The 1,153,433-nt window shown below is 33.8% G+C and overlaps 14 protein-coding genes and 8 long non-coding RNA genes across 26 annotated transcripts; 11 read left to right on the top strand and 11 right to left on the bottom strand.

Annotated features, from left to right (window-relative positions):
* The first annotated feature begins 66,467 nt into the window (after positions 1–66,467).
* Positions 66,468–95,961, top strand: LOC126739048 (facilitated trehalose transporter Tret1-like). The gene is made up of 2 exons (XM_050444568.1): positions 66,468–66,588; positions 94,476–95,961. The coding sequence occupies exons 1-2, from the start codon at positions 66,540–66,542 to the stop codon at positions 95,831–95,833; spliced, it is 1,407 nt and encodes a 468-aa protein (XP_050300525.1). The 5' UTR covers positions 66,468–66,539; the 3' UTR covers positions 95,834–95,961.
* Positions 78,042–80,162, bottom strand: LOC126739073 (uncharacterized). Its single transcript, XR_007661539.1, has 3 exons — positions 80,122–80,162; positions 79,242–79,408; positions 78,042–78,437 (listed from the first exon to the last, which is right to left on the bottom strand). It is a non-coding gene; the product is annotated as an uncharacterized LOC126739073 (long non-coding RNA).
* Positions 95,962–106,617: 10,656 nt separating the features above from the next.
* On the bottom strand, positions 106,618–108,337 carry LOC126739068 (uncharacterized). The gene is made up of 2 exons (XR_007661535.1): positions 108,242–108,337; positions 106,618–108,181 (listed from the first exon to the last, which is right to left on the bottom strand). It is a non-coding gene; the product is annotated as an uncharacterized LOC126739068 (long non-coding RNA).
* Positions 108,338–173,995: 65,658 nt separating this feature from the next.
* LOC126739047 (facilitated trehalose transporter Tret1-like) lies at positions 173,996–221,668 on the bottom strand. 2 transcript variants are annotated; one of them, XM_050444567.1, is made up of 4 exons: positions 221,512–221,668; positions 219,963–220,060; positions 219,680–219,751; positions 218,658–219,564 (listed from the first exon to the last, which is right to left on the bottom strand). In XM_050444567.1, the coding sequence occupies exons 1-4, from the start codon at positions 221,558–221,560 to the stop codon at positions 219,451–219,453; spliced, it is 333 nt and encodes a 110-aa protein (XP_050300524.1). In that variant the 5' UTR covers positions 221,561–221,668; the 3' UTR covers positions 218,658–219,450. The 2 variants fall into 2 exon arrangements, with proteins under 2 accessions (XP_050300523.1, XP_050300524.1); XM_050444566.1 differs by lacking the exons at positions 218,658–219,564; positions 219,680–219,751; positions 219,963–220,060 and adding an exon at positions 173,996–175,482 and having other exon boundaries at positions 221,512–221,647.
* Positions 206,811–209,189, top strand: LOC126739051 (putative nuclease HARBI1). Of its 2 annotated transcripts, none has more exons than XM_050444570.1 (2): positions 206,811–207,191; positions 208,212–209,189. In XM_050444570.1, exons 1-2 carry the CDS (start codon positions 207,064–207,066, stop codon positions 209,131–209,133), a joined length of 1,050 nt encoding a protein of 349 aa, XP_050300527.1. In that variant the 5' UTR covers positions 206,811–207,063; the 3' UTR covers positions 209,134–209,189. The 2 variants fall into 2 exon arrangements, with proteins under 2 accessions (XP_050300527.1, XP_050300528.1); XM_050444571.1 differs by lacking the exon at positions 206,811–207,191 and adding an exon at positions 207,930–207,963.
* A 32,262-nt stretch (positions 221,669–253,930) lies between the features above and the next one.
* On the top strand, positions 253,931–255,257 carry LOC126739052 (uncharacterized). The gene is made up of 2 exons (XM_050444572.1): positions 253,931–254,031; positions 254,169–255,257. The coding sequence occupies exons 1-2, from the start codon at positions 253,996–253,998 to the stop codon at positions 255,156–255,158; spliced, it is 1,026 nt and encodes a 341-aa protein (XP_050300529.1). The 5' UTR covers positions 253,931–253,995; the 3' UTR covers positions 255,159–255,257.
* A 10,693-nt stretch (positions 255,258–265,950) lies between these two features.
* Positions 265,951–270,387, bottom strand: LOC126739054 (uncharacterized). The gene is made up of 3 exons (XM_050444575.1): positions 270,245–270,387; positions 268,988–269,843; positions 265,951–267,179 (listed from the first exon to the last, which is right to left on the bottom strand). Exons 1-2 carry the CDS (start codon positions 270,333–270,335, stop codon positions 268,990–268,992), a joined length of 945 nt encoding a protein of 314 aa, XP_050300532.1. The 5' UTR covers positions 270,336–270,387; the 3' UTR covers positions 265,951–267,179; positions 268,988–268,989.
* A 3,745-nt stretch (positions 270,388–274,132) lies between these two features.
* LOC126739049 (uncharacterized) lies at positions 274,133–275,967 on the top strand. Its single transcript, XM_050444569.1, has 6 exons — positions 274,133–274,593; positions 274,657–274,770; positions 274,937–275,029; positions 275,109–275,350; positions 275,450–275,609; positions 275,720–275,967. Exons 1-6 carry the CDS (start codon positions 274,167–274,169, stop codon positions 275,848–275,850), a joined length of 1,167 nt encoding a protein of 388 aa, XP_050300526.1. The 5' UTR covers positions 274,133–274,166; the 3' UTR covers positions 275,851–275,967.
* A 28,053-nt stretch (positions 275,968–304,020) lies between these two features.
* Positions 304,021–307,036, top strand: LOC126739072 (uncharacterized). Its single transcript, XR_007661538.1, has 3 exons — positions 304,021–304,194; positions 304,511–304,747; positions 306,978–307,036. It is a non-coding gene; the product is annotated as an uncharacterized LOC126739072 (long non-coding RNA).
* Positions 307,037–368,501: 61,465 nt separating this feature from the next.
* LOC126739056 (uncharacterized) lies at positions 368,502–1,150,972 on the top strand. 3 transcript variants are annotated; one of them, XM_050444577.1, is made up of 6 exons: positions 368,502–368,665; positions 797,188–797,345; positions 961,966–962,103; positions 1,078,015–1,078,161; positions 1,142,846–1,143,074; positions 1,149,958–1,150,972. In XM_050444577.1, the coding sequence occupies exons 2-6, from the start codon at positions 797,334–797,336 to the stop codon at positions 1,150,335–1,150,337; spliced, it is 906 nt and encodes a 301-aa protein (XP_050300534.1). In that variant the 5' UTR covers positions 368,502–368,665; positions 797,188–797,333; the 3' UTR covers positions 1,150,338–1,150,972. The 3 variants fall into 3 exon arrangements, with proteins under 3 accessions (XP_050300534.1, XP_050300536.1, XP_050300535.1); XM_050444578.1 differs by lacking the exon at positions 368,502–368,665 and adding an exon at positions 789,011–789,126; XM_050444579.1 differs by lacking the exons at positions 1,142,846–1,143,074; positions 1,149,958–1,150,972 and adding an exon at positions 1,116,549–1,117,498.
* On the bottom strand, positions 504,006–504,913 carry LOC126739075 (uncharacterized). The gene is made up of 3 exons (XR_007661541.1): positions 504,603–504,913; positions 504,401–504,544; positions 504,006–504,146 (listed from the first exon to the last, which is right to left on the bottom strand). It is a non-coding gene; the product is annotated as an uncharacterized LOC126739075 (long non-coding RNA).
* LOC126739131 (breast carcinoma-amplified sequence 3 homolog) lies at positions 550,562–551,022 on the bottom strand. The gene is made up of 2 exons (XM_050444657.1): positions 550,838–551,022; positions 550,562–550,765 (listed from the first exon to the last, which is right to left on the bottom strand). Exons 1-2 carry the CDS (start codon positions 550,925–550,927, stop codon positions 550,562–550,564), a joined length of 294 nt encoding a protein of 97 aa, XP_050300614.1. The 5' UTR covers positions 550,928–551,022.
* LOC126739074 (uncharacterized) lies at positions 672,046–672,953 on the bottom strand. Its single transcript, XR_007661540.1, has 3 exons — positions 672,643–672,953; positions 672,441–672,584; positions 672,046–672,186 (listed from the first exon to the last, which is right to left on the bottom strand). It is a non-coding gene; the product is annotated as an uncharacterized LOC126739074 (long non-coding RNA).
* On the bottom strand, positions 699,883–710,303 carry LOC126739130 (putative nuclease HARBI1). The gene is made up of 6 exons (XM_050444656.1): positions 709,997–710,303; positions 709,632–709,918; positions 709,353–709,550; positions 708,865–709,209; positions 699,986–700,014; positions 699,883–699,894 (listed from the first exon to the last, which is right to left on the bottom strand). The coding sequence occupies exons 1-6, from the start codon at positions 710,203–710,205 to the stop codon at positions 699,883–699,885; spliced, it is 1,080 nt and encodes a 359-aa protein (XP_050300613.1). The 5' UTR covers positions 710,206–710,303.
* LOC126739077 (uncharacterized) lies at positions 750,038–750,785 on the bottom strand. Its single transcript, XR_007661543.1, has 2 exons — positions 750,640–750,785; positions 750,038–750,570 (listed from the first exon to the last, which is right to left on the bottom strand). It is a non-coding gene; the product is annotated as an uncharacterized LOC126739077 (long non-coding RNA).
* Positions 756,572–758,156, top strand: LOC126739046 (sensory neuron membrane protein 2-like). Its single transcript, XM_050444565.1, has one exon. The coding sequence runs from the start codon at positions 756,616–756,618 to the stop codon at positions 758,125–758,127; it is 1,512 nt and encodes a 503-aa protein (XP_050300522.1). The 5' UTR covers positions 756,572–756,615; the 3' UTR covers positions 758,128–758,156.
* On the top strand, positions 765,486–767,176 carry LOC126739045 (sensory neuron membrane protein 2-like). Its single transcript, XM_050444564.1, has 2 exons — positions 765,486–765,740; positions 765,795–767,176. Exon 2 carries the CDS (start codon positions 765,899–765,901, stop codon positions 767,159–767,161), a length of 1,263 nt encoding a protein of 420 aa, XP_050300521.1. The 5' UTR covers positions 765,486–765,740; positions 765,795–765,898; the 3' UTR covers positions 767,162–767,176.
* Positions 826,296–826,842, top strand: LOC126739064 (uncharacterized). The gene is made up of 2 exons (XR_007661529.1): positions 826,296–826,541; positions 826,603–826,842. It is a non-coding gene; the product is annotated as an uncharacterized LOC126739064 (long non-coding RNA).
* Positions 862,050–864,078, top strand: LOC126739044 (kelch-like protein 10). The gene has a single exon (XM_050444563.1). The coding sequence runs from the start codon at positions 862,139–862,141 to the stop codon at positions 863,996–863,998; it is 1,860 nt and encodes a 619-aa protein (XP_050300520.1). The 5' UTR covers positions 862,050–862,138; the 3' UTR covers positions 863,999–864,078.
* Positions 949,874–950,849, top strand: LOC126739062 (uncharacterized). Its single transcript, XM_050444586.1, has 3 exons — positions 949,874–950,207; positions 950,464–950,644; positions 950,697–950,849. Exons 1-3 carry the CDS (start codon positions 950,025–950,027, stop codon positions 950,702–950,704), a joined length of 372 nt encoding a protein of 123 aa, XP_050300543.1. The 5' UTR covers positions 949,874–950,024; the 3' UTR covers positions 950,705–950,849.
* LOC126739080 (uncharacterized) lies at positions 1,009,130–1,009,660 on the bottom strand. The gene is made up of 3 exons (XR_007661546.1): positions 1,009,537–1,009,660; positions 1,009,400–1,009,479; positions 1,009,130–1,009,320 (listed from the first exon to the last, which is right to left on the bottom strand). It is a non-coding gene; the product is annotated as an uncharacterized LOC126739080 (long non-coding RNA).
* Positions 1,136,076–1,137,578, bottom strand: LOC126739055 (uncharacterized). The gene is made up of 2 exons (XM_050444576.1): positions 1,137,470–1,137,578; positions 1,136,076–1,136,932 (listed from the first exon to the last, which is right to left on the bottom strand). Exons 1-2 carry the CDS (start codon positions 1,137,537–1,137,539, stop codon positions 1,136,076–1,136,078), a joined length of 927 nt encoding a protein of 308 aa, XP_050300533.1. The 5' UTR covers positions 1,137,540–1,137,578.
* Positions 1,150,973–1,153,433: the final 2,461 nt, after the last annotated feature.

Raw genomic sequence — 1,153,433 nt, 5'->3', positions numbered from 1 at the left:
CGGTGTGGGTATTTTTTATAGACCTCCAAAATATAATGTAATTGATGCACTTAATATTTTAGAAAATTCAGTCGGGTTTATAATGCCCTTGTGTGACGAATTGGTACTGTTGGGGGATATTAATATTAATTTTAAACAAATGGTTATTAATCCAACTAGAATTTCAGCATCTGACCCTAGCTTACTAGATGTTATTATTCTCTCCAATGAAAATTTGTTGATAGGGCCGGTGTATCACAAGGATTTGCATGATATTTCTGATCATCAATTAATATACTGCTCAATTAATATTACGGTACCTTCCACCATTCCTAAGTATATTGAATACCGAAATTTTAAATATTTTGATTCTGATCGATTTCACACTGATTTGTGCAACTGCAACTGGTCAAATATTTTAGACTACGATAACGTTGAGGACAAGCTACAGTTTTTTACTGACTTAATAGTTGCTCTATTTGATATTGTGACACCAGTACTTTCTTTTGGGGGTTGTAGCTTAATTAATACTACTGTGTTGGGCTTTAATGAACAGATGGTATATTGAGTTGCCTAGATGTTATAATTCTGGTGTCTACGTGACAACTAATTATTAGTACATTTTATTAGCTATGCAATTACAATAACACACTAAGTATGCTGAGTCGTTGTTTCCCAGCCCACGCGCGCTTCGATGTCTAGCTCGTACAGGGTGGTCTCTCAAATAGGTGGCCTGTCGTCACAATATACATGCCCCTAAGCGTAGGATTAAAGTCACCAAACCTAAATCACCTTGGTTTACAGATGTTCTAAAGTTAATGAAAGCTGAAAGAAATAAAGCTTTGTCAAAGTATAAAAAATCTCGTGAGATCAAAGACTGGGAGGCCTATAAAACCTTAAGAAATATGTTTACCCAGGCTGTCCGCAGCAAAAAGAAAGCCTATCTAGAATATGTGACAAGCAGCAAAAATGATAAGTTGATGTGGCAATCTATAAATCAATTAAATGTTTACAATAAAACAAAAAATAATTTTAACATACCATTAAACTTAAATAGCCCAGACAAGATTAATCATTTTTTTATTGAGTCAGTACGCAAAATATGTCCCACTGTCGACCAAGACACAATAAATTACTATAATACAAACCGCGGGACTAATGGCAGGTTTAAGTTAAATCTTGTTACTGAAAAGGATGTTAAAAGTGCTCTATCCCAACTAAGACCGATGCTGTTGGCGCTGATGGCATAACTCTTTCCATGCTTAGACTATGCTGTCCTCTTGTTATTCCATTTTTGACCAATATATTCAATACATCAATAGAAACGGGCGTTTTTCCATCTCAGTGGAAGACAGCTATTGTTATTCCTATACCAAAAACTCCAGGTGTAAAACAACTGTCAGATTTGAGGCCAATTAGCCTTTTGAGTGTTTTGTCTAAGGTATATGAGCGGCTTATATATAAGCAAATGCTGCTTTATTTTCACGAAAATCATTTACTTTTTGAGGGCCAGTCTGGTTTTCGTAAGGGATTTAGTACAGCAACGGCCCTGCACAATATTCTTGATAACATAATTAAGGCATCAGATCGTGGATATACGTCCGCGGTTGTGTTTCTCGACTTTAGCAAGGCATTCGATACTTTGGATCCAAAACTTTTTCGAGCAAAGCTGAAATATTATGGTTTTGAAGAAATAACTTTAGATTTGCTCGGGGATTATTTGGAGGGGAGATGGCAGCATGTGTCTTTAAATAATAATAAATCTGAAAGTCTTCGCGTGGAGAGGGGTGTGCTACAAGGATTAATACTGGGGCCACTGTTGTTTATTATTTTTACAGCGGACATGTGGAAATCTGTTAGAGGTTGCAACCTAAGTCAGTATGCTGATGACACCCAAATAGGAGCAGAATTCTCAAAAAATAATTTTAAGGCGGCTGAAGATAGACTTAATGAAACGCTAAATAGTATATTAACATATTCAAATAATAACGGTTTAAAGTTAAATCCCAATAAATCCGCAGTAATGTTCTTTGGGCCAAATACCGGGTGGGCTAAATCGAATATAAAAATACAAATGGGTGGTGTTGATATACCAGTGGTTGCAGAGTACAAGAACTTGGGAGTTTGGTTCGATGAAAAATTATGATTTAGGGGACATATTTCAAGGGTTAAACAAAAATCCTATTTTTCATTGCGTAATTTATATAAAAGCAGGCACTTTCTCAACTTCGGTATAAAGAAGCAGTTATGTGAGACCCTGGTTTTGTCCCAGTGCAACTACTGCAACTTTGTCTATGGCCCTTGTCTTGATATGAGTAGTAAGTACAAGTTACAAAAAATACAAAACTCCTGCATAAGACTTATTTTTAATCTACGCTTAAAAAATCACGTCAGCCATAGACTAAAGGAGCTTCAGTGGTTAAGTATTGAGGACAGACAGCAGCTTCATTTTGCTTCTTTTCTTCATAGGATGCTCAAAACTGAATCGCCAAACTATCTATTTGCAAAAATTACACCTAGATCAAGCCTTCATAACCGAGATACTAGATATAGAGACTATTATGAAATTTCAAGGCATAAGGGAAGCTTCTTTAAATCTTGCTTTAGCTATACTTCTGTTAATTTATTAAATCATTTGCCTGGAAACATAAAAATATTTAATCAATCAACTTCGACTTTTAAAAAGAAGTATAAAAGTTACCTTTTTTCTAAATACTAATCACTTTATTTATTTATTTATTGTTTTTTTTTTTGATTAATCACTTGTTTTTGTCTTGTGGATTCTGGAGAGAATTTTGCCTTATTTTTTTGCTTTTGATTTACTTTTGTCTGGTAGACTAGAGACTATTTTGTGTTGTTAGAGACTATTTTTTATTTTGATTTACTTTTTGTTTTGTAGATTTTTTAGGGACAATTTTCAGTTGTATTTTCTATTTATTTGAATATTTAATTTACCTTACTGTATGTTTCGACGTTGTTGTAATTATTGAAATCTTATATTTTGTTTTTGCTATGAATACTCGGCTAGCAACAGCTGTGCTGAATCTCACCGAGTATAAAATAAAGTCGTTTTTATTTTATTATTATTTATTTATTATTATCTTTTTATTAACCGAAATAAAAAATAAACTGCTTTAACCAGTTTTCGGTCATTATATCTTTTAAATTATGGTTGGAATGATTATTTTAAGCCGATAAGAGAATTATCACTGCTTTATTAGTTCGGGATCACCCTATTCTAAATAAACGTTAAATTATTAATATTTTGTTATATCCTTTAATTAAAATAATAATTAAGGAAATTTATTAAGGATATATAATATAAGATAAATTAATTAAGGAAAAACAATTTTATCAATCATGATCTCAATAAAATCTTCTTAAAAATTTTGGAAAAAAAATTATTGCTTGTAGTATTAAATATATAACCTGTATAAAAGCAGTAATCTTATACGAAACTATAGTGAAAATTCCCAACTTTCTAGCCACGTTACTTACGGAGCGTAATTTTAGAAATCATGAAAAACGTTTAAATTCAAAATATAAAGTGACTTTTCACGAAGAAAAATTTTTCATTTCTTTTAGCGTTATTGCCTTACTCAGCAAATAAATAATAATAACCGATGAACCGAGTTTCTCAAAACAGAAAATGATAAAGTCGTCTAAAAGTCTAATCATTAACTATGTGCTTTCGTTACAAGAACCATCGTCGACCAATAAATCTTTTTCACCCCGTTCTTATGTTCAATCACTGCCGTCGGTTGACAGCTGAGTAAGTGATTTTATGTCATCGCTCAAGTTCAACAAAGCACGTGGCGTCCTAAGTGGCTTTTGTATTCAATTTATTTCGATTTACTTGGATATGGTGGTTTAATATTGGAAATTTTGAAGGATCATGTGGCGAAAATGCGCTTTTTTGGAACTGCATGCAGTAGATTCGTTAGTATAATTATATATTTTAAGTAATTTAGATTAGTTGTAAATTCATTCATTAAGCAGGAAAATGAAGTTAATATTACTCGCAAATTTAAAATACTAAAAAAATAGTTTCTTGCAGTTATGTACGTTTAGATTATGCATACCATTGTATAAAAATTGCATGAAAAACAATGAAATTTTCAACCAAAATGGCATTTTAAAATATGTTATGTAATGATTAAAATTCCAATATAAAAAAATGATATTTTTTTACATAAAAGAGCTGAAACCAATAAAATTAGACATGTAAAAAAGATTTAATGGTCTGCGCTGGTTCTTGTAATGAAAGCACATATTTAATTATTAGATTTTCAGATGACTATGATTTTCTGCTTTAAGAAACCTTTATTTTGAATTTAAAAGTTTTTCCAATATTTTTTAAATTAACTTCCAATGGTTTGGCTACAAAACCCGGACAGTTTCACTTTAATTTAGTACAAAGTTACTGCTTTTATAAAGGTTACAATGCACTAGATAAATTTCAATTAAATAAAAACTTTATTAAATTTTTATTTTATGAGAAGAGTAAAGTAATGCTGTTTTCTTTCTTGTATACTAATTAAATTGAATTTATTTACATATTTACTGTGGCTATATTTAACACCTCAACTCAACTGGCAGTGGGCAAGGCATATATTAAGATAAACCCCTAATAGATAATATAACACAAATAATATATTAACTGGAAGACCAAGAAGAACAAGAACATACCCCAGAAGAGACTACGACAATGTCCAGAGGATCACCGGGAGAAGCTGGATGCAAGCAGCAATTAATAGAGAGTGTATGCGTTTAAATATGCCCGTTAAAAAATAAGTGCGAAAGCCTATATTAAAGGTGTTTGTAGTGCTCTAGCTTACATTCGTTTATGGCCTTCTTTTCTTCCAACGTGGACGGTGCCGAAAGATGCTGGCTATTGATCATTCCAGGTCACGTGACATTTCACAGGCGGCCATGTTAGCTGAGAGGCAAACAATTATTTTCATTTCCATTGTGTTTTTGTGAGCTTCGTGTGATTTTGTTCTGCTTCTTTGTGCTTTTTTGGGTGTTCGAACTTTGTTTTTTAGTTAAAAACGTTGTATTTTCTAAAAATGTTTAACAGAGGATATTATGAAACCCTAACTGGGGACGTAAAGCGGCGTTATGACCAGAAAATTGGGATTATAAACAATATTGACCCCTACCAATTGGGGCCTGGTGATTGTAATTTTAATGTGAGGGAGCTTTCCATTGTTACCATCATCGATTTGGTTTCCTATCTTGTGTTTACACATAGTTTTTACACTGGAGAGCAATTGAAGGCAATGAAAAGCTTGCAAGCATATAAATTTGCTGAATCTGATGCGGTGTTAAATATTTATTTTAGCCAAGCATGTAAATGAAGAAACTTATGTTGTAGTTGGCAAGGTAAGTTAAGAACATTATTTAATTTTTGTACAATTTTTTTATGGCTTATGTTATTACAGGTTAGACACTCACAACGTTTCCGAGTAAAGCCCCTTGAGACTTGGATAATTTTGCTGCAAGATGGAAGTGTTTCAAGTGCGCACTATACATGTATGGCTGGTTTGGGTGAAGCATGCAGTCATATAGCAACAGTTCTTTTTTATTTGCACATGAGACCGAGCACACCCTATGAATGTCCAATTTCATGTACAGAGCGCCTGGCAGTTTGGCCCATACCACCAATAAAAAATGTTGACATAACTACACTTAGTGAAATGAGTTGGTCACATAAAGAAGCTGGTCCCTCTTATCTACTGAGGCAAAGAAATATTTCAATGACTGTGGAAGAAACAGAAACTTTTCTAAGAAAACTAAAAATAGGAAATGAATCTCCAGTAATTTGCCGCCTCATTGAACCTTTTGCTTCAGAAATCGAAAAGGAGGACTTTAATAAAGCCCCTGATCTACCAATTGCCGTCTACCAATTGGTCATGGTACGATGAGGGTTTAAAAACAAAAACATAGGAGGAACTGTTAGGGGAAATATCAAAAGGTATTAATATGGTTCCAACAGAAATACAAATTAATACAGTTGAGGCATATACAAGAAACCAAACACAAAATAATGTGTGGTTTAAATATAGAGCAGGGCGAATCACAGCATCCAAATTCAAAGCTGTTTGCAGAACTTCAGTTGCAAATCCATCAATGAGTGTAATAAAAGCGATATGTTATCCCGAAAAAGTAGTGTTTTACTCAAAACAGACCATGTATGGATTAAAGCATGAAAAGACAGCTCTGAAGGATTATGAGACAACCATTAAGAAGGATCATCAAAATGTAAATATAAAATCTGCAGGTTTTTTCATTTCCAAACAGTATTCAGACTTAGGTGCATCACCTGATAGTTTAATAGTGTGCGAGTGTTGTGGACAAGGCTGCATTGAAATAAAGTGTCCATATTTACTTAAAGGGGAGATGTCGCTTCAAGAATTTGCTGAAAAAAAAATACGTGTCTAATTTTTGATGACGGTAATATACTCTTAGACCCAAATCATTCATATTATTACCAGTGTCAACTACAAATGTTTGTAACCCAAAGTGCATACTGTGATTTCTTAGTTTGGTCACCAAAAAATATTTTCATAGAGAGATTTTTTTTTGATAATAAATTTTGTCTTGAAAATATAGAAAAAGTTCTAAATTTCCATGCTTTTATAATTAAGCCGGAGTTACTTTCAAGGTATTTTACTGAACAAGGAGGCAGTGTTAGGGTAGTATTTTGGTGTAATTGTAAAACTCCTGATAATGGACGTCCTATGCGAAAATGTGAGAACGATAATTGTATTATAGAGTGGTTTCATGTTGACTGTGTTAACTTATCTGAGTTTCCGATAGAAAATTGGTTTTGCCCTGATTGTAAATGTGAATAAAATAAAGGTCTAAACTATATAACCATATATTAATTACTTGGTATTACAGAGTTACATAAATTTATTAATGCACTACATACAACAATCATTTCATCAACAGCAGATTTTTTTGACAACATACTTACTGGAATACTCTGTTGAAATATTTTAAATTTTTTCTTTAATAAACCTATTATTCTTTCAACATGTATTGTCACAGTGGCAATATTTCTAGTGCTTTCTAGGTCTTTTGGATGAAGCTGACTTTTTCCTTTAGTAAATGCCGGCATTGCCAGTTTGGCTCCTAAAATTTTTACAGAGTCTTCTATTAAAAATACCCTATCTGCCAAAATGACATCCCCTGGTGAAATTAAATTTATCTTTTATTTATTTATGAAAATCTGAATTTTCTGCTAAATATTTATCACTTGTTCTCCCTCCCCAAGCTTTTGATATATAAGCTATTGTACCTTGGGGAGTGATTCCAATTAAAAACTTTATGGTTTGGTGATGTTTATAATTTGACCAACACTGTGAGGCATTTAATACATTAGATGGAGTCTCTATAAAAACCTCAAAACAGTCAATTATTATGACTACTGTGTCATTAAATGCCTCTTTAAAACAAGCAGGACCAATTCTGAGTAACTCTTCTCGAGATGGCCACAAAACAAAATGTTTCAGTCTTAAGAATAAGATACTTAAAGTACTTAAGAAGGTCTCTGAAACAGTTGTTGGACAAACACAAAATCGATATGACATATACTTAAAGGGTAAATTTAATCTAAATTTCATTAATGTGAGCAGCAACTGTTGGAAAGGTGACAATGCTTTTTTCACAGACAAGAATGGCTTAATATCTTCATATAATGTAAAAAATATATTGCAGCTAAGACCGGTAAAATATAAACATTTAGTGTCATTATTTTTAAATGAATCTTCATTTAAATCACAGCTTTCAAGCCTTTGTTTTAGCTCGTGTATTTGACTATTGCAAAACTTAAGATCTGCAAAAAGTTTACACAAATTGTCAATTGATAGGTCAGTTTGCACTGCAATACTAGTTTGTGTTTCACTAACTTTTGTAGCCGCAATTTCTTCATTCATGTTCTCCATTTGGGTGCTACCACTGGGAGTATTGACACTTTCTGGATTGATACCTGGGTTGATTCCTGTCTACTAAATAAATATCAGAAACTTTTTGCCATACCTCTAACTTAACCCTCTTTCTCCTATTTAATGCCCTGTCATGTCTCTCTACTGCTTTTTTAGTTACAGTTTTAATTGTAACATAACCCATATTTTGATTATGTCCCCAGTCGGGATTGCCTTTATCTTCTAACTCAGCAGGAGCACCTGAAAATATAATACACAAACTATCATAGCATCTCCTCCCATCACAACTTTAAGTCCAATATTCTAAATTTAATTTAATATCTTTATGGCAAATATTGCTTCTGTGGCTATGCATTATTATTTACTTACCGTTTATGAAATGCCTAGAACATATTCGAGCATTTTTTACGAACGTGTCTGTCAAAGGGCCCCTTTTTAAAGACTTAATCCAAAGATCACGACGTTCATTTGACAAGGCATCTAACATATCTCCTCGACCTTTTAAAGCAGCGGGTATTCTAAAAAACCTTACATTGTCCCTCTCAGCTCTCGTTGAACACTTTACAATCCGCTTGTTTTGTTTAACTTCTAAAATTCATCGTGGAATAATAGGCAGAAGATCACAAGTATAACTTAAGAAAGGTTGATTGCGGCAGAGATTAGATAATATAATGTAGCCGATTTGTTTCGTTTTGTTAACGTTTTATTTTTCTTTTATTTTATTTAATACAATTCAAATGTAGTCTAGTAAAAAAAAAGTGTTTTCATTTCTATACCAAATAATAGCTAACCAGTTAATAATTCTAACAGAGAGATATTAAGGGACTTGGAAGACGACATTCAGGAATAGATGGATACAGTTTGAGGAGAGATCAAGAAAGCGAGAGAGATAGAGAGATCAACTATGGGGTAATACAAGCAATAAAACAATTTTTTTTCAACATTTTTAGGAAACGTTATTATAATTGTGACTTTTAAAATTCCAGTCCGAAATCCAAAATTTAATAAAGTGCAATGAAATATTAATAATTTAACATTGATTTAGAAAAGACTGAATGATTTAAAACTGATAAAATAATTTTTTTTCTCCTATCGGCTGGAAATTATTATTTCAAGCATGATTTAAAAGATGGTGCCGTAGTATGCAGGTATTTGCGGCATATCTTGACGTTTTTGTCAAAATAACTTGAATTTTCCGAATGTATAATTTTTTTCTTGATTAGAAATATTATCCAATAAGATAAGACGTAGCCGATCGATAGTTCTAGCCTGGGCACTTATCCCCGCTTCCATCGATACCTCACAACAGAAGCCGAAATCATGCCAGGCGACGACCGCATCGCGATGGCAAAAATTCCGCGCTGGGACACATATTTTGCGTTGATTCGAAATAATATTTTACTGCAGTTATTATTATAGTTTATAGTAAGATTACGCATTTCTGCAACAAGAACGACGATGAAGGACGAGAAGCTGAGCTATTTGCCACCATATGCGGGCTTACGCAGCTTGTGGAGGAACCTACCAGAATCCCCGACCGAGACGGCGAGTTCGCGAGTCTCCTAGATCTGGTCTTGGCTTCAGACCCTGACTCGTACACTGTATCAGTACAGGCCCCCCTAGGAACATCGGACCACAAATTGATAACAGTCTCTTGCCAGTTGGATGTTAAAACGCAGGATCCTCCGATGCCGCGGAAGGTATGGCACTATAAATCAGCAGAGTGGAACCATCTTCGGGAATTTTATCGCTCATTCCCTTGGAAAGAAGTCTGCTTTAGAACCAATAACATCTCAGAATGTGCAAACCAAATTACAGAGACGATCTTGGCAGGAATGGAAGCTTATATCCCTTTTTCTACTAAATGCAGATCAAACAACAAGCAATGGTTCAACCTGAATTGCAAAAAGGCAGTAAAGACTAAAAACGCAGCATATCGCAAATGGCGTCAACATCCTTCCACCGAAAATTGGAGGAGCTTTTTAGCCCCCAGAAATAGCTGCAAGCGAATTATTGATGAATGCAAAGAGAGTCACAACAACAGGATCAAAAACAAACTGCTAAACTGCCCAAATGGAACAAGATCTTTCTGGTCGGTATCGAAAGCCGTTAGTCAAGGATTTGCTAAGTCGGCCTTACCACCCCTAACAGCAGATGATGGTTCTATCGCGGTAACAGCAAGGGAAAAAGCCAACTTACTGGGTAAACTCTTCGCGTCCAATTCTACTCTGCACTCGCAAGGCAAAACACCGCCATATTTGCCAAGAGTGAATTCACCGATGGGAGAAATTTCGTTTCCCCAACGAATTATAAATAAAATTCTTAAAAGCGTAGACACCAACAAAGCTTCTGGACCAGATGGAATTCCAGCCCTAGTACTAAAACGTTGTGCAGACGAATTGGCTCCTCCCTTATGTAGACTGTTCACGGCATCGTATAAGCAGGGCTCATTTCCAACAAGCTGGAAAACTGCTCAAGTGCAAGCTGTACCCAAAAAGGGAAAGAAGACGATGCTGTCCAATTACCGCCCGATTGCACTAGTTCCGGTAATATCGAAGATTATGGAGAAAGCAGTCAACCAACAACTGTTAAGATATCTGGAATCATCTGGACTAATCAGCGATCATTAATACGGCTTCCGAAAGCTTAGATCCACCGGCGATCTTCTGGCTTACGTCACGCACTTGTGGACGGAGGCCATGGAGAAGCACGGCGAGTCCCGCTCAGTCGCTCTTAACATTTCCAAGGCATTAGACAGAGTGTGGCATGAGGGACTACTAACCAAGCTCTTTTCAATCGGCATATAAAACTCATTATTGAATTGGATCAAAAGTTTTCTTGAACAACGAACAATCCAAGTAGCCGTCGATGAACACCTCTCCGACAAATTTAACATTAACGCTGGAGTCCCTCAAGGATGCATTCTATCCCCCACCCTTTTCTTGATATATATCAATGATTTGCTAGGAACCACTGTCAATCCAATCTACAGCTTTGCGGACGATAGCACACTTATTTCCACATTTAAGTCCGCCAAACCAACGACAGCCGCAACTTCTCAGAATCTTAGGCAGCAACAAGTAGCTTTAACCAACAACGATATTAGAGCAATAGTGGGGCGATAACAATCTGGTCAATTTTAATTCAATTTTTTTTTTTTTTTGCTAAAAAAACGCAGGCTGCATTATTTACGATGAAGACTAACCTTGGTGGCCCGGAGCTGGTTATGGCAGGAAAAACATTGCCAATGAAATCATCTTTACATCTTCTAGGAGTCGAAGTCACCAACAGTGTGTCCTGGCATGGCCACGTTGCAGAGATCGCCAGGGCAGCTTCCAAAAAACTTGGAGGGCTTTTCAAAACGAAAAAACTGTATACACCAGAACAGCTGCTGACTCTTTATAAGGCTCAAATACGCCCTTCCCTCGAGTATTGCTCGCATGTCTGGAGCTCTGCACCCAAGCATAGTTTAAAGCTGCTAGATTCTATACAGAAGAGAGCTATTCGTCTTATCGACAAACCAGAACTGACAAATAGTCTGGATAGTCTGGAGCACAGGAGAAAGGTGACCGATCTCTGTTTATTCTACCGTTATTATCACGGTAAGTGCTCCTCTGAGCTGGCAGGCCTGATCCCACCCAGGGCTGTTCCGGCAAGAAGGACGCGTCTAGCAGTTGCGGCTCATCAACATCGAGTCCACCTGCCTACCCCAAGGACGTCGCTGTATCGGGACTCATTCATCTTGAGAACATCTTCTTTGTGGAACGGGCTTCCACCTCACATATTTCCCGTTGCATACAACCTGCAGCGATTCAAGATAAATGCCCACAAATATCTTCGCGCAAGCACCACTCCAAGAGTGACATAGGACTTTCCTCTTGTGCTTGTGTTTACCATAAAAAAAAAAAAAAAAAAATTAAAATTTTAAACTACCAAACTATTTTGATACTCGCTTTGAGTTTTAAAAAGAATAAAAATTCGGTATTTAAATTAGGTGGGTAAATTAACAATTTTATTTTTAACTTACATTTTACAATTTTAATTTTATTTAGAATAATGCCTACCTCTTGCTGCATTCCTGGATGCAAAAGCAATTATAAAGATACCGAGAGAGTTACCATTTCTGTTTTCCTAATGACCCGGATCAAAAGGAAAGATGGTTAGAATGCATTGAAAGAGACGACGTCTAGTGCAACGATATATTAGAATGGTCATCCGTCAAAACACCAGCATTCCACCTGCCAAACAATGTCATCCACCTTCTATTTACATTGTTTGACAAGTAAAATGCTGGTGTTTTGACAGACGCCACTAAAAAGCACCCGATTCCCGTCACCATTCGGCTATCTCCGACTGTCCCATTCGGATATTTAAATATTATGTGAATGGCGCACAGCTCCGTGCGGAGCTATTTACATCTGTGGCAGCGGTTTCTGGCAATAAGAATTAATGTAAATAATAATTTAATAATTAATGGAATAATAATTATTATTGATTCTTTAAATAAATTAAATATAAATAAAGGATGCAAACAAGAAAATTGAATTATTAATTTTATACATAATACCCTAATGTAAGTATCAAAAAAATGCAGTTTGGTTGATTGATCCAATGGAATGGAAATTGAATAATTTTTTTTTTGAATAAATATTTTGAAAAATTTCTTTGGGCGGACATGGATTAATTTGATTTTGGATATTATTTAAAATTACTATAGTTTATCTTTGAGAAAGTGTTATTTGAAAAATTTATTATTCTACTACCTTATAAGAAAATTTTTAATTTTATTTCCCTGCCTAATTGAATTTTTTTATTTGACTATATGTTGCTTATTATTTTTTATAAAATTAATTTTTTACATTAAATTGTGTTTATTAATAAAAATGAAAGTAGAAAAAATTATATGAATACTATAGGAGCAGTGTCATTTCCTCACTGTGGATGCTTTTGCTGGATCAAACTTCATCCACGTAAGGAAATTATGCACTTTGCTCCCTTTTGTTATACAAATAACTATTATTTTTTAAGTTCTCTATATATAACAACATTGGTTGGGGCAGCACCGACATAAATCCGAGAGGTGAGCATCTTTTTGAATACTTGAATTCTAACAACATAGACATTATCAACAAAGGTAGCAAACCCACTTTTATTAATGCAGTCAGAAAAGAAGTCTTAGACATAACCCTTTCTGACTCATTCACATCACACACAATAACTAATTGGCATGTGTCAAACGAACCCTCCTTTTCAGACCATCAGTCTATTTTGTTTGATTTAGAGGCAAAAATATGTCACTCAGAAGAGACGAGAATACCAAAACTTACCAATTGGGACTCCTATGTAGAGGGTCTCTGTCTGAGTTTAGATGAAACTCCTACCGATTTAAACACAATTGAAGAACTAGAAGATTCATCTAACAATCTAATTAACGCAATCAGTAACTCCTTTGAGAACAGCTGTCCCGTAAAACAGAAGGCTATCCGAAGGGACGTGCCTTGGTGGAACGAAGAACTCGGACGTTTGAAACGAGAGGTCAGGAAACTGTTTAACAAAGCAAAAATTACTGGAGACTGGGCGCACTATAAAACAGCCCTCACCGTGTACAACAAAGAACTTAGAAAATCAAAAAGGAAATCATGGAGGCAATTCTGCGATGGAATAGATGAATTAGCCCCAGCACAACGTCTGCAAAAAATCATTCGAACGGAATTGGTCTACTAAAAAAGCCAAGCGGTGAATACTGTAACGATCAAAAAGAGAGCCTAGAGGTACTTCTTCAGACTCAGTTCCCGGGATCGCAGATTATTGAAGATAATCAGAACCAGTCAAACCTCCAAAACGAAGGGCTCCAAAACCCAAACGGGAGAAGTAAAAGGCTGGCAAGCAAAATCCTCACAACTAACAGAATCAAATGGGCAATCGAAAGCTTTAAGCCCTACAAATCTCCAGGCAAAGATGGAATTTTTCCAGCTCTGCTACAAAGAGGCTATGAGATACTAAAAGTACACCTACAAAAAATCTTTAAAGCCAGCCTCATTTTAGGACACGTACCACTAGCTTGGAGAGAGGCTAATGTAATATTCATACCAAAAACGGGGTGTCGTCCTGAAAACGAAGCAAAATCATATCGCCCGATTAATCTAACCTCCTTTCTTCTAAAAACAATGGAGAAAGCAATCGACCAATACATAAGAAGCGTAACTCTTTCTAGAACACCGCTCCACCCTAGACAATTTGCCTACCAAGCAGGCAAATCTACAATAAGTGCACTGCACTGCCTCGTAAGAGACATAGAAAGGTCAAACGACTGCAAAGAAATTGCTCTTACTGCATTCATTGACATAGAGGGAGCATTCGACAATACCTCGCACCTGTCCATAACAAAAGCCTTGCAAGACTGGGGGGTGGAGGCCCCCATCGTAAAGTGGACAGGATCAATGCTCAAGCACCGCTCCATCACAGCAGAAATAAATGGAGCGACAGCAACAGTAACCACAGTAAAAGGATGTCCCCAAGGAGGGGTTCTGTCACCTCTACTGTGGACATTAGTAGTAAACAAAATTCTTAACATATTAAGTAGATCCGGATTCACAGTTCTAGGCTACGCAAATGACCTGGTAGTAATAGTTAGGGGCAAGCACGAGGGCGTAATATCGAATCGAATGCAAAGTGCCCTAAATACTATACAAAACTGGGGCGAAACTAAAGGATTATCTTTAAATTCTAGAAAAACAATTTTAGTGCCGTTTACCAGAAGAAGGAAGCTAGAACTCAGAGCACCTATATTAAACGGAACTCTAACATTTTCTAACGAGGTGAAATACCTGGGGGTTACCTTGGACCGCAAACTAACTTGGAACAATCATCTAGACAAGACCATTTCCAAAGCCATAGTGGCAATCTGGACATGCCGCAAACTCGTTGGCAAGACATGGGGGCTAAAACCGAAAATGGTATACTGGATCTACCAAACAGTCATTAAGCCCATCATCACATACGCTTCGCTGGTATGGTGGCCGAAGACCAAACAAACAACCGCACAGATCAAATTAAACAAAGTCTAAAGGCTGATATGTCTAGGAATAACCGGGGCAATGTCTACTTGTCCTACCACAGCCTTAGAGACACTGCTAAACATGCCTCCACTTCACATAAGCGTGAAAAAAGAGGCAATTAACAGTGCTTACAGGCTTTTCCAAACCGGCAAATTCAAGCCTGGGGATTTAAGTGGTCACCTGCGCATCCTCGAAGAAATTAAACTGGAAAATGCCAGCAAACCACGTGACCACATAACGGCCATGCTGGATCTAGAAATTCCATTCGAAGTGATCATAGATGATCGCCAATCATGGGAGAAAAAAGAAGTACCAAAAGCCGACAATGCATCGCTATGGTACACAGACGGTTCCAAACTAACAGAAGGAGCAGGACTGGGCGTGTCAGGCCCTAACATTAAGATCTCAAAGTCACTGGGCAAATACCCTAACATCTTTCAAGCTGAAGTGCTTGCCATAGACATATGTGCAGAAGAGTGCATCAACCAAGGCCTCCAAAGAAAACACATATTTATACTATCAGACAGCCAAGCTGCTCTAAAGCCCCTAAAAGCTTTTAAATGTGATTCAAAGCTAGTCTGGGAGTGCAAACAAACCCTAAAGCACCTTACAATAAAGAATCAAGTAACACTAATGTGGCTACCTGGCCACCGGGGTATAGAGGGGAACGAAGAAGCCGATCGCCTTGCAAAAAAAGGGGCTCAAACACCATACTATGGTCCAGAGCCATACTGTGGTTTAATGAAGACCCACATCTCCGAAGACCTAAACAGGTGGGAAAAAGAACAATTGCTGTCGCACTGGAGAAGAGCACCAGGACTAAGACAGGCAAAAAAGTTTATAACCACTTCTAGAAAAAGAGCTGAACAGCTCCTAGATATGAACAGATCAGACATCAGAACAGCAGTCGGACTCCTAACCGGTCATTGCCCAGTGAAATATCACCTAAAGGCAATAGGTATAACAGAGGACGACCAATGTAGATTCTGCAGCAATGCCACAGAAACAGCAGAACACCTGCTCTGTGAATGCCCGACCCAACTCTGCAAGAGGCTCAAGTACCTGGAAGGGGTACAACCAACACCTCAAGAAGGGGACAACTACCTCCCAAAAATATAGCTTTGTACGGCAGAAGTCTAAGACTTTTTGAGACAAACTAAGACAAGTAGAGTTATGCACAAAATATCTCACAGGTAGCAGTGCTGAGCGGCGGATCAGCCGAAACGACTCCCTTCTTAATCTACAAGTTCTCTATATGTGGACATATCAAAAGGAAAAGCCCAACTTAAACAATAGGGTATTGTATATTTAGAAAAAATAAATAAATGGAAATCAAAATTTATAAAATATTGTAGTACTTTCATTTTAATCTTAAATATATAAATGTTATTAATCTTTTTGAAATAAGTGCCTATTTTTTTAAATAACTTTTATACCTAGGTAGAGAGGTAATTTTGGTAAGTGAAAACACACTGGACTTAGTTATATTGTTATACAGTGAGAGCCAAAAGTCCGGAATAAATTCATTTAAAGTTCAGGGGTATGTTCAAAAAAAAAACGCTCGGACACGTCGATTTTTATTTTTAACTGCGGGTTTTCTTAACCATAATTTTATGTATACAGGGTGGTCCAAAAATAAGTTACGACCATCAACTTCAATTTTTGAAATGGAAATATAAATAATGTCCTATACCTATCTTCATTTGTTTTTGAGTTATTGACAGTTGAAGATCGGCATATTTGCACTTTTGACATATTATAAAATCCAAATGGTTAGACATAGACAAATGCGGTTTGCACTTTTTATCGAAGCTTTTTTAAAACCATCTGTTGACACTAGCTAGTTAGTGTCAACAGGTACTGAGAAATTTACGGTTGAATTTCTAAAAATACAATAATTCATGCAACTATGTAACACCCTTACTAAGGCAACCTTGTTTTTTGTGTTTCTTCATCCATTGTTGCAATGATGTTGTCATCATTTTTTGAAGTGACAGGTATCAAGCAGTCTTATCCTTGTTTATTGTAAAATTTAATATTGCCTGAAAAGATGAATAAGTTAAGTGAAACTGAGAGAATAGAAATTCTAACTATGATAGGATGTGGTGATCGCATTAGGACCCAACACCAGGTTTGTGAAATGTTTAATACCAAGTATCCTGATAAGACAATATCTCAGTTTACCGTTAGCAAACTAGAAAGAAAATTTAGGGAATTAGGTCACGTTAGAGATCGATCCAGATCGGGTCGTCCCTCAATTTCCGAGGAAAAGAAGTTAAATGTTGTTTTGCCCATTGAAGAAAATCCTCAGACACCGACTAGATAGGCAGCGCTAGATAACGATGTTGGAAAAACATCTTTAAGAAGGATTTTGAAAAAGGCAAAATATCATCCCTATAAATTAAAATTAATCCACGAACTTAACGATGATGATACAGATCGTCGAGTTTTGCGAAACTATAATGAATGTCTGCCATAACGACCGTCTTTTTACTCATAGAATATTTTTTTCTTACAAGTCGACCTTCTGCCTCAATGGTACAGTGAACAGACAGAACTGCCGTTACTGGTCTTCTTTCAATCCAAATTGGGTGATTGAAGCTCATACCCAATATCCTCAATCTGTGAATGTTTGGGCCGGCATTATCAATGGGTTTCTCAAAAACGGTAGTCGAATGTAGTATAGATTGGCGATATTTTGAATTTTAAATTTAATATCTGACTCACTACTGCACCAATTGAGGGTTAAGGGGAGTGGCCCTATTAAAAAATGTTTAATAAAATAACATTTAGTCCAAAACGCACCATGAGCCAATCCACTACCTATTTTTTGCATTATTTTTATCCATCTAGTATATTTTTATATCTGTATTATTATTGTATTTATTATTATACCTTCGATTTAGTAATATGATACATTATGTATATGCATTTTACGATATTAGACTGAGCATTGACATTAGTGAGCTTTGACATAGGTCATTTACGAAAAAGAAGAGAAGAATTCTATCGCCTGCTTATATTATAATTTAAAATAATTTTGTCTCTTCGCGCCGATTGTTATTTTTAAATATGAAGGTTTTATAAAAGCCATAGCAAACATTTTAATTTGAAATATTTTCACTTTGAAAACTTTGTCAATATTTTCGCTTTATTTGCTTTTCACCATATATTAAAAAAAAGTTGTCATAGAAATATATTTTGACGTAACGCTTTGAATGTTTTAAAAAAACACCAACAAATAATATAAAATTATATTATTGTTAAGAGACGCTGTTATTGCTTTTTTAGTACTTACTTTATTAACTTATTCTTAATAATAAAATATTTACTGCTATTTTTTATCTATACCTATACATATAGGCCACCCCTTTGCTAAACTGTTGTCACTAACCTAATAGTATAATATATATCTATTTAATTAATTAATACTAATTACTGCATTTGCTTTTAAACAGGTCAAACAAGTTAGCCGCTGGATCCAACGTCAAGAGGCAGAAGGGCATGTAGAAACCAGACAACATCCTGGAAGGCAACCTGTATTGACCGAAAATATGAGAGAAGCTATTGTTACCCAAGTAAGAAATAACCCTTTCACAAATAGCCGGGTGGTCAAAGAAACCATGAACTTGGATGTTAGTATGCAAACAATTAGGAATACTCTTCGTTCAGCTGGAATAAATTGTAGACGACCAGCCAAAAAGGCCAAATTAACGGTCGACAACGCAGAGCGAAAGTTTGCAAAAGAAAATATTGACCGAGACTGGTCAAATGTGGTATTTACCGAAAAAACGTTTTCTTCGGACATAAGGTCCCATCAATTAGTATGGAGACCTACAAGTACCAGATATGATTCCCATTATGTCCAAGAAACTGAAAAAAGCGGGAGAATAACATTGTCATTATCGGGTTGGATGACCCAAAATGGACCCGGAATGCTGGTAACCACGCCACCCCAAATGAATTCAGCGGACTACGTATACATTTTGGAAAATTCTTTTCTGCCTTCATACAGAATATTATATCCGGCTGGACCAATATCCTTTATGCACGATAATTGTCCAATTCATACCTCCCGTATGGCGAGAACATGGTTTGAGGAACATCCGGAATTTAATTTAATTCCATGGCCATCTAGAAGCCCCGACTTAAACCCCATCGAAAATTTGTGAGCCGAAATGGTGAATTCTTGGGATACTTTTAATCAAGGCCAAATTAGATCGAAGGAAACGTTACTAGCCCACGCTCAAAGAGTTTGGGAATCTTTCAGAGGCAGATCCGATTTTAGTAATTACGCGGGATTAATGCGGAAAAGGCTGCAACAATGCATTGACGCAAATGGTTTTTATACCAAATATTAATTAAGAAGCCATACCAATATCAAATGCACTCTGTGATATTAAATAATTATTATTTAAAAAAAAAGGTGTAAGTTTCCTTTGTATTTTTAATAGCCTATGTATTTTTTTTAAAAAACACAATACATAGGCTATTTAAAAGTTTAAATAAAAAAGTATTTTTATTGTAGATTTAAACCGTAATTATACTTACTAAAGCTTCATAGGAGTAGTGTTGAATGTTATTAATTGTTATTAAGATGTTATACTTAAAGAACTGTAATTTGTCATTAAATGTGAAATAAAATTTTCACTTTGAAACTGACCTTTGATCCATTAATTATACGTTTTATAAGGTTTAAAAAAAAAGTAAATAAAAAAGATACGGGACTACTACAATTAAAGTTTAGTAATTAAAGTTAACTTCGCTTCAATATAAAAAATAGTTTTTTATCCAAGAAGAAATCACGAGAGTGCCGTATTTACAAACGGAAATATTACTTTATCCGCTACATCACTTCCGTAAAAAAGTGTGCTTTAAGGTTGGGACACACATATCCGGACCGTGCCAAGACCGAGACACGGTCGGGTGTCGGACGTCACCCGCTTCTGAATTAAAACAATTAAAATATATGGAAATGTTCACACATGATCGTGACGTATCCGGGTCACGTCGCCGATTCGTGTGCGGACCGGGCGGAATATCGTTAGTTTAATTTTTGACGTCCGGTGTATCAGAACGGAGCTCGAGTGCATTAATTTAAAGCTGTGTTTAATATGGACATAGAGAGGTTAATAGAAGAAGTACGAAAATTTCCTGTACTTTACGATCAAAAACATGGGAAATATAGGAATACTGAATATAAGGAACGAGTTTGGAAACAAATTGCAACAGACTTGCAAGTTAAAGGTAGGTAAACAAATTGCTTTTGAGATGACAAAAATATACAGGATGTTTCTTAATAATATGCTAATATTTAAGGGGGTAATTCTTGAAAACATTGGTTGGTGTATGGCGTTTATGTATGAAAGAGCATTTCTTGACCAAATACATTTTTCGAAAGCATGTTAAATATTATTAAAAAATATAGCCAATTCACTTTTATTATATAAGTGGGTAGATATCCTAGTTTTACTTAATACTACTTAATTTTTAATTTTACAAAAAAAAAAACAAAGTACGGTTGTGTAATTAAAGTCTCAACGCTACCTCCTCTTGCCATTCTACACTCCCTTCTGGTGAATTCAAAAAGGTTTTCAGTTGCTCTCGCACATCAAATGCAGCATCTGTAGATCTACCACGAAGCCGAGGTAGGTTTTGAAGATTTGAATATCTGTCAGATTTTCTATCTGCTTCACTTTCGTTCAACACCTGTTCAGAAACCTTATAACCTTCGATTTTTCGAATAAAGTTGTACAAAATACATGCAGTTATAACGATGTTTGTTAGATTTCCAGGATCTCCTTGGAGGGTTCTATTAAATATTCTAAATTTCTGTCGCAGGATACCAAAAGCATTTTCCGATATTCTTCTTGCCCGACTCAAACGATAATTAAAAATAGCTTTGTCATTTGTCAAGCCCCTTCCTGGATAAGGTCTCATTAAATATCTTTTCAGAGGAAAAGCTTCATCGCCAACAATTACCATTGGAAGTTCAATATTAGTGTTAGGTAATGCTTTAATTTTTGGTACATTAAGTTTGTTATTTTCTAATGACTTTCCAAGATTTGAGTTTGCCAAAATACCTCCATCTGAGTTTTTCCCATATGCTCCCAGATCTACTGCAATAAAGTTGTAGCACGGATCAACAAGGGCCAGCAGCACAATAGAATATGTCTTCTTGTAATTCCAATAAAGACTTCCTGAGTTTTTTGGAGCTTGTATTACAACATGCTTCCCATCTATGGCCCCGATGCAATTTGGAAACTGCCATTTTCTCCAAAATTCTTCCGCTATAGCATTCCATTCATTTTCTTTCGGTACAGGCATAACCTCATCTAACAAAACATTGATTATTGCTTTAGAGGTGTCATGGATAATGGATGCAACTGTTGATTTTCCCAGCCTGTAGCTAAAGGAAATGGTTTTGAAAGAATCTCCTGTAGCAAGGAATTTGAAACAGAAAAACGAGGTTAACCTTAAATTAAGAAATCTAGAATTAGTAACGATAACAATGTTTCACAATCTTTGACATTCAACATTTTGTGATTTTCAGTAGGTAATATTTTTTATATTTTGTTGCAGGTGGAGTCGAGGAATGCAAGAAAAAGTGGACATCAGTTCGTGATCAGCTACGGAAGACTTTGCAGAAAAGGAAAACCAGCTCAGGACAAGCTGCTGTGCGTCAGCACAAATATAAGTACAAAGACCTCTTAATGTTCTTGCTACCCCACATTGCAGAACGAGAGACAATTTCCAATGTTCTATATAATCCCGAAGGAGTGGAGGGTGAACATGAATCTACTTTAGAAGAATCTCAAGACGAGGATTCTAATATTCAAGATTTTGCGCAAAAAAATAGTGGAAATGAGGAACCTATAACTGAAAATCAGGACAGTGAAACACAAAGTGGAATAACTGCTCAGTCTTCGCAAATGCCCCCGGCAGGGTCCTCCCTCTCTTCCAATAATAAAAACAAATTTGTAAGGCCGCCGTTAAAACGAAAATTTCAGCATGAGCGCCATCTACAACAATCACCGTCAAGCCAGCTCATGACTTATATTTTAGCAGAAAAAGAAGCTGAAAAACTAGCTAATAAACGTTCAAGAGAGAGGGAAGAGCAACATCCGGTTGATGCTTTTTTAGCGGGTATAGCACCAGCCCTTAAATCGCTGCATCCGATACTTTTTAATCAGGCGAAAGGAAGCATTTTTTCAATTGTACAAGAGTTTGAATTAAAGCAACTCACAAATAATAGTTACCCTCAGAATCAGTATATTCCTCCGATTTCGCCAGCATCTTCGTCGCTAACTGTTCCAACGCCAGAACCTTTACCTGTACAATCATTGTCTAGTCCTACATACTTTGAATTTTAGGCAAAATGCGGAAAAATATGTCACCACTACTAACGAGCCTTTTTTAAAAGTTTTTTGCTATAATAATATAATTTGTTTATTAAATATGCCCGTCTTTTAATTAACTAGCAATATGAAAAACAAATACATACCCTTAAATTAATTTTACTTACCTTAAAAATACAGCCAGGCGTTGTGTGGGAGAAATTGATGGTCTCCAAAAAGTATCATTTTTTTTCAATTCTGCTTCAAGTTTGTTTAGTAGTTGATGGAATGTAAACTGTGTCATCCTGAAATACTCGTAAAATTTTGTCTCATCATCGATGAGAAGAGGGAATAGCGTTCGAAACTCCCCTTGTAGAGATCTTGTCTTCCATGCACTGTGAACCCATATATTTCTGTTACTTGGCTTTCTCATTCTTGTTTCATTCTCTTCCTCCTCTAAAGCAAGGGCTATCATGCCCAAGTCACTATTTCGAAAACTACTAAACATTTTAACTATTAAAAAAAAAATAAGACGACAGATATTTCAATGTCACAGCAATGGAAACGAACGGAACACTGGCGAGACCCGGAAGAGTGTGGCTTGAAGACAAACGTAACGAGGGGCGAGCGCCACCCGGCCGTGTCTCGGTCCTGGCACGGTCCGGATATGTGTGTCCCAACCTTTACTCATGAGAACCACATAGATTTTTTTCTACCTCTTACCAAAATATAGACATAAACAATTTAAAATATGGATTTGCCGAACAACATTTTGGGTTAATCGAACAAGTGGGGACAATTTTGAACAGTTTTTGTAAAAACAATGTCCACTTAACTTGATAATGAGTAAAACAAATTTCAATAACGCAAACTAACTTTCTTAATAAGCAACTTTTACTGTACGAGTATAGGCAATTTTTGGTATATCAACCAACTTCTTTTGATGAGTTCTACACCCTGTATTTTTATATAGGTATACTTATAAATAAAATGTGAGGAAAAAGAAACAAAAATCTTAATTTTTTTCCCATATTATGGTAGTACTTAGTACAAGTACTTAGTTTTACAGCGCTGGACAGTGTATTCCAAAATAAGTAGTTTTGGTAGTATCTCACCTCGTATTACGTTATTAATGCTAGGAGGCGGTGCTAACAATAGCGCGCTATTTTTTATGAAACGTTTAATGCCTTAAACAGGTTTGAGTTCGCGTTTTTCATTTCCTAGATACACGATGAAAGAGAAAAATCTCAACATATACAACATAATTATACCTATCGTTTCTGCTGTAGCACTTAAAGTTTCTATTATTATAATGTTTCCTTTTTTATGATTACCTATATTTGGGTTTACACATACTGGTTGCTGCCAGAATTAAAAAAACTATTATTTTATCATAGAATTACATTTGTTTGTTTACTTATTTTTAAATACACACCATATATTTAAAAAAAAACAAATATGTATCTTTTTAAATTATATTATTTTATACAGTAACGCACACTTTAAAAGTAAAAAACAATTTAAAATTTGGATTGGTATTTTTATTTAAATTGCATTTTATATTTCAGATGATTTTTATGTTATGCATAAAAAAGTAAAAACGATTTTTTTTTCTATTTATTTTGACAACAAACAGCATTTGACAACAAAAATATAGGTTGTGAAAGATCAAGCAAAAAAATAATAATTTGGAGTTAAGAAATATAGTGTCCCCATAAAAAAATAACTGAAGGTAATTTCTCAAAAGTGATGAACCAAACAGAATTTTGAAGAGCGCATTTAGCCAACGTATAAAACACTATAACGCATTGTCCTAAAAACTTTACATAAGGAAGAAAAACAAACTGATTGATTTTTTTAATATCAACTTGCACAGCCACAAAAATATTCGAAACGTCCCATGGCAAAAACCCCATCTACTGAAAAATGAGTTCCGTCACCCCTGCCTATTTATACACGACTAAACTCGATCGATACTTCTACACCCTACCGCCCGCACTCGCGTCTATATCCCAACACTATTGCGGAGAATGCACTTGTCAGGCAAAATATAATATCGCATTTAAATTTGGAAGATGGGAAAACCATGTATCGTTCTAAGAGCATTTTGTATTTTTTTTGAGTAGGACATATTTTTTTCTGCTCGTAAAAATAGTAAAAAAAATAGTACAAAATTTTATTTGTAACTCTTTTTTATTTTGTTTTAAATTATTGTTTAAAATTTGTTTTAAATCATTGTATTTAGGAAGTAAACAAAAATAATGTTATTCTTTTCGTTTAATATAAAAAAATATCGTGTATTATCACTTCACTATCAATTAATTATCACAAACAAAGTTTACTAAAGTAGTATAATCATCAAACTCTTCATCCTCAACTTTTCTCTTTCTTTTCCTTTTTAGGGATTTCAAAGATGTAGTTACTGGTAATGGCTGTCTACGATTTTGTAATTCAGATTTCTTGTTATGAGGGTAGTACTCACTAGAAACTAGAGGGCTTATTGTAGTTGTTTTCATTGCACTAATAGCAGAAATTATAGTTTTGATGTTTTTCTTTGCATAAGTAATTTCTTCTAAATTATTGCTATTTGATATCAAGCTTGTCAGAATGCTTAGTTCTTCCAGAGTTCACTTTTTTTCTAACTGAACGGTATCTCTAGTGTTTTGATTAAGTTGGCAGGATATAAGCTGATGTTCATCACCAATATTATTTTCATCAACATATAATGAAGAATCTTCATTATTCATGGAGAAAATATTTTCTCGTGGAGTAGGAGGGTACCTTGTACAAACCATATGTATATGTTTACACATGTTATACTGTATAGCATAATCGTGGCAAGTACATGAAAATGTATGAAGGCAGCATTTACATTCATTGCAATTAAAATTGCATTGGCATACTTCATGAGTATCTTTAATACATTCAACAGTATAGTATTCTAAACCTGGAGTACTATTCGTGTTCTTAGATGAAGCAACAAGCCATTTCTGTTTAGGAATATCTTCAAAAATTTGAACAGTGTGCGCAAATTGCTCGGCAATTTTATGACGTTTTCTTAACTCACTAAGTTTATAGGGAACCCTGTTTCTTGATATTGTCACCAATCTTCTTAAAAATTTCATACGAAGGCATTCTAAAATGTTATTAATGCTGACATCCAGTCTTCTCTGACATTTTCCTGCCATTTGAGGATTATGTTTCAACTCCTGGTGCCATTTTTCCAGGCACATGTTAGTGTTCTTTTTAAATCCTTTCCGGAAACAATGGGCCCATTGTTCAGGTCTTTTTGCATAGTAAGTGGCAAAGTACAGTCCATATTTTTTTGTATCCTCATCACTAGTTATACTTTTTATCAGATTAGTCATCATTTTCTGGAAAGTTAACTCATCAAGTTCATTAATTAATAATTTTATATTTTTCTTAACTTCTTTGCGTTTTTCAACCGAATTTATTTTAGAGAGATTATCATTAAGATTTCTTTTTACATGCCAGTCACATAAAACTTTGTTAGGTGAATGTTCATAAACTTTCACAAAGGCATTATAAAATATATTACAATCGTCCGACATAAAAATTCTGGGCTTAAGTTCTGGAAATTTTTCTTTTAGACAAGAAAAAAAGATCTTATATATTACTTCTGTCTGGGTAATTGACCATAAAAAAGCTACTGGAAACCCTTCGTAGTCTTCATCGACTACCATAAGTGTTGTAAGCTGTATTTTGTACGGATTGGTCCCATGGGTTGAATCAATCATTAAAATGTTATGCCCATATTTTGCAAGCATTTCTGTTTGAGCTGCATTCATAAAAATTAAAAGAAAATTATTTTTTCCTATGGTACTATGTTCTACACCATAAGGTTTATACAATAATATGGGATTATCCAAGTTAGACATCTTTTTCAATTTTTCAATTAAAATAGTTACACTTTTAGTGTCGTCTTCATCAAAAATCATGTCTGAATTTATTTTAAAGGATTTACTTACATTATGTAAGTCATGTTTTGTTGTATAGCTAATTCTGGCTGAAGGGTTAAAATTTTTACTCAAATCATTCAAAATTTTGTAATGGGAAATTCCTTAAACCATTTTTCCTGCTAATTGTTCACATTCAAACTGTGTCATTCGCAGCCTTCCTACTTCCAGCTTATGTCCTATGTGGGTGGATATATACTTGACCCTAATGTTCCCTTAAAAAATAATGACAAAATTAGGAAACATGCCAACTTCAGTAGAAATGTTTCTACTATTCCTATAAAAGTAATCTTAAAAATATAGTACCTACCTTTGTAATTTTTATTTGTTGTTATCCTTGCTGGACAAATAGACCCAATTTTATTTGAACCCTTAACTTTTGGTTGCCGCTCTCTTTTTGTATTTTTGACATTTTCTGTGTAGTTTCCAGATCGGTGACAAATATATTTTATTATTTTTGATTTGTCATTGAGACTTCTGGAATTTAAAAGAACATATGATGACTGATTATTTGTCTCTATTTCAAGCTTCCACTCCTTAAACTCATCAAATGAATTAAATTCCAGGTTTTCTTGCTTCAATGGTAAGTCATGCACATTGGAAAAATGCTGATCCAGTTCAGTCATTAAAGAAAACAAAGTGCTGCATAAAGGGCATTTTAAGGTCTTTAAAGTGGTTTCACGAAATCTTTGTGTTTCCTTTTCATGTGAACGTTAATATTTGATTTTGTACTACATTTTGTCCCACACTCCGTGCAAACATACACAATTTTTCTACAAAAAATGGGAATTAATATTCTTACAATCTCAATAATGATAATAACTTACTGGGCATTAACCTGCTTCTCCATTTTTTGAAATGAAACACAAGAACACAATTGTGATATAAAACAAGTAACAAGTGATAATCACATAATAACTTTGCCAGATTTGCCTTTGCAAAATAACAAATAAACCACACTCCGCATCAGTCCACACAACAACAGCTGATGGGATGGAAAGAATGTGACATTTAACATTGAACGACCAGAGGCATGCGCAATGTCTCGCATTAGTGTTGGGATATAAACGCGAGTCCGTACGATACCCCTTTCAGTCAAAAGCCATGTTGCCAAATTGTAAGTCCGAGAGCAGATGCGAGGGACATTTTCAAATTTACCGACTGTACCATATATTAAAAGTTTTATTTTATAAATGCTGCAAAGACAAGTATATGACTGAGTTGAAAAGAAACTTAATTATTTTATGCTAAAATATTAATTTATAATTTGCAGTTTCGATTAATACTCATAAGAAGAAACTGCAAGAAACTTATGAGATATTTTTTCAAATATTTGCCTAAAACTTACATTAAAAATTAAAATACACATATACTTAAAACTATAAAAATATACCTACTATTATATAAAAAAAATACTGATAAATAGAAAGAAATATACAATTTATTATGTTTATTTACTGCTCCTTCTTCTTCTTTGATGGAAAATAAATTTGTTAGTCCATTTTTCGTTGACTTGTATTTGTCTTATTTACCTGTTCCATCATTGATGTCAGTTGTCTCATGCACCTAGACATTTACAGGTATATGTTAATACATCTTATATAATTTTATAAAAAGATAACTTACTTATCATAAGTTTCATCATTTAAAGGTCTTAAAAAGTTTGATACGTTCTCAATTTCAATTTTTCTTGTTGATTGCTTGTTCAATTGTTGTACTGCTACTTGTTGATTTTCAGTTGTCTTCTCATTAACAAACGTTTCAATTTCTACACTATGGCTAGCTTCAATATTTTTGGAAGAACATTTCCCAAGGAGTTCATCTAAAACAGAATTGCTTCCCTTCCTTTGCTCACACACCATAAAAACAATACAAAAATAAGGCTTACAGCCATGCTACTGGTGATCATCCAGGCCTGTTGTGTGGATACCCTAAAGGACTATATTATATTGTTATCTGCACCATAAATCTTGACATTTAAACGAGGACATACACCATTCATTTTAATGGAACCACTACATTTTATTGTTCTCTTACTACATTTGCTTTGAAATCCTAGAAACAGCTACACATTAAGTACATGTTTAGCAATCTTTCACTAAATAGTACAATAAATATGTACAGTATGTAATAAATACTTTGCTTGAATTGAAATTGCTACAAATGTACCTCTAAAATCGCTTCGATTGCAACAATATACTTTTTCAATCTTGTCTTCAATTTTCCTTGTGCGACTTTGTGCTTATGCTCTCTTAACTATTCCTCAAATCTTCGCTGGAAAAATGGAAAGCTGAGTACTCTATTTTGATATCATGACTTACCTGTAAATGAGCTTCAAGTTTTTGGTAAGTCTTAGCGTCCTTTCACACTTACCGGAACCGATCAACCGGTAGGCGGTCGCCGGATTACGACCGGCGAGCACCTCGGTCGCTTGGCCGTCGGATACCGGCTAGTCGGCATCCGAAAGCATTGAAGTGCATTGATTTAAATCGACGCGTTCACACTTGATGGCTTTCCGGTCCGATTTGCTGGCTTGCGGCGTGTTCTTAGTAGATCTATCATTAAGAAAGTAACAACGAGTCGTATTATTTTGATTTTATTTGCACTAATGCGAAGTCCAGTACTCTTGAAGTAGACATTGAGTTTTTAATATCACTGGTCGAAGCTAGACCTGTGCTATGGGACAAAACATTGAGCATATACAAAGATAAAAATGAAACAAATAAGGCATGGAGGGACATTTGCGTTTTAATTAAGGATGATTTTGAGGAAATGGAGGTCGCAGAAAAAAATAAATATAATAAGTAAGTTGTTATTTTATGTATGTTTTTCATACTAATTTTAAGTAAATTAATTTTAAATTAAACTAAATTTAAATTAAACTAATTTAAATTCTAACTTAATCCCCTTGCGTGTGTCAGTGATTCCATCTGACTTTATTACCACCCTGTATACTTATATATTTAATATTTTTATATATTTATATACTTATACATCATATTATGAATACATGGTAGAAAATGCCTAAATCTATATTTTTGATAACTGCCAACTTACTGCCCCACAATCAGTTAAAAAGTAATCAGAAAGCGTGTTTCTGACAATGTTTGCTGCTAGTCCGCCACGTGGATGTTCTCGCCTCGGTACAACTTCAAGGCCAGATATTGTCATCATATCTTCTGTCTGAAAACCATCTCTGTCACAAACAAAATTATGTCGTACAACGCAAGCTTTCGTAATATCTACAGCAAATTCTGGTTCCAAATTAATGGGTTGATGGAATATTCTCCATTTATTAGTCAGAATGCCAAATGAGCATTCTACGTATCTGCGTGCCCTACATAATCGGTAATTGAAAATTCGTTTTTTTAAAGTAAGATTGAATCCACCGTAAGGTCGAAGTAGATATTTGTGTAGGGCGAATGCCTCATCCCCGACTAAAAAATATGGCAATTTTGGTCCTATCGTTCCTGGAAGACATTTCTCGTCCGGTAGATCTTCTCTACCACTTTCAATCGATAACCATAGTGCAGACTTTTTAAATATATTAGAATCGCAGTCTTTTCCATAACTTCCAATATGAACATAAATAAAACGGTAATCGGAATCTGCTACTGCCATTAATACCACTGATGCATAACCTTTGTAGTTATGATACATTGAGCCAAGTGGATTTACTATTCGTATGTGTTTTCCATCCACTGCTCCTAAACAGTGTGGAAAATTTGCTTTTTTTTCAAAATTTAAGGCAATCGTTTTCCAACTATTTTTCGAAGGAACAGGTATAAATTCCTGCCGCATAATGGTCCAAATAGTTCGACATACAGTTTTAACAATTTTGCTAACTGTTGAAATTCCAAGTCTATAAGAATAATGCAGATCTGTGAAAGTGCATTCACTGGCGAGATATCTGAAACAACAAAAACACATTTTATTATTTTTGTTTTTGCAAAGAATAACAAGTATATTTTATTGCAGGCAAAGAATTGATAAAAAAATGGGGAAATATCCGAGAGCCTACATAAAATCCCGCAAAAAACAAGCAGCAATTTCAAAATCTGGAGCGGGTGTTTCAAACGTAAAAAAAATATATTTACAATGATCAGCTGCAATTTATGAATAAAATTTACCAGGAAAGGCCAACTTCTGATAGTATTTTGAAAGAGGGCGAAAGATCCCAACAAGAAATCTCTCAGGATGGAGAAGCTCACGAGGGAGAAAATAATAGCGATAATGTTGGTCAGTTCAAAAAACCAGAAAAAGAACGTGGATCACGAAAACGTAAATTGGATGAGGTTGATATAAAATTGTTACAAGCGTTAGATGCTCAACCTGACAGACATTTATCGTTTTTCAAAGGGATCATTCCGTCCCTACAAACATTCGACGATGATGAAATCTTACAATTTCAAATGGGGGTTCTGCAACTTATTCAAAATATGAAACAAAAGAAACGATCTACGACATATCAACATCAACCGAACACCAAAACAGTTAATCACAATTTTCCATACCAGACACCTCCCATATACCACAAGCAGTATCAATATGAAATTGTTACTCCTCAACAACCAATGAACACAAACTATACCACATTGTTGACCACTAGCCATCAACAGGAACTAGTCAGAGTACAACCATATTCCAGTCAGTCAAATATGCCCTACCCGGCCTGTCCGCCATCGGAAATTGAAACGGTTTTCAGTCCAGCAGCTACTCTGTCCCCAACATTTTCCTCTGCAAGTTCATCTATAATAGACTCTGTGGATTTTGCTTAGCAATAAATTATAGTTAAAGAAACTAAAGGTCTGATCCAATAAGCGATCTCAGACTGCTTGCAAACGCTAAGATAGGAAGAATTTATTATATACCACATACGTAACAAATCTACTGATCTTGCAAATTAATTAAGATGTAATGGTTGCCTTAGCGTTCGCAACCAGTTTGGGATCGCTTGTAGGAACAGCGATTAAGTGTATTATTTTTTAAAATTTAACATTAAACAGTCCTTAAATATAACATACATGATTGTTACTGATGATTCTAAGAATTCTATTTAGGAAAAGAATTAAATATGATTTTTAGAATTTCCAGTAAAAATTATGTAAATTATATCTAAGAAGTTTTTTATAACAGCTGTTATAACAAAAAATGTGTTACAAGAGGTTGACTTATAAGGAATAACCCTGTACATACATACCTGATCGTAACAGCTAATATCTGAATAGGTTGGATGCATTTCATCATTCTCGTATTTTTCAGCTGGAGAGAGTTCCTTTAACGATTGTTTAATTCGTCAAAAGAGGAAATAGACATTCTGAAATAATTAAAAAACTTCTCTTCGTGTTTTCGCAACTCCTCGAACAATGTGTAAAAAGCATCAAATTTTTCTCTTATCATATTTATAGGGTGCACCCAGTAAACCCTTTGTTTTTTCTTGCGACGTTCGCGTCGGCGCCGACGATACAAAAGCAGGGCGATAATACGTTCGCGTTCCATGTCATCCATGATCAAAGCGCAACTGCTGTCTCGTCTAAATTCCAAACCGGATTAAAAACCGCCGAGTGTGAAAAGTGCTGCCGGAATCGGCTGTCCGGCACCGGCTAGCCGGTTCCGGTAGGTGTGAAAGGACGCTTACAAGAATATGACTTTGAGTTATCTGGGAGCTGCTGCTTATGAATAACCTTAATATGTTTGTTCTTAGCTGAAATGGAAGAAAACATTTTAAGTGGCACATATTTTTGTTGATAGTTTGGTCATGATCTCACAAAGAAACAAAGGAAAGTTCAGTATAATCGATCAAATTAGTTGGAGCTTTTTTACGAAAGTAAACATGTAAAGAACCAACAAACGCAAAAAAGGGGGAACATTCGTGTTGTTATTCTTGTCATTCACGTCAAACGACCGAATTTTTCTCCGAACATACACGATCACCGGCGGGAATCGCGTGTTTTTTAGTGGCGTCTTGTTTTGACGGGTGACCATTCTAATATATCGTTGCACTGGACTTTAAAAGAATTATCAAGGATCTGCATAAAACATTTTTCTGAACGTTTCATTATTCGTGAGGATAGCCACTAGCTAGGAAGGATAGAACAATTTTAAAGGTTTCTCGAAAAAGAGTAAAGCTGTCAGAAGATGCCTACATGTAAGATCGTAAAATCTTATCAATAAGAAAACAAAAGTTCCTTCAAAACCAAAATATAATATTCCGAGACGTTTCAAAAATAATCTAACACAGCTGTGGTTTTACACCGAATAGCGAACGAAGACTAATGGTAACTTTCACTTTTCTTATCTACCCTTCTGCCTGTTTGTCTGCGTGGGTAGTTTTCGGGCGGGTTTTATTTACCTAGCAGATGGGGTCTGTATGAAGGTCGTATCACAAGCCGGCTCGCTTGTCGTTTCTTTTAGTCGGCCATGCTACCTATTTTTCGTCCTCGGAAAACACTATTCCTGTGAAAGGAAACAGAATAATGTTAGAACCAGAATGAGATTAAAACGTCGACATATGTTGTTTATTCGAAATAATTATTTAAACTTTAAATCTCTAAATTAATTCTATTTGGTAAAATACTTTGAATGAGTTCTATTTTGGTAAAATACTTTGAATAAACAAGATATATCGTTTTATGATCTACTCATCAAGTTCGTCAACGTCATCGGAATCTGACGAGTTACTTTCGTGATCAGGGACATAGGGTTTTAACTTATCAATTGATGCTATGCCATGATATCTTTTTTGAGCTCGTCGTGCGCCCGGAAGATCTTCAATGACATAGCGATCAAAATCAAGCACCTTGGTCACTACGTATGGACCACTGTATTTAGGAAGAAGCTTCTTACTTTTTCCCTTATTAGATGCTATCTGTTTACGTAAAACCACATAGTCACCTGTGCTATAGTTATGCTTGCCTTTTCGTTTAGCATCATAACGTAATTTTTGTTTGGCTTGTGCAGCCAAGATTCGTTCTTTAGCCTCTTCTCGGACATCATTTACGTTATTACAGTCTGTTTCGTTTAGACTGATCTCCTGAGTTATGAATGCGTCATCCATACCTCGAGGTTGATATCCGAAAAGAAGCTCGTGGGGACTCTTTCCCGTAACACTATGTACGGAGGCATTGATTCCGAAACGTATGGACTCAATATTAGTATCCCACTTCCTCTCGTCGTCGACCGTTGTCGACAGGGAAGCCAGGATCGTCCGGTTGTATCGTTCAACCTGCCCGTTGGCTCTTGGTGTTGCAGTTGCGTTATGCACCACCTTAATTCCAAGCTTCTTCATGTAATCTTGGAAAGCTTTGCTTGCAAAGCACGTGCCTCGGTCACATATGATACGTTTTGGCGTACCAAAAGTACCAAACACTTCATGACAAAACTTTAACAATGGACCCGTCTTAGTTGATGAAACTGCTTTGCTCCAAACGTACTTTGTGAAAGCATCCACTGCTACTATCAGGTATAAATTACCTCGAGTACTCTTCACAAAGGGACCAAGATGAACGATATGAATAGTGTTCATAGGACATGATTTCGTAAAATATCTATGATATTCTTGCATTTGTTATCCTTTAGTTGTACTGATAAAATCCAATCATCCTCTACAATATTAATTTCCATAATTTCAACAACAGGTATAGGTGCTTCGTCTTCTTGCTCAACCGGATTACGGCTGAGGGCATCAACATGTGACATTCTTGTCCCAGGGCGGTATTCCACAGTAAAATCATACTCTTGCGTTACCAACCACCATCTTGCAATTCGTGGAATGATATCTCTTTTTGTCATTGCAGTACGTAATGCAATACAATCTGTCACTAGTTTAAATGGGATTCCTAAAATATATACTCTAAATCTTTGCAGGGAGCATACTACTGCGAGAGTTTCCAACTCATACGAATGGTACTTATGCTCTTCTTTAGTGGTTTGCCTGCTGTAATACATAACAGGTTTTAGGACTCCCGTTGACTGCCATTGTAGTAGTATACCACCTAGACCACGAGTGGAAGCATCTGTATGCACTTCAGTTGGTAGCTTGGGATCATAAAGAGCTAAAATGGGTCTATTGCTAAGGTGTTTTTTAATGCATTAAAATGCTTCTTCCTGTTCCACATTCCAGTTAAAGGTAACATCTTTTCTTGTTAATTCAGACAATGGACTTGCAACTTGAGCAAAGTCTTTGACATATTTTCGAAAATAACTCGCAAGCCCAAGGAATTGTCGAACCTCATGTACATTGCGAGGTGTTGGAAACTGCTCTACTGCTTTAGTTTTTACTGCTCCTGGAGGAATTCCTTCTGAGCTAAGCTCATGGCTAAGGTAGTCAATATTCGTTTTGAAAAAGTGACACTTGGATAATTTTAAGGTAGCTCCAAAGTTCCTGAAGGTGGTTAAAATTTCTTGGAGAGACTCCAAGCCAGATTTAAAATCAACACTAGGCAATAGAATATCATCCAGATAGGCTAAAGCGGTTGTATTTTTCATTGTCTTTAGCATTTTATTGACAGTACGCTGGAATACCGCTGGGGCGTTAACTAATCCAAATGGCATTCGCAGATATTCGTAGTGCCCATCAGGAGTTATGAATGCAGTTTTGCTTCTGGAGTCTTCAGAAACTTGAATTTGGTGGTAACCACTTGCCATGTCTAATGTGGTAAAGTAAGTCATATTAGCTAAAATCTCTAAGTGTTGATCCGATGGAATCATGGGAAAACTTTCTTTTACTGTTTTAGAATTAAGTGCCCTATAGTCTACACACATTCTTGTCTCACCATTTTTCTTTTTAATTAAGACAATAGGGCTGGCATATGGGGAATGTGACTCCTGGATAACGCCTGCGTTTAACAGTTCATCCACCATGTCTTGAACTTTTTCTCGTTCCTTAAATGCAAGGCGATAAGGTTTATAAACTACAGGTGCATTATCTTTTAAAGTAATATTCATTTCAGTCCCACTTATACATCCTAACTCGTTAACATTTTGCGCAAAACAATCCCTAAATTTATTTATGGTATTTAGCAAAATCTTAACATTTTCTTGACCTACATCCAAATTAACTTGATTTTCTATATCTTTTAGTGAAAAAGCCGGAAATTGAGTTTTATTTAAAACATTAATCGATACCTCAAGCTCCCTTTTTCCTACGTCAGGAATACAGGCTAATCCGCGTACAACCAACTGTTCCACGTTGAAACAAATTGGGTGCTCGGATATGTTAAGCAAAGGTACGATTATGTCATTAGAGGTCGAAGTAACACAACGTGGAATAATATATTCAGCATTTGGTTTATGTGATTGTCTTAAATCTACAAAAATATCTCCGCTATATGAGTCAGCTGTAGTACAAACTATCAACCCGATATGATTTGGGGGAATTGTAGTAGTGATTTTAGATCTAAGTTGCACCTTAGTTGGAAGTTCATCTAGCTGAGGAAATAATGACATATGCTTATTAAAAATTCTTAGTTCATTATTTCTCATTAAAACTACGGCATCAGCAGCATTTAAAAATGTTTGCCCTATTAAAACTGCCATACTTTGAAGTAAATTTGGAACAATAAAAATTTGGATTTGTGCTTTAAATAAATCTACCTTTAATTCCGTCGTGGTTTGACCAATTACAGCTACTTGTGCCCCACCATAACCATTAATAATTATATTTGATGGGTACCATTTTATTCCAATACTTATAGCATCGGATTCCCTTAGGGTAACGATTTCACAACCCGTATCAATAAAGCCTTTTAATTGACTTCCATTAATATAACAAGTTACGTTTAGGCAATCTGGACTTACCCCTTTTCGAAGCTCTCCTACCATACTCTTTTTGGAGCCACTTGGTTTATTTCGTCGGCATTCGGCCAATGTATGTCCCAAACGTCTACAAAATGAACATTCCTTTTTGGGTTTTGGACACTGCGTTTGAAAATGTCCGGTTTCCTTACAATTGTAGCACTTTTTCTCTTTTTTTGTAAGAGAATTCTTTGAGTTCTCCGCAACTATATTTTTGAGTACAGGTCTTGGTTTTGGAGACTCCGTAGGTAGAGTAGATAGATAATCTTTATAAAGGTCTTCTGGGGTGCCGTACCTTCCTGCTTTAGCTCCAGCTTGAATGGTTGTGTTTTCAATACCATCAATTATCATGGCAACAGCATTTTTATTTGTAATTCCACATTTTCTTAAAAGTTGATTTTTTTCGAAATAATACTCAGTCCAGTTCTCTGTGGAAAGCTTATTTCTTTGAACTAGGGCTTTAAGTGTGAAAGGAAAATCAAAATGATCTGGGAAAGCATTTTCTATTAAAATTTTCCACTGTTCCCAACTATGGTTATAATTTTCTAAATTAAAATACCATGTCTGAGCTAAACCTCTAAGTCTGGATTGCATTAAATAGACCATGGTAGCTTTATCCCATTTATTGATTTCTGCCAACTGTTCAATTTTATGAAGCCACTTGGTAGCACTCATACCAAATTTTCCAGGATTTAGTTCCGGAATTACATCCCCTCTAGGCATTGGCGCTGCTGTTCTGGACTTATTTTTATCTAGCAGTTCTAATACTAAGTTTTCCAGCGCTTCTATCCTCTTTTTATCATTGTTGGATTCACTGCGTGTTTCTGTAGGAACTACGATAGACGTAGCTTGGTCCGAATCTTTGCGGGTTTGTGGGGGTGTGTTTGACTCGGGTTCTCTATTAGAGACACACTCGATCGACATTCTCTTAGATCTAGACGTATACCGTTCTTTTTGGTACCTGCTGCTACCTTTAAACTCCCTTTTAAAGCCCCTTGTTCTTGAAGGTGATCTTTCCGATCGAGAATAATCCGAAGAACTTTCATCGCTAGATGTAGAACTACGTTTATTATATCTTCGTTTTCCCATGGTCACTTTTAGTGAATATAAATAACTAACTATATACACTAACTATTTACACTAAACTTAACAATACGTAGAAATTGTCCTAATACAAAAGTGCGCGGTATAAACCGTAAAAATCACCAGTCTCTTCAGATATTATGAGTTATATCCCGCCGCTGCACTGTAAGATCGTAAAATCTTATCAATAAAAAAACAAAAGTTCCTTCAAAACCAAAATATAATATTCCGAGACGTTTCAAAAATAATCTAACACAGCTGTGGTTTTACACCGAATAGCGAACGAAGACTAATGGTAACTTTCACTTTTCTTATCTACCCTTCTGCCTGTTTGTCTGCGTGGGTAGTTTTCGGGCGGGTTTTATTTACCTAGCAGATGGGGTCTGTATGAAGGTCGTATCACAAGCCGGCTCGCTTGTGGTTTCTTTTATACAATACCCTACAATATTTGAGAATCGGCCATTCACAACTCATACCCCTACAAAAAAAAATCACGGGTCTTACAAGAGTTAGAACTTAAGCCACAAATGATAAATCAAGAAAATAAGGAACAAAAAGATTGTATAAATTGTACATTTGAAGAAGTAACAGGTAGTATTTTGCATCTAGTTCAAAAAAATTTTAGCAATTATTTTAATTTTAAAATATCTACTGATCATATCAATATTTTTTATGTTACTGAAAGTGACTTAACCAGTTTGCCAGTTATTCTTAGGGGGGTAATAATAAATAAAAATTTTAAAACTACTTTTTTTATAAAGATAGGGAGGTAGCCAATAGTGAATTAAATAGCATTTTAGGGAAATCGAAAATATGTAATAGGTGGTCTATTTTATTAAATCTTTTAAATTTTGTACAAAAATATTCTATTCAGGTTTTGCCAGAGAACGATTTTAAGGATAATTTTACTTATATTGAAAAAATATTACAAGATATTTTAATAAAACAAAATTCTAAAGAGCAAAATATTATAAGAAAATTGAAGTTTCCCAACTAGCAAGATGGAATTCTAAAAGAACCGAATTATTGTATAACAATCGAATAGCGTTGTTTTAGGGACTGTTGTTTTTAGTAAGCCTTTTGTTGCGATAATTTTGTTTTATAAATAAAATTGTTGTATTAAGTGGTTTTATAGTGGCTTTTACGATATATCCTATAACGCAATATACGATAATTTCTTTTAAAATGATATAATACGTTATAAGCAAGTTTTATACAATATTAAAAATATAATTTTATAAGACCTGTATACCTATTGTATAAGAGTTCTATAATATACTATATTAGAGCACAATAAAATAGTTAAAAAAAACATCTTGTCGAACTTGCATTGTCTTATTTATTTAATGTAACACGACGCGACTGCGCCAATTACGTTTCGGGTTGATTTAAGCGTCTTTTAAAAAACCCAATTTTAATTTCTACAACAAAAATACATTAATACGTGAAGTAAAGAACAAAGATTGACTTATCCTACGTCGTGTAACTTAATTTATAATCTAAAGTTAGCATGCAAAGCGAAATATAATACAGGAAACACATAAGTTAAATATTTATAAGGATTAACACTATTGAGTCCATAACTAATGGAGTTTGGGACTTTTTTAATACACAGTATAGTAAAAACTAAATTTGTTATCTCCCAAAAAGTATTCCGAAGGTTATCGGTACATAATTTATGTAATTTCTTTATAATGTCTTGTTTTATCATTGTACTTAAATTGATAAAATGTATTCGGTGTAAATTTAATATTTCCAGTCCTGAGAATGACCTACATAAAGGCCAAAACGTCAGCATTTCTTCCGGAATAAAATCAATTTTATTTAAGGTGCTAAACCTACTACATTTTTTCTCCATTTATCACTAAGAACCCTAAACTTTATTAATAGTCATTCGTTAATTTGATACTAAAATTGATCATTAGTTTTTTCTTATAAAAATATATTTTTCCGAAAATCGATCAGAAATAATAAGATTTTTGACAACATATTTGAAAGAAAAAGTCAATATTTCCATACCGTAAACTTTAGAACATAAATGCGAATGAAAGGTTAACATTATATTTTAAAATTATTACTTATTATTTGTTATATTTACTTGGCCAAATGCATTTTCAACCACACGTCGAGCCCTTGACAGTCTATAGTTAAATATTTTCTGGTTTTCATTATCGCGTGCTGTGCTTCCTGGATAAGGTCCTAATAGATTTTCTTTTAAAGGAAAAGCTTCATCTCCTAATATCACGAATGGCACAATATCATCTGAATTAGGTAATGTTCTTGGTCCCGGAACATGAAAATTACTTTTTTCCAATGCTTGTCCTAGATTTGATTTTGAAAATATACCTCCATCACTCGATTTACCATAACCTCCAACATCAACAACAATGAATTTATAATTAGCGTCTACAAGTGCCATGAGAACAACAGAGAATGTCTTTTTGTAATTGTAGAATAGAGATCCGCTATTTTTGGGAGCCTGGATTTGAACGTGCTTACCGTCAACTGCACCAATGCAGTTGGGAAACTGCCACATTGTCCAGAAGTCATCAGCTATTTTTTTCCATCGATCTTCTGTTGGCTCAGGCATTTCTGTTCTTGACAGAACTCTCCATATTGCATCACAAGTGGAAACTACAATTGATTGTACTGTTGAAGGGGCAATTCTATAGCTCATTCCTAGACGGTACTGGGAAGTACCTGATGCTAAGTAACTGAAAATATAATAATTGTTTAAATACTTGTTATGTGTATTAATAATGAACAACATACCTCAAAGTTAATGCTAATCTTTCCTCTGCGGATATAGATCTTCTCCACTTTGTGTTCTGTTTTGTATGTCTGGTTTTACAAGCTTCAGCAGATTGTTAAATTTCAAGAATGTCATGCGAAAGTATCGAACAAATTGTTCTGGATCATCTTTGAGTCGAGCAAATGCTGTGTGAAATTCTCCTTCTTCCTCCCGAGCTCTCCATAAACGATTAATCCAAATCTTCCTCTTTCTTTTTTTCACTTTTTCCGTTAATACTAGATACGCTCCGCATGCTATAACTACGTCCTCCTCTCTTCGATCCATGATACAAACTAACTGTCAGGCCGGGTATACACGATCCGGTATGAACGGTCCGGCGAAAACGGTCCGGCGCCGGATCGTCACGACAACACATAGGTTTTAATAGAAGACGATACATGGATGCGTCAATGCCGGATCGACGGATCAGCGCCGCAGCTTGCTGCGGCAAGACCGCGCGCCGGATAACCGGATCATCCTGGGCAACACACGTACTTCAATGTATGATGTTCCACCTTCCGGTTGAAACGCGCGGTGTCAAGCATTTTGACTTACATTCCTCAGACATTTCAGTTGCATTCGCAGATACTTACGAGTACGGTACTCGCTTAAATATATAACAAAAATTCAAGTGTTTTTCCTTTTGAAAATCTACTCCGCGCAACATGTTCGATACCGACAAATTTATAATTTCTATACAAGATCAACCTGTGCTTTGGGACAAAGCGACGAAGGAGTATAGTAATAAAGACTCCAGAGAGAAGGCTTGGGTTTCTTGTGGTGCGGTGATGTATGAAAATTGGGAGGTCATGACAGCGGAGGAACGAAACAAGAAAGGTAAGATAATATTAATAACTAAGATTCACTAGATTTTATTTTATTTTATTTATTGAGTGTAACATGAATAAATTTTATTATTTTTAATGTGATATACCTATAAGCGTATACATACGGATTAATACATATATTTGTCTTGAAAACTGACTGCTCCGGGACCCATAAAATAATTTGCAAAATAATCTCTAATATCTAAACCTTGGCCCCTTATTGATTCGCCAAAATTATCAATGTCACTTAATGAATAAGTATCCATATCTTCGAAATTAATTCCATCTCTTTTACGTACATAATTGTGTAAGATACAGCAAGCCTTAACAATATCGTCAATGAATTCGGGTTGTACTAATATGGCGGAATGAAAAACGCGCCATTTATTTGATAAAACACCGAAAGCACATTCTACCGTACGTCTGCATCGTGAGAGGCGATAATTAAACACTCTTTTACATGGAGTAAGATAACGAGATGGATACCGGCGCACCAAATTTGATGATATTTTAAAGGCTTCATCTCCAACCATTACAAATGGCTGAGAGGATTGTCGTCTGTATTCGGTAAACAACGAGGTAGTGGCAAATTCAAGGCTCCTGAGTATAATTTTTTCCCCAACGGACTATCTCGGAATACTGTAGAATCTCCTTCCTTTCCATAGGCTCCAACATTTTTAGCAATAAAACTTAAATTTGCATCGACCACAGCCATCAATACGACCGAAAAATATTTTTTGTAGTTGAAATAATTAGAACCACTATTATGTGGATTTATACAACGTATATGTTTGCCATCTATAGCTCCAACACAATATGGGAAATCAGTTGTCATATAAAATTTATCGGCAATATCTAGCCACATTTCTGTAGTGGGTTCTGGCATTTCTCTATCTTTTAAGCAGGTCCAAATAGCTCGGCACACTTCACGTATTATTTTTCCAATTGTACACCGGGCAATATTAAATTCAAATTGTAAGGCCGCAAAGGAGTTACCAGTTGACAAATACCTGGAAAAAAATTATTCCAATTATTTTTTATATCTATAACATAATAGATAAATTAAGATAATAATAAGAAATCTAATATAAAAAATCTATAATTAAATATTTTTTTTTTCAGAATGACATGAAAAATAAATGGCGCCATGTGAGAGATAATTTCCTAAAATCTCTGAACCGCGGGAAAAGTGGAGATCCAGCGATGAAAATGCGGAAATACATCTACGCTGATTCATTGCAGTTCTTATTGACTACCGTTGATAAGAGAAAAACATCAGGCAATATAGATACCCAGGACGTAGAGGACAATGAAAATTCACAGCAGGACGAAGAAACTCCTGATGACATTGCTGGCTCATCAAGAGATCCAACACTTATTCAGTCACCACCAGAAGCCAGTTTACGTCCGGGTACGAAGAAAATGACAGCATTCCAGATACAATTACTTAAATCAATAGAAAAATCTGAAAAACCTCCAGAAAAGGACGATGCTGACAAATTTTTCATGATGTCATTGCTGCCGGATTACAAGCAATTGAATGATCAAGCAAAGCTTGAATTCAAATTAATGACATTACAATTTTTTCAAAATTATCATCAACGACGTCATTCTCTTGCAACGCAGCAACCTCATTATCAATTCCAACCATGCCATCCTCACACATCCTCAACGAACGTCTATAGTTCATATGGGCCACCATCAACTGGCATATATATGCCTCCACCATCTCATTTTCCAGCCCAATCACCACCCATGAACTATGGATCAGCCAGCTACAGTCCATCGCCATCAATAACTCTTGGACCGTCTCCATCGCCACGTCATGATCCATCCCCATCACCAACCTTCGGAGCATTTCCGCTGCCTTCTGGTAGGCCACCATCACGGTCACCTCACTGTGGACCCTATCCGCCTGACCAATCCTCTTTATTGGTCAGTCATCAACAAACCTCTATACCTGGACCCTCTACCATGCAGACAAGACAACCACAGAGCTATGAAAATATGACACAATTGGAAGAATTGAATAATCCTGCTGATAATTGTTAACATCAAATCATGGTTATAATGTATTGTAGATGCCACATGTATCTGTCACTGTATATAAAATATAATTTTGTATAATTACCTCAATGTAATTGTTAATCGCTCCTCTGCTGATATGGCTGTCCTCATCGTTGTATTTCTTCTTGAAATATCTTGTTTTAACACAGATAACAATTCGTCAAATGATTTTTTCGACATTCGGTAATAATTGAAAAACTTGTCATTGTACTGCCGAATATTTGTATAACATTTTTCGAATTTTTTTTTTCTACACGACTTTCAAAATATGGATGCCTCCAATATTTACGTTGTCTTGGCTCTCGCAAAAGACCTTCTGCTTCAAGGCCACAAATAATCCTCAGCAACGAAGACATCGTCTCTCTATGAAAATCTCGAAGCAACTAAATTTTGGAAATTTTCTTACTGCATATCCGTTTTCAACGCAGTGTGTATCACGTAAATCCCATGAAGTAGAAACGGATGCGTTTCTACCGCATCCGTTGAAACCGGACCGTGTATACCCGCACTAACACGTAATAACATGAATAGTGTGAATATGCACAACACAGCACAGTCGGTGCACGGTTACGACACAGTCGACGCACAGTACCGTATGTGTGAATTGGCCTTTACCGTGCGCTCGATACCTCCTTGCGTCGAGCATTCTGAAATGTGGTTTACTGTACGCTCAATACAAAAATGCTTCCGGGACTCCGTATTGCCAGTCTCGGCTTGCGCCTCGACTTGCAATTTTTACGATCGCCCGGGAATGTTAAGCTTTTCCTACTAGGTATACCACAGATGTAAATAGCTCCGCTCGTGCGGTCGTGCGGAGCTATTTACATCTGTGGTATTGTTCCGTAATTTTACTTAATTATTTTAAAAAATTAATATAATAATATATTTTGGTACGCCCCTGCTCGTCTGTGGCGAACAGATAATATAATTCGACCTCTTTAGGCAAAACTGCCAAACTAAGATTTTAGGAACTGTCCCCCGCCCCACCGGACCACCTATCGTCTTTGCATAAGCGGCAACCCTGATGTTTTTTTAAGTTCACTTTTAAAGGTGGTGGAATCTACAGTTAGTCGATCCCACATCTTTTCTAGGGCTCAATAGCAAATAAAATTGCATTTAAATGGGGTTTCTAAGTATGAAAATAAATGTGAATAAGTGGAGGTACAAATAAGTGGTGTAATAAATATATAAAATTAGCATTTGGGGTTTTATTTGGGCCTCAAATGAAAATAAGATGTAAGTACGAGAAATAGCGAATTGAACTTCAGTGTGTTTTCCATGAGATTGCACATATTTTTGGTGACCCCGACGTGATGATGCTTAATCCTGTAATCCAAGATATCGTTTTGGACCATAGAATAGCGGTTTGGATCAAAACGTAAGGCAATTTTATGAATCAAGATGATTGCATCATCCTGCAACTCAAGCTTGGACCTGGCCCTGATTGGTTGGCGAGCCTGGTAACGCCATTCTTCTGACTAATCAGAGCATCGGATTGGATAGTGACGCTGGCTGCTGGTTGGTTCGGCTGTTTGGCGCGATTTAGTTCAAACGGTTGAATCTGAATGTTAAATAGTAATAGGAGTAAGGACAGTAAGGTGGGTCAGTAGCGGCGGCCGGGTAAGTTTTAATTGAATTTAGTAAATAAAAATAATGTATTTTGTAGTAACGGCTATATAATCGATTAAGAACAATAATAGTTATGGTTGTAAACGTCTTCAAATGATATTTTCTTCTCTTAGCCTCAGCTATAAAAATTAAATACCACAATAATATAAATAAAAATTATAAAATTTAGTGAAATAAATAGAAGTAAAATAAAAATAAAAATCATAATAAAATAAAATAAATATCACAATACAATAAAAATTAAATAATACACCAAGAAAACTAATAAATAAATAAAGAAAGTAGTAGAAGATAGGTACTCCCTCCCATCCACCTCCAATTTCCTTTGAAATAAACAAAAGAAACCTGTGTTTTATTTGCATGTGCATGTTAAGTAAGAGCTGTGTTGAATAATAATTAACAAATGTGTAAAATAATAATATATACTTGAAAAAGTAAACAAATAAATTTAAATAAGGTAATATAATTTTTTTCTTTTAATTAAATTAAATTCTATTACAAAATTAAAGCCTTTAATTATGGCTACCACTAAAGAAAAGAAAGAATTACTGAAAAAGTTAAAAAGTGATAGAAAGCAAATTTGTGCTCAACTTGATAGGTTTTCTGAGTATGCCTCTAATTGCGATAATCTTACTAGTAAAATTATAATAAATGAAAGATACCTAAAGTGCGAAAATCTTTGGGATAAGTTTAATATCATTCAAATTGAAATTGAGTATCATGAGGAGTCGGAGAGTGAGTTGAGGCTAGTATTCGAAGAAAAATATTTTGAAACCATTTGTATTTTAAGGAATTATTAAAGGAATCCACAGTGGTGTCAAATACAGTATCGAGCAATAATAACGTATCAAATCAAAGTATAGTAAAACTGCCACCTCTAGATTTACCAATTCTTAGTGGCAGTTATGATTGCTGGTTGGGTTTCTTTGACACCTTTATGGCTCTTATTCACTCTAATGGCTCTCTCACTGATGTACAAAAATTTTATTATTTGAAATCCTGCTTAAGGGGTAATGCTGCTCGAGTGATTCACTCCATCGAAGTAAACGAATTAAATTATGAAGTAGCCTTCAAATTATTGAAGGCCAGATATGAAAATAAAAAGTTCATTATTCAGAGCCATGTTAAAAGTCTGTTCAGTTTACCTGCTATAGGTAAGAATGTTTTAGTTGAACTGCGAAATATGGTTGACAGTATCCAAAAAAATTTAAGGGCTCTAAAAAGTTTAAAAGAACCTGTAAATAGTTGGGACACATTGTTGTTATATATGTTCAGTGGTAAACTTGATATTAATTCAAGGCAAGAATGGGAATCCTTTACTGTTAAAAGGGATCATGTAACATGTTTTGAGTTTTTAGAATTTCTCACCGAAAGATGTCATATTTTAGAAAATTTAAATGCTCATAAAACAATAACAAATTCAAACTTGTTGCCTACAGGCAAACCTAATGTGAGTGTTTTAAAAAATAATTTTAATTCTCAAAGACATTCTCAAAATTTTTTGAATGTAAATGAAAAAAGTAATAATACTGCATATGATAATAAGTGCTTAATTTGTCAAATTAGTAAACATCCAATATATCAATGCCCAAAATTTCTTAATTTTACTGAACAACAGCGAGTAAATGAAATAAAAAAAATGCACATGTGTCTCAACTGTTTTAAGTCAAATCATGTAAGCACTAGATGTACCTATAGGGGGTGCAGAAAATGTGGCAAGCCACACAATACCCTTTTACATATTGATTTTTCAGAAAATTTGGATAATCAAAATAGTTTTGGCTCGACTATGAGTCAAAATAGAAATAATAGTCCTGATGTTTTAGCAAATAATAATGGAACTAATAATACAAATACTGTCGAAAATAATAATACAAATAATCAGGGTAATATTTCAAATTCTTTTAGTTCGGTTAATGCCATGGTAAGTGCATATGCTAATCAAAATGAAATTTTATTGTCGACAGCCAAAGTTTTGATAATGGATTTTGAAGGTAAAGCGCATGAAGTAAGGGCGCTATTAGATTCTGGTTCGCAGTCCAACTTCATCACCAATGAATTAGTGTCTCGGTTAAATTTAGATGCTCCTGAAGTGGATATGACAGTGGTAGGAATAACTGGTGCAGTGTCTAAAGTGTCAAAATTTGCAAATGTCCAAATTAAATCAAAATTGAATTCTTTTTCAGTAAATTTAAATTGTATAGTGCTTAATAAAATAACTAGTGCCTTACCAATGTTGCCAAATGAAGTGAAAAATATAAGAATTCCTTCCAATATAGTGTTAGCAGATTCCTCTTTTAATGTACCGGCTGAAATAGATATTTTACTAGGAGCTGACATATTTTATGACTTGTTGAGAAATGGACGAATAAAAATGGCTGAAAATATGCCTACTTTCCAAAAAACTTGCTTCGGTTGGATAATTTCAGGCAGTGTACCATCCATTGAAAATCCTAATGATATAAATTTGGGAATTAGGAATAAGCAAATAAGTAATTGTCAAATTATGTGCCATTTTTCAATAAATGAGAGGATTGATGACCAGATTGAGAAATTTTGGAAAATTGAGGAACTGCAGGTAGCACCAATGTTAAAAAAGGAAGAAATTGAGTGTGAAGAATTCTTCAGGGCAACTTGCAAACATTCTAGTGATGGCAGATTCATGGTACAGTTACCAACGAAAGGAAATTTAAATAGTATTGGCGCTTCGATGAAAATGGCACAAAGGAGGTTTTTAAATTTGGAAAGGAAATTAAATGTAAATAATAATTTGAAGGCAGAATATTCCAAATTTATGCAAGAATATAGAATTCTAGGACACATGTCAGAAATACCAAGCCATGAAATAGATTGTGACGAATCAGTATACTATATGCCTCATCATGGGGTAATAAAGGATGATAGTAGCACTACTAGACTGCGAGTAGTGTTTGATGCAAGTGCAAAAACAGATACAGGTGTTAGTTTGAATGATCTTCTGAAGGCAGGACCAACAATTCAAGATGATCTTTACTCCATATTAATAAGATTTAGGAAGCACAATGTTGTGATAGGCGCTGATGCTGAGAAAATGTACCGTCAAGTCTGGGTTGATCCTGCCCAAAGAAATTTGCAACGAATTTTATGAAGAGATTCTCCCAATGAAGACATTAAACACTACCGCTTAAATACAGTGACCTATGGAACCACACCTGCTTTATTCTTGGCCATAAGATGTCTACATGAAGCAGCAAAGGAAGTAGAAAATAATTATCCGAGAGCCTGTTTTGAAATAACAAAGAATTTTTACGTAGATGATTATCTCAGCGGAGGATCAACAATAGAAGAAGTAATCAAATTGAAAGAAGAAATTTCGAAGATTTTAGAAAGACGAAACTTTAAACTTAGAAAATGGGTCTCTAATAAAACAGAAGTTTTTGAGAATAATGAAAATAAAGGAATAGACCAATATATAGTAGATAAGGATATAACAAAGACATTGGGTCTTACATGGAATATACGACAGGATAATTTGCAGTATGTAGTTACATTGGATTCTCCGATGAAAGTCACCAAGAGAAATGTATTGTCTGTATTGTCTAGAATTTTTAACCCCCTTGGGTTAGTGGGTCCCATAATCATTATTCCAAAATTGATTATGCAGGAAATCTGGAAAATAAAGGTTGATTGGGACGATGAACTGCCTAAGAGTGTTTATGACCAGTGGAGGGAATTTTATGAAGATTTGCCTCACTTAAATAATATATTAATTTCCAGACAGGCAATACACCCTTATTCAATAAAAATAGAAATGCATGGTTTCTGTGATTCATCGGAGAAGGCTTATGGAGCCTGTTTGTTTCTACGTTCAGTATCTTCAAATGGGGAAGTGAATGCTCATATTCTTTGTGCAAAATCAAAGGTAGCCCCATTGAAATCGATAACCTTGCCAAGGTTAGAATTGTGTGGAGCCTTATTGCTCTCTCGTTTAATTACAAAGACCAAGAATGCCCTAAATATGGATACTGACAGTGTTTGGTGTTGGTCAGACTCAACGATTGTGTTGGCTTGGCTAGCATCCGATCCAGGAAAATTAAATACGTTTGTGAGTCATAGAGTTGCCGAAATTCAAGGCAATAAATTGATAAATGCATGGAATCATGTATCAAGTAATGAAAATCCTGCGGATATAATTTCCAGGGGATGTAATGTAAATAGTTTAATGAAATCAAAGTTGTGGTGGCGAGGACCTGAATGGTTAGAGCAAAATTATTCTTTTTGGCCACATAGTACTCATGATTTTGATTCACAGGATTTACCAGAATTAAAAGGAATAAAGACGGTTACCTTTCATAGTGTTGTGGAAAGTTTTGATATAATTAATAAATTTTCAAGTTTTTGGCGTTTAAAACGAGTTACAGCCTTGTGTTTGAGATTTTGTAACAATGTAAAAATGAAGAAAGAGAATCGAGTATTTGGTAATTTGACTTCTAGTGAATTGGATAATGCTTTGTTGGTACTATGTAGAATTTCTCAGTTGTGTGACTTTGCAGATGAAATAAAGGCTTTAAAAAATAAGAGAGACATTTCTCGGTCAAGTAAATTAATTTCTTTGAATCCCTTTCTAGACAAAAATAATGTTTTACGAGTTGGGGGTCGAATTAGTAAAGCCAATTTCATATAAAAATAAATTTCCTATCATATTGGAAAATAATAATTTTAGTAAACTTATAATAAGTTATGAGCACAAGAAAAATTTACATATGGGTGCGCAAAACTTACTGGCTAATTTGCGATATAATTTTTGGATTTTGGGAGGAATTACTTTAATAAAAAGAGTGCTTCGTAAATGTATAGTTTGTTTCAGAGTAAATCCATCTAGTATAAATATTTTGATGGGTGAATTGCCCGAGGGGAGAGTCACACCGGCACGAGCATTTTATAATTGTGGCGTGGACTATGCCGATCCTTTTAATATAAAGTCTTCGAGTTTGCGAAACAGTAAAATATTAAAAGCATATTTATGTATCTTTGTTTGTTTTGTAACTCGCGCTGTACATTTAGAGGTTGTCTCAGACCTATCAACAAGTTGTTTTTTGAATGCACTTAAGCGATTTATCAGCCGACGTGGCAAATGTAAAAATTTTTATTCAGACTGTGGAACAAATTTTATAGGCGCGAATCATGAAATGTGGGAATTTTTAAATAAACTTAAAAGTAATAATTTTAACGATGTAATAGTAAATTATTTGGCTCAAGATGGTATAAATTGAAAGTTTATACCGCCCAGATCCCCGCATTTTGGTGGTTTGTGGGAGGCAAGCGTCAAACAAGCAAAATATCATTTGAGGCGTATTATGGGAAATTCTGCGTTAACTTTTGAGGAGTTGACAACTGTTTGTACACAAATAGAAGCTTGTCTTAATTCCCGGCCGCTTAGCGCACTTTCAAATGACCCAAATGATTTAACTCCTTTAACGCCGGGACATTTTCTAATTGGTGATTCGTTAGTGGCTCTTCCTGAATCGGACATACGCGAGTTGAACCGTAATAGACTAAATAGGTATCAATTTTTAAAACAAATGGTACAAGACTTTTGGAATCGGTGGCAACGAGAGTGCCTAAGTGAAATGATCAAGCGGTCTAAATGGCAACATTCAAGTGAGCAATCAATAAAGGTAGGAGACCTGGTATTAATAAAGGAGGATAACTTACCGCCTTTAAAGTGGTCTCTCGGACGCGTGGTGCAATTGTTTTCTGGTACCGACAACAAAACTCGTGTTATTCTGGTAAAAACTAATCGCGGAGATTTTAAGCGTGCGGTAGCCAAATTGTGTGTTTTACCATTACATTTTAATTAAATTTAGGATTTAGAAATAGGAATAAGTTGTTTAACTTTTTGTACTTGGTTGTAGTTTTAAAATTACGGTTTTATTTGTATAATATAATTATGTGTTGAAAGAGGGTTCTTTCAAGGGCGGCGGAATGTTTCGTAATTTTACTTAATTATTTTAAAAAATTAATATAATAATATATTTTGGTACGCCCCTGCTCGTCTGTGGCGAACAGATAATATAATTCGACCTCTTTAGGCAAAACTGCCGAACTAAGATTTTAGGAACTGTCCCCCGCCCCACCGGACCACCTATCGTCTTTGCATAAGCGGCAACCCTGATGTTTTTTCAGTTCACTTTTAAAGGTGGTGGAATCTACAGTTAGTCGATCCCACATCTTTTCTAGGGCTCAATAGCTAATAAAATTGCATTTAAATGGGGTTTCTAAGTATGAAAATAAATGTGAATAAGTGGAGGTACAAATAAGTGGTGTAATAAATATATAAAATTAGCATTTGGGGTTTTATTTAGGCCTCAAATGAAAATAAGATGTAAGTACGAGAAATAGCGAATTGAACTTCAGTGTGTTTTCCATGAGATTGCACAGGTATACTATTACATCTGTGAGGTATACAATATACTATTTTCTTTAAATGGTAAAGGATATGGAACAATAAATTTCAGTTACAGTGAGGCATCTGTTGTGGGCAAAATAAAACAGTGATTATTGAATTAACTGTTTTAATTAAAACTCAAAAATGGTTCACACAATCTTAATACAATTACTTTCCGAGTCTCAACTTAAAACTAAACTCTCTTCAGTCCCAAACAACTATTATTCAGCGCCGGGGCCCTACATCTGTCAACTAAATAGGGCATTTAAGTATTTATTTATGACTTTTCTGGACACACAGATATTTAGGTACATACTTATAAATAAGAAACTGCCTATTCACATATTCTAGATTAAACAAACTTAAATGCTATAAATGTCTTTTGGATATTATTTTTAAATCCATATTTATGAGGTGCCACAGTTCGGCCATCCTGACAAAGGTTCGTCCTCGAACCAATTAATATCACAATGTTCATGTTGCGACCGGACCTCCACGAGAATAGCCCAACCTCAACTAGTCTCGTCGGCATCGCCGTCGTCCGAGAAGAATTGTCTGTGACAACGAAGTTCTTAACTTCGTTCATAGCTAATATTTAAAAATTCATCCATTAACAAAATATGTTAATATAGTTCTTTACATTTATATACATTTCTATACAATAAAATCATCAGCCATCAGTAACATAAAAGTATTATTTCGGATAATAAATTAGAGCAAATACACCACATCGTAATAATACAGACCTTCGAAACTACATAGTTTTCGAGCTTTTGATCAGATCAACCAACTTTCCGCCTCAAAATATTCGAACTGGCTTAATATTGCGTCACACAATATTACAAAATCGCTTCTCTTATTAAAGCAAATTGGTTTATAAATTCATCAGTTCTCATTGATCAAGCTTCTCAACAATATGTTTGTCACGATTCGCAACATATCAGCCAAAGTCCATGCAGAAAAACCCCTAAAGTTTATAACCACTTAACCCATCTCCCCCTCCACTTTAAACCTTTATATACCCATAGAAATGTGACCCCTGGAAAATAACTGACATGCACGAACCAATAACAAAACATTTTATTCAGGATTACCTCCCTGTACTTAAAACAGAGGCTTTCAGTTTCCAAAACATGCGGAAAACTAGACTGAGCTTCGAGAAATGTTTTTAAACTTTTCTCGGCTTCCAAAATTAAATATCAATGATTCATCCTCACTAATATTTTGTAACTACCTCCCAAAACCAAGTACCGCGTACTAGTTTCTAATCTAGGCATCTGTTAGTGGTCAATTAACACTCAACAGGCTAAAAAAGGAGAAACTAAATATTTTTTTATAATACTTTTACTATACTCATACTATATTGGCTATGCTTCCTGATCATTTAAAACAATCCAGGGCTTTAAACTGTCAATAGCAACAATTGTTTTTGATTTTCTAGATTCACCAAGGTCCTGAACAATCTAGTATCTATCATTGTCTAAATGTTTTATTACCCTAAACGGTCCCTTAAACTTAGGTAGTAATTTTTTTTGAACCCGAGTTTGGGCCAGAATCTGTTTTAGGGACCATTACTAGGCCATTGCATTTAAATGCAACCGATATTTTACGTTTTTTGTCAAAACGGTTTTTATATTTCATTTGTTTCTTCGTAATTTTGTTGGATACTTCGGTTTTAAGCGTTTCTAAATTTTCACGAGCCAGGGTGTCACGAACAACTGATAAAATATTAGCATCAGCAATTTCTTTTGGATTGAAACCCATTATAACTTCGTAAGCTAATTTTTCCGTAGTACTATTTTTCGACGTATTTATGCTGTATTGAATTAATTTTAAATGTGAATCCCATTTGTCTTCTCTATCATCATTTGCGCTGTAACATCTTAAAGAATTTAAAATAGTGGAGTTATAACGTTCACACTGGCCATTTGCGCGAGGTATTGCCACAGCATTTTTCACATGTTTTATGCCATTATTTTTACAAAATTCTTTTATTTTATCTGAAGTAAATGCTGCACCTCTATTAGAAATTATTCTGTCCGGGGGGCCAAAAAAATAAATAAAATTGTCTAATGCTCGTAGAACAAATTTTACGCCAGTATTTTTAACAGCCTCTAAAAATGTAAATTTACTCAATGCATCGACTACAACAAAAATGTAATTATTTTTATGTTTTGATGTAAGAAAAGGGCCTAAGTGATCAATGTGTATTGTTTCAAAAGGAATTGACGCTTTTGGAATAGGGTGTAAAAGTCCTGATTTCTTCCCTGATAAATCTTTCATATAAAGACAATTTAAGCAAGCGGAAACATATTTTTTTACAAAAGTAGCCATTTTACTAAACCAATAATTTCGTTTAATTCTTTCTAATGTCTTTTCAAAACCAAAATGACCGGCATCGTCATGATTTAGTCGACAAATTAACCACCTACATCGTCACCTAAGAACAGAACTAGCCTAAGTCACATTTTAGAGATTTTTCAGGAGGAGGTTTTTTTTGAATACATTGAAATGTTTTAATTTAATTTTTGTTAAAATATGGAAAACGAAATTAATAAGCAAACTTGATCAAAATACATTATAAATAGTTATAAAGTTCTACTGTATTTCTAAAATAATGGACATAGGCTACTCGAGTCATTTTGGTTACATATTCAATGTCCATTAAGAAACATAGGCTAATCTATAATTGGATCTATCAGTGGACATAGAATAGTTTAAATAATTTTCTTAAAATAAAAAGGTTAAAAAAAATATATTTGCAATTTTTTTGAGCATAAAAATATACAAGTGACATTGATATACTTACCGAGCAATGTATTTTGTACCCATGGGTACATATCTTGTAAATAAAGAAATATATAAAGGGGATTTTAAATGTTTAATTTCAGTTTATTAATTTATTATTGAAACAAAATATTTATTAACGAAACAAAATTCATACATTTTGGCTTAAATTAACCTTAAAGAAAATTTTTTTACTCTTTGGTACAAAAATAAACGTTTAAAAATTAAAAAATAAATCTAAACACTATTCACTGTCAGAGTCCTTATTTAAATCAGAGTCTGCTTGATTGGAATGTGGCAAATTACGAAAGAAGTCGTGATATGGTTTAGCAATAACGCTTTTCTGGCACAGATACTGAAGATGATCGTATTTTTTTTCGTCAGCGGAATTGCCTTACTATACAAGATTTTTAGCTGGTATTCTTTGGTGATGCTAGTAATTTTTTTTCTACCCTTCTCTAGAAGATTTAATATTTTAAATGACTTTTGTTTGTAGTTATATTTGATTAAAATGCAATCAGGGTGAATCGGAGTAGTTCTTATGATTTTAATATTATTCCAGTTGACCCTTTCATTATCTGTGTCTTTCTCACAATTTAAAGTTGTTTTTGACTGTAAGTCCTTTAAATCATAGACTAAATCCTGAGATATTTCATGAACAATATAAGGCTGCTTTCTTTTGGCAGTCCGCACTAGGGTATACCATTGATCAGGGGTTGCTATAGGGAGACTTCGAGCTGCTTTTTCGATTACGCTATGAACGTAATCTCCTTCTGATTGGGTATGGCCACGTTCAAGGTAAGTATGATTTATTGTTATCTTATATTTTTGTGAAAGGTAGTTATAAAGGGCATACAAATTTTTGTTTCTATTCTGCCCTGCACAATTATCCGAATAGAAACAGAATTCATTGACACCCTTTTTAATATGATCTGTTATAAACATTAGAAGACAGCTTCCTATTTCCGAGGACCCTCTTTTTGCAATACATCCATACCACATAAAGCAGTTGCAGTCCTTCGTAGCCAAATCAAATATAGTAAAATTAAATGTCGATAACTTAAGCTTATAATAAGCAAGGCCTACCTCTGATTTTGGAACGGGCAATATCTGTTGCAGATCGAAAACAGCCACACACGTTTGAGAATTAACTTTTGCATTTTCTTTATCAGAATTCTTTAAATCCCTTGCAATATTTTTGTTCTCTATATGATTCTGATACTGCATCTCCAACTCTATCTTTTCCTCGGATGTAGAATTTTGATATTTGTAGCAAATATCACACAGGTCTTTCTTCGGGCGATGAAACGACATGTTGAATTCCGTATTAAATATGTGTCTATACATGCTTTCTGTAGCAGGCGGAGAGATATTGTTTTCTTCACAATACTCAACATAAAGGCTATACATCTTTAGCACATTAAGTGACGCTGGTAAATACAATCTTGAAGAGTTTTTACGACAATAGTGACTTTCAATGGTCTCGAAGGAATTGATATGTTGCTTAATAGTTTGCTTCACTGCCTCATCTACGATGTTATTTTTGGATGCCCGGCCTCTTTTGTTATCTTGAACTACACCTGCACTTCCTAGTTTCTTAAAAACTGTTTTGACTACCTGAGGACTTATGTTTAATGTGTTGATGAAAAAGGTTTTGCAAACTTGAATGTTGCTGTTTTCAAATAGTAAAAAATAACGGAACGTAAATGATCGTCTGCTATCGGCAGCTTCATCAGCAGCGGTACCTCTTTTTCGTTGTCTTACTTTGCTTTTACGCTCAACGTACTTTGCTAGAAAATCTCTTTGTCCATTGATATCCCCCATAGACCAGTATTCCTCAAATACAACGACTCTTTGGTCCTCTGTAATTTTTTCGGTACATTTCATTCGACAATTTTGGCAAGCAACTTTTATACTTCGATTGGGTTGAGCATTTCCTTTCCAATTTCTATATGACTTTCCGGAAGTTCGACATTTTTTTATTATTGATCTTTTCCAGCTTTCTGTATTGCGCTTTCTTTTTCGTGACAATTTTGCTTGCTCACTGACATTTTCTTTTTCATTTTCTTCACTTTCTTCCACTTCGGAAGAGTTTTCCTTGTAGTCGGGATCATTTGATTCGTTATCACTCTTAAAAGGATCAGACTCTGAGGAAGATAAGTCTAAATGCATTTCAAGCTGTGTGTTCTGTTGAAGCGGTCGAAGATTACTTGTGGAAGGCAAAACCGAGGGCAAAACTATCATTTCCTTCTCTTTAGGAGATTGTGCCAAATTTGCAGGGCTCCTAATAGCAGGATGATAAAAAGTATCATCAGGCAACATCTGTCTTCTTATTTCTTCAATTGTCTTTATATCTGGAGCAAAAATCGAATTGAAATAAGTGAAAGTTTCGATTATGTCAACTTCGGGAGGTGGTACCAAATCCGCACTTTTGGCCATTATAGATTCCATTGTCAAGGAGCTATTGCATTTAGTAGCTAAACATTCCATAGTCTCCAAACGTGTACCGAGGTCTCTTAATACATCTTTACATTTTGAATCTGAAAGCAAAATGAAGACTTATTAAGAGACTATTCAATATTCGTATAGGATAACACTAAAATTGTTTGCCTTTTTAATATACAGGGTGTTTGGCAGATGGTTGAACAAAAAAATACAGCAAAAAGGTGTTACGATAATATGCTACTTACTTAGCCTATAAATGTGCCTTAGGCTCAGAGGTTTAGAACTTTTATAAAAATGAATAAAAAAATCCGAAACGCATCACCTAAAGCCAAATAACTTATAAAAATGCGGAAGTACACACAGTGGTGATCACATAAATAGCACACCATAAAATTTGTAAAAAAAAATCTGTACCAATTATTATAAAGAACCAATACCGCATTTTAAAACTTTAATCCGTTTCTCAGTTGACGTGTTTCGGCGATTTTTTTATAAAGTTTTTATAGTGCCTTTTTGTCACCATTAAAAAAAAAAGTATAAAAATAAAACTTTTTTTTGTGAAATTTTAGCTAAAATACTACTGTAAAATAACTTTAAGATTTTCAGATTTTCAGAGCTCTACCTATTTAATCCGAAATAATGAGTATAGTTATTATTTTTAAAAAAAATTAGTTTTTTTGCATGCGCACTCAAAAATTCTATAGGTTGTAATTACCTGTTTGTCTTGTAGATTCGAGGTTTTGCACTGCACCGACCATTCTTTGCGTCCGTTTCTTGTACATTATAGCTCAAATTTATTAAACACTTTTTAAAAAATAAAGAAAACCTTTCCCTTTCTTTCTGCAAATTATGAACTTGTCAGATCAGAAGAAGCTTAAGTCCACTATTATGTTTATTGCTTAAATAGCCTAATTGTGTTACCAGAAGTAGCCTATGTGCACATTTATAATTTATTATATTCACATAGGCTTTAATTTGTAGTTAGACTCCTTCTGCACCAAATAATATTTTGTTTTGAGACTTAGGCTATTTATTTTTTCCTGACGCGCGGACTTGTGTATCGTTCGGGAGTTACGCTACTTCTGCACTGAACCCGGGCGGCCCGACTCGATGCGGTGGTGGGGGAATGTCATTTTTGGGAATTTTGGACATAGGCTAGTTCTGATCTGAAGTGACGAGTCATGACTTTGGAACCGCCCACGTTAAACCATCCTTTGTTATTCGATATAACATATTGTTTTTGAAAACATAATTATCAAAATAATTTTTATTTACAGGTATTTTATCACTTTGAAGAATTTTTATAATATTAGTGATATTCTCGTCCTGCGTTTGCACCGCAATAATCCACTCTAATTCTGTAATATTAATAATATTCATAATTAAACTACTTTCTGGAATTAGATGTCTACTAAGATAGTCTACGTGATTCATTTTACACCCCTGGCGATACTCAATTTAAAAAGTAAAAGCTTGAATTTCAAGCCACCGACATGCAATTCGCGGCACTAAATCTTTTTTTTTAACGCCGTTGCCTGGACTGCTGCACAATCTGTAAATACTGTAAAATGTCTTCCTAAGAGATAAGTTCGAAAATGTCGCAAAAAAAATACAACTGCCATTGTTTCTAATTCGTACGAGTGGTACCGTCCCTGTTCATAAGTACACTGTTTACTAAAATACTCTACAGGATGCCACTTATCACTATATTTCTGTAATAATATTCCAGCTATACCAATACTACTAGCATCACAATGTAACTGGATTGGTCGATTATTATCAAATATTTTTAATACAGGACTATCAGACAAAATGCTTTTAATTAATTCAAATGCCTCATCTTGTACTATAGTCCAAGACCAAATAGCATTTTTCTTTAAAAGTTTTGTTAGTGGTTGAATAATAAATGCATAATTAAAAATAAACTTCCTAAAGTAATTAGCTAACCCACAAAATGACTTAAGTTCTTTTTTATTTGTCGGAGGTTTTAACTTAGCAATAGCTTGTACTTTTTGTCTGTTTGGGCGCACACCATCTGCAGAAATTTCCCTACCTAAATATATAATTTCAGTAAGTAGAAATTTGCACTTTGACGGTTGTAAAGTTAGGCCATGTTTTTGTAAATCTTTAAGCACATTTTCTAATTTAATAAGTCCTTTTTCGGGAGTTGCGAAAGGAATTAAAACACCATCTAAATATGGGTACGCTGTCCCCTCCTTTAGTTCATTAAGGATTTGGTTCATTAATCGTTGAAAAACGAAAGGCGGGTTACATAAACCAAAACTTATACGTAAATATTCGTAATATCCTTCGGGAGTAATAAAAGCAGTTTTCGAAATACTCTCGGGCGCCATTGCTATTTGATGATAACCAGAAAATAAGTCTAACAGTGTAAAATATTTAAAATTTGCAAGTTTATCAATTTGATCGTCAATCAACGGAATAGGACACTTTTGCTTAACAGTTATGGAATTAAGTTTCCTATAATCAAGACACAATCTTAAATCACCATTTGGTTTAGGAACAAGAATAATAGGGCTTGCATATGGAGATGTGGATTCGCGAATAATATTATTTCCAAGTTATTCATTAATTAGTACTCTGAGTTTTTGTTTGTGCAGTTCGGAAAGCCTATATGGATTGTACGACACTGGATTTGAACTAGTTAGCTCTATAGTCATTTGGACGGTTTCAGTTTTTCCAATCTCACTTAAATTAGTAGCAACACATTTTCTATATCTGTTTAACAGATTCATTATAGTACCCTTATTCTCTAAACTACATGTAATATCGTCTTTTAATAAAATTTTTGAACAACTTAAACTATTTACTAAAGTTATGTCTAAGCAACTATCAAATTTAATTTCTCTACCATTTTTCCAAAATACTACATGTGGCTGCCCTAAAAAATTATTTCCAACCAGTATTTCCGCTGGGCACATTGCGTCACATTGCGTAAGACCGATAGCGGCACTTACCAAATCGATAGACAGATTGGCCACGCATACGTTAACAGACTCAAAAATTTTACCTGCGAAAGATTTTAAAAACCGAGGGGAACTTTTGACTATGTTCAATTTTACTTTATGTACAGTTGAGGTTCTTATTAGAGAACACTCACTACCAGTGTCTATTAAACCATTAACTACTATATTATTAATTAGCATATCCTTAAAATAAAGATTCACTTAATGCTTGCCTATGTGGCAAACTTTATAATGCTGTAATTGTCATGCACTGTTTTTATTTGCAGAATTTTTCTTTTTGCGGCACTCCCTTTCTAAATGTCCGACGTTTTTGCAAAAGCTACATTTCGTGAAATCCCGACGAGGTTGTTGTCCTTGAAAATGTTTTTTATGACAATTAAAACTACGATGTCCGTGTCCATTACAATTAAAACACTGAATTTTAAATTTGTCCCCCCTGAAATTTTCTTGATTTTGCCTAGTTGAAATATTTAAATCGCAACTCCTAAGATATGTTAAAAGATCTTCCGTTCTTTTATAGTTATTAGCAAGTGCTATTTGTTTTATTTCCTTATTTTCGATTCCTTTAACAATTATATTAACTTTATCATTTTCCGGTATTTCCCAATTTAGACGTTGAATTTTCTTAAGTTTTTCCTCAAAATATTCCATAAGGGATTTATTTTTGCTAGAAAAATGACTTGCCGCATCTTGAAATAAAAGTCCCGTGGCAGATGTGTCAATATCAAAAGTAAAACAAAGAGCGGCTTTTAATTGTTCCCAACTTTTATGCGCGAATTCACCCGCTAAATACCACTCGCGTGCCCGCCCTTCTAACTTCGATACGACAAATCGTGTTGTAGTTACATCGTCCCACCTCATAAAATATGCCCGTTCTTCAACAAACCGAATCCATTTGTTTATCGAAATATTGTTCTGCCCTGCGTTAAACACCGGTATTATTTCCCAAGAAAATGATTTCATACTAACCTCCGCATTCCGATGCTTTAACTCTGTTATTTCTTTTTTTAACCATACCAGCTCTTGTTCCATTGTTAACGGCGGTGTACTTGACCCTTCACTTGTCTTAACTTCCGTTGATGTTGAGGGTCCAACTTGTAAAGCGGCAAAAGTGCTAACTTCCCTATTCGACATGGCCACAGGTTACAAATAATAAGTTAGCACTATAATTAATTAATTCTATGTATATATACAGGACACAGGTACACGGAACCGTTACGAAATAAATCAGTTTTTTTTTCGCGAAAAATGCAAGTCGCAAATCGTAAGTAACACGGTACCGAAAATAAGCGCGTAATCCCACTTCTGACAAATGTTGTGGGCAAAATAAAACAGTGATTATAGGATTAACTGTTTTAATTAAAACTCAAAAATGGTTCGCACAATCTTAATACAATTATTTTCCGAGTCTCAACTTAAAACTAAACTCTCTTCAGTCCCAAACAACTATTATTCAGCGCCGGGGCCCTACATCTGTCAACTAAATAGGGCACTTAAGTATTTATTTATGACTTTTCTGGACACACAGATATTTAGTTACATACTTATAAATTATAAGATTGGTTGACTTACCTGTAAGGAAGATCAATCTTAATTATTCGAGCATCGGAGTCCTTCTATGAAGCTATTGGTAGGTCTCATTTTATGGCCTATCGACGCACAGATGTTTCGAAGAATTCGTAAAAAAACAAACCCAAAAAATCTCTCTTTACCTGCTAACCCTAACTCAGTTCATTATGTGACGCGGAAAATCGCATCAGCACCTTAGGGAAAATGCCAAAAATAATAATTGGGTGGGTGATCTTCCTTACAGGTAAGTCAACCAATCTTATAATTATTCATCGCATCTCCGTCCTTCTATGAAGCTATTGGTAGATGTTTGTAGGTGAGAAAATGAATGCGACTTTTGTGCAGAGAAATATATTACTCCTAAAACCAAGTGTTACCAAACATCCCATAACAAAAAATTAAATTCCCATATTAATTGAACAAACAAAAATTTTGTCTATGATAACCTAGGTAAGTAAGACTAAATGATAAGTAAGGCTAAATATGCTTATATAATAAACAACATTAAATTAATAACATATAATTTGTGTAATATCCTAAGTTGTTGATAATACAGAATTTGTAAAACTCTTAGGATTTTGTGCTAAGGGAAGATTATATATAAAACATATTGAACACCATCGACTTCTTAGTCCACCTGCCGTGTTACGGATCAGGTCAATATCTAAGCCTGCTCTGGCAGCTGCAGAAGTCGAAGCATGTCTTATGCTATAACCTTTAAATATTGTCGTATCAATATTCCTTTTGTTAAGAACATCCTTTACCCATCTACTTATTGTCTGTGTAGAGGCAGGATGAAAGGGCTTTTTAAAAGTTAAAATAAGTGACTCCTCTTGTAAGTGGTATTGAGACGTAATTTTTAAGTAATGTTGTAACCTAGAAGCTACACAAAGTTCCGGTTTATTTTTAAAAAATGAATAAACTAAGTATCGTTGTTTCCTGCCTCTACCTGACGTCTTTAATCTAGCAGGAATTCGAATTTCTATCTTGTCAGGACTATTTTCGATATTACCTACTTCAATCTTCGATATTGTTTGTACCCTCTGACCCGATGTCAATAACAATAATGTGACTAGTTTTAAGGTAAGGTCTTTTATTGATAATTGAGACAAAGGAAAAAGACTTGTCAAATATTCTAAAACAGGGCTAGGGTCCCATGTTGCTGAATATCGGGGAGCACTAGGTTTTCTTTTAAAAATACCCTTAAAAAATTGTTTCAGTATTCTTTCATTTTCACCTCCAAAAGTAAAGATCAATACAAAATCTGCTCTATATCCATTTAAAGATGAGTAAGAAAGACCCCTGTTAAAATTCTCAAGAAAAAAATCCAAAATGATATTAATACCACCATTTTATGGATCTAATTTCCTTTCCAAACAGTAAATCCCACCATTTTCTAAAACAGATATTGTATGTTTTAAGGTGTTTTCTGCTATCGAATCTAACATAACCGGAAAAGCAGAATCCGTAATTCCCTTTCTTTTTAATGATTCCCGCACAATCTCCCTGCCACCAGGGAAAGGGTCTTTTACAGGGAGTGTTTCTCTCTGAAAGGAGAAAAAATTAAGTTTTTATCTGGATCAAAAATTAAAGGTTCTTCTATTAAAAGTTCCAAAAACAAAGCGTACCAAGATTGAGTCGGCCAATTAGGAACCACTAAAATACCTGTAGCTTTATCCTGAATAATCTTTTGAATAACTCTATCAATTAATAAAAAGGGAGGGAAGGCATAAAAATAATACGAACTCCAAACAATAGTGAACGCATCTACACAAACACAGTCTGGGTCAGGACCCCAAGAAACATAATAGAAACATTTTTTATTACTTTTTGAGGCAAATAAATCTATATCAGGTCTACCAAAAAGTTGTATGATTTTAGAAAAAACAAAATTATTTAACTGAAATTCTGCATGATAAGATAGATCTTACCATATCAGATTTATTGTCTCTTTCAAGACAATAAATCTGCTTTTGTATTTTCAGTAGTATTAATATAAGAAGCCGATATTATAATATTTCTTGACTCGCACCAGTCCCATATAAGACGTGTTATATTATTTATATGTGTATATCGAATACTACCCATCCGGTTTATACAGGCAATTGCTGTGATGTTATCTATATGAAGTAAAATTTTACAATTTTTATAAGTTCTTGCTAAAGATTTAAAACCATAATATGCAGCACATAACTCCAGCCAATTTATATGTTGTCCTACTTTATCTCTATTCCAAAAACTTTTTGCTTCTATTTTCTCAGAGAATGCACCCCAGCCGGTCTCAGATGCATCCAAATAAATCTCGAAAAGAAAAGGCTGTGGTTTTATTAACTTTGAAGCTTTTGGAATTTTACCTAGCCACCAATCAATTTCTAGGATTATGTTTCTGGGGATAATCATAACTTTATTGAAATTGTGAAAATTCTTCTTAAGGGCTTTTTGTTTAGCAATTTCAAGAGGTTTTAAATGTAACCAACTGTAATCTAACGTAGGGAGAACTGCAACTAACTTTCCTATTAATGATGCAAAATATCGGATCTTACATTTTTCTTCTTTTTTAACTTTTTGCAGTAATTTTAAAAGAGCAACTACTTTTTCCTGGGGTAATGTAAAAACCAGTTCATCTGCATTAAAAATAAAACCTAAAAATTGAATTTCCTGGACAGGAAATAATATACTTTCATCATAATTTATTGTAAGTCCTAAATTAGTTAAAGTTTTTGAGATTTTAATTACCGATTCAAAGCAAGAAACAAAACTGTTTCCAAGAATCAAAACATTATCCAAATAAATAATAATTTTACAACCACTTTGCCTTAAATAGCTGGTTAAAGCTTTTAATAACTTTGTAAAGACTAAGGGAGCTATACTTAACCCAAAAGGTAAGCAATTAAATTGATATAACCTATTTTCAAAACGAAAACGTAGGTATTTTCTATCTCTCTTGTCAATAGACAATAGATAATATGCATCTTTAAGGTCTAGTCTAGCCATATAACAACCGCTGGAAATTAATCTTAGAGCGTTACGGTAATCCTCCATTTTAAAAAGACGATTAAAAATAAAAGAATTTAATTTCTTTAAATTAAGAATAAATCTATAAGATCCATCTGGTTTTTTAATCAAAAAATATGATGAAAGAAATTGACCCCTACTAGCATGACATCTAGATATAACTTCTTTATTTAATAGTTAATGAATAACTTCTTTAAAATTTTTATTTGAAATAAACGGATCTGGTATTCTTTGTTGGTGGGGTTTCAAATTAATAGGTTTTCTAATTCTCTTAACCCACAGTAAAATCTGACTATTTTGAGATATCTTTTTCCATTGTTCTAAGGCATACTTAATTCCTCTTATAGATTTTGGAATTCTAGTTACCTGATAAGGTTTCCTGTTGTGTGGCCGATTGTACCTCTCTCCTTTCTTGAACTCTTTTCTCTGGCCCTTCCATTGATAGTCGACTCTGCTGGACGATAGTCTTCTCCCTCTCCTCTCTTCTTTCATCCTGGTCTGGGGATATGAGCGCTGGTAGTTTAAATTACTTGTCGATGGTTTTGAAGGGCCAAGCCTTGAAAAGTCAACTTTCTTGGAAACTGTTTTTTCCAGCTTTTTTCCAGTCTTTTCCAGCTTTTTTTATCTCCTGGCAAGATTTGACCTTGAAAATAAATTCCTTCCCATAAAGAAACTCGTCAATAGCAATTTTATTAGCTGCCATTCGGCCCTCTTCATTGATAAAAGGACTTATTTCAAATTTTCTTTGTAAAGATATAGCATAATGAACATTGGACATTAATTGACCCGCTTCTATCAACTCCGGCATTATATCTTTCGAAAAATCCTGCTCCGGGTTCTCAATTTTCTTCGATATAATCGTTCCTAGGGCTGATAGACTAGCTCCTACTTGAGTCTGTATTGCTGATAGGAAATGGTCATTTTTAAACGTCTGAGATGACAAAATCGGTTTTAGTTTTTCATTTAAAAGAGGAGCATTAATTGTTTTGCAGTTCTCTGGAGTAAGGTATTTTTGAAGTAAATCCTTCCTTACTTCAGCCGTTAAACCCTCCCGCACATAACAGGTCCACCTAATAGCTAACTCCTCATGGATCTTAGGAATAACACTTTTTTGCTTTAAAGGATTGTCCTTAAAATACTGTTCGGCATTGTTAATCGCCACCGGTTCTATAATTTCACTAGAAGTGTTGTTTTCCGGTATATTCCTGAGGTTACCAGCTATTGGAGCGTTATTAGAGCCTCTATCACTGTTACGCTTCTCCGTGTTAGAACTGCTCTGAGAATCTGGCAAGTAAAGAAAAGTCTATATAATTATAAGAACCTAAAACATTGAACATAAATAAAAAACTGTGTTATCAATACTGTTAATATTCAAGACAACTAATACAGTATTTCTAAGACAAAGAAGAGTCAAAACAACTCTTTTTGTCTAAACTCTCTAAATATTCCTAGTCAAACCAACCTTAATTATCTTGTTAATCAAAATAATTAACAAGAAATTAAGATCTAAAAAAGGCATAAGATCAAAACAACCCTGCCTTATTACTATCTCTTATTAAGAAAAACAATTAATAAGAGACCTAATATTTTGTAAAAAAGGTATAAGATCAAAACAATCTCTAACGTCATTACTATTGTCCAAAGCATCCAAAAACTTTTTAGACCTCCAAAACCTATACCTAATTAAAATAAAAATATTATTAGCCTACCAGAATAAGATGATGATAATGGACTACTCGGAGGCAAAAGCCTCTTCTCTAGACGAGCCAAAGTCGCCTTAATATCATCCACATCCCTAGTTAATTCAGATAAATTTCTTTTCTTTCCTTGAACCTTCGGCATTGCACTCGCACTATTATTTTTATACCGAACCGAAAAAATTACTCACAAACCGGAATATCTGCACGCGACGGCACATTAAAATGAACTGGGTTAGGGTTAGCAGGTAAAGAGAGATTTTTTGGGTTTGTTTTTTTACGAATTCTTCGAAACATCTGTGCGTCGATAGGCCATAAAATGAGAGCTACCAATAGCTTCATAGAAGGACGGAGATGCGATGAATAATAAGAAACTGCCTATTCACATATTCTAGATTAAACAAACTTAAATGCTATAAATGTCTTTTGGATATTATTTTTAAATCCATATTTATGAGGTGCCACACATCTATATTATTGTAACTACTTATCGTAGTTGTTATTTCTACCACATGGAGGGCGCCTCCTACATACCTGTTCAATTAATTGAGGCATCACAGCTTTAAATTTAAAATAATCAATATATAATTAAAATAAATAATAATATTTCACCGGAAATTTTAATGGAAATATTCTAAAAAGTGCCTCATGTTTATTTTCCCAATTTGCAAATTATTTTAAAAATCATTCATAAAAGAATTCGACCAAAAATTCTAATTCAACATCTTAAAATCTGAAAAAAGACTAAAAATACCCAGTTTTATTCGCGTGAAACTCATCTTCAATACATTTAAAGAATAAATTCAAAGTTCACAAAACCTTCTTATCTTTTTAAAAATACTTTTTTATTAATGTTTTTTCGCACAAAAGTGATAAAACTTAATGATCCTAATATGCGTTTATATGCTCATAATCGCATTAGCCCTTATATAAAACTACAAGTAATGAAATATATACTATTATGACACGACGCGTCTGGTTAATTAAATTGTCGATAATTAAAAAATGCATGATAACTTATCTTAATGCTTCTTATTTTAAGATCCTGTAGAGGATGTTTTTGGTTGTATCATTTTAATTTGAGTTATAAGCTATTGGTCTCATTAACATTTTGAAAATGTGGTCTTTAGGCGCCAATTTTAGATTAGGTTTGATAGTATTTATTGGTAAGTGTCGTTCTTCAGTAATTTTATCGTAAGATCGAAAGTTGCAAATTTGTTAATCTAAATATTACTTTTTAACGCCTCAACATAAGTCTATCTATAATTATATTTTTTATCTATTTTTCCTTTGTTTCAGTCAAAGGACTCAATCACCGTTTCAAAATTTAGTAGCTTTTTCATAAAAAATAAATAAAAAGAGAAAAGTAAGGGATATTTTAAAGGGGCACTGAGGCTTTAAACGAAAAATTTGTATTATAATGCTTATAAAATATAAAAAATTAAATTTATTATTTTTCAACTTGACATTGTACTAATTTTTTATGCTTTATATATCATAAACTTTCTTCTTTCTCAGCGTTTTAAATTAACACAAAGTTTTACATCTTAGGAATCTTCAACTTTTATCAAGTGTAAATTAAGAGATAATCACTATTATAGATATACATGCTAAAAATATTAAAAACATGTAAGATGTAATTGAACACAAAAGAAAAAAACTAAATTTAATAAAGAAAATTATATTTTTACACATTCATTTTTAATTTTACTTTATTTTCATACATTTATTTATCAGACATAGACATTACTGTGATATTTTAACTTGTCTAATCTTTTATTTGATTTCATAGTTTTAAATATTTTATAAATTCTTAGGATATTCCTTTATACTAATTTTTGTCTTAAATGCATTTTTTTTTTTTTGGTAATTTCGCAATATTATTTCTTAGTCTAAGCAATGTTATTTTTTAGAGTCTAAGAACCAATAAAAGTAAAAAAAAGAAGAAAAAATAGTAAAAAAAGGATTTTAATCATAAACTTTAAATAGTTATTAAATTTTCATTATTCAACGATGTTCTATAAAATGTTCAATAGGAATATCAGTCATATATTAAGAAAAATTATTTTTTTAATAGTTTTTTGAATATAAATGTTTTAGATTTTAGAGTTTGTTACAGATTGATCAAGACTAAACAAAAAATGAATTAGACAATAAAGATTCCTAATAATCAATTGAATAAAAGAAGAATTCAAAGATAATCTCTTTGCTTCCTCAAAGATTTAAATACTTACATTCTTAATATTATATTTGTTTATTTTACATTTTTTTAATATGTCTAAAAGATATTTCCTATGATGATTTTTAATTCTACATTTTTAGCTTTTTTTATTTAAAACTTCCTAAAGATTTTAACTCAGATTTAAAAAAAATATATTATAAAAATTTTTGCTTTTTAATATTAAATGAATAAAAAAAGTGTAAGTATTTAAAATATAATAATTTATCAAATATCTTTAAAATTAAATTAAGATTATAATTAAGGGAATACAAAAAGGAAAATATTTGGGCAATATTTTTACAAAAAAGATCTTTTTATAAAATTTATTTTTTCTTGACCTTAAAGAGTAACAAAAAACTACAAGTTTGGTCAAAGACTCGAGTTTTTATTACGGTTATTGAGTAGGCGAAAGTTGGCTAAAACGGGATACCTAAAGTGCTTTAACCCATTACTTACTAACTATGCTAATGATATCCATAATTTTTTACCTGGAACTTCCTCATTGACTCTCTTTTATGGTAACTATTGTTATTCTTCATTATCTTGATTATAACATAGAAAAAAATATATTTTAAAAAAAATGTAAAGTATCCCGTTTTGCCCACCTGGTCGGGTAAAATGGGATGGTGTTTAAAAATAATTAAAAAATCATATTAATCGTTAATTTTAATTTAATGAAGTTAAAAACAGAACCAAATAAGTGTCTTATAAAATCCTTAAAAGTAAATAAACATTAAAATTACTAATTTAGCCATGACAAATATCGCATGAGTACGGCCCATCATCATTCTCCACTCCGGCGCAAGTTTCGTGAGCCCAATGTCGACAGTCCTGACACATAACCCAACCGTCGTCAGCTTTAGATTTCGAGTATAGCTCTGTACAGTAAATGCAACTTTCATCATTTTCTTCCTCTTCCTCTGAACTGCTGTCAATTTTCTTTTTTTCTGTCAGTCGTTTTTTTTGCTTGTTGACAGGTTTATTATTTTTATTTTTTCCTTTATTATTCTTTACTTTTTGATTTTTTTCTAGGTTTAGTTTGGGTTTCTAAATGGGCTTCTTTTCCATAGATATTTCCAGTTTTTCTTTGTACGGTGTTGAAGTTAGCACAGCCGTTTTTCCTCTTCTCCTGTCATTAACATTTATTTTTCTTTCGGCGTGAGGAATTGGACCTATTTGTTCAGGTGTTACTTGAAAATTGGTGGTAGTGTACGAACATGAGGGAGTCGCATTTCCATAAAAGTTTTTGCAGGAAATAGGAGGAGGGATATTCTGCAATGTTTCCTTATCCGCAAGCGGTTGGCGAGGTTTCTCTGGTGTTGAAGAATCTGGTCTGATCTGATCTGGCGATGTTCTTGGAGAATTCTCAATATTTTCCATGTCACACCCTATTTCTTCTTCCTTTGTAACTTGGTCTTGTGGAGTTGGTGATGGTGTACGTACTGAAGGGCGCCTATTTTCTTCGATCGGAACTGCAAGATTGTGCACAGGTGTATCTGTAGTTTCAGCTGGCTCAAACATCCAGTCTTCAAAGATTTCTGGATTAAAAGGTTGAATGCCTGTTTTTCTAAACCCATTTACGGCTGTTTGGATGCTAGCAGCTTTCATGTATGCGCTTCCGAAAAGCTTACCAATTTGGGTTATCGTAACTGGCCGACCTGGGTGTTGTTGCATCCATTTTTGAACCTCTGACGTATAAAATATACTAACCGGTGACATAAAACTAACGTCTAGTGGTTGTAACCGGTGTGTTGTATGCGGTGGGAAGCATAGCATTATTACACCGCATTCTCTAGCTCTTCTTATTAGATCAATATTTTTTGTGTGGGTTGTATGTCCGTCTAACAGTAACAGGACAGGTTGTTCTGTAGAGGCCTTTGAAAAGTCAATAAATTGATTAAACCACTTTAAAAATATCTCTTTTTGCATCCAGCCTGATGAATGAAAAAAGGCTGTACTACCAGGAGGAGCATCATCTAGCAGCTCTGGCTTTGCTCTTGCTCTTGGGAAAATAAAGGCAGGCGGCATAAATATACCAGTGGCACTCATGCAAATTTCCACCGTAACCAGAACACCGCGTTCAGCGGAAGATATGCAGCCAACTTGCCTCTTCCCACGCAGCGATAAACATTTGGATCTTTTCTTTGGCACTGTCATTATACCTGTTTCATCGACATTGTAAATCCGCCCAGGCGGTATTTTATATTTTTCAAGCACGTCAGAAAGTAAAGAGAAAACATTTTGTACAGCTGGTCTATTAAAGCCCATAGCTCTAGCAAGTGATGTTGGTTCGGGTGTGCGAAGTTTAACGTTTGGATGTCTCTCTAGAAATTTGTATAACCAAGCTTTACCTGCCATTTTTTTGTTTTTATTAAATTGATGAGCTAATCCATTGCGTTCTGCTAACTGAAAAGCCAAACTTCGGAGGTCACTTAAAATAAATCCAAAAAGTCTTGATTCCATATGAAAAATGTGTTGCATCAATTCTGCTTCTTGCTCCTCAGAAAAAACTGGTCTGTGACGCCCTAGTCTTTTTTTCGCCGAATTTTCTCGTTCAAGAGTCCCTTTTTTAATTTTATCAACTCTGGCTGCAATTGTTGTTCGTGGTACCCCAAATTCCTTTGAAGCCTTAAGGTAACCCATTCTTCCTTCGAGAACCTCTTCTATGGCTTGTTGCATACATTCCTCATCCCAAGACTGTCGATTAGTTTTTCTTTTATATTTGCCCATTGTAAGCCTAAAAAAAATAAACACTCATTATATAAAAATCTCACTCTGTCTTTTTAGCAGTTGGGTAATATTTTTTTGTTAAAAACCTATTTAATTTTGTAGTAATTTTGAAAGAGGCATCTGAAAATAGATACAAGCTAATAAAAGTAAATAAATAGGTTAATATTAAAATGTAAAGCCTAAAAAATAAATACCAAGCTAAGCCATAATAAATTTAAGTAAATAAAATTTAGGCTGTATAGAACTTTTATTCAATAACAGCATATTGATTAAAATTATTATCAGCTATTTAGCCTCTGTCATAGAATAAACATATCATGCCTATATATGGCGTTGGGTAAACGGGTAAAACGGTCCCGTTTTACCCACCTCCCAGGTATCCCATTTTACCCAACTGCACATGATTAAAGTTTTTTCTAAATTTCCACAACAACAACAAAAATTATAGCATTCACTTATCTCTCAAAATACAGCCAATGACCCATAGAATCATAAAAAATACTCACCCTTATCACAGTATAAAGAACAAGACAGTAGGTTCACTCTCTTGCAGCCGTTTGAAGTATGGACTTCTAAACAGTGCCGACTTTTTTTACGCGGTCGTAAATCATTATTTAGTTTCGACGGCAATCCTTTACGATACGGGAGGTGTTTGAAACATTTTTAATAAGGAATATTTACGTACATCGCGGCGGGCAGCGTGTAATATATGGAATTTTTTGAAATTAAAGGCACTTTGTATTATTGTTAAAATAAAATTGAAAGAATATTATTAAGTATCTCTTTTGAACAAATAACTGTAAGAAAAACACTTGGTAGATAGCTTTAAACTTAAGTTTATTAGAATGTACACAATTAAATCTTAGCTTTATGTTCCTTTCATGCTCTTTTCTCAACTGACCAAGAAACTACCTACCTAATATTACATACACTTAATTAATAATAACTTCGTTAATATACCCATTTTTTAAATATTTAATAAAATTTACATAATAATGTGATAACAACAGTCAGCATATGGAACTCGGTGAGAGTGAAATATAAAAAGGCAGTTAAATAAAAAAAACTTATTAAATGCCTTATTATTTGCTTTTTAAATAGGGGATGAAAGAACAAACCACTAAAATTCAAATAAAACGAAAATAGGTGTTTTACAACCTAGAATTCATATAAATATTTAAAATAAATATAGTTTTACATTGGGGATTATAGTACACATCAATATTTTGAAACTTAAACCCTTAAAAACCACTCTTAATGACGAAAAAAATGCAGTTTTAAGTATGGTTAGACGGTATAAGTTACCAACTTACTTACCAAAATCTAAATTATGTAAAAAAGTTGTTAGGTCCAGGGACTACAATAGTATTAACATGACTTCATTTGGGGAGGAGGCCCAGCAGCTACAGTGGCATAATATTTATTATATTTCTGACATTAATCAAAAAGTGTCATTACTTAGCAATAATATTTCCTATTTAATAAATAAATACGCTCCGTTTAAAACAAGACTATATAAGGATAGACCATTTACGCCGTGGATAACGAGTAATATTAAACATCTAATTAAATTAAGAGACAAAGCTCGGAAAAAATATACTCGACAAAAAACTCTCGTGAATTTGTCATATTACAGGCAATTAAAGAATTATACTAAACACGCAATTAATCGCAAAAAAATTACTTTTTTCAAGCAAATGTCTACAGAAAAGGGTAAAGAATTTTGGAACAAAGCAAAAAACTTAATTTTACTAAAAAAAAGATTGACCCTATTCCTGAAAATCTCAATTTACCCGAGGACTTAAATAATTTTTTTTCGAACACCGTGGGCCCTACTAATTCAACATCATTAGAAAAACTTAACTTTTATAATTCAAATACATTTAGTCACTTTGAGACGGAATTTAATATAAGTCTTATAACTGAAAATAAAACTGTCGATATTATAAATAAAATAGGGTCAAATGCAATAGATGGTGATGGAATTTCCATTAGAGATCTTAAACTATGTCTTCCTTTTTGTCTTAAGCCATTAGTCAATATTTTAAATTCCTGCATCTTAGAAAACCAATTCCCCGATGATTGGAAAAAAGCGATACTCATTCCCTTACCAAAAATACCTTGTCCAACAGATTATAAAGACATTAGGCCAATAATTATTCTGCCTGTCATTTCAAAAATCTTAGAACGTCACGTATATAACGAAATAGCTGACTATGTTTATAATTTAAAAATTATTCCTGATTGCCAGTCAGGATTTCGTAAATCTTATAGTACTATAACAAGTCTTATCAGTATTGTTAATGATATCAGGTTTAAAGAGGATTCAAAGGAAATAACTTGCCTAACTCTTTTAGATCTAAGTAAAGCATTCGATACCATAGATCACCAAATGCTTTTGGCAAAACTGCACTATTATGGTTTTTCGGCAAATGCCATAAATTTTTTTAGCTCTTATCTTAAAGATCGGTTACATTGTGTCCGAACCGTGAATGATGGTGAATTTAAATTTTCAAGGTTTTTGTCATTTAAAAAAGGGGTGCCTCAGGGTTCCATATTAGGCCCCTTACTTTTCTCTTTATATGTTGCTGATATGAATCAGTGCATCAAAAATTCTAAGCTGCACCAATTTGCTGACGACTCCCAAATTTATAATTCTTTTAAAATATCAGATGCTCAGGTGGCACAGAATAAAATTAACGCCGACTTAAATCAGATTGCTTTGTTTGCTGAAAACCATAACCTCAAATTAAATGCTTCAAAGTCATGTGCAATGTTTTTTTCACAAAATAAAAGTCATCTTCTAGATTGCATGGAAAATTTTAAAATTAATATTAATGGAACAGCTATACCAACCGTTGCGGAAAAACGTAATCTAGGGGTTATATTCGATTCAAATCTCAGCTTTGCCTCCCACATTAAGAACAAAATTAAAATTGCTTACGGTCGTTTAAAAAACTTATATCAATACAAAAATCAGTTACCATCAAACACCAAATATTTGCTTTGCAATTCGCTTGTACTGTCTTTGGTGGATTATGCGGACATTGTGTATGGCGATTCACTAACCGTATCTCTGTCAAGGACGGTGCAAAAACTGCAAAATAGTTGTATGCGTTTTTCCTTTAATATATCGTATAGAGACCACATTACTCCTTATCTAAATTCACATTTTATATTAAATGTGAGAAATAGAAGGAAGTGTCATATGTATAATTTAATTTACAAAATAATTAAATCAGGTCAGCCGCCATATTTAAGAGACTTATTTTTTCACCATGATTATATATACAATGTAAGAAATCCAAATTTAATTAGAATTCCATTTCATCGAACATCAGGTTTCAAAAAATCATTCCAGTATGTAGGCATTCATATGTGGAACAGATTACCGGAATACATTAAAAATAGTTCACCAAAGAAATTTATTGCATATGTTAAAGAAATTCTTCTTGATTCTCAACTAACATAGGCATTTTAACAAATTCACGCCATCAAATTTTTATTAAAAATATAATTTAATTATTTTTATTTAATTGCAACCATATTATTTTTGAATTTTTACTTTTTAAATCAACACTGGTCTTGTTGATCTTGCAGGCATAAAAATAAAATTTTAAATGGTTCATTTTGGAATATCTATTCATTTTTGCGTCGTGTTGCCCTTGTTTTCCAGCCTCGGCTTGTGTTTTTTGCCGCCCTTCCTCCTCTCTGTCTATTGCACAGATGGTACCTATATTAATGTAATTGATATAGTAAATTATTACACTATATTTTTTTTTGTTTTTATCTTTTATATGTTTTTAGGGTTTAATGACTTATTTTCTTAATAATTATAATTGGGAAAGTCTTTATTCTTCTTTTAGTTGTAATTAGGTTAGTATGTTTTAACGGTCTGAGCAGCACATGCGCGCTAGCTCGTGTATGTGTTATCGGTTGTTTTTATAATCGCAGTTCAGTCCGCATTACTCTTAGCATTGTGTAAATTCTTGTAATAAAAAAATTTAATTTTCTATGTACAATGTTTAAGTGGTAATAAAAGTCTTTTGAATTTGAATTTGAATAAGTGGCTAAAATTTATATCATTCAAATGATTGCAATGCAACTAATAATAAATCGGATAGCTTTCACTATTAAAAACCACCACTAATAACAGAATATTACCAAAAATTTTGCATTTTTTTAAATTAAAATCACGATTTTAAAAAAATATGTACTCTAAATCGCTGACACTTTTTGAATTTTTTTGTAGGATCTCAATTTTCCGAGATATTTAAGAAATACTGAAGAAAAGCGTGTATTTTTTTCTGTAAACTAATCCATTTTTATTTAAAAAAAAATGTATATCCCCTTTTACTCCTGCAGCCATCTACGCAACATATCGCCGGCATTTTTAAAGTAAAAAATTTCCGCACAACGCTATTATAGTCCTAATATTGAAGACGCCCCTGTATAACGCAGTCGCCACCGGGCAGCAAAAAAGAGTAGCATCAGAAAGCGAGTGAGAAAGGCAACATTTTGGGCGGCGCTTAGAGTGATCCTTCTATTCTAGTTTATGTTCGGTGCCCTTATTTAACTGCCGGCTTCAATCTGACAAAATCGTATTAAAACTCTACAAAACAAAATACCGTAACCTTGCTTTATTAAAGTGTCAATTGTCACTCACCGCAATGACAGTATTAATAAGAATCTCCACTTGCTATATTTCGACAGACGTTATTTTTAGCGATTGACACCGTCATTCAACAGATGGCGCTGCTTGTTTTAAGAAAAGGACCGGTATCCTGTTTTACCCGACTATCCCGTTTTGGCCAACCCTCCCCTACTTGGTGATAGGTGTTCACCATTTATTAACATAATGCTATGAGAAAATTAATATTTTATAATAAAAGAAAGTACTTAATAAATAGTTTTTACAAATTAACATTTTTGAGGATAGCAAACTTAAGACGTGCAGGCTATGTACAAAGAGCCAGATCTAGTTAATTATTCTTTGGCTTTTTACTTTTTTATTTTACTTGTTGTTTGTTTTGAATTCCCGTTTAGATAAATAATACCATTTTAATGATAAAATATTTTAAGGTCCGTAATCTCTCCGTAGTGTGCACATCTTAAGTTTGCTGTCTGTAAGAATGAAAATTTTAGAAACTGCTGCTCAGGTACTTCTTTTAATCATACAATACTATAATTTTAAAACAAACTCCCCTAATAACTTAACACCGTTAACCATCCTTGAAAAAAAAGCACGTCAATTTAATTATACTGGAGGAGGTTTCCTTATGCCTCCTCACTTCCAACTAACCTCACTTTGATATGTCAAATGTAAGCAGCTTTGAAATGTCTTCAAAAGTGCCAAAAAAAATTGGTAGACCAATTAGATACCAGCGAATAAAATGTCTGGTAATATTGAATATTTTATCGACGTCATACTTTGGTACGTCAAATGGCTATGCAAAATTTTTTTTAAAAAATTTATATTTATAGACTTATAAATAGTAAGAACTCACAAACATTGACAAGTGTTTGTCGGCTTATATCTCTATATTCGCGAGTAATGCGATGCCTTAGATTGTTGTTTTATATGAATTTTATATGAATAATTCTCTAAATAACCTGGATCATAATGATCTTTTTGATGACTATCAAGTTATTGAAACTAAGACCTACAATCATATTGGGGACATAAATACCCCAACAAATTCTAACTGCCTTAATTTAATACATTTTAACATCTCAAGCATTAATGCTCATTATGATGATCTGGTGGCATACCTTGAGTCAACTGATAAAAAACTTGATATTATAGTGCTCTCAGAGACACATAAGATAAATAATTTTCTATTGGATCAGTTTGAAGTTTTTTATAATTAAAAGATTAATCGACTTACCTGGTAAGGAAGATCAATCCTAATTATTCGAGCATCGAAGTCCTTCTATGATAGTATATTGGTAGATGTTTGTAGATAAAATGAAGTGCGATTGTTGTACGGAATCAACAAATTGTATTATCTAGCTAATAATTTGGTAATGAAAGAACTTAACTAAACTAAACACAAAATAAATTCTAAGATAGGGATATCTATTCTTTGTAAATTTTAACAAGAAAAGAAAAAAAATGCTAATAATCCTAACTTACTACTAAAGGGTTTTTGGATAAATATCTTTTTGGTACCGATATTTGACATAATATGAATATGAGTTTGATATAATACTCATACTTATATAATAATATATTTTACATAAATTTAACAACATTACATAAACAAGCACACATTACATTAACAACATTAAATAAACAAGCTTTATGTACAGTTGTTTATTATACATTTTGAAAAATCTACTGAGTTTTTAGATAAAGGCAAGTTATAAAATGTATTAAAAACAGTAGATTTTTCAGTCCATCCGGCTGTAATTCTAATAAGATCTATATCTAAAGCACACCTAAACGCGGCTGACGTGGTTGCATGACGTACACTATGGGACTTAAAAATATCTGTATCTATCCCGCTTTTTCCCAACGCATCCTTTACCCATCGACTTATTGTCTGCGTTGATGCAAGGCGGTATGGTTTCATATGAGTTAATATAAGTGTGTTAATAAGACGACGGCGTGTTTCTGTAACTTTAATATAATGTTTTATTGTTGAAGCCATAGACTTATAACCAAGGATAGACCAAACTACTCATTCATAAATCGCAATAAGTAGCGATCAGTCATGGAAATTTAGGAAAAGCGATAAACTATCGTTTGGCAACGTCGCACCGTCCGCTGCAGCGACTGCTGCTCTGATGTCGCCGTGAAACAAGCATGCCTCAATGTATCGATTTTTCATTTCGGTCATTTCGTTTCAACAGCCATAGGCGTAGTTAATTTTTTGTAATACTATTTTTTCTCTTCAATATATTATTTATTTTAATTGACTTTACATTTAATAAATCTTTAATTCTTATAAAATATCTTTATCAACTGATAAAATATTGTAAATATGATATACAACCGGATGTCATTTGGATTACTAAGACAATTTGAAAATTTGTCAACAAACTTATACCTATTACGTGTGGCAGATAAACGAAAAAGTGGTAAAATGAAAGTACACACCCGTTTTATATCATAATAACAATAATAATAAATTATTATTGCCATACGAAACGTACGGGCTGTTTTTGGAGCGGAAATTTTAAAAATTGCAAAAAAAGTAGGTCGGCAGCAGGTTGAAATTTAAAGGGCTTGTTTATTTTCGTGTTAAGATAGCATAAACAAATTGTGTCTCTACCGCTCAGTGTTTTAGAAATTGAAGCTTGAATTTACGCGAAAATTTTCATTTATTTTTTTTAAATCGGTATAAAATATTATTTAAAATTGTTAAAAACCGACAGCTTTGGCCGGTAACATTGTTATGAATTTATTAATTAATTAATTAATTACATATTTAAAAAAAAAAATATTGTCTTTTAGACTCGAGGTATTAAGGTTCTCCATGGGATCAATACTTTTGTAATAATTGTTTTTTCCACTATGAGCATTTTATAAGAGATTTTTTTTTCTTATAAAATGTTATGGGGTATGCAGTAAAAACGAAAACCAAAGATTTTCTAAAATAATATATAAATTTATTCACATAAATAAATTCACAGTATTACTGTCATCGCAGTATTAATCTGATACAATTAATTACTAAGTCTGCTTTAGCAGCAGATTCAAGCCCATTTAGAAAAAAATACCCAACAGGCACTTTTCAAGAATCATTGATGGGTACCACCATAAACACCAGTGCCTCCTTAGCTTCAGGAAGGCTATCTCCGTCAACTGCCTTGGGCTGTAATGTGGAATGATCAGCTGAAACACTAGTACAGGCCTCTGATTCAGCTTCAGAGGCAGTAGCTGTCCTAGAAGATGTAGGTGATGATCTCTGTATCATTTCTGAAGGGCCAGGTATGCAGGATAATTCATGATCAATGTCTGGTGAACATTTCGCAGTAACATTACGAGCGACCGGCTCATTTTCTGTAAGCTTGGATCCACAAGGTAACAAACTGATGTTAAAACTTTGAGATGATAAGCTGAAAAAATTTTACTTATAAATCTACAGCAATTGTAGGTACTAATATACAAACGTGACATAAAAATTATATTGTACATATTATTGATAAAAATATGTACTATTAAGGTTTTTTCTTCCATTAAAGTAGGCTATACAGGGTGTCTTAAATGCCATGTGCCACTATTGCTATCTCGGAAACTATAAAAGATATATGAGGGCGGTTAAATTAGAAAAAGGTTGCCAATTTTAATGCTCACTCCAAATCTTTTACATTGTTGCAAAATTCATGTTAGTTTCTAAATGATAGGAAACACTGTAAAAGGATTTGGAATGAGCATCAAAATTGGGAACTTTTTTCTAATTTAACCGCCCTAATCGCCTATCTTTTAGAGTTTTTAAGATAGCAATGTGGAACATGGTATTTAAGACACCCTGTATATATTTTGTTTTTTTTTTAGGATATAAAGATTTGAGGGGAAAGATAAAGACTAAGAAATTTAATTAGTCATTATTATAGTTCAAATTTCAAGAACTGTTAATAGGATTTTTTTTTATAAAAATAATAATGACTGAATTTCATTAAGAATTACAATTATTAAATAGACCCATATCGATTTTTATTATTGTAAAATGCAGGTTGTTTGAAGAAGAAAATTATAAAAATCAAATCTATATACCTATACATACATATGTATATTTCAAAATGTCATGAGACTTGAAATTCCAATATTGTCTTGGTAAGTTTAGGTAAGTTTTTTTAAAATTTTTAAAGAATATAGCAAATATTTTAAAATAAGCAAAAAATAATTAACAAAATTCTTACCTAGTCGAAGAACTATCATAAAGAGATCCCACTAACTTTGGAAGGGAACCTGGCTTAAGACATTTTTTGTCATCTCGACTCTGAAAAAAGTCAGATGACTTAAAATGTTCAGAGCAAATCAGTGCAGATTTTGGTAATTGGTTTATTCAGCAGGTTCAGATGGAAATCTAAAAAATTAAAATCTAGTATTTATAAAGTACTTTAGGGGGTAAGTAATAAAATAACATTATTACTAGTCTAGAATAAAATAGATATTTTTAACGAAAGATTTAGGTACCTAATATTTGTTTCATGCAAACAAAATAAAATAATAAGTGTTTTTATTTTTATGAGTTTATGCAGGAAAATAAAATACCTACTTACTCTTACTAAACATTGCACAGCATGATAAATTTTCTTTACTTGTTTGGGATAATTACAACAAAAAAACAAAAAAAACAACTTATTTTCAAGAAAAAATATCAAAAAATAAATTTGAAAAAAGCAATCACTTAAAAAAAGTTTATTTTACTATGGGCAAATGCAAATCCGAGGCAAATCAAATTGATTTTAGTATAAAAAGTTAAAAGTTGACCAATCCTTATTTTATATAATGAGATAATGTTATTTTGCCTAGCATGTACTGTGCATAAAAAAACAAAACATACCGTGAGCTTTTTTATTTAATTTCTTAATTTATTTTATTATACCTACCTAAAAGTTATATTATTTTATTTCGTGAATGAACTCACAAAATACAATATATAATATTATAAAATACACTACTTTATTGTGATGAAATGAAAACGACATTATTTTATGGTATGGTTTACTATCATTTCGTGGCGTAGCGCCGCCACTGATACTCAAAATCATGCTTGACGTAAATATTCTTGCTTACCTATGAAAATATACATTTTCCGACGTAGTACTCGTTCTTTGGCATACGTGACACTTTTTAGTCATGGTATTAAGTCTTAATAGTCCAAAACAACACAAAAAATGTTAAAAACAATCAAATAATCACAAAAAAACGTCTATAAAGCTCGAGATCTCTGTTAGGCAACAGCGCACACGAAAAATGAATGAAATAGTAAAAATAAATTTACGTCGTAAACAGATGAGTTGCCACTTTCGTCACCAGGTCAGTTTGTTTCGGAAATTCCGTTGTTTTGGGTGCGGTCGTATAAAACTGGTATTTTATTGTATTTCTAGGTATTTAGGTACCTGAGGAACAAATTTTGCATGACACGAATATTTTAATTTTGATATGGGAACTTGTTACAGTAAATAGTGTGATAATTTGTGGATTATTGGCAATTAAATAGAAAAATAATACATTTTCCGGCAAAACATCTTTTCAACTTGGCATCATGGCCTTAATATCTATATGCGTGTACGATTTCATTTAATGTAAACATGCTGGGTCTATCCTTGGTTATAAGTCTATGGTTGAAGCTATACATAACTCAGGTTTATTTTTAAAATATGGGAAAACTAAAAACGGTTGTTTTTTACCTAGGCCAGATGTTTTGACTCTATCAGAAATGCGAATTTCAATGGCGGAGTTATTTTAGAGAGAGTCTGAATTCTTTGACCTGAAGTTAAAAGCAACAAAGTTGTTAATTTAAAAGATAGATCTTTAAACGATAAGGATTCTAAGGGAAAAAGCGTTGACAAATATTCCAGTACTGGGTGTGGGTCCCAGGTTGCTGAATATCTAGGCCTTACCGGATTTCTATTGTATAGTCCTTTAAAGAATCTTTTTAAAATTTTTTTCTTCTGATTCATTAAATGTAAAAATTAGTGAAAAAGCTGATCTGTATGAGTTTAGGGATGAATAAGAAAGGCCCAGATTGAATTGTTCGACTATAAAGTCTAATATTGAATTAAAGTTTATAGAATGAGGATTTCAATTTTTTATTGTACAGTGCTGCCACCCTTTTTTGTAACAAGTACTATATTGTTTTAATGTGTTTTCTTGTATGGAGGAAAGCATAATTGGGATTGTCGATTCTGGTATACCCTTAAGCCTTAGCGATTCCCAGATAATTTCCCGGCCACCAGGGAAAGATGTTGGTGAAGGGGATGATTGTCCCTAAAGGGAAAAGAAATAAGGTTATAATCAGGTGGAAATACCATCGGTTTGTCTATTAATAGTTTAAAGAACAATGGGTACCACGGTTGAGTGGGCCAGTTAGGAACTATTAAGTTACCAGTCGCCTTATCATTAACTATTTTTTGAAGAATTTTTCCAATTAATAAGAATGGTGGAAAAGCATAAAAGAAAATGCCTTGCCAGCTTATTGTAAAGGCATCTACACAAAAACAATCGGGAGCAGGGCCCCAAGAAATATACTTTGCATACTTTGTATTTATTTTGGATGCAAACAGATCTATTTGAGGAACACCGAATTGTTTTGTTATTTTGTACTGATTTAATTTTGTTTACTTATTTAATTCTAGACAAAAAATCTGCCTCAAAATTGTCTTTTGTACTAACATAAGACGCAAAAATAAATATATTTCTTGATTCACACCAATCCCAAATTTTTCCGCTACGCATTCGATTAATACATGCCACGGCCGTAACGTTGTCAATGCGTAATAAAATTTTACAGTCAGATTTGTCTTTTGCCAAACATTTTAAACCATAGTATGCTGCACATAATTCAAGCCAATTTATATGGCGAAGCTTTTCCTTGTGGTTCCAGAACCCATTTGCTTGTGAAAATTTGCAACAAGCGCCCCAACCAGTATTGGAGGCATCTGAAAAAATTTCTAAGGAAAACGATTGTTGTGTTAATTCTTTTTCAGATGTATTAATATGAATTAACCACCAATTTAATTCTTGTTGTAATTTAGACGGAATTATCATTTTCTTGTTAAAATTATTATTACTTAATTTTAGAGCTTTCTGTTTTACTATTTCAAACGGTTTTATATGTAACCAGCCATAGGTCTGTGTAGGTGCTATTGAAACTAATTTTCCCACAAGACGAGTAAAATTTCTTATTTTACAGGTTTTAATTTGTTTAAATTTTTTGAGTAATTTTATAAGTGTTATTATTTTTTCTATAGGTAGACCTAATGACATATTTTTTGAATTAAACACAAATCCTAAAAATTCAATTTTTTGAATCGGATTTAGTATACTTTTTTCTTCATTAATTATAAATCCTAGAGAGACTAGTAGGTCTATTGCCATAGCTACAGAATGGGTACATTCATTTAAAGTTTTACCAAAAAATAAAATATCATCAAGAAAAATTACCATTATTACATCTTTTTGTCGTAAATATTTTACAACTGGTTTTAAAAGTTTTGTGAAGGTTAGAGGGGCTATGTTCAAACCAAAAGGAAGGCAATTAAATTCAAATAACTGATTACTAAATGAAAACCTTAAATACTTTTTATACTGCGAGTGAATGGGCAAAAGATAGTATGCGTCTTTTAAATCTAATTTGGCCATAAAACAATTAGGTGTTATTAGATTTAGCGCACTACGATAATCTTCCATTTTAAAATGATTGATATTAATAAAGCTATTAAGTTTCTTAAGATTTAAGATAAATCTATATTTTCCACCTGGTTTTTTAACTAAAAAATGTGGGGATAAAAATTGTCCTTTTGTGTATTTACATTTTGATATAACTCCCTTTTCAAGTAAATTATTAATTTCTGTTAAGTATAACTGTTGTTGCTCACTAGAAAGGTGTTCATTTGGAAAATTATATAATAATAATAATAATAATAATAATAAGACTTTTATTAATCACCAGAAAAATAAAAAATTACAATTCTGTTATAAACCAAATGCATATCACATCTTAAATAGTTCGTTCTTTACAAAGAGCACATTTAATGTGTATTGAAACAATTAAAAAATATCTATAGAACTTAAATTTTATATAAATACAAATAAAATTCCAGAAGGTGACTAATAGGCCATGTTTTCAGACTTCCAGGCAACAACACCTGCGAGAATCCCTGAATTCTGTTGAGGCCTTATATATATTTAATAATTATAAATTATAAATGACACTTATAAATAATAAACAAAAGCATTTTCCCAGTTAAAGAAAAAAAGGAGAAAGTTAATATAACACGAATAAAAAGCATACTGATGGGATAAGGAGAGAATAGGAAAAGGAACTGGAATTGGACAAGGAAAAGGTTGGAACATATAAATAATTCGATTTTATAATTTAAAAATAAAAATAAAAAACAATTTTTTATTATTCTAAGTGAGTAATTTGTTATTGATTTATTAGAATTAGTTTAGTTTTCATCTTAAAAGTTTTTTCTGATATGGTAAAATCATTTATACAATATTTGTTAGTATAGTGTGCTATTAAGTAAGAAAACGATCTCTTAAAAATTCTTTATTGTGTGAAGGAATAGTTAATAATTGTTTTCTTCTAATATTCAAGTTGTGCACGTCAGTCCGATATCTAACTTTTCGATGTAAATATGAAGGAATCCTTGACTTAAGAATTTTGAAAAAGAAGCAAATAAGATGCAACACTCTACGATTGTACATATTTAACCACCCCGCAACCTTTAGCTTATGTGAAATATGTTCTCTCCTTCTTATGCCATATACAAACCTAAGACAGGAATTCTGAAGTTTTTGTATTCTATATGAGTCAGAAGAATCAAGGCAAGGGCCATAGATGGTGTCCCACAAATTTAATTGGGATAGTACCAATGTTTCACAAAGCATTTTTCTTATAGGCAAATTCAGGTAATCCCTTTGCGAATAAATCATTTTCAGTGCGGAGTACCCACTTTTCATTTTAAGAGTAACATGATCCTTAAATCTTAGTTTGTAATCCATTAAAAGTCCAAGATTCTTAGCAGAATTTTTAAAAGTTATGTTATCATTATTAATGTAAAGTTGCAAGTTATTTAAAATATTTGTTCGTTTATTATCACTACAAAAAAGAATGGCTGTGGACTTATTGGGATTAACTTTTAAAAGTAACTTTTGCGTTTCTATAAATAAATTGTTAAGGTCTTCATTAATTTTTATATTAGCCTGCCAAACATCAGTATCTTTAAAAGAGAAATAGATCTGGGTGTCGTCCGCGTAGTTATGATGTTTACAATATGTTATCTTCTTTGTTATCTGAGATGTGTAAAGTGTGTAGAGTAATGGGCCCAAAATGCTACCCTGTGGAACACCGCTGACTACGTCTAGAAACCCCGATTCATTATCATTCAAAATCACCCGCTGTTTACGATCTGACAAAAAAGAAGATATTAAAGTTACAGCCGACTCACAAAATCCCACATAATGCAAAATTGATAAAAGTATCTGATGATTAACCATATCGAAAGCTTTAGTAAAATCTAGTAAAATTAATACGGTTGCTTGACTATTATCAAGGGCTCTAAATATATCATCAGACACTTGAGCCAACGCGGTGGCACAGCTATACCCTTTACGGAAGCCAGATTGATATTCAGGAATCAAATTATTATTCTTTAAATAGTCAAATATCTGTTGCTCCATAATTTTCTCAATTACTTTAGAAAAAACAGAAAGAACGGAGACTGATCGAAGATTGCCAAATTCAGTTGGATTTTTTATTTTTGGTATAGGAATAATATTGGCATGCTTCCATTTTTTTGGAAAGTAGTTTTCCTCTAAACAAATATTTATTAAATGACATAATGGATTAATAATAGCAGGGCAACAAAGTAAGATAAGAGTTATGTTTAAGTTATCGACCCCAAATGCTTTGCTTTTTATAGTTTTTAAAATGTTTACGATTAAGTCTTGAGTTATTAGGTTAAATTTAAATTCATTTGCGACAACTCTATGTTCTTTAAAATATTTAACATAATTAGCATCAACAATATTGTTATTATTATTGCCATTCGTAAAAAAAGTATTAAGTTCTTCAACATTCTGTAGAAAAATTGGAAGTTGTTTTTTATTTTTCTGTGAAACACTAATTTTTTTCAATTCTTGCCAAACTTCTTTATTTTTACAAGTACTAAACTTATATTCAAGGTAAGCTTTTTTCTCTGCTCTTATTGCGCTTGTTGTTATATTTCTATACTGCTTATAGATGTTTCAGTCCTCTCGCTCTTTAGTGATTCTAATTTTATTTAATGCCCTATTGCGAAGTCTTTGCATTAATCTAATATTAGCCGTAATCCATGGACTGTAAGGTTTATTTTTATTTTTAATTAAGGGAGCATGCATATCCATAATATTATGTAATGACTCCGTGAAAAAGTCAACTTTGGAGTCTATATCTCTCATATCATACATAGTATGCCAGGGAATCAATTCGACTAAATCGGCCTGCAATTGCTCGTAATTTATATCATTTAAATTTCTATATACAAAATTAAAAGTCTGCGGTTCTGGAACCTCCAAATTGGCAGTACAATAAACAAGCATGTGATCAGACACACCCACATCCCTAACGCCGCAATCTTGGATAGACTCATGATTAGAGAAAATTAGGTCTATCAGAGACATCGTTATATCTGACACTCTTGTAGGATCAATGATCAATTGCTTCAAACCATAAACCTCAGTTATTTCAAGCAAAGGTAAGTTCGAATTCAGACCCAAAACATTAATGTTAAAATCTCCCAGCAAAAATATACAATCATAAACAGCATAAAAGTTCTCTAAAATATTATCTAAATTTGAGTAAAACAAATTAAGGTCACATTTAGGAGGGCGATATACAGGGTGGTCCGGTTTCGATGGCGGAAAATTAAATGGCCGACGGAGAACGAAAAAATAATAAGTTTGCTATTATAAATAATATTTGAAAAATGATTCGTTAAAAAATTACAGGGTGTCAAAATTCTAATTAAAAAAATCATTTTTTTTAAATTTTTTTTTAACCACTTTAGATATTTTAATGAAATTTGGCACGTTTAGACAGGTAATCAAGACGCATCTTTTTGTGCAAAAATTATTAATTTTATTTACCAGTGGCGTGTGTGCGGGCCGATCTTCATACAATTTTAATAAATTTTAATTAAAAAAATGATGCGCCACTGTTTTTTTTAATTTCTTTTTTTTTATGAAATCCTTGTTTAATTTAAAATAAAAAAACATCTCTTTACTTTTTGTCGTACGACACACCGTTTGCGAGTAAAAATGCTGATTTATAAAAACACATAAGAAGATAACACATTTAATTCGTTTAAAAACAATAACAAAATAAAAACAATTAATAATTAAAGAAGTTGTTCAAAATGCAGCCCACCGACCTCAATACATTTTCTACACCGAGTTATTAAGGAGTTTATTGCAGCCAGTACCACAAAATTGTGATTTTGCATGTCATTACATGCTTCCTGAATTCTTAAGATTAATTCCTCTCTGTTAAATACGGGATTAGCGTAAACTTTATCCTTAATGTTTCCCCAAACGTAAAAATCTAGTGGATTAAGATCCGGTGACCTGGGTGGCCAGGGTATTGCTCCAATACCATTTTCATCATTAATATCATTCCTCCCTAGCCGGCCAATCCACCTTCGAGGGTAATTATTATTAAGCCAGTTTCTTACACCTATTCCAAAATGTGGGGGGGCTCCATCCAGTTGTATCCAACTTTCATGTCTCAAATTAATGGGTAAATCCTCAATGTAGTCCGGCAGACTATTATTTAAAAACTCCAGAAATAGTTGTGAGTTTAGCTTTGGAGGTAGGAAATGCGGACCACAAACATTATCACGAATAACGCCCAACCAAACATTAACGGAAAATTCATTTTGAAACGATCTTGGCCGAATTGCATGAGGATTCTGTTGTGCCCAAACATGAATGTAATGAAAATTTATCACTCCGCGTCTTGTAAAACAAGACTCATCCGTCCAAAGTATCTTGTGTAAAAAGTCGGGATTTTCCTCTGTTGAGTTTAAAAGCCACTGACAAAATCTTACTCTCTTTTCAGCATCACCAGGGTGTAAACCCTGAACAGGCTGTAGGTGATATGCATGCCTGTGGTCAGCGTGTAAGGTTCGCAATATTTGAGATTTAGGAATTTGTAGTTGTTGAGCTGCCTTGCGAGAGCTCAGCCTTGAATTATTATCAAAAGTGCGCAGTACACGATTTTCATTATTATTTCTCTGGTTTCGGTATTGTTCATTATTACCACGTAGACCAAAGTTCCTAAAATTTTGATGTGTTCTTATGAACACGCGAGCATCTGGAATTCTTCTATTTGGATACCGTCTTCGATATTCACGAACTGCCGCTTCCGCATTTCCATCACAAAATCCATAACAAAAATGAATATCAGCGTATTCATTACTTGAAAAACGCATTTTTCACAATACTTTTATATTATAACTTGTATAACAACACTGTTAACAATAGCAAAATTAATAAGTTAACCAACGCAATTATTTGACTTACTTAAATAATTAACTGTCATAATAAAATACAAACAAACCGTCTTTTGTTTTATGCATGCATTGCCTTCTTGCCGGCATTATTATATTCATTATTTATTTGAATTTCGGAATCCAGATTCTTGTGTCTTTTTTAGAACCCAACAGAATAATTTAATCTTTAATTAAGTTTATTATTTTCATATTTTTTGTTTAATTAAAAAAAAAATCAGCATTTATAAAAATTAATTTTTTTACTCGCAAACAGTGTGTCGTACGACAAAAAGTAAAGAAATGTTTTTTATTTTAAATTAAACAAGGATATCATAAAAAAAAAGAAATTTAAAAAAAAACAGTGGCGCATCATTTTTTTAATTAAAATTGTATGAAGGTCGGCCCGCACACACGCCACTGGTGAATAAAATTAATAATTTTTGCACAAAAAGATGCGTCTTGATTACCTGTCTAAACGTGCCAAATTTCATTAAAATATCTAAAGTGGTTTAAGAAAAATAAAAAAAAATGATTTTTTTAATTAGAATTTTGACACCCTGTAATTTTTTAACGAATCATTTTTCGAATATTATTTATAATAGCAAACTTATTATTTTTTCGTTCTCCGTCGGCCATTTAATTTTCCGCCATCGAAACCGGACCACCCATATTACCAATAAGAATCTTTTTGTTATTTAGCTTTACTTCAATCCAAATTTGTTCTAAATACATATTTGACTCACTAGTTATTATGCGAAATTCAAAAATATTTTTAATAAACACTGCGACGCCACCACCTCTGCCCAATCGATCCTGTCTGACAATACTATAGTTAGGTATATGTACAACTTCGTCGTTAATATCGGTATGTAACCATGTCTCCGAAACACCAATCACATCATAATGTAAATTATTTATATGATTTTGAAAAATAGGAAAATTATTTAGCAGAGATCTTGCATTGATATGCGCACAAAAAAACATAACAAAAAAAAATTAACAATATAAAGTTTAGAGGGATAGCTTGGAAAGGGAAAAAGGAACAGAAAAAAAAGGAAATTAATCAGTACCAAAAGTATGCTTTCAAAAACAATGCAACAAAAAAGTCAATGCTATTAAACACCTACTCAATTCGAACTTATTATAACTAAGTTTAAAATCACACATCGTTTTTATCAAACAAAAAATGAAGAATTATACAACACCAGCTATATATCGAATATATATTACGATATATACTCGATTATGAATATATATACTCATATACTAAATAAAATAACTACAATCCCATACAGACCAGCAAAAATTTTCATCCAAAATCTACAAATTAACCCAATAACCAAAAGGCCTGCCAAAAGAAAATGGCATTAAGGTGTATATCCCAAACTTTGCCCTGCCAAACCTCTTTTAATCTTTAAGATCATTCATAGAAATTAATTAATTAAAAATAGCTCGATCTTACATTAAGCTTAGCATATAAGAATTTTTATAGGTAATAGACTTTCAACATTCTAAAAACTGAACACAATGTTTAATTTACAGTTTCAAGTCATAGAAGTTTGAACTCACCGATTAATTACTTCATAAATCACTGATATCTAGGATCCTCAACACTTGATCGTTCTTCTTGATATACACATTGCCGTTATGAACCCACGCACTTTTATAGGTATGTTTTTTCACAGCGGCCTGAAACAAATTAAGTCGCGATTTGGTCAAATCTTCCTTGATTTGTATTTGTTTATTTTTAAGTAATGCACGCGACTTAAGCACCGATACCCTAGCTTCGCTGCAAGAAAACCGAACTATCACTGCTTTTGGTTTACCGGTATGTTGTTTAGATGTGACACGAAAACATTTTTTTATAGAATTACTTGGTATTTTTGTTTTGAGCTCGGTGTTAAATAGATTCAATACGGCATCTTTCAACGCTGTTGGGTTTTCACCTTCGGCTGGTTGAAGTCCAAATATGCGCAGATTTTTATTGCGATACTGCTGCTCCTGGGCATCCAATGATGTTTCAAGACGCTTATTGACCTCCATAACCTTATTTAATTTTTCTTCCAATGACGAAATCCTGGCCTCTTGTTCTCGTTGCTGACGTTCCAGTTTTTTTTCAATAATTTTAACCACCTTTCCGCTACTTCCTCTAGAAATTTCTCGTTAAACATAGCAGTTATAATGGTCTTAATCTCACGAACATCCGCACTTGCCAAGCCCATGTTTATGAAAAAACAAACTCTCACAATATATCTACACAATCCTTCAAGGATTAACTTCACACACCAAATAGTAACTAATTCTCCACTTTTACTATTTTTTTTGGATAAATTTACGGAGCGACATTAAACTGTTGTTTACGCCAAAAGCGCCATCTGGCTAAATGTTGTTGCGGAGTTCGACTAAAAGGTAATTTTATTCCGCTTAATTACTTCCAAACCCTTAAATATGTTGTTATTTTTTGCCACTTGGGTTTAAAGTATTTAATTCTACCTGTCAGATTATTAAGGCTTTTTACCTTCACTATTTTTGGTAGCGAGAGCTGGTTTTCCTCTGGTCTTTCTTGTAAAACTGATGTCTGTCCTGGCTCCTCGTCTGCTTCTCGTTCTGATAACGTCTGGTCGCTTGTGTCTTCCCGCTTCGTGTGTAGGGTGTCTTTCTGTCCTCTTTGGTTTTTCCCCTCGAGTATTGGCGCTAATAGTTTAAACGATTATTATTTATGCCAGATGGTCCTGCTACAACCGGGTCTACTTTTTTCTGATTAAAAAGCTCTTTAGCTGCTTTTTTCACTTCTTTGGATGATCTGACTTTTATTAAAAAGTCTTTTCCAAATAAAAATTCATCACTTTTGTTTTCACTTGCTGCTCGCCGTCCTTCTTCATTTAAATGAGGTGATATTTCAAATTTTCTTTTTAGTGTACGTGTATAACGTGTATTAGCCATTAACTGACAAGCGTTTACAATTTTTTCCAAATTTTCATTTGAGATTATTAATTCCTTATTGGGATCCTTCAGTTATTCACTTAGGATTGATCCTAAGGCTGCCAAGCTGGCACCGATCTGTCCCTGAATATTTGCTAAAAATTGGCCGTTTTTAATATTTTTTGTAGGAAGTAAACTCTTAATTTCGTCATTAATAAGGGGAGGAGTCAATGTTTTACAATTATTCGGTAATTTATAGTTTTTTAATAATTCTTTTCTTGTTTCAGTGGGTAAACCATCCTTTAAGTAAGCTAGCTACCTAACAGCAATTTCCTCATGTACATCAGGGCCTAAGATACTTTCAGTATTAGGATGTTCTTTTAATAAATGAATAACAGATAGGGAATCTTCTGCTTCTATCGGTACAGCAGGCACCTGAATATTATTAGCATCCATCTCATTAGGTGCTGATGGACTATTTCCCCTTCCTCCATTTCTTCAGATTGACTGGAATATGAAGAAGGTTTTTCTGAAGAAAAGAGAGAAACAATTGATTGTAATTCTGACTTTTAGTAAAAATAAGATAATAGTCTTATAATAAAATACAACTTTTTAGTCAAGACAATCAAAAAGAAGCCATAATTAACACAATTATTAGCTTAATTTATTTTGCGGCTAATATAATATACGACTCCTGGTTAATCTAAGTCAAAATAACTAGATACCAGTATTTATTTTAAAATATAAGCAACGCACTTATATTTTAAAATATGGCCTTTTATTAAAAGCGTACAAGATGATACGTCAAAACAACTACCATACTCTCACTTTGCATATCTGAGTTTACATAAGTCAAAACAACTACGTAAATCTCTTAGCATAAGGGTCAAACTGCTGACATAAAGCATAGGGCCTATGGCCTAAACACTATGGCCTCAAAACCCGCAAATACTATCTAATTGTGTTAATATAAACATTTCTATTTTTTTTTCCTCACGAACAGAGCAATAAAACCCCGTGAAGGGTTTTTCTGAGCTGCAGGTAGTTTTCTGTCTAAAAATAATATTACATTTGAATCACATACCTGATTGTATAGATGATACATCCGATAATGATGAATCAGATTCTTCATCCGAATTTATTTTCCGCTCTAAGCGTGATAGCATATTTTTAATCACTTTTAATTGACCTGCGAGGCCTCTTTTCGATTTTCACTGTTTTTTTGGGGAAACTTTCGGCATCGTGCGCGTTTTAAATTTCAACACTTACGTACGCGACGGCACTTAAAAATGAACTGGTTAGATTACGATCGTACCCGGGGGTTGGGGAATTTTATGTTTACTTTACACATTCTTTCAACACAGTGCGTCGCGTAGGTCGAAAATGGAACCTACTAATATACTATCATAGAAGGACGGAGATGCGAAGAATAATGAAAGTCAAATAAACAAAAATGATGGCACCATAGTATATGTTAGAACCTTGCTATTACCTAAATCCGAAATTATAACTGTAAATTTCTCTAAATTTTTAAGAGTAACTTTTAATCAAAATAATGTAAAAAAGGGCTAATCGCATTATATAACTCTCCTAGTTTAAACAAAACAGAATTTATCAATAATGTAAGGCTTTTATTCGAAATAAACTTTCGAAGATGTCCAGTCGAGGTTTTTTGTGGAGATATAAATATTGATATTATAGAGAATAAAGTTACTCAATGCTCTACAGAATATCTCAACTATCTGAATCCCATGGGATACATTAGTCAAATAAATGGTTTTACTCGGGTAGCAGGAAATGCAAAAACCTGCATAGACCACATCTTTCTAAAAACTACCGTCAATGATTTAATTGTCAGTTCTTATATCATAATGAGTGGTTTGACGGACCATTTCCCAACACTATTGAGCATGCAGTTTTTAAACAATAGTAATAACCCGAAAAAGGTACAAATTAATACTAAAAAAATTGTTAACTTTCAAAAAATAGCAGACAGTCTGATAAATTTTGATTGGGGCGATATATTGCAATGTAATGATCCAAATATTTGCATGAATAATTTTGCTAAAACCATGAGAAGTATAATTGAAAATTGTACCACCTTTAAAACTATAAAATACACTCGTAAAAAAAAAGGATGGATTACCTCTGGGATCATCAATTCCATTAAAAATCGCGATAAACTAAGGAGGCTGACCCTGAAACATCCTTTAAATTTTCAAACACAAAAAACTTCTACAGAAATGTCCTCACTAAATTAATTAAAAGAGCTAAATATTTATTTTTTAAAAACATATTAAATACAAACATAAACGATACAAAAAAAAAATGGGAAACCATCAGGGAAGTTTTGTAATCCAGCGAGTTTCTCGGAAATCACGGTAAATGAATTGATAATGGAAATAAATTCTCTCAAAAGATGATTCTCTCTTCTTATGGATGCAGGAGGTTTCTTTTTAGAACTTTCCAAACGGTTTTTGAACGAACTTCAAGCTGCAGTGCAATCTTCATTATACTATTGGAAGGATCTTCTTCTATCGCATCAAGTATAGCTTCTTCCAGTTCAGGCGTTGTTATAGTTTCTGGTCTTCCACCACCCATATTTTTATTAAAACTTCTAGTTTCACATAATCTTGCATGTAGTTTTCTAAATGTTTTTGCACATGGAATTACTCTGTTAGGATATCTGTCTTGGTAAATTATTCGTGCTTCTTCCGCATTTCCATTTGCTAACCCATAAATAAAGTGCACGTCGGTCATTTCATAGTTAGTAAAATTATTCATGATGGAGTAATGAATCACTGCTAATTGACAGCTGAATTTTACTTATAGCAATTCTATCACTGTCAGCTGGTCTCTAAAGAAGGTAGGTACAAAGGAGGTACTTAAATGGACTTACCAATTATTTGTCATAAGAAGCAATGTATTTGTTATTTTGTTGTATTTCAAAAATCTGATAATAAAAATCGTAGAAGTTGAATATTTATTATCATAGTAAACAAGACACAAGAGTCGTACATTGGAGGGTACATTTTGCTCATGTACTTTAAGGTGGAAATTGTTTATCGAATTAATTGGTTTTTATTTCATGTTGTCGTCCATGGATAATTTTTAGAATGAGTTAAAGATACTTTAAATTTTTTTTCTCGAAAACAAAGCCAGATATGAAGATAATATAAGATACGAAAAAGTTGTATTTTTAGTTGCTTAAATACACAAATAAATAAAAAGCTGCAAAACAATTAATTATTGGCCTTGTTTTTTTCTCAACAATAAGCATGTGGTGCCCACTGACACGCCACTGGACCTAATAATTTCAATCTAGTTACAGCTAAATAAGCGTCTTATAACTTCAAATAACTGCACCAAATTTCAACCAAATCGGTTTAAGGATAGTTATAATATTTTTAAAATGCCTTTATTTTTTTGAACATTCATCGCCCTGTATCTCAGAAATAAAGCAACTCCCGACATACGTTCATAAGAACTTTTTTCATAAAACGACCTAACGATTCACCCTGTATAGTTTCGTACCGTAGTTAGGAAACACCCTGTATAAAAAACAGGCCCGAAACAAAGGGTAAGTGCCCCCGTTACAATTTTATGGTCTTCTCCCCCTCACGCTATTGTTGATTTTCTCAGACAACTGTTTCCAACATTTCCGTTTGGATATGTTATTGTCCTCTTTTAGTTACTCTGCTAGTGATAGGAACTCAAGCCAACCTTACCCAACCCAACCCGATCCAACCCAACACAACTTCACTAAACCCAACCCAGTACAGTTTTTTTCTATTAATAAATGGCTCATCTAAAATTTTTTTTTTGTTTGAAATATAATAAAAAAGATTTTAAAAAATTGTTACATCATAAATTGCTTAATCACCACAAAAATTATTTACTTTTAAAATTTAAAAAAATCAAGATGAAAAAAACAACTTAAAAACTAAAATAGTCTTTTTTTTCTAGTAAACATCATAAGCTTAATGTCTGGTATGATGCTAACCTGGCCTTCTCCAGTACTTCCCAAACTAATCTCAGTTGAACACCTATATCAAAACCCCCTAGGCCGCATCATTACATTAACAGAAGAATCCTGGATCGCTGGCCTCATGTCAATCGGAGGCATATTCGGTCCATCCATTACCGGCTTCATCATGGAAAAGTTTGGAAGGAAACTTGCCATCGCTTGTGTACACTTACCCAATATTTTCTCCTGCCTATTGGCAGCATTTGGAAATAACGTTTGGTACTTTTACGTTGCTAGAGTGGCCGCGGGGATGAGCATTAATTCCGGTATAGCGATGGGAGCAATTTATTTTGGAGAAGTGGGCGAGAAACGTACCAGGGGCAGCCTCTTCTCCACAACATCAATATTTATTAATTTGGGCACTCTTTTGACTTACTGCATCGGACCTTATACGACAATAAGAAATTTTAATTTAATACTACTTTCGATTGTCGTGATTGGAATATTGGCCACGTGGTTGTACGTTCCAGAGTCTCCATACTTTTTGGTACAAAAAGGGAAATATGAGGAAGCCGAAGAATCTTTGAAGATCCTGCGCGGTACCAGTCAAGTAAAAGATGAAATTGAAGAAATCAAGAGTGATATTTCAAAGATGACCCATGATGGAGTTTTTGCGATTTTTGAAACGAAGGCGTCCAGGAAGTCTTTTGCTTTGGCATTTTTTTTGATTAATATGATGCAGTTTTCTGGTGTCAACGTTATTTACACTTACACTCAGATGATTTTTAATGAAGCAGGTACCAATTTGGGTGCGGATATTTCGTCAATATTAGTTGGTGTGGCCCAGTTTTTGTCCATTTTTATAACCACTTTTGGGGTGGACAACTTTGGAAGAAAGAAAATGATGGGATTCGCCTCTGGGTGTATGGCCTTAACCCTGGCCACTTTGGCCACATTTTTTCAGTTACAAGCTCGAGGAAATGACACGTCACAAATCAGTTGGCTTCCCCTGACTTGTTTGATATTATTTTTTGTTTTTTTCAACTGTGGATTAGGTGCTCTGCCTTTTCTATATATGGGTGAAATTTTACCTTTAAATATAAAATCTGCCAGTACCTCGATTATTATGGGGAGCTTCTGCTTGGTTGGGTTCTTAATAACTTATTTTTTTAATAGTATTACGCAGAAAATTGGCACCGGTGGTGGATTTTACATCTTTGCTAGTGCAATGGTTTTAAATGCTCTATATGTGATGATTTTTTTGTTTGAAACTAAAGGAAAAACCTTACAAGAAATTAATGATCATTTAAACAATAAATCTAAGGAGACCAGTTCTATTAAAGGACCTGGATTATAATTAGCTTAATTAATCTTAACTTATGTTGTCCTATTAATTATTAATTAGAGAGAAATAGTATAAGACTGATTAAGTAAGGACAATTGTTGAAAAAAAGTGTTTTTGAATAAAATTGTTAAAAATAAAAATTGATTTTTTATTATTAAACGATAATTTTAGTCCTTTAAGATCTAGTCATGACGTAAAAATTATTATCTCAAAATCTTGGTCGCTCAATAGACTAATAAAACCCACTTTAAACTACCTTAACGCCAATAAAATATTTACGTTCCAGTAGTATTTTATTTAATTTTAACAAATTAACTTTTCCCTGGGTTCTTTGCCATTTTACACAAAAAAAATTCTACCTAACTATTTTTGTTTAGTTAGTGAGAAAAAAGTTCTATTAATATTAGAATTTGTTTCCCCAACTCCTTCACAATTAAAAAAAACTTTATTATTTCAATATTTTTAAGTAAATTTAATGTTTAGCTTTTGTAGCAATTGTAATCCTTGCAAGGAAGTTATTCTTACTGACTTCTTAAGTTTCTTAATATCTAAAAGCAACTAAGTATATCTATTTGTCGGGTGCGTATTAATGTAAAACTACCCGTCGTACACAATACGCGGTTCGGTCCAATAATAAAAGCCAAAACTTTAGACAAAAAAAAACACATATTAACAAATAAAAATCAGGCAGTTTTAAGATGGTTAAAGACTATGTAATGTATGAAAATTAAATAAAAATGAGAAAACGCAAAAAACTATTAACCCGGCCCCGAGAATATAAAACCGACCGAAATAATAAAATAAAAACTGATAGCTCTGACAGATGTCGTTCAGAATGACGTGACATTCTCCCACCTGAGGATGGTTTTTAAAACAAAAGAAACATGACTCACCTGACTAAAACAGAGACAACATGTAAACAATGTAAATAAGTAGGTTTAATAATAACAATGTAATAACAAAAACAAAGGTAAATTAAGAAAAAAGTCCTTAAAAATGTCAACTACCTATCTACCCTACACAAATAAAACAATTAACTCTATGTAAAAGTAATCCTAATCATTGTCCCTATACCTGACCGGTACGCGAAACATATGCCGTAACATCTACGTTCGGTTCGGGTACTCTGCTTTTGAACACTCCCGGATTCGAGGTCTCGATATCACCCGCAGATTCACTTGAGTCCTCACAGGGTACATTTGCCTCGATTTAGGGCTAGTCAATGCCTTACTATTCATTAGACTAAAGCCCTCTTCTGCACATTCCGAGTGGTAGAGACGTTGTACAGGTCTCAAAAGTTGGCCCCCTTCGGTACTGACCCGCACCACTCGAACCTCACCATCTTTGCCAGGTAGCAGCTCAATAACCTTCCCTAACGGCCAATTAACCCGCTTATCTAGGTTATTGCCAATAAAAACCACATCCCCATCTTAACTTGATAACTGGAACTTCCCTTGGACCATAGCTGCAACTGCCCTAGGTATTCATTACGAAACCTTCGACGAAGATCCTCTGCCAATTTCTGTCTATGCTGTACCTTCCTAGACAGAGAGTGACGGTCAACAGCATCACAATCTGGAACACCACTCACCAACTGATCCCTAAGAAACATTATGGGGGTTAAAGGTAGCAACTCATTAGGGTTAGTTGACGAACAAGTGAGTGGCCGCGAATTGATGATGGCCTCACAATCACAGATTATCGTTAACAAGCTTTCGTAATCCAGTAAAGCTCGTCCCAATACTTTACGCAACAATTGTTTCAACACTCGGACAAGTCTTTCCCAGAATTTTCCCCACCACGCCGCCGTTGGAGGATTAAAACGCCATTGGATCCGCTCGGTACTACTAGTTTCGGCAAATTTTTTAAAGTACGAAATTTGTCCCGTTATCACTGTATATAGTCCAAGGGCGACCCCGCCTGGCAATAAACCGACGCAATGCTTTCATGAAACACACAACCGATAAAGATGAACAAAGCTCTAAATGAACGGCCCGCGTATTCACCGACCATCTAGTGTTAAGACCGTAATAAGGATTCATCGACGCTGAATGGTCAAATTTAATTTGAGATGACGTATTAGACGTATGTCGATACTTAAAACTCTTAAACTCGAACTCGTGTTCGTGGTTCGTTTTTCGTTTGTTCGGCGTTGTAGGGTGTTGTTGTTGTTTTTAAAATCTCAAAATGTATGATTTAACAAATGTAATTACGAAACTAAACGAGACCTTTTGTGTTGTGCTAGAGAAGTCCGAAAAAGCATGTGCTACTTTGCGGGCCAACGTTAATTCTGAAGAAAAGGTTCAAGCATTTTTGTTGGTATTTAGCGACATAACCAAAACAAATTGGATCGTACATCATAATGTACCTTCTTCACAAAGGTAGGTGCATTATATTATTCCTTGTCTATGGGTAGGTGCTTGACAGCATACGAATTAATTTGGCTTTTTGTATTTTTTTAACGATTTTTTTATACGCATTCCTTACCTTACTAATATCCTTTTAGAATGGTGTTTCATATATATATATATATATATATATATATATATATATATATATATATATATATATATATATATATATATATAATTTTATTTGATTTAATTTTTTTAGACCATTTCTATATTTGAACTGCGGTAGCTCAGGTGTCTCGGAATTTCAAAGGTGGTGCAGCTATTCGTGTTCAACCAACTTCTATTGCACGATGAAGAAATGGAGTCACCAAGGGCTCAAATAGCTGCTGGACGCCCTCCAACAAAATTTAAGTCTAACAGAGTTAAAAAAAGGCCAAGAAATTTACATAAAAATATTATGGCAAATTTACCCCGTGCCAAATCTCATGGTAGGTAACTAATCAATAAATTGGTAGATGCTAACCTTTTTGTGTATTGATATTATTTAATTTTTCTAATATGAAAATAAGATTGTTAATCAAACCCAATGTTACGTTCTGTGTTGTTATGTATCTTTGCAATGTGCCAGAGTTATCTACCTTATTTTATATTTTATTTTCAATGCATGAAATAAAGAAGTTTGATATTATAACAACTTTATTTTATTTATTCTTTTTATACAGTTTCTTACAAGTTTAACAAAATAAATCATTTATTTACTGACAGAAAGATCTTTCACTTGCTTTACAACGTAACATTCTTGATCATTGTCAAACTCAAAATTTCATTCTTCATAAAAAGTTGTTAAAAAACCACAATCAATCGAACATTATATTTTTTATAAAATTTCACAATATCTACATCTTTACATCAAAAATACGGATCACGAGCAGAAAAAAGTAGTACCTAGTGTTACAGTTTTTTTTATGAATGATTAAATTTCTATAATTATAGTTGAAATTAAATTGAGTAATGCAATCTTATGCCCACAAAATCATAAAGATTAAGAGAAATAATTATTTAAATGTACAACCCCTAAAATGAAACTCATACGATTCAATTTGTAAATGTTTATTGATTATAATAAGAAAAAATAAAAGAAACAAAATGTGATTCACCCTAAAACCCAAAATATAACTAAACAGAACACTTCTCGTCATATTAACACAGGTACACAAATAGTTAATCATGTAATGGGCACAAACACTTTATACGGCACTAAATTGTTTTATTTATAGTTTTATTGTTTTTTTTAATTGAAATTTATCATGAAAATTAGTCCAAAATAGTTAAAATTCAACTTAAAAAAACTTAAATTAGATGCTCACTCCAAAATTCATTTACCTACCTAATCGATACTCAAATCTTAACCAATCAGCGTCGATGAATCCTTATTACGGTCTTAACACTAGATGGTCGGTGAATACGCGAACGGCCCGATATACCGCACATGTAAAAAGACTGGCGGCTAGCGACAAGTTTTCCACTTTGGCTTTCACATTGCGCGCACGCGTTAACATTTGGCGCGATATTTAAATAGAGAAATATACTTAATTAACGTGCATAGGAATAAAGGAGAGGTTAGAATTTAGAACTTTTTATTTTTAGTTTATATTCACACTATACACCAGGTGTATTTTAGTTTATATAAAAAAATGCGCTGAAACTTGAAGTCGAAATCTAAAATCGCAAAAAATGATTTTAAATATATATACCCTAATAGGGTATTGGTATGTCAGTAAAAATATTAAATTGGATTAATTTTAATTAACCCATACTATTGGAAAATTGAACTTTAGGATTTCCATTAAGATTTTGGAAATATAATTGTTTTTAGCGTTTTAATATTTTAGCGCTTAAAATACGTTTTAAATTAACGCCTTTCGTTACATTTTCTTTTAGTTCGAGCATAAACATTATTTTGAGAGATAAAAATGTAATATGTTAAGAGCTCTTTTTAACATAATTTTATTAAAGAAAAAGTAAAAATAAAAATACTTTTATCTGATTAATAAAATCAAATTTTATGTTATATAGATTTAATAACATATCAAAATAAACAGCTGAATTATTCTCCAAGTAGCATATTTAGTGAAATTTTATTCACTTTTTGCTATCCGGTTTCGTTATCTCATCTTTTTTTGAGCCTCCTACATGTTTCTTTTTCTTCTTAAACATTCGTCGTTGTTGAGCAATCTTCTTATTATGAGGTTTATTTATTATGACATTTTTATTTATTTTGCTATTTTGTTTATTCCTTTAATCTCTGAATGCTCTTATTTTGGGCACAAGGGAAACTAATGTTTGTTCTGCTATATCCAATTCTTCATAACTTTCAAGACTGTTAATAGTTTCTGATATTTCCAGTTTTAATTTCTCTTTGTAATTTTTAAAATTTTCAATTTGGTTTGCCTTTTTCTTTGATAATGCATTGATTATTGGTTTTTCCTCATTAACGTTTTCGTTTTCATCAATTCGGGTTTATCATCATCTACAAAAAAAAAAAAACTTGGAAATCTAATCAAGAAGAATAAAAGCCAGACTCATATTTTAATCCAATCCAATAAATCTAAACTAATAAATAGTAAAAAGTTTGTCGGACTTAATGATCTTCTTTATTTTTTAAGCAATACCTATAGGTATATTACCATCAAATTACCATTAATAAAGGTACCTAAAATATGTTGCGGTTGATAAGTGAGTAAGCAGTATATTATTTAACCCGTACCATTCTTATTAAGTGAAATAAATTGCTTATGGAATATAAAGGCTATATAAGTTTGATAAACCTCTATTGTACCGTATCAATTATTGTGGCTCTATTTTTACAGGTGAAAAATTTCTTTTTTGTAGGTGTAAAATAGATAAAAAATAAAATATATAACATATTTGGACGTATACAGGGTGTTCACAAAAAGTCTGGCATTAAAATGTTATACTTTTTTAAATGGAACACCCTGTATAATATTTTTATAAAATACCAAGAATTTTAATATATCACATGTCATAGTTTAATGCAACTGTTTTGAAATACAGGGTGTTGAAAATGGAATTTTTATAACTCTGAGGGTTCTAAAGCTGATACTGTTAAAGATAGAGAAAAACGGATTTCACTTTCCTATCTTAACTCTTTAAGACCTTTTGAGGTTAATGTCAAATATTATTATGTAAGTAAAAAAATCTCATTTTCAAAGCTCTTTATTTTTAAAACTGGTTGAAAAAGGTTGAATTAAAGTATGACATGGTTTATTTTAAAAGATTATGATCATCTAATGTTTATAACCAATTTTACTCACATCACTAACAATGTTGTACTACTAACACCAACATTGTTATAACCAAAATGGTTTTTATACAACACCATTACACCAAACCAACCCAAAAACATTCAAAATACCTTGTACTTATATTCATCCTATTTCGTTAGTTTTTCTTGAAAAAAAAAATATGATTGACATTTAAATATAAGATTGAAGAATTGCTTGAAAGGGCAAGTTTTTAAAGTCATTGATATTCATTAAAATTTAAACCAATGTTTTAACCATTTGAATCCTCTTATACAATGAATTTAGAAATTTCAGGTTTTATTTTTCAGATAATACATATAGTTACCTACCATAATACTGCCCCATTTCCTGATAATCCTGATTACCAGTCCCATTAACATTTTGAGATTTTAAAAACCTGCATAGAAGGTGTATGTGTTTGCACATGTTCCATTTGATTGAAAAATCCAAGCATGAACAGGTATACCTATGAATACATTTATTTTGACACTGACTACACACCAATTTGCAGTTACAATCTATCTGCCGTTCTTCAATTTGATATAGATCATTTGTGGACGATGATGGTATAATCCAGCCATTTTTATTTAAGGTTTCACTTGTTTTATGTCTAGTTCTCAATTCTTTTAATTTGCTGGAAACTTTTCCCTTATTTAAGACAATTAAACGATTAAATAGCTTGTCCCTGACAAACTTCATTAAAATATAAATAGCATAGTCAAGGCGCTTATTTATTTATCAATTTAAGTAACCGTTTTAGTAGTTTATACTACGATGATATTCTCTATATGCATATTTGTGTTAATGCCAGTATCCATTCGGTAGCAGTAGGCCCATGAAGCAATATTTTGGGTGTAGTATTTTTCAAAATAATTAGCAAAATCTGTAGTATATGGATCTTCTGACAAATTCGTTAGAAAGGCACTAATCATTGTGGAAAATGCATTCTTGTCTGTTTCCTGGAGTAATGTCCGAAGTTTTTTATATACTGCCACATTAAAGAGAAACATTATTTGAATTTGTGTTACTTAGTTGAATTGTTACCGAGTGAAAACCACAAAAATAATAATTTTAAAAAATCCTTAAATCCAATCAACATTTGAAATAAATAAAAATAAAGCATATTATGACATTTTTTAGTGTGAAGTATATCCGCTCTCTAAAACTTTATATAAAGATTCAGCTTTACAAAAATTACCAACTAGTCAGCTCATATTTAAAATTAATGGGCAATATTAAATAGGACTAAGTTCTCATTGTTTTTTGAAACAATCTTACTCATTATGACACATGACTGCTATTATATTATCACTGGAATTTTTTTGAAAAAAAATCATGTAAAAAGTTAAAGTTAGAAAACTTTCTAAACCTATGACCTATTAAAGGTTTTATGAACATACCTGCTTTTCCCTTGAAATTATTTTGCTTAAGTTGGTACGCCAAGCTCGATCCAAATGCCAAGCGCAACAAAGTCTGTGGAAAGGCATTTCCATTACCATAATCCAAGCATTATAGAAAGCTGGAGCCATATCTGTTATAAAGACCTTTGGTTTCAAAGATCTTTCCAAACGATCTTTTACAGACTTAAAAAATATTTGCATCATATGTTCATCAGATCGGTTTGAAATCAGAAAAGCACATGGAAAACCTTCACGCATATCATCCAATATTAATATGGTAGTGAGGTTAAATCCTTACATATTTAAGCCAAAACTTTCGTCAATACAAATACAGTCATCACCATATCTATCTAACATTTCAAGCTGACCTTGATTCATAATTATTAATGCAAAATCATCTTTTTTTAATAAAGGGTATTTATTGTAACATTCTTCTTGAGCTTTGTAGAATAAAACACATCCTGTGTTGTCAATTTCTTTCACCCAGGCATCTACACTTCGCATCATTACTGTGTCTACGGGCTTCATTATTCAAATTAAAACTTCTTTCTATATTATATAAATCCTTTTTTGTTAGAAGGTGACACCTCTCCAAAGTACCACTCATTGATTCCCTGACTTCATCTAAAATCTGTTCAAATGGTATTTTAGCTATAATTTGTATAGCCAAATTACTCCTTTCAGTATTATTTAAAATTAGGTGACCCATATCAGTAGTATGTCCTATATATTGGATTTCATATATATTGGATTTCAATCCTTCCATCGATTTCCTCTTTAACAGAAATTTCTGCAGGGCAGTAGCCATCCATTTTTTTTGAGCCGTGGGTTTTAAAATGGCGCGAGTTATTTCCTTTAGGTTTGTAAAATCCAGAGCGATGGCATTTATATTTTGTGCAAATAAATTTTTTATTCTTATTGGTTCCATATGCATTTATAAATAGTTCATGTGTTTTGGTTTTCTCATTACTTTTCCAGATGTAAAACTCCTCTAAACTGGTAAAATAAAATTGCTCTGTTATAATATCAATATCATGTCTCATTTTAAAATGTTTTAACAAATCGGGTTTGCTATAAAATTCTACATCGGATTTATTTCTTAACAAAATGCACTGTAAACCACTACCTTTTTTTTCTTCATGTATTTTTTTGTGATATTTAAAATGACGTAAGTGAGTAAAATGCTTTTCACATTTATCACATTCATATGCATATTTTTTTGGCTTAGTAAGTCCAGTCAATTTTTCTAAAACAAGAAATAAAAAATATAATGCTTAAACTTAACCACTCTAAAATTTATTACCTTTATGATATTTTTTGACATGTTGAGTTAGATTGGAATATTTAACAAATGTCTTATTACATTCATTACATGTCGCACCAATTTTAAATCTCTTAAAAGGACCTAACTCTTCAACTTTACCTAAAATATTAATAGAGAACTTCCTAAACATCTCTTAAGATTAAGAAAGGCTATTTCTTACCTGGATGAAATTTCTTTTTATTTGCTCTCAAATTATATCGTTCACCAAATGTTTTTTTGCATATTTCACAGATTATATTCATTTTTACACAGAATAATATTCAAAAATTTTCCAATAATACTGTTTATTTACCTTTAAAAACCAGGCCTTCATATAAGAATGACCTGCTTCAAAATATTTAACTGTTATGCATTTTGGTCCCCAGTTAGAATTTACAATAGATACGAATACAGCATAAAGCCTCCAATTTTTATTTTGGGCACTACAGTTGTCGCACCAAAATAAGTAGTTCTACATCAGCAGAGGCTCTTTGCATTACTGCAAGGTAAGTCGATGCCACATCCTCTGCTAATCTACCACTAATGGCTTCATGCCACAAAACACAAATATTTTCCCCATTGTTTAGCAGCGAAGCAAATGTTTCGTTGAACACAACTAACTTTCTGGCAAAAACAGACGACTTTAGAGACATTTTTGGTAAAAGGAGAACTTTTTGTATGTCCACACTATAAACTCAAAATGAATTTGAATATCTTTTTTTGTCCCTGTCATCTTCGTAAGCCTTTCTTGCTTCAACATACAATAAATGATGTTTGTCAAAATCGGTACATGTAGTGCAAGATTCTCTTGATTCTTTACAGATTTTTTCTTGTTCTTTATGTAATATACAATCACTACAGAATAATATTCAAAAATTTTCCAATAATACTGTTTATTTACCTTTAAAAACACAAACACAATTAATATTAATTTTTACTTTCACCAAACACTCAAGTACATGTCCAAAAACTTCAAAACAACAACAAAAATGTTAGGTTATGGTTCACCAGATTTATGCGCAAACGTACAATGCGAAAGCCAAAGTGGAAAACTTGTCGCTAGCCGCCAGTTGTAAAAAGGCACATCCATACCTTTTCTCCCGATTTGACAAACAACGGACCAGCAAAATCAACACCGGTTATCTCAAATGCTATAGCATCACGAACCCGATCAATAGGTAAGGGTGGCGATCTTACAGTAACCGGCTTCGATGTGTGTCTCTTGAATACTACACACTTTGATATCGCATGTCAAATGGCTCGACGACCACCCAAAATCCAAAAATTTTACCGTAAAATACACATCAAACTTTGTGCGCCAATATGCCCTAACTTTAAGTGTTCTCCAAAAATAAGTCTGTTTACTAAAAAATGTTTACCAGGTAATATCACAGGAAAAAGGAAGTTGTCACAATCACTCCTATTACTTATACGGGATTTTAATCTAATGACGCCATCCATATCTTCGAAAGCTTCCATGCCGCTTAGTCTATTTTTATTGTCTTCAAAGAATTCTTGTTGCACTTGTCTTAGTACAAATATCTCGGCTTGATTAATTTTTTCGGTACTTAAGGGCCCGGTGTGCCGCTCCTTATTTCTTGTATTAATAAATGTATCTTGTATAAATCGAGATATCCTCCCGTGAAATGGTAAAACATAGTAAGTCATTTTTGTAACATTTTTACAAAATCAAATTTAAATGTTTTAATTAGCTATTACTTTATTTATATAATGACATGATTGGGATTTAGATTTTAGGGGTTTTTTAATTCGAGATTTCTAATTCTTACTTTGTTTTCTATTTTGGCGCCTGTTTTTAGCTTTTATAGGACTTACTATTTTTTTCTGTCAACAAAATCGTAATAATGCCAAGGAATAAAATAGTATCTTAATTTGCTATATCCAAACTTGTAATTTTACAAAGGAAACAAATAGTACCTAAAGATGCTATGTTTAAAGTAGTATATTGTTTAGTAGTGTTACTAAGGAAAATAATAGTATGCTGAGTTGCTATGACAAAACTTTCTATTTTTTATGAGACAAAAACAATGTGTAAAGAAAACGACAATTTTATACAAAATTATATATTTTGAGAAAACTTACAATGAAAAACAGCCAAAATAGAACGAAATAAAAATTCTAAAGCTTGATAGTAACAAAAAAGTAATACTAATCTTTGGTAACTATTACTAGACTAGGTAATTTAGTTTCGCGTTGAAAGCAAGTCCTGAAGAAGTTTCCGAAGTTGAAAGTTTTTCCCAAAAGATTTTTTTTACTGGGGGCATTGATGGCACTCAATTTTTAAAAATGAAATTCTTTTTTATTACGGTTGATACCCCTATTATTTTTTTTTACATCTAGTAATTTTTAATTATATTTGGGTTTTAAAAAATCAGATGAAATAAATTCCAAATCCGTATGATTTTTTTTGAAAAATACATTTTTGGTACCCTTTCGAAATTCTGCTACTTTAACTTCGTTTAGCAATGGCATTGTTTCATCTGCTTTTTTCTTTTGCCTTGCCCCTTCTTTAAATTCATAAAAGTCTTCATAAGACATAAGCAGTGTTTTGTTTTTTCTTGATGTTTTAAGAATAAGTTCATTTAATTCATTCAAGTCGTAAACGTTAGCTCTCTTCTTTAAAGCTTTCCCATTTGGCCGTGAACAGCATCGGCCTTCATATAAGAATGACCTGCTTCAAAATATTTAACTGTTATGCATTTTGGTCCCCAGTTAGAATTTACAATAGATACGAATACAGCATAAAGCCTCCAATTTTTATTTTGGGCACTACAGTTGTCGCACCAAAATAAGTAGTTCTACATCAGCAGAGGCTCTTTGCATTACTGCAAGGTAAGTCGATGCCACATCCTCTGCTAATCTACCACTAATGGCTTCATGCCACAAAACACAAATATTTTCCCCATTGTTTAGCAGCGAAGCAAATGTTTCGTTGAACACAACTAACTTTCTGGCAAAAACAGACGACTTTAGAGACATTTTTGGTAAAAGGAGAACTTTTTGTATGTCCACACTATAAACTCAAAATGAATTTGGATATCTTTTTTTGTCCCTGTCATCTTCGTAAGCCTTTCTTGCTTCAACATACAATAAATGATGTTTGTCAAAATCGGTACATGTAGTGCAAGATTCTCTTGATTCTTTACAGATTTTTTCTTGTTCTTTATGTAATATACAATCACTACATTCGTCTTGATTGGGTTGCTCAAGCCCGATGTTTAACAAATTAAACTCATGTCGATATTTTTCATACGAGACCTTTTCATGATGTTCACAAAAGTCTTTCCACATAGATGTTACATTTAAATCCGAAGGTAGATATCTTCTATTAGGAGCATGGGAGAACTTGTAATGGGAAACTTGTGGATTGTAAGACTCTGTATATGTTGCTTAAATAGTTCTCCATCTTTCTTATTTGAAGGCGTTGACTTTCCACGTTTATCAGTAAAAATATCAAGCCCTTTTGATACATTTTGTTTCCTCTTAAATTCAGTTATCATGCCGTCAGTGTTTAATCCATGTGCATGCAAAAACATAAGTTTGCATACTTGAACTTTTGTCCCATCAGATTTGTCCATAGTATAAGAAAGTGAGCACTGCCTTTTATTATTAATATCAGTTTTCCTCTGCTTAATTGTTTTAAATTCTATGTGTGCATTAAAATATTGACGCCTCTCTCCAAAAGTAGTTCTTGCTCTTTTCTTCTTTTGAGATTTTTTTTGTATTATTGGAGAGTTCTCGTTATTACCTTCATGACTTTCCGTACCAACGTCTGAATCTGCAATAAAGTTAAGTTTTACAAAACATTCTATAAAAAAAATACTAATAACGCACCAAAATGGGAAGGTACATACAATCATGGAATTTTCTCTTTCTTTTTATTCGTAAAGTTTCATCATCAGGTGTATAGTTCGGATATAGATCTGAATCATTAGCAGGACTTTTAACTAAAGAACCTGAAAAATATTTTACTATTTAATAAAATACTAGCTTAAGAAATTGTAATGTAAATTTACTTTCATCATAATCCATCACCATTTTTGGAATCACCTTCTTGCGCTGATATGTTATGGTCATCTGATGTTAGTATTGTATTTTCTACAATGGTCTCGATATTGGTCATTACCTCATCGCCTATTTTATAGTCAGATATACAATAATGTTTAAAAGTAAAAAATTTACCTTCATTTTTACCGTTACAGACTGGTTGCAGTTCGGTATAAATCTTCGAATCATCTTGATTTTGGAAAACATTGGTAGGTTCACATGGATGTTTATCTCTCGCTGAATATCCATCCAGGTTATTAGGCTCTGATACTGATGCATTATTATGAGAACTAAAATAATTTTTTAATACACCGAGACATATTTTCAGTTTTTACAACGTATTTACCTTTCTGTTTCCAAAATTGAGTTGAACAGAATATGTAAAATTATTTTCATATAAACCTGGATCATTTCTCTTGTTTGTGTCCAAAACATCAAATTTTTTCGAGCATTTTTCACTTGCTTTAGAGCTAAAATGATTTGTCTGTCGAATCAAAAATATAAATATTTTGTATATACTCGTAGATACTTACGCATCGCTAATATTGCTGTTGTTAGCATCCGAACTTGAAGCTTTCTACGTTAAATTCTTGATAACTTTAAAAGAAATAAAAAAATATTAAAAAAAAACTTTTATTTGGCGTGTACTGAAACGTTAAAAATAATAGGTATTTTCTCTTTTTTTACAACATTTAAATTAATAATTGCATCCTTTAGGACAGGGAGCAGAATATTAATATTATATAAGTTAGGTACATATTAATTAGGTAAAAATTTAATGTTATTAGGCGGTTGCTGCCCAAAGCTTTTATAGTGTGGATTCATATATAAAGTTAAAGAATAAAGATGCGTAGTCAACAAACTTAATTTTAAAGGGTTCAATGACTATTTTAAATGTTGTAAAAAAGAGAAAATTGTCACAAAAAGTATCACATTTATATCGTAAATATTTACTAACTATACTTTTATAATCTGGTAAATAAAATTCTATTACTATAAATTTATTTAAAAAAGCATGTGATATAGAGATTCTCTAACTATATTTACTTTACTATGGATTACTTTACTCTTTACTATTGTTACGATAAATTAAACAAGAACTCTTACCTTTGCTGAAGCTCTTCGGAAGATTTGATATACAAACTTTTATTTTGTCTTAACTACTCCATTAAAATTTTCTTCCTCGTAGACATGTAGTTACTCTCATAATTTACACCAAAATAAACAAATAAAAACCTAAATACTTTTACACACTAACGCACTATAAGACGTGACCATCCAACGCCGTTCTGCTGCGGTTTCACACGTTAAACTGTTTATAATTTATTAATCAGTGGAAAAATCTAGCAGCAAGTCAAAATGTAATTTTTCCCGCCAAACCGTATTTGGCGCCATTTATTAGTGAAGAATAAATAGCAAAGTAAATTAACGTATTGGATACAGCGGTGTTTTTAAACATTAAAATATGAAATAACCTAGTAAATCATTTTACTACGTTTTTGCATGGTATTACTAGAAAATCGTTAAAATCAAAATGTTAGTAATGTAAAATACTAGGTTTTTCCATTGTAATAAATGAACCATCTTTAATTGATATGCAAAGGAAAAACATTATAACTATATATATTATCTTTTTCCCTGGGATCTTATTATAACTTATTTTTTTAATTCAATAGCAAAAAAAACTTGCTATATTTTTCTCTTGAAAGGCTGTTTTGCTATGTTTTGCCAATGAAAAAGAGTAAATTTAAGGACTTACTAGGAATTTCCAACAGCTATAAAACGTTAATCCGTGGGATTTTAGGGAAAAAATTTGTATTGGATAATAGGAAATACCTAGCACTAAAAAAAGGTAACAAAATCTAAATTTTGTAAAGAATTGAGTTACTAGGTTTTTCCTTTGTACGGGAGTATCCATGCACACATCCGTATAATTTTCAAATACTGAGAAAAGTAGTCCAAGTTCCAATCCATAAGAGACATTTTCTGACGCTCATTATTTATTAAGACAGTAACCAACTTCTTCCTCCTCTCCCTATTAATTTCTTCCTCATCGTAGCTAAGGCTATCCAGGGGGGTGTTAAAAGGATTTTGATAAAGCCATTGTGGACCCTCCCACCATCTTGATTGAACCAATTACTTAATAGAGCAGCCTCGAGATGGTAAGTCGGCAGGATTTAACAACCCAGGTACATGCCTCTAGATGCCAGAAGTTGAGAGTTTTCTTATTTCTGAAATGCGATTCCAAACAAAAGTAGACCACTCCTCGGGCCTTTCTATCCAGGAAAGGACCGTTGTTGAATCGCTCCATAAAAAGGCTTCCAGTTTATTGTCAAAATTCTCCACGATGTTACTGTATAACTTTACAGCAATCAGAGCTCCCATTAATTCAAGCCTTGGTATAGATAAAACTTTCTTTGGAGCTACCCTTAACTTAGCTCCCAACCCTCGACCCCTCTCAAAAACACTACAGCAGAGAAGGCCTCCTTACTTGCATCACAAAAAATATGCAGCGACCATTGTTCAGCCTCTTGAGGTCCTGCATTTATCCATCTGGCAATTTTAATAGTCGACAAATATGGAACTTCTTTAAGCCAATTCTTAAACAACGACTTAATTTCCCCATTAACTGACACATCCCAACCTACTTGCTTTTCCCAGGTTTTTTGTAATAAAAGCTTAGGTATTAAAACTGCCGGACAACTGAATCCTATGGGATCGAATATCCGTTGTGCTAGTGATAACATCAATCTCTTGGTTACTGGCTGACTAAGAAGTTCTTCAATATTTCCGATGTCCTAATTTAAAAATAAAGTATCATCCACCCTGTTCCACTTGATACCCAGTACAGATGTTGTAGGGTCTTGGGAGTTACCCTGGACTTGACCTGTATACTCCCACCCTCTAAGGTCAAATCTGCCTTCAGCCATTATCATGATAGATCCTTTGACGAATGATTCCAAATCTTCCTCAACATAGAAAGCCTTTGACAATTTAACTACAATGTCTTTGGATACTGCCATCGATTCACATTTTTTGGACATCTTTGACAAATGGTACTCCAACGAAGCTCCCAACAAAAAAGGACTACTATTAATTCCAAACACCACTCTACGATGACGAAATATTATTTCTTGGCCATTTTTTTCTCGCCATAGGAACCGAAGAAAATTCCTGTCATCTGGGTTTATGCTAAGCTGTAGAAACGCTTTCCGAATGTCTGATACTACCCAAATTTTTTGCTGTCGAAACCTCAGTAAAATATTTGGAATCATTTCGATCAAATTAACCCCCTTTTCAAGGCACTGGTTTAATGGTGGACAGTCCTTTTCTCTGGCCGAAGCGTCGAATACCGGTCTTATCTTTGTGGATGAGTTTAATTTGATTACGGGCCTATGAGGTGGGTAATGAGCCTTTGAATTTGTTTGATCTTCGCAAACCTCCTCCATAATGATCTCTCTTTGCCAGTCCTTAAAAACCTGATCATAGAGTTCGTAATAACCATCCTTCGTGACTTTACTGATGGTATTATCCAGTCTTTTCTTAGGAATGCCATAATTACTGGGCAATGCTGGATGTCCTTCCAGCCATGGAAGTCTAACCTCGTATCGTCCTTCGGCATCGGTTTTAACAGTCTCTAGAAACAATGCTTTTGCTGCCAATGCCGTCTCCTCCCGAGTTTTTCTTTCCACTGGATCGCTTATGCCTAGTACGTCAAGTTCCCAGAGGTTTGAAATGGACGCATTATTAATAAAAAGCGAAACGGCGGACATAGACAAAGTGTCTTTTTGTTCAACTAGTATTTTTCCCATCAAAACCCAACCTAACAGAGTTTCTACAGCTACCAGTCCACATCTCAAAATGTGTCTCTTGCCTGTGTATAGTTTACCCGCTATATCAGATCCTATTAATAGTTCAATAGGGCCAGAATTAGGTGAATCTGATATCTTGATGTTCAGTGTCCGTAACTCTTCCATCCAAGGACCATTGAATACAGAATCCACTCCACTGTATATGACGGGTTGATCCAGTGCCTCGAAAATACAGCTGTAGTTGTTGTGACTAAGAATGACGTCATAACAGCAATGGACTTGCGGTAGCTCAGTATCTCCAAACAAACCATGAATAACGTTAATTTGCCTCTTCGACTGGTAACAAAAAAAATCAGCCGTCGATTTTAAAAAATAAGTTTTTTGGGAACCGGTATCGATCAGTGCACGCACGTACCTTGATTTATTCACGCCCTTAACTTCTACCTGCAAAGTTTGCAAAAATACGTGTGTATTAGAATTATTTGCCCGAGTCTGATTTACGTTTTGTACCACACTTTCCATAAAGTCCATTTTTTCTGAGCTGTTCCGACCAGAGCTGTACTGACCCGAGCTACAAGATGGAAGTTCAGGACACATTAAAGTGACATGGGATTTGCTGCAAACTATACAATTTAAGCGTGCTTGACACTTTTGAGAAGAATGACCCAGTTTTAGACATCAAAAGCACGCACCATTTTTTGACAAAATATCCTTTTTCTCCCCACGACCTAATTTCTGGGCCTTAAAACAATTGCTGCTCTCATGAGGATTTTGACCAAAAATACATTTTGTGGTTCCATCTGAATTGATTAAGCCCATCGCGGTTTGAAATTTAGGCTCAAAATCCTGGCCTGCTTTATTTGTTTGGTAACCACCCCGTTTAACATCCTTATGAACAGTGCTTCGCAAATTAAAACCTTCTGTTGCTAAAGAAACATGTTGCTCATTATCGACTTCCAATTTTAGAAAATTCATGAGGCTTTTATGTCGATTTTCGATTGTAGTAAGACCTGTATTATCCAGTGAAACCTGCGAATTTATACCAGTGTCTCCGATATCCGGTGTCCGTTGCCAAATTCTTAACAGCTCTGGCGGTAAGCAAGACTCGACCAACGGAAATAGCATTGCCGCATATTTATCGGACGTAATACCGAGGGTTTCTAAGGCCCGTAGCTGAGTTTCCAGTTTATCATACAAACGAGTTATGTCTAATCTATTGCCAGACGAGGTAGTGTGTATAACTAATTTAAGTAACTCGCGCACATGAACTTCTACCTGAAGGTCTTCCCGACCGAACCGCGCTTGAAGACACTCCACCATTTTATTATAGTTAGTTCCGGTAGCGGGAAAACTTTCGACTAGTTGCCTTGCCCTACTGCCTTGAACCGTCGCCTGAATTAAATATTCGACCTTGTCGTTGTCATCTATTTCCAAATCATTGTGAACCTTTTGAAACTGAGATCAAAAAGGCAACCAGTCTTTGATATTTCCATCAAATTGTGATGCTGTGGCTAACACTAGGCTCCGAATTTACCTCTTCATCTGGATCTGCCTTTACCCTAGGCTGTAAACATTCCTCACATTGAAGACTTAGATCTGTATACCTTTTAACATATCCATCTGCACCCTCTATTTCTGCTAGTAAGTCTGTCTTTGCCGTGTCATCCCTTTCTAACATAAGAGCATAAATATCCCCATCAAGTCTCTTTAGATCCTCAATTTTCTGTTTTACCAATTCTAAAGAGACCGTAATCAAACGCTCTTTTCCTTCTGGTGATGACAAAAGACCCTGTAACTCACCAGCGGTCTTGGTAAAACTGGTGCGGAGTACTCTACGACTTTTCTTTTTCTGATCCATTGCTATGCACTGTATACTCACTGTTAATCACCTAAACCGCGTTTACCAGTCCAGGGCGACAACGCGTCGGACCGATTGCCCGGTGATCAAGTAGGGTAGCCAAAATATGTCCGTATACACTACAAGATTAAACACAACCCGTAAAACTGCCAGTCCTGTCACGGTCGCCAAAATGTCGGGTGCGTATTAATGTAAAACTACCCGTCGTATACAATACGCGGTTCGGTCCAATAATAAAAGCCAAAAACTTTAGACAAAAAAAACACTTATATTATCAAACAAACGTTAGGCAGTTTTAAGATGGTTAAAGACTATGTAATGTATGAAAATTAAATAAAAATCAGAAAAAGCAAACAACCTATTAACCCGGCCCCGAGAATATAAAACCGACCGAAAATAATAAAATAAAATCTGATAGCTCTGACAGATGTCGTTCAGGATGACGTGACAACCACTACATCTTGCAACCCGCAGATGTCAGCGTTTTTAAGTCCATGAAGACAGAGTGGAAAACTACGGTCAGAAAGTGGCAAAATCGACCGGAAAATATTAATTCTTCAATAACAAAATTAAATTTCTGCCATGTGTTGCAGGAATGTCTTAATAATATTAATATGACCCAGTATATCATCAATGGTTTCCGCAAGTGTGGCCTTTTTCCGTTAAACCCGAACAATGTTGATTACACGAAGTGTGTAAGAAACACTTTGGAGAATCACAATACTGATAAAACTACGCAGGATTTAGTGGAACCTTCACTATCTTTCGACAATATTAAAGGTTCCAAACAGGTTTTGGAAGAAATTCGAGAAAAATTAGTTAATTAAATGTAAAAATTAAAAAAAAAAAAAAAAAAAAAAAAACAATTACTTGAGTGGTAATTCATATTTTGATTCTCACAAAAGATTTTTGAATTTATCTGACGTTTCATTTTCAGCCCATGAAGAAAATATTCTAAGTCATAACTTAAAATTTAATTTTTGCGCATAAAGTTGATTTAAAAATTAGAGAAACGCTAGCCGTCGAGGCTGAAAATATCCTACAAACTACAGATATTACCAACAAAAATATCCGTAGAGTAAATATTATTTCTCTCTTAAATTCTAAATTGAACAAAAACAAAACTTTTAATTATAATGGTAAGCACTTAAGATCCTTAAAAACTAAAATTGAACAACATGACTTGATTGTCACTAAGGCCGATAAAGGATCTTGCTTAGTCATTATGAAACGCACAGATTATGTGAATAGGGTTGTGGATTTTCTCGATACCGATGAGTTTCAACCTTTGACTAGGGATCCCACAACTTAATTTTTTACAAAAATGAAGGGTGTTCTCGATAGATCTTTATTAACCTTGAAGTTTTTTAATATTAGAAAGGAGGCTCTTTATCCTATGAACCCTAGAACTCCTCTCCTTTACGGGCTACCTAAAGTTCATAAAGAAGGACAGCCAATTAGACCAGTGGTATCTTTTGTGGATTCTCCTTGCTATAAACTTTCTTCATGGTTGAATGGGATTTTGAGAGAGGTAACAGGCTTTCGAAGTTGTTTTTCCACTAAGAATTCCGTCGAATTTGCTAATTTTTTAAAAGGCATATGTATACCAGACAATGCAATGTTAATTTCCTTAGATGTGAAAAATCTTTTTCCCAGTATACCACCCACTGACTGCATTGAACTAATGGAATCATTACTAGCAAATTCTAATCTATCCAGGCTGATTTCTTCAGACTTAATTTGCCTACTAAAATCTGTTTTAGATAAAACTTTTTTAAATTCAATGGCAAAATGTATACACAGAAGGCTGGCTTAGCCATGGGATCATGCCTTTCCACTTTCTACCATAAATAAACTTTTTTTCGTATACATGAATAAATATAAACTCTCCTACCACATCTTACACTCCAATTCTTTAAATCTTAACAAATTCAGATCTTTAACATTTTTTGGTTCAATATCTCTCCAACTTGCAAAATTCTTTAAAAATAATCTTAATCTTTCAATAGCTTTTAAAACTGCAAACACTAGCTTTTAAATCTGGGGTGTATTCTTTGAATTGTGGTGAGTCTTCCGCTGTGTATGTTGGTCAGTCTGGTAGAAGAATTTCCACTAGGATGAAAGAACATATAAGTCTTTTCAACAATTGTAAGGACACCGATATTAAAGAAACAAAGTCAGCCTTTGCAAATCACCTTTTATCGACTGGTCATAACTTTTCGGTGTCGGATGATGTAACTATATTACATGAGTGTGGAAAAGGTAAAAAACTAGATCTCCTCGAAAAGCTGGAGATTACATGAGCTAAGAGAAGTTCAATATTAAATTGTGTCAATGATATCTTCAATTTCGAACCTAATCTCATTTTCAATAATCTCCAATAAAAAAAAAAAAAAAAAAAAAATTTATCTTGTCTCATATAACGTAATTACTCGCATGCTACACATTACCCCGGTTTGGCGACAAGGTATATGCTTCGGACTTCAGATCCAAGGTCTACTTGGTCAAGGGCTATTTAACACCCCACGGACAATCTACAGTTACAAAAACTTCAACTATAAAACTTTCAGGCAACAACTTAATGTAAAAAAACAACTCAATATTAGTGGTGATTTACCCACAATTGCTCAGTTGGAGCAGGAAGTACAGACTTTCACCAATAATATACAAACGTTACATGCTAGACTTGCCAAAAAAGTTCCTGAAAGGCCCAAACAAGAAAATCTTCCTGCCGAAATTCTAGACCTTATTAGGGCCAGAAACAGAACTAGGAAGGTTTGGCAACACTACAGGCGACAAACAGACAGACAGGCAATGCTGGATCTATCCAACACAATAAGGCAAAAAATTGCCATTCACCGAAACACGTGTTGGACAGAAAAACTCCGAAAATTTACCCCGAGGGATAATTCCCTGTGAAAGTTTGCAAGAGGAATGCAAAAACAAAATATAAAAGTCCCGACCATTACACATAACGGACGAGATTATATAACAGATTTAGAGAAATCTGAAGTTTTCGCAGACTTTTTGGCGGAAATACATAGTCAGGTACCTGACACCAACAACGGACAAAGGCAAATCAGCAACACGGGCGCCACTTTTAGTGTACAGAAATTTCCAATCCCACCACATATTCTCCAAAACCTAATAACCTCTCCAGGAGAAATACGCAAATACCTTCGCCGATTACCCAATAACAAAGCACCAGGTCCCGATGGCATTCCGTATCGCCTTCTCAAGTCTCTACCACGAAAACCACTTGTACAACTAATGTATATTATTAATGCAATAGTAAGACTACAACACTTTCCCATTGAGTGGAAAAAGGCTGTAGTTATACTATTTTCTAAGCCCGGCAAAAATCCATCTCTGCCTAGCTCCTATCGCCCTATTTCCCTTTTAAACACCATGGGCAAACTGACTGAAAAGATTCTCCTGAACAGAATCAGCACTGTGGTTGAAGCCAGAAAGATACTCCCGAGGGAGCAGTTTGGTTTTAGGCCTCGACATAACACGACTCTGCTTACCATACGCATTGTCCAAGACATTTTTGATGGTTTTAATAAAAAGATGAACACCACTATGTTGCTTTTAGATATCGAAAGGGCTTTTGATAAAGTGTGGCACCATGGCCTGATCTTCAAGCTCTTTGCCCTCCTTGATATTCCTTTGCACATTGTATCCCTAATCGCTTCTTATCTCCAAGATCGTACCTTTCAAGTTAAAATAGAAAACAGTCTTTCAACTCCCAAACACCTAAAAGCTGGCATCCCCCAAGGTACGGTCCTATCCCCTCTTTTGTATAATCTGTATACATCTGATATTCCCAAATTTCCAAGCACCAAAATAGCACTCTACGCTGACGATACAGCTATTTATTCCCAGTCCTTCTACGCCCAAGCTACCAAACAAACCCTCTCCTACCATTTAACAACACTTCTTTCCTACTACGCAAAGTGGAAATTAACAGTGAATGCAACAAAAACTGAGCTCGTAACATTCACTAGAAAACGTACCAATCACCGTATAATAACCCCGCTTATCATAAAAAACACTCCCATAACCCCTTCCAAAAAGGCAAAGTATCTCGGAATAATGCTTGATGAAAGATTATCCTTTATCCCCCATGTCTCCTCAGTACTGCAAAGGACTTTTGCAGCACAACAAAAACTCTACCCCTTAATCTGTCCTAAATCACCCCTAAGCCCAGAAAATAAATTGCTAATCTATAAACAGATAATCAGGCCTTGCTTAACGTATGGCGCTCCAGTCTGGAACATTATATCCGATACGCAAAAAAAGCGCCTTCAAATTTTTCAAAATAAAATTTTGAGGGGCGTCTTATCAGCGGACAGATACACGCGGATCCGCGATCTGCATGAGGGTAGTGCTGTGGAATATATCTCTGACTATATCAACGATATATCAGAAAAATTCTTCACCTTCTCCGTGCAGGGGTCGGAAATGACGCAAAATATCACAAACATTAGATTTAATAATCAGGAAATCATAAAACATGGGCCAATATATAAAAGATTACCAATTTATTACCGGGTTCCTTGACCTCGGCAATATTCCTAGATACACTCCTCATGCAATATCCCACTCACAATTTTAAACCCACAGAAACTACACAAACATACGATACATAACCACACAACCATTTAAACAGACCTCACGATATATCGTACCACACTTGCTACTGGCTCTATTGTACTGCTGCATTAGACTACAGTAGAATATCTTACTTTGAAAGGCTTTGGGCATAACCTTTTTTGCTACGAGGTACCTGATTTTAATTGAAATGAGGTTTTTCGTGCCAGTTTTCCTCAAAAAACATCACGCATCCTGATAACAACCCGCGGCTTACTTGCGTCTCAGTGCAAAGAGCATCGCGCTTACCACCAATGGAAGCTCCCTCATAAATCTTTTTAGATAGGCGGTGGGATACAGTATCGGCACTGGTTGAATGCTACTTTTCTATTGTTAAGGCCATAACAACGGTCCCCCTTCCCAGGGGTTCTTTCTTAATAACACGCCTGCCTGCGTGCAGGATATTTAAGAATTCTATTCTATTTAAGTAGTAACGAATAAGTAGTATAATTAAGTTCGAAATGTAATTTATAGGAAATAAATAAAATGTTTGGAAATGTTTGGACTTCAGATCCAATGGTTTCTGGTTCGATCCCTGTGTTTTTTGAAAAATCTTTTTTTTTGTATTTTTTTCCTTTCATAATTGTATTTGTTTTCATTCTTTATAAAATGATATGTAAAAAAAAAAAATTACTGGATGTGATATTTGGCGTTTTAAAATTCATATTTTAGTCAATAACGATACACGATGGTATAAACTTATTTTATTTAATTTTTATGTTAGTGTGAGTCAGTGTGCAGTTTTTTGTATTTAGATAGGTATGTCTTTTCTGTTAATTAGCGTTCTGTTCCGTATTATTTAATTTTGTTAATTTTACTTAGGTCTGATGATGCCCTAATGCGGCGAAACGCGTAACCTTTAAATAGACGCTTGATTTATGAGACTTGGACTTTGAGTTTACTTTCTCCTCCCCTTTATTCAAATTAACTTTTTCCCAGGTTCTTTACCATTTTACACAAAAAAATCCTACCTAACTATTTTTGTTTAGTTAGTGAGAAAAAAGTTCTATTAATATTAGAATTTGTTTCCCCAACTCCTTCACAATTAAGAAAACTTTATTATTTAAAAATTTTTAAGTAAATTTAATGTTTAGCTTTTGCTGCAATTGTAATCCTTGCAAGGAAGTTATTCTTACTAACTTCTTAAGTTTCTTAATATCTAAAAGCAACTAAGTATATCTATTAGGGCGGAGCAATGGTTATAGGTAAAAAAAAATCCTTTTTTTATTTAGCCTGGGTTCGGAATAATTGCCTTTTAGTTAGTTAAGTAAATTGGTGAATTTTTGTCAACAAATATTTGGTCCTTCAGGTTCCTTTTTTTATTTTAAAATCGCGAAAAATCCAAAAAAATGCAATTTTTGTTGCAGCTCTTTGCTTGTTTTTTTTTTAAATAAAAAATAATAATTTTATTAATTAAAATTCCATAAAGATTCCACCCCCTCCCTCCCCCACCCATCCTCCCATTAGTCTAAAAACCTACTAAGTAAAATCTTTTTTTGTCTCCATCTGTATAGCTCCATCTGGTATAGCTTTTCTAGAAGCAATTTTTGCTCGAATAAAGCCATCTCTAGCCGTATTTCCACATACTGATGTAGACGTTTCAGTCACCATCTTAATATGTCGTTCGACTGCCTGAGTGTGGCATGGGAAATTTAGAACTTCTATGGTATCGGGAACATTAGCAACCATTTCTCTAAGATTTATTTCTGACATGCCATCAATGGAGGCTCCGTAACTTCATCTGATTGCCAATCAATAAGCTCTGTATAATCGGTAGCATCAAAGTTCAGTTTTGGCACTTTAAAATCACGAAGCTGGTGATTAGTTTTAGAACTACGACATTTTAAAATTCGGCGCAAGGCCAGCTCTCTAATGTGCTTTCTGTCATCTCCCAGCTTTGCAATTAAAATGTTTGCTGAATGGGCAAAAAATGCGTTTCTTTGGATAACTTTATTTACAATCTTTTAAAATTTTGTCGGTAAATATTGAGAAGCTTGAATTAAATGGAATAAACGTTTGGGTCCATACTTACAAGCAGGTTTGTGCTTTATCATGAACCAGGTTGTAGCATATACCTTAACAACAAACTCGGGTAATATATTTAATTCAGTCGATGGTTGTTCTATTGTAACATACAGTCTTAATATTCTGTTAGCTGTTGTCAACCATCGTGCATGGGACATCTTTCCTGGTTGTTTAGCGCTCAACTGAACTTAAAGTCAGGTTTAATAATCCGAAATGGCACAACCGGATTTTTTTCAAAATTACCTAGGTGCTTTCCTTTGGGACCAGTAAATCCTCTAGGATCATTGCTCTTACCATCTATTTCTAAAACTAAGTGACGAAGGGGAAGTTCATTACAGTGCAACAGACATATAAATCAATGAACTGGTTTTCCTAAGCATACTTCTAACTGTTTTATAACACCATTCTTAAACCCTGTATTTACAACTGTGCCATCATATCCTACAACCAAAATGTTGTTAAAATTTTCACCCAAATGATTTTGAAGAAAATTAAAAAGACTTGTCTTGATACTACTGGCACTCCCGGAAGTAGGCGTTACATGACCTAAGTAAATTGAACCTGGCTCTGCAACAAGAACTACATGTTCCTCGGTTATTTGCTTATTGTGATACGAAGATCCGATTTTCTCAACGACCTTTTTTTATCTTTTTACCGTCGAAGTAAATTCCGGAGATTTCTTTTAGCTGGTCCCTCTCCATTTTAGCTAAATTATCCCTATGTCTTTTTCTTTCTCTTCTTATTTTACTTCTAACGATTATTAGGAATGGGTCCTCGTCACTTACTAAATTTATTTATTTATTTATACACGGGATCAACCCCATTACAAAAAATATATATATTTCTGAAAAAGAAATAAAAGCTATACTACCTAACCACTAATTACTAATTAACAATAATTATCAGACTTAATCTTAATACCAAGGATAATTAAACCGTTTTACAAGTAGTAACAAGATTCTCTCAAAATCAGAACAATTAACAATGCAAAATTAGCTAAGAAAAAACAAAATTTATTATTAGCAATGACAATGATCAAATGTATTTCAAATTAATAATCATGGAGCAAAATTAATTCAAAAAACAAAATCCTACAAACTCTTAATAAGACTCCTAAAATGCAATAAGGAAATTCCTAAAACTTCAATTCCAGTAGAGTTTACCAGCCTCAAGGTCCTTTCGACAGGCGAGTGCATAGCATAGTTGGTACGATGATAAGGCAAAGAAAACAATCGATTTGCCTCAGATTACGGTATGAAATAATAAATGAAATCCTATTAAGTAGTTCGGGACAAATCACAAGGCCATTCAAAAGTTTATAAATAAACATCAAATCATTCTCAGTGCGTCTCTTAAGTAAACTCCGCATATTCAGCAAGTTCATTGCTTCATCATAACAATGGGCATTAGGAACTGGAATGCGAAGTTTATAAAGGCAGAATCGTAGAAATTTATTTTGAACCCTCTCCAGTGCCATACAATTATTCATGTACAGAGGAGACCAAATTATTGATCCATATTCCAACAAAGAGACAACAAGTGATATGTACAACCTTTTGCAAGTTTCAACCGACAGATCCTTACAATTGCGCAAGACAAAACCAAGGACCTTAGATGCTTTAGTTATAATAGTATTTACATGGGTATTAAAATTCAATTGTTCATCAAAAAAGATACCAAGGTCCTTTACTACTTCAGTGTACCTAAGATTAACATTATCAATAGTATAGGAGGAAGTTACCCGTTTGTTTCTCTTGTAGAAACTAATGTAACTGCATTTACCCACATTCAGAGCCAAACTATTACCAACATTACAACCATTCACACAATCTATTTAGATCATCTTGCAAGAGAACCATGTCTTGTTCTGAACTGATCACCCTATAAAACTTTAAATCATCGGCAAATAACAAAAAATTACTATTTTTAAAGCAAACCAAAATATCATTAATGAAAATATTGAACAACATGGGAGAACAATGACCACCCTGTGGAACCCCAGAGGTCACACTGATAAGATGCGACCTAGCATCCCCAATTTGTACCTGCTGAAATCTGTCAGAAAGAAAACTTGCAAACCAGGCCACCAAACAATCTGAAAAACCAAAAAGTCTCAATTTTTCTAATAATAAGCTATGGTTGACACTGTCAAATGCTTTGGAAAAGTCTGTATATATTACATCCACTTGTTCACCCCTCTCCAAAGCACTTAACAGAGCACCCTGATACAGCAACAAGTTTGTAATAGCAGACTTGCCACGACTGAAGCCATGCTGTTCACTTAACAGAAGTTCTTTGCACTAAAAATTAATTTGGTCATAAATAAGACTGTCTAGAAGTTTTGGGATGGCAGACTGTATATACACACTCCTGTAATTGATCATTTCATTAGCAGCACCACATTTAAATATAGGCGTAATAAAACTGAGTTTCCACTCGGATGGAAAAACTGTCAAGTCTAAAGACCTACTGAATAAAATAAAGGGGATAAGAGAGGGCACATACACATTTTCTCAAAAAATAATTGGGTATACCATCAGGGCCAGCACTAAGTTTAAGGGGTAATCGAAAGATCTTATCAAAAATTAATCCAATAGATAATTTAGGAATTGGAATAGTCATGTTTACATCAGCCTACCGAGAAGGTAAGACAGTATTATCTCCATTATAGACAGTAGAAAAAAGCCTGGCAAACCCCTCTGCAATTTGTTCACAACCTGCAAACTCCCCATCATTATAGGTCATCAAATCAGGAAGCCTATTCGTTGCTCTCATGTTATTAAACTTATACCAAAAACTTTTGGGGTTTGTATAAAGTAACTGGTCCAAATTTGAAATAAAGTTCTGGTAACAAGTCTCCGTTAGAGTTTTGCACCTAGCTCTAAGATCTAAAAAGACTTCGTAGTCTACAACAGTATGACTAGACTGATATTTTTTATGTGAAATTTTCTTTTGCTGGATCAAGTACTTTAACTCTTCTGAAAACCAACTGGGAAAAGACGAGGTTTTGAATCTTTTAAGAGGCACAAACAAAGCTATAGCCATATTCAATATATGATAAAACTCTGAAACCGCATCATCAATATTAATTACATTCAAAACATGGTCCCAATCAACTCCACACAAATAACTATTAACACCCAAATAATTTGCATTTCTAAAGTCATAGAAGAACTGTACAAAATTTAAAGTTTTTTCTTTACTGTTAACGCACAACCATGAAGATATAATAAGAAAATGTAATAGTGGACTGTATTTTAGTAAATGATATGGTTCAAAGAAATTGTACGTTACATACACACATGGTTTTAAATGTTTGAAGTAAAGGGCACTTACCAATGGTCTTCTGTCTTCACTGTAGATAGGGACGTCCCTTTATATAACTACCAACTTCATAAGCCTTGCTCTCACAACCAAATACTAATTAAAAAGGTCCTTATTTTAGGTTTCGTAAAATTGTTAGATCCGGCACTCACGTCGTTCTTAACCCGATTGCTAGTCAATTGTCTCTCTTTTTACCTTGCTGGTAAAAGTGCCCAGAATATACCAAATATGTGTAGTACATGCGCGATTAATAGATTTTAACAATTATGATTTAGCGGTGCGCTAACATTATCGGCCGCCAAAACACACAGTGTTTTCAGTGGGAAAAAATATACTCTCGAACAGAAAAATAAACAACAAACACCAGCATATTGTATACCCATGTAAAACTAAAAATATAAAAATAAAATTCTGAAATTACCTATTGAAAATTCCCTATTAAATTCCCAAATTCAATAGGTAAGACTTATAGACTAATTAAACTGTTAATTTTCAGGAAGAGGACACAGTTTAATAACTGGTCTCCTAAAATTACCCACTGAAGTTTTAACCGTTGCAACGCGAATTTGTCCGTCTTCACCGGGAAGCAGTTCAATAACGCGACCGAGAGGCCATTTTAGTGGCGATTTTAAATCGCTCTGAATCAAAACTAAAGCATTAAGTTTTATTGGAGTAGACGGATTTGACCACTTGTGGCGCTGTTGCAGGGTGTTTAAGTATTCGAAAGAAAATCTCTTCCAAAAATCAGCGTGTAATTTTTGTATAAGTTGCCATCTAGACAGTCTATTTATATTCAAATGACTTAAATCGGGGTCTGGGATTCCAGAGTTTAGAGGCTCGAGTGTTAGAAAATGAAAAGGTGTTAAGGGTAAGAGATCATTAGGATCTGTAGATTGTGCCGTAAGAGGACGTGAATTTAAAATGGCCTCGATTTGACAAATTAAAGTTGACATTTCTTCAATAGTCAGTTTTTGGTCTCCCACCACTCTTAAAAAATGGGATTTAAAACTCTTAACTCCCGATTCTGCCAACGCGTTGAAATGAGGTGAAAGAGGAGGCCCAAGGTGCCAACGAATTAAAAGTTTCTCTGAAGCTTCCTTGGAAAATTCTACAAGTTGATTTTTAAAACCTATAAAATTACTGCCCTGGTCGCTCCAGCAATCAGTTACAGTGCCACGTCGTGAAATAAATCGGCGAAAAGCCGATACAAATCCTTCTGTAGATAAGGTCGTTGTAAGTTCCAGATGAATAATTTTGTATATTGTGCAAACAAAAACGCAAACATATGACTTAAAAACCTTTGCACCGCGGTAACGATAGGGAGTTACATAAAACGGACCACAAAAGTCGATTGCTATGTGAGAAAATGGCTTTAACTGATTGATTCGATGAAATGGTAAATTTCCCATTGGAGGGGGCTGATATGGTTTTGGTTTTGTTCTAAAGCAAAGTAAACACTTTGATAATAATTTTTGTATGACATGTTTAGCAGAAATGATCCAGAATTGTTGTAGTAATAAATGGTGGAGGGTTTTTAGGCCTGGATGCAAATGTTGGTTATGGGTATACTCAATAACTAGGTTAGTAAAGAAATGAACTTTTGGTAATAGGAGAGGATGCTTGGCAGAGTAGGGTAAGTCTGAATTTTGAAGACGTCCACCCACACGCAGCATTCCTTCCTTGTCAATAAATGGTGAAAGTTTTCGATAAGGTTTTGGAATAGGAACATCTTTATTTAGTTTAGAAATAAGATCAGGGAATGACGAAGTTTGGACATGTTTAATTAAGACAGAGTAAGACTTCCACATTTCATCTGGACTCGGATTTTTATACAATTTTGTAGTATTTTTCTTAAAATTCATTTTTACTCTGAGACAATATGACAAAATGCGTTGAATTTTAGGTAATGACGAGAACTGATTGATAAGAAGATCCAAAGTATGATTCTCAACAGTCGTAGTAAAAACCTTGCGTTTTTCCTCCATATTTACAGCGCTAAAATCCTTTTTTGGAAGATCCCTTACACTATCGGGCCAACTACTTTTTGGATGCCAAAGAAAAGCAGGGCCCTTCCACCACAAATCATGATAGATCAATTTAGAAGCTGTTAAGCCTCTGGAAGCACAGTCAGCTGAATTAATAGCTGATGGAATATAATACCAAGATGAAGAGGGGATTATTTTTTGTATATGATTTACTCTGTTTCCCACAAAGGTCTGCCATCTCTCTGGAGGAGAGTTTAACCAGGCAAGAACTATTTGGGAGTCAGTATAGGCATAAATATTATTGATGGTAATATGAGTAGAAGAGGTGTGTATGACAAAACTCACCAGATTGCTTAAAAGAACCGCGCCTAGTAATTCTAATCGAGCTAGAGTTTGACGATTTGAAATTGGTGCTACTCGAGACCTTGCGCAAACCAAAGATACAGAAATTTGATTACCACCTTCTACCCGAAAATAAACTACTGCGGCGTAACCTTTGTTAGACGCATCACATATGGCTATGATGTCACAAGATCTGTTTGCAAGACTAATTTGCCTTGGAAGTTTAAACTCTGATAACAGGGGAAGTTCAGATTTTAACTCGGTCCATAACTTTACTAGAGGTTCTGGAGGAGTATCATCCCAATCTATTTTTAAGAGCCATAGTTGTTGCATAATGTATTTAGCTAATAATAAAATAGGACAAAGAAGACCTAAAGGATCAAATATTCTTCCTATGACCTGCAAGATAGTACGTTTTGTACATTCAGATTCATGTGGTTTGTATTGATAAGTAAATATGTCACTTTTTGGATGCCATTGAAGGCCTAAAACCTTGATAAAATTTGGTTGTTCTTTGTCAAAAGAAAGAGACATTTGGCGGTCAGATTCAGGGACTGCAGCTAATAATTCTGGACAGTTTGAGGCCCATTTGGCCAACTGAAATCCACCAGATTTCAATAAGTCGATTAGCTCCCTTTGAAGATCAAGGGCTGAAGAAATAGAAGGGCTAAATCCGAGAACATCGTCAATATATGTATTTTGTTTTAAAATACGACTTGCATTGGGAAAGTTTTCCTTTTCGCGTTCTGCGAGTTCATTAAGGGTCCTTATGGCAAGAAAAGGTGAGCTAGACACTCCAAAAGTAACTGTATTGAGTTCATATTCGCGAATTGGATCCTTTGCTGAGAATCGCCACAAGATTCTTTGAAATTTTCTATGTTCCGGGGTTATCAGGATTTGTAAAAACATGCGTCTTATATCGGCTATGAAAACTATCGGATAAAGACGGAAAATAAGTAATAAAGAACTCAAATCGTTTTGTAATTTAGGACCAGGTAGCAAAGTGTCATTAAGACTAAGACCTTTAGGACCTTTTGCCGAAGCATCCCAAACAACACGGAGTTTAGTGCTAATACTATCCGGTTTTAGTACACAATGATGTGGAAAATAACACGAAATATTTGGTTTGGGCAAGTTAAATGGAATAAGAGTCATATATTTATGTTGAATATATTCATTTATAAAATCTGAGTAAGAATTGTATAATTCAGGATTTTTTATAAGTCGGGATTCAAGAAGTAAAAATCTTCTGAGGGCTTGAGGATAAGTATTTCCTAGGTCTGGTTCCGATTCTTTAAAAGGAAGGGATACCATAAACCGACCAGTAGAGGTCCGTTTGACAGTTTGGCTAAAAATCAACTCAGCCCTTTGATCATCCCCTGAAATTAAAGGAGCGGAAGGGATTTCTTCAAGTTCCCAAAACTTGGTCATTATTAACTCAAGAAGTTGAGCTTCTGAGTTGTGAAGAAAATAAGAAGTCGTTTTCGAGGGACAAGAATTATTGTTTACTTTACCCAAAACAATCCAACCGAAGACGGTCTCAATAGCCGTAGGCTGACCAACTTGGCCAACAATTTTCTTTTCTTTGAGTATCTCGGTAAAAACTTCGGCCCCTAATAGTAAATCAATTGGACTAGAAATATAATAGGATTGATCAGCAAGTTCAAGCCCTTGTAAGTGTTTCCATTCATCGTTTTGTAAAGTAAATGAAGGCATGTTCGAGCATAATTGTGGTACAACAATGGCTTCAAAGGACAATAAAGGATTAACTTTCCACTTTGGTTATATGGTACAATGAGCTATGCCCTTTGAAGTGAAGGATGACATTTGATTTAAACCAAAAATTGAGGTTGTAAATTGACGCCTTGGAAGACCAAGACGGCGAAGACAGATTTCTGAGATAAAGCAATTTTGACTGCCATTGTCAATTAAAATTCTTATGGGTTGATAATTCCCTTTACCATCCATTATCTCTACGACAGCTGTAGCTAGAAGAACAGTACCTTGAATAGCAAAGGTATTACCACAATGGGTATTTAGATTATCGTTAGTTTGGTGGGTTGTGGCAGAATTAGTAGTAGAACAAGAGGGTAGGTTTGAAGCATTAGGTTCAGAAATATTTTTAGACATATGAATTAATGTATGGTGTTTACCATTGCATGTCTTACAACGATATGTTGAAGAACAATTTTGAACAGAATGAGATGGGTGTAAGCAGTTTAAACAAAGTTTCTTCTGCTTAACAAATGAAAGGCGATCTTGCGAATTTTGTTCTGCGAATTTTGTGCATTTTGTAAGTACATGTAAGGCATTACAAAGAAAACACTTAATGTTAGGATTAGGTAAAGCATTGTTATTAGATACGTAGGCTGAAAAGGCAGTAGAGGGTTTATTATTGGATTTGAAATTCGGGTATATATTTTGTTTGGTATTTGGCTGAAAATAAGATTTGTTAGATTTATTAGATATAGAATGTTGCAAAGACTCTAAAGCTTTACATTTATTTTCCAAAAATAAATATAAATTCTCATATTTTGGAATTTCAACTCGACTAAATTCTATTTCAAAACTTGTTCTTGTAGGTATATCTATTTTCTCTAGTAGAATAAAAAACAGTAAAAAGTCCCAGTTTTTTGTTTGAAATCCGAGAGCATTCAAGACTGCTAAAGACTCTGAAAATGTATCAATCAAATTTCTTAGTTCTTTCGAGCTATCATTTCTTAGTGTAACTGACATTATTGCATGAATTGCATTAGAAGCCATAAGCCGTTTATTTTGATAACGACTGATTAATTTATTGTATGCGATATTATAGTTATCATCTGTGATAGCAATGCCTGTTAACAGTTTCAAAGGCTCTCCTTCAAGAAAAGAAAATAAATACTGTAGTTTTTGAACATTGCCTATGTTATCATTGTCGTGAACAATTTGGTTATACAAATCAAAAAATGTTGGCCAAAATTTCGGATCACCCTTAAAGGTAGGCACACTTAATTTATGCAATTTAGCATTTGATTCAACTCGAACAACATTGGAAGAAGATTGATCGGTTTGCAAGCAAAGTTTGTTGTAAATCATTTTACATTCGTAATAATTCTTCACAACATCTTTCTGAATTTTGTCTTGCGTTTTATAATCCTCATCAGAATCCTCTGGGATTGCCATAATGACAGAATTATGGTACTCTCCAAATTTTTCATAAATTTCATCCAAATCGGTATACCTAACTTTAAAGTGCTCCATGTATTGCGGACTTTTTTCAGACTCTTTAGCGAAACGATGACATTCAGCTATGCTATTAGTAAGCACATCTCGTTTCTGAATTGCCTTTTTTAAAGACATTTTTTTTTTTTTTTTTTTTTTTTTTAACAAAATTTTTTATTTTAATTTTTCCCTAGTTTTTTTTTTGATAGCTATACCTACTTAAATTACCATAAAAACCAATAATCTAAGGCTATAATAAAAATAAGTCACTTGAAAAGTACGCGAAAAGAAAATAAATAAGTTTTGGGATCAAATCTGCTACACTATACTAAAGCTTAAATTCAGAGCCTCGCGGTGCGAATTGACCGGAGTCGAGACTGTGAAATGCAGTAAAACGCGGGACAATTTCTGCCGCGGGATGATAATTTACTCGTCTAAAATAAATTTCAATGTCACTGACGAGCGGTGATCGGTTTTTTGAGAGACATTCAGAAAGGATCGGAAACGAACGAATGACGAGTACCGGTGCGCGCAGCGCTTTGAGCGGAGTACGGATTGCACTACACACTACGTAAAATTTTTAGAATAGTTTTGAAAAAAAACTTGTTTATATGTTTTGGAGACTACAATTATTATTTTTAATTTTTTTATTTTATTTTTTTTTTATTTTATACGGTCGAAGGCACCAAAATGTTAACGCACAACCATGAAGATATAATAAGAAAATGTAATAGTGGACTGTATTTTAGTAAATGATATGGTTTAAAGGAATTGTACGTTACATACACACATGGTTTTAAATGTTTGAAGTAAAGGGCACTTACCAATGGTCTTCTGTCTTCACTGTAGATAGGGACGTCCCTTTATATAACTACCAACTTCATAAGCCTTGCTCTCACAACCAAATACTAATTAAAAAGGTCCTTATTTTAGGTTTCGTAAAATTGTTAGATCCGGCACTCACGTCGTTCTTAACCCGATTGCTAGTCAATTGTCTCTCTTTTTACCTTGCTGGTAAAAGTGCCCACAATATACCAAATATGTGTAGTACATGCGCGATTAATAGATTTTAACAATTATGATTTAGCGGTGCGCTAACATTTACCATTGTTAAAAGTTAATTCAAAATGATAAGGCTTATGATAGACAGATTTATCAAAAACACAGTCAACAGCTTTACTCACCACTAGATCATTCCTATTTGTAAAAGTGAGATCAAGAAAGGCATTTCTATCATTTGACACAAAATTCCTTTGAAAAAAGTTAAGGTAAGAATAAAACTCCCCAAGTATTAATCCACATGAGTTAGGTGGGCATCTAACAACAGTTCCAAACTCATCATTTTCCCAAAGAGCATCCGGAACATTAAAATCACCAAAAATAATAAAGTCAGAGTTTGAAAATTGTTGCCTGAGAATATCAACTGACTGACAATGTCCTTCATAAGAATCCGTATTGGACCCAGGTGGGATATACATCCCTCCAATTACAAAACTACTCCCGCCCACATTACAAGCTAAAAACAATTGCTCAACTGAATTGTACTGTAATCTAAGTTTTTTGGCATTTATAAAGTCTCTAATGTAAATTAATACACCTCCACCGCTGCGTTTATTGCTTGTAAGAGACGATCTATCACAGCGAAACAGATTGAAAGATTTCACAGCCAATTCAGCATCCGAAAAATCATCAGAGAGCCAACTCTCAACAAATATTAAGATATCATAGTTAGAACATATAATATTATTATGTAATTCCTGAAGTTTAGTACGTAAGCCACCTACATTAAAACAAAAAACTTGTAATGGGGCTACTTCAAGTTTTTTCGATGATTCTGAAATGTCTGTTAGTTGTGATATAAGGCATATTGTTTCTGTATCTGATTGTTAAGTTTTCTTCGCCATCACTTTTGCGCTTGTTAAGCTCATCAAAAATCTTAGCCGAGCACTTTCGTTCTAGGGGGGTAAGGTCACTTTTAACTTTGAATGCATGCCCAGAAGATATGTTCGCAGCCTTCAAGACATCCTTAGCGATCCTGTTATTGGAGAATATTACCTTTAGTGGACGGGTCCTGTTATCCACTTGTTTCCCCAGTCTAACAACTTTAACAATGTCCCCAGCTGCTCCCTCTTCTTTGATCGATACCAACATCTCCGCCACTTTCCTTTTGTCTTCCTCAATCCTGTCACGTATCATGTTTGAATTTCATTCACACACATTATAAACAATAATGTTGCTGGCCCTCTCAGCCCGGTCATTTATCTCAGTAAGTAAGGTATCCATATCTGATGATTCAGAAGATGGTGGTTTGTGCTGTTCAAGTGATATTTTAACAGAAGTCATTTCCGTTTAAAGCTCTGCAAATGAAGTATGGAAGCAATGTTTGATGGATTTAATATCATCTCCAAGACATTTTAATGAGGCCATGAGATCAGGAACAACCCTGGTCACTGCTTGAACCTCCTGAATTTGTTCCTCCAGTAGAGTCACTCTGGTACCGATCTCAAATAAGTTTTTGATTTTGGGGGCACACTCCTTGCAAATGTATGGAATGGACCTAGTCTGAGCTGATATGGCACGAACTTCACTGAATTCTATGTTTGAACACTTCTTGCACCGAATAATTTTGCACCAATCACAAGGGTATCCGAAGATATCACCTGGATTTTTTGGTGGATCCTTAAAAGTGCAAGAGATATCGCAATCAGCACATTTACCTGACATGACTACAAAGCATGCACCACAAGAGGTTAGGATTGTTTACAAAGAGATTGAAAACTTTTGGAAGCTCACTCAAAAAAACTATCTATATATCCACATTTAACAACACTACGGCCACTGAAAGTGCCATAAATTACATCAATTGAAATAATATCCACTGAGAAAAATTTAAATTTTCATCGGACGAAAAACCAAAACAAACACTCAAATGTGAGGTCAGGTACTTCTTAAATTGAAATCTTTAAGTACAGCATTTACCAGGAGAGACGCATTTCGATCTGAGAGTCCACCTCTGTCACATACCTCAGCCACATTAGATAAAACTAATCCTTTTTTGTAAGGCATTCTTGAAGACGTTGATGCTTGTGACTCTTGAGACTTAGCACAATCGGCAGATTCTTTGTTATAGATCGGGTTGCAGTAGTCGTCCTCTGTTTCTTCACTTTCATTTTGAATCCTAATACAGTCTAAATTCGAGTCTTTACTTTTTTCAATTTTCGTCTTAAATCTTTTTTTTTAAGCTCTTTTCTTTCTAAAGTCTTTAAAACTGCCTTGGTTGTAATATTGCTTTTTATATTTTATATTATTTTTTTGCTAATTACTAAATATTTTGTACGCCGCACATTATTCAAGGGCAATCCTCCTAATACTTGAAGTAAAATTTGAGAAACCTAGATTGCCACAAAATTGGATTTATCAAAGTTTTCTAAATTTTTGCATTCAAAAAGGAACCTGAAGACGTCATCACACAATGAAATTTTTTTTTAAATTAAATTATAACCTTAAAAGACAACTATTCGACCCCCGGGGATAGGATGTTTTAAATTTTTTTTTTATTGCTTCGCCCTAATATCTATTTATTACTTCTCTAGCTCGTTCATCATTAAAAAAAAATATTAATTTAATTTTTAAAAGTTTTACTCCTTTATTTATTAATGAAAAAGTATTAAGACTAATTTAGTAAGGAAATTAAAAAAAGGTGGTCTTAGAAGTATTTTATTTGTTACTCTTTATGTATTGAAATAAATAAAGAAAAACTGATGGAATAAAATTCTTAAAACTTTCAATTTGTTGTGTATTATTAAACAATAAATCTCATGGAAAATTTAAGTGCCTTTAAGCCCTACAGCCTTTAAGCTTTTAAGATATAACATAAATTTCTTTAGATCTTGGTTATCTATCGATGTAAAATGTACTTTAAACGCCTATCAAATGTTTTTGTTCCACCAGTATTTAACTCTTTCTTATATTGTAGCATTTTATTTTTCTATTTAAATTGATTTTTTTAAAATTAAGTCAATGCTCCATTCAATGCTTAAATAAATTATATCACTTGTTTTTAATTTAAATTAAATAAACCAACAATTTTTTAATGATTATTATAACTAAAATACATTTTATTGCTCATCTCAAATTCAATCAATGCTTTATTGTCAAGAAATTGTTACAATTTGTAGACAAAGCTGTAAAACAAAAAAGACACAAAAATACAAACAAAACACAATTAAAGAAAAGAAAAACAAAACAAAATTAAAAAAAAAATAAATAAATAGAATAGAATATCTACAATATATACAGATTAATATAATTTAAAAATTGTAAGTAGTCAAAAATATTATTATAAAATATACAATTTAATGTATACAATGTCAAAAAAAAATCATTAAATCAATAAAAAATCTCTCTATGTTCAAAAAAAATGTAAAAAATGTTAATGTGACCAACTCTGAATGTGGGGTATAGATTATGTTCCGTGTTTCTAAGTGGATAACTATGGGAAGGCCTATCAGATGCTGAACCGTGTTTGCGTATTAGACAAACGGACTCAAATATGAATAAAGATGGAAAAGTTAATAATTGAAATTTTTTGAAGAAATGCTGGCAATGACTTCTGTATTTAAGTCTCAGTGTATAACGTAAAGCTCTCTTTTGTAGTCTAAAAATACGGTCAACTTGAGTTGCACTACATGTACCCCAGAATGGAAGGGCGTATCGAAGGTGCGATTCAAAAAGGGCAAAATAAACTGTTCTAGAAGTAGACAGGCTAAGCTTCTTAGAAATTGATCTTAACGCAAAACAAGCGGAACTTAATTTTCTTGATAAAGAGTCAATATGTGTGTCCCATTTTAACGAGTTGTCAACAGTTAGCCCTAAAAACTTTACAGAATCAACTTCGTCAATTGTTGCGTTACCAAGTACAAAAGGTTGCAAGGTATTTTTATAGGACAACATTTTAGTTTTGGAAATGTTGAGACAAAGGAGATTAGAGTCGCACCATGATTTGATAGTAGTTAAATCACTTGATACGGTTCTATGAAGTGTAGAAATATCCGGATCATCAGCAAATGGACAGACTTTACCGTTAATATTTAGATTAGCAATGTCATTGATGAAGATAAGAAACAAAATAGGGCCAAGTACGGAACCTTGAGGCACTCCACTTTGTATTGGCTTGCAAGAAGACATAGTCGAATCAATTCTCACAGCTTGACTTCTCTTATTGAGATACGACTTAAACCATTCAAAAGGCGCTCCTCTGAACCCGTAATATTGCAACTTTTTTAATAAGATGTCATGATTAACACAATCAAAGGCTTTAGAAAAATCACAGAAAATTGTTGCTGTAGGGTGTTGGTTGTTTAAGCTAGAGTATACACTATTAAAAAGAGAAAACATAGCATCATTTGTGCATTTGTTATTTAAAAATCCAAATTGATGGGAGGTAAGTATTTTATATTTTAGCAAAAATGATAGAAGTCTTTTTTTAACCAATCTTTCAATAATTTTTGAAAGTGTGGGAAGAAGAGCGATAAGGCGATAGTTGGAAGACTGATCTTTGTCTCCTCCTTTATGTAGTGGAATTATTATCGCCAACTTAAGGCAGTTAGGAAAAACAGCTTTTTGAAAAGACTGATTAATTAGAGTATTAAGATGACATAATGTACATTCGGGCAGATTTGAAAACATTTTGAGAGTAAGTCCATCAATTCCAGAAGAGCCTTTGTTTTTGATTTCCCTAATTGAAGTGCAAAGCTCTGGTAATACTACGGGCGTAAAGAAAAAACTGTGGAAATTTTCATTTGCAATGGGAAGATATGAAAGTGGATCATGGGAAGGAGTTATGGTACTCATTAACCTTGCGCAGCTCGCGCTAAGTATTTTGAAAAGGATGCTTGCATGCGGACTCAGAGTCCGCAGCCTTCAAATGTGCATATTTCTAAAAATTATTGGCAATAAAAGTCAATTTTTATTTATTTTAAGATTGATTTTGGTATTTTAACAAACCTATTAACAACAACATATAAAAACTTTCTACAAATTAAAAATAAAAATATGTTTCATTCTGAGCGGCATTCACGACAAATAACAAGTGAATGCTCTAAACAAACACATTTGTGGCATTCAACACAAAAAAAACGAGAAGGTCTATTTTTTTTTCTATCGCAGTATGAGCAACGTCCACGTTGTCCTGCTGGTAGGGGCTCAGGGGAGGTGTTTCCAGTCTGAAAATTTATTTTATTCTCAACTGCGTAGCCTTGGGAATAGTTTGCGTCATTTGACGGCGAATATAGCCCTCCACTAATTGAAATGACAAAGATCGCTTTCTTCGTCGTATACTTTAATTATTATTCATTGAATGAACAACAAAAGAGTTTATTCCCGATACATTGAGTAACGAATAGAACACAACCATGGGCCATCTTCTTGTATTACGTGCACAGTTATAAGACGCACATAGCTTGTCCACATAGTCAACACCTCCTTTAGATGAGTTGTAGTTTAATATCATATCTGGTTTTCCAGTAGAAGCATCTATTTTATCGTCAAAATGCATACTTGATAAAAGTAGCACGTTTTTTCCTTTTTTGGTGTATATGATACTAAAGTACAGTTATGACGAAAGGCGAACAGGGACGATAAAAGTGGACGACCCAAAGGATTCGAAAATTCAGGTGGCAATTCCCTTTTGTTTTTTCTAACTGTACCTAATTAAGTTAGCTTGAAATCGGACTGAAGGGAATTGAGTAGCTCCATACTGGTAAACCAGTTGTCAACTGTAATATTACGACAGGTTCCTTTTATTGATTGGCACAATCTCTGCACCACTGCAGTGGGAGAATTACTCGCTTGGAATGGACCCTCAGGCTGCTTTCCTACGTAAACCTCCATGTTGCAGGTGTAGAAAGTCTTGGCGTCTACCATAGCAAATATTTTTAGCCCATATTTATTGGGTTTGCTAGGTATATACTGCCTAAAGTTGCAACGCCCCCGAAATGCTTCTAGCTTCTCGTCTATTGTTAGCCATTCAAAAGGTGTATAGGCTGAATCAAAGTTACCAACAACTGTATCAAACACAGTCCGGATGGCAGCTAGCTTGTCAGTCTGTTTTCGTTCGTCTCTAGTTGCCAAATCATCAAAACGTAAATGATCTAGCAGAAATCGAAATCGACATTGGGACATCGTTAGTCGAAAAAGCTCGACGCCAGTACCATTCTGTGTCCTTATTTCCTCAATATTAAGTCGATTAGATTTCAATACCCCAGATAAATAAAGCAATCCAATCAGTGCTTGTATTTCTAATATGTCCGTGTCTTTTGCATCTCTTTCACGTTGGTAATTGCCTCTACTCATGGCGATATGTCTGTTTGTATTTTCGACTATCGAGTTCAGTACTTCTGTAAAAAAAAAGCTTCCAAATGTCAATTTCTCTTTTTAGGTCTTTCGCAGGTCTTTTTACCCCTGGAAGATGCTTTATCAAGTTCTCCGCCCTGGTTTTCACATTTCTTTTCGTCATATGTTTGGCCCACTCAGTTCCATCTTTGCCAATAAACACAGGGTAATTTCCCCTAGTGACTTCATCAGTGGCTTCCGTCTCCGAAGTTTCTTGTTCGGTGTCACTATCCAAATCTTCCCTTTCTAAATTGTCTTCTTCTCCATCATCTTCTTGGTCCTCAAAATCACTCTTTGGCTCCTCATCATCTTCTTTCAAACATTCTTGCATGAGCTTTTGCAAACGAGCCTCCTCTCGACTCCAGGAGCACGCCATCTATAAAAGTGTACAAATAATAACAATCTATCTTAAATTTTATTAATAAAAGCTAACACTCACCATTGCACAACAAGTTTAACAAAAAAAAAACGCATAAAAATATTTAAATTGAGCGCTCGCGCGCGGACTCACAGTCCGCAGTGTCCATAATTTGGCAATAAACGCACACACCAACGCACAAATGAGCACTAACTGTAGGAGAACCCTTGATAGAAAGATACTTAATATTACAGCGCTGCGGGTTGTCGATTGTCGAAATTAACGACTAAATAAAATAGTTGCTGAGTGAGAGTCCGCGTGCGAGCTCCGGAAAGTTAAATTATTTGCCACATTTACAAAATAATCATAAGGTTCTCAGATGAAGTGGAGATAGTATTCGACAAAGAAGGCTTATTTCTCAAAGCATTAACAATCGACCATGTTTCCTTAGACACATTTTTAGATTTAGCCAGTCTCCTGTTATAGTAAATATCCTTGGCGGCTTTTAAAGTTCTCTGATAAATCTTTTTGTAAGAAAAAAGATGAGATAATAAGCGCATGTTCTTAGCAGATGTACGCAAGCCTTGGGTAGACCAGGGGTTATGTTGCTTCTTTTTAAGAGGTCTCAAAGGAAAGGATTTGTGAGAAAGACTAGATAGCGCTTTTACAAATCTAGAGAATTCTGAATCAACGTCGTCATCAGAGAGAATATTCCAGTCAGTTGATTAACAAAGGTGCCTAAAATGTAAAAAATTTTTATCCGAGAAAATACGCCTAATTTGCGTGGAACATTTTTACTTTTAGATTTAGTTATGGAAAACTTTGTTAACACTGCTTCATGGTCTGAGAAACCTGAGCTTATTTATATAAATCTGGCTCAAAGGAAGATACGACATAATCTATTGTACTAGAGCAGGTTTTAGTTATTCTGGTAGGTGATTTAATGTGCATGATTAAGCCAAAAGAGTCGAAAATGGACTGGAGAGATTCTTGAGCAGCACACACACTGGAAAAATCAATGTTTAGGTCGCCACATAAAATTAGTTTTTTAGCGGCAGAGACTCAAGCAAGCTTAGTAATTTTTGGAAAAAAACATTTACGTCAGCATCAGGTGTTCTGTAAATACAACAATGTAAAGATCAAAATTGAAGGGGTTGATGGATAAAGGTGTTAACTGACAAAAAGTTAATTTTAGAGGAGAGCGAGGTAAAGTTTTTTGGTTGGAAGTTTTTCAAATGAAACTTTTAAGATAAAATTTTTACCGCAATCTATAGAATTTTTTACATCAATTTCTTCATCTTATAATATGCATCAGTTTATAATATGAAAAAACTGTAATTAGCACCTTTATTCGTTAAAAAAAAATAAACTAAAATTCTCATATTATGGATAAATGAGCTAAGTATAGTGTTGTAAAATGCCCGAGAATTTATTTTTCGAGAACGTTTCTCGAGCATGAACGAGCATGAACGAGAATTTTCAGCACATACGAGCATAAATGAAAAAAATGCAAAGGAAACATGTAAAGGAAAATATCTGAAATTAAAAATGTTTGTGTTTATTTATGTTCTATTTATTAAGTTAAACTTTCAAACAACCTATTTAGGAACTCTCCTCCGAACTATCTTCTCCCTTTTCGCGCTCGCTTGATTTTAAATCACTCAGAATTTCCGTTAAATCAAATTCAGACTCAGAAGAATCATCTTCAATGGTATTCATTTCAGCCCCAGATTTGGTAGTGAGTTTTAATTTTTTTTTTTGATTTCGGTTCCATTAAATTGGTAGGGGTGTTTGGCTGGCCGGTATTTGAGCCTAAACTTTGACTCTTTAACGCTATGGGAACGTTCACATTTTTGGGGAACGTTCGGATTCATGCTCCTTCGTGCTCTTGAGAATAAACGTCACGAAAAAAGTCGCGAACGTTTTTCGAGAATAAACGGGAACGTTCCATTGCTCACAACACTAAGTAGCAGTAAGTTGGTAAACTATTATGATATAATCGTTTAAAACAACGATTTATTAAATACTTACACTTTATGATAGAAGGTAGAGTCCACCAAAGCCAGGAAGGGGACAATGACAGTTGACGAGAAGCGTTTGAAGGCAGTGGCGAGCGGATTTTTTTTTGACAAAATACAAAAATATAATAAACACTTATGCCTACGCTCCTGAGTGAGTATAGGCTTGCCGGGCTTTCGATGCTTAGCAACGACGTTTACAGTTTGCGCACCTTTGGCGGCCGCCATTTATTGTACCCTTCTGACTTTGGGACGACTCTATGCATTGTGTATTAAAAAGTATAATACACAAAGTGAGTTTTTATTAAGATAATAAGATAATAAGAAATTAATATGTAACTACAAATCCAAGAATAAAAAACAGAACTTTCTTCCCAATTTAAACTTAAATAAATATGTTGATTTAAAGAAAATAATATTAAGTAGTTAGGTAGTACTCAAGTAGTTCTTTTTTTCTTGTTCTTATTATCTTCAGGATTTTCCACTGTAATAAACTGTTCATAGAACCACCTATAACTTTCTGGAGTATATGGCAGCTGAGTTATGAGGTTGTCCAGCTTTTCTTTAGATATGTTGCCTGTTTTTCCTTTCATGATGGGTAATTTTGGAATTGATGGCGTGAAATTGCGTTTTTAAATATTTACCTCCTGAAATGGTTCATCTGGATTATAAGAGGTTTTGTACATATAAAAACCAAACCTTTTGATTTTAATCCATTTAATGTCATCCCTGAAATTCATCTTTTCATTGTCTGTGTTTTTTTTTCTATTAATCAACTGAAGCACGTTAGAAAGTTCTTCAGTATTTCGAAATTGATGCTGCATATCAAATACGGCAGCATTTTTTACGCTTGCTTCTTTTATAATATTGCGATATTGCTTTGGAGTAAATATAGTTTCATGCTTTCTAATTTTTTTCTCAATTCTACCAAAGTCTCGGTCTGAATCCAGGTACGAATGACCTACTTCAGGAAATTTGTGTTCAATAACACTAAATTTATTTTTTAATATTAAGTATTGTAAAGGCGCCTACAGACGGACGAACATACCTTGAGATATGTACGCGCCCACAAGTACGCGCGTACATATCCGCCGGTGTGTAGACAAAATCTCTCTAAAAAATCCGTCAAAGATGTATTCAGTTCCTATTTGAATGTTTGGACGCGCGTACGAGTTGCGCGTACATATCTCTCTGTGTGTAGACTAAACGGCCTTACGCATCAGGAATAAAATCAGTGCAGTTCGTGAGTTCGTGTTAACCATCGTCTGGTGTAACTGTGTGTGTCTAATCATGGCCGATAGCAGAAATTATTCAAAATAATTTTTAATTGAGTTTATTGAGCTTTATAAATCTTACCCCTGTTTATGGAGAACTAAATCCAAGGACTACATGAATAGAAATAGAAAAAACGATGCCTATAAGATACTGGTAGATAAGTGGAAAGAAATAGAATAAACAGCTACAAAGGAAACGGTAAAAACTAAAATAAATAGTCTACGTGCTGGATTCCGCAGAGAAGCAAAAAAGATTGCAGAGTCAATCAACAAAAAAGGTCAGGAGCCGGGTAGGATGACATATATACGCCCCATTTATGGTATTATGATTTGTTGCTTTTTTTAAAAGATCAAGAGGGGCCCAGATCATCTGTATCAAACGTACCAGATAAAGTGATAAATGAACAGTTTGATTCAGACCAAGGAGAGGTAAGTAAAAAATGAACTATGTAGGTAACATTGTAATATTTTATTGATAAGAAGTATAGGGGTATTGTTTTATCCTACTGTTACAGTATCTTTTTTCTTTGCCAGGACAGAGCACCCTGTTGACAGAAATAATTTGTGAAGAATAGCCTTACTTCTTTTGCATAATTATTACTTCTTCGATTGTAGCCGCGCTGCAGTTTTCTCATTCCAGTAGTTTCTAATCCTATATCTATTTTGCCATCCTGTACATTTTCCTTATAAACATTATCTTCCGGTACATATGCATTTCCACATTTTCCTCTTAAATAGTTGTGTAAAACACAGGCGGCCATGACTGCTTTTTCGATGCTTTCTAAACTAATGGAAATTGCTCCTTCGAATACACCCGAGCATTATTTTAGTAAGTAACTACTTAAGTTTTATTTTAAATACCTTATCCTTAAAGTCTCAAAAAATAGAAACTGTTTCAAGTAATTTATTACGTTTTTATTTTAGGAAATTGGAATCGTATCAGAAACAGAAAGTGAAGGATTTAGTAGTTCATTACAAAGTCCTTTGGATTCCCGACCAGGTACTAGTTATGGAACTCACGGACCGGATCGTGATACTGAAGAATTTAGTAGTTCGGTACAGAGCCCCTTGAATTCCACAGCAAGTAGTACTCGTAGTAGGTCCCGTACAGATGGAAATAAGTCGTTGATTCCACCTACACCTTCTTCTATAAAGAAACGTAGAGCTAAAACAGATGCTCAGACAGACGAAGTTCTTGCTCTTGTTACTGAAAGGTTAAGTCGCAATAATGAGGATCAATGCACGATTTTCGGAAATAATGTTGCAGCGAAATTGAGAACTCTTCCAAAAGAGACTAAGTTATATACAGAAAAGTTGATTAATGACTTATTGTTTGAAGCAGAAATGGGTCATGTTACCAAAGCAACAAAAATGGTTTCGCTTCAGCAGAAAATAATTCCAATGTTAATTTAAACACAAGTACCTCCACTAGTACTTATTATTATCCTCAGAGTTATATGCAGAGCAAAATGTGTCACAAAATTTATTTAATACCTTTTCATTTCAAACACCACAGCCTCAAGATATGCAACCAATAAAACAGATACCTACTGTTCAGTCACTTCAGACACGTTCTTCTAAGAATAACGATCTACAACAGTTTGACAACGAAGTGCCCGAAACGGATAGCCTTGACAGCTTTGTAACTAACTTTAAACCATGATAATTGAACTTATATAAGTAATTATTAAGACAGTTTTGGCTTGGAATATATTCTATTGGTACGGGAGCCAGTAACAGGTTTGGGTGTTCAATTTCCTGCCGACTGATGACTTGGAGAACGCTTTATGGGGGTCTTAAGTGAAGTGAAGCCTTGTGTGTGTCAGCTGGCGCACTAGTGATAATTTCGATAATCATCCGGTTCTAAACGAAGTTCTTCTAGTAGCTTTATATGTGAAAATCGATCACGCTGTAACAACCATTTCTTCACCCATTTACTTCTTGGCTTTCGGTTTTACGCTAATTGTTTTTGTTTTTTCTTTATTATGCACACACACGTCACTGCTAATAAATTTATATCATGATTACTGACGGTCCCCATGATTAAAAACAAACTGAATAGTAAATTATCTTTACGTGTGTAGGGAACTTCGACAAAACGTATATATACGCGCATACATATCTCAAGGTATGTTCGTCCGTCTGTAGGCACCTATAGAAACAGATAATGTTAAAATTTTTATTTTGGCTACTGCATGAATCTGACTAAATAATGAGGTGGTCAATACCGTGCAAAAAATCGGAAGATACCTCAATCAAATAGTAGAGACAGCTTGTTATTTTACTGCTTCCTCTGCTTGCAATATTTTCTGTCCATGTTAACATAAATGGTCTTTCTTCTCTGGAAGTTATCGCTTGTACTTCAAAGTTATAAAACCAGAGCTGCCTTAAATAAAATGCCTTTGAAGTCGTTAACTTCGGAAGAGGCATTGTTTGCTGCATATCTATAGTCATATAGCACATGTTGCTATTTAAAAGTGTGTTGCTCTTATCTTTTTTTTGAGCCTCAAACCCTGCTTTATAAAACATTTTATGTATTTCGTCACCTTCGCCAGAATCACATTTCGTACATGTGTCACTTTTTCGGCTCCCAAAACCTAAGTTAAATTCTGTAAGAAATATTTTTCTATACGTACTTTCTTTAACATGATAAGTCTTGGGTTTATCAGCACAACTGGCAGTATATAGAGAAAACATCTTGTTTAATGTAAGTTAAGTTTTCCCTGGGGAGGGCCGGGGTAGAATAGCCCTCCGGTATGCTCTGCCTGTCGTAAAAGGCGACTAAAAGAGCAACCTCTTTGGTAGTAGATGTTGTCTACTTGCATCGCCCGGTTCAATACCACCACATAGGACTTAGGCGGCGTGAAGTGGTTCCATGGAACTCACGTTTCGCCGCCATGTCGATGTGTCCGATTTCCAAAGGGGAAATGGAGTAGTAATATTAATGCATGATGGCGCTCTCACGACCAAAACTTTCCGGAGGTAAACTAGCCTCATATTCGGATCTCCGGACGGAGGCTGGTCGGGGGGGGGTTCATCAGGCGGATTTCAAAGCCTAAAAATCAATTTCTGCAACATCCAGAGGCCTAAACACCAATATTAATGCAGTACACCAACACCTGCAATCAAATAAGCCTCACATTCTGGCATTGGCAGAAACAAAGGTGAAACCTTCAACAACAAATGTTCGCCTCATTTATCCTGGATACGATCTACACACCCGATTTCGACTAAACTTTGGATTGGCAGTATTTGTCAAGAGCGATTCGAGTTGCCAGCGGGAGGAAACGCTTGAACCTGCGGACTTCGACGTTATGTGGTTCAAAATAATAGCCAGTGGAGCCACGAAATTTATCTGTTGTATCTACAGACCACCAAGCGACATCCAATATAGGCGGCTCTTTTTGAACCTGGTTGATTGCATTAACCAACTGCAAATTGACTACCCAAGCGCAGAAATCATCGTCATGGGTGATTTTAACGTTCACAATATCAACTGGCTGCGCTTTTGCAACAAGAACGACGATGAAGGATGAGAAGCTGAGCTATTTGCCACCATATGCGGGCTTACGCAGCTTTTGGACGAACCTACCAGAATTCCCGACCGAGATGGCGAGTTCGCGAGTCTCCTAGATCTGGTCTTGGCTTCAGACCCTGACTCGTACACTGTATCAGTACAGGCCCCCCTAGGAACATCGGACCACAAATTGATAACAGTCTCTTGCCAGTTGGATGTTAAAACGCAGGATCCTCCGATGCCGCGGAAGGTATGGCTATAAATCAGCAGAGTGGAACCATCTTCGGGAATTTTATCGCTCATTCCCTTGGAAAGAAGTCTGCTTTAGAACAAATAACATCTCAGAATGTGCAAACCAAATTACAGAGACGATCTTGGCAGGAATGGAAGCTTATATCCCTTTTTCTACTAAATGCAGATCAAACAACAAGCAATGGTTCAACCTGAATTGCAAAAAGGCAGTAAAGACTAAAAACGCAGCATATCGCAAATGGCGTTAACATCCTTCCACCGAAAATTGGAGGAACTTTTTAACCTCCAGAAATAGTTGTAAGCGAATTATTGATGAATGCAAAGAGAGTCACAACAACAGGATCAAAAACAAACTGCAAAACTGCCCAAATGGAACAAGATCTTTCTGGTCGGTATCGAAAGCCGTTAGTCAAGGATTTGCTAAGTCGGCCTTGCCACCCCTAACAGCAGATGATGGTTCTATCGCGGTAACAGCAAGGGAAAAAGCCAACTTACTGGGTAAACTCTTCGCGTCCAATTCTACTCTGCGCTCGCAAGGCAAAACACCGCCATATTTGCCAAGAGTGAATTCATCGATGGGAGAAATTTCGTTTCCGCAACGAATTATAAATAAATTTCTTAAAAGCGTAGACACCAACAAAGCTTCTGGACCCGATGGAATTCCAGCCCTAGTACTAAAACGTTGTGCAGACAAATTGACTCCTCCCTTATGTAGACTGTTCACGGCATCGTATAAGCAGGGCTCATTTCCAATAAGCTGGAAAACTGCTCAAGTGCAAGCTGTACCCAAAAAGAGAAAGAAGATGATGCCGTCCAATTACCGCCCGATTGCACTAGTTCCAGTAATATCGAAGATTATGGAGAAAGCAGTCAACCAACAACTGTTAAGATATCTGGAATCATCTGGACTAATCAGTGATCATCAATACGGCTTCCGAAAGCTTAGATCCACCGGCGATCTTCTGGCTTACGTCACACACTTGTGGACGGAGGCCATGGAGAAGCACGGCGAGTCCCGCTCAGTCGCTCTTGACATTTCCAAGGCATTTGACAGAATGTGGCATGAGGGCCTACTAACCAAGCTCTCCTCAATCGGCATACAAAACTCATTATTGAATTGGATCAAAAGTTTTCTTGAACAACGAACAATCCAAGTAGCCGTCGATGGACACCTCTCCGACAAATTTAACATTAACGCTGGAGTCCCTCAAGGATGCATTCTATCCCCCACCCTTTTCTTGATATATATATCAACGATTTGATAGGAACCACTGTCAATCCAATCTACAGCTTTGCGGACGATAGCACACTTATTTCCACATTTAAGTCCGCCAAACCAACGACAGCCGCAACTTCTCAGAATCTTAGGCAGCAACAAGTAGCTTCAACCAACAACGATATTAGCAACGATAACAATCTTGGAGTGGGGCGATAACAATCTGGTCAATTTTAACGCTAAAAAAACGCAGGCTGCAGTATTTACGATGAAGACTAACCTTGGTGGCCCGGAGCTGGTTATGGCAGGGAAAACATTGCCAATGAAATCATCTTTACATCTTTTAGGAGTCGAAGTCACCAACAGTGTGTCCTGGCATGACCACGTTGCAGAGATCGCCAGGGCAGCTTCCAAAAAACTCGGAGTGCTTTTCAAAACGAAAAAACTGTATACACCAGAACAGCTGCTGATTCTTTATAAGGCTCAAATACGCCCTTCTCTCGAGTATTGCTCGCATGTCTGCAGCTCTGCACCCAAGCATAGTTTAAAGCTGCTAGATTCTATACAGAAGAGAGCTATTCATCTTATCGACAAACCAAAACTGACAAATAGTCTGGATAGTCTGGAGCACAGGAGAAAGGTGGCTGATCTCTGTTTATTCTACCGTTATTATCACGGTAATTGCTCCTCTGAGCTGGCAGGTAAGTATTGGAGACAGGTATCTTCTATTAGGATTTTCGTTTCTTGAATAATGCGATTCATCGGAAGGAAAACTTTTTATGTGATCTATAATATATTTGCGAACTTCATCAGTAATTTTATGGGGTCTGATGCTATGTTTTCTTTGCATATCAGGACTTTGTTTTTCGGAAGTGTTTTTCCAAGTTTCAGTTTTTTTGCAGAAGTTCTATTTTTTTTCTTCCTATTTGAAAAAGTTGACAAAAAGCAACTTTGCAAATAAATACCTGCTTTCCATCTATTGTGATAAAATATTTAAAGGAGCGCGTTCTGTCTTTTGTTATATTTATTTTTTTGCGTTTTATAGTGTGTGGTATGATACTTTTAAATAGGAAAGCATTTTTAGTATTTATATCCACGCCGTAGAATTTTTTAAATATTACTTCCCTATTTTCGACAGAAATTTCATCACTGCATTTGGTTTGGCATTTGCATAGGTTTTCTCTTCTTATGCTTTTTGCACACAAATTTTATAACTCTTTTGGTCCATATATTCTTCGCCTTTACATCTGGCTATGGCAGCAGCCTTTCTTTTCCATTTTTCGGGATTTCTGCTCCTTCTTCTCGATTTCTTCTTAGAACGGTCGTCCTCTATTTCAGGACTGATAACTTCAACATTTTCACCTGTTTCTTAACTAAAAAAAAAAAAATATTACAGATACAACTTTAATATAATACAAGTAAAAATTACATACCACCTACAGTTTCCCCCAGGACGTCATCATCTGACTAATGTGAACTCTGCTGTTTTTTTTTTTTGATTCGCTTTTTATTGTGAACTAAAAAAATATCAGAATTTATAAACATGCAAACCTATCATCAACCAAAAACACTCTCAAAACGCATACGAAAAAATTTAAATACTAGTTAAATGCAAAAAATTAGTAAAACCCTTAACACCATCAACCTACCTAGTGTTCTGAGTGGGAGATTATCATCTGAACTATCTGTCTCATAAGAACTATCACTATCTGTGCTTGGCTTATATTCATCTGAGGAGCGTAAAAACTCTGCATTTCTACCATTACCTAGAAGAAATGTTACATGCAGATTTTGCCCTAAGCATGTAACATGGGATTTCATATAAATTCGGGCAAAAGTTTATGGGTTTTGGTGTCGGCTTAAAAGGGTTGTGTGATTTACAGTTTTATAAATGGAATTTGGGGTTTGATAGTAATGCATTTTATTTTAAGGCTTTTGGGGTTTGATTATTTTTAGGAATGTATTTACCTACCCTATCCTGTCAGCATACCTCTGTGGATTTAGTCGTATTATGTTTCCTTAGTCCCTCTTCATGTACCTGGTGTTGGGAACTTTCTGACCTTTGATTTGTTTGTCAAGAGTTTCTATGAGGCCGGTATATGTCTGGGGTATGGAGGGACTTCTAGAGGGTGCTGTTGTGCCACAGATTGCGCTATAAGTGGAGTAAATAAGACCTTTTAGATGGTGATCCGTTAGTGTAGGAAAACTTACAAATACTTTATTCTATAGCGGAATCATGTTGGGCAAGGTATCCTAATTGATTTGAAATTGGTCTTCCCAGTTTTGCTTGCTATATTTCCCTTTAATTCTTTAAGTTAAGTTTTAGTAAATAAACGTGCCTTGATAACTGGATTCTAACCCTTCTAGCCGATTGACAGTAATAACTATTGACACACTTGTTGTTGTGGAAGTTTGGCAGCGTTGCTGTTTCCTATTAAAGTTTGGTTTCCATTTGGCGAATGACGGAGCGTCATAAATCAGGCAGAGCGACGTAACAGGAAAATTGGAATTTCGTAGCCCCGTTGGGAAAATTTTTTTAGTTTTCCATGTTTTAGTATCCGAGCAGTATCATTTTGCTGTGGTATCGCGAAATTTCTATTTTGATACAGTGAGGCTCCGCGTAGTTTGCACCAAGAGGCAGGGTCAGATCGTGTCGAAGAGAGAGAGTGACAAGTTCACTGCCAGTGTCACCTGTCACTGTGTGGAGTTGTCAGTTCCTTGTCCAGCCTGTAGCTATCCCGTTATCAGAAAGAACGGTCGACATTTTGTGGTTTTAAGGAAAATTTAAGTTCATCTTGCCGGTAATTCGGTTGAATGGAAAAATATTCCTCCCAAGTTTTGGGGTTTAATTTGATGAACGTCTAGTCAGAAGTTGTAGCCGAGAGGATTTCGGATTGACCTGATATTTTTGGATTTGGTCGGCTACTCCCATACCATTTATGGGATTTTGAAATTTTCTAACCACAAAACGAGCCTCTAGGCCTCGCTCACCACCTTAGAGGCCTCTCCTTTTTCTCATTCTCTCCTCTATTCTCTGGTCTCTTCCTATGCCTCAACACAGCCTTTCTATGCCTTCCTATGCCTCTGAAGTGAGCCTCAACACAGCCTGGACTGAGCATTGTACTGTGGCTCTGCGATTTTCGATTGGAACTTGCCTGAAATCGACTTGCCCATGTGGTCGTTACCCTGGTTGTAGCTGACTGGTTACAGAGCTGTCGAGTTAAGCTACCTTAGCCAAAATACACAAGAGATTAGATGACACGCAAGTTTTTGCACATTTTATTTTATTTTTCTCTTATTAAACGGTTTGATTTAGGGTTGGGGGTTGATTTATTTATTTGAATTTTATGGGTTTATTTTCTTTTATGTAAAACAAAAAACGTTAAGGGGTTCTTGCTAAGTCTATTAACATTAACCTGAGGGTTTCCATTTGAGTCGAGCATTGACATAATTGATTTTGACATTGAGCCTGGGTCACCTTGTAAGGGATCGGCTATTTGCTACAAATAACATATTTAGTCATAGTGTTAGTTGCTGGTTAATAGGTTTTATTGCACCAACATACCATTAATAGGCTTTCTAATTCGAACCTTACTATTTAAAATTTTTTTTAGATTAATGTGACTTGACTAGAGTTTGTAAAAGGTATTTTTTTAATACAAATGAAAGTGACTATGTAAATTCTTGGATGATTATATCAATCTGGTGGACCTATGGATTGTTATTTGAGTTTTTCCCAAATTATTTTCAGCTTTTAGGATCTAGGTACAAGCATAAATATAGGTCATCATTTTCTTGATTAAGGGGGGCTTATATTACCATCATAATATATCAGGGTTTGGTGTAAAATATTTAAATCAAGTAGCGCTCTTATTAAAATTTCTCCCACTACCTTCTCCACTGTCTAAAAGCTGGCGGCCATCAAATCTCTGAATCTTTTAAAACAAAATTTGCTTGTCTGGACTTAGTAATTTTTTTTGTGGTTGGATAGTAGGTATGACTCACACGAGTTGGAAATAAATTGGTTTGAATCGAGTTACGCGCTACAAAGATATTATATTACCAAAACGTAATATATTTTTAGCTATGCTTTTACGAAGGTACAAGTACAATAAAATTCTACTTACTTTTTGATAAAAAATAGTTCATCTCATCTTCTGATGAGCTAAGTGTCTCCGTAAGGGTATCTTCCTTAGTTGAGGGATACTCAGCAGCTAAAAATCAAATTCTTCAGAAAAAACTGAAAAGAATCAAAATTTTGCGTATCTCAGCATAAACTAGTTTAAATTATATTATTAAATAGAAAAGATATTTTAATCAGAATAGTCTATTTATAGTCTTATTATGCCCCTAAAAAACAAGAGAAAAAAAGGTAATGTACATAACCTCATTCAACTTGGACATCCTAATATAATAAATACTTACTATAATTTACTTACTGTAAATATTAATTATAAATAGGAATTATATTCATATATACTAATTTACTTACCGTGTGTATCTTCTAAAGGCCTCCCAATATCTTCAGTATAATTTTCAATTTCAATTTGGGGTAGAGTTCCCACTATCACTTTTGAAACACTCGCCGAACTGCAAAATGCTTTGTCATTATTAGTGTTTTTTATTGACATTAATGCTAAATCGACGATATGCTTTCCTCGCGACATGCTGTGTACAAATAATATAAAAACTTATGAAAATATTGCACTGTTTCTTCTACGAAAACACATAAAATCTGACATCACTTTTTAGGTTAGGATCAATTTACAGTGAATAAAGGTGTTAAGTGACATGAATTTAAAGTTTTTTAGTGGATAAAGGTGTTAAATGATCGTAACACCTTTATTCACCTGACATCATTCTTTTTGAGGCATTTAACACCTTTATCCACTGGTTATCTCGAAAATGGTGAAAGTTGGCAGCACAGAAGTTCATAAAATAGGTGTAAAAGGACTTTATCACCTCCATCCACTAAAAAACTAAATTTTTCGAAGAATGTTACTTAACACCTTTATCCATCAACCCCCCCAATTATTATTGTAGACAATGGAAAATTCAAATATTTTTCCAGAAACTAAATTATCGAACTTGGTTACCATTGAAAAGTCGTTGCTAGTAGATAATATCACAGTACCTCCATGAGTTAGATTTGTTCTATCAAATCTGGCAACTGTAGTGTAATTATCCACCATCACAGGCTCACCAACATGCAACCAATGTTCAGTTATGGCAACGATTTGAAATGGAAATTGATGGAATTTGATAGAAAATGAAGCTCTTTTAGTAAAAGAAATAAATCATTAGTTTTATGTCTTAAGGACTGAATATTTAGAAAGAAAATACTAAGCTTGCTATTGTCGATTATTTCAGAGGGTGCTTGATCCTCTGTTCGCGTCAAGTCTTTTAAAAATTTTCATTCCTGGCGGGAGATCCACCAGAATAATAATTGCTATGACTCTCTCTGATTTTTTGAAGGCGTAGCAGCTTTTCTAATGAGAAGAAGGACCTGAAGGCTGACAGATCTGCTTCAACTTCAGTTGGACCAATACCATAGGCATCATGGTACCGAAAGTAGAGCCTCCGCAAAGAGTCCACGTCACCAGGAAGTCCCTCTGATGCAAGTGCCAATCTGATGCTGGTGTTGGTATATCCTTCAAAACACACACTGGAGGGTTGATCATGCAGATAGGCAAGGAATAGCCTAAGAGGTTTTAAGATGGAAGGGTCTCTCAGTCTGGCCAATAAATAGTGACCATCAGTCGCATCTGAGTCTCTTGATAGTCGCACTATTGGTGGAGTCAACTGATATATATTTGCTGCTTGACAAAATCAACCTCTAATAATTCTGTTGCAAGGGATTTAGAGGCAGCAATGGCCCCCCTATCAGAACTAATTTTCAAAGATGGATCTCTCTGGATATTGTAGCAGATGTTGATGGAACTGAGCGATGTAGCAAATTAATAAGTGGAACACGTGTACGGTGTACGGATTTCCTAACTTGTGGAAATACCCTAATCTTTCCGCTTCTTCATTGTCTTTCACTTGTCAAAGTCAATATAGATTTTTACTTTTGACATTTCCGTTGACTTGGTTCCCATGTGTTGGTAGGAGCGCACGTAAAAGCTTGTGGCTCAACCAAAAAAGATGCAAGTTACTTAAAAATATTAGTTAATTTGGCTTTAATGGAACCACTGTTACCTCTCTTTTACAAATACTCTTGAAAAATGTAGAAAAACAAAAAGCTCCAATAAAATCGGCAAAAGTTTGTAAGACGTTTGTTCTGTTTTTATCGATCTCTTTTGTTCCTTTTATAAAAGTGTAATTACGTATGTCTAAGATTACATGGCTAAATGATTCTAAATACTTGGTTAAAAAGCGCGATTACCACGTCTCTCTTGGAACTTTTAAGAATATTTTCTTTTGGTATATAAATAGAGTGGAGCTGACTGTTCTTCCAGTGACTAGGAAAATAACCTATCTGAAGCAAACAGTTAATAATGTAAGCAATATGAAAAATAATAGCATGCGAGCTTTGCTTTAACATTAGAAATGAGATACCATCAATACCATCGCCGTTTGATTTCATACTTTAGTATATGGTACATTAATTATTAGGGAAGGTTAATGCAGAGCAAATTGCGAAAAAAATGCAACTTTAAGTCAGATAGAGATTCTCAGATATTAAAAAAAATTTTTTGAAACAAAAAAAAATGTAAAAGAAATCATTGTTACATCAAAAGCCAAATTGATGTTATATAGATGTAATAACAATAAATCATTTCTTAGAACAAGAAAGTTCTTAGATATAAAATAGCTAATTATTGCATGCATTTATAGCATAAACTGATGTGTTATAAAATAAATTATCTAAGTGCGTGCTTTAAACTTTCTAGACGTGGTAATAAAAACATAAAATATTCTTATTTATGTAAGCCTTAAATAAACATCATAATATTATATATAATTTTAATTTAAAATTATTCTTAATCCCGTAAAAATGTTGTATCATCTCATCGCTTTAATGTTATCTCTCGCTGCTATACCAAAAATGCAATAAGGTTAAGAGTCTGTTCTTTTGTCTTGCTAAGGAAAGCGTTTCTATTTCTTTTAAATTTGCTTAAATGCTCATTTATTTATTACAAAGTTTTCCTCTTTTGTTTTGCGGTGAAATGAAAATAAATTGCTCAGAAGAGAAAAATAAACTGCTGATAGATTTTACAGTGCACTTTCCAGGAGACTTTCTTGCTATAGCTGGCCAGTCTCGTCTTTGGTTGTTCAAATGCTCAGGAGAAGGATGTACTTTGCACTGTATGTTTAGTTAGCTTTTAACTAGTAGTAATAATTAAATATATTAATCTCCGTACACGGCAAGTATATAGTTCGAATCACAGTTTGAGAATAACCCTTTTGTCAAAAAATATGTGAACGAGAATAACGAAATTTTAAGGCATAATACACAATACGATTTTTAAGAAGATTTATCCTATTTATTTATTTATTTATTTATTTACAGTCAAGGCTTTCTAACAGACAGGCACAGCTGTCCAATAATAAGAAAGCACGTTATATCACAAATACAAATTAGTAAACAAGTTCTATATAATAATAATTACAACTACAGAGAATTAATTCTTAAAATTACATCACAATCTAGAAAGAATTACTTATGTAGTTTAATCAGGAAGCCGTCTTAGGTGTCGTTTAAAGGCACCAAAGCTCAAAAAAAATAAGTCAATATTAGGATGGTTTAACTCCAAACTATTATACATACGGGTACATCTAATAATTGGAGAATTCGATAAGTAATTGGAAAAATACCTGGATACTACAAAAGTTTGTCTATTACGAAGGATGTAAGGATTGATGTTAAAATTGAGTTTTTCTAAAACAGATGAAGAATCAATAAAGTTGTTTACGGGCTTGTATATAAATATTAAATCAAAATTTCTTCTTCGGACCTCCAACGATTGCATATTATAAAATTTTAAATTATCATCATAACTAAAGAAATGCCGTCGTCTGTTAAACCTATAATTTAAAGTGTTAACAAATTTGCGCTGCACACTCTCTAGTCGGCCAATATAATTGGCGTACATTGAATTCCAAACTGTTGTTGCGTATTCCAGTACAGGTCTTACTATACTATTAAATAAAATTGTTAAGGAATTTATGTTGCTAAATCCTTTTGTTGCTCGAAAAACAAATCCAAGATTTTTAAGAGCCTTTTGTACAATATTTTCAAGATGCTTTTCAAACAAAAGCCTAGGATCCAATGTCACCCTAAGATCCTTAATATAATCCAAATATTTAAGCTTAACATTATTTAGGTAAAGATCACATTTAACTTGCAGAGGAACAGGCCTTTTAGAGAACAAAATACAATTACATTTATCCAAATTAACAAAAAGTCTATTCAAAGTACAGTAATTCATAAAATTAGATAAATCGTATTGTAAAGTAAAGTAATCAGCAGCCGAATTAATAGTTTTTGAGATTTTAAGATCATCTGCATATAAAGCATAGCTACTATGTGAAAAACATTGCTCTATATCATATAGGAAAATGATAAACAGCAGAGGACCCAAGTGTGACCCCTGAGGCACACCTGAAGTCACAGCTGTACTCTTCGATTTTTGGCCATTTACAACAACATACTGAGATCTTTCACTTAAGTAACTTTTAAAAATTTCAAACAAAGCCCCAGGTACCCCGAAATTCTTAAGCTTTATTAAAAGAGTTGGATGGTGGACCTTATCGAAAGCTTTAGAGAAATCGGTGTACACTGTACAAGTCTCAGAACCTCGCTCCATATTCTCAGATATGAGTTGAACGTAAGGCACAAGGTTAGTCAGTGCCGATCTTTTTTTAAAAAAGCCGGGTTGGTTTAAATCAATTGATCCCCTAACAATAAAAAATAATTGATCCAAAATAAGAGACTCAAACAGTTTTCCAAAATGGCTCAAGAGAGAAATCGGTCTATAGTTATTGATAGCGCTTTTATCTCCTGATTTACAAATAGGCACTATTTGGGCCACTTTCCAAAGCTTAGGGTATTTACCAGTTGAAATACATTGATTATACAATAAATATAGAGGCTCACAAAGATTAGGACATGATTTCAGAAATATTGAGGGAAATCCGTCTGGCCCAGGACCCTTTTTGGGATTCATAGAGCATAATGCTTCTCTAATATCGTCTTCTCAAACATGATCAACAGTAAAACATTCTTTTGATTGGACAACATCAATTAATGATGGAGTATTAGATGGTTCAAAAACACTGCTAAAAAACTTTGAGAAAAGTTCACAAATGTCAGAGTTATTCGTAGCATATTGATCATTAAAGGTCATTTTTAACGGCAAATTTTTTGTATTCCTTTTATTATTAATAAACGACCAAAAGTACTTTGTGTCATGCTTAATATTTTCCTCTGTTTTAGTAATGTAAACTTTATAGTCTTTACTAATATTTAGTTTTACAGTTTTACGTAAATTTGAGAAAATATCGTAGTCAGACTGTAGCTTGTATTTTTTCCAGTCTCTGTGCACCTGCACTTTATTCTTTATTAAATTAATAGTGTGCTTAGAAAACCATAAAAAATATTGGCGCTTTTTAATTTTAATTTTTGATATTTCAGAATTCACAATATTACTCAGTTCTGCGTAAAAACGTTCGATGTTGTTATCTACATCACGAGATAAAAATAAATCCTTTCACTGAAGAGAACGAATTTTCTCATTAATAACTGCATAATTTGCCCTAATGAAATTTACCTTTTGATAAGAATTACACACGACTTTTTTTTCATAATTTAACTTAATATTTACCTCCAACGACATATGATGACTGTCCTCAGGCACTAATGGGTAATTACATTTAAGTACCTCGGTTATTAAAGAATTAGTACCTACAACTAAATCTAAAATTCTATTCCTTGAATTCAAAATATATTTAAATTGTTTTAAACCATTAAGGAAGTAAAAATCAGTAAAGCATTTGCTACATGGGTCAGTGGCGTTATCAGAATTTAGTTTGTTATTACGCGACTAGGATAAATTAGGCAAGTTAAAATCACCTAGCAATAAAACTTTCCCATTAATTTTGTTACTTACAGACTCTTTTGACATGAAATGCTTATAGTTATTCGAAGATGCGTGAGGGAGACATAGACAGTACAAATTAACAATTTATTACCTCCATTTAAGACGACACTGACCCATATATCTTCAATTATATTATTGGTGTTACATAATCTTGGTATGAGTTCGGCACAATGAATATCGCGCACAGCTAGCATTACTCCGCCACCATCACTTTTTCCACTCACTAGAGCACTACGGTCCAATCTAAAAACATTGTAGCCAGGAGGAAATAACTCCGAGCTCAGCACATCAGGCTTCAGCCAGGATTCAGTTATTAATACACAGTCAAATTGAGCAGCACACATAGATTGGTAAAAATCAACAGTTTTTGTTCTAAATCCTCTGGTATTTTGGTAATAAATTGAAAATTCAGTGCATACAAACATTTAAATAGAGATTATACATAGGAGATAGACTAAAGTATTTAAACATAAGAAGAAAAGGGATTAAGTACTCAAAGACGACAAAATTTGTTCATTGGAGATATACTATTGCCCTACTATTATCCTCTTTTTTAATGAAGATCTTCGAATCCTTAATCCAGCAATATGTATAGTTTGACATTTTGCAAAACTCTCGAGCCCTTCTGTGCAGCTGCTTGAAGTATGGAGAGAGATGTTCGTTGACAAACAACCTAGTTTCCTGCTCAAATCCCAAGTCAGAAGCCTTCAAACCACGGTTTCGACCTAACTTAACTGCACTTAAAAATTCGTTTCTCTTCGACACGGAGAAAAACTTTACTATGACGTTTTTAGGATAATTATTGCTGGTATCCGACCCCTTGTTAAAACGAGCAACTCTATGAGAAGCGGCTATATCATCATCATGAATTATGGTTCCAACAATGGAGCCTATTTTTTTTACCATTGATACTATATTCTCATTCCTTTTTTCTGGGATGCCGCAGAGTTCAATATTATTTTTACGACTCTCTTGTTGTAGCACTTCGATTTCCGTTCTTAAGTGTAAAGACTCTTTACGAATTTCTGAAATTTCCTGCTGCATTTCATTTATCGTTTTAGATATTTTTTTTACGTTCTCCATTTGGCTGGTAAAGTCATCGATCTTTGCTCCAAAAAAAGTAAGCGATTCAGTAAATCCCGACTGAACGGATCTGAAGGCAGCTAAATCAGACATTACCGTATTAACCTTTTCAACAAGCTCCCGCAAAACTTTTGAGGTGTCCCCCGTAGAGCGGTCAGTTTTGGTAGTGCAGTCTTTACATCGCCAAACGATGCCGGAGTCTGGTTGTAAATCTCCGATAGCCGATGGTAATTTCACTCATTTAAGGTGATATTGTCGATCGCATTGACCTTGGCAGGAGATGCCTGGGTTTGTCCGACTAACGTTACCAGCACATATGGAACACTGGGCTGCAGGCATATTCGAAACAAACAAAAATAAGCTTCTGGTTAAACTGGGAAATTTTTACGTTTTTTTTTTTCACAATAAATAAAAAGGGGTATTTTACCGGTTATAATGTTTGAAGAAAAAGTGTTCAAAAACGCCAAATTAATACCCGAAAACTCACGAAAAGACGAAGCAAAATTAATACGTGTGTACTTGTTCACTCGTCGCGAGAAAGTCTATGAGCAAATTACAGCTTGACAAATATTAAATGAGCTGCGGGGCGTAGGTGAGACGGGAGGTAACTCCGCTCGTTCCGCGTGTGTTCAGTGGCGTGCGATATGATTTTACACGAACAAAATAATAGATGTAAATTACTTTTGTTTTATAGATTTTTCATACAAATTGATGTTAATAAATTATTACATGCATAATTTAACAAAGCGTATATTTTATACAAGGTGTTTGGAAGGTCGATGCAAAGTCTTACCGTGTTCAAAATATTTGAGATTTTCGATTATTATTTTTGATCATATACAGGGTGTTTGCAAGGTCGATGCATTGTCCTGGGGATATAATATGCGAGGTCATTTAGAGTTTTTTAACGCGAAAATACCTTAGAAAAAAGTCTTACGGTTTTCGAGTGTTTTTATTTAATTAATTATTTATGATCAAATATTTCATATGCAGTCTCAAATATCTCGAAAACAATAAGACTTTGTACTAAGGTATTTGTGGTTTAAAAGACTCTAAATGAGCTGCCTTATCATCTCTCCAAGAGTTTGCATCGACCTTCCAAACACCCTGTATAATAAGCCGAAATCTATTTACGAGTTACAAGCCTATCCTTTAAATAATTCATATAAGTAATGATTTTCTTACAGTTTCGTTATTTGTGGGATACAGTTTTTAAAAATAGAGAAAAATGTAAAATAATGTTAAATCAAAAAGAAAGATACTTTATTAATTATAATATTTAAATTTTTTTATTTAAAAAAATGTATTAACGCAGAATTAAGTGAAAATAAACTTTAATTTGACCCTAAAAATATATATATCTAATATACAAAATATGCTGTTTTTATCACTTAGTTTCACTGTCACTACCATCAGTATCATTATCAGTTTCAAAGTCGCTATCATCAGCATTGTCTAAAGTTATTACTAGTGGTTCAATTTCCTCCATCATATAGTCTGTCTGCCAATATTTCTCCTCGATGTATGGATAACGCGTTGGCAAAATTTTTTCCAATCCGAACGGGTGACAGAATTTATCGCATCATCCAATACTTCCCTTAATTTAGTGAGGCTCAGGTCTCCAGAGGTATTTCGACATCGTATATGGCGCTTAACTTGAGTCCAAGCCAGTTCAATTGGGTTAAGCTCACACATATATGGTAGTGTCCTTAACGGCGTATGCCCATGTTGCCTTATTATATTATCAATGACATAATTTTTTTGGTCATTAGGAGGCTTATGCATTTATACCAAATCATAAAGCTGATATTTTCTTGCCGACGGATCATGAGTTATTCCTAAAAAAAACAATTTTTGTACAAAATGAAATAGAATTATGACAGTGAGACTGCCGAACTAGTTTCATACTGCTCTGCATGGGTTAAATAATTAAGAAATAACCGTGCCTTCTTCTCTTAAACAATTTTTGCTAATTTCATTTCAGAAAAGCGAGTGAAAATAAAGTCTGAATTAATTTCTGTACGTAAAACTTCAACCGAAAATTAAAATATCTTAGAAGCAATATTTAGAAATGCGCATGCGTATGCAATACATCACTATAATATGTACTTTTTACAGTATGCAATAGGTATAGTTGGATCAATGGATCTGTGCGTTCACGTCACTAAATTATCATTCAACTAAACACAATTGTTTCTCATCCGCTCTCTTTCTAATTTAGACAAATCAAATGAGAAAGAGCACAGAACGTAAGTTTTCAAAATACTCGACCTGCGATCGGAGCGACAGTAAATTTTGAAGAATAAATAATAAGACAATAAATTTTGAAGAATGTAGCATAATTTTTTTTTCAAAAAATATCCACTAGAAAGTGTAGTATTTTATTTAAGAAAAAAAAATTACACTTTGCATCGAGAATTTACCTATGGTTACAACTATTTGCGGGACTTTTGCCATTACAAACGTAACACTATTGGGTTGAGCATGTATTTTGCCTAAAAAGTTAATAAAATATAAAGCGGATTTTCTGGAAACTGCGTTTTAAACCACTAAGGTCTACATTTTGAAGAAAAACAGAAAAAATTAAATATGTCGAAAACTATCAACTTTTGCATAATACATATTAAGGTTCAATTTACTTCTTACTCCCTCCCCTATCACATCTCCAAAGGAATGTATCGAATTACCAATAACCCTGTATATATTGTTAATAAGGAATGGACGGATAATAAAAATTCATTGATATACCCATCAGTACAAATGGCTATGCTTGTAGGTACGTCTGTTACTATGTTGGAGTCATTTTTAAACAAATTTGCGTCTCATTCTAAGGTTTCATTAGAGGCTGAAAAATACATAGAAGAGTTAAGTAACTTTAGTATTTTGAGTTGTGTTAGGCACAGAGATACCCTAATTAGGTTAATTGTTAAGGCTGTAGTCAAAATAGGTATTCCATGGTGGTGCAAAAGGAAAAATGAAGAGATTTGTACAACAAAAAAACAAAAAAGAGAATTAAAAAAAATTAAGAAACTGCAACATGCCTAAATAGTCAAATGAAAACTACGTACAGTATATATTGTTAATAACGAGTTATACGTTATTGACACGAATTTTAAAAGTCTCGGAAAGACGTTTTTTATATGTAAAACGGCTCGTTTATAACGACATCGGATATTACGATCAAACTTTTATAGCGACCAACAATTGGATGATTTTTGAACCTTATAGCGACCGCGACACTTTTAGTTTGGATCCGCCGCGCAAAGTCGGTGAAATATCATCGTATACTGGGAATTCCCTGAGTTCTGGAAACACAAAAGGTGACTTAAAAGAATAATGAAACCAGGATTGCAGACTTTGATTGATCCTTTAATCAAACTAAATTCAAACGCTGTTCACGTATAATACTGTCAGTGTGACTGATTTTAGTAAAACTTCATATTATACTAAATGTATTTAAAATTTGTGTGTTTAAAATGTCTAGTTTGTTTTATAATATATTATAATATTTTTGTAAAAACCGAAACCGGAAGTCTGAAAATAGTAAATTTAAGAATATAACTTTATTTTAAAGGCAGCCTATCTCGATAATGTTTTCTGCTGATATGCTCTCAAATATTCCAAGGTATCCTGTAATTATGGCTACTTTTCAAGACCTAATAAATTATAAAATACATAAAAGGGCACAAAATAACATAAAAAATGTAGAATATTAAAAATTTTCCTTTGCCATTTAGTTTATTTTCAGTTTTCTTTTCATATAATGGTTTTTTGTACCTTTCGGTATTTAATTATATTGTGAATAGAGTTGGGAATGGTCAATTGACCACTATTTATTTGACCAGTCAAATTTACATATTTTATTTAAGTTGTATCGACGGTTAGATAAAACAACAGATGTCGATAAAGTACTATTTTTGTTGACTAAAATGTTAATAATGACCCCTTATCCATTCGACTTTAGGATTGACCGCTCTTCATTCTTTATAATATTAATGTCCTTTTTCTAATAATAATAATAATAATAATAAATCATTTTATTGTTCCATAACATTTACATAGTTTATAATATTTACATACATATAATACTGGAACAAAAGGCTTTTTATTCAGTATCCCTCCCAAAGAAGGGGCTATTAAAGCCCATGCATTGCTATACACTTTTCATTATAGCACTCAAATAACCTTCACAATCATTCCTCAATTCTTGCCAGTAACCCAATTATATATAAAGTAGGCAAAATGACTTACATTAAACCAAACTAACAATGTGGACGAATAATAATATTATTATCTACATCTACCCTAGATCTGCTAAACTCAATGATGAAAATCTAAATTAGCTAAAGGAGTTGCTGCCTGATTTTATTTTTTAAATACACAACAGAAAAATTAAATGTATTAATTTTGAATTTATTAAGGGTGGAGGCTTGATTATGAAAATCCCTTTTTGAAAGACTCTTGTGTCTTGGGATTGTAAAAATATGTTTTCTTCGTATATTAAGATTATGGATATCCGTACGGTATACTACTTTCTTATTAAGATAAATAGGACATTTATATTTAACAATGTTATAAAAAAAGCAAGCCGAGTGCAATATTCTTCTATTGTACATAGAAAGCCAATTAAGTTCCCTGAGCTTATGTGATACACGCTGCCTTCGTTAAATGTCGCATATAAATCGTATACAAGAGTTTTGTACTTTCTGCACTCTTTCAGCCTGAGTTGTGTCCAAATAGGGCCCATAAACGCTATCAGCAAAATTAAAATGTGACAACAAAAGTGCTTCACACAATTCTATTTTTGTTTTCCTTTCTAAAGAATGTCGGTGGGGAAAAAGGGATTTCAGGGCTGAGTAAGATTTTTTAATACATGAAGTTATATGTTCATCAAATTTAAGTTTATTATCAATTATCAAACCTAGGTTCTTTGAAGAGTTTCTAAAAGAGGTATTACACTGCCCAATAGTGAGTCTTAATTTATTATAAATTATTTCTCGAAGTCTTTCACTGCAGAAAAGTAAAGCCACTGACTTTTGTAGATTTAATTTTAATAAATGATCTTCCGATAGTGCGTTAAGAGTTTTAAGATCTATGTTTAGTCTAAAATTGGCCTCTACAGCATCCTCCGGCTTAAACGAGTATATTAATTGTGTGTCATCGGCGTAAAAATGATATTTACAAAACTTTAAGGATGCTATAAAATTAGACGTATAAATGGTAAAAAGAAGAGGGCCCAAGACAGTTCCCTGAGGAACACCAGCAAAAATAGACATAAGTTTGGAAAATGTACTATCAAGCGTTACTCTTTGCGTCCTTTTACTTAAAAACGACTTGACCAAAGCTTGGGCATTAACACCAAAACCACAATAAGATAATATGGCTAGTAAAATATCATAATTTAGCATTTCCAAAGCACGAGAATAATCCAGGAACACCAATACGCTTGCCTTACTCTCGTCTTGTGCACCAGTAAGTTGATCCGTAACATCCGCAAGTGCTGTCATACAGCTGTGACCACGGCGAAATCCTGATTGTTTTTCTGGCAAAAGGTTGTTGGACCACACGAAGCCTTAAATTTGGGACGCCATAACCTTGTCCAGAATTTTAGACATAGATGGTAAAATAGAAATGGATCTAAGTTGACTATAGGTCTCAGGATTACTCACTTTAGGAAGCGGAACCACTATAGCAGATTTCCAATCACTTGGAAAAACTGAATCTCGTAAACAACAATTTATTAAGTGGGTCAGGTAAGGTATAACAAAGGGGCAGCATAATATTAAAAAAGTGCTATTAATATTGTCACTTCCAGATGCAGTTGACTTCATGTTAAGTATAATATTAGAAATAGTTTCCTCAGTAACCTGAGTAAAATTAAATTCCTTATTTGTTTTTTTATTTTTTTTATAAAAATCCAAGAGTTCAGGTTTTGGAGAAATAGTAGAGTTAGCTGCATTGACAAATTGCGTGTTGTATTTATTTTTTTATTTATGATGCCAAATTTTTTTAATTCCGCCCATTTTTCTTTTGCATTACAGTTTGAAAGCTTAATATTTAGATATGTTTTTTTTTCAGCTCGAAATGCTGATGTAAATGTATTCCGAAGCTGTTTATAGTATTCCCAATGTTCTGGCAAACGTGAATGACGAAAGCGATTAAGTGCATCAGTCCATAACTTTTTTAATAATTTCAAATTATCCGTGAACCACGGGCAGTATGGTTTTTTATTGTTTGTTTTTCTAGTTTTAAGAGAAGCATGTGCATTAAGTAGGGTTGTTAATTTTGACGTAATAAAATTAACTTTTTTATCAACTGTATCTAAGTTATAAATTTTATTCCAAGCGATCATTTCTAAATCCATTTGAAATTCAGCCAAATTATTTTTTTTTTAATTTCTATAAACCACTGTCGAGCTCGGTGGAGCCTCATTTTGAAAAGGAATGTTACATCTTGTGAGAAGATGATCCGAAATATTAAGATCTTCTACCTCAGTATTAATTTTAAAATCACTATCAAAACAGATTAAATCTATAATACTTTGGGTTTTTTTTAGTTAATCTAGTTGGCTCAGAAACATATTGACTTAGATTAAAAGTGTGTAAAATATTATTTAATGTACTGGTGTTTGCAGAACTGTCATCCAAGAAATCAATATTAAAATCACCCAAGCACAATATTTTATCGGTAGTCGTAAAAAACTGTAAAAGAGTATCCTCAAAGCAAGCAAAGAACTCATTACAATTGGTATTGGGTGGCCTGTATATTACCCCTATCAAAATACTCGAGCCATTAACAAGAACCTTAATCCAGATATGCTCCAGAAAATTTAATGTTTGATTTATACATAATTTATATTTTAGGAAACTTTTCATATAAACAGCCACTCCTCCCCCTCGCGAAGGTCTGTCTTGTCTGATTAGCAGATAACCATCAATATTTATGGAATTATGTGCAATATTATTAGACAACCAGGTCTCAGTAATGGCAAAAATATCATAACTGTAATTAGATATGTGGTTTTTTATATCATCGAATGAGTTCAGCAACGATCTAACATTTAGGTGTCCAACCTTTAACATATTATAAAAATTTTATTATTACTACTTAAGTCTATAACCAAATAACAAGCAAAAAGAAAAACTAGAATATGAAAAAATCTGTAAAACAAGGCATTATACTATAGCCGCTCTGTAGTTAATCTACCTACAATAGAATTATCTTAAAAAAAACATTTAGTAGAACAAAATATACATATGTTAAAATATTCATTAACAAAATAATATTGGAGATAACTAGCTTATTACTCTCTTTACTGGGATTTTGTAAACTTACTTATTAAGTATCAACAATAAAAAAAGTTTTAGCAGTTTCAGTTTAATTACCCTAAAAATTATACTTAAATTAGCCCCATCACACACCCACAAAAGCTACGGTAAATTTTAACTTTAAAACGTATTGTCACCATTTGGAAAAATAATTAATAGAATAATATACCTCATGAATTCTAGCTGCTTCCTGAACGTTGGAGCCTTGCTAAATCTGCCTCAGACATAATTCTAGTCACAGAGTTATCTGCGCACCTCACTAACACATTTCCACTCCATACCCAGGTATTTTTTTCACCAAAAGTTAGCTTAGCCCGATTGAACAATGAGAGCCGTAATTTTGTTAAGTCTTCACATATGTGTATTCCGGAGTTTTTTAATGATTTGCGGAATTTTAATATCGACAAACGTGCATTGTAAGATGCAAACCGAACTAATACTGGCGGCGGCTTATTGTTGGGGACTTTAACGGCGATACGGTGACACTTTTTTATGTCGGAGTCCGAGATATTTACTTTAAGGTGATCCTTAAAGATACGGAGCGTTTTTTGACGTATATTTTCGCCGGGTTCACTTTTAATCCCAAAAATTCGTATATTTTTGTTACGAATAGACTGTTCCAGCATATCTAATTTAACATGAAGATTGGTGTTTTCCTCCTTTAGGACAGTTAGATCTTCTTTCAGGGCCGTTATTTCCTCTCTCTGTACCCTCAGTTGCTCCTCAAACTTTTTAGATACAATAGAAGCAACTTTTTCGGCCAAATCTGAAAAGAATTTTTCATTTAAAACACTATTTATTATTGTTTTTATTTCTCGGATGTCTACTGATGACAGACCCATTTTGGCGGCAAAATTATTATTATTAAATATAAATTAGACCGATTTATTATTTTAATTTTTGTTTATCTTCTTATAGAGGCAAGATTTAAAATGGAAGAGTTAATATCGCAACTTATAAAAGCCATCAAGGCTTCTAAAACAGCGCCTGAACAAGTAGACTTGCCTATTTTTAAGCCTGATGTAACTGATGCAAAAAAATGGTTAATGTAAGTAAATAATATAAAAGATGAATTTGAATGGTCAGATCAAGAAACATTAGTTAGGGTTGGGAGATTTTTGAGTGGAGTGGGTAAAACTTGGTTTGAGGTGTGGTCACCCGATGCAAAAACGTGGGAAACTTTTAAACGTGATTTTGTTGAGGCATTTCCTCCGAAGAAAAATCTTGGTCGTTTATTGCAAGAGGCGGCAGAGTTTAATAGCAACAAAGGTAATACGTATGATGCTTATGTCTTTCCAAAACTAAGCATGCTGAAAAACTTAAGAGCTAATTGGGAGGAAGTTGACATCGTGGAGCTTATTATTCATGGAATAAAAGAGCGAGATGTTCGAACTACTGCAACTAATCTGAATATTCAAAAAGTTTCTGATTTGTTAACGTATCTTGGATCTATGACAAAACAACAAACTTCTTCAAGCGAGAGATACCCTTTACCATTAGCTCATAGCCAGTCTCCTGGGGAACCATCTAGGAAACGCCATCGGGAAGTTTCTCAAAAGTTGTATGAACCGCGTCGATCACTCGCACAGCTGAGATGTTATGGCTGTGGAAGATCAGGTCATATCCAAAGGCATTGTCCAGCCAAATTAGATCAGTCCTTGTCTAATCAAAAAAATATATCTCTACCTAGTGAAAATAAGCCTTCTACTAGTAACACTTGCGATTTTTGTGCTAAAGTTGGTCATCACGTTGATAATTGCTTTGTTCGACAAAATATAGAGAAGCGGAAGAAGATCAACTTCTGTAATACAGGAAAGGACATTATGTGCGAAAAAAATTTAATAAACAAGAAAGTTTATTTGGGCATAATAGATACTGGCGCTGACATATCACTCATTGCCGAACGACACTTGCCAATATTTTTAAATAATGTTAAGGATTGTGATTTGGAAATAACTGTTGGGTTGTTATAAATATTCTCCCGGGATCCATACGAGTAACAAAATCAGTAATTACAGAGGTAACAATTTCAAATGTAACTGTTAAGCTTGCCTTTCATGTAGTTCCGGACAACACTCTAGAATGCGATTTTATTATTGGTCGTAATTTATATGATGACCCAGACATTGTAACGGTTACTGATCAGACTGGAATCCGTGTTATTCGTAATGGTGTTGCTAAAGTGTTTAGAGTTATGCCTTATAAACTTGAAGGAGATTTGGATGTTCCTGCTGAATACAGAAAAGAACTAAAAAGTCTTTTATCACGTTTTTCATCTATTATACCTGATAATAATTCACTTTCCAAGGTCAATAATACCACGTTACATATTAAGCTTCAGGATGATTTCATTGTTACCAGAAATCCATACCGCTTATCTGCAAGTGAAAGAAAAATTGTACGCAATATTGTTGATGAATTGTTAGATAGCAATATCATAAGGGAAAGTGAATCTCCATTTGCAAGCCCTATTTTGCTGGTACAGAAAAAGGAAGGATCTTATAGGATGTGCGTTGATTATAGATAGCTCAACTCGCATACTATTAAAATTCGTTATCCATTGCCCCTGATTGATGACCAGCTTGACAGACTGGGAAAAGGCAGCATTTTTACTTCACTGGATATGTCTTCAGGATTCTACCAGATACCGATCGACGAAGATTCTGTGGAAAAAACCGCCTTTGTAACGCCGGACGGACACTATGAGTTCCTGCGGATGCCATTCGGCTTGGCAAATGCCCCAGCGGTTTTTCAAAAATCAATGAATAAAGGGCTCTGGGAAAACTAAAAGACAATATCGCACTTGTATACATAGACGACGTTCTTATACCGTCAGATACAATTGAAGCAGCATTTACTTCACTAGCGCTAGTTTTAGAGGCTCTACAGAATGCAGGGTTTTCTCTTAATTTAAAGAAATGCCATTTCTTTCAAAATGCTTTAGAATATTTGGGACGAGAAATATCCGCTGATGGTATCAGACCCGGAACTAGGAAAGTGCAAGCACTGGTCGATTCACCAATTCCAACCTCTGCTAAGCAAGTTCGACAATTCATGGGACTTGCGAGATATTTCCGCAAATTTATTCCTGAATTTGCAAGTCGTACTGCTTGCATTACAAACTTAACGCGTGCTAATGAACCTTTTTTGTGGCAGAAGGAACAGGAAATCGCTAGAAATTATGTCATTGAACATTTAACATCTAGACCCTTGCTCTCCGTTTTTGATGAAACCCTACCAACTGAACTTCATACCGACGCAAGCGCCATTGGATACGGTGCTATGTTATTGCAGATTAAAAATGGAAATCGCTGTGTTATAGGATACTTTAGCAAAAGAACTACAAAATATGAAAAGAATTACCACTCTTACGAATTAGAAACCCTTGCAGTTGTGAATGCTCTTAGATTTTTTCGAGTTTATTTATTGGTAATCCAATTTACATTAGTCACAGACTGTAATGCTATAAAATCTACAGCCAACAAAAAGGATATTTTACCACGAGTGGCGCGTTGGTGGTCTTATATGCAAGACTTTAACTTTTCTATTGTCTATCGAAAGGGAAGTTCATTACCACATGTCGATTTTTTAAGTCGAAATCCTGTAGTTCGTCGTATCAATATTCATGAAAACTGGATCTATGTTGAGCAAAGAGGAGATGCTGAAATTAATCAACTTATTAAAGATGCTGAAGATGGACGACTTGATAAAACAAGATATATGGTAAAGAATGGAATTCTGTATTATGTCAATAATACACCTGAGGGGTCATTTTCAAGACCTTATGTTCCAAAACAAAGTCGACTTGGATTATTGCGAATATTTCACGATGAACAATGTCATGTCGGTTCTGAAAAGACAACTGATTCCATTTTAAAGCATTTTTGGTTCCCAGGCCTGCGGGCTTTTGTAAAAAAATATATTCGGCATTGCTTGGTGTGTGCAATCAAGAAGACTCGCACTGGTCCACTAGAAGGTCATATAGTTAATGTTGAAAAGCCTGAAGCACCTATGCAAGTACTACATGCTGATTTTCTAGGGCCTCTAGAAAAAACAGCAAATGGATACAAACACATACTCGTATGGATCGATGCATTTACAAAGTATTGTGTATTTCAGCTATTAAAAACAGTGAAAGCTGATGAAACTAGACTTGCAATAGAGTCTTCTATTGCCCTGTTTGGTACTCCAAAACAAATTATTATGAACGCAGGTACAAATTTCAAAAACTTAAGCCTTCCAAGCTATTTGGATTCCCTGAATATCGACTACCATTTTACGACACCAGATATCCATCGAGCCAACAGCCAAGTAGAGCGATATATGCGGACTATAATGAACCTAATACGTATAGAGACAAAGGTAAATACTGATTGGTCCAAAACATTGTGGAAAATTTAATTAGTACTTAATACAACAATGCAAAAGACCACACAAACGTCTCCTTTAAAGGCATTGATCGGAATTGATTCATCTACCCCACTCATACAAAGTCTACTAAAAAACTTAGATTGTGACTTACACCCTATTCGCAATTTGGAACTAGACAGAAAAAGAATTACTGACCATTTAATTCAAACACGAAGTGCTAAGATTAAGGCGAATGAAAGGCGTAAACAAGGAGTGACTTTTGAAAAAGGTGCCTTTGTGTTAATGCATCGTGATGAAAAAATACACCAAGGTAAACTTCAGTACGAGTTCCAAGGACCTTTTGAAATTATGGGTATTACCCCAGAAGGTCTTTATGAGCTAAGACGTGTTGGAAAATCTACGATTACAAAAGCTGCTGGAGAACAGTTAAGGAGATGGCCGAATGACTGGTCTTTGACAATGGACATGCCTGATTTACTTGAAATGTTGGAAAGTAATGAATTAGGGTATGTTAAATTAAATAGCCATGTTAGGAATTTAATATTGTAGGTGTTTGTGACTAATTATTATTGTTATGGCTGTGTATGTAGTTGTAGTATGTCGTAAAAAAAAAAAAATTGTTGGTTTTAAATAAAATTGTTGGCTTTTCTTTGCACTAATGTTGCTGTGTTGAAAGCTTGTACGCTTTGCACGAATGTTGTTGTGTTGAAAGCTTGTACGCTTTGCACGAATGTTGTTGTGTTGAAAGCTTATACGCTTTGCACGAATGTTTTATGTTGAAAGCTTGTACGCTTTGCACGTATATTGTTGTGTTGAAAGCTTATATGCTTTGCACGTATGTTGTGTTGAAAGCTTGTACGCTTTGCACGTATGTTATTGTGTTGAAAACTTGTATGACTGGTGTATAGAAGCATATACGCTTTAGATTTTATTATACTGAAAGTATAAACGCTGTGCATTAAAATGTAGTTCTGCTTTGGTGCGGTTACGTTTAAAGTTTGTTATCTGCTTAGTGCATGTTGTTCTGTCATGTAGAACTGAATAAAAGGTAAATGGGTAGTTTTTCTAATTTGCAGAGATACTGACAAACCACCAAATGAAGAAGAGAAAAGTGTTGAGGATTTCGAAACTGAAAGCAAGTAACTTCGAGATCGAAGTCCTGCTCAGGTTGGCCGTGTTAGGAATTCCTTGCGCCAAAAGCGAATAATATTATCCTTAGGTTTAAGAATTTGTTATGATGAGTAAGCACTTTGCCAATTTCGAGGCCTAGCCCGCGATCGGTCGGATAAACGACGGCATTCTGAGCGGCCGTTTTCATGTGCTCGTGTTAAAGCTGGCAAAGCTCTCTTAAAATATAATTTCTTTTAAAGTAACCAGTGTCTTACAAAATAAATTTATTTAAAGTAAAGAAGTGACTATTATTCCTAGTTGGTGTTGTGTACTTTCTGTGACACACACTACACTATGCTACTTTATTAGCTAATTATCTTTTTTCTAACAATATCTTCATTTTCTAAAGACATATTAAATCTAGTTCTTCTGACAATGAGTTGTCTGATGGCAGCGAACAAATAGCACTTTACTTACTACTTGCTTTACAGTAGAAGAAAGTCAATTGTATTATATAGTTGTATTATTTAGTGTTAATTCTAGTTCTGTTTTGAAATCAAATATTATTTTTTTAAGCTTGGATTTTGTTTAAAAAAAAATGAAATATTATTAGAAAATATGGTAGGGGCGAAATGCTCTTAAACGCTAAAGGGCGAAAAAAGTCTTAATCCGGCCCTGCTAACGATATTAGCATTTTCAGCAGAACATTAAACCTTTTTCTATTTTAAGTGTTAGTATTACACCAACGGTGATTATTCCTCTAGCATATATTTTTTGGATTATTATTATTGTACTATGTCATTAAAACATTTCTCATTTTTTAATTGTCTTACAGTATAAATTATGAAAATAATTAAGAAAATACATGTACGTTTATAGGTATAACATATAGTGAAAATACAATATAAAACCTTTCAGAATTATACTTAGTTTATTTATTTTCCCAATATAAATGTTATCAAATTGACTAAAGTCTAACGTAAGTTCTTTGCAATTAAAAACACGTATATTATAATATTATTTTTTTATTTATTTTAATTAAAATTAGCCAATGTTTTAACTTCTAAGACACAAAGGCTAATTTTAATTAAAATAAATAAAAAATAATAATTGAAAGCCTAACAGCAGTGGTTTGAATTATGGCGGCAACGCTTACTACTGTACTATCTGCGCCATCTACGTTCCACCTTTAACGAAGAAAGACAAAGACGGAAAATAATCGGATGTCTTTTTAGCACACAGTTGCGCGTCTCTTTGGTTGTCTCTGGTAATAATTAAATATATTAAACTACGGCAAGTATATAGTTCGAGTCACAGTGTGAGAACCAACCATTCCTTTTTGTCGGAAAATATGTGAACCACAATAACGAAATTTTAACGCATAATACACTATACTATTGTAAACAGTTACGCGTAAGCAAAATAAAATATTTGTAATGAAACCATATATGTATAATGGTAGACTTATAATTTAACTAATAATAAAAAATTAAATTAAAAAAAAAAGCGGGTAACGCAACACCTCTGCTCTCATATAAGACAGGCATCACATCAACAGCAAACATCATCAATAAATTCTTTTAGCAGATATTTTTTTTATTTAATTTTTTTTACGTTGGATGACCTTGACCTTGAATTGACGAAACAGTGGGCTGCCAAGGCAGTTGTGCATATAGGTCTCCTGATGGACCCGTCATGCCCCACCGAGGGTTACCAGAGCCCAACGGCCTTAGAGAAACCTATAAGGCTCTCTGGTCTGAAGGACTTAAAGTCGCTCGGTACACTGAAAGTGTTTGACCAAGTATTTGAACCTGGCGCACGTGAGTGCTGGGAACTCCCCGACTACATGGTCAACGGTTTCATCCTCCTCACAGCACCATCGGCATTCCGGGTTGTCCGCAATACCGATAGTATGAAGATGGCTTCTTAAGTGCCAGTGACCGGTTAAAAGACCTGTCACTTGCCGAATTTCGCGTCTTTTTAGGCGTAGTAGATTTTTGGTGAGACAGGCAGAGGGCCCACCTATGTGCGCTATGGCCTGTCTCATACCAGGGGACTCAGTCCATCTTCGGTGGGTCCACTTGTCCAACAGACCCTTCATTGACGCGACCGCAATGCATTTGGCGATACCAACTATGGGTTCCGGCCCCATCGGCACATTCGCGGATCCCAGTCTGGCAAGAGAGTCAGCTTCCTCATTACCTGCATGGCCTGCATGGCCAGGTATACACACGAGCTGGACCCTGCATCCAACCTGTACTAGTTCTTTCAGGACTTTTATGCACTCTAGTACAAGCTTGAAGCTTACCTTTGCGGCCATGATAGCCTTAATGGCAGCTCTGCTGTCCGAGCATATTGATGCGACTGTATTGCGGTATCCGTAGCTTAGGATTTTCTGTCCGCTTTTTAATATAGCTAATACTTCGCCCTGGAAGACAGTGGCGTGCTCCCCTAGCGAGTATGCATTACTGGTATGTGGGATCCCACCAATAAGCCCTGATCCAGCTCTGTTATTCATTTTGGAGCCATCTGTGTACCAGATGGTCCCCCTATTTAGCAATGCAGGTCTGTTGGAATGCTGCCACTCCTCTCTGCCTGCAATGTGCGTCACGAATCCCTCGCAGTCCACAGTCACTGGAGCCATGCAGGCACTGCCCATCAGAAGGAGAGGACATTCCTGTATGGCCCGTGACCAAATTTTTGCGTGACCGGTCTCGCCAGCACGTAGTTCGCTGAGGACGTATAGCCTGTACACAGTCCTCATTGCCTCGAATTGCACAACGAGGTCCAGAGGCGGAAGGCTCAGCAGAGTCTCAAGCGCTCTAGTTGGCGCCGTCCGCATGGAACCCGTTATGCTGAGACATGCAAGACGTTGGACTCTGTCCAGTTGTGCACGAATTTTCGCTTTCTCAGTACATGGTCACCAAACGATAGCCCTGTATGTGAGAAGAGGTCTCATAATGCGCGAATAGATCCAGTGGAGGATCTTAGGAGACCCTTAGGAGACCCCAGGTATTGCCGAAAGCCCGCCTGCAGGCCCATAGCGCGCAGGTGGCCTTCTTCATTCTGGTCTAGGTCTGGTCTGTAGTATCTGTCTATCCAACTTGATTCCCAGAAATCGAACTGTCCTGGAATAATGCATCTGTACGCCACCTAGAGATATAACAGGGGGCGTGCCCAAGTTACGTCTCCACGTGAATAGTAGGAGCTCTGCTTTTTTAGGGTTAATCCTGAGACCCCCCGAGAGGCACCATGTGTCCACAATACGCAGGGCTCTCATCATAGAGCCCCGCATTGAGACGGCGTCTTTCCCTGGGCAAAGGATTACCAGATCATCAGCGTAGGCCTGTGTGTATAGGCCAGCATTGTTTAAAAGATTTATCAGGCTGTCGACCACAAGGCACCACAAGGTAGGGGACAATACTCCTCCCTGCGGGCAGCCCCTAGCCGCCAACGTTTCGACAATCTCGTTGTTGAGCTGGGCAGATACATGACGTTTCGAGAGTATGGCCTCTATCCAGCTAACCAAACAGGGTTCTGAGCCGCGGCTCTCGAGTGCTTAGCAGATTAATGCAAAAGGGGTGTTGTCGAACGCCCCTTCAATGTCTAGAAACGCACCCAGACAGGCCTTGCCACTACCCAGAGCACCCTCCACCTTCCTAACGAGGTGGTGTAGGGCCAGGCCCGTGGATTTGCCCGCCTGATAGGCGTATTGGTGCACATGCAGTGGTTTGTTGACCAGGATGCTTTCCTTAAGGTATCGATCAATCAGCCTCTCCATCGCCTTCAGCATAAAGCTGGTAAGGCTGATAGGTCGGTACGATTTGGGATCTGTAAAATCGCTTTTTCCGGGTTTCGGAATGAAGACGACTTTCACTTGACGCCATAACTTTGGGCGTAGCCCTGAGCAAGGGACGATCTGAATAGTCTGACTATGTGTGGGGTTAGTACTTCTAACCCGTTTTGCAAAAGAAATGGATATAATCCATTCATGCTCGGAGATTTGAAGGGGGGGAATGTCTTGATTGCCCATTTCACCCTCTCGTAGGTAATTATTCTTCTAGCAGTCTTGAACTCTAAGCGAATCGGAGCCCGAGAACAGCTAGGAGGATCGCGAGTTGAGTTGGAGTCTGGGAAGTGAGTGCGCAGCATGACCTCCAGTGATTCCCGCTCATTGGTAGTAAAGCCGCCATCTGGAAGTGACTGCGACCCCAATTTAGTTCCAGGTTTCTTGGACAGTACTTTGCACAGTCGTGCTGCGGATGGTGTGTTTTCAACATCATCGCAGACCTTGACCTTTAAATGACAAATGGATCTCATTTAATTCTTGGAAAAAAATATTGAATATTATTGTCTCGGTATTTAAATTTTTAAATTTAACTTAAAAAAATAATAAAGAATAGATTTTATTTGAAATTATTTAAAATTTTAAAATATCTGTAACCCTTACGTCCAAAACGTACTTATATGCAATCGTTTAAAAACAAAAACAAGATAATAAAATATACATGTTTTATTTCAAGCCTACAAAACATAAATATTTTACAATATTTCATCAGTTCAGTCTTATCTCCATCTCTCTCTTAGCTATATAAAAAATCCTACCAAGTTAAGATATTGTTTCTTTTACCTCGCTGGGAAAAGCTTCTTTACTCCTTTTAGATTTGCTTAAATGATCATTTATTTCTTGTAAAGTCTTCCCTTTGGTCTCAAATAAGACAATCATCACATATACAGCAAATATTACCATTGAACCAGCAAAAACATAAAATCCCCCACTGGCTTGAATCTTATTAATTATATCATTATAAAAATAAGTGATCAAAAATCCCATCAAACAGTAAACAGCCATAATTATCGACGAAGAAGCTGACTTAACATTTGAAGGCAATATTTCACTCATATACAAAAAAGGTAACCCACCCATTCCAGAATTGAAGAATACAAAGAACAGTATCAAGCAAACCAGTGGCAACCAGTTGATACTGGATGTGTTTTCGTTACCGAGATCCTGAAACCGGAAGTACGTTGCCAGAATTCCAAGCGTAAATGCCAAACCACCAGAAGCAAAAGTCAACATTTTTTTGCGACCAAATCTGTCCACCCCAAAAGTCGTAATGAATATTGTACAAAACTGAGCAACCCCTACTAAGATTGAGGAAACATCTGAGCTCAGTTTACTTCCTGATTGTTCAAAAATCAATTGAGTATATGAATAAATCACATTAATTCCTGAAAACTGCTGGAGAATTATCAGCACCAAGGCCAACACAAACGATTTCCTGGCTGCTTTAGCCTTAAATATAAAAAACACCCCATCTTTAAGAGGTATTTTACTCATATCCATTTTTAGTTCGCCAATTTCATCTTCGACATTGCTGGTACCTCGTAGAACCTCCAAAGACTGCCGTGCCTTTTCAAATTCTCCTTTTTGCACCAAAAAATATGGGGATTCTGGGACATAAATCAAAGTCCCAATCATCCCAGTCAACACTATAGCAAACAATATCAAATTAAAATCTCTTATAGAAGTATATGGTCCGATGCAGTAAGACAAAAGCGTTCCTAAATTTATAAAAATCGAGGTAGTTGAGTATAAGATGCCTCTGGTTTCACTTCTGCCAACTTCTCCAAAGTAAATTGCTCCAAGAGATACTCCGGCGTAGATACTCATCCCTGAAGCGACTCTGGCAATGTAAAAGTACCAAACGTCATTGCCAAATGCTGATAGTAAACATGAGATTAGGTTAGGTATGTGGGTGCAAGCGATGGCAAGTTTTCTCCCGAACTTTTCCATTATCAAGCCGGTGAATAAGGGACCAACGATCCCTCCAATGGATGAAAGGGCAGCTATCCAGGATAGTTCTGATGAGGTTATAACTCGGCCAATGGGGTTCTGATCCAGACTTTCGTTGGAGCTGAGTTTTGGTAGTATTGGTGAAGGCCATGTCAACATCATACCAGACATCAAACTGATTATGTTCACTGCAATAAAAAACTAGTATTAGAAATGTCGCAAAAAAAACAACAAAATTCAAAACATTTTGAGATTAATCTCATTGGATCACAGATAGTTCGTTGCCAAAAAGTATTTTTTTTTACATTTTCATATACATCTTTAGCAGGCATATAAATATCGAGAATTCTTGAAAATTTTTATCAAAAGGTCCAAAGTATAGGTCTATTTAATAATAATAATAATAATAATAATAATAATAATAAAAATAAAAATAATAATAATAATAATAATAATAATAATAATAATAATGATAATAATAATAATAATAATAATAATAATAATAATAATAATATTAAATAAACAATGATACGCAAAATGTTGAAGAGGATCTTGAAAAACTGCAGGCAGAATTCAGAAGGGCATTGATGGAGTTCGATGAAACAAATCCGCTGCTTAGACCCCCAATACCAAAGGTGAACTCTTCACGTAGATTGGCAACAGTTCTGGAAACGTTGAACAACAATATTTTACCAGAACACCTACAGGAAGCTGGCAGTTTAGAACAGTTGCACCTGCTGATCTACTGTGCAGCGACAGTTGTCACCAGAACTCTGGGTGTCAAGCCTAATGCTAAGCGTGGTAAAAACAATTTGGTATCAAGGGGACCACCACCATGGGCAAGAAGGTTGCAGACCAGGATCGACTCCATTCGGAAAGATGTAAGGCAGCTCATCGCATTTATCGGAGGAGTGCGAACATCTAAGACACGAAAGAACGTAACAGCAATCATGAGTCGTTACCAGCATCATGCCCAATATAACCCAGAAACTGAACACCTGAACACCTGAAGAATGTTTGGATACACTGAAACAAAAATTATCGGTATATGCAGGACGGTTTAAAAGATATAAATCCAGCAATAGCAGAAAGCAGGACAACGCGCTTTTCGTACGCTCAGAGAAATCTTATTATAGAAAACTTAAGTTTTCAACCAATCCTTGCGAAAATAACTATCCAACCAGCGATGAAATTTCAACATTCTGGAGTAGTCAATTAACAACGACAACACCATGTAATAACCAGGCAAGTTGGATAGATGAAGAGCGACAAAAGTCTCAACTTTTCGAGCAAATGCATCATCAGCCATTTACCGTTGAAGAGGTCTCCACTATAATTAAAGGCCTTCACAACTGGAAAGCCCCTGGTCCAGACCACGGGCACCATAATTATTGGATCAAAAAGCTGTGGTCAACCCACAAACAACTGACCACACTAATAAATGATCTGCTGATGGAACCGAACAAACTTCCAACGTTCCTCACTCAGGGATCAACTTTTCTGCTATCAAAAGATCCACAGAACACACAAGATCCAGCGAAATATCGGCCAATAACATGTTTACCAACACTGTATAAGCTGATAACCGCGTGTCTTACAGAGCGCATATACCAACATTGCGAGGACAACAACATTATTGCTGTTCAACAGAAGGGATGTGCTAGGGGAGACATGGGCTGTAAGGAGCAATTGACCATCGACTCCGTAATTTGCAACCAGGCCTATAGTAATAAGAGCAATCTCTACACCTATGTCGATTACAAGAAGGCCTTCGATTCTATCCCACATAAATGGCTTATTGATGTCCTTAGGATATATAAAATAGATGAACGCATTGTGACTCTACTGGAGAGCACAATGGCGATATGGAGAACAACTATGCATCTACAACTTCCTACTGGAGAGAGTATTAAGACAAACACAATACCGATCCGTAAGGGTATATTCCAGGGCGACTCTCTCAGTCCACTTTGGTTCTGTCTAGCCATGAATCCTCTATCATCTCGACTCAATTCCACCTTTTACGGCTTTGCTATTAAGAAGAATAGTAGGGAAATCGCAAGAGTCAATCATTTGCTCTATATGGACGATCTAAAGCTAATGGGTGCCACTAGTAATCAACTGGATCAGATGCTGAATATCGTGGAGGAATTCTCTGCTGATATCGGAATGAGGTTTAGGCTGGATAAGTGTCGTATTAACAACATTGTACGAGGAAAAATGCAGCCGGGATCCTTCGAGATGCAGGATGGCCAAACTATAGATGCCATGGAAGAGGGTGATACATACAAATACCTGGGAATGGTGCAGGCAGCGCGAATAGACCACCGAACAATGAAAGATAAACTTACTGCTGAGTTTACAACAAGAATAAAGCATATAGTGAAAACGAGCCTCAACAGTAAGAATCTATTTAAGGCGTTGAATACGTATGCCTGTACAGCACTAACATATTCCTTTGGAATTGTGGGATGGAGCAAGACGGACATCCAGAACTTGCAACGGAAGGCACGAACATTATTGACTAAGGCTCAAAAACACCACCCTCGAAGTGCCACAGAAAGAACTACGCTACCAAGACATCAGGGAGGTGGAGGATTGGCAAACAGTTAGACCGACAAATTTCAGTTCTGAGAAATTTCTTTCATGAAAAGGCTAGATCGTCCGCTCTGCACCGTGCTATATGCGAGGTCGATGACTCTACACCTCTGAAACTGAAGAATCGCGAAATCGAAAGTCACCACGTCACTGATGAAGAAAAACATCGATCATGGGCACAAAAACCACTGCACGGGAGAAACGTCAACGAGGTTAGCCAGGGACATGTCGACACCAACGCGTCGAACTACTGGTTAACTTCAGGACAGGACAACTGTTTCCCGAAACGGTAGGTTTCCTCTTGGCCATACAAGACCAAGTTATTCTAACTAGAAACTACTTGAAGTGCATTATTTCGGATCCTTCAGTACAGAGTGACAAATGTCGATATGGATGCCAAGTGACAGAATCCATCCAACACATAACGGGAGGATGTCAAACGTTTGCCCAAACTTAGTATAAGGCCCGTCATGACTGCGTGGGAAAAATACTGCACCAAGAACTTGCAGTTAAACTGAACCTCTTGAGGACGGACAAAGTTCCATATTACAATTATACTCCAGAGCCAGTTCGGTGCTACTAGGGACAGCACGGGTCGTCAGAAAGTTCATGGGTACAGAAGACCGAACATCATACAGGGCGCGACAACCTGGAAAGGGTCCCCTCAGAGCTTAATCCTTTTGATATCTGGGATAAGTGAATTTTGCCCGTAAAACGGGAGTGTGATTGCCGCAAGGCAAAAATAATAATAATAATAATATCTTTATTTCAAATCACATAACAATTACAAACACTGTACATGAAATTAAATAATTTCAACAAAAACATGCATTAGGATTAGGTACAAACGTCTCTTAAAGAGTAGGGTTCTAGCTTTACTAATAAATCCTTAATTGCAGCCTTAAACTTTCCAACTGATACAACTCTTTTTATGTGTTCTGGTAGAGAGTTAAATAGTTTTATACATGCATAATGTGGAGATTTTTTTGCTAGTGAAAGTTTATGAACTGGATACCTAAACTTTAATATCCTTGTGTTATATTTATGCTTTGTTTTTGATTGGAAAAGATGTTGGGTTTTGAAAAGAAATATTAAACATTCAAATATATATAAGGCGTATACGGTCATAATACCCAAATCTCTAAAGACTGACCTACAACTTTGAAGAAACAACCCTCGGATGTTATCGATGTATTACTTACTTTGGCAACGTCTCTTCTAGTGTCGCACAGTGATTTAAGTCCAATGAATTTGTTACTAAACCTAATATTTGTTTTAAAACGAAAAACAACTTGCCAAAACATTTAGTAAACACTAAAGATAAAATACCGATAACACACCGATCTGGAGTTTACAAGTTAACTTGTTTTATGTAATATCTATTATGTCGGCCAAAGCGGAAGAAAAATTGAAGTCAGAGTCAACGAACATTTAAGACTTATCACGCGAAATAAAAATACTTTTATTAACAATACTAATTCTCCTTTTGCGAATCATATATTAGAGTCTGGGCATACTTTTGATCCGGGACCTAACACTAAGGTTTTGCATGTTTGTGAGAAAGGGTTACAATTGCACTTGTTGGAAGCATTACTAAAAAATGTGGGTATTTCTACTGATGATTGGAACGCTTTGAGCTTGAAGAAGATTTAGATAAGTCAATAATACCTCGTTTTGATACGCTTAATTTTGTTATAAAACAATGCAATTAAACTAACCCTATCTTTAAAGCAAAATCGCTACAAAAGCGCTTATCAATTGTTAAGGCCAATAATTGGGGCACAAATTGTTTAAGTACATTACATACGTTTAAGAATTGTAAATTCGAATCTTTGTGCCAATTTTGTCATTCTAAGCATCATTCAGATCAGCCCGTAATTTTGAATAAGATCTGCTCTGATATAATATATATCAGATCTATGTATCATCTATATATTGTCTTCCGATACTGATATAATAGTTATGGCTTTATACCATTTCAGAACATATAAAGCTAAAGGTGTATAGGTAAATTTTTTAGTTCTATGTTTAACTTTTGCTAAATCAGTGCTTTTTTTTAGGAAATTTGGTTTAGAGCAGGAGTAGGGGCAACTAAAAAAGATATTCCAGTACACATAATGGCTACTCGTCACGGTCCAGAATATACTGTTCTTCCAGCTCTTTACCACTTGACTGGTGCTGATTATACAAGTAAAGTTGGAACCAAGCGTAGTGTCTTTGTGCTAATCCAATAAAATTTCTTAGTAACTTCGCTAAAGGTAAACTTACAATTCTTGTTTAAAATAAATTTCAATATTACATTTTTAAGGTACATGTGAAATTCAAGTCGATGATTCAGTGCAGCGTGCGGAAGAATATCTTGTTTAGGTACTTCACCAAGGTAACCCATCAAAAATATTTGATGATATAAAATATTGGCTGTATCACCATGGCAAAACTTTTTCTGTTACACTATTGCCACCTACGAGTGCATCAATCAGACTACATATTTTACGAGCATTTTTTGTTGTTTATACCCAAAACAATTGCTTGAAAGAAAAAAACATTGCCTTTGGATCCTCTGATGTTTGGATACAAGCTAGAAAATGACATCCTTATTCCAAAATCTGCTGACAATATATTTCCTTCAGCCGAAGAATTAGTCCCGAATTTCAATTGTGGTAAATGTGCACGTAAAAATAATTGTTGTTGCTGAGTAGCTGATTTGCGTTGCTGTTCTTTTTGTCGTTGTCGCATAAGAACTCAATGTAAAAATCCTTATGACATTTAAATAGCGATTTTAAATAAAACAATTAGAGGACAGGATTCAGAATGTCTTAAATAATATAAATAAAAACACCCTGCGCAAGGTAACTAGAAGTGTTTTAAAGAAATGTGAAAAATGTTTTAACAAAAATGGCCGTCATTTTGAATAGTTTCATTTAATATTATTGTTACATGTAGTTAATTATTTTATTTAGAAATTACGTAAAAGTATAAGTTAGCAAGTTAGTAAGTTAATAACAATTGTGTGTACGACAAAATGCCAATAAAAACCATGGCCAACTTAGCGAAAAATAACCTATTTAATTTTTTGACGTAAACATAAACTATTTTCGTAAAGTGTTATACATCACTTTAAAGGGACAAAAAAGATCTTTTTAATTTAGCCAAAAAAAAATGGCCGCCATAAGAAAAAAAGAAGTTGAGAATGGAATCTCAGAACCGAAACGTCGAAAACAAAAACTGAATTCAGGTATGCGTTGTCCTTGGGCCACACTGTATACTCATAGATCCAGGAAAGAAAAGGATCTAAAACCCTCAAAGCATTAAGTTTGCCACGAAGCACTCCATGATTGACCCGGTCAAACGCTTTAGTAAAATCCGCATAGACGGAATGAATCTGAGAGCCCCTCTCCAAGCTGTTTAAAATGAAATTAACAAATAAAAGCAAGTTTGAATCAATAGATGTACGCTTAATAAAGCCGAACTGCTTTGCATTAATAAGATTTCGAAAAGCCCAAGAAAGTATTTTACTGACTAAGAAGTTAGTAAAAGACTTTCTGACTTCTTAATCAGTAAAAGAATTTCAAAGATATAAACAAAAACCGTGTCAAATGCTGTTTATGACAATAATACAAGATCTCAGAACAATATTTATCAGTTAGCTAAAAGAACAAATATAGGCTTAAATAATTCAGTGGTACAATAGAGAATTATGGGCTATTCATAAAAAAATTAAAAGTATATTTAAATATATTGTAGATTGTAGGATCATTTTTTCGACACAGAATTATAAATTGTATTCTCGAGGCCAGAGCTTAACGCACTGTTTAAGGAATTATTTTATTGTTAAGCTGGTAAAGTTTCAAATAAATAAAGTTTATATTTAGTGTTTTTTAAGTATTTATACTTAAGTTAAGATCATACATATTGAATTTTTAATATTTGAAAATTGCGCCTTTTTCGTATTTAGGAGGTCATTTTATCTGGCTTATGTAATCGAATTCGAAAACTTCGAATGATTATATGGCCATACAAGCATCAATGGAAACAATAATTATCAAAATAAATATAATAATCAAAGACAATTTCAAAGTAACCAACCTTTTTATAATAATAATAATAATTTTGGAAATAATTTTCCAAATCAAAACCAGTTTCCACATCAAAATAATTTTCCAACTAATTATAACCATTTTGCAAACAATAGTTCTAATAACTTCAATAGTAATAAACAATTCTCAACAAATCCACAATAACCTTGTCAACCTATTGACATAAGACCCAGAAATTTACCTCCACGAAGATTACCAACAAACGAAGAAGTTTTTGGTAAACCAAAAAATGTTTTTAAGCCTAATCAAATTATAGAACATTTACTACCTAAACCTGAACCAATGTCAACAACTTCAAGAAACCCTACAATTCAAAGTGCAAGATCTAATTTTAAAAATCATTTTGAACAATACAAAAGTCAGGAAAAAACCTCAGTATATTGTAGAGGAAGTCTACAATCAAGATTATAACGAAGAATATTTACCTGAATATTCTCAACAAGAAGAATATTCTCAAAATGAATTTTTTAATGACTATAATTATAATTCTAATAATAATTATGAATCTAATGACAAACAGAATACTTCTTTTAAAAATACGGACTCTGAAAATTTTACTCAGAATCATCTAACAAATCAACAAAGTTGATAGAAGTTAATATTTCATCAAACAATTCACTCCCCTACGTAACACTAAAAAATCTAAACATTAAGCTTTTAATCGACACTGGCAGTAGCAAATTTTAAAACCCACAATAGCAGAAAAATATTTCCCCCAATGTATATATAATAATAAAAACACTATCAAAAGTGCCTTAGGTAGCCAACAAATCTCTTTCCATAATCGAACAAAACCAAATAAAACTTCAAAAAGGAATTGAATTTGTCTGGGAAATTTTAAAAGGCTCTTTAAAAGATGCGCATGAATACCTTATGATTGAAGGATTGCTTTCCCAAATCAATTTGGATTGTCAAAGCCTAATTAATTTTCTTGACAACCTAGAAGATGCCATTCTTTTTGCTAAGTTGAACTCTTTACATAACTCTATTATTTCTGTATCCGAGTTAAATGAAACATTAAGCTACCTAAGAGCGAATTATGATCAAGATGCTGTACCAAATTTTAAAAATATTCTTTCATTCTACCAATTTATTGAAACACAAGTTTTATTCTCAAAGGATAGGATAATATTTTCAATTCAAATACCCTTATTAAAGCCTGAAACATAAACCTTTCGCCATATCTATCCTACTCCTCAAAACCATACCATTATCATCCCTAAATACCCCTATGTGGCACAAACACAGAACAATATCCAATATGAAAAAGACTCTTGCCCCAAAATTGAAGGAATATTCTACTGTAAAGAAGTCTTTCACGAAGAAGATAGTTGTATTGCCGAGCTTATGAAAAATCTACCTCCAACCTCTTGCCAGTTTAGTAATCTACACCTGAAACAACCTCTAGTTGAGCAAATAACTAGAACTGAAGTCTTGGTGATTCCCGAACAAGAGGTCCAAGCCTTTACAAAATGTGACTCAGACAAGTACCTGTCAATTAACGCACCAACTCTCATTACAATTCCACACTTTTGTGAAGTCTCCCTTGGAACCAGAAAGTTTATCAACGATATTCGTATAAATCAAGGAAAACCGTTAATTCTACTAGAACTTCATCTTGACACTACCGCCCTACCGATGAAGTACCCAGCAATCAATATCAACACCGTAGATTTCAAGGAAGTCTACCACCTAAAAGATTTCGCCAATCAACTCACCCCAATCCAGGAAATCCATGAAGACTCTTCACCAACCTATATGATAATAAGCATTATAGTTACATGTCTTGTCATCATACTTTTAATATTGCTCTACAGAAGCCATTTGTTTTCCTATGCCAGGACGCGATGCCAGAAGAAGAAGAAGCTACCTTCTGAAGACATCCAGTCCGAAGCTGAGCTCCAAGCAAAATCATTCCATTATGTTTGCTTCTTAAGGAGAGAGGAGTTACATAGTCACATAGTGCCTATCCAGCATCAACAACACCTTTATGCCAGCCTAGAACTTTTTAGTTTATAAATATAAGTTAATCCTAGTTTTAGTCATTATTATTGTACCTAAGCTACTGTACTCTGTGCCGTACTTTAATATAATTTATTTTTTAAAAACAATCTTTCGCCACACAAATCTATAATTGGCGCAGTCGGTAGGATTGTGTCCGGTGTATGTGTTTTTCGTCACTAATGATAATTTTTTGAATCTTTCAGGTATTTGGTTGTATACGATATATATGTTAAATGAAAAAGATCGTCCGTAAAAAGATGTGGTGAGTTATGGAACATATAACCCCTTACTATAGTATATTTTATTCCTTAGTTTATAGAATATGATCTTTTGCATTGTTATCATTCTTACTTTAGCTAAAAAGTAATTTGTATCGTTTTAATCGGATAGATTTAAGCATTAGTAGAGTTAAGTCACAACGCTGTAACGTTCTTAAAATATTTTTTTTAAAAAAGCCTTTTCGTCTTTCAATCTATAACTGACGCAGTCGAAGGAGTTCTAAGTCAAACAATATCCGACAAAAATCGCGGAATTGGTCCGTTTTTACGGTTTATCGGCAATCGCGAACCTTGTGAATTTACGAAGAGGCAGCACCCAGGAGGAAGTCAAACTTCGACCAAATCTATTGGGAGAAGAGCGTTCAGCAACGGTCCAACTTCGACCAATCCTAGATTAGGCTTGGGAACACAAGCATCGGTTCCTATAGGCAACGTAGTCTAAAAGAATGCAGCTTTTGATCGCTAGATTTTTGCTATTGTAAGTGCTCATTGTCCTTTCTTTTCCCTTTATTTTTAAATTGATTTTTACTTTGATTTTTCCGTTTTTGCACAATTGCAAACGATAACATATACTGTTGTTTTTACGATTGGCAATTTTATTTAGGTTAGATTTAGAGTTATAATTTTATTCAAGTTTTTATTTTTTCTTCTTAGTCAAGTTACGTAATTTTGCGCAATTTCTTATTGATTTTATGTCTAAAAATAATTCTGAAATTATTGGCGAATTACTTTCTCATTTGGAAAGGTTATCCGTAACAAATACTGCAACGGATCCGCCTAATTTAAATTAAATTGTTTCTGATAATACCGCTGATATTAATAATACTTTACCTGCCTTACCGGAGGAAGAACTCGAAGTAGAATCTGTATTAGTTGTATCCAGAACCATGCCTACGAATATGCCACTTTTAAAATACCAAACGGATAACATCCCACATTTCGATGGGAATCCAAAGTTATTGCAAAGATTTATTTTATCGTGTGAAAATCAATTCAATTTTAATAGACTCGATTTTAGGCAAATTAAGGGGTAGAGCAGCTGATTTAATTGGCTCTAGATCAGAATTAACTACTTGGGCTTTAATAAAAGAAACCTTAAATTTAACATTCGCAGACCAAAGGGGTATTGACTGTTTAATACAAGACTTAATTTCTATTAAGCCTTATAAAAATGAACAACCATTAAATTTCCGCATGAGAATACAAGATGCCAGAAGTCTTTTGTTTGCTAAATTAAGTACTTTAATTGTTGATGAAAATGAAAAACGAATTAAAATCGCCCATTACGATGATTTTGCTTTAAAAACCTTCTTAGCAGGGCTCAAATATCACATGCAGTTAGTAGTTAGGCTTAAAAATCCAAGAAGTCAACATCAAAACACAACTGTAAACCTACCACCACAGACTAAAACACATCCACATCAACATGTTAGAGCTACAAATAATAATCAACAAACATTTCCCCATAATAATAAGCAATTCCCAATACCTTTCTTACAACCAACATTTAATGCCCAATCATCCCCAGAAATTAATATTTTCCGCCCAACACCACCCTCAAATAATGTGTTTAAACCCCCAACAGCCTCCAATAAATAATGCATCTTTTGTACCAAGGCCCCCTCAACCACAACCGTCAAATAATTTTCAACAAAAACCATTTTTCCAAAACCCAAATTCAAATTTTCCAATAAATACCAATAACAGACCGAATTTTAATCAAAGTTCATCAATTAGAAGCCGCAGTGCTCGAAGCAATTTAAATAGGCCGACGCCAATGGACACTAGTTCAGGCACAGCCATAATTCATCATCCAACACCCTATAAATTAAATTACCCAGAATTTCATGCACAACAAATTAACGACAATAATAATTATTGCTACAATAATTCCCAAGATGATTATTATTACGATTTCTTAGAGCAAAACGAATCTGACCCATATCCCAATGAAAATGCATATTATGCAGATGCGGAAGATCTTTATCACTACAATAACACTCAGACATCCGATCCTTGCGCTTTAAGTGAAAATATAAAACCAGATGAAAATTTTCAGCAAGTTCAGGCAACACAATACCCAACGTAATTAATATGCATAATTACAACATAAGATCAGATTTATCGTACGTGTTTATTCCCAAAATCACAGCACATTTTTTAATTGATACCGGCAGCTCTAGAAGTCTAATGAAACCTTACCTTGCACACAAATTTTATAAAAATTTTATTAATACAGAGGTATTTAATATTCAGACCGCCCACGCAATGACATATCACGATGAAGTCGCAAACATTCCTATTTTTAGTTTATTTAATACCAATGCCTATCACAAATTTTATCTTTTCGATTTTTCTCAAAAATACGATGGTTTAATTGGCGCAGATTTATTGAACCAATTAAATGCTAGTACAAACATTAATGCTCGGAAAATAACAACTTCTATTCAAAATTCTCCCAATTCCAAATTCTCCCAAAGTTCTGAAGTCGTTTTTAGGTTTACTTGGGTATTATCATCGATTTATAAAAGATTTTGCCAAAATAACAAAGCCTATGACGATTTGCCTTAAAAAAGATCATAAAATAATTCATACCCCCGAGTTCATTAAATCATTTAACCACTGCAAACAACTTCTCACCAATTCCCCCATACTTCAATATCCAGACTTCAGCAAACCATTTGTTTTGACAACTGACGCTAGCAACTATGCAGTTGGAGCAGTCCTTTCCCAAGGGAACATTCCCAATGACAAACCCATCGCCTACGCCTCAAGAACCCTTAATGACACCGAAGTAAAATACTCCACGATAGAAAATGAGTTACTTGCTATAGTTTGGGCATGCAAACATTTTCGACCTTATCTTTTCGGTCGCAAATTCAAAATTTACACAGACCATCGACCTTTAGTATGGCTTTTTAATATGTGAGAACCAAATAGCAAATTCGTAAGATGGAGATGTAAATTAAGGGAATACGATTTTGAAATTATTTACAAAAAGGGTAACCAAAATACCAACGCAGACGCACTCTCACGAATTTGTATTAACGCAATTGAAAATGAAAGTATCGTAAATAATATTGCATGCAAATTGGGAACAATTGTTTAAGTGTTTGGGTGTCAACGAAGCCTGTGACCATTTATATAACTCTCTTAACGTTATGTTTCAGAACACTGTACCTTTGAGGAAGGATCGAAGGCGTCGGTATCCTCCCTGGTTTACCTCAGAGATCATACAGTTAATTAAAAGTAAAGAATCAGCCCACAAGAATTATAAAAGATATAATACAATCTACCATTATGATAAATTTAAAAACATACGAATTACTCTCAAAACATTAAAAGCAAACGCATATAATAACTATTTACGTAATATAGAAACAAATATTTGCAGGGATAGTTCTGAGTTTTGGAGGTACATTCAAATGAAGAAGGGCGATTCTAGAATACCGGGTATTATAAGGGATGGTGCCGATGAGTTTTCGAATCCACAATCGATAGTTGATGCTTTCGCCAATTTTTTTCAGAGTGTTTACATTGAGTCTGACGCTAACAACTTTACTTCATCTACACTAAAACATTGTCAAAGTGATGTAACTTTAAATTATTTAAATGAGTCTGATATTATTGAAGCCTCCAAAAAACTTAAAAACAAGTCAACTTGCGGTACAGACTTTATTCCGAGCTTCATAGTGAAAGACTGTGTTGCGGCACTGGCGAAACCATTGACTTACATTTTTAACCTCTGCATACGCACAGGTATATTTCCTTCTTGCTGGAAGATAGCGCGAGTCATACCAATCTTTAAAAAGGGCGATAAGTCGGAGCTTCAAAATTATAGACCTATATCTATTTTATGCAATTTTTCCAAGCTGTTTGAAATTTGTATTCATAAACAACTGTACAATCAAGTTAAATCTTTCATCTCTATCGATCAGCACGGGTTTGTGGAGCAGAGATCATGTGTCACAAACCTGAGCTGTCTTTCTGAATATGTGTGTGAGGCGCTTAATGCTAGAGGTCAGGTAGACGTCCTTTACATGGACTTTCAGAAGGCGTTTGATCAGGTAGATCTCAGAATTTTATTAAAAAAACTGGATTATCTGGGCTGTTCCACAGGTCTGTTAAGTTTTCTTTCCTCGTATCTCAATGGGTGTAGGCAGTTTGTCGAGATCGACGGCTTTCGTTCTTCTCAATATATAGTAAAATCTGGAGTTCCCCAGGGAGCAAATTTGGGTCCTTTGTTGTTTATATTGTTTATTAACGATCTCGCATTAATCATCTCTTGTTATAAATTGCTTTTTGCCGACGATCTGAAAATTTACACTAAAATTAACTGTTTAGCCGACTGCCAACATCTTCAAGAAGTATTAAATAGTATTAATAGCTGGTGTCAGAATAACAGACTTTTTCTTAATGTATCAAAATGTTTTCTTGTTTCCTATTGTAGAAATAAAACTTCTATACAATATGATTACCATATACTGAATCTTCCTTTAACAAGATGCCATGAAATCAAGGATTTGGGTGTAACGTTTGATGAAAATTTTGACTTTAAAAGCCACATTCAGAATATTGTACTATCATCATCCAGGTCTTTGGGGTTTATTATTAGAAATTTTCGTAATTTTAACGATACCAGCGTGGTACTATTTACTGTATTATATCTTATAAAGATTGATATACTGTAATATATCAATCTTTTGTACGCTCAAGACTCGAGTATGCGTCACTTATATGGCATCCAATATATGAAACTGAAATCAAAAACGTTGAATATATACAACGCAGGTTTATAAAGTATTTGCACTATAGGGAAGATGGCGTTTATCCAGCCAGAGGCACTTGCCAAAATGTCATGCTTGGACGGTTCAATATGAAAACCTTACTCGATCGTCGTGTGACAACGGCTATAACTTTCTTATATAAGCTAGTAAACAACAAAATATACTGCATTTCACTCCTAAATCAGATTTGGTACATTGTCCCAAGGATAAACTCAAGAAATTCTCGCACTTTTTATTGCAACAGAGCATTCAATAATATTTTCAAGAGAGCTTCGATTTTTTACATATGTAATTTGTTTAATACGCTTTGTAACTACAACATAGATCTATTTGTTGATACGCTATCTTCTGTGCTGAGGCTACTCAATCAATAACCTAGTATTACAACCGGTAAGTACCTGTCTAATGCTGTTTGTTATTTAGAAGTGTGGCATAAAGGTATGTTGAGTTCTTTTTTTTTTATTTTTCTTTTCTTTTTGTTTATTCTTTAAATTAGTTTTAACTGTTTTACTTTACTACTTTGTTTTTTTGCATTTAATTTTTATTCTGTTATTATTGTTTTGATTTGTATTTTTTTTCTGCACTTCCTATAAGTGGGTGACCGTTGGAAATAAAGACTTATTTATTTAAATAATTCAGGTGATATAGATCTAGATATTGACCAATTCCTAAAGTCCTATGAACCCAATAAACTAAACCCAGCAGATATAACATCAGTTTTAAAAGAATTAAAACCTCCCTGTCCAGAACCAAAAATTAAAATATTGCAAAATATTCAGTTGGTTCCTCTAAGAAATACAAACCCTAATATTCAACCACCCCAATATCATTTCCAAAATTTTAACGACCCACCCCATCAGTGCGAAACATAAACTCTTAATGATTTCTCAAACTTAAACCTTCAACCAGATAATGTCAATTTACCACCACCAGAGTTTCATCCCCAAGAGACTCCAGAATCTTCTATAAATACTCCGCATTCTAGCAGCAACCATAACACATTAAATGATGGAATCCCCATACTGGATGATATTATTAATAATAAATCATATCAAATAATTATCTCCAAAAATCCATACAATAAATTGACTGTCAACTGGGAAACATTAGAGAAATATAATATATGGCATGTCAAAATTCCAAAATCTAATCCCAAACTTATATTAGAATTCCTAAAAATATATACCACCGATAAGAAAACTTTTTACCTATATTTTCATGATGATTCCATGTACATCGAATTTAATGATGTTTATATGCACCACTTCCATCAATCTGGACTAAAACTATATAAATGTACAAAACTAATAAACTCTATAAAACAACCTGATGAGCGAATCCTTATTATGAAATACCAGCATGAAGGTAAATGTAATCACCGCGGAATAGCCGAGACTTTAGAAAAACTTAAAAGGAATTATTATTGGCCATTCATGAAATCCGACATAACAAAGTATATGAATGATTGTAGCATATGGCAAACATCTAAATATTCCCGTAAACTACCGTATGTTCCTCTTGTATTAACAGAAACTACTGAAAAACCATTCCAGCTGCTTCATATAGATATTTTCAAATTTGACAACCAAGACTTTCTTACACTCGTCGACACCTTTTCAAAACTAGGTCAAGCCATTCCTATTCAAGGCAAAACTTCAGTCGAAATATGTTCAGCTCTCATCCATTATTTTTCATTTTATGGTCTTCCTGAGAGAATAATTATAAACAATGGTCCTTAATTTGAAAATAGCACATTTCAAGAAGTCTTAAAGACTCATAAAATAAACATACATTTCACAACACCTTTTCGCCATGAATCGAACTCACCAATCGAAAGACTCCACTCTATACTTATCGAACACCTTCGAATTTTAGGAGACCGTTTTAAGGACGAAGACGTTAAAACCTTAATGAAATATGCAATAATAGCATACAATTGTTCGATTCATTCCTCGACGCAGTTTACACCCTTCGAGCTAACATTTGGTCACACAAACACAAGAGACCCGTGTGAACTTATAAGTACCGGCTATTATACCGATTATGCCTTTAATCATAAAGAAAAGATAAAACACCTTTATGAAGAAAAAAAAGAAAAATTGGAATCCCAAAAAAAAAATTATCGATAAAAGAAACGTTCTAGGTCCAAATCAATGCTAGTGCGGTCGGTTTTGGGGCCATACTTTTTCAACGGCATAAAGATAATCAGTTAAGGGTGGTGGCTTATTTTTCTCGGAGAACTTCTAATGAGGAGTCTAAATACCACTTATATGAGTTGGAGACCTTGGCAGCTTTTTATGCTATTAAACATTTTCGGGTATATCTTCTTGGCATACAATTTAAATTAATTACAGATTGTAACTCTCTAAAATTATCACAAAATAAAAAAGAACTTATCCCGAGGGTTGCCAGATGGTGGCTCTATTTACAATCATATACCTTTGATATCGAATACCGAAAGGGCAAATATTTACAGCATGCCGATTATTTAAGTAGGAACCCTGTGGTTAGAGATCCGGAACAAAACGTAGTAAATACAATTTTGACAGATAACTGGCCAAGAAAAGCTCAGAAACACGATTCCGAAACGTTAAATATTCAAGAGCAACTTAAGGAAGGCAAACTTACAAAAGATTATTTTTGTCAAAATAATATTCTTTTTTGGAAAATAAATCCTGGACAAAATCCGCCTATTTATCGTGCTTTTGTGCCAAAAGGTAGCAGGTTAGGTTTGCTGAAATTATTTCACGACGAACTATGTCATGTGGGCCCTGATAAAACATTTGCAAAAATAAACCATTATTTCTGGTTTCCTAAAATGGCTAAATTTGTAAAAAAGTATTGCTCTCATTGCTTAAAATGCATTGTAACCAAAGATCATAGTGGTCCCAAACAAGGGTTACTGCACCCAATCGACAAAAAACCGATCCCTTTTCAAGTAGTTAATGCCGATTGTGTAGGCCCTTTTCCCATGTCTGTCGATGGATAGAAACATCTGTTGCTTTTAATTGATTCGTTTACAAAATTTTTGTTTTTAATTCCTCTTAAATCGCTTTCGGGTCCTGAGACATGTAAATCTATTAAATTGTATTTAAGCTTGTTTGGAATTACTAAAACTTTTATTTGCGATAGAGACACTAACTTCACCGACCAATCTGTTAAACAGATGTTAAAAGAATTAGGTATTCGACAACACCTGATTGCAAAAAGCGCTCCTCGTGGCAATGGTCAAGTTGAGAGATATGTGAAAACTGTTTTAAATTTATTAAGAACAGAGGTCAGCGACAATAAGTCAGAATGGCCGAACTCTATTTTAAAATTACAAATAACACTTAATACTACGGAACAAAAGACCACCGGATTTTCTCCAGTTTATTTATTGACCGGCGTAAGCGGTAATATACCAGACATTAAAACATTGATCGAATCTATCCCAAATCTCGACGTACCTAAAAGTTTAGAAAATGATCGGCAGCTGGCGTACTCACGTATTAGGAAACAAGCCGACGACGCAAAAATTTTGTTTGATAAAACCAGACGATCTAATAAAATTATTAATATTGGCGATTTAGTATTTCACCCATCGGGAAACAGCCATTTAGCTAAGCTAGATAATAAGTATGAAGGCCCGTTTGAGGTTATCAAAGTATTGCCAAACGAAAGGTTCGAATTAAAGAATCTAACTACGAACAGAAAATGCACTGTTGCCAAAGACATGATTAGAATTTGGCCTGGTGAATTCTCCGAGATATAAAATTTATATTTTCAGGTATAAAATTGTTTATTGGAATGTAGAAGTGAGAGCGATTGTAAATATTTATTTCAAAATATTTTTGTTTATTTTTTTTTACAGTTTCAACGAATGAAAAAAAAAAGAAAAAAAAACTGCGGAAACGCTTTGCAAACATAGTTTGTTGAAAGCCATGTTTGCTAAAAATTATGCGATTTTATGCTTTGACTTAAGAGTCAACGCTTTGCAGACATAGTTAGTTTATTGAAAGCCATATTTGCTAAAAATCTACGATGTTACACTTCGACTATAATAACACTTTGGAAACGAATAATAGGTTGTTGAAAGCCACGAGTTTTACAGAGTATTTTTCTACGATATTGTTTAATGCTGTACAAGCAGCTGGGTTTGTTGAAAGTTACATTTAAAGATTTTTGTTGAGCCAAAAACAATTTTTTTTTAATCAAATTGATATTGGTCAAATGTTTACACTACGCTCTCATTTCACCGACATTTAAAATGGCGATTTGGCAAAATTCTGCTTTTGGTTTTCTGTTGTTACAGATTGCTGTCGAAGTTGTTGTCTCTTTGGCATATGTCAATTCGAGAGCGAATTGAAGTGTCAGGTTGGCCGTGTAAGAAGTACCGACGTGATGACGACGCGACGCTAGGTCATCATTATAGATCGTCGCCCAAATATTTATGCTTTGGGATACTTATGTCGGCAGGGCAATAACTTATTATAAGTTATTTGTTAATTAATAGCTATAGTTTATTACTAGTGACCTAAGAGTTATTTTTCTTTAGAATTTAAGTTATGGTTACGTTAGTGTTTTTACACTTTTTAGTATGATCATGATGTTTACTTTTTGGGACGGAACTGATTTAGAAGGGACTCGCTCTTTGCCTTTCTTTAGAAAAGCATGTATTTTTGTTGTTCGTAACGTCGCATTTTATTATTTTTAATATAATTTTCAATTTAATTATCGAGTTTTTTTACACGTATATAAATTGTAAACAAGATTTTTGAACCCGTTGTATTCTGTCTTCATCTGTTTGATCCAAGCATGCCCCATACACTACGTCAGCAAAATTAAAATGACTCAGCACTAGTGCATCACATAATGCGGTCATATCACACGTATCTACCAAAAGTAGTCAGGCATTTATGAGTCAGCATACTAACGACGAGTTCGGGGAAGGAAACAAGGAATGTTTCACCGAGACGATTAAATATTATATTACATGTTTTCATCTTTAAGTTTCGGGCAGAATAAATTAGATTTCCCAAGCGTAAACACGCAAAGGGTATTGCAACGTATTTTTGTATTGTCAAATTATTATTTATTGGTAATAATTGTTGGTAACGTGTTCTTTATATATAGGGTGCCTCCGATTAAGTCGGCACTATTAGTATCTTTGTTAATATTTAAGATACAGGGTCGGTTAAATTAGCAAACTAGTAGGATTTTTTCTGTTGATTAAAATGGTGAAAACAAAAAAAAAATTGAACATCGCGTTTTCGAGAAAATGTGAAAAATGTACTTTTGTTAAATGGAATCCCCTGTAGATTTTTACATAAATCAAAAGATAATAATTTTCTTAATAAAAAAGTTTATTTAGACTAATAGCCTAAACCTAAAAATAACAAAGTTATAGCGATATTAATAATTTTGTCAAATTTAGGCAAGTTGACTACTAAGGTTCAATAAATGAGCAAAAACATCGCCATCTTGCTCAATACATTTCTGAGCACACTTAAGCACACGTCTTGTAGCTTTTAAGATTGATCTTCTATCTATTGATCTAATTATTTGCCTAATATGTGTTTGAAGTTCATCAACGGTTCTGTATTTTTTTTATACGCTTCATTTTTTATGTAACCCCAAAAATAAAAATCTAGAGGGTTTAGGTCTGGTGACCTAGGTGGCCAACGAATCGGGCCACGTATCGCAATCCATTTATCGTCAAACAGTCTATTAAGTAATATTCTTTCATCATTTAGTTGATGGGGAGGTGCTCCATCCTGTTGAAAATAGATTTGTTGCCGTCTCTTCAAGTTAACATTATCCAAATAATCTTTCAGGGCTCCAGATAATATGAGATCAACTCAGCATATCTCCTTCCAGTCAAAGTGCTATCATAAAACACAGGTCCTATTACTTGGCTTCCTATTAAGCCGCACCAAACGGTTATACTAAATTGATTTTGAGGATTTCTGGGATCAAAGGAAATATTATTTTCTTGGGACCAATAGTGTTAATTTTTACGGTTAAACATACCTTTGTTTGTAAAATTAGCTTCGTCGCTCCAAATTATACGGTTTAAAATATTATCATTAGCTTCATATGCATTACGTAACCAGTTGCAAAAAGCAAGTCTTCTTTCGTTATCGCCAGGCAACAATGTTTGCACTGGTTGATACTTATATGGCACAAATTTGTGTTTCTTTAAGAACCGCCAAATTGTTATCAAGCTCACACCGTAAGCTCTTGCTAAATTTTTAGTTGAGTTTTCCATATGAGCTTCAAAATATGTCAAAATAGAAATTTCAACATCCTCGCTTACTATAAATTGGTTCCTTCTTCTAGTTCTTTTAAACACGTTTTCGTTACTTCTAAATTTTCTGTAGATAATTAAAAACTATCTACGGTTTGGCAAGTTACGAGTCTGGAATCTCTGGCGGTACTCTTCTAGCGCTCTGTCACTATTTTTTCGATATACAAGGTAACATTCTAACATATCACATTTTTCAATATGCGTAAAAGGCATTTTATTAATTTAGATTTTACAAAAATCACAAACTTTGCTAACATGTAACTGTCAGTATTTCTTTATTTAATAAAATCTCTACGGCTACTGTCATTTTATTATTCAAACAATGATTTATTTGTTTTGCTCTCAAAAAGTTCAAGGCCAACTTGCCTAAATTTGACAAAATTATTAATATCGCTATAACTTTGTTATTTTTAGGTTTAGGCTATTAGTCTAAATAAACTTTTTTATTAAGAAAATTATTATCTTTTGATTTATGTAAAAATATATAGGGGATCCCATTTAACAAAAGTACATTTTTCACATTTTCTCGAAAACGCGATGTTTAATTTTTTTTCTGTTTTCACCATTTTAATCAACAGAAAAAAGCCTACTAGTTTGCTAATTTAACCGACCCTGTATCTTAAATATTAACAAAGATACCAATAGTGCCGACTTAATCGGAGGTACCCTGTATTATACATACAGTTTGTGAATTTGAAACAGGCTTTCATTATAAAAGCCCACATCAAAAGTGGTTGAACTAATATTGTGCGATGTTTTGTACAAAGTTGGTGCTAGCATGGGAAAAAACGATCAAGGAGGTCCCGATCTTCATCGTCCTCTAGTTCATCATCGTCTAGTACTTCATCGAATGACGCAAGGTAAAGGAAAAGTCATAAGAAATTAAAACCAAAGAGGGACAGCAGACAACCTGTAAGTTATACACCTCCACGTCAGTATATCGACCAGCCATTAGTAGAACAAAGTATAATTTCAAGAGTGTCTACTATTATCCCCGATTTTGACCCTAAAACTATGGATATCATCGATTGGATAGAAATAGTTCAATACAATGTCCCGATATGGCCCGATAATCTAACAACTTTTCAAGCCTTAAATAAACTGAAAGACACTGCAAAAATGTGGTATGATAGCTATATAGAGAGCGAGTTGGGGTGGTCTCAGTTTTCTTGGGCAAAATGGAAAAATATTTTAACATCTACATTTCAATCAAAAAGGGATGCTTTTAAATTATTAATGAATATTGTTAACCATAAACCTACTGAGGGCTGCTCATTATACGACTTTTATTTTAAGCATTTATCTATAATAAATAAGCTTAAAGTCAATTTTTCTGAAACCGATAAAATTTCTTTAATTTGTGGTGCCATTGGTGATAATAATATAACGTCAGCTGTTGAAGCATCAAATATCGCTTTACCGGTGGAACATCGACCTAAGTGCAAATTTTCAGTTAAATTAGTTACACGCGCAAGAAGTATCAAAAAACACTAAACTTTTCGGTGGAACAATGTCATAAATGTAGTACAAATAGGTGCCGCGAGAAACCGCTTGCGTCGTTGTTCTAATGGCGCGTTTTTCTGATCTAGGAAGAAGAACGCCACAAGTGTTCAGTTGCGTTTCGGCATTCAGAGAGCATCGTTGTGTCGAGTTCAAAAACGACGTAAGTGCGAAATAAGTAGTTGTGTCTAATTTATTTTGGTTATCTTTAGTGACGAAAACGACGTATTTGAATGGTAAGTCTTTGTTAATTTCAAGTTGCGTTTATTTTTAACAAAATCTAGTGAAACATTGTCACAAATGTCTGTTGCGTCATTGTTCCTCTGAAATTTTGATCTTTAGCATGATTTAATTGTATTTTACGCCATTGTCATGGGCGGAGTTAGAAGGGGGCTTGGGGGGGCTTAGCCCCCTTTAAAATGAAATTAGCCCCCCCAAAAAAATTGTTCAAAACGTAAAAAAACAGAAAGTATAAGACTTAAAGAATATGTGCTTGAAGCTTCCACTTCCACAGTACACGAAGAAACGTTCTTAAATTCACCTTTGATAAAAAATGAGGCACAAAAGTTTTGGCTAATTTCAATTTATTATAGGTCTCTCGACAATATAATAAATCATCTAAAAATAAGATTTTCTTCCGAAAGTCAGAAATTAGCTAAATCTGTCTTCAATTTTTTGCAGATGGATTTTGATGGTAGTTTGGAATTCATTAAATTGTATGGAGATACCTTTTTAATCGATAAGGAGCTATTAAAAGCTGAAATGACCGTTATTGGGAATTGCATAAATAAAAGCCAGAGCCACAACATTACCATTTCTGATATTAAAGATGTATTAAGAAAAGTGACTTTTCCAAATGCATATACCCTTATGCAAATAGCATTAGTTTTGCCAATTTCTTTAGCGTCTTGCGAACGCTCTTTCTCAACAATGAGAAAAATTGGTTTAGGTCAACGATGGGTCAGGATCGATTTAGTTCTTTAGCACTAACCACTCTTAGTATTGAAAGTGGTCTAACAAAGTCATTGTCGCCAGATGAAATTTTAAAAGAGTTTTTAAAAAAAGGAAATCGACAATTTTTATTAGAGTAGTTATAAGATAATTTTATTGGATTTCATTTTATTTAAGGACATTTTAAATAAATTTTGCTTTTACTATTTTTGAAGAATTATTGCGTTTTATTAAAATGATATTGGTTTTGAAGATGGCAGACAATGGAGAAGTAATATCTAATTGTCGGATTTGCATTGTCTTAATTAATTTAAACAAAGTTAAATACGACGTTTTGGTTGGTAACTGCTGTTTTGGTTAAACTGCTAGTTTACACTTAATATAACATTTTAATATAATAATGGTTGGAGATACTTACCAACCGAAACGTCGTGTTTAACTTTGTCTAAATTAATTAAGTCCGACAATTAGATATTAAAATGATATTATTTTGAACTTTGAAATTTTTCTTGAAAGTTTAAATTTTTTTTTTAAAACTAGCGACTTTTGACTTTTGCTGTGTATGCAATATACTCCAATACATATACAGAATGGTTCATACATTATGGATATTGCAATAAAATTCAGAAACGTGTTCCTTGGATGAAATCTAATATGAAAATAAAAGTAAAACAAATTCATGATATTATGTATATAGTACAACAAATTAGAATAGAAGCTGTTTAAGACTATTCTTTTTTTTTTAATAATTTTAACGACTTATAAGTGAAAATGAAGGTGCCCACCAAAAAATTTGTTACCTTCGGAGGCGCCTGCGGCGGACTTTTCTTTGATGGCCACACCCTCACCTCACCTTCGTGTAACTCTGCCCCTGGATGGGGGCTTTAGCCCCCCCATTTTTGAGGCTCTAACTTCGCCCATGGCCATTGTTGTTCCGAAATTTTTGTCGTTAGTAGTGACCTAACTGTTTTTTATGACAATGTTGGTTCTAGAAGTTGTAGATAAATTTTTTATTAAGACTACTTTAAAAAACTCAAGAGAATTCTATTTTAATTTACTTTTGGGATTTTAGGAAACTTAATGGTACATTTGGCCACAAACCATTCGATCTCAGGTGTGTTTCTTTTTTAAATTCATGAGCTAACAAAAATTAAATTACATTAATCAAATATTAGAAATGTAATATTTCGAAAGTATTCTTAAAATATTAATATTTTATTTAAAAAATCTCATATAGATCTTGCAATTTTTTCGTGATATTAAAATATCTTTTAGATTAAGCTTCGGGAGATTTCGAAAAACAGCCAAAAAATATGCCTGAGGAAGAACTTAATTTAAATCGTCCTCTTCACCTTTTAAAAAAATCCCAAAAAAATTTGATTGACCCGCAAACGTCTATTGACTATTTTCAATTCGAAGGAACAACAAATTCAAATCAAAATGATGAATTTTCTACTGACAGTATTATAGATAGACTACCGCCAAGTGCTTGTCAGCCTACTTTCACTAATTTAGATATTCAACAACCTGATACCCTGCAAATAACCGAAAACCACTTTGGTGAATTTTCTTCTTATGAATCTGATAACATGCCAGCAACTACCAGTTCACAGCAAACTCCTATTACTCTATCACGCACTGTACAATTGAAGTCAGATACAAAATCAACTTTAGATAAGAAAATTTCATATAATATAATTAATCAAGAATGTCTCACAAAAATGATACTACGAAAAAAAATTACACTTCCATCTTATGAGATAAATGACTCAGAAGATGAAGAAAATCTTTGGGGTGAAGGGGATAGCGATAACTACATTCCACCTAGTAGTGATGAGTCCTTATCGAGTGAAGACTTAGAAAATAAAGAAAACTGTCAGGTCGAGTCGCCTCCAGTATCTCCCAAAAAAAGAGAAAAAAAGACAAAGACATCCCGAAAACTGGAAAAAAAACGAGGCCAAGTTATTAAAAAATAGTGGTAAAAGCTATGTGTCAAGAACTGGAAAAGTTGTAAAAGAGAAAGTAATTGGACCACCATGCCCGGATAAATGTACGTTGAAATGTTCCTTAAAATTTACGGAGGAACATAGAATTCAGTTTTTTAAGGACTATTGGAATTTGTCCACTCTGCAACGACAAAGAGATTTTCTAGCCTCTTGTGTAGCTCCATTGGAATTAAAGTATCGCCGTGTAGTATCGGAAGGACCTAGAAAACCGAATTGTGGGTTTTATTTATGGGATAATGGAAAAAAACATCGCGTGTGTAAAAAATTTTTAATGAATACGTTTGGAATAACTGAGCGCGCATTGCGAACTGTAGTTCAGGCACGTGCTACAAATTCTGGTATCATCCCTGAAGATAAACGTGGCCGCCATGGTAATCACAGAAAAACAGATGAAGAAATCATTGAGTCTGTTAAAAAACATATTGACTCAATTCCGCGAGTAGAAAGTCACTACCAGAGGCAAAATACAACAAAAGAATTTATTCCGGGAGAGTTAACTATTTCTGAAATGCACAGAAATTACACCAAAGAGCGCAGTGAACACCAATGGGACAATCATCTGCATTTTTCTATAAATCCAGGCTTAATTGCTATAATTTTACGGTAATAATAATAAAATTGTTAATATGATTTTGTTTAATAATAAAATGGTTTTTATAGGTAACCGACGTAAGTAATGACAAAACGATATGCTTTTTCTGGCACGAAGGTCTTGGACAACGAGGTGCTATTGAAATTGGCTCATGCGTTTTTATGTTTATTGAAGAAATTGCAAATAAGAGACCTGGTGCCGATATAGTGTTCTACTCAGATAACTGCTGTGGTCAGCAGAAGAACCGGTATTTTTTTATAATAACTAATAAATACTTTAATATCGTATTTTATTTCAGCTATGTTTTTGCAATGTATCTGTATGTCGTTCAAACACTTCCCATCAGTTCCATCACTCACAAATACCTTATAAGGGGCCACACTCAGAACGAAAGAGACACTATTCATAGCATAATCGAGAAATCAGTAAATAGAGCTAAGAAAGCCGGACCTATTTATGTTCCTCACCAACTTGTTCCACTAATCCGGGCTTCAAAAAAGAAAGGCAATCCTCTAAATGTGAAAGAATTAGGTTTTAAAGATTTTGTTGATATCAAGAAATTGAATTCTGACATAGGTTTTAATTGCCAGAAAAACGATAACGGGGCACAAATTAAAATTTCAGAGATAAAAATAATACGCTTTGTAAAAGATAGTGATGTATATTTCTACAAAACCAGTTATAAGGAAACGGACTGGAAGCAAGCCAAAAGCAGAAATATCGGATCAAGGCGCTCTCTAGAGGCAAACAATATTAAAAATATCATTAGAAAACCAGCTTACGTCGCAAAAATGCCAATAGCTGACAATAAAAGAATAGATAAGTCTTTTGACGGCGAATATTATTCCCAATTATTATGAATCGTTTTTTAATACGTTATTTTAATATTTTTAGTAAGTTATTTTTTTTAGTTTAAGTTTTAGAACTATAAATTCTTTGTTCCCTTGTTTTAAACTTTTTTTGCCTTTCTTAGTAGGTACTAAAATACTTTTATATTTAATTTGATGTTTAATAAACCACTCTACTTTCTTTTTTGTTTTTTCTTTAGTAGTAAAACATTATTTCTGTACCTATTTTTTGAAATTGTGATCATAAAATTGCAGACTTAAATTTGATCTTCTCATCAAATTTTGTCAGAAGTATTATTACATAAATAGATTCTAGAGAAACAATGACGTAATTGAAAGGAGACTTTAAAAAGAGGGGGGTAGAAATGAGGATTTTCCAAAAAAAGTGAAAAGGATTATGCAGAATTATTTATTAAGATTATTCTTAACCTCAAAATTATTTGCAACAAAATTCTGCTAAATTATTTAACAAAAAATTAACGTAGATATCTAAAAAAATATTAAAACATCATTTTCTCAAAACTTTATAATTTATACTTAGGTCGATATTCCACCGAGAAAGCGATATGTCAAAACTTAATACACTAAGCGCTTATCTGAAAAATAAATCCTATACATCTTTGCCTCTTAATAAATCTCATAACGTTAACATCTTCAAATTTAAACCAATTTCACATGAGAGAAAAGATAAAGTAAATGTAGTACCTTCCACAAGCAGAACAATAGGGGTAGAAAAAGAAAAATTAGTATGCGTAGCTTGCGGAAAAAAAGGGCATGATCGTTCGGTTTGCCGTCATAAGCATCAGACATGCAATTTCTGTCATATTCAGGGTCATATTGAAGTAAATTGCTTAAAGAAAAAACATAGCTCATTAAACCCAAAGCAAACTCAAGACAAAGTACAAAAACAAAAGAAATTAAATACAGAAAACGTAAATATTATTGAAAATTCTACAGACCCGCACTCCAAATTTTACAAACAAATAATTATTAATGGTCATGAATGTAACGGTTTTATAGATTTTGAAAGCGAGTGTTCTCTTATAAAAAAATTAACTGCAGAATCTTTTAAGCTAAAAGTTTATGACCTTAAAAAACCAATTACTCTTTCTGGGTTTTTGGGACTGGGAACACAGGTTACAAAATATGTCTCTGAAATGACAAAGATTGATGAAGTTAACCTAAGTATAAAATATTACGTCGTTGAAGATATAAACTTTAAATTCGATATATTGATTGGATCAAACTTTACAGAAAATCAAGATATAGTTTATTACAGAACTGATAATTCCCTTCATTTCAAAAATAAAGAAAATATCCCGACGGAAATAAATGAAACTGAAATTAATGTGAATGGAATCCGAAAGCGAAGAACCTCCACGAAAGATTTTGATTTTATCAGGTAGGTTAACTAACAATAACAATAAAATATAACATTTTAATGTGTTTTTATTAATATATGTTTTTTTTTATTGCTAATTTAAAAAAAGAGCTGATTGTGTTATTAATCTTAATCAAACATATATTTTTATTTTTTAGTTTAACACGATTTAGTTACCTAATTCTTTCTTTACTGTCTCATAGGAAATTGGCTGAAGAAAATTGCAATTTTGCTATGTTTAAGACTTAATTCTTGTGCTGTTATATGAAGCTCAAATTTAAACATTTTTCACTATGGTTCAAAAATATATAAGAACCGCATTGTCATCAATATTCCTAATTAGAAATATTCCTAATTAAAAGGGGCTTTTGGTTTGCTGTTTATCAATTGCACTAAAAGTATAATAGAAATATTAATATAAAAAAAATAGTTAGTATAATGCAAAAAATAAAAACTCTTTAGAGTTATAGGTCGCTAACATATGTATATAATAAAAGCAAACAATAAGTCACATTTCTCTTCAGCAAAATGTTAAGTATTTGTTTTTATTCTGTTTGCCCCTCGGTTTACCCTGCCTTATCAAGTCTTGTAATATTTATTTTATTTTTTCATTTTCACACAAATAAAAATTTGTTTTTAAAAGGACATTTATTTTAAAATGTGCTGTAGAAAATAAATATTTTTAAAACTTTTTTAATAATATTAATTTTTTTTCTTTGTTATTATCTAGACACAGGTATTAGCATAGGCATTATCTAAATATTTATAAAAATAGTATTAGAGTTAATAATTTTTTAGATGTGACAGGAACTAAAGATACGCCCGTCAATTACATACCAAGCATAGGAACACAAACTTCATCTGCATTGACTGCCAATAGCCCAAGAAAGCTGAAGTTGCGATACCAAGTCAGAGGTTTAAAAAGAAATATATTAAAACAAAAAAAGCAATTTGAGCAGGCTAAAGCGATTAAACCGAAACTCGATAGTGTGCTCCGAAACTTACTAAATCCCACATATGTACAGTCGTGGTCATATAAATAGCACACCCTTAATTTTGCAAAAAAAAATTCTCTATTAATTATTATAAAGAACTAATACCGCATTTTGAAACTTCAATCCAATTCTCAGTTGACGTGTTTCGGCGATTTTTTAAAAAAGTTTTTATAATGCCTTTTTGTCACCATTAAAAAATGCTATAAAAATGTAACTTTTTTCTGTGTAATTTTAGATCAAATTTACTGATCCCATTCGAAAGAGCAGGAAAAATTATATACCCCTTAAAAATTTCATGACAATTGAACCTTAAATAGTCTAGATATAAAATTTTAAAAATGACAAAATTCGCCTATTTTTGCAGAAATCGTGAAAAAAGCGCTATTTTTGCCATTTTTTAAATTTTATATCTAGACTATTTATTGGTCAATTGTCATGAAATATTCAAGGGGTATATAATTTTTCCTGCTCTTTCGAATGGGACCAGTAAATTTGATCTAAATCTACACAGAAAAACGTTACATTTTTATACCTTTTTTTAATGGTGACAAAAAGGCAATATAAAAACTTTTTAAAAAAATCGCCGAGACACGTCAACTGAGAATTGGATTGAAGTTTCAAAATGGGGTTTTAGTTCTTTATAATAATTAATAGAGAATTTTTTTTTTGCAAAATTAAGAGTGTGCTATTTATATGACCACGACTGTATATCCTAATAACTTTGAAAAGATGAAGGTAAAACTGTCCACTCAAGTTTTAAGTCATAGTGTTGCGAGTGGAATGAATACATATATGACATTAGGAGCACTTCCTGTAGATGCTTTACCTACAATTAAAATTATAGATAAATTTAATACTTTGTTTGATTTGTTTAATTCTACAGATACGTCCCACCCTAATAAATTTAAAAATGCATATCGGAGTCTTGATTATCAACTTGAGTTTTTAAATCACATGTGGCTATTTTTGAAAAACCTTGAAATATGCAATAATAAGGGAAAAAATTTGACAAAAAAGTATAAGTTTCGTTCGTGTTGGATGATATCTATCTATGGATTGAAAGTTTTATGGCAGCGCCTTTCAAATTGCAGATTTAGCTACCTAAAAATCAGAAAAATAAATCAAGACTGTCTTGAAAATTATTTCGGAAATATAAGACAACAAGGAGGGAATTACGTAAATCCAACCCCAATTCAATTTCAAAGAGCCCATAAAAAAATATTTTGTCAGAATTTTTTACACTCTGAATATATGAACTGTGAGGACGATTTAGGCGTGCTTCTAGCTGAGCTACAAAACGTTTCAGATGAAAATTTAAGAGAAGTGATGCCTACGCAGTCATCTCAAATATGTAAGGCAATAACTGTTTCTGATTGTGATTATAGAGAATACAGTTTAACCACACAAAATGCTTTTAAATATGTCTGTGGTTACTTAATTAAAAAAGCTTTAAATATTCATAAATGTCCCATTTGTGTCAGTTTTTCAGAAGAATCCGGAAGCCTTGATGCTTCAAATTTATTAACTAAACTAAAAGCATATTGCAACACCGAAACTAATATTTTTGGTAGTTTGAAAACACCTAGCGAGAAATTTGTATGTTTTATTTATGAATTAGAAAAAAAAATTATTTCAATGTTTGATCAAATATCTACTATACTTGGCATTTCTCATAAATATTTAAACGTTATGAGTTTAATAAAATTTAATCATCCCTGTAATAATTTCCCTCGATTATATATTGTAGAGTTATTTATAAGACTTAGGATATTTTATGCTTTAAAGTATGCTAACAGAGATTTGAAATCTTTAAAAAAATCGGAGAAAAGCAATAAAAAAATTCGAATTCTTAACCATTTATAATAAAATAAATATTTATTAATAGTTTTTTTTTGAAACTGAACAACTGGTACAAAAAAAATGCGTGTTAAAAAATAAAGAAAGTCTATGACAAATGGTGGAAATCATCCGCTACCGGTAAAGGCCTCGCTTTGGCTGGAGCCGCGCCTTTGTACACCTCTTGGGTTACGAACTTGAAAGGTGCCGACGCAAGCTTTCGCATCTGGTTTAGGTAATCTGTGACACAATAGCAACATATCAAGATTTATTTCATCCGCTCCGGTAGCAAGCGACTTTATTTCAAACAAATACTTTCGCACAACATCGGTGGATACGACACGCACATTAAATTTAGTTGTTGACATCTCAAGTTTTTGATTGTTTCTGTAAAACTCTAAAGCCGCATATCCACTGGCATTAACATTTGTAGCAACATTTGTAAACGTTTGCGAGTATTGATAAACGCTTGCAAAACGAAGTACCCACCGATCAGCACGTGTTGTTTGAAATTGTTCACAAAGCAGTTTTGAGAGCGTTTGTCACGTATCCTGGTCTTTTTTTATTTTGAGGAAAACCGAGAATAGAAAAATTTTAAGAATGGTCTCGTTAAGTAGAAAGAAACTTGCCGCCTGTGCTGCATTAGTATCTTGCGCACGAATAAAAAAAGAAAAGAAAAAAAAATAGATTTTGGGTGTCTTATTTTTTAAAAACTAGAGTTTCTATGCAGCTGATTTCTGATATCAAAACTGACAGGAATAGCTTATTCAAAAATTTTACTCGAGTTTCGCCAAGAGATTTTGATTTTCTGCTCTTAAAAATTTCTCCAGAAATATCTAAAATTGACACGAACTATCGAGAGTGCGTCTCTGCCGAAATTAGACTGGCCATCACACTTCACAGGAGATTCCTATGCCAGTCTTATGTACCTCTTCAAAGTTTCGAAGCAGCTCATTTCTAGAATAATTCCTGAAGTATGTGCCGCCATCATGAAAGCATTAGCGAGCTATGTAAATATTTATTTATCTACAAACGTAGAATATCGCGTCTCCACTGAAATCAGGCAGAAATCCACAAACAAGTCAAATCCTTTGAAGTTACCAACTTTTCGCGGAACAGTGACAAACGCCTGCAAACGTTTTCAAATGTGAGTGACCGACGTATATACCGGATAAACATCGTGTTTGTAAACGATTGCAAATGTGTTTAAACGTTCCTATTGTCAGGTGGATACGCGGCTTAAAAGTTCTACATCTATTGGGTTATTTTGTACTGATGTTTGAATAAAATGATTATTTATATTGTTGAAATATTAGACGAAACCTCACATGCTGTCACGCCTATAATCACACTATTTAACATGTCATATCACTTGTAACCATACAATTCGCCGTTTATATTTTTTGTGTGTCTTGCAAAATGGAAAGTGAGACCTCAACCAGTTCCTCAGATTTTGAAAAAGACTTAGAAAACGTGGCTGTATTTTTAATAGTTGATGATGGAATAAAAAGGAAGTGGGTGCACGAAATAAATAAACAGAGGGAAGAATTAGGAGAATATTACAGATTAGTTAAAGAGCTGAATGAGCACCCAGATCGATATCATATATGTATTTTCGGGTTACCAAAGAAGAACTTGATTTTTTGCACGGACTTGTTAAAGAACATATCAAGAAGCAAAATACCCAATTCCGAAGGGCGATAAGTACTGAAGAGAGATTAGCGGTGTGTTTAAGGTGAGTTCAAGTAAATAAATGCAGTTTCATCATTTGGAAACAATTATTTATTGAAGCATAGTATAGTTTGTCTCAAATGAGGTCATTTCTAAAAGCGTCGGTTGTCGCACTTGTCCTGTTTCCCAGCAGTCTGTGTTTCTTGAGTTTGATAAATGCCCATCATCGTGTTCCAGATAATTTTCTGGTGAAAAAGTTGATTGTACTGTAGACGATGACTGTGTAGAACTCAAAGGTGTAGGAATGACTCTGGGTACAGGGTGATATGATTGCCTTTCGCAGGTTCTTTCTTCGGCTTGAAGTACCGCATTGCTAACCTGTATTTTAACAAATGTTTGTTCAGGTTTAGCCATTTTTTTTTGTCATTTTTGTCATACTCAAAAAAAACTAAATCGATCTCGTCCATATTTTCCAAATAATATTTATTTTGGTCTTTCTTAGCTTCTACCCTTTTTTCTCTATCTTCGTATTTTCTTTTTCTGAGATTGCTATTCTCCTGCATAATTTGAACTACTTCTGCCACAGCATTTTTTTTGCTAACCTGTTTATGTTGTTGTCTTTTTTGTTTAAGTTTTTGTAACGCGTCCCTATTTTCATTCGTATGTATTTGTTCCGAGACTTGTTCTCGATATTGTTCGACATCTGACTCTCCATTATCGTCGTCAATTGTAGGATCATTTTTCGCCAGGATATCATCCGCATCATTAACATCGTTCTCCAGATTGCCGCACGTCCTTGCCGTCAGTATGATAATAAAGAATCATATTTACTCAAGGTATTATTATTATTATTATTGTTATTATTATTATAATTATAAGAAATTTAAATTTTACCTTCGACCTTCAAGGTAAGGCAAAAGAAATGCCATTTGTTGTTCAAACTTCCAGAGGGTAATATTCTTAGTAGCCTGACCACTTTTGGGTGCAAGTCGCCGATTCCTGGCATTGTTATAGCATCTTCTAAGTTTGTCCCACATTTGTTTGGCTTTATCCGCTAAAATAAAAATCACTTTCTTTGTTTCAGGTATCTCGCGACAGGCAATTCATTTAGAAGTATGGGTTTCAGCTATAGACTAGGATTTAGCACAGTTCGAGAAATAGTCATTGAAGTTTGTGATGCCATCTGGAAGAACTTGGGACCCATTGTAATGCCTACGCTAATGACAGAGATATGGAAAAAATCTGCGGCTAGATTTTGTCAAATATGGGATTTTCCGCATTGCATTGCTGCCATAGATGGTAAGCATGTTAATATTCAGTGCCCAATCAATGCTGGCTCTACATATTACAATTACAAAGGGAGTCATTCAATAGTTCTTTTGGTCTTGGTTGATGCCGACTATAAATTTATCGCAATTGACGTTGGATCCTATGGCAGGAATAGCGATGGAGGTATTTTTGAGAAATCAAAAATTGGTAAGAAGCTTCAAAACAGAACATTAGGAGTACCGGGAGATACTCCCCTCGAAGCAAATGTATTACCACAGTCCCATGTTATTCTTGGCGATGAAGCATTTCCACTTAAAACTTATTTGCTTCGTTCGTACAGCAGATTTTATTTGGGGGAAAATGAACCTAATAAGGTATACAATTATAGGTTATCACGGGCTAGGCGCACTGTAGAATACGCCTTCGGAATTTTGGTCTCTCGTTGGAGAGTGTTTCTTAGACACTTCGAAATACAACCAGACTTCGTGGATAAAGTTGTAGTAGCCACATGCTGTCTGCATAATATGTTGAGTACAGAATCAATGGAGCCCGACCTTTCTACTTTACGTTCTCCAAAAGCAGCCCTCCTAAATATTCAAGAAATACGGAGAAATCACGCTAATGCTGCATTCAGAACTCGAGAGGCTTTTAAAGAATATTTTAATTCATCTACTGGTTCGGTGCCTTGGCAAATTGGTATGGTTGGTAAAGGAAGAATTTACAACGAAAATGATTAATTAAGTACCTATTCCAACTACTTATTCCTAACTAAAATAAATAAATGAAAACCTGAGATTACCTGTTATTTTTAATTGTCTGCCTATTTCTTCCCAGGATTCCTGTCGTACTCGCTGATCCCTATATTAGTGCGATGAGTGATTATATAAACAGTATGTTGTTTCACTGTTTCAATTAATATTTCTTCCATATTTTACACTTTATCCGAAAAACACTCCCACAAACCTTTAAGTTGACGTGATGATAGTCTGTTTCCGTCTTTAATAACACCAACCATATAAGTCCTATTCACATATTTCAACTACTTTAGATCCATAATTCCTCGCATGTTTCATTTGATGTGATATTGAACTTCAAACTTTAAAAATTGTTCTTAACATAAAGAGCCAATCCCCCACCCCTGCTTGATGAATCATTCCTAAAGATTTGATAGCCAGGAACATTTATTATTGAGTTTGAGATATTTGGTTTTAACCATGTTCCAGATATTCCGACAACATTATATTCACCCTGAATAATAGCATCCTTAAATTTGGTAAAATGAGGCAAAGGCGACCTGGCATTCAAGAAGCACATTCGAAGATTCTCCATATCTCAAAAACTATACAAGAGGGTGTCAACATACATCATACATCATACGTGGAATCAAACATACATACAGGGTGTTCATTTAAAAACTTCCCACCACGGATTTATCGGAAACCACTGTTTAAAAAAAAACGCCGAAATAGGTCAAAATGTAGCCAAAATCTAAATATACACTTGAAAAAAAATTAAATATTTAAAAAAAAAATATATGTATATAAATATTTATGTTATTAAATGAGCCACTACTGAATATATTTTGTCAAAATAATGAAATCAAAATAATGAAGTTACGAATTACAATGAAACGTATGTGTGAAACCCTAGATTTATAAATAAAAAAAAACCAACTGATATAATTATGGTATTTCTTTCCGCAACAAATTTTGCCTATATAAGAAATTATTTTTAATAATAAGAATTTTTTTTTTGTTTTCAGCACACAAAAAAAAACAAAGGTAATTTTATTTCTAAGTTTGCGGTTTTGGCCTATTCATTATCTTTCATTACATCATCCTCAGATTTAATTGGCAATTTTTTCCTATCAACATTTGCAAAAATATTACCGCCCATTGTCCATACTGCTTTCTTACCAATTTTTTCTTGTGCCAGAAGCATTAGTTGGACAGCGCTTATCTAAAAGGTACCAACAGCCATTTTACAGTTTTGAGTAAATTAAGGTTAAACATTTTAAATCTTTAAAAATCAACAATTTATTATTTGTTACTGTTTTTTATATTTTAGAGAGCAAAATAGTTTTGTTTTTTATTTAATATAAATAAAACTATAATAACATTATCTTTTCTCATTTTGATAGTAAGAAATGGCGCTTGGTTCTTTTTAAATAAAACTCTTATGTCTTCTTAGATCTTTTTTTATTAACAACTCAAGTTTATGCAATAGGTAAAAACAAATAAGTTAAACCCGTTTGCCTCAGATAACAAATTTTAAACTAAAAAAAATAAAAAAAATTAGAAACTTCACTTATTTACTCATTCTCTATCTGATTCTCTACTTCAAAATCGATACTCTCACCAAATCCCTCGACATCATCTTCAAAATCTGCTCCTCTTAATGTTCGATCAAAATATTTTGCATCATTTGGCATTAAAGTTTTAAGTTCAGCTAATTTTTTTTTGATATCTCCTTTCCATTTGGATACAGTTGAAACAGGTTGGAAGCAAAAAAAGTGGATGTAATATTGGAAGGTCTATCCTTAATAGTTTTTTTTATATTAATTTCTTTAAATTGTTCACTCTCTTTGTGAGAATATTTCATAAAAATAGACTGAGGATGGACTTTATCAATCATTATGACTCTAGCTCTAAGCCAGCTAATTTTCTCATTATTAATGTCTGTTTTTCTGTTAGTTATAGATTTTTCAATTTGCAAAGTGCCAAGAAAGTCATCCTTTGTCATTTCACATGTAACAAATTTATTTTTTTTCGAGCAATTCTCCAATACCTGTTTAAACTCATTAAGCGTATACAGACGTATTTGATATTTAAGAGACCTTTCAATTTTCCCAAAATCTATATCGTTGGGAAGGAAGCTGTGATCGGGAATAAGATATTTAAAGTAAATAGTTTTTAAACAAGGGTGAGTTTCTAGTATAGCTTTTAATAGCAAAACAATTTTTATGTTTTGATTTTGTCCACTGCACGAGTCGGACCATAAAATTAACTCCTTTTTTCCTTGAACTAAATAATTATCAATAAATTGTTTTAAGCAAGAACCCACTTCTTGAGCTCCACGACCCGCAATTGCCTCTGTCCAAATAAAGCAATATGGTGTCAATATCGTTTGATCCTGCATGTACCCCTTCGTGGTAAATTTAAAGTTGCCGTTTATAATAAACCAAATTAGTTGGCAACTTGGGTAAGCCCAAAACTTTTTCCATATCGTATGTTACAGCTTCAAGTTTTGCATTATTTTTTGCTCGCTTCAGATCACACTTCATCGCTTCACGTGCTTCGTTTGCGGTAAATCATCATTATTTTTTATTTTAATGTTAAAAGAATCGCATGTATTGCAAGTGTCTTTTACGGGTGGTTTGCGTCGTAGATTAAAGTTTTTGTAGAAAATTGACTTATATGTTGAAAATCCTATCTTATCTTTAGTTTCTTCCTAATAAATAAATAAACTAAACATTTTGCTTAGTGTTAGATCTGTTGCCAAAAACTTTGCTTCTACATCATTATTTCTGCAATAAAGTGAAATGTATGTTAGAAATTTAGCTATTTGATTTATTTGACTTTATTTTCTATTTCTTCAGATATCTTGTTGAAACCACTGATTTTAAAACCTCTTTTATCTTTGACATTTCCTGTTTGGATTTGGTTTAATGCTGTGTTTACTCTTTTTGGAGAAATTCTTAATGTTTGAGTATACATATCTCTGCAAGCCCTTACATTATTTATTTCATAAATCCTGGTATTTTGTCTTCTATTGCTATCTTTATTTCGTTTTCTTTTTATGCTATGAACTTTTATTGTAGCAGCAATAAAAGCTGTTTGAGCATTATAAGATTCAAGGTCCCAGAATTGCTGAAACCATTTTTCTCTAATGGAAAAAGAAACATTTTCAGTACATTTTAATGCACACTTGCACTGAAAATCTATAAATTTTTTGGGCTCTACCGGTTTTCCTGTTAACGTCTTTTAATTTTTTTCTGCTCTTAAAAGTCTGTCCTTGATATTTTATTGGTCTTCCTTTTTTTGGCCGGCCCTTTTGTTCGTTTCGTTTTTCTTCTTCTGGTTCTTCCAGTTCTTGCTCTTATCAGAGTCTACAGAGTCAGATTTTTTTGATTCAGAATCATCAACTTCTTCCGGATCATATTCGCTTCCTGAATCTTCAAAGTTAAGAATTTTTTTTTCTCCATCCTCAAGATCATCAGTGGAAACAGTAAAATTGGGATCTTAAAAGTAATATAAACTACTAAGAGTATTCAATTTATTTATCAAAAAAGGCATACCGGCGTTGTCAGGCACATTATTCTGCTGGATGATGGCTGTTGCGAATTAACATCGAAATTATTATCTACTCCGCTGTTGTTTTGCTAAAATGTTACCCACATTTTTATCATAAAATGCAATAAAAAAACTAAATATCAAAAAATCATAGCAATACTAAAATGTAAATTTAGATACCGGTTATAATTTTGAATACCTACGTATGAAAAAAGCTTTAAATAGAATCTTATTAAAAAAAAATTAAATAGTAAAAATTACTTCAACATACTATTACCGAAGTCACGCAAATTATTTCGTTCGACGGCTGTTAAACCTTCAGGTTGCGTGTCGAAATAAAAGAGTTTTAAAGTGGACTGTATTTTTATTAAATTTACGAAAAGATTAATAAATTAGTCGTAACACCGGCCAGGATGCAACCGCATACTTAACACTACGCTGTCTTTCGTAAAAACTGTTTTTACTCCTTGCCCGACTGCCGAGTGCCGACACAACCTGAGAATCTTAGTTCGGAGAAGCATCAATATCCCGAACAAGGCGCACAATACATGTATATGTATAGTTTATTAACGAATTAGTTGTGTTGGCACGGCGTTCATTATAATACCCAATACATAATTTTAGAAGTAGGCCTAATAAGATTATACATCCCGCCCACCTTGAAAGAATACTTTCAATATATAAAGTATACAGTAGAAGTAAACCAATATAATAAGTATAAATAAAATAATATAATATATGGACTTAATATTAATTGATTATATGCAAATAACGTAAATTAACAATTAAATTCAACTCTATGTCTAATAAACACAGAAAAACGTAAAGTTCATAATTCACCACCATTTTTTGTCCTATTCAGTCTCAATCGGAAGCACGCTAATTTTGGACACAGCTCGCTTAAACACCCCGGTTTTTGTTTTCACGCTCACTACGCGCACAACATTGTCCTTGCCTGGATGAAGTTCACAAACTCTGCCCAACACCCATTATTGTGGAGGAGAATTTTCGTCACGCAGAAGCACCAGCGACCCCATTTGAACTATGGAACTTGCACTGCTTCTCCATTTGGTTCGTGGTTGAAGAGAAGTCAAGTATTCTGTTGACCATCTCTTCCAGAAGTGCTGGACTATTTTTTGAAGACGCTCGTACAAGACCAGTCGGTTTACAGGAATATCTGCCACATCTCGTTGTGGAATGGAGGTTAGCAAGTCGCCAATAAGGAAGTGACTGGGAGTTAAAACGGTAAGATCATTGGGATCATGGGAAAAGGGAGTTATTGGTCTGGAGTTAAGGATTGCCTCTATCTGGCATAATACTGTAGATAAAGACTCAAAACTCAAATAAGCTTCCTTTAACATTCGAACTAAATGAAATTTAGCTGATTTGACTGCGGCCTTTCAAAGACCACCAAATGTGGGCGAACGAGGGGGTATAAAATACCATTTTATGTCATTTTCTACAAAAAATGTGGAAACATCACGATTTTTTAATGTCTCCTGGACAGATTGAAACATCTTTTGTATTTCCACATTAGCCCCGACAAAGTTTTTCCCGTTGTCTGAATATATATCCTTGCATAAACCGCGTCGTGACACAAATCGTTTTAAAGCATTTAAAAAAGAATGTGTTGTCATATCCCCAACTAATTCTATATGAATTGCCCTAGTGACAAAACAAATAAAAATGCAAATATATGCCTTAACAACCTTACGAGATCTTAATTTTCCATCTTTAATCATTATAGGACCGGCGAAGTCACAGCCAACCGTTAAAAATGGTCGTGAAGGTACAAGCCTAGCTTGGGGAAGATCGCCCATAATGGGAACTTTATAAGGTGGTTTTGCCTTAAAACATACAAGACATTGTTTGATCACACGTTTAATTGCACCCTTGCCATGAACTATCCAATATTTATTTCTAATGATAGCCAAGAGTGCTTGGGTAGATGCATGTAAATTACGTTTGTGTTCATATTCTATTAATAGTTTGGTAAAGTTATGATTTGGAGGTAACAATATTGGATGTTTAGCATTAGGTGGAAGAGTAGAATGTCTAATTCTTCCACCTACTCGCAGTAAGCCTGAATTATCCAAAAAAGGATTAAGAGAAATTAGTTTACTTGATTTTTATGATTGTTCATTGTTTAAAGAATTAATATCTGATGCATATTCAGCATACTGCACCATCCGTATTAAAAGGTTCAATGAATTCTCAATAAAATCAGATTGTGTTAAATCGGCATTTTCCTTGTTCTTATTTTTTGGATTAATTCTAAAGATAAATTTAAGGACAGAAGGCATTACTCGTAACAATTTCTGAAAGTTGGAATATTTTTCTAATTCTCTCTTTAAAAATCGTTTGATCAGAAAATAAAGTTTGATTGAGAAATGAAAATTGCATAGCCTTTTTTTTATCAGGAACCTTATCAAAATTTATATTTTGTACTACACTTGGCCAAAAAGACTTAGGTTTTGTTAGAAAATCGGGTCCGTTTCACCATAAAATGCATTCATTTAATTTTTGTGGATTTAAGCTACGTGATAGAACATCGGCGGAGTTTTCATTGGAACCGACATGTCTCCAATTTTGTTTATCGCTAAATTCATGAATTTGAGCAACTCTATTCGCGACAAAGGTCTTCCAGTAGTTTGGTTCACCTGCAATCCATGCTAATGTAATAGTGGAATCACACCAATAATATTTATCTGGAATATCAATGTCAAGAGAATGCTGTATTTTATATATTAGACTTGATAAAAGCAAAGCTCCACAGAGTTCTAATCGTGGCAAAGATACCGTTTTTAGTGGAGCAATGCGCGATTTCGCACATAGCAAATTCGAATGACGCTTTCCGGTAATATCTGTAACTACGATATAAACACATGCGCCGTATGCCGCTTCACTGGCATCACAAAAGCCATGCATTTTAATTAATGAATAATCTGAAATCGTAACTTGTCTAGGTATTTTAATTACATTTAAGTAAGGTAATTGTTCAAAAAATAACTTCCAAAGTATGTAATAGTCTGATGGAATAGTTTCATCCCATCCGACCTTGCACTGCCAAAGCCTTTGCATTATGATTTTAGCGCTCACAGTAACAGGACCGGCTAGACCCATTGGGTCGAATATATTTGCTATTACCGATAAAATTTCGCGTTTGGTTTTCGCTTCACAACTAAGGAAATTAGATGAAAAGCTTAAAGTGTCGCTCTTTGGTTTCCAGAATAATCCGAGTGTTTTACGGTTTTTATCTTCGGATAAGTCATAATTTTCTAGTTGACCTTGATCGCAGTCGTTTAAAACTTACACATTACAATCTTATTAGAGTAAATTTTCTTTAATGGAAAACAAACTTCGTTTAATATTTCCAAAATTTGATTTTTTAACAGAATAGTGTGTTCAATAGAGTCCGTCCCAGTCAATAAATCGTCTACGTAAAATGATGTTAAAATAGCCTTAGAGGCATTTGGATATTTTTTAGAATTCTCAATTGCTGCTTGATTTAGTGATCGGATAGCTAAAAAAGGAGCTGGTGCAGTCCCATATGTTACAGTGTTTAACGTGTAGTGTTTAAGTTCATCATGTGGACTAGGACGCCATACGGTAATTGTCTATCATTTTCGCATATTTGCACTTGACGGTACATTTTTTCAATGTCACCTACAAGCACCACATTATAAAACCGGAAATTCAGAGTAATAGAAAGTAAATCTTTTTGTAAAACAGGACCTGTCATTAATACAACATTTAAAGAAACCCCTGTAGAGCCTTTTGCCGACGCATCAAAAACAACCCGTAACTTTGTTGTTGTGCTGTCAGCTTTAATCACGCCATGATGCGGTAAATAATATGTTAATTCGGAGGTATCTATGTTTTCATCATCAATAAGTGACATATGCCCTAATCGGTCATATTCCGACATAAAATTACAATACTCAGTTTTAAAATTATTATCTTTTTGTAAGCGTCTTTTAAGAGCATAAAATCGCTTTATGGCAATATGTTTCGAATCGCCAAGATCAACAAAATTATTTTTTACCGGCAAACTGACCTGAATACGACCCTGATCTACGCGTTTGTAATTTTCAATAAAATGTTTTTCACAGGCCAATTCTTCCGGTAATAAATCTCTATGATTTAATTCTAAGTTTTCTATAATCCAAAACCGCTCAATTTGTTTATTTAAATCGTTATAAGTCACTAAAAAATTACAAACTTCATAACGCTGTGAATCTCGAATTAAAAGACTCCCGTTATTATTTGTATCAAATATCAAAGTGCCCGTTAATATCCAACCCAATTTAGTGTTGTGTAAGATCGGTTTATTTTGACCCAATTTATGCTGGCCTTTACACATGATATCAAAGAATATATCAACTCCGAGTAAAATATCAACAGGACGCGATAAATTAAAGTCCTTATCGGCAAGTTCAAAATTCTGCGGAATGTAGGCTTGATATATCAAATGAAACTTGCAGTAAGCTTTCAGTGATTTTATTTACAATAAAAAAAGTATCAGATTTCTTATACGTTTCTCGAAGTGACCTAAAGGTAGCGTATACTCTATTCGAGATTTTATTGCAAGCATTATTTAAACCGGCAACAGGAATATTAATTTTTTCTGTTGTTAATTGTAATCGCTGTGCCAATCCGTAAGTCATAAAATTACTTTGCGATCCACTATCAAGAATCGCTCTAACTTCGACCGCGTTGCCGAAAGCATTGATTATTTTAATTATCGCCGTTGCTAGTATAATTTGTTTATTTTCAAAAGAGAAATTATGCATGTTTAAATACGGATTAGAAGACGTTTGAATAAGAGGTTCGATTACTGGTGTATTTTGATTATTTTTGGTTTGAGTAGCCGCAATAACTGTGTCATTTTGGCCTTGGCCCTGAACTGATAATAAAGCCTCAGTTCGTTTATTTAAATTAATGTTTTGATCCTTTACTGGGTTGCCAGAAGAGGTGTCATAAAGTGAATGTAATAACGAATTATGTTTTTTGCCACAATATTTACAACCCGACGAAAGGCATTCATTATTAGCATGAAAAGGTCTTAGACAATTAAAACACAATTTATGTTTTTTAATTTCGGAAAAAAGTTCCCTTGTTTGCATAGAAAATATTTTATCACACCGAAAGTTAAGGTGATTTTTCTTGCAAAAGGCACATGTAATTGTATCAGTTAAAAGGTGGTTTAAATGTTTATTTTCGGGTGTTTTTTCAAATTTGCTTTTAATTTCTACTGTTTCTAAGAAAATACATTTTTTAGTTAGAAATTCAGTAAGTTTTGAAATAGTAGGAAAGTCAATGTTTTCTTTGTTTAATAGATCTTCCCAATCGCGTTTAGTAGCTAAATCTAGTTTTGAGGTTAAAATATAAATGAGAAGTGTGCCCCATGTATCAGTTGGTTGTTTTAAAGCAGTTAAAGCTCTTAAATCTTTATTAAAATTATCTAAAAGAATTCTTAGTTGAGCACGGGATTCAGTTTTTAGTGTAGAACTTTCAAAAATATTTTTTAAATGCGTGTGAACAATCAATCTCTTGTTTTCGTAAAGATTTTTAAGCAAATCCCAAGCTATGCTGTAATTTAATTCCGACATTTCTAATGATTGAATTAGCTGGGCAGCGTCACCCTTGAGGCATGATTTTAAATACCAAAACTTTTGAATATCATTCAGAGATGTGTTGGAGTGAACAAGAGAATTAAAAATGTCATAAAAAGTCATCCACTGTGCGTAAGATCCGTAAAAATCTGTTAGATTTATCGGTGGCAACCTAACAGACGTTTGTAAGTCAATATTTGGATTTATACCCGTGCTGCTTATATTTGCATTATTTGTAACATTGTTTACAGATGTGTTTTGTCTTTTAAGGGAGTCTGAGAGTATTTTTTTAGCCCTTCCCACAATTTTAAAAAACCTAGTTTCAAATTCCTCGCGTTTTGATTCTTGAACCATTCCAGTTATGTATTCTATTTCATCTTGAATATTATTGAATGTTTCAAGACAGAAGCTAATTTGGTTTAATCGTTTTTCAAGCTCTTCGAAATTATCCGAGGATGTGTCAAATCTATCCAAGAAAGTAGTAAATCGCGTTAATTGGGATTTTATTTGTCCCCTTTTTAGTTTATATTTAGCCAAAGTTTCATCGCTAGCCTCATTTTCATTATCCCCATGCATTTTGAACTCTCTTTACTACAGTAAAATACCAGATAGCAATAGGGAAAAAAAGACAATGTAAAGAAAGGAAATGTGACGACTTACCAAGTTGCTTTTGCTTATTTGCTGCGATGCCACTGATGACTTGTACGACCACACTGTTTTAGTTGTCCAGCTGTGTTGCTGAGTTTTGTAGCTGTGTTGCTAAGTTCGCGAGGTTTGCTAGCTGTGTTGCTAGACTTGCGTAAGTTGATGTATCGAAGCGTTAAGGGGTTGCATCCGGAATCGATAAGACCATAATATGTTAAACCTTCAGGTTGCGTGTCGAAATAAAAGAGTTTTAAAGTGGACTGTATTTTTATTAAATTTACGAAAAGATTAATAAATTAGTCGTAACACCGGCCAGGATGCAACCGCATACTTAACACTACGCTGTCTTTCGTAAAAACTGTTTTTACTCCTCGCCCGACTGCCGAGTGCCGACACATCCTGAGAATCTTAGCTCGGAGAAGCATCAATATCCCGAACAAGGCGCACAATACATGTATATGTATAGTTTATTAACGAATTAGTTGTGTTGGCACGGCGTTCATTATAATACCCAATACATAATTTTAGAAGTAGGCCTAATAAGATTATACAACGGCTGTTGCAATTCAATATTGATTATTTTAAAGGTACAGGCACTATCCATGGAGTTCATTGGCTAAAATAATAAAATTGAAAATATCAAATCGTGATTTTTTATAAATTCAGCAAGTTTTATTATTCAAAAATTAATTTATTAAAAAAAAAATAAATTTATTTAAAAAAAATCATACCAAAGCTTTCCCATTGATCATTTGTCTGGACGGCTGTTGTTGTACAACATTATCCATTTCTGTACTGTTTGACTGAAATTAAAAAGAAACTCTATTTATTTAAAAAGATCCAAGCGACAATCTGAAAAAATATAAGACCCATGTGCTTGTAATATTAAAAATAATACTATTTACATCATAAAGTATAAAAGTAGTGTTTTAAATTGATATTTAATTTAGTATTTTACATTAAAAAAAAACTATAACCCTAAAAATAAGTGAATATTAAAATAATAATACATACCGGCACAACCTTCGCATGATTACCGAATTCACAATCTGCCTGCTTTAATGCCATATTCAATATTAAAGCACTTCTCCGACTCATTTTTAAGACTTTAACTACAAAAATATAATTAGAAAAACTTTTAAACAGAGTAACCGCAAACAACAAGCAGTTTCGTATTAAAAACAATAACACGTGAAACACGTCACTCAAAATAGAACATGTTTGTCAAAATGAATCCAACCGACTTGGATTTGTTTAGAAATAAGCAGATTTCTGCAATGCCCAGCAAGATAGTTGGTAGCCTTTACCAAAAGAGGTCTGTCGCATCAAATTGGCGTTTGAAACTTTTTAGATAAATAAGTTTTGACATTTTACGTCCGTTGGTATACTTAACTCAAAAATGGCAATTTGGCGCTTTCTACCTTTTAGATAAGCGCTGTCCAGTTCATATCGTATTCATATATAAATGTCATAATTTTTAAATTTTAATAAATCTTAAGTGAAAATGGGGCTTATATTTTATGATGACGTAGGAAAGGCATGTAAGATAGTCAATTCTCTTCTGTAAAACTTAATAAAAGCAATATTTTGCTAATATGTTATTATAAAAATTTTCTGTTTTTTATTGTCTGTAAAAATCTGTTTGTGTAATATGATCAAAGGTGCTGGCTACCAATCAACTGGCTTTCGTAGCTCGTTAATGTTGTCTTTACAGTTGTTGTCATATGATGCAAGAAGTAGTGGAGCACTTTTATATTCATTACAAAAAAAATGTTCTAAGCGATATTAACCCATTTAAACATTTTGAGATATTTATTATTCTTAAAATTATAATACTTATACACTGTATGAGTATTTTTGTTGTCATTAAGTGATTTAAAATGTAATTATTAAGGGTTTCTTATTAAGCTAATTAGATTTAGGCGACGCAGTTAGATATTTTTAAATTAATTTTAAGTGCACTATAGAACTACATGTCGAGTATTTGCTTAATCATGCTCTCAGTTTACAGGTAAAGGTACATATATATATTTGGCATTTATTATCTGATATATAAAAATGTAATTTCTTAGATAAGCACTATTTGATTGTTAAACGCACCAGACAATCTTTATATTTAGATAATGAGGCATTCGAAATGTTTGGAAAGTACATTATGAAGTTGGCAATAATTTATATAAGAAAGGATGTTTAAAAATGCTTAAAATAAATATAAAGTTATTACATCATTTGGTTATTTTTATGATTTTAATGTAAGTTTTAAACTGAAATACATTAGAAAATAATTGTATTCAAATTACGAGATATTTGAAATTATAGAGAAGTTTCTCTTTAAAATATATTTAAAAAAGTGTATGTATTTAAAAAACAAATAAAAAAATTACACAAATTGAATTTAAAATTAATACACTAGAAAGGTTAGGTAAGTTACTTGCTTTAAAGTAAAATACCTATATTGATTTTATGTTAAAACGTTTCGAAAATATTTCTTAGAAACCATCTTCAGGGGTCCAGTACATACTTAACCTATAAACTCTGAATAAATTAACAAAAATAGACTCACCTGTCAACACGATAAAATAGAACCTAAAATTTCCAACGAACAGATGCATTTTTTGTACTTTAATTGATCCCAAATCATAACACACCAAACCACACAAATGAATTACTTAAATTATTACGTTTATTTGTCCACGAAATAATTATCATGAATATCATCAGCTTATCATATTGTTAGGTTTTCGAAATATAGTCGATAAACAATTGATTTTGGAAGAATCCGATTAAATATTATCTAATACATCGGTTGTCAGCTGGCGTATTACATGTTTGATTGAAAAAATGAAATAAAATTATATAATGAATATTACGATTTTTAAATTCCAAAAAAATGAGCCATGTCTCAAAGAAACTTTAATATCCTAGAATAAAATTTAAAATACTTGAAAAATCTGGATGAAATAAACCATGGTTTCATCTGCCTTAAAAAAACTATATTTTTAGAATAAAATTTAATATTATTTGATTAAATAAATATACGTTTATTTGCCATTATAAAAATATGTAGAAATTACATCAACATAAAAGGACAATAAAACGGGTACTCACATAAGCTGCACTAATTTGTCAATTGCGAAATTCTTGATAAGTCACATTCGGTAAAACAGTCCCATTAAGGAATAGGACACTTTTCAATATTGTAGCCACATTTGAGCGTTTTTTATCAAGTCTTTGACATTTCAAGAGTTATTCTCCAAATGATGGAATATCGATTTTTTTTTTGTTTTTTGTATCCAATTTTTAAGATCATTCTTAAAACAATATGTTTCATATTGTAATATCTTGAGGTATTCTACAAATTAATATGAATTTGGGAATAATTTAAATAAAATGACTACTGATCTGAGTAAGTTTATTTAATAATAATAATTGATCAAAATTCCTACATACACAGGTGTGAGACAAAGCATCCAGAATTTATAGAAAAACTTATTGGCATTTGAACAATTATTAAGGAGATTTCGCACAGCTATATTTATATATATGAATGTATATTCATACATTACACCCTTACCCTTAATTCTACAAATTAATCCAAATTAATTAATTAAAGCACTAATCTATCAGGTGGTTGTAACTTACTGCGACGCCTTAACACCCTGTTATTATCTATTTTATTTTCTACATTTTCAACTGCATTTCCATCACTTACACCAGGTACTACTTTACTATTATTTACTACTTTACGTTTACATAACTATTTTCTAAATTTAATTCAGAGCATGGAATAATCGAAATTTCATTTTGATTTTTATTTATTGAGAAATTATTTTTAGGTTATCTGTATGACGTTTCCATGTCATTGCACAATCTGTTTTTACTATGTAGGTTCTTCTACCAAGCACTTCAAAAATATTTCCTGGGCACCATGGAAACTTGCCTCTGCGAAAATCCTTTATCCATACTTTATCTCCTTTCCCAAACAACGTATCTCTTCTTGAGTTATTATAATATTCCTTTTGTTTACTTTATTTTTCTTTAACTACATTTGATACCGAGGGTAAAAGCAAATCAAATTTAGTTCTAAGAGAACGACCCATTAAAATTTTAGCTGGTGTTTCTCCTGTCGTACAATGTGGTGTGTGTTACGGTAATAAAATAAAAAACGATTAATAATTAAATTAATATCCATGGTTGGATTCTCAAAGCGAGCCTTTAATATTGCGTTTTCCATTATATCGACTGCTTTTTCTGCTATGCCATTTGTAGATGGGTGGTATGGAGCTCCCGTTACATGTCGTCGGTCCAGTGCCAAAACCATGAATGTGCAAAATTTTCGAATTTCACCTAAGTGCATCAATAAATTTATTTTCCAAGCTTCTTTCCTATGCCACAGACGCGAATCTGATTATACGTCATTGATGTGGTGGGGGAGCAGAACCCATTTCGCGAATGTCAGTTTGCTACGTTCGCTCTCAACGGCAAGGTAACGAATGTTATAGCGTTGATTGAATATTAGGAAGATACGCAACTATATGGGCTAAATCGTGCCCGCAAAAGTGTCCAGCGGAGAGATGGCGCACTGCTTAAGAGTGCCTGAAAATAATTTTACCAGCCGTTTATTACATTATTAACCAAAGAGCAGTCCGAGTGTCTTATCGAGAAGTTTTTGCGTGGTTAAATTTTTGTGTTAATACTATAGATAATTTTTTTTCTCGAATTTAAAATTGAGACAATGGGAAATTTAAGTAAAGTAAGTGAGTGAACTTATCGCGAATGCAATGGTAAAAGAAAAAATAAAAACAATGTAATAAGTTTTTTTAAATTTCGAATTTTGAAACCAGTGATACTTAATCAATCGTTAGAAAATATTGGAAATACTAAAACATACCTCATGGACGAAATGCTATTAAAAAATAGAGTTGTTTGTGAGAAACATTTAAAAAAAAATATATCGTTAATAGTAATAAAAGAAAAATACTTTTGATATCAGCTGTACTCGTTTCATAGAAAGGTAAGAAAACTTATATTTTTTTAATTAATGATATTTATGCCGGGTTTATATCGAAACGTATTCTTATTTTATATTTTTTAATTCATAAAATAAAGGTAATGTAACTAAATAAGCACGTTTATGCAAAATGTAGAAGCAATTTTTTTTAATACTTTTTATGTTCAATTTGTCTGTTATTAGAAAATCAAAACACTAAAGAAGAAGTGATTTAGGCATTATTAGCTGTAAGCATTATAAATAAAGGTTACACTATGTATTAATTCAATTTGTATAAACCTGACATTAATCTTTGTTCCTTATACTTAAATATTATCATCTGTTATACTCTATTTCAGAAATGTATAGAGTAATAAACTGGGAAATTCCGTTCTGTTTGGCTAAGTTTCGTGGTCGTTCATAGGCGTAGGTACTTTATGGATTAAATACCTTTATTTTGAAAGAGGTTAAATACTAATTTAATACTTTTAATCCTTTTGTATAATATATACCTCTTAACGCTTTGTAGCATGCAAAAATGAGGACAAGTAATATATACAGAATATAAATACTTTTAAATAATATTTTAAATGTTAGTATTTACTGCTATGCTATAGTGTAATCACAATATTATTATAACAATATTTAAAAAAATGGAGGTATTCAGTCTAAGTGCACGGAGAACTTTTCCGAAGAATTTAAAAACGATATTATTGCCAAGTTATATGCTGGTCAACCTAAGAATGAGCAAGATACATTCCTAATAGGTCTTATAAAAGTAAAACCTTGCAAAAAACATAAACCCACCGAAGGTAATGTTTTTAAAAAAAAGTAATACATTCTACTTTCTTGCATTGAATAGTGAGAATGAAAGGGTCGTTATTTGTAAAAAAGCATTTGTAAGTCTTTATGCGCTATCTCATCACCAAGTTCAACGATTAAGCCAATTACTCGCAACGGAAAAAGCTCCTTGTGACATGAGAGGAAAACATAATACAAGACGTCATGTATTACCTCTGAATATACTTATCAAGATTAAAGAACACAGACTCATTTCCCAAAAAACAAGCACATTATAGTTCAAAAAACTATTTTTTACTTAGATGAAACATTCACAGTAAAGGCAATGCATTCCCTATTTCTTAAAAAGTATCCAGAATTAGGAAATAAGGTAAAATATGAATATTACTTAAAATATTTTAAAGAAAACTTTCAACTTCGCTTCGAACGACCTCAAGTTGATGTCTGTTCTATTTGTGAAGAACTAGACACTAATCTCAGAAATCCCAATCTAAATGATAATGCTAAACGAGTGGCAGCCACTGAGTTAATGGTTCACAAAAGGCGTGCAAAAAAATTTTATAAGTTGCAAGACGTTCAAAAATTATGTCAAGATAACCGCCAATGACCGGTTTTACTTTTGACTACATGCAAAACCCACCACTTCCAAATATGTATTCCAGTACAGGAAATTTTTTACTATAGGCAGTTATGGGTATACTTATTTGAGATCCATAATCTAACGGACTCCAGTGGATACTTTTATACCTATCACGAGGGCCAGGCTAAAAAGTCGCCAAATGTACATGATTATATAAAAAACCACATACCAGCAGAGGTTCAAAAATTGCATATTTTTTCAGACGGTTGTCCTGGACAAAACCGAAATAATACTTTGGTTCGATTTTTACTGGCTCTTCAGGAAACTGGACGTTTTTCAAAAATTTATCACTATTTCCCAATTCGAGGACACTCTTTCCTTCCTTGTGACCGCGATTTTGGTACATTAAAGAGGTTAGTCAAAAACCACGACAGGGTTTATCATCCAGAAGAATACGAAAGCATGATTTTAAAAAATAGAATCACCAAGCCATTTGAGTTTAAAAATATCTCGTACCACGAATTATTGACTACAAAAACTGGTGGCCACAGTATTACAAAAAAAGCTGTAAGCCTATCGAAAAGAGAATTAACAATGTATTTAGTGTTACGTTTGATGCTATAATTCCAGGTCATCAACAACAGTAACAGTTTCTGACATCATTGGCGGTGCATTTTCCTCCAGTTTTAAACTGGTTAAACCGAACGTATGGCCAGAGCTTCCAAATGACAAAGCCTATTTCGAAGCAGTACCTATTAATGACAAAAAAATCCAGGACTTAAAGAAAGTTCTACAATACGTTAGTGGTGAAGATTTAGCATTCTATTACCATATTATTTCATGGAATGTTACTACTTCTGAAACTATTGAATAAAAGCTCACCTTTATTGTACTAACTCTTTTATTATCCCTTATATTTCTTAGAATGCAAAAAAACAAAATAAAATAATAAATAAAAAGTTTCGAAAACATCTATTGAGTGGAAGAAGGGTCCAAAATCATTAAATATTTTTGGCAAAAAGACCAGTTTTCAATGTCGTTGTAAATGTTATTTTTCTATAAAACTTCGTAATTCGTCAATTAACTTCGTCAATTAACTTTCAGTTAATTAATAAACAAGTTACCTGTGAACACTATCACGAAATTCTCCTTCCTAATTGATATAATAATTTTTTTTTATTTCCTGGGAAATGTGTATTTTCGCACTTGACCCTTTTTCCACTCACCGATTCAATTATAATGTCAAGAGGTGATGACAGTTCGTCAGATGACGGAGACTACAATCTATCATAATTTAATTGTTATACACTCTGTGCAAAAAGTTCCAGATGCAAAAGTGAAATTTTCAACCGTTTTGCTCTACATAATTATGTTCAATAAGTTTGTGAAAAAAATATATTATTTCATTTAAACGAAAGTAACTTTTATTCACCATTCCGTATACCTAAAAATATTTTTATAATATAGATCTAAAAGATATCTATAAACTTTCTTTAGGACACTTTTATATCTATGTATATATTATACCATGTATAAGGTGTCCTAAATTCGTCGGCCAACATGGGGCAGGCATTCTGTTATGCATGATGTTGCGCAACTTTTTATTAATTTAACCAACTCAACCAACCCTGTATCTCTAAAAGTTCCCAATTCCCGATGTTGACCCAAGAATTTGGGATACCCTGTGCATACTTTGTGCATATTTTTTTCAAATAAAATAGCATTTACAAAAATCATAAGGTAACATATAATATTAAGTCTCATAAAAAAACAAGTCCCAGTTGCACGCCTTTGGCGAACCGTTTTCAATGTTTATCAGTGGATAACAATGGGCAAAACTCATAAATTGACCCAAAACCGGGTGGCACTACCTGCACTTGACGAAAAGAAAGAATTTTACATTGAAACTAATACCTAACTAGGGTAGTGGCTTAAATATTGGTGGGTCACCGGGTACCACTTTTGCATACCTAATGAGGTTTTATTGCTCTATACATTTCTGAAATAGAGTATAATTTAGAACCAGCTGTTAATTCATTGCCTACTAACTCAAATAGCAGCCCTAACCGTTTGGAAATTCCGATTTGGATCGTGCTATCTGCCATATAGTAAGTAATATTTATATTTATTTTTACTTAGCTTTTTATTTTGATTCTATATTATATTTTGAATCAATGAGAAAATAACATAACTATAATTTAAACCACAAAACCTTAAAATTTTATATTAAAACCAAATATTATATTTTTCTTAATTTTTGGAGTATGAAGAGGACGTTTAACGCACAATGCATCTTGTAATAAATCACTATTTTTAAAGTGAATGACAAATTTATTTGAATAAACAGGAACCGTTATATAAAAATGAAACTAGAGAATAGCCATATATTCTACCTATGTTATATAATATATAATTTTTTTTTCAGCACACGATATCAAGACTTATTTCAGAAAAAGAAGCCCCAGTAGTCGACGATGATGCCAATGATAACAATGACGATATATATTTATTCAATTATAGTCCCAAGTGCTTATGCACCGAATCCGTAATAAAAAGAAAATGTGAAATAAGAAGTCCAACAAGACAAGAAAGAGAAGTATTGAGTGAAATAACAACCCCGTCAACAACCACATCGTTTATTAAAAACAAGCTGCATAAAATAAATTTAAAATTAGATATTTAAAAAAAACAACTTAGGGCTAAAAGGGTGCAAAATGTTCGACTTCGAAAAAAAAATCATAGATAAAAGTCTTTTAGATAATATATTTAAAAATAAAAGTCCTAGTTTAAAAACGTTTATTCATATGCAGCTACCGATACAATAAAGCAACTTGTAAAAAAAACAATAAAAACCATTTAGCTCTTTCCATTTATTATAAATCTCCTAGCTGCTACAAATTTTTAAGGAATAATTTACTGTTTTCCCTCCCGTCAGTGCGCACCATTCAGTCATGTTGATCTCGAGAATGCACTAACAAAAAAGTCTGTTTTTTACTTTTTATGAAAGTAAAGGCGATGAGTAAAACAGAACGAGTGCCTGCAGTGTTGTTTGATGAAATTGTATTAAAGGCTAAATTAAACTATAATAAATTTTAAAAAATGAGAGTAAAATATGCTGTTCAAATCCTTTCCCGTTCCGTTGCTGCAGCTGTAAGGGCAGCAGCCCAATTAAATGCTTTTGATAGTATTACTGCGCGATATACCGCAGATTTTTTAGAAAATATTAATAACATTTTCGATGCGTTAAATAGTAAAATTTTATTTGATGCAAATCCAAATAAGCATCCTCTATCGAATGAAAATACTATTTTATTAAATAACTTAAAACATGGACTGGACTATTTTAAGATGATCGAAGTGTTTGAAGAGGATGGAAAAAAGAAGTAATATTTATTATTTAAATGAATTTATCTAGACACTGACATCGATGCTGGGTCTATGAAAGCATCTTGTAGAAACTTATGATTTTAAATATCTAACAACTGCTCATCTTAATCAAGATTCTCTAGAACAATTTTTTTTGGTTGCTAGCAGTAGGTGTAAATATAATCCAATAGGTACAACAATTTAGAGTTTCTTTACAGTCAATAATAATATAAGATTTGCAAAAAGCATTCGATACTGGTAACTGTGAGGAGGACTTCATAAGAACTACTAGTCTTGGATGACTTGGGCCCAGATAATACAGTTTTTCCAAGTGAAAATTCATCTACAGACTTAAGTAAGGACAAATTGCAGTCATCAGATGCAGAGACTAAATTTTAGTCATGTCAGATAATTAAAAATGGCATATTAAGATGCATGAGAAAGGGACTAAAACTGGATCTACACATACATTAAAATCACGTGATTACAACACTACGATTACGGTTTTAACCTTTTGATTTTGTCAGAGGCACAGCTTTTTATACGTATTAATGAAAACCCTCAATTTGTATCCCTGATGATGGACATAATATATGTTTGAAACATGTAGGATGAATAATTTTTAAATAAATTTAGTGGAGGATGACCGAAGCATTTTTAGTTACCCATTGACATATTAACTCCAGTGCAAGTATGGACTACTTCTTCAACATCGATATTAAAGATGTTTCAAAAAAAAATACATAGAAAAATTAGAATTTTATCAGACCTATAATTTGATTTTTTTAAATTGACTCACAAGGCTCTTTTGGAGTATCAAATTTTATTTTTATTATTTAAATTAAATACAGAATAAAAGGAAATATTATTACATTTCCTTTAAATCTCTATTTTTAATTGGTAATATAATTGCAACAAAGACGTTAAAATACTTTTACGTTTATGTTAAAAACTTTTTTAAATAACATTGATCTTTAAGTAATTAGAGTAAAATGTCTTCCTGATGTTATTATCTTTATGCGAATAAAAATATGCGTTGCTTTAAAATGCTATTGGTGTTTTAATTATAAAGTATAATTTTGTTTTTCTATGTTAAACCAGAGTACATCTGTATAATAAATTTGATTGTTATAAGTATTTATATTTATTATATTAATACTATTACCTTTTTATTATAACTATAAATACATATCAGAATAGAACATCGCGAAAACTCCCCAGTTAAAAAAATATTTCTGGTAAACGGTAGAATATATTAAGATTATAAAAACGACGCCACCGATTTTAAAGCGCGCTGCGAGGTGGCACCACAAGCCAGTGGGTGAGACGGAAGGGGACGGAAAAATAAGGTGGCACGATTTTTAGCATGGGGCTTGCGCATCTTCCCATATTATCAATCAACGGTTATAGTTTCGCGATTTTGGCATTGTACAGAATAATAATATCGTGAAGTTGAAAGTGGCACTTTCATTAATTTGGCTTTGAAAAAAATTTGTCAAAAGAATCTGAAAGTGCCGGATTCATCTGTTTGGATTTATAATTTCACAGAAAATTTAGTTACACTAGTGTAATACGTAATACTGAATGTGCAGCACTTTTCAAATTTTGGCAAAAAAAAACTCCTAACAAAAGTTCCTAAAAATTAAGGCTTAAGTGCAAAACAATTAAGAGACTAAAATCATATTAATTAAATTTTTTTTAGTTTAAATCGATATGATTTTAATCAGCTAATTTGTTTTGTATTTAGGTAAACCTTAATTTTCAGACGCTGATATAGCACTTTTTATCTTTAAAGTTTTAAAAAGTTTATGTACTTACCTAACATATTTTTTTAAATATTTTGTGGTAGGTACCTTTATCCTTGCCTTAATAACTAATACACACTGTTTTTTTGCAGGTAACCGAGGCTCCGCCAGTATTCAAAACTACTCATTCTCCTGATAATGTTGCAAATATTGAAACACTTACCTATAATTTGATTCAAATAGACCATACATTTTTTGAGACTGGCCACACCGAAATGGAGTGTGACTCCATACACTCTAAAATTGAACAAAAAGCTAAATATATACCTGTATATTCTGAACCCAAATTATTAGAAGCGCTCGTATAAAACCACAACCATTCGCCGTAAAAAAATTAATACATGAAGATTTCTTTGACTTTAAAACATTTGGAGATCAATCATTTAAACTAAGTCAAATTCCCTGGCGTAAAGTTTGTTGGATTCGATACCTTAAAGCTGATCAAACCAAATTGCTATACAAACTCAACTATGATGATGACTTTCAAGTCGCAAATATTACTAAAGGTAAAGGAAGGCCCAAAAAAGTAACATTAAGTAAACCGTATAAAGATGAGTTACCGATTAATGCAGCAAAGTATCAAGATCTACAAAAAATGTGTACTGATCTTACCATACCAAAAACTTATCACCCATTTTATAAATCACTCAAGTGATAAAGTCAGGGATAGGTTGCCTGAACCAGACGTAGAGGAGGAAAGTAAAGATAGCGATAAAGAAAATTTGTAATTTCGTTCAAAATGTTTTTTGTAAAAACGTATTTTCGTATTTCTTAAGTACTAAGTACGCTACTTTTTAAAATTTTTTGGTAATAAAATAACTTTAAAAAAATTGTTGTTTACTTTTCTTAACCTTTTAAATAAATGCGGCCCAAAAATAAAATTACTTGCATACCCGAAATTGACTACAACTTTTTTTCATCATTCTTAAAAAAAAACATAATTAACCTTAGTTTAATATTTATATTGAGTTAAAAGATTCTGGGCTAACCATTATATCGTAAAAATGTAACGCATTAAACTCTTTTATATTGCAATAATAGAATAACAAAAAGACAAAATTTCATGAATGTGGCACATTCATCTTTTTGGCTTGGAAAAAATTAGATCCAAATTCATGAATGTGACATATACAAAAAACAATACAAAATAGAAAAAAAACAATAGGCAACTATTAAACTACTTACATATATACAGTAAGTACAAAAAGATCAAATACATAAATCAGAACACTGATTTTTCACAGCAAATTATATCTTTTAATTGCAATTATCTCATAAACACGATTTTGCACATTCATGGTTTTGGCACTGGACCGACGATGTCTTATGCCGCTTTCTTTAAAAAAAAAAGCATTTCATCGCATGTAAAAGTTTTTGCATTATCAGTACAAAATTCCACAGAATCGCCCGAATCGTGCAAAAAGATCGCGTAGAATTTTAATTGTTATTGTAGCCATCAAATTGGGTACCTCGAAACATCCAATCCGCTTTGATGTGGCATCTCAACAACAAAAAAATTCCTATTTAAAAATGGACCAAAAAATCCGCATGTAAGCGTGTCCAAGGGCAAAGAAAATAATAGTAAACTATAAAATAATAGTAAATAATGTAAACTTTGTTAGTATAATTATCTTTGCCAAGGGTTACGTGGCCATTCCCAAACTTGCAAAGGAACTTTTTGCTGCGATTTGGAAAATACATTACAAGCATGACACTTTTTTACTGTTCGAAGGTTCACTTATGACTGTTTTACTCAATTTGAGAATCCATTTGAGGCCACCAAACATAGGTTCGAGCAAACGCTTTCATTTTAACCATTCCCATGTGAGTGGAATGTAATTCTTCTAAAATATTTTATTAAAATTTTGATGGAATAATTAATCTAAATCCCCATAACAAACATCATTGTTCGATACTAAGTTCGTGTCTCCTTTTAAAAAAAGGTAAAAAATCATTGTCAGGGCAGTTCTTTGGCCATCCATTTTTGAAAAAAAAATACCTTAGTTAAAATTCTGTTTTTAACAATTTCATTCTTAATTTGAACAAAATGCAAAGGAATTTTTTGATTTTGTAAAAAGTTTATATTTGAAACTTCAAAGTTTATCTTTATCTGGTCCTTTAATTTGATTTTCTAAAGGAACTAATAATAATAATAATAATAAAGCATTTATTTAGCATAAAAAAGCTACATATAAGTACAAGTTTGCCTTATAAGTCTTATTACAATAGTAGAAATAGAAAATAAAACAACATTTGTAAATATGTGAAAATTAAATAAAAATAAAAATAAAAATAAAAAGTGTAAGGTATGTACAGGACAAAAACAAAAAGAAACAAGAATAAACCTACAGTACCGAATTTAACAAAAACATTATTAATACAAATACAAATTTAATACAAATACAAATACCAGGGGGCAACAATAAAATTAAACAAAGATAAAACTTAACTTATTAACAAATAATTAATAAAATAATTAAAAACGGGCTAAAATGTGTAAAACTAAAAATAAACATGTAAAATATTCATATACAGGACGAGAAACAAAAGAAACGAGAATAAACCTACAGTACTAAGATGTATAAATAAAATAAATAAAAACGGGCTAAAATCTGAAAAATTAAAATAAATAAATATAACTATCTGTACTAACAGTTTTCTAAAAGAAATTTTCTTAGGAGCCTTTTGAACCGGTTTAGATTATCACAGTTTTATATTATTATCGGTAATTTGTTAAATTCAGATAATGGGTCGAATTGCACCGTTCCAATAAAATAAAATCTGTACGATTTCTCGTATGATAACTATGAATATCACTAAATACCTTCAATCCATCACACAAATAGTTAGATAACAAATTATGTTTAAGTTTAAAAACAAACAGATACACATTAAATAAAACCCTTTGCTTTACAGACAACATATTCAGAACATTCAACATATATTTAATTGGCGTATACCAACTACATTTTAAAATTTTTCTCATAGCTCTCATCTATTTTGTATTTTCTCCATTTGGTTTATTTTATACTGAGGTAGATTAAATAACAAAGTCGAACAGAATTGTAAGTGTGCGAGAGCAATAATATTATAGAGTTGTAGTTTTGTATGCATGCTTAAGTTTTTACCTATTCGAGTTATAAAACCGACTTTTTTTGAAAATTTTCGCATTACATAGTCAGCATGAGCTTGAAACTTTAGATTGCAATCCAACATTATGCCTAAATATTTAATTTCCCCATCATAAGTAATATTTTACCCATTTACAGCTATGTGCATATTTTGGATTTCCGCTTCACTAAGCTTTGATTTATTTCTAAATATGCAAAATTTGGATTTATAAGTATTTAAACATAGCTTATTAACAAACAGCCAATCAAAAATACGCTCCAAATCATCATTCAAATCTTTCTGCATTTGTTGTAAGTTTTTACCTATAATAAAAAGCATTGTGTCGTCAGCAAAAAGAATAATTTAACACTTAAGTGTTACTCTAACCATATCATTAATATAGATTAAAAATAACAGCGGACCCAAAACCGTTTCTTGTGGTATGTTAGCGTCAAGCGATATTTTTGTTAATAATCTTGTAGTTCTATGTTATTATTTGATTTATTATAATATTGAGATAAGTATATAAGCTTATTATTATATTAATAATAATATGGGCAACGCGATGCGATGCCACTGTCTAAAAAATGCAAGTCCAAGTAGTGATTCTAAGTAATGCGATGCGTTGGTAAAAATAACAGAAACATTTACCAGCGATGAGTAGAGAATGACTACGTGCCTTGTTTGGAACGGTTGTTGTGCGTCTCCTATAAAAATAATATTTTTATCTAACATCAGAAGTGGGATAAAGAATTCCAAATATATGTGCTGCTTTGCTGTTTATATTGTGCATTGTGCAGTTATCCCTAACACAATTTATTTATGTGATATTTAATTTTTGTTTGGCGTCCCAAACGTTAAAATTATAGTGTGTACTAAAATGTGGGAAGAAAATTCGGTTGCGTCCACTTTAGAGACTTTATTACGTGGCCTATTGGACCGAGTGGATTCGCGAGCAAATAATAGCGTTCCTGTTAATGTGCCCTCTGTCTCTTATGCTAGTGACTCTATAAAGTTACCTACTTTTGTGCCTGGAAGAGACGAACCGCAAAGATTGATTGATGATATTTCTGAGTTGGCTACTGATTTATGTTGGAACGATGGTATTCTGATGGGCAGAATTGCAAACTGTTTTGAAGGGGAGGCAGGTGAGTGGTTTTCTAATTGGCCTCCTATAGATCGCCGTTCTTGGGTTAACCTAAAGCGAGATTTATGTGAAAGTTTTGCGGGTTGTACTAATTTTGGAAAATTAGCACATGACGCAATAATGTTTACTTCTGATGGATGTCCATCTTATGGCTTTTGTGGTCGCATGAAACTACAGAAAATAAATTTTTTGCGTGTAACTTTTTCTCAAGAACAGCTGATTACACAGTTAACACTCCAGATATGACTCCAACTCCCAGTACTTCGAAATCCTTTAATGATCCAATAAATAGTTGTAGTTTTTGCAAGAAAACTGGACATTCTTTTAAAAAATTGTTTTAAAAGATTGCGCCAGGATAAAAAAAAAGTGACGAATCCACATTAATGTTTGTGAGTCATCACCTACACAAAATAAAAATATTGATAAGTTTTGTTTATATTCTATTAATATCGGCGGGACTTTTTATGAAGTATTATTAGATATAGGCGCTCAGGTTTCGCTTATTCGCGAAGATAAAGTTAAGGAAATATCTTCCTTGCATATTTTGAAACAAAAATTAATCAAGGGAGTAGGCAATGATAATTTCTTTTATTCCAAATATGCTATAGAAACTAAAATATTTTTAAATAAAGAAGTTTCTGTGCTAAAAATATTTGTTGTTCCGAATGACGTAATATGTTGTGATATTATAATAGGGTTAGATTTTTTGAGCATTCCAGGCATATTATTTACGTACAATCAGTGTGTACCGTCTTTACATTTTCAGACCCCTGAATTGGGTTTGGATTTAGTTCAAAATAAACTTGATTTTTTATTTAATGAATTTTAAGATATTTTTACTAGTGGAAATAAGGTCCCTTCATTAATCACCACTGGGGAATTCAAAATACGCCTTACATCAGATAAGGAAATCAAATATCGACCTTACCGTCAGTAGTATCAGTCACTGAAAGAGAGACAGTGCAAAATATAGTTCAAGATCTTTTGAATAATTCCATAATTCAACCATCTCACTCACCATATGCCAGTCCCGTACTTTTGGTGAAAAAAAAATGATGAGCCGCACCTAGTTTGTGATTTTAGGGCTTTAAATCATATCACTGTGAAAGATCGATTTCCCCTTCCCCGCATGGACGATCAAATTGATCGTTTAAGTGGCTGCAGGTATTTTATTACTTTAGATATGGCCGCTGGCTTCCATCTAATTAAAGTTCATCCCTAATCAGTAGAAAAATTAGCATTTATTACACCCGACGGCCAGTACGAGTATTTGCGTATGCCATTTGGCCTCGCGAATGCCCCCTCCATTTTTCAAAGGGCGATAAATCTTGCTTTACAGGATGAAATTACAAAAGGTTTAGTTTTGGTGTATTTAGACGATATTCTGACAAATCTACGAAAAGTTTTTATGACTTTAAGATCTCACGGATTTTCCATAAATATGAATAAATGTAGTTTCTTAAAAGAAGAAATTAAATATTTAGGTAGATTAATTTGCAAAGGTGATATGAAACCCAGCCAAAAACATTGGCTCTAAAGCCAGTTTTAGGTCTTGTGGGATATTTCGGCAAGTTTGTCCCCGAATTTTCAATTAAAACCAGACCAATATCACATTTACTAAAGAAAGATGAACCTTGGTGCTGGGGTGATAAACAATCTAAGGCTTTTGAATATGTCATTAATATTTTGTCAAATGAACCGGTTTTAGCTATATTTGATCCCAATCTTCCTATAGAGCTGCATACGGATGCCAGTAGTCATGGTTTTGGAGCCATTATCTTACAAATCCATGATGGGATTAAGCGTATTGTTGCATATTTCAGTAAAGCCACATCTGATGCCGAGTCACGCTACCACTCATACGAGTTGGAAACGTTGGCCGTGGTTTACGCACTGAAACAATTTAGACACTATTTTGTAGGTATCCCATTCATATTGGTCACAGATTGCAACTCATTAATAAGCTCTCAGTATAAGCGTGATTTGGTTCCGCGAGTAAATCCTTAGTTGATTTACCTACAGGACTTCAATTTTATTATTGAGCATAGGGCGGGTAATCAGATGTCGTATGTGGATTATTCCACGCAGTCGCAATCCACCAAAATCAGTATGCATTAATCGGATTTCTGAGATTGTTGATGGTGCCTCACCCGAAAACGCATCCCTAAACCATCCAGCTATGAAATCCATTCAATAAACAAAGTTGACATTCCATTCAACACTCTTCACATTGATTGTTTTGAACCTTTACCTAAGACTGAAGACGATTTTGCTCATATTTTCGTAGCTGTGGATAGTTTTTCTAAATACTGTTTCTTGTACGCCTTGAAGAGTCTTAAAACGGATGAAATTGCTGATTGCATAATGGACATAATATATCTTGTAGAAACTCCAGCTCGAATAATAACAGATAATGGTAGTTCTCTTCGTGCAGTCCAGAACCATGAACTCTTACGTGAATGGGATATAGGATATAGAGTGGCATTTCATTACCCCATACATATACCAAGCTAATGGTCAAGCTGATCGCTACATGAGTTTCATTGCAAATTTATTGCGTGTTCAAGCAGACATTTTATCTCAATGGAGTGCACTTGTTTCGCGTATTCAGCTGATTATCAATTCTACTGTTCATAAAACCACAAAAAGGACACCCCTTCAAACGTTATTTGAATGTGATAACAGAATACCCGAAATTAAGCGTATCATTGACAATGCGTCGGAAGATAAACTGCCTTCTTCGCCTATTCAGACGGAGAAATGGAAGCAGTTTGTAAAGAAGCGTCTTGATGAAAATGCAATTATTCAAGATACGTACGTGAATAAGCGTGCAAAAGTACAAAAAACCTTTAAATTTGGTGATTATGTACTTATTAACAGAGAGGTTATTAAGCCAAAGAAATTTGAGTCTGGATGGTTGGAGCCATATAAGCTAACAAAAATCCTATCTACGAATAGATATGAATTAAGGAAAGTGGGAGATGTTGCTGAATCTACTAGACTTACAGCAGCAGCGTCTTACCAGATGCGTTTGTGGCCAAAGGAATGGACTCCTGAGGACTGCTCAGAGTTACTTGAGTTATACGTATTTACTGACAATGATGATTGCCAGGTAACTAATATTATTATAATTGTAGGACCGTGTTAGCGGTAATTGTTGGTATAATGCTGTCTGGCGGATATCTCACTGGGTTAAAATATTTATAGATAGATGCTTGGGCATGGTATAATGCTGTCTGGCTGATATCTCACTGGCTTAAATTATTTTTAGTGAAGATGCTTGGGCATGGTTTAATGCTTTCTGGCGGATATCTTCACTTGTTAGATTTTAAGCATTGGTGTTTGAGCATGTTAAATATACAGGGTGTCTCACGACGAATAGACGCGATCGATATCTCGGAAACTAATTTTTCAAACATTTTGAAAATTTGGCAGCATGGCACAGCCGATAGGGGCTATACAACTAAAATATTTTGACAGTTGTGACGTTTCCGGTTATACCGGAAGTAGGTGTCAACTTCGTTATTTTAAATAGAACACCCTGTATATTTTTACTTTTTTGGCTTTTACGTGAAATTCTAAGTATATTTTGTGTATAATGTTCTATACCTAAGTGTAACCGTTTTTGACATATTTTTAATTTCATGTGAAAAACTATGTTTATAAGCCCTAACATAATTACCGATTACTTTCTTTTAGTAGCCTTTATTTATTGGTTAGTTTTGGTTTTATTTTAGAGGAAGGACCACTTTAAAAGACTATTTTAAAATTTGGCTTAAAAAAAGATACAGGGTGGTGAAAAACTAGCATTAAAAATTAAAATGAAAAAATCATTAAAAGTCAATTTTTTTAAATAGAAACCCCCTATTTTTATAATTTTTTCATAAAGATAATTAAAAATAAGGTTAACTTTGTATGAGGTTATCTAGTCCAAAAATTGATAGTTTTCGAAATATTGGCAGTTTAAATTTGGCCTAATATTAAAAGCCGTATAGTAACACGGCTCAAGGATTGTTGATTAGTTGGGCATGACGGTTGTCATAGTAACCGCTAGAAGCGGCAGTAAGACAATGGATTATATGCATTAAATTTATAATTTACTTGCTATTTAAGTTTTCTTCGTAAAAGTGTAATTTAATTAAAAAGTGTACATTTCTGTTATAATCCATCATCTTACTGCCGCTACTTCTAGCGGTTACTATGACAACCGTCATGCCCAACTAATCAACAATCCTTGAGCCGTGTTACTATACCGCTTTTAATATTAGGCCAAATTTAAACTGCCAATATTTCGGAAACTATCAATTTTTGGACGAGATAACCTTATACAAAGTTAACCTTATTTTTAATTATCTTTATGAAAAAATTATAAAAATAGGGGGTTTCCATTTAAAAAAATTGACTTATAATGATTTTTTCATTTTAATTTTTAATGCTAGTTTTTCACCACCCTGTATCTTTTTTTAAGCCAAATTTTAAAATAGTCTTTTAAAGGGGTCCTTCCTCTAAAATAAAACCAAAACGAACCAATAAATAAAGGCTACTAAAAGAAAGTAATCGGTAATTATGTTAGGGCTTATAAACATAGTTTTTCACCTGAAATTAAAAATATGTCAAAAACGGTTACACTTAGGTATAGGATATTATACACAAAATATACTTAGAATTTCACGTAAAAGCCAAAAAAGTAAAAATATACAGGGTGTTCCTTTTAAAATAACGAAGTTGACACCTACTTCCGGTATAACCGGAAACGTCACAACTGTCAAAATATTTTAGTTGTGTAGCCCCCATCGACTGTACCATGTTGCCAAATTTTCAAAATTTTTGAAAAATTAGTTTCCGAGAAATCGATCGCGTCTATTCATCGTGAGATACCCTGTATAGTGACATGATTGGGATTTAGCTTCTAGGGGTTTTTAAATTCGAGATTTCTAATTCTTACTTTATTTTCTATTTTGGCGCCTGTTTTTAGCTATTATAGGACTTACTATTTTTTTTCTGTAAGCAAAATCGTAATAATGCCAAGGAATAAAATAGTATCTTAGTTTGCTATGAAAAAATTATTAGAGTTACCGAGGAAATAAATAGTATCTTGATTTGCTATATCGAAACTTGTAATTTTGCAAAGGAAACAAATAGTACCTACAGATGCTACGTTTAAAGTAGTATCTTGTTTAGTAGTGTTACTAAGGAAAATAATATTATGCTGAGTTGCTATGACAAAATTTTCTATTTTTTTATGAGACAAAAAAAATGTGTAAAGAAAACAACAATTTTAAATGAAATTATATATTTTGAAAAAACCGTCAAAGAAGAACAGCCAAAATAGAACAAAATAAAAATTCTAAAGCTTGGTAGTAACAAAAAAGTAATACTAATCTTTGCTAACTATTACTAGACTAGGTAATTCAGTTTCGCGTTGAAAGCAAGTCAGAAGAAGTTTCCAAAGTTGGAAGTTTTTCCCAAAAGATTTTTTTTACCGGGGGCATTGATGGCACTAAATCTTTAAGAATGCATTTTTTTTTATCACGGTTGATACCCCTATTACTTTTTTTTACATCTAGTAATTTTAAATTATATTTGGGTTTTAAAAAATCAGATGAAATAAATTCCAAATCCGTATGATTTTTTTTGAAAAATAAATTTTTGGTACCCTTTCGAAATTTTGCTACTTTAACTTCGTTTAGTAATGGCATTGTTTCATCTGCTTTTTTCTTTTGCCTTGCCCCTTCTTTAAATTCATAAAAGTCTTTATAAGACATAAGCAGTGTTTTGTTTTATCTTGATGTTGTAAGAATAAGTTCATTTAATTAATTCAAGTCGTAAACGTTAGCTCTCTTCTTTAAAACTTTGCCTATTTGGCCGTGAACAGCATCGGCCTTCATATAAGAATGACCTGCTTCAAAATGTTAACTGTAGATACGAATGTAGCATAAAGCCTCCAATTTTTATTTTGTTCTACATCAGCAGAGGCTCTTTGCATTACTGCAAGGTAAGTCGTTGCCACATCCTCTGCTAATCTACCACTAATGGCTTCGTGCCACAAAACACAAATATTTTCCCCATTGTTTAGCAGCGAAGCAAATGTTTCGTTGAACACAACTAACTTTCTGACAAAAACAGACGACTTTAGAGACATTTTTGGTAAAAGGAGAACTTTTTGCATGTCCACACTATAAACTCCAAATGAATTTGGAAAACTTTTTTTTGTCCATGTCATCTTCGTAAGCCTTTTTTGCTTCAACATACAATAAATGATGCAAGATTCTCTTGATTCTTTACAGATGTTTTCGTGTTCTTTATGTAATATACAATCACTACATTCGTCTTGATTGGGTTGCTCAAGCCCGATGTTTAACAAATGAAACTCATGTCGATATTTTTCATATGAGACCTTTTCATGATATTCACAAAAGTCTTTCCACATAGATGTTACACTTAAATCCAAAGGCAGATATCTTCTATTAGGAGCATGGGAGAGCTTGTAATGGGAAACTTGTGGATTGTAAGACTCTATATGTTGCTTAAATAGTTCTCCATCTCTTTTATTTGAAGGCGTTGACTTTCCACGTTTATCAGTAAAAATATCAAGCCCTTTTGATACATTTTGTTTCCTCTTAAATTCAGTTATCATGCCGTCAGTGTTTAACCCATGTGCATGCAAAAACATAAGTTTGCATACTTGAATTTTCGTCCCATCAGATTTGTCCATAGTATAAGAAAGTGAGCACTGCCTTTTATTATTACTATCAGTTTTTTTTCTGCTTAATTGTTTTAAATTCTTGACAAAAAGACTGGTTGCAGTTCGGTATAAATCTTCGAATCATCTTGATTCTGGAAAACATTGGTAGGTTCACATGGATGTTTATTTCTCGCTGAATATCCATCCAGGTTATTAGGCTCTGATACTGATGCATTATTATGATAACTAAAATAATTTTTTAATACACCGAGACATATTTTCAGTTTTTACAACGTATTTACCTTTCTGTTTCCAAAATTGAGGTGAAGTCGTTACCATTGATTGTGGATTAATTATCTTCAAAATAATTTTCAACAGAATATGTAAAATTATCTTCATATAAACCTGGATCTCTTGTTTGTGTCCAAAACATCAAATTTTTTCTAGCATTTTTCACTTGCTTTAGAGCTAAAATGATTTGTCTGTCGAATCAAAAATATAAATATTTTGTATATACTCCTAGGTACTTACGCATCGCTAATATTGCTGTTGTTAGCATCCGAACAACTTTCTATGTTCAATTCTTGATAACTTAAAAAGAAATTGTCAAGTCAGTTTAATATACACGCGTCCCGTAATTATTCTCTTTTTTGCTAAGTTTTACTGAGATCAAATTGACCTATATAAGTAATTTTTGTTATACAGTATTTGTAAAGTTTGTTCTAGTGAATAGTTAACTTGAAATTCAGGTCTAGCTTCTAAGTTTCAAGTAATTAGAACATTAAGGATAGTCAATGGATTCCCATTGTATTCCGATATACTGATATACGTACATACCTACTAGTACAATAATTATAACAATACATGGGAATTTTTTGGCCGTCTCGTCGCATCACACACCTGTAGAATATCGAACTGTAGTGCAGTGGTTTTTGGATTTCAAGGTATTTATTTTGGTTAACTCTAGTGCGGTATATTTGGTTTTTTGGTTCGATATGGCTTCTTCATCAGACGATTGTGATATTTGCCGTAAGAATGTGGGAGACAACGATGAAGCTCTCTGTTGTGACCATTGTAAAAAAGGGTCACACAAAGGCTGTTTAAAGCTAAGTAAAACGGCTTTCAAGAAGGTGGAGCGATCTAATTCCTTATGGAAATGTAAAAAATGTTCAAACCCGTCCAGAGATGCTACAGAGTCTAAAGACACATATACAATAGCCAACGTAATGGCTAAGCTCTCAGAAATGGAAATTAAATTTAACAAGCTATTTGATAAATATGAAGAGCAGGTTAATATCAATGCAGAACTTAAAAAAGAAATCTATATCATAAAGAGGCAGTTGAATAAAAGAGAGCAACATGAATTAAAGAATAATGTTGTTATACATGGAGTTCCCTTTAAAAATAATGAAAATGTCGCTGAGATTGTCAAGAAAATTGCTAATGTACTAAAAGTCCCTCATAATAAAGTCCAGAAAGCCTATAGATTAGGAAGTACCAAGCAAGAGAGAAGTTCGTTACCAATTAAAGTTGTTTTTGATGATCCAAAGCAAAAAAAAGAATGGATGATAAATAAAAAAAACACAACTGTAACGACTGATAAAATAATTGGACAAGTTAATCAGCCGGAACCTATATATATAAATCATGACCTCACAAAACAAAACTTTGAACTGTTTAAAAAGGCGAAACAATTTAAAAATTTTAATGGTTATAAGTATTTGTGGGTTAGCCAAGATGGAAGTATTTTGATGCGTAAAACTGATAACAGCAGCATTAAATTGATCGAAGATGAATGTGATTTAAAAAACTAATTAACGAAGACAATAGTATTAACATTGAATACATGAACATCCAAAGTGTGCGTAATAAAATTGATGATTTGAGGTGTTCAGTGACAAGTGATATTTTATTGTTAAGTGAAACATTGTTGTATTCAAATGAAACTCCACATTATGAAATTGATGGATATTCATCAATACATTCTTGTAGGGAAACAAGGGGAGGGGGATTAGCTATTTATTTAAAAAAAAACTATAAAGTATACCCTGATTGAAAAGAGTGACAGTAGTAAAGTGTGTAATTGGATTTGTATTGCTGTGGGTAACAAAGATCTTAAAATAAGTATTATATATAGACCTCCACAATACCAAACTAACGATTCTCTAAAAGAATTTGAACAAATAATAAATAAATATTCATATATCTAATCATATTATTGTAGGAGACATGAATGTTGATTTACTCGAATCTTCTCACAATGCAACAAAAAATTATAAAGATTTAATTTTATTCAATGGATTGGTAATAGCAAATAAAATAAATAGGGAAAATGCTACTAGGATAACTAATACAACACAAACACTTATTGATCATGTAATATGTTCCTCATCATTAAATTTTAGATGTAATGTTAGGGTACATGATAATCTTCTCTCAGATCATAGAAAATTATCAATTAATGTAAAAATTAAAATAAAACAGAATAATATAAAGATTCACATTTAACATAAAGGAGTTAACAATGAGAAATATAAAACTAATTTTATTAGTAATTTTGATAATCAAGATTATACAATAAATTCATTTTCAGACTTAATTAACCTTATTGATAAATCAAAAACTGCTGCTCAGTACACTAAATCGATTAAATGCCATCAAAATAATAATTGGGTTACTCCCGAACTTTTACAATTGATTAAGATAAAAGATAAAGCTTATATGGCTTACAAAAAGGATTCTAATAACATAAATCTTAAACAAACCTTTCAAAAACTTAAAAATTCAGTAAACAACAAGATTAAAACTTTAAAAAACATGTATTTTAAAAATAAATGGTTAGAAGCAGGTAATAATTCAATAAAGCAATGGAAAATTATAAACTCATTTATAAAAAATACTCCAAATAAAGAAGCTATATCTGAACTGGAAATTGATAGAAATTTAATTCCAGACCGTGTAAAAATTGCAAATTCGTTGAATGTGTATTTTTCTCAAAAAGGCTTAGAAATAGTTAAGGAAGTTGAAACGGAAAAAAATAATGTCAATGGAAATATTGTGTTTAACGAAATAGTAAATAATCAAAGTCTATTTTTAAGTCCAACAAATGAAAATGAAATTAATGATACGTTGTTGCACCTTAAAAGAAATGCTTCTCCTGGGCATGACAATGTCTCAGTGCATGATCCGGGTAGTGTTAAAGAGCACATAATTCCCATATTGGCTAAACTAATAAATCAAGTTTTTTTTACTGGTGAATTTCCTGAAGAGTTGAAAATTTCCAAAATTTATCCAATTTATAAGTCGGGGCAAAAATCTTCAAAAAATAACTATAGACCTATTTCATTACTTAGCATATTTTCAAAAATAATAGAAAAACTAATAAAAAAAAGAATGCGCTCTTTTATTGAAAGATTTGTAAAGTATGATTTGTTTCAGTATGGATTTCTAGCTAACAGTAGTACACTTAGTGCTACTTTTGACCTAACCAATTTCATTTCACAAAAACTAGATCAAGGAAATATGGTAATTGCGATTTTTATCGATCTTCGGAAGGCATTTGATGTTGTTAGTCATAACATATTAATTAGTAAGCTTGAACAAATGGGATTTAGGGGTACTGTGCTTAATTTAATTAGAACATATCTAGAAAATAGAAAGCAATATGTATGTGTAGATACTTGCAAAAGTGACATAGCAATAAACAATTGTGGAGTGCCCCAGGGCTCGGTTTTGGGGCCGCTGCTCTATACATTGTTTGTTCTAAGCTTGCGCCTAGTGGGTTTAAATGGACAGTATTATACTTTCGCAGATGACACAGTGCTTCTTTATACTGGAAAAACATCAGAAGAAACCGCAAATTTGGCCAATAATGATTTAAAAATTTATCATGAGTGGTTGCTACAAAATAACCTAAAAATTAATACAAATAAAATAAAATATATATTGTTTAAACAAAAAAATAAAGTAATAACAGATATAGATATAAAAATTAATAATGAAAGTTTAGAAAAAGTTGATAGTATAAAATATTTAGGACTCTTTTTGGATGAGCAACTAAGTTGGAATGAACATATTAAACACATTAATAGCAAAATAATATCATTGATCGGAGCACTTAATAAATGTAAATATTTCTTAACTGACAATGCTAGGTATAAAATTATGCGTTCTTTCTTTCAGTGGTCAGATATCAAATACCAGTATGGGGAACATGTTATACCACAAATTTGATTAAAATAGAAACTCTGCAAAGAAAAACCTTAAAAATTTTATTTAATATTGATTATTTGACGCCAACAAAGATCCTTTATCAATCCTTATCTGTATATTTATTAAATTTGGAACAATGTAAATTAATATATAAGATAATAAATCTTAAATATAAATCCAATACAGAAATAAAGTATGTTAATGAAATTGATAACCATAATTTGAGGAATTGTTCAAATATACGTTTGGACAATGCTAGAACAGATAAGGCACTGAAAAGCCCACTGGCTGCAGCTACACAGGTTTATAACAGATTACCATCAGAACTAAAGAATTTAAAATCGTACAATTTGTTTGTAAAAAGATTAAAATTATTCCTTGTTAATTGGGACTATGTATAACTATTTTTAAACATTTAAATTGTGTTGGATAGGGTTTTTTTTTGTTTTTTTTTAAGCTTAAGAGAGTATATGTTTTGTTATTTTTATTTTTGATTGAAATTATGGGCGTCATCTCCGGTACCAATACTATAAGTATTGCTTAGGAGATTACCTTAATTCGGATTTTATATTATAGTTTACTGTATATTGTTACCTATTATAACTTGTTAATTGTTTGGATTTCTGAATAAAAGATTTAAAAAAAAAAATAAAAAAATATAAAAAAAAAAATTTAATTGTACTGAACTTGTACTGAAAAGTTTAAAATAATAGGTATTTTCTCTTTTTTTACAACATTTAAATTAATAATAAACCCTTTAGGACGGGGAGCAGATTATTAATATTATATAAGTTAGGTACATATTAATTAGGTAAAAATTTAATGTTATTAGGCGGTTGCTGCCCAAATCTTTTATAGTGTAGATTCAAATATAAAGTTGAAGAATAAAGATGCGTAGCCAACAGACTTAATTTTAAAGGGTTTAATGACTAATTTAAATCAAAAAATATCACATTTATATTGTAAATATTTACTAACTATACTTTTATAACCTGGTAAATAAAATTCTATTACTATACATTTATTTAAAAAAGCATATGATATAGAGATTCTCTAACTAGGGAAAACACCCAATTGTTGGCACTCGACCAAATATTGGCACCCTTAGTAGTTTTCTTTGAATAAAAAAGTCGAATTCAAATTAATTTAAATTCTAAGAAAATAGACAAATAGCGGCAACCCTGTTCAATAACCAGACTTCATTGTTCACGTTGTGTAATATTGTTTATGGCTTTAGCCGGTAAAAGTGTAGTAAATTCTATCAAAAATTAGCGTCAAGGTAAGAATCTGTTTGACAATTATGTAATATTTTGGTACTTTGGACAGAAGAATTGCCTGCAGTAGATATTTGATTTGTTGGATAAAGCGTAAATTAAAGCTAAAAAATGGTTTAACCCATTCTAACCTAACATTTTTTCTCTTTTTTAAGGGTGCCAATTATTGGGCATGATAATTGATGATTTTCCAATTCTTTGGCACCCATGCCAACTATTGGATTTAGCATTTTAATTAGCACTCTAATGATTGGCACCTCCTTTTTATCACACTATTTTGATTTAGTAATTTACTTGCTTTTATAATTTTAAAATGTCATTAGAGGTGGCTAAAAAAATTGTATTAATGTTTGTAAGAAAGGAAAATTAATATTAATATAAGGGTGTACAATATTAATAATAACACGTGTTTCGTTCTTTCTAATGCATCACCAGAATATAAATCAACGGGCAAATTATGTCTAACCTTTAATATTACACTCCTACCTTTTTTATATCTACTGTAACTCCGACTTTGCATTTTTTCTGTAAACTTTTCAAATTTTTTCCTCCTTATAAAATCCCTTAAGTGAAATTAATCTACCTAAATTTGTATTATTTCTAGATGGGAAAAATTACAAAGAAAAATAAAAAAAATGCTATTAAAAAATATAGTGAAGAATTAATTCAGAAAGCCTTGAGCGAAATTAAAAACGGCGCAACAAAAAAGTCTGTAGCCAAGAAGTACCAAATCCCTAGATCTACTCTCCAATTCCGATTGGGAGCTAAATTTTCCAAAGCTAGACCTGGTCCAAATACTTACCTGACTGAAAATGAGGAAAAGCTGCTCGTAGCTTGGATTTTCGAAAGTCAGAAAAAAAGCTTTCCAAGACGGAAAATTGATTTACAGATATCAGTGAAACAGTTTTTAGATGATGATAAACGTCGAAATCCATTTAAAAATAACATGCCAGGTATCCTTTTTCTTATTCCTTTACACATTTATTTTAGTTGATTTTATAATTTATAATAACCTGCATATTATTTTTAGGTGACCACTGGTATAGGTCATTCTTTAATCGACATCCTATTTTAACTCATCGCACACCAGAAGCAGTAACAAGTGCATCATCTAACGTTTCTGAAAACGATATTAAAAAATGGTTTGGGGATATAGAAACGTACCTAAAAAGTAAAGGATACTTTTCCATTTTGGAAGATCCGCGACGAGTGTATAATGGTGATGAGACATGTTTTTTGTTTTGCCCAAAACTTGGAAAAGTTCTAGCAGGAAAGTCTGAGAAAAATGTTTATGAAGTTGACAGGGGCCAGGCAAAGCAAAATCTAACAGTAATGTTTAGTTTTTCGGCCGCAGGGGATGTGACTTCGCCTCTAATAATATTTCCCAATAAGAGAATATTAAAAACTTTATCAGACAGTGTTCCAGATCACTGGGGTATTGCCTCCACTGAAAATGGCTGGATGAAGTCCGAAGTTTTTATTGATTATATCAAAGAAATATTTCATAAAAACCTTGTGAAACAGCAAATTTTATTTCCAGTTATTTTATTTGTTGATGGACATGCAACACATCTCACCTATGAGCTTAGTAAAGTGTGCAGTCAGTTGCAAATAATTTTAGTGGCTTTATATCCCAACTCAACAAGAATTATGCAACCGGCAGACGTTTCTTGTTTTAAGCCGCTAAAAACATTCTGGAATTCATGAAGTACGGAGTACTAAGCTGGAGAAGAGAAAATTCATATTGCCAATTAGGAAAACATCACTTTGCTCCCATATTGGATAAAGCACTAAAAAATTTAAAGGGCGAGGCTATAATCAACGGTTTTAAAAGTTCTGGTTTGTTTCCGTGGAATCCAGATAGTATTGATTATTCTAAATGTCTCGGTAAGAAACAAAGGGAAATTGAACATCTAGAGGAAATTAAAACCGACAAAAAAATCGACTATGATTTATTTTGCAAAATGCTAAATACTGATCTTCTTCAAGAGCTTGAAACCGGAAAAGCTGTCGAAAATCATAAAAATTGTAAATATTTTGACATTTTAAGAAACATTTACTCCAAGCTTAAACCATCCAGCGCTTTAAATATCTCTATAGTAGAAAATAGTCTTATAGAGGTTCAGCAGGAAATAAATGAATATGAAATAGGGGTTGCAGAAATTGAAGAAAATGTTCAATATCTTGAAGAAGAAATACTTAGCATGCCTGTAGTTTTTGAAATTGCTCGGATGGATAATAATGATGAATTTCCTGAAAGTGATGAAATATTAGAAGACAAATATGATGATCATGATGAAGATGGACAATCGACAAATTTGGAAAATATTAAAATTAAAAGTCCTAAAAATACAGAATCTAAAATCTCGAACGAAGATGTTTACACACCTGAAAAGAAGAAACCAAAATTGATTATATCTCAAAATATCATATTAAAAAGTGCAAATGACTCCGTGCTTGAAACACATAAAAGTGATGATAATGTGGATCCTGTGCCGAACGAATTAAATATAGCACACTACTTAGAAAAGCCTAAAACACCTGAAAGAAGCGGAAAGAGGACATCTACAAGAACATCATTTGTTTTAATTTCCTCTGACTATAAAAAAAAGTCTTCAAGAAAAGGAAGAAATAAATATTAAAAAGGAAAAGAAAAAAGAAGAAAATAAATTAAAAAGAGAAGAAAATGCATTGGAAAAGGAAAAAAAGGAGAAAGAAAATGATTTAAAAAAAGAGGAAAACAAGCAAAAAAGAGTGAAAAAACTACAAGCAAAAAATAATATAACAAAAGAAAAGGACAAAGGTGTAAAAAAATTAAATATGTCTAATTACTCAAACATTTTTTCAGAAGCGGGTCCAAGCTCTCAAATAAATAATATACAGGTTGCAAAAAAGAAAGAAACCCATGTCAGAAATTTATTTGAGAGTGAAAGTAAAGAACAAGAAGGCACTGTAAAATTGAACGAGTCCATTTAGAGTCAAAATACCATAACAAAAAATGGATTATTCTTTATATGTACGTACAATATTAGTATCATTAATTTTGGTGTAAAATGTTCAACTTGCACCAGAAATTATCATTATAAATGTTTAATGAAACACGAGATATATCATGACAACTTTGTATGTAAAAGTTGTGATATTAAAAATAAAACTTCATAAGTTAACTGCATATTATTGCCCTATTTTAGTTTAAAATCATTTTTTGTTTTTTTTTTTATTTTGTTCTGTGCTAAATTTATAAACTGGATGACTGTTAATTTAGTTAGTCTAAATTTTTAACACATAGGGTATAAATAGTACAGTATAAGGGTACACAAAGCATAAATAGGTACATTTCTCAATAAATGTTTCTTTTAAAATTTGTTTCGCTTTTATTATTTCAGGTGAAATAGGGTGCCAACAATTGGAATTTTTGTAGTGCCAACAATTGGCTCTAAGGTGCCAACTATTGGAAATTTGCTAAATTTGAAAATTTTTGCAGTTTCAACTAATTTTTGATAAATATTTCGAGTTTTTTTTGTTATTGTTTAACTCTTTAGAGATTTTTATTTGTCAAAAATTGTGTAAAGTGTCTCTATTTCATATATTTTTTTTCTTATGAAAAAAAACTTGTAGCTATCTCCTTAAGGTGCCAACAATTGGGTAGTTTACCCTATATTTACTTTACTATGGCTTACTTTACTCTTTACTATTGTTACGATAAATTAAACAAGAACTCTTACCTTTGCTGAAGCTCTTCAGAAGATTTGATACACAAACTTTTATTTTGTCTTACCAACTCCATTAAAATTTTCTTCCTCGTAGACGTGTTTGTGTATAAGTGACCATCCAACGTCGTTCTGCTGCGGTTTTATACGTTAAACTGTCTATATTTTATTAAACAGTGGAATAATCTAGCAAGTCCAAATGTCATTTTTCCCGCCAAACCGTATTTGGCGCCATTTATTAGGGAAGAATATAGCAAAGTAAATTAACGGATTGGATACAGCGGTGTTTTTAAGCATTAAAATATGGAATAACGTAGTAAATCATTTTACTACGTTTTTGCATGGTATTACTAGAAAATCGTTAAAATCAAAATGTTAGTAATGTAAAATACTAGGTTTTTCCATTGTAATAAATGAACCATCTTTAATTGATATGCAAAGGAAAAACATTATAACTAAACATATTATCTTCTTTCCTGGGATCTTATTATAACTCATTTTTTAAATTCAATAGCAAAAAAAACTTGCTATGTTTTTCTCTTGAAAGGCTGTTTTGCTATGTTTTGCCAATGAAAAAGAGTAAATTTAAGGACTTACTAGGAATTTCCAATAGCTATAAAACGTTTATCCGTAGGATTTTGGGAAAAAAATTTGTATTGGATAATAGGAAAAGCCCTTTAGATTTTGTTACCTTTTTTTACCTAGCACTAAAAAAAGGTAACAAAATCTAAATTTTATAAAAAATTGAGATACTAGGTTTTTTCTTTGTACGGGAGATTTGTTGTAAGTTTTTACCTATAATATAAAGCATTGTGTCGTCAGCAAAAAGAATAATTTTACACTTAAGTGTTACTCTAACCATATCATTAATATAGATTAAAAATAATAGCGGACCCAAAACCGTTCCTTGTGGTATAGTGATATTTACCATTTACAGACTCCGACAAACAATTTGTATAAGACACACGTTGAGATCTTTTATTCAAGTATGACTTAAACCATTCTAAAACAGTATTCTTGATTCCTATATGCTCTAATTTGTTTATTAAAATACTCCTATCTACTGTTTCAAAAGCCCTCTTAAAATCAAGAAAAACGGCTAAAACATAGTTATCACAGTCGACGGTCCTAAGAAAATCATCACACATACCAACAACAACAGACTCGCAAGAATGGTTCTCTCTAAAACTGATTGGTTAGGAATAATTATTTTATTTGAATCACAGAAGTTTAGCAACTGTTCTTTAACAACAACTTCTAAAACCTTCTCATATATTGGCACCGTATTTATTGGACGAAACTCATTATATAATTTCGTGTTATTTACCTTAGGAACAGGAATGATAGTTGTTAATTTCCAAGATTCTGGAAAAACATCACTACTACGTGATGTGTTAATAACATCTAAAAGACGATTACCAACTGCATATAGTACGTCACAAAGGACTTGCTTAGAGATGCCACACTCACCCCCACCCACATTTTTTAGGTTTTTTACCATTTCCTTCATTCTAACCATTGTTAATTTTTCAAAATTACTAAATATTCCACTATACACTGTGAATCCAATATAAAAGGGTACAGCATTTCTGCCGCGCAAAGGCAAAAGACGGTACTCGCAAAAAATGGCAAAATAAGATTATTGCATATTCGAAATCTCCTCGTTTTTCTCTATATGCCATTTTTTTTAGATTCCTGATATCTTAAAAAATAAGGGAATTAGCACCCTGCCAAATTACTGTATATGCATATTTTTTGGGGCGAAAACAAGGTAAAAGAAGGTACTCGACATTTTTTAAATAATTTTACAAAGGTAAAGTAGTGTATATGCACATACATTTTCTTTGCCATTGAAAATAATTAAAATTTGATGTGACGTTTCAAAGGCAAAGTATGGTACTTGCGCATATACACTAATTTGGCTTTGTATCGGAGCGCTTTTTAATTCAGTCTGCCCAAATCATAGTAAACAGCTTCTTAGAAGAAGATTTAGATTTAGAAGCTGTTTACTGTGGCCCAAATCTCTCCGCGAGTGTTAGTAGACGGTTTTAAACAATTATTTTTTTAAAGTTTGTGTTTGAAAATAATATGTATTCCGAAAAGACCAAAAGAATGGTTAATGGTATTCTTAAATCAAAAAGTAACTTGGTGAAAAGATCTAGGGCTTATCCCTAAACCTTTTTTATTCCCTACTACCCTATAGCAGCCTCACTATAGGTTTACAGGCAAGGGTGGCTTGGCCGTAGTAGGTTGAGCAATAAGAACTACTGGGTGTAGAACTCAATACTGGTTTATTCACAAAAATTAACAACTATTTATATCAGTCTTAAGATAACAATTCGAGGTAATTATACAAATCAAGGTGAGCATCGTAATCATAATTTTAACTATTTACTAATTTCGACCCTGGGAACTTATAGCAAACGTGAGCTTAAAATCCATCGCAAACACCTTGACCGGCTAATATAAACAATTTTATATAAACATGTATGAATATTTAAAACTACCAAAAAATGTAAAATATTTAAAAAATGTCTTTTAGACACTTGGTAAGTGTGTTGTGTTATTTTTATTTGATTATACTTATGTAGTAAATAAAAATAAAACCTAATAATTAAGTAGATTTAAATAGTAAATCTAAGTAAAGTGTTTATTTTTTATTTTTAATGATTTTTAAGAGTTTTGGAAGCCAAAGTAAGAGCCAAAGTACCTACTAAAAATCTAAAACCCTTTTGAGTTATTTTCAATTAAGAATGTTTTTATATAATTTGGGTAAAATATATATTCTTTCTGCGATCGTTCGGAAAGTGTCAATTTTCCGCGCGCATTTTTGTTTTGAAAGTGTGACTTTCCGCACTAGTGCGAAAAATTAAAATGTCTAAAATTGGCATCATATATTTTTATTAATTTTTTGAGTGAATCAATCTGTTTGACTTATCAAGTTGATGACAATATTCTTGTTTTATTGTGTTTAGTATTAAATAAAATTTTGTTTTTATGTTTTTGCTTACGCTTATAGAAAAAATAGCGTTTTAACACGTGCTAAAGGTATTTTTTTCGCACGTGATTAGATGATCACCTTTATGTTTCACATCGTTCAGCCAAGTGCAATCGCGTGCACCAAAGTAAGACTTTCAGCACTAGTTAGGAAATATACTGTTATAAATCTGTACATTTTATGTACCATCGCGATAAAAAAAAACTGGGACACCTTATAAGATCTCCTGGACTATTTTTTAATTTTTTGTGTCAAATGTTTGCCAAAACTTTACTTTTTGGTTAAGATAAGAAATAGGTTAAACTGGGATTTAAAGAAGTTTGACGTTTCGTGTCAGTTGAACAGTTACCTTCAAAAAATAGTCTATAATGTTGGTTTTTGTCCCAGTTTTTTTGATCGCGATGGTAGGTAGGTCTAATATTTTTTACCGGATATAAAAATATGTGACCTGATATACGAAACTAAAAAGGCCTTTTTTTGGCTATCCAACAGTTAATGTTTCTATCTTGGCCTAAATGAACATTAGCTCTTTCAATTTTAGGACGAAAATGTTCTTGCCGATATATCAAACACAAGCTCTGACTTAAACAAATCAAGCCTTCCCAATGTAGAGTTATTGGTTAATTTTGTGTTTTCACAAGAGAAAAATTCAAGCTTGTGTATTGAAAATGATAGAGAAGCGTCTCCTCCCTGTCGTCTGCTGTTTGATCCTGAGGACAAGGATGATGATATTGCAGATCCGGATTATATACTCTCGAGGGAGGAACAACAGAATATCAATATGGATAGTGACTCAGATTTAGAAGTACGAGATGTGACTTTTAATAATATAGAAGAGACAGGTGATAACATAGAAGAGATCGGTGAAGCTGATAGTCAAGAGGATACAGAATCAGATGTAAAAGAAAATAGACTCGAAATATTGAATAAAAAGCGACCACGTACTTCAAAAGAAAAAGTTATAAGAAATAAGAATAAACATCCTATCGGGCCTCCCACCTGCAACTGCAAGACTAAAAAATGCCTTAATGCATTCGATTCAGATAAAAGAAAAGACTTGCATACACGATTTTGGTCATTAGATAAGGATTTACAAACGATGTGGCTTTATAAGCAAATTCACGAAAATAAAGCGAAACGTAAGCGTCTGGAAAGTCGTAGAAATTTTTCTCGAACATATACCTTGCCGAAAATTAACGCAAACGGTGAAGACGAGCAGGTAAAGGTATGCCAAAAATTTTTTATGACAACTTTGGGGTACAAAAGTACGATGGTGGTAAACTATATATTAAAAAAGAATAAGGATCTTCATGGTACACAAATAGCAACTCCCTTATTAGCAGACCAAAGAGAAAAATGGTCTCCACCAAATAAAAAAAGCAAAACTCCAATTAAAGACCATATAAATTCCTATAATCGCAAACCATCACATTATAGAAGAGCACACGGGCCAAATAGAAAGTACCTGCCAGCTGAATTGTCTATAAGGGATTTATACAAAGACTATAATGAAATATATCTTTCTTTTTAAAAATTTCTATCTTTCTTACGCTACCAAGAATATATTTTTTTAGTTCCCTTTTTTGGTTCCTTATTAAAAAAAACCGTATTTATATACTTTACACCTATTTTGTTAATTAAATCGATATTATTGGTACAAATTCTAAATATACAAATACGGTTAGGTTTTAAAACCTTGAACCTAAGAGTTTTTTTTTTATTATTTTAACAATTCTGTTTAAAGAGTTATGTTTTTTGTTTTTTTTATATTTTTATTTTTTTTTAGTTTTTATAAAAATCTTTTCTGTGAAAATTAATTTTAAGTTCCAGCAAGTTTATATTAAAAATTTGTATATTTTCACGTTCTTTAATTTAAAACCCAATATCTTCCCATTTCTTCAAATTTAGTGTATAAGTATACACTAGTTTACCAGTTCTTATCTATTTTTTCATGACCTTAATACCAAGGCAAAGTAGGGTAAGTGCTTATACCTTAGTTTGCCATTTTTTTAAGGCCCGTTAAAAAAATACAAAGGCAAAGTAGTGTAATCAACAAAACACTGTTTAAATATTGTTTAAATCAATTTAAATTTATTTGGTTGAAAAGAGAAGTTAAGAAAACCCTTGAGTTTAAATTTTCATGCAATTCGGACAAATAATAAATACGTGGCCTTAAATTTACCTTTAAACTCGTTTATCTCGAAACTTAATTTTTGCTTGTACCTTCTTTTGCCTTTGTGCGGCAGATTTTGTGGAAGTGGTATATCCCTAATTATATTTCGCTATACTCGTCCAATTAGATTACACGCGTAGTCACACTATCGAAACTTTGTCGAGCACATTTTAAAGCTGATTCATATAAAAAGCCAACAAAAATGTTACCTGCTAGTCCCATCCCCTACCGTACGTGAATCATTACACTGTTGAGCTTTGCCGAGTAAATACGAATTTGGTTTTGACTTAACGAGCTTATAATATAAATAAAATGCCAAAAAGACGTAGAACTGTTAATGATAGTGAGAAATTAGAGAGGAAGCGGCAAAAGCTTTTAAGAAGTTTGGAAAAATTAGACAAAAAACAGAGTCAGAGAAGTAGGAATAGAAGCAGTAGTAAGTGTTTTAAAAATGCTAAATTTGGGTAAAACCGTTCAACCCAATTAAAAAGCATAGGCTAAAACCGTTAAAGCCTTTTCATGATTTTTTAATTAAACAAAGAAAATAATGAAATTTTGGATAAAACCGTTAAACCCATAATAGCAGCTTAATATTATATAAATAAGTATAATATAGCTGTTTTCTGCATAGGTAAGTAACCGATAATATTTTAGGTGAATCAAGCTGTACATTTGATTCAGAGAATGATACAACAACAACGATGAGCAAACACCGCAATATTTAGAACCAGAGGTTATGATTAATGAGTCTGGTAGGTCTCCCTCATGCGAACAACAATACCAAGATGAAAATCCAGAAGTTCTGAGACTTTTGGGCGAGGTACCAACGGGAAGTGAGCCAGTTTTTGAACCGGATGGTCATCAGGGTCTGGCAGAGCGTTGGAACACATATGTAACATTGGGATTAGAAAAGTCAGAAAAAGAGGATATGGAGAGAAAATACTTAATCCCTCAAAATATTTCTGGTTTACGGGCTCCTCTGCTAAATCCAGAGTTGGAGGCATCTCTAGAAGAGTTCATTAAAAAGGATGACAAATATGTTTCTACCATTCAAAAACACGTTGGAGTGGCACTTGCTTCGGTTGCCAATATAATTGATGGAATGTTAAAAGAAAATATAGCTGCCTCAGAAACAGCCCAAGTTAATTTAAACGAAAAAATATTACCTAGTATAGTGGATATTGGTAAAATTCTATGTGACATATTTCATATGCTTTCTACAAATCGAAAATATCATATAGAGGCTCACATGAACCACACAATAAAAAAAATTATTAAAGAAAGTAAACCAGATATATTGCTGGGCGGGAAAAATTTTGCAGAAAAATTTAAAAAGGTTAAAAACCAATGGAGAACAGGAAAAGAAATGAAAAAGACCTATTCATTGTCGAAACAACTGCCATCAACATCAAATAATAGGGCGTTTTCTGATAAGCTTATCAGAGGTAATCCGACTCAGAAGCAGTCGATGTCTTTAAACTATCAACTCAGCCTCCACAAAGGGAAAATGAATGACCGTATTCAGAAAAGAAACCGGTATCAAGGGAAAGATTGACTGAACAAACAAGCTTATTACAAACGCAATTATCAGAAATAAAGGTAAGTTCTGATATATATGGTGGAAGATTAAAAAACTATATTGAAAATTGGTTACATATTACTTCTGACAAAACCATTTTGTCATGGGTAGATGGGTACAAAATTCCATTTACTAGAAAACCGTTTCAAGATAGTTATTTTCCAACGAAAATTCAGGAAAATGAAATAAAAGATTATATAACTGCTATATCAGAATTACTCAACAAAGGGGTAATATGAAAATGTAAACCGATAAAAGATCAGATTTTATCGCCCTTTTTTCTTGTATCAAAATCCGATAAACGTTTTATTTTTAACTTAAAAAGTGTAAACAAATTTCTTAGTCCCCCTCATTTTAAATTAGACAACTATAAAACTGTTCAAGATTTAATATTCGAAAATATGTATATGGCCACAATTCACTTGAAAGATGCCTATTATATTTGGCCTCGTCTTCAGTAAATAAGATCACTGGTAGTACTTCCTGTTCCTGCTCCGAACCACACATTTCCAAGCTAAGCAAAAAAAATGTTGTTGCTCTCCGCTCCCGTCCCCGAATATCCCATAACCAAGTCTCATTTTTTGTTTGTGTGCCGAACCGTATAAACGTTAATCGTTGGTGATAAAAATTGCTTATTCTTCGTTTTTTATTTTTGTTATTTTTCACTTCCAAGTATCTAATATGCCTAAGCATCATGAAGTGCATACGAGAGATTCGGGAACCTCTTTACGAGAGGAAGTGCGCATAATGCGAGAACAATTACGAAAATTAGAAAAGTTAGCGGAATCCACCCAAGGTGTCAATGATACCAGGAGCTTGAATTATCGCCGTGCGCGGGAATCGCCGCGGTCATCGCGTTCTCGCAGGAGATCAAGAAGTCGAATTGTGCCGCGTCATCGGTATCGTAAGATAAGGCGGCTTTCGAGTTCCAGTGAGAGTGTTAGTGTTAGTTCAAATGAGGTCACAAAATCCACAAGTGAGCTCGAATCAGATGAGGAAGATGATACTACAGTTGGGAGCCGTAAGTAATAAACAATAATTTGGGCCGAATTTTATAGCGACTAGGACTTTATCTTGCTTCGCATGGGTGACATTGAAATATTATTTTTTGATGGTGTTTGCATTTGTTTATTTTAATTTCCTGACCGATTCGACTGTGAATAAGATTGTATTATGTCTTATGCAGCAATTAATTTTTTTTTTGTTTTTAAATACATTTGGCTGCTTAATAAAAACATGTTAAGTACATCATTGATGTTAGATATATACCTACCGGAAACTAGAAAGGAAAGTTTGTTTATTTATTTATTTTTGAGGTTTGGTGAAGACCTCTGGATTAAATAAACTGTTTGGTGAATACAGTAATAATAGTATTAGATAATAATGTATAGTTGGCAACACACATATATATATGACCTGTGGGTTGATGTCATTTTTTTTTATGCACATGGGTATAATCAATTCTGCATGTTGGGTAAACACAGCGGATAAAATTATCAAACTGTTTGGTGAACACAGTTTCAATACACCCAGAATTGCAAAACGATTTAATTTAAGCAACTGGGTTAGCACAGCACATGGTTAATCTGTTTGGTGAACACAGTTTTAACAAATCACACTGTTTGGTGAATACAGTGATCTAACTGAAAGTTAGATGTACATGCTTCGAGCTACATTTGTGCCTCAATCTTTTTTAATTTATATATTTATATAAATATAGAAAGTACACTTTTTTGGGCCTGTTTGTTTATGAGGTAATTTCTTTACTGCAGTTGAACCGGAACAAATCATAGAATCAATTTCTAGCAAGGTTTCGGGTCAATCCCTTTTTGGTTCTTATGCCGAATAATACAAACAAATTTGGGCCTCCATTACATAGGGAAATGGCAGAGACATGGTCAAGTATAATTGATAATGGAATTGAACAGGAAGAACGAAAAAGTTTAATTTCTAAATACCGGGTTCCGAAAAATATACCTCGTTTATTGGTACCCAAGTTAAATCAGTTTTAAAAGCATCTTTAGAGTCAGTCTTATGCCGAGACTCTCGATTAGTCGATCTGCAAACTCAGATAGCTGCGAGTATTTCAGCTGTTGGAGAAGTCATAACAAAGATGTTAGTTGAAAAGGAAGGGGAGGGAAGTAAGGAATATACAACCCCTTTGTGATGCAGGTCGCTTATTAACGGATGTTTTGAATATGGAAACCAATTCTTGAAAACAACTAGTTTCTTACCAGTTAGACAAAAATATAAAGGATACGTTGATTTCCTCTCCATCAGACGAATGCCTTTTTGGTACGGAACTAGATAAACGAGTAGAGACATCCAGACAATTGAAAAAGTCAGCTAGAACTATCAAGATTACAAAAATTAACTTTATGAAAAAGGGTGTAGCAAACACAAAATATTTAAACTCCAGGAGTCTGCCTCGAGAAGTGCGAGTACTCTCCCTTGTACTCAAGGCAGACGTCAGCAATATCAAAGTCGGATTCCCAGTTTCTCGAGGAATGCACCTTTCAGGAATCAAATGAATCAGGACCGCAGTACAGAAGATCGGGCCCGTCATCAAGGAAGAACAGGGCGGTATACCATCGTTAGTGACAGAGGTTAGTAAGACGGCAGGCAGACTAAAACAATTTTATAGTAAATGGACTGAAATAACTGGTGACAAATTTATTTTAGAATGTATTAAAGGGTTTAAGATACCATTTATCAAAATACCTAATCAAGTTATAGCTCCCCGGGCCCCCAAGTGGTCGAAAAGTGAAATTAAAGAAATATCTAGATTAGTTGATCAATTTCTGGAGATGGGTGCATTAAGCAGAGTAAATCCCTGCAAAGGCCAAATTTTTATCAAATATCTTTTTAACCCAAAAATCAAACGGCTCTTTTAGGTTAATTTTAAATCTAAAATCCCTAAATATGTAGATACGTTAGGGCCGAGCATTTTAAAATTGAAGACCATAAAACTGTAATAAGGCTTATCAGTGGAAATGATTTTTTGGTAACTTTAGATTTAAAGGATGCCTATACTCTTATACCTATCAATAATTCACATAAAAAATTTTTAAGATTTGAATTTGAGAATCAAGTCTATGAATACAACTGTCTTCCTTTTGGTTTAAACTGCGCTCCTTTTCCTTTTACAAAACTAATGAAACCTTAAAAAACCTTAGTTGGTAGGTACCTTAAGATATGGCGGTTTGTGTATGATTCTGTAAAAATGTCTGTCTCTCTTCCGGCAGAAAAGAGGGAAAAAATTATTGGACTTAAAAATTTGTCTTACGTAAATCGTGTAAAATAGGGGATTTTGCTCGATTTATAGGCACCTTAACATCTGCGTGTCCTGCAGTTTCTTATGGTTGGCTTTACACCAAATCCTTCGAATGTGAAAAATTTTTTAGCCCTTGAAAATTCAATGGGAAATTTTGATGCAGACTTGGTGAAAGATGTTACTTTCACCAAGATTATCTATGGATTTTCAATAGTGGCTATCTAAGGTTAAAAAAGCAGAAAAGTCAATAAAAACTCTTAAGTTTTGTATCAAAATTTTTTCAGATGCATTCCTGACCGGGTGGGGAATATCTTGTGGGGGTAAAAGATCCCATGGACTTTGGAACTTGCAGGAAAGAGAATTTCATATTAACTTCCTAGAACTTTTATCAGCTTTTTTCGGACTTAAATGCTTTGCAACCAACCTTAAGAACTGCAATATTTTATGCCGTATTGATAATACTACCGCCATAGGATATATTAATCGGATGGGTAGTGTAAAGCATCCAAAGCTCAATGCCCGGAAAATTTGGCGTTGGTGCGAGGCCCGTAATATAATTATTTTTGCTTCTTACGTTAAATCTAAGGAGAATCATGAGGCGGACGAGGAGTCTAGAAAACTTGACATAGAAACTGAATAGGAAATAAATTATTTCGCCTTTAAAAAAACAAAAATGTTTTTCCCAATTCTCGAGGTCGACTTATTTGCGTCAAGAAATAATAAGAAATGTAATAAATTTGTCTGGTGGAGAAGAGATCCAGAAGCGTGGGAAGTTGATGCCTTTACTTTGAACTGGGCAGATTTTTATTTTTATGCATTTCCGTCCTTTCCGTTAATTTTACGAGTTCTTCAACAAATTGTTGCAGACAAAGCGGAAGGTATTTTGGTAGTGCTAATTGGACTACTTAGCCGTGGTGCCCTCTCTTTTGATCTTTATCTACAAAACCGCCACTACTTTTTGAGCCCAGATGACCTACTTTTCTCTTTTGACAGGTCTCCTCATCCTCTATGGCCACAGCTTGCCCTGGTGTTTCAGGCGTTGCAGAACAATGGAGTTCCCGCAGTTTTTATAGAGGATTGTCTAGCTTCTATTACTAAATCCACAAGAAAACAATATGAAGTGGGACTAAAATTGTGGTGGAGTTTTTGCGAGGAGAAACAAGTATTTAATGTATCTGTCCCACTTTTGCTTGAGTTTCTAACATATTATGTTAACAAAGATGTTTCTTATGGTTCTTTGAATAGTTCTAGATCCTCTATAAGTCAAATAGCTAAACTGGATATAATAAACGATTTTAGGTTAAAGAGATCTTTGGTCTCAAACCAAATACACCACGTTACGATACTACATGGGATCCTGCAATCGTTCTAAATTTTATTAGAACTCTCTCAAACGACAGTATTGACTTAGAAGTTTTAACACAAAAGCTTGCAACATTACTTGCCCTAGCGATGGGCCAGAGGGTGCAAACCTTGGCGAATATTGAGATCGAAAATATTATTGAATCAAGTAATATGATCAATATTAAAATTCCTAAGCGGGTGAAAACTTCGGGTCCAAACAGAACCCAACCCCGTTTTAGTATTACCATTTTATCCAGAGGATCCCAGAGTATGTGTAGCCTCAACTATTAAGTTTTATTTAGAACAAACTCATAACTTACGAAACTCTTCAATCAGAAATCTTTTTATGGCATTTAAAAAACCCTATCGAAATGCCACTACACAATTCATAAGTAGATGGATCAAGAGTATGCTCGACAAGAGTGGCTTAGATACTTCTTTATTTAAAGCGCATAGTACTAGACACGCTACGACATCGGGAAGCGCTCGAAAAGGTGTAAGTATGGATGTAATCAGGCTATCGGCGAGGTGGACAGAGAGGTCTAAAACGTTTGCTAATTTTTATAATTGACCATTAAGAGTAGAAAATAATTTCGCAACAACTATTTTAAGCAGTCAGTAGTTATTGTATCATCCATTTAAAATGGGTTAAGGTTCTATTTTACGTGGTTATTTTATGAGGTTAAGGTGTTATTTTGTATTATTAGGTACATCATATTATATGTATAATTTTATCTGCACCCGACAACGGTTAATGTCTTTTTTATTAATATTTTTTGTTAGAAATAAAACGTTATAATTCTTTTAGTATTATGGTGTATTAATTTATTATTGCCGATTTCTTTAAACATCTTCCAGTGATCTTATTTACTGAAGACGAGGACTACATATAATTAAGATCGAACTTCACTTCCAGGTAAGTTCGTTTGGTCTTTTAATTATATTTCGTATTGCCGTTCTCAAATTACAATAATTACACTTGTAGATGTTTAAAGAGAAATAAGATCTAGATCGACGTGATGTCAGAATGTAAGAGGTTTTGGATAACATCACATAACCAAAAAATAGAAAAATAAAGATGTAGAATAACGTATTTTATTAAAGAAGAACATATATATAGTATATATAATAAACAAATTTTATAATAATATAATATTAATACAAAAAAAAACTATTTTTTAAATCTTTTTACACGTTTATACTTCTATTAAGTATACTTCTAGCAAATAATGTAGAATCATAACTCAAAGGGCGATTATAAAAAGTGTTAAATGTGTTACTTTTTTGAGTCCATCCAGCGGCCTTTCTAATCACTTCTATCGAAACTCCAGCCCTATAGGCTGCCGAAGTCGCGGCGTGTCTTGTGCTGTGACTGGAAAAATAATTTATATCCACTCCGCTTTCAGATAATGTATTCTTAATCCATTTACTAATTCTTTGTGTGGTTGCTGAATGAACAGGCTTAGCATAAGTTAAAATTAACTAATCGTCTTCGTTAGAACTGTGAGTCTGGGTTCTTTGTATATATTTATCAATTACTGAGGCTAAACATAGTGAAGGATTTTCAGTAAAGTATGGAACAACCAGCAAAGGTTGACAATTATTACGACTTGATGTCTTTATTAAATCTGGAATTTTAATTTCTAGCCTATCGCTAAAATGAGCAATATTTTTAATTCTAATTTTAGACAATGTCTGTATTCTATGTCCCGTTACTAAAGCAAGTAAAGTTACTAGTTTACAGGTCAATTTTAGCATAGGTGCGTCTGGTAGAGGGTATATTTTTGCTAAATAGTCTAGAGCTAAAGAAGGGTCCCACGTTATTTGATATTTAGGTTAAGGAGGTTTCTGTCTATATATTCCTTTTAAAAACCGTTTGAAAAAGATTTTTTCTTTATCTATCGATGAAAAAACAAAAGATAAAGCGGAATATTGTGAATTTAAGGTAGAGTATGATGCTCCTGTATTATATTGTTCCGTTAAAAATAAAAACAACGTGTCTAACGAATACTTATATGGAGATTTTGATTGTGACATACAAAAACTCCACCACTTACGATAATAAATATTGTATTGAGTAAATGTACTTGGCGCCAGAGAAGATATGATAGGTGAGATACCTAATAGCGGATTTCCTCTACGGAGGAAAGCCTGCCTGACAAAATCCCGGCCTCCAGGGTAAGATGACGCCACAAAGGATGTTTCTGCCTGAAAGGGGAAATTAATAAGGTTTCACTTGGTTGAAAAAATAAAGATTTATTTAACAGTAATCTTTGATATAGAGCGTACCACGGTTGAGAATTCCATCGAGGAACTACTAAAATACCTTCAGCTTTCTCATCAATTATTTTTCTTAAACATTTAGTAATTAGGCAAAAAGGTGGAAAAGCATAAAAAAAATCTTTTTGCCATGGAAAGGTAAAAGCATCCACTGTTAAGGAATTCGGATCAGGTTTCCATGAAATATAGCGGTTGCATTTCGTATTTAATTTTGTTGCAAATAGAGCTATGCTTGGTGTTCCGAACTTAGAACAGATAATGGAGAAAACCTCAGAATTTAAAGAATATTCTGTGTCAATATTTTGTAACCGAGATGCCCTATCCGCAAAAACATTTTCTTTAGTATTTATATAGGAAGCAAAAATGTAAATATTTCGGTCTTCACACCATGTCCACAACTCTCTGGCAATATTGTTCAATTTTTTGAATCTTACACTCCCCATGCGCTTAATGTAGGATACAGCCGTTGTATTGTCAACACGAAGAAGTATGTAACAATTAGAGAGATGTTGGGCAAATGATTTTACCGCATTTAACGCGGCAACCAATTCTAAATAGTTAATGTGGTGTGAGCACAGATTTAACGACACAAATTTGTCTCATGACACATTTGTCGTGACACATTTGTCTCGTTAAATCTGTGGGTGTGAGGCTTCAAAAGAATTCCAAAAACCATTTATTGATTGATCCTTGCAAAATGCGCCCCAACCAATTGGAGATGCGTCGCAAAAAAATGTCTAAATCGTAATTTTTACTTGGTAAAATTGGCATTCCTTTATTAAACGAAAGACATTGTATCCACCATTTTAAATCAGTTTTCATATAATTTGAGACTACCAATTTCCGTTTATAATTTTGGTTATTACGTTGTAAGGCTATACATTTTTCCCGTTCCAAAATCTTTAAATAGACCTAGCCATAGGGACACGCTGGGCACGCGGCTATCAATTTTCCTATGAGTTCTGCCAATGTTTGTATAGAAATTATAGTTTTATTTAATGTTTGAGAAATAAGTTGTAACAAAAGAGTTACTTTTTGTTGTGGTAAGGATAATAATAATTCTCGAGAAACATAAAAACCCCAAATATTTGCATTTTTGCGTTGGAGTAAAACAACTCTTTTTCATATTTATAATAAATCCTAAAGAAACTAAAATATTTTTTGTAAACTGGGAATCAGTGATTGCTGCCTGCTCTGACTTACTAATAATAATTAATTGATCAATCGACTTACCTGTAAGGATGGTTGATCATAATTATATGAGCAGTCTCGTCGAAATATTACAAAACACCCTGTAGTTGCAGTTTGCTGCACGGCCGGTACGACGTTAAAAGCTGAAAAAGAAAACATGCAAGCCCACCCCTCTTATCTGACACATCCATTACGCATCCCAGACCTCGTCTACATCGTCACAGTTGAAAGTATCTTAAATTTGGCCACAAGGGTGGGATTTATCCAATGCTTTATTCAAAGCCAAACAAATAAATAGGGTGGGATTTTGTAATATTTCGACGAGACTGCTCATATAATTATGATCAACCATCCTTACAGGTAAGTCGATTTATCAATTAATTATATTTCGCAGTCTCGTCTCATATTACAAAACACCCTGTAGATGTTTAAAGTAAATTGTGGTCAAATTTCCGGAAATAGAATTAGAATACAAATTTCAATTGAACAGCCCTTTTATTTTAATTGAGACCAACTTTACAAATTACAGATATTTGTATATTAATCGGGCAAATCTAATTAACTATCTTATATCCTAAATTATTCGACATAATTTAATTTAAATCTCTCTTGGCAACTTAAATTAATTGGTACAAATTCGTCAATAAATACTAATGTTCTAATTCTACATATGTATAACAACAAATTCCTATATATTAATACCTGCCCCACTAAATACTGCCCTGGCAAAACTATCTTTGGGCGGAAGCATGGGCCTTTTATAAAAAGAGCCGAAAGTATTAGACTTTTCCGACCAGCCTGCTGCCTTCCGAATTACTTCGATATTAACCCCTGCTCTATCAGCCGAAGATACCGCAGCGTGTCTTATACTATAGCCTGAATATATTTCCGTATTAATGCCACTCTTTTTCAAAATTAATTTTATCCAGCGACTAATTGTTTGAGAAGTGGCTGCGTGTATAGGCTTTTTAATAGTTAAAATTAAAAATTTAAGGCCTGCCGGACGAATATCTTTTGTTTTGTCAATATAGACATCCAATGTGGATGCTAGACATAATTCTGGTTTCTCCCTAAAATAAGGAATATGTAAAACTGGTTGGGGTCTACCACTACCTGATGTTTTAAGTTTTTCATCAACAAAAATTTCTATATAACCTTCATGCCTTAGTATATTCTCTAACTTAATCTTACTAAAAGTCTGCATTCTATGGCCCGAAATTAATGCTAGTAAAGTCACAAGTTTTAAGGTTATTTTTTCTATAGACAAGCTTTCCAACGGAAAAAATGTTTCCAAATATTCAAGCACTGGATGTGGATCCCATGTACTTGAATATCTGGCTTTTGGAGGTCTAATATTACGTAAACCTTTCAAAAACCTTTTTAAAATATTTTCATCATCCTTGTCTATAGATAACACTAATGCTAAGGCCGACTTATACGTATTTATTACTGAAAATGAACAACCACTTTCAAAAACTTCTTGCAGAAACGTAATAACATTATTTAACACATATTCATAAGGATTTAACTTCTTATTGCTACAAAAATGCCACCATTTCTTGTATACACTATCATATTGCCTAAAAGTATTTTCGCTGATAGAAGCAATAAGGACTGAAACCCCGCTTTCTGGAAACAACCTTCTTACAAACGCTTCCCTGATATAATTCCTGCAATTAGGATAAGCTTCCTCCACATAGGATGGGGCTGCCTGCAATGAGAAGTTAAAAGATCTTTATCTGGACCCATATAAAGAGGCTTCACAATAAGCATTTGCCAAAAAACTGGGTACCATGGTTGCCCCGGCCAGTCCGGGACAACTAAAATTCCTTCAGATTGTTCAGTTTTAATTTTTTGAATGACTTTTCCAATTAACGAGAAAGGTGGAAAAGCATAAAACTTTAGGTCTTTCCAAGAAATTGTAAATGCATCCACAAAAACAGAGCCTATATCAGGTTTCCAACTTACAAATATTTTACATTTAGAATTTAAGTTTGTAGCAAAAAGATCTATATTCGGCTGATAAAACTCTTTACAGATTTTTTCAAAACCATACTGACATAATTCAAACTCTGTATTCAAATAACCCAATCTAGACTCTCGATCAGCAATTACATTTTCCTTCGAGTTGATATAAGAGGCAAAAATGTATAGACCTTTAGTCTCACAATAATCCCATATTTTTCTTGTGATTTCATGAAGTGACTTGTATTTAACACCACCCATACGATTAATGTATCCGATAGCAGTAGTGTTATCAATTCGCATAAGAATATTAACATTTGTCTTATTCTCTGTAAAATATTTTAAACAATTATACGCTCCTAATAACTCTAAATAATTAATATGTTGGTTTGCTTCCTCTTCATTCCAAAGACCATTAATTGTTTTCTCTTTACAAACTCCTCCCCATCCCATTTTCGAAGCATCAGAAAATATTTGAAATACATATTTCATGTTTTTTATCGAAAAACTACTCTTTCTAATATTCGATAGCCACCATTTTATTTCCAAAATTATTGGTTTTGTAATTTTTATCTTTCCTTTGTAACAACCTTTTGAATGTTTTAAAGCCAAATATTTACTTTTCTCCAAGAACTTAGTATGAGCCCATCCATACTTAACTGCTGGACATGCTGCCACTAACATACCTAACATTTTTGAAAATATCTTAATAGAATGATATTTTTTCTTACATATCATTTTGCATATATTTTTAATTTTTGTAATTCGTTCTTCAGGTACCGTCATTTCCATTTCCAATGAATTAAAATTAAACCCTAAATATTTACACTTTTGAGATGGTACTAAAACACTTTTTTGCTCATTTATCAAAAACCCTAATGACTTCAATAAATTTATGACTCTATTAACATGATTTTGACATTTTTCGAAACTATCGGACATTACTAAAATGTCATCAAGAAAATTTGTACAAACTATGCCTTCAGATCTTAGCTTAGCAATAGGAGGTTTCATTAACTTTGTAAATATAAATGGTGCTATACATAAACCCATTGGTAAACATGTAAATTCATACAATTGTTTTTTATATTCAAATCTCAAATATTTTCGGGACTTCTTTCCAACTTTTATTAAAAAATATGCGTCTTTAAGATCAATTTTTGCCATATAATATCCCTGACATAACAAAATTCTAGCAGTTCTATAATCTTCCAATTTAAAATGAGGAGGATTTAAAAATTTATTTAAATTGCGTAAATTTAAAATAAAGCGGCTTGTACCGTTACTTTTTTCTATCAAAAAATAATTTGATAAAAATTGATTACCGGAATATTTACATGGAACAATAGCCCCAATATGCAACAATTCCTTTATTTTATTGTTAACTTTTTTCTTGCAAATTCTACCTTTATTAATAGATTTTGGCTTATGATGCTGTTTAGGAACATTACTAAAGATTATATTGTATCCCTTAATCCAATCAATAATGATTGGATTACAAGTAACAGTTTTCCAATTTTCTAAAAATTTTGATACCCTACATGCATATTGTACCTCTATTTCCTCATTCTCTGGCTCTGATACTTCTGGTGCCCCTTGTACTTCTGTATCTTGCTGGGGTTCTTGAACGTCTCCAGTCGTTTGCCTCTGCTCCCTTCCTCTGTTTTCTTCCTGCTCCGTTGAAACTGGCGCCTCCAGTTTAAAGACTGGCTAGGTTGATTATCATAATGCTTAGCACTTGATTTTTTCTTGACCACCAAACCAATTTTCTGCATATCTTGAGAGTTCTTTACATTCTGTGTAAAGTTTTCCCCAAACAAAAACTGATCTACTGGACAACTTTCACTGACTTTCTTTGCGGAGGGTTCTAAGTTATTAGATAAAAGAAATCTCCTGTGTATTGACAATGTATGGTGGATGTCAACTAGCATCTTTGTCGAGTCCATTACCTTCTGGAGAATATCTTTGCCTACGTCCCCTAATTTAATAAGATCTTCTATAGGGACCACTAATGCACTCAAACCTGCCCCAAGCTGCGATTGAATATGAGCAAAAAAATTATCTTGCCTCATAGAGCTATCTTGGAGAGCAATAGTCAGTTCCTCATTTACTTTAGGAGGCCCTAATAATGGACAGTTTTCGGATATTGGATATTTATCCACAAGCTCTTTTCTAAACTCTTTTTGCAAACCATTCATCAATATCTTTTTCCAATACTCAGCAGTCTCAGTGTTAACAGGAGGTCCTTTTGCAACCGTACCCAAGGGATCTTGAAGCAAAAACTGTTTAACACCTGAGGGCCCAGGTTCAGACTGCTCCTCAAGGTCTCTCTGGGTGTTGTGCTCCACGCCCGTCTCACCAAACGAATCTTCAGGCGAGCTATCAGCACCCTCAGAAGAGCTTTGTATGCCTAATAACAAAAGACATAAACTAAATTAGGCATATGCCTTGTGCCCAATAAAGTATTAATAAATTCTAGGCCCCCAATAAATGGCAACAATACTGTGCTTATTTTCCAACAAAAATCTTTTAATATTATTATTAAATATTTTATAATAATATAAATATAGTTAATATGTAGATTCCTGCACACAATAAGTGGCAGCCTACACTGTAATCTATTATACTCCTATAATTCATTAGTAAAAAAGCACACAATAAGTGGCAACAGTGCAAGAGGCACATAATAAGTGGCCGCACTGTTTGTAATATATTGAACAATTAAACCTGACATGGCTGCTAATACTCCAAAATCGATAAACATATACCACCAGTTGAATCTACGAATATCTAATAGCCTTAAGTACTTACTTGAACTATCAGACGTGCTGTCTACCAACTCCTGACGTAATTTCTTCAACAGCTTCTCCACTTTCTTGCTATTACGCTTCCTTTTTCCCATTTTAACACAAAAATTTTGACACGAAATCACAACACAAAACAAAACGTCTATACCGCTCCGTACGACAAACAACTGTGACGATGTAGACGAGGTCTGGGATGCGTAATGGATGTGTCAGATAAGAGGTGTGGGCTTGCATGTTTTCTTTTTCAGCTTTTAACGTCGTACCGGCCGTGCAGCAAACTGCAACTACAGGGTGTTTTGTAATATGAGACGAGACTGCGAAATATAATTATGTCATCAAGAAAGACCACGCATACGATACCGTGACTTCAAAGATATCGTAAGGCTGGTTTAAACATTTTTGTGAAAATGTATGGAGCAGTACTGAGTCCAAAGGGAAGACAGTTAAATCTATAATATATGTTATTGTTTATAAAAGACAGATATTTTCTATGTTTCCAATAAATTGAGATTAAAAAATATGCGTCTTTAAGGTCTATTGTGGTAAAAAAACAATCTTTAAAAATTAAGTGTAATACTGTCCTATAATCCTCCATTTTAAAATGGGAAGGCCTCAAGAAGGTATTTAATTTATTTTAAATTTAAGATAAATCTAGAACTACCATCTGGTTTTGGCACAAGAAAATATGAGGAAATAAACTGATTAACTTACGGACTTGTAGCAGAGATTGCACCTATAGCTATTAATTTAGATAACCTGTCCTCCAACTCTTTTGCGTTACCTGGGTTTAAATCTGGGTTTGGTATGTGTAATTGAACTGGCTTTTTTATAAAAGGCAGTTTATACCCTGATAGCATGAAATATTTGTAAAATATTCTTTTTATATTTAACAAATATCATATGATTTTTAAATATTTGTTATCTAAAAAAAATATTCATTATATATTTGTTTTTAAATATTTGTTCTGATTATTTTACTAATATTTGTTATACATTGAAAAAGTAATATTTATATGAAAATATAATATAAATATTCGATTAATTGGTTGGTAATGATTTCGCCAAAAGCTGATCATATACATATTATATACAAATACAAATTGTATATAATCAGCTTGGTATCCTCGCACTTCGACAGATCAACGTTTTAATTTTATTTGCTATTTGCTGCGCCTATTTTTTTTTTGTTCGGTCTATATCCATCCATTATGGACTACCCCTGCCAAGCCAAACCAAAATAGTATCAATCCGTATTCATCAATACGTGAAATTGGCTGCTTCGACATACGTTACCTTTGAAATTATACAGAAATACATTTAAGAAGGACAGAGACCACAAACAAAGGTATGTCGCGAATGCGTTCCTACATTCGTAACCAGCCAATGAGATGCGAGCGTGGAGCGTCCCCTGCTTCGGGCTGTTTTAGTTTAGTAGCCGACTAGCCGTGTTATTACATTATATTATATATCATCATATTATTATAGATTACAATTTGTTTGAAGTGCGTAAGTGATAACTTTGTGATTTATTTGTATGTTGAGTAATTTAATTTGTGATTTTTATGTAAAACATTATTGTGACGGTAATTATTTTGGAATCCATTCAGGTACTTTATCTACTAAACAGTGAATTATTTATGTAACTGGAGGGGAGGGAAACTTTATTTTATTATTTATTATATCTGAGTTATCATCAGTTATGGCAGATAATAAAAAAAAACGTAACTCTTTATATTGTAAAAAATACCGCTATAGAAAAAAGCACTTGAATGATTTGCATCTGAAGTTAAATATTAGTACTAATAATTTCTCCACAAATCCACCTATTTCAGAATGTCAAAATACTAATAATGATTCTAAATTTGCGACATTTGATGAGCCGATTGTTGAACCTAATATTAATATTAACAAACATATCAATGATCCAAAAAATTTTTGTCAGTTTTATTATGATTGTAGAATCACGGAATTAGGTGAATTAATGGCAGAAAATCAATCAAGAGGCCAATTAGATTCTAATATTGATTTATCTCTAAAAAGTGAAGACAAAGGGCAAATGTTAGGAGTTTTCTTAAAAGGTTGGAGTGTCAAAAATAATGTAAATTTGGTGCAGTTAAGTAGTTTACTAAAGGGACTGAGTAATATTTTTCCAGAATTAAGTTTACCATTAGATGGCCGAACATTATTAGGAACCAATAAAAAAACTTTCAAAATTCTCACTGAAAATGATTCTGAGTTTATTTATTTAGGAATCAAAAATACTTTAGATATGTATTTAAAAAAACCAGAGTTAAAAGAGCAGTTTTTAAAAGAGTCTATGATTCAATTGATTTTTAATATAGATGGTCTGCAAATATTTAAAAGTAGCAATCAGCAGCTCTGGCCTATATTATGTAGAGTCCATTTTAATAATAATAAGGAAATTTATATATCTCCATTTCCAGTTGCTATATATTGTGGTGTTTCTAAACCAAATAATCTTGATAGATATTTGACAGATTTTATTTCAGAATTAAATGATCTTATTTTAAATGGTCTAGTTATAGACAATTTTAATGTCAAAGTAAAATTGTTTTGTATTTCTTGTGATGCACCAGCACGGTCATATATTAAATGTACTATAGGGCACAATGGACAGTTTGTTGTGAAAGGTGTCATCAAAAAGGCACCTACTACAAAAATAGAATCATTTATTTGTTTTCTAATTCGAGACAACGCACACATGAAGATTTTGTTAATCGAGAGTGTTCCAAGCATCACTTATCTACAACAACTCCATTGTTAAAAGTGGTAGGAATCAACATGATTAAGAATTTTTCACTTGATTATATGCATTTATGCTGCTTAGGTGTTATGAGAAAAATGTTACTTTATTGGTTTGTAAAATGTGAATCAAGAAAGACAATTAAGTTACCAGTTAGTTTAAGACAAAAAATGTCCAGCAGGCTAAAATATTATGCACACTATATTCCTTCTGAGTTTAGTCGGAAGCCAAAATCCTTTAATGATCTGCATCGATTTAAAGCTACTGAATTCAGACTAATTTTACTATATTTAGGACCAATAATTTTCCATAAAATATTGCACAAAGATATATATGACCATTTTTTGTTATATCATGTAGCTTTAAGAATATTATTATGTGAACGCTTTGTTGGGACCTCATTGATATTAACAGCCAAGGACCTATTATTTAGTTTTGTTGAAAATTTTTCTCGGATCTATGGGCAGGATGGCTGTATTTATAATGTGCATAATTTGGTTCATTTGGCAGATGATGTATTAAATTTTAATTGTTCTTTAAATGAAATTAGTTGTTTCCCTTTTGAAAGTTTTTTGGGCAAACTTAAAAGGCTTTTAAGAAAACCAAATCAGGCTCTTGCTCAACTTTGTAAACGATTGTCAGAAAATATAGATTTGTTTGTAAAGTATGAAAATATAAACCAGATTTTGTTATTAATGAAACATTCCATTATATTCAAACACCACTATTCAAGATAAATTATAATAATTCCAACAAAAATAACTGTTACCTCTTTTTAAAAGACGGACGTTTGTTAAAAGTGTGTAATTATGAAGTTGAAAAAAAAGTTTTAGTTGGTTACTTTTCTAGTTCTCTGAAAAATTTGTATACCTATCCGCTAAATTCTAAGGAAGTTGGTGTGGTTCAATTTAATAATTTTGATATGAATCATGTATGTTATATCAAGCTTACAGATGTTTTAAGTAAAGCTATGATTTTTAATTGCAAAACTTTTTATGTAGCTTTTCAAATACTTCATTTATCTTTCTAAATAAAAAAATTATTAACTTTTATGTAACCTAATTAATTTTAATACAGTGTAAGTTTTGATTTAAATATTTATTAAACATAATTTTAGTATTAGACGATTTTATAGCAAAAAAGTGCATCTGCCTAATCTACCATGGACCATTCTTGGGATATTGTTGTGTGGACACTGGAAAACACAATTGATTATGTCCCTTCATCCTGGGCAAATGATACCCGAACTAAGTATAAATATCCACTGAGTAAAAATACACTTAAAATTAAAAAACTTATTGATGGTAACATAACTCTTGAAGATGGTCAGTTTGAATGGCTTGATACTGTCTGCAAAGCACAATCTATTAGAGATTTACAAATGGCAAAAGAGCTATGTGAAAGGGGAACCTACACCTCGAACTTTAAAATTACTGATCCAGAGTGCAGCTCTGAAGTAAAAAGAAAACGAAAAAAGGTTAGGCGACTATTTAATAATATAACAGATTCGTCATCTGATGAAAATGTTCCATTAGCTAGGGGGCAGAATTTAATTCGGAAAGTTTTTTCAAGTCATAAAGCTTTAAATTGTAAGTTATAAACGTAATGAAAAATTTATTGGCTTTATTAAGTACTGTTTTCAAAACTTTTAGCACAAACTTCTAATATTCAAGATCTCTTGCATAAGAATAAAACACACTCTTCGGAGCCCTTACTAGAAAATGTGTGTGAAGCACAGTTTACCTCGTCAGCTAAACCTGTAAGAGGTGTGTATTAATTTCATAAATGGTTGTATAGAATGTTCCAACAAGAACTGAACAGAACTTTTTTTTTGACTTAATAAACTTGTGTTCAGTCCTCATTGAAGCACCCTGTACATTTTTAAATTTTAATCTATGTCCAGGAAATACATTCATACCTCTTGATTTTTAGCTTTTACAAATGCAACATCAGCTCAACAAACACCAGAAACTAGTTCCACTCCAGTCTCAATGCATAGAAATTTATCAACTAAATTTTCCTCAGGTAAATATTACTACATAGTATCAAATTTGGTAAGAAAGTACATTACTTTTAAAGTGAATGTAAACTACTCTTTTTCTAGATTTAACCCCACTACTGAAAGAAATTACAGAAATAAAATTTTATATGAGAGAAACTAGGACCATTTTATCAAGAATTGAACATTTTATGAACAATAACTGTAAGAGTAGCAATTCTGGTGATGACTTATATACAATAGGGGACAGTAGAAATAACTTCTTGGAAAAGTTTCCATGCCAGACAAAACAGCAATTGGAAGAAGTAGAGTCCATTATTACGGAACCTAAATTTATGAAGGAACTAGTAAGTACTATAAAGTATTAAAAAATCATGAAAATTCAACATACTTAAAAATTGTGAGATACTTCTGTAGCAACAAAGATCCTATGATTTAATTTTCAGATAACATTTCTTTATCTGACAGGACGAAATAACCCACACAAAAGTGTCTATATGGCAATGCAAAAGGTTTTTGGGAAAGAATTAGCACTACTGTATAGTGGACAGGCAAAAAAGAAAAAGATTCCCTTTTGCAGCATGAAAACTTATCAGGCTGGTTTTGGTTAGTTCTGAAATTATAAATTAGTTAGTGAATTAGTTGTTCGGCAATTAAAAAAAAAATTATTTATGAAAGAAATACATAATTTAGTAAATGACATTATTTTTTTTCAGCTGCCATTAGAAAACGATACCCTGGTGTGTCTGATGATTCAATAAAAAAATCAGTATCTTTGTTCTTAGCCACTGCTAAATCGCGTTTAATTAGCAAATGTAATGCTACGACGCCATCAGCTGAAGGGTAAGTGTAATTTTTATTTGTAGTTTAATAACAGCTTTATAGAGTTTATTTAGATAAAGTTAATAGTATAAAAAAAGTATTGAAAATAAATGGAATTTAAAAAAGCTAGCACTGAAATGTGTTATACAATATGCATTTCGGGTGTATAAGGTATTCAATAAGAGTTCATAATAATAAATTGTCTTTTTTTTTAAGTAGATTCGGTAGACGCAGATGAAGCTTAAAAAGACACGATTAAATCCACATTTAAAATGTAAACTTTTTGTACTGACGATTAAATATACCTATAAATTATATCATTATTGGTTTTATTCTTAATCAATTTTCTTTAAAAAGCCAAGTTTTGAAAAGCAATCCTACAGATTTCGCTAAAATTACCAATAAATAGTTTTTTATATATAAGGAATAAAAATATGAGTTATAGTAGCCTAAAATCGACTTTGTTAATCTTACAAAGAATTTCCCAAACAATATAAATAGTTTATGGGATTAACAAAATAGATTTTAGGTGGCGATTAGCATACCCAGATTATTGTTTAAAAATCTGTCTTTAAATATATATTTTTAATATTATATATTTTTGTAATAAAAAATATTACAAAAATATATGAATTATTTATAATAGAAATATTTAAAATAAATATTTGATCAATATCTAAAAAATATATTTAATTAATATTAAAAAGTCTGTCGCTCTAAATATTAAATAAACATTTTTTTAAAATATTTAATGAATATTTTATGCTATCAGGGTAGCCTTTAAGACATTGCAGTATAGCCTTTTCACGAGTAAGCAGCAACCATTGATCAATGTACTGAGATAAACGACCGGCAGTCACCTGTGATAATGATGGCTGTGCAACGGCGGTCAGGTCCTCCTCCATTGTTATAGTTGATGTTTCCCTGGATTCAAATACACGACTGGCCTCAACAACTGATGATTCCCCCTCTAATGTTGGTATTGCCTTTTCTGTGGGTTAATGTAACTTTCTGTAACGAGGTTTCACCGAACGTTGGCGGTACTGAAAAAACTGTGAATTTCTTCTTAAAGATCCAGCAGCCTGTTTCGATGATAAAGGGCGACGAGACGAAGTGGGAACTGTAGTTCCTGTACGAATAATCTTAGGCTTCTTTTTTATAGACGTGCCAAGTTTCTTTGCTTCAGAAGAGCACTTTAGTTTTTCAGTGAAATTCTGTCCAAAAAGGAAAGAATCTATAGAACAAGTTTCCAAAACATCTTTGACGGCGTCGTCCAAACATGGAACCATTAAGTAACGTCTATGTTTCGATAAAGAATGAAAAGCATCGGCCACAAGTTTCATTGGATCTCCTAACTTCTCCAACTCCTCGTGGGAAGAAGATGGCGTGTCTGATTTTTTAAGCTTTTCATAAGTAACATTTAATGGAACAGCTAGTGCACTTATAGCTGCTGCTAATTGGCTCTGAAGTTTTGATAAGAACATATCCTGTCTTAATATTGCAGAGATAAAATTTGAGTATAATTCAGTGGGTTTATAATAAGAAAATATATATTCAGGCAAACAAAATAATAAAGGGGGATCAAACTGCACAAAAAATTTTATATATTCCAGTGGGAATATTACGAAAACAAAAATACCAGTGGGCAAATTGTTTTCATGCAAATAATTGTATTGTATATTTGCAGCAGTTTGTTATTTTTAATACGTATGTTGTGACAAATTCTAAAAAAAAAAAAAATATTAAGAGACTATCTACTTACATTCCTCCAACAATTCTTGCAGTAATTCCTGCAACGTTCTCTTCTTGGATTTGCGATTTTCCGCCATTTTCACCACTTTTACACGTAAACGAAAAAACCCGTCGTCGCAGAGCACAGAAAAAAATTGTAATGAGTAATGCCGAGTGATCGAGCGGCATCGGCAGGGAACCGGAGACCCAGGGGCGGAGGGAATTTGCTTTAAAATTCGTGCTGCAGAGCTCAAAAAAATTGGTACTACAAGTGTAATTATTGTAATTTGAGAACGGCAATACGAAATCTAATTATCACATGGGCGGAGTTAATCTAATGGATGGATTACTTGGAAGGTACCATATTCGCCTAAAAACTAGCAAGTGGACATTGCGTCTATTTTATCATTTTATTGACTATGGCTATGGTCAACGCATATCTGCTACACAAACGGATTCATAAAGAATCGCCGCCTTTACCAGTGTTTCGAGCACAAGTAGCTACCGTACTATGCGTTAACGAAGCTGTCAGAAAACGCCCTGGCAGGCCTTCATCTGCTTCGAAGCAGATGAAGGCCTGCAACCTGCAGAAAAATCATGCAGAAATGCAACCTGCAAAAAAATCTAAGACATATATCCCCGAGCCAGATATCCGATTTGATGGTTTGAACCACATGCCCGACCTTTTGGATAGATCCGGTAAAAGGATGTGTAAAAACAAAGGATGTAAAGCTGAAACTCAGTTCTTTTGCACTAAATGCAATTTAAATTTGTGCCTTTCCTCAACCAAAAAGTGTTTTCAAGAGTTTCATACACAATAAAGCATTACACTATACTTATTTTTTTTGTATTGAGGAACAAAATATACATTTCGAGTTTAATTTCGCTTTTTTTACCCTGACTATTTTTGTCCCTTTAGTCGGCAGGTCTGCCTTAAGACTGGGGGAGGTTTTTTCATCCCCAAAGCTTTAAAGGTTTATGATAAACTTTTTTTAAGCCTCGAATTCATTTTTATGTTATGAATTTACCCGCCTATGATTTTTTTTCATAAAATAAAAATTGGCCCTTTAGAGGGTTAACAACTAAAAACCTTGAATAAATGTTGATTAATAAGAAGAAAACTGACGCAGGTGGTCCCGTAAAATGGCTAGAAATGAGGTGGATGAGGTATGAGCGGGAGAAACCTTGGACACGGCAGTTCAAAAATACTTTAACTCCAGATGTTGCTTTCTCAAAAGTAACCATGTCGACGAAAAATTCTAAATTAAGTGAGACCCAAGATCCGTTATACAAAACTGCCAGAGTGGTCACCGAGGCAAAGAAAAAAGATATGTTGTCCCTTTTACCATTTCTTCCACCCAATACCCATGCACATTTTAAAAACCTACAAACAGAGAAACAAACTGGTTTGAATGAGGAAAATATTGCAGAATCAGATGATGATGAACCTATATATTATCTTCAATGAAGTCTGATTAAACTTTCAGTGATATTTTTATATGCTGGCTAAAAAGTAATAATACATTTGATTTTTCATTGTGTTTTTTATTTCATTTATCTTTTGTCAGAAACATTTCAGAGCCAAAGTGGATCAAGTCCAATAATTTCTAATTAAAAGTGTATTATCACCTTTCACTTTTAATTTTGAATTTTCAAACCATGATGATTATTTAAGTTAGTCTTCATAACACAATTCTAAAAAGAAAAATATCATTTAACTCTCTCTGGGGAGTCACTTGTGTAATATAACTTTAACTCAATTTATCTCAAAATTATGAATTATGGACTTGATCCACTTTAGCTCTGAACGCCTCATATCAGAAATTAAAAGCGGTGAGAATTTAAAAATTGCCGTTATTGCCTTACTTTTTAAACTATTTCTACAATCTCACAAAAATTAATTCTTTATTCAAAAATTGTTATATTTTTAAAAAATAAATCGCCCAATTATCTTAAAATGTTATAAAAAAATACATTCATCACACATCCATCAACATCCTCTTTACGCCCGTTTTTAATGCTTCAAACCAATATTTTCCACTTTTTCATTTAATTTACACAGCGATGGCGGTAACGATTTTTCTAAAATGAAAAAAGGCCATTTTATCATAAAAACTGAAAGCACACCACCGCTGTTTCTGTCCGCAAGCAGAAGAGAAACATTAATTTTAGGAAAATTTGTTTTTTTAATGAGTAAAACATGCACTTTATTCTTAGGATAATTAATGTACCCCTGGTACTTTCTCGCTTACTTAGCATCCGGGAGCTTGATACACATTAAAATTTATGTGGTTTTTGCTAAATTTTGTTTACTCAAATTACTTTTCTTGTTTTATTTTAGTTATGAAATGGGGAAAGTTGGTCCTGATTAGTAACATAGATATCAGTAGTCTCAGTCTTAATTATTGTTTATGTTCTAAATATATTTTTGGATTAAAAGTGTAGAGATAAGTAGGTATAGTTGCAAAATATAGTTGTTGCAAATTAAAAAAGCAATTAGGTCATTAAATAGGTATTAGTAGCGTTATTTTAGAATATATCTGGTATGATATCACTGTATTTATCACACTATATTCACACTGTAAATTAAGTGCTATTAAATTAAAATAGTTTATGGCTGTAAAGTCAATAAAGACATGGCATTGGTTAATGACATTGTAAGTCCCTAATAATGAATGACGTTTATATAGTTATTGATTTCTTAGACATACGGCAAGGCAGTAGGCTAATTTTTCCAGTTTTTGGCACGAAAAACATGGTTGCCACGAGGAGTTTTGTAAAATGTACCAGAAACGTATTCCCAATATTGATGTTTTAATGCATTTTACCTTTTTTATGGATATAACATTCGAGACAAATAAAATTTTTTCCAGTAGTATTTTTCAAAACAAGTTTTATCTAGAGTCATCATAACATTGAACTAGAAAACGCAGGCAATAAAGAATTCCCGCACGGTCAAGGTCCTATCGATAATGTTTGTGAACTGGCTACAGTGTTAGAAGATATATGAATTATGTATGTGCGCCTTTGCTTCGCATGCACGCCGCCATTATAAATAGTAACGATTCGTCAATTCCTGTTTTCCAGAGCTTTTGTGGTGGGAGACGAGGGTTGGGAAAAATCCATCATGAGCTAAAAAATGTTTTGTTAAGGCATGAATATATTGTTAAGAACTTAAATAATAATATATTTAGAGGTTTATTATGCGCTGTAAGATATGAAAATTATATTTTATGATAAATTGGTTTAATAGTTTATTTAAAACGTTAAATTACATAACATAGTTACACTGTTATTCACTTTAGTAGCAACGAGACTTGACACTTCGTGAGAGTCAACTCTTAGTCTCCATAGAAGTTAGCTAGTCTCTAATACGGGATTGGGCCTCAATAATCTAGTAGCTCTTAGTATGCGAATGTATCGGCTGATCAGTTAAGGGTAGCGAGCGGCCATATCTCATAAGATATTGGTCGTATAGATTTAAGAAAAAAAAAATCATAATAAAAGTCGCTAAGAGAAATTGCTGGAAATTATTTTCGAGTTTGTCAAACGTCCGCTAGAGGGCGTAACAGCCAATACCAAGTAGAAAAATGGGATTTTTATAGAATTTTGTCTAATGAAAGTATATCGGTAATATCATTCTCATATTTACTGACCATTTCCCTACATTTTTTGTCTAAAACGTTTTATTCTATCTATCAAAATAAAGCGGACTACAAAATTCTCTATAATTTAGTGAAAATAATTTATTGTCTAAATCAAAAATCAAAATATAATTTTATTACATTAAAAAATGGCACGCCACTGTTTTTTTATCAAAATAAAAATCAGTTTTGTAATCTCTTATAGGTTACTAAGAGAAAGAACCTCTTGAGTTTTTTTCGTTAGACAAACGGTTTTGGATTAAAAAAATAAAATAGGTTTACATACTGATAATTATTATAAGGTTCAAAATTATTTTTAAATATTACATCTCACAATAATAAAATATTTATCTATTATTTTTATCATTAATAATTATTTAATTAGCAAGAGAATGCATTAGTTCATAATTTATTAATAATAATTATTATTATTTCATAAATTAAAAAAAAAATCAAATATCGCATTTAAGCGAAGCATCTACGAAACTGAAAAAAAATGAAAAAAACACCAAATTGTCAATCACGCTATTTTGACAGTTCCTGCCATTGACATCTAATTTAATGTTATGGTAAAAGTATTTTTACAACAAATCATGCCTTTTGCGAATGCAGAAACCTTTGATATGTTGAGAATTTAGTTTCAATGTTTTGAAAATGCGGCGATTGCTTCTAGGCAGTATGCACTGCGTTATCCCCTCCGAAGACGGCATTCCAGAATGGTTTTTCGGCGTTTAGCCTTACGTTTAAGGCAACATGGCCAAGTGCAACCAACTTCAACTTTGAGAAGAAATCATAGGGTAAGAAGAGAAGATAACATTATAAATGTGTTGGCTTATATTCATGCACACCCCCATATAAGCATAAGAGAGATCTCCAGAGATTTAGGAATATCCTATGGCTCAGTGCAAAAAATATTAATGGATTTGAAAATGCATCCGTATCACGTCGTGATTCATCAATCCTTAAATGAGACTGACTTTGAACGTAGGCTCGATTACTGCTACTGGCTTAGAGACTTCATTAGGGAAAACCGTCCTATTTTGTCACAAATATTGTGGACAGATGAAACATCGTTTAGCAGTAATGGCAAGGTAAATCTTCATAACATGCATTTCTGGTCGGACACTAATCCACACTGGTTACGTGAAGATTATCAGCAGGGTCGATGGAGCGTTAACGTCTGGTGCGGTATTATTAATGGTGCTATTATCGGTCCGCACATATTTAATGGCAATCTAACCGATGACATGTATTTGAACTTTTTATTGAACGATTTACCAGGACTCTTGGAAAATGTGCCTTTAGAAGTAAGAAGAAACATGTGGTTTCAACAAGACGGATGCTCGGCTATTATATATATATATTTTCCTAACCGTTGGATTGGTAGAGGCAGTCTATTTTTCTGGCCACCACGGTCCCCCAATTTAACCTGCCTTGATTTTTATCTGTGGGGCCGAATAAAGGATTTAGTATATAAAACTCGACCAACTACTCGAGAAGACATGATAGTCCGAATTCAAAATGCGATAAATAGTATACCAAGAGCGGAAATTGAGTCAGCTGTCAACTCCACCCAGAAGAGATTAAACCAGTGCATTCAAAATAATGCACAACATTTTGAACATTTACGATAAAACTATTAATTTATTTTTAACGTTTATTTTTAAGTTCTGTGTTCTTGTTTTTAATGTTATTGCTCCTGCTGTTGTTGGACAGTTTTATTAAGAAATTTTTTTCTTAAATTTTTTTTTTAAATGATTGAATTTGATTGAATTTAAAAAAAAAAGTCAGGAGGTTCTTTTTCTTAGTTACCTATAAGAGATTACAAAACTGATTTTTATTTTGATCAAAAAACAGTGGCGTGCCATTTTTTAATGTAATAAAATTATATTTTGATCAATATCAACGGTTTAAAAAAAGGTAGACAATAAATTATTTTCACTAAATTATAGAGAAATGTATCCTCTTTTAAAATATATAAAAATTAATATGCCATTGCATTTATTTTTTTTGAAAAAAACTCAAAAATGTGCTACTATTTGAGTTATCGCCATCTAGCGGCGACAGCAAAAGTCAAAAATTGAAAACCAAATAAGCATTTTGTAGTGCAAATTATGCTCTTTTATATGAGCCTAAGTCTGCTAAAATCGGTCAAAAGAAACGGGAGAAATCTTGGTTTATTTAAAAAAATAATTGAACTTGCCCCACCGCTTTATTTTGATAGATAGAATAAAACGTTTTAGACAAAAAATGTAGGGAAATGGTCAGTAAATATGAGAATGATATTACCGATATACTTTCATTAGACAAAATTCTATAAAAATCCCATTTTTCTACTTGGTGTTGGCTGTTACGCCCTCTAGCGGACGTTTGATAAATTCGAAAATAATTTCCAGCAATTTCTCTTAGCGACTTTTATTATGATTTTTTTCTCTTAAATCTATACGACCAATATCTTATGAGATATGGCCGCTCGCTACTCTTAACTGATCACCCGGTACTACTAGTTCGTTACTGACAAGACCAAATGATTTTGACAGTTCAAAGTCAACTATCAAAGATGTCAGTTGTCACTCCTTTTTCAAACTGTAGAAAAAACACATATTTTCAAGTTGACGTCGTAGCACTATGATTAAAGGTATAAATTCATATTACTTATGTTTTTCTCTATAAACAATCTGTGAATTATGCATTTGAATCTCACAATCGATGTTGAGAACTATAGAAAACTTGTTACTAGCTTTTAACTACACTGTTACTAGCTTAAAAATTAATGACATTGACTTTTATTTTTCTTGGACCTCAACTGATGCTCTTCATATAAGTTCAACTTTTCTCATTTAGGTATAATACTATGTTAGTTGTCAAAACGTAGTAGAATTTTTAGCACAGAACTCGCAATCGAAGTTAAAAATATAAAAAATAAATTCTTAGAATACTATATTGATTAAACGATGTCAATGCCATAAAATAAATTGAAATGACTATTGACATGATATATAATCAGGCTCTTAATAACTTTTATTCATGACCGCATCATGTGTCACCGCAAACTAGCAATTTAATAGGAAAATTGTGGGAAAGTAACGGGACCTTTCGGGTCGAAATCTTTTATGTTGGCAATCTTTACAGCAAGGTTTCTAATTTCAAAATTAATATCAACAATTAGATAAATTAATTTAAAAAAAAATAAAACGTTAAAAAAACAAGACTAAATTATAAAACAAACTTTTGACATTTAACCTTTATTTAAAAATAAATCCTTTTAGACTTCAGTACCATAGAGGCCTATATTTTCTATAAGTTCCTACATAAGGAAATGAATTTTCAATATTGAGTTTTTATTCAAATACTTTTTCTATCAATAGCTTACAATCTCAATACTGTTGATTGCTATTGTTGATCATACGATGTCTACATCATAAAACTAAATGATAATTCTGTTATGTTTCTTCTAACTCAACTATCATACCGTATAAGTTGTCACACTGCTATAATTGACATTTTTAAAAATTAAATTTTTAGAACAACAGTGACTGTAATCAGTAAAGTCATAAAATAAAATGTTAGTAACAGCTGATACTTTCTAAAATTGTCATATAATTTAATTCGTCCGGAACTGTTCAACTATGTCAATATACTGAATATCGGGAGAAGAGGTAAAAATATATAATACTCATGTGTGGATTTGAAAATATACGCTTTTAGATCTCGGTACCATAGAGACCTATTGTTCCTAAGAGTTTAAGAAAATCGGTAAGAGAAATTTTTCACAAACTAATTCCAAATATTGAGTTTCATTCAAATGCTTTATTATAATTCGTATACGATCTAAATACTATTGATCATACCATGTCTATACTAGGGTTCGACAGTCAAACCTGACGGTTTTTAAAATGGTATAAATAAAAAAGTTGTTGAGATATTTTAAATATTATTCTTTTATTGTAAAGAGGAGAATTAAAGATTAAACGACTTACATGTAAGGAAGTTCAATCTGAATTATATGAGGTCTGGTCCACTAAAACACACACTGTAGATGTTTAAAATATTCAGTGAACTAGCATAGTCTTACGTATAGGATTATTTAGGCCTAAAAGAAAAGGCTAAACTACAGTATTTTAATTTTATATATTTAATTTTCGCAATAGATAAATGCTTAATTTTATGTTCCTATTGCCAACCCATTAATAAATAATAAATAATTTAATCATATAATAATTAACAGACATGTAGGCAAGCATATAGCATAAACAAATAATATAAAATTAATAATAATAAAGCAAAACTAATTATTATAACAATTTTAGATCCTATCTAAATATATATGTGTGTATATTCTTATTTCTTTGCTATAACGTTAACTGTAACATTATTAAAAGAAAAATCGTTATCTACAGGTCGGTTATAAAATTTTAAGAATACATTTGATCTCTCGGACCAACCTGCGGTACTTCTTATCGTTTCAATGTTAGTACCTGCCTTGTAAGCCGCGGAAAGTGTTGCATGTTTTGTACTGTACCCCGAAAAGATCTTAGTATCTATTCCAGTCCGTTTTAAAACTAATTTTAGCCACCTAGAGAGGGTCTGAGTTGACGCGGGGTGATATGGTTTTTTTGTAGTTAATATTAGCTCTTGAATATTATTTCTTATAGTACGAGAGCTAGTAACGTCGGGAAAACAAGAATTTTAGGTAGGCCTGTTTTTAGATATACTTTCTCTCTCACTCTCCCGGACATCATACGGGCCACCTGGCTGGCAGTAGTGGTTGCGTTCATCAATGCGCATCGTACCTGTGCAGGTAAAATATCAATTTTTCAAATAATTTTAAGAAGCTTTTTTTAGCAACACGAATATATTATTGCCAGGCATTTTTAAAGTTGTTTAAACTCTGCCGAACGCCAATTTTGAATTAAAAAAAAATTTTTTTGGAAATATTTTAGTATGGCTAAAATTTTTATATGATATTATTTAAGTAACTACAAAGCCAAAATTAATTTGTCAAGCATTAATTCAGTTGTTAATCTTCAGCCAAGCCGATCTGAATGTGAACAGTGATTAGGGATGTTGGAAGAGTGCAGACAATCACATGTTAGTAGCGCAAGCGAGATAGACGACAGCAGCTGTTTGTAGTCAAGATCGCGTTAGTTTAGTCACGTTGGTGTATTCGCTGCCGGTATTTTTAATGTTTTTAACAAAATTATTTTACAATGGCCAGTGAAAAATTAAAGTGTGTTTTCTGTAAAGACAGAAATGGAAAAATAATAACTTCCAGTACATCTAGTTCGACATCGATATTAAATACTGCAGTAGACGTTAGCCAAAACCTGCCAGAAAATGCACCTGAAAATTCACAAACAGAAGTTAATAGCCAAGAAATTGATACTTCTGATACAATTATTGAGCCTGAAAATGTGGTAAATGTAGAAATAAATTCGAATCTCCAACGAATTTGTTTTTTTTTGTGGAAAAGATCGCAAGCAATCAGAAGGTAAACAGCAAACTTTACACTCTTCAAGTGATGCAAAAATTTATAAGAAATATCAGAGTGGATGTCAAAATTAAATAATCAAAAATTGCTAGACAAAATAGAAAAGTTACAGTCAAATAGTGAAATGATTTCTTATCATCATTTATGTGAATTGGGATATTTAAATATATTGCTGATATTGCTGATAACCCACAGACTCCCTGGCATGACAATCGAAGTATTCGCCAGTGTATTTTCAAAAAAATCCTATCATTAATAGAAGAAGAAGTTATCAATAATAAAGATTGTTTGCTATTATCTTCTCTTTGTGATACATACAATAATGAATTAAACCTTCAGTCTCAGTCAGATGTAAATTTAATGACAAATCATTATCTTGAGGACAAAGTATTGAAACAATTTAAAAAATCAATCAAAATTATTTCAATAAATAAAAAAAAAAGTTATCATGCATAAAGATTGTAATTTATTAGAAGATAATGATTTGACAAGTTTGAAGAAAATCAGCTTATTGAGAAAGTTGCATTAGTCCTATGGATCAAAACATTGATTGGTGGTAAAGATATTCGTCGCAGAAATGGTGTAAACTGTAATCGGTTTAGCAACTCAATAGCCTCTGATACTATTTTTTGTGTGACCAATGGTACTATCAAACCATCAAAGCATATTACTCTTGGTATGACTATTAAAAGTCTTACAAGCAGCAGAATAATCATAAACATTTTTAATCGTCTTAGATATTGCTGTAACTATACTACACTGGAGGAGCTGGAAACTGAAGCAGCTTATTCAACTGTACATCGCTCTCAGATTAGCGCACCTGACATTATTAGGAAATCATCGTTATGCACAGGTGTCGCTTTTGATAACTTTCATAGGTACGTTAATACGCTTAACGGAAAAGAAACTTTGCATGATACCGTGGGTATAATATATCAAAATATTGATGATACTCGAGATGAAGGTGATATTGATTCTACAAGTGATCAGTCTGATATGTTACCACCACCAGTGAAAAGAAGACGATCCTTTGGAGCCATTGTTCCTGAACTTGTTCCAATTTCTGCCCGCTTGGAAATGCTAGATAGATTAACACCTATTGAGAACATACAACATTATATTCCGAGTACTTTGTCTTTAGTACAAACTATTGATTTGTTACTTATAGTTTCACTCTTTTTCCATGTGCCAAACACTCCAATGTGGACCGGATTTAATTCTAGAATCATTAAAGATAATACTCCAAAACAAAAATCCTACCTTACTCCAATCAATTTGTCAACAACAGAGACATCAGTAGTAAAGTTGATAATGATAAAGTCCAGTGCAACGATATATTAGAATGGTCACCCGTCAAAACACCAGCATTTTACTTTTCAAACAATGTAAATAGAAGGTGGATGACATTGTTTGGCAGGTGGGATGCTGGTGTTTTGACGGGTGACCTTTCTAATATATCGTTGCACTGGACTTCACAAGCTCAAAAAGTTGGTGTGGAATGTGACCAAAAATACGTTCAAGTAACATATGATTTGGCTATCGCTAAAATAGCTCTGAAAATTCAGGCAACAGAAGCTCCAAAATTTTATAACAAGAAGTTATTAATGAGTGAGGATTATCACATATGTTGGTTGAAAGTAAAATCATAGCATCAGGCTCAGTAAAAGGAATCATTGATGGGAAACATTTCAAACGGTGTAAACGTCTGCATGCGTTGATGGCTGTAGGTTTACAAATATTACATTTTGACCAATACTTAAAAACTGAACAAGTCGAACACAATTTTTTAAAAGAACAAATCTTTGATGATCTTGTACAATATCAAGATCTTGAAGTTTCACAATCAACAACGACTGCTGAATTATTACCGAATCACGTATTGTCCCGACTGCTCTCTTCTTATTAAAAATTCGTAAATAAAACAAGGCAAGGTGATCAAGGGAAAAACTAATTCAATAGCTGCACGTCAACGCATTAGAACTGCTTTGATTTCCCATGGTCTCGATGTTTGTGGATTGAGATACTTGCAAGACATAACCGCAGACTTACGACCTAACCGGATTAAAATTTTTGAAAAACAACTTGCCCATTTCATAGATATTTTGGAAATAAACTGTAATCCGTTCAATCCAGATTTAAACAAAGATAATCTTTACAATATAGCTAGTGGAAAGCCGGTCGCTGAACAGATAGCAGAGTCCCTCCTGAACATCGAAGAAAGTGGTGACTACTTAAAAAAGCAGTTCATTAATGAATGTGCTGTAGATGGAAGTAGATTTGACAAGCCAATAAAAAAAAATAAAATATTGAACTTTGCTGAGGCTCCAAAAAAAAGAAAATTAACCCTTGGAAATAAAGTTGTGGAGTTGAGAATGCAAAGGGACTTATTTGGGAGAATGTTGGGGATATCCTTAACTCATAAAGTTGATGTTGAGAAAGTTTTAGCATTTCCACTGACACCAGTGCCAACATCAAGGTGCCATGCAGATGGGAGTATTTGTAAAACTGATAAATCGCAATTAGTTAAATTGATTGAGAAGAAAATCGGTAATAATGTCGATAAGCCACCTTCGCGTTTTCATATATCTATTTTAGATGGTTTCTTCATGTTACACCTAATGAAAGAAGTACCTGTAACCTTCGATGCTTTATCGAAAAAATTTCTAAGTATGATACTACGATTTCAATCTAATCGTGTCGATGTTGTCTTCGATCAATATTTTTCACCATCGATCAAAGATTTTGAGCGCACACGTCGGGATGAATTAATGAACCAAGTTACAGTCGGGCCTAATCAAATTCGACCACGTAACTTTGTGGCTGAACTGAAAAATATAAATTTTAAAGAAGCCCTTGTCGATTTTTTTATTGATCATTGGGCTCTAGTGATGAAATGGCTCCTATCATTGGAAATAAAATAATTTATGTGAATTTCAGAAAGTGCTATTCATACCGGGTTGAAAGTAGTAGAGTAATTAGAGTTATGGAAGATTCATTGTCTTGCGAAGAACATGAAGAAGCTGATTCACGAATAATATATCACATTTGCCAAATAAATGTAGATGCCGAAGTTGTAATACGCTGCTCAGACACTGATATTTTAATAATACTACTTGGTAACATGGATCATTTAAATGCTTCACTAACACTCTGGATAAATTTGGGTGTAGGAAATCATGAACGATTCATAAGCATCAATCACATATATGAAATTCTAGGAAATTCTTTATCAAAAGCTCTACCGTGCTTTCATGCTCTCACTGGATGTGACTACACGCCAGCTTTTTTTCGAAAAGGTAAACTTCGTCCTTCTAAACTGTTAGAGCAATCACAACAGTATCAGACAGCTTGATATAGCAAAATATTATAACAGATGATGAAGAATTGTTGGATGAATCATTTAAGATCTTAGAAAAATTAACTTGTCATATTTACGGAGCTCGGGATTCTTGGAACGTCAATGAAGTTCGCTTCCAACTGTTTATAATAACTTTGAGAAAAAATTTCGTAATTTTGACCCGTCAAGCCTACCACCATGTAAAGCTGAATTATATCAGCAATATGGGCGAAGTTAGAGCCTCAAAAATGGGGGGGCTAAAGCCCCCATCCAGGGGCAGAGTTACACGAAGAGGTGAGGGTGTGGCCATCAAAGAAAAGTCCGCCGCAGGCGCCTCCGAAGGTAACAAATTTTTTGGTGGGCACCTTTATTTTCACTTATAAGTCGTTAAAATTATTAAAAAAAAAAGAATAGTCTTAAACAGCTTCTATTCTAATTTGTTGGACTATATACATAATATCATGAATTTGTTTTACTTTTATTTTCATATTAGATTTCATCCAAGGAACACGTTTCTGAATTTTATTGCAATATCCATAATGTATGAACCATTCTGTATATGTATTGGAGTATATTGCATACACAGCAAAAGTCAAAAGTCGCTAGTTTTAAAAAAAAAAATTAACTTTCAAGAAAAATTTCAAAGTTCAAAATAATATCATTTTAATATCTAATTGTCGGACTTAATTAATTTAGACAAAGTTAAACACGACGTTTCGGTTGGTATCTCCAACCATTATTATATTAAAATGTTATATTAAGTGTAAACTAGCAGTTTAACCAAAACAGCAGTTACCAACCAAAACGTCGTATTTAACTTTGTTTAAATTAATTAAGACAATGCAAATCCGACAATTAGATATTACTTCTCCATTGTCTGCCATCTTCAAAACCAATATCATTTTAATAAAACGCAATAATTCTTCAAAAATAGTAAAAGCAAAATTTATTTAAAATGTTCTTAAATAAAATGAAATCCAATAAAATTATCTTATAACTACTCTAATAAAAATTTTCGATTTCCTTTTTTTAAAAACTCTTTTAAAATTTCATCTGGCGACAATGACTTTGTTAGACCACTTTCAATACTAAGAGTGGTTAGTGCTAAAGAACTAAATCGATCCTGACCCATCGTTGACCTAAACCAATTTTTCTCATTGTTGAGAAAGAGCGTTCGCAAGACGCTAAAGAAATTGGCAAAACTAATGCTATTTGCATAAGGGTATATGCATTTGGAAAAGTCACTTTTCTTAATACATCTTTAATATCAGAAATGGTAATGTTGTGGCTCTGGCTTTTATTTATGCAATTCCCAATAACGGTCATTTCAGCTTTTAATAGCTCCTTATCGATTAAAAAGGTATCTCCATACAATTTAATGAATTCCAAACTACCATCAAAATCCATCTGCAAAAAATTGAAGACAGATTTAGCTAATTTCTGACTTTCGGAAGAAAATCTTATTTTTAGATGATTTATTATATTGTCGAGAGACCTATAATAAATTGAAATTAGCCAAAACTTTTGTGCCTCATTTTTTATCAAAGGTGAATTTAAGAACGTTTCTTCGTGTACTGCGGAAGTGGAAGCTTCAAGCACATATTCTTTAAGTCTTATACTTTCTGTTTTTTTACGTTTTGAACAATTTTTTTTGGGGGGGCTAATTTCATTTTAAAGAGGGCTAAGCCCCCCCAAGCCCCCTTCTAACTCCGCCCATGATCAGCAACAATGAGTTCGTTATGTAACAAAGTTTTGGAGAAATGCTTATTTGAAACATCCAACATCCTTATCACCTCAAGCTTCCGGCTGGACTATAAATGACCATAAATACGATTTTGTCTAGTTTGATGGGGAGCAGTTACCATCATTAGTTGCCGACATTATTATTAAAATGTTACAATTTAAAATTAAATATTAATAAAATTATTTGCCGAGAAATCATACAATTTTTCATTCTATTACAGATAATAATTTATTAGAAGATGATAATTCAAAAGACGATGATGACAACGAAGGCAATGAAAATGACAGCAGTGATGAAAATGATGATGATGATTATCAGGATGTTGTATCTCCGTTTTTTGTTACACAATAATTAATTAAAAAATCTAACCGCAACTTTCATACAACCATCAGAGTTTTCATTTATTTTCATACCTGAGATTAATCAATTTCTTAACTTTGTACTACAATAAATTATTATTTTCATATCGTATTAACACATTAATTTATTCACACAATAATTTAATATTTTTTTATCCTTTCTTTGTAATTTATTCGACAACTATTTTTCGACCAAGCAAAATAATATCACATCACTGTTCACATTTAGATCGGCCTGGCTGAAGGTTAACAACCGAATTACTGCTTGGCAAATTAATTTTGGGTTTGTAGTTACTTAAATAATATCATATAAAAATTTTAGCCATACTAAAATATTTCCAAAAAAAATTGTTTTTTAATTCAAAATTGACGTTTGGCAGAGTTTAAACAACATAAAAAATGCCTGGCAATAATATATTCGTGTTGCTAAAAGTTCAATAAAAATAATTAAAAAAAAAAAAAGCTTCTTAAAATTATTTGAAAAATTGATATTTTACCTGCACAGGTACGATGCGCATTGATGAACGCAACCACTACTGCCAGCCAGGTGGCCCGTATGATGTCCGGGAGAGTGAGAGAGAAAGTATATCTAAAACTGGCTACCTGAAATTTTTTCTCGAATACGTTGCCAGCTCTTAGACTATTAATTCCTGAGTTCTTTTTATATATTCCAGTAATGTGGATGCTAAACAAAGCTCAGGCGTCTGATTAAAATAGGGGAATTTTAATTTTGGTTGAATTCTACCAGGTCCTGAAGTTTTAATAATATCTGGTATTAAGATTTCTATATATTCACTTCTTTCAAAAATGTAGTTAATTTTTATTTTCGAAAAAGTTCGAATTCTTTGAGCGGTACATAATGCAAATAACATTACTAACTTATATGTTAAGTTGCATAAATTTAGCCCCGGAAGAGGATATAAAGATGAAAGATAAGTAAGTACTGGAGTAGGGTCCCAAGTAGCCTTATATTTCGGATAAACAGGCCTAAATTTAAAAACATCTTCTAAGTATCTGTTAATATTCTTTTCTTCAAGTTTATTATCGATAATTAAATGCAAGGCTGACCTAAATGTATTAAGAGAGCACCTCTTTGAAAAAAGCTATCCAAAAAACTAATATGGTCTCGTGTTGAGGGCCTATATAGATCTAATTCAAAATAATCATCCATCATTCCCAAAGAGACTTAAGTATATGAATAAAGGGGAGGAGAAAGTAAACTCAAAGTCCAAGTCTCATAATCAAGCGTCTATTTAAAGGTTACGCGTAAAATCTTTTTCCCAGTATACCACCCACTGACTGCATTGAACTAATGGAATCTTTACTGGGAAATTCTAATCTACCCAGGCTGATTTCTTCAGACTAAATTTGCCTACTGAAAACTGTTTTAGAACAAACCTTTTTTAAATTCAATGGCAAAATGTATACACAGAAGGCTGGCTAAGCCATGGGATCATGCCTTTCCCCTTTTTTAAGTGAAGTTTTTATGAATAACTTGGAGTGCAAAATTATGAACAGTTCTTTCGCCGATCATATAATAGCATATAAACGATATGTGGACGACATTTGTATTGTTTGGGGAGGCAATGACGATCAATTGTCCACCTTCTTAAATTTTACAAACAGTCTACTTAGTAGAATTTCATTTACCTTAGAAAAGGAGCACAACAAAAGTTTGCCTTTCTTAGACCTCTTGTTAACCAGGAATAATAATAAAATCGAATTCGATATATACAGGAAACCATCCACAACTGACAACATCATACAATTCACTTCTAACTCACCACATACCCACAAGTTTGCTTCATTTAACTCTTTATTATATAGGATGTTTACCCTTCCTCTATCCAAGGAATCTTTTTATAAAGAATTTAACATAATAAAGCAGCTTGCAGTTAATAACGGTTTTCCACTTTCTACCATAAACAAACTTTTTTTCGTATACATGAAAAAATATAAATTCTCCTACCACATCTTACACTCCAATTCTTTAAATCTTAACAAATTCAGATCTCTAAAATTTTTTGGTTCAATACCTCTCCAACTTGCAAAACTCTTTAAAAATAATCTTAATCTTTCAATAGCTTTTAAAACTGCAAACACTTTGAAAAAGCACTTGATAAACACAAAGGATAATATGGAGCAAACATTAAAATCTGGGGTGTATTCTTTGAATTGTGGTGAGTGTTCCGCTGTGTATGTTGGTCAGTCTGGTAGAAGAATTTCCACTAGGGTAAAAGAACATATAAGTCTTTTCAACAATTGTAAGGACACCGATATTAAAGAAACAAAGTCAGCCTTTGCAAATCACCTTTTATCGACTGGTCATAACTTTTCGGTGTCGGATGATGTAACTATATTACATGAGTGTGGAAAGGGTAAAAAACTAGATCTCCTCGAAAAGCTGGACATTACAAGAGCTAAAAGAAGCCCAATATTAAATTGTGTCAATGATATCTTCAATTTCGAACCTAATCTAATTTTCAATAATCTCCAATAAAAAATTTTTAATCTTGTCTCATATAACGTAATTACTCGCATGCTACGTCATTACCCCGGTTTGGCGATAAGGTATATGCTTCGGACTTTAGATCCAATGGTCTCTGGTTCGATCCCTATGTTTTTTGAAAAACCTTTTTGTATATTTTTTCTTTCATAATTGTATTTGTTTTCATTCTTTATAAAATAATATGTAAAGAATTTACTGGATGTGATATTTGGCGTTTTAAAATTCATATTTTAGTCAATAACGATACACGATGGTATAAACTTATTTTATTTTTATGTTAGTGTGAGTCAGTGTGCAGTTTTTTGTATTTATATATTTTTATAGTTATGTCTTTTCTGTTAATTAGCGTTCTGCTCCGTATTATTTAATTTTGTTAATTTTACTTAGGTCTGATGATGCCCTAATGCGGCGAAACGCGTAACCTTTAAATAGACGCTTGATTATGAGACTTGGACTTTGCGTTTACTTTCTCCTCCCCTTTATTCCTATATAGATCTAGTTTCTGCGCAATAGAGTATTTCCACCATTTCTTATACAGGGTGTTTGGTGCATCGTGTGCCAAACTGAATTCAGTGATTGGGGAGGTCTTTGGCTACCTCTTCAGCCCTCATAAAAAAATCTTGCTCAAACAGATTTTTTTTATACTGGGTTTTAATGGTTTTGAGTGAACATTTATTTAAAAAACATTCAAAATTTAAAAGTTGTTAACTTTTACTAAATTTTATTTTCGACCTTTTATTTGCAATGTTTGACGCTTCTTTTGAAACTAAAATTACCCGCCAGCGACATCTAGTTTTTTTTTTACAGCGCTGCAAATATTTTTTTTCAGTAAAAAATAAGCTTAAACGTCAACTTTTGGTTTAAATAAAAAAAAAAACTAAAAGTGATCATGATCTCTCAATTTTTTTAAAAACATCTCTAGTCTGTTTCCATTCTAACGATGTGCAATATGTCATAAAAAGTAATTGGTAACATGACTAATTTTCAAATTTACTAAACATAGTCGCAATTTTCTAATATTCAACAGGTGAATAAAAACAAGTTTTTGTCTTAATCAGCGATTCAAAGCAGGGAAAATAACATTAAAAAACAAAAATAGCCTTTTAAACATTTATTTCATCATTTACAAATCCTGCTCAAATTGTTCACCTCTGTTTCGAATGCAGGCCCGACATCTTTGTCGTATTTCTACAGTTGTAGTGTATCATGAAGTAAGAAATAATGGCAACGTCGCGTATGGTGCTTTTCTTTTTGAGGTTATGTTAGATGTTATTTAGTTTCCAAATTAAAATAAAGCTGATGCTTCATAATTATTTATAAAGGTTTAAAATTGTTACTTTTAATTAAAATATCAATCAAGGTAAGTGGTCGGGCTAGTAATTGTCAAATGTTTGTATTAGTACATAATTATTGTTTATTGTTCGATAAAATAATGTCCAAATTTTGTTTTAGATGCCTAGAACTTGCTGCATCTCCGGATGTAAATCTAATTATAGAAGCACACTAAAAAACGAAAAAGTAACAACGACATTCTCATTTCCCAAAGATAGGGCTATCCGAAAATTATGGATACAAGCAATACATAGGGAAAACTTTATATTAACCAAAAACACAGTAGTCTGTGAAAAGCATTTTGACCAAAATGAAATTCAGAGGTTTGAAAGCTATAAAGATAAAGAGGGCATAGTTCAAGAATTTAAGTTAAAAAGACCAAGATTAAAGGAGAATGCTGTTCCACATTTATTTAAGACGCTGCCTAAATACTTCAGTAAGCCTGCTGCCATCCCACGAAAAAATCCTGATGAAAGAAGAGCCAATTTAATTCATAATCAAAACATGGAAGTGAAAGAGTTCCTGCAGAGTGATCTTATTTTAAATTTTGATGATTTTGTAAGATTTATTGACTCAAAACTTGTGCTTAATAAGTGGAGCCTTAAGATATTGCCAAATAAGGTTTATTTCTATTTATTAAACATTGACACTCAGTGCTATATTCCTGAAGAAAATATTCAAATTACCTGTAGTATAAGTATTGATCAAGGTTTAGTGGTAAGTGTTTTTGTTAAAAACTCTGAAATATCCTATCATGATTTAAATTGGATTTTACCAGGAAGTGGTAAACTGTCTAGGTGGTCTCAAATTGAAAATTTGTTAGCTCGTTACGGTTATACCTTGAACATGTGAACAAACAATAAGTATTTTATAGAAATGGCTCACAAAAATATCCAGTATCTATTAAAACAACTGGATGAAAATTGTATTTATAAAACTACATTAGAATTAATTTCAAACCAGCTTTTATTGATTGATACCAAAAGAAAAAGATATAATATGTCTACTATGCTCTTTTCTCTTCTAGTTTTTTGTCAGTCTTCCTCGGCATATGAAAAACTTCATGAATTTCTCATTTTGCCTTCAGCACGACATCTTCAGCAAGCAACAGCTGATCTAAATGTAACTCCAGAAAATGACATTAAAAAAAACCTTTATCTTACACATATTTTTTCCAATCTAAATGAACGAGAAAAAATTGTTTGCATTCTTATTGATGAAATATATCTCAAAAGTGGTTTCACATACAAATCAAAGAGAATAATTGGTTATGCTGAAAATAATGCTAGTCAGGTTGCTAAAACAATTCAGACATTTATGATTTCCTCTCCTTTTGCTAACATGAAAGAAGTTGTGCAATTAATTCCTGTGAGTAATATGACAGGTGAACAACTACTTGAAAGTACACTTGAAGTTGTTAGGCATGTCCAAAATATAGGTTTTAAAGTACTATGCCTTATAACTGATAACAACAGAGTAAATCAAAAAATGTTTGCTCTTCTTGGAGCCAAAAAAATCTTTATTGACAACCCCCAAATTGAAAATGAAAAAATATTTTTGTCATATGATTTTGTTCATATTTTTAAGAACATTTATTATAATTGGTTGAATCTTAAAAATTTCGAAAAAACATTTGTCTATCCAGATTTTGAGAACCATGAAATAAAAAAAAATGCTTCCTTTCAGAAAATTAGAGTGTTTTATAATTCAGAGTTGAGCCAGGTAACTAAAAAAGCCTATCGGTTAAGTGACAAAACATTGTATCCAAATAACATAGAAAGGCAAAATGTTTTATTGGCAGAAAATATATTTCATGATTCTACCATTGCTGCCTTGAAAACAGATGTATCATGTATTGAGACTGCAGGTTTCCTTCAAATAATAAAAAATTGGTGGAACATTGTTAATGTAAAGAACAGCAATAAAGGGGTCATAAAACGAAATGATTTTTGCACTACCATTTTTTCTCAAAATGATTTTATTTTTTTAGAAAAATTTATTCTTTGGCTTGAAGGATGGCATAATGATAAAAGTAACGTAAGTCTTACTAATGACACATATAATGCCCTAAAGCAAAGTACACAAAATCTTATAATGTTGTCAAATATTCTTTTAGTAAATTTGAATTAAAGTATATATTGCCTGGAAAATTTCAAACTGACAATCTGGAAAAAAGATTTGGTAGGTACCGAAATTTATCTGGTTGTAATTATAATGTATCCTATTGTGAAATTTTAGAATCAGAAAAGAAAGTAAGACTTCAAAATTTGTTTAAAACCTGCGATGAAAATAATTGTAATTTAAATAATCTAAAATGTGATCTAAAAGAAATCAGTGATGATGACAATAATTTTCAAATATTAGATGAAATTAATGACTTTATGTGGATTTTAAAAACCGATTACTTAAAAATGTATTCAACTTTTGATGATTCAGTGAGAGAATACATTTGTGGATATGTAGCCCGATCAGTGTTAAAAAATATCAAGTGTGTTGATTGTCAAAATTTGGTTGTATTAGAAAAAGGTAAACAAACTGAAGACATTTATTTTACTTCTTTACAAAGAGGTGGTCTCTGTGTTGCGACTGACGAAACTAAATTTATTTACTTTCACATTTGTGCTTTGTTTGAATACATTAAGAATAACAGAAATCTAGAGGTTCAGTTTTTGAAAGCAAAAAACCATCAAAAAATACTATCAAACTTAGCTTTAGCCTCATTAGAATATGACAATTTTAAAGTAGACCTTATGCAAATATGTAAATGTGGGACAGCTAGTAGAAAGATATATCTATTTTCATCTTTAATAATCAGTAATATTTTGTTGAATAACTATACTAAGCTAAAAAATAACGAATGTCATAAAGCGAAATTTGATACAAGTAAAAAAAGAAAAATTACTACTTTACGTCAACAAAAGTAATTTTAGGAATACCTACCTATTAATATTGTATTTATATTGATTGGATAAGGGTAAATAAACCTTTTTTATACGTTTTTTCCTCCACAGACACCCATAGTTCTGACAAAATGAAAATTTATATAAATTTGTTAAAGTTTGTATGAGCTAATTTGTTATGTTTAATAAATCCTGGTTGTATGTTATCTCATTCTATAATACGGAAAATAAATAAAAAGTATTATTATTTATAATTTTGGTTTATTTTAATCCTAAAAACATAAATATAACTATTATAATTATTAGAAGAAATTAAATTAGTCATCCACAGAATTAGCACCACTTAATTGACACATTACAGTGTTGCCTTTTTAACTTCACGGCTTGTAAAGTTAAGAAGGCTATGCCGAAGTCCATTATATGGCGCAGTAGCCATGTAATCTTATTTTTTAGTTGAGACATCATTGCCTCTGCTGTCTAACGTGTGTGCTAGATTTCTGTACTCCACGATGCTTTCATTCGGTTGTATTTTCTCGTTAAGTTTTGTTGTTTTTTGTTACGTTTTATTAAGTTTCTGTTATTTTTAAACTTTGTTGACTATTTTGTTGTTGCAATGGCGACATACTCTAACGAAGAATATGCGGATATCATAATGATTTATGGTGAGGCCCGTGGTGTCGCTCGTGCAGCGTAACGGCTTTACCACGAACGCTTTCCTGGTCGACGATTGCCTGGCCGCAGAGTTTTCCCAGACACATACCGGTGATTACGCGAGACTGGAAGTGTCACTCTCCGTGAACCAAGGGGACATGTGCGACATAATGTTGAAGTGGACGAAAGAATACTGGCATTATTTGAAGAAGAGGACACAAGAAGCATTAGAGATGTGGCGGCACAACTTAATATTTCAATATGGAAAGTGTGGAAGGTCCATCGACAAAACGAAAAATATCCATTCCACGTGACTCCTGTTCAAGGTACGTAGTTTACGTAGTTATTTGACGTTACCTTTGTTTAGCAGGTAATGAAAATTATGACGTCACTTTTAGCAATTTAATGGATATTATGTTATGACATGACACACTTGAAAATCTTTTAGTGCAATGATTTACTGCTCCAGAGGAATTAAAATGATTTTTGTTTGTTGCAGGTCTTAAGGGTGGTGACTTTGACAGACGAGTTCACTTTTGTCGGTTTTTGTTACACACAGATGTGGAAAATCCTGATTTTTTAAAAAGAATACTGTGGACGGACGAATCTAAATTTACCAGAGAAGGGATTCTTAACTTACACAACTTGCACCACTGGGCACCGAAACAGGAAAACCCACATGCCAAACGACAAAACTCTTTTTAATATCGATTCAGTGTGAACGTTTGGGCAGGAGTGATTGGGAATCAGGTAATTGGACCACATTACCTACCCGATAACCTCAATGGCGATAATTATTTAGAGTTCCTGCAAAATGATCTGCCGGAATTATTGGCCGAGGTGCCCGTGTTTAATGAAGATGTGCCCATAGTATTTCAAAACGATGGCTGTCCCGCGCATTGTTGCGTTCCCCAATTCGTGGATTGGGCGCGATGGGCCTATTGCATGGCCGCCACGTTCCCCAGACTTAACTACATTAGATTTTTATGTCTGGGGACGTGCCAAAGAGCTGGTATACGCCACAGAACGAGGGAGGTACTGATACAACGCATAGAAGCAGCCTTTAATACAATCAAGAAAATAATGTAGCTAGTAAGGCTTCTGAGTTTTTTAGTTTTACGGTGGTGGAGGTTAACCCGTATTTAGAGAATAAATGTTTAGAGGCAAGCCCAGATAAAATTGCAAACTTTAATGAGAACACAGGTAGGCTGTAATTAATATTTTATGTGCGTTTAACTATAGCTATAATAGTTGCGTATGGCATTTTAGATGGTGGTTTTTTTAATGGCGGAAGTTCAAGAGACTTTTGTATGTAAGCCTTTGGATCTGCTATTGCCTGAAGCAACAATTATGAATTATGGCTCAAAAACTGAATGTGTAGATTTAGGTATTAGAAAAGAATTCGAAAATTATAATGTAGCTGGTCCCTCGACTAAAGGTGAAGATTTAGATGAGACAATAATATCCTCTGAGCTAAATTCGGATCAAGAATGCACTATTTATGAATTAAGAAATGTTTTAGATGATTCAGATCAACATTACGTCCCTGATAGTTCTTCGTCAGAAACCTCCGATGAAGAGGGTAAGTTAATACTTTTTTAAAATTTTAAATTATATAGAAAATTCTACTTTTTAGATATTACGGATAACCATGTTCCGTTAACTACTAATTTTCTAAAGAAAAGAACCCGTTGGAACAAATCAGATCCTTCTCAATGGAAAAAGAATCTCGCTAAGCGTCAGAAACTCGATGCTAAAGCCCCACAAAATATTGATTGCTCAAAATGTCGTTTTAAGTGTACAGAGAAGATTTCTTTAGAAAAAAGATTGATAATTTGTAACAACTATTAGAGCTGCGATTTTAACAAAAGAAAAGTTTTTGTTTTAAAAAATGTTACAAGTAAAGTGCCTGAAAGATGAAGAGCAAAACGCACAAGCATGAAAAAACCACGGGAAGACTCGAAAAGTTTCTCTTTTTACCACAATGACACAACTGTAAGAGTATCCAAAAGTTTTTTCATTAAAACACTTTGTATTAGCAAGGAGGTTGTAGAGCATGCCTTTAGGAACCAAGGAGAGGAAAAAAATTATTTAGCGGTAATGATAAACGGGGGAAAAAGGAATCTCACAATAAAACTAAATCTAAAGATTACGAAAAAGTTAAGGCTCATATTGAATCTTTTCCGGTAATGGAATCTCATTACACGCGAAAGTCTACTAAACGGCAGTATCTGGATTTCAAATTAACCATAGCAAAGATTCATTTTCCTTATAAACAATTTTGTGAAAAGAATGATTTAGTACCCATTTCACTTATAACTTATAGAAGGATATTTTGCAAAAATTCAAGTGCCAATTTTGTATGCAGTATAAAAGTGGCAAAGATAAAAAAAAAGAACTGGAAAATATAATATATCAGACCCACGTGTTAAGAAAAGAAGATTGCAACGCTGCTAAAATTAAAGATAAAGAAAGAGCATTACCTGACAATACGTTTGTATGTTGTACGTTTGATTTACAAGGTGTTCTTCAGATTCCTAGCAGTGATGTAAGTCCTATGTATTACAGCAGGAAACTGTGCACATACAATCTGACAATATACGAAATGGCACCACCAAATAATGCGTTTTGCTATGTTTGGACTGAGGATAATGGAAAAAGGGGCAGTTGCTTATACAAATATATTGAAAAGCTTCCTAAAGCAGCAACTGAATTATCTCTTTTCTCAGTGCAGCGGTCAAAACCGCAACCAAAACATCAGTACTCTCTTGCTCTATCTAGTTCAAATAAACCTCAATCTACAAATCATAGAACAAAAGTTTTTAGAAAGTGGCCATAGTTACATGGAGGTTGACAGTATGCATGGCTCAATTGAGAAAGCCAAAAAGCATGTTCCGGTTTATACTCTTCATGTCTGGATGACAATCTTTCGTATGGCTAGAACATCAAGGTCAAATAAAAAGCCCTATAATGTAATTGAATTAAAATATGGTGATTTTTTGGACATTGAAAAATTTTCGAAAATTAAAAACACGCTTGGTGAGAAAGTAAACTGGTTAAAAGTGAAGTGTTTTAAATGCCTGAAGTGTAAACCCTGGATTCTTCAATACAGATACGACCATATATCGGAATACAAAGAAATTAATGTTTTAGGTAAAGGAAAGTCACTAAATTTAGTAAAATTTTAAAAAAGTTTTTAAAAGCATACAATAAGCCCGGAGCCATTACAACCAGTAAAAAAGCAGATTTACTAAAACTTTGTAAAAGTGGGGTCATTCCAGAAGAATTTCATAATTATTATAAAGCACTAGTTACCTCAAAAGATGTAGTCCCAGAACCTGCAGTAGAAGATAGTGACCCAGAAGGTGAATTAACCGATGGTGAGTCTTATGATAACTGAAAAAAACTTGACAGCCAAAACAAGATAAATACAAGTTTAATTTATTGTTTATTAAAAAAATATCACATTTTGTTTTATTTTTGCTATGTTATTAATAATAAAATTTTAATAATAACTTGTTTAATGCTTTTTAAAAAAAAATATTATTAAGCAAAAAAAATGGATTTTTAAAATTCGTTTTAATATTAAAATGCTCATAACTCAAAATCTATAAAATGTGACTTATCTGGTTTTTGTAGCAACCCGACGATATGACCATGGAATAACTTCTAAAACTTAAATAAACATTTGATTTAGGAATAGCTGTAACCCACCAACTTAATTCTTTTCTTATACAATCGGTAATTAATATCTAAGAACTGTAGTTATATTTAGATTTTTTCAATGCCAAATATTTATACCTTTCCAATGACTTTGTATGCATTATGCCGTAATTTATTGCAGGAGAAATTGCAACCAAGTAACCTATGATCTTAGCCAGTTCTTTAATTTTACACGTAAGTCGAATGCTAAAACTCTGTATTAGTTTTATAGTTTTAATACATTTCTTTTCTTGGACTCAGGAAGTTCAATATTCATATTCTTACTATTGTAAATAAATCCTAAAAATTTACAGATCTGGCTAGGTTGTAATTGGCTCTTTTTATAATTTATTACGAACCCTAATAACTCTAACAGTGAAATTGTCTTATTTACATTAGCCACCCATACACCAACATTCATTCCGCAAGGAAAGACTAATCGCGAAGGAATGAATGCCGATTAGTGAGATTTGAGATGACGGGCCGACGCTCAAAATTTTCCTGTCGGAAAATCTCGCCGTCTTGAAGTGATGACTGGCGTTTTAGTTAGTGTGTTAATACTTGTCTTGGCGGGTTTATTTAAGGTACTTTTGTTGTATCTTGGCGTGTCACCTCAAGTATTATTTTCATTTTGAATTGGTTTATCACATATTTATTTGTACGTACCTACTCGTATATAACTACTACTATGGAGGACGATAATACACAAAGCTCCATAGTCGATGTAAGTTGCGAAAAATCCGAAATACCCCCGAGAGTATTTTGAAGGAATTTATTGAAAAATATTGTGAACTACCCCAGTTGTGGCAAATCAAAAATAAAGAAATTTACAACAACAGGAATTTAAAGAATCATGCTTACGTCGAGTTACTTAAAATTTGGAAGAAGTTTGATACCGAAGCCGATCAAAAGACCGTAAAATCAAAAATTCAGTCACTAAGAGGATCTTTCCGAAAGGAACTAAAAAAGGTAAGTACCTATTCGACTTTATTTTGTCTCGTTTTGGAATAAAAACTATTAAGTAGATATTCTGGGTGATTTTAAGGTAAGATCCTAATAAACTTGTTATTCACTAATAATAACCCCAAAGTGGTACGTCAATATGTACAGGATGTCCTTTTTAATTGATACCACTATTGCTATTTCCGAAACGGTTAGAGCTGCGAGGTCGGTTAAATTGGTCGAAAAATGTATTTATTGATTTATTTATTAAATTCAAAATGTGCCATTTTTGGCCAAGTATGCACTTAATTATTAAAGAAATTGATATTAATGTCATTTTAAGGTTGAAAAGTCGGAGCGATCCGGCAAAGGAACTGAGAAAATCTACAAATCACATTTGTGGTACTTTAACTTAATGATGTTCCTAATAGACCAAGAATGACCAGCAGAGAGTATCGATAATATTACGTCCGTAACTCCAAATCTGACTGAAGTTGGTGAAAGTCAGGAAGCTAATCAAAAAGTAAATGAAGATACTGGGAGAATAGAAGATAATGAAGGAATAGAAGAAACAAATGAGGTAAATATGATATATATTATTAATAATAAGTACTCCATTTTAAAAGAATTCAAGCTATACCCTTCTGATGCATTTGTTCTTGCTATGAGACGCTCCCATATCCATTAAAGAATTGAAGATATTCTTCCCGGCATTTTTTCCCATTCAGCAAATCTTTCCTACTTACCCTACGCGTTTTCTGCAATCCATGCAAATCCACGTTATCCTTACTATCAGACTTAATCTTAATACCAAGGATAATTAAACCGTTTTACAAGTAGTAACAAAATTCTCTCAAAATCAGAACAATTAACAATGCAAAATTAGCTAAGAAAAAACAAAATATATTATTATCAATGACAATGATCAAATGTATTTCAAATCATTAATCATGGAGCAAAATTAATTCAAAAAACAAAATCCTACAAACTCTTAATAAGACTCCTAAAATGCAATAAGGAAATTCCTAAAACTTCAATTCCAGTAGAGTTTACCAGCCTCAAGGTCCTTTCGACAGGCGAGTGCATAGCATAGTTGGTACGATGATAAGGCAAAGAAAACAATCGATTTGCCCTCAGATTACGGTATGGTATATTAAATGAAACCCTATTAAGTAGTTCGGGACAAATCACAAGGCCATTCAAAAGTTTATAAATAAACACCAAATCATTCTCAGTGCGTCTCTTAAGTAAACTCCGCATATTCAGCAAGTTCATTGCTTCATCATAACAATGGTCATTAGGAACTGGAATGCGAAGTTTATAAAGGCAGAATTGTAGAAATTTATTTTGAACCCTCTCCAGTGCCATACAATTATTCATGTACAGAGGAGACCAAATTATTGATCCATACTGCAACAAAGAGACAACAAGTGATATGTACAACTTTTTGCAAGTTTTAACCGACAGATCCTTACAATTGCGCAGGACAAAACCAAGGACCTTAGATGCTTTAGTTATAATAGTATTTACATGGGTATTAAAATTCAATTGTTCATCAAAAAAGATACCAAGGTCCTTTACTACTTCAGTGTACCTAAGATTAACATTATCAATAATATAGGAGGAAGTTACCCGTTTGTTTCTTTTATAGGAACTAATGTAACTGCATTTACCCACATTCAGAGCCAAACTGTTACCAACACACCATTCACACAATCTATTCAGATCATCTTGCAAGAGAACCATGTCTTGTTCTCAACTGATCACCTTATAAAACTTTAAATCATCGGCAAATAACAAAAAATTACTATTTTTAAAGCAAACCAAAATATTATTAATGAAAATATTGAACAACAGGGGACAATTTAGTTGATCCTTTATTAATTCAATCAATATCTCTCTGATGGCGGATCAATAATTAGTTGATCCGCCATCAGAGTTTCTCCCATTTTTACCTATATCTACATATATAAATTCATAGTCAGCGTTTACCAAAGCCATCAAAACTATGCTATAAAATTTTTTGTGGTTATAGTAAAAAGCGCCAGATTTTGATGGATATGTTATTCTAATATGCTTTCCATCGATTGAACCACCGCAATAAGGAAACTGCCAACGGGAGTCGAATCGTTGTCCAATCTGCTTCCATTCACGTCTAGTTTTCGGAAACTGGAAAAAAAAATTCGGCGTCACCCATCTGAATTTAATTTTTATAGAACATGGGACATTTGACATATTACCACATTTGGTATACTTTGTCTCATCCTCTATCGTCTTGACTTCAGCCACCTAATGCATTTACGATAGCTTGGGTCAGTTTTAATTTGGTAATTCATAACCGGGCATCAGAGCCAGTTACCCCGGCTACATTACCACAGGTATTAGCAAATAATATGATAGATTCCGTTGTATTGCATGTTATTTTCGCGAACACCGATATTTTCTGATATTGTGGTAGGTAGGTTAAAGTACGTACCAGGCCCTTATTTACCCCTAATTAATTGATTTAGGACCGACACGGGGCCCTGGTAAACCCATTAGGTGGCCGGAGTCAAGACGATGGAGAATAAGAAAAACTATACCTATAGATTTTCTTACTTAAATTTTGTGTTCTAGACAAAAATTTGTCGAAACCTTAAATTAATAAGAACTAGTTAACTAAGAAATGTAATTGTAAGGTCCACAAAATTATCTGAAATAAGCAGTAAGGCAAAAGGCCTCAGTAAAGTTGTTTATATACATAATAAATAAGTAAAGACTATGATGTTTTCTCATTCAAATAAATAGGAAGTTGATTTTCTTTTTTTAAGGTAATGAACACACCATCAGTTGTCGAAAAAGGGAAAAGGAAATATGCTGAAGAAAACGGGCATGTTACTGGTAAGAAACAGAAAGTCAATGAAGGAAGAGAAAGAAAAATATTCAAAAATGTACAGAAGCCCTCACAGCCACACCAACTAAAAGTGAAGCGTTAGCTCAGTACATCTCTGCCAAATTCGAAAAAGTTACGAAGTTGGAACAAAAAATGTATGCCGAAACGCTGCGAACGTTCATCTGTACAGTCCACAACATCTCAGTATTCATAAACTATGATCAATTCTCCTTCATCGCCAGTAATACCATTCAGTCCAAATACCACAGAAACACAAAATGAAATTTTTAATGGTACCTCACAAATACAAACACTTTCTAATACTGCGGCTACCGCCACAGAAATGCAAGATTTCTTTTCCCCAAATTTAAAGGATTTCTATGCTAATGTTTCTAAGGAATTTATTGATTAAATAATGTAGACCTACACAAAAATGAAACATTATGAATAAAATAGATGTAGTTTTACTTACTTTTAGATACTCCTTATGTAGAACTTGGTAAATTGCTTTACATGTTTCCGGAATTATAGCGCCAAGAGACTGTGCACAAATTTCAGTACTAAATTTTAGACATTCCTAGCTTCTTCCTGTAGCTAAAAATCTTAATGTTGCGACAAGTCGTTCTTCTGGTGGAATACTATTTTGCATTATGGTATCTTCTTTCTGAATGCATTTTAGTAATTCATCGAATGTTTCGGAGTCTATTCGTAAATAATTCTTAAAGTCCATGGGTTCATTTGTCCTTAACTCCCGCAGGAGGCTCATGTGACTGTAAACTTCACGCTGAAGTAGCCAAGATTTTGACCATTTCCTTCTTCTTTTTTTTTTGAAGAGAAACTCACTAGCAAGTCCAACACACGCACTTATTGTTCTTTTAGTCTTCATTTTTAGTTTAGCATTAAGAAGAAAATCGAATAGCGACCCTTGCAACTTATAATAATCTTGAAAGGAAACACCAATCCTCTTCGTTTCAATAAAAGGATGGAATAGAACGATAAATTGTAAGGAAAGTGATATTTTTGACCACTAACTGACATTCATTCCAGCGAAATCGATTTTGCTTATAAAATTGAGGCGTCACAGTATTTTATGTTAGTGGACTTTGAAGAGATTATTATCCATGTCAAATATGAAATGATAGACTTGCATGAAAGTTTGAGAGAAAAGATCGCCCAATAAGTTTTTAAATTAGTGGACGACTACAGTTTTATTTTCCATTCAGATTTATGAAAGGAAAGAATGTTGAAGTAAAGAATGACAGTATTGAACACTCATCTGTGGGTAGCTATTCTCCTGACAATGAGCTTTACTATCTCCTAATAGAAAAAAATCATCTAAATAGTTTATTGAGAAAAATTCTTTATTCCTCAAAAAAGAAAGAATAGGTTTTAAAATATTTGTAAAAATATATGGCGCTGAGCAAAGTCCAAAAGGTAAACAAGAAAATTCGAACGATATGCACTCAAATAAAAACCTTAAATATTTTCTATGTTTTTTATGTATAGGCAAACAAAAATAGGCATCCTTTAGGTCTAGAGTTGCCATATAAGCATTACAAGTGATAATATCTTTTACTGTTTTGTAATTTTCTAATTTAAAATGATTAATCGTCAAGAATTTATTAAGATGTTTTAAATTTATTACAAATCTATGACTACCGTCCGGCTTGTCTACCAAGAAAAATGAAGAAATGAATTGATTTTTAGCAGGTTTGCATTTATTTATAGCACCTAGGCCTTTAAGTATTTTTAAGGTTTATTATCTCAGTCTTATTATGAATTCCGGTTCTTGGTAATTTAAATTGCCTTGGTTTGTATTTAAAAGGCAAACGATAACCATTTATACAGTTTAAGATAAACATATCACTTGTAATCGATTTCCATGTCAGTTGGAAATGTCTAAGTCTACCTGAGAAAACTATATTGTCCTTATTTACCTTTATAGGGGTTGTTGTTGTCGGTAATATTTTTTGTCCTGGCTCCCGTTCGATGACCTCCATTGGCCTCTGGGCGTTCTTGGCTGCCAACGAGGATCCTTCCTTGTGTTTAAGACAAATTGACTCTTTCGCAGCCGTATTGGTGGTTTGGGGCGCTGCCAGTTTAAATATTTCTGGTTGGCGTTGGAATTATTTGTAGAAATTATTTTATTAAACTGAATTTCCGTTGCAGATTTATTCACAGATTGATTTAGCTTGCGGTTTTCCATGAACTTTTCTCCAAACAGAAGACTATCCATCCTGGATTCTTTAGCTACTTTTTGTGTATCGAATTTAAGATTTGGAAAAAAAAAACCTGATGTCTACGATGCATTGAAAGTTGAAAATGAGCATTGCTCAAAAATTTTCCTGCGGTCATGATTTCCGGCAAAACTTCCCTAACACCTTCTGACATCTCTTCCATAAGTAGTAGTTTAGTTATAGCGGTGGATAAAGTACCTAGCCCTCCCCCTATATCACTCTGAATATGACAGATAAAGGAGTCTTTTTTCTGGTCAGTTGATGATAATAGAGCTAATATTTCCGGATTTACCCTAGGAGGGTTAAATGCAGTGCAATTTTCCGGAACAGGCCAAATTAGCCTTATTTTTTCTTTTTCATTGCTAGGTACCCCATTTGTAATATAGAAATTAAGGCGGGAAGCCACCTGAGGGTCTATAGGTTTCCCTATAGGTTTTGGTTCTGAAGGATCGGTCCCCAAAAGGTTAGCAATATTGCGAGAATTTTCATTAGATAATAACGATCCCTCAGCATCTCTATGTACTTCGACCTCTACAATTTCCTTATTAGGGTTGTCCTCCTTAGTTTCTGAGTCAGAAGAACTCATAACACACCGGACACGTTTAAACATTTTCGTAGGAGGTTCCAAGTCCCTATCGCTCTCTTCGCCATCGCCTGAGAGAGAGGAAAAAATCTTGAAAAAAAAAGCGAATAAGGCAATTTTTTCATTTTATATTTAATGCCAGAAGAAACAATAATAAAATGAAATTATTGTTTGGCCAAAAAAGGTGAGTTAAGCCTTTTTTTTTTGAAAATATTGGCCTTTTGTAATCTTCTATATTAAAATATATAATCATATAGGGCTAGAAAAGCTCGTTCACAATAACATAACAAGATTATTGCTTAATTAATTAAACATGGTGAGTAAGGCCAAATTTATAATATATACCCTTAACTAAATTGGAATGTTTCTATTAAAGAAACAACGGCGAGTAAAACCATTTTTCCTCTATTTAATGCTGTTAATCTTTATATCTGCATAAAACGTAGTTTACTTAGTTATTTACTAGTTAGGCTTATTTCCTAAGCCAAAAAGCATCATCCATAATAATATAATTATATAACTCTGGACTTACTTGTAGGTACTTCATTCAACATATCCTCTAATTTCTTTAACTTCTTTTTAATTATATCGACACGTTTACGATTAAATGGCATTTTTAATTTCTACACAACGGACGCGCGAACGTGGCCACACCCTCGAGTTACATCCCCCTAAGATGTCTATTTAGCACTTTAAAATGTCTATTTAGTATTTAACTATTTTTATACTTTGCTTATTCAGCTTCTTAATAGAAGCCTATAAATATGTCTGCTTTAGCTTATCTCAGTCAGTTGTCTTGTAACCTTAGTAGTCGCTTATTCTGTATTAAATAAAATTGTTTTTTAAAAACGATTTTTGTTTTGGCCACCACGTAATTGGCGCAGTCGGTAGGATAGGCCAAGATTGAATTTATAAAACACGCGAAAAAATATACCGAAAATTTGGGTATATCGTGGTTAAAATTCGTTCGTTTCGTTTCTACGATTTAAAGCCTATCGACATATAAAGACAAAAATCGCCGAACTCCATAGAAGCTAAGAATCCATGCTGAAACTATTACCACTTCTATCGTAAGTGATCCTTTGAATTTATTTCCTTTTATTAATTGATTTTATTGATATATTTATCTGATTTGATTTTTATATATATCGTTTTATAATTCCAATCTGGAAGATTCGTATTTAGAATATCTATTCACTTTATTTAGTAATTTAAGTTTAAAACCCGAATTCGATAAAATGGCACAACCCAACTATCAATTGATTCGATACCAAGCAGATATTATTCCTTCTTATGATGGTAACTCAAAAACTCTTAATCGATTTATAGCATCACGCGAGCATTTTTTACAAAATCATCAAAATAGAACAGATCCCAATAATGCGATCAATATTTGTTTGTTTGATACAATCATAGGTAAATTAATTGGTAGAGCAGCTGATCTTATAGCTCCTCGTACTGAACTTGATTCATGGCAAAAAATTAAAGATGTTTTATTAATAACCTTTTCGGATCAAAGATCTGAAGACGGTCTTGTCCAAGATATTATAAGCATGAAAATCGAAAAACATGAAAACTTATTTTTATTTGGTCAACGTATCCAAGATGCTAGATCACTATTGTTTACAAAAATTAATATTTCCAATAATACTAATGAAGTTAAACTTTTAAAAATTACCCAATATGACGATCTTTGCTTAAAATCTTTTATAACCAATATTAATTATCACATGCAACTGGTCGTTAGACTTAAAAATCCAGACTCTTTAGAGCAAGCCCTTTCATTTGTTAGAGAGGAAAAGAATTTCCTTCAATTTAGAAATCGATCAAATCAAACTAATAATAATAATAGTTCTAGTAACTCTAACCAACGGACCAATCATCAAAAACCTGTAATTTTTCCTATAAGTTATAGTAATGCCTTGAATAGATTTGATAATTTGCAAAGAATTCATAATAATTATCAACCTAATCAATATAATACCCAACGATTTAATCAACCCCAAACTTATTCTTTCCAGTTTAGACAACCTAACCCTAATTTTAATCAAAACCGATTTAATAATCAAACTTTTAATGCCAGACAAAATACGCAAAATAACTATCCAGAACCAATGGATACATCCTCTTCAAACTCGAGACTAAGATCTGTACAAAAACCTCAACAAATATTTAATAATAATTTAGAATCGATTGATTATTCTGACGAAAATAATTATTCTTCTGCGAATAATTTAGAGGAAAATCCCTTAGAAAATTACGACCCTAACTTTGACTATAACCAATATTACTACGAAAAATTTTCTGAAAAAGAAAATGAAGATCAAAAAATTTCCCCTTCAGATGAAGATGATTCTAGAAATTTTCAAATAACCCAAAATACAGAAGATGTGACGGAATATATTTAAATACCTATACAGCAACAAATTTACCGATTCTTTATATTCCAGAATTAAATGCTAGATTTTTATTGGATACTGGAAGCGGAAAATCTTTTATTAAACCTTCTATTGCTTATAACGTATACCCCAATCACATTTTTAACGAATATTTTGCTGTAAGAACAGCCCATGGTACTTCAATTCATAACGAAGTAATTGACATACATATTTCCCTTGTTTTAAAATAAATAAAAATCATTCCTTTTATTTATTCGATTTTTCTGAAAAATTCGACGGCCTATTAGGAATAGATTTCTTTATGGATGTAAACGCCATAATAAATTTTAAAAACTCAACCCTTGAAACACCAAATGTAATTTTACACCTACAATTTGACATTCCGAATAATCCCATTGATTTATCAATAAAAAAAACCCCTATGAGTAATTATTGTTCTCCTTTAAATTTAACAGAAAATCCAAACAATAATATTCCAAACGTAAGCTCAACCGTGCACTCATTTAATCCACCAGACTTTAAACGCAAACACATCATTTTAGAGCCTCGTATGACACAAAAGGTTCAACTACCCGTAAAAATAAGAAACGGCATTGGCATACTTAATTATAATAACTTTAATGGTGCTGAAATGCCTGAAGCTCTGGTTACCATAGAAAATTATCATGCGACAACAATGATAACGAATTCCAGCGAAGTAAGTCTTAAATTAGAAATTTTAAAGCCCTTTGATATTGACCTTGTTAACGAATTAGAAAACCATTTTATTGAAAAAATAGAAACAGATATAGGATTTGACAAAAACCTAGATAACAAATTAAAATCTAATTTAAAAAATTTAAGGTTTAATCACTGCAATAAAGAAGAATATAATGCTATTCGAAATTTATGTTATGAATTTAGAGACATATTTTATTCAGAAGATGTTCCTTTGACTTTCACAAACCAAATAAAACATAACATTAAATTAACAGATAATTCACCAATATTTACTAAAAGTTATCGTTACCCTCATATCCATAAAAAAGAAGTTAAGACTCAAATGGAAAAAATGTTAAAAAATGGCATCATTGAACATTATAATTCTCCATATTCTAGTCCTATTTGGATAGTTCCTAAAAAAGTTGATTCTAGTGGAAAGAAAAAATGGCGCATAGTTATTGATTATAGGAAATTAAATCTAAAAACAATTGACGACAAATTCTCACTTCCTAACATTAATGACATTTTAGATAAACTAGGTAAAGCTCAATATTTTACTACGTTAGACCTAGCCAACGGATTCCATCAAATAGAGATGCATCCTGATGACGTTCATAAAACAGCTTTTTCAACAGACACGGGCCATTTTCAATTCAAAAGAATGCCTTTTGGACTAAAAAACGCACCCGCTACCTTTCAACGCGTTATGAATAATATTTTAAGAGGATTACAAAATGAAACCTGTTGTGTATATCTTGATGACGTAATAATTTTTAGCACTTTCCTACAAGAACACATACAAAGACTAAAATCAATTTTTCAAAGATTTAGAAATGCAAATTTTAAAATCCAGCTTGATAAATCAGAATTTTTACATGCCGAAGTTAATTATTTCCCGATTCCTAAGACTCAGAAAGAAATCAAGTCATTTTTAGGATTAGCGGGTTATTATAGACGCTTTATAAAAGATTTCGCGAAAATATCGAAACCAATGACATTATGTCTTAAAAAGAACGCTAAAGTAACTCATACACCACCATTTGTACAATCTTTTAATCATTTAAAAAATCTTTTAATTAATGCTCCAATACTTAAATATCCTGACTTTAATAAATCTTTTGTCCTAACCACTGATGCATCTAATATTGCAATCGGTGCAGTTTTATCACAAGACCTTCCACCTAATGATCACCCTGTAGCTTATGACTCAAGAACTCTCAATGAAACTGAACAAAAATATTCGACAATTGAAAAGGAACTTCTTGCTATTATTTGGGCATGTAAGTATTTTAGACCATATATTTATGGTAGGAAATTTACAATTTTTACTGATCACAGACCCCTTGTTTGGTTGTTTAATTTAAAAGAACCCAATTCAAAATTAATGCGATGGAGATTAAAGTTAGAAGAGTACGATTAAGAAATTATTTACAAAAGCGGAAAACAAAATACCAACGCGGACGCTTTATCAAGAATTCATTCAGTTATAGTCCATAAAAAAGGGTCCAATGATATGGTGTCGAATACATTTGTTTTTTGGGGATATTGTGTCCGAGTATGAACAAAGCGATGTTCATTTTCTTGGCTCCAATACCGGCAATTCTGAACATTTGGTTCATTGTTGAGGGTAAATGTACATTCATCGGTAAAACAAATATTTAAAAAAAAATTCCTATCATTATTTGCTCTTTCCATCATTTCAAAACAAAATGCCATTCCTTCGCTCTTCATCTCCTTCCTGAAACTCTTGATGTTTTTTGAACTTATACGAATAATATTTGTGTTTTTTTTAAGTGCGCAATACCGTTGTATGTTGTTTATTTACCTCTTGCCCAAGAACCCTCGTACTAACCATCTTGCTTTCCTCCACACTCAGTAGAATATTAAGATCTCTGTTGTCTCTTTCTTCGGCTCTATTTTCGATATCCTGAGTTGAACATTTACAATTATTTATTACGGTACCTTTGGACTCATTGACAACACGTTTAATAGTTGAAATGGACGGAATGGGCTTGGTAGGGAAATAAACTGAAAACTTTTCAGATACTACTCTAAAACTGTTTCCCGCATAATGCCACTTAATTATGGATATTTTTTCGTCGATTGAATAATTCATACTTGTTTTCAAATATCGACTGTCACTGATTTATTGAGACTTTTCTTCACGTCAGTGACAATATTGACTTTACTGGTGCCCGTTTGGTTTTACCTGAACTGAAAATTTGCTAATTTTGCAATTACATTTATTTGAATAATTCAAGATTAGCTTATTAAAATTTTTTGAAACTTTGCACAAGGCTTTGCCAGATTGGTCTCTTCAAAAAGTTATTTTAAATTTTTAATTTTTACCATTTTCAGTATTTGTTGGACTATAGTGTTTATGTATGATTGTTGTAAATTAATAGGTCGATAAAGAATTGCAATTTAATACAGGTTTTCCAAAAAACTATAATCAATGTTAAAATAGTCAATAGTTTGAGAACCGCTGAAGTAAAATCCTTTAAATTAGGTGTAGGCGCAAAGAAAATCAAAAGACCTCTCAAACAAGGTATAACTCAAGCTACTATTCCATTTAAAATTTTTGAGGTTAGTTCCACCCTGGCTAAGGGATGACAGATAGGGGTGGTATTATACTCTGAAAATGTTTCCTCGTGGTAATCTAAATTGACGGGTCCGAGCGTTTTCTTTTTAAAATCTTTACGAGCCCGACTTAGCCGTTTTTATTTAGCCACCCTGTATATACAGCTCTCGTCAAAGAAAAATAAAAAAATAAATAAATATTAATTTCTTTTAATGTTAATCACCTTTAAATATGCTTTCTTAAACAGTTCTTAGTAATCAGAATACAAAAAATAAATTATGACATACGCGTGAGCTTCATCAAAGGGGCATAAAATAAACCCCAAGTTCAATTAATTAAAAAAAAAATGTGTGTCTCAGTTTTGAACTCGTTACATTAGATTACACTTATTTCTTTTGTGTTTATAGATGTTGTGTGTACTTATAATAACGTAGGTACATGTTTTAGAACAAGCTGTATAAAATATAAGACAATATTAAACAGTTATATAAGTATACAAAAATGAAAATTATAATACAACGAAGTGGCATATTCTAATGAAAATAGAAAAACCAAACAAATGTAATACAAAAATTTACAGCTCAAGTTCTAGATAAGTTTCGAATTTCTATGCCTCTATTATGCCTAGGATCTATGATTCTACAGGCAGTAGACATTTAAAATAAAAAATCTTTATTTTTCTATAATTTTTTCATTCCAAAATGAATCATTTATTTTCATTTATATATAAATAGTAAAAGCAATGTGGCATTTTTATTCCATATTTGCAGCCATTCTAGGCCTAAACTGAACCTTTTTTAGCTTCCTACTTTTTCGTTTAGAATAATAAACGTTTGACTTTCCTTCTTTTCTTTTTCCATTTCTTAAAAGTAAACATAAAAAACCTAATAGTATAAAGAACAACGTGCAGAAAATTGGAACACCTTCGCAATAAAATACTTCTAAGTGAAATGCCAATCAACATTTCAATTTTGCATAATATTGAATTATTGCTGTTGACCAGGAGCCGATACCGTCGCTTCCACAGATCGGGCCGAACAAGCGTCGCGTTTCTTGATTTGATTCATGCTAGCCCGGTCGTGCGTTGTTGCCATATGATACTAAACTTATCGGCGGTTCAAGAAATTATAAGAAAAATGCCTGAATTTTGTATTTCCATTCTCAAAGGTTTATTATTATTTTTTTTTAAATGGTTTTTTAATATAATGTTTCTAAAATCGATGTATCTAGAGACGTATGGAAAGGTTTTTTTATTTTTCTTTTTGGTTTTTAAATAAAAAATCAAAATTTTAAACATTTGAAAAACTGGCACCTATCAACTCTTGACAAAAATATGTACATTTCATTAGTGAAAACCGCATTAAAAAATATTGTAAAATAAAAAAGTTATCCAGGAAACAGAAATTTATGGGTGAATAATCCTCTTAATGCTTTAGAAACTAACTCCTTACAAAATAATCCCAGTGACATAGTCGATGACATTGACCAATTTTTAGAAAACTTTAGTCTTGACAATTTTAACCTCAATGAATTTATACCTGATGACGTAGCTAAACTAGATAGTTTAGAACGACCCTCAACCTCAAAAGGAAACGAAAAAATTAAAATTTTACAAAACATAAGACTAATTCCTTCTGAAATTGCCAATACAGTACACAGCACGAATGTTAATGAAACCCTTAAAGACATACCTCTTTTAGACGAAATAATAAACAATAAAAATATTCAATTTATTGTAAAGAAATCACCCTATGAAGAGTTTATAGAATGCAAAACTGAAACTTTTGAAAATAAAAGAATTTTCTATATTACTATCCCAGCTAAAATTCAAGCAATAATTAAATTCTTTAAGGAATACCTAACTAATAAAACTACTTACGTTTATTTTATATCAAAAGATTTAAGACCCTTATTCCAAGAAGTATTAAGTAATCATTTTATTGAATGTAAATTAATGGAATGCACCAAATTAATTAATAATGTTCAACCTGAAGAAAGAAATCAAATAATTCAATTCTCACACAAAGGTGAAACTAACCATCGTGGTATTCAAGAAACACTTACTCGAATTAAATTAAATTATTACTGGCAATCTATGAAAACTGATATAACCAATTATATTAACAATTGTGAAATTTGCCAACAAGCAAAATATAATCGGAGACCTCCTAAAATAATTCATATTGATACCCTTCTTATTGGAAACCTTTCGAAATAATTCATATTGATACCCTTCTTATTGGAAAAGAAAAATTTCTAGTAATAATCGATAAATTTTCTAAATATGGACAAGCACTACCATATTTTGGAACTGCTATCTCAGTAGTACAAACTCTCGTACAATACTTTTCTTTTTACGGTATCCCGAAATTAATCGTTTCAGATAATGGTACTGAGTTTAAAAATGAGACCGTTAAAGAACTTTTAACTTCACATAATATTAAAATACATTTGATAACTCCCCATCATCATGAATCTAATAGTCCCGTTGAACGTTTAAATTCTACTTTAATAGAACATATAAGACTTCTAAAAGAAAAAGATCCCAATGAAGACATTGTACAATTAATGCCTTATGCAATTATCGCGTATAATAGTACTATACATTCAAGTACGCATTTTACTCCCTACGAACTTGTATTAGGACGTACAGACTCACAAGATCCCATGAAATTAATGCCTGCAACAATTTACGCGGAATATATACATACGCACAGAACTAAAACTGACGCTTTATATAATAAAGTAAAAGAAGATACAAATAAATTAAAAGAAAAAACAATTGCCAAACACAATCAAAATAAAAAACCCGAAGAATTACAAATAGGATGTTATATCTATAAAAAACAAGAAAAACGTTTAGGAAAACTTAATCCTAAATTTAAAGGTCCTTTTATTTTAACTAAAATTTTAGAAAATAACAAAATTGAAATACAAAATCCTAATAACAACAAAAAAGAAATTGTACATCTTAACGAATACCTATTGTTGCAGATGGATCATCTATATCAACGCAACAAGAATAAAATTTCACGAATTAAACGGTAACCCTGGGACGGGACTCTATACATTTTCTTTATTCAGAGAAAAGAAGCGAATAAGTAAAGGAAGAGATAAGGATCGCTATATATATTGGTACTCTATAGGGGTTTCCTTATTTATTTCGTTGTTTCTCGGGTATAGAGAATCCGATATTACCGATTCTAAAAACATTAGGCAACTCGGTAAGATCCACTCGTGAATAAAGAAGAAAGAAGTAGAAATTGACAATATTGACATTTTTTTGTTTTGTTTTTGTGGCTCATTCCCTATAGAGTTTTTCCTTATTTAAAATGTTACCTGTGCAAAGGTATTTATTAAACAATGAAGAAAATCGCGGACGAATTTATAGATATAATTTACAAAAAAGGGTGTTCAGAGCTAATAGTGATCCCTTTTCGCTACCTGATCGGCGATTTCAAGAGTTATTTCGATTAAATAAAGATCTTGTGGCATATTTGTTTAATATTCTACTACCCCATATGGAAAACCAGCAAAGAAGAACTAGAGTGCCAAGGGAAGTTAGGATATTGATTGCAGTAAGGTTCTTAGCAACTGGTAATTATCAAAGAGGGGTGGGCGAGGAATGGATATTGTCAACAAGTCAGCAAGTAGTCAGTAGATGTATATCCGAGGTTTCAAACTTAATTGTCATCCATTTAGGCCCCATATGCATTCAGTTTCCATTACAAAATATTCAGAAAATGCATATCAAAAGAGGTTTCTCAGAAAAGGGAGGATTTCCAGGAATAGTTGGGTGCATAGATTGTACCCATATATCAATTTTGTCACCAACTTTGGAGGAGCACAATTATGTAAACCGCAAAGGTTTTCATTCCAAAAATGTGCAGATTATTTGTAGCTACAACTTAAAAATCCTTAATATCAATGCAAGGTTTCCGGGATCTACAAATGATGCTTATATATGGAGAAGCTCTCAAATAAAGCAGTTCTTGCAAAATGAATATAATAGTGGTAGGTAATTTAATTTGTTTAATTTTGACTTGTTATACATTAAATGTTTTTGGTACATACTAAATACAGCACTACAACTTTTCAATTTGTTACAGGCGAAAGAAACACTTGGTTAATAGGAGATTCAGGGTACCCACTTGAACCATGACTAATGACTCCATTTGATAACAATCCTCCCCCAAATACACCAGAAGGTCGTTATAATCAATCTCACAAAATTACCAGAAGTATTATTGAGAGGTGTAACGGTCGATTGAAAGGTATTTTTAGATGCCTGTCAGGAGAGAGAAAGTTAAGATACAGTCCTCAGAAAGTGGGAGTAATTGTAAATGCCTGTGCTATATTACATAATATATGCATAGATGCAGGCCTAGAGTTTGATGAAGACCTAAATCAAAATGACGATAATGAAGATCCAGACAATAACATACAAGCTCATATTCAAAACCCAGACTTAAACCAAGGGAGGCAAGTTAGGCAACAAATTGTCCAGAGATACTTCACAAATGTTTGAATAGGAACTTAAAACATGGGCGTCTGAATTTTCAGATGTCTAAATATAAATAAAAAATTGATAAAATGAAGTAATTTTGAAAAACATTATCATCTTTAATTAAATGATTCAATAGTTTATACCCAAGATGTTCTCATTTTAAAATTGACTAAGCACATTAGTTCGTTAACTTTTTGATTATGTAGGCATAGTTTATAAATATTTAACTTCAAAAATGCATACAATGGTTCCTTATTCAGATAATAAATCATTTATAAACGTTTTTTTTTTAAATTGAGAACAATCCAAGAGGTAATTTATTTAAATGTGTGCTATATATTTACCAAGATTTGGGATGTCTCATTTTGTATAATTTTAAAATATTTATATTCTAATAATTATGCTTTTTGTAAATTATATTTACTTGTTAATAAAATATTACTAAAGAAGCCCTTTTTTGTTTTTTTGTATTGATATTTCAAACGCCTTAGAAAAGAAACTGTTTCTGGTATCAATAGGAATTATGAGAGCAAACCAGGAAAAAATCAAGAAAAATAATATTAAAAACACTTTTATTAAATAAGGATCATCCAGGTGAACATCTAATAATTTATATCCACAACAAAAATATTAATTCTTAACAAAAATAGGAACTCATGTTTATAAAAGGAACTTAAATACATATATATTTATACAGTGTAACTTAAAATAAATGGATTATTAAATATACATATTATCATAAATAAAATCAAAATGCTGTATTTAATTAGATTGGCATTTACAGCAGCATTTTGAATTCCCAGAATTTTTTGCCATTATTGCAAGATTTTCATTAATTTCCTTTAGTACTCCTTTAGAGTCTCCTCATGCATCATTAAGAGTGTTTTGTTATCATTCTTCATAGCTATTTTGCTAATTTTATTTTGTTTATTTATCTTTCCTATAAACTTTCGTTTTATACAATTTTTCTGTGAGTGAGTTTCTTCACTGCCAATTGCTACCAAAGGAGGTAGTTCAGATATCTGAGCTTCTATATTTTCGTTAACCTGTGTGGATTGTGGTGCTGTGGTAGATGTACTTGCAAGTGCTGTTCCCGAGGCTTTTTTAGTATTACCTTTTTTTTCCATGCTTTCTTGGGTCTGTAATTTAATTACACTAAGGAGTAATAAAAATAGCAATTTATGAACTCTTAGTTTTTTACATGATAAAACAAACATTATGTTTCACAAATTAATACTTTACCACTAATCCTAACTCCTCTGTAGCATCTCCTTCTACAGCTGACCATCCAATTAAACCCATTAACTTTTCTTCGATGGGAGTCAGTTGAGGTACTGGACCTCCTCCACCTGTCCTGTTCATGGCCAATTTTATAGTTTGAGCCTTTACTTTAACTTTGCTTTTCCATTTGGAAAATGCCTCAAACCAAATAATCACAATTATTATTGCATTGACAATTATTAAAATGTTGTAATTTTACATACTACATGTATATAGTTACACAACAAGTCTGTATTTTCTTATAGTGCTGTCGGCCATTTACCCCAGAAAATGCCTTGGTAAGCATTTCTGGGTAATTCATCAAATACTCGACCAGCACTTGCCACTGCACAGGGCTGGTTTTTGGGGCTCTGTTAATTGGAATTGGAAGATCCATTTTAACTTAATTGTCCTGAAACACAGATAAACAAAATACTATACTTATATACCTCAATATGTAAGAAGGCAAATATTTTTTTTTACTTTAAGAAACTCCACAAATTAAAAATTATCACAAAGAAGAAAAATAAAGTAGTACGTAGCTATATTAATAAAAACTAACCTAAAAAAAAGTAAATAATACATTTCCTACCTTACGTGACCTACTCCATGAAAGTAGACAGAGATAAGTAGAAATTCGACATACAATAGAGTGAGAAGAAAATAGTAGCTTTTTAATAAGGAGAACATTTTATCTGTCCTTATTTAAAGAAATTCCGAGCGCACGCGATCAGTGGCGATTTAATCCGATTGTAGTTACGGAGTACAAATGGCCAAGCGATAAGGATTATAGAGAATCGTTTTCGCTATTTTTGTTACAGAGTTCCGTCCCTGGAATGCTACCCTATAAATTAGTTACAGCCAAAATAATTACAAACCATTGGTCATTAATTCAAATACAAAATTTAAACCCAATTATAGAAGAATTTGATATTCTAAAGGGACATGCTAATTCACTAATTAACACCCTAAAAATTGAACCTTTGTACACAATGAGACTGCAGGGTATCTCTGTTATTTTTTAAGATAGAGCTTTGCGGTTTTCGCGACCCTGCATCACTTTTTTGTAAAACTTTTAAAGCCACAAACAGAAATATTCTAATTACTTTTGTTCCTGAAATACAGGGCGAAAACGAAAATGTTCACTTTTGGAGATGTTATTATTTCTCAGGCCCTGTATAAGATAGAATAAAAATGAAAACTGCTTATAATAGATATTTTTACATAAAAGTCAGTGGCGTATTTAATTTTTTTTTCTAATGCACTGTTTTTAAGATTGGGCACAAACTTGGTATTTTTTAAATGGAACACCTTGTATATTTTAACGTCAAATTTTTGCATTTTTTTTTCTGAATACATTGATGTATCACAACCTAATCTTTGATAAAATTTAGCTCAAAGAATTAAAAAAATCCATATTTATGTTTATTTTTTTAATAGTAGGCCATGAATTCTTTGACACATGCCTAAAAAAATGTTTTGTTTATTGCATTCATGGAAACTAAGTCACAAACAGACTCAATACATATCAATAATGATGGCTGACGGTGAAAATATGGAATTCCAAAATTTTGAAAAGTATGATATTATAAAATGTTTAAACCTCTCTAACGAAAATGTCGAAGCGGCGCAGCAATTATATTTAAATAGGTAAAGCTCTAGCTTATTTTATTTTGTTACAAAATTCAAAAGATAAAAAAAGATCTTATTAGGTTTCCAAAAAGACGTCAGCCATCTCGGGCTACGGTATTCCGGTTAAAATCTAATCTTTTAAATTATGGCTGCTATTCAAAACCCTTTGGCAACCCCATGTTGATAGAAATGAAGCTGGCGAAATTAATGTTTTAGCGTGTGTGGAAGCAAGACCCCAAATTTCCTGTAGAAAGATAGAGGAAGAGATAGGAGTTTCCAAAACAAAAGTGCAAAAAATTTTAAAAAAGCATAAATTTAAACCGTATAAGATAAATATTATTCAAGAATTGCATCCTGACGATCCGTTTAAACGACTGGAATTTTCTAATTGGTTTTTAACCAAAACTAATGAAGATCCGGATTTTGTAAAAAAGGTAATATGGTCTGACGAATCCCATATAAGCAGTAGTGGCATATTTAATAGGCAAAATACCAGACATTGGTATCAAGAAAACCAACATATTACTTTTGAACGACAGCAACAAGGCCGATTTGGTTTTAGTGTTTCCTGTTTTGTATTGGGCACTAAAATTGTATATACAATTTTTGAGGGTAGCTTAACTGCCCAACGATATCTAAATATATTGCAAAATAATTTGCCAGAGTTGCTGGAGGACATTTCCAGCAAGAACTCCGAGCGACAACTGAAGAAGTATTCATAAACTTACAAAGGCAACCCTTTATAATTTTAAATGCCTTAAGACGAATACAGACTGTATGTGGTTTTTGTATAAGACAAAATGGACAGCAGTTTGAACAGTTTTATTAAATTTATATTTGTTGTTTTTTTTTGTTTTTGTAATTAATTTTCTAATTTGATTCTTGTAATTACTAATTAGTTTTTAATGTTAAACCTGGTCCGATATATTTTTTTTGTTTTTAACATTTTTATGTTTATATTAATATTTTAAGTTAATGTTTAAAATATAGTTAAATAAACAGGTTTAAATCACATGGCGTTTTAAAAAAGTAATAATTTAATGCATGTGTGTAAGAATTCATGGCCTACTATTAAAAACAAAAATAAATATGGATTTTTCTGATTTTTGAAGCTAAAATTTACTAAAGAATAGGTTGTGATACATCAATGTATTCAGAAAAAAAAATGCAAAAATTTGACGTTAAAATATACAGGGTGTTCCATTTAAAAAATACTAAGTTTGTGCCCAATCTTAAAAACAGTGCATTAGAAAAAAAAATTAAATACGCCACTGACTTTTATGTAAAAATATCTATTATAAGCAGTTTTCATTTTTATTCTATCTTATACAGGGCCTGAGAAATAATAACATCTCCAAAAGTGAACATTTTCGTTTTCACCCTGTATTTCAGGAACAAAAGTAGTTAGAATATTTCTGTTTGTGGCTTTAAAAGTTTTACAAAAAAGTGATACAGGGTCGCGAAAACCGCAAAGCTCTATCTTAAAAAATGACAGAGATACCCTGCAGTCTCATCCAAAATGGGACACAATGTACTTAAGAGAATATGAAAATACATTACTACCCCTTTTTGTCTATGAGAAAAGAATCATAAACAGCATTAAGCAAATAAACCCTATTAATTTTAATAGGAAACAAAAGCGAGGTATTTTTAATCCTCTTGGTTCACTTATAAAAGTCATTACAGGAAATTTTGATAGCGATGACACAAAAAGATATGATAATCTAATTAGTCAATTACAAGAAAATCAAAATAAGTTAAAAGAAGCTTCAAAAAATCAAGTAACATTATTAGAAAAATCAATTAATCAATTTCAAAGTATTATATCAAATACTTCTGCTAATGAATATATTCTTAAAAGCCGAATTCTGCAATTAGAAGCGACAATAAAAGAAGTAGCTCTTAACCAAACAAATAGTAGTCAGTATCTCGGATTACACTTGATGATTAATCAAATATCCATGATGTATCAAGCTATTTACGATGTATTAGAAAAAACAGAAGTAGCCATATCATTCGCTAAGTCAAACACCTTGCATAATTCTATAATCGATCCAATTGAATTAATTAAAGAAATACAGTTATTTAAAAATCAATTGACTATTGATAAATTGCCATTAGAAGCTAACATTGAAAATATTTTTAATTTTGAAAAAATAATTGAGATCAAATCTTACTCAAAAAATGGAATCATAACTTTCATACTGGAATTGCCATTGGTTGAATCGGATATATATCACTATTATCAATTATATCCTTTACCAATTCCCGAAGACCAAGAAATACAATTCTACCTAAATCTACCACAAAAACCCTTCCTTGCACTTAGCGATAGTAAATTCTCCTACATGGATCAATTGTGTACAGAATTACAAGGTAATGAATATCTATGTAAAGATACACATACAGCTTATATAGACAAGGACCCTCCTTGTGCTGTCCAGTTAATCAAATACCAACAAAATGCTACAACATGTCGCCCCTTTCGTATCAAAATCCACGATGTCCGAGTCAAGAAGATTATGGATGGAAAATGGTTGCTGACCATTCCTGAACAACTCATCGTTCATGTTTCATGTCCCAATTCAAAAGATAATGTTCCACTTCATGGATCCTACTTGGTTGAAGCCACCAATGAATGTGTTGTTAAAATCAAATCATTCATCCTGAGAACTTACAAACCAAGCAAACTCAATTATGACGACGTCTCCCTGCCAAGACTAAATATGAGCTTTCCATTTCCACGATGACAAGAAGATATCCAACCCTTTCACTTTGGACCTTAATTCCATAAACCTGAAAGAAACAAAGAAGATCTCCATAGAACTTCAACAAGAAAGAAAACGCCTTGAAGATATCAAGAATCCAGTAAACTTTTGTTCAACTTGTTTTTGGACAATTTTATTATATATAATAATAATATTATTAATTATCTTCTTTTTAGGAAAATGGCTATACTCATTGTTTTTAAGAAAACGCATAATTATCCAACGTAACATTCCCGATCATGACGAAATAATTGTATAACTATATTTTATTGATTTGTATTATTTTATATATTTTAGCTTATTGGTTATGAAAAACCACACCCTAAAGGGTATGCTTTTATTTTAGGGCGGAGGAGTTACATCCCTCTAAGATGTCTATTTAGCACTTTAAAATGTCTATTTAGTATTTAACTATTTTTATACTTTGCTTATTCAGCTTCTTAATAGAAGCCTATAAATATGTGTGCTTTAGCTTATCTCAGTCAGTTGTCTTGTAACCTTAGTAGTCGCTTATTCTGTATTAAATAAAATTGTTTTTTAAAAACGATTTTTGTTTTGGCCACCACGTAATTCTCGAACACCAAAATGCATAATGATGACCCTATCTAGCAGAGGCAGGTAGGCGACACAGAGAATTTATAAGGGGACCCTTTTTTATGAAATTGTCTTGCTTTTAACTGGTGGCCCGCATCGATACCTCGTGCATCTACAGTGTGTGTTCTAGTGGACCAGACCGAAATATAATTGGAAATTTAACATTCATAATAAAAAAGCACAAAAATAACTTATGTAGCAAAAATTATGTCACTTAAATGATGACTACCATTTTCTCTACACTGTACGAGTCTCCTGGAGAAGTTATTACTCTCTCCAATGTGTGGCGCGAGATCTCACGAATTTCTCGCCCAATGTTCTCCTTCAGTTGGTTCAAATTATTTGGTCTGTCAACATAACCTCTTCCCTTAAGGCACCCCCATAGATAAAAGTCACAAGGGGACAAGTCGGGAGAACGTGCCGGCCATTCGATGTCACCCCTGTTGCACAGTCATGAGTGAGATCAGATTATAGACAGTTAAGGCGAAAACAGACTATCATCACGTCACGTGAGCTCATGGCAGGCGCGAAATATCTGCAGTCAATTTTTGCATGTTTAATAATAGGTTAAAGACAGACTATTGTCACCTCACGCAGGTCACGACAAGTTATACGTGATAGCACGGAATCATATCAACAAATTTACATTTTCGGCACGCATGAGGTCACGTATTTAAAGGTTTGTGGGAGTGTTTTTCGGACAAAGTGTAAAATATGGAAGAAATATTAATTGAAACAGTGAAACAACATGATTGTTTATATAATCACTCATCGCGCGAATATAGGGATCAGCGAGTACGACAGGAATCCTGGGAAGAAATAGGCGGACAATTAAAAATAACAGGTAATCTTAGATTTTCATTTATTTATTTTAGTTAGAAATAAGTAGTTGTAATAGGTACTTAATTAATAATTTTCGTTGTAAATTCTTCCTCTACGAACCATACCAATTTGCCAAGGTACAGAACCAGTAGATGAATTGAAATATTCTTTAAAAGCCTCTCGAGTTCTGAATGCAGCATTAGCGTGATTTCTCCATATTCCTTGAATATTTAGGAGGGCTGCTTTTGGAGAACGTAAAGTAGGAAGGTCGGGCTCCATTCATTCTGTACTCAACATATTATGCAGACAGCATGCAGCTAGTACAACTTTATCCACGAAGTCTGGTTGTATTTCGAAGTGTCTACGAAACACTCTCCAACGAGAGACCAAAATTCCGAAGGCGTTTTCTACAATGCGCCTAGCCCGTGATAACCTATAATTGTATATCTTATTAGGTTCATTTTCCCCCAAATAAAATCTGCTGGACGAAGCAAATAAGTTTTAACTGGAAATGCTTCATCGTCAAGAATAACATGGGGCTGTGGTAATCCATTTGCTTCGAGGGGAGTATCTCCCGGTACTCCTAATATTCCGTTTTGAAGCTTCTTACCAATTTTTGATTTCTCAAAAATACCTCCATCGCTATTCCAACGTCAATTGCGATAAATTTATAGTCGGCATCAACCAAGGCCAAAAGAACTATTGAATGACTCCCCTTGTAATTGTAATATGTCGAGCCTGCATTGATTGGGCACTGAATATTAACATGCTTACCATCTATGGCAGCAATGCAATTCGGAAAATCCCATATTTGACTAAATCTAGCCGCAGACTTTTTCCATATCTCTGTCGTTGGCTTAGGCATTACAATGGGTCCCAAGTTCTGCTAGATGGCATCACAAACTTCAATTACTATTTCTCGAACTGTGCTAAATCCTAGTCTATAGCTGACACCCATACTTCTAAATGAATTGCCTGTCGCGAGATGCGTGAAACAAAAAAGCTGATTTTTATTTTAGCGGATAAAGCCAAACAAATGTGGGACAAACTTAGAAGATGCTATAACAATGCCAGGAATCGGCGACTTGCAACCAAAAGTGGTCAGGCTACTAAGAATATTACCCCCTGGAAGTTTGAACAACAAATGGCATTTCTTTTACCTTACCTTGAAGGTCGAAGGTAAAATTTAAATTTCTTATAATTATAATAATAATAACAATAATAATAATAATAATAATAATACCTTGAGTAAATATGATTCTTTATTATCATACGGACGGCAACTATTCTTCTTTCAAGGACGTGCGGCAATCTGAAAAACGATGGTTATGATGCGGATGATATCCTGGCGCAAAATGATCCCACAATTGACAACGATAATGGAGAATCAGATGTCAAACAATATCAAGAACAAGTCTCGAAACAAATACATATGAATGAAAATACGGACGCGTTACAAAAACTTAAACAAAAAAGACAACAACATAAACAGGTTAGCAAAAAAAATGCTGCGGCAGAAGTAGTTCAAATTATGCAGGAGAATAGCAATCTTAGAAAAAGAAAATACGAAGATAGAGAAAAAAGGGTAGAAGCCAAGAAAGAACAAAATAAATATTCTTTGGCAAATATGGACGAGATCGATTTATTTTTTTTTGAGTATGGCAAAAATGACAAAAAACCTGAACAAACATTGGTTAAAATACAGGTTAGCAATGCGGTACTTCAAGCCAAACAAAGAACCTGCGAAAGGCAATCATATCACCCTGTACCCAGAGTCATTCCTACACCTTTGAGTTCTACACAGTCATCGGCTACAGTGCAATCAACTTTTTCACCAAAAAATTATCTGGAACACGATGATGGGCATTTATCCAACTCAAAAAACACAGACTGCTTGGAAACAGGACAAGAGCGACAACCGACGCTTTTAGAAATGACCTCATTTGAGACAAACTATACTATGCTTCAATAAATAATTGTTTCGAAATGATGAAACTACATTTATTTACTTGAACTTACCTTAAACACACCGCTAATCTCTCTTCAGTACTTATCGCCCTTCGGAATTGGGCATTTTGCTTTTTGATATCTTCTTTAACAAGTCCGTGCAAAAAATCAAATTCTTCTTTGGTAACCCGAAAATACATATGATATCGATCTGGGTGCTCATTCAGCTCTTTAACTAATCTGTGATATTCTCCTAATTCTTCTCTCTGTTTATTTATTTCGTGCACCCACTTCCTTTTTATTCCATCATCAACTATTAAAAATGCAGCCACGTGTTCTAAGTCTTCTTCAAAATCTGAGGAACTGGTTGAGGTCTCACTTTCCATTTTGCAAGACACACAAAAAATATAAACAGCGAATTGTATGGTTACAAGTGAAGATACGACATGTTAAATTGTGTGATTATAGGCGTGACAGCATGTGAGGTTTCGTCTAATGTGATAACACGTGAGCTCACGTGACGTGATGATAGTCTGTTTCCGCCTTACAGTGAAGAGGTTGCTGGTGAAGTTCCTGTGGGTTTCTTGAAGCCCAATATCGAAAATTTTGTTTGTTGACACATGCGTTGAGATAGAAATAAGCCTTGTCTGAACTCAAAACAATGATTCCAGGGTCTTCATCGATCATTCTTAACAATGTTTGAGCAAAATTCAACCTTCTTTCGAAGTCACCTGCTTGTAACTCTTGAACAATAGCATTCTTGTAAGGATGGAAGCATAGGTCGCCATGAAAAATACGTCTTACAGACCGGTCTGAGATCCGAAGAGCTTGGGCGTAAAGAATGGCAGAGCGACGAGGGCTTCGTTCAACAGCATGTCGAACAGCATCAATATTAGCAGGTGTTCTAACCGTTCGAGGTGATTCTCCTCTCCTTCTTGTTGTTCCAAAAGCAGTGTTCTTAAAGTTTCGAACCCACAGAAGAATTGTGTTTCGAGAAGGGATTGCACCGCGAGGAGGAACATTAAACCGCATACGAAAACTCCTTTGTGTTAGAAAAAAAAGTCTCAACAACATACACACGGTGTTCAGCGGTCCAACGCTTCATTGCTACTGAAATTCCGCTCAAGGTGAATAGAATGGCGACCATTTCCACCCGACCAGACGTCCCCACGACTACCTATCCCCACTTAAAACCCGTTAGGTTTGACTGCCGGACCCTGTATAAAACTAAATGATAGTGACAGTTGACACTATTTAAACGGTTAATGCAAGTGATCGACTCTGTCAATTAACTTTATGATTATCATATGAATTTTCGACATAACATATTAGATTAATAATTTAACATAAGAAATAATATTTTCCTAGGTTTTTACTCTATGAAAAATCTGTAAATTATGCATTACAACTCTGTAATCAGTGTTAAACACTGTAAAAAATTATGTTTCTATTACATTATTCATCACACGATCTTGATATCATGAATCCAAGTAAGAGTAAGAGTTAATAGTTCATAGACATCAACTATTACTCTTCATAGAAATTTAATCTTACTTAACTCAGTGGCGGCTCGTGCTTTACAAATCTGGGAGTTGCAACTGTAGGGGGCCGTCGGTGATCGCGAATGAAAGACTAAAAAGATTATCGCTAGCGCTTTGGCGGAGGCTTTTATCGGTGTCATACCCACTTTTAAACGGCCAAAATAAGCAAAAAAACTGGAACTTTTGATATAGTGCAATAATTAAATTAAAAAAACACAAACGAAGGAAAAAAACTTTAATGACATAATACCCTAAAAATAGATAAAAAGCGTATGTCGTAATTATAAATTATTTAAAAAGAAAATCCATCCGACGTTCTTTAGACTCGGCAAATTTATCAATTACTCTTTGATTGAAATCAGGAATGCTTTCGATAAGATCCCTTTCTTTGGAAAGCATTGCCAAAGCAGAAAGTCTTTCTTGGCTCATGGTGTTTCGTAGAAATGTTTTTATCCTTTTGAGAGTAGAAAAACACCGTTCTGCTTCAGCTGAAGCCATTGGAATGGTAATTAAAATTTTTAAAAGCTTAATAGTTTCACTAAATGTTTCACTAAGCTCACCATTCTGAGAAATATAGTCAAACAGCACAAGTAGTCCCGAGATTGATCTAAATTCCTGTGTTTCATAAATAACTTTTAGTTCTGTTCGGAGCTTTTGTTCTATAAAAAATGGGTAACACTTTATTATTTCTTTAAATTTTATTTCAGGAAAATTAATACTATATTGGTTATACTGCTCCGAAAAAAAAAGACTAGCGGCGACTAAGTGTCCGGTAAAACTGAATCGCTCCTTTCCTTGACAAATAATAACGTCACATACTTCTTTTGCTTCTCGACAAAATTCTGTAGAGTCATCCAGCCTCCGTCGTTTGGACGTGGATGGCTCCGATAGAGATGGCTCAATAGCGTCCGTGATATTATTTCTAATTTCCATTAATATATTTTCAAAAGATAATATGTAGGTATTTGCAAGAGCAGCGTCAATTTGCCTCGATTGAAATTTACTAAATAAAATATCCACATGAGGCATTATCTTATAAAATAGATTGAGCCAAAAAACAAAATTTCTACTTTGAAGAATTTTCACATACCCTGATGCCTGGTTTGTGGTGCTAATATTTCTGCTTTCATTTAAAATTTGTTTCATTGTCTCTAAAATGCCATCTTTGTATTCAAATACAGTACAAACGACTCTAGAATTAAAATTCCACCTGGTCGGGGCTGAGCGTGGTAAGCGTTTTTTCACAATCTGGTCCAGTACTAACGATCTCTGAGGACTATTGGAAAAAAATGAACAAATTTCTTGTAAATTGGCAAAGAAAATTCGAACGTTTTGTTTGCAGAAGCAGCATTTAACATTATTAAATTAAGTTGATGTGCATAGCAATGCACGTACGCAGCATGTTCATAAGATTTTTTAATTATTGCTTGCACCCCGTTAGACGACCCGCTCATAACTGATGCACCATCGTATGTTTGTGCAATGAGTTTGGTTTTGTTATCTTTAACATGTTTGTCAAGCTCTGCCAGAATAACCGAAGATAAAGTTTTGGCGTCATGATCACAAGGCACCAAAAAATCCCAAAAACGTTCAACTGGCTTACCGTTTACGATGTACCGAAAGACAATTGCCATTTGAAATATATTTGATACGTCACTAGTTTCATCGGCTATTATGGACAAAAAATCTGCTTATTTTATTTCCTTACAAATCTCTTCTTGACATACATTAAACATTGTTTGCAAAATCTCATTTTGGATTGTCTTCGATGTACCTTTAAATACTGATAAAAGCTTTTTGTAAATGTTGTTTTAGAGCACCGTCTAATTCAGCACTAAAATCAATCAAGCCTCGGAAAACCCCAGGATTAGAAGATGACATAGACTCATCATGTCCTCTTAACGCGAGTTCGAAAGCTCCACAAAAACGTACACAATTAATAATAATGTTTAAAATATATCGATTTTGTTTTACCTGTTCGTTATGCAGGTCAATATTTCGACGATATGCACCACTTAATTGGGCTGCTACATTGACACTTCCAAAAAGTGAATATTGTACGACATTCTTCATATGTGTTGCCGATAATGAATGTTTTTTAATGCGGTCTCCTGAGTGATTAAGATTAGTAAAACCTACTTTTGTCCAAGAAACTTCGCCTCCAAACAATAAACAAAGAAAACAAAACAAAGCATTTTTTATTGGACACCCACAAAGCCACGTATGTTTATTGTACAAGTCAGGATTAAACGTTCTCATAAAAGTCCTTTTTTTGCTAGACACAAATTGTTCTAATTTTAAAGGCGGAGTAGGCCTGCCAAGTCTTTTTATCTCAGCCTTATCATTTAATGATCGGCTACAGAACGGCTCTGCAATTAAACTTTGCACCGAATTCATTTTTACCACTAAAGCTTTAAATTAAAATTTATTTATATAAATTATGTTTACAAAACAGTAAATTAATTCAACACATAAAAACACAACAACGTACCGCGCCATAAACTGAATCAATGATCGGATTTTATTAAATTTGTCGGTAAAATAAACAAGGTTTGCACTATTCTTGCAACCACATGCACCTTATGAGAAACATTATAGCCGCCTCCTCCGACGTAGGCAACTTACAATACGCCGTAATACAATGTATGTATAATCGAGTGGTTTGCAGTTTGTGTGCACACCGCCGACCGTCCGTCAGCGATCTCGATGCGACGCGATGTAGTATAGGAAATGATTCTTTTTTTAAGGGTGTTTTGGTAAAGTTTTAAATTAATACTTGATTGCAATTTACAAAAGATGCTATAATATAAATAAAAATATGTTTCGTTTTTTTTAGTCTTTTTTTTTTGGGGGTTGCGCAAACCTGCAAACCTAATGAGCAGCCGCCACTGACTTAACTATCATACCGTTAAGGACTAATCGTTCCACGGATATATATAAACACAACGCCGGCGTCAGTAGCATCGCGCATCTCACCGCGCTTGCGTTCATAGGAATATAAGTAAAACGACCAGTCGACGGTCGAGTCAGTCAGTGTTGCCAGGTCTCGTGAAATTTCACCAGATCTGGTGATTTTTAGGTTTTTCTGGTGACTGGTGAAAAACTTTTCCTAAAATCTTAAATCTGGTGATTTCCCAACTTGTGTAAACATAAATCGGTTTTCTTGATCGTATTTAACAAAATCGTAGTTATATATTTAATTACAAGAATTATTTTTATTTTAGAGCGAATTTGCCCATTGGCCATTCCTATTATTGTATTTAATACATCACTAAGGTAATCTTAATATAACCGGGGATTCCCGGGATTCGCAAACGCTGTACTATGCATTATGCAAACGCTGTTCATGGCTTAGCTTAGCAGGTCGCGTCTCGTCTCTTATCTCTCGTACTCTCATTATTATAGCTGCAATTTTTGCATCGCTTTGTCTGTGTTGTGTTAAAATACTTCAACATTGCACGTGTTATACAAGAAGGTATGTAATTTTAAAAAATATATTTATGATTTTTGGCTATTTATTGAATTCTGTAATATTATATAGGTAGATATTAATTAGCAGTTTATAAAAATTAATGTGCCAATTTAAATTTATTATTGAGCTATACGGAGTCATTTACTTGAGAAAATTTTTGAAATGTCAGGAAAAAAAATCTCCATCTGACGATCCTCAACCGTCGACTAGCCAGTCACCAGGTCAAACAGAATAGAAGCAAGATGAAATCCGTTGTAAGAAAAATTCTGACGACTCAGATTCGGATTTTGATGTTGTTCCCCCTCGTGCTGAAAAGAAGCAACATGCCCACAAATACAATGTATCATGGGAGGAAATGAACGAATTCAAATCTTGGATTTGTAGTAGTAATAAGGGTGACATATATTTTTCTTGTAAGGTTTGTGATAAACATTTTATCGGCGGGATAGCAGCAGTAAAAAAACATGCAAATTCGAAAAAACATATGACAAATATGTCTGCTTTAAAAAAACAACATGTACTTTCATCCTCAGCTTTCTGATAGTCGAGTTGTTAAAGAAAATGAAATTCGAATTGCAAGTTTTATTGCGGAACATAATATTCCAATAATGGTATCAGATCAATTAGTAGAACTTATTAAGACCGTCTGCAATTCTAAAATGAATAATACGCAAATTTCGAAAATGTCATGTGGAAGAACGAAATGTACTGCTATTATAAACAATGTAACGGGCAAAAGTAGTTTTGACATTTTGGTAGAAAAGCTTAGATGTAACAAATTTTCTTTATTGGTGGATGAATCTAATGATAAATCCGCTATTAAAAACTTGGCAATGGTAGTACGTTTCAACGAATATTTTACTATAAAAAATGAATTTTTATCACTTGTTCCTGTTGAAAATGCAACTGCCGAGGGTTTGTATAATGTTATTGTAGATTTTTTCAATGAACATGATATTCCTTACAAACAGAATTTAGTCGGTTTCGCGGCAGATAACACAAATGCAATGATATACTATGATTATACTACTAATAAAAGATATTCCGAATTTATTTGTAATAAAGTGTGTTTGCCATTCTTTTGCTTTGTGTGCGTCATATGCCTGCGAAAAAATACCAAATTCTGTAGAGAAACTTGTAAGGAACATTTTTTCGTTCTTGCAATATAGTTATAAAAGGCAATAAGAATTAGAAGAATTTCAAAAATTTCTTACTATTAAGCCACATAAGCTCTTGCAGCCCTCTCAAACAAGGTGGTTGTCATTAAATGCTGAGGTTGTAAGAGTTATCGAGCAATTTGACGCTCTAAAGCTGTATTTTAGAATAGAAGGATTTGAATCTCAATCTTTGGGAGCAAGTGAGATCCATACAGCCCTTTCTGATCCCACGGCAAAATTATACTTATTTTTTCTGGGAATATATTTTGCCAACGTTTACTAACTTAAATTTAGAGTTTCAAGCTAAACCCCAAAAATTAATTTACTATATGAGAAAATAACTACCTCCCTCATATCAACTTTTACTGAGCTATTATATTAAACCGGAGTATTTAAAAAACACTGAATTATCCAAACTACAGTATAAAAATCCGGAAAATTTCTTGCCTTTAGAATCTATTTATTTAGGACTCAAAATAGTTATCGCATTTCAACAAAATGAGATAAGTAATGAGGAAAAAACAACATTTTTGATCAAATGCCTGGATTTTTACGTTAAAGCAGCTCATCAAATTTACCAGAGATTCCCGTTTAATAGTAGAGAAATGAACATTCTTAAACAGATTTCATTTTTGAATCCATTAAATATTCCAAACGTGGATAGTATAGCGTCTGCTGCTATTAATTTTCCAAATGTGGTAAATGACATAAATAGTTTGGATAGAGAGTTTCGATTATTAAAAAATAGTTCCATTGACTTCACAATAGATGATTTAGATTTCTGGAAAAAAATATGTTTATTACAAAAAGGCGATGATACCTACGAATATCCGGAATTGTCCAAATTTGTTAAAATATTGCTTACTTTACCACATAGTAGCGCGTCCGTCGAAAGGGTATTTAGTACGATCAATCTTAATAAAACAAAATTGAGAAACAAATTAGGAGAAGTAACCATAAGTGGTATTTTACATACTAAAAGACTGATTGATAAAAACTGCTATGATTATAATATACCAAAAATTGTTACATCAAAACGTAATGATAATATGTATACCTAAATAAAATATATCTTTATATACATTTGAATATCTTGTTGGCCTGTGTTCAATGTTTTTTTTTAATAGAATATTATTTTTTGTAATATTTTTGAGGGAAAAAGAACCTTGCATATTATACTAAATAATAAATAAATAGAAACAAAATACTTAAAGTAGTTTTTTTATTTATTTATTTTCGAGTAAAGCGTTTCACTTATATAATAATAATATGTACCACTGAATCATCTTTAAAAAAAGCGACAAATAATTTAAAACATCTTAAAAACAATTATTACTGATTGAATAAAATCTGGTGAAAAATAATGTAAATCTGGCAACTTTTTTGGCTCCGACCTGATGATTTTTTATTTTTTGACCTGGCAACACTGGAGTCAGTCCCCGTACGATCGATGAAAGGCGAGGTTCTCGCGCGTCACCAAGATCAAACATGTGACGTCATTTTGTACTTCACCTAATTAATAACGTTTTTTGTACGTTTTGTTAAAATGTGATGTTTCTTTCGATGTGTAATAAAAATACTGTCCATATCTTTAAATTGTGTTATTAAATAAAGTCCACTATTATCGAAGGTGATAACATATTCTGGTCCTTCGAGCCGGATGTGTGAAAATAGCCAGTTTTTTATGGGACTTTAAAACTTGGACCTTATTTGAACGTTTTTTGTGACTACTCTAGGACAATTTGGTGGCAATGGTTTTGTGCCTGTTACGGACTATCAAGGACCTTTGTTAAATTGTACTGTTTTATTGAAAGCTTTAGGCTTTTTTAGTAGCAATTTTGTGAACCACAGTGATTTTTTGATTTTTTTTGGAACTTAAAGTGATTCTTAGAGTGCCTATAAGCTCTAAATACATATGAACCGTAATTAATAAGAATTTTGTGTTGTGGAAAGGCTGATGTCAAAAGTGGGTAAGGCTTATTTTGCCAAAAACCCGAATAGCAGTTTATTTGGCGTTAATAGGGTTGTTATTTTGATTTGTTTGACACCTATAAATATAACTCAATATGGCTAAGGAAGCATTTAAAAAGTTAAATATTAGTCGTGGCGCTTGTAAAGCTCAAAAAACATATTTTGAGAAAAAATTAGAGGAGTTTGAAATGCAAACCGCTTTAGGTGATGTTGAGATGTGTGAGCTTACGAATCGGGTAGAAAAAATAGAAGAAATTTATAACAAATTTCAAGCTATTTAAGAAGAAATCGAATACATCTCCGATAACTTAGAGAAAGAGTTAGAAGAGAGAGCTTTATTTGAAAACTCTTTCTTTAGCTTATTAGCTAGGGCACGCGCTCTGTTGAAAAAACATAGTGTGATAAATGATGACGTTTGCAGTAATGTTAGCAGCGATAAAATAAGTGAAAATGGAGGAGATTTGAGTGGAATTAGGTTATCCCAAATTCCTTTACCTAAATTTTCTGGGGACTATAGATCTTGGTTAGAGTTTAGGGATTTATTTTTAAGTTATTAAGTATTACACACGAGTACTAGCTTAGTGCCAATTCAAAAGTTTCACTACCTTCGCGGTTGTTTAGAAGGATCAGCTGCGCAGAAGTTATAAAATCTTTAGATTTTTGCGCTGCAAATTATGAAAATGCTTGGACGACTTTATGCGAAAGATACAATAATAATCGTCTGTTGGTACATATGCATTTAAAATCGTTATTTGAATTAGAAACTGTAGACCGTGAGGCGGCAGATAAAATCAGAAGTTTAGTTGATAGTGTGTCAAAGTGTTTAAATGCATTAAAAACTTTAAATTAGAACACTGATCATTGGGGTGTTTTGATTGCATATTTGGTTAGCACTAAACTCGATAGAAATACAGAGCGTGAGTGGGAAAAATTTAAAGGTACTCGTTTGACAATATTGGAATGGAACGATTTAAAGAAGTTTTTAAAATCCAGAGCTGACTTTTTAGAGACAGTTGAACGGAAAAATACTGTACCAAACTCGGTGCAAAAGGAAAGGTTTTACTCTCAGAGTAGCTATGACAAAAATAAACAGAAATCTAGCAGAAGTTTTGTATCAAATGAAATAAAATGTATTATTTGTCAAAAGGATCATGTCATATCTACTTGTGAGTCATTTTCAAAATTATCAGTCAATGATCGCGTCGAAAAGGCTAAATCATTGAGGCTTTGTTTGTCATGTTTAAGACCAGGTCATTTTAGCAAATTTTGTAGGTTTGGTGGTTGTACAAAGCCAGCATGTAAGGGTAAACATAACGTTTTATTGCATCTTGATTAGGGTATTAAAAACAGGGAATCTAGCCTGCAGAACCGCCGAAGCAGAATAGTCAAGACTCCACTGAAGAAATTGTATCTTGTGTTTCTTCTAACACAGAAAATATTGTATTCTTATCGACGGCTATAGTAAAGGTGCAAGACAAGAATGGTGCTTGGCACGCTGCGCGCGCTTTACTAGATTCTGGGAGTCAGTCATCTTATATAACTTCTGAGTTGTGCAATAAGCTTAATTTAGACATGCAGCAATGTAGGCTTCTAATTAGTGACATAGGTCAAAATGCTTCTGAAGTAAAGTTTAAATGCAAATTAAATATTAGATCTTTACATAGTACTTTCAAGACTACTTTAAATTGTTTAGTTATGCCACATATCACTAGCAGCATTCCAGCTGTTTATGTGAACACAAACAGATTTGTGATTCCTAATAATGTAACTTTGGCTGACCCTTCCTTTAATAAGCCAAATAAAATCGACTTAATGATTGGCAATGATTTATTCTATTCGTTTTTGTGTATAGGTCAGATACGTTTGGGACCTCAAAATCCTATTTTGCAAAAAACTAAGGTTGGATGGGTAGTTTGTGGGCCTATGGCAGTTCCACCTTCTATAGGTACTTATGTTTGCAATCTTAGGCGTAAATGAATCAAAAGGTATTGAATTTGATTTAAGAAAATTTTGGGAAGTAGAGCAAGAATTTTCTAGCAATAATAAAATATTCTCTAGTGAGGAGAATGAATGTGAGGCTCATTTTCAGAGAACTTTTCGTAGAGATGCAGACGGCAGATTTATTGTGTCTATGCCACTTAAGGAACCGCTAGAAAGTTTAGGTGAATCAAAAGATAAGGCTTTTAAGAGATTTTTAAACCTAGAGAGAAAGTTTAAATCTAATCCATCTTTTAGGGAAAAATATGTCCAGTTTATGAAAGAGTATGAGTCACTTCAACATATGACTGAAGCTTGTGAAAAAGAGTGTGATTTCGCGTATTATATGCCACATCATGGGGTAATAAAAGAAGAGAGTATCACTACAAATCTAAGAGTCGTGTTCGATTGTAGTATGCCAACAACATCTGGTAAGTCGCTTAATGATCTACAAATGGTAGGGCCTGTGTTGCAACCTGATTTATTGAGTATTTTGTTCAGATTTCGCGAGTATCAGTTTGTGGTGTATTCTGATGTTGCTAAGATGTATAGGGCCGTACTTATTGAGCCCACACAGCCACCGTTGCAACGAATCTTCTGGCGCGAATCACCCCATGAGAAGGTTAAGATTTTTGATTTAAATACCGTGACATACGGTCAGTCTGCTGCTAGCTTCTTAGCAGTCAGATGTTTAGTGCAATTAGCCCAAGATTGTAAGGACAGCTTTCCTGATATTTCTAAAATCATTGAGACATCCTTTTACGTGGATGATTTTTTGTGCTCCGTTGACTCTATAGAATACGGGCAGTATGTGTGTCAGAAAGTTTCTGATGTTTTAAAAACTGGTTGCTTTGTATTAAGAAAGTGGCTCTCAAATGAGCCTGAAATTTTGAGATCTGTGAGTAATATGGACGAAAGTTTTGGAATTTTGGAATTTGGTCAAGGCGAAAATACCAAAACTCTCGGGATGACGTGGTCGTATAAATCTGATTATTTGACATACAGGATAAAGATACAAGTAAGGTCAAGTAGAAGTACAAAACGTGGTGTTTTGAGTGAAATAGCTTCGATATTTGATCCTTTAGGACTTCTCGCTCCATGTGTTGTTGTTGCTAAAGTTTTGCTATAAAAATTGTGGCTTCAGAAATTATCCTAGGATGACAGTTTGCCAGCTGAAATCCACAGAACCTAGACTAAGTTTCGTGAAGAGTTACCTTACATAAATGACCTTAAAATTCCACGTCATGTTACTTGTGTGAAGCCTGAAAAAATCCAGTTGCATGGGTTTTCAGATGCGTGCGATTATAGTTATGGTGCTTGTATATACCTAAGATCAATTGATGCACAGGGTATTATTACAGTTAGATTGTTGTGTGCAAAATCAAAGGTTAGTCCTTTAAAGCCTTTGACTACCCCTAGATTAGAGTTGTGTGCAGCATTGGTTTTAGCTCGCTTAGCTGAAAAGGTTCTTAGGTCTTTAACATGTAATATTGAGAGGTCTATCTTTTGGACGGATTTGTCAATAGTGCTGGGATGGTTAAAGACTGCTCCTAATTTGCTTAAAACTTTCGTGAGTAGCAGGGTGAATGAAATTCAAACTTTAACTGAAAATCACGAATGGAGATATATTACTTCGGAAAACAATATAGCTGATGTTTTATCAAGAGGCGTTTTCCTCATCAGATTTCAAAATTAGATACATGGTGGAATGGTCCATCGTTTTTGTACCAACCTGAGAAAAATTGGCCCACTTCCATTGTAACAATTTAAAACCTTTCTGAGCTACGTCCAAATAGAAACATTTTTAGCTTTGTTTCAGTTAATTTTCAAGAGCAGGTATTTAGTCAGTTTCCTGAGTTTTGGAAACTGGTAAAGTTTTTTGCTATTTGGTTAAGATATGTCCATAACTTGCGTTGTAAAGTTTTAAAAAAACCAAATGAACATAGAAAGGGTCGTATTAATTTCTTTGAGCTGATTGAGTCTAGGAATACTTTAGTTAAAATTTCTCAACAAACTAGTTTTCCCAATGAGTATTTTTCATTGTTGTTTGAAAAAGAACTGCATCTCAAATGTAAAATATTAAGCTTAAATCCATTATGATTTTAATAAGAAGCATCCTATGTTAATTTCATCAAAGCATCGTTTGGCTAGGCTTATTTTCGAGTTCGAACATAAACGTTTAATGCATGCGGGACCACAGTTGTTACTCTCATCTGTGAGAGAAGTATATTGGCCTATTGCTGGCAGAAATTTAGCCAAGGCTGTCGTAAGAAAATGCTTGACATGTTTTCGTTTTAAGCCGCAGCAGACTAAGCCTATTCTGGGTGATCTACCAAGAAACAGATTGATTCCTGGTAAAGTTTTTGATGTAGTTGGTGTTGACTACATGGGACCACTAAATTTTAAAGATAAAAGGGGACGCGGAGCAAGGTTGCTAAAATGTTATGTGAGTGTTTTCGTGTGTTTCATAACGAAAGCTATTCACCTTGAAATCGTGTCTGATTTGAGTAGTGAAGCTTTTATTTTGGCACTTCGCAGATTTGTTTCGCGCTATGGGAAGCGGGTGTCAAATCTTCAAAACATCACCTAAAGAGGGTAGCAGGTAACGCACATTTTACTTTTGAAGAGAGACAACTCTATTGGCCCAAATAGAGGCTATTATAACTCCCGGCCACTTACTCCCTTTTCAACTGATTCCAACGATTATAATCCCCTTACTCCGGCCCACTTTTTAATTGGGAAAAGCCTGACCGGCATACCCGATCCTAATGTGACACTAATATTTAATCAAGATATTTATTTAATCAAGATATTCCTTATAATATAAGAAATCCCCATTTGCTTAGAATTCCTTTACATAGAACAGCAACCTTTAAAAAATCTTTTTTATATATGGGCATTCGGATGTGGAATGAACTACCTATTTATATAAAGGAATGTTCGCCTAAAAAATGTATTATAAACTTAAAAAAAATCTCTTAAACACGCAAATTATGGTAACCTAATGTGACCGTATTTTATAAAATGGTATTTTCATTTTAATTAATGTTCTGCACACCTGATCTTGCTAATTGCAAATATTTACATTAAAATTGAATTCTCACTCGCCTGTTATATACCCTCCGTGCTCGCCCCTATACCGTTCTCGCTCGTCTTTGGATTCTTTTGTTTTTTTTTTGTTTTTCTTTTTGCCCAGCTTCATAGCCACTCGCTAGTTCATTGTAAAATGCACATATTGTCCCTTTTGATTTTGGTATGGACCTTATTGTAAATACATAATATTATGTTTTTTAGAAAATAGTTTATTTAGGAACACGGGTTGTACAGCACATGTACAAGTAATCTATGTACTTGCATGTGTATCGGTTTTTTTTTATAAAAATCGCGTTGCACTCCGATTACCAAACAAATTGTTGTAATTTTGAATTATTTGTATATTCATGGAATTTTGTTTTATATATTCTGTAATAATGTTTAATAATTTTGAATGGTAATAAAAGTTTTTTTTTTAATATCCGAAAATAGACTTTTCACATATCAGCGCATTCAGCAAGTTAAGCAAAATTTAAGGAAGCGCTGGAATAAAGAGTACGTAAGTGAACTCCAGCAAAGAACGAAATGGAAACAAACACAATCAGATATTAATGTAAATAGTTTAGTCATCTTCAAGGAGGATAACGTACCGCCAATGAATTGGAAGTTGAGTAAAATTTTGTCGGTTAATCCCGGTAAAGACAAGATTAATCGTGTTGCTGATATTAAGATTTCAAGTGGTGTGATCAAACGGGCTTTTTCTAGAATATGTCCTTTGCCAATTGACTGTTAAGGTTGAAGCTGATAAAGTGCAGTGCTTCAAGGCGGGGGGCATGTTAAGGACTAATCGTTCCACGGATATATATAAACACAACGGCGGCGTCAGTAGCATCGCGCATCTTACCACGCTTGCGTTCATAGGAATATAAGTAAAACGACCAGTCGACGGTCCAGTCAGTCCCCGTACGATCGATGAAAGGCGAGGTTCTCGCGCGTCACCAAGATCAAACATGTGACGTCATTTTGTACTTCACCTAATTAATAACGTTTTTTGTACGTTTTGTTAAAATGTCACGTTTCTTTCGATGTGTAATAAAAATACAGTCCATATCTTTAAATTGTGTTATTAAATAAAGTCCACTATTATCGAAGGTGATAACAATACTGTATGTAATGCTAAAATAATTTAAATATATAACAATCTCAATATTCCATTTTACTCATAAAATGGCGAAACTTATAAATCGATAGTACCATTTCCTTGCTCTGAGTGTGCATAGATAGCATTGAGTACTGGCTATTTAACAATGGTTTTAGGCAACCATCTACCCATAGTGTTTAAGGTCTTTACTTCTATTGTACTACTTCTAATATAACTATGTATTTTGTTATTTAAATAAGATTTGATTTATCATTTATATTTCTGTCTGTCTGAACATTTCACTATACGTTTATATTTTATTTCAATGATGCTCATTGCCTGTGACCTTATTATGGTGACCTTATCGGCCGGCATGACGTTGACGGATTGCGGGCAGATAGTCAGATCAGATCGAATTATTATATTTTTAATAAGCTTGTTTTCACAACAATGTAGATCCGCCGGACTTATTTAATTATTTTGTAACGGATCAATTCTGTATGAAGACTTTCAGAAGTCAGGCCATAAAAATAGACTTTTGTAATAACATCATTAAATATTTATTGACTGTTATGATTTATCATATTATTGTATCACCGTTCATCGAATGTAAAACGAGCGGTTGTGACCATTTGATCTTGGGTGATTTGGTCGCGATACCCTGCTTCCTTCTAAAAGGGAGATTCCTATACCGATTTTATGGGGTATAATATTATTAGGAATGTTTGCTTACCACTTAGCATTCTTTCTTTAGGATTTAATCTCTGAAAGTTATATTTTCTTATATTGTCCAATAATTTGACTTTTGATTTTATCCCTGAAGTTTCGTTTTTACATTTCACATTTCAACGCCTGCTTTGTTCCGTTGAGTATCCAAGTGACTGCAACCCGGTAAATCGTGATCATGGGACTACAGCATTTATCGAGCGTAATTGGACCACGTGAACTAGGTTTTGTCGACTGGGCCATGTGGGCGCAGTACTTCTTGCAATGATGCCAAGTGATGCTCTGAAGTGCTAGGGGTGGGGATGTCAAGTGTCGCCATGTGTAGAACCCGATACATGTGGATTCCTTTGTTAAAGAGACCACGTTTAGCTTTCTTTCTGTCTACAGCTGTAACAGCCCACCGTTCAACTTGGCTTAAGCCATAATTTGTGCCGGTCCATATTTTTGATCTTTTTTTTTAAAGTAAGAAGAGGTCATCCAGAGGCAAGGTTCACCATAGATATCACTTTAAATTTATTTCTTTTGTTGCTTTTTTAATGTGTAATGTACGACACTTATTGATTCTGAAGCCTGAGGTAATTGGCATTTTGTTTCAGCTTATCGGCTGCTGTATCTATTTTTAAAGTAAAGGGTGTCCCAATAGGAACGCATGTTTTGAATTGCGCAGCATTCTTTTTTTATCGCAGTATGTCAAAAAAAAAACTGAAAAGAATAATGTAAACAGTTTGCGATTAGTAGCCATGGAAGGATATACGGTCCAACAACGAATTATTATTGTTAAAACACACTGCAAATATGGAGAATGTTTTGCGGAAACAGTTTGTAAATTGAGGGGAATTTTTGGTCGACACGATGTACCAAATCACACGACCGTCCAAACAAAATGGTTCTGTCGTGGATGTAAAAACACCAGTGCGTCATCGTACTAGCCGTTCTGTTGAAAATATTGCCGCAGTGCGTGAAAGTGTTGACGAGAATCCGGGAACATCTATCCGTCATCGTGCACAGCAGTTGCACATTTTGAAGAGCACTACCCACCGAATTCTAACAAAAGATCTTCATTTACATGCCTATAAGATTCAATTGACCCAAGAATTAAAGCCAGTGGACCATGCGACGCGCCGTACATTTTCTTCTTGGGTATTGCAAAAACAACAAATAGATGTTGATTTTTCGAAAAAAAATTTCTTTACCGACGAGGCACACTTTCACCTTAATGGCTTTGTTAATAAACAAAATTGCCGAATTTGGGGCGAAGAAAATCCTAGAGTCATTCATGAGAAGAAAATGCATCCATTAAGAGTCACTATTTGGTGCGGACTTTGGACAGGTGGAGTAATTGGACCGTACTTCTTAGAGGACGAGGCTGAAAATGCAGTTACCGTGAACAGCGAACGCTATCGTAATATGCTCACTGAGTTTTTATGGCCTCAATTGGATGGTATGGATACGGGCGGTATGTGGTACCAACAGGATGGTGCGACATGTCACACTACACGTGAAGCAATTCAATTGTTGCAAAGAAAGTTTCCCGGTCATGTAATTTCACGGAATGGATACCAGAACTGGCCCGCAAGATCACGCGACTTAACGCCTTGTGACTTTTTTCTTTGGGGTTTTTTTAAAATCCCTCGTATACGCTAATAACCCAGCAACAATTCCACAGTTGAAAAACGAAATTAGACGTATTATTAGCGAAATTGGGCCGCAATTATGTGAAAATGTAATTGAAAATTTCTCAAAACGAATAAGAGTCTGTCACGAAAGTCAAGGCGGCCATTTGCCAGATATTATTTTTCACGTTTAATTGCAATGTATTAGCTTTACATTAAAATATAAATAACACTCAGTTTAAAATAAATTATGATTTTTATTTACCAATTAAAACGTGCGCTCTTATTGGGACACCCTTTATATATTTAATCAGCAGTATTTAATCTGCTGTATTCGAGCTCTATTCAATCAGCTTATTGCAATGTACTGAACTCACTGAGGCTGACTTTGAGTTACTTAGAGGTGAACAGAGGGCAATCGAGTGATACCAAAAAGGTTCCAGACCACCAGAAAAAGAAGGTTATTATTACTACTCTCCCTACACACAGGGCTATTTTGGTGGGTTAGTCGATTCATCTATTAAACCATGTGTGAAACCTTTTTATCCACCTTTTAAGACTCAAACCCTACTAACATAACCTTGGCATATATGGGATCAACTTTTAACCCCCCAAGCTAACCTGTAGAAGCTAGCCAGTTGGCCTCAGCGAAGCTGAGTATTTATATGGTGTAACCAAAGGTTACATCATACCATATTAACGGAATTATGTCACTTAAAAATAACTGTACGACTATAAGATGCACGACTCTGGTTTTTCATGACTTTTATTATCTATAAAAATCACGTGTCACTTAACGGTCATACTACAGTAGTAGTATCTTAAGCCGGATTGATGAACAAAAAACTAGCTGCATAATAAAATTCAAAATTAATAAAGAGAGATAAAACATTTTGTACTTGTTTGTGGATTTAAAATACACTCTGTCATATTTCGGTACCATGGAAGTCTATCGTTTCAAAGAGTTTGAGAAAAAATCGTTAAGACAACTTTTTCGAAAACAGTTTCTTAATTTCAATTTTTTATATGCTGTTGCCTGTCAGTTCAGAGGCGTCAACCATATAATGCAGCTCTTATTATGTAAACTGTCATACTTAATAAAAATATGGTAAAGGTTGTTTGAAAATAGAGTAAAGGTTTCCTACTTAAGACAACGAAGAAGCTGACTGTTCAATATTCAAATGAAAACATCTTGATTAAGAGACCTCTGCAGCAATACATCTACCAAATTTACTAATCAACGAACGTATGATGATCGAGAGCACTTTAGGAAGCCTTCTGTTAGTGCGTTTCTGGATATCAAAAAAGAATTTGATAACACTCTTGCTGTAGTAATATACCTAGCTTTCGAAAATCGAGGTATTTTCCTTCAATTCGCAGTGTTATGTATTTATCCAGCCTATAAGTAAGATTGTTAGAGCCATGGTGGCTAGAGGCTTTCCACAGAGAGAATTTGTACTCTGTGATGATTTAAACAAGATAGGCCTGGGTCCTTACATCTAAAAAAGAAGAAAATACCAAATTCACACGGCCTTCCAAACTTTCGTAGTACCACTACGCGCAAACTCGGCCAAGAAGACTACTTGGGCGCTTTTGGCTTGCAGGAAGGTTTTAGGTAATACCCGGATACTGTTCCCTAAAATCTTTTACTGCATCTACTTATCTGATGCAACTAGAAAAAGTTTAACGCCTCTTTGTTAAACTGCCTTTGAACCTTACTGAGATAAAATTTGATGTAATGAGGACTAGTACTTTTTAAGCAAATTTATTTTTTCTTGAATTTGCTATGGCCAATAAGAATTTATAGTCTCTGTTTGTGAAGGTGGTAGACAATGGTACAGTGAAAACATCTTGTCGAACTTGCATTGCCTTATTTATTCAATGTAACACGACGTTTCGGTTGGTAAGTATCTCCAACCGTTATCAAGTGTAAACTGACAGCAAACTACTATTCTATAGGCTTATATACTAGATGTGTGCGATAGTGTCTTCAGTAGAATCAATCCACCTACCACGTCCTGAGGCCGATGAATTTCGACACGAGGTAAGGGTTGCTCTGGACTCACTTAAAAAATAGAAACCTTCGCAGAACATCAGCAAAGAAGAGGAAACAGTACTCAGAAATCTCAAAAGTGAAAAGAACATCAAAATTCTTCCTGCAGATAAGGGCAATGCAACTGTGGTTATGGACCTGGAAACCTACGAAAACAAGGTTGAGGAAGTTTTGAACAAAGGCGAATACAGGCTACTATCTAAGGATCCGACGACAACCATAGAAGGTCGAATTTACAGAGCACTTAAGAAGTACTCCTCAACATTGTCGGATGCGGTACGCTCTAGGCTGACACCACATTATAGCAAACCTCCACACCTATACGGACTACCCAAGATTCACAAGGAGCAAATGCCTCTGCGGCCCATCACGAGCTCTAGAAATTCGCCGACATCAGAACTCTCGAAATTCCTTTTGGAGATCATTAGACCAATCCAGGGAAATGCAGCGTCTTTCGTGCGAAACTCTGCCCACTTTGTAGACCTTCTTGGAGGGATCGAAGTCGAGACCAATGACAGATTGGTGAGTTTTGATGTCGAAAGTCTCTACACCAATGTACCCATAGGAGAGTCTCTTAACATCATCCGAAACAAACTAAACAAGGATGCAGCTTTCTCAACTCGGACCACACTGCCTCTGGACGGGATGATTGAACTTTTGGAGATCTGTCTTCGTAATTCTTACTTTCAGGTCAAGGATAGATTCTACGCCCAAGACGAAGGACTTCCGATGGGTTCATCTCTTTCCCCAGTAATAGCAAACATCTTCATGGAATGGTTTGAGGAACATGCAATAGATGCCTCCCATTCCAAACCCAAGCTTTGGCTTCGATATGTGGACGACACCTTCATCATCTGGGACAAAGAGGAAAAAGCACTTCAGGAGTTCTGCTTCACCTCAACAACTTCAGACCAACAATCAAGTTCACGATGGAGACAGAGAAGGACTCAGCTCTACCTTTTCTAGATGTCCTCGTTAAAAAGGTCAGTGGAAATCTACGAACTTCAGTTTATAGAAAACCAACACACACGGGCCAGTATCTTCACTATGAGTCCAACCATCCTGCAACCACCAAAGTAGGCATCATAAGATCACTTTACAATAGAGCTCGAACCATCTGTAGAAGCCTCGAAGATCTCAAGACTGAAGTGGATACCATCTACAAAGACCTACAACAGAATGGATATCCAAAGAAGCTAATAAGTAGGACCATCCAAAGGACGCGTCCAAATCAAATCAGAGACGAGGCCACCACGACAACCAGTCTTCTACCCATACCTTACATTAGGGGTACATCGGAACAAATCCGACGCATTGCCAGCAAGTACAATATTAGAACTGCCTTTAGATCTAGCACCACTATCAGAAGCGTGGTATCAAAGACTAAACCAGATGGCCTGTTGGATACCAAAAATTGTGTCTACCAGATCCCAATTATCCATTTTACTCTCTTAAGATTCACTTTTTGATATAATAAAAGGGTTGAAATTAAGCTTTGTACCCAAGTGAGTAAACCTGCATTCTCAAGATTTCTTTTTCCGATAATGAAAAATATTCATTTTCACCCTCTGTATTTTATGCACGTTCTCTCTGACGTCTGCGCTACCCTCTTAATTGGGTCAAGGTTCATTTTCAGGACGTCATGTGACCGCGAATGCATCTTCTATGGGCCAACAAAGCCTGTTTTATTTAGGCGTTCACCTTTACGGGACTAAAATAGCTACACTTTACGAACGAGGGTGGATATCCCTGTAGGTGCGGAAATATAGGTAACGAAATATAGGGGTTAGCTTCATTGATTGAAAAGAAGAAAAAGTTCTAATAAATTGCGAAATTTGGGGACTTAGATAAGGAATTTTAAGAAAAATAAATTAATGTAACTATAGGTTATATTTTATTTTTTAAAAGGAAAATTAAATTTTTACATAGGATTTATCTACAAATTTTACCTCATAATATTATGAAAGAATAACAAAAATATCTCAAATAGTTATAATAATGGAATATGTTCAAAATTTATTGAAAAAATCAAGATTGTTAATCTAATTAAAAGCTTTAAATCTGTTTAGTTTTAGGTTTGAGGAGGCAACATTAATAGAATTAATGGAATAGAGGAATGGAATTCCAATATTTAGGAAATAAAACAGGGAAGTGGTTAGCCTATATCGACCAGGTGCAGCAATAAAAGCGATCAAAGAAATCGAACGAATTAGTTAAGCCGCTTAAGGACTTCTTATTATCCTAAAAGGTACTTTCCACAACTACTTACTTCTGTCGATGCACGTACCAACGAAAAATAAAGATGAGCCTTTGAAAAGGAAACTAGCTCAACCTCCCAAACAAGACACTGATCCTAGGGAATTTCAATGCTAAAATTGGACAAGAACTTACTCATATGACTACTCCTAGATGTTTATACTTCCCCAATCAAGTCCGCTTTCTTTAAGAGTTTTGATAATTTTACTGGGACAAGTATTTTTAATGTCTTCCGTTATAAGGCATAGTCTTATATACGATAGTTCTAATGTAATCTATTCTGAACATGTGATTATCCTGGGAGACTTTATTGTCCCCACTTATATTGAACACTCGGTATCTCCCAATAGTAAACGTCAACTTCTAAGTATTTTTTTTTGATTTCCTAAACTATAAGCAATTCATTTGTTAGATCCAGGCTGGACTACTGCTTCCTCATTTGGTCTCCCATTTACAACCAGCACATTCACCTATTAGAATCAGTCCAACAGCGATTCCTTAAATGTTTGGCATTTAAGGATGATGGAGTCTATCCTCCAAGGGGTTTTGACCATAACCTGCTGCTCTCTAGATATACTGAACGGTCACTTGCGAAGAGGAGAGAGATGCATTCGGTGAAATTCTTGTTTAATTTACTTAACCATAAAATTGACTGCCCATCCCTTTTGCAAAGGATTTGCTTTCATATACCACGCCCAGGATCCAGACAGTGTCCAGCTTTTAACTTGGACACAGGACTTGAACTTGGCTAGGTAACCTAGCCTCCCCTACCGACCATACGCAGGTGATTCAAAATAAGTGCCAAATCGTCATGGTGAATGTCACAAGAATCAGCAATAGTATTAAAGTTTTGACACATAAAGTGAATAGGACTCTGGTACAGAATGTTGGACCTGGCTGTCTCCTCGACTCCATCATCCTTAAATGCCAAACATTTTAGTTTTTAGCTTGAATACATTTATTTACTCATTTTTGTTTTGCTTTTTTGATTTAAACTAATTCTTGATTCTTATCCTAATTTAGTGTTGATTTTTTATTATTTATTTTCTCAAGTTCACTACTTTTTTTTATTATTATATAGCAATTCTTTTATAGTTTAGTTGCATGAATCTAGGACAATTCATGCATTCGTACATTTATATATTTAATTGATTTTCCTGTAACTGGGTATATGTAACCTGTTGGAAGTGAAGCTTATTATTATTATAAGGCATAGCCGACGATGGCCTGCCTGATTCTCTCTAATGCCGTACATCTGCATAGGATGTGCTCTGCAGTCTCGTCTTCCTCCATAGGCTGCATTCGGCGACTTACGCTACACCAATCCTATTTATGTGACATTTATTTAGTGACGCAGTCTGCAGTTGCCGGGATACATTCTCATTAGGACTTTTATGTGTTTCCTGTTAAGTTCCCTTATAGTATCTGTTACCTTCCTTGTTATGTCCGGTATAAAAGCCTTCGCATGGTTGTGTCGTGGTAATCCTTCCCACTAGCGCTTTGATTCATTGTGCAACAGGTTTGAGATTGTGTCTTTTGATGTATTCTGGGCAATGCCTTATGCTGGTTCTGGATCTAGCGATCTGCCTGCTCCTTTTTTGGCTAGCTAATCAGCCGCCTCATTTCCTGTAAGCCTAGTATGTCCCGGAATTCATGTTAGGATAATTTTGTTCTCTTGCCCAAGCAGTATGAGCTCGTTTTTGCAGCTCCATATTGCTCTAGATATGCAGATAAGGGATTCTAGCGCTTTTAGAGCCGCCTAACTGTCAATATATTTTGATGGTTCTGTTTTTAAGTTGCATTTGGTTAAGCATTCTTGCACAGACTTCAATAGCATCTACGTCCGTTTGAAAAATTGTCCAAGCTAGATAGATCTTTTTGTCCTTGGGTTGTCCGCTTTCTCTAGTTCCATCCATTTCTGATCCCAGTCCGCTCTGTCTGGTATATTGACTGAGTATGAACTCGTGCTTAATGTTTTTCTTGACATTCGGTCTGATGGCATACCTAGTATGCGGTAATTGCATTTTTTTTAGCCAGTTCAGTTGATTCCATATAGACTTTGTTTGCTGAGATATTTTATGTGGCTTAATGGTGTAATAGCCGGATACTTACTAATTATTGCAACCATCTATTAATCTTTATAATAGATAAAATATAACCTACTTTGCTTTTAAAGAATTTGCCTAATATTATAAATAATTCCTTTACATCATCCCCTTTTGGAGAAGGACCTTCACTATGGCCACTTGTAAAGGTCATTCTTTGGGAAAATATAAAACATTAAACATTTTTTAAATATTGAATTACATTTATTACCTAACCTACCGATTCTTAAAGTTAAGCTTAATTTAATAAAAAAAAGATTTGAAAAACCTATAAAAACCTTAACCCTAAACCTTAAAATACCTATAAGCGACTTTGCAAAGTCAGTATATATGATTAAATTTCTTACTTAAAATACTCCCATAAGTACATAAACAATAAATTATAAGTACATGAATATAATGTAATGTATATAATATAATGTAACTACAAAAACATCAAATTAATCTTATTTATAGAAAATATTTTCTCAAGCGATTTTTGTGTAAAGTAATTGATTTTCCTTTATTGTTGTAAAGGATCAATAACCTTCAAAATATTTTATAAGCAAATTATATTATATTCTAGTTATAGGAAATAGTGCAATCTAAATAATATGTTGTATTGTTACCATGGGTACATTAACCTTAAATAGTTTAGTAAGCATTAGGTATTATTCCATGTATTATAATATACCAGTCCAATGACATTATGTATTTTGCTGAATAATTAATTAGGAAGTGAATTAAACAATATATGTAATATAATTGGGTATTAATAAAATGTGATTGATAGCAGCAACAAGGGACGTCCTATTTCACATTGTCCTTTATAGTGCATCTATATTGTACAATGGATCAACTTGAGAGTTATTCAATGAGTCTTGAAAATCAGCTTTTTTCCCAAATACCAGCTCGACCGAGTTAAAATCATGATAAGAACTTGGTGTCATCTTGTAACAAAATACGTAGTATTGAGTGCATGTAGACCAGTCTGTTTTTGAATCGTTAATGTACATCCTTAAATATTCATTTAAAACGCGATGATTTCATTCATAGCCTCCAACTGTTTGGCTGTGATAAGCTGTTGAGATTTTATGATTTATTTTTAGGAATTTAGTTACATTTTCAAATACCTGGTTTTTATATTCGGTTCCCATATCTGTCCTAATTTCTCGCATAGGACCATAAATAAGAATGAAATTTTAACAATAGCTTTTGCAAAGGTTGTCCTTAGTATCTCTAGCATGTTGCCTAAAATTGAATAGCTTTATTGTTAACAACTGCGAACTCATTCTTTTACTTTTTGAACGCAAAGTATTTCTAATTTCTGCAAGGGATGCTTCGGTAGTTATTAAACCTCGAGCCGTACTTGTAAGTCGTGTTTTAACGTAGGCTACTGCGTTTGCTCCATGATCGCCCGAATTTTCATTAAGTTTCGGTTTTTGAAGGTGGTAGACAATGGTACAGTGAAAACATCTTGTCGAACTTGCATTGTCTTTTTTATTTAATGTAACACGACGTTTCGGTTGGTAAGTATCTCTAACCGTTATCAAGTGTAAACTGATAGCAAACTACTATTCTATAGGCTTATATACTAGATGTGTGCAGCGATGTGGAAAGGAAAGTCATCCGTGAAAAGAGTTGGGGGGGGGAGGACACGCCTCTCTCTAGATCCTACACTGTCCTGAGAGTAGAGGCCTCCAGATGTTGGGTATATCGACGCTTGGCTGGCTGAAGAGCCTCTGATTCTGTGAAATGAAAGCTGCCTCTACGAACTTCCTCTTCCGCCAGTGCTGTTCCTTGTGCAGAATCTTGGATTCTGACCAATGGATATTGTGTCCATTATGCCACGCGTGATCTGCTATTCTGGATTTGGAAACCTCTCCTCTTTAGGTCCAGCTGCAATGTTCCTTCGCTTTGATTTCTGGGGGGCGCTTCGTTTCACCTATGTATGAGTCACCGCACTCACATGGGATCCGGTAGACGCAATTTTTGGTATCCAACAGGCCATCTGGTTTGGTCTTTGATACCACGCTTCTGATAGTGGTGCTAGATCTAAAGGCAGTTCTAATATTGTACTTGCTGGCAATGCGTCGGATTTATTCCGATGTACCCCTAATGTTACAAAATATACTTCACTTGCCAGAAACTAAGAGAAAAGCTAAGAGCAGGCCACCTTTCAAAACTCCAAAACCTTAAATCCAGACGAACCAACAGGACTCAACCAGCACCAACCTCTAACCTCCCCGCCACCATCATTAATGTGTCAAAAAGAACCCTTACCAATGCTGAACAAAAGGTGTTAAACAGAGGACTAAACTTCGCCATATCCTCAAAACCATCCTTTATAGACATAGTGTCTTCAGTAGAATCAATCCACCTACCACGTCCTGAGGCTGATGAATTTCGACACGAGGTAAGGGTTGCTCTAGACTCACTTAAAAAACAGAAACCTTCGCAGAGCATCAGCAAAGAAGAGGAAACAGCTCTCAGGAATCTCAGAAGTGAAAAGAACATCAAAATTCTTCCTGCAGATAAGGGCAATGCAACTGTGATTATGGACCTGGAAACCTACGAAAACAAGGTTGAGGAAGTTTTGAACAAAGGCGAATACAGGCTACTATCTAAGGATCCGACGACAACCGTAGACGGCCGAATTTACAGAGCACTTAAAAAGTACTCCCCAACATTGTCGGATGCGGTACGCTTTAGGCTGACACCACATTATAAAAAAACCTCCACACCTATACGGACTACCCAAGATTCATAAGGAGCAAATGCCTCTGCGGCCCATCACGAGCTCTAGAAATTCACCGACATCAGAACTCTCGAAATTCCTTTTGGAGATCATTAGACCGATCCAGGGAAATGCAGCGTCTTTCGTGCGAAACTCTGCCCACTTTGTAGACCTTCTTGGAGGGATCGAAGTCGAGACCAATGACAGATTGGTGAGTTTTGATGTCGAAAGTCTCTACACCAATGTACCCATAGGAGAGTCTCTTATCATCATCCGAGACAAACTAAGCAAGGATGCAGCTTTCTCAACTCGGACCACACTGCCTCTGGACGGGGTGATGGAACTTTTGAAGATCTGTCTTCGTAATTCTTACTTTCAGGTCAAGGATAGATTCTACGCCCAAGACGGACTTCCGATGGGTTCATCTTTTTCCCCAGTAATAGCAAACATCTTCATGGAATGGTTCGAGGAACATGCAATAGATGCCTCCCATTGCAAACCCAAGCTCTGGCTTCGATATGTGGACGACACCTTCATCATCTGGGACAAAGAGGAAAAAGCACTTCAGGAGTTTCTGCTTCACCTCAACAGCTTCAGACCAACAATCAAGTTCACGATGGAGACAGAGAAAGACTCAGCTCTACCTTTCCTAGATGTCCTCGTTAAAAAGGTAGGTGGAAATCTACGAACTTCAGTTTATAGAAAACCAACACTCACGGGTCAGTATCTTCACTATGAGTCCAACCATCCTGCAACCACCAAAGTAGGCATCATAAGATTCCTCTACAATAGAGCTCGAACCATCTGTAGAAACGACGAGGATCTCAAGACTAAAGTGGATACCATCTACAAAGACCTACAACAGAATGGATATCCAAAGAAGCTAATAAGTAGGACCATCCAAAGGACGCGTCCAAGTCAAATCAGAGACGAGGCCACCACGACAACCAGACTTCTACCCATACCTTACATTAGGGGTACATCGGAACAAATCCGACGCATTGCCAGCAAGTACAATATTAGAACTGCCTTTAGATCTAGCACCACTATCAGAAACGTGGTATCAAAGACCAAACCAAATGGCATGTTGGATACCAAAAATTGCGTCTACCGGATCCCATGTGAGTGCGGTGACTCATACATAGGTGAAACGAAGCGCCCCCTAGAAATCAGAGCGAAGGAACATCGCAGCTGGACCCAAAGAGGAGAGGTTTCCAAATCCGGAATAGCAGAGCACGCGTGGCATAATGGACACAATATCCATTGGTCAGAAGCCAAGATTCTGCACAAGGAACAGCACTGGCGGAAGAGGAGGTTCGTAGAGGCAGTTTTCATTTCACAGAATCAGGGGATCTTCAGCCAGCCAAGCGTCGATGTACCCAACATCTGGAAGCCTCTACTCTCAGGACAGTGTCCTCTCCCCAACTCTTTTCACGGATGACTTTCCTTTCTACACCGCTGCACACATCTATTATATAAGCTTATAGAATAGTAGTTTGCTGTCAGTTTACACTTGATAACGGTTGGAGATACTTACCAACCGAAACGTCGTGTTACATTAAATAAATAAGACAATGCAAGTTCGACAAGATGTTTCCCTTCTCTTTTTTATAGAATTTCGTAATAGTTCCATGCTCTATCCTGGAGAGATATAACCAAGATCCAAAACAACCGGATTATTTCAAAAAAATGACCAAAAAGAAAAAAACAAGGAAGAGGAAATTAACGATCTTCTGGTCATTGTCTAAAATATGTCAAAAGAATTGGTCACTTTCTACTTATTTGAAATTCTAGATGAATTATTTGTGTTAGAGTAAGAAAACAATAGAAAAATTATATTTCAAGGTAAGCTAATTTTTTTCGTTTACTTGAAAACTTCATTTAACTTACAAAAGTTTCTCCATTTATGTTCATTAATTTCATCGATCGAATAGATAATTTTAAAAGTTAAAGCCCAATTAAATTTAACGAGCTGTACTTTTTTAGTTACTACGAAAAGACAAAAAGGCTTTCGAAGTTGCAAACTATTTTGGATTCTCGCAGAAACCGATGAAACTCTATTAATTCAGTTCAAGGTTGTTCGAATAAATTTGGTGCATTAAACAACAACTTTAGGACTTGAATAATTTCAGAATGGATTAAAGTGGCTTTGGGAAGTAAATATGAAAAATATTGAGCTAATACGGGGGAGAGTTAAATAATAAATATTTTCCATAAAATTCATAGTTTCCGGACCAAAGTGTTAAAATTTCGGAAGTGCGAAATCGATACGAGGGGCTCGGCGTCCATAATGCGGTTTGTGTGTATTCGTGCGTTTGCCAAATAAACGTTCCTGTTTAATGGATTACAACGGTTTTTCTTAAGATTCACTTTTTGATATAATAGAAGAGTTGAAATTAAGTTTTGTAGCCAAGTGAGTAAACCTGCATTCTCAAGATTTCTTTTTCCGATAATGAAAAATATTCATATTCACCCTCTGTATTTTATGCACGTTCTCTCTGACGTCTGCACTACCCTCTTAATTGGGTCAAGGTTCATTTTCAGGACGTCACGTGACCGCGAATGCATCTTCTATGGGCCAACAATGCCTGTTTTATTTAGCCGTTCACCCTTACGGGACTAAAATAGCTACACTTTACGAACGAGGGTGGATATCCCTGTAGGTGCGGAAATATAGGTAACGAAATATAGGGGTTAGCTTCATTGATTGAAAAGAAGAAAAAGTTCTAATAAATTGCGAAATTTGGGGACTTAGATAAGGAATTTTAAGAAAAATAAATTAATGTAACTATAGGTTATATTTTATTTTTTAAAAGGAAAATTAAATTTTTACATAGGATTTATCTACAAATTTTACCTCATAATATTATGAAAGAATAACAAAAATATCTCAAATAGTTATAATAATGGAATATGTCCAAAATTTATTGAAAAAATCAAGATTGTTAATCTAATTAAAAGCTTTAAATCTGGTTAGTTTTAGGTTTGAGGAGGCAACATTAATAGAATTAATGGAATAGAGGAATGGAATTCCAATATTTAGGAAGTAAAACAGGGAACGTGGTTAGCCTATATCGACCAGGTGCAGCAATAAAAGCGATCAAAGAAATCGAACGAATTAGTTAAGCCGCTTAAGGACTTCTTATTATCCTAAAAGGTACTTTCCACAACTACTTACTTCTGTCGATGCACGCACCAACGAAAAATAAAGATGAACCTTTGAAAAGGAAACTAGCTCAACCACCCAAACAAGACACTGATCCTAGGGAATTTCAATGCTAAAATTGGACAAGAACTTACTCATATGGGCAAGCACAGCTCGCACAATACTTCCAATGACAACAATCTAAGAGTGGCAGATCTTGTAAGATCATGTTTAAATATTAAGATACACAGAATCGCATAGGTATCTAGGTTTAGGTTTGTTGTGAGTGAGACACCTTGTGTCCCTCTACTGTGACCCTAGGTATATTGTGGCTCACTCCTAGATGTTTATACTTCCCCAATCAAGTCCGCCCTCTTTAAAAGTTCAATAATTTTATTGGGAGAAGTATTTTTAATGTCTTCCGTTAAAAGGCATAGTCTTATATAAGATAGTTCTTATATAAGGCATAGCCGACGATGGCCCTTACCTCGTGTCGAAATTCATCGGCCTCAGGACGTGGTAGGTGGACTGATTCTACTGAAGACACTATGTCTATAAAGGATGGTTTTGAGGATATGTCAAAGTTTAGTCCTCTGCTTAACACCTTTTGTTCAGCATTGGTAAGAGTTCTTTTTGACACATTAATGATGGTGGCGGGGAGGTTAGAGGTTGGTGCTGGTTGAGTCCTGTTGGTTCGTCTGGATTTAAGGTTTTGGAGTTCTGAAAGCCACTATCACCACTATCAGAAACGTGGTATCAAAGACCAAACCAAATGGCATGTTGGATACCAAAAATTGCGTTTACCGGATCCCATGTGAGTGCGGTGACTCATACATAGGTGAAACGAAGCGCCCCCTAGAAATCAGAGCGAAGGAACATCGCAGCTGGACCCAAAGAGGAGAAGTTTCCAAATCCGGAATAGCAGAGCACGCGTGGCATAATGGACACAATATCCATTGGTCAGAATCCAAGATTCTGCACAAGGAACAGCACTGGCGGAAGAGGAAGTTCGTAGAGGCAGCTTTCATTTCACAGAATCAGAGGATCTTCAGCCAGCCAAGCGTCGATATACCCAACATCTGGAGGCCTCTACTCTCAGGACAGTGTAGGATCTAGAGAGAGGCGTGTCCTCCCCCCCTCTCTCAACTCTTTTCACGGATGACTTTCCTTTCCACATCGCTGCACACATCTAGTATATAAGCCTATAGAATAGTAGTTTGCTGTCAGTTTACACTTGATAACGGTTGGAGATACTTACCAACCGAAACGTCGTGTTACATTAAATAAATAAGACAATGCAAGTTCGACAAGATGTTTTCATGTAAAAATGATTGTAGTCTGTTATCTGAGCTATCAAACTCCTGAGGTACTATTTTCCCAGCTAAATTAAAAAACTCTAAATTTGACAAAGGCATATTTATTTCCTCTTCGTCGCTCAAAGCAATATAATACTCGTCCAAAATTAACGGATCAATTTTTTCTATACACCTTAATAGTACTTTATATGGAACTTTTAATATCTCAAATGCCTTACCTAACTACGTTATCTTTAATAAAAAGGAATACGTCCTTAGTTTGATTCTTTTGCTGATTACCTAATTGAACCCAAATATTCTTAATAAAGGCTGTCGTTTAATTGAATAACTCTACTAAATTGTCCGTAATATCGGCTCTTGTTTCCGGATTTTTTGATACGGCCTTTTTTTATAGCTCTTTTGGAATTATTTATAGCCCCTTGTTTAAATTCCAGTCAAGTTTTGCTAGTCCTTTCCCAGTTTAAAGACATAGAACCCAATATTATTAGAATAGTTTACTTAGATGCATAATATTGTCAATTAAAAAATATATATAAAATTCACACGCATAAAATAGCATTCCCTTTTTTACTTTAAAAAAAAACATAAAGCATCACTAGAGGCGCCCGTCTAGAATTATAAAAACAGGAATAAAAATAAAATTAAAAATTAATGCTTACTCAGTAGATTATCCTTGGTTTTCCAATAAAATTACATTCGTATACTTGCACTACTATAGCTGCATTCGATTTACGTATATAGTTAAGACGCTAGTAATTTCAGTCATTCATGAAAGTCATTTTTACTAAACATTTGTCATTAAAAATTGCGGCTAACTCGTGTCGTTTGTCAATGGGTTGGTTAAGGGTTAATAATAGGGTTTGAAGCGGCAGCATCTCTTCTTAACTGGGCCAATTTAATCGTAGAAACAGCAAGCTCACGAGTTATTTGCTTCCTAATATGCTTCTTGTACATTTGAAAGGACTTTATGATCACCATCACAATAAGCAAAATAACTATTATGTACAAAACTGCTTTAACGTCATTTGTAATGTTGTATTCTTGCTCCTGCACTACAAAGTTTGAATTGACTATCCTATTTTCTGTCAAATCTTGGTGAGTGGATTTGCTTTGCCCCATTTTGCTGATTTGCTTATCGCCAGTACATTGCAATATATTTGGAAAAATGAGTAAAAAAAGAAACACTTTACTTTTAATCGGGCCCAGAATAATCTTTTTCTTTAATAAAATTTATTGTTTCTCCATGATTCGACTGGCCCAGGGTCGCCATGTAATAGCCGGGGCAAGTAAAACAAAGAAGATTCCCCATCTAAAACTGTTTATTGAATGAATTGAAAAATATTTCCTACAAAAGCAATTGAACAGCGTCACAGTTACCAAATTAGACACGAGCCGCGATATAGCTTATTTTACAAATAGCTGCTATACTAGGTCGACTAATTATTGCAACCAACTATTAATGTTTATAATAAATAAAATGTAACCTACTTTGCTTTTAAAGAGTTTGCCTAATATTATTAATAATTCCTTTACAATGGATATTTCCTCCCTCTCAAACCATTTTAGAATAATGATCAGCACTTCTTATACTGCTGTTGAGATTGCTTTCTCATTTTTTCTTTCTAACAGGATCACCAGATCATCTGCGCAAGCTTGAACTTCGGCCTCCCACAGTCGAATTAAGGCCAACAGGTCGTCAACGAGTAGCGACCACAGGAGGCGAGATTACACCCGTCGTGCGATCCTGAAGTGCAGACGTTCGTCCTTTAAGGTGGTCGTTATTCTTCTGTCATTTAGCATGGCTTTGATCTAGTTGCAAATAAAAGGGCTGACTTCTCTTGCTGCTGTCGATTCACAGAGTGAGCGTGGCAGTGCATTGTTAAAGATCCTTTCGATGTCTAAGAAGGACGCTTTTACCACTTCCTTTTGTTTTAGCAAGGTACTGATGCTCGTTACAAGATTGTTGAGAGCTAAGTCTGTTGATTTATCTGCCTGGTGGGCGTTTCTTCAGCGCCACATCTCTAACACAGTCTAACATCGTTGAAAATAATCGTAAAAAGTATCATAAGATGGTAATATCATAATATTATATATCATATATTATATAATATATCATAATATAGTAATATCATAATATATAAAAAGTATCATAATATATAGCATAAAGTATCATAATCGTTGAAATCTATATACTTTGTCTCTAATGCCAATCAATCAATTCTCCAGGGTCTTCATTAGGCAATTCGTCGCCCGGCTTTCGTTATATATCTTACGTTGGTGGTTTTTCAGCACGTTGGAATACTACCTCTATGCTTGACTGGTTCTGAGTAGTGCTAACATGTGGGGTAAAAGTAAGTCCAGTCCAATTTGATAAAGTGCTAGATAGATTTCGTCCCCCTCTGGAAATTTAAAGGGCTAAAATGATTTAATGGCACCTTTAACCGCAGTAGGCGAAATTATGTTTCTGTTAAAAAGTCCAGTTTTCTTTGGATGGTCGCCGGGGTTCTGGTCCAGCGTTTTCTTTAAAGTGATGAAGTAATTCGGACCCGAGGAAGTATGATTGTGCCAAGACTTTGTGTCATCAGGGCGTTTTATTACTAGCTCGTATTCACGTTCCCTTTGGAGCACTTTGTAGGTTCTTGCACTGCGATGCGTTTCATTGGTGTCTTTGCAGAATCTTCTCCATGAATCCGTTTTAGCTATACGTATAGCCTTATTATAGTTGGTTAACGCCTTACGATATGGCTCACAGTTGTTACTGGTTTTGGCACTTTGGCTAATCATGATTCTTTATTAGATTTTATGCAAAATGGCAATCGCACTCCCCCCTCAGAAACGGGATCGTTCGATCAGGCTCTTTGGTAATACTCCTGTTGTTGACACAATAACTGGAACTGTCCGCACTTTTCTCATTTAACATTGTCTTCGTATCTGGTGTTCTAGATTCCTGTATTTAACAATCTTTTCAATATGTTTTGCTCCTATTATTATTATTATTATTATTATTATTATTACAGCCAGTTAAGGCTCGCACTCCCTCTAAGGGGGGAGGGGGATCATTTACTTATCCCAGATACCTCCGATATCAAAAGGATTAAGCTCTGTTGTCTGTGGGGGCCTTTTCGGTGCCCTTAAGTGACCTGAAATGTAGAGTTATCTCCTAGAAATTTTCGGGTGCTGCGAGCAGTTGCCAGTAGTACTGCCTTTTGCATGTGCTTATATAGATGTTCGCCAGTTCCTAGTTGTTTAAGATATTCCATTAGACTCTTTGGTATTACACCCGTTGTCGATATAACAATTGGGATGGTCTGAACATTATCCATTATCCATTGCCTTTCGATTTGAATTTCTAGATCTCTGTATTTGGCGACTTTCTCAGTGTGTTTCTCTTGCAGATTATTGTTGTTCGGTATGGCCACGTCAATTAGAGTTGTTTTTCTAGAAATTTTATCTATTAAATTAAGATCTGGTCTATTATGCCTTACATGTTGATCGGTAAGTACATTGCGGTCCCAATATAACTTATATCGGTCATTTTACACTACGGGTTCTGAAGTATATTTATCATACGGAACCTTCTCTGTTGTAATAAGTTCCAACTTCATTGCCAGCTCTTGATGTAAAATTTTCCCAGCTGAGTCGTGCCGTTCTTTGTATTCTGTCGCTGCAAAGGCCTGACATCCTCCTGTTATGTGCATCCATACCGCCATTTGTCGTTTTGTACGGACGGATCTCTGACGATGTGCTTGAGATAATTTCTTGTTGGTATAACCTGATCTTGGATGGCGAGTAGAAAGCCCTCGGTTTCTGGAAACATCTTGCCTGATACCAACCAATAGTTCGACGAAGCAGTGTCGACATGATTTTGGCTGATCTCATTAGGATGCCGCCCATGAAGGAGCTTCTTCTTCCAGATGCGGAGTTTTTCCTGGTCCGTATGATGTTAGCTGCATGCTTCCTCGCTCTTAAGTTATAGAGGAGTCAAATCGTCTATTTGATTTATTGCGCGATGCAGCGTGGAATTTTCTCCTTGCCTGTAAAAATAGGATCTTAAGTTAGTGATTTATTTTTCAAGTTGTTTATCCAGATCTATTAATCCTCTTCCTCCAAGGTGGCGGGGAAGCATTGTTCTATCAGTGGCACTTCGAGGGTGGTGGCTGTGCGTTTTAGTAAGTAGGGTCCTCACTTTTCTTTGTAGCCTTTCTATGTCTGTCCCACTCCAATTAATTACCCCAAAAGAATAACTAAGAGCTGAACAAGCGTAGGAGTTAAGTGCCTCAAACATATTTTTGCTGTTGATATTGGTTCTCAAAACCCTTTTCACAAACTCGTTAGTCCATTCGCATTTCATTGTTTCTTGTTTAATCGTTTGTTTTTCTGGCATCCCCAAGTATTTGTAAATTTCGTGTTCGCCCATGGCCTCGATGGTCTGGAAATTCTGCATCTGATATTCTCCTGGCTGAATTTTTCCTTGGATTATATTGAGAGTATGGCATTTATCTAGTCCAAATTGCATGTCGATGTCGTTGGAGAACTCTTCTACTATATGCAGCATTTCGTTAAGCTGGTTCCTAGTTGCAGCCATTATTTTTAAATCATCCATATAGAGTAAGTGATTTAACTTTGCAATCTCGGTGTTATTATCTCGGATGCTAAACCGATAGTTGGTAGAGTTAAGACGGTTCGAAAGAGGGTTCATAGTAATGCAGAACCATAATGGGCTCAGTGAGTCCCCTTGGAAGATTCCTGTTCAAATTAGAATGTTGTTTGTACTTACTGCGCTTTTACCCTGTACTTCGAGCTGGATCGTTGTTCTTCAACTTGTCATAGCGCTCTCTAGAAAAGACAAAGTATTACCATCAACTTTATACACTTTTAATATGTTTATAAGCCATTCGTGTGGTACTGAGTCGAAGGCTTTCTTATAGTCGACGTAGGCAGTAAAAATATTTCTCTTGTTGTGATATGCCTGGTTGTTGATGACAGAGTCGATAATAAGTTGTTCTTTACAGCCCATAAAACCTTTAGCGCATCCTTTTTGTTGTGCGGCTATAATGTTGTTTTCCTCACAGTGTTGATAAATGCGCTGTGTTAAACATGAAGTGATAATTTTATACAAAGTAGGTAGGCACGTTACCGGTCGGTACTTAGACGGATCTTGTGTGTTGTTCTGGTCTTTGGGCAGTAGATAGGTTACTCCTTGCGTTAGGAACGCTGGCATTTCCTGTGGGTTAAGAATAACGTGGTTAATTAATTCTGAGAGTTTAGGATGCATACTTCGTAGTTTCTTTAGCCAAAAGTTATGAACTCCATCTGGGCCAAGTGATTTCCAATTATGCAGTTTTTGGATAATCTGGTTGATTTCCTCGATAGTGAATAGTCGATGTTCCATCTGGTTATATTTATTACTGTTTTGTTTCTCTTCAGTAACTCAGCTTGCATTGATATTGCATGTTGTTTGAGTTGCAAGTTGTTTGGCCCAAAAATCTTGAATTTGTTCTTTCGTGGGGTATTGCTTATCTGGGTGATCTGATTTTGAATTTAGCTCTCTATAAAACTATTTTTCGGCCTTTTCAAAACGAAGATTGTTACGTTTTCGGTTATTACTGGTCTTGTATCTTCGTAGGCGCCCTGAAAATAAGGAAAGTTTCTGTTTTAGAGTATCCAGGCATTGTTGAGCTGTATTATTTTCTGGTTCATGCCGAGTGTGAGTGTTGTTTCTCTGCAAAATTTCATCAACTTTCTGTTTTAGTCTGTTTGTTCGTGTACCCCTCAAATATTCTTTTAGTTGGACGATATCTTTTCGAAACTTCTGAATTTTTCGTTGAAGTCTGGTCTTCCATGGCGGTATCGGGAGCTCGGTTCTTGCAGAGTCATTGTGGATCCCTATCTTAATCTTCATGGTTTTAGCAACGGCAGTTGCTGCGCTATAAACTAAAAGGTGAAGAGATTGAATGTTATTAATATTTAAAAGATAAGGTGGAAGAATTTTGGGGTTTAAAAGTTTTATAATTTGACCTAGTTTTTTTGAAGAGTTTACTTTTGGAAGTTTGGGTCTTATCAGTTGGTTGGTTCTCTCAAATTCTAGCATCGCACGTGCCATTTCTGCAGATAGTTCGTGATATAGCTCAGAATTGTCCTCTTGGGTGTTTTCGGTAGTGTTAGGTTCCTGTGTGTTATTTAATACGTTTTGTATTACAGGTTGCTCCTCAGCTGGTTCATTGTTAGCGGGGTCTTGTTAGTCGGGTTCGTTGTTAATTTGCGCTTGTATTTCTTCTTTAATGGTATTGAGTCTTGTCTCTGGAATTAGGTGATTACGCATTATTACCCGATACTGGTCTGCTACTCTCTGTTCGGTAACTTGGAGATGTGGATAGATTCTCCTAAATTCGGCATGTAGAGGTTGTCTGTAGCCGATCATTTCTCGTCCCAGGTTGGTCACTTTATAAAAGCTGCGCATGACGGTTTCATTCATCGCAGATGTCCATTTCATGCGCTGTCTTTGTAGTCCCGCCTGGGTGAGCGCTGGCTGAATTTTCTGCGCAGCACCTTCAGCGTTATTATTATTATTATTATTATTATTATTATTATTATTATTATTATTATTATTATTATTATTATTATTATTATTATTATTATTATTATTATTATTATTATTATTATTATTATTATTATTATTATTATTATTATTATTATTATTATTATTATTATTATTATTATTATTATTATTATTATTATTATTATTATTGTTATTATTATTATTATTATTATTATAGATTTTTGCCTTGCGGCAATCACACTCCCGTTTTACGAGGAACATTCACTTATCCCAGATATCAAAAGGATTAAGCTCTGAGGGAACCCTCTCCAGGTTGTCGGGCCCTGGATGGTGTTCGGTCTTCTGTACTTATGAACTTTCTGACGACTCATGCTGTCCCCAGTAGCACCGCTTTTTGCATGTTTTTGTAGTGATGCTCACTTAGTCCCAGTTATTTGAGGTTCTCTACAAGGGTTTTTGGTATAAGTCCAGTTGACGAGATTATTATCGGAATTGTTTGAACGTGCTCCATCTCCCATTGCCGTCTGATTTGCCCTTCAAGATCTCGATATTTGGTGATCTTTTCGTTGTATTTTCCTTGGAGGTTATTGTTATTAGGTATAGCAACGTCAATCAGCGTGGTTCTCCTTAGTCGCTTATCCACCAGGATAAGATTTGGTCTATTGTTGACAGTTCTTTGGTCGGTGAGAACAGTTCGGTCCCAGTACAATTTATACTCGCCATTTTCAAGAACTGGCTCTGGAGTATAATTGTAATATGGAACTTTGTCCGTCCTCAAGAGGTTCAGTTTAACTGCAAGTTCTTGATGCAGTATTTTTCCCACGCAGTTATGACGTGCCTTATACTCAGTTTGGGCAAACGTTTGACATCCTCCCGTTATGTGTTGGATGGATTCTGTCACTTGGCATCCATATCGACATTTGTCACTCTGTACTGAAGGATCCGAAATAATACACTTCAAGTAGTTTCTAGTTGGAATAACTTGGTCTTGTATGGCAAAGAGAAAACCTTCCGTTTCGGGAAACAGTTGTCCTGAAGTTAACCAGTAGTTCGACGCGTTGATGTCGACATGTCCGTGGCTAACCTCGTTGACGTGTCTCCCGTGCAGTGGTTTTTGTGCCCATGATCGATGTTTTTCTTCATCAGTGACGTGGTGACTTTTGATTTCGCGATTCTTCAGTTTCAGAGGTGTAGAGTCATCGACCTCGCATATAGCACGGTGCAGAGCGGACGATCTAGCCTTTTCATGAAAGAAATTTCTCAGAACTGAAATTTGTCGGTCTAACTGTTTGCCAATGTCTGCCAATCCTCTACCTCCCTGATGTCTTGGTAGCGTAGTTCTTTCTGTGGCACTTCGAGGGTGGTGTTTTTGAGCCTTAGTCAATAATGTTCGTGCCTTCCGTTGCAAGTTCTGGATGTCCGTCTTGCTCCGTCCCACAATTCCAAAGGAATATGTTAGTGCTGTACAGGCGTACGTATTCAACGCCTTAAATAGATTCTTACTGTTGAGGCTCGTTTTCACTATGTGCTTTACTCTTGTTGTAAACTCAGCAGTGAGTTTATCTTTCATTGTTCGGTGGTCTATTCGCGCTGCCTGCACCATTCCCAGGTATTTGTATGTATCACCTTCTTCCATGGCATCTATAGTTTGGCCATCCTGCATCTCGAAGGATCCCGGCTGCATCTTTCCTCGTACAATGTTGTTAATACGACACTTATCCAGCCCAAACCTCATTCCGATATCAGCAGAGAATTCCTCCACGATGTTCAGCATCTGATCCAGTTGATTACTAGTGGCACCCATTAGCTTTAGATCGTCCATATAGAGCAAATGATTGACTCTTGCGATTTATTATTATTATTATTATTATTATTATTATTATCATTATTATTATTATTATTATAGGACCAGAGCAGAACATAAAAATAAGAGTCCAAAGTCTTCTCAAGAAACTCTTTCCACTGAACTCAAGTAAATTCATTATACTTTTTAAAGCATCTTCTGGAAGGTCAATAAAATTCCATTGAATAAAATTAATTTGAAGTCTATTGGATTGTCCAAGATTATTATCATTAAGATGTCCATTATTAATCTATTGACATTTTAAATTCGTTTGAACCAACAATGGTCTTCTATTGGAGGATCGGTGGCATTATATCCACTTGTGAAAGATGTGGTCATATTTTATTTATTACAAGAAACATTCGACAAGTCTTTTTTCACTATTTTTTTTACAAACAGTCTTCTAAATATACACATAATTTTATTACGATTCTCCTTACAACTGTAGCTGTACTGCGCCTGAGGTCTAAAAATTACCGATTTTTTGCCTCTATAGAAACCAATGCTTTGAAATAACTGTTAACGAACAATAAATTCCTAATAGCCCGCATGTTCTTTTAATTTTTAAAATAATTTCCAGACTTCTATCCTCTTAAAATATTAAATAAAAAGCACGACATACATAGCAAGACAGCGTGCGTCCTCCCGCCACAACCCAACGCATTCTATATTAATATCCCGAAGGGACAAATCGATCCAATTTGGCAACGTTGGGACGAAGCGCTGCCATCGCCGCTATCTGGCCGTCGGGGCGCTCAAGTTCGCCGCGACGCTAGTTTATCTGTTGCTGGAGGTAACGTCGTTAACTGGCCAGCTACAAGATCCGGTCCGTGCGCTAAACCGTAGCGGGAAGTTTTCGAAACTTTCGGGAGTTTTGTGTGGTTTATTTTAAGGATTGGAGAAGTTTTTGTGTTGGGATACCTGTGGAAGTTTCGTTTGTGTTGGAAAATAGATGAGGGGATTAGATAAGGTAAGTGTTTTTTAAAATATAGATAATACTGAGGATAATAATGATAGCTAGGTCTACGCTGCACATAAAGTCTAGTATTAAACAAAGTTATTTAAGATATGTTACATTTAAGGCATATTGAACAGTAAAATAATATTTAAGGGCTTTAATTGAAATAATTCTCGCTTATAAAAAACCATATTTTATAAAAAAATTATAGATAACTATGTGACTGTTTACACTGAGAAAAATGTTGTCATCCCCCCAGCAAGTTTTTTGGCTATTTTAGCTAAAAAGTCTAGTAAAATAGGCGCCAAGATAGAAGTTTACTAAGGCAGTAAAGTTCACTTTACCAATATCTCTCAACTGTAGTAGTAGAGTAGTTTTTTATAAAGTATCTTCACTAAACTAGTCTAGCTCTACAAAAATAGCAGAGTCAATTAGCAGATACAGTGAACTACTTTAATTATATCGAAAAGTAATTTTATTCTTTTAGAAAGCCAAACCAGCTCTTTTGAAATAATTAGTTTATCAAACTAGTATATTCGATTTTTGATTTAGGCAAGCACTTATTCTTCTACTACAACATAATTCACAAAAAATATTTTTTTGTTGCAAGTCAGTTATTTGCTATAATAAAAATTCAGAGATTAGAGGGACACAAAGTCAATGGTCTCAAAAGAAGTCTTTTGAGACCATTGAATTTTTATCTGAATTTTTATTATCAAGAGGTCTCTTTGAGAAAAATGGACTATTTTTTTGAATTTACTATAATGGTTATACAGGATGTCCATTTAATATCGCGATGTTCGATTGCGGCTAAATCTTGAAACGAAAAAAACATTTAATAGGAGGAATGTTAATTGATTTAGAGAGGCCTTTAGATAGTTAATTAATAAGCGTGGTACATAATTTGAACTTTTTTTAAATGAACTATATTTTTTTCTGAAATGGGAGTGTCGTTTGACGCTCTCTTTAACCCTAAAACCACAGCATAAGGAAGACCAGCAGGCGCACTTGGCCAGATTCTTAACAAAAGAAATTTGACTTTGCTCGGTTTAAAACTCGGGGTCGGACTAGGAATATTTACGTATTTTTTTCGTTGGGTCAGGAACGTAGTAGGATGAATGCGTAAAGTATAAAATATAAATTTTAGTTTGATGATGGTATATCATGATAAAATAATTAGAAATAATCTAACTATTAATGAAACAATCTAATAATAATTGATAATATTAATAATTATAATGAAAAATTAGAAATTGTGCAAATTCGTGATTTAGTTGGAATTTTTTTTTGGATTTAGTTTGGATCAGGGACGTATATCACGTATAGTAGAATGAATTTTTAAAACACAAAATTGTAAATATATATTTATTATTTAAATTATGAAAACATTATAGATAGATAAATATGTATGTTTTCTTTTAGTTTCAAATTTATATTGAAGTAGGTATGGGTATAGGTATGGTTAAAATTAATATTCAAGTGTTGTTGTATATAAGTAGGATTTAATTAACTAAATACAATAGTAACCTTAATTCTAAAAATACATCAGTGTAATTTATATATAATACATACGTATCTATTATCTGTTATTATACATATATTTACATTATTATTACAAATTAAAAATCATCGTTTAAATTATTGTATTAATCATGGCGCCATATTATTAATTTGTTCTTATTTATTTGCCTAAAATTTTTATTTATACGTTTAAAGGTATAATATAAACGCACTCTCAAATATAAATGAATCACAAATTGTAGTGGAAAATATGGACAGGGGTGTCGGTACCAAATTTCTTTGCAAATGCTCAAATATCTTTCACAAATTTTTGGCCTGATTATAAAATTTTCAAAATTAAATCCACAAAATCATCATGCGGATTTTTAAGACTTCCGAATAAGGGGTCGTTTTTATAGGCCTTAAAGAAAATAAATAAACTAGAATCATCCAGTTTTTTGTGTGCATTTGAATAGACGTTACAAATGTCGCAGCAATGAATTTCAAGAGCTTTTCTTAATAAATACCCACATACATATCTTACAAAATTAGTTTGCAATATATCATCCCTTTGGTAGTCAGTGTCTATTTTAAATTGTGGAGTATATTTTGTGACTTGTAGCACATTACCAGACTGTATTTCCAAAGGTATTTTACTAAGCCTTAAAAGAATCGGTTCAATATCTGCTTCACAATTTTCGGTTCCGGAATGAAAAAGGTTTAAAGCAATTGATTTCTTAAAACTTCGCATGAATTGAATTGTCGTTGGATTAATACAATTGCCGTTCTGCTGTCTAATTTTGGAAAAAGTATTCTCCAAGCAATCTTGGTTAAGTCTCCTCGTAAGCAAAAATTTGAAATGTCCTGTAGAGCTTAGGCGATTCCATAAAGAGAACAGACTTTTTATTGTTATTTTTAAATATTTAATTGATTTAATTCTATTAGTTATAACAACATTGTCTTTATCTACCACTTTTAGTTTATTTAAAAAATATAAACAATCATTTAAAAAATCAACCTGCATTGGCGTACCCTTAAAAGCCATAATAAAATGTTTGGAAGATGTTATATTTGATGAGTTAAACAAATCAAATAATTGATCCATTTGTTCAATAAAGGCAGAAGTAGCAGCTGCTTCTGCGGGAAGGTAACCAAATCTAATATATAAATTTATGCCTGCACTGTGGCGCTAAATACTTGTGTGGCATACTTCACCTTCATTTTCTCAAAATTTGTAGGGTTTATATGGGAGTTACTTAATTTGGGTGCTGCACAAACAGAATATTTTTTATCAACTTCATAAAACATTTTAATATATTTCCATGATATAATATTTCCATCAATAAAAAAATTGTATTTTAGTAACATATTTCGAATAGCCTTAAATATATGAGGTATGTCAAAAAAATACGATATTTGATTTTCAGCAATAAAAAAGTCACAATTATTGTGTTTAATGCCTAATTTGCTTGCTAATTGCAAATTATTTAGCCCCATATCAGTAGTAAAAACAGGTACTTTTAGTCCAATATCGGATAACTTTCTAATCGCGTCAGTAACAATTATTTTTTGTGATTGAGATGGATAAGAAGAGTGACTAAAAAAGTAAGCGATTGGCTGCTTCCACTTAGTGCGTAAACCTCTTATCATCAAAATAGTAGCATGCAAAGCAGGTTTAAATTCTTGAACACCCTGTTCATTTGCGGCTAAGCCTATAGCGGAATCTGATGATCTGTCATAGAATAAATTACCCTTAATACTCATTTCATCTAAGCATAACATACAATATTTGTCCTGCTCACGAAACCCATTGATTTTGCTGCAACATTGTAAATAAACGATCATTTTGTAGGCCAGGACGTATGGATATGCCACGAATCATTTTAAAAAGGGTTTGGGGATGGGGAAAGCAAGATTTTTTCATTAAAATTGATTTGTATACTTTTGGCCCAGAGTAGTACATATTCAGGCACTCCTGCTTAAATTCATCTGAATAACGCCGTCCTCTTTTATTTTTTTGTGCTAGTTTAACTTGACAGTTGATAAATATAGCCATATCTGATTCACAAAATTTATACGTCATTACTAAATATTCATCTAATCTTATTTAGTTTTGTATTTAAATTTTCAATTTCTTTCTTCATTCTGGAGCCTGATGATCCTGTGTATTTTCCTTTGGAAAATCATCTAAAAAATATTTAAAGTGATTAATGTATATTTTAATGTTAATCCCATAATCACATACTTGCTGGACGAATCGTAATATCCTAGAGAATTCGTATTTTTTTAGTTGGAGGGGGGCACGTATATTTGCTTCTACTGATTCTAATGGTCTTTTAACGCCGATGTTCACCATTAAGTTTTGGAGAGGTAGGCGGCTATAGCTATGATCCGATGCTGAAAAACTTGAAGAACCTTCCATTGCTGAGAAAATAGTTGGAACAGCCTCAGGAATTAAACTGCTTTTAACTTTGTTCGTAAACATTTTAGTTTCAAAATGTTCACTGCAAAGTCGGTAGCTTTTATTCAGGCTATCTAACTTGGACATCAGATCGCCTCTTCCGCTGGCCATAACCCATAATCTAGACCTTAAATAGAAAAAAAACCATGAAATGATATACATCTAATAATTTGTATGCCTATAATATATACCTACTCAATATTATTAATATTGTTAAATAATATTATAAGAGGATCGTGAGCGGAAAACAGTGCCACTTTCCTATATTATACTCTATTTCAGAAATTTATATAGAGCAATAAAACCTTATTAATTTAGCCAAACAGAGCGGAATTCCCCAGTTTATTACTCTATACATTTCTGAAATAGAGTATAAATACATTCTTAATAATACTCCGTATACTGGTATAGACAGTGATTAATTTTAACGCGAAATTACCTACCTATACCTATTAATTATCTAAATCATAACCAACTTAAGCCACAACCCCAGTAAACCTAACCTTAAAAGTAACTTAAAAGCTTGATAGCGTATTTTTGTAAAATTGGTATAAGGGTTTTGGATTGGGTTGAGATGGGATAGGTTGGTACCTAATATCAATAAAAAAATTCCTAAAATGCATGGTTTAATGCATGTAAGTCATTATTTTTTGTTAAAATTTTTCATATAAGATTAATTACATTGTCCATAACCCATAACATACCTATTTTAAAAAAATGTCGTATCTATACCTACTATATAATTCAGAAACAAAAACTACATACCTGGTAGGATCAGTAGGAAATCTAAAAAAACTTTTATTGCAGTTATAACTTTTATTTGGACAGTTTTTAGCCGCACAAGTCAGGCCTCCGGGCTTTCGGTTTGATTCCATAATGTCCATTACACAAAACACAAAAGTAAAGTCTGCCCAACCAATCTGTAGCTAAGCGGTGTCGGTGCGGGGAACGTCGTTGTAGACTAGACCCGCCTCATTTCATTCATGAAATGGCCAGTGACGTGCGAAATTTTATAAACCGATTACACAGATTTGAATGTATTAAATATTAAACAATATGTTTTGGTTCGTATATTTTCGTAACCCACCTCGATTACGATACGATTATGCCTGATAAACCTATTTATTAACCGTTCAGCATGCCACATTTAAAACTGAAGAATGTTTGGGTTAGTGAGCCGGATATGTCCAGAAGGTACTGGGGTCTCACGGCGAGGCAACCCAGCTAGAGTTGAAATTGAAGGTCAATATTCATATTCATTATACAATATTCATAGGTCTCTTCTTAGAGTGTTGAATTATGATATTTTAAAGTAAAATCTATGATATTTTCTCCACCACGCCACGGTGAAAAATGTTAGTTAGATTCACCAAGGCCCTTATATTATACACAAAATCATACCAAAATTATTACTACTATTACTACTACTACTACTAAGCCAATTCCACCTAATAAACGGTTTAGTACAGTAATTTTACTTCTTTTTGTTTACCTTTACTTTTTTGTTTACCTCTGTTTTTTGTTAGATATGGAATTCGTTATTACTACCAGCATAACTCGATCTAATGAAATATTAAGAAGTTTTACATTAAAAAAAACGAAATTTAGCATAAAAGTACATAAACAAAAACTTATAAAGTGCATTACATAACGTTAGAATATCATAATCATTGTAAGTTGTTAAGAAAGACAATATTAATAAAAATATAACAAGAAACAAACATACTTAAATATATAGGTGTGCGGTAAATGCAATATCTAATTGTTTGGTCTTACATGATATTTACAAATGTATAAATCTATAGGCCGTAAGTTACAGTACAAAATTTTAAATTATTTAATTCTTCATTAGTACCTTTAATTTAAGCTATATTAGGTAGCGCGAAAAAATCTAAATAAAAAAAATATTGGGGATATTCGCAAAATAAAGCAGGGAAAAATAAAAGATGCTAATCGCCGACACATGTCTCTGCTTGTTGGCTAGTACTTGTTATATCCTTTTCATCATCATTTTATTACTTTGCATAAAACGTTTATAAGAGGGATAGAAAAACGTAGGTAGATTATTTTTCTACGTCTTGATATCTCAGCCTGCATCGTTATCAGTATCACTATTATCTTCTTCAGCTTCATCATCCTCATCAGTATCGGTATCACTGTCATCATAGGGTAATGTAATAATTATTGATTCAATTTCCTCAATAATTTCATCAGCTTCCCAAAACTTATTTTCAATATCTTGAACATGTCTTGAAAATTTTTGCCAGTCTTCAATAGTAATTAAAGACATGGCTTCCTCACACACCTCCTTTAAGGCCCTTATGGAAAAATCTCCAGTTGTGTTCCGACTCCTTATTATATATTTGAGCTTTGCCCAAGCCAATTTTTATTCATTTGGCCATGATAATCTCCTGTCGTAAGTCCTGCCTTAAATATAAGACAGGCATTATTCACAAAGCCAGTTTCCGAACCGGCATGTACCACGATAAGCCGACCTAAAATAACAAATACCTACAGGGTGTTTGGTACACCGACCTATCTAAAAAATAGCATATCTAGAAACAGTTGATTCTAGAGTAATATTTTTTTTTAACTAGAAAGCTGACAGACATTTTAAAACTAAATAAAATTGTTAATCTTTCAAAATTAAAGAAATTATTAATAAAGATAAGTCAAATTTTTATTTTTCCAATATTATTAGTACAAGATAGTTATTTTAAACATTTTTAAAGATTAACAATTTTATTTGCATTTAAAATGTCACCTTTCTAGTTTTAAAAAAATATTCAATTGACTCCCAAAAAATAAGTATGTACCTTTGTAATTCAATAGGATTTTTTTTCTTCTTAAGATGCATAGAAAGGATAGAAAAAAAAAACTTAAAAGGCCGTAATCTCGGAGACCGTTAATTTTTGACCCCTAGAGGAATTAATTTGTCAGAAATGACCTATAGAATCACCTGTTTTAAGTTATACGTCGGTGAACCAAACACCCTGTATATATTCTAATGCCTACATAATATGTATAATTTAAATTATTATTTAAATAAGTATAATCAATTTATACCTGTTGAAGATATATTGCTAACCACTCACAATGCCAGCATTTTTTAAACGTTAGGTCATTGTCTATCCAAGTTTCATCTAAATAGACAATATTGCGACCTTCGGCTCGGTGTTTTTTTATTTCTCTTAGATATTTATACCTTAAAGATGTTATTGGTAAAACCTTAAAGTATCTAAGAAATCATGTTACCTTAAAGATAAAATATTGGGTCGCTCCATTAAAATTTTTCTTTTATTCTGACACTTTCGCCAATAAAAGCCATTTTCCTTTAATAAGTTTCTAAGAGTTTCTCGGCCATAAGGAAAATTTTCTTCTTCTCGCAATTTTTGCAACAGCTTTCTGGTAGTAGGCACAACTTTAAACTCTATATAAAATTGATTTATTAGGTGTCTAACTATTTGAAAATGAAAGTTGTCGTCTTGTTCTACCTTCGTCATTCGCGGTCTTTTTTTGCCGGGACTAGAAAGCATTTTGTTGGGGTCCGTCCGCATTCTTTCTTCATCTTCTTTGTGATTTTTTTTCACCATTGAAATGCTTACGTCAGTATATTGAGATACCCTTTCAAGTGTGCGCTTTACTGGTAGATTAATGAAGTTATTAGTAGCTTCTTCATCGCAAACCCTAAAAATTTGTACAAGAAGTATATAATCCTGATATTCCATTTTTTTTAGTCGTCGTTCCGATTCATATTACTTATATTTATGACATTTTATATTCAAAATAACCAACATTAACTTTAAATCTTTTTTGTTTGTAAAGCAATCGAGCTTGGTTTTATTTCATTCAATATGATTTTTATTTATTACAACATTAGGTACATAATTTTTGAAATTTAGTGTCGCATAAATTGTGATTTTATTTTAATGTTTTTTTTTCATAACTGTGCTTAGGCTTTATAATTCTCTTATTATCATTTTACTTACCTATAAACATTCGCAATCACTTTCCTTGCCTGGCTATAAATTGTCTTTCTATGAATAAAGTTATTCATTTTAACGTAAATAATACAAAAACTGTTGAAAATTATGAACAACAAAGAAACAAATAACACAAAACAACAACAACAATAATAGCAAATAAACTAAACTATGCTACACTACTCAAAAGTCATAGGTCATAAATTAAGTAGGTACCTAAAAATACAACAATAAAAACAGTTTAATAGCTCAAAAGTATTAACATACGCCGCCGCCACTGAATCCGCAAGAAATCGATATTATTCCGAAAATTACACAAAATCTGGTATGATGCGATCCAATAAGATAGAGAAAGACAGAGAGCTGCATAAAAATTATAAATTAATGGCCGCGATGTGATCAACCAATCACCTGTCCCCAAACAGCGATATGCTTCCGCGAAAGCACGACGTTGCCGGCTTTGTAAGTTTTATTAGAAATTTCAGATAAATGTTAGTCAATATTGGATTTTATAATATGCAAAACATAAGTTTTAAATAGAAAATAGAACTAACAAATATGGTTAAAACTGCATTACATTATTTATTATATTTTTTATGATTAAATAGCTTAATTTTACCATTATATTTACTTTTTATTCAATACTATTTCATTTTTGCAGTAAGACGTGACAACGCTCCAAAATTTCGCCCGCATTCTTTTCGTAGACAAAGATCCGACGGTCAAACTGTATATAATAGTTATTAATACAAATAATGTAATCCCAAAAAAAAAACTAAATTATACTCCGTCACTGGCAACTAAACGTAAGAACACATAAATATTGCTTTGCCGCATACACGCTAACCAAGTTCGCCTGCTGCACTGCATTGACGGGTGTCGGGTTTTGAGAGGTTTTAAACCGAGAACTGTCTTGCGCGCCAAACTGCCCAAATGAGGTAAAAATGAGGGAGTGCTCCAGCTGTGTAATTATTTAAACTGTGCTAAAACTGTTTTGCCCTAAAATACGAAATTTGCTTTTTTTTTTTAAATGGAACATCCTGTATCTAGTAACGCGATTTGATAACACATTCTTTTATCTATAATTTGATACCCACAAGTTTACCTTTATCTCTAACCGTTTTCTTAAAATTAGTTCTTAAAGGAAGAATAACACATTTTTTCATAGACATTACCACACTTACGGCGGAAAACAATTAATAAATATTTTATGGAATCAGTGTAACAAAGTGCTTGTCAACCATAATGAAATTATTATAGTAAAGGCAAGTAATATAAATCCATGATGCTTATCGCATATTTTAAAAGTAAGGAAATTTTTCTCACAAGTAAAGAGTAAATAATTAATATAGCATAATTCATTTATTCTTTGTTGTGTGACGTATGTCAATTTTAATATTTACTTATCATTCACGTTAAGTATATTTATATCAAAATGAATTATTACTATCAGCCAGAAATAGTATATCGTCGTTAAAGTACTAATACCTCGTAAACCCACAAATGACATTTTTCAGGAGATAAAAAAAACTATTTTTTATTTAAAGTATTTAACTTAGATATTGAATATTTTTTTAGGTAATCTATTTTCACATTCACAATTATTCGAAATTAGAGTTTTTTACTAATTTCTATTATATAAACATTTTTCGCGGCATACGAAGTATTGTAATGAATATCTTGTTTTTGGAGTGGGATACACAGTTTACCCTTTGTAGACAAAACACTTTGTTAGGAACAAATACACGTATTTTTAATTAATAACTATAGTCGGCGCGCCGAAAAGATGCAGTAATCACGTGAATAGCACGCGACTGTTAAAACGAAATGCGTGTTCGAATACCAGTGAATACTGGAGAATTTTAGAGCAGGAGTTTTGGCGCGCGTATACGGTCTGATTATTTTTTAATTTGTTTGCGTCTCTTTTGTAAGTTTATAATCTGTTTATCTTTTGTGTGTATTAGTTTATTTATTTGTTTTGAAAAATGGGTGACGTACCTGTGGGCCATCTTTTGAATTCACCCCGTAAAAAACGAGCTTGTAAGAAACATTTTACGGTTTCTGAAAAGGAGGCAATTATAAATATGTATAAAGTATGTGAAGTAAATAATCCAGATTACAACAAGACACAAAAAGTATCTTTTACAGCTGATGCAGCAGGTATGATATAATAAAATAGTATTTACTTACTTACATATCGACGCTCGCAAATAAGAAGATCGTATCTCGAAAAAGCCCGTTTTGAGAAAAATGGGTTTAAAGTTTCAGATTTTATTTATGATTTGTAAAGCAACCACTACGGAGTAGGCATTAAAATTTTACAACGGTGTAAATATGTTATTTAGGCAACTTTTCAAAGAAAAAAATATTTTAATTTTTAATTTTTTTACACGAAAGAGAATAAAATTTCATACTAGAAAGTAGTCTTAACTCAATTTCGTCAAGAATCGAGTTACGATGTTCTTATTTGCGAGCGTCGATATAAAGTAAGTTGATTTTAGCTTAACTAAGCTAAAATAAACTAAGGTATATTCTACACACATTGGGCAAACGAACATTGAAAACAGCATTCTGATTTGGCTCACGGTGTAGAAAATATTAAAAGTCAAAAATAGTCCAAAAATAATACAATGTTTTTATATTGTAAATACACTCACAAAAGTAAATGGTTTTATGCCGTTTGAAAAAATAAATAAATTAAATTAATTACAAAATAAAAAATGTAATGTAATTTCATCAGGTGTTTCCAAAAGGAGTATCTATAATATAGTCAAAAGTTATGAAAATATTCATACCTTTCAACTACCAACAAAAGTATCATAGGGCGAGAGCTATTTTGGATAACATTGATGAGCAAACAAAAAATGCCATCCGTAGAATAATCCATTCGTTTTTCCTAAAAAATGAGCCACCAACTGTCAAAAACATTTTATCAGAACTTGAGAAAAATGAAGAAATTCCGAATTTTAAGGAAACAACTTTTCGATAGTTACTCAGGGAAATTGGTTTTCGGTAAGTGGCAGATTGCCATATAATAAAGATTTAAAACAATTTGAGTAAAAAAACACAGTCGTTCGTTACAGCTTTGTAAAGAGTCGAAATAGTAGAAAAGTCGAAATAGTATGCTTAAAGAAAGGGATGAAATAATATGCTGGAGGCGACGTTATTTACGATCCATAAGAAAGGCTCGACAAGAAAATATAAACATTTATTATTTAGATGAAACATGGGTGAAGGCGGGTCACACGGTTTCCAAAGTATGGACAGATACAACCGTAACCACCGCTAGAAACGCTTTTATCAATGGATTGTCCACAGGGCTAAAAGCTCCGACAGGAAAGGGAAAACGGTTGATAGTTCTACATATTGGGTCAGAAGATGGCTTTGTTCAGGGTGGTCAACTAGTTTTTGAATCAAAACAGACGAAAGATTATCATGAGAAGATAAATGCTCAAGTTTTTGAAGAGTGGTTCGAAAAAATTTTACCTAGCTTAGAAAATGGCTGTGTTATTGTGTTGGATAATGCATCCTACCATACCCGAAAGCTTGACAAAACCCCGACATCTGCCACAAAGAAAGGGGATATTCAAAACTGGTTAATGACCAAACAAATTTATTATGAACAAGATATGATAAAGGCAGAACTTTTGAAATGAGTAAAAGAAAACCGACACGCAGACACATTTGTAGTGGACGAAATGGCTAAAGCTACCGGCTGAACGGTCTTAAGATTGCCACCATATCATTGCGAGTTGAACCCAATCGAACTGATGTGGGCGCAGATTAAGGGTGAAGTAGTTTGGAAAAATGTCACTTTTAAATTTGCAGACCTTAAACCACTTTTTGATTAAGCAGTGCAAAATGTCAGTCCACAAAATTGGAAAAATGCTGTTGCTCACATTATCAAAGAAGAACGCATGTGGACTCTGGATGATTTAATGGAAATTCAGGTGGAACCACTTATTATAAATGTTGGCGAAGATGACGATACAACTTCTTCAGATTCTGAGAAAGATTAGTTTTTTAAAGGCCTGTGTACCTGACTGTGCTTTTTTTTGGAATTTTGATTTATTAAAAATGTTAACGCCCTTTATTTTAGAGGGAAAGCATTTTCAAACCTATGTTGATAATTAGTTTTTTTTTTACATATATTTTTGTAAAGAATCCACCATTAAATTTTTGTGCAACAATAACGAATTACCCTATATCATTACATTAGAAATATTATGTATTTACTGTAAATAGTTAACAAATTATAGTAAATTCATATTATTTACAAAGTATAGGGGTGAGCGTAAATCAAAACTCAAACGGTGTTTTATAAGAAATTTTTAAAATAAGCCCTTTCAGTGACGAATATCCATAATAATAAATTTCTAATAATAAAAAATAAAAATAATACTAATCGATAAAAATACATTTATCGTATAATTATAAAGACGTAAAAACCCGCTCGAAATCTACTCGTCTAATACAACAAAATGGATCGCGCATCGAACACTCGCTGATCACGCGCCAACCACGCGTTTTCCTTGGTGCATCTATTCGGCGCGTCAACTATAGATCTAATTTACAATGGTATAAAAATATTAAACTTCACTGTATGCTAAATTGTCATAAAAACTGTGACAGTCTCTAGGTATAACGGATTTTAAAGCTTGCAGGTGTTGCCACTTTTCTTTCTTTATTTTTCTTTTCTCATTATACATGACTGGCTACTCCACAACATCTAACACCTTTTTTGGTCTCTGTGGAAGCTCTTTCCAGTTGGCATCAAAATTGAGTTTGTAATAATTTTTTTCATTAGGCAAATATCTGAGTGCTTTGATGTCTGTTACTACGGGATCATTTACAACCTTACAAAAAACATAATTTTAATTAATAAACTTAATGATATTAATGTAGTTAAGAAACAACTTACTTTTCCTGGTCTGATAGAATTATATCGATGAAATCTTTTTGGAGTAAAGTCTATAAAATCTGTATGCTCTATACACACAACATCATAAGGGGCTGGCTAAGATCTTGCTTCTTTTGAAATGCACAAATAATCACTGGGTAAGTGTATGTCTTTTCCTTTTATTTTTTTTTTCAATACAGCTGTGGACGGAGTCGCATTCCATCTGTGTATGCCCAACTTCTAAAAATTTCAATTACAACAATCTCCACATTATTAATCACAGCATAATTGAGTAAGGTATTTGACATAATGCTGTTCCGATTTTGGTATGTGCATCTATCGTTGTAGATTATAATTGGACCAGATTCATTTTGACATTTTATATCCAAATATTTCAGCAAACAGGTCACAAATTGCGGCGTTAACTTTACAGTGTTACTATTTTGCCAAGAGTTTGCAGACGGTAGCTCAGAATTATTGGAGGCTTGGGATTGTTCGAAGGTTCACTTATGACTGGCTATTAAAAAATCTAAACCTGATTATAACTATTAAATAAGAGGGCGCCACTTAGTTTTTTTTTTAAATGAAAGAAAACTAAGAAAAACACTTGGTATATAGGTTTCAATTAACTATTAAATGACCCTGGATAAAGTAGATTTAAAGAGGCAAAAAAAAATATCTTAACAATACAACCAAATTATATATACATCAAAGATATGTATACACCTCATTTTCTAATCTGTTAAATGTTAATAATTTATTATGAATTAAAATATGAATAATGTTGATATGATTTAATAAAATAAGTTCGTCATTTAAATTATGATTAAGCTACTAGGTAGATTTCAGCACTTGAAAAATAAATTGCAATTATTAAAGTTTTTAGTATATATTTGTATTACGCAGGGGAAAGTTCATGAACCTTTTTACCTAAGGCACATTAGCCTTAACCGAGTTATATCTACTTAACTAATAAAAAAGGTACTTAAAAATACTGAACAAAAAATAACTAAAATTATAGATAAGAAATTGACGTATTAAATTATGATATTGATTAAATATTTGTAGCAATACATTGAAATTAAAAGTATATTAATAAAAATTTAAATAAGTGAGACAAATCTATGATTAGTAATATTTAAATAAATGGAATAAACTGGCCTGTATATTCCTCCAAGAAATGAATGGCTGGCCTTCGAATTCGAGGCTGTAAATGTATGCCATTTGTAGCTTAGCTATCTGGACTAGGAATATCTAATACTAGCTCTAGTTCTGGTCCCAGCTCCACCGCTTTTAGCAATTTCCCGGGGAAATCAACAGCCTGCAGCCATTAACAATTGAAGAAGAATAAAGAGGAAAACGGAAAAGTAAAACCCTAAAACAACGGTTGCCATTGTATTCACTGTCGATAAAAAAATGAATGGCGTTCAAAATGTGACACACTCACCTTGCTAAGTTTCATTATCTATCCATTAAAATCTCGGGCATCCTGCACCAGAATTATGAAATAAACAGTACCCTAAAGGAACAAGATTAAGGACTATAAATTATAAACCATATTGGCCACTTCCTGCTTCACAAATTTCGGAAATAAAAAACTGGCCTTATACGTGCGCTTCTACCTGCGACACGAGAACAAGTCCCCGAAAAATAGATGCAGCACCGACTAAATAAGTTACGACCCCACCTCTCGCCCGAGCCGTCAATGTCAATTCAATCAGAGAAAACATCAATCAAGACCAACCAGAAGAGTGACGCGTTACAGTAGTAATGTGTCATTGACAGTGTGAATTTAAAGAAATATCGATAAAAGAAGTTGACTGAAATTATTAATATAATTATTGAAATTAATGAAATATCAATGGAGCGTTAGTGAACATAAGAAATAGAAAAATAAAACGCTACAAAATGTTGATGCTGTCATATCAGCATCAGTTTCTGTGAGCCAAAAGCAAGTTGCCTGATGGGAAACTGTATCATAAACAGTAAAATTATGACAGCATAGCTTTAGCTTAAAAATATGGTACTGGCTTGAACTAATGGACATACTTTAACTGCTTGCAAATTAACTGTTAAAACGCGTCCTGTTTTATTAGCGTTTGCTTCCTCTTTGTCTTTATTCTTCTCATCCCGAGCCCTATCTTTTTGCGTCTATGAACACTCCATTCTTCATCTGAAAGTTGCCCTACTTCATGTTTAGTTTTTTTTTATGGGATATAATGACAAATTTTTAGAATGAAACATACTATTGAAGACCGTTCTAGATAGAACTGATCTGTTATCTTTATTACAGGTTTCTTTATACAAATTAAAGAGGTGAGTTAAGCTTTCAACAGTGGTTTCTAAATACAATTTTGTAGAACTGGAACGAGCATAACATGGCAACTTGTCAAAAAATTCTTTAAGGTATTCTTTGTCAGCATCTTTATCTGCTCTAAAAGAAGGTTTTTTCTTTTGTTTGTTAACTTCTATTGAAGTAGTCATACCAAGATCTCCTTTTTTTATCCAATCCTGAACCGAAAATTCGCCCAAGCATAATGTTTGTAGAAACATCTTTTTGCAAACTTGTAGTTTCTGATTATTAATGATTAAAAAATATTGCAAAGTTTTTTTTCGCCTACTGTCTTCTGTTTTCGTATAGGTTCTTTTTGGATTGCTCTTTGTTACATGGTTTATAACAAAAATTTTGCGTTGGTTCCAATTCATTTCATTCCAGAAACTTTTAAATATTCTAAGGCATTCTTCTTCAGATATTTTTGCACAGTGCTTATTTTTGACTGTAATACATTCCTTTAATTTGCATGGCGGTCTTAGTTTTCGAGCCTCTTATATTAATACTAACTTTGCCGTCTTTCCTACTGTAACCACGAGGCGTTATATTCCGAGATACGTTCCAACGGACTGTCAACGAAAATTGGGATCAGGGCATGCGCTAAAAGTTCGTGCGTAAATTCAAAATAATAATTTTAATTCTAATTTTGTAATTTTGTAGCGTTTTATTTTTCTACTCTTATTTTCACTAACGCTTCATTGATATTTCATTAATTTCAATAATTATATTAATAATTTCAGTCAACTTCTTTTATCGATATTTCTTTAAATTCACACTGTCAATGACACATTACTACTGTAACGCATTACTCTCCTGGTTTTATTATTCATGCTTTCTGTTGACGGTCCGTCACTCTTCTGGTTGGTCTTGATTGATGTTTTCTCTGATTGGATTGACATTGACAGCTCAGGCTAGAGGTGGGGTCGTAACTTATTTAGTCGGTACTGCATCCATTTTTCGAAAACTTGTTCCCGTGTCGCAGGTAGAAGCGCACGTAAAAGGCCAGTTTTTTATTTTCGAAATTTGTGAAGCAGGAAGTGGCCAATATGGCTTATAATTTATAGTCCTTAATCTTGTTCCTTTAGGGAACTGTTTATTTCATAATTCTGGTGCAGGATGCCCAAGATTTTAATGGATAGATAATGAAACTTAGCAAGGTGAGTGTGTCACATTTTGAACGCCATTCATTTTTTTTATCGACAGTGAATACAATGGCAACTATTGTTTTAGGGTTTTACTTTTCCGTTTTACTTTTCCGTTTTCCTCTTTATTCTTCTTCAATTGTTGATGGCTGCAGGATTTTGATTTCCCCGGGAAATTGCTATAAGCTGTGGAGCTGGAGCCAGAGTTAGAGCTAGTATTAGAGATTCCCAGTCCAGATAGCTAAGCTACAAATGGCATATATTTACAGCCTCGATTTTGAAGGCCAGCCACCAGCCATTCATTTCTTGGAGGAATGTACAGGCCAGTTTATTCCATTTATTTAAATATTACTAACCATAGATTTATTTCACTTATTTAAATTTTTATAAATCTATCTTTAATTTCAATTTATTGCTACAAATATTTAATCAATATCATAATTTAATACATCAATTTCTTATCTATAATTTTAGTTATTTTTTTGTTCAGTATTTTTCAGTACCTTTTTTTAGTAGTTAAGTAGATATAATTCGGTTAAGGCTAATATGCCTTAGGTAAAAAGGTTCATGAACTTTCCCCTGCGTAATACAAATATTTACTAAAAACTTTAATAATTGCAATTTATTTTTCAAGTGCTGAAATCTACCTAGTAGCTTAATCATAATTTAAATGTTACTTTTGACAAACTTATTTTATTTAATCATATCAACATTATTTATATTTTAATTCATAATAAATTATTAACATTTAACAGATTAGAAAATGAGGTGTATACATATCTTAGATGTAAATATAATTTGGTTGTATTGTTAAGATATTTTTTTTTGCCTCTTTAAATCTTCTTTATCCAGGGTCATTTAATTGTTGATTGAAACCTATATACCAAGTGTTTTTCTTAGTTTTCTTTCATTTATAAAAAAAAAAACTAAGTGGCGCCCTCTTATTTAATAGTTATAATCAAGATTATATTTTTTAATAGCCAGTCATAAGTAAACCTTCGAACAATCCCAAGCCTCCAATAATTCTGAGCTACCGTCTGCAAACTCTTGGCAAAATAGTAACACTGTAAAGTTAACGCCGCAATTTACGAATTTCAAATGAAGCTCGTACATACTATGTACTAAAAAATTCAAATAAAAGTATATACATTCGTGGTTTGTACTTTAATTTTTATTTGGCCAATATCTATAATATCATATTATTTGTATAACACATAGAACATAGTAATTGCACTAGTAATCGCTGAAAAATAAATAACAAAAACAGTCACAACTCGCCTATTCTTAAAAAATATCAAAATTAAAAAATATATAACTAGTTATCACTAACCATAACAAAAAATATAGGTTGTTTATATGTAGCTGTGATCAAAAGTAGAGTTAGTTGAAATAAATGGTAATTTTTTGCCTTTTAATGTCATCAATTTCTTCTTTATTTGGGTTTTTGATAGCTTCTTTTGCCTTTTTTTCTTTTTTATTGTAGAAAATAATCGTTTTTGTCCAACAACATTTTGAGAAGCAGATAAACAAGATAAAAAAAACATATCTAAATATTAAGCTTTCAAACTGTAATGCAAAAGAAAAATGGGCGGAATTAAAAAAAGTCGGCATCATAAATAAAAAAATAAATACAATACCAGATCAGCTAAGAAATCTTAATGAAATCAACATGCAATTTGTCAATGCAGCTAACTCTACTATTTCTCCAAAACCTGAACTCTTGGATTTTTATAAAAAAAAACAAAAAAACAAATAAGGAATTTAATTTTACTCAGGTTACTGAGGAAACTATTTCTAATATTATACTTAACATGAAGTCAACTGCATCTGGAAGTGACAATATTAATAGCATTTTTTTAATATTATGCTGCCCCTTTGTTATACCTTACCTGACCCACTTAATAAATTGTTGTTTACGAGACTCAGTTTTTCCAAGTGATTGGAAATCTGCTATAGTGGTTCCGCTTCCTAAAGTGAGTAATCCTGAGACCTATAGTCAACTTAGATCCATTTCTATTTTACCATCTATGTCTAAAATTCTGGAAAAGGTTATGGCGTCCCAAATTTCAGGCTTCGTGTGGTCCAACAACCTTTTGCCAGAAAAACAATCAGGATTTCGCCGTGGTCACAGCTGTACGACAGCACTTGCGGATGTTACGGATCAACTTACTGGTGCACAAGACGAGAGTAAGGCAAGCGTATTGGTGCTCCTGGATTATTCTCGTGCTTTTGATATGCTAAATTATGATATTTTACTAGCCATATTATCTTATTGTGGTTTTGGTGTTAATGCCCAAGCTTTGGTTAAGTCGTTTTTAAGTAAAAGGACGCAAAGAGTAACGCTTGATAGTACATTTTCCAAGCTTATGTCTATTTTTGCTGGTGTTCCTCAGGGAAGTGTCTTGGGCCCTCTTCTTTTTACCATTTATACGTCTAATTTTATAGCAACCTTAAAGTTTTGTTAATATCATTTTTACGCCGATGACACACAATTAATATACTCGTTTAAGCCGGAGGATGCTGTAGAGGCAAATTTTAGACTAAACATAGATCTTAAAACTCTTAACGCACTATCGGAAGATCATTTATTAAAATTAAATCTACAAAAGTCAGTGGCTTTACTTTTCTGCAGTGAAAGACTTAAAAAAATAATTTATAATAAATTAAGACTCACTATTGGGCAGTGTAATATCTCTTTTAAAAACTCTTCAAGGAACCTAGGTTTAATAATTGATAATAAACTTAAATTTGATGAACATATAACTTCATGTATTAAAAAATCTTACTCAGCCCTGAAATCCCTTTTTCCCCACCGACATTCTTTAGAAAGGAAAACAAAAATAGAATTGTGTGAAGCACTTGTGTTGTCACATTTTAATTTTGCTGATAGCATTTATGGGCCCTATTTGGACACAACTCAGGCTAAAAGAGTGCAGAAAGTACAAAACTCTTGTATACGATTTATATGCGGCATTAGACGAAGGCAGCGTGTATCACATAAGCTCAGGGAACTTAATTGGCTTTCTATGTACAATAGAAGAATATTGCACTCGGCTTGCTTTTTTTATAACATTGTTAAATATAAATGTCCTATTTATCTTAATAAGAAAGTAGTATACCGTACGGATATCCATAATCTTAATATACGAAGAAAACATATTTTTACAATCCCAAGACACAATAAAGAGTCTTTCAAAAAGGGATTTTCATATAACATCAGCCTCCACCCTTAATAAATTCAAAATTAATACATTTAATTTTTCTGTTGTGTATTTAAAAAATAAAATCAGGCAGCAACTCCTTTAGCAAATTTAGATTTTTATCATTGAGTTTAGCAGATCTAGGGTAGATGTAGATAATAATATTAATATTCGTCCACATTGTTAGTTTGGTTTAATGTAGGTCTTTTTGCCTACTTTATATATAATTGGGTTACTGGCAAAAATTGAGGAATTATTGTGAAGGTTATTTGAGTGCTATAATGAAAAGTGTATAGCAATGCATGGGCTTTAACAGCCCCTTCCTTGGGAGGGATGCTGAATAAAAAGCCTTTTGTTCCAGTATTATATGTATGTTATATCCGATCAGTGATATAACATGTATGTAAATATTATAAACTATGTAAATGTTATGGAACAATAAAATGATTTATTATTATTATTATTATTATAAAGTTTCTATAGTACTTTGTTTTGAAGTGGGTAATTAAAGTAAATTTTTAGCAGTCTGTATGTTACTGATAACTTGTTGAAAAATATTATCATGGTCAGAATCAAAATGATAACTGTGAACTAATGTTTGTAAATGCGATATTTCTTTTAAAACTCTATCTTTTTGATCACATCTATCAATTGTTTCACCATTAGTTGCTTTAAGAGAGCTTAAGCACTGGTCCATTGCACTAACTTCCTCCACCTCATTTATCACATCTACACCCTCATCCAGTAATGAATAGGAATGTAATGAATGAGTGTTTACATTATTTTTAACAGGGGTTTTTAAAACTACAAAATGAATATGTTTACAAATCATAGTATTGATAAAATAATTTGGACATGTACAACTATATTGGTGAACACATATATCACAAAATTGACAAATTAAACTGCAAAATTTTTTTAATAAGGGTATTTGTTTTACAATATATTCATTGAGGTTGTTACTAGCCCAAATACCAGGAGTCTGTACAACTACATCAAAACTAGAAGTGCCATTCAATGGGATTTAAAAGTTTCATGGCTCTTGCAAGTGCTTTTCCCTTTTGTATGTTTTATTAGCCGATCTATATTTAAGAGTTGAATGCAACCTTTTATCCAACCTTTTGACACGTTTACCGTTTAGGTAAAAATATTTAATAACTTTATCCAAGCTCTCTAGTCGCATATTAGTATTAATTCCACATTCTTGACGAAAATAATACGCCCATTTTTGATAGTTATTAGAGAGTAATTCTTTTCAAAATATTCTCCAAATTTAGTATGAGCATTTTCATGCATATTATTAATGGCAACCCGTAAATGTTCACCTAAATGTATTTATACTGTCAAAATCGGTAGTTTTTTGTAAATATTTTAAAGTTTTATAAACCCAAACCTTATCTTCTTTATTTGAAATTTTACTTAAATTTGTACGTCAGGCACGGTCCACATGCCATGAACAATATAGTTGAAACCTAGATAAACCCATAACTTGAACCCAGCCATTATAAAATGTCCCTTTTATATCTGACATTGCTTAAGAAGTGATGCTTGCAATTCATTCATAATTATTAAGCAAAAGTCTGACTCTACAAAATCCTTTAAAGCCTCCCCTTGGGGTTTATAAAATAACACGGGATTATTTTCTAAAGACCTACACTCCTCCACCCAGATTTCTATACTGATAGCGTCATTCTTATGCTTTACCCCTTCCTTATTGTGAATGTTATACCTTCTTTTAATATTGTCAATGTCTTGCCTTGTTGGTAGATCAACCCTCTTTGTTTCACCACCTATTTTGTTTCTTGTATCATCTAGGATCCTGAAAATTTAATTTTTTGAGTATCACTTATGGTTAATTCAAAGTTTAATAATATTGGAGGCCATAATAACATGAAATATAAGCTGATTTTTCATGCTATACCAGGCCAATGTTCAAGACAAATTATTTTATTTTTAGTTTTAAATATAACAAATTCCGAGACAAATTCTTAACACCTGTATTTATTTTTTTAATTACCTTACCGTTAAGACTCCTACTAATTTTACTGCAATTTGCTTTTTATCCAAAGTACTTATTTTTAAATGTTCAATGGCTGTAGAATGACCATTATGTGTTATAATTCGGTGAACCTGAAATTTTCCATTGCTTCTTTTTAATGTTATTTTACTAATGCAATTATATTCCAACTTTGACAACCCTTGTGATTTAATATTTCGTTTTCTCTTTGTTACATCATTTATATCTTTTTGATGTTCCTAAAATAAACAATATCACATTAAACCAGGAACTTAAGGAACTAAAATATATTACCACTTTTATTGCACACACAATATTGTAATTCACAAGAAGGAGTTTTTTTCTTTCCAGCAAGAACAACATAATTACACAGCTCCCTTTCTTCCAAATCATGTTTCCATGATTGAAATTCTGAAACATACATAATTATAATACTACAATAGCTTGAATTGCTGTTAAATAAAACCTTTTTGACAAAAACTATTTATTATTTTAATTTTTTATCTTTTTAGTTACATGTTTGTATTGACATTGAAGAAATATCTTATTACTTAAAAGAAACCTTTGATTTATTATAATTCATACCTTCTAATGACTCAAACTCCAATTTTTCTTCTTCGATTTTCTGATCGTGTTCCTTTTGTAAATGATTGCACAATTGCACATTCCTTGGGTAAGAACACTTACATATTAAATATTAAAATTTAAAAACATTTTCATCGTAAGAATGTTCTTGTATTTGCTTGCCATGGTTTTGGCGATAATGTTTATTTAAGTTAAACTGTGTGCTATATGACTTGTCACAAAGTTTGCATATTACCGGCATTTTTAACACGATAAATACAAAAAAGTTCAACACGAAACGATTTAACCTCATTTTTAACTTTTACGAGACAGGACACCATTGACACTTTTCATGGAATACATCATAGAGAAAATAAGAAGAGGCTCTTCTAACCCTCTTCTTATTTTCTCTATGGAATACATTTCGGAATTTAACGCCTCGTACTGTAACCCATGTATGGTTGTCCTTCCATTCTTTGTCGCTTTGTTTTATTTTTGCCCCACCTATCCTCTTGACGATTAATGCTTCGTTTTCGTCCTTCTAACATGTTACCATAATCTGATTCTAGCGGGTTTTCGTTTTCAGGTAAATCATCATGATCTGTCTCTATAATCTGCGATGTAGAAGCTTCGTTGTCTACGTGATTTTGGCCAGGGTTTCTCAGGTAATGTGATTCAATTTCGCTATTTGAGCTATCAGAACAGTTGTCTACTTCTGAAATGTAATCATGATCCTTGTCAGTATTGCCATCAGTATTATCATAGTCCGGTTCCATTGAATTTTCATTTTGAAGTATCTCATCTTGATCTATCTCCATAGTTTATAACGTAGCACCTTCATAGTTCATATTATGCCTTTCGTCAAGATCTAATAGGTTTTCTAAATCGATTTTATTGCTTGAATAAATATTTATCTCGGAAATCCCATCGGGATTTTCAAGGTCACTTACTTCATTACGATTAATATTATCTTCATCAAATATAATGAGAAGAGAATTGATATCAAAAGGAGTTAAATTTTCTATTATTCTCTCTTGGTCTAAAGCATTAACAGGCGTGATAAGTTCGGGCTTATGTAAATTTTGATTGAAGTCATCTGTTCAAAATATTATACCATTAGATTATACTCGACATAACTATAACAAAAAACTAAATTTAAATTTTATCTTAAATTAAAAAATTAAAAAAAAATGTTACAAAAATAACTAACTAATATTTAAATTTAACTTTTTATTGGGGTAAAGTCGATTATACCCGTAGCTACTTTAAAATTTTACGTTAATAAATAAGTAATAAATTACTGTTTCGTCGATAAAAAGACAATAATAATAAAGAATAGAACCCACAGAAACACTTTACTTCAATAAGTCTTAGCCGCAGCTAAAGCGCGTTACGAGGTATTAACTTAATCATTTAGTAACAGTCATTTATGGAATATGATATATTCGAAATATTCCAGACTGTGGGTTAAGAAATATTGCCTACAAAAATATGGCCATTTACTGTAAGAGGTATTAGAAATCCTAAATATTCACCAAGTAAAATTTTTGTTGTATACAATGTATTAACAGAGTTGTAGAATTCGGTTTACGCTAACCAATGCCACCAAAAACAAAAATTAGATTTTTTATGGTTTACGAGGTATTAGTATTTCAACGACGATATATGATTTACGTTATCGTTAACTTGGGAACTGTTTTTTGGCTTCAAGAGTTTATCCGGAAAAAAATTCCTAATAACTGACATCCTGATGATAGAGTTATTGCACTGTTTCTCGCACAATGCCTTAATGTGGGTTCCAGGGTTATTATTATTAGCCTTTATTAGTGCACGCAAAGAAAACGCAGCTTTTATTGGTAACTCCAGCTTTAGTATTGAAAGACAAATCAATATCATAATTGACAACTAATTTAATCTATAACCTCAATTTAAAAAAAAATACAGTAATACTCTAATACTTAATTTATAATTATGAAATTCAAGATTATGAAAGAAAATAATGTCAATGACTGTCAAAGTCGTATAGTAAAGTGTACAAACTGTGAACTGAGTAATAATAAGTATAAAACTACACATATTTTTTTTTTTTTAATGTTATTCTTAGTTTTATTTTTTATGGATATGGCTAGGTTAGCTAGTTATTTTTCGGGGGCATGGCATTGGCGTGGAGTGCTGACGGAGGGTAATAGGAACAATCTTGTTTTTTGTAATGGATGATAATGACGGAAATGGCCAGGTTGGTCTTAATACGCATCAATTATTAAAATCCAATAATAAGTTTTTATGTGGTCATCTCAATATTCGGTCCCTTAATACTGGATTCGATGAATTTGTAAATTACATAACTGATAATAATTTTGACATTTTGGGATTGACTGAGACCTGGTTGACGGCTTATACTGATAACTTGGCACATCAAATTGAGGGTTATAATTTCGTCAGGAAAGATCGATTAGGGCGTGGCGGTGGGGTCGGGTTTTATGTTAAAAAATATGTTAATTTTGAAGTTTATCACATTCACAACCCGCCACAGAACTTCGAATTCTTAAGCATAAAAACTCAGATTTCTAGCAAAAATATTTTGTTTACCGTAATATATCGTCCACCTTCATCAGATATTAACAGTTTTCTTGATTCCCTTGAGGATCTATTTACAAATATTGTTCCTTTATTTGATCATGTGGTTTTTATGGGGGATATTAATATTAATTTACTAAAGAAGTGTAGACTTTCTGACAGATTTTTAGCGCTCTTAAATACATTTGATTTAAATCAAGTAATAACCGAGCCTACAAGATGGAATATATCTAACAATACAAGTACTCTACTTGATGTCATTATTATAAATAAACATTTCCCAATAAATGGTGTCGGTTAGTTGTCTTTGTCACAAACCATTAGTGATCACGACTTAGTATTCTGTTGTCTTGAGTTTCCTAAAAGTAAAGAGGGACATTTTAAAATGAAATATAGGAACTATAGTGTTATTAATACGGATTTATTTGAGCATGACGCTTTAAGACTTAATTGGGATAGTATATATTACCTAAATTCCGTTAACGATAAACTTGTGGCTTTTAACAACAATATACTTTGTTTAGTTGATAAACATGCGCCAATTAAGACTAAAAATATTAAAAATAAACCATTTACTCCTTGGATAACAGACAATATTAAATTGCTTATGAAGCTCCGAGATAAAGCACTGCAAAAATATAAAAAAAATAAAACTGAGTTAAATTTAAACTATTATAGGCAATTGCGAAACTATACAAAACATGCTATTCACCGGGAAAAAAATATCATATTTTAACACACTTTCTACAAAAAAAAATCGTGATTTTTGGATAAATGCTAATAAACTACATCTAACTAAATCAAAGAATACCGATCTTCCTTGTAATTTTAGTAATCCAGAAGCCCTAAATAATTATTTTTCTCAATGCGTTAACCAAATTAACAATAATATATCACAAACCAAATTAAATTTTTACAATGAAAATAAATGGAATAATAGTATTCAAGAATTAAATTTAAGTCTTCTTGATGAAGAAAGGGTTAACAGTATAATTAAGACCATAAAATCAAATGCTATAGGAGCTGACAGACTTTGTATAAATGATATCAAGCTTTGCCTACCTTTTTGTAAAAAACCACTTCTAAACATTTTAAATACTTGCATTCTTACAAATGTATATCCTGATATCTGGAAAAAAGCACTTATAAGACCTATTTCAAAAATCTCTAATCCGAAAGAACTAAAAGACATAAGGCCTATAAGTATTTTATCAGTAGTTTCTAAAATTCTAGAAAAGCATATTCACCAACAACTTTATAATTTTGTTAACTCATTTGGTATACTTCCAGATACGCAATCGGGATTTAGGAGGAATTATAGTACAACTACTAGTCTGGTGAGAATGTTAGATAATATAAGACTTAACGAAGAACATAAACAAAGTACTTGCATGGCGGTGCTTGATTTTAGCAAAGCATTTGATACTATAAATCACTCAATGCTCCTTGCAAAGTTGGGATATTTTGGTTGTTCCGAATCTACAGTTTCTTTTTTTGATTCCTATCTTAAAAATAGATCACATTCGGTGTTGTTAAAAACCAACAATGGAAGTTTGGAGCACTCAGGGTATCTTGATTTGAAAGTTGGTGTACCTCAGGGCTCCATATTGGGACCTCTTTTATTTTCGATTTATGTTGCGGATATGCCTAACTGTATTGAACATTGTAAATTACAACAATATGCTGATGATTCTCAAATATACATGCCATTAAATTTTTTAAATTTTAATATTTCTGAGCAAAAAATTAAATCGGATATACTAAACATAGTTAATTTTTCCAATGAGCATAACTTAAAAATTAACCCTGCTAAATCTAACATCATTTTATATGGCTGTAAGTCAGGAATTCTGAGACACTTATATGAAAGTATAAATATTGAGATTAATGGAGAAAAAATTCCAGTTGTCAATGAAGTCAAAATATTAGGATTGACTTTAGATTCTAACTTTTGTTTTGAGACACACATTAAAAACAAATTAAATATAGGCTATATGCGTCTTAGAAATCTATACAGATTTAAAAATGTCTTAAAGAGTAAAACCAAATATTATCTCTGCGATAGCCTCATTCTCTCCTTACTCGACTACGGTGATATCGTATATTCTAATTCTATAACATCTGAGCTTTCTAGATCTATACAAAAATTGCAAAATAGCTGTATAAGATTTTCTTATAGCGCTGCCTATCGGGAGCATATCACACCTTATTTAAACATAAATTCTATTTTAAATATGGAAAGGAGAAGAAAATTACACATATATGCCTTTATATATAAAATAATAAAGTCGGGTCAACCCCCTTATTTAAATAAGTTATTTACTACTCTCTCGCATTTACACAATACTCGTAATGTTGGAAATTTTAGGATACCTCAACATAGAACAAGTAACTTCCACAAGTCATTTTCGGTTGTCGGAGTTACAATGTGGAATAACTTGCCAAATAATATTAAAAATTTGTCATTTAATAAATTTTACACCAAGGTTAAGCAAATTCTTCTCGACTCCCAACGAGATGCCTGGTAGCGCGGATATAACTAGCTAACGCAACTTGCGTTAGCTAGTTATATCTGTGCTGGTAGTATGACTAGTAGTAGATACATAGTAGTATAAACTGCAAAATCAACTAAGACCAAAGATAAGCTGGCCTATCCAATCTTTCTTTTATGGTTCTTTTTTGTCTATTCTTGTTGCCTTCCGTCGCATGCCAGCCAAATTGCTTTGCCATTTTTTGTTTCTACCCTTTTTAGTTTTAGTTTTGTTCTTTTTTAGGTTAATTAGGATTTTTTTTTGTGTTTATTTATAATGTTTTCAAGGCCTGTTTCACGCAAATTGCGCTATCGGTTTTATATAATCGCGAAGCAGTTCCTTTTACCAGAAATTGTCAATTTTATTTTCTCATGTAGCTATAATTATATTTATAACTATTTTTTTGGTAATAAACTTTTTTGACTTTTTGACTTTGACTTTTTTGACATAAAATAAATCATGAGGCTAATGATCCACAATGTCCGAGTTACCAGTACCATTTGGCACGTGCAAAATCTAAAGTAAATTATGGATAACTTTGATCCTAGAAATTTTGACATTGACAATATTGAAGAAAACACACCCGAATGTATGCTGGTGACTCCGAGTGATTTGTCTGGTCATATAAGTTGTGATAAAAAACTGTTAAATATAATACATTTAAATATCTGTGGGCTAAAGTCAAATTTAGACAATTTATTAGTATTTATTACTTCATATAATCTCGTTTCCTATTGTGATATGATAGTTCTCTCAGAATGTCATAATTTAGACACCACAGATGCTGTCAATATTCCTGGATATGGTATATATTATAATGAGGCACATTACAATTCATTTGATGGAGTAGTAATTTACTACAAAAATCATCTAAATCCTGCATTTTCAAATAACAAACTGCAATCAGGTAGTACTGTCACTACTATGAAAATTCGCATAGATCATTTAGATTATAATATATTCTCTACCTACCGATCCCCGTCAACCAATGTACTTACATTTTTGGATGACCTTGATTTATTTTTTAAAAATTGTCAAAAATCTAACATAGATCTGTTTTTGGGCGACATAAATATAGATTTGTTGAAAAGTAGTGATCAAAAAGTTATAAAATACCTAGCCTTAATGAATTCAATTGGATTTGTTTCCATGTGTAACAAAACTACAAGAGAAATTAGTAATACTTGTATAGACCATATATTTATGAGAAATAAAATGAAAGCTAGGGTAAAAAAAGCTACAACATTTGGACATATAGACAGCACTGACATTACTTTGAGAGATTACACACGACTAAGACATGAAGCTGAGTTAGTTGATTGGAATGCTATTTTAGCCATTAATGATCCAGAAGAAGCATGCAAATATTTAATAAACAACCTCACTGACATAATAAAAAAATCCGAAATAAAAACTGAAATAAAACTAAAATACAAAAGAGCAAAGCCATAGATTTCAACTGGGTTAATTGTTTCTATTAATAAAAGAGATAAAATGAAAAGAAATTTGAGATTAAATCCCACTGACGAAAATAAATTAGAATATATTAATTACAGAAATAAATTAAAAACGTTAATTACGGTCACCAAAAATGAATACTATAAAAATCGAGTTTTTGAGCATGAACATGACATTAGAAAATTGTACAAATTAATTAATGAGGCCATAAATCAAAATGACAAAAAACCACAGATATTACAAATTAGAAAGCAAAATATGATTTTGACTAAAAACAATGAAATTGCTGATTATGTTAATGATTATTTTGTTAATATTGGTGCTCAAATTTCTGGTGCCCTTAATATCCCAGATACGTCAACCCCTATAAAAGAATCAATTCCTAACTCTATGTATTTAAGACCTACAAATTCAACAGAAATAGTAAAACATATAAATTCCCTTAAAAATAATTGCTCCCCTGGTATCGATCAAATTACTTCTAAAATAATAAAACTTTTATATTTAAAACTTAAGGATCCAATTACACATATAATATGTATGCATTGTACCATCTTACTTTAAGGCTTCTATCGTTACACCAATTCATAAATCAGAAAATAAACTCGATATAGGAAATTATAGGCCAATAAGCGTTATTTCAAATTTTGCTAAAATTTACGAGAAATGCCTTAAATCACGACTTGTTGTTTTTTTGAATACCATTGACGGCACATCAGAGAATCAATTTGGATTTCTTGAAGGTAAGCGGACAACTGATTCAATGTATGAATTGGTAAAAAATGTTACTGGTAATTTAAAAGTAAGCAAAAAAACGATAGCTCTATTCCTGGACTTGCAAAAAGCATTTGATAGCGTATCCCATTCCCTCCTCATTAATGACCTTGAAAGAAATGGTGTGCGGGGACCGGTTTTGAGCATCTTTGAGAATTATCTCACAAATCGTACTCAATTTGTCAAAATAAATAATATATTAAGCTCTCCCAAAAAAATTAAACATGGCGTGCCTCAAGGTACCGTTCTCGGACCAATTTTATTTACTCTTTACATAAACATGCTTTGTAATCTTAATGTGGGTGGGAAGGTTATAGCTTATGCTGATGACACGGTAATAACTTTTTCGGATAAAACTTGGGGAGGGGTGAGAAAAAAACTTAAGGTTGGTTTCAAAAAAATTCAAAATTTTCTGGATACATTCAAACTAAGTTTAAATATTTTTAAAACATATTATGTAGCCTTTTCACTTACAGCAGCAAATAGACCAAATTTTAGCAACATTAAAATAAATGATAACAATTTAATAAAAGAGCAAAACAAAATAAAATACTTTGGAATTATTTTAGACAACAATTTAAAATGGAACCAACATGTTTTATATATTACTAAAAAAATCAGATGTCTAATTTACAAGTTTTATTTGCTTAAACAGTTCTTAAGCAAAAAAAATTTAATTGTAGTGTTTAAGGCACTTGTTGAACCGTTGCTTAGGTATGGTATGTTGGTGTGCGGTGGTACGTACAGTATGAATATGGAACAGTTAAGGATTATACAAAATTACATAATTAAAATCATTTTAAAAAAACCAAAAATCCTACAAGAGGTAAATCAAACCAACTACATAACTCTATCTTATGAAGTAACTAGAGCGTTTAGAAAATGAGGCAATTGTTGTAATTTTTAGAGTATTTGTTGTATTTTTCAAGCACATACAGGTACTGCGTACCTAGGTGCTAATATTTATATAGTTTTTTTTTCTCAAGTGAAATTTAGCACTTAAATACTTATTGAATTGTACATCTGATAATACCTCGCATATACGTATATACTCAGTTCCCAATTTTAAATCAAATCAATGATGGTGGCTATATAAACAATTTTGCTAAATTAAATTTAAAATCTGTGACAATTTCTACATATTAATTCCAAAAAAAATTAATTATAAATTATGGCGAGCCGATAAATCAGTGCCTGAAGAAACCAAGCCAAAAAGGGGGTACCTGAAATTCTGAGTCTCTCCGACTGGCAGCAGGGCCCACTTGGTCTGAATGGGGCTCTGTTGTTGGCAGCTATACTACAGCCTCCAGAATGTCTAGCAGGTAGTGAAAGGCAATCGGTATTAGGTGTAGCCGATTGGAAGGAATGCAGGTTCTGGAGGTGATGATTCAAGCGACTTGATGTGGTAACACGTGGAATAGCAAGTGATGTGGAAGCAGTAACAATAAAAAGTGCAGCAAAAGCAGGAGCACAGGACAAGCAGAAGGTACAAGAAGGCCTAAAAATAGGGACCACATATGAGGTTCGGCATGGCTGTCAGTTTTATGGCATTTTCGTGTGGGTAAGTAAGTTAAATTTTATAAAATGGCTTTCTGGAAAGTTGGATGCATTGATGTTCTTCTGAATTAAACCGAAAAGCGTGCAAATGAGAAATAAATTAAATGAAAAAAATAGGAAAATGACTTAAGAATGTGACATGTGTTAACTTACCGAAGATGGAATGTGGCCTTTTCTGGGTTTTATTTAACACAAAAAAGACAAAGGGCCCTATAAACTCTTAGGCCTACTTAGTAAATAAGCAATTAAGCCATTCTAGTACATACTAGTAACTACTAAAAAAAAATTTAGGCTAAGATATGGACTACCTTTTCACATCCGCATTAAGCGAAACTATCTGTCATATTCTAGAACCAGGTAAAGAATGAATCTATTAAAAATAGGATTGTCAGTTTCCCCCAGATTTTAAGAAATGCTCTTATTTCTTAAAATCTGGGGGAAACTGACTTCTTTTGGTTATCTTAGCTGGATTTAACTACTGGATACTATCTGGTACCAACATTGGTTTAAGTAATTTGCAACTATGGAGCAACAATGTTATAACTTGAGGCCATGGTTTACCAACAATGATTTACAAAAAAAAAACTGACAGACCAGATTGACATTAAGATGCTTATTACTATTGATCCTTATGACTTGAACAAAATAAACAAATAATTAATATCTGCTCAGTATTCATTAAAATCTAAAATAGGCCAAATTGACCTGCAAGGTAAAAATCAACGTAAAATCGATGGCAGTTCTTAATGATATTCAATCAACAAAACTATGAAACAATATCCCATATTATTATTTACTTTCCTCATCCAATAATGGTTTTCCTTCCGTTTCAGATCGGGTATGTTAGGAGGGGCCATCTTAACGGTGTATCATATCTGTGTAGTATACACAGATATGGGTATATTACACAGATATGATACACAGGTATATTCAACAAATATCACAGGTAAGGGATATTTGTTGAATATTAACTGAAACAAATCTAATAAACCAAGCAATGCAACTTAACAGTTGGTGATTTTTATTCTGCCCTGGATAAGAGTCACAAAACAAGGCAACTTCCGTTATAGTTTTTCGAGCATCCACTTGTTGAAGATACATCTCCATTATTGTGCAAATTTCATTCGCTCCTCTCTTACCATCCTCTTCACCCCAAAGAAAACAATAAACGTTTTTAGTGCCGGACTCGCGAATAATAGAGGAGCATACTGTCTCCATGGGGAGTATTGAGAACTTTTTGTAAGTCGAAGCTAGCGCATACAAAATTTAGTTTTGGCTCGTTGTTCTTTAAGATGGAGTTTATAAGAGTTTTCTTTTTCTCGTAAATGCAAAGTAAGTGTATCATTGTTGGTTTCTCCTTTTGCTTGGGACTCACAAAACGAGCATTTGTCTTTTTTAGGCAGATGAAATCCTATATTATATTTTCTTTTAAAAAAATCTCTAAAGAATTTTTCTTTAACCGATTGTTGATGGCTACATTTTTAAACTCTTGTGGTAAGTAACGTTTTGTAGTTTTTCCCCGACAATAATGCGAGGGAACAGCCGGTAATGTTGTTAAAAATTGGCGTAAATAATCAACAACGTTACTAGGAGTTTTATGTTTGGGTTCAAACTTACCGCGGCCCTCAGGTTTTGGAGTATTCATATCAGTTTTATTTTCACCCAAATACATTAGTCTTCTTTGAGAAACACAAAGAGTAGCCAACAAAAATTGTTGACATACTTGTTTCTGTTCACCATTTAGCGGTAAATAGTAGGCCTTTGAACATTTTCGGCGGCTTTTTTTACCAGTAGCACTATAGCGGCGCTTTATTGGAACCCTTTTAACGCATGATAACATAAAATTTTTCTGTTTTTTTTTTCACTTGTAAAACTGTAAAAATTATTAAAAATTGCCTGTCTTTGATCGTCTGTAAAAATTGTGGCACATTTATGTTGGCATTTTTTGTTTCTCCTTTACTACTTTTTTATTTCGTTGTAGATATTGGTTTCCCGAAAGACGCAGCTTTTTTTGTATATCTCTAAAACTACCCGTTTTCTTCTTTTTAACACCAGCTTCACCAACTATTTCTTCTTCTACTACCAGTGTGGGAATCTGCTGAGTATGGGCTTCAGTGATGTCTGCCAACCCATTTTGATCGATATTATTGCCCGATATTTCTGGTTCCTCTTCAGAGTTAATCTTCTCCTAAATTTGAAAATGAAAATCATTTGGAATAGACTCTATGTGTGGTTCAGTTGTAAAAATTAGATATTTACAGGCAATGTCGGGTAATGCGTCTGTGGATGGAATAAAATTTAAAATTTTAGCAAGAGCAGAAGCAAGAGCTAATTTTTTTTTACTTCGAGAGCTTGACATCATTATTATGGCTCTAAAAAATTAAACAATTTCATATTATTCAATTTTTTACTTTAAAACAACCGAGATAAACAAAACCTATCATTTTAAAATCAAAATTGTCTGGCTATGCTCCCTTGCAATATTCTATTATTTATCTCTACTATCTATGCAAGCAACTATTATCCTAACCCAACTTTATAATATTTCACTTTTTAGTAAAAAAATGTCCTTTACACTAATTAGTAGTAATTAATATACGCATTTTAGTTGTATTATAATACTAAGTTAAATGCCTTTTATTAGAGATAATAAAAATCAACTCACAAGGAAAGGTTTCAATCAACCTGTGAATTGATTTTACCGGCTTCGTCCGAATACTGGCCTATTTATAATAATATCATAATATTATTATCAACTTACCTTATTGACAAATAATTATTGACAAATTTACTCTTTTATTATAAATCAGTCTGACACTTTTTTAGAAAAATTAGTTCTTACGCTAATATACATGTGAGCATGTGTGGGTTACGTTATATGGCTCCTGACAATTTTGCGCATTTTTTTTGCCTTATTTTTGAATAATATGGCTTACTGCATTTGGCCTTGTTCATGTTAAATCAATCCTTTAAAAAATAGGGCTACACTTGGGGGATACATCAACTGGCCACTCTTTAAAACGGTTACTCCAAACTTGGAGATTTTATGTTTTTCAGTTTTTTTGATAATTTAGTTTTTTTTTTTGTGGGTTATATCATTTGGCCAGCTAATGTATTTTTCGGAGAAGAATCGAGATATGTACTTAACTTAATTTCGGCTATTTTGTGGGTTACGCCATTTGGCCTATGAGGTGTCGATATATAGAGTGTCTCCTTTTTCATAGGGACAGTATTGCTATCTCCTATACTATAAAAGATACGAGGGCGGTTAAATTAGAAAAAAGTTGCGGCATTTTATTCTGATTAAAAAAGTGTATTTAGATTTTTTATGCGACGTTTCATTTTTTAGATATCATCATCAACTATTTTTTTAAAATACGGACCTGGATTTTTTATTTATAATTTTAAAAAGAATTTTTATTTTCCTTTTCAACAATGTATAACTTAAATGTCTGTCTCGACGTTTCGGTATAAAAATAGCAGTTTTCAAGCTTTTTTCTTTAATACGGACCTGATTAGTATTTACAAAATTAAAATACCTTTTGAATGCATATTTACCTATTTATCTTCAATATCAAACATAAAATTTTAAAACTACAGTGCCCTCCCTTTTTTTGTGGGTAAGAAAAAGAAATTCGAAAATTTGGTATGGTTCTTTTAATTTACCAGTACTTGCTTTAAATTTTATTTTTTTTTTTAAATTTTTTTTTAACCTAATTTTTGCTCTTTTTTTATTTGTTACATGAATCGTCTTTTTTTCGATAATTATTGACTTTAGGTATAGGACATGATGCATGAAACATACGTAGAATTCCACCCGAAATTCAAAGATGAAATAAAAAACGGTGCTTTCATTTGAAAAAATTAAGTTGATGGTCGTAATTTATTTTTGAGCAACCCTGTATATACAAACTTTACGTACAAAAATGCGCAATTTGAAATAAAAATCGACGTGTCCGAGCGTTTTTTTTTCCCTGAATTTTAAATGAATTTAGACATAACTTTTGGGATGCACTGTATAAATAATTCTATTTGCAATTAATAAAGTTTTTGAAAAATACAGAAAAAACGCAAATTTTCCGCAGAATGCGATTTGTACCTTTCGATTGTAAACATTTTTAAGAGTTTATAAGAAAAAAAATTACAAAATAGTTTTTCACAGTTTTTTGTAATCCTTAGATGAAAAAAAATAAAAAAAACTGCCGGATTTTATCATTTTTTTTCCATACTGCCGCTAATTAAATTTTAAAATGTTGTTTATAGTTCCACTAATAACTTAAAAAAAATCACCTTAAAAGAACAATTACTTATGATTAAAAAGATCATTCAAAACTAAAAGCCTTAATATAAATAAAAATATTTTTCTTTTTTTCGTATTTTTTTCTTGTGGAACATATAAATAAAAAAAATTAAAAATACTTTTTTCGTCTTTTATAGGCATTTCCCTAAACGCAACGCTATAAAACTTTTCTAAAATATTATGGGTAGATATTTGAAAAATTTTCAGTAGTGGCAAGATAAAGTAATATGCCTCACGAAGACGAAACCGCAGAAGACGTGCTCGTTTGCAATCAAGATAAGTAGGTATTAAATAATTTTTACTTTTTAATAGAATTATAGGCTTATTGTAGGTATTGTTTTATATTTACCGAATCATCTAGGTTACAAAAAATAAATGCTACAGTCCTCAGAAATATCTGAAAAAAAAGCTCGAAGATGTAATTTTTTTATTTTGAGGGAGATTTTTTCTGCACGCCGAATTTTATTTCTGTGGCTTTAATGAACCCAAATATGCAACCTTAAATACTAGGAAAATTGTATTACAAGAAGGAGTAGTGTCATGTAAAGTCCAGTTCAGAGGTCTATAAAGGCGGGACTCCACCAAACTGACCTAGGCCGCCGGCTTTTGCCGAAGGAAAATTAAATATTAACATCCTTTCGAGGCCGCTAGCGGCGGCCGCCGGCAATATTTTGGTAGCGGGCAAACGTCGGTAAATATCAAAGGCCGGCCACGCGGGCATCTCTGTCTGACCAGGGGTCGTATTTTCGAAACCATGCGAGAATCTTCGTATGCGAACAAAGTCGAGCGGCAAAATTCGCACACGAATTAAAAAGTGCATTTTTGAACAGCATTCGAAATTTCATTCGCATGCGAACATGAAATGTAGTGGCAACGTAGCAAAGTCAAGTGCTATTGGAGGCCATGTCAACTGGGATGAAGACGATAAACATTTTTTTAACCTAACCTAAAATTTAAGTTTAAAAACATCAGGGAATTTTGAGGTTTTTTCATGGCGTTTCTTGGGATTTTGCGAATTGACTTTTTCTTAAATGAATTAAAAAAATAAACAAAATATTGCGGTTTTGTGTCGAGTGAGAAAAAGAAACTACTAATTTCATTTATGGAAGAGCACCCGAAATTAAAGTCGGGCAAAGTCACCCACAATTTTTCGGCTAAAACTGCACTAACCTTGTGGATAAAAGTAGCGGACAGATTACACAGTCTCCGGAGCACATAAAAAATATATCAATTCTATCGTAATAGGCTTGCTTAATTTATATAATTTATTAAATTGAGCATTAGAATACATTTCAAATGGGTCAAGAAATGGAGAGTACATCCTATTCCTTCTTTCTGCCAGAGTTTCAGTCTCTTCCAGTGCATCGACCTCGTTTCTTTGCACAAGATTGTTTAATCTTGCCATTTGATTATTGTTATTTTTTTTTCAATAAACAACAAAAAAACACTACGAAAATACTTAACCAACTCACAAAAAAAAACAAAGCTGGTTTAAAATCAAAACAAGACAAGTGGCAGAATCGCACACGAACTTTGAAATTCGAATGGTATATACCCATTCGAGACACCGCATGCGAAAAAGTTCGCATACGAAGCGGTCGAAAATACGAATATCGATTTTTTGTGCGAGATCCTCGAATCGAAAGTCGAATGGTTTCAAAAATACGGCCCCAGGGCGCACACATGTGTTTTTATTCAGTCTTGAATATTTGATCGAACCACAGTCTAACAATTGATTTAAAAATTGAAATCTATATATTTTGATTGAACGGTAGGGTAAACTGTCCAACAGTGAACCACAGTACACAGAGAACCATTTTCAAATTTGGCGCAACTACATTTACCAACGGTCGTTAGTGTGTGTGTGGTGGGGACCGCTTAAAGCATCTCTAACGTATGCTAGTCGATTCTCGTCGATCAGTATTATTTTAAACGCGCCACGTGCAATTGTGTGTTTTCAGCTAAGCAAACTAAATTTCGTAAATCTATTTTCGTAAATTTCGATAATCATCTACCCAATGTTTTTGGGGTGTTTGCTCAAATATTTTGAAATGTTTGATAGTGTCATCTATTGTTGATTCTTTTTAGCCAACTTATAAATAATAATTCTTTTGTTTTTCATTATTGCTATTTTGTTATTAATTTTTTTATTGGATAGTAGCAAATTTACACAGTGAACCGGTACACAGTGAATCGGTTCACTGTGGACCGTATTATCTATAAAATGATATTTATAAAAAAAATGACTTTTAGCATCATGGCTCGCAAAAAACGAGAACGTAAAATCGGAAAGCACACTGAGGCACAAATGGCTGACGCTCTTGCTCTCAAGAATACGGGAATTAGCCTACGAGAAGCTTCTAGAAGGAAATCTATTCCCTATCCAACACTTCGGAGATACTTCAGGAAGCAGCAACAGTTAGGAGACGATGTTCGACTTACTCCAAACTATGAGGTTAACAAAGTATTTACAATGGAGCAAGAAAAGTCGTTAGTGGAATACATATATGAATGTGCTTATGCTTTTTACGGCGTAACAAATAAAGATTGTCGTAGGATTGCTTACCAACTGGCAAAAAAAAATTATATAAAAATGCCTGCTTCATGGTCAAAACAGGAGTTAGCTGGAATAGAATGGCTGCGTTCTATTCGCCAAAGACATCCAACCTTGACGCTAAGATGCCCAGAGCGTTGTAGTCTAGCCAGAGCAACCTCTTTTAACCGATCAAATGTGAGAAAATTTTTTGATAATCTTTATAATATTTTGCAAAGAGATCCACGGTTTGCCGATGGGACGCGAATCTTTAATTTGGACGAAACTTCCACTACTACCGTGCAAAAACCTCAAAGAGTCTTGGCACCCAAGGGTATAAGATGCTTGTCCAAAGTAACCAGTGGAGAAAAGGGAACATTAGTTACTACATGTTGTATCGAAAGTGCAAGTGGGCAAAGTCTACCGCCAGCTTTAATATTTCCCAGAGTGCATTTTAAACCGCATATGCTTAATGGAGCTCCACCAGGCTCTTTGGGCTTGGCAACGTCCAGTGGCTGGATGAATTCAGATCTCTTTAGCGAGGTGATGCTTCATTTTGTCAAGCATAGCTCATCTTCAAAAGAGAATCCATCCATATTGATTATGGACAACCACGAATCGCACCTGATAATCAGAGCTATTGATATTGCAAAGGAAAACGGTGTTAATATTTTAACCCTTCCACCTCATACAAAGCAGAAAACCCAAGCATTAGATGTTGGTATAATGAAGCCGTTTAAAGAATATTATAATGCCTCTATTGATTCTTGGATGCTGAGAAATCCTGGGATTCCCGTTACTATTTATGAATTAGCATCTTTTATTGGAATAGCTTATCAGAAAGCTATGACACCATCTACAATTACAAATGCATTTCGGAAAACAGGCATATTCCCGTTTGATCGTAACATTTTTTCAGAAGTTGACTTTATGCCTAGCTCCGTCACCGATAGACCTGACCCTGGAGATCGAAACCTATATATTTTGGACCAAGAGGTGGAAAATGGAAACCCAGATGACAGAGAGGATATTGAAGAAAACACAAACTCTTTACAACGTGACATGTCAAAAGAAAAAGCTACTATATCCAATCAACCAGATGGTATCGATAAAAACCTAAATATTGAGTCTCCTATTCCATCCACTTCGTATCAACAAAACAACGAAAATATTTTTATATCTCCCAAAGAATTTCAACCACCACTCCGTGCAACCGCCAGAAAAAATACAAGGAAAAGACGCAAAGCGGGAAGGAGTCTAATTGCAACTGACACTCCTGAAAAGGACCTCTTGGAAATGGAGCAATAAGGTAAAAGACGAATAGTTCCGGAGAAGGCAAAGAGAGTCCTAATGGAAAGTTCATCGTCAAGCTCAGACACATCGTTGGTTTTAGACAGTGATAATGAGACATTAGAAGATGAAGCGTTGCCAGGTATTAAGTTTGCTCTTAAGAGAGCCCCACTTCCTGATGACTTTGTGCTAGTAGAATTTCAATTAAAGAAAAATATTATTTATTATGTGGGGAAAATTTTAAAAGAAAATAAAAATAGTTTTTCTGTAACGTTCTTGCGTAGAAAAGTTATAGGCAATATGTTTTACATGCCTCTTGTTACAGATATGGCAGATATAGCGGACAAAAAAACTATTTTACCAAAGCCTCATATTAATGAAAGTACCTCAAGGCAAAATTCCTATTTTAAATTTAATGTTAATTTAGGTTTATTAGATGTTCGTTAAAATTCCTATTTTTTTGTAAAAGTTAAGTTTTTTTTGTTTTGTTTTTTGTTCTTAGTTTTTTAAAAGAAGTTCTTATTTTTATTAACTTATTTTTAGAATTTAAAACTTTAAAACTGGTTGTAATTATTGAAAAATACATAATCATACTTCATTCGTTTTTTTTTGTTTTTGGTTCACTGTGAACAGTGTAGATGGTTCATTGTACCCACAAGGTGGTACACAGTAAACCACAAAACAGGTTTTAAAAAAAATTATAAAGATTAACTCTATATTATTTTTTGTTAAATGGTGCCTGTATTTAATACATCATTATAATAACTAATATAAACTGAAGTTTGCAAATGTTTACCTTCTCTATTCTCTTTAAAAAATGAGTAAAAAATAAAAATGGTTCACTGTTGGACAGTTTACCCTACGTTATTTACAAGTATATTTGTGTTTTGTCTAGGACTTTGAAATGGATACGGATACGGAAAATACTCAAGATGATACCCTTACTATTTCCACCGAATGTAGTGACAAAAAAGTCCTATTATTGATAAAATTATTCCGAAATGAAAGCAATTTGTGGAACCCTAGAGAAAATACTTATAAAAATAAAAGATCATATTCATTACTAAACATTTCAAAAGTATTACGTGTTGAAAAAGCTGAGGTAGAAAGAAAAATAAAAAATATAACGAGCCACTTTTATCGAGAAAAAAGGAAGATGGAATCAAAAAAATCAGATTCAGGAGCTGTTGAGAATTATAAAACCAAATGGTTTGCCTATCCGTATTTGGAATTTTCGAAGGACAAGAATACACCACGTCTTACCCAAGAGACTGATAAAATTAATACACAGGTGAGTTTAACGAAGTCCTATAAGAGGGGACCTCGACTTTATCTGATATAAAGATATTAAAAAAAAGCTATGCGTATCTATCTTGCCAATCGAATTTACCCTCGTTAACGAAATATTCACAAAATTCATCTCTTATTTTTTGTGGTATATTTCCAGATTCTCGGGGAGTTCTAGCAAGCGGCAACAATGCGTCATTGGTTAAACTGTCCATTCTCTACAATCCTGGTAGAATTGTCCCTGTTTCTGTATCTTCTATGTCGTATGTGCCTTGAGTCTCTGTGTTGCGTCTCATGAAATTATGTAAATATAAGCATGCCAATGTTACTTCAGTAGCAGTGGTTTCTTGAAGTAACATTGGTTTTCTAAATACTCTAAAAACTGAAGCCAAGACCCCAAATACATTTTCTGACATTCTTCTTCCTCTACTTATTCTGTAATTACATATTCTTTCTTTGGAACCATCTTTATGTATGCCAGGATATGGTTTCATTATATTTTGGGCCAATGGAAAAGCGTCATCTGCAAGTATTACGTAAGAAACAGGTTGTACTTATCCAGGTAGAGCGCGAGGATCAGGTAAATTTAGCTTGTTGCTTTCTAATTTTTGTTTAAAACTACAATTATTGAAAACTTCTCCGTCAGATATCCTACCTTGGCTTCCGACATTAGCATATATTATGTTATAATTGGCATCGACAATTGCTAACAAAACAATACTAAAAAAAGATTTGTAGTTAAAAAAATCTGTTCCGCTATGTATTGGTGACTGAAGTGCGACGTGCTTGCCATCCATCGCTCCTATGCAATTACGAACATTCCATTTTATAAAAAATTGATCAGCAAGCCTCTTCTGCCAAGCTTTTTTTGTTGTTGGTACCTGCAAAAGAAAACTTTTATTAATAATAAATAAAACATAATTAAGAACCAACTCAATTTAATTTGGGGTTTTGAAGTAAAAAAACAATAGTGATTTTTGTTCCAGAATTAATGTGAAGAAAGTTTGGATGAAGAGACTTTAACTAGCAATATAAATCTGGTAAGAGATGGCACTCAAACTGAAGAACAAATTTCATTTTTAAGAAGAAATTTCGAATAATAATCCAAATCGAGAAGTAGAGCAAACATTAAAAAAGAAAAACAATATACCAAAAAGAAATGTACAAAGAGAAAGCAAGAATAATCAGAGGATATGAATGAAGAAACTTTTAAAATGTTTAAAGATATATATAAAAACTGACAGAACTTTGATGAGTAAGTCGAATTAAAAATTCGTAGGTTACCTACTCATTATGCGCGATATCTGAACACTTTATGAAGCAAGCCTTATATAATAATCCATCCCTATGTATAATAATCCACCAACCCCACAGTACCCAACCGCCCCCGTCCAACAGCAGCCATTAGGTTCTGGACAAGTAGTAACATGGATTTCACTCGGACCTTCTTCAAATCAGTCTGACTTGAGCTTCACGTTAGATGGCTTGGCTCAGTACCCTACGGCCTCCACCTACCAGCAGCCATCAGGTTCTAGACAAACAGCAACATGGATTTCATCAGGGTCTTCTTCAACTCAATCTAACTGTAACTTAATGTCCTACGACCAGGGTCAGAAATCATCAGAACATCCTGAAGATACATTATCCCATTTATTGCCACGCGTATACTTGCCATCTTAGAAATATTTAAGGTTTATTTTCTTTTTGATTTTTTGCATTTTGATGTTTTTAGTTAAATGGTTTGTTTTATGTGTTAAATAAAATGAAATAATAGGTATTTATTTTTCTACAAGCCTTTAATAAAAAAATTAAAAAAAACATACTTACTTTTATTTGTTCCTTAAGAGCTTCTTTTATTACCTGGCACACATCAGGTGCAATAACTCTAATTAACTGCTTTGATATCTTAAAAGTGTAGCTTAGGCTAACATATGAATCGCCTGTGCCTAAGAATCGCAATGTTACTGCCAATCGATCCTCAACTAGTATAGCATTTCTGTAATTTCTGTTGCGTTTAGCGATTTTTAATCCAATTAAGCAAATTAATTCCTCAAAATCTGTTGCACTCATTCTAACAAAATGTTGAAAAGAGCTTCTGTTAGTATGGCCAGGCACTAAACACAATCATCACTTCTTAAATCACTTAAAAGTTTATTTTCAGTTCTTTGAAGATTCTTGTTTAAACTAGGCCGTACCCAAAACCTGTGCTTCCTCTTGTTTTTTTTTTGGTAATAATTTTTAGGGCCATATACCCTAACAAAAAAATTTCGTCGTCGTCAAACATTCTCGGATGAAGAACAAGAACTTTCTACAAGCCGATACATCTGCCCAGTTTGGTGGAGTCGATTTTAAGTCCGCGGCAAAGCCGCAGAAAGCCGCGTCATTTTATGACTAGCTTTTATGGCTAGCCCATTTTGGTGGAGTCCCGCCTTTAATCTCTGAACTGAATATAACGATCTTTTTTCTCGTACATATACTATATATATATAGATAGGTGTCATTAAAAACGATTTTATATTAATGTTTTCTTAAAAATCTTCGTGCATAGAGTGAGTTATGTACACAATTATGCCACCCTATATATAATATTTGCTTATGTATATGCTTACTCAGTTATATTGTATTTCACGCTTTATTTGCATTATTTAGTCTATATAATCACTTGTATTATTAAGTTAAGGTAATCTTCGTTCTTGCTTAGAGTACACTGTATCGCGGCTTGTCAAAATAAAAGTTTTTTAAAACGTTATTAACGTGACAGAAAACATAACTGGCGCAGTCGGTAGGATCAGGGCAGTTTTCGATTGAGATTTGCACGTCATCGAGACGATCAATCGTAAAAACGTGAGTTTTAACTCTTCGGTCCTGATACGAACGTGGAAGCTGAGATCAAACCTTATCAGAATCGCTCTGAGACGAGAGATCAGTGGAAACACCATTTGGCAGCACGTACACAGCACCTTAGCAACGCGGGGATTCATCTGATTGGAAAAAGGTAAGTGCCAATTTCCTTTCAAACCCTTTCCCTTACTTTGGATTGAGCGAGTGGAAAGTTAGTTTTAAGATTATTGTTATTTTAAAAATTTTATTGAAACATATATTTGAAAAACTTATTTTGAATTTATCTTTATCAATTGAATATTATTGAAATTACCATTGAACTTTCTTTTGAGCAAATCCTATTGGAATATACTCTCTCTTTATCGTAAAGGAAGAAAGATTCAAATAATTTAGTAGTAAAATTAATTTTAGAATTAAGTTTACGTTATTTATTAATAACATTATTTTTATTTTTACTCTATGAGTGAACCAAACGTTGACGCATTAGCTGAAGAATTTTTCAGAACTCTTAAATTACAACAACAAAATTCGCATTTAGAAACAATTACTGAACAGTCCGAGTTATCTAATACAATGACTACTACACGATCAAATTCTATAAATTACACTCTTTTAAAAATGTACGTTGATACAATTCACCCTTACAATGGTGATTCTAATACCCTTAATAATTTCATTTCTGCCGCAGATTTTTTATTCGAAACATATGATAACAAAGAAGATCCTATTTTAAAAAATTACCTTATTAGAACTATTAGAATGAAATTAATTGACCGTGCACTAATATTAGTAGGTTGCCGCATGGAATTATTATCCTGGGCACATATTAGAACTGCTTTATTAGATTGTTTTGGCGATAAGCGTAGTATAGAATGCCTTGAACAAGATTTGTTTGTAGCTATCCCAAATAAGAATGAACAACCGTTAGATTTTGCAAAAAGACTACAAGTATTGCGTAGTGCTTTAGCTCAAAAAATTAATAGTTTTGATGATAATTTTATGACAGCTGAAACAAAACTTATTCATCTTAGACAATATGATACTATATGTTTAAGAACATTTATAAGAGGATTAAACAACCCCTTACAAAGTATTATTCGATTAAAAAACCCAGATTGCATAGAAACCACAATGACAATGATATCAGAGGAAGAAAACTTCCATTATACACAAAATTTATACAAACCATTTATACCAATTAACCATAACAAACAACCAACACTAATGCACAAACCACCAGCATATTCACAGAATAACTCACAACACAAAAATCATAATAATAATATACAATATCCAAATCAAAATAATTTTAAAACCCCAAATAATAATTTTTATCAACAACATAACTATAGACAGAATTTTATTCCACCTAGTTATCAGAATTTCAATCAAAATTCAAATTTCCCACGAGGTCCAGTTCCAATACAACCTAGGCCAATGCCTCAGAGACCTCTTCCAACCAATCGACAAGTTTTCGGTACCCCAAAGAATGTTTTCAAACCCACAGGTCGAACACCCCTTGATAAACCTGAGCCAATGTCAACCAGAACATCTTATACAATGCCAACAAATTCTAACATTCACCCCAATAATCATTTTAAGCCATCTGGCCCAAGAAATTTCATTTCGCAAGAACTTTTCCAAATGGAAAATAAAAGTCTAGAAGAAAATGTCACAACCAATTACCACCCCAGTGAAGATAATGATGATTATTATGGAAATAATACTGAAAATCCTTATGAGTTAAATTCTTACCAAACAAATAGAAATGACCCCTGTACATCAACAGATTACAACGATTTTGAATATGAACCAGAATATTCTTACGATGAGAATGCATTCCCTATTCCAGACCAACAAATAGAAAATGAAAATTTTCCTATTACCAACCCTTCGAAAACCCTAACATAACATATGAAGTAAATACACAAGTCACTAATAGCCTCCCTTATATCGAAATTCAAAACCCACCAATTAAACTGTTAATAGATACTGGCTGTTATCCATCAATATTACGACCCTCCATAGCTGAAAAATATTTTCCTGACAAAATTTATCAATTTTCGTCGATATTAAAAACCGGAGTTGGAGAAAAAGAAGTTCTCTACAAAGCCAATATTCCAGCTTTTGCAGAATTGCAAACAAACGATTCGATCGATTTTATACTCTATGATTTTCATAACTAATATGACGGTATTTTAGGCCTTCGAGAATTAACTAAATTTATGTTTAACATTGACCTATATCATAAAAGGCTAATAAAGTCAGACGGTATTACAACCTTGTCATTCAGATATCGCGAGCCTGACTCAACATTTAAAATCACGGTCAACGCCCACGAAATTCTAAGCACAAAGGTACCCGTAACAACACATGATACTATTGACATAATTATACCTGAAGGAACAATAAATGACTCTTTATACATACCAGAAACGCTCTGCACAGCAGAAAATGGTTTTGCACGTGTTGATATTCAGAATAACACAGATGAAAATATTACTGTTGAATTAATGAGTCCAATTGACTGTAAAATTTTACCAGATTATCATAAAGATAATTTCGATTTTTTTCATTTAGACAATTTAATTAATTCAAACCCAGAAATATCCCATAATAATTACACTACATCTAATAAGAATCTCGATATTACCCAATTTATAAGACATGACCATCTTAATAAAGAGGAAAAATCAAAAGTTTTTAAATTAATCAGAGAATTCTCAGACATTTTTCATAAAGAAACTGAAAAACTATCATTTACAAACAAAATCAAACACGAAATTAAAACACATGATGAAATCCCAATACACTCAAAATCATACAGATACCCTTTCATACACAAGGAAGAAGTCCAAAAGCAAATCAACAAAATGCTGAAAGATGGAATTATAAGACCCAGCCAAAGTCCATGGAGTAGTCCAATATGGATAGTAAGTAAAAAACCTGACGCAAGTGGAAAACAAAAATGGTGAATTGTCAATGACTACAGAGGAGTCAACTCTAAAACAATTGATGACAGATACCCTCTGCCAAACATCAATGATATACTAGACAAACTAGGAAGGTGTACATACTTTTCCACAATTGATTTATCATCAGGATTCCACCAAATAGAAATGGCACCAAACTCTATTGAGAAAACAGCGTTCACAGTGGAAAATGGCCATTATGAATACGTAAGAATGCCATTCGGATTAAAAAACGCACCAGCCACCTTTCAGAGAATCATGGACAATGTACTGAAAGATATTCAAGGAAAAACCTGTTTAGTCTACATGGATGACATTATTGTCTTTTCAGCAAGCCTAGAAGAGCACATAAAAAACTTGCACCATGTTTTCCAAAGATTACGAACAGCAAGATTGAAAATTCAACTTGATAAATCTAAATTCCTAAGAACAGAAGTTGAATTCCTGGGACATGTGATAACAAAAGACGGAGTTAAGCCGAACCCTAGAAAAATAGAAGCGATCCAGAAATTCCCGATCCCGAGAACACCAAAGGAAATAAAATCATTCCTAGGAATCTTAGGTTATTACAGACGCTTTATAAACGGATTTGCGAAATTAACAAAACCATTCACGAAATGCCTAAAGAAAGGAGCAGTGATAAAACACACCCCTGAATACATACAAGCCTTTGAAACATGTAAAAATTTGCTATGTAACGATCCTATACTACAATACCCAGACTTTAGAAAACCCTTCGTTTTAACCACAGATGCCTCAAATATAGCAATAGGAGCCATATTAAGTCAAGGAAAAATAGGACAGGATCTTCCAATTGCATACGCATCCAGAACGTTAAACCAAGCTGAATGTAATTATTCGACCATAGAAAAGGAACTTTTAGCCATAGTATGGGCGACAAAACATTTCAGACCTTATCTATTTGGCAGAAAATTTATAATCGTCACAGACCATAAACCCCTGCAATACCTCTTCAACCTAAAAGAGCCAAACTCTAGATTGGTACGATGGAGACTAAAATTGGAAGAATTCGACTATGAAGTCCAATACAAAAAAGGAACACAGAATACAAATGCTGATGCTCTATCCAGAATAGAGATTAACATGATAGAAAATGATTCTATACTTGGAAGCCCTGGAGACATCACTGAAGAAATTGATCAATACATTGCAAATGAAAACGCTACTTTAGATGATTTAGACCAATTACCAGATCTATTTAACCCTGCTTTAGATCTAGAACCAAAATCAAATAAATTCAAAATTCTTTCTGATATGCAAATATTACCCCCTCGTGACCAACGTCCACAAAATGGAGATACAATTCACTCAGCAATAGATGACCCAATATTAAATATACCTATAACAGAAAATTGTTTAAATACTTACAATCATCAAGTTCTAGTTACCCACAATACAAATAAACAATATTGTGCCTTTAAAACAAAACATTTTGAGAACAAAATTAGATATCACTTAACTTTGACTAGCAACTATGTAAACGAAATCGTATACTTTTTCCGAGAATATATCGATCCTAAAGTTGTACACTGCATGTATATTCAACAATCTGAAATTGACAATTTAGGAAATAAAATAGGAGTAATCTTATCCAAAACATTTAAACATAACTCTTACAAATTAGTAATCTCCAATACATTCTTAAACGATATAGTAAATGTAGAAATGCAAATGAATTTAACAAAAAACCATCACGAGAAAACTTGCCACCGAGGTATTAATGAATGTATGATGTCACTGAAAAAATTATATTACTGACCCAATATGAAATTAGACCTCACACAGTATATAAACAATTGTGACATATGTCAACAAGCCAAGTATGACCGCCATCCTCCAAAAATAGAATTTTCATTAACACCTACACCTCGAGAACCTCTAGAATCCATCCACATGGACACTTTCCAAATTTCTAACGTAAAATTCTTAACAATAATAGATGTTTTTTCACGTTACGCCCAAGCTTACCCCTTAGAACCCAGTTGCAACGCAATTACAGTTCTAGATAATTTAGCAATTTTTATAAGTCATCATGGATTACCTCATCAGATTACCTGTGATAATGGCACAGAATTTAAAACTTCCCTATTAATTGATTTTTGTAAACTTCACAAAATAAAAATTCATTTCACTACTACCGGAAATTTAAATAGCAATAGTCCTATCGAAAGAGTCCATTCAACCTTAATTGATCACATTAGAGTTTTAAAACTTAAATTCCCAAATGCGACAATGAAACAACTAATGATTTACGCGATTACAGGTTACAACCTCTCTGTACATAGTGTTACTAAACAAAAACCCTTTGATGTCTTAAATGGACGTCCAAACGCTTTAGACCCTTTTGACCTTACAGATGAGATCATATTAAATAAATATGTTAATGATCGTAAAGACCGATTAAAAATTATCTATGACGAAATCTATAATCAATCTATTAATACTAAATTACGTTTAAATGAAAAACAGAATAAAAATAGAGAAGCCCCTATAGATATTCCATCAGGATCAAAAATCTATGTAACAGATAAATCCGCTTCGAGAACTAAAGATAAAGCGCGTAAGAAAATAGAATACGTTCAAGAAGATATCGGTAATAAAATCATTACTAAAAACAAGAAAGTTGTACATAAATCTATGATACAAAAACCTAAAAAACACTTTCTTTTCCCTAGAAATAATGAACCTCCTGACACTTCAGAAGAGCTTCGCAGTTCTCCTACAAGTATTATCGACAACAGTGATAGCGACTAATCCTATCATAACCCCAATCAAATCCCCTTTATTCCCATTTCACTTAGGAAATGCGAGAATTATTGAAAGTAAACATACTTTCCTCCATTATGTAGAAATTAAACCATTAGTTATAGAGCTTACTAAACTAGAAGATAATTTTAGAATTTTATTTGCTGCTTGTAATGAAACAAATATTATTAACGCTTTGCTTTTACATAATATTAACACATTAGATATGCTTAAACATGCTAGCTACTTTATTAATGAAATCAAAACTAAACTTAATAACATTAAACCACATAGCCGTGAAAAACGAGGCTTAGTAAATATATTAGGTAAAACGTCAAAATGGCTTTTTGGTACATTAGACTCCGATGATGGAGAAAGATATGACAAAGCAATTGAAGAATTACGCTATAGTCAAAATACATATAAAAAAGAAATAAATATGCAAATTTCATTGACAAAAGATCTAATTAATAGTTACAATAACACTATATATACACTAAGTAAAAATCAAAACTCTTTAAAAAATCATGTTGACCTTTTCAAAAAGCAAATGAATAAAACAATTAATGATCTTTCTATATATTTAAAACTTCAAAATACTATAAGTCAATTAATTATAAATTGCCAGAGTTTTATTACCTTTCTAGATAATTTAGAAGATGCGATAATGTTTGCTAAACTCAATACCTTACATAGTACCGTAGTTTCAGCTATCCAATTAGAACAAATAATTTTGAATCTTACTACCCTTTATGGTGAGGAAAGACTAATATCATTTAGCGACTTAAATTATTATTATCAATTAACAGGACTTCAAGTAAGTTTTTCAAATGATAAAATAATTTTTGCTATTCATTTTCCTATATTTATAAAAGAAACTTTCGAACTTTTCCACCTGTTTGCTATTCCAACAAACCAAACCATTATAATTCCCAAACTTCCTTACCTTATAATTGGCACTGATCTACACCAATATCAAGAAGAGGCCTGCCCATTGATTGAAGACCTATATGTCTGTCAAAATGCCCTAGGACCCCAAGTGGATGACTGTACTACGTCCCTCATAAGAAAAGCAGAAAATCTAAACTGCAAGCTGCTTAAAGTTAACGTCACTACCCCTATTATCCATCCCATAAATCAGCAATATGTTCTAGCTATTCCTGCTAGCACCAAAATAAAAGCACAACAAACGTGCCAAAACAAGCAAATATTCTTTATTGATACACCTAGTTTAATAGAAATACCATATAAATGCGGTATAAGCTTACTAGGATCACAATTCTGGAATCAAGAGGATATCCTGAGATCCAACCCTTTTCATCTACCGGATGTAACATTTAATGACTTGGAAATGCAGCTACCAGAGGAAACAATCCAACTAGATTTAATCGACTTCAACCACATCAGATCGTTAGCATATCTTGAAACCCCTTCCAGAGGAAGAAGAAAGAATTCACCCTGCAGCCTGGAGCTTTAGTATAACTCTTGGAACCCTACTAGCCATATGCTGTATAGTCTTCGCTATCTACACACTTATCCAAAAGAAAAGGTCTACCGAAGAGGAACTAGAACTTCAAGACAAAGAAGAAGCTAAAGAAAAAGATGCTACCCCTGGTACCTCGAAAAACAACACACCATCCCTGTTGTTTTCGACTTAGGCGGGAGGTGTTATGTACACAATTATGCCACCCTATATATAATATTTGCTTATGTATATGCTTACTCAGTTATATTGTATTTCACGCTTTATTTGCATTATTTAGTCTATATAATCACTTGTATTATTAAGTTAAGGTAATCTTCGTTCTTGCTTAGAGTACACTGTATCGCGGCTTGTCAAAATAAAAGTTTTTTAAAACGTTATTAACGTGACAGAAAACATAACTAGTGGCAATCTGTATATTTTATAATGATTTCAAATAAGTCATCAACCATTTTTTTTAAATAAAAATATGTGGCTTGTTTTAAATGACATAAGAGTACGCAGAGTATTTTACAAAGAACTGCTTGCTAAAAAATCTATTAAAAATTTGTTTTTAATGCAGGATAGGAGATAATCTTATACAGTGACCGCCTAAAGTTCCGCATAAATTCGATAAAAATTAGAGACATGATTTTTTGAGAAAACGCTCGGACCCGTCGATTTTTATTTTAAGTTGCGCATTATTTCACATTAATTTTTGTATACAGGGAGGAACAAAAAAAAAAGATTTGATGTCATCGGTAATTTTTTTAAATGGAATGCTATATTTTTTATTGCATTTATGAAATATAGGCGAAATTTCGAGCAAGTTTCGTATAACACACCTTATCTCAAAACCTAACTGTTAACTGCAAAACATCATAAGCGATATAATTAGAACTGCTCTGCAGTAAATGTATTTAATAAAATAGCTTAATTTTTTTGTAAGTTCTTTATTATGATGAAAACATTACATTTAGTACAAAATTAAATATATATATATGTATTATGCAAGGAAAAATAAATATATTTAAAAATAAAACTAAAGATATCTACTTTTTGCACTAATTTTTTTTCCCTCTTTGTATGTACCTGTACGTGAAAGAGAGGCACAATACATAATTAAAATAACGTAAATTAAAAGTTTTATCCTTTTTAAGAAGATGATTAATCACAAAATTGCTGTGATTAATCATCTTCTTCTTGTTATCTCCTACCGTGGGAACGGGTAGGAGGGAACAACTTTGACACGGGTAAGTTATGGTAAAAATCAAAATAATCACGACTTAATGCTGGTGGGTTTGTAGAAAACAATGACATTAAGTCATTATATTTTTGCTCAGTTATGGGATGACCCTGTGGATAACAAGGTAGAATATTGATTGACTGCCTACGTAAAGTTTTTTTTTACAATCCACCTGTCTAAAGTTAGCTTCACCAAAAGACTCTTTGCACTCATATTGGTAAGCATTTTCCTTTCTAAAGCGAAACCAACAGAGCTTTTGAAATGAAACAGACTCATTATTAATATCTGTTTTTCTCATGGTCAACTGGCTATTCGCAAATGCCTTCCAATCAAAAAAATCATTGCCCTGAATGTCATGAATTGCATAGGGCTGATCTCCCCTTTTCCTTGCACTTCTGGCAATAGTCTTCCAATTGCCTGGCCCCAGTGCTTTACCAACCCTTTTAAATTCAGTGCCTATAGCGGAGTGCATTGAGTCGCACTCCATTTTGCTGTGACCAGGTGTCAAAAATTTTAGATGGATCGTTTTTAAATTGACTATTACTTGTACTGCATGCATGCACATTGCAACAACGTACTTGTTAACGTTTTGTCCACCACATCTATCACTAAAACACCTTATTTCTTTTACAGAATTTGGCAGGGATTTAAAATATCTAAACAAAAGACTCGCTATTTCACAACTACCTCTACCTCCTTGGCCCTCGTGCCACATAAAACAGTCTCCTTTTCTGTTACCAACGTTATAAATTGTAAAGTTATAAGTGGCTAATCGACGTTTGTAAAATAAGGCATTGTTCGTGGGGTCACTAGGACTAAGTAAAACTTGTTGCAAGTCAAAATTGCAACTGACAATTTGATCATTGGTAACGGCAATTTCTTTGTCCGTGCGTTTTTGCTCTCCGGCGGATTCTTTTAATTGTTGATGTACTTTAAAATCATTTGCCTCCTCGTCAGTTATATTTTCTTTATTATTAAAAGCCACACAGATTCGACACTGGTCTTTTCTTGGCCGATGAAATCCTAAATTATAGTTATCCTTAAAAATATTTCGATAGGTCGATAACTTTGCTTCTGGCCCTCCATTTTCTCGACACCACTGGACATACATCCTATACATTGTAGGCAAATTTAAAATAGAATCCAAATATTTTCGTTCAATATCAGCTCTGCAGTAATGAGAGGGAACACATGGAAAACTTTCTATGCGCGACTTTATGTCTTGAACTAAAGTAGGATTCAAGGTTTTACCCTTTCCCTTTCCTCGGCCATCAAAAGCTGAAATATTTTCGTTGGATCGCTTTGCCATAGTAATGTCAACAACGCCTTTTTTTATACCTAAAGTACTCAGAAACATGGGCTTGCATACTTTTCTTCTTTTTCCATCAACGGGAAGAAAATAGCTGATTGAATACTTCCTTTTAGATTCGTGCTGAGTTGTTCTAATTTTTTTCTCGGTTTTTTTCGAATTAGAGAGAATAAAATCTCGTTGGCGCGAGTAGTTGCCCAGTCCATAGTATGCGTTAAAGATTTGAAGCCGTTGAGCCTCAGGGACATCAAAACATTTGAGTCGACAAGATTTTTTGCAGGGACCACCCATTTTAGCAGCAGGTTTTATAACGCCTTTAACTAATTCATATTTTTTTCCCTCATCTCTGTTTTTTTCCTAATAATTCTTTTCCACAATTCTGGTCTTTTTCTTTTCCTCCGAGGTTTACTAGTTACTTCTGGATGTTCCTCCATTCCAATTAAGTTATTTTCACTAATACCTTCTCCTTCATTAGATGCTGTATCTTCCTCCGAATCTGAAGAACTGGTGCTGGGAATATTTTCAGAATTGTCTGGGGAAAAATCGCTAAAGCTTTCATCTTTTTTCTTTTCATAATCAGAGTTCCCTTCTAACGTGCAGTTATCTAAAACACAGAATTTTTAATAGTGCATGATAGTTGCTATTACTAGTATAATATTATACCCAATGGCTCCTCCTCAACGGTTTCTTCATTCACATTACCATGATTTAATTCAAGCTGGTCTACATTAAACGTTTCTTCAGTTATCTTATGATCCGATCCGTGCATGGAATTATTGACCTCATCTAAAGAAAATTCAGTAGGGCTGTTAACGCAATTAATTTCGCCAAAATCTTGCAGATATTGTTCATCTTGATTGGCTATAAAATCTACAATAAAAAAAATTTGAATACTAACACTAGAAAAAATTTGCATCTACCTAATGATATAACTTCCTTAGCAGATGCTTGTACTAATGAATCATGACGCGGGCTAGCTATTAATGTATCTTTGATTTGACACTCGTCTCCATTTGAAGAAAGTCTATTTAGTAGGTTGCCTTCAGTACCAAAATTAGTATTAAAATCCAAGTTTTCTTTAGATTCACATTGGTTTCCCATAGTCGTTAATGATCGGTTCATCGAATCTAGAATTTAAAATACTTGCATATTAAATCGGTACTTATTTTTTCATTAATTTGATAAAAAAAGCATGAGGCCTTACCATTTATTTAGTTATGTCCAATATCTTTACTTACCTTACGCATCATGTTACGCATTAATTCTTAAAATGTAAATTGCAAATTTTAATCATATAAGTACTAATTTCAGTCACTTAAAAAAAATTAAAGCAATTAAGAGTTTTTTAAATAATAAAATCTCACAAATTTTTCCTCTATAAGGTGGCTTTCATATTAAGGCACACCAATAATAAGCAATTGGAAAATTTAAGTTCTCTGTCACATTAAAACAATAACAGTATTGCCAGAATTCTCTGACCATTATGTCATTCGACGACTCCAAAGACACAAGAATTTTCCCTATTTCTACAAAAAATTTTATAAAAACCTGGAACGGCGCAAATATTTTACGCCTTTTTAATAAAATAAAATAAGTACTATCAGTATCAGTACTAACAGTCTAATGCGCAAACTTCTCACAGCACTATTTGCAAAACTGCAATATTTAACGCTTTTCACGGTGCATGTATCGCTATAGCAATAATATCGCTGCAACAAGCAATATTTTTGATTCAACCCAAGTTTAATGTAAAATTGCGTGTTGCCTATTGCCAGATTGCTTATAGCTGGTTGCCTTAGCGTGAGAGCCGACTAAATCCCCAAAAAAATCTTTCGGATTTGCCTCAAGCACTAAATTCTCCATTTTACCACCCCTAGACATCATTTTGGACTGTATATTCACTAAAAACGGTCTACATTGGCAAACATAAACAACGGAAATAATTACAAATATTTACTGTAATAACATGATAACTTTAGATACCTACTGTACTTGTCGTAAATTAAGCCGTCAAAGTACGATAAAAAGTGTATTAGTTATCCACTAAGTTATCCACACATACCGTAAACAAAAGTTTTAAATATTTTGGGCAATAAATAGGTATACGAAGTTGCCTAGTTTTAACAATTAATTTAGCCGTGAAAGTTTATATAAAAACTAGATATCTTCAGTTACCCATTATTTGCTTTAAAATAGGGACCTATTAATTATGTACAAAAAAAAGGAGACTTAAGATGTCTACATTTGTTTTTGAAAAAGATCTTTTATTTAGAAATTTGTAAGGGTATCCTAAGTTATCTGATTTTAGCATTAAAAAGAAGAAACATATTTATTTTATCTACTTTTTACAATATCTAATAGATGTCGCTAATTTAAAGTTAGGAGTTATCCAATTTTTGCATAAATTTCTTCTCAATTCAAGCATATTAAAACATAGATAACCCAATAAACACGAAATTTTGAGTTACCTAGTTTTTGCATTCAGCCGACGATATGATATCAAGTGTTCAAACTGATCCCCAATTACTTGTTGGCAGAAAGCAAGACGGTTTACAAACTCATGTAAAACACTATCAATTATTTCAAGTAATATACCTCTAATTTCATATCTAATTCTATTTTTCAAATCTTCTTCGTTGTTAGGCTTCTTAATATAAACTTGACTTTTCAGATACCCCCATAGAAAATAGTCGCAGGGATTTAGGTCTGGTGACCTGGCCGGCCACTCTATTGGCCTTCTTTGTCCTATCCATCCTCCTGGGAACACTGTATTCAAGTAATTACGGACATTTCGAAAGAAATGTGGGGGTGTGCCGTATTGCTGAAACCACAAATTATCTGTCGGGGCAGCAGGGTCTTGTTCGTCTGGGTATAGGGCGGCCAAAGCAGGGATAAGATCTTCTTAGAGAAAATTCAAATAGCATTGTCCTGTTAAGTTTTCTTCGAAAAAGTATGGCCCTATTACTTTATTTTACACGACACCAGCCCAAACATTAATAGATTTACGGTACTATGTATGAGCCTCAGTTACCCAGTGTGGATTTGACATTGACCAGTACCGACAATTTTGCCGATTTACGACACCGTTTAAACAAAAAGTTGCTTCATCCGAAAACAAAACTCGTAACACAAACTGACGGTTATTATTGCAAATGTTCGTCATTTGCTCGCAAGATTGGTTTCTTCGATCAGGATCGTCCTTATTTAATGCGTGTATTAGTCTAACTTTAGAAGGGTGGTATTCATTTGCTTCTAAGATGCACCTTACAGACGTTCCGGCTATATTATTATCAACTGAAATTTGTAAATTTGCATTGTTTGGATTTTCTTCAACGGAGAGCAGAACGTTTAATTTTGTTTCTTCAAAAATTTTTGGACGATCTGATCTTGGCAAATCCCGAACATGATCTGAAGTTATAAATTTGTGCTCTATACTACTAACTGTTGACTGAGAAATAGGATGGTTTGGGTATTTGGCATTAAACAGTTCACTTAGAAGTTCTACTTCTTTTTATGTGGGCACTCGATCCTCGTACCCTAGCATTATTAAAATTTCAATTTGTTGGCTTTCCGTTAAATTAGGCATAATTTATTCTAATAAAAACTATTAATTTTCGAACTAACAGTCACATTCAAAAATGGAGATTTTTTACAAGTGCAACCATGGAAATAAAAACAATTGGCAGTGTTTATAACATTATTTTTATTCTCGATTTTAGCTTAATTTGCAAATAGATGTACTTATTTGTTTTCTTGTTATTTAAATGTAAATATTTGGGAAACAGTTGAGTTTTGAGATTAGGTGTGTTATATGAATCTTGCTTGGGATTTCGCTTATATTTCATAAATGCAATAAAAAATATAGCGTTCCATTTAAAAAAATTACCGATGACGTCATATCTTTTTTTTGTTCCACCCTGTATACAAAAATTAATGTGAAATAATGCGCAGCTTAAAATAAAAATCGACGAATCCGAGCGTTTTCTCAAAAAATCATGTCTCTAATTTTTATCGAATTTATGCGAAACTTTAGGCAGTCACTATACAGGGTGTAACATAAGTGATGACTTTAATGTTAAGGGGTGATTCCTTGTCATTTTTTAAGTAAAAAAGTTCATATAAACAAATGTCCGGAAACGCTTCGTTTTCGAGATACAAGGTGTTAAACTTTTTTTTGATCGATTTTTTATTAATATCTCATAAACGCATTTACCGAATTTGTTGAAATCTTTAAATTTTATTAGTCACTTTATAAGGTACCTTTTAAAATTCTCACATCTGGCCTAGAAATTACAGGGGCGTGCCCACGGGCTAAGTTGGATGATTTTTTTGTAAAAACCTAAAATGCTTCAAAATTGATTTTATTGGGAATACTACATATTTATGCAGGTATGTATAAAAATTTCTCTGATAAGAAGTGATGTCTTACATTAACATTTACCAGGTACTGGGTACTGGTGTTAGTTGAATGTGTTTTACTGTGCAGATAACTATAAATAACGCCGAATTAGCTCAAATGCATTTCATTTATGGCCTTGCAGATGGAAATGGTGCAGAAGCCCGTCGAATTTATCATAAACGCTTTCCCGATAGACCAATTCCAGCAGAAAGAACTTTTATAAGACTCCATGCCCGTCTGTGTGAGACTGGATCTGTCAATGCTCATGCTGAGCGCGTTGGTAGACCGAGGGTAATAATGACGCCACAACTAGAGGAAGCAATTCTGCAAGCACGAAAGTGTTTGAAGGGTTTTGCACATAAATTTACTTTATCCATTTCACATTCAGCTGGTGCAAGCACTGTTGCCAACAGATTTTCCTGCACGATTAGAGTTTTGCCAGTGGTTTCTTCAAGAAACTGCCCAGAATCCAAATTTTACAACTAAAATTCTTTTCACAGATGAGGCCTGTTTTTCACGGGAAGCCATCAGAAACTTCCACAATAACGATCTTTGGGACTTTGAAAATCCCCATGCCATTGGAGAAGGTGGATTTCAACAGCAGTTCCGTGAATGTTTGGACCGGAATTATCGGTGATCATCTAATCGGACCGCACTTTCTCCCTCCTAGGCTGAATGGTGATACTTACAGACAATTTTTAGAAGAAATATTGCCAGATTTATTAGAAGATGTACCACTAGCAACAAGAAATACCATGTGGTTTATGCACGACGGCGCACCTGCTCATTTTAATCTTGTCGCTCGAAACTATCTAAATGATACTTTTGCTCAGCAATGGATAAGTCGGGGGGACCTCAGCTATGGCCAGCACGATCTGCAGACCTGAATCCTCTGGACTATTTCTTTTGGGGATATCTGAAATCGCTTGTTTATGCGACGCCAGTTGTGGATGAAAACAATTTGAGAAACCGGATTGTAAACTCTTCTAATGTCATACGCAACATACCAGGAATCTTCGAACGTGTGCGCCAGTCGATGGGAAGAAGATTGCGCGCTTGTATTGACAGTCGTGGTTCTCATTTCGAGCATTTGATGTAATAAAATTTTGATGATATTTAAAACTAAAGTAAGTTTTTATTATTTTTCACCAAAATTAAGCGATCGTATTTTTAATTGCTTAAATTTGTACAAACAACTCACACAAAAAAAATGGTGGCGTACACAAACAACAATAAATTTTAAATAAGTAACTATTTGCGACGCCATTGCATTAAAATTTAAACATCAAAAATACCATCTTATTAATTTTTGTTTTTGGTCAAGTATGCGTTTTGCAAAAAAATTTATTTAAGGTTTTTTCTTAGTTGTTAAATAATAAACATGCCGATAATTTGTCAGTTAATTAAAAAGTATTTTATTTTTCTTTTATGGAGGCCCGAGACGTGCTGAGATATGATTTTTAATTATTTATTTCTAAACGAAACAAAAATTCTGTTATACGCAAAAAATTTAAGAGACAAAAAAGTTTCATTTTTAGATGTTTAATTTAAAAGAAATATCATACTTACAAAAAATATATCGGGCGATATTTTTTTTACAAAAAAATCATCCGACTTAGCCCGTGGGCACGCCCCTGACATTTCTAGGCCAGATGTGAGAATTCCAATAGGTACCTTATAAAGTGACTAACAAAATGTAAAGATTTCAACAAATTCGGTAAATGCGTTTATGAGATATTAATAAAAAATCGATTAAAAAAAAAAGTTTAACACCCTGTATCTCGAAAACAAAGCATTGCCGGACATATGTTTATATGAACTTTTTTACTTAAAATATGACAACGAATTACCCCTTAAAATAAAAGTCATCACTTATGTTACACCCTGTATATAAAAAGACTGGTCCTAACTAATAGTCACCGTACAGCCCAAACGGTAAAACCTAGAAATATGAAAATTGGGGACAATATTCCTATGGTTATACAGGTATCTACTAAGAAGGGATTTTTTGAAATTTCATGGGGAAGGGGTTGAAACTACCCCTTATGTATCATACCTTCAAAACTATGTACTTTTTTAAAAAACGGTAAAACACGTCATTTTATTTTTTTACTTAATTTCCATTTTTTTGCTTTTTTTTTAAAGGGGTTAAAACCATCCTTTAAGATTTTAATATTTTTTTTATTTTTAAATTCATTGCTTTTCGGAAAAAACTGCGTTAGCGACCTTAAACGCTAAATTCTTGGAAATGGATAAGAAACAAGAAATTGTACCCCAGGCGGGTAGCGCTTCTCTACGGAGAAGGTCTGCCCCTCGGATTCTGGGGAGGGCACCTTACCATTTACCCTGAAAAGTCTGGACGCAAACGTAAATCCGTTTGCAAGAAGAGACTCAATCGCAAGATCCCCAATTAAATGAAGCAAATCAATCAGATACAAGGTAACGAGATTATCGACTTGAAAACATACGATGATAATGCAACGACGATATTTGCGACGAAAAATATAAAGTATAATTTAGAAGAACAGGAGGAACACCCAATCCTCCAAGAAGCAAAAAAGAGGCGAAGGACCCAAAGAAACTCACCAGAGTTTAAGAGTTTTAACGATATAGTACCGAGTGAAAACCTATAAAAGCTACAAGATAAGATTATGGAGCTAAATAAATTTGGACAAGACACACAAAATGTACATAAAACAATAAAAAATCTATCGAAGGATTTGAAATCACTCATAGGACGCACTATGATGGATTATAAAAGAAACATCTGTGAGACAAACATCGAGCAGGAAAAAATAAAGGAAACTATCAAAGAAAATCAAAAAATTCAAACAAAAATTATAATCGAAAAGGACGAAATAACAAACCGATTAGAAAACCAACTACAAATAGAAACAACAAACAAAAGATGTTGTCAAGGCATAAATAGAAAATTGAAGAAGATTGTGAACTGTATTTGAAAATTGTAAGTAATTGCTAACGCAAGTAAGAAAATTGTGGAAAAAAGAAAACGAATGTACCACACTACTCAAATGGGCACTCACCGAATAAGACAGTTGTGGTCTTGTTAACGGGGATCCCCTTAGCTGCAGTCCAGGCTCACCACAATGGTTTTTAAACCGACAATTAATTAAATTGTTTTAATGATTGACTTAGTACCGGCACCAAAAATTTTACATGTTTTCACCATCGTTGCTTCCGTACAAGTACTTCGACCTTGCACATCGTGCCCAGATAATGGGAGAAAAATGTGGTACATATTCCGCGCAAAATAGAGTAAAATTTGAAATTAATGATGCATTAACAGATGTAAAACACAATAAATACAATTAAAGGTAGGGATACTGATAGATACGAAGAAGTTAAAAAACCGTTATATTTAACATGGGCTCCTGCAGCATTTATGAAAACAACCGAAGAAGAACGACATATTTTAGGACGTAGGCCAAATCACTTAATTCTGTTTTCAAACTCAGAACAAAACGGAGAAAATACGGAGAAAAAAAGCAAGCTGGAAATTGAAATACTAAATCTGTTTCCAGAACTACTCAAGGAAGATCCGACACAATGCGAAGGTGGTTTCTACACTACCCTGGAAGAAAAAACTACGTATAAGGTCAGATCAACAAAAGAAAGGAAATCATGGAATAAATCAACTACAATTGTATATAAGCCGGAAAATGAAGGCCGCAATAAAAATATATATGAAATTCTGAAAGAAATATAAACACATTCTACTAAATGTTGAGGCAGAGGAAGCAACAATTCTCTCTCCAAGCTATATGAACTCCCAAGCATTTAGGAAAATGTGCGAATGTGCCCTTAAAGACTGCCGGGTAAAAGTAAAACTGATTCATACAATAGGCACGCTAAAAAGCAACGCCAACAAAGAACAACAAAAAGGGGAGGCTATTATCATAGAGCAAATTGAAGGGAGATCGTACTCTGATATGCTGAAAATCCTAAAAGAGAGCGTAGATCCGGAGCTATCAAAAGGAGTTAGGCATGTCCGAAAAACGACGAATGTTAATTTGCTCCTAAAACTAAAAGAGGACTCACTTACAAATCAACTACATAATTAAATAAAGGATACGTTTACTACTGGTAAAATTCGCATAGCTGGAGGCAAAAATAATTGACAGAACAATTAATAAATACAAATGTTATTGATAAAGCTGAGGAAGCAATTATAAAAATGACAACTAACCCATATGATGGGCAAACGGCAGTAGTAGAAGTTGAAGAGGCAAATGCCATAAACCTTATAAATATGTCAAGTATAAGGGTAGGTTTCTCCGAAGGCCGAGTTCAGGAGAAAGTAACAGTTAAGAAATGTTTCAAATGTTGGCAATATGGGCATAGTTCGTGGCTCTATCCAAATGCTACAAAGGACATGACAAACAAGTGTTTTGAATGCGTCGATAAAGGTCATCGGAAAGAAGACTGTGAAAACGAAAAAACCTATTGTCCTACTTGCAACCAAGAAGGGCACCAACCTGGAACCTATAAGTGTAGATCCTTTAGGATTGCCTTACATCTCGAAAGATCTAACAGGAAACAAGCGTTAGAAAATGCCTAAAATTAACCCATGGCAACTCCATAAAATCCCATTAGTTTAGGTATTATCCAAGTAAATACACAAAGAAAAGATACCTCAGTAAATCTCGCCGAGGCCTTCAGGCTAAAATGCGACCTAATATGTTTACAGGAACCAAATAAAAGTATGCTTAAAACTGATCACCCTCGAATCTACAAATCTACGGTACCTGAACTGAACTCACTAGTAAAAGTTGTAAAATCAAGCCAAAACAAAATACCTATTCATCGCCTGGAGAAATTTCAAAACTTTGTATGCATACAATCCAAGGGCACATTCATATATTCAGTGTATAAATCACCCAATTCAGCAATGGAAGTATTCGAGGATTTTATTTCGTCACTATTCTAGCACGTCCGACAAAAGATGACAATCCAAGGAGTATCAGTTATAATATGCGGAGACTTCAACTCCAAAAACACAGTTTGGGGAGGAAATGTCACAGATCGGAGAGGAGATGTCCTACTCAATGCTATAGAAGCTACCGGACTGATTTTACTAAATGACGGAATTTACCCAACACTGGAGCGGAAAACTGGCACATCTTTCATCGATCTAACCCTAGTCTCAGAGAACCTTGTTGCGACGCACAACATCACATGGCACGTACTGCATGATGAAATAAGTCTGAGCGATCATAAACTTATAGTGATCAACATAAAACCCAAAACTCCTTCTGGAAGAAAAAAACACTTACATCAGCCGAGTAATTCCACAAAAACTCAAAGAAAATATACAGACGAAGCTAAATCGAGATCTTAGCCACAGAAGCATAAATGAAATAATAGAAATCATAGAATGCACATACGGAAAATCCAAAACACGATGCAGAGCAGACGAGAATTATCAAGTCCCATACTGGTGGAGTGATGAAATTGACGGTAAAATTTATTCCACCAAAAAAGCTAGAAGGAAATACCTACGCGAAAGCCAAAACGAAGCTAACACGGAACGCCGATACAACGTTTACAAAGAATTACGAACACAAGTAAATAATGCTATTAAAAAAGCCAAGAAAGCGAAGTGGAAAGCCCTGTGTGACGAATTAGAGCAGGATATCTTTGGGCAAGCATACCATATTATCAAGCATCAGCTGAAACAAACCCTGCCAAAAATAACTCTAACAATTGATATGAAAGTTGAAATATTTAAAGAACTCTTCAAAACTAACAAAACTTTGCCTCTAGAATTGCCAGAAATTACCTCGTCAGCACCGCCAGTAACGCAGGAAAAACTAGAGTTCGCTATCGGGCGAATAAAATTACGAAAAGCGCCGGGTCCGGACAGGATGCTTCCTGAACATACAAATGACATAATAATAGAACACAAATGCGTATTCTGTGAGCTTTATACAAAATGCTTTAGATCGGCATACTTCCCAGAAAAGTGGAAAACCGCTAAATTAATTCTGTTAGAAAAGCCAGCAAAAGGACAGGACGACATAAGGAAATTTAGACCGATCTGCCTTCTCAACATCATAGGAAAAACATTGGAGACGATAATCAACGAACGCCTTAAAACCGACATTTCTAAGATGGGAGGACTAAATAAAAATCAGTTTGGTTTTACAAAACATAAAGGTACGGTTGACCCCATAATAAAAATAATAAAAACTGTCCAAAAAACTCCAAGGGAAATTGTATTACTTATCTGTATTGATGTAAAGAATGCATTTAATACCGCGTCTTGGCAAATCATCATCAAAAAGCTACGAAATAAAGGAATAGAGAAATACCTAATCAACATTACCTATCATACTTCCAAAATAGACGAATACAATTAGACAGAGACCACAATCTTGAAGTAGAAGGTAGAGTCCCCCAAGGGTCGGTTCTGGGGTCAACGCTATGGAGCTTCATGTATGACGACGTCATGACTACCTCACCCCCAAACAAAGTAGAACTAAGTTACTATGCGGACGACTAGGCTGTTCTTATACGAACAAAAATAATTCAAGAAACTATAGAACTTGGCAATAAAACGCTGAAAAACATAAATGATTGGAAGAAAAGAAATAAACTAAACATTCTGTTTTTGAAGGTGGTAGACAATGGTACAGTGAAAACATCTTCATTTCGAACTTGCATTGTCTTATTTATTTAATTTAACACGACGTTTCGGTTGGTAAGTATCTCCAACCGTTATTATACACTTGAAACTGACAGCAAACTACTATTCTATAGGCTTATATACTAGATGTGTGCAGCGATGTGGAAGGGAAAGTCATCCGTGAAAAGAGTTGGGGGGGGGGGAGGACACGCCTCTCTCTAGATCCTACACTGTCCTGAGAGTCCAAACCAGATGGCATGTTGGATACCAAAAATTGCGTCTACCTGATCCCATGTGAGTGCGGTGACTTATACATAGGTGAAACGAAGCGCCTCCTAAAATCAGAACGAAGGAACATCGCAGCTGGACCCAAAGAGGAGAGGTTTACAAATCCGGAATAGCAGAGCACGCGTGGCATAATGGACACAATATCCATTGGTATCCAGAAGCCAAGATTCTGCACAAGGAACAGCACTGGCGGAAGAGGTACGTCGATATACCCAACATCTGGAAGCCCTGTCCTAAGTATTGTCCCCGAGAATTGTCCCCGAAGTATTGTCCCCGAGAAAACCGTGAAATATCTAGGACTGACACTGGACTACTGCCTTGGATTCTCGAACCATATAAATGAAACAGTGGAAAAAGCAAAGAAAACTGCAAAAGCACCTTAACCAAACATTGGTGGACCGTCGGCAAATTAAAGAAAAATTATGGCATACGCAGTGCAGTCAATAATTCCGAATGCTGCGCCAGTCTGGAAAGACGCTGTTGGTATTGCAAGAAGCGCGAGAAAAATTCTGTCATGCCAAAGAAGCTTTGCGCTACGCTGCATTATTGCTTATTACACTATATCTATGGAGGCTACTTTAGTGATAGCAGGACAAATACCGCTCACTCTATTAGCCAAAGAAAGAAATAGAATTTACCAAATATACCAAGGGCATTTACTAACTGAACTAGAAAAGAAAGAAATTAACATGCAAGAGAGAAAAACAACCATAGAAGAATGAGCAGCTAGCTAGCTGGCAAAACTCAGAAAAGGGCAGTTGGACATGGCAGTTAATCCCAACAATAGAAAGATGGACGAACAGAAAATTTGGGAATGTAAATTACAGTATTACACAATTGAGTACTAGATTCGAGAACTTCAGGAAAAATGTAGAATTCGACACCGGCATCACTCTGAATAAAAACAACCTAGGGACTCAATGATCAAAAATAAAGAAATGTGGACCAAAATAGCGAAGTTTATGCAAAAAATAGTGGAAACAAAAGAAAAAGAAGAAAAAATAACGGAGTGAGTTTCTATAAAGTTTACGCCTAATATAGGCTCTTGTATCGCACCAAATTCGACAACTTCCGAAATTACCATAAATAAAAAAATGCGGATCAAAATACCAAAAGTTATGCAAAATATAATGAAAACAGAAGGAAAAATAAGAGTGAAACTTATGTTTAAATCTGCTAAAAAAGAAAGTACAGAAAGCTTCCTTATTGATGTTATATTCCGCCCGGAATAGTGCCGATACAGGGAGTGTTCGGTAAAACACCTAGAGGAAAGGGTTTTAGTGGGTTGGAGGATGCCAGATTGGCCACTCCATCCCCATACTCCCTCTGGCGCCAGAACACCAATGCCAGAGGGGCCTGGCAATAGATTTCCTAAACCAACACTTCAATTTAATTTCATTTTAATTAAAACAACAGATTCTCGAAAATTCCGCCACCCTAAAGGGGTGAAAACTTCTTCTACGAAAATTCTTTCATTTTAAACTTATAGCGTTGCAAATTGGTACTTTTATAATATATCATTAAGTATATTTAAGTAGTGCATTCAAAATAATAATAATAATAATAATAATAATAATAATAAAGATTTTTTATTTGCATAGAAAGAAAAAAAAATACAAGTTTACAAAATCTAGTAATAAATTTACGCAAAAACAATTGTGATTTAAATTTTGTTTATGTCAGGGGTGTATTAAGGTTAACGGGGTTAAAATCTACAATTAATTAAAAAATAAATGATTTCAAAAACGATTTCTTATTTTAAAAAACAAAAAAAAAACATCACTGGTATTTCATAATATTATTTCTATGTTACATACATATTACGTACCATATTTTTTATGTTGGCCAGAAAGAGACAAGGTGAAAAAAAAGGGGGGAAATTATAAGGAAACTTTCTATATATTATTTTAACTTTAAAGAGCTTAAAATATCCTTATTGCATAGAGGTACTAAAAAGTTAAAAAAAAAGAAAATAAAACAACGACATAGTGTTTCCTCCAAGTGGTCATTTACGTTGTAAACACATTATGATATTAATGATTAATAAAAAAAAATATTTTAATTATACTATTTTTTATGATGACAAGGTACACATTTTATTCTAAGGCCGCGTTCACGAAATAAAAGGCGGCACACGGAAAGACGCTTCTCATCTTTTTTTTTTGAAGAATTTTTTGGTTTGTTTATTACAAGTCGCAGGGTCAAGGTCAGTGGCGGCTCGTGCTTTACAAATCTGGGGGTTGCAACTGTAGGGGGACGTCGGTGATCGCGAATGAAAGTATAAAAAAGATTATCGCTAGCGCTTTGGCGGAGGCGAAAACATTTTTCGGTGTCATACCCACTTTTAAACGGCCAAAATAAGCAGAAAAACTCAAACTTTTGATATAATGCAATAATTAAATAAAAAAAAAACACATATGAAAGAAAAAAAAACTTTAATGACATAATACCCTAAAAATAGATAAAAAGCGTATGTCGTAAATATAAATTATTTAAAAAGAAAATCCATCCGACGTTCTTTAGACTCGTCAAATTTATTAATTACTCTTTGATTGAAATCAGGAATGCTTTCGATAAAATCCCTTTCTTTGGAAAGCATTACCAAAGCAGAAGGCTTTCTTGGCTCATGATGTTTCGTAGAAATGTTTTTATCCTTTTGAGAGTAGAAAAACACCGTTCTGCTTCAGCTGAAGCCATTGGAATGGTAATCAAAATTTTTAAAAGCCTAATAGTTTCACTAAGCTCACCATTCTAAGAAATATAGTCAAACAGCACAAGTAGTCTCGAGATTGATCTAAATTCCTGTGTTTCATAAATAACTTTTAGTTCTGTTCGGAGCTTTTGTTCTATAAAAAATGGGTAACACTTTATTGTTTCTTTAAATTTTATTTCAGGAAAATTAATACTATATTGGTTATACTGCTCCGAAAAAAAAGACTAGCGGCGACTAAGTGTCCGGTAAAACTAAATCGCTCCTTTCCTTGACAAATAATAACGTCACATACTTCTTTTGCTTCTCGACAAAGTTCTGTAGAGTCATCCAGCCTACGTCGCACAGAGGAGTATCCAATATTAATATGCGGCCAAAATTATTTTATAGCTTATTTTCATACAAACTATTTTTAAATCGTTTATAAGACAAATATCTGTTATTCTTGATAAATAAAAACAAGATTTATACAGAGTGATTAAAAAAAACAATATTAACTTCAAAATATAAAAATAGGTTTATTGACAAACTTTAATTTTTTTTATAGGCATTTTTTTAATTTTTATCTTTTAAAAACATTAAATATTAAATATAATATGTATATAAATATACAGTGTGTCTACTTAAGTTTGCACTATAATGCAAGAAACTTAAAAAACTTTAATGCTGGCCTTTTTATTACTTGTTTTTTAAAATAAAAAAGTTTCCTATAATTATATGAATATAACTGTGTGAACTTATGTAGATACACTGTATATTAATAATAATGAAAACTATAAGGTGATTTTTTTTATTTAAATCTAAACTAAACGAAACGTTTTGTAACACAATATGCGCACATACAAAAAACTCATGTAAAAAAACATGAAAATAAACCTAATCCTCATCCGAACTTATTTCTAAATTCACTACATCATCTTGTTTTTCATATTTGTCATCAATATTATTATAATCTGATAATGAATCATCTGAAATCTCTGAAACAAGCAAACCTAATGTTTCTGTCATAAAAGGTTTACTTTTTTTTTGCCTTTTTTCTCTTATGCTAGAGAGATAGGGATCAGAGATTAATAGAAGTCTATTAAGAATATCTCTATTCGTATCTATTCTTGTAAATTTCCGAGAAAAATTTTGTCTATATAAGCGAAAATGCTTATTTCTTGCCTCAGCAGCCTCTTCAGATAGCTGGCCTATAGGTAAAATTGCATGATGTATGATATGGCTTAGTAAGATTTAAAAATGTTACTTACGTGAAATCTCACTTACCACATAGAAATGACTAATTAAATAAGTATCTTGTTTATCCAAACAAACTCAGTTTATCATTCACTCCAATGTATGTATGCTAGCAGCGAATTATTAACTATGATTCTGTACTAATGAAGGTAATATAAAACCCAGAGCAATGGTCGGCATGTGTATAAAACCGCAATATCAAGACACTTTCTCGACCAATGACCTACAGAACAAAGAAACTCATATAAAACCGAAATAAAAAAACAATGGAAAAAGAAAATGTGCCAGGAGGAGGAGTGCACCGATTTCAATTTAACTCTAATGTTACATAAAATAGAACTTTTAAGGTTATGCTGGCACCGAGACTTTTTTTAACAAAAGAATTTAAATATTTACTTCAAACATAAAAAGAATAATAATTTGTCACGAAACAAAACAGCTTCGCCGTGAATTATTTTAAAAATAGGTCATTGCAACGGCAATGAGTTTCGGGGTCTAATAACTTGAAATAGGTGGAGGAATAAAAGGAGCATTACTTATTGCAAGAAAAATAAATTGTAGAGTAGTGAAACTTCTCTTTTAAGAGCCAGGCTATTATATTAGAGCTCGGTGCTAGCGAGCTCAGCAGTGTAATATGTCTTATAAAATAAGATACTAATAATAATTTTTTTTTAAAAATAATCAGAGTATATCGTCGGGTTACAAGCAAAACACACTAAGTCAATTTTTTTCAATTTTAAGTTATTTACACCACCTGGTTACTTTTCATAAAATTTATTAATGGTAAAATCCATTAAGTAGTTATGTTTCTTATCGCGTGAAGCACGTTTTAAAAAACAGTTTTTATTTGACAATAAGTACAAGCAGCAAGTATGGTACAACGAAGATTAAGGCATAAGGCGGTTACATGATATTATATAGACTTAAACTAGCAAATACAGTGAAATATAATACAAAGCAACGTTAACATAAAAGTAAGCAATTATATATATAGAGTGGTCAATATTGTGGCCATAACTCCTCCCTCCTAAGATTGAAACAACAGGGATGTCATGTTTGTTTCAGCATTCTTGGTGGCGTCTTCTTTCTGTTCTGGATCTTCTGGAACTGTTCTTTTCTTGAAGAATAATTCGTATACTGCAAAGGCTATGCAGCACAGGATCAGTATGACTCCAAGGGTTGTGGCAAAACTCCATGTGGCTGGATGGATTTGGTCATCTTCTTCTGGAAGGGTTTTGATAACTCTTGCCTGGTCTTGAAGTGCTTTTATTAAGATCGGATCGATAGAGTCGAGCTGAATCGTTTCCATGGGTAATTGGAATTCAATGTTGGTAAAGGATATTTCTGGTAACTGGAAGGGTACATAATCCAGGATTGTTTCTTCATTCCAAAATTGGGATCCGAGGATTTCGACTCCACATTTGTGTGGTATCTGGTCCAAACTGGGTCTAGTTACGAAGAAAATTCTTCTTGAATCACAGAGCATTTGGATTTTTACTTTTGAGGAAGTTGGGATTATCAATACAAACTCATTGGTTATAGTTTGTATAATAGGGGTAGACACATTGACTTTGAGGAGCTTGCAAGGTGAGTTCTCAGCTTTCTGGATCAGAGCTGTTGAGCAATCAGCTTTTGGTGGTCCTAAATTGTTCTGGCAAACGTATTGATCTTGGACGACAGGATAGGCTTCTTCTTGATATTGGTGCGAGTATGGCCCAAGTAAAAGGTAAGGTAATTCCGGAACAATAATTGAATTGTTTATAGGGATGGTGAACAAGTGATAAATATTAAAATTTTCTTTTATAAATAAAGCAAAATGTATGGCAAATATAATCTTGTCTTTTGAGAAATTTACTTGTAGTCCGGCAATTTAATAGTAATAATTTAAATCTATAAATTTTATAACTTTTTCTTCACCATAAAGAGTTATTAAATTAGAAATTATCTGTTCTAATTCGCTAGCTGAAATTACTGCACTATGAAGCGTATTGAGCTTTGCAAACATTATTGCGTCTTCTAGGTTGTCTAAAAATGTTATGAAACTTTGACAATTTATTATTAATTGATTTATGGTATTTTGAAGTTTTAATAAAATTGAGAGATCATTAATAGTTTTATTCACATGTTTTTCGAATAAAGCAACATGTTTGTTCAAAGAGTTTTGATTTTTGCTTAGAATAGTGATAGTGCTATTGTAATTATTAATTAAGTCGTTTGTTAATAATATTTGCAAGTTAAGCTTCTTTTTATAAGAGTTTTGAGAAAGTTTAAGCTCATTTATTGCTTGTTCATATCTTTCTCCATCGTCTGCATCTAAGGTACCAAAAAGCCATTTCGATGCTTTTCCTAATATGTTAATTAAGCCACGTTTAGCTCTATTGTGAGGTTTAATATTGTTAAGCTCAATTTTAACTTCGTTAATGAAATATTTAGCATGAGTAAGCAGGTCAATAGTGTTAATATGGTGCATAAGCAGAGAGTTTATTATGCTAGTTTCATTGCATGTAGCTTCTAAAATTCTAAAAGCGTTTTCCATGTTTTCTAATTCTAATTGTAGAGGTTTTAATTCTATATAATGTATAAAGGTATGTTTGTTTTCTATAACTCTGGCATTTCCTAAGTGAAATGGGAGTAGTGGAGTTTCGATAGGATTTATTAAAAGGTAACGGTCATTCGCTATCGCTGCTGTCATCTGTAGAATGATGGCGAGGCTCGTCAGGAGGTTCATTTTTCCTGGGGAGAAGAAAGTCTTTTTTAGGAAAGGTTTTAGGCTTTTGAATTAAAGCTATATGAATGACTTTCTCTTTTTGTGTTATTATTTTGTTACCTATATCTTGTTTTATATAGTCAATTCTTTTACGGGGTTTGTCTTTGTTTCTTAAGGCTGTTTTGTCCGTTATATATATTTTCTTTCCAGGGTTTAGTTCGGGTGGTATTTCACGATTTTTATTTTGCTTTTCATTTAATCTGGTTTTTGTATTGACTGCCTGATTATAAATTTGTTCATAAATTAGTTTTAATCTTTCTTTTCGATCGTTAACATATTTATTGATAATAATTTCGTCTGTCAAATCAAAGGGATCTAAAGAATTTAAACGTCCGTTTATTATGTCAAAGGGTTTTTGTTTTGTTACGCTGTATACAGAACAATTGTATCCCATAATGGCATAAAGCATGAGTTGTTTTGTTGTCGCATTTGGGTGTTTTAACTTTAAGACTCGAATGGAATCAATAAGGGTCGATTGTAAACGTTCTACAGGGCTATTACTATTAGAGTTGCCTGGTGTGGTATAGTGGATTTTGATATTATGGAGTTTACAAAAATCTATCATAAGGGATGTTTTAAACTCAGTACCATTGTCACAAGTGATTAGTTGGGGTATTCCATGATGACTAATAAATATCGATAGATTATCTAAAACAGTTATTGCATTATTGGTAGGCTCTAGTGGGTATGCCTGTGCACATCGTGAAAATACATCGATTATTGTTAAGAATTTAATAATAGATATCTGAAAAGTATCTATGTGGATTGATTCTAAAGGTTCTTTTGGAGTTGGGGTTAATGAAAACTTTAATTTTAAGGGATGACGATCGTATTTTGCCTATTGACAAATGTCACAATTATTGAATCAACTTCTTTTAAAAAAAATTGCGTGTCTAGTAGGACACTACTAATACATTTTTATTGATATTTGAGTATTAGAAGAGAATTCCTAATGTTTTGAACACATATATTTTGCTCTCCATATTTTGTGCTTTTCCTGCGCTCACAGTAAGTTTTAATGTCTGAGTATTACATCATTGGAAATTTGAAAGTCGGCAGTTTTAGTGGAAGTGTTGATAAGCAAATTGTGCATTTGTGCTCTTTAATATTCACAAAAGAAGCTTGATGGCCAGTTAAAGTGTGTATCGTGCTAAAATTCTTTCCATTGTTGACCGGATTGCCCAGATAAATATGGTATGCAGGTGTTTCTGCTAGGCTCCTGGGCCTGTTTTCGGACTGTATTATTGTGGTTGTTCAGTTGAGTTGTAATTGTACAATTTCTAGTACAATTATAGAGTAACAGTGTTGCCGTTCCAGACAATCACAACTGAGAATAGCCTGAAAAATTAGGTCCCTTAATGTCCCTATTTACAGTGGGCTCAACTGCAAACAAAAATAAGGGAATATCAATTTAAAAAATTAGTTTGGCTTGTTGGTGTTGCCGCGCCTAGCAATTTTTACTACTGAACTTTACGAAAAATAAAAAGCTGATTAAAAATGGAGTGTGATGTGTGTAAAACTAAAATTAAACCACTTTTCCAATGTGACACATGCAGAAAAGGAATATGTAAGAATTGTGGGAATTTGTCAGCATCGGAAGTGAAGGTCCTAGAACTAAAAGGTGAGAGAATTTTAAGATTTGATTGCACTGAATGTCAAAGATTTAAACCTCATAAACTTCTTCAAGGAACAATAGAGGATAAAAATAAAATAATAGAAAGCAAAGAAGAAATAATTGCTCTACTACAACAAAAAATAGAAAGTCTTGAATTCAGTAAAAGTGAAGCTCATGTATTAAATTCCTTACAATACAGTGATATCCTTAAAAAGCCAATAAATCATCAAAACAAACAAATATTCCTAGCCTCATTATTAGGCCAAAAAAACACCAGAACATTGAAAAAATAAAGGAAGACTTGAGAAAGAAGATAAATCCTGCCGAATTAAAGATTAGTGTAAATAGTATAAATAGTACAAAAAACGGCTATATTCTAGTTAAATGCCAGGGAAAAAATGATATAGATATACTTAAAAAGGAAGCAGAAGAAAAATTGAATGGCTACAACATAGAGGTGACAAAACTAAGAAATCCCCGCTTCAAGATAATTGACTATAAAATAAATGATAAAGACGATTTAAATAGTGAATTTGTAGAGGCCAGAATCCGGGAACAAAATCATTTTATTGAAGCAATGGACCACCTAGAAATAACTTTCTTTAAACTCAATAAAAAAAAAGATTCTTATACTATCTACGGAAATTGTTCAGCCAAATTATTTCATAAGTTAATTGCAGTAAAGAAACTATATATAGGATGGCAGCGTTACCCAGTATTTGAAGATATAAATGTACCCAGATGTTTTAAATGCCAAAGATTTTTTCACAAAAATACGGAATGTCCGAATGAGGTCTTTTGTGAGTATTGTTCGGAGAAACACGCAGTTAAGGAGTGCCCAAAAAACCAAAAAAAATGCATTAATTGTATTCATGCAAACGCAAAGTTTAATTTGGAGCACAATATAAATCATGCCGCAAACGACAAAACTTGTCCGTCTTTTGAACATCAAATCACGCTTTTGAAAAACAAAATTGACTATGATGGAAGTTATGGCAAATAATAGGCAAGAGGTAGAAGTGCTACAAGAACTGGACGTTTTAGATAATGCGGATCAACAAAGTACGGACTGTGATTATGTAAGCAAAAAAATTAACATAGGTTCCAAACTCTTAAATATCATTCATTTTAACATAAGAAGTTTAAAAAAAAAACTTTGACCAAATGATAGTTTTTCTACAAACATATAATTTAATATCCTGCGACATTATTGTTTTGGGTGAAACATGGCAATTGGTTGGTAATGAATTTAATATAGAGGGCTTTAAAATGTATTATAATGGGGGAGACTATAACCAGAATGATGGGGTGGTTGTTTATATAAAAAATAATTTAAACATAAACAAAGTAGAAAATATAAAACTAATTAGGTCGGGAATTACTTTGATTAGGATAACTTTAGCTATAACTGATATACAATATGGCATAACGTGTATATATAGACCTCCCTCGACGATAGTATCGTCTTTTCTCGATGACCTGGAAAATTATTTATTACGTGAATGTAATCAGCAAACAGAAATACTTCTGGGAGATATAAACATAAATACTCTATCTGAAAATTCAGCTGATACAAATAACTACCTAGCTCTCTTGACGTCTTACGGATTCTACTCCCTTATAACTGGTCCTACACGGGTCACATTAACATCAAGGACCTGTATTGACCACATTTTCCTTAAAAAAAAATTTTTGGAAAACAAAAATAAACATCTTTCTTTTATTTTGGAAACTGACGTTACCGATCACTATCCTATGTTGCTTAATTTTGCTAGAGACGAGGTTCGGGCAGGTAATGTTTCCAATAATATAAAAATTAAAACTATAAAAATATTAAACAATGAGAAGGCAAAAGATTTACTTATAAAACAAAATTGGGAAAACACTATCTTAAATATTAATGATGTCGAAATTGCAACCAAAATTTTTTATAATGTTGTCGAACATATTATACAAAGCTGTGAAGAGACAAAAATATTAAAACAAAAAATAATTAAAAAAATAAAACCTTGGATAACTGCTGCTATTATATGTTCAATAAAAAATAGGGACAAAATGAAAAGAAAATTGAATAAAAATTATAGTTTGGTAAAAGAACAACAATATAAAACATACAGAAACTCATTGGGTAAAATAATAAATAAATGTAAAAATGACTATTACAAAACAAAAATTGAGGAATCTAAGAATAATATGAGCAAAATGTATAAGGTTATAAATGAGGTTACAAATCAAATTACTACTAAAGGAAATGACATAATAAAAATAAAAAATAATAACAAAGAATTTTCAAATAACAAAGACATGGCAAACTTTTGTAATCAGTATTTTATAAACGTAGGAATAAATATGCAAAACCAAATAAAAAAAACAAAAAAACAATTCAAAATTAATCATAACAGTGTATCTTCAATGTTTCTAAAACCAACTAATAGGAATGAAATAATTAAACATATTTTTTCGTTAAAAAACAATTCCGCGCCTGGGATAGATACTATTAGCTCAAAATTTATAAAAAAATTTCATATTTACCTTATTGAACCATTGGTTCACATTATCAACCTAATATTTAAAACAGGAACAGTACCTACTCAATTTAAAGTATCAATAATCACTCCAATATATAAATCAGGTGATAAATGTGAAATAGGTAACTATCGTCCTATAAGTGTGATCAATAATTTTTCCAAGCTCTTCGAAAAATGTTTGAAAGATAGACTTATTGACTATTTACAAAAAAATAACGTATTAACACAAAATCAGTTTAGTTTCATTGGGCGGCTCAGTACATCCGATGCTGTCTGCGAATTAACAAAGCGAGTGAATAAGGCTTTTGATGGTGATAGAAAGTGTTTGGCAGTGTTTCTGGACCTAGCAAGGGCCTTTGACACTGTACCGCATGAGCTTTTGCTAGATACTTTAAGATCTTATGGTATTAGAGGTCCAGTGTCAAGGGTCTTTGAAAGTTACTTGGGGGACAGAAAACAGTCTTTAAAAATAAATAATAAGATTAGTGAACCATCTTATATAAAAATTGGAATTCCACAAGGAACAGTTATTGGACCTATACTCTTTATAACTTATATTAACGCTCTTACCAATCTTAAAATTCATGACGGGTCACTGATATCATATGCAGATGACACGGTTGCGGTGTTTCACGGAATTTCTTGGGGAGACACAAAAAAAACTGCAGAACTTGGTCTAGCAACAGTCAAGAACTGGCTGGATTCTTTTAAATTAAGTCTCAATAGTCAAAAAACAAACTATATTGCATTTTCTATAACAGCTGCTAATCGCCCCAGCTTTCAACAAATTAAACTTGAATTAATTGATATCAAGGAAGTTTCATTTACTAAATATCTGGGTATGATTGTGGATAAACATTTAAAATGGGACCAACACATTCCAAAATTAACACAAAACATCCGTAAACTTATTTATCGATTTCATATTTTGAGAAATATCTTAAATGAAAAACTACTAATTTTAATTTATAAATCCTTGGTTGAGTCCTTGTTAAGGTATGGGGTGATTGTCTGGGGAGGTCTATACAAGAATTGTTTAAAACAACTTAATGTAGTACAAAACTTTATTTTAAAAGTTATATACAAAAAACAAAAAAGATTTCCTACACAACAATTATATTGTGAAGAAATTTTTAATATACGCTCAATTTACATATTGTCAACATGCATTTATACACATAAATCAGAAAAAATCAAGAATTATGTTAGTCATTCCTACACAACCTGAAATAATATAAACAGACACCTAAAAATACCAAACATAAAAAAAACTATAGGGCAACGATTTTTAGGATACTTGTCCCCGAAATTTTATAACATCTTACCAAACAGCTTAAAAAATATAAATAATATTAAAAACTTTAGTAAGGTCTGTAGAAAATTTATTTATTCAAATATAGATAAATTTAATTTTTTTAAATAGTTTTGGGAAGGGAAATTTTATTGGAGAATTTTTGTTTAGTTGTAGATTATGGTTAGTTATATTTTATATTATTACTAAAATTTTGTGATTTCTCAGCATACACAAACAGATGTTACAACATCTAGGTGTATGTTAAAAACAATGACTGTTAACTATTATTATTGAATATAACTAAGTTAAAAATTGTTATAATATAACCAAAATGATTAATAAATTTGAATTTGAATTTGAATTTGAATTTGAATTAAAATATTCAGTTGGATCATTTTTCATGTTAGGCCAATAATACATTTTCTTTAGAGACATTAAGCATTCATTAATACCTTTATGACATGATTTTTCATTGTGGTTTTCTATTAAGCTTCTTTGATGTTGAGTATCGACTATATCATTTAAAAAGGTGTTAGATATCACTAATTTATAAGAATCGTGTCTGAATGTATTCGATAAGATAGTAGCTATTTTATTTTCTAGATTATTGATTTCAGTTTGTTTAATAAATAAACAATGTACAACTTTAGGGTTTATGTATTCTTTAAAGAAGTAAATTATTTCATTTTCATAGTTTTCAGTTAAGGTTAAATGATATCGATTTTTATTTCCAAAATGAGTAGTTTTAAAAGCATGATATTTTTTTTTAAAGCCGTGAGTTATTAAGATTTGATTTGTATAGGTGTTAAAACAATTTTCTGTAAAAGGTATATTTAGAATTGGGTCTTCTGTTGCAGAGTGTGTGGTTTCTCCACTTGTTAATGGACCAGGGGGTCTTATTTGGATATTTTGTAAAATTTTGATTTTACTTTCTTTTTCTGGAGGATTAGGTTGTGTTAAAGATGAATCAAATACTTCAGTTAGTTGGTCTAACTCTTCTAATGTAACATTTTCGTTAGAAAGGTATTGATCTATGTCGTTAGAAATATCTCCAGGGCTGCCAATTGTTGAATGATTCTCCATCATATGGATTTCTTTTGCATGCTGTAGTTTGTTATTTAGATGAGATTTTTTTATTTGGGGTTTCATGTTGAAATTTTTTTTATAACGATTATTGCAAAAATGGGATTTTTCTTTTTTATTTAAATGTAAAAAATCATAATTTTCTTTTATTCTTTCGGGGAAAAGTCAGGGGTTATATGTTCCATAACTCCTCCCTCCTAAGAAACGAGCTTACGGATGGTACAGGAGTGGTGAGGTGGTTATATGACGATTTCTGAACAGGATTTCGTCATAGATTCGTCTGGATGTAGGCTTCTCTTAGATATTCTTGGCATCAGGAATTTCTGCACCATAAAGTAGCTAATTATTGCTACTAGCAGAATATAAAGTAATACGGTATAAATGCTGGTTCTGTGGTAGTATACAGGTTGGTTCAGGGCCCGGTCAAGTCTTTGATGCTGAATCTCGATGGATTTATGAAGATGTTTGGCTTTATTTAGGTCCAGTGAGCTAAATTCCAAATTATTAAAGAGAATTGGTGTAGCTTCATTGCTAGGCGGTGATAGGTTGATTTGAGGTAGTTCGATGTTTTTGTAATGGGTTTCTGGATCCTTGTAATTTTTGATGACAATGTTTCCGACACGAAGTTCACAAGTAGAATCCAGTTCTACGATGTAGGTGCCATTTAATGGGATATTATCTTTATTGGAACCACAAGTCTGGATAGCTGCAAGAGGTCGAGGTACGATTAGCATCCATTTTCCTTCTTCCAGTTTTTCTGCTTTGTTGGTGGTAATTTGGATTTTCGTCTGCTGGCATTGGGATATTGATTCTCTAAATTTTAGCATCTGTACTTCGCAAGATGCATCTTCGTCTATAGGCAAGGGGTTAAAGTCTTGGCAAACGTATTCGTTGGTGGTGATTTTCCTGCATGGTTGGTTGGATTTTGCATAATTCAGCTCTTAAGGATTAGGTATTTGGTTTGCGGAAATATTACATCGTGGAAGGTTTTTGAAGGTGTAGGTAGAGGATAAAGGTGGTACAGTAGATAACTGTTCTTCTCTACGATCGGCATTTCAATGATAAATATGACTTTGTTTTCCTTTGGGTAACTTTTTATATTAAGGACTTTCTCAAAAAGAAATACATTTTTAAAAGTTGGATCAAATGGGAGTTTACCGGATGTTAAACTCGTAAAAATTAATTGAATTTCCTTAAATAAGTCTTTTGGACTAATGATCGATGGATGAAAGGTATTTAGTTTTGAAAAAGTTATTGCTATTTGAAGATCTTCTAAGACATCATACATTTCTTGTAAGAATGTGGTAGCATGAGATAGAATTGTTTGCAAAAGAAAGAAATGCTTATCTTCAAAACTGATTTTGTTAAGTCTTTGGATCTCTATTTGAATTTCTTTTATTTGTGATTCCAAAATATTTTGATTGGAAGTTAAATTCTTTGAGAGTTTTTGAAAAAGTTTATTAGCATTATCTATTATGGTAATTTGTTCTTGCATTAAAAGTTTTATTATTTTCGTTTTGCATAATTGAAGTTATTGCTGAATCATAGCGCTGAGCATCCTCATTATCTAAATTGCCGGTTATACTTTTGACAATACTGCCTAATCCATTTATAAGGCCTCTTTTTTCGCGAGTTTTAAGAGAGAATGGATTTATTTGAAGTATTTGATTTTTTATTTTTTCTTTTAAGGTTGAAGCTAAATTGTATGAATTAAAATATTCTTTTTTATATAAAGAACAGTTTTCTATGTTTTTTTCTAGGTCGTGTATAGTTTTTTGCATTATGAGGTATTGACTGATAATAGGGTTGATGTCGTAAATTTGAATGAAAGTTTAGTAATCAATTATGTTTTGCGAGTTTCCTAATTTCATTGGTAAAAGTCCGGGGTTCTTGGATACGTCATGAAATGTTACGTCAGGTCTTGCATGTTTGATGTTGAGGGACCTGCAACAACAGGGGTTTTTAATTCTTTTATATGGACTACCTCTTCTTTATTGTTCTTTTTGTTTTTTATTTTAACTTTATTATTTTCGAGTAGTTCAATTAGTTCAAAAGGGCCTAAGAATCGTTTAGATTTTTTATTTCTGTTGGCGTTATTTTTATATACAATTTGTCCTACTTTAAATTGATATTGATTTGGACCTAGAACGTTTCTTTTATCGATAATTTTTTGTTTTTGAGATTCTAATTTTTCTTTTATTTCATCATAAAGGTGTTTTATCTTTTCTTTATGAATAAAGGCATAATCGGTATAATAGCCGGTATTTATAAGTTCACATGGGTCTCTTGTGTTTGTGTGACCAAATGTTAGCTCGAAGGGTGTAAACTGCGTCGAGGAATGGATCGAACAATTGTATGCTATTATGCCATATTTCATTAAGGTTTTAACGTCTTCGTCCTTAAAACGGTCTCCTAAAATTCGAAGGTGTTCGATAAGTGTAGAGTGGAGTCTTTCGATTGGTGAGTTCGATTCATGGTGAAAAGGTGTTGTGAAATGTATGTTTATTTTATGAGTCTTTAAGATTTCTTGAACGGTGGTATTTTTAAATTCAGGACCATTGTCCATAATTATTCTCTCAGGAAGACCATAAAATGAAAAATAATGCATGAGAGCTGAACATATTTCGACTGAAGTTTTGCCTTGAATAGGAATGGCTTGACCTAGTTTTGAAAAGGTGTCGACGAGTGTAAGAAAGTCTTGGTTGTCAAATTTGAAAATATCTATATGAAGCAGCTGGAATGGTTTTCCAGTAGTTTCTGTTAGTACAAGAGGAACATACGGTGGTTTACGGGAATATTTAGATGTTTGACATATGCTACAATCATTTATATACTTTGCTATGTCGGATTTCATGGATGGCCAATAATAATTCCTTTTAAGTTTTTCTAAAGTCTCGGCTATTCCGCGGTCATTACATTTACCTTCGTGCTGGTATTTCATAATAAGGATTCGCTCATCATGTTCTTTTATAGAGTTTATTAGTTTTGTACATTTAAATAGTTTTGGTCCAGATTGATGGAAGTGGTGCATATAAACATCATTAAATTCGATATACATGGAATCATCATGAAAATATAGGTAAAAAGTTTTCTTATCGGTGGTATATGTTTTTAGGAATTCTAATATAAGTTTGGGATTAGATTTTGGAATTTTGACATGCCATATATTATGTTTCTCGAATGTTTCCCAGTTGACAGTCAATTTATTGTGTGGATTTTTGGAGATAATTATTTGATATGATTTATTGTTAATAATATCATCCAGTATGGGGATTCCATCATTTAATGTGTTATGGTTGCTGCTAGAATGCGGAGTATTTATAGAAGATTTTGGAGTCTCTTGGGAATGAAACTCTGGTGGTGGTAAATTGACATTATCTGGTTGAAGGTTTAAGTTTGAGAAATCATTAAGAGTTTGTGTTTCGTACTGATGGGGTGGGTCGTTAAAATTTTGGAAATTATATTGGGGTGGTTGAATATTAAGGTTTGTATTTCTTGGAGGAACCAACTGAATATTTTGCAATATTTTAATTTTTGGTTCTGGACAGGGAGGTTTTAATTCTTTTAAAACTGATGTTATATCTGCTGGGTTTAGTTTATTGGGGTCATAGGACTTTAGGAATTGGTCAATATCTAGATCTATATCACCTGAATTATTTACGATACTTTCGTTTTCAATTGCATTAATACAAATTCGTGAGAGTGCGTCTGCGTTGGTGTTTTGGTTACCCTTTTTGTAAATAATTTCAAAGTCGTATTCCCTTAATTTACATCTCCATCTTACGAGTTTGCTATTTGGTTCTCGCATATTAAAAAGCCATACCAAAGGTCGATGGAATTGAATTTGCGACCGAAAAGATAAGGTCGAAAATGTTTGCATGCCCAAACTATAGCAAGTAACTCTTTCTCTATCGTGGAGTATTTTACTTCGGTGTCATTAAGGGTTCTTGATGCGTAGGCGATGGGTTTGTCATTGGGAATGTTCCCTTGGGAAAGGACTGCTCCAACTGCATAGTTGCTAGCGTCAGTTGTCAAAACAAATGGTTTGCTGAAGTCTGGATATTGAAGTATGGGGGAATTGGTGAGAAGTTGTTTGCAGTGATTAAATGATTTAATGAACTCGGGGGTATGAATTATTTTATGATCTTTTTTAAGGCAAATCGTCATAGGCTTTGTTATTTTGGCAAAATCTTTTATAAATCGATGATAATAACCAAGTAAACCTAAAAACGACTTCAGAGCTTTGGGAGAATTTGGAATTGGGAAATTTTTTATTGCTGAAATTTTGTCTGGATTAGGTTTAACACCTTCAGTAGTAACAACATGACCCAATTATTGGACTTCCTTTTTTAAAAATTCTGATTTGTCCAACTGAATTTTGAAATTGGATTCACGAAGTTTGTCAAAAATTTGTCTTAAACGGGAAATGTGTTCTTCCAAAGAACTGCTGAAAATGACAATGTCGTCCAAATATACAAGACAGATTTCATTTTGAAGACCTCTCAAGATGTTATCCATGACTCTCTGGAATGTCGATGGGGCATTCTTAAGTCCGAAAGGCATTCGTTTGAACTCGTAATGTCCATTTTCAGTGTTGAAGGCGGTTTTTGGGATATCATGGGGATCCATCTCGATTTGATGAAAACCATTGGCCAAATCAAGTGTTGAAAAATATTAGCTTCTGCCAAGCTTATCCAGAATATCTGTAATTTGGGGAAGAGGGTATTTGTCATCAATCGTTCGTTCGTTGAGCTTACGATAATCTATAACAAGTCGCCACTTGCGTTTTCCGGAAGAATCGAATTTTTTTGGAACGATCCAGATGGGGCTGGACCAAGGGGAATATGATTTTGGATGATGCTTTGTTCTAACATTTTTGAAATTTGTTGTTTTACTTCCTGTCTATGGACTTCTGGGTAGCGATAACTTTTTGTATAAATCGGTGTGTGATTGTCTAATTTTATTTGATGTCTAATCTGGTTAGTAAAAGTAAGGGGAATTTTTTCGCAATAAAATATATCTTTATATTCTAGACATAAGTCTCGAACCATTTGTTTTTCTTCTATGTTACAATGGTCTAAGCGAATATTTTTTAAATTTTCTTTAAGCAGATTATTTTGCTCTAAGGAAAGAGGTTCATCAACTTCCATTTTTTCAACAAAATTTATATTATGAATGTCAAGAAGTTCAATATCTAGAGGTTTTGTCAAATGTAGGGTTATAGGGATATCCTGAGGATTTGTGACTGAAGTGATGGCAAAATAGTTTGAGATATTAACCAAAGAACCTGGTATTTCTAAATTATGTTCAAATTTATGATAATCTAAAAATTCGATACCATGTTCAACGGTTACTGGTACTTTAACTATTTGTTGGGATCTAGGAGATACTATCACTGAAAAATTGTAATTTTGAAAATTTTCATTAGGGATTTTATCGTCACGTTTTTCATAAATTATTGGTATTTCTGCATTAGAAGTTGTTATTTTCCGAGCATTAATGTTTATACTAGCATTTAATTGGTTAAATAAATCTGCGCCAATTAAACCATCGTATTTTTGAGAAAAATCGAAAAGATAAAATTTGTGATAGGCATTGGTATTAAATAAACTAAAAATAGAAATGTTTGCGACTTCATCGTGATATGTCATTGCGTGGGCGGTCTGAATATTAAATACTTCTTTATTAATAAATTTTTTATAAAATTTGTGTGCAAGGTAAGGTTTCATTAGACTTCTAGAGCTGCCGGTATCAATTAAAAAATGTGCTGTGATTTCGGGAATAAACACGTACGGTAAATCTGATCTTATGTTGTAATTATGCATATTAATTACGTTGGGTATTGTGTTGGCTGAACTTGCTGAAAATTTTCATCTGGTTTTATATATTCACTTGAAGCGCAAGGATCGGATGTCTGAGTGTTATTGTAGTGATAAAGATCTTCCACATCTGCATAATATGCATTTTCATTGGGATATGGGTCAGATTCGTTTTGCTCTAAGAAATCGTAATAATAATCATCTTGAGAATTATTGTAGCAATAATTATTATTGTCGTTAATTTGTTGTGCATGAAATTATTGGTAATTCAACTTATGGGGTGTTGGATGATGAATTATGGCTGTGCCTGAACTAGTGTCCATTAGCGTCGGCCTATTTAAATTGCTTCGAGCACTGCGGCTTCTAATTGATGAACTTTGATTAAAATTCGGTCTGTTATTGGTATTTATTGGAAAATTTGAATTTGGGTTTTGGAAAAATGGTTTTTGTTAAAAATTATTTGACGGTTGTGGTTGAGGGGGCCTTGGCACAAAAGATGCATTATTTATTGGAGGCTGTTGGGGGTTTAATGCAAACACATTATTTGAGGGTGGTGTTGGGCGGAAAATATTAATTTCTGGGAGTAATTGGGCATTAAATGTTGGTTGTAAGAAAGCTATTGGGAATTGCTTATTATTATGGGGAAATGTTTGTTGATTATTATTTGTAGCTCTAACATGTTGATGTGGATGTGTTTTAGTCTGTAGTGGTAGGTTTACAGTTGTGTTTTGATGTTGACTTCTTGGATTTTTAAGCCTAACTACTAGCTGCATGTGATATTTGAGCCCTGCTAAGAAGGTTTTTAAAGCAAAATCATCGTAATGGGCGATTTTAATTCGTTTTTCATTTTCATCAACAATTAAAGTACTTAATTTAGCAAACAAAAGACTTCTGGCATCTTGTATTCTCATGCCGAAATTTAATGGTGGTTCATTTTTATAAGGCCTAATAGAAATTAAGTCTTGTATTAGACAGTCAATACCCCTGCGAATGTTAAATTTAAGGTTTCTTTTATTAAAGCCCAAGTATTTAATTCTGATCTAGAGCCAATTAAATCAGCTGCTCTACCCCTTAATTTGCCTAAAATCGAGTCTATTAAAATTGAATTAATAGGGTCTTCACGAGTTTGACTATTTTGAAAATTTCTTAGAAGATTTTCACACGATATAATAAATCTTTGCAATAACTTTGGATTCCCATCGAAATGTGGGATGTTATCCGTTTGGTATTTTAAAAGTGGCATATCAGTAGGCATGGTTCTGGATACAACTGATACAGATTCTACTTCGAGTTCTTCCTCCGGTAAGGCAGGTAAAGTATTATTAATATCAGCGGTATTATCAGAAATAATTTGATTTAAATAAGGCGAATCCGTTTTAGTATTTGTTACGGATAACCTTTCCAAATGAGAAAGTAATTCGTCAATAATTTCAGAATTATTTTCAGACATAAAATTAATAAAAAATTACGCAAAATTACGTAACTTGACTAAAAAGAAAAAATAAAAACTTGAATAAATTGTAACTCTAAATCTAACCTAAATAAAATTGCCAATCGTAAAAACAACAGTATATGTTATCGTTTGCAATTGTGCAAAAACGGAAAAATCAAAAATAAAAATCAATTTAAAAACAAAGGAAAAAGAAAGGACAATGAGCACTTACAATAGCAAAAATCCAGCGATGAAAAGCTGCATTCTCTTAGACTACGTTGCCTATAGGAACCGATGCTTGTGTTCCCAAGCCTAATCTAGGGTTGGTCGAAGTTGGACCGTTGCTGAACGCTCTTCTCCCAGTAGATTTGGTCGAAGTTTGACTTCCTCCTGGGTGCTGCCTCTTCGTAAATTCACAAGGTTCGCGATTGCCGATAAACCGTAAAAACGGACCAATTTCGCGATTTTTGTCGGATATTGTTCGACTTAGAACTCCGTCGACTGCGCCAGTTATAGATTTGAAAGATGAAAAGGCTTTTTTAAAAATTTATTTTAAGAACGTTACAGCGTTGTGACTTAACTCTAATAATGCTTAAATCTATCTGATTAAAACAATACAAATTACTTCTTAGCTAAAGTAAAAATGATTACAATGCAAAAGATCATATTTTATAAACTAAGGAATAAAATATACTATAGTCAGGGGTTATATGTTCCATAACTAGAGTACCTTCAGGAATGACAACATCGACAAATTCTTGCGTGGTGACAGGAGTTTTTGCACTAAGGATTTCGTGTGCATTTACCGTTATCTTGAAACTTGACTCAGGTTCACGATATTTAAAGGGTAATATAAGGTTTCGAGTTAGATTAATGAGTTGTTTATTAGTCAGGTCGATATTGAGATGAAATCGAGTTAATTCTTTTAATCCTAAAATTCTATCATAAAATTCATGAAAATCATACAAAATAAATGAAATTGGTTCATTTGTTTTGAATTCGTTAAATGCTGGTAAATCTGCTTTGAAGAGAGTTTCTTTTTCTCCTACACCTGTTTTTAATTTTAAGGAAAATTGATAAATTCTGTCTGGGAAATATTTTTCAGCAATTGAGGGTCTTAAAATGGAAGGATAACATCCAGTATCAATTAGTAATTTCATAGGGGGATTTTTTATTTCTATATAAGGTAAACTATTATTGGTTGTTTGAGTGTTTATTTCATAGGTCATTTTTGAGGATCGAAAATCGGGGTTGTATGAAAATTTTTATTTTCACAAGATATTTGATTTTCTTCTAAATCGCAATTTTCAATTGGGTCATTATAACCTAGACAAGTAGCATTTTCATGAGGGTAATCTGACTGATAATCTGATGGATCGTATTGAGGATCATCATATTCATGATTTTGGAAGTCTTCATGATTCGAGTTATCTATTTGGAAGATTTCTTGAGACCTAAAGTTTTTATTAGAAGGGTCTCTGGGTATCGTATAACTTGTACGAGTTGACATGGGCTCAGGTTTATTTTTTGGAACTTGGCCTGTTGGTTTAAACACGTTCTTGGGTTTTCCAAATACTCGTTCATTTGTTGGAAGGGGTCTTTGAGGTATGTATCTTGGTTGAATAGGTACAGGGCCTCTAGGAAATGTTGAAGAAGAATTTTGTTGGAAATTTTGATTATTTTGAGGGTTATTTTGTCTATAATATTGTTGTTGATTATAACAATGGTTTTGTTGTTTATGCGAATTTGTTAATTAATTTGAATGATTATTTTGATTTTGATTATGTTTATGTTGTGGTTGTTTTTGTATTTGTGAGAATTGTTGTGAATAAGGTTTATATAAATTCTGTGTATATTGAAAGTTTTCTTCTTCGGTGATCATGGTCATGGCTGTTTCAATAGAGTCAGGGTTTTTCAGTCTTATAATACTTTGCAAAGGGTTTGCTAAGCCTCTAATTAATTTTGTAGCTGCATCCATTTCGCGGGATTCAAAGTTATTAATTTTTTGAGCTAAGTTACTCCTTATAACTTTTAATCTTTTAGCAAATTCGAGTGGATGTTCATTTCGTATGGGCGAAGCCACAGAAAGATCTTGTTCTAAGCATTCTAGATTTCTTTTATCGCTAAAGCAAGTAATTAGTGCATTCTTAATGGATAACCAATCTGTTAATTCCATGCGACTACCTACTAAAATTTGAGCACGGTCTATGAGCTTCATTCTTATGGTCCTTAATAAATAATGCTTTAAAATAGGATCACTATCATTACTGTAAGTTTCAAAAAGAAAATCAGCTGCACTGATAAAGCTATTTAAAGTATTAATATCACCATTGTATGGTAGAATGGTGTCTACATAAATTTTTAAAAGGTTGTAATTTACAGTGATGTTCGGCATTGTGCTAGAATTATTCGTTATTGGTGTTGACTCTTCTTAAATAGTTTCTAAATTTAAAGTTTCAGCCAACCTAGCCGCTAATACGTCTATAATGTGTGGTTCACTCATCAATTTTAAAGTTTCGCGCCTGTTAAAACTGATTTGTGCTAGTTATTACTTTATACTTTTAACTGAATAAAAGTATTTTATACTTTTAACGTAAGTTTTCTTTTTAAGTATCTTATACTAAAACTAATAAAAGACTAGATATATAAAATCTGATAATATTATTATTTTAATATTTCACATTAAAAATCATAAATTGTCATACACTTTGTATTCAAGACAATTAAATAAATCAAAAATAGATTTTTCAAATTCAAAAATCATAAATTGTCATACACTTTGTATTTTAGACAATTAAATAAATAAAATATAAACTTAAAACTACTTTCCACTTGCTCAACCGGAGAAAGGGAAAGGATCTGAGAGGATTGGGCACTTACCCCTCGACGGAGAGATGTCAACCTTTTCCTACTCAAGGTGAATCTCCGTGTCAGCCACCTCTTCTCTGCGCCTTGATTGCCAAATGGTGTCTCGACTGTTCTTCTTCCCGTGGTAGACCACTTCAGGGTTGATTTACAGCTTCGACGTTCGTTTGGAGCTGAAGAGTTGAAACTCACGATTGCAGTGACCACGGCGTCCCGATGACGTGAAAACTGGATCACACAAACTGCTCCAATCCTACCGACTGCGCCAGTTACGTTTCTTATCGCGTGAAGCACGTTTTAAAAAACAGTTTTTATTTGACAATAAGTACAAGCAGCAAGTATGGTACAACGAAGATTAAGGCATAAGGCCGTTACATGATATTATATAGACTTAAACTAGCAAATACAGTGAAATATAATACAAAGCAACGTTAACATAAAAGTAAGCAATTATATATATAGAGTGGTCAATATTGTGGCCATAACTAAGTCGATTGAGAATTTCTTATTACACTATTCTGCAGAAATCATAGATTCACCAAGTCAGTAATAACGTATTTTGTTCTGGCAAAATACACTAACTGACTTAAGTATGGACCTGCAAAATATCGTTGATTTAGATCGAATTTGCTACAAAACAGTTTAGTTTATCTTGTGTAGAGTTTGAGTGATGTGCATAATGAAGCGTGTGGATAAAATATTTCAACAATTAAGGGCTCAGCAGAGTGTCAGGTGTAAGTAGTTTGTTATTTATACTACTGTTTTAAATACATTGTTTAATTTTTTTTTGGCCTTTGGTATAATCTAACCACGGCGTCACATAAACTTTTTCGATATAATTTAAATATCTATAGTGCTGTCAGTTTGAGTTATTAATAAATAATCGTATTTTTTTTATTTTTGAATATTTCTTTTGCAGACTCCACTACGCAAATAAATTGTACAGACTCGAGAAACCGAACTTATACCACATTATCTCTTGTGAAGGCAGATGACTCTTTCCCGGGTAAGAAATGGACAATTATTATAATAATTATAGCATTAGAGTAACCAGTACATTTCCACTTGGTTTATTTAATATTTCTCGTACCTAATTCGCGGGTGCATGTGAAAAAGGTGTTATGTCTTTTTTTTTGTCAAAACTGATTTATGTCAGAAGCCGAGTTTAAAAAACCCTCCTTTACGTATGGGAATAACGAACTAAGTCATTATACACGCGTAAATCCATCATTTTCTGTTCCATATCCGTTGTTTATTTACATTACACCGCATAGCTGTATTATTATTTGTTACCTTTTTTTGCTGGCTCGAAACCGACGGCATTTACGGCATTTATTGTATCTCCCGGTCAGTCGAAAATATACTCTCATAAATTAAGGTTGTGTATTATTTCAAATTAAATACATACACATCATTGGCGCAGTCGATCTTACGGACCTAAATTGTTAAAATTAGTCGGTGAAAATGTCATCTTTTCTCGGAAATTTAAGTACGTTTGATCCGGAAAAGTCGGATTACGCGATATTTTCCGAGCGGCTAAAACAGTTTTTCGTGGCAAATGGTATAACGGAGGACGATAAAATGCGTGCGACTCTTCTAAATACATTAAATGAAGATTGTTACGTGTTGTTAAGAAATTTGTGTGTACCGAAAACGCCACCAGAAGTGAAATTCCAGGATTTGGATAAATTGTTATTAAAGCATTTTGCTCCAGTGCGGTCCTATTTTTCGGAGAGAAGTAAATTTTACTCTGCTTAAAGAGAGCCCGGTGAAAAAGTGTGTGATTGGGCAGCTCGTGTGAAAAATTTAGTGAGTAATTGCGGATTTGAGGCTACAATAACTCTCAGTACGCTAATGAGAGATATTTTTGCGATCGGTATTAATGACGTGCGTTTTTCCGATCGTTTGTTTGAAGAAAATGCCATCAGTAGGGACTGTACGTTTCAGTTTATGGAAAAAATTGCTTTGGCAAAGGAGTCTGCGGTCGCTGATCATGAAAAGCGCGTATCCAAGGAGTCTCAGGCCCCGATTAAAACAGAACTAGAGGAAATATATTATAATCAAAATCCAGGTACTTCTCGTCAAAATCGGGGTAAGTCAAAATCTAAATATACTGTTAAAAGAGACCATCAAGAAAAACGGGCTCTACCAAAATGTTCGGTGTGTGGGCGTGCAAATCACGTTTTTTCTAACTGTGCTTATCGTAGCTGTTTCTGTCACAAATGTGGAATCAAAGGCCATTTGGCACCTATGTGCAAGAAGCTATCAGGTCATAATTTTTTTGCAAGACTCATCTGATGAGAATGACGAGATGTGCTTTAACATTAAGAGTAATTCTTCATCATATTATAATAAGTTGCGTTATAATTCTAAAGGTAACGAAAGGCCTATAATTATTAAGCTATTAATTGACGGTTTACAATTTGATTTTGAAATTGATTCTGGATTTGCTCATGCGGCTATTTCTGAAAATTTGTATAAACATTATTTTACAAAATATAATTTGATTCGTAATGATCTGTCTCTTAAAGATTATGTGGGTGTATCATTTAACCCCTTAGGTTATCTTAACCTAAATATTATCTATGACGACAACAATTACATTTTAAAAACATATGTCATTAAAAATGGAGGACCTCCATTAATAGGGCGTAACGGCTTAAAAATGTTGAACATTGGTTTATGTAAAATAGATAGTAACAATAGTAATAGGTTGTCATACGTAAATTCGGAGACCAAGCTTCAATATTTATTAAAACATTTTGGTCAAATTTTTGATGGTACTCTGGGCACTTTCAACAAGTTTAAAGTAACCCTTAAGTTAAAGGAAAATGCTATTCCGCGATTTTTTAAACCACGTCCTGTTCCAATCGCGCTTAAGCCAAAAATTGATGAAGAATTAGATCGTTTAATTAAAAATAAGGTATTAATTCCGACAGAATTTTCTAAATGGGCCACCCCTATTGTTCCCATATTGAAGAAAAATGGTGGTCTAAGAATTTGTGGAGATTTTAAGGTAACCTTGAATCCACAACTGGAATTTCAACAGTTTCCGCTTCCGCGAATAGAATATTTATTTAGTCGGCTGGAAGGGGGTTTAAAATTTTCAAAAATCGATTTGTCAGAGGCATACCAGCAAATTCTTCTGGATGAAAATTCTACAGAGTTGGTGACAATCTCTACACATAGAGGTTTATTTTCTTATCAGAGGCTACCCTTTGGCATTCATTGTGCACCCTCCATATTTCAAGTTATTATGGAACAACTATTTAACGGTATACCGGGCGTTATAGCGTTTCTTGGTGATATTTTAATAACGGAAAAAAATGACCTTGAACATTTAGAGAGGTTAGAACGGGTTTTTACAAAATTAAGTGAATGCGGCCTTAAAGTAAAAAAAAATAAATGCAGCTTTATGCAAGACTCCTTGACGTACATGGGCCATCGAATCGATAAATTTGGGCTACATAAAACCCAAGAAAGAGTAGAAGCCGTCATTAAAAATAAAAATCCTTCAAATATTACAAAACTGAAATCATTTTTAGGGGGGGTAAATTATTATGTTAAATTTTTACCAAACGCATCAACAATACTCTTCCCCTTATATAATTTGTTAAAAAAAAACGTTTCTTGGGAATGGAGTACAGAATGTCAAAATAGTTTTTCTAAAATCAAGGAAATGTTAATTTCTCCATCGGTTCTGGCTCATTTTGATCCCAAAATACCCATTAAACTCTTGGTGGATGCTAGCAGTGTAGGGCTTAGAGCGATTATTAGTCATTTTTATCCAGACGGTTCTGAGAGGCCAATCGCTTTTGCTTCCAGATTATTAAGTAAAAGCGAATTAGGTTTTTCACAAATTGAGAAAGAGGCTCTAGCCATCATTTTTGGAGTAAAAAATTTTTTTCAATTTTTGTATGGGACAAAATTTACCTTGTATACCGATCACAAGCCCCTTTTAGCCATTTTTGGAGATAAAAAGGGGCTACCGGTTTTTGCAGCTAATCGCCTACAAAGGTGGGCGTATATTTTATCATCATTTAACTTTGAAATTAAATACGTCAACACAAAAAAGAATTACTCGGATTTTTTATCTCGACTAGGAACTAGTGTTGAAAATATTCACTATTATTGTAATAGTAGTTCCATTGTGTTTTCATCAAGTGACAATGATAAAGTGTCATATTTAAATTATATTCAAAATTCCGATTTTCCAGTAAATTTTTTGAAAATTAAAGAGCAAACTGGTAAAGATCCAATCCTTAGCAAAGTTTTTTTTTATGTTAAAAATGGCTGGCCTAAAACTTGTCCTTCTGTAGACCTTAAGCCATTTTTTATAAGAAAAAACGAAGTATCTATTGAACACGGTTGTTTAATGTGGGGGTATCGTTTAATTGTACCTTCAAGTTTTCAAACAAGTATTTTGGAAGAGCTACACTTAACCCACATTGGCATTGTCAAAATGAAGGCTTTGGCTCGCTCATACGTATGGTGGCCAAAAATCGACGAGGCTATAGAAAATATGGCTCGGCGATGTAAAATTTGTTCAATGTATGCGGATAAGTCACCTAAACCTTCTTTGATAATGTGGGATTGCCCTAAAAATGCCTGGACTCGTTTGCATGTAGATTTTTTTGGCCCATTGTTTAATAAAACATTTTTAGTTGTTGAAGACGCCACATCCAAATGGTTGGAATGTTTTATTGTGCAAAATATGTCTTCTTCTAAAACAATACAAATTCTAAGAAAGTTATTTTCTCAGTTTGGATTGCTCAAAGAAATAGCTACAGATAATGCACAAACTTTTATGTCTGTTGAATTTAGTTCTTTTCTAAAGAGTTTGGGTATTATCCACAAGACGGGTGCTCCTTTTCATCCAGAGACTAATGGATTGGCGGAGTCCGGTGTTAAAATTTTAAAAAGAGTGCTTATTAAAGGTTACAAAGATCATAAAACTGATCTGCAACTTATTTTAGATACGTTTCTTTTTCAATATCGCAATACGCCTCAAACAACCACTCAAGAATGTCCATCCAAAATTATTTTTGGTCGCTCTTTACGCACTAGATTTGACTTATTGCTTCCTTCCACCGAAAATGTAGTTAAAAATAAACAGCATAAAATGGAGAAAAATTTTAAAAAGGTTCGAGACATATCATTTTGTATTGGAGAAAAAGTGTGGGCTCAAGATTATCGTCCAAATGCAGACAAAAGTAGGTGGTGTCAAGGGGTTGTTCAAGATATTCTTGGTCGAAGAACTTACGTAATAGAGGTAGATGATGGAATAAAATGGAAGAGGCATCTCAGCCAGTTAAAAAAAAATTATGTAACATTTCAGCCTGAACATAATAAGACAAATACAACCATAATTCCAAGATCTACCTCGATTGTTAATAATAGTTTTAGCTCTAGTGAAGATGAAGTGGTGGTTTTATCAGATAGTGATAAATCTGATTTAGAAAGTGATTCGGGTACACGTGTGTTGCGTAGACGTAGCAAAATTAAAATGCCGGATCGTTTGCAAGTGTCTTAGTTTAGAAGACAGTTAGGTTTGATGTTTGACTGGTTGATTTTTTTTTCTTTTTGTTATTGTGGGAGGGTGTTCCATATCCGTTGTTTATTTACATTACACCGCATAGCTGTATTATTATTTGTTACCTTTTTTTGCTGGCTCGAAACCGACGGCATTTACGGCATTTATTGTATCTCCCGGTCAGTCGAAAATATACTCTCATAAATTAAGGTTGTGTATTATTTCAAATTAAATACATACACATCATTTTCAATGTGTCTAACGAGATAAGTTACATTTTTATCGTGTAAAATGCTGTATGTTAGACATACTACAAATACATTTTATTTTTTTGCAATCACGCGTGAAAAGAGATTTAAGTCAAACATATGGCTTATTTCACAGCAAAAAATTTAACATCTGTTTGGGAAAGAAGTATTATGTCTGACATATATCATTTTACACGCAAAAGCTTAAATAAAATTGTGACATAAATCATTTCTCGCATTTAAATTGAAAGTGAGGTTAGGCTATAGTGCAATAATTTTAGTGTTGTGTAAACATAGGAGAACGAGAAATTATTGTTTATTAGTGCAAAATGGGCTCTAGAGTTAACAAAATAATGAGTATGGTGAACAGCAACATGTCTGTAACCAATAGAAATAAAGGTAAGCTTCTTTTTTTATGATAATTTTTTACGTTTTGTTGGTTCATGGAAATATAAAGAAATTGTTTTTATTTAAAAAATACTAAAGAAAGAGTTTAGCAACAATTTAAGGTTAATATTTTGTCATATTTATCCTAAATTTGCTTGGATTTATATGCTCCTAGACTACTTCGATAAGCTAATTCTAGTTTTTAATTGGTATTTTTTTTAGAAAATAAGGATCCACTGGCAAATTCTCCAAAGATTATTGTGCTACAGACTCTACCATCAGAACCATTTTTTTGGGATCAAGAAGATTTAAGCACTGTGATGATGAATCATGCAGAACCGACTTTCAATAAAGGTAAGGAACTTATAAACAAATTATTTTTTCTACTACAATGCGTAAGCTAATGAATTCCTAAAGCCTGTTTTCTTTAATTATAGTGCGTAAGGTATTTATTTACGCACTAGTGCGTAAAGTAAATTTGACAGTTTTGACAAAGCACTCTTTTTTTACTCATGTGATTGTCACACACTGTACATTCGCAGAAAATGGCTTACTTTACACACATGTTGCATAAATAACCATTATAGGTAACATTTTTTCATAAGTGGCCATACTTTAAAACTTACTTATTATTATTTACTATTTAGTAAGTTAAATTAAAAATAAAAACAAAGGATTACCTAGCATTATTCTTTTCAGACTGCAGTGAATCTACTACCCCTCTGGAACTGCATTCTCCGTTTATTAATATGGATGTAAAGGACACAACTATATTAATAAAGGAGATCCTGATTCTGACAGAATAAGTACAGGTAAATAAGATTCTATTTACAAAAACACACTCTTTATTTTTTTAAAAATTCTGTTTTATTTTAGTATCCAGTGAGGCTCCATCTATACCTGCTGACATTCAAAACGCTATTGACTTTTACCATTTTGAAGACTCTGACGATTCTATAGCAGACCCAAATTTTACATTTAATTCATCAGAATCAAAATCTGAAAGTGTCCCTAAGAAAAAAAAATAAAACTACAGTAAAAATCTAATCAAGAAGATGATCAAAATACCGTAAAAGACCTAGAAAGTTTTTCTAGTAGATCAAGAGCTGCCCGAAATAAGAAGCCTATATTAAAAGGAGAAAAGAGAATTGTTCGAAAAGAAAGGCAGCTTAATCAGAACTTAACGTCAATACACAACTAACAAAGATAAAAATGTATCTCCGCATGTTATGAGGCCTTTACGAAGATGTAGAAATAACTGCCAAAAGAACATATCTGAAGAAGATAGAAAACAAGTTTTTGAAGATTACTGGAACATTGGCGACTACAACAGAAGGGTTTCATATATTGCAAGTTTGCTGGAAGTTAAAAATAAGGCCGTATCAAGAGTTAGAACTACTGTATATCATTTACAGCTTAATGGAAAAAACATACCAACCTGTAAAGCCTGTTTTATGGCTACTTTTGATGAAACAGTTATAGATTCATCGATACCGTTGTTAAAAAGAAATTAGCTGCAAAGTCAGGAATAGTACCATTCGATAGTCGAGGAAAGAGTGCACCAGCCAATAAAGGAACCGAAGCAGATATTGAGAATGTTCGGTGCTCATATCCTCTCCATTCCGACCTATGAAAGTCACTACACAAGAAGAGACTCCAAACAAAGATATTTACCTCCCCATATCGAGCAATCGGTGAGATGGCGCTTAACGCGTGAGCACGCTTTGCAGTAGCTGTCGTACTAATTTGGCTTTATCTAATTATTATTACAATTAAAATACACTAAATTAAGTTTATACTTAAGTATAAGTGGCCAAGTGCAGTGCAAAGTCAGTCTTCTTCAGTAAAATCCTTAGGCTTCTGTAAAATTTGCTGTTAGAAACAAGTAAGGTTATAACAGTGCGCGGGAAAATGGTGTTTCAAGGAGTGATTTGGATAGCATTAAAGGTATATTTTCTGATGAATTTTTGGATACCATCGCTGCAAAGGTAGCAAAATTACTTGAACATAAATTTACCGAAAGGTTGAAAAAGCAGGAGGAAACCATCAATGGTCTTCAAACGGAATTAAATGAGTTAAAAAGTTCGTATCAAAAATGTAAACAAACACTCGATGACTACGAACAGTCATCAAGAAGCCTAAATATTAGAATTTTTGGGATTTCCAAAAACTGAAAATGAAAATATCCGTTCCAAAGTAAACGATTTGTTTAAAAAAATGGACTCCCCCATACCCGACTCCCAAATAGTAAGCTGTTTTAGGATCGCATCGAAATTCCCTAACAATAATAAGCCTCCAGCTGTGTTGGTAAAATTTGGAAGCGACAGCGCACGGCTGACCGTACTTAAAAACAAAAAAAAACTAAAAACAACAACTATACAAATCAAGGAGGATCTAACGCAGTCTCGACGTGAACTTCTAACGGCCGCGATTCAGAAATTTTCGTATAAATCCGTGTGGTGCTACAATGGTGTAATATGTGTTAGAAAAGAAAATACCATAAAATACTTAAAATCAATAATGGATCTAGAACAGATTTAAATCGATAATTTAATTCGAATAAATTTTTTTATTTTCTTATGGCCTCAATTAGTGATTACCAATATTAATCAGTCAATAATTGGCGGGTGGTGTGATTGTTTGGGCAGATTTATTATTATTTATCTACACATTCGTAGTGCCCTGTAAATATTATGAAACAGTATTACTTATTTATAATACCTATACATAAATAAACATGTTCTATCTGTTATTTTTATTAATAATATTTTATATGTACATAATAGTTTTAAAGTAACAAGCTTTGGGTAAACTAGCTTATTCTTATTTTTTTTCTCTCTTTGTAAAATTTTGAAGATATAACTTCTTCTGATTTATTTCTTTTAAGAATCATGGTTAACAGACCATTTCTAAACTTTGTTTTTATTTTTTATTCTTGGGAATTAACAATCAAGCATTTAGCTGTATTATCCTTTTATTTTTTTTTTGTTTGTTGTATTAAATACCAATATACATACATTTATGTTGGTTGTTTTTGCGTATTGATCAATATTTTTGTGTAATTTTTTCATATCATGCTAATATAATAAGTCTATTTTAATTGACATTAATGTGTACGTAGCAATTCTAGTACGGTGGACGTTTCTTTTGTTTTTAGAAGGGGGTTAAATATTTAAAATAGTAATTCTTGGAATTTAGGTTACCTGTATATACCTATATTTTTTTACGCTTTGGGGAGTGCTCGCAGAAAAGTAGTAATAAAATTTACATATCAATTACAATTTTATTTGTGTATCTTGATTTTTTTATATATTTGAAAGGGAAATATTGATAATAATCATTATTATAAGATTTGCGATAGATTGGTGCTGGGCATATTATTCTTTTTAGATTGTCTTGTTACTTTCTTACCCACATAACGATGCACATTGCACACATAAACCTACAATCAATTAACACCGGATTTAATAATTTTAAAACTTTGGTCACTGATAATAATAATTTTGATGCAATCTTTGTAACCGAGACTTGGCTAAATAATAACCAGGATGCACAGGTATTTGAAATACCAGGCTACAGATTTTTTAACTCTAATAGGGAATTTGGTAGAGGAGGTGGTGTAGGTGCTTATTTTAAAAACCATTTGAAGGTTGAAACGATTAAATTCAACTTTCCTATATCACATTCTTTAGAGAATATATGTTTTAAACTTCAAGTGGGAACTAAAGTAATAGCTTTTGCAAATTTTTATAAGCCACCCCATATAAATGCACATTCGCTTATCCCAGATTTTGATAATGTTTTGTCGGAATTGGCTGTACAATATGACACTGTAATATGTCTGGGGGACTTTAACGTGGATTTTTTTAACTTGGATAATCCAGTATTGCATTGCTTTGAATCATATAACTTATTTCAGATTTTGGATGAACCCACACATATTATAGCTCATGGTGGTAAATTAATAGATCCTATTTTTGTCTCAGATAGGCAGATTGTTCTAACTTGTGGTACACAATCGGCGGATGAGTTTTCTGACCATAGATTGGTGTATGCAAATTTGAGGCTAAAGATAGAAAAAGCACAAACAAAATTTGTTACATATAGATGCTATAAAAACTTTGATAATAACGCTTTTCTTTCTGACTTACAGTCATTACCGTGGCATAATATATTATACGAAAAGGTTATAGAGAAAAAGCTAGAATTATTTAATGAATTTTTATTAACAATATTTAATATTCATACACCAATAAGAACTGTAAGGGTTACAAAACCTAGGGCTCCTTGGCTGACCCCAAATTTAAAATACCTCATAAAAGAAAGAGATAAAGCCTTGCAGAAATATAAGCTATCAAAATCGCCTGTTGATTGGTCTCGATATAAAGAATTACGTAACTATACACTTTCAATGGTCAGAGCTGAAAAGAGGGCTTATATTAACTACATTTCTAATAGGAAATCGGACAAGGATTTATGGACGGCACTAAAAGATTTAAGTGTCTATAGTAGAAAAAAACAAAATATGGAGCTACCAGAGGAACTTTCAAATCCAGAAACAATTATTCAACACTTTGCGCAGTATATACAAAATGTCTCAAATTGTGATAATAAAATATTTTTTTATAATAATAATAAATTTAATTTTAGCGATTTTGCTTTCCAGTTATGCACAGTTGATGACATAAGTAAAGCACTTCAAAGCATTAAAACGAATGCCTGTGGGACTGATGGTGTAACAGCCAATATGATTAAACAGTGTAGCCCTTTCATAGATCCTTTTATTACAAATATTGTAAATTGTTGTATTGAACAGAGTTATTTTCCAACTTCTTGGAAAAATAGTGTAGGTTTGCCTTTACCAAAAAATAAAAATCCTACTACATATAATGATTTAAGAATTATATCTATATTACCGGCTATGTCAAAGATTTTGGAAAAAATATTACATCAACAAATGTATAATTACTTTAATTTAAATGCGATTATCCCAGACTTCCAAAATGGTTTTCGAAAAGCACACTCGACGGTTGGAGCTTTGGCAGTTGTTACACATGATATTATTCAAGCTTATGATGAAGGTTTAGAGAGCGTTCTAATACTTTTGGACTACTCAAAGGCATTCGATACGATTAATCACGAACTTCTAATCGCCAAGCTTAAATATTATGGATTCAGTGCTGATGCTCTGGCTCTTATGACAGCATACATTTCAAACAGAACACAGCAAGTTAAAGTGGGTGAAGAGTATTCAGAGGAGTGTAGAGTGTCATCCGGAGTGCCACAGGGGTCAATATTGGGTCCACTTTTATTTATCATTTAAACTGCTGACGTCTTAAGATCTCCTCAGTGTTGCAAAGTTCAAGCGTTCGCTGACGACACTCAGCTTTATTGTCATTTTAATATTACAAATCATAACCAAACAATAGAAAACATAAACAGGGATCTGCAATTAATAACAAACATTTCAGAGGAACATTCATTAAAACTTAATTCATCAAAGTCTAAGCTTATGTTTTTTGGCCGAAAAAAAAGTAAAAATATATTTTCAGTTGTTAGTAATATAAAAATAAATGGTGAAAAGCTTGAATTCTGTGAAGAAGCACGTAATTTAGGGGTAGTAATAGATACTGAATTAAATTTTGAAAGCCATATTAAAAACCTTATTCAAAAAGCATATATATCATTAAAACAATTATATAATAGTCGTCAAATTTTAAGTGTCGAATTAAAAAGAAAGCTATGTGAAACCCTTGTTTTGTCTCACTTTAATTATGCAGACATAGTTTATGGCCCGTGCCTCAGACATTGTGACAAGTTCCGAATACAAAAAATCCAAAATATGTGTTGCCGTTTAATATTCAATATTGGAAAATATGATAGCATATCTTATAAAATTAATGAAACTAAATGGTTAAATATGACAAATCTAAGGCTATTACATCTTGGAATCTTTTTTCATAAACTTATAAATAAACGCAAATATATTTCAACGTGCTTCATAGAAAAATTCAAGACCAATGACAGTGTACACTCTAGAAATACTAGAAATAAAACAAAGTTCGTGATTCCTAAACATAAAACAGCCTTTTTTCAAAAAAGTTCTTTGTATACCTCTGTTCATCTTTATAATTCTTTGCCCGATTATATGAAAGTATTTACAGCAAAAAAATTTAAATCTGTGTTAAAGTCTATAATAATGAGTAAGCAAGTACAGGACTATAATTTGACCCACCGCTAGTCTGTCGCCTGCTGCCCGAAGCGTAAAATTTTCTCAGCAAAGTGACCATTTCTTTTTGATGTTTTTGTTTATTTATTTATTTTTTGTTGGGTGTATTACGGAAATATTTTCAGGTTCCTTTATATTTGCTTTTTTGAGCATTTTTTTTCTTTAATTACTGTTAACTATAAGTTAAGATTACATTATTTAAAGTGCGTTTCAAGTGCATAATTATTTGGCACATGTGTGTTATTTAGCATTTTTTGAAATCTGTTAGAGGGTTGAGTTTGAATAGCCCTAGGCTAGACTTCGCCAACTGATAGGTTAAGAAACATATTATACAAATATTATGTAATGAATTTTTGCAAATAAAAGTCGTTTATTATTATTATTATTATATTATTATTATATAACATTGTGCGACCTCTATGCTAAATATAAACTTAAATATCCTGAACATTCCGTATCGCGGTTCATATACAAACGAGAGTTCAACTCTTTACAAATAAAGATTAAACAACCCAAAAAGGATACGTGTCAAAATTGCGATCAACTTAACATGAAGATTATAAGTTAAATGAAAACGATAATGAACTAAAGGAAAAATTAAAGCAGCATCATGATGAAGCTGATTTTGCCTTTCAAGCCAAATCTACCGATAAGGAGCTTTCAAAAGATGATCCTACCACGAAAACCATAACGTTTGATATGCAACAATGCTTGCCAACCCCTTTTGTTCAAAGCTCTTTGGCATTTTATAAAAGGCAATTATAAACGGTTCATGATTGTGATGATGGCCAGGCGTTCTGCTATATGTGGCATGAGGCGGTAGCAAAAAGGGGCGGTGATGATATCAGTTCTTGCCTCCATTTTTATATTATAAACGATTTACCCAGTAATGTAAAACATTTAACAATGTACTCCGATACGTGTGCCGGACAAAACAAGAATAGCTATGTTGCTGCAATGTGCATGAAAGCTTTACAAGACTCGGAAAATTTACTGACAATCGATCACAAATTTTTAGTTTCATCAGGGCATACGCACATGGAGTGTGATTCCGACCACAGCATTATTGAAAAAAGAAAGAAAAAACATTGCTTGCCAATAGAACACCCCCATGATTGGGTGCAGTTGGTGCAGCATTGTGGTAAGAAAAAGAGTGATTTTCTTGCATTTTTCAATATGTTTAAGGGGCCACTTGTAAATAGAAAACTCAAAGGTGAGTATAATTGGAGGCATATTCGTTGGTTACATTTTGACAAATCTAATATAGGAACTCTTATAAAATATCACTTCAAACTTCGGAGGAATTTAAAAATGTTGATTTTAAAAGGAAATCTGGAAAAGATCGTATAATACTCACTGCCAAACAAAGTTACATTGGACCAGTTCCTATATCTAGTGAAAAGAAAAGTAATCTTATAGATCTGCTGCCATACTTTAGCGACACTTTTGCGGTTTTTTATAAAAATTTGACCACCACCAAAGACAAAAATATGATACATACCCTGAAGCAAGTTCAGATGAATCAAGTGATGAGTAATATTTTATTCCTCTTAAAATAATTTAAATATGTTCTTTGTTTTAAAATTAAAAGCATTTAAGTTGAAGAAATAGTCCATTGCTTGAATTGGAGTTTAAAGTTAAGGTAAGTAAAACTCATTAAGTTGTCCTCTGATATTTAATAAATTTAGAAAAATTTATATATATTCTCTACATGTTTCGAGAGTGTAAACTCTCATCTTCAGGAGAATAACTACAAAAGTAATGGTCTTAAACTAATATAAGTACTAACGCAAAATGATGGAAACTTACCCTTGCACTGACATTTTCGCAATAATGCCACACCCTCTTATGTTAAACCATATAGATTACCTTTTTCACAAAGATGAAATACATAAAAAAGTAACTAAAATCTGCCAAGATGGTATAGTTGAAAGGGCACAAAGTGAATGAAATTCTCCAGTTTTATTGGTTCCAAAAATAGAAACTGAAGATGAGAGTTTACACTCTCGAAATATGTAGAGAATATACATAAATTTTTCTAAATTTATTAAATATTGGAGGACGATTTAAAGAGTTTTACTTACCTTAAATGCTTTTGTTGGTATATTCGTTAATTAAAATAATATTTCCAATCCTTTGTTTTTTTTATTGTGTAAAAAGAGTTATGTCAACATTTTAAGAAATCTAAATGTTGTAAGTCAAAAAAAATGTAAATACTATTTTATACCAAACACTAGAAAAGTTTATTAACTTTACAATAAAAATGCTCCTTTTATTCTACTTGATTCTAAGCAAAAAAAAAATATTTGTTTAAAATTTTAGTCACAGCCCAAAATAACACTTCAAGTGCGAATTACTCAAATTTACTATTTTTGACATACAACTTTTTTCCCATGCACCCGCGAATTAATATACTCTAAAGTTAAAATTGCCTAGTTTAAGATAACTTTTAAAAATATTTTAAAGTACGAGGGTGGTCCCAGAAGTAACCGACCCAAGAAAGAAAACACGAAAATTTTGGAAAAAAAATTATTTATTTTTCAACATAATCTCCTTTCAGCTCTATACACTTTTCCCAGCGATGATTTATAAGTTCGATACCCTTTTTATAATAAGAACTGTCTTGCGCCTCGAAATAGCCATTTACTGCAGACATCACTTCTTCATCGTTGGAAAATCTTTGACCACTGAGTCAGTTTTTTAAGTTTGGAAACAGAAAATGATTTGAGGGGGCTAAATCTGGCGAATAGGGTGCATGAGGTAGCAATTCAAACTTTAGTTCGTTAATTTTGGCCATTATAATAACGGATTTGTGAGCTGGTGCATTGTCTTGATGAAACAACACTTTCTTCTTAACCAAATGCGGCCGTTTTTGCTTGATTTCTTCGCTCAAACGTTACAATAAGTTCGCATAATACTCGCCGTTGATAGTTTTACCTTTTTCAAGATAGTCAATGAAAATTATCCCTCGCGCATCCCAAAAAACCGACGCCATGACCTTGCCTGCAGATGAAACGGTTTTCACCTACTTTGAATCCGGTTCTCCCTTTTGAGTCCATTGTTTTGATTGTTCTTTTGTCTTAGGTGTGAAGTGATGGATCCATGTTTCATCCATGGTTATGAAACGACGCAAATATTCTGCTTTGTTGCTACCAAATTTCGCTAAACACTCAATTGAAACATCTTCACGACACTGTTTTTGCTCGAATGTGAGCAAACGCGGCACCCATCTTGCACACAGCTTTCTCATGTCAAAATTTTCAGTTAATATGCGATGTACCGCACTTTTTGAAATGCCTACTATGTCCGCTAGCTCGCAAACTTTCAGTTGGCGATCATCCAGTACCACTTTATGAATTTTCTTTAAAATTTCTGGAGTCGTCAGCTCATTTGGTCGACCACTGCGATGCTTGTCTTGGCAGCTCGTACGGCCTCGTTTAAACTCTGCTACCCAATATTTTACTGTTGTTAACGTAGGAGCAGACTCACCCAGAGTAGAATCCAGTTCAGCTTTTATATTGGTTGGGCTGAGGCCTTTCAAATAAAAGTATTGGATCACATAACGATGACCAATTTTCTCCATTTTCACAAATTCACTGAAAACGTTCACTATTGATGGCTGCCAAACAAATACTAAATAACGTGACGTGTTCAAACTTGAAACATATGCTTTATAGATTGTACACTTTCTAATAAACTGATATTTTTCAAACTACTACCGACATCTCTAGGTCAGGCCGGGTACTTCTGGGACCACCCTCGTAGATACCTACCTAATTTTAAAAAAAATAATGTTAAATATTTTTAATTGGTATAGAGTTTAAAAATGAAATTAGGAGAACAAATTAAAAAACTTGTAATTTCGTAATATATTTTTGGACTATTTTAGATCGGCTGAGTTTAGGACAGTCATCGCAAAGCATTTCTTTAAATTCAAGAACTGAGCATACAACTGACTGTGACATATCGTTTAAGCCAGCGTCACAAAATAGCGTGTCTTTAGACGAACAAATAAGAGCTGAAATGTCTGTACCAAGCAATATCGCGTCTGTGAACTTTAGCTTAGATGTGGACGGCTTTAATACTCAGTGTCTTCCGAACCAAAGCAACTTTCCCTCTGTGCTAAATCCGGATGTACCTGGACCTAGTAATTATCAAGTAACGAAATATAGTTCGGATATAGAGGATTCGGACGATTCTTTAAAAGATAAGGACTATGTACCAGGAAAAAACGATGATAGTTCAGCAATTAGTGAAGAAGGCAAAGATGGTGAAGAGTTTAGAACTCAAGTTATACATGCAACTAGCTTAAAGAAAACTAGATGGAGCACTGCAAGGCCTTCAAGCTGGAAGAGAAATATAGAAAAGAAGCCAAGGTCAACCGTATAAAAGTGTAATAGGAAAGATACAAACTCCTAAAATTCCCAAGCCAGTGAATTGTGAGAAGTACCGTTATAAATGTTCGACATATTTTTCTGACGATGAACGTAAGGTATTATGCCAGATATTTTGGAATCTGGAATACCTACGGCAAAAAGATTTTATACTTATGAATATTTTAATAAAAGAAGTAAAATATCGGTGGCCTCGAAAAGGAGAGTAAAGTAAACAAAGGAGTAATGCAAAGTCATACTTTTTTTCCAAAAAGGAAGTTAGGTATCAAGTTTGTCAGTCTTTTCTCTGTGAAACCTTATGCATTTCAAATATTCCAACCCTAAATGCATTTAAAAATAGAAGTGAAATTAGTGAGTACAGTGGTACAGACAAGAGAGGTCAAAAAGCTCCAGCTAATAAGACTTCAGAAGACGTAATAATAAGAGTGAAAGAACACATTAAAAGTTTTCCAATTGTTGAGAGCCATTACACAAGAAAATTCATTAAACGGCTTTATTTAGATCCTAATCTAGATATTAAAAAAATGTTTGATTTATTTATGGAAAAATGTACAAAAAATCAATCGCGGGGAGTAAGTCTTAGAAAAATATTTTGCACCCAATACAATCTATCATTCTTTAAACCAAAAAAAGACCAATGTCCCACTTGCAACGAATATCAAGAGGCAACAGCTATAGATAAAGAAAAGTTAGATTTAAAGTATCAGGAACATTTAAGAAGAAAAGAAGAGTCTATGAAAGAAAAGGATAAAGATAAAAAAATTGCAACTGGTGATAAAAGTTGTAAATCTATAACATCTGATATGCAAAGCGTGCTCCAAATCCCAACATCACAAGTCAGTTTACTGTATCATCTTCGCAAACTTAACTTATATAATTTTACAATTTATGAATCTGCTTTACCAATCGAAGCCTTTTGCTACTTTTGGACCGAAATAACTAGAAAGCGTGGAAGCTGTAAAATTGGTACCTGTTTATCCTTATACATAAATCCATTATCTCCCGAGGTAAAATACGAATAATGTCAAATGTCTTGGTGAAGTTTGTATAAATGTTCGTAAAAGTGTAAAGTTTTTGAATCTGTAGGCTGTTTTTTGCACTCAGTCCTGGTGAATCCGGTAGTGTTGTGTACCTTCTACGACATCCATTGAAGTCCGCTCTGGCTCTTGTGTCCTTAACTTTTAATCACGACTTTTCATTCTCCAGATAACGCACGTTGGTCATTGTTTTCATTGGAAACAGCTGATTGAGCTGATGTGGTAGCACTGGTCCAAATTATCGTCATTTATAGAAGTTGTCGATAGTTATAGCTCTGGGCAAACTTATCGATATAGCTAGAGCTGTAAACAACTATCGATTTTTGTATAGCTGAGTTAAAAGATCGATTAAAATTTCAGCTATGAGTTCCGATATGCTGAAATGTTACAAGTGCAAACAGCATTGCGAATCTAAACCGAAGGATGAAAAAGCGGATCTCTTTGGCTATCCCTGTGATACATGCAAGAAAATTGTTTGCAGGGACTGTACTGGCTTGTTGGCGCAGGAAGTTCGATGTGTTCCTAGTCGTTCCAGAGGCATGTTTTTCTTTTGCCCAGATTGTGTTTCGGTTATTAGAAATCTGCCTAACTTAAAAATGGAAATGGAGGAACTGCGGGACTCATTCGCGAAGACCAAAAAGGAAGTGGTCAGATTTACCTCTCCTCAAGAAAGCAGTGATCTGGAGATTGCAGCTTTAAAGCAACAGATACTGAATCTGGATAATTTGACTAAATCAACCGAGCGGCAACAGATTGAAAATTTGACTGTCTGTAGTGGATTGGATGAAGAGCTTGCGTCTCTGAAACAAAGGGTTTGCTTACTGGAGGGCCTTACTGGCAAGACCTTGGTGCACTCTCAGCCGGCGCCTGCGATGGTTGTGTCTGAAGCCTCTATTAATGGTAAAGATCTACCGAGAGATCTACTCAGGGATGTAGCTGATGGTGTTTCATTTGCCGGTGCCAACGGTAGGGTTATTGTTGACAGCGTAGTTCAGGTTCTTCAAGATTTTATAATACAACAACTCACTCTTCAAACTCAGGAAATCACCAAACATATTGCAGTACTGAAGGACACTAATGTTGAAATGGTATCCATGCTTTCCAACTTACCTTCCCAGTCAACACTAAAGATGGCAGCTCCATGGCCCTCTCTGCGACCTACATCTCCAAACCAGGGAAAGGCTGGCGTGGTAAATGTCACCAGGAATTCCAGTGCTCAGATTCTTTCTGGGGGGAGCAATTCCAATACATCTCGGAAGAATGTCCTGCCTTTGACTGTCGCCTCTGCTATGCTTCCTACATTGAAACCGAGCCTAAAACTAAATCCAAGTAAGAAGAGTAATCACGGCACAGACAACCGTTCCTGGATCTTCCTCTCCGGGCTATCCAAGGACAATACAGTTAATGATGTCTTGGCTCATCTGGACTCTCATGGGTTTAAAGGCTGTGTATGTGAAGATCTGGCCACTTCCCAGGACCATATTAAATCTTTTAAAATTGGAGTTTCCTCTCTTAATATGACGGATGTTCTGAAGGGCAAAGTCTGGCCCTTGGGTGCTGTTGTCAGGAAGTTTTTAAACCGAAAGCGCCAACATTACAACAAAAGAAAGTAATGCATGCTAGTGAACTTTATAATTTTAATTTTAATGTTATACTTCATCTTAATATTCAATCTCTACGTTCTAAAGTCCCAGAGCTTGAGGCATACCTCGAAACGAACCTCAATATTAATATCCTTTGTTTCAATAAGCACTGGTTGTCTGAGGCGGAAATTGGTGTAACCCATATACACGGATTTAATCTTGTTTCCAAATTTTGTAGGATAAACAGAAATCATGGCGGGGCATGCATATATGTGCGTGATGGATTAAATTGTGAGTCTGTCAGTGTTCTGCCCCAAGGAGTAGCATGTGAGGTGGATTTTGAGATTGCGGGAATCCAACATGGTGAGTTTCTCATATTTACTATCTATAGATCTCCACTGGGCGATCTCGATAACTTTCTTAGTTGTCTGGAGGGTTTTCTTGCTAGCTTAACAATTAACAAAAAATATGTCATCACTGGTGACTTTAATGTTAAGTTTAATCTAAATCAGATACAGTCGAGGAGGGTTGTTGATTTGTTTTCTTGCTTTGGGCTTTATCCAGTTGCTAGAGGTGCTACGAGGGGTTCGAATTGTCTGGATAATATTTTTACAACTGTCTCCAGTTCCAATTGTAATGCTAATATTTGTGATCCATCATTGTCTGATCACTTGGGAATTGTGTTTCAATTGAAACAGAGCATCCCCGTTCGAGGTGACGCTGTTCGTATATGTTACCGCCCTATAACAGATTGGGGGTTGTTAAATTTTTATAATGCGGTGGAGAACTTTGATTGGGACTTCATAGGCAATACTAGTGATGTTGATATCTCTTTTAATTCTTTTGTTAAATCTCTGAGCGAGGCTTATTTAATGTGTTTTCCACTGAAGTCAAAATCAACGAATACCGCCAGGCGCTCAGCTGCTTCTAAGTGGTTTGATGAGTCTCTCAGGGAGATGAGAGAACGGCTCTGTTTCTTAAGACGGGCTATCCGCACCTACCGTATCAAATACCGGCTTGAAATTCAGACAAGGAGGAGAAAGGTCAATGACAACTTCATTAGCCAGTCAAGTAACCCTGTCCGGGCAATGTGGAGGGTAATTACAGCTCTGAACCCTAGCGTAAAGGAATCGGAGCTGAGTAATATTAATGCCAGCCATTTTAATGAATCTTTCGTGAATGTTCCTGCCAAACTAAAAGAGACTCTTCCTCTGCCTCCCAAAAATCCTTTAGCTTATTTGACTGGCCCTTGCGGACCTGGCTTTTCCTTTGCCGAAGTTACTTTCATCCAGGTCCGTCAGGTGATTGATGGCATGAAGAATAGTGCAAGCAATGATCCATATGATTGGAATATCAGACTCATAAAGACTATTAAGAATTTAATTATTGTTCCCCTGACCAAACTAATCAACCTGGCTATCTTTGAGGGCACATTTCCATCCTGTCTTAAAATTGCTAAAGTCATTCCTATTCACAAAAGGGTTCAAAAGTGGATGTTGAAAACTACCGTCCCATTTCTCTGGTGCCTATCATCAGAAAGATTTTTGAGTCTTTACTCAAGACTCAAATAGAGGAGTATTTTGAACAAAACTCTTTATTTTATGTGAACCAACATGGGTTTAGAAAGAAACACTCCACCACTGGTGCGGTCCAGAACCTGTGTGACGTGGTGCTTGACGGATTTGAAAGTGCTCTGTACTCCCAAGCCTCATTTTACAATTTATCTAGGGCTTTTGATTGTGTGGAGCATAATATTCTTCTTCAAAAGCTCAACCACTACAAATTTTGTTCGAGAAGTCTGTCACTGCTACAGTCCTACTTGAGTGACCGAAGTCAGTTTGTCTGTTTTGGGAGATGTAGGTCTCAGAGTTTGTCGATTGAGCATGGAGTGCCTCAGGGATCCGTTCTCGGGCCTATCCTGTTTCTTATATTTGTTAATGACTTACCAACTTGTCACCCTGATTGCACTTTCTATTTGTATGCTGATGATACTACATCCCTGTGTACTAATAGGAGTTGCGCAAACATTTCGCTCAAGGCTCAAGAATCTTGTTCTCAGTTTAGAGACTGGGCCGCTTCCAATAGATTGTGCTTAAATGAGTCCAAAACTCAAAATATAATTTTTTCCCTTCGGGACGTTGATTCCCAGCAACAATCTTTAGGTGTGTCTGTGGATTTTCTGGGTGTTAGATTGGATAGTGGTTTGACGTGGCAAGGTCACATAGATGAATTGTCAAGGTGTACTTTCCTGATTCGCAATTTGTCTGGGTCTGTCTCCGCAGGTACTCTCAGGACAGCTTACTTTGGATATTTTCACTCTCTAATGACGTATAACTTACTAAACTGGGGTCATTTAGCGCATATGCCCAGGATTTTTGCATTGCAACGTCGATGTCTGCGAGTGATTGCGCAGATTGGATACAGGGATTGTTGTAGGGTCCACTTCAGGCTTCTGAGAGTTCTCACCTTGCCAAGCGTCTTCATACTTCTGTGCCTTGTATTCATTAGGGGAAACCTACCCAGGTTTGCGACTCATGCTAGCACTCACAGTCATGACACCAGAAATAGCGGCTCCTTGGTGGCACCATTTAGGAGACTCGATCGTACCCGTAATGGCGTGTCTTATTATGGAATTAAGTTCTTTAATGTCCTGCCGGTCTCCGTTAAGGATTTGCCTCTTAATGTTTATAAGACAAAGGTAAAACATTTTTTAGTCACCAATGCTTTTTATTCATTTGAGGAATTCCTGAGCTCAAATTTTAGTGCTATTGCATAGGCTGGGTCTCTTGACTTTTAGTGTTAAGTGTTTTTAAGCATTACTTTTTAGGCTTATATGTGCTTTATTTTTGTTCTTAGGTAAAACGAATTTTACAGTTTAATACTTTTATTTGGAGTTATATTTTTGACTGACTCGTGTAAAAGCTTTATACTTTTTGGCATGAATAAATAAATAAATAAATAAATAACTATTTTTTCCGACACATGTGGAGGTCAAAATAGAAATGTACAGGTCACAGCTCTCCTTTTACATATCGTGAGAGTTCACCCAACACTTTGTGTTATCGAACAAAAGTTTATGGAAAGCGGACATTCTTATATGGAGGTGAACTCGATGCACAGCTCCATTCAGTCAGCTAAACGTCATATTGATATTTACAGTGTCCATGAATATGAAAATGTATTTAAAATGGTACGAGCTAGAAGTAAGCATGATACATCGCCTTATAAAACACGAGAATTGCAATTCAACGAATTTTTGGATTTGAAAAAATTAGTTCAACTTACTGTAAATAACAAAAATAAAGACCAAAAGGGAACTATTGTTAACTGGTTCAATCAAAAATGCTGTATTATCAGAAAATTAACATTTTATCGACAAAGCTGAAGGAAAAAAAATACATATATAAACAAATAGACATAAAAAAATACTCAGACAAAATACACACAAAGTAAATAGGTACATAACAAAACAAAAATACTGTACAAATTATCAAATTGTACAATTTGGTCGAAATACATAAATAAAATAATTTTTATATACAAATATACACACAATTATATGTATAAAATTGTCAAAAACCTTAGTCTAAAAAAAAACATACAATAAAAAGCAGGCAAACATTTTGCAAATAATAGGTAGCTAATAACGCCAGTGTGTGTGCTTTAAAAGAAAATATTAAAAAAGTCTTCTACTGTATATAGTGCTTTTTGCAGTAGTAAAGATTTTAGGGCATTGAGAAAACAACTAAAAATAGTCATCGATTTTATTACGGAAGGCAGATGGTTGTGCATTTTTATTGCTGCATAAAGTATAGAGTTCTTTACTAATTCCGACCGTGGAATTAACAGATGAAGATTATGATCAACGTTCCTTAGTGAATAACTGTGGAATGTCTTTCTGGAGTCTGCGACACATGTTTGCGGATAAGGCAGATAGATTCAAATATAAATAACAAGGGAAGAGTAAGGATCTTATATTTTATAAAATTGACTTGGCAGTGAGCTCTACTATCAAGTCCTAATAAATAGCGAAGCGCTCTCTTTTGAAGTTTAAATATACGATCAAATTGGGTCTTGCAGCATGTACCCCAGAATGGAAGGGCGTAACGAAGATGTGACTCAAAAAGAGCATAATAAACTGTTTTGGCCGTGAAAAGCCTAACTCTCTTGAGATTGATCTTATGGCAAAACATGCCGAGCTTAGTTTTTTAGATAACGTCTCTATGTGCAAATCCCATTTCAAAGAGCCGTCCACAACAAGACCCAAGAACTTGACAGACTCAACAACTTCCAAACTGGTATTGTTTAGAATAAATGAAGGAATGGTCGTTTTATATGATAAGACTTTAGTTTTTGAGAGATTTAGGCATAGAAGATTGAAATCGCACCACGATTTAATGAAGACCAAGTCGTTGGAAATTGTTGTATGTAGTGAGAGACATAGCATCGTTGGTGCATTTTTTGCTCAGATATCAAAACTGATAAGGGGTTAAGATATTATATTTAAACAAAAATGACAAAACCTATGATCTTTGAGAGGGTTGGAAGAAGTGCAATTGGACGATAGTTTGAGGCTTGATCTTTATCTCCTCCTTTATGTAATGGAATAATAATTGCAGTTTTAAGGCAGTTTGGAAAGACCCCATTTTGAAATGACAAGTTGATTAGGTCTACTAAATGGATTAGAGTATAATAATAATAGGCATATTTGAAAACATTTTAAGAGTAAGCCCATCTGTACCAGCTGATGATTTGTTTTTTATTTCGTTAATTGTACTTTGAAGTTCTGTAAATGATACTGGCGTAAAAAAGAAATTGTGCAAATTTTCATTAGAGAGATGACAGAGGATCATCAGAAGTGGCCATTAGATTTTTTTGCCACGTTTACAAAGTAATTGTTTAGGTCCTCGGGTGATGTAGAGCTAGTGCTAGTTGAGGTAGAATTATTTCTAAGTTCGTTAACAATAGACCATGTTTCTTTAGCTACATTGTCAGATTTTGCCAGCCTCCCACTGTAATAGATTACTTTTGCAGCTTTAATTATTTTAAGATAAGTTTTCCTATACTGCTTGACGTAATTATGAAAAGCAATAGATTCTGAGAACTTTTTTAGGTAGGAAAGTGAGCGCATGTTTTTTGCCGATACACGAAGACCTTTGGAGGACCAGTGCTTTTGTTTTTTAGTTTTAATTGGCCTTAGAGAAAAAGATATATTTGCAATATCTGATAGCGAATTTAAGAATCTTGAGAACTCATTATCGACATCATTTGAAAGAAAGTTCCAGTTTTCCGTTAGACAATGATTCTTAAAATTTAGAAAATTATTTTTGTTATAAACACAGCCTAATTTACGCAAAGTAATATTGTTAATTGAATCCAAAGAGAAGCTGGTTAATATAATTTCATGATCTGAAAAGCCCGAACTGAAAACAGTACAATTTAAGAGTTCTGGAGCAAGGATGATACTACGTAATCGATGGTGGTAGAGCTATTTTTAGTTATTCTGGTGGGTGAATCTATGTGCATTATCAATCCCATTGACTCGAATATAGACTGGAGTGATTCTTGGGCAGCACATACACTGGAATAGTCAATATTAAGGTCGCCACATAAAATTAGTTTGCTTTTTAAGGGCATGGATTCTAGCAAGCTTAGTAGTTTCTGGCTAAAAATTTGTATATCAGAGTCGGGTGTTCTATATAGACAAATAATGTAGAGATCATGTGAATTATTATAAACAATGGAAAATTAAAACAATTTTTCAGATAATAAGTTATCAAACTTTGTCACTATTGAAAAGTCGTTATCAGTGGACATTATCAATGCGTTATGTTTGTTCTATTGTATCTAGCTATGATGTTGTAATTTTCAACATATATGGGTTCATCAGTATTTAACTAATGTTCAGTAATAGCAACTATTTCAGGGAAATTTAGTTCTTTTAGCAATAAAAATAGATCGTTAGTTTTGTGTCTTAAGAGTGCGGTCCACCACGTGACAAAGTCGGTTTCGAAGCGCGACAGTAATTTCGTAGCCGGTGCAGTTTTCGCTGAAAGTAGCAACACTGGCTGCCATTATTACACACTCCACCGTGCCCTTCTCCCTGATATATCGAATCTCGATTACCAGGGACACAAGTCAACTGGTCTTACTTCTTGTTAGGTTTATTAACTACTTTTTATGTTATAAAGTTTTACATATGTACATACAGGGTGTTTCGGGAGGAAAAGGAGATATTTTGGGGGAACATGTTCAGAAGGTTAAGATAAATTAACTCATATGTTTTAATCCGATTCTCGACCGTTTCAGAAATAATCGGTTCTGAAGTTTATTTGTAAGATTGCTGGCCGTTTTGTTCAAACGTGGCATGAGGATTTTCATCTGACTACCGATGTTCATTGTGTCGGTTATTAATTCCATTGCGGGTAAAATAAGTTTCATCGCTAAATAAAATGTAATTATGTAGGTCTCGATTTTGTGGGATCCATTCACAAAATTGAATCCCTAAGCCAAAGTCACCCTCTTGAAGATGTTGAACCGGTTGAATATGGATAGGCTTAAAACCGTTTTTCCTAAGTGTCTTCCAAACGTCTACATGTGATGCTAATCGAAGTTCTTTTGTAATCCGCCTCGTACTAACACTCGGGTTCTCTTCAGCCATATTCAGAACATTTTCTTCATTTTCTACATTTAGTCCGCCTCTCGTTCAGAATTAATTCTTATGCTTGGAAACATTCCTGTTTCCTGAGCGTTTGCAAAAACTGTCTGAAAAACTTTTCGATTAGGAATTCTTCGATTTGGAAAACCACGTCGGTATTCATCAACAGCACGTAATGCGCTACCATTACAGAAACCATACACGAATATCATGTCAGCATACTCCCTATGGGTGAATGTGTGAGGCATTACGTAATGGAACCGTTTGCAACGAGGTTTCAGGCTAATCACGCGCAACTGGGATAAACACTAAACTAGTTTTAAACCATTCCAAATATTGTGCTAGAACAAACCTAATGATTATATTGTATTATAATAATATGTTTGATTCTTCTGCTTTGTCTCTAAGTGGTATTTCTTTTGGATAAAGTGGATCAACTAATTCCGGTAAAAGGTAATGTTCATAAAAATATTTTAGTTTGGGCAACATTTTAACTCTCCAAAATTCTTCATTACGAGGAATCTTCAAGAAAAATGACTATTAAAAATTATAAGGCATAGCTCTAATGAATAATGGTGATGTTTCATATTTTAAAAATCATAATACATTTTTCAAAAAAGAAATACATTATGTAGTATGTAGTTAAAGTAAGAGTTAAAATTATACCTTTATCGCAATATTATTGATCTTATAACATTTTTTTAAATGTTCTCAACGAAAGTTAAAGTTTAATTCTGTTAAAATTACGGATTATCGGTTGAATGAGAACTTATTAATACAATGATATACCTTCTAAACAAATAATCCAAGAGGGCTCCATACTATAAAGAAACAGAATTCTTTTTGTAACTTGCAACTGTCCCTGGATTTGATAGTAATAGTTATGGTTCCTTTTTAGATGTAGGGAACCATTTTCAATGATAGCAAATGTAAGTTTTTTTCTCTAATTCCCATTTCAGTACTAATTTTTGAAATTACATATGGGCATTTAATTTTAATAATTTGAACGGAGACTCGTACATAGAGATAAACCATTAAATGTTAAGCAGAACATGTATTTTATGTAAGATACATGTTCGCGCATTTTTCTCGACCGGTACGCAATTATCTTGACGAACAATATCCCGAACGTTGGATTGGCCATGGAGGACCTTTGCTTTGGCCTGCGCGTGGTCCAGATTTAAACCCCATGGACTTCTGTATTTGGGGATATTTAAAATCAATTGTTTATGATAGTCCTATAATTAATAATCTAAATGAACTAAATATAAAAATTGTAAAATCTGTAAATATGTTAAAAAATAATGAGGATCTTCTTTTTAAAATACGGCAGATATAAGAATTAACAAAAGTCGTAATATTTTTAAAAAAATAATCTTAGGTATTAATTTTATTTTATTTAGGATTGCATTGCTAAAAATCTGGTAAATTTAAGTCATTCACATATTATGAAAACCTAAAAGTGCGATTATGTTCTAAAAAAGTAAAAACTAACGCGACGAACGCCCTCTACCAAAAGCACGAAAACTGTATAAAACTCCAAGTCACCGGTCTCAAATAACTTTAAAATGGTATAATAAATAAAATCGGTTACATATTTCGCTCTTATTACGAGCATCTCTAGACCATATACTGGGACACCTTGTACACTTATTAATTACAAAAAAAACATTATATTTATAGTTTAGGTGAAGTTACTTGGACAAGTATAAAAACTAAAAACGTTTAGCACGCGGCGTTTTCTTTATAGGGCATTGGCGTGCATATAATTTTTGTTTCTCTGGCTTAATATATAAAGTAAAAATTTAGTTAAAAGTTATTTTACAACCAATAAAAACATTTATCAAGTCACGCAAAAGTCGTAGTTAGATTTAATGAAACATATTTTTTACACAGTTTTTTTTTTAATTATTAAAAAAATTGTCAAAAAGGTGGGTGGTTTGTTGTTACATAGGTATAAAATAATGTCGTGGCCGTGCTGCAATAGAATATTGTTATACTTGCCTCCGCTGATATTTGTTTCGATAAGGCAAAAAATTTCCGCTGAACAATGAATTTTCATTGAAATGAAATTGAAAATGAAATTTTTGGGCTTATCGAAATCAAATATAAGTGAAGTCAACTATGTATTCATAATTTTGCACCCACATTTTTTTACGTCCAAAAATGCGTATCTATTTAGCATCACTATTTATCTCTTCAGAACTGGATTCGTCATTGGCATGAATTATAATTGGATTCATTCGCGGTATCTATTATATCTATTTAAATTATTGTATTCAAGACTTATTGAACTTACATTAAAGTAAATATAACGAAAGGTTTTGTTAAAAATTTAAGTTCAAATATATTTTAAATATGTGAATAAGTCTATTTTCTTCTTCTTTTCAATATTTGAGCGTATGAGATAGTATTTTCTAAATTGATATTTAATATAAGTGACATAATACCCAAAATAAGTGACTCGTTAATTTTAATGTCAAAAATTTAATTTAACCTTGAATTTTTATCTTAAAAAAACAGTACTGTATTTTTTTTATTAAGCAAATATTAATGATATTTTTTAACGTACATTATGTTTAAAAATTATATTCAGGTCTAAAATATATTCAGGTCAAAAATGACACGTGTTAAGAAAATTGATGCTCTCTTAAAATTTGATCGGTAAAACGATCATAAACTAACAGATTATAAAATACCTAAAAATACCTATTTACCACAACTATTCGATTCATTATCACTAGTATCAAAAGGCCGCAAAAATGTAATTTTTATGGTTCAAAAGTTGAGACGAAAGTAAATAAAACAAAACATCAACAGTATATAACAAATAGAATAACAACAAGAACTACAGTATAATATAAACGCAAAACCGATTTTAGGGTGAGCCAAGTCTTCACCATGCTAATTTTAACACACTCACAAAATTCAAAATTGTTTTCATTATTACCATATACAGACCTATATATTATGGCAGGCATCTTAAGAAATGGTTGATTCTTCGCAACATTATTTCCACGTACAAAAGGGGTGGTCCAATAGCGCCCCAACAAGAAATATAAATTTAAATATTTTTTAAACAAATTTTCAAATGGCACATTTTTAGGCTCAAAAATGCGAAACTTTGCCCTAAATTTAACCATCGTCGTAACTCTTATATTTACCGAGATCCCAATAGTGAGCTAGGAATTTGTAACACGTCGTATAATATATAATATCTAATAAAAAATTACGTTTATAAATAATGGAACACAATAAAAGTTAATATTTTGCTTATATTTGTTTATTTGAAGAAAACTAAAATAAAAGTAATGAAACGTATAAAATAATTGCATTTCCTATTTTTGAGCGCGCGACTGTGTTTCCTATTTCCGGCCCGTCCACAATTCAATCCCAGCAGCATCGAGAGAATCTCGTATCTTCGTCTGTTTCACGTTATCTGCGCCGAACTTTCCTATCTTTATCTGACAAATATTGATTGTTGAACGGGCCACCGGAGGCTGTGCTGGAAAGACTCGTATCGACCGTAAATATATAAGGGAATCGATCACTAAATATCGTAATATATTTTGAAATACGTTTTTTACTTTTACGAAAAGTAGCTAAACCTAAATGTTTTTTATCCACAACGTTTCGTTTATTACGACCCATAACGAAAATTTTTAAACAACGACGAAAGTACACAATCACGAAAGTACAAAACACAATGCACTAATAAAATAAGGGAAAATAATAATTGCGAATATCACTTAGAATAAAATCAAGACTACTTAGCACTACCCGTTTATCGAAACCGTTTCGACCAATGAAAGCTGATCGGCAAATATTGCGCGTCCTAAGAAACAAGAACGGTGTTGCCAGATCTGCCTAAATATCCTATGGAGACCCAATTTTTAGCCAAAATTATTATTATTTTTTGGGTTAGGTTTTAAAAGAAACCAAAAATGTTTACAACATATATCTTTCGTGTGTTATGTTTTATTAGATTTAAGGAACAGACGATGGTCAATTTTACATTGTTTTAATAAAAAATAAAAATTTTCAACATTGTTTTTTTTGATTTTCAAAATTTTAAATAGCATCCCGCCTAGATAATCCAATAAACAATCCCTAAACAAAATTTGAGCTTTCTAACTTTTTTGTCTTGGTACAGGAGCTAACCCCGTTTTACGCAGGTAGACCGCCCTCTTAAGGACTGAATATTTAAAAGAAAAATAATAAGCTTACTATCAACCAATTTTAAAAAGGGTGCTTGATCCTCTGGTCGCGTCAGGTATTTTAAAATTTTTTTCTAGATGGCAAACCAGTAGAAAAATAATTATTTTGGCTTTCCCTAATTTTTTGGAGCCGCAAAAGCTTCTCCGACGAAAAATAGGTCCTAAAGGCAGAAAGGTGTTCTTTAACTTCCGTGGATCCAATACCATAGGCCTCATGGAACCGGATGTACAGCTTTCGTAGCGAGACCAGATCGGTCGGCAGTTCCTCAGCAGCAAGCATTAGTTTAATGCTGGTGTTGGTTTCTCCATCAAAACATGTACTCGTCGGTTGATCATGTATATAGTCCAGGTAAAGTCTGAAAGATTTAAGGAGTAAAAGATCTCTTAGTCTAGCCAACAAGTAACGATCATTTTCCATGTCAGATTTACGAGAGAGCCATAATATTAGTGGGATCATTGGGTCGAGATGGAGCCCACCACTATCGTTATTGGCTTTCTTCACAATCTTGATGTTGACGGCTTCATCGTTTAAGGACTTACCAGCAGCCATGGCTTCCCTATCTGAGTTGATCTTAAGCAGCTTTTCTTGCTTTGAAATGTTATCGGAGGCTGCTCGGGCAGCAATGGACATTGGGGTTGGCGGTAAGGCTATATGCTGGGAGGGATGTGCTTTATGGCCATCTATTACAGTACCAGCAGGCCACATGTTTGTCTCTTTAAGTCGTTTCAGGAGATCCTTGTTTTGCACACCGACTTTAAAACTAGAGGGTAAACTGTATCCATCCTTAAGCATAGGAAAACATCGAATAAAGTCGTTGGTGCCAAGTTTAATCTTAATGTAGTGTGCTAGTTGGCTCTGAGTATAGTAGGCAGGTATGTTTTCTACAACAGTGTACTGCCATTCATCACGGGGATTTGTTTTGAAGAAGTTTTCTGAGTTTTTGATGATGTAGACATTTCAGGACTTTTATCAGTCTGGGTCGAAATCGTTTTTTTTTTTATTTTAGGTGCAGTATAATTAATAACAGATTTTTTTTTAAAGTCTATTTTTTCAATTCTTTCCAAGTAAAATGTTTTAAATATTATAAGCAGTTCCCAAATATAGTTCAGTATAAGTATGATTTTGTCGATGAGTATGAACAAATTAATATTGGATTGACCAGACGAGCTTCGAATGGAATGACTAAGGAGAGAAGCTTTGAAGATATAACAATTCCGCCATTATATCAAAGACAACTACCGATATCGGTGGCTAAAAAAAAGATCTTCTAAAGCATTGCGACAGAAACATTATTCCGCCGACACTACGTGACTGGTATCACAATTTGCCTTATTCATCTTCGGTTTAAGATATAACAGCCGAACCAGCTGAAAATGATACTGACCCAGAAGACCAAAACATAGATTAGATAGTTTAATGTATAAAATAGTTTTAGAGTTTTTGACTTAAAGTTTGTTTTTAGTACCATACTAACACTAGTGCTTATCTTCCCATGTAAAGTGTTAATTTTAGGTATTCATTTTGCTAAAATAAAAGTTAAAAGAAGTACAATAAGTCTATTATTTAAAAAAATACAAATAAAATACACCTAGTCAACCCTTACATGCAAAATACACTGTATGCAGTTAATGTATTGTTTATTAATAACCTCAAATAAATGTATTTTAAAAAGTTTCATTATTCTGTTTATCCTCCTTAGACCCAAGGTGAAATGAAAACATATATTTTTAAAACACGTAATTTTTTGTAAAGTGTTGGGCCCAAAAAACAACAAAATATCAAAAAAAATATTTTTTTTTTTGTTTTTTACTGTAAAAAGTAAGGTATCATATTTGATACCTTGGGTTTAAATAAATACAAAAAAAGTTACAAAAATATATATACCATGCTTTTCTTTGAAGTCCCCCCCCCCATTTATTTTTTGAACGGGTCAAAAAAAATTTTTGAAACTTGGCATAAGTAAATTGGTCTATAGATACTATTTTTCACTGTAAACTAGGTAGTTGTAAGTGTCAAGATGGCGGCTGGGCGACATCTTGAGAAAAAATTTTAAATAGAAAGGGGGGTCGTGTGGTACCTCATTTTAAAGGTCTCAATGAGTACTTTATAACCCTGAAATATTAAACCCATATCTTAACCCGTTTTAAAATGGCGGCCTAATAAAAAAGTATTTTTTTTTATTTTAACGTTTTACATTTTTATGATTTTTGAATAGGTAAAAATCAGTGTACGAAAATAAATACGTCACTATTTTATTATGACATAAAAATGACAGTTCTAAATGTCAAAATAATACATAAGCGCCATCTTGAATAAATGCATTAAATAGAAATCTTGTGTTACCTCATTTAAAAGGTTTTATTGAGTACTTTTAATATTTATAATTTTTTTAATATTTTATTTAATATTTATTAACTTTTTGGTTTCTAAAGACTTACTGAACCGCCCTCGTATATCACATTTCACGTTAAAGGTTATTGAACATTATTTAGACATTCCAAAAACCAAATAGCTATTAAAAAAACTCAAAAAAAAATTTTAAAATATTTTTCCTTAACCGGTAAATTACTCTTGTATCGGTCATTGTTAGATATTGTTTAGTGTGTTAAGTTAATCTTTAAATCCAAAATTCAAAAATTATAAATTATTTGTATATTATTATTAAAAACGTTAATAAAATCGCAACAGTGTATTTTTTTGGCTGTTACTTTTAGACAGGTCAAAACGGAGTCCACCGAGTCCATGTAATAAATATTAAAAGTACTCAATAAAACCTTTTAAATGAGGTAACACAAGATTTCTATTTAATGCATTTATGCATATTATGCATATTATGTGTTATTTTAACATTTAGAACTGTCGTTTTTATGTAAAAATAAAATAGTGACGCATTTATTTTCGTACACTGATTTTTACCTATTCAAAAATCATAAAAATGTAAAACGTTAAAATAAAAAAAATACTTTTTTATTAGGCGCCATTTTGAAACGAGTTAAGATATGGGTCTAATATTTCAAGGTTATAAAGTACTCATTGAGACCTTTAAAATGAGGTACCACACGACCCCCCTTTCTATTTAAAATTTTTTCTTAAGATGTCGCCCAGCCGCCATCTTGGAATTTACAACTACCTAGTTTACAGTGAAAAATAGTATCTATAGACCAATTTACTTATGACAAGTTTCAAAAATTTTTTTTGACTTGTTCAAAAAATAAATGGGGGGGGGGGGGGACTTCAAAGAAAAGCACTGTATATAAATATATATATACAAAAAATGTCAATTTACCACATTTCGGATATCGACATTTTGATCTGGATTTCTGGTCGTGTTTGATAAATACTGGTAGATGAGTGTTTCCCTGCTTCATCTCTCTTCTATCTGGAATAGGCTAAATTTTCCTTTGTTTTCGGGGCGTTACCTGCTCTTCATCAGAATCACTTTGCTCGCAATCTGCTTGAGGAATATCAGTGTAAACGAGAGTTTTGGCAATTGATAATTTGAGTTCAAGGTAATCTAAGATTTCTTTTCTCCGCAAGCCTTCTGCAATAGCATTTTGTCGGTATTCCAGCCAAGACGCAGCTACGGCAAAATTCAAAAAATGATAAATTGTACGTACTCTCCACTTTTTGGTACGTCCACGCATTGCATACTTTCCAATGACCCTAGAGTAAACTACCCAATTGTTGGCACCTTAAGGAGATAGCTACAAGTTTTTTTTCATAAGAAAAAAAATATATGAAATAGAGACACTTTACACAATTTTTGACAAATAAAAATCTCTAAAGAGTTAAACAATAACAAGAAAAACTCGAAATACTTATCAAAAATTAGTTGAAACTGCAAAAATTCTCAAATTTAGCAAATTTCCAATAGTTGGCACCTTAGAGCCAATTGTTGGCACTAAAAAAACTCCAATTGTTGGCACCCTATTTCACCTGAAATAATAAAAGCGAAACAAATTTTAAAAGAAACATTTATTGAGAAATGTACCTATTTATGCCTTGTGTACCCTTATACTGTACTATTTATGTATTAAAAATTTAGACTAACTAAATTAACAGTCATCCAGTTTATAAATTTAGCATAGAACAAAATAAAAAAAAAAAAAAACAAAAAATGATTTTAAACTAAAATAGGGCAATAACATGCAGTTAACTTATGAAGTTTTATTTTTAAAATCACAACTTTTACATACAAAGTTGTCATGATATATCTCGTGTTTCAATAAATATTTATAATGATAATTTCTGGTGCAAGTTGAACATTTTACAGCAAAATTAATGATACTAATATTGTACGTACATATAAAGCAAAATCCATTTTTTGTTATGGTATTTTGACTCAAAATAGACTCGTTCAATTTTACAGTGCCTTCTTGTTCTTTACTTTCACTCTCAAATAAATTTCTGACATGGGTTTTTTTCTTTTTTGCAACCTGTATATTATTTATTTGAGAGCTTGGACCCGCTTCTGAAAAAATGTTTGAGTAATTAGACATATTTAATTTTTTTACACCTTTGTCCTTTTCTTTTGTTATATTATTTTTTGCTTGTAGTTTTTTCACTCTTTTTTGCTTGTTTTCCTCTTTTTTTAAATCATTTTCTTTCTTCTTTTTTTCCTTTTCCAATGCATTTTCTTCTCTTTTTAATTTATTTTCTTCTTTTTTCTTTTCCTTTTCATTTTTATTTCTTCCTTTTCTTGAAGACTTTTTTTATAGTCAGAGGAAATTAAAACAAATGATGTTCTTGTAGATGTCCTCTTTCCGCTTCTTTCAGGTGTTTTAGGCTTTTCTAAGTAGTGTGTTATATTTAATGCGTTCGGCACAGGATCCACATTATCATCACTTTTATGTGTTTCAAGCATGAAGTCATTTGCACTTTTTAATATGATATTTTGAGATATAATCAATTTTGGTTTCTTCTTTTCAGGTGTGTAAACATCTTCGTTCGAGATTTTAGATTCTGTTTTTTTAGGACTTTTAATTTTAATATTTTCCAAATTTGTCGATTGTCCATCTTCATCATGATCATCATATTTGTCTTCTAATATTTCATCACTTTCAGGAAATTCATCAATATTATCCATCCGAGCAATTTCAAAAACTACAGGCATGTTAAGTATTTCTTCTTCAAGATATTGAACATTTTCTTCAATTTCTGCAACCCCTATTTCATATTCATTTATTTCCTGCTCAACCTCTATAAGACTATTTTCTACTATAGAGATATTTAAAGCGCTGGATGGTTTAAGCTTGGAGTAAATGTTTCTTAAAATGTCAAAATATTTACAATTTTTATGATTTTCAACAGCTTTTCCGGTTTCAAGCTCTTGAAGAAGATCAGTATTTAGCATTTTGCAAAATAAATCATAGTCGATTTTTTTGTCGGTTTTAATTTCCTCTAGATGTTCAATTTCCCTTTGTTTCTTACCGAGACATTTAGAATAATCAATACTCTCTGGATTCCACGGAAACAAACCAGAACTTTTAAAACCGTTGACTATAGCCTCGCCCTTTAAATTTTTTAGTGCTTTATCCAATATGGGAGCAAAGTGATGTTTTCCTAATTGGCAATATGGATTTTCTCTTCTCCAGCTTAGTACTTCGTACTTCCAGAATGTTTTTAGCGGCTTAAACAAGAAACGTCTGCCGGTTGCATAATTCTTGTTAAGTTGGGATATAAGGCCACTAAAATTATTTGCAACTGACTGCACACTTTACTAAGCTCATAGGTGAGATGTGTTGCATGTCCATCAACAAATAAAATAACTGGAAATAAAATTTGCTGTTTCACAAGGTTTTTATGAAATATTTCTTTGATATAATCCAGTGATCTGGAACACTGTCTGATAAAGTTTTTGATATTCTCTTATTGGGAAATATTATTAGAGGCGGAGTCACATCCCCTGCGGCCAAAAAACTAAACATTACTGTTAGATTTTGCTTTGCCTGGCCCCTGTCAACTTCATAAACATTTTTGTCAGACTTTGCTGCTAGAACTTTTCCAAGTTTTGGGAAAAACAAAAAACATGTCTCATCACCATTATACACTCGTCGCGGATCTTCCAAAATGGAAAAGTATCATTTACTTTTTAGGTACGTTTCTATATCCCCAAACCATTTTTTAATATCGTTTTCAGAAACGTTAGATGATGCACTTGTTACTGCTTCTGGTGTGCGATGAGATAAAATAGGATGTCGATTTAAGAATGACCTATACCAGTGGTCACCTAAAAATAATATGCAGGTTATTATAAATTATAAAATCAACTAAAATAAATTTGTAAAGGAATAAGAAAAAGATACCTGGCATGTTATTTTTAAATGGATTTGGACGTTTATCATCATCTAAAAACTGTTTCACTGATATCTGTAAATCAATTTTCCGTCTTGGAAAGCCTTTTTTCTGACTTTCGAGAATCCAAGCTACGAGCAGCTTTTCCTCATTTTCAGTCAGGTAAGTATTTGGACCAGGTCTAGCTTTGGAAAATTTAGCTCCCAATCGGAATTGGAGAGTAGATCTAGGGATTTGGTACTTCTTGGCTACAGACTTTTTTGTTGCGCCGTTTTTAATTTTGCTCAAAGCTTTTTGAATTATTTCTTCACTATATTTTTTAATAGCATTTTTTTTATTTTTCTTTGTAATTTTTCCCATCTAGAAATAATACAAATTTAGGTAGATTAATTTCACTTAAGGGATTTTATAAGGAGGAAAAAATTTGAAAAGTTTACAGAAAAAATGCAAAGTCGGAGTTACAGTAGATATAAAAAAGGTAGGAGTGTAATCATGGTGCCAATCATTAGAGTGCTAATTAAAATGCTAAATCCAATAGTTGGCATGGGTGCCAAAGAATTGGAAAATCATCAATTATCATGCCCAATAATTGGCACCATTAAAAAAGAGAAAAAATGTTAAGTTAGAATGGGTTAAATCATTTTTTAGCTTTAATTTACGCTTTATCCAACAAATCAAATATCTACTACAGGTAATTCTTCTGTCCAAAGTACCAAAATATTACATAATTGTCAAACAGATTCTTACCTTGACGCTAATTTTTGATAGAATTCACATCATCTCACTACACTTTTACCGGCTAAAGCCATAAACAATATTACACAACGTGAACAATGAAGTCTGGTTATTCGGCAGGGTTGCCGCTATTTGTCTATTTTCTTAGAATTTAAATTAATTTAAATTCGACTTTTTTATTCAAAGAAAACTACTAAGGGTGCCAATATTTGGTCAAGTGCCAACAATTGGGTGTTTTACCCTATCTAATAAATCGATGCCTCCCATATTCTCATCGTAACTATTGCGGGTTGATTAATTCTAATATATTTATTTTCGGTCTTTGACCACCTTTTACAACTACCCAGGGGTTCAATACCAGAGCAGGAGGAAGCAAAATATACTGGTTTCGAATCAAACCATTTAGTCAGAATAATTTTTCCATCTCCTTTCTTGAGTGAGTCATGTGATCCATGACCCAATTTTTTTAATTGATTATCAGTTTGCGGAATTGCATTTTTGGGAATTGTAGAAGCCATTATTGTACCAGCCAAAGTTATTTGTCTTGACAAAAAAACATTAATCAAAGATATTGAAGTAAAATAACGGTCAGTATACACTGATACTCCTATCGGCAAAGTTTCGGTCAGCTTCAGCACCATTCTGCCACCTACGTCTAGTTTTTCTGGTGTTTTAAATAGCGATGATTCGACAGATGATCTTTTTCCTTCATAGAGATAAAAGTCCAATGGAATTTCCCACTGGAATTGACTTACCCCTAACAAATTGTCGCATTTTTACTTGGCCATGAAAAAGAATAATTTGTTCATCTATTGACACTGTTTTCGTTCGTTCATTTAAACGGCATCCTCTTTGCACCATGTCCAATAAAGACCTTGCTTTCCACAATCTATCTATTATTTTTTCTTCATTGGTAACCCTCTCATCTTCTACAAGTTTTACCCGTGATCGCAATATAAAGCACCGATTTCTTGAAATTGTGTCTGAAACAATGGATACTCTTGTAATTCGCGCCCAGTACATCCTTATTCTCGGTAGACCATAAATTCCAATCAACATGGAAGCTCCAAAGAATTTTCGCAATTCATATTCAGAAGTTTCAAGGGAACGGCCTGTCTCAATAACCTCACGCAAAAATGTGAAAAGTGCCATTTGTTCAAAGAAAGTGTCAGAAATGTATTTTCTAAGGTATATACTTGGTTGATTTAACTGAGTGGAAATGTTCTCGTTTTTAAAGTTAAACTGGAATGGTTCAAATTCCCGGACACGGGACCAAGTTTTTTTATAGCTTGGTAAATAATGGGCAAGAGGCTCGTCATCCGAAGAATCACTCATATTTTCTGCCATCTCCATATCCTCTATACTTTCTAATCCATCCTGTTGATCAAGGTTAATATTAACCAAATCCAAGTCCACATCTATGGGTGATACCTTTACTAAGTCTACCATTTGCGGCACTATTAGATTACTAAGAGAGAATTTTTTTATTACACATGTTTTATGTGCTACCTGCCGTCAATATATAACAATAAAAAAGCAAGAACATTATTACATTTAAACCCTTAACATTTAAAAACTAAATCCTCATGTATCATATATGATACCTGGGGTCTGAGGAGGTTATTAAGTCTTATTACTCCATATACATGCAAAAAAAAATTAAAATTTTTAAAAAACCAAATTTTATTTAAGACATGTAAATATTTTAAAAAATGTAAAACTAAAGACTTTGCAACGAAATTACTCGTAAGTACATTTTTTGACTTAATGTATTTTACTTGTAACCCGACGATATAATCAGTAATCACATCGTTTATGTAAAGCGAAAACGGTAAAGAATTTTTAAGCAGAATAACAATAATTGAATCCGATTGGTAAACTGTGCACGTGGCACGTTTTAAAGGGCTTTAAAAACAACATCTATTTTACATTACGCTTAAGTTTTTAATTAGATTTTTGTTTAAATAAAGCAATTAATTATTTTTAAAATTATTTTAATTATAGGTTTTAATTTTAACTAGAAAAACTTCAACGTTCAAAACTTTAAATGAAATTCCCTCAATTGGTTTAATACTTGTAGGGAATATTTATTTATCATTTACATTTATAATTTGTACGTATACGTTGTAGTTAAGTATTTTATTTACATCATTAGCATACAACTGAACCGATTATTTCAGAAACCCTCTATCGACCAAAAATATCAAAATGAAAGTAATCTCAAAAAAATGTCTATAGGTAAATATTATTTAGTAAATGTCATTTAGTGCAGAAACCCCTTAAATTGCACCATATATGGAATTTTTGTGGTAAAATCAGATTCATGCTTATTTGACACCCTTGCGCGTCGTACGACGCGTGAAATACACGTACCTAGGTGTTATTATTTTGCTAGTTTATAGTAAAACTGTATATAAGTTGGTAGCATTAAGAAGTTTTTATTGTTTTTTTGGTATTAAAGTGTTTGTTATCAAACGAAATACAAGGTGTCCAAATACGGTATCAGCACTTTAATGGTGCATTTAATCTCAGACGTGACAACGCCGCCACTTACGGTGGGAGTTAAAATGTAAACGGGTTCAAGGAATTTCAGTTACAATGGAGCCGTTTACCGGAGAGCAATGCGCATTTTGTGTACGTGCATTTTACCAAAACAATAATTTAATCGTGACAGCACGCCTTCTCGCATCGCGCTCATTACCAATTACATGATATTCAATTATCACCTAGTCCTGATGTTATTAGAAAATGGATCAGAATATTTAAAGCTACTGGATCCACAGTGAAAATTCATAATCCAGGCTGCCCACGAATCGTAAGAAGTGCAGAAAACATCGAACGAGTACGTCAATCAGTCAGAGAGAGTCCAACCTTATCTGTACGGAAGCGAAGTCAGACGACTACTCTCAAAAGATCATCTTTACATAAAATTTTGACCAAAGACTTGCGTCTGCATGCATATAAGATACAGTTAGTGCAGGAATTAAAACCGAGGGATTACAATACACGGTTAGAATTTGTCAATGAAATGATGGAACGATTCGTCGATTTCAATAACATTTTATTCAGTGATGAGGCTAATTTTCATGTAAATGGCCACGTAAATAAGCAAAATTGCAGATACTGGTCTGACGTTAATCCTCGCAGAAAACACGAACGTCCACTGCATAGCCCCAAAGTGGTCGTATGGGCTGCTATGTCTGCTGATGGCATAATTGGGCCGTATTATTTTATTATTGGCCATACGTCAAATTGGGCAATTGAAGCTGTTCAACAATTATTCCGCAATAAAGTCATTTCAAGAAAAAGCAATATTAACTAGCCTTCTAGGAGCTCGGACGCATATTCATTAACTGCACCCATTATGGATATCTCGGAAAGCCAAACGTTGCCTTGATAACTTAGGATAATATAGATAAACTTTACATCTATACCGTCTGCACTTAACATGATTATTTTTGTACAGGGTTATTCATTATATTTTGACACCCATCTACAGGGTTAATTAGAAGCAGTAAAAAATGGAACACTCTATAAATTATTGACTTGATTGAATAAAAGATCTTTTTGTTCTGATTTCAAAAATATATAATATGTTGACACTTGTTTCAGCCGTTTTGAAAATATTCCAGTTTAATTTAATTTACTATTATACAATAGATATATTTGGTAAAACAGCTTTAACAACTTACTGACTAGTTTTTGTTCTAAATGAAATAATTTGGATGCAGTAGCCATAACTACCGTTGATAAACGATTGCCAGTCAAGGCGCACTTGACTATTTTACCAACTATTTCGCAAATGAACGGAGAATTTTAAACTGGAATATTTCAAAAACGGCTGAATCAAATGTCAACATATTATATATTTTTGAAATCAGAATATAAAGATTTTTTATTCAAGCCAATAATATATAGGGTGTTCCATAAAAAAAAGTATAGGTTACGTAATTTTTTATATTTCCAAAATCTTTTTTTTTCTGTTGACATCCCTAAAAGATAATACATATAAAACCCTAAAACTTTTATATTTAAAGTTTTTGTTCTACCGCTTCTAATTAACCCTGTAGATGGGTGTCAAAAAATAATGAATAACCCTGTACCAAGTAATGCGACTATTAAACATAATATCAAAAACTATTGTCTGTAATTTGACTTTTACTTTTTAACAAATAAAACTTATATAAATTCCAACTAAAAGTTGATTAGGTATGTATATTATTTCTTATGTTTATTATCTCCTAGAAGAACGTTCATTTCAACAGATTTGTTTAGAGCATGAGGTGTTTTTATTTTTTTTTTATCCAATGTATTAATTTTCCGGCCAGCTTGTTGCAGTCTTCTCCCTGATAGTTTTATTCCTTCGGGAAACTGAAGTCGGTTAAACAGAAATTTTCTTCCCTTTTCTTTGACATTTGGTCTTTCGTGCTTCTGATGGCAGACCTACAAATATGTATTGTACAGGGTGGCCAAATAAGAATGCGAGGTACTGTATCTGGGAAACTATTCATCGTAGAAGCTTGCGATAAAAAAATTTATTACTAAAATGGCCAAGAGAAATGGGAAATATTTTCAAGTTTCTAAAATGACCGCTAGGGGGCGCAACTGCAATTTATCTAGAAGATGGTGTGCCAATGTTTGACAGTTTGTTGCTGTTGAAAGTTGTTTTGCTTCCTCACATAGGCTTTCGAATCGACTTATTACTTGTGAGACCTTTTTACTGTCATCATCAATTCGACTTTTGTTGATATTGAGTTGAAGCCTAAATTCTCCTCTTTCGATTCTGGATGTTCCCAAATGCTCGATAAATAGGCCTTTCGCGGGTTGCTTGATTGCATAGTTTGCTGTCCCACTTGTTGGCATAAAAATGGTGAAACATAGCAGGATGTTTAATAGCGTAATTCCATGTTTTGGATGTCGGCTACGCTGAAATTTTGGATCGTTCCTTGATGTTGTTACATTGCTTTTTACTGTCTCTGCGGGTTGATGATAGTCTTGTTCCTTTTCGCATGGTAACGGGCTTAATTTTGTTACTGCCCTTTTTGTTTCCGTATTTCCTTTTCGGAGGGTGACTACTCGAACTTTGTTGTTATCACTTGGGTGCACTTTGGTTATTTTCGCTAATGGCCATCTTGCTGGGTTAATGTTGTCTTCTCTGATAAGCACTACTGTCCCTATTTTCAGATTCTCTTTGTCTTCTTTCCATTTGTATCGCATTTGTAGTCTACTTAGGTATTCTGTTGACCATACTTTCCAGAAGTCCTTCTTCATTTTTTGAATTAACTTCCATCTCTGAAACATAGAACCATTTATGTCTGTCTCTGACCATGCAAATGGGCCTACTAGTGGCCTTCCAATTAAAAAATGACCTGGCGTGAGTATTGTCTCATTGTCTGTAGCGTCATTTATTGCATACAGTGGCCGAGAGTTCAGGCACGCTTCAATTTGATATGCTAACGTTGACAATTCTTCAAATGTTAATGTCATTTCTCCAATGATTCTTCGTAGGTGGTGTTTTGTTGATTTAACCCCAGCTTCCCACAGTCCTCCAAAGTGTGGCGAGGAGGGTGGAATAAAATGCCATTTTGTCCCTGTGGTGCTAATTGCATCTTGTACTTCTTGTGTTTCAGTTATTTTTAGTACTTCGTCTTCTATGTGATTTGCTGCTCCGACAAACGTGGTTCCATTATCACTGTCTGTGCATTGTCCTCTTCGTGAAATGAATCTTCTATATGCTGCCAGGAAAGTCTCTGTGGTCATGTCACTTACTATTTCAATATGAATTTCCTTGGTTGCCATGCACACAAAAATCGCTATGTATCCCTTGTACGATTTATGACCTCTTCCTTTTGTTGTTCGGATGAATATGGGGCCTGCGTAGTCGATTCCAGTATGAGAAAACGGGGGTGATGGTGTGACTCTTTCTTTCGGTAGATCTCCCATTATTTGTTGTGCTGCTTGCTGCTTATATCTGATACATTTTATGCATTTGTTTATCATTGTTGCAATTGTCCGTTTTGCATTGATAATCCAAAATTTCTGCCTAATGTAGGCCAAAGTTAGTTGGTTTCCTCCGTGCAATGTTTTCTCATGGGCATCTCTTATGATAAGTTTTGTTAGATGGCTATTTCTGGGCAATATGATTGGATGTTTTTGATCGATTGGTATATTAGCATTCTTGAGTCTTCCTCCTACACGCATTATTCCATTTTGAACCAATATTGGGTATAGGTTTTGTAATTTGCTTCTTTTGTCAATTCTTTTACGTTGCTTAAGTATTTTGGTTTCTTCTGCAAACTCTGACTCTTGTACACCTCGGATGACGGCTTGTAATGTCGATTCTAGTTCTGCTGGACTTAGATTTTCTTTTGGAGAGTCTTTTCTCATTCTTCTACATACTGAAAGAACTCGTAGCATTTTAGTCAATGACGAAAAACGGCTCCAATCCTCCCCTTGTGTAGTTATACATGCTTCATGACAGTTGATCTTCTTTAGTCCTTCGTCAATTTCGGGGATTTCACTGTTTATAGGCCATTCTTCTCGGTTGCACAGCCAATTCGGTCCTTTCCACCATAATTTTGATTCTCTTAGAGCGGTAATTACCATGCCTCTTGATATTACGTCAGCTGGATTATCTTGAGATTTGACATGGTTCCACTTCTGCGCTGGTATTAGTTTCACAATTTCGGAGACTCGGTTGGCGACGAAAGTGTTCCATCTTGTAGTATCTCCTTTAATCCAGCCTAGTGTGATCATTGAATCTATCCAGGCATAGACTTCTTTGCATTCTATTTTTAGGGCCTTTTTTGTTTTGTCCATTTATTTAGCGAGTAGTACGGCAGCACATAGTTCTAGTTTTGGAAGGGTAGTCCGGTTTCTTGCTGGAGCCACTTTGGATTTGGCCTGTAGCATAGTAATATTAATCTCATTTCCACTCTTCGTTATACTGTAAATTACTGCACCGTATGCCTTTTCGGACGCATCGCAGAATCCCACCAGATTAATTTCTTGGTTGTCGTATTGGATCCATCTTGGAATTCTGATTTTTGAAATGCTGGTTGTTTCTTCTTGAAATTTTTCCCACTTCTTGTAGGGTTCTCCTTCGACAATGTCATCCCATGCTAATTTTTGAAGCCACAGATCCTGAATGATTAGTTTTGCTCGAATGGTAAAGGGTGCTAACCATCCTAATGGGTCAAATATCTTTGCGATTTCTGACAGCATCTGCCTTTTAGTGTTGCTGGTTCTTGTTATTGCATTGACTTTAAAATGGAAGCTATCATCAGCTGGACTCCATAATATTCCTAGTGATTTCTTGACCTCTTCTTCACCAATTTCAACAGTGCTCTTTTCTTTTAGCTTTTCTGGGAGTTCTTGTAGAAGGTCTTTGGAATTGCTGGACCATTTTCTCAGTGTAAAATTACCAGATTTTAGTAATTTTATTAGTTTATTTTGAAATTCCTGTGCTTCCGTGACACTGTTAGCACCCGAAAGTACGTCATCAACATAAAAGTCTTCCAGGATAATCTTCGATGCTTTTTTAAAGTTTCTTTGTTCATCTTGAGCTAGTTGGTGAAGAGTTCTTATGGCTAAGAATGGTGCCGGGCCTGTTCCGTATGTTACTGTGGTTAATCGGAATTCCTGTAGTGGTTCATCTGGATGCTCTCTCCGGACAATGCTTTGATATTCCTGATCTGCACTATCCACTTTTATTTGTCTATATATTTTTTCTATGTCTGCTATAAATCCAAGTCTGTGTTTTCTCCAGCGTAGTAGAATGTCTGCCAGGTCATTTTGTAATCTGGGTCCGGTATGCATGTTTTCGTTTAAACTTTGTTTGTTGGTCGTTTTACATGATGCGTCGAAGACTACTCTAAGTTTCGTAATTGTACTTTCTTCTCTTGTGACAGCTTGATTAGGTATGTAATATTTTCCTTGATTATAGGCGTATTTGGGCACTCTTTCCATGTGCCCAAGCCTTATGTATTCTTCCATAAATTGTCGATACTGGTCGTAGAGGCTCTTATTTTTTACAAACTTTTTCTCTAATTGTTGAAATCTTGCTATGGCTCGGGATTTTGATTCTCCTAATTGCGGTGGATACTCTTTGAAGGGCAGCTTCACTGTATAACTTCCATCCTTGTTTCTTTTTATTGTTTTTTGAAAGAGTTCCTCACACACTTGGTCTTCTGGCCTGATTTGCTGTTGACATGAGACTTCTTCTATTTCCCAAAATTTGGTCAGTTGATTATCTTCTTCTGTTCTTGATATCATGCTCTTTATTTGTAGGTGTTTACTCTTTTCACTGATGATCATTGTTTCAGAAATAATCCAACCAAATTCTGTTTTTTGTCCTATTAGTCCATCGCGTTTTTTGAGCCCTTCTAGTATTATTTTCCCGTGTTCTTCTGCTTCTAGTAGTACGTCGATTGGCCTCGTTGTATTGAATGTGGGGTCTGCCAGAATAGTATTTTCCCATTCTCCTGCGTCTATCTCGTTTAACGGTTCATTCGGGAGCGCCTTCGTAATCCTTGGTAATACTAGCAATTCGTATGTAGTCGCTGGGAAATCTTGGCCTTAATTGGACTTTTATTTTTGACTTGGAAACACTTGATTCATTGTCGCCGACTCCTCATATTTCGGCGCGTATTTTTTGTCTTGGTAAAGCTAATGCTTGTGCAGCCTCTTCAGAAATAAATGACGACTGGGAGCCTTGATCAATTAACACTCTTAATAAATGGGACGTGCCATCGTATGATGTGCCTTGTATTAGCGCTGTAGCCAGTAGAACTTCTTTTTTATCGGTATTGTTTCTTTCTTCAGCTGCGTGGTGAGTGTTTTGGGGGTGATTTCTTGAATTGTTGTTTCTTGTGTTCGATTCATTGTATCTAGAGTTGACAATATTGGGCCTAAAGTTCGGTTCGTTGTTTCTCCTGAAGCTGTTTTGGTAGTTCTGTGGCCTTGAGGTGGAGTTTCCATTTCTTGCGTTTGAAGTGGCTTGTCGGTCTTGATGTAGTAAAGTATTGTGGGGTCCACTGCAGATTTTGCAGTTGCTTGTTGCGGTGCAACTATCTCTCGAATTATGGCTTAAACATCTGGTACATAGTTGATGATCTTTTATCATCTTCATTCGGTCCATTGGTGATTGGCGCAAAAATAGATTGCAGCGCCAAATATTATGTCCTCGGTAGCATAGTTGGCATACTTGATCTCTTGGGAATCTATCTTTTTTTTCTGAGTTGAGTGCTTGAAGTGACTGAAATCTTCTTTTTAAAAATTCTAAAATGTCTTCTACTTAGAACATTGAAAGGCTAGAAGTAGCATGCCGTGGAACTATGGACAGGTTTGTTTGCTTGCAACATCTCTGATGCAATGATGCCAAATGCTTATAGATAAATGGCAAAAATCACTTTATAATATCATAAAAATGTTCAGTTGTTTCCGAAGGCTCAAAACAATACTACTGCTCGCCTTTAATAAAATATCAAGTATTTTTTTTTAAATAAATTTGATAAAATACTCTATATCAAAGTCAATATTAACTTTAAATAAATGAAAATAAAATACGAAAAAACGAGAAAACGGTAATGGCATCGCAACGCCGCTCGATCGCATTGTTGTTGCCACTGATACAAGCACTCTCTACCAGTGACGTCGCAACAAATATTTACCTGATAAATTTTTATTAATTATTATAGAGTTTGAGTATTAGTAATATTACCATTTATGAGCTATTTATGTGTTTTTTTAACGAACTTCATTAGAGGAAGGTCCTAATAAAAGGCACCATTTTTGTCAAAGCATTTTTATGGAAATTCAATATTTTATTAATATTATAGATTTCTTAATAAATCATGTTTTAAGACACAAATTATTAACATTTTGCAAAATTTTATTGTTATTATTATATTGGACAAAACTCAGTTTTACATCACTTACTTTATATCACATAATATATACTTCTATGGTGCTGACTTTTTCAAAGGGACAGTATTGATTCAGCGGAAGAGTTAAAACTACAAGGATGTTCAAATTGTGAAGGAGTTGCAGGTTTTTTATAGGTTATAAGATTTTTATTATGAGTATGACAATGGTTTTAAGACATTTAACAGTGACCTATATAATACCTAATACCAAATATTATATCATATTAATTTATACTAAAAAACAAAGCTTACCTAAGAATAAAGACTATGTACAATAGATTAGATTAGTTTATTAGTAGTAATATACAAACAAATACTTTTACAAGTCAAACAAAATATGTAGTATGTTGGACTTTTTTGAAAATCATGTTATTATTTCTTAAGTATTTAAATAATGAATTGAGACATCTAATTCAATTTCTTTGTGGCAAATTTGTTTATTGCAATCTTCGAATTTTAATTTTTTGTTCTTTATTTTTTTTCCATAATTTGGTAACAAGTGATTTAGCTTTTGAAACGGTGGAATCATCAGTGCTTAGGTCCTCAGGATATCATTTTGATTTTACCCTAGAATAATATACATAAAAATATAGTATTACCAAAATTAAAAAGAAAAAATTAAAAAAATGTATTATAATAGTCCAATTGATCAATAAAATGTATGTTATTATAAAGAATCTTTGTAATATCAGACATTTGATTAATTGCATTTAATTAAACAAATATAACACAATAAAATACTATATCACTTTTAAATAAGATATATAGAATAGGATGATACATGGCATAAAACTAGTAGTCTATTTTGAGTGTATTTTTACCTTTTCCTTGGCAGAGTCAGGGAATGTGTAGCAGTTAAACAAAAACGGCTTAGATGAGAAATAGTAATTGTTGACCTAGACCCCTCGGTTACTGTAGAACTATTAATCTCAGATGCAGTTATTGTTGATGATGAATGATCAGATCTGTAATTATACAAAATTTGGTGTATCAAGAATATTAATCTACTTTAATTATCCATACTTGTCTATATTAGCTTCACTGTTTGTACTATATACCATTTTGGAAGCTAAAGAAGTTTTTGCACTCTTTAGGAAAGCTACCCCTGCAGCTTTGAAGGATAAATCACTTGGTAAATTAACTGAATTATCGGCTGCTGTGTTTTTAACCAGTGCATCAGAAATCCTAGTAAAAAAATAGTTTTACATACATACCTAATTTAATAAGTATTAGGTATAAATAAAGCTTATATGAGTAACACTAATCCTTTTTTTGACGATTTTTTTATACTAGAAAAATATATTTAAAAAAAATTACCTTTGAGGTAGAGCTGATTTTTTTAATAAAGTCTGGCTACTGATAATATTATCTTCCTTATATAAGAAATCACTTCTAAGAATGTGATCTGAACAAACAAATATGTTCTGTTTAATTGTGTTGATTTCCATTAATAAAATCCATTGTTCCCTTTGGGCATATATTAGGCAATCTATGATAAGTATTTGATATTTAACCAAAAAGCAAAAAAACTTACAGTAATGAATTAATATGTGGTGAAAATTACTATATATATTATTGTAAGTTGCAATGTGATAAAACAAAAAAAAAAATTATCGACCAAATTTTAGGGAAAGACAAAATTAACTTTATACATAGATATCAATATCTAAATAAATTTCAAAATTCTTTAAAGGTAATAAAAAATTAATAATTTCATCTATGTACCTAATGTCTATATTAAAAAAACATAACTATACATAGATAGGTACATGGGTATTAGGTATGTTTTCTTTCTACCAAAACAACAAAAGAAAAACATAAAATCCTGTAATAAAACCAGGGACAAAATTCTAGTTTTATATTTTTTATAGCCTATTGATAGATGAATATGTTCAAAAAAATATTTAGATTTAAAACTATAAATATTTTGGTATTTTACGCACACTTTCACATTCAAGTTTTTATTAGGTTTATCTATAAGATCCCCTATTCTACGTTTATGATGATGGTTACCCCATGATGTGATGTTATGATGTGTTGTGAAGTATCGGTACTTACTTGTGAAAAGAACAGCTTGAATCACCTTTTTATCATGATGCGGCACAAACGACACAAGTTTTTCCCATCCTAGCAATTTAAAAAAACACTAAAATGTGGCCTTTTTCTTTTTGAAACCGAAAATTAAAGAAAATACACGAATCCCGAAAATAAACAAAAAGCCGTTTGACAGATGACACTACGCGTATGGCTCAGGCGCTTAAGCTTCAGTGTTGTCGCTTCAAATTTTTTAGAAGCAGTTTTAGGGATAATAATGTTAATAATTTTGTTTTTTTTTTGGCTTAAGGATATTATATTTATTCTTAAAATAAATTAATTGTAGTATTTATACTTTTTATTTTAAATTTTCCTATAAAATACAACACAAATAAGTTAAATTAACGTTATAATGGTTGTTAAAATATAGCTAAAAATTTCCTCCGTTGGAAATTTGCGGCGACTTGACAACAGAGAATCGGCAAATATGTTTGTAAACAAAACACCCCTCTTGCCCCTGTGCACATGTTGGACTCAAACAAAGTTGTTGTTTACTAATTCTAGCCTTTCAATGTTCTAAGGTCTTCTAGTGTGGCGACTTCTAGAGGGTCTTCTAAAGTTTGCTCGTAGATTTTTGTCGTTTCCTGGTCCCATTTTCTGCATATTATTCTTCCTACTATCGGGTACCACGATGACGTGTCGTAGCCTAGATTCTTAATGCCTTCTAGGCATTCGGTTGTGACATCATACAGTTGTTTAAGTTTTGGCACTGATTCGTACGTAATTGTCGGAAACTCATAAATCTTGTCTACTAATTTTGATACAATGAGACGTTTGTTTTGATATCTCTGCTTCAATAAATTCCATGCTGCGGGGTAGTTTCCATCTGTTGCAAGTAGGTGCTTGATAGTGCTTTGTGCTTTGGCGGCAACTCCTTTGTAGATGGAGACAGCGTCGTGAGCGGCTGCTCCTGGTTCAATTAAAAACTCGAAGGACCATGAAAAAATCTAGGGCTTTTCCCTAAACCTTTTTTTATTCCCTATTACCCTATAGCAGCCTCACTATAGGTTTACAGACAAGGGTGGCTTGGCCGTAATAGGTTGAGTAGAGAACCACGTGATTGTAGAATTCAATACTGGTTTATTCACAAAAATTAACAACTATTTATATCAGTCTTAAGATAACAATTCGAGGTAATTATACAAATCAAGGTGAGCATCGTAATCATGATTTTAACTATTTACTAATTTCGACCTTGCGAACTTATAGCAAACGTGAGCTTAAAATCCATCGCAAACACCTTGACCGGCTAATATAAACAATTTTATATAAATATGTATGAATATTTAAAACTACCAAAAAATGTAAAATATTTAAAAAATGTCGTTTAGACAATCTAGAAAACTGATGTTTCTGTAAATTTTGCTGAATTAACCTAATAAAAAAATAGCTGATTATTAAAGTAGAAGTAAAATCTGTATTGTTGTGACGAATTCATAATGAGTTACTTATTATATGGGGTATTACGTCACTTATAGCAAAAATCAATTTAGAATTTTTTTTTTTTTATTTTACACGCTCAACAATTGAAAAGAAGAAGAAAATAGACTTATTCACGTATTTAAAAGAAATATGAACTTAAATCTGTAACGATACCGTTCGATATACTTAATTTAATTTAAGTTCAATATAAGTTTTAAATACAATAATACTTGAGGTATAATAGATTTTTTTATATACCTAGGAGCTGAGGTTCAATCTATTAATCTCTGAGCTCGTTTCTTCTTTTCAATATCCTACCTAACTTTGTTATGAATATTACAATTAAAAAAAGGTAAAAAAAAAAAAAAAAACAACAAGAAGACCTACTTTTTTTTAAAATACCTAATTTTAACCAACGTTTCGGTAATTATATCTACTACCGTTATCAAGGTAATTAAAGTAAAATTAAATTAAATTAAAAATAAAATATACTTATCTTTCAAATTTTCAGTAATGCAGTCTCATCAAAATTTCTTTTCGTTAGGTAGTTAGAAGTTAGGTAGGATATTGAAAAGAAGAAACGAGCTCAGAGATTAATAGATTGAACCTCAGCTCCTAGTTATATAAAAAAATCTATTATACCTCAAGTAAATTATTGTATTTAAAACTTATATTGAACTTAAATTAAATTAAGTATATCGAACGGTATCGTTACAGATTTAAGTTCATATTTCTTTTAAATACGTGAATAAGTCTATTTTCTTCTTCTTTTCAATTGTTGAGCGTGTGAAATAAAAATTTCTAAATTGATTTTTGCTATAAGTGACGTAATACCCAATATAATAAGTAACTCATTAAAGTAGAGACTAATCCGAACCTTTTTTATTTGAATAGTTTTGCTGTATCTCTAAAAATAAAGTGGTGGGGGGTGTTCAAAAGTTGGCTTAAAACACACCCTGCATACTAAAAACGCCTTCGCCGATTTTATCAAACTTGGGCTAGTTGAAAAGAGCTATTATTAAGCTACGAATATTATTATATTTCATGTTTTGTTAGTTTTACATCTCGCCGCTAGAGGGCTTTTTTCGGCTTTCTGACACAAATGACTAATTTTCTCAAAAAACTTAAATGCAATGGTATACATTTTTTTATACAAAAAAATAGCTTAATGACGCCTAAATATGCTTGCGAAAACCGCATCTTAATATCTTCATCCTAACCTAAAATTTAGGCCAAAGAAAATTTTATATGGAAATCCCTTAATATTTATAAAAACTACAAAATAATTTATTTCGAATTTCTTTTATAATGTAAGTTGTGGCCCTATAAAGGACCGATTTTAAAAAGAAAGGGTTTTAAGTTTTAATGCCCCCGTAAATGCTCCAATGCTGACCATCACGCTCTATGCATTGCTGAAGCCTCTCATGGGTAGATAGAACTGCAGCTTCAATTTCGGCTCTCGGTATGGTATGTATTGCATTACGAATGCGGTTTTTCATATCTTCTCTAGTCGTAGGCTGAGTCTGGAATACAATGTCCTTTAACCGCCCCCATAAATAGAAATCAAGACAGGTTAAGTCTGGGGATCGCGGAGGCCATGGAAACAGGCTTCCTCTTCCAATCCACCGCTGTTGAAAAATGTTATTAATATGCTCTCACACATTCCTAGCAAAATGTGCTGGACAACCATCCAACTGCAAAAACAAATTTTGCCAAACTTCCAGTGGGACATCTTCCAGCAACAACGGTAATTGATTTACCAAAAAGTCAAAAAAAACATTGCCGTTTAGAGATTGCTCAAAAAAATATGGTCCAATAATGTTGCCTCCAAGTATACCACACCACACATTTAAACTCCAGCGCCCTTGGTGCTGAACTTCGCGCAACCAATGCGGATTTTCTGCAGACCAATAATGCATGTTATGCAGGTTGACTCTACTGTCACTATTAAATGTGGCTTCATCGGTCCAATGAATTTTAAATAAAAAATCTCTGTCCTCGCGTATCATGCCTAATATCCAATGGCAATAGTCCAACCTACGGTCAAAGTCTGCTTCTTCCAATGCCTGATGTAAATTAACATGATATGGGTGCATTCTATAATTATATTAAAAAAAAAAGCTGAACTTAAATAAATCCATATATGGCGATGGCTATTAGAATTTACCTATTGTCCTTCAAAATATTTTGAATCGTTGTTCTTGATATGCCTAATTCAAGGAATAATGCTCTTGTGCTAACATGAGGATTTCCTTCAATATATCCCAGTACGCTGTTAATATTGTCCACATTTCTTCTAATTCTTGGCCGTTGAAACCTAGGCCGAAAACTACCATTGGCTCGTAAGTTCGCCACTAATCGGGGAAAAAATCCAACATCGCAAGGACTTCGATTTGGATATCGAGCAGCATAAACTCTTTTTGCTACTGCAGCATTTTGAAGACATTCAAAATAAGCCGCAAGCATATCAACAGCTTCATCGTTCGTAAAACGCATTTTGCAAAAACCAAAAATGCTCAAGTAACGTAAAACTTTTGACAACTTACTATTGACAATTTGAGGAATGTTTATAATTTGAGTAGACATTTATTTTGTTGCATTCCATGGCCTGCTTTCTAATAATTATTTTTTTCGTATTATATCCATAGTGAATATATAACATAAAATAGGTCTGATTTTTGAAATAAGCATTATTAATACTTACTTTTTGGTGATATTAGGTAATATTTTTAAAAATGGTAAATTTTGTTTTCAAAAGTAGTGAATTTTAAAAAATTCCAAAATAATTAGTATAAAAAAATTAAAATTTAAGGGTATAAAATATATTTTAGGTTAGGAACAAGATATCGAGTTGCGGTTTTCGCAAGATTATTTAGACATCATTTAGCTATTTTTCTATGAAAAAAAAAATTATATCAACGCATTTAAGTTTTTTGAGAAAATTACTCATTTTTGTCAGAAAGCCGAAAAAAGCCCTCTAGCGGCGAGATGTAAAACTAAAAAAACATGAAATATAATAATATTCGTAGCTTAATAATAGCTCTTTTCAACTAGCCCAAGTTTGATAAAATCGGCGAAGGCGTTTTTAGTATACAGGGTGTGTTTTAAGCCAACTTTTGAACACCCACCACCACTTTATTTTTAGAGATACAGCAAAACTATTCAAATAAAAAAGGTTCGGATTAGTCTTTACTTTAATAATCAGCTATTTTTTTGTTAGGTTAATTCAGCAAAATTTACAGAAACATCAGTTTTCTAGATTCAAGATTGCAGTTGCGCCCCCTAGCGGCCGTTTTAGAAACTTGAAAATATTTTCCAGGTCATTTTCTTGGCCATTTTAGTAATAAATTTTTTTATCGCAAGCTTCTACGATGAATAGTTTCCCAGATACAGTACCTCGCATTCTTATTTGGCCACCCTGTACAAAGAAATAGTGAGGGGGATTGACGGATGCCCTGCGATGTCAAAGGTTAGAGGGTGGACATACGGCAAGTACGTAGAACCCCCGCTACAAAGGGTCCAATGATATGGTGTCCGATAATTCCCACGAATACATTTGTTATTTGGGGATATTGTGTCCGAGTATGAACAAAGCGATGTTCATTTTCTTGGCTCCAATACCGACAATTTCGAACAATTGGTTTATTGTTGAGGGTAAATGTACGTTCATCGGTAAAACAAATATTTCTTAAAAAATTCCTATCATTATTTGCTCTTTCCATCATTTCAAAACAAAATGCCATTCTTCGCTCTTCATCTCCTACCTGCAGCTCTTGATGTTTTTCGAATTTATACGAATAATATTTGTGTTTTTTTTTTTAGTGCGAGATACCGTTGCATGATGTTTATTTACCTTTTGCCCAAGAACCCTCGTACTAACCATATTATTTTCCTCCACACTCGGTAGAATATTAAGATCTCTATTCTCTCTTTTCTCGGCTCTATTTTCGTTGTCCTGAGTTGAACATTTACAATTATTTATTACGGTACTTTTGGACTCGAACTTATTGACAATACGTTTAATAGTTGAAATGGACGGAATGGGCTTGGTGGGGAAATAAACTGAAAACATTTCAGATACTGCTCTAAAACTGTTTCCCGCATAATGCCACTTAATTATGGCTATTTTTTCGTCGATTGAATAATTCAAGACTGCCACTGATTTATTGACACTTTTCCTCACGTCAGTGACAATATTCTTTTTACTGGTGCCCGTTTGGTTTTACCTGAACCGAAAATTTGGTCATTTTGCAATTACATTTAATTGAATAATTCAAGATTCGCTTATTAAAATTTTTTGAAACTTTGCACGAGGGTTTGTCAGATTGGTCTCTTCAAAAAGTTATCTTACATTTTTTCTGTAAAATGTACAGGGAAGCCAATAATTGACTCCCTTAAAATTTACATGGGTTTTCCTATGTTCCGCTCGGCGACGTACCACCATTAACGTGATTCTGCAGTAATTGGAATAAAGACATGAGCGTCGCGTCGCTCCTCTGTGTATTCTAAACTGTCTTTATCAGAGTTAAAGCTAATGGTTGAAGAGCTGTTATCATCATCACTCTCATGACACATAAGATTTTGATTTGTGAAAAATATCGCATTTAATTTTTGATAAATTCTAACCACGACTACTTATTATATAGCTTTATACAAATCGACTAAGAAACTGAGTTTTCACTTAGCCACTTACCACTGCTTCTGGACATAGTCTTAGCAAAGCAAGTCATTAATATTCTAACAATATGAAAAGTAAGTATGCCTAACTCCGAATGTATCCTGTCGATTTACAGAGATTTAAAGGGGAGAAATGGCTTGATTACATGTTTTACTTTTTTGCGGAAGTAAAGAAATCAAAGGAGAACAATACAAAATCTCGGTCTCAAAAAAATTTTTAATTTGTTAGAGTGTACACGTGTTTCGCTCCTAAGAGCATCATCAGACCTAAAAAATAATGTAAACAAAACCAAATAAAATTACAAAAAGATCTTAAAGTAAAACAAAAAAGTATACCTCAAGAAGGATAAAAACACTGACCCGACTGGGTCAAATATACACACACACTGAACGGTAAAATATAAGTTTAAAAAACTGACGTCAAAAATATGTAAAAAACAATAACATAGAAGTTTAATACAAGAAAATAATAAAATAGTATGAAGGAACTATCGAGATTTGAACCTACAACCTTGCAGCAAGACTGTTACTGTTTGCTGCGTTGACCGCTAGGCCACACCGTTCATGCGATAGCTTAAAAAGAAAGGAGGAAACTACAAGATGTTATTAAGGAGGAAAATTCAACAAGTGTACAAGAACATTTAGGTCTGGTGAACAAGTTTAAAGCCACCGATACTGTCGAGACCAAGTCAGCGTTTGCCAATCATTTATTGTCAACAGGTCATAATTTTTCCTACACCAATAATGTGGCAGTGGTTCATGACTGCCAGAAGGGCAAAAAGCTGGATCTTCTAGAGAAGCTAGAGATTACAAGAGCGAAAAAGAGTCCAGGTTTAATTTGCGTTAACGACGTGTTCAATTTTGAGCCGGGACTCATTTTTTAAGTCTGATGATGCTCTTAGGAGCGAAACACGTGTCACCACTCTAACATATTAAAGAATCTCTTGAGACCGAGACTTTGTGCTGTTCTCCTTTGGTTTATTTATATCAAGGTCTATTTAAGAATATGGACGACTTCTTTCAAAGTAAAGAAAGATTATAGAAACTGTAATTGGAATTGTCAAAACAGTAGGTTGCCAGAGGTAGTTCTGTGTATAGGTCTCCTGATGGACTTGTCAAGCTTCACCGGGGGTTACCAGAGCCCAATAGCCTTAGAAAAACCGATAAGGCTCTCTGGTCTAAAGAACTTAGTCACTCGGTGCACTGAAACTGAGGCGCGTGAGTGATGGGCATTCCCCGACCACATGGTCAACGGTTTCATCCTTCTTTCAGCACCATGGTATTCAGGGTTGTCCGCAATACCGATGGTATGGAGATGGCTTCTTAAGTGACCTGTCACTAGCCGAATTTCGCATTTTTTAGGCGTAGTAGATTTTTGGTGAGACAGGCAGAGGGCCTATACCAATTATGGGTTTCGGCCCGTTCGGCACATTCCCGGATCCCAGTCTGTCAAGAGAGTCCGCTTCCTCATTACCTGCATGGCCTGTGTGGCCAGGTACCCAGACGAGCTGGAACCTGCAGCCAACCTGCACCAGTCATTTCAGGACTTCAGCTCTGTTATTCATTCTGGAGCCATCTGTGTACCAGATGGTCCTCCTATTTAGCAATGCAGGTCTGATGGAATACTGCCACTCCTCTCTGCCTGCAATGTGTGCCACGAGGAAAGATTACTTATTTTTCTATTTCAGGTTCGGAATAGTCATATATTGTTAGCAACCTTGTGCTCTGTACAAATCGGAGCTGGAGAGCTGGAGCTAGGATTAAGGGCTGAGTTGAAGCATGAAAAGTGGGTAGTTTATCTTCTTTTTTAAGAGAATCTCCTCTAAGATCCCTGCTTATTAATTGAAAGCTGCCATTTGGTAAAAACCAAAACAGTCTTAGGGTCACTAAAGATTTATGTGTCAAACACTTACCTGCCAGACTATGGAAAACTGAATACTAATTGCTTATTTACAATCTTTTATAATTTTTAAATAAGTTTGAAGGTCTTAATGATTTTTGAAGATTCTCACCACGAATGTTTCTCCACCATGAATTGGCGTCACCTGTTCAGTACGAGAAAAACTTCTGACAACGTAAATTTCTTTAGTTGTCATTATGTTCTCCAGATACGGTAGCACATATAACCACTGATATTCAAAATTGTTTCTCAACAAGTGAATATATAACTGCATTATTTTTGGATATAGAGGGTGCATATGACTTAAATATACTAAAACACAAATTAATAACTTTCTTTCTTATACCAGAAAATTTTGCACAATCTATTATTTCATTATTTTGCGTAAAACAAGTTTTCATAAGAAATGCTCACAATGAAATAGTTGGCTCTATATTCGAGTATATGGGTTTACCCCAAGGCTCAGTTTTGAGCCCTTTTTTTCTTAACATGTATACTAGCGACTTACACACCTTATTATTTAAATTTAGTTTAGTACAGTATGCTGATGATTTTTGTATATACAGTATTGACAAAAAATATGACCAATGTTGGAACAGTTTGTGTGAGATGTTTAATATTATTAGAAACTGGTCAGTCATAAATGGTTTTGAAACATCTATTAAAAAATCAAGTGTATGTATCTTTACACATCACAATACTCCTAACATAAGTTATATTTACTTAACGAATGATATTAGATTACCTTACATAAATGCAGTAAAGTATCTAGGCATAATTTTAGTCAAAAAACTTAATTGGAAACAACAGATCAACAGTATCATTTCTAAATGTGAACGAGAATTAAATTTTCTAAGATATGTCACTAAAATTTGGTGAAGCTGTGATGTATCAACAGCCTTAGTTTTCTATAAGAGTTACATAAGATCAATTATTGACTATGGATCCTGTCTTTATGGTTCTGCTTCAAATAGTTTGTTACAGAAAGTTGATATCATACAATATAAAGCTCTGCGCATTAGTTTAGATGCTATGTATTCTACTTCTATACGGGCACTTTTAGTTGAAGTATTGGAACCTCCTCTTTATTTGCGCGGAAGCATGCTAAGTGCTAAGTTCCTTATTAAACACACCAATTCCTAAATACAAATCTTTTATATGAGGTAAATAAATTAAACATTCAATATTTAACAAATAAGTATTGGCTACATAAAAACTCCCCTCCGTTTTGTAAGGTTTTTCGGGAGATACAAGCAATATTAGATTTAATTATACCCTTTGAATTAACAAAATTTGATTTTTTCGCTGCTGAAATATGCGTGGTTAAATATCCTTTACTTACTGATAGCTCCATATTAAATAAAAACATACTTAAATTAGAATTATCACAACACGATAAGAATATACATATACAGGGTGTCCCATTAATGCGATAACGGACGATAGCTCCTTATACAGTGATACAAAAAAAAATTATACAAAGTTACTTTACTGTCTAAGATGCATAACATACATACAGGGTGATTGATAAATGATACACAACTTTTTTAATTTAAATGGAACACCCTATATTTTATTGCATTTTTGGATTGCTTTAAAAATTCTGCATACCTTTTATTAAGCATCGTCTATACCAAAACTTACCCGTTTGTGAGATATTTAATATTTTATCAAAAAATCGACGTTTGCACGTCTCCACAAAAACAAAAATAATTCACTCATTTGAGATTCTACAAGCCAAATCAATTTGTAGGTTGTTAGTGCCTACTTACACTTACTTTATGGTCCTATGAGAATTTGATAATATTCTACAGGGTGTTCGCAATACTCTATCCAAAACCAAAAAATGTAAACAACCATATCTTATTTTTCTCAAATGGAATGACCCATATTTTTTTATCTTAAAATGTACACAATGTGATAAGCTTTCTTTTTTGTTAAGCATGTCCTATACCTATCTGTAATAGTTAACGAGTTTTTTACACTTTTTCCTAATTTCGCCCTTAAAATCCACAATAGTCGCGTTTTAATTTAAAAGAAGTTTGCTTAGTTAGCCATGGAAATAACAATTGAGACAGAGAGATATCCGAATGCGGAACGACATCCAAATCGATTGGCATTTGAAAGACTAAAGGAGAAATTTGAAAGAACTGGAAATTTAAATTATGAAATGTCACAAAGACAAAAAACAGGGTCAAATCTACAAAATGAAATGCTTGTTATGCAAGCCCTAGTAGAAAATCCGTATGTCTCTTGTAGGCAAATTGAAAGGCAGTTGGACATTAAAAAATCCACTGTTAATAGAATCACCCGGAAACATACATTTCATCCATATCACGTACAGCTTGAACAAGAATTAAGCGATGAAGATTTTGCTAATCGCCGAAACTTTTGCCGCTGGGCTTTGCATCAAATCCAACTGCAACAGTTTTGACTTTGTGTTATTCACTGATGAAGCGATATTCCACAAAAATGAATTTGTAAACCGACACAACTTCCATTATTACAACAATGTAAATCCAAGGCATGTGATACCACTGGATCATCAACATAGATGGTCACTTAATGTATGGGCTGGTATCATTGGGACAAAGCTTCTTGGACCATATTTCTTTGATGGGGCAGTGAACGGTCAGAACTTTCTACATTTCTTGCAAAATGAATTCGAAGAAGAGCTGGATGATTTACCGTTACAAACAGTAAGACGAATGAGGCTACAATTAGATGGAGCACCTTCTCATTTTAGCCGTGTTGTGAGGGCCCATCTAAATGACCATTTTCGAAATAAATGGATTGGTAGGAGAGGACCAGTTGCTTGGCCGGCCAGATCTCCTGACCTCACAAAATTCGATTCTTTCTTGTGGGGGTTTGTGAAAAATCGGATTTATCAAAGGCCTGTTACCACCAAAAACGACATGAAGCAAAGAATTCGGAATGTTTTTCAAGAAGTAACTAGAGAAATGTCACAGAAAGTAAGCAGTTCTTTTGTTAAACGAATTCGTTTGTGTGATCAACACCAGGGTGGACATTAGGGTGGAGCGAATTTTTGATTTCTGGAATTTTAATTACTCTGTATGCTTAATAAGTGTCTATTGTAGTCGTTAGTAAGCCAAAAAAAACTTAACGTCAGAAAACAACTTCTTCGGCTGCCGAAAGTGCCTTAAAATTTCGGAAATTATTATGTTTTTTATTAATTTAGCGAATTATTTATTTCTTAAAATTTAACCAGCCTGTATGTTTAAAAGGTGCCTATTGTACTCTCAAGTGAGCCAAAAAAAACTAAACGTCCAAAAACAATATCTTCGGCTGCCGAAACGTCCTTAAAATTTCGATAATATAGAATATAGAATATAGAATCCCATCTATCTTTAATTATCAGAGGGAGCCCAAGACCCTTGAATCGTGTGAAAATTTACCAGTCGTACAGTTTAAGAAAATTGAAACTATTTTACCATTAGTTGATCTAGAAACCGTAAGTACCGATGCAAATTATTTATATGAGATGTATCAAGGAATCTCTACTGGGGTTTTAAAAGACGATTGGGCTCTAAAAGCGCCAGGGAAATTGTCACACTCTAGATGGCTTACCACAGCCAATAGAGTCCTAAGGTTACACGTTGCTACCAATGAGCCCTCTCAAAACCTTAAAATGTTAACAGAGTTTATAGTAAAAGAGTATGCCGTATGCTGGTTTCAAATTAAATGCCATTGGTCATGTAAGGCTCAGCGCCCACAGAAGTGGCGGAAGTCTGGCAGCGGCGTGGTTCTGGCGAGTGGCAATAGAAAGATAATGTAAATGAATTAAGCAACGCACACTGAGATGGCGTGGTAGCGGTGCAGAAATGGCACGCCATATTGTAACCACTAGTGGTGCATGGAAAGCGGCATGCCAGTCCGATCTCGTTCGTTGTTTTGAATGTTTTCATAGTTTTGACATGAAAATGCGGGATGATTTTGAATTTAATGTTCGCTTTGTCGAATTAGTTGAATTAAAACCATGTTTATATGATTATAATCGACCTGATTATTGCAACAGAACTGCACAAGATGCTGCCTGGAATGAAATCTCGAAAACAATTAAGGAAACAGGTAATTTTTAATCCAATAATTTATTATAATAAGTAAGGTTATAGTTACAACTCAAAAAATGTAGTAGAGGTAACATGGTATTGTAATACCTAATAAAAAATTGTAATATCCTTGGTTTGGAATGGGAGAAATGTTACAAAAGTAGTTACAAAGCCGATTTCTTAAATTTTGTGGAGTGTTTCTTTGTATTTGCAAATCCTGAACAGGTATGTGCTGAATATTGTTTGGTTGTTTAGGTGTGGAAAAAATTCCATCGTAAATACGAATAAAATTATGTAAAGCACATATTGCTAGGATTATTATATCAATCCTTTTCGTTTTCATACAGATGGGCGTTTGCAATATTCCAAATTTAGTACTTAACATACCAAAGCAGCATTCCACTGATTTGCGTCCCCGAGAAATTCTGTAATTATACATTCTTCTTTCATTGGTAAGTTGATTGCGGGCAAATGGTTTCATAAGATCCCTTCTGAGCGGAAATGCTTCGTCACCTACAAAGTAGTAGGGAAAACCAATATTTACATCTTCACCAGGTAGAGGAGTTGGATCTGGTATATTAAGTTCTCCTCGAACCAGACACTTTCCAAATTTACTTTCTTTTAACGCACGCCCATCGCTGTTGCGGCCATATTCACCCACATCTACAGAAATAATTAAGCCATCTGCGTCGACAACAGCTAACAGCACTATAGAAAAAAAACCTTTATAGTTGTGGAATGCAGATCCTGAATTTGGGAGTGCTTTTATCCTAATGTGCTTGCCGTCAATGCTCCCAATACAATTAGGTAAATTCCATAGACTATAAAAGCGTTCAGCGATATCCAACCATTTTTCACTAGTCGGTTTTGGTAAAAACTGTGGCTGTAGAGTTTTCCATAACATCTTAGCTGTGTGATAAACAATTTTTCGTATTGTTGTATGTCCCCTTAAAAAATAAAATTGTAAGGACTTTAAGATGAGCCCGTAGCAAAGTATCTGAAACGACACAAAGGAAAAACTGTTAAAAAAAAGTTTCCAGAATATGTTTTTGACTTTTTTCTTACATAAACCAGCAGCATATAAAACTTTTTTTTTGTTTTAGTAAATGATTGCAAGGATAGATGGAAAACTATCCAGGGAAGTTTTACAAAATATTTAAATAAAAAAGTTCCGTCGGGATCCTCAGCAAAACCAATCAAACCCTACTATTTAGCTGAAAATTTACATTTTTGACAACCATTCACAAAATCAAGAAAATCATTGGAGAATACTAAAATGATTCAAGAAGAAAGTATCGCAAATGAAATTGATTCGAGCAAGTCTGGCAGTGAATTAGAGGCGCCTTTAAGTGACACCAATGAATATGGGGAAAAAAGTAGTTCAGAAGCTGTGCACGCACCAAAAAAGAAGAAAGAGACAAAAAAATACCCTACTTTGCAAGAAGTCAATTCAAGTGCTTTTGAATATTTTCAAAAGAAACAAACTAAATTACAAGAATGTCCTGAAAAAACTGAGGATCCGGAAAGGGCATTCCTGATAAGTATGCTACCGGACATGAAAAAAATGACCGATTTTCAAAAAAGAAAATTTAAAATTGGCATTTTGAACTTGGCTGGAGAAATTTTAGTCGAAAATCAGACATCATTCTAATGTTCAGCAAATGATTTCACCGCTTAGCGAATCTTCCTCAAACCCTTCCAATATACAAGTTTATTCTCCGGTTAATATCACAATGTCAAATCAACCAGCAAACGAAAATAGTCGAACATACCATACACTACAAACATTACATGGAACCGATTTTGAATATACTACTAGTTTTTCGAATCAGCAGCCTCAAGGGTATTCATATGACTAATTTTTATGTTTGTCTTTATGTGTTCATATTCATAAATTTCATAATAAAATTTATTCGTGAATTTTATAATGTTTTTTTAGTGTATTCTACAGTTATTATTTAATTCCTTACCTAAGAGTTATTAATAATCGCTCTTCTGCACTAACACAATTTCTCCAGTTTGTATTCTTTTTAGTTATTTTTGGTTTTATTATGTTTAGTAGCCGAGTAAAACAGTCTTTAAGACATTCGATAAAAAGACTGAAACCGTTCTGGATACTGATTTAGCTCTTTAAATACATTAAAGCTGCCATATTTTTTGTTTTTCTTTTTCCATAAAGGATGTACCCAATATCGTCTTCTTTGAATATTATTTAAATGCACTAAAGCAAGAACATCTTCGTCCTCTGAAGACGACATTATTGTTTATTGTTTATTTATTGTTTACTAACTGAATCAGCTCTGGGTACAATTTTAATATTCCAGCAGCAATCCAGCAGCAATATAATTTACAATAATTTTTCAAAACTCACAAAAGTATAAATAGATGTACACCTAGATTAGAATCTGTGTGTGTACAAAACAAAAGTAATTAAGAAGATAATATATATAATTCACAATTCACTTAAAGTTATATACTATATACCAAATATACCAATATACTATATACTAACTATATTAAAACCAAAGAATAAACCAAAATAATGATTAAATGAACTAATGATTTCAATCGCCCTAGTCAGAATAACAGATCTTAACCACAAATATACTGATAAAGCTGCATATACCCTATATTTAATTTGCAAATAAATAATTATCTACGCAACACCGAAGCAAAAACTTCAAAGTTTTCATGAAGCAACCTATTTATTTCTCTACTAAACATATGTATATTTCGAACTTCTCTAATACTACTTGGAAGAAGGTTAAAAAATTTTGGGCCAAGGTATGTTAAAAACCTTTGAGTAGTCGCTCTTGTCAGAAAAGGCACACTAACAGAATGCACTGCTTGGCTTCTAGTATGGCAACCCAAGTTCTCTATCGGTCGCCGCAAATCAGGATATTTATAGACAAACATTAGCACTGACTTAGCATACATTTGCTATATTGTAAAAACGCGCGCTTCTTGGTATAAACGGTTTGAGGAGTATCTGGGATGTTTTCTTAAAATTACTCGTAAAAGGTATTTTTGAGTAATGTTTAAAATATTTATGGTACTGGCAAATGATCCTCCCCATATTGATATTCCATATCTAATGACTGATTCAGCCAAGGATGTATATAACATTTTTAAAATGTGGAGAGGCATACAATTTCTAAGATGATAAAATTTAAAAATTAGTTTACGAATTTTTATATTAATATGTTAATTTCTATATGTTTTTCCCATTTAATATTTTGATCGATAAAAATACCCAAATACTTTATACATGGAGTCCTACTTAAGGTTTCCATGCAAGCACATGGCTTCTCCTTTAATATGCACTGATATGTGTGTATTTTTTTTTAGTACATCTGTATTAATTTGATGGTTATCCAGAATGCTAAAACCCATAAATTTTGTTTTTTCAATATTTACTGCTAAACGATTTTCTTCCAGCCACCGACGAACCATTGCAAAATCTGAAGTTGCTCTCTCCACAGCATTCGCCCAGTTATCACCCTTTACCAACAAAACAGTGTCGTCCGCGTATGATACAAGTTTTTCAGATGTACTAAGAAAAAGAAGTTCATTGATATACAGGGTGAATAGAAGAGGCCCCAGTACAGTACCTTGTGGAACACCACAATTTATTTTTTCAAAAACACTATACTCATCCTCCACCCTAACACATTGCTTTCTTTCAGTAAGATAATTTTTTATAAGAGTCCAGCTTAATCCCCTTATCCCGTAGTCGTCTAATTTATCAAGTAGAATATCGTGTGATACCAAGTCGAAGGCTTTAGCCAAATCTAAAAATATAGCTAACGGTTTTTTGATTTTTTTCAATAGTTTTACAAATATGATTTGTTACCTCAAATAGTGCCTCTTCAGTTGACTTACCCTCTCTAAAACCATATTGGTTGGGAGATAAAATGTTGTTTTTCTGTAAGTGTTTTGAAAACCTAATGCGTATACAAGCTTCAAGTATTTTTGCTATATTACTAATAAGTGATATTGGGCGATAGTTGCCTGGAGAACACACGTCATTTCCCTTATATATCGGAACAACCACTGACTTCTTTAATTCATTCGGAATTATTCCTGTTAAAATAATACAATTAAAAACATGGGTCAAGGGTTTTGCAATATTATTCCGTATTTGCTTAAGTAAGGTACTCTTTAATCCATCTAACCCCGGTGCAGAATAGTTTTTTAGAGCATTTATATTTTTTAGAACTTCATCCTCAGTAATAGGCGTTAAAAACATAGTGGTACAATTTAAGCGGGAAAACTTATTTTTTTTATTACAATTTAATTTACTTGACATTGTTTTTCCTACGTTTATAAAAAATGTATTAAAAATATTTGCTACATCGTTTTTTAACAGATTGAATCGTGTTATTTTCACATCTAAGTGATAATTTGTTTTTATTCATATTTTGATTAGTATTCAGTTCCTCAATTATAATTTTCCACATTTTTTTAGGATTTTGTTTAGTTTCATTAAACTTTTTTTGAAAGTACGAGTTTTTTGTTTGTTTTATTAGCATATTTAAAATATTACGGTAACTCTTATACTCATTCAACAGAGTTATATTATTTTTATTTTTTAGATAAGATATTTTTAATTTGTCTCGGTGTCGGATGGAATTAATTAAACATTGAATTAAAATTAAACATTGTAGTAATGACTAAATTTGCATTTTGTGTGCTGCTTCTGTGCCACTTTAAAAGGCGTCAAAACGCCAGGCCGCTGCCACGTCGGTGCCACACCACTGCCACGCCATAAGCCAATACCACTTCTGTGGGCGCTGGGCCTAAGGATGGTGCTAGGCACTTGTTTAGCATTATAAATAAATCTCGTTACCTCCCTAAAGAAATAAAAAAAGGTATTGATCCCGTAATTGAGAGAAATTGATTTTTTGCGAACCCAGAAAATATTTTATTAGCCATGTTAGGAGATGATAGAAAACATATGCGAGAGTTAGCTTTAAGAAGGATTTTAAAATGCAGATCAACTGCAAAAACCGAGGATGTTAGAATATTTCGCGTGAATAAATTGAATTTTGATTGTCAAGATTATGTCGACTTAATTGACTGGCAAAATGTTGTTATAAGCGAGCCCCCATTAACAATGGAAATTTCGAACAAAGAACTAACTAACATGATTTCTTTGGTTCCTGATTAAATAGGGTTATTAAAATTCCCATGAAAAATGAAAATGATAAGCCAATCCATATAAAAAATGAGGCTATGTTAGAGGAACTTTTTAGCTAATTATTTTATTTATTGTACTTTTGGATTCCTTTTATATTTTTATTTTATTTGTTTTTTAAATTGCTTATTTCTTTAGTGTTTTGGTTTGTGTATTTTTATATTTTTAAATGGCTAAAAACAGTTTTAACAATTTAAAGGTAGGCCACGTTAATATACGTTCTTTGCTACCTAGTGTTGTTGAAGTAAAGTTAATCCTTTCTACTCTAAACCTAGATATACTAGGAGTAACGGAAAGTTGGCTTTCAGAAAATATTTTAGATAAAGAGATCGAAATAGTAGGATATAACTTTTTGCGACTGGACAGGAAAACTAGAGGTGGGGGAGTTGGCGTTTACGTGAGGTCAAGTTTAAGGGTCCATAAGGTGGAATTGGTGGAACAAGTAGAAATTTTTGAGCAACAATGGTTTATTTTACAAATAAACAAACTTAAATTAGGATTTGGGGTTTTTTATCGTCCGCCTCAGTTTAATGTCCTTAGGGCGTTAGAGCATTTAGACACCTCGATTTCAACAACATTCTTCAACATTCTTCCCATGGTAGATGAAACAATAATAATGGGTGATCTCAACATTAACCTTCTAGAATATAAATCTGTTAATGAGCAATTTGATTTTCTCTTGGACTCATTTAATTTTAAGCAAGTAGTAATGAATCCCACTAGGTTTTCAAGGGAAAAAGCTAGCTTAATTGATGTCATAATTCTGTCAAATGAAAATCTACTAATAGGTAATGTTGAACATAGAGATATGCATGAGCACTCTGACCATCAACTTATTTATTGCACTCTTGCAATTAATGCTCCAAAGATTTCCACAAAGTTTGTTACGTTTAGAAATTTTAAGAGCTTCGACAGGGCAGCTTTTGATCTTGATCTTAACGCCGCAAATTGGGGTAAGGTGTTTAGTTTTGCGGAAATAGATGATAAGGTCCAGTGTTTTACACATATTCTTACACAACTTTTTAATAAGCATGCACCTTTCACCACGGTTAGAGTAACAAAGCCGAAAGCACCTTGGTTTACAGATACTCTAAAGGAAATGAAAAAATACAGAAATTCTCTACTTTCAAAATATAAAAAAAACAAACATCCTGGCGATTGAGAATCCTATAAAAATGTGCGTAACATGTTTACAACCGCAGTCAGAAACGAAAAAAGGGGATATATAAATTTTCTGCATAGAGACAAGAATAAAAAAGCCCTCTGGAACGGTTTGGCCAATCTTAATATCTATAGTAAGACAAAAGGCACTTCTACATCAAATCTACCAGATAGCCTAAAAGATCCGGAAGCAATTAACCAGTTTTTTGTTGAGTCGGTACGTCAGGTATCCACGCCAGTTTCAGCGGAGACCATTCGGGAATACCTGGGTAGAAGAGCCACGGATCAAAGGTTCGATCTGGAGCTGGTGGATACTGGAGGAGTATATGAAGCTATTTCGCAAATAAAATCAAATGCCAGTGGCATTGATAAAATATAATTAGAAATGGTTAAGATGTGCTGTCCTCGTGTCATTCCGGTGCTAACTCATATTTTTAATACTTGCATCGAGATAGGTAAATTTCCCTCTTTGTGGAAAAAGGCAATAGTGTTGCCGCTACCTAAGGTCTCTAACCCGGATGGCTTTTCTGACTTACGACCAATAAGCCTACTTTCTGTATTGTCCAAGATTTTTGAGAAACTCATATACAACCAGATGATTGAATATATCGTAAAAAATAATTTGCTCTCGGAAACGCAATCGGGGTTTCGCCGTGGCTTTAATACTGCTTCAGCCCTTCTTGGAGTCTTGGATGATATTATTGATGCTTGGGATAAGGGTGAGACGACAGCTTTGGTTCTGTTAGATTTCAGCAAGGCATTCGATACTCTAGATCATAACTTACTTTTAGCGAAGCTCTCCTATTACGGATTCTTACCCAAAGCTGTGCGTTTTTGCAGTAATTATCTTACAAATAGATCCCAGATAACAAGAGTGGAAGACTCGTTCTCTGAGCCAGCCGATTTAAAAAGAGGTGTTCCCCAGGGATCCATTCTGGGCCCCGCTGTTTATACTTTATATAAATGACCTAAAAAATAAAATTCGCGACTGTCGTATGGCTCAATACTGTGATGATACACAAATTTATAAACAGTTTACTAAGAATAACGTTGATGAATCTATGCAATCATTGGGTCAGTGCTTAGATACAATTCACCATTATTCAAAAAAAAATGGTTTAAAATTAAACCCAAAAAAATCGGCTGTAATTTACATTGGCCCCTTGGCATCATGGTCTCGTATGAACTGTGATCTTGTGATAGATAGTGAAAAAATTCTGAATTTAAAAGAACACAAAAACTTAGGTGTAACTTTTGATACAAATTTGAGGTTTAAAACACAAGTATCTAAAGTAGTTCAAAGAGCATATATGTCCCTGAGAAATTTGTATAAAAGTAAGGATCTATTAAGTATTACACTAAAAGGGCAGCTTTGTGAAGCTCTAATTTTATCACATTGTAATTACTCTAATTTTGTTTATGGACCATGTCTTGATGCTTCTAGTAGGTACAAACTGCAAAAAATACAGAACTCTTGCATTCGTTTTGTTTATGGGTTGAGAGGAAGGGATCATGTAACTTGCAAGCTAAAAGAATTGAAGTGGCTTAATGTGCAAAATAGAGAAAAACTTCATTACCGCAGTTTCCTATTCAAACTTTTAAAAAACAATAGTCCCTCCTACTTACGAAATAAACTTAAAACAGGAACTACCAGACATAATCGAAAAAGACGCACGGTTTTAAAATTTGATATCCCCCGACATAGCACTGCGATTTTTCAAAGATCATTTTCTTTCTGTGCTTCAAAGCTAATAAATAAATATATTATTAGTCACTGTACTGATAAGTCTTTCCAATCCTTTAAAAACAACCTAAAAAAGATATTGATTGAAAGCCAACAATAAATATCGAGAAAAATAGCAATAATATAAAGTAATAACTTAGAATTAAACAGTCAACTGGATAATTTTATTTCAACTTTTTTTGGGATTGTTTTTTTTTTTTTTAAATTTTATTTCTATTGTTCTATTTAATTTTTTTAATAAGTATTTGTATTGTTAAATCGGTCATGCATAAATATAGTATTATGATGTCAAGTAGTCGTTAAGCTGTAAAATTTGTATTTTTCTTTGTAAGTTATAGTTAATTTTTTTTTTGTCTTCTGTATATTTTAACATTTTCTATTAGTAACTACTTAATAATTATGTGTTTTTGTGATAGTAATAATATTATTTTAATATTTATGTGTACTCGGTTAAGTTAACAGCATGCTGCCTTTCGCCGAGTATAAAATAAAGGCCTTTTTATTTATTATTTATTATTTATTCACAGGCAGTTGAACGAGCAGTTAAGTTAGTTACTAAAGCCTCTATGGCGGTTTATGGCCCTGAAGCACGAGACGGATTTATTAGTGCTCGTATTGAATCAAGACAAATATTGCCGCAATTTGATACTAAAAAACAATTCTTAGCAGTTCTAGAACAGAAAAAATAAAAAAAAAATATTCTAAGGGTGGGAGGGTAGGGTGGAACTCGAGATGCAGCCACCTCCACCGGTGAGTTCTGGGTAGTTTTTCATGAAAAACTAGCTGAGAGCTGCATGTTTTGGCAGTTTTAAAGATTTTTTTAATTTTAAAATTTTCAAGGTCATTTCGGCAGCCGATGGAATCGTCATAAGTCATTCGGATTTTTTTAGGTAAATAAGAACCCCGAAAGGCATCTTTTGCACACCCAGACATATTCGTTTTCGAAAATTAGTTATTTTGGTCCAGCTTTCGCTCCACCCTAGTGGACATGTAGAACATTAATTATAGTTTAATGTACATACCTTTTTGGTTTAGTCATTTGTTGTTGTTATTGTTCACAATTTTAATTTTTTTTATTTATTATTTTTATTTATTTCGATTAGTTTTAAGATTTTATTATTTGATAAATTTTAAACAAAATTTCTTTTCTGTACATTTTGGTATCATTAAATTTGTTGTAATTTAATAAAATGCCAAATTTAAAAATGCTTTTCAATCCGTTTACTATTTTCAAAGTTTAAGGTTTAATAAATTGTTTTTTTCAAATGTCTTTAAACGTTTAGCAAAATCTTTATTAGATAATTCTTGCATAATCTGTAGGTACCTACATAAAAACATGTGATTTTGTTAACAGTGGATTTTTGAATTATCTAACTGTGCTTGCCAATAAGGAGTAAAGTTACCTCAATTGCATCCAAACAGTTGAAACAGTAAATCATTTTCACCATATCCTCTTTCGAAAAATTCATTTTTAATGCAAAAATGTAGATAAACTGACAACACTAAATCTTCTGTCAAAGTAATTGCTTGATTTTTGTGCAATTGTTATTTCCATGGCCAACCAAGCAAACTTCTTTTAAATTAAAACGCGACTATTGTAGATTTTAAGGGCGAAATTAGGAAAAAGTGTAAAAAACTCGATAACTATTACTGATAGGTATAGGACATGCTTAACAAAAAAGAAAACTTATTACATTGTGGACATTTTAAGATAAAAAAATATGGGTCATTCCATTTGAAAAAAATAAGATATGGTTGTTTACATTTTTTGGTTTTGGATAGAGTATTGCGAACACCCTGTAGATTATTATCAAATTCTCATAGGACCATAAAGTAAGTCTAAGTATGCACTAACAACCTACAAAAGATATGGCTTGTAGGATTCCAAATGAGTGAATTATTTTTGTTTTTGTGGAGACGTGCAAACGTCGATTTTTTGATAAATAATTAAATATCTCACAACCGGGTAAGTTTTGGTATAGACGATGCTTGATAAAAGGTATGCAGAATTTTTAAAGCAATCCAAAAATGCAATAAAATATAGGGTGTTCCATTTAAATTAAAAAAGTTGTGTATCATATCACATTTATGAATCACCCTGTATATCCAAAAATATTTTTATGTTATGCACCTTAGACAGTAAAGTAACTTTGTATAAATTTTTTTTTGTATCACTGTATAAGGAGCTATCGTCCGGTCTCGCACTAATGGGACACCCTGTATATATATACAGATGCATCAAAGAGTGAAGAAGGCAATGGAGCAGCAATATACATCCCTGACTTAGACATTCTGTCAGATCGTAAACAGCGGGTGATTTTGAATGATAATGAATCGGGGTTTCTAGACGTAGTCAGCGGTGTTCCGCAGCGTAGCATTTTGGGCCCATTACTCTACACACTTTACACATCTCAGATAACAAAGAAGATAACATATTGTAAACATCATAACTACGCGGACGACACCCAGATCTATTTCTCTTTTAAAGATACTGATGTTTGGCAGGCTAATATAAAAATTAATGAAGACCTTAACAATTTATTTATAGAAACGCAAAAGTTACTTTTAAAAGTTAATCCCAATAAGTCCACAGCCATTCTTTTTTGTAGTGATAATAAACGAACAAATATTTTAAATAACTTGCAACTTTACATTAATAATGACAACATAACTTTTAAAAATTCTGCTAAGAATCTTGGACTTTTAATGGATTACAAACTAAGATTTAAGGATCATGTTACTCTTAAAATGAAAAGTGGGTACTCCGCACTAAAAATGATTTTTTCGCAAAGGGATTACCTGAATTTGCCTATAAGAAAAATGCTTTGTGAAACATTGGTACTATCCCAATTAAATTTTTGTGACACCATCTATGGCCCTTGCCTTGATTCTTCTGACTCATATAGAATACAAAAACATCAGAATTCCTGTCTTAGGTTTGTATATGGCATAAGAAGGAGAGAACATATTTCACATAAGCTAAAGGTTGCGGGGTGGTTAAATATGTACAATCGTAGAGTGTTGCATTTTATTTGCTTCTTTTTTCAAAATTCTTAAGTCAAGGATTCCTTCATATTTATATCGAAAAGTTAGATATCGGACTGACGTGCACAACTTGAATATTAGAAGAAAACAATTATTAACTATTCCTTCACACAATAAAGAATTTTTTAAGAGATCGTTTTCTTACTTAATAGCACACTATACTAACAAATATTGTATAAATGATTTTACCATGTCAGAAAAAACTTTTAAGATGAAAACTAAACTAATTCTAATAAGTCAATAACAAATTACTCACTTAAGTATTTATAATAAAAAATTGTTTTTTATTTTTATTTTTAAATTATAAAATCGAATTATTTATATGTGCCAACCTATTCCTTGTCCAATTCCAGTTCCTTTTCCTATTCTCTCCTTATCCCATCAGTATGCTTTTTATTCGTGTTGTATTAACTTTCTTCTTTTTTTCTTTAACTGGGAAAATGCTTTTGTTTATTATTTATAAGTGTCATTTATAATTTATAATTATTAAATATATATAAGGCCTCAACAGAATTCAGGGAATCTCGCAGGGGTTGTTCCCTGGAAGTCTGAAAACATGGCCTATTAGTCACCTTCTGGAATTTTATTTGTATTTGTATAAAATTTAAGTTCTATAGATATTTTTTAATTGTTTCAATACACATTAAATGTGCTCTTTGTAAAGAACGAACTATTCAAGATGTGATATGCATTTGGTTTATAACAGAATTGTAATTTTTTATTTTTCTGGTGATTAATAAAAGTCTTATTATTATTATTCAATATCAATTTAAAATTGACAAAAATTGTACCATATTTACTTCTGAGGCAATTGCCATTAGAGAGCCACTTAAACTTGCCTTACAAGACAGTAACAAAAACTATGTTATACTATCGGACTTCATGTCTATTCTTCAAGGCATTGAAAGCAGGCATGCTTGGTCTTATAAGTTAACCCCATAATATGGGAAAATAAAAAACTTATACGTTGTTTATCCTTTTTTAACAAAAAAGTAACATTTCTATGGGTTAATTTAAGGCTCATACTGGTCTTAAAGGTAATGAGCTGCTAGATTTGTTAGCCAAAAATAGTATTGCCGTCGGCAACTACATACCTGATCTTCTTTGTCTCACTAATATAAACGCAATAATACAAATGTAGGAAAAATATATATGTTAAGTAGGATGATATTTGGGAAAATGTTTGCAAAGAATCTCCAAGAAGTTATTGCAAATTAGTTCCAAAAATACCTTTTGTATACTGGCATAGTGATGATGTGTTGCACTGATTCCTCCGGACTAGCATCGAGGCTCTTGCCGGTCTTATGTTAATGCTTTGCTTGCTATTTAGGCGCCTATCTTTTTATTCTGGGTCGCATCCATGTGCATCGGAGTTGTTGATGACCCGGGTGCGTATTTACATCCTATACTACAGCACAGAGCACCATAGAACTCGGCGGCTCTGCACTGCAGTATAATATGTAGTTGAGAAATGCGCTTATTTATCACTACATACTATACTACGCTACAAAGCATTAGAAAGAAAAATGTTTTTGCGATTTGTTTGGTGCTGTAAAATTGGTAGTAACACATTTAATTATTGTGTAATTATTTATGTTGTTATTATTATTGAATTGTTTTTTTTGCTGGCGATTTCGATATACAAGATAAAGGATGTTTAAATATTTAATGAATATGATGCAACTGGAATATTTGAAAACAAATACCTGTGTTGTATAAACGTTGTAAAGGTGTGTTGTATTTTAAAAATTTCAATAGTGGCTTCTGGGCTTTTAAAGGTACGTAAATACAACTTTTAAATACGTACGCGTAAAACATAAATTCTTTAGTTCCTAAATTTGGTTTAATTTTAAAATATAGGTTTTGCTTTAGAATGTACAGATTTATATTATGTATCATTAATCTGCTTGCATGGATAATACAAGGGAATAAACTTTTCTCAAATAGCGAAAAAATGCCCTTATGTTGGTAAAAATTTTCAACGTAGCCACACGTTGAACCACAAAAGTTGATTTATATTATTCTGCAATTCATATGAATTAAGAACTAAATTAAAGACTCCTTCAGTGGTTAAGCTTGACTACGTTAAGTATTATTCTAAAGTTTGCTTTAAAATTTTTTGCAAGCTGTTTAGAATTAGGTGTAACAAGTAAGGATACGACTGTAAGAGATTATTTTATTAGATTAATTTTAATAGAAAAATAAAACAGATTTATAGGTATTAACAAATATTTATTAAAAATAAGCACAGGTACTTGACGTAAAATAAAAATAAAATATCTCAGTCTACCAAACTTTATGTTAATATCCTTACTTATTATCTAATTACCTTTATAAATATTTTACCTTATTATCTAATTAGTTGTATTAGTATCTAAATTAGTAATTTTATTATAGTTAGTTAACCTAAAAGAAACTTTTTAATGAGATTTGGTGTTTTGGCGATTGCAGTCCACAGCTTGGTTAAGTGACCTTGGAACCTTACGTCTTCGGATGATTTTTTCATTTTTTGCTGGCCTTCCTGACTGAATTCGATCTTCTACTTGTGGACGTAAGCTGTATTTTAATTATTTTTCCATGACGAATATTCTTCATTCTACTAAACAGATTTATCAGCTCCGATGAGGTTTTTATTTTTTCTAATGTTTTGTTCAGTTTCATATATTTGTTGCTTCAGGAGTCGAGTCTCTTTTAACCATATATACGAGATTTGAAAAATTTTGACTTAATTGTTCTACCGCAACTTCTTTTTTCTTAAAAAGATCATCTGGATGTGATCCAGATATGAAGGCAAATTTTGAACCATATCTTGTTGAAAAAATGTAAGTGTGTCATCTTTTTCTTCACTGTTATTTTAATTTGTGTGTGATGGATATTTCTAACATCACTTCTATGTTAGAAATATCATATTATTTCTTATTATTCATATTAATTCTATATTTCTATAAACGGATGGATATTTCTAACATAGAAGTGATGTTAGAAATATCCATCCGTTGGGGCTCCAAGGTCACTAAATTAGCTTATGCCCTACAATCGTCAAAACGCAATATATCACTAAATATTTCAATTTTTTTAAAGATCATATCTTTTATTTTTTTTATAAAATAGATCTAATAAAATATTGAATGATTTCTTACTGATTAATATACGTGTTCATATAAACTCCTTAAGTTTAGTAATATTGTCTATAGATAGGTAATATGTCCAATCTATGGTAGACAATATTAGGTAGTTGAGTAAAATAAAAAGAAAATAAATAATAACCTGTATATTCCTATACATTCTATCTCATTAACACACAAGAATATGCTTCTAATTCTACCATTTCTAATCCGCAAAGTCTTCAGGTTTTGCTTTCATATTTTAATCAAAAGTAATTCCTTTCTTTTTATTCATTAGGCTTTTTAAATTTGAAATCTAAACTAAATAGGTAGCACTTTATTAAAATCTACCAATTTATATGTACTCATTTAGCTAAAAATATACATATACATAAAAATTAAAAACCTAACTAAGAAATAAAGCACTATCGAAATTCTAAAACCCAAAATACAACACACTTTCACAACATTGTTTTTAAATTTTAAAGTACCATTAATGTATTCATTAAATATTTTAACACGTCTCATCTTCTAAATTAAAATCACCAACAAAAATGAAACAAAAACCAATAATAATAATAACGTAAATAATGACACATTTATTCACTACCAATTTTACAGCACCAAAAAATCACATAAAAACATTCTTCTTTCTAATGCTCTGTAGCGTAGTACAGTATGTAGTGATAAATAAGCGCATTTCTCAACTACATATTATACTGCGGTGCAGAGCCGCCGAGTTCTATGGTGCTCTGTGCTGTAGTATAGTATGTAAATACGCAGCCCGGGCCGCGTATTCACCGACCATCTAGTGTTAAGACCGTAATAAGGATTCATCGACGCTGATTGGTCAAGATTTGAGTATCGATTAGGTAGGTATAACAGCTGTTTGCTATTTTCATTCAAATTAATTTTTGAGTGAACATCTAATTTAAGTTTTTTATAGTTGAATTTTAAGTATTTTGGACTAATTTTCGTGGTAAATTTCAATTAAAAAAACAATAAAACTATAAATAAAACAATTTAGTGCCGTATAAAGTGTTTGTGCCCATTACATGATTAACTATTTGTATGTGTACCTGTGTTAATGTGACGAGAAGTGTTCTGTTAGGGTGAATCACATTTTGTTCATTTTGTTGTTGTCTTTTATTTTTTTCTTATTATAATCAATAAACATTCACAAATTGAATAGTCTGAGTTTTATTTTAGGGGTTGTACATTTAAATAATTATTTCTCTTAATCTTTATGATTTTGTAGGCATAAGATTGCATTACTCAATTTAATTTCAGCTATAACTAGATAAACTTAATCATTTATAAAAAAAAAACTGTAACACTAGGTACTACTTTTTTCTGCTCGTGATCTGTATTTTTGATGTAAAGATGTAGATATTGTGAAATTTTATAAAAAATATAATGTTTAATTGATTGTGGTTTTTTAAGAACTTATTATGAAGAATGAAATTTTGAGTTCGACAATGATCAAGAATGTTACGTTGTAAAGCGAGTGAAAGATCCTTCTGACAGTAAATAAATGATTTATTTTGTTAAACTTGTAAGAAACTGTATAAAAACAATAAATAAAATAAAGTTGTTATATTATCGAACTTCTTTATTTTATACATTGAAAATAAAATATAAAATAAGGTAGATAACTCTGGCACATTTCAAAGATACATAACAACACAGAACGTAACATTGCGTTTGATTAACAATCTTATTTTCATATTAGAAAAATTAGATAATGTCAATACATAAAAAGGTTAGCATCTACCATACTATTGATTAGTTACCTACCATGAGATTTGGCACTGGGTGGGTTGGCCTTTTTTTAACTCTGTTAGGCCTAAATTTTGTTGGAGGGCGTCCAGCAGCTATTATTTTTGAGCCCTTGGTGACTCCATTTCTTCTTCGTGCAATAAAAGTTGGTTAAACGCGAATAGCTGCACCACCTGTGAAATTCCGAGACACCTGAGCTACCGCAGTAGCAACAAAACTGTTAAACTGTTCTTGGGTGTGTATTTTTGCTATACAAAGGTTTAACTTCTTTTTCAAATTCAATGGCAAGTTCTGTAAAAATGGTCTGAACTTTACAACCTCACTACAAATTTGTTCATAATATTCAGATGAAACTTCACTCGGTTCTGCCATTTTTTTCTTCGCACTCAAAAATTTGACTTTGTTTTATATTTATTCGATTGCAGTTACTGGATGAGATGGAAGAGCCATCGCTATTATCAGGGATGTCCTCGCTTAAACCTAAAAGGAATGAAAGTTCTGGAGATTTTTGTCCCAATGCTAATTGTCCTAAATTGTATCTTTCACTAGCAGACACTAAAGGCAAATTCGGCAAACTACATTGGAAACAATTATACACAAAAGCCTGATGTTTACAAAAACGACCCTGTGCACCAAAATGACATTCGCAAGTGGTGCAGATCTAGCCAAATATTTATCACTGCGGCAAGTATTAACAGTATTCAACTTGATTTTAATATCCAATGCAGCGCTACATCCAGTATTTCTCTCTGTTTTCTGGTGGATGGACTTATGTTTATAACTTTGATGACATAACCAAGCTTTGTAAAACATCATTCTAAAAGGATATTAGTAAGGTAAGGAATACGTATAAAAAAAATCGTTAAAAAAATACAAAAAGCCAAATTAATTCGTATGCTGTCCAGCACCTACCCATAGACAAGGAATAATACGAGGGCGGGTCAATAAGTCTGTGACTTTTTGAATTTCCCGCTCTTTAATGGAAATGACAACTCTGCTCCTATCAACAGAGAACTGTCAGTTGACGCCTGTCAAAATTTGAACAAGCTGCGTCATTTAGTTTGTGTTTGACAGCTGTTGATAGCAGACTACCACTCGTTTTGAGAAGAAAATGGAAAAAAGTTAATTTCGTGTGCTCATTTTATACGGAAAAAAACCATCACTAAAACCAAGACTAAGCTTGATAAATATTATGGGGACTCTGCACCATCCATTTCCATGGTAAAGAAGTGGTTTACTGAATTTCGATGTGGCCGTACAAGCACGGAAGATGCCGAACGTTCTGGACGGCCAGTCGAGGTCTCTACATCCAAAACAATCGAAAAAATTCACGATATGGTTTTAGCCGATCGGAGATTGAAAGTGAGAGAGATTGTGGAAGCCATAGGCATCTAACATGGTTCAGTAGTTTCAATTTTGAATGATCATTTTGGTATGAGAAAGCTTTCCGCAAGATGGGTGCCGCGTTTGCTCACAATCGACCACAAACGCAACCGTGTGACAATTTCCCAGGAGTGTTTGGCGTTATTCAACCGCAATATGGACAAATTTTTGCATCGTTTCGTCACCGTGGACAAAATGTGGATCCACCATAACACGCCAGAGACTAAACAGGAGTCAAAACAGTGGATTTCTCGGGGTGAATCGGCGCCCAAGAAGGCAAAGGTGGGTTTTTCAGCCAATAAAGTCATGGCGACCGTTTTTTGGGATGCACGCGGTATAATCCACATTGACTATCTTCAAAAGGGGAAAACAATCAATGGAGAATCTTATACCAAGTTATTGGATAGATTCAATGAGGAACTGAAAGAGAAAAGAACACATTTGGCCAACAAAAAAGTTCTTTTCCACCAGGACAATGCAAGGGTCCACACATGTGCAGTTTCCATGGCAAAAATCCATGAATTAGGTTACGAATTATATCCTTATCCACTCTATTCTCCAGATTTAGCCCCCAGTGACTATTTCCTATTCTCAAACTAAAAGAAATGTCTCGGCGGAAAGAGATTTGACAACGACGAAATCATATCTCAAACAAATGCCTATTTTGATGACCGCGACAAATCATATTTTTTCGAAGGGATAAAAAAATTGGAGAAACGTTGGACTAAGTGTATAGAACTCAAAAGAGACTATGTTGAAAAATAAAATAACTTTTTATATAAAAACCTGTCTTTTATCCAAAAAGTCACGGACTTATTGACCCGCCCTCGTATAATACACCTACCTTTGTGGAGAAGGTATATTATAATGTACGATCCAATTTGTTTTGGTTATGTCGCTAAATACCGACAAAAATGCTTGAACCTCTTCTTCAGAATTAACGTTGGCCCGTAAAGTAGCACATACTTTTTCGGACTTCTCTAGCACAAAACAAAACGTCCCGTTTAGTTTCGTAATTACATTTGTTAAATCATACATTTTGAGATTTTAAAAACAACAACAACACCCTACAACGCCGAACAAACGAAAAACGAGACACGAAACACGAGTTCGAGTTTTAAGTATCGACATACGTCTAATACGTCATTTCAAATTAAATTTGACCAATCAGCGTCGATGAATCCTCATTACGGTCCTAACACTAGATGGTCGGTGAATACGCGCCCGGGTCGACAGGATTGACTACGCGGGATTTTGGGTGAGCTTATATTTATATGGTAGGAGGTGGGCTGCCATTGGTCACGAGTCCAACAGCAGTCTCCGCCCCCCCCCCAAGAACGATCTTGATGTGGCCGTTTAGGAGCGGTCGGATTGGGATGACCTTGAGTACGGTTTGGTTTGGATTTACAAACGGAGCGTATTTTGTTGTTTGCTTTATTTATTTATGCCCGGTTTTCACTCATGTCACAGAGCGGTCCCTCAATTACAGTGTTTGGTTTAAAAACTCGCTTTTCAGAGCTTGTTTTCGTGCCGTTTTAGTAAAAGACAAAATATTTTTTGGATCTCTGGATGGTCCATGCTTTGAGACTTTCCTTGTCGAAAATTAAAATAGTAAAAAAAAATTAGTTAGCTCCTAGGAGTAGCTTTAGTGTTGGGTTATCGTTTAAAGTGCTTAGTTTAGTTATTAAATTGTCGATTTTTTTTATTTATCTCCTCTTCAGGCAGACTTAGTAGAAAAAGTATGTTATTGTTTTTTATGCTGTTTAGATTTTTTGTGTTCCTATTAGGCAATCCGTTTGACAGACCTGAAGTGCCCGCCCCCAATATGTCCGCCATAGGCTCCGCCCCCTTAATATTTTGGTTCCTGTTGAGAGATTTCTTTGCTATATCTGCAAAAGTGCCTGTATCTCTTTTGGTTTTTATGAAATTTGGATTTTTGGGGTACCGCCAGAAATTAGCTGGGTGCTCTCCATCGCAACTGCAACACCTCGCCGGTGTTGTTTTGTCTTTTTGACATTCTGTATAGAAATGGTCTCCTTTACACTTATGACAACGCGGCTTGACGTTGCAATTGCTCATGGAGTGCCCAAACTCTTGGCACTTATGGCACTGCCCCACTTGTCTTACGTTGTCTATGGTGAATGACTTTAATCTCTCAACACGCACTCTGATACTAAGGAGAGTTTCAACCTTGAAAATATCGTCTTGCTCTTTAGGAACAAGAAATCTTATTAAATCCGTCTGCCTTTCACGCCTCGGCCCCGTCCTAAACTAGGAAAGTTCTTCGGGTATGAAACCCATTTGGACCAATTCATCATTGATCTCATTAAGATTGAAAGTTGTAGTCGAACCCTCTGAGGACTACGTTTAACATTCTATCCTCCTCAAGGAAGAAGGAATGGTACTCAATGCCTCCCTGCTTGAGGAGTTTAGTAAGACTTCTGTGATCTTGAGGGGTGACAGGAAAAACTGCCAACCCCAACCTTTCTTTTTGAATTTTTGAAAATTGGTTTTGGTGTCCCTAATAACAACCTTCGGTACTTTTGAAAGGGTGGATTCGGCACTCCTTCTCTTCCCTGCAATTGAGAGCCCGCTCAGTGGCATATAGAGTGGGTTTTTTGAGTCTTTGTTGGCATTTTCTTTGTGTCTCCCTGCCACACCCGAGGTGGGAGATCGCTTTCATGTGTGTCCTCCCGGTCGGAGCCAGCTATTTCGTCACCCTGTGGAGGCGACGAAACACCTGCCTCTTCCCTAGGGCACTTTCTTGGTTGTTCTGCGTTATTTTTATTAGAAATGCGATCCTCCATTGCCCTCAGGTTCGCAGTGAGATTTTTATTGTTTTCAATTCGCGATTCGTTCTCTTTGGTCATCCCTTCCAGCTTTTGGGTCAGAACAGAGATCTGACTTTTGAAATATTAATTTTCAGAGATAATTATATTTATTTGCTCTTCAAACGATGCAATTTTGTTATTTAGTTCAACTATTTTCAGATCTCTATCCTGAACCTCCTGCTGGAGTTCCCTGTTCCGCTTCTCCACGAGCCTCACCTTCTCGCGCTGGAGAGGCAGTAGAGGATCTGCCTTCTCCACTGAACCCGATCCCCTTGTCATGCCCGGGTCAGGATTGGTTTTTGAGGATAGTTTAGTGGTTCTAGTGCTTTTAGGATCAACTTTATCATGGGAAATGGGTTTCTTGAATCTTGAGGATAAGGATGAGGATGAGCCCTCCGATGACTTACCTCGATCGTTTTTTTGTCTGCTGTCGTCGCTTTCGGTGGAGAAATCAGTGAGATACCCGTCCGATGTATTAATTTTCTCCTTTTCGTGGGACATTCTTTTGTTTGGCCCCCCTCCGACTATGGGGGGCGATTTTGTGTTGTTCTCCGCCGTGAGATGTTTGTTGAATTGTTAGTAAAACAAAGAGAAGCTTTTATTTATTAATTCAAATTCAAATTCAAAATTGTTTATTTTGCCAAAAGTAAAAAAATACATCATTTAGTTACACATAATATATACAGTTGATAAAAAAGGACCAATTCACGATTACAAAACCGGTAACAGTGACCGCTGAGCGGATGCCTGCGAAAGGACCCTTAACCTAATAAATAGCTACTATAATAAATACAAAAAATAAATTAAAAAAAAATAGTACATATAAAGTATGCAAAGAGAAATAAATAAAAAACTACTTACACAAAACAATTCCCAAAAAAAAAAAAACAAAAGAAAACAAAAAACAAAAAGACAAATTAAAAATAAGAGTTCTGAAGAGAATGGGAGCGCGCAGAAGGAAAACGAGTCTTGATGACAGTTAGATTTTAGGGATAAGTCAGGGCGTGGCAGAATATTAGAAACAATACGAAATAAAAAAATTAAAAATCAAATAAAAAATCTTCAATCAAAAACACCAAAATTATTATAATATTGATCTTATTTAAGTACTTAAATTTATTTATGTGACTTTTAAAACTTATAACCAAGTCTGTTCTTCCAATAGGATCTTATTTATTGAATGTTTAAAAAACAAAAAATTTGAATTCTTAAGGACTTGTGTCAAGCTATTCCACATTTTAACAGCAGTGTATGCAAAACTTTTTTCATAGCATGAAGTTCTATGGTGGGGTACAATATAGCTTTGGTCATTGGAGGTACGCTGCAGCCCTAAAGTAGTTCTTGGAAGCGGTTTAAATTTTTCTAAAAGGTAAGGGGGTTTGCCAGTACTTATTACTCTGTGTATGAAACAGTAAAAATGTTGTTTTCGTCTGTTGGCCATATTTAAAATTTTAAATTTATTTAGATAGGGCGTTATATGCTCTCTATAAGATATATTATATGATAACCTCATACACCAGTTTTGCATCTTTTGAATGGACCTTTTAGTTACCAATGATAGCGAGTCACCATAGATAACATCACAATAGTCAAACAGGGACAGAACCAGAGAATTACATAAAAAATATTTTTGTTTTTGAGGTAGATACTTTTTAATATAATTAATATTTTTAAGTCTTAAATATGCAGTGGAAAGTTTATTATTTATGTGTTGCTGAAAAGATAGGTCTGTGTCAAAAATAACCCCCAAATTTTTTGCATTTTGAACGACTGGTATAGTATTATTATTTAAAGATACCTGAAATATTTGTTCAATTTGTTCACGAAGTTGTTTATCTTTGTTTATTATAAGAATTTTAGATTTATTTGCGTTTAATTTTAAATTATGGTTCTTTGAATATAAGAATAATTGGTCTAAGTCATTAGTAAGTTTTTCTTTAGCTTCTATCACATTACTCTTCACTACAGGTATAGTAAGTTGGGTGTCATCGGCAAATTGATTGAATTTACAAAATTTAACACTCCTGTATATATCTGCTACATAAATGGCAAATAACAGAGGAGAAAGGACGGATCCTTGAGGTACTCCCTTTTTGACAAGTTTGAGATCCGACTTTATTATTGTAGAGTCTTTTTTTGTACTTACGTAACTATACCTAAAGGTTAAAATATTTTGTAACAAATTTAGTGCATCTGTAGAGAATCCATAATACTTTAATTTTGCTAATAAAAGTTCAAGATGTACCGTATCAAAAGCTTTACTAAAATCTAAAAATGTCATGCAAATACTATTTGTTTGTTCTTGATTTTCTCTTATATCATTGAGGATATTAGTTAGTGCTGATGTTGTGCTAAAATTCTTTCTAAAACCAGATTGGCAAGTTGGGACTATATTTTGCTGTTCTATGAATGACTCAATTTGTGAGTAGATATGCTTTTCAAATATTTTTGACATAGCAGAAAGTGTACTAATTGGTCTTATATCTTTAAGGGTTTTTAGATCGTTAGTTTTAAGTAGTGGTAAAATTTTTGCAGTTTTCCAGATTGTTGGATAAGTTGAAGTTATTATGCAAGAATTAATAACATTTACAATAGCATCCGCACAAAAGGGTAGACACAATGTTATTTTCCTTATTGATAAAAGGTCCTCACCAACAGCATTAGATTTTATTTTAGAAATAATTTTAAACAAATTTTCATCGGTAATTAATTTGAATTTTAAATTAATATGAGTAATTAGTTTGTTGTATTTATAAAAGTCAATGAGATGATTTGGTACTGTATTAGGCTCATTATCTGTTTCTAAAAAAAAATCATGTATATGAGTGGCGTTATTAAGAGTTTCCGGAATGTCTATTTGATTATTTTTAGATGTAAGATGAAGTTTTTTTGCTGTACTCCAAAAAGCCCTTCCATTACTCTTCGCAAAAGTATTAAAAAATGTAATTTTTTCCCTAGCAATTGCATGTTTTGTGAAGTTTCGAAGCTGTCTGTAATACTGTAAATGTTGATCTAATTTTGTTCTTAAAAATTTTCTGTGGGCATTATCTCTTAATTTTATTAACTTTTTAACATTATCTGTTATCCAGGGTAAGTAACACTTTTCAACAATTTTTTTAGTTTTTAAGGAAGCATGTTCATTTATTATTTGTATTAAAGTGGAATTTAAAATGGAAACTTTTTCATTTACATTGTTAGCCCTATACAATCGATCCCAAGATATTAACTTCCCTTGGTTTATAAATGTGTCAATGTTAATGCTATTGTAATCTCTAAAAGTAATAGTTTTAAACTTATTATGATTTTTTGGTATCTTGAGAAGAGAATATATTAAATTGTGATCCGTAATACTTTGACAAATATCCAGGGATCCAGATTTTGTGTTTGCTTTGGCTATGTGTTTGATGTGTAAAGTCAAATCTAGTAGGTTCCTGAATGTGCTGAGTATATTGAAATATTTGTAATAACTGCCTAAGCTTGTTGGGGTAGGTAGAGTTACTTAAGAGGTTTATATTAAAGTCGCCCACTATAATAATATTGTCATAGTTGACAGATAAGTTACCTAACATATCCTCAAATTGATCAAGAAATAAAGAATTGCTCACTGTGGGTGCTTTATAAATATTGATAAAAATATGGTTTTTGTTTTTAATTATAAATTTTATAGCTATATATTCAAATATTAGATCAACTAGCGCAAAACTTATGTTTTTATTATTATACAGTGCTACCCCGCCTCCCCTTTGAGTCCTATCTTGCCTAACAAATCTGTATCCAGGAATATTATACAAGTTATTAGGTATACCTGGATTTAACCATGTTTCAGTTAAACTAAGTATATCAAATTTATATTCTGACATATAATTTTGGAACTCGTCAAATCCTGTATTTATCGATCTCACATTAAGATGACCCACCAAAAAACCCTGCAAGTCTGTAAGATAGTTATCATTTGACACATAATTATATACATTTTCTCGATGTTGAGTAGACAAGTGATCAGCCATATTCCCAGACATACCACCACATTTTCCCTGACTCCCTATTATGCTTAGTTAGCCCCAATTTTGTTATTATAATTAATTGTTGATTGAGGACGGAAAAATTAGCTTATGAATGCAGTTCTGTGTTGTCTGGTCAACTGCCAACTAACTGCCTACTGGCATAGTGAACTAAACGTGCCAAGACGTTTTAAGACAACTATAATTCGTATGAAATTTGGATATGCTTGCTACCCAGCACACATCAACAATTAAAGTAATATCTACTGACCTGTGCACAAATTGTAATGTTACTAAATCACATATTTTTTGAATGTAAAAAATATACTCAAGAAATCAAGATGCTGGTGGTTAATTTATGCGCGGAATTTAAAGTGGCTAGTCCATTTAATATTATGCATTTATTAGCATTAGAAAATGTAAAAATATTTAATTATCCAATTACCTTCCTTAGAAGTATAAGACTTAGTGTTTAGTTTATATTTTTAATTAGAATAATTATCCTAGTTCCAAGTCTCATTCCCTTATGTTTCCGTGGTCAATATCCCTTATATTGTATTAAGTCGCCCTCACAGATCCATCGGCGTGAAGTGTGTCTCATGCCCGTATGCACCGTTTTAAAACCTAAACGTACTTAGCTAATTGAGATTACATTAATCTTCTTTATTTATGATGCATCGTACGGGAATTATCTAATCTGGATTTATGATATGGCAACACTGTTAGCTTTCAAAAAAAAGCATATCAGATGGATTTATGAGATTTTGAGGTTACAAAAAGAAAATAAAAGTTGATATTATAAACAAAAAAAAACTTATTATTATAACTGTAACATAAGTTGTAGTAAAAATTAAGTGATTTTGTCAATTTTTTTGCTTATAATGGCAGAAAAAAAGGTGGCAAGAATCCCCAACTTTTCACCCGCGGAGAAAGAATCTTTAATGAACATTGTCATGAAATACGCTTCAGTCTTAGAAGATAAAAGAACCAATAGAACTAGCATTGAAGAGAAAGCTGAAATATGGAAAAAAATTGAATCTGAGTTTAACAATTCAACGCCTGTTTTGGCATTTAGAAGTTACGACCAACTCAAAAGGTTGTATGACAATAAAAAAAAGGATATTAGGAAAAAATTGGCAGAACACAAGAAGGAGATTTATTTAACTGGAGGGGGACCTGCATCCCCTGACATAGTTCTCAATAGAGTAGACAATCTATTGTTAAAAGTTCTAAATGAAAAATCTGTAAAAGGGTTTAGTTCTGAATTTGAATCTGACAAGTATTTTAACCAGGATGACAGCTTGACAATAACACAAAAAGGAAATTTTGAACCAATTCCCAAGAAAAAGAAGACTGACATTCAGGACACATCTAATAATGTTGAAGATGTTAACATTTTTGAATTTGTTCCAACAGATGTTACTGACAATGGCAATAAGGTAAGGACAATATATCTTTAGGCATAACAAATAGTTTAATTAAAAAGATTTTAGGCTATAATACCTGAGTCAATCTGTTATAATCAAAGTACTAGGTGTCCTCCAGCAGTACTACAAAAACCTATTAATTCAAAACTCATACCTCATAGAGAAACTAGTGAAGCTACTACCAGTAGTACAATAGTGAGAACTCCTGGAAATGAAAGAAGAAAAAATAAAATCCCTCAATCAAATAGAAGAAGACCCGTTGTAGGCCTGCATGCTTTAACATCATCTGATGTCAGTAAAAAGTATAATATCTTATTGGACAGAAGATTAGTTTTAATAGAAAAACAAATTGAACAGGCAATTGAGGCCAAACAATTTGCTCAAGAGGAACATAAACAAAAAATTATAAATTTAAAATTAGAAGAAGATAATTTGAGCTTGCAAAAGCAAGAAAAGCTACTGAAAATAGAGCTATTAAAGACAGAAATTACATATAAACAATCACTGTTTAATACAGTGACTTCAACCATCTAAATATTTTTGGACTTGTTTTAGCAAAATTTAATATTTACCAAAAATGGTTAGTTTTATGTTTATTTGGATATTTATTTCTTATGATCTCACTAATTATATATCATTAATATTAGGGTTTTGCAAAAGTACAAGTTTAATAAAGTTAAGCAAGTTTAATCCTATAGTATAAGTGCAATTTTGGTTATTAACTTATTTGATTTTTGAACTATAAAATTTGTTGGGAAATATTCTAATAAAAAATCTTTATATATTTTTTGTTTTATTATAGACTAAATTATTTTTTAATGCCTAAAGATGTATAAAATAATGTTCAATTAAATGTCTGCGTTGGTCAAAAGCATTACGGCTTTCTGGGTTTCTTCTTTCAATGACATCAGGAATATTTCCAAGCTCAATTAAATAATTAAGCTCTTCTGCATTTATATTTTCTGCTAAAGGTGGTTCATCTTCATTGTTTTCTTTTGCAACATTATGCAATATTCCAGTGGCCACTATTATGTCACTGGCTAATTCTGGCTTGTATCGCAATCCATAAGCCAAAATAGGAAACCTCCTTTTCCAAACACCAAACAATCTTTCTATAGTATTGCGTGTCCTAATATGAGCCTCATTGTATAACTCCTCTGCATGGTTTGAGGGATTTAACAAGGGTACTAACAGGTAATTGCGGTTAGCATATCCATTATCACCTAAAATTATCAACCAATATATAAGTATGTATTACAACAATTCAAGTCGTACATAGAGTACTAGAAATGAAATTATAAAGTAATATTAACCAGTAATTTTAAATTTATATAATGGAAAGATGTTTTATAACTGTTATACCTGCCTAGTAAAACAGAATCTTGGAATTCTTGTCCATCAAATCTTGCACGTATCCTGCTATTATTAAAAACAGTTAAATTATGTGCAGAACCAGGCCATCTTGCCACAATATCTTGAATTTTTAGCTGTGAATCCCCAACAACCTGGGTGTTAATAGAAAAATATTCCTTTCTATTCCTAAATACCTCGGCATCATCTCCTCCTAAAATCATGATTTATTATCATTTCGAGACTATAAAGGTATTAACAAGGATGAAGTTTAAAAATAAAAGGCACTCCTTACCAGGCGACTGAATTCTAATGTAAGTACCATCGACACAACCAATCCCCTTAGGAAACCTGGAAATATTGTAATAGTCTGTTGAAATTCTTAACTTTTCATGCTCATTTTGTGGCATTCTCATGTGATGTGGCCTTGTGAGGCAAATTGCTCTTGTAACCCTCCTGAAAGTCCTTGAAACTGTTGTTTGATGACATCCAATAAAATCTGATATTGCCGTTTGATGGTTGCCACAAGAATACAATCGTAATGTTGTTAGCAACTGATTTATTGGTGTTAAACTATTGTTGCTACAAGAGAAACAAATTATAGTCATAAGAACACTTTGAAGCATTTCTGGGACAATTTTTTTTATCTAAACAACTTACAGGTCATTGTTGTACTCAATGTGATCTTCAATTTCTTTTAAAAAGTTTAAAACAGTCTGTTTAGTTAAGCGAAATCGACGAAAAAATAAAAAATTGTCCATGCTGTCGAAATATTCACTTCTTTCATAGTTTCGTCGGGGAAAACCGAAATTGATAATATCCAGCATTTCTTGGTCATCATCCACAAACAGTTCATCTTCTAAATCATAGACATATAAATAAGGAGAGACGCAACTGTTTACATTTTCGACCGCACATACATCTTTTTAGCAACAAAGCAACGTTGCCCGCCTTCTAAAAACGTCCTAGTATCCATTTACGCGGTACTCTAAAACGTCGATCAATATTTCGTTTACAGATAACGACTTGACAACATAGCGCGGTCGTCACTCCTCCCCTTCGTAATAAAATTTAGGGTTTCATTCATGTTTGGCGTTGCAGTGTTGCTTTGTGTTTTGTTTCCCTTTTAGTGTTTTTTCGTGATATTTGACATTTTTATATTAAAAAAACTATTGAAAAACAATTTGTGATGGTTCGGCAGTATGTAGTTTGCAAAAAAATGGACTATTCTGATCCAGAACTTATATTTCGGAGGTAAGTGAAATCCCGTTCGTCCCCATTATCTTTTTTTCTCAATGCCGTAATAGTGACGTGCCTACCAACTGATCTTTATTTATTGAATTTTAAAAATAAGAAATTTACATGAAATTTAACACTTTAGTATTGCCAATTATAAGCTATATAATTTATAATGATTAAAAAAAAAACATATTTCAAGGGTATATACTTAGTAAATAGCTCTTTATGTAAATAATGAATATTTTTTATGATTCATGACTTTTTAAGTTAACATCAACCTTTATTTAATTTCATTGATATTCCTACTTATATTACCCTAATTCTTGGTAAAATATTAATTATTGTTATTAAGTAATTCCATATTGCACTAGATTGTCAAAATGGTTTATACTTGGTATACATGACATTTTATATTTTATTTTATATAAAATTTTTTTTTATTTTATATAAATATTTTAATTTTTAGTGCTGATTGGGAAACTTTTTCCAATGCTGTCGAAGATAATACTAACCCAAGTAGTCTTCCAAATATTGAATCTTTTAATTCGTAAGTATGGCTTCGGTTATTACTATGTTATAAATACAGGGTGGGGACTTTAAATGGAAAGATGCCTATTATGGCTCTGAAATTTAGTTTTTTTAAAATACGATTTTAAACGTTTTTGGTAAGCCAATGGGCCATATTAGGCACCATTCCATTTAAAGCCCCTGCCTGTACATAAGTATACTAACATAAGCAAGTTTGTTTATTTCTTTTTGTTTTAGTAAGTTGCCTACATTTATATTTTCGTTTTTACGTGCTTCATAATTTGTATATTTTAAGTAGAAAATAAAATGTTACAGTACAAATTGTATTTTATTTTTTTATATTCCGGTTTGGATCTTAAAGATATTTTGACCTATAATAATAAAATCTTATTAGTAATAACTTTTAGACGCCTTTAAACGAATAGCTTTAAATATGTTATATCGCATGTCACGTGATGAGATATGTAAATATGTATGTAATTGAACGTCTAATTTTCTTAACAAAGCATCTATTAAGATTCTGTCTTTATAGCAATCAAATATATTTGCCGTAGCTATTTTTTTTTGTAATCGTAAAAATCTATCATATAATGACAGATTTTTAACAAAAAATCCATTAAACTAAAAATACAACAAATAACAAAATGGTAATGGCAAGTGGCATGTTTTTGTTAATAAATATCCAAAATATTAAAGATACAAAAAGGCTTCAATAAACTAAACATTTTTAAGAATATAATAATTATGTACCTATGTATTATAACCAACCGGGTAATATACGTAAATTTTTTTAATGTTTCGTATGTAATTAAATAAGAAAAAGATATCTACAATCTTTACCATCGCTAATTAATTTCATAAAATATTTTAATATAAATATTTTTGATTACACCAATTTTTAATTTTTTTAACGGTTACGCCACTGGGCGACGCCGACGAAATATAGCCGACTGATATGAAATATTTTTGGACTGCCAGATGATGTCATTACGTCTTTCTCCTTTTATTAGTGACAGACGGAGAAGCCAATATCGCCGGCTCATATGGCGGGCGCATGTGATTGCACTCGTAGATACGTGAATCGTTTGATGCGATGTTGACGGTTTTCTGGCGGTCTCTCTCTTCTCTGTCTCTGTTCCGCTTACGTTAAAGCATAAAGACATGCTTGATCGTCAACAAACCGAATTTATGAATGAAACGTGTTGTCTCCCCTTATTTATATGTCTATGTTCTAAATCCATTTTATAAAAGTGATATGGGTAGACAGTAAACTAAAAGGACATGCGGTATGCCACCAATTTTATTAACAATATTTTCAATTCAAGCAAACTGAGAACAAACCAGGAAACCAAAACAAAACATAAGTTAGGTTAGAAAACCAATTAATCGCGGGACTAAACCTTCCTCTTCCATGGATCTTGTAATCGAAAGCTTAAACGATTCTTTTCATACGGTGCATCACAAATTTTTGAACTAAGCGAGCTTAAACCCATAATCCAGATTAAGTATATACGGTGCATACGGGCGTCAATGTCTTAAATGTCTTATGATACCATAATGTAGCAAAGAACTGTCCTATATATTATATATAAAATAGATATATGAAAATAAAATATATTTGATATTAAAAATAAGCTTAAAATAAAAAAAGCATAATTTGCATAAAAAATAAAGATTATTTTTTAATTTAACTATCAGAGTAGTTAGAAATATGCGATATGTAATATTGGCAAATCAAATAAAATATAAAAATTGTAACTGGCTGCATGGTTAAATGCCACAACCACCAAAAAAAAAAGCTGAAATTCGACTTACACTTAAATAAGAATATGCTCTTAAAGAGACTTATGACTTATGAAGAGGTTAAAAGCTCGATAATTTAATTTTCCATTGGCCTTCATATACAGACTTTCAAATACCATTAAATTATGTAAATTACTTAACTAAAACTTGTAGTAGCATGTGATAAAAATAGAACAAAGTAATAAGTAAAGGAACTAATTAAATTATAAAACTTTAAGCATATTCCAAGGTATTTCTATGCATATCGAAAGTTCGTTGCCCTATAAACAAAGTACGCCGCGAAGAGTCAGGATAGTGGAAAATTTCAGAATTGAGTTGCCGAAGGTGTTTCCGAGGGCACCACTTAAGAGTTTGGTCGGGTCGACTTAATCCCGAACGGGAAGTTGTCCCGAGCGGTTTGTTAATTAAATTTTATGGCGAGTGATTCGTAAGTTATTTTATATGGTTTTATTATTCATTAACTTTATTTTTCTTATGTTTTTTCTTAAAGAAACCATACAAAATATAAGGAAAAAAACAGTCATTTAGTCATTTGGGCAAAAACATGGTTTTTAACTTTTTGAGCGCTGTCACAGTGTATTAAATTCGTCCATGTTCAAAGAACCTAAAATTGCAAACATTATATACCTAAATCTACGCACCACTAAACCGAGTTTACATACTCAAAAACATGATTAAGCATATAAAACAGAAATAAATATATACGTTACAGTTGGTTATTACTCCGAAAGGTAAGTCTTAATATTATAGAAACCCTTCAAAGCTAAAAAAACTTTCAATTTCTTTTTAACTGTTGACAAACTATTGCAATTCTTTATGTCCTTTGGTAATTTGTTAAATACTTTTAGAGATTTTTTCAAGATTAAATTTTGTGAAAGAGTTAATTCATTTCTTAGTCTAGTTGAATAATTATGAAATACCATTTGTTGCAAATAAATTAAGATTCTTAGAAACAAATAAACACACTTGAAATATATGTATACATACCAGAACAATTAAAATCTTCAAGTGATTTTTAGAGGCAGTTTTAGAGGCTACTCCCGCCATACATCTAATGATATTCAGCCTCGTTTTGTAAATAAGGGTATGTGTAGTACCTCCGCGAGTTATATGCAGACACCCTTAGACATTACCATTATGAGAACTACGCCCACACATGAGTTCCCGTGGAAACCCATGATCATGCAGAATATATGCAAGCGCATTTATATTAACATTATAAATACTATTGTAACCCATTTCAGTAAGCTTTATTTTCTCTTGACTCTGTACATGTAGAAATAAAAGTCGTGATAATTTGTAAACGTGTTGTTTTTAAAAATGCTCTTTTCCCGTTCGATCATAAAATTGGCGCAGTCGGTAGCATTTGCTAAAACGCTTCGACAAAAATCGCGAATAGTTTCCGTTTCTACGGTTAATTTGGCAAATCGAATACGCATCGCTGTGGGAAGAGCAGAGAACGCACTTGCAGTTATCAGCGCTGGTGGAAGACAAATATCGCAGAAGCCAGCATAGCTAAGAGGACCAGGGATTAGAAGACGAAATCGCTTCTTTCCTATTGGACGCATAGATTAGGAAGACCAGGGATAGAAGACAGCATCGCTTCACTCCTATTGGCACTAGGTTAAGCAAGAATCCAAAAGAATGATACGAATCTTTATTTTACTGTAAGTAATTTTTAAAAGAATTATTTGTTTTGATATACATTAATTTACTCGTTTGACAAGTGAAATTTTTAATTTGTGAATTAGCTAGGATTTAGGAATTTTTGTTATAATATAAATTTTCATTTTCTTGAACGAATCATCTTAATGTCCGATACTGACGATTCTGACGTCTCATTACAGGAATTAATCAAAAATATAAATTACCAAATAAAACTAAACCCGCGTTTAATTTAAGAAATATGGTAACAAATCAAGCTAGTATGGAACAAATTGCAAATGCTAGCACTAGTGGAAATAACAATAACACTAACGTAAACTATTCCCTTTTGAAACTATATGTGGATACTATTCCTAATTTTGATGGAAATCCACATACTTTGGCTGTTTTTATCAATAATTGTACAAGTTTAATTAATAATTTCTATAAAGAAGATGTTGACACTCATAATAATTTTATAAGTAGGGCAATTATTGGAAAGTTAACTGGCAGAGCTCTAACTTTGATTGGTTCCAGAGTAAATGAATTGGAAACATGAGAAAATATAAAAAGCGCATTAGAATTAAGTTTTGGTGATCAAAGAAGACCCGACAGGATGCGCATTGATCCTGAACAAGTTAAAGTCGTGTCCTCTTTTATCGGCGGTGAGGAGCAACATCCCGCCGGGACCGAACTGTAGCCAAACAATAGCTTCCGAGTGTGCGATAAAATGGGCCACTATGGCTTCCGATCTGAACGAACCGTCCGCGTTTTGGGCGGATGGATGCTAAATAAAAAAAATAAATAAATATTAATACTTCTTTGAACCTTAAGGGGGTGGCTTTAATTAAGTACTAACCTCCACGTCTAAGATGGTGACTATGCCTTTTTGGGGTACGTCGGCTGACCCGCCGGCCTGCGGGCTATTGGGGGAAGAACCCAACTTCATTCCCTGGTTTCCAGTTAGACTAGAGGCCACCGCATCGCCCAACTCTCTTAAACCCCTCCCGAGGGATTTGGCGGCATGTAAAACCGTTGCGGTGTAACTCTAATAATAAAGGAAATGTTTTTTTTAAGATCTTCATTTTCGCTTTTCTTTTTTTTGGGTTTCTTTTTTCCGCAACATAGAGGGAAAAAATCTTAAGCATGTTTCTCGCATAATAAATGGATAAATATGATATAAATGCTAGAGAGCTTACTGCATTATGTATTCAAAGAAGAATACCTGCAAAAAGACTGTGATTTGCGCTTTTCGTGTAAAAATGATTGCACAAACACAATAGCACATCTATTGTAATGACCAAGGAGAGAAATAATCAGTCAATGAAAGATGTTTTGGTTTTTTTTGCTGAGAACTTCGAGAACCTTGAAGAATCCCTTAACTTTAAATGGAAATCGAAACTGTGTGATGAAAAACCTAACCTAACTTTTAGCACATCAGAGACTTTTAAGGTTATTCAAAAAGTCTTCTTGGTCTTGTCCCTGTTGCATAAATAAATTGGGGAAAAATTACATGCAGTTTCCCTCTATCAATGTCCCTTATTTCCATATTCCATAAGGAATTCTTGTTTACATTGAACTAAATCTGGTGGGTGCTATTTAAGGTAAAATTTTCGCCATTATACGAATATTAGGGTTACACATGAGGCGTTTAGAGCAAAAGTGGCCCAAGCCAAAAATATTTTTTATGGAGAAATTTGCAAATGAAAATAATGAAATTCTTTGAAGATTAATTACGAAATTATTAGAGGCGATTGTAAGAATTTCTTAATTTATTTTTATTTAGGTAAGTGGTGGAATATTAAACATTACAAATATACGATATACAAATATACAAATATTAAACAAGTTTTTGGACATTTTTTTTTTGAAAAATAAGATTTTGTATGTGGCTTGGGCCACTTTTGCATAACCTTTTTTTTACTGACTTGAGAGTAAAAATGAATTACTAAAGCAAAATAATTTATTTTTAGGTAAACGATAAGACATTTTTAAACAAAACTCAACGTAAACTTATTAATCATTTTCTTCTTCCTCATGATTTTCAAAAACGTTCGAGTCTTCTTCAAAAGTCTTGATTGTTTAGTTCAGGATCGTCGAAAGATCTTGATTGTTTAGTTCAGGATCTAATTACATACCGACCCCCAGAATCATACCCTTTTCACATAATGGAAACGCAAGATCCCCTAATTTCCCAAATAACCATAACGGCATTCCCAGAATAAATCAACCACAAAATCATTTTTTACAAAATAATTTTAGACCCAACTACTTCCAGAATCGATTCTATTTCCCAAATTTTAATCAAAATTCTTTTAGGCAAATTGCTTCACAAAATAATTTTGCTCCGAGACCAGTTTTTGGACAATCCCCTTTCTTTTCGAGAAACAACGTTCCTCAATATAATTTTATGCAAAGACCCAATTATTATAATAGACCCAGCTCTAATCAAGCTTACAATCCAAATAGATTCAATAATAACCAGAATCAAAACAACATCCAACAATTACATGAAACAATGGACATTTCATCTGGCCATTCCAGACAAAAACCCAATCAATTGAGGTACACGGAAATTTCCAATGAATACGAATATCATCATGAATTCGATTATGATTATAATAACTATATAGGAAATTACGAAGAACCTTATCAATATTATCCATATTATAATCAGCCCGACAACAATGTAAATAATACTGAATCATCAACATTCTCAAAACGACGACAACGATTCAGCAAATTTTACTATAGACCCAACCAACAAGGAAGCGACGTAATACTTTTAAATAACACATCGGCAGACTTACCATATATAATTATACCCGAAATAAACGCCAAATTTTTAATAGAGACAGGAAGTACCAAAAGTTTAATTGCGGCGTTAACTTTACAGTTTTACTATTTTGCCAAGAGTTTGCAGATGGTAGCTCAGAATTATTGGAGGCTTGGGATTGTTCGAAGGTTCACTTATGACTGGCTATTAAAAAATCTAAACTTGATTATAACTATTAAATAAGAGGGCGCCACTTAGTTTTTTTTTATAAATGAAAAAAAACTAAGAAAAAAGATTTGGTATATAGGTTTCAATTAACAATTAAATGACCCTGGATAAAGTAGATTTAAAGAGGCAAAAAAAAATATCTTAACAATACAACCAAATTATATTTACATCAAAGATATGTATACACCTCATGTTCTAATTTGTTAAATGTTAATAATTTATTATGAATTAAAATATGAATAATGTTGATGTGATTAAAATAAGTTTGACAAAAGTAACATTTAAATTATGATTTCACTACTAGGTAGATTTCAGCACTTGAAAAATAAATTGCAATTATTAAAGTTTTTAATAAATATTTGTATTACGCAGGGGAAAGTTCATGATATGCCTTTTTACCTAAGGCATATCAGCCTTAACGGCGTTATATCTACTTAATTACCAAAAAGGGTACTAAAAAATACTGAACAAAAAATAAATAAAATTATAGATAAGAAATTGACATATTAAATGATGATGTTGATTAAATATTTGTAGCAATAAATTGATTTTAAAGATATATTAATAAAAATGTAAATAAGTGAGACAAATCTATGTATAGTAATATTTAAATAAATGGAATAGACTGGCCTGTATATTCCTCCAAGAAATGAACGGCTGGCCTTCAAAATCGAGGCTGTGAATGTATGCCATTTGTAGCTTAGCTATCTGGACTGGGAATCTCTAATACTAGCTCTAACTCTGGCTCCAGCTCCACAGCTTACAGCAATTTCTCGGGGAAATCAAAATCCTGCAGCCATCAACAATTGAAGAAGAATAAAGAGGAAAACGAAAAAGTAAAACCCTAAAACAACGGTTGCCATTGTATTCACTGTCGATAAAAATGAATGGCGTTCAAAATGTGACACACTCACCTTGCTAAGTTTCATTATCTATCCATCAAAATCTCGGGCATCCTACACCAGAATTATGAAATAAACAGTTCCCTAAAGGAACAAGATTAAGGACTATAAATTATAAACCATATTGGCCACTTCCTGCTTCACAAATTTCGGAAATAATAAACTGGCCTTTTACGTGCGCTTCTACCTGCGACACGGGAACAAGTCCTCAAAAAATGGATGCAGTACCGACTAAATAAGTTACGACCCCACCTCTCGCCTGAGCTGTCAATGTCAATTCAATCAGAGAAAACATCAATCAAGACCAACCAGAACAGTGACGGACCGTCAACAGAAAGCATGAATAATAAAACCAGGAGAGTGATGCGTTACAGTAGTAATGTGTCATCGACAGTGCGAATTTAAAGAAATATCGATAAAAGAAGTTGACTTAAATTATTAATATAATTATTGAAATTAATGAAATATCAATGGAGCGTCAATGAACATAAGAAATAGAAAAATAAAACGCTACATAATCTCAACAGAAATGGCACATAAATATTTTAAGAAATTTATTTTTAATGAAGACTTTCAAATCCAAACTGCACACATGATTTCCTATCATGACAAAGTAATTTTCATTCCAGCTTTAAAACTTTTTAACGTTAAAGAAAATCATAAATTTTATATTTTCGATTTTAGTAATAAATATGATGGTCTCATAGGTGTTGATTTGCTTAGTCAACTAAAAGCAATCCTAGATATTAATAACAAACAAATTAAAATACCATTTGCTAAAATACCTATCGTCTATGATCTAGAAAATACCCAATTTACATCTGCTATCCAAGAAAATATAAGTCCAAATAAATATTCAATCAAAATACCCGGTAGAACAAAACAAATTGTTAAATTACCTGTCAATAAGGAAAAAGGCATAGCGATTTTTGATTACATTAAATTTGACGACAAACTTGAAACACCTGAAGCAATTGTGCGAATTGACAATTACTTCATAACAACAGTAATTACTAATAGTGACGAAATTTCCAAAACAATTAACATTTTAAAACCTTTTAATATAGAATTATTAAATCTCAATGAACTAAATTTAATAGAAAACTTAGATAATAGTGAACAAATACATGATAATAAGTCATACATTATCCAGGATAATTTATTAAAAAATAACCTAAAAAACATTCGTGTTGATCACTGTAATCAAGAAGAAAAACAAGCAATTAGAAACTTATGTTACGAATTTCGAGATATCTTTTATTGTAAACAGATTCCTTTAACCTTTACAAACAAAGTACAACATAAGATAAACTTAACAAACGAAATACCAATTTTCACCCAAAACGTATATATACCCCGAAGTTCATAAATCTGAAGTCAGAAACCAAGTACAAAAAATGCTCGAACAAGGTATAATTCAAGACTCAGCTTCTCTATGGTCAAGTCCAATTTGGATCGTACCTAAAAAGATGGACTCATCCGTAAAACAAAAATGGAGACTGGTTATTGACTACAGAAAACTAAACGAAAGAACGATAGACGACAAATATCCCTTACCAAACATCACGGAGATACTCGATAAATTAGGAAAAAGTCAGTATTTTTCAACCTTAGAATTAGCCAACGGATTTCACCAAATAGAAATAAACCCTGAGGATATACAAAAAACGGCTTTCTCCACTGAAAGAGGACACTACGAATTCAAAAGAATGCCGTTTGGCTTAAAAAATGCACCCGCTACGTTTCAACGGGTAATGGACAATATATTGCGAGGACTACAAAACGAAGAATGCCTAGTCTACGTGGACGACATTGTCATCTTTCGCACTTCTCTACAAGAATATCTAGATAGATTAAGACGAATTTTCACTAGACTAAGAAATGCCAACTTCAAGGTTCAACTTGATAAATCGAAATTCTTGCGAAAAGAAGTTAACTACCTTGGACATGTTATTACTAGAGACGGAGTTAAACCGAATCCCGATAAAATAGAAGCAATAAAAAAATTCCCTTTACCCAAAACACAAAAAGACATAAAAAGCTTTCTAGGATTAGTCGGCTATTATCGCAAATTCATCAAGGATTTCGAACGTGTAACAAAACCTTTAACGCGTTGCTTAAAGAAAGAATCCAAAGTAATACACGACCAAGATTTTATTTCTGCCTTTAATATCTGTAAAAATGTGTTAATTAACGCACCTATACTGGAATACCCTGATTTTACGAACAAATTTATATTGACAACAGGCGCATCTAACTTCGCTATTGACGCCATCCTATCGCAAGGAACCTTGGGCTCAGATAAACCCATAGCTTACGCCTCAAGAACTCTAAATGAAAGCGAGACAAAATATAGCACGATTGAAAAAGAGTTATTAGCGATAGTTTGGGCTTGTAAATACTTTAGGCCGTATTTATTCGGAAGAAAGTTTACAATATATACCGACCATCGACCATTAGCATGGATAGCCAAACTAAAAGAACCAAATTCAAAATTAATACGTTGGAGATTAAAATTAGAAGAATTTGATTACGATATCGTGTACAAAAAAGGCAAACTAAACAAAAATGCCGACGCTCTTTCTAGGATACAAATTAATGCAATAGAAAATGAATCAATGATTAACAACCGAGGAAATTTCGAAGACCAATTAGATACCTTAGAATACCTGCGACGAGTAGCAGAAAGTTTACCACTTTATGAATTACCAGACACAACAAATATAAATGCGAATAGAAACGAACCCTCATCTAGTCATCAAATCCCGAAAAACAAACAAATAAAAATTCTATCTGATATACAAATAAGACCAGCGGATACTCAAATAATAAATAATGAACTAGACCAAACCGACTCACAAACGCAACATTCTTCGATAAATGAAACTACCAATAACGGAATAAAAATACTCGATGAGATGATCAATAACAAAACTAATCAAATATTAGTTTTTCCCCATATTTATCCTAAATTAAAAATTAACCAAGACAACTACCAAAAAATTCTAACAATTCATATTCCTCAAACTAATAACGAACATTTAATAATCGAGTTTTTAAGGGACTATACTATCCTAAACAAAACATATTGTATCTATTTTCACACAGATGATCTATATAAAAATTTTAATGAAGTTTATTTAAACCATTTTGCAGAAAATGGCCCAAAACTCCTAACATGTACTAAATTACTTAATACTATAACTGATAAAGAAGAACAAATTTTATTAACGAAAAACCACCACGAAGGAAAAGTAAACCATAGGGGTATAAACGAAACATTAGAATATCTAAAACGTAATTATTATTGGATAGGCATTAAAAACACTGTAACCGACTATATTAATGCTTGTGATATTTGCCAAAGAGCCAAATACGCACGCAAATTACCATATGCACCCCTTATGCTAACAGAGACACCATCAAAACCTTTTCAAGTAGTACACATGGATGTATTTTATTATGACGATAAAATCTATTTGACTTTAGTAGACGCATTTTCAAAATTCGCGCAAGCAATTCAGATACCCGGCAAAAATGCTATTACTATATCTAATGCACTAATTAAATATTTCTCTTATTCCGGTTTACCAGAAAAACTAATAAGCGGCAATGGATCAGAATTTAATAATGATACGATTAAAGAAATTCTAAATTTACACAAAATTAAAATTCATTTCACTACTCCATATCATCATGAATCGAACAGTATAGTAGAACGTTTTCATTCAACCATAATTGAACACCTAAGATTATTAAAAGAAAGTTTCCCCCGAGATAAAGAAAATTTAATGGATTATGCTATTATAGCCTACAATAGTTCAATACACAGTGCAACACATTTTACACCTTTTGAATTGACACACTAATTCCAGAGATCCTAATGATATATTTCTGTCAAAAGAATTTTTTAGTGATTACGCAGAAAATCACAAAAATAAACTTAAAAATGTTTACGAAAAAGTAAAAGAGAATTTACAAACAAATAAAGAAAAGGTTATTTCAAAACTTAACACAAAAGGAGATACAAATGATATCTTCCATATTGGACAAATTGTATTTAAGAAAAACCCTTTAACAAGAAATAAAAAGAATAATAAATTTATAGGACCTTATGTAATTTCCAAAATATTAGATAGAAACCGCGTAGAAATATCCATAAAAAATAATCCTGATAAAAAAGAGATTATACACATAAAAGAATTAAAACAACCGCCAAATGTTGTTCCAGATACCTCTCCTGCGCATTCGGAGAACTAAAGGGACCCATATTCCACGACATGACTGACAACCCTGGATTACTACCCCTAAAATTAGGAACAGCCTACAGTAAAGTAAATTCATGGTCTTTTATCCAAATATTTGACTTAACCAACATAATAAGACTTATTACTTACATTTTACTTTGCTTAATTTGCTATTTTACTTTACTTAATTTTATTACTTACAAGAACAGTACGCTCGAATAAAAGATATTTTTGAAAATCAAACCGATGTCTCAGCAACTTACCAAATAGGTTTCCAAAATACATATAACCTAGCACTTTCATTAGAAAACAAAATAATCATACAGTTAAGTCAATTAAATCCCTTATTTAAAAATAGGAATAAAAAAGGCCTCATAAATGCCTTTGGCTCCATAATAAAAGCCATAACCGGAAATTTAGATCAAGATGATGCTCAAAAATACGATAATGCAATTAAAATATTATCCAATAATCAAGAAAAGATTAAAACAATTGTTAAAGATCAAATCTCATTACTCGAAACGTCCATAAAAATATTTGATAATAATGTAAAGAACCTAACAAAGAATCAAAATATCTTAAAGGATAAAATAGGTCAAATCGAAAATACTATCCGTACAATGGAAGTAAAGTACATGGGCAGCTATAATTATCTATTTTTAGAAAGTTTACTTTCCCAAATAATTGCACAGTTTCAATCGGTATATGATCTTTGAAAAGATAGAGATAGCCATCACTTTTGCCAAAATAAATATCTTTCACAACTCTATGATAGAATCAAATGAGCTCTTGAAAGAAATTAGCCAAATTCCAAAATATTTAACACAAAGTAAATTGTCTTTTGTTCCACAAGCTGAAAATCTTTTACTTTTCGAAAAAATATTAGAAATTAAGAGCTATAGCAAGGGAAATCAAATTATATTTATTATTGATATACCACTAGTTGAAAAAGCTAAATATAACTATTTTCATCTTTACCCTTTACCCATAATGAGTAATAACTCTTTTAATATGATAATACCAGTTTCCAGATATTTAATATTAAATGAGCAAAATCATGTATTTTTTGAGAAATCTCGTAAAGAAATCATTCCGGAGGAATTCCTTTGCTACGAAACCAGTCCCATGAAATCCGACGACGATTCTCCATATGAAATTCAACTCCTAAAGTTTTCACAAAAGCTGTCCAATTGCCAACCAGTCCCAGCGCATATAGGAAAAGAAAAATTCTAGAAGTTGGAAGACAACAAATGGATTGTTATATTCCCTAATCACACGGTAGCTGTTCAACGATGCAGTAACAATATCGAAAACATCCCCCTCAAAGGAACCTACCTTCTGGAACTAACTCCCAATTGTGAAGTTCACATTAAAAACAATATTTTGCGCAACTTTGTTACAATGAACACTAATTTCAAAAACATTTTATTACCTAAGCTTAATCTTAATCCTAATTATTCTACTTCTAATAATATAATTAATTTTTAGCCTATAAAACTAGATAACGTTAATTTAAACGAACTAAGCGTAGTAAAAAGTGCAATTGAAAATCAAAAACAAAAAATTAACTCTATTAATTCGTATATGTATACAGACGTTAATGGCTGGATAATCACTATGTATATATTAATTTTACTTTTAATTATATTCCTCTTCATAAAATTTTATAGGAATAAACTAAATTGTAAACAGAAACAGATGCCTAAAACGCAAAACACCCAGAAGAAAAGGAAACCAGACCAGGAAAACCCAAGTGAAGAAAGAAAAATTCAACCACCAAAAGAATCCACCAGCCATCAACCCCAGAATTCTGTAGCAAACCCCAGAATTCTTTTCTAAAGGGCGGAGGAGTTATATGCAGACACCCTTAGACATTACCATTATGAGAACTATGCCCACACACGAGTTCCCGTGGAAACCCATGATCATACAGAATATATGCAAGCGCATTTATATTAAGATTATAAATACTATTGTAACCATAGACATATAAATAAGGGGAGACAACACGTTTCATTCATAAATTCGGTTTGTTGACGATCAAGGATGTCTTTATGCTTTAACGTAAGCGGAACAGGGACAGAGAAGAGAGAGACCGCCAGAAAACCGTCAACATCGCATCAAACGATTCACGTATCTACGAGTGCAATCAGATGCGCCCGCCATATGAGCCGGCGATATTGGCTTCTCCGTCTGTCACTAATAAAAAGAGAAAGACGTAATGACATCATCTGGCAGTCCAAAAATATTTCATATCAGTCGGCTATATTTCGTCGGCGTCGCCCAGTGGCGCAACCGCTAAAAAAAAATAAAAATTGGTGTAATCAAAAATATTTATATTAAAATATTTTATGAAATTAATTAGCGATGGTAAAGATTGTAGATATCTTTTTCTTATTTAATTACATACGAAACATTAAAAAAATTTACGTATATTACCCGGTTGGTTATAATACATAGGTACATAATTATTATATTCTTAAAAATGTTTAGTTTATTGAAGCCTTTTTGTATCTTTAATATTTTGGATATTTATTAACAAAAATGCCAATTGCCATTACCATCACCATTTTGTTATTTGTTGTATTTTTAGTTTAATGGATTTTTTGTTAAAAATCTGTCATTATATGATAGATTTTTACGATTACAAAAAAAAATAGCTACGGCAAATATATTTGATTGCTATAAAGACAGAATCTTAATAGATGCTTTGTTAAGAAAATTGGACGTTCAATTACATACATATTTACATATCTCATCACGTGACATGCGATATAACATATTTAAAGCTATTCGTTTAAAGGCGTCTAAAAGTTATTACTAATAAGATTTTATTATTATAGGTCAGAATATCTTTAAGATCCAAACTGGAATATAAAAAAATAAAATACAATTTGTACTGTAACATTTTATTTTCTACTTAAAATATACAAATTATGAAGCACGTAAAAACGAAAATATAAATGTAGGCAACTTACTAAAACAAAAAGAAATAAACAAACTTGCTTATGTTAGTATACTTATGTACAGGCAGAGGCTTTAAATGGAATGGTGCCTAATATGGCCCATTGGCTTACCAAAAACGTTTAAAATCGTATTTTAAAAAAACTAAATTTCAGAGCCATAATAGGCATCTTTCCATTTAAAGTCCCCACCCTGTATTTATAACATAGTAATAACCGAAGCCATACTTACGAATTAAAAGATTCAATATTTGGAAGACTACTTGGGTTAGTATTATCTTCGACAGCATTGGAAAAAGTTTCCCAATCAGCACTAAAAATTAAAATATTTATATAAAATAAAATATAAAATGTCATGTATACCAAGTATAAACAATTTTGACAATCTAGTGCAATATGGAATTACTTAATAACAATAATTAATATTTTACCAAAAATTAGGGTAATATAAGTAGGAATATCAATGAAATTAAATAAAGGTTGATGTTAACTTAAAAAGTCATGAATCATAAAAAATATTCATTATTTACATAAAGAGCTATTTACTAAGTATATACCCTTGAAATATGTTTTTTTTTAATCATTATAAATTATATAGCTTATAATTGGCAATACTAAAGTGTTAAATTTCATGTAAATTTCTCATTTTTAAAATTCAATAAATAAAGATCAGTTGGTAGGCACGTCACTGTTACGGCATTGAGAAAAAAAGATAATGGGGACGAACGGGATTTCACTTACCTCCGAAATATAAGTTTTGGATCAGAATAGTCCATTTTCTTGCAAACTACACACTGCCAAACCATCACAAATTGTTTTTCAATAGTTTTTTTAATATAAAAATGTCAAATATCACGAAAAAACACTAAAAGGGAAACAAAACACAAAGCAACACTGCAACGCCAAACATGAATGAAACCCTAAATTTTATTACGAAGGGGAGGAGTGACGACCGCGCTATGTTGTCAAGTCGTTATCTGTAAACGAAATATTGATCGACGTTTTAGAGTACCGCGTAAATGGATACTAGGACGTTTTTAGAAGGCGGGCAACGTTGCTTTGTTGCTAAAAAGATGTATGTGCGGCCGAAAATGTAAACAGTTGCGTCTCTCCTTATTTATATGTCTATGATTGTAACCCATTTCAGTAAGCTTTATTCTTCTCTTGACTCTGTACATGTAGAAATTAAAGTCGTGATAATTTGTAAACGTGTTGTTTTTAAAAACGCTCTTTTCCCGTTCGATCATAAAATTAGCTTGCCATTTACGTGGGGTATCTATTCGTTAGTATAATTATCTTTGGTTAAAGATAAACTTGACAGGGTTTCATCGAATCGATGTAGTAAGAGAAACTCACATCGATTCGATTTTAATAAACTCAAGGAGTTTATTAAAAATGGTCGGAACTGATTTCAGAGGTTTTGTTTGCAAAGAAAATTCTTAAAGGTTTTTAAAGTTACTGATTTTAAATCTGAAACTTGATTTACCAAAAAAACCCATAATACAGTGACGATTTATTGCAATTTTAAGCATACGTAATACGAATAATACGCATACGAATGTGCTTCATTCAAAAATATTCAAATTGATCCTAAAATGACCTTCAGGACGCTTATTTAAAGTCCCACATAAAATTCCAATAAAAAAGGTACTTTGGGCTGAAATTCGATGAAATATATTACCTGAGGTTTCTTGAACAAAAGTCTTAGTAAGATGACCAGAGGGGGGAGAAAGTAAACTTAAAGTCCAAGTCCCATAAATCAAGCGTCTATTGTTACGCGTTTCGTCGCATTAGGGCATCATCAGACCTATCTAAATACAAAAACTACACACTGTTTACACCATCGTGTATCGTAATTGACTAAAATATGAAGTTTAAAACGCCTAAATTTTGGCGTTTTAAAGTTTGAATTTGGACTTTGAGTTTACTTTCTCCTCCCTTTGGTCATATATTTAAGTCTCTTTGAGAATAATGGATGATGATTTTGAATTAGTCTTAGTAAGATGACATTAAAGGTTACAAAATCTGTAGTCACGTATTATATGATTTTCATTCATTTATGGAGTGTTGTACTTATTTGGGTAAAGTATGTAGGAATGTTGGTTGAAAAATTGATCTATGTCCTGAAGAACAATTGAAGATCAACTAGACTTCTTTCTTTAATTGCAATCAGTTTCTGTCTTTTAGGCATTAGAGAAAAATATTATAAATGCTTGAAAAAACATATAATAAGTCAAATGCATCTGGAATTTCACGAATCGGGAAATACCTGGAAAACGAGAAAAATTCGTTCAAAGATATGAATAATTAGAAGATCAAACGAACTTACCTAAGTGATGTTCGATCTTAATTATATCCAGGTCTCAAAATTCAACAATTTTTATATTATTTATAACATAATATATTATAATTTTTAATCCACTAATACCAAAGGTAACACAACTAAGAAGAAATAGGTAAATACATAACAGAAATAAGCTAAACATATAAAAGAAACGTACCTAAATATAATAGAACCAAAGAAAAATATAACTATCCACATTAATGTATCTTATCTAAGCATACATATTCAAAATTATAACGAAACTTATCTACTTTCCAAAATACTAGTTGCAAAATTATTCTTTATAATAGGCCTATTATAAAACTGGCCGAAAACCTGAGATTTCTCTGACCAGCCAGCTGAACGCCTAATCGTATCAATACTTACACCCCTGTAAGCTGCTGCTGATGTAGCAGCATGCCTAGTACTATGGGCCGTAAAAATATCTGTATCTATTCCACAACGTTTTAGTATACAGGGTGGCCAAATAAGAATGTGAGGTACGGTATCTGTGAAACTATTCATCGTAGAAGCTTGCGATAAAAAAATTTATTACTAAAATGGCTAAGAGAATGACCTGGAAAATATTTTCAAGTTTCTAAAATGGCCGCTAGGGGGCGCAACTGCAATCTTCAATCTAGAAAACTGATGTTTCTGTAAATTTTGCTGAATTAACCTAACAAAAAAATAGCTGATTATTAAAGAAGAGACTAATCCGAACCTTTTTTATTTAAATAGTTTTGCTGTATCTCTAAAAATAAAGTGGTGGGGGGTGTTCAAAAGTTGGCTTAAAACACACCCTGTATACTAAAAATGCCTTAGCTGATTTTATCAGACTTGGGCTAGTTGAAAAGAGCTATTATTAAGCTACGAATATTATTATATTTCATGTTTTTTTAGTTTTACATCTCGCCGCTAGAGGGCTTTTTTCGGCTTTCTGACACAAATGACTAATTTTCTCAAAAAACTTAAATGCGTTGATATGATTTTTTTTTCATAGAAAAATAGCTAAATGATGTCTAAATCATCTTGCGAAAACCGCAACTCGATATCTTGTTCCTAATCTCAAATATAGGCCAAAGAATATTTTATACCCTTAAATTTTAATTTTTTTATACTAATTATTTTAGAATTTTTTAAAATTCACTACTTTTGAAAACAAAATTTACCATTTTTGAAAATATTACCTAATATCACTAAAAGGTAAGTATTAATAATGCTTATATCAAAAATCAGACCTATTTTATGTTATATATTCACTATGGATATAATACGAAAAAAATAATTATTAGAAAGCAGGCCATGGAATGCAACAAAACAAATGTCTACTCAAATTATAAACATTCCTCAAATTGTCAATAGTAAGTTGTCAAAAGTTTTACGTTACTTGAGCATTTTTTGTTTTTGCAAAATGCGTTTTACGAACGATGAAGCTGTTGATATGCTTGCGGTTTATTTTGAATGTCTTCAAAATGCTGCAGTAGCAAAAAGAGTTTATGCTGCTCGATATCCAAATCGAAGTCCTTGCGATGTTGGATTTTTTCCCCGATTAGTGGCGAACTTACGAGCCAATGGTAGTTTTCGGCCTAGGTTTCAACGGCCAAGAATTAGAAGAAATGTGGACAATATTAACAGCGTACTGGGATATATTGAAGGAAATCCTCATGTTAGCACAAGAGCATTATTCCTTGAATTAGGCATATCAAGAACAACGGTTCAAAATATTTTGAAGGACAATAGGTAAATTCTAATAGCCATCGCCATATATGGATTTATTTAAGTTCAGCTTTTTTTTAAATATATTTATAGAATGCACCCATATCATGTTAATTTACATCAGGCATTGGAAGAAGCAGACTTTGACCGTAGGTTGGACTATTGCCATTGGATATTAGGCATGATACGCAAGGACAGAGATATTTTATTTAAAATTCTTTGGACCGATGAAGCCACATTTAATAGTGACGGTAGAGTCAACCTGCATAACATGCATTATTGGTCTGCAGAAAATCCGCATTGGTTGCGTGAAGTTCAGCACCAAGGGCGCTGAAGTTTAAATGTGTGGTGTGGTATACTTAGAGGCAACATTATTGGACCATATTTTTTTGAGCAATCTCTAAATGGCAATGTTTTTTCGACTTTTTGGTAAATCAATTACCGTTGTTGCTGGAAGATGTGCCACTGGAAGTCCGGAAAAATTTGTTTTTGCAGTTGGATGGTTGTCCAGCACATTTTGCTAGAAATGTGCGAGAGCATATTAATAACATTTTTCAACAGCGGTGGATTGGAAGAGGAAGCCTGTTTCCATGGCCTCCGCGATCCCCAGACTTAACCTGTCTTGATTTCTATTTATGGGGGCGGTTAAAGGACATTGTATTTCAGACTCAGCCTACGACTAGAGAAGATATGAAAAAGCATTCGTAATGCAATACATACCATACCGAGTGCCGAAATTGAAGCTGCAGTTCTATCTACCCATGAGAGGCTTCAGCAATGCATAGAGCGTGATGGTCAGCATTTCGAGCATTTACGGGGACATTAGAACCCTTTCTTTTTAAAATCGGTCTTTTATAGGGCCACAACTTACATTATAAAAGAAATTCGAAATAAATTATTTTGTAGTTTTTATAAATATTAAGGGATTTCCATATAAAACTTTCTTAGGCCTAAATTTTAGGTTAGGATGAAGATATTAAGATGCGGTTTTCGCAAGCATATTAAGGCGTCATAATGATATTTTTTTGTATAAAAAAATTTATACCATTGCATTTAAGTTTTTTGAGAAAATTAGTCATCTGTGTCAGAAAGCCGAAAAAAGCTCTCTAGCGGCTAGATGTAAAACTAAAAAAACATGAAATATAATAATATTTGTAGCTTAATAATAGCTCTTTTCAACTAGCCCAAGTTTGATAAAATCGGCTAAGGCGTTTTTAGTATACAGGGTGTGTTTTAAGCCAACTTTTGAACACCCCCCACCACTTTATTTTTAGAGATACAGCAAAACTATTCAAATAAAAAAGGTTCGGATTAGTCTCTACTTTAATAATCAGCTATTTTTTTGTTAGATTAATTCAGCAAAATTTACAGAAACATCAGTTTTCTAGATTCAAGATTGCAGTTGCGCCCCCTAGCAGCCATTTTATAAACTTGAAAATATTTTCCAGGTCATTCTCTTGGCCATTTAAGTATTAAATTTTTTTATCGCAAGTTTCTACGATGAATAGTTTCCCAGATACAGTACCTCGCATTCTTATTTGGCCACCCTGTACATTTAACCCATCTAGATATAGATTGAGTAGAAGCGTTTCTATAAGGTTTCTTAAATGTAATAATTAAATTATTCGCTGGGGATCCTCTCAATTGCTGTGTTCTTTCTAAATAAATATTAATAGTGTTTGCAACACAGAGTTGTCTGTTTAAAAAATATGACATTTTTACATTAGGCTGTACAATTTTTTTTTTTTGAATTGAAGAATTTAATTGTAACACCATCCGATGACTTATGTATATTGCAAACCTCAATATTCGCTATAGTTTGGACACGTTGACCCGTGGACAAAAGTAAAAGTATTGTGAGTTTAAATCTTTTAAATTTATTTTTACACTATCCCATTTTTCAATTATACAGGGTGTCAATTTGAAAACTTCCCACCCCTATTATCTCGAAACGGGTTAGTTTTTTATAAAATCGCTAGGACACGTCGATTTTATTATAGAGGGGGAATAATTTTTATGCAGAAATCACTTCGCCTCTTTCAACCCCCTACCCCCCAGAACCTCCCTCTCAAAAATCTTAAATGGCAATAGGGGTTGAGTGATACCTCGTTTGAAAGAACTTTTTATTTTCTACATTTTGGCACCTCATTTTTTAAATTTGAGTGCTGCGTTGCCAAGTTAGGGTTATTTAAACATTGTTAAATTACTTATTATTAAACATTATTCCTGTAAGTGTTTTAAATACGTTAAAGCTATGATTTGCATTAAAACATGTTATTTAGGTTTATATTATTTTTACTAAACATTTGCATAGCAGTTACAATTATGATCTTTACAAAAGCACGCCTAAAATTTATTTTATTAACACATCTACTTTAAGAGGTGTTCAAAGTGTTCTCCATTGTTCTCCAAACAAAAATAAAGTCTATTCTCAAATTCTTCCCGAACATTCTGAAATACCTCTTCTGGAATAGCCCTACTTGCCTCTGTAATTCTTTTTTTTAAATCTTCGATATCATCAGGCTGAGTTGTGTAAGCAACTGATTTTATGTGCCCCCATAAAAAAATCTAATGGCGTTAAGTCTGGTGACCTAGCAGGCCATTCTATCGATCCCCTTCTACCAATCCATTGGTTAGGGAATCTGTTATTCACCCACTCCCGCACTGGCCGAAAATAATGCGGCGTAGCTCCATCTTGCTGAAAGTATAGTTCGTTTTCTTGCAAAATGTTACCAACTTGATTTGACAGTTCAGTTGTTATCAAAGGATCAATTACATCTTCAAGTAGGTGTAAGTAGAGCTCTCCAGTTAAGTTTTGTTCAATAAACAACGGTCCTATAACAGCATTTCCAAGAATACCGGTCCAAACATTAATTTTTTGTGGCCGCTGTGTAGCACCCTCTCTGAAAATGTGGGGATTGTCCTCACTCCAGCATCGACAATTCTGTCTATTGACATGGCCGTTTAGGAAAAAGGTACATTCATCACTGAAGCAAATGTTGCTTACCACAATTGCACGAGTGTTTATTAAGTTGGACATAATTTCGCAAAACTCTATTCTCCTATCAAAATCGTCCTCATGAAGTTCCTGTAAAATTTGCATCTTGTACGGATGATATTTATGTAACTGTAATGCTCGTCGTACAGTTTCATGTGACATTCCAGTTAGACGTGCTACTGTACGGAGAGAATTGGTGGGTTATGCAACGAATGTTCTCAAAATCTCTACTTGAGCATCGTTTAAAACACGCCGACTTGCCCTTTTTTTGTTTCCAACTGAACCCGTTTCATTAAATTTAGCTACTACGTCCAAAATGTATCTGTGACTTACATTACAATTAGGATTTCTATTAATAAAAACTTCTGCCGTTCTTCTTGCGCATCTTCCTTACTCGCCATAAATAAAAATAATTTCAATTCTTTGCCTAAGCGCGTTGATTGAATATTTGAGAAGATACGCAATCCTGTGTTAAAAAGTGTACCCGGTCGACTATCGGATTGCCGTTCAGTTTCGTGCACAGTGTGGTGCTGCCGCGAAGCGTCAAATCTAGGAACGATTTATTTTAGCTGCGTGGACTTGGCTTTTGGCTTCTTTGAGTCAGGTTTTCAACGACGCTGGAATCTCCGGTTACGCGGCCGTGTTGGATATTTTTTTAAGATATAGGATGATGCTGCCAACTATGTTTTTATTATTTTTTTTGAACATACAATACGGTGTCATTTATGTGGTGGTCAAGTGATAAGTGATATACTTAAGGGTGGAGGCATATTGAAATTTCTTAAAAGTTAAATTTTATAAACAAATAATTACTTACCAAAATATGTTTTTGAGACAAAAATTAATACAAAAATATATATAAAAAGCTATTTTTACAAAATTACCAACAAAGTTTAATACAAGTTATAATTTCAACAAACATTATGTTTCCTCCATTTTGTGTTCAAGAGGGTCAAGTTTTTAAATAAAAAGCCCGTTGCACTTAATTAACTAAAAACTAATATACAAAAAATATGTGGAACAAATTTTAAGATATAAGTAGGTTTCACGTAAATATTATAAAGAATAATTGAAATAATTCATAAGACTTAATACCGATGGTAATTCAATTCAATAATTTTTTGTAAAAAGTAACCCATTTTGTCATGTGATTCAATATCTGAAAAATTGTGCAGCGTAGTGAGATCTGTAAAGTAAGGGGTTGTGAGTGAGGATGTTAATAGAAATAGAAAATAGGCCACATTTTAACTTTTAAGCGACATAGGAAAATTCTCAATTACCAGTTGTTACAACGATACTTAAAACTATAAAAAGATACCTAGTAACAAAAAAAAAACATTTTGTTTAAAGACCCCGCATCACGGTTATACAGGACGTCAATAGAGGTGGTATAATTAGAGGAAAGTTGAGCAATATAGTGTCCTTTTATAATAAAATCTAAATACTTCCTAAATTTTGCAAAAAACTGAAATTTGGCAAAATCATTTTATTTTTTTTTCTGGCGTTATTTCAAAATATATGACAAAAGTATTTATTAAATGAATAAATTGTTGTGACCACTTTTTCTGGCCTATACGATGACACCTTTAAATTTAAAATACGACGTTCTGTCTTTAAAGAGCCATCATCAACTTGTTTTGTTTTTCTTTGTCGGCGCTATATTGACCATTTGCAGTTTAACGACGCGGGAATATTTGGGCGCCCGGCCGTTTTGTTATTTTTTTAAGACAAAGGCGATGATGATAACAGCGCTTTTATTTATTTTGTTATTGCCGATATTTAAATGCGCTGTGATCTCGCATAAATAACTAGATAACTGTGGTGGTCAAGTAATGTATTGGAAGGTGCTATCTTTTACAACTTAAATTTTATGAACAAATAATTACATACCAAAATCCTTTTTTGAGACAAAAATAAATAAATAAAAACAAAACAAAAATTCAATAAGCTTTTATTTATTAATTAGAAAATTATTAAAAATATTAAATAAAGGTGATGATATAGGTAGGTTTCACGTAAATATAAAGAGTAAATTTAATAATTAAGATTTAATATCTATATACGGTATTATAGTTTTTTAGAGTCAATAATTTTTTGCAAAAAGTAGCCCGTAATGTGATTTTTGACAATACGGGTTTGTGAAACCAGCCAATATCTTAAAAACTGTGTAGGGTAGTGAGATCTGTGAACACTTTTGTACACTTTTTTTGGACAAAAATATTGAAAAATAGATACCTTTAACTGAAATTAATATAAAAATAAAATCGCAAAATTTAAAAGGTTTTGAATAAGGGTGTAACAACACTATAAAATATAGAAAATAGGCCACATTTTAATTTGCAATACAGGCAAACACTTAATTACTAATTCTTAAAACTAGAAAAAGTTAATAAGAAAAAAAAAACAAATATTTTGTTTAACAGTATGAAGGGTCTCATCGCGATTATACAGGATGTCCAAAGTAAGGATGAGCAGTAAATGGTTTAATTAGGCGAAAGTTGCGCAATATAAATGCAATGATTGAATAAATGCAATCTAAAAATTGGAAAAATGCCAAATACTTCCTAATATTCAGGAAAAAGGTGAAATTTGGCAAAATGATTTTTTATTTTTTTCTGGCGTTATTTGAAAATATAAAATAAAATAAATAAAATCATTTGTAAACACTTGTTCTTTCAATTTCATTCATTCATTCAAATCATTGTTGTAAACACTTTCTCTCATTTACAAGTTAACATCTTTAACTTTTAAATACGACGTTCCTTCTTTAGAGAGTCATAATCAACTTTTTTTCTTCTTGTCGACGCCATGTTGGCCACTTGCAGTTTTGAATAATCCTTTTAATTACTTTTTCAACGAGGTAATTTCTAGTGAGTAGTTGAAATCATCCCTATCAAATATTATATACCTCTCTCTCTTTTAAATACAATTTCGAATTTCAAAAAATTCAAAACATACTTTATTCATAAATACATGGTACCTACTTGTTGACATGGTACTTCTATGATATAAAATAGGCACATTAATCCACATATTACTAACGCATAATTTAAAAACAATACACAATAGTGGGTTCAACATAGTATAAACACAAAATGTATTTTCAATTTCAAAGCAAGACGACTTAAAAAAATTTTAGAGTAACATCACAAATTCTAACCTAACTATCTTCAAAAAATTCTAATGCTATAAAAATACTTGCTTTTAAGAAGTTTCGTTAAGGACTTTTTAAAGCGAGGAGAACTTCTAGAGACTTTTATGACATTTGGAAAACGATTAAAAATTTTTATGCTCAAGTAAATAAGAGAATTTTTAGTACACTTTTCGGGATGGGCATTGGAATATTGTATTGTTTTTTGATATTATAATGTTTTAAGGAGCCATGATTTTGAAGATACAATTTATATTTTTTATATATTAGGCAAGCAGACTCAACAATAAACAAGCAACACAAGGAAAGTATCTTTAAATAGGGGTCTGCATGTCCTGTGGAGATTTATGACACATATATTTAATGGCTCGTTTTTTAAAAACAAACATCGAGTCAAAAAGCCTTTTACTAATGCAAATCCAAAATGTTAGTCCATACTGTAGGTATTTTTGTATGAAAGTAAGTTCCAACTTACCAAAAAAAAATAGACCGTTTTTGCAGATATCAATCTCAGTTCATTTAAAACCACTCTAACAGCATAACATCGTCTAGCCAGTTTTTGCCTCCTGACATATCTCCATAAAACTTAGGTTTATGATCGATAACAATTTCAAGAATCTGTTAAAATTATTCACTTCCAATTCTTTATTGTGAATCATGAACTGCTCTGAACATAAAAACTTAACAATTTAGTCTTATCTATGTTTAAAGACAACAAATTAGCATCAAACCACTGTTTAATCATTAATAAATCTTTAGAAACTGTTCTTGTTAATGTGCTTTTATTATTGTCTGCCCATAAGATAGTGGTGTCATCTGCAAAAATAGTGAAGAATCCTCTTATCTGGAGAGACGCCAGGTCATTTATATACAATAGAAATAAAATAGGACCGAGAAACGAACCCTGCTTACTACACAAAGTTCAGACAAACTGCCATTTGACCAAACAAACTTTTTTCTGTCTAACAAAACAAAATTTTAACCATTCTAGAGCAACTCCCCTAAACCCATATCTAGAAAGCTTACCGAGCAGTATTCCATGGTTGACATAGTCAAAGTCTTTAGAGAAGTCGCAGAATACCGCTGCAGCAAAGTGACCTTCTTCAAGCTCAAATATAATCTCTCCAGGAATGAAAACATTACTCGACATTCATTTAATATGTTTTTTTTTAATTAGGAAAGCTACCATTGGTAGTTCTCAATAACTTTAAAGGCTTTTTAGGCTTTATTTTTATCTTTTTCATAAATGAATTTCATCATGAAAACAATTATTAAAAATACTTAAAACACTAAAGACCATAAACATAATATATTGATTTAAAATTTTCTTAAAGTAAAAAAAAGAAAAAGAGAAAATGGTTCTCATAGACATGAAGAGACAATATCTTTAAGAGTTCGGATTGATTTTTGTAGATAAAATAGATAATTTTCTATGAGGTTTATAATTAGATTTTTTTAAAGATTTTCTAATAAGATTTTGAGATTCCCATTTTAGGTTGTTATAAATCAAAGTCTTAATTCATAAATGCAAAAATTTATCAATATGCTGTGGACATAGGTTTGGTTTATTTATATTTATTTTATCTAGTAATATTTTATTAATTGACTTGCATATATTATTATTTACTTTTAGAGTATGATAAAGTTTATTAAAGGATTTTATTGTGTTTTGACATAAATTTGAAAAATTCTCTGATGGGTTTATTAGAGAAGATACATTATTTGATTTAGCAAAGCTTTTATTAATTAAAAATATTTCTATCTTAAAAAACTGAGAACATTGTTTTTACATTTTCTTACATTATTGCACCCACGATACGCACACTGATTAATTTTGCCTAAAGGAGCCATTGTCTCACAAACTAAACACATTTACATATATCTATCTATTTGTGATTATGATATCCAAGAAATTTTTTTAACAACTACCAAATTTCAATACGGCAAACACGAACCTGTGCAAAAACTCTCCCAAACGACTCAGGGATGATCGGCCGATTACTAATGAGAAGCGACGGACGAAATTATTTTCGCGCATACTGGAGAGAATTAAAAGATTAATCGACTTACCTGGTAAGGAAGATCAATCTTAATTATTAGAGCATCGAAGTCCTTCTATGATAGTATATTGGTAGGTTCCATTTTCGACCTACGCGACGCACTGTGTTGAAAGAATGTGTAAAGTAAACATAAAATTCCCCAACCCCCGGGTACGATCGTAATCTAACCAGTTCATTAGTGTCGGAGCAAATCGCACTAAATAGGGTTATAAATGATAAATTTATGGGGTGGGGAGGGCCCTATCATAGAAGGACTTCGATGCTCGAATAATTAAGATTGATCTTCCTTACCAGGTAAGTCGATTAATCTTTTAATTATTCTTCGCATCTCCGTCCTTCTATGATAGTATATTGGTAGATGTTTGTAGATAAAATGAAGTGCGATTGTTGTACGGAATCAACAAATTTTATTATCTAGATAATAATTTGGTAATGAAAGAACTTAACTAAACTAAACACAAAATAAATTCTAAGATAGGGATATCTATTCTTTGTAGATTTTAACAAGAAAAAAAAACTAATAATCCTAACTTACTACTAGAGGGTTTTTGGATAAATATCTTTTTTGGTACCGATATTTGACATAATATGAATATGAGTTTGATATAATACTCATACTTATATAATAATATATTTTACATAAATTTAACAACATTACATAAACAAGCACACATTACATTAACAACATTAAATAAACAAGCTTTATGTACAGTTGTTTATTATACATTTTGAAAAATCTGCTGAGTTTTTAGATAAAGGCAAGTTATAAAATGTATTAAAAACAGTAGATTTTTCAGTCCATCCGGCTGTAATTCTAATAAGATCTATATCTAAACCACACCTAAACGCGGCTGATGTGGTTGCATGACGTACACTATGGGACTTAAAAATATCTGTATCTATCCCGCTTTTTCCCAAGACATGCTTTACCCATCGACTTATTGTCTGCGTTGATGCAGGGCGGTATGGTTTCATATGAGTTAATATAAGTGTGTTAATAAAACGACGGCGTGTTTCTGTAACTTTAATATAATGTTTTATTGTTGAAGCTATACATAACTCAGGTTTATTTTTAAAATATGGGAAAACTAAAAACGGTTGTTTTTTACCTAGGCCAGATGTTTTGACTCTATCTGAAATGCGAATTTCAATAGCGTCAGATTTTTGTTTAATATTCTTTAGAGTTATTTTAGAGAGAGTTTGAATTCTTTGACCTGAAGTTAAAAGCAACAAAGTTGTTAATTTAAGAGATAGATCTTTAAACGATAAGGATTCTAAGGGAAAAAGCGTTGACAAATATTCCAGTACTGGGTGTGGGTCCCAGGTTGCTGAATATCTAGGCCTTACCGGATTTCTATTGTATAGTCCTTTAAAGAATCTTTTTAAAATTTTTTCTTCTGATTCATTAAATGTAAAAATTAGTGAGAAAGCTGATCTGTATGAGTTTAGGGATGAATAAGAAAGGCCCAGATTGAATTGTTCGACTATAAAGTCTAATATTGAATTAAAGTTCATAGAATGAGGATTTTTATTTTTTATTGTACAGTGCTGCCACCATTTTTTGTAACAAGTACTATATTGTTTTAATGTGTTTTCTTGTATGGAGGAAAGCATAATTGGGATTGTCGATTCTGGTATACCCTTAAGCCTTAGCGATTCCCAGATAATTTCCCGGCCACCAGGGAAAGATGTTGGTGAAGGGGATGATTGTCCCTAAAGGGAAAAAAAATAAGGTTATAATCAGGTGGAAATACCATCGGTTTGTCTATTAATAGTTTAAAGAACAATGGGTACCACGGTTGAGTGGGCCAGTTAGGAACTATTAAGATACCAGTCGCCTTATCATTAACTATTTTTTGAAGAATTTTTCCAATTAATAAGAATGGTGGAAAAGCATAAAAGAAAATGCCTTGCCAGCTTATTGTAAAGGCATCTACACAAAAACAATCGGGATCAGGGCCCCAAGAAATGTACTTTGCAAACTTTGTATTTATTTTGGAAGCAAACAGATCTATTTGAGGAACACCGAATTGTTTTGTTATTTTGTAATATATTTCATTGTTTAATTCAAACTCACTGTTTACTGATTTAATTCTAGACAAAAAATCTGCGTCAAAATTGTCTTTTGTACTAACATAAGACGCAAAAATAAATATATTTCTTGATTCACACCAATCCCAAATTTTTCTGGTAATATTATTTAAATGCGAATATTTCGTGCTACCCATTCGATTAATACATGCCACGGCCGTAACGTTGTCAATGCGTAATAAAATTTTACAGTCAGATTTGTCTTTTGCCAAACATTTTAAACCATAGTATGCTGCACATAATTCTAGCCAATTTATATGGCGAAGCTTTTCCTTGTGGTTCCAGAACCCATTTGCTTGTGAAAATTTGCAACAAGCGCCCCAACCAGTATTGGAGGCATCTGAAAAAATTTCTAAGGAAAACGATTGTTGTGTTAATTCTTTTTCAGATGTATTAATATGAATTAACCACCAATTTAATTTTTGTTGTAATTTAGACGGAATTATCATTTTCTTGTTAAAATTATTATTATTTAATTTTAGAGCTTTCTGTTTTACTATTTCAAACGGTTTTATATGTAAACAGCCATAGGTCTGTGTAGGTGCTATTGAAACTAATTTTCCCACAAGACGAGCAAAATTTCTTATTTTACAGGTTTTAATTTGTTTAAATTTTTTGAGAAATTTTATAAGTGTTATTATTTTTTCTATAGGTAGACCTAATGACATATTTTTTGAATTAAACACAAATCCTAAAAATTCAATTTTTCGAATCGGATTTAGTATACTTTTTTCTTCATTAATTATAAATCCTAGAGAGACTAGTAGGTCTATTGCCATAGCTACAGAATGAGTACATTCATTTAAAGTTTTACCAAAAAATAAAATATCATCAAGAAAAATTACCATTATTACATCTTTTTGTCGTAAATACTTTACAACTGGTTTTAAAAGTTTTGTGAAGGTTAGAGGGGCTATGTTCAAACCAAAAGGAAGGCAATTAAATTCAAATAACTGATTTCTAAATGAAAACCTTAAATATTTTTTATACTGCGAGTGAATGGGCAAAAGATAGTATGCGTCTTTTAAATCTAATTTGGCCATAAAACAATTAGGTGTTATTAGATTTAGCGCACTACGATAATCTTCCATTTTAAAATGATTGATATTAATAAAGCTATTAAGTTTCTTAAGATTTAAGATAAATCTATATTTTCCACCTGGTTTTTTAATTAAAAAATGTGGGGATAAAAATTGTCCTTTTGTGTATTTACATTTTGATATAACTCCCTTTTCAAGTAAATTATTAATTTCTGTTAAGTATAATTGTTGTTGCTCACTAGAAAGGTGTTCTTTTGGAAAATTATATTGTTGTGGAGTTCGACTAAAAGGTAACTTTATTCCGCTTATCCACTTCAAAACCCTTAAATATGTTGTTATTTTTTGCCACTTGGGTTTAAAATATTTAATTCTACCTGCCAGATTATTAAGGCCTTTTACCTTCACTATTTTTGGTAGCGAGAGCTGGTTTTCCTCTGGTCTTTCTTGTAAAACTGATGTCTGTCCTGGCTCCTCGTCTGCTTCTCGTTCTGATAACGCCTGGTCGCTTGTGTCTTCCCGCTTCGTGTGTAGGGTGTCTTTCTGTCCTCTTTGGTTTTTCCCCTCGAGTATTGGCGCTGGTAGTTTAAACGATTATTATTTATGCCAGATGGTCCTGCTACAACCGGGTCTACTTTTTTCTGATTAAAAAGCTCTTCAGCTGCTTTTTTCACTTCTTTGGATGATCTGACTTTTATTAAAAAGTCTTTTTCAAATAAAAATTCATCACTTTTGTTTTCACTTGCTGCTCGCCGTCCTTCTTCATTTAAATGAGGTGATATTTCAAATTTTCTTTTTAGTGTAAGTGTATAATGTGTATTAGCCATTAACTGACAAGCGTCTACAATTTTTTCCAAATTTTCATTTGAGATTATTAATTCCTTACTGGGATCCTTCAGTTTTTCACTTAGGATTGATCCTAAGGCTGCCAAGCTGGCACCGATCTGTCCCTGAATATTTGCTAAAAATTGGTCGTTTTTAATATTTTTTGTAGGAAGTAAACTCTTAATTTCGTCATTAATAAGGGGAGGAGTCAATGTTTTACAATTATTCGGTAATTTATACTTTTGTAATAATTCTTTTCTTGTTTCAGTGGGTAAACCATCCTTTAAGTAAGCTAGCTACCTAACAGCAATTTCCTCATGTACATCAGGGCCTAAGATACTTTCAGTATTAGGATGTTCTTTTAATAAATGAATAACAGATAGGGAATCTTCTGCTGCTATCGACACAGCAGGCACCTGAATATTATTAGCACCTATCTCATTAGGTGCTGATGGACTGTTTTCCCCTTCCTCCATTTCTTCAGATTGACTGGAATATGAAGAAGGTTTTTCTGAAGAAAAGAGAGAAACAATTGATTGTAATTCTGACTCTTAGTAAAAATAAGATAATAGTCTTATAATAAAATACAACTTTTTAGTCAAGACAACCAAAAAGAAGCATAATTAACACAATTATTAGCTTAATTTATTTTGCGGCTAATATAATATACGACTCCTGGTTAATCTAAGTCAAAACAACTAGATACCAGTATTTATTTTAAAATATAAGCAACGCACTTATATTTTAAAATATGGCCTTTTATTAAAAGCGTACAAGATGATACGTCAAAACAACTACCATACTCTCACTTTGCATATCTGAGTTTACATAAGTCAAAACAACTACGTAAATCTCGTAGCATAAGGGTCAAACTGCTGACATAAAGCATATGGCCTATGGCCTAAATACTATGGCCTTAAAACCCGCAAATACTATCTAATTGTGTTAATATAAACATTTCAATTTTTTTTTTCTTCACGAACAGAGCAATAAAACCCCGTGAAGAGTTTTTCTGAGCTGCAGGTAGTTTTCTGTCTAAAAATAATATTACATTTGAATCACATACCTGATTGTATAGATGATACATCCGATAATGATGAATCAGATTCTTCTTCCGAATTTATTTTCCTCTCTAAGCGTGATAGCATATTTTTAATCACTTTTAATTGACCTGCAAGGCCTCTTTTCGATTTTGACCGTTTTTTTCGGGGAAACTTTCGGCATCGTGCGCGTTTTAAATTTCAACACTTACGTACGCGACGGCACTTAAAAATGAACTGGTTAGATTACGATCGTACCCGGGGGTTGGGGAATTTTATGTTTACTTTACACATTCTTTTAACACAGTGCGTCGCGTAGGTCGAAAATGGAACCTACCAATATACTATCATAGAAGGACGGAGATGCGAAGAATAATCGCCATCTATTTTTCACGGAATTTTGCGGTCACGCTTTAGCCCATAAGGTTGCGTATCTTCCCAAATATTCAATCAACGGTTTTAGTATTAGGTGACTGATTTGTTATTACATTTAAATTGAGGGGGCGTGTTGGATATTGATTTTATAAAAATGTAGAAATCTTTACAGTTTGTTCCGTTAGTTCTGTAATGTAAGCAGCGTGATAATTAGGTTAAATCATAGATGGCGGGCAGTGTACTAAAATGAACTATTTTCTGTATTAACGAGTTGGCAACACAGTGTTTTAAGTTTTTTTTTCTCTCTTAAGTAATGGCCGACGACGCCGACGTCATTATTTTTGTAAACGTTTAGTAAGTTTTCTCATTTTTCTCGCGTTTAGTAAAAGTTTGACCATTAAATCCTTTTGCAATGTACGCTTCCGAGTTTTATTTCAATAAATAACTTTAAGAAAAGGTATGGTTAAACCTGATACATAAGATAAAACAACTTTATCAGAAGTTATTTCCTTCCATTCAGTCAGAAACTGGCTTAACCTATTAGCTACTTTACTAACCCTTAACGGCGTTTGTTTGGAGATATTTGACCACTCTTCTCCTGCTGACGATGAAGGGAAAAATTCCTGTTGCGTCGACGGTCCGGTTGATTGTAGGTTGGTCTCTGTTGATGGCGCGGGTTGGGTTGTGGACTGTAGAATGCCTGTCTGCCTCGAGTAAATCCGCTGTTGGCACGGGGCAGACCTCTCAAGTTTAAAGGCCTCAAAATCTTTCTAGAAGTCGAGCTAGTTGGTTTTAGCTCTTCACTAGATCTTTGGAGAGTTTTTGAAGTTTTAATTTCTTCCTCCAAGTTGTCTCCAAACAACCAAGAGGAGATTTCAGACTTTTCCAATGTCTCTCTTAAATTTTTATTTAGATTAGAAAGAAGAAGCTCACGTCTATATTGAGACTGGTTGTAAAATAAGTCGGCCATAAGTCGGCCATAAGTCGACCAGCGTCACTTAGCTGTTTTATTATGGGCTTGTTTTCTTCCTTTCCATCCTTCAAAAGCAAAGAAAGGGCCAGTCCTACTGCTGATGCTGCTGCACCCATCTGAGTTTGAACTAACGCCAATTTAATGTCCCTACGAGTACTAAATTCATTAATAGCCGCAGACACTATCCTATTGATCTTTGGAGAAATAAGGGATTGACAATTTTTGGGTATGGAGTATTCACTGATAATGCTATTTCTATCTTCAGCATTCAAGCCCTTACATAAAATGGCCTCCCATCTGTTCGCCAAATCCTTTTGAATACTAGAGCCCTCAACATCATTATTAGCAATATTAGGACCTAATAACTCCAATAAATTTATGTCAAGGGGCGGCTCAATATTTTCTCGGTCACTCTCCTCTCCCCTCTGCTCCTCCTCTTCTAAAAGAAAAGAGGGAATATTATTAATAACAGAGGGGGAATATAACTTTCTTGTTAAACAACAAAAAAGATGATGGTCAATATGCAACATAAGGTTAATCCTCACCATCCCTCCTCTACTTTAAACAAGTAGGTTAAAACAAGTAGGTAAGAAAGTTATTTAAACTTACATTTATGTAAGAAAGTATACATAATATAAAGACCTAATATCAATATCGGGTCCTTTACCATTTATGGTAGGAAATGTATACGATATATCCTCTCTACTATACCATAGTAGGATCAATATAAAATAAGGATATTTAAGTAGATATTTGCGATATAAACCAACTGAAAAAACAAAATAATATTTTATAACTTACCACCGAACAATTCCTCATCCGATATAATAATAATAATAATAATATTATTCTTTATTTAGCACTTGGCTAATACATTCAATTTGCTAAATTTAGTAGTATAAAAAATAAGTAAAACCTATAGTAATACATAAACTGTACATCACATAACGCTATTTCTAAATAAATGTTTTTTAACATTCTTATTAAATAATCTTAAATTACTTGCGTTCTTGATTTCTAATGGAAGAGAGTTAAAAGCTTGCAACCCTTTAAAAAACAATGATTTTTGCAATAAAGTTGATCTAACTCTTGATATATGATAATCATTTCTTGACCTTATATTATATTGTTGAAAGTTGGATCTTTTCTCTAAAAAATGTTGCAGATATGATGGCATAAATCCATGCTCTATTTTATAAATTAAAATTAAATTTGCCTTAAGAATATTTTGCTTCACAGGAAGCCATTTTAATATTTGAAGCATCTGATTGATAGGTGTATATTTATTACCGTTAAGAATAATTCGCATTACTTTATTTTGTTGAAGTTGTAACTGATTTATATATTCCTGAGAGCATGATATAAGTAACGAGGAACAGTAATTAAAGTGCGGCAAAATAATTGTATTGTATACTAACATTTTAGTCCATTGAGACAAGCAATTAGAAATTCTCCTAAAAAACCCAACTTTCTTGGCAATCTTTTTAGAAATATAATTTACATGACCATGAAAATTTAATTGTTGCTCTAAGAGTACTCCTAAATATTTTATTTCACTGACAAATTGAATTTTTGAATTTTTGATTAATTTCAATATTTAAACCTTGATCTAAAAATTTTTTACAATTTGCTTTGGTATCTATTAGCATACACTTTGTTTTTGATTCGTTTAGTTTTAATTTATTTTTACAAAGCCATTGATACAAAATATTCAATTCTGAATTTAAAATATTTGTAGCTTCCTTGTAATTTTTACCTGACACAAATTACTGTATCATCTGCAAATAAATTTACGAAAGAGTTTTGTAAAACAGTATAGATATCGTTTATATATATAACGAACAACAGCGGTCCAAGAACACTACCCTGTGGTACACCTACGATACTTTCTATTTTATTTGAAAACTTTTGTCCTATAAATACTCTAATATACCTCTTATCCAGGTAATTTTTAATCCAGTCCAAAGCTCTATTACATACACCATAATATAACAGTTTTTTAAGAAGAATATTACGGTCTAATGTCACAAGCAACGTGAAAAAAGTCGGTCAAAAGCACGTTGAAGATCCACAAATACACTAATAACTAATTTGTCTTTGTTAATGTCTTTTCGCCATGTCCCACACACATACTGAAGAGCAGATTCACAAGAGTGATTATTCCTAAACCCTGACTGTCCAATATATAACAGTTTATGTTGTTCAAAGTATTGTCTCAACTGCTGGCATACAATTGTCTCTATAATTTTATCAATGACAGGCAATAAATTTATTGGTCGAAAATCTGCAGGAATCTTTGGAGTGGTTACCTTTGGTATTGGAATCATTACACTAGTTTTTAAATCACTTGGAATTATGCTCGTTGATAGGCATGAATTAACTAAATGCAATAAAGGGTATCCAATGACACTAAATAAATCTTTTACCAATTTCACACTAAGCACATTATCACTAGTTTTTTTATTTTTTAATCCAAAAACTGTCTTTTTCAATTGTGATAGATTGACATTTTTAAAATGTGAAATTTGTATATTCGGAGAATTAGTTGTATTACAAGTCCATTCTATTGTTTCAATACTTGCAGCAATATCTTGTAAGCTATCTGAATAAAATTGATTAAAGTTTTCCTCTATACTACCTGTATATGTCCCAAAATCAACATCCATATAATCAACAGATTGTTTGTTATTTCCCAGTAAACCTTTTAAGGTCCTCCACATATTGCGACTATCACCTTTACATTGATCAATTTTATTATCATAATATTTGGTTTTTTCAGTACGCATTACCGAGGTTACTTTGTTTCTGAGTTTTTGATAGCTTTTCCAGTCACAATCGGTTTTTGTAAAGCAAAATCTTCTATAAGCCAAGTTTCTTTCCCGTTGAACCTCTTGAACCGCCGCATTAGTCCATGGATATTTTTTTACAGAATATCTGTTTTCAGGCGCAAACTTATCTAAAGCTGTTTGGATTATGCTTATAAAATCATTATATACAATATTTACATCTGTCGAGGTGTAATTCCAATTCGCGCCCACCAGTTCCTCATTTATTTGGTTAATAGTCTCACGATTTATAGTTCTTTTCGAAGTATACAGCTTATTATGCCTGAAAGAATCACTGCAATTTTGTACTCCAATAATTTCATGGTCAGTTATTACAGGAAAATGTCTCTGTATTTCTATGGCTTTAAACTCATTTGTATAGATATGATCAATGAGCGTAGATGATGTGTTTGTGATTCTTGTAGGGGCTTTAACAATCTGCTTAAGGCCACCAGTTTCTGCAATACTTTTCAATCGCTTTGCTTCATTGTTTTCTTTTAAGAGGTCTATATTAAGGTCACCCAAAATAAATGTTTTCTGCTGATGTATTAGATCCTCATTTAATTTTTGTTCAAAGTAGTTTAAGAACTGTCTGTAATTTGAATTAGGTGACCTATATATCGATCCTATCAACAGTGTCTCTTTTCCCACATGTAAAACGATCCAGACAGCCCAATATTCATAGTCCATTGCATCGTTCCATATAACAGAATGGGTTGCAACATTCTTAATATAAATTATAGGACCACCGGTTCGTCGACTATTCGAATAGCATATTGTTGCAGTATACCCTGGTATGTCCACTTCTTTCTGTTCTATGTCAGATGTAAGATGTGTCTCACTAATGCATACTACTAGAGGGCTGCTGTTATATAATAGATCTTTTATTTCTTGAAAGTGCGAAAAAAGGCTTTGAGCATTAATATGGACAATTAGGTCATTTATATTATGATTAGAAAGTGGCTGCTTTAGTTGCTATATATACCTTGTTTTAGATTTCACTCTTTCTTGAGCCTTCAAATAGCAAGGACAGTTTTTGTCAAAAACAGTGTGTTTGAAATTAATATTAGCAATTTTCAAAATCTCATGTGCATATTTACAGTTTGTACACTCTTGCTCATTAGAACTACATTCTGTGCTCTTATGATTTTTGCTACACAGAGGACATGTGACACCAGTTTGTCTGCAGTTTACTGCTTTGTGACCATATTTCCAACAGTTATAACATCGTATAACACTTATATATTCATATACTGCATAGCTATCCCATTCTATAAAAATTCTCTTATTGTTAATAAGACATTTAAAGATTTCCGGCGATACCTCCAACACAGCATTATACAGCCGTTTGCCATTCGGAATGTATTTTCTAATTAATTTTATTTTAGTATCTACGGTAGTAGGCAAACAGCTCTGGTTTTTAATTTTATTTACAAAATCCTCTTCATTATCTAAGTATTTTACATTAATTCCAATAACAACGATCTTTGGGTTTGATATTTGTGGAATCTGCACCGAATAGTTTTCAGATAGTTCTGCCTCGACTTTGTTTTGCAGTTTTTTTAAAGAATCTGAATTATTACATTCGATAACAACACTACCATGGCCAACAGCCTGTACTTTTTTAATTTCAACAGCTAAATCCGATGGTTTAATTTTCTCACAAACGGCGTTCTTAGTGACGGCGCTGTCCTGACTGGCATTTTTTGGTTTTATAATTAGTGGTGGGAATGTTTATTTCTTTTTAACAACTTCGGTCCACGGCACCTCATCGTTTTTATTGACGATGACGATGAAAGAACCCGTATGCGGCGGCGATTATCATAACGGTTCCTTCGACCACTCGAAAAAGAAGGACTACCTGAGCCAAAAGTTTTTGCCGTCGATGTCGATGGACGCGGAGACAGAGAACGCCGCACTGAACTATCGCTATTACGCCATGTCCTAGGTAAACGCGGGTACGAGTGATGCGATAAAACGAACGCATCGCACGCTAGTGCATTGCGTGCATTTTCACATAGGTGGCAAATTTAAATACGATATTTTAGTTAAAAAACAATGGCTTCGACGTCAACTCGCTTAATTTTACTAACGGAAAACAGTGTTGTTAAATTAAAATTATTACAAAAAATTAAAAAGAGACGTGAATATAGAAAAAATACTCATAGAATCTATAGAAATAGGATCGTTTACGATGAATTTCATCACCTTTATCTTGAATTGCGACTAGATGGAAGTGCTTGTCGACAGTATACTAGAATGACAATAAATATATTTGATTATATTGTTGTAAAAATTCGAGATGCCTGCTACCACTGTACCACAAATTTTCAAAGACCTATTTCTATTGAAGAGAGGCTTTTGTTAACCTTAAGGTAAGTAACTTATGCAAAAATATACATTTTAATTGTTTCTATTGAAGTTAAATGTATTAAATTATAATTTACTCTTTAAATATTTTGAAAAAAATCTTATTCGAAATTTCCTTCGTTATACGCACTATTTGAATACAGAATAGTAAAGTTGGAAGCAGGCAAAGACATAAAAATACTCGAATAGGAGGAAGGCCCTGATGGCACAGTCGATGGTTGAGCAGGGAAATATGTACCAACACTTGTACTACTGGTAGTCTGCGGTGACATTTCTTGGAATTTGTTTCTTACCCGCAGCTGCTGTATCGGATCCATTTTTTGGAAATATGGCAGTAGAGATCTTAAAAAAAGAGAATTCTCGTCTTCCGGTGTTCTGGTGCTCTGCTCAAGCAAAGCGATTTTTTTAGTTTCTATATTAAGTAATTTGTCTTCCATATCAATTTTCTCTTCGCGTACCATCTTTCTCTTTAAACGAGAATGGTTTTTCTTCGACGAAGACGGCATATTTTTCGATTCAGCCTGTATCTGTACAGGCTCTGTTTGTTGTGAGCCATCATTGTTGGCATTTCCTTGCGAAACGCCATGCTTAGCAACTGCGAGTGGAACAATGACAGTGGCAACCACTTGCGAATCATCTACAGTGCCACTTACTGGTGAGTGCGTCCAATTTTCGTCCGAGATGTGCACCTCAGTATCTGCATTTTTCCAATACCGCATTGTGAGGAACATTTCCTTCTGTAATTCTAGGAGCTACTATGCACTTCATAAACTGTAGATTAGAAAAATACTGCCATTTGCCTGTATATTTCTCATATGCAGCATCACCTGAATGAGGTTTACGAACTTTCTTCAATTCTTTTGCAAACTGATCGCACAAGTTTCTCCATTTCTTTTCAGCTTCTTCCTCTAAAAATAGAAAACAATGCATCAATAAATACACTGCGCGTCAGTCAAAGCGAGACACCTGGTTTTTTTGAGTAAAATTCAAACTGCTGAAACTTTTTTAAAACTTAATTTTTTTTGCTTGGTTTTCAGTCGTGGATAAATTTTACCCAGCAAATCAGGTGTCCCGATTTAACTGATGAGCAGTTTGGTATAGTATATAGGTACCGTATATACTGTGGGTCAAAGATATTTTTGTGGAGTTATGATTAAAAATATGTATTGCTTTTTACTTGACTCCCCCTGAATATTTTTTGGTATATATGTGAGTATAGGTATAATAAATTTTAGGTATCTATCTACTGGAATCGCATTTAGGCAAATTGCCTTTACATTTCGAATATCGAAATCATCAGTTGCATCGATAGTTATAGAAGTCTGTAAGGCCATTTGGGACTCACTTCAGGAAACGCATACTGTCCTTGCCTACTGTCAGTGATTTTGAAAATGTTGCAGTACAGTATTTCAATAAATGGAACTTTCCTAATTGTTTAGGCAGCATCGACGGAAAACATATCAGAGTTAAATGTCCAGCTAAATCAGGCAGCATGTTCTATAATTACAAAAACTTTTTTTCAATAGTTCTAATGGCAATTGTAGATGCAAATTATCTATTTTTAATGATTGATGTGGGTTCATATGGTAAAGATAGCGATTCAGGAGTATTTTCTAATTCAGCAATTTATCAAAACATCGAAAATAGCACTTTACTTCTTCCAAGAGATAAGCAGTTACCTAAATCTGAAAAAAAACTCCCCTCGTATTCTTAGGAGATGAAGCATTCCCATTAAGAACATATCTGTTGAGACCCTATCCTAGAATACTTCAAAATAATGAAGCTGCCTCATATTACAATTACCGTTTATCACGGGCCAGAATGAGTGTGGAATGTGCCTTTGGCATAAGTTCTGCCAAATTTAGAATTTTATTAAAATCTATAGAGACAAAAGTTGAATATGCAGTTTATATTGTAAAAGCGATTTGTATTTTACACAATACTATAATCGACATGGAAGAAGACCCATTTGTCAACGGGTCAATTACTGAAAACAATCATAGTGATAACAATAATAATTTACGTATTTCAAGATCCCACAATCGTCCGACCAGGGTATTTCTGATTTGAGAAATACATTTTGCGAATACTTTTCTTTAAACAAAATTTAAATAGATCGAATGTACGATTTTGAATAAATGCAATAAAAATTGATTAAAAATTTACTAAGTACTTTTATTACACTTACTTAAAAATCCAATATTGTTAGCTACAGCATCCCATTCCTTTTCAACAAATAACCGATCCTTGTATCGCGGATTTCTTTTATTCCACAAAACATTTCTTCTGTGCACTTCACAAATTAATGCATCCATCGCAAAAATCGGACGTAAACTGCGGGGAACATATAACCGAATTTAAATTAAAGACAATGCGTGCGTTCTAGTTGCGTGCGGAATGATCGTCCGACGTGACAACGCTGGACGGGCTCATTTAAATTCATGTTGTTTATTTTAAACGTTCTACGCATCGCACGCACCGCAAATATCGCATTTACATAGGACATAGCGTTAGATACAGGCGATGGGGAACGCCTTGAACGATGACGACGGCTTTTTTCTAACTTTAAAATCTTTCTCTTAAGCTTATCCAACTTTATATCCACTTCACAACTACTGCTACGCTTTCTCTTAGGCATATTTTTACTACGCCACTCAAAAAAAATAAATAAAAAATTGAAAATTCACGACGATGCGGGGAGACAAAGAACGTAAAAATATAACACACGGCGTGGCCGACACACTGCAAAGGAATGATTGGGACGAGCGGGCAACGGATAGGTACCGAGATTTTTATCGATTTTTTGTGCTTTAAAATGTGTGGCCTGCGCTTCCGCTGGGATACTATATATTATATTTACGAGTCGAGATCTGAAATATAATTCTTTTGAATTGCTTAAGCACGTAAAATGTAGCCCTGAAAGTTAAGAAAAGCTCAAAAAATTATTTAAAATCCCTGGAAGATATTGGAATGTCCTTGGAGAGCCTTCAAAAGAAAATTAAAAATAATAATAAATAGAGGGTTTTTTGACATGGAATAAAACCCTGGGGCGTGTATCTGATACCAATTTTAAACCTTTTATCTGCTATATCCTATAAAACTGCAGGATTTTCATTTTACCTTCAAAAGAAAGTTATAATACAAGACACTAAATGTTAGTTAAATAATTGCAACAATAAGAACTATCGTAACTCTCATAAATAATCCATTAGAAATTCTCGAGTTTTCATATTGATTTTCTCCCAAATTGAGAACAAGAAACTCATTGACTTTCCTCACCCTGACCTCTTTCAAGGTTTTTTAGTATCATATAATATTTATGGTTTAAGTTAATCTATTCAAACACGAAATGTTTTGCAATGTTATGGGGACCCTATAGACTTGATTTCAATTATGATAATTAAATTCTTTATACGCTGCAATACAAACACGGTCGAATATAGGTTGGTTTTTTATTATTAGCATTTTTTATAAAAAATGTTGTTATACAGTGACCGCCTAAAATTCCGCATAAATTCGATAAAAATTAGAGACATAATTTTTTAAGAAAACGATCGGATCCGTCCATATTTATTTTAAGTTGGGCATTATTTTAGATCAATATTTGTATACAGGGTGGAACAAAAAAAAGATATGACGTCATCGGTCATTTTTTTAAATGGAATACTATATTTTTTATTGTATTTATGAAAAATAGGCGAAATTCCAAGCAAGTTTCATATAACACACCTTATTGTCCTGTCTACTTTAGAAATTAGTACTATTAACTGGGTTACCTCTTGTCAAAAAGACTTGTGTAGAGGAATTGGAAAAATTTGATTCATGCCTTCCATTTGAGTTATAGTTCAGTTCAGAGATCTATTAGAATCTTTGATGTACCGCAAATAGTCCGTGTGCCGGTGTTGCTTGTATTGTCACATGACATGCATGTTTAAATCGCAAAATTTTATGTGGAAAGAGTCATAAAGTAATATTCTAAGCGATATTTAATCATTTCATTAAATAAATAAATGTTTTAAGCATTTTTTAAGAATTTATACATTTAATTCGTAAAATGTGACTATATGCGCCTACGTACTATTTTGTTAAACGCCTGACCTTAGTCACAGCCACTCAAGCGTGAAAAGTTGCACAGGTCCGGTCTCAAAATTTATTTATATTTAAAACTTTATTATTCGGGACTTTTGGGTTTAGTTTTATTAAGTTAGAAATTCAGGATAGTTGATAGCAAGATAATATTTAATTTGAATATAAGATTTAAGTACGTTAAATGAGTTTAACCAAAAATTTTAATTTCATAAGTTTAGTTTTTAGCGCCATCAGTCCCTTATAACAAGTCAAGTCTCTTTGCTTTGCAATATGTCAAGTTGGAATAATGTATTGACTACTGTTAACCCACTGCATAGTTTTCATCAAATAGTACTAAACAATTTTAACACTGCTTTTCCTGTTGTCAATATTAAGAAACGGAATAGAAAACCTTGATATACTAAGGGTTTACGAGTATCTGGGAAAAATATGCACTGCCTTTTTTACATTAGGAAATACGCTATAAACAATGCAACATTTTTAAATTATTATAACAGATACCGCAAGATTTACAGAAACTCAATCAGAATGGCTAAGTGGACCTACTTTCAAAGGAGGATAAATAATTCCTCCAACAGAGCAAAAGAGTCTTGGAAGATTTTAAATAAGCTTAGGGGTAAAAATAATGTCTTGGTTATTCCAAGTACCTTAGATTCCAATGTCCTCAATTCCTTCTACTGTGATATTGCTAGTAACCTTGCAGCCAATCTCTCACAAAAAATAGATCCCAGGAGCTATTTCAGCAATGTGGTAGTAGCCGAATCTTTCTTTTTTGCCCCCACAAGTGTAGAAGAGCTTAAACAGTTAATGGTTAATATTAGGAATAAGAGTTCATTAGGTTGGGATGGGCTTTCTCTTAAAATATTTTCTGTTTGACCTCTTGTTGCTTTGCAAGTCTTGGCCGAGTCAATTAACTTTTCATTTATGTCTGGAGTTTTCCCAGAGTGCTTAAAAAGAGCAATGATTGTTCCTCTTTACAAGGGTGGCGATCGCGACTGTCCTTCTAACTTTAGACCTATAGCGTTATTGCCCTTCTTTAGCCAAGATAGTGGAACGGCTCGTTAAGGTGACGATGGTTTCATTTTTAAATAGATTTGGCCTATTGAGTCTTCAGCAGTTTGGCTTTCGTGAGTCTGTGAGCACAAATGATGATAGCTTTCTAGAGCACCTGTACAACCGACTGAATGTTGGTGAAGTTGCAGCAGCGGTATTCTGTGACTTGCCCAAGACATTTGACTGCATGAGTCACAGAGTGCTGCTGATGAAACTGGAGCTCTATGGTTTCAGAGGAACTGCCCTTGAGTGGTTTCGTTCCTACTTATCAAATCGTGTCCAGGCTGTCAAATTTAATGGTGGTATCTCTAAGGAACTTAATATAAATGTGGGTGTTCCGCAAGGATCAGTACTTGGTCTTTTACTTTTTCTCAATTATGTGAACGATCTGCCACAACTGCAGGTAACTGGTGTGCCGCTGATACCACCATCCTCTGGTACGACTCTGATGTTTCTCAAATGGAGGCCAATAATCGTGCAGATTTGTTAAAAATAAAAGACTGGTGTGATGCAAATTTTTTGACATTTAATGTTTCCAAAACAAATATCCTTAATTTTAAATGTAATACAAATGATATATGTTTAAATAATGAAGCCATTAACATGCCACCGTTCAGTAAGTTTTTGGGTCTTTCTATAGACAAGTTCCTTAAATTTGAAGACCATATTGTGAATGTATGTAGAAAAGTCTCATCAGGCTGCTACGCCCTAAGGGTTATTGCCACCAGTCTTAATTTCTCCATCGCCAGATCTGCATACTTCGCGATTATCGAGTCGCACCTTCAATATGGAATTTGCTTTTGGGGTTCATGTTCAAATTCACTTTTTAGTTCAGTGTTTGTACTCCAGAAAGGGGCCATTAGATATCTATGGGAGGCCAAGCCTCGTGATTCATGTCGCCCGCTTTTTGTAAATCATAATATTTTAACCCTGTGTTATATTTTTATTTTGGAAACAGTTTGCTTAGTTTTTAGAAAATATAAACAGGAACTCCACTTAGGAAGCCACTATAATACGTGACAAAACTATTTGTTGAGGCTACCCATTCCTCATTTTGAACTTGTCCGTAGCTCTATCATATATGGAGGTAGAAAGCTGTTTAATAAACTTTCACTAGAAATAAGACAACTTAAGACTGAAAAAAGCCTACGTACAAGGACGAAAATATTTCTTGCTAGTATGCGCACTAAATTATGTAGCACCGAAACTATGATGAATTTTTAATGATTAGCATTTAAGTATTTTTCAAAGTAAAAAAGTGGGTAAGTGATTTAATTTCACTTAACCCATTGAATAACCATCAATAAAGCAGTTTGATCCACACCGCATGAAATCTCTTATCAGTCTATAGAGATAAAAAATGTCCTTGTGTCGGCTTTGCAACACGTCGGCAGGATCCTCTCGCAGCAAGCCGCATCTCACCTGCGCAGGATCTTGTAAGAAACGATTCCATGCTGAATGCATGCGTATACCCAGTGATGCAGTAAATATTATTACAACGATTCCTGGACTGATTTGGCGTTGTCTTTCCTGTCGTAATCTACCTTTGGATGAAATTAAAAGTACCATTCGGGAATCTTTGCAGAACGACATTTCTTCTGTCAAAGAATCAATATTGCAGACCATAGATGAGAAACTCTCTGTTCTACAACCTACTGAGATCCAGCAACCTAGAGTTAGTTATGCAGATGCGTTGAGTGGTCAAAAAACAAGGCTTATTATAAAACCGAAGAATACGGCACAAGATAACAGTCATACTAAGGCTGACATCTTAAACCGTATCAAGCCAGCGGATGAAAGCATATCCTTCAACCATGTTAAACACATTGCAAATGGCGGTGTTCTTGTCACAGTTGAACCTAATAGCGCAGGAAAAATGAAGGATCTGGCCAATGAGAAACTTAGGGAAGACTACGAGATTCGAGAACTTCAGTCGACAATGCCGTTGATCCGAATAGTTGGTTTATCAGAAGATTACTCTAACGAAGCACTAGAATTTCATTTGCGGTCTCAAAATAAATTGTTTTTTAGTGGTGCATCTAGGATGAATGTACTTAAGGTCTGGCCTACAAAAAAAATGAAACTATATTTCAGGCTACTTTACGTTTAGATACTTTTACTTTTAAAAAGCTAATTGATCAAAAAAGAATTGTTGAAGGTCTTGACAATTGCAACATTTATGACTCCACGTCAATAACACGCTGTTTTAGATGCAATGTTCTTGGTCATTCAGTGAAGTTTTGCCAAAGTAACGTCGTTTGTCCTCTTTGCGCAGGCGCACATGAAGTTAGAATGTGCAGCAGATAAAAAACATTAAAAGCAGCAGATAAAAAAAATTATAAGTGTGCTAATTGCGAGTCTTTAAAAAATAAATATAAATTAAATATTGAAATCAATCACGCTGCTTGGGACCATTCTGCTTGCTATGCATACAAACAATCTAATAGCAAATTCAAGTCCGATAATTTTGGGTCCACTCTGTAGCAACCAACTTTATTGGATTCCCCCAACCTGCAAGGTAAAACCGCCTGCCCTCTCTTTCGTGGTTCCTGCGGCTCGCATTCAGTCGAGTCTCGGCAGCATGATCGTTGCAATGACCTTCGCATCTGTTATCAAAACGTTAGAGGACTTCGCTCAAAAACAAAAGTACTTTACAATTCTCTTTTAACATGCAATTTTGACGTTATTGCTTTGGCCGTGACTTGGCTGAATGATGGGATTTATAGCTCGGAACTTTTTCCGAATGCATACTCTGTCTACCGCTGCGATAGAAACTATGCCGAGAAGAGGGGCGGGGGGGTGGCATTAGCAGTAAAGCAGTCATTTTCGGTGGTAAAGTTAAACTTGGCGCTTTCTTATAACCTTAAAAATATTATTGAAATCATAGGTATAAAAATTATATTTCAGCACTCTTATGTATATGTTATTTTAATATACATACCACCCGGACTTAATGCTGATATATATGAAAATATTTTTGAATACTTATCTTCTTTAACCTATCTTTTCAACTCAAAAATAATTTTGCTAGGAGACTTTAATATACCTGAGTATATTAATTATTTGGAAAATTCAGTATCATCCAACAGATTAAACCAGATTATTTATACTTTAAACTTTTTTGACTGGAATCAGGTAAATTTTATTAAAAATTCTCAAGGTAAATTATTGGATCTGGTCATTACATCAGAGCCTCAATTCTGTACTGTGGAGCGATGCTACGACTTCTTGGTTGACGAGGAAGCTATCCATCCTTCGTTATTTATAAGGTTCAATTATACCCCTGACAAAAAGTTTAATAACTGTAAAATAGATAATATTTTTTATAATTTTAAAAAAGCTGACCTCAGATTGTTATATGACAGTTTTCTTAGAGTTGATTGGAGTGATTTGGAAGCGGTTAAAAATGTTAATACTGCTATGAACATTTTCTATCTGAAGATTTATTCTTGTCTTGATATGTATGTTCCGAAAACTGCAAAAAGAGCTCGTACCTACCCGCCCTGGTTTTCTTTTGAAATAGTAAGAGACATAAAACAAAAACATAAATTTTGGATAAAATTTAGACGCTTTCATTTTCAACAAGATTCAATAAATTTTCGAGAATTGCGTTCTAAAATAAAAAGAAATGTTGAGCTGTCATACAAACAATACTGTGCGAGACTTGAGAATGATTTAAACTCGCAGCCTAATAACTTTTGGAAGTTAATTCGGAGTTCACAAAAAAATAACTCCCTGCCCCAAAATATGTTTGATCAACAAGGAGCTTTGTTATCGGATCCGCAGAGTATTACTGATGCATTTGCAGCTTTCTTTCGGAGCTCATACACGACTTTTAATTCACCTCAAGCCTCTAACTCTAATAATATTCAGACACCGTACCCGGAGTGCATAACCATAACTAGATTTACTGAAAACGAGGTATTAAGTGCTTTAAAAACTATAAAACCCACACCGATAGTTGGACCTGACAAAATACCCGCATTTCTTTTATCAGACTGTAGACATGTTTTTGCAAAACCATTAACAATTCTTTTTAACTTGGCCCTTAAACAAGAATGTTTTCCTGATCTTTGGAAGTCGTCTATAATTGTTCCCATACATAAAAAGAATGACAAAAACATGGTTGAAAATTACCGGCCTATCACAATAATAAATAACTTCTCCAAATGTTTTGAGCGCGCACTTCATTCTGCTTTATATCCTAAAATGGGCAGTCTTATAAATACTCGACAACATGGATTCATGAAAGGTAGATCTAGCACTACAAATTTGATTTCTCTTACAGAATATATCACCGAATCAATAAATGCAAACTCTCAAGTCGATGTTATTTATACAGACTTTTCAAAAGCATTAGACCGACTAGACCACAACATTCTCATTAATAATTTCGACCTATATTATGGATTTTCTTCTTCTTTGTCAAATAAAGATTTGTAACTGTAAAAGTACAGTCCTATCTTACCGAGCAACCACAACACGTGGAATGTTTTGGTCGTAGTTCGGTGCAGATAGTTGCCACTTCCGGAGTCCCACAGGGCTCAATTCTGGGACCACTTCTTTTCAACTCATTCATTAATACAATATCTGACCAACTTGATGTTAATAGCCTGCTGTAGGCAGATGACAAAAAACTATATATTAGAATTGACTCTATTTTGGATTGTGAGCAGCTACAAAATAATTTAAGTCTTTTGAATACATGGTGTAAAAATAATAATCTACCCCTTAATGCGGCTAAATGTAATGTTGTCTCATTTGGCTTAAAGAAAAACTTCATTACTTACAACTATACCATAGATGATGTTATTCTGCCTAGATCAACTGAATTTAAAGATTTAGGGGTGATCTTTGACAGCTCTTTCTCTTTTCAACCGCATATTTTAGATATTGTCAAGCGCAATTATAGAATGTTGGGATATATCATCAGGAACTCGCAAAATTTTAATAATGTTCTTAGTCTAAAAATCCTGTACTTTTCTTATGTCAGATCAATATTGGAATATGCATCCCAAGTTTGGTCACCATATTATACAAATCATATTCATGAACTTGAAAATATTCAACGAAAATTTCTCAAATATCTTTGGTACAAGAGTGACGGAGTGTACCCAGAAATTGGTTTCCCACATCAGCGTTTATTGGAAAGATTTTCGTTTGCTTTGCTGGAGGATCGGCGAAAATCCGCTGATTTGCAATTTTTATTTAAGTTGGTAAATAATATTATTGATTCACCAGATCTATTGCAGCAACTAAATTTTCATGTGCCTCGCATATCAGCAAGGAATACATCAACTTTTTACCTATCAAGACCTAGAACCAACATTTGTAAATTTTCTCCTCTGCGCAGAGCATGTAACATACATGACTCTGTTCAGGATCAGTGTGACATCTTTAATTGCAGTTTGTCGGAAATTAAAAGAGTACACTTTTCCTAGATGTTTTACTTTTAATTTACTTTGTCTATATTTCTTTTAATACCATTTGCTTGTAATTATTGATAATATTGTATTCTTTTTAATTTTCTTAAGATACCTATGTTTTGTAATTTATTGTTGTAATTTTCCCACTCATTAATTGGAATTTATTCTGTGGAGTGGTGTAAATAAATAAATAAATAAATAATAATATACTCATGAAGACCCCCCATCTCTATATTTAGTCCCAACTTCTTTTGATAAAAAGTAATTATGTAGTCAGAAAATTGGAAATATATTTTGTAAAATAAACTTTTACATTAAAAATCATCTAGCTGTCTATACTTTATGCGTTTAAAAGACACAAGTTTTACTTATAAAAAAAACACACTTTACATCCTGAATGTAATATTTATTAATTTGTTTGCCTCGTATTTAGTTATTATGCATATTAGGAGAGATTATATAAAAATTTAAAAAAATAAATGCTTATACTAAAAACTAAAAATCTTATACAAAACACTACATTTTAAGTATACTGGATCCTAAAACTACAGTGAGGATACTAAAGACTTTTATAAATTTAACCACTCTTTTGAATCTGGCCCAAAAAGTTAATACAAATTTTGTAAATTCTGTTTTTTTGCCATTGTTCTTTAGCAGTTTCTTCCATTAAGGAAGGAAACAGTTTTTCTGTTGCCGCCATAGATTCCAACTTCATCTCGCACATCAGCATATGGATACTAAAGCATTACATTATATATACTTTATTGTGTCGCTGAAGGATAAACAGTGGCAGGAAGCTGAAAAAAACAAAACTTTAAACTTGTTTAATTGATAAAAATAGGATTTTCTTTCTATGGCAAAAAAGGGACTTTTTTCCAGAGAATGGAGGAAGAAGCAGTCTTCATTGTGTTGCTGAAGGTCAACAGGGGTAGTAAGCTGTAAAAAACAAAATTTTAGACTTGTTTTCTTATTAAAAACAGTGTTTTTCTTACCATAGCAAAAAAGGGTTTTTCCCAGAGAATGGTGGAAGAAGCAGTCTTTATTGTATCACTGAAGGACAACAGTAAGCTGTAAAAACACAAAATTTTAGACTTGTTTCTTAATAAAAACAGTGTTTTTCTTACCATATCAAAAAAGAGATTTTCCAGAGAATGATGGAAAAGGCAGTCTTTATTGTGTCACTGAAGGACAAACAGAGGCAGTAAGCTGTAAAAAACAAAATTTTAAACTTGTTTTATTAAAAAAAATATGGTTTTCTTACTATGGCAAAAAAGGGACTTTTTTCCCAGAGAATAAAAATCAAACATCAATCATAAATGTATCATATCATGTTTCGGCTAAATAATATATGGATCATTCTTCAACCCAAATTTTTTAAATTTTCCTCAAATATTCTATACACCACCTGACAATTCCATTACAGCAGCTCTTTTGTTAACCATCTTAAGCTTAAATCCAAGTTTTATCAGATATCTCCGCAAGGTTGAGACTGAGAAATGTTTATCCCTTGCCAATAAGGTGTCTCTATGGTCAGAACCTCATTGTTTTTGTAATTAGAATACACACCTTTCCTTAGCAATTTGGCAATATCCATGTCAAGTCCCTTTGATTGTCCTGCATCTTTCCTTTTTATTCTGTCTTTAATCCTTTTTTTTACAAGCATATTGTACTATAGGGAACCCTCGTTAAAAACGCTATTTTTTGCAAAGCCCTACAATCATTTGTGAACTGAGGATTATTCCTTAAATTGTTATAGATATTTAGATAAATTTGTTCTTTTAAAACTGCTTGATTTCCTCTGTAGCTTCTACTTCCCTTGCTTCTTTTTCCTTCCTCAATACTAGAAAATGAACTATTAGAACTATGTAAGTCTAAATCACTGTCCAGATCACTCTTATTGTTTTTATCACAAATGTTATTGTCTTTCTTGTACACCCACGGTCTCCATAAGCCCGCACAAACACTTTCCTCTTCATTTGTCAAATTTTCGTGCCTATTTTTCCAGGGTCGAAACATTTTAAGGTCTTTAGGTATAATACCAAAACAAATCCACAAACACAAATAAAAAAATACTGTTCCTCCTAGTAAAAACTACAAAAAATTTAGAGGAATACAGGACAAATTCTAAATTCTTTACTTTCATAAACGTATAAAAAGCATAACCGGCAAAACACATCAAATAATAATCTCACATGGCCCCCCTCCCAACTATTAAAGGTGATAGACCCATCCTTAAAGATCTCTTTAAAAACACGTCGAAAGTAATACAAAAACTGACCAAAAATGTATTTGGGTACGGCCCCGTAATTCTTAAAATCAGTGGGATAGAGAGAGATACACAATCACTTGCACAGCCTAAAGTAGGAATTGTCAGAACGCAGGTGTTTTATCTTTGTTTAATAGACTGGCTAAAAAGAGGTGACAAGTCTGTGAGTGCTGGAAGTGTTTAAAATATTTTGTAAGATGCTTGGATTTTAGTCCGCGGTCAATTTTTTTGATATTATTTTCTTGTGATATTATTTTCTTTCTAAAAATTGACATTTTCGAAAGAAAAATAAAAAATAGTATAAAACATGGGGTTTTACGTATATTTAAAATGATTTCATAGATAGACAATATAAAATTTTGCCATTTAAACATATATATCATGCAACAATAAATATGACATAGGCGCACGGACTAGTTAGTGCGGCATCTGCGACACATCCAAGATTGTAGTAGATCTCTGAACTGGACTTTATCAGTCTGTTCGGTTTTCAAGAATGCGTGTGCAAAACTACGGGCAAATATTCTCGGCCAATAGCAAATAATCGATAATTTCATAGGTCAATATGCTGCTTCTGTACCTGCCCATCTAACGATTTTGAACTATACTCCTGCATTGACCCCGCCCGTATTGATGGCGCCTACTGCGAGCAACCAAAATTATTATACTGCACCGAGTACCAGACTTAGTAAGCGGAAAAACCTTTCTGTTAAACGACCGAAACAAGGACCGGTTTATTCTCATGTTATTGGATAAACTAAATGAATCAGGGTTCGAATCAATGCAGGCTTTAGAGGATGCGGACTGTTGCCGATTGTTCAAAGTGCTCTTGATCATTCTGCTACGCATGAGTGCACAATTATCGTTGGCGAGGACATTGACTTGCTGGTTTTGCTCACTGCTAACGCTACAGTCGACCAACAAACTTTTTTGTTGAAGCCTAGTAAAGGAAAAGTCCCGGAGCGGTTGTATGGACCCAGCAGTTTCAAGTACAACGCGGCTAGGCCACACGTGCTTTTAGCTCATGCATTCAGTGGATGCGATACTACGTCAGCTCCATTCACGATCGGAAAAGCGAAACTCGTGAATTTACTTGAGAGTAATGATGAAGTGCGAGAACATGCAGAAATTTTTAAGAAACGAAAAGTTCATCCGAAAGACATAGAAAATGCAGGACAAATAATTTTTGTGGGTCTGTATCTTGGGAATACTCAAAAAGATAAGCTGTCAGAGTTACGCTACAAGAAATTTGTGCAGGCAAAAACTAAGAGCAAGGTAAATCTATGTGTAAATCAAGTGTAAATCTATTTTCGCTTGGAATGCTACAACGAGAAAGAAAATTGCAATCAATTTGTTAAACACGGAGGCAGCGGCGGCGGAGGCTCTCTAATATTAACACTGGTCAGATCCCGCTCATTGGCTATTCATTAGGAATGGTTTTTGGGGTAGGTTTAGGAAAAATTGCTTATTTTGGTCTTCAGGGATAGGTAGAGGATATAATTGATAGTAATGATAGACATCTGATTCGACCAATGGCAATTCCAAAATGAAAGTGATAACCGCGCCTTTTGAATATGATTTTATTTCAATGATTTTTTCAAAGTTTAAGATATTATTAATATCTGTTTCTAATGGCAGGCTATCAATTGTTAATTGATTTTTGAATGCTTTGATTTCATTTATCAATTCGATAGGATCAATTATTGAGTTATGTAGCGTGTTAAGCTTAGCAAAGGATATAGCTATTTCTGTTTTTTCTAAAATATCATAAATAGTTTGATACATCATAGATACCTGGTTAATCATTATGTGTAATCCTAAGTATTGATTGCTATTTGTTTGATTGAGAGCTACTTTTTTGATTGTTGTTTCCAATTGTAAAATACGACTTTTTAAAATGTATTGGTTTGCAGAAACATTCGATATAATATTTTGAAATTCGTTAATAGATTTTTCTAATAAAGTTGCTTGGTTAATCGAAGCTTCTTTTAATTTATTTTGGTTTTCTTTTAGTTGGCTTATTAAATTGTCATATCTTTCCGCGTCGTTTTGATCAAGATTTCCAGTTATTATCTTTATTAGGGATCCAATAGGGTTGAAAATACCTCGTTTTTGTTTTTCATGAATGTTAAAATTAGGGTCAATTTGTTTTATACTTTTCTCTATTCTTTTTTCATAAACAAATAAAGGTAACAAAGTATTTTCATATTCTCTCATATAAATATAGTCTGTCTTTAAAGCATTAATTAATGTTTCAGCAAATTGTTTTAAAGTCCTAAATTCTTTAATTAGGGGTGTTAAGTCTTGGATTTGTATTAGTGACCAGTAATTAGTTATTAGTTTTGTTGTGCCTAGTTTGTATGGCAATATACCGGGATTATGGTTTAAGTTATGGAATTTTACTCCGTTTGCATTGATGTAGATGATTCCGATCCATCTGCAACAAGGGGTATTATTTTAGATTCATTAAAATGAATTATTTCCGTTTTATTATTATTTGGGTTCATTATTTCGATTTTGTTATTATCTAGTATTTTAGTTAAAGTAAAAGGTCCTTTGAATTTCGGTTTTAGTTTACCAATACGTTTTTCTTGCTTTTTATATACTTGGCAACCTACGTGTGGTATTTGTGGTTTTTTATTTTTATTATGTTTTTCAATTACCTTTTCCTTTAAGTTTAAAGTGTCATTTTTAATTTTTTCGTATAAAGCTTTTGTTTTAATTCGATGAGAATTAATGTATTCTGCATAGATGTGTGCAGGCATGAGTTTCATAGGATCTTGTGTGTCAGTGTGTCCTAATATTAATTCGTAAGGGGTGAAATGAGTACTAGAGTGTATTGTGCTGTTATATGCTATGATTGCATAAGGCATTAAACTTACTATGTCTTCATTCCTGTCTTTTTCTTTTAGAAGTCTTATATGTTCGATTAATGTTGAATTTAATCGTTCAACAGGGCTGTTTGATTCGTGATGTTGAGGGGTTGTAAAGTGTATTTTTACGTTATGAGATTCTAGGAGTTCTTTGACAGTTTGATTTTTAAATTCGGTACCGTTATCTGATACAATTGTTTTGGGAATACCACAAAAAGAAAAGAATTGTACTAAAGTTTGTACAACTGAAATTGTTGTGCCAAAATATGGTAAGGCTTGGCCGTATTTTGAAAATTTGTCTATTATGACAAGAAATTTCTCTTTTCCTATTAATAATGTATCAATGTGTATTATTTCGAATGGTTTAGAGGGAGTTTCTGTAATTAGTAAAGGAACATTTGGGGGTCTCCTATTATATTTTGCTCGTTGGCAAATTTCGCAATTGTCAATATAGTTGGTAATATCATTTTTCATGTTTTGCCAATAGTCGGTTAGTTTTATCCTAGTAAGGGTTTCTAATATTCCACGGTGATTAGTTTTTCCTTCGTGTGAAAATTTAATTATTTGTGTACGTTCATCTGGTTGTACATTATTAATTAATTTTGTACATTCGACTACTTTTGATTCACTAAAATGGTTACTTAATACGTCTTGGAATAGTGGGCGTAAATTGGGTGATAAGAAGTATAGATAGGTGGTCTTGTTAGTCATGTATTCTCTAAGGAATTTAAAGATAACGTTTACATTAGCGGGTATTGTTGCATAAATAATTTTTTTGTTGTCAAAGGTTTCAGGTTTAATATTTATATATGCGTCATATGGGGATTTTTTTATAATAAATTGAATATTTTTGTTATTAATTATTTCGTCTAGGATTGGGATTTCTTTTAGTGTTTCATTTACGTTTGTACTATGAATGGTATTAGAGGCATATGAAATATCGGGAGGTCTTATTTGTATGTTTTGAAGAATTTTAATTTTAGGTTTTTTCTTCAAATTAGGATTTGTCTCGATGTTTTCTAAAGTTTCAGATACATCGTTATTACTTAAATTATTCGGGTTAAAATTATCTATGTTAAAATCTTGTAAGAATTGATCGATGTCGTTTACAATATCTCCAGGGTTGTTAAGTATAGATTGGGTTTCTAACGCGTTTAGTTGGATACGAGATAAAGCGTCAGCGTTTGTGTTTTGTTTACCGCTTTTATAGATAATATTATAATCGTATTCTTCGAGTTTTAGTCTCCATCTCATGAGTTTAGAATTGGGTTCCTTTAGATTGAATAACCATACAAGGGGTCTATGGTCTGTATAGATAGTAAACTTTTTTCCGTAAAGATATGGTCTAAAATACTTACAGGCCCATACAATGGCTAATAATTCTTTTTCTATTGTCGAGTATTTTTGTTCTGTTTCATTTAGTGTTCTGGATGCATAAGCTACGGGGTGATCATTGGGTGGTGTGTCTTGGGAAAGTACTGCAAAGTATGCTACCAATAGCATAGTTTGATGCGTCAGTAGTTAAAACAAATGATTTTGTAAAATCGGGGTATTTTAATATTGGTGCATTAATTAGTAGATTTTTTAGATGGTTAAAAGATTGAACAAAAGAGGGTGTGTGGGTTACGTTACTGTTCTTTTTAAGACATAAGGTGAGGGGTTTAGATATTTTCGCAAAGTCTTTGATAAATCTACGATAGTAACCGGCTAGACCTAAGAAAGATTTAATTTCTTTCTGTGTTTTAGGGATAGGAAAGTCTTTTACAGCTTTAATTTTGTCTTCGTTTGGCTTTACACCGTCTTGTGTTATTAAGTGACCTAGAAAACTTACTTCAGTTCTTAGAAATTCAGATTTGTCAAGTTGGATTTTAAAGTTCGATTGTCTGAATCTATCAAAAATTAGTTTTAACCGTTCAATATGTTCTTGAAGAGAGGTGCTATAAATAATTACGTCATCTAAATATACGCAACATATTTCATTTTGAAATCCTCTTAAGACATTATTCATTACCCGTTGGAATGTGGCAGGTGCATTCTTAAGTCCGAATGGCATTCTTTTAAATTCGAAATGTCCGGTGTCAGTGGAAAATGCAGTTTTGTGTATGTCGTTAGGGTTCATTTCAATTTGATGAAATCCATTTGCCAAGTCTAAGGTGGTGAAGTACTGTGCTTTACCTAGTTTATCTAGTATGTCGGATATGTTTGGGAGTGGAAATTTATCGTCAATCGTTTTGAGATTTAATTTACGGTAATCGATTACGATTCTCCATTTCTTTTTTTTGTTTGAATCTAATTTTTTTGGAACTATCCATATTGGACTAGAATAGGGTGAGTTTGAATGTTGTATGATGTTATTTTTTAACATCTTATTGATTTGAGACTTTACTTCGGTTTTATGTACTTCAGGATATCGGTAACTTTTTGTGAAAATAGGTGAGTCATCGGTTAAGTTTATTTTGTGATTGATTTGATTAGTGAAAGTTAATGGAATATCTTCAGAATAGAAGATATCTCGATATTGGTAGCAAAGATTACGTATAGCTTTATATTCTTCTTTGTTACAATGTTCGAGTCTTAGATTTTTTAAATTGGCTTTTAACTTATCGTCAATTTCTTGATTTATATTAGTGTCTGTTTCCATTTTTTCTATAAAATTATTTTCCATTTCATTAATTAACTCGATGTCAAAAGGGTTAAGAAATTCTAATTTCATAGGGGTTTCACGAGTATTGGTTATTATTGTGGTAGCATAAAAATTTTCGATAGTAACAAGGGCTTCTGGCATTTCAGCTCCGTTAAAATCTGTATAATTAATTATACCTACACCGTGTTTTAATTTAACAGGTATTTTGACCTTTTGAGACATACGCGGTTCTAAGATAACAGAGTTGCATTTTTGTATGATCTCACGTGCGTTGCAATTTTGATTGTCTGAGGTTTTTGCTGTGTCAAATTTTAAAGGCAATGTTACACTGGGTGTTTCTAAAGTGGAGTTTTTGAAATTAATTATGGCATTAATATCCATAAAAAAGTCAATTCCTAGTAAACCGTCGAATTTATCCGAAAAATTGAATAAATAGAATGAATGGTTTTTATTTACGTTAAAACAGGGAAAAATAGGAATATCAATTACTTCATTATGTATAGAAGTTCCATGTGCAGTTTTAACTGTAAAGTATTCATTAAAGATGTTATTTGGATAAAGATTGTATGCTATAGATGGTTTTATGAAACTTTTACCACTTCCTGTATCTAATAAAAACTTAGCGTTTAGTTCAGGGATGTAGAGGATTGGTAAGTTGGTGGCTACATAAGTGTTTAAAAATACTACGTCACATTGTTTTGTGTTGGAGTTAGGAGAAAATTTTCCTCTTCGTTATTAGGATTTTCTTCGATTGAGGGCTCATTATTATCATTTGGATTTTGACAGAATTGTTCATAATAGAATTGGTTGTAATCAAAATCAGGGTCATAGTTGTTAAATGGGTCATAAGGGTTATTTTCCGCATTATTCGCAGAAGAATAATTATTCGTTGAATCAAGGTTATTATTAAAAATTGGTTGGGGTCTTGTTTGGATAGATCTAATTCTGGAATTAGATGAAGAAGTATCCATAGGTTCTGGAATATCGTTATTTCTGTTTTGATTAAAAGGTCTAAAGTTATTATTATTATTATGATTTGGTTGATTGTTTGATCCAAATCTATTTTGTCTGAATTGGGCTGAATTATTACTTTGTCTAAAATTGGGGTTTTGTTGGTTAAACCTCTGAGGGTAGTGGTTGTGATAATTATTATTATTAAAGTTCTGATTTTGTCTCTGTATATTAGCGAGGCGATTAAATGAATCGTTATAACTTAAAGGTAATACTACAGGTTTGTTGTGATTTTTATTATGTGAATTCGATTGGTTATGATGTTTATTTGAATTATTATGGTTTGATTGGTTATTAGAGTTACTACTATTACTAGAGTTTGCTCTATTTTTGAATTGTAAGAAGTTCTCTTCTTCCCTTACAAAGGAAAGCGCTTGTTCGAGGGAATCAGGATTTTTTAATCGGACAATTAATTGCATATGATAATTTAAATTGTTAATAAACGTTTTTAAACAAATATCGTCGTATTGTGTGATTTTTAAAAGTTTAATATCTGCTGTTGCATTTGAACTGTTTATTTTTGTAAAAAGAAGTGATCTCGCGTCTTGAATTCTTTGACCAAATGAAGCTGGATTTTCGTGTCTTTCTAATTTCATACTAACTATATCTTGTACTAAGCAATCTTCTGATCTTTGATCTGAGAATGTTATTATTAAAACTTCTTTAATTTTATGCCAAGAATCTAGTTCTGTTCGAGGAGCTATTAGTTCTGCTGCTCGACCTATTAATTTTCCAATTATCGTATCGAAAAGACAAATGTTAATCGGGTTATTAGGTTCTGTCCTATTTTGGTGGTTAGAAAGAAAATGTTCGCATGAAGCGATAAATCTATTTAGAGTTTTTGAATTGCCGTCATATAAAGGGATGTTATCAGCTTGATAACGTATTAATTGGTAATTGGGTTGTGCCATTTTAGGTTTTTGTCTTAACTTTAGGTTATCAAAGAGTTCAACTAAATAATCTGAATCTTCCAGGTTGGAATTAAAATATAAATATATGCAATAAAATATATAAATAAGTCAAATCAAAAGAAAAATATCAAAAATATCAATAGGTTAAATAAGGATATTGATAAAAAGGAGTACTTACGATAGCAGTAGTACTGTAGACTTCAAATACATTATCTTATTTTATGGGATTCGGCGATGCTGTCCTCCTTCCGTACCAATAGGGTTCTGGACGATGCGTGTTCACGGTCCCCTGGTCAGTCTTAAGCTATGGACTCAAGGCGATGTTCGTCCCGTTGTCCGTACTAATAGGGCTCTGGACGATGTCTGTTCACGGTCCCCTAGTCTTGAAATACATTCGGCTTCGACGAAACGTCTTCTGGACACTACGCGTTTTCGATAGGCTTGTTAAATTGTTGAAACAAACGAACGGACGACTTTTTCGGCTTATACTCAAGATTTCAGTATAGATTCCTACTCTCGACACGTACTTTTAGCCTATCCTACCGACTGCGCCAATTACGTGGTGGCCACAATAAAAACTATTTTTAAAAACAATTTATTTCGACTGAAGTACAAATATATCTGATTAGTTTTTGTTCCTAGTGTCCTATATATACAATCTTAACTTAAAGATAAGCAATTGCTGTCAAAGCACTGTAAGCAGTAATATAATATAGTTAAAATATATAGAATAAGCAAAAGGGGGTATATAACTCGCATCTAAACCTAAAATGGTATTTTTGCCAATGGTAATTGTAAAGTATCGGTAAATATACATGGTGATATACACTAATATAAACTTAAATAATATGCTAAATTAATTTATTCTTTTTACTTTTATTTAACTAATCATGGGAGTAATGCTTGTTTTAGTAGCATTGGGTAAATCATATATAAAATAAAAAAATAAAAAATAATGTTTATACTATAGATGAATGCTGTTATAGACTATCATAACGAACTGAGCAATTATGCCAATGTTATAACCTCAGATATTAGTCCGATTGAGTATTATTCTGATGAAAATGATCTACTGAACTTCATTCATATAAACATTCGCAGCGCTGGTAAAAACTTTGAAGAGTTTTTGGTATTTGTTGAAAGCCTGGGTTGCACCTTTGATATCATTTTATTAACCGAAACTTGGAAAATTACCTGCTTGGATATTTTTAAAATTTTAAACTATGAGGTATTTTATTCTGAAGGAAGGTTTAATCAAAACGATGGAGTGCTTGTCTATGTCAGAAAGGGTATATTGGTGGAAAATGTTGTTAATATCAAATATAATGAAGTAACTTTTACACATCTTAATTTTAAATTTAAGGAAAACAAATATCAAATATTTGCTCTATATAAATCACCTGCATCGGATACCACTGCTTTCTTAAATGACCTAAACCATTTATTATTGCAATACAAAAATAATGAAGCCATTTGTATTTTTGGGGGAGATATAAACTTAAATTTGCTTAGCGAAAATGTAACAATAAATAACTATAAAAATATTTTAACTGAAAATGGTTTTCTTAGTTATATAAATAGACCTACTAGAGTAACATCAGATTGTGAATCCTGTATTGACCACTTTTTTATCTACTGTCCCAACAAAATAAAAAATAAATTGACCTTTTTACCATTTATACTAAAGAGTGATGTAACGGATCATTTTCCTATTGCACTGAAACTACAGAAAATTGATAATAATTCAAAAAAATCATGCGATAAAACTTTTGTTATATCTATAGACTATAATAAATTAAATAAAACTCTGGAAGAGGCAAACTGGGAAGTTGTTTACGATAAAGACCAAAGCAAGGAGACATATGAACTTTTTCAAAATATAATAAAAAATGCTATACAATTGGCAAGTACAAAGGTAAATTTTACATCAAAAAATAAAAAACTAAAACCTTGGATCACATCTGGTTTAATTAATTCCATCCGACACCGAGACAAATTAAAAATATCTTATCTAAAAAATAAAAATAATATAACTCTGTTGAATGAGTATAAGAGTTACCGTAATATTTTAAATATGCTAATAAAACAAACAAAAAACTCGTACTTTCAAAAAAAGTTTAATGAAACTAAACAAAATCCTAAAAAAATGTGGAAAATTATAAATGAGGAACTGAATACTAATCAAAATATGAATAAAAACAAAATATCACTTAGATGTGAAAATAACACGATTCAATCTGATAAAAAAGATGTAGCAAATATTTTTAATACATTTTTTATAAACGTAGGAAAAACAATGTCAAGTAAATTAAATTGTTTTTAACGCCTATTACTGAGGATGAAGTTCTAAAAAATATAAATGCTCTAAAAAACTATTCTGCACCGGGGTTAGATGGATTAAAGAGTATCTTACTTAAGCAAATACGGAATAATATTGCAAAACCCTTGACCCATGTTTTTAATTGTATTATTTTAACAGGAATAATTCCGAATGAATTAAAGAAGTCAGTGATTGTTCCGATATATAAGGGAAATGACGTGTGTTCTCCAGGCAACTATCGCCCAATATCACTTATTAGTAATATAGCAAAAATACTTGAAGCTTGTATACGCATTAGGTTTTCAAAACACTTACAGAAAAACAACATTTTATCTCCCAACCAATATGGTTTTAGAGAGGGTAAGTCAACTGAAGAGGCACTATTTGAGGTAACAAATCATATTTGTAAAACTATTGAAAAAAATCAAAAACCGTTAGCTATATTTTTAGATTTGGCTAAAGCCTTCGACTCGGTATCACACGATATTCTACTTGATAAATTAGACGACTACGGGATAAGGGGATTAAGCTGGACTCTTATAAAAAATTATCTTACTGAAAGAAAGCAATGTGTTAGGGTGGAGGATGAGTATAGTGTTTTTGAAACAATAAATTGTGGTGTTTCACAAGGTACTGTACTGGGGCCTCTTCTATTCACCCTCTATATCAATGAACTTCTTTTTCTTAGTACATCTGGAAAACTTGTATCATACGCGGACGACACTGTTTTGTTGGTAAAGGGTGATAACTGGGCGAATGCTGTGGAGAGAGCAACTTCAGATTTTGCAATGGTTCGTCGGTGGCTGGAAGAAAATCGTTTAGCAGTAAATATTGAAAAAACAAAATTTATGAGTTTTAGCATTCTCGATAACCATCAAATTAATACAGATGTACTAAAAATACACACATATCAGTGCATATTAAAGGAGAAGCCATGTGCTTGCACGGAAACCTTAAGTAGGACTCCATGTATAAAGTATTTGGGTATTTTTATCGATCAAAATATTAAATGGGAAAAACATATAGAAAGTATTAATATAAAAATTCGTAAACTAATTTTTAAATTTTATCATCTTAGAAATTGTATGCCTCTCCACATTTTAAAAATGTTATATACATCCTTGGCTGAATCAGTTATTAGATATGGAATATCAATATGGGGAGGATCATTTGCCAGTACCATAAATATTTTAAACATTACTCAAAAATATCTTTTACGAGTAATTTTAAGAAAACATCCCAGATACTCCTCAAACCGTTTATACCAAGAAGCGCGCGTTTTTACAATACAGCAAATGTATGCTAAGTCAGTGCTAATGTTTGTCTATAAATATCCTGATTTGCGGCGACCGATAGAGAACTTGGGTTGCCATACTAGAAGCCAAGCAGTGCATTCTGTTAGTGTGCCTTTTCTGACAAGAGCGACTACTCAAAGGTTTTTAACATACCTTGGCCCAAAATTTTTTAACCTTCTTCCAAGTAGTATTAGAGAAGTTCGAAATATACATATGTTTAGTAGAGAAATAAATAGGTTGCTTCATGAAAACTTTGAAGTTTTTGCTACGGTGTTGCGTAGATAATTATTTATTTGCAAATTAAATATAGGGTATATGCAGCTTTATCAGTATATTTGTGGTTAAGATCTGTTATTCTGACTAGGGCGATTTAAATCATTAGTTCATTTAATCATTATTTTGGTTTATTCTTTGGTTTTAATATAGTTAGTATATAGTATAACATAGTATATAGTATATTGGTATATTTGGTATATAGTATATAACTTTAAGTGAATTGTGAATTATATATATTATCTTCTTAATTACTTTTGTTTTGTACACACACATATTCTAATCTAGGTGTACATCTATTTATACTTTTGTGAGTTTTGTAAAATTATTGTAAATTATATTGCTGCTGGATTGCTGTTGGAATATTAAAATTGTACCCAGAGCTGATTCAGTTAGTAAACAATAAACAAATAAACAATAAAAAATAAATAAAATAAATAAATAAACAATGTGCGCTACCACCATCCGTCGAAGCGGCAAACCTCCACAGTCGTAGAGCCTACTTGCAGGTGCAGTCGTGGTTGGGCCACACTATGGATCCACTGGAATGGGGGTGGGAGAAGACAAATCAAGGACTGAAACCGGCAGCGAATTCGAAAGATCCAGCGCCAGAATCGATACTGAAAGCAATTTCTTGTGGATGTAAGACGAATGACTGCGGGGCAGCCGTTTGCCGCAACGTTGCCCCAATATATTTGGAAGAGAATGACGTTGATGATTTACCTTCACAAGTTTTCAAATTGCCAAAATACCCAAGCCCCTCAGAGCACCGAAATGCAATGGACGAAGAAGGAACATCAATGTCGGATACATCTTCCAACTGCTCTTTAGAATTAGATGAAGTTGAAGAACCACCAAAAAAGAAATCAAAAAGAAGAGGAAGACCGAAAAAAAATTGAAACAAATTTTGTATGCTTTCGAACTATTTATTGTATAATAAATTTTTCGTAAACTACCTTGTCCCACTGTATTCTCGTTATGCTTTAAAATTTAAAAATTCAATGCGTGGACGAAATGTCGTGTCGAGTGGTCGCAGGCGACCATAAACGATGTTTCAAGATAAATTTTCACATTCAAGGTAAATGTTCAAATAAATATATAGTAATATGTTAATGATGGAATAGCAGTAAAAAAGTGGGGAATGGAATTTTGCAAAAGTAATGCTATCAGTATGTACTATGCAATTATTCAGTAATCAATTATAATTACATGCATTACGCAACCATAATTATTGAGGCACGTCACTTTCACAACTGAAACGCCCTCTGCTTTTGTTGTAAACCATGTACCAATTTCTCTTATCCCTTTCTACTAAATCACTTCAATTATTCATTTTGTGCAAGTTAAAGAACATTTAATCTATGCAAATTTCACTTTCGTGGACTTACAGCGCCATCTGCATGGCTTTTTTCAATTTGTCAAGAAGGGTAACAGAAATTTTGTTCAGGTTCTACTTTAATTTCATGATGCGCAAACGTTAGGCGACGAAAAACAGCTTTCGCCAAACATCTGAGGCAAGCTACATACACGAAAGTAAACATTTCGGTATTAAATTCATTATATCTCAAAAACGGTAAATCGAAAGAAAAAAGTAAGACATGCATTTTGTAGGTATTTTTGTCCTCTACATTTTTGCAATCCTTGCGATGGTAAAAAAAAAATTGTTTCTCAGTGAAAAAATGAAAAAAGTCATTTTTGGTTACTTTGGCGCCCTCTAACTGTTCGAATTTTGGTTCTACAGCTTTGGGCCCATGAGATGAATTGTAGAGCACAAAAAGCTCTACATTTTATGTTTAATAAGTTTTTCTGCATGACTCACTGTTTAGCCGCAAAATCGATTTGAAAAACTTTTTGAGTTTCCCAAAAAAGGGGGAGGGGTTGACTCTCAATTCCGAGGACTTAAGCTTTTCTTTAGGAATACAATTGATCCTCAAAAAATTAGCGACTTGGATAGTTTTTAAAAGTTCTGGCCTTTTTCAATTACAGATTGACTGTACTATAACCATTCCTGGGGAATTTCGAACTACAGCCGAAGTATCAGGACCGTCTTCATCTAGCGTTTTTCCATGCACTCAGCAACTCCCTACCAGGAAAAGCAAGAGAGAAAGGAAGACTAATAAGTCCCAGTGTGGTATCTGCAAGATTAATTGGAAAGACTACAAAGGCGCAACTGATTGGATAAAATGCACGAAGTGTCGAGCTTGGATTTGTGGACCCTGTAATAAAGACAGCAAAGACCCTTATTTTGAATGCGAATGGTGTGAGGATTCAGAAGACATTAAATCTCCAGTCGATGACAGTGATGTCGACAAGGACTTCCTAGTTGACAATAATAATTAGCCAATGTTTTGTTTTTGTTACACTTGTGATTTTTTTAAAGAATGTGCTTTATTTTATCAAAGTTCTGCTAGATAAAGTTTGTTTATATTTTAGTGACTTCTTATTAATATTTCTAAGCATTTATAGGTACAGAATTTGTTTTTAAGTTTTATATATTTTGACAATATAGTATTTTTTCTTAAAAATATTTTTAATTGGTTGTAACGGTGGCCCTTGTTTTAGGTTTTTTCATATGATTAAGGGGTAATATGCACAGAATATGCTTTAGAATGCAATTTATAAACATTTTTTCATGGATGTGTAAGTTGCTCCAACCATGGGGTAACTTACACAAACAAATTTTTTTTGGGATCAATGGCTGCATTCTTTCAATTTTTATACCAGCCATGGGTAGCTCTTGAATAGCTCGGTACAATGTAATTTTTGCAAAGTTGTAAAGTTACAATGTACGGGGGTACATTGGGAAATGTGCTGTAAACGTGTGCAAGTAGCCCTAGTTTACGGTATATAATGCCAATCCTCACTGCGCATATTCCAGTGTAACTCTAATTTTGACGATTTTAAATTAATGTTATGCCGAAATTGTATAGAAGTTGCAAGTGCAGGTGGTACATTAACTGATTTTTTAGATAATCAGAACCTTCCCCAATTATATTAGGCTAAAGGTTGCTCTTTTTATATCATTATATTTATTTGATTTTCCACTAGCCAAAATGTAGTTTTCAAACTTCAAGTCACCTAAGAAGTTAAGTTCACTAGATGTTTTACTCTCAAGCCGCACAGTATTAGGCGAATTTAATAATACAGTGAGAGAATGCTAATGAAAATTCCGCCTTAAATGTACGTCATCATATGTCAACCTTAAAAACAAACCTCTTCTTGTCATTAAAAAAATTAAATAGCATGTCAAAAGATAATTTCGATAATGGATCAGTTAGTGCAAAGACAATCAGTTCTTCAAGCACAGAATCATCAAAAGAAAGAAAACAAAGAAACAGGAAAAAATCAAAAGTCGAAAGAACCCGTTACTCTACACAATGCAGAATACTCCTAATGGTGCTCGCTTTAATAAGTTTTTTTCTGCTAATTATTATACTCCTCATTGGTTACCTGTGGTTTCCCAAATATTTAGACACTAAAATAGTGAAAACTAAAGAAAAAATTAGAACCAAATATATAAATACAACCGTTTGCAGATTTTACTTTTTCAATATAACAAATCCAGAGCAGGTTAGAAATGGTTATCAAGTCAAATTGGAAGAAATTGGACCGTACGTGTATAACGTAGAAGTGGAAATTAAAGGCAATTATAAGAGTGAAGTAAATAAATTCGATGCAGTGGCATCAAGCCCTTTAACTGAAGATGATAAAATTTTTCCAATAAATATTATATTTCTTCATAGCATATATTCCCTTTTAAATCAAACAGAATTGAATACAATGATTCTTCAGAACAAAATATACGAGAGAGCATTTAATAAAAATGCAAATATATTTTTAACTACCACAATTAAAGAATTTTTTCATCACGGAATTAATTATTGCGTTCCATCAACTGACCCCAAAGACGTATTTTACACTGATTTTTGTAAAAGAGTTGCTGAAATTTGGGGGTTAATGAATTATGGATCAGAAAAGAAAAGATTCTCAATACCATATTTTCATTTTCATATGAAAAGAATAGTTGATGTTATAGAATATTATGAAGCCACGGAAATATGGAGAAGAAACGAGTATAAATGTAACGAGATACGTGGAATCATTGGTGGCAATTTTCCAAAGCGTCTCAAAGCAAAAATTTATGAATGGTACATTTGGTTTTTATGTAGGCAAATGAAGTTTGCGTATAATGCCATTGAGTACAGAGGAAACGTTCGGGCGTATAGGTTCGTCGCTTTAGCAAATAGTTTTCATGGTAGCATATCGGAAAATAGATGCTACTGTATCCCAGGTAATGCTACTGGAAACTTTCTAAATTCACTTGGCTGCTATCCAGATGGAGCCATTGATGTCACCAATTGTGTCCATAAAACTATGATAATGTCTTTTCCTCATTTCTTACATGCCAATGAAATTTACCACGGATGGGTTAATGGGCTAAATCCAGATCCAAGAATTCACGAGTCGTTTGCCATTGTGGAACCAACAAGCGGAATTCTGCTGCATTCTAGATTATCATTTCAACAAAACGTACCTTTACGATCAATAAGTTGTGTAAATACATTGCAACATGTTAGTAAAGCTGTTATACCGCTGCTTTGGTACGAGACAGAGTATAAGCTACCAGATTCGGCCCTTAAAGAATTAGACAATGAGATTTGTCATAAGGTGAACGCTATTAAGTATATCAAACTAGTATTTGGGATATTAAGTCTATCGGCCTTTATAATTTTATTAGCTTTAGCAATAAGTTAAGCTGTTATCAATAAAGGTATTAAAAACTATTGGAATATCAATTGCTTTCTTAGGCTCTCACACAATTCTAGTGTAAATAAATAGTGTAGTAAGTAAATAGTGAAAACGAGCCTCAACAGTAAGAATCTATTTAAGGCGTTGAATACGTACGCCTGTACAGCACTAACATATTCCTTTGGAATTATGGGATGGAGCAAGACGGACATCCAGAACTTGCAACGGAAGGCACGAACATTATTGACTAAGGCTCAAAAACACCACCCTCGAAGTGCCACAGAAAGAACTACGCTACCAAGACATCAGGGAGGTGGAGGATTGGCAAACAGTTAGACCGACAAATTTCAGTTCTGAGAAATTTCTTTCATGAAAAGGCTAGATCGTCCGCTCTGCACCGTGCTATATGCGGGGTCGATGACTCTACACCTCTGAAACTGAAGAATCGCGAAATCGAAAGTCACCACGTCACTGATGAAGAAAAACATTGATCATGGGCACAAAAACCACTGCACGGGAGACACGTCAACGAGGTTAGCCAGGGACATGTCGACACCAACGCGTCGAACTACTGGTTAACTTCAGGACAACTGTTTCCCCGAAACGGAAGGTTTCCTCTTGGTCATACAAGACCAAGTTATTCCAACTAGAAACTACTTGAAGTGCATTATTTCGGATCCTTCAGTATAGAGTGACAAATGTCGATATGGATGCCAAGTGACAGAATCCATCCAACACATAACGGGAGGATGTCAAACGTTTGCCCAAACTGAGTATAAGGCACGTCATGACTGCGTGGGAAAAATACTGCACCAAGAACTTGCAGTTAAACTGAACCTCTTGAGGACGGACAAAGTTCCATATTACAATTATACTCCAGAGCCAGTTTTTGAAAATGGCGAGTATAAATTGTACTGGGACCGAACTGTTCTCACCGATCAAAGAACTGTCAACAATAGACCAGATCTTATCCTGGTGGATAAGCGACTAAGGAGAACCACGCTGATTGACGTTGCTGTACCTAATAACAATAACCTCCAAGGAAAATACAACGAAAAGATCATCAAATATCGAGATCTTGAAGGGCAAATCAAACGGCAATGGGAGATGGAGCATGTTCCGATAATAATCTCGTCAACTGGACTTATACCAAAAACCCTTGTAGAGAACCTCAAACAACTGGGACTAAGTGAGCACTACTACAAAAACATGCAAAAAGAGGTGCTACTGGGGACAGCACGGGTCGTCAGACAGTTCATGGGTACAGAAGACCGAACACCATCCAGGGCCCGACAACCTGGAAAGGGTCCCCTCAGAGCTTAATCCTTTTGATATCTTAGATATCTGGGATAAGTGAATGTTCCCCGTAAAACGGGAGTGTGATTGCCGCAAGGCAAAAATCATAATAATAATAATAGTAATAATAATAATAATAATAATAATAATAATAATAATAATAATAATAATAATAATAATATAATTCCTAATCGCACCTCCAAGCTGGTGAACCCTGGAAACTGTCTCGGAGCCTGAGCCCGGGTAACCCAACCCGGTGGATGGCAAAGGGTGAGGACGACACGATAGAGAGAACACCGTGTTTCAAACTAACTCCGTGCTACACGTGAATTGTGGTTCTAAGAGCACAGAACACAGCCTCGGACGAGCACTGTAACGGTCGAGGAGGGCGCGGAAACCCTACGCTCGACCAACCCATTGACGACCCCGCTACAAAAATGACCTACTTGCACTCGTGAGCACCGAAGAACATGTCGCTCAACCTGCTAACCGTGTTTTGGTGACAAATCAGCCACTAACCACCAAAGCAGGAAAACCCCAGCAGCGTATGCAGTGGACTGACCAACTGAACACATCAGATCTCATACTACAAAGCTGCTACTACAAAGTTACCGAAGGAGAAACGATTTCTGTAGGAATAAGACCGTTACTACAACATGCTTTTGCCGAAATACACCCAGATCTCGCACACTTATCTGAGCAAAGGTTAATCGATCAAAAGCGAGTAAAAATCAATAATGAACGCCTATCAAGGGAGCTGCTGGAGGCACTTAAGAACGAGGCCTCCCATCCTATTGAGCCTCGGGAAGATCATAATATTCAAGCAGCAATACTAGCAGGAGCCGCGCAACCAGATTCAGATACTCCACCATCACCGGATCGAATAGTACAAAACCAAGACTCCGGTGATAATACTCAGTTGGAGAAAGTAAGGAGTTCTTTCATTGGAGCTTTGATAGAATTTTCAGGTATGGACCCTACAAAGCGACCAGTTATTCCTTACCAAAAATGCAGGAGGCAACTTGCTATCGTGGTAAACTTATTACATACGGCAATTCTTCCATAATATCTGGAAAAACATCATCAACACCTTTAATGAGCTGCATACTGCTCTGTATGCAGCAGTTGTAACCGCTATCAGAATGAATAAATTGGACGTCCAAAACCACTTGGATACAAACTACACAACAGAACATATCCGACCTTGGAAAAGACGATTAAACAACAAAATAACCGAACTTAGAAAAGTTATTGGCCAACTCACCGCCTACATTCAAGGACAAAGAAACAGTAAGTTACCCAAGCAAGTCGAGAGTGTTATGCGGTAAAACCAAACCCATGCCATATTTAACCCTACCAATCATAATATAACAGAAGTTTTAGACACTCTCAAACAAAAACTAAGCGTTGCTGCACAACGACTTCGAAAATATAAAGAATCTAACCTTAGGAAAACATTCAATAGGCTGTTTCAGAACAACGAGAAACAGTATTATCAGAGGCTTAGAATTGTCACCAATAACGACAGCAGTAAACCACCATCTAAATGACAAGTCAGGGAGTTTTGGGAGTCAATCTGGTCCGTACCTACAACTCATAATGTCGCAGCACCCTGGATACAAAAAGAGATTGACAAAATATCTTCTGAGCTGTTGAGGCAAATAGTGGAGAATTCCTTCTACTGGAAAGCAGCTGGTAACGACCGAATTCATAACTTTTGGTACAAACGGTTTAAATGCACTCATACACATTTAGCTCGTCATTTCAACAGATTTTTGCAGGAGCCAACCACAATACCAACTTACATTGCGCAAGGACTAACATATTTGCTGCCTAACATATTTGCATTTTGCAAAGATAACGATACCGAAAATCCTGCAAAATATAGGCCTCAATCACCTGCCCGCCTTTAATCTATAAACTGCTTACAGCGTGCATTGCAAAAATAATTTATAAGCACTGCGAAGACCACGGAATTATCGCTCTAGAACAAAAGGGCTGCATTAAGAGGTCTCAAGGATGTAAAGAACAATTACTTATAGACACTGTAGTTATGGAACAAGCAATACAGAAGCAGAGAAACTTATACACCGCCTTTATAGATTACCGTAAGGCTTTCGATACCGTTCCACACACTTGGCTGCTTAAGGTCCTTGAGATTTATAAAGTCGCTCCATTGCTTATCATTTTATTAAAACATATGATGGGTTTCTGGATTGGATTTAACTGTTCCACACAGTTAAATCTTAACTGCAGAAATGAAACTTTAGCGATTGAACCTATTAAAATACAACATGGTCTTTGGTCACGGGCTATACAGGAATGTCCTCTCCTTCTGATGGGCAGTGACTGCATGGCTCCAGTGACTGTGGACTGCGAGGGATTCGTTATACACATTGCAGGCAGAGAAGAGTGGCAGCATTCCAACAGACCTGCATTGCTAAATAGGGGAACCATCTGGTACACAGATAGCTCTAGAATGAATAACAGAGCTGGTTCAGGGCTTTGTGGTGGGATGCCACATATCAGTAGGGCATACTCGCTGGGGGAGCACGCCACTGTCTTCCAGGCCGAAGTATTCGCTGTATTAAAATGCGGACAGAAAATCACACAGCGTCCGAGCATCAATATGCTCGGACAGCAGAGCTGCCATTAAGGCTATCACGACCGCAAAGGTAAGCTCCAAGCTTGTACTAGAGTGCATAAAAGTCCTAAAAAAAGTGGTACAGGTTGGCCGCAGGGTCCAGCTCGTCTGGATACCACGTAGGCCATGCAGGTAATGAGGAAGCGAATATGCCGATGAGGCCGGAACCTATAGTTGGTATCGCCAAATGCATTGCGGTCGCGTCAATGAAGGATCTGCTGAACAAGTGAACCCACCGAAGATGGACCGAGTCCCCTGGTATGAGACAGGCCAAAGCGCACATGGGTGGGCCCTCTGCCTGTCTCACCAAAAATCTACTACGCCTAAAAGGACGCGAAATTTGGCTAGTGACAGGTCTTTTAACCGGTCACTGGCACTTAAGAAGCCATCATTATACTATCGGTATTGCGGATAACCCGGAATGCCGATGGTGCTGTGAGGAGGATGAAACCGTTGACCATGTAGTCGGGGAGTGCCCAGCACTCACGCGCGAAAGGTTCAAATACTTGGGTAACACTTTCAGTGTACCGAGTGACTTTAAGTCCTTTAGACCAGAGAGCATTATCGGTTTCTCCAAGGCCGTTGGGCTCTGGTAAACCCCGGTGGGACATGACGGGTCCATCAGGAGACCTATATGCACAACTGCCTTGGCAGCCCACTGTTTCGACAATTTATACAACATGGCCTTTTCCAGGGAGATTCCCTGAGTCCCCTCTGGTTTTGTCTGTCTCTGAATCCCTCTTCCATATGCTTAATCAAAGTCAACATGGGTTGCGTGCCGGACCGTTACGAGGTATCACCCTGCATTGGATATTATCCCATTATCTCCAACCTGACAGCATTGGCATCTTCTACCTACATAATTAAGACCGCGTCTACCGACATTTTAAACAGAGTTGACCAAGGTTACGAGCGACCGCATTTATTTTAGACTGCTTAATTATCCTGTCGATGACTTAGCGCTTACCATTCCGATTAATACCAACCGTTTCATACTTTATTTTCTCTGGGCTGTATCTGATCCGTTTATTCACTGCCATAAATTACCGTACCGCTTTTACATTTTGCTCACCGACATGGGTTCTCTTCATTGCACCGCTCCTCTTCCCGCACCGTACCGTATTGAATTTGGCCGTATGTAAGGCTTATTGAGAAGTGTTAGCAAAGAGATGACATGTTGGGTTTTGGGGATGAATAAATGTGATTTTGTTATAATGTTGCCTATTGTTTTACTCACACAGAAGACCTGGATTACTTTCTCCACTGTCTAAAGGCTACCTGATAGGCCGTGGTCCCTCATCCACATTAAACTTGAGGGTGGCGCCAGAGATAACGGTTGAATAACTAACTACAAATTTTATAAATAACCCAAAAGATCGTGAGGGGATAGAAAAAAATTAGTAAGCGCCAGTAAACACCATTACAATTTTTATCTTTCGTGTGCGCGTAAAATTCCAATAGTTGATTCGAGGCTAACCTACCCATCTCCAAGCGCTTGCTACATCACTGCGAACAAGCCGAAATTAAATTCACATTGCGAGCGGTACGGAGAATCGGCGTCGCTATCAGTGGGAGGTTACCGATGCAGTCGTTCTCTGTCTACTATCTATCTATTAGGTCTAATACATTAAAACTCAATCCGTAAGATTCAACTCGCCAAACGTGTATGTCAAAGAACCTTTTATTTATTTATTTTTGTATTTACATTCTATTATTGAAAAAGATGAAAAAAGAGGTCAATAATTAAAGTGAATAGTGTGTTAAAGAAAATACCAAACTTAAATTTAGGTGACAGCTATGTCAAGAAGTCCTAAAAACACCAAAATGTGTTACAAACAGTTTTAGTGGAAGCAATAGGAAAGTAAAAGATTCATGGAAAATATAATAAATCGCGGTCAACATAATGATTAGCACATTGTAAATGAAAGCAATGGATCAGTACCAGATAAAAAAAATATGAAGAGCATTTTCCTTTTAGTATCCTCTGATAATGGACACCGCTGTGTCCAAAAATAATAACAGAACCAAAATTATGTTTAATAACCAAGTGGAGGGAGACTAGAATTTTTATTACGCATTTTTATTTATTTATTAGAATATCTGAGAATCAAAAAAATGTGCGGTGGTGATATTAATGTTATTAAATTAATATCTTTCTCCTCTACATCTCTAAGTCTAAAAACATAAATGATGAGAAAAATTAAAAAAAAGTGTTATATGATATTTCAATTGATCAATAAAATGTATATTATTATAAAGAATCTTTATAATATCATACATTTTAATGATTAACTGCATTTAATTAAGCAAATATATCGCAATAAAATATTATATCACTTTTAAATATAGTCAAAATCGCTCTTATCGTGCGAGTTAGATAAAGGGATCGGCAAAACTTCTTTTTAAAAACAAATTTTATTTAAGGAAAATTACAGATACGGATTTACGTTACTATTGACAGAACAAGTAAGAATGAGGTAAAACACAAAAGTACATATATGCAGTGGCGAAGCGTGAACTTTTTTTTGGGATAGACAAACAATAAAAATCATTAATTAGAAAAAGTGAAAGCGCATGAAATATTAACTCAAAGTGAAAAATTATGTAGTGATATAAAAAAGAAAAAAATAATTACTACTAGCATAAAAAGATAGATAAAAATAAATACTACTTACAAAAAAACGCAACTAAAATACAATTGCCATTATCGAACAGTCGGTCATAAAGAACCACTAAAATATCCACTAAAAAATCCTTTTCTATATACCCAAAAATAAAAATACTAATTATTAAATTAAAACAAAACAAAACTGAAGATGTATTGCGGCCGACCAAATCAAGCGTGTCCATAGACAAACCTTCAACAGCATAATAAAATAGCTGGTCGACTTCGATAGACAAAAGCTCGAATGTCTTTCCCGCGAGTAAATTTTGCATACGTAATAGGCTGAATACTGATGCGGCCGAACCGCTGTCATTTGCTTGATGTGTATTTGGTTTGATTAAATTTCGAAAGACAAATATCAATGTGTCTTCCTGGGGCTCATATACATTAATTGGGTGTTAGCCCCGTATTTTTATTTTAATTTTTGCGTTAGGCGGGGCGCGCCTTAGATATTATAGATAGATATTATAGCCGTTTAGATACTATATAATAATAGTAAGGAGAGCGACTACGTTCTGTGTTATTTTTTTTTTAATTTTTTATTCAACAATTACATGAAATAATTACGTAATAAATTAATGACAAATAACTGGATTGGGTAGACAGTGTCTACCTTGTCTACTCGTACGCTTCGCCACTGCATATATGTATAATCTGCGATATTCATGGTCGTGGGACAATGCTGACATCGGCAATTCCATGGGTTCGCTGGAAGTGACCATTTTCTAAAGTAAAAATGAAATGACGCGTGTGCAACTGAGTATATTTTGTATGTGTAATTCGTAAAATAAAGCTGTGCCAGTGTTTTTATTGCTTTTACTAACCTAGCCCGGCAAATCAATAAATTGAGGAGAAAGATAAATAATAGAGACAGAACAAGATCGCTAAATTGATACTTCACAGCTTTTATTAAGAGTTATAGGGTATACAAAAAATTCAGAAGTAAAACGAGAACAAAATAAAAGAAAACAAGAGGAGCTAATAACGTTTATAAAAGAAAATAGTGGAAAAGAACAAGGAGATGAAGGGGATCTCTACTTAAACTGCCTCGTCTAACCAGCAGCTTTAAATTTCCTTGGCTGCTATCTAGATGCAGCTATCGATGCAACCAATTGTCGCTTTTTTTCACTTCGTACTTGCTGATCAAATATACCACGAATCGAAATCCAAGTCTCAATCCAAGAGTTCATGAGTTGTTTGATGGAGAATCATAGAGGAACACAACTAAATGACGTTTGATTTCAGTGAGTCATATTACGTCAGAAAAACAGAATCTTAAGATGAGGTATTTTTCCTGCTTTCGGACATAAAAACTATGACACTCTCTCTCAATGATATCAATTATAAATAGTTTGCTTTCAGTCCTGATGATCAAAAAGCATGTGTCAATAATTAATATTTTTATGAACATGCCATTCGAGAGAAGACACCGTAAATGTCACACAAAGGTTATCATCAACTTGAAAAATTAACAAGTCTATTTTTTTTAAGTATAATTTTAATGTTCAACAAATACACATCTTATTCGGACTTCACCAATGTCTTCCCCAGAAGTAGCAGTTCGATAACATCAGGTTTTTCCGGTACTTCTAGTATTAGCAGCGCTTCCACTCGAAAAAGGCTTTCAGACAAGTGCAAGAAATGTTTGAAAGCCCGATGTACCAGAATCACTTTGATCATCTGTGCAATAGTAAACTTACTGTTGTTTATATCTATACTGATTTTTGCACTCGTAGGATTCCCTACAATATTGGATCATAAGATTGAAGAAGCAAAAGCGAGGAGAGTGTCTGGCGAAAAGAATGCAGATGATCAAGTGCCTACTCCATTAATTCATAAAATGTATGTATTCACCATTGAAAATCCTGAAGGTGTTTATAGAAAAGAACATGTTAAAATTAAAGAACAGGGGCCATATATTTACAAGCTTATTGAAGAGGTGAAAAACGATAAAAAGTTTAAAACTTTTCATTTTGATAGTGAGGCTTCTTTACCTTTAACTGAAAAAGACCAAATATTTCCAATTAATACACTTTTATTGAATTTCTTCTATCAAATTGAACCAATGTTACAGCAGGGCACTGAATCAGACAGTCTGGATAGGGCATTCATGATTAATGAAGGAGTAAAAAAAGCATTTAATGAAAATGCTAATATCGCATTTAATTCTACCGTAAGGGATCTTTTCTTTGATGGAATTGTCTTTTGTGAGAATCGAACATACCATGCGGCCAACCGAATTTGTAAAATTATCGAACCCTCGGTGAGAAAATCAGACTCCTTTCAAATAGACCCCAGTGGCGCAATATCCTTTCGATTATTTAACAGAATCGAAGTTAGTCAAATAAACGAGGAGCCAAAACCAAGAAAAGTATGGAAAGAGAACGAGTATAAATGTAATGAAATCCGTGGGATTGTAGATGGAATGTTTCCCTTACACGTAGATAGGACAAAAATATACGAGTATTATATTTCCAGTATTTGCAGGCCTATAAAGTTTATTTACTTTAATAAAAAATATATTGAAACCATGCCAGGTTATACGTTTAAAGCAAGCCAGGAGAATTTTGACAGTAGCTTTCCAGAAAATGAATGTTTTTGCTCCAGACGTAACGCGACAAAAAGTTTTGTAGATAGTAAAGGGTGTATGCCCAAAGGAGCTATAGATTTGTCTCCCTGCAAGAACTCACTTTTACTCCTTTCATATCCACATTTCTTGTATGCTGAGGACAGTTACTTTTATAAAATTGAAGGGTTGAGTCCAGATCCAGAACACCACGAATCGGAAATCACCGTTGAGCCAATTAGCGGCATTCCCTTCGAAGTGTCTATGAGGATCCAGTTGAGCACCGTTCTTCATCCAGTTAAACACATCACCGTTTTAAAAAACGTCGACGAAGTTATCGTGCCAATGTTCTGGATTGAAGTGGGATTCACGTTGCCAGAATCGGACGTTCATATGTTAAGGTATCTTGTATATGAGACTATAAATTTGGTGTATTACATAAGTATCGTCGGGTGCATCCTAACCTTTTTGGGGTTCGTGATATGTATCATATTGTTGATTCTTCGTCGCAAATATAGGGGCCGTAAATATAAATGAACGAAACAAATTTAAAAGTTGTTTATAATTGTGGAATTTATACAACAAGTAGTTGTATTTGTAGCCAAAGAATTTAACGATCGAATGAACTTACCTGAAGTTCGATCGAAATTATATTAGTCAGCCAGTCCAAAGATGTTAATTATTTTACCATGTAGTCCGACTATTCGCGCTAGTATCCACAGGATTTTAAAGTACAATTTCACTCCGTATTCCCCCATCATCACAACAGGCTCTAGGCACTCTTTCCAATAATCCTCATTCTGTTAAAAGTAGCCCTATAGTTTTTGATTCATAACCTTCGGGTGCGGTTGAGAGGGAGATTAACATCTTTGGACTGGCTGACTAATATAATTTCGATCGAACTTCAGGTAAGTTCATTTGATCATTAAATTATATGTCGTCGGCCAGTCCAAAGATGTTAATTATTTTATCATGTAGGATGTTTAAAGATCAATCAAGGTGTGATGTTGGGAAAAGGTTCATCGTAAATCGAAGGCGTTAGAGTGGTTTTTTACTATACATTTATTAGCATCTGACTTACAACTGCCTTACGTCTACAATAATCCTAAACTAGTAACCTTAACTACGCAGCGTCTACGTACTGTTTTTTATGTAATAAGCATAATATAAATTATCAATATATTGGTATTGCCTTGACAATCTAGAACACCATACTAACCTACATACCTTGGACTACATTCCTTAATTAAAGATTAAACAATAATTATGTCATACATATTACACCTCAACTCCCCTGGGAAATGAAAAAAAAATTATATTACATAATTAATTTTTTTTTAACTATGGTACTTCTTAACTCTATTTTTATGTACTAAAACTGACTTGTTATTAATATTTAATAAAATATTGGGCGATTCTTATTTTATTCCTGTATACGGTCCATTATAAAGAGCGTCCATCTTCGCACCTGAATTATTTTTTAAGAGCACTTTTTCACCTTCCTTATAACTAACTATAGTTATATACCCTGTATAATGTATATTCCTTGTATAATATTGCTTACTGTTAATTCCCGTAATTGCATAGTCAGTATATTAATATCTTATAAATATGGGTGAAACCAATTATATGCAGCTCATTTGTTCGTAGTACTTGCTGTCAATCTGAATATCGTTTCCTTTTTTGAGAAGAAAACTCTATTTTACTATTTACATCATATTTCTCTTTTCTATCAGTTTTTGATGACAACAAGTTATTCTGGGCATCTTTCCATGCTTGTTGTAGCCTATATCTTAACTCTATCGGATAATCATCGAAATTATATACCGGATCGAATTTATTTAAAATATTTGATGGTAACCTTGCTGACTTGCCAAAAACGAGTTCATACGGCGTGTATTGAGTTTCGCTGTGCACGCTATTATTGCACGAAAAACACCAAAAAGGTATCCAAGTACTCCAACTTTCCGGGTTTTTCGCTATTTGTATACGTAAGTATGCGACTAACATTTTATGCGAATTTTCTAAGGACCCTATAGTCTGATGGTGATAAGCAGTCGAATTTAATTGCTTAATTTGCAATATTTTACAAGTTTCCTTATAAATAGACGCTATAAACTCCGTTGCTTGGTCGGATACTACCTCTTCGGGAATTCCGTATCTTAATACAAAATTTTCAACAAATGAGGTGGCAACTGTTTTTGCCTTCTTATTTTCTATAACATAACACTCTATAAATTTGCTAAGATTGCATTGCAAGATCAAAACGTATTTATTGTCGCTCGAATCTGGTTGTAGCGGTCCTACTAAATCTACATAAATTCTTTGGAATGCGGAAGTTGCTGTTCTAGTGATTACCATTGGCTCAATATTTGGCGCCGAATATTTATACCTTTGGCAATCGTCACATTTCTTTACAAATTTCTCAACATCAGTCCGTAACCCTATCCACGCGTAATACCTTTTTATATTGTTATACATGCGGTTAAAACCTGCATGACCCCCCGTAGGAAGTAAATGGAAATCATTTAAAATAATTTGCTTAGTTTCGTAATCTGTTATTTGTTGTACGTTTTTTAAGATACTTATTTTTATACCGGTTTCACGTATCAGGTTTTTATTTTTTAACATATATTTTATTAATTGTGCGCATGTTTCTTGTTCCATATCCGTTGTTTATTTCCATTACATCGCATAGCTGTATTATTATTTGTTACTTTTTTTTGCCGGCTCGAAACCGACGGCAGTCACGGAATTTATTGTATCTCTTGGTTAGTCGAAAATATACTCTCATAAATTAAGGATGTGTATTATTTCAAATTAAATACATACACATCATTGGCGCAGTCGATCTGACGGACCTAAATTGTTAAAAGTAGTCGGTAAAAATGTCATCTTTTCTCGGAAATTTAAGTACGTTTGATCCGGAAAAGTCGGATTACGCGATATTTTCCGAGCGGCTAAAACAGTTTTTCGTGGCAAATGGTATAACGGAGGACGATAAAATGCGTGCGACTCTTCTAAATACATTAAATGAAGATTGTTACGTGTTGTTAAGAAATTTGTGTGTACCGAAAACGCCACCGGAAGTGAAATTCCAGGATTTGGATAAATTGTTATTATAGCATTTTGCTCCAGTGCGGTCCTATTTTTCGGAGAGAAGTAAATTATACTCTGCTCAAAGAGAGCCCGGTGAAAAAGTGTGTGATTGGGCAGCTCATGTGAAAAATTTAGTGAGTAATTGCGGATTTGAGGCTACAATAACTCTCAGTACGCTAATGAGAGATATTTTTGCGATCGGTATTAATGAAGTGCGTTTTTCCGATCGCTTGTTTAAAGAAAATGCCATCAGTAGGGACTGTACGTTTCAGTTTATGGAAAAAATTGCTTTGGCAAAGGAGTCTGCGGTCGCTGATCATGAAAAGCGCGCATCCAAGGAGTCTCAGGCCCCGATTAAAACAGAACTAGAGGAAATATATTGTAATCAAAATCCAGGTACCTCTCGTCAAAATCGAGGTAAGTCGAAATCTAAATATACTTTTAAAAGAGACCACCAAGAAAAAGGGGCTCTACCAAAATGTTCGGTGTGTGGGCGTGCAAATCACGTTTTTTCTAACTGTGCTTATCGTAGCTGTTTCTGTCACAAATGTGGAATCAAAGGCCATTTGGCACCTATGTGCAAGAAGGTATCAGGTCATAATTTCTTGCAAGAAAACCTTTTGCAAGACTCATCTGATGAGAATGACGAGATGTGCTTTAACATTAAGAGTAATTCTTCATCATATTATAATAAGTTGCGTTATAACTCTGAAGGTAACGAAAGGCCTATAATTATTAAGCTATTAATTGACGGCTTACAATTTGATTTTGAAATTGATTCTGGATTTGCTCATGCAGCTATTTCTGAAAATTTGTATAAACATTATTTTACAAAATATGATTTGATTTGTAATGATCTGTCTCTTAAAGATTATGTGGGTGTATCATTTAACCCCTTAGGTTATCTTAATCTAAATATTATCTATGACAACAACAATTACATTTTAAAAATATATGTCATTAAAAATGGAGAACCTCCATTAATAGGGCGTAACGACTTAAAAATGTTGAACATTGGTTTATGTAAAATAGATAGTAACAATAGTAATAAGTTGTTATACGTAAATTCGGAGACCAAGCTTCAATATTTATTAAAACATTTTGGTCAAATTTTTGATGGTACTCTGGGCACTTTCAACAAGTTTAAAGTAACCCTTAAGTTAAACGAAAATACTATTCCGCGATTTTTTAAACCAAGTCCTGTTCCAATCGCGCTTAAGCCAAAAATTGACGAAGAATTAGATCGTTTAATTAAAAATAAGGTATTAATTCCGACAGAATTTTCTAAATGGGCCACCCCTATTGTTCTCATATTGAAGAAAAATGGTGGTCTAAGAATTTGTGGAGATTTTAAGGTAACCTTGAATCCACAACTGGAATTTCAACAGTTTCCGCTTCCGCGAATAGAATATTTATTTAGTCGGCTGGAAGGGGGTTTAAAATTTTCAAAGATCGATTTGTCGGAGGCATACCAGCAAATTCTTCTGGATGAAGATTCTACAGAGTTGGTGACAATCTCTACACATAGAGGTTTATTTTCTTATCAGAGGCTACCCTTTGGCATTCATTGTGCACCCTCCATATTTCAAGTTATTATGGAACAACTATTTAACGGTATACCGGGCGTTATAGCGTTTCTTGGTGATATTTTAATAACGGAAAAAAATGACCTTGAACATTTAGAGAGGTTAGAACGGGTTTTTACAAAATTAAGTGAATGCGGCCTTAAAGTAAAAAAAAATAAATGCAGCTTTATGCAAGACTCCTTGACGTACATGGGCCATCGAATCGATAAATTTGGGCTACATAAAACCCAAGAAAGAGTAGAAGCCGTCATTAAAAATAAAAATCCTTCAAATATTACAAAACTGAAATCATTTTTAGGGGGGGTAAATTATTATGTTAAATTTTTACCAAACGCATCAACAATACTCTTCCCCTTATATAATTTGTTAAAAAAAAACGTTTCTTGGGAATGGAGTACAGAATGTCAAAATAGTTTTTCTAAAATCAAGGAAATGTTAATTTCTCCATCGGTTCTGGCTCATTTTGATCCCAAAATACCCATTAAACTCTTGGTGGATGCTAGCAGTGTAGGGCTTAGAGCGATTATTAGTCATTTTTATCCAGACGGTTCTGAGAGGCCAATCGCTTTTGCTTCCAGATTATTAAGTAAAAGCGAATTAGGTTTTTCACAAATTGAGAAAGAGGCTCTAGCCATCATTTTTGGAGTAAAAAATTTTTTTCAATTTTTGTATGGGACAAAATTTACCTTGTATACCGATCACAAGCCCCTTTTAGCCATTTTTGGAGATAAAAAGGGGCTACCGGTTTTTGCAGCTAATCGCCTACAAAGGTGGGCGTATATTTTATCATCATTTAACTTTGAAATTAAATACGTCAACACAAAAAAGAATTACTCGGATTTTTTATCTCGACTAGGAACTAGTGTTGAAAATATTCACTATTATTGTAATAGTAGTTCCATTGTGTTTTCATCAAGTGACAATGATAAAGTGTCATATTTAAATTATATTCAAAATTCCGATTTTCCAGTAAATTTTTTGAAAATTAAAGAGCAAACTGGTAAAGATCCAATCCTTAGCAAAGTTTTTTTTTATGTTAAAAATGGCTGGCCTAAAACTTGTCCTTCTGTAGACCTTAAGCCATTTTTTATAAGAAAAAACGAAGTATCTATTGAACACGGTTGTTTAATGTGGGGGTATCGTTTAATTGTACCTTCAAGTTTTCAAACAAGTATTTTGGAAGAGCTACACTTAACCCACATTGGTATTGTCAAAATGAAGGCTTTGGCTCGCTCATACGTATGGTGGCCAAAAATCGACGAGGCTATAGAAAATATGGCTCGGCGATGTAAAATTTGTTCAATGTATGCGGATAAGTCACCTAAACCTTCTTTGATAATGTGGGATTGCCCTAAAAATGCCTGGACTCGTTTGCATGTAGATTTTTTTGGCCCATTGTTTAATAAAACATTTTTAGTTGTTGAAGACGCCACATCCAAATGGTTGGAATGTTTTATTGTGCAAAATATGTCTTCTTCTAAAACAATACAAATTCTAAGAAAGTTATTTTCTCAGTTTGGATTGCTCAAAGAAATAGCTACAGATAATGCACAAACTTTTATGTCTGTTGAATTTAGTTCTTTTCTAAAGAGTTTGGGTATTATCCACAAGACGGGTGCTCCTTTTCATCCAGAGACTAATGGATTGGCGGAGTCCGGTGTTAAAATTTTAAAAAGAGTGCTTATTAAAGGTTACAAAGATCATAAAACTGATCTGCAACTTATTTTAGATACGTTTCTTTTTCAATATCGCAATACGCCTCAAACAACCACTCAAGAATGTCCATCCAAAATTATTTTTGGTCGCTCTTTACGCACTAGATTTGACTTATTGCTTCCTTCCACCGAAAATGTAGTTAAAAATAAACAGCATAAAATGGAGAAAAATTTTAAAAAGGTTCGAGACATATCATTTTGTATTGGAGAAAAAGTGTGGGCTCAAGATTATCGTCCAAATGCAGACAAAAGTAGGTGGTGTCAAGGGGTTGTTCAAGATATTCTTGGTCGAAGAACTTACGTAATAGAGGTAGATGATGGAATAAAATGGAAGAGGCATCTCAGCCAGTTAAAAAAAAATTATGTAACATTTCAGCCTGAACATAATAAGACAAATACAACCATAATTCCAAGATCTACCTCGATTGTTAATAATAGTTTTAGCTCTAGTGAAGATGAAGTGGTGGTTTTATCAGATAGTGATAAATCTGATTTAGAAAGTGATTCGGGTACACGTGTGTTGCGTAGACGTAGCAAAATTAAAATGCCGGATCGTTTGCAAGTGTCTTAGTTTAGAAGACAGTTAGGTTTGATGTTTGACTGGTTGATTTTTTTTTCTTTTTGTTATTGTGGGAGGGTGTTCCATATCCGTTGTTTATTTACATTACACCGCATAGCTGTATTATTATTTGTTACCTTTTTTTGCTGGCTCGAAACCGACGGCATTTACGGCATTTATTGTATCTCCCGGTCAGTCGAAAATATACTCTCATAAATTAAGGTTGTGTATTATTTCAAATTAAATACATACACATCATTTTCAATGTGTCTAACGAGATAAGTTACATTTTTATCGTGTAAAATGCTGTATGTTAGACATACTACAAATACATTTTATTTTTTTGCAATCACGCGTGAAAAGAGATTTAAGTCAAACATATGGCTTATTTCACAGCAAAAAATTTAACATCTGTTTGGGAAAGAAGTATTATGTCTGACATATATCATTTTACACGCAAAAGCTTAAATAAAATTGTGACATAAATCATTTCTCGCATTTAAATTGAAAGTGAGGTTAGGCTATAGTGCAATAATTTTAGTGTTGTGTAAACATAGGAGAACGAGAAATTATTGTTTATTAGTGCAAAATGGGCTCTAGAGTTAACAAAATAATGAGTATGGTGAACAGCAACATGTCTGTAACCAATAGAAATAAAGGTAAGCTTCTTTTTTTATGATAATTTTTTACGTTTTGTTGGTTCATGGAAATATAAAGAAATTGTTTTTATTTAAAAAATACTAAAGAAAGAGTTTAGCAACAATTTAAGGTTAATATTTTGTCATATTTATCCTAAATTTGCTTGGATTTATATGCTCCTAGACTACTTCGATAAGCTAATTCTAGTTTTTAATTGGTATTTTTTTTAGAAAATAAGGATCCACTGGCAAATTCTCCAAAGATTATTGTGCTACAGACTCTACCATCAGAACCATTTTTTTGGGATCAAGAAGATTTAAGCACTGTGATGATGAATCATGCAGAACCGACTTTCAATAAAGGTAAGGAACTTATAAACAAATTATTTTTTCTACTACAATGCGTAAGCTAATGAATTCCTAAAGCCTGTTTTCTTTAATTATAGTGCGTAAGGTATTTATTTACGCACTAGTGCGTAAAGTAAATTTGACAGTTTTGACAAAGCACTCTTTTTTTACTCATGTGATTGTCACACACTGTACATTCGCAGAAAATGGCTTACTTTACACACATGTTGCATAAATAACCATTATAGGTAACATTTTTTCATAAGTGGCCATACTTTAAAACTTACTTATTATTATTTACTATTTAGTAAGTTAAATTAAAAATAAAAACAAAGGATTACCTAGCATTATTCTTTTCAGACTGCAGTGAATCTACTACCCCTCTGGAACTGCATTCTCCGTTTATTAATATGGATGTAAAGGACACAACTATATTAATAAAGGAGATCCTGATTCTGACAGAATAAGTACAGGTAAATAAGATTCTATTTACAAAAACACACTCTTTATTTTTTTAAAAATTCTGTTTTATTTTAGTATCCAGTGAGGCTCCATCTATACCTGCTGACATTCAAAACGCTATTGACTTTTACCATTTTGAAGACTCTGACGATTCTATAGCAGACCCAAATTTTACATTTAATTCATCAGAATCAAAATCTGAAAGTGTCCCTAAGAAAAAAAAATAAAACTACAGTAAAAATCTAATCAAGAAGATGATCAAAATACCGTAAAAGACCTAGAAAGTTTTTCTAGTAGATCAAGAGCTGCCCGAAATAAGAAGCCTATATTAAAAGGAGAAAAGAGAATTGTTCGAAAAGAAAGGCAGCTTAATCAGAACTTAACGTCAATACACAACTAACAAAGATAAAAATGTATCTCCGCATGTTATGAGGCCTTTACGAAGATGTAGAAATAACTGCCAAAAGAACATATCTGAAGAAGATAGAAAACAAGTTTTTGAAGATTACTGGAACATTGGCGACTACAACAGAAGGGTTTCATATATTGCAAGTTTGCTGGAAGTTAAAAATAAGGCCGTATCAAGAGTTAGAACTACTGTATATCATTTACAGCTTAATGGAAAAAACATACCAACCTGTAAAGCCTGTTTTATGGCTACTTTTGATGAAACAGTTATAGATTCATCGATACCGTTGTTAAAAAGAAATTAGCTGCAAAGTCAGGAATAGTACCATTCGATAGTCGAGGAAAGAGTGCACCAGCCAATAAAGGAACCGAAGCAGATATTGAGAATGTTCGGTGCTCATATCCTCTCCATTCCGACCTATGAAAGTCACTACACAAGAAGAGACTCCAAACAAAGATATTTACCTCCCCATATCGAGCAATCGGTGAGATGGCGCTTAACGCGTGAGCACGCTTTGCAGTAGCTGTCGTACTAATTTGGCTTTATCTAATTATTATTACAATTAAAATACACTAAATTAAGTTTATACTTAAGTATAAGTGGCCAAGTGCAGTGCAAAGTCAGTCTTCTTCAGTAAAATCCTTAGGCTTCTGTAAAATTTGCTGTTAGAAACAAGTAAGGTTATAACAGTGCGCGGGAAAATGGTGTTTCAAGGAGTGATTTGGATAGCATTAAAGGTATATTTTCTGATGAATTTTTGGATACCATCGCTGCAAAGGTAGCAAAATTACTTGAACATAAATTTACCGAAAGGTTGAAAAAGCAGGAGGAAACCATCAATGGTCTTCAAACGGAATTAAATGAGTTAAAAAGTTCGTATCAAAAATGTAAACAAACACTCGATGACTACGAACAGTCATCAAGAAGCCTAAATATTAGAATTTTTGGGATTTCCAAAAACTGAAAATGAAAATATCCGTTCCAAAGTAAACGATTTGTTTAAAAAAATGGACTCCCCCATACCCGACTCCCAAATAGTAAGCTGTTTTAGGATCGCATCGAAATTCCCTAACAATAATAAGCCTCCAGCTGTGTTGGTAAAATTTGGAAGCGACAGCGCACGGCTGACCGTACTTAAAAACAAAAAAAAACTAAAAACAACAACTATACAAATCAAGGAGGATCTAACGCAGTCTCGACGTGAACTTCTAACGGCCGCGATTCAGAAATTTTCGTATAAATCCGTGTGGTGCTACAATGGTGTAATATGTGTTAGAAAAGAAAATACCATAAAATACTTAAAATCAATAATGGATCTAGAACAGATTTAAATCGATAATTTAATTCGAATAAATTTTTTTATTTTCTTATGGCCTCAATTAGTGATTACCAATATTAATCAGTCAATAATTGGCGGGTGGTGTGATTGTTTGGGCAGATTTATTATTATTTATCTACACATTCGTAGTGCCCTGTAAATATTATGAAACAGTATTACTTATTTATAATACCTATACATAAATAAACATGTTCTATCTGTTATTTTTATTAATAATATTTTATATGTACATAATAGTTTTAAAGTAACAAGCTTTGGGTAAACTAGCTTATTCTTATTTTTTTTCTCTCTTTGTAAAATTTTGAAGATATAACTTCTTCTGATTTATTTCTTTTAAGAATCATGGTTAACAGACCATTTCTAAACTTTGTTTTTATTTTTTATTCTTGGGAATTAACAATCAAGCATTTAGCTGTATTATCCTTTTATTTTTTTTTTGTTTGTTGTATTAAATACCAATATACATACATTTATGTTGGTTGTTTTTGCGTATTGATCAATATTTTTGTGTAATTTTTTCATATCATGCTAATATAATAAGTCTATTTTAATTGACATTAATGTGTACGTAGCAATTCTAGTACGGTGGACGTTTCTTTTGTTTTTAGAAGGGGGTTAAATATTTAAAATAGTATATCTTGGAATTTAGGTTACCTGTATATACCTATATTTTTTTACGCTTTGGGGAGTGCTCGCAGAAAAGTAGTAATAAAATTTACATATCAATTACAATTTTATTTGTGTATCTTGATTTTTTTATATATTTGAAAGGGAAATATTGATAATAATCATTATTATAAGATTTGCGATGGATTGGTGCTGGGCATATTATTCTTTTTAGATTGTCTTGTTACTTTCTTACCCACATAACGATGCACATTGCACACATAAACCTACAATCAATTAACACCGGATTTAATAATTTTAAAACTTTGGTCACTGATAATAATAATTTTGATGCAATCTTTGTAACCGAGACTTGGCTAAATAATAACCAGGATGCACAGGTATTTGAAATACCAGGCTACAGATTTTTTAACTCTAATAGGGAATTTGGTAGAGGAGGTGGTGTAGGTGCTTATTTTAAAAACCATTTGAAGGTTGAAACGATTAAATTCAACTTTCCTATATCACATTCTTTAGAGAATATATGTTTTAAACTTCAAGTGGGAACTAAAGTAATAGCTTTTGCAAATTTTTATAAGCCACCCCATATAAATGCACATTCGCTTATCCCAGATTTTGATAATGTTTTGTCGGAATTGGCTGTACAATATGACACTGTAATATGTCTGGGGGACTTTAACGTGGATTTTTTTAACTTGGATAATCCAGTATTGCATTGCTTTGAATCATATAACTTATTTCAGATTTTGGATGAACCCACACATATTATAGCTCATGGTGGTAAATTAATAGATTAATAGATTGTTCTAACTTGTGGTACACAATCGGCGGATGAGTTTTCTGACCATAGATTGGTGTATGCAAATTTGAGGCTAAAGATAGAAAAAGCACAAACAAAATTTGTTACATATAGGTGCTATAAAAACTTTGATAATAACGCTTTTCTTTCTGACTTACAGTCATTACCGTGGCATAATATATTATACGAAAAGGTTATAGAGAAAAAGCTAGAATTATTTAATGAATTTTTATTAACAATATTTAATATTCATACACCAATAAGAACTGTAAGGGTTACAAAACCTAGGGCTCCTTGGCTGACCCCAAATTTAAAATACCTCATGAAAGAAAGAGATAAAGCCTTGCAGAAATATAAGCTATCAAAATCGCCTGTTGATTGGTCTCGATATAAAGAATTACGTAACTATACACTTTCAATGGTCAGAGCTGAAAAGAGGGCTTATATTAACTACATTTCTAATAGGAAATCGGACAAGGATTTATGGACGGCACTAAAAGATTTAAGTGTCTATAGTAGAAAAAAACAAAATATGGAGCTACCAGAGGAACTTTCAAATCCAGAAACAATTATTCAACACTTTGCGCAGTATATACAAAATGTCTCAAATTGTGATAATAAAATATTTTTTTATAATAATAATAAATTTAATTTTAGCGATTTTGCTTTCCAGTTATGCACAGTTGATGACATAAGTAAAGCACTTCAAAGCATTAAAACGAATGCCTGTGGGACTGATGGTGTAACAGCCAATATGATTAAACAGTGTAGCCCTTTCATAGATCCTTTTATTACAAATATTGTAAATTGTTGTATTGAACAGAGTTATTTTCCAACTTCTTGGAAAAATAGTGTAGGTTTGCCTTTACCAAAAAATAAAAATCCTACTACATATAATGATTTAAGAATTATATCTATATTACCGGCTATGTCAAAGATTTTGGAAAAAATATTACATCAACAAATGTATAATTACTTTAATTTAAATGCGATTATCCCAGACTTCCAAAATGGTTTTCGAAAAGCACACTCGACGGTTGGAGCTTTGGCAGTTGTTACACATGATATTATTCAAGCTTATGATGAAGGTTTAGAGAGCGTTCTAATACTTTTGGACTACTCAAAGGCATTCGATACGATTAATCACGAACTTCTAATCGCCAAGCTTAAATATTATGGATTCAGTGCTGATGCTCTGGCTCTTATGACAGCATACATTTCAAACAGAACACAGCAAGTTAAAGTGGGTGAAGAGTATTCAGAGGAGTGTAGAGTGTCATCCGGAGTGCCACAGGGGTCAATATTGGGTCCACTTTTATTTATCATTTAAACTGCTGACGTCTTAAGATCTCCTCAGTGTTGCAAAGTTCAAGCGTTCGCTGACGACACTCAGCTTTATTGTCATTTTAATATTACAAATCATAACCAAACAATAGAAAACATAAACAGGGATCTGCAATTAATAACAAACATTTCAGAGGAACATTCATTAAAACTTAATTCATCAAAGTCTAAGCTTATGTTTTTTGGCCGAAAAAAAAGTAAAAATATATTTTCAGTTGTTAGTAATATAAAAATAAATGGTGAAAAGCTTGAATTCTGTGAAGAAGCACGTAATTTAGGGGTAGTAATAGATACTGAATTAAATTTTGAAAGCCATATTAAAAACCTTATTCAAAAAGCATATATATCATTAAAACAATTATATAATAGTCGTCAAATTTTAAGTGTCGAATTAAAAAGAAAGCTATGTGAAACCTTTGTTTTGTCTCACTTTAATTATGCAGACATAGTTTATGGCCCGTGCCTCAGACATTGTGACAAGTTCCGAATACAAAAAATCCAAAATATGTGTTGCCGTTTAATATTCAATATTGGAAAATATGATAGCATATCTTATAAAATTAATGAAACTAAATGGTTAAATATGACAAATCTAAGGCTATTACATCTTGGAATCTTTTTTCATAAACTTATAAATAAACGCAAATATATTTCAACGTGCTTCATAGAAAAATTCAAGACCAATGACAGTGTACACTCTAGAAATACTAGAAATAAAACAAAGTTCGTGATTCCTAAACATAAAACAGCCTTTTTTCAAAAAAGTTCTTTGTATACCTCTGTTCATCTTTATAATTCTTTGCCCGATTATATGAAAGTATTTACAGCAAAAAAATTTAAATCTGTGTTAAAGTCTATAATAATGAGTAAGCAAGTACAGGACTATAATTTGACCCACCGCTAGTCTGTCGCCTGCTGCCCGAAGCGTAAAATTTTCTCAGCAAAGTGACCATTTCTTTTTGATGTTTTTGTTTATTTATTTATTTTTTGTTGGGTGTATTACGGAAATATTTTCAGGTTCCTTTATATTTGCTTTTTTGAGCATTTTTTTTCTTTAATTACTGTTAACTATAAGTTAAGATTACATTATTTAAAGTGCGTTTCAAGTGCATAATTATTTGGCACATGTGTGTTATTTAGCATTTTTTGAAATCTGTTAGAGGGTTGAGTTTGAATAGCCCTAGGCTAGACTTCGCCAACTGATAGGTTAAGAAACATATTATACAAATATTATGTAATGAATTTTTGCAAATAAAAGTCGTTTATTATTATTATTATTATATTATTATTATATAACATTGTGCGACCTCTATGCTAAATATAAACTTAAATATCCTGAACATTCCGTATCGCGGTTCATATACAAACGAGAGTTCAACTCTTTACAAATAAAGATTAAACAACCCAAAAAGGATACGTGTCAAAATTGCGATCAACTTAACATGAAGATTATAAGTTAAATGAAAACGATAATGAACTAAAGGAAAAATTAAAGCAGCATCATGATGAAGCTGATTTTGCCTTTCAAGCCAAATCTACCGATAAGGAGCTTTCAAAAGATGATCCTACCACGAAAACCATAACGTTTGATATGCAACAATGCTTGCCAACCCCTTTTGTTCAAAGCTCTTTGGCATTTTATAAAAGGCAATTATAAACGGTTCATGATTGTGATGATGGCCAGGCGTTCTGCTATATGTGGCATGAGGCGGTAGCAAAAAGGGGCGGTGATGATATCAGTTCTTGCCTCCATTTTTATATTATAAACGATTTACCCAGTAATGTAAAACATTTAACAATGTACTCCGATACGTGTGCCGGACAAAACAAGAATAGCTATGTTGCTGCAATGTGCATGAAAGCTTTACAAGACTCGGAAAATTTACTGACAATCGATCACAAATTTTTAGTTTCATCAGGGCATACGCACATGGAGTGTGATTCCGACCACAGCATTATTGAAAAAAAAAAGAAAAAACATTGCTTGCCAATAGAACACCCCCATGATTGGGTGCAGTTGGTGCAGCATTGTGGTAAGAAAAAGAGTGATTTTCTTGCATTTTTCAATATGTTTAAGGGGCCACTTGTAAATAGAAAACTCAAAGGTGAGTATAATTGGAGGCATATTCGTTGGTTACATTTTGACAAATCTAATATAGGAACTCTTATAAAATATCACTTCAAACTTCGGAGGAATTTAAAAATGTTGATTTTAAAAGGAAATCTGGAAAAGATCGTATAATACTCACTGCCAAACAAAGTTACATTGGACCAGTTCCTATATCTAGTGAAAAGAAAAGTAATCTTATAGATCTGCTGCCATACTTTAGCGACACTTTTGCGGTTTTTTATAAAAATTTGACCACCACCAAAGACAAAAATATGATACATACCCTGAAGCAAGTTCAGATGAATCAAGTGATGAGTAATATTTTATTCCTCTTAAAATAATTTAAATATGTTCTTTGTTTTAAAATTAAAAGCATTTAAGTTGAAGAAATAGTCCATTGCTTGAATTGGAGTTTAAAGTTAAGGTAAGTAAAACTCATTAAGTTGTCCTCTGATATTTAATAAATTTAGAAAAATTTATATATATTCTCTACATGTTTCGAGAGTGTAAACTCTCATCTTCAGGAGAATAACTACAAAAGTAATGGTCTTAAACTAATATAAGTACTAACGCAAAATGATGGAAACTTACCCTTGCACTGACATTTTCGCAATAATGCCACACCCTCTTATGTTAAACCATATAGATTACCTTTTTCACAAAGATGAAATACATAAAAAAGTAACTAAAATCTGCCAAGATGGTATAGTTGAAAGGGCACAAAGTGAATGAAATTCTCCAGTTTTATTGGTTCCAAAAATAGAAACTGAAGATGAGAGTTTACACTCTCGAAATATGTAGAGAATATACATAAATTTTTCTAAATTTATTAAATATTGGAGGACGATTTAAAGAGTTTTACTTACCTTAAATGCTTTTGTTGGTATATTCGTTAATTAAAATAATATTTCCAATCCTTTGTTTTTTTTATTGTGTAAAAAGAGTTATGTCAACATTTTAAGAAATCTAAATGTTGTAAGTCAAAAAAAATGTAAATACTATTTTATACCAAACACTAGAAAAGTTTATTAACTTTACAATAAAAATGCTCCTTTTATTCTACTTGATTCTAAGCAAAAAAAAAATATTTGTTTAAAATTTTAGTCACAGCCCAAAATAACACTTCAAGTGCGAATTACTCAAATTTACTATTTTTGACATACAACTTTTTTCCCATGCACCCGCGAATTAATATACTCTAAAGTTAAAATTGCCTAGTTTAAGATAACTTTTAAAAATATTTTAAAGTACGAGGGTGGTCCCAGAAGTAACCGACCCAAGAAAGAAAACACGAAAATTTTGGAAAAAAAATTATTTATTTTTCAACATAATCTCCTTTCAGCTCTATACACTTTTCCCAGCGATGATTTATAAGTTCGATACCCTTTTTATAATAAGAACTGTCTTGCGCCTCGAAATAGCCATTTACTGCAGACATCACTTCTTCATCGTTGGAAAATCTTTGACCACTGAGTCAGTTTTTTAAGTTTGGAAACAGAAAATGATTTGAGGGGGCTAAATCTGGCGAATAGGGTGCATGAGGTAGCAATTCAAACTTTAGTTCGTTAATTTTGGCCATTATAATAACGGATTTGTGAGCTGGTGCATTGTCTTGATGAAACAACACTTTCTTCTTAACCAAATGCGGCCGTTTTTGCTTGATTTCTTCGCTCAAACGTTACAATAAGTTCGCATAATACTCGCCGTTGATAGTTTTACCTTTTTCAAGATAGTCAATGAAAATTATCCCTCGCGCATCCCAAAAAACCGACGCCATGACCTTGCCTGCAGATGAAACGGTTTTCACCTACTTTGAATCCGGTTCTCCCTTTTGAGTCCATTGTTTTGATTGTTCTTTTGTCTTAGGTGTGAAGTGATGGATCCATGTTTCATCCATGGTTATGAAACGACGCAAATATTCTGCTTTGTTGCTACCAAATTTCGCTAAACACTCAATTGAAACATCTTCACGACACTGTTTTTGCTCGAATGTGAGCAAACGCGGCACCCATCTTGCACACAGCTTTCTCATGTCAAAATTTTCAGTTAATATGCGATGTACCGCACTTTTTGAAATGCCTACTATGTCCGCTAGCTCGCAAACTTTCAGTTGGCGATCATCCAGTACCACTTTATGAATTTTCTTTAAAATTTCTGGAGTCGTCAGCTCATTTGGTCGACCACTGCGATGCTTGTCTTGGCAGCTCGTACGGCCTCGTTTAAACTCTGCTACCCAATATTTTACTGTTGTTAACGTAGGAGCAGACTCACCCAGAGTAGAATCCAGTTCAGCTTTTATATTGGTTGGGCTGAGGCCTTTCAAATAAAAGTATTGGATCACATAACGATGACCAATTTTCTCCATTTTCACAAATTCACTGAAAACGTTCACTATTGATGGCTGCCAAACAAATACTAAATAACGTGACGTGTTCAAACTTGAAACATATGCTTTATAGATTGTACACTTTCTAATAAACTGATATTTTTCAAACTACTACCGACATCTCTAGGTCAGGCCGGGTACTTCTGGGACCACCCTCGTAGATACCTACCTAATTTTAAAAAAAATAATGTTAAATATTTTTAATTGGTATAGAGTTTAAAAATGAAATTAGGAGAACAAATTAAAAAACTTGTAATTTCGTAATATATTTTTGGACTATTTTAGATCGGCTGAGTTTAGGACAGTCATCGCAAAGCATTTCTTTAAATTCAAGAACTGAGCATACAACTGACTGTGACATATCGTTTAAGCCAGCGTCACAAAATAGCGTGTCTTTAGACGAACAAATAAGAGCTGAAATGTCTGTACCAAGCAATATCGCGTCTGTGAACTTTAGCTTAGATGTGGACGGCTTTAATACTCAGTGTCTTCCGAACCAAAGCAACTTTCCCTCTGTGCTAAATCCGGATGTACCTGGACCTAGTAATTATCAAGTAACGAAATATAGTTCGGATATAGAGGATTCGGACGATTCTTTAAAAGATAAGGACTATGTACCAGGAAAAAACGATGATAGTTCAGCAATTAGTGAAGAAGGCAAAGATGGTGAAGAGTTTAGAACTCAAGTTATACATGCAACTAGCTTAAAGAAAACTAGATGGAGCACTGCAAGGCCTTCAAGCTGGAAGAGAAATATAGAAAAGAAGCCAAGGTCAACCGTATAAAAGTGTAATAGGAAAGATACAAACTCCTAAAATTCCCAAGCCAGTGAATTGTGAGAAGTACCGTTATAAATGTTCGACATATTTTTCTGACGATGAACGTAAGGTATTATGCCAGATATTTTGGAATCTGGAATACCTACGGCAAAAAGATTTTATACTTATGAATATTTTAATAAAAGAAGTAAAATATCGGTGGCCTCGAAAAGGAGAGTAAAGTAAACAAAGGAGTAATGCAAAGTCATACTTTTTTTCCAAAAAGGAAGTTAGGTATCAAGTTTGTCAGTCTTTTCTCTGTGAAACCTTATGCATTTCAAATATTCCAACCCTAAATGCATTTAAAAATAGAAGTGAAATTAGTGAGTACAGTGGTACAGACAAGAGAGGTCAAAAAGCTCCAGCTAATAAGACTTCAGAAGACGTAATAATAAGAGTGAAAGAACACATTAAAAGTTTTCCAATTGTTGAGAGCCATTACACAAGAAAATTCATTAAACGGCTTTATTTAGATCCTAATCTAGATATTAAAAAAATGTTTGATTTATTTATGGAAAAATGTACAAAAAATCAATCGCGGGGAGTAAGTCTTAGAAAAATATTTTGCACCCAATACAATCTATCATTCTTTAAACCAAAAAAAGACCAATGTCCCACTTGCAACGAATATCAAGAGGCAACAGCTATAGATAAAGAAAAGTTAGATTTAAAGTATCAGGAACATTTAAGAAGAAAAGAAGAGTCTATGAAAGAAAAGGATAAAGATAAAAAAATTGCAACTGGTGATAAAAGTTGTAAATCTATAACATCTGATATGCAAAGCGTGCTCCAAATCCCAACATCACAAGTCAGTTTACTGTATCATCTTCGCAAACTTAACTTATATAATTTTACAATTTATGAATCTGCTTTACCAATCGAAGCCTTTTGCTACTTTTGGACCGAAATAACTAGAAAGCGTGGAAGCTGTAAAATTGGTACCTGTTTATCCTTATACATAAATCCATTATCTCCCGAGGTAAAATACGAATAATGTCAAATGTCTTGGTGAAGTTTGTATAAATGTTCGTAAAAGTGTAAAGTTTTTGAATCTGTAGGCTGTTTTTTGCACTCAGTCCTGGTGAATCCGGTAGTGTTGTGTACCTTCTACGACATCCATTGAAGTCCGCTCTGGCTCTTGTGTCCTTAACTTTTAATCACGACTTTTCATTCTCCAGATAACGCACGTTGGTCATTGTTTTCATTGGAAACAGCTGATTGAGCTGATGTGGTAGCACTGGTCCAAATTATCGTCATTTATAGAAGTTGTCGATAGTTATAGCTCTGGGCAAACTTATCGATATAGCTAGAGCTGTAAACAACTATCGATTTTTGTATAGCTGAGTTAAAAGATCGATTAAAATTTCAGCTATGAGTTCCGATATGCTGAAATGTTACAAGTGCAAACAGCATTGCGAATCTAAACCGAAGGATGAAAAAGCGGATCTCTTTGGCTATCCCTGTGATACATGCAAGAAAATTGTTTGCAGGGACTGTACTGGCTTGTTGGCGCAGGAAGTTCGATGTGTTCCTAGTCGTTCCAGAGGCATGTTTTTCTTTTGCCCAGATTGTGTTTCGGTTATTAGAAATCTGCCTAACTTAAAAATGGAAATGGAGGAACTGCGGGACTCATTCGCGAAGACCAAAAAGGAAGTGGTCAGATTTACCTCTCCTCAAGAAAGCAGTGATCTGGAGATTGCAGCTTTAAAGCAACAGATACTGAATCTGGATAATTTGACTAAATCAACCGAGCGGCAACAGATTGAAAATTTGACTGTCTGTAGTGGATTGGATGAAGAGCTTGCGTCTCTGAAACAAAGGGTTTGCTTACTGGAGGGCCTTACTGGCAAGACCTTGGTGCACTCTCAGCCGGCGCCTGCGATGGTTGTGTCTGAAGCCTCTATTAATGGTAAAGATCTACCGAGAGATCTACCCAGGGATGTAGCTGATGGTGTTTCATTTGCCGGTGCCAACGGTAGGGTTATTGTTGACAGCGTAGTTCAGGTTCTTCAAGATTTTATAATACAACAACTCACTCTTCAAACTCAGGAAATCACCAAACATATTGCAGTACTGAAGGACACTAATGTTGAAATGGTATCCATGCTTTCCAACTTACCTTCCCAGTCAACACTAAAGATGGCAGCTCCATGGCCCTCTCTGCGACCTACATCTCCAAACCAGGGAAAGGCTGGCGTGGTAAATGTCACCAGGAATTCCAGTGCTCAGATTCTTTCTGGGGGGAGCAATTCCAATACATCTCGGAAGAATGTCCTGCCTTTGACTGTCGCCTCTGCTATGCTTCCTACATTGAAACCGAGCCTAAAACTAAATCCAAGTAAGAAGAGTAATCACGGCACAGACAACCGTTCCTGGATCTTCCTCTCCGGGCTATCCAAGGACAATACAGTTAATGATGTCTTGGCTCATCTGGACTCTCATGGGTTTAAAGGCTGTGTATGTGAAGATCTGGCCACTTCCCAGGACCATATTAAATCTTTTAAAATTGGAGTTTCCTCTCTTAATATGACGGATGTTCTGAAGGGCAAAGTCTGGCCCTTGGGTGCTGTTGTCAGGAAGTTTTTAAACCGAAAGCGCCAACATTACAACAAAAGAAAGTAATGCATGCTAGTGAACTTTATAATTTTAATTTTAATGTTATACTTCATCTTAATATTCAATCTCTACGTTCTAAAGTCCCAGAGCTTGAGGCATACCTCGAATCGAACCTCAATATTAATATCCTTTGTTTCAATAAGCACTGGTTGTCTGAGGCGGAAATTGGTGTAACCCATATACACGGATTTAATCTTGTTTCCAAATTTTGTAGGATAAACAGAAATCATGGCGGGGCATGCATATATGTGCGTGATGGATTAAATTGTGAGTCTGTCAGTGTTCTGCCCCAAGGAGTAGCATGTGAGGTGGATTTTGAGATTGCGGGAATCCAACATGGTGAGTTTCTCATATTTACTATCTATAGATCTCCACTGGGCGATCTCGATAACTTTCTTAGTTGTCTGGAGGGTTTTCTTGCTAGCTTAACAATTAACAAAAAATATGTCATCACTGGTGACTTTAATGTTAAGTTTAATCTAAATCAGATACAGTCGAGGAGGGTTGTTGATTTGTTTTCTTGCTTTGGGCTTTATCCAGTTGCTAGAGGTGCTACGAGGGGTTCGAATTGTCTGGATAATATTTTTACAACTGTCTCCAGTTCCAATTGTAATGCTAATATTTGTGATCCATCATTGTCTGATCACTTGGGAATTGTGTTTCAATTGAAACAGAGCATCCCCGTTCGAGGTGACGCTGTTCGTATATGTTACCGCCCTATAACAGATTGGGGGTTGTTAAATTTTTATAATGCGGTGGAGAACTTTGATTGGGACTTCATAGGCAATACTAGTGATGTTGATATCTCTTTTAATTCTTTTGTTAAATCTCTGAGCGAGGCTTATTTAATGTGTTTTCCACTGAAGTCAAAATCAACGAATACCGCCAGGCGCTCAGCTGCTTCTAAGTGGTTTGATGAGTCTCTCAGGGAGATGAGAGAACGGCTCTGTTTCTTAAGACGGGCTATCCGCACCTATCGTATCAAATACCGGCTTGAAATTCAGACAAGCAGGAGAAAGGTCAATGACAACTTCATTAGCCAGTCAAGTAACCCTGTCCGGGCAATGTGGAGGGTAATTACAGCTCTGAACCCTAGCGTAAAGGAATCGGAGCTGAGTAATATTAATGCCAGCCATTTTAATGAATCTTTCGTGAATGTTCCTGCCAAACTAAAAGAGACTCTTCCTCTGCCTCCCAAAAATCCTTTAGCTTATTTGACTGGCCCTTGCGGACCTGGCTTTTCCTTTGCCGAAGTTACTTTCATCCAGGTCCGTCAGGTGATTGATGGCATGAAGAATAGTGCAAGCAATGATCCATATGATTGGAATATCAGACTCATAAAGACTATTAAGAATTTAATTATTGTTCCCCTGACCAAACTAATCAACCTGGCTATCTTTGAGGGCACATTTCCATCCTGTCTTAAAATTGCTAAAGTCATTCCTATTCACAAAAGGGTTCAAAAGTGGATGTTGAAAACTACCGTCCCATTTCTCTGGTGCCTATCATCAGAAAGATTTTTGAGTCTTTACTCAAGACTCAAATAGAGGAGTATTTTGAACAAAACTCTTTATTTTATGTGAACCAACATGGGTTTAGAAAGAAACACTCCACCACTGGTGCGGTCCAGAACCTGTGTGACGTGGTGCTTGACGGATTTGAAAGTGCTCTGTACTCCCAAGCCTCATTTTACAATTTATCTAGGGCTTTTGATTGTGTGGAGCATAATATTCTTCTTCAAAAGCTCAACCACTACAAATTTTGTTCGAGAAGTCTGTCACTGCTACAGTCCTACTTGAGTGACCGAAGTCAGTTTGTCTGTTTTGGGAGATGTAGGTCTCAGAGTTTGTCGATTGAGCATGGAGTGCCTCAGGGATCCGTTCTCGGGCCTATCCTGTTTCTTATATTTGTTAATGACTTACCAACTTGTCACCCTGATTGCACTTTCTATTTGTATGCTGATGATACTACATCCCTGTGTACTAATAGGAGTTGCGCAAACATTTCGCTCAAGGCTCAAGAATCTTGTTCTCAGTTTAGAGACTGGGCCGCTTCCAATAGATTGTGCTTAAATGAGTCCAAAACTCAAAATATAATTTTTTCCCTTCGGGACGTTGATTCCCAGCAACAATCTTTAGGTGTGTCTGTGGATTTTCTGGGTGTTAGATTGGATAGTGGTTTGACGTGGCAAGGTCACATAGATGAATTGTCAAGGTGTACTTTCCTGATTCGCAATTTGTCTGGGTCTGTCTCCGCAGGTACTCTCAGGACAGCTTACTTTGGATATTTTCACTCTCTAATGACGTATAACTTACTAAACTGGGGTCATTTAGCGCATATGCCCAGGATTTTTGCATTGCAACGTCGATGTCTGCGAGTGATTGCGCAGATTGGATACAGGGATTGTTGTAGGGTCCACTTCAGGCTTCTGAGAGTTCTCACCTTGCCAAGCGTCTTCATACTTCTGTGCCTTGTATTCATTAGGGGAAACCTACCCAGGTTTGCGACTCATGCTAGCACTCACAGTCATGACACCAGAAATAGCGGCTCCTTGGTGGCACCATTTAGGAGACTCGATCGTACCCGTAATGGCGTGTCTTATTATGGAATTAAGTTCTTTAATGTCCTGCCGGTCTCCGTTAAGGATTTGCCTCTTAATGTTTATAAGACAAAGGTAAAACATTTTTTAGTCACCAATGCTTTTTATTCATTTGAGGAATTCCTGAGCTCAAATTTTAGTGCTATTGCATAGGCTGGGTCTCTTGACTTTTAGTGTTAAGTGTTTTTAAGCATTACTTTTTAGGCTTATATGTGCTTTATTTTTGTTCTTAGGTAAAACGAATTTTACAGTTTAATACTTTTATTTGGAGTTATATTTTTGACTGACTCGTGTAAAAGCTTTATACTTTTTGGCATGAATAAATAAATAAATAAATAAATAACTATTTTTTCCGACACATGTGGAGGTCAAAATAGAAATGTACAGGTCACAGCTCTCCTTTTACATATCGTGAGAGTTCACCCAACACTTTGTGTTATCGAACAAAAGTTTATGGAAAGCGGACATTCTTATATGGAGGTGAACTCGATGCACAGCTCCATTCAGTCAGCTAAACGTCATATTGATATTTACAGTGTCCATGAATATGAAAATGTATTTAAAATGGTACGAGCTAGAAGTAAGCATGATACATCGCCTTATAAAACACGAGAATTGCAATTCAACGAATTTTTGGATTTGAAAAAATTAGTTCAACTTACTGTAAATAACAAAAATAAAGACCAAAAGGGAACTATTGTTAACTGGTTCAATCAAAAATGCTTTATTATCAGAAAATTAACATTTTATCGACAAAGCTGAAGGAAAAAAAATACATATATAAACAAATAGACATAAAAAAATACTCAGACAAAATACACACAAAGTAAATAGGTACATAACAAAACAAAAATACTGTACAAATTATCAAATTGTACAATTTGGTCGAAATACATAAATAAAATAATTTTTATATACAAATATACACACAATTATATGTATAAAATTGTCAAAAACCTTAGTCTAAAAAAAAACATACAATAAAAAGCAGGCAAACATTTTGCAAATAATAGGTAGCTAATAACGCCAGTGTGTGTGCTTTAAAAGAAAATATTAAAAAAGTCTTCTACTGTATATAGTGCTTTTTGCAGTAGTAAAGATTTTAGGGCATTGAGAAAACAACTAAAAATTGTCATCGATTTTATTACGGAAGGCAGATGGTTGTGCATTTTTATTGCTGCATAAAGTATAGAGTTCTTTACTAATTCCGACCGTGGAATTAACAGATGAAGATTATGATCAACGTTCCTTAGTGAATAACTGTGGAATGTCTTTCTGGAGTCTGCGACACATGTTTGCGGATAAGGCAGATAGATTCAAATATAAATAACAAGGGAAGAGTAAGGATCTTATATTTTATAAAATTGACTTGGCAGTGAGCTCTACTATCAAGTCCTAATAAATAGCGAAGCGCTCTCTTTTGAAGTTTAAATATACGATCAAATTGGGTCTTGCAGCATGTACCCCAGAATGGAAGGGCGTAACGAAGATGTGACTCAAAAAGAGCATAATAAACTGTTTTGGCCGTGAAAAGCCTAACTCTCTTGAGATTGATCTTATGGCAAAACATGCCGAGCTTAGTTTTTTAGATAACGTCTCTATGTGCAAATCCCATTTCAAAGAGCCGTCCACAACAAGACCCAAGAACTTGACAGACTCAACAACTTCCAAACTGGTATTGTTTAGAATAAATGAAGGAATGGTCGTTTTATATGATAAGACTTTAGTTTTTGAGAGATTTAGGCATAGAAGATTGAAATCGCACCACGATTTAATGAAGACCAAGTCGTTGGAAATTGTTGTATGTAGTGAGAGACATAGCATCGTTGGTGCATTTTTTGCTCAGATATCAAAACTGATAAGGGGTTAAGATATTATATTTAAACAAAAATGACAAAACCTATGATCTTTGAGAGGGTTGGAAGAAGTGCAATTGGACGATAGTTTGAGGCTTGATCTTTATCTCCTCCTTTATGTAATGGAATAATAATTGCAGTTTTAAGGCAGTTTGGAAAGACCCCATTTTGAAATGACAAGTTGATTAGGTCTACTAAATGGATTAGAGTATAATAATAATAGGCATATTTGAAAACATTTTAAGAGTAAGCCCATCTGTACCAGCTGATGATTTGTTTTTTATTTCGTTAATTGTACTTTGAAGTTCTGTAAATGATACTGGCGTAAAAAAGAAATTGTGCAAATTTTCATTAGAGAGATGACAGAGGATCATCAGAAGTGGCCATTAGATTTTTTTGCCACGTTTACAAAGTAATTGTTTAGGTCCTCGGGTGATGTAGAGCTAGTGCTAGTTGAGGTAGAATTATTTCTAAGTTCGTTAACAATAGACCATGTTTCTTTAGCTACATTGTCAGATTTTGCCAGCCTCCCACTGTAATAGATTACTTTTGCAGCTTTAATTATTTTAAGATAAGTTTTCCTATACTGCTTGACGTAATTATGAAAAGCAATAGATTCTGAGAACTTTTTTAGGTAGGAAAGTGAGCGCATGTTTTTTGCCGATACACGAAGACCTTTGGAGGACCAGTGCTTTTGTTTTTTAGTTTTAATTGGCCTTAGAGAAAAAGATATATTTGCAATATCTGATAGCGAATTTAAGAATCTTGAGAACTCATTATCGACATCATTTGAAAGAAAGTTCCAGTTTTCCGTTAGACAATGATTCTTAAAATTTAGAAAATTATTTTTGTTATAAACACAGCCTAATTTACGCAAAGTAATATTGTTAATTGAATCCAAAGAGAAGCTGGTTAATATAATTTCATGATCTGAAAAGCCCGAACTGAAAACAGTACAATTTAAGAGTTCTGGAGCAAGGATGATACTACGTAATCGATGGTGGTAGAGCTATTTTTAGTTATTCTGGTGGGTGAATCTATGTGCATTATCAATCCCATTGACTCGAATATAGACTGGAGTGATTCTTGGGCAGCACATACACTGGAATAGTCAATATTAAGGTCGCCACATAAAATTAGTTTGCTTTTTAAGGGCATGGATTCTAGCAAGCTTAGTAGTTTCTGGCTAAAAATTTGTATATCAGAGTCGGGTGTTCTATATAGACAAATAATGTAGAGATCATGTGAATTATTATAAACAATGGAAAATTAAAACAATTTTTCAGATAATAAGTTATCAAACTTTGTCACTATTGAAAAGTCGTTATCAGTGGACATTATCAATGCGTTATGTTTGTTCTATTGTATCTAGCTATGATGTTGTAATTTTCAACATATATGGGTTCATCAGTATTTAACTAATGTTCAGTAATAGCAACTATTTCAGGGAAATTTAGTTCTTTTAGCAATAAAAATAGATCGTTAGTTTTGTGTCTTAAGAGTGCGGTCCACCACGTGACAAAGTCGGTTTCGAAGCGCGACAGTAATTTCGTAGCCGGTGCAGTTTTCGCTGAAAGTAGCAACACTGGCTGCCATTATTACACACTCCACCGTGCCCTTCTCCCTGATATATCGAATCTCGATTACCAGGGACACAAGTCAACTGGTCTTACTTCTTGTTAGGTTTATTAACTACTTTTTATGTTATAAAGTTTTACATATGTACATACAGGGTGTTTCGGGAGGAAAAGGAGATATTTTGGGGGAACATGTTCAGAAGGTTAAGATAAATTAACTCATATGTTTTAATCCGATTCTCGACCGTTTCAGAAATAATCGGTTCTGAAGTTTATTTGTAAGATTGCTGGCCGTTTTGTTCAAACGTGGCATGAGGATTTTCATCTGACTACCGATGTTCATTGTGTCGGTTATTAATTCCATTGCGGGTAAAATAAGTTTCATCGCTAAATAAAATGTAATTATGTAGGTCTCGATTTTGTGGGATCCATTCACAAAATTGAATCCCTAAGCCAAAGTCACCCTCTTGAAGATGTTGAACCGGTTGAATATGGATAGGCTTAAAACCGTTTTTCCTAAGTGTCTTCCAAACGTCTACATGTGATGCTAATCGAAGTTCTTTTGTAATCCGCCTCGTACTAACACTCGGGTTCTCTTCAGCCATATTCAGAACATTTTCTTCATTTTCTACATTTAGTCCGCCTCTCGTTCAGAATTAATTCTTATGCTTGGAAACATTCCTGTTTCCTGAGCGTTTGCAAAAACTGTCTGAAAAACTTTTCGATTAGGAATTCTTCGATTTGGAAAACCACGTCGGTATTCATCAACAGCACGTAATGCGCTACCATTACAGAAACCATACACGAATATCATGTCAGCATACTCCCTATGGGTGAATGTGTGAGGCATTACGTAATGGAACCGTTTGCAACGAGGTTTCAGGCTAATCACGCGCAACTGGGATAAACACTAAACTAGTTTTAAACCATTCCAAATATTGTGCTAGAACAAACCTAATGATTATATTGTATTATAATAATATGTTTGATTCTTCTGCTTTGTCTCTAAGTGGTATTTCTTTTGGATAAAGTGGATCAACTAATTCCGGTAAAAGGTAATGTTCATAAAAATATTTTAGTTTGGGCAACATTTTAACTCTCCAAAATTCTTCATTACGAGGAATCTTCAAGAAAAATGACTATTAAAAATTATAAGGCATAGCTCTAATGAATAATGGTGATGTTTCATATTTTAAAAATCATAATACATTTTTCAAAAAAGAAATACATTATGTAGTATGTAGTTAAAGTAAGAGTTAAAATTATACCTTTATCGCAATATTATTGATCTTATAACATTTTTTTAAATGTTCTCAACGAAAGTTAAAGTTTAATTCTGTTAAAATTACGGATTATCGGTTGAATGAGAACTTATTAATACAATGATATACCTTCTAAACAAATAATCCAAGAGGGCTCCATACTATAAAGAAACAGAATTCTTTTTGTAACTTGCAACTGTCCCTGGATTTGATAGTAATAGTTATGGTTCCTTTTTAGATGTAGGGAACCATTTTCAATGATAGCAAATGTAAGTTTTTTTCTCTAATTCCCATTTCAGTACTAATTTTTGAAATTACATATGGGCATTTAATTTTAATAATTTGAACGGAGACTCGTACATAGAGATAAACCATTAAATGTTAAGCAGAACATGTATTTTATGTAAGATACATGTTCGCGCATTTTTCTCGACCGGTACGCAATTATCTTGACGAACAATATCCCGAACGTTGGATTGGCCATGGAGGACCTTTGCTTTGGCCTGCGCGTGGTCCAGATTTAAACCCCATGGACTTCTGTATTTGGGGATATTTAAAATCAATTGTTTATGATAGTCCTATAATTAATAATCTAAATGAACTAAATATAAAAATTGTAAAATCTGTAAATATGTTAAAAAATAATGAGGATCTTCTTTTTAAAATACGGCAGATATAAGAATTAACAAAAGTCGTAATATTTTTTAAAAAATAATCTTAGGTATTAATTTTATTTTATTTAGGATTGCATTGCTAAAAATCTGGTAAATTTAAGTCATTCACATATTATGAAAACCTAAAAGTGCGATTATGTTCTAAAAAAGTAAAAACTAACGCGACGAACGCCCTCTACCAAAAGCACGAAAACTGTATAAAACTCCAAGTCACCGGTCTCAAATAACTTTAAAATGGTATAATAAATAAAATCGGTTACATATTTCGCTCTTATTACGAGCATCTCTAGACCATATACTGGGACACCTTGTACACTTATTAATTACAAAAAAAACATTATATTTATAGTTTAGGTGAAGTTACTTGGACAAGTATAAAAACTAAAAACGTTTAGCACGCGGCGTTTTCTTTATAGGGCATTGGCGTGCATATAATTTTTGTTTCTCTGGCTTAATATATAAAGTAAAAATTTAGTTAAAAGTTATTTTACAACCAATAAAAACATTTATCAAGTCACGCAAAAGTCGTAGTTAGATTTAATGAAACATATTTTTTACACAGTTTTTTTTTTAATTATTAAAAAAATTGTCAAAAAGGTGGGTGGTTTGTTGTTACATAGGTATAAAATAATGTCGTGGCCGTGCTGCAATAGAATATTGTTATACTTGCCTCCGCTGATATTTGTTTCGATAAGGCAAAAAATTTCCGCTGAACAATGAATTTTCATTGAAATGAAATTGAAAATGAAATTTTTGGGCTTATCGAAATCAAATATAAGTGAAGTCAACTATGTATTCATAATTTTGCACCCACATTTTTTTACGTCCAAAAATGCGTATCTATTTAGCATCACTATTTATCTCTTCAGAACTGGATTCGTCATTGGCATGAATTATAATTGGATTCATTCGCGGTATCTATTATATCTATTTAAATTATTGTATTCAAGACTTATTGAACTTACATTAAAGTAAATATAACGAAAGGTTTTGTTAAAAATTTAAGTTCAAATATATTTTAAATATGTGAATAAGTCTATTTTCTTCTTCTTTTCAATATTTGAGCGTATGAGATAGTATTTTCTAAATTGATATTTAATATAAGTGACATAATACCCAAAATAAGTGACTCGTTAATTTTAATGTCAAAAATTTAATTTAACCTTGAATTTTTATCTTAAAAAAACAGTACTGTATTTTTTTTATTAAGCAAATATTAATGATATTTTTTAACGTACATTATGTTTAAAAATTATATTCAGGTCTAAAATATATTCAGGTCAAAAATGACACGTGTTAAGAAAATTGATGCTCTCTTAAAATTTGATCGGTAAAACGATCATAAACTAACAGATTATAAAATACCTAAAAATACCTATTTACCACAACTATTCGATTCATTATCACTAGTATCAAAAGGCCGCAAAAATGTAATTTTTATGGTTCAAAAGTTGAGACGAAAGTAAATAAAACAAAACATCAACAGTATATAACAAATAGAATAACAACAAGAACTACAGTATAATATAAACGCAAAACCGATTTTAGGGTGAGCCAAGTCTTCACCATGCTAATTTTAACACACTCACAAAATTCAAAATTGTTTTCATTATTACCATATACAGACCTATATATTATGGCAGGCATCTTAAGAAATGGTTGATTCTTCGCAACATTATTTCCACGTACAAAAGGGGTGGTCCAATAGCGCCCCAACAAGAAATATAAATTTAAATATTTTTTAAACAAATTTTCAAATGGCACATTTTTAGGCTCAAAAATGCGAAACTTTGCCCTAAATTTAACCATCGTCGTAACTCTTATATTTACCGAGATCCCAATAGTGAGCTAGGAATTTGTAACACGTCGTATAATATATAATATCTAATAAAAAATTACGTTTATAAATAATGGAACACAATAAAAGTTAATATTTTGCTTATATTTGTTTATTTGAAGAAAACTAAAATAAAAGTAATGAAACGTATAAAATAATTGCATTTCCTATTTTTGAGCGCGCGACTGTGTTTCCTATTTCCGGCCCGTCCACAATTCAATCCCAGCAGCATCGAGAGAATCTCGTATCTTCGTCTGTTTCACGTTATCTGCGCCGAACTTTCCTATCTTTATCTGACAAATATTGATTGTTGAACGGGCCACCGGAGGCTGTGCTGGAAAGACTCGTATCGACCGTAAATATATAAGGGAATCGATCACTAAATATCGTAATATATTTTGAAATACGTTTTTTACTTTTACGAAAAGTAGCTAAACCTAAATGTTTTTTATCCACAACGTTTCGTTTATTACGACCCATAACGAAAATTTTTAAACAACGACGAAAGTACACAATCACGAAAGTACAAAACACAATGCACTAATAAAATAAGGGAAAATAATAATTGCGAATATCACTTAGAATAAAATCAAGACTACTTAGCACTACCCGTTTATCGAAACCGTTTCGACCAATGAAAGCTGATCGGCAAATATTGCGCGTCCTAAGAAACAAGAACGGTGTTGCCAGATCTGCCTAAATATCCTATGGAGACCCAATTTTTAGCCAAAATTATTATTATTTTTTGGGTTAGGTTTTAAAAGAAACCAAAAATGTTTACAACATATATCTTTCGTGTGTTATGTTTTATTAGATTTAAGGAACAGACGATGGTCAATTTTACATTGTTTTAATAAAAAATAAAAATTTTCAACATTGTTTTTTTTGATTTTCAAAATTTTAAATAGCATCCCGCCTAGATAATCCAATAAACAATCCCTAAACAAAATTTGAGCTTTCTAACTTTTTTGTCTTGGTACAGGAGCTAACCCCGTTTTACGCAGGTAGACCGCCCTCTTAAGGACTGAATATTTAAAAGAAAAATAATAAGCTTACTATCAACCAATTTTAAAAAGGGTGCTTGATCCTCTGGTCGCGTCAGGTATTTTAAAATTTTTTTCTAGATGGCAAACCAGTAGAAAAATAATTATTTTGGCTTTCCCTAATTTTTTGGAGCCGCAAAAGCTTCTCCGACGAAAAATAGGTCCTAAAGGCAGAAAGGTGTTCTTTAACTTCCGTGGATCCAATACCATAGGCCTCATGGAACCGGATGTACAGCTTTCGTAGCGAGACCAGATCGGTCGGCAGTTCCTCAGCAGCAAGCATTAGTTTAATGCTGGTGTTGGTTTCTCCATCAAAACATGTACTCGTCGGTTGATCATGTATATAGTCCAGGTAAAGTCTGAAAGATTTAAGGAGTAAAAGATCTCTTAGTCTAGCCAACAAGTAACGATCATTTTCCATGTCAGATTTACGAGAGAGCCATAATATTAGTGGGATCATTGGGTCGAGATGGAGCCCACCACTATCGTTATTGGCTTTCTTCACAATCTTGATGTTGACGGCTTCATCGTTTAAGGACTTACCAGCAGCCATGGCTTCCCTATCTGAGTTGATCTTAAGCAGCTTTTCTTGCTTTGAAATGTTATCGGAGGCTGCTCGGGCAGCAATGGACATTGGGGTTGGCGGTAAGGCTATATGCTGGGAGGGATGTGCTTTATGGCCATCTATTACAGTACCAGCAGGCCACATGTTTGTCTCTTTAAGTCGTTTCAGGAGATCCTTGTTTTGCACACCGACTTTAAAACTAGAGGGTAAACTGTATCCATCCTTAAGCATAGGAAAACATCGAATAAAGTCGTTGGTGCCAAGTTTAATCTTAATGTAGTGTGCTAGTTGGCTCTGAGTATAGTAGGCAGGTATGTTTTCTACAACAGTGTACTGCCATTCATCACGGGGATTTGTTTTGAAGAAGTTTTCTGAGTTTTTGATGATGTAGACATTTCAGGACTTTTATCAGTCTGGGTCGAAATCGTTTTTTTTTTTATTTTAGGTGCAGTATAATTAATAACAGATTTTTTTTTAAAGTCTATTTTTTCAATTCTTTCCAAGTAAAATGTTTTAAATATTATAAGCAGTTCCCAAATATAGTTCAGTATAAGTATGATTTTGTCGATGAGTATGAACAAATTAATATTGGATTGACCAGACGAGCTTCGAATGGAATGACTAAGGAGAGAAGCTTTGAAGATATAACAATTCCGCCATTATATCAAAGACAACTACCGATATCGGTGGCTAAAAAAAAGATCTTCTAAAGCATTGCGACAGAAACATTATTCCGCCGACACTACGTGACTGGTATCACAATTTGCCTTATTCATCTTCGGTTTAAGATATAACAGCCGAACCAGCTGAAAATGATACTGACCCAGAAGACCAAAACATAGATTAGATAGTTTAATGTATAAAATAGTTTTAGAGTTTTTGACTTAAAGTTTGTTTTTAGTACCATACTAACACTAGTGCTTATCTTCCCATGTAAAGTGTTAATTTTAGGTATTCATTTTGCTAAAATAAAAGTTAAAAGAAGTACAATAAGTCTATTATTTAAAAAAATACAAATAAAATACACCTAGTCAACCCTTACATGCAAAATACACTGTATGCAGTTAATGTATTGTTTATTAATAACCTCAAATAAATGTATTTTAAAAAGTTTCATTATTCTGTTTATCCTCCTTAGACCCAAGGTGAAATGAAAACATATATTTTTAAAACACGTAATTTTTTGTAAAGTGTTGGGCCCAAAAAACAACAAAATATCAAAAAAAATATTTTTTTTTTTGTTTTTTACTGTAAAAAGTAAGGTATCATATTTGATACCTTGGGTTTAAATAAATACAAAAAAAGTTACAAAAATATATATACCATGCTTTTCTTTGAAGTCCCCCCCCCCATTTATTTTTTGAACGGGTCAAAAATAATTTTTGAAACTTGGCATAAGTAAATTGGTCTATAGATACTATTTTTCACTGTAAACTAGGTAGTTGTAAGTGTCAAGATGGCGGCTGGGCGACATCTTGAGAAAAAATTTTAAATAGAAAGGGGGGTCGTGTGGTACCTCATTTTAAAGGTCTCAATGAGTACTTTATAACCCTGAAATATTAAACCCATATCTTAACCCGTTTTAAAATGGCGGCCTAATAAAAAAGTATTTTTTTTTATTTTAACGTTTTACATTTTTATGATTTTTGAATAGGTAAAAATCAGTGTACGAAAATAAATACGTCACTATTTTATTATGACATAAAAATGACAGTTCTAAATGTCAAAATAATACATAAGCGCCATCTTGAATAAATGCATTAAATAGAAATCTTGTGTTACCTCATTTAAAAGGTTTTATTGAGTACTTTTAATATTTATAATTTTTTTAATATTTTATTTAATATTTATTAACTTTTTGGTTTCTAAAGACTTACTGAACCGCCCTCGTATATCACATTTCACGTTAAAGGTTATTGAACATTATTTAGACATTCCAAAAACCAAATAGCTATTAAAAAAACTCAAAAAAAAATTTTAAAATATTTTTCCTTAACCGGTAAATTACTCTTGTATCGGTCATTGTTAGATATTGTTTAGTGTGTTAAGTTAATCTTTAAATCCAAAATTCAAAAATTATAAATTATTTGTATATTATTATTAAAAACGTTAATAAAATCGCAACAGTGTATTTTTTTGGCTGTTACTTTTAGACAGGTCAAAACGGAGTCCACCGAGTCCATGTAATAAATATTAAAAGTACTCAATAAAACCTTTTAAATGAGGTAACACAAGATTTCTATTTAATGCATTTATGCATATTATGCATATTATGTGTTATTTTAACATTTAGAACTGTCGTTTTTATGTAAAAATAAAATAGTGACGCATTTATTTTCGTACACTGATTTTTACCTATTCAAAAATCATAAAAATGTAAAACGTTAAAATAAAAAAAATACTTTTTTATTAGGCGCCATTTTGAAACGAGTTAAGATATGGGTCTAATATTTCAAGGTTATAAAGTACTCATTGAGACCTTTAAAATGAGGTACCACACGACCCCCCTTTCTATTTAAAATTTTTTCTTAAGATGTCGCCCAGCCGCCATCTTGGAATTTACAACTACCTAGTTTACAGTGAAAAATAGTATCTATAGACCAATTTACTTATGACAAGTTTCAAAAATTTTTTTTGACTTGTTCAAAAAATAAATGGGGGGGGGGGGGACTTCAAAGAAAAGCACTGTATATAAATATATATATACAAAAAATGTCAATTTACCACATTTCGGATATCGACATTTTGATCTGGATTTCTGGTCGTGTTTGATAAATACTGGTAGATGAGTGTTTCCCTGCTTCATCTCTCTTCTATCTGGAATAGGCTAAATTTTCCTTTGTTTTCGGGGCGTTACCTGCTCTTCATCAGAATCACTTTGCTCGCAATCTGCTTGAGGAATATCAGTGTAAACGAGAGTTTTGGCAATTGATAATTTGAGTTCAAGGTAATCTAAGATTTCTTTTCTCCGCAAGCCTTCTGCAATAGCATTTTGTCGGTATTCCAGCCAAGACGCAGCTACGGCAAAATTCAAAAAATGATAAATTGTACGTACTCTCCACTTTTTGGTACGTCCACGCATTGCATACTTTCCAATGACCCTAGAGTAAACTACCCAATTGTTGGCACCTTAAGGAGATAGCTACAAGTTTTTTTTCATAAGAAAAAAAATATATGAAATAGAGACACTTTACACAATTTTTGACAAATAAAAATCTCTAAAGAGTTAAACAATAACAAGAAAAACTCGAAATACTTATCAAAAATTAGTTGAAACTGCAAAAATTCTCAAATTTAGCAAATTTCCAATAGTTGGCACCTTAGAGCCAATTGTTGGCACTAAAAAAACTCCAATTGTTGGCACCCTATTTCACCTGAAATAATAAAAGCGAAACAAATTTTAAAAGAAACATTTATTGAGAAATGTACCTATTTATGCCTTGTGTACCCTTATACTGTACTATTTATGTATTAAAAATTTAGACTAACTAAATTAACAGTCATCCAGTTTATAAATTTAGCATAGAACAAAATAAAAAAAAAAAAAACAAAAAATGATTTTAAACTAAAATAGGGCAATAACATGCAGTTAACTTATGAAGTTTTATTTTTAAAATCACAACTTTTACATACAAAGTTGTCATGATATATCTCGTGTTTCAATAAATATTTATAATGATAATTTCTGGTGCAAGTTGAACATTTTACAGCAAAATTAATGATACTAATATTGTACGTACATATAAAGCAAAATCCATTTTTTGTTATGGTATTTTGACTCAAAATAGACTCGTTCAATTTTACAGTGCCTTCTTGTTCTTTACTTTCACTCTCAAATAAATTTCTGACATGGGTTTTTTTCTTTTTTGCAACCTGTATATTATTTATTTGAGAGCTTGGACCCGCTTCTGAAAAAATGTTTGAGTAATTAGACATATTTAATTTTTTTACACCTTTGTCCTTTTCTTTTGTTATATTATTTTTTGCTTGTAGTTTTTTCACTCTTTTTTGCTTGTTTTCCTCTTTTTTTAAATCATTTTCTTTCTTCTTTTTTTCCTTTTCCAATGCATTTTCTTCTCTTTTTAATTTATTTTCTTCTTTTTTCTTTTCCTTTTCATTTTTATTTCTTCCTTTTCTTGAAGACTTTTTTTATAGTCAGAGGAAATTAAAACAAATGATGTTCTTCTAGATGTCCTCTTTCCGCTTCTTTCAGGTGTTTTAGGCTTTTCTAAGTAGTGTGTTATATTTAATGCGTTCGGCACAGGATCCACATTATCATCACTTTTATGTGTTTCAAGCATGAAGTCATTTGCACTTTTTAATATGATATTTTGAGATATAATCAATTTTGGTTTCTTCTTTTCAGGTGTGTAAACATCTTCGTTCGAGATTTTAGATTCTGTTTTTTTAGGACTTTTAATTTTAATATTTTCCAAATTTGTCGATTGTCCATCTTCATCATGATCATCATATTTGTCTTCTAATATTTCATCACTTTCAGGAAATTCATCAATATTATCCATCCGAGCAATTTCAAAAACTACAGGCATGTTAAGTATTTCTTCTTCAAGATATTGAACATTTTCTTCAATTTCTGCAACCCCTATTTCATATTCATTTATTTCCTGCTCAACCTCTATAAGACTATTTTCTACTATAGAGATATTTAAAGCGCTGGATGGTTTAAGCTTGGAGTAAATGTTTCTTAAAATGTCAAAATATTTACAATTTTTATGATTTTCAACAGCTTTTCCGGTTTCAAGCTCTTGAAGAAGATCAGTATTTAGCATTTTGCAAAATAAATCATAGTCGATTTTTTTGTCGGTTTTAATTTCCTCTAGATGTTCAATTTCCCTTTGTTTCTTACCGAGACATTTAGAATAATCAATACTCTCTGGATTCCACGGAAACAAACCAGAACTTTTAAAACCGTTGACTATAGCCTCGCCCTTTAAATTTTTTAGTGCTTTATCCAATATGGGAGCAAAGTGATGTTTTCCTAATTGGCAATATGGATTTTCTCTTCTCCAGCTTAGTACTTCGTACTTCCAGAATGTTTTTAGCGGCTTAAACAAGAAACGTCTGCCGGTTGCATAATTCTTGTTAAGTTGGGATATAAGGCCACTAAAATTATTTGCAACTGACTGCACACTTTACTAAGCTCATAGGTGAGATGTGTTGCATGTCCATCAACAAATAAAATAACTGGAAATAAAATTTGCTGTTTCACAAGGTTTTTATGAAATATTTCTTTGATATAATCCAGTGATCTGGAACACTGTCTGATAAAGTTTTTGATATTCTCTTATTGGGAAATATTATTAGAGGCGGAGTCACATCCCCTGCGGCCAAAAAACTAAACATTACTGTTAGATTTTGCTTTGCCTGGCCCCTGTCAACTTCATAAACATTTTTGTCAGACTTTGCTGCTAGAACTTTTCCAAGTTTTGGGAAAAACAAAAAACATGTCTCATCACCATTATACACTCGTCGCGGATCTTCCAAAATGGAAAAGTATCATTTACTTTTTAGGTACGTTTCTATATCCCCAAACCATTTTTTAATATCGTTTTCAGAAACGTTAGATGATGCACTTGTTACTGCTTCTGGTGTGCGATGAGATAAAATAGGATGTCGATTTAAGAATGACCTATACCAGTGGTCACCTAAAAATAATATGCAGGTTATTATAAATTATAAAATCAACTAAAATAAATTTGTAAAGGAATAAGAAAAAGATACCTGGCATGTTATTTTTAAATGGATTTGGACGTTTATCATCATCTAAAAACTGTTTCACTGATATCTGTAAATCAATTTTCCGTCTTGGAAAGTCTTTTTTCTGACTTTCGAGAATCCAAGCTACGAGCAGCTTTTCCTCATTTTCAGTCAGGTAAGTATTTGGACCAGGTCTAGCTTTGGAAAATTTAGCTCCCAATCGGAATTGGAGAGTAGATCTAGGGATTTGGTACTTCTTGGCTACAGACTTTTTTGTTGCGCCGTTTTTAATTTTGCTCAAAGCTTTTTGAATTATTTCTTCACTATATTTTTTAATAGCATTTTTTTTATTTTTCTTTGTAATTTTTCCCATCTAGAAATAATACAAATTTAGGTAGATTAATTTCACTTAAGGGATTTTATAAGGAGGAAAAAATTTGAAAAGTTTACAGAAAAAATGCAAAGTCGGAGTTACAGTAGATATAAAAAAGGTAGGAGTGTAATCATGGTGCCAATCATTAGAGTGCTAATTAAAATGCTAAATCCAATAGTTGGCATGGGTGCCAAAGAATTGGAAAATCATCAATTATCATGCCCAATAATTGGCACCATTAAAAAAGAGAAAAAATGTTAGGTTAGAATGGGTTAAATCATTTTTTAGCTTTAATTTACGCTTTATCCAACAAATCAAATATCTACTACAGGTAATTCTTCTGTCCAAAGTACCAAAATATTACATAATTGTCAAACAGATTCTTACCTTGACGCTAATTTTTGATAGAATTCACATCATCTCACTACACTTTTACCGGCTAAAGCCATAAACAATATTACACAACGTGAACAATGAAGTCTGGTTATTCGGCAGGGTTGCCGCTATTTGTCTATTTTCTTAGAATTTAAATTAATTTAAATTCGACTTTTTTATTCAAAGAAAACTACTAAGGGTGCCAATATTTGGTCAAGTGCCAACAATTGGGTGTTTTACCCTATCTAATAAATCGATGCCTCCCATATTCTCATCGTAACTATTGCGGGTTGATTAATTCTAATATATTTATTTTCGGTCTTTGACCACCTTTTACAACTACCCAGGGGTTCAATACCAGAGCAGGAGGAAGCAAAATATACTGGTTTCGAATCAAACCATTTAGTCAGAATAATTTTTCCATCTCCTTTCTTGAGTGAGTCATGTGATCCATGACCCAATTTTTTTAATTGATTATCAGTTTGCGGAATTGCATTTTTGGGAATTGTAGAAGCCATTATTGTACCAGCCAAAGTTATTTGTCTTGACAAAAAAACATTAATCAAAGATATTGAAGTAAAATAACGGTCAGTATACACTGATACTCCTATCGGCAAAGTTTCGGTCAGCTTCAGCACCATTCTGCCACCTACGTCTAGTTTTTCTGGTGTTTTAAATAGCGATGATTCGACAGATGATCTTTTTCCTTCATAGAGATAAAAGTCCAATGGAATTTCCCACTGGAATTGACTTACCCCTAACAAATTGTCGCATTTTTACTTGGCCATGAAAAAGAATAATTTGTTCATCTATTGACACTGTTTTCGTTCGTTCATTTAAACGGCATCCTCTTTGCACCATGTCCAATAAAGACCTTGCTTTCCACAATCTATCTATTATTTTTTCTTCATTGGTAACCCTCTCATCTTCTACAAGTTTTACCCGTGATCGCAATATAAAGCACCGATTTCTTGAAATTGTGTCTGAAACAATGGATACTCTTGTAATTCGCGCCCAGTACATCCTTATTCTCGGTAGACCATAAATTCCAATCAACATGGAAGCTCCAAAGAATTTTCGCAATTCATATTCAGAAGTTTCAAGGGAACGGCCTGTCTCAATAACCTCACGCAAAAATGTGAAAAGTGCCATTTGTTCAAAGAAAGTGTCAGAAATGTATTTTCTAAGGTATATACTTGGTTGATTTAACTGAGTGGAAATGTTCTCGTTTTTAAAGTTAAACTGGAATGGTTCAAATTCCCGGACACGGGACCAAGTTTTTTTATAGCTTGGTAAATAATGGGCAAGAGGCTCGTCATCCGAAGAATCACTCATATTTTCTGCCATCTCCATATCCTCTATACTTTCTAATCCATCCTGTTGATCAAGGTTAATATTAACCAAATCCAAGTCCACATCTATGGGTGATACCTTTACTAAGTCTACCATTTGCGGCACTATTAGATTACTAAGAGAGAATTTTTTTATTACACATGTTTTATGTGCTACCTGCCGTCAATATATAACAATAAAAAAGCAAGAACATTATTACATTTAAACCCTTAACATTTAAAAACTAAATCCTCATGTATCATATATGATACCTGGGGTCTGAGGAGGTTATTAAGTCTTATTACTCCATATACATGCAAAAAAAAATTAAAATTTTTAAAAAACCAAATTTTATTTAAGACATGTAAATATTTTAAAAAATGTAAAACTAAAGACTTTGCAACGAAATTACTCGTAAGTACATTTTTTGACTTAATGTATTTTACTTGTAACCCGACGATATAATCAGTAATCACATCGTTTATGTAAAGCGAAAACGGTAAAGAATTTTTAAGCAGAATAACAATAATTGAATCCGATTGGTAAACTGTGCACGTGGCACGTTTTAAAGGGCTTTAAAAACAACATCTATTTTACATTACGCTTAAGTTTTTAATTAGATTTTTGTTTAAATAAAGCAATTAATTATTTTTAAAATTATTTTAATTATAGGTTTTAATTTTAACTAGAAAAACTTCAACGTTCAAAACTTTAAATGAAATTCCCTCAATTGGTTTAATACTTGTAGGGAATATTTATTTATCATTTACATTTATAATTTGTACGTATACGTTGTAGTTAAGTATTTTATTTACATCATTAGCATACAACTGAACCGATTATTTCAGAAACCCTCTATCGACCAAAAATATCAAAATGAAAGTAATCTCAAAAAAATGTCTATAGGTAAATATTATTTAGTAAATGTCATTTAGTGCAGAAACCCCTTAAATTGCACCATATATGGAATTTTTGTGGTAAAATCAGATTCATGCTTATTTGACACCCTTGCGCGTCGTACGACGCGTGAAATACACGTACCTAGGTGTTATTATTTTGCTAGTTTATAGTAAAACTGTATATAAGTTGGTAGCATTAAGAAGTTTTTATTGTTTTTTTGGTATTAAAGTGTTTGTTATCAAACGAAATACAAGGTGTCCAAATACGGTATCAGCACTTTAATGGTGCATTTAATCTCAGACGTGACAACGCCGCCACTTACGGTGGGAGTTAAAATGTAAACGGGTTCAAGGAATTTCAGTTACAATGGAGCCGTTTACCGGAGAGCAATGCGCATTTTGTGTACGTGCATTTTACCAAAACAATAATTTAATCGTGACAGCACGCCTTCTCGCATCGCGCTCATTACCAATTACATGATATTCAATTATCACCTAGTCCTGATGTTATTAGAAAATGGATCAGAATATTTAAAGCTACTGGATCCACAGTGAAAATTCATAATCCAGGCTGCCCACGAATCGTAAGAAGTGCAGAAAACATCGAACGAGTACGTCAATCAGTCAGAGAGAGTCCAACCTTATCTGTACGGAAGCGAAGTCAGACGACTACTCTCAAAAGATCATCTTTACATAAAATTTTGACCAAAGACTTGCGTCTGCATGCATATAAGATACAGTTAGTGCAGGAATTAAAACCGAGGGATTACAATACACGGTTAGAATTTGTCAATGAAATGATGGAACGATTCGTCGATTTCAATAACATTTTATTCAGTGATGAGGCTAATTTTCATGTAAATGGCCACGTAAATAAGCAAAATTGCAGATACTGGTCTGACGTTAATCCTCGCAGAAAACACGAACGTCCACTGCATAGCCCCAAAGTGGTCGTATGGGCTGCTATGTCTGCTGATGGCATAATTGGGCCGTATTATTTTATTATTGGCCATACGTCAAATTGGGCAATTGAAGCTGTTCAACAATTATTCCGCAATAAAGTCATTTCAAGAAAAAGCAATATTAACTAGCCTTCTAGGAGCTCGGACGCATATTCATTAACTGCACCCATTATGGATATCTCGGAAAGCCAAACGTTGCCTTGATAACTTAGGATAATATAGATAAACTTTACATCTATACCGTCTGCACTTAACATGATTATTTTTGTACAGGGTTATTCATTATATTTTGACACCCATCTACAGGGTTAATTAGAAGCAGTAAAAAATGGAACACTCTATAAATTATTGACTTGATTGAATAAAAGATCTTTTTGTTCTGATTTCAAAAATATATAATATGTTGACACTTGTTTCAGCCGTTTTGAAAATATTCCAGTTTAATTTAATTTACTATTATACAATAGATATATTTGGTAAAACAGCTTTAACAACTTACTGACTAGTTTTTGTTCTAAATGAAATAATTTGGATGCAGTAGCCATAACTACCGTTGATAAACGATTGCCAGTCAAGGCGCACTTGACTATTTTACCAACTATTTCGCAAATGAACGGAGAATTTTAAACTGGAATATTTCAAAAACGGCTGAATCAAATGTCAACATATTATATATTTTTGAAATCAGAATATAAAGATTTTTTATTCAAGCCAATAATATATAGGGTGTTCCATAAAAAAAAGTATAGGTTACGTAATTTTTTATATTTCCAAAATCTTTTTTTTTCTGTTGACATCCCTAAAAGATAATACATATAAAACCCTAAAACTTTTATATTTAAAGTTTTTGTTCTACCGCTTCTAATTAACCCTGTAGATGGGTGTCAAAAAATAATGAATAACCCTGTACCAAGTAATGCGACTATTAAACATAATATCAAAAACTATTGTCTGTAATTTGACTTTTACTTTTTAACAAATAAAACTTATATAAATTCCAACTAAAAGTTGATTAGGTATGTATATTATTTCTTATGTTTATTATCTCCTAGAAGAACGTTCATTTCAACAGATTTGTTTAGAGCATGAGGTGTTTTTATTTTTTTTTTATCCAATGTATTAATTTTCCGGCCAGCTTGTTGCAGTCTTCTCCCTGATAGTTTTATTCCTTCGGGAAACTGAAGTCGGTTAAACAGAAATTTTCTTCCCTTTTCTTTGACATTTGGTCTTTCGTGCTTCTGATGGCAGACCTACAAATATGTATTGTACAGGGTGGCCAAATAAGAATGCGAGGTACTGTATCTGGGAAACTATTCATCGTAGAAGCTTGCGATAAAAAAATTTATTACTAAAATGGCCAAGAGAAATGGGAAATATTTTCAAGTTTCTAAAATGACCGCTAGGGGGCGCAACTGCAATTTATCTAGAAGATGGTGTGCCAATGTTTGACAGTTTGTTGCTGTTGAAAGTTGTTTTGCTTCCTCACATAGGCTTTCGAATCGACTTATTACTTGTGAGACCTTTTTACTGTCATCATCAATTCGACTTTTGTTGATATTGAGTTGAAGCCTAAATTCTCCTCTTTCGATTCTGGATGTTCCCAAATGCTCGATAAATAGGCCTTTCGCGGGTTGCTTGATTGCATAGTTTGCTGTCCCACTTGTTGGCATAAAAATGGTGAAACATAGCAGGATGTTTAATAGCGTAATTCCATGTTTTGGATGTCGGCTACGCTGAAATTTTGGATCGTTCCTTGATGTTGTTACATTGCTTTTTACTGTCTCTGCGGGTTGATGATAGTCTTGTTCCTTTTCGCATGGTAACGGGCTTAATTTTGTTACTGCCCTTTTTGTTTCCGTATTTCCTTTTCGGAGGGTGACTACTCGAACTTTGTTGTTATCACTTGGGTGCACTTTGGTTATTTTCGCTAATGGCCATCTTGCTGGGTTAATGTTGTCTTCTCTGATAAGCACTACTGTCCCTATTTTCAGATTCTCTTTGTCTTCTTTCCATTTGTATCGCATTTGTAGTCTACTTAGGTATTCTGTTGACCATACTTTCCAGAAGTCCTTCTTCATTTTTTGAATTAACTTCCATCTCTGAAACATAGAACCATTTATGTCTGTCTCTGACCATGCAAATGGGCCTACTAGTGGCCTTCCAATTAAAAAATGACCTGGCGTGAGTATTGTCTCATTGTCTGTAGCGTCATTTATTGCATACAGTGGCCGAGAGTTCAGGCACGCTTCAATTTGATATGCTAACGTTGACAATTCTTCAAATGTTAATGTCATTTCTCCAATGATTCTTCGTAGGTGGTGTTTTGTTGATTTAACCCCAGCTTCCCACAGTCCTCCAAAGTGTGGCGAGGAGGGTGGAATAAAATGCCATTTTGTCCCTGTGGTGCTAATTGCATCTTGTACTTCTTGTGTTTCAGTTATTTTTAGTACTTCGTCTTCTATGTGATTTGCTGCTCCGACAAACGTGGTTCCATTATCACTGTCTGTGCATTGTCCTCTTCGTGAAATGAATCTTCTATATGCTGCCAGGAAAGTCTCTGTGGTCATGTCACTTACTATTTCAATATGAATTGCCTTGGTTGCCATGCACACAAAAATCGCTATGTATCCCTTGTACGATTTATGACCTCTTCCTTTTGTTGTTCGGATGAATATAGGGCCTGCGTAGTCGATTCCAGTATGAGAAAACGGGGGTGATGGTGTGACTCTTTCTTTCGGTAGATCTCCCATTATTTGTTGTGCTGCTTGCTGCTTATATCTGATACATTTTATGCATTTGTTTATCATTGTTGCAATTGTCCGTTTTGCATTGATAATCCAAAATTTCTGCCTAATGTAGGCCAAAGTTAGTTGGTTTCCTCCGTGCAATGTTTTCTCATGGGCATCTCTTATGATAAGTTTTGTTAGATGGCTATTTCTGGGCAATATGATTGGATGTTTTTGATCGATTGGTATATTAGCATTCTTGAGTCTTCCTCCTACACGCATTATTCCATTTTGAACCAATATTGGGTATAGGTTTTGTAATTTGCTTCTTTTGTCAATTCTTTTACGTTGCTTAAGTATTTTGGTTTCTTCTGCAAACTCTGACTCTTGTACACCTCGGATGACGGCTTGTAATGTCGATTCTAGTTCTGCTGGACTTAGATTTTCTTTTGGAGAGTCTTTTCTCATTCTTCTACATACTGAAAGAACTCGTAGCATTTTAGTCAATGACGAAAAACGGCTTCAATCCTCCCCTTGTGTAGTTATACATGCTTCATGACAGTTGATCTTCTTTAGTCCTTCGTCAATTTCGGGGATTTCACTGTTTATAGGCCATTCTTCTCGGTTGCACAGCCAATTCGGTCCTTTCCACCATAATTTTGATTCTCTTAGAGCGGTAATTACCATGCCTCTTGATATTACGTCAGCTGGATTATCTTGAGATTTGACATGGTTCCACTTCTGCGCTGGTATTAGTTTCACAATTTCGGAGACTCGGTTGGCGACGAAAGTGTTCCATCTTGTAGTATCTCCTTTAATCCAGCCTAGTGTGATCATTGAATCTATCCAGGCATAGACTTCTTTGCATTCTATTTTTAGGGCCTTTTTTGTTTTGTCCATTTATTTAGCGAGTAGTACGGCAGCACATAGTTCTAGTTTTGGAAGGGTAGTCCGGTTTCTTGCTGGAGCCACTTTGGATTTGGCCTGTAGCATAGTAATATTAATCTCATTTCCACTCTTCGTTATACTGTAAATTACTGCACCGTATGCCTTTTCGGACGCATCGCAGAATCCCACCAGATTAATTTCTTGGTTGTCGTATTGGATCCATCTTGGAATTCTGATTTTTGAAATGCTGGTTGTTTCTTCTTGAAATTTTTCCCACTTCTTGTAGGGTTCTCCTTCGACAATGTCATCCCATGCTAATTTTTGAAGCCACAGATCCTGAATGATTAGTTTTGCTCGAATGGTAAAGGGTGCTAACCATCCTAATGGGTCAAATATCTTTGCGATTTCTGACAGCATCTGCCTTTTAGTGTTGCTGGTTCTTGTTATTGCATTGACTTTAAAATGGAAGCTATCATCAGCTGGACTCCATAATATTCCTAGTGATTTCTTGACCTCTTCTTCACCAATTTCAACAGTGCTCTTTTCTTTTAGCTTTTCTGGGAGTTCTTGTAGAAGGTCTTTGGAATTGCTGGACCATTTTCTCAGTGTAAAATTACCAGATTTTAGTAATTTTATTAGTTTATTTTGAAATTCCTGTGCTTCCGTGACACTGTTAGCACCCGAAAGTACGTCATCAACATAAAAGTCTTCCAGGATAATCTTCGATGCTTTTTTAAAGTTTCTTTGTTCATCTTGAGCTAGTTGGTGAAGAGTTCTTATGGCTAAGAATGGTGCCGGGCCTGTTCCGTATGTTACTGTGGTTAATCGGAATTCCTGTAGTGGTTCATCTGGATGCTCTCTCCGGACAATGCTTTGATATTCCTGATCTGCACTATCCACTTTTATTTGTCTATATATTTTTTCTATGTCTGCTATAAATCCAAGTCTGTGTTTTCTCCAGCGTAGTAGAATGTCTGCCAGGTCATTTTGTAATCTGGGTCCGGTATGCATGTTTTCGTTTAAACTTTGTTTGTTGGTCGTTTTACATGATGCGTCGAAGACTACTCTAAGTTTCGTAATTGTACTTTCTTCTCTTGTGACAGCTTGATTAGGTATGTAATATTTTCCTTGATTATAGGCGTATTTGGGCACTCTTTCCATGTGCCCAAGCCTTATGTATTCTTCCATAAATTGTCGATACTGGTCGTAGAGGCTCTTATTTTTTACAAACTTTTTCTCTAATTGTTGAAATCTTGCTATGGCTCGGGATTTTGATTCTCCTAATTGCGGTGGATACTCTTTGAAGGGCAGCTTCACTGTATAACTTCCATCCTTGTTTCTTTTTATTGTTTTTTGAAAGAGTTCCTCACACACTTGGTCTTCTGGCCTGATTTGCTGTTGACATGAGACTTCTTCTATTTCCCAAAATTTGGTCAGTTGATTATCTTCTTCTGTTCTTGATATCATGCTCTTTATTTGTAGGTGTTTACTCTTTTCACTGATGATCATTGTTTCAGAAATAATCCAACCAAATTCTGTTTTTTGTCCTATTAGTCCATCGCGTTTTTTGAGCCCTTCTAGTATTATTTTCCCGTGTTCTTCTGCTTCTAGTAGTACGTCGATTGGCCTCGTTGTATTGAATGTGGGGTCTGCCAGAATAGTATTTTCCCATTCTCCTGCGTCTATCTCGTTTAACGGTTCATTCGGGAGCGCCTTCGTAATCCTTGGTAATACTAGCAATTCGTATGTAGTCGCTGGGAAATCTTGGCCTTAATTGGACTTTTATTTTTGACTTGGAAACACTTGATTCATTGTCGCCGACTCCTCATATTTCGGCGCGTATTTTTTGTCTTGGTAAAGCTAATGCTTGTGCAGCCTCTTCAGAAATAAATGACGACTGGGAGCCTTGATCAATTAACACTCTTAATAAATGGGACGTGCCATCGTATGATGTGCCTTGTATTAGCGCTGTAGCCAGTAGAACTTCTTTTTTATCGGTATTGTTTCTTTCTTCAGCTGCGTGGTGAGTGTTTTGGGGGTGATTTCTTGAATTGTTGTTTCTTGTGTTCGATTCATTGTATCTAGAGTTGACAATATTGGGCCTAAAGTTCGGTTCGTTGTTTCTCCTGAAGCTGTTTTGGTAGTTCTGTGGCCTTGAGGTGGAGTTTCCATTTCTTGCGTTTGAAGTGGCTTGTCGGTCTTGATGTAGTAAAGTATTGTGGGGTCCACTGCAGATTTTGCAGTTGCTTGTTGCGGTGCAACTATCTCTCGAATTATGGCTTAAACATCTGGTACATAGTTGATGATCTTTTATCATCTTCATTCGGTCCATTGGTGATTGGCGCAAAAATAGATTGCAGCGCCAAATATTATGTCCTCGGTAGCATAGTTGGCATACTTGATCTCTTGGGAATCTATCTTTTTTTTCTGAGTTGAGTGCTTGAAGTGACTGAAATCTTCTTTTTAAAAATTCTAAAATGTCTTCTACTTAGAACATTGAAAGGCTAGAAGTAGCATGCCGTGGAACTATGGACAGGTTTGTTTGCTTGCAACATCTCTGATGCAATGATGCCAAATGCTTATAGATAAATGGCAAAAATCACTTTATAATATCATAAAAATGTTCAGTTGTTTCCGAAGGCTCAAAACAATACTACTGCTCGCCTTTAATAAAATATCAAGCATTTTTTTTAAAATAAATTTGATAAAATACTCTATATCAAAGTCAATATTAACTTTAAATAAATGAAAATAAAATACGAAAAAACGAGAAAACGGTAATGGCATCGCAACGCCGCTCGATCGCATTGTTGTTGCCACTGATACAAGCACTCTCTACCAGTGACGTCGCAACAAATATTTACCTGATAAATTTTTATTAATTATTATAGAGTTTGAGTATTAGTAATATTACCATTTATGAGCTATTTATGTGTTTTTTTAACGAACTTCATTAGAGGAAGGTCCTAATAAAAGGCACCATTTTTGTCAAAGCATTTTTATGGAAATTCAATATTTTATTAATATTATAGATTTCTTAATAAATCATGTTTTAAGACACAAATTATTAACATTTTGCAAAATTTTATTGTTATTATTATATTGGACAAAACTCAGTTTTACATCACTTACTTTATATCACATAATATATACTTCTATGGTGCTGACTTTTTCAAAGGGACAGTATTGATTCAGCGGAAGAGTTAAAACTACAAGGATGTTCAAATTGTGAAGGAGTTGCAGGTTTTTTATAGGTTATAAGATTTTTATTATGAGTATGACAATGGTTTTAAGACATTTAACAGTGACCTATATAATACCTAATACCAAATATTATATCATATTAATTTATACTAAAAAACAAAGCTTACCTAAGAATAAAGACTATGTACAATAGATTAGATTAGTTTATTAGTAGTAATATACAAACAAATACTTTTACAAGTCAAACAAAATATGTAGTATGTTGGACTTTTTTGAAAATCATGTTATTATTTCTTAAGTATTTAAATAATGAATTGAGACATCTAATTCAATTTCTTTGTGGCAAATTTGTTTATTGCAATCTTCGAATTTTAATTTTTTGTTCTTTATTTTTTTTCCATAATTTGGTAACAAGTGATTTAGCTTTTGAAACGGTGGAATCATCAGTGCTTAGGTCCTCAGGATATCATTTTGATTTTACCCTAGAATAATATACATAAAAATATAGTATTACCAAAATTAAAAAGAAAAAATTAAAAAAATGTATTATAATAGTCCAATTGATCAATAAAATGTATGTTATTATAAAGAATCTTTGTAATATCAGACATTTGATTAATTGCATTTAATTAAACAAATATAACACAATAAAATACTATATCACTTTTAAATAAGATATATAGAATAGGATGATACATGGCATAAAACTAGTAGTCTATTTTGAGTGTATTTTTACCTTTTCCTTGGCAGAGTCAGGGAATGTGTAGCAGTTAAACAAAAACGGCTTAGATGAGAAATAGTAATTGTTGACCTAGACCCCTCGGTTACTGTAGAACTATTAATCTCAGATGCAGTTATTGTTGATGATGAATGATCAGATCTGTAATTATACAAAATTTGGTGTATCAAGAATATTAATCTACTTTAATTATCCATACTTGTCTATATTAGCTTCACTGTTTGTACTATATACCATTTTGGAAGCTAAAGAAGTTTTTGCACTCTTTAGGAAAGCTACCCCTGCAGCTTTGAAGGATAAATCACTTGGTAAATTAACTGAATTATCGGCTGCTGTGTTTTTAACCAGTGCATCAGAAATCCTAGTAAAAAAATAGTTTTACATACATACCTAATTTAATAAGTATTAGGTATAAATAAAGCTTATATGAGTAACACTAATCCTTTTTTTGACGATTTTTTTATACTAGAAAAATATATTTAAAAAAAATTACCTTTGAGGTAGAGCTGATTTTTTTAATAAAGTCTGGCTACTGATAATATTATCTTCCTTATATAAGAAATCACTTCTAAGAATGTGATCTGAACAAACAAATATGTTTTGTTTAATTGTGTTGATTTCCATTAATAAAATCCATTGTTCCCTTTGGGCATATATTAGGCAATCTATGATAAGTATTTGATATTTAACCAAAAAGCAAAAAAACTTACAGTAATGAATTAATATGTGGTGAAAATTACTATATATATTATTGTAAGTTGCAATGTGATAAAACAAAAAAAAAAATTATCGACCAAATTTTAGGGAAAGACAAAATTAACTTTATACATAGATATCAATATCTAAATAAATTTCAAAATTCTTTAAAGGTAATAAAAAATTAATAATTTCATCTATGTACCTAATGTCTATATTAAAAAAACATAACTATACATAGATAGGTACATGGGTATTAGGTATGTTTTCTTTCTACCAAAACAACAAAAGAAAAACATAAAATCCTGTAATAAAACCAGGGACAAAATTCTAGTTTTATATTTTTTATAGCCTATTGATAGATGAATATGTTCAAAAAAATATTTAGATTTAAAACTATAAATATTTTGGTATTTTACGCACACTTTCACATTCAAGTTTTTATTAGGTTTATCTATAAGATCCCCTATTCTACGTTTATGATGATGGTTACCCCATGATGTGATGTTATGATGTGTTGTGAAGTATCGGTACTTACTTGTGAAAAGAACAGCTTGAATCACCTTTTTATCATGATGCGGCACAAACGACACAAGTTTTTCCCATCCTAGCAATTTAAAAAAACACTAAAATGTGGCCTTTTTCTTTTTGAAACCGAAAATTAAAGAAAATACACGAATCCCGAAAATAAACAAAAAGCCGTTTGACAGATGACACTACGCGTATGGCTCAGGCGCTTAAGCTTCAGTGTTGTCGCTTCAAATTTTTTAGAAGCAGTTTTAGGGATAATAATGTTAATAATTTTGTTTTTTTTTTGGCTTAAGGATATTATATTTATTCTTAAAATAAATTAATTGTAGTATTTATACTTTTTATTTTAAATTTTCCTATAAAATACAACACAAATAAGTTAAATTAACGTTATAATGGTTGTTAAAATATAGCTAAAAATTTCCTCCGTTGGAAATTTGCGGCGACTTGACAACAGAGAATCGGCAAATATGTTTGTAAACAAAACACCCCTCTTGCCCCTGTGCACATGTTGGACTCAAACAAAGTTGTTGTTTACTAATTCTAGCCTTTCAATGTTCTAAGGTCTTCTAGTGTGGCGACTTCTAGAGGGTCTTCTAAAGTTTGCTCGTAGATTTTTGTCGTTTCCTGGTCCCATTTTCTGCATATTATTCTTCCTACTATCGGGTACCACGATGACGTGTCGTAGCCTAGATTCTTAATGCCTTCTAGGCATTCGGTTGTGACATCATACAGTTGTTTAAGTTTTGGCACTGATTCGTACGTAATTGTCGGAAACTCATAAATCTTGTCTACTAATTTTGATACAATGAGACGTTTGTTTTGATATCTCTGCTTCAATAAATTCCATGCTGCGGGGTAGTTTCCATCTGTTGCAAGTAGGTGCTTGATAGTGCTTTGTGCTTTGGCGGCAACTCCTTTGTAGATGGAGACAGCGTCGTGAGCGGCTGCTCCTGGTTCAATTAAAAACTCGAAGGACCATGAAAAAATCTAGGGCTTTTCCCTAAACCTTTTTTTATTCCCTATTACCCTATAGCAGCCTCACTATAGGTTTACAGACAAGGGTGGCTTGGCCGTAATAGGTTGAGTAGAGAACCACGTGATTGTAGAATTCAATACTGGTTTATTCACAAAAATTAACAACTATTTATATCAGTCTTAAGATAACAATTCGAGGTAATTATACAAATCAAGGTGAGCATCGTAATCATGATTTTAACTATTTACTAATTTCGACCTTGCGAACTTATAGCAAACGTGAGCTTAAAATCCATCGCAAACACCTTGACCGGCTAATATAAACAATTTTATATAAATATGTATGAATATTTAAAACTACCAAAAAATGTAAAATATTTAAAAAATGTCGTTTAGACAATCTAGAAAACTGATGTTTCTGTAAATTTTGCTGAATTAACCTAATAAAAAAATAGCTGATTATTAAAGTAGAAGTAAAATCTGTATTGTTGTGACGAATTCATAATGAGTTACTTATTATATGGGGTATTACGTCACTTATAGCAAAAATCAATTTAGAATTTTTTTTTTTTTATTTTACACGCTCAACAATTGAAAAGAAGAAGAAAATAGACTTATTCACGTATTTAAAAGAAATATGAACTTAAATCTGTAACGATACCGTTCGATATACTTAATTTAATTTAAGTTCAATATAAGTTTTAAATACAATAATTTACTTGAGGTATAATAGATTTTTTTATATACCTAGGAGCTGAGGTTCAATCTATTAATCTCTGAGCTCGTTTCTTCTTTTCAATATCCTACCTAACTTTGTTATGAATATTACAATTAAAAAAAGGTAAAAAAAAAAAAAAAAACAACAAGAAGACCTACTTTTTTTTAAAATACCTAATTTTAACCAACGTTTCGGTAATTATATCTACTACCGTTATCAAGGTAATTAAAGTAAAATTAAATTAAATTAAAAATAAAATATACTTATCTTTCAAATTTTCAGTAATGCAGTCTCATCAAAATTTCTTTTCGTTAGGTAGTTAGAAGTTAGGTAGGATATTGAAAAGAAGAAACGAGCTCAGAGATTAATAGATTGAACCTCAGCTCCTAGTTATATAAAAAAATCTATTATACCTCAAGTAAATTATTGTATTTAAAACTTATATTGAACTTAAATTAAATTAAGTATATCGAACGGTATCGTTACAGATTTAAGTTCATATTTCTTTTAAATACGTGAATAAGTCTATTTTCTTCTTCTTTTCAATTGTTGAGCGTGTGAAATAAAAATTTCTAAATTGATTTTTGCTATAAGTGACGTAATACCCAATATAATAAGTAACTCATTAAAGTAGAGACTAATCCGAACCTTTTTTATTTGAATAGTTTTGCTGTATCTCTAAAAATAAAGTGGTGGGGGGTGTTCAAAAGTTGGCTTAAAACACACCCTGCATACTAAAAACGCCTTCGCCGATTTTATCAAACTTGGGCTAGTTGAAAAGAGCTATTATTAAGCTACGAATATTATTATATTTCATGTTTTGTTAGTTTTACATCTCGCCGCTAGAGGGCTTTTTTCGGCTTTCTGACACAAATGACTAATTTTCTCAAAAAACTTAAATGCAATGGTATACATTTTTTTATACAAAAAAATAGCTTAATGACGCCTAAATATGCTTGCGAAAACCGCATCTTAATATCTTCATCCTAACCTAAAATTTAGGCCAAAGAAAATTTTATATGGAAATCCCTTAATATTTATAAAAACTACAAAATAATTTATTTCGAATTTCTTTTATAATGTAAGTTGTGGCCCTATAAAGGACCGATTTTAAAAAGAAAGGGTTTTAAGTTTTAATGCCCCCGTAAATGCTCCAATGCTGACCATCACGCTCTATGCATTGCTGAAGCCTCTCATGGGTAGATAGAACTGCAGCTTCAATTTCGGCTCTCGGTATGGTATGTATTGCATTACGAATGCGGTTTTTCATATCTTCTCTAGTCGTAGGCTGAGTCTGGAATACAATGTCCTTTAACCGCCCCCATAAATAGAAATCAAGACAGGTTAAGTCTGGGGATCGCGGAGGCCATGGAAACAGGCTTCCTCTTCCAATCCACCGCTGTTGAAAAATGTTATTAATATGCTCTCACACATTCCTAGCAAAATGTGCTGGACAACCATCCAACTGCAAAAACAAATTTTGCCAAACTTCCAGTGGGACATCTTCCAGCAACAACGGTAATTGATTTACCAAAAAGTCAAAAAAAACATTGCCGTTTAGAGATTGCTCAAAAAAATATGGTCCAATAATGTTGCCTCCAAGTATACCACACCACACATTTAAACTCCAGCGCCCTTGGTGCTGAACTTCGCGCAACCAATGCGGATTTTCTGCAGACCAATAATGCATGTTATGCAGGTTGACTCTACTGTCACTATTAAATGTGGCTTCATCGGTCCAATGAATTTTAAATAAAAAATCTCTGTCCTCGCGTATCATGCCTAATATCCAATGGCAATAGTCCAACCTACGGTCAAAGTCTGCTTCTTCCAATGCCTGATGTAAATTAACATGATATGGGTGCATTCTATAATTATATTAAAAAAAAAAACTGAACTTAAATAAATCCATATATGGCGATGGCTATTAGAATTTACCTATTGTCCTTCAAAATATTTTGAATCGTTGTTCTTGATATGCCTAATTCAAGGAATAATGCTCTTGTGCTAACATGAGGATTTCCTTCAATATATCCCAGTACGCTGTTAATATTGTCCACATTTCTTCTAATTCTTGGCCGTTGAAACCTAGGCCGAAAACTACCATTGGCTCGTAAGTTCGCCACTAATCGGGGAAAAAATCCAACATCGCAAGGACTTCGATTTGGATATCGAGCAGCATAAACTCTTTTTGCTACTGCAGCATTTTGAAGACATTCAAAATAAGCCGCAAGCATATCAACAGCTTCATCGTTCGTAAAACGCATTTTGCAAAAACCAAAAATGCTCAAGTAACGTAAAACTTTTGACAACTTACTATTGACAATTTGAGGAATGTTTATAATTTGAGTAGACATTTATTTTGTTGCATTCCATGGCCTGCTTTCTAATAATTATTTTTTTCGTATTATATCCATAGTGAATATATAACATAAAATAGGTCTGATTTTTGAAATAAGCATTATTAATACTTACTTTTTGGTGATATTAGGTAATATTTTTAAAAATGGTAAATTTTGTTTTCAAAAGTAGTGAATTTTAAAAAATTCCAAAATAATTAGTATAAAAAAATTAAAATTTAAGGGTATAAAATATATTTTAGGTTAGGAACAAGATATCGAGTTGCGGTTTTCGCAAGATTATTTAGACATCATTTAGCTATTTTTCTATGAAAAAAAAAATTATATCAACGCATTTAAGTTTTTTGAGAAAATTACTCATTTTTGTCAGAAAGCCGAAAAAAGCCCTCTAGCGGCGAGATGTAAAACTAAAAAAACATGAAATATAATAATATTCGTAGCTTAATAATAGCTCTTTTCAACTAGCCCAAGTTTGATAAAATCGGCGAAGGCGTTTTTAGTATACAGGGTGTGTTTTAAGCCAACTTTTGAACACCCACCACCACTTTATTTTTAGAGATACAGCAAAACTATTCAAATAAAAAAGGTTCGGATTAGTCTTTACTTTAATAATCAGCTATTTTTTTGTTAGGTTAATTCAGCAAAATTTACAGAAACATCAGTTTTCTAGATTCAAGATTGCAGTTGCGCCCCCTAGCGGCCGTTTTAGAAACTTGAAAATATTTTCCAGGTCATTTTCTTGGCCATTTTAGTAATAAATTTTTTTATCGCAAGCTTCTACGATGAATAGTTTCCCAGATACAGTACCTCGCATTCTTATTTGGCCACCCTGTACAAAGAAATAGTGAGGGGGATTGACGGATGCCCTGCGATGTCAAAGGTTAGAGGGTGGACATACGGCAAGTACGTAGAACCCCCGCTACAAAGGGTCCAATGATATGGTGTCCGATAATTCCCACGAATACATTTGTTATTTGGGGATATTGTGTCCGAGTATGAACAAAGCGATGTTCATTTTCTTGGCTCCAATACCGACAATTTCGAACAATTGGTTTATTGTTGAGGGTAAATGTACGTTCATCGGTAAAACAAATATTTCTTAAAAAATTCCTATCATTATTTGCTCTTTCCATCATTTCAAAACAAAATGCCATTCTTCGCTCTTCATCTCCTACCTGCAGCTCTTGATGTTTTTCGAATTTATACGAATAATATTTGTGTTTTTTTTTTTTAGTGCGAGATACCGTTGCATGATGTTTATTTACCTTTTGCCCAAGAACCCTCGTACTAACCATATTATTTTCCTCCACACTCGGTAGAATATTAAGATCTCTATTCTCTCTTTTCTCGGCTCTATTTTCGTTGTCCTGAGTTGAACATTTACAATTATTTATTACGGTACTTTTGGACTCGAACTTATTGACAATACGTTTAATAGTTGAAATGGACGGAATGGGCTTGGTGGGGAAATAAACTGAAAACATTTCAGATACTGCTCTAAAACTGTTTCCCGCATAATGCCACTTAATTATGGCTATTTTTTCGTCGATTGAATAATTCAAGACTGCCACTGATTTATTGACACTTTTCCTCACGTCAGTGACAATATTCTTTTTACTGGTGCCCGTTTGGTTTTACCTGAACCGAAAATTTGGTCATTTTGCAATTACATTTAATTGAATAATTCAAGATTCGCTTATTAAAATTTTTTGAAACTTTGCACGAGGGTTTGTCAGATTGGTCTCTTCAAAAAGTTATCTTACATTTTTTCTGTAAAATGTACAGGGAAGCCAATAATTGACTCCCTTAAAATTTACATGGGTTTTCCTATGTTCCGCTCGGCGACGTACCACCATTAACGTGATTCTGCAGTAATTGGAATAAAGACATGAGCGTCGCGTCGCTCCTCTGTGTATTCTAAACTGTCTTTATCAGAGTTAAAGCTAATGGTTGAAGAGCTGTTATCATCATCACTCTCATGACACATAAGATTTTGATTTGTGAAAAATATCGCATTTAATTTTTGATAAATTCTAACCACGACTACTTATTATATAGCTTTATACAAATCGACTAAGAAACTGAGTTTTCACTTAGCCACTTACCACTGCTTCTGGACATAGTCTTAGCAAAGCAAGTCATTAATATTCTAACAATATGAAAAGTAAGTATGCCTAACTCCGAATGTATCCTGTCGATTTACAGAGATTTAAAGGGGAGAAATGGCTTGATTACATGTTTTACTTTTTTGCGGAAGTAAAGAAATCAAAGGAGAACAATACAAAATCTCGGTCTCAAAAAAATTTTTAATTTGTTAGAGTGTACACGTGTTTCGCTCCTAAGAGCATCATCAGACCTAAAAAATAATGTAAACAAAACCAAATAAAATTACAAAAAGATCTTAAAGTAAAACAAAAAAGTATACCTCAAGAAGGATAAAAACACTGACCCGACTGGGTCAAATATACACACACACTGAACGGTAAAATATAAGTTTAAAAAACTGACGTCAAAAATATGTAAAAAACAATAACATAGAAGTTTAATACAAGAAAATAATAAAATAGTATGAAGGAACTATCGAGATTTGAACCTACAACCTTGCAGCAAGACTGTTACTGTTTGCTGCGTTGACCGCTAGGCCACACCGTTCATGCGATAGCTTAAAAAGAAAGGAGGAAACTACAAGATGTTATTAAGGAGGAAAATTCAACAAGTGTACAAGAACATTTAGGTCTGGTGAACAAGTTTAAAGCCACCGATACTGTCGAGACCAAGTCAGCGTTTGCCAATCATTTATTGTCAACAGGTCATAATTTTTCCTACACCAATAATGTGGCAGTGGTTCATGACTGCCAGAAGGGCAAAAAGCTGGATCTTCTAGAGAAGCTAGAGATTACAAGAGCGAAAAAGAGTCCAGGTTTAATTTGCGTTAACGACGTGTTCAATTTTGAGCCGGGACTCATTTTTTAAGTCTGATGATGCTCTTAGGAGCGAAACACGTGTCACCACTCTAACATATTAAAGAATCTCTTGAGACCGAGACTTTGTGCTGTTCTCCTTTGGTTTATTTATATCAAGGTCTATTTAAGAATATGGACGACTTCTTTCAAAGTAAAGAAAGATTATAGAAACTGTAATTGGAATTGTCAAAACAGTAGGTTGCCAGAGGTAGTTCTGTGTATAGGTCTCCTGATGGACTTGTCAAGCTCCACCGGGGGTTACCAGAGCCCAATAGCCTTAGAAAAACCGATAAGGCTCTCTGGTCTAAAGAACTTAGTCACTCGGTGCACTGAAACTGAGGCGCGTGAATGATGGGCATTCCCCGACCACATGGTCAACGGTTTCATCCTTCTTTCAGCACCATGGTATTCAGGGTTGTCCGCAATACCGATGGTATGGAGATGGCTTCTTAAGTGACCTGTCACTAGCCGAATTTCGCATTTTTTAGGCGTAGTAGATTTTTGGTGAGACAGGCAGAGGGCCTATACCAATTATGGGTTTCGGCCCGTTCGGCACATTCCCGGATCCCAGTCTGTCAAGAGAGTCCGCTTCCTCATTACCTGCATGGCCTGTGTGGCCAGGTACCCAGACGAGCTGGAACCTGCAGCCAACCTGCACCAGTCATTTCAGGACTTCAGCTCTGTTATTCATTCTGGAGCCATCTGTGTACCAGATGGTCCTCCTATTTAGCAATGCAGGTCTGATGGAATACTGCCACTCCTCTCTGCCTGCAATGTGTGCCACGAGGAAAGATTACTTATTTTTCTATTTCAGGTTCGGAATAGTCATATATTGTTAGCAACCTTGTGCTCTGTACAAATCGGAGCTGGAGAGCTGGAGCTAGGATTAAGGGCTGAGTTGAAGCATGAAAAGTGGGTAGTTTATCTTCTTTTTTAAGAGAATCTCCTCTAAGATCCCTGCTTATTAATTGAAAGCTGCCATTTGGTAAAAACCAAAACAGTCTTAGGGTCACTAAAGATTTATGTGTCAAACACTTACCTGCCAGACTATGGAAAACTGAATACTAATTGCTTATTTACAATCTTTTATAATTTTTAAATAAGTTTGAAGGTCTTAATGATTTTTGAAGATTCTCACCACGAATGTTTCTCCACCATGAATTGGCGTCACCTGTTCAGTACGAGAAAAACTTCTGACAACGTAAATTTCTTTAGTTGTCATTATGTTCTCCAGATACGGTAGCACATATAACCACTGATATTCAAAATTGTTTCTCAACAAGTGAATATATAACTGCATTATTTTTGGATATAGAGGGTGCATATGACTTAAATATACTAAAACACAAATTAATAACTTTCTTTCTTATACCAGAAAATTTTGCACAATCTATTATTTCATTATTTTGCGTAAAACAAGTTTTCATAAGAAATGCTCACAATGAAATAGTTGGCTCTATATTCGAGTATATGGGTTTACCCCAAGGCTCAGTTTTGAGCCCTTTTTTTCTTAACATGTATACTAGCGACTTACACACCTTATTATTTAAATTTAGTTTAGTACAGTATGCTGATGATTTTTGTATATACAGTATTGACAAAAAATATGACCAATGTTGGAACAGTTTGTGTGAGATGTTTAATATTATTAGAAACTGGTCAGTCATAAATGGTTTTGAAACATCTATTAAAAAATCAAGTGTATGTATCTTTACACATCACAATACTCCTAACATAAGTTATATTTACTTAACGAATGATATTAGATTACCTTACATAAATGCAGTAAAGTATCTAGGCATAATTTTAGTCAAAAAACTTAATTGGAAACAACAGATCAACAGTATCATTTCTAAATGTGAACGAGAATTAAATTTTCTAAGATATGTCACTAAAATTTGGTGAAGCTGTGATGTATCAACAGCCTTAGTTTTCTATAAGAGTTACATAAGATCAATTATTGACTATGGATCCTGTCTTTATGGTTCTGCTTCAAATAGTTTGTTACAGAAAGTTGATATCATACAATATAAAGCTCTGCGCATTAGTTTAGATGCTATGTATTCTACTTCTATACGGGCACTTTTAGTTGAAGTATTGGAACCTCCTCTTTATTTGCGCGGAAGCATGCTAAGTGCTAAGTTCCTTATTAAACACACCAATTCCTAAATACAAATCTTTTATATGAGGTAAATAAATTAAACATTCAATATTTAACAAATAAGTATTGGCTACATAAAAACTCCCCTCCGTTTTGTAAGGTTTTTCGGGAGATACAAGCAATATTAGATTTAATTATACCCTTTGAATTAACAAAATTTGATTTTTTCGCTGCTGAAATATGCGTGGTTAAATATCCTTTACTTACTGATAGCTCCATATTAAATAAAAACATACTTAAATTAGAATTATCACAACACGATAAGAATATACATATACAGGGTGTCCCATTAATGCGATAACGGACGATAGCTCCTTATACAGTGATACAAAAAAAAATTATACAAAGTTACTTTACTGTCTAAGATGCATAACATACATACAGGGTGATTGATAAATGATACACAACTTTTTTAATTTAAATGGAACACCCTATATTTTATTGCATTTTTGGATTGCTTTAAAAATTCTGCATACCTTTTATTAAGCATCGTCTATACCAAAACTTACCCGTTTGTGAGATATTTAATATTTTATCAAAAAATCGACGTTTGCACGTCTCCACAAAAACAAAAATAATTCACTCATTTGAGATTCTACAAGCCAAATCAATTTGTAGGTTGTTAGTGCCTACTTACACTTACTTTATGGTCCTATGAGAATTTGATAATATTCTACAGGGTGTTCGCAATACTCTATCCAAAACCAAAAAATGTAAACAACCATATCTTATTTTTCTCAAATGGAATGACCCATATTTTTTTATCTTAAAATGTACACAATGTGATAAGCTTTCTTTTTTGTTAAGCATGTCCTATACCTATCTGTAATAGTTAACGAGTTTTTTACACTTTTTCCTAATTTCGCCCTTAAAATCCACAATAGTCGCGTTTTAATTTAAAAGAAGTTTGCTTAGTTAGCCATGGAAATAACAATTGAGACACAGAGATATCCGAATGCGGAACGACATCCAAATCGATTGGCATTTGAAAGACTAAAGGAGAAATTTGAAAGAACTGGAAATTTAAATTATGAAATGTCACAAAGACAAAAAACAGGGTCAAATCTACAAAATGAAATGCTTGTTATGCAAGCCCTAGTAGAAAATCCGTATGTCTCTTGTAGGCAAATTGAAAGGCAGTTGGACATTAAAAAATCCACTGTTAATAGAATCACCCGGAAACATACATTTCATCCATATCACGTACAGCTTGAACAAGAATTAAGCGATGAAGATTTTGCTAATCGCCGAAACTTTTGCCGCTGGGCTTTGCATCAAATCCAACTGCAACAGTTTTGACTTTGTGTTATTCACTGATGAAGCGATATTCCACAAAAATGAATTTGTAAACCGACACAACTTCCATTATTACAACAATGTAAATCCAAGGCATGTGATACCACTGGATCATCAACATAGATGGTCACTTAATGTATGGGCTGGTATCATTGGGACAAAGCTTCTTGGACCATATTTCTTTGATGGGGCAGTGAACGGTCAGAACTTTCTACATTTCTTGCAAAATGAATTCGAAGAAGAGCTGGATGATTTACCGTTACAAACAGTAAGACGAATGAGGCTACAATTAGATGGAGCACCTTCTCATTTTAGCCGTGTTGTGAGGGCCCATCTAAATGACCATTTTCGAAATAAATGGATTGGTAGGAGAGGACCAGTTGCTTGGCCGGCCAGATCTCCTGACCTCACAAAATTCGATTCTTTCTTGTGGGGGTTTGTGAAAAATCGGATTTATCAAAGGCCTGTTACCACCAAAAACGACATGAAGCAAAGAATTCGGAATGTTTTTCAAGAAGTAACTAGAGAAATGTCACAGAAAGTAAGCAGTTCTTTTGTTAAACGAATTCGTTTGTGTGATCAACACCAGGGTGGACATTAGGGTGGAGCGAATTTTTGATTTCTGGAATTTTAATTACTCTGTATGCTTAATAAGTGTCTATTGTAGTCGTTAGTAAGCCAAAAAAAACTTAACGTCAGAAAACAACTTCTTCGGCTGCCGAAAGTGCCTTAAAATTTCGGAAATTATTATGTTTTTTATTAATTTAGCGAATTATTTATTTCTTAAAATTTAACCAGCCTGTATGTTTAAAAGGTGCCTATTGTACTCTCAAGTGAGCCAAAAAAAACTAAACGTCCAAAAACAATATCTTCGGCTGCCGAAACGTCCTTAAAATTTCGATAATATAGAATATAGAATATAGAATCCCATCTATCTTTAATTATCAGAGGGAGCCCAAGACCCTTGAATCGTGTGAAAATTTACCAGTCGTACAGTTTAAGAAAATTGAAACTATTTTACCATTAGTTGATCTAGAAACCGTAAGTACCGATGCAAATTATTTATATGAGATGTATCAAGGAATCTCTACTGGGGTTTTAAAAGACGATTGGGCTCTAAAAGCGCCAGGGAAATTGTCACACTCTAGATGGCTTACCACAGCCAATAGAGTCCTAAGGTTACACGTTGCTACCAATGAGCCCTCTCAAAACCTTAAAATGTTAACAGAGTTTATAGTAAAAGAGTATGCCGTATGCTGGTTTCAAATTAAATGCCATTGGTCATGTAAGGCTCAGCGCCCACAGAAGTGGCGGAAGTCTGGCAGCGGCGTGGTTCTGGCGAGTGGCAATAGAAAGATAATGTAAATGAATTAAGCAACGCACACTGAGATGGCGTGGTAGCGGTGCAGAAATGGCACGCCATATTGTAACCACTAGTGGTGCATGGAAAGCGGCATGCCAGTCCGATCTCGTTCGTTGTTTTGAATGTTTTCATAGTTTTGACATGAAAATGCGGGATGATTTTGAATTTAATGTTCGCTTTGTCGAATTAGTTGAATTAAAACCATGTTTATATGATTATAATCGACCTGATTATTGCAACAGAACTGCACAAGATGCTGCCTGGAATGAAATCTCGAAAACAATTAAGGAAACAGGTAATTTTTAATCCAATAATTTATTATAATAAGTAAGGTTATAGTTACAACTCAAAAAATGTAGTAGAGGTAACATGGTATTGTAATACCTAATAAAAAATTGTAATATCCTTGGTTTGGAATGGGAGAAATGTTACAAAAGTAGTTACAAAGCCGATTTCTTAAATTTTGTGGAGTGTTTCTTTGTATTTGCAAATCCTGAACAGGTATGTGCTGAATATTGTTTGGTTGTTTAGGTGTGGAAAAAATTCCATCGTAAATACGAATAAAATTATGTAAAGCACATATTGCTAGGATTATTATATCAATCCTTTTCGTTTTCATACAGATGGGCGTTTGCAATATTCCAAATTTAGTACTTAACATACCAAAGCAGCATTCCACTGATTTGCGTCCCCGAGAAATTCTGTAATTATACATTCTTCTTTCATTGGTAAGTTGATTGCGGGCAAATGGTTTCATAAGATCCCTTCTGAGCGGAAATGCTTCGTCACCTACAAAGTAGTAGGGAAAACCAATATTTACATCTTCACCAGGTAGAGGAGTTGGATCTGGTATATTAAGTTCTCCTCGAACCAGACACTTTCCAAATTTACTTTCTTTTAACGCACGCCCATCGCTGTTGCGGCCATATTCACCCACATCTACAGAAATAATTAAGCCATCTGCGTCGACAACAGCTAACAGCACTATAGAAAAAAAACCTTTATAGTTGTGGAATGCAGATCCTGAATTTGGGAGTGCTTTTATCCTAATGTGCTTGCCGTCAATGCTCCCAATACAATTAGGTAAATTCCATAGACTATAAAAGCGTTCAGCGATATCCAACCATTTTTCACTAGTCGGTTTTGGTAAAAACTGTGGCTGTAGAGTTTTCCATAACATCTTAGCTGTGTGATAAACAATTTTTCGTATTGTTGTATGTCCCCTTAAAAAATAAAATTGTAAGGACTTTAAGATGAGCCCGTAGCAAAGTATCTGAAACGACACAAAGGAAAAACTGTTAAAAAAAAGTTTCCAGAATATGTTTTTGACTTTTTTCTTACATAAACCAGCAGCATATAAAACTTTTTTTTTGTTTTAGTAAATGATTGCAAGGATAGATGGAAAACTATCCAGGGAAGTTTTACAAAATATTTAAATAAAAAAGTTCCGTCGGGATCCTCAGCAAAACCAATCAAACCCTACTATTTAGCTGAAAATTTACATTTTTGACAACCATTCACAAAATCAAGAAAATCATTGGAGAATACTAAAATGATTCAAGAAGAAAGTATCGCAAATGAAATTGATTCGAGCAAGTCTGGCAGTGAATTAGAGGCGCCTTTAAGTGACACCAATGAATATGGGGAAAAAAGTAGTTCAGAAGCTGTGCACGCACCAAAAAAGAAGAAAGAGACAAAAAAATACCCTACTTTGCAAGAAGTCAATTCAAGTGCTTTTGAATATTTTCAAAAGAAACAAACTAAATTACAAGAATGTCCTGAAAAAACTGAGGATCCGGAAAGGGCATTCCTGATAAGTATGCTACCGGACATGAAAAAAATGACCGATTTTCAAAAAAGAAAATTTAAAATTGGCATTTTGAACTTGGCTGGAGAAATTTTAGTCGAAAATCAGACATCATTCTAATGTTCAGCAAATGATTTCACCGCTTAGCGAATCTTCCTCAAACCCTTCCAATATACAAGTTTATTCTCCGGTTAATATCACAATGTCAAATCAACCAGCAAACGAAAATAGTCGAACATACCATACACTACAAACATTACATGGAACCGATTTTGAATATACTACTAGTTTTTCGAATCAGCAGCCTCAAGGGTATTCATATGACTAATTTTTATGTTTGTCTTTATGTGTTCATATTCATAAATTTCATAATAAAATTTATTCGTGAATTTTATAATGTTTTTTTAGTGTATTCTACAGTTATTATTTAATTCCTTACCTAAGAGTTATTAATAATCGCTCTTCTGCACTAACACAATTTCTCCAGTTTGTATTCTTTTTAGTTATTTTTGGTTTTATTATGTTTAGTAGCCGAGTAAAACAGTCTTTAAGACATTCGATAAAAAGACTGAAACCGTTCTGGATACTGATTTAGCTCTTTAAATACATTAAAGCTGCCATATTTTTTGTTTTTCTTTTTCCATAAAGGATGTACCCAATATCGTCTTCTTTGAATATTATTTAAATGCACTAAAGCAAGAACATCTTCGTCCTCTGAAGACGACATTATTGTTTATTGTTTATTTATTGTTTACTAACTGAATCAGCTCTGGGTACAATTTTAATATTCCAGCAGCAATCCAGCAGCAATATAATTTACAATAATTTTTCAAAACTCACAAAAGTATAAATAGATGTACACCTAGATTAGAATCTGTGTGTGTACAAAACAAAAGTAATTAAGAAGATAATATATATAATTCACAATTCACTTAAAGTTATATACTATATACCAAATATACCAATATACTATATACTAACTATATTAAAACCAAAGAATAAACCAAAATAATGATTAAATGAACTAATGATTTCAATCGCCCTAGTCAGAATAACAGATCTTAACCACAAATATACTGATAAAGCTGCATATACCCTATATTTAATTTGCAAATAAATAATTATCTACGCAACACCGAAGCAAAAACTTCAAAGTTTTCATGAAGCAACCTATTTATTTCTCTACTAAACATATGTATATTTCGAACTTCTCTAATACTACTTGGAAGAAGGTTAAAAAATTTTGGGCCAAGGTATGTTAAAAACCTTTGAGTAGTCGCTCTTGTCAAAAAAGGCATACTAACAGAATGCACTGCTTGGCTTCTAGTATAGCAACCCAAGTTCTCTATCGGTCGCCGCAAATCAGGATATTTATAGACAAACATTAGCACTGACTTAGCATACATTTGCTATATTGTAAAAACGCGCGCTTCTTGGTATAAACGGTTTGAGGAGTATCTGGGATGTTTTCTTAAAATTACTCGTAAAAGGTATTTTTGAGTAATGTTTAAAATATTTATGGTACTGGCAAATGATCCTCCCCATATTGATATTCCATATCTAATGACTGATTCAGCCAAGGATGTATATAACATTTTTAAAATGTGGAGAGGCATACAATTTCTAAGATGATAAAATTTAAAAATTAGTTTACGAATTTTTATATTAATATGTTAATTTCTATATGTTTTTCCCATTTAATATTTTGATCGATAAAAATACCCAAATACTTTATACATGGAGTCCTACTTAAGGTTTCCATGCAAGCACATGGCTTCTCCTTTAATATGCACTGATATGTGTGTATTTTTTTTTAGTACATCTGTATTAATTTGATGGTTATCCAGAATGCTAAAACCCATAAATTTTGTTTTTTCAATATTTACTGCTAAACGATTTTCTTCCAGCCACCGACGAACCATTGCAAAATCTGAAGTTGCTCTCTCCACAGCATTCGCCCAGTTATCACCCTTTACCAACAAAACAGTGTCGTCCGCGTATGATACAAGTTTTTCAGATGTACTAAGAAAAAGAAGTTCATTGATATACAGGGTGAATAGAAGAGGCCCCAGTACAGTACCTTGTGGAACACCACAATTTATTTTTTCAAAAACACTATACTCATCCTCCACCCTAACACATTGCTTTCTTTCAGTAAGATAATTTTTTATAAGAGTCCAGCTTAATCCCCTTATCCCGTAGTCGTCTAATTTATCAAGAATAGAATATCGTATAGTATAGAATAATATATATATTAGTATAGAATATCGTGTGATACCAAGTCGAAGGCTTTAGCCAAATCTAAAAATATAGCTAACGGTTTTTTGATTTTTTTCAATAGTTTTACAAATATGATTTGTTACCTCAAATAGTGCCTCTTCAGTTGACTTACCCTCTCTAAAACCATATTGGTTGGGAGATAAAATGTTGTTTTTCTGTAAGTGTTTTGAAAACCTAATGCGTATACAAGCTTCAAGTATTTTTGCTATATTACTAATAAGTGATATTGGGCGATAGTTGCCTGGAGAACACACGTCATTTCCCTTATATATCGGAACAACCACTGACTTCTTTAATTCATTCGGAATTATTCCTGTTAAAATAATACAATTAAAAACATGGGTCAAGGGTTTTGCAATATTATTCCGTATTTGCTTAAGTAAGGTACTCTTTAATCCATCTAACCCCGGTGCAGAATAGTTTTTTAGAGCATTTATATTTTTTAGAACTTCATCCTCAGTAATAGGCGTTAAAAACATAGTGGTACAATTTAAGCGGGAAAACTTATTTTTTTTATTACAATTTAATTTACTTGACATTGTTTTTCCTACGTTTATAAAAAATGTATTAAAAATATTTGCTACATCGTTTTTTAACAGATTGAATCGTGTTATTTTCACATCTAAGTGATAATTTGTTTTTATTCATATTTTGATTAGTATTCAGTTCCTCATTTATAATTTTCCACATTTTTTTTAGGATTTTGTTTAGTTTCATTAAACTTTTTTTGAAAGTACGAGTTTTTTGTTTGTTTTATTAGCATATTTAAAATATTACGGTAACTCTTATACTCATTCAACAGAGTTATATTATTTTTATTTTTTAGATAAGATATTTTTAATTTGTCTCGGTGTCGGATGGAATTAATTAAACATTGAATTAAAATTAAACATTGTAGTAATGACTAAATTTGCATTTTGTGTGCTGCTTCTGTGCCACTTTAAAAGGCGTCAAAACGCCAGGCCGCTGCCACGTCGGTGCCACACCACTGCCACGCCATAAGCCAATACCACTTCTGTGGGCGCTGGGCCTAAGGATGGTGCTAGGCACTTGTTTAGCATTATAAATAAATCTCGTTACCTCCCTAAAGAAATAAAAAAAGGTATTGATCCCGTAATTGAGAGAAATTGATTTTTTGCGAACCCAGAAAATATTTTATTAGCCATGTTAGGAGATGATAGAAAACATATGCGAGAGTTAGCTTTAAGAAGGATTTTAAAATGCAGATCAACTGCAAAAACCGAGGATGTTAGAATATTTCGCGTGAATAAATTGAATTTTGATTGTCAAGATTATGTCGACTTAATTGACTGGCAAAATGTTGTTATAAGCGAGCCCCCATTAACAATGGAAATTTCGAACAAAGAACTAACTAACATGATTTCTTTGGTTCCTGATTAAATAGGGTTATTAAAATTCCCATGAAAAATGAAAATGATAAGCCAATCCATATAAAAAATGAGGCTATGTTAGAGGAACTTTTTAGCTAATTATTTTATTTATTGTACTTTTGGATTCCTTTTATATTTTTATTTTATTTGTTTTTTAAATTGCTTATTTCTTTAGTGTTTTGGTTTGTGTATTTTTATATTTTTAAATGGCTAAAAACAGTTTTAACAATTTAAAGGTAGGCCACGTTAATATACGTTCTTTGCTACCTAGTGTTGTTGAAGTAAAGTTAATCCTTTCTACTCTAAACCTAGATATACTAGGAGTAACGGAAAGTTGGCTTTCAGAAAATATTTTAGATAAAGAGATCGAAATAGTAGGATATAACTTTTTGCGACTGGACAGGAAAACTAGAGGTGGGGGAGTTGGCGTTTACGTGAGGTCAAGTTTAAGGGTCCATAAGGTGGAATTGGTGGAACAAGTAGAAATTTTTGAGCAACAATGGTTTATTTTACAAATAAACAAACTTAAATTAGGATTTGGGGTTTTTTATCGTCCGCCTCAGTTTAATGTCCTTAGGGCGTTAGAGCATTTAGACACCTCGATTTCAACAACATTCTTCAACATTCTTCCCATGGTAGATGAAACAATAATAATGGGTGATCTCAACATTAACCTTCTAGAATATAAATCTGTTAATGAGCAATTTGATTTTCTCTTGGACTCATTTAATTTTAAGCAAGTAGTAATGAATCCCACTAGGTTTTCAAGGGAAAAAGCTAGCTTAATTGATGTCATAATTCTGTCAAATGAAAATCTACTAATAGGTAATGTTGAACATAGAGATATGCATGAGCACTCTGACCATCAACTTATTTATTGCACTCTTGCAATTAATGCTCCAAAGATTTCCACAAAGTTTGTTACGTTTAGAAATTTTAAGAGCTTCGACAGGGCAGCTTTTGATCTTGATCTTAACGCCGCAAATTGGGGTAAGGTGTTTAGTTTTGCGGAAATAGATGATAAGGTCCAGTGTTTTACACATATTCTTACACAACTTTTTAATAAGCATGCACCTTTCACCACGGTTAGAGTAACAAAGCCGAAAGCACCTTGGTTTACAGATACTCTAAAGGAAATGAAAAAATACAGAAATTCTCTACTTTCAAAATATAAAAAAAACAAACATCCTGGCGATTGAGAATCCTATAAAAATGTGCGTAACATGTTTACAACCGCAGTCAGAAACGAAAAAAGGGGATATATAAATTTTCTGCATAGAGACAAGAATAAAAAAGCCCTCTGGAACGGTTTGGCCAATCTTAATATCTATAGTAAGACAAAAGGCACTTCTACATCAAATCTACCAGATAGCCTAAAAGATCCGGAAGCAATTAACCAGTTTTTTGTTGAGTCGGTACGTCAGGTATCCACGCCAGTTTCAGCGGAGACCATTCGGGAATACCTGGGTAGAAGAGCCACGGATCAAAGGTTCGATCTGGAGCTGGTGGATACTGGAGGAGTATATGAAGCTATTTCGCAAATAAAATCAAATGCCAGTGGCATTGATAAAATATAATTAGAAATGGTTAAGATGTGCTGTCCTCGTGTCATTCCGGTGCTAACTCATATTTTTAATACTTGCATCGAGATAGGTAAATTTCCCTCTTTGTGGAAAAAGGCAATAGTGTTGCCGCTACCTAAGGTCTCTAACCCGGATGGCTTTTCTGACTTACGACCAATAAGCCTACTTTCTGTATTGTCCAAGATTTTTGAGAAACTCATATACAACCAGATGATTGAATATATCGTAAAAAATAATTTGCTCTCGGAAACGCAATCGGGGTTTCGCCGTGGCTTTAATACTGCTTCAGCCCTTCTTGGAGTCTTGGATGATATTATTGATGCTTGGGATAAGGGTGAGACGACAGCTTTGGTTCTGTTAGATTTCAGCAAGGCATTCGATACTCTAGATCATAACTTACTTTTAGCGAAGCTCTCCTATTACGGATTCTTACCCAAAGCTGTGCGTTTTTGCAGTAATTATCTTACAAATAGATCCCAGATAACAAGAGTGGAAGACTCGTTCTCTGAGCCAGCCGATTTAAAAAGAGGTGTTCCCCAGGGATCCATTCTGGGCCCCGCTGTTTATACTTTATATAAATGACCTAAAAAATAAAATTCGCGACTGTCGTATGGCTCAATACTGTGATGATACACAAATTTATAAACAGTTTACTAAGAATAACGTTGATGAATCTATGCAATCATTGGGTCAGTGCTTAGATACAATTCACCATTATTCAAAAAAAAATGGTTTAAAATTAAACCCAAAAAAATCGGCTGTAATTTACATTGGCCCCTTGGCATCATGGTCTCGTATGAACTGTGATCTTGTGATAGATAGTGAAAAAATTCTGAATTTAAAAGAACACAAAAACTTAGGTGTAACTTTTGATACAAATTTGAGGTTTAAAACACAAGTATCTAAAGTAGTTCAAAGAGCATATATGTCCCTGAGAAATTTGTATAAAAGTAAGGATCTATTAAGTATTACACTAAAAGGGCAGCTTTGTGAAGCTCTAATTTTATCACATTGTCATTACTCTAATTTTGTTTATGGACCATGTCTTGATGCTTCTAGTAGGTACAAACTGCAAAAAATACAGAACTCTTGCATTCGTTTTGTTTATGGGTTGAGAGGAAGGGATCATGTAACTTGCAAGCTAAAAGAATTGAAGTGGCTTAATGTGCAAAATAGAGAAAAACTTCATTACCGCAGTTTCCTATTCAAACTTTTAAAAAACAATAGTCCCTCCTACTTACGAAATAAACTTAAAACAGGAACTACCAGACATAATCGAAAAAGACGCACGGTTTTAAAATTTGATATCCCCCGACATAGCACTGCGATTTTTCAAAGATCATTTTCTTTCTGTGCTTCAAAGCTAATAAATAAATATATTATTAGTCACTGTACTGATAAGTCTTTCCAATCCTTTAAAAACAACCTAAAAAAGATATTGATTGAAAGCCAACAATAAATATCGAGAAAAATAGCAATAATATAAAGTAATAACTTAGAATTAAACAGTCAACTGGATAATTTTATTTCAACTTTTTTTGGGATTGTTTTTTTTTTTTTTAAATTTTATTTCTATTGTTCTATTTAATTTTTTTAATAAGTATTTGTATTGTTAAATCGGTCATGCATAAATATAGTATTATGATGTCAAGTAGTCGTTAAGCTGTAAAATTTGTATTTTTCTTTGTAAGTTATAGTTAATTTTTTTTTTGTCTTCTGTATATTTTAACATTTTCTATTAGTAACTACTTAATAATTATGTGTTTTTGTGATAGTAATAATATTATTTTAATATTTATGTGTACTCGGTTAAGTTAACAGCATGCTGCCTTTCGCCGAGTATAAAATAAAGGCCTTTTTATTTATTATTTATTATTTATTCACAGGCAGTTGAACGAGCAGTTAAGTTAGTTACTAAAGCCTCTATGGCGGTTTATGGCCCTGAAGCACGAGACGGATTTATTAGTGCTCGTATTGAATCAAGACAAATATTGCCGCAATTTGATACTAAAAAACAATTCTTAGCAGTTCTAGAACAGAAAAAATAAAAAAAAAATATTCTAAGGGTGGGAGGGTAGGGTGGAACTCGAGATGCAGCCACCTCCACCGGTGAGTTCTGGGTAGTTTTTCATGAAAAACTAGCTGAGAGCTGCATGTTTTGGCAGTTTTAAAGATTTTTTTAATTTTAAAATTTTCAAGGTCATTTCGGCAGCCGATGGAATCGTCATAAGTCATTCGGATTTTTTTAGGTAAATAAGAACCCCGAAAGGCATCTTTTGCACACCCAGACATATTCGTTTTCGAAAATTAGTTATTTTGGTCCAGCTTTCGCTCCACCCTAGTGGACATGTAGAACATTAATTATAGTTTAATGTACATACCTTTTTGGTTTAGTCATTTGTTGTTGTTATTGTTCACAATTTTAATTTTTTTTATTTATTATTTTTATTTATTTCGATTAGTTTTAAGATTTTATTATTTGATAAATTTTAAACAAAATTTCTTTTCTGTACATTTTGGTATCATTAAATTTGTTGTAATTTAATAAAATGCCAAATTTAAAAATGCTTTTCAATCCGTTTACTATTTTCAAAGTTTAAGGTTTAATAAATTGTTTTTTTCAAATGTCTTTAAACGTTTAGCAAAATCTTTATTAGATAATTCTTGCATAATCTGTAGGTACCTACATAAAAACATGTGATTTTGTTAACAGTGGATTTTTGAATTATCTAACTGTGCTTGCCAATAAGGAGTAAAGTTACCTCAATTGCATCCAAACAGTTGAAACAGTAAATCATTTTCACCATATCCTCTTTCGAAAAATTCATTTTTAATGCAAAAATGTAGATAAACTGACAACACTAAATCTTCTGTCAAAGTAATTGCTTGATTTTTGTGCAATTGTTATTTCCATGGCCAACCAAGCAAACTTCTTTTAAATTAAAACGCGACTATTGTAGATTTTAAGGGCGAAATTAGGAAAAAGTGTAAAAAACTCGATAACTATTACTGATAGGTATAGGACATGCTTAACAAAAAAGAAAACTTATTACATTGTGGACATTTTAAGATAAAAAAATATGGGTCATTCCATTTGAAAAAAATAAGATATGGTTGTTTACATTTTTTGGTTTTGGATAGAGTATTGCGAACACCCTGTAGATTATTATCAAATTCTCATAGGACCATAAAGTAAGTCTAAGTATGCACTAACAACCTACAAAAGATATGGCTTGTAGGATTCCAAATGAGTGAATTATTTTTGTTTTTGTGGAGACGTGCAAACGTCGATTTTTTGATAAATAATTAAATATCTCACAACCGGGTAAGTTTTGGTATAGACGATGCTTGATAAAAGGTATGCAGAATTTTTAAAGCAATCCAAAAATGCAATAAAATATAGGGTGTTCCATTTAAATTAAAAAAGTTGTGTATCATATCACATTTATGAATCACCCTGTATATCCAAAAATATTTTTATGTTATGCACCTTAGACAGTAAAGTAACTTTGTATAAATTTTTTTTTGTATCACTGTATAAGGAGCTATCGTCCGGTCTCGCACTAATGGGACACCCTGTATATATATACAGATGCATCAAAGAGTGAAGAAGGCAATGGAGCAGCAATATACATCCCTGACTTAGACATTCTGTCAGATCGTAAACAGCGGGTGATTTTGAATGATAATGAATCGGGGTTTCTAGACGTAGTCAGCGGTGTTCCGCAGCGTAGCATTTTGGGCCCATTACTCTACACACTTTACACATCTCAGATAACAAAGAAGATAACATATTGTAAACATCATAACTACGCGGACGACACCCAGATCTATTTCTCTTTTAAAGATACTGATGTTTGGCAGGCTAATATAAAAATTAATGAAGACCTTAACACTTTATTTATAGAAACGCAAAAGTTACTTTTAAAAGTTAATCCCAATAAGTCCACAGCCATTCTTTTTTGTAGTGATAATAAACGAACAAATATTTTAAATAACTTGCAACTTTACATTAATAATGACAACATAACTTTTAAAAATTCTGCTAAGAATCTTGGACTTTTAATGGATTACAAACTAAGATTTAAGGATCATGTTACTCTTAAAATGAAAAGTGGGTACTCCGCACTAAAAATGATTTTTTCGCAAAGGGATTACCTGAATTTGCCTATAAGAAAAATGCTTTGTGAAACATTGGTACTATCCCAATTAAATTTTTGTGACACCATCTATGGCCCTTGCCTTGATTCTTCTGACTCATATAGAATACAAAAACATCAGAATTCCTGTCTTAGGTTTGTATATGGCATAAGAAGGAGAGAACATATTTCACATAAGCTAAAGGTTGCGGGGTGGTTAAATATGTACAATCGTAGAGTGTTGCATTTTATTTGCTTCTTTTTTCAAAATTCTTAAGTCAAGGATTCCTTCATATTTATATCGAAAAGTTAGATATCGGACTGACGTGCACAACTTGAATATTAGAAGAAAACAATTATTAACTATTCCTTCACACAATAAAGAATTTTTTAAGAGATCGTTTTCTTACTTAATAGCACACTATACTAACAAATATTGTATAAATGATTTTACCATGTCAGAAAAAACTTTTAAGATGAAAACTAAACTAATTCTAATAAGTCAATAACAAATTACTCACTTAAGTATTTATAATAAAAAATTGTTTTTTATTTTTATTTTTAAATTATAAAATCGAATTATTTATATGTGCCAACCTATTCCTTGTCCAATTCCAGTTCCTTTTCCTATTCTCTCCTTATCCCATCAGTATGCTTTTTATTCGTGTTGTATTAACTTTCTTCTTTTTTTCTTTAACTGGGAAAATGCTTTTGTTTATTATTTATAAGTGTCATTTATAATTTATAATTATTAAATATATATAAGGCCTCAACAGAATTCAGGGAATCTCGCAGGGGTTGTTCCCTGGAAGTCTGAAAACATGGCCTATTAGTCACCTTCTGGAATTTTATTTGTATTTGTATAAAATTTAAGTTCTATAGATATTTTTTAATTGTTTCAATACACATTAAATGTGCTCTTTGCAAAGAACGAACTATTCAAGATGTGATATGCATTTGGTTTATAACAGAATTGTAATTTTTTATTTTTCTGGTGATTAATAAAAGTCCTATTATTATTATTCAATATCAATTTAAAATTGACAAAAATTGTACCATATTTAATTCTGAGGCAATTGCCATTAGAGAGGCACTTAAACTTGCCTTACAAGACAGTAACAAAAACTATGTTATACTATCGGACTTGAGGCATTGAAAGCAGGCATGCTTGGTCTTATAACGTCGCTTTGGTAGTGAAGAGTCGTAACCCACAAAAAATTGAAAATTGAGTTAAGACTGTCAACAAATAGTAAAAAGTATAAATTTTGATTATTAAAAGTATCCTAAGCCACAACCTATATAACGTCCCTAAAACATAAAATTTGCTAAGAGATCTAACCCACATTTTAATATAGTGAATAGGCATAAGCAGCTTAGCACTTTTAGCAACTGCGTTTTTAAGCGTTATGGATCAAAATATTATAGATGTGAATAAAACTAATCCACATTTTTATGGTTTGTGTTGGCTCTTGCGTCCCTGTTTCGGCCCGCTCGTGAATGCTGAGTATCTTTTTATCTCTTTTTGGTGTCGTTAGTTAAAAAAGAATCAATATACACACAAAGTCTACTAAATTACCTTTCGAAATCGCTATTTGTTTATGTTTTGGAATAATAATTGCACGCATTTAGTGCGCTTTGTATTCTTGAGTTAGAGCGTTGACTGTTTAGTGTTTTTGTTTATTTAGTTAGTGTTTTTGTATTGTTAAGAGTGCTTTTTAAAAAATGTCTTCAAGGAGTAAACTTATAGTCCAAAGAGCACTAGAAATGCAGGTAAATGATGACGAAAGGTCCGACGAATCTTCTGATAATGAAGAAAAAGAATATACCATACTATCGCCGGTTTATTTTGGTAAGTACATAATTATTTTTCGAGTGAATAGTGCGGAATTAGGCGTACGTAATTCGTAATTAACGTACTTTCTCTATCTAACATGATTATAAATATGTACAAATTAAATACCTAACTTATTGTAACTTATAAAAAGATAATTATTAAAATGTATGCACATTTTAGATAAAATGCCGGTTACTGCAGGAGATTGTGGGCAAGACATTCCCGATACCGATGGGTTATTATTATCGCCACCAGTAACAGTTGAAGGTATAAAAAATTTAACGCAAGTACGCAGTCGCATGTGATTTATTAAAAATAATGTTTTTTTTTTCAATTAATATTTTAAGTTAAGTTTAATTAAATTAAATTAAAAAATTAAATAAATATATTTATCGTTTGTAATTCTAAGCATGCATCTGCGTTACATTTAAAGTAGTCGTTTTTTTTTAAATTACGTTTAAAATGTTATTACTTTTAGGCAGAGAACAAAGCGTTGAATTTCCGGGGCTGAGTGCAGTCACGGCTTACCATCAAGAATTTTTGAACAGTCGAGTATCACCACCAGTTGAAGGTAGTTTGTTAATTATTGTAATCAAGTACACCATATTTTTAATTTTCAGTGCAAAATCAAGAAAATCGAAACGACGATAACGACGAAGCATCTTCAAGTTCAGAATCGTTCAGAAAAAGGCTTTTGATGGAAAGAAACAATGCCACATCAACATTCGATGTCACCGAAAATGCAGAGAAGGAAAAGCTAACAAGAAAACGAAAACGTGACCCATCAAAATGGACCAGAAATGTCCAAAAAACTTTAAGAATGGAGGGAAAAGAATATCGGACACAGAAGGTAAGACCTAAAAAAGCAAAAACAGTAGCAGAGGTAAAATGTAGATGTCATTACAAATGTAATGAACTTTTTTCCAATGAAATGCGACATGATATTTTTAACGAATTTTATAATATAAAAAGCGAAGAGTCAAGATGGAACTTTATTGCTAAACATGTTCAGCGTATCCCAAAGAAGCGCTCATACGTTGTACAAAAAGAGGGTAGTCGAAGAAAGTTTACCTTAGTATATAAACTTACTGCAAGACATACACAACATCAAGTTTGTCAAAACTTTTTCCTTAAAACTCTACAAATTTCGAGTAAAAAGGTACTTACAGCACTGGATAAAAGTTCTGCACATGGAGTCGTTAAGCCAGATCAAAGGGGCAAGAAATCACCACCACAAAAAAATCTGAAGCAACCAAAGACATAATAGGATCTCACATTAAAACATTACCCTTAATTTCTTCACATTACTGTAGAAGCACAACAAAGAGGGAATATCTCCCTACAGGATTATCTGAAAATAGAATATATTTAGATTATAAAGATTATTGTGCAGAGCTTGGAGTAGTACCAGAAAAAGCTAGCTTTTATAAGCATATTTTTACCTCGGAGTTCAATACTGGTTTCCATCGGCCTAAAAAAGATCAATGTGATTATTGTGCCGAGTTTAAAAACAAAAATGATGAGGAAAAGATAAAAATGCAAGACAGTATGGATGCACACTTGGCCCGAAAAACAGAGGCTAGAGAAGCAAAACAAATCGACAAAAATCGTGCAAAACTTGACAAGAGTTTTTTGTGTTTTGCCGTAGATGGAGAAAATTCTTTTAACGCCTTCATTACAAGTAGGAAAGTTATACTATACCCAAAAACTAAAGACATTTAACTTTACCGTATATAATTTGGGGACTGCACAAGCTGAAAATTTTATGTGGCATGAGGGGGTTGGCACCAAAGGTTCGTCAGAGATCGCAACCTGTTTGTGGAAACTTTTAAATGGCTTTAGCCCTGAAGTAAAAGAAGTTACATTCTATGCTGACACAGCATCGGGACAAAACCGTAACTGCATTAATGCTGCCATGTTTTTACGAGCTGTACATTTGCTTCCGATTGAAATTATTAACCAAAAATTTATGGAGTCAGGACACTCTGAAATGGAATGTGACAGCGTTCATTCTGCCATTGAAAACCGTGGTAATAAAATCGATATTTACACCCCAGAGGGTTGGTACACAGTAGCTCGAACTGCAAAAACTAAGCAACCATTTTACAATGTTACTGAAATGAACTATTCAGATTTCTTAAATTTTAAATCTTTTTTCAAATCCGCAATATTAAACAAAAAAAAATGTACAGATGGAAGTAATTTCAATTGGTTAAAAATAAAATGGATTCAATATAGGAAAGAAGAACCTAACAAAATTTTCTTTAAAAAACGTCTTGATGATTCTGAATTTCGTTCCATTGAAGTTAAAAAGGCATCTTTAAGAAATGGCGTATCTTCCCTAAATGCAGTTATACCTAATTTGTATACAACTAGTATACCAATTGAAAAACGAAAATTAACGGGCTTGCGTAAGTTATGCGAATCTGACTCCATAAAGTCTGCTTATCACGGATTTTATGAGGGACTAAGAACCACTGATGAGGATCAAGTTGAATCCGAGAACGACGAAAACTGACAGTTTAAATAAAATTTATTTTTAAACATTTTGTATTAGTAATATTAATAATAAAAAGTTAAAAAAAACTGCTGAGTTTTATTATTATTTTATAACATTATTATTGTTACATCTTTTCACATCTTAAAATATTCCGGCAAAACAACTAGCTCTGTGGTAGTGAAAGGGGCTAAGCCACATAAAACCTAAAATATTGTTTATAATTTCAAAATAAAAATATCCACACAACAAGTATGACACCTAATTACAAATATCAAAAAATTGTTATGATTTGACCTTTTTTTAATATTCTAGAAAAGAATATATAAGTTTTTTGGAAACAAACTTTTTTGAAAGCGCGCTAGCTCCAGTTTTACTTTATGTGGGTTAGGACAGTTCACAACCAAAGCGACGATAAGTTAAGCCTATAATATGGGAAAATAAAAAACTTATACGTTGTTTATCCTTTTTTAACAAAAAAGTAACATTTCTATGGGTTAATTTAAGGCTCATACTGGTATTAAAGGTAATGAGCTACTAGATTTGTTAGCCAAAAATAGTATTGCCGTCGGCAACTACATACCTGATCTTCTTTGTCTCACTAATATAAACGCAATAATACAAATGTAGGAAATATATATGTTAAGTAGGATGATATTTGGGAAAATGTTTGCAAGGAATCTCCAAGAAGTTATTGCAAATTAGTTCCAAAAATACCTTTTGTATACTGGCATAGTGATGATGTGTTGCACTGATTCCTCCGGACTAGCATCGAGGCTCTTGCCGGTCTTATGTTAATGCTTTGCTTGCTATTTAGGCGCCTATCTTTTTATTCTGGGTCGCATCCATGTGCATCGGAGTTGTTGATGACCCGGGTGCGTATTTACATCCTATACTACAGCACAGAACACCATAGAACTCGGCGGCTTTGCACTGCAGTATAATATGTAGTTGAGAAATGCGCTTATTTATCACTACATACTATACTACGCTACAGAGCATTAGAAAGAAAAATGTTTTTGCGATTTGTTTGGTGCTGTAAAATTGGTAGTAACACATTTAATTATTGTGTAATTATTTATGTTGTTATTATTATTGAATTTTGTTTTTGTTGCTGGCGATTTCGATATACAAGATAAAGGATGTTTAAATATTTAATGAATATGATGCGACTGGAATATTTGAAAACAAATACCTGTGTTGTAAAAACGTTGTAAAGGTGTGTTGTATTTTAAAAATTTCAATAGTGGGTTCTGGGCTTTTAAAGGTACGTAAATACAACTTTTAAATACGTACGCGTAAAACATAAATTCTTTAGTTCCTAAATTTGGTTTAATTTTAAAATATGGGTTTTGCTTTAGTATGTACAGATTTATATTTTGTATCATTAATCTGCTTGCATGGATAATACAAGGGAATAAACTTTTCTAAAATAGCGAAAAAATGCCCTTATGTTGGTAAAAATTTTCAGCGTAGCCACACGTTGAACCACAAAAGTTGATTTATATTATTCTGCAATTCATATGAATTAAGAACTAAATTAAAGACTCCTTCAGTGGTTAAGCTTGACTACGTTAAGTATTATTCTAAAGTTTGCTTTAAAATTTTTTGCAAGCTGTTTAGAATTAGGTGTAACAAGTAAGGATACGACTGTAAGAGATTATTTTATTAGATTAATTTTAATAGAAAAATAAAACAGATTTATAGGTATTAACAAATATTTATTAAAAATAAGCACAGGTACTTAACGTAAAATAAAAATAAAATATCTTAGTCTACCAAACTTTATGTTAATATCCTTACTTATTATCTAATTACCTTAATAAATAATTTACCTTATTATCTAATTAGTTGTATTAGTATCTAAATTAGTAATTTTATTATAGTTAGTTAACCTAAAAGAAACTTTTTAATGAGATTTGGTGTTTTGGCGATTGCAGTCCACAGCTTGGTTAAGTGACCTTGGAACCTTACGTCTTCGGATGATTTTTTAATTTTTTGCTGGCCTTCCTGCCTGAATTCGATCTTCTACTTGTGGACGTAAGCTGTATTTTAATTATTTTTCCATGATGAATATTCTTCATTCTACTAAACAGATTTAGCAGCTCCGATGAGGTTTTTATTTTTTCTAATGTTTTGTTCAGTTTCATATATTTGTTGCTTCAGGAGTCGAGTCTCTTTTAACCATATGTACGAGATTTGAAAAATTTTGACTTAATTGTTCTACCGCAACTTCTTTTCTCTTAAATAGATCATCTGGATGTGATCCAGATATGAAGGCAAATTTTGAACCATATCTTGTTGAAAAAATGTAAGTGTGTCATCTTTTTCTTCACTGTTATTTTCATTTGTGTGTGATGGATATTTCTAACATCACTTCTATGTTAGAAATATCATATTATTTCTTATTATTCATATTAATTCTATATTTCTATAAACGAATGGATGTTTCTAACATAGAAGTGATGTTAGAAATATCCATCCGTTAAGGCTCCAAGGTCACTAAATTAGCTTATGCCCTACAATCGTCAAAACGCAATATATCACTAAATATTTCAATTTTTTTAAAGATCATATCTTTTATTTTTTTTATAAAATAGATCTAATAAAATATTGAATGATTTCTTACTGATTAATAGTCGTGTTCATATAAACTCCTTAAGTTTAGTAATATTGTCTATAGATAGGTAATATGTCCAATCTATGGTAGACAATATTAGGTAGTTGAGAAAAATAAAAAGAAAATAAATAATAACCTGTATATTCCTATACATTCTATCTCATTAACACACAAGAATATGCCTCTAATTCTACCATTTCTAATCCGCAAAGCTTTCAAGTTTTGCTTTCATATTTTAAGCAAAAGTAGTTCCTTTCTTTTTATTCATTAGGCTTTTTAAATTTGAAATCTAAACTAAATAGGTAGCACTTTATTAAAATCTACCAATTTATATGTACTCATTTAGCTAAAAATATACATATACATAAAAATTAAAAACCTAACTAAGAAATAAAGCACTATCGAAATTCTAAAACCCAAAATACAACACACCTTCACAACATTGTTTTTAAATTTTAAAGTACCATTAATGTATTCATTAAATATTTTAACACGTCTCATCTTCTAAATTAAAATCACCAACAAAAATGAAACAAAAACCAATAATAATAATAACGTAAATAATGACACATTTATTCACTACCAATTTTACAGCACCAAAAAATCACATAAAAACATTCTTCTTTCTAATGCTCTGTAGCGTAGTACAGTATGTAGTGATAAATAAGCGCATTTCTCAACTACATATTATACTGCGGTGCAGAGCCGCCGAGTTCTATGGTGCTCTGTGCTGTAGTATAGTATGTAAATACGCAGCCCGGGTCGACAGGATTGACTACGCGGGATTTTGGGTGATCTTATATTTATATGGTAGGAGGTAGGCTGCCATTGGTCACGAGTCCAACAGCAGTTTCCGCCCCCCCTCCCCCCCCCAGAACGATCTTGATGTGGTCGTTTAGAAGCGGTCGGATTGGGATGACCTTGAGTACGGTTTGGTTTGGATTTACAAACGGAGCGTATTTTGTTGTTTGCTTTATTTATTTATGCCCGGTTTTCACTCATGTCACAGAGCGGTCCCTCAATTACAGTGTTTGGTTTAAAAACTCGCTGTTCAGGGCTTGTTTTCGTGCCGTTTTAGTAAAAGACAAAATATGTTTTGGATCTCAGGATGGTCCATGCTTTGAGACTTTCCTTGTCGAAAATTAAAATAGTAAAAAAAAATTAGTTAGCCCCTAGGAGTAGCTTTAGTGTTGGGTTATCGTTTAAAGTGCTTAGTTTAGTTATTAAATTGTCGATTTTTTTTATTTATCTCCTCTTCAGGCAGACTTAGTAGAAAAAGTATGTTATTGTTTTTTATGCTGTTTAGATTTTTTGTGTTCCTATTAGGCAATCCGTTTGACAGACCTGAGGTGCCCGCCCCCAATATGTCCGCCATAGGCTCCGCCCCCTTAATATTTTGGTTCCTGTTGAGAGATTTCTTTGCTATATCTGCAAAAGTGCCTGTATCTCTTTTGGTTTTTATGAAATTTGGATTTTTGGGGTACCGCCAGAAGTTAGCTGGGTGCTCTCCATCGCAACTGCAACACCTCGCCGGTGTTGTTTTGTCTTTTTGACATTCTGTATAGAAATGGTCTCCTTTACACTTATGACAACGCGGCTTGACGTTGCAATTGCTCATGGAGTGCCCAAACTCTTGGCACTTATGGCACTGCCCCATTTGTCTTACGTTGTCTATGGTGAATAACTTTAATCTCTCAACACGCACTCTGACACTAAGGAGAGTTTCAACCTTGAAAATATCGTCTTGCTCTTTAGAAACAAGAAATCTTATTAAATCCGTCTGCCTTTTACGCTCCGGCCCCGTCCTAAACCAGGAAAGTTCTTCGGGTGTGAAACCCATTTGGACCAATTCATCATTGATCTCATTAAGATTGAAAGTTGTGGTCGAACCCCCTGAGGACCACGTTTAACTTTCTATCCTTCTCAAGGAAGAAGGAATGGTACTCAATGCCTCCCTCCTTGAGGAGTTTAGTGAGACTTCTGTGATCTTGAGGGGTGACAGGAAAGACTGCCAACCCCAACCTTTCTTTTTGAATTTTTGAAAATTTGTTTTGGTGTCCCTAATAACAACCTTCGGTACTTTAGAAAGGGTGGGTTCGGCACTCCTTCTCTTCCCTGCAATTGAGAGCCCGCTCAGTGGCATATAGAGTGGGTTTTTTGAGTCTTTGTTGGCATTTTCTTTGTGTCTCCCTGCCACACCCAAAGTGGATGGAATATCGCTTTCATGTGTGTCCTCCCGGTCAGAGCCAGTTATTTCGTCACCCTGTGGAGGCGACGAAACACCTGCCTCTTCCCTAGGGCGCTTTCTTGGTTGTTCTGCGTTATTTTTATTAGAAATGCGATCCTCCATTGCCCTCAGGTTCGCAGTGAGATTTTTATTGTTTTCAATTCGCGATTCGTTCTCTTTGGTCATCCCTTCCAGCTTTCGGGGTCAGAACAGAGATTTGACTTTTGAAATATTAATTTTCAGAGATAATTATATTTATTTGCTCTTCAAACGATGCAATTTTGTTATTTAGTTCAACTATTTTCAGATCTCTATCCTAAACCTCCTGCTGGAGTTCCCTATTCCGCTTCTCCACGAACCTTACCTTCTCGCGCTGGAGAGGCAGATCCACTACTGAACCCGATCCCCTTGACATGCCCGGGTCAGGATTGGTTTTTGAGGATGGTTTAGCGGTTCTAGTGCTTTTAGGATCAACTTTATCATGGGAAATGGGTTTCTTGAATCTTAATGATAAGGATGAGGATGAGCCCTCCGATGACTTACCTCGATCGTTTTTTTGTCTGCTGTCGTCGCTTTCGGTGGAGAAATCAGTGAGATACCCGTCCGATGTATCCATTTTCTCCTTTTCGTGGGACATTCTTTTGTTTGGCCCCCCTCCGACTATGGGGGGCGATTTTGTGTTGTTCTCCGCCGTGAGATGTTTGTTGAATTGTTAGTAAAACAAAGAGAAGCCTTTATTTATTTATTAATTGTTGATTGAGGACGGAAAAATTAGCTTATGAATGCAGTTCTATGTTGTCTGGTCAACTGCCAACTAACTGCCTACTGGCATAGTGAACTAAACGTGCCAAGACGTTTTAAGACAACTATAATTCGTATGAAATTTGGACATGCTTGCTACCCAGTACACATCAACAAAATTAAAGTAATATCTACTGACCTGTGCACAAATTGTAATGTTACTAAATCACATATTTTTTGAATGTAAAAAATATACTCAAGAAATTAAGATGCTGGTGGTTAATTTATGCGCGGAATTTAAAGTGGCTAGTCCATTTAATATTATGCATTTATTAGCATTAGAAAATGTAAAAATATTTAATTATCCAATTACCTTCCTTAGAAGTATAAGACTTAGTGTTTAGTTTATATTTTTAATTAGAATAATTATCCTAGTTCCAAGTCTCATTCCCTTATGTTTCCGTGGTCAATATCCCTTATATTGTATTAAGTCGCCCTCACAGATCCCATCGGCGTGAAGTGTGTCTCATGCCCGTATGCACCGTTTTAAAACCTAAACGTACTTAGCTAATTGAGATTACATTAATCTTCTTTATTTATGATGCATCGTACGGGAATTATCTAATCTGGATTTATGATATGGCAACACTGTTAGCATTCAAAAAAAAAAAGCATATCAGATGGATTTATGAGATTTTGAGGTTACAAAAAGAAAATAAAAGTTGATATTATAAACAAAAAAAAACTTATTATTATAACTGTAACATAAGTTGTAGTAAAAATTAAGTGATTTTGTCAATTTTTTTGCTTATAATGGCAGAAAAAAAGGTGGCAAGAATCCCCAACTTTTCACCCGCGGAGAAAGAATCTTTAATGAACATTGTCATGAAATACGCTTCAGTCTTTGAAGATAAAAGAACCAATAGAACTAGCATTGAAGAGAAAGCTGAAATATGGAAAAAAATTGAATTGAGTTTAACAATTCAACGCCTGTTCTGGCATTTAGAAGTCACGACCAACTCAAAAGGTTGTATGGCAATAAAAAAAAGGATATTAGGAAAAAATTGGCAGAACACAAGAAGGAGATTTATTTAACTGGAGGGGGACCTGCATCCCCTGACATAGTTCTCAATAGAGTAGACAATCTATTGTTACAAGTTCTAAATAAAAAATCTGTTAAAGGGTTTAGTTCTGAATTTGATTCTGACAAGTATTTTAACCAGGATGACAGCTTGACAATAACACAAAAAGGAAATTTTGAACCAATTCCCAAGAAAAAGAAGACTGACATTCAGGACACATCTAATAATGTTGAAGATGTTAACATTTTTGAATTTGTTCCAACAGATGTTACTGACAATGGCAATAAGGTAAGAACAATATATCTTTAGGCATAACAAATAGTTTAATTAAAAAGATTTTAGGCTATAATACCTGAGTCAATCTGTTATAATCAAAGTACTAGGTGTCCTCCAGCAGTACTACAAAAACCTATTAATTCAAAACTCATACCTCATAGAGAAACTAGTGAAGCTACTACCAGTAGTACAATAGTGAGCACTCCTGGAAATGAAAGAAGAAAAAATAAAATCACTCAATCAAATAGAAGAAGACCCGTTGTAGGCCTGCATGCTTTAACATCATCTGATGTCAGTGAAAAGTATAATATCTTATTGGACAGAAGATTAGTTTTAATAGAAAAACAAATTGAACAGGCAATTGAGGCCAAACAATTTGCTCAAGAGGAACATAAACAAAAAATTATAAATTTAAAGTTAGAAGAAGATAATTTGAGCTTGCAAAAGCAAGAAAAGCTACTGAAAATAGAGCTATTAAAGACAGAAATTACATATAAACAATCACTGTTTAATACAGTGATTTCAACCATCTAAATATTTTTGGACTTGTTTTAGCAAAATTTAATATTTACCAAAAATGGTTAGTTTTATGTTTATTTGGATATTTATTTCTTATGATCTCACTAATTATATATCATTAATATTAGGGTTTTGCAAAAGTACAAGTTTAATAAAGTTAAGCAAGTTTAATCCTATAGTATAAGTGTAATTTTGGTTATTAACTTATTTGATTTTTGAACTATAAAATTTGTTGGGAAATATTCTAATAAAAAATCTTTATATATTTTTTGTTTTATTATAGACTAAATTATTTTTTAATGCCCAAAGATGTATAAAATAATGTTCAATTAAATGTCTGCGTTGGTCAAAAGCATTACGGCTTTCTGGGTTTCTTCTTTCAATGACATCAGGAATATTTCCAAGCTCAATTAAATAATTAAGCTCATCTGCATTTATATTTTCTGCTAAAGGTGGTTCATCTTCATTGTTTTCTTTTGCAACATTATGCAATATTCCAGTGGCCACTATTATGTCACTGGCTAATTCTGGCTTGTATCGCAATCCATAAGCCAAAATAGGAAACCTCCTTTTCCAAACACCAAACAATCTTTCTATAGTATTGCGTGTCCTAATATGAGCCTCATTGTATAACTCCTCTGCATGGTTTGAGGGATTTAACAAGGGTACTAACAGGTAATTGCGGTTAGCATATCCATTATCACCTAAAATTATCAACCAATATATAAGTATGTATTACAACAATTCAAGTCGTACATAGAGTACTAGAAATGAAATTATAAAGTAATATTAACCAGTAATTTTAAATTTATATAATGGAAAGATGTTTTATAACTGTTATACCTGCCTAGTAAAACAGAATCTTGGAATTCTTGTCCCTCAAATCTTGCACGTATCCTGCTATTATTAAAAACAGTTAAATCATGTGCAGAACCAGGCCATCTTGCCACAATATCTTGAATTTTTAGCTGTGAATCCCCAACAACCTGGGTGTTAATAGAAAAATATCCCTTTCTATTCCTAAATACCTCGGCATCATCTCCTCCTAAAATCATGATTTATTATCATTTCGAGACTATAAAGGTATTAACAAGGATGAAGTTAAAAAATAAAAGGCACTCCTTACCAGGCGACTGAATTCTAATGTAAGTACCATCGACACAACCAATCCCCTTAGGAAACCTGGAAATATTGTAAAAGTCTGTTGAAATTCTTAACTTTTCATGCTCATTTTGTGGCATTCTCATGTGATGTGGCCTTGTGAGGCAAATTGCTCTTGTAACCCTCCTGAAAGTCCTTGAAACTGTTGTTTGATGACATCCAATAAAATCTGATATTGCCGTTTGATGGTTGCCACAAGAATACAATCGTAATGTTGTTAGCAACTGATTTATTGGTGTTAAACTATTGTTGCTACAAGAGAAACAAATTATAGTCATAAGAACACTTTGAAGCATTTCTGGGACAATTTTTTTTATCTAAACAACTTACAGGTCATTGTTGTACTCAATGTGATCTTCAATTTCTTTTAAAAAGTTTAAAACAGTCTGTTTAGTTAAGCGAAATCGACGAAAAAATAAAAAATTGTCCATGCTGTCGAAATATTCACTTCTTTCATAGTTTCGTCGGGGAAAACCGAAATTGATAATATCCAGCATTTCTTGGTCATCATCCACAAACAGTTCATCTTCTAAATCCATTTTAAAAAAGTGATATGGGTAGACAGTAAACTAAAAGGACATGCGGTATGCCACCAATTTTATTAACAATATTTTCAATTCAAGCAAACTGAGAACAAACCAGGAAACCACAACAAAACATAAGTTAGGTTAGAAAACCAATTAATCGCGGGACTAAACCTTCCTCTTCCATGGATCTTGTAATCGAAAGCTTAAACGATTCTTTTCATACGGTGCATCACAAATTTTTGAACTAAGCGAGCTTAAACCCATAATCCAGATTAAGTATATACGGTGCATACGGGCGTCAATGTCTTAAATGTCTTAGGATACCATAATGTAGCAAAGAACTGTCCTATATATTATATATAAAATAGATATATGAAAATAAAATATATTTGATATTAAAAATAAGCTTAAAATAAAAAAAGCATAATATGCATAAAAAATAAAGATTATTTTTTAATTTAACTATCAGAGTAGTTAGAAATATGCGATATGTAATATTGGCAAATCAAATAAAATATAAAAATTGTAACTGGCTGCATGGTTAAATGCCACAACCACCAAAAAAAAAGCTGAAATTCGATTTACACTTAAATAAGAATATGCTGTTAAAGAGACTTATGACTTATGAAGAGGTTAAAAGCTCGATAATTTAATTTTCCATTGACCTTCATATACAGACTTTCAAATACCATTAAATTATGTAAATTACGTAACTAAAACTTGTAGTAGCATGTGATAAAAATAGAACAAAGTAATAAGTAAAGGAACTAATTAAATTATAAAACTTTAAGCATATTCCAAGGTATTTCTATGCATCTCGGAAGTTCGTTGCCTTATAAACAAAGTATGCCGCGAAGAGTCAGGATAGTGGAAAATTTCAGAATTGAGTTGCCGAAGGTGTTTCCGAGGGCACCACTTAAGAGTTTGGTCGGGTCGACTTAATCCCGAACGGGAAGTTGTCCCGAGCGGTTTGTTAATTAAATTTTATAGCAAGGGATTAGTGAGTTATTTTATATGGTTTTATTATTCATTAACTTTATTTTTCTTAAAGAACCCATACAAAATATAAGGAAAAAAATAGTCATTTACCTAGTCATTTGGGCAAAAACATGATCTTAACTTTTTGAGCGCTGTCACAGTGTATTAAATTCGTCCATGTTCAAAGAACCTAAAATTGCAAACATTATATACCTAAATCTACGCACCACTAAACCGAGTTTACATACTCAAAAACATGATTAAGCATATAAAACAGAAATAAATATATACGTTACAGTTGGTTATTACTCCGAAAGGTAAGTCTTAATATCATAGAAACCCTTCAAAGCTAAAAAAACTTTCAATTTCTTTTTAACTGTTGACAAACTATTGCAATTTTTTATGTCCTTTGGTAATTTGTTAAAAACTTTTAGAGATTTTTTCAAGATAAAATTTTGTGAAAGAGTTAATTCATTTCTTAGTCTAGTTGAATAATTATGAAAATACCATTTGTGTAAGATGTAAGTTTTTTTTTTCCTTTGAAAAAATATTAAACTAGACTAAACACTTCGTCCCATTTCTTTTAACGCCGCAATAACTATTAGGATTAAGAAAGAATTTATGGACAAGCCATACAAGAGTAATTCGGTACTTGAGGTTCGATCTTATAAACATCCAATCTAAGAGCCCTGAGATCCAAACTTTGCTTAAAAGATCTTTTTAAAACATACTCGACTTTTGAAGTGAAAGTAGCGTGCGTGAATATTATTTGTTTTAAGTGGTTGTGCCTTATTTTGGATTATTTTTATACTGGTGAGTTTTTCTCACGGAGCATATCCAATTTCCATTATTTTTTATTTCCTATTTTTATTGTTTGTTCTATTTTTTTTTAAAATGAGATGTAATGGTGAACCAATGAATGCCAAGTTAATCAAAAGAAAAGAAGTACTAAAAATAGTGAAAGGTTTATGGCCTTAAGAGGGTCTCCAAAAGTTCTTTGATGCCCGGAGGAACTTAATCCCTCTTACCTGAAACGCCCAGAGAAGGAATCCTTCACTATGCTGCTAGCTCAAGCCGATTTGGGTTCTAGCTTCTTTCTCAACCAAATGAACCAAAATTTCTTAGGTAGTAACTACCCAAGAGTTAACGAAATAAATGTCAAAATCAGTATGGCGCCACCAAGTTTTGGATTTTATATAATCCCAAAGGATGCCCAATATTTATCAAAATTTATTTAGGCAAGTTCAAAACGAAACTTGGAAAACAAAATCAAAGTCAAGTCAGTATACACTAGTGTTTCCAAATTACCTATGATATTCTAACCTACTCAACTCAAGTGAAAAACAAAATAACATCAGAAAATAACAATTTATTAAGGTCTTGATTATCACAGAGAATTATATTATGTTACTTTATTTATCTGTAAGAGGAATAATAATTATTTAAGTTGGTAATAAGGAACCACAACATTTAAGTTTCTAATTACAAGAAAAACAAAGTTGTCAACAGATAATATGCCATAAAATTAAATTTTCCAGAATGGTGCACTGTCATTCGTGACCATGCTTATAAGAAATATATCTATAAGAAATATATATAAAAAAAATACACAATCAAAAGTGTGGTTGTCAAAATAAAATAAATTATGTTACACCCAAACCTTTTGGGGAATGAAACTTCAATTCGAATTAAACTAACAATTTACATGGCCCGGTATATCCCGCCACGGACATTAACCTAAGCAAAAAAAAAATGACAACCCTAACTGTTGAAGCTTCCCCAATTAAAATTACCCTTTTATTAGTTTACTCTAATATTTACTAGCTAATCTGAGAAAATTTGACATCTTAGGAGTAGTCTGAAAATAAATAATATAAACCAAGTATAATTATAGACATCTTTCAGCTTGGTCCATATAATCGTGGTAGTCTCAGATACTATTTGCCCAACTGTAGTCTCTCCTCGGCAAAAATAAAGTCCCAATGCAACGAATGTACAACCTGTAGCTAGATACCTGGAAATAAATACAGGGATTTTAAATATTTTAAAATCGATAATTGAAAAAACTTATTTGCTAAAAAATTAGTAATATTCTTTTTATTAAAAAACTTGATACTGCCCTAATTCACTACTCACTTGCACTAACCTACCCATTTTATTTTCTTGTTTCAGTGAATGAATGCAAGGAAAAATGGAGGAACTTGAGGAGCACTTTTGTGAAGAATCTAAAGTCTATATGATGTCTATGATACCGATAATACGGAAGAAGGAGAACGGGATTTAACGGAGGGCTTGTTTAATGATCCTGGAATTACGTCGCCGCCTACGCCTGGACCATTCGCTTCCGTAACTTCAAGTCAATCACCATGGGCAAGTGGGGTGAGCAAACCAACATCAATTATCACAACTGAAACAAGAGGTCCACTTGGCCTGCCCACAAGAAGAAGAAAACCCGTACAAGGTGACGCAGTTGACAAAGCCTTTACATCCTATTTGTCGGCAAAACAAGCTAAGTTATCTATGCCCCCTCCGGTAAAAGATGAAAGAGACAAGAGGGAGGAAGGGATAAAAAATGTTGTAATAAGCCTCGTTCCAGACCTAATGCAGTTTAATGATGCTCAACTGAGGACTTTTAAGAGGAAATCTTTGCTCCTCATAGATGAAATTCTTTCTAGCAATCGTGGTATCTTGCTGCAATCCAACAACCAAGGGCTACCATCCAACAACCTCGACGAAGACTAAACACAGATCCCCAACAATTACCCTCCATCTTCTTTTAATGAGATAACAGGCAATTTTACAAGCTTAAGTCGACTAGAGCAGCCAAGTTTCCAAGAAGACTCTGCACAATCTTCTTCAATGATTTTTCATTCAATGTGAATACTTTTAAGTTACCTTATCTCATGTAATTTATTGCGTTAAACTTAATATTTATTATTATTATTTAGAATTTGATACTTATTTCTACATGTATTTTTTGATTCTTTATTAAAAAGCTTACCTTAATGTTATTAGTATACGTTCTTCTGCGCTGACGCATTCCCTCATATTTGTATCCACCTAATCTATAGCTGGAACAAGTGTTTCTACCAGATGGATATACGACTCCTTTGACATTCTATAAAATGCCAGAAATTTTGCGTCACTTTTTTGCATTTCTCGTGCACCAACAAATAACCGAGTGTGAAAATTTCGTTCAATGTATGGATGTACCCATAATCTGCGTTTTCATCTTCTTTTCATTCGCCGATACCACAAAAACATAACGATGTCTTCCTCATCACTACTGAAACTGCTCATTTTTTAATAGATAACACGTCAGAAGATACAAGAAGAAGGAAAAAAAGGTTCCTTCTAGGTTGAAAGACGCAAATCTAAAAAAGAAAAACTAAAAATCTAAAAACTAAAGAGAAATGACCCGTGTGCGGATGGCAGACGCATCCGATGCATGGATCGTACGAACGAACATTTTGTGTAGGAGATTACAATCGCGTCGACCACATCGCTGATCGACTCGTGTGTGGACGGCCTTAATTACCATTAAATCGAGGTGCGATTCTAATCTTCTGTGCCTAAATGTCTCAAAAACTAAAGTCTTATCATATAAAACTACTATTCAACCCTTTGTACTTAACAACACCAGTTTGGACGTTGTAGAATCTGTGAAGTTCTTGGCACTTAATGTTGACTACTCCCTAAACTGGGACTTGCATATTGATGCCTTATACAAAAAATTAAGTTCAGCATGTTTTGCCTTAAGATCAGTTTCCAGGGAATTAAGTTTTCAAACATCAAGAACAGTTTATTATGCCCTTTTTGAGTCACATCTACGTTACGCCCTTCCATTCTGGGGCACATGCGGTGTGACTCAATTTGAGCGCATCTTTAAACTCCATAAGAGAGCAGTTCGGTATCTGCTTGGACTTAATAGCAGAGCTCACTGTCAAGAAATCTTTAAAAAATACAAGATACTTACTTTTCCCGCTTTATTCATATTGGAATCTATTTGCTTAATACGCAAACATAAGTCAGAAATGCCAAGTAGGCTGTCTCACAATTATTCACTTCGCATCTCAGTGCATGATCTTTATCTGCAAACCCCTCGGTCCGAGTTAGTAAAAAGTTCTATTCTATACAGAGCCAAAAAGATGCATAATCATTTGCCTTTGGAAATTAAATCAATTACTTCTTTTCCTCGATTTCATAATGCTTTGAAGGCATACTTTCTGGAAAAAACCACGCAGTGGTTGTACGCAGTGGAGGAATTTTTTCTAGGATAACTTTTTCGGTATCACACAAACACTGGCTCTTTTTATATCTTAAAATAGAGAATATATTAGTTTTTTTTTCTTTAGTAAATGAATTGCACTTTCATTTTGTATTTAATTAATTTACTGTTATTGACTATTGTGTTTATTTTTATTGACATTTTATACATCATGATGTATATTGACCAGGTACATTGTTTTTGTACAGTTTTGCATGTATTTATTTTGTTTGTATATTTACTTTTATTTTTATTTTGTGTGTTTTGTTCTGTTTTTATATGTTTTTTTTATTAGCTTTGTCTACAAAATTTTGTAATTTTTTGACAATAAAGCATATGATGATAAATAGTATTAAATTGACTTAGAAAGCGCACTGAAAAAAAAATATCAGGTCTTGTCATCACTGACAAGTACATAAGACTTCCTACCAATCTCTGGTATGGAACCTGCACCCTATCAAAACTACCTTCGACAGCCTCATCGAGGTTAACTTTCAATTCCATAGGGGTCTGGACTGTTTTGACATCCAACATATTAAACCTATTCAATAATTAAAGTATATACTTTCTTTGATTTAAAGTTAAAACACGATTTTTAATATCGTAATCAACTTGCATGCCCAAAACATTCCTTGATCCTCCCAAGATCTTTAATCTTAAACCTTGACCCTAATTCTGTTTTTATCCTGCTAATTTCCTCTACACTGTTAAAAAAAAAATCATCCACAAACAATGTTATAGCAGTTAAAAACTAATTTTCTTTCTTAATATAAAGACAGGGTTCATGCTTGGACCTATCATATCCCAATTCCAACATCACATTATTGACTTTATCGTTCCAAGCCCTTTATGCTTGTTTTAAACCATAGATGGCTTTTTTTTAACCGAAAACACTTACTTGGGTTATCATTGGCACCTGCATACCCTTCTGGCATTTGCATAAACACATTTTCCTTCAAATGCCTATTTAGGAATGCGGTTTTTACATCAAGATGTTCTATGTCTAAGCCTAACTTAAGTGACAATCCAAATAATAATCTTAATGTAGAATAGCGCATAACAGGTGAGAAGGTTTAGTCATAGTCAATGCCTGGTCTTTGAGAACACCCTTTAGCCACTAATCTGGCACAATATTTAACCTCACCCTCACAATTAATTTTCTTTTTAAATATCCACTTATTTTTCACTACCGAACTATCAGCAGGCCACTTCGATATTTTCCAGGCTTCATTCTCCTCAAAGCTTTGGATTTTATTTTGCATGGCCTCTTTCCACATCTTTGCATCTGACCTGGTGATAGCCTCCTCCACTGTAGCCGGATCTTTAAGTCCCTGCTCTTCAACACACAGGTATGGAACATAATCTTCAAACACCTTGGGTTTGGGTTGCCTCTTTGAAGACCATGGCTCTGAAACCCTCTGCCCGACCATCTTACTTGTAGGAACATAATCCGTGTCACTGTCCTTCGAGCTGTCCCTGCTGCCACCTTCATAGTCTTCAAAACTCTTGACTTGTCCTGCACACTGGTGTCTGAGGAATATTCATTAGTGCCTGAAGCCTCACCTGCCCCCACTGAAGTAGATTCTTCTTCTGGAACAATACACTCTTGTATGTTGACTTGAACTGTGTTCTGAGTGTCTTTTATTATTTGCACATCTCGTCGAATAACCACACTATTGGTCTCAGGGTCAAACAACCTATACCCTTTGCTCTCTTTACTATATCCCACAAGTATGGTCTTTTTAGCCTTTTTATCCCACTTTATGAATATAAGTCATCACAGTGCTACCAAAAATACGTAAATGCTTAATATCTGGCTTACGGTTGAACCACACTTCATATGGAGTCTTGTCAGGCAGTCCAGTTCTCGCAGTCCTATTCTGCAAATACGCTGCAGTATTTACTGCTTCGCCCCAGAACTTCTTATCGAGCTTGGTGTCGAAGAGCATGCACTTTGCCTTCTCGATAAGGGTCCTGTTCAGCCTTTCGGTAGAACCATTTTGCTCCGGGGTATATGCCACAGTCTTCTGGTGAATAATGCCTACTTGCCTTAAGTACTTGTCAAATACATTGCTACAAAATTCACCCCCATTATCACTGCGCAAAATCTTAATTTTCTTTCCAGTTTAATTCCCGACTAAACTTTTAAAATCCTTAAAAGTTTCAAAGACCTGATCTTTTGTTTTAACAAAATAAACAAAAATCAATTTGCTGAAATCGTCTTGGAAAGTTAAAAAATACCTAGACCCCCCGAGGGAAACTTTCTCCATGGGCCCACAAAGATCTGTGTGAACCATCCCTAGGATGTCCGAGGCACGCCCACCTTTGTCAGGGGATGGTAAATGAAATTGCTTACCTTTATTGCATGTATCACAGTTATGTTTACTTACATCTATTGGCCCCTTACACAGCATACCCTCCACAGCACCATTGGTCATCTTCTTGAGATCATTTACCCCCAAATGCCCCAGCCTGCGATGCCATGTTTTGCTAGAAACTGCAGCCAAAAAACACTGCCCTGGAACTTCTACATCCAATTTGTAAATGTTATCGATTCGATTAACTTAGCCACAGGGATCAACTGCCTTTTCTTATTGTAAATACAACATCCGTCAGAGCTAAAAACTACTTTATTTCCCTTGCTAGTTAACTGACTTACCGAAAGTAAGTTGGTAGCGACTTCAGGGACATATAAAACTTCTTTCACTTGAATATCAAATGTTTGGTGGCCTACCCTAGTCTTCACATTTACATTTCCTGTACATTCTACAGAAACTTTGGACTTGTCCGCAATTAGAATTTGTTTTGGCCCAACTGCACTCTTTACATCATACACCCAATCCTTATTACAGGTTAAATGGACGCTTGCACCGCTATACAAATACCACTCATTTGCTCTAAAACGTTGTCCGCTCAAGAAAGCTGCACTAAAAACATTTGTAGCCCCCGATTTAGAATTGTTTTTCAAAACTAGACAGTTAATTTTAAAATGCCCCATTTGTTTACAACGGAAATACCTGACTTTTGATACTTGACTTTGACATTGCCTGTCTCTGTCACCTCTGTCAGTACCAGCGTTGCCATATTTCCTTGTCTGCTTCTGACTTCTAATGCCGATTAGAGCACACCCTGCTTTACCCTCTTCTATTTCAAGAAGCTTTGTTTTTATGGAGTCCGAGGTTATAAGCATACCACTATGCTCTATGGCCATTATCGTGGGTGAAAATCTTTCAGGCAAACCTGCTAAGAGCAAAGAACCGATCCACTCTTCATCTATATTGAAACCTGTCCCGCGCAACCTCTGCGCCGTTTCAATAATGTGGTTGACGTACGCCGCCATGTTGTCCATGTCATCCAACCTCGCCGATATTAACGATCGTAACAAATTAATTCTTCTTGTAAATCTAGAGTCATCGTAGAGAATTTTCAGTTTTTGCCACAATTCCCGCGCTGTTTTTGCCTTTTATATATAAATAGACAGAGAGGAATCGATGGTCAGGATTATTTTGGCTCTTGCTTGACCAATTTTGACCTCGTCACTTGCACTGCCCTCGACGCATTTCTGCAAACCCTCGAGAGTCAAGACGTTTTCGACCGCGAATGCCCACTCGGAGTAATTTTCCCGGCCCTTTAACTTAGGCACATTGGCTATATAACTGCCTGAAGCCATTTTCACTAGTTAAAATACTGGGCTTACCGAAAAACCGACACTACCGACTTGGAAACTTTAGGGACTGGGCTCATAACCTATTAAAAAACGTGAGTCTAGGAACTGAGATTCAAAATAATACACGAGATGTTCACCCAAGCGTAAATCAGCAACGACTGACTAACGGATGTTTATTCATCTCTCTCTCTAACAAAAAATGTCAAACTTCAACTTACAGTGTTGCCAAGAGTATCTGGAGAGCATGTTAATTTATTGATACAAATTATGTAACGATACTACGGAACTCTGTTTTTAAAAAAACTTTATTCAAATTAGATATGTCTTATACAGTACAGAGTTAATTCTAGACTAAATAATAAATTTACGTACAATAAAAGCTGAAGTTTATAAAATGCTGAAAATAGGAAAAGGCAAAATGATGATTCGGCAAGCTGGTTGGTATTGTACAGTTTCTTATAAGTTAAATAAGGATATAAGATATAACTCCTCCCCTCTTAGAACGAAGCATCCCCTGGAAGATTTACTCTTGGGCATCTTGGCTGTAGGGGAATATCTTGCAGGGTAGGATCTTCGACATTAATTCTGGTCCGTTTCCAACAGATATTTCTCTTGTAAACAAGATAAAAGAGCACTGCGGCTATTAGACCAATATATAGAGTGGTTGTCCACAGGCTTGGTATATAATATTGGTCGGCTGATGTGCTGTTTTCTAATGAGATAATTGGGTTTAGCGCTGGAGTATCTAGGTGCAGATTTTCCAACTGTATGTGAAACTTCGGGAAACTTTTAGGTGTGAACTCAAGCTTAGGGGCATCAATGACCAAAGGGCTTCCATAGCTCGTCTCTTGAAAAATTAGTATTTGTTTCCTGTAAAAGATTTTGCAAGCTCCTTCTTTAATTAGGTAAATGCCTTTAAGTTCTTTTACATCTATTTGCGACTGGCAGTGAATTTCTAGTTTTTCGGCTTCGGGAAATACTGCCAAATATTGGTTTAATTCAGAAATAATTTCTATGTGGTTTTCCAAAACATGAAGTTTGAGGAAGCGGCAAGTACTGGTTTTTTGGTCAAACAAAATTTTACTTTCGCAAGTTGCGTTAATTATTTTTGACTGCAACGTGCTTGGGCAGTGATACGGTTTACCTCCGGTACATTTGTCACTAAGAGGCCTAATAAGTTCATCGTTTTCTGATTTCAGACAATATTTTATTTTTGGAATTATTGCAAAATATTCTGAATTAATTTTTGTTGGAGTTGGAAGTAAATAATATAAATTAAAATTGTCTTTATATTCTATGGGAAGTGATAAAAAATACGATATTTTATTAGAATCGATTTTGCAAGAGATTTTTATAATGTTTTCGAAATTTATTATGTTCTCGAGTTTCACATCGAAAGGAAGTTGGTTCTTATAGTGTGTGGCAATTTTTTGCAATTCATAAAACAAATCTTTAGATTTAATTATGCTAGGGTGCATTACGCCCAGTTTGCAAAAGGTAATTGAATTTTCGATATCTTGCAAAGTATTAAGTATGGAGTTATATAAGGCTATTAGTTGATTAAACAAGTCTTTGGCAAAAAGCATATCTTTGAAACTAGCATTTTCTTTAATTAATTGGTTAAGCTGCAATATTCTTGATTTTAAAAGATTTTCATTGTGCATAATACTCTGGACAGTATTATTAAAATTTTCGATAATTTGTTTATTAACGGAATATTGCATTTTAATTTGATTTTCTAGATTTTGGTCATTTTTCTGAAGATGTTGTAAAATTGTGTAAATTTTTTCACCGTCTCGAGCGTCTAAATTTCCAGTTATGCTTTTAACAATAGAACCCAAGCCATTAATTATACCTCTTCTTGTGCGGTTATGTTTATAAAATTGTATATTTTCAATTTTTTCAAAAATGCAATATTGGGAAAAATTTACAATTTTGTAATAATTGTCTAAATCGAAATTATACGTGCCGTTCGAGAGGGACGACTTAAGTCTACTGTATTGATCATTTAAATTAATAAATTCATTATAAAGGGGCTCTAGACTAAAATAGTGTACAAAAGTGTGATCTGTACGTTGTAGTTTTGCAGGTCCTAGATTTATAGGCAGGATGTAGGCAGGTTGCTGGTGATGTCCCTTATTTCTGTTCCTTGTCCAAGCGAAAGGAACCTGAAATATTTTGAAACTTGTAGGGTTTCTTTTTAGGCCTTTTTACATTGGAAAGATGTATTTTTTCAGCCATATTACCGTGTGTTGTTTTTAATTTTGCAGTTTTTAAAGTGGGGTCGATTGTTTTAAGTTGTTCGTTTTTATATTTATTTAGAGTTTTGCTTTGTTTTTGTTTATTTTTGACGTACACGGTATCGGGTATTATCGGCAATTCTTCACGGTGTTCATTAGCTTTATTTATATCCACTTGTTTTTTCTTCTGAATATCATTATTAATTTTTTTGTATAAAATTTTAATTTTATCTCGGTGGTTAGAAATATAATTATTTAACAGTTGACTATCAATATTTATATCAAGTGGAGAATTTGTGTCTAAATGCCCAGTAATAATTTCATAGGGTTTTAAGTTGGTTACAGAATGAATTGTATTATTATAGGCAAGAATAGCGTAATTAATTTTTATTTCTATAGGTTCATTTTTATATTCGTTTTGATTATTTAATAGTCTAATGTGTTCAATAAGGGTAGAGTGAAAACGTTCTATAAGCCCGTTTGACTCAGGGTGTTGCGAGCTAACAAAATGGACTTTAATTTTATGCGTTGCCAAAAGTTCAGAAATAATAGAGTTTTTAAATTCTGAGCCATTATCAGAAATGATTTGATCTGGTATACAATGGTGACTGAAATATTTTATTAAATTATTTGCTACTTCAATTCCTTGTGATGACCTTAATTTGTATGCTTGTGCATACTTAGAAAAAGAGTCTATGATAGTAAGGAATTTACATTTTTCCAAAGTGATGCTGTCTATATGTAAAATTTGGAATGGTTTTGTGGCTGTTGGGGTAATGTTAAAATTTAATTTAAGAGGTCGTCTGTCATATTTGGTAATTTGGCAGAGTTCACATTCATTTATATATGTTTGAATTGATTTTTGTTGATTTGGCCAATAATAAATATTTTTTATACGTTTTTCCGTTTCTTCTATGCCTCTGTGGTTTGTCTTTCCTTCATGGTGATTTTGGATTATATTCTTAATTTCGTCTTCGGTGGTAACATCTATTAATTTTTTAGTGCATTTTATCATGGATATTTGGGAGTTTTTATTAAAAAATTTTTGTAAAACACTGCTAAATTTTTCATATAAGGGATCCTCAAAATATAAATAATATTTAATTTTTGGAGCAATATTTTCTTTAATGAATTTAACCATTTCTTGTTCATAGTTATTTTTTTCTATTGTTGAGTAGTTGATTTCTGATTCACTTAAGGTACGGCTAGCGTATGCTATTGGCAAGTCAGATCCAATTTTTCCTTGTGAAAGTACCGCTCCTAGAGCAAAGTTCGATGCATCACAGGTTAAAATAAACGGTTCGGCAAAATTTGGATACTGTAAAAGGGGTTCGTTTGTTAGAAGGTTTTTACAAAATTCAAAGCAGTTGATATAGTCTGGATCCGAAATGTTTACAATGGCGTCTTTTTTTAGTCTTTTTGTTAGAGGTTTAGTTAGTTTCGCAAAATCTCTAATAAATTTACGGTAGTACCCTAGTAACCCAAGAAATCCTTTGATCTCTTTTTGATTTTTTGGTATAGAGAATTCTTTTATCGCTCGGATCTTGTCAGGATTGGGCTTTACACCATCGGGTGTGACTATATGGGCCAAATATGACACTTCTTTTTGCAAAAATTCTGATTTGTCTAGTTGGACTTTTAAATTGGCTTCTCTAAGTCGATCGAATACTTTCTTTAGTCTGGTTATATGCTCCTGGATGCTGGTGCTAAAAATGATAATGTCATCTAAATATACGGCGCATATTTCATTTTGATATCCTCGGAGTACATTGTCCATGACCCTCTGGAATGTCGCCGGAGCATTTTTTAGCCCAAACGGCATTCGAAGAAATTCGTAGTGTCCGTTTTCTGTATTAAATGCCGTTTTCTAGATATCTTCTTCTGCCATTTCGATCTGGTGAAATCCAGAGGCTAAATCTAATGTAGTAAAATACTGACAGCGCCCTAATTTATCCAGCAGGTCGGTTATATTTGGTAGTGGATAGGAGTCGCCTATGCTTTTTGAATTAATGTTTCTAAAATCGACGACAATTCTCCATTTTTGGCGTCCAGATGAGTCAGCTTTCTTGGGGACAATCCAAATTGGTGAAGACCAAGCCGAATGGGATGGCCTAATTATATTTTGGTCCAGCATGTCCTTGATTTGACGTTGTACCTCCTTTTTGTGTATTTCTGGGTACCTGTATGTTCTGGTGTGTACGGGAATATTATCTTTTGTCCTGATATGGTGCTTAATTTTATTGGTAAATGTTAGTTTATCGCCTTCTTGATAAAAAATATCTGAATATTCCCTTAAAAGTTTAAAAATTGCGTCACGTTCTTCAGAATTCATATGTTCATGCCGAATTCTCGAAAAATCGAATTTAATTTTTTTTAAATTAACGTTATTTAAATTTTCATTTTTATTGAAGTTACTTGATATTTCATAATCACAAAAGTCTATGACCTCTATTGGGTTGGAAAAATCAACGGTTTTCTGCTGTTCTGACGAATTTAATATAGAGCAAATGGCGTGATTATTTTCAACCTTCACAATGCACTCGGGAATTTCAAGATTATCCGATTTCAAGTGGGGTATTATCGCGTTACCGTCTTTTATATTTTTTACTTTGAGTTTAATAACTTGCTCTGACCTTGGTTGCAGTACAATGAAATTTGTATTAAGGGTCATCACATTATAATATGAGAGTTTTATTTCAGTTTCTGGAGTACAAAGAATATTTTTATTTAAATCGATCATAGCCTTTAATTTGTTTAAATTATCAATTCCAAGTAAACAATCAAAGTAATTATGAAAATAAAAAATATAATATTTTAAATCAAGAGACTTTTTTGTTTTAAATATTTTAGAGCAGGGAATTAAAGTGCTAAAATTTTCAACTGATGTACCATGGGCAGTGGAAATTTGAAACGGATCATGTTTGCTACAATTTTTAAAATATTTCATAGCGATATCAGGTTTGACGAAAGATCTTGTGCTACCTGTATTAATAAGGACTTTTAAATTAAATTCAGGAAATATGATATATGGTAATTTGCTTTCGTTATAAGTAAAATTCATCAGTTGGAATTTTGGCAATCTTGTAATGGTGTCAGTGCTACCGAGGCTTGTGACCGAAAAAACTCGTCACTTTCACAGGGCTGTTCAATAATACAATCGGATTGATCGTTTTCGTCATCAATCTCGTAAAATATATTATCATTACTTTGTTCGTCAATGTTATGTAATTCCTCAACAATAATATTTGGGTTATTTCGCTGATTTTTAAAATAATTATTGCTAAGGGGTGGCTTAAAAGTATTCCTCGTTGAAATTGACATTGGTGTGGGTGCTGGGAAAGATCTGTTTTGGTTAGGCCTAAAAACGTTTGTGGTGTTTGGTGTGTTTAAATTTGTTTGTGTTGGGTTTTAAGTGTTTTTAAAATTCTGACCAATATTGCTTGGATTTTGTAAATTTTGAGTTTGAAAATGTTGCCTAAAATTACTGGCTTGATTTTGATTTTGTAAATGTGTATAATTATTATGGCTATAGTTTGTTATCGGTAAATTAAAATTCCTTAGCATATTTGGATATTTAGGCCTATTATTATTAGATTTATTAAACGTTTTTAAACTTTTTTGTTCCGCTGACTGAATTTGAAAATCGTTAACTAACATATTTAAAGCTGTATTTAAATCCTGTGGATTTTTGGTTCTCATTAATGAACCAATTGGATCTTTTAACCCTCTTAATAAAACCCTTAAAGCTAAATTTCGGCAGTATTGAGACAGCACTGGGGATTCTATCACACTTGAATGTGTTGAAATAAATGATATTTGCAAATTTAATAAATTTTGTATTTTATTATAAAACTCGAATGGTGTCTCATTTTCTTGTTTTATTTCTGCCATTTCGATATTTAACGTATAAATATCACGTTTATCAGCATAAGCATTTAGTAATGCATCTTTTAATTCTTGCCAATTTGTTATTAAACTAGATGAAATATTTATTGCGGCTTCACCTTTTATTTTAGAAATTAAACTTGACATAAAATATTCATTTTGAAAATCAGTTAAATCTAAAGTATTGTAAAATTTATTTACAAGTTTTTCCGAAATATTTAAAAATCTAGGAAGTAGTTCCGTTTCGCCATGAAACTCGGGAACCATGTCTAAGTATTCCTTTTTTAAAGAAGGAAAGGTTGGAGTCGAAGCTCCTGCACCTTCGTTAGGCATATTAAAATTGTTAAAGTTACTCTCTTGAATTCTTTTTTCCTTATTAAAGTTTTTGCGATGTGCCTTCGCTTTTACTTTTAAAGGAGATCTTGAACGATACTTAAAATTAAAAGAATTTGGTGAGCCAGAATTAATATTCTCTGTATCTGAAGATGATAAACTTTCGTATGAGCTATCACTATCAGTATTAGACACTCTAAATGACATTAAATGTACTTACAGCAAAACCAGTATCTTGTCCATACGTAGCCCTTCAATGTCCCTTTGAAGTCTCGTCTCTGGATCTGGCTGCTTCCGACGTTGATATTCCGTCAACGACGTAGTACTGTTCCGGATCTTCTCGTTGAGCTACTCAATTCACCCAACTGGTTAGAAGCGCGAAAACGACGTAAAGTCCAAAACCGCACTCCCGAAAACAAAGGTTCACCTCCCAATAAATCGTTAAAACGAACCGTACTTTATGCTAAGAACGTGAGAGAGTCCTAAAAGCCCGACTGCGCCAATTATGTAACGATACTACGGAACTCTGTTTTTAAAAAAACTTTATTCAAATTAGATATGTCTTATACAGTACAGAGTTAATTCTAGACTAAATAATAGATTTACGTACAATAAAAGCTGAAGTTTATAAAATGCTGAAAATAGGAAAAGGCAAAATGATGATTCGGCAAGCTGGTTGGTATTGTACAGTTTCTTATAAGTTAAATAAGGATATAATATATAACTTACATGAACTTTAACACATTGCTGGTACAAAGAGCCCAGTTTTTGAACCCAAATCTTATGGGCTTCCCCCTAATAAATTGTTTCGCATAACGTTTTCCATGATAAGGAATCATGCTCTCATCAATACTTCCTATAATTTTCATTTAGCCGTCCAATAACCGGTCGAAGCTTATAAAGTCTATCATCCTTATCTATTTTGGAATTATCGTTCATGTGCAAATTCCGTAATATTGTCTCAAAACGGTTAAGGCGAATACTTTCTGCTAATATTTTTGGAATATCATTATTAGGTTCCCAATACATTCGTTTGTTAGGATATTTAGCATAGATGCATATAGATTTGTTTGGGTAACAATATGTTCACATATCGTTGCATCAAAAAAAAGTTGAAAAAATGTTAGTGGGGAAGTAATACTCACTAAATCAGCTGGTGGCTGCTCGGGGACACACGTGGAATTTATAATAAAAGACGGCTCTTCGATATTATGACACCAGTACTTTCTTTGGGGGTTGTAGCTTAACTAATACTACTGTGTTGGGCTTTAATGAACAGATGGTATATTGAGTTGCCTAGATGTTATAATTCTGGTGTCTACGTGACAACTAACTATTAGTACATTTTATTTACTATGCAATTACAATAACACACTATGCTGAGTCGTTGTTTCCCAGCCCACGCGCGCTTCGGATGTCTAGCTCGTACAGGGTGGTCTCTCAAATAGGTGGCCTGTCGTCACAATATTCCAATTCCGTGATTTCCTAATGTTTGATTTTCCAAGCTTTTTTTTTCTTTGTTGAGGTTTCTGCTTGTGTTTTAGTTTTTTTTTACAAATATTCTGCTGGCCTTCTGGTGTAAATAACTGTTTCGCATTCTGTTCTCAATATTGCCGCTCTCAAATTGTTTGGGTTAGCCTCATGTTCATCATCCGATTTATCGCTGTCTTCATCCGTTAAAGCACCGTCATCGGGAGGAATTAAGTAAATGGAGGCTTTTTCGGGCTCATCATTTCCTAATTCTAGCAGTAATTCATAAGGACTTAATCTAAAAACAAACCGAACTTCAATGGCTAAAATGCATGACGTCCCTCAAAAGGGACGAAAAAAATTATAAGTCGTATTAGGCAAGAATTTGTTAAAATTTTATTATAAGAATTAAATGCCTTGTTTTTGATTTTAACCAAATTTTATGGCGTTAAGTTTCGAAATATTACTCAAAAATAAAACAATACTTTCCGCCACGTGCTGTTGTCTATAAACTAGGGTCCATGCTGCTTTTCTAATACAAATTAAACTACAATATGGCACTGGAGTACGACTAGCTCGTTCAAAGTTCGTCAACAGACTACCGACGTAAATAAAAACAATATTTGAATGTCTATTTCTGCAAGTCGACAAGCAGTGTTTGTATATTTTAGAGAGTCCCTTATGGGGGACTATATGCACTAATGGGTTAAAATATCTTCATCAATTTGTACCATGTCATGTTAAGCACTTTTTCGTTGTTCTTTTAAATACCCTGTATTACGAAGTCTAATATACAGTGCATCCCAAAAGTTATGTAAATGTAAATTCATTTAAAATTTAGGGGTGTGTTCGAAAAAAAAACGCTTAGACCCGTTGATTTTTATTTCAAGTTGCGCATTTTTGTACGTGAAGTTTGTATATACAGGGTTGCTCAAAAATAAATTACGACCATCAACTTCATTTTTTTCAAATGAAAGCACCTTTTTTTATTTTATCTTTGAATTTCGCGTGGAATCTTACGTATGTTTTATGCATCATATCCTATACCTAAAGTCAACAGTTATCGAAAAAAAGACGATTCATGTAACAAATAAAAAAAGAACAAAAATTAAGTTAAATGTTCAAAATGGTTGCCATTTACGGATTGATAATATCCAAGGCGGTCAATAAAGTCTCGTTGCACATTTTCATCCTTTTTGGGAGTTATGGCGCGCACTTCTCTCTGTGAATTCCTTCTCTTTCAAGTCGTCTAGATTATCTGTCCTATTAACAAATACCTTCGACTTGAGGTATCCCCACAAATAAAAGTCCATTGGTGTTAGGTCAGGCGACCTAGCAGGCCATTTAATGGGTCCTCTCCTTCCTATTGGGAAAGGTTTCATCCAAAAACTTATTACTCTTCCACGCACTATTCCACACCACACATTTAGTTTTGAGGGTACTGGGTGTTTACCTCCATCATCCAATGCGGATTTTCTATTGCACAATATCGACAATTTTGTCTGTTCACACTACCACTTAAACAGAACGTAGCTTCATCGGAAAAAATAATATTTGTTACTAGATTATTATTTAGATTGCACATGTTTTGTAAGCGTTCACAAAACAGATTTCGCCTATCGAAATCGTCATCAAATAACTCTTGCACAGGAATAACTTTGTAGGGGTGATATTTGTGTTTTTTAACTATTCGGTGAAGTACATGCTGCGTACTCTCTGAGTGTAACAACCCCCAGGAAGAATTTGCAAGGAAAATACGATGCGAGGGAAATGGTTGGTTCTCTAAGAAGCAAATGACCCCTTTAATACATCCCTATATACAATTTGAAATATAATACACCTATCCTAAATTAACAGGATTGTCATGAAGAAGACTAAAACGACATAAAGTCGAACATCAAATTTCGATTTACGAAAATTAAATCTCCCGAAGGGAATTTTCCAAAAATATTATGAATGAAAATATTACTGAATAAAATATTATTCAGATAATACCTCAAAACATTGTCGATCAAATAAATCCCACTACATTAGCGGATGGTAAAATATAATTCAAAAGTTTCGCCTATAGTTTAAATCAGACATTCTTTATTATTCGCTTTCCCACACTAGAAAGAAAGGCCAAGAAGTGACAATCTATCACCGTCAATCACCCCTTCAATACTCCTCAATAGACAGACGATCCGACCCATCAAAATATTTACATTAGCCTCCGCTCATTCTGAAGCTAGCGCAACCTTGCATAACCATCATTACCATAATAAAACTCAGTAAATATTAAAAAGAATCAATGATTCACCATACACATCACTTAATTCAATAGGAAAGTTTTATCGGTGAGACATCACTAGTGAAATAGAATCTTAAATTTGTTGTCAATACATGCAGCTCTCTGGATTTGCCGTATTCTGACCGAAACGTCAACGTCCACAATTTGAATGTCAAACATAACCCGTAAGAAAATAAAAGTGACATGATTACTTTTGAAAAATCTATAATGTATATTTATTGTGTTTGTTTTTTCTTAATAAAATATGGCAAATAAATTAATACAATTAGTTCGGTAATTCTGCAGTTTAACGGCTTTTGTTAAAACTAACGAAAAATGATCGGTTTTTTTTTGCAAAATGGGTGGATTTGGATATATATTTTTCACTAAGAGTAGCGGAAAGCCAAATTTTATCACGAATAGGGTGTTATCACGCACTAAATTACTCACTATGGGACATGAATAGAATAACGTCATTAGAATAACCCTGTATTCGATTAGTTTTGTCAACAAATAGGTGACAACCTGAGGTGAGGTTAGGTGTGGTGTTGATAGTTCTGTCGTCTACTACGTTTTATCACTCTGCAGCTTCAGCCTTGTCCCCAGTGTGGCTGATTCATGAGCCTTCTCTAAAGTGGCGAATTCACTCTATATTTTTTTAGTCATTAGGTATTATGCATAAAATAAATTCACAAAAACTGTTTTTACCTTCTCTTGTAACTAAATGTATTATTTTCGTGCAACAAACATACCAAAGACACCCATAATGTATTTATATATTATTTTGGTAATTTTTAGATTTTGGTCCGAATTAAAAATAATATGATTCTGCAGTTTAGCGGCTTTTGTCAAATTTGGCGTATTTTCACCGGTTTTCTTTATTAAATAGCTTAATTTTATCTGGAAAAAATTAATAAAGTGGCGGAAGGTGTATTTTGCAAATAGTCTCTTTATAAACAATGTGAAATACTCACAAATAGAGGTAAACTGATTTATTTAAATTTTTTGCTGTTTTTTTTTGCAATGACAGTCGCTATCTGTCAAATAGGTTGTCGACTCTGGGTGTATGTGTGCAGTGTTTTGGTTTGTTCCGTTTCTCTATCACCGCGAGGGGAACATAAGGCGCTGCGCACAGACCATAGATATACCCAACCCAACCCAACTCAATCCAACCCAACCTAATCCAACCCAACCCTACCCAATCCAACCCGACCATCAACGCTTGATAGTTGGGTGTTGATGGAATGGGATGGGATGGGATGGGATGGGATGGGATGGGATGGGTTGGGTTGGGTTGGGTTGGGTTGGGTTGGGTTGGGTTGGGTTGGGTTGGGTTGGGTTGGGTTGGGTTGGGTTGGGTTGGGTTGGGTTGGGTTGGGTTGGGTTGGGTTGGGTTGGGTTGGGTTGGGTTGGGTTGGGTTGGGTTGGGTTGGGTTGGGTTGGGTTAGGTTAGGTTGGGTTGGGTTGGGTTGGATTAGGTTGGGTTGGGTTTGGTTGGATTAGGTTGGGTTCGATTGGATCTTAAATTGCTCAGGCACCGCTCATCAAATTTTGCATATTTTTAGAATTTTTTTGCAATGACCTGATTTTATCAAAAAAAAATAAATAAAAGTGCCGGAATGATACGATATAATTCGCCGCGAATATGTGAATTTTGATAGAACTTAAAAAAATAAATTTTAAAAATGATGTACTCGTGATAAAATTTGGCTTTCCGCCACTCTTAGTGAAGAATATATATCGATATCTACCCATTTTGCAAACAACCCGACCATTTTTCGTTAGTTTTGACAAAAGCCGCTAAACTGCAGAATTACCAGTTCGGTAATTAGTTATTTCTTATATAGGGAGTCCCAATAAGAGTGCACGTTTTAATTGGTAAATAAAAGTCATTATTTATTTTAAACTGAGTGTTATTTATATTTTAATGTAAAGCTAATACACTGCAATTAAACGTGAAAAATAATATCTGACAAATGGCCGCCTCGACTTTCGTGACAGACTCTTATTCGTTTTGAGAAATTTTCAATTACATTTTCACATAATTGCGGCCCAATATTGCTAATAATACGTCTAATTTCGTTTTTCAACTGTGGAATTGTTGTTGGGTTATTAGCGTATAAAGAGTCGAAGTCACAGAAAAAAGTTACAAGGCGTTAAATCGCATGATCTTACGGGCCAGTTCTGGTCTCCATTCCGTGAAATGACACGACCGGGAAACCTCTTTTGCAACAATTGAATTGCTTGACGTGTAGTGTGACATGTCGCACCATCCTGTTGGTACCACATACCGCCCGTATCCATACCATCCAATTGAGGCCATAAAAACTCAGAAAGCATATTACGCTAGCGTTCGCTGTTCACGGTAACTGCATTTTCAGCCTCGTCTTCTAAGAAATACGGTTCAATTACTCCACCTGTCCAAAGTCCGCACCAAACAGTGACTCTTAATGGATGCATTTTCTTCTCATGAATGACTCTAGGATTTTCTTCGCCCCAAATTCAACCATTTTGTTTATTAACAAAGTCATTAAGGTGAAAGTGTGCCTCATCGATAAACAAATTTTTTTTCGAAAAATCGACATCCATTTGTTGTTTTTGCAATACCCAAGAAGAAAATGTACGGCGCGTTGCATGGTCCACTGGCTTTAATTCTTAGGTCAATTGAATCTTATAGGCATGTAAATGAAGATCTTTTGTTAAAATTCGGTGGGTAGTGCTCTTCGAAATGTGCAACTGCTGTGCACGATGATGGATAAATATTCCCGGATTCTCGCCAACACTTTCACGCACTGCGGCAATATTTTCAACAGAACGGCTAGTACGATGACGCACTGGTGTTTTTACACACACGACAGAACCATTTTGTTCAAATTTATCAATTAGTCTTTGGACGGTCGTGTAATTTGATGCATCGTGTCGACCAAAATTGCCCCGCAATTTACGTACTGTTTCCGCAAAACATTCTCCATATTTGTAGTGTGTTTTAACAATAATAATTCATTGTTCGACCGTATATCGTTCCATGGCTACTAATCGCAAACTGTTTACATTATTCTTTTCAGTTTTTTTTTTGACATACTGCAATAAAAAAAGAATGCTGCGCAATTCAAAATGTCCGTTTCTATTTTGACACCCTATATTTGTTAGTTAGTTCTTATATTTCCTAGTACACTTCCAATCATAACGTAAGTACCAAAGGCCTTTTTCCCTAATACGGGATAAGGCATGAAAACAAAACAAATCGATAATTCAGCAATTGATTCCCTAAATTATTCACAGAATGGATGAGACACACAAGAGATTCCTTGACTGATGCCTGCTAAACAATACTGAGTGAATTGAACAATTGTGGAGATTCAACAATAAAGTGGTAATAGTACCACAAGTTACCTGTATACCAAATTAAGAATTATTTCAATATTCATAGATATCATTTATTATTAATTTCTTGTTATCACTCTTTTGTATTAATTTTTTATTACAGTGCATTCACTTTGTACTTCATTTATGCAGAATAAATAGTTAAACTAGATAGATGGTTTCCTATTTGTAATTTGGATCCATGTGAAAAAATAACCATAATAATACAACCTGCATGGACGTCCACTACGTTCATCATATTTGTAAACATGGTTCATTTTTTCGCATAAAATAATCGGACAAATAAAACACGCACTATAAAAAGTCTGATAGCACTGAAAAATTCATACTAAAAACCATACAATGACATAAATTTTATATGTTACCTTAACGTATGTCCTGAAGGGCATTTGAAGGTAAACTTAATTATCATCATTTTTTTTTATTTGCTTTTAAATTTAGATAATTTAAGTTAAAAATAAAGTTTATCGAATCAATGTGAGGGAATCTCACTTTTTTATTTATTAACTCCTTGGGTTTATTAAAAAGGTCTGAACTGATTTCAGAGGTTTTCTTTGCAAAGAAAATTCTTAAAGGTTTTTAGAGTTAGAGTTTGTCTAGCTAAGGAAAGGTACACCATCTGTTACAAAGCTGCGCCAAGTTTTGTCCCCTAATAACTCACGATTAGCGACAGTAGCGCGCCTTTTTTAATTTTAATTTTAGAAAAGTTAAATTATATTGTTTCAAATAATAGTATATTGTGTTTTGTTTACAAAAGTAACTATGAAAAAATAATATAAAAATTATTCACTCTAAAAAGACATAAACACTAAAAGGCACAGAACATAAATATAAGAATTAACGCAACGGCACTGTTTATATGCAAATCGGGGCGATCGATACCGTTGCTTTGGAAGCGGCGTAAACATATTTACTGCGCAACCGAGCCCAACAACACGTGCTGTACCTTTCCTTAGCTAGAAAAAGTCTACTGTACTATATTCATCGAGCAGCGTCCAAGCACCCTAACAAGCCCGTTCGCGTGATCAGCGGCGTCAAAACACGTGCTCCACTTGCTATTGGTCAGATGGCCCATGTGATATCCGGGCCGTTTGATGTCGCTTTTTTACGGAGTCGGGTTGCATTTCCCGGTTTATTTTGGTAGCATCAGGTGTTTATTGATTGTTATTGAAGGCGTTTTTAGTTAATTTGTTATTTTGTGATCGTAGTTGTTTTATTATGGTTGATGTCGTTGGTTGTTATTGGTCAAGTTAGTTTTTGGTGTTAAATTATTAACAATAATAAAATGTCAAGTACGGATACCACAGACGAAGTATCTGGAAATATTAATTTAAGCCCTCCAAAAAAGAGAGTGAAAAAAGGACATTTTATAAGCAACAAAAGAATTAATTTTGAACACATACAAAATGGAAATATTTGAACATCCTACAACGGCTTTAGATGATATTGCCAATAATGTCGCAAGTCGGACAGGAGTTGGAAGTAGAAGAGTTGGAAGAAAACTGGTGGTGTTTCAGAGCCTAAAGAGTTCGAAAACCAAACAACCACGTTTGATATGTTGCTCAATATCGAAAAGAACGCCATTAGTAGAAAAGTTTATGAGTTTTTTTTCAAGAATGAACTTCCTTTCAACAATAGAAAAAGTGTTAAGGGTTGTTAATGAGGACAATGATTTGCCTAATTTCAAAAAAGTTAAACGTTAAATATGGAAAACGTGAAAGAAATAGTTTTCTCATGGACCGAAACGACATTAAGTGTTGGAGAAGGGAATACTTAACTAAAATTAAAACATTCCGGCAGGAAAATAACAAAATATATTATTTGGATGAAACGTGGATCGACGCTGGGCACACTAAATCTAAAGTTTGGATAGATAAATCCATTACTTCCTCGCGTCAAGCAGTTCTCAAAGGACTATCTACAGGGTTAAAACATCCCTCAGGTAAAATAATGTAATTGTGATATAATAATAACAATGATATAAGTGTGAAAAGTGCTCGTTTAAGGCACTCGGACGGCGGAACGAGAGAAGCGATTTTTAACGCACTTCTCACAAATATATTATACAACATTTTTTTTACGAACAAAAATACATATATTTATCTAAATTTGCCAAATTGATGTAGTATGGTTGGTTAATTAACTTTTATATGGCGTGTAAAAAAAACTTCCTTACCAATGCATTAAAGTAAAGCTTTTTGCAATGAAAGAGGTACTTTTTTTAACATTTTAAAAAATAAAAAAAAAATAAATATTTTTTTATTAAAAGACATTAATTAAAACGCCACGTTAAATTTATTTTCTTTTCGAAAAGGGTTACTTACTCTTCGCTATTTGAGTATGCGCAAATTTAAATGTGTACAGAGTATTACAAACAAAACGAAACCTTGGTCTTCTGGAACACTGGGTGGAACTGAAAAAAAAATGTTTTTCCGCAGATAAAAAAAATCAACTTCTCCGAGCACTTATTTAAAAAAAAAGGGTTCCAAAAAGCCGACGATGCGTTTTTGTTATGGCACCCTGTATATTTAAAGAAGACTTTTTAGATTTATTTCAATAATATATTTGTCGCATCACTTCAAGTGTCAATTTAATATTTTTGGTTACAAAATAGGTTAAATTAAATTTAATTTAATTTATTAAAATATTTCAATACTTTTTTGTTTCATTTTTTTGTTGTTCTTTAATGACACATCTGTTATACTTAAGTCTGAAAAAGTACCAACGACAGCTTCAAAAAAAGCTGATATTCAGGATTGGCTTCAACAAAAAAACATTGAATATAATGACAATATGATAAAAGCCCAACTTTTAAAACTCGTCAACAGTAATAAGAGTAAATTCAATTGTTATATTGTTGATGAAATGGCCAAGATGCATCACAAGACAGTTCTTCAACTTCCACCATACCACTGTGAATTAAACCCAATAGAACTTATCTGGGCCAATATTAAGGGATATTTTGCAGAAAAAAATACCACATATAAGTTTGCAGATGTTCAGATGCTATTTCATGAGGCCGTAGTACGAATCACTTCCGAAAATTGGAAAAAATGTATCGAACACATAAAAAAAGTCGAACAAAATATGTGGCAAGATAACATTATGGATGAAGCAGTTGAGAGACTGGTAATACCATTGAGAGATAGCAGTTCCTTATCTAGCGAAAGTGACATGGACTAGTTTTTCATGTAAAAATGGGCAACATAAAATAGTACTTAAATTATATTACAGGAAAACTTTACGGTGCATAGAGTTGTTACTTTGCATACGCTTTTGGAGCTCAAAGAAATTGCTTTACCTTGTTTATGCCATTGTTAGCTTACTCATGTGATTGTCGCATTCGACGGTTTATGCGTCAACATTTGCGATTATAAAAAAAGTCTTTCTTTACATATTTATTGCATAAATACCTATTGTAAAAAAATATGTAATTATGCAAAAATTCATATTTAAAATTCACCTTTATTTATTATTACAACTATTATTTTATGATAATACCTCAATACTTCGTAGATGGCACCTTTTTTAGTATATGCTATAACTTCATTACTCTTAGTCAACCAGTCTACTGAATTTTGTTTTTGGTCATTAAAAACTGCCTAGGTAATTAAGAAAATTTTAAAAATTATAACATATTTTTCATATCATAAAAATATTCTCTTAACTTAATTCTTGAGATGTGGCTGATTGCTGGCCTTGCAATCGTTTTTCAAGGCTTTAAGGCCAGCAAGTACCTCGAAAAACAAAAAAAATCTTAATTAAAAAAAAAATATTTTTTAATTCTGAATTAGAAAAAAACTTAAGATTAGCTAATAAAAAATTTAGCTAATTACCAAGTACTAAAATAATTAAATTTAATTTATGGTTTTCATTTTCAATTAAATTAATACTTTAATTTAAATTCAAATATGCCTCCCTGCGGAGTACGGCCCTGGCCACCTGACGATGTCCCGTTGATCACGCGTTGGCATCGTGCATCGTGCGTGCATTTGTTTACCTCAGTGGCCGCTGCTCCATGAATATACTTTAGTACAGTGATGATTTATTGTAATTTTAAGCCCACGTAGATTTTTCCGCGATTTTTCAAAACAGAAAATTTGAACCAATTTGGAAAAAGCTCAGATCATGATTCATAAAAAGTTGTTTTTGAAAAATGCCCTGCAAAAAAATGTTGTGCTTCATTCAGAAGTATTTAAATTGATCTTAAAATAACCTTCAGGACGCTTATTAAAGTCCCACATAAAATTCGAATAAAAAAGGTACTTTGGGTTGAAATTAGATAAAATATATTACCTGAGGTTTGTTGAACAAAAGTCAGTAAGATGGCTAAAGGGGGGAGAAAGTAAACTCAAAGTCTCATAAATCAAGCGTCTATTAAAAGGTTACGCGTTTCGCCGCATTAGGGCATCATCAGATCTATCCAAATACAAAAACTACACACTGACTCACACTAACATAAATAAAAGTATAAAATAAAATAAGTTTACACCATCGTGTAAAGTCCAGTGCAACGATATATTAGAATGGTCACCCGTCAAAACACCAGCATTCCACCTGCCAAACAATGTCATCCACCTTCTATTTACATTGTTTGGCAGGTGGAATGATGGTGTTTTGACGGGTGACCATTCTAAGATATCGTTGCACTGGACTTTATCATTATTGACTAAAATATAGACTTTAAAACGGTGGATGATTATTTTGAATTAGTCTTGGTAAGATCACATTAAAGGTTACAAAATCTCTAGTCATATATGATTTTCATTCATTTATGGAGTGTTGTACCTATTTGGGTAATATACTTAGTATGTAGGAGTGTTGGTTGAAAAATTGATCTATGTCCTGAAGAACAATTGAAGATCAACTAGATTTTTTTATCAATTGCAATCAGTTTCTGTCTTTTAGGCATTAAAGAAAAATAATATAAATGTCTGAAGAAGCATAAGTCAAATGCATCTCGAATTTCATGAATCGGGAAATACCTGGAAAACGAGAAAATTTCGTTCAAACATATGGATAATTCTTTTGAATTGCTGAAGCCCGTAAAATGTAGCCCTGAAAGTTAAGAAAAGCTTAAAAAATTATTTAAAATCCCTGGAAGATATTGGAATGTCCTTGGAGAGCCTTCAAAAGAAAATTAAAAATAATAATAAATAGAGGGTTTTTTGACATGGAATAAAACCCTGGGGCGTGTATCTGATACCAATTTTAAACCTTTTATCTGCTATATCCTATAAAACTGCAGGATTTTCATTTTACCTTCAAAAGAAAGTTATAATACAAGACACTAAATGTTAGTTAAATAATTGCAACAATAAGAACTATCGTAACTCTCATAAATAATCCATTAGAAATTCTCGAGTTTTCATATTGATTTTCTCCCAAATTGAGAACAAGAAACTCATTGACTTTCCTCACCCTGACCTCTTTCAAGGTTTTTTAGTATCATATAATATTTATGGTTTAAGTTAATCTATTCAACACGAAATGTTTTGCAATATTATGGGGACCCTATAGACTTGATTTCAATTATGATAATTAAATTCTTTATACGCTGCAATACAAACACGGTCGAATATAGGTTGGTTTTTTATTATTAGCATTTTAAAAAATGTTTTTATACAGTGACCGCCTAAAGTTCCGCATAAATTCGATAAAGATTAGAGACATAATTTTTTGAGAAAACGATCGGATCCGTCGATATTATTTTAAGTTGGGCATTATTTCACATAAATATTTGTATACAGGGTGGAACAAAAAAACGATATGACGTCATCGGTCATTTTTTTAAATGGAATACTATATTTTTTATTGTATTTATGAAAAATAGGCGAAATTCCAAGCAAGTTTCGTATAACACACCTTATTGTCCTGTCTACTTTAGAAATCAGCACTATTAACTGGGTTACCTCTAGTCAAAAAGACTTGTGTAGAGGAATTGGAAAAATTTGATTCATGCCTTGCATTTGAGGTAACATGCTTTTTGATAATCTTCTTTTCCTTCCCAGTAGTTTCTATATTATCTAGAGCAAACTAGTGTTTATCTAAATATGCAATCCGCCGTTAAAAAAAAGACATTTGATTCGAATCTGTAACTTGTAACTCAAACTTAGAAGCCACAGATATGTCTACCACTTTAAGCATCATTTGTAAAAGGTTACGCAACTCTTGTGTATTATCAGAGGAGAGTTTTTGGGTACTTTCAATAACAGGCCAATGATTGGCCGCAATTATTGGGCCTAATAGATATTTAAATTTTTCGACATCTGATATTGAATTATTATTATGTACTATTGCTTCAAATAAATCTTAATAAGTGGGAAATTGGGATATTTCTCCAATAAAGGTTGGGACTGACAAGGGTGGCAAAGATACAAATTGACGAGAAAAACTACTGATTTGAGATGAATTACCATTATTTGACTGTGTGTCATTATTAGAATTAATAAATTTGAAACATGTTTCCTTAACAAACCAATAAAGAGTTTCGAAATCAGCCCTTATTTTATCTTGGTCCAAAAATAAGGCATCATCGTCATCCAATAGAGCAATAGTAGCATTATGATTCTTAAAAAATTCCTCATTAATAAATTCAATCTGCTGATAACGAACTTGCAAAGCAGACTTTATAAAGGTATCATTTCTTGAAGATTTTGCTACTTCATAAAGTTCACCAATTAGACTTATTTGAGTAAGTCGAAAAAGTTTAATTTTTTTCAATTTATCGTTCAATTAAACGTAATAAAAAACAATAGCAATTTATTCGATGTATAGATTAGTAATAAGATAGTATTAGAAAAAATTAATTGATTTTAGATTATCCGATAAATTCAGAAAGCTTTATATTTTATTTGTATTAAGGTGTAAAAAAACTATATTTTTTAGTATTAATTGACAATAATTGATTTTTAATAAATCAACCAATTCTCACGAAAATTCATTCGTGACTTCATTCACTTGTTGACTACTTAAACTATAAAGAGGACATTCAATCTGCAGTAGGTCGTCAACTAGACTAGGTATGTAGATCGTTTTGTGAAAATATGTGACTTTTGAGGATAGGATAGTTTTAGCAAACGTGGTTGAATTCGAGTGTAAGCACAAAGTAAGGGTGTCTGTGAACTTTAAAATGGGGCACTGTTGAACATTATTTAAATTACATTAGTATTTTAGTTACTTATTATTAGTACATTATTTAAATGTACTCCATTAATAGTAAAAAATGTTTCTAAGTAGCATTGATTTCCAGATTTTCAAATCACGATGGTAAGATAATATAAGAGGAAGAAGGAAACTGGGTTTACTGAGAAAGACATGGAGAAGGTGATAGCGGCTGTAAAAGAGAAAGAAATGTCTTTAAGAAAAACTGCAGAAGTTTATGGCGTAAAACATACTGCTTTGTTTTACCGCTTAAAAACAACCCAGGTAGCAGGTGTTTTCCTCTAAGCATACATTCAGACAAGTGTTTAATAATGATCAAGAACCTATGTTGGTAAAATATATTTTAACGTGTTCTAAACTACAATATGGCTTATCGTATAAAAATCTGAGGGTATTGGCATTTGATTATGTAAAAGCTATGTCTATAAAATATCCACCTAGTTGGGATACTAACAAAATGGCAGGGTTAGATTGGGTTCAAGGGTTTATGAGACGCCATCAAAATCTTAGTCTCAGAAGGCCTGAAAACACGAGTATGTCACGTGTTATGGCATTTAACCAAATTGCATTAACAGAGTTTCAAGATAATCTTGAGCACTGTTACGAAAAATATAATTTTCCTGCACATAAAATTTTTAACTTGGATGAAACGGGTATAACCAGTGTTGTGGATGCGCCAAACATTATTGCTGAAAAGGGAACTAAGCAAGTGGGCCAAGTTACTTCCGCGGAAAGGAGCACTCTTTTATCTATGTGGGCCATCGTGAGAGCAGATGGAAATAGTTTACCACCAGTTTTTATATTTCCACGAGCCAGATATCACCACAGTTTCCTCACAGGTGCTCCAGCTGGAAGCATAGGACTAATAAACAATCCTCCTAGCGGTTGGATGACAAAAACGTTATTTATAAAAGTTAACATATAAAATCTTTTACAAAATGTAAAAAATGAAAAAAATTTAATAATAATGGACAACCACGAATCCCACTGCTCGCTAAGTGCTATTAAATTTGCAAAAGAAAATGGCTTGGAGGTGGTCACTATACCGCCTCAGCTTGTAGTTATTGGCTTCAGCCACTGGACGTTTCAATAATTGCTCCTTTTAAGGCTAAATTAAAAATAGCGCGACATGATTATTTAATTTCGAATCCCGGAAAAGCCATAACATTCCATGACCTGGCTGGGCTGGCAAATATAGCTGCTATTCAAGCATCATTCACTCTAAAACACATAATATCTGGTTTTCAAAAAACAGGGATCTGACCGTTAAATAGAAATATTTTTTCAGTTAGTGACTTTGTTGCAGCAGGAAAAGCATCTACTAATGATGTTGCTGAAATATGAAAGGAAAAAAATGACTCTCTACCGTCCACTTCATCTGCAGCTCTGATCACTTCTGTAACATCAACTTCCACGACCTTATTAATGGAACCTGAAGTAATATCTCCTGAGGTGGTCAGACCATTTCCCGATATTTGTTCGACTTCCAAAAAGCGTCGCCTAAGTTGCAAAACAAAAAAGTCTCTGTTTCTTACAGATACACCGATTAAAGGTGCCATTGAAGCCGAAGCAGTTGCTCGGGAAACTAAGAAAAGAGTACAAAAGGTAGCCAAGAAGCCAAGAGTAAAGAGAGCAATATTGGCAGATAATGACTCATCATGTGAAGTTGCCATATCCCTACAAGATGATTCTGAAGAGGACATCTTCATTACTGGACTTTAAGCTGCAATTTAATAAATTTAATTTACGATAGATTTTTTGTAATAAAAATCAATAAAACTTCCAATAAATATGTACTGTTTATTTATGCCCCTTTGCCTGTTGCAAATATACCCCACAGTTCAAATATACCCCACAGCTGGGGTACATTTTACCAGTATGACATTTATTGTTTATTTGTGTGTCAAACAAAACACACTAAAATGTCAATAGTTTTTTTAGTCCGAGCTTAAAGTAAACATACTCTACATCTGGAAAAGCTGTTCCTCACTTTTATTTTGAAATTTAGATTTTTTTAGGACTTGGATTTTAGTAAATATGTTCAAAAGTGCCCCCTTCTCCCCTATTCATAAAAAAATAACATTTAAAGAAAAAATTTATCATCCTGTATGTTGGAAACTGTGTATTTCCGGACCCATGTTTATAGAAACTTTTTCTCATATTTTTTTACAAGGAATCACCCATTGAAATACCTCCGTCTATTTTTCGAACACCCTGTATATAAAATTGTATTTTAATAATTTCAAAAGACTTAAATTTGTGTGTATTTATGTTCTTCCTATTGTGATATCAATTTTAAAAATATAACAAATTATGCTGAAATGAATAAGTAAGTTTTATAGTACCCAAATTAAATTTTTGTATTAGCAAAGATTATTATAGCTACGCAATTGCGTAGCTATAATCTGCTTTGGTATTAGAGAATTTAAAAAAAAATTGATAATACATGAAAAAAGAGAAAAATAGAGCAAATCTGGCCTGATAAATCGTTTGATAAGCTTCGATACGTATGTCAGGATGGAAAAATGGACCGTATTTTTTAATTATTAATTGGAATAAAAGGTACTTACAATTTTCTAGATGAACACTCTTTAGCCGGCCAGCTTTCTGCTGCACTTCTTGTATCAGGTAAAAGGAAGGTGTGTTGGGAGAAGAAAAGAAGGTTGACACTGATCAAATTAAAATTTAATTGTACATAAATGATAAACTATACGCGACTGCGTTTTAAGATGCACTGAAGTTAATATTTTTAAATATTAAAAAAAAATAAGAACCTTCCGTCGAATTGATGTGAAATGCCTCTGTCGAGGACGATCTACAGAGTGTGTACAGCTTGTTTAAAAACATTATTTTATAAATTATAATATTAGTATTAATACAGCCAAATATAACGCATCGTATCAACCGGCAGCATTGTCGTTTCGCTCCGTAATTGCTCACAGTTTTAGTGTGTTAAGATTAATAGCAGAAATAAGAAATTTTCACTAGTAGTGCTTTGTAAGACTGCCAATCCAACGCCATATGTTGTTACTTAATTAGTGAACAGTAAATGTGTTAAAAGAGTGATTTAAAAGCAAACAATAGACCAAATATGTCTATATGTGTTTTTTGTGAGGAATCCATACCATCACGAAAAAAACTGCCATGTAGTGAATGTAAAAACGCTTCGCATATCAACTGCGTTCACAAGTCCGTCGATGTTGCCAATTTGATTTCTGAAGTAAAAGGTTTATCCTGGAAGTGTGATGAATGTGTTTCAAAATGTATTTCCATTGACCAATCACGTTTAAAACTTCTCGTAAATGAGCATGTACAATCATCACTGGCTTCTATTACTGCTGTTTTTGAATCCCTAAAATCTGATTTAGTTACTGTAATCTCTGAGAAGATCTTAAGTGTCAAGTCGGCGACTACTGCACCGGTGAGCTATTCAAGTATAGCAAAAAATAACACTCAGCCTGCTGTCTTGGTAGTGCCAAAGAACCAAGCCCTGAAAAGTTAGCTGATTCCTATGAAATTAAGGAACTTCACGGAATTAGTCCTAGGGTTCGTATAGTAGGTTTTAGGGAAAATTATAATAATGACGAATTTCTTAATTTAATTAAACAAATAAATAAAGATGTATTTTTTTCTGAATCCATATGTAATGTTTTTAAAATATGTACGACAAGAAAAAGCGACAAGGTATTTCAGGCTGTTGTTTAATTAGATAGAGCGACATATGGTGGGATCATAAAGGTGGGCACTGTTTTTGTGGGATATGATGCGTGCTCTGTATTTGATGGTGTTGAAGTAAATCGCTGCTTTAACTGTAATGAATTTAACCATTCTTCAAAAAATTGCATTAAAACTCAAATTTGTCCCAGATGTAGTGAAAATCACTCAGTAAAAGAATGCAAATCTTCCACATTAAAATGTTCTAATTGTGTTAATCATAATTCTCATAATCAAGCAACACTGTCAAATCGGATCATGCTGCTTGGGATATATAGTTCAGTTCAGAGATCTATTAGAATCTTTGATGTACCGCAAATAGTCCGTGTGCCGGTGTTGCTTGTATTGTCACATGACATGGATGTTTAAATCGCAAAATTTTATGTGGAAAGAGTCATAAAGTATTATTCTAAGCGATATTTAATCATTTCATTAAATAAATAAATGTTTTAAGCATTTTTTAAAGAATTTATACATTTGATTCGTAAAATGTGACTGCATGTGCCCACGTACTATTTTGTTAAACGCCTGACCTTAGTCACAGCCACTCAAGCGTGAAAAGTTGCACAGGTCCGGCCTTAAAATTTATTTGTATTTAAAACTGATTCGGACTTATTATATTATTTGGGATTTTTGGGTTTAGTTTTATTAAGTTAGAAATTCAGGATACATAGTTGATAGCAAAATAATATTTAATTTAAATATAAGATTTAAGTACGTTAAATGAGTTTAACCAAAAATTTTAATTACATAAGTTTAGTTTTTAGCGCCATCAGTCCTTTATAACAAGTCAAGTCTTTTTGCTTTGCAATATGTCAAGTTGGAATAATGTATTGACTACTGTTAACCCACCGCATAGCTTTCATCAAATAGTATTAAACAATTTTAAAACTGCTTTTCCTGTTGTCAATAGTAAGAAACGAAATATAAAACCTTGATATACTAAGGGTTTACGAGTATCTGAGAAAAATATGCGCTCCCTTTTTTACATTAGGAAATACGCTATAAACAATGTAACATTTTTAAATTATTATAACAGATACCGCAAGATTTACAGAAACTCAATCAGAATGGCTAAGTGGACCTACTTTCAAAGGAGGATAAATAATTCCTCCAACAGAGCAAAAGAGTCTTGGAAGATTTTAAATGAGCTTAGGGGTAAAAATAATGTCTTGGTTATTCCAAGTACCTTAGATTCCAATGTCCTCAATTCCTTGTACTGTGATATTGCTAGTAACCCTGCAGCCAATCTCTCACAAAAAATAGATCCCAGGAGCTATTTCAGCAAAGTTTTTGGGTCTTTCTATAGACAAGTTCCTTAAATTTGAAGACCATATTGTGAATGCATGTAGAAAAGTCTCATCAGGCTGCTACGCCCTCAGGGTTATTGCCACCAGTCTTAATTTCTCCATCGCCAGATCTGCATACTTCGCGATTATCGAGTCGCACCTTCGATATGGAATTTGCTTTTGAGGTTCATGTTCAAATTCACTTTTTAGTTCAGTGTTTGTACTCCAGAAAGGGGTCATTAGATATCTATGGGGGGCCAAGCCTCGTGATTCATGTCGCCCGCTTTTTGTAAATCATAATATTTTAACCCTGTGTTGTATTTTTATTTTGGAAACAGTTTGCTTAGTTTTTAGAAAATATAAACAGGAACTCCACTTAGGAAGCCACTATAATACGTGACAAAACTATTTGTTGAGGCTACCCATTCCTCATTTGGAACTTGTCCGTAGCTCTATCATATATGGAGGTAGAAAGCTGTTTAATAAACTTCCACTAGAAATAAGACAACTTAAGACTGAAAAAAGCCTACGTACAAGGACGAAAATATTTCTTGCTAGTATGCGTACTAAACTATGTAGCACCTAAACTATGATGAATTTTTAATGATTAGCATTTAAGTATTTTTCAAAGTTTTATATAATTTTATTTTATTTTAAATTAGTTTCTCGTTTTTATTCCTTTAATCTACAGTCTATTGGCTTTGTCTACAACTTCTATGTTTATATTGACAATAAAGCATTTTTGAGTTTAATGAGAGAATAGGTGACAAATTACTTAGGCCCATTTATTCTGTGGATTATGGCATGAAATAGTTACTTTTTGACACAAAAGTGTAAAATGCTTTGGTTTGTCTTCAAATTTTATATATTTCCTTTTTTTGGGAATTGAGATTTATTTTTACATGGTGGTGATTATTAATGGGGATTGTGGCCGCCATATTCAATGTCCTTTATTATATTTTTTTTTAATTAATACATATTATGATATATTATTATAATAATATACTCATGAAAACCCCCCATCTCTATATTTAGTACCAACTTCTTTTGATAAAAAGTAATTATGTAGTCAGAAAATTGGAAATATATTTTGTAAAATAAACTTTTACATTAAAAATCATCTAGCTGTCTATACTTTATGCGTTTAAAAGACACAAGTTTTACTTATAAAAAAAAAACACACTTTACATCCTTAATGTAATATTTATTAATTTGTTTGCCTCGTATTTAGTTATTATGCATATTAGGAGAGATTATATAAAAATTAACAAAAATAAATGCTTATACTAAAAACTAAAAATCTTATACAAAACACTACATTTTAAGAATACTGGATCCTAAAACTACTGTGAGGATACTAAATACTTTTATAAATTTAACCACTCTTTTGAATCTGGCCCAAAAAGTTAATACAAATTTTGTAAATTCTGTTTTTTGCCATCGTTCTTTAGCAGTTTCTTCCATTAAGGAAGGAAACAGTTTCTCTGTTGCCGCCATGGATTCCAACTTCGTCTCGAACATCAGCATATGGATTCTAAAGTATTACATTATATATACTTTATTGTGTCGCTGAAGGACAAACAGGGGCAGTAAGCTGAACAAAACAAAACTTTAAACTTGTTTAATTAATAAAAATAGGATTTTCTTACTATGGCAAAGAAGGGACTTTTTTCCAGAGAATGGAGGAAGAAGCAGTCTTCATTGTGTTGCTGAAGGACAACAGGGGTAGTTAGCTGTAAAAACACAAAATTTTAGACTTGTTTTCTTATTAAAAACAGTGTTTTTCTTACCATATCAAAAAAGAGATTTTCCAGAGAATGATGGAAGAAGCAGTCTTTATTGTGTCACTGAAGGACAAACAGGGGCAGCAAGCTGTAAAAATCAAAATTTTAAACTTGTTTTATTAATAAAAATATGGTTTTCTTACTATGGCAAAAAGGGGACTTTTTTTCCCAGAGAATGGAAATCATAGGACATCAATCATAAATGTATCATATCATGTTTCGGCTAAATAATATATGGATCATTCTTCAACCCAAATTTTGTAAATTTTAGTCAAATATTCTTTACACCACCTGACAATTCCATTACAGCAGTACTTTTGTTAACCATCTTAAGCTTAAATCCAGTTTTATCAGGTATCTCCGCAAGGTTGAGACTGAGAAATGTTTATCCCTTGCCAATAAGGTGTCTCTATGGTCAGAACCTCATTGTTTTTGTAATTAGAATACACACCTTTCCTTAGCAATTTGGCAATATCCATGTCAAGTCCCTTTGATTGTCCTGCATCTTTCCTTTTTATTATGTCTTTAATCCTTTTTTTTTACAGGCGTATTGTACTATAGGGAACCCTCGTTAAAAACGCTATTTTTTGCAAAGCCCTACAATCATTTGTGAACTGAGGATCATTCCTTAGATTGTTATAGATATTTAGACAAATTTGTTCTTTTAAAACTGCTTAATTTCCTCTGTAGCTTCTACTTCCCTTGCTTCTTTTTCCTTCCTCAATACTAGAAAATGAACTATTAGAACTATGTAAGTCTAAATCACTGTCCAGATCACTCTTATTGTTTTTATCACAAATGTTATTGTCTTTCTTGTACACCCACGGTCTCCACAAGCCCGCACAAACACTTTCCTCTTCATTTGCCAAATTTTCCTGCATATTTTTTCAGGGTCGAAACATTTTAAGGTCTTTAGGTATAATACCAAAACTAATCCACAAACACAAATAAAAAAATACTGTTCCTCCCAGTAAAAACTGCAAAAAATTTAGAGGAATACAGGACAAATTCTAAATTCTTTACTTTCATAAACGTGTAAAAAGCATAACCGGCAAAACACATCAAATAATAATCTCACCTGGCCCCCCTCCCAACTATTAAAGGTGATAGACCCATCCAACAATTATTTTAAAGGCGATAGACCCATCCTTAAACATCTCTTTAAAAACACGTCGAAAGTAATACAGAAACTGCCCAAAAATTTATTTGGGTACGGCCCCGTAATTCTTAAAATCAGTGGGATAGAGAGAGATACACAATCACTTGCACAGCCTAAAGTAGGAATTGTCAGAACGCAGGTGTTTTATCTTTGTTTAATAGACTGGCTAAAAAGAGGTGACAAGTCTGTGAGTGCTGGAAGTGTTTAAAATATTTTGTAAGATGCTTGGATTTTAGTCCGCGGTCAATTTTTTGATATTATTTTCTTGTGATATTATTTTCTTTCTAAAAATTGACATTTTCGAAAGAAAAATAAAAAATAGTATAAAACATGGGGTTTTACGTATATTTAAAATGATTTTATAGATAGACAATATAAAATTTTGCCATTTAAACATATATATCATGCAACAATAAATATGACATAGGCGCACGGACTAGTTAGTGCGGCATCTGCGACACATCAAAGATTGTAATAGATCTCTGAACTGGACTTTATCAGTCTTTTCGGTTTTCAAGAATGCGTGTGCAAAACTACGGGCAAATATTCTCGGCCAATAGCAATTAATCGATAATTTCATAGGTCAATATGCTGCTTCTGTACCTGCCCATCTAACGATTTTGAACTATGCTCCTGCATTGACCCCGCCCGTATTGATGGCGCCTACTGCGAGCAACCAAAATTATTATACTGCACCAGAGACAACCAAAGAGACGTGCAACTAGATAGAAATTATTATCCTATTGTTGTTGCTCTCTTTAATCTGTATATATTGTATTTCGTTGTCTCTCTCTTCCTTTATAAAAGGTGAGCTAAGGTGGCGCCACATTGGAGCTTGTGTCCAATTAATCTAGTATTTCTAAAATTATAATTAAGTACGGCAACAGTGCAATCCTTGCTCAACATGAACACGTGAATTTCAATATGGCTGAATAGTTGTTGTTGCTGATTAATTTTCTTTTGTTTTACATCATTAGTTGAGATTTTGGACGAGTGCTTAAATTTTACGTATTTTATTACCTATCGGATTTAGGTGAACTTGGTTACAGTAATTAGTAGTTGTAGTTTTTTGTGGGATACAGATTTTAGTGTTTTGACTTGTGTTAGGAACAGAAATATGTTCCATAAGGTAATTGTCAAGGCTGTAGTTAAAATAGGTATTCCATAGAGTGTTACACCAAGGGATAATTTTTTGGAATATTATTAATAGTACTGTGATAAGTAAAATCTTTCTATATTTTAATTGCATTTATGTGTATGCATGGTACTGTAACCCTCTTAAATTATAAATTATGAAAATAATTAAGAAAATGCATGCACATTTTATAGTTATACCAAAGTATATAGATTTTCACTATATGTATATTGTTAGACTGTGGATATACCATATACTGAAAATACAATACAAAACGTTTCAGAATTATATTTAGTTTATTTAGTTCCCCAATTTAAATGTTATTAAATTGCATTGTTTTAATTAAAGTCTGCCATCGTTCTGAGCAATTAAAAACATATCAATAACTTTTTATTTGATATAATTAAAATCAGCCGTTCTGTCTCAGAACATAATTATGATGTTCTGACTTGTGAGACATAACGGCTGACTTTAATTAAAATAATTCATTAAATGCTTAATAGCCGAGGTTTGAATCATGGCGGCAAACGCTATCTGCGCCATCTACGTTCACCTTTCACGAAGAGAGAGAAAGATGGAAAATAATCGGATATTTTATTAGCGCACAGTTGCGCGTCTCTTTTGGTTGTCTCTGACTGCACCGAGTACCGGACTTAGTAAGCGCTAGTGTTGGGAAATACAGTGATTTTTCGGTAACCGGTGAAGCGGCGACAGTAAATTCTAAATCACCGTGATTTTAAACAGTGATTTGAATCACTGCAGTGACTTGAGTATACATACATATTAAAGTTAAACCCAAAATGAAAATAAAAACTAAAAAACAAGAACAGCTGGGTATCTGGCAACGAATACGAATTAAGCAGCTCTTAACGGTTTTTTTTCATTGACAATCGTCATAATATTATTAATATTTATTGATTTAATTATCACACCTGAAGGAGGTAAAACCGTCATATTTGATTTCACTATCACCACTATCACCACATAAACTGCTCTCAGCTTAATGTGATTTAATTCTAATGAATTATTTTTAATGAATATATGTATATTGTCATATTATTATCTGTAAAAATAAAATCAAATTTCGGGTTTATGAATCACCTACATTCAAATATAAACATTTTTTATTAATCGAACACATAACATTATTTGTAATTTGTAATAAATTACAAAAACAATATAAAAAACTTTTTTAAAGCAAAACCAAAACGCATAATGAAAAAACAAAAAATTAAACTCTTTAAATAAATAAAATTAATAAAACAAAAGATAGCTTACTTTTTTCCTAATGAAAAATTTGCATTAAGAAAAATAAGTGTTTCAGCTTTGTTAGAACTTAATTTATTTCTACGCTTAGTTAATATTAAGCCAGCTTTGGAAAACAGTCTTTCACATGGAACCGATGTTGCAGTAACACAGAGTCTTTCCTTAACAAGTTCGCTTAGGTTGGGGAAGTTAAAATGCTGCTCTCTCCAAAATGTTAATGGATCCTCCTGTCTTGGCAAAATATCAAGTTCTAAATAACGCTGCACTTCGATAATGGATTTACTGGTTGCATTATGTTTATGTTGTTGCAGTGAACTTTCTTTACTATTTTGTAAATGTCCCCATATCGAAAATTCTCCTTCTTCTTCGTCAACTGGGTTTAAATAATCGCAGTTAGTAATTGCTTTTTTATCTCAATTTTAGCAGCAACTAAAGCGATTACCTGTTTTTTTGTATTGTCCGCTATTCCACTGTGTTGGAATGCCAGCAATTTGAATCGCGGATCCAAAAATGATGCCATAGCCAAAGTATTACTATTTTCGACCTGGTTTAATCTGGAATACAATCCGTCTTTTAACTTAGTTATCACACGGACTACACTATCGCCAAACTTTTTTTAGAAGATTGGCACAAACAACAAATAGGCCATTAACTAAAGGAATGACGTACGAACCTGTTTATTTTCTATTATTATAATTTTTTCCACTTATTGTTTGTGTTGTTTTTTCAAATGGACGCAATACTTTAGAAAGTTCCTTACATAGATTCCATTCAGAAGGACTTAAAACAGGCACATTTTCGTGGTCTAAAATTGCTATTGTGCTTTTTACAGCATTTTCTAAAGTTACAATGCGGTCAAGCATGTAAAATATAGAATTCCACCTAGTGGCTACGTCCTGAATTAATTTTAGTGGTTCAGCAGATGGATTAATTTGCTTTTGATATTCTGTTAGCTTTTGTGTAGCTATATAGCTTCGCCTAAAATGTCCAACAATTGTTCTAACTTTAGTAAGAAGATCAACAATATTGGGCTCAGACAAAGAATCTTTAACTATCAAATTTAATGTGTGGGCAAAACATCCAAAATGTTTCCACCCTAATTCCTTAATTATGGCGTTTTTAATATTGGAGGCGTTATCAGAAACTACCAAAATTATTTTATCTAACAGGTTCTAATCTGATACAATTCAGTTTATTGTTGCAGCTAAATTTTGGCCAGTATGATGACCTTTCATGGCTGAGCATTCAAGCAGCAAAGATCTTAATTGGAAATTGTCATCAATAAAATGACCAGTGAGTGCAATGAAACTTTCCGTATTGACTGAAGTCCAGCAATCAGTTGTTAAACATATTTTTTTAACACTACTATTTACCAATTGCCGACAATCGTTAAGTCACTCCACATATCGTGCAGGGATTAGTGTACTGGAAATTTTGTTCCTATTAGGAAGTTCATATGAGGGATTTAGTGCGTGAATAAAAATCTCTAAACCCTGTGTCCTCTACAATTCTGAAGCTCTGAAAATCTTTGAAGAACAACTGCAAAAATTTTTCGTTTATTTCGTTCACCGTTGATTTTCCGATTCTTTTTGGCAAGTATGTGTAACTTTTTGTTGAGTACTCGATTTTATCATTGCAAGCGATGTCACTGATGTGCCAAAAGTTGATGGAACGACAAACTGTGATGGTGTGTTATTGGTACTGGCACTAGCTGTATTTTCACTGCTGATAGGATTTTTAGTGTTTATGTCACCAGCTTTGCCGGGATTTAATGTAGTTAAAGAAACTGAGGGATGATTAGAGGTAATGTGTTTTCTTAGATTTGAGTTGGTCGTTTTATAGGAAAGTCTTTTCTTGCACATATTACATGTTGCATAATAATTGTCACCTTCAACAGGCATAAAAAAATTCCAGATTTCACTAGTTTTCGCTTTTTTGGACATGTTACAAACTGAAAATAAACGAAATAAATTAGAATTAAAAAAACTTTTTTAAATACAAGCTTTTATTTAAATGTATTAAAAAGAATAAAATTAACTTTTCCCTTAAAACTATTACTATCAACTTATAATGTCACTACACAATTTACTTAGTTGCAAAATTTTTAAAATTAAAATTAATCAGATCAAGTTATAATTTATTTCTTCATCCACACAGGTAAATCAAGCTTAAGACAAGCTTATATATCATTTAAATTGTGCAGTGACGTTAAAGTTGATGATAAAAGTTTTAAGGGAAAAGTTTATTTTAATTATTTTATTCTTTTTATAGTACATTCAAATAAAAGCTTGTAAAATACTTTAATGTGGATTTTTTATCTTTCTACAGTCATTATTCCGTTTATTAATTCATTCATATTATGTATTAATTTAAATAATATTTAAAAGATTAAAAAATTTAATTTGCATATTACCATTTATAAAGCAAATCCGAACTAAAACAACTAAATATTTTTATTTAAAATTCACTTAGACCCTACTTTACTTACCTATACACTATTATTCTTACGATAACAGAAACCGGTACTGAACTAACTAAATTCTAAATTCAATAAAATTAAAAAATTTACAGGAAAAATTATAAAAATACACGCTTCCCTATTTGTTTACGACGCAAACAGCAGAGATAAACTAAAATTAAAAGCTTTTATTTTATTCTATCTGTGTTGACCAAATTTACTTTAACATTTCTGGCCTATTACGCCGACTGCCGAAAGAAAAAAAAACGACAACATAACATTCGCAGAAAAAAGCGGCGCCCTTTGTCGGTATTAGTCGAGCGTTTGTGTATGTTCTCTTTGACTTGGCAGTGCCCGCCACGTCTAAACAATATAACCGATATAAATACCATATCTGCTAAATCACTGTTTTCCTTCACATATTATTTTTTATTTTAAATAATAATGTATATCATATTTCGAGCGCGGTCATCCAATGCGTGTCGTGTCGATTGCAGTATTCGCTTCGATCACTGATCACCGTATTTGCAAAAAGTCAATCACCGGTAGCGGCAGTGATTTTCGATTCACCGGTGAAATATCGCGGTTATCGATATATCGCCCAACACTACAAAAAACCTTTCTGTTAAACGACCGAAACAAGGACCGGTTTATTCTCATGTTATTGGATAAACTAACTGAATCAGGGTTCGAATCAATGCAGGCTTTAGAGGATGCGGACTGTTCGATTGTTCAAAGTGCTCTTGATCATTCTGCTACGCATGAGTGCACAATTATCGTTGGCGAGGACATTGACTTGCTGGTTTTGCTCACTGCTAACGCTACAGTCGACCAACAAACTTTTTTGTTGAAGCCTAGTAAAGGAAAAGTCCCGGAGCGGTTGTATGGACCCAGCAGTTTCAAGTACAACGCGGCTAGGCCACACGTGCTTTTAGCTCATGCATTTAGTGGATGCGATACTACGTCAGCTCCATTCACGATCGGAAAAGCGAAACTCGTGAATTTACTTGAGAGTAATGATGAAGTGCGAGAACATGCAGAAATTTTTAAGAAACGAAAAGTTCATCCGAGAGACATAGAAAATGCAGGACAAATAATTTTTGTGGGTCTGTATCTTGGGAATACTCAAAAAGATAAACTGTCAGAGTTACGCTACAAGAAATTTGTGCAGGCAAAAACTAAGAGCAAGGTAAATCTATGTGCGCTACCACCATCCATCGAAGCGGCAAACCTCCACAGTCGCAGAGCCTACTTGCAGGTGCAGTCGTGGTTGGGCCACACTATGGATCCACTGGAATGGGGGTGGGAGAAGACAAATCAAGGACTGAAACCGGCAGCGAATTCGAAAGATTCAGCGCCAGAATCGATACTGAAAGCAATTTCTTGTGGATGCAAGACGAATGACTGCGGGGCAGCCGTTTGCCGCAACGTTGATCCAATATATTTGGAAGAGAATGACGTTGATGATTTACCTTCACAAGTTTTCAAATAGCCAAAATACCCAAGCCCCTCAGAGAACCGAAATGCAATGGACGAAGAAGGAACATCAATGTCGGATACATCTTCCAACTGCTCTTTAGAATTAGATGAAGTTGAAGAACCACCAAAAAAGAAATCAAAAAGAAGAGGAAGACCGAAAAAAAATTGAAACAAATTTTGTATGCTTTCGAACTATTTATTGTATAATAAATTTTTCGTAAACTACCTTGTCCCACTGTATTCTCGTTATGCTTTAAAATTTAAAAATTCAATGCGTGGACGAAATGTCGTGTCGAGTGGTCGCAGGCGACCATAAACGATGTTTCAAGATAAATTTTCACATTCAGGTAAGTGTTCAAATAAATATATAGTAATATGTTAATGATGGAATAGCAGTAAAAAAGTGGGGAATGGAATTTTGCAAAAGTAATGCTATCAGTATGTACTATGCAATTATTCAGTAATCAATTATAATTACATGCATTACGCAACCATAATTATTGAGGCACGTCACTTTCACAACTGCAACGCCCTCTGCTTTTGTTGTAAACCATGTACCAATTTCTCTTATCCCTTTCTACTAAATCACTTCAATTATTCATTTTGTGCAAGTTAAAGAACATTTAATCTATGCAAATTTCATTTTCGTGGACTTACAGCGCCATCTGCATGGCTTTTTTCAATTTGTCAAGAAGGGTAACAGAAATTTTGTTCAGGTTCTACTTTAATTTCATGATGCGCAAACGTTAGGCGACGAAAAACAGCTTTCGCCAAACATCTGAGGCAAGCTACATACACGAAAGTAAACATTTCGGTATTAAACGCATTATATCTCAAAAACGGTAAATCGAAAGAAAAAAGTAAGACATGCATTTTGTAGGTATTTTTGTCCTCTACATTTTTGCAATCCTTGCGATGGTAAAAAAAAATTGTTTCTCAGTGAAAAAATGAAAAAAGTAATTTTTGGTGACTTTGGTGCCCTCTAACTGTTCGAATTTTGGTTCTACAGCTTTGGGCCCATGAGATGAATTGTAGAGCACAAAAAGCTCTACATTTTATGTTCAATAAGTTTTTCTGCATGACTCACTGTTTAGCCGCAAAATCGATTTGAAAAACTTTTTGAGTTTCCCAAAAAAGGGGGGGGGTTGACTCTCAATTCCGAGGACTTAAGCTTTTCTTCGGGAATACAATCGACCCTTAAAAAATTAGCGACTTGGATAGTTTTTAAAAGTTCTGGCCTTTTTTAATTACAGATTGACTGTACTATAACCATTCCTGGGGAATTTCGAACTACAGCCGAAGTATCAGGACCGTCTTCATCTAGCGTTTTGCCATGCAACTCCCTACCAGGAAAAGCAAGAGAGAAAGGAAGACTAATAACTCCCAGTGTGGTATCTGCAAGATTAATTGGAAATACTACATAGGCGAAATTAATTGGATACAATGCACGAAGTGTCGAGCTTGGATTTGTGGACCCTGTAATAAAGACAGCAAAGACCCTTATTTTGAATGCGAATGGTGTGAGGATTCGGAAGACAATGAATCTCCAGTCGATGACAGTGATGCCGACAAGGACTTCCTAGTTGACAATAATAATTAGCCAATGTTTTGTTTTTATTACACTTGTGATTTTTTCAAAGAATGTGATTTATTTTACCAAAGTTTTGCTAGATAAAGTTTGTTTATTTTTCAATAACTTCTTATTAATATTTCTAAGCATTTATAGGTACAGAATTTGTTTTTAAGTTTTATATATTTTGACAATATAGTATTTTTTCTTTAAAAATATTTTTAATTGGTTGTAACGGTGGCCCTTGTTATAGGTTTTTATAACATTTTTTCATGGATGTGTAAGTTGCTCCGCTCCAACCATGGGGTAACTTGCACACCTCACAAACAAATTTTTTTTGGGATCAATGGCTGCATTCTTTCAATTTTTATACCAGCCATGGGTAGCTCTTGAATAACTCGGTACAATGTAATTTTTGCAAAGTTGTAAAGTTACAATTTTGATTTTACGTATATTGGGAGGGTACATTGGGAAATGTGCTGTAAACGTGTGCAAGTAGCCCTAGTTTACGGTATATAATGCCAATCCTCACTGCGCATATTCCAGTGTAACTCTAATTTTGACGATTTTAAATTAATGTTATGCCGAAATTGTATAGAAGTTGCAAGTGCAGGTGGCCCTTTAACTGATTTTTTAGATAATCAGAACCTTCCCCAATTATATTAGGCTAAAGATGGCTCTTTTTATATCATTATATTTATTTGATTTTCCACTAGCCAAAATGTAGTTTTCAAACTTCAAGTCACCTAAGAAGTTAAGTTCACTAGATGTTTTACTCTCAAGCCGCACAGTATTACGCGAATTTAATAATACAGTGAGAGAATGCTAATGAAAATTCCGCCTTAAATGTACGTCATCATATGTCAACCTTAAACACAAACCTCTTCTTGTCATTAAAAAAATTAAATAGCATGTCAAAAGATAATTTCGATAATGGATCAGTTAGTGCAAAGACAATCAGTTCTTCAAGCACAGAATCATCAAAAGAAAGAAAACAAAGAAACAGGAAAAAATCAAAAGTCGAAAGAACCCGTTACTCTACACAATGCAAAATACTCCTAATGGTGCTCGCTTTAATAAGTTTTCTTCTGCTAATTATTATACTCCTCATTGGTTACCTGTGGTTTCCCAAATATTTAGACACTAAAATAGTGAAAACTAAAGAAAAAATTAGAACCAAATATATAAATACAACCGTTTGCAGATTTTACTTTTTCAATATAACAAATCCAGAGCAGGTTAGAAATGGTTATCAAGTCAAATTGGAAGAAATTGGACCGTACGTGTATAACGTAGAAGTGGAAATTAAAGGCAATTATAAGAGTGAAGTAAATAAATTCGATGCAGTGGCATCAAGCCCTTTAACTGAAGATGATAAAATTTTTCCAATAAATATTATATTTCTTCATAGTATATATTCCCTTTTAAATCAAACAGAATTGAATACAATGATTCTTCAGAACAAAATATACGAGAAAGCATTTAATAAAAATGCAAATATATTTTTAACTACCACAATTAAAGAATTTTTTCATCACGGAATTAATTATTGCGTTCCATCAACTGACCCCAATGACGTATTTTACACTGATTTTTGTAAAAGAGTTGCTGAAATTTGGGGGTTAATGAATTATGGATCAGAAAAGAAAAGATTCTCAATACCATATTTTCATTTTCATATGAAAAGAATAGTTGATGTTATAGAATATTATGAAGCCACGGAAATATGGAGAAGAAACGAGTATAAATGTAACGAGATACGTGGAATCATTGGTGGCAATTTTCCAAAGCGTCTCAAAGCAAAAATTTATGAATGGTACATTTGGTTTTTATGTAGGCAAATGAAGTTTGCGTATAATGCCATTGAGTACAGAGGAAACGTTCGGGCGTATAGGTTCGTCGCTTTAGCAAATAGTTTTCATGGTAGCATATCGGAAAATAGATGCTACTGTATCCCAGGTAATGCTACTGGAAACTTTCTAAATTCACTTGGCTGCTATCCAGATGGAGCCATTGATGTCACCAATTGTGTCCATAAAACTATGATAATGTCTTTTCCTCATTTCTTACATGCCAATGAAATTTACCACGGATGGGTTAATGGGCTAAATCCAGATCCAAGAATTCACGAGTCATTTGCCATTGTGGAACCAACAAGCGGAATTCTGCTGCATTCTAGATTATCATTTCAACAAAACGTACCTTTACGATCAATAAGTTGTGTAAATACATTGCAACATGTTAGTAAAGCTGTTATACCGCTACTTTGGTACGAGACAGAGTATAAGCTGCCAGATTCGGCCCTTAAAGAATTAGACAATGAGATTTGTCATAAGGTGAACGCTATTAAGTATATGAAACTAGTATTTGGGATATTAAGTCTATCGGCCTTTATAATTTTATTAGCTTTAGCAATAAGTTAAGCTGTTATCAATAAAGGTATTAAAAACTATTGGAATATCAATTGCTTTCTTAGGTTCATACAATTCTAGTTCCTGTTACTCTTAAAGTTGCTTTTATTACAGCTAAATAATACAGAAGAAGACAAGATCGCTTACTTGGCAAGAGCTGTGAGGGAGTTATTGAGGATATAGGCAAAATCAGAAATAGTACGAGAAGAGGATAGAAGAATACAAGAGAAACTGGTAAAGCATATAATAATAATAATAATAATAATAATAATAATAATAATAATAATAATAATAAAGTAAATAGTGAAAACGAGCCTTAACAGTAAGAATCTATTTAAGGAGTTGAATACGTACGCCTGTACAGCACTAACATATTCCTTTGGAATTATGGGATGGAGCAAGACGGACATCCAGAACTTGCAACAGAAGGCACGAACATTATTGACTAAGGCTCAAAAACACCACCCTCGAAGTGCCTTAGAAAGAACTACGCTACCAAGACATCAGGGAGGTAGAGGATTGGCAGACATTGGCAAACAGTTAGACCGACAAATTTCAGTTCTGAGAAATTTCTTTCATGAAACGGCTAGATCGTCCGCTCTGCACCGTGCTATATGCGAGGTCGTTGACTCTACACCTCTGAAACTGAAGAATCGCAAAATCGAAAGTCACCGCGTCACTGATGAAAAAAACATCGATCATGGGCACAAAAACCACTGCACGGGAGACACGTCAACGAGGTTAGCCAGGGACATGTCGACACCAACGCATCGAACTAGTGGTTAACTTCAGGACAACTGCTTCCCGAAACGGAAGGTTTCCTCTTGGCCATACGAGACCAAGTTATTCCAACTAGAAACTACTTGAAGTGCATTATTTCGGATCCTTCAGTACAGAGTGACAAATGTCGATATGGATGCTAAGTGACAGAATCCAACCAACACATAACGGGAGGATGTCAAATGTTTGCCCAAACTAAGTATAAGGCAAGTCATGACTGCGTGGGAAAAATACTGCACCAAGAACTTGCAGTTAAACTGAACCTCTTAAGGACGGACAAAGTTCCATATTACAATTATACTCCAGAGCCAGTTCTTGAAAATGGCGAGTATAAATTGTACTGGGACCGAACTGTTCTCACCGACCAAAGAACTGTCAACAATAGACCAGATCTTATCCTGGTGGATAAGCGACTAAGGAGAACCACGCTGATTGACGTTGCTATACCTAATAACAATAACCTCCAAGGAAAATACAACGAAAACATCATCAAACATCGAGATCTTTAAGGGCAAATCAGACGGCAATGGGAGATGGAGCATGTTCAAACAATTCCGATAATAATCTCGTCAACTGGACTTATACCAAAAACCCTTGTAGAGAACCTCAAACAACTGGGACTAAGTGAGCACCACTACAAAAACATGCAAAAAGCGGTGCTACTGGGAACAGCACGGGTCGTCAGAAAGTTCATGGGTACAGAAGATCGATCGAACACCATCCAAGGCCCGACAACCTGGAAAGGGTCCCCTCAGAGCTTAATCCTTTTGATATCTTAGATATCTGGGATAAGTGAATGTTCCCCGTAAAACGGGAGTGTGATTGCCGCAAGGCAAAAATCTATAATAATAATAATAATAATAATAATAATAATAATAATAATAATAATAATAATAATAATATTCCTAATCGCACCTTCAAGCTGGTGAGCCCTGGAAACTGTCCCGGAGCCTGAGCCCGGGTAACCCAACCCGGTGGATGGCAAAGGGTGAGGATGACGCGATAGAGAGAATACTGTGTTTCAGGCTAACCCCCTGCTACACGTGAATTATGGTTCCAAGAATACAGAACACAGCCTCGGACGAGCACTGTAACGGTCGAGGAGGGTGCGAAAACCCTACGCTCGACCAACCCTTTGACGACCCCGCTACAAAAATGACCTACTTGCACACGTGAGCACCGAAGAACATGTCGCTCAACCTGCTAACCGTGTTTTGGTGACAAATCAGCCACTAACGACCAAAGCAGGAAAACCCCAGCAGCGTATGCAGTGGATTGACCAAATGAACACAAATCTCATGCGCTGCTACCACAAAATTGCCGAAGGAGAAACGATTTCTGTAGGAATAAGACCGTTACTACAACGTGCTTTTGCCGAAATACACCCAGATCTCGCACACTTATCTGAGCAAAGGTTAATCGATCAAAAGCGAGTAAAAATCAATAATGGGCGCCTATCAAGGGAGCTGCTGGAGGCACTTAAGAACGAGGCCTCCCATCCTATTGAGCCTCGGGAAGATCATAATATTCAAGCAGCAATACTAGCAGGAGCCGCGCAACCAGATTCAGGTACTCCACCATCACCGGATCAAATAGTACAAAACCAAGACTCCGGTGATAATACTCAGTTGGAGAAAGTAAAAAGTTCTTTCATTGGAGCTTTGATAGAATTTTCAGGTATGGACCCTACAAAGCGACCAGTTATTCCTTACCAAAAATGCAGGAGGCAACTTGCTATCGTGGTAAACTTATTACATACGGCAATTCTTCCATAATATCTGGAAAAACATCATCAACACCTTTAATGAGCTGCATACTGCTCTGTATGCAGCAGCTGTAACCGCTATCAGAATGAATAATTTGGACGTTCAAAACCACTTGGATACAACTACACAACAGAACATATCCGACCTTGGAAAAGACGATTAAACAACAAAATAACCGAACTTAGAAAAGTTATTGGCCAACTCACCGCCTACATTCAAGGACAAAGAAACAGTAAGTTACCCAAGCAAGTCGAGAGTGTTATGCGGTAAAACCAAACCCATGCCATATATAACCCTACCAATCATAATATAGCAGAAGTTTTAGACACTCTCAAACAAAAACTAAGCGTTGCTGCACAACGACTTCGAAAATATAAAGAATCTAACCTTAGGAAAACATTCAATAGGCTGTTTCAGAACAACGAGAAACAGTATTATCAGAGGCTTAGAATTGTCACCAATAACGACAGCAGTAAACCACCATCTAAATGACAAGTCAGGGTGTTTTGGGAGTCAATCTGGTCCGTACCTACAACTCATAATGTCGCAGCACCCTGGATACAAAAAGAGATTGACAAAATATCTCCTGAGCTGTTGAGGCAAATAGTGGAGAATTCCTTTTACTGGAAAGCAGCTGGTAACGACCGAATTCATAACTTTTGGTACAAACGGTTTAAATGCACTAATACACATTTAGCTCGTCATTTCAACAGATTTTTGCAGGAACCAACCACAATACCAACTTACATTGCGCAAGGACTAACATATTTGCTGTTAAAAGATAACGATACCGAAAATCCTGCAAAATATAGGCCTCAATCACCTGCCTGCCTTCAATCTATAAACTGCTTACAGCATGCATTTCAAAAATAATTTATAAGCACTGCGAAGACCACGGAATTATCGCTCTAAAACAAAAGGGCTGCATTAAGAGGTCTCAAGGATGTAAAGAACAATTACTTATAGACACTGTAGTTATAGAACAAGCAATACAGAAGCAGAGAAACTTATACACTGCCTTTATAGATTATCGTAAGGCTTTCGATACCCTTCCACACACTTGGCTGCTTAAGGTCCTTGAGATTTATAAAGTCGCTCCATTGCTTATCAATTTATTAAAACATATGATGGGTTTCTGGATTGGATTTAACTGTTCCACACAGTTAAATCTTAACTGCAGAAATGAAACTTTAGCGATTTTAATATTATTTATTTTATATTTTAATAGGTTCATTAAAATACAACATGGTCTTTGGTCACAGGCTATACAGGAATGTCCTCTCCTTCTGATGGGCAGTGACTGCATGGCTCCAGTGACTGTGGACTGCGAGGGATTCGTTATGCACATTGCAGGCAGAGAAGAGTGGCAGCATTCCAACAGACCTGCATTGCTAAATAGGGGAACCATCTGGTACACAGATAGCTCTAGAATGAATAACAGAGCTGGACCAGGGCTTTGTGGTGGGATCCCACATACCAGTAGGGCATACTCGCTGGGGGAGCACGCCACTGTCTTCCAGGCCGAAGTATTCGCTGTATTAAAATGCGGACAGAAAATCACACAGCGTCCGAGCATCAATATGCTCGGACAGCAGAGCTGCCATTAAGGCTATCACGACCGCAAAGGTAAGCTCCAAGCTTGTACTAGAGTGCATAAGTCCTAAAAAAAGTGGTACAGGTTGGCTGCAGGGTCCAGCTCGTCTGGATACCACATAGGCCATGCAGGAAATGAGGACGCGGACTCTCTTGCCAGACTGGGATCCGCGAATGTGCCGATGGGGCCGGAACCTATAGTTGGTATCGCCAAATGCATTGCGGTAGCATCAATGAAGGATCTGCTGAACAAGTGAACCCACCGAAGATGGACCCTAGTATGAGACAGGCCAGAGCGCACATAGGTGGGCCCTCTGCCTGTCTCACCAAAAATCTAATACGCCTAAAAAGACGCGAAATTCGGCTAGTGACAGGTCTTTGAACCGGTCACTGGCACTTAAGAAGCCATCATTATACTATCGGTATTGCGGACAACCTGGAATGCCGATGGTGCTGTGAGGAGGATGAAACCGTTGACCATGTAGTCGGGGAGTGCCCAGCACTCACGCGCGCCAGGTTCAAATACTTGGGTAACACTTTCAGTGTACCGAGTGGCTTTAAGTCCTTTAGACCAGAGAGCCTTATCGGTTTTTCCAAGGCCGTTGTGCTCTGGTAAACCCCGGTGGGACATGACGGGTCCATCAAGAGACCTATATGCACAACTGCCTTGACAGCCCACTGTTTCGACAATTTATACAACATGGCCTTTTCCAGGGAGATTCCCTGAGTCCCCTCTGGTTTTGTACATTTCTGAATCCCTCTCCCATATGCTTAATCAAAGTCAACATGGGTTGCGTGCCGGACCGTTACGGGGTAACACTGTGTATTCCTTAAAAAGTGCTAGGGGGCTACGTGTCGGATCGTTACGAGGTATCACCCTGCATTGGATATTATCCTATTATTTCCAACCTGACGGCATTGCCATCTTCTACCTACATAATTAAGACCGCGTCTACCGACATTTTAAACAGAGTTGGCTAAGGTTACGAGCGACCGCATTTATATTAGACTGCTTAATTATCCTGTGTGTGACTTACCGCTTACCATTCCGATTAATACCGATCGTTTCAGACTTTATTTTCTCTGGGCTGTATCTGATCCGTTTATTCACTGCCATAAATTACCGTACCGCTTTTACATTTTGCTTACCGACATGGGTTCTCTTCATTGCACCCCTCCTCTTCCCGCACCGTACCGTATTGAATTTGGCCGTATGTAAGGCTTATTGAGAAGTGTTAGCAAAGAGATGACATGTTGGGTTTTGGGGATGAATAAATGTGATTTTGTTATAATGTTGCCTATTGTTTTACTCACACAGAAGACCTGGATTACTTTCTCCACTGTCTAAAGGCTACGCGATAGGCCGTGGTCCCTCATCCACATTAAACTTGAGGGTGGCGCCCGAGATAACGGTTGGATAACTAACTACAAATTTTATAAATAACCCAAAAGATCGAGAGGGGATAGAAAAAAATTAGTAAGCGCCAGTAAACACCATTACAATTTTTATCTTTCGTGTGCGCGTAAAATTCCAATACTTGATTCGAGGCTAACCTACCCATCTCCAAGCGCTTGCTACATCACTGCGAACAAGCCGAAATTAAATTCACATTGCGAGCGGTACGGAGAATCGGCGTCGCTATCGGTGAGAGGTTACCGATGCAGTCGTTCTCTGTCTACTATCTATCTATTAGGTCTAATACATTAAAACTTAATCCGTAAGATTCAACTCGCCAAACGTGTATGTCAAAGAACCTTTTATTTATTTATTTTTGTATTTACATTCTATTATTGAAAAAGATGAAAAAAGAGGTCAATAATTAGAGTGAATAGTGTGTTAAAGAAAATACTAAACTTAAATTTAGGTGACATCTATGTCAAGAAGTCCTAAAAACACCAAAATGTGTTACAAACAGTTTTAGTGGAAGCAATAGGAAAGTAAAAGGTTCATGGAAAATATAATAAATTGCGGTCAACATAATGATTAGCACATTGTAAATGAAAGCAATGGATCAGTACCAGATAAAAAAAAATATGAAGAGCATTTTCCTTTTAGTATCCTCTGATAATGGACACCGCTGTGTTCAAAAATAATAACAGATTCAAAATTATGTTTAATAACCAAGTGGAGGAAGACTAGAATTTTTATTACGCATTTTTATTTATTTATTAGAATATCGGAGAATCAAAAAAATGTATGTTATTATAAAGAATCTTTATAATATCATACATTTTAATGATTAACTGCATTTAATTAAGCAAATATATCACAATAAAATAATATATCACTTTTAAATATAGTCAAAATCGCTCTTATGGTGCGAGTTAGATAAAGGGATCGGCAAAACTTCTTTTTAAAAACAAATTTTATTTAAGAAAAATTACAGATACGGATTTACGTTACTATTGACAGAACAAGTAAGAATGAGGTAAAACACAAAAGTACATATATTTATAATTTGCGATATTCATGGTCGTGGGACAATGCTGACATCGGCAATTCCGTGGGTTCGCTGGAAGTGACCATTTTCTAAAGTAAAAATGAAATGACGCGTGTGCAACTGAGTATATTTTGTATGTGTAATTCGTAAAATAAAGCTGTGCCAGTGTTTTTATTGCTTTTACTAACCTAGCCCAGCAAATCAATAAATTGAGGAGAGAGATAAATAATAGAGACAGAACAAGATCGCTAAATTGATACTTCACAGCTTTTATTAAGAGTTATAGGGTATACAAAAAATTCAGAAGTAAAACTAGAACAAAATAAAAGAAAACAAGAGGAGCTAATAACGTTTATAAAAGAAAATAGTGGAAAAGAACAAGGAGATGAAGGGGATCTCTACTTAAACTGCCTCGTCTAACCAGCAGCTTTAAATTTCCTTGGCTGCTATCTAGATGCAGCTATCGATGCAACCAATTGACGCTTTTTTTCACTTCGTACTTGCTGATCAAATATACCACGAATCGAAATCCAAGTCTCAATCCAAGAGTTCATGAGTTGTTTGATGGAGAATCATAGAGAAACACAACTAAATGACGTTTGATTTCAGTGAGTCATATTACGTCAGAAAAACAGAATTTTAAGATAAGGTATTTTTTCTGCTTTCGGACATAAAACCATGACACTCTCTCTCAATGATATCAATTATAAATAGTTTGCTTTCAGTCCTGATGATCAAAAAGCATGTGTCAATAATTTATATTTTTATGAACATGCCATTCGAGAGAAGACACCGTAAATGTCACACAAAGGTTATCATCAACTTGAAAAATTAACAAGTCTATTTTTTTTAAGTATAATTTTAATGTTCAACAAATACACATCTTATTCGGACTTCACCAATGTCTTCCCCAGAAGTAGCAGTTCGATAACATCAGGTTTTTCCGGTACTTCTAGTATTAGCAGCGCTTCCACTCGAAAAAGGCTTTCAGACAAGTGCAAGAAATGTTTGAAAGCCCGATGTACCAGAATCACTTTGATCATCTGTGCAATAGTAAACTTACTGTTGTTTATATCTATACTGATTTTTGCACTCGTAGGATTCCCTACAATATTGGATCATAAGATTGAAGAAGCAAAAGCGAGGAGAGTGTCTGGCGAAAAGAATGCAGATGATCAAGTGCCTACTCCATTAATTCATAAAATGTATGTATTCACCATTGAAAATCCTGAAGGTGTTTATAGAAAAGAACATGTTAAAATTAAAGAACAGGGACCATATATTTACAAGCTTATTGAAGAGGTGAAAAACGATAAAAAGTTTAAAACTTTTCATTTTGATAGTGAGGCTTCTTTACCTTTAACTGAAAAAGACCAAATATTTCCAATCAATACACTTTTATTGAATTTCTTGTATCAAATTGAACCAATGTTACAGCAGGGCACTGAATCAGACAGTATGGATAGGGCATTCATGATTAATGAAGGAGTGAAAAAAGCATTTCATGAAAATGCTAATATCGCATTTAATTCTACCGTAAAGAATCTTTTCTTTGATGGAATTGTCTTTTGTGAGAATCGAACATACCATGCGGCCAACCGAATTTGTAAAATTCTCGAACCCTCGGTGAGAAAATCAGACTCCTTTCAAATAGACCCCAGTGGCGCCATATCCTTTCGATTATTTAACAGAATCGAAGTTAGTAAAATTAACGAGAAGCCAAAACCAAGAAAAGTATGGAAAGAGAACGAGTATAAGTGTAATGAAATCCGTGGGATTGTAGATGGAATGTTTCCCTTACACGTAGATAGGGCAAAAATATACGAGTATTATATTTCCAGTATTTGCAGGCCTATAAAGTTTATTTACTTTAATAAAAAATATATTGAAACCATGCCAGGTTATACGTTTAAAGCAAGCCAGGAGAATTTTGACAGTAGCTTTCCAGAAAATGAATGTTTTTGCTCCAGACGTAACGCGACAAAAAGTTTTGTAGATAGTAAAGGGTGTATGCCCAAAGGAGCTATAGATTTGTCTCCCTGCAAGAACGCACTTTTACTCCTTTCATATCCACATTTCTTGTATGCAGAGGATAGTTACTTTTATAAAATTGAAGGGTTGAGTCCAGATCCAGAACACCACGAATCGGAAATCACCGTTGAGCCAATTAGCGGCATTCCCTTCGAAGTTTCTATGAGGATCCAGTTGAGCACCGTTCTTCATCCAGTTAAACACATCACCGTTTTAAAAAACGTCGACGAAGTTATCGTGCCAATGTTCTGGATTGAAGTGGGATTCACGTTGCCAGAATCAGACGTTCATATGTTAAGGTATCTTGTATATGAGACTATAAATTTGGTGTATTACATAAGTATCGTCGGGTGCGTCCTAACCTTTTTGGGGTTCGTGATATGTATCATATTGTTGATTCTTCGTCGCAAATATAGGGGCCGTAAATATAAATGAACAAAACAAATTTAACAGTTATTTAATTGTCGAGCTTATACAACAAGTAGTTGTATTTGTAGCTAAAGAATTTAACGATGAAATGAACTTACCTGAAGTTCGATCGAAATTATAGTAGTCAGCCAGTCCAAAGATGTTAATTATTTTACCATGTAGTCTGCTTATTCGCGCTACTATCCGCAAGATTTTAAAGTACAATTTCGCTCCGTATTCCCCATCATCACACCAGGCTCTAGGCACTCTTTCCAATAATCCTCATTCTGTTAAAAGTAGCCCTATAGTTTTTGATTCACAACCTTCGGGTGCGGTTGGGAGGGAGATTAACATCTTTGGACTGGCTGACTAATATAATTTCGATCGAACTTCAGGTAAGTTAATTTCATCGTTAAATTATATGTCGTCAGCCAGTCCTGTTTAGAATAAATATAATTTCTTATTTTGTGTTCTAAGCAAATGGACCTATTTTATATAACCGGCAACATTGATTAATTTTAAGTTTGCAACTGTCACGTCGCGTCCTCGCTCTCTTCCATTCGACATGGCGAACGACACGTTTTGGTTTCCTTCGTTTTATTTAATTGTAAATGTATTACGGTAAAATAAAGATTTAAAAAGGAATATGGTCAATCGTCAATGATTAGCCCGAGGTTTACACAAGTCCAAAGATGTTAATTATTTTATAATGTAGGATGTTTAAAGATCAATCAAGGTTATGAATTAAAACATCATAATCATATCAAATCCAAAATTGTGTATATAGAAGACCCATTTTATTTGACAAAACTTCCATATATATAGATTAAATGCTTACAGCTTAAATCCAGTCTGCAACTTAATTTTAAATTAAAATATTCGCATATATGCATATGTTAAATAAAAATATACATTTACATGTGCAACAAAAAATATATAACAGAATAACTGGTCCGTCCACATTTAGTTTGTGAACGTCCAAATAGTTTAAATTTTTTCTTTTTACAATATTTCTTTGTTTTTCTCTCCAAATTAAAACTACTATTTCATTCAATTTAATTTTATTATAACCAATTTAATTAATATTTTTATATCAAGTCTTAACAATAACAAATCTGCGCGTGTACGATAGCCTTTAAATTTCTAAATTCCTTTTGGAAATTTTGGAATTGGTTTGTGCTGAACGGAGACCAGAGAGAAGACGACTTCCTTATTAGCACTTTATCATCGCGCATTGATTCCAGTGTAGTGATCTATAAGTTTATTTCCGCAACTGTTGTCTTAATCTTACCGCATCACAGATCGTGATTTACTTATCAAACCCGCAACCACTCTTAGTGATTCAACCCGAATTAGAAGACCCAATAAGTCCAAAGCAAGCCTGCTGAAGCTGGATACAGACACCTTAAGGTAAGGATCTTTAAAGGCTGGTTTTTCGACCTTTCTACATTTACTTTTAATCACACAAATACAGTCCACTTTAAATCTCTCACTGAATTGTCTTAATCCACTTTGTGCTTAACTAAAAAGATAAGTAACAACTTTACAAAAGAGAAACAAAAGAAAAAGTTCTTTTTTTCTTACCAGACCAACCATTGGTCCTAAATCGAGCACGGATGATTAAAAAAAAATACATAAACTTTTTTTTTTTTTTAAAGTAGTTGTGGTTTGGAGAAAAACGCAGGCTAGCTCTGTATTATAAATACTCTTATTTAATATTCTATATAACTTAATTGCCTGAATTATTTGGAACTTTCAAAATAATTTTTTTTTGAATAGTTTATATTTATTATTTTAAAATCTCCCATATGCAAGGCATGTTAACTAGTGAAATTAGTTAAAAGTCAGTGCATAAAAAACTGGACACTTTCCGGGGAAAAAAGTGGAATTTCAACCGCTATTGTTGTATTTTTAAAGTAGATTTTGCTAGGCAGAGGATAAAGGAGACCGTGTACAATCGGATTTTAACCAAATTTTTACATTTTTCGATGTATATTTAATTTTGATTTTTTTTACTTAGTTTAATTTTAAATATATTAATTTCATTTTGCAGCACTTATCGCCCACGGTTCACTTTACAAACTTATTTTATTGCTTTCAAACTTTAGTTTTGATCAATAAAGTCACTTGAAAAGTTTTTTTTTACACCATGGCTGACAAACTTAAAAAACATCAGGCTTTACGCCAAACTGAAATCCAAAAATGAAAAGAAATGCAGTCAGTTCCACATAATGTTAAAAAAGGGGATTTACAATTTATTGAAGTTTTTAAATGCATGTTTGAAACTATTGAATCCATTTACGCAACTTTTTATGAAAATCATAATTTAATTATTTGCTTGGTTTCTGCTGATAATGAAGCTTTTAATCGGGAAGATCTTGTACGTAAGGACTTCGATTTTACATTTTATGAAATTAAATCTTTATATTCTCAATGTATCCCTAGCACTTCTTTAACACCATTATCAAACAATAATGTAACTGCAGCTAATTTACCCAAAATTAATTTGCCTACCTTCAACGGAGACATAATTTCTTTTCCACCCTTTATTGACATGTATGATGCACTGATTCATCAAAATTCTAATTTGTCTGACTGTGAGAAATTTACATATTTGGTTTCCTCACTTAAAGGTCCTGCTTTAAATTCAATACAACATTTGCCTGTCATGTCTTCAAATTATATAATCGCTTATGAAACTTTAATAAAACGCTATAGAAATGTCAGATTAATGGCTTCTATGTTGTGGAATAATCTAGAAAACGCGCCTAAGGTTATTAGTGACAATCCAATCGAACTTAGGAATTTATTGGATATTTTTTCAGAAAATGTTGCCGCACTTAAGAATTTAGGTCTTCCCACCGATTTCTGATTTACTTTTAAAAAACTGCATGGCTCTTGACAACTTAAGTTTATCTGCAAAGAAAAATTCCTTTAAACCGCAATATAAAAAACCCGACTATACTTCTAAAACTCCATCACGTCCTTTGTCGTTAATGCTCCAAACTGACCCCCAACATTCAACAACATCCAGTTGCAAAATATGCAACAGACCTAATCATCAAATTTTTAAATGTTCAGATTTTTTGTCCAAAACCCCTCATGAGCATTATCAGCTTATTAAAACACATAAAAGCTGTGTTAATTGTTTAAGTACTAGTCACCGCTCTGCTGATTTTCGCTCTGATAAAAATTGTCACAAATGTAATCAGCGTCATCATACGTTAATACATTTTTTACGAAATTCCTCAGGCTTGTCCTTACCCGCATCAACTTTCACTTCGACTTCAAATTCTTAAAATATTCCTCCAATTTCGCAAGCTCAATCCTCAAATGAGCCTTCGTTGCCTATTGTGCATACAGGTTTTACTTCATCTCATTCTAGCATACTTTTGTCTACCGCCCGCGTGGAAATTCTCGATAATCATGGTATTTATCAGCCGCTACGTTGTTTATTGTATAGTGGAAGTATGACCTCATTTATTACTGACAAATCTGTCAAAAGATTAGGTCTCCGTCCCACGCAAAGTTCAATGCAGTTACATGGACTCGGCTCTATGAAATCTCGCATTTACCACGCTGTTACTATTTCTCTTCGACCTTTGCATAAAGCTAATCCTACCTTTAACCTTGATGTATTTGTTCTTCCCAAACTTTGTGAAGAATTACCAAGGCATCGATTTAATATTGAAAATTGGTCACATATTTCTAATAAATGATTGGCTGATGAACGATTTCATTGCCCAGATGCTATGGATATTCTTCTAGGAGCTGATATATTTTCTAAGCTGCTACTAGATGGGCGCATTCCGGGTGAATTAGGTCAGCCTGATGCTGTAAATACTGTTTTTGGTTATATCTTAATGGCACCTATTTCAACCCCCGACCTTTATCAGTGACCACGTTATTTTACCAAATTGATGATCCTATTTCATTGGAATCTCAAGTTAAATAATTTTGGGACCTGGAGCAAATTCCTCAACAACATCGTTTATCGTCAGACGAGATTCAGTGTGAAAAGATATTTTTAGATTCATACCAACGATTTGACTCTGGTAGATTTATTGTCAAATTGCCTTTTAAAGAGGAAAATCCTACATTTGGTAATATACGTTCCTTAGCTCTCCATAGGTTTTATTCTTTAGAGCGCAAACTCATAACACATCGTTCAACCTATGAATTATATCGTCAGTTTATTCAGGAATTTCTTGACTTCAGGAGACCACATGGAGTCGGTATCTCCTTCGTTACCTAATTGCTTTTATCTTCCACATCATTGTGTAATTAGGCCTGAGAGCTTAACTACAAAATTACGAGTAGTTTTTAATGGATCTGCTCATTTGCCCAACCTACCCTCTCTAAATGAAACCTTGTATTGTGGTCCAAAACTGCAGAACGATTTGATATCTATTTTGCTTCGTTTTCGTTACCACAAATTTGCTCTTACTGCTAATATTTCTAAAATGTATCGGCAGATTGTTGTTGCTACTGATCATCAGGACTATCAACGCATTCTTTGGCGTTCTCTCCAGATGAACCTGTCCAGGACTTCCATATCAAAAGACTGTTTTATGGTTTAACTTGTTCCCCCTATATTGCTATTAAAGCTTTATTAAAATTGGCCGATAATAAAGAAGCTACCTATCCATTGGCAGCTGAAGCTATTCGCTCTAGCATGTACGTAGATGATTATGTCGAAGGAACGTCATCGCTTGAATCTGCGCTGTCCCTTAAAACTGAACTTACAGCTTTGTTGGTAAAGGGAGCGTTTGAACTTTAAAAATGGTCTTCAAATTGCCCGGAACTTCTTAATGATTTATTACCTCATCAGGTAGCCATAAATCTGGTAAATTTTGATTCTTGTAATGCAAATGAAGCATCTTCAAAGGTCCTAGGATTGCAGTGGAATGCTGTAACAGATAATTTTCAATTTAAAGTTAACATTTTCGACAGAAGCTGTACCAAGCGAAATCTTTTATCTCACTTGGCACGAATCTTTGATCTTTTAGGTCTTTTGTTCCCGGTTACGTTTTTACTTAAACATATAATTCAACGAATCTGGACATTAAAACTTGATTGGGATCAGGAACCGCCTGCTGACATTCTTCGGCTTTGGGATAAATTTGCTACCGATCTTTCTAGTTTAAATAATTTTAATCTTTGTCGTTCTATAGTTTTATCGCAATCTTCTCGATGTGAGCTTCATTGCTTTGGCGACAAGACTAAAAAGGGATTCTGTAGTGCTGTGTATTTTCATTGCTTTTCCCCTGCTTCTCAAATTTTTACTTATTTTGTCTGTTCTAAGTTCAAAATTGCTCCATTAAAGAAAATTTCCTTACCGCGACTTGAACTTTGTGTCGCAGTTTTAACCGCTCAGCTTTCAGCCTTTGTTTTAAAAGTCTTTTCTGGCAAAATTGACATTTCTTAAGTTTTTTGGTATACCGATTCCACTATACTGCCCTCCTTAGTTAAAACGTCCTAACTACAAACTTCTCTTTTTTTATTACATTTTATTGACCTATCAAATGGTATCTACCTCCTTGGCTAAATTAAAAAGTCCTAACTACATTTTTTATGCCTTAAATTCATCTAAATATATTGTTCGATGAGCAGAAAAGACGATAATCCCAAATTAAAATGTCCTATCTATCTTTTTCTAAGTTAAAATGTCCTAAGTAGCATTCCATTTGTAGAATATTCATTTGTGCCAGTAGGGGCATATTCGAAAAGTGCTAGGCAAGTGGCAATAATATTGTGACGACAGGCCACCTATTTGAGAGACCACCCTGTACGAGCTAGACATCCGAAGCGCACGTGGGCTGGGAAACAACGACTCAGCATAATGTGTTATTGTAATTGCATAGCTAATAAAATGTACTAATAGTTAGTTGTCACGTAGACACCAGAATTATAACATCTAGGCAACTCAATATACCATCTGTTCATTAAAGCCCAACACAGTAGTATTAATTAAGCTACAACCCCCAAAGGAAGTACTGGTGTCGCCTGTACTGGCACGAAGGGGTCAAAATAAGAAAAATTTTATTTCAACTTTTTTTTTATATAACTGAGACTTATGTTACGATCCGGCTTGACGACTGTGTAGCTCAAAACAAAAATTGGGCTTTATTTTTTTTTTTCTTTACGTTGTAAACTCTATCGAGACTGAACTGGAGAATTCGGAAATAAAATACTTTCAATCTGGTCACACTTTTATGTCCGCGGACTCGTTCCAGATAGAACAATTATTGAAAAGGTACGGTAAGGTATTCAATTTTAATGATATTAAATCGCCTGTAGAAAAGGCAAACTCATCTAAGGTCCATGTAAAAGAGATAAACATACAAAACTTTTTTGAATGAAAAGATTGTTCATCCAAGTTTAAGCTTCAAAAAAATGCTCCCAAAACTTATTTGCAAAATATGGTACATTTGCACTTTAAAAGGGGATAAAATGTGTTGTACTACAAAAATGCCTTTTCGGAAGAACCAAAACTTTCTTGCCGAACGCAATGTCGAGGTGTAAAATTAAAAAGAAAACAAGATCTGATTTCTAAGCTACGTCCTATTATTCCGGCTAACCGAATGATATTCATATTCACACATATTATAACCGACAATAAAGAAAATGTAGATTTCCAGTAAGAGTAAAGCACTTTTTGAGTCATTGATTTCCATTCATAATAATTTCATGATTTACTTTCATCCTTTTATTTAATTTTCTAATGTTTTATTAGTGAGTAATTTAGTTATAATGTTAATTTGAAATGTAACTCCTGTGTCTTTAATAAAAATCAGTCCAAATATATATATATATATATATATTTGTTTATTATAATTACCTTACTAAATTAAAAAGTCCTATCTAACTTTTTTTTACTAAAATTTCACCAAATATTGAATCTAGTCCCTTATTAAACTTTACCCACAAATGTAAAAAGCAAATTTCTAAGAATATAAAAAAAATCAGGGAATTACTTCAAAACATGAGGACTGCATAATAGTTTTCATAAAATCTCAATTTTCTCAGCTTTATCGATTTGCGTGTTAGGATATTTTAACTAAGGACGGCAGTATAGCTCTAAGTTGGCTTAAATCTTCTCCGCACAAATGGCAAACATTAACAACACCGAGTTGCTCTCATACAAGAAAACACGGATGTTTGTTCTTGGTTTTACGTTCCGTCTGCAGACAATTCTGCTGACGTGGGCTCCCGCGGGATGCTGCCTTCCGAACTAGTAAATTGTTCTTTATGGTGAACTGCTCCTATTTTACAAAATTCTGAATTTCCTTTTCACAATCATGTTGAAACTACATTACCTTCTGCTGATGCCTTTTTTGAGGAAGGCACTGTCACAACTTTGGCTACAGTCGTAGAGTCAAATTTTCTTGACAGTCTTCTTGATCGAAATTCATCTTTTTCTAAATCGGTACGCATTTTGGCCTATATTCGTCGGTTTTATTATAATTGCAAAAATTTATCACAAAAGCGCCTGGAAAAGCTTTCGTCTAATGAGCTATACTGCTCTAGTCTTTGTTTTGTTAAACGCAGTCAGGAACTTTCTTTTGCCAATGAGATTCATTCTCTTCAAACAGGTCAAAAATTATCTAAAAACTTCTTTAAACTATCACCTTTTCTTGATACCGACAATATTCTTCGAGTTGGCGGTCGGCTAGGTCACGCACCTATTGAATATGATCGAAAGTTTCTCGTCTTCCTGCCTTCTAAATCTCGTTTAACAGATTTACTGATTAAATCTATTCATATTCAATATCTCTATGCTGGAGTCCAAACGGTTCATTTTTTAGTGTTTCAAAGGTTTTGGATCTTATCTGCTAAACGAACGATCCGAAGCATATTGTCGCAATGCATTACTTGTTGGAAAACCAATACAACATCTACTTCACCCCAAATGGGTAATTTACCGCTTCCCCGCATTAGTCAATTTAAACCCTTTCTTCACGTAGGGATTGATTATGCTGGTCCGTTCACTATCACGATGTCACGCACTTGAGGCTCTAAAACACTTAAAGCTTCTTTGTGTTTATTCATTTGTATGTCTGTTAAAGCCGTTCATTTAGAACTAGTCTCCGACTTAACTGCTGAAGCTTTTGTCGTAGCGTTTAAACGCTTTACTAGTCGGCAAGGCGGATGTGAACATATTTATAGTGATTGCGGAACTAATTTTGTAAAAGCTCGTAAAATTTTCGATTCATTTGCTCGTGATGCAGCCGCTAATGACCAGATTAGTTGGCATTTCAATCCACACTCTTCACCTCATTTTGGAGGTTTGTTGGAGGCTAATATTAAATCAATTAAAACTCATTTAGTTCGAGTCATCGAAAATCATATCATGACCCATGAAGAGCTTTATACTGTCTTTACACAAGTTAAAGCTTTAATGAACACTCGACCGTTAACTCCTGTGAGTCTTGACCCTAATGATTTAACCGCTCTTACTCCCGGTCATTTTCAGCTGTTGGAACCTCTAACAGAGCTCCCTGAACCAAGTTTAGAAAATATTGCTATTAATCGGTTATCTCGTTGGCAGTTATTAACCCGCTTTCAACAAACAATATATGGTCTCGATGGTCTCACGAGTATCTTAATACTCTTCACCAGCGCACAAAATGGCATCAGTATTCCCCATCTTTACAACCTGGGTCACTTGTTGTCATAAAACAAGACCAAATCCCGCCACTTCAATGGCCGCTAGGGCGAATTCTGGAGACTTACCCGGGTAGTGATGGAGTTGTAAGAGTAGCTAAAGTTAAAACGTCTACTGGCACTTTTAGGGGTCAGTTAAAAGGCTAGGACTAGTTAAAAGGCCCGCGGTCAAACTTTGTCCTCATCCGGTAGAATAAAATTGCGCTTTGGTCGGGCGGAAATGGTCCGTCCACATTTAGTTTGTGAACGTCCAAATAGTTTAAATTTTTTCTTTTTATAATAATTCTTTATTTTTCTCTCCAAATTAAAACTACCATTTCATTTAATTTAATTTTGTCCTTTTATTATAACCAATTTAATTATTATTTTTATATTAAGTCTTAACAACAACAAATCTGCGCGTGTACGATAGCCTTTAAATTTCTAAATTCCTTTGGTTTGTGCTGAACGGAGACCAGAGAGAAGATGACCTTGTGGCCGTTGCGGCGAGCAATTAAGGCACACAGTTTCTATTTTTTTCTTTTATGAAAACTATTTATCCTAAACGTACAAACTAAAAAAAACTAGCAACGATTAAAAATTTAAGTCGAGTAAATTGGGCGTGAAGAAGTGAGTGATCGTTGACAGCCCTGACGTTGACAGTTCATTCCGGTCGCCGTGTTGCCGCATTTCCTCCGGAGCTGTACTAGTTGAACATTTGTGGCGGATGGTTGCAACATGCGCATTCGCCACAACTTTCTTGTTAACACTTTATCACCGCGCATTGATTCCAGTGTCGCGATCGATACGTTTATTTCCGCAACTGTTGTCTTAATCTTACCGCATCACAGATCGTGATTTACTTATCAAACCCGCAACCACTCTTAGTGATTCAACCCGAATTAGAAGACCCAATAAGTCCAAAGCAGGCCTGCTGAAGCTGGATACAGACACCTTAAGGTAAGGATCTTTAAAGGCTGGTTTTTCGACCTTTCTACATTTACTTTTAATCACACAAATACAGTCCACTTTAAATCTCTCACTGAATTGTCTAAATCCACTTTGTGCTTAACTAAAAAGATAAGTAACAACTTTACAAAAGAGAAACAAAAGAAAATGTTCTTTTTTTCTTACTAGCCAACCACTCTGTGTTACGAGCCACCATCTTGTAATTCGTGGAATAAGGTCTCTTTTTGTAATTGCCGTACGTAAAGCAGTGCAATCAGTTACGAGCTTAAACGGAACTCCTAATATATAAACTCTAAATTGCTGTAGCGAGCAAACTACTGCAAGGGTTTTTAACTCATACGAATGATGTTTCTGCTCTTCTTTGATTTTCTATAATACATAATAGGTTTTAGAACACCTGATGGCTGATATTGTAGCAGGACACCACCAAGACCACGACTGGATGCGTCAGTGTGAATTTCCGTTTTTAGCTTCGGATCGTAAAAAGCTAAAATGGATCTGCTACTAAGATGCTTCTTAATACATTGAAAAGCTTCTTCTTATTCGACATTCCAACTGAAAGCAGTATCTTTCCTTGTCAGTCCAGATAATGGTCTTGCAAAGTTCTGCACATATTTTCGAAAACAACTGGCCAGTCTGAGAAACTGCCGAATTTCATGAACATTTAGAACTGTTCGACTACTTTTGCTTTTCCAGGAGGGATGCCATCTACGCTAAGTTCATGAACCAGATAGTCTATATTTGTCTTGAAAAAGTGACACTTAGACAACTTTAACGTAGCTCCAAAATTTCTGAAAGTGGTTAAAATTTCCTGCAGAGATTCTAAGCCAGACTTAAATTCAACACTTGGCAGTAAAATGTCATCGAGATAGGCTAATGCTGTTGTATTCTTCATGGTTCTTAGAATACCATTAATAGTACGCTGGAGCGTTAACTAACCCAAATGACATTCGTAAATATTCATAGTGCCCATCAGAAGTAACGAACGCAGTTTTGTTTTTCTTCAGCAACCTGGATCTTGTGGTAGCCACTTGCCATATCAAGTGTTGTGAAATAAGTCAAATTCGCCAGAATTTCCAAATGTTGGTCTGATTGGATCATCGAAAAACTCTCTTTAATGGTTTTGGTATTTAGTGCTCTATAATCGACACACATTCTTGTTTCGCCATTTTTCTTCTTATTAACACAATAGGGCGAATGTGATTCCTGGATAACGCCTGCTGTTAAAAGTTCATCCACCAGTTCTAGAACTTTTTCGCATTCTTTAAAAGCAAGTCGATGGGGCTTGTAAACTACAGGTAAATTATCTTTCAAATGAATAATCATTTCGGTACCACGTATACATCTTAATTCGTTAAAATTCTGAGCAAAACAGTCTCTAAATTCATTCAAAGTGTCTAATAACCTATTTAAAATATATACATCTTGTCCTATATTACAATTTACTTGTTTTCAATATCTGTTATTGTGAAAAGTGACAATTGGCTTTTATTTAAAACATTGACCGATACCTGCTGCTTCCTCATTGCTACGTCAGCAATGCAAGGAGATCCGCATACAACCAACTGTTTCACGTTAAAACAAATTGGGTGCTCGGACATATTTAGCAGAGGGATGATCATATCGCCACCAGTTGAGGTAACACAACGTGGAATAATATATTTACCCTTTGGTTTATAAGATGTCAGCCGTACTACAGACTATAAACCCAAATGATTTAGTGGTACCATTGTATTTACATAAAAGTTCTAGTTTATTCGCAGTTTATTTAATTGAGGAAATAATGACATATTCTCATCACGTATCAAAAATACGCAGTTTATTGTCTCTCATTAGAATTACCGCCTTAGTAGTATTTAAAAATGTTTGCCCTATTAAAACAGCCATACATTGAAGCGAATTTGAAACAAAAAAAATGTGCACTTATGCTTTGAATAGGTCTACCTTCAAATTGGCCATAGTTCCACCAATTACAGAAATTTTTGCCCCACCGTACCCGGAAATAATAATATTTGATGGATACCATTTGATACCAATTTGTATAGCATCATATTCCTTTAATGTTACTATTTCACAGCCTATATCAGTAAAACCTTTTAATTGACTTTTATTAATATAACATACAATGTTTAAGCAATCTAGACTCACCCCTTTACGCAGTTCTCCAATCATAATCTTGGATCCACTGGGCTTGTTTCGTCTACACTTGGCCAACGTATGACCTAGGCGTCTATAAAAGGAACATTTCTATTCGGGTTTTGGGCACTGTGGTTAAAAATGACCAGGATCCCCACAATTGCAGCACTTTTTTAACTACATTATTCTTTGATATGTTGTCCGTAGTTATGTGGTGGTTTTGGTTTGGATATTTCTTTGGATAAAGTCGATAGATATCCTTTATAGAGATCTTCCGGTGTGCTGTATCTTCCTGCCTTAGCTCCGGTTTAAATAGTCGCGCTCTCAATACTATCAGTAATCATTGCGACCGCATTTTTATTAGTGATACCACATTGTCTCAGGAGCTGAGTTTTATGAAAGTAGAACTGCAATTTCCAGTGGGAAGTTTACTTCGACGGGTTTTCGGTGACGATGGAAAATCAAATTGATCCGGCAATGCGTTTTCCATTTATCCCAGCTGTATTCGTATTTTTCCAGATCAAAATACCAAGTTTGAGATAAGCCTCTCAGCCTGGACTGCAATAAAAATGTCATGATAGCCTGATCCCATTTATTTATCTCAGCTAACTGCTCAATTTTATGTAGCTACTTTATTGCAGACATGCTTGGTTTTCCCGGATTTAAGTCAGGAATAACATCTGCACTTGGCATTGGTGTCGATGGTCGTTTATTTTTATTCAACAGCTCAAATGCCAAATCTTCAAGAGCTTGTATTCTCCTTTTATCATTGACTACTCTCCGAACTACTGTTTGGTTCTGTAATGTCTACAGATACAGCCTGCTCAGAGTCCCTATGTTTTCGCGGAGGAGTATTTGGCTCACATTCTCTATTAGCAGTAGGCTCTATAGATAGTCTTTTAGCTTTAGCGTGATTCCTTGTTTTAGCATATCTTCTGCTGTATTTGGATTTTCTTTTATAGTTGGTTGAATCGGAACTATCGGATTCTGAACTACGAACATCGCTGGACACAGAACTACGTATATTGTACCGAGGTTTTCCCATAGTCACAGTCACGTATAGTGTAACTAACTAACTAAACACCAACTATATACATTATATACACTTAAAAAAATACGTCAAAATTGTCTTAATGCAAAAACGCAGGAAATAAATCGTAAAACACGTCAGTCTCTTCGAATATTGTGAATTATATTCCGCCGATGCACTGTAAACTCATGAGATTTAAATAAAACCACAAAAGTTTAAACCAAAATATATTGTAGGAGCGTTATAAAAATTCAAAATGAGTTGCAACTTTGCGTTTTTTATCTCCTCTAGCCAAGATAAAAAAAGCATCGAGGCTAAAAATAACATCGAGGGGTCGGTATGCGGTCGAGGATGCATACCTGCTTCTCGATGGTGTTCGTTCCTATTTTATCAATCGACAGTAGCTTTTCTGAAAATAAATATCTTTGTTCCAGAAATAACTTGACAAAAAGGTTTGTAGATAGTAAAGGGTATTCCCATATTTATTTTTTTTATATATAGACGAGCAGAGGACAGTCTATAATTTATTTTTCTTTAAGCTTAAATACCACCAAAAATAGTAACTTAAAGTAGCATGGTGAGAGCACCGAGATTATTAGAATATCGACCCATTGAAATATTTTAGGGTCCGATAAGAGAGATATTTCTCCTGACTCATTCGATAATCCCTTTGACCGGCAGCGGATTCGGTAAACAAAAAATCAAATAATAAATAGTTTTAATTGTCGGATGACTTTATCGGCCAGACCTGCAACAACACGATTACGTTCATCACCAGAACACATCAACTTAGGAAGTCGAGAATTCCATTCCATGATATTTGTAAAGACCATAGCCTTACACCTAGCTTTGCTACTTCCGAGACTAACAAAACAACACATTAAGAAGAATAAAAGGGTATGAACTGACCTTGATCGAGATTATTTTCATCTACTCTCTCCGTAAACTTTAGTATCCCTTGCATATCACAAGACTTGATCCATTGTAAGGTCCATAGTCTAAGTTGTTCCTTTGCAGCCTTGATTATAATGTTTGTACCAAGCTCCTTAATTTCATAACGTCCCTTTTTTTGGAAATTGCAATATTTCATAGGGTCCCAAAAACTCACATTCGCTTTTGCTAATGTGCATCTGTGAATCTCTATGCATTAGGTTAGAATCAACGAATCAACCTAGTTTGGTACACCTACGTCACAGCCTACGTCAGCGCTGCAGCGAGACGTATTTCGCATATCAAGCGGTAAAAGAGAGAGAACGGGTTTTATTCGGGGTGGTATAGTTAATTCCAGTGGTGTAGTTGATTTTATAAATATGGATTTTATAAAATGGTGAGATTTAATTATTATATTTTTATAATATTCAGGCGGATTCTAATAATTTCTTAAATTTTGCATTTGCATTTGTATTTACAATTTACAAAGTAGGTACATAAGTACAAAAAAGTTTAGTGATATATTTACTAAAATATTACATATTTAGACCACATCGTCATTCTGTTCAGAGCTGTCCGATTCAAGGATTAAATACCCTAGTTCATCCTCTGATGCCGTCTCATCGTCATCCCAACCCTCTTCACTCTCCTCAGATGAGCCTGTATTAACAGTAAACACTAAATTTTCCACTGCTTCATCTAAAAGGTGTCCTTTTTCTATGAGTTCATTCTCATACTTTCTTACATGTTGGCAAATATTGAACCACTCTTGTTCTGTCACCTCCTCAAATTTTTGTCTTGCCAGCGCCTCAGTATCAGGCAATCTAAACGTGGTATTCCGTGCTGCAACCCAATTCTTTACCAAAGCCCATATTTTTTCAATGGGGTTTAGTTCGGGATGGTACGGAGGTAAACGGAGCACACAATAACCATCTTTTTCTAAAAGCTCATCTAACCTATATTTTATAGGAAAACGAAATTTATTTTCAGAAATTATTTTGTATAACTCTGGTTTGGTTAATTTTGGGTCTGCTGGAATACCGTTTGTTTCCAACCAATTAATCATTTCCGCTTTCCTAGTAGCCGTCGTAATATTTTTTTTATAGGCACGTATGGTACGATGCATTATCTACAACTAAAACAGACCTCTCGGGTAAGTTTGGTAATAGTTGTCTCTCGACCCATGTCATAAATTTTTTTGAATTCATTTCATTGTGATAGTCGCCAGTTTTCGTTCCTAAAATAAAAATATATGTACTTTCAAATGATATTCTTAAATAGATTAAGTAAACTATATTACCAGATTTAAAAATAAGTAATCCATTTTGAGCAAAACCTTTTTCGCCTTCAGCGTGCACTATTATCAGGTGTTGTTCTTTGGAAATTGGTTTTTTCAGATTTTTATCGCTATCATCATACCACCCTTTGTTCTTTACATGGCTGCTATGTATATAGGTTTCGTCAGTGTAGACGATGTTGCGGCCCTCTTTACGATACTCAATAATTTTTTTTTAAGAATTTTATACGCTTAGCGCGTATGTCATAGGATTTTCATAAAACTTTTCGTTTATCTTGAATTTTTTGCCATTTAAATCCAATTTTTTTCAAAAGTCGGCCTAGGGTGCTTATGCTTAATTCAGCGACGTCTTCTGATAATAAACCTCGATCGAGGATCTTTTGTCTAATACCTAAAATAAAATTAGAGCTTATTTCAGAAGATATTTTAAAAGACAAAAATTCTATGCAATCTACAGGGTGAATATATTTTAGAGAATATAGTTCAGAAACTCTGACATGGAGAAAAAGGGTGGCTAAGGTACCAGACACAATCTTTCAATTTTAATGCTTACCCTTTAATGTCGGTAATTTTTTTTCCATCATGTAAAAATTGTAGATTATTTCTCTAATAGTTTTAATCTGGTGAGGTGTGAAAGAATCCAATTTCCATTTCTTCATATTTTTTCTTTTTTCTGGGCTTTGAAAAGAGGTACCTAGTCCTTGCAAATCATTTTTCTTAGATTCCTTGCAAATTCTCTGGTAGGTATTCTTTGATACCCCAGTAGCAGCCAATACTCTATCCCTAAAATTAATTTCCTTCTAAATATTATATTAAATTTAAAAAATATGATATTAATACAAAACAGCAGTGCACGCCTGTGGAGTTATTTCGCATCCAGCTAAGCATAACTAAACAAACATCGCGCTATATTTTCTCTTTGTTGCGTGTGACGTAGATGTACCAAACTAGGATGGTTTTTATTCTACAAGGGTACCAGTTATCTGTCTAAACTGCGATTGCGAACAGATGTCAGGCCTTTCGACAATTTATTTAGCAAGGCCTGAATCAGAGGCGTTGAACGTTGTATTTCCAATAAAAGTTGCAATGGTGTAGTATTGATAGATTTTTGTGTAGTAGTTTTTAGAACCAGCTGTATTTTCCAAAGCCCAGTGCACAATTCTGACTTAATCTGCGTTTCAATTCTAAGCTCCGGATAAGGTTTCTGATCGTCCCTATATAACGCTATGCCATTTCCCCTATGAACATCAGGTGTTATGAAATGATGTTAATTGTTTTGTTCCAAGTATTTAGGAAACGTTGTATTATTAAATGATGCAACAATCCATTATAATTTTCATAGCTGTTCCAAATAACGCTATGACATTCTGCAGTTTCTCACACCTTTTAATTGTTATGACCGTTTTTAAACGTAATAAAAGATAGTACTTTGTAAACGCGTCGACAATAACAAGTATATTTTTTTAAAACCCTCAGTGGATACACGTAATGATCTCAAACGATCTATATGCAAAATATGGAACGGTTCTTTAGGCTTTTCCACTAGATTTATAAAGCCCTAAAGTGGTCAAGTTCTTATTTTCTTGACCACACAGTGCTTAGTGTATCGTTTAACGAACTGTCGTATGCGAGGAAACCAAAAGTGTTCAGCGATTGAATATAAGTTTTTTGATCGCCAACATGGCATTGTTCGTCATGACAAACTCGAAGGAGCCCCAAGCGGCTCTGTCGTGAAATAAACTACCGTATGTTTGATCCTATGGTTGGAACCTTTGGTGTGATGCCTAAATTACGACAGTTTTACCACTCACTAAAACTCTTTATTTTTACTCTCGACACGTGACTCGCTTTAATCTTAGAGAGAGTTTTAATCTTCTCCCGAAGATGGTAACATCTTTAGCCAAACACGTCTCGAGAGTAACAATGAAGAGTTTTGGTTAGTGGTAAAACTGTCTCGTAATTTACTGTTGTAATGTTTGTTGTTATATCAGATTTAGGATGTTTCTGATGTAACATACCGTCCTTCTCGACGTACTGATTTGAATCAAGTTTACCATTTTTAGGCTGCTCTATTAGGTTTTGGATTTCTTCGCTCCCTTTTTGTTCCATATAAGCCCAATCACGATTTGCAACTCTCCGAACAACTGGATTTCTGCTGAGATAGTCAACATGAGGTAAAGTACTGCCTTTACGATAAACTATTTTAAAATTGAAGTCTTGTATATACATCCACTACCGGGCGATGCGGAGCAATAAGTATTTTTTGGTCATCGTTGCCTTAATGGTATTACAATCGGTATCTATGACAAATTTCACGCCAAGCAAGTAAGTACGAAAGTGTTTTGCTGCCTGAACTATTTCCAAAGTTTCTAATTCATACGAATGGTATTGGGATTCGCATCCGGTAGTCCTCTTATAGAAATAAGAACCCACCCTGCATTAACCTTTAAATTTCTGGATGAGAATTGCAGCATAACCCAAACTGCTTGCATCTTTGTGTAATTCCGCTGGAAGCTCTCGATTATAAATTGCTAGCAAGGGCTTGGAAGTTAGATACTCGATGACTTACCACCGCGCACTCTTCAGTTCTTCGCTCCCTCGAAGTGGGTCATCCTGTTTGGTTAGCCGCATTATACATGCTGTGTTTCTAGCAAAATTGGGCACAAACTTTCTAAAATAGCCTGCAGGGCCCATGAACTGACGGACCTGTTTAATGTTTCTCAGTACTGGCGAGTCCATTAGTGCTTCTATCTTTGATCTTTCCAGTCTGACATCGTCACCAGAAATTTCCCTTTCGAGATACTCTAAAGTAGACTAAAGGAATCGAAATTTGTGGATATCCAACGAAAATTCAGCACTACTAAGTGTTTCCTATGCTGTAACACTAGAAATCCAAATGACATCCATGTAGATTAGAGTGACTGAATCTTTTAATTTCCCAAGAGTAAGGTTAACCGCCCTTTGGAATAAGGCCGGAGCATTAGCAAGGCCAAATAGCATTCTTAGGTATTCGTAATAACCTTCGGGAGTAATAAAAGCCGTTTTCTGGATCGACTCTTCATGGATCGGTATTTGGTGGTACCCTGAAGCCATATCTAACGATGTGAAATATCTGTCTGGCCCTAGGCTGTTCAACTGTTCTTCGATAAGGGGTAAAGGATACCTGTGTTTAATAGTCACTCGATAAAGCTCTCAAAAATCCACACACAAACGTGATAGGAGCCATTTTTTTTCTTACTAGCTAAATGGGGATTCACTAGGTCGTACAATTTGATTTTCCAATAAATCGTCAATTACTACACAAAAAACTTCTTTTTCTCTGGCTGACAATCGTTATAGAGATTAACAATTAATCACAATATCTTTTTCCAGCTGGATCTTTAACATTATTAACCGCATTTACTTTGTTTCCACGTGTAATTATGCCGCTATAGTCATTTAGTATCTCTTTAAGCTTATTTCGAAATTCAGAAGTGACAACAAAATCAAATTTATCCGAAATTAACGTATCCAAAATTCTATTTATTCCAGGCAATTTTTAATGGTCTATTTAAGAACCTTGATGATCGGTGATGGTCACCAAGCTTGGATCTTCGAGAATATCACGCCTAATTAAATCATAATCCAGACATGAGTCAGAAACAAAAAGTATGTTATTGGGATTTTGATTCCACAGACCGTTTTAAGTTCTGTGAACTTTTTAGTAGCAGTAATCGTGGCTTTTGCAATTCCTTTAATCAACATGTTACAACAGATGACCTTTTCTCAAAACAGATAAAAACAAAATTCCGACATAAGGGACAAGTCTGCACCTGTGTCAACAAGAGCCCAAAACTGATGACCATTCACAACTATTTCGGTAGCATAGCACATTATAGCAAACCTCCACATCTATACGGACTACTAAAGATTCATAAGGAGCAAATGCCTCTGCGACCCATCACGAGCTCTAGAAATTTGCCGACATCAGAACTCTCGAAATTCCTTTTGGAGATCATTAGACCGATCCAGGGAAATGCAGCGTCTTTCGTGCGAAACTCTGCCCACTTTGTAGACCTTCTTGGAGGGATCGAAGTCGAGACCAATGACAGATTGATGAGTTTTGATGTCGAAAGTCTCTACACCAATGTACCCATAGGAGAGTCTCTTAACATCATCCGAGACAAACTAAGCAAGGATGCAGCTTTCTCAACTCGGACCACACTGCCTCTGGACGGGGTGATGGAACTTTTGGAGATCTGCCTTCGTAATTCTTATTTTCAGGTCAAAGATAGATTCTACGCGCCAAGACGAAGGACTTCCGATGGGTTTATCTCTTTCCCCAGTAATAGCAAACATCTTTATGGAATGGTTCGAGGAACATGCAATTGATGCCTCCCATTGCAAACCCAAGCTCTGGCTTCGATATGTGGACGACACCTTCATCATCTCGGACAAAGAGGAAAAAACACTTCAGGAGTTTCTGCTTCACCTCAACAACTTCAGACCAACGATCAAGTTCACGATGGAGACAGAGAAGGACTCAGCTCTACCTTTCCTAAATGTCCTCGTTAAAAAGGTCGGTGGAAATCTACGAACTTCAGTTTATAGAAAACCAACACACACGGGCCAGTATCTTCACTATGAGTCCAACCATCCTGCAACCACCAAAGTAGGCATCATAAGATCCCTCTACAATAGAGCTCGAACCATCTGTAGAAGCGACGAGGATCTCAAGACTGAAGTGGATACCATCTACAAAGACCTACAACAGAATGGATATTCAAAGAAGCTAATAAGTAAAACCATCCAAAGGACGCGTCCAAATCAAATCAGAGACAAGGCCACCACGACAACCAGACTTCTACCCATACCTTACATTAGGGGTACATCGGAACAAATCCGACGCATTGCCAGCAAGTACAATATTAGAACTGCCTTTAGATCTAGCACCACTATCAGAAGCGTGGTATCAAAGACTAAACCAGATGGCCTGTTGGATACCAAAAATTGCGTCTACCAGATCCCATGTGAGTGTGGTGACTCATACATAGGTGAAACGAAGCGCCCCCTAGAAGTCAGAGCGAAGGAACATCGCAGCTGGACCCAAAGAGGAGAGGTTTCCAAATCCGGAACAGCAGAGCACGCGTGGCATAATGGACACAATATCCATTGGTCAGAAGCCAAGATTCTGCACAAGGAACAGCACTGGCGGAAGAGGAAGTTCGTAGAGGCAGTTTTAATTTCACAGAATCAGGGGATTATCAGCCAGCCAAGCGTCGATGTACCCAACATCTGGAAGCCTCTACTCTCAGGACAGTGTAGGATCTAGAGAGAGGCGTGTCCTCCCCCCAACTCTTTTCACGGATGACTTTCCTTTCCACATCGCTGCACACATCTAGTATATAAGCCTATAGAATAGTAGTTTGTTGTCAGTTTACACTTGATAACGGTTGGAGATACTTACAAACCGTCGTGTTATATTAAATAAATAAGACGATGCAAGTTCGACAAGATGTTTTTTATTTCGGTAGCATGTTTTAGTTCTCTTATTACGACAGTTAGCTTAAACATGCCCTGTTTTTCCCCATTGATAACATTGTTTGTTTGTTTTCCAAGATGTAGAGGTGTGATAATCGGTCGTGTGTAACTTTCTTTTCAGGAAATTTCCGTTCTCTTATAATCGATTTATAGTGACCATGATCACTACCAGAAGGTTTGGAAAACAACAATAGAAATACGAGTAAGTCGGAAATAGTTTGACAGTTACTGTTCGTGGCTGCATTTCGCACAACTCAGAGATGCCATAAATAATTAATTCTATTAAATCAGCTTCAGACCAGTTTGCACGTAAATTTTTTAACATGTTTGTTTTTTCATGAACATAAATCTCATAAGTATTAACATTAGAACTAGCGAATTTAATTGTATCTTCCAACAACCGTCCTAAATTTTTTTTAAGGGAAAGCTTCTAAGAATTCTTTCCGGAATGTACCCCAATCCCTACTATCTGGATACCAACGTTCTTTTGGAATCATTCAACAAAAAGACCAATTTTTAATAAAATGTGAACGTCAGAAAACCCAGTTTCCTTTTTAATATGTTCAACATGACTTACATTTAAAGGAACTATTATTTTCAGGTCTTAAGTACGGTAAATCTACCTGGTCACTTGATTTCTGAGATTGCAGAGCCTTTACTAATTCCAACAAAATTGCGATAGTAGAACTATCACTATCACTAGGGGCCATTGTCAATTGTTAACCCTCCGTTAGGCGCACGGGTGACCATTGTCACCCATGTGTACAATTCAATACGCAAAATTATATCCGATACCTTTACGCAGACGACGCTTTTAGTACCTTCCCAACTCTGTTTGAGAAAGCATCTTTGTGATCGGCAACGTTGTGGTGATTGCAGTTTTGTGTTTATAAATAGATTATTTTACCTGGGGGACAAGGGTCACCCGGGCGCCTATTCGCGTTACTTTATAAGGCAAGTATAATTTATTAATTTTTTCTTTACATGATTTGTGATATTGTATTTACTTGATTTAGACATATTTAGCATTATTTTATTTATGTAGACAATAATTTTTTATTATTTGTTTTAAATAGTTCACTCCACAAATGGACATAAATATGTATGTTTTAGGAAAACATTCGAATTTTTTATTATTTTGTCTTATTTTTTAAATCCAAACTATTATATTCGTGAATATGTTTGTTTTAGGAAAATGTCTGAGCCAAAGAATAAAAATGGAGCCAAGTAGGGATCCTCAGATGTGGCTAAAGTGGTTTGAAGAGCCAAATGATGACGCAATTTCTGAAGCAGAGGATGAAAGTGATCTAGACGAGGTTGACCATATTTCAGAAAGTGATCATATGACGGACTCTGAGCAAGAAGTTAGTGACACAGAGAAAGTGGTCGAATCTACACACACCGGAAATGACTCCAATTTGTCACAAAATGTTTACATGGGGAAAGATTCTTCGACAAAATGGCGTAAGTCACATCCTATTACAAATGTTCGTACTAGAGCCCACAATATCATTACCCACCTTCCTGGTCCAAAAAATAATGCTCGTGAGACAAAAACAGATATTGACATTATAAGTTTATTTTTGGATGATAACATTTTACGTATAATTTGTCATTCTACTAATTTTTACATCGAAAAGATCCGCAGTAAGATTCAACGTGATCGTGATGCTAGGCCTACAGACATATATGAAATCAAGGCATTTATTGGATTGCTATATCTAATAGGGTCTCTGGGAAATTCAAGGAAGAATGTACGATTTTTGTGGGATAACTCAAAAGGCAATGGCTTAAAATCTTATTATTTGACCATGAGCGAAAAAAGATTTAGATCTATTTTGCGATCTTTACGGTTCGACGATATACGAGATCGAGAAAGTCGCAAAACTATTGACAAACTTGCACCAATCAGGGAAGTTTTTGAGCTAATAACCAATAATTTTCAAAAGTATTATTCTCCCAGTGAGTATCTTACGGTCGATGAGCAACTGTTGGCATTCAGAGGTAGATGCAGTTTCAAGCAGTATATACCTAGTAAGCCAGCGAAGTATGGGGTAAAGGTTTTTGCTTTGGCTGATTCCAAGACTGCTTATACTATTAATTTAGAACCCTATGTTGGAAAGCAACCTGATGGCCCATACCAAATGAGTAACTCAACCCAAGATATTGTTTTACGTTTGATAGAGCCCGTTCAAGGTAGTAACAGAAGCATTACGGGCGACAACTGGTTCACAAGCCTTCCTCTGGCTAAAAAACTTCTGAATAAGAAAAAACTAACATATGTTGGCATGATAAGGAAAAATAAACGTGAAATACCCAAGGAATTTCTACCAGATAAATTTAAAATGCGAGCGTCTTCCATTTTTGGATTTCAGGAAGACGTAACTTTAGTTTCATATTGTCCAAAAAAAAAATAAGACAGTATTATTACTGTCAACTATGTATCATAGTGCTTCGATTGATCAGTCATCTAACGGTAAAAACAAACCTGAAATTATAACATTTTATAATTCGACAAAAATTGGTGTGGATTTGGTCGATCAGCTTTGTGGAAATTATGATGTCTCAAGAACTACGAGACGCTGGCCTATGGTACTCTTTTTTGACCTGCTTAATATAATAGGAATTAACGCAGCATGCATTTATAATTCTCATAATTTTAACAAAATAGTGAGAAGAACCGATTTTTTACAAAATGTAAGTTGGCAGTTGATAAAGCCACAAATAGAACGACGATCAAATATTGTGTCTATTCCCAGAGAATTACGAAGGTGGGCGAAGTTGTTATTGGATGGAGAGGAAGCTGAACCAATTATTGCTCGCCGAAATGGATCGCGCGGGCGCTGTTATCAGTGTGGACGTCAAAGAGATAAAAGTACAAGAAAATGGTGCTTCAAATGCCAACAGTGGATTTGTGGAGAGCATCTGCGCGAAATATGCACGAATTCTTTTGAAAATTAGTAATACCCACTTTATCAGTAAATAAAAATGTTTCACTACCATCTCTGTATTTTTATTTATTTAATTTAGGAATTATTTAGAATAATAAATAAAGAAATATTTTTTTTTGCAAATATTTAATAATTAGGAGCTGAGTGACACATGTCACCCGCGCGACTATCCACGTAACAAACTTAGGCGCGCTTAACGGAGGGTTAATATTTAAACTTTATTAAGTCAATATTCAAGGACATAAACAACAGCTTTGTCGCCACTCAAAACACTAGTCAACAGTCCACAAATGGCACTCAGCCACTAAGGCACTATCTCACTTGTCACAATGTTAGAATTTAGAAGAAAGAAACCTCGAATACAATCTATAATTTATATTTCTTTAAACTTAAATACCACAAAAAATACTAAATTAATGCAGCATGTGAACCCGAGCACCGTACAAAAAATTCAAATAATACCCACCAAACAAAAAATTTAAATAATAAATAGTTTTCATTCTTGGCCGGGAAAGTTCTAACAATAAATACTTTTATGAGGTTAAAGGGTTGCGCCCAGATCCAGAAAGTCACGAATCAAAAGATCTAAAATTTATGATGATTTAGTTGAGCACCATTCTTCATCCAATTTAGCACATCACCGTTTTAAGGAACGTTGATGAGATTATTGTGCTGATCTTCTGCATTGAAGCGGGATTCACGTTCCCAGAATCGAACGTTTCGATGTGAAGGTATCGTGTTTAGGAGATTATAAATTTGGTGTATCAAAAAATATCGTCAGATGTATACTTACCTCTTTGAGGTTCATAGTATATTTATCATGTTGTTGGTGGAAAGTTTAACGAAATAAGCTTAATAAAAATGGATCAGGAATATATTTCACTTGGTTTCATCTTTATTGTTATTTGAATCCATAATTTTATTTCTTCTCGACTCTTATTAAAGCTCTTGACTTTCCCTTTAAAAAGCTTAAATACAAAACAAAAAATTAAACTGAACTTCTTTTTCGAAACATTTGAGGAGGTATTAGTTTTAATGGCGGAGGGTATGAGCGTTATCGAATTTCGCATAAGGAGCCGTTTGCACTCCCGGACACGTTTAGTAGAATTTCACCGAGCGGCAATTTGCATCGAACACCCGATAAGATATTGAGGTGTGTTCGATGGGAAGTAATTGAGGCAACCCATTAAACTTAATCCTGCTATTACGTAGATGTAGTAAACATAATACCTGTATTTCCTATCAGTAGATTGTTACTTTAATAAATTAGATGAAACTGTTAAATTCTATAGCTATAGAAAATATTTTTTAATGTTAAGGACTTCTTATAATATAATTTAGGTATAAGGGATGAACAAAAAAACCCCAAACTTGACCGTAATAAAATGTGATCTAAAACAGATGCCCAAATAAAGCAATGGTTCTTTATCTTTTCTTACAGCTTTCGTTTTTTTGTATTTTGTCACGTTTAGGAAAAACCCTTGCAGAACCATAAACATCTGGGGGTATAAGGGTTTTTTTAGCGTTTTGGAAGTGCTCTGTGTTTTTTTTATTTGTTGAACCTCAACAATATAATTAATAGGTTATGGGCCCAGCACGCTTCCACTGCGCAAGTGTATTTTTGTAACCAGTTAAAGTGCATGTATTGTCCGAAAAGTAGTGCCGTGCGTGTATACCGATTATCATTCGTGCGAGTGTTAAGCAAATCCTTTATTATGGCTAGCATAGATAATAGGGATTTTAATTTCGTTAAGCTCAACGAAACCAATTACACTCTATGGAAATTTGGTGTAAACCTAGCTCTGGGATCAGCTGGTCTTTTGGGTTATGTCGAAGGTACAGAAACAGAGCCGGACAAAGAGACAAAAGCAACCGACTGGAAGAAGTGGAGCACTAACTCATTAAAAGCAATGAGTATTCTGGTGGGCTCTGTTGAGTTGCGTTTGCATACGTGTCTTATCAGTTGCACGACTCCAGTAGAAGTTTGGCAAAAACTAAAGGAACGATTTGGAAAAGTCAACGATGATGAGAAGCAAAATGCGTGGCAAAAATTCTACGACTTTCGTATTGTCGATGGCGTCCAAATTGCGCAACAACTAGAAGTGTTTGAGTGCATCTGCAAGCAGCTTGCTGATTGATGTGAAAAACCATCTGAAACAGCAAAACAGTCAAAGTTTTTATGTAGTTTGCCATCTAGATTTTCAACGTTTCGTATGGCATGGAAGTGCACGCCATCAGTGGATCGAAAAACGTATGTGCTAATAAGCCGGCTAATTCGTGAAGATAAGCGTCTTTGTGATACTGAGTCAAGTGTGGCATCTCTAGCCTTGCAGACACAGGCCCTGCGTTTAAATAAAGGTAAGCAGCAAAGCAAACAAAAGTTTGACAACAAAAAGCGAATCGCAAATTTTAAAAAACGAACGAATTGCGCGATTTGCAAGCAAAAAGGCCACTGGGCACGAGAGTGTCCGAACAAAAAGTACCGAGGTGAAATCGCGCAGAAAGAAGATTCGTCATATAATGTCGAGGCATACATCTGCGATGTCAGCGTTTTTTATTCAAAAACTGTCTTGAGTGATGAAGATCTGTGGTTAGCGGACTCTGGAGCTAGCATGCACATGACATACAAGAGGGAATTTTTTAAAGACCTTAAGGCAGTAAGTGATTTTGTGAAAATTGCTGATGATAAAGTCTTGCCTGCAAGCGGCAAAGGTACGGTTATCTTTTTCGAAAGAACTGCAAAACGTTTTGTTAGCGCCGGAACTTCGAAGAAATTTGTTTTCGATCGTGACTATCAACATTAAGAAGTTTTCGTTTCATGCGTATGAAACGCATTGTGAAGTGCGCGACAAAAATGGTAAGCTTACTTCTCGTGGCGAAAGACATCCTGGACTTTTTAATAATAATAATAATAAGCTTTATTTCTAACAGGTTACATATACCCAATTACAGGAAAATCAATTAAATATATAAATGTACGAATGCATGAATTGTATTAGATTCATGCAACTAAACTATAAAAGAACTATAAAAGAATTGCTATATAATAAAAAAAAAAAAAGGAAATAAATGTATTCAAGCTAAAAACTAAATAACTAAAAACTAAATAACCTAGCCTCCCCCACCGCTAAATCGTCATAGTGAATGTCACAAGAATCAGCATGGGATGGGCAGTCAATTTTATGGTTAAGTAAATTAAACAAGAATTTCACCGAATGCATTTCTCTTCCTTTCCAAGTCACCGTTCAGTATATCTAGAGAGCAGCAGGTTATGGTCAAAACCCCTTGGAGGATAGACTCCATCATCCTTAAATGCCAAACATTTAAGGAATCGCCGTTGGACTGATTCTAATAGGTGAATGTGCTGGTTGTAAATGGGAGACCAAATGAGGGAGCAGTAGTCCAGCCTGGATCTAACAAATGCATAGTAGAGAGTTTTTAAAATGAACTTTGAAGTTGAAATACCTATAGTAAAGTGCAATGTGGCCGAGTCAAAGCGTAATATGCTAAAGCTTTGGCATAAAAGGCTTGGTCATGTTAACATTCATGCAGTGGTAAGAACAAGTAAGCTGTTCGAGTTCGCAGATCGTGATTTTGGTAACGGAAAAGACGATTTCTTTTGTGTACTTGGTAAGCAAACCAGTAAGCCACATCCCACAGCAAATAAATACCGGTGCATCTTTAATCCTGGAGAGAAAAAAACCGCACACAGATGTGTGCGGATCAACTAATGTCGAATCTCCGCGAGGTTCGCGTTATTTTTTTCTTTTCAAAGATGAGTGTACACATTATCGAAAATATACTTTTTGCGGCATAAGTCAGAAGTATTTGAAAAATTCAAAGATTTCAAGAATTTCGTAAAGACACAAACTGGCAACCAGGTTAAAGTTATGAAATCGGATAATGGCCGTGACTATACCTCGGAACAGTTTCAAGGGTATACAAAAGATCATGGAATAATTCACGAATTTTCGTCACCATACATTCACGAGCAAAATGGTCGCGCCGAGCGTGATATGCGAACTATAGTGGAAAGTGCGAGAACGATGCTGATTAATAGTGAAATGGACGTCGAACTTTGGCCAGAAGCAATTAGCACTGCTTGCTATTTGCTGAACAGAGTGTTATTAAATCAAGAACAAACGTCAACTCCATATGAAAATTTTTTTAAACGTAAGCCAGATATTAAGCATCTGCCGGTATTTGGTATAGACGCATACCTAAATGTGCCTAAAGAAAAACGTCGTAAGCTAGACCCGAAAAGCAAAAAACTCATCTTCATCGGCTACGAAGGTGAATCAAAAAATTACAGGCTTTGGGACAAAGAAATGCGCAAAATCCATGTGAGCAGTGTTGTCGATTTTCACGAAATAGAAGCAGTAGTGAAAAAGGAAGCAAATTATCATACACTCGATTTTGGTCTTGAAAAAGAGCCCAACGCTCAACCAGCTGATCAGATTGCCAACTATCAGCAAGCGGTTGAAGCAGCAGAACTGAATCAACAAGCGCTTGAAGACGAAGGCGAAGATCAGCAGCAGCAAGCCGAAGACGAACCGGAACAGCAAGGTCCTCTGTTACGCAACAGAAAAAAACTTCATCCCATTGAACGCGATGGCATACCTGTTGCGTTTCCTGCTGAGACTGTCCCGGTGACCTATGGTGAGGCAGTCTCGGACCCAAATGCGGAAAAGTGTCTAAAAGCAGTGGGAGAAGAGAAACAAGCGCTGCTGGAACGCGATACGTGGATTTCTGTGCCTTTGCCTAAAGGTAAGCGTGCGATTAGCAGCAAATGGGTGTTTGCCATTAAGACAAATTCACATGATAATAGTAGCAGATTTAAAGCCCGACTTGTAGCAAAGGGTTTTTCTAAGCGAGAAGGCATCGACTATTTCGAAACGTTTGCACCCGTGGTTCGTTATGAGTCGATAAGGATACTTCTTTCGATAGCGGCGTACGAAGACCTTGAAATAATTAAGTTTGACGTAAGAACGGCGTTTCTTTACGGGACTTTAAACGAAGAAGTTTATCTGCGTCCACCTGAAGGCTAAACTGAAGATGATAACACCGTCTACAAGCTGCAAAAGAGCTTATATGGACTAAAGCAGTCATCGCGCTGCTGGAACGAGGAATTTGTGTAGTTTTTGCCTCAGTTTAACTTTACAAATATTAATAGCGAAAAGTGTGTTTTTGTAGGGGAGATTGACAATTTTAAAGTGTATTTAGGACTTTATGTCGACGACGGTTTAGTGATGTGTAAAAGTAAAAACGCGATTGACAATGTATTAACTTATTTAAAAAGCATGTTTAAAATAACGGTCGATCAAGCAAATGAGTTCGTCGGCATGGAAATCAAACGCGATCGTGAGAAACATTTAATTAAGATTAGCCAATCTCATAATATTGACAAAATTTGCAAAAAGTTTGGTATGCAGGACGCAAACTCCGTAAGTGTTCCCGCGGAGCCCGGGCTTTACTTTGATAAAAGGGTCAACGCGCCAGGAAATAGTGCGATTCCATATCATGAAGCAGTTGGCTCGCTTTTATTCGCGGCGTCAATAAGTCAATTTTTAAATTCATATGAGCAAAAGCATTGGCAAGCCGTTAAACGTATTATTCGTTATTTGTTGGGGACTCGCGATCACGGAATAATTTTGGGAACCAGTGGGAGTATAGATATTTGTGGCTACACTGACGCAGATTATGCCGGCTGTTTAGAGACGCGTAGGTCAAGAAGCGGATTTCTATTTATGCTGTACGGCGGACCAATTTGTTGGTCTAGTCAGCGACAAAGCGTCGTTGCATTGTCAACAGCTGAAGCTGAGTACATTGCGTTAGCGCATACTAGGGATTCTGGTTAAAAGTATTTCGATTTATGTGGACAATCAATCGGCAAGAAAGTTATCCAGCAATACGGAGTTTCACAAGCGTTCGAAATATATAGATGTTAGGTTTAATTTTATACGTGATGTGGTCAGTCGTGAAGAGATTGAAATTTGCTGTGTACAGTGAAAGTCTCAAAATGGTCTATGTACAGTTTTGTTTTTTGCAAGACCAATTAAATATATCCTGAACATTTCAAAATAAGTGGGAGTGTTAAATCCTATAGCTATAGAAAATATTTTTTAATGTTAAGGATTTCCTATAATATAATTTAGGTATAAGGGATGAAAAAAAAACCCAAACTTGACCGTAATAAAATGTGATCTAAAACAGATGCCTAAATGTAGCGTTGGTTCTTTATCTTTTTTCTTACAGCTTTCGTTTTTTTGTATTTTGTCACGTTTAAGAAGAACCAATAACATTTGGAGGTATAAGGGTTTTTTTAGCAAGTAACGCATCTGCGATGCCTCCTTAAATTTAGTCGTTTTACAGCTTTTGTCAAAAGCAGTTTGAGCTTTATTTTGTAAACTCACAACTTATTTTTTTTCTGGTTTATTAATAAATACATTTTTCGTTTTGGAAGTGCTCTGTGTTTTTTTTATTTGTTGAACATCAACAATATAATCAATAGAAATAAATGAATTGAGGTTCATAAAGCATGTGTTGCTAATAATTTTTTTTGTTTTTATTTTAGATGTTGGTCCTAAAAGAGTTCAAGTGAATGATGAGTGGGTTTATACTGAGTGAAGTTGTGATAGCTGTTGTGGACTGATTGTGCACAAGCAAAAAAATTCAATTTATGCAACATAAATAGGGGAAATTTTGGAGGAATGATACCAGATGAACATGCAGGTAATGGATAAAATAATATTTTTTTATTTAATGGAGTCTGAAATGGGATATATAAACCCGTGCCTATCATATCCATTTAAGTTATGCATTAGTAAATTTGTAGCTATTAAAGCTTATGAATGATTCTAATGAAAGATATAAACGTTTAAAAGTCAGAAGGTATTAAAAGATTTTTATAAGGAATTTTAGAAAGAATAAAGGTTTTTTCCATTTAAACTATCTAAAAATGGTAGCAACTGTGGTAAGAAATTATTGGTTCTAATTTAAGATGATAACAAAAAATGTGGATTCATTCATCGCATTTTTATGATTTATTCATATTTTCTTATAGAAAGATTTTAAGAGCTGAAGCTTTGAGAATTTTATTACAGGAAAACTAGGGATTGATTCTTTAAATTTTTGATTACAATTTCATATTCTTGTCCCTTGTCGGCAAAATTAATGAAAAACAAACAAAAACACAAAATCACGGTCTCACAACATGTAATTAAACGGGCTACACGTGTTTCGCTCTAGTTAGAGCATCATCAGGCCTAAAATAAAAATACTACGTAAACAAAACTAAAAACTTACATAAAACAATATAAAACCTTTAAAAGCCATCCACACACTTCACAGTATATCAATAAACAATAATTTTAAGGTTATATAGTGTACAAAGCAGAAATTAAAAAAAAAATAAAAAGTGGAACGCAACAACATAGACTCAACGAGAATCGAACCTGGTACAACAAGGTTATAAGTATAAGTGTTAAACCTATCGGCTATACGGACCTAATGCTAAAACAACTTAACACTTTAGCCAATGTAAATTGAAGAAAGTGACTACAAGGAAAATGTTAAACGATACTTAGCTAAATTAAATTTAGAAGAAGATCAAGCTTCTTACCTTTAGGGCATTCATGAAGCATTTTAGCTCCCACCCCCGGAGAAAAATTATGAGTAGAGGCCAGCAAATGATTCGCAAACGCTGATTTGGTGTCACTGACATTGGTATTTTTAAATTTTTCAAAAAAACGCTACGTGTTCTTTAATGCTTGTAGAGATTTTTCTTCCAGACTGGCCAATGTATACTGCGTTGCAATCGTCACATTTTAAAGAGTAAACTCCCGATTTAGAAAGGATGCCTGCCTTGTTCACTCTACTGACTTATTGGTTCTTTAAATTATTGACTGTCTTAAACGCGATTTTTACATTTAGGGATTAAAAAAATCTTATTAAATTTACGGAGATAGAACCAAAAAAGGTCAAGGATCTAAAGGAACTTATTGAGTCGTTATTATGAATAATATTGTAGGTCAATTTATATTTATTTATTAAAAATCTGTAATAAATTTTGTCTATTAAATGAAGGGGAAATCCGTTGTTGAGAGCAATATGTTTTATAATATTTAATTCTTTAGCGAAAGCTTCTTTTGACAAGGGGATATTAAACAATATATAGAAAAATGAATTAAAGGAGGCAAATTTATATGAGTAGGGAGAATTTGAAGAGTACTGAATTACATTATTGGTGGTAGTAAGCTTACGATATATTTCAAAAATAAGTTCATTGTTGCATTTCTTAACTAGAAGGTCAAGAAAAGACAAACAACCATCTTTTTCTTCTTCGATTGTGAATGAAATGTTAGGGTGTAAAGAATTTACGAAACTAAGAAAATTTGGTAGGTCTCCATCCCTGCCATTCCAGATTATAAAAATGTCATCCACATACCTCTTATATATGGTGAGGCAATCTCTTAACCTACCCTCAACCATTTCTCCTTCCAGATGACTCATGAAAATCTCACTTAGCAGAGGGGAAAGACAAGAACCCATAGCCAAACCCGAGACCTGCCTGAAAATTTTATTGTCAAACTGGAAAAAATTTTGCTTGATCACTATATCGAGTAAGTCCAAAAGACCCTCAATGACTATACGACTAAGAGATGTTTTTAATAGGAGAGTTCTCACTAACTTTAAACAATCTTTGGGAGGGATGCTGGGAAAAAGATTTTTTACATCTAAGGTAATAAGTTTAGAACCATAAGGGATATTAAGATTTTTCAAACTGTTGGTTAGATCAACAGAATTCTTAATCGAATAAACACTTTTAAAGTTGGTCACCTCCCTGAGAATATTATTCAACCAAGAGGAAAGATTGTAGCATGGGGAGTTAACAAAGGAAACCACTGGTTTTATGGGAAAATTGGTATTATGGATTTTGGGGAGACCATAAAGGATCGGAGTTCTAGAATTCATAGGATATAGTTTTTCTTTTTTAGTGTTAAAGAAATCGAGAGTTAAGCTACATCTGTCCAATGTTTGCTTAACTTTCGTAAAATACGAGTTGGTGGGGTCTCTATTAACTGTAATGAAATCCTCCGAGTCCAGAAAATCCAATATCTTTTGAATATAGTCAGTCATTTTATTTTTTAGCGAATTTAGGTGCTTTTTATTGATGTTATTGTTTAAGCTGTTCGAGCCACATCTAGAATTTAAAAAGTTTATTATTTTAGCGCGTAAGATGTTCTTATTTCTTGTATCAGTCGTCTGCAAAACACTCTCAGCCTCCACAGGTAAAGTCTCTCGTGTTTGTGAACCACCTTATTATAAAGATTAAACTTAAGGTTAAGGTTTAGTATACTTTCTTCGTCAGAGGTAAAAATAACATCAGATAAATTTAAAAATCTTTTATGGAACTGAAAATGACAATGACCTAATTTTAAAGTCAGAAAATTAAGCTAAAAACTCATACCTTATTTAGTTTCTGTGATCTAGCCATTACGAAGGCCAACTTTGAAGTCAGTCAAAATGAATTTTAGATATTTTATTGTAGGAAAACTAAGGGATCCTTTTTCACATTTTCATATCGTTATCTATATATATAAAAGAGTTTGTCCTGACTAACTGACTCATCATCGCAGAGCCCAAACTACAACAGCTAGAAACGTGAAATTTTGCCAACGGGTTCCTTTTTTATCCCTTACGCTCCAGCATGTCGCAATTGTGTGAGTCTTATTAACATACATCAAAATGATATTTTAACTGTCCAAAACGATACGACATGATTGTGCAAGATCTCTTTATGCTTTTAACGCACCGGCTGGATTTAGTAGCCATTTTGACTTCGGCAGAGGAGCATGAATTACCGTTTTTTTTTTGTTTTTTCGAATTCTTGTGACTTGTGATGGCGAATAATGGTAAGTTTTAACTAAAATTAATTTAAACCGTGTTTTTAATGTCAAATTATTTAAGTAATGCATTGTTTTCCTAATAAGCTCAAACATATTTTGCGGCCATTTTTAGAACTGCATACTATGTCGCTGTATCATAATTGTAACAAGCCAACCAATACAAAAAAAAACGGTACCGTTTTTTAATAGTTATGTTTTTTCTAGGATCCAAGAGATTATCGAACTTAGAGAGGCTCGCAGCCAATCCAGATGACGTGCATGAACTCCTTGATGACCTTGAGTCCGATTTGAAAGTGGAAAGCGATAATGATGATGAATTTTTTGCTCCACCCAAACGCGTTTTATCGGAAGATGAAGAGTCCGAAAGCAGCAGCGACAGCAGCGACAGCAGCAGTAACGAGGACGCGCCTAGACCTAATACCAGCCAAAAAAAGTCTTCTGCTCCAACATGGGTAATGCAGCCATTTAAAGGCAAAGAAATCCCTACTATGTTTGATAACCATGAACCTGAGCCAGTTTTGAATCCATGGGGTTATTTTAGTAGATATTTCAATGATGAGTTTTTTGAAATGGGGGCAGCGTTAACTTCTCAGTATTACTTGCAACAACATGGTAGGGAAATCACCCCAAAATTGACTGATAAAGAAATTAAATAATTTTTTGGTATGCAATAATGGGATGTTTTAAGTTTCCTAGAATCCACCTTACTTAGACTTCTTTACCTTACTTCTTTACTGGGGTATCAAATATCGATTACCTTTCACAGCTAATGTTATGGCGCATGACAGGTTTTATAAACTTCGAACGAATTTTCACGTAGTCGATAATCTATCAGTATCGGATGATATCAAAAAAAAAAATCATCTCTGGAAATTTCAACCAATGATAGACCGAGTTCGATAAAGATGTCTTGAAATTCACAGGCCAAAGAATGGTTGTTTTTCAATTGATGAGCAAATGATACCCTTTTTAGGACGATGTCCTATACGTCAATTTGTCAAAAATAAACCAAGGCCGGTTGGACTTAGGAATTTTGTCATTACAACGTCTTGTGGTACAATATTGGACTTCGAAATATGCCAGGGTTCTTTGACGCCATTGCCAGATAAACAACTTGGTTTAGAGCCATCAGTTATTCTTCATTTAATACAAACCTTGCCACCTGGAAGCTTTATTTTTTTTAACAGATATTTTTCCACAAAACCATTATTTGAAAAATTAAAAGAATTAAAAATGGAAGGAACGGGAACCATAATGATAAAGAGTAAAACAGAGTAAAAGGATGTGTATTTCAAAAAGATGCTACTATGAAAAGAGGCGACGCAGAAGTGCACGTAAAAAATGATACGAAAGTATGTTTGACAAAATGGAAAGATAACAAATTAGTCGTCATGGCATCTACGACTTTTGGAATAGAACCAGTAAAAACTGTTCAGAGATGGGATAAAAACACAAAAAAACATATAGAAGTATCCTGTCCAAATGTAATAAAATTAAAGTTTATAATGAAACGATAAACGGAGTTGATATTTGTGATCAAATGACTGAGGCTTATCGAACATATTTTAAGACCCGAAAATGGACATTTAAAACCATTCTACACTTATTTGACATAGCTATTGTGAATGGCTGGATGGAATATCGAAGTGACTGTAAAAAAAATGGATATAGCTCAAAGCAAATCTTAGATTTTTTGCAGTTTCGACTAGCATTAGGAGAATTTATGGTTTGTGGAACAAAAAAAAGAAATCTAAACTATGAGCACGCTCAAACGGATGAAAATTAAGAAATTCGATGGGTTTGATCATTGGCCAGTACATGAGGATCAAAAAAGTCCCAACACTTGTCGCCTGGAATCCTGTCAAAGTAGATCAAGAATCCAATGTATTAAGTGTAATGTTTACTTATGTTTACAAAAAAACCAAAATTGCTTCAAAACATTTCATGTTAAGTAGTGTATTTTCGTAGAAATAAACATTGTTCGGTATTCGTTGTTGAAAAATAACCATAAAAATAAATCGGCAAAATTATAGCCTAAACAATCCTAATCATCAGATATACGGCTCAAGAAGACATTCGCCGGATTTAGTGAAAACGCTGACTTTTCAGTTTGACGATAATCACGTAGTGTTTTTAAGTGAGATACAATATATTCTTTGTAGTAGATTTAATATTAATTTAACATTGCGTGCACGAGGCGATTGAATATAAAAACGTAGTTAGTCAGTAAGTAACTTTAAGTAAGACAGGGCTTCTGACATGAAGCATTTTTGTATTGTTGCTTAATAGAGTAATTCTAAGTAAAGGATGTTTTTTAATTAAACAGATACAGTCCACTTTGACAGTAATAAGGCAGTCTGACAAGATTACCTCACATTTATTTTGGTCCGTCGATCCAGATTTTTATCAGTTTGTGTTAAGTTTCTGTTCTTAAAATGGACATTTCCGCGCAGTTTAAAATTGGACAGTTTGCGTTGAGTTTTACACCGACATTTATGTAAACTCAAAGACAGTGCATCGACGTGAGTGCAACGCATAATTAATTCGAGCTCGCAATTTCTGTGATATCAGAATTTTGCATCGACGAATGCAGCAGATCGGTGAGTCAGTTCCATTTATTTCCGCTTAGTAGGGCATTGGTTTGATACTTCTCAGTTTATCAAACGCTTATTGTTGTTTTGTTCTGCAAGTGATTTTTAGTTTTTGAATTTTTGTAATTAATTATGAATCAATTATTTAATTTTGACATGATGTCTGAGGAAGACACAAAAAAGGAACTTGCAGCTCAGAAACAGAAAAGGGCTTTACTTAGAAGGCATTTGACCTTATTTTAGAAATTTAATAAGACAGATTTAGAAAATTAAACTGACATTAATTATAATGATTTAAAATTTCGTTTAAGTAAGTTTGAGGGTGGATACGATGAATTTTCTCAAATACAATCAGAAATTTATTTTTTACTGGAATCTTTAAATTTGACAGAACAGGAAAATAATAATGAGCTTGATGAAAAAGATTATTATGATGAATTTTTTATGCTTGTGGCTAAGGCCAAGGCTGCAATTGAAAAATATGAGAAAAAATTACGTTCTATTTCTGGAGGCTCTCAGAGATCTGAACAATTAAATGAGGAAGACGAAATAACCTCACAAATTAACAATATTGATGTTTTTGCTTTGCCAGCTAAAAGTAATTTGCCTAGTTTAAGTTTACCAAGTTTTTCAGGTAAAATAGAAAGATGGCTAGAATTTAAAGATATCTTTTTGGCCATGGTTGGGTCAGTACCACGAATTCAAAGGTTACAGTATTTAAGGGGTTGTTTAAAAGATGAGGCTTCAGATTTAATAAGCTTATTGCAAATTACAGAGCGTAATTGGGAAGTTGCTTGGTCACTTTTGGTTGAGCGGTACGAAAATAATAGACTTATTGTTGACACATATATTCAGGGTTTTCTTGATGCGCCACTAAGACGGTTATTTGATACTTTTAATCGTAATATTAGATCTTTGCAAGCGTTAAATCAACCCACGGAAAATTGGAATATACTTTTAATTGCGATTTTGGTTAATAAGTTTGATGGGCATACAAGAAGGGAGTGGGAGTCTTATAAGATTCAGGGTAACTTTCCAACATGGGCTGAAATGCATAATTTTCTTAAGGATAAATGCGGTTTATTAGAAAAGTTAGAAATGACAAGAATTATTAAAAATCAGGGTAGGGAACAAATATAGAAATTTGTATCAAAGGACACGAGATATGTTAGACAAAAGGGTTCTTTTGTAGCCACAAGACAGGAAAGAAAATTTTCGTGTTATTTTTGTAAGGCTGATCATTCAATTTTTCAGTGTAATAAATTTAAAGGGCTTTCGGTTTTTGACAGATATAATAAAATAAAAAGATTAAATTTATGTCACAATTGTTTCGGTGCAAATCATAGCACACCACAATGCACTAAAAGGTCGTGTATTGTGTGTAACCAAAAACATAATTTTCTCTTACATCGTGGAGAGTGCGATAGTGGTACCGGCGAAAGATCGGTCCTCGCAGTGGTATCAGAAAATATAGCAGACCGTACACCGGAGGCAGAAACAACGATGGCGTTGATTTCGACTGTGTACAACGGCGGGCGTCGCACAGTGCTTCGAGTATATAGGACCTTGGGACAAAAATCAGTTAGGGGAACACGGGGTACAATGAAACACAAATTTAATTTTAATTGTTTCTCTTTTTCGATATAAGTCTATTAGGTTTAAATGTGTTTTAAAAAATGTCCTTCGGTACTAGGAGTACATGTATAGAAGTATCAAGAGCATTATAACTACCTATTTTGTCCAACAAACTATTGAAATTTAGGAAAAAAATGTTTCATTGTGCCCCACCACTGGGGCACAATGGAACAAATATAGGGACACAATGCAACATACCTAGAGTACTATATAACAATGAAATCGCTTTAGAAGTATTCCCAATAAAAGACCTAAATATTTTTAGAATTTTATTTCAGTAAAAAAAATGGAAGATAAGTACAGCCAAAGAGCGAAATAATTAAAACGTTGAATATAATCATTAGCCAATATTTATATTGGTAAAGTCGATTCCGAAAGAAATATATTGTTTTTGGCGTTGGGTTGATCCTGCAAAAACTGGGTTCCCTAAAACCATCTTAATGCTATTTTCAGCGACTAGTGATACGTCTGGAACTGATGGCTCTACAAATTTGTTATATCCTTTTTTTCTAAAAAAATGTATCTCGTAATCTCCATTTGTATCTTTTCCTTTTGTAACAATTCCAACGTAGAACTTATTATTGTGTCGGTTTAATTTAAATTCCACCAGTACATAATCATTTGGCAGAGGTGACCTATCCAGATTTACGAAATGATCTTCAGTCACGATGAAAAGGCCTTCATCGTCGTCTAAGTCGTCATCAGTCTCAGTGTAGACTACATCTTCTTCTTCAGATGATGAGTGCTCCTCTTCGATTTTTTTAAATTTCTTTCTAGCATCTTTGTCAAAATCCGTTATTTTTCTTTTGGCAGTTTCTTTCTTTGATGCTGATACCGCAATTTTATTGCCAAGTGCGGTCATTTCCGGGGTACTGGTTGCAATCATACTTTTTCCTTTTGCTCGAGCCTTTCTGTTGTTTTTTCTATTGTCTGCCTTGGGAAATCCCCTAAAATATTTAGGTCCACATAAAGTATCTCCGTTATTACTGTTGCAAGTAGAAGTACTGGGGTTTTCAAAGTCGTTATTGAAGCTTGAGGTATTATTGGCAGATGCTTCGATTTCCATTGCTGAGTTGTTTGTTTTTTTAGCAGGAGTATTACTTGGCGAAGAATAGTGCTCTTTTTCTTGACTAGAAGTAGTTGGTAATTCGACCATTGATCGGTCGGTAACATAATTACATAAATAATCGGCATCGGTAAAAACATGTCTATCGTATGGGTAAATTCCTGTTTTCTTAAAGGCCGCGGTGATGTTTGATGCAGTCATTCCTCTCTCGTGAGCAATTTTTACAAAGCCAGCAACATTGTAGATAGTTGCTGTTTGGCCAGGATGCTGCATCATCCAAGTATCTATTGCAGCATTGTAATACGTTTTAAATGGCTTAAACACACCCACGTCTAACGGTTGCAATTTATTGGTGGAATGTGGGGGAAAAGTTAACATAGTCACTCCATTTTGTTTGCACAAATTAAGTGCCTCTAACGACAAATGACTCTCGTGATTGTCGCATAAAATTAGAGTGGGCGATTGCATGCTACTTTTTGTATGGTGTATAAAATGTTTTATAACTTCAACAAATAATACTGAAGTCATCCAGCCGGACGGATTTGCCAAACCAAGAGTACCAGTAGGGGCTTCCTGCACCATGTGAGGCTTAAAGTGTACGCGAGGAAATATCATAACGGGGGGAATAAAGTTTCCACTTGCTGAGATGAAACAACAGGTTGTGACGTTAGTACTCTTTTCAGCACTAGTGCACTTACTAACTTGCTTGGATCCTTTTTCGGCAATTATTTTTTGGGGTTTTTGAACTGTGCATGTACCTGTTTCATCCAGATTAAATACTCGTGTTCCATCTGCAAAGTGAAGATTTGCGTAAACCTTTAGCAAATTATCAAAAAATGCATCTACATTTGCTTTTGTGAAAGATGTAGCCCGGGACAAGCTACATCCCTCAGGCGTTCGTTGACTAAGCGATGGATTTCTTTTTAAAAACCCATAAAACCAATCTTGTCCTGCTGATTTGTTAACGTCCCATGATTTTGGATGTTTTATTTTATTTATCACAGCCATTTCATAAGCCACCTTCTTTCATTCAGTTACTGGGAGACCATAAAACATTTTGTAACACATTAGCAAATATTCCTTTAGTTTATTTTCTTGTTCCACATTAAACACTTGTCTAATATTGTAGTTCGGAACAATCTTTAAATTTGTATCACTCTCATTGGTTTTTTTTTTTCACATACCTGGATAATGTTACGAAGTTAACGTTTTTTAGTTCTGCTGCCCGTCTGATGGAGTGACCTTGACAAACTAGCTCGACTGCAGCTTTCATGTCATTCTCAAGAAACGAACCTTTATTGGTTTTTCTTTGACGATTTCGAACCATACTGGAATAAAATAGAAAAATATTCGTAGAAAAAGAAAAATAATTACACGATTTAAATGTTATGGGGCACCTTGAAACGTTTCAAAGAGCCCCGTCGAGTAATGTTTCATTGAACCCCAAACGTCCATATTGTTTATTTTATGCCAAAATAAAAAAATACAAAAGGATTAGAAAAAGGAAAATACATAAAAGTAAATAAAAAATATAAACGTTTCCAATTAAGCTACCCAACTAAGTAAAAAATTGCAATTACTTACCTTAAAATCAAAATATGCTCCTACGTAAAAATTTAGTTTTAGCACCAAGAAATACACTTCTCTCGACAGCGTCCGAACTACTACTGCGGTTTTAAGGAAATAAAGATGACGAGAGCTGGTAGCGATCGAAGCGCCACTGACAGTAACAGATTCTCTTTTAGCCTCGAAAATTTAAAATAAGAACAATGTTTCAAGGTGCCCCGTGTTTCAACGTGCCCCGTATTCCCCTACTTCTATTGGGCTAAGCGTAACGCTCCGAAACTTATGCAACTTTGTACCAATAAAAGGCCCTTTCATTGAAAGAATTTAGAGAATTTAATATTTTATGTTACAGAGAAATATGCGACCAATACCACAGATGTAAATAGCTCCGCACGGAGCTCTAGTGTTAACTAGCTCTAACTAGCTCCGTGCGGAGCTATTTACATATGTGCCAATACATTAAGAGCTGGACAAATAAAAATGTTGATTTTTAGTTTTCTTATAAAAAAAATAACAGTAACTTGTCGATTTACCCCTATGAAAATTAAATTTTTTACTTAACTTTTAATAACAATAATACAATTACATAACAAATTTAAAGTACACGATATCTATAACTTCCATAAGTGTAAAAGTTAATTTCTTTTTCGTAATCTTTAGTATGCTGAGAGAAATTTAGTCCAAAAAAAAACTATAAAAAAAAATCACTATACATATAATGTATTTAAAATATTCATAAAAAGGTATATACACACAACTCCAAAGTTTTCTTTAAAGGAAATACGGTAAAAAATATTATTGATACAAACAATAAATGTAAAAAGTGGGAAAAAATAACTTCTAAATTTAGCAAAAAATAAACAGTACTAATACTAAATATGAAAATGCTTTTAAGTTTTATGTGAAAATTAATTTAATAAAAACTAAAATTTTGTTTGTATTTTAACTAAAACTGCAAACTATAAAAAAAAAATCTTAACTTAAAAAAGATATGGAAAATATGTACACATATTATGTATAGGTTTAAGGAAAATTATTCTGAATCAGAATTGTCGCTAAAATCACTGCTGACAGAATCTTCTAAATTTATGTCTAAATCGTCAATTAATGACCTTTCCTCTCGTATAATATATTTTTCGACTTCCCGGTTTCGATTCTCATTTTTCTTTGGAGTAACTGTTTTTTGCGATGAGATAATGGGCTCTGATGTTAAAAGTAGTTTTTTTAATAAATCCATTTGACATTTTGTTCTAGAATACTTGCGGTGTGAAATAATCGATATTTTCTTGCCTCTTTATGTCTCGCTTCTAAAGCATCCTCGGAAAGTTGTCCTATAGGTAAAGAAAATGAGTCAAGTATTTCAGATCCGTGTACCAGAACCTTATGCAGGCTACTTGGCATGTAATACCAATTATATAAATCTAAATATAATCGTTTAGTCTCATCTAAAAGTTTCTTAAACTCTAGTACCTGAATGTGACAGCCACTAGAAAGAGTTCCAAGAATAGTCGAAAAATTTATTATAAGACGCTTGTCTATTCCTGTTATTTCAGAGCTTAAGTCTGGATTGTAAAAAAAGCGTCTAGCTGTATTGCCATCGTTGCTTGACCCGTATCCTTGCTTTGGTTTGTCCACAATCAGGCCCATTTTTAATTTAAAATCTGACTGTATTTTCTTTTTGTTGTTTTCCACTATTTTCTTATTTTCTGTTCCTTTAACTTGCCAAGATCTTATTTGCTAATCGATAACTAATGTGAAGTAAGCACTCAAAACATCTTATCCAGCAGTGTAATGTGGACAAACCAAAGCTGTAGTTTTCTACTTTTGAAGGACGGTTGGTATTTGGCAAATTCATTTTTTTCGGACTTGATCCACAGATGATGCATCTGGATGTTGCGTTTGTGTCAGAGACAATATTTGCTACACTACCATCCATCATAGTGAACAACATTTTAAATTATACTATACAAGTAGTTAATTTCTTGTTCTTCATTGCACACTAGCTCTTTATTCTCTTTTTGAAATATGAATTTAAAAGGTCGACAGAAAAGTGTAGATGATGAACGAGAATTAACCCATATATCTTTTTTACTTTGTACATCACGCAGTCGTAAGGGAACGAAAGCCTCTAAAAACATATATATTTATATTCATCTGTCAAAGATATATCGGAAAATTTTTGCTTGTATTGGCTTTGGCCAGAACTACCATCAAAACCATTTGCATATCAGCTCCACTTTTTTATTCTCCTGTATATTTGCTATTTTAATAATGCTTTGAGCTGTTGAATTTAATATATCTTGTAAATTTACTTATGCTGAAATTTCGGTAGCGCAAATTTTAAAGGGTAACAAAGCATTTTGACATTGTTTTAAGGTATGTAAATTTGGAAAAATATGTACTCCCGTTTTATTGACTACCGATTGACTAGCTATTTTCTTTCTAATAAGTTAAGATCTAAATAGAGAGCTAGTGCCTGATAGGAAGTAAGAGATGTACACTACCGGCCAAAAGTGAAGAAACATTTACAAATTTAACAATAACATCTTAACATACAAGATATTGTTTTACATTTTAAGTAGAAAATATTTAGCTCTATTATTGCAGCATAAAAACACATCCTTCTTGTTTGTATTTACCTTATCAGTTGATCAAAAAATTATTTATGCTATTTTATGCAAACAAAAGTGAAAAAACATTCCAAACAAATCTTATTTGGTATTTAAAGTGATTATTTATCATTAGTTTGATCTTAACGTTGAGTGTTAAACTGTTATATATGATTTGTGCAAAATGCCTCGCGGAATAGATCTGAGTATTGATCTCCGAAAATTAATTGTTTCAAAATTTCAAACTGGTGTAAAACAAAGTGAAATTGCTAGGCAACTTAATCGTAATAGATCCGTAGTTTCAAAAACTATTGCTGCTTTTAAAAAACATAATAGTGTGACTACCCGTCCAAGGTATGGACGGCCAAGGAAAACGAATAAAGTTATTAAGGAAAAAATAAAAATTTTGGCAACAAAACATCATTTTATGCCCGCCACAGAAATGTATAATGAAATACCTGGGGTTTCGGTATCTGTGCGTACTATTCGTTGTCGTTTGACTGAATTTGGACTTTATAGCCGTCGTCCAGCCAAAAAACCATTCATTTCTAAAAAGAATAAATTAGCTAGACTCCAATTTGCACAGGAACATCATGATTGGGCAACCCAAAAGTGGAAAACGGTTCTATTTTCTGATGAAAGTAAGTTCTGCCTATTCGGATCTGATGGAATAAAATGGGTTTGTCATCCTGCCAATACTAGACTTAATCCAAAGTACACCAGGGCAACTGTGAAACATGGAGGAGGCAATATCATGGTTTGGGGTTGCTTTTCCGGATCAGGAGTAGGACCATTAAGAAAAGTTGAAGGAAAAATGGACAGATTTCAATTTTTAAGAATTCATCAGGATCATATGCTTCCATACGCAGAAGAATATATGCCGCTTCGATGGTCGTTTCAGTAGGATAACGATCCCGAGCATACCGCAAAAGTAGTAAAGAAATGGTTTGAAGACAACAATGTTCCCCTTATGAAATGGCCCGCACAAAGTCCGGATCTAAACCCGATAGAAAACCTATGGGACGATTTAGATAGGAAAATCAGACAAAAAAATAAAGATAAATTTAGAAACCAGGATGATTTGTTCACAGCTCTTCAAGAGGAGTGGAATTCCATTTCAGCAGATTATATTGACAGCCTAATGAACTCTATGCGAAGTCGGTGTTCTGAAGTTATAAAAAATAATAATTATTAGTCTTTGTATGTACAACTAACTAATACATTGTGTATAAAAAATAAATAAAAATAGTATTTCTCCACTTTTGTCCCCTGTAAAAATAAGAATAAAATATATTAGTTAACACTTGTTTTTTTTTTTAATTTTTTATACAAAATTATATTTTAAAAAAATTAAAAATTAATGATCAAATACACTAATATAAAAATAAATACAAGACACTTTGTTTCTCCACTTTTGTCCGGTAGTGTATGTGGCGGCGACGAACTACTTATAAGTTTTGCAGCATATAAAATTTCATCAGATATCTTGCCAGCAGTGATTTTTTTAGCGCGCCGAAGTTTCGTCCGCTTTGAAGCCTCTGTAAATGGTTTTAGCGGCCTACCACGAATACGGGATGGATCAGCGGCTTCTAAGTTTAAATTGACTTTTCTTCCGCCTATTAAACATTCTGGTAATGGTAACTCAGTTTGTAACCAAATTTTATTTTTTCCATAAATCTGACACGATTTCGCGATGCTATACTGAGTGAGTTTCAACTTGAGGCAAGGGGTTGCTCAAATTTAAAAGAGAATAGATTTTTTCATAAATAAAAAGTTTTGGATTTTGATTCCGATGTTCCATCCATGTCTCAAAAAGATCTGCTTTATTTATTGATTTGACATCCTCTGAAAAAAAAATATTTAAAGCTTCGTCGCAGACTGACGCAGATAAACTAAACTAATTTAAAAAGAAATATAAAATAATTGCAAACTACTTTTATATTTATTATGGTTAAATGATAAACGACTTTTAAATTTTTTAATACATGATATTAAAGTACATACCTTGTTGTACAATGTCCATGTTTAAACAAGATTTCAACTTTTAACCGCTTGTCTTGAAACACCAATAAAGTATACTCAAGTTTTAATAACAAAAAGGTACTGGTCAACACACGAGATTTTATTATTTTTGGCGCAAATATTTATAAACAAAAAATGCTATTTGCGATTACATTTTTGTGAAATAGTGGCTATTTGTTTGTGGTCTTTAAGATAAGGTATTTTAATACTTCTGAAAAACAAGTCACTTTTTCGATTTTTGTCCATTGGTCGAAGCACTGTGCGTCGTTGAGTCACAAGAAGCGCGAAGCGCGGATGTTGATGTAATCGGATATCAGAGTGATAAGAATATCAGTGATTTTAATGTTCAATTTTCAGGACTTGGTAGGCAGATTAATTACGCGTTACTTTCGACAGCTTTAGTAAACGGTAAAGGCATTGATAATAAGTTATATCAGGCTAGAGTTTTAATTGACCCCGGTAGTCAGAGTAATTTTATTTCTGAGAAAATTTGTAAGAAAATTGGGTCAAGTTTAAGTAAAATAAACTTAAAAGTTTCAGGTGTTGGTGACAAGATAGGTTTAATGATTATGATGCGTTATTTCAGCATCTAATTTTACTTGCTGCTAGTTTTAATAAAAGTCTACTTTTTGCTTAAAATTTGTATATTTTTTAAGCTACAAAGCCAAGAGATGCGTGCATGGCGGCAGCGGATGATAGAAGAGAGAGAGAGCGACGTAAATTTCGTCACAAGCACATACTTCGAGGCGACGTTGCCGCTACATACAAAACTTCTTGATACGTAGTGAACATACCGCCGGCCATTGAAAGGTTCAACTTTCAATAAACAAATTAATCATTTAATATTTTAACTACAAAGAAAATGGCTTGACTTAAGCTAAACACAATTCATTTACAATGTTACAGAAAAAGAAAGATTAAATTAACTCAAAACTACACCTTACAACTAAAATTAATTCAGTTCTGAATTTTATAACCTCCACTATTCTAACACATTCATATGGGGAGTTTAATTAAGAGGTAACTTGAATATTCACCAACCAAATACTCTTGTCTTTTATTTGAACATATCCCCCATTTCCTCACACCTCCTCAATTGCATTGAAGTCCTCAAAAGGTAAAATCGCCAGCCTCTGGACTGCGCGCTTGAACGTTCCAGTGGAAGTTCGCACACTGACTACTCGGACCACCCCATCATTGCCTGGGTAAACTGCTATGATGCGGCCTAGCTTCCAGTTCAGAGGCGGGGTGTTGTCTTCTTTTAGTACGACCATTTCTCCAACCTTGACCTTCGCAATCTCGTGCCACTTGTTCCGTTGTTGAAGGGTGGTTAAATATTCCAAGGACCAGCGTTGCCAAATATGTTGCATCATTTGTTGCAGCATGTGGTACTTAGTAAGTCTATTGATAGGTGTTCTGGATACATCTTCTTGGGGCACGGCGTTCAGTGATGCTCCGATTAAGAAATGACCGGGTGTTAAAACTTGGAGGTCATTTGGGCTGGGCGACAAAGGAGTTAGAGGTCTAGAATTTAATACTGCTTCGACTTGACAAAAGAGCGTCGATATTTGCTCGAATGTTAGATTTCTACTACCTATTACCCGTTGGATTAAATTCTTTGCTGACTTTATTGATGATTCCCAGAGACCGCCCTGGTGAGGAGATCGTGGTGGAATAAATTGCCATTCTATTCCTGACTGAGCGCAGTAATTTCTAACTAAACTATCTCTTTCTACTTCAGCAAATGTTTGGGCAAGTTGGCTCAACTCCCTATTAGCCCCAATAAAATTCGTTCCGTTATCGGAATAGATTTTGGAACAAAACCCACGGCGCGATACGAATCTTTTCAAACAATTCAAAAAGGAAGAACTCGTTAAATCGCCAATTACCTCTATATGGACGGCCTTGGTGGCAAAACAAATAAAAAGGCACATATAACCCTTAACGATCGCCCTATTACGCAGCTTGCCATCTTTTATATTGAACGGCCCCGCGTAGTCAACTCCGCAAACGGCAAATGGCCTCTGAGGAATCAGCCGGTCACGTGGCAAGTTACCCATTTTTTGCGACAAAATCTTAGGATTAACTCTAAAACAAGTAATGCATTTGGCTAACACCTTCCGAATTTCATTTCTACCATTAATTATCCAAAAATTTTGTCGCAATGTTGCTAAAAGGAGTTGGGGACCCGCATGTAGTTGCCTTTGATGTTGATCCTTAATAACCAAGTAAGTAAAAATGTGCCCTTTGGGTAATATAATTGGAAACTTAACAGCATAAGTTTCAGAAGAGTTACGCAGGCGACCACCTACCCTAAGGATTCCCTTGTCCAAAAATGGATCTAACGTTTTCAAACTACTAGTACTAGGAACTAAGCCTCCCTTCTCTAATGCCTTAATGTCACTTGAAAACTCTTGTCCCTGAACTATTTTTATTAAGTAGTTAAACGCAGTCTCTATCTCACATAATGATAAATCTCCAATTTGCCTATCATTGGGTGCCCTTTTTAGATTACTATAAAACCTAACACACCAAGCAACCACCCGTTTTAATTTGTAAAGGCAGGAAAATCTTCTAAACAAAGTAAAATCCGATTGTACGGCAACTAAGCTAGTTTTTACTTTCCTCCGTTCGGGAGGTACTACCGAATCATCTAGTCTATATATTGGCCAGGTTTCGACATCTTGATGCAGCCATTTAGGCCCATGCCACCATAGATCGGATTGTTTTAAGAATTTAGGGTCAGCACCCCGAGATATTATATCTACAGGGTTATCGTTTGATCTAACGTGATTCCAAATGCAATTTAAAGTTAATTTTTGAACTTCCGATACCCGATTTGCTACAAATACAGACCAGGCACTCGGCTGCTCTGCCAACCAAGCTAAAGCGATTGTGGAATCACTCCAGAGAAAGGTCCTATTTATCTCGAGTTCGATGGAGTTTTTCACCTTATTAAATAATCGAGCTAACACGAAAGTTGCACACAATTCTAGCCTGGGGAGCGATATACTTTTCAAGGGCGCTACACGAGATTTCGACGCTAATAAATGGACTACAATGTTGCCCATACTGTCTCTACTACGCAAATAAATACATGCTCCGTATGATGCTTCGCTGGCATCCGCGAAACCATGAACCTCGATTTCAACGGCATTGTCTAAGGCACATTGTCTAGGAATTTTAATATCATGCAAAAATTCTAACTGACTGTAAAATTGATTCCAACTTGTAAAAATGTCTAAGGGCACTGACTCGTCCCAATGAATATTTAATTTCCACAACCTTTGCAGTAGAATTTTAGCCCTAACTGTTATCGGACCTACTAAGCCAAGAGGATCAAAGATTTGAGAGACCAATGATAAAATGACTCGTTTAGTGACATTTTTATTTTGTAATGATTTTGACCTCGTTAAAAATTCTAATTCATCCGAATCAGCACGCCAAAAAACACCCAAAGTTTTTCTGGTATTGTCATTGGTAATAAAATACCCAGAATTTTCTATTGGTAAATCAGATATTTCCTTTAGGACTTCCGGTTTATTAGATGCCCATTTTCTTAATGGAAATTTATACTTATCTAATTCAAAGGTTAGAGCCTTTGCGACTTCTATAGCCTCTGAAGTCGTGGGTAAAGTTGTGATTAAATCATCAACGTAGAAATTTTTTGAAATAATAGAACTTACTATCGGTAACCTATCGCTAAGATCAATTGAAATTTGCTTTAAGCATCTAGTAGCTAGATAAGACGCGGATGAAGTACCATAAGTGACCGTATTTAATCTAAAATGCTGTAATTCTGAACTTGGATGCTCGCGCCATACTATGCGCTGCAAGTCGCGGTACTCGGGATGAATATTAACCTGACGGTACATCTTTTCTACATCTGCGGTTATAACTACACTATATTGACGAAAACGGATTAAAATATCAAAAAGTTCACTTTGTACCGTTGGGCCAATTTTAAGTACGTCATTCAACGAGATGTTAGTTGTAGTTTTGGCACTCGCATCAAAAACTACACGAAGCTTAGTCGTAATACTTGAATTGTTTATTACAGCATGATGTGGCAGATAAAACGTTTTCTTGTCAGTTCTAAGGTCTTGCGCTTCTAGTCTAGTCATATGCCCTAACGATTGATACTCGTTAATAAACTCTTTATATTTCCTATCTAGGTTAGAATCTTTCCCTAATTTTTTCTCTAACAGATAGAATCGTTTCTCCGCTTGTTCGAAAGAATCTCCTAACACATTTATGTTTTCTCTTACTGGCAAACCTACACTAAACCTACCGGAATCGTCCCTAGTGACACTATTCAAAAATGAAAGTTCACATTCTTGTTCTTCCCTAGAATAAATTGGCTGATTGTCAGAACACTCTTCTACAGACCAAAATTTTTCAAGTTGGTTATGAACCTTTTCTTCAACTGACAAAACATTGCAAAACTCTGTGTCCTGATCTATCTCTATACTATTTCTACTCTGCTTTTCGTAGAATGGCCCTGAGACTACCCGGCCTAGAACGGTTTTTTGAAGAACTGGTAAGTTTCGTCCTAACTTTATTTGTCCAGCGCAAAGCAAGTCATAAAAAAGTGAGGCGCCAATAAGTATATCTACTTTTGCGGATTGACTAAAATGTGGGTCAGCTAACTTACAATGAGCAGGAATCTTTAGATCTAAGGGGTCAAATGTTTTTTCCCGGTATGCAAGCTGTGATGTTGTCTATAATTAAAAATGAAACAATAGCCGTATAATTGTTATGCAAGGACTTAATTGTTGTTTGCGTTTGTTTCATAATGTTGGTAACATTTTGGCCTACTCCGATAATCGGTATTCTAGTTTTTTCTACGTTGAGACCAAGTTTCAAAATTAATTCATGGGTAATTAAATTAATTTGAGATCCCCTATCTAGCAGTGCCCTACAGCTCACAAAATGTCCTACTTTATCCCTAATTTCTACCACTGCAGTGGAAAGAATGACCTGACTACTAGACTTTACTACGTTGTAAGACCCTGTTTCTTGGTTATAACAATCTAATGATGGATTTAAGGCTTCAGCACTAGACGTTGTTTGTATTGGCATGCTAGCTGACTCCCTATCAATATGCAGCAATGTATTGTGCCGCTGGCTGCACTTCCTGCACCCAAAAGACCTACAATTTTTTAATTCGTGACTAGAACGAAGGCAATTTATACACAATTTGGCTAATTTTACCTTGTCTAGGCGTTCAGACACAGGAATTGACTTGAGACGTTCGCAATGGTACACAAAATGAGAGCCTTGACAAAACTCACATTTGACCTGACTAATATTGCCTACAGCTGGTAAGGACGAACGATACTCGACCTTATTTTGTGGCTTAACGGGCTTACTTGACATGGCATAACCTACAGACTCTAAAACTCTACTTTTATTTATGAGAAAATCTAAAAAGTTGTCTAACTTTGGGTTGCCTTGAAAAGAAGCTATAGACTTCTCCTCCCATTCAAGTTTTGAGGCACTATCTTATTTTCGACTCATAAAAAATATAATAAGCCTATCCCAATTTTCTACTGGCTCTCCAAGAGCCTTCAAAGCCCTAAGGTGTTTATTTATAAGGTCTACTAAGGATCTAATTAAAAAATGAGCTTCCTTATTAATAACAGGGGTATCAAACAAAGTCTTTAGATGTGTCTGGATAATCACTGGCTTGTTAAAAAATCTTTTTTCTAATAGTTCTAAAGCGACTCTATAATTGCTACGGCTTACTTCCAAACAATCTAAAATTCTACGGGCATTTCCTTCTAATGAATCTAATAAGTAATAAAACTTTTGTATGTCGTCTAATTGTGGGTTTTTATCAACTAACGTCTGAAATGTTTCAAAGAACTGCGTCCATTTTTCGTAGTCTCCTTTGAATTTCGGTAATCCTAAACTAGGAAGTTTTGCCCCGCCAGCAACTCCCGTTAACCCAGAAGTACCTAAATCGCTATGGTTTAATCCTAATCCTATACTATTACTTTCAGTAATAGGCTCTACCTTAAATCGCTTTTTAACGCGCCTAGCCTCCGCGAGACCTTTAATTATAAATACGCTTCAAAATCCTGCCGTTCCTTACTTCCATCAAACGTATCGTCTAAAAGCTCAATTTCCGTATAAATCTCATCGATTTCGGTATAAATGCCTTCTATTTTTTCTACCCTAATGTCTAACTCTTCTAATTGCTCTTCCTCTACTTTATTTATAAAATCGCAAAATCTTTTTAGTTGCAAATTTAGCTGTTCTACCCTTTTGTAAAGTTTGCTTAATTTTTCTTCCGATGTGTCCTTTCGACCCATCTTTCTAAAGCAGCTACTCTTTTCAGCCTTAATTTAAAACTCTACAAAACACTTTTTACGAAAAAATCTATTTGCCGAAAACAAAGAAATAGCTTAACGTAACACGCGCGAAGAATCACTTTATTTGCTACTATGCGAAAACTCCTCGACGATCGCGATGTAAGTGTCAATGACGTCACTTACGTTTGCGCGCGTAGGTAATCTACCTAACCTCTAAATAAAATCGATTGATTTTGTTACTAAATGGCAATAAATTCCTATATCAAATCACGAGGGGGATTAATCTACAACTACCAAAATAATACAAATGCGAATCTAGACCACTAATCTGTAGGGAAAGGATACAAAGGAACGGAGACTTACACACTTTTTTGCCGCCGGCCATGCAATACGAAACGCCACAAAACACCCCGAAATCCGACTAATTTCACCAAATCCGGCTCGAAGGACCATTAAATGATGCGTTATTTCAGCATCTAATTTTACTTGCTGCTAGTTTTAATAAAAGTCTACTTTTTGCTTAAAATTTGTATATTTTTTAAGCTACAAAGCCAAGAGATGCGTGCATGGCGGCAGCGGATGATAGAAGAGAGAGAGAGCGACGTAAATTTCGTCACAAGCACATACTTCGAGGCGACGTTGCCGCTACATACAAAACTTCTTGATACGTAGTGAACAGATTAAGTATCAAACAAGAGTTACTATTTTTTCTAGAAATATAGATTATAATAAAGAGTTATCTTGTTTAGTATTAGATAAAGTGACAACTTCGATTCCTAGGATATCATTTAGTCCAAAGCTGATAAAAATACCTAAGCATATTGCATTAGCAGATCCGTCATAAAATATTTCAGATGATATTGATATTTTGGTGGGAGTAGAAATGTTTTATGATATTTATCTTATGGAACAGGTACGGGTAGACAATTGTCCAGTGTTTTAAAATACCCAATTAGGTTGGTTAATTGGCGGTAATTTGTCAATTTATAGTGAAACTCCTAGGCGACTGTCATGTAATTTATCCTTGGATGATTCACTTAACCAAACCTTACTTAAATTCTGGAAGATTGAGGAACCTGTTCTTCCCAAGGTTACGGATGATTATTGTGAGAGGCATTTCTTAGAGACACATAGTAGGGATGAGACAGGACGATTAATTGTACAGATTCCTTTTTAAAAAAATTTATCGAGTTTAGGTGATTCGAAAGTTAACGCGATGCGTAGTTTGGAATATTTAGACAGGAGATTGTCTAGGAACCTAGATTTAAAAAAGGAATATTCAGATTTTATTTCCGAATATGAAACGCTGGGTCATATGACAGAGCTCAAGGATGTTGATTGGCGTTCGTCTTTGGATAATGAGTGTTTTATTTTGCCGCATCATGCGGTTGTGAAGGATTCAAGTTTAACATGCCGTTTAAGAGTCATATTTAATGCTTCCAGTAAGACTTCAAGTGGTTTAAGTCTTAATGATGTTCAGCATACAGGGCCTACAATTCAAGGTGATTTGATTTCTATTTTGACTCGTTTTCGGAAACATAAATATGTTTTAAATGCTAACGTATCAAAGATGCTTAGACAGATTTGGATACATCCTAAGCACAGGCCATATTAACGTATATTGTGGAGAGATGACACAGGCAATGTTAAATGTTATGAATTAAATACTGTGGTGTATGGAATGGCATCCAGTCCTTATTTGGCAGTTCGTTGTTTGTGTCAGGTTGCAAATGAACATGAATCGTTGTATCCAGTTGCTTCTCATGTCATTAAAAATGACATGTATATGGATGACCTTCTCTCGGGTTGTGATAGTGAGGAGGAATTATTAAAATTACAAAGCGATATAAGTCATATTTTGTCAAGTGTAGGTTTTGATCTTCGAAAATAGCTTTCAAATAAAAGAGATTTTTCCGACAATTTTCAGCTTAATGAGAGCTTAAAGGTAAATGTTTTACAGCTTGGAGAGCATGAGCAAAACAAAACATTGGGTGTGTATTGGAATGCCTATTCCGATAATATTCAATTTCGCATTCGAGAATTTCCAAGTCAAAATTCTGTAACTAAACGTAAAATGTTATCCATTTCAAGTTAAATTTTCGATCCATTGGGTTTGGTACAACCGGTGATTGTAGTTGTAAAATTGCTTATTCAGAGTTTATGAAAAGAGAAATGTGATTGGGATTCCGAAGTTTCAGATTACTTACGTGACTTAGATTACTTAGATCTAAGACATTTAAATGACCTACATATTACAAGGCGTATATTAGTAGATATGACTAAATGTGAAGAGTTACACGTATTTGCAGATGCCTCTGAAAAGGCCTATGGGGCAGCAATATATGTTCGTTCAATAACTTCAGATAACACTTATCATTCTCACTTGTTATGTGCTAAGAGCAAGGTTGCTCCTACGAGATAACCAACTTTACCTCGATTAGAGTTGACAGCTGCTTTAGTAGCCGCTAGGCTAGCAAAAAGAATTCTTGATAGTATTGATATTAAATTTGATAGGGTTTATTATTGAAGCGATTCAACCATCACGTTGTGTTGGATTCAGGGCAGTCCTAATAGATTTAAAACTTTTGTAAGAAATCAGGTTACTGAAATACAGAGTTTGACAGATCTTCAAAATTGGTTTTACGTTCGTTCGGAGGATAATCCAGCGGACTTAGTTTCGCGTGGAAGTACGGCTTTAGATTTGATGTCTAACAATCTTTGGTTTCATGGTCCGACGTGGCTAAGATCAGGTAGCTTACCATTAGCTTGTATTGAAGAAGATACAGCTATAGTATCGCCACTTCTAGAGCAACTAGTTATAGCAAACACTGTTATAATTGATGATTATATGAAGTTTGATTTGTTTTTAAAATATTCATCACTATCGAAACTTATTAGGGTACTTGGTTATTGCTATCGGTTTATAAATAATATTCGACAAAAAGGAAAAAATAAGATTATTAGTAAAAATCTAGAGGTAAAGGAATTAAATAATTCTCTTCAATGCCTAATTAGAATTTCACAAATTCAAGCATTTGGGCAAACTTATTTTGATTTATTAAATACAAGGCCTATCAATAAGAATAGTTCGATTTTATCTTTAAATCCATTTATAGATGAAGACAAATTACTCCGAGTAGGAGGAAGAATACAGAATTCAAATTTATATTTTGACAAGAAATTTCCTATTATTTTGCATAACAAACATAAATTAACGAAACTAATTTTTGAAAGCACTCATAAGGCTATGTTGCATTGTGGTCCGCAGCAATTATTATACACAGTGCGACAAAAATATTGGGCAATATCAGGACGTAGTTTAGCTCGGTCCGTTGTATTAAAATGCGTAGTTTGTTTTAAGGCGAAGCCTAAAACGATGGATTATTTGATGGGGAATTTATCTCATTATAGAGTAAACCAGTCTTGTCCGTTTTTGCATTGTGGTTGTGACTACGCAGGTCCATTTTTACCTAAAGATCGTAAGACCCGCAACCCTAAACTGACCAAGGTATATGTGGTAATTTTTATTTGTATGACAGTGAAGGCTGTTCACCTTGAACTCGTGACTGATTTAACCAGTGAAGCATTTCTAGCAACTTTCAAAAGGTTTATTGCGAGAAGGGGCAAGCCAAATCATTTTTATTGCGATAATGGTACGACATTTGTAGGAGCTTATTCTGATATTGGTAAATTTCTAAAAACTCAGGCTCAGGAAATACAACGTAATTTGACCTCTGAGGGTATAAATTTCCATTTTATTCCCCCTCGAGCACCAAATTTTGGCGGGTTATGGGAAAGTGGGGTAAGGAGTTGCAAATTCCATTTGAAACGCGTAATAGGTAGCACGCACTTGCATTATGAAGACTTCATGACAGTGTTGACCCAAGTAGAGGAGATATTAAACTCAAGACCTATCTCTCCAATGTCTTCTAATTCTGATGATTTTACTCCCCTCTCTCCTGGTTATTTCCTAATTGGCAGACCTATTTCCTCAATCCCCGAACTTTGTTTGACTCAGATACCAGAGAATCGTTTGACTCAGTTTAAGAGACTTCAGCAGATCATGCAGCATTTCTGACAGAGATGGAATCGTGAATACTTATCTGAACTTCAGACGAGACAAAAGTGGTTCCAGGAAGGTGCGTCACGGTTAAAGGTTGGCGACTTGGTGCTAGTTAAAGAAGATAATCTAGTTAAATAAGATAGGGTATGGACAATGTATGCAGAGTTGTGAGGATTCGGTTTAGTTGACAATAATTCCAGTGGTGGTGGTGTAGATTTTAAGCCACTGAAATTGAACCACTGATTTGTTAATTTAGAAAAATAATTTAGAGTTAATTTTGATATAATTATGACATAAGTTGTATGTAGGATATATAATTTTAATGTGACTATTGAAATGGACATTTCAAGGCGGCCGGGATGTTCGGTATTCGTTATTGAAAAATAACCACAAAAATAATCGGTAAAATTATAGCCTAAACAATCCATCAAATATACCGCTCAAGGAGACATTCGCCGGATTTAGTGAAAGCGCTGACTTTTCAGTTTGACGATAATCACGTAGTGTTTTTAAATGAGACACAATATATTCTTTGTATTAGATTTAAGATTAATTTAACATTGCGTGCACGAGGCCATTGAATAAAAAGGCAGTTAGTCAGTAAGTAACTTTAAGCAAGACAGGGCTTCTGACATAAAGCATTTTTGTATTGTTGCTTAATAGAGTAATCCTAAGTAAAGGATGTTTTTTAATTAAACAGATACAGTCCACTTTGGCAGTAATAAGGCAGTCTGACAAGATTACCTCACAAACATTTTCAATATATTTTTCGTTTTTTTCACATTTGTGCCAGTATCATTCTGACTCCTATCCAACACAACCGTCAGAGTCCCTAAAATCTTATCAAATGTGATTTTTTTTCTGAAAAAAATTAGGATTTCTAATGAGGTCATACTAAGCATTGGCGTAAAGTTTTGTCTCAAAATTCTAAAAAAAGTAGACTCGGGAGCGTAAGGGATAATGTAGGCAGCGGAAGAGATCGGATTTTTTGAAATTTCACCGATAAGAGGTAAAAAATGGGAAAATTGTTACTCGTGACCTCGACAACTAAGGGGGCGTGGCTTCGAAGTTTGAACGGAGACTGCCCGCACCAACGAATCGCAGGCATTAACTTAGGAAAAAAAATTAACTGTAACAATGTTTTTTTTATAATGTAGGCCCCGGATACGAACGAACGAACTTTTTGAAATTCCACCGATAAGGGCTGTTGGCGATATGATAAATATCGCATAGCGGCATAAAACTGATTAATAAATACCATAGAAAAAGTGCCTCTGTATTATTTATATTTTGGTAGACATAACAACAAGGCGGGTCCATGCGAGACTGATACCCGAGAGGTGACTCGACTCAGTCTGAACGCTCGCTCTGCATCTAACGAATCATTTTTAAGATTATTTGTGTCTTGGTTTTATAATAATTATATCATATTAATCGCGCCCCTTGACCTCAAAAAAAACGGCGTGGCAATTGTGGGTTGCATGTACCTACTATCAATGAGGCGAGGCTTCGGATTTTATTTTTGTGTATTGTGGGTTGCATTTACTATTATTGGAGGCAGGGGCGTTCCTGAGGTCCAAGGCGCCCGTGTGCCAATTGCCATCGGCGGCGCCCCTTGAGACGATTTTTTTTGGGGTGCCACGCCCAGTTTTATGTAAAACTCATGAAATTTATTTATTTTTATTTTGCAATTTAAGTCTGCAATTTTTTAAAAGTAAGTTGAAAAAAGTTGCGCGTGCTCCATTTTATGGTATATCAAATAAATGGTATTGATATAATAAGTATAATATGGTATAATAAATAAATAAAGCGTGTATTTCATAAAAAAATTATATTTAAACAAAAAATAACAAATAAAATAAAGGTGCTAACACTGAAATAAAAACACTTGAAACATAGACATTATTAAAAGTAAAATTATTCGTTTAAATGACCCCATAAATAGTAATCTACCGAAGTTAGATCTGGAGATCGAGAAGGCCAATTTATAGGACCACCTTGACCAATCCAACTTTCAGCAAAATGGATATCCATCCACTGACGAACATTACGTTCAAAATGAACAGGCGCTTTGTCGTTCTGAAATATTAAATTCTGTTATACCTATGTTAAGAGGAACGTCTTCCAAAAGATGCCCAAGATTTCAGAGGTAAGATAGTTGGGTAACTCTATAAAACCAATAAGTTGGTTCTTGATTAATCCCACCCACACATTTATTGAAAACATCTTCTGAAAATTGGTATGCGGTATCGCTCTTGGATTGTCATCTGCCCAAACATGCATAATATGCATATTAAATGGACCATTTCTAGAGAAGTCAGTCAAGAAGTTTGGTTGTTAATTATCCATTTACAAAATTGGACCCTTAGCGCGAAACCATCTAGTACCAATTCTCAAACTCTGGTAATGATAGGGATATTAACCCTTAAACGACAACACGGGGTCGCCCATGACCCCATCGAATAATGTTTAACGTATATTTCTCGCGCAAGACCTTGAAGCGCCTTACCCCACCACCTACCTTTTAAACTCGGACATTAGTATTATCGCAGAAAGTGACATGGGCGGTCGACAAATATTTATCGACTTATTCGTGCTAATTCGTAGTTGGGGTCGCCCGCGACTCATGTTGTTATTTGCGTACTAAAAAAACATGTCGTCGAACCAAAAATATTTAAGTGAAAAGGAGCTCGAAGAGATTGTTAAGCAATACGAACAAGGTGATGAGGATAGTAGCTATGATTACAATGACATTGAGTGATAGTGGATGTGAATCTGATTATTATGAAGAGATGGATGAAGTACATGCGGACAAAATAGTGTATGAACTAAGTGAAAATTAATCATCCGATGAAGATATACCTTTAGCAAATCTTCAAAGAAAAGTAATTTATGGGAGAAATGGCTATAAGTGGTACTCGAAACCTTTTTATACAAAAAATACACGAACTATGAAAAAAAATTTGGTTCTACATCTTCCGGGACCTAAAGGTGAAGCACGTAATGCGAAAAGTGATTATGAAGCCTGGAAACTATTCTTTGATGATAATATCCTTCAAAAAATTGTTACTCATACAAATGAAGAGATTATTAGAAATCAGGCAAAATTCTCAAAAGCCCAAAGATATATTGGAGAGAACGATCAGATTGAATTGGAAGCCCTTTTTGGTTTACTGTATACAAGTGGGGGACTAAAATATAACCATGTAAACCTAGACGAGTTGTGGTCTAAAAAATTCGGCCCACCAATTTTTAGAGCCACTATGAGTAAAAACAGATTTTCTTTTCTTATAAAAAATCTTCGTTTTAATGATAAGACTACACGAAACCAAAGAAAAGAAAAAGATAAGTTTTGTGCCATTCGAGATATTTGGGAAGGATACGTTGAAAATTGTCGGAATAATTATACCCCATCAGAATATGTCACTATTGATAAGCAGCTTTTGGGCTTTCGTGGGCGATGTCCATTTCGTATGTACATCCCAAATAAGCCCGATAAGTACGGCATCAAAATTGTAATGATGTGCGATGCCAAAACTTTCTATATGGTATCAGGAATACCCTATATTGGCAAGAAAGATCGTCCAAGCAATCTTCCTATTCCCACACAATATGTTTTAAAATTATCTGAACCCATACAAAAAACTAATAGGAATATCACAGTAGACAATTGGTTTTCATCAATGGGTTTAGCAATATCACTAAAGGAAGTTGGACTTACATTAGTAGGTACTCTACGAAAAAACAAGCCCGAAGTACCAACCGAATTTCTTAAACCAAAAATATCAGAGAGAGTAAAAAAAAGGTAGTACTTCTTATGTCAACAATGCATAATAGCAATGAAGTTGACAACCTATCAGGCAAATCTGAAATTAATTTGATTTATAATGGTACGAAATGTGGTGTTGACGTTTTTGACCAGCTATGTCACGGTAAATCAGTATCAAGAAGAACTAAAAAATGGCCTTTACGAGTATTATATGGCATGCTTGATGGAGGTGCCGTAAATTCGTATGTAATTTACCAAGCAAACAACAGCAATACTAATAAAAAATTCCACGAATAATGTTCTTATTGCAGCTGGGCGAGGAACTAACTATAAAACATATGAAGAGGAGGCTTGAAATTCCGAATTTACCAAGTACTCTCAGGTAACAGGAACAAAAATAGTGTTTTTGCTTATTGATCTAAAATCCTAATTTTTTGTTTCAGGCTACAAATTTTAGAGATATTGGGTATAGCGGAAAGTAACACCTCTAGACAGGCACCACCTCTTGCAGAAAATAACAAAAGTAAACGCTGCTCTATTTGTCCTCGGACGCAGGATAGGAAAGGCAGAGATCAATGTGTCAAGTGTGAACAAAAATTATGCGCCGAACACAGAAACGCAATTTGTCAATTTTGTATTTAAATATTTGGTTGTTTTTTCCTAATAAATCTTTTAAAAGTCTTTTTATCTTCTGTTTTTTTTATAAAATTAAATATACCGCAAAAGGTGGGCATTCCACATAGATCTAAAATAGGGGTTATGGGCGACCCCATGTTGTCATTTATGTGTATTTATTTTTATGTTGTCGTTTAAGCGCTCTCTCTCTGGTAATGATAGGGATGTAAGCCTTGGATTTTTACTATTCTTGCTATCTAAAAAAATATTTTTTTATTTTTATTATTACCTATGTCGGCAGTATTTTTTTTTAATAATTACTATTAAACGGGGGATATGTGTGGCTCGTGACACTCTTCTGATGCTTGTTCCAGGATTCGTTTCGAAATGGTTTAAAACGTTTCCCAAGTTATGATTTGCTTGTGGCCTGCCTTGTGCACGAGCTCTTCGAAAACTCTCATTTTCACATAAGTTACAAGCACTGCTACAATTACTATTTTTATTTTATACATAGTGACTTTTCATTACTTAAAACTTAATAATTATTTGTCTTGAAACCGGAGGCTTCTAACAAAATAAGCCAATATCCCCTTTTTATGTAAAAATGTTAGTTCTTTTTAAATTTACTATCCAAATAATTAAAAAGTAACCAGAAAAAAAGGTGACATTTTTATCTTTGCTGACCACTAATTTTAAACGAGCCTGTATACATTTTAGCATAAAATGTTATAAAATCAGATAGTACCAATAACAGCAGTATACGATAAAAATTTCGAAAAATAACGACCAGGCGTTTCGAAAATATTAACAAAAAACCATCTTCAATAGGACCCCTAACATGAAAACGATTCAATTTTCAAGATTCCTGTATACGAAGTTTTTGTCTTATTTTTAGACAAAGATGCAGCTGGTAAAATATTGCGATCTAACTTCGGGACACCCTGTATAAGACTAATTTTTTGTTAGTTTTTAATTATGTAGGTATTTAACCCATTAGCGCCCAGCGTCATCATTTGATGACGTCAGAAATTGGTGGGGATGAGAGCGCCCGAGTAGGTTGGCGATTGCCGACGGCTGTCTAAGGTCTAAGGCTAGTTGCACACACACCGATTTTGGACGGCCGGTAAAAAATCGGCCGATATTTTATCGGTAGCAGGTGCTTTCACATTACCCGAATATTTACCGGTCAAACAATTAGTTGGTTGTTGTGAAGAGGTTAATTAATATATTTGTTTTATTGTGGTCGCCGTAGCGCCACCGTAGAATGAAGCACAAGTGGTGGATTGGAAAAACTACTTTAAAAGGTTTAAAACGTAGCATTGAATAATAATGAATCCTAAACAAGTTGTTGCTATGTGGTTATTGTATCGCCGTATTAAGCGCCGTAGAATTAAGCGCAAGTTCTGGATTCATCCAATCCATCAAAGCAGAGAACACACGGGGACATTTTACACACTTTTTGAAGAAGTAAGGCGTGATGGTAGTAAGTTTTTCAACTTCTTCAGAATGTCTATTGCATCCTTTGACGAACTCCATGAGAAGTTAAAAAATGAAATTCAACATCAGAATACTAAAATGAGAAATTCTGTTCCTTCACGAGAAAGGCTTGCTCTAATATTGAGGTAAGTAATAAATCAATATAAAGTAATTCAATGCCTTCCTCTCAATAAAATATTGACCTTACACTTTTTATTGATGTTCCCATTGTACTAAATATTATTAAATAAATATAACCACAAGATCCCTACCACAATTAAGAAGTCCAAACAATTCTGAAATCTTGTCTAGTCATTTTTTTTGAAATGGTTGAAATCACTGTACAAAGTATAGAGAACAAATTGACACAAGTTATTTTTTCAAAATTAATTTCATTTTATTGTATGTACATTTTAAATTAAAAATGTATACATGAAAAATGAATGTAATTCAATGTTTGCAAATTTTTTTGTCATGCAAATAAGATTTTAACGAACTTGAAATTAAGATAAGTCATAGGTAAAATCTGAATACACAGATGCAGCTGGGGAGGGGCTCGCTGTTGATGGAAAGGTCTCTGGAGATGCGGGTAATGAAGATTGGCCAAAATCTTGATAATATTGTGCAGTGGTTTGTCCTTGTGATTCAAGTGGCTGGCCTTTCAAAGTGTATTCCTGTTGGTGGTTTGAATCGTTCTTATTGTGATTCTGTTGAGTTTTAAATTGCTGATGGACTTGGCAATTTGGGGCTGATAGGTTAGAGGCTGTTGTGGTTGGAAGCTATTAATTGCGCTGAACTGATTGGAATAAGACATTGGCGGAGTGGAAAATTATTGATTTGATTGCTGCGGAAAGGGGTAGTTGTTAGGATAGTAGGAAGGTGTTTGCGGTGGATGGAGTTGAGGTTGAGCAGTGCTAATACGTTTTTTCTTTATTTTAGAAATTACTTCTAAACATCCATTTGAAATTCAAGAATTTCACTGTCGTCGAACTTGTTCAAATGTTGCAAATGCCCTTGAAAGAAAGACATATAAGGATTAAGTGGTGGGTCTTCTAATATTTTATCATTTTTAGCTCAACCTCATCAGGCTGGTGACGTCTTTTGTGTTTTCGAGGTTTGGAGTTCTCACGAATAGTCTCCTTTGGGCGTAATGGGGCTTTGGGTAAAGCATCAACGTCTTCTTCTTCATTGTTTTCTGTTCTACCTTCTAAACTTTCTGCAAATTCCCTTGTCTCGAACAATTTATTTAAAAATTGTATTTGATCAGCGTAGACGTACTTCTTAATGTTAGAGGCACCAGCTCCACTTTTCTTACTATCTTTAAACTTCCTCTTCGACTTAGTAGGCATCTCGAAGATTGCCCCATCTCTTTGTTATTTCTTTTGCTGAAACAATTATATCTAAATAGTGTTAATTACAAACCTCTTCATACAGCACGATACATAAATAGTATAATAATAATATGCAGGGTGTTTACGGTCTTGTTATTATTTGACTTTTATTAGGGTGTTTTAGTGTCATTCACATTTTTTTTTCCACTGTTAATTGACCCATTAAAAAATAAAACACAAGATCGTAACACCCTGTAATGGTAATAGTATCAGTAACTGATACTAAGCAATTTTTTTTTCAGATATCTTGCTAGTGTGTGCACCTTTACCGACCTACATTACTCCTTTAGAGTTGGGATTTCTACTGCAAGGGATATAGTAAAACAAGTATGCCAAGCCATCTGGTTAGTTATGAAGAATGAGTGTATATATGAACTTTCTAAAGATTATTTTGAAACCATTGCTTCTGATTTTAAAAAAAATGCCAATTTTCTACATTGCGTAGGTGCTGCCGATGGCAAGCACGTTCGTATAACTTGCCCGATAAGAAGTGGTTCTATGTTTTTTAATTACAAAGACTATAACTCTGTGGTATTAATGACAGTAGCTGATTCAAATTATCGTTTTGTGTATGTTAATGTTTAATTTTGGCGTTTGCCTTTGAATATAGAGCATATGTTGTATCAGTTTACTTATGTTACCCGATCCCACACTGAAAATACTTACCAAAAATATACTTAAATATACAAATATAAAAATATACAAAATACTTACCAAATGCATTTTTTTCCTTATCCTCCATATCCTCAAAATCGCTTTTCAGAGCGCAACTTCTCTCCATGCATCCCTGGTGAGATTCCTGTCTTTAAATGCATCTAGCGTTTTATCCCATAAAACAGGTTTTGCCTCCACTAAGGATATAAGCACATCATTGTCAATAGAATCACCCATTGCAAGAATGTATGCAGCTAAATATTAATTAAGAATGAATTGAATTAGGAATGAAATTAGCACACACTCACACGCTGCTACCAAAACTACTTTAAACGTTAGTAGACGGTATCGATGACGGTGACTTAGGGGCGGTTGATACAGGTAGAAGAACAAAATGATTGGGAATCGAAAGATGATCTATCGCTGTCAAATTTCGTAAAAAGGAAAAAGGTTGCATGCAGCTCTAAATTCTGGACACCAAAATGGACTAAGGAAGAACCCATGTATGAAAATATTGAAAAAGAAGGTTGTGCCGAAGCTTTCCACAAAATAAAAGAAGAATTACAGGAATTAACATAACTACAAATATTTGAGAAGTTTTTTGATGACGATCTTTATAATCTTCTTCAAACAGAGACCATGCGATACCCCAGAAAAATAAACATGATTTTTTTGTAACTTCGGAGGACCTCAAAATTTTTATCGGATTTTTGATTTTTTCTGGCTATCATGCCTTACCAAGTGAAAGAGACAATTGGTGTAAAAGAGAAGATTTGGGCGTTCTTCTAGTAAATAATGCGTTTTCCAGAAATGCCTTTAAAGAAATAAAATCTTGTCTTCACTTTGCTGACAATTCCCTTGCAAATGATAACAAAGACGATAAGTCATTCAAAATAGGGCCATTATTTTGGGCAATAAATACTAAATTTCAGTAATGGGGAGTGTTTAGAATACTCAGACTCAAAAAACTAAGAACTCTTAATAAGTAAGTTAGGTTTAGTTTAGTTCAGTTTATCAACCACTAAATCTAGTCTATAGCACAAGTACAAATCTGGTCTATAGTTTAACTCGTATCACTTGGTTTTGGAGTCTCACATGATTCCATTGGTAGAGGGCAAATTTTGGAAAACGAACGTTTCACAATTCCCTTAGAGGTCTGGATGGAGGCTACTCTTGCTACCCTATCTTGGCCTGGTTGAACAGAGAGAATTCTTCCCATACTCCATTGTAAGGGTGGTCGGTTATCATCTTTTAAGACAACCAGGGCTCCAGGTTGAAGAACATTGTTATGAATTTGCCACTTAGTTCGAACCTGAAGTTCACTCACGTACTCTAGGGACCATCTCGACCAAAAATGCTGCTTTAGCTGCTGCAAACGTTGAAAGCGGGAAAGTCTGGACTCCTTAACATCCTCTAGGTCTGGCTCTGGTAGGGAAGTAAGGGGTCGCCCAATTAAGAAGTGTGAGGGGGTCAATGCGGTATAATCATTAGGATCTGGAGAGACTGGGGTAAGAGGACGAGAGTTTAAGATAGCTTCTATTTCTGTCAAAACTGTAACTAACTCCTCATAAGTTAATAAAGCATTTCCTAGAACCCTCTTTAAATGTGTTTTGCATGACTTTACGCCGGCCTCCCAAATACCCCCGAAATGAGGTGACATACTAGGAATAAAATGCCAAGTTATCCCCTGATTTGCAACTGACTCGGATAAATTCACTTCATCCCTCCTTAAAAACTTACCAAACTCTTCAAGCTCATTTCGAGCTCCCACAAAATTGGTTCCATTATCGGAATAAACATTCAATGGTTTACCTCTTCGTGCAATAAATCTTCTAAATGAGGCTAGAAAGGCCTCTGTTGTCAATTCAGTAACTACCTCTATATGTAGTGCCTTTGTGGAGAAACAAACAAAAATACAAATATAACACTTAACTCTTTTGCATCCCCTTTCCTTTTTATCCTTCATAAATAAAGGTCCTGCATAATCTACACCGACATTATAAAAGGGAGGAGCAGGGGTTACCATAGTTTGAGGCAAAACACCCATAACAGGATTTTTAGAAGTCGGGTTGGTTCTGAAACACCTTATACATTTGTGTACAGTATTACGAGCTAAATTTCTTCCCCGAAGTGGCCAATACATTTCTCTAATTGAAGAAAGATGAAGTTGAGCGCCCGCATGATGTAATCTAATATGTTCATGTTGGAAAATAAGATTAGTAAAGGGATGTTCACCAGGAAGAATTGCTGGATATTTATTTTCAAATTGAAATCCTGAAAGTTGTAACCTTCCCCCCACCCTCAAAATACCCTCGCAATCCAGAAAGGGGTTAAGTTTTAACAAAGTTCCTTTACTCGCTAAAAATTTGGACTTATTTAACTCACTTATTTCAGCAGCAAAGGCTTCCTGTTGTGTTAGCTTTACCAGCACAGTTAAAGCATAGTTTAACTCAGGAACAGTAAGAGGACCAGCAATCTTTGACCTCTGACGACACTTTGCAATAAATCGCAGGCAGTAAGCCATTACTCTTTTTATCTTAGATAACCGCGAAAATCTTGCAAATGGAAATAGGGCCCCAAACTCGATCTTAAAGACACTAATTTGTTTTTTCAAATCTGGTAAATTAATTTGAGGTTGAAAATCAGATTGGGGCCACGAACACTGAGGGAAAGAGAGCCATGGCGGACCATTCCACCACAGATCTAAACTCTGAATTTGACTAGGATAAACACCTCTGGACAATAGGTCTGCTGGATTGCTCGCACTACGAATATGACGCCAATCAGATGATGAAGTAAGTGCCTGGATTTGAGTCACTCTGTTGCCAACAAAGGTTTGTAATGTATTAGGAGGAGTATGAATCCAACTTAGAGCTACAGTTGAGTCGCTCCACAGAAAACATGAGTTGACAGTGACTGTAAGAGTGGAACGCACCTTTTCCACTAACCTCGCTAGAAGGAGTGCGGCACAAAGTTCCAATCTTGGAATTGTAACAACCTTGAGTGGTGCCACCTTACTCTTACCACAAACTAAATGCACACTTATCATACCACAATTATCTACACTCCTTATAAAAACACAAGCCCCATAGCCTTCAGTACTAGCATCTGAGAAGCCATGGATTTGAATCTCAATACAATGGGTACCCAATATATGCCTGGGAACCTTCAATTCATTTAACACTAATAACTCAGATTTAAATTTGTTCCACTTAGAGGCCAACTCCAAAGGCAAAGCATCATCCCAACCTAACTTTAGCAACCACAATCTCTGCATTATAATTTTTACGATTATAAGACATGGACTAACAAGTCCAAGAGGATCAAACAGTTTTGCAATCACAGAAAGTACTGTTCTCTTGGTTACATGTTTTGATACATCACTGACATCAATTTGATACATTAAAAAATCTTGTTCACATGACCAATACAATGCAAAAGTTTTTGTTTGACCTCTTTCACCAAATAACACTGTAGATGTAGATGAGCTTGTCTTCACATGATCTAAGATCTCTTGACTATTAGAAGCCCACTTTTGAAGTTCAAAACCTGCAGATTTTAAAATAGATGTTACCTCATTGCACAAATGTATGCCTTCTTTTACACTCTCAACACCTGTTAACATGTCATCCACGTAAAAATCCTTTTCGATGACTTTAGATGCTCTTGGAAAAGATTCTGAACTCTCAATAGCAAGTTGCTTCAAGCACCGTACAGCTAAAAAGGGAGCGGAAGATGTTCCATAAGAGACTGTTTTTAATTCAAAGGTTTTCAATTCCTCTGATGGTTCACCTCTCCAAAGTATACGCTGAAGACACCACTGATCCTTATGAATCAAAATCTGGCGGTACATCTTGACCACATCTGCTCCAATCACCACCTTATATTGCCGAAATCTCTAAATAATTGACAACAAATCGTCCTGAATAACAGGGCCCACGCATTGAATGTCATTTAAGGACACCCCGGTATCGGATGGAGCTGAACCATCAAACACCACTCTTAGTTTGATGGTTTGACTCTTCTCATTTGTTTTGAATCTCCAAGGCACTCAGGCGATTTTTTAAAAGGAATATGTACAACAAATCTGCCTTCCTCATTACGAGTTGCAGTTTGACTAAATATTTCCTCACATAATTTTTCTTCTTCAGAAAGAAGGGGTTTTGAACTTAAACCCTCTTCAATTTCCCAAAACTTGCAAATCTGCTCTTGAAGGTCCAAGTTGGTTGTCAAATTACACTGATACCTTGGCACAGAGAGATTAGATTGAAATTCACCCCATACAATCCAACCTAGTTGGGTTTTCTGCTATGTTGGCATGTTTTTACCTAAATGTACTTGGCCTATGCATAATAGATTCAGATAAACACTCGCACCGATTAGAAGATCAATTTCACCTGGCCTGTTGAACTCTGGATCTGCTAGACATTTTTTGGTATATTCCAAGAAGATGTATTAATCTTACAAGGAGGATGTGTACCACTAATTTTAGGAATTATAATACAAGGAAGACTCATCGAATATCGATTAATACAAGATTGGATAGCTATTTGACATCTATGTTTTAACTGCGACACCTTTTGACCAACTCCTGTTATGAGAGATGACAACTTAATTTGTTCAAGACCTAGTCTCTCACAACACCCCTGTGTGATCAAATGAGTATGGCTACCACTATCCAGTAAAGCTCTGCACACTTGAGGAACTCCGGATGAGTCAATAACCTTCACTAAAGCTGTTTGCAACAAGACATTTGAATAAAAATTACTTACACCACTAGATAGACTAACAGCCACATCATTGCCCTCATTCTGCTCTGACTCATTATTTAAAACCTGTGCTTCTTGTTGAAGTCTATTAAAATGTAATAGAGTGTGATATTTTAGCTTGCACCTCTTGCAGGAATAATTAGATTTACAAAATCTACTGCCATGCCCCTCTTTTAGACAGTTGAAACACAATTTCAAACCTTGCACCCTTTCTACTCTCGACTGCACTGCCAGTTTAATAAATTCAGGGCAATTATGAATTGAATGCGACTTCTTACAAAAGGCGCAAATACTATTTTGTGTTGACACTGTATGAGATTTATAAGAATAATTATTATTAGCTCGATTACCCTTATTTCCCCCTTTACCATAACCACTCTCCTCTAACCCCACATGTTTTCTACTCTTAGAAATTTCCAAATTTTGCAAAAGATCAGCTTTTCTCTTTAAAAACTCTAAAAACTCACTCAAAGAAGGAAACTCAGAATTTTGACCCAATACCTCTGTATCAGTTACCTGACGTAATTAATTTAAATCGGAACAAATTACTTTTCTTTCTTCCCACTCACGCTCTGTCTTTTTGTCCAATTTAGAACTAAGAATAAAAATTAAAAGCGTATCCCAAAACTCTGTGGGTTGGTTCAAGGTTTTCAAACTTTGAATGTGTTTTGATACTGCATCAACCATTTTTTGTAACTCAAAACAAGACTCAGAACATTAATTAGGTATATTAAGTAAAGACTTTATGTGATTTTGCACTAAAATACTTTTATTATTGTACCTATTACACAACATATCCCATGCTATCTGATAATTACTTTCAGTAGTCTCAACCCCACGAATTACCTGAGCTGCCCCACCCTCTAGGGATGCTCGAAGGTAGTGAAATTTTTGCACATTATTTAATGACTCATTCGAATTAATTAATGACTCAAACAGATCTCGAAACTCAAGCCAATTTTTATAATCACCTGAAAATTTATTAAGATTTATTGCTGGAAGTTTCAAACCCATTGAATGCATTTGTGCACTCTGCACATAAGTACCTCGAGAACTTGAAGGGTTTTGCACACTCTCATTGACTGAACTATTACTTTCCCCAGAATTAACAGCACTATAGTATTCATCTAAAATCTTTTTTCCCTGTGCATTTAACTTATAATAATTGTCTTCAAATGATGTACGCTCCTGGAGTTGCTCCTCAGTAGACTCTGACAACATCTCAATTTCACTCTGTACATCATCAAATTGAGAGAGTAAATCGGAGAATTTATTTAACCTATTTTCTAGCTCTAAAATAATATGCTTATCAGTATTTTCAGGTTCTACACTTGAAATGCATTGTTTTACGGTCTCAAAATAATTTTTAAATATTGTTTGCTTACTTTTAATAATACCTCTTTTTTTTGACAACGCTTTAAGTTCCTCCGCCATCTTGAAAATATGAGGAAACAAAATAAATATTTTTTATTTTATTTTATTTATTTGAAAACACCACAAATTAAACAGAAGCTAACAGTTTACTCAATAAAGGAAAGGAAACATTGGAAAGGACTTACTCTGGCTTCCCTGATGTTTGCTCCCGGACTATAAGAATTCTTCACTTTCACACTTTAATGGCTGCTGTTGAACACCGCTCGTCGAAGTCGATTGAAGACTTTGAAATTTCGGCTCAATTTCCGAAATAAGGTTTTCACAAATACTACATCTTGTAGCTTACTCAATTACCCATAGGTTAAGGTATATCACGGTGAGAAGGACCATGTTTAGAATACTCAGACTCAAAAAAACTCAGGAATCTCCAAAACACGTTTGTTTAATTACTCAAGACACACAGCTCTCCCCCCACATCATGGCCGCCTGTGGACTGTCATACCACACGGTAAAATAAATATTAGCCATCTAGCGGCGCAGCGCCAAGGCATGATTCACCAAAATATGTACAAAGGTGGTAAATACAACATATTAAAAAAATATGGATTTATATAGATTATAAATCTTTAAATCTAAGAAGACAAAAGGAATGTAAACAGGGAGTTTTGGATACATTTTTATCGATTGATGAGATGATTGTAAAATATTTTGGACACCATGGCCTGAAGCAATTTATCAAAGGAAAGCCTATACGGTTTGGATACAAATTAGGAGCGCTTTGTAGTGATAATGGGTATCGCTACAACTTTGCTTTGTACTGTGGCAAGGATAATAAATCAACAGCAGAGCCCAAGATTCCTCTAGGGAAAAGAGTCGTAACAAGTATGCTCGAAACTGTAAAAAATCCTGAAAGACACATTATTTTCTTTGACATGTTTTTTACGAGTTACAACCTCTTGTGTAGCCTAAAAGAAAAAGGCTTCCGAGCTACAGGAACCATAAGGAAAAATTGATCATCCAAGTGTCTCACCAAGTCATCCAAAGAACTCGAGAAGGAACCGAGAGTGGCCTATGACTGGCACTTTGACAGTAGCCAAAAACTTCTTGTAGTCAAATGGAATGATAGCAGGTGCGTTTCGGTGGCAACCAACTTTGATACACTTTTACCAACCACTATTGTACAAAGGTGGAACAAAAAAGAAGGTGGTCGTGTTCCAGTTGCACAACCTCTTTTAATTGCCAATTACAATAAGCATATGGGAGGGGTGGACCACCATGATTGGTTGCTTGAAAAACATCACATATCAGTACGGGGCAAAAAATGGTGTTGGTGCCTTTTTACTCGAGTGATAGACTTGTCGATCGTAAATAGCTCAATTCTCTATAATATGATCCATACCGGAAAAGAAAAAAAATCCATAAAAGACTTCAGGATGGATGTGGCTTATTCATACCTAAAGATTGGTCATGGAAGAAGAGTAGCCTTTGGTCGTCCCTTGAGTTTGTCAAATATGTCTCGGAGTAATGTTACAGAAAACGTAAAATATAATGGCAAGAATCACTTGGTAGCCAAGAGAGAAAAGCAAAGGAGATGTTACCACATGCCAAAGTAAGCCCCGCACATTTTGTTCAAAATGTAATGTCACTTTTTGTGTACCTTAGTGTTTTAACAATTTTCATAAAAACAAATAGTTTTTTAATTCATGTTTCATAAACACCTCTGATTTTTTTATAAGCGCATTAAATTGTATTGTCATTTTTTCCACAAAAGAAAAATTACGATTAAAAGAGCTGATTCTTCAATGTTCTAATTTCATCTTGTCAAATCATAGAAGGCAAATTATAAAACAATTCATTAGTATTCATTTAAGTTCACTTTATTCCGCTTGTATATCATTCCTAAGGAAAGGATATGAATATGCGCAGTATTAGTGTACTTCCCTAACTATTGTAATAAGCAACTCCTAAAAATAAAACTTCAAACAAATATTCTATTATCTTCTGCACCATTAAAACGTAAATTTTAAAACGAAACTTCAAACTGAGCATCATTTTCTATAAAAATAAACCCTTTGAAACCCGATAAAGCTTAACGAACTGTATACTGGATATAATGTTATAGAGTTTAGTTATTATTTAATCTCGCACGTAACCGTACCAGCCACTATTTAATTAAAAGTTTTTCTCGTGTATTGAAACAAATACTAATCGCGATATAACGAAACAATTCCGATCGTAATGAGAAATTCGCTAATTCGAAATTGTAGGCAACAATTGCGGGTCACGTGATTATGTTTGAGATTTACGTTAATTAACCTCCTACAGAGAGGCCAGGGAATGTTTGCTCGCTTTTAGCCGTCATTTGATTAAATTATCGCCTGTTTATTTACTTTGACATGATGCTAGAAATTGATTAATGGCATGTTTGGCTTAGTTGTTATTAATCGACATAGAATACGTAAATAATGCTAAGGAAGAGCTAAAAGTCTGTAAAAGATCTTTTATATGGGTGTTTTTGTTTATTTTCTCATTAGGAATTTTCAGGTAGAGCAGGAAAGTTGCTGTTTGCAAAAACAAGTTTTTCCATTTTTTTGGAATTTGAAGATTATTTAGCTTTAAACGAGACCACTCTTTAAAAGAAAAACTGTACTATGTATTCTTGCAAAAAATTAAAGATTTAAATTTTTGTAAAATAAATAATATGAGCAAAGAAAATTGTGGGTTCGGAAAAGGTAAAATTGCCAAAAATAAATATAATAATGATATCAAATTATATTCATCATAATGTAACGTCATTCATTCAAATAATATCTTGGATACATTTCATTTAACTCAAATTATTTCTGAGCCGACCAGAGCTTCCGCACTTGTAATAATCGATTTAATTTGTTATGATGCTTCTAATATTATACAAGATGTTGGAGTGCGAAATGTGGGTATTTCTGATCACTTTTTGGTTTCCGTTAAACTAAATATGACTAATACTGAAATATTCACTGTATTTTTAGATCTTCGTATCATTTAAATTTAGCTTAATTTCAGACTGATCTTGAGAATCAATTATTGACGATATTGATATGAAGGTGTTTTTTTTTAACAAAAACTGTATTAAACATTCTTGACATGCATGCTCCGTTAAAGAAAAAAAAAACAAAAATTACCATATAACCCATGGATCACGGACAATATTCGACTTATGAAAATTCTTCGTAATCAAGCACACCGCATTCAGAAAATAACTTATTGAAACTATTATGGGGATTTAAGACATCTAACAACAACTGCCACCAAAGCTGAAAAAAAGGCTTATTTAAGTCAAAAGTTTTCAAACTGCAGTGCTAAAGAAAAATAGGGCGAATTAAGAAAAGGAAATATTATTAATACCAAAAGAAAAAATATTCCCAATAATATATAAAATGTTGATCTTGAAGGTCTACATTAATATTAAATTACTAATGTATTATCAATGTATTGTGACGACAGGCCACCTATTTGAGAGACCACCCTGTATGAGCTAGACATCCGAAGCGCACGTGGGCTGGGAAACAACGACTCAGCATAATGTGTTATTGTAATTGCATAGCTAATAAAATGTACTAATAATTAGTTGTCACGTAGACACCAGAATTATAACATCTAGGCAACTCAATATACCATCTGTTCATTAAAGCCCAACACAGTAGTATTAATTAAGCTACAACCCCCAAAGAAAGTACTGGTGTCACAACTGGTGGAGGCGCCGGGTAATCCTATCATACAGAGTAACTTTCGCAAAAACTGATCTACATCTACAGTTAAAGTACTAGTTCGCGTGGTTGATCACTCGTAACGTAACGTCGGTCGTAGAAAGTGTAGAGTACGTGTTAATGGTTAGAAAGTGTGCGAGTGTAGTGAATGTTCTTGAGAAGTCACGCTAGAGCCAATAGACGCCGCTCATCACTTCTACCAGTTAGAAGTAATCATACAGTTAACATGCCTAACAACCAAGATAATGACCAAGTAGGAGAAAATCCCAGAGGCCAAGACCGACACGCAAGGGAAGTTTAGACTTCCGTAAATCCAAAAGTATTCGCAGGAAAAGAGGGTGAGAACGTGGCATCATTTATAAAAAATTTTAATAGAGCCGCAAGAGCAAACCGTTGGTCTGAGGAGACTAAACTTCTCCAACTACCATGCTATTTGGAAGGTGCAGCTCTAGAATGCTTTGAAACGATAGAGGAAGATATAGAGACGTACGACGAAGCAATAGAGTCTTTAAGAGCCAACTTTACAAAAACAAAAGACCAAGAGCAGGTGTATGTTCGGCTATTAACTAGAAAGCAGCAGGATCTCGATGAACTGTGGTCCTATTATCATGAGATGTTGAAATTGTGCCATGATGTAGATCCAGGTATGGAAGAACGAGAGCAAGTTGGTTTCATCATAAGAGGTCTGCAACCGAAAATTCTACAGAAAGTAAATTTAATGGACAACCCGACAGTAGAGGCTCTTCGAAGGAACTTGCAGAAAGAAGAAACTACCGAGTTTTTGGCGGGAGAGTCGTACCCTGATGGAGCCATGCCAAGTACTAGCAGAGGACCTTACCCTGAAACAGCCAGAGGAAACCATCACCAAATGAATGATCTGGTGCAGAGAATCCAGCAACTGGAAAGACCATCAGGTAGGCAACAGTCAAATTTTAATAATCCACGTTATTTTAATCATAATTCGAGAAATAACGGATTTAACAATCCTAGCATTAAAAGGGAGAAATTGGAATTTGGAGATTTGAAAGTGGAAAAATTGGCCACTATGCAAAAAACTGCTATGCAAAAAACGGCAATACCCGTCGATAAGCAACGGTCAATCTACAAAACAAATTCAATCAAATTTAATGCTGAATTGTTATTTCTGTAAGTTAGATAGCCATAAAAAAAATAATTGTAGGTTTAAGAAAAGGCAGTTAAAATCATGTACTTATACTGTATCTGACATAACGACATTTATAGAGCCAGTAATTATTAACGGACGTATAGGTCAAAATAATGTAAAATTTATTCTAGATACTGGGTCAGGAATAAGTTTAATTGATTACTCTTGGGTTGGGCAGTGTAAAATAGAAAACGTAGGAAGCGTGATAATTAAATCAGCTAGTGGACATTTATTGTGGGTTTTAGGTAGGATTAAGTTGAATTTTGCTTTAAATGGTGTAGAGTTGTCATTTGACTTCATCGTTGTTAAAAATTTTGGAGAAAAAATTATTTTAGGAAATGATTTTAATGACAAATTTAGAGCTGATATTAATTTTCTTCTAAAATCCATAAACTTGCAAGTAGGAAAAGACTCGCGTATTATTAAATTCGGTAAATTAGATTACGAAACTCCATCGCAAGATAGTGTTGTACGCAGTCTCTGTTTTGTTAAAATACCTCCTAAAAGTTCAGTAAAAGTTTCAGTGCATTTCAATAGAGCGTTAGCAAGAAACTATTTTTTTTCACCGTCCACTAACTATTTTTTTAATCGAGCTTGTAAAATTATCAATTTTGACGAAAAGAAGGCGATAATTTGCATAACAAACACCTAATGTAACTGTAGACATTTATAAAAATACCGTGTTGGGCGAATTAAATAAGGAATTCTCGCGCGTAGGTGCGAATGATTTTAGTGAGTATCATAAGGATACACTTTTCGAGAGTTACCCTGTATTTTTACAGGAAGATAATGTAGTATGTGATGTTAATTTATGTAACATAAAGAATTCTGTTGTTCCATCAGAAAGTAGTAAAAATAACTCATTAAAAGCCATAACGTCGCTTATAGATTTAAATGAAAATTTAGAAGAGAATAATTACAGAGAACTACTAATTTTATTAGAAGAATTTGTCGATATTTTCGCTACGAATAATTTAGAATTAGGGAAAACTAACATTTGCGACCATACTATTGACACAGGGACTGTCGCGCCGATTCATCAGGTGCCTTATCGCGTAAGTCCGCGGGAGCGCGAAATAATAAGCAAACAGGTAAATGAAATGTTAGAAGCGGGTATAATTAGGCCATCGCGATCGGCGTGGGCGTCGCCAGTAGTATTAGTTAAAAAGAAAACAGGCGATTGGCGATTTTGTGTAGATTATAGGAAGCTAAATAGGGTGCTTAATTTAGAAAAATACCCGCTACCTATCATTGACGATTTATTAGCAGCGCTAGATGGTTCAAATTTCTTTTCTTCTTTAGATTGTTTTTCGGGGTATTGGCAAATAAGCTTGGCTGAACAAGACAAACCAAAAACAGCTTTTATAGTACCCGAAGGACTTTTTGAATTTAATGTGTTGCCTTTTGGTTTAGCTAGTAGCCCCGCTTGTTTTTCTAGAGTAATGGATCAAGTTTTAGCAGGATTAAAATGGAATACTTGTCTAGTGTATTTAGATGACGTACTGGTTAAAGGGGAGAATTTTAAAAGCCATTTAGAGAATTTACGTAAAGTTTTTGAGAGATTTAGAAGCGCGAACCTAAAATTAAAACCATCAAAATGTAGTTTAGCTCAAAGTAAAGTTAAAGTCCTAGGACACGTAGTTTCAACCGAAGGTATCTCCCCCGATCCCGAAAAAGTTAGAGCTGTTTCTGATTTTCCAATCCCCATGTGCGTAAAAGACGTTCAATCATTCTTAGGATTAGCTAACTATTATCGAAAATTTATTCAAAATTTCGCTGACATTGCAAGACCTTTAAATTTGTTAACTAGAAAAAATATTAATTTTGCTTGGGAATTAGAACAACAAGAAGCATTTAATAAGTTAAAACAATGCTTAACTAAGTCACCCGTGCTAAGTCATTTTTGTGAAACTTTACCTATTGAATTGCATACGGATGCAAGTTCTTACGGGTTAGGTGTTGTAATGTTACAAACAGATGCCTCAGGCAGCCACCCTATTGCATACGCATCCAGACGATTATCTGATGCCGAAATAAATTGGAATACTACTGAAAAAGAATGTGCCGCCGTAGTGTATGGTGTGACGACTTTTCGTTATTATTTATGGGGCAATAAGTTTAAAATAGTCGTAGATCATCACGCTTTATGTTGGTTACATAATAACAAAGATCCGGCAGGACGCCTAGCTAGGTGGGCTATAAAATTACAAGATTTTCAATATGAAATTGTGCATAAAAATGGTAAAAAACATCAAGACGCGGACTGCTTATCACGCAATCCCATAACACAAGCAGAGGAAAATTACGATAACGTCAACGAATTACCCGTGATGTCATTGAACTCGATAAATGTTAAACAATTACAGCAGGAAGATTCGTTGCTAAATAAAATAAGGTGTGCACTTGAAAATCCTGACGCCGCAGAAAGCAAAGTACGTAAAATGGCACGAAGTTATTTACTACATGAGGATTTGCTATATAAAAAAGAATTTAATTGCAAAACCGGCTCCACCAAACTTTTAGTGATACCTGAGAAAATGAAACTTGATATTTTAATATCGTGTCACGATGATTGTTTGAGCGGTGCACATTTAGGTTTTGCGAAAACATTTGGTAAAATAAAAAGTCGCTATTTTTGGCCTGGAATGTATGAGGAGGTTGAAAAGTATGTAAAATCATGTCTTCAATGTCAACATCGTAAAAGTCCTCCTAAAGCGGCTCAAGGGTTAATGCAGCCTATAAAAGTAGGATTACCATTCTCTAAAATAGGTATTGACATCTTGGGACCGTTTCCAAAAAGTAATTTGGGCAATACGGTTATTATAACTGCAATTTGTTACGCAACAAAATGGGCTATAGCAAAACCAATGCAAAATGGTACAGCAAAATTGGTAGCAAATTTTATGTTGGACAACATCATCTGTCAGCATGGATGCCCGGATCAAATTATAACAGACCGAGGAAAATGTTTTACATCCCAATTAGTAACCGAACTGCTACGAGGAATAGGCAGTTATCCCTCCACAACCACGGCCTACCACCCACGTACCAATGGGTTATGCGAACACTACAATGGTACGTTAGCGAACATGCTTGCAATGTATGTGAGTACGAACAAAAAAGACTGGGACACATATGTAAATTTGGTAACTTTTGCGTATAACACCGCTCCTCAGGAAACAACGAAATGCTCGCCATTTCTTTTAGTTTATGGAAGAGAAGCGAGGTTGCCAATTGACGTTGCATTAGGAGTCGAAAATAGTAGGGACGAGGATGTTCAAGAGTTATTACGAAGAATTTAGAGTACGAGGGAGGAAACCCTTAGGCGAATAGCAACAGAACAACAAAGACAAAAAGAAAGATTTGATAAAGGCAAAAGACAAGTTGTTTATCAAAAAGGGGATATGGTTATGGTATATACCCCTATAAGAAAAAAGGGCAAATCTGAAAAATTATTACATCGGTGGTTTGGACCCTACGAAGTGATAAACAAAATTAGTGACGTCAATTATCAGATTAAAATTAAAAAGAATAATAAAAATGTACAAGATACCATCCACGTGGAGCGCATGAAGAAATATGTAGATCGATCATAATTAGGTGTAAATATAGTACAGGTCATTTACGTTAAAAGTAAGCATAAAATTTTATTTTAGTTATGTTGAAATCATAATTATGGCGTGTTATAAGTAGGTTTTATTTATGCTGATTGGTAGCAATTATTGGAATAACAATAAGGTAATTATTATTGAGTTTTGTAATTTGTATTTAAATTAATACAAATGAATTTATTAAAGCTGCTTAGCAAGACGACTGGAGTAATTTTAAACGATAATTGGAAGCAATCTTTACCAACTTTTGAAAATCCAAATATAAGCAAAATAATGCCAGATATGCTGGAAGCTAAGTATATAGGTAGTGATAAAATGTATAGTTTTAGGTATCATTATACTGGGAATTTGCTTACGATTATAAATGTTATAACAACCGCTTTGTTTTTTGTAGTAATTATAAGAAATCCATATTTATTAGGTTTAGGGTATACTCCAGTAGCAACGGCAATGAGCGAAGTAAGTGTAATTTTAAATGATGTAAACGCTGCCGTTCTAATTTTATTGGTAATTGTTTTTATTTTTTGGGCTTGCTTTAAATATGTGAAAGATAGACGTTTAAGAGAAACGAAAGGTAACACGGAGGAAATTGATACGATTAATGAAATGACCGGGATTTCATTGAGCGCTTCCCAGTCGTCCGTGGCTACCCAGACGTTAGAGAAAAGTCAAACTAGGTTTAAGTTATGAAATAAGTTTATTGTTTTTTTTTTTTTTTATTTTGTGTGTTTTAAAGAAGTATACTGCTGTTTTTTTTTCTTTTTGTTATAGATGTTGATCGTTGCAGTCCAGAACACAAACGCTGACGAGAGGTTAATGCTCATCAAACGTCGAGGTCGACGTTTTTCTTTCAAGAAGGGGGTGTGTGACGACAGGCCACCTATTTGAGAGACCACCCTGTACGAGCTAGACATCCGAAGCGCACGTGGGCTGGGAAACAACGACTCAGCATAATGTGTTATTGTAATTGCATATCTAATAAAATGTACTAATAGTTAGTTGTCACGTAGACAACAGAATTGTAACATCTAGGCAACTCAATATATTATCTGTTCATTAAAGCCCAACACACAGTAGTATTAATTAAGCTACAACCCCCAAAGAAAGTACTGGTGTCACAATATTACGGATCCACTATTTAGTATTTTGCAAAAAAAGTCTTTAGATATAGCTTATTGTCAAAAACAGGTATTTTTAACAAAAGAGCGTCTACAGTCCTTGCGGAATGAATTAACCTTCGAACAATTTTTTGAAGAAGCAAAAATTAGAATTTCAGGCGATATGATAGATAGCGTGGATAATCCTACACCATCAAAAAGAATAAAATTATCAAACACTATCAAAGGGGATGAAAAGTCTTCTTTACGAATTTTATTTTATGAGATTATTGATAATATTTCGACGCAAATAGATGTTCGGTTTGCAGATCTATCGCAGTTAACTTATTTTGCATTGGTTGATTCTTCTAAGTTCCAAGAGTATAAGAAAAATTTTCCAACTTCTTTAGTTACAAGTGTCACCAACCTTATAAAAATATTTTTGACAAACAGCAACTAATTAATGAGTTAAGTGTAATTTTTCACGATGAAGAACTAACAACATTAAATGTAGAGTCGATTTTAAAACATTTTATAGATAATGGTCTTAAAGAAATATTTCCCCAGGCTTTTACACTTTTTACGCTTATTGCTACAATACCAATCACAAGTACATCAGTTGAAAGACATTTTTCATGCCTTAAACGCATAAAAACATATTCCCGAAATAAAATAGGTAATGAGCGCTTATCATCACTTGCTTTAATTTCCATCGAAAAGGAACTCTTTTGCTCTTTACAGGGATCTGATAATTTTACAGATTTAATAATAAGTAGGTTTGCACTTTTAAAGGACAGAAGAATAAACCTTATTTATAAAAATTAGTTGTTTTACAACTAAAATAAAAAACTAAAAAAAAAATTAAAAAATCAAAAGTTAAAAACAAAATCTATGTTAAGTAGAAGAATATGATATCTTTTAGTTATATAGTATTCAACTTTAATCTTTTTTAGAAATAGTATTAAAAAGAAGAAAACTACATAAGCTCAAAGGTGCATAATTAAATAACCATGCATTTTTGGTAAGTAAGTAAAAAAGATCTATGTTAATAAAAATGAATTTATTTGTATTTGTTTATAATATAGAAGAATATTTACTGCATTTTTGCATCTTATAGTAGGTATCTGTCAATAACAGTAGGTAGTGTATATATCTAAGGATTTAGTGAAATTAAATGAAATATGGATATAACACAAAAATTACGATCATAATTTAAATTCATACAACTTTGTAAAGGTGTGTTTCATTTTGTTTTTTTTGTTTCCGCATTTTTTTTTGTTGATTGAAATCTAAATTTTAAAAAAATATTATTTTTAGGTTATTTTTTTTTTAAGATTTCGAAAACATTATTTTTTTCTTAATTTTAGTAAATTATTAATGAAAAGTGGCCGTGGCACCACAATTTTTTTTTAAATCCCGAAAAAGCGGGGGGAGGGGGAGCTCGAGCTACTCGGTGTGCGCACTGTTATAATAATATGTCGCCTACCTTAGATTACAGGGCGCGAGCCGCCACTGGTATACAGCCCGGATGAGAACAGAATCATTGTATAACGTTTCTAATAATACAAAATTATCGTATTACAAAATACGCTATATTTATAAATGTTCGTTGTTCAGATACCACCGCCATTATGGTAAATAATTCATACAAACATAAAAATCTCCAATAAAAACACCTTGCTCTAAGAAATATGGTGATTTTTTTGTCACTTTTATAAAAAACTCATTGCATTTTTTTGTTTCAGTTGAGAATTTAAAAATTAAAAAATATTTTTTAATTTTGTATTTTTTAATAATGTTAATAAATGTATGATTAAGTGAGGCGCTTTAATTCTTTGCCCAAAATATATATATATTTTGTCAGAAAAGTTGGCTGCGTAAGAAAATTTTGTCTCTTTTCGAATTACAGCAGAGAGATTTAATTATAATATTTTCAATATGGTAACCAGCTAGATCCACCATAATGCTTGAGTGATCTTAAACTACATATTTGTTTATGTTTGTGATGGAACACCGCATAATAAAATATTCTTGGGATAATTCTGTTCTGAATTTCAGCAATTAGCGATTCTGACTGCGTTATAAAATACCTATAAAATATTTTCTAAACAGTTGTATACATGTTCGTAAAATAGACTTAAACCACATAATAAGCACTACTATAAGATAGCTTTATAGCAGTCCCGAAATAGTTTTGTAAATATATTGTATAAGGAATCCTGAAAATATACATAGGACCGTTTTATATTTATCACATTGGTAGTCATTTAAAGGTTGTGTAATGTACTAAAGGATCTCATAAAGTTACTGAACTGTTGTATAAACTGAGGCCCTTTTTGGTTCTAAAGATATTGTATAGTGGTTTATACCCACATTATAAGATTTTCACGTTTCTATAAGATATAAGTTTAAGTGTGCTCGCGAATCTTATGGAAAATCGGCGTGGTCATATAATGGTTCGGTTTATGCTTTTATCTCAGGTGAGAGGAAACTTATAAGATCTTCTAATGACCTTTCTCCATAGATTAGCAATGTATTTTAACTTATAATAACTTTACTGCCTCTTTTAGTCACTAAGTTGGTTATCATTATTTTTTTTCTCTCTGAGTTATATTTCTTGCTTAATGAGCTTAAATATACATATAAGGTTCTGAACATTCATTTCGGAAATTTTATGTTATTATTAATTATTTTGTTCTTAAATGCCCCAGTTCTATTCAACACTTTATATACCTGATAATCATATTAATTGAACATGAATGTCGTTTTTTTTTTCTGAGTTTATATTTCTAATAATGTAGAGTGGCATTGTGCTATAGGGGCACCGTACCCAAAACTTCATGCAAATTCACACCTAGGAAGGTTTGCGCTAGTATAGTAGTTTATAATATCTTTTCTTGCTTTCTTATATATTTTATAGTATCGTTTTTTTTCTCTTAGTAAAACTTTCACATTTGCACAATTATATAATTTTCCTTTCTTTTAAAATTAATTTACAACCACTTTTTGACTGTATAAATATAGAAGTGGAGCTGTTTTCATGCAGATAAATTTGTGAAGAGCTTGAGCTGCTGTTTTCTTTTATTTATATTTTTTTCTTTGATTTTGCCTTTTGCAGTGGTTAGGTGGGATTAACGTTTGTAAATTTGTTATAATATTTATTTAATTAATAATTAAATTGACAGCTACTAATTTTGTAAGCCTATCTCTGGTTCAGTATAGATATAAATAATATTGATAACATAATACTTCTTTTATATTACTTACATATATACTTACATCTTTTATATTACTCTTATATTACTTCTTTTAAAACATATAACATTTCTGTTTTTGTTTTGATAATTTTTTTTAATTTAACGCATTTACTCCTTTAATGAGTTACTTATTATATTGGGTATTACGTCACTTATAGCAAAAATCAATTTAGAAATTTTTTATCTCACACGCTCAACAATTATTGAAAAGAAGAAGAAAATAGACTTATTCACGTATTTAAAAGAAATATGAACTTAAATCTGTAACGATACCGTTCGATATATTTAATTTAATTTAAGTTCAATAAGTTTTAAATACAATAATTTACTTGAGGTATAATAGATTTTTTTATATACCTAGGAGCTGAGGTTCAATCTATTAATCTCTGAGCTCGTTTCTTCTTTTCAATATCCTACCTAACTTTGTTATGAATATTATAATTAAAAAACGATAAAATACAACAAGAAGACCTACTTTTTTTAAAAAATACCTAATTTGAACCAACGTTTCGGTAGTTATATCTACTACCGTTATCAAGGTAATTAAATTAACTAGCTCCTAGGTATATAAAAAAATCTATTATACCTCAAGTAAATTATTGTATTTAAAACTTATTGAACTTAAATTAAATTAAATATATCGAACGGTATCGTTACAGATTTAAGTTCATATTTCTTTTAAATACGTGAATAAGTCTATTTTCTTCTTCTTTTCAATAATTGTTGAGCGTGTGAGATAAAAAATTTCTAAATTGATTTTTGCTATAAGTGACGTAATACCCAATATAATAAGTAACTCATTATGAATTCGTCACAACAATACAGATTTTACTTTACTCCTTTAGTTGCATAAGTTTCATTTGGTAATGAAAAATGTCACTATTATACTTGTATATACCTGTGTTCTCTTATAAAGCATGAAGGTTGCACAACTCAATGTAAGATCGCTTTTCAATGGTTTTCAAGAGTTTACCTCATTGGTTGTTGAACATGACTTCGATGTTGTTATGTTAACCGAGACGTGGCTAAACAATAATTTATCTGTTAATGCACTGAATATCCCTGGCTACTGATCTGGTAGAGGTGGGGGAGTTGGTGCCTATGTAAAATGTAATCTAAAACATACAACTATTCGTTTTAATTTTCAAACATCTGATCAACTAGAATACATATTTTTAAAAGTTACACTTCCAAATAAAAATATAATAATTGGAGCTTTTTATCGACCACCTAACACAAATATAAACAATATGATAAATGATTTTGAAAACATAATATCTGAGATATTTCTTCAGGCAGATATACTTTTGTACCTGGGAGATTTTAACATCAACTTTTTTAATTTATCTAATCCTATACTGGATACTTTTGAGTCTTATGGTCTGCAACAGCTTATAAATGAGCCTACTAGAGTGACGGAGACCTCAAGCACTCTTATTGATCCTATATTTATCAATAATTTTGACATAGTAAAACAATGTGGAACGATATCTTCAAATGGATTTTCTGACCATAATTTAGTATATGTTAATATGTCTCTTAATAATAAAAAAGCACCTCCTAGAATATTCTCTTTTAGATCATTTAGAAATTTTAATCAACTAAATTTTGAAAATGATCTTTTAAATATGTCGTGGCATCAAATTTTATGGGAAGAGAATTTAGAAAGTAAACTAGAACTTTTCAACCATTTCATTATAGAATTTTTTGATAAACATGCTCCCATAATAGAGGTCCGAGCAACAAAACCAAAAGCTCCCTGGTTAAATGATGACATTCGTCACCTAAAAGTATTGAGAGATAAAAGTTGGCAAAAGTATAGAAAGACTAGATCGGACGCTGACCATTTACTCTATAAAAATATTCGTAACCAGACATTATCTGCCACTAGAGCTGCAAAAAAGAGATATATTATAAATACTTCTCAATTAAACAATACAGCTAAACTCTGGAAAACTCTTCAAGCTTTAAATGTTCGCTCACAAAAAAAACACATTATACCAAGTAACCTCTCAAATCCTAATGAAATTAATAGTTATTTTACATCCTTTTTGCAATCCATATTAAATCCTTCAAATAATCAAATTTTATATTATAACACCCATATATTCAACCCAGAAATAAACTTCAAATTTTTAGCTACAATAGATGAAATACACTCCGCTCTACATAACATCCGAACTAACGCTGTTGGTACAGATCAAATTAATGCAAAAATGCTAAAAATATGTAGCCCTTTAATAGATCATATAATTTTACACATTATTAACACGGCCATAGAGAAGAAACAAGTCCCAACAATCTGGAAAACTGCTCTGGGAATCCCACTACCAAAGAATAGTCAACCCTCCCATTTTTCTGAGTTAAGGATCATAAGTATTCTTCCCACCCTGTCAAAAATTTTTGAGCGAATCCTTTATAACCAAATATTCACTTATTTCACTGTTAATAAAATCCTGCCTGATAATCAATGTGGATTTCGAGAGAATTTTAGTACAGTATCTGCTTTAGCATCTGTGCTTGATGATATATTCAGGGCCTGCGATGCAGGCTACATAAATATTTTGGTACTTCTAGACTTCTCCAAGGCCTTTGATACTCTGCATCACCGTCTCCTATTAGCTAAGCTAAAATATTATGGGTTCGACGCGGACTCTGTTCAATTAGTTAATTCATTTCTAAGCAAACGGTCGCAAAAGGTGGTCTATAACAATATTACGTCGAATGCATTGGATGTTCTGTCGGGTGTGCCACAAGGAGCTATTTTATCACCCCTTCTATTTATTATTTACACTATTGATATAATCCTCGCACCTAAATACTGTAAAACACAAGCATACGCGGATGACACACAAATCTATGTCTCTTTTGATTATAACAAATCGCAAGAAATGGCCGATAAAATAAACGCTGATCTTCAGGTAATTAAAGAATTATCTGCTGAACATAACCTAAACTTAAATTCTGACAAAACTAAACTATTATGTATTGGCAGCAAAATCAAAAGAAACTCTATTAAAAATAACTTTAAATTAAAAATAAATGATACTACATTAAAATTTGTATCCAGCGCAAAAAATCTTGGCTTAACTATCGACGAAGATCTCAGATTTAGTGCACACGTTCAGAATATAACAAGAAAAAGCTTCTGTGCGCTGAAATTATTATATAATAATCGGCACATTATTAACTACTCGTTGAAAAAAAGTTTATGCGACACATTAGTACTCTCACATTTCAACTATGGTGACTTTATATACGGTCCATGTCTTACTGCTCTCGATAAACAAAAAATACAAAGGGTACAGAACGCATGCTGTCGATTGATATACGGAATTAGGAAGCATGACCATATTACTCATAAAATTGTAGAATCTAACTGGCTAAATATGGAAAGCCGTAGAAAACTACATCAAAAACTACATACAAATTTTGTGCATAAGCTTCTCAATACCACTAACACCTCGAATACTCTTAAAAATAAATTTCTGCCAAGGACAAGCATGCATGGACAAAATATTAGAAACAAAAACAAATTTTCCATCCCGTTACATAAAACATCTATGTATAAAAGATCCTTTTCATATAATGCAATCACCTTATATAATTCCATACCTGATAATTTTAAAATATTTAATATTAACAAATTTAAATACAAAATGCGTTTGTTTTTATTTAATCAACAAATTCGCCATGAATAAGAAAGGATTTTTTTCTTTCTTTCTTACTAAAGACAAAAAGACACCTAAAATGAGCATGTTGAGGCAATACTTAATAAAAAAAATAAAGGGGTAAATTAAAAAAAATGGGAGAATAACCAGGAAAAGTGTATCAGACTTGTGTAATAAACCAACCTTATAATATATTTGAAGAATTTATAAACAGGTATTGGCATTGTATGCTGAACTGGACTAGGCTTTGAAATTATTTCAAAATATAACTATCTACTTTTTAAAGAAAATCTCTACCTGCTACTGGATAAAGCTATATTACGGTCTTTTGTATCGCACAGTTTGTCGTTGTGTATAACAATTCTTTAAGTAACTTTTCTTTTCTTTCTACAATATGTGCGTACATTTAAAGACCTATTTGCTAATAAGTTGCATGATATTGTTTTATTTTCACTGCAAAGGGATTAAGTAGGTTAAGTAAGAGTAGCCACATGGCTAGACTTCGCCTCTCTTATATCTCTATAGAAATGTATGTATAATAATCACAACTGTAAACTATTTGTTTGTTAAATAAAAGACGTTTATTATTATTATTATTATTATTATATGCTGTATAATTGTTCTAACAACCTTTATAATGTTTCCATCAAGCGCTAGGGGTTTGGGGGGTTTAAACAAGCCTTCCATTTCAAACTTTACCTATCACAGTTTAACGGGCTAACTCACGGTTATATCGAAAACTAGCTGGAATTAATAAACCCGTACCGACTTGGCACCATGTAAGATTGTTAAACATAAAATTAAACGATATCTTAATTTGTCAAGATTTTAATTAGCTAAACAAGCAACACCAATCGTAGATCTAGCAAAAAACCGTCATAAAAACAAACTCTTCATTCCATAACCCAACTTAACATAAAAACATGTGTTCTAGAAAATCAATAATTTAACTTAAATTATGCTGCTTGACAGTAGGCAACACACACAACATAATATGACTACATATTATACACAATATGCTATTGTTTAAATGAGGGCGACTTAGGCCATTGTTAGAGGTTGAAAGTATGGTTTGAGAAGTAGAGTTGTGTCTGTGGGTTGAATGGTAAGGGTTAAAACCATTATTTAAATTATAGTTGGGTATCGCTAACACAGATTCTGAGTTATTATTTTTACTGTTAATTAAATAAGGAGAGATTCTGCTTTACGATGTCCTGGCCACAGACAATTGGTGCATAAGTTCGCCTTTTTTGCCTCGAAGAACTTATCTGAGTTAGGCAAATCTAGAAACTTTTTTACAAGAGTAAATGAAGTGGTTATTCTTAAATATAGGACAAAGTGAGCTAGATTTCTGGGAAATTAGGGCTTTACGTTCATAAATCCTTTTAAATTTGTTATTAGCTTTTTTAGGGTTTAGTGTAAATCTAGGGATTCTAAAAAGCGGCAACGTTGCGATAAGAATAATAAAAAATCTGGCATTTTTGGTGTGTCAATGTCCTTTGAAAAGTTTTCCCATTTGTCTACAGATTCATCAAGGTTTTCAAGTGTTTCAAAATGGGTTTGAAACATGTAAGTATTTTTTTTATTGAAAATACGTTTTATCTTTTACTGTGAGCAAATCAAAAATATTATACATCTTTCTTGTAGAATATGCAGTAATATAGCTCTTTTGATAATGCGGTTATCATTTGAGGTGCTTCATCCTGTAAAGATGATTGCAAATAATATATTTTTTCGATGTTAGTTATTTGGCTATTTTCATCAATCAGTGAGACAAAAGTATCTCTGAAATTAATCCATCCATAAGAACCGTTAAACTTAGGTAAAGAAATAGAGGGTAAACGAGAGCCAACTTGATTATTTGATGGACAAAATGTTAAATGCACCACAGGGGGTCGGCCTGAACTTAAAGTAAGCTGCTCGGTTAAACATGATGTATTTAAGGTATTAATTTTTAAAATTGAAGTAGCATGTGAAATTTTATTGTAATATAAAGTCACGCTCTTGTTCTTCATCTTTTGATTCCTCAAACTGATTTTTGATACACACTTGCTCAATTTCTAGTTAAATATGCTCAAATTCACTTAGAATGGATTCAATTTACTCAAACGTTTACTCAAATCAAACTTTAAAAGAGGATCATCTAAAAACATACATTTGATTTCTAAAAAGATTTAAAAACGGTTAATCTGATTTGTAAGAACATTACGACGAGCTATAACCTTGTTATATAAAATAATTTGTTGTTCGGTTTGAGTCAAAATATTACGTATAAGGTGTTTTTTTTTTAATGTTTTTTTTTACGTATTCATACAGGTTACTCGGTTAAATAGATATAAATCTATATAAAATAACACAAAGTAAATCAAGTGAATTCAATATTGATTTCTAATAGTCTAAATAGATAATTTTGTTCGGTTAAAATTGGTAAATGTTAGGGTAAATAGGTACATTTTAGGTTCAGTGGGTAAATTTTCAGCTAAATGGGTACGTAGGTATGTGACGGACTAACCTTGTTTCTCCAAATTACCATTAAGCAGGTTTCAAATATTACCAGAAGCTGCAATATTACTGGGCCTTAGCACAAATAATTTCTCTTCAACAATGGCGTCGGACACGATGCCACTCTTCACACACAGGTTGCTTGGGTTTCAGAGATTTTAAGGCGAAATCTACACTACTTTGGACGATATCCGGCTCGAAGGGCCAGAAAATATGTTGGGTTGAGAGAAACTAAAGTTCAATGTTACATCTTTAATGATTTTATAAAAACAATGTGAAGGAAGTGATTGCTACTTGTTACAAAGGATCAACGAGATACATGTTCTAAACGATACGTAAATGATCTGTTTATCAATGTCAAAAGTCCGGCCTCACCACCGTTGGTCGCGAGTCGTCTCTCTCGTACAATGCACGAGCTGGCTAGGTGTGACAGAAAGAAAATATAATCCTATACTGTCCATAAGCGTGTCTAAAGGCAGCGTAATATAAATTACATTATTAAAAAATAATATAAAACTTGACATTCTATTATAAGTAGTTTTTTTTTTCTATCTTATACAAGGCCTGAGAAATAATAACTTCTTCAAAAATTAATATTTCTGTTTGTGGGTTTAAAGGTTTTACAAAAAAAGTGATATAGGGTCGCAAAAACTATATTTTAAAAACTGACAGAGATACACTGCAATCTCATTCAAAATGGGACAAAGTGTACATATTCCTAAGCGGGCTATGTTTAATTCTGGCTGGAAAAGTGTTCAGTAACCACACCGTACACCACAAACATAAATCACAATTTCTGAATAAAATTTATATTGTTTTGACGAATTAGCTACTTATTTTGTTGGGTATTTCATCACTTTTAGTATTGAAAATACTATTGGGATCCTAATCCGAGAAATCGTCCATGGGATGCGACAGATTCGAGCGACATGCTAAGCGACATTGGGCGTGCGCCGCGCCACCCCGACCGTCACCGTAGAACTAGACCAGCATATAAGCGAGTTGAGCCGGTTCGCTGCTTGCATTAGGCAATATTAGTACGGGGTCAAGGCCCTCTTAAAAAATACAAAGTTTGGCTATTTATGAATATTCGTAGTATTGTTATCTCTTGTTATCTTAATAAGGAAAAGAGTAAAATCTTCCATAAGGCACGAAGTAATATAGCTAAAAAATATCTATTTTAGTACCTAATAATTGTTCATATTATTATTTTAGTACATGGCAAGAATGATCATTATCATAATTACGCTCACGAGCCTTGATAAAATTTTAATTTTCAAACAGATCATATTCAAATTCAATTTTTCGTATTATCAAAAGTGGTATGTACTTGATTCTACCTATATACATAAATACATATAAATAAAAAGAATCAACCATAAAATCGAAAAACTTAAGCATAGAGAATCCCTAAAGTGATTTATGCGCACTTGCATTGCATTGTATTCTTGTTCTTTGGATCATTCTTTATGAGAACCGGCCATAAAATCGAAAAACTTAAATATTACAGAGACTCTTAAGGTAATTTATGCGCACTCAATGTATTCTTGTTCTTTGGAACACTCTTTATAAGAACCGGATCATTCTAAAAATCATTCAGAAAATCGGCAATCTTAAAAATTAACAGTCTTTGAAATTTATATACATTTGGTGTATCAAACCCATGTAATCAAAACGATGGTAAACTATCAAAAAATAGGTTTTTCACTTGTTGTTGTCAAAACCATTGTCTGCTGTTAACGAAGACCAACAACAAGCATCCACTAGCGATGCATCATCTAAAATATGGAGAAGAACTTAATTTCACCAGACAATAAATACGTTTTACGCCCTCAAGGACCCTATACATTCTTTGAGGAAAATAATCTTCAAGAATATTACGAGGATTTCAAATCGAGTTCGACTGATAAAATTATTATTTCTAATAGTAAATTTGGTGACTTTTCATTAAAATTCAACAGAAAGCCGCTCGTTAGAAATAACTATACGCAATATTCATTTGTAAAGGTTCCAACCTTAGCATTGACCACCAATGTATATGGATTTGTCATCGGAAATTCAGAACAATTTACTGATAGGACAAGTCTTCCCAATTTGGTAGCTTTGGAAGCCAAACACCGTGTGTCATTACTATTACCAACAATTGATCATTGGTGGAATCAAAACTCGTTCGAGTACATTTAGAGTTTTTATCGAACAGATGGGAACCATCATTGGTCATGGATGAGGAATTCAAATCTTCGATGTAATGCTTTCATCATAATAAAGCTGTTCTTCTTGACTTTAAGAAAAAATACCTATCAGCCACCAAGGTAATTGACAACGAAACTGTCCCAGCTGTATTCGGTGTTCAAGTGTACAATTCAAATCAATTCAATAGTGAAATTAGGTTGCCAATGGCACAAATGTTCAGATGGGTTTAAGCTGGAATGGTAAATTTAACATACATTATGTATAAAAAAAATTATGTTCTTTTTTTAATTTTTTACAAAATTAGGCATACCTCTTTACAGGTTTTTTTTAATGGTTGCTTTATTAACCTCGTTTATTTAATCTATAATGATTCCCAATTTAATAAGAATGATGGCCTAGTTGTATACATTAAAAATAATATAAAATATTTAACAAACATAATATCTTTTTCTGAAACAAGATGTATACAAGTAGGCATGAAAATAGATAGTGTTGATATTTGCATGACTTGTTGTTATAGACCTCCCTCAACTAATTTAGATGTTTTTTTAAACGACTTAGAGCAATATCTTGGGACTTTAGGTAATCATCACTTTATACACTTTATACACATATTTTTGCATTACGACAAACAATTCATATCTAAACCAACTCCATTTATATTTCAAACTGATATTACTGATCATTACTTGATAGGTTTAACTTCTAATATAAAATTAGGTAAGACAGTAAAAAAACCAGCACAACAAAATATTTAAAAAATTAACTATGAAAAACTAAAATTGCAACTGTCTCAAGAGAACTGGGCAGACTGTATCACCTTGGACAATGCTCAGCCGGCCTATGAAAAATTTATATTTACTCTGGAAAACCATATAAAAAATGCACAACCAATTTCACTGTCAAAGAAAAATTTAAAAGGCTCAAACCTTGGATTTCCTCGGGATTAATTAATTCTATCAAACATCGAGATGCTTTAAAACAACAATTGTTAAAAAATTTTACCATCGAGAGAGAGGAACAGTATAAAAAATACAGAAACTTTTTACATAAATTAATTCAAAAAACTAAATTTCAGTATTATAAAACTCAAATACAAAATGCAGGCAAAAATTACAAAAAGGTGTGGAAAATTATTAGCGAAACAACAAATAAAAATAATGAAAAAGGGGTGATAACAATTAAAGATGAAACCGGCAATATTGTACAAAATAAAGAACAAACCTCTAATCTTTTTAATAACTTCTTTTCAAAAATTGGAGAAACAATGGCAAATAACATTATTTCAAAAAATCAACGCAATAACGACAATAAAAATAATATAGACAAAACTCTCTTTTTAGGACCAGTAAATAAAAAAGAACTTATAATGCACATTAACTCCTTAAAAACAGATTCATCTCCTGGCGAGGATGGTATAACTGTTAGATTAATTAAAACAATTCATGTATATATTTTAGATCCTTTAGCACATATAATTAACTTAACCTTTAAGACATCTAAGATCCCTATAGAGTGGAAAAATGCTATAGTAATTCCAATTTTTAAAAACGGCGATCCAAATCAAATGACAAACTACAGGCCCATATCTCTACTAAGTAACTTTTCAAAAATATGGGAAAAATGTGTCAAGAGTCGCCTAATTTAATTTTTTGAATCACAAAATATAATTTTTAATGCACAATTTGGTTTTAGATCTAATAAAAGCACCGCAATATTTTTTTGGTTTAAAAAAATTATGTCAGATATGCAAGAAAATAAGAAATGTCTTACAGTATATATGGACTTTGCAAAGGCTTTCGATACAGTCTCCCACACCTTGCTGTTAAAAAAATTAGAAAATGTTGGAGTAAGGGATCAAACTCTGGAGCTTCTTCGATTCTACTTGGAAAATCGAGTGCAAAGAGTGCGATGTAATGATATCCTAAGTAGTGATATGGTTGTAAATACTGGAGTTCCTCAAGGGACAGTCCTGGGTCCAATTCCAACAATCTATATTAATAATTTGGGAAAATTACTACAAGATAGTTCGGTTATTTGTTACGCCGATGATACTGCAGTCACATTCACAGACAACAGCTGGGATGGTGTATACTCGAAGGCAGAGCAAGGCCTTTATGTAATTCAAAACCGGATAAATGAAAACAAAATCACCCTAAATATAACAAAGACCAAATTTATAGCTTTCTCTTTGACAACTAGTAATCAACCTAAAAAAAAGTAATATTAAAATTCACAACCCAACTTGTTAAATTATTAAATTAAATAACAACTGTTAATTTATTAAATAACAACTGTTCTTGTCCTTGCATACAAAAAATTAGTAAAATTAAATACCTAGGTTTATACATTGACCAGTATCTACGCTGGAATGAACATGTTTTTGAAACGTCCAAAAAACTTTATTATAAGTTTTATCAGCTTCGTAATATTTTAGATAAGAAAACACTAAAAATAGTATATACTTCACTAGTAGAATCAATTTTAAGATATTGCTTAGTAATTTGGGGTGGTCTGAATGATGGCATTATCATTCGCGAATGTTAAAGGTATGCCAAAATAAAATACTTAAGATTATCCTAAGCAAAAGCAATCAATATCCTACAATGAACCTTTATTCGGAACTAAATGTGCTAAATTTAAGAGGATTGTTTGTGAGTGCATGTCTTTGTTACTACAGAAAGGTTAAAGATATTTTTAGGGAACTAGACCATCAGTATTATACTCGTTCTAAAACAAACAAGGATTTGCAATCGCACTTTTTCAGCAAATCACACTTGCAAAGAAATATGCTGTTTCTACTTCCCAAATTTCTTAAGCTTCTGCCCACAGGCCTAAGGTCTAAAGTCGAAGTAAATAAGCATAGAAAAGGTTTAAATTTTGAGATAAAAACTTCGTCATTTACCATTACGAATACTTTAAAAGATTAATGTAAAAAAAGAGCGAAACGTAGTAGATAAATGTGTATTACACTATAAAAATAATATTAGAAGAACAGAAAGACTCTTCTTCCAATGCTTCTCTTGTTTCTGCTGGTTCATTCCGGGTTGCTTTGTCTCCTCTCTTGCGCTTCTCTTTATAGGAATTATTTCTTTTGTATATAGATGTATTTTGTATTATATAGATTGTTTTAATGTTATGATATGGTTTCATTTTAATTATTTATACTTAATAGCAGAAAACTGCCACACAGGTCGAGGGATGGGAAATTTCGATACAGGCCAAGCTAACGGTCTAGTGAAATGATCCATTCCGTGATATACGCTACAATAATATTAAGGTAATTTTGTTAATGGGATATTGTACCAATATAGACTATTGTATTGCTGTCTATTTGCTATTGAATGATTTATATTTTGTAAAATTGAATTAATATATTGTATTGTATTGTCGGTATCAAAAATCTTTTTAAGTCTTTGAGTTGCTTCTTTTTCTTTACAATTATGTATTAATTTTTATGAAATTTACTAATTTTTAGATTTATAGGTATAAACGTTTGTTATATTATTGACTTATGATTATTCATAATCTATTCTATCTTATAAAACAATAATTGTATTGGAATTAGGTGTTGAATGGTAGCGAATAGGTATATGTTTTAAAAGGTTTTCTACGCTATACATATAATATTGTAATGTATAATTAAATAAATTGTTTTAATTGATGTTTATTTTTTACATTTTTAATTTGCACCTAATATAAACCTTAAAAATTTATTTTAGCTCTAAATTGTGACAATGCATGTTTTATGGCTTCGGCCTTTTGTACCCAGTGTTGAATTTTTTTGGTAATGAATAAAATCTATGTTTTTGAAGGTGGTAGACAACGGTACAGTGAAAACATCTTGTCGAACTTGCATTGTCTTATTTATTTAATGTAACACGACGTTTCGGTTGGTAAGTATCTCCAACCGTTATTAAGTGTAAACTGACAGCAAGCTACTATTCTATAGGCTTATATACTAGATGTGTGCAGCGATGTGGAAAGGAAAGTCATCCGTAAAAAGAGTTGGGGGGGAGGACACGCCTTTCACTAGATCCTACACTGTCCTGAGAGTAGAGGCTTCCAGATGTTGGGTACATCGACGCTTGGCTGGCTAAAGATCCCCGGATTCTGTGAATTGAAAACTGCCTCTACGAACTTCCTCTTTCGCCAGTGCTGTTCCTTGTGCAGAATCTTGGCTTCTGACCAATGGATATTGTGTCCATTATGCCACGCGTGCTCTGCTATTCCGGATTACGCGTATGAGATAGCATTTGATAAATTGATACTGGAATAGTGACCTAATACCAAACAAAATAAGTAACTAATCATTTCTGATGACAAAAATAAAAATATATTTTTGTGAACAAACTGTGCTAATTTGACAGGTAAATATGTCACTTAAAGTGAAATAATAATTAAATATCTACAATTCATACACAATTATACCCAATTTCTACAATAGCTTAGTTCCAAATGTCCAGCAAGAAAAGCACCCAATACTGGCGTAACAAACACCATAATAGCAGACGCAAACCCTCAATTTCATCAAGGAAAAAATGCAATTGTCTTAAGAAACACCATACGACCCAATCCCTAGTGTTCCCATCCATATGGAAAAAACTACGAGAGAATAATCAGCTTTGCGACGGAAAAGTCCAATGCGAAGACGGTGTAGTGTTCAATATACATCGTATTATTCTGTCTGCAGTAAGTCCGTATTTCCGAGCCCTTTTTACCAATTCAAACAACAGGGGATGCCCGGAAATAAAAGATGCGAACGTGCAGATTTCCAGTGGCGCGTTTAAAGTCATTATCGATTACGCGTACACTGGAAATTGTGTTATTAACAAATCCAACGTTTTTGAAGTATTAAAGTACGCGGATCGATATGAAATACTCGATGTGGTGGAAAATTGCTGCGAATTCCTCGTGGATCATCTTGATCCGAATAATTGCTTGCAAGTCTTAAAGTTTGCCATGGAATTTGGACATTGTCATCTAATTCAGCAAGTTAAAATTTACTTGCACCAGCATTTTCCAAATATATTTAAAGATAACGAGGAGTTTTGCAACTTGTCTTTTTATCATCTTAAGCAAATCCTCTCTGATGATTGCTTGAATGTTAAATCGGAAGAAATAGTCTTTGAGGCCATTAAGACGTGGGTCAGTTCAGCACTGTGCAATCGTAAAAAGTATTTACCGGAGTTAATTAAATGTGTTAGGTTAGGACATCTTTCCAAAGAAAAAATTGCAAAAATTGCTTACTGGCCAACAATACAAGCTGATCCGGCATCATCCTTATATATAACTGATATATTAGGCAAAATTAGTGATTATGGTGATATCGATGCTAAGCCACTGAGCAGTTATCTTTTGCGACCAAGAATTCCATATGACATACTTTTCGCTATCGGAGGCTGGAGTGCTGGCAGCCCAACAAGTTTTATAGAAACATACGATAATAGGGCTGATAAGTGGTTGGTTTCCAAGGATACAGATGTTCTAGCTCGGGCTTATCATGGAATATGTACCTATAATGGTAAAATCTACATCATAGGGGGTTTTGATGGTAATGAGTACTTTAACACCGTCAGATGCTATGATCCAGCCACTCACATTTGGCACGACTGTGCCTGCATGTACCACTCGCGGTGCTATGTAAGTGTGGTGCTTTGCAATAATAAAGTTTATGCAATGGGCGGTTATAATGGAAGAAGTCGAATGAATTCTGCTGAAAGATTTGATCCAAAAGCTAATTTTTGGGAGGTGATAACACCTATGCAAAGGCAAAGATCCGATGCCAGTGCTGCTGCTTTACATGATAAAGTTTATATTGTAGGAGGTTTTAATGGCCAAGAAGTGATGAATTCAGCAGAAATGTTTGATCCTTCCACCAACCAATGGTCATGTATTCCCAAAATGATATCAGCCAGATCTGGCGTGAGTTTACTGGCGTACCATGATGCTCTATATGCAATTGGAGGCTTTAATGGTTACACAAGATTGGCCTCTACTGAAAAATATATTCCAGACAAGAGTACGACATGGATAGAAGTATCAGGCATGATGACTCCCAGAAGCAACTTCGGAACTGTTATTTTGGACGATTATATTTACGTTATAGGGGGCTTTAACGGGTCCACCACCATAAACTACGTGGAATATTATGATCGCGAATTAGATGAATGGATGGATGCAGCATCGATGAATCTTAATCGCTCGGCACTTTGCGCTTGCGTCATAAGCGGCCTTCCAAACTCTAAAGACTATTCGTTCCTGGATCGTAGCCAGAAGCAGCAAAACGAAGATGTCAAAGGGAATTGCAAAGTTTAATAATTTAGTCAGTTTTTGGGAAATGTAGTTGGTATAAATATGTTTTACACGATAATAAAGAGCATATTTAATATGAAAAATGTGTTGTTATTTCATGTTAGTTTACTTACTATAATATATTTTAAGGATAACGATGGATTTTAAGACTTTTTTTAAACATTTATTGTAAAAGTGTTAAGGGTTTAATTTTTTGAATTTTTTGTATAACCTATAATGGTTCTTTGTAGGCAATGGATAGGTATTGGCTTGAACTTTATTTAAAAATAATATTAAATTACATACAAAAAAATCTGAAATTAAAACGAAAATATATAGATTGAGTTATGCTATATAGTATTCACTTTTAAATTATGTAACTACCTGAGTTGGTGAAGAAATGATCGAGTTGGTAATTAATGCAGTCAGCAGCTCAGCCGGCCATGAGAACTCCAGGTCCATCAGGTATGTCAGACAATCCAACTTGTTACTGTAAATTTCAAAATAACGATTAGTTACTTTGTTACCATCAGGAGGAGGGTGCTTACCTTTAAGTGTCTTAAGCAGTTATCTTCAGCTAAATAGGTAAAGAATGAAACAACGAAGCTATGTCAGGATCGGTTTCTCTAATGACTTTTCAGAATTTACATAATTAACAAAGTAACAAGCGTCCTTAGCTTGTGATTAAGAAGTGCGATAGATTTCTTTAAAAGGACTTGAGAATGATTGAAATGTAATTCTTATATCAATTTATTATTGATTTAAATTATATTTACAAGTTTTAATTACTTAACGCTGTTATAGGATTAATTACGCTTTAGACGGGATCTGGAGATTCCTAACTTTTATTCATTTAGTTAAAATATTTAAAAATGACCTTGTTATAAATCTTTTTTTCAAAACTTTATAAGTACGAGCCTGCTGACTGAGACATCCACCATAATTACAATTGCCTTCGATTTTTAATGGAACTCGCCAATGTTTTTCATTGAACCACTATCAACGTTATCTTCACTTCACTTCGCGGCTAAACCCATAAAGTAACGACCGAAGTTCCTCAATCTCCGGTCTTGCGCCCAGTTTTTTTTTGGACTGCTACTTAAGCAGTTCCGCGACGCATCTATGGTTCTTTCCAGTTCCTGCGTCTGTCAAAGGTGAGCCGTGCTGTTCGCTGAAGAGGCATCGAACTACTAAGAACCATCCTGCTTCAAAAAATATTTGACTGAAAATGAAGAAACACTAATGAATTTTAGTTTTCAGTATTAATTTAGCTAAAAATGTGCTGGCGAAGAGAGATGATACTAGATTTATTTCACGACACGATTAAGGATGATTCAGGCTACACAGGTTCGGGACCGGGCCGTGCCCGTACCGTGCCGTTCTTTCCTTGTCGCGGCCGAGCCAGTCATTCATATTACACCGGGCATATTTACGGGCTACGTCGGGCTTTCACTTGTATTTTTTGATAATAAATTTGTTAGGTATTTTTCATCTAATTTCGGGTTGGGTGGTTTGAAGACAATGTCAGTAAGGCAATTTTCAGTAGTTGAATTAGTAGCTATTGCAATTGCCCTTGATGACGAAGTTTTGGGAACACAAATAAGATCTACAAGAAGAAGGTGGAGTGTATACCCAGCCTGGAGGAAACGGGAGTCGGAAGGAGAATTTGCAACGCTTTATAGGGAGCTTATAGATAATGAGAGCAAATTTTATGGTTATTTTAGAATGTCTGAAGAATGCTTTATGATCTTACTTGAAAAAGTTAAATGGGATTGAACCAAACAAAACTCAAAATTTCAAAGGCCTATACCTCCCATTGAACGATTGGCTTAGGTAAGTAACAAAATAATTTATAAATTTAGAAATAGGATATATTTATAGAAAATAAAATCCTTTAAATATACAGAAATTAATCATCATAAGAAAACTGTGAGAAATAATTATGAATATTATGATTCCATACTCTAGATGTTGAAGGTGTTGGTTCCGAAGGTGTCACTTCAGGAACTGTTGGCGTTGGTAGTGTTGCAAGCGGAAGTGGTGTATGTACTGGCGTTGAAATATTAGATGTTGATGTTCCATTCATTGGGAATGCGTAGGAGGAAGGTTCTGCTGACATTTGTGCCCACTCTACCTCTTGCACTGCCGCAAATATCTTTCCCTTTACTAAGTGCTGATGGTAGGGAGAAAAATTTTTTATTGGAGGTGCTAAGCCATTTAAAAAAGCATCTATTGGATGGGTTTCCTGGGTTTCCTTCCCATTGTTTTTTATTATATATTCCATTAAGGTATTTGAAGCAGATGCAGCTGGATGGGATTGCGAAACCATGCGACGATTGCGGTTTTTACAACGGGTAAATTGTGTAGTGCCCTGGGAATTTGGTTTAGGATCAGTGGATGCTGAGCTGGACTGCTGCTGTTCGTTGGTTTCTGTGCCGTTATTGTAATTCGTTTCTGTATGATCTTGTGTAGATTGAAGTGTTTCTGTTTTTTGCATGTCTTGGATATTTTCGTTATCTGATTCGATACTAGTGATCGTTTGTCGATCCTGTACATGAGGCAGTAAAAATGTTAAGTTTTCTTCATATTTATATTTCTTTATATTAGTAGCACCCTATCCACTTTTTGTTTTACGTTTATTCATATGTTTTTTATACTGTTCTCGTATATTAGCCCATCTTTTTTTCGCATCTTCTGTAAGAAAAAAATAAATATGAACAATTATTAAATAAAAATATAGACGATAGTAATTATAAGTATTATATTAAAAGTATAAGTATTATATATATATATTATTATATAAGTATTATATTATAAGGTCAATAATACACAGCTTATAGATATTTTAAAAATACACTTTAACAATTTGTTGAACGACATTTTCTTTATTTGCAGATTCCTGGCTACCGGAGATTCATTTAAAACTATTTCTTATAGTTTTCGTCTAGGCCATTCCACTGTGAGTGACATGGTACACAGCACGTGTCGATCTATCGTCAAAAGGCTTATGAAAGATTGTATTCCTCAACTAACGCAAGAAACGTGGGAAAAAATTGCACAAGATTTTAAAAGCCATTGGGGTTTTCCGAATTATATAGGCGCATTGGACGGGAAGCATTTTATCATTGAAGCTCCCGCCAATAGTGGTTCTAAATATTATAATTATAAACACATATTTTCAATTGTGTTGCTAGCGTTAGTTGACGCGAATTACAAATTTGTTGCCGTTGATGTTGGTTCTTATGGGCGAAACAGCGATGGAGGCATTTTTGCAGGTTCTAATCTAGGAAAGCGTTTAAAACAAAACACGCTTAACATACCTGCAGGCAAGAATTTACCTAACTCTATAATGTTTGCACCGTATGTAATAGTGGCCGACTAAGCGTTTCCCCTGAAAACATACCTCATGCGGCCGTATCCAGGACATCAATTAACAGGAGATGCTGATAAAACAAATTTCAATCACAGACTATCTTTGGCTCGGCGACTTGTCGAAAATGCTTTTGGTATTTTGACGCAACGATTTAGAATATTTTGCAGAAGAATAAAACTTGCTCCAAAAAATGTTGATTATGTTATTCTATCTACTTGTGTAATCCATAATTTTTTATGCGAAAGGAAAGATTACACAATAGGTCAAATAAACCAAAACATACAAAATTCACCACGCATCATTTTAAATCCATTAGGTAACCAACCAGGAAGACCTGCTAAGAATGCCTTTGCCATAAGAGAAATATTTAAAGAATATTTTGCATTGATAGCACGACGTCCTGCTAATTTCGATTAATTTTCTTTCATTTTTATTTAGATGTAAGTCCCTATAAATCTATGTATTATGTCCAAGAATAATATACAGTCTGCATCAAATGGGGTAAAAATAATTTCAAGAAAAAATCCAATTGATGCAGATTTTATGTGTGACACTGTATAATAGCTACGAAAACCTATTAAATTTTTTTATTACTCCTAAATTTATTACAAAAAAAAATGTATGTAAATGAAATTTATTCTATAAATAATCAGTAAAGGTTTTTATTTACCAGTTTGTTTCATTTCTAAAGCTATTGATTTCCACACCGAGTTTTTAAATTTGCTATCCAAATATTTTGGATGGCTCATATCATAAATGACTGAGTGTTTGCGTACACTTTCCAACAGTTATTCGTCATCCATTTTGTGAAACTTCTCTCGCAATAATCAGCCAACATTCAACAACTATTGCCTTTCCGAAAAAACGGCGCTTTGGATGCCCGGCAAAACATTTCATGTTAGGACGAGTCGTGACAGGGCTGGGCCGGAGACGGTAAATAAATATCTATCGACATTTGACCGCCGTGCCCCGGCGGTGACACGACCGGGAGACGGTCTTGGCCCGGGAAAGCATAAATTGGTTCATATAAAACTATACAATTGATATTTGAACGTGGCACGGCCCGCTCCTGGCTCTGTCCCGGCACTGTGTAGCCTGAATTATCCTTTAATCTCTCTCCGTCACAGCGGACAACACGGTTCACCTTTGACAGCCGCAGAAGCTGGAAAGACCCCCAGATGTGTCGCGGAATTGCTTAAGTAGCAGTCCAAAAGATGTCTGGGTGCAAGACCGGAAATTGAGAAACTTCGCTCGATACTTTATGGGTTTAGCCGCTATGGGCCCAATCAAAACCTATACATAGATCACTAATAAGCAAACCATAGAGTGCCTGGTAGAAAGTACAAATACAGGACAAATAGTAATAATTCGAAACGCGGCGCCACTGGCGTCCGCTTTAGTAAACCGGTTGACCAATTCAATTGCCGTGAAATTTTCTCCATGCGCAGCATATTGTAAACAATAACAAATAATTAAAGTGGAGATAACGTTGATAGTGGTTTAATGAAAAACATTGGCGAATTCCATTAAAAATCGAAGGCCATTGTAATTATGGTGGGTGTCTCAGTCCGCAGCCTCGTACTGTCCTACTAATCCTAACAACTCCCCCTCTTCCCCCAAGAGAATCGCCAGAAAAGTAATTCTCATGCGAAGAGAAGTAAGAATCCAACTGAGAAGGGAAGTAAAGAATGTGCGAACAATCTAATTATTTAAAAATGCTATTCAAGCATTAAAATAAGTCAGAAAAATGAAAACTTCAAATTGATTGACTCATGAAATAATAATACTATAATAACCAACGAAATACCAAATAACACAAAATTTCTAGTAACTTCTGATAGAATTTCTAATCGGAAATCCAAAACGCTTCAAGTGGTAGGCCTTTACTACAAGAAACTTTACTAGAAAGAGAAAAGCAAACAAGGTACCTACTATCCAATAACCGCAAAAACATTAAAATACCCCGTCCGCACAGCTATGAGGAAAGAAACTGGAGAAAAAGAAATTATATTAGGATTGAATAATCAAAAGAACTAATAAGTAAAATACAAAAAAAGCATATGTCCCGACCAGTAAGTAAAATCGATAAAGTCTAATCGGAATCGGAATCAACGAGTAACTCTTCCTCTTGGATCTTTTTCAAGTCTTTAACATGCCAAGCACCCTTAAACTTGCGCTTTTCGTCAATCAATTCATAGACTACCGGAGATAACTTCTTCTTTATTGTAAGGGGACCCAAACATTTTGGTGCGAGTTTGGCAGTAAAGTTTTTACTAGCATCAGAAAGATCGTATTTTTTGCGATAAACTTGCTCACCGACCTCAAAACTAATTGGTCTTCGTCGAAGATTATAACGATTCTTTGATCTTTGATGCGCCGCTTTCAGTCTTTCCTCAACATAAAATAGGGAGTGAGCCTGGTGGCTTTATGCACCGAAGATCTTATGGCAGAACTAACCTTAGGTAGGAGTCGATCCCAATTCTTATGATTATCCTCAATATAACAACTTAACACGGTTTTAAGGGCTTGATTCACACGCTCCACGGGGTTGGCCTGGGGATGATGAGTCGGAGTATATCGGATATTGACTTTATACCGCTCACACAGTTTGGAAAAAAGTTCACCTCGAAATTTAGCATCATTATCGCAAATAAGAAATTGGGGAACACCAAAAATAGGAAAAACTTGTTCCTCTATAAGACGACAAATTATAGGTGCCTTATCTGAGCGAAGAGGGAAAAATAAAGGAAACTTAGTGAAGGTATCCAAGACGACCAATACGTATTTGTAACCCTAAGTGGAACGAGGCAAGGGCCCAAAAAGATCGACCCTAATCGTGTTCCGTGGCTTTAAAACTTGAGTTTTATTAATATTGAATAAATATAAATATAATAATATTTAATAAATATTAATATTAAATTAATATTAATAATTAATAGGATTCTCTACGACCTGATTGAAAACTCTTCGATACCACTTATCTGCAACAACTGGTTTCTGGTTTACATTCAATTTAGCAATCCCTGGCACAGCTCTACTGAGAACATCCAGCACAACATGATCTTGGCCCTTTCTATAAATAACCTCAAAATCGAACTGTTGCAACCGCAATACCCATCTGGCAAGCCTTCCTGTTGGTTCCTTCAGTCTATGAATCCATTTCAGACTATGATGATCCGTTATCACTTTAAAAGAGTATCCTTCTAAGTAGGGTCATAATGTCTCGCAAGCATAAATAATGGAGATCGAGATATGTAACAGATAACATGTTTACCATCATCAAACTCTTGAGATAATATAGCACCGATCCCATCTTACATACAGTAATTTGTAAGCATCCCAAGCTTAAAAAATTACTTAATATATTTACTTTACAGAGAAATGAATATAGAACATTTTATTTCAATTTGAACTACAAGTTTTACAAAAATTTTACACTTCACAAAGATAATTAAAGTTTTATGAAACTTATCACTTTATGAAACTAATTTATATATTCAATGATTGAGATTGACAGGAAAGAATTATTAATTAATAAGTAAACAATATTTACATACTTTGCTAAAATCGCCATCCCTCAGGTTCCTTAGTCGGTGGGCTGTCCCATGCTCCATACTCTCTGAGTGTAACAACTCCCAGGAAGAATTTGCAAGAAAAATACGATGCGAGGGAAATGGTTGGTCGCAATTAAGCACCAATAAAAAAAAATTTAAGAAACAAATAACTCGTATATACAATTTGAAATGAGACACTTACCTTGAATTAACAGGATTTCCAATTAGGTGACGCAGGTGAAGAAGATTGAAACGACATAAAATCGAACATTCGATTTACTAAAATTAAATCTCTCGAAGGGAATTTTCCAAAAATATGCTCGGATGATACCTGGAAAAGATTTGTTGATCAAATAAATCCCACTACATTAGCGGATGGTAAATTTTATTCCTAAATTTTAGCCGATAGCTTTAATCCGACATTTTTTAATGTTCGCACTTTGATTTCCCGCACCAGAAAGAAATACCAGGAAGTGATAATCTATCACCGTCAGTCAATTCTCCCTTCAATCACAGAACAGAAATATATAGAGAAGTGGTGGTTGCATACAAACTGATCGAAATTCTTGTGACAAATCAGCTAGTGTCCTCTCGCTTGGCAACGGAAACTGTTGTAACTAACTTGACAGTTTGACGTGCCTAATTGAACCAATCAAAATTGTAAAAAGGCTTGGCCAAATTAGGGTGGAAAAATTCAAATTTCATTAAATAAGAAATCTCATGTTATTATGTAATCGCAATATTCATAACAACCACCTAATCATAAAGTTTAGCATCAGATCAACAGGATAAAATAAAATTCTTTAACTATATTTCACATACATATCTAAATGAATTCATGTACTTTAATAATCAGTTAACAATAGTGTACAAAACTATACATACAAATAAAAGAACATTTTGACATAAGTACTAACATTCATGTACTAAACCTACACAAGTTAAAAGAATACATAACCTTTATTCCTAAAAATGATTTAAAAACAAAACATATCAGATCCAGATATAAAGAGCAAAAAAATACATATATAAACTACACCTAAATTAAATATTTTATAAAAATTTATAATAATCTTTGTAAAAAAAATTAATTTCACTGCTGAATGGATTATCTTTGTTTAATATATATTTCTTATATTCTACAACTTATAGTATGGCATATATCACATACATAATATATATTTGTTAGTCTCCGATAATACTAACAACATAACTTGGAACTATAATATTGAAAAAAAAACAAGTTATAACAAAAACATTCACTCTGATCCATTCTGGGTGCTCAGCCCTGTTAGTCTCTATACCTATGTTTCGTCACATTGAACACAGGAAGTGGTATGATATGAGTATGAAATAAAATAAAAAAATAGGCAGTGGGCATTTTATAATATGTATTTATAACAATCAAGTTAAAAATTAATATTTGAAAGGTGAAACATCTTCATTGAAATCAACTGAATTTGATTTTATTAAAGACTGAAGATTGACAATACAAAGTATGGGCTGCTATTTTTGGAAATTCCATTCTGGGCCCTTTTTTCCTCTTTAGAAATTAAACAGGCGATATGTATTTGTACTAGAATTGTTACAAAATGCCATCAACCCAGTTCTAATATCATAGAAGAGGACCGCGCATACAACGAACAGGAATTGATTTTCCAACAGAACGGAGCTCCTCCACATTTCTCATTAAATGTACGCAACTATTTAAATGACAGATTTCCAGAACGCTGGATAGGGCGAAAGGGCGCAATTGAGTGGCCACCTCGGTCACCCGACTTAAGTCCTTTAAATTTTTAGATGGGGACACATAGGATCCGTAGTTTACAAAACTTCACCTGCTACATTAGAATAGTCGCGAAGAAGAATTATTAACGCATGCGCAAATACTTCTAAACGTTCGGCAACTATTTGAAGATAATTTGTATCACTGTATGAACGTTGGCGGACAGCACTTCGAGATACACTTACTTACTTGATTAATATGGTAGGCATTAAATCACTTTTTGCATTTTTCGTCACACATTATTATTTAAGTTTCAAGGGTCCATATTTCTTGAACGAGTAACTCGACTTTTAAAAAATAAGCAGCGTGGTATAGGGAATGACAAGGCCCTTTTGAGGAGGTACCATTTGATCCCCCAGTTTATTTGAATACATTTAGGGGATGTTACCCCCGCCTAGGGGGTTGAGTTTTTTTAAATGATGTTTATGTCAAAAGTTGTCCCCGTGACAAACATACGTGACGTATTTTTGAATTTTGCCGAAAAGTTTTTTCCCACCCTGTAATGCCTTGCGGTACGTTTTCGATAATTCACCATGTATTTGGTTTTGTATTGGTTTCATTTTTTAATTTAGAAGATTAGGATAATGATCGGGGATACCACATCTTAATATAGCTGCATTCGTTTTTTAGAGTTATATATTATTTATATTTATTACACAATGATCTATGCACGTCTTTGATTTATTAACTACTCTAGTAAAATCGTTAACGATATACTTATTGTCAAATGAACCCAATATGCCGATGTAGTTGCTAACAGCCTTAGAAATTTTATCGAGAATATTAAGATTAATGTCCCCAACAATCATCATAATCACATTTTTTAAAATTACTATGCATAATTTCTTTTAGATCAGCTATACATATGTTTTGGTGTTGGGAAGGCAATATGTAATATGCAGTGACCCCAATAGTTAAAACATCTTGTCGAACTTGCATTGTCTTATTTATTTAATGTAACACGACGTTTCGGTTGGTAAGTATCTCGAACCGTTATCAAGTGTAAACTGACAGCAAACTACTATTCTATAGGCTTATATACTAGATGTGTGCAGCGATGTGGACAGGAAAGTCATCCGTGAAAAGAGTTGGGGGGAGGACACGCCTCTCTCTAGATCCTACACTGTCCTGAGAGTAGAGGCTTCCAGATGTTGGGTATATCGACGCTTGGCTGGCTGAAGATCCCCCGATTCTGTGAAATGAAAACTACCTCTACGAACTTCCTCTTCCGCCAGTGCTGTTCCTTGTGCAGAATCTTGGCTTCTGACCAATGGATATTGTGTCCATTATGCCACGCGTGCTCTGCGATTCCGGATTTGAAAACCTCTCCTCTTTGGGTCCAGCTGCGATGTTCCTTCGCTCTGACTTCTAGGGGGCGCTTCGTTTCACCTATGTATGAGTCACCGCACTCACATGGAATCCGGTAGACGCAATTTTTGGTATCCAACAGGCCATCTGGTTTGGTCTTTGATATCACGCTTCTGATAGTGGTGCTAGATCTATAGGCAGTTCTAATATTGTACTTGCTGGCAATGCGTCGGTTTTGTTCCGATGTACCCCTAATGTAAGGTATGGGTAGAAGTCTGATTGTCGTGGTGGCCTCGTCTCTGATTTGATTTGGACGCGTCCTTTGGATGGTCCTACTTATTAGCTTCTTTGGATATCCATTCTGTTGTAGGTCTTTGTAGATGGTATCCACTTCAGTCTTGAGATCCTCGTCGCTTCTACAGATGGTTCGAGCTCTATTCTAGAGGGATCTTATGATGCCTACTTTGGTGGTTGCAGGATGGTTGGACTCATAGTGAAGATACTGGCCCGTGTGTGTTGGTTTTCTATAAACTGAAGTTCGTAGATTTCCACCGACCTTTTTAACGAGGATCTAGGAAAGGTAGAGCTGAGTCCTTCTCTGTCTCCATCGTGAACTTGATTGTTGGTCTGAAGTTGTTGAGGTGAAGCAGAAACTCCTGAAGTGCTTTTTCCCCTTTGTCCCAGATGATGAAGGTGTCGTCCACATATCGAAGCCAGAGCTTGGGTTTGCAATGGGAGGCATCTATTGCATGTTCCTCGAACCATTCCATGAAGATGTTTGCTATTACTGGGGAAAGAGATGAACCCATCGGAAGTCCTTCGTCTTGGGCGTAAAATCTATCCTTGACCTGAAAGTAAGAATTACGAAGACAGATCTCCAAAAGTTCCATCACCCCGTCCAGAGGCAGTGTGGTCCGAGTTGAGAAAGCTGCATCCTTGCTTAGTTTGTCTCGGATGATGTTAGGAGACTCTTCTATGGATACATTGATGTAGAGACTTTCGACATCAAAACTCACCAATCTGTTATTGTTCTCGACTTCGATCCCTCCAAGAAGGTCTACAAAGTGGGCAGAGTTTCGCACGAAAGACGCTGCATTTCCCTGGATCGGTCTAATGATCTCCAAAAGGAATTTCGAGAGTTCTGATGTCGGCGAATTTCTAGAGCTCGTGATAGGCCGCAGAGGCATTTGCTCCTTATGAATCTTGGGTAGTCCGTATAGGTGTGGAGGTTTGCTATAATGTGGTGTCAGCCTAGAGCGTACCGCATCCGACAATGTTGAGGAGTACTTTTTAAGTGCTCTGTAAATTCGACCTTCTATGGTTGTCGTCGTATCCTTAGATAGTAGCCTGTATTTGCCTTTGTTCAAAACTTCCTCAACCTTGTTTTCGTAGGTTTCCAGGTCCATAATCACAGTTGCATTGCCCTTATCTGCAGGAAAAATTTTTATGTTCTTTTCACTTTTGAGATTCCTGAGAGCTGTTTCCTCTTCTTTGCTGATGTTCTGCGAAGGTTTCTGTTTTTTAAGTGAGTCCAGAGCAACCCTTACCTCGTGTCGAAATTCATCGGCCTCAGGACGTGGTAGGTATTGATTCTACTGAAGACACTATATCTATAAAGGATGGTTTTGAGGATATGGCGAAGTTTAGTTCTCTATTTAACACCTTTTGTTCAGCATCGGTAAGGGTTCTTTTTGACACATTAATGATGGTGGCGGGGAGGTTAGAGGTTGGTGCTGGTTGAGTCCTGTTGGTTCGTCTGGACTTAAGGTTTTCGAGTTTTGAAAGGTGGCCTGCTCTTAGCTTTTCTCTTAGTTTCTGGCAAGCGAAGTCTATTTTGTCAAAGATTGGTTGATAGTCTTCCTCCAATGTAACTTATTTGATTTCGTCGAATCGCTGAATGCATTCGATTTCTAATTGTGCTTTCTTCCAAGGGTGGTAGCTAAGTTGAAATCGCAGCAGCTCCATACTAGCACGTTCAAGAATACGTTCTGATCTTCTACCTGGTATAGCGGTTTTGAGGCGTAGACCAGTATCCACATCGCTGCACACATCTAGTATATAAGCCTATAGAATAGTAGTTTGCTGTCAGTTTACACTTGATAACGGTTGGAGATACTTACCAACCGAAACGTCGTGTTACATTAAATAAATAAGACAATGCAAGTTGGACAAGATGTTTTCACTGTACCATTGTCTACCACCTTCAAAAACAGACCCCAATAATTGTTAAATTCTTTTGAAGAGTGGTTCTCAAAATTGTAGTTTCATTGATTTTAATTATTTTCCAGCTTAAAACTAAGTCCCTCTTTGCATAAATAATTATTCCATCACATGTAACAGAACACTTGTCCTCCAAACATGAAGTTGGATCGTTGAAGGCATATAAAAAGTCTTTAACTATAAAAATGTTAGAGTTAGGGAACGTGTCAAGCAGAAAGCAGTGTTTCTACATCATTAACAGTTTTTATTTTAATAACAGTAGAGTCTTCATTTACCCTTAGAGTAGAGTGGGGCAAAAGCACGCGGCGGGTAAAAGAACGCAGTACCAAAATATCCGGGTCAGGTATATTAAGGGTCAGATGTCGCTACAATGTAAAGTGTACCAGTTTAGTTTTTCGGCTTTACAGAAAGGAGACAATGTGGTAAGTTTATTTTTTGCTATTTTGATGTTATTTTTCGTGCATACAGATTCTTGTATTATGCTTTTATAGTGAAAATTACGATAACAACGTTTATTTGTTATAAAAGCCCAATCGTAATCTCAAATATATTCACCTGTTGTGAGTCGTGCTTGTGTCGATTTACACTAAAATAAAAAATTAAAAAGTGCATGTGGGGCAAAAGTTCGCGCGTACTTTTACCCCATGGATTTTTGTAACCCGTTTTCTTGTTTTTAGGGACTACAAAAGAAAATCAGAGCGCACGCTCATCACCCCGCAAATTCTTAATCGAGCTAAGGAGCTGATCCAAAATGGTTTATCCAAGCGCCAAGCTGCTTCGCAATTAGAAATTTCAGAAGGTGGCCTAAGAAAGCGACTAAAAGTGAATTGTGGGGTTCAGCAGTTAGGTCGATTTAAAAAAGTATTTACAATAGAATTTGATAATAAACTCGCAGAACACGCAAAAACCCTGCAAAAATATTCTATGGCCTAACTTTTAAAAGCTTGCGACAAATAGCTTTTCAGTTTGCTGAAGCTAACAACATAAATTATTCTTTTTCTCGTGAAAAACAGATGGCTGGGAAGGATTGGGCCTACAGTTTTCTTGAAAAGCACCGTTTGTCTCTAAAAACACCATCAAAGACCAGTGTAGCCAGAATGATGGGCTTTAATAAAGTACAACTGGATAGGTACTTTTCAAACCTTAAAGTTCTCTGGGAGAAGCACCAATTTGGGGTTTCCAGAATGTTTAACATGGATGAAAGTGGTCTGTCAACGGTTCCTAATAAAACACCCAAAGTCGTTTCGGAAAAAGGCAAAAAATTAATCGGCAAAGTCTCTTCTGCTGATCGAGGACAAACTGTCACTGTTGTGTGCTGCATGTCGGCATCTGGAGCTTATGTTCCTTCAGCTATAATATTTCCCCGAAAAAGACGTAAACAAGAACTTCTTAATAACGCCCCCCCAGACTCTCTGCTATTGACATCAGATTCTGGATATATTAATGGACCCCTATTTTTGGAGCGGCTGGAGCATTTTACAAAACACGTAAAGCCATCAGAAGAGAACCCGGTCCTTCTCATTCTAGACAATCATTCAATCCCGTTTTGTTTGCCCGCAATCACAATATTCATATGTTGTCTTTGCCGCCACACAGTAGCCAAAAAACACAACCGCTGGATAGATGTTTTTTTAAGCCTTTAAAAGACAAGTTTGCTGAAGCATGTGAGCGGTATTTAATAAGTAATCTGGGGAAAGTGGTTACACAATTTCAGATATCTTCACTGTTTGCAGAGGCATACCAAACTGTGGGTACCATGGGAAAAGCAATTAACGGCTTTAAAAAATGTGGAATCGTACCTTACAATCCTGATGTATTTATCGACGAAGACTTCTTACCATCAACTGTTACTGACCAACAATCCATACTGCAGGAAAATTTACCTCAACCAGAAGATTCTGTCCTTCAGCCTTCTACATCTCAGAATATTTTGGAGCCATCAACGTCAAATAATTTACTACAATCTTTAATTGAATTCCGACAATCAGAGATTAATGATCAGTCACCTCAGCCGCAACCGTCTACATCAAAAGTTGTTCCAGAGCCTATTCAAAAACCATCTGCAGTTACTGATTTACAGTCATCTACATCAACCAACGCTGATGTATTGGCAACAATAGCATCTGAAAAACCAAGGAATGACAAAAAACATATTCGCCCCCCCGATATTTTGCCTATTCCTAAAAAAAGGACCCTATGATAAAAAAAAGTAAGAAATAATAACAAGCACACCTGTTAAAGACACCTTGGAGGAGGAAGTAAAAAAGCGCGAAGGAAACAAAAATAATAAAGGTGAAATAAATGTCTTTGAAACCAAAACACAAACAGGGCCTAAAAACAAGAAAATAAAAACTTCGTTTGAAAAAAAATATGAAATTAGAGAAACTCTAAAAAGCGCTGAAACAGAAGATGTCATTTGTCCTGGTTGTAAGGAATCATTTTTGGAAACTACCAACGATGATTGGGTTCAGTGCAATTATTGCCAGGAATGGTGGCATGAAGATTGTTCTCCTTATGAAGGCGTTGGTGCATTTAAATGTGACCATTGTGTTTAAGCCAAAGTTTTAAGTAGTTTCTATTAGCAAGTTCTAATGTTTCATTATTTTTTGTTATTATTTGTTCAGGAGTTATTTAGTTTAAGTTGTTTTCTATTAGCTTTAATAATAACTTTAATAACTTTAATACTTTTAATAACTTTAAAACCATTTACATTTAAATTTTTTCCGTTAGATATTTTATAGTACTGACTTGAAGTTTTCATCCATTTGTGTTTTTTTATTATTTTTTTCCATTAAGGTGGAAACTAGGGGAGTTCAAACATTAACTGCGTGCTTTTGCCCCACTTTACTTTACAAAGACACTGCCATGTTTTATCGAGAACAGTCTAGGACTGTTCTTGCTTTTATTACTTCTTTTAGTGTGTACAAAAAATAATTTTTGTTTATTTCAAATTGCGATTTTTATTACTGATTTTTACTTGTACTCATTATTAAGTGAATTTTATTTTTGTGAAAACAATTACTAGTTTCTGACTTCGTTTAATTAAAACACCGTCTGTTTTCAATACCACTCTTTTTATTCACGAACGACCGAATATCTTTCACACAAAACTACCAATCCAACTAACTCCTCTCAGAAAGGCCCACTTCCCCTTTCATAACCTAACATAAACATTTTTTATAAATGATCTTTTATAATACTCGGTCCTTGATCCGTTATCGCCCTGACTTTGCGGTTTCTTCGGGGACCGCGTCGTTTTGTTAAAATAAACATCCCGGCATCGGTACGTATCGCTTACATTTGTTTATAACGTATTGATTTTTGAGATCACCATCTTCCGAATGTAATTTTAATTTTTGATTTCAAATCCGCATATCATTATATCATATCAACCCACTACTAAAATACAACATAATTTAACCAAACTTATTAAGTATTTTGCATATTTCCCCATTACAGTACATGAATATGGATATCTCTCTTTCTGTGTCAGAAAGGTTAAGCAAGTTCTCAAGGGCATCGATCCAACTAACTGCTGAAAGTTTGGAAATTCTTCCTGCAAAGTGCGTTCGAGGATCTCTATTAGGAAGTCAACAAGAGAATTACCGCCGAGGTGCAACTGTAAAGTTTCCTTCATTAAAATATATTAAATATTAATTAATAAATAAATGATAAATAGCATCTTTATTAATAACTGCACCTTTATAATTAACCTATACACGGGGTAGGGATCATTCCGTTTAATAAATTGGCATATGGATAAGGAATGAAATACTTAATAAAGATAATTGATCATCTCGCCTTTTAGGTACTAGTGCATGAACTTAGTTGAAGTAGGTGTTTTTATATCATCACATCTCTAATAAGAAGCCGTTTTGTGCTTCGGTATAAAGTCAAAATTATACCCATTTTTAATGACGTCATTTTTGTTTATCTTTGTTTAGCATATTCCAAACAGCGGCGAGAACAAACTTTTGAAAAAAATTGGTGTCTGATGATTATTCATTTTTTATATACTAGGTTATGTGAAATATCCGTCACTGTCAATCAAAAATATTGGTTTGTCGACTTGTTCTTGAAAGTTATTTCGAAAAGTGTTAGATAATGCCTAAAAAAAGGTATAATCCTAATTATATGAAGCCTCGTCGAAGTAAATAAGCATAGATGTAGTTGTTTAAAGCCAGTTGCAACAATAAAAATAATAACATAATTTTCATAGAAAACCATTTAATAGGAAAATTTGTCTTAATAATAAATTTAATTCAACAAAAAATATCATAGGTGTATTATGTCATACATATCGATATTTAATATTTATTAATAGGCCTAAACATGAACCTGTAACACCACGTAAACCTATGTGTAACTAACGATTACTTATATTAATATTGTAAATATAATTTCACTTAATAACTAATGTAACAATAATTATAATTATGTATAACTGTCTAGTACCTTAAATAAAAGGTTTAGTGACATTCCTACGAACTCAATACCGCGTTAGCAAAACCTACTTCATTAGATAATACTGGCCTCTTATAAAATACAGCAAAAGTTCTCGACTTCTCCGTCCAGCCTGCTGCTGCCCGTATAACATCATAACTGACCCCTTTTCTGTCAGCAGCAGACGTAGACGCGTGCCGTGTACTATGAGCACCAAATTTGCTAATATCTATCCCACTTCTTTTTAAAACCACTTTTAACCACCTACCAATAGACTGTGTAGTAGCCGGTTTATGTGGTTTTTTAAAAGTTATAAATAATTCAGTATTTTGGCCCCTTATCGTTTTAGTCTTTTCCAAATAAAATAATAAAGATTTGGCTGGGCAGATGCTAATGTCACTATAAAAAGGTATAATTAAAACCGGTAATACTTTATTTATATTTAAAGTCTTGAGCTTCTTTTTTATTGTAAGTTCCAGTTTATCTGGAAAATAATTAATGTCCTTAATATTGATACTTGCTAACGTCTGAATTCGTTGACCCGTGGCCAGCGCTAAAAGCATGGCAGTTTTGTAAGTTAAGTTTTCCAAATTAATAGGATTTTGAGATAATTGTTTTATATAATTTAAAACCACTTGAGGATCCCAAGTAGTATTATACTTTGGTAAAGGTGGGCGCAACGAGCTTAGGCCCTTAAAAAACCTTTTTACTCTAAAATCCTCCGAAAGGCTTGGACCCAAAATTTGAGAAATTGCGGCCCTATATGAATTTAAAGTACTAAAAGAGCGACCTTGATTGAACTGAAAAGTAAAGAAACTTAAGACCGAAGATATTGAAGCTGTATACATATTAATATTCTTCTCCTTACAATACTGCCACCACAAGCGCAAGCCAACATTGTATTGTGCAATAGTTGATTCCGTTATGGATGCCAAACAAACATTTAGCGATTCCTCTGGAACGGAACCAAGTTTTAGGGCCTTGATGATACAGTTGCGGCCACCAGGGTAATGCTCTTCCATAGTGGATGAGTCGATCTGTTGAATGATGAAACAAAAACAGGATACCATGGCTGAGAACTCCAGAGAGGTACCACAAGAATACCCCCGGCCTTACCTAAAATAATTTTTTGTAACACTCTTAAAATCAATGAAAAAGGAGGGAATGCGTAAAAAAAATACTGGTTCCAATTTATTGTGAATGCATCAGTTGAGAAACTCTCAGGATCTCTCAGCCATGAAACAAATTTTAAACACTTCCTGTTATTTCGAGATGCAAATAGGTCTATATTAGGTCTACCAAATTGACTAACTATCTTGACGAAAACAGTTTTGCTTAAAGATCACTCGGTTTCCATTTGCAAATTACGAGATTCTCTATCAGCCTCTTTATTTTCGCTAGAGCTTATATAGGAAGCATATAAAAATAAATTTCTTTCTTCGCACCATTGCCAAATATGACGTGCAAGATTATTAAGTTTTGGGTGTTGAACACTTCCCATTTTATTTATATAAGCAATAGCCGTTGTGTTGTCTATTCGGCACAAAATATTACAATTTGATAAGGAATTTGCAAAACACTTTAAGCCAAAGAAAGCCGCTAAAAGCTCAAGATAATTAATGTGCCGCTCTTTTTCATGGTCCGACCAAAACCCATAAGTATTTTTGTCTTTGCAGTTAACCCCCATCCTGTTTTTGAGGCGTCCGAAAAAAATTCTAAATGAAAGTCATCAGATCTAATACCATTCTTGGCTTTTGGTAAATTATTAAGCCACCACTGAAAATCTGTAGCTAACTCCGACGAGATTTGCATCCTTGCATCATAATTACCCCCAGAAGAGCGTAGTGCTAAAAATTTTTGCCTTTCGAACAATTTTGTGTATATAACCAGGCATATTTAAACCCAGGACATAGAGAAACAAGTTAACCCACAAAAATAGCAAAATCTCTAATAGAACAGGTGCCAATAGCAGAAAACTTTTTAACCAACTTCATCGTATTTATTATTTTTTCCTCTGGGAGTGAAACACACATGTCAACTGAATCATAAAGAAAACCCAGGTATTGAATTTTTTGAACAGGAATTAATTTGCTTTTTTCAAGATTTAAAATGAACCCAAGTATAGTTAAAAGTTTGCTTGTGTAATAACCATTTCCATAACATTCTTGATATGTATTAGCAAAGAGCAAAATATCATCTAAAAGATTACAGAGAGAAACCGCCTCTCTCTAAGATGAGTCATAATAGGCCTCATTAGTTTGGTAAATACCCAGGGAGCTACATTTAGTCCAAAAGGCATACAAGTGTATTCATAAATGTGGTCATGAAATTCAAACCTTAAAAATTTCTTATGTTCTTCAAATATAGGTATAAGAAAATATGCATCTTTTATATCTATTGTACACATAAAACAATTTTTGGAAATTAGTTTGGTAACAGTGCGATGATCTTCCAGTTTAAAGTGTTTACAGTTTACAAATTTATTTAAATCCTTTAGATATAAAATAAGCCTGTTAGACCCATCATTTTTCGGTCTTATAAAAATTTTTGAAATAAATTGATTTTTACAAGGTTTTACTAATTTGACAGCCCCAGATGCAAGCAGTTTGTTGATACATGTTTTAATTAAACCCTTGTCACTGACTGACCAACGCACTTTATTAATTGCCCGTTGACGCGGTTTGGAAATAAATGGTATTTTAAAACCCTTAATCCAACGCAATGTACTGTCTCTAAAAAGCGTTTCCCACTCATTGTGAAAATATTTTAATCTACCTGCACTGCTACTACCTGTGCATGGCCTAACGATACGTCCTCCCTCGCCCCCGTTGCGTCAGCTGTTGCTTGTACCTGTACTGCTATTGTTGTGGAGAAACATGAACTGATCTGTAAGATTGGCTCCTCTCTCGTATTGTTCCCACTTGATGACGAGATGGAGCTCGATAATTTAAAGAACGGTTTGGGTTGGGTTGAGTCCGTCGGATTGAAGATGGAGCTTGATAAGTAGGCGCTCGAGACGTATTTTTGGGAGGTTTTGCTCTCAAAATCTTGCCATATTCCTCAGACGACTTAGTCGCCTTCATCCTTTCATCCAAGTTTTCTCCGAAGAGGCAAGTATCTAAAGGGATTTCTTTATTCGCCTCCTGAAATTCCTTTGACAGATTTATCGAGATTAATTCCCTTCTTGTCATATTCTGAGAGTGCCATAAATCTGCTAATAACCGCCCTGTAGTACTCAGCAATTCAATATATTGCCTGTTACCTCCCCCCTCTTCTGACAACATTAAACTACATACCTGGGCAACGCCGGAAAGACCTGCAGCCACTTGCGTTTGTAATTTTGCAACACGTTCATCCCTCAACAAATTACTGGGCGAAATCGCCTTTTGCACTGCTGCATTGAGTGCAGGGGGGGACACCACTTTAAAATTCTCGGGTGGGGCCAGTTTAGACAAAAGATTCTTTCTGTCTTCATCAGTAATTCATCAATATATGAATAATGTCTTCACTAAGAGATGATGGGTCGGGTAAATTTACCTCTGAAAGTCCTGTCCCAATAATATTCTCTGCAACAAGAGAAACACTACATTAAAGATATTCTCATTAATATCAATAAAGCATTTTAGTAATTCCGTTAAAATAATTCTTAATTTCCCACATCAGGCTAGCATTCAAGCCTGCAATCAAGCCAATACATGACATTGCATATGGTATAGACTCAGAGTTATTTTGTTTAAATCTCTATTAAAATTGGCACCATCGCCAATAAAATACGGGCCAATTTTAAATTCCGGCCGGAATTTGCATATGCCCAAAATAGAAAAATAGACTTTAGTCGTGAGCATTAACAACTATATGTTTTATTACATCTCGCTAGCATTCAAGCCAGGAATACATTTTTTAAATAAGCTATTTGCTAATATATACCCACATCTGGCTAGCATTCAAGCCAGGAACAAAAACAAAAAATATAAATATGTCATTTAATATAGTCTCATTGCTATAAAAAATAAATAGCATAAAAATAACCTACCTGCTGATTCTAAGAATTCAAACTCGTCGCCACCGCCTGATAAAGGCAATGTTGATATTCGACCACTTGCCGCCCGAATATTTATATTGTTTCTTTTCTCTCTCCCTCTCGCTTTACTCGTACTGGGACCGTCGTACGAAGATTGCGAAGAAATCGATACGTTATCGCTGCTTTGTGACGTGGATGACGAAGATGAACTCGATAACCGGCGTACTTTAGCACGTCGGTTATTATTTTCAATATTTTTCAGCCTATTGTCTAGACTGACAATTATTTTCCTAAGTTTTTTATCACCTCTATCACTAGAGCGATGTCTATCGTCTCTGTTCCTTTTAGGCATTTCTACACCTGTTTTGTAGCCGCGTAATAACAAAAAAAACCGTATAATTTCCACACAAACACAAATTTAAGAGCACGAGCTGTGAGTTTACCGACACACAAATAAAGAATGATCGGATGGCGCGAAGGGATTGGGGATCTGGGAGGGGGCTGCGTGGTTTCTTTGTTTCTTTAAAAATGTGTGAGTACTGACGGCAAACGGAGATACTACATCTATGCTTATTTACGAGACGAGGCTAAAATATAATAGGTATGTGGGAATCTTTAATTTTGTACATATTTTTTTTATCATACCTTATCTCCTTAATGCAATAAATATCTCTTATTATTTACAAATGAGACCGCCCAAAGTAACAAATAAAAACAAACGGCAAAGCATTTCTAATAATAATCGTCGCGGCAAGCCGCCAAAGGCAATAACATGGAAATCGAAGCGTTTGTAAGAAACGGCTTTCTTTGCGGTAGTTCCAGGTATTCGAGTTCGAAGCCGAAATGTTGATGTAAGAACAAAATCGGGGGTTTTTAGTCTCTGTTTAGATTTAAGTAGCGAAAGTTGCGCGGCGGGACGTTAAAAAATATTACGACGATAACGACGAAACGACGTTTAATAATTAAAAGTTTTTCCCGAAAAGACGAAAAATTAAGAGACGCTTGATTTATTATCGGGAGTGCTTTTAACTGCCTTGACATCACAATCTAGACGGGGTTTTGGTGTTATGATTTATTTAAGATGTAAGACAAATAAATTTAAGATGTTTTACTCAAGACGTGAGTACAGAAGTATTCTTTCTTAGATGTTTATTTAAAATAATCATCCGTTGTTCATGTTGGTTTGGCTGTGTTACCGCTGTGTCGAATCTTTGTGCTGCTGTTTGTAAAATCCGTATAACTTTTGACTTTATTATTAAACCTTATTTAATTGATACCAGGAACTTTTATTATCATAACCCTAGACATCGATAAATTCCTACAGGTATAATGAAAAATTGCAGCTGATGATTTTAAATATATTGGCTTTTTTTCAACTGAAAAAGGAACATGTCCGAAACGGAATTGCACTTCAAATTGAGAATGTGATACAGCAAGCCGCAGATGCAACAAAATTGAGCACAACAACGATCGCAAATATAAAGAAGGATGGGATAAAATCAGATCAGGATTACGCTGCTCATATATCTTCCAAGCAAAAGACAGCAAAAACTAAAATTACAACATATTTGAAACATAGAATTCTGGACACAATTTATTCTATGTACGCCAGAAAAGAATATGTAATATTGGCAACAATAAGAGAAAAATTCAGGGAAGAAATTGAATATTTTTATTGAGTTTTCCATTGACTCCTTAACCCTTGAGCGGTGATGTACGGTCTGAGAGACCGATGACAAAGATAAACCAATATTACTGAGCCAAAGCAAGGCGGAGCGCTTCGTCCGTCCAAGTACATGCATCATATTTAGATATCCATCTTGTAGCCATGCGTTAGCTCAGTACAAAAGTATCTTGATAGTAGTACGGGTGTCCGTTTGTGTCAGAGACCGACGTCACCGAAGTTGGTGCTTTTTTTTTAAGTGAATAATTTTCCAGGTATTGTTTTAAAACTTGATATTTTCTTAATTTAACTCATATTTTATTTATAATTACTACCTCGGGTAATACAGTAATAGATTTTGATAAAAACTATTTTAAATATGTTTATTCAATGATAACTTATGATAACTATGATTTTTTTAAGATTTTTTGTCAGTGTCTTATTTACAGAAGTTTTTCTGCGAGTTACTTTTACTCTTATTTTATTTATAATTACTAACTCAAATAATATCTACTAATAAATAATTTTTTGTATAAACTACGTATTTTAAAATATATTCCATGTCAATTTATGTAATTTTTTTTACGAATTTTTGTCAGTATATGTCGAATTTACAGAAAAATGAGTTACGAGAAAGATCAAGCGTGGATACAGCAACTTGTAGATGAAATTTTGCCAAAAGATAATGTGACACAGTATGATGACAACAGCGATGATGATGAAGTGGACCAGGTTGGGCATAGAGATGAAGGTTCGGAAAGCGAACAAGAATTTGATACCATAGAAATTACTTCCGAAAATGAGATGGAAGTCACTGAAGGAGAACTCCCTGAAGAAGAAAACATCGAAATAGAAAGAGAGAAAAAAACGTCCAAGGAAGCTAAAATTTACAAAGGCCCATTTTTTAACGGAAAAGACAAAACCACTCTGTGGATCAAACACTGTCCGTCAACGACGCTTCGATGTTATAGGACAAAATCAAAAAATATTATAACTCAACTACCGGGACCAAAACAGCCTACTCGAAATTTGACTGATATTTTGGAAATCTGGAAGATTCTTTTGATGAGTCCGTTATTGTCACATGTACGAATCAGCACATTGAAAATTTTGCCCGGGGAAATTATTCTAGGGAAACATATACAGGGCCCACCAAGACCCTATTTTATTGAAGCATTGATAGGCTTGTTGTACCTAGCAGAAGTTAAAAAGATGAATAGACTAAATTGTGAGGAAATTTTTAGTACAAATGGGGATTCACCAGAACTATTTCGCTTGACGATGTCACAGCAACGTATTCTTTTTCTTTTAAAATATCTTAGATTTGATGATCATGATACAAGAGATGCTAGAAAAGCTGTTGATAAACTGGCTCCAATTTGTGTAGTATTTCAGCAAGTAAACGAAAATTAAAAAAAAAAATTCAGTGTTTCTAATTATGTAATAATAGATGAAATTTTGGTAGGATTTCGTGAGAAATGTTCATTTATACTGCCAATATGGAAGTTTACCTCGGCAAACAACCCAATGATTCTCCATATACCGTTAGCAACTCTGCAATTGATGTAGTAGATAGGCTCATTGAACCCATTAGCGGTACTCGTAAAAACACAAATTAACTTTTTTGGAGACAATCCGTAAAAACAACTACCAATTCAATTTCAGTTAGGTCAAGATCGTCCTATTCCATCAAACATGTTCGCATTTCGAAAAAATTGTACTTTGGTATCCCATGTGCCAAAACCAAAGAAAAATGTCTTATTGTTGTCTTTCATGCATGATGATGATGAAATTCATGAAACAACTGAAAAACCCATGATGATCATAGATTATAATAAAACGAAAATAGGAGTTGATATGGTCGACCAATTATCTTCCAATTATAATGTAACACGTAATACCAGAAGATGGCCTATGGTTGTGTTCTACGCTTTGCTCAATGTAACAGGAATTAATTCGTGATCTATAAATGCAACCAAAAACAGGATAAAACGTTTATTAGAAGAACATTTCTCACTCAACTTTCCTTTGAGCTAACAAAAAATCAAATGATAAAGAGACAATATGATCAGCATATACCGCGTCAAATCCGAGAAAGAATACAGCAAATCCATAAGCTTCCAAATGAAAACCAAATAAAAGATGCCTCACCAACACGTTCAGGACGTTGCGAAATATGCACATAAAAAAAAAATAGAAAAACAAAATATTATTGCAAAGTGTGCAAAAAGTTCCTATGTTTAGAACATGCCAAAATTATTTGTCATCAATGCTTGGAAGATAGGGGTTAAACGAAAATATACGTATATTACTATTATTAGGTTAATATAATGTATTATTAATATTAGATTAATAATTATTGGAGATATATATTTACGCCCAGAAAAGATCATTTTGTTTTATTTTTAAAACATTTAAGAAATAATAATTCACTATTTAAAGGGGCGGATAAGAGCATATCCCTATATAGGTCTAGGAGACCGACGTCACCAGTAATGTATTAATTTCTTACGTCACCGCCGATCAATATTATAGGCTTCAAGTGGAAAAAATCAAATAACAGAAAATATTTAATGGACTTGCCAAATATTGTTCATAAAAGAATCAATTTTTTAAGGGAGTATATCAAAAATAGAAATGTAGGTCCGGAAGGTCTTACTCCAGTTTTCATTGACGAGACGTGGATTTTTAGCAAGGGATCATTTCGTAGTAGCTGGCAAGATGACACCAAGCACACGGATTCAAGGAAAAACAGTGAAGGTAAAAATTATCTGGTTCTTAGATTTTTAGATTTTTTTTTGAATAAAAACTATTGCCCTTGTAAAGGTCCTTTAACTTCATAATTTCATCTGTTATTCTTTCATAGTTTCACATAATTTCTCTTTAAGACAATCTGAGGGAATTTAACTCCATACACTACTCGTATGTACATGGAACATTACTTATTAATTATATTAAATTTATGTTCTGGAAGTATGATTTCTAAAAGAAAAACAAAATAGAAAACCTATATAAATATTAGCACCTAGGTACGCAGTACCTGTATGTGCTTGAAAAATACAACAAATACTCTAAAAATTATAACAATTGCCTCATTTTCCAAACGCTCTAGATACTTCTAACGCGCTTAATAAATTTATAATACACAAGATAAACTTAATTTTGATTTATGGTACATCGTTTTTAATTATTATTGAAAATTTCTAAAAAATTTAAGATGTTACATAAGATGTATTCTTTAGATTTCTTCTTAAATGTGCCCAGAATTTCTATAGTTCTTATATTGTGAGGTAACAAATTGTAAAGTTTCGGCCCTAAATAATCTACAAAATGTTGTTCCATAGTATTTTTACATAAGATAGAGTTATGTAGTTGGTTTGATTTGCCTCTTGTAGGGTAGTTATGTTATATGATGTTGCAACTAAAGTTATTATTTAAATGGACATAATTACAAACTTCTATTACATATAATGTTCTTATATTAGATATTTCTTTTGAGTATAACTTAGAGGGTAGAGTTTTGGTTTTTTTTAAATAATTTTAATTATGTAATTTTGTATAACCCTTAACTGTTCCATATTCACACTGTACATACCACCCCACACCAACATACCATACCTAAGCAACGGTTTAACAAGTGCCTTATAAAGTCCAGTTCAGAGATCTATTAGAATCTTTGATGTGTTGCAGATGCCGCACTAACTAGTCCGTGCGCCTATGTCATATTTATTGTTGCATGATATATATGTTTAAATGGCAAAATTTTATATTGTCTATCTATGAAATCATTTTAAATATACGTAAAACCCCATGTTTTATATTATTTTTTATTTTTTTTTCGAAAATGTCAATTTTTCGAAAGAAAATAATATAACAAGAAAATAATATCAAAAAATTGACCGCGGACTAAAATCCAAGCATCTTACAAAATATTTTAAACACTTCCAGCACTCACAGACTTGACACCTCTTTTTAGCCAGTCTATTAAACAAAGATAAAACACCTGCGTTCTGGCGATTCCTACTTTAAGTTGTGCAAGTGATTGTGTATCTCTCTCTATCCCACTGATTTTGTGGATTACAGGGCCGTACCCAAATAAATTTTTGGGCAGTTTTTGTATAACTTTCGACGTGTTTTTAAAGAGATCTTTAAGGATGGGTCTATCGCCTTTAAAATAGTTGTTGGATGGGTCTATCACCTTTAATAGTTGGGGGGGAGTCATGTAAGGTTATTATTTGATGTGTTTTGCCGGTTTTGCTTTTTTACACGTTTATTAAAGTGGAGAACTTAGAATTCGGCCTGTATTCGTCTAAATTTTTTGCAGTTTTTAATGTGAGGAAGTGTGTTTTTTTATTTGTGATTGTGGATTTGTTTTAATATTATACTTAAAGACCTTAAAATGTTTCGACCCTGGGAAAATAGGCAGGAAAATTTGGCAAATGAAGAGGACAGTGTTTGTGCCAGCTTATGGAGACCGTGGGTGCACAAAAAAGACAATATTATTTGTGGTGAAAACAATAAGAGTGATCTGGACAGTGATTTAGACTCATATAGTTCTGATGGTTCATTTTCTTGTGTTGAGGAAGCAGAGGAAGAAGCCAGGGAAGTAAAAGCTATAGGGGAAAATCAAGAGGTTTTAAAACGTAATTGTTTAAGTACAGACGCCAAACAAATTTATCTAAATATCTATAACAATCTAAGGAATGATCCTCAGTTTACAAATGATTGTAGTGCTTTGCAAAAAACAGCGTTTTTAACAGGGGTTCCATATAGTACAATATGCTAATTTGTAAAAAACGGGATTAAAGAGAGAAAAAAAAGGAAAGATGCAGGACAATCAAAGGGACTTGACATGGACATTGCCAAATTGCTAAGGGAAATTGTGTATTCTAAATACAAAAACAACGAGGTTCCAACTATAGAGATGGTTAAGGATACCTTATCGGCAAGGGACAGACGTTTCACAGTCTCAACAGAAATTGTGTATTCTAAATACAAAAATAACGAGGTTCCAACTATAGAGATGGTTAAGGACACCTTATCGGCAAGGGACAGACATTTCACAGTCTCAACCTTGCGGAGAAACCTAATAAAACTTGGATTTAAATTTAAGATGGTTAACAAAAGGGCTGCTGTAATGGAAAGTACTCGAATTATCAGGTGGCGTATAGAATATTTGGAAAATATTAAAAAATTTCGGGAGGAAGAAAGATCCATATATTATTTAGATGAAACACATGACATGGCAAAAAAGAGTTGGACTGATAGTTCTAGCAAATGTGTCCTAAAAGATGTTCCACCGAACAGAGGATCTCGGATGATCATTATTCATTGTGGTTCGAAAGAAGGTTGGGTGAAAGATGGACTGAAATTGTGTGGCAAAAAAATAGAAGAGTGCAATGTGGACTATCATAGAAACATGCATGTAGATATATTTGAAACCTGGTTTAAGAAAACAATAATTCCAAATTTAAAGGAAAACAGTGTCATTGTTATGGATAATGCATCATCCCATTCAAGGCTTTCTGAGAAAATCCCAAACACATCTTCACATAAATTGGAAATTGAGACATTTTTATTAAAACATGATCTCTATTTTCATGAATCTTATACAAAGAAACAATTATTAGAAGTTGTTAATACCAAATCATGAGAAAAGCAGTATGTAGTAGATAACATAGCTAAAAAGTATGGTCATACTATCCTCAGACTTCCTCCATATTATTGTGTATTTAATCCTATCGAGTTGATTTGGGGACAACGAAAAAGGAGAATTCGCAGGAAAAATAAATATCCAAAATTTGATAAAAAAGTTATAAATTTGATTAAGGAGGAAGTTATGAATTTAGGAGAGGAAGAGTGGAGAAAGTCTGAGGAAAAAATTATAAGATATGAAGAGGAATATCGTAATTTGCATCAGATTATTTTGAATGGAGGCGACCGTTTCATTATAAATAGGATAATGATGAATCTGATGCAGAAATTGAAGATCTGTGGCTAAACTAGTTATTGTTGCATATGGTAAGACAACCCTTTTTTTATTAATTAAAGAAGTTTAAATATTTTTTACAGTTTTTTGTCCATGATTTGTCTTATAGAGACATTATAAAACCAGTTTAATTTTTTTTTTACAGTTACTGCCACACTTCTTCTGTCTCAGAGAGGCAAGACTACTTCTTTCATAATTCACTAGAAGAAAAAAGCCTATTTTACATCTGAGTTGTAAGTATTTAAAAAAAATTGTAAATTTTTTATTAATTTAATTTAAAAATTATTTCTGCTACTCGGGTACACTTTTTAAATCTGTTTTAGTATCCAAATGCTTTATTGCGACTGGGCGAGATAAAGTTGGAATCCATAAGGGCAACAAAGAAACTGGTTCCTTCCTTAATGGAAGAAACTGCTAAAGAAAAAAAGGAAAAATTGAGTTTAAAAAATTATATTAACTCTTTGGGCCAGATTCAAATGAGTAATTTTAAGATTTTGTATAAGAATTTTAGTTTTAAGTGTAAGCATTTATTTTTGTTTATTTTCATCTAATCTCTCCTATTATGCACAATAAATATATATGAGGCAAACAAATTAATAAATATTACATTCAGGATGCAAAGTGTGTTTTTTTTATAAGTAAAACTTGTGTCTTGTACACACATAAGATATAGACAGCTGGATGATTTTTAATGTAAAAGTTTATTTTAAAAAATATACTTCCACTTTTCTGACTACATAATTACTTTTTATAAAAAGAAGTTGGTACTAAATATAGAGATGAGGGTTTTCATGAGTATATTATTATAATAATATATCATAAAATGTATTAATTAAAAAAACCAATAATAAAGGAAAAATTGAATGTGGCAGCCAAAATCCCCGTTAATAATAACCACCAAATAAAAATAAATCTCAATACCCAAAAAAAAGGAAATTATAAAATTTGAAGATTAACCAAAACATTTTACCCTTTTGTGTCAAAAAGTAAATCTTTAATGTCTTAATCCACAGAGTAAATTGGTCTAAGTAATTCGCACCACCTATTCTCTCATCACTTGTTATAAACATCCCACTGATGGCACTAAAAACTAAATTTATTAAATTAAAATTTTTGGTTAGACTCATTTTACGTGCTTAAATCTTATATTTAAATAAAATATTAATATGATATTACCATACCAGCAAATTCAAAGGTGGTGGTTAATGCTACAACTGGAGGAAAAGAGGGAGAAACTGTTTTGATTGAGCCCATGGAAAACTGCAAACTATATGGTCAAGGAATTTTTCCAGCCAAGACGTTATCTACGCAGAAGAAATCTACTGTTTTGGTTCGAATGGTAAATTTAAAAGGATATGATCAACACCCGAAACAAGGAGAGAACATTGGCGTATGCTCTGAAGTAGTGGCAGTCATGAAAAATGCTGATAGAAGTCGTTATTCAAACAGACCTTTTCCTGTATGTTTACAAAACCTATTTCAAGAATCTTCTGCCAATTTAACCATAGACCAGTGTAGTAAATTGCGACGTCTTCTTGAAGAAAATCAAGATGTGTTTTCCTTACGATAATGACCTGTGAAGAACTTTTGGTGCAGCATCGAATAAACACTGGAGACAATGCTCCGATTAAACAAGCACCTCGAAGAATTCCGATAGCTAAACAACGAGAAGTTTTCTCAATGCTTCAAGAAATGAGGACACAAGGAGTGATAGAACCTTCTCAGAGTCCTTGGACATCTCCAGTTGTGCTAGTGAAGAAAAAGGATGGATCCACTAGATTTTGTGTAGACTATCGGCGACTGAATGACATTACCAAGAAAGACAGTTATCCCCTACCAAGAATTGACGACACCCTGGACACGCTATCAGGTTCACAATGGTTCTCAACACTCGATCTAAAGAGTGGATACTGGCAGGTAAAGATGTTCCCAGAAGATAAAGAAAAGACCGCATTCTCGACTGGAACAGGACTTTGGCAGTTTACAGTAATGCCCTTTGGACTCTGCAATGCTCCAGCTACCTTTGAGAGACTTATGGAAACAGTTTTACGTGGAATGACTTGGGAATCATGTTTAGTTTATCTGGATGACATCATCGTACTGGGAAAAACATTTAAAGATCATTTAAAGAATATTCAAGAGGTATTTGTTAAACTGCGAGAGGCTAACCTGAAGCTAAGTCCTAAAAAATGTTGCTTATATCAAAAAGAAGTTCGATACCTTGGCCATGTAATATCAGAAAAAGGTGTCAAGACTGATCCAGGTAAAGTAGAGGCAATCGAAAATTGGCCACGACCCACTGACAAACACCAGTTAAGAAGGTTTCTGGGTCTTTGTACCTATTACAGAAAATTTGTAAGAAATTTCGCTAATCTTGCAAAGCCTCTACATAAGCTCACGGAGGACAAAATGGTATTTAGTTGGTCAATAGACTGTGAAGAAGCATTTCAACGGTTAAAAAGAGCACTATGCACATCTCCAATTTTAACATATCCGATTCCTGGACAAACTTTTATTTTGGATACCGATGCAAGTAATGTTGGAATTGGGGCCGTTCTATCACAAAAATATGAAGATGGCGAGCAAGTGATAGCTTATTTCAGTAAAACGTTATCAAAACCAGAAAGAAACTATTGTGTCACTAGACGAGAGCTATTGGCAGCAGTAAAAGCTATTGAACATTTCCATAAATATTTGTATGGTCAACGATTTATCCTTAGAACTAACCATGCTTCGTTGAAATGGCTGTTTCAGTTTAAAAACCTCGAAGGACAAATAGCAAGGTGGCTTTAACGATTACAAGAGTATGACTTTACAATAGAACATAGGAAAGGCGAATATCACCAAAATGCCGATGCTTTATCGAGAAGACCCTGTATTGAAACATGTCAACATTGTTTTAAAAAGGAGTCAAAACAGCATCCAGAGATATTTACTTGTAATCGTATTGGCCTTCACAGTTCTAAGGAGTGGGATGTAGCTAGTTTAATCCAAGATCAGTGTGATGACCCAGTATTTGGTCTTATTTACGAACTGAAATCTCGAGAAATTTCAAAACCAGAATGGAAAGATATTTCTGACAAATCTCCAGAACTTAAAGCTTATTGGTCTCAATGGAATTCATTGGTTATAAAAGATGGATTGTTAAAAAGAGTCTGGGAGAGCGTAGATGAAAAAGAAAAGACATATCTGACAGTCCTTCCTCGAAAACGGATTCCGGAAGTTCTTGAAGCTGTTCATGGCAATGTCGGCGGAGGACATTTTAGAGTTTGTAAGACCTTGGTAAAAATTAGAGAACGGTTTTACTGGCTGAACAGTCATCAAGATGTTGAACGCTGGTGCCGACAGTGTGAGCAGTGTTCGTCAAGCAAGGGCCCAAGAACCCGGACAAGAGGAGAGATGATGCAGTATCTTGTTGGTGCACCCTTTGAACGAATTGCCATAGACGTAACAGGACCCTTTCCTACTAGTAGCTCCGGAAACCGATATGCTCTTGTTGCTATGGATTACTTTAGTAATTGGCCCGAGGTTTATCCGATTCCAAACCAAAAAGCAACGACAGTAGCTGTGCTGTTCCAGAACTGGATTTGTCGATTTGGTGTACCCAGAGAGATACATTCAGACCAAGGAAGGAACTTTGAGTCACAAATATTCCAACAAGTATGCCAGTTGCTGGGAATCAATTAGACCCGTACAACCCCAGTACACCCTCAGTCTGATGAAATGGTTGAAAGATTTAACCGCACATTTGAAACCTATTTGAGGATGGTGGTAAACTCTAAGCAAACTGACTGGGATACCTGTATGCAACCATTCCTATTGGCATATCGTTCTTCTATCGACAAGTCAACTGGAAAAAGCCCGGCAAAAGTTGTCTACGGTGATGAACTCCGTTTATCTTTGGACATTATTACTGGAAGACCCCATAAGTCTGAAACCCTTGAGGAGTACGTCGACCATTTACAAGAGCGTTTACAAGTTGTTCACGATCAAGCATGGGATAAACTTCATCTAGAAAGTAATAGAATGAAATCGCGTTATAACATAAAATCAAAATTCTACCGGTTTTAATCCTGGGGATAAAGTCTGGTTATACAATCCACGGAGGATAAAGGGCAAGTCACCAAAGCTCCAGAAGGATTGGGAAGGTCCATTCAATGTGGTCACCAGAATCAACGACGTGGTGTATCGTATCCAGCGACATCCGACAACGAAGATGAAAATTGTAAACATTGTCCGGCTAGCGCCCTATCATGACTCAGGTGGTCCCATGTTTGATCGGGACGATCAAACTTGAGAGGAGAGCAGTATTATGAAAATGTAAATACGTTAGTTATTCTTCTAGTTTTTGTACAATTTTATTAGTATTCTGTAGTTAAAGTTGATTCGTAGGGTTTCTTTAGGGTTCTACTTACGTTTGGTTTATTATTTTAATCTATAGTGTTTAGTTTTTAAGTAGTTCATCTTGTTCGAGAGCCCCGTTTTGGCCCCAATTTAGGTTATTTAGGTTATATTATTGTAAATCCCTGTAGTTCTCATTTTCTAGAATTTGTATACTTGCTTGCTTTGACTGTCAGTATTATCCTAAAATTATTGGTCGCTTGGGCAAAAACAATGAAGATAATTCTAAATATTTCGACGCGCTTCGTGACAATTCATTAAGTTTTTAATTGTTTAGTCAGTTTTTACCTTGGAAACAATTAAACGACAGTCAAGGCGAGTTAGGTTAGTGTTTTTTGACGTTGACAATAAAAGTGTGTTCCCGAATTTCGTTACAATATTATCTTGCTATCAACTATCCTGAATTTCTAACTCAATAAAACTAAACCGAAAAATCCCCAATAATAAAGTTTTAAATACAAATAAATTTTAAGGCCGGACCGCTGCAACTTTTTACGCTTGAGTGACTGTGATTGAGATCAGACGTTTAACAAAATAGTACGTAGGCGCATGTAGTCAAATTTTAGGAATCAAATGTATAAATTCTTAAAAAAATGCTTAAAACATTTATTTATTTTATGGAATGATTAAATATCGCTTAGAATATTACTTTATGACTCTTTCCACATAAAATTTTGCGATTTAAACATGCATGTCGTCTGACAATTCAAGCAACACCGGCACACGTACTATTTGCGGAACATCAAAGATTCTAATAGATCTCTGAACTGAACTATATCAGTCGCACAAATCCGGGCATCGATTGTTGAGGTCAGTGCGGCCGCCTGTTTCATCTCAAGTGCGTCAGGCTTCCGGCGACCATCAATGATTTATCACTGGACTCAGGAATTAAATGGTTTTGCAGGAACTGCTCTGCTACTAACACCAAGGTCGTTGGCGCTTCTACGGGGGCCAATGAAAAGGTTCTCCAGGAGCTTCTTAAAAAGGTCAACTTTATTATGTCTGATGTAGCGGCTTTAAAATCAGCTCAGTCGGGATTTACGGACTCGCTAAACTTTTTCAGTGGGAAAATAGACGATTTCTCAGTTCAAATGGAGAAAGTAAATACTCTATCTAAGACTGTGGGGAACGCAGCACGAATTAATCGAAGTGCGTAAGGAGTGTATGTCTTTGAGGTCCCAAATTGAATTAATGCAGCAAGATAGTCGTAAATATAATGCTGAATTATGTGGCGTTCCCGAGAAGAAACAGGAAAACGTCCTCACTCTCAATCTGTGGCACAACAGCACCCTCTAGAAGTCCCTCCATACCCCAGACATATACCGGCCTCATAGAAACTCTTGACAAATAAATCAAAGGTCAGAAAGTTCCCAACACCAGGTACATGAATATGGACTAAGGAAACATAATACGACTTACTCCACAGAGGTGTGCTGACAGGATAGGGTAGGTAAATACATTCCTAAAAATAATCAAACCCAAAAAGCTTAAAAAAAAATAAATTGCATTACTATCAAACCCCAAATTCCATTTATAAAACTGTAAATCATACAACCCTTTCAAGCCGATACCAAAAACCACAAAATTTTGCCCGAATTTCTATGAAATCCCATGTTACATGCTTAGGGCAAAATCTGCATGTAACAATATTTGTATGGCCATTAACTGTTAAGTTTTTAAATTTGTGTTTATTTTTTATACCCAATGTTATTTTACTTAAAATAAATTGATTGTTTGTGAAATTTGGTGTTTTCTTATTATTAAAACATCCATTAAAAATATTTTATTTAAAAACATTCCCATTTACAAGATTAATATAATTCGCAATCCCTTAAGTGGCCAATGACTGTACCCGTTACCCTATCAAACGCTCTAGAAAAGTCCAAAAATACAATGATAAAGATAAGGCTTTTATCAGATGCCGAAACGATTTCATCTGGTACAAGTATTTAAAAGTACCTTTTATTTGCTCATATAAAACTCTTTCATATATTTTGGATATAGTAAGTAATGTACTAATAATTCTAACAATTTCTCAATGGAAAGTTTCCTTGAATTTGGAAATTGACTCTCCAAGTTGGAACAGTTAATGATGTACATAATTAATTATAGGACGATATATTTTTACATTTATTTCATGCAGCGTCGAAGCCCGAAAAGCTCCTTCTTCTTTATAAATATTCTTTTTTGTCTTCGATCTTAAATTCAAAAAAGCTCTTAATGCATTTACGACCCTTTCATGCTAAAAGCATCTAAAAACACGTACGTGACTGCCAGATTTCCCTTTCAAAGGCGCAACAAATGTTACCCTTGACCAGATTACCTGACGTCAACGAGATTTATGGCTTTAGATTGAATCTCGGTGCCTTTTGGGTCATTGTCGAGTTATACATTAAAAGCCCTTTATTGAAATTAAAATGAGTGAAAAGATAAAATAGAAAAGTTTTAAAGATAGGAAAAACTTGCAACGTACATTGCAACACACTTGCAAATTAGTAAAAAGTTTTTTACTGCGTTTTAAAAGTGGTGCTTTTAAGAACTCTTAACCTTTAATTTGCCTGGAAACAATCCAAGTGAAAATGCGCTAATAATTTTTAGCAGAAAATAATACGCCAATCAATATATTATAACACGGTATCACGAACCATGCCAAGATTTTCTGTGCGATAGGCGTTAGGCCAGTAGAAAATATTATATATTTTTCATTTTGCCAAGATTTTTATCTACAAGTCATTATGGCTTGTTCTATATTATTGGGCAAAATGCCAGGTTATAACTTTTTGCTCCTTTTTTCATTAAAAAAAAATGAAATTCGTACAACACCGTCCTATCAAAAGTTTACCAAAATTTACCTTACCTTAAAATTTATATAATTTTCATAAATAAATAAACAAATCTTTTATTAAGGAAGAAGTCTATTCTGAAGTGGAGTCAATATAATATTGGAAAGTTAAGGGAAAGTCTTTTCTCCACAAATAAATTGCTAATCCTCTGGTTTCAGGAGTGATGCATTTCGGCAAGTGTTCTTGCTATTATCAGACTTGGGTTACTTGCCTCGGAGAAAGGTCGCTGCCTGGGGATCGCCAGGGCATGTCTGGTCCGGCGCTGGACATGACAGTATGCGGACCGTCGGTGGCAGGGAGTTAAGGAGGCGGCAACCTGTCATTCAAGAAACTACACCTCCTCCTCTTCAACAATAAAACGACCAGGAGGGTCCAACACCATCACGAGCCACCCTCGCTGAAGGTGCTACGCAGGAAATTCAGCCAGCGCTCACCCAGGCGGAACTACAAAGACAGCGCACGAAATGGACATCTGCGATGAATGAAACCGTCATGCGCAGCTTTTATAAAGTGACCAACCTGGGACGAGAAATGATCGGCTACAGACAACCTCTACATGCCGAATTTAAGAGAATCTATCCACATCTCCAAGTTACCGAACAGAGAGTAGCAGACCAGTATCGGGTAATAATGCGTAATCACATAATTCCAGAGACAAGACTCAATACCATTAAAGAAGAAATACAAGCGCAAATTAACAACGAACAAGACTTCGCTAACAGTGAACCAGCTGAGGAGCAACCTGTAATAGAAAACGTATTAAATAACACACAGGAACCTAACACTACCGAAAACACCCAAGAGGACAATTCTGAGCTATATCACGAACTATCTGCAGAAATGGCACGTGCGATGCTAGAATTTGAGGAAACCAACCCACTGATAAGACCCAAACTTCCAAAAGTAAACTCTTCAAAAAAACTATGGCAAATTATTGAACTTTTAAACACCAAAATTCTTCCACCTTATCTTTTAAATATTAATAACATGCAATCTCTTTACCTTTTAGTTTATAGCGCAGCAACTGCCGTTGCTAAAATCATGAAGATTAAGATAAGGATCCACAATGACTCTGCAAGAACCGAGCTCCCGATACCGCCATGAGAGACCAGACTTTAACGAAAAATTCAGAGGTTTCGAAAAGATACCGGCCAACTAACAGAATATCTGAGGGGTACACGAACAAACAGACTAAAACAGAAAGTTGATGAAATTTTGCAGAGAAACAACATCCACACTCGGCATGAACCAGAAAATAATACAGCTCAACAATGCCTGGATACTCTAAAACAGAAACTTTCCTTATTTTCAGGGCGCCTACGAAGATACAAAACCAGTAATAACCGAAAACGTGACAATCTTTGTTTTAAAAGGGCCGAAAAACAATTTTATAGAGAGCCAAATTCAAAATCAGATCACCCAGATAAGCAATACCCCACGAAAGAACAAATTCAAGATTTTTGGGCCAAACAATTTGCAACTCAAACAACATGCAATATCAACTCAAGCTGGGTTACTGAAGAGAAACAAAACAGTAATAAATATAGCCAGATGGAACATCGACCATTCACTATCGAGGAAGTCAAGCAGATTATCCAAAATTTGCATAATTGGAAATCACCTGGCCCAGATGGAGTTCATAACTTTTGGCTAAAGAAACTACGGAGTATGCATCCTAAACTCTCAGAATTAATTAACCACGTTATTCTTAACCCACAGGAAATGCCAACGTTCTTAACGCAAGGAGTAACCTATCTACTAAAACAAAAAAGCGCAAGTAAGTACAAACAACATTCCAATTCGAACAGGAATCTTCCAAGGGGACTCCCTGAGCCCATTATGGTTCTGCCTTGCTATGAATCCTCTTTCGAACCGTCTTAACTCTACCAACTATGGGTTTAGCATCCGAGATAATAACACCGAGATTGCAAAGTTAAATCACTTACTGTATATGGATGATTTAAAAATAATAGCTGCAACTAGGAACCAGCTAAACCAAATGCTGCATATAGTAGAAGAGTTCTCCGACATCGGCATGCAATTTGGACTAGATAAATGCCGTACTCTCAATATAATCCGAGGAAAAATTCAGCCAGGAGAATATCAGATGCAGAATGTCCAGACCATCGAGGCGAACACGAAATTTACAAATACTTGTGGATAAAACAATCACAAACGATTGAACAGCAAACAATGAAATGCGAACTGACTAACGAGTTTGTGAAAAGGGTAAGACAAGTTTTGAGTACCAATCTCAACAGCAAAAATATGTTTAAGGCATTTAACTCCTACGCATGCTCAGCTCTTAGTTATTCTTTTGGGGTAATTAATTGGAGTAGGACAGACATAGAAAGGCTACAAAGAAAAGTGAGGACCCTACTTACTAAAACGCACAACCACCACCCTCGAAGTGCCACTGAAAGAACAATGCTTCCTCGCCACCTTGGAGGCAGAGGATTAATAGATCTGGGTAAACAACTTGAAAAACAAATCACTAACTTAAGATCCTGTTTTTACAGGCAAGGAGAAAATTCCACGCTACATCGCGCAATAAATCAAATAGACGATTCCACTCCTCTACAACTTAAGAGCGAGAAAGCGCGCAGCTACCGTCATACGGACCAGGAAAAACTCCGCATCTGGGTGGAGAAGCCCCTTCATGGGCGGCATCCTAATGAGATCAGCCAAAATCATGTCGACACTGCTTCGTCGAACTATTGGTTGGTATCAGGCAAGATGTTTCCAGAAACCGAGGGCTTTCTACTCGCCATCCAAGATCAGGTTATACCAACAAGAAATTATCTCAAGCACATCGTCAGAGATCCGTCTGTACAAAACGACAAATGCCGGTATGGATGCCAAACATCAGAGACAATCCAGCACATAATAGGAGGATATCAGGCCTTTGCAGCGACAGAATACAAAGAACGGCACGACTCAGCTGGGAAAATTTTACATCAAGAGCTGGCAATGAAGTTGGAACTTATTACAATAGAGAAGGTTTCGTATTATAAATATACTCCAAAACCCATAGTGGAAAATGACCGATATAAGTTATATTGGGACCGCAGTGTACTTACCGATCAACATGTAAGGCATATTAGACCAGATCTTATTTTAATAGATAAAATTTCCAGAAAAACAACTCTAATTGACGTAGCCATACCGAACAACAATAATCTGCAAGAGAAACACACTGAGAAAATCGCCAAATACAGAGATCTAGAAATTCAAATCGGAAGGCAATGGAGAATGGATAATGTTCAGACCATCCCAATTGTTATATCGACAACGGGTGTAATACCGAAGAGTCTACTGGAATACCTTAAACAACTAGGAACTGGCGAACATCTATATAAGCACATGCAAAAGGCAGTACTACTGGCAACTGCTCGCAGCACCCGAAAGTTCCTAGGAGATAACTCTACATTTCAGGTCAATTTAGGACACCGAAAAGGCCCCCACAGACCACAGAGCTTAATCCTTTTGATATCGGAGGTATCTGGGATAAGTAAATGATTCCCCCCTCCCCTTAGAGGGAGTGCGAGCCTTAACTGGCTGTAAATGATAATAATAACAATAATAATAATAATAAATGTCTTTATTCTAAACATATATGTTTGACAAAAAAAGGCGAAATTTAGCTTTATATAGCTAGTCTACTTAACCATTAACTAAGTCTAACATAGAGAAACATAATAAAAAAAGCAAAAGATTAAAATTAAATTAAATTTAACATGCAACAACATTTATAAAATAAAATATGTCGGCTATACGTATTGTTCTAAGAATATTTTTTAGGATTTGTTTTGATTGGTAATAGGCTTGGTATTAAGTTACTGTCATCGATCGTCATTGTCATCATCATAATTATTTTTATGAGTCTGGGTTCATGTTAATTTTTAGTGAAGTTTATTCAGAAATAAAATAAAGGACATGACTCAAAATCTTTTAAGATATCAGGAGAGTGGAACGAAGCCGGGAATGAATACTTGGAGAAGCATAAAGGAATAGAAAAGGCAGTCTTTTGAGAGAACTGATGATAGATAGACAATTACACTAACGTGCCGTCAGTTTACTCGTTTATTTAGTGTAATTGTGTGTAATTCGTGTTTATTTAACAATATAGTAATTAAGAGTGTGTCTTCACGAATTACGAGTTTTACTTACTTATAACGAACATGTCCGCTGAAAATATCCTGACGAATCAGCCTGAAACGCAGACAAATATTCCAAGTGGTCAAGTGGAGTTGCTACTTATAAAATTGATTGAAATGCAGAGCAAAATCAAAAATTGCAGATTCGGAAGGCTGGTGCTTTTCGGTTGATGAGTTTGTTAAAATGCAAATGTTATCTGGCATTATGCTGGTGACTAGTTTATCGTGTGCCTTAAAAGGAGATGTAGCGGATTGGCTTATTCGCTCTAGAGCTTTAAGCAAAACTTGGGCAGATATTCGCACAGAATTTTTATCGACATTTTCAAAACCAACATTGACATTATGGACATGTTCGAGGAAGCAGTTCTTGGACGTCAGTGTTCCTAGGAATACAACACTTTTAGACGAAGGACTGCATGTTTTACGCCTAGCAATGTACTTAATAAAGTTTTGTGAAAACGAGGAGGCCTTAGCAACATTATTTGCCTGTCATGTTGTGGCAAACAGATCTGAATCGGTTCGTAAGGAATTGCAGGCGGATATACCAAAAGATCTAAAGAGTTTCTGCGTTGCGTTAAGGGGCTCTACAGGTAAGCGGCCGGCGCTATTTCCAACTGATCATCATATTAGTTCGAAGCGTCGTGCCCTTACTCAGCCAGACAAGAAAGAATAATCATCATATCTGGGCAAGTGTTGGGTTTGTGGCAAAATTGGACATAAGGCTTATCAGTGCAAAATGAATGTGGGATCTGTAAATAGGCAGGTAGTGCACGATAGCAAGATCGTAAAGTCTGTTACGTGTTTAACTTGTGGAAAACCAGGGCATATTGCAACCAGTTGTCCTGATAAAGAAAATCAAGCTTCTACTAGCAAACCTCGATATGAAAAGGCGGGTCGACTTGGTTGAGGTGCAGGTATTGCCGCAAGGACAAATGAAAGCCAAAAATGTTAAGATTGTTCCTTTTCTTTTTGATTCAGGATCTGACTGATCTTTGATTAAACATAGTGTTTCAATTTTGTTAAATGGAAAATATCAAGACTGTATGCTATCTCTAAAGGGTTTGGGCGGGAATGCTACATTGTCTAATTTACAATTTATGGTATTGGATAAAATTCAAGATATTTTTCATGAACTTGTTTTATATGTAGTCCCTGATGAGTACGTTTCTTTTGATGTTATATTGGGCAGAGATTTAATAAGCCAAAACATCAGTGTTTGTTTTAGTAACAAGGGTTTAGTTTTAACTCGTGAAAAAAAAATGTTTTTATTTTCAAAAAAAAAAAAAGTTAATTTAGAAAAAAATTGATCCTAACGTTGAATTTTGTCCAACGTAGACCCTATCATTTAGTTTCCGTTGTTAAATTGTGTGACAATCACGAAGCTGCCCGGCAGACATTATTAAAACATCTTACTTCTGAACTCGTGTTTTCTATTTATGATCCAGATTTGTGTACCGAGTTGCACACAGATGCAAGTTCTGAAGGCTACGGCGCTATTTTATTACAAAAGAAAGATGGTAAATTACGTGTGGTTGCGTATTTCAGTAACGTACTTTTGAAATAGAATCAAGGTATCGTTCAAATGAACTTGAAACATTAGCAGTCATAGACGCTGTTAAACATTTTAGGCATTATCTGTATGGAAAATATTTTACCATTGTAACAAAATGTAATTCTTTAAAAGTTTAAAAAAAAAATGATTTAACACCTAGAGTGCATCGTTGGTGGGCATTTTTACAAAGCTTTGAGTTTGACATTTAGTATCGTGAAGATAATCGCATGAAGCACGTCGATTTCTTCTCACGAAATCATTTACCTATTTCTAATGTCAGCAACTACACATCTATTGTAAAAAAAAAGTTCAAATTTTAGAGTTGCAAAGAGATTGGCTTTAAGTGAAATAGCAAAGAGATGATGAAATTCTTCAAATAATTTCTAAGTGGGAGTCCCATGAACTGCCTACTGATTTATTAAAAAATTTATGATGTTCGAAATAATATTTTGTTGAAGAAAATAGAGAGAAATGAAAAATCAAAATGGCTTCCTATTGTTCCACGTTCTATGGCTTGGTCCATAATCAACCATGTTCATGTAGGTTTAAAACATCTAGGGTGGGAAAAAATTTGGATAAGCTGTACGACTTATATTGGTTTTCAAATATGTCAGAAAATTTGTAGATAATTGTCTTATTTGTAAAGCATCTAAGAACAAAAGTGGAAAGTCACAGGTTCAGCTACATTTTGTTCCCAAAATTTCAAAACTCTGGCATACAGTTCACATTGATATTTCTGGAAAATTAAGTGGGAAAAATTACAGAAAAGAATATGCTTTGGTAATTATAGATGGTTTTACGAAATTTGTTGTTTTATATCACACTTCTTCACTGACGGGTAAACAGACCGTTGATTCTCTTCGAAATTTTACTCACTTATTTTGAGCTCCAAGTCGTATAATATTAGACCAGGGAAAATGCTTCACTAGTTCCGAATTTAAAAATTTTGTTCTAAAAGTAATATTGATCTTCACTTCATAGCCCATGGTGCAAGTAAAGTAAATGGTTAGGTCGAACGAGTAATGCAGGTCCTTAAGAATACTCTTACTGAGACTTACCTCTAATTGAGGCTGAAGAATCAAAAACGTGGCAAGATTTGGGAGAGGTTCAGTTAGCCTTAAATAATGCTAGGCATAAGACCACAGGGTATAGTCCGGCAGAAATGTTATTTGGTACAAAAATTTACTCATTACAATTAAACAGTTTGGTTTATCAATTTTTGGATGATGATGGTAACTCGAGTCCGTCTTTAACCGAAATAAGAGTAAAGGCAAAATCAAATCTTTTGTCGTAGGTGATTTTGTTTACGCTAAATGTAATGAGCGAATGTTGTCAAAAATAGACGTTTAGGGGATCTTACAGGATAAAAAGAGTTTTAGCAAATGATAGTTATGAAGTAGAAAAAATAAATGGTAAAGAAGGGTTAAGTAAATTTAATCACGATTAATGTCTGCTTGTGCCGACTGGTCAAGGACAAGAGATTTTTGACTTTGAAAGTGATGATGTTGAAGAATGTGTGGATGAGCCAGTGTCGGCTAATCAGTAAGAATAAATAGGCTAAAAAGAGAAGGATTAAAAAAAGAGTGAGCATTATTAAAAGTATATAAGTTTCTTGTCAAAAAAAAACAGAAGTAAGGCTAATATTAGGCTGTGGGAGGATATTAGCAAGTTTATAGAAGCAAAGATAACTGCGGTTATCTGATACTTGATAGCTGTTGCGATAGCTAGGTCAAGTGTGAGAGTAGTAAAGATAGTTGCGGCTATCTGTTACTGAGAATAGCTGCTGAGGTAGCTAGATTAGAAGTTTAAAGACGACTGCGGTTGTCTGAGGCTTAACAGCTGCTGCGGTAGCTTGGTTGAGCGTGATGTATAGTAAAGATAACTGAGGTTATCTGTTACTTAAAAACTGCTGCGGTAGTTTTTGGCTTCAATACATGGTGTATTGAAAAAAAAAATTAGAAGAAGTATTACTGCGGTAATCTTCTTGGTGTATTATGTTTTTATTATAATTTACCCAAATAATTTTAATTTTTTACCCTTGGTAAATTAAGGTGAATTTCTAAATCATCTGCACTTGTTTCTTCTGAAAAAAAGTCACTATCTGCTTCGTCACTCATTTTCACCTTAATTATATCTTGTTTATAAAATAGCTAAAAATAGATTCAAATTAAGTTTGATAACTTTCAAGTAAGATTTTCAGGCAAATGCCAGCTAACAAGGCTTATTGCGCATGTTATCCCAATCAGTACTAGTAATGGGACAAGTATCGAAATTACCGTTCCCCGAACCGTTCCGCGGACGGTAATACATCAGGTTGAAACACACATAAGAACTGTTTACAAAACCATCCTCTTCCGCGTTGGAACGCATTTTATCTATTGCGCACGAACAGTACCGTTCCAAGAACGGTTTTTTTACGTGTTTGAATGAACCTACTAACTACTTGAAATTAGTATACATATATTATTTACAATAATATTGAATCGCTGAGATGAGGTTAAAACCATAAGTCAATATTTGAAATACGTATCTTTGTTTTTTAAAGGAAATATGCTTAACAATGAATATGAAAATGATATAATGACGTAAAATATCAAAAAAAAACTTTCCAGAGATGCAATTTTTAGTCATACTTTATTACAGAAAATATCTATCATCCTTAAAAGCGTATCGTTGAAAGCATTCTTTGATTGTGTCTCCCTCATTTTATTTGTTAGTCAAAGTTAAATTTAAATTTGGACAAAGCCAGAATTGTATTCCCTAGATATACCATATTTTCCAAGTTTTCAAAGTTCTTAATTAATATTCCAAAGTTTTCCCATCTCTGCGGTGTCATTAAGTCAGTTGGAGGCAAAGTGCAAAACCATTTAGCCAAAGGTGACTTGTCTTCATCGTTATTATTTTGCAATAAGGCTAATAAATCATTCGTCGAAAAAGTTTCCGTCGCTTTAAATAAAATAGAGCGTTTGCAAAGCAATCTATTTACTTGGGAGCCGAGAAACTCGATACCGGTTTTTGAATATAAAAAAATGGCTTTAGTGATATTCATCGCAAGAACAGATAGGATGATGATCGAGATAATAAATTTCAAACATAATCAACTTAAAATCGTATTCATTTAAATTATGCATATGTTTTTGGTTTTAGAATTTCTATTACATTTGATGAATATGTAAATTTACTTTTATAGATTATAAACTAATTTTCATTTCTTCTTAATTTCCTAGTTCTATTTAAACTCAAATTCAGTATCCAAGAAGAAGGTAAAAATGTGAATTAAATCTTCGATATAATAAAAGAATAATTGAAATACAGGGTGATTTTCAACCTATGCGCATAAACTTGGGAAATGGTAGATGAAGATCAATAATGAGTAATAATGAGAAAAAATGTAGTAAAATATGTTTGGTTTCCGAAATAAAGTTAAACAAATGTCAACAGAACGTGTATCAGACGAACTTATTTTGTTTATTAATAACTGATAGTAAACAAGTCATAATGTTTGGAATCTTTAGCAGTACTTAGTTTGTTGGTGGCTGTGATCGTTTTCGATCGTTATTTTCACACAAACAAAATAAAAGCGTCAAATGTAATGGCGCACATTTTTACAAACGAAGAACTTGTCGACATGGTTTTGGTTTACGAAGAAACGCATCAGAATGCAGATCTGTATGCCCAAAGATTTCCCCGAAGATATCACCCGAGACGTGGGGCTTTCTTACGTGTTATTCAGCGGGGTAGAGAAACTGGCAATTTGCGGCCGCGGTCTGGACAAGATGGAGGAGCTATTAGACCTAGGCACATTCTAAATCTGGAGGAGGATATTTTAGAAGTTATCGAAGAACAACTGCAGTGCGGTTTGAATTATCGCAATCCACAAGTTGGCAAATTTTAAGGCACCAGTTGCTGTACCCGTTTCATGTGCAGAGGGTACAAGCCCTACTTCCAAGAGATTTGCCGCTTCGAGTACACTTTTGTGAGTGGTTGTTACATCACCAGCAGTTAAGCCCTAACTTTACCATGAACATTTTAGTTACGGATGAGGCAAATTTTACGCGCAATGGAATTTTCAACTTTCATAACACTTATTACCGGGCTTTGGAAAATCCGCAATTACAAGGAGAACATACTTTCAATAACGTTTTTCTGTAAATGTATGGGCTGGAATTCTGAACGAGATGCTCATCGGAACTTTTATTCTGGAAAATCGTTTGACTGGTGCTCGGTATTTAGAATTTTTGTGCAACAATTTACCAGTGCTCCTTGAAAATGTGAATCTCAACGTTAGGAGGAACGTGTGGTTTCTTCACGATGGTGCTCCACCACATTTTTCACGACCAGTGCGACAACATTTAGATCGTGTATTTTCCGGATGATGGATAGGCCGTGATGGTCCAGTTGGGTGGCCCCATTGCTCGCTTGACTTTAATCCATTAGACTTTTATTTGTGGGGTCATATGAAAACAATTGTGTATGTAAACCAAGTTGATACTGAGCAAGAGCTACGACGTCGCATAAACGCTGCCAGTGACGCAATTCGCCTATAGCCTGGTTTGACCCGTGCGCGAGTTAAATTCAGATATCGACGAACGGACTTTTAAAAAACATTTATTGATACAAAAGGGCCTTAAAGCTAGGTGAACAAAAATATGAACAGCAACGGTATTAGCCGAGGCTTTGACACAATATTAATGCTAACGATATATTACAAGCGATTTCTTAAATATAAAAATAGTCCTAAGCTAAGCATTTTATAATGTAATATAAACAATTAATTGTGGTTTGAGGATATGTCTCCTCCACCCTCAGTTCTGTCAACGTCCTCGTTGACAAGTCTCTGCAGGATTCTCAAAGGGATGGCCTTCTTTCTTTTTTGTTTTTGCCAATGGTAGATGATCAATGCTAAGCAGCATAAAAGAATGATTGATATTGTCGTAAGAACATAATTGTGCATTGGAACATGTTATGCTAGGTCATGGAAATGTATTGGTTTGATGATATCTTCTTGGATTTTCTTAGGATCTTGAAGATGTCTAATTTCTAGATTGATTGAATTATTGGTGTTTGGGACTTTTATAATTTTTGGAATTATGACTGAAATATTGTTGATGGCTAATGAGTATTTGTGTTGATTAATTATTACGTCACATTGACTTTGAATAAGGTTGCAGTCTTGGAGTATAATCTTCTGAAACTGGAAGCAATCTTCATAAATTGTTTCAGGGCTTTTTGTACAAAATAGGAGTGCATTCCTATAAGTTAAGGTATGTACCTTAAAATTGTTTAGAACAGTGGCATACTGACAATTTTTGGGTAAAATACATCTATTGGCAATTGGTCCAGAGCAGATCCATTGTGAGTTGACTTCTTCGCATTGGCTATACCATAGTTCGTTGCAATAGTATTTACTAGGACTTATAATTAATTTTGATTCATTATTTGGCACAGGATAAACTAATTCTAAATTACATATATTTTGTTCAAATATGGGTATCTTAATTGCTAGAATTGCCATTTCATTTAAAATTAAAAGGCCGGTTTTACAGATTAAGGTTAATTCCGATAAATGCTTAATTGGCCATAGTGCATTTTTAGGATAGTGAACTTTCAAGTATTGCCATATTTCATTGATTTGTTTTAATGTTAAAATTTCGAGATCTAAAGTTTCTAGGTGTCCAAAAGATAAAATACGTAATATTTTTTCTAAAAATTGATTTAAGTTGGTAATCTGAATATATTGACTTTGCAGATTTAACATTAAATTAGACTGGGTATTTGATTTAGAAATTTCATTACGTATGTTTTTCGAGTTCTCGTTAATCGTGTGAATATTATTTTTAAATTCTTGCAAAATTAAATTTCAATGTCTATTTGAGATACTTGTAGGGGTACGTATTGTGGGTTCATTTTATTTCTAAGGGTAGTTTTCTTATATACCGTATCATCTGGGAGTATTTCTGGAGGTTTTTCTGTATTTTTATTTTGTTTTTGAGTGTTTGTAGCTTGCTTGTTGTTAGCTGTTTTATAAATTTGTTCGTGGAATGGTAGTAACTCCTTTTTTCGTCTGTCATTATATTGCTCAAATAAGGTTAGGTCGTTATCGATGTTCGGTTCGTTTACGTAAGGGCCATATAATATGGAAAAGGGCGAATGACCTGTCGTCGAGTGAATACTTTGATTGTAGATTAAGACTGCGGAAGTCATGAGATTTTGAGGGGTTTCATCGGGATTTTGCATCTTCAGAATTCTTAGTTTTTCTAAAAGTGTGGAATGCAATCTTTCTACAGGACTGTTGGAGGAAGAATTTCCTGGAGTAGTGTAATGAACTTCTATACAGAAAAGTTGACAGAATTCTTTGAATAAATTATTTTGAAATTTCTTACCCTGGTCTGTGACGATTTTTAAGAGGGTGTTATGATGTGAAAAGTAATGACGTAGTTTGCTTAAAAAAGTAAGGGTGTTTTTATCAGTTATAAAATAGGCTTGGGCATATTTTGAGAATGAATCTATTATTGTTAGAAACTGACAATTTAAAAACTGGAAAATGTCTAAGTGAAGTGTCTTAAACGGTTTTTCAGAGAGCAAAGGTCCTTCGTAAGCGATTTTGTAATGGTGTCTTTCATATTTATTTTGAAGGACATGAATTAATAAAATTAGTTATCGAATCTCGTAGTTTAGGCCAATAATATTTTTGTTTAATATGGTTATATGTTTCTGTTATACCATTATGGTTACTTTTGTGATAATTGGCTAAAATTTCCTTTTATTGAGGTTGGTCAGTCAAAAACTAGTTTTACGGTTGTACTTAGATTAGAAAATACTTGTCTTCGAAACTCGAGTTTTAATTCGTCATTTTTAATAAATATAGTAAAAGTAACATCTGGTTTATGTCCTTGATAATTTTGAAAATGTGTTGTTCCTGATTTTCTTTTGAAATTTTTACAAAATGGTGGTTTTTATTAAAAGGTTTAGTGTAGGTGTGTTTAAATTCATCGCCGTAGTCGATGATAAGACAATTTGATGCATAATTGAGGGGTAATTCTGATATTGGGATATTCTTTCCTTCTGTATCATTATTGGAGTGTGCAGTGACGTCAGAATCGTCGTCGTTTGCGACAGGGTTAACAGGGTTTGAGATGTTTTGGGCTGGAGCGTCTTCTTTGTATCTTTCATTAAAGACAAAGTCGGCTAAGTCAAAATCAGATAAGTTGGCAACTGTATTGTCAACATTTGGGACATTAGACTGTGAATCGGCATCATTTGTTTCAAGAGTGTTAAGATTAATGCGGGAGAGAGCATCTGCTACTAGATTCTCTTTTCCTTTTTTATAGTGAATTTCGAAATTGTATTCCTCTAGTTTTATTTTCCAACGAATTAATCGGGAGTTGGGTTCTCTGACTTTTGAAAGCCAAACTAGGGGATTATGGTCAGTTTCAATTTGGAATTTTTGGCCATATAAGTATGGACGAAAATGTTTAGTCGAGTCCACTATTGCGAGAAGTTCTTTCTCTATAGTTGAGTAGTTTTTTTCTGCCGAATTTAGGGTTCTGGAAAAGAACGCAATTGGGTGGTCATTTTGCGATAGCACACTGCCTATGGCTATGTTGGAGGCGTCGGTGGTGAGCTTAAAGGGTTTTGTGAAATCAGGGTATTGCAAGATAGGGGAATTGGATATGAGTTCTTTGCATTTTGAAAAGGCATTTTTATACTCTAAATTTTCTATATCAATTTGAGTATTTTTCCGCAGACATCTCGTTAAAGGAAAGGTAATGTTGGCGAAATTTTTGATAAATCGGCGATAGTAGCCTACAAGCCCTAAAAAGGCTTTAAATTCTTTCTGATTTCTTGGTATCGGGTAACGTTGGATTACTTCAATTTTTAAAGGATTGGGTTTTATTCCCTCGGAGGTAATGATGTGTCCTAGGAAAGCTACCTCTTTACTCAGGAATTCTGACTTATCAGGCTGTATTTTGAGATTAACTTCCCTTACTTTTTTAAAATATCTGACGTATATGATCTATGTGTTCAGATAGGGATTTAGAAAAAATAACTATGTCATCCATGTAGACAAAACAAAATTTGTATAAGTAATCACGGAAAACTTCATCCATCATACGTTGGAACGTAGCGGGTGCATTTTTGAGACCGAAGGGCATTCTGAGGTATTCATAGTGACCATTGTTGACAGTAAAGGCCGTTTTTTCAATAGAATCGGGATCCATTTCTATTTGATTAAATCCTTGGGCGAGATCTAGGGTCGTGAAGTACGTGCATTTTCCGAGATTATCTAAAATTTCATCTATTCGGGGAAGAGGCCATTTTTCTTCTATTGTCTCTTTGTTAAGGGATGTATAGTTTATCACCATCCTATGTTTCTGGATGCCTGAAGCATCGGGCTTTTTCGGGACTATCCACACGGGTGCGGAATACGGAGATATTGAAGGACGAATTATTTTGTTCTCTAGTAATTTCTGAATTTGGGATTGTATCCCAATATTCATTAGAGGGGGATGTCTAAAGGATTTTACATAAATAGGTCTGTCTGTTTTAGTTCGAATTTTATGTTTGATTTGACTGGTAAAACTGAGGTCACATCCTTCGTGATACATTATGTCTTTGTATTCATGACATAAAGGTAAAATTTTTGATTTTTCGAGAGGGGTTAAGTGATCGAAACGTAAGATGTTTTCAGGGTTGAATTTTTCTAAAATTGGGTATGATGGGTCTAGTATATCAAATTGATCTTGGGGGATGACTTTCATCCTTTGATGAAAATTTACGTGGACGGTAGGCGTGGGGTTGGGAATAGTGCAAAAGCCATTTTCAACTTTTACTAAACTATCAGGTATAATATGATTTTTTATGTCAAACGAGGGCAAAATAGCGACACCATTTTCGAAATTTACTGGTATATTTAAAAAGTTATTGTTAAAATTGTGTATCGGATGCAAGAGGGGTTTATTGTAAGCCAAAGAGAAGGGTATTATTATATTTTCCAACTTAAGGGTTTTGCTTTCATAATCTAGCAAGGCTTTTAAGTTTTTAAGATCTTTCGATCCTATTAAGGCATCGAAATCGTTATGCCAATTCAGTACTCTCATTTTAAATTCGTTTTTTATGCCTAGTTCTTCTAGCAAGGAAATTTTTAAATATGTTCTTGCATGCGGTTACTTCGAAAGGTTCGATAAATATTTTGTCGGAATATTTGTTTGCAATTTTAGGAGATATGATAGAGTCGGAGGCACCGGAGTCAATTAAAATTGTCAAGTGCTTTTGTGGTAAATAAAAGTATGGGAGCTCAATTTGTTATGCTACGTTATTTAAGTTGATGGTAGATCTGGGTCTGATTTCGGAAAATTTGCGAAATTATCAATTTCGAAATTTTGTTCGGAATTGGGGTAGTGATTTTGATTATTAGGATTCGTTAAGGTGGGATCGAAAGAGGTTTCTTCATATTGAAGGTTTGGCTCGTAATATTCAGAATAATGTTAAGGTGAATAATTGGTATAATGTTCAGACTGGTTATCTTCGACATAAGGCACATCGGGATAAGAGTTAGCGTTGGTCTCAATGTTAGTTAACTCTTGGGACACAAAATTTCGGGGGCCTGATGATTGGAAAAAGTTTGGTTGTCGAAAAGGCATTCTTTGTTGATACTGCCTAGAGGGTCCAGTTATGGATATTAACATTGGAGTAGGGGGGTCTAATTTAGGTTTATTATGATTTTGGGGAGCGAAGACGTTTCTTGGTTTTCCAAAAACTTGAGCATTTGTCGGATAATGTCTTTGAACTGGTCTAGGTCGTATTTGTATGGGTTGACTGGGAAATTGTTGCTGGGGGAATGTCATGGGGGGTTGATTCTGGGATAGTAATCTTACGGGACTTTGAAAGCTATTTTGTTTTACATAGGAATTATGGTTATTATTATTAGTAAATTGGTTATTATGAACATTAGACAGATTTGAAAAATTTACCTGCGATTCAATCATATTATAGTTAATTACATGCGTATATGCATCATCAAGTATATTAGGGCGTTGTAACATTAACATCGTTTTTAATGTCTGAGGCGAATTGGCTGTCAGAATTAAAACCGAAGTTTTTTCTATTTGATTAATTAAAATTAATTTCGCATTTACATCTGAGACTTCGCAATGTAATTTAGAAAAAATTCTTTGTACAAAGGATTTGAGTCTATCTACAAATTGTAATATGCTTTCATTTTTATTGATCTTGAAGTATTGTAGTTGTTGGTGTAAAATTTGATAAGTGATAGAATCACCGAACTTTAGCCTTAGGGCCTCTTTAATTGAAGGCCATGAATCTAAATCTGGTCTAGAAAGTAAAAAGTCTCGAGCATTGTCAATTAACTTTGACTTAATGGCTGCTAAAACAACTTTATTTTGTTCAATACCATCAATTGTAAAATATAATTGGTAAAACTCATCTATGGATATTATCAAATTTTCCAAATGGTTTTGAATTCCAGAGAAGGTCGGTAAGAGAGAAGTGTGGAATCTTATGTTTTCCATTTTAATATTTAAATTAGGTTTAGATAAATTAGAATCTAAAGTTAAGTTATCTAATAGGTTACTTATGCTATCTAAATTATTTTGATCGGAAATATTTTGACTATTTAAATTAGAAATATTTGAATTTTCGTTTTCAACTACTAATCCTAAGGATGCCCTATTTCGTATTAATATGTTTTTTAATTTTTGCGACGGATATGGACTAGATATTAAATAATGGCAATTCAAACAAAAACTTACAGTACAATCAAGGGATGACCCATAGAGCTTGCACAGTAGAGGTTCACAACCAAAGGAGTCCTTATAAAGGCGTGGCTTGAATCGATCAGCTAGGTCCCTGACAACACGGTAGGCGGCTTAGCAGTTTCTCGGCTTGGTCTTCTCCAAAAGCGTCGCAGTACCAAGGGTTGCGGTACTTGGGTTTGGTCGATGTCTTCAGATTCTTGATGGTGCACCTAGTGCACTAAGATTTGACAATCACTCTTACACAACGGTAAACCGATAAAAAGTAAAATTGCACTATCCTGTTCACAGCGCCAGTTAAATTCAGATATCGACGAACGGACTTTTAAAAAACATTTATTGATACAAAAGGGCCTTAAAACTAGGTGAACAGAAATATGAACACAGCAGCGGTATTAGCTGAGGCTTTGACACAATATTAATGCTAACGATATATTACAAGCGATTTCTTAAATATAAAAATAGTCCTAAGCTAAGCATTTTATAATGTAATATAAACAATTAATTGTGGTTTGAGGATATGTCTATTGACATTCTCTACTACGATAGGACACAGGCCTAAAAATTATAGCATCGAAACGCAGTAGAAGATACCAGAGGTTGTTGCCCGAAAAACATTGGCCAGTCTCTAATGCGATTGGACGCATATCTAAAATTTAAGCATCGAAGCAGTAGAAGATGCCAGATATCTTAAATGACATAAAATTTTAACATTGGCTACTTTATTAGACCGCAATGGTCTTTGCCGGCGTTTGATGCGTTTGTTGCATTTGGCGGCAACGCTGTGATTTTATTTGCACGCTAGAGAGGAATTAACATGTTAGTATTTATTTATCGCTTATAAATTGTTGAGTAGAGGGTATATACTTATTTGTGAATTATGGAGGAAAGTGTTCGAAAATTGCTAAGTCAGTTTTGCAATAATACCAATAGCAAATTAATTCAATTTACTTTTAACCAAGATTTTAATTTTATTTGTGAGTTCCGTACTGCTTTTGATAAGAACGAAAAATGTCCGTCAAAATTTTCCTTAAGTTTCGAAAGGTTTATGTTTGTCAACATAGTTCATATGGGAAAATACTGAAACGTAAGAGAAATGACACTAGGATTCGTGATAAACATTGCAAGGCCCAAATCGATATTAAAATTAAAATAACAACTCGGAACAGTATAAGGAAAGATATTTTGTTGAAAGAAGGCCTGAATACCATTATAAAGGTAAGTTATAACTGTAATACTATCAAAAAAGTGGAAAAATATGACTTTTTAAATAATTATTTCGTTTTTTTTAAGGTAAACTATCAACACAGTCATAGAGTTAATGTGGCCGAACTTTAGTTATGACTCTTTAAATAGGTGAAAACATAAATGTAGTTGGCGCTACTTACAGGTAAAGGCCAAACTAATATAAAATTTAAATTTCTCATGTCAAAAAAACCGTAGATAAAAAAATTTACTAAAATATTTCCAAAGTTATTTATAAAAAACAAAAATTACACCCTGTATATTTAATAATATCTTGATTATTTTAGAACTGACAATTTCGGTACACGGAGTGAAGTGAGTATATTTGAAGCACTTTGCAAGAACAAAGCTGCACTAGAAGCTAAAGGTGCAAAAATTATTCTGAAGGACATTCCATTAATAATCGTAGTTTTAACTCCCATTATGAGGCGAACGCATTTTCATAAATTTTCAAAAGAAAAAAGTATTTGTTGATTCCAGCGGGTCATGTGACCAAATGAATACATGCGTTACATTTATGTACACAGCCACCAAAGTTGGTGCAGTTCCTTTAGCGTGCATACTTCATACATCGCAGAGCGAGAGTAATTACACCCTAGCTTTTAACACTCTTAAAGACCATTTATTTACCAAAGGATTTGGTAGTTTAGGATACCTACTGGTCTTTATGACTGATGATAGTCCTAGTGAACGGAATGCTCTAAAATCAGTTTTCCCTTTTTCTTATTTGCTCCTCTGCTTATTTCATGTTGCCCAAGCATTCTGGAGGTGGCTTTGGGCATCTAAAAATGGTATTTCAAAAGAGCATAGAACATCTATAATGAAGATGCTTCAAACTATAATTTATTCATCTTGCATTGAAGAAGCTGAATCTGAATGTAACAAAATGTTGAATGATGAGCGATGTAAAAAATATCATTTGCTTTTAAGCCATGTCGCTTCTATTTGGGAAAGAAGGGTCGAATGGTGTTTATGTTTGAGGAAAAATTTTATTACAAGAAGTAATAATACAAACAATTACGTAGAGGCCTCTATAAGAATATTTAAAGATATTGTTCTTCAACGCTGTAAAGCATTCAATGGTTGTGTCCTTGTTGAGTTTATAGTTACTGTTTTTGAAAGTGATCATAAAAAACATTTACTCGAATTTGCTAATTCTAGACGAAGTCAACCAAAATTACTTTATTTAAAATTGTCCCAAAAGGCAAAGAACCTAAATGTTTATCAAATTGATGCACAAACATTTAGAGTTTGTTCGGCAAACGATAGCCTTCTATTTTATATGGTATACACAGATATAGCACTCTGTGATCTTGTCCTTTTGGCGTAGGAGGTCGATTTTGCAAGCATTTGTGTGCACTCCAAGAACAGTTTTCTTTAGTCATTGATACTTCGCCATTATTATTAAGCTATGATGATAGAGTTTTACTGGCAAAATTGGCCTTAGGAGATGAAGCAAATGTAAATTTTTACAATGATATGGACATAACTACAGAATGCAATAAATCAATTTTAAGTACACAATATAATATGAGTATGATAAATTTAAACGAGAACGAGCAATCCGTGGAATTGGAGGAAATAGAAAATGATGATGCAAGTTCAAGCAATATTTTAGGTATCCAAGAAACAGATGCTTTAAAAGATAATTTTATAAGAATCTTAGATATAGCTGTTAAAAACCCCACACCTGATGTAATTGAAGCTATGCACAAAATTAACATTACCCTAAATAAAGTACAGTCCGCGACAGAAGTGCAATCCTGCATTATTAATATAGCAGGCAAATTAAAAAAAAAGGTATGGTAGACAAATTGGGGTACAACCTACTTCTACGGCCAGACGTAAAAATCGAGATGGTTTGAAGAGTGGTTTTAAAAGAATTCAATCAGGGAGTCCCTCAAACGTCGAAATTAAACGAGTACCAAAAAAGAAAAGAGATCTTTCAGTTAATATCAATAAAAATACCCCAAATGCCAAAGATCATTAATTTAAAGAGGTTAAGTATTTTTTTATTTGTAAAAATGTATTTTTAGCTTAAATTAGTTTTTTTTTTATTTATTTAATAACAAGATTTCCAAAAACACTGTCCCTATTTACAAGATAAAAATCACTTTGTCAACAGGTCTTTCGTTACAGTATTCATTTTTATAATTAAATTGGAGTCTTAACTTTTTTGCATCCTATTGTGGTTAGGTATGATAAAACATTACGTCGATTTTTGCATTTTCTGTTGCAATTCGACGTCTCAAATTTTGAGATATGCGTCCAATCGCAGTAGAGAATGGCCAACGTTTTTCGGCGTACTATGTCTGGCATCTTCTACTACGCTGTAATTTTTAGGCCTGCGTCCTATCGTAGTAGAGAATGCCAATACGCGACCCGTGCATGTACCTTTTCATGGATTCGACGAGCTCAAGTCTGTATCGAAAATAATGGAAACAAAAAATTTTACAAATATTTGTAAAATTTTCTTGTTGACCAAAACTAAAAATTGAATTATCCTCAATTTATTCTAAATGTAGTACGCTGTTAAAAAGGTGATTTATAGTGCGGGACTTTGTTTTTTTAGGTAATACCTATTTTTAAAAATAAAAATGGTGCATACAATGGCAGAAAGAGTTGAAATAATTGAATTATTTTTTGGAAATAATCAATTTGCTAATAGAACGGCGGAATTATTTAATGAGAGATATGGAAACAGCAAGGTGCCGCGAAAGTATGTATTGGAGCTTGTTTCCAAATTTCGAGAAACTAGATCAGTGGCGAATCGCAAACGCAATATTGAAAATCCCGTAAGGAATGAAGGTATGGAAGTGGCTGTACTAGGGCATATTAATCTAGATCCTACATTAAGTACCCATCAATTGGAAACTGTCATAGGTATTAGTCGACGTAGTATCCCAAGAACTCTACAAGCTCATAAGTTTCATCCGTACAAAATACATCTTGTGCAAGAGCTGAATGAAGATGATTTCGATCGGCGATCACAATTTAGTGAAATTATGAGTGAACGAATTATTAATGACCCAAATTTTTTGTTTAATACGTGTTTCTCTGATGAAAGCTCTTTTTTCCTGAATGGCTTGGTCAATCGTCATAACTGCCGATATTGCTCCGACAATAATCCTAGAGTGTATCGTGAGGTACACACCCAATACCCACAAAAGTTAAATGTCTGGGATGGTATCTTTGGTGATAATTTAGTTGGTCCATTTTTTTTACCTGGAAATCTGACAGGTGAAAATTGAAATGTACTTAGAGCTACTACAACAGGCCATTGATCCAGCATTGACAGCTATAATTGAAACTCAAAATGACAGATATGATGAGGATAGATTGATGTTTCAGCAGGATGGTGCCCCACCACACTATACGTTATTCGTGCGAGAATATTTGGATCGGACGTTTCCAGGACGATGGATTGGAAGAAGAGATGCTCGCCGGATTTATCACCTCTAGACTTTTTTCTTTGGGGTCGTTTAAAAAGCAAAGTTTATGAGAGTGAACCCACTTCGTTAGAAGATTTACAAGGCAGAATTGTAAATGAGTGTCTTCAAATCACGCCTGAAGTATTGCAGAACATGCGACAACGCTTTGAGCAAAATCTTTTTTATTGTATGGAGAATGGAGGTGGCCATTTTGAACATTTATTATAAGCTAACACTTAAGCAAATTCTTTTTAAATCTATTTTTGCGATAATTTTTTGAATGACTAGACTTAAAGTCAAAATATTTTGTGATATGATAGAGCTATCTCATTTTTTGTCTCATAATTTCATAATACTTGATGGTTTTGTCCTACTGCCTGGCATTGTTTTTCTTAAAAGTATTTTTAGTAGTCTAGATAACGTAAAAATATTGAAAATTACCTTTTAAGGTTTAAATGTGAAAATTTTAAAAAGTACTTACTTAAACAAAGTACCAAGTCAAACCAAGTACCCTTGTAACGAGAATTAAAAGACCTTTTCAATGAGGTATCACTCGACCCCCCTTCCCATTTAAGATTTTAGGGGTAGTGCCACTCCCCGCTTAGGGGGTTGTAGGTGGGAAAGTGATTTTGTGATTATTAAGTGTCTCCCTCGCAAATAAAATCGACGGGTCTGAGCGTTTTTTTAAAAAATTAATGGACTGCCCGTAATTGGCTCTGTTTCGTTTTCGATGCGACACCCGGTATAATGCTATTAATAACCAATTGTACATATTGTACATGTTATAAATAATTTTCTAATTCACTTTACAACTGTAAATTGTCGTTAAGAATATTTGAGGCAATTTCTTAAAGGCATGTAAATATACATAAAAAAATGTATAATTTTACATTCCCTCTTCTTCATTGTATTCATTGTGGAACTTTTGCTAGAGTTTCTCGTATAATTAAATAAACTTTACTTATTTCCTTTCTAATAGCTTAAATTAAAATTTATTATTACTATTTATATATTTATTTTACTGTTTATTAGCACTGAAGATGATCATAGATCTAAATGGGCTTTACCTATTTAAATAAAGTAATTTCTTAAAATAAAAAATAATAGAATTCCTTGTTTCCTCGCGAGATGTTCTTAAATCGTAAATTTGGTGTTTATTATTTTCGATCTATTCCTTGCTCGTTTTTCTTAATCTATTTAAGAGTTACGCTTAAACTAAATATGTCTTATTTTATTTTCTTTATTACATTTTTCCTTTTTTTCTCCCTATGAAATAAACAAAGAATAATTTTTTTTAAGTTATTTCTTATGATATTAGTTATTTTTTTAGATTATCTTTGATAGTCTTTAATAGCGATTTCTATTGTCTATTTCTCCTTATTTATAATAATAATGTATTTATTTAGCTTGAGCTAAAAACGGTAATACATAATAATATATAGATAACTAGCTGACCCGGCGAACTTCGTACCGCCGTAGTTAATACCTAACAATTTAATTAAAAAATCAAAACAATATTACAAAAAGCTAGTAAATATTTATTGTAACGCTTTTTGAAACAGAACATTGTTAGTTTTCTTTCCTGGAGCGAAAATAAATAATGTGGAAGGTTTTTCAACACGGGAGCAGGCCATATACAATTGACCATGTGAAAAACGTGGATTTTCTAAATTTATGCCACAAACATTTAATGACTGCCCTTGCGATTTATCTATCGTCATTGCAAATGCAAGTCGCACAGGAAATTGCATCCGCAACATAATAATAACCGACCCGACTCATAATTGCAGATTATGAGGTGGAAGTCCGGGTATTTTCAGCGAATTTAAAAATTCGGTTGGATAGTTAACGACATCATCTTGATTGGTAACGGAATCCATGGATTTATAAGTCATAAGATCGCATGCAATCTTATTTTGAATTTCGAAATATATTTCGTTGACATCAACGTTTTTCGCAGCCAATATAACTCGTTCGCTTAACCAATCAATGGTTTTTATAATTTTGAACAATATTTGGGAACACCTCCTCGATAAGTTCGGTTTTTGATTCAACAAAGTTACAAAAATTAGGAGGGACGTTAATGTATCCCGACGATGTGTCTACTGGAATTTTGCCATTACCAATATCAAGCAATTGTTTTGAAAAAGCTTCACCAGATTGATCGTTCTGCAATTCGACTCGCATGTTTATATTTAGTTGAAGTGTTTTGACATACTTCCATAAATTTGACGACTTCAAACATGCATTAAGTTCGTCGGGTGGTATTGATCGTGGCATTACCGGCAATGTTTGTCGAAAATCACCTGCCAATAGAATCATCGCACCACCAAACCGGTTCTGGTTGTGTCGTAAATCTTACATTGTGCGGTCTAATGCCTCCAGAGATTTTTTGTTTGCCATTGTGCACTCATCTCAAATGATTAATTTGCTTTGTTGTAAGACTTTGGCAATTTCTCGAAATGTTGCAAGTTGGAGTTTCGATAATTTGCATGTTTTACAACAACTTGAGTGCTGAATGAGCTGTTCGACTGCCTTCTAACAACGTAGCTGCAATACCTGATGAAGCAAATGCGAGTGCAATTCCATTTTGCGAGATTAAAAACGTTTTTCCAGTTCCACCAGGAGCATCTAAGAAAAACAGTCCCCCAGTTTCATCGTTGACTACTCTCATCAGCGTATCATAGGCATGTTTTTGTTGTTGCTTTAATAGGGGAACGTTTCGTTGAACTATTTCCGTCAATGCCTCAGAATCATATTCGGTTTCGCGTCTTAACTCTTGATTAAATGCGTCGTGCATTGGACGATTGAGACCTATCATTCCTAATTGTATTAATCTTTTATTGGTAAGCATCAAGCACATGTCCTCAATTAAAATTAATGCTTCATTTTTAATTTCTTCGTAAATTTGAAAATCTGCATTCGATGTCCTAAGTCATCTGATGCAATATATCTTCGGCCATATGATAGTTAGATTTGTTCCACAGATCAATTGGCGTTTTTGTAAATAACAATGTTCGTATTTGTTTAGCATTTGATGAAACTACAGCATCTCCCAGAGTGTGGTGCCAATGAGTATCATTTTCTAGCAATCCCATAAGTTGACAGGCTTCTCTGTATGTGCCGCATAATACACCATTAATAGTTCGCAGATGTTGAAATGATGTTGGTCCACGAACATTGATTAACAGTAAACGCAAATAAAAACACTCGTCTTGGTTGGGATGAATTGTGTAAAGACGTCCTAGTGCATCGGTGGAAAATACTTGTGGGTAACCTGGAATGGGCTGACCTTGTTTTCTTCGTTGAAATTTCTTTAACCATTGATTCCAAGTATAATATCTTGGCATTTCGGAGTAAAGCAGCGTTCGGGCAAAGTCATCATCAGTCATCTGGCCTGTCAGCTCAGCTAAAATACACTCGTTGCCCATTTTCTAAATATACCGCCAAGTGAATAACAGTGGGGTGTCTTTCATGCAAAGCAAATGAAAAGATACGTCACATTGCTTCATTACTGCTAACATAGAGATCCATTTGAAATTGAGTCATTTCATCTCTTGCATTTTCGGCAGCAATTCCGAACACAGCCATGTCACTTCCTTTGTTTACATATTTACAGATGTATTTAATAGATTTTACAGAATGGCAATATTCTACATTTATGTGTGCTTTAAATGTTTTGGATAATAATGGCGAAAATGGAACAACCCAACGATTATCAACTTCAATGTCCTGTTGTTTCACTTTGACAATTGTTGATCTTCCATTGTCATCGGTGGAACGGTGGCGATAAAGTGGATAGCCATCATTTCCATTAATAGTTTCTGGTACTAATTTTCTTAGATAGCGTTTAGAACAATTTTCGTCAACCATACACGGTGAATTTGTACTTAATATTCCACAGGGCCTATGAATCATATTTTTTGTAACAATCTCATGTAACAGTCGATCTTCCTCATTATCGGGAATTTCTGCTGATATCACATCATCGATTTCATTAGGTCTTATCCGCTCAACCAAATGAGGATATGTGCCTGTGGCAGTCCGCGTTTTTGCCACTCTACTGAATACATCCAACACCTTATCTCGCCGAATACGCGATGCTTAACAATAAAATCCATAAGTGATTTTAATTTTCTTTTGAACACCCTTGCAGTGATGTCATGGCGATCAATAGGTGATTGGCCAGCAAATAATTCCTGCCGAATTTCTGTCCACTCCGGATTACACGTGAACGTAATAAACAGATCTGGTATTCCATAATGACGTACATACGTCATAGCATCCTGAGCATATTCATGTATATGTCTCGGGCTTCCGATGTACGTTGCTGGAAGAATAGTCATTTTGCCAACATTCTGTGCATTTCCGTCAGCATTGATGGCATCCCGAAGATGAATCTATTGCTCGGAACGGAGATTTGCCTGATTCAACCTGATGAATGTCAATCGCTTAGTTTCAACCTTCACATACATATTTACAGCATACTGATGTAATAGACGCCGACATTTAAAAATGTGATTATCCTGATTTTTCCTAACCATCAATCTATATGAATAATAACACCGCCCAACAGCATTTATGTTGCATGGAATATTTTTATGATTCTAGGCTTATTTTTAATGCTGATATTAAATAATGTCATCAGTTTATATGTGTCAGCTCTAGTTTTTGAGTTAAAAGGAGGGAGTATTTTTTGGGAATTAAAAATACACTCAAACATTTTTAATTACAAAAACTATACACTCAGGAATTTTCTTTTATATGATTTTCTACTAGTTTTGAATGAACTGCTACTCTGAATACTCCAGCAAAAATCGGCCAACATATGTGCATCCCAGCGACCCTGAAATCGTTCCTCCATGGTTCGAAGATCTTGGTGGAATCGTTCACCCTGTTCTTCACTCATGTCACCGAGATTTTCAGGAAAATGGTGTAAATGGCTGTGTAGGAAGTGCACTTTGACGCTCATGTTACATCCAAGTCGCTGGAAGTGTGACAACATCTCTTCGACGTGCGCAATGTAATCATCACCCTTCCTATTACCTAAGAAATTTTGGATAACCCAAACAAAGGAATCCCATGCATTCTTCTCAATTTCTGACATTGAGCTGGTGAAATTAGGATCGTTTACCAACTTGCGAATTTGTGGACCATCAAATATACCTGCCTTGAGTTTTTCTAAACTTAGACTTGGAAATTTCCTTGAAATATATTTGAAACATTCACCATCTTTATTTAATGCCTTAACATATTGCTTCATTAAACCTAGTTTAATGTGCAGGGGTGGCAATATGATACGATCTCGTGGCATTAGAGGTTCATTTATAACATTAAGACTACCTGGAAGTAGTGCTTCCCTAGAGGGCCATTCTTTTTTTGACCAATGTTCTGATTTTGCTCTACTATCCCATAAATACATAAAACAAGGATATTTAGTGTAGCCTCCTTGTTGTCCTAAAAGGAAGTTCACAATCTTAAGATCAACGCAAATCACCCATTTATGATTGTTATATTTGATTTTGTTCATGACCAGTGCTATTGTGGGGTATTCTTCCTTAACTTTAGTTGAATGTGCTATTGGTATGGAGCCTAGTTTATTTCCGTTGTGCAATAGTACACACTTCAAACTCCGTTTTGACGAGTCAATAAATAAACGCCAATCGATTGGTTCATATTTCTGCAAGCCCATGGCAGTCATTAAACCAGAAATATTAGTACAAAATACAAAATTATCCTCCTCAGTGAAAAAGGGAAGTAAGTTTTTTTCTCGAGTGCGGTAATAAGAAACTTTAGTTTCTTTAGTTAAAAGATTTCTCTCTTTTAATCTGGAGGCCAATAATTCAGACGAAGTTTTGGATAGTCCAAGGTCTCTAATTAAATCATCAAGTGCACTTTGATCGAATGGTTTTGGTTCAAAGAGATTTTCTGGAACAAACTCGTCATCGCTCATGCTACTTAGTTCATTCAATTCATCAGAACTTTCTGTAGATGTAGATGGTAATGGTAAAGATGTATCTTTTGAGCTCCTTACAGGCCTCACAGCTGATGTTGATGTGGGGTAAATCCATTTGGAGCGGTTCGTCTTGTTGATTCCTTTTATATTAACAACGCAAAAATAGCAGTCATCGTGATGATTTAAAGGTTCACGCCAAATCATTGGGGATTGGAATTTAAAAGAGAGTCTCTTCTTAGTGGCCCATAAACGTAATTCTTCAACACAAATTTTGCACACAATATTGGGCACCCATCACTTGTTATCTGTTTCCAAAGGAAAACCAAAACACTCTAAATACGCTCGTTTCACAAAGTCTGACATATTCAATCGAAATTTTTGAAAAACATATTCACCACAAATATAACAAAAACAATTCGGATCGTTAATGCAGACCCTTCTTAGCGAAGTCATGATGAAAATTACAATAATTTATCTAAAACGCGACTATAATAGATAAAAAACCAAAAATAAAGATAAATGAGAAGAACGTAGCTATATCTAAACAACTCGAGCTGTTAGAGTAAAACTGACGACAGATTCGAAATCAGATGCCTCGAATTAGTAAACAACAATAAAAATATTTCAGTCAACATAAAATAACCTTCGATTTGTTGTGCAGTGTAATTCATTGAACTAACTTTTTTGTTAGTTTCAGCACCTGTAATTAGATAATAAGAAGTATATTTGGTTATTTACCTGTAAGTGGATTTATCATCTTGATTGTAAAATGATACCCATCTTCACCTTGCTAAAATAATATAGGATATTGTAACACATCATGGATCGATGTGTTTCGGACACACGCTGCAGTTGATCGTTCCGCCGATTTAAAATAATATCTCGTTTTTCTAAATTTTCACCTACGATGACAAAAGCGACTTCATCAATTGTTGGCTCATTAAAATGTCTTGCATGTTCTCCTGCAGGCTTCTTATCGGCTCTGACAACAATTTTGTGGTCATCAGATGGCATGCGGTCTAAAGCGGTATTAAATAATGCAACCAATTCGTTGTGTTGATGAAAAATTCTTTGTAGCTTTTCCACTGAATGGTCTTTTCACCGAATTGTTGTATGCACAACGCTGATTAACTTGTTGTGTTGAATCACCAATAAAATAAATTTGCAAAAATTGGTAGTCACTATCTGGCGTTGGCAATAAAGATCCTGTTCTATGATATATTTAGCCTTGAATCTGCAAAAGGAAATATATGTAATGTAGGTATTGTCTGTATATTGGCAAAAGCAACTTCTGTCACACTCTTACTTCTGGTGGCTTTTTTATAGTTACCAATATACTTTCCGTACCATATTACTGAAAGCTACTTACCTTAAAAGTAGGCATAAAATTATCTCTACAAATTTTTGTAGCTCCAAATGACGTCATTTGAAAGCAATTATTATATTGCTGGATATTTTTTAATAAATGTTTTGAATCTGGGTGATTTCCGGAAACTAATGAATAGAGTGGGTCTGGAGGCGGTACCAATGGTGTCAATTTGACTTGACTACTTGCACAACACTATCCAAATGCTTCATTTTTAATGTTCATTGACTTGCAATGTGGACACACAACGTTCATTTGTCCAATAGCAACGATTTGCTGCGAAATATAATCAATTGCTGCATCGTAACTAAATGCAGCTCGATTTGGATTAAACCTGAACGGAACGTTTCTACGTTCTTGGTTATTCCTATTCCACCTATTCCTTTCAACTTCATCTCGCGTTGCTCGTTGGTTTGACTTGCCCGTATATGTTGTCGGCTTGCAGCATTTCGCGTTCTACGACTTAAGTTGGTTCGTCGAGTTATTGGCATTTTTGAGATTTAGATGTCAAATAAATAATCCCTAAAACATGTTTCTACATATAACTTATGCATACCACGTAGTCTATTAAAAGTCTAATACCTGATAAAATTTTTAATATTTTATGTCACCTACTGCCACCCTGTTTATAATTTGTCTTTTAATACTAAACAACCACTGTTGCACTCAACAGACTAAAAAGTTTCCCTAAGCTGCACTAAGAAGAAAACTCACTAAAACTTGCTAAACAAACTTGAAAATTACTCGCTAAACAAATACAGTTTTCTTTCGAATGACGCAAAGCATTAAAAGCAACTGTCAAACGCGAAAAACTGTCTTATTATGTTTCAGAATGCGCATGCTAAATAGAAATTGCTGAAAGCGCCATCTATTTTTTATTTCTTAAATTACTTTGACCGATACATTTCTTTAGACTGTCTTATTCTAATCGAAACAGATAGATGTCGCGCAAAGCATTTTTAATTTTTTTGCAAATTTCCAATTTCTGGTGCAATTTTCCTGATGGTTTATTCTATAATATCCTTCTACAAACTAAAATACATCTTAAGAAAAAAGAATTAATAAAATCGGTCCAAGTCATTTAATGACCAAGGAAAATATGGATTCATTTTTATATATTTAGATATAATACATATTTAAAAAAACTTAAAAAGTGTGTGCTTGTACAAAATGACATACATATACAAAAAACACAAAAAGTCTCACATACAGAAAATTTATAAATAAAATTTAAGCCTAAAATAAAAAAGCAAAAATAAAACAAAGTACGAGTAGAATTGTAAAACTAAAATAAAATAAATATAAATACGAAACAACAACTACACAAACAAGGGTAATAGGGATTAAACGGTAAAAGAAAGTATGTATGAATAAAACATCAAAATAACTAAAATTACTGTTTAAAAATGTATAAATAAAATGAAACAACTAAAATTAAGAATAAAATTGTAATGGTAATTACTGGCGCTTACTAATTTTTTTTTATCTTCTCTCGATCTTCTGGGTCATTTATAAAGTTTGTAGTTGGTTATCCAACCATTATCTCGGGCGCCACCGCCACCCTCAAGTTTAATGTGGATGAGGGACCTCGGCCTATCGGATAGCCTTTAGACAGTGGAGAAAGTAATCCAGGTCTTCTATGTGAGTAAAACAATAGGCAACATTGTAACAAACTCACATTTATTCATCCCAAAATCTAACATGTCATCTCTTTGCTAACACTTCTCAATAAGCCTTACATACGGCCAAATTCAATACGGTACGGTGCGGGAAGAGGAGGGGTGCAATGAAGAGAACCCATGACGGTAAGCAAAATGTGAAAGCGGTACGGTAATTTATGGCAGTGAATGAATGGATCAGATACAGCCTAGAGAAAATAAAGTATGAAACGGTCGGTATTAATCGGAATGGTAAGCGGTAAGTCACCCACAAGATAATTAAGCGGTCTAATATAAATGCGGTCACTCGTAACCTTGGCCAACTCTGTTTAAAATGTCGGTAGACGCGGTCTTACTTATGTAGGTAGAAGATGGCAAGGTTGTCAGGTTAGGAATAATGAGATAATATCCAATGCAGGGTGATACCTCGTAACGGTCCGACACGTAGTCCCCTAGCACTTTTAAAGGAATACACAGTGTTACCCCGTAACGGTCCGGCACGCAACCCTGTGTATCCTGTAGACACTAGGAATAGGAAAAAGGGATTTGCCTATCTTCTTACCTATTATCCTTACATGCTGACAACAGCGGCGGAGTGAAGAAGCTGGTGGCGGCGGAGCGATGTATTATACGCCAACGAATGCGAAATTATTTTCTTTAATAAAACTTAATATATTTAAATAGAATAAAAATGTGGTATTTAGTAAATAAATATACTTGTAGTAATATGGTGTAAAATTACGTAGAATAATGTTAAGTAATAAATATATGCATGAAATAAAGATTCTTTCGTATCCTGCCTATGCTCATCTTAAAAAGAAAAAAAATCAAAATATTATTGAATTACTTATTTTTTGACAATCTATTGATTTTCTTCTTTATACTGTTAGGCCCGCGATATTTTTTAAATAAAAAGAAATGTGTTAAGCTCCAAAATTTTAGAATATTACTAGCAAGAGGTATTTAGAATTAATTTAAAAAAATAAAAAGTAACTACCTTACTAGTGATTTGTTTGAATACTTTAATAAAAATCAATTGATTGTCAAAAAATAAGTAATTCAATAAGATTTTGATTTTTTTCTTTTTAAGATTAGCGTAGGCGGGATATGAAAAAATTCTTAAAACGGGGTTATATCTCGGAGTTCATAAATTTTAGACCCCCAGGTGATAGGGATGAATTTGTCACAAATGACCTCTAGAATCACTATGTTAAGAAATAGTTGTACTTTCCAATCACCCTGTATATATCGAAAACGTTTAAACATACATAAAATTTATTTATTATATTTCATTCTAAAATGTAATATTGATTAGTCCTCGTCACTGGTATTTTCTTCAGCATCGCTTTCATCGGATTCATCTTCACTGCTATCTTCCTCGCCAAGCTGGATAATTAGTGGTTCTACCTCTTCCATGTATTGATCAATTTCGTAGTATTTTTTTTCAATATTTACTACATGTTTACAGCATTCAGCCCAACGTGCAGGTGTGATAGAAGCAATGCCCAGTTGTACTTGTTCTATTAAATTTTTAATGGATATGTCGCCAGTAGTGTTGCGACTACGAACAAAATGTTTCAACTGGGCCCATATCAGTTCGATTGTGTTAAGATCGCACATATAAGGTGGTGTAAGCAACAGAGTATGTCCATATGAACGTAATACTCTATCTACTACGTAGTTTTTTTCATCCTCAGATGGTTTATGTTGTTGAATCAACTGGAACAACTTCTATTTGCGTTCAGCTGGGTTGTGAGATATTCCTAAAAGTAATTTATTATTGATACCCTAAAGATATTAAACAATAGTATTTTTAATTTTTTTTTTCTTTAAGTAAGTATAGAGAATGAAAAAAATTATGCATTTTGTGGCCAGTAGGTAACCTATTATTATCCTTTAAAAAATAATATTTAATATACCGCGAAGTTAATGTAGAAATAAATATATCTCTAAGGACCGATTTTTCAATCCAGGGTTATCCCTAACCCCAAAGTCAAACTTAGTATATTTTCTTCTTTGATGAGTCATAAAATGCAAAACTTTACCATATCAATTGTAGCTGTTCGCAGATATTTTTTCTTTTAATATAAATACAAATAATGCGTTTTTACTTACCATTTGCCGTCAACCAATCGATCATAGTTTTCTTGGTGCTTGATTTGGTCGGCACTTTATTCTCTTGCACGGAATGATATGGTGCATTATCAAAGATGACCACTGAATTAGCCGGAATATTGGGAATTAATTTTTCCTCCAGCCATTTTATAAAATTTTCGCGATTCATTTGTCCGTGATATTCCCCAGTTGCTTGACCAGCTTTGAATATCAAACTGGCATTGGGAATAAAGCCATTCTGACACCCCGCATGAACAATAACTAAACGACCTAAAAAAATGTATATAAAATATTATTGCAAGAAAAAAAATCTTTTTATACTAAGTTTTTTAGCTAAACACTATAATTATAACGAAATTTTAATGCTTACATTTAAACCCTCAATTTATTTAATTAACTACAAAAAATTCTTACCACTTGCTCTGATGTTACTAGTAATACCAAAAACATCAGTGCTTTGCCAACACTTTTGAAAAGTCAAATCGTTGTCGATCCAGGTTTCGTCTATATAAACTATACTTCTTCCTTCATTTCTATACTTCTGTATCGCGTTTATATATTTATACCGCCAATGAAGTATAGAGGGCCTTTCCATCAATATTTTCCTTTTGTTTTGACATTTCCTAAAATAAAACCCATTTGCTTTTAGTAAACATCTTAAAGTTTCCTTGGAATACGAAAAATCAATGGTCTCTCGCAACTTCTGTAGAAGTTTGGTCGTCGTTGGAACAATTTTTAATTCCTGGTAAAAGTTATTAATTGTGCGCCTTTTTATTGGAAAATCTTCAAAGTCATTCTTAACAGAAAAGCGAGATTTTTTGTTAGGCGGTGGCACAAGCACATCATTTAGCCTATTTCTATTTCTTTTCTCATCTTGTTTATAAATCTTCTGTATAGTGGACCTAGAGACGCCAGTGTACATGCAAACACGACCGAGTTTTCTCTTTAGAGGAATTTTAAATGCATTGTTTTGAGCTTCCTCATCGCAACCTCTATAAACATTTGCAACAATTTCCATTGATTGCCCGTTTAGATGTTTTCCTTTTAAAAACCTATTTCTTTCCATCATAAGGCCAAATATAGCTTTCCGTATACAAACCTACATACAAAAAACTTTGTTTACAAAATTGAATCGGCTATAAAAATTAAAAATATGAAGTTTTTTTTATGCTAGTATTTTTAGTTTACTTTTTATCTTTATCTTCTTTTTCAGTAAAGTCAAATCATACTTACTGTAAATATTATATTTAAAAACTCAAGAAGATTATGTCAATTGTCTATAAAGATAACAACACAAATTAAAACTAAATACTCAAAAACTTAAAGACAAAATTTTAAAAGAAATACAACAATAATAAATAATAGAAAGAACCACAAACGCCAACGTCCATATAATCCAGATATTAATGGAATCCTCCCTACGCCTATGCGTAAACTAAACTTGCAGAAAACCGAAATAAATAGAACACCTGCAGATACATTATTTATTCAAAAAACCCCATCGAAAACTCCACCGTTTATCGCCTGTTGACCAATCACGATGTGATATTTCCGTATTTAATACATAGTACGCTGGCAAAATGAGGCGTTGTTGCCGCCTCGTGAATAAATCTGAGTATTTATAAAAGGGACATAATTTGTTTTACAATATAAATGTATTATAAACTTAAATAGATACATTACTACAATTTTCGAAGATAAGAATATATGTATATTATGAGATATGAATATAGTATATATACAGGATATTTAATACTTAACCTTAGTGCAAAGAAATATTAACACATATAAAAGGATTTGGAGAGTGACAATCTGGCAATATCTCAAAGCCATTTAATTTTTTTGCCCGCATTCTTTTCGGGCGTAAATTCTCAGTTGCTGGACAATACGGTACTGTGGGGTTACCTCGGTCGGTTGCTGCGGTCGGTCTTCTCGGTCGGACTGCCACTCAACGGACTCAGCGGACTGCCTACTGCCGGTCAGTCATAGAGAAATGAATATTAAGAGTGTTCGAAAGGTAGCCTAACCTGATCATCAAGTTCTAAAACTTAACCTAACAAATTTAGTTCGGTTAGACCGCATCGAGGGCCAACTTCTGTCATAATTGTCATTAGATTATCGATTTTCTTTCGTTCCTTGCCACCACCCAACCCAACCCACCTTCGCATCATCGATCGTCGCGGCAGACGTTGCCATTGCTTATTCCTTTTTATTTTGGCGTCCATTGGGTGTGTCCTTTTATTTTTTTTCTTAACAAAAAATAGTTCAAAATGTAGTTTAAAGTGATTAAAGTGTAATTTCATTATATAGAAGCTTTTTTGTTGTTTTATTGTGTGATTTCAGATCCCTAGGATGGGGTAAGTGCAATTTTTTTTATCAAATAGTTGTCGCCATGTTGCAGGTCACCTTAAATTGTTGTTTACCATTTTAAAACTGCCCTAATAATGTTATCACCAGGAAAATTCATTTTTTAATGCAATGCTATTGAGAATTCATACAAAAATAAAATTTTCTTTAAATTTCCTGAAAGTGACATTATTAGGAGGTCCGAATGATTTAAAATACTTGGTTTAAGCCCAACCTCAACAAGGTGTTATTTATGTCAATACCATTTTGATGATATTTCATTTACTAGTACTATACATACTCATTTAAGGAAGTGTGCTTTCCCAATTGCTGGCCCAAGTATTATTCAAAATGCCCCAGTACTGGTTGAGGCACAAGTACCTTGGGAAGATACATTGACTTTATTACCTGCTATCATAATCCAGCAATCTCAATATAATGTTCAGAATAAACATAATTATGCTAGACCACTTTTTACTAGGTTTGACGAAAGGTATCATCAGTGCTTTGCTGCTAGGAATTACCAAAAGCACAATAAGTAAAACAACTTCCATTCTACCGGGTCACTACTCAAAGAGGTACCTCACCTCGATAAGGTGGGAGTAAGATCCAGGGATTCACCTTGAATATTTAAGAAAAAGGACCGATGACATCTAGACTTTAGGGTATACATCAGTGTTAACTAATTTTTAATATCATACTCTTCATAAAGAATATTTTAATTACAGGGTTAGTTTTTATATATTATCACTCCCCTAACATTTTTGGGTACCCTCTATACAAAAAAGTAGGTAGTAAACGTAAAATTTTTAGGGCCTATTTTTGAGAAATATAGTTCTTATGTCTATAAATAATTAATTTATAAATTTGATAAATTGTAATTTTTGTATCATATCCTCAAAATGTAGAAAAAGCAAAATACATACCATGGACAGTGTTGTGCTAAAACAGCACAAAAACAAATTGTATCAGGATACCTTTTAAGACAATAAATTATAAACTTACTTTACAATTGACTTTAGTTCTACCCCTACCCTCGTTAATTTGTTGATAACAGTGAAATTAACATTGTTTGTATCAAGCATTTAATTCTCAAAATAGGACTTAATATATTATACTTAAATCTCTAAAATATTGTCTTACATAATTGACCCATTAAATTTTTTTTTGATAGCGTATTGGGCTGTAAAATCTCTTTCACATTCTCTAAAATCAATAAAAAAGTGCATTATTAATAATTTATTTTTTTGAAGGGCCTTAATGCATTAACTTAACAGCTTAAAAGCAAATTTTATGAATTTAATGTCAAAAAACTAACGAATTCAATTAAAAAATGTAAAAAATAAACTTAAATTACATACATTATCACTCTTCGTCTCTTTAAAAATTAAATTAATACACTTGCACTATTTCATAATTTTTTAGAGTTTGTGATCGAGATTCACAGCCTTTACGCTGTTAAAATTGATTTAATGGGTCAATCATTTTAAATTTCGCGCCATTCCAAAATTTTGAATAGCCTGCCTGTTCATTTCTATGACGGATCGGTATTACAGTAGACTATTTTACCGACTGTGACAAATGTCAATTATTTTAGTTCGGTTAGACCGCAACCGTATGCTGCAATCGAGTTTAGGGTAAAGATGGTGCCTACTTGTCACTATAGGATTGAACCCTCTCATACTTTTAATTACTCTATGCGGTCAGTGCATCGCGTTATATAGAGCACGGACATGCGCGGTACTTAGTAAACGCGGTAACAGTAGTGGTGGTATGGACACGAACGGTGCTGAGGTTTTAAGGCGGTGATAAATTAATAATTAATGCGGTCGCGCGTTTATTAACAAAATAAAAACTTTCCTAACTTTACTGGGCAAATCTTAGTTGTCAATATGAATGTTGAAAATTATTAATTGAAGTTAGAAAAAGAACCGAGTAATTCTATAGATAAATAAGAGAATTACAGACAATTTAGTAACTTCATTACAAAATGTTAACATGTATAAATATAAAAATAAAATAAAACATTCACACACTGATAAATATTTTCTCAATAGCCTCCTAAACTGGTTTAAATTATCACAGATTTTGATTTCAGTTGGCAACTTATTAAATTCAATAAATCCCTTGTTGAGTACAGAATTTAACATCTGACTAGTATTGCATCTATCAAGGACAAAGTCTGTATTATTTCTGGTGTAGTAATTGTCTTCGAACACTCTTATTTTATCACAGATATATGTGGGTAGTAGACGTTGTTTTAATTTAAAAATAAATACATACACACTAAACATAACTTTAGACAAATACAGCAAATACATTGTTTAACCTACGGCACTAAACTTTTAACACCATGTGACTTTTTTATACGAGGTAAAGAACACCAAAAGAAACAATGTTGTATGGCTCAAACTTAATATCCAGAAGTGCATATTTTACTTCGGGGTAAACAACGCCAAGTCCACTTGGTGTTAGGTTAGGTTATATTTAGGCCCTGACCTGAACCGTTGATTGAAAAGGGAAAAGATGCACAAATACTGTATAAAATTTCGTGACCGCGGCAGCCAGCCGTTCTTGCTTTATCTAGCAATTTAGAAGCTAAGAGGTGGCGCCCCCATACGTAGGAATGATGAAACTCGCTTGGCAGCCTTGCTATTAAAAATTACCAGACATAATATCGCAGAGAAATGGGAGTTTTCGCATTGCGCTATTTCTGTTTGAGGACATATTCCATAGTATAAATTTGGGAGAAAATATTGAAAGGTTTAGTTTCATATTTTGTTTTTTTTTCTAATTTTTAAGTATAAAATCTAATAAGTAATATAAGTAATATAATTTTGCTTATTTTTAAAAGTACAGTATATTATAGAGTTTGCCTACATTTCGGCAGAACCAGAGGCTGTTATTTTTTATACAAGGTGCAAAAATATACATATGGTAAATTGTTTTAAGCTTTTGGGCCTACGGCTTATAAATAAAAAAAAAATACCTTGAAAAAAAATTAACCTTAAAAACATATACAGGGTGTTCCGTTCATCATGTTACAAACTTCTATGGCAGATAGAAAACGTCAAAAGAAAAACAAAAGTTCATATAAACATGGGTCCGGAAAAGCTTCCTCAGGGAGCTAGAGCTTTTTGAAAATAACCTTTAAAAACTAGTTTTTTTTTTAATAGCTCTGGAACTACTTTAGCTACGTTCTGACGTTCTACGTTATGATGTTCCTATGCTTTTTACATAAAAAAGGTGCTCTTAGTAAAAGTCGGTAAATGATAAATATCACCGTTTTTGTGAAAATTGACGAAAAGCAAGTTATGAGATACAAAAATGAATTATCTATTATTATTAATAAACAATTAAAAAAAAAATCTGGCGTAAATATAAAATAAATGTTTAAAAAAAGTTAAGGTAGCCACTTTACTAAATTGGTACTCAAATTAATTAACTGTCACTTTAATTACCTCGAGGCATAAAATGTTTAAATGATTTTAAGTGTACTAAAAAACCAACAAATTAACAATTTTAGAAACGTAAACAAATTTTATTAAAAATTGGTATTACAAAAATAAACTTAAAATATTAATTGCTCAAAATGCCGGCCGCCACGATCGATACATTTATTGTATCTACACACCATATTAAGGTTGACGTGGTTAAAAATATCAGGCGTGGTTTGGATTACTTTAGCAGCTGCGGAAATTCTGGCCACCAGGTCTTCTTCTGACTCGACTGGAGTTTCATATACGAGACTTTTCATATGCCCCCAAAGAAAAAAATCTAAGGGTGTCAAATCTAGTGAGCGCGCTGGCCAGGTGACAGGGCCTCCGCGGCCAATCCAGCACCTTCCAAAATTTTCATTTATAAACTCGCGGACAATAAGTGGAAAATAAGCTGGCGCTCCATCGTGTTGTAGCCATAAGTTCTGTCGTATATTTAGGGGCAGATCATCTAATAGTTCTGGCAGTACATTTCTTAAAAAAAATGAAATAAATATTTCCCGTTAAACGAGGAGGCAACATAATTGGACCAATTAAGCGTTCTCCAACAATGCCGGCCCACAAATGACCGAAAACTTATGTTGATAGCTGCTAAAATGAATACCATGGGTATTCATCATCCACCAAGGGTTTTCCTCACTTCACACATGATTATTCTTAGAATTAAAAATGCCTTCTTTTGTAAATAAAGCCTCGTCAGTAAAAAAGACATATTTTGGAAATTGAGGTTCTTCTGTACACCGGTCAAGAAACCACTGGCAAAAATTCACGCGGGGCCTAAAATCATTGGGTCCTAATGATTCCACCTTTTGCAGGTGGTAGGGCCGAAGAAGCTGGTCATTAACAACCTTCCATACCCTAACATGATTTACATGCATCGCATCAGCAACTGCTCGAGTATTTACTGATGGGTTATCGTCAAATCGCTGAAGCACTTTTTCCTCAAAATCCGGGATTCGGATGTTCCTTTGCGCGCCATTATCTTGGCGTTTTATTTTAACAGAGCCAGTCTCCCTGAGCCGTTGATTGACCCTTTCAAAAAGTGTGTGAGCTGGGATTCGCCTTTCGGGAAACCACTCTTCATGTAGTCCAGAAGCAGCTCTACCATTACATCGAACTTCCCCATAAATTAAAAGCATATCGGCTTATTCAGCAAAAGTGTAATCAATTACTTAACCGTAATAAAAAGGGAATTAATATCATGTAAAAAATACTGACAGTGACAAATTTAAAAAATACTGACAGTGGCAATGAATTAGCATTATTATTATTATTAAAATAATTAATTTAAGATACAGCATCTTAGTTTGGTTTTAGTCAATTTCCACAAAAACGGTGATATTTACCGACTTTTACTAAGAGCACCTTTTTTTATGTAAAAAGTATAGGAACATCATAATGTAATGTCCAAACCATGTTGGGGCAGAAATTAAAGTCTTAAAGAAATGGGTCCAAATTTACCAAATACTCCCCTGATTCTGAAGCTCCTGGTAAATATTTTTTTATTTAGTAGGTTCAAAAGAATAAACGTACTAACAATAATTTACCTTCCAAAATTGGTTGCGGTAGCTAAAGTAGTTCCAAAGCTATAAAAAAAAACTAGTTTTTAAAGGTTATTTTCAAAGAGCTCTAGCTCCCTGAGGAAGCTTTTCCGGACCCATGTTTATATGAACTTTTGTTTTTCTTTTGACGTTTTCTATCTGCCATAGAAGTTTGTAACATGATCAACGGAACACCCTGTATATGTTACTCACCTTTAGATTGACTTTTATGTTTTATGGGGTAAGTTTTTAGCTGAAAACTTTTAAATGTATTTTTTTTAAATCTAAAAATATCTATTGTAGATTTGATAAAGGTCAAGAATATGAAGATCGAAACGTTATTAAAATTATATGTTAAAGCAAGATAAATTTTATGTTAACAATTACCAATACCCAAGTAAAATAATTGATTTCAAAAATACATAAGCAGCATACATAACCCAAAAATAATCCAACCCTATATATCTAACCAAAGAAAATGGTAAAATTGGATTATTTTTGGGTTAATATTCTGGTTTGATAAATAGCATCATATTTCTTAAATTGCCCGGGCATTGGGCATTATGAATAATCGCCATGTAATTACATTGTTTATATTATACGAGCCCCGTCCCACTTCAGTTGGCCCAATTGAAAATTCTTAATAATTTCTGTTTAAACCCCAAAAAAAAAAGACAAATTTTATAGTGTTATATAGTTTTAAACAAATAATAAGCTTTACTTACTCTATAAACACAACAAAATGGGAAAGTAAACTAATTTATATTGAACATATATTTATTTTTTAAAACAGTCGCAATTCTTTGAGGCATGGGGTTTATTAAGTTTTGATACTACCCCTGATTAAAACTATCCCTTGCTAGTGGATTTCGGACCTAATGAATAGAACCCTTGTATATGCCTAAAGAGTTAAAATAAAATAAAAAATAGAAACAAGAAATTTATTTCTACTATTTAAAATATGATTCGAAAATTTATCAATCAATCAAAATCTAATTTTAGAGATAACACATAATGTTTATATGAGATACTTTTTGGTATTGTAATATTGTGGAATAAAGATTCGATAAAAGAATAATAAATTCATTTTTTACTAAGCGGGCCAACTGAAATAAGACGGGGCTCGCATATATTTTTAGCAGAAAATTTTACATAACGAAATAATCATAAATAAATGGTAGTAAAAGTATTTACATATAAAGATTATTTAAACAATCTTTATCAATATTTTTTATTTTATTTGTTTAAACATTGACTGAAAAGGCAAGATTTAATTTTCAATCATTGATAAGATACGATACGTATTTTGCTATGCGGCTTCTTAGAAGTTTGTTTTTCTCTCGTTTGCTGGTATTTTTCAGTTTCCCATTTAAAAAAACTAAAAGAATTTTCAAAAAACTAAGAGAATTGTTTTTTCTCTTCCTAGTATTAGTACATCCCCGATAAGCACACTCGTTAATTTTGCTTGAATTTGACATAATTCAAAACAATAATAATACAAAATAATACGCCAAACATGCAAGAACTCCCTTAGACGATGCTGGCGAGCTCCGCTAAACAATAATGAGACACAAACGGCAAAAAGATTTCCGCGCGCTGTAGGGAACTGCGTTTCCATCACATGTCTATCTCTGTCCTCGGTTATATCTGTCTCTTTTTATTCAGGTTAATGAATGTGCGAGGTACGCAACCCACCATTATTCGTTTTTGAGAGCTCTCTTGAGCTTGAACTCTTAAAGTAACTTGAGCGTGTGGCAAGAGGCTAAATGTCTAAATTAATTTATTAAGTTGCGAGAAATATAATAAGTTGTTGTGAGTTATGTGTGGTAGTTTCCATTGAACGGATTAATCCCAACATGCAGCGCGTCTTAAACTGGCGATCACATTATTAGATTAGACGTAGTAGGCCGTCGACAAGAACCCAGATGCCTACAGCGCGTTTGAGCGTGGCGCCATCTACCCGCCGCGCGCTTTTTGGGTCACGTTTTTGCCCGTAAATATGCGTATCTTCTAGCCTCTTCAATCAACGTCTGAACATAGAAAAATTGTATAAAAACTATTTGGAATGGTGTGAGGATAAAGGTCTTGAAAAGGGACTAGTTGCAAAGAAATAGGTCTACTACTATATGCGCTTAAACCTGAGGATATCGTAATATAAATAACCCAACACTTAAAGTTTTAACCGTTGACTTACAAAAGTGCCTACCGACGCCACTATTTACCTGTGGTTTTTACTATTTATGACGCAACGACGGGACAAGCTCCCAATATGATGTGGGATGAAAGCAAAGCTGGTCGAGGGGGAAATGAGATTGCATCAGCTTTGATTAAGTGGGTATCTTCTAATATTAAGGACAATAATATTGAAGAACTGACTATTTGGTCAGATAACTGTTACGGACAAAACAAAAATATGGCAATTATTGCTGCTCTGTTCTGGATTTTAGTCAAATATCCTCAACTCAAGGTTATAAATCAAAAATTTCTCTTAAAAGGCCATACACACATGGAAGCAGATACCGTCCATGCTTTGATTGAAAGAAAAAGGAAACACTTAACACGCTTAGAAATTATGACTCCTTGGGATTGGCAACAATTTATAAGGCAGGTTCATAGTAAGGAGTCCAAACATTACTCTGCCAGATAAACTTAATGTGCTTAGCGAGACAGGAAAACCAATCACCGAGCTGAAGTATCAAGACTTATTAGCACTACTGCCATATACAAGTTCCTATTGTCACGATTTTTATACAAACTTGAGACATGGCAGCAGTAATCATGATCACCGTGAGAGTGATGAATGTGACTAAGAAATACTTAATGTATTATTTTTTTATAACTAATAACTTAATAAAAAATAAGTTACAATTTAACAGCTTTTTTCTTTGCTAATTTGTGAATTTTATCACTTACTTTTCACAACATTCAACATTATGGTGTTAACTCCTTTCTTACTTTCATAATTTTTTTTTAGAGGCATATAAAACCATGTTCATCAAAATCCTATTAATAATGTTTTTTATGTAAATGTATGTAGTCAATAAAAACATCAATGATAATAAAAAAGAATATAATTAAAATATTAAGTGCTATTCTACCTCTAATAATGTATAATTTTTTTATTGTTTTGTTAATTACCACAACTTATAATATCGTGACATAGTGTTGTATACCTCCAGCCTACAGATATGTTCTCATGTTTTTCTTCTTTTTCTTACCTATTTCTTGTCTTCTCTTATTTTTCCCTATTTTCTTTGCTTTTTTAAGAATCTGCTTTTCAATTAAATAATACTTCTTCCCTAGTCTCTAACAGGCTCTCTTTTTTCTCTTTCCCTCTTTAAGTGATGCCTTATAGTCTTAATTAAGTTTCGATTAAAAAATTCTTCTTATTTCTCATTTTCTTCAGGTATAAAATACGAAAAAAATTGCATTCTTAACAGTTTTTCTTTGCTCTATTTTCTAATTTATTCTTCTATATTTACTTTATAACTAAAGCCGTATTTTAATTTCTGAAGGAGCGATCATAATTTATATCAAAGTATTATATTGTCAATGGCAAAACCGGAGTATATTTAAATAACAAAATCCCCAGAAGATTTATTGCGGGCGAGATTATGTAAATCTGGCAGAATTGACATTTTTCTAAAGCCCGGTACGTCGGTTTTCATTTGGCGATAGCTTATTTTATAAAAAAAGGGACGTTTATAAAAATATTGACAGGTTTTAGTATTAAAATAGAATTCTTAAGTATGCCCAAGATAAAACCTCTTTTTAGATAATTATAAAAACAAGAGAAATAAAGCATTTGATAACAATCATTTTTTATTACTTACTCAGAAATCATTTTTTAACATATACACTGGTGGCCAAAATTGGATTGACAAACAACATATTTATTCAGTCTCTGAGTTTTATGCGTTGGTTTTTGTTGATTTGACTTTCCTTACTATTACTTTTAAAAAATATTCACAATGCCACGTGGTATAACTTTATCGATCGATATTAAGATGCGAATAATCGACGATTACCGGAAAGGGGTTAAACAGGCGGATATTGCTTAAAAATGTTCTCTTTTGAGGGCAACAGTAAGTCAAATAATAAAAAAAAATAATCTCCGTGGAAGTATTGTTCCTCTAAAAAAAACTGGCCGACCAAAGAAGACCAATAGTCGTGTTGACAAATTAATTTTGAAAAAAGCAAAACTTGACCCATTCGCAACTTCAAAAGAAATCAAGCCGCATTTGGTAGAAGAAGGTGTGGGTTCAGTTAGTTGTCGTACCATTAGAAAGAGACTTTAATATAGTGATTTAAAAATAAGACGCCCTGCAAAGAAACCACTGCTTAGTTTAAAAAACGTACGGGCGCGATTAGCTTTGCTCGCGAACATAGTCACTGGACAGTCTCCGAATGGAAAAAGATTATTTTTAGTGATGAATCAAAGTTCAATTTGATTAATTCGGATGGCAAAAGATATGTTAGGCGTCCTGTGAACCAAAGGTATGATCCCAAATATACGGTGTCCACAGTCAGGCATGGAGGTGGTTCCGTGATGGTGTGGGGGTGTTTTTCGGGCTATGGGATGGGTCCACTACACTTGATAGAAAGCATGTTTGAATCGTTTCATGTATAAAGACATAATGCAGGATGTTATGGTATCTTACGCTGATAAGGTTATGCCATTCAACCGCTACTTTCAACATGATAACGATCCGAAACACGCAACCAAGGTCGTTAAGCAATGGTTGACCCAAGAAAAGATTAATGTTATCAAATGGCCGTCACAGTCACCGGACCTAAATCCGATCGAGAACAATGTAAAAATGTAAAAATTTCAAAAATAAACAAGAACTTTTTGAAGCTTTGAAGGCATTATGGATATCCATTGACACGTCCTATATTGAGAATTTAATTAGGTCAATGCCCAAAAGGTTGGTGGGAGTGAGAAGAAATAGAGGCTATGCAACGCATTATTGAATAAAACCCTTTGGATTTTCTATACTTATTTTTATTTTAGTAAGCTTTGAACTTGTCAAATTAATTTTTGCCACTTGAAAATTGTTTAGTTTTTAATTTTTTTTATAAATAAAATTGGGTATTAGGAGTAAATATTTTAAATATAATTAAACATTACAACTAGGCTCCGTTGTTTGTTAATAAGGTACTGTCCCACCCTTAGAACATTGAAAGGCTAGAAGTAGCATGCCGTGGAACTATGGGCAGGTTTGTTTGCAAGCAACATCTCTGATGCAATGATGCCAAATGCTTATAGAGAAATGGCAATAGTCACTTTATAATATCATAAAAATTTTTAGTTGTTTCCGAAGGCTCAAAACAATACTACTGCTCCCTATATTTTTTATTTAATAAAATATCAAGCATTTTTTTAAAATAATTTTGATAAGATACACTATATCGAAGTCAATATATGTACTTTAAATAAATGAAAATAAAGTACGAAGAAACGAGAAAACGGTAATGGCATCGCAACGCCGCTCGATCGCATTGTTGATGCCACGGATACGAGCACTCTCTACCAGTGACGTCGTCAACAAATATTTACCTACTAAATTTTAATTAATTATTATAGAGTTTGAGTATAAGTAATATTACCATTTATGAGCTATTTATGTGTTTTTTTAATGGACTTCGCTAGAGGAAGGTCCTAATAAAAGGCACCATTTTTGTCAAAGCATTTTTATGGAAATTAAATATTTTATTAATATAATATTATAGATTTCTTAATAAATCATGTTTTAAGACACAAATTTTTAACATTTCGCAAAATTTTATTGTTATTGTTATATTGTTATAGTGACAAAACTCAGTTTTACATCACTTATTTTATATCACATAATATATACTTCTATGGTGCTGACTTTTTCAAGGGGACAGTATTGCTTCAGCGGTAAGAGTTAAAACTACAAGGATGTTCAAATTGTGAAGGAGTTGCAGGTTTTTTATAGATTATAAGATTTTTATTATGAGTATTTAGCCTGTACAATAGTTTTGAGACATTTAATAGTGACCTATATAATACCTAATACCAATTGTTATATCATATTAATTTATACTAAAAAACAAGGATTACCTAAGAATAAAGACTCTGTACAATAGATTAGATAGTTTATTAGTAGTAATATACAAACAAGTACTTTTACAAGTCAAATAAAATATGTAGTATGTTGGGCTTTCTGGAAAATCATATTATTATTTCTTGAGTATTTTCATAATTGAATTAGATGTCTCAAATTCAATTTCTTTGGCGCAAATTTATTTGTTGCAATCTTCGAATTTTAATTTTTTGTTCTTTATTTTTTCCATAATTTGGTGACAAGTGATTTAGCTTTTGAAACAGTGGAATCATCAGTGCTTAGGTCCTCAGGATATCATTTTGATTTTACCCTAGAATAATATACATGAAAATATAGTATTACCAAAATTAAAAAGAAAAAATTAAAAAAATGTATTATGATAATCCAATTTATTCCAATAATTGCATTTTAATTAAACAAATATAACACAATAAAATACTATATCACTTTTAAATAAGATATATAGAATAGGATGATACATAGCATAAAACTAGTAGTCTATTTTGAGTGTATTTCTACCTTTTTCTTGGCAGAGTCTGGGAATGTGTAGCAGTTAAACAAAAACGGCTTGGATGAGAAATAGTAATTGTTGACCTAGACCCCACGGTAACTATTAATCTCAGATGTAGTTATTGTTGATGATGAATGATCAGATCTGTAATTATACAAAATTTGGTGTATCAAGAATATTAATCTATTTTAATTATCCATACTTGTCTATATTAGATTCACTGTTTGTACTATACCATTTTGGAAGCTAAAGAATTTTTTGCACTCTTCAGGAAAACTACCCCTGCAGCTTTGAAGGTAAATCACTTGGTAAATTAACTGAATTATCGGCTGCTGTGTTTTTAACCAATGCATCAGAAATCCTAGTAAAAAAATAGTTTTACACACTTACCTAATTTAATAAGTGTTAGATATAACTAAAGCTTATATGAGTAACACTAATACTTTTTGTAGCGATTTTTTTATGCTAAAAAAATATATTTAAAAAAAATTACCTTTGAGGTAGAGCTGATTTTTTTAATAAAATCTGGCTACTGATAATATTATTTTCCTTATATAAGAAATCACTTCTAAGGATGTGATTTGAACAAATATGTTCTTTTTAATTGTGTTGATTTCCAATAATGAAATCCATTGTTCCCTTTGGGCATATATTAGGATTAGGCAATCTATAATAAGTATTTGATATTTAATCAAAAAGCAAAAAAAAATACAGTAATAAATTAATATATGGTTCCAATTACTATATATATTATTGTAAGTTGCAATATGGTAAAACAGAAAAAAAAATATCGACCAAATTTTAAGGAAAGGCAAAATTAACTTTATACATAGATATCAATATATAAATAAATTTCAAAATTCTTTAGGCAATAAAAAATTAGTAATTTCATCTATCTACCTAATGTCTATATTAAAAAAACATAACTATATATAGATAGGTACATGGATATTATGCCTTCTTCCTCTCAAAACAACAAAAAAAAAGATAAAATCCTGTAATAAAACCAGGGACAAAATTCTAGTTTTATATTTTTTATAGCCTATTGATAGATGAATATGTTCAAAAAAATATTTAGATTTAAAAATATAAATATTTTGGTATTTTACGCATACTTTCGCATTCAAGTTTTTATTAGGTTTATATTTATAAGATCCCCTATTCTAAGTTTATGATTATGGTAACCCTATGATGTGATGTTATGAAAGTATCGGTACTTACTTGTGAAAAGATCGCCTTGAATCACCTTTTATCATGATGCGGCACAAACGACACAAGTTTTTGCCATCCTAGCAAATTAAAAAAACACTAAAATGTGGCATTTTTCCTTTTTAAACCAAAAATGAAATAAAATACACGAATCCCGAAAATAAACAAAAAGCCGTTTGACAGATGACACTACGCGTATGGCTCAGGCGCTAAAAGCTCCGGTGTTGTCGCTTCAAATTTTTTAGAAGCAGTTTTAGGGATAAGAATGTTAATAATTTTGTTTTTTTTTTGCTTAAGAATATTATATTTATTCTTAAAATAGGTTAATTGTGGTATTTATACTTTTTATTTTAAATCTTGCTATAAAATACAACACAAATAATTTAAATTAACGTTATAATGGTTGTTAAAATATAGCTAAAAATTTCCTCCGGTGGAAATTTGCGAACAGAGAATCGGCAAATATGTTTGTAAACAGAACACCCCTCTTGCCCCTGTGCACATGTTGGACTCAAACAAAGTTGTTGTTTACTAATTCTAGCCTTTCAATGTTCTAAGGTCCCACCTAATTTATAATTTCCTAAACCGTGATATAAACAAATTTGAAAAATAAGTAGTTGATAATCTACTTTTGGCCACCAGTGTACATTATAAAATGTACTTTCTAGCTTTATAGCATCGATTTTAACTTTACTACACTCGCTTCGTTTACATATTATGTAAAAATATGCCATATTTTTCCTTGCGATTGGACCGGAGTTGTATATTCCCGTTATTTCTTAGTTTCGAGGTCGTTGGGCCTTTGGAGACCAGCCAATATTCCCTTTGAGAGTTAAAAAGTCCCGCAGGATAGTTTTTTGGAGTTACGAGAAGTTTATGTTGGGAATATTTTATAATTATGAATTTTCAAACTGCGGTAGTACATATTTTTGATTATAATTAAGTATAGTTTTTTATATAATATAATGGCTAAAAAGCATAACTTTCTGCACATGTATAAATTTATCGAATATCATAAAATTTGATTTAAATTTTAATCCGCCATTTGAATTTAATTTTTAATTTAAATCCACCATTTTCTGCACATATTTTTGTAATGGTAAATTTTACCATTAAATACTAAAAGTTAAACCCTCTAATTTATTATAAAGTTTCAAAGTTCCCAAACGAAATCGTGTAATGCGAGAAAGAAACAATTTTCTTTTACTCCTGGCCCGTTTGTGCTCTGCAAGGACACTAATTCCAGCATTATTTTAGGTTAGGCTTAATTAGTTCTTTGTTGGAAACACCGCAGGATTTTGGGATTTATTTTAACTACCTAAAAAGGAACTAGTTTCGGGTTAAATAAAAACGAGAATAGGATATTTATTTCCTTGTATGTTAAAGCAAAACAGAAATAGAATATACGTTATGATCAATCAAGGTTGTGATATACTATTATTTATAGTCGAAGTCAGTTATAATAGTCAGTGACTCATCGTTAGAATTAAATAACTCGAAAGCAAAAGCTTGTTAAAAAAACAATTTATTAAACTTATACGAGTACAAGAATGACTTATACTAAAAAGACTACGAACTATACGAGAATCTATTAGCAAGTGAGTTTGAAAAGGGCTTACAATTACTTAAGTATAATTATAAAGTAAACAAATAAACAGTCATTATCATAATCTTAAGGGCTAAGGGTTACAATTTAGATAAGTGGCTATGAGTCATATAACTCCTCCCTCCTTAAGTTCAGAAAATGCAGGCTCGCCAATTTTCTGAGTGCTCGTGGGTCAACTTTGTAGGCTTTGGGCAACTAGCTTCTAAGTTTCCAAATGATTGCTATCAGGATTAGGATAATTTCTATTGGAACTGTTATAAGGTACCTTCCATATTGAGGGCTAGAGTCCTTTGGGAATGTACCGGCCATTTTCAGATTGTTTAAGGCAGCTTGAGCGTTTTTGATTTCTTCTAGGTTGACTTTTTGAACTACAAGTTGTGGGCTTTTGTCACTTGGTTTTGCAGTTAAGTCCAAGTCTGGAATTTCGAGGACATATTGAAGGTCGGTTTTTCCTTCTTTTTCGTAGATCCTTCCATTGATTTCTACTGAGCAATTTGATAGTTTTACTAGGCTGGGCTTCTCTAACTGGACTAGAAAGTTTGGACGACAGTTCGTTTTTGCGGTAGTTTTTCGTGCTGGGATTATGAGGAGTTCCTCTCCATGTAGCTTCTCTATCGTAGTTTCTGTGAAGTGAATACTGGTAGTTGGACATTTATTGTTATTGCTGAGCAGAAGTTTTCGAATACAAGTTTCTTCGTTTGACAACATCTTTTGGTTGCAGATATATACATCTTCAATTTCTGGACAGGGCGTCGTTGTTGACCATTGGGTTTCATCGTTCAGCAATACAAAGGGTTTAGGAAGTATGATTGTTTGGTTAAGAATGGGTATGGGATATATTTTATACAAAGTAAATTGAATTAGGTCTAAAATTGGTATGTATATCGAGAATAAAATTATTTCATTCTTTATTATTACTTGAGTACTAAATAGATTATAGTAATTGATTAGTTCTTTAAGGTTTACAATTTTTTGTTTGCCATATATCTTTTGTAATGATGTTATTAACTCATTTAGTTGATAAGCATTTAAAATAGAGTTATGCATAATATTTACTTTTGCGAAGGAGATTGCATTCTCAATATTATCAATTAGTTGTTTGATGTTATTTATTTCTGTTAAGATACTATCTGTCGAGTGCGGCCCTGCAGCCGGACTCCGTGTCGTATGGAATTCCACTGATTGATTGGATTCCACATGACCGGCACTCTATGCGAAAAAATAGTCGCCAGAACGCAACTCGTTTAATCGCTTCAAGGCGAGATGTCCGGACGTGTGGTTTTCAATACATTTGTTTACGTTTTATTTGACAGCTGATTTTTTTGCCTTTGTGAAGTTCATGAATTTTGTTTTTTTGGTGTTTAACATTGATTTATCAATTAAGTACTTATTATGAGGGTTCGTGCCGAACATTGGCAGATATTGCTAGAACTCTGTGAGGCAAATCCAGAGTTAATAACAAACAAATTTAATGGCCCTGATGGCAAAACAAAGGGGCATGCTCTCTGGCAAAATGTTGCCCATAAATTAAATAGTCTTGGATTTGGTGAAAAAACCAAGGATGAATGGAGAAGGGTGAGTATTATTAAAGTAAAGAAAAGTAATATAATCATTATTATACCTACTTAGTTTTTTATATGAAATTAATAAATAGGTATAGGTACTTACCACTTACCTTCTTACCTATACCCACATTAGTTCCCATTTCCTTTCTAGACATAATAATAATATGTGGATGTAGGTATGAGTAGTGCTTATCTTTTTTGTACTAATATTATTAAGTACCTATTATACATAATATAAAAATCGGATGCATGACTTTTGGTTTTAGGTATTAACTGATTGGAAGTGCAAAACCAAAGCAAAAGCAGCCAAAATAAAACTAGAAATTAATAGAACAGGTGGTGGTGCTGCTAATTATATTCCATTATCAGAAATAGAAAACAGGTTGCTTGCCCTCATGGGCTCCAAAGCTATAGAGGGGGATGTAAATATTGTGGAACTTGGCTTTGGTAATGTAAGTGTATGTATATTACAACAGTGCAATATAGAGGAATATTTTAGTTTTTTAGAGTTGTGTGGTTTGGTATTTTGAAGAAGGTACTATGGTGAATCATTGATTGAATTATTACACTAAGTATTTTAAATGTATTATGTATAAATCTTACAAAATGCTCTAGAATAATTTAATTTTTGCTTATTTTTAGGAAACAAATATTTGTGGAATTGAGGCTAACCATTCATTGGACCACCCTTACACTAAAAATTGCCTCTGGCTTAAATATTGATTAGATAATTAATTATCTTAGTTTAAATATTATGACTTGCAAAAAGCGGGCGACATGAATCACGAGGCTTGGCCCCCCATAGATATCTAATGGCCCCTTTCTGGAGTACAAACACTGAACTAAAAAGTGAATTTGAACATGAATCCCAAAAGCAAATTCCATATCGAAGGTGCGACTCGATAATCGCGAAGTATGCAGATCTGGCGATGGAGAAATTAAGACTGGTGGCAATAACCCTTAGGGCGTAGCAGCCTGATGAGACTTTTCTACATACATTCACAATATGGTCTTCAAATTTAAGGAACTTGTCTATGGAAAGACCCAAAAACTTACTGAACGGTGGCATATTGATGGCTTCATTATTTAAACATATATCATTTGTATTACATTTAAGGATATTTGTTTTGGAAACATTAAAGGTCAAAAAATTTGCATCACACCAGTCTTTTATTTTTAACAAATCTGCACGTATATTGGCCTCCATTTGAGAAACATCAGAGTCGTGCCAGAGGATGGTGGTATCATCGACACACCAGTTACCTGCAGTTGTGGCAGATCGTTCACATAAATGAGAAAAATTAAAAGACCAAGTACTGATCCTTGCGGAACACCCACATTTATATTAAGTTCCTTAGACATACCACCATTAAATTTGACAGCCTGGACACGATTTGATAAGTAGGAACGAAACCACTCAAGGGCAGTTCCCCTGAAACCATAGAGCTCCAGTTTCATCAGCAGCACTCTGTGACTTATGCAATCAAATGCCTTGGACAAGTCACAGAATACCGCTGCTGCAACTTCACCAACATTCAGTCGGTTGTACAGGTGCTCTAGAAAGCTAAAGATAGCATCATTTGTGCCCACAGACTCACGAAAGCCAAACTGCTGAAGACTCAATAGGCCAAATCTATTTGAAAATGAAACCATCCTCACCTTAACAAGCCGTTCCACTATCTTGGCTAAAGTAGGCAATAACGCTATAGGTCTAAAGTTAGAAGGACAGTCGCGATCGCCACCCTTGTAAAGAGGAACAATCATTGCTCTTTTTAAGCACTCTGGGAAAACTCCAGACATAAATGAAAAAGTTAATTGACTCGGCCAAGACTTGCAAAGCAACAAGAGGTAAAACAAAAAATATTTTAAGAGAAAGCCCATCCCAACCTGATGAACTCTTATTCTTAATATTAACCATTAACTGTTTAAGCTCTTCTACACTTGTGGGGGCAAAAAAGAAAGATTCGGCTACTACCACATTGCTGAGATAGCTCCTGGGATCTATTTTTTGTGAGGATTGGCTGCAAGGTTACTAGCAATATCACAGTAGAAGGAATTGAGGACATTGGAATCTAAGGTACTTGGAATAACCAAGACATTATTTTTAACCCTAAGCTCATTTAAAATCTTCCAAGATTTTTTTGCTCTGTTGGAGGAATTATTTATCCTCCTTTGAAAGTAGGTCCACTTAGCCATTCTGATTGAGTTTCTGTAAATCTTGCGGTATCTGTTATAATAATTTAAAAATGTTGCATTGTTCATAGCGTATTTCCTAATGTAAAAAAGGAAGCGCATATTTTTCCCAGATAGTCGTAAACCCTTAGTATATCAAGGTTTTTTATTTCGTTTCTTAATATTGACAACAGGAAAAGCAGTGTTAAAATTGTTTAATACTATTTAATGAAAGCTATGCAGTGGGTTAACAGTAGTCAATACATTATTCCAACTTAACATATTGCAAAGCAAAGAGACTTAACTTGTTATAAGGGACTGATGGCGCTAAAAACTAAACTTATGAAATTAAAATTTTTGGTTAAACTCATTTAACGTACTTAAATCTTATATTTAAATTAAATATTATCTTGCTATCAACTATCCTGAATTTCTAACTTAACCCAAAATAAAACTAAACCCAAAAATCCCGAATAATAAAGTTTTAAATACAAATAAATTTTAAGGCCGGACCTGTGCAACTTTTCACGCTTGAGTGGCTGTGACTAAGGTCAGGCGTTTAACAAAATAGTACGTGGGCACATGCAGTCACATTTTACGAATCAAATGTATAAATTCTTAAAAAAATGCTTAAAACATTTATTTATTTAATGAAATGATTAAATATTGCTTAGAATATTACTTTATGACTCTTTCCACATAAAATTTTGCGGTTTAAAGATGCATGTCATGTGACAATACAAGCAACACCGGCACACGGACTATTTGCGGTACATCAAAGATTCTAATAGATTCTCTGAACTGAACTATAAATAGCAAGCTGTGAACCGACAAGGAGACATCAATGCTTCCTTAAATAATAATATTGTATGCGCTAACCGTGTAAGAATCGAAGCGACGTTGCCATTACTGATAACATTTTAAATTTTATCTGTTGTGAATAATACTCTCGCGCCGCGCCGCGCCGTATAAAGGCAGAACGAGGTATTCGCAAAAATTAAGTTTTGGGAAAATGCATGTTTTAATTAATTTTTAGTTTATTCTTAACATATTGATTTAACTTATTATTAGAAACTTGTGACTATGTTTTTTGCCTTATTTATTTAGATACACTGAGATAAAATTGGTTGGGCCTTAATATATAGTGAGGTTTTGTCGCCTGCATTATTTGCCTCTGTAAAACTACATAAAATATTACACCTACCATATTATTGCATTGAAAAAATTTGTAAAAATCGCGAAAAATTGTTTCATCAAGTCATCATTTTGGTTTTGTTCTCATTAAAATTAAAATTTCTCCATTATTATTTCAAATTCTAAAATTTAAAAAAAATGCACGTGTCTAGAAAAATAAAACGATTCCAAATCTATAAAGACTTAATTTTTGGCATTTTTTGCATTGATTTGTCTTTGTACCGCATCGCAGAATTATTATTGATAAGACCTTAATCCTTAAAGTTGACATTTGAAGTTAATTAGGAACAAAGTGGAGGAATATGTTTTAATAGAAAATAATTCTCACAAACATTTTAAATATCAAAATCAATGAAACATTACTAGTACCTATATTATTTTATGATTAAAAAACTTAAAGTAATGGTTTAAAGCTAGTTAAACAGGACAAAATGCCGGGTTGAATTTTAGTGCATAATTGCCTATATTTTATAACAAAAATTTTAAAACTTCTAATTTTAATAATATAGGTATGTTCTTACATAATATATGTATATGTACTAAGTATATGTATATTTTACTTCCTGCTTAAGTTATTCTAAAATTGGATTTTTATATACATGTAGGTAGTACATATTCACATTTTTATAACATTTATTACTAAAATCTTGGATCCGCAAATAATTAACACTTTTAGACGAAAAAAAAGAAAATTATTCTAATACTTATACTTATATGTACATCACATACATATAATCTATATAATCTAATATACCTGTACACCCTGTATATATAATCTAATACAATATAAATACGAATTATTTTAATTTACAGCTATATAATTGATACAGTTAAGTGTTTAAACTCAAATTGTAGGATTTTTCATAAATATGAGAATACAGGGTGTCTCAGATTAAAAAAACATAAATTTTGATGCAATTAATGAGTATTGTTTTCTTAATTTTCTCCCTGAAAAATCCACAAACTAGTTAAAAAAATGAGCGGTTGACAAAAAATTGCAAATAAAATATGCACATTTTTAATACAGCGTGTCCCTGGATGAACGTAGTCTTATGAGTAGGCACTTATGAGCCAAGTTTGATATTTAGAGAAAGCAGGTCATGGCCTACTGTATTCAAGTTTGAAGTGCGAAAAATCGAGAAGTAGTATTAGCGATATTTATTTTTGAAAAATGGTACTGGATTATTGTTCAGGATCACCTAAAACATAAGTGTACCAAATTTGGTACAGGGTGTTAAAATAAATTGGAGTCAAATTTTTAACAGGCGCAATAACATTCTTAATCAAATACGAATATTTTTTAAATATTTTTTGGCTAATTGGCATGCGTCTTGAGAACACAAACTTTCGAAATATCCTTCAATAGTAAAAAACATGCACATGCACTAAAAAAAGTTTGTGTGAGTAACAAGAATCGTCCTTACTTCCTAGCCAAGTAGAAATCTCTTTTTGATCAATAATTTTGTTCTTTATTTTGAAACTCAAACAATCTTGCGCTTTATATTCAATAAAATATTTTTTGGACAAAATAAACATCTTTTGGACTAAGCCCGAAATTTCTTCGGATGGCACAATTAGAAAAAGTCTTTCCTCTCCATAATTTTTGTTCAATAAAAAGTTTTTTTTGGGATCCGATTAGTGGGTAATTAGATCTTTATTCTGGAATTTAAAACTACACTCTGAACAGTGGAATTTATCTTGAAGTTTTTTTAGTAAATATCCTGTATAATATTCAGTTGCGCCTTCTTCCAACGTGGACAAGTGATGATCATTTCTAAATAAATCTAAGTTTATATTACTGGAAACTTTTGATTTAAACATTTTTTCTTTCACTTTTATTTCTTTCCCATTATCTTCAACGTCACCAGATTCAACGAGCTTAGTATCAACTACTAAGTTATTTTCAGATCCTATCAAGATTGATTGATCTGAATCTTCTTGACAGTTTGCAGATTTTGACGGATTTAAAAGGCTAGTGATACTTTGAATACGAAAAGCCAAACGGAATGCTTTGGCCGACGGATTTAAATTCCATCCAACTCGCTGACGTAAAATTGAGAAGAGATTTTCAATAAAATCTTGATTTAACCTTTTCGTTAAAATAAATTTATTTCCATCTTTCTTTTCGTCCTCAAACAATCCAATAATACAATTTATTGTTTGGATTATACCATTAAAGCATGGCGGCACTGACTCAATTAAAGTTTCAGAATTTTATTTTAGATTTTTTATTTTTACGAGCCTTAGAAAGTTTGATTAAATTACTAAATATGTATCTACCCTTATTCAAGATTTCAATAACTTTTGTATGTTTATCGCTAAGGCCACAACTAAACGGATTTTTATCATATAGACGTTCACTATTTAGAGCATCAAAAAGATCATTCATAAATAAAATAATGTCTGCAGTGCCAGTTCCTTCCTTTTCATTGATTTGTTTGGTTTGTGCACAAGTATTTATCGCCGCCGCCATGCTTTTTGAAAATACCTGAAGAGCTAACTTGCAGGACAAGTTAATAATTTTGTCAGAAATTTTAAACATGCCTGTTAAGAGATTATTCCTCACACTTTTAAATAAATGGGGTACATCGTATAAGGCAAATATTTTATTATTATTTGTATAAAAAAAAGTTTACTTTTAGTTACGCCCAAAAGAGTAAGTGCCGCCCTGGTATTGGATCCTTAGTCACAAACCATTGCCTTCGGAATAAATCCTATATCCATAATACTTTTTAAATTATGTTTAATTAAATCTGAAAGTTTCTCGCTTTTAACACATTGGCTTGAAAAATAATAGGATATCGGAAGTTTCCAATTCTTATATAGGCCTTTAATCGAAAATACGAGAGCATGTGTTGCTTTTTTTGAGGAATGCCCTAAGACACCTAAATCTTCAAATCCTTCAATGAGATCGAGTTTTTTGTTGTATTCAATTAGTTTTTTAATGCTAACCTCGTCAAAGGCTAACACACATTTTTTATCATTTTTGGTCATACCCTTACATTTTTTTTTAATATGAAACTTTAAACCGTTGTCAATATCTGTTTTAAATAAATTTTCGCTCATCCATCTTCGTATTGTTGAAACGGACGGTAAAATAAAACCTTTACGCCTCAAAAACATATATGACGCAGGAGATTTATAAAAAATTGACACAGACACTTCTTTTTCCCTGTTGTTCCATTTTTTCTAGACTGTCCATTTAATTGCATCAAAATAAATGTTTTTGGTACTACTAATAGAAATGTTAACAACGGCATTACTTTTGAAATTAAAGATTATTATTTTTTTGTTTTAAGTGTAAAAGTCGCATACGGAATTTATTTTTTTTTTTAATTTACTTCCGAGAATTTTTATTTGTTTTTTTAACATTAATTTTCTGGGCGTCATTGTATGATTTGGAAGTTTAATTATTTCCTCTAGTTTTTTGTATTATGATCGCCTTCGTTTAAATGTAATTTTTTCGTTACATTTTCGTTGGTTGTCGGACTGTCTCTAGGTAAAGCCCGTTTTTACCCCGAATAGGTCCTTTCTGGTGATAGTACTTTTAAATGTTCATCTGTTGGGAAATATATGTAGGGTATTGCATTTGTTTTTAAATAACGCCGTTTTTCCGTTCGAAAAGCACTGTCCGTAAAATGTCTCTCACACAAGTGTTTATTTTTCAGGATTTCCAGATCCATACCAAGTAACGTTGCGTTTCCTGAAATCGGTAAATAATTAAAATACCGTTTGATGATTAATTTTTATTTCGGGTGTTGCATCGCCAAGAAGGACCTAGGAAAATATTGATTCTCCTTGTAGAGAGAAAAAATATTTAAGTTAATTAAAGAATAATAAAATCTTCTAGCAATAAAATAACTTATTTTTTTTAATTGATCTGTTTAGAGGTTTTGTTCAAAAATCTTGATGAGTTTTTTGTCACGCTGTACTTACAGGTACTACGCAAAGTAAAAAGCCAAATGACTACTGTATTTATTGCCAATACAGTAGTCATGTATAAAATGACAAACTTATTTGGCGGTCCACTAGTCAAGATAAAAAAAATGTTGGTTGTTACCTGTAAATACATTGCAATAAAAAAAGATAATTTTTTATATAGATTTTTGGCTATAAAGCTTAATAAAGCTCACAGAATCGGCGTGAATTGATATATATGTCAAAGGTATTTTGACTATCAAAGTAACAAGTGGTAGAGATTTAAGCTATTTAAATAAGTAAAAAATGTCTGTGCGTGACGTGCTATTTTATTGCTGTTTATTATATTTTTTCTAAGTTAAAGAGGAAAGCCAATCCCTATAAAAAATAACATGGGATTTCCTGTGTCCCACTTAGCAATGGCAACACTAAGTATACAAAAGTATACAAAACTGCATGAGCACAAAAAAACGATGGCGCGCAAAAGAGAAATTCTATCAAAAATATTTATATCAACGATCCCATCCTCAAACTTCCCCAAAATCGGTATCAAATAATACCTACCTATTTAAAAAGAAAAGCGTAACTTATATTTTTTGTCAACCTGATGATCTAAATTTGACGATTTACTTTACAATTTTAGGTTACAATTTATCTTTCTAATTTTTGACTTTGTATACTTAGGTTGGTCAAGATTAGAAGATTCAGTAGAATAAAATAAAATAATATATTTTTCGCCTTCAGTCAAAAAGTTTACTTTATTGGCTTTTACAGATGAGGCAGTAACATTATTAATAGGGAGTAAAATGATGAAGTTTACTACACTAGCTTTAGCGAAGGCAGTTATTTTAAAACGCCTATTTTACTCTAATAAATAACTACTATTATTTGTTATGGTACTATTTTTAAGGTTTTATCTCAAAGTAATTATTCTTTTATAAAAGGTAAAAAACACGAAATCTACAGCATCACAAATACATTTAATAAAATAACGAAGGTTACATGTTTCGCTCGACTAGAGCATCATCAGACCTAAACAATAATTAAAATTATGTAACCCGAAAAAAGGAGAATTCAACAAAAACTTACCATAACATACACAAAACACCTAATATTTAAGTAAACAAAGATTACAATAAAGTGGCACTATCTATGTACAAAGAACTCAACTAAACAATCAAATCCTTTATACATTTCAGAAATCTAACCATCATTTAAGAGAACTACTTGAGGTTATTAAAAACTAGGTGGCCATCAAAATCAAACCTTTCATTAACACAGGACAGATCTGGGCTTTTAAAAGCTTTACTAATCTCCATTGTCTCCAACAAGTCTAGTTTTTTACTTTTGTTGCATTGATGCAGTATTTTTATATTTTGGCTGTCAGGAAAATCATGTTTGGAGTCGAGAAGGTGATTAGCAAAAGCTGATCTGGTCACTGTGATTTCGGTATTTTTAAATTTGTTGTATTGGGCCTTGTGTTCACTAATCCTAGTAGAAATCTTCCTACCAGACTGGCCGACGTACACTGCAGGGCACTCTTTATACCTAATCTCATAAACTCCTGGAGAAGATAGCGGGGGTAGTTTATCTTTAGTTTTAATTAGATGTCTATTTAAGGTATTATTGGTTTTAAAAGCTGGGGTTATGCCAAAGGGAGAAAAAAAGCGGGATAATTGTGACGAAATTGGTCCAAAATAAGTCAACGACCTAAAAGTTTTGATATAGTTTGTTTGTTGTCTGATAAAATTAAATGATAATTTATACTTGTTCACATACTGAAAATACATTTTATATATAGGTTTAAGAGGGAAAAAGTTACTGACTGCTAGTTGTTTAATGGTAAGGAATTCTTTTTTAAAAGCTTCACGAGAAAGTGGGATGTTAAAAAGTCTGTAAAATAAAGAATGGAAAGCAGCAAATTTATGTGAGGACGGTGATGTTGAATTATATTGTATAATATTATCTGTTGTTGCTCGTTTACGAAATATTTCAAAGAATATCTTATTTCTTTCCCTCTTAAGTAATAAATCTAAGAATGATAAGGTGTTGTTCTGTTCCCGTTCGATTGTGAACTCAATTTTAGAGTGAAGAGAGTTGACATAATTATGGAAATTTGTAAGCTCTACCTCACTTCCATTCCAAATCAAACGTATATCATCCACATACCGTTTATAAAAGATGATGTTATTTTTAAAATTACTGCTCATTATTTTTGTTTCCAAGTTGCTAAGAAATACTTCACTAAGAAATGGCGATAAACAAGAGCCCATTGCTAGACCTTCTTTTTGTTTGAAAAAACGGTTGTTAAATTGAAAAAAATTTTGATCTAGCACAGTAGAAAGAAGCAAAAGTAGATTTTCCACCAAAAGTGAATCAAGTTTTCCCCTGAGAAGATCTTTGACTAAGACCAGACAATCAGCGGGTGGAATGCTTGGAAATAAGTTTTTCACGTCTAGCGATATAAGCTGGGCTGTATCTGGAACGTGAACATTCTGAATGCTTTTGGCAAAATTCACTGAATTTGTTACAGAATATGGTGCTTTGAAGTTTGAGACATTTCTAAGAACGTTGTTAAGCCAAGATGATAACTGGTAACAAGGGGAGTCAACAAAGGAAAACACAAGTCTAATTGGCATGCTAGTTTTATGGACTTTTGGCAACCCATATAATAGAGGTGTTTTAGGGTTCATGGGATATAGTTTTTGTTTTGTGGAATTAAAATATTCTAAGGTTACCAAGGTCATGTCTAAGGCTTTTTTTAATTTATTAAAGAATGGACCTGTCGGATCTCTGTCGACCTTCTGTGTTTAGAAATTGATGGCCACCTAGTTTTTAATAACCTCAAGTAGTTCTAGACTCTTAAATGATGGTTAGATTTCTGAAATGTATAAAGGATTTGATTGTTTAGTTGAGTTCTTTGTACATAGATAGTGCCACTTTATTGTAATCTTTGTTTTCTTAAATATTAGGTGTTTTGTGTATGTTATGGTAAGTTTTTGTTGAATTCTCCTTTTTTCGGGTTACATAATTTTAATTATTGTTTAGGTCTGATGATGCTCTAGTCGAGCGAAACATGTAACCTTCGTTATTTTATTAAATGTATTTGTGATGCTGTAGATTTCGTGTTTTTTACCTTTTATAAAAGTGTATGACCAGCATCTTTGGGATAATGGATGAGGTTTTCGAGTCAAAGTAATTATTGTTTTGAAATTTGACTATTTAAACCGGTATTATATATTTTTATTCTTTAAATTTAATTTTCAGTATTCAAAAATTAACTTTGATAATCACCTCATAGTTTTACTACCTTACACATTTTTCATTTACCCAAAAGTCAGAAAATTATAGTTTTTGGTTAACTGTAATTTTCATTGCCGAATAGTTCCCAATTAAAACTTGAGATAGATATAGATTGAAGGTGATGTTTTTTCACAGGTATTCAGCTGTAACTTTGTGTAAAAATACACGTATTTATACCTGGCTCTTCTAGGAGCCACAGTTAAAGACCCATGAAACGAACTTTAGGTACCAGGTGTTCCATTTAAGAGGAAAAACCGCATATTTTTTACTTTTTTCGTATATTTACAAAATTGAAGATAGCCAATCGACGTATTTTAACTCGAAGAATTTGAAAATCGTTATAAGAAAACAATGTCGTCAGTCTTTTTTGTTTTTTATGGAATTGTTTTCTTATTACGATTTTCAAATTCTCCGAGTTAAAATACGTCGATTGGCTATCTTCAATTTTTTTAAATATAGCGGGAAAGTCAAAAAATATGCCGTTTTTCCTCTTAAATGGAACACCCTGTACTTACTTACTAAGGCACTGTTAAGGTTGAGTATGTTTATAGAACTCTAGGACTTACCGCATTTTAAAATCCAACGTTCGCAAATACTTGGATTTTTATAAGGAAATTTAAACATCTTTAACGTAGGATTCTCTCTTCTAGTTCGCCTACAGTCATAATATTGGCATACATTGCCCGACATTATGTATTATAGAACCAGTAACAAAATTTAAAAAAAATAACAGAATTATTTGTAAATACGTTTTGTCAAAAATCGACGGAAAGCTTTGCCGGTGTTGATGACCTGTACGTATCGATACGTCCGTCATAAGAGCGAATAACAAAAATAATATTGTGTTGCTCAGCCGAGTCGCAGCCGCCAAATTATATTTTGCAACACAGCCAAGCAATCGGCCAGATTTCAACGCGTAATTTCACCGATGGATCCTCGCTCTAAAAGCGGGAATCCTTTTAGGTGGTCAAAAAATTTACACGGGATGGATTTTCTATAGTTTACTATTATTTTCTTTGACTATAGTTAGAAACGTTAAATAATTAAGTAAAACTACAAGTTCAAGATCTGTTAACTTTAATTTTTGATCCTAACATACTTTTCGGTTTTTTTTCAAACATATTATTAAATTTCCATAAGTTATTAAATATTTTGTTAATATCTTTGAGAATCTTTTTTAGAAACAACGCAGGGAGCTGGGAATAAAACGATTTTGGTCAGCAGTAAAAAATTCTAATAGCAGTAGCTCGCAGGGAGACCATGATTCTCCACCTGAGGATTCCAAGTCTGCACTCAACTGCTCCTTACCTTTATTACAGGTAAGTCAATCATTATATTAGTCTTATTTGCTAGATCTAAAGTAGAAATGGGATAAGAGATGCGTGCATTTTGATTCTCAACAGCAGGTTGAGATATTAAGGCAAATTTAGGCACTAAGGAACTTCTTAGCATTGCTCATATTAATGTTCTATCTCATTTAAGCTAAACTTAAAACATTATTTTATAGTTCAGTTCAGAGATCTATTAAAATTCTGATGTGCCGCGAATAGTCCGTGTGTCGGTGTTGCTTGTACTGTTACATGACATTCATGTTTAAATCGCAAAATTTTTTGTGGAAAGAGTCATAAAGTAATATTCTAAGTGATATTTAAACATTCCATTAAATAAATAGATGTTTTAAGCATTTTTTAAAGAATTTTGTTAGACGTCTGACCTTAAGCAACGTCCACACCGAGTCGACACTGTCGATCGACTATGTCTATCGACATTGTTGATCAACAAGCAACAAAAACTGCATCTGTCCACACCAGAAAAGTCGACACAAATGTTTGTCGATCAGTCAAATCAACATGTCCGATGGAGATGACGTAATTCTTGCTTGTGCCGCGTATATTATTATCGCGACTAAAAAAAGGAAAATTGCTCGCAAAAAAACATTTTGGATTTGACCAAGTCTTCAAAGTAGAACTAGATACAATGTACTAGTAATTTGATAGACGACTTAAAAAAATATGACATAAACATATTGAGTCTTGAATACAAGTGCAATTTTTTTTCGAATGTCAGAAGGTGAATTTGAATATTTATTACTAAAAATCGGGCCAAAAATTTGTAAAGAAGACACCAATTATAGACCTGCCATTCCCATAAAGGAGCGTCTTGTTGTAACGTTACGATTTGTATCAACTGGAGATTCGTACCACTCACTAAATGTATCTTTTCAAAATTTCAAAACAGGCAATTTCCAAAATTGTTGTGGAGATGTGCGATGCCCTTACTGATGTATTACAAGACTATATTAAGGTAAGCACTTTATTTATTAAGATTTAACGAGATTTATATAAATATGAAAATATAGTTATAGCTACTTCTTAAATCAAATTTTCATAACCATAATAAAGAATAAATAAGCACAATAGTAGTAAAAATAAATTATAACTAAAACAAAACTAAATATTTAAACCCTAAATGAGAATAGTTGCGCATATCTATACTTATGACCGAGCTTATGAGGTATGACTTCCTGGAGATTGCAGTTGGGTGATGAAACGATCTGCAGCTTCATCTTCATCAGTAGTTGATTGTGCCGTAGGTGGTTTGCTAAGAGGAGAGCATGAGGAATATGATTCCGAGGAATTCGGTGAGGTCGTCAGTAAGCCACCTGAATTTGCTGTACTGGGAAAATATTGCTGTTGCTGAAAATGCTGAGATTGAGGATAATAGTGTTGTTGCTGACCCTGAGAAAAATACTGCTGCTGTGGTTGTTGTGCTACGGGATAAATGTAATTTTCCAATTTTGCTTCAAACAGAAGTGTGCTTATTTTGTGTTGCACTGTAGCTTGAGCATAAGTAGTGGGCAAATTTCGCAATATCATAGCCACTTCTTCGCCAAATATAGTAAACACATCCTTTGATTGTTTTGTCGCTAATGTTTGCGTCATTATCTCGTAGGCTTCATTGAACATTGGGTTATCGCATTTCGTTTTTCTTGAAGGTACGTGGCCAAGAGCTGGCGACTTAAACTGTTTTTTTGTAGTTAAAGTTTCCTTTGCTTTTTAAACATTATCGGTATTTACATTACTCCTCGTAGAGTCTTCAGAGTTGCCTTCTTCAGTATTTAAAATGGCATCTTGTAACCAGCCATCCTGGTGAAGAAATAAAATTCCTTAGGATTTGGGTCGTAAGATTCTTTAATTCGGTGCCTGCGAAACTTTACACGACAACTTAAAATTAGACTTATGATTAATAGACAAATTTTAATTGAGTTTTACTCTCGAGACGAATGTTTACAAAAATTAATTATTCACACACGGTAAAAACCGGATGACCAGAATGACAGTCGATCGATTGAACGGTTAAGCTGACTTCAGCGATCACTCGACGGAGAGCGGATGCATTTGCATAGTCTGTGGAGGAGGGCGCCACAATAGTTAAAGTGTCGGTGGTAGAGAGTGTTACAATCTACCCTTTTGGAGGACACCAACGTCCACGGGTGTTCTCCAAGGTCGATCATTCATGTGCAGAATCATGTGGTTCCCCACAAGAACAAGAAGGTGCTCGTACGTGCCTTCGTGGTCTTCCATCTTGACGTGGCTGCAGTTGTATCCTATCCACAAGCAGATCAGCTTCATTTTCAACACTGTCTGCAGGCCAAATATCATATTCTTCATATGAACCTTCATCTTGTCTTCCCTCTTCTTCAGGTAAATGCCTTTCCTCGCTTCTGGATGTACTGGCTTTTGGTAAGTGCTGAAGCTTACGTTTTCCTTCTGGTCGTCCTCTTCTACGAATGAGAAGTACAGGTAAAGGATCCTCAATACTTTCTCCTTTATAAGGTGTTAAAGCGAAGCTATGACATTTAACAGCTGGACAATCATTAGCTTGGTCCAAAGGTGCCACTTCATAAGTAGTTGGAGTAAGTACCTTGGTCACCACATAAGGTCCATCACGTCTTGGTGCAAACTTAGAGGTATACGAGTCTTTAGCTCTACTTATAGGATGTGTGTCTACTAACTTATAATTGGGTACAGACCTTCTGTTTTTATCAGCATAAAACTTAGACTTGTCTTGAGTCTTTTCATGCTTTTCTCGTGCATCTCGTAAAGTGGTAGCAATATTTATCAAATATGGCGTAACTTGTGGAACAAAGTTTTCACTTTCAGTTATAGCTCTCATGTCACGCTGAATATCATCTGGCGTCCTAAGTTCTCGTCCAAATGTTAAATAAGCAGGTGTGTATCCTGTACTTTCACAAGTTGAGGTATTCATTGCGAATCGAATAGCTGGAAGTTTCTCTTTCCATTGGTCATGAGAATCTCCTACCAAGATAGCCAATTGTGTCTTCAAATCACGGTTCTTCCTCTCTACTGGGTTTGCTTCAGCATGATACACAGGTATGAGATGCTGGTGAAATCCCAAGCAGTGTGCAACATATTGCATGGTCTCACTCACGAATTGGATACCATTATCACTGGTTACACGTCGGGGTGTTCCATAGCGAAGAATAACTTCATCAATTAGGGTTTCAGCACAGGATTTTGCGGTAGCATTCACAAGTGGAAATATTTCTACTCATCTGCTGGCTGTATCCTCAATAATGTCTCTAAACAAAAACATAGAACAAATACAAGTGAAACTTCAACAAATAGGTAGAAAACACATAAAAAAACTATAGTTAAAAACAGGGACTCAATTTGCAAATAGACGCGATCATATACAGATAGAAAATGTAAACGAATTTGCAAATAGACTGAATGATATACAGATAGAAAATGAAGATGAATTTGCAAACAAACGCGAATACTATGTGAAGCAAAGAAATGAATATAAGAAAATGATATTGAACAAAAAGAAAGAAGCTATAGTAAAAGAAATAGATGAACTAGCCAACAGCGAGCTTTGGGATAGACTAGGAGAATATTTAGAGACAAAAATAAAACAGAAATAGAAACCGAAATATGGAAGAATGACAAAAGATTAGAAGGGGATGAAAAACACATTCACCTGATAGAGAAGTACCACCCCAGACTAACAGAGGAGGATATAAAATGTAGGACGGAACAAGAAAAGATAATAAATGAACTAAGAAGAAACATAATAACAAATAAAAAAGAATTTACAGAGATAGAAATCAAGGAGACTATAGCAAAATTAGAGAATAAAAAAAAAGCAATAGGTCAAGACTAAATAAGTAATAGTAATCCAGGGAAATAAGAATTCCTCTGCGGAATGAGGCCGAGCAAGCTGAATTTTTGCAGAGACCTTAGTTTTTATGTTCTAATAAAGCACAGAAAAATCTCAAATGCTTACCCTTGTGCGTCTTGAGATATCGAAGGTCAAAGGTCATGAAAATCGGTTTTTCGCGAAAATCGCGCTTCCAGTGCATCTGGCGTCATAAAAACCCATAACAAAACTTACGTAACATAGTATTCTCTACAAAATTGTTTATATAATTTTTTTTCCACGACCAACCGTTTTTTAGATATCGCTTGATAAAGCCGGAACGCGCAATCTTAATAGGTGATGTACTGCATTATACTGCAGAGCTATTAAACCTAACTATTAAACCACTTTTCTAAATCTGTTAGACTGGTGAATCTAATTCCCATTATTGAAAATGTTAAAAATGTGTTTATTTATAAAAGAATATAATGTACATATATAATAAATAATTATTAATAACCAGATGAATAGAATGCAAGGCGCGTTTTTTTTACATGGTGTCCCCAGTAGGCCTAATCCATGTTTTCGATCTTAGGAAAAGTTTTTTAACATAATTCCTATCATTTTTTGTGGTATGCGCCCTATGTTTCCTTGTCTTCCTCTTCGTCGGGTTCCAGTAGCACCTCGGTGAACACATTATGATCTTCATCAGACGCTTCCTCTATTTCTGTCAGCAAAACCGCTTCAGGCCCAAGTTCAGTGAAGTCTTCGATGTCGCGAAAATCTGTTGATGAGTTCAGGCATGCCTGTCCGTGACACTGACCACAAACTTTCGAGCATGGCAGCCCGACTTTTCTACACCCGCACTGCGCACCACACCCCTTTCTACAATTACAAAATATTGTATTTAATAGTTCGTCTGGAGCAGGTGGCAGTAGTGTTGTCTTTGGCTGTAATATTTTGTCTTTTAAATCCCAACCCCATTCTTCGGGTTGTAGATTTTTTCCTAGCCAAATCTGCACTTGATAGTAGACCCGATAAACATGTTGTCGAGCTGCTTCACTGGTAGGTGGAAGGGATGACAATTTAACAGGTCTATTGAGTCGCGTAGCCTTGATGAATTGGGTGTATCTAAATTTGTCAAGGTTCACTTCATGTATTGGAGCACAATACATAGCTAACAGAAAACGCTTTCCGTTCTGAAATACTGTATCTGGCGGACAGTTTTCTGCTTGAAATATTCGAGCCGTGTGAGTCAAATCAGGATGCTTCTCAAACATTGTCATAACCTGAAGTTTTCCTTTGTTGAATAGTGCCGATGTAGTGTCGCATCCAGTGAGGGCATGCAAAAACAAAATATGTTCTTTACAAAGACGATATGTGTCGAGACTTTTAGACGAATACATTCGTGTTGGAGTAGTTCCTTTGCCAATTTTCTTTAGGAAAATTTGTTTCTGATGTGACTGAGTTCGTCCTATCAAGAAAACAAGCAAATCAATGTCTTCTCCAATGATGATAGCTGTTCTTTCTTTTTCCGATACTTCTGATGGCCGTTTCGATGATTAGAACATCTGCATCATCCTTGGATTGTTTTGTAGCGATGTTGGCAGTTTGTAGTTGTTGAATAAGCATTTCAATAAAATTCTTTTTGTTAAATATGTTTGATAAAAACTTTTCTTGAGTGACCGGCACATTCAAATCAAATCAAATCAAATCAAAAATGGTTTATTTGTAAAAATGTAGAGTTTTATAGGTCAATAAAAATTACAAAGAAAAAAAAATTACATTGACAAATAGGACTATTCTCTCGATTATAAAACCGTTTTCCCTTGATAGCACAAGCAAAGAAGGGATGAAAAAGCCCTTTACAATTTACAGAAACAATTTTACAAAAATAAAAATAACGTTTTTATATTGGAATGCAAAGTAAGATATAGAATTAATTAACCTAAGATCTTAAGACAGGCAGCGGCAGTGCGACAACGGACGAGCGCAAGGAGAGAGGACAGACGAGGCGAAAAAAGACCCCAAAAAATAACCCCAAGATGCGTGCATCGGCCTAGACTAATAAAAAATATACGTATGTATGTTGCGGAAAAAGAAAGAATAAACATTCATTATTGCATCAAAGCGAACTTCATAAGATGTAGACAGTACAGTGCTTCGTCTCAATTGCTCCATTGCTTTTGTATTTTTAGAGTTGTCTGAGTATCCGTCAAATATAACAATAATGTTAGACCCAAAATGCCTTTGCAAATATGTAACATATCTTTCTAGAATGTCGAAGAAAGTATCGTTTTTGTTCCATACCACACGATGTAACAAAAATCCACCATCGATGACGTAGGTAACATTATCTTCATTGAGTTCAATATTGTCAGGCTTCATCATATTATACAATTTTGATTTTGTGGTTTTTCGCATGCCCTCATTGTCAAATAATGATGTTGGATATGGACTTAATTCATGCTCAAAATATTTTTCCAGATGATCGTCAAACTTTTTGTTAATAGTTATCCTTTGGAAAAGTAGCAAAGGATCTATAGCAGCTGTAGAACCTTGAATCTTAACGGATCTGTTAATCGTTGAAAGCGGAAGAACTTTGTCTGTGCGCCTCAATTTTATTTCATTAAATTTTAATCCAGCTATTTTTTCCATCGTTTATAGGCCAATAGCACAAGCAATATAGCAGTTTATCTTGTCGTTTTCCACAATTCCGGAAGCTATTGATACCACTTGTTCTGTTTTTGGAAAAGGATTGTAAAGGGTGAACCACTGAATCAGTTTATGAACATCTGTTGTATCCGTTTTTATTCGTGAATCCCTAGCGTCAACATGCTGCTCCGTAGCTTCTAAAGATACGCCGGAAAACTTTTCGATTTCCTCACAGATCTTATTTGTGGCATGCATTCCTTGTATCCATTTACATATTACACTATCTTGAGTACTGCGACCATGAGAAATTCCGCCTTGCACTTTCATGGATTTCATCAAAGTCTGTTCGATAATCATATCGGACCATGTTCCGCAATTGAATTTATCTGTGCGCCTTATAGTAAAAAATCCTTGTTCAAATTTCATATACGTCTGTTGATCCATAGTTTCTTTTAGATTCATCATGTCCTGGAGATATATATGTGCTGATTTGGCGTAGAGAAAATGACCGCTGGAATGAAAATACGGAAGCATGTTTCTAACCGCATTAAGATGTTCATTTAAAAGTCCCAGCCTTTCAGCGCGAATAAAGTCTTGAGCTATCGACACCATATCAAGATATTGTAGCCAGAGCTGTGCCGTTGGGCCTCGCATTTTCAACTCATTTAACTTTTCGTCAAAATGACTAATAAACGAGACATAATTATTTGCACATCCCTCTACATCGTCGTAAGAAACACTACAAATTGTTATCTGTTCAATGAATGAATCCAATTCCTCAAGATTTGTAATTTCCATATCATCAAAAATAATCATTGTTATAGCAAGACGTAACAACGTATGACCTCGGATGCTTCTCGCAAAACCATGGCCATCCAACATTTTGTCAATAGAGTTGGGTGCATATAGAGTGTGCTGAGCACTTCCTTGAGTCCGCTTCCATCCATTAAGTAACCAATGCAGCCAAGAAACGACATGAGTATGTGAAAGCCTCCGAGTCTTACAACTACTTTGGATAAGTCAGGATCTTCTGAAGCTGCTACGATTTCTCGAGCCTTTATATATAATGGTTGGTCATAAGTTATTATGCATGTGCTTCGTCCATGGGATTTGGCAGCATTTACAGCACACTGTAAGGTGGTGTAAATTGTATTTACATTACTCGCAGGGTGATGAATGAACGGAAAAAATATGATCCTAGAAGTAGAAAAGTTATGATTGTCTTGTGTTAGTAGCTCCAAAAATCCATTCCATCCTGGTACTGGGGAAATATTTCTCCATTTTCCATACATCCAAAACAAATCCACTGTGTTACAAATTCGTTCGCCTGATACGATTGAATCAGTCAAATTTTGTACTTCAATCCTGCTCAATCCTGATACGTCTGTATATTCATAGGTCAAGAGAGGCACATGTGACAATGTTGCCAAGTCCCTTGCACTTGGTGTCATCGTACATTTTTTAATGTGTTCCTCAGAAATAACAGCCCCTTCTGGAGTTACTATTTTTATCATACCCATTACGTGAAGAGTATTATGCCCATCCAGACTATAAACGTTAATGTCGGCATTGTCTGCTACATACTGTACAAGGGCACCTGAATCTGATGGAAGAATCTGCGGCTGTGGATGATAAATAGCTGAAATTTCGTATTTTATAGTATCTTTATACGAAGCAGTAAGACCAAAGCTTGACAAGATATCTAAAAGTCTTTTTGAAGCGTACCTTCTATGGAAAAAAACAGATAATCCTAACAAAAACTGTGATGAGAATGACCGTGGTCGCACTATAGCCATTATAGAGTGACTTAAAGCGGTACATTTTACCTTCAAATCATCCGTATTTCCGTTCCTTCTCTTCATAATTACTTCTTGCAAAAAATACAATAATGTTTTAGGAATTTCTTCGTTAATATTGTCGAACATTTTGCTAGGAGGCGGATAAGAATTGGTCTCAGTAACCTTACCTCGAATATCCTCCCTAATAATCGCCGCAGCAGCTTCGACTATATGCATGCGTTTTTCCTCCGGAGTGTTTGTTTTACTTTCGTACCAAACTTTGGACAAAATATCCGCTTGAGCATCGCGAAAAGAAACAATGGTGAATGATCTGGGCTTAGTCGTGACTACAATATTAGTTAAATATTTTTCCCGTAATCTTGCAACTATTGTCTTATCATCTGGCACATAATCTGTGAGAATATCTTTAAACTCTTTTAATGTAAACTGAGAATCTTCGTTTTTCTCAATGTAATAAAAGATTTCTTCCATTGCAATGTTACATTATCATTTTGATGAGGCAGTGGTTGTTTAGAAGTTGACGGCATATCACGCTGAAAGTTTCCAAAACATTCACGATGGTATTTTGATTCAGTTGCTACCAAATTAATTTCAGAGAGAACGCGACTTTTCACTTCAAAAGAATCACCCCGTTTGTCTGCGACTTGCAAAATGTTGTCTTTAAATTCAATTGTACTCACTTTAGAAATTTTTCGTCTATATTTCTGCGCCTTTTTTTCTCAACTTCTTCATTAGCTACTTCGCCACAAAACACACAAAGAGTCTTAAAATCAAAGAGACCGGCTCGTTTCTTACGAGGCGAGGTTGAAGTAGAAGAACCGGTATCTTCTTGGCCCCGTTTGGCTGCTTTAATTGAGTGCTTACTCACGTATACTTTTCGGCACTCTGTATGAACGTTCACAGAAGTCACGGTATTCAAATATTCGATGTGTCCATCATTTCTTTCGATACTTGCAGTTTTTAAAGTTTGTAAACCTCGCACAACATTCACTGATTCACGACCATCCGAAACAGGTTGATTGCATATAACGCACAGGCTAGCCATTTCGCATGGAAAAGAACGTCTTTCACAGTCGAGAAACAGCTTTTAACTAAACAAACTTGCTTGTATTCGACACCGACACGACGACGGGATGCGGTGAATGCAGAAGAGGGGAGAAGGGTATAATACAGTATATATCACCTATTAAGAATGCGCGCTCGGGCTTTATCAAGCTATATCTAAAAAACGGTTGGTCGTAGAAAAAAAAATGTATGAACAATTTTGTAGAGAATACTATTTTACGTAATTTTTGTCATGGGTTCTTATGACGCCAGATGCACTGGAAGCGAGATTTTCGCGAAAAACCGATTTTTATGACCTTTGACCTTCGATATCTCAAGACGCACAAGGGTAGGCATATGAGATTTTTCTGTGCTTCATTAGAACATCAAAACTAAGGTCTCTGCAAAAATTCAGCTTGCTCGGCCTCATTCCCCAGATGGCCTTTTATTTGACCTTATTTCCCTGGATTATAGGTCTATCAAACAGATTTGGGAAGCTTACCCAGAACTGCTCATGGCTATATACAGGAAGTGCTGGGAATTATGTGACTATCCCAAGGTTTGGAGGACTGCCAAACTTGTTTGGCTGCCTAAGGGAAATGGGGGGGGGGACAGGCCGATAAGTCTGTTGCCAGGCCTGGGAAAAATCCTTGACAGGCTGATAAATAACAGGGTCCAAATAGAGCTAGAAAAGAATAACAAACTCGATGAGAAACAGTTCGGCTTCAGAAGGGGACGGGGCACAATAGACGCATTGGAGGCCTTAATGGAGGAAGTCGGCAATGGCAAGTCAGGCGGACAACATCAACTGATGGTGACGCTTGACATGTCCAACGCCTTTAACTCTGCAGGACCGGGACAGATAACTAAAGAACTGCAAAGGGCTAAGATCGATGATCAGTTGGTTGTTATGGGTGGGGAGTTTCTAATAAACAGGAAGGTAATTTCGGGAAAAATCGAGAGGGATGTTGAAAAGGGTTGTCCGCAAGGCTTGAGCCTAGGTCCCACGCTGTGGATCGTCCTGATGGAAGGATGGTTTAGAGCAATGACTGTATGTAGAGATGAATGCTGGAGGAGTGAAATAGAGAATGATGAACGGAGGGTACTGAATGGGGAAGGCAAAAATTAAAGCATTGTGTGGCAGGCGTTTGCTGATGATCAGGTAATAGTGATCAGAGGCAAATCCTGCAGAGAAACTGAAAGGAGATGGGAGAGCGTGTGGGAGAAGACTAATGACTGGGGAAGAATGAATGGACTGGTGTATAATAAAGAGAAAACGGAAGCACTGTTTAAACCTGCAGCGCGGAAAATCAGGCTACCAGTTGTCAAGCTGGGGGAAGGAAGGGTTGATTTAAGGGAAAGTATTAAGTATTTAGGGGTTTTAATCGACGGAAAGGGGCTTTTTCTAAATCATTTAAAAATGGTAAGGGTCAAGGTGGGGAAATCAATGGGGAAAATAAATGGGCTATTGGAAAGGAAAGGGCTTAGAACTGGAAAAATAGTTAAAATTTTCTATGAAAGGGTCTTTAAACCAGCTTTACTCTATGGGGCAGAAGTATGGGGATCAAAAGGAAATGACAGTAGAAGCAGAAGACAACTGGAGGCAATACAAAGGGTGGCACTGAGGGGAATGGGACCTTCCTATACCACAGTGTCAACCGAAGCGTTGCAGGTTATGCATGGATGCCCGCCGCTCTGGCTTGAAGCGGTGGCACAAGCGAAAATGAGGAAGGAAGCGTGGGAAAGGGTAAAAATGGGGAGAACAAAAGAAAACGAAAGAATACAAATGAATGAAAGAATAAACTGTAAGAACGAGGGCGACACGGAGTATGAATGGAAAGTATGGGTGGACGCGGCGCTGGGACACGAGTGCGTGGGACTTGGCTGCGTAGTGAGGAGGAGGGATCAGGGAAACTTATCATTAAAGGGCAAAAGGATTATGCATAAGGGGGGTGTGGTTGAAGCCGAACTTGAAGCACTTAAGCTCGGGATCCTAACAGTCGGGGAGGAAATGTCTGCGGGCGAAAGAGCACTAGTGGTGACCGACTCGCAGATTGTAGCAAAATCAATCAACGACTATTCGACATTAAAGAAAACCTTGAATGAATGCCAGAAAATGATATGTATGAGTGAGAATGAAAGGAAACACATACGCGTGAAATGGGAGAGACTGGAGAGAGGAACGGATGGGCATGGCGCACATGAGAAAGCAAGAGAAATGATGAGAGCAGGTGAATGGGAGGTAAATGATCACGAATGGATGAGCAAAAATGAATATAGAAAGAATAAATATGAATGGATAATGAGAAGATGGAATGAGGAATGGATGAAGAGCACGAAAGGAAGAACCACGTTCGGGCTGTACCCCCTGGTGGGCAGGAGCATGCTCGGCCTATCAAAAAAGGGAGCTCAGCTCGCAACGGGCCACGGCAACTTTGGTGGGTATATATACAAGTATAAAAGGAAGGGTGAAAGGGAGTGTAAATGCGGAATGTACGAACATGAAACGAATGAAAGAAGTGAGGATACAGCAGAGCATGCAAGGAAAGAATGTAATCTGGAAGAGCAAATGAGAGGGAGAGAAAGGTGTGAAAGGGAAAAAGGAAATCTAATTTTTCTATTTAGAAAAGACACCTGGGAAACCGACAGAGAGGAAATATTGCATTTCAATCGCCTTGCCGAGTCGGTTGTTCCTAATGATGATTTCGATTAACAAAGTAAAATAAAATTAGAAAAAAAAAAAAGAGAAAAAAAGGAAAAAATTAAAAAGGAGAAAAAAGGTAAAAAGAAAAGCTACAAAAAAGGAAATAAAAAGGAAAAACAAAATATATTCATAATATAAAAACAATTAATGTTTAATAAATAAATGTAGATAAAGAAAATTTAAGTACGATAAGACTAGATTAAGAGAGAGAAGAAATTAGCAAATAAGTTAAAAGTAGTATAACCATATAAGTTATATAAGTTATAGTTACTCATATAGGGTTAGAATAGGTCACACTTTTTAGGTCCACCACCTTGAGTGGTGTTTGACATACAGTCCGCCACCTTCAGTGGCGTTTGACAGCTTCAGACAGGGTCTTCTTTCTCCGCCAGGTCCGACCGTCATTGTAATGGGTCGACAGATTCATTGCGTTGGCGTGCGGGCAGGAAGGACCGGCGTTGGGCGGGGGTAACAGAGGCACTGGCGTGCCAGTGTTTTTGGTGCGCCCAAGGGTTCCGTTGAGAAAGGTTTGGTTGGATAGAGGGAGCAGGAGTCCGTGACTCAGTGCCTTAAAGCTAGGGCTAGGCTCGGGCGGTCACTTGATCGTCCGGAATCCGTTAATAATGTATCCTCAATAATAAAGATCCACCGGTATCCAGAGGCGGTCTCCGGCAACGGTCCGAATAAATCTATAGCGATAATTTCAAATCTCTTAGACATAACAGGTGTTTGAAGTAATCCAGCTGGTTTGAGGGTTTTAACTTTATACCGTTGACATGCTAAACACTTTGGAACATGGTCGGTTACGGTTTTAGTCATACCGGGCCAATAATATCGAGATCGTATCTTTTGGACAGTCTTCTCAATCCCATAATGTCCTGCTATAGGTGAATCATGGTATTCCTCTAAGATTTCGGAAATCTGCGACTTTGGAACTACTTGCTGAATAACTGGCTCTTCTAAACCATCTGTGTCATATTTGTATAAAATTCCATCAGTCATAATGTATCCACGGTCAGTCCACTTTAAATTCCACTGAGTCAGGATCAGGTGCTTCAAAACACTGGATTATTTTAAATACATCCAAATCATCTAATTATGCTTTGCGGATTTCTTCTTTATTTTTTCTAGGCAAATCGACAGTAACTTCATTTATTTCTGTGTGTATGCGGTCCACCTAAAGATACCAAATGGACAAATAAAAGCTGTCTTGTTTCTATCCTCTGGGCGTACTGAAACTTGATGGTAGCCAGATTTTAAATTTAAAGTAGTCATATATTTTGTTTGCTTAGCAGTATGCAACAAATCGTCAATCCTGGGTAAAGGATACTTGTCTGATACAGTTATCTGATTCAGAGACTGATAGTTAACACATAATCGAACTTTTCCATTAGGTTTGGGAACTAATACAACAGGTGCAGTGTTAAGACTTCTAAAATATAAAACATTATTTTATATTTCTTTGCGGCTTAAAAGGTAAAATAAACATAATAAATTCCAAGAACTATACAAAGATATCGCCGCGTCGGTATTTCCTAGTAATTTGCATGAAAAGGCAGTGCCGCGAGTGCGTAGGTATCGATCGTCCCCAAAGGAACAAATCCCGCCTGAATTGGTTCGATAGTTTGAGAGTTAGTCACAATTTAGCACCGAGACGAGACGTGTATGGCAGTTTCATTCGCCGCGCCGGTTTTACGTTTGAGGTTTCGGCTTTTTTGTTGACAGTCGGTTTTGCCCCCGCGCCTTGATATCCACATTTTATATATTACGTTTAAGTTTCAATTCGTGTCTTTCTTGTAAAAATCAGTGTAATCTGTCCTCGAAGAATATACGGGGTTTTTTACGAGTCAAGAGTTTTATTGCAATTCAAATATACAGTCCACTAACTAAACCAGCATTTTGGCAAAGGCTGGATCTTCGATTTCGATACTGAAGCAGCCAGGCCAGTATTGGAACAAGTTTCATGTAACAATACATTTTCTGATCCTTCGGCCGGATAATTTGTGGTTCGCTATATATAAGGTGTTTCGGATATTTACATTTTTCGTTACGGGCAAAACGACGAGATTCGATTCGAGTGTCAAGTGTGTGCAATCTTGGCAGCATACAAATAAGGTAAATGTGCATGTTCTATTTACTGTCCATTGGAGAGACCTACAGCCTGCAGTGCAGTTTCAAGTCGCTGTGAGGTTCCTGTCTCCTGTTACTGGGTGTGCCTGGGTGCCAAATGCCTGCATGGTCGCCTTTGTTTACGTTCCTGGTTCCGGTGTTGCTGCGTTCCTGTAGGCCTGTTCTAGAGGGTTCCTGAGGTTCCAGATCATTTGGGGGTTCCTGTCCTAGATGGTTCCTGTTCCTGCCGTTCCAGCTGTTGTTATATGTTGTTATAATTCTCAAGTTGCTCCCCTCCAGTGGGACATTTTTACCGTTGGCAAATAAACTTATTATTATACAGTGGCGTTCGTTATATAAAGCGCAATTAAGCTAGTTTCTAAGCACTATTTTTAGGAAACTGCATGCTTAATTTTAAGTAGGATTTTAGGTCGGGTTTAGGTATACAATTTGTAAAAGGCTTTCATTGAGTACTTAGTTCTCCATTGTACTAGGTACCTAGCCATACTTTAACATCTGCCTATATTATCTGCTTTCATTTAGATTATTTCTTTTACATTTGACAATTTTACATTTATATTCCCAATAATAAATTAAAATGGGAAAAAGGAATACTGGATCTGCGGTTGAAACCTCTAGTCAAAGCGATGTGGCTGACAATTTAGTCAGAAAGCAGGATATTTTGACAGCCAAACTAGAGCGGTTTAGTAGATTCTTAGATGCAGTTCAAGAAAGTCCAAGTGGCTCGAAACTAATAGAGCTTGATACTAGATTAAAAGATTTAGAAGGTCATTTGTTAAACGATTACAATGAAGTTCAGTTTTCTTTAGAGGGCATAGACTATGATAGGTATCATGATAGTTCATTTGAAGATACTTATTATAGTACCATTTCTATGGCCAAAGAACTAATTTTTGATTTATCTAGTAAAAATAATACTCCATCTAGTGCCTCAAATACTACATCTAGTTCAAATAATTTACATGTCAAATTGCCGGTCATTGAATTGCCCAAGTTTTCAGGTGCTTTTGATAAATGGCTCGAGTTTAAAGAACTATATGTTTCTCTAGTTCACAGTGTTAGCAATCTTGATCAAATCCAGAAATATCACTATCTTAAGGCCTCGTTAGAAGGTTCAGCTGCTCAGTGTATACAATGCTTGGAGATTTCTGCGAGCAATTATGAGTTGGCTTGGGACATCTTATGTCAGCGCTATGACAATAAGAAATTAATCATTCACAATCATATCAAGTCTTTGTTTAGTATTCCAGAGATCAATTCAAGCTCTCCTCAGTCTTTTCGAAATTTTGTTGATTTACTGTCGAAAAACTTGAATTCTCTAGAATGCTGCGGGGTGAAAACACAAAATTGGGATCCACTTATAATTTACATGGTTTCTAGTAAATTCGATAAAGACACAATTAAAGAGTGGGAACAATGTATTTCAAAGGTGGATTCACCTACAATTTCTTGTTTAAAAGATTTTTTAACGGCTAGAGCAGACTTTCTATACAAAATTGGCCTTCATAAGCCAAACGAGAATTCTAAATCGGGTCAACATGATTTTAAATCTAAAACCATGTCTGGTAAACAGTTTTCTGGGAATACTACGACCAATAGAGATCCCAATCCAACTCTAGCTAACCGAAGTAACTCATTTTCTTGCTATCACTGTGGCAAACCTCATTCTATTTACAAATGTGAGGCTTTTCATAAGTTGTCAGTAAAAGAAAAGGAAGACAGATTAAGAGCATTGAGGATATGTATGAATTGTTTAAAAAAAGGCCATGACCTTTCGACTTGTAATGCTGGGTCCTGTAGGCATTGCAAGGAGAAACATAATTCGTTGTTGCATGTTTTTAATTGTTCTTTCACTAATAATGCAAATAGTTCAGCGAGGCATTGTTCTAGTTCTAATATCATGACTTTACCAGAATCTGAGACATTGTTCCTCGACAATCAAGTTGCCAATATTCCTAATCAGACGACTAGTTGCAGCATTTCGGTCCAAGGTCAAGTCTTGTTGGCCACTGCATTAGTCCAAGTTTCAGACATAAATGGCAAATTACATACATGCAGAGCACTGTTAGACAGCGGCTCCATGTCAAGTTTCATTACTAGAGATATGGCCGAGAAACTAATGGTTCCACAAGATTCAGTGGACATTTCCGTTAATGGCATTAATCAAGGCCATACTCATGTTTCCAAATCATGTGTTATACATTTAAAGTCTTCCAATTCTCCTTTTAAAACTAATGTCCAGTGTCTGATTATTCCAGACATTACAGATAGTTTACCTACACATTCCATTAGTCCAGGTTTCTTGGAAATTCCATCTTTCATTAAACTTGCAGATCCAAAGTTCTTCGAGTCAAGTAGAATTGATATGCTCCTGGGTGCTGCTATCTTTTGGAGGCTTCTCCGTAAAGGGGTAAGACATTTAGGGCCAAATATGCCTGTTCTCCAAGAAAGCCATCTTGGATGGTATATATCTGGGCCTCTGAGTCCAAGTCAACAAGATAAGGTTATCTGTAACCATTCTAGAACCACAGATCTGGAGGCTTCCTTAACCAAATTCTGGGAGATTGAGGAAGTTTCTGTGGAAAAACCCTTCATACAGGAAGAGCAGCAAGCAGAAGAGCATTTTCAAAAAACGTTCCAAAGAGATTCTGATGGAAGGTTCATTGTTTCCATCCCATTAAAGGAATCTATTTCATGTCTCGGCGAGACAAGATCTGGTGCTACAAAACAGTTTCTTTCATTGGAGAAAAAGCTCGCCTCCAACCCAAAACTTAAAGAAATGTACACAGATTTCATGCAAGAGTACATTCACTTAGACCACATGTCACCCTTTGAACCATCATCAAATGACACATGCTTCTATTCACCTCATCATGGCGTTTTGCGTGAAGAGAGTGCCACCACAAAGTTACGTGTGGTTTTTAACAGCTCTTACATTTCCTCAAGTGGTTATTCTTACAATTCCCTTCAACTAGTAGGTCCAACGATTCAAGAAGACCTTGTCTCAATTTTATTACGTTTCCGTCAGCATTCGTATGTAGTTTCTGCGGATATTTGTAAAATGTACCGACAAATTCGTGTAGCTGAGGATTTTAAGCCTCTACAATTGATTTATTGGCGATCCAGCCCAGAGAAGGAGCTCCAATCCTACTCATTAAACACGGTTGTGTATGGCACAGCTAGTGCCCCATTTCTCGCTACAAGGTGTCTGTTACAGCTTTCCATTGACAACCAACAATCGCATCCTCAAGTTTCAGAGGCGATTAGGCGAAATTTCTATATTGATGATTGGTTGTGGGGAGCCAGTTCGGCCACTGAGGTCATTGAACTTAGCAAGCAAGTAACTTCTATATTAGGTTCCGCCCATTTTAAGTTACGCAAATGGAGATCCAATAATCCAGATATTCTAGAAAATATACAAGATTCAAATAATTCTGACGACAAATTCTATTTTAATCAGTCAACGACATGTAAAACTCTCGGTATGCTGTGGACAAGTACGGATGATATATTTTCCTATGACATTAAATTATCGCCATTAAAAAATAAACTGACCAAGAGATTCATCCTATCAGAGACCGCAAGGATTTTCGATCCCCTAGGCTTGATTAGTCCGGTAGTAATCACTGCAAAAATCTTTCTACAAAAATTATGGTCCCTGAAGGTATCGTGGGATGACGAATTGCCGTGTGAACTTTCGAATAAATGGAAGGTTTTCCGTGAAGAGCTTCCAGTCCTCAATGGCTTAAAAATTCCGAGGCAAGCCACTTTTAAAAATGTAACTAGAATCGAGTTGCATGGATTCTCAGATGCTTCTCAGCAAGCATATGGGGCATGTATCTATTTGCGCACCATAGACACGGAAAACCAAGTGCATGTGCATCTTCTTATAGCTAAAACTCGCGTTGCTCCCTTAAAGCAAGTCAGCATTCCTAGATTGGAGTTATGTGCGGCGCTTCTTTTAGCACAACTTTATTCCAAGGTTATATCTTCTTTAACAATCCAAGTTAATGACGTACAATTTTGGTGCGACTCGACAGTTGCCCTGGCATGGATTCATTCTTCTTCGTGCCATTTCAAGGTGTTTGTGGCAAATCGAGTTGCACAAATTCAGAAGGTAGCTCCACCAGAACTGTGGAGATACGTTAGCACGAAGGAAAACCCGGCAGATATGCTGTCCAGAGGCATATCACCTAGTGCCCTAGCAACAAATAAAGAATGGGTTCACGGCCCATCGTGGTTGTACAAATCGTCTTCTTTCTGGCCAGTTGACATTTCCATTTCGAGGCCATATGATCTCTCTAAATTGCCAGAAGTCATATGTACTTTAAGGTGCAACTCACAAGAACTTCTCGCCTTTCCTTATGAAAGATTTTCCTCATTTTCCAAAACCATTCGAGTCGTAGCTTATTGCATCAGATTCATACACAATTGTAAGTCCGCTAAATCCGACAGAATCGTCGATGAATTCACCGCAAACGAGTTGCATATAGCCACAATAAAGCTGGTAGGGCTGGTTCAGCAAGAAGCATTTCTTGAAGATTTAAACTCTTTAAAGAAAAATAATTGTGTTAACAATAAAAGTAACATTTTGAGTCTCACGCCTATCCTAGTAGATGGTATCATAAGAGTTGGTGGCAGGCTTCGCCATTCTTGTTATTCTATGGACAAGAAACATCCTATGCTGTTACCGTCGAAGCATCATTTTACCTATTTGGTCTTTAAACATGAGCATTTCAATTCTTTGCATTGCAGCCCTCAATTATTATTAGCCAGAGTTCGAGAAAAGTTCTGGCCGGTATCTGGAAGAAATATTGCAAAAAAGGTGGTGAGAGAGTGCATTCTCTGCTTCAAATTTAAACCGCGTTTTATCAGTCATTTGATGGGAGACTTACCAAAAACTCGCGTGTCTGCAAAGGGTCCGTTTGTGGATGTCGGGGTCGATTACGCAGGTCCTTTTCTTTACAAAGATCGTAAGGGTCGTGGATGCAGAACATTTAAATGTTATCTTTGTGTTTTTGTCTGTCTTACCGTAAAAGCCGTACATTTGGAGTTAGTTACCGACCTGAGCACAAATAAGTTTCTTGAGGCATTTCAAAGATTCATTGCTCGCAGAGGCAAGCCAGCCAACATTTACTCAGATAACGGCACTAATTTCATTGGCGCCAGTAATCATTTAAAGGAACTGGGCCAATTCTTGAAGTCTAATAAAAATGACATTATAAGGGAATGTGGTGCCAATCTAAACATAAATTGGCATTTCATAGCAGCCTACTCCCCACATCATGGTGGCATATGGGAGGCTGCTGTAAAAGCAGCAAAGCGGCATTTGTTAAAGGTTTTATCAAATAACCTTTCTAATTTAACCTTTGAAAGTCTTTATACGATAATCACTCAGGTAGAAAACATTCTCAATTCGAGACCTTTAACGCCTTTAACGGCAGATCCGAATGATCTGAGCGCGTTAACCCCTTCCCAATTTCTGATTGGACGCACGTCAGGTTATTTGCCATATACAGACTGTCGAGAGACTCCAACTAATCGCCTAAATGAGTTGGAGCAGCTTGAGAAAATTCGGCAACATTTCTGGGACCGGTGGTCCACGGAATATGTGACGTCCTTGCAACAGAGAACCAAATGGAAGGTCTCAAACCCGAACCTTTGTGTGGGTGATCTAGTTTTGGTGCATGACAATGACTTACCGTCTTTTCAGTGGCGACTTGGTCGCATTTGTGATGTACATCCCGGGAAGGATGGAATCGTGCGAGTCGCGAGTGTAAAAACCAAAACGGGTATCATTAAGCGTGCCGTAGTTAAGCTCGCGCGTTTACCTGTAGATTAAGGTTGTACCTTTAGCTAGGCTAGATTAAGGATTTATGGTGTTCTGTCGGCCTACGGCCCATGTACTAGTTAAGGTTAGGTTAAGTTGCATGGTTTCCTTTGTTATCTAGAATAAGTTTCTTTGTTGAAATCAAGTTTCAACGCGGGGGCCATGTTAAGACTTCTAAAATATAAAACATTATTTTATATTTCTTTGCGGCTTAAAAGGTAAAATAAACATAATAAATTCCAAGAACTGTACAAAGATATCGCCGCGTCGGTATTTCCTAGTAATTTGCATGAAAAGGCAGTGCCGCGAGTGCGTAGGTATCGATCGTCCCCAAAGGAACAAATCCCGCCTGAATTGGTTCGATAGTTTGAGAGTTAGTCACAATTTAGCACCGAGACGAGACGTGTATGGCAGTTTCATTCGCCGCGCCGGTTTTACGTTTGAGGTTTCGGCTTTTTTGTTGACAGTCGGTTTTGCCCCCGCGCCTTGATATCCACATTTTATATATTACGTTTAAGTTTCAATTCGTGTCTTTCTTGTAAAAATCAGTGTAATCTGTCCTCGAAGAATATACGGGGTTTTTTACGAGTCAAGAGTTTTATTGCAATTCAAATATACAGTCCACTAACTAAACCAGCATTTTGGCAAAGGCTGGATCTTCGATTTCGATACTGAAGCAGCCAGGCCAGTATTGGAACAAGTTTCATGTAACAATACATGCAGCATATGGTGACTCACACTCTTCTATAACTTCATCTTGAAGTAAGTTGTCTAGTTCAGTTCTTAAAATTTTCTTATTATTTTCTGACAAACGGTATGGTGGTACTGATATTGGAATATTCTCAGTTAACTTGATACAATGCTCAGCATATGAAGTAGGCTCATTACTTGGGGTGAATAACACTCATCCTCATTTAAATGTACTCCTTCATTATCACGCAGTCTAAGTTCCATAACATCCATAGATAGCACTGGTGAGACATCAGGCGAGGTAGTGCCACATTCCTCTTCAAACAAGTAACAATATTGAGGCGCTTCAGCAAAATACCACTCTCCATTTGCTAGATTTAACACCATATTAGAAAGCTCAATGAAATCCAAACCAAGTAAAGTACGACTATTATTATGTTCTGGAACCGATACTAGGGAAATTGGAATAACTTTATAGTTTAGTTGAATCTCAACATCAAATATAAGCGATTGAACTTCTCTTTTAACACCATCAGCTAAAATAATGCTTAAGCTTTGCCTTTTAAATGGTAAACCTTGATCTATCAAAAGCTTAGTTAAACTAGCTCCTGCGAGGCTGCGCTTAGCTCCAGTATCTATACAGACTAAGATATAATTTCCAGAAATTTCTGTAGATACCAATGGCTTAAATAGAGAATCAATGTTAAAGTACTGACTAAAAATCTTAGCAGACTTAGCACTAGTTGAAAAAGAATTCCTTGAAGGATTAGAAGTGAGTGCACGACACTTTTTCACTTAAAGTTTGTTCAATAGCTCAAGCTGCTTGTATGAGCTCATCATAAGTGTCTATGTCATCTCGAGACACTTTCTTTCGAATTTTATAGTGCAAAAGGCCATAGACCATGTCCAGTTGACATATTTCTCTCACAACATGGTCCCTAGGACGCTGAGAGAACAAAGCTCTACATCTACTTATAAAAATATCAGTTTTCTCATTCTCAAGCTGCTCTCTAGAAAATAACTCCCTGTATATTTGGTGAGCTGGCTTTTGATATTTAAATTAATGGCATCATCAAATGTATGTATACTAGATTTTACACCTTGCCACCAAACCGCAGCTTGATGTTCAAGAAGCATAGGAAAACCTTTCAGTGCATTCTCAGGTGAAATATTTACACATTCCTTATAAATAGAAATCGTATCAATAAATGCATTTACATCAGAATTTTGTAAACCGTTAAAACGTGCTGTACATTTTGCAAAATTACCCTGATCAACAGTTTGATTTTGATTATTAACGTTAACATTTAATCCTTGCAATAACCCTTGTAACATTTCATTATAACTTGCGTAATTGGTACTTGATTAGTTTCGTTAGGCATTTTGACAGAACTTAAATTAAGACCGGAACGCAGATTCATTAATAAGACATTAAATTAAATACCTACACAAACCTTAGCAATACATAAGACTATCAAACTAGTACATACAGATAAATCTTACTATGTAATATGACGGGTTTACTGAAAATTTTAAAAATACAAAGAAATACAAATTATGCAAAACATTAAAATCTATAGCTTAGCATTGTTATTTTAAAGAAAATGTTACAAAAACACATTTATACTAAAATCTCTGAAGAAAACTCTTTGAAAAATAGACTGAAGACAATGTAAATTTAAAAGAAAAGTCCTTGAATAAACTTAGAAGTTGAGGACACTGAGACACTGTCTTATTCCTTTCATCAAAGTAGCAAAATGTTAAAATTACTTACATTTGCTGCTATTGTCTTTGGCCTAGAAACCGGAACCTAATGCACAACAAATCTGAAGACCGGAAGTCTTTTTTTTTTAAAATGTTGCCATAAAAAGTTCAATAAATGGTTTCAAACCGCGGCGAAAAACTGTAGAGTGAACTGGATTTACATAAAATTCACTATATTCGTGTATTGTCTATCTTTTCTCTAAAAAGTTTAGAAAATTACCAGAAAATTTTAACTAAGGCCCTAACGTTGGTCGCCACTGTAACCAGCCATCCTTGGGAAGAAATAAAATTCCTTAGGATTTGGGTCGTAAGATTCTTTATTTCGGTGCCTTTCCACTGCGAAGCTTCACACGACAACTTAAAATTAAACTTATGATTAATAGACAAATTTTAATTGAGTTTTACTCTCGAGACGAATGTTTACAAAAATTAATTATTCACACACGGTAAAAGCCGGATGACCCAGTGTTGCCAGTTTGATTTTGCAAGGGGTAATAGAATCTCTAATGAAAAGGTAACAGATTTGAAAAAAGGTAATAAATTTTCAAAAAAGTTGTGATTGTTGAGGCATATTCTGGGCTCGAATCTATATTTAGTTTAAAAAATAAATAAATTTTGACTGTTTAACGGATGCCGATATGAAACGGAAACATTAAACCATCATGCGCGAAGAAAAAGACGCCTATTATGAAGTGTACTACCATTCAGTTTTTGCAGTTAAGTATCTCATATATCAAATTGTTTGGTTCGAGGAGTAGTGTAATATGTTTCTTTATCCCTACTTCATGGCTTGGTGTTTGTTTAATCCGAAGTTATCTACATTTTCAAATTCAAATTCTTCTAACGTCTGAAAAAGTTACCAACTAGATGCTGAATTAAAATATTGTAAAAGTAATATAATATAAAAGTCTCAATATTTAGATAAACATTTTATAGATTTTATTAGATAAAAATATTTTATGATGTATTTATCTTTTATCTCTCACGTTATTAGACAAAGATAGAAATAAAATCAGCTTTTTAGACGTTCAGGTGTCGACCAAATATGAAAGGGGCCGAATTTAATGGTTTTCTTTTCTTTTAGAAGTCGAATGTTTGAAAAAAAAATTAGTAGTATTAGTAAGGAGTACGTGTTAGGTAGTAAGCCATTTTTACACCCAGTACAAAAAACAAGATTAAATAAGGCTCGTTGGTAATTCACATAGATTTTTGGTTTATAACCATATTAAATAACTAACACTAATAAGGATTCAAATTTTTTTAAAGTGTTTCTATGAACTAACAAACAACTCCTATAACTAATCTATCACTCAATCAAGAAAACTAATAAACTTAGCTTTAATCATAGAATTCGTTTTAGAAATATATTTGTTGATTAGCACTAAATTAAATCAGTCAAACTAATATTTACTTTGGTCCTAAATTTGCTTTTTTATTTTATTAATGCACAGTCTTGGATTAGTAAATATAAAACTTTTATCTTTGGTTTTTGATATAATATATAGATATAATCTTTGGAATACTTTAATGTTTGCTTTGTATACACAGTCAACACAGCCTTTTAAGTACTAAACACTAAATATTGGACCCATAAAACCAATTTAATTTTGGTTTAATATAAAAAAGTACTTTCAAAATGTAATACAACAAATTGGACATATATAATATGTATATATTGTTATTTTAATTCCTAAAAAATTAAGTCAGGCATCAGTTATCAGTGCTTTTTCAACGGATTTTAATAATTAATTTTCTTCCTAGGAGGTGAACTGATGGTTCCCATTCATAACACTTACTGTTATTTAAAGGTTGTTTAGCATGTAAGATAGAGTTGAGTGTCTCAACTTCTAAGCGATTTCTAATTTTAGTTTTTAGAAGAGCAACTTGCGAAAATTGCCTTTCGGCAGCTGCAGATGAATGGGGCAATGACAATAATAAGACCCTTGAATTAATTTGGGCAGTGCTGCAAACAAGGGTTTGGCCAACATATGTGCATCCCAGCGACCCTGAAATTGTTCCTCCATGGTTCGAAGATCTTGGTGGAATCGTTCACCCTGTTCTTCACTCATGTCACCGAGATTTTCAGGAAAATGGTGTAAATGGCTGTGTAGGAAGTGCACTTTGATGCTCATGTTACATCCAAGTCGCTGGAAGTGTGACAACATCTCTTCGACGTGCGCAAAGTAATCATCACCCTTCCTATTACCTAAGAAATTTTGGATAACCCAAACAAAGGAATCCCATGCATTCTTCTCAATTTCTGACATTGAGCTGGTGAAATTAGGATCGTTTATCAACTTGCGAATTTGTGGACCATCAAATATACCTGCCTTGAGTTTTTCTGAACTTAGACTTGGAAATTTCCTTGAAATATATTTGAAACATTCACCATCTTTATTTAATGCCTTAACATAATGCTTCATTAAACCTAGTTTAATGTACAGGGGTGGCAATATGATACGATCTCGTGGCACTAGAGGTTCATTTATGACATTAAGACTACCTGGAAGTAGTGCTTCCCTAGAGGGCCATTCTTTTTTTGACCAATGTTCTGATTTTGCTCTACTATCCCATAAACACATAAAACAAGGATATTTAGTGTAGCCTCCTTGTTGTCCTAAAAGGAAGTTCACCATCTTAAGATCAACGCAAATCACCCATTTATGATTGTTATATTTGATTTTGTTCATGACCAGTGCTATTGTGGGGTATTCTTCCTTAACTTTAGTTGAATGTGCTATTGGTATGGAGCCTAGTTAATTTCCGTTGTGCAATAGTACACACTTCAAACTCCGTTTTAACGAGTCAATAAATAAACGCCAATCGATTGGTTCATATTTCTGCAAGCCCATGGCAGTCATTAAACCAGAAATATTAGTACAAAATACAAAATTATCCTCCTCAGCGAAAAATGGAAGTAAGTCTTTTTCTCGAGTGCGGTAATAAGAAACTTTAACGCCAATAATTCAGACGAAGTTTTGGATAGTCCAAGGTCTCTAATTAAATCATCAAGTGCACTTTGATCGAATGGTTTTGGTTCAAAGAGATTTTCTGGAACAAACTCGTCATCGCTCATGCTACTCAGTTCATTCAATTCATCAGAACTTTCTGTAGATGTAGATGGTAATGGTAAAGATGTATCTTTTGAGCTCCTTACAGGCCTCACAGCTGATGTTGATGTGGGGTAAATCCATTTGGAGCGGTTCGTCTTGTTGATTTCTTTTATATTAACAACGCAAAAATAGCAGTCATCGTGATGATTTAAAGGTTCACGCCAAATCATTGGGGATTGGAATTTAAAAGAGAGTCTCTTCTTAGTGGCCCATAAGCGTAATTCTTCAACACAAATTTTGCACACAATATTGGGCACCCAGCACTTGTTATCTGTTTCCAAAGGAAAACCAAAACACTCTAAATACGCTCGTTTCACAAAGTCTGACATATTCAATCGAAATTTTTGAAAAACATATTTACCACAAATATAACAAAAACAATTCGGATCGTTAATGCAGACCCTTCTTAGCGAAGTCATGATGAAAATTACAATAATTTATCTGAAACGCGACTATAATAGATAAAAAACCAAAAATAAAGATAAATGAGAAGAACGTAGCTATATCTAAACAACTCGAGCTGTTAGAGTAAAACTGACAACAGATTCGAAATCAGATGCCTCGAATTAGTAAACAACAATAAAAATATTTCAGTCAACATAAAATAACCTTCGATTTGTTGTGCAGTGTTATTATTTGCAAGGAATATATCTGTCTTAGCACCAAAATACATTGCTTCAAGAGGCAGGAAATTGTCAGGGTTATTCACATTTACAATTTGGAGTTCTATTTTATCCAAATAAGCCTTCTTAAGAAAATTCCTTAAAATACTTCTATATATTATATTTGTCTATATTTCTATCTATCTATATTCTATTTTCTATTCTATATTCTATGTATATTTGTCCTCAAACGAATGCAATATTTTTTCTGTCGAGCCTTGGCCATCTTCAAAATGTTCTAGCCGAAAAAAAGAAACCAGAGCATCCCAATTTTCCAAAATTCTGTCAACTGCTGCCTAGAAATAAAAAACAAATATTAATAAAGAATTCAAATAAAAAAACATTCATACCTGTAACGAAAGCCATCTTGTTTGTGAAGGATGTAGTAACTTATGGAGTTTTAACTCATAAAATTCTTGGAATTGTTGGAAACTTTCCTGTCGTTTACTGCTGTGCGCAAAATAATTATATACAGATCTTATGAAATCTTCTAAGTTCTGAGGTAACTTCTTTGCAGCAGCTGAAGAACAAAGATGAAAGCTGTGACACACACAAACCCAAAACAACAATATTGGGTAGAATATTTTTAAATAAGCTTTTTATGCCACTAATATTTCCCATCATAACAGCAGCATTATCGGCTGTCAAGCCTAATAAATTGTTCATGGGAATTTGTAAATTCTGCAAGTACTGACAAATGGCAGTAAAAAGGCCCTGTGCACTACAGTCTTTGACTCTCAGAAGTCCCATGAATATATCTCTATATTTTTGTTGTGTCTCGTCATAATATCTGGCAACCAATACTAGAGATTTCTTTGTACTTATGTCAGTTGTTTCATCGATTATTAACGAAAATGGAGTATTTTGAAATCTTTGTGTAATAAGGTCTATTTGACTTTGTGCTAAACCCTCTTCTGTAATTTTTGATGCCTTTGTTCTAGCACATTTAAGTCCCTTTGCTATGGCTGAATCTGGAAAAATATTTATAAGAAGCAAGATGAGGTGGTCCATTAATATAAATGGTAGATTGTGTTCATGTAAGAATCCCACTAATTTATATTCAGCTCTTTTAACACCCCTTAATGTCTTTATTTCATCATTATTCAAAAATGTGGTTATTTGTGGAGTTTTTTCTGCTTTTTTTATATTTGCTATATGAGACGACCTCTTCTTGTGACGCTCAAAATGAGTCACTCCACCCTTTAAAACAATATTGCATACTTTGCAAAAAGCTAATCCTTCTGCATTGACATCCAAAAAATTATATTTTTGCTTCCATTCCACCTTGAACTTTTGTTTATAGGTTTTTTTTTTCCATTTTTGATTTCGGCAAGGGCATTTCTTCATTTTCGGTTGAAGATGAAAGTTCACACTGAGAAACATTTGCCTTGGATGTGGATGGATACTAATTAAAAATTAAGGCAAACAGTATAAATTGATTCAAATGGAAGTCTCGGGAACTTTGTTTAAAAAAAATCTTAACCTTCTTAAATTTGCAAAATCAAAAGATAATAAAAACAAATAATGAAATAATAAAAATTTTGACATTCTGACATAAATGACACATGACTTAGTGATGACAGTCGACGGACGTGCTTGACAATTGACATATGCTAGGATGTCGCCTCAGGAGTCGGTAGTAACGCAAAGCATGGCGGCGCGTCGCCACCGCTTCTTGGGCTCGCGTGCGAATTTTAAATCATCAGGAGTCGAAATATGAACTCAATTCATTATGTAGGTAGAGCGCTTTTATTTTCTTTTTAAAAGGTAATAGGTAATAGATTTTAGCAAATGGTAACAAGGTAATAAAAGTTTTAAAAAAGTAATAGATCTATTACAATTGTAATAGACTGGCAACCCTGGGATGACCACTAGAGTCTTAGGCCGGTATTAGACTATAAAAGATATTTGACAAAGATCTTTTATAAAACATTTTGTTTGATTCTAGTTCTTTTAAGAAAAGTTTTTGAGCAGTAGAACAGTATTACACTATCAAAGAATTTTGTAAAATTTGAAGAGAATCGCGACGTTATTTTTATTTAAAAATGGATGAAAGACGTGCATTAGCTTGCGCTGTTGCTATGAGTGCTGCTGTTGTTACAATGTGTTTAGTGTTAAAAAGAAAAAAAGAAAAAAACCGTCGACTTTGGGAAAGACCCTGGGTAGCGAGGCGTAATTTAAGAGGAATCCATCATAATCTGCTAAGAGAGTTACTATCTGAAGATAGTAGGAGTTATGAAAACTATTTAAGAATGGATCACGAAATATTTACGTTTATTGCTTCAAAAATAGCACCAATTATATCCCGACAAAATACACACTTAAGGAATCCTATCAGCGTTGAGGAACGCCTTATGATGACCCTTCGATTTCTGGCAACTGGAGAGAGTTATTCCAGTCTTCAATACAGCAGTCGTATACCTCAATGTACCCTATCAGGCATAATCCCGGAAACGTCCAAGGCCATATATCAGGCATTGAAAAATGAATATCTGAAGGTATGTAGTAAAATTACTTTGTAAAAATTAATAAAAATGATTCTTTATTTCTATTTATAACAAAACTAGAACTTAAATAGGAACAAAAAAAATGAAATAATACAAATCAATATTTATTCAAATATTTTCTTGCTGAAAATCTGTGCTTGTCACGTTAGCCATTCTAAGTGCATCGCTAATCAAATTATCGGAATTGGTTAGCCCATTCTCTTCATTGAAATTATTATTAAAATTATACTCCAACGGAGTATAACTATGATGGGGTGGCTGTGGTAATGACCTCCATGATTCTTGGGATGAGGCTGGACTTAATAGCCTGGTCGGTTGATCAAGAGTATCCCAAGTATCCATTAATATTTGTTGAATTTTGCGTTTTGTTTGCCTTAGTACAAACTCATTGCTGGCTCCCTGTATCCCATGTAATTCAGATACTACAAATTTCCCGAAAGTATCTAGGGCATCATCCTGTGTTTGATTATGCACTGAAGTTTGTTTCACAATTTTACCCATTTCTGACATGGTTGCAGAAGCTTTAACTAGTAGGTCATCGTAAGGAATAGATTTTCTTTTTTTATTTATGGAAACCGCTGGTTTTATGCCATCTGTAGCAGATTTGGAAGCTAAAGTTGTAGTGTCTGCCTTTTCACTGGTGTCATCCTGTAAATAAAAAAATGTGTTAGATAAACTTTTAAAATATTTATTTTTCTTACAGATACCAACAACTAGAGAGGAATGGGAAAATATTGCCAAGGAGTTTGAAAACAAATGGAATGTGGTCAATACAATTGGAGCAATGGATGGAAAACACATTCGAATTAATTGTCCGGAAATAGGCGGCTCTCATTTCTTTAACTATAAGTCTTATCATAGTATCATATTATTTGCTCTCACTGACGCCGACTATAAATTTGTGTATGTAGATGTTGGAACGAATGGCAGAATCGGTGACAGTGGGGTGTTCGCTAAAAGCCAACTAAGAAGATGCTTACTAGACAGAACAATATTAAACATTCCCGACGGCAAAAATCTTCCGAACACAAATATTACCATGCCCTATGTTGTTCTAGCTGATGACGCGTTTCCTCTGAGCTACAATGTTATGAAACCGTATTCTTTAAAAAATATAACTAAGGAAGAAAAAATATTTAATTACAGACTATCTCGTGGAAGACGAATGGTCGAAAGTAGCTTCGGAATATTAGCAAGCCGATTCAGAGTTTTTTTAACTGCAATTAATTTAGCACCTGAAAAAGTTACATGCATCACACTTGCTGCTTGCACATTACATAATCTGTTAACTGAAAGACGAAAACATCTATATACACGCCATGACGTTTTTACTCGAACTGAAAATGGTTTTCAATACCAAGACATTCATATCGATGAAGATCTTCAGGAAATGCAAGTTCTTACAAGACAGGTTCATATTGGAGGGAACCGCTATGGTCGAGAAATAAGAGATGCATTTAAATCATATTATAACGGTTCTGGAAAAGTTCCATGGCAAGAAAATTATATATAATCATATAACTTACATTATTTTGATTTATGGCATTATAAATGTCACTTCCCGCTTGGGATTGTTCAGACTGGATTTCTAAATTGGATTCTGATGTATCAGCTTTTGTTGACTTGTCCAAAAATTTTAATAAAGGAAACCAATACACCTTAGGCTTATAAACATCATGCTCTTCGGCTCCACTTTTTTTGGACTGAATTACCTGGAGCATTAAATAAAATAATAAATAATTAACTTTTAATTGTATTATATGTCAATAAACCAAAAAGTAAAATGTTATAAAAAAATAAAATATTTACCTTCATTTTCTCTGATAAATATTGGCTTCTTAACCCATTTAGTTTTTTTTTAATATCCTCCACCTTGCAACCTTTGCTTACTGTATTTATTATTTCAGCAATTCGTTTATATGTATCTAGTCTTTTATTTCGATTTTTGTAATCCGGATGTTGATGATTATATAACATTTCGTAACTCTCATATTCGGAAATTAATAATTTGGTCGCCGCAACGCACCAAACCATCTTATTATCCGCCATATTGCTTTGAAATGGTCAAATATTTTATCAAATGTAATCATATGTTATTAAATGCTATAAAAGATAGTTTATAAAACTAATCTTTTATAAAAGAAGTAACATTACACTGTAAAATATTTTATAAAATTTCTTTTATAGAAGATCTTTGTCAAATATCTTTTATAGTCTAATACCGGCCTAAAGCACACTCAGTCACAAAATAAAAAAGTGGTGGGGACGCTGCCGCTCGTGGGCCATGTCAACGATGAATCGAGCTGTGTTGCCGGATGGCACTTCTTTTAAATGGTTTTCCGCCAGGAAATTAAAATAGAAAATTAAATGTGCGTGTGTATGTATTTTTTATTTTGTTTTACTAGACAGAAAAGCAGGAGATTAAACGTTATAAAATAAAAATTATATATTTTTTAGGCTGGTTTTCATCCAAGTTTGCAGCTCTTAGATAATTCTTTTATAGTTTTTTATAGGTAAGGTCCCTATCATATAATCATGCATTTTATAAACCATTCAAAAATGCATCATTCCAAAGATATACAGAATATTAACATATTTATCTAAAATTTTAAATTCATTAATATTTTTTAGGTACAATTCAATTAATTCCCATAAAAAAATACAAAAACTCTAACAGGAGTAATAATCTTTTTTGGTTTCGATTGTTCAGTTGCTTATAGTTTTTTTTCGCAAAAGATGTGTCGAACGATAACAAAAGAACTTTTTTATTGTTTGAACAAAGATTCCAGAAATGATTTTTAATGAAAAAAAAAAGAGTAACAATCTCTTTTTTATTAAAAAATATGTAAAATATGTATACCTAGTCTTAAAAATAATAATAAATTTGGAAATTTGAATAAAAAAATACAGTTTTTTTCTTTGTAAAGCATTTTGCAAATGGAGTTTTAATGTAAATATATTTTATTTGAAGATAAAAATAACATTTGTAAATATCATCAAGATGACAGCTAAACGCCGTCTTGGAAAAAGAGTCTTGTGATCATTTTAAAGGTCTTATTGAGTATTGAGTAGTTTTTATTTTATTATACAGGAGGTCTCTATTTTAACTTGTCTCAAAGTGGGAGGCTAAAAAACACTTTTTTTAACATTTTTATTATAAATATTTTACTAGTATCAATTATTGAATTATCAGTGGATAATTGGGGATTGAAAAGAAACGACACGCGGTTCAGATAAGATCGTGACAACTACTACTTTATTTTTAATACTGACAGTTTATATTACAAGCAGTTAGGCAACACGACATACTGAATACGGCACTTTACTCAAGCTACCAGTAGATGGTGTTAATAGGTTTAGATATCTAATATTAACACTCCCACTTATCTAAACCAATTAATCACAACTTAATCTAAGTTCACTGTAAACATCTAACAACCTAAGCCTAATTCTGTCGTAATCCTAGCATGCTTTACAGAACATAATGCTTTTGTTAAGACATCCGCCAGCATTTCATCCGTAGATAAGTAATTTAACTCTACAAAACCATTTGCAATTAATTCTCGGACAAAATGGTAACGAACGTCTATATGTTTAGAACGCTTGTGACATATAGGGTTCAAAGCTAATTTTTGTGCACTTTGGTTATCATTAAATACACTTATGCACAAAAACTTATCGAGAATTTCAGATAACAAATTCCTAAAAAATACAGCTTCTTTAGAAGCTTCTGTAATAGCCATATACTCGGCTTCAGTACTACTTAATGCCACCGTTTTTTGCTTGTTACACTCCCATGAAATAGCCCCACCAGACAACATAAACACAAACCCTGTATATGACCGCCTATCTATTTCATTACTTGCAAAATCTGCATCAACATATCCCTTTAAGTCATAATTGCTATCTCTTTTATAAGCTAAACAATATCCCTTGGTCCCCTGCAAATACCTAAGTAACCTCTTAGCACACTTTCAATGTTGTTCGGTATAGCAATTATTGAACTGACTCAAAAAATTGACAGCAAATGTAATATCTGGCCTTGTTAATACTGAAATATACATAAGACTACCCAAGAGCTGTTGATAAGGCAGTTCCTTTTGACAAACACTAGGATCTGGCTTATCAAAGCAAAGTCCCTTTTCCATGGGTGTATTTACTGGCTTACAATCGCCCATATTAAACCTATCTAGAACCTGATTTATATACTGTTCTTGGTCTAATAAGATTTCACTTTTGTCATCATTTATTCTAACCCTCATGCCTAAACATTGTTTAACCTGGCCTAAATCCTTGATTTTAAATTTTCTAGATAAATGACCCCTGACAAAATTGATTTCATCTTTACAGTTAGAAAATAAAAAAAAATCATCAACGTATACCGCAATGATTGTAATAAAATTACCTATACGTTTTATAAATAAACATGACTCATTATCACATTTTTTATACTCTAAACCTACAAGTACAAGTTCAACTTCTTTATACCATACACGAGCAGATTGTTTCAAGCCATAAATAGCACGATTTAATTTTAACACACTCTTTTCATTTGTGCTGATTTTACTATCAAAACACTCTGGTATTTCCATGAAAACCTCTTCTTCCAGTTTGCCATTTAAAAAGGCTGTGACAACATCCAAATGGATTATTTCAAACTGAAATTGCACAGACAGTGCTAGTAACAACCTTAAAGTTGAATGTTTTACTACTGGGGAGAAGGTTTCATCGAAATCTATACCCTGTTTTTGACTAAATCCCTTGGCAACTAATCTAGCTCTGTAAGTCACATTATCATTGTCATTACTATACTTAGTTTTAAAGACCCACTTACACTTCACTGGTGTATGTCCCTCCGGTATGTCCACAATGTCCCATGCGCAGTTCTCACTAAAGCTGTCCATTTCCTTGGTCATAGCTCGTAACCACTGGCGGCGGTTAGGACTGGAAAGAGCCTCCTGGACCGTCACTGGATCTCCCACTGGAATTGAACTCTCTGGCCTCCCTGTAAAGTAGCTGACAAAGTCATCCCATGTCCTTGCCTTTCTGCGCCTTTCAGATTTCCGAACAGCCTCCTCCGCAGCAGGAACATCCTGATCTGGGGTGTAGCTCGGATCACTCTCATCACATACCTCGTCCTCAGTCTCCCACTCAGACAGCACAGGTGTTTCAAGTGTAGAGCTGGTCTCCTCCTGAATCTGGATACGAGCACCATTCAAATTCTTTTCCATGATATGGACATCTCGGCTCGTACATATTTGCCTTGTAGTAGGGTTATACAAGCCCTTTGTGGTATCAGAAAATCCCACCAATACCAGCTTCTCTGATTTTCTGTCCCACTTCATCCTCTTTTCCTTACGAATATGTGTCATGGCTGTACTGCCAAACACTCTGACATGACTTAGGTTGGGTTTCTTACTATAAAACATTTCATAAGGCGTTTTAGGTAAGTTACTTACCATAGATCTGTTTCTAAGATAGCAGGCTTTCTTTTGAAGATCAGCCTCGTAAAGAAGACACCTAGCCTTCTCAACCAATGTCCTGTTTAGTCGCTCGGAGAGCCCATTCTGCTGGGGTGTGTACGGGTCTGTGGTTTGGTGTACTATTCCTTGCCTCTTCAGATACCTCTGGAATTCACCACCAATGTATTCGCCACCATTGTCGGTACGCAACACCTTCACCTTCCGGTCCAGCTGTTTCTCAACTAAACGTTGAAACTCCTTAAACTTCTCGAAGGTTTCATCCTTCGTCTTAAGAAAATACACAAACGACATACGGGTATGATCATCCTGCATGGTCAAGAAATACTTCGAGCCTCCTATAGATGGTGTCTCCATCGGCCCCGCCAAATCACTGTGGATGACATCTAGCGCCCCTGTAGCTCTGGTACCTTTATGGCTAAAAGGTTGTCTGGACTGCTTACCCTCGCAGCACACCACACAGCTCTGCCTGTCAATCTGCACCCGACCAGGATAATCAATGCCATCAACTAGACCTTCCTTCATCTTGTTTAAAAAGGTTGAATTTATATGTCCGAGCCTCCTATGCCAAATTTCACCACTGGTGACTTGTCCAGCAAAACCATCTCCTGGATAAGTAGTGTCTAGTTTGTAAACCCCATTACTTAAAAATGCTTTAGCCACAAGAACATTCCTACTGTTGAAAATCCTGCAACATTCCTGCCCAAAATCAACATGATTGCCCCTTGCTATTAACTGGCTGACTGAAATTAAGTTTGTTGTTAATTCAGGTACATACTGAACATCTTTTACCTCAATTTCAACAGTATTACTGCACACATTTGTGTAAATATTCACATCACCACAGCTGTGCACCGGCAGCTTCGTACTGTTAGCCACAACAATTTCTTTCAGGAATGGAGCTCTTGTATTCTCAAGCCAATCTTGCCTACATGTAAGGTGTACACTGGCACCTGAATCTAAGTACCATTCCATGTTGTTATACTGGGCACTCAAAAACACAACATTGAACGCACTTTTAATTTGATTTGGACTGTCCTTGTTCGTTTTTTGAGCAACTTGTGGGCATTTCGACATGTAATGTTGTTACAGGTTAAAATTGGCATTTTTTACTCTTTATTAAAAGCACTGATTATAGTTATATTTTCAAAATAGATATTTTACAAATATTAATGATTGATACTAGTAATGCCCTCTCTGTAATAGCCTCCCAAGTAACCCATAGTTCTGTTCTCTAGCCATTTCAAATTACAGTATTCTTTTTTTTTAAGGACACATTTAGTTTTGTACATTTCAGCTTCATATTGTACTGGTTGTTAATGAAATTTTATTTATACTCTTATAAAACCCGGTTGTGGACTAAAGAAATATTTTAGAATTTAAATTATATCCCATATTGATTATTTAATTATTTTATAACGAATAATGATTAATTGGGCATGTACAATTATTGTGTATGTTGTACTGTTCATAGTACAATATCTGATTTTGGCTTGACCATACCAGGTATGCTGGTTGATTTTACTCGGACTGACCTATCTAATTTTTGTCTCTTTTTATCTAATGTAAATATTAGTTTTCTTGGAAGATAGCAAGAAGTTGCTGGTCTAGGCAAAATCGAAATTGATTGTCATAGTGACACATATTTTCATTGCCAACTTCCTTGGGCCACAAATTTTGTTATTTATTTTTTTATAAAAGGTTTTATGGTACTTATAAAAAAAGTTAAGTTATTTTGTTATATATTTCGATTGGCAATACACTTTGTGCGTGATTGCTTAAATACGGGTTTGACCTCTGCGGTCGTTCCTTTTACCAGACCGCCGTCATGAAGTGAAGAGTGCTTTAGTTCTTTTTGAAATTCGTGTGAATTTTACCCATATGGGGATATAATTGACTAAATGTGGTGATAGTAAATCAACTTTTTGGGCGTAATGCTATAATTTGTTGTTTTGTTGAATTTACTGGCCTTTATGGCGATTTAAAACCTAATAATTTTTCACGTGCCCTCGAACATCGGCAAAATAGCGGTTCTGATTGGCATTGGCAGGGGACAATTTAATTAGCAAAGCTACATAACATGGATTTTGGACGGATTTTTTTGTACGGACCTGATTTCTTCATGCCACATGGTGCTTTCGTTTTGGGGTTATGTACTCTACTGGCTCTAATCTAGAAGGAGATTTTAAGCAACTGTGAGCTAACGTCTAACCTAGACCACTACCAGAGCTTGGCGTATTGTGAAGTGGAAGAGGTGAAGCTTGGAAGCCTGCAGTTTTTCTTTGACTGGGAATTGGATTTCTGGGAGAATCTCGAATCTGAAGTAGTCTGCTGTGTGTGGAGCTAGGTGACACAACATAACATTTTTTTTTTATTCACTTATTTTATTTTTATTATCACAACTTTTATCTTTTGAGTTGAGATACATACATAAGTTTATTTAAAATTTTATTGACATTATTTAATCGATGCTATTTTATTATTGAATATTACTGATAAGAGTACATATATATGTGACAAGTGACTCCTGTGAGGTAAGACGCAGCCGGCTTCGTAGTACTACGAGTATATACTTGGGTTATATTATTTATTTTCAGACTACTCCTAAGATGTCAAATTTTCTCAGATTAGCTAGTAAATATTAGAGTAAACTAATAAAAGGGTAATTTTAAGTGGGGAAGCTTCAACAGTTAGGGTTGTTATTTTTTTTTTGCTTAGGTCAATGTCCGTGGCGGGATATACCGGGCCTTGTAAATTATTTTTTTTTTATTTCAAATTGAAGCTTCATTCCCCAAAAGGTTTGGGTGTAACATAATTTATTTTATTTTGACAACCACACTTTGATTGTGTAATTTTTGTGTGATGTTGTGGTTCCTTATTACCAACTTAAATAATTATTCCTCTTAACGATAAATAACCTAACATAATTCTCTGTGATAATCAAGACTTAAATAAATTGTTATTTTCTGTTGTTAATTTGTTTAGTTGAGTAGGTTGGAATATCATAGGTAATTTGGAAACAATAGTGTATACTGATTTGACTTTGATTTTGTTTTCCAAGTTTCGTTTTGAACTTGCCTAAATAAATTTTGATAAATATTGGGCGTCCTTTGGGATTATATAAAATCCAAAACTTGGTGGCGCCATACTGATTTTGACATTTAGTTGGGTAACTCTTGGGTAGTTACTACCTAAGAAATTTTGGTTCATTTGGTTGAGAAAGAAGCTAGAACCCACATCGGCTTGAGCTAGCAGCATTGTGAAGGATTCCTTCTCTGGGCGTTTCAGGTAAGAGGGGTTAAGTTCCTCCGGGCATCAAACAACTTTTGGAGACCCTCTTAAGGCCATAAACCTTTTACTATTTTTAGTACTTCTTTTCTTTTGATTAACTTGGCATTCATCGCATCACCATAATTCCATTTTATTGCACTTTAGAAAGAAAAAAAAATATATAACAATGTCCCGCTTTTTTGCACCGGTAACAGATTACTTCACTTAAATCCCGTTTTTTAACAGAAGTTGTGCTTTCACAACTTTCCTTGGGTTTATTTTTGTTTTTATTTACATTCTGTTGACGTTTGTGAAACCCAGCGCTCCCTATAAAAGCACCAGCTGACGAGGAAGTCGCGAATATGCTGCCATCTGGCTGCATATCGAGCAACTTTGTCTTAATGGCATCGACGGTAATATCGATCCCGCTATGCTCAAGCGCCATCACCATCGGAGCGAAATGTTCAGGCAACCCTGCCAACATTAAACTGCCTATTAGCTCGGAATCCAACTTGAGCCCCGTACGACCAAGTTTCTGGGACGTTTCGATAACTTGGTTTACGTATTCTTCCATGGAGCTACAGTTTTCCAATCGCAACGAAATTAAACTTCGAAGAAGTCAAATCTTTCTCGTAAAGCCGTTGTTTTCATAGAGATCTTTTAGTTTATCCCACACATCTTTTGCTGTAGTCGCCTCTTTAACATGGACGTATAAAGAAGGATCAATGGACAAAACAATCTTGGCCTTGCACTTAGCCACTTGCACGAAATCGGTCTCGGTTCCAGCTATGCAATTACTTAGGCTTTTTAAAACTAGGAAATTTTCCATCGCGAAGCACCATTCTTCGTAGTTTTCGCGGCCATGAAGCTTCGAAATTGACGACAAATAGTTGTTTGCTGCCATCTTGAAAACTGCGACACTGCAAAACCGCGGTGAATAAGACCCGGCGCGACGCTTTTCCGGCACAACTATACTGTTTTTCGACCAAAACTAGCCGTTTTCTGCACGAAAACTGAACAAACTCGCGTAACTTCGTTATTTTATCGCCCTGGGCCCATAACCTATTGAATTATCAGTGGATAATTGGGGATTGAAAAGAAACGACACGCGGTTCAGATAAGATCGTGACAACTACTACTTTATTTTTAATACTGACAGTTTATATTACAAGCAGTTAGGCAACACGACATACTGAATACGGCACTTTACTCAAGCTACCAGTAGATGGTGTTAATAGGTTTAGATATCTAATATTAACATCAATAAATTACCCAAAAATAACGATATTTAACTCAGTCTTATTGTAGGTTTTTGCTTAAAAGCTGAACAGCATTTTGGTTGATTTCAGTTGGAGTATGTATCATTTTCTTTCCAGTAAATTTACCAGACAATCTTCTCTGAGGAACAATATTTTTATTAGGAGCTGGGGTGTCTGTTTTTGGAAAAGACTTTGTTTTTTCCCTGATGGCCGCTAATGATGGATTAGCTGGAGCCATCAATCTTTCAAGGCATTCCATTTCTTCGTTAGTTTTAACTGAATTCAAAGTTTCTTGGATAAAAGTCAGAAACTTTTCTTTACGTTTGCTGATATCCTGGCAAACTGGTTTGTTTTTGCTTAATTCTAATATAGCTGATTCACAATTTATATTGGTATCTGATTTATCTATTACTAGATAATCACCATGCTCTGCATTATCTTCTAAAAAAAATTATTATCTAATATATCCGGTACCTTAATTAATTCAAATTATAACTAGAAAACTTAAATATTATTAGAGGTTTTAATTATTAAATTTAAGGGGCACTTAAACCACTTCAAGTAAAATCCAAACTAACCCAAAGGATGCACCCAAACTTATTGCTCATTTATTATATTAAAAATTGCCATTCTAGCAGCGTAAAACATAGCACAAGATTTAACACAAGCAAATTTGATTTCGATTGGCTAAATAATAACAAACTGGTGGCCTAGAAAGATCTCAATAGACAGCCCCAGTTTGTTTGAAAATGTTTGGTGATGTCCTAATATCAGGGCTTTGGCTAACTATTACCCTAGTTATACATAGGATTTACTTATGTATAAGTTTCTATAGGTATATACATAAATAATAAATTAAAGAACTATAGAAAAGTTTCCCTTTAAAATAATGATATATTTTTTAATCAATAAATGATTTCCTTATCTACCAATTATTATAATAAATAAAAATTATTACCTTTATTTTTTAAGATTGGTGTATCTTTAATTATTGATTGAGCCACTAGGTGGATATGTTTACACATATTAAACTTGATAGCTGAGTCCACACAAGAACACTGAAACTGATGGATACCATATGTTATTACAATCCAAACAAATGATTTGACAATTTTTGCAGTCAGTTTCTTGTTTCTGCACTAGGTACATTTCGTCACAACTTTTAGACAAAACCTCCCAACCTTCATTAGATCGAATAAGTTTGGTATGATCCATTTTTTTCATTATGTTGTGCCGTGATCTGAGATTTGCAATTTTACTGCATATTTTCCCTTTGTTTTTTGCTAAAGATAAAATAAGTTTACACCCTCTATGTAATAAATGTTTGCAACTTTTTTTACCAATTACTCTGCTAATTAATTTGTCTCTAACAAAACGCATAATTGCTGCAATCCAATTATTTTACGTTTTTCCCTTTTAAGTACATATATTTTATTGAGCGATGCATCCTCTCTAAATGCATGTTAGTATTAATACCAGCATGCAAACGATAACAATACGCCCAATATTCACAATTTATCGCATAATACTCCTTAAAATATTTAATAAAATCCGCAGATTCTTCATCATTAATATTGCAAAACTCTATCAACATCCTCTGAAACGCCTCTGGGTCGCATTCTGTTAGCAGAGTTCTTAGGTGCTTATAGTGTAAAGGAATTATTTATAATATTAGGCAAATTCTTTAAAAGCAAAGTAGGTTACATTTTATTTATTATAAACCATAATAGTTGGTTGCAATAATTAGTCGACCCAGTATAGCAGCTATTTGCAAAATTAGCTATATCGCGGCTCGTGTCTAATTAGGTAACTGTGACGCTGTTCAATTACTTTTGTATGGAAATATTTTTCAATTCATTCAATAAACAGTTTTAGATGGGGAATCTTCTTTGTTTTACTGGCCCTAAGTACCCAGCTATTACATGGCAACCCTGCCAGGATTTAATTTTAAGTTAAATTTTCTGCATGTTTCAAAAACTTTATACTGGTTTTCAAAATGATGATTTTCAGAACAACCGATCACGATAAGACCATCTATATACAAAAAAGCTCTTTCAGGGGTAATGCCGGCGAATGCCATTGACATCATCCGCTGAAAGCTGTTTGGGCTAACTGATAGTCCAAAAGGTAAACGTGTAAATCTGAAAGATCCCGCATCAACACTAAACTGAGTTAAGGGTGTCGCCCACTAGAGCGGAGCGCGCCGGAGCGTATGGCAGCGCGGCGGAGCGCATTTTCTTGCCCATACGCACATAGAGTGCGCTGAACCGAAGCGATGCGGAGCGGCTAGCTGAGTTTCTTCAATTTGTACAATGCTGTCCTTCGATCAGGAAGAGGTATTCATAATTTCTGCTTTGTGCGAAGAAGCAGAAAAAAACAAAAAAGGAAAAGAAAATGTTGGATACATAATATATGTAAAAAACGTAAGACTGAGGGTAAATTCTATACTTTATTTCCTGATCTAATAGAAGACGAAATTAAATTTTATCAGTATTTCCGAATGACGCATGGACAATTCATGAAACTATTAGGTTACCTAAAACCAGAAATAGAAAGACAAAATACGTCATTTCGTCAAGCTATAGGTCCAGAAGAAAGGTTAGCTGTATGCTTAAGGTAAATGACATTAAAAAATAGGTAATTTAAGTGGTTTAATAGAAAAAAAGTAACATTTTAATTTAACAGATAATTAAGGCAAGTTAAAGGCAACCTTCTCAAATAACTTGTTTATTCTCATACAAAAAATATTACAAAAAAAGTACACCTCTAATATGCAAAAAAACTCAAAATACACATTTTATAAATTATAATAAAAAAATAAAATTAAAAGTTTTCCTAATTATTTTTATAAGTGCTCAGGCAACTAGTGTGAATCATCTAAATTATGTAAATTGGTAAGATCCTCGGAAAATTGTGGGGCCTGTGTCTATTGACATGATGATGATGGTTGAGTGTAGGAATAGTATTGATGGTTTATGTCTGGTGATGTTTGAGGTATTGCCAACAGCACAGAATCTTGAAAGTTATTTGAATGCTGACGAGATGTTCGTGATAAAGATGAGAGTGGATATGGTGGATATTCAGCTCTATTTGATTGTACATGTTGTCTTTCAGATAAAGCTGCTAATTCAGCTTTATTGACGGCTTTAAAAACTTTCGATTTTACCTCTATTTTGAGATGAGCCGGCAAATTTTCAGTTGCCTCCGACATACTAAGGAAAAAACTTCTTATTGAGTTATTATTTTCTACTTTTTTTTTACTTATGTCTTTAGTTGATAGGTAGTTTTACAGCACATCTGCTACATTATTTGGGGGCATCTGATGGCATTTCTGTATTTTTTTCTTAGGGGCTGATGAGGTCGATGTAGTCGATGGAGTGGGCGGTGGTAAACTAATATTGGAGTAAGAATCCTCTTCACTTGAATTACCAGTTTCTTCCTCTGTTGTTTCTATGTTTGAGGTTTGAGGTCTTTCAGCAATGTATGGAAGAAGGAAAGCCATCTGTTGTTCAAGCTTCCAGGGCCTAATTTTTTTTGCAGCATCCCCACTCTTTGTTTTACGACCTTTAATGGCTTTGCGAAAATTGTCTCTTAGTTTTTTCCATTTATCTTTACATTTTGAAGCTGAAATATAAAAATTTTCTTTTCAGATTCTTGGCTACAGGAGATTCATTTAGATCAATTGCATTTTCGTATCGCTTAGAAGAAAGCACTGTTAGAGAAATTCTATATTCAACTTGTGACATAATTTGGACTAAAATATGCAATATTGTCATGCCAAACCCAAGAAAGGAATCATGGAAAACGGTTGAAAAAGACTTTTACGAACTATGGAATTTCCCTAATTGCATCGGTGTCATCGACGGCAAACATGTTATTATTGAAGCACCTGCCAATAGTGGTTCGCTATATTTTACTACAAAAAGACGTTTAGTGTCATTCTACTGGCATTAGTAGATGCCAATTTTGATATGTGTAGATGTAGGTGCCTATGAAAAGAACAGTGATGGAGGAATATTTGCTTCTTCTAATATGGGAAAAGCACTGTTGCAGAACTCTTTTAATATACCTCCTGATAAAAGTCTTCCAGGAACCAATATTATTGTGCCTCACGTAATTGTAGGCGATGAAGCATTCCCTCTAAACAAGCATTTATTGCGACCGTTTCCTGGTTCACAAACTAAAGACAATATATCAAAAAAAACTTTTAATTATCGCTTGAGCCGAGCCAGAAGGTTATCTGAAAATGTTTTTGGAATTTTGACACAAGCATTTAGGATTTATCAAAGGAGATTAAAAATGAGCCCCGAACATGTGGACAAAGTTATTTTAGCGACCTGTTGTTTACATAATTTTTTAAGGCCTTCTTTAATTTCATTAGAATCAGTTGACAATAACCTTAACAATGATAATCTTCAAAATTTACGACGAGTGGGAGGAAATGCAACGATCGAGGCCATATCTGTTAGGGATATATTTGCAAATTATTTTTCTTCCCCCGAGGGTACAGTTCCTTGGCAAAATGCAATGATAAACGGAGAAATAATGGATTAGGAAAATACTGACAATAAAATGTCTATTTATTTATAGTATAAGATCCAAAACTAAGATCTTAAGCAATATGTAGGATAGCCTTGACCTGATATCATTTGCCAAGCCATCCTCGATTTATTTTTTCATAAAAAAAAAACCCTTCATTATTTCTTCTAATGATGGGTTAAGACCGATCTTAGATTATATAGAGTGAATTTAAGTATATGCTTTTTTTATCGTTCAAATATTATATTATTCAGTCTCAATCGGACGCCACTGGTAGAAAATAAAAATAAATTATATCAAAATAATTATTTAATATTTAAAAGGAGTGTACTACATTTCACAGAAATATCTGCAGTTGTGGGAAAATTATAATAAAAAAGAAAGAAAAAATCTTACAACTTATAATCTTAAAAACACCCTGTAGAAATAAACATAAATTGTTACTAGGTGGAAGTCCAGTAGTTGATACTATGTACAATAAGTTTATGTAATAAATTATTGTGTGCTTTTACCTGGCCAATTCATTTGTTCTCCTATCTGCTTTCAAATATTGTCTTTTATTTCAGTGTTAGAATAGTTTTTGTTTGACATATCAAACAACAATTCATATTTTGAAACTAAACCCACGAGCTTTTCTTCTTCGTCCGACATTTTGCGCTCGTCTTTCAAAAGACAATACTAAAAAAAAATGCCTATTTGGGTCGCTACGTATCGCACATTAGCCAGCGCGCGGCGTAGCACCGCAATCGGCAGCGTACGGCAGCGGAAAAATATACCCAACATAGAATTTCGGTCGCTTCGTTGCGCTGCTGATCGGTGCTCTTCCGACAAGTGAGCGGACTCCCATTTAGAACAATGTATTATAAAAAGTACGTTCCGGCGCGCTGCCGTACGCTCCGGCGTGCTCCGCTCTAGTGGGCGACACCCTTTACGTCTCGAGAGTTTTCACATAAAAGTACCTGGTGAAAACCACTAATAAGATCAATTACTGAAAACCACCGAGCTCTTCCTAGTTGATCTAATATATCATCGATACGAGGAAGTGGAAACTTGTCAGCAATGAGTTTTTTATTTAGCTGGCGAAAATCAATGACTAACCACCATGCTTTTTGACCATTTTTTGGGTACCAGCAAAACTGGGTTATTATAGTTAGAGATTGATGGCTCTATAATATTTTGTTCCAGTAACTTATTGACTTGTTTGTTTATTTCTTTTTTTTGAGTATGCGGAATTCTATAATTTTTAATATACACTGGTGACCTATCAGTTAGTCGGAGTTCTTGTTGATAAAAGTTGTTAACTGTTATTTTATCTGACTTAAGGGCAAAAATATCTGAAAATTCGTTGCATAACTTAATTAATTTTTCTTTGACAAACTCAGGTACATCTTTAGCATTAAGCTGCGTCATGAGATTAGAATTTCCATCGTTATATTCTGTATCGATTTTGTAGATATTAAATTCTGCTAGGCTTGTCGTTTTTAGCTGAATATTATTAAGAGTAACGTTTTCGCTTGTTGTATTAATAATCTTAACAATCGGGAAATTTTTTGAGACAATAGTTCTCGCAACAAAGATACCAGACCTTAGTTCCGCATTTTCTACTACTGAATTTTCTTTAACAAATTGTAGGCTTTTCATCTTTCGTAGTACCTCACACCTAGCTGGAATGACTATAGAGTCTTCAGAAATACTATTTCGAATCGGTATAATAATATTATTGTCATTCGGCCTAATAGTCATAGTCCAATCCGAATAGTTTAAATTACATTTGAATTTAGCGATAAAATCTCGACCCAATATCGCATCTGTCGGGATCGGAAATGAGGAATCTACTACGTGAAAAGAATACTCGACTTCGTGTCCATTAACAGAAATGACCGTTCTTGCAATACCTAAAGTTGTGATAACTTTATCTGTTACTTCTTTAATTTGACTAGGTGTTCATGCCAGTGAAATATAACAACTTTGTGCAAAAACTATTGAAAACTAAATAAAACTGTGAAACATTGTATTTCCTGTTAAACACGGCAACGACGCACCGCGCAAGTATCCATGGCTACTGCTGCTTCATGTTCCGTGACATCGCGGCGCGTCAAAAAAGACAGACACAATCAAGACTCGCGTCAAGCAAATCGAATTCTTTTTAATTTTAATTTACGCTGTTACTAAACCGAATTACCAATTTTGTATGTAGTTAATAAATACTATTTTTATTCTAACTACCGGGTTTAATTTGCGTAAACAAGAGCAAGTTACAAGAAATACAGTCCACTTCGAAGACAAAACATGATCCTAACGAGCCGCATCAAATAGACAATAAAATCCAGCCAGAAAACAAGAAATTTCCTCGATTGCACGGGCCGGTTAAGGTGGAATTAGCATCGCAAGGCCGGAGTTGAGGGCGGATATTATTTGTTGTTGTTTTGGGAGACGAGGTCAAGGCGCTAGCAAAGGAAAATTATATAGGTAAATAAACAATGGCAGAGGCTGACCTAGACAAGTTAATCCGCAAAAGGGGTTCAATTAAGGGTTCTCTTACGGTTTTTACTAAATTTATAGATCAAAAACAGAAGAGTATTTTGCGGGGGCAAGTTTTAAGTGATGAAGAAATTATTCAAATTCAAGAAAGATTGTCGCGAATTGAAATTTTTTATCAAGATTATTTGACAATACAAGATGATATCGAGGCAAGTGTTGCATTGGCTCTTTTAAATGACCAATATACCGAGCGTGCGTTATTGGACGAGTCCTATTTTGCAATAATAGCTAAAGCAAAAAACATTTTAAATTCAGCGAGTAAATATGATGATGTTGGGTCAGTGCACTCATATCATTCAAATGCTAGGTCAAGTTCAAGTCCAAAATTCGATTTAGGTGGGGTTAAATTGCCAGTGATTCCCCTACCCAAATTTAGCGGTATTTTTCATGAGTGGCTAGAGTATAAAGAAACCTTTCAATCCTTGATTCATGAAAATGAATCCTTATCCGCCATTCAAAAATACCATTACTTAAGGGCTTCTTTAGAAGGCAGTGCAGCGCAAGTTTTAAAAGCTATCGAGTTTACCGCAAATGGTTATATCGTTGCATGGGATACCTTAAATAATCGGTTTAACAATTCAAAATTATTGATTCATAATCACATCAAAGCTTTATTTACTCTAGAAAATATTCAGAAGGAATCCTCGGGTAGAATTCGAAAAATTATTGATGATGTTTCAAAGCACCTAAGGTCACTAGAACAATTAAATCAACAAGTTAGGGAATGGGATCCTTTACTTATCTATATGATAAGTTCTAAGCTCGATTCAAATACCATTAGTGAATGGGAAAAATATTCAATTACATTAAATTCACCTACGCTAGAAAATTTAAAAATATTTTTAACTAATCGGGCTGACTTTTTAGAAACTCTCGAGTATAAAACAAACATGAAATTAGCACAGGATGATAGACAGGGTAAACGAGATAGCAAGCCACGTTTTTCCTCTAGGTCTCTAGTTACATCTACTTCTACTATTTCATGTTACCATTGCAAGAAAGATCATTCTATTTATGTCTGCGAAGATTTTCTTAAACTTTCTGTCAAAAAACGCATCGACTTTGTTAATAGGGCCAAGTTGTGTCAGAACTGCTTATTCCAGCATCCACCTAAAAGATGTAGAGGGGGCACTTGTAGAAAATGTCAGTTGTGGCACAATACTTTATTGCATGAAGATAAAGGTGAGTCTGTATCGCAGGGGCAAAATGCTGATAATAGTAGCTATGAAACACCTCAAGTCGAGCCAGTTTTAACTAGTACTGTGTCCAAATCAAGTAAGCGTGTTACATTGTTATCAACAGCTCGTGTTCAAGTTCTGGATAAGTTTGGCATTCCTCACACTGTGCGTGCTTTGCTAGATTCTGGATCCATGTCTTCCTTTATCACTAAAAACTTGTGTGATACTTTAGGACTGGACACATTCGATGCAAATTTAAATATATTTGGCATATCATATTCACTTACCAAGGTGCGCAATAAATGTCAAGTTGACTTGAGCTCGTTATATACCAATTTTAAAACTAAGCTTATGTGTTTTATTCTTCCTGAAATAACAAATGTCACCCCAGGTTTTGAGATTAATCTAGAATCCTTAAATATACCACACAATCTACATCTTGCCGATGAAACTTTTAACAGGCCAGGAGCAGTCGAACTTTTGATTGGCTGTGATCTTTTCTGGAGTTTGTTGAAAACAGGTAGGTTGTCAGGTGGTAAATATAGCCCTACAATTCAAGAAACTGAACTTGGATGAATTGTAGCAGGACCAATGGGAGAAATTGAAACAAGAGAGCAGGAAAAAGATGTTTGTTGCAACTTAAGCACTAACCAAGAATTGCATGATTTAGTTTCAAAGTTCTGGGAAGTCGAGGAGGTAAATCAAGTCAAGCCATTATCCAACGAGGAAACCGAGTGTGAGAAAATTTTTATAGAGACTACAACTAGGAACCATGAAGGTAGGTTTATAGTCAATCTGCCATTAAAGCAGCCAGCCGATTGTCTAGGTGAATCCCGTTCGCAAGCTGAGAAAATGTTTTATAATCTGGAGAAAAGACTGCTAAAAAACGAGTCGTTAAGAGTACAATATATCAACTTTATGCAAGAGTATCTATCTTTAAATCACATGACCATTGCTGATTCTAGTTATGTGCCTGGTGTGGTACAATATTTCATGCCTCATCATGGAGTTCTACGACAAGATAGTTTGACAACAAAACTTCGCGTTGTGTTCAATGCCAGTTCACCCTCTAGCAACGGAATATCTCTTAATAATATTCAATTTATAGGTCCAGTTTTACAAGACGACCTTTTGTCAATGTTATTGAGATTCCGCGAAAAGCGTTACGTCATTTCTGCTGACTGCAAAATGATGTACAGACAAGTGCTGATAAATCCCGAGCAAAGAAAGCTTCAGCAAATACTATGGCGAGAAAACCCTACGGAACAACTTAAGGCATACATGCTAAATACAGTAACCTATGGACAAGCAAGTGCAAGTTATTTAGCTATTCGTTGCTTATTCCAGTTAGCCAACGAATGTGCTGACTCCCTTCCTGAGGTTGCTAATGTCATTAGGCGATCATTTTACGTTGATGATCTTCTTTTCAGCTCAGAGTCCATTGAGCATGCGCGCTATATTTGTCGAGAAATAACACGTATTTTAAGAAGTGGCTGTTTCGAGCTGCGCAAGTGGTATTCCAATGATCCAAGGGTGCTCGATGGAATTGAAACTGAGGACAAGTCATGCGGCATTTTGACATTTGGCCCACATGAGACTACGAAAACTCTAGGTTTAACTTGGTCCTGCTATAATGACCAGTTGGCATTTTGTATTGATATAAACAATTATAAAACTGATACGAAAAGATCAGTATTGTCCCTTACAGCTCGCATTTTCGATCCGTTAGGAATGCTAAGTCCCTGTACCATTCTTGCTAAGATCTTCATGCAAAAATTGTGGTCTGAGAAGCTGCCTTGGGATGAAACTCTTCCAGTAGATCTATCCGGCCAGTGGGCGAAATTCAAGAACGAGTTACCTTTTTTAAATCAATTAACCATTGAACGACATGTAGTGTGCCAGGAGCCTCAGTTAATCGAGTTACATGGCTTTGCTGACGCCTCTGAGCGAGCCTATGGAGCATGTCTATATATACGTAGCATAGATAAAAATAACCAAGTTTTTGTAAATCTTTTATGCTCAAAATCCAAGGTTGCACCTATCAAGACTCTTACCATTCCCAGATTGGAATTATGTGCGGCATTGTTGCTTGCTCGTCTAGTAAAAAAGGTCACGACGTCTTTAACCATAAAAATCGATAAATTTGTTTATTGGTCCGATTCTTCAATAGTTTTAGCCTGGATCAAAACTAGTGCAAATCTTTTAAAGACATTTGTAGGCACTCGTATAGCGATAATTCAAAATCTCACCAATGATCAAGACTGGAGACATGTGCCCACTCAAGAAAATCCTGCCGATCACTTATCCAGAGGATTATATCCCAATCAAATTCTAGAAATGGATATGTGGTGGTATGGACCCAAGTTTCTAAAGGCACCTCCTGCTGAATGGCCTACATCTTTATCGAAATTGGATACCGTTCCGGAGTTGAAACCATTTTCAACCACAGTTCTGCCAACAATTAAAATTGAAGAATTTCCTTTCGAGCGATTTTCACAATTTTCTCGTTTGATTCACGTTACAGCTTACATTTTGCGATTTAAAAATAATTGTTTAAAACCAATTTCTGATAGAATTCAGGGTCCGCTTCTTATTCAAGAAATAAACCTAGCAAAGAAATATTTAATTAAAGTAGCGCAAAGACAGTCATTTCCATACGAATTTTCATGTCTTATTGAAAAGCGTTCTATCGATAGCAAGAGTAAAATTCTCAATTTAACACCATTTCTAGATTCAGATAAAATTATTCGGGTTGGGGGTCGATTAGAATTTTCTAATTTTTTACCAGATAAAAAACATCCAATACTTTTACACTCCAGTCATCCGTTTACTAAGTTATTTTTTGCTTATCAACACCTTAAGTTACTTCACGTTGGACCTCAAGCTTTGTTGTCATCAATAAGAGACGAATTTTGGCCAATTTCGGGACGTAACCTAGCTAGAAGTACTGTTAAACGTTGTATTAGATGTTTTAGATTCAAACCTGATTTTGTTCAACCAATTATGGCTAATTTACCACGCGATCGCACTGTTCCTTCGCCACCCTTTCATGTAACTGGACTTGACTATGCTGGTCCGTTTTTGGTGAGATCAGGATTTGGAAGGTCTCGATCTTGCAAGTTAGAGAAGTGTTACATCTCAGTTTTCGTGTGCTTTACTACAAAGGCATTGCACCTCGAATTGGTCTCTAGTTTAACTTCCAGTTCTTTTATTTTGGCCCTTAGGCGTTTTATTTCGCGAAGAGGAAAGCCCTCTAAAATAGTAAGTGACAACGGCACAACCTTTGTGGGAGCACACCGCGAACTTAAGGATTTTCTAAAATCGCACCAACATGAATTGAAGGGTACCGCTGTGAGTGAAGGAATAGACTGGCAATTTATCTGTCCATACTCACCGCACATGGGGGGTTTATGGGAGAGTGGGGTTAAGAGCGTTAAACATCATTTGAAACGTGTCCTTGCAAATGCTCATCTTACCTTTGAAGAGTTTTCTACTACATTGTCACAAATCGAGGCCATCTTAAACTCTCGCCCTCTTTGTCCCCTCTCATCTGAACCTAACGACCTAGTCCCGTTAACCCCTGCTCATTTCCTCATCGGAAGACCTTTGACTGCCGCTCCTGACGAGAACCTTGAAGACGTTAAGCTAAATCGACTGTCCAGATTTCAATTGGTGCAGAGGATCTGCCAGCATTTCTGGCGACGTTGGCAACAGGACTACTTATCCGAGTTACAACAAAGACAGAAGTGGAAGGTCAGCCAAGGTCAATTGTCTATTGGTTCCCTAGTATTAATCAAAGATGATCAAGCTCCGCCGACTGCCTGGAAATTGGGACGAATAGTTCAGCTTCATCCTGGTGCAGATGGAATCTCTCGCATCGCTTCTATTCATACGAGTACCGGATGCATCAAAAGGAGTTTCCAGAAGATATGTCCTTTGCCTTTAAGTGATTTGAAAGTGTAGTCCTTTCAAGGCCGGGGCCATGTTCATGCCAGTGAAATATAACAACTTTGTGCAAAAACTATTGAAAACTAAATAAAACTGTGAAACATTGTATTTCCTGTTAAACACGGCAACGACGCACCGCGCAAGTATCCATGGCTACTGCTGCTTCATGTTCCGTGACATCGCGGCGCGTCAAAAAAGACAGACACAATCAAGACTCGCGTCAAGCAAATCGAATTCTTTTTAATTTTAATTTACGCTGTTACTAAACCGAATTACCAATTTTGTATGTAGTTAATAAATACTATTTTTATTCTAACTACCGGGTTTAATTTGCGTAAACAAGAGCAAGTTACAAGAAATACAGTCCACTTCGAAGACAAAACACTAGGGGTGTGTGAATTTATAATTTTGTTTGGACTAATTGTGTCATTTTTAAATATAGAAATATATGCACCAGTATCGATTAAAAAAGTGTTTTCCTGACCAGTCATTTCTGTAAAAAATATAACAAAGTTGGAGAAGGAAAGGTTCATGTTAAACACATTATTTACGAGATATCCCCCAACCTCCCGGTTTGGGGGTCCATTTCGTTTCCCTGCTCAGGTATTGTGCTAACTGCCCTAACTGACCTGTGAAATGAGTTGTTGGCTCTATTGATATTAGTTTGTCTGTCATTATTATACCTGTTACTTGTATTATTATTAAAACCGCGATTATTTCTACCGCGTTCATTATTGTGCCTATTGAAATTTTGGCTGCGTTGAGTATTATTGTAATAATTATTGTAATAATTATTATTATTGTTGTTATTAGGTCGCCTATCTCTATTATTATAAAAAAATCTGTTATTATTTCTAAAATTATTTTGACCTGAATTAGCATAAAAAATGTTCGAAGTTGAAGCCTGTGCATTATTATTTATATTTATAAATTTATTGACAACCTCCTGCACTGTGGTAAATGTACCTGCCTCTATAGCTACCCTAGCCCTTTCAGAATTAGCATTTTGAGCTAAGGCTCTTACTGTTTGATTAGTAGAATACTTTGCTGCGACATCGGCGGAGACACCCTCGCTAATATATGCCGTTTTTAATTTTTCAGCTAGAGATTTAATATCCGAAGCATAACTTACGGTATCTCTAGCATGTTGCCTAAAATTTAATAGCTTTGTTGTTAACAGCTGTGAACTCTCTCCTTTAATTTTTAAACGCAAAGTGTTTATAATTTCTGCAAGGGATGCTTCGGTAGTTATTAAACCTCGAGCCTTACTTGTAAGTCGTGTTTTAACGTAGGCTACTGCGTTTGCTCCATGATCGCCCGAATTTTCGTTAAGTAATGTAAGAGCATCTAAAAATGATTGTAGCCTGTCATGTGAGCCATCAAACTCCTGAGGTACTATTTCCCTTGTCGCTCGATGATATATAATACTCGTCCAAAATTAACGGATCAATTTTTTCTATACAACTTAATGGTACTTTATATGGAACTTTTAATATCTCAAATGCCCTAACTACTTTATCTCTAATAAAAAGGAATACGTGCTTAGTTTGATTCTTTTGCTGATTATCTAATTGCACCCAAATATCCTTAATAAAGGCTGTCGTTTTATTGAATAACTCTACTAAATTGTCCGTAATATCGACTCTTGTTTCCGGATTTTTTGGTACGGCCTTTTTTATAGCCCTTTTGGAATCATTTATAGCCCCTTGTTTAAATTCCAGTAAAGTTTTATTAGTCCTTTCCCAGTTTAAAGACATAGAACCCAATATTATTAGAATAGTTTGCTTAGATGCATAATATTGTCAATTAAAAAATATATAAAATATACACGCATAAAATAGCATTCCCTTTTTTACTTAAAAAAAAACATAAAGCATCACTAGACACACCCGTCTAGAATTATAAAAACAGGAATAAAAATAAAATTGAAAATTAAGGCTTTTCTTAAAAATAAAAATTATGCTTTTGGTGGTTTTTATAAGCCCCCTACTCTTAACTTTAATAGCCTAATTTCTGATTTTGATAATATATTTTCTTTTATATACCCATGTGTTGACGAAGTTTTCTGTTTAGGAGATTTTAATATTAATCTTTTAAATTTTAATAATCCCCTTACATCATTATTTGAAAATTATAATCTCACTCAAATAATTGAAGACCCAACCAGAGTCTCAGCTACTTGCAGCACTCTTCTTGATGCAATATTTGTGTCTAATGTGTCTCTGATACATAATAAAGGGGTCATTTGCGCAGACAACATCTCAGATCACAACTTGGTTTTCTGTGAACTAAATTTAAACAGGGTACCCATAGTTCCAAAACTAATTGAGTAGTTTGCTTTAAAAATTTTAATAACCAACTTTTTTTACAGGATTTATATTTTCTACCATGGGATAGCATTTTATATCAAAATAATATCGATAGTAAGCTAGTAATTTTTAATAATTTAATTCAAACACTTTTTAATAAACATGCTCCTTTTAAAAAAGCAAGAATTACTAAACCTAAAGCTCCTTGGCTAACATCTGAGGCACTTCTTTTCCAAAAACAACGCAATGAGGCATTAAGGAAATTCAAGGCAACAAGGGATATACAAGATTGGGAGAATTATAAATTTCTGAGAAATCATACTCTGGCTACAATTAGAAGAGAAAAAAAGAAGCACCTTAATCTGTTGAGTAACGAAAAAAATAAACGTCAGCTTTGGTCGTCATTAAAAAAGTTTAACATTTGTAGAGATAAAAATAATACCAATATTCCGGAACACCTGTCTGATCCAAATCAAATTAACATCTTTTTTTCTCAATTTCTTCAAAATTCTGCGAATTGTGATGAACAAGTTCAGTGTTATAATAATGGTGTATTTGATAATAGCCTGCATTTCACACTTAATCTTGCAACTGTTGAAGATGTAAGTAGAATTTTAAATAGTATTAAGTCTAATGCGACTGGTGTGGATCAGATTTCACCAAAAATGTTAAGGTATTGTAGCCCCTTTATTGATAAGTACATATGCCACATAATAAATTGTTGTATAGAAGCTCACTATTTCCCCGATCAATGGAAAATTTCGATTGGTAAACCCTTATCAAAAGTTGCTAGCCCAGAAAATTATAACGACTTGCACGTTATAAGTATACTTCCAGTACTTTCAAAAATATTTGAAAAGGTACTTTACCATCAGATGGTTTGTTATTTTATTGATAATGACATTATTCCGGCTACGCAATGTGGCTTTAGGGAGAACTTTGGTACCTCTGTAGCTCTACTAAACGTACTGGATGATATAATGGACGCTATTGATAAGCAACAGATTGCTGTTCTGGTGCTTTTAGATTTCTCTAAGGCGTTCGACACAATAAATCATGCCCTTTTACTAGCTAAGCCTTAATATTATGGCTTTTCAATGGAATCTATACAGTTAATTGAGTCTTATTTGAATAATAGATTTCAGACAATATTTACAAATAATTCTTATTCTAATCAGGCTCACATTTTGTCTGGAGTGCCCCAGGGTTCTGTCCTGGGACCTCTGCTTTTCCTTGTATATACAGCAGACATTCTTAAGTCCTTAAAAGTTTGTAAGGTGCAAGCGTTTGCTGATGATACGCAGATATATACAACTTTCAAACCTGATAATCTTAAAGAAGCGGAGATTGGTATAAACAATGACTTAAATATAATAAATCAATTATCTAAAAAACATAATTTAAAATTAAATTCCTCAAAGTCTTGTTTTATGGTTTTTGGAAATACAAATAAAATTACAAATATTAAAAGTGTAATAAATGTTCATGTGGAGGGCTCTAAGCTTTCGGTTGTTGAAACTGCCAAAAATTTAGGCATTGTGATGGACAGTAAGTTGAAATTCAGGGAGCATGTTAAAAAAATTGTTCAAAAATCGTTTGCAGCTTTAAAACTCTTATATAGTAATAGAGATATTCTTAATCTAAGTCTTAAACGCAGCCTATGTGAGGCCATGGTGCTCTCTAATTTTAACTACTGTGATTATGTTTATGGTTCTTGCTTAGATAATGATTGTAAAATGCGCATACAAAAAATTCAAAATGCCTGTATCAGATTGGTTTATGGCTTACGTAAGTATAATCATATTTCGCAATATTATAAAACAATTAACTGGCTTAAAATGGACAATCGTAGAATTCTTAATTTTTCCACTTTTTTGATAAAAATCATTAGCAGCCCAAAGGCACCTGCGACTATAAGGAATAGATTGTTGTTTAGAGCAAATGTACATGGGGTAAATGTTAGAGCTAGAAATAAGTTAACCATGCCGGTCCATAGGAGTGCTATATTTCAGAGATCATTTTCTTACAATGCTGTTCAGTACTACAATAAAATACCTACAGAATTTGTTGACCTTCGTGCAGATAAATTTAGGAGGAAATATAAAATTTTTCTTATGAATATTCAAAACAATTCTCTTACTATTTAATATGTATCAAATTTGCTGTTTTTTATAGAAGAAAATTTTTTTGTGTTATATTATAATTGGGAATATTTCTTTAGCTATAACATGTTGTTATAATGTTACTTCAAATACACCCTGATCTGGTTCAGTGGAGTAGCTATATAAAGCTAGACTGCGCCAGGTTCAGGTACTTTGTTTTTTTTTTCATCAAGTTTGTAATGAATTTGAATAATAAAAGACATTTATTATTATTATTATTATTATTATTATTATATTATTACTCAGTAGATTATCCTTGGTTGTCCGATAAAATTGCATTCGTATACCCGCACTACTATAGCTACATTCGATTTACGCGCACTATTTTAGTCACTAAAAAAACTCGTATCGTTTGTCGTTGGGCTGGTTAAGGGTTAATAATAGGGTTTGAAGCGGCAGCATCTCTTCTTAACTGGGCCAAGTTAATCGTAGAAACAGCAAGCTCACGAGTTATTTGCTTCCTAATATGCTTCTTGTACATTTGAAAGGAATTTATGATCACCATCACAATAAGCAAAATAACTATTATGTACAAAACTGCTTTGACGTCCTTTGTAATGTTGTATTCTTGCTCCTGCACTACAGAGTTTGAATTGACTACCCCATTTTCTGTCAAATCTTGGTGAGTGGATTTGCTTTGCCCCATTTTGTTGGGAGTTGTGGAAAAATGAGTAAAAAAGAAACACTTTACTTTTAATCGAGCCCAGAATAATCTTTTTCCTCAATAAAACTTATTATTTCTCCATGATTCGATTGGCGAAGGGTCGCCATGTAATAAAGTCGCTTATAGGTATTTTAAGGTTTAAGATTAAGGTTTTTATAGGTTTTTCAAGCCTTAATTTTTTATTAAGTTAAGCTTAACTTTAAGAATCGGTAGGTTAAGTAATAAATGTAATTCAACATTTAAAAAATGTTTAATGTTTTATATTTTCCCAAAGAATGACCTTCACAAGTGGCCATAGTGAAGGTCCTTCTCCAAAAGGGGATGATGTAAAGGAATTATTTATAATATTAGGCAAATTCTTTAAAAGCAAAGTAGGTTACATTTTATTTATTATAAACATTAATAGTTGGTTGCAATAATTCGTCGACCTAGTATAGCAGCTATTTGCAAAATAAGCTATATCGCGGCTCGTGTCTAATTAGGTAACTGTGACGCTGTTCAATTACTTTTGTATGGAAATATTTTTCAATTCATTCAATAAACAGTTTTAGATGGGGAATCTTCTTTGTTTTACTTGCCCTAAGTACCCAGCTATTACAATAGATTAAAACCTATAAAACCAAAATTAAGATCTTAGTTTAATAAAAGATGTCAAATATGATATACAGGGTGGACCACCGGGACTGCATCAATGGATTATGTGAAAACTATGCATTGGAATTTTTTGAAAATTTGTCAACGTGGCAATGTCGTTGGGGGACACACGACTAAAATATTTTGACAGTTGTGACACTTCCTTGTTCTGGTTAAACTGGAAGTAGATGTCAACTTCCTTATTTTAAAATTCTTCTTCCTTATTTTTAAAACACTCTATATATTATTGTATTTTTAGATTAACTTAAATTAAGTTAAATCTAAAAATTTGATACAACACATGTTGTACTTTAATCAAGTCGTTTTCAAACGATAGAGACAGTTGAAAATCGACTTTTTTCAACTTTGAGAGATGCTGTAGAGCCATAACTATTTTTCATAGGGCGAAATGATTATGACATTTCTATCGTAACTTTTTAAGGGCAATCTAATGGTATATTTTTTAGCTACCTTAACTGTCAACATTTTTGACATTTTTAGGAAAAAAAATTACAAGTGACATTTTTTTTAGTTAAATACATCTTGAAAAGTTAAGACAAGAACACAGTATAACAATAAACTAAACTAAACTAAATTTTAAACTTAAACTAAACTTTATTGTTATACTGTGACAAGAATGTAAAAATTATTTGGTTCTATGACAAATAGTTATGGCTTTATAAATAGTTATAGCCTCTCAAAGTTAAAAAAAGTTGATTTTCAACTTTCTCTAGTTCCAAAAACGACTTGATAGAAGTATATCATGTGATACATCAAATTTCTTAGAATTTAACTTAGAATTAATGCAATAACATATATAGGGTGTTCTATTTAAAATAAGGAAGTTGACATTTACTTACGGTATAACCGGGTGTTACAAGTGTTACAACTGTCAAAATATTTTAGTCGTATGTCCCCCAACGACATTGCCACATTGGCAAATTTTCAAAAAATTCCAATGCATAGTATTCCTATAATTCATCGATGCAGTTCCCGGCGGTCCACCCTGTACCTATGTATATGATAAATGATATAGGTACATATACATATATAATAAATGATGCCAAAAATACATACTTGAGCCTCCCGAGTTTTAATTTTGTTTAAATTCTTTCTCCAGGATCTGTCCACTGTGCAATAAAGCCTACAATATTAATTAAAATGTACAAAGTTTTTATAAAATAAGGCTATTTTATCTTTTTTGCGGAATGCCCATTACACTAACCCAGGCATTAAAAAAGGTGTCTGCCAAATCAGACATAAACATTTTTGGTGTTAATGTTTCTTTCAACTTCTCTTTTATAGCTTCAAAAAATACTGTTAATGCTAATGCATCCGATCGGTTAGATATTAAAAAAGCACAAGGAAATCCTTCCCTTAGTTCATCCAAAACTAATAAGGTACTTAGCTCAAAATTATAACTATTTAGACCATGTGTCCCATCTAGGCACACATAATCGCTACCATATTTTTTTAGCATGTCCAATTGTGCCTCAGTCATAATTATTAAAAAAAAATCTTCCTGCTTTAAACTTGGGTGACTTTCTAGATAGACACCTTGGGGCTTGTAAAACAAAACACAGTTTCCCTCCTCTTCCATTTCTCTAAACCACACATCTACACTTACTGCATCGTTTTTATGTCTTACTGCCTTCGGTTGTAGATTGTATGCTATTTCAATAATATACAAATCTTTTCTATTTAAAAGGTGAATTCTTTGTAATGAATTGTCATAAATTGAATCCCTAACTTGATCCAATATATCGTCGAATGGGATTTTCATAGCAATTTTTTTAGCCAAGTCTTCTCTTTCAGTTAAGGTTAGACTCAGGTGCTTTAATTCATTTTTATGTTCTACATGTGTGCCAGTATATTCAATAGTACATATGCCATTATTAAAACACTTTTTTACAATTCTTGCAAGACAAAAATTGTTTATTTTAACACTTCCTTGTGTTTCCAAAGTCTTTAAACCTCTTTCTATTGACTTAAAAAAACCTGATCGATGGCAGGAAAAAGTACTTACTTTATAATTTTGAAGGGTTTGAGTGCGTTTACAAATAAATTTGGACTTTGTTTCCTGTTCTATCTTTGATTTCCATTGCAAAAATTCAGTTTCATTTGCAATTATTAATTTTTCCACAACACATGAAATATCGTGAACAACTTTCAAATGTTTATTGAGGTTAGCTCGACCAGTAGAAGAAAAATTGCACAAAGGGCAATGATTTCTAGGGATCTTCTGAGAAGCAGAATTTTGGCCATGTTCACTGTGATTTTTTTTCTATGAGCATTAAAATGTTTTTCAAGTCTAAAGTTTTTCCCACATTCACAATTGAATTTATAATTTGAAGGGACTTTATATGCCTTTCTCTTCCCTGTTCCCTTTCCAAGTCCAGAGTTTCCGGAAGTTCCCTCCTCCATTCTAATAAATAAATATAAATATTAGTTAAAAACTACTTGCCACAAATTACAACTTCACCTAGTACACAATTAGGTATCAGTTAGGTATTCCAGCAATGTTTTTATACATACATAAAATAAACCGCTAACGTTAAGTAAAAATACAAATAGGTATTACACTATATAACACTGTTATAATCATAGATAAATAACTACGCGACTACGTTGTCTAAAACTAAATTCGTAAGCGTCGTACTCATACAACCTCTAACTTGTCAACTCTAAATGAATCACGTGCTTTAGACTCAAGTCGGATGACCAGAATGACAGTCGATAGATTGAACGGTTAAGCTGACTTCAGCGATCACTCGACGGAGAGCGGATGCATTTGCATAGTTGAAATGTCTGTGGAGGAGGGCGCCACAATAGTTAAAGTGTCGGTGGTAGAGAGTGTTACAATCTTAAGTATTCTCATGCTCATCAGCAGTATTATCCACATCGTTGGCATCTTCCACTGCATCAACCCCTGATGAAACCTGCAATAGAAAGATTTTTTTTTACTTCTGTTGGTACTATTGCTAGTTTGAAGTTTAAAAAATAAAATATATATTTTTTTTAATTTCAGATGTCTAAAAATGAAGCAGAATGGAAAGCCGTTGCCAAGGACTATTACAATAATTGGAACTTTCCAAACTGAAAACACATATCGTTGCAGGGTACAATAAACAGCGGCAGTGAATTCTTCAATTACAAAGGATTTTTTAGTATTGTTTTGTTCGTCGTAGTCGACGCAAACTACAATTTTATTTATGCTAATGTTGGATGCCAAGGGCGCATTTCCGATGGAGGCGTGTTTAGTAGTACTACGTTTAATAAGCTTCTAAGGGACAATACAATGCATTTACCTGGAGAAAATCAACTCCCAAATAGTGGTCTAAAAAGCTCATATATTTTTGTTGCAGACGACGCATTTCCTTTGTCAACAAACATAATGAAGCCACATGCAGGAAGTCACACTAAAGGTTCTAGTGAAAGAGTATTTAATTATCGCCTCAGCAGAGGTCGAAGAATATCAGAAAATGTGTTTGGCTTAATATCTAATGTATTTAGAATATTTCGCAAACCATTACTATTGGAACCTCAAACCGCCTGCAAGGTAACGTTACCAGGATGTTACTTGCACAACTTTCTTAGAAAAAGTCCATCTAAGAACATTTATAATCTCCCTGGAACATTCGATTCTGACTGCTCTGATTCAACTGACATTATTCCAGGAGCTTGGAGAAATGATAATGGTAATGAGCCTGGCTTAGCAGATTTACCCAGAATACCCAGAAGTGCAGTGCAGGCCCAACAAGTGAGAAACATATTAAGAGACTATTTTATGACACCCGAAGGAGAAGTTCCTTGGCAATACGAAATATGTTAAAGGCGTAACAGTGTTCTAAACAACCTGTCGTTTAAAAATAAAAATACATAGATAAGCTCTCAAAGTCTACGTACCTCTAAATCCAACATCTCCCTGGGCTTATTTTTGTCTAGTAAAAATTTCATACTTTCAAAAGCAAACCATTTACTTTTATACACATCCTCCGTACCAGAGCCAGATTTCTTGCTGTCCTTTATTTTTTTTACTTCTCTTGCAAATTGACTTTGAAGATTTTTAATTTTTTGTTCTACCGCTTGCTTCTCGATGTTAAATTCTTTACCAATTTCCATAAGGGCATCGTGCCCCAAGTTCCTGTTCTTATAGCTTTTGGTTTTAGAATCCCATAGATTTGTTTTTAGTTTGTATGCCTCAATAAAGGCTATGAGCTTAGCTTGTTCCCATTCCATTTCTCCAACGAAAACTCACGGCCACGATGTCAACAAGGCAAGACGTCACTAAGTACCTACTCCTAGTTTAACACTTTGTCGAATGTCAAAAACACGTCCACACACTAAAGTCGATCGACTGTTTAAAATCTGACTATTTAAAACTTTATTATTTGGGATTTTTGGGTTTAGTTTTATTAAGTTAGAACTTCAGGATAGTTGATAGCAAGATAATATTTAATTTAAATATAAGATTTAAGTACGTAAAATGAGTTTAACCAAAAATTTTAATTTAATAAGTTTAGTTTTTAGCGCCATCAGTGGGCTGTTTATAACAAGTGATGAGAGAATAGGTGGTACGAATTACTTAGGCCTATTTATTTTGTGGAATAAGGCATTAAATGTCTTCAAATTGTCTTCAAATTTTATATAGGGTAAACCACACAGTTATTGGACATTTAAGGATTTTACAAAGTTTGAATTTACGCAAAAAAAATATTTTTTTACCTAGAGACTTGAGTGATTGCTAGTTTGGATCAAAAATATATTGGATTTATACACTAGTATTAACAAGATTAAGATAAAGGAAAAATTATTTTTTACAAAAAAAAATCTGGGACTATGTCAAAAATCTTAGTTATTGGACAAAATTTCTAGTTTTTGGACACACTGAAAGCAGTTATTGGACAATTAAAAAACGATACGTAAGGTACGATCTTTTAATTTTTTATTTAGGTAAAAACGCGTTAAACTCAGTTTTTTAGTCTACAAACATGTATTATAGGCAAATTCCATTATTAATCATTATTAAGAATGTTTATATTCATTTTTATATAAAGCAAAAAGTTCATCCACTTCTTGATCCTCATCCTCATCATTTTGTTTGTCTGCGTTTAATTCACTTAGATCATCGCCGACTAGTTGCTCACAATAAAATTAATTATTTTCGTATATTCCCTCATTTTCTGTTTGATTTTGGTCAATTAAAATATTCTCCGACATGTCAGTCGGACATATTACTTCCTCCGAGTTGATAGCTTTTACCATTTCATCTTCTTCTTCTTCTTCTAGATAACTTATATTTGCCATGCTCGCCAGATCCTTAAATCTTCGTTCGCCAATAAAGACATTTTGTTCTGTTTCTAAATCCTCAAAATTCTCCTCACTATTAATATCTTCATCATTTTCTTCTTGGTAGCAGTTATGACATAAGAATAAATCGCTATTATCTACATCGGGGACATGCTCCTTATGTTTTTTTGGGACACATATGTTATGAAACTTTTTATGGCAAATATTACATGTCCAATGTTTACTTTTGGCTATGCGTTTCTTACAGACCGATCAGACGGTATCTTGTTTATTTTCGGTTGATTTACAAACTTTTTTATTTTTTAAGTTAGGTTTAGTTGCAGCTTTTTCTTCCCTTTTACGTTTTTTTTAATCTTTTTATTTTCTTCCTCCAACTTAAGAGCCTCTTTAGCCTCAAAATTTTCCTGGTAGGCTCGTGAAGTTATAGCAAAAGATACACGTTCAACTTGGCGCTTATTTTTGCGCTCAGGCTTATCAGGAATTTTAAGAAAGTCGCTAATACATTTACCTATTGGTAAAAAGCTATGTGTCTTGTTTTTTGAATCGGTACCTATTTGTTCGTTTGAAGGCGCAATTATCCCAATGTCAGGAGAAATGGTTTGTGTTGAATCATTATCTTTCGTAATAAGTACATTAGCAATTACATGAACTTTCTTACTGTTTGAAGCTTGACTTGAAATCGAACCAATTTCTCCGTTGAAAGTTTGATTTTCCTGCCTAGATTCATCATTTTTTTCAGTGTCATTTTTAAAGTTATTTGGTTCATTCGTTCGATTGTGTTGATTAGAAGATTCCTCCAATTCTCTGGCATTGTGTTTCCTGAAGTAACTCCACATCCTATGGAGGGCTAAAAACTCAGGAGTAAATCCTTCTTTGATGAGAATGGCGTCATATGATTCGAATTTAGTAATAAGGTCAGCCCGAACAAAATTACTAAAAGTCTCTTCATCCATCATTACAGGAGCAGATATCGTTTCCTAAATATCAAATAAAATAATATGAGAAAAAAATGGAAGAGAAGTAAGAATAACTTATAAGCTTACGTCAACAGTTTCATGGAGCTTTCCCAAGTATTTAGAATAGTCAATAGCATCCGGATTAAATGGATAAAGTCCGCATGCTTTAAAACCATTGATAAGCGTCTCTTTTTTGACTGCTTCTGTCACCACCTTTTCTAATAAGGCAAAGAGATTTTATTTAAAACTTGTCCTGGATTTTGCTCATAATAATTTCTAACAGCTTTTTTCCAGCCCATCTTTATTGGTCTAAATACCACAACATCACAATGCTGCATTAGTCGAGTTGCATTAGGATAAAGGGCAAATAGTTCTATAATATTACAACTGGAAACTGAATATTGTTTTCAACTAAGTATGGATGGAATATGTTTTTAATATAATCATAAAAAGTATCTGATGTCATCCATCCATTATCGGATCGCCCGATTCCCCAATCGAAAAATTTTCCATCGAAAACTTTTCCAGTGCTAGGACAAATCTGAAAACCTGTTTCGTCCCCATTAAAGATTCAGGAAGGATTATTCATATTAATATTTTTTATCGTCAGATAATCTTGAATTTCTCTAAACCATTTCCTTATATCTTTTTCAGAGACACAAGCACTTGCGTTGCTAACTGCTTCACTGGTTCTTTGCACGATTGTCGGATTTCTCCGTAGGAAAGCCTAAAAAAGCCTCCAATGAAACCTTAAATAAATTTAAAAAAAAGTCCTAAATAAGCATAAAAAATGTTTTTTAAATATATTTACCTTAAACCAACAGTCGCCGAGTCTGTTATTGTTAAACGGATTTGTTCGTGGATTTTCGATTGGAAACTGTTGAGAATATCTTCTTTTTTTTCTTGGAAATCCTCTATTTGCTGACTCTTCTATCCAGCTGTAAGAATAATCACGTATGGATTTACTATATTCATACGGTTAGATGGTAGATATTTAACCTACTTTACAAGCTGTTATTCCTCTTTTAAGGTCAATATAGGTGATGGGCCGCAAGTTTCTTTATGACTGGGGTTTTTGATTTTAAATTCCAAGGTGGACTTTGGAACGTTATATTTTTTAGCCGCCGCCCTTATTCGCAGTTTATTATTCTTAACCTCGTTAATTGCGGTGTCCATAGAACTGGTATCATATTGACCCTTTTTAGGCATTCTAGCAATACCTAAATACAAAAGTTGTACAATAACAATGTCCAATAACTACTCGACAAAAGAATATTTCAGGCAAACCTATATTAAATTAACCGAAATTAAAGATTTGAATTTTTAGCGAAATAACCTAAAATAACCGCCAAATTCAATTATTGGACAAACGTCCAATAATTGAAAAAAGACGGTTACTCATTTCAGTTATTGGACACCCCTTATATTCTAACCTAACTGATAATACCTTTTGTCATGAGCCTTTAAATTCTTACCTTAATTAGGTCCTCAGGTATTACGAATATCCTAGAGAAAATAACCACACTATTGCACAAGTAAAATAAAAAACTTACCTACACTGTATTTCTAAAGAAAACGATAAGTTAAGGCTCCGCTTTGTTGATGTACCAAAGACTAACGAGATTTGGCGCCAAAACATGCCGATACTACAGAGGCAAAAAAAAAGACAGATCAGAGATATTTAAATGGCGCCGTCTATATTATTATCGATGAAATATTAGAATTAGGAATCTTGTTTTTATTTGTTTAAATGAATATGTCCAATAACTGCAACATGTCCAGTAACTGGGTGGTTTACCCTATTTCCTTTCTTTGGGTATTGAGAGTAATTTTTACTTGGTGGTGATTATTAATGGGGATTTTGGCTGCCATATTCAATGTCTTTTATTATTGTTTTTTTTTTAAATAATACATATTATAATATATTATTATTAGAGCGAATTTCTTATTTATGTGCTCATGAAGAATTGACCGATTTCGGATTCTGCGTCACATAAACGTTAATAACTTTTGTTCTATGGTGAATTTTTTTTTCTGGTTTTCACTGTTTTATGCAAGAAGATTGAGGCTACGTGACAATGAAATTTTTTTTCGCCTTTGAGTGGGCGTGGCAAAAAATCGCTTTTTTCGCGAAAACAGTCGGTGCAGCCGTTTCTGGAAAACTGACCGGGCCGATTTTTCTGAAACTCATTGGCGTTAAAGGCCTTTATATAAAGCAGCTCCTAAAGGGCGCTTTTTGAGATAAACCCTTTAGAAGTCGAATTTATTGTGAATGAATCTTGAACTTTTTGCGCGGTACCTCGCAGACGGTTGTGGGGCCTAAACGGTAACGTTCCCGACAATGCAATAAAACAGCCCTTTTTTACGTAAATGTAGCTTTTTTTTATGTTAGAACTATTTTTTCAAAAAGAAACTTCTTCCGAGATAAACGAGCTCAAACTTAATTTTTTTTTTCGAAAAAAAAAAGTAAATTTTTCGAGAAATAAATTTTTTCTACTTCGAAAATTTAAAAAAATTTTTTTTTGTTAGCACTGTTTGAAAGCCTAATCCTTTAGCATTAAATAAAAGTATTATTCATGACGCTACGTATTATACAGGGTGAGGTTAACAAATATGAACCCCTTTTTGAGCCTTTTTTTGACCGATTTTTTCTATTTTTCTTAATAACTCTTTATTGGCGGCACTTAGAGATTTCAAACTTTCTAGAGAGATTTTCAAACCTTCTACGTATAGTAGTTTTTGCTCTATATTTTTTTTAACTTTGACGCTTAGTACCGGCATACCTATAATACCTACGACAATCATTTTTTTTCTGAAATTACCGGACATCATCTGGCTATAATCCACTAAAAACAGTTTTACTTGAAATGTTATCGTTTTTCCACAATGCGCTGTTATTTAAGAAAAACCCCAAAAAATAAGCCGTTCCAATCAACCAGTCATACCCTGGAGACACAGGAAGCCAGCTCATGGTAAAATGAAGTTGGCGGTCCAGCACCCAATGTAAAAGCATACGGACGACGTCACTATCGAGTCGCACATGGCCAGATGACGCAACCGCGGGGTTTTAGCTGTCATGGCGGCAAATTCTACGTTCGGGCGGATACGACTTTTTCAATTTAAGAATTAGCGGCTTAAAATGGGTGGAAATGATCAGGAATTGGTAGTGACGATATCAGGAAACTTTAGATTTTCCGAATATGTGCATATCTTTTATCCAATGGTTTTTATTGCGGCGGGAAAATTCGCCGCGCATCTGACGTCTCATCTTATTTACATTATTTACGGGCCGGCGGGCCCATTTGCGTTCCGAGTTAGAGTAGGAAAAGCGGTTTTAGAGAAGGATGGAGAGACGCCACTAAAAAGCACCCGATTCCCGTCACCATCCGGCTATCTCCGACTGTCCCATTCAGATATTTATATATTATATAAATGGCGGGCAACTAACAAAAGAGCAATGTTTGCTGCTAGAAGCAGCGGTTTCTGGCAATAAGAATTAATGTAAATAATAATTAATGGGATTATAATTTAATTAAAATAAAAAATAACCTTTCTGGAATAATACATAATATTCTAATGTAAGTATCAAAAAAATGCAGTTTGGTTGAACGATCCAATGGAATGGAAAATAAATTATTTTTTTTTTATAAATATTTTAAAAAATTTCTTTGGGCGGACATGGATTTATTTGATTTTGGATATTATTTAAAATTACTATAGTTTATTTTTGAGAAAGTGTTATTTGAAAAATTTATTTTTCTACTACCTTATAAGAAAATTTTTAATTTTATTTCCCTGCCTAATTAAATTTTTTTAATTGACTATATCTTGCTCATTATTTTTTATAAAATTAATGTTTTACATTAAATTGTGCTTATTAATAAGAATGAAAGTAGAAAACATTATATGAATACTGTAGGAGCAGTGTCATTTCCTCACTGTGGATGCTTTTGCTGGATCAAACTTCATCCACGTAAGGAAATTATGCACTTTGCTCCCTTTTGTTATATAAATAACTATTATTTTTTTTAAGTTCTGTATATGTGGATATATCAAAAGGAAAAGCCCAACTTAAATAATAGGGTATTGTATATTTAGAAAAAATAAATAAATGGAAAACAAAATATTGTAGTATTGTACTTTAATTTTAAATATATAGGGTTACTGGTAATTTGATACATTCCTTTGGAGATGTGATAGGGGAGGGGGTAAGAAGTAAATTGAACCCTAATATGTATTATGCAAAAGTTGATAGTTTTCGACAAATTTAATTTTTTCTGTTTTCTTCAAAATGTAGACCTTAGTGGTTTACAAGGCAGTTTCCAGAAAATCCGCTGTATATTTTTTTAACTTTTTAGGCAAAATACATGCTCAACACAATAGTGTTACGTTTGTAATGGCAAAAGTCCCGCAAATAGTTGTAACCATAGGTAAATTCTCGATGCAAAGTGTATTTTTTTTTTCTTAAATAAAATACTACACTTTCTAGTGGATATTTTTTGAAAAAAAATTATGCTACATTCTTCAAAATTTCCTTAAAACTTCCTTATTACCTAAGCTAGCTCACAGGATACAAATGCTTAGAAGTTAGGTGACATGGTTTTGTATTTTTATTATAAATTGTAAAGTAACGCATTTATGAGTATTTACCTTCACAAATCTTGTTCAAAATGAGAGCCTCTATTGCGAATACAGGCTCGGCAGCGCCTTCTCATTTCAGTCTTTGTTGTTCTAGTTGTTATGGTATTCCTGATCTGCTGGGCAGTATTGGTTATTCTTTGGATAAGATCTTCCCGGGTAATTATTGGGGTTGCATAAACCAGTGCTTTCATTTGACCCCATATGCTATAATCAAGCGGGGTTAAGTCAGGGCTTCGTGCTGGCCAAGCTATTGGACCTGACCTACCAATCCAACGATTCGGGAAACGTTCATCCAGGAACTGCCGAACTGACTGCCGAAATTGAGCTGGACAGCCGTCATGTTGAAATATCATTCGTCCTCTAACGGCGAGAGGAATATCGTCAAAAAGATCTTGTAGGTCATGTCGTAAAAAATTTTCATAAATATCCCCGTTTAAATGGTCTGGGAAAAAATGTGGTCCTATTACATCCCGGCCAATAAGTGCCATCCACACATTTACAGAAAACTTTCTTTGAAAACTGGTTTCTCTTGTTAAACGGAGATTTTCTTCGGCCCAAAAATGAAGGTTATGAAAATTTGTAATGCCCTCATGACTAAACTTTGACTCGTCCGTCCACAAAATGTCGGTTAAAAAAGTTCTATTGTCTGCATCAGAATTTATAATAAATCTGCAGAATTCTACCCTTCTTATCGGGTCCCCTTCTTCCAATCTTTGGACAGGCGTATAATGGTAAGGATGGCTTCCCATTTGCCGAATCGTGGACCAAACTTTCCATTGCGATGATCCTGTTTGCTGCGCTACGGCATTAGTGGATGTGGTTGGTTCGTCTTCAAAATGTCTTAATATTTCCTCCTCATCTTCTGCTCGATATACGCGAGGAGCGCCAGCGTCACCTCTTCTTAGTTTTACGGATCCAGTTTCAGCGATAGCTCGGTAGGTCGAAGCGAAAACACGGACATTTGGAATGCGGCGGTTCGGAAAGCGACGTTGGTATTCTCGGCGAGACTCCGCGGCATTACCATTGCAAAACCCATAAACAAACATAATATCTGCATATTCAGCGTTAGTAAACGTGGCCATAGCGCAGAAACCAATAGAATACCTTCTTTGAAAACACGAGAAAAATAAACTCGAAACTCGTAATTTAACTACTTTCCACAACAATTATTGCTGTCAGATTATCTACACATCAAATTTTTAACAATAAAATTAAAAAAACAAATTGTTGCTATAGTACTTAAATACCATACAAGTAAATACCACTTGGCATTTTTCAAGTGCGTTCTTACTATTAATAATAAAAATACAAAATTCTGTTAAAATTTTTGGTAGCATTTATGGCCTATGAGTTAGCTTAGATAATAAGAAAGTTTTACGTAAATTTTGAAGAATGTAGCATAATTTTTTTTCAAAAAATATCCGCTAGAAAGTGTAGTATTTTATTTAAGAAAAAAAATTACACTTTACATCGAGAATTTACCTATGGTTACAACTATTTGCGGGACTTTTGCCATTACAAACGTAACACTATTGTGTTGAGCATGTATTTTGCCTAAAAAGTTGAAAAAATATACAGCGGATTTTCTGGAAACTGCCTTTTAAACCACTAAGGTCTACATTTTGAAGAAAAACAGAAAAAATTAAATATGTCGAAAACTATCAACTTTGCATAATACATATTAGGGTTCAATTTACTTCTTACCCCCTCCCCTATCACATCTCCAAAGGAATGTATCGAATTACCAGTAACCCTGTATAAATGTTATTAATCTTTTTGAAATAAGTACATATTTCTTTATGTTATTAATCTTTTTGAAATAAGTACATATTTCTTTAAATAACTTTTATACCTAGGTAGAGAGGTAATTTTGGTAAGTGAAAACACAATGGATTTAATTAGTTATACTGTTATATAAATGTACCATATATTAAAAGTTTTATTAAAAACAAAGATAAGGACACAAAGTCACGGTCTCATCCAATCTATATAATTTCTCAAAAAAGGCTTAAAAGCTGCAAACAACTGTGAGTTGTAATGTGATCTGTGTAGGTCTAGGCCTGATGATGCTCCGACAGGAGCGAAACACGGGTAGCTTTTAAGCCTTTTTTGAGAAATTATATAGATTGGATGAGACCGTAACTTTGTGTCCTTATCTTTGTTTTTGTTTTCGTTTGGTCTCTTAGAGAAAAATGGGATACGTTTCTATTTGAAAAGTTTTATTTTATAAATGCTGCAAAAACATGTATATGACTGATTTCAAAAGAAACTTAATTATTTTATGCTAAAATATTAATTTACAATTCGCAGTTTTGATTAATACTCATAAGAAGAAACTGCAAGAAACTTATGAGATAGGTAATGTTTCTACAAATATTTGCCTAAAACTTACATAAAAAATTATAATACACATATACATATATACTTAAACCTATAAAAATATACCTACTATTATATAAAGAAAATACTGATAAACAGAAAAAAATATACAATTTATTATTTTTATTTACTGCTCCTTCTTTTTCTTCTTTGATGGAAAATAAACATGTTTGTCCATTTTTAGTTTACTTGTATTTGTCTTATTTACCTGTTCCATCATTGATGTCAGTTGTCTCATGCACCTAGACATTAACAGGTATGTGTTAATACATCTTATATAATTTTATAAAAAGATAACTTACTTATCATAAGTTTCATCATTTAAAGATCTTAAAAAGTTTGATACACTCTCAATTTCAATTTCTCTTGTCGATTGCTTGTTCAATCGTTGTACTGCTACTTGTTGATTTTCAGTTGTTTTCTCATTAACAAATGTTTCAATTTCTACACTATGGCTAGCTTCAATATTATTGGAAGAACATTCCCCAAGGAGTTCACCTAAAACAAAATCGCTTCCCTTCCTTTGCTCACACAACATAAAGACAATACAAAAATAAGGCTTACAGCCATGGTACTGGTGATTATCCAGGCCCGTTGTGTGGATACCCTAAAGGACCATATAATGTTACCTGCACCATAAATCTCGACATTTAAACGAGAAGGACATACACCATTCATTTTAATGGGACCACTACATTTTATTGTTCTCTTACTACATTTACTTTCAAATCCTAGAAACAGCTACACATTAAGTACATGTTTAACAATCTTTCACTAAATAGTACAATGAATATGTACAGTATGTAATAAATACTTTGCTAGAATTGAAATTGCTACAAATTTACCTTTAAAATCGCTTCGATTGCAACAATATACTTTTTCAATCTTGTATTCAATTTTCCTTGTGCAAACAAGTGCATAGTTTGTGCTTATTTTATGCTCTCTTAACCATTCCTCAAATCTTTCTTCGCTGGAAAAATGGAAAGTTGAGGACTCTATTTTGATATCATGACTTACCTGTAAATGAGCTTCAAGTTTTTGATCACAGGAGTGAAAGTCTCACAGGAATACTTAGTCTTTTTGCATAAGGAACAAAAAATGTGTGACTTTGGGTTATCTGGGAGCTGCTGCTTATGAATTACCTTAATATGTTTGTTCTTAGCTGAAATGGAAGAAAACCATTTTACTGCATAAGTGGCACATATTTTTGTTGATAGTTTGGCCCTGATTCTGATGATTTCGAGTAGGGCCTTCCATCTTTACAGCTGAAATCGCTGAATTGGAATTAATACAGGTTTTCAGGTATTATTTTAAAACACTATAAGCAACAATATGGTCAATATTTCACAAAGAAACAAGTTCAGTATAATCGCAATAATTGATCAAATTAGTTGGAGCTTTTTTACGAAAGTAAACAACCAACAAACGCAAAAAAGCGGGAACATTCGTGTCGTTATTCTTGTCATTCACGTCAAACGACCGAATTTTTCTCCGAACATACACGATCACCGGCGGGAATCGGGTGCTTTTTAGTGGCGTCTAGGATGGAGGATGTCTGGCCACAATATTATAAACGCGTCGTGTTCGTCTCGTGACGTCCTAAGTTATTTTATTAATGAATTATTAATATTATAGGGGACAATTTTAAACGTTTTTTTGATAAATTACTAGGATAAATAAAATGAGTATGAATATTAATAAATGTATATTTAAAATATACAGAGGGTATTGATATTACGGAACATTTATGAGGTTAATAATAGTATAGAAATAAAATTATACGAGGGGTTATAAGGTTGAAGGCATATATAAGGAAAATATTATTTATAATAATTAATAATATAAATATACAAGATGTTTTAAGGTTTAAGAATATTTACAAGAAAGATAATATTTATAATAATAGTAATAGTAGCATAACGGGAAGAAAAAAGTATAAATATCTGGAAAAAAAATAACAGTAATAATAGTTTTATTTTAGTTGGGGTTCTTTTAGTGGGGGTTGCTAAATTGGTAATAAATTTATATTAATAGGTTACCAATTTAGAAAAAAAAAAGACATTGATGCGGTGTCAAAAAAAAATCTATTTTATGTATTTTTTACTATCTTACTGATATCACGGCTTTTATAGCTTCTATTTAGTAAGTTGATAAATTCTTTTATTCGTTTTTTTTCTTTTAATTTTTTTTAAATTTCTATTCTAATTGTCTTTTAAAATAAAATTACAAAAAAAAACAAGAAACACACCCTCTTTTCCTATCCTAATACATTGCTTCTTATGGGACCTGATCCTTCTCTTTAGATTGTGGCACTCGTATGAATCATGGAAAAATTTGTCAAAAAACTTTTTTACCACTTTTAAAGTCGTCTTAAAGCAGAAAAAAGAAATTTTGAATTTGGAGCTTATTGTGAAAAAATGCTCATTTTGACCCGGATTTTGTTCGAAAATCGAAAAATGCAAAGAAATAGGTTTTCCGTTCGTTTTAGAGTCAAATCGGTTATAATCTTTTTTAAAGATACTCTGAAGTAGTACAAGATAGGAAAATAAAAAATTGAAATTTTTTCATAGGGCTAGTGATAATTCGATATTTAAGTTTTATAGTTTTTTTTTTAATTTTCTCCGATTTTATAATAGCTAGAACCGATTCGCTTTGACAGACGGATACCTCTTAATATTCCCAAGAACTTTTATTTTTGATTTCTTTTTTGGTGGTTCTTCAACTTCATCTAATTCTAAAGAGCAGTTGGAAAATGTATCCGACATTGATGTTCCTTCTTCGTCCATTGCATTTCCGTTCTCTGAGGGGCTTGGGTATTTTGGCAATTTGAAAACTTGTGAAGGTAAATCATCAACGTCATTCTCTTCCAAATATATTGGGGCAACGTTGCTGCAGTTTTCTCCTGCACAGTACTTACAAGCAACAAAGCATATAAGACCTGCTTTGCGAGATCCGCAGGCTGCCCCGCAGTCATTCGTCTTGCATCCACAAGAAATGTGGATGCAAGACGAATGTATGGCCCATGTATCATTTTCACATATTATTTAAATTATTCCATGTGTTCTGCGGTATAATTTTCCATTTTTACTGTGGATTTAGGAAATACAGATTTATTTTGCTGTTTGGTGGAAATAGCTAATGTTTTTACTGCACAAATTTTACGTTAATTAATAAAAAAATTGAATGTATGAGAAAAAAACATTGCTAATGCTAGTGAGAGAGCGAATTGCCATTTAGTTTTTCTTTGAAACGGAGATGAATACGACGCGACCGGGAGAAAGACGGAGGATGCCTTAGTCGCGTCGTGTCGCACTCATACACTGTTTACGAGCATTTATTTGCTACGGAACAAATGAACACAACGCAAGAAGATAGAAAATAGCAAGAAATTTACGAATTACCTGGCATTTTCCAATTTGGCTTTATCCCGTACAGCAACCCGCAGATCGCTGTAATTTGCATAGCATTTTTTATGCATAACGATAGGCACGCTTTCGTCGCTTACCAGTGTTTCAAACTGCACGTCTTCTCGGATTGTACAAGACGCAAGTAATTTCAACCGACTCTTCGATCCCACGTTGTACGGATTATCCTCAACCCTCGCATTGCGCGTGAAACAAACACTCATTGCTGCGCAGCGAAATATACGTGTTTACGTCAAAACTGTAAATTAGCCACAGCCGGATCAGCTGATGGAGGAGAGTAGATGCGGGGAGAGTGGGAGTGGAAAGGGGGACAGCGGTCCACCGAGCAGCTGCTTTTTTTTCATCCTCGCGAAGCACTACACGACATTTTAATCCTTGTATCTCGAAAACGGTAAATCGAAAAAAAAAGTAAGACATGCATTTTGTAGGTATTTTTGTCCTCTACATTTTTGCAATCCTTGCGATGGTAAAAATAAATTGTTTCTCAGTGAAAAAATGAAAAAAGTAATTTTTGCTGACTTTGGCGCCCTCTAACTTTTCGAATTTTGGTTCTACAGCTTCTGGCCCATGAGTAGAGCATAAAAAGCTCTACATTTTATGTTTAATAAGTTTTTCTGTATGACTCGCTGTTTAGCTGGAAAATCGATTTGAAAAACTTTTTGAGTTTCCCAAAAAAGGGGGGGCGGATGAGACTCTCAATTCCGAGGACTTAAGCTTTTCTTCGGAAATAGAATCGACCCTCAAAAAATTAGCGGCTTGGATAGTTTAAAAAAAAATTACAGATTGGCTGTACTATTATCCCAATACCCTAATAAATGGAACCCTCTTTTCCCTTTATCTTGTGGCACGTATAAATTGTAAAAAATTTACTTATTAAACTTTTCTACTAAGTTTTGAATGGCCTTTAAGGTAAAAAAAATAAATGTTAAATTTGAAGCATAATTTAAAAACGTAAATAAAATTACTTTGAAAACAACGATTATCTGCAAACTATGGTGAATACGCCATAACGTTCACCAGTACGACAGGGTATTGATTAATAAGTCTGTTTCAGCGTATTATGTATATATGTACCCTAGATGCCACTAGCGTATTATAATAAAATAAAAAGGCATCATTGAATATTGGTTATATTTATACGAGTTACTTGAGAGCGGAGCGTATTGTAACACATCATGGTTCTCTGAAGCATGCTACCCAGAAATGAGAAAGTAATATTTCAATGAAATTTATTTCCGATTATAATATATAATGAAACCTTCCCTTTTCTCTCTGTATTTACTATAGATGTTAATTTTTTCGAAATCCTAAAAAAAAGAAAAAGTTGGGTAGAGCACCATGCCGAGGCCAAGGTTTGAACTCAGAGCCTTATGAGGATACGGCAGGTCTCTTCCCCACTGCGTGTTTAGGGCACTCATTGGATTTTTGTGGAGATTTTTTTTGTAGTACTGACAAATTTTTTTTAAATTTCTACTGGTCCCCACGGACCGAAGTAGACGCGAAGCGTGTACTTGTTATAATAATATACTCATGAAAATCCTCATCTCTACATTTAGTACCAACTTCTTTTGATAAAAAGTAATTATCTAGTCTGAAAAGTGGAAGTATATTTTTATTTTATTATATTTATATTTTTAAAATAAACTTTTACATTAAAAATCATCTAGCTGATAACTTATGCGTGTAAAGGACACAAGTTTTACTTATAAAAAAAAACACACTGTACATCCTGAATGTAATATTTATTAATTTGTTTGCCTCATTTTTAGTTATTGTGCATATTAGAAGAGATTAGATGAAAATTAACGAAAATAAATGCTTATACTAAAAACTAAAAATCTTATACAAAACACTACATTTTAAGTATACTGGATCCTAAAACTACAGGAAGGATACTAAATACTTTTATAAATGTAACCACTCTTTTGAATCTGGCCCAAAGAGTTTTTTGCCTTTGTTTTTTAGCAGTTTCTTCCATTAAGGAAGGAAACAGTTTCTCTGTTGCCTCTACGGATTCCAACTTCATCTCGCACATCAGCATATGAATACATTATTATATACGTTATTGTGTCGCTAAAGGATGATAAATATGGTTTTCTTACTATGGCAAAAAAGGGACTTTTTTCCCAGAGAATGGAAATCATACATCAATCATAAATGTATCATACCATGTTTTTTCTTACTTCCAAATAAGCCGATAAGGTGTCCTTTACCATCTCTATGGTCAGAACTTCATTGTTATTGTATTACGCTATCATAAAAAATAAATATAAAAGAAATACTATATTAGAATACACACCTTTTCTTAGCAATTTGGCAATATACATGGCAATATCCTTTGATCGTCTTGCATCTGTCCTTTGCTTTCCATTTTTTGCAAAGCACTAAAATCATTTGTGAACTGAGGATCATTCCTTAGATTGTTATAGACATTTAGATAAATTTGTTTGGCGTCTGTACTTAAACAATTACGTTTTAAAACTGATTGACTTTCCTCCGTAGCTTCTACTTCCCTTGCTTCTTTTTGCTTCCTAGAAAATTAACTATCAGAACTATGTACGTCTATATCACTATCTAGATCACTCTTATTGATTTCATCACAAATGTTATTGTCTTTCTTGTGCACCCACGATCTCCATAAGTCCGCACAAACACTTTCCTCTTCATTTGCCATATTTTCCCAGGGTCCAAACATTTTAAGGTCTTTAGGTATAATACCAAAACAAATCTACAAACACACTTCCTCACAGTACGGATACAGGCCAAATTCTAGATTCTTCACTTTCATAAGCGTGTAAAAAGCAAAACCGGCAAAACCCATCAAATAATAATAACCTCATGTGACCCCCTCTCAACTATTAAAGGTGATAGACTCATCCTTATAAATCTCTTTAAAAACACGTTGAAATTAATACAAAAACAGTCCAAAAATTTATCTGGGTACGGCCCCGTAATTCTCAAAATCAGTGGGATAGAGAGATACACAATCACTTGCACAGCCTAAAGTAGGAATCGCCAGAACGCAGGTGTTTTATCTCTGTTTAATAGACTAGCTAAAAAGAGGTGACAAGTTTGTGAGTGCTGGAAGTGTTTAAAATATTTTGTAAGATGCTTGGATTTTAGTCCGCGGTCAATTTTTTGATATTATTTTCTTGTGATATTATTTTCTTTCTAAAAATTGACATTTTCGAAAGAAAAATAAAAAATAGTATAAAACATGGGGTTTTACGTATATTTAAAATAATTTCATAGATAAACAATATAAAATTTTGCCATTTAAACATGTATATCATGCGACAATAAATACGACATAGGCGCACGGACTAGTTAGTGCGGCATCTGCGACACATCAAAGATTCTAATAGATCGCTGAACTGGACTTTACAATATTCAATGTATTTTTTGTTAAATCATGAGATCATGATTGCATAGAATCCACATCCATAAGGGATAAACATATTTTTTAACAAATTTATGAGCAAAACATAGTTATTAAATCACAAAGGTAAGAAATATTTTATTGTATCTAAGCAAATAAAAAAAACTAATTTCATTTCGATAAAACGATGATTTGCGTTAGAGAATTAGATGAACTTTCTTTTTATTATTTATTATTGATTGAGCTGAATTAAATATTATATTACGAATAAATTAACGCACCACTTTGAAATATTTTATTACCGTTAATAAAAATTGCCATTATAATGTTTTAATATTGCGGAGCGTTGTTGGGTGGGGTCAGAAATAAAACAGAAACCTGTTTACCTATTTTACCTGGTTTCTATTTTATTTCTGACCCCACCCAACAACCCTCGCAATGGGAGGCATCTATTGCATGTTCCTCGAACCATTCCATGAAGATGTTCGCTATTACTGGGGAAAGAGATGAACCCATGGGAAGTCCTTCGTCTTGGGCGTAGAATCTATCCTTGACCTGAAAGTAAGAATTACGAAGACAGATCTCCAAAAGTTCCATCACTCCGTCCAGAGGCAGTGTGGTCCGAGTTGAGAAAGCTGCATCCTTGCTTAGTTCACATCATCTCTTGGATGATGTTAAGAGACTCTCCTATGGGTACATTGGTGTAGACACTTTCGACATCAAAGCTCACCAATCTGTCATTGGTCTCGACTTCGATCCCTCCAAGAAGGTCTACAAAGTGGGCAGAGTTTCGTACGAAAGACGCTGCATTTCCCTGGATCGGCCTAATGATCTCCAAAAGGCATTTCTAGAGTTCTTTCGAGAGACAAGATGTTTTCACTATACCATTGTCTACCACCTTCAAAAACAGAGCTACTTTGACTTGAGTTTATAGTTTCCTCTCCCTCAAACAAATAAACGTATTTAAAATCAGTGTTCTTGTATGATGTTTTATACAAAAATCTTTCTGGAAAAGCCTTTTCAACTTTAAATACTGCTACATCACAAGATTTAAGGGAATTTCCTTGGAAGTCTTTGTTAATATGTAAGACTGTGGCTTTCTCAGTCAACTTTTTTAAGTCAAGAAAGTCTTTGTAGGTAAACTCTATTACAATAAAAGGTTTTCCACTCTTTTTCGCTCTTTGCACTAAGGTGACATACTGTGCAGATATATAAATAGGTCTAGACTTAAGCGCTCTTTTAATATTTCTTATTCATTATTGTTTACTAGTATTTTAAGGTCGATTAAGATACTTTTTATTCTTTACTAATAGGCAGAAAAGAATATACATGGTAAGCAAATAAATATTCCGCGGCTTTACACGCCCACAAATCCCCTAAGTCTTAATTAATAATTTCTAAAAATCGCCACTAAAATGAATATTGTATTTCTCACAAACTGATAGAAACGGTATAATTTTTACCGGTTGACAAAACTTTAAAACCAAAACTAAGATAAATAGTTTATCCTAACAAAACCAAAAATGAAGAGAACCGCAGCTCAGAACCCTGTTTGGTTAGTCTATCCAAAGCATTTGACTATGTGGATCATGGAATACTGTTATCTAAGCTCGATAAATATGGTTTTAGGAGCGTAGCGTTGCGATGGCTTGAGTCCTATCTATCAAATCATACTCAGAAGGTTACAGTGTCTGGGCGTTTGTCTGCTTCTAGATCCCTAAAATGCGGCGTTCCCCAGGGTTCAGTGTTAGGACCAATTTTTACTGTGTGTGGATGACTTGAGTTCATTGAAACTGCAGAGCAAGGTAGTTCATTTTGCTAATGATACCACCATATTATGGAGCCATAAAAATTCTGATTATATTAAGACTTGTATCCTTGAAGACCTTCAGATTTTATCAGGATGGTGTGCTTCCAACAGGCTCGTGTTTAATGTAAGAAAGACGTCTATTATGGGGTTTAAGTGCGATGTTCAGGGTCTGATATTTGACGAAAATTCCCTCTTGCAGAATAAAGAGTGCTGCAAGTTCCTAGGAATTACCATTGATGGTCGCCTTCGGTTTGAAGTACATATTTTACATTTAGCTGGGAAATTATCTTCTGGATGTTTTGCAGTAAGAATAGCAAAACAAGAGCTGAGAGGGGTCTGGGAGGGGTTGCACGTTCAGTGCACTTTTCACTTATTGAATCTCATATTCGTTATGTCTTGCCTTTTTGGGGTATAACCAATAAGAGGCTACTTAACATTGCCTTTGTTATTCAAAAAAAAAGCAGTTAAATACCTGTGTTCTGCTAAGTTAAGAGATTCTTGCAAACCCCTCTTCATTTCTGAAAAAATCCTAACTCTTTTTTCACTCTTTATCTTAGAAACAGCTGCTCTTATTCACAAAATTCCCAAATTACCCTCTGACACTGGCCATTTAACTCGTCGTGTAAATGATGTTCCCCTACCTATTCCTACGTCTTCCCAAAAACTCATTAATTTACATAAGTAAAAAAAAATTTACAATCCTATTCCTCTATGTGTTAGACATATATCGGATGTTAAGAAATTTAAAAGAGAATTAAAGACGCTTTTATTGGCTAAGGCATATTAACTGTCGTTGTTCTTTTTTTCTTAGAGAAAGTGTTTTTTAAGAAAATTTTGTTTGTTTGTTTTTCTTTTTGATAAAGGCTATATAGTTTTTTGACATTTCCTGTATTATTATAAGAGAAATATATTTTATTTGTTAAATGATATTTACGTACCGTTAAATATTCACCTCGTAATGCAATGTATATAGCCTCACAGGTTTTGGGAATAATTTGACTTAGGTGAAATGCCGAAATACACGTGGAAAATTTAAGATCTTCGTAGGATCTCCCGGTAGCCAAAAACCGCAATGTAGCAGTTAGCCGTTCATGTGGTGTAATTGCACGTTTCATGAGAGTATCTTTTTTTATAATGATTGGCGTAACTAAAATTAACAATTGAAGATAAAATTGAGTATTGTCCCCTACCTTGTGGTGCCTTGTGGTGGACAGCCTGATGAATCTTTTAAACAATTCTGGCCTATACACACAGGCCTACGCTGATGATCTGGTAATCTTTTGCCCATGAAAAGACGCCGTCTCAATGCGGGGCCCCATGATGAGAGCCTTGCGTATGGTGGACATATGGTGCCTCTCGGGGGGTCTACCCCAAAAAAGCAGAGCTCCTACTATTCACGAGGAGACGTAACTTTGACGCCCCTTATTATATCTCTAGGTGGCGTGCAGCTGCATTACTCCAGGACAGTTCGATTTCTGGGACTCAAGTTAGATCCCAAACTCTCCTGGCACGATCATGCAGACACCAGCATGAAAAAGGCCACCTGCGCGCTATGGGCCTGCAGGCGGGCTTTCGGCAATACATGGGGTCTGTCTCCTAAGATCCTCCACTGGATCTACTCGCGCATTGTAAGACCTCTTCTCACATACGGGACTATCGTTTGGTGGCCATGTACGGAGAAAGCGCAAATTCATGCTCAACTGCTCGTGACTCTGCTGAGCCTTCCGCCTCTGGACCTCGTTGTGCAATTCGAGGCAATGTGGACTGCGTACAGGCTATACGTCCTCGGCGAACTATGTGCTGGCAAAACCGGTCACGCAAAAATTTGGTCACGGGCCGTACAGGAATGTCCTCCCCTTCTGATGGGCAGTGACTGCATGGCTCCAGTGACTGTGGACTGCGACGCACATTGCAGGCAGAGAGGAGTGGCAGCATTCCAACAAACCTGCATTGCTAAATAGGGGGACCATCTGGTACACAGATGGCTCCAGAATAAATAACAGAGCTGGATCAGGGCTTTGTGGTGGGATCCCTCATACCAGTAGGGTATGCTCGCTGGGGGAGCACGCCACTGTCTTTTAGGCCGAAGTATTCGCTGTATTAAAATGCGGACAGAAAATCCTAAGATGCGGACACCGCAATACAGTCGTATCAATATGCTCGGAGAGCAGAGTTGCCATTAAGGCTATCGCGGCCGCAAAGGTAAGCTCCAAGCTTGTACTAGAGTGCATAAAAGTCCTGAAAAAACTGGTACAGGCTGGATGCAGGGTCCAGCTCGTCTGGATACCTGGCCATGCAGGTAATGAGGAAGCGGACTCTCTTGCCAGGCTGGGATCCGCGAATGTGCCGATGGGGCCGGAACCTATAGTTGGTATCGCCAAATGCGTTGCGGTCTCGTCAATGAAAGGTCCTCTGCCTGTCTCACCAAAAATCTACTATGCCTAAAAAGACGCGAAATTTGGCTAGTGACAGGTCTTTTAACCGGTCACTGGCACTTAAAAAGCCATCTCCATACTATCGATATTGTGGACAACCCGGAATGCCGATGGTGCTGTGAGGAAGATAAAACCGTTGACTATGTAGTCGGGGAGTGCCCAGCACTCACGCGCGCCAGGTTCAAATAATTGGGTAACACTTTCAATGTACCGAGCGACTTTAAGTCATTCAGACCAGAGAGCCTTATCGGTTTCTCTAAAGTCGTTGGGCTCTGGTAACCTCCGGTGGGGCATGACGGGTCCATCAGGAGACCTATATGCACAACTGCCTTGCAGCCCACTGTTTCGACAATTCAATTCAATTCGACAATTTAACCAAAAATTAAAAAAAGTTTGTATTGGTTTCGGATTAATACATTTTTAAAGTAACTAAAAACATAAATCGTTGATTGCATTTAGCAATAGTAAGAAATAAATCCCTGTACCGAAAAATATTTTTTCTACTACCGTGTGTAAAGTGCTCAATTTACACACTTCCCAGAGTATGCAGTTTCACTCAATTACTTTTTACGCACTAATTTGACGTTTATTTGACCTTTAATTTATAATTTGTCAACAAATGTTTTGACGTTTTTTTTACCGTAAAGTCGTTTAAGTGCGTAAAGTAATTTGATTTTTTTTGTTTTCTTCGGTAGTAGAAAAAATTCTGTATGTTTTTATTCATGGAAATTAAAATAATTATCATAATTTAGAGATTCAAAAACCAAATTTTTTTTATAAAACCTGTTAGTGTGAGTGAGAAATAATTATTTATCTTAGCAGTGATATTCATTTCCATATTCATTAATCATAAGCCAATTAAAAATATTTATTTCGTAGGCTTGTGAGAGAAAAACTTATTTATCTCAGTCCTCATTTTAAAGGCTAAAACAATTTTTTTTAATTCTAAACGTATCATCCATTTTTCTCTTAAAGACCAAACGAAAACAAAACAAAGGTAAGAACACAAAGTCACGGTCTCATCAAATCCATATAATTTTTTTCAAAGAAAACACGTGTTTCGCTCCTATCGGAACATCATCAGACCTAAAAAATACATTAACATATTTTTCACAAAAAGAATGCTTATTAATTATGATAAAATTCCTAGACCTACACAGATCACATTACAACTAACAACAAAAGAAAAGCTAGGTTAAGTTAACAATTCCCACCATAGATAAAAATGTATGCTTAAAAAATAAAAAAGTAAAAATGTAAAATGTCACCAGTGGGGACCGATCCAGCAACCTTTAGATTCGAAGAATTCCACCTGGTGATTGCCTTGATCTAGTCAGGTCTCTTTTGCTTAAGTCACCGCTTAACAGATTTATAGTTGATCATCTTTTAACACTCCTCAAACTAGTACTTGATCAGAATTTTTTCAACAACAGGCTTTTTAGACAAGTTAATGGACTAGCAATGAAGTCTTGCTTCTCTCCTCTTCTCCTCTCTTCTGAGTGAGATTTTTATGCACCATTTGGAGAAAAGGATTGTCAATGGGAAGTTTGGTGCTTTTCTCACTGTATATAGGAGATACGTGGATGATATTTTTGTGGTGTGGAATGGAAGTGATCTAGATTTGGCGGATTTCCTCATTTCTGTAAACTCTCTTCACGCAAATATCTCGTTTACTATTGAAGAAGAAAGAGATGGAAGGTTGCCTTTTCTTGATGTGCTTGTTTCAAAAAATACCAGCAAACTTGAGTTTGAGATTTACCGCAAACCCACCACTATGGACAATGTCATCCAATACTCCTCAAACTCCTCTTATTCCTACAAATTTACCTTTTTTAATTCCCTTTTCTATCGCCTTTTCAACATCTCCCTTTCTAGAGAAGTTTTCCTTAATGAACTAAATATAATTAAACATATTGCTTTTAATAATGATTTTCCACTTGATATAATTAATCGCCTTTATTCTAAATTATATAATAAATACAAACTCACTTACAACTTAATTCATCCTAATAATAAAAATAGTCACCTTTTTAGATCAATGTAATTTTTTGGTAATATTTCTTTTCAGCTTGCAAAGTTTTTCAAGTCTACAAATCTCACAATTGCTTTTAAAACTACAAATAGTTTAAAAAGGCAGCTAGTTTGTGCAATAGATAAGGCAGATTTTTTTAAGATCAGGGGTATATTCTTTAAGATGTAATGACTGTAATGCCATTTACATAGGGCAATCGGGGAGAAAAATTTCCACCAAAATAAACGAACATACAAGTTTGGTGGACAGGTAAAGGGATACTGACATGATCGAAACTAAATCGGTGTTTGCAAATCATTAATTGGCCTCCTCACATGGTTTTTCTTAAACTCAGGGAGCGGATATTTTGCATGAGTGCTCAAAAGGCAAAAAACTGGACTTGTTGGAAAAAATGGAAATAACTAAAGCTAAGATGAGCCCTGTCATTGTGTGTGTGAACGATATTTTCACCTCATTTATAACAACCTCTCTTAAAGAATTTAAAAAGTATTTTCTTTTTCGATTTTACGTATTTTTGGTTTTTACTGTTAAGATTATTTACTTATATTCATACTTATTAATATAGTTCGGATTTTTCCCCATGTTTGATTAAGTTACTTGGTGGCCTGTGGGTTAGGCGCGCGCCTGTGAATCTAAAGGTTGCTGGATCGTTCCGCACTGGTAACATTTTACATTTTTACTTTTTTATTTTTTAAGCATACATTTTTATCTATGGTGGGAATTGTTAACTTAACCTAGCTTTTCTTTTGTTGTTAGTTGTAATGTGATCTTTGTAAGTCTAGGTAATGAGTTTTATCATAATTTATAAGCATTTTGCCTTCTTTTTGTGAAAAATATCTTAATGTATTTTTTAGGCCTGATGATGCTCCGTTAGGAGCGAAACACGTGTCGCTTTGAAAAAATTATAAATGTTTTTTTGATGTCGGCTTAGATTCGAGAAAATCGACGACGTTACGACAGAAAGGTATAAGCGACACTCACGCTTTTTTTCAGGAGACGAAAAAAACGTTTACAGTCGTAAAATATTTATATCATTGATTTTTTTTTAATTTTGATGTTCCTGATATAAAAGATTTTGTTTTGAAATGTTTTTATTGAATACAACTTACACAAACATGAGATATTTAACATTTTGGCGCTTACGTCTTTTTCAAAATATTCTGTGGCGTAAAAGCCTTTTCAGGAGGTGGTTAGAATTTTGAGCCGAAAAATAAGTTGTCAGAAAATGTCGGTTAGCATCTTTTACGCCTTTTGATTTTATAGATTAAAACAATAAATGGTGAATAAGCCTTTATTGCTTTTAAGGTAACATTTTAGGAAAAAATATACAAAAAAAATGTTTTTTCGTAAAATTAAATACACAAAAAATAAAACAAAATTCTTTGTTAAGACTAGATAATAAAATATTAAATACTCGTACTTAAAAGTAACATAAAATGTACATAAAAAAAATAAAAATCAGTATCAAGTCAAAAACAGGAACCATTAGAGCTAAACTAAAATCAACTTATTCTAACAGTCATAGCCCAAAATAAGACTAATAATAAAATTAGTACTCCTTCAAAATTGTAGGCAAAAAAAAATTTGTTTTGGTATTTTTAAAAATGTAATAAATGTAACTTAAGTTACACTATAAAACAAACAAAAAATATATAAAAAGCAGAATTAAAAGTAAACTAAAAACTAAATATAACGACCATAAAGCTTCAAAGAATTCTAATTAGTTACTTGTTTAACACTTAAAAATAAAAAAAATCCTTCTTCTTTTCCCAACAATATTTCTAAATAATCTTTCGAACATTTTTTTTTAAATCTTTCAACGTCTTTAGATTTTAGATATAATATTATCACAGATTAATATAGATACGCTCACCCTTACGCTTACGCTAACCCTATATTAATCTGTAATAATATTATCTTCTATGTCACTTTCGGGTAAAACATCTGGTACATTATTATTTCCCTTAAGAGCCATGTACTCCGCATGATATTGTTTTTTTATCTTTAGACTTTGACAAAGATCTAAAAGATTTTTTAATTTTTGAGGATTAATGGGCAATTCACTATTATAAGCTCGAGGGATATTAAATCCATTTCGTCTCTCAACCCACTGAATTTCGTGTGGCATCTCCATGTTGTAATTTGTAAGGGCAAAAAATGTGTTTTTATTGTTCTTACTTACAAATTTAGCACTGGTTATATTAGAAACCTTAATCTCCATGCCACTGAGTGTCTTAAGTTTTTTAGGAGTAGATACAGATTTCTAATCTAAAAAGTCCCCGTAGTGCATTGAAACTACTTCGTAAGGCTTTGGGCGACGTCTAGCATTTCGAATGACAGTCGTCCATTCTGAAGGTGCCTCAATATTCATTTTTGATGCATAGCGTTCAATGACCGCATGTACGCTATCAACGGGCATATAAGTATGGCCTGCAACCAGATAACTTATTGTTATTTCTTGTATTGACTTAGAATTCGACACAAAATACTGTAACATTGAAAAAATAAATTTATTTTTGTTTTGTCCAGGACAATTGTCACAAAAAAGAGATATTTTTTTATACTGGCCATCGTTATCCAGTTTTGTAAAATATGAAAATAAATTTGATATCATATTTCGTTGACCCCTCTTTTCCCATCCTTTTCCCCCCAGATATAGCAAAAAGTATTTTTGACTTACATTCGTATATCGTGAAAAAAAATAGAGCATATTTTCTGCTAAATCCAAACATCATGCTGGGTCCATGAGGTGTTGCAAGAACCTTTTGCAAATCAAAAGAAACAACAATAAACTCATCCTTATTAGAATTACCCTGTTCCGTCAAAAATAATTCTTTGGCGGTATACTTATTTTTTTCATCATCTGTTCTTTTAGCTTCTGGAATATTTTCATATCTAACGCATGTAGAACATTTATCTTTTCTTGGAACATGTATACCAATATTTAGTTTTTTAAAGTTTTTTTTAAAAGTGGAAATTTTAAAAAGCACGACATTAATTTCATTTATTCTTGTGATATAAATTTTATAAAGATTTGAAATGCTTTTAGTGTCTGCTGGTAAATATAACTTAGTACTTGACCCTCTACAGTAGTGCGAGGGAATAGCTGGAAGACTCTTAATAAAATTTTGAAAAGCTAACATTTGTTCTGGAGTGACTTTATGTTTTGGTTCATGTTTACCCCTTTTCTCTTGATTAACTTCAATTTTTCCTTTAATGGCAAACCGTATTAACTTTTGAGTAACATTTAATGCATTTTTAAAAAATTGTAAGCAAACACATTTTTGTACATTATTATTCATGAGAAAGTACTGGTAAGTTAGATTACGGCACGAGTCTCCAACTGTTCTTTTTCGCTTTACGGGTATAACGTTAACACAACCATTTATAAAGTTTTTTTTGTCTAAGCTATTACCGAGACTCCAGAAATTCCTAAAAATAGTTTCTCTGTCTTCAGGGGTAAATTTATTACATTGATTTACACAATTTTTACCAAAACATGGATTAGGAATCATTTTTTTTCAGGTACGCGTTTGTTTTTGTAATTTAGATAACTTTGCCCCAAGTTACGCAATTTTCGTTGACGCAATATCTTTCTTTTTTTTTTCTCTTTTGTCCTCTACCAAATGTTTCAGTCGAGGATTCAGTACTCTGAGATGAGGTAACAGATGTTTTACTAGAAACTGAACCCTTTTGTGAGCTAAGACTAGAATTAACACTTTCGGTTTCACTCTCATGGAATTCTATAAAGTTCGATTCGGATTCGGAATACAAAGAATCATTGTGAAGTTCAACATTATTATGATCTTCTTCCCTATCTGTTTTATTAAATACTATAAGATTATCACTACTGTCACTATCTGAATAAGGCACGAGTTTGGTATCACAGATTGATTGCAGATTATCAGTCTCTTTGCTGGCAATAGCGACAGTCTCAATTGTTTCATCGAAAATGTTTGAAAATAAACTACTATCAATATTAAAATTTGAGCTGACATTAAGACTAAAATCCAAATTATCAATAACAGAGTTATGCAGTTCTTGTTCTTCGTTTAGACTTTCAGATTGTAAAAGAATGTCATGTTGTAGTGCTTCATGTAGGTCTGTTTCAGAAATATTATTATAATTTTGATTACTAGTCTGATCTTCCCTCATGTTTTGTAGGGCCAAATTTCTTATCTTTTGCCCACGAGAAATCATTCTGAAAATAATTATAAAAAAGTCGTAAGCGACATACAAAAATTTAATTTTTAAACAACAATTACGCATAAAAAATAATATCTAAGTATAGGAAAATACTTTAAATAATAATATACCAAACATCCTTTATTTAATAGCTTCATTTTTACCTAAGTCAGTAAAGTAGTAATTGTTTTATTGAGAACTTAAATTGCAATGTAATTTATATGGCCAAATGGTGGTTAGACCAATCAAATAAAAAAAATTAAAAAGGCGTAACCGACAACGTAATTAAAAGTGATTTTTTTAATGTTTTATAATTTATTATGTTAACTAAACTATACAGACGTTCAACTAACAACAAAACAATAATAAATATATTTAAAAATTACTTACTTAGCAACAAAAAACAGTTTTTCCAGGCCCTTGGCGTAGACACCTTCACGTACGGATGACTGTCGCTTACTGATTTCCGTGTCGAAACTCGCAAGAAATTAAATTGGTGGTTAGAAAGTTTGACGCTCGGTTTTGTTCGCTTAGAATTTTTTGTCTTTTACGTCCTTTTAATAGGTAAATAGGGCTTAAGAAGTATATTATTTTGATGCCAAAAAATAAAATTCGTGATTTTGGCGCTTATGCCTTTTTGTCGTAACGCCATCGAAATATATTTTATTGCCAATAATTTAAAAAGTTCTTTGTTCCCAAAGAAAAAATTGTTTTTCCCCGAAAAAACAGCAGTAAAAAATTTATGTAACCGGTGATTTTTTTGTAACCAATATAAGTGCGATACAATTTTCATCTAAGCAGTGATTTTTATTGATAGAGACGTTCTTATAGAAATTCTCGATTGCGTGTTCCATATGATCGTTAGGCCTCTTTCACACGGTCAGAGTGTTTGTCCGGGACTTTCGTCCCGTCACCCGGAATAGTAGAAATACATAGTTTAACATAATTATGTACTTTTACACTTTCCGGGCACGGATGAATCGTCGTCCGGGCACACAAAACGCCCGGATATTCCCGCTAGAGCTCACGGAGCTCGGACGGGCAAACGTCCCATACTATGCTCCAGCAGACCATAATGCGCAATGAATGCATTTACATGATCCGGGTGTTTAATTGTCCGATTGATCTATACCTATCTGCAGGTTAGTACCGTGTAGGCTGTTGTGAAAACTGTTTGTCTACTTTGTATTGTAGCTACGAGTATTTAATCATGTCGAAAGAATTAGAAGAAATAGATTCTGAAATCCTGATTAGTTTAGTTCAGAATAAACCGGCGATTTTGGACAGAACTGCTGAGGATTACAAATAATCGCAATAAAAAAACTGAGGCATGGAGAAGTATTTGCGCCCAGTTGAAAGAAAAGAGTTTGGTAAGTTTACAAATATTTTATTATTTGCCTCTTATTTTTTATGAACATTGAACTAAACATACGCTAAGGTCGGGAAATAGTATTAATAATAAAACAAGTCATCTAAATTTTTGACAATTGCCATGGCACTTTGCCTACTTCAGTTAGAAAATAGTCACTTAGGACATTTTTAATATCATTAGCCGCCCTTCCACCTTGCATATTTGGTTGTGCTGGCAAATCATTCATACCCAAAACTGTCATGGTGTCCTCAAAGTTATAGCTATCTCTTTCCCTCACGAAATCGTGAAGCACTACACAAGCTTTCACAATACTAACGGCAAAATCTGTATTAACATTCAAAGGTCGATGCAAAATTCTCCATTTGTTTGTCAGTATACCAAAGGAACACTCAACATATCTCTTGGCTCGGCTGAGGTGATAAGTGAATATTCTTTTTTTCTGTGAAAGTTCCTTTCCTCCAAAAGGCCGTAGTAAATTAGTATTTAATCCGAAAGCCTCGTCTCCTATAAGAAAATAAGGTATATTTGGACCTTGAAAACCAGGTAAAGGCTTTACAAGTGGCAATTTGAAGGTCATTTCTTGTATACTCTTTCACAAAGTACTTTCTTTAAAAATACTTGAATCACACTCGCTTCCATATGCGCCTACATCAACATAAATGAATCGATAGTTCGAGTCAGCGACTGCCATCACACAACTGAGAAATAGGACTTATAATTATAGTATAACGAACCACTAAACTCGGGTTTTACAATTCTAATATGTTTTCCGTCTACCGCACCAATGCAGTGGAAAAAATTTGCTCGTTTTTCGAATCCAGTTGCAACTGACTCGCAGAGTTCTTTCGTAAGTTTAGGAATAAATTATTGTACTAAAGATGACCAGAGAATGTTACAGACCTCCCGAACAATTTTTGTACTTATAGAAATTCCCAGTCGATAGCTATAATACAGATCTGTGAAGCTACACCCACTAGCCAGGTACCTGAAATTAAAAAAAAATCAATTAAAAATTTAAAATTCTATACTATTGTAGATTTTTTTTGTTACAGGTCAAATGGTTGTTAAAAGGTGGAATAATACCAGAGACCAGTGGCTTAAATGGAAGAACCGAGAGAAAAACTCAAAAAAATCAGGAGCTGCTTTATCAAAACTGAGAAAGTATGTGTATCACGAACAACTAAATTTTCACGAGAAAGGCTTATATCACCGGTCAACTAAGTCTAACATGGCCTATAAGCAGACAGATGAGGCAGGTCAGCAGAAAACAAAAGAACTCCAATCAGCAGATCGAGGGATGGAGACTCCAGATGCAACCCACCAAATTTCGCAAACTGCATCTGCAAAAACCCTTACCGTAAAAACTACAGGTGTACAGCAGTCAACGAGAAAGAGGAAGCGAACTCTCGACGAATTTGAACTAAGGATGCTAAAATCGAAATTTTTAAGGACATTCATTTCTATTCAAAAGTTCAATGACAACTAGATTATAGATTTTCAGATGAGAGTTTTGCAGGTGATTAAAAACATTCAGAACGCTGTTTCTATTTCAACAAACCAACATCAACAGCTGCATATTTATACTCTTCCATACTCTCAACAACAAACACAACAATACCCCTGCAACAATCCATTGCAGAACTCTCAGCAGTATCAGTCTTCTGGCCTTTCATACACTTCACTGCTACCCAGTGTCTCCAATCAACATCAAACGATTCCATCAAGTAACAATTCTACTAACGTAATATCTCCACCTTACTTGAGGCTCCTGATTCTAATGATACACAATCTACGAGTAATTAAAACGATTTGTCATCCCATTTCTCACAGAATTCAGATATTGAATTTTGATTTTTTTGAAATGGAAATATATGTATTCTTTCAATAAAATAGAATATTAACCTAAAATTTATACTTTGTTTTTTATTTATTTTATAGAAACTTAATTTAATGTAACAGCCAACATTTGTTCAGGTTGGATGCATTTCCTCATATTTGTATCTTGTCTTTGTACCTCGAGCTGCACACGTTGCAACAACTCATAAAAAGAAGTAACGCTCATACAAAAATAATTTAAAAACTTAGTTTCGTTTTCTTTCAATTGTTGAAAAAGCACAACGAAGGCTCCTTTTAAGTAGCGGCTTTCTAGCTACGGATGAACCCAAACTCGTCTATTACGCTGTTTTTTTCGCCGATGTATTAAAAAAACGATTATAATCTTTTTGCGTCTATTGTCCATGATAATCAGTGTCAAACTAAATTACCTAGCACCAAATGGTCCGGAGTTTCGCAAACTCCCGTGTGCAGAGCGCTCCAGAGCGTTGCCCAGCCGGGCAATCAGACGGACGGATAAATATCCTGACCGTGTGAAAGAGGTCTTAGTTGGTGCAAAGGACTCTATGAGTGGGTGCTTTTAGTTGTGAAATCAGAACCATATATAACTCTTTTAAATTATCTTTGATTCTTTTAAAATTATTGCTGTTTAATCTAATATTCTATATTATTTATCATAAATTTTATTTTATGCATTTCTCAGAATTTACATCTAAAACACCATGTAGTTTTAAAACCGAAAATTACCTAACAAAGAACTTCCAAAAGAAGCGTTTAAAACTTTCGTGCACAAAGGTAAAAAAGATCCCGGGGGCATTCAAGTTAAATTCTGCCTCTGACATTTGCTATACCTTGAATTATTTAGTTCTATAGGGTTATTCGCAGATGGTTAGAGACAGTTTTGAAATATGTATAAGTATTTCTATGTTTCACTGGAACTCTCTTCGCATAAATTAAATTTTAATGCTCATACGGTCGGTAAGACTTTTAGGTATGTAATGTAATATGTTTAAAAATTAATTCATACTGCAAAAGCATATAAAATATTTTATTATATACCTTAAGGATAATACAATTAAAGGCATTTGTGTTTGTCAAAATAATTCTCCTTTTAATGTGTAATATACATTCGTATATATATAAATAACTCTGTGCGAAAACTCCTTAATAATTGTTAAAATGCCAATAGGTTTTGCATCGAGAATCTATGTTCTCGATGCTTTGGCCCTGTCTCACACCTGTGTATGTAGGAATTTTTGACCATTCACAAAAAAAGATATAAACCACAATAATCGCAACAGGTTTTGGGCCCAGAATCTTAGTGGTTTATAGTGTGTCTAAGTTCGCGAGTGCTTGAGTGCGTCGCGCCGCCGAACACTCTAGCCGGTACGAGGGATGTCTTTTAAGTTTTGCATATAGAAACATAGAGGGCGTCACTAATCAAATGTCATTAGTCAAACTTAACCTCAAACTTTACTTTTCTTAAATTCAAAACGTCAGTGCGATACATATAGTTTTACAGCTACAGTGAATTTTTAAAGGTAGCAAATTGCGCATACCATGGAATTAAACAGAGAACATTTTCGGGCCATCATTTTTTACAATTTTCGAAGGCAATTATCTCAACAAGAATGCTGTGCTGAGTTGATTTCTGTTTTCGGTAATGAAGCACCACATCAGTCGACAGTTTCTCATTGGTATGCAGAATTCAAGCGTGGACGGGTTAGTCTTAGCGACGATCCAAGGTCAGGTGCACCAAAAACGGCTGTCACCCAAGAAAACATCGATGCTGTGCGTATGCTTATCACGAAAGATCGACATGTGACATATCGTGAGATTGAGGCTTCATTGGCGATTTCAAAGACTTCAATTCAAAAAATTTTGCATGAAGAATTACGGGTAAGAAAATTAGTTTCCCGCTGGATACCGCATCTGTTAACTGAAGAACAGAAAGAAGCTAGGGTGATGTGGTGTCAAACAACTCTAGACCGCTTTGAGGCAGGAAACTATAAAAATGTGTACAGCATTGTCAGTGGTGATGAATCATGGATTTACTCATATGAACCTGAAAATAAACGTCAGTCGTCTGTATGGGTATTTCAAGATGAAGAAAAGCCAACAAAAGTCGTTCGTTCTCGAAGTGTATCCAAAAAGATGGTTGCAACATTTGTCTCAAAAGCAGGTCATGTTGCAACAATTCCTCTGGAGAATCAACGAACTGTTACTGCCGATTGGTACATTACCATTTGTTTGCCGAAAGTCATCGCTGAGCTTCGAAAAGCGAACCCACAACGACGAATCATCCTCCACCAAGACAATGCAAGTTCGCACACAGCCCGGAAAACTATTGAATTTTTAACTTATTAAAACGTCGAATTATTGGATCATCCTCCGTACAGTCCCGACCTAAGTCCCAACGATTTCTATACTTTTCCAAAAATCAAGAATGAACTGCGTGGTCAGAGGTTTCAGACGCCAGAGGAAGCAGTTAACGCCTTTAAAAATGCAATTTTGACAGTAAAATGCAATTAATTTCGTGGAGAATACTTTGAAAAACAATAAAGTCGTTAAAAGTTATTTTTTGTTTTATTCCAGCTGCATATGCAAAACTTAAAAGACAACCCTCGTACAGTAGTGCATTTACAGGGATTACGCGAGTTTAGTGAAGTTTTCTTGTTGTGTGAAAATGGCGACTGCAAAAGAAGGCTCTGCAGGACACATTGTCAAGTTTGACGGGAGCAATTTCCAGCTGTGGAAATTTAGCGTGTTCATAGTTTTAAAGGCCTATTTAGTTAATTGTAAAACTGCTGCGGAAATGTGGTCAAAATTAATTAGTATACATGACCAGAAGACGGAAGTTTTAAAAGAATTAATTTGGCAACGTATCTATATATATCGCATGCCTGTTAATATAAAAATTACTACTCATATTGCAAATATTGAAACGATTGTTAAGCATTTATCAGATATAGGCGAAAGTGTAAGCCAAAGTGTGATTTGTTCGAAAGTGATTAGTAGCTTGCCAGCAAAATACAATGTTTTTCGTACTGCTTGGGATTCTGTGACACCATCTATGCAAACTTTTAATAATCTATTAGCACGGCTACTTAAAGAAGAGACTCGAATGACCTTAAGTGAAGATGAAACTACGAGTTTGGCACTGAAAGTTGAAGTTTTTTAAATGGAACTTGTCAGTTATACAAGTAAAGAAAAGGGTACAACAAGCAGAGACGAAAGTATTGCCGATCCAAAGAAAAGAACCAAGTGCAATTTTTGTTATGAGAAAGGATACTGGGCGCGTGAATGCAAAAAGCGACTAGCCAAAGAAAAAGAAGATAAAAATAAGAATGGTCACCTCCCCGATACAGAATCTGCTTACATATGTGATATTTCAGTATTTTATTCATCTAGTACAGAACAAGATCAATTCAAATGGATATGTGATTCTAGTGCAAGCATGCATATGACCAACCAGAAAAAGTGGTTTTCTAAACTCGAGCCAATTAGTAAACCAATTGCTGTAAAAGTGGCAGATCACAGAGTAATTCAGGCAATAGGAACCATAGGAATTCAGCCTCTTGTGAATAATGTCTGGCAAGATCGCACAATAAACAATGTTTTGTTTATTCCTGAGCTGCAAAGAAAGTTATTTTCAGTGGGAGCAATGACTGAAATTTTACACATTTTGCATACAAAGACAAATGAGAATTTCGTGATAAAAATGGTAAATTTCATGCATGGGGACACGAAAGAACAACTTATGGAAAATGAGTTTCGTATTAAGCAAACCAACCAAATTGAATGTAATCTTGCTACAAGTAATTCACTTCAAATGTAGCATGAACGTTTTGGACACTTCAACCTGCAAGTAAAAAAAGATTTAAAGAAAAATGCAAATCTTCCTTGTACAAATGAAAATGATTTTTTCTTTGAGGCATTTCAGTTTGGCAAACAACCAACAAAACCATTCCATTCAATACTGAGACCAAAAGCTGAAAAACCTGGGGAGATGATTCACTCTGACGTGTGTGGACCTATGAACATTGAGTCACCGAGGGGCTCGCGTTATTTCGTACTCTTTAAAGATGATTTTAGTGGATTCCGAATGGTATATTTAATGAGACATAAAAATGTACTAAGTCACTTTAAAATTTTTGAGGCACTTGTACAAACACAAACTGGAAATAAAATAAAAATTTTAAGAAGTGATAATGGAACGGAATATTTAAGTCATGAATTCTGAGCATTTTTAGAAGAGAAAGGAATAGTTCTTGAAAAATCCGCCCCATACTCACCTCAGCAAAATGGCACTTCTGAGCGAGAAATGTGGAATGTGCCCGCTCTATGCTTTTAACAAAAATGTTCCAAGAGAATTGTGAACAGAAATAATAAATAGAGCAGCCTATGTATTAAACAGAGTTTGAAGTGGAGAACATTCTGAAAGTGCTTATGAAAAATGGTTTAAAATACAACCATCAAACATATGAAAATGTTTGGATCTGTAGCCTATATGTCTATTTTGCCTCAGTTTAGGAAAAAGTGAAATCCAAAAAGTGAAAAACATTTGTTTGTAGGATATGAAGGCTATTCTGAAAACTACAGACTCTGGAACTCGAAAACCCGTCGTGGTCGCGTCATGGCACCTGTTTTAAATGAAACTGTTGAAACACCGCTATCTTTTGGAAATTATGAAAATGATCCAGAAGACGATGAAGACCCGCCACAAAAAGAAGAAATAACTGAAGTTATTGAACCACGCTGCTTACGTAATCGTGAAACTTTAAGATTACTTCGGACCTGCAGTTTATTATTCAGTAGTTGAACCTGATACATATGCAGAGGCAATTAAAAACGAAGATTGGGAAAAATGGAAACTTGCTATGGATAAAGAAATTGAGGCTCATCAGAAAAACAAAATATTGGAGCTTGTGCCAAAACCGAAAAATGCGACTAGACACCAAGTGGGGTTTCGCGCAAAAAGTGACGAAAATGGTTACCTGACGCGGTACAAAGCTCGTTTAGTGGCGTGAAGTTTTATGCAACAAGAAGGCATTGACTATAAAGATACTTTTGCCCCAGTAGTGAGATATGACTCTATACGTGTTCTACTTACTCTAGCAGCAGAAAATGATTATAAAGTGTTTCAATTTGATGTTAAAACTGCGTTTCTGTATGGTGAATTAGAAGAGATAGTTTACATAAGACAACCACGTGGTTATGCAGACTCTAATGTTCGCAACAGTGTCGGTAAATTGATTAAAAGTCTGTATGGATTAAAACAGTCTCCGCGCTGCTGGAATAAGACATTTGTGACCTTCTTAAGCAAATATAATTTTAGACAACTGAAAAGTGACCCATGCGTTTTCGCCGGAAATATAAATGGAGTGTCAATTTATTTGGCCTTATACGTGGATGACGATTTAGTGATATCATCGTCGTCAAATCTGATTCGGGACATGTTGAGAAACTTAAAGGACAGTTTCGAGATCACTGTGAGTGACGTAAAACAATTTGTTGGACTTTAAATCGAGTGCAATTGAGAAAAATATTCAATAGTGCTTCGACCAGAGACAATATGTGAAAAAGAATCTTCAATAAAAATTCAATATGAATCAAGCAAAACCTGTGAGTGTTCCAACAGAACCTGGACTTCATCTAAAAACTCCAGATTGTATTGACAGCTGAGCAAGAAATGAACCCTATCGTCAAGCTGTTGGTTTTTTAATTTTTCTGGCTTCGGTAAGCAGACCTGATATTTCGTATGCTGTTAGTCAGGTGAGTCGTTTTTTAAATAATTGGGGTCCGAACATTAGCAAGCAGTTAAACGTATTTTCCGATATTTAAAGAAAACCGAGAATTTTTCTATTGTATATCGAAAAACCGAATGTGCAGTTGTTGAGAGATATACTGATGCTGATTATGCTGGTTGCCATGAAACTAGAAAATCTACCAGTGGGTAAATTTTTATGTTTGCGAATGGTTCAGTCACGTGGTCTAGCCAAGGACAAAGTGTGGTCGCTCTTTCCACTACTGAAGCCGAGTACATAACATTGCCTTGGCACTTGGCACAAAAGAAGTTATATGGCTAAAAGCACTATTAGATGAAAAAGGAATGGGTCAAGAACTTGTTAATATTAACATAGACAATAAATCTGCTATCAAACTTGTCCACATTACACACTTGTCACACTTGTGCACATAGACGTTCGTTTTCATTTTGTGCGTGAAGTGTGTGAAAGCGGTAAAATTCAACTGTCATATGTAGAGGCGAATAAACAACTTGCAGACTGTTTGACAAAACCATTATCTAAAAATTTGTTAGAATATTTTGTTTCTAATGTTTTTTTTGTAATATTCTGAATAAGTGGGAGTGTTAAATAATGCACAAAAAAAGATATATTCAGGATATTATTTGCTTGATTATTATTAGTAGGATTAAGGTATATTTAAATATCAAAGGCATAAGCAAAGATTATTATTGAAGGAGTTTTATATAAAACGCCATAGCAAGCACTTTTATATTTCTCAGATTTGTGAGCCGGCTTTCCTTATCGCTTTGTTTATATTAACCGTATCGAACTGCCGATGTGTTTGTTTGCTTTATGCGACCCGATCTTTTTTTTTAAATCAAAGTTAATCTTCTATTAGCTTTTAAATAGACCCGAAGATCTGTTATTACTTTTCATACATTTTTCTTTAAACTAATCGTTCGTGTAGTTAATAAACATAAGTTTTATTCGTATTTCTGTACTTTGATTAGACACACAACCTTATAAACCACAATAATCGCAACAGTTAAAAAGAACGTCACCGCGAACGTTCTTTTTAACAATGCGTCTTGACAACCAGTCTTAAACTTCTCAATCAATTTTTGGACTCTCATTACAGTTTTGAGTTCTGGACTTGCGCAGTAGATTTTTAATGAACTATTTGATGTATGTCGACTATTTACTCTTTTTGTGTTTATTTTCTGATAAGTGAAGCTCATTTTATTTAAAAATATTAATAGTTACTATTACAAATAATAATTGCTTGCCCTACTGTTTTTTATTAGTTTTATGGGTGGTTTGTTACTTAAACAGTAATTGTTGTTTAATTAAATCGATTTTGTTTTAGATTAGTTGTCCATGATAAAATTACCACGTCTGATTATTTGAGTTCCAGTGATGAGGACTTGGAGAACCTCTTAGAAGTTACCAATATTAGAGAAGATATAAGATAAAGAGTTCCTGACTGATCTTTCACCGCGAACAAAGCTAATTATTAAACAAGTTTTTATTAAGACGTAAAATAAAGGTGTGACCAGTTATTTATTGTTGCAATAATAAAAATGGCAACCGAAGTAGTGGGATTACTGGGGTCACTTACTATTTTTGACCCAAAAGTATCCAGTTTTTCAGTTTTTTCGGAACGCTTGAAGCAATTTTTCGTGGCCGATAATATTACTGGCCAAGACAGGAAAAAGGCTATTTTACTAAATACATTATCGGAAGAGTGCTACATTTTAGTGCGGAACTTGTATGTTCCAAATTTGCCTGAAGATAAAACAATGAATGATTTAGTGAAATTTCTTACCAATCATTTTTTACTAGTAAAATCTCATTTTGCTGAAAAATTAAAATTTTGCAACGTCAAAAGGCAAACAAATGAATCTGTCAAAGATTGGCAGGCCAAGGTAAAAAATTTGGCTTCAAACTGTAATTTTTCAACTGAAGTACAGGTAGTAAGTAAGAGACATATTTATTGTTGGAATGAGGGGAAATTTTAGTGGAAATGTGAAGCAGGAACCTGTTTATTTTCAAAAAGTAAATGAAAGGAAATTTCAAATTCAAAATTCAAGGAAACCAGCATAACATTCGCATCCAAGTCCAAGTGGACATAACTGAAAAAAGGGAAAAGTGTTCGGTGTGTAGCCGTATAAACCATAAGACCACGATGTTTGCCATAATTGTGGTGTAAAGGGACATTTAGCGCCCCAGTGCAAACAAAATTGCAATCATTTTATGCTTAAATATATATCATATAATCATTATATATTAAATTTAGGAAAATAGAAAGCGGCCGGAAAACTCCGACAACGATCCCACATAACAAACACATATTATATGTAAATGCTATTTACATATAATATAAATAAAAATGTATATTCATAATATCCTGAGATATATACATATAATGTCTATTTTTAATGCTTTGTTTATTTTATGGATATGAAATAAATATACATTTGTCACAGACTAGGTAATACATGGAATATACTATTAATATTATGTACAGTGTATATACTGAATATAGTAGATATTTAAACTATATCCAAGGGTTATATTTTATGGATGTCTAATAAACATCTATTATATTTTATGTATCTGTTACATGTATCTTTACAGAATATATAAATACATTTTTAATATTTAAGAAGATATAATAAATATTCCTAAGGTATATAGATGATCTGATATTCATGAAACATTTTCTGGATATACCATATATTTGTAAGAAAACACCGAGTTTTAATTAAATTATGATTTAATAAAACGAAAAATCTTAAAATAAAACAGAACAAATGTCTCTTCAGAAATAATGCGTCGCAGACGCTGTCTAAAATTCGAATATATCCTTTTCTTTTTAATAGCAAAACTCTTACTTAAAACTTAAAACTAACACAAACACTCCGCATCCATAAATCGTCATCATAAAGTGTCCCATAATGTCAAATAAATAAAGGTAATGGCTCGGGTGACGATTTCATGAAGAGGGCCCAATTGAGTTTCGAATCTAGCTGGTCTGGCACGGAATATATTCTCACACGGCCAATCCTGACACTCAATTCGTTCTCGAATTGAAACAAAAATCCAATGTTAACCTGGAACAACAAAACAAACGCCAGCCAAATTTTGCCAAAGTTATTTTGGTTTAAACTATTTAGTGTGGAAGCATATTATATGACACAAAAATACAAGAACTTCGTCTTCCTTTTTAACATTCTTTTTCAAATTCCTTTTTAATAAAAATTTCTTTTTAACATAGCGTGAAAGCTTTCAATGTTATAGCAACATCTGTGTGAAGCATAAGCTCTTAACGTAATTCAAACATTGTTGTAAAGCGTTAAGGCTTTCAACATAATTCGCAAAGCGTAAAAGCTTTCAACATTTCTTTTAAAATTGCTCTGAATACATCTGGTTTGATTGATTTGTATTGTTTCAACATAATTCGCAAAGCGTACGAGCTTTCAACGTTATAAAAACACTAATGCAAAGCGTAAAAGCTTTCAACATAATTCGCAAAGCGTACGAGCTTTCAACGTTATAAAAACACTAATGCAAAGCGTAAAAGCTTTCAACATAATTCGCAAAGCGTACAAGCTTTCAACGTTATAAAAACACTAATGCAAAGCGTAAAAGCTTTCAACATAATTCGCAAAGCGTACGAGCTTTCAACGTTATAAAAACACTAATGCAAAGCGTAAAAGCTTTCAACATAATTCGCAAAGCGTACGAGCTTTCAACGTTATAAAAACACTAATGCAAAGCGTAAAAGCTTTCAACATAATTCGCAAAGCGTACAAGCTTTCAACGTTATAAAAACACTAATGCAAAGCGTAAAAGCTTTCAACATAATTCGCAAAGCGTACGAGCTTTCAACGTTATAAAAACACTAATGCAAAGCGTAAAAGCTTTCAACATAATTCGCAAAGCGTACAAGCTTTCAACGTTATAAAAACACTAATGAAAAGCGTAAAAGCTTTCAACATAATTCGCAAAGCGTACGAGCTTTCAACGTTATAAAAACACTAATGCAAAGCGTAAAAGCTTTCAACATAATTCGCAAAGCGTACGAGCTTTCAACGTTATAAAAACACTAATGCAAAGCGTAAAAGCTTTCAACATAATTCGCAAAGCGTACAAGCTTTCAACGTTATAAAAATACTAATGCAAAGCGTAAAAGCTTTCAACATAATTCGCAAAGCGTACAAGCTTTCAACGTTATAAAAACACTAATGCAAAGCGTAAAAGCTTTCAACATAATTCGCAAAGCGTACAAGCTTTCAACGTTATAAAAACACTAATGCAAAGCGTAAAAGCTTTCAACATAATTCGCAAAGCGTACGAGCTTTCAACGTTATAAAAACACTAATGCAAAGCGTAAAAGCTTTCAACATAATTCGCAAAGCGTACAAGCTTTCAACGTTATAAAAACACTAATGCAAAGCGTAAAAGCTTTCAACATAATTCGCAAAGCGTACGAGCTTTCAACGTTATAAAAACACTAATGCAAAGCGTAAAAGCTTTCAACATAATTCGCAAAGCGTACAAGCTTTCAACGTTATAAAAACACTAATGAAAAGCGTAAAAGCTTTCAACATAATTCGCAAAGCGTACGAGCTTTCAACGTTATAAAAACACTAATGCAAAGCGTAAAAGCTTTCAACATAATTCGCAAAGCGTACGAGCTTTCAACGTTATAAAAACACTAATGCAAAGCGTAAAAGCTTTCAACATAATTCGCAAAGCGTACAAGCTTTCAACGTTATAAAAACACTAATGCAAAGCGTAAAAGCTTTCAACATAATTCGCAAAGCGTACAAGCTTTCAACGTTATAAAAACACTAATGCAAAGCGTAAAAGCTTTCAACATAATTCGCAAAGCGTACAAGCTTTCAACGTTATAAAAACACTAATGCAAAGCGTAAAAGCTTTCAACATAATTCGCAAAGCGTACGAGCTTTCAACGTTATAAAAACACTAATGCAAAGCGTAAAAGCTTTCAACATAATTCGCAAAGCGTACAAGCTTTCAACGTTATAAAAACACTAATGCAAAGCGTAAAAGCTTTCAACATAATTCGCAAAGCGTACAAGCTTTCAACGTTATAAAAACACTAATGCAAAGCGTAAAAGCTTTCAACATAATTCGCAAAGCGTACGAGCTTTCAACATTATAAAAACACTAATGCAAAGCGTAAAAGCTTTCAACATAATTCGCAAAGCGTACAAGCTTTCAACGTTATAAAAACACTAATGCAAAGCGTAAAAGCTTTCAACATAATTCGCAAAGCGTACGAGCTTTCAACGTTATAAAAACACTAATGCAAAGCGTAAAAGCTTTCAACATAATTCGCAAAGCGTACAAGCTTTCAACGTTATAAAAACACTAATGCAAAGCGTAAAAGCTTTCAACATAATTCGCAAAGCGTACAAGCTTTCAACGTTATAAAAACACTAATGCAAAGCGTAAAAGCTTTCAACATAATTCGCAAAGCGTACGAGCTTTCAACGTTATAAAAACACTAATGCAAAGCGTAAAAGCTTTCAACATAATTCGCAAAGCGTACAAGCTTTCAACGTTATAAAAACACTAATGCAAAGCGTAAAAGCTTTCAACATAATTCGCAAAGCGTACGAGCTTTCAACGTTATAAAAACACTAATGCAAAGCGTAAAAGCTTTCAACATAATTCGCAAAGCGTACAAGCTTTCAACGTTATAAAAACACTAATGCAAAGCGTAAAAGCTTTCAACATAATTCGCAAAGCGTACGAGCTTTCAACGTTATAAAAACACTAATGCAAAGCGTAAAAGCTTTCAACATAATTCGCAAAGCGTACGAGCTTTCAACGTTATAAAAACACTAATGCAAAGCGTAAAAGCTTTCAACATAATTCGCAAAGCGTACAAGCTTTCAACGTTATAAAAACACTAATGCAAAGCGTAAAAGCTTTCAACATAATTCGCAAAGCGTACGAGCTTTCAACGTTATAAAAACACTAATGCAAAGCGTAAAAGCTTTCAACATAATTCGCAAAGCGTAAAAGCTTTCAACATAATTCGCAAAGCGTACGAGCTTTCAACGTTATAAAAACACTAATGCAAAGCGTAAAAGCTTTCAACATAATTCGCAAAGCGTACGAGCTTTCAACATTATAAAAACACTAATGCAAAGCGTAAAAGCTTTCAACATAATTCGCAAAGCGTACAAGCTTTCAACGTTATAAAAACACTAATGCAAAGCGTAAAAGCTTTCAACATAATTCGCAAAGCGTACGAGCTTTCAACGTTATAAAAACACTAATGCAAAGCGTAAAAGCTTTCAACATAATTCGCAAAGCGTACAAGCTTTCAACGTTATAAAAACACTAATGCAAAGCGTAAAAGCTTTCAACATAATTTGCAAAGCGTACAAGCTTTCAACGTTATAAAAACACTAATGCAAAGCGTAAAAGCTTTCAACATAATTTGCAAAGCGTACAAGCTTTCAACGTTATAAAAACACTAATGCAAAGCGTAAAAGCTTTCAACATAATTCGCAAAGCGTACAAGCTTTCAACGTTATAAAAACACTAATGCAAAGCGTAAAAGCTTTCAACATAATTCGCAAAGCGTACAAGCTTTCAACGTTATAAAAACACTAATGCAAAGCGTAAAAGCTTTCAACATAATTCGCAAAGCGTACAAGCTTTCAACGTTATAAAAACACTAATGCAAAGCGTAAAAGCTTTCAACATAATTCGCAAAGCGTACGAGCTTTCAACGTTATAAAAACACTAATGCAAAGCGTAAAAGCTTTCAACATAATTCGCAAAGCGTACAAGCTTTCAACGTTATAAAAACACTAATGCAAAGCGTAAAAGCTTTCAACATAATTCGCAAAGCGTACGAGCTTTCAACGTTATAAAAACACTAATGCAAAGCGTAAAAGCTTTCAACATAATTCGCAAAGCGTACGAGCTTTCAACGTTATAAAAACACTAATGCAAAGCGTAAAAGCTTTCAACATAATTCGCAAAGCGTACAAGCTTTCAACGTTATAAAAACACTAATGCAAAGCGTAAAAGCTTTCAACATAATTCGCAAAGCGTACGAGCTTTCAACGTTATAAAAACACTAATGCAAAGCGTAAAAGCTTTCAACATAATTCGCAAAGCGTACAAGCTTTCAACGTTATAAAAACACTAATGCAAAGCGTAAAAGCTTTCAACATAATTCGCAAAGCGTACGAGCTTTCAACGTTATAAAAACACTAATGCAAAGCGTAAAAGCTTTCAACATAATTCGCAAAGCGTACAAGCTTTCAACGTTATAAAAACACTAATGCAAAGCGTAAAAGCTTTCAACATAATTCGCAAAGCGTACAAGCTTTCAACGTTATAAAAACACTAATGCAAAGCGTAAAAGCTTTCAACATAATTCGCAAAGCGTACAAGCTTTCAACGTTATAAAAACACTAATGCAAAGCGTAAAAGCTTTCAACATAATTCGCAAAGCGTACGAGCTTTCAACGTTATAAAAATTCTAATGCAAAGCGTAAAAGCTTCCAACACAACATAAAATATTAACTTGTCAAACCAATTTGCTTCCACATATCAAAAACAAAAAAAATAATATTTTCCAATTACCTAAAATAAACAAGCAGAAGAAGTAATAATATATCTCAACATTCTGAAAGTTCGCCTGGCCAAACTCGGATCATGTCTCTAGCAATAACTCTTTTTCGATTAGTTGACAGATTTTTAACTCAAACCTGTCATTCGGCAAAATAGAAATAACTTCAAATGGACCTTCGTATTTTTGTCCAACTTTGCTAAATGACTGTCACCCGACGGATGAAAGACAAGATCGCCGATTGAGATTTCTTTATTGAGCCTTTTTGTTTTGTCAAATAAACTTTTTGCATAATCCGCCTGTTTTCTCATACGTTCGTATGCCAGTTGCCGATCTTTCCTAAACTCGTCCATTTGCCATTTTTGGAAACCAAAAGAAATGATTTATCTTTGCGAATGTCTTATCAGGACCGATGTGGCATTGTTCGTCATGAAACAAACGTAATAATCCTAGACGGCTACCTTTAAAGACAAAAGCACGATATACAGGAGGAATCTGGTTGGGGTTTATTTTTCTAAAAAGAATTCCATTTTGAGAAAAATAATCGTGGGTCAATTTACCATCTTTTAATTTTTCTAAAATATCTTGAGTCTCTGGGTCACGCTTTTGAGCTTTTCTTAACCAATTTTCAGTATCAATAGTATTTACAGCTACAGTTTTTTCTATTAAGCCTATAGGATTCCTACTAAAGTAATCAGCATGTTGTAAAAATTGACCTTTTCGATACTCGATATCAAAATTAAAACATTGCAAATAGAGCCACCATCTAGCTACTCTAGGAATAAGTTCCTTTTTATTCTTTGACAGTTTAAGGGAGTTACAATCAGTTATTAATTTAAAATGAATTCCCAATAAATAGACGCGAAAATGTTTAATGACATAATAAGCAGCTAGGGTTTCAAGTTCATAAGAATGGTATTTAGATTCCTCATTAGAGGTGCGTTTTAAAAAATAAGAAATTACTTTTAACTGTTTATTTTCGTGACGCTGAAACAGTATCGCGCCGAAGCCGACAGAGCTAGCATCGGTGTGAAGTTCTGTTTCTAAGCTTGGGTCAAAAAATTATAATAACGGCCTTTGGCTCAAGAAAGCGCAAACATAGTTTTTTGCTATTTTTTGATCATCACCCCAAATAAATTTTTCATTATTTTTCGTTAGTTTAGTTATACATGCCGTACGAGAAAACAACTCGGGTATAAATTTGCGAAAATAGTTTGCTAGTCCCATAAACTGCCTAACTTGCTTAACATTTCTTGGATCAGCTGCTTTTAAAAGCGCTTCTACCTTAGCCTTCCCTGGTCTAACCCCTTTTTCGGAAATTTCCTGTCCCAAATATTCCAGTTGATTTTGAAAAAAGTTAAATTTTTTTAGATTTAAAGAAAATCCAGCTAAAGAGAGTGATTTTAACACACGATCTAATTTTTCTAGTCCTTCAATGACAGTTACAGAGGGAATTAAAACGTCATCTAAATAAACTAATGCATCCTTGTCTTTTAAGTCACCCAGTGCCTTAGATATAGCACGCTGGAATACCGCGGGAGCATTGGCCAAGCCAAAGGGCATCCGCTAATACTCATAATGGCCATCTGGGGTCACAAAAGCGGTTTTTTCAATAGAATCAGTAGCAATTGGTATCTGATGAAAACCAGATGCCATGTCCAACGTTGTAAAAAATTTATTACCCTTTAAATTATCAATCTGATCCTGTATTAACGGCAAGGGAAACCTTTCCTTTTGTGTGTTTTTATTAAGTACCCTAAAATCAACACACATTCGCGCGGACCCATTTTTTTTATAAACAAGGACTATTGGGCTGGCGTATGGTGAATGGCTCTCGCGAATTATTTTGTTTTTAAGTAAGTCTTGTACTATTATTTTTACTTTTTCTCTTTCACATAATGGCATTCTATAAGGACGAAAATTTATAATCGTATCGTCTTTTAGTTTAATATTTAATTCAGCAGTAGTAATAGCAGCTACTGAATTTCCCTGCGTAATATTTTGTTTATATTTAGAAAGTAAAGTTATTAAATTTTGCAACTCGATACCAGTTAATGGTGTGTTAATGGTTTCTGAGGATATTAATAATTGATTAATGGTTTTTGGAATTAAATTACTGTTATTATTCAAAAACAATCGAGTTCCGGTGTGATCTGTGCGTATTTCTAGATCTGTGTAATTAAATAAATCTCTTCCGACTATAGCATCAGGGCCAATTGTGGAATCGTCGACAAGATAAAAAGAAATTTCAAATGCAGTGCCATTATTTTCTAATCTCAATTCAGTTTTACTATTAGCAAAAATGAAATTATTCCCTATGCCCTTCATAGTAATAAGGCAAGGTTCTAAATGACAGTTTAGCTTATTTGCAATTTTTTGGGACAATAAGCTACATTCCGCACCTGTATCTATCAAGCAGTTTACCTCCAAACCTTGGATGAAAAATTTCGTACAAAATTCCTTGTCCAAGTTGATAGAAAAATAATTAACTTGGGAAGTCGAGGGTCGCTGGGATTCTTTTTTTAAAACATTTTGATTCAAAATGTCCACGTTTTTTACAATAGTTGCAAATAAGTTCAGATTTATTTGCCAATTTTATATGGTCATTATAAGATTTATTTTCTATAGCTTGTCTCTTAAATTGATTATTCTGACAATGGCGGCTGATATGCCCAGTTTGGTTACAGTTGTAACATTTCTTTGAATTATTGTCAAATTGATTTTTAAAATGAAAAGGAAAACTTCTTTTTTGGCCTCTTTTATCAGAAAAATTACCCGGGCTAGATTTATTATAATCACTTAAAAGAATTAGTAATCCACTAACTGAGTCTAGGTTGCTATTAAAAGCAGCGGTTCTGACATGAATGTCTTTGATATCACCAATGACAATTTCTAATAACTGACTATCAGTTAGATTAAAATCTAGAGAATTTAAAAGAATAATTTTTTTTTTCTGGCATACTCACAGTACGAGGTCGCGTCATTGCTGGTGTACAAACAGGCTCTTTGCAACTTTTTGCTTAGATTTCTCTTGGCCGGATAAAGACTACATAACTCAGTCCTAAAGTCCTCCCAGGTTCGCTGTAACGGCTTCCAAGTCGACAACCACTCCCTTGCTTCTCCAGCCAACCCACTCGAACCTCTGGCAAGTAACTCATGATTAGACCACTTAAAAGTTTCACCTAATTTTTCCAATTCGTTACACCACCTTACCGCACCGTCATCGTCATTTCCCGGATTAAACGTCGGAATGTCCACTAACGTCGACACAGCACTTTTGTTTTCATCTCTAAGCGCTTTTAAAGAGTCGGTTAAAATTTTCGCGAATTCATCCATAATTCTTGTATCCACAAGACGATTAAGTTTTTCTTTTATTTTACTGATTTAAAGCCGTCCACGAAAACAATATCGAACAACAAGTGGTACTTTTAGTAAGCCGATCCCACTTCTGATGTAAGAAAACACCGAGTTTTAATTAAATTATGATTTAATAAAACGAAAAATCTTAAAATAAAACAGAACAAATTTCTCTTCAGAAATAATGCGTCGCAGACGCTGTCTAAAATTCGAATATATCCTTTTCTTTTTAATAGCAAAACTCTTACTTAAAACTTAAAACTAACACAAACCTTCCGCATCCATAAATCGTCATCATAAAGTGTCCCATAATGTCAAATAAATAAAGGTAATGGCTCGGGTGACGATTTCATGAAGAGGGCCCAATTGAGTTTCGAATCTAGCTGGTCTGGCACGGAATATATTCTTACATATTCATAATTTCCTAGGTAAATGACGTCTTGAATACGTCGTTTTTCGTAGTTTTTGAAGTGATTTTGACTTCCTTACTACCTAAAAGTGATGTACAAATGTCACGTCCAAAATGACGTCCTAATCAAAGGCTAAAAGACATCTTAAACGGAACTGAATAATGCTTCTGGGAGACGTCAAATATTTACATAGAACGACGTTGAAATACTATTTTAGGTCATTTAAAATGACCTTTGAGTAGCTGAATATTAAAAAAAAAACATTTTTACTTAAATTCCAAATATATATTTATTTATTCATTTGTATAACAAAATAAAACATATATTCTTTGATCGAGGAAATCCTAAAAAAGGTGGAAACATTCGGTACTAAAATACTGACAACTTTTAATCTAGATAAAAGGAAGTGCGCGCCCATAAAATATGTCATGTTTTCCTGTAATTTTTTTAAATCTATAAACAAAATTAGATCAAGATAATGCTGTAAACGCTGTTTAAAATAAAACTTTTTGGAGATAAACAGTATATATTTCGGGTGGGCATTACCTCTTGAGGAGATGTTTACAATAAAAACAGAAATAAATGTCAATTTTTTTATAAACATACACTTATATAACAAATCTTTATCAAAAAATTAATGATTTTCTTTCTAAACCTAAAATTCCAAACTGCCAAAAGTGTAATTAAATCAAATAACAAAACATGAAAAGGATGACTCCCTTTACCAAACGAAGTTTGTTAAGATAGACTGCTACTGCAAAAAGTCATAAAAAGTAAATTTTAGTTTTATTGCACAATATGGCTGCCCACCATGTCCATGAATACATGGCAGAAGCAAGTAAAACAGCCATTAAAAAAATTAATTCCTGTCGATATTTAAACCTTTAAAATATGAAACAATATACCTGATCTAATCCAATTTGCCCATTTCTTTAGATTAGATTAGATTTCTTTAGACAGTTGTGTAGAAAAATATCAGCAAATTGTTATGCTCTTAAAGTGGTCGCAGGAGAGGTTGATTTTGACATGGCGAGAAATGTTTATTTTTCTTTAATTGAGTCCCATGTAAGGTATGGTTTGTGTTTCTGGGGTGCATGCACACATTACTTATTTAATAGTGTTTTTGTTTTGCAAAAGAGAGCGATCCGACGTCTGTGTAATGTGAGTATGAGAGAGTCTTGCAAACAGCTATTTATCACTCATAAAATCCTAACCCTTCCTGCCTTATTTATAATGGAATCTGTTTGCCTTGTTCATAAGAAATTTAGAAATGTGAACACAACTAATAGGCATGAATATAGCAGTCGACGAGCTAATGATGTGCTCTTGCCTATGTCTACAAGTTCACTGATCAAAAGAACTTTTATATTTGATGGTAAAAAACACTTTAATCATCTTCCTGCAGATTTGAAAGATATAGGTAACTAGAAACTTTTTAGAAAATGTCTTAAAAAACTCTCTATTATGAAATACCTGAATTTTTGTCGATTTTAGCCATTTTTACCTTTTTCTTGCAGGACTTTAGGTATATTCTTTATATTTTTTACACTATATCATTTCGCCTAATTTATTTCTGTGATTCACTTTTTTTTACAGTTTTACATTTAATAAAATTGTATATTTTTGGAGTGAATAATATCTGCTTGTGTTACATATATTGATACTCTTGACATTATATTAGCTTTGTATGTTTTGGTTCAGAGTCTTGGAGGAGTATTTCTGAAGAATGGGGATGTTGTTGGTTTTACCGGTATAGGAAAACCATATTCATGGAAGCAGAATGCCTTTAGGATGATGGACCATAGCATGCTAAATAACCTTTTTACATGTTTGTGTATATGTTTTTCTTTTTTACAGCTTTGTCAACAAATTTACTTTTATGACAATAGAGCATATATTGATTGATTGATTGAATTAACATGCACGGGACAAAGTTTCTCCATGTCAAGGTAACTTTGGCCCACTTAAAAAAAAAATTTTTTTTTTGATAAACAATTTATTAACATGCAGACTGAAGTACAAACTCTATGGAAACATCCATTATGATGCATAAATAAAAATTACATACCATAGAGTTTAACAAGTATTTTATTATAAGCCAAATAATAGAAAAAAAATGGACCAATTTTTCCCCATTTTACGGTATATTTAATATCTTTGAAGTGAATTTACAACTTAAGGAAGCAGTTACACCAAAATTTTGTAAAGGTATACCAGTACCTTTTGCATCAAAACCAAAAATTGAAAATGAACTTGGGGCGAAATTTTTCTGGAAAATTGAAACTGGGCGACTCCTATTGTGCCTGTCTTAAAACCTAATGGAAATATACGCATTTGCGGTAATTTTAAAATTCCTTTAAGCCCTCATCTTACAACTGTTCAATTGCCATTATCTCGTATTGAGTATTGGTATACACAGTTACAGGATGGTCAAAAGTTTTCAAAGATATACTTATCTAAAGCTTATCAACAAATAAAACTTTCTCAACCATCTAGAAAACGTGTAACAATTTCGACACATAAAGGTTTATTCTCTTATACCGGTCTTAAAAACGGTCCCCGCAATTTTTCAACAAATCATGGAACAAATTTTTTCAATACTGGGAGTTGCGTGTTTTATTGATGATATTCTGGTTACGGGAAAGGATGATCTAGAACATTTGGAGCGCCTGGAACAAGTTTTTCGCCGTCTCCAAGAATGTGGGTTAAAAGTCAAAAAAGAAAAATGTTCCTTATTTCAAAATTCGGTTCATTACTTAGGTCTTACTATAGATAAAATAGGTTTGCATACATCTAAAGAAAGAGTAGCGGCAATGTCGAATACCTAAAAATGTAACTGAATTAAAATCCTTTTTGGGTATGATAAATTTTTATTGCAAATTTTTTAAAAAAAATTTAAAAAAAAATGAAAAAATTCCTTTGCATTTTGTACAAATTAAGAATGAAATTGTTAAAAGCGGAATTTTGGCTAAGGTATTTTTTTTTTTCAAAAATGGATGGCCAAAGAGCTGCCCTGACAATGATTTTTTATACTTTTTTTTTAGGAGGCACGAACTTAGTGTCGAACAAGGATGTTTGTTTTGGGGACTTAGCTTAATTATTCCATTAAAATTTCAAGAAAATATTTTAAAAGAATTACATTCCCCTCACATGGGAATGGTTAAAATGAACGCTTTTGTTCGATCCTATGTTTGGTGGCCTCAAATGGATTCTCAAATTAAGTTAACAGTAAAAATGTGCCAGGCTTGTAATATGTTTTTTAAATCCCAGCAAAAAGTTCCTTTAAAATTGAAATTGTCAAAACAGTGGGCTGCCAAGGCAGTTGTGCAAATAGGTCTCCTGATGGACCCGTCATGCCTCACCGAGGGTTACCAGAGCCAAATGGCCTTAGAAAATCCGCTAAGGCTCTCTGGTCTCTCGATGCACTGAAGGAGTTACTTAAGTATTTGTACCGTGAGTACTGGGACTCCCCGACTACATGGTCAACGGTTCTATCGTTCTCCCAGCACCAATGGCATTCCAGGTTGTTCGCAATACCGATAGTATGGAGACGGCTTCTTAAGTGACCTATCACTAGCTGAATTTCACGACTTTTTAGGCGTAGTAGATTTTTGGTGAGACAGGCAGAGGGCCCACCTATGTGCGCTTTGGCCTGTCTCATACCAGGGGACTTAGTCCATCTTCGGTGGATCCACTTGTCCAGCAAACCATTCATTGGCGCAACCGCTACGCATTTGGCGATACCAATTATGGGTTCCGGCCCCATCGGCACATTCGCCGATCCTAGTCTGGCAAGAGAGTCTGCTTCCTTATTACCTGCACGGCCTGCGTGGCCAGGTATCCAGACGAGCTGAACCCTACAGCCAATCTGCACCAGTTTTTTCAGGACTTTTATGCACTCTAGTACAAGCATGGAGCTTACCTTTACGGTGGTGAATACTTCGGCCTGGAAGACAGTGGTGTGCTCCCCCAACGAGTATGCCCTACTGGTATATAAGATCCCACCACAAAGCCCTGATCCAGCTCTGTTATTTATTCTGGAGCCATCTGTGTACCAGATGGTCGCCCTATTTAGCAATGCAGGTCTGTTGGAATGCTGCCACTCCTTTCTGCCTGCAATGTGCGTCACGAATCCCTCGCAGTCCACAGTCACTGGAGCCATGCAGTCACTGCCCATCAGAAGGAGAGGACATTCCTGTATGGCCTGCGGCCAAATTTTTGCGTGACCGGTCTTGCCAGGACGTAGTTCGCCGAGGACGTAAAGCCTATACGCAGTCCTCATTGCTTCGAATTGCACAACGAGGTCCAGAAGCGAAAGGCTCAGCAGAGTCTCAAGCGCTCTAGTCGGCGCCGTTCACATGGAACCCGTTATGCTGAGACATGTAAGGCGTTAAACTCTGTCTAGTTGAGCAGGAATTTTCGCTTTTTCCGTACATGGCCACCAAGCGATGCTCCGTATGTGAGAAGCAGTTTCACAATGCGCGAGTAGATCCAGTGCAGGATCTTAGAAGACAGACCTCAGGTATTACCGAAAACCCGCTTGCAGGCTCTAAGCGCGCAGGTAGCCTTCTTGATTCTGGTGTCTACGTGATCGTACTAGGAGAGTTTGAAATCTTGACTGCAAGAAATCAAACTGTTCTGGAGTTATGCAGCTGCATGCCACCTAGAGATATAACAGGGAGCGTGCCAAAGTTACGTCTTCTCGTGAATAGTAGGAGCCTTTGTAAGTTCCTTTGTAAGTTTGGGAACGGACACGTTTACATGCGGACTTTTTTGGTCCATTTTTAAAAAGGAATTTTTTTGTTGTTAGGATGCCACATCAAAGTGGATTGAATATTTCGAGGTACCTAATTTGATGGCCACAATAACATATAAAATTCTACACGATTTTTTTGCAGGATTCTTCGAATTTTATACTGATAATGCAAAAACTTTTACTTACGATGAAATGCAATTTTTTAAAAATAAAAGCGGCATAAGACATGTAACGGGAGCTCCGTACCATACATCTGGCATATGGAACATCTGGAACAAATGGCATAGCAGAAAATGCATGCAGTCGGTATAATGGAAAACGGAATATTAAATGCTCGCTTTGAGAATCCAACCATGGATATTAATTTAGTTAATACTTGTTTTTTTATTTTATTACCGTAACACACCACATTGTACGACAGGAGAAACACCAGCTAAAATTTTAATGGGTCGTTCTCATAGAACTAAATTTCATTTACTTTTACCCTCGGTATCAAATGTAGTTAAAGAAAAACAAAGTAAACAAAAGGAATATTATAATAACTCAAGAAGAGATAAGTTGTTTGGGAAAGGGGATAAAGTATGGATAAAAGATCTTCGCATAGGCAAATTTCCATGGTGCCCAGGAAATATTTTTGAAGTGCTTGGTAGAAGAACCTACATAGTAAGAACAGATTATGGAATGACATGAAAACATCGTTATATAGATCAACTTAAAAATAATTTCTCAATAAATAAAAATCAAAATAAAATTTCGATTATTCCACGCTCTGAATTAAATTTAGAAAATAGTTATGTAAACAGTAAGTGATGAAAATATAGTTGAAAGCTTACAAAATAAAATAGATGGTAACAGAGTGTTAAGGCATCGCAGTAAGTTACAACCACCTGACAGATTAGTGCTTTAATTAATTAATTTGAATATAATTAGTGGGAAGGGTATAATGTATGAATGAATATACATTCGTGTATACACGGTTACTGGTAATTCAATACATTCCTTTGGAGATGTGATAGGGGAGGGGGTAAGAAGTAAATTGAACCCTAATATGTATTATGCAAAAGTTGATAGTTTTCGACATATTTAATTTTTTCTGTTTTTCTTCAAAATGTAGACCTTAGTGGTTTAAAAGGCAGTTTCCAGAAAATCCGCTGTATATTTTTTTAACTTTTTAGGCAAAATACATGCTCAACACAATAGTGTTACGTTTCTAATGGCAAAAGTCCCGCAAATAGTTGTAACCATAGGTAAATGGTGTAATCGGTGCAAAGTGTAATTTTTTTTTCTTAAATAAAATACTACACTTTCTAGTGGATATTTTTTGAAAAAAAATTATGCTACATTCTTCAAAATTTACGTAAAACTTTCTTATTATCTAAGCTAACTCATAGGCTATAAATGCTACCAAAAATTTTAACAGAATTTTGTATTTTTATTATTAATAGTAAGAACGCACTTGAAAAATGCCAAGTGGTATTTACTTCTATGGTATTTAAGTACTATAGCAACAATTTGTTTTTTAAATTTTATTGTTAAAAATTTGATGTGTAGATAGTCTGACAGCAATAATTGTTGTGAAAAGTAGTTAAATTATGATTTTCGAGTTTATTTTTCTCGTGTTTTCAAAGAAGGTATTCTATTGGTTTCTGCGCTATGGCCACGTTTACTAACGCTGAATATGCAGATATTATGTTTGTTTATGGGTTTTGCAATGGTAATGCCGCGGAGTCTCGCCGAGAATACCAACGTCGCTTTCCAAATCGCCGCATTCCAAATGTCCGTGTTTTCGCTTCGACCTACCGAGCTATCGCTGAAACTGGATCCGTAAAACCAAGAAGAGGTGACGCTGGCGCTCCTCGCGTATATCGAGCAGAAGATGAGGAGGAAATATTAAGACATTTTGAAGACGATCCAACCACATCCACTAATGCCGTAGCGCAGCAAACAGGATCATCGCAATGGAAAGTTTGGTCCACGATTCGGCAAATGGGAAGCCATCCTTACCATTATACGCCTGTCCAAGGATTGGAAGAAGGGGAACCGATAAGAAGGGTAGAATTCTGCAGATTTATTATAAATTCTGATGCAGATAATAGAACTTTTTTAACCGACATTTTGTGGATGGACGAGTCAAAGTTTAGACATGAGGGCATTACAAATTTTCATAACCTTCATTTTTCGGCCGAAGAAAATCCCCGTTTAACAAGAGAAACCAGTTTTCAAAGAAAGTTTTCTGTAAATGTGTGGATGGGACTTATTGGCCGGGATGTAATAGGACCACATTTTTTCCCAGACCATTTAAACGGGGATATTTATGAAAATTTTTTACGACATGACCTACAAGATCTTTTTGACGATATTCCTCTCGCCGTTAGAGGACGAATGATATTTCAACATGACGGCTGTCCAGCTCATTTTCGGCGGTCAGTTCGGCAGTTCCTGGATGAACGTTTCCCGAATCGTTGGATTGGTAGGTCAGGTCCAATAGCTTGGCCAGCACGAAGCCCTGACTTAACCCCGCTTGATTATAGCATATGGGGTCAAATGAAAGCACTGGTTTATGCAACCCCAATAATTACCCGGGAAGATCTTATCTAAAGAATAACCAACGCTGCCCAGCAGATCAGGAATACCATAACAACTAGAACAACAAAGACTGAAATGAGAAGGCGCTGCCGAGCCTGTATTCGCAATAGAGGCTCTCATTTTGAACAAGATTTGTGAAGGTAAATACTGATAAATGCGTTACTTTATAATTTATAATAAAAATACAAAACCATGTCACCTAACTTTTAAGCATTTGTATCCTGTGAGCTAGCTTAGGTAATAAGGAAGTTTTAAGGAAATTTTGAAGAATGTAGCATAATTTTTTTTCAAAAAATATCCACTAGAAAGTGTAGTATTTTATTTAAGAAAAAAAAATTACACTTTGCATCAAGAATTTACCTATGGTTACAACTATTTGCGGGACTTATGCCATTACAAATGTAACACTATTGTGTTGAGCATGTATTTTGCCTAAAAAGTTAAAAAAATATACAGCGGATTTTCTGGAAACTGCCTTTTAAACCACTAAGGTCTACATTTTGAAGAAAAACAGAAAAAATTAAATATGTCGAAAACTATCAACTTTTGCATAATACATATTAGGGTTCAATTTACTTCTTACCCCCTCCCCTATCACATCTCCAAAGGAATGTATCTAATTACCAGTAACCCTGTATAAATATCGCTGTGCAAAAACTCCTTAATAATAATTGTTAAAATGCCTATACGTTTTTATATAGATTCTCGATGCTTTGGCCCTGTCTCTCGCCTGTGTATGTAGGAATTTTTGACCATTCAGTATTAAATGAACTTACTCAGATTAATAGTCGATTTATTTAATTATTCCCGACTTCATACTAATTTGTAGCATAACACAAGATAATACACTCCTATTTCCATGTTTACCATAGAAAAACATCACAAAAATCCCGTTATATACTGCCAATACGTAGAAATAAATCAATTTAATTTATTTGTTTAGGTTTGGCCGAGTTCGGACTCACCTCGGGGCGAGGCGGACGGCCAAAGTTTCGTATTCCCAGAATGTTCCGACGGTGACAATATTTCCCAACACTCCACTTGCCTCGACACCATCCATCACACCGATTCGGGAATTGAATCTTCGCAAGTAAGTGCTACGATCGATGCTTTCTTTGCTGCCATTAATCACACTTTACACTTTGGTTATTTTGTACATAAATTTGTTGGGTTATTTGTACATTGATTGTTATTTATGTTATTGAGGTAGGTATTTGCATACATATGACAAAGGAGTCTAATATATAGGTTGGTGAATTGAAAATTACGCATAGGGTTTTGTCTTCAATAACATTTGAAAATAGACCGACCGATCGAGTAGAAGTGCTGGAGAGGAAGTGTGAATGAACCATAAAACTGTTATGGTAGTATTTCGAAAAGACATGAAAATAGGGTTTTAATTATTTTAAAACTCAGGAGATACTGCCCAAAGCCCAGTGGCGAAGAATGAGTTATAGAAGTTTTTAATTCCGTACTCAGTATCTTCGAAAATTGAATGCCTGTGCTGGAGCTTTGGGTGACCATAATATAGGACTATTTTTTACAGATGCTACTTTAAACAGCTAAAAATACCTTAAATTGCTGAAAACCAAACTCTTTCTGTCATTCAAATCCTCCATGATTTAGACCTGGGATCGGTTTACATAACTAAGTTGGCTGACCTGGCTTATAATGCGGTATCTTTTAAAGAAATTTTAACAAATAATTTTTTTAACTATAATATTAGTGTAACTGGTGATATTAAAGAGCCTCTTAGAGCTCCTTATTTCTCCCCAAATAACTTTTATTTTTAAAATTCTCTTAAGAAGACAATTTACAACACGAAATTTTATTGCAAATAGCACAGCTGCCCCTATCAAAGTTAGATGCTTACTAACGTTGTATTAAAAAAGAAAGACATACCAGGTGAGTAATAGAATGCGTTGCCATATTTCGCTTTTAACCCATTAACGCCTAGCGTTACCGTATGGTCACAATTATTTACGCTTTCTGTAAAGGATGCTGTGGCTCTATTTTTAGGCCGGTTGGAGAGGTGGCGCTGTCAGTCTCTTAAAAATAGTTCAACTTGTTGATTAGTTCATAACAGGTCTAGACGACGTTCGTACCAGACACGTGTGCGTGTAATTTATTTAGGTGTTTTTGCTATTGCGTAAAAGTGCTATGGAGCCAAACTTTGTGTAAGTATATTGTTAGAGTTTTTTTTAAGAAACCCTTTCTAACTTTGTTAGCCAGTGAGAAGACATATCAAATATTGTACTATACTCTATTTCAGAAGTGTGTAGAGCAATAAAACCTCATTAGGTATGCAAAAGTGGTACCTGGTGATCCACCAATATTTTATGCCACTACCTTAGTTGGGTATTAGTTTCAATGTAAAATTCTTTCTTTTCGTTGATTGCACGTAGTGCCACCCGGTTTTGGGTCAATTTATGAGTTTTGCCCATTGTTACCCACTGATAAACATTGAAAACGGTTCGCCAAAGGCGTGCAACTGGGACTTGTTTTTTACCTTATAATTAATGTACTTAAATGCTATTTTATTTTAGAAAGTTACTTTTGTTTAAATGGAATAATATATTTTTTTCACAAATTTATTGAACATAATATGTAGAGTAAAATAGTTGAAAATGTCACTTTTGGATCTGGCACTTTTTGAACAGTGTATAACAATTTTAAATTATAATAGATTGTAGTCTTCTTCGTCATCTGACGAACTGTCATCACCTCTTGACATTATAATTAAAGGATCGACTGTCTGATCGATGAGGTTGTCAAGATCCCACATTTTGTCCTCTTGCTTAATTACATGCTGGACTGCTTTTCGCCAATTCTCTGGTGTCGCTTCCGTAATGGCTTGATCAAACAGTAGCTTAACATCTTTCATTTTACAAGTCGTGTTTTGTCTTGCTACAAATCCTTTTACCTGCGCCCATATCAGTTCTATAGGATTTAGTTCGCAATGATATGGCGGTAAGCGCAGTACAGTTATATTATATTTTTCGGCTATATCTTCCACGGCGTATTTCATGAAACGAGTTTTGTGTAAGTTTGCTATTGCCAGCAGTTCTTTTTTTATCAAATTTGCTTCAAATGCAATACCTTTTGCAGTCAGCCAATCGATAATTTCTTGCTTTCTCCAACTTGAAGTTGGCGTCTTCTCTATTCGCCGTAAATGATAACTTGCGTTATCCATAACCACCACCGAATTAGCCAGAAGAAATTTTATCATTTCACCAAAATAGTCCTCGAAAACGTCTGAGTTCATGTCTTCATGGTAATCTTTTGTGCGAGTCGACTCAAAGGTTAGCAGACCTTCTTTTAAAAATCCCTCTTCGCTTCCAATATGTGTGATTATAAGTCTTTTTCCTTTTCCCGAAGGTACTTTAATACACGTAGACAGGCCTTCTATGAAAGCTTGGCGAGCACTAGTTATATTTTTGTCTTGCCACATTTTTTGGACTATATAACCTTCGTTAATCCACGTCTCATAAAGATAAAAAACTTTCTTTTGCTCCCTGCGGTACTGCTTGATACTTCTCAATATATTCTCAATACTCTTCTTAAGTATTGTCGTCTCCAACAAACAATTTCGTCGCCCTCCAGTAAAAGTGCTTTGCGGTTATGCTTTTCCCAGGCAAAATCCATATTTTTTAAAGTTTTCCATAAAAGTTTTCTACTTATCAACGGAATACTGTCATCTCGGCCAAGCTCCATTAAAATTTTGTCTAGGGTGGGTATTTCCTTTTTAAAATAAAAAGAGTGAACTTTTCTTCGAATTATACATTTAGCATTTTCATCAAGGACTTTTGTAGGTCATCCTGGTTTTTGCTTGGGAGATTCCACTTGACCTGCTACTTTTCTTTCCTGCAACAATTTGAAAATGGTGGACTTTTTAATTCCACTCATTCGAGAACATTTTTCAACAATTTCTTGCACAGTAAAACTAGGGTAATCGTGTTTTATGCAATCATGTACATTTAAAATAATAACTTTTTCACTCAGCGATAGTGGAGAATTTTTAGTACATCTTTTCGTTGGACTGAATACCTCCATTTTTTAAATATTGGGATAATAATATTGTGATTACACTACAGCGTAGCAGTGACTACTAACGTTTAAAATATGATTTTAAAGTATTTATAGTCTGTATATATTACCTGACCCCATTTTTGCATGTTACAAAGTGTTAAAAGATAGGTACCTATACAAAAGGATTAAAAGTATTTATTTAGTATTTAATAAAGGCATTTAATCCGTGAAAATTAAATTCATAAATATTATAAGTACCTGCGCCTATGAACTACCACGAAATGTAGCCAAACAGAACGGAATTCCCCAGTTTATTGCTCTATACACTTCTGAAATAAAGTATAGTTATTTTTTTGTCGAAATCTGAGTTATGCCATATTAGCAGAGAAAAACAAACCACCGAGAAGCGACAAAACCCGCATTTACCGTTGATTTTCTGGGGTATAATTTTGGTGCCCTTGAGCGGGCTTAAATGACTGGCGCTACATATTAAGTAACGGAGAAAAATCGTTTTGGCAATTTGATAGTTCCGTACACGGAGAGAAATACGACAATTAATAGATTAAAAATTTTATTGGGAATTTGAAATCAAAACTATTACATTATTTTACTGTTGGTATAGTTAAGTTATAGGTATACCTAAACTATACCGGGTGATACAGGAAAAAGGGAACACGCAACAACTTTTTTATTTTTCATTAAGAGCTTTATATAAAACTGCATTATTAATACCAGGCTGGCAAGAAATATTTTCTGTAATTCTATGCAAACTTCTTTTTGTTGGTAGAGTAAGCAAACTACCTATGAATTTAGATGCCTTGGGGCTTAAAAAATGCAATGTTAAGGCAAATTGCTTTAATTCCATAGAAAATCTATGAGATTTGCGTCTCTTGCCCTTTACTGCCACATGAGTTTTAATAACACATGCCAAAGGTTTACTTAGAAATTTGTCACATAACCTGTTAAAATCTCTTACATCAGGATCTTCTTTTTGGCGTGCTTTAGCAGTTACACCAAACTTTTTTTAATTTGCAGTCGAAGTTTTCGCTTTCGGGGAGTGTTACTGCTCAGCTGAGAAGAAGTCTGAGTAGAAGCTGACGGAGAAAGAAGGCCTGGTGGAGAATTCTCGTACGGTTTATCTATTTCGATAGATAGGAGGTTGCCGAGGGGCTCGCACACTGAATATTGTGAAGTGCTTGGGCCTGCAAATAATAAAAAAATGCTTTAACATTTTAAAACTTTACATATTTAATATGAATAAAATCAGAAAGTAAAACTGATAGACTATATGGTAAACTAAAATAAATTTGGAAATTCTGCTCAGGTAAAACTACCTATGTATTTGGTTTTCAAACTTTAAATAAATTATAAATAAGTGATTGTGAGGTTGGTTTTCATAGAAATGGAAACAAAGACAAAGGGTATTATTTTACCCATTTTATATGGGGTCCAGACATTTTGGTACCTAATCCTAATCCTGGTACCTGTCCCAGACAAGTTTTGTATAACCATTTTATAACAAGACCTTATCTGGGCCTTGTTATAAAATGGTATAAAACTAATTATGGTTTTCTGAAGAATAATCCATTCTTACTGAAATCTTATTCCAACCTACTAAACTGAAAGAAGAGAGTCTTACCAGAAAAAATATCCAATAATGGGTGTTTTTCAGGCGTCTTAGTTCTGTCATAAGGAGAATTTTTTTCGGCAATACTTTGCTGGGCCAACGTTGCTGGTTTCATAATTGCAGGCTGTATTAAAATATCTAAAAAGCAGAAATATAATATATACAGAATATATTTTTATGTGCAAAATAGGGTTTCAAGCATAAAATTAATATTAGTTAGTAGGTAAAAATTATAGTTAAGTTAACACATCAAAAGCTAACCTGATAGAATTTTTATGTCCTTTTCCTTTGAGACTTTTTTTGGCGGTCCATCCTCAAGCTGTTCACCTTCACAAGTCCTTTTTGTGGGATTAGGAAATAATGTTGGTAACGCGTTAGGTAACAAACGCTTTCTTGAGGGCCCTGCACTATAAAACTTCTCATCAAAATGGTACTCACAGAGCTTATAGTTCCTGGTTAGTTGTTCTCTACGTATCGAAAACAAGTCTGTTCTATAGCAAGCTGCCAGCCATAACTTGGCACTGAAAGTCATAAAATTACACGTTTAATTCAAAAGCTAAATTTATGTATTTTTTTTTAATTACTGCATAGATAAATACCTCTAATTACTGTAATTACGAATTTAATAAAAAATAAATAATGAATTCCTGTAATTACGAAAAACAAAAAAAGAATCAACTTATTTTGAGTGGAAACAATTAAAAGAAAAGTTTAACTTACCGATCTTCTTCCTGCGGAAAAGCAAAGAAAGAAACACCACACCCTGTCTTTGACTAGACTAAAGTAGGCGTCGAATATTACCGGACTAACCGACGGCTGGGAGGGGACCGGCAATAAGACAGGTATACCAAATAAGCTCGCACATGCGCAAGAAAAATCGGTCCCGGCTTTGTCCCTTCTCGGTGGTTTGTTTTTCTCTGATATTAGCTACAGATGTATATATCAGCCTGTTACCGTATGGTAACGCTAGGCGGTTACACTACCGAATTTTTTGTAAATTGTTTTTTTTTTGTTATAGGAGGGGTCTCTCACTTTAAAATGCCCTAGAGATTGCATATAGTGATAATATAGACGAAATATTTATTGAACTGACAGACGTAGACTCCGGGGATGAAGATGGTAGTGGATTTATTGACAATTTATCTGGCAGACAACTTAGAGGTCAAACCGAAGTAAAACTCCTGCACAACACCAGAGTTGGTGGGTGCAGTTCTGATGATTTGTCGCGAAGTCTTGGATCACTTCGTGCTTCACCAAAACATAGGTCTCCTTCGCCATCACAAAACAAAGCACCTTCGATAACATAAATTACTGTTGATGTAGAGGACTTTGACTGGGTCCAAGGAGATTTGCAACCAAATCACCAAATTTTTCCAACATGTGACTTCAAGCCATATCAACATTTAAGTCCCGTGGAATTATTAGAATTGTTTATCCAAGATGACATCATACATATGATGATCGAGGAAACGTCCAGGTATGCCTTATTCAAAAACTGTCCGGACCCTAAAGTATCTGTAGGAGAAATGAAATGCTACATTGGCATTTTTATTATTAGTGGGTATATTCAAATAATGACATGAGAAATGAACTGGTTTACATGTCTATGCGCAGGGACCGGTTTTTGCAAATTTCGCGTTTTATTCGCTGATAATTGTATTTCGCTGATAATTGTAAACCAGAGCTGTCTGATAAAGTGTGGAAAATGCGTCCACTAATGAACAAGATCAAGGAAAATTTTTTAGCTTATTTTGAGCCTGAAGAGCATCTATGTTACGACGAATCTATGATTCGATACTTCGGAAAACACAGCTGCAAGCAGTTTATTCGAGGTAAGCCAGTTCGTTTCGGCTATAAAATGTGGTGTATGAATACGGCTTCCGGTTACCTCATCAACTTTGAAATGTATCAGGGAAATAACCCCCGCCGCTCCCCTGAGTATGAATTATTATTCGGTAAAGCATCAGCGCCCATGGTACAAATGCTAAAAGAAGTAGAAAGAGTAAAAGGTTTCAAACCATATAAACTCTATTTTGATCATTTATTTACAGGCGTAAAGCTCCTTAAATATTTACGAGATAAAGGGTATCAAGGTACTGGAACTGTGCGTGAAAATAAATTACCTAAGGGATGCTCTCTTACAGAAAAAAAGACCTTTGAAAAAAAACCGAGAGGTACTACCGAATCTATCGTTGATAAGGGAAATGGGATTTCATATGTTTGCTGGGCCGATAATGGAGTTGTCACTCTCGCGTCAACATGTTTTGGAGTACAACCAATTGGATTTGAGCGCCGATATTCAAGTGTCGAAAAAAAAGTAGTTCAAGTGCCTCGGCCGTTTGTGATTGGAACTTACAATTCTTATATGGGTGGCGTTGACCTTATGTACGAGAATATATCGAGATACCGCATTGGTATAAGGGGTAAAAAGTGGTGATGGAGTATATTTACGTGGCTAATGGATGCGTGTGTGCAGAATGCTTGGCAACTCCACAAGAAATCTGGAGAAACTCTTCCGCAATTAGAGTTTAGAAGGAAAATAGCGAAATTTTATTTGAACTCTTTTGGAGTTCCACCAAAAGGTCCTGGTAAAGTTTCCACATCTTCAAGCTCAGTTTCCTTGAACAGGGTATCGGATGATATTCGGTATGATAAAAGGGATCATTTGGTTATTCGAGTTCCCCAAAACAAACGGCGACGTTGTGCTGGAGAGGGCTGTTCCGCAGTGGGGAGAACAATGTGCAAAAAATGCGACGTGGGTGTTTGTATTGACTGTTTTTCTTTATTTCACACAAAGTAGCTTTTCAATGAAAGTAGATTTTAGTCTAAAATAACAGTTTTTGTTTTTTACTTTAAAATAAATGACACTGAACAATTCTTTGTATTTTTTCACAAATTGTTATAACTAGGTGGTTAAAACGCCTAGTGTTACCATATGGTCACGTTTAATTTCGGCTACAGTATTACCAATAAAACTAAAAAAATTGATGTCAATCCTTGTATTGTATCCTAAAAACCTAAAAAATAATCATTTGATATTTCTTTGCCAAAAAAAAATTAACCAGGCGTTAATAGGTTAAGCATCTCTCTATACATAATTATCGATTCTTAAAAAGATGTTAAATATATCGGAGTATTCGAGAAAAACCTTGAAAATAATTCGCTTATCCTAAGTAAACGGAATTTAAAAGTGTTTTCAGATTTGTTAACAAATATTCCATTACATGCACGCATTTTATTGGCAGGAGACTTAAATATACATTTTTTAAACAAAAATAATATCAATACACGTCACCTTGAAAACCTAATGTTAACTTTTAATTTGTATATGCATGGGGCGGAAGTGACACGCATTACAGCTGTGTCCTCTACATGCTTAGATTATCTATGTACAAATTTTATGTAATGAAATGAATCTCGCTAGCAATCCGAGGTACTTCTGGTCGTACGATGTAATGACATACCATCTTTTGATTTTGATAAATCAATTTGTCTGAGCAATTTAACTCTGTCAACGCAGGATGTTTATGAGGTTATTACTTCATCTAAGAATAAGCTCTGCGCTGGACCAGATAGGATTCTGGCATTCTTCCTAAAGAATTGTGTTTGTGTTCTTACGAAACCAATACTGTTCATTTTAAACAAATCTCTAGGTACTGGTTCTTATCCCACTCTCTGGAAGAGAAGTTTTCTAAAACCCATTTTTAAATCTGGTAGTAGAAATAAAATTTCCAATTATCGGGCTGTGTGTAACCAATCTGAGTTGCCAAAGCTGCTTGACTGCCTGGTCAGTCATAGGATTGCCTGGAGTTTTAAATCTTTATTTAATCCGGAGCAATTTGGATTTATAAAAGGCAGATCTACTGATGCTAATTTGGTGCTGTATGTCAACTACCTCTACCGCTGCTTGGAGAAGGGACTTCAGGTTGACTCAATATATACAGATTTTTCGTAGGCTTTTGATAGGGTTAACCATGGGGTACTCTTGCAGAAGCTTACCCAGTGAGCATTTTATTCCTTAAAGGGAATTAGGGCACCTGTGGCGTTACGTCGCAATTTGCTTAATTTGTGTGAAAATTCACGCACCTTAATATATAACTTGACTCCAGCAAGGAATTGTTTACTATAAACCTATTTTAGGAATTCCGTAACATATTGTGACACTGTTACTTGATTATTTTTTTGTGTGACGCCAAGCAGGAAATTTGTTTAAACAATGCCCTACCTGTGCCTGTGTGCAAGCTGAACGCAAATTAGAAATAGTGTGAAATAATGCGTGACTAATTGTATGAATAGTGCAAAAAAGTGTGTACATTTAAACTGCTAGTAAATGTGTGACGCATTTAGGGAATTATGTAAATCAAAAATTTCTTAAATATTTAAACAAGTTTTGTGTAAAACATAGTAGGAATTTTAACGTTACACTGAACCAAAAAGTGTATAAAATTCACAAGAAACATAAGCCGTCTTTTTTCTATTGTTGACGCCAATGTAAAAGACATTTTAACCAAGTATTTTATAAACTAGCCTATCAATTTATTGCACTAAATCACCTAGACCTATATTATTTAGTATTATTTATAAACAACGCACATTTTTGCCGATAATATTAATATTATAACCTCAACCTCACTTTTTAAAGAACAACCCAACAACTGTTCACACAATGCCGGCATTGTGACGCAGTCACACAATAACCGATTCCAAGCGATCTATCGGTTTTAACCGCGGTTAAGCCCTTGGTTGACCTTGAAAAGTCCCTTTATAACATAACCAATCGTGTCCGCTTGGACGTGTCTTATTTCAATATTTTTGACAATTGACGTTTAGAAAACAGCTCCGGACGTGGGTAATTACTGTTCCAAATTGATGACGTATAAAGGGCTAATTGGTGACGTCACGTATCTCAAGCGGTTATAACTATAACCGCTTGGACGTGTTTAGTTAATAGAGAGTTTAAGTGCACCAAATCCTACGTGCGTAAGGATGCCGCGCCTGCGCATTTCATTCATTTTCACGTTTCGCTTGAAATTCGGGCTACGAGTGTACGTTATTCTGCGTTGCTCCACGGGGCTAATTTACTGCACGTACGTATACGCGGAACGTCCCGAGCATCCACGATTCGGCTCGATTCCAGTGCGGATTAGGTTTTAGGTTATGTTATGATGGGGATCATCCCAAACAAAAACAAAGGTGCAAAAGTTTTGTAGTTTGATTATATTAGTTTTGGGTTTTGGTTGCTTAGTTGGGTTAATTTTGTTTGATTAGTTATATTTTGATTATTTGTTTTTGCTGCCAATGAATTAGATCCTCTGATAACGTAACCCTCAATAGTTTCCAGTAAGGGTAAGTTTAGTTTTTATGTCTCATGACTTTTAGGGTTTTCAGTTAACCCAAGTAAGGCTGACAAAAAATTAATTAAAAAGTTTATTTTTACCACTAAATATTTAATGCTAGTGTACCTAGAAGCCCTAAAAAAATATTTGAAAAAATTAGTAAGTGGTAGATTTATGGTAAGTCACTGTCCTTTTAAAAGGACTTTAGCTTTATTGCTATACGATTGAAAAAAAAAATTATAATCAATATCGTACCAAGAAAATTTTTTTATTGCCATGTTTAGTGTTAAATCAAAACAAAAACGATAATATAAGTTAATGCTGAGTGTGGAAAAGATAAAAACATTCTTTTGGATGGAGCCCAATTTTGCATTTGCTACATGTAAAATTAACTTTTTTTGTGCAATATTTGCATCTGATTTGTGTTTCACTATATAAAATAAGATGGTCCATGCGGTCATAACGCGATGATTGATGCAAATATTTACTTGTCTTTCCAGTTTGATAAGCTGATGGTTTCTTGTGTGTCTCCAATATGCTTTGGGCTATTGCTCTTCTAAATGCTAATTGGTCCATTTTATCCCCACTATTTCTGTTCAATTGCCAAGAATTCTGAACTACCATGTCCAAGAAGTGACAAAAAATTGGAAAATACCACTTTTTGCCTCTTATGGATACTCGGTAAAGGCTAATGTTTTGGTCCGCTCTATCGACCCCGCCCATATTTTCATTATATTTTTTTACAATATAAGGTTGATCTACCATTATCCGTTTCTTTTCCTTTTGAGAATATCTTTTGGCTTGTAAAATTGGATTCACAGTGGTACTGTTAGATGCCAAAGTAACTAGGCTATTGTCATTCCATCTGCACACAACTATATGGTTATCAGGATCATACATATATTCGTAAGAGCCTCTATTTTTCGTTTTGTGGTCTTTTGATGGTCCCAGCTTACTCTCAGGAATACGGTTTTCTCTTATCGTCCCAGTGCCATATAATTGCCTTTGGCTAAGTTGATGGAGAAGCGAAAGAGATGTAAAAAAGTTGTCAAAGTAGATATGGAATGCCAAGTTGGGATAAATCTTTTGAAGTTCATCAGCAAACTGCAATACGACGCTAGATCCAAAACCTAATAATTTATATTTTTCTGGAATCATACACGAGGATCCCTGGTAAGGGTCAAACCATTCAATATATCCAAGTCGGGTAGTAGCTGTCCAAAATTTGTACCCCCAGCATATAGGTTTCCCTCTAATGAATTGCTTTGTTCCATGTCGTCCGTAGTATGGAACCATCGATTCATCTAAGCTGTGGACTTCTTCAGTAGGCGCAAACTCCATAAATTTCTCATTTAGGGTTTTTATGAAGGGTCTAACTTTTGCAAACTTGTCATTGGCATTCAAATCATTGTTATCGCAAAGGTGGATATTTTGCATTATGTACCTAAATCTATCACGTGATATGGCATTCCTCACAAGTTCATTTTTTGTGTCACTTGAGTTTTCCCAATACATGTGCTTTCTAGGAAGTTCAGAATATCCGCTCAAAATCAGCACGCCCAAAAAACACCATATTTCAGGCTCCGATATATCTGCCGGCCGATTATTTTGTGCGGCATATATGTTTGAAAATTGGCATACTTTGGATATAAGAGAATCGTCAAAAAACAATTTTAAAATCTCAATAGGACTTTGATGATTTTCAACTTTATGGGGCGCATTCCAGGCAAATGTTGATTCTGGAATATCACGGTCAGCAATCCAATTAAATTTTTGTAATTTCTTTAGCGGCACAAAGTGAGAAAGTGGCAAATTGTCTTCTTCATCGAAAGAATCTTCATTTTCATCTTCATTTAGACTTTCAGCCGGTGGTGCTCCATCAAAACTAATCTCTGCAGAAACTCTGAGTTGGCTACCAGGAAGATTATCGATGACTATGTTGTCTTCGTCTCCGGAATCCAGTAACTTCGCCGTTAGCATTTTCCGGTGGAAAGATTGTTATAGTAGCCCCCTGAGATAGGATATCATCCATATCTTCCAATTCTGTTATCCTGTTATCAGCTCGTGCAATTTTAATGGTCGCCTATCACTAAAAAGATACAAATAAATAAATTTGTAAATATAAACAATAACATAAAAATTGGGCATTACATTAGGCTAAAGTCCTTTAAAAAGAACAACCCAAAATTCAAAATATTTTTTTCCAAAAATGATAATTTTTCACTTCGAATTAAAAAATCATAACAAAAGATTATAAATATTAAGATTTTAAATACTATATTACACAAAATTTATTAACACTAGATGTACTTACTTCCAATTCGCCATGTTTGCATTTAAAATTATTTTAAACAACAATAACAGCTAAACTATGCTTGCAAAACAAAAAACAGACAGCTAACCTCAAAATTCTGACACGCTTGTCCTTCTTAATAACGACTTCAGTGCTGCCATCTACAGATGAGTTGTAAAAGCTAAGCTAAATCGATAAATTACAGTTACCTTGAAAATGGCTTTTTAAAGGACATTAGCTTTATTTGGGTTAAGCTGTTTGTGCTTTCATCTTTGTTGCCTAGAAGTTGATGAAGAAATCTAGTTTATTTATCCCATCCAATGTAAGATATGGCTATGTTATTTCTTATATTGCAGCTGAACAAGATGAGTGCAGGGACCAGCACTGTAAAATCATTAAAATCAAAAAGTAGATTTCGGTTTACAGAAAGTTTTCATCTACATTTGGCAAGAGAAGTATTGGGACAAAATCCCTATGAAGACGTTATGATGACGACAAGTCGCTGTCAATTCTGTCACGTCACGTTAACACGCAGAAAATATTTCGTTTAAACTCATTTCGCAGGACACCTAACGTTATACTCGTGCGTGCGTTAACCTCGTTTAACGTGCGTAAATCTTGGCGACGTCGTCGCTGCACTTAATCTTTCTAATACCATTTAGGAACGGTAATTACCGATAGACCGCTTGGAATCGGTTAAAGTAGTACGTATTACGGAAGTACGTTCAGAAAATGGTTGCGCGTTTTCACTTTGCACACATAGTGGGAATTGTGTTGAAAATGTGTCTGCTTCTTTTATGAATGACAGCATGTAGAAAATGCGTGTAACATATTAGTTAACAATTTAACACAACTGCGGTATTTGTAACAGACATCATCTAAGGTAAAAACAGGGAATCTGGTGTATAGGCGACATATTGAAAAAAAGTATTTAGTATTAATTAAATTTATTTAAAAAAACTTGCCTTTGAACGAAGAAAATTATGATTTTCATTAATATTACGAAACGCAATTGTAAATAGATTTGTTTTAAAACGTTTATTACAAAATAAAAAAATAAAAATTTACATTAAATAATACGAACAAAAGTATTTTCTTAGCTAATAAAGATTTTTTTAAGGGCGCATTGCTAATAATCTTAGTGGGATAAAAAACTGCAGAATACTTCCCAAGTTGAAAATATTAATTATTTATTTATGCTACCTGTTACATCATTAAATAATGTAATCATATACCAATATGTTATATATCATCCATTTTATTGTGTCTAAACTGTTCCATAGAAAAGTAGATCATGTACGCATATTCTATATATTAGACCAAGAAAAACAAGTTTCAATTTAGATACATTTATTGTCATGGCAGCTTTGAGGTGTTATCTGAGAAGAAATAATTCCGGATTATTATTATTATTCACATAAGAGGTATTGTGTTAGAATTTGTGTAGGAATTGTGTATCTAAAAAGACACCAAAATGACGCAGCTAACACACATTATGCCTGAATTGTTTCACAAATGTGTGGTGTAATGGTGCTCCATTTCCGACACATAGCATACACATATCAGTTGACGTTTCGAAACATTGTGTGTATTTTGACCCGAAAATGACACGATAACGGAAGCGTTACTAAAATTCAACTCCAAAATGCTCACTGGGTAGGGCTTTAGGTATTGTGGGGCCTCTTCTTCAGTGGATCTCGGGATTCATCAGAGGTAGAACCCAGATAGTTAATCTTGGAGGTACATGTTCCTCTGAAATTTTGATGCCATCTGGGGTGCCACAGGGCTCTCACTCAGACCCTGTTTTGTTTTGCCTCTTTTTGATTGATTTAGTTTGGAAACTTGAAAATTGTCGTTGCTAATGTTTGCTGATGATGTGAAACTATTTAGGCCTATCACATCCCTTTCCGATGCTGTGCTCCTGCAAAAAGACCTTAACTTGTTCTTTGATTGGTGCCACTTGAATAGAATGTCCCTTAATATCAATAAGTGCCATAAGATTACTTTTTCTAAGCAAAGAAACCCTATTGCTTTTCTTTATAAAATAAATAATGTAGCAATTAGTGTCAAAACAGAGGTTTCTGACTTAGGAATATTTATTGACTCCAGGTTATCTTTTAAAAGTCACATCAATCAGGTGATTGGTAGGGCAATGAAAATGCTGGGTTTTATCCAACGGTCTACAACTGATTTGTCTTTGTTTACTTTTAGATTACTTTATTGCTCTCTTGTTAGGCCTATCTTGGAGTATGGCTCAATTGTGTGGTCCCCGTCATATAACTGCTACATTGAGCAGATTGAAAAAACTCAAAATAAATTTTTAAGGGTGGCTGCTTTTAGATGTGGTTACAGGAGACAGGAGTATTACTATCAGTGGGTCAGGGATAACCTGAACTTACCCACATTAGAGTCACGAAGAACATCACTCGACTTATGTTTTATGCATAAGGTTTTAAATGCTACTATAGATTGTCCCGAGTTATTGTCTCTTTTTAAAGTTAGGGTGCCTTCCAGATTGAATAGACAATCAGAAATATTTTCAGTCCCATTCCACCATACCAGTTATGGTATTTATGAGCCAAATACACGAATGGCTCGAAGTGCTAATGGTCTGTCAGGACAGATAAGCTTTTTTGACTCTAGAATTACATCTTTTAAGGGGCAGTTAAAGAATATTATTTCATAGGGGCTTTAATTAATTAACTCATCTACATCTTTCATTGATTTATAGATAGTTTTGTATCTGAATATATATGTTTGTATGGGTATGCTATGTAACACTTTTGTAAATGGATTCCGTAAATAAATAAATTAATTAATTTTTTGGATATAGGGACATACACCAACATTGTAAATCCAGGTCTCTCGCATCATGAGGCTGTTATTGTTAATTTTAATATTGTCTCAAAACATCATCTCAGCAACAACCGAAGGACTAAAAAGAGAATATTTTCAAAAGCTAATTTTCGAACCTTTGCCAGTATTTGCAATGTTACTACATGGAATTCTACTCTTCTACACCATGATACTTTAAGTCACTTTCATCAAATGCAGATTCATACTTTCGAAGAAGCATTCCCACACAGATTTTGCAAGAGAAGTTTATTGGTTTACTTGAGGTTTAAAAGTGCCTTCCTTTAATATGAGATGTTTGCACACGCTTAGAAAATACTTGTTATCATCTTCAGGCACTCTGGACCCGTTTAATTTTATGAATAACTTAATCTCGCAATCTTTTTTTTCGGTTTATTACTTAAAGTTTAATAATTAAAATTAAAAAGAAATCCTTCATTAATATACTTTTTAAATTATTGTATAATTGAGAATGTTTATAGTCAAATAAATAAGATTCATGTCTAATTTAAAGAGACATCAGAAGTCTAATCTTTTGGTTATCTTTGTTTTTTCTAATTAATTTTCAAACCACTTGTAGTTCAGCATTAATCCTTATCTTGAATTTGAGCTAGAGAACGAATTTTTGATACTCAGTTTATAACAAAAAGGAGAAAAATCCAATTTTTTCTTTGAACTTCCCTGGATGCTAAGATACACATTTTGGGTCTCTAATCTCCTTTAACGCCGGCTACAAACTTAACACCGGCTATGAGTTTAAAACCGGTGACCCCCAGTCCTCTTAATTGTTTCCTAAAAAAGCAAGGTTCTTGTATTAATACAATCTCTTCAGCCTTACCAGTCAGGATGCTCGCCAATTTAGTAGTTGCATCTGGACGATGTTGGAGATTGATTTGACTTACCCTTAGTTGCGCCGTAAGGGACGTCCAGGGTGTACGTGTGGCCCGCTTACCTGTCTCAGGCTTCTCTTCTGGTGCCTTGGAGGCTACGGCTGCAGTGCTTGGCCTGGCGGACGTTCTCCGAACGGTCACCCGAAAAGCTTGGATAGTGATCAGTTCGAAGAAGAGTGTCCACCTGATTTCCTCGCGTCTAGCAGCAACCTCCCTGCTCACCATAAAGTAAAGAGTGACTCCCTTCCTCAGATGTTGGCAGCTGGGGATGCTTAATGCCCTATTTTTTATATCAAGGATTTCCCTGGCATACTTTAAGTCTGACCCTCCGAAATCTCCACTGGCTATGATCTCACTGGGGTGAAGGTGTCCCCTGGGTCAGTAGCTGATAGGAGCTCAAAAGCCAGTCTCTTGAGTTTTCATTCTTCATCATAACCTGAAACCCCTTTAGATTTTTTATGTAAACCATTTTCCCCACAAACTTGTGCATCTAGTTGTTACTGCAAAAAAACGCTTAGTTAAATGTTAGAAAGTCTGACATGTAGATTAAATTCGTCGACAAACGAATAACGACTAAATCGATAATGGCCTGGACATTAGACGAGAAAAACCTAGACATCATTTTAATTTATTTATTGTGAGTTAAACTATATTTTTTAAAAGTCGTATTACTTAAAAAAAAATAATTAGGCAATTAATAAACATAATCTAAAACGAGTGCTATCTAGGGAATCTGCTATAAACCGTTTAAAGCTATACATATAGACAAAACAACTTTAAAACTCTTAAAACTTTCCGGGGAGTTGGCTATTACAGATAGGAAGCGGATGCTTAAACTTAATGCTTGCTTATACACCATGAATATTTATCAGTTTAATATGCAATAAGTTGTAACATACATAAAACATTTTCAATTTTTATAGTTTATTAACAAAGTCGCATATCTAAAATCCCAAATCCCAAAATGGTAACTGTTTGAATAACAAGAGAGGAAAAAGCATTATTTCCTCTTTGGCGTAATCATTAAAATCGAAGTAGGAAAACGGGAAATGAAATGTTTCCCATGCACAATGCATCAAGGCTTTAATTAAATATATTTCCTAACAAGCAATTACTTAATTTACAATGATATAAGGTCACTAAAAATTTTTTAATAAAACACTTCTTTATCCTATTAAGGTCAAGGACAAAACGGGAATATCGATGATTCATTTATTATTACTACGTTATATCAAGGTGAACGTAATTGCTGTTGCATGCGACTCAATATTTTCTATTTTCGTTTAAATTAAAACAAAACAGACTCACATAATTACTTCCCTTACGGGGTTGTTCTATTGTACGGCAACGTCCCTGTGGTCCAATGGGGTCGGGACTAAAAATGTTAGAGAAATCGGGAGAAAAAATGTTACTCCTGACTTAATGATCCATTAAGTCTGGCCTGGAGTATTATATAATAAAAGTTTTTGGGTATTTTTTGACATTTCAGAGTTCATTAACTCTTTAAAGGGTCAGAGAATGATAAATGATTATGAGGATGTATTGGATGAGTAAAATGTTTTAGAATGTATATTTTTTTGCTAAATAAAAAACTTCATTTTTTGATTTAAGGATAACCTTGCTTTTTTCGCTTACTCTTTTATAAATCATTAATTTGCTAAATATGAGTTTTGTCTCACAGTTATATAAATAAAACTGGAATAGAATGAACGTTGCAGTCTCGGTAACTACACTAAGCGTAAAAAAACTCTCCCCAAATTTCTTTACGAGAGAAAATATTGTTTTTTAAATTTGTGCATATTAGAAAATATGTTATCCTTTTACCAAACTATTTATACAATGACCGCCTAAAGTTCCGCATAAATTCGATAAAAATTAGAGACATGATTTTTTGAGAAAACGCTCGGACCCGTCGCGTTTCTCAAAAAATCACATACATTTTCGTATACAGGGTGGAACAAAAAAAAAGATGACGTCATCGGTAATTTTTTTAAATGGAATGCTATTGTTAGAAACAGTCTAATTTTTTCTAAATAATAAGAATTATGCCACTGGTTTTATAAATGTTCGTCAGAGCCAATAAATCAAACACCGGACTCTTACATCAACACGTATAATGCTTAGAATGTTACAAAAGACACCGGGTTATAATAAGTTGCAAACAATACTTATTTTAATTTAATTTTAATTAATTAATACTACGTCTAAAGTCTTTACGAAAACCCAACCGAATCGCCCCCGGGTTGGTACGTAATCTGCCAAACCAAAACATCTGTCGTTCAAGTGTGTCCGGTCTCCCTCCCATGCCCTGCATTTCTTCTCTCCGATTCCAAAAATGCCGATGGGGTACTTTTAAGAAAACCCAGCGGCGGCGATTGATTTTGTGTGTTTTTATTTAAATGTACTCTAACACTATATTTTTTATTGCATTTATAAAATATAGACGGAATTCCAAGCAAGTTTTGTGTAACACACCTTATCTCAAAACTCAACTGGTCCAGAAATATTTACATTTAACCAACAAGAAAGCAAGTACGTTTATTTGCAAATTAAGGTAAAATCGAGAAAATATAAACTAAAAATAATGTTATAAACACTGCCAATTGTTTCTATTTCCATGGTTACACTTGAGAAGAATCTCCATTTTCGAGTGTCACTGTCAGTTCGAAAATTAATATTTTTTATCAGAATAAATGATGGCTAATTTAATGGAAACCCAACGAATTGCAATTTTAATGATGCTAGGGTACGAGGATCGAGTGTCCACACAAAAAGAAGTAAGTGAACTGTTTAATGTCAAATACCCGAACCATCTTATTTCTCAGTCAATAGTTAGTAGAATAGAGCACAAATTCAGGTCATGTTAGGGATTTGCCAAGATCAGGTCGTCCAAAAATTTCTGAAGAAACAAAATTAAACGTTCTGCTCTCCGTCGAACAAAATCCAAACCATGCAACTTCACAAATTTCTGTTGATAATAATATAGCCGGAACGTCAGTAAGACGCATCTTAAAATGCAAATGAATACCACCCTTAAAAAATTAGACTAATACAGAAATTAAATGAGGACGAAACCAATTTTGCGAGCAAATGATGAACATTTGCAATAATAATCGTCAGTTTGTGTTACGAGTTTTGGTTTCAGATGAAGCAACTTTTTGTTTAAACGGTGTCGTAAATCGTCAAAATTGTTGGTACTGCTCAGTGTCAAATCCACACTGGGCAACTGAGGCTTATACACAGTACCGTGAATCTATTAATGTTTGGGCTGGTATCGTGGAAAATAAAGTAATAGGGCCATACTTTTTCGAAGAAAAGTTAACACCGCTAGGACAACGCTATTTGAATTTTCTTCAAGAAGATCTAATCCTTGCTTTGGCTGCCCTATACCCAGACGAACAAGACCAGACAGTGTTTCCAGGAAGATGGATAGGACGAAGAGGGCTAATAGAGTGGCCGGCCAGGTCGTGTAAATCCATTGTACCGTACAGCACAACCATAGACGCGAGTTGTATCGGTTAGAAGAATAGAGAAGGTAATTAGACATTGCGCCGAGACAAATCCCTGTGTGGTACAACACCAACCTCGGCGCGCGGCAACGTTGTCATAAATCACGCCATAATTAATTGACGAATGCGCTTGAAGAATGAAGAGTAGGGTAATCTGTGGAATGGAGTTGGTAGATGTTTGTTTTGTTTACTTAGTCAGCTGTGTATTCATTACATATTTAAAACGGCAGCGTGTATTCGTACATGCAAAAACATTGATTTTGTGTTCTCTAGTTAACCTTATTATTTTTCTACTGTGTTTGGGTCAACTCCTTCGAAATATGTATATCCCGAGGGAATTAAGTAAAACCCTTAAGTCATAGGTTTCACTGACTCAATATTCGAATTTAACCGGTAATCTAAACCTCTCACCTGCTGATTCGTAAACGTAAATAGAAAGTAACTTAGTAAATAAAGTAACTTACCCTGGAATTTTGGGGATGGGTGTGGTAGGTCACGTACCGAAAAATACGCGCGTAAAACAGTGTCGACACTTATCGATCAAATCGGTTTTCGGTCAATGCCAGAATTGCTGCTACTCAATTCACAGCTTAGCACAACCTTCTCTTTTTCTCCCACTCTTTTCACATTCGTATTCAATATAAGGAAAGATGTGTATAGTTCAGGAATATACAAAAGGTGGGAAAAGGAAAAGATGTAAGGCAAATTATGTAAAGTTAAATAAGTTATTAGCAAAACGCGTTTTTTTTTAATGCATAAATATTAAATACAAGTAAAGAATTAAATTAAAGTTAAAGTATCACTAAGTATTGATTAAGAGAAAATTAAAGTTAATAATTATAATTACTACAAACATGTGATGACGAAACAGTTTTTTTTGGTGAGTTCTTTGGTAAGTAAATCATACCAAAATTAATTTTTCACCTGTTATGTTCCTGTTTCACCTGTTTACGTTCGTTATTTTATTTCCATTTAGAGTTCACTAACTGGCCGAAAAAAATACAATGGACATTTTAAAGAAATTATGCATAGACTTGCATATAAAAATGATAAAAGTTGTAACTAATGAGCAATTTACAGTCGCTTTGCAAAGTAAACTATTAGATGGAGAAAATTCTGAGGAGCAGTCTGACAATTGGGTATCAAAATTTTCTGATCTGACTCATAGCAACTGGATTACTAAAAGACGTTTTGCAAATCCTACACAATACATATTTCGAAAAATATATTCATGCCAGCATGCAGATGTAAATAAGATAGTTGTGCGGCGAAGAGTAGATTCTAGAAACAAAAACAAGAACTTATCATGAGATAAAAATACTTGAAAACGACGAAAGCGATATTTTTTCCATGTTAGCCAATACGCAAATGAATCCAATGCAAAGACAAGTAATTTATCTTTACGATAAATGGCGAACATCTGAATATGGTAGTCGTGAAGAGACTAGTGTTATACAGGTACTGCATTCAAAAATTTCAGAATTTGAGAAAGCTGGTTGTAAAGTAGTTTTACAAGAAAATCCTCTTTTAAAAGTTATTGTTACCCCAATTATGCAACGAACTGTGGCTGAAGAATGTTTTCATGAAATTGTTTTTATAGATTCCAGCGGGTGATGTGACCAAACAAATACATGTGTCACATTTATGTTTACAGCCAGTAAAATTGGAGCATTACCTGTATACTACACATAGCTCAAACAGAATCAAACTATGCATTGGTATTTTCTGCAGCTAAAAAAATACTGGAATTAAGCGGAAAGGCATTTTGTCCCCAAGTTATCATGACGGACGATAGCGCAGCAGAGCGAAATGCATTAAAAGCTACATTTCCAACTTCTAATCTATTACTTTGTACATTTCATATATGTCAAGCCCAGTGGAGATGGCTATGGCAAAGTAATCATAATGTTCCCAAAGAAAACAGGCGCATTAATATGCAGATGTTCAGAGATGTATTATATTCTACTACACCAGAAGAAGCTGAAGACAATTTCTGTGCTTTAATGTCAAGTGAGAAAATAGCTAATAATAATTTGGTAAAAGAACACTTTACAAAGTTATAGAAAAGAAAATTAGAATGGTGTATTACCTACAGAAGCAAATTACTTACCAGAGGAAATAATACGAACAATTATACGGAAGCGTCTATTCGTATCTTCAAGGACGTCATTTTAGAACGTTGCAAGGCTTTTAATAGTTGTGCACTAGTCGATTTTATTGGTACCACGTTTGAACACTACTATAAACGAAGATTATTAGAAGTTGCAAACTCACGACGAACCAAACATCAAATAGATTACAAAAATGTTTGTGTGAAAGCAAAACACATTGAAAATATTTTAAAAATTGAAGAAAACTTATACCATGTAGCATCGGCGACAGATAAGTTATTACATTATACTGTTAATACAAGTATTGCATTTTGTGACTGCCCTCAGGGCAAAAGTGGAGCATTCTGTAAGCATCTTTGTGTTTTAGAGGAGCAATGTGGATTTCTTTTCAAAAATTCTCCAGCCTTATTTTATGAAGACAGAGTGAAGTTAGCTAAAATAGCTGTAGGGATTGACGCTCCTATAGATTTCTTCAAAAATATGGAAGCTGATCATCCCTTGAGAACCCCTGATAAATCATCTGAAGAAACTGCCACGACATCACGCATCCAAGAAAGTATCACAATTTCTATTCATAATTTGGTGGATGATCCCTCTTACCACCAAAAAGTTACTACAACTTTAACGTTACTTACCACCAAGCACAACTCAGGCATTAAATTTTGCAGTAAATGCATTTACTCGGTTCAGAAAGATTTGAGTTTAACCAACATCTATAGCCAGACGTAAGAACCGAGGTTTACCAAAGACACGCAATAGAATTTAAGCAGGTCGACCGACAAATATGGAGAAAAAATCGAAAGAAGCCCGACAAACTAAAAGAACTCATAATTTATCCAAAAATATTAAGGAAAATAAACCAAACGCAAAAAACCATTAATTTGTTGCATCAGTTCTCAATTTTTCTGTATCTATATCTATACTTTAAACAAGGTGTCATACTTAATGTTATAGAACCAGTTATTTTTAAAAATAATAAATAAATTATTAATAAAAAAGTTATAAGGGTTTTTGTAACTATTTTTTTTTCGTTTTTTTACGTATTGTAGCGTTTTATTTTTCTACTCTTATGTTCATTAACGCTCCATTGATATTTCATTAATTTCAATAATTATATTAATAATTTCAGTCAACTTCTTTTATCGATATTTCTTTAAATTCACACTGTCAATGACACATTACTACTGTAACGCATCACTCTCCTGGTTTAATTATTCATGCTTTCTGTTGACGGTCCGTCACTCTTCTGGTTGGTCTTGATTGATGTTTTCTCTGATTGGATTGACATTGACAGCCCAGGCGAGAGGTGGGGTCGTTGCTTATTTATTCGGTACTGCATCCATTTTTCGAGGACTTGTTCCCGTGTTGCAGGTAGAAGCACACGTAAAAGGCCAGTTTTTTTATTTCCGAAGTTTGTGAAGCAGGAAGTGGCCAATATGGCTTATAATTTATAGTCCTTAATCTTGTTCCTTTAGGGAACTGTTTATTTCATAATTCTGGTGCAGAATGCACAAGATTTTAATGGATAGATAATGAAACTTAGCAAGGTGAGTGTGTCACATTTTGAACGCCTTTCATTTTTATCGACAGTGAATACAATGGCAATCGTTGTTTTAGGGTTTAACTTTTCCGTTTTCCTCTTTATCTTCTTCAATTGTTGATGGCTGCAGGATTTTGATTTCCCCGGGAAATTGCTGTAAGCTGTGGAACTGGAGCCAGAGTTAGAGCTAGTATTAGAGATTCCCAGTCCTGATAGCTGAGCTACAAATGGCATACATATACAGCCTCGATTTTGAAGGCCAGCCGTTCTATTCTTGGAGGAATATACAGGCCAGTTTATTCCATTTATTTTAATATTACTAACCATAGATTTGTCTCACTTATTTAAATTTTTATTAATATATCTTTAAAATCAATTTGTTGCTACAAATATTTAATCAATATCATAATTTAATATGTCAATTTCTTATCTATAATTCTAGTTATTTTTTTTTTGTTCAGTATTTTTCAGTACCTTTTTTGATAGTTAGATCAAAATAACTTGGTTAAGGCTGATATGCCTTAGGTAAAAAAGGTTCATGAACTTTCCCCTGCGTAATACAAATATTTACTAAAAATTTTAATAGTTGCAATTTATTTTTCAAGTGCTGAAATCTACCTAGTAGCTTAATCATAATTTAAATGTCACTTTTGACAAACTTATTTTATTAAATCGTATCAACATTATTCATATTTTAATTCATAATAAATTATTAACATTTAACAGATTAGAAAATGAGGTGTATACATATCTTTGATGTAAATATAATTTGGTTGTATTGTTAAGATATTTTTTTTTTGCCTCTTTAAATCTACTTTATCCAGGGTCATTTAATTGTTAATTGAAACCTATATAGCAAGTGTTTTTCTTAGTTTTCTTTCATTTACAAAAAAAAAACTAAGTGGCGCCCTCTTATTTAATAGTTATAATCAAGTTTAGATTCTTTAATAGCCAGTCATAAGTGAACCTTCGAACAATCCCAAGCCTCCAATAATTCTGAGCTACCGTCTGCAAACTCTTGGCAAAATAGTAACACTGTAAAGTTAACGCCTCAGTATTCAGTCAATAAATATTGACTTCAAATTAGTCATAAATATAGACCAAACCTTCTGATAATTTTTTTTCCATTAGTTAAAAACATAATATTTATCAAAATAAACATTTTTTTTAAATTTCCCAAAAACTAGAGAAAATGGAACTGCCTCCTTCTTGCAGCAAAGTCCTCAATTATATATTAATTTTATGTCATCACCTAAATACAATGAGTCCTATGCATAAAAATGTAGCAAATGCTTTTGTTTAAGATCCTCTTTACCACCTAATATTGTAAAAGTGTGCCCAGAAAATAGCCGTTAGAGATTTGCAGTAATGCGTACTCCGCTTGTTCGTTGAAATGCACTGGGGTTTGTCAGAAATAACGCAGCGTTTACTAGTCCATTGTCGATGCGAGTACAACCGTGTTATAATGCAAGTATGGTTGTACTGTGCGGGAGAATGGATTTACGCGGCCAGGTCCTACCTGAAAAGTAAAGTTTATATTGAGAAGCCAAACAACGTAGAAGATTTGAAAAATAGAATTAGATATGAAATAAGACGTTTATCACCCGAAATAATTGATAGTGTTTTACATGAGTTTGTAAATCGTCTTGCTTTCTGCCAAGAAGTAAATAGGGATCAGTTTGAACACTTGATACATTAATAAGAGTTTTCACAGTTTATAACTTTTTATCCTCCATTTTACCTTAATTTGTAAATAGACGTACTTACTTGCTTTCTTGTTGCTTAAATGTAAATATTTCTGAACCAGTTGAGTTTTGAGATAAGGTGTGTTATACAAAACTTGCTTGAAATTTCGCCTATATTTCATAAATGCAATAAAAAATATAGCATTCGATTTAAAAAAATGACCAATGACGTCATATCTTTTTTTTGTTCCACCCTGTATACAAAAATTTATGTGAAATAATGCGCAACTTAAAATAAAAATCGACGGGACCGAGCGTTTTCTCAAAAAATCATGTCTCTAATTTTTATCGAATTTATGCGGAACTTTAGGCGGTCACTGTATAAAAGTAGCTGTCGCTGCAACAATAATTGAAGTAGGATTCGAATTAAGAAAATAGGCGAGCAATTGCTCCACCCTCTTGAAGTCCTTTTCGCAAGAGGAATGCCAGATTCCCATAACCTTTGACAAATAAAATTCTTCACCCATAAAGGATATTTCATTCAGTTGAAAGGATTCAACTGATACTTTTTCATATACATGTCAACCATCCGACAAAAGTTGCACCAAAAGACACATTTTGTCAGAGATTGCCAGAATTTTTGACCCCTTGGGTTTTCTTTCTCCGGTTACTTTTTTCGCTGTGTGTTTGATGCAAAAGCTATGGTTGTCTAATTCAGGGTGGGATGATATCCCTGATTCTCGTATCATCAATTCTTGAATGCGATTCAAGCTAGATTTACCTGCTATATCAAACATTGTCTTGCCCAGACAGATTTTCGCTCATAATAGTGTTTGCTGTGAAATTCATGGATTTTCTGAAGCCTCTGAAGCGGGATATGCCGCTGCTGTGTATCTGCGCACCGAGTTATGTAATAATAAAATTAAAACATTCCTAATAACTGGAAAATCGCGAGTCGCACCTCTGAAATCACAAAGCCTACCTCGATTGGATCTTTTAGGAGCTACTCTTCTATCAGATCTTCTCGCCTTCGTAATAAGAACTTACTCATCTTTAATTTCGATAAATGCTATTTTTGCATATACCGATTCCGCCGTATTCCTCGCCTGGGTTTCGAGTTCTCCTCATCGTTGGAAGACTTTTGTCGCCAATCACGTAGGCCATATTCAAAAAAATATCCCTAATGTTTCGTGGTTTCACGTTTCATCAGATGACAATCCTGTAGATTGCGCAAGTAGAGGCTTAACGCCAAATAATTTAGTTAATCATCCATTGTGGTTTAGTGGTTCCACATGGCTTAAACTACCCAAATCGGACTGGGAATTAAATTCAAATTTTGCCAAGTAGTCTCTTGATATTACCCAACAGATGTCTTGCGAGGAAAACCCCCTTGTTCTCTCAGTTGTAATCGAAGCCAACATTTTAGACGTACTGTTAAAAAACAAATCAAATTTACTTCAAATTTAGCGTATAATAGGCTATTACAACAATTTATTTTAAATTGTCGCAATAAATCGATTCAAATTTGTGCCTCTAAACTATCATCTGACGAAATGCAAGACGCTCTGCTTACTTTAGTAAAAAGATGTCAGGAGTCTTCTTTCGATCAATTATTATCGACTATATACGACAATAAACTTTTACTAAAGCCATATCGCAAACTTGCCCCTTTTTTAGATCAAAAAGGTTATCTCAGGGTGGGCGGATATTTACGTCATGTCAATATCCCGTTTAAGACAAAGTATCCTCTTCTACTTCCCCGTACTCATCGACTTACTGACCTTTTGATTGAGAATATTCATAAAGAAGATTTTCACCCTGGATTTAATACTGTTTTGTATACTTTCAGCTCGCAGGGCCATCCAGTCTGTTTTATCAAAATGCATTCGCTGCTTTCGCCTTAAACCAAAATCGTATACCCTCTATATGGGAGATCTACCCTATTTTCGTATTTCACAATTGAAGTGTTTTTCGCATGTCACGTTAGACTATGCAGGTCCCATTAACATATCTTTAGGAAGATATCGTGGTTCCAAGTTGTCTAAGGCCTATATTTGCCTTTTTGTCTGCTGTGCTGTAAAAGCAGTACACATTGAGTTAGTATCCGATATGTCTTCTGAGGCTTTTATAGCGGCTTTTCGGCGTTTTGTCGCTAGACGTGGTCGTTCCTCCGATATCTACAGCGATTGCGGTACCAATTTTATTGGTGCCAATTGCATGACTTGTCCAAACAAGCATCTGAGCAATTAAAAATCACTTGGCATTTCAACCCCCGCCGCTGCACCTCATTTTAATGGACTGAGTGAAGCTGCAGTAAAATCTGTAAAGTATCATTTGTTCCGTGTTCCGTGGAGATCAAATCTTAACCTATGAGGAGTTTAAATACTTTGCTTATACAAATCGAATCGCTCTTAAATTCTCGTCCGCTTTGTCCTCAAGTTCAGACCCCAACGATCTGGTTTCATTGACCCCCGGTCATTTTCTGACCTTAGAACCCCTTACTACTTGTCCCAGTCCAGACATGTCTTCTCTTAAATTGAACCGTCTCTCTAGATGGCAGCTAATTCAGCGTATGAATATCGATTTCTGGGTTCGGTGGAAGGATGAGTATTTGCATACATTACAACAGCGTTCTAAGTGGGTCCAAAAACCAAGTGAAATTAAAATAAATGCTTTGATTCTCATAAAAAATTAAACCAAAAATTCAATGAATTGGTTACTTGGTAGAATTGTAGAAGTACATCCCGGTAATGATGGTCATATACGAGTAGTTACGGTGCGAACACAGAACGGATTGTTCAAACGGCCCATCGTAAAGTTGTGTCCTTGCCGATAGATTAGCGTCATACATTCATACATTTAAATGCCACTTTTAGTTTACAGTTTTAGGTTTAAAAATTAGTATCAAAGTTGTTAATTTGGGATTTTTTTTCTCTCTCTATTTAATTTTTTTTGTACTACTTGGGTAGAAAATGGTAAAATGTTAAAGTGGTAAATAAATGATTAATTTTCGCAATTTTTGTTTTAACTATTTAAATTTTTTTGTAATATAAAGAAAAACGTCCGTTTTGGTGGGCGGAAAATGTCGCTGCAACAAGTATTTCCCGCGTCTAAAGTTAAATTTTTATATTTATACATTGGCAATACTTGGTTGGCACCTGGATGCGCAGACGACTTAGCTCTTCGCAAGTAGCTCTACGGTAGTTCTTCACAAGTTCTTTTCCGCAAAAGTCTACATTGTTTTTAAGAAAATCTAATCTAAGTGAATGCTTTGAAACAAGCAGAATCCAGTCAAGTTCTCCAGAGGAAATCAGGGATCCCTGCGACACTCACATCCAGAAATTCCAAAGGTAAGGTGCCATTCATAATTTTTATTGCCAAAGTATACCCTTTTCGCATCGAATCTCAACAAAAAATTTGTCTTTTAATAGGAACCACCTTTTCGCGACAGTAGCAATAACAATTTAGATTTTTTAACAAATTGATAAATAAAAATAATTAATTTTGTTACAAATTGCATGAATTTTTAACATCAAGAAGAATGCTGTATTTATCGATGTTCTTATCACCAATTTTTATTATTAAGACGAAAGTATTTTTTACACACATACCTGTTGATTTTTCTTGCAGAATATTAAGTATTTTTCCTGCTCTGCTTAGTGTCATGTTAAACAGTTCGATCTAACTATCCAAATTTGTGAATTATGCACAAGTATTCTAAGTCCATAGACAGATATTTCAAGTCCCTTCTTTTTAGATCAGAACTAGTTCTGCATTCGACTGAACGCAAATTACTGTTTAAATTGTTTGGGCGGATGGTGAGGGTGTATTGTCACTTAAACATACAATAGTTCTGCATTCAATAGAAAGCGCTTGGAGCTATAGGTTTCAGCAAATAAACGAAAAACGGGAAAACTGGACTTGGTTTGGATGGTTCTGCATTGAGGCGACGATATATACATACAGGATGATTGATGGTTGATGGTACCTTAGACGTTTACGGAGAACGGAAAATAATTTTTTTTTGAAAATTTGGCAACATGGGTTTTAGCTAATGATATAACGCTTAAAAATATATTTAGCGATGCAGCGTTGCCGCTTATACCAAAAAGTAGTAGCAACTTTGTTATTTTAAGCGGAATACCCTGTATATTTTTTTATTTTCTGATCCGCTATCACTTTATGATTAGTTCTGTATAAGGTGTTCCTATCTATCTTTAGTGGTTTTCGAGAATTTAATGATTTTCTTTATTTTTTGACGAAAACATAGATCCAAATAAATTTGTATTACTACGGCACTGGAACGCGCAGAACCTTGAAATTATAAACGTAATTTATGGAAGTATTGTAAATTATTTTTCACTATGAAAATTTGTTCTACGTTATACAGGGTTGCTGAAAATTAGTGATTTTACCGCTAGATACAAAAATGGTAAAAAGTGCATTTTTTTAAATGGAACACCCTGTATATTATAACATATTCTAAAAGGAAATTAAAATCCCTGTCTAAAGAGGTATTATGTTCCTATATCGAAGTAGTTCGGTTTCGGAAATAAAAGCAATTTTCTGTAAAAATCGGAATATTTTGACATATTTGCCTTAGTTGGCCATGAAAGGTCATGATGAAACAATGCTATGCTATTGATGTTTGACAGTGACATTTAGTTGATTAATAGTAAATACGCTTGGGTGTTTTTTTAAAATAGTGACCTAAAAATTCATTAAAATGGAAAGAAATAGTTATTCAAATGAAGCTTTGATGAATCTATTTATTATTCATGGACAATGTGACAAAATTGTAGCAAGAACATGCAGAAAGGTCAATGAAATGTACCCGAATTTACAAAAAATGGATAAAAGAAAATTTGTGAGAATACAAAATAACTTTATACAATTTGGTTCACAACTTAAAAATGATCCAAGATTATAAGTAATTTACAATAAATTTTCAAAATGATTGCCATTGACTTCTAAGCACTTCAAAATCCTGCGTTGTACAGCATGTGTTGTCGCTGCTTGCATTTCAGAAGGATCTAGTTGACCAATGCAATTGATAACTCGTTGACGTAGTTCCTGTTTACTGTTTACCGGTGTCTTGTATACCATTTGCTTCAAATTACCCCAAAAGTAAAAATCAAGTGGTGTAAGATTAGGTGATCTCGCAGGCCAGTCCCATGGTCCCAAACGCCTAAACCAGCGGTCATCGAATTTCTCAAATAACTCACGTGTCACCTCCTCAGTGCAATGAGCAGGTGCCCCATTCAATTGGAACCAGCAAGTGCGATAATCTTCAAGCGTTAAATTTTCCAGAAAATCTTCTACTACTGAGCGCAAAATCTGAATGTATTTATGGGAGTTTAATGACCCGTCGTATATAAAAAAAGCGATTTGATTGTCTTTTAGTAAAAAAAAAACATTAAAACTAAATTTTTCTTGAAACCCCAGTTCCTTAACCGCGTGTGGATTTTAATTAGCCCAAAAATGTTGAATTCTTCTATTAAAAATACCTTCTCTAGAAAACTTTGCTTCGTCTGTCCATATTATTTTTTTGAAAGTTTAGGTTACTAGATATATATAGTTAACTAGAAGTAGAAAGTTTGGATCCTCTTGAGTGCGTGTCAGAAGTATCTCACAATATTGAATGCGACGTTGGTAATCATCCGGTTTCAGCTGATGAACTTTTGAATATTTAAAGGGATGCATATTATTGTCGTTCAGAATTCTTTGCACAGAATAATAAGTTAGGCCTAAATCATCTGCTGCACTCCGGATGGAAGCTTGTGGATATGCGTGAAAGTAGGCTAAAATATTCACGATGTTGTCTTCATCAGACGTTACAGGCTTGGGCAAACTTGTATATAGTTATTTTGTATTCACACAAATTTTCTTTTATCCATTTTTTGTAAATTCGGGTACATTGCATTGAACATTCTGCATGTTCTTTCTGCAATTTTGTCACATTGTCCATGAATAATAAATAGATTCATCAAAACTTCATTTGAATAACTGTTTCTTTCCATTTTAATGTTTTTTAGGTCACGATTTTAAAAAAACACCCAAGCGTATTTACTATTAATCAACTAAATGTCACTGTCAAACATCAATAGCATAGCATTGTTTCATCATGACCTTTCATGGCCAACTAAGGCAAATATGTCAAAATATTCCGAGTTTTACAGAAAATTGCTTTTATTTCCAAAACCGAACTACTTCGATATAGGAACATAATACCTCTTTAGACAGGGATTTTAATTTTCTTTTAGAATGTGTTATAATATACAGGGTGGTCCATTTAAAAAAATGCACTTTTTACCATTTTTGTATCTAGCGGTAAAATCACTAATTTTGAGCAACCCTGTATAACGTAGAACAAATTTTCATAGTGAAAAATAGTGTACAATACTTCCATAATTACGTTTATAATTTTAAGGTTCTGCGCGTTCCAGTGCCGTAGTAATACAAATTTATTTGGATCTATGTTTGTGTCAAAAAATAAAGAAAATAATTAATTTCTCGAAAACCACTAAAGATAGGTATAGGAACACCTTATACAAAACTAATCATAAAGTGATAGCGGATCGGAAAATAAAAAATATACAGGGTATTCCATTTAAAATAACAAAGTTGCTACTACTTTTTGGTATAAGCGGCAACGCTGTATCGCTAAAAATATTTTTAATCGTTAGATCATCAGCTAAAACCCATATTGCCAAATTTTCAAAAAAAAATTATTTTCCGTTCTCCGTAAACGTCTAAGGTACCATCAACCATCAATATACTACACTTATATCAGATATATACTATCTGCATTTTTTAACTAAGTTGAACTGCTTGGTTTTTCCTTTTTTTTTTGAGAGGAACTGTAAGGAAATTCTGGAAATTGAATTTCAAACTTTACCCTTCTACTTTCTCAGAGACATGGTGACTCGTAAGGTGAACTTCAATAATAATGTTTGGTCGTCTTTTTTTCGATAACTGTTAACTTTAGGTATAGGAGATGATGCGTGAAACATACGTAGAATTTCACGCGAAATTCAAAGATGAAATAAAAAAAGGTGCTTTCATTTTTATTTTTCATTTGATTTAATTTTTGAGCAAACCTGTATATACAAACTTCACGTACAAATATGCACAACGTGAAATAAAAATCGACGGGTCTGAGCGTTTTTTTTTCGAACACACCCCTGAATTTTAAATGATTTTAGACCTAACTTTTGGGATGCACTGTATGTATTGATATAAAGCTGACAATATCCTCTTTTGAAAAATGTGTGCAAACCTGACAACAGAAAATCGATAAATATGTTTATAAACAAAACAGCCCTCCTTGCCCTTGTGATCATGTTGAACTTAAACAAAGATGCTGTTTACTAATTCTAGCCTTTCAATTTTCTATGATAAAGAATTTTGGTTGGTGGTAATTAGGTTTTATGATTTGTCAAAGTATTTTACCATAGGACTGATTCTGATTTCTTTAATAAATTAATATTATGTAGCATCTTGACTAATACTACATCAAGGGAATCGACTTTATTTTATTTCCTATATTTTTTTTGTTGCAACTAGAAGGAGATATGGGTAATTAAATCAAATTTTAAATAATGGACAAAAAAGGGCATTTACTGAACCTTTCCAAGTAGCAGCTGTTAAAAAAGCCAAACGTATGATTGTTTATGCTGTTTTTTAAAAATTAAATTCGCGCGGACGAGCAAAAAGTTTTGCAATGTGAAATTAATGACTTTCGGAAACTAATCGAGTTTTGAAAGTTAAAATTGAATTGAACCGCGTCGTGCAAAAGCGACCCTTTTTTTCGAAACAGCGTTTTTTTTGAGTTTGGAGAGTTTTAATGTTTATCTAATGTTCACATCTGGTGGCTACTAAATGACATTTTTTTTTGTAGGATTTTGGCTAATCAATTGCTGAGTAACTAGACTTAATTCGTTTTTTTTGTTGTGTTACGTGAATCCAATAAGAATGAATTAAATAGACACAATTCCATGTTATTTTAAAGTAAACCTAATAACCTAAAGGCGACAGAGAGTGTACGATTCACGAAATCTTAAAGCCCCCTTTCACGCGCCAACATGTTTGCGCAAACTGGTTTGTACAAACTGTTTTGCGCAAACATGTTGGAGTCGATGTTTGCATTTTGACGCTCAAATATCTTAGTCCATTCGGTCCACGTCTTTTTAACCGTCGCGAAAAAGTCTCCTGTGTTTATGAAATTAAAACAAAGAAAAAATGGATATTGATAAAGAGGAAGAACTACTGCTACTAGGACTTGCTGCTGTTTGTATTATTAAAAAGAATCTTATCTTGCAGAAGAAGAAAAGAAGACCAACTAAATCGTGGCTAAAAAAAAAGACCTTTACTGGCTCATACTTCTTTAATACGAGAATTAAGAAATGAACCCGAAGATTTTCGTAACTATTTGCGAATGGATAAAGAAACTTATCTTCAATTGTTAAGTTTAGTTACACCAATCATTGTAAGGAAAGATACTGTCATGAAACGTGCAATTACACCACATGAACGGCTAACCGGGAGATCCTACGAAGATCTTAAATTTTCCACGTGTATTTCGGCATTTTACCTAAGTCAAATTATTCCCAAAACCTGTGAGGCTATATACATTGCATTACGAGGTGAAAATTTAAAGGTACGTAAATATCATTTAACAAATAAAATATATTTCTCTTATACAGGAAATGTCAAAAAACTATGTTCCTTTATCAAAAAGAAAAACAAACAAAATTTTCTTAAAAAACACTTTCTCCAAGAAAAAAAGAACAACAAAAGTTAAACATCTTTAAAATGTTGAAAGTATGTTGACACTGAGCTCTCACCCTTTTTTTGATTGCTGGGTTCATTCTGCAGTAGGGGTTCTTTTTTCAAGTGTTGTTGTTCTTGTTGAAACTGATCTTTTATGTTTTTTTGCTCTGGTGAATGGAGTAGACATGAAGTGAGATTGACTTCTTCCGGCATGTGTAGATATGCTTGTTTTTGCTGTAGTTGCGAATAAGTTTGCTGTATTGACACTGGCCATTGTTGTCCGTGAGGTGGTTGATTGTACGGTTGTGTATGGTGCTGAAGTGTCTGTGGTTGTAGGTATGGCTGAGTCTGGTGCCGATAAGGCTCTATGTTTTGAAAATATGTTTGATTCTGTAACCGATTTGCAGGTTGATAAGTGGTTTGAAAAACAGAGTCAACTTTTCTAAGTGGGCCTCGTAAAAAATATCATTAATTATTTTTTCGGCATAAACCGCTTGAAGTGGAACAAGTTCCTTTAACTTCACCGCCCATGTTTTAGCTATTAATGTAAATTTGTCTTCAACGGCCGCCGGCGACGGCGCCGTGGCTGTAAAACGTTTCTCAATCACATGTAATATATCATCGCATTTATCCAGCTGCCGTTTCATGGTTCTAGTTGTCTGAGTGGATGAGCGTGTGGATGTGGATGGTCCCAACGTCAAAGAGTGTGTTGTAGAGGGTGGGGAAATACTTGGCGACTCCCTTGGTGAGAATAATCCTGATTCACTAATTGCTTCATCACGCTCAGCCGTAAATTGATGAAGGTCCTGAAAATCATACGAATATATCAATGTATATAATTATACTTTATATAAAGAATTGTGAAACAGCCGTGAGTAATGAGATATTATTATTTTGGTTACAGTTTCCTAAAACTACGACGGAATGGAAGAGTATCGGTAGAGAGTTTGAGCAAAAATGGAATTTTCCACATTGCTTGGGCGCTGTTGACGGCAAGCATATACAAATTGTGGCACCTCCTCGATCTGGATCATACTACTATAATTACAAAAAAACTTACAGCATTGTGCTAATGGCCATTATGAATGCAAACTGTGAATTTATTATGTGCGATATTAGAACTAACGGTCGAGTATCTGATGGTGGTGTGCTAGACAATACAATATTTATGAAGAACTTAATGGAAAATAAATTACATTTGCCAGCTGCAGAGGTAGTTGTCGACGGAGACCCCCTCTTGAATTTCGTCTTCGTCGGAGATGAGGCATTTGCGCTGCGACCAGACTTCCTCAAGCCTTATAATCAGAGGGAATTGGACTATAATAAAAGGATTTTCAACTACCGATTATCCCGTGCCCGCCGAATAGTCGAAAACGGATTCGGCATTTTAGCTGCCAGATTTCGAATTTTTCATACAAAAATCAATTTGAAAGTTGAAAATATTGATAAAGTAGTGTTAGCATCCTGTGTTCTTCACAACTTCCTACGAAAGCATGCAAATGAAGCGTATACTCCTATGGACGTATTCGACGTGGAAGACGTAACAACTGGTATCATTACGACTGGCCTTCGCACAGCTGATTATAATTTATTGGATCTTGCTCGCGGCCATCAGCGCAATGCCAGTTCAGAAGCAAAAGATGTAAGGGAGAAATTTTCAAACTATTTTAACAATTCTGGCAAAGTTCCATGGCAGGATAAAATGGTTTCTCCAACAATTCAAGGCATTTAGAAAAGTAGCTACCTATATCTACTATTACATACCTACGTAATAAAAATTTACTTACTGATTCTTCATTTTCATCTTCAACATTGGTTTGCGTCTTTCGTGGAATTTCTTGATCCCGTATAAAGTTAAGCAAATCAAAATACCACAAATGAGGAACGTACACGTCTTCTTCACCAGCACCAGACCTCTCCGAATCAATAACTTTTTTTAATTCTCTCCTGTACGCGGTTCTTAAAGAGTTATTTTTTTTTACTACAGTTTCTTTGTTTGCTCCTACATAAGCCTGTTGATTAACGTCAAAAATCAGGTTTATCTGTCCTCCATTCACTCCTGATAAAGTGAAAAATTTTCACTCCTGCTCATTATCAGGTGTGAAGTGAATGGAGGATAGATAAACCTGATCTTTGACGTTAATCAGCTGTGTCAAGACTATCTATTCTTTTTTAATTCGTGTGCATGGAATATTTCTATCCTTTTTTAGTATAGAGTTTTCGGAGTGTAATCCCGAACCCACCTAGGGTCAATGCACAGGCACTGGGCTTAAAACATGCAGAAATCGGTTTGATTTATCTTTTCACGCTCATACCAATGCACCAACCTCAAACAAAAATTCAAAACTCGACAGATTTGTTCAAACCCAACATTTTCGTATGTACAAACAAGATGTTTTCTCTTTAACGCACACATTGTTTGCGCATGCATGTTGGCGCGTGAAAGAGGCCTTTAGAAATACGATTGCACTGACATTTACTACGCGTCCTGATAACATTATTCTTTACATAAAGAATAAATAATTTAAGAATGGAAACATGACATAGCCTTAACAGATACGATTATTAAAGATTGTTTTTTTTTTAAGTTTGACATCCTGTATAAAAATTTTTAAGAAATAATTATTAATACCGTTAAATAAAACGCCCGAATCAAATACAAAAACTAATTATTATGCCGGTCTTTTGCAAACGAATCGATAGACTAACTCTTATATTTCTTTTTATAATCTTTTAGACGCAAAACCTTCAAAAATATCTTAAATAGCATAAAGCCGCGTATCCACCTGACAAACGAAACGTTTAGAAACATTTGCAATCGTTTACAAACACGATGTTTATCCGGTGGATACGTCGGTCACTCACATTTGCAAACGTTTGCAAGGCGTTTGTCACTGTTCCGCGAAAAGTCGGTAACTTCAAGGATTTGACTTGTTTGTCGATTTCTGCCTGATTTCAGTGGAGACGCGATATTCTACGTTTGTAGATAAATAGATATATCCGATTAGTATTTGTTTACTTGTATTTAGTGTTTATAAAAGTTGTGGTTGAAGTGATTAATCAATAACTCGAACAATAATCATTATTTTTTCATTTAATTTGTTTATTTACGATGAATATTACTACGGAATGGGACCACGAGCAGTGTATTTACTTAATAAATTTATATAGACAAAAACCGGAACTATGGAATGCCAGACATGGTTTTTATTATAATAAAATGAAGAAACATGACGCCTGGGCTGATATAGCCAAAAATATGAATGCAACCATCGATGTTGTAAAGGCTAAAATAGGCTCGTTGATAACTTCATTTAGAAGAGAAAGAAACCAAGAAACTCAAAGTGTGGGAACAGGAAAAGGTCTGTATATTTAGTGAACCTGTTTTTCTTGTTTAATATTTTTTGACATCAAAGTTAGAGGAGCTTCCAGTATTATCGCTTTAAAGTGCAGTTTTTTGTGTTTTTAACCGTTAGCCTGGATCCACATGGGTACGTGATCACGGATCCGTTGCAACCACGTGACTGCTCTCGACCAATAAGCGTTTGTTATGGTTAATTGCTATTGGTTGATATCAGTCACGTGATCGCAACGGATCCGTGATCACGTACCCATGTGGATCCAGGCTTACTATTAATAAGGATGGCCAACAATAAAACTCAAAATTTGCAGGGCGGGAGGAGGTACACACAAGCCACTGGTTTGCCTATGAGGCGTTTGGATTTCTTATGGATAAGAATAAATGCAGGAAATCTGTCAGCAGTACAAAAAATATAACTTATTCGCAAATAGAAGATTCAGAGGTGGGAAATATTTTTTATTTTACAAGCGAAAACTCATTCTTTACAAAAACACTAACACTGTACGTTTAGCTAAGCATGTTCATTTTGCCATGAAATAGCTTCATTGCTGGAAAAATATGCCGCAAATTCTTCACGAATTTCCTGAGGAATTTTTGCAGACTTTTGAGGAACTTTTTTAATATTAGTCAGGGACAACATTTCAGTATCATCTCTCCAAGCACCAGGACTAACTTTCTCTTCTACTTTACTATCCAGGGCTCCTTGAGGACAATACATATTTGCTGAAGAGTTACTTTTGCGTAAGAAGTTGTGCAAATATATACAAGTCATCACAACTAATTCTGCTTTACGTGGCTCTAAAAGCATTGGTTTTCTTAAAACTCTAAAGACAGATGCTATGATACCAAAAGCATTTTCCACTACTCAGCGTGCTCGACTCAACCTGTAATTGAAAATTCTTTGTATTGAACGTTTTTCATAAATTCCTGAATAAGGTTTCATTAAATTATCAGCCAGGGCAAACGCTTCGTCTCCTAAAATTACGTAGGGAATAGCTTTCTCGCGACCAGGCAACGATTTTGGTAATGGCAAATTTAAAGCATTATTTTGAAGACGTTCATACAACTCTGTGTTTTTAAAAATTCCTTCGTCTGAGATTCTTCCTTGAACACCAACATCAACAAATAGAAAATTATAATTAGCATCAACTAGGGCAAAGAGAACGATGCTGAAAAACGACTTATAATTAAAAAAGTCACTTCCGGTTTTTTTAGGGCACTGTAAAACTACATGCTTCCCATCAATCGAGCCAATGCATTGTGGAAAATTTCATAACGTTTCAAAATCTTCACATGTCTGCAACCATTCCGCTTCGGTTTCTGGCATCTGCAAAGAAAGAATTGTTTTTTATTTGTATGCGTTTGTTTGCGTCAATTTAAAATATGTGTTTCACCTCAACGTTAATTTACAATATGCATATTTTAATTATTTTTGTTATTAAACATTTTTTATTTTTGCATTTTTTTTCAGGTTATTGCTGATAATGAAGTAGTTGCCGAAGAAGTATATAATGAAAACAGTAAACCAATTGGTGAAGGAACAGAACCAGAACTTTATCCAAAAAGAGCCTTAGAACAGGAACCATTACCATCTATTTCTGCAACGTCTACAAATGAATTACCAAATTCACAATTGCAAAAAACAAAACGAGCGAAACGGAATAAGGAAAATTCAAACGTCCCAAACGAGGATCCTCGTATTTCTGCAGTAGTCGATATTATGCGATCAGCTCAAGACCGGGATTCTTGTGATATTTATGGGGAGCATATCGCATCAAAGCTACGTACTTACAGTCAAAGAACACAGGCTATGGTACAACACATGTTCAGTAATATCCTCTTTAATGCTGATATGGGACGTTACGAGGATGTGGTGCCTAAGAACACCTCTGTTCATCTGTCATCTTCTGAAGGCGTTACTTCTGCTAGCACATGCACTACCCCTGCTTCTTCACCTGCTGGTTCAAGCTCTCAGTATTCCGATCATGCTTCACAGTTCCGTACCCATGAAAATACAAGTGCCGGCGCATTTTTCGTTGGCTCTCAGCAACCCTCGCAGTAACCACAATGAAACTTAACTTTACTCACTAATATTCTGCCAACTTCAGGAATCCTTCAACAGCTCGAAGCCCATCGAAATGCAAGTAGCAACGCAACATATACCACCAGTTGTCAGCAGCCACAAGAAAATGGCCATTGGGAAACAAACTTTCCAGATGAAAATCCTGACCTAGAATCTGCATCAATGAATGCAGGAAACTATTTAGCAAACTTTAATCCATCTCAATCACAGACAAATACTAATTACTCATAAAAATAAAATACCATTTATATTATCGCATAGATAGGTATGATCTATACGCTGAGTAAAACCGCACTGGATGTATGTCAAAAATATAATTTCAATGAAATAAAACGTTGACCGGGTTCATCAGAAAAAAGCGTTCACTGAGCGCTCGAAACTTTTTACCTGGTCTAAGCATTTTGATTGGATGTTGCTAGGTTAAGTTTCGAGCGCTCAGTGAGCGCTTTATTCTTGATTTTTGACATACGTCAAGTGCGGTTGTACTCAGCGTACAGACCATACCTCCTCATGTTTAGCTAAGTAACTAGTTTTCTCAATAAAGGTCAAATTTATTATATTGTCAAATATATTATATGGTCAAATTTATTTATTATATGGTTATTTACTTACCCTTACATAGCTCGCTAATGCTTTCATGATGGCGGCACATACTTCAGGAATTATTCTAGAAATGAGCTGCTTCGAAACTCTGAAGAGGTACATAAGACTGGCATAGGAATCTCCTGTCACTAGAAAGCGAAGTGTGATGGCCAGTCTAATTTCGGCAGAGACGCACTCTCGATAGTTCGTGTCAATTTAAGAAATTTCTGGAAAAATTCTTGAGAGCAGAAAATCAAAATCTCTTGGCGAAACTCGAGTAAAATTTTTGAATAAGCTACTCCTGTCAGTTTTGATATCGGAAATAAGCTGCATAGAAACTCTAGTTTTTAAAAAATGAGATACCCAAAATCTATGTTTCCTTCTTTTCTTTTTCTATTAGTGCACAAGATACTAATGCAGCACAGGCGGCAAGTTTCTTTTTACTTAACGAGGCCATTTTTACAATTTTTCTATTCTCGGTTTTCCTCAAAATAAAAAAAGAACTGGGTACGTGACAAACGCTCTCAAAACTGCTTTGTGAACAATTTCAAACGACATGTGCTGATCGGTGGGTACTTCGTTTTGCAAGCGTTTATCAATATTCGCAAGCGTTTAGAAATGTTATATCGGCCTCCTTCATAAGGCGGTGAGCCGGCCGTCGCCAAAGTTGCTTATAGTCGGCCAATGCTACCGAAGTCTCGCCTCGAGACGTCATTTGCTGTCTTCCAGCAACCGTTAACCTAGAACAATAACATAATATTAATAAACTAGTCTTCTAAAATCACCCAGCGAAAATTATTCTGCGCTGAACGTTTCTTAATAAGCTTTAGTCTTATATCCTTCCCGAAATCAGCATCTGCAATCGAAGTACTTTTACTTTGATCACGTACTAGTTCTTTTCCAGCTGATGCCACATTTCCAAAAGAGTCCAAGACCTTACTAGAGGACTTTTCCTTTAGTTTTACACCAACGTTGTTGGTGACATCTTGGCACGTGTTGCCGTTAAGCGACTTTTCGCTTTGGCACGTATTGCTATTGGACGACGTTTCGCCGGCGACTCTTCGCCGTCATCTTCGGGTGTAACCTCATAATCATCTTGCTGAATATTATACGTTTTTATTTTATCTACTGCCCAAATCCCAACATAGCGTTTCTTCGATCCATCATCTCTGAGTAGACTTTCTACCACATAACGATCATTATCTAAAACTTTTTTAATTCTGTATGGACCATCATATGGACCATCATCTTAGCAGCTTTCTGCTTTTTCCATCACTGATAATATTTCTTTTCTGAAGCAGGACCAAATCATGAACTTGAAAACTAACTGATTTTCGTTTCGCATCAAAAAGAGTCTTTTGTTTTTGCTGACTTTTTTCAGTAGCCTCGGCTGCTTCTTGCCGATTTTTAGCAACATCGATTTTTGCATTTAAGTCACATATTTCGTTGGTCAAAAATGCATCTTTGACTCCTCTAGGCTTATACCCAAAAAGTAACTCATGAGGACTTTTCCCCGTAGTTTTGTTAATGGAAGCATTAAGTCCAAATTGAATTTGTGGAGTATTCTGATCCCAAACATCTTCGTCATCAGCAGAGGCTGCCAACGCTGATAAAATTGTTCGGTTGTATCGTTCTACCTGTCCATTTGCTCTGGGTGTGGCAGTGGCATTATAAACAGTTTTAACACTAATTTCAGCTGTGTACTTTTTAAATTCTTTGCTGGTGAAGGCAGTTCCTTGATCACAAATAATGCGTCGGGGAACTCCAAAAATAATAAATAACTCCTTCAAAAGGATTATTACAGGCAAACTCTTAGTACTTTTGACAGCTTTCATAAAAACATATTTTGTAAAGGCATCCACAGAAACTATAAGGTACATATTTCCTTGTCAACTCTTTACAAAAGATCCCAAATGATCTATGTGTATGGTGTCCATTGGAGTGCTTATCTTAGTTATGGAATGTAAGAACCTGGCTTGTGGTCAAGACAGTTTAAACAACATCTTATAAATTGAGTCACATATTTGCGAAGTCGTGGAAACCAATAGTGTTTTTCAATCAATGACACGGTTCAACGTCCAACTGCCAAGTGTCCAGCTTGATTATGGCAAAACGATGTTTCAGCATGTCGGGCTGTTTTCGGTACTACCCATTTAAGTCCTTGGTCCATTTTTCTATATATCCTGCCATTTTTAAAATCATATTCTTTGTGAATTGATGACTCTTCTTTATCTATTGGAGCTCTAAGTAACACTTCAGTCAAATAATTACAACGGTCGTTGTGCTGTGAGAACCCAATCACTTTCGGATATGTTGATTGTCAATATCTGTGTCTCTAATTCTTGATCACATTTTATTGGATTCCGGCTGAGAGCGTCAACATGCGCCATCCGGGAACCTGGACGATATTCGATGGTAAAATTAAATTCTTGTGTTACCATCCACCAACGGCCAATTCTAGGAATAAGATCTCTCTTAGTCATGGTTAAACGAAGACATTGCAGTCAGTCACCACTTTAAATGATATGCCTCATAAATAAACCCTGAATCGTTGCATGGATTGCACCACAGCCATTGTCTCCAGTTCATAGGAGTGATAGGGCTGTTCTTCTTTGCTATTTTGTTTACTAAAGTATAAAACCGGTTTTAATTTGTCGTCAGGTTGCTTTTGAAGTAAAATCCCAGCAATTCCATATTTTGAGGCGTCAGTATGTAGTTCAGTTTCATATTTAGGGTGATAAATGGCAAGTACAGGTCTGGTACATAAAATTTCCTTAAGACAATCAAAGGCTTTTTGTTGTTTATTTTCCCAAGAAAACTCTGTATTCTTTTTGGTAAGCTGTGTAAGTGGTCGGGCAATCAGAGCGAAATTCTTTACATATTTGCGGAAATAACTGGATAGTCCAAGAAATTGTCGAAGTTCATGGACATTTTTCGGCAAAGGAAAACTTTTGACTGCTAAAATTTTTGCGTTTCCAGGACGTACGCCTTCATTGCTAATTTGGTGACCCAAATACTCAATATTTTTTTTAATGAAAGAACACTTCGATAATCGTAATTTAACACCCACATTTCCAAACAACTTCAAAATCGTCTCGAGAGCCTTTAAACCGGAAGTAAAGTCTGTTGATGGGAGCAAAATGTCGTCTAAATACGCAAGGGCAATAGAAAAACGTAGAGATCCTAAAATTTGGTTAACAGCCCTTTGAAAAACAGATGGGGCATTAGCTAACCCAAAGGGCATCCTTTTATACTCGTAGTGGCCATCTGGCGTGATGAAAGCAGTTTTATCCATGCATTCTTTTTCCACAGTTATTTGATGATAACCACTGGCCATATCAAGTATAGTAAAACAATCACAATTTTTGAGTCGCTCTAAATGGTCGTCAACGCGCGGAAGAGGATAGCAATCTTTAATGGTTTTTCTGTTTAAAGCCCGATAATCAAAACACATTCTGCTTGTTCCATCGTTCTTTTTAACTAATAAGATTGGGCTAGCGTAAGGGGAATTTGACTCTTGAATAATACCAAGTTTTAATAAATCTGCAACAAGGTCACGCACTAAGTCTCTTTCACTCATCGAAAGACGATAAGGACTGTACGTTGCCGACTGATCATCAGTTAATACAATTTTGATTTCTACACCCCTTATATAACCAAGTTCATTTAAATTTTCCAAACTATTGTACCATACTACTATGACTACATATGGTAAATTGTTAAATTTTCGTCCCAATTATTAATCGATTTTAGTTGATCTATCTTTTTGACCCACTTAATGGAACTCATGCCTATTAAATCAGGGGAGAACTCAGGAATACAATCAGAACGAATATTCTGATTGGGCAAAAGTGGACGAGATTTTTTAGTCAAAAGTTGCATTTTCCAGATTTTTAATTTTTTTATTTTGGCAACTCATTCATCTTGCAAGTAAAACAATCTAACTTTCTTTCTTGGTGGTGTGTGGCTTTTAGAAGATAAGGAACGTTTCCTTGACTCCCTTGGAGCCTTTTTGCTATATCTTCCATAATTAGCATCACTTTTTGACCCTGAACTTGAGGTAGAGGACGAAGAAGAAGAGCTGCGACACCTTTTATTTTTCTTGCCCATGATGTCATAATTTAAAAAAAAACACTTAATATTAACTTAAGCCACTAAATAATTCCTTAAAACACTAATGAGGTCTTGTAAGATAAAACAAACAAACACTGAAATCCAATAAGTCTCTTCGAATAAAGCGTTATAATCCCACCGCTGCTCTATTAATACCTTTAAATAAAATGCCCGAATCAAATACAAAAACTAATTATTATTCCCGGTATTTTGCAAACGAATCGATAGACTAACTCTTATATTATTTCTTTTTATAATCTTATAGACGCAAAACCTTCAAAAATATCCTTAATAGCATAACACTACGCCAGAGTAAAATTATATGGCCACTTCCGATGATCTAATAATAACTAATCATTGTATTAGTCATAAGAAGAATGCTTGTCTCAGCTATTTTCATGTAATTATAAATACGACTCCAGCCATTTATGAGTTAGTTCATAAATTGCTTCGCCGTGGATCGCATGTTTTGTAATTTCGTAAAAATAAAGTTATTTAAAAAGCTTAGTTGCGAATTACTGAGTAAAATTAGCGCAGTCGGTAGGATTCCTTTCGGTGTGCTCTCTGGATTTATCAGTGCTTTCTGGATTTTGGATTATCAGTGCTCTCTTAGTGGTGCTTATACCAGTGACCTTTAAAGTGCTACCTAAGCTCTAATGTGAAAGTGCCTACATGACCAAGACTGTGCACCCTTCTGTGTCAACGGATTAAGAAAGGAATCAGAAACAGATTCCGGCCTAAAGCTTTGGCTCCTGGTTGAAAATCGCTTTTTGGTACGCCACAACGACGCAACCAGTGAGACGTATTGGCTTGTGCTAGCGTCTACTACAAGCAGCAACCTACCCAAGCAGTTCATCTTCTTGGCAAAGCTACTGCCTGATACAGGAAGAAGACAAGAATAATAATTGTAAGTGATTTACTAAAATTTTAGGGCCAGCTGAAGATTTTCTCTTGACTCGACCTGATTTAGTAAATTGGGAAGAAATTAAACTAGCTCTAAGACAAAAATTTAGTGACCCAATTACTAGAAGTAACTTGCAACAACAATTAATATTTTTGAGTAAAAAGAATGAATCCACTCAAGATTACATACAAAAGCTCAAAGCATTAGTTACTAAAATAAATACAAAAATATGCACTGAAATTAATAATATTGAAGCAAGAACTATCTTAATCTCTCAAAATGAATTGACCGCAACACAAAATCTATTAGCCAATATTTCTAATGAACTAAGAACTTTATTAATAGTTCAAAATTAATAGTTCTTAAAATTTGGACAGTGCTATTGATATAATAACAAACTATGAAATTTTGACAAGTCAAGCTAATTTTAAAAATAGTTTTGTACATAATCATTCTCAAAATAGACACAATGCAAATCAAAATACTTCTCCAATCGATATTCCACGAATTATGACACCCAACCAAATCTCTAATCACCCAAGAATGTCAATATTCAATAGACAACAAAGTCAACCTCCTCCATTACCCCCAAGAATTCTCTTTAGACTACAATATCAACATCAATTTTTGAATTCTAATCAAAGGAATGTCCCAATTCCGCCCAGTAAACAACAATATCCACAACCCATGTCAGGAGTAAGTATCCAACCTAGGAGAAACCCTTCTCAAATAAGACCACCTCAACCTTTTCAAAAACTCTTTCAAAACCATTTTCAGGAAATAACGCATTTAGAAGATGAAAATAAAACTGATGTTAATTATGAAGGCAATGAAGAGTACTTCATTGACCCACAATTCGAACCATCTGAAGATCAACTTTCAAATAATGATTTCTATCAAGGAAACCCTTATAATGATTACTTTGCTGAAGAGACTTTAACAGAAAAATTAGAAAATTTTCAGTTACAAGCCTCGGGAACCAATCATGCTTGAATTTAAACACTTTTCAAGTCAATCAATTGCCTTATATCGAAATACCCAATTATAACATTCGATTTTTAATCGATACAGCATCTCTTCTCAGACCATCAATAGTTGAAAACTTATTCCCTGAATCAATTGTACCTTATATTTCTACCCTTCAAACTTGTGCTGGATCAAGGAAAGCCTCAGCTAAAGCTAAAATTCCATTACTTTTACCCTTTGGCATAAGCAAACACATAGACTTTGTCCTATATCCATTTCACGAATATTTCCATGGAATTTCAGGAGTAAAAGATCTTTGTAAACTAAATTTGAACATTGACTTAAAAAATCAGAAATTGAAGAATAATTACTTAGAAATTCCTTTTCAATATAGACAAAACTTCGATCAATACACAATCGAAATATTGCCTAAAACAATTCAAAAAGTAGTATTTAAAACAAACCTACCTAATGATTCAACTTGGATAATGCCTTATTTTTCTGACGAAAATATTGAAATTCAATCAACATTGATAACAGTTAATGACCATAAATATACAGTTGATATCCTTAATCAGTCGGATAAAACTTTCGCTTTTGAATGCAATATAAATGAAAATTTACCATTAGAACCAATTGAAATCAATAATTAGGAAGTAATAAATTTTGAAGAAATGCAACCACAAAAACTATATCAAGAAGGAAAAACTCTTGAATGCAGAGAATTAGAATCTCTAATAAGACATCAACATTTAAACCCGGAAGAACGCTTTTAGCTCTGTAAACTTCTAAAGAACTTTAGCCAAATTTTAACTAAACCCGGAGATTCTTTAACATCATCAAATCAAGTCAAACATGACGACAGATGAAATCCCAGTTCATTCCAAAAATTATAGATATCCATACATCCATAAGGAAGAAGTAAATAATCAAATAGAACAAATGTTAAGAGATAAAATAATACAACCCTCTAGCTCTCCCTGGAGTTCACCTGTATGGATTGTACCAAAAAAGATGGACGCATCTGGCAAAAGAAAATGGAGACTTGTGATCGATTATAGAAAATTAAATGAGAAAACAATCGATGATCGCTATCCATTGCCAAACGTAACGGATATTCTAGACAAACTAGGAAGATGTCAATATTTTACGACCATTGACCTAACAAGTGGATTTCACCAAATTGAAATGGACAAAAATAGTATTCCTAAAACGGCATTCAACGTAGAACATGGACATTATGAATTCCTAAGAATGCCCTTTGGCCTCAATAATGCTCCTTCGACATTTCAAAGAGCTATAGAAAATGTTTTAAGAGGATTACTAGGAAAACAATGCTTAGTATATATGGACGATATTATTGTCTATTCGATCTCACTTCAAGAACATATCGATGCCCTACGATGAGTATTCAAATGTCTAATATCATTTAATATGAAAATTCAATTAGATAAATGTGAATTCCTACGTAAAACTGTAGAATTTTTAGGACACGTCGTAACACCAGACGGCATTAAGCCAAACCCAAAGAAAGTCGAAGCAATAAAAAATTTCAAGATTCCAAATACCACAAAGGAAATAAAATCTTTTTTAGGACTTATCGGATACTACAGGAAATTCATTAAGAATTTTGCTAAAATCACAAAACCCCTAACTCACTGTCTAAAGAAAAATGTTAAAATAATTCATGATAAACCTTTTGTAGAAGCATTTAACCTTTGTAAAGCCATTTTAATGAATGATCCTATACTTCAACATCCTAACTTTGAAAAGCCATTCGTCCTGACTACAGACGCCACCTAAAGATGGCGCTGTATAGTTAATCGGTTGCGTTCAGGACCGCTCCTCAAATATGTCTAAAATATATTGTCCCCAAGTTTTTAAAATTATTCCTCTGCATCGCAAAGACAAAGACAAAAAAACTTTAAGGTTTACTTTATCCAGTGGTTGTGAAGTTTTCAGTAAAAGTTGCTAATTTGGTGCTGAATTTAAGCTTGTCAAAACTACAAATATGGGTCTGTCATCGGCCGATCTTCGGGAGATTAAATCGACGATTATGGCCACCTTCAATGACAAATTTCTCCAAGAGATAGCTGACAAGGTGGCTAGGATCGTTGAGAACAAATTCGAAGAAAGATTTAAGGTGCAGAATGACAGAATAACATCCCTGGAAGCAAAACTTAAAAATCTAGAAGGGGAATATCAACAAGTAAAAGACAACATGGATTCCCAAGAACAGTCTCTGCGCAGTCTCAACATACGTATTTTTGGTGTTAAGGCTCAAGAAAGCGAAGATGTACGTGCTACAGTTCAAGACCTCTTTACTAGAAAATTAAAATGTAATATTCAGAATTCCGACATCAAAAAATGCTATCGCGTACCATCTAAAAACCTTAACGATAGACCACCGGCGATCTTAGTTCAGTTCACAAATGACGCTGCGCGTGTGTCCATTTTCAAATCGCGTAAATATTTAAATAAAAGTGGTATCCAAATTAAGGAAGACCTTACAAGGCTCCGTTTAGCCTTGTTAAATAATGCAGTAAATCAATTCGGGAAAACAAATGTATGGACCCTTAATGGGAACATATATGTGAAGTGTGGTGGTTCTGTGCACAGAATTAGCAACGAAATAGAATTATCCGGATTAAAAAATAGTGAATAAACCGATTGTGTTTAACACCGAATTGTAAGTACTTTTTGATGTGTTTTCTTTTATTGTCATTTGCACACTATATTTCTGAAGAAAAAAAGAAATTAATGAATAAACAAGAATATAATTTTTGTAATTAGGATTAGGTAAGGGTAGGAAAAGTTAGATTTTTTCTGCTGTTTTTCAATATGTTAAATACATATTTAAAATATTCTGTGGGGTTGTTTTGGTGTTGTTATAATTTCGTTTTTAATATTTGGGTTGGTCTACTAGGATAATTTTCTTTCTTTTAAACTGTTGTTAAAAGGTATTGCCATTTTAAGGGGTATGAATTTATACAGGGTGTCTCACGACGAATAGACGCGATCGATATTTCGGAAACTAATTTTTCAAAAATTTTGAAAATTTGGCAACGTAGCACAGATGATAGGGGCTACACAACTAAAATATTTTGACAGTTGTGACGTTTCCGGTTATACCGGAAGTAGGTGTCAACTTCGTTATTTTAAATGGAACGCCCTATATATTTTTACATTTTTGGCTTTTACGTAAAATTCTAAGTATATTTTGTGTATAATGTCCTATACCTAAGTGTAACCGTTTTTCACATATTTTTAATTTCATGTGAAAAACTATGTTTGTAAGCCCTAACATAATTACCGATTACTCCCTTTTAGTAGCCTTTATTTATTGGTTAGTTTTGGTTTTATTTTAGAGGAAGGACCACTTTAAAAGACTATTTTATTATTTGGCTAAAAAAAAGATACAGGGGGGTCAAAAACTTGCATTAAAAATGAAAATGAAAAAATCAATAAAAGTCAATTTTTTTAAATGGAAACCCCCTATTTTTATAATTTTTTCATAAAGATAATTAAAAATAAGGTTAACTTTGTATAAGGTTATCTAGTCCAAAAATGGATATTTTCCAAAATATTGGCAGTTTAAATTTGGCCTAAATTTAAAAGCCGTATAGTAACACGGCTCAAGGATTGTTGATTAGTTGGGCATGACGGTTGTCATAGTAACCGCTAGAAGCGGCAGTAAGACAATGGATTATATGCATTCAATTTATAAGTTACTTGCTATTTAAGTTTTCTTCGTAAAAGTGTAATTTAATTAAAAAGTGTACATTTCTGTTATAATCCATTATCTTACTGCCGCTTCTAGCGGTTACTATGACAACCGTCATGCCCAACTAATCAACAATCCTTGAGCCGTGTTACTATACGGCTTTTAAATTTAGGCCAAATTTAAACTGCCAATATTTCGGAAACTATCCATTTTTGGACTAGATAACCTTATACAAAGTTAACCTTATTTTTAATTATCTTTATGAAAAAATTATAAAAATAGGGGGTTTCCATTTAAAAAAATTGACTTTTATTGATTTTTTCATTTTAATTTTTAATGCAAGTTTTTGACCCCCCTGTATCTTTTTTTTAGCCAAATATTAAAATAGTCTTTTAAAGTGGTCCTTCCTCTAAAATAAAACCAAAACTAACCAATAAATAAAGGCTACTAAAAGGGAGTAATCGGTATTTATGTTAGGGCTTATAAACATAGTTTTTCACATGAAATTAAAAATATGTCAAAAACGGTTACACTTAGGTATAGGAAATTATACACAAAATATACTTAGAATTTCACGTAAAAGCCAAAAATGTAAAAATATATAGGGTGTTCCATTTAAAATAACGAAGTTGACACCTACTTCCGGTATAACCGGAAACGTCACAACTGTCAAAATATTTTAGTTGTGTAGCCCCTATCGACTGTGCTACGTTGCCAAATTTTCAAAATTTTTGAAAAATTATTTTCCGAGATATCGATCGCGTCTATTCGTCGTGAGACACCCTGTATATCTGGAGTGGTTGTATATATGCGTACCGGTGCTTTGCTGTGTTATTGTTTTGAAGATGCAGGGTTTTATATTAATTGGTTATGGCAGGATTGGTGCTGCAGTTGTGGTCGGGGGAGCTTGGGGAGGGGTACGGGGGGCTAAAACTAAAATTAATTGTATAGATTATTGCTAATGATCTCAGTAGTGTGCGTGTATCGGATAATCAAAATATCATGCAGGATTTGGTAGGTAATTTTATGGGAAACCTATCGGTGGGTCACTTAAATATTAGGTCAATGAATACAGGATTTGACGAATTTTCTTGGTATATGTCACAGTATCCTTTTGATTTTCTTGCCCTTACGGAAACCTGGCTAGATAAAAACTGTGAAACCCAATGTTTCAATTTGCCAGGATATAAGTTAATAAGACAAGACAGAGAGGGCCGTGGTGGAGGAATTGCACTATATATAAAAAATTCTGTAACATTTAACAACTTAAATTTGGCTTTTAATAATTTGGAAGTATTGGGCATATCATTCTCAATTAAAAAACGATCTTTCGCCCTTATTACGATATATCGTGCACCTGCCAATAGCATACCAGCTTTTTTAGATAACTTGGAGGATCTTTTTAGGTTAACGTTAAGTTTCGATTACGTAATTATAACAGGCGACTTCAATATTGATTTTTTAAAACAAAATACATATTCAAATAGATTAAAATTTATTTTAGAATATTTCAATGTTTTACAGCGTATTACAGAACCAACAAGAATTAACATGAACACTGGTGATGGTACCCTTATTGATTATATAATTTGCAGTAATGATTTGGTGTCATTAAACTCAGAGTCGCTTGCCATAGCAGAAACAATCACGGATCATAATCTGATTTATTCAATATTTCAATATGATAACATAAAGGTTAAAAAAAAATCTATGACTTTCAGAGTTTATAACAACATAAATATGGAAAATTTTATAAACGATGGTTTGCTTATAAATTGGGATCAGATGTACCGCCTTATAGATATTAATGACAAAGTGCAGTTTTTTAATGAACATATTTTACAGCTTTTAAATACACATGCTCCGACTAAAAATAAAATTATTAAAGAGAAAATATACTGTCCATGGATAACCGAAAATATAAAAACTCTTATCAAATTACGTGATCGTGCTCATAAAAAATATCTGAAAAGTAAATCTCAGCCTCATTTTGAATATTATAAACAGCTAAGAAACTACACAAAACATGCTATAATACGAGAAAAAATAACATTTTTTAATCAATTATCAAACAAAAAAGGACAAGAATTTTGGAGAATAGCAGATAAACTATTCTTAACTAAAGGAAAAAGATATCAAAACGAGCTACCTACTAACATATCAAATCCAACAGATATTGGCAATTTTTTTAATACTGTTTCCACCCTACCTGATACTACAAGTAAAGAATGTATTGAATTTTATCAAAATAATACCATAAATAATGTAGAACTTAATTTCCAGCTTTTGGACCAAGACAATATGATTAAAATAATCTCGACTATTAAATCAAATGCAACGGGAATCGATGGTATTTCTATAAAAGATATAAAATTGTGTTTGCCTTTTTGCTTAAGTCCTTTATTGCATATTATTAACGAATGTATTCTTCAACAAAAGTCTCCAAATGTGTGGAAAAGGGCAATTATTAAACCCATTCCAAAAAATTCAAATCCAAAAGAGCATAAAGATCTCAGACCAATTAGTATTCTACCAGCATCATCTAAAATTCTGGAAAAACATATTTTTAATCAAATTTCAAATTTTGTTGATAAACATAAAATTATCCCCGATTGTCAATCCGGTTTCAGAAAAAACTTTAGCACGTCTACAAGTTTGGTTGGTATTTTAAATGATATTAGGGTAAATGAGGAGAATGGTCAGCCAACATGTATGGCCTTATTGGACTTTAGTAGGGCTTTTGACACGATTAACCATGAAATGTTATTGGCAAAATTAAAATATATTGGTATTTCAGAGAGCGGTGTAAATTTTTTCAAGGATTATTTGCGTAATAGAGACAGTTGTGTTATGGTGGTTCGGCAGTCTGAAAAGCATTACTCAGAATTTACACCTTTTAACCAGGGAGTACCTCAAGGCTCTATAGTATCGCCGTTACTTTTCTCTATTTACGTGGCTGATATGTACAAAGTAATAAAACACGCCACTTTGCAACAATATGCCGATGATTCCCAAGTTTATATTCCAATTCACCTTAATAATATAAATCTATTCTATCAAAATTTTAATAGTGATTTAATTAGTCTACATAAATACGCAGAAAATCATAATCTTAAGCTTAATGCCACAAAATCTAAAATTCTTATTATGTGTTCCAACTTTAATATAAGGCAAAGGCTCGAACACAACTTATCCTTAAATCCTATATCTATTGATAATACTTCAATTCCTGTTGTTTCCGAGGCAAAAAATTTAGGCGTTATATTTGACAGCTCTCTCTCTTTTGAATTACACATTAAAAATAAAACGAAAACTGCTTATTTACGTTTAAAAAAACTTTTTAAGTTTAAGCGAAATTTATCGGCAAAACAAAAGTACTTATTGTGCGACAGTCTTATTTTGTCATTGTTTGATTATGGTGACGTAGTCTATGGAAATTCTTTATCTTCACAAAATAAAAAAATTATACAAAAAGTCCAAAGTTCCTGCATGAGATTCTCTTATAGTATCCCCTACAGAAACCATATATCGCCTTATCTCAATAATAATAAAATATTAAATATGAACAATAGAAGAAAGCTACATATGTATAATTTTGTATATCGCATAGTAAATAATAATCAACCATTTAATTTAAGAAGTCAGTTTCAAGAATTCGAACATGCGCATGCCACACGAAATAACGTTTTTATCGTACCATTGCATAGAAGCGCAGCATTTCAACGTTCTTTTAAGTATGTATACTCTATTTCAGAAGTGTATAGAGCAATAAACTGGGGAATTCCGTTCTGTTTGGCTACATTTCGTGGTAGTTCATAGGCGCAGGTACTTATAATATTTATGAATTTAATTTTACGGATTAAATGCCTTTATTTTGAAAGAGATTAAATACTAAATAAATACTTTTAATCCTTTTGTATAGGTACCTATCTTTTAACGCTTTGTATCAAATGAAAAAATGGGGTCAGGTAATATATACAGACTATAAATACTTTTAAATCATATTTTAAACGTTAGTAGTCACTGCTACGCTGTAGTGTAATCACAATATTATTATCCCAATATTTAAAAAATGGAGGTATTCAGTCCAACGAAAAGATGTACTAAAAATTCTCCACTATCGCTGAGTGAAAAAGTTATTATTTTAAATGTACATGATTGCATAAAACACGATTACCCTAGTTTTACTGTGCAAGAAATTGTTGAAAAATGTTCTCGAATGAGTGGAATTGGAAAGTCCACCATTTTCAAATTGTTGCGGGAAAGAAAAGTAGCAGGTCAAGTGGAATCTCCCAAGCAAAAGCCAGGACGACCTACAAAAGTCCTTGATGAAAATGCTAAATGTATAATTCGAAGAAAAGTTCACTCTTTTTATTTTAAAAAGGAAATACCCACCCTAGACAAAATTTTAATGGAGCTTGGCCGAGATGACAGTATTTCGTTGATAAGTAGAAAACTTTTATGGAAAACTTTAAAAAATATGGATTTTGCCTGGGAAAAGCATAACCGCAAAGCACTTTTACTGGAGAGCGACGAAATTGTTTGTTGGAGACGACAATACTTGAGAAGTATCAAGCAGTACCGCAGGGAGCAAAAGAAAGTTTTTTATCTTGATGAGACGTGGATCAACGAAGGTTATATAGTCCAAAAAATGTGGCAAGACAAAAATATAACCAGTGCTCGCCAAGCTTTCATAGAAGGCCTGTCTACGTGTATTAAAGTACATTCGGGAAAAGGAAAAAGACTTATAATCACACATATTGGAAGCGAAGAGGGATTTTTAAAAGAAGGTCTGCTAACCTTTGAGTCGACTCGCACAGGAGATTACCATGAAGACATGAACTCAGACGTTTTCGAGGACTATTTTGGTGAAATGATAAAATTTCTTCCGGCTAATTCGGTGGTGGTTATGGATAACGCAAGCTATCATTCACGGCGAATAGAGAAGACGCCAACTTCAAGTTGGAGAAAGCAAGAAACTATCGATTGGCTGACTGCAAAAGGTATTGCGTTTGAAGCAAATTTGATAAAAAAAGAACTGCTGGCAATAGCAAACTTACACAAAACTCGTTTCATGAAATACGCCGTGGAAGATATAGCCGAAAAATATAATTTAAAGATCAATTGACTTACCTTAAGGAAAATTGATCGGAATTATATGAGTATTGCCGTTCGAAGAATTACAATAATTACACTTGTAGTACCAATTTTTTCTGAGCTCTGCAGCACGAATTTTAAAGCAAATTCCCTCCGCCCCTGGGTCTCCGGTTCCCTGCCGATGCCGCTCGATCACTCGCATTACTCATTACAATTTTTTTTTTAAGAGCAAGATCTAGATCTGGTAGGGAAGGGTAAAGGGAGGGATTGTAATTCTTCGAACGGCAATACTCATATAATTCCGATCAATTTTCCTTAAGGTAAGTCAATTGATCTTTAAATTATATTTCGTATTGCCGTTCTCAAATTACAATAATTACACTTGTAGATGTTTAAAGAGAAATAAGATCTAGATCCACGTGATGTCAGAATGTAAGAGGTTTTGGATAACATCACATAACCAAAAAATAGAAAAATAAAGATCTAGAATAACGTATTTTATTAAAGAAGAACATATATATAGTATATATAATAAACAAATTTTATAATAATATCATATTAATACAAAAAAAACTATTTTTTAAATCTTTTTACACGTTTATACTTTTATTAAGTATGCTTCTAGCAAATAATGTAGAATCAGAACTCAAAGGGCGATTATAAAAAGTGTTAAATGTGTTACTTTTTTGGGTCCATCCAGCGGCCTTCCTAATCACTTCTATCGAAACTCCAGCCCTATAGGCTGCCGAAGTCGCGGCGTGTCTTGTGCTGTGACTGGAAAAATAATTTATATCCACTCCGCTTTCAGATAATGTATTCTTAATCCATTTACTAATTCTTTGTGTGGTTGCTGGATGAACAGGCTTAGCATAAGTTAAAATTAACCAATCGTCTTCGTTAGACCTGTGAGTCTGGGTTCTTTGTATATATTCATCAATTACTGAGGCTAAACATAGTGAAGGATTTTCAGAAAAGTATGGAACAACCAGCAAAGGTTGACAATTATTACGACTTGATGTCTTTATTAAATCTGGAATTTTAATTTCTAGCCTATCGCTAAAATGAGCAATATTTTTAATTCTAATTTTAGACAATGTCTGTATTCTATGTCCCGTTACTAAAGCAAGTAAAGTTACTAGTTTACAGGTCAATTTTGGCATAGGTACCTCCGGTAGAGGGTATATTTTTGCTAAATAGTCTAGAGCTAAAGAAGGGTCCCACGTTATTTGATATTTAGGTTGAGGAGGTTTCTGTCTATATATTCCTTTTAAAAACCGTTTGAAAAAGATTTTTTCTTTATCTATCGATGAAAAAACAAAAGATAAAGCGGAATATTGTGAATTTAAGGTAGAGTATGATGCTCCTGTATTATATTGTTCCGTTAAAAATAAAAACAACGTGTCTAACGAATACTTATATGGAGATTTTGATTGTGACATACAAAAACTCCACCACTTACGATAATAAATATTGTATTGAGTAAATGTACTTGGCGCCAGAGAAGATATGATAGGTGAGATACCTAATAGCGGAATTCCTCTACGGAGGAAAGCCTGCCTGACAAAATCCCGGCCTCCAGGGTAAGATGACGCCACAAAGGATGTTTCTGCCTGAAAGGGGAAATTAATAAGGTTTCACTTGGTTGAAAAACTAAAGATTTATTTAACAGTAATCTTTGATATAGAGCATACCACGGTTGAGAATTCCATCGAGGAACTACTAAAATACCTTGAGCTTTCTCATCAATTATTTTTCTTAAACATTTAGTAATTAAGCAAAAAGGTGGAAAAGCATAAAAAAAAATCTTTTTGCCATGGAAAGGTAAAAGCATCCACTGTTAAGGAATTCGGATCAGGTTTCCATGAAATATAGCGGTTGCATTTCGTATTTAATTTTGTTGCAAATAGATCTATGCTTGGTGTTCCGAACTTAGAACAGATAATGGAGAAAACCTTAGAATTTAAAGAATATTCTGTGTCAATATTTTGTAACCGAGATGCCCTATCCGCAAAAACATTTTCTTTAGTATTTATATAGGAAGCAAAAATGTAAATATTTCGGTCTTCACACCATGTCCACAACTCTCTGGCAATATTGTTCAATTTTTTGAATCTTACACTCCCCATGCGGTTAATGCAGGATACAGCCGTTGTATTGTCAACACGAAGAAGTATGTAACAATTAGCGAGATGTTGGGCAAATGATTTTACCGCATTTAACGCGGCAACCAATTCTAAATAGTTAATGTGGTGTGAGGCTTCAAAAGAATTCCAAAAACCATTTATTGATTGATCCTTGCAAAATGCGCCCCAACCAGTCGGAGATGCGTCGGAAAAAATTTCTAAATCGTAATTTTTACTTGGTAAAATTGGCATTCCCTTATTAAGCGAAAGACATTGTATCCACCATTTTAAATCAGTTTTCATATAATCTGAGACTACCAATTTCCGTTTATAATTTTGGTTATTACGTTGTAAGGCTATACATTTTTCCCGTTCCAAAATCTTTAAATAGACCCAGCCATAGGGACACGCTGGGCACGCGGCTATCAATTTTCCTATGAGTTCTGCCAATGTTTGTATAGAAATTATAGTTTTATTTAATGTTTGAGAAATAAGTTCTAACAAAAGAGTTACTTTTTGTTGCGGTAAGGATAATAATAATTTTCGAGAATCATATAAAAACCCCAAATATTTGCATTTTTGCGTTGGAGTAAAACAACTCTTTTTCATATTTATAATAAATCCTAAAGAAACTAAAATATTTTTTGTAAACTGGGAATCAGTGATTGCTGCCTGCTCTGACTTACTAATAATAATTATGTCATCAAGAAAGATCACGCATACGATACCGTGACTTCGAAGATATCGTAAGACTGGTTTAAACATTTTTGTGAATATGTATGGAGCAGTACTGAGTCCAAAGGGAAGACAGTTAAATCTATAATATATGTTATTGTTTATAAAAGACAGATATTTTCTATGTTTCCAATAAATTGAGATTAAAAAATATGCGTCTTTAAGGTCTATTGTGGTAAAAAAACAATCTTTAAATATTAAGTGTAATACTGTCCTATAATCCTCCATTTTAAAATGGGAAGGCCTCAAGAAGGTATTTAATTTTTTTAAATTTAAGATAAATCTAGAACTACCATCTGGTTTTGGCACAAGAAAATATGAGGAAATAAACTGATTAACTTGCGGACTTGTAGCAGAGATTGCACCTATAGCTATTAATTTAGATAAACTGTTCTCCAACTCTTTTGCGTTACCTGGGTTTAAATCTGGGTTTGGTATGTGTAATTGAACTGGCTTTTTTATAAAAGGCAGTTTATAGCCTTTAAGACATTGCAGTATAGCCTTTTCACGAGTAAGCAGTGACCATTGATCAATGTACTGAGATAAACGACCGGCAGTCACCTGTGATCATGATGGCTGTGCAACGGCGGTCAGGTCCTCCTCCATTGTTATAGTTGATGTTTCCCTCGATTCAAATACACGACTGGCCTCGACAACTGATGATTCCCCCTCTAATGTTGGTATTGCCGTTTCCGTGGGTTGTGCCTCCCCTCCTCCTCCTTTCTGTAACGAGGTTTCACCGAACGTTGGCGGTACTGAAAAAACTGTGAATTTCTTCTTGAAGATCCAGCAGCCTGTTTCGATGATAAAGGGCGACGAGATGAAGTGGGAACTGTAGTTCCTGTACGAATAATCTTAGGCTTCTTTTTTATAGACGCGCCAAGTTTCTTTGCTTCAGAAGAGCACTTTAGTTTTTCAGTGAAATTCTGTCCAAAAAGGAAAGAATCTATAGAGCAAGTTTCCAAAACATCTTTGACGGCGTCGTCCAAACATGGAACCATTAAGTAACGTCTATGTTTTGATAAAGAATGAAAAGCATCGGCCACAAGTTTCATTGGATCTCCTAACTTCTCCAACTCCTCGTGGGAAGAAGATGGCGTTTCTGATTTTTTAAGCTTTTCATAAGTAATATTTAATGGAACAGCTAGTGCACTTATAGCTGCTGCTAATTGGCTCTGAAGCTTTGATAAGAACATATCCTGTCTTAATATTGCAGATGTAACACAAGATTTGATTTCCGGATTTATCTCTGGTGGTTTCAGAGCCTCACATCCTTTTAAAATTGGATATTGTTCTAGAGTAATCTTACGTCCTTCTGCATCCAGACCCTTTGAAAGAAAAACTGAGAGTAATTCCGAAATATCGGAATGTACCTCTGGTCCTAAATTTTCCGGAGTTTTCTTTTCCAGTAAAGCCCATAAACCGTTAGGTGGCTGCACCTGACCCGCTTTTGAAAGAGTGGCAAGGGGACAGGTCATTTCGGCGTCTTCATCGTCACTTTGAGACCCAATCGAAACATCCGAGTCGCCTATGGATAAATAAATTTGTAAGAATTTATTGACGCCTTCTCTAATTAAAAAATGTATAACCAAGATAAGGCGAAATGTTTACGAATAAGCGATAGCGCGACGTGGCCGGCTTCGCTATGCAACTCGATATTTTTATGATATTATGTTCATTGAAACTTCACAAAAAATTTGAGTATAATTCAGTGGGTTTATAATAAGAAAACAAAACATTCCTGTGGGAAAATTGTTTTCATGCAAACTAACAAAAAAAGGATGAAAATGCACAAAGTTTTGTATTTATTCCAGTGGGGAATATTAGGAAAACAAAAATACCAGTGGGTAAATTGTTTTCAGGCAAACAAAATAATAAAGGGGGATCAAACTGCACAAAAAATTTTATATATTCCAGTGGGAATATTACGAAAACAAAAATACCAGTGGGCAAATTGTTTTCATGCAAATAATTGTGTTGTATATTTGCAGCAGTTCATTATTTCTAATACGTATGTTGTGACAAATTCTAAAAAAAAAAAAATATTAAGAGACTATCTACTTACTTGATTCCTCCAACAATTCTTGCAGTAATTCCTGCAACTTTCTCTTCTTGGATTTGCGATTTTCCGCCATTTTCACCACTTTTACACGTAAACGAAAAAACCCGTCGTCGCAGAGCACACGAAAAAATTGTAATAAGTAATGCGAGTGATCGAGCGGCATCGGCAGGGAACCGGAGACCCAGGGGCGGAGGGAATTTGCTTTAAAATTCGTGCTGCAGAGCTCAGAAAAAATTGGTACTACAAGTGTAATTATTGTAATTTGAGAACGGCAATACGAAATATAATATAACTGTACTGCGCTTACCGCCATATTATTGCGAACTAAATCCTATAGAACTGATATGGGCGCAGGTAAAAGGATTTGTAGCAAGACAAAACACGACTTTTAAAATGAAAGATGTTAAGCTACTGTTTGATCAAGCCATTACGGAAGCGACACCAGAGAATTGGCGAAAAGTAGTCCAGCATGTAATTAAGCAAGAGGACAAAATGTGGGATCTTGACAACCTCATCGATCAGACAGTCGATCCTTTAATTATAATGTCAAGAGGTGATGACAGTTCGTCAGATGACGAAGAAGACTACAATCTATTATAATTTAAAATTGCCAGATCCAAAAGTGACATTTTCAACTGTTTTACTCTACATATTATGTTCAATAAATTTGTGAAAAAAATATATTATTCCATTTAAACAAAAGTAACTTTCTAAAATAAAATAGCATTTAAGTACATTAATTATAAGGTAAAAAACAAGTCCCAGTTGCACGCCTTTGGCGAACCGTTTTCAATGTTTATCATTGGGTAACAATGGGCAAAACTCTAATTTTTGGGTCAATAAATTGACCCAAAACCGGGTGGCACTACCTGCAATCAACGAAAAGAAAGAATTTTACATTGAAACTAATACCCAACTAAGGTAGTGGCATAAAATATTGGTGGATCACCAGGTACCACTTTTGCATACCTAATGAGGTTTTATTGCTCTACACACTTCTGAAATAGAGTATAGCTGTTCAAATATGGAATGGCTTAAACAATGACATAAAGCAAATGCCCTTGGGAGCTTTCTCTGGTCAAATAAAATCTAAACTACTTATGGAACAAATAATTGGCAATTAATTCAAGTAGGGTGATATATAAAATGTGATAATGCGTATAATAACATAATACAAGAAATAGTAACATGTAACAGAATATATACATGTGTATATAATATGCTAATTTTCAGTGGAATGTTCGGAGATTATATTTTAAAATCCCGTTTTTAGTTTTATTCTTTCTTTTTCCGTAACATACATACGTATATTTTTTAATAGCCTAGGCCGATGCACGCATCTTGGGGTTATTTTTTTGGGGTCTTTTTTCGCCTCGTCTGTCCTCTCTCCTTGCGCTCGTCCGTTGTCACACTGCCGCTGCCTGTCTTAAAATCTTAGGTTAATTAATTCTATATCTTACTTTGCATTCCTATATAAAAACGTTATTTTTATTTTTGTAAAATTGTCTCTGTAAATTGTAAAGGGCTTTTTTATCCCTTCTTTGCTTGTGCTAACTAGGGAAAACGGTTTTATAATCGAGAGAATAGTCCTATTTGTCAATGTAATTTTTTTTCTTTGTAATTTTTATTGACCTATAAAACTGTACATTTTGACAAATAAACCATTTTTGATTTGATTTGATTTGAGACGCATCCAATTACGCAATCGGCGCCATACTTTCTCAAGGTCCCGTTGGATCAGATTTGCCTATAGCATATGCAAGCAGAACTCTTAACCAAGCTAAATGTAACTATTCTACAATAGAAAAAGAACTATTAGCAATTGTCTGGGCCACCAAATATTTCCGAACTTATTTATTTGGTAGAAAATTTACAGTGGTAACAGATCATAAACCACTTCAGTGGTTATTCTCCATTAAAGAACCGAACTCAAAATTAGTGAGATGGAGACTAAAACTTCAAGAATTCGAATATACTATCCACTATAAGAAAGGCACTCGAAACTTAAATGCCGATGCACTTTCAAGACCACCATTGGATATACACCCTTTAAATATAATACATCCATATCCAATAAATGAGACATCAATTGAGATATGTCAGAGTTTAATTAAATTCTTCTCACACCATGGAACCCCATGTCGAATCACAACAGACAATGCTCGAAATTTTAAAAGTAACTTAATTCAAGATCTTTGTAAATCATATAAAATTGAGTTGCATTTTACAACACCATATAACCCGAATTCAAACTCACCTATTGAAAGATTTCATTCAACTCTAAAAGAAAGCCTAGTTGCTTTAAAAAACGATTATTCTCAAAAACCACTTCAAAATCTAATTGATTTAGCTGTATTAAATTATAACAATAGCATACATTCGTCACATGATTATACCCCATTCCAGATAATTAAAGGAAACCTTAATTAGTAGTTAAATTTTGAGAAAAACCTAGACCAACTACAAACGGATTATATAAATGAGTTGACAGAAACCTTCAAGGAATTAAATAAAAACATTTATTCCAAAATAAATGCAAAAAAGGCAAATGTCCTTAGCAACCTCAATCAAAATAGAGAAAACGACCCTGAAATACCCGAAAATACTGATCAATTGTTAAAAACACCTAAAAAATTATCACAGAAATTAGAACCTATCTATAAAATAAAGACGTTCAAAAAGCAAAGACATCCTAAAGATATTAAAAGGCATTCTAAATTTTAGGAAATGAAGACCCTTCTTATAATACTTCCGCTGCTTGTGAACGCACAATACCAGATTGAAACTCTTAACAACCCAATATTACCAATCTACCAAGGAAAAGGTTATGTAGTAACTAGTTATCATCATATTTATTATCACGTAAATCTTACTAATATAAGGAATTGCTTAAAACTAGCAAAAAAACGCTTATGTATGCAAATAAGACTTTGGGAGAATCAAATCTACCCTTATATCATCTTTTAGCTGTGAAAACAAATGATCTTCTCAATCAATCAAGATCAATAGAATCATTTTTAGATCATTATACAACCAAGACAATTTCAAAAAGAAATAAAAGAGGACTATTTAACTTCTTAGGAAAAGCGCAAAAATATCTATACGGTACTTTAGACGCAGATGATGGAGAACGCTATGACAATTATATTAGAACTCTCCTAAATAATCAAGACACCTTACAAAAAGACATATTACAAACACAAACTGTCCTAAAAAAACTAACCCATGATATTGACACTCAGCTGACTAACATAGGAAATAATCAGCAGAAATTATATAAGGAAATTAATGATCTAAGACAGATGAGTCAGTCAACGTCTACTACACTATATTTTATCTTGCTACTCGATACGCTAGAAAACAATCTTCGCGTCATCAATGAGATACGTATGAATGTGCAAACTGCAATTAATTTCGCAGAAATAAACATTATGCATTAGTCAGCAGAATTATTAGTCATTCTATCTAAGTTTAATCAGAAAACACGAATTCCTTTTGATAACATATTTAAATATTATGAAGTCGCACATGCTGACGTAACAATAAAAGAAGACCTAATAATTTTCTATATAGCAATACCCCTAATATCTGAGAAAACTTATGCTTTCTATCATGTTTTCCCTATCCCAATAAATAATCATTTAACAATGTTGAGTAATCCCTATTTATTGAAATCAGACAAAGATTTCTATAATTCGAAAGAAAGTTGCCAAAAAATCGAGGACATCTTTCTTTGCCCTGTAAAAATATTAAATCAGAATGAACCTTGCATCTCTGAGACAATTAACCTGACAAATCCCAATGCCCAATGACTCCTGTTAATTATTTGAAAACATCTGTCACCCAATTAGAGGATAATTCAATTATAATAATTCCCAAAGACCAAGAAAAAATAAATTTTCAATGCCCTAATCACCACACCATTGAAACAATCAATCAACCAACATTAATTCTACCCAAAAGTTGTATTGTCAAAATAAAGAATTATTATTTCGATTCTCAAAAATCAGATTCTATTAACTTAAGATTAAAACTACCACCAATAACAATTAATGAAGAACTAATTAAAAAATTAGAACCCTTAGAGCTCGAAGAAATTAATTTAAATAATATACACGAAGAATTAAAAAATGTCAATAAATTAACAACACACCCCGTAGAAAAACTAAATATTATCAGTTCAGGTGTATCCGTAACATTAATTATAATTATTATTGTAATAATAATAGGGATAATAATCTTTGTATATAATAAGTATAAATGTAAGACAAAAGAAAATGTAAAGGTGGACATAAAATTAAATCCCCTCGAAAATCAACCCCGATTTTCTCAGACTTAAGGAGGGAGGAATTATATGGCCACTTCCAATGATCTAATAATAATTTATCATTGTATTAGTCATAATTAGTCATAAGAAGGATGCTTGTCTCAGCTATTTTCATGTAATTATAAATACGACTTCAGCCATTTATGAGTTAGTTCATAAGTTGCTTCGCCGTGGATCGCATATTTTGTAATTTCGTAAAAATAAAGTTTTTTCAAAAAGCTTAGTTGCGAATTACTGAATAAAATTGTAACATAAACATTCATATATCGGCCTCCTTCATAAGGCGGTGAACCGGCCGTCGCCAAAGTTGCTTATATTATATTTTTTTTAATATTCATAAAATAAATACCATACAGTTTACGCCATGTAATATTTTTAACCCCTATATTTCCCTTACTTTTGGGACGTACTGTATAACATTTTGTCAATTTGCCTCTAAATTATTCACATTTAGAGGAAAAACAGTTTATTTCGTAATATTGATCACTTATATCTAGCTATTTGCTTGAATCCATTAAACCAACGCAATTTCTATATATTTCCGATTATTGGTCAAGCACAAAATAAAAATCAAAATATTTTAATAAACAAAATCGAAAACGTTTGACCTTTGGCCGCTTACGCTCTTTTATTAATAATTTAAACATTGCAAATATTCTTCATAAAAGCGCCCACAATATACCTGAATATATTAAATATTAATTTAACTCCCGTCAGTGGGATATTTAATATTATATTATTTTAATACATTTAATACACATATTTTTTTTAAATAAATTCGATCAAGGCAAAAACCCCTTTTTAGTATTTTTCATAACTTTTTACCCCATTAACCGTCATCCTGCGTGATATATTTACTTGGCAAATAAATTACCCACAAGTCTCACACATAATGCCTCCCTCATATAAGAGAAACGAACATTTATTCAGCCGCGACGCACAGTAAAATAACAATGATCGATGGTAAGAGAGCGTGTCAGACGTCCATTATTACAACATTTTATAAAATTACTACTAAAAAAGGCGAAATTTGAGTTTTTTGTAATTTTTAGGTTTCTCCACTACCGCCACCTGTTGCTACCTCACCAATCCCCTCACCCACGCCAAGCTTAAGGAGGCCTAGCACCTCCTTACTACATCCTGACCATGCGAGGCTATTTCGGTTATACCAAGTACCATCGCCCGACCAAACTTCCATGGAGGACGTCTCAGATCAGCAGAATAATCTGGCGACGTCTTTGTCTTCGTCTACCACCTCCTCACTTACGTCTATTGCAGCAGGTAATTGTTTAGCTGATGGTTAATAAAATTTCCTTTATGATAAGATATCATATGATAATAATAATAATTTATAATATTAGGAATCAGCCCTGGGCACGTTCTTCCTGCAAAAACTAGAAAGAATGTTTAGAAACCATGTTTTGGAGTGAAATAAGATTATCAATATCAGAATTAAACGTTGGCCTTCTTTTTCTATATCACCGTCTTATTTTACTCTTATCTTCTGAAAATTGTGTTTTACTGGCAAAATTTAAAAGTTTAGTTCCAGAAAATATATATTTGATAAGATAAATAGATAAATTACCTCACACTTGGTACTATCTTTTTATCTCGTGGCGCCATCTAGCAATGAGACGCTAAAACATAAATTAAGGTTGAAGAAGTAGTCCATACTTGCAGTGGACTTAATATGTCAAAGGGTAACTAAAAATGCTTCGGTCATCCTCCACTAAATTTATTTAAAAATTATTCATCCTACATGTTTCAGACATATAACATGTCCATCATCAGGGATCTATAAAGAAGCAAAGATTAAAAGTGTTAAAATACAAAAGGTATTAAAAATAACTTACACAAATTGCGGGTTTTCGTCAATGTATATAAAATGCTATAGTGCCTCTGGCAAGTTTAAAACTACTAACAATGAATAAAAATGGCATCTACAATAATGATAAAAAGGCTTAGTTAATTAACGAATAAACAATTGGACGTTAAAGACAAAAAGCTTACATTAACTCATTAGCGCCGGAATTATTTTTTTTATGCTACTTTTTTATGCTCTTTTAAGATTACTAAAAATACGTTCAGGAAGCTGTAAAAAATTAGTTTTTTAAATTTTAGCTACTTACATTTTGAGATATTAGCCGTTACCATATGGCAACGCTAAGACGACGATGTAGAAGCTCGTCGCTCAGATCCTTTCAGCAAAACTTGAAATTTTTTCAAGTATACGGTCGCCACCTCTCTTTTACACTCTAACTGTGAAACCTTTTGTTTTCGAAATCGATTGTATAGTATCCAGGAGTTTTGAAGAGCAACATCGAAAATCCAGGTTAGCAAAGGCCAATATCATTTACTACCTCGAATACCGATGCAATAGCAGCCAAGGTTCTGGTCCATCTGATCAGTTCCTCCCATGTGGGTATTATATTTCGCAATAACTTTTGGTTGTGTAACCATTATATTTTTCTTTTGTTGTTGTGAGTACCTTTTAACTTTTCCAATTTCTTGAGCTCATGTGAAGTAGACATCGTAGTTACCACTGAATTATCCATCCATCTCACATACAAATGGCCACCGGATTTCTCCATGGCTGTTTCGAAATATCCACGGTCTTTTTTGACAAACATTTTTTTATTCGTGAGGGGGCATTGTTTGGGCATTCGGTTTTCACGCATTGTTCCAGTTGCAGAATAACCACGAAATTGCAAATATGAGTAAAACGCTGGGTTTGAAAACAAGTTATCCATATAAAGTTCATATCGCAAATCCTTTTTTGCTGGCGGCAATTCATTTAACATTACTACCAAAGGGCTTGCAGCTTTGTTAAACAATAAATCGTAGTCCGCATTAGATTTGGGATTTTTACCTTGATAAACATCAAAATTTACCAACTAGCCGTGTAGTATTTAGGCTCCAAATTTTATACTCAAATCTAATAAATTGCTTGCAGCTATGTCGCCCGAAATATCGAACCATACTATCATCATAAGTCAAATTTTGTTCCGGAACAAAATTTTTCAAACAGTTTTTTTTTACATTTCTATGACAGGCCGAATCTTGTAGAACTTATCATTTTTGTCTAGTTTTGTATTATCAGAGCAATGAAGAAACTGAGTGATCTGTAAAAATCGATCACGGCGCATTGCTTGACACATAACAAAATTTGTAAGATCTTCGCCACTGCTCCAATATTGCCTTTTAGATGGCAAATTATTATAGCCGCTTACAAATAATATTGCTATGAAGCAACGAATTTCATCTGGTGTAATATTAGGGCCTGGACAGTTCAAAAATAATGCATACCTGCGAGTTTCCGCCACTAAATGTTTTATAAATTTATCATCTATAAACTCTTCGAAAATTTGAATTGCGGACGTTTGCTCAAATCTGGAATAATCTGGTGACGGAAAATATTTTGGCGGTACAACTGCATAGTCTTAATAACCTTAATATTAAAAATAAAATAAATATTTTAAATCCTACAAGAATTACGCAAAACACCAATAAACTTTTAGATCATGTATTAACTGATTTTAATTGTAAGGAAAAATGTTCAGTAAAAGTCGAATCTAATGCGCTATCAGATCATGAAAAACTAACTATACATTTGGATGAGATAGTTAGGCCGGCTAACGTAAAAACGATACATACTTTGAAAGGGATTAACAATGGAAAGCTTAAAAGATTATTTGAACAACAAATAAAAGAGACAGAAATCACCTCATTCCAGTATCTTATTAATATAATACAATCTAGTAAGGCTGCAGCTGAATACGAGCGAAAAATAAAATGCATAAATAATAATATCTGGATAACAGAGGAGCTTGTAAACTTAATAAGAGAGCGAGATCGACTATTTGAAGACATGCGTAATAACGATAATAACAGAGAAATAAAAAACCAATTTCGTAACATAAAAAATAAAATTACTAATAAAATTAAAACACTTAAAAATACTCATTTTAGAAAAAAATGGGCAGAAGCAGGTTCCGATACCAAAAAACAGTGGTCAGTGATAAATATTTTATTAAGCAGAAAAAACCTTAATTTAAATAAAATTAAGGAGATAAATGTAAATAATAGTATAGTCTCGAACACTTACGAAATTGCAAACTGCTTGAATCGCCACTTTGCTAGAATAGGTAAACAAATTACTGAAAAGGTTCAAACTGAAATACTAGGCATTCCCTTTAATATTCGTGACACCTTTGGTTTCAATGAAATCATTTATGCAAATAGTTTTTATTTAGAAGAAGTCACTGATAAAGAAATATTAGACACAGTTAATAGTTTGAAACGTAACTCTGCTCCTGGAGATGATCAAGTTACAGTTAATAATCTTTGCGTATTGGGTCCCAGTCTAATCAAAATTCTTACAAAACTGGTTAACGATATTTTTGCTTCTGGTCTTTTTCCTGATGAACTCAAATTCGCTAAAATTACGCCGATCTTTAAGTCGGGATCTCAAGATTCTATGAATATTACAGACCAATTAGTTTAATAAGTACTTTTTCGAAAATAATAGAACGGGTATTAAAAGGCCGAATGTTGGACTTTATAAATAAATATTTGCACATGGACAAGTTTCAGTATGGCTTTGTAAAAAATTCTAACACGCTAAGTGCTACGATGGATTTCTTAAATGAAATAATTACTCAACTAGAAAGTAAAAAAATGGTAGTGGCTGTCTTTATCGACCTGAAAAAGGCTTTTGACGTCATTAGCTGGGATGTGCTTTTAGCTAAATTACATAATATGCGATTTAGAGGGCCCGTTTATAACATTTTAAAATCCTATCTGTATAATCGACAACAAGCTGTGAATATTAATCAAATAGTTAGCGAAATTGAACTAAGTGAGTGTGGGGTTCCGCAGGGCTCTGTTCTTGGGCCACTACTCTACGCTCTTTACGTGCTCAGTCTTAGGAGTGCTGGCTTGACTGGTCGATATTTTACGTTTGCGGATGACACAGCTATGTTGTACAGTGATAGTGATCTTGAGAGCCTGGAGCTTGTTGTTAACACAGATCTTGAAAAATATTCCAAATGGTTACTGTGCAATAAATTAAAAATTAATATTCTTAAAACTAATTATCTATTTTTAAACAAAAAAACAAAGTTTCTAGAAATCCGGTAGTAAAAATAAACAATATTTTAATTAAAAAAGTGTCACACATTAAATATTTAGGGCTAATCATAGATGATAACTTGAACTAGAAAGAGCACTTAATGCATGTAACTAATAAAATTATACCAATGCTAGGAACTATATACAGGGTTAGAGACTATTTAACGTTTAAAAGCAAGATGTATATTTACAATTCCTTTTTCTTGTCGCATTTTAGATACCTTCTCCCTTTGTGGGGCTCTTGTGGTCAGGTGGATTTTAATAAAATGCAGGTATTGCAAAATAAAATATTAAAAGGATTATTTAAAATTGATTGGCGTACAAGCACTGTGGACCTACATAGGGGGTTGGGTGTCTTAATGCTGAGAGAGTTACTTATATTTGAACAGGACAAATATATGTTTAAAGTAACTAATAACATCCAAAAGACTAATGTGAGAATGGTCTCTACTGAAAATATTCACGATCATTATACCAGGGCTCAACGTGACATCTATTGGGACAATAATATCAGGACTAATTTAGGTTTACGTAATCCAGTTTATTAGGCTATAATAGTATATAATAGTCTTCCAGTAGTCATTAAGAACATGGATTCGGTTGAAAAATTCACAGCGAAACTTTTAAGTCATATATTGGAATAGTTTTTTTTTTCGTTTTGCTTGGTTGCTATAAATATATTTAAAGAAAAATATCTAAAATTACACTTATTGTAGGTATTTAATTGGATTTAATTGGATTTATAAGGGTAGTGATGTAATTGACATCGTCAGGGATTTTGATTTGTTTTGTTTTCTTTTTTTTTTGAAAGGTTTATAGTATATTTAATATATATATCTGTATATATGGTTAAGGTTGTTGCACACTCTGAACGTTACATATCCTTGGTACCAGTGCATTGGCACTGTTTTAAGGATTTTGGTTTTGTAAAGATATGATTGTAATATGTTTGAAAATAAAGAAATTTGTAGAAGAAAAAAATATTCATATAATACGGGAGCAAACTACAAAATTTAGTTACATTTCAAATAGGATTTTTTTTTGTTAAGGCTTATATTGGTCCTTGCTTTTTAGAATAATTATAATAATTATTATTTTTATAAAAATTGTTATTTGACAGTTTTGAAATACAATAGAGGTGTAGGTTAGTATATTTTTAATTTGTTTAGGAATGGAATTTTTGTGTTAGTTGTTTTATGATAATGGTAAATAATATTTGCCTTTAGTAAGGCACTAGCTGAGAAAAAGTCTGCTATTTGTGTGATGTTAATATGTTAACAATATACATATACATAATTATGTACATAGGTCGGTATTTTTAAATTAAATTTTAGCTGAAAGGTTTATACGCAGGTATGTTTTCTCGTATGTTTTAAGCACAACACATTTAAGAGTAGGTATCATCGGCTTTTATATATTTATATATAAAAAATATATGTATGTATTATTATATACATATGTAGGTACCACACATACGTCTATATTTTATAAAGGTATTATACGTTGTATAGTCGCCGTCCATTATGATAGTCTGGAACAAAATATAAGATTCTTAAGGGTTTTACTACTACTATATTATGCACTTGCATGGGTAAACCAGTGCATAAAAAGACAGATAATTGAAAATTAAAGTCATTATTCTTTATCACATAAAAATACTGTATACCTAAATCAACCTTAATATTTTTATCTATGTATAATGTTATGTACCTGCACGCATGTACTCATACATAGATACATATGGTTTAGGTATATACATATATATTTATTAAATTAAATAATGTTTATTCTGTATTTATTTGCATGGCACGACAAATTAATTAGGGAATATTCTGAACTTTTCTAAGCTTTTAAACAACCATAATAATAATGAATAATACATAATAATGCAACTTTTCTATACCTACTTTTTTTTATTATTGTTATTGCTCACCTTCTAATATCCCTAGGAAACGAAAATAAACTTTTTCCAGCGACGCTTTTGGCAAAACAACCCCTATACGCACAAAAAGTTGGCATTTTAGTGTTTTTTTTTAAGTTTTTAGCACAACACAAATGAAAAAAAAAACTAAGTCACAGAGCACAGAGTTAAACTCCAAAACAAGGTAATGTGTAATACCTACTTAACAAAAATAAAATAAAAAACGCCAAATTACAAAATATCGCAAATATAGACACTAACGCTCGTACTAATACACTAATTATGACCCGATACCCCACGTGGGCGACGAAAGTTGTACCCGTTAGAATGGGGGTAAATGGTAATAGTAATGGCCATAGTAGTGGGTAGAAGTAGCGCAAGCCATAACACAACCTGTGGCACAAAAACGTAAAACCTAAGTTATTGCATGGTTTCTAAAAAAAATCTATATTATTATATACCTACAAATAATTTTTTGTATACGTGCCTTTGAGTTTTTGGTGCTATTGCTTCCCGAAGTTTTAGCTCTAATTCTGCCACAGTCTCTTTGGTCAGCCAAAACCTTATTTTAAATTATTCGTCACTCCACCGGGTGAAATGATACAGACGTACTCTAAAAGTTCGTGAGGCTCTGTAAGAGCCTCTTGATTTTGGTTTTCATCACTACTACTAGATAATTCGTCCCCGTCACTGCTAGATTCCCAAAGAAATCTACTTTTTTCAGGTGAAGATGAAGATGACATTTTTACATGCAAGCAAAATTAATTTTTATTAGTTTTCTTTATAAAAAAATTAATAAGAATTTTTTATTTCTCTATCTCTTGCCTTGCATCGAAATAAACAAAAAGCTATAGGTTATTTGTAAAACACTTTACTTAACTGTCGGTTCATAATTTCAAACGGTGGTTCAGGCTACGGTTGAGTGAACCGCAGATCAACCGACAGTTCGACCTTCGGTTGATGTTTATAATACGTTTGAGTTTAAGTTTAAAAGGTGGTCAACCAATCATTATAATACCGACCCTTAGACAAAAATATAAAAAGACATAATATACAGCTTTTCTTTAATAAATATAGCACTTTATAAAAAAATAAAGGATACTTTACTTACAGGAGTAATAACTTGCAACTCGATAGCGAGCAACTCCTCCGACAGCCGCAGAAGATCCTCCTCGATGACAACCCGTTACTCACTCTTCGACGCCTTGGATCTCGAATACGCGTTACTCAGAGCGGCGGCGAGAGGTAGCGTCGGCCCCTACTCGCTGAGTGAGAGCCTCCATAAGCTCACTTTCACTCAGAGTCTCGCGTTTCCTGCTTTGGCACGGGGATTGGCAGGAAAAAGGAGGAGATCACATCAAAACAGTAGTACCAGACCACTGGATACAGGTGACAGCGGTCTAAACGCTTTTGCCAAAGTGGTCACGGTGTTGGTGTTGGTACTGGTGAGTGTCTTGGTGTTTGCGGTGGTGTACAAGTTTGTGAGGACGTGAGGTTTACTTCTTGCTCCTGGCGGGGCAAAGACTAATAGGTTTATTATTGGGAGGAACGCTAGTAGGAGTGGTGGATTTACATAGCTACAGCATGACCAAGATTGAGTGATTAACGTAACATCGACCAAGTAGATAGGTTTTATGATACAAGTGGTACAAAGTCTTGTTAAAATGGACATAATTTAAATAATTTTAACTTTTATTCGCTCTTCTTATTGAGGGAAATATTTTCGGTTAGTCCCAGAAGATTCTTAAGAAATGTGCTCAGGATAATGTATTTTTATTTTTATCCCTGAGGATTACTATTTTAATATTGCGCTTTTGCTATAAAAGTGATAAAAGTTAAAGTTCGACAATTTTATGGTTCAAGTTGACGGATCATTTAATGTGATAGCTTTAAAAGGAATATAATTAGCTACTAGGTAAAGCTTATATACTATATAAACCTGTTTATAATCATTAAAATATCTCTATGTGTTTTTATAAATAAGTGAATATATAATAAAGAATCGTGTTGCAACATGTTATGCATACACATTTTTTTTGTATAAATAGCTAGGGCTTTGGAATGCTTCTTTTTTGTTAAAATGTAGAATACTCAACATTTCAATTAAATGAAACTTGATTCTTACGCAATTGTATCATGAAGATGATGCTCGCTAAAAAGTCTGGTAAATCTTATAAATTATTATAATTATCATATGATTTCATATAAGCATAGTCTCTTAATATTTTTAAAAACTATTAATAAAATAATTTTAATTAATAAATAAAACAACTAATTTGTATGTAAGTTTAATTCTGTATTTATGTAAATAAAATTATTGTTTAATACAAACAAAAATATTTGTTTAATTTATAAAATACCATAATAAATAATAGAAGAAGAAAGAAATTATCTATACTCCATATATCCAACATTTCTGTAAGTATGTTTTTAACGAGCACAAGGCCAATCCGATAGCGGAATGCTGGAAATAGGTGCACGAGATGACAATTTGGTGACAAAATGACAAAATTGTCATTTCGTGCACCTCAGGTACGGCGGTCATTTTGTTCAGGTTTCTTTTTATTTTGCCTTTCATAATAATGTCAGATTTGTTTATCATAGATCGGAAACTTGACGGTGTCAATGACTGGCTTGGGCCGTACTTATGATAGGGTGCTTTTGGTTCTTCCGCGTCAAATTCCTTTTTATTATCCTAGTCTAGAGCAATAAGCTGATTACTTTTTCACGCCAATCTACAGAATCTTGCAAATAATGCTTGCTGTGGTGTATTAAAAAATTGTGCAGGGCACAACAAGCAAGTATAACTGCATCTACATATTCTAATTTAATAACAAAACTTCTTTGAAAAACCCCAAAAGGTGAATTTAAAATGCCAAAGGCCTTTTCAACCACTCTCCTTATTCTGCTAAGCCTATAATTAAAACTTTTTTCGTCATCTGTCATATTTTTTTGTGCATACGGTTTGAGTATGTTTTCTTCTAAGGGAAATGCTGAGTCTCCAAAAAAAACATATGGCAATGTAACATTTCTTCCCGGTAGTTCTCTGGGCAATGGGATATTTAATGTGTCGTTACGTAAAGCATCGTAGAAGTCAGTTTCTAGCTAAGTCCTCCCATCTGAAGTTCTACTATTGCTCCCAGTATAAACATAGAGAAATTCGTATTTTGCATTTACTATCGCTAAAAGAACTACTCTAAAAAATCCTTTATAATTATAATAATATGATCCACTGTTGCAAGGTTTCTTAATTGCTACATGTTTACCATCAATAATTCCGAGACACTTTTCTATTTGCTACATTACCTTGAAATCTTGGCAATTCCAGTCCATTCAGATGGTGTTAACGGCATCTGAAAGAAAAAACATCTAGAAGAGTAGGCAACTGATTTCCCTGTTCATTTGCTTAGTTTTTTTCATTTATTTAAGGTCGAAAATTTACTATCTCCGGCAACCCCGTCAAATGAATCTAGATCATCGCGCAGTTCAGCTATACCACGCAAGCCTAAAGAACCTTCAAATCTTCAAATATAAAGAAACTGGAATTTCTAGATGTATAATATTATAGCTACAAATTTTTTGAAAAGTAACGATCCCCAGAGAAGAGAACTAAACAACTGAAGGATGTGGATGCAAAGCAGAGAATAATAGCTGAAAAACTAATTGCAGATGTAATTTTTCACGGTAAACTAGGAAATCTTACAGAGCAATCTGCTGTGGCAGCGAAGCCTTTGCAACAAATGCATTATCCTCAACCTATTGGATTAGGGGTTTCATTTGCTTCTCAATATCCTCCACATTATTTGCACAATAATTATTATCAATATCCTTCTGCATCTCAATACCCCAAATTATTCGTTTATCAGTCGACAACCCAATAACACTCATACTGAACCTCCAATTTTGAGCAGCAACCGTTGCGTTGTCGCAAATACAACGCAGTTGTTATTGCGGGTACTCCAATCCAGTTTCAAACTCTGTCTCAGTCTCTCATTCATACACACAAGCTAATGTCAGAGACACAAGTGCAATCTGAGAACTACGGGCCCGAGACAGAACTAGGTGAATTTTTTACTCTACGCAGCAACAAAGGCAATTCGAGCTAAAAGTGAAGTTGCCAGTTTATGATTTGTCTTAGTTACAGATGTTATAAATAAAATAATGGAAATAAATATTGTAACGAAATTCGGGAACACACTTTTATTGTCAACGTCAAAAATACTAACCTAACTGGCCTTGACTGTCGTTTAATTATTTCCAAGGTAAAAAACTGACTAAACAATTAAAACTGAATGAATTGTCACGAGGCGCGTCCTTTTTAAAACCCGATGGAACAGTTTCGAAATATTTAGAATTATCTTCATTGTTTTTGCCCAAAGAGACCAATAATTTATACTGACAGTCAAAGCAAGCAAGTATACAAATTCTAGAAAATTAGAACTACAGGGATTTACAATAATATAACCTAAATAACCTAAATTGGGGCCAAAATGGGGCTCTCAAACAAGATGAACTACTTAAAAACTAAACACTATAGATGAAAATAATAAACCAAACGTAAGTAGAACCCTAAAGAAACCCTACGAATC

The sequence above is a fragment of the Anthonomus grandis genome, chromosome 8, assembly GCF_022605725.1.
Source record: "Anthonomus grandis grandis chromosome 8, icAntGran1.3, whole genome shotgun sequence".
NCBI classification, from domain to species: Eukaryota; Metazoa; Arthropoda; class Insecta; order Coleoptera; family Curculionidae; genus Anthonomus; species Anthonomus grandis.
The sequence above is the reverse complement of the archived record's forward strand: the minus strand, read 5'-3'. Positions and strand labels throughout refer to the sequence as shown.

What these genes read in the sequence shown, in the direction of transcription:
- LOC126739048 (XM_050444568.1), top strand. Translation starts at nt 66,540, where the DNA reads ATGTGGTCTTTAGGCGCCAATTTTAGATTAGGTTTGATAGTATTTATT. An exon ending in AGGTTTGATAGTATTTATTG is followed by an intron (nt 66,589 to 94,475) that starts GTAAGTGTCGTT and finishes TTTTTTTTCTAG; the next exon opens with TAAACATCATAAGCTTAATG.
- LOC126739051 (XM_050444570.1), top strand. Translation starts at nt 207,064, where the DNA reads ATGTATTTTCGGGTTACCAAAGAAGAACTTGATTTTTTGCACGGACTT. An exon ending in AGATTAGCGGTGTGTTTAAG is followed by an intron (nt 207,192 to 208,211) that starts GTGAGTTCAAGT and finishes TCTTTGTTTCAG; the next exon opens with GTATCTCGCGACAGGCAATT.
- LOC126739047 (XM_050444566.1), bottom strand. Translation starts at nt 221,560, where the DNA reads ATGCATCTGTTCGTTGGAAATTTTAGGTTCTATTTTATCGTGTTGACA. An exon ending in CTATTTTATCGTGTTGACAG is followed by an intron (nt 175,483 to 221,511) that starts GTGAGTCTATTT and finishes TTTTTATTGCAG; the next exon opens with TGAACATAATCAGTTTGATG.
- LOC126739052 (XM_050444572.1), top strand. Translation starts at nt 253,996, where the DNA reads ATGTTGGTTTTTGTCCCAGTTTTTTTGATCGCGATG. An exon ending in CAGTTTTTTTGATCGCGATG is followed by an intron (nt 254,032 to 254,168) that starts GTAGGTAGGTCT and finishes TTTCAATTTTAG; the next exon opens with GACGAAAATGTTCTTGCCGA.
- LOC126739054 (XM_050444575.1), bottom strand. Translation starts at nt 270,335, where the DNA reads ATGGGAAAAAGGAAGCGTAATAGCAAGAAAGTGGAGAAGCTGTTGAAG. An exon ending in CAGCACGTCTGATAGTTCAA is followed by an intron (nt 269,844 to 270,244) that starts GTAAGTACTTAA and finishes TTTTGTTATTAG; the next exon opens with GCATACAAAGCTCTTCTGAG.
- LOC126739049 (XM_050444569.1), top strand. Translation starts at nt 274,167, where the DNA reads ATGGACCATTCTTGGGATATTGTTGTGTGGACACTGGAAAACACAATT. An exon ending in AAGTCATAAAGCTTTAAATT is followed by an intron (nt 274,594 to 274,656) that starts GTAAGTTATAAA and finishes CAAAACTTTTAG; the next exon opens with CACAAACTTCTAATATTCAA. An exon ending in AACTTATCAGGCTGGTTTTG is followed by an intron (nt 275,610 to 275,719) that starts GTTAGTTCTGAA and finishes ATTTTTTTTCAG; the next exon opens with CTGCCATTAGAAAACGATAC.
- LOC126739131 (XM_050444657.1), bottom strand. Translation starts at nt 550,927, where the DNA reads ATGAAGTTGGGTTCTTCCCCCAATAGCCCGCAGGCCGGCGGGTCAGCC. An exon ending in TCACCATCTTAGACGTGGAG is followed by an intron (nt 550,766 to 550,837) that starts GTTAGTACTTAA and finishes TTTTTTATTTAG; the next exon opens with CATCCATCCGCCCAAAACGC.
- LOC126739130 (XM_050444656.1), bottom strand. Translation starts at nt 710,205, where the DNA reads ATGGATTTAGAAGATGAACTGTTTGTGGATGATGACCAAGAAATGCTG. An exon ending in ATTGAGTACAACAATGACCT is followed by an intron (nt 709,919 to 709,996) that starts GTAAGTTGTTTA and finishes TTTCTCTTGTAG; the next exon opens with CAACAATAGTTTAACACCAA. An exon ending in AAGAAGAAACCCAGAAAGCC is followed by an intron (nt 700,015 to 708,864) that starts GTAATGCTTTTG and finishes GATCTTTTTTAG; the next exon opens with GCCGATGGAAACCAGTATTG.
- LOC126739046 (XM_050444565.1), top strand. Translation starts at nt 756,616, where the DNA reads ATGTCAAAAGATAATTTCGATAATGGATCAGTTAGTGCAAAGACAATC.
- LOC126739045 (XM_050444564.1), top strand. Translation starts at nt 765,899, where the DNA reads ATGTATGTATTCACCATTGAAAATCCTGAAGGTGTTTATAGAAAAGAA.
- LOC126739056 (XM_050444577.1), top strand. An exon ending in CGGGAATTGAATCTTCGCAA is followed by an intron (nt 1,078,162 to 1,142,845) that starts GTAAGTGCTACG and finishes TGTAATTTTTAG; the next exon opens with GTTTCTCCACTACCGCCACC. An exon ending in ACTTACGTCTATTGCAGCAG is followed by an intron (nt 1,143,075 to 1,149,957) that starts GTAATTGTTTAG and finishes CTTTACTTACAG; the next exon opens with GAGTAATAACTTGCAACTCG.
- LOC126739044 (XM_050444563.1), top strand. Translation starts at nt 862,139, where the DNA reads ATGTCCAGCAAGAAAAGCACCCAATACTGGCGTAACAAACACCATAAT.
- LOC126739062 (XM_050444586.1), top strand. Translation starts at nt 950,025, where the DNA reads ATGAGGGTTCGTGCCGAACATTGGCAGATATTGCTAGAACTCTGTGAG. An exon ending in CCAAGGATGAATGGAGAAGG is followed by an intron (nt 950,208 to 950,463) that starts GTGAGTATTATT and finishes TTTTGGTTTTAG; the next exon opens with GTATTAACTGATTGGAAGTG.
- LOC126739055 (XM_050444576.1), bottom strand. Translation starts at nt 1,137,539, where the DNA reads ATGGCGGAAAATCGCAAATCCAAGAAGAGAAAGTTGCAGGAATTACTG. An exon ending in AGAATTGTTGGAGGAATCAA is followed by an intron (nt 1,136,933 to 1,137,469) that starts GTAAGTAGATAG and finishes ATTTATCCATAG; the next exon opens with GCGACTCGGATGTTTCGATT.